We start from the raw sequence: 1153433 nt of genomic DNA on the forward strand, positions 1-1153433 counted from the left end.
CCAGCTTTCACCAGTTCATAGTAAGTGCTCAAAATTTATTGAAAGGGTCAGTCTTGGGAATAGTTTAAGGAATAGGGTTCTTTTTTCTTCCCTTGTATTTCCTTGTTTATTTGTATAGTCATTTTGAGACCCATTAAAAGTCACGTCTCAACTTTGGGAAGCTGTTTGGTGAAATCTACTAAGCTAAAGACAATGTGTGCACAGCAGTTCCACCCCCAGGAGAAAAGAGGCACGTTGTCCACCAAGACCCTACAAGGAGGTTCGTTCACAGCAGCTTTGCTTAGGATGGCCCCAAACGAGAAACAACCCAAATGCTCATAAGCAGGGAGTAGATTGATGAACTGTGATATAGTCAAAGGATATTACATTTTAATTAGAACACATCACTGAGAGATGCAACAACATGAATGAATCTCACAGACATCATGTTGAACAAAGAAACCAGAGAACGGTCTGTGTAATTATATTAATTTCCAGAACTGGCAAAGGTAATGTGTGGATTTCCAAGCCAGAATTATAGTGATCTAGGTAGGGGTGGTTGTTGATTGCAAAATACTATCATAAGGGATGCTGGAAATGGGAAGCTGTTATATAAGTAAAATGTATCAACTTGTACAGAGAATAACTGTAGTGCCTCTAGAACACTAGAATTGGCTGGTCCCCAGAGGTCAGTGGGTCTAAACCCCTCACTTTGCAGAGAAGGACCTGGAAGGGGAGGAGTCAAATCCACACTGGAATGCCTCTCTTCTAGGATGCAGTTCTTTACACCCCCTGCCTCCTCTTTACATTTGTACATCAAACATGTTTATCTCAATGTGCTTCTGTCATCCATCGCCCGGCCAAACTGCATGTCCGGGCTTCACCTTTCTATGGAGGGAGGGCCCTGACCACTCTTGTCCTATGGTCAGCTTCTGTTGGCGCGAGGTTGCTGAGTCTTTGGCCCTGTGCAGAGGCTAAGCTGTGGTGGACGCTGAGTTCCAACCAGGGCTAGCCTCAGATTCCTCTTCCATCCCCACCACTCAGATGCTGCACACTGTTTCTTAGGGTCATCTGCCCACAGGAATGCAGGCCTCCCTCCCTGTTTATGTCCACCTCCTCAAGAGCAGTCCACAGAGCCCGGCTGAGAGCCAGCAAGGTGTGAAGAGTAGGGAGAGGCAAGCTTGTCTAGCAGTCCCTGAGGCTAGCAGCTGACCCTTCCTTCCCATCTGAACCCCTCATTTCCTGTCCCATGTCACCCTGCCTCTTCCCCTCGGCCAACACTGCTTGGAACAGCCACCCACACTAGGTCTTTGAGAGCAGCCCTCCCTGGACTGCACTTCGTGTGTTTTTCCCCACTCTGATCTCAGGTGCTCTGCTCTCTTGATGGGCCATCCTGGGCCAGCTCCCTGGGAAGATGCACTGTGAACCCACAGGCTAGTTTTGAGGGTGCTGGGACTGCTGTCACCTCCACACTCATCTGTAGCTTTGCTACCCTCAGAAGCCAGGCCCAGCCCTCTCCTCCTGTTTGAGAAGAGGAAGCAGCACCACTGTCCAGTGCTGCCAAACTGGGCTCTCTGTTCCCATTTGTGTCTGAAATATTTGTTTGCCAGGAACACACAGGGAATCCAAAAAAGTGTGTAGAAGCGGAAGCTTTCATCCCTGAGTCCCAAGGCCCCGTACTCCCCACAGCAGTTAGCTGTAAGACGGCTAAAGGGACAGGGTGGATGAGTTCTTTCTAGAGTGGCTGCCCTCGGTCTGAGATTACAAGTAGTCAGGGCTTGGCCTCCAAAAGTACTGGAAAGAGGCTGGATTTCAGAGTGACAACGGACCTGGGTTCTACTCATGGTTCTACCTTACTGTGTCACTTTTGAGTTAGATTCTGTATTCTCAGAGGGAGTCCCGCACAGGTAATATGTCCTTCTGGGGGTGTCATATCTGGAGGCACATGATATTCATCTGTCCTTAACTGGTGAGAGAATACGGACCTGCTCAGATTTCTTCACATCACAGAGACGTACTGTTCTCCTGACCCCCACCCCCCGCCGCCCCGCCTGCCGTTATTTCATCCTAGTGCAGTTTCCAAAGTCATGTGATGAGGGGCTTTCCAGCTTGGCTGGGCCAGGACACATAATGGGGATTTTGCTGGAGAAATGGCAAGTTCTGAGAAAATTCCGCAGGTGACTGAGGTAGGTGATCATGCAGAGCTACTGGAGAGTCTGGGACATCTTGAGTGCTCTGCATTTTCCATGGTCAGGTGTCACTTCTGAAGTGTCCTGCAAAGGCAGGTGCTTGGCAGATGTTTGAATGGCTGAGGTCCTAGGCAAGGGCTCCCGTCCGTGAAGACCCCCCACTTCCCAGACGTACCAGCCCTCTGGAGGGCTGCAGCTAGGCTTGGAAGTGGATCTAAAGGGCCTGGGACTGCCACCTCCCAGGACCCCCAGGACCCCCAGCCTCTGCTTTCCCCTCTGGGATCTTGTGGAAGCCAGAGCTATTCTCCACACTCCTCCCAGGGCCTCACCCAGGAGCTACCCCTTACACTACTTCTGATGTTTTTGCTGATTCTGTCTCAATGCCTGTGGGGTGAGGCTTCCCACTGCACTCCTGCTCTTTCTCAGAGATGAGCCCAAAGCCCCTTCAGGGCAGGACGCCCCCCTCATGGCTGTATTGCCAGCACATGGCACCTAGTAGCTCCTTAGTAAAGGCTGGCTTTTTAATGACTACTTTTGGGAAGACATCCTTGTCCTCAAATATGTCCTGGATGTAGTCCCCTGGGCTCAGAGGAGACAACAGTGACTGACCTGCAAACAACTCTTTTCTACAGAATTTCTGCTCTCTTTAGAGCATTTACCCCAACTCTGTCCTGGGGCTGAGGATACGCTTAAGAGAGTTAATGCTAGCATATGTGAAGGATGGATCATCAATCCCAGGGCCTCAAGTCCTAGTGTCCATTTCTCCCAGTGAACCATGGGAGACTTCATGAAAATAAAGATACTAGAAAGTCAAAACTTCCAGAATTCTCTGATGGACAGGCCAATTAGGACCCTCTCTCCCTCTTTGTGTGATTTTTTAAAAAATAACGTTTGCAGTATTTCACAAAGTAATACACACCCAATGTGGAAAATGGAGACAAAGCAGGTATGCAGAGAGAATAAAATACCTCGCTACGATCCCACCCTCCAGAGACAATCGATCAGGGTTGTGGCGCAATCCTCCAGGCCTAGGTTTTGGCTTGAAGGAGGGACACACCCGCCCCATAAGAGACAACTCCCCACCCCACCATCCACCGCCTCCATGGCAGGTCGTGAATTGGCCCAGACCCAGGGGCAGTGAGCTGTTCACGCCTTTGTGGAAATGAGCCCCTGCCCAGGCACTCGCAACTGAGGCTGAGCCGGGACCTTGGCGCTGGCCTGGGCGACTCCGCTGGGGGCCACCAGGTGGCAGGCGTGTGCCACGGTCGCGCTCCCGGCCACCCCGCCCGCCAGGTGTCCCACTCGTGGCTTGGTCGGTCTCAGCAGGGTGGCAGGGAGTGCCAGCGGTCACAGCCGAGTCCCTCCAAGGATTGAGGAAACCCATGGAAGCTAAGCATAGCGGAGCCAACCGTGGGCAATCTCATTGTGTCTTCCAAAGCCCAGAAAGTGGGCTTTTTTCCTACTTTACAGATGGGGAAAACGAGACTCAGACGTTAGGCAGTTGCCCAAGGAGATGGCAGGCGCAGAGGGATGGGGGACAAAAACCAGGGGTCCTGACTCCAGAGCTTCTCCTAGCCATTGGGCATGTACCACCTGCCTGCAGGGCAGACTGCCTGGAAGCCCATTGAGGGGAGAAGGTGGGGGAACCCCCTTCTTAGGCCCAGAGGTTTCCTTTTGGGGGTCTAAGGAGTGCCCTACTGGTAGCTTGAGGCATTTTGGTCATGATTCACCCCTCCCCACGCCGCAGGCACACACACAGCCTGGGCCCTGTTCCTGTAAGAGCCTAGGAAGGGGCAGCCCTCTCCCCTCTGTGTCCTCTGTGGACAGGCTTGGCAGGGGGCCACGGCTGGGATGAGAGTGGGTTAGGAGGGAGGGGGAGCAGCCAACAAGCAGGGGCCTGTTTCCTGACTGGTCTGACCCTGGCTGTCCCTGGGGAGGCCCCAGCACACGGAGCAAGGTCATCCAGGGCGAAATTCCAGTCTGAGCCCTGAGCAGTAACTCCAGTTTTCCTGATAAGGCTCAAGAAGGGACACCGAGAGGCAGCCCCACACCCCCACTCTGTCAGCACCTCCACTCCTGTGAAGCCTCCGCTGTAGACAGTCGGCCTCGGAAAGAGACAAAGATAGACCGTTGGCCAGATAAGGAGAGAGACGGCCAGGGATAGACAGGGCAAGGAGCACAGAGGAAGAAGACAGGGAGGGACCAGGCAGGGCCATAGCTGAGGCAGTGGGTCTGGAGCTCCAGAGCCTGGAAATGCTTCCGGGGTTGTGCTTGCTGAGGTTGCGACTGGGTGCAGATGGAGAAAGATGCAATCATGGCTGAAACAGGAGGGGTTTTAGGTGTGGTGGAAACATGGACGGGACGGCTGGCAGCTCTGTACCTGTGGTCCTGGTTTCAACGTGCACAAACCTGGGACTGGTGGGCGAGGGTGATGGAGGAGTCCACGTGCGGCATAGTCTCTGAGCCTCCAGGAGGCCAGGCCAGAGAGGTTAAGATGGGGGCCCTACACCAGTGGAGGGACAGATGCAGCTGGACCCAGATTGCTTACCAGAGGCTCCTGACTTGGGACTTCATCCCTGCACACTCTGTGCAGAATATTTGCACCCAACACTGGCTGTTTGGCTTGGCAAGTGAGCAAGGTGTAAAGTCACAGCTGGGCTGTGGGCATCCAGTCACCATATGCAGCTGAGTCAGTCTCAACCACTTCCCCCACTCCTGGGGGCAAGAGCTCGTGCCTCCATGCACAGCCCTATCTGCACAGGTACATACAGACGCCATGTGCAGCTGAGTCATAGCTGCCTCTCAGAGCACGTGCCTGCATGCACACGCACGCAGGTGCCCACAGATGCCATTTACACCTGATCCTGAGTCACTGACACTGTTGAACCCTGAGAAAGGGTACTGAAAGTATGTTCTGCCATTCCCATTTCAACACGATACCCATATATACTCACACACATGTACATGCCCACCATACATCCATTGTGCCTGTCACACCATATTAGGGGATCAGTAACCACAGGTGGAATGAATAAATGAGTGAACGAATGAATGAATAAGCAAACAAGTAAAAATGCGAGTGACACCCACACTGTTTGGCTACTTGGTAAAATTGGTTGGGGCAGTGCTGTAGGGTGGGTCCCTAGTCTATGTCTGTAGGGAGTTGTCTTGCTCCAAATATAGCCTCCGTGGGCGGCAGGGAGCCAGGGCTGCCTCCCAAACTGTGACTTCACTGGGCCTAAAGCCCAGCCTCTGAGGAGTTGGAGAAAATTAACAGAGAAGAGGCCCCAGCTTTCTGCAGCCAGGGCTGAGCTCTGACACTGGAGTTGGTGGGTGACAGCGTACTCTGGAAACATCACTTGCTCAGGGGCTTGAGCTATAGGATAGAGTACTCTGTAGATGGTCCCAGAAAGAACTGCTCCTGGGCTAGGCCCCTAGGAACTGCCTGTCCTGAACTTCAGGGGCCAAGCATGCAGGAGGCAAGGCCCCAGCTGAGTGAGAGCTGGGGCAAGCACAGTGCCTGGGCTTACCTGGGGGTTGCCAAGCCAAGGACTATTAGATGGTTCCCCATCTGGGCAGGCTGCACCCACGGCTGCTCCTCAAAGCTTCCTTTCCTTATCCACTCTGCTTCTGCCCTGTTTCATCATCTGCAATATTGTAATCTTACCACAACTGATCTTCCTGCCTTTAGATTCCCCCCTCTAATCCATCTTGTTCACAGCTGCCAGTGTTATATTCCTAAAATGCAGATTTGATCACGCTCAAAATTCTTCCATAGTTCCCCACTATTTATCAACAGAGTCAGATTGCCTTAGCCTGGTGTTCGAGACCCTTCACGGTCTGGTCCCATGCTACCATGTGTGTTCTGAGGAGCTGATGTGTGGAGGGACAGTTATTGGTTCTATCTATTGGGTGGATGGGTGGACTCTGGGCAGGTAGGCACTCTTGGGCATGAAGGGCCCAGTGGGCTGTTTGACTTGCAGACAGATGATTAGATGTCTAGATGGTTGGGAGGCTAGCTGTAGGGTGGAGATGTGGAAGGTAGGTGGAAGGGCAGTGCTTGAGCCAAGGCTATTTTGGTTGCAAGGAAGAGAAACCCGTATCATCAGAAAAGAGGTGGGAGGCAGTTAAGGATAAAACAGGCAACCTTGTAGACCTCACCGACATTCAGGCCCCATGCATATTGGAACTGGCAGGTCAGGAAGGGTGGCTCTTCTCTCCATCTTTGGTGGATCTCTCAGTCTGTCCTCCCTTTAGGCTTGGGCTTCCTCCTCCGGGCCCAGTGGCCATTCTCTCAGCTACTCTGGCTCCTTCCTCCCACAAGTTTTTACCAAGTGCTTATTTACGTGCGTGTCTGTGCCTCCACCATGCTTCTATGTGCTGACAGGCAGGCTGCAAACAGGAAGTTACTGCCTTCAGGAAGCCAGGGAGGCAGCTGTGTGCCAGGGGGTAATGCTGCTGACACAGCAGAGCAGGAGAGGGGTGCAGGGTGCAAGGCCAGGGCTGGGTGCTGTCAGGCACGGGATGTGCAAGGAGCATCTCTGGCGGAGAATGGAGGCAAGTGAGGGGTGAGTTCTGCCAAGTCCAGGGGAGGAGTGTCCTAGGAAGAGTGCAGGACAACTGTGGTGGGTGGCTGATGCAGGTGAGCAAGCGGCCCACGGCAGGAGATGTGATCGAGGGGCAGCAGAGTGAGGGATCACCCCGGGTTTTGTAAGCCGTTGTAAGGACGTGGAGACTTCCAGTCCAAGGAAGAGGGAGCAGCACTGGAGGATGCTGGCCAGACGATGCCGTGAGCTTACATTTATAGGGGCGCCCCCTGGGCGCTGTAAAGCAGGCAGACCCCTTAGGAGGCTCCTGCACAAACCCAGGTGGGAGACGGGCCAGGCCGGCAGTAGCGAAGGTGACAAGAGGTCCGGTTTAGGGTGTACTTTGAAGGCAGGGTCAGCTGTGGCTGAGTAGGGAACATTCCGTCAAAGACAACTCAGCCCGTGGCCAGGGCAAGCGTAAGGACGGGGTTTCTCTTTCTGAGGAGAAAAAAAAAGTTTCTTTCTAGGCTGACAGGGAGTGCAGGGAGAGGAGGTGCACCTGCCCCACACTCGGGTGCTCGTGGAGGCGTCAGCAGGCACAGCTGGGGCTTGGCAAGAGTTTTAGGCCGGACTTGCGAGGACCATACGGGACCGTGCCCCAGCCATCCAGGGAGGGGGCAGGGAAGAGACCGGGTCCGGGGCGGCCGGCCAGTGCTGTCGGCTCCAGACAACAGGCAGCACGGGCGCCCTGGGCGGAGTGGCCGACAGCCTGGAGGGAAAGCACGAGACACGGGGTGAGAAAATGAAGCCAGAGGGGGACTGACAGGGGCTGCTGAGAGCTCGGGAAAGGCGAGGCGGGCGACCCCTCTTTCCCGCTCACGACCGGTGTTCCCGCGCCCGCCTCGGGTGAGGTGCCCGCTCAGACGCGCCGCGCACAAGGAGGACCACTGCGGCGACGTGGCCATCAGGCTCCGCCCTGCAGCCCAGGCGCGGGCGTGTGTCTCGCGGAGCGGGGCTTAGCGCGGGGCCGCGGGGCCGCGGGGCCGCGGGGCCGCAGCGGCTCTGTCTCCGGCGCCTTCCAGGGGGAGGCGAACGGCAGGCTTCACGGAAAACCTGTGATTGGAAAACGTAGTGCAAGAGTAGCTTGCCGTCATTCAGAATGGAAGCTGGCGCTGGACGCTACCTGACTTCTCAGGAATACTTCACATTCGTGCTCTCCGACGAGGACAGAGTGCGTGACTGTCTAAGACCGTCATCTCCAATACAGACGACCGCTTTGGGGCAGAGTTTCACGCCGCGCTACCCAAGCCTCCCGTCGTACGCGTGCGTGCGTGTGCGCGTGTGTGTGTGCGCGCGCGCGTAAGCGGCGCGTCCTTGCCACTCCGGCCAGCGGTGTGGAGCGTGGAGCGTGGGGCAAGGAGGACAGCGGCGCGCCCGATACCGCGCTCGCGTGGCGTTCTAGCTCAGCCTTGGGGCGCAGTGGGCCTCACAAGCCCCGCGCTGGCTCCAAGCCACCTTTCTGGTGGTCATCCCTGCTTTCGCGGCTATTATGAGCCCGCTCGGTGACAGGGCCCTCCTCGGCTGCATTTAAACACGCTCGCATCTCCTTCGCCCTAAAAGCGAACAAGCCAGAGCCTGTCTTTGACTCCACAGCCCTCCATCCGCTGCCGCAGCTCCCGCCCGTGCACGGGGCAATTCCTCCCCTTGCCTCTCTGCTGCTCACCTCTCATGGCCTCCCTGCCCACTGCAGCCTGCCTTCTGGGCACTTCACTCCCCTAGAACGCGCGCCCTTAAGTCGCCTGTGACCCAGGGACACTTCAGTCGTCCTCTTCGTAGTCGTCCAGCAGCTTCCAGCAGCGGACTCTTGAACCGCCCTTCTGCGGTCCTTGCAGGCACAGCATTCTTGGGTTCTTCCTACATCACAGGCTGCTCCTTGCCGCTCCCTCCAGGTCCACCCGTCACCAGCCAGCCAGCATTCCTTTCCTTGGGCGCGGGCTGGCTCTCTCCTCTTCTCTGAACTCTCACTGGTGGCACCGTGTCTCTGCTTGGGTTACCATCTATTTTTCTGCCTCCCTAGGGTTCATCTCCAGCTCATTCCTCTCTATATACAGATGCTCACTAGGACATCTGAAAGTCACCTCAGCCTCCATGATGCAAGGCCAAACTTGGGGTCAATTCTCTTCTCCCACAGCCCTGCTCAGCCCCCGGTAATCACTGCCCCCCCGCCCCCCAAGAGGCACCACCAGGCATCCCGTTGTGCAACTTAGGAGCCCAGGGGGCCTCAGACACCTCTCCATGCAGCCTCCATGGCCAGACCACCACCTGTTTCATCCTACGTCCTCGATAACTTAGGACTCTGTACAGTTCTTTACATCTTTGCTGTCCCTTCCTAATCCAAACCACTGTCGCTGTTTCCTGGACCACAACAGCCACTTAAGTGGTCTTTCCACATCCCCTCTCACTTGCCTCCCTCCAAGCCATGTTGTAGCCACTCTGCACAATGGGTTCTGCCTTGGGCCTCAGACATGAGGATACTACTCTCCTAGAGAGAGTAGGGCCTCCTTAGGGTCATAGCAGGGCTGCAGTTTCCAGGGCAGGAAGGCTAACCCGCATGCAGGCTGGAGGTTAGACACAGAGCTCAGCCAGGCCTCCTAGGGAATGGAGAAGAGGCTCTGAAATTTGCAGTATCAGGTTTCAGAAAACATGGGGTCAGGGTCAGCAGAGCAGCTGGTAGTGGGGAAGGCCAGGCCCAGCTAATTTCCTGTCAGAATGGCCCAGAGGCCCCAGCCCCTCTCTGGGCTGGCCACAGGGGAGGAGATGCCGGGAATGGCTCACATTCCTCTGGCTGGGGCTGCACTGAACCTCCAACCTCGGGGGACCTGTGGGGAGTGAGGAGGTGGATCTCTGAGGCCAGAGTCGGGGAGTCTCTGCAGGGACCAGGCATCTGGTGTGCAACCCTTAGGCTGGAATGGGGCCAGAGACTGTAGAGCAGACACAAAAAAGAGCATCACAGCTGCTGAAGCTTTAAGAGAAACGAGCCCAACCTCACTTTCAGATGAGGAAATAGGCTCAGACAGGACCAGCTCTCATCAGGATCACATGAGCATCCCTGTTCTAAGCCCTGAACTCTGTTTCTTCTGGCCAGGCCTGCATTTCCTGGAAGGCCCTGCTTTGCTGAGCTGTGTGACAGTGGGGGGCAAGCTGGGCCAGGCCTGTGCTCCTCTTGGCAGGAACCCTTGCTTTCGGATAGAGATATATGCTTCTCAGGCAGTCTGTGGGGTGGACAGCTAGTGCTGAGAGGGTGTAAGGGTGCTGAGTCGGCTGTGGGCCCCTCTGTCCTCTCCTTGGAGGCCTTAGCTCATTCCACCAGCAGAGGAAACTTTATGTCCTGGTCCAGTCCCCAGGAGGGTGAGGTCATAGAAGTGTGCTCTTGGCCTTGAATGACCTTCTAAGTGGCCCGGCCTGGCTGGGTGGGAGGTAGAGGTTTCAGGTCCCCTGTACTGTCCATTCTCTGGCCCCAAGATTGGCCTGGTTGAAGTAAGATGGCTGGGGAGGGTGAGACCAGGACTCAGTCACTCAAGCCTGGGTCTGAACCCACCTCCATCAGACACTATCGTCTGACCGGGGCAGGTCATCTGACCTCTCCAAACCATGGAGCCTTCTTCGCCCAGCTACCTCCTTCCTGGCCTAAGACTTAGCATAAATGTCATTTATTCAGGTGTCAACCTGAAAATAGTCATGACAAGAGGCAAACGAGTGTGTATTTGGGATCAGAGAATTGCAGTTTGGGGAGCACAGATTCTGGCAGCAACCAGCGAAGCGTCTTGCCTTTAGGTGAAAGCAAGGGGTTTTATGGGAAGGAGGAAGGCTGGTAATTCCATGACTTGGTACAAACAGGCTGCACTGCTGTGTGCACTGACTATTCTGTTAACACACAGAACTATTCCTGGTACGCTTTAGTTAACTGCTCTGTCTTCAGAAAGTCCACAACCAACAGTTTTTGGCCAGGATGCCTGCTGTCCTGTTGACTCTGTGGACAATCGCTTAACACAACTGCTGTTTTGCCCGGTTCAAACAAGGGCAGGTAAGGCCGTTTCTCCATAGTGGCCTCCCTGACTCTATTTTGAAATGACTGCAGTCACATCAGTTTTTCATGCTGGAAAGTCTTCTCTGGATGCCCACCCAGGGCTGGACTAGGATCTCTTCCCATTTTTCTGCAGGACCCTAGCTGTCCCACCAGGTCACAGCTCTGATTATGCTAGATATCATACCTTGCAGGTATGGATAGTGGCTTATTTTACTTGGGGTCCAAAGTAGCCAGAACGGGCACCAGCACATAGCAACTACTAATAAAAGCATGTTGACTGAATGAATCATGGGCAGACAAATGCACAGGAAGATGGACGGTCTGATTTGGGGTGACTGGCTCATTCATAGTAGGCTCCATCCTACAGTAGGAGGTTTGAGGGGAACATGTGCATGGTCAGGCTTGCCGTGGCACCTCACATACTGAAGCCCCAGCAGAGAAATAACTCCCAGCTGCCTCCCACTGGTGACGTCTCAAGTGATAGGGTCACAGCAGGGACCCCCAGCCCCACCTGCTAAACTCAGCTGCCCCTAGGAAATGTGGATGTTGAGAGAGGATGCCAAACACTGGTGGACTCTAGGTGATAGGTGGGCTTGTGTCAGTGTGCACATAAAGTGCCTGTGACACTAGGGTGGGTACATGTGCAAGTGTACATGGTGAACGTGCATGCCCTTGTCTGTTGTCTGTGTGTCAGGATGTGTTTGCATGTATGTGTGTGTGTGAGTGCCCCCAGCCCCCCAGGGTCTTGCAGTAACCCCCTGCAAGTACAGCCCCCGAAGCCCACATCTCCCATGGCACTTCAGCCCTCTGCCTCCCTCTTGCCTCTCCTTGGGCCATCCCGCATCCAGTGTCCCTGTCCTGGGCTCCTGTGCCCTGCACACACTTCTGTCGCTGCACACATCACTGTGGGGCATTTGTGTCATGCCGCATTAGTTTCCTGTTGCTGTTCTAACACATTACTACAGATTTAGTGGCTTAAAACAACAGATTTATTGCTCTCTGGGCTCGGATCTAGTTTGTGGCAACATGGTTAAATGCACCAAGAAGGTTGGAATCATTGGTAAATATGGGACCTGTTATGGTGCCTCCCTCAGGAAAATGGTGAAGAAAATAAGAAATAAGTCAGCATACCAAGGACACTTGCTCCTTCTGTGGCAAAACCAAGATGAAGAGGTGAGCTGTGGGGATCTGGCCTCGTGGTTCCTGCATGAAAATGGTAGCCAGTGGTGCCCGGCCCTACAACACCACTTCTCCTGTTACAGTAAAGTCAGCCATCAGAAGACTGAAGGAGTTGGCAGGCCAGTAGAAGCTCTACCATTTGAAACATAGCTAGCCTATAATAAATGGGTTAATTTCTGTAACAAAACAGATACATTATCTTACAGTTCTGAAGGTCTGAAGTCCAAATGGGTCTCAAGGTGTCAGCAGGCCTGCATTCCTTCTGGAGGCTTCAGGGGAGAATGTTTCCTTGCCTCCTCCAGCTTCCAAAGGCTGCCCACATTCCTTGGCCCATGGCCCCTTCCATCTTCAAAGCCTGCAATGATTGGCCATGTTTCTCATGTTGCATCTCTCTGCCACTCACTTCTGCCTCCTCCTTCAACTTATAAGCACCCTTGTGATGACACTGGACCCATCCAAGATGACCTTGAGGTCAGCTGATGAGCAGCCTTAATTTCGTTTGCAACCTTAATTGTCCTTTGCCATGTCACGTAGCATGTTCACAAATCCTGGGGATTTGGATGCACACGTCTTCGGGCATGGGGGGCTTTATTCTGTACACCACAGATGGTCTGTCTCTTTTGGTTGTGAGCTCTTTGGGCCTGTGCTGTATCTTACTCATCCAGAGACTTCTTGAGACTGAAAGAGTGCCCATGCCCAGGCTGTACTAGGTGTTTATTACATATTTGAGTAAATCTGATTCAATCAATGCTATGTTGAGAATCCATTTGTCCTGGGTACTTTTATCCAGGTACACAGCTTTCATCCCCATTTTATAGGTGAGGAAAATAAGGCTCAGAGAAGTTAGGCCAAAAAAGCTACTATGTGACAGAGCCAGAAGCTTCAGTATATACTGCCCTCAGGTAGAAAACGCTGACACCTTTGTTCCTTTGGGTCTAGAGATCCAAAAGAGAAGTACCTGGACCTTGGGTGGTGGCCATGAAAATGCACCTCTCAGATTTCAGACTAGCCCCCACGACTGTGCTCCGATAGCCATCACAGTTTTTACGCTGAGGCCCACAGGCTGCTGTCAGCCAGTGACTAAGGTGGGTTTCTTCTAGGGAGATACAAGATTTCCCTGGTGGGCAGTTTTGGCACACAGGGCTCCCCACTGGCCTTGCTATTTTTAGATCTGAACTGCAGCCCAAGACTCTTCCACCCCACCTTCCATCCTCTTGTCTCTTGTTCACAGGGGTCAAACCTACATCACTGATGTCCCTCTCAACACCCCCACCCCACCCCGCTCCCTGACCAGTGTCCTGCTCACCTACTCTCATACCTGTTCACTCTGTAAGTCTTTTGCATGCAGAGTCCTGTCTTAGTGGAAGGACCAGAACTAACATAAGCGGTCTGAGGAAACAGTGGCAAGATGGGGATCTGGGACTGTCACAGCGGATGGGGAGGAGGATGCTGTCCTGGTTGATGGGGGCCCCAGATAGTCCCTAAAGCAAGGTAGCAGCTCAGATATTTCACTGGGAATATTTCATTGGGAATTTTCCAGTTTCCTGGAGGAGAAGAATGTTGAGGTAGGTGTGATAATCCAGGCATTCGAAAAATAAGGGGGTTGGGAACAATGCCCTCAAAAAGTTGGCTGGTTACTGTGAACTCATGCTGATGTTCTGCAGAGGGATGAAGAGGGACTATGGGCCACTGACAAGCAGTTAACAAGGAGGTGTGAGAGCCGGCAGGCCTCCACGGTAGCTTACAAAGAAGCCCTTATCTCTGGCAGTGGAGAACAGATATAGCTGAGAGGCAGGCTGGAGATAAGAGTTGCACAGATAAGTCTGATTGCTCAGCCAAGGTAGTTATGTGAAGGTCAGGCCCTGGTGGGGAAAAACTGGAACCCTGAAACATGAGCTAAAGACATCAGGATGGATGCCCGTGAAGATGTTGGTGCTGCAGCCTTCCTGACCCTTGATGCTTGCAGAGATGGCCATCCCTCCTCCTAAGAGCTCCCATCTCTGCTGTGCTGAAAGATGCCACAGAGGCCTCACCCTTGCTGGGCAACAGGTACCCTCTCAGGTGCTGCCCCCACTTCCTCTCCTGGTAGCCTAGGACAGTAATTAGGGTTGAATTCCAGACTAATCCAGCTGGGGACACACTGGGCCCGATAATGGAGGAAAGAGACACTACATGAAAGAATGGTAACTATCACGGACACTGGCAGGAGCCAGGGGAATGCTCCTGGGATTGCATTTTGGGAATGCTTAAGGGGGCTGGGTGTGAGACTGGAAAAGCAAGCATTCAGGGATTTGGGGGCACTCTATTGAGACACAGATTTAATACTCTAGATGGGCCACTAGAGGATGGGGAAGATTCTGCTGGGGTGGCTCTTAGAAGCCTGGAAAAAGCAGTGGCCAACACTCAGTGAAATGGAAATACCCGAGTTTTCCTGGCAGATGGTAAAGAAGAAATTAAAGAAGCTGGCAAAAGTGGGTGTGCTGGAATGGATACATTGTGTAAGGCCAGTAATGACAGAGGGGCAGGAAAGGGGGCTCAACCCATAGAAAGTTGCTGAGAAAGCTAACAGAGCATGGTGTCCCTAGGGGCAAACCAGGCAGCCAATAAGGCTCTGCTTAATACCTGCAATTTAAATATTAAAAAAAAATTTTTTTTTAACGTTTATTTATTTTTGAGACAGAGAGAGACAAAGCATGAATGGGGGAAGGTCAGAGAGAGGGAGACACAGAATCTGAAACAGGCTCCAGGCTCTGAGCTGTCAGCACAGAGCCCGACGCGGGGCTCGAACTCACGGACCGCGAGATCATGACCCGAGCCGAAGTCAGCAGCTCAACTGACTGAGCCGCCCAGGCGCCCCAATACCTGCAATTTAAAAAGCAGACAGGAATGGAGGTGCAGGAGGCAGGCGCAAGGGAAATTCTTGGTCTCTTGCTCTGTCCCCAGACCTGAACCAATTTGCAGATATGGGACCCACTGACTGAAGAGGAGGCCAGTGTCTAGTAAGAAGGACTCCGCAAAACAGCAACAAGTATGTATAGTGACGGTTCCTGTTTTTCCCCAAAGGTGGGAAATGTATTTGGGTGACTGTTCACAAAAGAAAGGGGACTAGCAGACACAGAGGTTTAGTTGACATCAACATCTGGAGACTCAAAGTGTCATCGTGGGCCCTTTTTTAGAAGGAGGCCTGTGGAGGTCAGGTAGAAAGTGGAGTTGTGGCTAAGGTCTGGTTTGCTGGGTCCACGAAGCTGCCCAGAAGGCCCTTATACCCGACTGCTTAGTTAGAACTTACATGCTCTGACCTGAAGGGATCCCCACCTCAGGTCACTGGCTTACTGGAAATCTCAGTAGAGAAGGCCAAGTACAAATTTTTGAAATTGCCATTTCCCTGCTCCTTTGCCTTGCCCAAGACAGAAAATAAAAAAACTCACCTCATACCAGGGGATGTGACAGAAGTTAATGCCACCATTAACAATTTAAAGGATGAAGGGGTCGTGGTCCCTTACCATTTCTCCATTTAATTTGCCTATCTGACCTCTGCATGAATCGGCTGGATCTTGGAGCAAGACTAGACAGATTGCCTCAGGTGTAACCAAGTAGGAGCCCTGCTGTGTGTCAGACATGGAATCACAGCTAGAGCAGATTAATAAAGCCATAGGTATGTGGTTTGCAGTCACTTGGTCAATGTGTTCTTTTCCATTCCAATTAGAAAAGATCAGAAACAGTTCCTATTCACATGGGATGGGCAACAATATTCATTTACAGTTTTGCCTCAGGGTTGTGTAAACTGCCTTTCCCTCTGTCTTAATCCTAAGAGGTCAGGACCATGTGGACATCCCACAGAATGTCACACCGATCCATTACATCGATGACCCGGTGCTGATTAGGCAGGATGAGTAAGAGGTGTTCCTAAGCTGGAGGCCATGGTTAAGTCACATGCACTTCCAAGTACAGCATATAAAACCTATGAAGACCTAAGGACCTGCCACTTTAGTGAACTTTTTAAGCCGTTCAGTGGTCAGTAAAAGGAAGCAAAAGTAAAGAATAAGATAAATTGTTGCATATTGTATCTCTTGCCATGGTGAAGAGAGCACAGTGCCTGGCAACCGTCTTTGGGTTAGAGGCAACATATAATTCTGGGTGACGTGTAAAGCTGCCAGCTATGGGGAGTGGGGTCCCATGACAGGAAAATGCTCTGAAAAAGGTCCGGGCATGGTAGCCTGGAAGCTGGAGGTGTTGGAAATGTCAGCAGTGGGAAGAGGAAAGATATAATAGCATGGAGCTTATGGCAAGCCCAGTGGGAGAATCCCAAAATAGGCCTCTGGGATGCCACAGCAGGGCCACGTTATCAGTGACTGTGGATTACGCACATTTTGAGAAGCAGTTTATGGCATGTTACTAGGCTCTGGTAGAGACAGAACATTCAACCAAGTTACACCAAGAGGGACATCTGAAACTGCCCATTATGACTTGGGTTCTGTTGGATACATCAGGTCATAAAAATGGATGGGCCTGACAGCATCTATAAGATGGAAATACTACTTCTGGGACTGAGCCTGAGTGAGTCCAAGCCCAATGGGTAAACTGCATGAGGACAGAGCATTAATAATTTTTTGTATTGATTACATGTTGAAATATTTTTGATACACTGGGTTAAATAAAATATCTTGAAAATAAGATGAAATGTTATTAAAATTAATTCCATCTACTTCTTTCTACTTCAAAAAAGATACATTATAGGGGTGCCTGGGTGGCTTGGCTGGTTAAACATCCAACTTCAGCTCAGGTCAGGATCTCTTGGCTCAAGGGTTTGAGCCTTGAGTGATGCTCTGTGCTGTTGGTGCAGAGCTTGCTTCAGATCCTCTGTCTCCCCCTTTCTCTGCCCCTCCTCTCTCAAAAATGAAATAATATTAAGAAACATACATTATATGGCTCCCAATATGTACCTATTTTACAGTGCTGCTCTAAGCTCTAGCTCTTCAGCAATACTGTCTTATTCTTTGCTTAATGCATAGCTTCTGTTGCTGCTGCTGAAGGCATTTCCCGGCTATCAGCTTGAGACTGTTCAGAAATTCTTTATAGGATGATGGGGTTACTTAACAACTCTTAAAAGAACTTCCAATGAAATATCTAGAAGTGTCCATTTCTGTTGAGAAGCAAACCTGCCATACCATTCACAGTATAAGCTCTAGCTCTGGAGGAGAGCCACTGGGAAGTGAGAATAAAGAACTCGGGCCAAAGGGTTTGGGGAGTGAGACCTGTATGAATGTGCTCCTTTTGAGATCTTCATCTTTCAAGAGCCCAGCCACGGACAGGCTCTGTCACAGGTGCCAAGGTGGGGGGCTGGTGGCGGTCAAGCCTCTGACACAGTGCCAGGCCCTAGTCCTTCTTCCTTGGAGTCCAGTGTTTTTCTCCCCTTCATAGCTAAGATCTGAGGCATGAAGGGCATCTGGATATTCTTGTGCTCAACCCCTAATCTCAGTTGTTTCCCCTGTGACTGAAACTCAGGGACACAGCAGGGGCAGAATGGCAGGTCCCAGGACCAGCCATTAAGAAGAGAGGCCTGGGACCAACCCTTGCCTGGATCACATGAGCCCTCTAGACTGAGAAGATCTGAAGGCTCAACGGGCCCTTTTTGCCTGGCTCAGAGAGGGCTCCTGGATATCAACAGACTTAGAGGTTCAGCCCCGAGATGAGAATGTGCATTCTGTTGGCTACATGTTGAGATGTAGCTAAGGTCCCCAAGGTAAACTCCAAGGGTTTAGCTAGAAGAAGTGTTGTCCAGAACTGAAATCACTGATCCCCATTTGTGCTATTTAACAATTTCCTGAAGCAGAAAAACCAGCCACCCAACCAGAGTTCACTTCATCCTGCTTAAAATTCTCACAAACTGTCACATACCATAGGTGGCAAAACTGTGACCCAGATGATGTAAAGGACCTCACCAATTTCACACAGCTCACTAGAGCACAAACAGTGGCTTCAGGTCTCTTACCTAAACTCTGCAGCAGCACGTCCAGAACCCAGAAGCTCATGCCAGTTTGTCCAATGTCTCTGGTAACCTTCTATGCAAAGGGCAGTGATGGCATTAATAGAACCAGGGCACCACATGGGCTGTTTTACTCTTGAGCTTTTAGTCTCGTATATAAATCCTGAATGTTGCCTGCTTAGTGCTACGCACTACACGATGAGTTTTATTTCACAGTAAATGAGGGATGCTCTTTCTTAAGAAATAAATTTAATTCGGGGTGGTTAGTGCATGTAAGGCATGTAACCTTTATGAAAGTTAAAAGAATCCAGTTATAAAAGAAGCACTGTATACAGTCTCAAATCGCTGAAGGTACAATGGGCTCCGTATTTTACAAAGTACAAAAAATTATTTCATATACAAAGAAAAAATACAAATAATGTGCAAAAATCATTTTCACAGGTGGCAATTTATAAAATGAAAATGGTAGAAAAATCCTTCATTCTTATTATCCCCAATTTCTTATATATTAACACAGGTCTATTTCCTAGCGTGTAGGTAATTTTAAATTTGAAAATCTGATTTATTTTTCATCTACAAAGACAAAGTGGTTTTTTTTTTATTTTTTAAAAAGGGAACTATTTTCATTACTGAAATCTTATGCATGAATCAGTTACTTTTATATTAAATTATAAGTAGGCTATCTGAAAAACAAGGATATAGAAATCGTATGTACATATTTTTGAAATATTAGTTTGGTATTTAACATATTAACATTTCAAAACGGCGATCTAGCTACCTCTGACTCCAGTTGGGCTGCAATGCCTGTAGCAGAGATGCTGCTGCTCCTCACAGGGAACAAACAGCATCCCTCGGATCTTTAGCTGAACAAACACAAGGTTATCAAAAGCAGAGAAAATCTACAAACAGTTCTTACTGTTCACGTGCACAAGTGCTGTTTGGGTATCTGATTGTGCCACAGACACAGCCCCTGGTACAGGTGTAATGTGCTTGTAGACAGCTGGCTTCTGTCTTTCCAACACCTTCACTTCATTAGGAGTTCAGTGCAAGTGTTTGTGAGTTAGTGCATTCAGCTTTTTGCATGTTATTCTGTGTAAGGAGCTGTCAGGGAACAGAAGAATACACAGGAACACAAAGTCCTGGATCCTCAGGGCACCTGTGGCCTAGAAAATTCAGTGTTTTGAAAGTAGTATTTTCCTGCATTGGCCTTGTCATTGTTGCATCATTCCCTGGACCGTCTTTCTCCTTCAGGAGAATCCTGCGTGTTCCTCGTCTGCCACTGAGCACTCATGTTCTTGCTGTGATCCCCCATGGCCGAGCAGGGGTTATGGAAGCACCTTTTGGCAGCACCAGATAGCTGAGCATCTCTAAGGTCAGGCAGTAGGAGTAGGAGCTATTCTGCTGGGAAATCTGTTCTGTGCAGAACATGAGATAGTGTTGGCGGGGTTTTGATTTTTGCTTGTCAGAAAGCTCTCCAAGGAAATTATGACCTTGGGGAATAAAAAGGATCTAGTTTCATCAAGAAGGACTCAAGTAAATAGAAACCATTTATCTAGGGGATGGGTGACAGTTGGCTCAGGAAGCATTCTTCTGATCCCTAACCACTAAGACCCTGTTAGAACAACCTAGTGCAAGATACAGGGAGTGCCTGGGGTTCTTGACCAGACCTCTGTGACATATTCATTCAGGCTAAGCAGACATAGCAATTGTTCAAAGAGGGCACTGGGTAAGACTGGGCAGAAGAACCTCAGGCCTGGGATGACTCCTCAGAACCAAAGAGGAAGCTGTCAGCTCCTCAAGGATTCATGCACTTTATTCTATCTGACAGCACGAAGCTTTCCTCCCTCTTTTTTGCTTGGGTTGACCATGGGCATCAGGCGTCAGAGATACAGCTCTGGATCCTGTCCATCCACTGCTGGGCACTCTGTCCATCCTGGGCACAGAAGTTATACACACGTTTGCTGGTCTTGAGCTACAAAACCAAATGAACAGAAGCAGAGATGAAGGGCAGGCCTGTTTTATGGCTTTGGGCAAGTGTGTGAATCAATCTCAGTGAACTTCCCCTCCGTACTGCTTCAAAACCTCTATGTTTTCTCTTCCCTCCGCTACCATACTGTCACTGCCATTATAGTCACTTTGTTTCTTTGGTCCCCAGAGTCACAGTAGATGTTAATAGAATGACACTGGCAGAAAAAGGAGACATACTAGGAGACCCTTACTCCTAAGGAGGAGGGTCAGGAGCCTCTCCCATGCACTGCACCGGGAGCAGTGCAGTGCAGCTCCCTGGGCTCCTCAGGGAAGCCGGAAATTCACCCCCACCAAGAAGTTGTCTTTCTTGTCCTCTTTCCATCCCCTTCTCTAAAGGCTTAAGTTGGGGACACACTGGATGCCCGGAATCAGGTAAATGGCCTCATAGCCAGAGCAGAGCCCTTGAGTGTGGCTGTGCTCTTTATGAAACCCTGCTTGGCTATGGGAACTGGATGAGAACCCTATCATGTGGCCCATCAAATGCCCCGAGGCTCACCTAAGGGCTGTTGAAGATGTTAGGACCAACAGTCATCATATATGACTAAGGACAATTTTTATGGATGGTCAAACATGAAGACCACTGGATCCAAAGGGAAGTAGTGTCTGTTCTTGAATAGGTGGTGAATAAAATAACTAACAATGTTTTTATCAAGGAATTCATCTGCTTCCATGTGTGGCTGGACAACCAGTAAAGGAGTCCTTTGTGCAAAGCAGCGCACCACAGCTTGGAGATGGACAGTTTGGAGATGTCAGGTTTGGGGATCGAGTGCTAAGTTCAAGTTCTGGAGCAATTTCCATAGCCAAGGGGTTATCATCTGTCACCACCAATTGCTCTGAGGTCCTATAATTCTTGGAGGTGGATGGATTGTAAGGAATCATGTACAGACAGAGCCAGGTTTTCTGGTGAGATGTAGTGAGATCAACTTACATCAAAGAAAGCCTTGTCACTTGTGTGCTTTGGGGCTCCCATGCTAGGGCCAGCAGGGATGACCATTTCTACTTCAGCCAGATCAATGTGGCCTTTACAGCTTGTGTCCTCACCTGAGTCATAGTATCGCAGCTGGAACCAAAAGGATACAGATGGGAAATAAGAGACACAGAAAAGGAAAATGGTATGACTTTTCAAAATGTATTTGAATACTTGCCTCTGTACCTTGCTAAACTGTCTGAAATAATAAGCAAGAAAATAAAAACACTGTTGCTTTTCGGAAGGAGGACTAGGTGGCTGACAGAAAGGAGGAAAAAGACATATTTTTCTGAAATTCGAATGAATAAAAGTATTACATGTTAAAAACTAAAACTAAATGTCAGCTAACAATTGGAAAAAATATATGTAACATATAAAAGAGGTTGTTTAGAAAAATATGCAGAATTCCTAGAAATTGATAAGAAAAAGATAAACAATTTAGTAGAAAAATGGTCAAAAAAATCTCAACAGGTAAGTCACAGAGGAAATGCAAAAGACCTATAAACATTTAAAAAGATGGGCAACCTCACTGATGAAAGAAAAGGGATGTAATCAGTAAGATTTCACTTTTCACTTAGATTAAGAAATATTCACGGTGAGGGCAAGGCACTAGGTATTCTCAAACATTGCTAGTGGAAATATAATTTGTTAGAAACTTTTTGGACAATTTGGCAATATCATCTAAAATTTAAAATGTTTATGCCTATTGATATAACTTCTCACCTCTAGAAATGTATCCTACAGAAACAATCCCACAAGCATGCAGAGATACACATAAAGAGGTTTCCTTCAGCACTGTTTTGATCAGGTAAAAACTGAAAAGATGTATCTGTCTTTCATTGGGGTGTTGGTTAATTAAATGATGGTTAATTATATCAATGATACAGACTACTATATATAGCTTTTCAAAAATTATAAGGAAGATCTATATGAACTGGTAGGAAAGTATGTTCAAGATATACCATATAAAAAATACAAGTTGCCAAACCACATGTAAATCTAAAGTGATTTTTGAGGGGCACCACCCGGGTGGCTCACTCAGTTACATGTCTGACTCTTGATTTCAGCTCAGGTCATGATCTCATGGGTTCATGGGGTCAAGCCACACATTGGGCTCCGTGCTGACTGTATGGAGCCTGCTTGAGATTGTCTCTCTCTCTCTCTCTCTCTGTCCGTCTTCGCTGCTTGCACTCACACACACACACTCTCTCAATCTCTCTCTCAAAATAAATAAATAAATAAACAAACATTTAAATTGATTTTTGAAAAACAATAAATAGCTCACCATTTGACTGAGTGGTTATCACATGCCAGGACTGGATATCACTCTCTAACTAAATGAGTCTGGATTTCACTCTCTAACTTACACAGTAGGAAAGGGTCTGATGCCTCTGTCACTGTGGTTCTGGCCTCAGACTTTTCTGTCTCTCCAGTCAGGCATGGTATAAGTAGGTCTAAATGGAAAAACTATATACCTTTCGTGTTAAATCCAAAAGATCCGTAAGAATGCAAGTATAATTTGGTGTAACTGTAAATTACAGAAAAATTATGACATTGTCCTATGTTATATTTAGTGGTTTAATGGAACTTTTCTCCACAGTGTAGGCTCTATGATTTCAGACACATTGTTATTTTAAAGTACAACCCCTTCCCCCCCCCCCCCCCACCAAGGGCTTCCATTGCATATTTGTAAATAAATTCTCTATATTCTTCCACAGAGACTGTGTAACTTTTATGAAATTCCCTGAGCAGAGGGAAATGTGATCCCCATTTCAAATCTGTATCTGGAAAGAGTTTCCTAGGTGCACGTACGACCAGAGCACTGTATAGGGGTACCAGTTTGTATCTTTCTCAGCAGAGTCCATTTTAGAAATGAATGCACTGAGAATCAAGATGTGTACCCCTCTGCCTCAGGCTGAGCAGTCAGTTCCAAGGTAGAGTGAGGTCCACAGTCAGAATATTTGGAGGCCATGAGAATGTCACCATGGAAGTGTATGGAGGGGCTGGAGGTTTGGGTAGGGATCCCTCACCCCTGAGATTACTGGAGCAAAGATCATGATACTAAGAATTGCAGGGGTTGCTGTAGCAATAGCTAAGAACCTAACAATGGACAAAGGACTTCCCAACATGGCCAGTGAGGTTCAGGCTAGTACTTGCTCAGTGAGAATTCCCTCTTTGAGTGGGTATAGCCCCTTCTGCCTATTTCAGGGCCCCCTCTCTCCACTGTTGCTCTCATTTTGAGGGAAAATGATGCTTTCTTTAGTAACCAGTACATGATGAGCAATAAATGTTTGTCAAATAAATTAATGCCCTCAGTTTTGAATGTATGCTTTATGCTGCAAAAATGAAGGTAATCTGTATTCTGAGGACTGCTCCCAAGCACAGGCTCTATATATGCATGTGGAATGCAACCCACTGAAAAGCTCAGGTCCTCTCCCGGCCTGGGTTTTAAGAGTAGGCAGCAGAAGATATTTGAGCATGAAAAGCAGAGTTCTAGTGCTCTTAATGCTCTGGGCCCCAGTGTCACTGCCTCTGCCTGTATATATCAGGCAGAGCTACTTTGGACCTTCCCTCGGAAGGCTACTGCCCTAACTCAGGGACATGCTGAGTCCTTGAAGAAGCCCACAGGGAGCATATGTGAGGCCTTGTCTGAACATGAGGGATGTGTCTGTCTGTTTAGAGTTGTACAACAGCCAGGGACTGAGCCTAGCTTAGAGAAAAGTGATTTCTGTAGGCTTTGACAGTATTACCTGATGTTTTGTTACATCCAACACGAACCAACGGGGCTTCCAACCTTTCAGCAGAGCCCCCCTTTTGTAAAGTGTTCCTTCGAAGGACCTAGAAGAAATGATGACAGGTCGGTTAACTTTGGTTTTCATTTAAAAAGTACTGTGAAGAGGATGTCTGTTGTTTTTGTCTGTCAAGTCTCTCTTTCTCTCAGATAGTCCCCCAAAAAGGCAATCAGAATTCTCTCCAGAATTTTTCTACTAGACTTATGGGGGAAAGACTGCCTCTTTCTGCTGGAATTACCAAATTTGTGAGGTTTGGAGCTCACGGTAGCCATCTTTTGTGCCATGTTGGGAATGATGCAACCCACAGAGGAAAGCAGAGCCAGCAAATGAACAGAAGCTTGAAGATACTATGTGAGAAACTGGCACATCCTTGGCCCTCCCAGTCTACGTGAGTAAATTCCTTTTTGCTTGAGCTAGCTAGCACGAGCTGGCCTTCTGACGTGTGCCACCACAAAAGTGCTGACTAACATACGTTCCCTCAAGAGATCTGACAGACATGAGATAACGATAATCAGGACTCAACCACAAATAGCTATAACCTCTTGGCATTATTTTAGTTGTAATTTTGATTTTTCCTCTTTAAAGACCCCTTTGACACATCTAAAATAGGAACAAAGAAAGAATCGAGGCAAACCCAGTTACGTGGCAAACCCATTTAAGTTTATAGGAGGCAGTACCGCACAGGCCTGGCTGATTGAAGGGCCTGTGGTGCAGCCGCAGGCAGGGCTCAGCGCGCCCACCTGTTCTCGTCATTCTTGGTTGTGTACTGGCTGTACAGCGTGGCCGCTCTCCGGTCCACTCCATTGGATGGGGAGATGCTGGCACTCTGCTCCTCCCCCGTGCTGCTGTCTGGCAGGTGCAGCAGAGACCTCTTCTGATAGGAAGGTAGGTTGGTAGACACAATTCCTGGGGAGCCTGAAGGGTGTCTCTGGGGCTGAAAAAGAACTATACTTCAGGAAAAAACACACCCCTCCACCCCCCAAAATAGAAGGTAATACATTTGCATTTTAAGTGAAAAAAAAAAAAAAGAGCTAGGAAAGTTTTACAAAGATTTTATTGAGCAACTAATCCAATAATTTCATTTCTGAAAATTTATGTCAAAGAGAAAACTGGAGCAAAATACACAAAGTATATGTACAAAGAGGTTTATCCTGCAGTTGTTTATAAAAGAAAAAATTCAGAAACAACCTACATGTCTATCATTAGGGGACTGGTTAAAAAAATATTTCCATCAATGGAATTCTAGAAGCCATTAAAACTACCATGCTGGTTTATATACAGTGACCAATGGGAGGCCATGTATGCCTCATAGTAAGTAAAAAAGAAAGCAGGTTTTAAAATAGTATGTATAGGGGCGCCTGGGTGGCTCAGTCGGTTAAGCGGCTGACCTCGGCTCAGGTCATGATCTCGTGGTCTGTGAGTTCGAGCCCCGCATCGGGCTCTGTTGCTGACAGCTCAGAGCCTGGAGCCTGTTTCAGATTCTGTGTCTCCCTCTCTCTGACCCTCCCTGTTCATGCTCTGTCTCTCCCTGTCTCAAAAATAAATAAAACGTTAAAAAAAAAATAAAAAAAAATAGTATGTATAGGGGGAACCTGGGTGGCTCAGTACGTTAAGTGTCTGATTCCTGGTTTCAGCTCAGGTCATGATCTCACAGTTTGTGGGATTCAGGCTCTATGCTGACAGTGAAAGGCCTGCTTGGGATTCTCTCTCCCCTCTCTCCCTGCCCTTCCCCTGCTTGCTCTCTCTCTCTCTCTCAAAATAAATAAATAAAATAAATAAATAAATAAATAAATAAATAAATAATAGTATGTATGGCAAATCCCTTTTATATGTATGTTTTGAATGATACAATAAGCTTAGTGGTTTATTTCTAGGTTTTAAATTGTGGGTGATTTTTGTCCTCTGTTTATAACTATTTGTGTATTGTCTTATTTAAAAGAATAAGTATATCTCACTTTCATAACCAGAAAAAATATCAAGAAAGTATTTTATTTTTCTGAGAATTAAAGCAGTAAGACAGCACCCACCTGTGGCCTGATAGCAGCTCCAGAACTGCCATTGGAAGGCAACAGCTAGTGCCCAGAGGATCCCTTCTTACCATGCCAGAGGCTTTCTTCTACACCCGATTCTCCCTGCCCTGCTGTGACATCGGACCCTGCTGACCTCTCCTTCTTTCTGAAATGCTCTTTTGAACATTCACATCTGTCCTTCTGTTGCATCTGGAGCTAGTGTGATGTGGATTTGATGGTGCCTGTCCCCTCACACATCAGAAGGGACACCACTCCCTCACTGTGGGGTAAGTGGGAGGCTAAAGTATACAGGGTGCTCAGCACAGTCTTTTGCACGTATTACATGCCTGATAAAAGTTTAAATCAGAACAGAGAGGGGGGGTGTGAAAAACAGAAAACAGAGTGTTTTTAAAATATTAAAAAATTTTAATGTTGATTTATTTATTTTGAGAGAGAGAGTACAAGCAGGGGAGGGCCAGAGAGAGAGGGAGAGAGAGAGAATCCCAAGTAGGCTCCGCACTGTCAGCACAGAGCCCGACACTGGGCTCGAACTTGAGAACTGTAAGATCATGACCTGAGCTGAAACCAAGAGTGGGACGCTTAACTAACTGAGCAACGCACGTGCCTCTGTTTTTAAAATATTTTTATGATAAATGTTTCTCAATTCAGAAAGAGAAAAGGGGGTGTGAGCAACAGAAAGTAGCATAATTTGTCTTTTAAAAATATTTTCTTTTCTCTGGTTATTTCTCTGAAGCAAATACGGTCCGGGTGTTCCCCTCCCCACTCGTGGTAGAAAATCAGCTGAAACCACAGAGACACAGATAGAAAAGAACCCAGTAATTTTCCGTGGATGCGGGGCCCTGAAACACAAGTATTATGTCACTGCGGTGAAGTGAGACACTCAGGAACTATTCAGTCATTTGGAACTTTCTGCCCTGGACCTCCAGGGCATGACCCCTCCCTTTCTACCCTTCTCTTTGGCCATAAACTCACCTGGGTTACCTGTGGCAGCGGGCCCTACCTGACCTAGCACCCTCAAAAAGCTCAGAAGTAGCTCCTCAAAGGATTTTACCAACTCACACGGTCTGTTCTGGGCTCTTCTTTAAGGTCCACAGTTACTCTTTCCCACAGCTGCTGCCACTTCTCAGAGGTTTGGTTCAATTTATGCTCCAATCTTTCAATTTCCTGCAAAGTAATAAAAAGGAGTTTTCTGATAGTAAGTATTTCGTAGAAATCAGGACGTGTCCCAGAGCCACATCTCCTCTGTACTGGGCCCCAATGGACATCATGGTCAGAGGGCAGCTGAAGTCAATGGCCTCAGAGGTCTCCCAAGCCAGGAGCAGTGGTGTGAACTCTAGCTGGTATGATGCACTATGGCAAAGATGATTTATTAGGATCTGTAATCAGGCCTTTTTGTACAGAATAGCTTAAATAAAGACATAAAATATGTATCCCAAACACCTTCACCTTTGGCTAGCCCAGAGGGAATCTGATGGCCACCGCAAAAGGCCAAGCACTGGGCTGGCATCCAAACCCTAGTAGCTGAGGTAGGAGTCTGTCCTTGACAGAGGAACCCCTAACTCTGCTGATTTAAAACCAGATGTGGAAAGAATGAACCAAGAAATGCACAAAGAATGGAATTTCCTCGGGACAAGGAAGCTGGGGATCAGAGCAGCTGCCTCTGTGACGCCTTCACTGCAGCACACTCCTCCCAGTCACAAGACTGCACGAAGACTCTTCAGGAACTGCTTGGCCCGTATCAGGGCTCAAACCCTTTCCTCAGGGCTGCTGCTCTCAGCAGGGTGGCTACTGCTGGGATTGTTTCAGTTCAGAATATTCTCTGTAGAGACGCTGGCAGTATTCCCATCAGGCCATCAACTACCCACACTTCTGACCAGAGGAAGTAGAGCACCCACAAAAGCCATAACCCAGGCCTGACTCAGGCTGTTGGGCAGCTAAAACAGCTGGGAAGCTGCAAATTGCTCCATTTGCTTGATTGCTTCCTCATAATGCCAGAAAACTTACTTTTTTGAGACCCTTTTCCAGTAGTTGAGCCTGGTCCCCTACTGTTGTTGAGGAGCAAATTTGGTTTTCCTCATTCTCCTGGAATGCTACGTATCACACTGGCTCAGAGTGAGGACAGCCATGTCCGGAAGTATGCGAACCACTTTTAATTTAGCCTGGTTTCTGAGGCCTCGGGTACTACCAGGGCCCCTGTTGCCCTCTGTGCATGTCTACACAGGCCTGACTTACACTGAAAAGGCTGGTGAGAGCATCGGGCTGAGCACAGCTGATATCATCATAGCAGGGCCACACTGTTCTCCTCCGGCTCTGGGGGCCAGCTCCTCCAGCCACTTCAGAGTCCTCGGAGGGGAAGTGCTTGGGGGTTAGCATCATCCAGTCATATGAAGGGCCTGTGGAAAGGGTCTCTTCTGTGTAGTAATCCCACTTCTTGAGGCTGGAGACATTTACACTGGGCTTCAGGGCCTGTTCAAAGAAAATTCTGAAATATAGTTTCATCTTGACCTCAAAGTACCCCAGCTTACTGGCAGGTCAGCCCTTAACATTTGCAGGGTCCAGGGCAAGAGCATGAATGGAGATTCAAATACCATATATGTAAATATTTAGATATTATACATCAAGATAAACTATTAAATAAAATATATCTCTCCTCCTACCTTGGTAAATATAACTTCCTAATGATCTGGAAGACCAGGCTCAAACTGAGAATTCTTGGACTCCTTGGAATTCTATACCAAGGCCCAAGGTGGCACTGGGAAAGCTGGTCCCAGCTCCCAGTCCTTGGCCTAATCCCCTGCTCCTCTCACCTTGGCTCTGTCCTATATTCTGAGGTCTTTTATGAATGTGTGTATATATATATATATATATATATATATATATATATACCTAGTCCACAAAACTAAACTTGGTCTACTACCTGCCAAACAGCTACTTCTTAGGCACCCTTGAGGCTGAAGGGAACACGCACCAGCTTGGGAGACAGACTGGAAGAAGTAGCTTTGTGAGCAACTTGGATTAGGCAAGAAATTTTGGGTACATGGTTTAGATGAAGAAAGGGTATCTAAGCACATACCCTTGTTTCTTGTGGTCTTCATTTTATGAGGAGGGGATAGTTGGAGAAAGGCCAGAATGGGGTCCTAATGCATGGGACCCAGGGCAGGGGCATTCCTGCCCCTGAGTAAGGTGATACGTCTCACTTGTCATCAAACCAGTCTGTTCCATCCCAGAGCTTACTTCACATAGATGTGCATCACAGAGCATGGTTGCCCCTGAGACGTCATTCTTTTGAGCTGGGCTCCAAACATCCGGCGTTCCATAGGGGTTCTTCCACAGCTTTGGTATAAATGGACTTAGGGAAATCTTTTCTAAAGTATTTTAGATTTTTTCAGCTTAGATAACCAGTTGAGGTTTCAAGTTTTGTTTGGTCTTTCTTCCTGGAGAAAGTTGCCTCACTTTGACTTTCTTGAAGTTATCCCTCCTAGATTTTGGGGGCCAGCTCCTAATTTTTGTGGTCAAGAATATGATGAACAGTCTGTATTCCATCATAACCCAAACCCATAGTGTATATCAAATTTTTAAATAGCTTCTGGTATTTTAAATAGCTTCCTAATCCAATGTTTATAAAAAGCTTAAACAGCTTATATATACTTAAAAGTAAGGAAAACTTTAACACTAGATACTCAGAAAGTGAAACATAAATGCTTTCTTACTGTACCTCTATTTCCATTGGTGAATATAAATAATTAAAGAAAATGGGACTCCTCTTGTGCATTCTATCAATACACTCCCAAATACAAATTCCTTTTTTGGCATGCTTGTCTCCTTTATCGTCAAACAACGTTCCTGTAAATCAACCCCCCCCCCAAAAAAAAAAAATCAACAAAAGTCAAATAAATCAACAGTTTGCCTAAAACTATGATGCATGTACCAGATGAAAAGCAAAATATATCTTACAGCTCTCAGAACAGCAATGTATGTGCAGAAACCTTAGGTGGTGACCGCAAAGCTAAGGATAGGAATGAACTTCACAGCTGTATGGAAACAAACCCAAATGGAAGGAAAACATCTGGTAAGGTTTTCCCAAGTATTTAGCAGCACATAGTGACTCTCTTCTAATCTATATCCTACATCTATATCTAGATTCACAAAGCTCCATGCCAGGAGTCATTCTACATATTTTTCAGGAGAAATGGGAAGGACTTAGAGTTATGTGATGAAGTTCAGTTAAAAACATAATTTTATGTTTCTTTTTTCAGTCATTGGCTGTTCATTATGAAGCCATTTAAAGTGTTTTCTTATTTAGTAATTTATATACTGCAAATCATGGTCATGAAGACTTTGGATGATAGAAGGGTGTGGTCTGTATCTTTGGGTGACTTAACAAAAGCCAAATGTAGTGGGTGGGGGAGGTGCTTCAGGGAGTTTCTGATCCTATCTTTGCACCCATCAAACAGTCAATGTGTCACTCACATGAGCTCACTTTTTTTTTAAAAATAAGCTTTAAAAACAAAAGTTTTATTATTTATTTTGAGAGAGAGACTGTGTGAGCAAGGGAGGGGCAGACAGAGAGGGAGAGAGAGAGAGAGAGAGAGAGAGAGAGAATCCCAAGCAGGCTCTGTGCTGTCAATGCAACACCCAATGCAGGGCTCGATCTCACAGACTGTGAGATCATAACCCAAGCCAAAATCAAGAGTCAGATATTTAACAGACTGAGCCACCCAGGCACTCCTTCTTCTTCTCCTTCTTCTCCTTCTCCTCCTCCTCCTCCCCTCCTCCCCCTCCCTCTCCTTCTCCTTTTTTTTTTTTTTTTTTAAGTAGGCTTCACACCCAGTGCAGAGCCTAATGCTGGGCTTAAACTCATGACCCTGAGATCAAGATTCAGATGCTCAACTGACTGAGCCACCCAGTAGCCCCAGGAGGTTATTTCTTTAAAAGGCCAGGAAGGGTGCCTTCCTTAGCAATGCTGTCTTGCTTTGAATGAAATGACTCAGTCAAAAGTCAAGAAGCATCTTATCAGTTTATCAGAAAAGATGGTCTCAAGCCCAACTCTGCACAAAATCCTGTAAAAGGCCCCCAAGACTAATTAGTGTTTCTAGTCTACCTTTTAACTGCAGAGTCCAGTGTGGTAGTTTTCAACCCTGGCCACACATTGGAAAAATCAAGGGCTTTAAAAACCCCCAATGCTTAGGTCTTGCCTCAGACCAATTAAATCAGAATCTCTGAGGATGAGTCCAAGCAGATATTTTAAAAGTTCTCCAAGTGACTCCAATGTCTCTTGTAACCAGCTTTCCTTCATATCTTCCCAAACCATGGGTGCTTAAGAAATTATAAAGTTTCTGATTATGACGTGTGGAACGACAATTCTGACTCAACAAAGGTCTAGAAGTATAAATAAGAACCAGTGCTGTCTCCCTTCCCAACAGTATAAAATATCACACTAGACAATTTTAACAGCATGCACTGGAAAGCAGTATGTCCCAAGACATACTGTAAACTGTAAACTGAGAACATCAGTAAATATTTTCAGCTACTAGAAGAGTCTTCTTTATGAAAATCCAGGTACATATACTGAAAATAGCTGATTTTTTTCTTTGTTGTCTTCTTAACAAGATCCTGTACATCCTCCCTTCTCTTCTCCCTATAACAACAGAATGTAAAATCCCTGTGGGAATGTTTTCACAGGGGCCGCCTGACTTTTAAAATCTACTCTTTACAAGTATTACTACTCTTAAAAATTATAATATTGATGGAGATGTCTAAAATTTAATGAGTTATTATTATACACTATAAACTGTGCTAAGAAGTTTACAAATATTTCCTAATGTGATCATCATGGCCCAAAGGGGTAGGTGCTATTATTGTACTCATTTTAAAGATGAGGAAACTGAAGAAACTCAGAGAGGCACCTAACATGTCCAAAGTACTCAGTTGGTACTGGGAATACTAGAATTTAATCCTGTTCTATTTCCTCCAGAGCCTTTACTGCTATGCAAAGTGCCTCCAAGGGCAGGCACCTTTCCTACCAGAGTGTACCTGGGATGGAAAAACTAGGTCAAATGTTTCTCTTCAAACAGTGATACCACTTTGAGATATTAAAATAGTAAGCAGATTTCACCTTTCAAAGGTGCTACAGGGAAGACCACTTGCAGTCCCTAAGAGCTAGTACAGCACATAATCTCAGAATCTGGGCACTCGTTCCTACCTATTCTACTTTTATAAATCCTAAAATGGCCTTGCCACACTTGGGGGTAGTTATGTTATTGGAGTTTTCAATTAAAAACACAAAAAAATGGGGCATCTGGGTGGCTCCATTGGTTAAGCTTCTGACTTCGGTTCAGGTCATGATTGCATGGCTCATGAGTTCAAGCCCCGTGTCAGGCTCTGTGCTGACAGCTTAGAGCTGGAGCCTGCTTCAGATTCTGTGTCTCCCTCTCTCTCTACCTCTCCCCTGCTCATTCTCTCTCTCTCTCTCTCTCCTTCAAAAACAAACATTAAATTTTTTTTAAAAAACACACAAAAACTATCAAAAAAGATGAAACAAGGGCATGCAAACACATACCATGCTCTAATCTTTCATAGTCTGAATCCAGGAGAAATGTTTTAAAGCGATTAGACACATAGTGGAAAGCCAAGAACTTCAAGTAATAGAGATTGAATTCAAACTCAGTTGGATACTGGTTGTGAACCTGAAACACACAAGGCAAAGAAAAGAGTAAGACCCAAACTTAACAAAAACTGGATGCCACGCCACTGAATGATGTCCTGATATATGCAGGAGACCATGTGGTCACTCAATCAACTGAATCCCTACCGTAAGTGGAGGTGGGAAGGGAACCAGCCTTTCTGAGCAACTACTATGTGCCAGACACCATGCAAGGGGTTTTTAGAATCATAATTTCATTTACTCTCCATAACAACACTGTATGATAGGCATCATTCTTATCTGGTTTTATTGAGATATGACTGACATATAATGTGTAAATTAAAATTTTTTTTTAACATTTATTTATTATTGAGAGACAGAGAGAGACAGAGCATAAGCATGGGAGGGGCAGAGAGAGGGGAGACACAGAATCCAAGGCAGGCTCCAGGCTCTGAGCCTGACGTGGGGCTCGAACTCATAAACCGTGAGATCATGACCTGAGCTGAAGTTGGACGCCTAACCTACTGAGCCACCCAAGCGCCCCATAATGTTTAAATTTAAGGTATAAAATGTGATGATTTGATACACATATTTATTATGAAATGATTACCACAATACGATTAGTTAATACCTTTATCACCTCACAAAATTACCTTCTTCCTTGGTGAGAACATTTAAGATCTAGTCTCTTCGTAACTTTCAAGTATATAATACAGCATTGTTAACTATAGTCATCATGCTGTACATTGGATTTCCAGAACTTATTTCTCTTATAACTGGAAGTTTGTACCCTTTAACTGGTATTTCCCCATTTCCCCCAAACCCCAGCCTCTGGCAACCACCATTCTACTGTTTCTATGAGTTTGGCTTTTTTAGATTCCACATATAAATGAGATTATACTGAATTAATTTTTCTCTGACTTATTTCACTTAGCATAATGTCCTCAAGGTCCAGCCATGTTGTTGCAAATGGCAAGATTTCCTTTTTTATTTTTTTCTCATGGCTGAATAATATTCCATTGTTTATATATATAACATTTTCTTTATCCATTCATCTGTAGATGGACACTTAGGCTATTTCCATATGTTGGCTATTTAATGAATAATGCTTCAGTGAATACAGGATTAGAGCTATCTCTTTGAGATACTGATTTCACTCCCTTGGATAAATACCCAGAAGTGGGACTGCCAGATCATAAGGTCATTCTATTTTTAGTTTTTTGAGGAACCACTTTTTCACAGTGGTTGCACCAATCTACATTCCCACCAACTATGCACAAGGGCTCCCTTTTCTCTACATCTTAATAGGTGTGAGGTGATATCTCATTGTGGTTTGGATTTGCATTTTCCTGATATTAGTGATGCTGACCACCTTTTCATATACCTATTGGCCACTTGCATGTCTTCTTTGGAAAAATATCTATTTAGATCCTCTGAAGATAAGCATTATCATTCCCACCACCTCTTCCCCCATTTAGAAACAAAGAAGCTGAGGATGAGTAAGATTAAGTAACTTCCCAAGGTCATTAGACAGTAACCAGTGAGACCAAATTTGAATCCGGCTTGTTAGATTCCAATAGTCTGTGCCTTATTCACTGCTTTATACTGTGCTAATACTTGATAGACATAAATTATCACAAGTCATAATTTTCCCTTCAAGTGTTTGTGGTGTAATAGTGGGTAATAAAACAAGCAATTTGGCAGTGAAAGGAATGAGAGAGGAGGTGGTGGTTTAGGGGACAGCAAGAGATCTTTTCTGGACAAAAGAAATACGACGTGCCTGTCTGAGGACAATGCAAGAGAAGCCAGTAGAGAGAGAACAAGTTGTGGCAAAAGAGCTGGAAACTAAGAGAGTAAGGCTCCAGGAAAGCAAGAATGAATGAGACTACAGGCCCAGATATAGGGAACAGCTTTGGAAATGAGGACGGACAGATGAGTAGAAGAAAGATACGTTCAAGTGCCAAGGGAAGGGGGAAGGGCTTATGCCATTTAACCTGATTGGTCATCATGAAATTAGACTGTGAGATCCTTGGACATAGGAATAAGGATGAAAGCATGATATGGGAGGGAGGGAGCAAGGCAGAACTTGGAACCGTCACTGAGCTATAGTGTACCTTAGACAAGCTGCATGCAGACTCTGTGGAGCCATCTTATGGTGGCAGAAGGTAGGCTGATGACCTCGTGATACTCCAATCAACCTAGCAGTTTCACCTCTCTATGACTCCATCTCTCATGGCCCGTTAGAGAATTTTGTTTGGTTGAGAGAAGTTCCAATCATAATTATACTTGCTTAAAAGCTGTTTCAAATGAACACTTTAGGCAGGCTGTCTAGAAGCCAGCTTTTCTCTCCATGTTTAATTTGGCAATGTAGACCCACACTTGGTCAGCCAAAGTGAGCAGGCATGTATGTTGATATTACAGACTAAAAGATCAGTGAGAATCTATTTTTTTTAATGTTTTTATTTATTTTTGAGACACAGAGAGAGCATGAGCAGGGGAGCGGCAGAGAGAGAGGGAGACACAGAATCCAAAGCAGGCTCCAAGCTCTGAGCTGTCAGCACAGAGCCCGATGCGGGGCTTGAACTCATGGAGTGTGAGATCATGACCTGAGCTGAAGTCGGACGCTTAACCGACTGAGCCACCCAGGCGCCCCTGAGAATCTATTTTTTTTTTAAATTTTTATGTTTATTTATTTTTGGGAGAGAGAGAGAGAGAGAGCGAAAGCAAGGAGGGGGAGGGACAGAGAGAAAGGGAGACACAGAATCCAAAGCAGGCTCCAGGCTCTGAGCTGTCAGCACAGGGCCCAAGGCGGAGCTTGAGCCCACAAACTGTGAGATCATGACCCAAGCCAAAGTCAAACGCTTAACTGGCTGAGCTACCCAGGTGGTTACCACAGATCAGTGAAAATTTAAAGTCACGATCTGGATATCACTGATTTATTAAAGTTTATCATTTGGTTAGAAACCTAGTTTTCTGTGATTAAAGGTGTTTTTTCCCCTTAACATTTTTTTATTGGTTTTTTAAATGAACTAAAAATTTACCTCATAATATGAAGTAAAATGGATTTTAAGAAAATGTTTTAAAAGGGAGTGTGACTCTCATGCAATGGGCTTATATACTGTGGAGTTGCTTCCCTTATCTGAGCCACCTCCTGTTGCATCAGGTCTCCATAAGACAGGAGAGTTTTCCATGGAACATGGCTCTGAATAGCTAGGTAGTGTGCCCTATTCTAAGGTTTTAGAACTGCAAGCTCTTTAGTCTGAGCTTCTGGTTCAGAACCAATAGCACCACCCCAATAGCCATTGTGCACATGACAGAGAGGGGGTGACTCAGGTTGTGGATGGTAGGACAGAAGCAGGGGACAAGCCCGAGATAGAACTTGGTTCCCTTCCATTTGAGTCTCAGGGAGGAGAAATATTCAATGTGCTCAGGGAGAGTGAGCTCCAAGAACAACTTTGCCCCAACAGACATTGGAATACACTTTGTTACTCACAGGGGAAGAAGAGTTCAGGGCTATTTCTACAGACCCAGTCCATAATAGATTCTAAAAACTTTAAAAAATCTTTTTATTAAACAAAGCGCCAAATAACAAAACATTTCTCTTAATAACTATTTTCCATAGAAACCACTTGCCTCATACATGTCTGTATCTTTCCTTGATTATTCTGATACTTAATATGCTTAAGTATGTAATTTTGAAGACCCACTTATGAGGTAAAGTAGGATGGAAATGATAATGAATATGACCTTACGTTGAACTTACAGGCATTTCAGGGAGATCATATGCTAGGACTAGAAGCAAAACTCTACAAGTGGAAAAATACTTTCACAGCCCACTGTACTGAGTGACTGGCCTCACCACAAATCCCAGACCCTACAATTATGTTAGAAAGGTTAGACACTTCTCAAGGACCCTGGCACTCACCCTGCTTGAACTGGAATTGGTGCTTAGATAGCATCATCGTGAGGGTGCTTGGGGCACTATGCTTGTGCCTGTATGTGCCACAAGGGCACCTGCAGTTGCTAACTGCTTGGGGTTGAAAAACAATCTGCCCCCAAACTGAGGTTAATTATCAGGTTTACTGGAAGTAGAAAAGAAGAGGTAGAACAACTTTTTTTCTCTTTTTCTTTTCCTCTTTAGCAACAGTTTAAGAAATAAGCATGTGAGGATTTCTTCAATGGAAAAAAAGTTTCAGACTGACCTGAATGCTGGATTGATTAATACTTAGATAACCACATCTGGAATCTGACATTAAGAAACACGGGAAAAATGTCTATTTAGATCCTCTGTCCATGTTTTGTTTTGTTTTGTTTTTTAATCATTGAGTTATAGGAGTTCTTTATATATTGTGGATATTAACCCCTTATCAGATATATAATTTGCAAATATCATCTCCCATTCAGTAGTCTGTCGTTTCATTTTGATGGTTTGCTTCATTGTCTGGAAGCTTTTTGGTTCAGTGTAGTCCCATGTGTTTATTTTTGCTTTTGCTTCCCTTGCCTTTGGAGTCAGATCCATAAATACATCGCTAAGACTGATGTCAAGGAGTGTACTGCCCATGTTTTCTTCTAGGAATTTTATAGGTTCAGTCCTTACATTCAAGTCTTTAATCCATTTTGAGTTAATTTTTGTGTATGGTGTAAGACAGCGGTCTGGTGTCATTCTTTTGCATGTAGTTGTCCAGTTTTTCCATTTGTTGAAAACTGTCCTCTCTCCACTTTATGTTCTTGGCTGCTTTGTTGTAAATTAATTGTCCATATATGTGTGGGTTTATTTCTGGGCTCTCAATTCTCTCTTCTAAAATGTCTTTTTACCATAATAAGAAATGAAGACTTGATTATATTCACATGGCAAAATCTGGTGCTTAGATTTCCAGTAAAAAAGAAAAATTATACTTTCTCTATTTAGTCCTATCTTCCAGAGACTCAGTTTGCCCAGTTCACTGGCTTTTTTTCCCCTCCTTGTCAATGTGACATCTAGACTCTTCCACTGTAAAATTCTACAGTGGTCTCCAAAAAGCACAATCCATGTGCTTCCTTCTCTCTGTTAAGTATTGTTTTAGTAGAAGAAATAGGGTTAGGCCAAAGAGATCTCATCTAAGGACTTAAGATATGGGGAATAAGTGAGAGATTAGAGGTTTGTTAGCCAGGAGACTTTTTTTTTTAACAGCTTTAATGAGGTATAATTGATGTACAATAAGCTGCACATATTTAAAGTGTACAATTTGATAAGTTTTGACATATCTATACACCCTGAAATCATCAGCACAATTAAGATAATGAATATATCATTCGTAACTCCTAAAAGCTGCTTTGGGCTCCCTTTGCCTCTTCCTGGACACTTTCTTCAAGCAAACATTGATTTGCTTTTTGTCACTGTAGATTAATTTACATTTACTAGAGCTTTATATAAATGGAATCATAAGTATGAACTCTTTTTTTTGTCTGCCTTCTTTCACTAAGCATAATTCTTTGAGATGCAGACATGTTGGGTTATCAGTAGTTAATTTCTTTCTATAGTTAGATAGTATTCCATTGTATGGATATACCACCATTTGTTCATTCATAGCTGTGGATGGGCATTAAGTTGCTTCTGGATTTCTGGTTGTTATCTATAAAGCTGCTATGAATAGTTATGTATAAGCCTTTGTATGGGCAAAAACTCTCATTCTCTTGCATAACTGCCTAGGGATGGAATGCCGAATCACATGGTAGGTACAGGTATGTTTAACTTTTTAAAAAATGGCCAAACTATTTTCCCAAATGGTGGTACAATTCTGTATTCCCTCCAGCAGTGTTAGAGAGTTCTGGTTCCTTCACATCTTCATCTACGCTTGAGGTAGTCAGTTTAAAATTTTTTATCCATTAAAATAGGTATGTAGTGGTATTAAGCTGTGATTTTAATTTGCATTTCCTAATGACAAATGATGTCAAGTATATTCTCATGTGCTTATCTGCCATCTGTACCTCTTGGTAAAGTCATTACAAATATTTTGTCCACAAAAAAATAGGTTGTTTTCTTATTACTGAGTTTGAAGAATTTTTTAATTATTCTGGACATAAGTCCTTTAAGCAGATACATAATGTGCAAATATTTTCTCTCTCTCTGATTTGTCTTTTCATTTTATTAACAGTAATTTTTGAAGAACAAAATTTTAAATTTTAACTAAGTCTAACCTTTCAATTTGTTCTTTTATAAATCATGCTTTTGGTGTTGAATGTTAAGATACCTTGCCTAACCCAAGGTCACAAAAATTCTTCCTATATTTTCTTTTAGAAATTGTATAATATTAGGTCTTACATTTAGGTCTATGACCCCTTTTGAATTAATTTTTATACTGTTACTAGGTTTGGATCAAAGTTAAATTTTTTTTTTTTTGCATTTGGGAATCCAATTGTCCGGCACTGTTGGCTGAAAAAACTATCCTTTCTCTACCGATTGCTTTGCACCTTCATTGAAAATCAGTTGTCTGCATATCATATATGTGTGGGACTATTTCTGGACTCTCTTCCTTTCCATTGACCTATCTATCTTTACATCAATTATCACACAGTCTTGATTACAGTAGCTTTATAATAAAATCAGATAGTTCAAGTCTTCCAATTTTGTTCTTTTTCAAATTTGTTTTGGCTATTCTAGATTCTTTGCATTTCCATATGCATTTTAGAATGAGCTTGCCAATTTCTACAAAATAGCCTTCTGGGAGTTTGATTGTGATTGCACTGAATCTTTAGATCAATTTGTGGAGACTGACATTTCAACAATATTGAGTTTTCTGAGCAAGAGGTATGTCTTGCTTTGGTTAGGCCTTTAATTTCTCTCAGTGAGGTTTTGTAGTTTTCAGTGTCTAGGTCTTTAACATATTTTGTTAGATTTCTTTTACGTTCTTTGATACTATTGTAAAGGTAATAATTTTTACATTTCAATTTTCCAATGATTCATTGTTATCTGTGGAAATACTAGTGAGTTTTGTATATTGATCATGTGTTCTGTAGCCTTGCCAGATTCACTTATTCTACTAGCTTTTTCTTTTTTTTTTTGTAGATTCCATAGACAACTGTTGTTTGTGAAAAAAGATAATTTCACTTTTCTAATGTGGATGTCTTTATTATTATTATTATTATTATTATTATTATTATTATTTTCTTGCCTTATTGCATGGCTAGGATCTTTATTTAGTACGATGTTGAATAGAAGTGGTAAAGCATACATCCACACCTTATTACTGATCTTAGGGGAAAAACATTTAGTCTTTCACTAGTAAATATGATGTTAGCTGTAGGTTTCAAAAAATACTATTTATAGTTTGAGAAAGTTCTCTTCTATTCCTAGTTTCCTGAACATTTTTACAGAAATGGGTTATATTTTGTCAAATGGTTGTTTGAGTGTATTGGTTTTGACCATATGGTTTTTCTTTTTTAGTTTCTTAATATGGTGAATTATAGTGACTGATTTCAAATGTGAAACCAACTGTGCATTCCTGGGGTAAGTGCCACCTGGCCATGGTATATTATCTTTTATTTATTAAAATTTTTTTTTATGTTTTATTTTTTTATATTTGAGAAAGAGAGACAGAGACAGAGAACGAGCAGGGGAGGGTCAGAGAGATGGAGACAGAATCTGAAGCAGGCTCCAGGCTCCAAGCTGTCAGCACAGAGCCTGATGTGAGGCTGGAAACTTGCAGTGAGATCGTGACCTAAGCCGAAGTCGGACACTTAACCAACTGAGCCACCCAGGTGCCCCTATTATCTTTAAATATTTTGTTGGATTAGATGTGCTAAAATTTTGTTTACAAAATTTGCATGTGTGATCATCAAATGTGTGATCACCAGATACTGGTCTATAGTTTTCTTTTGTTGGCTTTGTCAGGCCAGGGTAATGCTGGTCTCATAGACTGAGTTGAGAAGTATTACCTTTGTTTCAATTTTCTGGAAGAGTTTTTGTAGAATTTCTATTATTTCTTCCTTAAATACTTGGTAGAATTGACCAGGGAATCCACCTGGGTCTGAAGTTTGCAGTGTGGAAAGATTTTTAACTACAATTTCAATTTTCTTAACAGACATAGACTTATTCAAATTATGTATTCCTCCTTGAGTGAGTGTGGGAGTTTGTGTCTTTCAAGGAATCTGTCCATTTAATCTAAATTTTTTTTTTTTCAACGTTTATTCATTTTTGGGACAGAGAGAGACAGAGCATGAACGGGGGAGGGGCAGAGAGAGAAGGAGACACAGAATCGGAAACAGGCTCCAGGCTCTGAGCCATCAGCCCAGAGCCCGACGCGGGGCTCGAACTCACAGACCGCGAGATCGTGACCTGGCTGAAGTCGGACGCTTAACCGACTGCGCCACCCAGGCGCCCCTGTCCATTTAATCTAAACTGTTTATTTTATTGGTGTAAAAATGTTCATAATATTCCTTTACTGTGCTTTTCATATCTGTAGACTCTGTAGTGATGTCATCTTTCTCATTTCTTTTTAAAAAAATTTTTTTAACATTTATTTATTTTTTAGAGAGTGAGAGCATGAGTGGGGGGAGGAGCAGGGGCGGGGTACACAGAATCCAAAGCAGGCTCCAGGCTCTGAGCTGTCAGCACAGAGCCCAACACAGGGCTTGAACTCATGGACTGAGGGATCATGACCTGAGCCAAAGTTGGACGCTCAACCAACTGAGCCACCCAGGTGCCCCTCTCATTTCTAATATTGATATTTTGTGTCTTTCTTTGATCAGTCTCGCTAGAAGTTTATCAATTCTATTGATCTTTTCAAAGAACAGCATTTGGATTCAGTATTTTATTCTTTCCTGTTGGCCACAAGATTTTTGGAGCCTAAAGGCAAATCTGCTTCAAATGAATTTAGCCTTATTATAATATGCAGAATTGGAATTGATAGGCATCTCAGTCTATAAATTAATTCTATATGAGCATTTCCCCAAATATGCTGATGAGTAGAGTTTAGGCCTTTGTCAGGCATCATCTGGATTCTGTTGTCCAAAATAATTTTGTATTTATCTTGATGAAAGACAAAAATATACAGATTTAAAAGACAAAGCTATGTGAGGTATTTTAGTTTTGTTTTCCATTACGGAGTGAAACTTGCCAATTTCACTTATTTATAAGAAGAGAATCTGAAATGGAATTTGGAGAAACATGAATTTATAGGGTCTTATATTTTGCCCATGTGCCATTAAGTACTTTATAAAATTTAAAGGCCCATAAAATAAGCTATGACTCAAATCCCAGGAAAGATCAACATTTTGGGAATAAAATATAGTAGGTCAACACTGGATTTTACTTTCAAGATTTAGAAATGTTAAGCTACAAGAGACCCTATATAGGATGGTGTCAACATTGGAAAAACTGTGGGTATGTCAGCATGTGGAAAAAACATGGGAAAAACTGTAGATACACCCTAGAAAAACAAGCAACTAATGTTAGTTTTTGTTATTTCAAGATTAAGATTTAACAAACATTAACTGTGCAGTTTCTACTGTACAAATGATTTTACGTAAGCTTTATGATCCTTCTGGGGTGCCTGGGTGGCTCAGTCAGTTAAACGTCTGACCGGCTCAGGTCATGATCTCACAGTTTGTGGGTTCGAGTCCTGCATTGGGCTCTGTGTTGACAACTCAGAGACTGGAGCCTGCTTCAGATTCTTTGTCTCCCTCTCTCTCTGCCCCTCCCCCACTTATGCTCTGTCTCTCTCTGTCTCTCTCTCTCAAAAATAAATAAACATTAAAAAAAATTATTTGTAATCCATCTGATAGCTATGTCTATCCATGTATCTATCTAGAAACCAAAGCACAGAGAGGTTGAAAAATTTGTTAAAGATCAAAAATTAGTAAGACTGATACGTAAACTCAGTTTATGGGCTCAAAATATTAACAACTTTAATACAAAATTGGCTTGTTATAAAACAGCTTGGATTGTGTCAGTTTCTGCCAGTTTTCAGATGAATGAGGAGCAGGCAGACACCAGAAACTTTGAATATGCCATTAATCCACTAACTGCAGTCATTTTGTCAATATTAATGGATAAATTTTATAGTCATGAAACTGTTTGAGGGCAGCCTAGCTCCTTACACATGTGCTCACAAGGAAAGTTCATATCTTCAAAAGGCAAATAGTTTTTCTCTTTGGAACAGGACTTGGCATAGTGCTGGCATATGGTAACTGTGAGGACAACCATCTCTTACAGCCAGACCAGAGTGAGTCAATTTACGATTTGAATAAACTTCAAAAGCAAAGTTATAACTAGTATTTGTTTTTCTCAAACAACAGGTCCTCAAACAATAAGTTCTAAGTTCTCAAAGATTTACTCTAATGTTGAAGTAGAGAAGATGCTTTCCTATACTCCATGTTTTTGTTTATATCATACAGGTTTGTTCCTTTGGTATTGTATTTTAAAAATAAATTTTAGGTAAAAATTTCATTTTTATATTTTGGATGTATTTCTTTTTGAATTTGGTTCAACTATTTTAAGAAAAGGAAGCATCCTGTAATGATATCATTTGAACTAAGCCAATTTCTTTTAGAAGCAACAAAAAATTTGCCAGATGTTGCTATTATGAAACAGTGATCTAGCATTTTAATTCATCTGACACCTGGATATACTGGCATAAACAATGGCTTTTTATATGATGAGGCAGTTCTAATTTAAGATCAGTACTTCATCTGTTTTCTTTGTAACTCTATTAGTACTAATGGACAAGTCTAGGCAAATTTCCATAGACTGCCTTTTGGCATTCAGCATGTTAGAAATGGTTAATAAGCAGTGAACACATTCCACCTGGGAGTTTCGCTTGCTGCTGCACAATTTTGCACTTTTTTTTCTTTTAAATGTTGTTGGGCCTGGCTCTGTTTTGTGTCCCCGAGAGACTGAGGACAGCAGTAATTCGAATTGTCTGGCAAAAGCCAGAGTCATGTAAAGCACTAGTGTTCACTTGAAAGGTATTCAAAGAAGGTGTTTTCTAATGCCTAAAACTAGTATGTAGAAGATGATGAAACACTACCTTATAATTAAGTCAGCAAGAGTCAGAGCACTATTTGTTAACTATAGTCTTCTTAGTCTTCTGTTTTTGAATGAATAAACAATCCCTTTTCAGCACAAAGTAATTTGCTTCACCAAAGCTGATACCTATCATAGTCAAGCATCCTTTAAATACTGCAATTAAGGTCATATGCTCGCTTTGCCATGACTTGCCTGCACTCAGGATATTATGTGTGAGGGTACTAAGGCAAATGAGAGTTCAGGAAAATTTTTAAAAATTCATATTTTAATTAAAAACATCTTAACGTGATACAACCAGATTTGAATGAATACTAAAGGGGTCTTTAGACCCTGAACAATATTATTTTCTACAGTTTGTGAAGCATTCACCTACAAATAAGTGAACTTTCATCAAAGTTCAATTTATATAGAACATTTGAATTTTGACTCATTATTTAAAATGAAAAGTTGCTAGAAATACACCTCAAGTTGTTTTATATAACTTAACATTACATAGTTTTAGCATCTATTATAATGTATTCTGAAGACAACAGGAATATAATTCCTACTTCATTTTAGTTTATGTTAAGTTACTTTGTTTACATCACTTAAGAGGTACTCACAAAATACAGGTTACTTTCAAACATTCTAGACTATTCACACTCTTACACACCACCAACAATAAAATATAAGCATTACATTTCAAGTAATTATTACTATACTTGGGATACAATAATGTTTTCATTTTCAAGGACAGTATGTCTTCCATGAGAACCTCTCATTTCTTACTGATTGTGAGTGGATTCTTTAGCTGACTCTAATGTTTAGGTATGCAGAGTTCTGCAAGTTGAACATGGATATTTAACATATGTAATAGTGCATTTAACTTAAGCAAATACAGCCATACAAACTCACCCCCTGCAACTCTCCCTTAATTAAAGGAAAGGAAGTTTTAAAAGGTAAAAAACTAAAAGGAGGTAGGGAGAATGAGAGGGGAGACAGTAGCAGGTCAAGAAAATTCAGCACATTTGTGAATGATGAAAACAGAAGGAAGGACAGCAGTAAATGACAGACGATGAGAAGCTACACTGGGATGCCTGTAGGATGACAATGATTTGAGAAGGCAACAGCTTGCCCTGTAAATCCAGAAAGGCCCAGGGCTCAGAGGCCCCCAAGTGCTGAGTAACATATATAGGGGTGAGATGAGAGCCCAAAATGAGGACTAGATGTAAGTTTATAGAGGAGGTGGTGAGATCTCCAGGGTCCTTTCCTACCCCAGGCAGTCATGTGATTGTCTCCTTGAAAGCAAGAGATTAGAGGTTTGTCCTCTGGAAAAACCAAACTTGATGAGCTCTGGGCTTGGGAACAGCAGGCACAACTGGGTTGGTGACAAGGCTTGAAGTTGAAAATAACATGGAAAAAGAAAAAATCTGCACACTCAAAAGGGATCTCCCTGGACCCATTTCTTGCCTATTTCTAAAAATCAGGCAGTCAGGCTTATAAGTATTCTCTGGGTACCAGACAGACAAATTTTTCTCTGGAGAAACCACATAGCTGCTGTTTTCTTTTTCTGGAACTCCAGTTAACTGAGTTAAAATTTTGTTTCTTAGGTTCATTGAAATATAATTTACATATAACAAAATTTCCATATTTTCAGCATATAGGCTGATCGATTAATTTTGGTCACTGTACACATCTGTGTAGTCACCACCACAAATAAGACAGAATAGTTCCCTCATCCTAAAAAGTTTGCTTATGCCCTTCCATCGTTCTTGACCACTGGTCCCAAGAAACCACTGATCTGTTTTCTGTCACTGCAGTTTTGCCTTTTGTAGAATTTTCTATAAATTAAATCATATAATGTGTAGTTGCTCTTACCTGCCTCCCCATACCTCTGTCAGTTATACTGAGAAATAATTGACATACATCACTGCATAAGCTGAAGGTATACAGCCTAGTTCATTTGCTAAGTGATATAAGAAGGCAATAAGCAAGATAATAAGAAGTGCTTTCATGAAGAACTCATATGCTTTCACCTATCTAGATGTGAGAAAAAAGATGCTTGCTCCCTCCCTTGGTCTCAGTTAAGCTTTCTGTTTCAGAGACAATGGGGCTCCAAATGTCTTCCTCATCTATCTGCCAAAAGGAGTATGAAATAAAAAGACTAATATTAAAATAGTAAACAAATATATCATTTGCTGCAAAGATTTAAAATGTAAGCTCAACCTGGTCACCAGCTTCTCCAGATGCTGCTTGGACAGAATTAATTGAAATTATTCAATAGATCTTTTCTTTAAGAAGCCGATTAGAGCAATCAAAAACAACCACCAGAGTGTGTATGTGGGGGGTAGGATCAGGGGGCTGGAAAGTTGCAGGTAATGGGTATGGAGTTTTTTTTGGAGTGATAAAATGTTCTAGAATTGATTGTGGCAATTACACAAATTCGTGAATATACTAAAAACTATTGAACTATACATTTTAAATAAATGAAAAATTACATAGTGAATTAAAAGAGCTGATCAAATTATTAATAGACTAAAAAACCAAACAAAAACAAAACCCATATACCAACTTGGCCTCTTAAAAACTGAGAATAAACTGACAGTTGATGGGGGGGGGTGGGAGGAAGGGGAGGGTGGGTGATGGGCATTGAGGAGGGCACCTGTTGGGATGAGCACTGGGTGTTGTATGGAAACCAATTTGACAATAAATTTCAAATTAAGAAAAAATAATAAATGAATACAAACTAAAAAAAAAAAAAAAAAATAGAAGACTTAGTTCCAGTTTGGGCTCCTAAAAACATTTCCACCTTTCCTTCCAATAGGTACCTGAGGCCAATCATTCCAAGGAAGCTCACTGTTCTGACACATATGTTTGATATGCCAGAACCCATTCATTTTGTGGTGCAGAAGAAACAAAGCTGGAAATGTCAGTCCTGCTTTTCCTAGGCCAATTTAGCAAAGCCAGTGCCAGGCAATTCTCAAGCCCAATCCTGATTAAGGCCCCATTAGGGAGTTTATATCTTATGTGCATGAGATGAAGGCAGGAGGGAGCCTAAAGCATTCACACCTCCCCCACTCCCCTGCTCCTGCTGGGTTGGACTGGATTATATACCTGTGTTTCTGTCTGGTCCTTTGATTAGCCCTGAGTAGGTCACTGAGTAGAACCGAGCCAGGGTTCTCAACCTCATAGGCTTGCCTGATTCAGCCCGGATTCTTTCTCTAGGGGTTAGGCTCTACCTTCTATATTCCTAGGCACAAGCTAAAGTCCTCTCTCAAACTGGGAAGACCATCTGTTGCATTTCAGGCTCTGCCATTACCTAGAGATTTTTGCTGTTCTACCATAGGTCAAAGCTTTCTGGACAACAAACCCAAGTTTGCTCCTCTTCTTGGGAGATGATAATTTAGAGTGCTGGCCACTTCACATGGGGGCCAGCCTAATAGCCAACTCAGTTATCCTAATTTCAGAAACCAACTAGTTCTCTTCTTCTCTATTACCAGCAATCCACTGCTAAGATTTCAGCAGGTCCATCAGAGTCATGACATGAGGATACCTGGCACAGCACTGCAATGACTTGATAAATGCTAGTTCTTTTCTTTCCTTCATATCAAGTCAATTTAAGCTTGCTCTACTTACCTGGTGTACACAGTCTAAGAACTGCAGGAATATGGGAGTAAAACCACTACCCTGACAGTTGAGAGTCAAGCTGCTCCGCTGACTAAATTTATGACCAAAAGAGAGCCACTCTTTTTCGACCAACATCCGGAAGCCTTCAAGTGTCCTATAAAAGGGATCACTGAGTAACTGAACCAAGGATGTCACCTAGGGCACAAGCAGGATGGATACTTCATTACTTTCAGTCCTGAAAAAATTTTGTTAGTAAGACAAGCAAAGTCACCTCAACAGCAAATTTGTTCACTAACTGCTCCACGACAGCCAATCAAATTAATTCTGCAAACTTTCCAGCAAAAACTAAAACTCAGATTCATTTTGGCTACATGTTTTCTTTCAGAAATTATGATTTTAATCTTTAGCTGATCAGTTTGCTGACTGCAGCCCTCTCCTAGGTTAATTAATAAGGCCAGAGTATCAGTTCAAACCTACATCTACTTTTTGACAGGTATAGATTAATGTCTTACTGTAGTTTATATTTATACTTTTCCTTTTCATGTGGAGTGGGTAAAGGAGGGGCTTATTGAAAGCCAGGGAAAGGGCTGATAAAACCAGGAAGGATGATCCATGTCCTACCCTCTGATCAAGTGCTCCATTTGTATGCTCACATGGTGTATCTCTCATGTGGGAGCCTGATGCCCTGAGCCGGAGCTCCAGGCTATGTTGTGCTGGGAAGCTCAGGACTCAGAGCTTTCTCATGGATACTAGGTGTTTTTAACACAGGACTTTCTCTGTCCATAATTACATTAGTCATTATACAAAAGATTCATCTGCAGAACTTAAAAACAACTGAATTTCGATACAAATATAAAACTAAGTATCTGAAAATATGTTTTAAGAGTTTACTTGTGCAGTGATGTCCCAGCCTTCCTCCAAACAGACCAAAACTGAGGAACCATTCTCAAGTACTTCTGATATAACCACAGCCAGCTGCATTATCCTGTGAAGCTAAGAGATAAGAAAGGAGGCCACAATTAGACCAGGCACTTTCTGAGCACCAAGAACACACAGACTCATTATCAACCTTAGATAACAAAAACAAGTTAGGGATAAAGTATTTGGACAAAAGAACCATGTAAGTTTTAAATGCTTTAAGTTCTTTGTCAAAATCAAGATGAAACAATGACATAATTTAAAAGCAGACACATTTAAAAATAATGTGTTCAAATGATATATTATGAAATAAACTGACCTTACATGATCTCCTCAAAGTAGAAGAGTTATATAATTCCATAGAGTGGAAAAGAGAGATTCTATAAGTGGCCCTACCAAAACAGTTACTGGATGTAAAATTTGTTTTTCTATGATGTAGTCAGTTCTATTTCAGATACTCTTAATTTTTCTGCAATTAGATAGTGAGGATGGTTGCACAACTCTGTGAATATACTAAAAAGCACTGAACTGTACACTTTACAGGGTTGAATTTTATGATAAACGAATTTTGTATTTTAAGAAAGACACTCTTGTTTGTACTGTGTATTAAATGGGAAGAAGACTCAGATTTGTGCTCAGCTTTTTAAGCCAAGCCAACTGACTCAAAGTCCCTAATGAACAATTATGCTGTGAATAGAGCATAGAGATTCAAAACCAAATGTATATTGTAGTTTAAAACTATATTTTAAGTATCACTTGATGTAATTTGTAGATGAATCCAACTTTCAACTAATACAAAACAAAATTAACTCCCCCATATTTTAAACAGAGCTAGGCTATTTTAAACCCAGGAACAAGGCACATGTCCTCTCCAGCAATGGGAAGCTCCTCACTGTTCCTGTAACATAGCCTGAATTCTCTTGGGCTTAGCATTTGCTCTAAGTTAACTTTTAAAATGCCAATATCCCAAGTGGGGCAGTATTTTCCACTGTTTTTAGTCACGAACTTCTGGTATGAATCTACTTTGGAGTAAGAAGCAGAACAAAGAATGTACCAGAAGCACAGATAGATAGGTTGAGTGGTGGGAAGTTTGGGGCTGGTGCTCATAGCTTAGGGACAGAAGGGAGTTTTGATCAGCTCCTTCCATGAGTACTCAAAGTATCTAGATTTATAGCTAATTATATATATGGCTTTTTTTTTTTTTTTAATAGCTTAAGTATATTGAGAATAGTCACTGCCCTGGGTACTCCCATCATTTCTTGGCTTATGGAAAACAACTCTTTTTCCTTCCTAAGAGAGGCAGGAGGTTTGGAGGCAGATGGGAACAGAGATCAGAGGGGCTGGGAACTCCTACAGGGGGCAAAGGAATAATGGGTATAGCATCAATTGTTTTTTTTTTTTTTTTTTTTTTTTTTTTTTCCAACGTTTATTTATTTTTGGGACAGAGAGAGACAGAGGATGAACGGGGGAGGGGCAGAGAGAGAGGGAGACACAGAATCGGAAACAGGCTCCAGGCTCTGAGCCATCAGCCCAGAGCCTGACGCGGGGCTCGAACTCACGGACCGCGAGATCGTGACCTGGCTGAAGTCGGACGCTTAACCGACTGCGCCACCCAGGCGCCCCTAGCATCAATGGTTTAAAAACAAGGCTGAAGGGTATATTGCAGAGATGCTTTGGCCAAATGTCTGCGTCAGTGTCTAAAACATGCATGTCATAAATACCTTTCTTATGTGGTTTGGAAGAAATGTGGGTTATGTGTGCTGGGATACCTATTTCTCCTTAATTTCTCAATAAGAGTTTAATTAAAAACATCCCAAGTTTGACTTAGCTGAAGAAGGGATATGTGTTTTTTTTCCTAAACTTTAGGTAGGCTTTGGGGCATCCAATATGACTCTGGTGGATGGTTTGAGGGTGAATCTAAAATCTACAGACAAGGAAAAGGCAGAGACACATGGAAGGTGAGAAAGTAAGAGGGAAAGGCTCTTGGAATCATCTAGAAATCAAATTGTGTCCCTGGATCCTTACTCTGCTGACAAAAGAGCAGAAGTCCTATAAATATTTGATTAAATTTGCTGCATATCAAAAAGTTTCCATCTAACAATAAAGATCTCCTCCTTAGCATCCTGTGAAGATTAAGTTTTCAATTAGAAGAGATTGAAAACCCAGGGATGAAGAATTCTATCCCCTCATCTTCTATATCACATGTTTCCTGGAACTGAAAAACCTTTATGGAGTGTGTACAATAAGGAGAGAATGTCAGGTAATAGGGGAACACAATACTTTTTTCTCAAATACCAATTCTGTATATCCACTTGAACCTCTTGCCTTGAGTTATAAGACACACTGCTCTAGACATTACCTGTGGGAACCACTCAGAATCTCCCAGGGCTTTCAGGAAGGTCACTTCTGAGTCAGTAGGGATGGTGCTTGGAACACAAGCCCTCATCAATTTTTTAAAACTGGCTTTTACTTGTCGGATGTCATGAAATTCAACAGGAACAAACTCACAATTTAAAGCAAATTCTAACTTGAAGTTCTGTGGGTGAAGATGCATAGAATTAGGCATATGAAGTGCTATAGGTAAAAGAGTACTGTTTTTAATGTCAATACTTGATGATGTACAGTTAGTTGAGGCCAAGTTGCTATAGAGGTTGCAGAGGTCAAGAAAGTCAATCCTGTGGCTAATGTGTCAGTGTTACTGGAAAGAGCCATTCAGTAAGGTCTTGTGGTTTGACTTGGCTTGCTGTCATTCTGAGAATTTGGAGAGACTACTGGTAGGCTGGAACCTGCTGGAACTTATAACACCAAATATAAGCCAATTATAAGGCCATGAACCTGGAGTCTAAAGAGGAACCAATGACACGTGGACAGCATGATTAATCCAAAACTAAGTCTTCCAAGATATACACTGTAATGAAAAGGTAATATACTGTTGAGGTTTCAGAACTCTACAAATTAAAGTTTGTGGACATACACATACTTGTTTCTTATTATGTAAGTAAAACATAGTCATTGTAAAAGTGAAAAAAAGTAGAGATAAACATTGAGAAGGCAATAAAAATCATCATCTCACTGCCCTAACACTATTAACATTGTAGTACTCTTTTAAAGTGAATATACAAAATTTTATATGTAGTAAAATCTGAAAGGCTTTCTGACTTTTAGCTTTGGGACAATATTTTTTTTCACACAATATGACACATGTATCAATATATATTTATTTGAATACTTTTATCATTTATATCTTTAATCCATATGGAATTTATTCCATGTGTGGTTGCATTTGTAATTTATAAATGCTAAATTGATGGCCCTTTGATCTATTTTGTTTTGGTAATCTTGTTGCTTAGTTCTGAGGATTTAAAAACTCTCAACCTTCTCATGCCAAAAAATGAGTTAGTTTTCTCAGACTCTTTGCACTTTCTTCACATTCTGCCCAAATAACTCTATTGTATTATTTTTCTTATTTTTTAATGTTTATTTATCTTAGAGAGAGAGAGTGCTTTTCTATTAGTTTTTTTAAAAACTTATAATAGACAGCTTACTTTCCAGGAGAACCAGGTTCCTTTCAATTTCTCAACTATACATGAGGTAGGTATGCTTATCTTATAAACCAGAAACTATCAACCATAGTGTTGACACACATTAGGTCATAATGAACTTGTTACTAAGTATAAGGTATTAAAGTATATAAACTGAAAAAGGTAAATAAGGGCAATTCAAGTTTATTTAGAATAAGCCACTCTCTACTTCCTTGCGTTTCTATATGTCTCCTTTGTGGGGAGAAGAAAGTATCAGGTTGCAACTAGACGGCACTAGGCTATCCAGAATGTGGCACATGTCAGACAGGTAAGGACTACACTCTATAGATACAATTCAATAAATAAAAAGAAAAACTTGAATGGAATATACAAAAATCCTAATTACTACTGTGCCAGGATGGTGGAATTATGTATATATGTATGTATGCATATATATATTAAAGTTTATTTATTTTGAGAGAGAGAGAGAGAGAGAGAGTGAGCAAGTGGAGGAGGGACAGAGAGGGAAATAGAGGATCTGAATCAGGCTCCATGCTGACAGCAGAGAGCCCGAAGCGGGGCTCGAACTCACAAACTATAAGATCATGATGCTTAACCAACTAAGCCATCCAGGTGCCCCAGTGGAATCGTTTTTAAAATATAATACTTTACTGATAAAAGAAAGAGAGAAAAGGAGAGAGACAAATAGAATGATAGCAAGAAAGAAAGAGAGAAAGAAAGTAAATAAAGGCATGAAGGCAGAAAGAAAGAAAAAGAAAGAAGGAAGGAGGAAGATGGGTGGTGTGTAGGGGGAGGGAAGGGAGGAAGGGAGAAAAAGGAGCATGAGTCCCAAGGACTCAGTCTTTCTTACTCATATATACATGATCATACAGCTAAACTGAGGACTGATGTGCAAAGGCAATGGCAGAGGTGAGAACTGAGGAGACAAACCTTGGAAAGTGATTCAGGTCATGAATAAGTGCTGTGCTGAAGTGTGGAAAGTTTGTGCTCTGGGAAAGACACTGGTGCCAAAGAGGCTGTACAGGCAACCCTGGATTACTGTTGAAAAGTGTTCCAACTATTTTCTGGATATAAAGTTATCTGCTGTATCAGAAGACACATGTGCATACTTAACAATTGAGCACTATACCCAGCAGTTTCATGCCCTCTCCCCTAAAGGTTGTGACTAAGTGATTGCAGCAGTCCTGGCAGTGGGAGGGGAGCTAGCAAAGCCAGCTTGCCATAGAAGAGATGACGCAGTCACTGGCATCTTGAAAACCGAGCATGTGGGATCCTGCTCACAGCCTCTGCTCCACAGTTCAACTGAAGGTCTGTCTCTATTGCCCAGTGCTGACTGAAGCACTGGGCTAAACTTTGAGGGGATTTCTGAATTAACAAATACTTTTATTTCCCACAAACCTATCAGTAGTAATGAAATCTATTTTGTAATGTGTGAATTGCAAAAACAAACCCAAGGAAGTGCTGCTTTTAGAGGTAGAGACTATCTTTACAATTTATAGGACCTGAGCATAGTGAAGCTCTGTAGCACAATCACTTAAAAGTAAGACAGGGGCGCCTGGGTGGCTCAGTCGGTTGAGCATCCGACTTCAGCTCAGGTCACGATCTCACGATCCGGGAGTTCGAGCCCCACGTCGGGCTCTGGGCTGATGGCTCAGAGCCTGGAGCCTGCTTCCGATTCTGTGTCTCCCTCTCTCTCTGCCCCTTCCCTGTTCATGCTCTGTCTCTCTCTGTCTCAAAAATAAATACACGTTAAAAAAAAAATTAAAAAAAAAAAAGTAAGAAAAGGGGCACCTGGGCGGCTCAGTCAGTTAAGTGTCTGAGTCTTCATTTTGGCTCAGGTCATTATTTCACGGTTCATGAGGTTGGACTCTAGGCTGACAGTGCAGAGCCTGCTTAGGATTCTCTCTCTCTCTCTCTCTCTCTGCCCCTCCCCTGCTCTCTCTCTCTCTCTCTCTCTCTCTCAAAATAAATAAACATTTAAAAAAACCAAAGTAAGAATAAAGTTGATTAGGGCTTCTAATATTTTGAAATTTCTGACATGTCTTAGGACATGTGTGTCTAACCTTAAAAAGTTAAAAAAAAATTAACTTAGAAAACAATCTTGGCCTTCCCTTGTCTCCATATGCAGGGCCACAGCTTTCTTTTGTTCAATTTTCTACCTTCCTGTAGCTTTCTTTATCAATAGGGATCTATTTTGCCAGGGGCACAGATTTCTATGGAAGCTGAACAAGACAATGGAAAAACACAGCCCGAATAAGCCTTATTTCTTTTTTGTATGTACACTTCCTAAGATTCCTGATGTTTATGCTGATTTTTTCGTGATTATGTGTAAGTATATTTTCGTGGCTAATAAATATGCATATATGCATATGTATCTCGATATAAGTATATGCAGATATACATACATATGTATGAGCTAAAATTTTTTTTGAGATTGATTATTAACTCCAGATTAAGAATCTATGCTGTAAAATGAAATTTCTAGGAAAGCTGTTTGAGATAAGTTTTATAGACTGCCTTTGTGTATCCATAAAGTTTCTAAGTGAGAAAAAGAAATCTTACCCTTAGTTGCGACTTTTCACCAAATATATAAAGGGCCGTTTGGCGTTTCAAGAGCTGGTTTTGCAGGTAGGTGCTGTTACTAAAGGAGGCCGAGTGGTCCCTGCCTGCCAGCCGGGCGCCAACATCAATGAAAGATGTTGGAGAGCTGATGAGGCGAGTGCTAGAGCGAAGACTTGCCCAAACACCTTCACAAAAGCCAAAATAATGGAGTGAGATAACCTGATGTGGGAATGCCACTGAATAGGGAAAAAGATGTATGCTCTGTAGGGACAATTTTAGAGGTAATAGCAAGTTAATTCACCTAAGTAATCATGGATCATATTGGTCATTTGTTGTTTACTTTTGCAAATATAAGCATTATTCAATACAGCATTTCCAAATCACACAATCTTAGGGTTGGAGGGAGCTAACAAGTCATCCAAGTCAATCCCATTTTTTGTATTTTGATGTAAAGTCAGTATTTATAAGTAAATGCTGAGATCACAAATAGAAAGAGTGCACGGACACTGGGAAACAAAAAATGCGGGCAGAAGGCAACAATGTGAAAACATGGAGTGACTCAGTTTCTCAGGGTTTCATGAAAGAAGTAAGGAACACTCTTCTGCTTTAGTCAGTCAATGCAACAAGGAATCTAGATTAAGTAATAAATTAGAACTTCACTATACCTACTAAAATCTGAGGCTGGATCTAGAATATTTGTGTGTCATGCCCAAATGACATAATTTTAAATTAGTAAAGACAGATTCTAGTCTTTTTGTCCCAGTATCCGTGAAAAATAGAAGTTATAAATTTAGTAATACGCATTTCACTGATATGTAGGAGGCTTTATTTAAAATTTACAGTCAAAAGCAGATGTCTTCTAAGGGAAAGGCCAAAGCTAAGTTACTAGAAGAATCTCATGTTATAAATGGACCTTAATTATATTAATTAGAAAAATTGCATTTCTACTAAATATTCAATATTCAAACACAAAGGCAAATATTAAGCCTCAAACTTGACCAGCACTGTAGTACCTTCAAAATAACAGAGCCCCTTATAAATGCCCATAGACTACGGCGCTCATGCTGGTGATAGGGTCATTGGGGTACAGGACACTATCATTGCTTGTCTATAGTGGGGTTCCTTCTCTAGACTTAGAAAGACTCTTTGAGAAGCTTTAATATTTGCCAAATCAAGTCATGTTTCTAGGGGACTGAAAGTCACCATAATAATGCCTGTCTCATCTGCTTCTTTCTTTATAAGCATTTATAGGGGCAGGAGACCAGTTCCCAAGAAAAGGTTTTGTTTAATGGATTTTTCAGATATTAGCTTAACATGAATGAATCTTTCTATATAACTTATAAGCTTGTCTTAGATATTATGGCAAGTGTTTATAAATGGAATCACAGAGCAAATTCAGAATGTGGATAAAAATAAAGGACATAATTTGACAAACAAATGTGAAAAAGGTTACTTGTAACAAATATGCTTCCAGATGAAGATGGTTCAAAAGAGTGACACATTAGGACAGATAATACAGTACCTTGATTATGGATTCTTCCCTTAGTTGAAGATTTGGGGTTTGACTGAATAAAACATTTATCTCTGTACCCATGCACTGGTAAGTAAGATTAAAGACAGAAGGAGGAATGAAATGTAGATAGCAGCAAACATCAGAGCAAATTGAGTAAGAGAAGAATAGGTTATTTAATTTTTGAACTTGAGTTAACATAGGGGGAAAATGTAAATATAATAAAAGTAGAAACTGCAATTAACAAATAAAAAGCTGCACAGTCACACAAAATAGATGAACTGAGCGCCTGTTAAATGAAATTTCATCACCTGATTATAAGTATTATAAGCACAATGAAATGGACAGCACAGCAGAGCGCCACTAACAAATTATACCAAATGGAACACGCTTTTGAAGATTGTCATTTGGCAAGAAACAAATTTATATAATAAAATTAAGGAATTTAGAAGGGGGTAAATGTTAGGAATGCATTGGCCCTAGTATTTAAGGAGGCTGATTTATTGGCAAATGCTATGTGTTGTACAACACGTTTGTTCTTTGAGCAAGGTTATCACATCAGGAATGAAGCTCCAGTAACCATTTGGAATAACTAAGGGCATATTTTTGCAGTAAAGCATCAAGCATTGCCACACTATCTTCTTTTTTTCTTGTCATTTTGAAATTACATTTATTTTTAATACAGTTATGAGAAACAAAAATTCATGATCCTGTGACAATACCCAATGCCACTAAAAAATACAGCTTGTGATGATTGAAGTCACAACTCCTCCTAAAATCCCTACTTGCACCAAAATGATAGGCAGTATTAGAGATAACACTTTTGTAATTTGAGTAATATTGTTTTTTCCCGACAGAAAAAAAGTGCTTCGTGAGTAAGGCAAACTTAGCCTGGTAGTAACAAAAGCGATGAACAGTGGGTTACAGTTAATTACATTATTTCCTGAGCAAAGGAACTGCTCAAGTCAATTAAGGAAAATGACTCTATTCAGGATTGAAAACTTTAACAACAGTATTATTAAGCTATATATTGCAAAGCTGCATATGACATAATTTGATAATAGAAAAATCATTAGCAGCGTTACTTCATTTCTGTCTCACTTCTCTGGAAGCAGAAAATGAAGGGCAATAATGGCTTTAGTGGCCAAAGGAATTCAGAAAGCTAAGGGTTGTGAAGGTGCTGGCTGACTGCACACAGGGAATTCTATTGCAAGACAGAACAAAGACCATGGGACAACATGGTAAAAGCACAAGGCTTCCTGTGTGCTGCCCACCTGCTCTCCTTTCTGCTAAGGTTTTGAGCTTCCCGATTGGAATATGGGACACTAAATACTTATAGTGAAGTTTTAGTGGTTGGTTCCTGATTGTGAGATACTGTTCCCTGAACATATACCACGTTTACATGTTAGTCTCTCTACCTGGAACTACTTTTCACATTTCTTTACCTGACAAACTCCTTATCTCTTAAGATCCAGGAACAACGTGAATTCCTAGGAAGTGCATTCTTCACTGTCCCCAGACTTGTAGAGAGCTCTACTTGAACTGTGATCACATTGCATTGTGATTATTAGCACATTTTATTCTACTAGATTTTGCGATCCAAAAGGTAGGGCCCTAATCATATTTATTCTTGTATCCATGCTGAAAGCCTAATTTATAGGTATTAAACACATTTGTTGATTATTTTCTTTTTGAAAATTGATACATTATGAGCTGTTGTGGTCCTTCTAGTATATCTTCAACTCTGATTATCTGCCCTGATTATTTGCTCTGATTAATAATATAATTATTATTATAGAGGCTCATTAATGAAAAACTGCCAAGTATTTATCACATAGCAGAAAATCAGCAATAAGAAAATGGGTTGTATGGACATGGGGCCAGCAGAGGGCTTTGAGAACTGTAATCCAATGGGGATTACGCTAGTGCTTTGGTGGTAAGGTCTACTTAGCTTCCTGAGTGTTTCCTAGGTGTCAAATACTTGTTCTGACCATGTACTACTGGCTTGGAGTCAGGTTTTTTCCCAAGCTGTAGGGTCCCCCTTAATGGTTTTAGTGATCACTTTACTAGGTCAAGTTGGTATTTTCAAAAAAGTGAGATTAGAATTTGAAAATACTATGTGCACTGCATGTGGTATAGATACTGTTTCATGAAACTTTTGTTTTAGTATATATACATTTTGCCCCGTGACAGTATTACCTGATATAATACTTATATACTGTAATATAATATAAAATGTATTTTTAACTATGATCATGATCAAAAAAGTTTGTTAGTTTTTGGCCTAGACCTAGAGCATATTTACCTTCTATCTTCTTGCCCTAGGCCTATGTAGAGCAACCTGGCTTAAGGCAATTTAAATGCAAATGTAGACTTTTCTCCTATTTCGGTAGATTATTAGGCAAGTATAACTAATAACAACAACAATAATCATGGAACTAACGTTTACTGAGTTCCTATTATGAACCAGTTACTAAGCTAAGTGCTTTACAGATATTTCACTTATTCCTCATACTCTAAAGCGAATACTATTTATTATCTGCACTTTACAGATGAGGACCCTGAGCATTAAGAGGTTTCCTAAATTGCTTAATACCACACATTAAGTGGTAGTGCTATAGTTTGAATTTGAATGTAAGTGTTTTGTCATGTAAGGAACCAAGTGGCTCTGGGGCTGTCCAGCAGGGGCTGGCTGAGGGTATTGCTTCAGGGAAGAAGTGGTGCAGTTCACCCCACTGATGGGAATGCACTGGTGTTCAAAGCACGAGTGTTTCCTGAGCACTGGTATTGTTCCTTCTACTCTGTTCAGGCCAAGGAGGGGAGGAAAGATGCTTGGGTGGGATGTGGGGATGGGTACTGAATTTATCCATGTGTATGAGGTACAAGCTATATTCAGTGAATGCTGTATTGAAATGGACTGAACCAATCCCAGTACCAGTTATGCTGTTATTTGCTACGTGATCTTGGCCAAGTCACTTCATTTCTCAGAGCCTCTTAAAACACATATCCTAGAGATTATTACAAGGATAAAATATTACATGTAGAGAAACTGAAGGGCCACAGAAATGTAAAGGATGGAAAATTAAAAGGCTGTCTCCATGTGGCTACTTCTCAAATATACTGAGCTGCTATACTTTTGTTTTTAAGAGGTAGTAGTATTGATTTCCTCATGACATTTTTGTAGTCAACAAAATAATTTATCCAAGTTGTAAGTATATGTATTTTTCCCCATGAGCCTCAAAAATGATTTTAATTCTAAATGAAAAGCAATGTGTTCTATTCACATCCTCACTTTTCCTTCACTGGTTCTTGTGTAAAAAAGGTTGCTTCCCCTGACTTAGGAACTCATCAACATGCACACAGAATGCAAAGTGGTCACCCTGACTGAGAAAAGGGTAAAGGAGAAGGTGGAAGTCAGTCTGAACTCTGGCTTATCAGCAGAGTGAGAAAGGCACACAGTGAAAATAACCTAAGGAAAAAACCAGTACCTAAGACTCTATCATGATGAAAGGAATGAAAAGGTAGTAAAGATACATAGAAGAGGGGCGCCTGGGTGGCGCAGTCGGTTAAGCTTCCGACTTCAGCCAGGTCACGATCTCGCGGTCCGTGAGTTCAAGCCCCGCGTCAGGCTCTGGGCTGATGGCTCAGAGCCTGGAGCCTGTTTCCGATTCTGTGTCTCCCTCTCTCTCTGCCCCTCCCCCGTTCATGCTCTGTCTCTCTCTGTCCCAAAAATAAATAAATGTTGAAAAAAAAAAAAAAGATACATAGAAGAGAAAAAGGAGAAGGTTAGGAGGAAAATTTAGAACTAGGAGGCTCTTTCCATACAGGGTGGATGAGGAATTTCTGGAGAAGTGGTGCCTCACTATCTGGAAAAATGAAGAGACTCTCCTTGAGGGTAGGAAAGAGGAAATGAACTATTTGCAGGGTGTGGAAACATCCACACCTAGTCTGGCCCTGGCCTATGTGAGTGTGTGTCTGCCTGTCATGGTCATGTTAACAGGCAATCTTCTAAGACTTCCCAAATTGCTTGCCCAGTCCATTCTTGGTATTCAATGTGAGGAGGAATGACCCTGTTGGAAGAGACAAAGGAAGCAGCTCTAGGGATCAGAGAAGTTGAAGACATCAGGAAACAGCAGTATCTCATCTTCCAGTTAACCACTGGGACCTTGGAAGATCTGGGAGGCTTTGGCATTGAGGAATTAGGAGATGGAATACAAGAGTAAGATATATGTTTCTGGATCCTAGTTTAAGATACCAGAATGATGAGTATCTGGTTAGGAGCAAAAAACTATCATGAGGAAACGCAGTAAGTTCACAATAATTTTCAGAAGAAAATATTTGGGAAGGGTGTCAGAAATAATAATTATGACCTCATTATGCCCAGAATGGATCAGAAATTAAATGGGAGATTTTGACCCTAAGAGGTAAATACAGCTTTTTAGGTACTTTTGAGAATAGCAAAGAATAAACTCATGATTAGAATGTAACCACAAGTGGGGATCCCCTTGTATAAAAAAGGCTGAGTCTGAGGCCAGTATTAAAAAAGAGAAGATAATGTAGGTGAAACACATTGGTGAATGTCCATGAGCCTTAGGTGCTAACATAGAAGATGAGACCATTTTGCATCTGAAATTTATATTACAAGTCATCTGGCCAAATGGAGGAATAAATAATGTGTCCTTGATGAAGTTGACAAAGGCAAAACTCAAGAGCAGAGCATGGAAAAACTGCTGACATGCCTTGCTGACCATATAAACTTGCAGATGCTAAACAAAGCAATAAGGGGAACTGCAATATTGGGCCAAATTTGGATAGGAGCTCTGGGCAACAGAAATACTAGGCAGGTATCTTAGGAGAAAGTCACTGTACTATCTTTTAGTTCAAATTCACCAAGAAAGAAATAAGAAGAACGAGGCCTATATCTTAAACTTTAAAACAATGGTATTTAAAAAATTCCAAAGAAAGCTATGTAGGACTATAATGGGTTATAAAGCTATAAAGCTATAAAGCTATATATGACTGTGTGCCTCCACCCCAATTCATATGTTGAAGTCTTAACGCCCAGCACCTCAGAACGTTGCCTCATTTAGAAATAGGGTTATTGCAGATGTAATTCATTAAGATGAAGTCATACTGGAGGGCGATGGAACCCTAATTCTATATGATCAGTATCCTTATATGAAGGGAAAATTTGGAGACAGACACAGAGGGAGAACATCATGAAAAGATGAAGGCTGATACCTGGGTGATGCTTCTACAAACTAAGGAAAGCCACAGATGGCTAGTGTGCTACCAAAAACTAGAGGGGAGGCATGGGACAGATTCTGCCTCATTGTCCTTAGAAGGAACCAACCCTGACAACATCTTGATTTTGAACTTCTAGCTTCCAGAAAATGATGAGACAAATGTCGTTGAAGACAACCAGTTTGTGGCACTTTGTTAAGGTAGCCCTAGAAAACTAATACAGTGACCTTTATTTCACTAATTCACAAGATGAGTGAAAAAGGCTGAAAGCTATTAGGAAATCCTGTAATTATAGAACATTCTGATGAGGTGGGAAAAAAGTATCTAAAGAACCAATATGACTGCTAGGAGATGTGCATAGTAATCTGGTTTTTCAAAAGGGAAAAAAGTGAATTTTGTAAAATAAAACTTTCCTGTATGTTGATTCTGAACTAAATTCTAGAATGGATACTAGTGGATAATTTGTGATTACTTAGGAAAAAGCACTAATTCTTATAATGAGTCATGGTAAACTAACCATATAATCTTTTGTGATATAATTAATACTTGGAAAGACTGGAAAATACCAAATTAAAGAGATTGGCAGAGATTTAGAAATATGGGTCAGGTGAGGTTGAACTGGTATATATTAACAGATCAATCTCTTTCTTCAGGGAAGCTTCTATATTAGTTTGATGAAGACTTTTGCCCTTAGCTCTGGCTGTTTAATATTTTTAAACAACAAATTACATGACAGCAGAGATCAAACTGATGCATGAGAAGAGGCTTGGGAAAATGTCTAATACAGAGGCAGACAGAATTAGGATCCAAAGTCTAAAACAATAGTCCATGTAAAACAAGATGGAATTTTGTAGGTATAGTATGTAGTACATTTAGGTTCGAAAACCAACCCTCAAGGCTAGTACTGTATATTGTTAAGAACAATAGCACATGGGAAGAGATTTCAAGTGATATTAATCTCAGTGTGGGTCAACCTAATGATGGGGCCATCCTCATATCTGATGTAATCTTAGGCTGCATGAGTTCAAATCCGTGGAGAGTTCACTGAGTGACAAAGATGGTGAGTGGAATGCAACTGTTCCAATTAGGGATATTTGGAGTTAATGGAAGCTCTCAGAGAGAAAAGATCAGATCAGTTTTTAAATCTGAAGGGCTGGCATGTGGGAGATTAAGATTTAGAATTTTCTGACTGTAGAGGGCAGATTATGCAAAGTTACATAGGGGCAGATTTTTCGATCAATATGAGAAAGAATTTTCTAACAAATATAGAGTTGCTTACAAATGCAAGGGACTACTTTTAGGAAGAAATGAGTTTCCCATTACTGATGATGTTCAAGCAGAACTTGGATCATTCACTTGGTAAATTTTCAAGGGGATTCAACATCGCATAGACGTGAGAGAAAAAACCCAAGATTATATAAATCCATTGTAAAATAGGAAGTTTTACAATCAAGATACTTGCTCTGTAATTACCTCTGAAAAGTAAAAGAATCTCACATAATCTCCAGATACCAAAGTGGACCTCCTTTGGGGCTAGAAGAGCAAATACAGGCCTTTCTCTATTTCCTTATGCCAAAAGCTAAAAAGCCCAGAGGGAAAAAAAGAGTAACCTGGATATCATTCTCTTCTGTTCCCTAAACTAGCATTTCAGAGAACAGGAGTAAAAATTACAGGCATTGGGGAAGCACAACTCTTGGAGTCTGGGATTACTTCTCTCTAGCTGCTTATGCTTCGGTGATCAGCCTTTCTACCCTGCAAACCTGAAGCACTGTGGAGTATTCATGGGGCTGACCACTTAGACACGCTCCCCTCACCTCCCACTGCTTCCAAAATCATCAATAGCTAAGATTTCAGCAATTATTATACATTTTTGTCCCATGCAGCTAAACTCATCTGCCACAACACCAGTAACAAATTAGACCATTTATTTCGAAAAGGGTAATTAAGAACAATTTGAACCATAATTAGTTGATTTAGAGTATCACTATCTAGAGTAAAGTTTTCTGATTTTAAGGTTGTATCAGTGCTCAGTTATAAAATCAATCTTACTAACCTCCTCGAGCAAAGCTATTGGATGGGTTTACATCCAAATGTCCTGGCACTACCTGCTTAAGCACAGTGGACATTCTTGAAGTCCTCCTTTCAGTCCCTGAAAGTCAGCCAAAAAGAAGAACAAAAACCATGTCGTTCAGGTTAACATTACTCAAATGACAAAAAGTTATCTTCATGTGTAGCATGTCTAATTGCTGCCAAACATTGTACTTTTTAAGTACCCAAAGCTTTAATAGAGATAACAAGGCACTGTTACTATTTCCTCAGAGATACACACATTTGCAAGATTATAGAGAGTTAGGTTTGGCAAGTGCAATCAGAGAATTTAATGATAAATGAAGCAAGGCATGCATGGTGTTACTTTACAAGAAAAGCCACTTTCTGCTTATGTTGAGCTAATTCAAATAGCTGATTAAGCCAAGGAGACCAACTTTTCAAGTCACATGCTCCTGTGTCTAACACATTAGGGTTACCTCTACATGAACCCTTTGGGGTTCCATCACATGATAACTGAAACAGAATATTAGTACAAGTCTTAATGGCTTCATCCAAATCTAATGAAAACAAACTGTACTACAAATCATAAAAGGTTGCAGAAATTTCAGGAATTTCAAACTTATACATGATGATTTACTACATAAGCATTTAATAATCAGGTGTTCAACTTATACATTCCACTTTGTAATAATACTTTAAAGTCTATGTAAAATAGATTCTAAGAAAAAAGAGATGACTTTATTTATGTTCCCCACTCCTATTATTCTTTTAAAAAGAAAATAATTGAATCTCCACATTTGGTTACTGTTACTAGACATTAACAGTGGTATGTTGATTTTTAGGTAAAAGGAGCTAAAGTTATAGTCCCATAGGGTAAAACTTCAAGGGGTCATACTGAAGGAACAGTATAAATAACTGAAGAGACTAACCCAAGGAATGAAGCTTTCATAGTTGTCAAGAAGAAAAGTATTATCAAATCTTACCTGGAGACAGAGCAAGTGCTGGCCTGACAGTAAGGGTGTTATTGCCACTGAGTTTCTGTTGGACAGAAACTGCATTCAGTAAGGCTTGCAAGTATTTTTCTTGTTCTATGCTATTGGAAGATTCTAAAGAGGAGGTAGGAGCTATAAAAGAAAAAGATAGTGAATAAAACAAACTGTCTCTATATTAAGACATCTACCTACCTACCTATCTTATTCTTTCTGTGTATCTTCAAATTACCACACCCAAATATAGAAACCAGTCCCATTTACAGCTGTAAACTATTAAATGGCTATCCTCCTATGATACTGGTTTCACCACACCTACTTCTTGCTTGCATCATCATCAGAGATGGCTCTGCCATCCTCCCAGAAAGAGCCTAGGTCTGGAAAACCAGCACAGGGCTGGCCTTCCAAGAATTGGTGTAGTTATCCTGTCCATACCACTGTTTGAGAGCAGAGGATGGAATGGGTTCCCTAGGCATCCCAGAATGGCACCCATACCAGTAGTTTTCTTCTAATTCTGCCACAAAGGCCTAACAGGGCACATGAACTTGTAGGAGTCTGTTGCAGGAAGAGTGGAGGAAGATGGGGAGAAGGTAGCAACAGCCACTGCCAGATTCCCTAGTCCTTCTAAGAGAAGGGCAGAGAGGGAATGCCTCTGTGTATGCACGGAGGGAAACAAATGTGAGAACAATTCTGGGTTGGAGGGAGTCTGAGCTGGTTTGTGTGGAACAAAGAATCACTAAAATTGGCCCAGGCACTTTAAAGAGGCATCACGGGGGACTCATTAGAAAGACAACAGATATCAACAACTTTTTTTACATCCTGAAGAAAAAATTAGCATAATTATATTTTATAAACTTTAAGGTGCCATTATTATATTTTATGAACTCTAAGATGTCATAAATTATAAGATGCACCATTATTTTATGTACTAAGAATTAAAAACTCTTCCATTTAAAGGGTGCCTGGGTGGCTCTCTTGGTGAAGTGTCTGACTTCAGCTCAGGTCATGATCTCACAGTTCATGAGTTTGAGCCCTGCATTGGGCTCTGTGCTGACAACTAGAGAGCCTGGAGTCTGCTTTAGATTCTGTGTCTCCTTCTCTCTCTCTCTCTCTACCCCTCCCCTGCTTGTGCTCTCTGTCTCTCAAAAATAAATAAATAAACTTAAAAACAAAAACAACTCTTCCATTTAAACTATGACAACTCTCTGATCACATCAATTTTAAGATGTATCCCAATTTCAAAGACATTAAAATGTGAGCATATGTGTGAGCTCAAAAATATGGAATACAGCAAATTTATATTAGATTAAAAAATCAGAAACCAGTGAATAAAATAGTTTCAACTTTTTCCAATGAAAAAATTAACATTGTCATCAATGATCAGTGATATATCCATCAATGCTCCCGAAATGATTCCCTCACTTTATGTAACTTACATATGCTGTGTTCTGTTATATCCACTATGTGGCTTGGGAGGATTCCTCAGTGTCAAAATAGTTAAAAACAAATTGCCTTTAATTATACTAGTGTTGAGACTCCAAGACAGGCAGGATAATGATAATGATGATGATGATGATGATGATGATGTTGTGTGTGTGCTGCCCTCAGCTGAATGATCAAAGATACGCTAGCCAACTTTTAACTTTCAGGAGGGAAATGGACGAGAATAAAGAAGAGATGTCAAAAGCACATGGTTCTACCCGCTGAACCACAGAACTTGACTTACCTCATTTCCAAAGAGTTAAGAACACAGCCATCCCTAAATTGGATCTGATATGTTGGTGGTCTATTGTTTAATTTTACTGAACATTTACTATAAGCTAGAAATTATGGGAAAGGTCTGCAAAATATAGCTTCTGACTGACTTCAAGACCTCAGACATAGTAGTTAAAAATATCCTCAGAAAAAGAGACAGTAGTACTATCTGCTTTCTTAAGTTGGCCTTCTTCTAGCTTCCTAAAATATTCTATTCTTGAGAGTTTCTTTTAAGGCAGCATTTTGGTCATTGGTTTGTGGACTTGTTTGTGTGTGTGCATGTTACTTGTAGGAATGAGATAAAATATCTCATATTACATGGGTCAGAGAATCCCTACTTGCCTCTGAAGCTGTTAAATATATTTGGATGCTCCCCAGAAGGAAAGAGAAAGATTAGTATACTCTAGTTTCCATCTGTGGACAGTTTGGTTTGCTGAAATAAAAATACCCTAGAACAAAAGGCTATTATGACAATTTATATTAAAATACAAATATAGACAGACATATTTAGCAAGATGCCAAATTCAAGGTGGAAACCCACATTGTCAAATAGTACATGTTTCATATTGCACCGTGGAGAAGTCTGTGTGCGAGAGAAGGCCTGATATAAGGGCACAATTGACACTCCCAGATATCACTTCCTTTATTTTTAGGAATTCTCTAAAGTGAACGGATCACAACTGTGCTGTACAGAGATGCTTACCTGCCTGAGGGGAGTTCTGAGATTTGAAAAGACCAACCACTCCCTTCCCATGGAATCCTCCAGATCGGAGAAGCAGGGTACTGCTTTTTGAATTCTTCCAACATACAACAGGCAGGCGATTGTGTCGATAGCAGCGGGCGACTCTTGGTAAACTACTGTCTTGTACAGCTTGAGGTACAACCAAAAGGCCAGGATAGCTTCAGGGACATGGAAAGGAGAAAAAGAATGAATGGGGTGAGAGAGTGGGAATGGAAGAGAGAAAGGGAAAGAAATGGGGAGAGAGGGAGAGAGAGAATATAAGAACATGAGTATCATAGTATCACAGTAATTTTCTAAGACTCAGAAACATACTGGTTGAGGGGTAAGACATTTATTTTCTTTTATTTATTTTTTAAAAATTATTTATTTATTTAATGTTTATTCATTTTTGAAAGACAGAGAGAGACACAGCACAAGCAGGGGTGGGGCAGAGAGAGAGGGGGACACAGAATCTGAAGCAGGCTCCAGGCTCTGAGCTGTCAGCACAGAGCCTGATGTGGGGCTCTGCGAGATCATGACCTGCGCTGAAGTCGATGCTTAACCAACTGAGCCACCCAGGTGCTGCTACTGTTTTTAAAGTTTATTTATTTTGAGAGAGACACGGAGAGTGCAAGTGGGGGAGGGGCAGAGACAGAGGGAGAATCTCAAGCAGACTCCACACTGTCAGTACAGAGTCCATGTGGGGCTCAAACTCACGAGACCATGACATCGTGACCTGAGCCAAAATCAAGAGCTGGATGCTTAACTGACTGAGCCACTCAGGTGCCCCAAGACATGGATTTTAAACATGGAACTTAGTTTTAACTCAGTTCTTCAGGGTTTGAGAAAAAAACCCTACATAGTGAAAATAGCTAATTTATCCACTAATCCGTAGTCTTTTTTGAAATAAGCCCCCTTCAATGATACTGCAGGTGGAATAACCTAAGCCTAGAACATAAAAATTCTGGGGTGCCTGGTTGGCTCAGTCGGGTAAGTGTTGACTTTGGCTCAGGTCGTGATGTCACGGTTCATGAGTTGGAGCCCTGCGTCCGGCTCTCTGCTCTCAGCGCAAAGCCTGCTTCGGATCCTTTGTCTCCTTTTCTCTCTACCCCTACCCTGTTCATGTGTTCTCTCTCTCAAAAATAAAATAAATTAAAAAAAAATAAAAATCTTGTGTTGGGCGCCTGGGTGGCTCAGTCGGTTAAGTGTCTGACTCTTGATTTCTGCTCAGGTCATTATCTCATGGTTTGTGAGATCAAGGCCTGAGTCAGGCTCTGCGCTGACAGCACAGAGCCTGCTTTGGATTTTCTGTCTCCCTCTCTGCTCCTTCTCTGCTCTCTCTCTCCCTCTCACAATACATAAAGAAAATTAAAAAAAAAAAAGAAAAATGCTATATAGAATTACTAAAAAGGCCTCTGTTAAACTAATGATTTCCTTTGTCTTACACACTACTTTTTGTCAACTTGAAATATAGATTGTAAGATTAGTGGATTAATAGCAACTTTATGAGGATGACAAGTCAAATTGTCAACTCATTAGTCTGCTGCAGCAACAGCTGAGAATAGAGCACACTAACATTAGTCTGCCTGAGATGGTGAAAGAACTAAAAATCAAAACCAAATGATTTTTGGTTATGAGAACAGTATGTTCAAAGGTCAAAATAAGTTTAAATATTTTATTGACACTACATGTTGATAATTTTTAAGAAAAGATTAGCTCATAAAGTTACAGGATATGACACTGGGAAAATACAAAACAAAGTACTTTGTTTTTTAGAATAGGAAGCACAAGAAGATAGGCAGGTTTCAGAGTCATTTCCTTTAGTTTATTTAGAAATATTACACTAAAGAGATTTCATATTAATAACCTCCCAAAAGGAGGTTATTACTGTGATATTTTCTAAGACTCAGAAACATACTTGTTGAGGGGTAAGACATTTATTTTCTTTTATTTATTTTTAATTAAAAAATTATTTATTTATTTTTAAAGTTTATTTATTTTGAGAGAGACACGGAGAGTGCAAGTGGGGGAGGGGCAGAGACAGAGGGAGAATCTCAAGCAGACTCCACACTGTCAGTACAGAGTCCATGTGGGGCTCAAACTCACGAGACCATGACATCATGACCTGAGCCAAAATCAAGAGTTGGATGCTTAACTGACTGAGCCACTCAGGTGCCCCAAGACATGTATTTTAAACATGGAGCTTGAAACGCAAATGAATTAACACAAAAAAATCCATATCATTACTACCTGGGTCAATAAATTGACCATTACCAGAATCCAAGAAGATCCCCTGTATCTCTTTCCAATCACTATTTCTCTCTCCTCCTCAAAATTTACCACTGTCCTTGACTGCTAAAAAACTGGATGAGTTTTCTCTGTTTCTGAATTTTAGATAAAAGGAACAAATAAAATTTATTCTTTTGTATCTGGGTTCTTTTAGTCAACATTATGTTTGTGAGATCCATCCATGCTACTGCATATAGCTGTAGTTTATTTTCATTGTGTATCGTATCCCACTATGTGATTACACTATCTCCTCTTCTATTGTTGATTTTGAGTAGTTTATTGTTTTTGACTATGTGAGAAAAATGTTGCCATGAACATTCCTGTAGATGTCTTTTGGGAGCACATATACATTTCTATTGGAAATTCTGGGCAAATAACAGGTTACACATATGGTCCATAGATGTTTAGCAGATACTGCTAGACAGCTTTCCAAAGTTGTTTAACCAATTTACAGTCCCACAAGCAATAAATGAGAGTTCCACTTGCTTGACATTTTTACTAGTACTTTGTATTGTTAATCTTTTAAGTTTTAGCCATTTTTGCAGGTATAAAGTAGTCTCATTGGGACTTTATATTTGTCTAAAGACTAATAGGTTGAACATCTTTTCAGATATTTATTGGCCACCAGGATGTCTTCTTTTGTGAAGTTCCTGTTTAAGTCCCCTGCCATTTTTTATTGCCTTTTTACTCTTTTAATGTTTCCTGATGTTCTTCTGATATCTACAGAAGGTCTTAATTTATCAGTCTTTTATTTTATGGATAGTGCTTTTCCTGTCCTAAGCAATCTTTTCCTACTTCAAGGTTATGAAGATATTCTTCTATCTTCTAGAAGCTTTATTATTTTCACCTTTTACATGTAGACCCATAGATCAGTGGGAATTGATTTTTGTGTATGATATAAGGCAGGAGTCAAGATTAATTTTTTTTCATATGGATATCCAGCATATTGAAAAAACATCTTTTATTGACTGCTGTTAAGTGCTAGCTTTACCTTAAATCAAGTGTCCATATATGTTGAGCTGTTTTATATTCCCTATTTTGCCCCAATGGTCTGTTTGACTATCCTTGTGTCAATCCCATACTATTTTAATTACTGTAGCTTTATAAAAAGTCTAGATATCCTACAGTATTATTCTATAAGACTATCTTGACTATTCCTGACCTTCTGAAGTTTTATATAACTTTATATATTAAAGTTTATATACTCTTTATATATTAAAAGAATCATCTTTTTAACGTTTATTTATTTTTGGGACAGAGAGAGACAGAGCATGAACGGGGGAGGGGCAGAGAGAGAGGGAGACACAGAATCGGAAACAGGCTCCAGGCTCTGAGCCATCAGCCCAGAGCCTGACGCGGGGCTCGAACTCCCGGACCGCGAGATCGTTACCTGGCTGAAGTCGGACGCTTAACCGACTGCGCCACCCAGGCGCCCCAAAAGAATCATCTTTTTAATTTCCATAAACATTTTGCTGGAATTTTGATTGGGACTGCACTGAATCTATAGACCAATTTCTGGAAAAATTATAGTTTTAAAGGTTTTTTTAAAAATGTTTTTATTTATTTTTTGAAACAGGGAGAAAGCATGAGTTGGGGACAGGCAGAAAGAGAGGGAAACAGGAACCAAAGTAGGCTCCATGCTGCCAGCAGAGAGCCCAATGTGGGCCTCAAACTCATGAACTGTGAGATCATGACCTGAGCCCAAGTTGGATGCTTTGCTGACTGAGCCACCCCAGGAGCCCTGAAAAATTACAGTTTTAAAGTACTGAGTATTCAAACCCAAGGACATGAAATATCTATTTATTTATATCCTTAATGGTCCTCAATATTGTTCTGACTGTTCCACATAGAGGTCTTGTATATCTTTCATTAGAGTTATTCCTAAGTAATGCTTTTTAGAGCTACTCTACGTAGTGTCAGTACCAAAATAACATCATTTAAAATTTCATTTTTTTATTATTTACCTTTGCTATGTATATACTAATTCTTGTATAATAATTTTGTACCAGGGACCTAACTAAATTCATGTATTAATTTTAAAGGTTTATTTGTAGATTCCTTCAGATTTTCTAAGTATACAAGCAAGTCATCTGTGAGTAATGATAGTTTTCCTTCTTTTCAATCTTTATGCCTTTTATTGTTTCTTTTTCTAGTCTTTTGGCACCTTTTAGGACCTCTAGTATGACACTGAGTAGAAGTCGTGATAGTGGGCATCCTTACCTTGTCCTGATCTCAGAGTAAAAGTTTTCAATTACAATTACTTTCAAAAAGTAATTTCTGCTGTAGGATTTTTTAGGCACTAGATAAGGAGCTTCCCTTATATTTCTAAGTTGATAAGAATTCTTCTTTTAAAAATCATAAATGTACATTATATTTTATAAAGTGCTTTTCTGTATATAGTGAATTTATATTTTTTTTTCTTTTTTTTCTTGGAATAAAAAAAATTATCAATTTGGAAATGTTTTTGCCCCATTTTCACAGTTCACTTGTTCTGCAAGTTCTGCACTTGAGTTTGAGATCCCCCCAGAGGCAAATATTCAAGCTTTGCGCACGAATTTCCATAGGAGGAGGGAGGGGTGGGCTTGAGGATCACACGCCCCTACAGTTTCCCTTGCCTCTCTGGCCTAGAGGAATCTTCTGTCTGGCTGTCCCACCACGTACTGTCTCCAGGACCTTCCATCACTGCATGCTTTGGACCAGGCTCACAGTAGCCATTTCTGCTTTGATTCCCCTCCTGTAATGCAACATATTTTTTCTTTTTAATTCTTTTAAGATGGTGAATTATACTGATTGTTTTTCAATTTTCAAGCCAGTTTTGTATTCTTACAATAAACTCCACTTGGTCATAATGAATTGTCATGTGTGATTTTGTAAAAGGCAGTTTTGCACGGTGTATTTGTTCTGTACTCTTACTTTCGACTTTTCTGAATTCTTGTATATTAGGTATCTCCCTTTAAAGCAGCATAAAGCTTTAACAAAATTCTGGTAATATTTTTCTTTTAATTGGAACATTTAGTCAATTGATAAGTAATGTAATTACTGATATATTTGAATTTAAATTTACCATCTTACCATTTGCTTTCTATTTGTTCCATCTGTTCTGTGTTCCCTTTTTTCTCCTTTCTGCCTTCTTTTGGATTATTTTTTATTATTCCATTCCTTTCTTCCTAATATATTATTTGAGGGATATATATTATTTTATATCACTATAAACATTTTATTACAAGGGCTCTAATAAGTGGTCTGTTATTTTATTTTGTTTCTGACAGATCAAAATGAGAAATGAGGTCTGTTTTTCTCACTGGCAGGCAGGATTTTGATAGCATGCTTCCCAAACAGCAGGACATTACACCTTGACACCACGACTTACACTATCTACAAAAAGAATTTAATTAGAAGGATAGAGTATCCAGGAAAATTATTGCATACTCAACAGAATCACAATCTTTCAGTACTTAATGAAAAATTTTTATTTGGCCCAAATCTCAAACTGTATTTCCCACTTGTTTCTCAAGTTTCACAATGGTATTTTTTATTATATATGTTTTTGTTTTTCTGAAAATACTTTTAATTGCCTTATTTTTGAAAAATACTTTTGTTGTGTGTACAACCTAGGTTGATGATTATTTTCTTTAGCTTACTGAAGATTTGATTCCATTGCCTTCTTACTTTGTTGATACTGAAATGTCATTCATCATTGCTATTCCTGTTTTGGTGAACTTTCTCTTTTCTCTGACTGCTTGGTGTCCTCTTCTTAGATGTTCTGTGGGTTCAGTTCAATACCTCTAGATGAGGACTTATTTGCTTTGGATTCATTTTGGCTTCCTGGACCTGGGGACTGGTTTCTCTCAGCAATTCTGAAAAATTCCCTGCAGTTAGTTCTTTAATATTGGCATTTCCTCTATTATCTCCAACAGAAGCACCAATCACATTAAACCTCTCACTCAATCCTGCATGTCTTTGGTCTTTTTCTTTTTCTTAATTTTAATTCCAGTATAGTTGAAATAATGTTCAATTAGTTTCAGGTTACAATATAGTGATTCAACAATTGTATACACCACACAGTGCTCATCAAGGTAAATGTACTCTTGATCTCTTTCACCTATTTCACCCGTCCCCCCAGCCACCTTCTCTCTGGTAACCATCTGCCCTTTATAGTTAAGAGTCTGTTAACTTTGTCTCTCTCTCTCTTTTATTTTCCCTATGTTCATTTGTTTTGTTTATTAAATTCTACATATAAGCGAAATACATATTCTACACACAAGTGAAATCTTATGGTATTTGTCTTTCTCTGACTGACTTATTATACTTAGCATTATACTCTCCATATCCATACATGTTATACTGTCCAGATCTATGCTGCAAATGGCAAGATTTCATTCCTTTTTGTGGCTGAGTAATATTCCATTGTGTGCATATGTGTGTGTGTGTGTGTGTGTGTGTATGTGTGTACTTCTTGATCCATTCATCAGTTGGGCTGCTTTCATAATTTGGTTATTGTAAATAGTGCTGTTATAAACATAGGGATGCATATATCCTTTTGAATTAGTGTTTTCATATTCTTTGGTTAAGTATCCAATAGTGCGATTACTAGATCATATGGTAGTTCTATTTTTAACTTTTTGAGAAACCTCTATACTGTCTTCCAGAGTGGCTGCACCAGTTTGCATTGTGGTTTTGATTTGCATTTCTCTGATGATGAGGGATGTTGAGTATCTTTTCATCTGTTGGCCAAGTATTTATAAATTTAAACTGTCATTTAAAATGAGATACCTATAGTTCTTTAAGAACAGTGGGGTTGAAACTAATAGTAACATTAAGACAACTTTCTAAAATATGTACAAAGTGCTTTCACAGCATTATTCTGTTTAATCAAAGCAAGAATTTATGAATGCAAAGGAAACAGCTTACCCAGAGATGAAAATGATTTAACTTGTACATGGCAGAATGTAGTTTTAAAAAATATAAAGCATGAAATAGGGCCTTACTGATATAGGAAACAGTGAGAGATGACAAGAATAGAAACAAGAAAACATGTTCATTTACATTCTTTAAGTACTTTCCCTTGGAAATATTCTAATTAGACAGCATAAGAAAACCCTGCCTACACTTGGGTCAACAAATTACAGCCCGTGGGCCAAAACACGCCCTGCCCATTCATTTACTTACCATCTATGGCTGCTTTTTGGCAGAGTTGAGTAGCTGCAATGAGACCATATGGCCTGCAAAACTGAAAATATATAGTATCTGGCCCTTTAAAGAAAAAGTTTGTGGACCCCTAGCCTACAGCAGACCTTCATCTCTCCTATCTGCCTGGGCAAATCCTATTTTTATTTCAACTTATCTTCAGGCATAGATGCTAGAAAAGATGCAAATGGGAAGAGAAAGACAAGAAAAAATCATATAGGAGACAAAAACTTTTACCTTTCACTCTTTGATCTAATCTAGGCACTGTTCAGTAATGTAATTATACTTCTGAGAATGCCAAGGAGATGCTTACTCATGCTGCATAAAAAGTACCTCTTAAACACACATTTCCCTGGAGATCTTGCTCCTAGTTTTCTGGCATTTTTCTCCCTCTGGGCTATGGAGACAAATAGCCCATTCAAGACTCAAATGGAAGAAAGGAAAGGTGTCTTTTTAGAGGCCACTAACAGACTTACCTCCGGCAGAGTGAATACATCCTGTTGGAGGCAGTGATTCGAAAATACTCTGGTTTTGAGCGAGAAGAGCTGCCACTTATGGTTCCCAAACCTAAACGCTGATAGTCTCTGAAACAAGCTTTTTCCACTAACTGTTCCATTGTAGACTTCTCTGAGGCCTTCAGAGTGGTATTTGTGGGGAGTTCACTATCATCTGAAACTGTGAATGCAGAAACAGATTTTGAAAAAATGATATAGCTCAAAGTAGAGGATTAAAAGCTTCCCTCTGGGGCGCCTGGGTGGCGCAGTCGGTTAAGCGTCCGACTTCAGCCAGGTCACGATCTCGCGGTCCGTGAGTTCGAGCCCCGCGTCAGGCTCTGGGCTGATGGCTCAGAGCCTGGAGCCTGTTTCCGATTCTGTGTCTCCCTCTCTCTCTGCCCCACCCCCGTTCATGCTCTGTCTCTCTCTGTCCCCCCCAAAAAAAAATAAACATTGAAAAAAAAATAAAAACATTTAAAAAAAAAAAAATAAAAGCTTCCCTCTGAAGAGGATTCTTAAACCAAGAGAGTTTTATATTAGGGCTACAGGCACTATGTATGTCACAGTTTAAATCATATTAATTCTTTGAAGAATCATTATGTCCAAACATAAATTAAAACAGTAATGGATAGTCAAGAAATAAAATATCAGAAGCTCAAAATGTGAGGGAAATTAACTTAAAATGCCAGGGAAGGGGCGCCTAGCTGGCCCAGTTGGAAGGGCATGCAACTCTCGGTGTTGGGGTTGTGAGCTTGAGCCCTGCGTTGGGTGCAGAGCCTTCTTTCTTTCTTTTTGTTTTTAATTAAAAAACTTTTAATTAGGGGCGCCTGGGTGGCGCAGTCGGTTAAGCGTCCGACTTCAGCCAGGTCACGATCTCGCGGTCCGTGGGTTCGAGCCCCGCGTCGGGCTCTGGGCTGATGGCTCAGAGCCTGGAGCCTGTTTCCAATTCTGTGTCTCCCTCTCTCTCTGCCCCTCCCCCATTCATGCTGTGTCTCTCTCTGTCCCAAAAATAAATAAACGTTGAAAAAAAACAAAAAAAACAAAAAAAACAAAAAAAACAAAAAAAACAAAAAACTTTTAATTAAAACAATTTTAATTATGACAATAATTTATTGTCAAATCGGCTAACATACAGTGTGTACAGCGTGTTCTTGGTTTCAGGGATAGATTCCCATGGTTCTTTTTTTTTAAAATGCTTTTATTTAGTTTAGAGAGAGATGGTGAGCATGAGCAATGGAGGGGCAGAGAGAGAGTGAGACAAAGGATCTGAAGCAGGCTCTGCACTGACAGCAGAGAGCCCGATGTGGGGCTTGAATTCACAAACTGCAAGATTATGACCTGAGCCAAAGTCAGATGCTCAACTGACTGAGCCATGCAAGTGCCCCAGGTGTAGAATTGACTTAAATAAATAAATAAATAAATAAATAAATAAATAAACTTTAAAAAAATGCCAGGGAAATTAACTCAAAGTTTCTAAAAACAATATAATTTTGAATTCATTAGCCGTATTTTTCTGTTTCAATCTAGCTTGTTTACTAATGCCAAAGTATAGTGATTTCTATTTAGGACTCTATGAAATAAACACTCAAACTCTGTCAGAAGCTAACTCATCAGTAAAATTTATTTTTAATATAATCTCTACACAAACTTCATCATCCACATTTCAGTTAACTTTTCAGAACATAAACTTTTATTAGAAATTTCTAGATTAAGCAGAAATTCACTGGTGGGAAAAGACCTTTCTTAGAGGGGTATCAAGACACTATACTTTTTTTGTGGAAAATATTTTGTCAGAGGATGTGGTACACATGGGAAACTCCCTCACAATGTTGCAATCACAGGTTACAGAATCTCTTAAGATTTTAGATGTGGAAGGATTTACCCAATAATCAAGCATTTTGGGGAGGATTTAAAAAAAAACCAACATTCCTAATGGGTACCATTATGTTCTAACTGAAAAAAAAAGTCCATGTTAAGAACTGTCCTAATTTACTTTTTTATTTATTTCTACAGTGAGAGAAACCAAATTAAAGTTTCAGAATTTTTGGATATGTACTCAAAGATATGTAACCTCAAGGGAAATAATAAGGCTCTCTTCCATTTAAAAAGAAAAAAAAACCCTAACAGCTTATCCCTACAAATACAAGACTTTGTATTTTAGTTCGTAAACTTCACAATGCAAACATATCATCAGGTATCAGCTTTGTGTTGGCCTCTTATTTTCAGAGAAGCACAGAACATTATGTAATTTGGTGTTTTGGTGGCATTATTATCATAGAATAATAGTTTTTCTTTTGTGTAATCATTAAAACTTCAAATTAGAAGAGTCAGTAGTGATGGATAATTTTTTATGGCTTTCCATGTGACTGTAAAGAGGCCAGAATTCCAAAAAATGGTTGTTTCAGTAATACATAGTGGGTCTGTTCATTGCTCTCAGAGTATGTAGCTACCCATACTGAAATGGAGACCTTTAGCCAGTGATCTCTTAAAACATGAGGTTTCTTTCTTCAAAAGGTTCTTTGCTATTATTATTAGTAGAAGTAGTAGTGGTATAGTTACTGGTGATTGATTCTAAGATCTTGAAAAGAAAAAGGGTGCAAAGGCATCCTGCCTCCTACTAGATCAGATTATCCCTAGTGTTAATTCCATAAGCATACTCTGTAATGGGTTAAGAAATAGAAAACAGACATTTTGTGACTGTTTTTCTGCCTCTATTTTCCCAACCGAGAAGAATCTTAGCTTCTCAGATTCTGTTCTTTTGAATATGTAGTAGGCATTTTTTTTCTTACCATCTAAGGATCCCTTCATCTTTGGTCCCTCATTTTGATTAAGAGTATCCACAATGTTCTCATTCCAAACACAAATCTTTAATTTTGAATACCCAATGTCCTTGTTTCCTTATTCTTATTGCATAATGACAAGGTACTGGGGATTACTTTATACCTAAATTCTCTATGCACTGGGGTTTCTTTCTTTCTCCCTTTGATGAGACCCACGTAACAATAGCCAACCACCTCTGTGGATTTAGTAACAGAGAAACATAATTTAACAGAATCTTAGCTGAACAATGGAATATTGGGAAAATAAAATATTTTTTTCCAATTCTGAGAAGCTAGTAAGTGCCTCTAATCTTATTATGAGATCTAGGTTCTTGTGAGTCAAGGTTTAATGGAAACAACATGAGTCTCTTATTCTTACTCATATAAGAAGAAAGAATAAAACTGAGTCATGAAGGAAAAAGGACTTCTCACATACCTGATATGTCATCTTCTTCATTCCATCCAGGACGATTCACTCTCTCTTCCACAATTGTCCCTGTCCTCCTCTTCAATAAATACTGCCGCCCAATTGTCATTTTTCCTGCCCTTTTGGCACCTTTCACAATTGTTTTTGAGAAGATACTGTAAGTCATAAAACCAAAGACAACATCAATTTAATAGGAAGACACCATTTACACTTTTTGATACCTACACAGCTCAACTTATTTCTTCTCCATTCCCACAGCTACTAGTATTGTCCAGACCTTCAGCAAGTCTGTTCTTCTTAAATCATTTTTTATATGGCAGCAGACTAATTTCCTATAAAACACTGTTGTCATCAGGAGGGCTGTAGGCAACAAGTGCAAGAACCTAGAGTGGGACATAAGCTACTTTCCCAAATCTAAACTCAGTTTGGCTTTTTGGTCAAACATGCCCCTCAATGCACTCTGGTTATCCATGCCACTGCTCCCACGAGCTCCTACAAACTATGCCGGTAGCAGTCCTCCTGCATGGAAGCCAGTCTGCCCCCTTCTCTACTGATTCAAACTCTTTCTACTAACTCATAGGCTTTTCTTTGAGTTATATATCATATATATATGACATATAATATATATCATATATATATGATATATATGATATCATATATCATATATTTCTTTGAGTTATATATCATAACTATATGATAATTATAGTTAGCACCATGTTTAAGTGTGTATGCATAGTGTCCTGCCTTCTGACCCTGTAAATGCTTACATACTCAAGACAATTCTAAGATGTTTTAAATTTTAAAATTGCTATGTCTCTGTTGCAGGTGAATAGCATAAGCTTGATACAGTAAGGTTGATTTTGTATGTGGGTATACGTGTGTGTGTGTGTGTGTGTGTGTGTGTGTGTGTGTGCATATATTTCCTCTTCTAGTCCATAGGTTCTAAACATAAAATGCCACACAAACTTTTGTTTCTTCCATAGAGGGCTGGGATAATAGATATCACAGGCTCCTCTGTGATTCCACAGTGCTAAGACAAGTTGCTGGCCTCACCACTGTAAATACCTAGGAAGCTGTTCATGTTTCAATGTATCATTTCTGGATCTGCATGGTCTCCTTCACTTAGCAGGTAACAGTGGCACAGGTGGTCAGCTATACCATTTAGTAATGACACACTCTCTGGGTCCTCAACTCTTCTATATAATCTCCAGTTTATCTTACTTTCAGGCAAAGGGAAGGGCTTTTCTCCAAAGTCTTCATGCTCCTCCCTAATATGTAATTTGTACTGGCAGATGCCCAAATTCTAGGTGATTAATGGTGAATGAACTCAACTTTTGGCTCCTATATTTTATCACTAATTGAAGATAATTTTTATGCAATTGTTATTCTGTAATAACTGAAATGTAAAAGTTTCAACATAAATTACTAAAAATTTCATCAGAAAATAAGGGTTCCTTTAAAGAAATATGACAAGTAAATGCAATGCCTGATTCTGTACTAGGCAGAAAAAAAAATGTAGCTATAAAGGATCATCAGCAAAATTTGAATAAGGATTCTGGGTTAGATGAAAGTTTTATACCAACTAAGTTTCCTGGTTATATACTGTGGTCTGTTCTTAGAAAATATATATTGATATATTTAAGGCTAAAAAGGTATTATACGTATAACTCAGGTGGTTTAGAAAACAATATATATGAGAGAGAATGATAAAGAGAATGGAACAAAACAAACAATTGGTGAATCTTGGTAAATGGTATACAGGAATTCTTTGTATTATGTTGTAACTTTTTTTTGTAAATTTGAAATTGTATCAAAAGAAAAAGTTATAAAAAAAGAAAAAATAAAGGCTCCCATCTCTAGGTCAAAGAAAAACTGTCTAGTAGGCCTGGACATCAAAGAAAACTGAAGGGATTGCTCAAAGGCAGTTAGAAAGTGATTAATATGGGGAAAAGGGAAAACAGAATTTCACTCTCTAAAAATATATCATAAGCAATGGACATATTGGTCAAAACTTCTTGTAGCTTTTAGTTGCTGAAACTTGTTACATACATCAGTGCTGCTGCTCTATAACTTTCTGAGCTTGGTCCAATGGGCTTGACAGAATGGCAAACAAAACGAGCAATTATGCATACACTGACCCACAGGATAGGTCACGTCCCCTGACAGTCAGCTATGAAAACGCTGAAATGAAGAAACTTGACTGTCTTCTTACCGGAAGGAGGTGTTCTTTTCCTTCTGTTTGGGTAAAATTATTTGTGGGGTAGTTTGTCCAGCAGCAAAAGCAAAGGTGGTGAAAATGGACTGAGGATAACGGAACTTCATCAGCTGTTTCTTAAAGATCTCTACTACTTCTGGACTCACTTCTTCATCAAATGCTACTTTAATCAACTAGAGACAAAAGAGATAAAATACATTAGAGGCATTAAGGATTTCCAGGGAACTTCTCCTCAAGTTACTGAAATAAAAGAAAATAATACTAAATGGCAGAAGTCCAGAGGTTGAGGGGACCTTGGATATCATGGAATATAATGTTTTATTTTTTAAAAATAGCTCAGAAAGGTTTACTTGTCATAGATGGTTTGTTGGTAAGGAAAATCATGTATCTTAAAGTTGGGTTTCTTTAAGACCATCTTTTCTATGATGGGATAGGGAAATTAACTTATAGTGGATGAAGCAGGTAACATGTCCTTTTTTTCCTCAACTGTTGGTTCTAGACAGGGAATTTGGCCACAGGAAGTCTCTTCTTACCCCAAGATACCATAAGTCTAGTAAGAAAAAAGTCTGTTTGATTAGAATCCTAACCAGTATAGTCAAGCAATATTCTAGTTTAAAGTCCTTTGGCAGTTGGAACAGTGAAGAAATCCCTGGGAGGCTTCTCTCCCCAGGTGATGGGAGAAGGTCTGGAGTTTAGAGGTCAGTAGCCTCACATTTCACACAATAAGCACACGGAGGTTCTAGGGGTGGCTTCCTGGCTAGAAGGAATGATGCAAGAATTGGAGCACTTAAAAATCCGAGAAGTCAGAGACAAGGCATAAAAATAGGAAGAGCAAAATATCACAGACTCAGAATTGTAAAAAGGAAAAACTAAGAAAAGATCACTCTTCCAGTGTCAGAGTTTAAAAATTTATTCTTATTTTTATTTTGAGAGAGAGAGAGAGAGTGAGCAAGTGAGCAGGGGAAGGGCAGAGAGAGAAGGAAAGAGAGAATCCCAAGCAGTGCAGATCCTGACGTGGGGCTGGATCTCATGAACTGTGAGATCATAATTTGAGCCGAAATCAAGAGTTGGACAGTTAGCCAATTGAGCCACCCAGGTGCCCCCAGTGTCTGTTTTGCATCAATAATTCCATAAGTTCTGATATGTTCAAAAACCCCTAGAAAATTCTCTGCTTAATTAGAGGTTATTTAGTTAGTACCAATAGTACTTTAGCCCTGAGTGTAATTCTTAGAGTTTTATCTCTTCCACAGAAGGGCCATAGGGCACTTCCTTCTGAAAGAGATGCCAAGAGAATTGCTTTCTATCTAAAGCTTTTATCAAACACAAAGGTATGAGTTGGCAGAGAACAACAGTCAATTGTGTGTGTCAGAATTTCTGAGATCTAAATATTGACAGATAATCTTTTGGTACTCAGTTGGCCAAAGGATTCAGGAAGTGAGGGATTAAGTACAAGATGATTGATGGGTTTACTCAGTTGAAGATTACCCTCTCAGACCCTCTAATCCTCCTTATCTTCTAACTTTGGACTCCATGATCACAGAAAGTGGCCACATCATTTGTAGAAAACTTTTATCTTTATTTTATTTTATATTTTTAACATTTATTTATTTTTGGGAGAGACAGAGAGGGAGATAGCGTGAGCGAGTGTGAGTTGGGGAGGGGCAGACAGACAGGGAGATACAGAATCTGAAGTAGGCTCCAGGCTCTGAGCTATCAGCACAAATATAGGGCTGAATATAGGGCTCAAACTCACGAGCCATGAGACCATGACCTGAGCTGAAGCCAGATGTTTAACTGACTGAGTCACCCAGGTGCCAGAGAACTTTTGAACAGAAGAATGGTTCCCTTTCTTAATACCTGAAAGGATGCTGATGTAATTTGCAGTCCCTCTTGCATGTTCTGCTGGAGCTGGTTCTGCATCGTAATCTTCTTCTCCTTGGTGATGGAGGCAATGGGAAAACTCCGCACAACTGTCTGCTCCCCAACTACAGGAAAGCAAGACACAGGCTCAGCAATAACACTTTACAGGTTATTTACAGAGTCTCTGCTCCTCATTTTATCAGCCTCTGCTAAAGAAATGTATTTGGAAAGGACAATACCTAGGAATGCAGTGAGACAAAATGCAATGATTCTAGAATCACATTCATTAATTTTATTGCACGGCAATTCACTTTTGAAACATGATTCTTTCCTGGAGTGAAGCAACTGTCACAGTCTGTCTGTTTTCATTCTTTCTATTTCCCCAACCTGCCGTGTACTACACAAGATCACCCGGCTTAAGGCAATTTTCAAGATTCTTAATCTTAAAGACATCCATGATATTTAATGTAAGTATAAAGCAAAAAAGAAAAGGTTTTTAAGATGTGTTTCCATATGTGGTAAAAAGTGTTTTACCATGTATTTGTACCTTCAGAAGATACAGGACTAAGCTTAGGCTGAAGAGTTTTAGGAATTTAAGTATTAAAGCAAGGAAGGGAAAATATAAATAATTATTTATCAACTACCCAAGGTTGCAAAGATGTGAGTCTAGAAAATAAGTAGGACACACGAAGTCTCTCTTGGAGAGTCCAAAGTTCCCCATGGGAGAGGAGATTCACATGCAGAATACAACAACATGTAATTAGCTCCCAGATTTGAGGATACAAAGCTTTAAGTATTTCAGAATACTTAAATACTTCTCAGAAAGGGAGAAGATTTCTGAATGCTAGATGACTAGAAAATGATTCCTGGAAGAAGTGAGAGGGAAGGTGAGCTTTGAAGAGAGTATAGGTTTGGACTGGCAGAGGGAAAGAGGAGGGGATGTCAGGCGGTGGTACAAGTAACAGAACAGGAGCAGCGATGGGCAAAGCACCTTGTCTAGTAAGCCAGAGGAGGTGAGAAGTGAACTGGGTTTATCTGAGTTCATACATACATCCACTTTTCATCATCAGAATTTTTTTTATTTACTTATTTATTTTTTAATTTACATCCAAGTTTGTTAGCATATAATTCAATAATGATTTCAGGAGTAGATTCCAGTGATTCATCCCCTATGTATAACATCCATTGTTTATCCAAATAAGTGTCTTCCTTAATGTCCCTTACCCATTTAGCCCACCCCCTACCCATAGTCCCTCCAGCAACCCTTAGTTTGTTCTCTGTATTTAAGAGTCTCTTATGTTTTGTCCCCTTCCTTGTTCTTATATTATTTTTGCTTCCCTTCCCTTATGTCCATCTGTTTTGTATCTTAAATTCCATACATGAGTGAAGTCATATGATATTTGTCTCTCTCTGACTAATTTCACTTAGCATAATACCCTCTAGTTCCATCCACGTAGTTGCAAATGGCAAGACTTCATTCTTTTTGGTGTTGCCAAGTAATACTCAATTGTGTGTGTGTGTGTGTGTGTGTACACCACATCTTCTTTAACCATTCATCTGTCAACGGACATTTGGGCTCTTTCCATGCTTTGGCTATTGTCGATAGCATTACTATAAACATTGGGGTGCATGTGCCCCTTCGAAACAGCATACCTGTATCTCTTGTATAAATACCTAGTAGCGCAATTGCTGGGTCATAAGGTAGTTCTATTTTTAATCTTTTGAAACCTCCATACTGTTTTCCATACTGGTTCCACCAGTTTGCATTCCCACCAGTTGTGCAAGAGATCCTCTTTCTCCACATCCTTGCCAACATCTGTTGCTGCCTGAGTTGTTAATTTTAGCCATTCTGACTGGTGTGAGGTGGTATCTCATTGTGGTTTTAATTTGTATTTCCCTGATTCATCATCAGAATTTCTCATTCCCTGGATCTGTCAACTCTTAACCTGGAAAATTCTGATTATTCTTTAATGTTAAGCTCATATCCAGAGGCTAAACAAAATTAGGATGTATACAGAATTTAAGTTCTAGGGAGGAGTTAAGATGGCAGAGAAGTAGGAGGACTGGAATTTCCCTTGTCCCTCAAACACAGCTGAATTGAGGTTGGAACACTTGGAACACCCAGGAATACATGCTGCAGAGTGACAGAAAAATCTCCACAGATGGAAAGAGACAGCTTGGCGGGACAGAGGTGCATGTATGCAAATTGGGAGAGATAAAATGGGTGGTGTAGGCACGGAGAGGGGTACGTCCTTCTGTGGAGGGACAAAAGGAAGAGAAAGAGAGGCTGTGGAAGTGTGGGATTGTATTTGGATAAGAGAAAAACCTCTCTGGGCCACAGACTGGGGAACAAAAAATATGGAGAGAGCCAGTTTCTACTTTGCAAACAGGCTTACAAGTCAAAGATCAGAGTTTTCAGGGGTGTGCAACTTTCTCCAGACCTGAGCTGCTCCTGTGTGCATGTGCCTGGTGGGAGGGAGCCAGCCCCAGAGCACAGTAGGGATCTCAGGGGTGCACTGGGAGATAAGAGTCCCTTCCCTTGAGTACTGTGGGAAGAGGGTTTATTGCTCCCCCCAAGGATAAAAGACCCTGTGGGCACCAGCCAGAGGTCCTTTGTTGGCTGGGTGGACTGGCACTACTCCAGAACCAGGTTCACCTGGGGTGGGATCCTGTGAGACATCAGGTTTTGAATCCCAGTTGAGTGCCTAGGAGGCGTGAGAGACCATGAAGCAGGGCAAGCTGACTGCCCACACTATTCTGTGAGGGCTGCCTGAATAGCATGGCTTGAGACACCCTGTCTGGGGAGGAGAGACTGGAGTATTGCCATTTTTTTGCCCATCACTAACATGGTGGGGTTTCAGGGAACAGAATAGCAGCCCCCAGTGGAGGCGGGATCCGCTTACACCAAACCTGGCTCCTCAGTGCTAGGTAATTGCTTATCTACTGAAGTGGAACTGTCACTGAGTGAACCAGACGGCCTCTCCTCCAGACCAGCCACCAGTCCCAGGTGCCAACAGACAACAGTCCTGTGGTCTTGCATATTACTGTTCTCCCACCCCCTCCACTTTTCTTTCCTTCTTTTCATTTTTCCTTTCTTTTTCTTTTTATTCTTCTCTCTCTCTCTCTTTTTTTCCTTTTCTCTTTCTTGTGGAATCAGGCTCATAGTTTCTGATTTGATTTTTGGTCAATTCCTATTATATATAAATATATCCTTTTTCTTTATTTCTCTGTTCTGGTTGTTTGTTTAATCAGGCATTTTTACTCTATTCTTTTTACACCTTTTCTGTATCTCCTTCTTCTTTATTTTCCTCTCTCTGGATTAAGCCTTATAGTTTCTTTGATTCTCTGCCTGATATTTTTTTTTCTTTTTTTGCCCCTTTCACTTCCTTCTTTGTGTGGGATAAGGGCTCCCCCACCCCTTTTCTCCAGAGTTACTTCAACAAACAAATCAAAGCAAATCTGGTGGAAGGTCCAAACAATCCACCACTATGAGCAGTGGGATAGAGCAGCCAAAGTGCAACAGAGGGCATGCAACACACTCCAAAAACACTTCCTAAAGTGCCAGGCCCTGCATAGTGTATGATCCCTATCTAATACAGTAGTACTCACAGGTACAGGACATATAACAAGCTTTTAAAAACACATAAAAGACAGAAACTCAGCCAAAATGACAAAATGGAAGAATTCTCCTCAAAAGAAATTCCAGGAAGAAATGACAGCAAGAGAATTGCTCAAAACAGATATAAACAATATATCTGAACAATAATTTAGAATAATAGTCATAAGACTAGTGGCTGGGCTTGAAAAAAGTATGGAAGACAGCAGAGAATCTACTGCTACAGAGATCAAGGACCTAAGAAATAGTCACGATGCTGTAAATGAGATGCAAAATAAACGAGATGCAGTGACAGCAAGGATGGAAGAAACAGAAGAGAGAATAGGTGAAATAGAAGATAAAATTATGGAAAATGATGAAGCTGAGAAAAAGAGGGAAAGGAAATTACTAGATCTCGAGGGGAGAATTAGAGACCTAAGTGATTCAACGAAACAAAATAATATCTGTACCATAGGAGTTCCAGAAGAAGAGAGAAAGAGGCAGAAGGTTTATTTGAACAAATTATAGCTGAGAACTTCCCTAATCTTGGGAAGGAAACAGACATCCAAGTCCCTTCAAAATCAACAAAAACAGGTAAACACCACAACATATAGTGAAACTGGCAAAATACAAAGATAAAGAGAGAATTCTGAAAGCAGCTAGGGACAAACGGGCCTTAACCATAAGGGTAGATACATAAGGGTAGTAGCAGACCTGTCCATTGAAACTTGGCAGGCCAGAAAGGAGTGGCAGGAAATATTCAATGTGCTGAATAGGAAAAATATTCAGCCAAGAATCCTTTATCCAGCAACGCTGTCATTCAGAATAGAAGGAGAGATAAAGGCTTTCCCAGACAAAAACTAAAGTTCATGACCACTAAACCAGTCCTGCAGGAGATCCTAAGGGGGACTCTGTGAGTAGAAAGCAGTAAAGACTACAAAGGACCAGAGACATCACCACAAGCATGAAATCTACAGATAACACAATGACACTAAATCTGTATCTTTCAATAATCACTCTGAATGTAAATGGACTAAATGCCCCAATCAAAAGACAAAGGGTATCAGAATGTATAAAAAAACAAAATCCATCTATATGCTGCCTAGAAGAGACTCATTTTAGACACCTTCAGACTGAAAGTGAAGGATGGAGAACCATCTATCATGCTACTGGATGTCAAAAGAGAGCCGAAGTAGCCATACTTATATCAGACAAACTAGACTTTAAAACAAAGACTGTAATCAGAGATGAAGAAGGGTATTATATCATAATTGGGGGCCTATCCATCAAGAAGAGCTAAAAATTATAAATGTTTATTCCCCCAACATGAAAGCACCCAAATATATAAATCAATTAATCACAAACATAAATAAATGTACAGATAAAAATACTGTGATTGTAGGGGACTTTAATACTCCACTCACAACAATGGACATATCATCTAGACAAAAAGCAATAAGGAAACAATGGCTCTGAATGACATATTGGACCAGGTGAACTTAACAGAGATATTCAGAACTTTTCATCTAAACGCAGCAGAATACACATTCTTCTCAAGTGCACATGGAACATTCTCCAAAATAGATCACATATTGTGTCACAAAACAGCCCTCAACAAATATAAAAGGATTGAGAACAAACCATGCATGTTTTCAAACCACAATGCTATGAAATTTTAAACCAACCACAAGAAAAAATTTACAAAGCCCCCAAATACATGGAGGTTAAAGAATATCCTACTAAATAATGAATAGGTTATTAACCAGGAAAGTAAAGAATATATTAAAAAATATATGGAAGCAAATGAAAATGAAAACACAACAGTCCAAATCCTTTGGGATACAGCAAAGGCAGTCCTAACAGGAAAATACATTGCCATCCAGGCCTATCTCAAGAAGAAAGAAAGGCTAATATCATTCTCAATGGGGAAAAACTGAGAGCTTTCTACCTGAGCTCAGGAACATGACAGGGATGTTCATTCTCACCATTGTTGTTTAACATAGTGTTGGAAGCCCTAGCCTCAGCAATCAGACAACAAAATGAAATAAAATACATCCAAACTGGCAAAGAAGAAGTCAACCTCTCACTCTTTGCAGATGACATGATGCTCTACATGGAAAACCTGAAAGACTCCACCAAAACCCTGCTAGAACTGATACATGAATTCAGCAAAGTCACAGGATATAAAATCAGTGTACAGAAATTGGTCGCATTTTTATACAACAATAATGAAGCAACAGAAAGAGATATCAAGGAATTGGTCCCATTTATAATTGCACCAAGAACCATAAAATACCTAGGAGTAAGCCTAACCAAAGAGGTAAAATATCTGTATGCTCAGAACTATAGAAATCTTAGGAAAGAAATAGAAAAGGACACAAGGAAATGGAAAAACATTACATCCTCATGGACTGGAAGAACAAATATTGTGAAAATGTCAAAACTACTCAAAGCAATCTACACATTCAATGCAATCCCAATCAAAATAACACCAACATTCTTCACAGAGCTAGAACAAACAATTCTAAAATTGGCATGGAACCAGAAAAGACCCTGAATAGCCAAAGCAATCCTGAAAAAGAAAACCAAAGCTGGAGGCTCACAATCCTGGACTTTAGCCCGTACTACAAAGCTGTAATCATCAAGACAGTATGGTATTGGTACAAAAACAGATACATAGACCAATGGAATAGAATAGAGAACCCAGAAGTGGACCCACAAATGTATGGCCAACTAATCTTCGACAAAGCAGGAAAGAGTATCCAATGGAAAAAGGACAGTCTCTTTAGCAAATGGTGCTGGGAGAACTGGACAGCAACATGCAGAAGAATGAAACTGGACCACTTTCTTACACTATACACAAAAATAAATTCAAAATTGATGAAAGACCTAAATGTAAGACAGGAAACCATCAAAATCCTAGAGGAGAAAACAGGGAATAACCTCTTTCACCTTGGCTGCAGCAACTTCTTACTTGAGGCAAGGGAAACAAAAGCAAAAATTAACTATTGGGACCTCATCAAGATAAAAAGCTTCTGCACAGCAAAGGAAAGAATCAACAAAACTAAAAGGCAGCCAACAGAATGGGAGAAGATATTTGCAAATGACAATATCTGATAAAAGGTTAGTATCAAAAATCTATAAATAACTTACCAAACTCAACACCCAAAAACAAATAATCCGGTGACGAAATGGGCAGAAGACATGAATAGACACTTTTCCAAAGAAGGCATCCAGATGCCCAACAGACAGATGAAAAGATGCTCAACATCGGTCATCATCAGGGAAATACAAATCAAAACCACATCGAGATACTACTTCACATGATTAGAATGGCTAAAATGAACAACTCAGGAAACAATAGATATTGGTGAAGATGTGGAGAAATGGGAACCCTCTTGCACTGTTGGTGGGAATGAAAACTGGCACAGCTGCTCTGGAAAACAGTGTGGAGGTTCCTCAAAAAATTAAAAATAGAATTACTCTGCAACCCAGCAATAGCAATACTAAGAATTTACCCAAAGGATACAGGAGTGCTGATTCTAAGGGGCACATCACTCCAATGTTTATAGCAGTGCTATCAACAATAGACAAAGTATGGAAAGAGCCCAAATGTCCATTGACTGATGAATGGATAAATAAGATGTGGTATATACATACAATGGAATACTATTTAGCATAAATGAAAAAGAATGAAATCTTGCCATTTGTAACAACATGGATGGAACTGGAGAGTATTACGAGTGAAGTAAGTCAGTCAGAGAAAGACAGATACCATGTTTTCACTCATATGTGGAATCTGAGAAACTTAACAGAAGACCATAGGGGAAAGGAAGGAAAAGTAAACTACAAACAGAGAGGGAGGCAAACCATAACAAGACTCTCAAATACAGAGAACTGAGGGTTAATGGGGGTTAGGGGGACAGGGAAAATGGGTGATGGGCATTGAGGAGGGCATTTGTTGTGATAGCATTGGATGTGGTATGTTAGTGATGAATCATGGGAATCTACTCCTGAAGCGAAGACTACTCTGTATGTTAGCTAACTTGACAATAAATTATTAAAAAAAAAAAATTCTAGGTCAGTAGGATCACAAAGTGATGTATTTCCATTAAGGGATAATTTCATTTCTGATAACTTTGGAGCTTTTCCTAAAATGTAAGATTATTCATAATAAACTCTATAAGTGTGTAAAGAAAAAGAATTTAAGTTCTAGAATGTAGTTGTTTAATATGTAAGTTGTTTGTTTAATACATAGGTTGTTTACCTATGCTTATATAACATATTTAAAATTATCAGATTTCTGTGTGTCATTAAAGGAGATATTTTAAATTAGAAGTCTAAAAAGAGAAACAAAAGAGGCAAATAAGAAGGTTTCTCTGATAAAAATAATTTCCCTAAATTACAACATTAACCCAAAAATTGACAGGAAAAAACAAGAGAACAATACAAACTTTCACACTAAATATGTTTTCATATTTTCTTTCTTTAAAAGAAATAAATTAGAATAACTTAAGTGACAAAGTATCTCATATTTATATGTTCCAAATGTATGTTTGTGGCCACTGAGCTCACAACTTGTAGTACAAAAAAATACATAAGTACTGGATATTTAGTGTCTTTTAAAATTACATTTGCTTTCAAATACAAATATAATTTATGTATAGTAATATGACAGGAGAGGGCTGAAAAAAGTTGCTTATTTTCGCTTTTTCAAAATGAATATAACTATACCTACGGGTCCATTTTGTTTACTGAATTTTATGAATTTTTTGCTTATTATATGATAAACACTCTTTTATGAACAAGATAATAAACCATCGTGATTCTATCTAAGCAAGGAATTACACAATTGTGAGATTTCAAAGAAACCGCATTTTATACATCCAAATTCCACTAACAAAATGTACAGCACATATAGTACATATTCATTAAATGTTACTGAATGAATAATTTCAGATGAAGAAGGAACTTTAAGTGACCATTTATCCCTGGTTCTCAATCCTTACTATGCATCATAATCACTTCTGGGGTTTAAAAATGCACGGATGCCTGAGTCTCCCCATTCCTAAAATCCTATTTCGGGTATTAATTCAACTGTGTAAGGGTTGGGCACAATTTGATAGTTTTTTTTTTTTTAGAACTTCCCAGAGAATTCAAATATGTGGTCAAGGTGGAGGGAGAACCACTGAACTATCACCAATCAAGCCCAGTTCCCTACTTTTATAAAAGGGGACTTTTATAACTTTATAACTTAAGACTTAAGATACCAAGATTGGTCAACAGCAATCTAAATCTGAGCTTCTTATTTGGAGACCAACAGTTTTACCCCAAATCTTACATGCTTTCCCATCAACCACAGTTTACATAGAGATTACAGTGATTTAAAAAAGATAATTCTGACTTGATAGGGCATGCTATTCCTTTCTAATAAGAAAGACTGCACACAGTAGTGGAAAAGAGAAGTAGAGGTTGAGGGAGTTTAGTGACAGAAGTTGTTTGCCAAGAGGGAAATGTAGTTCGTTCGTTTGTTATTCATCCCTGTGATGCTTAGCATATCTTTCCACAAAAGGGATCATGTGTCTGGAAGACACAGTTAACTGTAGGACTCTGAAAAGTGGCATAAATCAGCAGGAGACATTGTGAGCAGCTACATACTATGACTCTTCTTAAGTCACAATATGCTTCCTCATGAAATTATGATTGTTTCAGTCACTGAACCATTGATGTACTGTTTAGAAGATACCCTTGGTTCTTTAAATTAGACTCTACAATCCAAATTATCATTAGCTTTGACAGACAAAAGTATTCTAAAAATACTTGGTGACAAAAGGCTTACTTTGAATCTGAAATGATCTGCAAATTACTGCACACAAATGGAATCAAAACTCAAGTAGCACATGTATATCCATGTTCTGATGGCATTAATATGAGTCATACCCAGCTGATCATGGGGAGTCCCTCTGAACAGAATTCTGTATGTGGTGAGGAATAAGGCTCCTTCTGCTGGCAGTAGCTGAGGGCCTCCAAGAAGGCCTCCAGTGGCTTCTTCTCTTCCGTCAGGGTCTAGCAGGACTCGAAGACCTTCACAGACGATTTCTTCTCCTGGCAGTAGAGCAGGTCTAAGAATCTTGGGCTAACAACAGAGAAGGTATTTTAAACACAAATCTTGGGGGGTTTCCAACACTTAGACCAAAGTTATCTTTTCAGTCACAGATCTAAAAAACCTGAGACAGACTGCTTAGGTAGCCAAAAACAGAAAATAGATTTGGGAAGAGGCAGAATTGATGTTTTTGCATCCAAATGTGAAAAGATTTTTTTGCTAATTAACACTAAAATAATTGGAAATCACTAAAATGTTTAAAATATCCATTCAATGGAAAGTTTTGCAAGCATTAAAAAAAATAACATAGATCTATACATACTGGCATGGAAAGATATCAAGGATACATTATTAAATTAAAGCAAGTTGCAAACCAGTATGTATATTTTAATTCCCTTTTCTGGAAAAAGAAAAAGTTGTGAGAAAATGAACCAAACTGTTAAAGGTGGTACTATCATGGTTAAGGGTGGAGGTGAGGTGGAGTTGGAAAAACCAAGAAGGACTTTCACTTTGTAGAATGTGTATTTCTCTAATGCTTCAATTTTATACAAAGAACATTGTTACTTCTGTAAATTTAAAAAACAAATACTTAGAAAAATAGATGCATCTTAAAAAGGAACTGCCCTTCTAGACCTTTACTGAAGATTAACACAATAAATGTCCAAATAATGAACATTTACGCATCTTGGGAAATACACAATCACATGATACACTCCTCTGAAGATACCAGTGCTAGAAAAAAAATTCATCTCTCCTGAAGATCTAATATGCTTATTTTTTACTAAGCAATAAAAACTACATAAATCAGTACTATTCTTTTTGTTGGCTCTAGGAAACTCTGAGCTAAATGTAAAGCCAAAGTTATAATGATCACTGTGTCTCAGATTTCTGATAGAATTACCTTTCTTGTCCATCCGGCTTCTGACTTTTCCTTTGAATTTATTTTTAATAGTTCTGTTATATAGGTAAGAGGGTCCTGACTGGTTTACAGACTGGTGCCAGACTAGCTGCAAAATAATCATCTGGGAGGCTTATTAAAGTATATATTCCCAGGCCAAGTCTCAGGGAACTCCAGTTTAGGAGGCTGAGGTGGGATTCTGGGCTCTCAGTTTTTAATAGACTTCCCAGATGCTTGTGACGTATGCTTGTAATGTATACAGATTCAGGAACCTGGTATTTTTATGGTAACTCCCTTAAGTCCTTTTTTCTGGAAGTAGGCAGGGCATAAAATCTTGGCTTGGGCTTAGAAGTTCAAATGTTCATAATTTATGCCCTGCCTATAAAAACTGACTCAACAAGAGGCTATTATTGCTTCTTTGCTGAATCTCCTATTCTACTTCAGTATCTGTTTTATGAGGATCTACATGATAAAACTGGAGTTAATCTTGTAAAAGGTGAGGGGAAAGTATTTTCTGGGGCACACCAGCCTATTGTTGCTGTTTTTAAGAAGAGATGTTATACCCTGAAAACATGTAGTCTAGAATAATTACCTTCTGTATCGGTGGGAGTCTTCTACTCTCTCGATGTACTGCTTCTAGGGTCTCAATGTGCATAGCTACAATTCCTAGAACAAGTCAGAGTATTCAAAATGAAAGAGCACAAAATAAGCAGAATACAAATCCTGAATATTTTACAATTAAAAACTAATCACAGTTTGGTGGTTCTTCAAAAAGTTAAACACAGATTTACCATATGATGCAGCAATTCTACTCCTAGGTATATACCGAAAAGATAAAAAAATAAGGACTCAAACAGATATTTGTATGTGAATATTCATAGTGGCCAGAAGGCAAAAAAACCCCAAATGTCCATCAACAGATGAATGGATAAACAAAATGTGGTATATCCACATGGTGGAGTATTACTCAGCCATAAAAAGGAATGACATTGTGATACCTGCTACAACATGCATGAACCTTGAAAATATTATGCTAAGTGAAAGAAGTCAGACAAAAAAGGACTAATATTATATGGTTTAACTTATATGCAATATTTAGAAAAGGCAAATTCACAGAGATATAGAGGTTACCAGGGGCTATGGGGATGGAGAATAGGGAGTTACTGACTAATGGGTACAGAGTGTGATATGATTTGGGTGGTTAAAAAGTTTTGGTAACAGGGGCGCCTGGGTGGCTCAGTCGGTTAAGCGTCCGACTTTGGCTCAGGGCATGATCTCACGGTTCGTGAGTTCGAGCCCCGCGTCGGGCTCTGTGCTGACAGCTCAGAGCCTGGAGCCTGTTTCCGATTCTGTGTCTCCCTCTCTCTGACCCTCCCCCATTCATGCTCTGTCTCTCTCTGTCTCAAAAATAAATAAACGTTATATAAAAAAAAAAAGTTTTGGTAACAGTGATGATGATTGCACAACACTGTGAAAGTAATTAATATCACTGAATTTTATACTTAAAATAGTTTAAAGTGCCATATTTTATGCTACATATATTTTACCACAATTTAGAAATGTTAAAAATTTAATTAGAACATAAATAAATATTATTGCTAAACTACACTGAAGACAAATATTGTAGGTATTATGCCAAAAAAAAGTAAACCCCTAAAAACAATTCTCACCCAATTATCTCCAATATTCTGGTTCTCTAATTTAATCTGCAAACTGATTACCTGGTATCATGCAATGAAGGCTCTTGATATGATCCTGAGTAACTCCACTTTCTGTGCAAACCTTGTCAATAAATCGGGTAATGAATCGCACAACAGAATTGGCGATGTCATTATTCTCTGAATCTTCAAACCCACTTTCTGTATCATAGCTCTCAGCTACACTTCCTGCAATACTGAGAAAGTCAAGGAAAGAAATCATGGTCAGTACTCAAATGTAACAAATGACTAATCTATCACAGTCAATTTCCATAGCAATTTAAATTTGCTTTCATTATGATATTCTACTTGCCTGCATTCGAAAGCTACTGTCAGGCATTGTCCTTTGGACCCAGATTTGTTTTTATAACAAATACCTTCTGTCATTCTCCTAAAAGGGAACTCAGGAACCACAGAAACTAAAACAAAAATAGACTCCTTCATTTATTATCTGATACTTGAACCTTCTAAAAGAAAACCCATAAAAACAACAATAAAAAAAAACAGAAAAACAAAACAAAACAAAACAAAAACGCTATTCTCTCTTAATTACTACATAGAGCCAGACAAAGTAATATGGCTATCTTTGGCCTCTGATAACTGGGGGACATGTTCTCTGGTGGACAAAGTAAAGGAATTTTTCCCAGAATATAGCATATTTTTCCAAATGGAAGAACCAAACTGACCTATGAACCATTCTCCTGACAATATTTATCTCTTTGAGTGAACCACAACCCTTTTAGTCACTGTGAAGCCATCGATCTTCTGCAGGTGATAAAATCATGCAACAGAAGGGAATAAATTTGAAATGGGGTAGATGTAAAAGCTCCATCCCTGTCCTGGCTGCTTATTCGGTTCCCACTATTCAACAGTTACTCCTGCCTCCATGCCTTCTTTTAGACTGCTAACCATGGGAAAGACTCATTTGCCTGTTCTAACCTACTCAGTTCTCTTTCCTCCAATTTCAACCACATTAGCTGAATCAGCTTTAAAGAAAAGCTAAACAGGGAATATGGCCTCACATCATACCAAAACATTAAAGAACCTGAGTGCCTTAGCCGCTCACTAGGCAGACTTTCAAGGAGCATGGTTATCTATAGTTTGAAGTGATGAAGGCCCAGGTTACATTGTTCACATAAAATAACTCTCTGCGGGAAGAAATAAGAGATCTGTGCAGCTGACTACATGGTGCAAAAGACTGACTTCAAAACAACAAAAGTAGACTAGCCTGGAAGACCAGAAGCTCTCAAGTGTTCTTGACAAAAATTAAGTATCTGGGATAGGGGGATTGAGAAACTGGGGTCAGAGATGTGGGCTTGTGGATGAGTTTCTAAGAGAGTATGAAGAGCCTGGAAGAGGGATTGAAAATGGAAAGAGAGGAGAAGCTGCCTGAAAGAGTCTGAGAAGGATTTATGACAGAAGAACTACCAGGATGTTAGAGCATCACTGAAGACCTAAAAGGTTAGAGTTTCACTACTGTTGGGTATGCAGTTCATTTATTCATTCATTTAATCACATGTTCAACCAAATATTTAGTGAATGTCTACTATATGCAAAGAGCTGGGGGTACAGCAATGAATGAATCATACAATAAGCAAATATATGAAAATAAATCGTTGTAGAAAGTGTCATGAAAGAAAAAAAATGCAAGGTAGGAGAAAGAGTGATGGATATGCCACTAAGATAAGGAAGTCAGGAAGGCCTCTCCAAGTAGATGACATATGACCAGAGAATTAAATGAAGTGAGGGAGTGATTGTTGTGACTATTTAAGGGAGAGTATTTCAGACTGTAGGAACAAGTACAAAGATCCTGAGGCAGTATTATGCTTAGAGTGCCTGAGGATTAGCATTAGCAGGGAGACAGTTTTACTGGCAGAAGGGTGATAAGAAATAAGGTCAGAGAAGTTGTCAGGGGCCAAATCCGGTTAGGCCTTGTAGCCCATGGATTTATTCTCCGTGATACTGGAAGTCATTGTAGGGTTGGGAGCAAGGCATGGTTGAGGACACGATTATAAACAAATGCAATGCATACACTGAAAAAAGGAGGGCCGAGAAACAAATAATCACTTTGGCAAGAAGTTGATTAGTAATTTTCCAGACTGCTTTCTGTAAATTGCTATGGCAGAAAGTAACTGAAGGGCTTGATCTGTAGTGGGTGAGACATTTGAAATATCAGGTCACAAAAGAGAAGAGAATGTGGGAGATGGTTAAGAACAGTCAGATACGGGGTGTCTGGGTGGCTTGGTTGAACGTCTGACTCTTGATTTCAGCTTAGGTCATAGAATCTAGCCCCACGTGGGGCTCTGCACTCCATGTGGAACCTGCTTAAGATTCTCTCTCTCATTTTCTCTCTCTCTCTCTCTCATTCCCACCCCCTTTCCCCTGCTCTCTCTCTCAAATTAAAAAAAAGAAGAAGAATTAGATGAAGTGAAGATCTTTTAATATAGAAGAGTTAAAAAAAAAAGAGTTGAGCAAGTCTGAAGGTAAGGAAAATGCTTAAATTTTTGAAACATGTACAGGAGTATTTGCCCAAAATGGTTTATATTGTCTGCTAAGACAAGAATAGAAAGGTCTCGTGTGTGCACATTTTGGTACCTGTTTGTGACAATGCTGTTGCTTCCACTCTCCCAGTCGCCTGGTGCTGATGTTCTTAGGAGCTTATTCTTACTTGTATCCAATGGAACCAGCAGGTTCACCATGAGGTTTGCAAAATGAATGGCCTGACTGAAGACAGTGCTTTCCTCACGTTGCACCAGCTCCTGCTGAGTTGATTTGCTCAGAGAAGGCCAAAGGCGTAGCTGCTCGGCTGCCAGGTCCATTGCTGTCTTTTCCTGATATTGGTCATCTGGAAGCTTATCCTAAAAAAACAATGCAAATCTGTGACATCACACAAGCTCAGAAAGCATTGAACATGTTTCAATAATCCATCTATTAAATAAATATCTATGTCTCCAAAAAAAAAAAAACATATAAACAAAACGTAACAACAAAACAAATTCTAGCCTTTTTCTTCCAGTTCCAGCCAATCTTGAGTGGAACCATGTGATAAATTCAGGGAAGCAGCTGCAAAGCATGGATGGATACATTTTGCACTGCTAACATTTCATTGCATTTATTTATCTCTATGGCTCCACCTCTTTCAAGCTGCTAATTATAACAAATTGCTAATGCAAAATACCTATAAATGAATGAATGCACTCCAGCAGCATTTACTAATACAGTAAAACCTTGGATTGCCCGTAACTTGTTCTGCAAGTGTTCCACAAGGCAAGCAAACATTTCTAATAAATTTTAACTTGATAAAAGCAATGTCTTGCAATATGAGTAGTACATGATGCTGAATGTCACATGATCACAACTGAGCCAATGGTTCTTCTCTCTCTCTCTTGCTACGGGATTGTGGGTGATCGTCTCCCAAGCTCAGATGCTTGGTCTCAGGTATGGGTGCTTGGAAGAAATCAGTGATTTTTCAGAATGTTGGAAGTGCCCACAACTGGCACTAGCGTACTTTTTGTCACTTCAAAGCACCTATGGACAGTTCTTTGCTTTTCCATACAAGCTTAGGAATGCTTTGCTTCATTCTAGGTCATTGGATAGATTCCTTGTTAAAGTTGCATGAAAAGAAAAAATTCCATGGAGCCAATAGATAGCAGTGATTCTGTTAGTGATAGTGAAAGTCATCCCGCACAATAACCCTTCCCTTCTTATCTCCCTCACGCCAGCCACAAAGGTTTTCAAAGGTAAGTGCAGGTTAATTTATTTTTCCTTATATTTTGTATTTTATTATTTTATATTATATTACAGTATTATAATAACTTTTATATGAATATTTTTGGGTTGTAGAACAAATCATCTGTTTTTCCATTATTTCTTTGGGGGAAATTTGCTTTGATATACAAGTGCTTTGGAGTACAAGCATGCTTCCAGAATGAATTATGCTCTCAAACCAAGGTTTTACTGTACTCTGATGTGTTTCTTCTCTTCTGTTGCTGGGAGGAGACAGAATGACCAAAATCACAAAAAATAGGGCTAATTTCCTTGTAAATGTGGGAGTCAAATATTATTAGGACACAGGTATACAGGTGGTAATGAGACATTTTATTTTTTATTAAGTTTTTAATTTTAATTTCAGTTTAATTAACATACAGTGTTATAGTAGTTTCAGGTGTACAATGTGGTGATTCAAAAAGTACATAATACGACAAGCACTCAGTACTCATCATGATAAGTATGCTCTTTAACCCCATCACCTATTTCACCCATTCTCCCACACACCTCCCCTCTGGTAACCACCAGGTTGTTCTTCATAAAGAGTCTGTTTCTCAGTTTCTCTCTTCTTTTCCCCCATGATCATTTGTTTCTTAAATTTCACATATTAGTGAAATCTTATGGTATTTGTCTTTAACTGGCTGACTTATTTTTTTTTAGCATTACACTCTTTTTTAATGTTTATTTATTTTTGAGAAAGAGAGCAAGAAAGAGCGAGAGGGAGCACAAGCAGGTGAGGGGCAGAGAGACAGAGGGAAACACAGAATCTGAAGCAGGCCCCAGGCTTTGAGCTGTCAGCACAGAGCCCGATGTGGGGCTCGAACCCACAAACCATGAGATCGTGACCTGAGCCAAAGTTGGACACTTGACTGAGTCACCAAGGCACCCCTAGCATTACATTCTTTAGCTTTGTCCATGTAGTTGCAAACGGTAAGATTTTATTCCTCTATGACTGAATAATATTTCACTGTATACATATACCACATCTCCTTTACCTATTCCTCAATCAATGGACACTTGGGCTGCTTTCATAATTTGGCTATTGTTGATAATTCGCTATAAACATCAGGGTGCATGTATCCCTTTGAATTAGTGTTTTTGTATTTTTTGGGTAAGTACCCAGTATTGTTGACAGTGTGATTGCTGGATTGTAGGGTAGTTCTATTTTTAATTTTTTGAGGAACTTCCATACTGTTTTGCACCAGTGTGCATTCTAACCAACAGTGCATGAGTGTTTCCCCACATCCTTGCCAAGACTTGCTGTTTCTTATGTTTTTGATTTTAGCCATTTTGGCAGGTATGAGGTGATATCTCATTGCAGTTTTGATTTATATTTCCCTGATGGTAAGTGATGATGAACATCTTTTCATGTGTCTTTTGGCATTTGTATGTCTTCTTTGGTGCTCGCTTCGGTAGCACATATACTAAAATTGTATGTCTTCTTTGGAGAAATGTCTGTTCATATCTTCTGCCCATTTACTAATAATTTGCTTTTGGGGTATTGAGGTTTAGAAGTTCATTATATGTTTTGGATAGTAACCCTTTATAGATCTGTCTTTTGAAAATATCTTCTCTCATTCTGTAGATTGCTTCTTAGTTTTGTTGACTATTTTCTTCACTGTGCAAACGCTTTTTATTTTGATGTAGTCCTGATAGTTTATTTTTGCTTTTGTTTCCCTTGCCTCCGGGAACCTTTCTAGAAAAAAATTGCTATGGCTGATGTCTGAGAAATTACTGCCTGTGCTTTCTTCTAGGATTTTTATAGTTCCAGGTCTCACATTTAGGGTTTTACTCAATTTTGAGTTTACTTTTGTGTATGGTGAAAGATAGTGGTCCAGTTTCACTCTTTTGCGTTGCTGTCCAGTTTTCTCAGCACCATTTGTTGAAGAGACTATTTTTTCCTATTGGATATTCTTTTTTCTTCTGTTGAAGATTAATTGACCATATAACTGTTGGTTTCTTTGTGGGTTTTTGATCTGTTCTATTGACCTATGTATCTATTTTTGTGCCAGGGCCATACTGTTTTGATTACTATGGCTTTGTAATATGACTTGAAGTCTGGAACTGTGATGCCTCCAGCTTTGCTTTTCTTTTTCAAGATTGCTTTGGCTATTTGGGGTGTTTTGTGGTTCCATTTAAATTATATGATTGTTCATTCTGGTTCTGTGAAAAATGCATAGCATTTAGTCTATTTACAATCACAGTAATTATTGATAGATATGTGTTTACTGTCATTTTATTACTTACTTGTTTGGTTGTTTCTGAAGATTCTGATCCTTTCTTGTCTTTCTCTCTTTTGTGGTTTGCTGGTTTTCTTTACTGATATATTTGGATTTGTTTCTCTTTATTCTTTGAATATTTATTAGCAGTTTTGATTTGTGGTTACCATTAGCTTTGCATATAACCTCTTCTGCATACAACAGTCTATATTAAGTTGATGGTCATTTAAGGTTGAACTCATTCTTTACTCCTGGCCTCCCCATGTTTTAGGTATATGGTGTCATATTTTACATCCTTTTATTTTGTGATTTCCTTGAGTGGTTTTTTATAGAAATATTCATTTTAACTGCTTTTCTGATTCCTACTTTCCTACTATCACTTTTGGTCTTTCTTTTCCTCTCATGGAGAGGAATTTAGTATTTCTTGCAGGGCTGGTTTAGTAGTCATGAACTCCTTTAATTACTGTTTGTCTATCAATCTCTTTATTTCTCCTCCTACTTTGAATGTTAGCTTTGCTGGATAGAGTTTTTGTGGATGCAAATTTTTCCCACTCAGCACTTTGAATATGTTATGGCACTCCTTTCTGGCTTGGGAAGTTTCTGCTAAAAAAAACCTGGTGATGGCTTTACGAAGTTTCCTTTGTATGTAACTGTCCTCTTTTATCTTGTGTCTTTTAATATTTTTGCTTTATATATCTATATTTTCCATTTTAATTACAAGATGTCTTGGTGTGGATATGCTTCTGTTAATTTTTTTTCAGGGTTCTCTATTCCTCCTGGATCTGGATGTTTCCTTCCCCAGATTAGGAAGTTTTCAGGTATCATTTCTTCAGGTAAACCCTGTGACCCTTTTCTCTCTCTTCTTCTTTTGGGACTCCTATAATATGGATTTTATTATGTTTGATGGAGTCACTGAGTTCCTTATTCTATTCTAATTTTCATGATTCTTTTTTCTCTCTTTTGTTGTTCTTGATTACCTTCCATTACTCTGTCTTCTAGGTCATTAATTCATTCCTTTGTTTCCTCCATCCTGCTGTTCATTCCATCAAGCATGTTTCTCATTTCCTTTATTGAGACTTTTATCTTTGCTATATTATTCCCTATCTCTGTGTCAATCGTCTCACTGATGTCCTCCACTCTTTTCTCAAATCTAGTGAGTATCCTTATGATCATTGCTTTAAATTCTCCACTAGGTATGTTACTTAAATCTGTGTCACTTAGATCTCCAGCTGTGGCCTTGTCCTGGTTTTTCATTTGGGACAAATTCCTCTGTCTTTTCATTTTGTCTAAGTCTCTGTGCCTGTTTCTGGGTGTTAGAAAAGTTAGTTGTCTCCTGTTTTTTTAGGATAATGGCTTTATGAAGTTCTGTAGTATCCTGCAATGTAGTGTCCCCTATTTTCCCAGCCCTGGTGCTTCCAGATACCTCCAGTGTGTGCTGTGTGTGGTCTGCTGTTGTGTCCTGGCTGCAGTGCATTGTAACTAGGTATGCTCTGGTCTGCTTGTGAAATGAGGCCTCTTGCTGCTGCCACCAGAACCGAGTCCTCACAAAACTTACAGATGGGGATGGTATTGGCAGGGGTTTGAGCTGGTCCTCTAGGGGAGGAGACCTACCAGGTTGGGGCTAAGAAGGCAGTTCCACTGAGTACAGGGGGTGGGGCTTGGAGTAAGAAAATTAGGTAGCTGCACTGGTTCCCACAGGTGGCTCTGTGTTTATGCTGAGGGCCAGGGAAGGGAAATGGCACCTGCCAGCTCCTTTGTTCCTGGAGGGGTCTCTATGAATGCTGCCTCTGTGACATACTCTAAGATGAACAACTAACCTCCCCACTGTGTGTCCCAGGTTTTCTTCAGATTACTGTTTCTATGCAGTATGTCCTTGGGCTGTTTGGCCTGCTTTTTCTCCAAGAGCAGCCCCAGTGTCCTCTGGGCTCTCACTGAGCCAAGTCCACTGGCCTTAAAACTTCATGTTTTAAAGCTCTTCTGGTTGCAAGAATTCAAGAAATTGGTCCCTCTCACTTTCTAAGCCAGTTCTATGGGGATTTGTTTTCCCCATGCACGCCTGGTACGCAAGCTTGTCTCTTACTCTTCTGTGCAACTGTAGCTCCCTCTACCTCAGTGGCCATGATCTGTTTCTCTTCCAAGCCACATCTTACATTTCCTACCTTCTTCAATGTGCCTTCTTCTCTATCTTTAGTTGTGGAGTTTGTTTTGCCATCTTCAGATTGATTTCTGAGGTTTTTAGATGATTTGATAGTTATTTAGTTGTATTTGTGGGACAATGTGAGTCTATGGTTCTCTCCCACCATCTTCTTAAAATCCTCTTTCTTTTTTCTTTTTGGTATGTCTGACAATGGGATTTTAAACAGGAGTTTCCTAGTAGGCTGAAAAGTTAAGTAGAGCTAGTATATCTAGTCTCACTTGTTTTTAAAAAAAATTTTTTTTAACATTTATTTATTTTTGAAAGACAGAGAGTGAGCAGGGGAGGGAGAGAGAGAGACACACACACACACAGAATCCAAATCAGGCTCCAGGCTCCAAGTTATCAGCACAGAGCCTGATGTGGGGCTCAAACCCACAAACCGTGAGACCATGACTGGAGCCGAAGTTGGATGCTTAAACGACTGAGCCACCCAGGTGTCCCTAGTCTCACTTGTATATAATCTGTGTATCATAGAGAGACTTCTTTAGAAAAGAAGACAGAGAAGTAGTGACATGTGTTTGCTCTACAAATGCTTTTGAGATATACCTCTGTTACACTACATCTGCCTTTAAAAACTATCAAAAGCACCATGCCAGCCCAAATATTTCTGGACCATGACCTCAAACTAATTTGCATCTGCTATAGTTACCCCTTACCCAAGTACATTTGGTGTTTTGAAAGAAAAATCTGAGTTTTACATTAAATTATGTAAACAATTCACACTAGCAGTGTAGAATAATAGTTTGGAATATGAGATGTCAGCTATTTTTTAGTAATGTTTCTGTTCTTATCATACTCAAGAATAGACAAATAATGTTTAAAATTACATGAGATATATAAATATTTGAATACTACTATGTAATTCCTGTTAGGTATCTAAATTCATTTATCTCACATAATACAAGGTCAATTTAAAATATGTGGTGATGTACCCGAAAAACAAATAACCCAATGAAGAAATGGGCAGAAAACATGAATAGACACTTCTCTAAAGAAGACATCCAGATGGCCAACAGGCACATGAAAAGATGTTCAGCGTCGCTCCTTATCAGGGAAATACAAATCAAAACCACACTCAGGTATCACCTCACGCCAGTCAGAGTGGCCAAAATGAACAAATCAGGAGACTATAGATGCTGGAGAGGATGTGGAGAAACGGGAACCCTCTTGCACTGTTGGTGGGAATGCAAATTGGTGCAGCCGCTCTGGAAAGCAGTGTGGAGGTTCCTCAGAAAATTAAAAATAGACCTACCCTATGACCCAGCAATAGCACTGCTAGGAATTTATCCAAGGGATACAGGAGTACTGATGCATAGGGGCACTTGTACCCCAATGTTCATAGCAGCACTCTCAACAATAGCCAAATTATGGAAAGAGCCTATATGTCCATCAACTGATGAATGGATAAAGAAATTGTGGTATATATACACAATGGAATACTATGTGGCAATGAGAAAAAATGAAATATGGCCTTTTGTAGCAACGTGGATGGAACTGGAGAGTGTAATGCTAAGTGAAATAAGCCATACAGAGAAAGACAGATACCATATGGTTTCACTCTTATGTGGATCCTGAGAAACTTAACAGGAACCCATGGGGGAGGGGAAGGAAAAAAAAAAAAAGAGGTTAGAGTGGGAGAGAGCCAAAGCATAAGAGACTGTTAAAAACTGAGAACAAACTGAGGGTTGATGGGGGGTGGGAGGGAGGGGAGGGTGGGTGATGGGTATTGAGGAGGGCACCTTTTGGGATGAGCACTGGGTGTTGTATGGAAACCAATTTGTCAATAAATTTCATATATATAAAAAAAAATATGTGGTGATGTAAGAAACAACAAGTGTTGGCGAGGATGCAAGGAAAAAGCAACCCTTGTGCACTATTGGTGGGAATGGAAACTAGTGCAGCCACTGTGGAAAACAGAATGAAGGTTCTTCAAAAAATTTAAAATAGAGCTAATTTCTTTGTAAATGTGGGAGTCAAATATTATTAGGACACAGGTATACAGGTGGTAATGATCCAGTAATTCCACTACTGGGTATTCACCTAATGAATAGGAAAACACTAATTTGAAAAGATACATGCATTGATATGTTGGCATTATTTATAATGCCAAATTAGGAAGCAACCCAAGTGTCCACTGACAGATAAAGAAAGATGTGGTGTGTGTGTATATATATATATATATATATATATATATGTGTGTGTGTGTGTATATATATATATATGCATATATATATATATATTATTCAACCATAAAAAAGCATGAAATCTTGCCATTTGCAACAACATGGATGTATCTAGAGGGTATAAATGCTAAGTGAAATGAGTCAGTCAGAGAAAGACAAATACCATATGATTTCAGTTATATGTGTAATTTAAGAAACAAAACAAATGAACAAAGAAAAAAAGAGACAAAAAAAAATAGGCTTTAACTATAGAGAACAATGTGGTGGTTCCAGAGGAAAGGTGAGTGGGGGAATGGGTGAAATAGGTGAAGGAGATTAAGAGTACACTTAATGTGATGAACACTGAGTAATGTATATAGAATTACTGAATCACTATATTGTACACCTGAAAATAATATAACAATGTATGTTAATTACACTGAAGTTTAAAAAAAATGAAGTAAAATGGAGGGTGATGGGAAGGATCATCAGTAATGTATTAGCCCAGCATGTAGAATTAAAAATTACTCTTAATAAAAAAAAATTAAAAAATTACTCTTAAAGTGAATCAACATTGACAATCAGCCTTTAATCCTGGTTTAAGTTCAATTAATAAGGTTGGTAATTTCTAACATTTATTATTTACTATGTGTCAGGCACTTTTGAGTGCCCTTTACTTGTATTATACATCAAAGTCTTACAAAAATTCTATCTACTCATTTTACCAATGTGGAAATAAGGCACAGAGAAGTAAAGTGATTGCCTAAGACCAGACACTTAGTGAATGACACTTTAAAATTTCAGAAAATTTAAACTCCTTTTTCAAATTAAAAACAATTTTCTTATTTTAAAATATTCTGATATTTTTCTGAAGTATAATCGATGCTGATAAAATATGTAGAAACATATAGAATATTCCTAAAAGGAGAACTAGACTTATTGCTGACATACTTTTGAGAAGAACTATTGAATTTTACATTTATTTTAGAGTCATTTAACTTTAATTTGACATTTCTTCAAAAAGTTAATTGCACAAAGACATCTGCCCAGGTCTTTTCATTTTCTTTTCTCTGTTCAACTTCCTATAATTGTTTCAAAAGGATTCTTACTTATTAAAATATAATAAAACAATTCTAATGCTAAAGAACTATATTAAGAAGTTATTATGGAAAAATGTAATATCAGAAATCCACACAGTAAAGACGGTCACGACAGGATTCCCTAAAATGAAACTTAAATGTACTGGTAGAAAGTGCTTGGGTTTCCTTTTGCCCTGGGAATATATGAATAAGCTTTCCTTGAAGCCAGATCCCAGTCCCACACCAGCACCTTTCTTCTCTTACCTTTTGCTTCAGATATGGGGCATGATTGTCTTCCTTGGCTGAGAGATACAGAGAGCGAACCTGTTCCTGCACTGCACTGTAGAAGGTTGTCTCCCAAAATTGCTGATTCGTCCAAATGGGGTGGTCCTGCACACAGGTGTAAGCAAACTGGCTGACTCCAGGGGCCAGTTTCTGTGAGAACACACAATACATATCATCACAGGGCTGACCAAGTCATGAAGGTTCAGAAAATTACAGGGGTCATGGTTGATCATAGATGTTATCAAAATGTTTACCTAAACAATATCTTATGGCAGTACAAGCTTAGCAATCAGCAACCTATTCATTTTTCTCCTTTCTTTTTTTAAACATATTAATTTTATAGCTGGCAACTTTGGGCTTCCTATGAAATCCTTTAGGGTCTCAGTCACTTCACAGACATTTTAGCATCAGCTAGTAATCGAAGTTATTATATGAATTAGAGAATGTATGAAAAGTACCTGGCACTTTGGAGTTGGTAGCTCTTATTACAATTAGGATATGTGAATGAAATCCATCGTAACCTAAACAAAGCTTCAGATAATTGAAAATTTTTTCTACTTGGTTTTAGAGTACATTTTGCTGGGGGGGAGGCACTAATTAAAATGTGAGTGAACCCGCAGTGTGGCCTTACACACAGAATGAGGGCGTGTCATGCATTTGGGACTCAAGAAGAATTACACCCTCCCTACTGGTCACTCTAGCCCATTACCTCCCCACCAAGACTGCTGCCTGCCTCACATACTCCCTAGCAGAATGTCCTGCACTTCAATGGCATTTTCTGGTAACCAAGACTGGTCAAGGGAAGGTAATCTCAAACCAAACCTTCCTTTCCAGGACTTCCTGCTGGGCTTCAAAGTAAGAGTAAACCTTACTCTGTGATTTACAATAGAAGGAAGGAAAACTAACTCTGCAGGCACTTGAGGCACTTCATAAATATTTATTGAGGCACTTCATAAATATTTACATATCTCACTTAATACTAAATATAAGATGCACCTTATTATTGCCAATTTAAGGAAGAGGAAACAGAAGTTCAGGGAGGTTTAAGTGATTGCCTAAAGCCAAATAACAAATTACATAAGTAGTAAAAACGATTTTCAAGCCCAAAGTTTGTTTGGTTCCAAAGCCCCTGCTCTTTTTTGTATACCAAACTGTCTTGCAAAAAACATCATAAAAGAAGTTAAGTACTAATTAGCACTGCTGTTTTTTTCCTGTACTTCAGGGTTTTGTTTCCCAAAGTAATATTCTGTTAATCAGTTAATGATTTAAATAATCTTTCCATAGCTACTGGCTTTCATCTCTAAAGGTTAAAGGTATTTCAAAAATTTTTTAATCGATAATTTCTCAGCAAACAGCAGGTAATGTTCTCAATAGACAATTTTTGTTCATTTTATTTTTTGGAATTGAGTTCATCTATTTTCAATGAGTAGGACTAAGGTTTCTGATAAGGTTTTTAAAGCAATTTAATAAGATTACTTCTCTTCTTTTGGAATGTTGGACACTGAAGATTACTATTAAGGTTATATATATAAGAGTTATGTAGCAAAAGTTGGTTCATTTCTTAGGGATGTATAACAGATGAATAAGATACCTGGTAAAAATGATATTCTAATACATGCTAATTTCCTTCTTGGTCTAGAGCAGACTAAACCTAGAACTGGAATAGGCACCATGCATACCACGAAATGTAGTACCTATTTAGTTGGAAGCGGGATGGCTGTGATTTTGCCTATGAGAGTCTATGTATTTCTGTATCACATGTGTAAGTCCCTTTCAAGCTAGGACTATGTACTGCTGCTGAGATGATTGACTATAACTCCCAATCAGGTGACTATAAGTTGAGATTGGCTGTAAAACAAAAATCAAGAGTTCTCCAAAGGGAAGCTGCATGAGGATCACTGTTGATCTTCATAATGCCTATATACTCCTTTAAAACACAGTTACCATCTACCATTGGGGAATCATGGGCAAAATGTGTGTGGTTCTGCGAGTACGTAAGCAGAAGTCACAGACAATGTGAATCCCACGTTCCTCCTATACTCTGTTTGTAGATACTTGGGATGTAGGTTGCATTTTTTTTTTTTTTTTTTTTTTTTTTTTTGCTCTGCAGCACTCTAAGGACTAATAATGATCTCAGTAGCAGTGCACAGACCTATTTTGAAAGGGATTTTAGGGGTGCCTGGGTGGCTCAGTCAGTTAAGGGTCTGACTTCAGCTCAGGTCATGAACTCATGGTTTGTGAGTTCAAACCCCTTGTCAGGCTCTGTGCTGACAGCTCAGAACCTGGAGCCTGCTTCGGATTCTGTGTCTCCCTCTCTCTCTGCCCCTCCCCCGCTCACGCTCTGCCTCTGTCTCAAAAATAAATAAACATTAAAAAAAAAAGAAAGAGATTTTAAAGGCATGAAATTCAAACAAGATAAAAGCATAATTCTCAGTTGCCTCTCCTGTAAGTATAGTCAGAAGCAGCACCATTTCTTACAAATGCAAGGTAATAAACAGCAGCTCTTAAAATTTTTAAATTTTAGAGTTCTGAAATTAATATAGATGAGCTCAGAAAAACAGAGCTCTTAGCAAATCCTTATCAGTTTCTCACATAAAGTACTTTTAGGATCATCAACTAACCAAAAAAGCTATTATTAACTTTAGATCTCTTATTACAACTTGACAGAGTTCCTTAGGGATCTGAGAGCATAATGAAGCCCTGCCTTTCCTTTTCAGAATTTTTCTTACTGATGCTGCATATTCACTTTCCTTGGCACATATGACTTATTATCTTCCTATTTATTCATAAACTAAAAATGAATATGCAAAAACTCTCCTAAATCTTCCATACAAAAGTGGCCTGTATATATTCCAAGATAGAGTGACAGTGGCTCAAAGTATCAGCACCCACAACTGTTTCCCAGGTGAGACACTGTAGTGGGGGGGGGGGAGGGAAGTGATTATAGGATACTTTTTGGTGGCAAGGCAGTCACACATGGCTATGGCATCTGATATATGCATAATAAATCATTAATTCCCAAATACTTCAACTATTATTATTTTTCCAAATATGAAACCTTCCTCCTTCCTTATGGTTTCCTGCAATGTCTTTCTAACCACAGGCAAGGGCCACTGTGTCCCTCACTGTTAGGATGGGAGGGCCAATGCACTGATGGGCAGGTGTGTTCTTAGGACCAGCAGAGGGCAGTAGCACCTTATTCTGCTTACATTCTATCAGGGCTTTAGATAGGAACTGCAAAAATGGAGCTTTGTAGTCTAGCTGGTCTTGGGTGGTAAGGTGAATGCTGCATGTCTTCACTGTGTATTTGTGAAACCCTACAAAAAAAAAATGGATTTCCCTGAGGTCATACAGCAAGATGAGTAGAAGGGATGAGAAATAAGGTTTTCTGCTGTTCAGTATCATTTCTGTAAGATATAAAAATTGAGATATTCCACAAAACTATATTATAATTATCTGGAGAAGGATACAATGAGATTGTTTAGAGTCTCCAATTCACTATTTCTATAACAGTAGTATTTGTAAACAAAGAAAATAAGCACCTATCTATGAAACTATCTCCTGATTCTAATAACTTCTTTGAAGAGAAAACTTTCCTATGATAGTTTCTCAAATTGGCCCATATACCATCTTCATGACCTTTTGTTTTGTACAAACATGAGACCCAATCCACACTGAGAGTGCAATGGTGGTGGTGGTGGTGGTTATGGTAGGGAATGCTGTTGTCAAATGACAGCTCTCCTTCCCTTCAATTTTGGCAACAATATTTATTTTATATTTCCTAATATTTTTTTATGGTTCTGTCCTAAAAAAACAAGTGATATTTTGCCATGCAATTTTATGAGATGTTTAAGAATATGTTGACTTCCTTCCTTATCTAGAAAAAAACAATAGCCCTGAAGGTACTAGATTAAATAAACAATGCCATTCGTTTTCCACAAAGCATTCAAAGGAAACTCAGCATGGGATAGGGTAAGGAGAATAAAATTACCAGGCTTACCAACCAGCAGGCCAGATTCAAATCTAAATAAATGGACACAAATCATTTCAGAGATGAATTGGTCAAGGGGAAGGTTAAGATGTCAGTATAAGGGGTCGGTCTAAGGTCTGTCTGGCTAGACATGCTTGTTCTCCAGGCCCAAGGACCCAGTTAGGGGGCGTAGAGGGAAACCAGATTTCAGGAAAAAAGCTAGCTGGTAGGATTGATTCCACAAATATGTAATGGTCTTAAAGAATAATGCAGAATACAAATATTTATTGTTTAAGTTGCTGGGTATTTCGAATCTACCTCTGATACTGGAATACAAGTATACTTCATTGCACAGTTTGGGGATGGTGCCAACCAGTACTTTTATGATTTTACACTGGCCTGACAAGGATTATATTGTAGGTTTCATTTTACCCCTTACTGATGCTTCTCAAAGTATACAATTTATATTTCATTGACTTATGCAACATTTAATTAAACTACATAATTGAGAAAAAACACAACAAACTCTTTGTAAACATATAACTCAGAAGGGGCAGAAACAGAGTGGCTTATAATGAGTATATAGGACACTGTGTGCATTAGTCATTGCAATTTACAGAATGGTAAATCCAAATAGTTAAAAAAAGGGTGATTGTGAGAATCTACTATAATTTTTTCTGTTCTGCTATCTTATACTCTAAGATTGACTAGTGCAAGTAACCTCAATTCCATAATGGTCTAAACCTCTCCCAGATTACTTAGAAGATTCAGGCACACAATTTCTGCACAAGAAGTACATTCATTCACCAGTATATTCATCTGATGTGCCGATTTCAGTATTTAGAACAACAGGGTTGAAGTCCTTAACCATTTATCCTTCTTTTTTTTTTTAGTTTATTTATTTATTTATTTATTTACTTACTTACTTTTTAATGTTTATTTTTGAGAGAGAGAGTGAGTATGAGTGGGGAAGGGGAAAAAAAGAGAGGGAGACAGAATCTGAAGCAGGCTCCAGGCTCCAAGCTGACATGTGGGGCTTGAACTCATGAGCTGTGAGATCATGACCTGAGCCAAAGTCAGACGCTTAACCGACTGAGTCACCCAGGCGTCCCTATTCATTTATTTTGAAAGACCGGGAGTATGCGTGTGAGCACGCACACACAAGCTGGGGAGGGGCAGAGAGAGAGAATCCCAAGCAGGCTCCAGGCTCCAAGCTGATATGTGGGGCTCGAACTCACGAGCCATGAGATCATGACCTGAGCTGAAGTTGGACGCTTAACTGATTGAGCCCAGGTGTCCCTATTTATTTATTTTGAAAGAGAGAGAGTGTGCGTGTGAGCATGTACACACAAACGGGGGAGGAGCAGAGAGAGAATACCAAGCAGGCTCTGTGGTATCAGTGCAGAGCCCAGTGTAGAGCTCAAACCACGAATCGTGAGATCATGACCTGAGTCAAAATCAAGGAGCTACCCAGGTGCCCCTAACCACTTATCCTTCTAAAGATTCTCTGTATTAGGTTGCTTAGTAAATACTAAGAGAAAATATTAAGAGATCAGATGTCAAATCAATTTTGACTTTGACATTTGTAGGAACAAAATACAAGCTTGTTGTCAAGTCCTTTGCCTGGGTTTGGTATTCTTAATACAAGATAGGATCCAAATATCCTACCTCCCCCCCCCCCCTTTTTTTTTTTACAGGTTTTAAAACTTTATTTCTATTTTTATTTTAAAGTTTATTTATTTTTGAGAGAGTAAGAGCGAGCACAAGTGGGGGAGGGGCAGAGAGAGAGAGAGAGAGAGAGAGAGAGAGAGAGAGAGAAACACTGAATCTGTAGTAGGCTCCAGGCTCTAAGCTGTCTGTCAGCACAGAGCCCAAAGTGGGGCTCAAACTCACAAGCCGTGAGATCATGACCTGAGCCGAAGTCAGATGCTTAACCAACTGAGCCACCCAGGTACACACAGGTTTTTAAACTTTAAATAAATATTACCATATTATGTTTTCTTCTGCAGTTTGTTTTTTCACATATTATGATGCTAGACTTATTCAGGTAATAATAGTATATAATAATAATTATTAAAACTAATCTACACTGATCTTTCATTATGTACACTTATCAACTTACTTAGTCTTTATGCAACCTTATGATTCACTGAGATTTTTACCCCTGTTTTAAAGGTGAAAGAACTGAGGCACAGAGAGTCAAGTATCTTATCCAAAAGAAAACTGCCAGGAAGTGGTAGAACTAGAGTTGGATTCAAACCTAGACTGTTTCTTAACAGTTTCAAATCCAGAATCTGTTTTCGTAATTACTGCACAATTTAACTACGGTATGGAATTCCATTACACGAATATGTAGCATTTCCTTGCTCCTGTTAATGGACATTTGTATTGTTTTCAACTTTTTGCTATGTTAAATAATAGTGTATAAACATTATCACACATGTCAACTGTCAACTTTGATTATTGGTTTCAGTACCATTTAATAGTGCCTGGAAATACTTGAGAGGGGCCTAAGAAATATGATAATTAATTCCCATTGTTTTCTGTACAAATAAATTTTGGGGTTATTGATACATTGGCTATTTTTCCAGTGAGAAATTATTTCATGCAAATCTTTTACAAATACACTACTAAAAAAATAATTCTTTAACATCAAATAGCTAGTCAGGTTTTGAATTTTTTACTACCTTATAAATGTTAAAAGTTTTTCCTTTGTTTTTTTTTTTTCACAATTAGTTTGATTCAGGAAGGACCCAAATATGGTCCATATATTACTATTAGTTATATCTCTGAGTTAAGTTTTAATCTATAGGTTCCTTTACCACCTATCTCTTTCTCTCTCTTTTCTGTTTTTTTTTTTTTTGAGAGAGAGAGACAGAGAGAGAGAGAGAGAGAGAATGAAAACAGGGGAGAGGGACTGAGGGGGAGAGAAGAAAATATTAAGCAGGCTCCATGCTCAGTGCAGAGCCTGATGCAGGGCTCGATCCCATGACTGTGAGATCCTCACTTGAGGTGAAATCAAAAGTTGGATGCTTTACTGATGAGCCACCCAGGTGCCCCTCTCTCTCTTATTTTCCCTCTCACTTGCAATCTATTTGTTGAAGAAATTGGATCATTTATCCAATAGTTTCCATTAGTCTGGTGGTTGTTGACTACATCCCAGTGGTGTCATATGACATACTCTTTTGTCCTCTGTATTTCCTGAAGAGTAGCAGTTGGATCTAGAGGCTTGATGGGATTCAGGCTTGACTGTTTGGCAAGAATACTTCATGGATGGTATTACTATATATGGTTGTTTCTTTTTTGTGATGTTAAAGGTTGTTTATGGTCAATGCTTATTCATTAATCATTAGGAATAATCAAATAGTGATATTCTCATTCTAGCATCATTTCCTCATTTATTAGAGTATTTCTATAAAGAGAAACTTCCTATTCATCAACTGTTTGGTGACCTGAACATGTAATTTGTACCGGATAAATACAAGATTTTATCCCTTCATTTATCAGTTTTAAAAACAATGCATTATTTTCTAGCATCCATCACAGTTGACCAGTTTTTCTTTTTTTTATTCATATTTTTCTGAACTCATGGATTTTTAAAGTTTATTTATTTTGAGAGAGAGAGAGAGAGCATGGGAAGGACAGAGAGAGAGACGGAGAGAGAGAATCTCATGCAGGTTCCACACTGTCAGCACGGAGCCTGATGTCGGGTTTGAACCAATGTACTGTGAGATCATGACCTGAGCTAAAATCAAGAGTCAGACACTTAACCAACTGAGCCATCCAGACACCCCTGAACTCATGGATTTTAAAACATATTTAAGTATTCTTTTTTTTTTTTTAATTTTTTTTTCAACGTTTATTTATTTTTGGGACAGAGAGAGACAGAGCATGAACGGGCGAGGGGCAGAGAGAGAGGGAGACACAGAATCGGAAACAGGCTCCAGGCTCTGAGCCATCAGCCCAGAGCCCGACGCGGGGCTCGAACTCACGGACCGCGAGATCGTGACCTGGCTGAAGTCGGACGCTTAACCGACTGCGCCACCCAGGCGCCCCTAAAACATATTTAAGTATTCTTAAACCTGTTTAGGAACAAAGTAAAATAATCTATCCATAAGTGTTTACTGTAAACTCGTGCTTTTCATTAACTCAGTACCAAGCACTATGGGACCTCTGTCTACAAAGTGCTTATAATCTATATGGAGAGATAAGAACTCCACATGTGAAGACTGATGCACCTCATAATGTTGTTTATAACAGCACCGTAAATCAGGAAGATTAAGGGCCTGATTGGGAGAACATAGTCAGCCAAGAAGTGAGTAGATACACATCAAGGTGTTTTTTCTGAGGTGTGACTACAAAAGGAACGGAAGAAGAAAAGCATCCGTGGGTCCCAGCACAGGAAATTGAGGAATTTGGTGAGTCACAGATCTCACTATGTGTACTTGCAAATGCCCTAAAAGCTCAACAAAAATGTTTATTATGGCATTATCTTTAATAGCTATACCCCCTCCAAAGTTAGCAGTTTTAATGCCTAACAATGGAGAAGGAAGGTTAGGTAAATGACAGAACATTATTAACACCAAAGAATATTATTCTGCCATTAAAGTAGTTATATGGTGATGCTTATATGAAAGAAGTACTTATGCTACATTTAAGAAAATCAGCCAAATATGCTATGATTGTATCCATAAGTATACAAAGAGTGGGAGGAAAAAGGCAAAATGAAAATGAAGTAAAAGTAGTAGAATTTTGACAATTTATTTTCCTTCTTCAAAAATAATTTTAAGGGCTCTTTTTATTAAATATGGCAGATTAGGGGTGCCTGGGTGGCTCAGTCAGTTAAATGTCCGACTTCAGCTCAGGTCATGATCTCACGGTTCATGGGTTTGAGCCCGACGTTGGCCTCTGTTGTGACAGCTTGGCACCTGGAACCTGCTTCGTATTCTGTGTCTCCCTCTCTTCCCTGCCGCTCACCCCTGGACTCACGTTCTGTCTCTCTGTCTCTGTCTCTCTCTCAAAAATTAAAAAAAAAAATAGTAAGTGTGGCAGACTGAATAGTCTTTTGTTCCTCAAACCCCACTGAAATGACCACAAAAGAAAAAAATGGCAAAACATACAAGAGCAAAGAGAATGAGAAAAAAGACAAGAGATCAGGGAGATTAATAAAATTTTAGAAGTCATGAAGTGGATTTATAAGCAGTAGCAAATTCTGAAGAACCGATAAGCTGAAACGCCACACTACTTAGAGAAGGAAAAGCCCCCTTCACACTTTAAAAAAGTGAATTTTATGGTACATGAATGATATCTTAATTAAAAAATGGAAACAACTCAAATATTCATCAGTTGATGAATAAATATGGTACAGACTTGCAATGTAATATTATGTGGCAATAAAACATATGAGATACTGATACATGCTATATACCATGGATGAAACTTGATAACATTATGCTAAGTGAAAGAAGCTGGTCATGAAAGATCACATGTTGTAAAATTTCATTCATACAAATGAAATGTCCAGAACAGGCAAATCCATAGAGGCAGAAAGTAGATTAGTGATAGCACAAGGCTCGGGGAATGGTGGAATGGGTAGTGACAACTAATGGCTATGGTGTTTCTTTTTGTGGTAATGAAAATGCTTTAAAATTGATTGTGGTGTACACCTGAAACTAATAACACTGTGTGTCAACTATACTCAAATAAAAAAATTTTTTTAATTGATTGTGATGGAAGAAAGTATCTAAAAACCACTGAATTGTATAGTTTAAATGGATGAATTGTACATGGCATGTGAATTACATCTCAATAAAACATTAGAAAAAGGTTGCTGACAAGAAGAGCTGGGTGAGGATGTGTGGAAACTACCTGTTACCTTTGCAACTTTTGGTAAATGTGCAAATACTCTAAAATACAAGTTTACTTAAAAAAAGACAAAAATGATATAGTATGCTGACACTAGTCAAAAGAAAACTGGAGTGGCTATGTTAATAGAAGATTTAGATTTCAAAGTAAAGAATATTAGTGCAAATAAAGATAATTTTCTAATGGTAAAGAATTAATCAAGAAGACATAAAACCCAAAGTACTTATGTATTAAGTAAGAAAGCTTTAGAATACATGAATGAAATCTGATAGAAAGGCAAGGAGAAATAAATACACAACTATAGTTGGAGATTTTAATCTCTCCAAATACTAGAAATGTAAGAAAAAAATAATCAGGAAGGATATACTATCAACTAACTTAACCTGATTTGATTTTTTTTCTCTTTTTTTTTTTTTTTTAATTTTTTCAACGTTTTTTATTTATTTTTGGGACAGAGAGAGACAGAGCATGAACGGGGGAGGGGCAGAGAGAGAGGGAGACACAGAATCGGAAACAGGCTCCAGGCTCTGAGCCATCAGCCCAGAGCCTGACGCGGGGCTCGAACTCACGGACCGCGAGATCGTGACCTGGCTGAAGTCGGACGCTTAACCGACTGCGCCACCCAGGCGCCCCATGATTTGATTTTTTAATAGCACAATAGCAAAATATCCATGCTTTTCAAATGCATACAAAATATTTACTAAGAAAACCTGCATTGTGGGTGATAAAATAAATCTTAAGGAGGGCACTTGTTGGGATGAGCACTGGGTGCTATATGTAAGTGATGAATCACTAAATTCTACTCCTGAAATAATTATTACAGTACATGTCAACTAACTTGGATTTAAATAAAATTAAAAAATTAAAATATACGTATGTATTTTTTAAAGGGATTCAAATCGCACAAAATATATTCTCTGACCAAAATGGAATTAAATTAGAAGTGTATTATGCTAAACGAAATAAACCAGGCAGAGAAAGACACATATCATATGATTTCACTCATATGTGGAATTTAAGAAACATAATAGATGAACATAGGGGAAGGGAAGGAAAAATAAGATAAAATCAGAGGGAGGCAAATCATAAGAAACTCTTAAATACAGAGAACAAACTGGGTGTTGCTAGAGGGGAGGTGAATAGGGAGATGGGCTAACTGGGTGATGGGCATTAAGGAGGGCACCTGTTGGGATGAGCACTGGGTGTCATATGTAAGTGATGAATCACTGGATTCTACTCCCAAAACCAATACCACACTGTATGTTAACTAACTTGAATTTAAATAAATAAAAAAAAAGAAATCAATAATAGAAAGTTAGCTAGAAAAATCTCCAAATATAGAAACTAAATAATTCATGGATCAAAGAAGAAATAAAAGGGGAAATTAGGAAGTACTTTGCACTAAATGAAAGTGAAACATATCAGAATTTGTGGGATGGCACTAACCATTTCTTTGGGGAAGATTTACAGCACTAAATGCCTGTGAGAGAAAAGAAGAATTGTCTCAAATCAATGACCTCAGCTTATACTTAGAAAAATTAGAAGAAAAAAAAAGCAAATTAAAGTCAAAGCAAGCAAAAGAAGGGAATTAAGGTTACAGCAATCATCAGTGAAACAGAAAATAGAAAAGTAAAAAATACCAATAAAACCAAAAGCTGGTTCTTTGAGATTCATAAAATTAATAAACCTTTAGCCAGACTGATTAGAAATAAAGACAAAATTACCAATGTCACAAGTAACATTACTAAAGATTCTACAGATATTTAAAACAAATCATAAAGAAATATGAACAACTTTATGTCAACAATATTGACTACTTAGATGAAATGGACAAACTCCTTAAGAAATAAACTACCAAACCTCACTCAAGAGGAAACATAACTTGAATAGGCCCCTATCTATTAGAGGCATTGAAATTGTAGTAAAAAGTCTTCTGACAAAGAAAGCCCCCAACACAAATGGCTCCACTAAAAACTCTCTCAAACACTTAAGAAGGAACTTGCACCAATTCAACACAAACTCTTCCAAATAATTAAAGAAGACTGTATACCTCTCAACTCATTCTATGAGTGTGTTATCTCTGATTAAAAAACCAGAAGACATAGCATTACACTCTCCAGTTCCATCCACGTTGCTACAAAAGGCCATATTTCATTTTTTCTCATTGCCACATAGTATTCCATTGTGTATATATACCACAATTTCTTTATCCATTCATCAGTTGATGGAGAGTGTAATGCTAAGTGAAATAAGCCATACAGAGAAAGACAGATACCATATGGTTTCACTCTTATGTGGATCCTGAGAAACTTAACAGGAACCCATGGGGGAGGGGAAGGAAAAAAAAAAAAAAAGAGGTTAGAGTGGGAGAGAGCCAAAGCATAAGAGACTGTTAAAAACTGAGAACAAACTGAGGGTTGATGGGGGGTGGGAGGGAGGGGAGGGTGGGTGATGGGTATTGAGGAGGGCACCTTTTGGGATGAGCACCGGGTGTTGTATGGAAACCAATTTGTCAATAAATTTCATATATATAAAAAAAAAATAACCACACAAAAAAAAAAACAAAACCAGAAGACATTACAAAATTATATCAATATGCTGCATGAATATAGATGCAAAAATTCTAAACACAATTTTAGCAAATCAAATCTAGCATATCTTAAGAGGATAATACATTATAACCAGCAAGCGGGACAGTTGCAAATTCAAAACAAGGCAATGGTGTAATGAGTGAGGGTGGAAGAGGCATGAATTAATGGTTCCAATGCCCAGGCCCTTTTGGCTTGGCAGATTCCAGAGATGAAGTGACAAATACAAAGAGGCTATATATTTACTCCAAATAGCACATGTTCTTTTTTTTTTTTTTAATTTTTTTAACGTTTATTTATTTTTGAGACAGAGAGAGACAGAGCATGAACGGGGGAGGGTCAGAGAGAGGGAGACACAGAATCTGAAACAGGCTCCAGGCTCTGAGCTGTCAGCACAGAGCCCGACGCGGGGCTCGAACTCACGGACCATGAGATCATGACCTGAGCGGAAGTCAGCCGCTTAACCGACTGAGCCACCCAGGCGCCTCCAAATAGCACATGTTCTAAAGTAACCTTTATTTATCCATTGATGAAAATGAATATTGTTCCTAGATAAAAATAATAGGGTAGCCACTCTGAAAATAGCTCATACTTCTTGGATTCCACTTTATCAGAGATTAAGGGAAAACTATCTTTCTAGGACTTGGGGTGTATTTTCAGTGATCTGAAGCAATCACTATAAAGCAATTTTTATAGTGTGCCACTAAGGTCTAAAGTGGGGGGATTAGTACAGTATAAAAATATTAGGACATTGGATTTGGCAATGATTTCTTGGATAGGACACTAAAGGCATAACAACAAAAGGAAAAACAGACAAATAGTACTTCATGAAAATTAAAAATTTTTGGCATCCAAAGGGGCGCCTGGTGGCTCCGTCAGTTAAGTGTCTGACTCCTGGTTTTGGCTCAGGTCATGATCTCATGGTTCATGTGTTTGAGCCCCGTGTTGGGCTCCATGCTGACAATGCAGAGCTTGCTTGAGATTCTCTCTCTCTCCCTCTCTCTCTGCCTCTCCCCTGCTTGTGCTCTCTCTCTGCCTCTCCCCTCCTTGTGTTCTCTCTCTAAGTAAGTACACTTAAAAAAAAAAAAGAAATAATAAAGATTTTGTGCACCCAAACACACTACTTGCAGAGTAAAAAGGCAACCCACAGAATGGGAGAAAGTATTTGCAAATCATATACATGATAACCATATTCTGATAAATATTATAAATCACGTATCTGATTAATATTCAGAATATACAGAGAACTTCTAAGACGAAAAATAACAAACCCCACCCTGATTCAAAAATGGACAAAGGACTTGAGTGGACATTTCTTCACAGAAGATAAACAAATGGCCAATAAGCATATGAAAAGATGCTGAACATCACTAATCATAAGGCAAATGCAAATCAAAACTACAATGAAATACCACGTCACACCCATTAGGATAGGTACTATTAAAAAAAAAAGCCAGAAAATAGGGTGGGAGGGATGGGTAAAATGGGTGAAGGGGAATGGGAGATAGAGAATTCCAGTTATGGAATGAAAGTCATGGGGATAATAGATACAGCATAAGGAATATAGTCAATGGTATTGTAATAGTGTTATATGCTGACGGTGGCTACGCTTGTGGTGTGCACAGCATAATGTGCAGACATGCTGAATCACTGTGTGTACATCTGACACTAATGTAACATTTATTCAACCATCCTTCCATTACAAAAATTTTAAAAATGCATAAATAAAAAATCATGTTATATATCTTAAACTAATACAGTGAAATATGTCAATTATTTCTCAATAAAACTAGAAAAAAACACCAGAAAATAACAAGTGCTGGTGAGGAAATAAAGAAGAGGAAGTCTTGTGCATTGCTGGTGGGAATGCAATATGGTATAGCTACTGTGGAAAACAATATTGTGGTTTCTCAAAAACTTAGAAAAAGAATTACCATACGATCTAACACTTCTACTTCAAAAGAATTGAAAGCAGAGTCTCAAAAAGATATTTGTATACCCATGTTCATAGCAGCATTATTCATAATAGCTAAACTGTGGAAGAAACACAAGTGTCCATTGACTGGATACATGGATAAGCAAAATGTGATATACACATACTAATGAAATATTACTCAGCCTTAAAATGGAAGGAAATTCTGCAATATGCTGTAACATGTATAAACCTTAAGGACACTATGATTAGTGAAATAAGCCAGTTACAGAAAGATAAATACTGTATGATTCCACTGACATGAGGTACTTAGAGTAGTCAAAATCGTAAAGACAAAAAGTATAATGGTAGTTGCCAGGGGCTGGGGGAAGAAGAATGGGGAATTATTGTTTAATAGGTACAGAAATTCAGTTTTACGACTTGAGAAGAGTTATGGGGATGTATGGTGACCGTGGTTGCACATCAATGTGGATGTATTTAATACCACTGGACTGTACACTTAAAAATGGTCAGGATGGTAAATTTTATGTTATGTATGTCTTACCACAGTAAAAAAGAAAAAAAATAAGCTTAGTTATGAATGGTAGCTGTAGTCATTTACCACTGTCTGATAATTCAGAAGATACATTACGGAAGCAAAGCTAAGATTATGGTATACTGTGCTAACTTCATTTAAGGGTAGCTCTGCCCCATGGGGGTGGCAAGATTCAATATGTAAAACACTTAGCATAGCAACCTGACACTTCATATCTATTTAATAAAAAGCAGCAGCCAGGGGTTCAAAGACATAGTGCAGGCAGTAGCATAGTTGTACAAGGTAATAGTACAATAGTTAAAAGCCTATGTGGGAAGTCATGGATATGCTGGAAAAATTAAGCACCTGCTTGGGTAAAACAGTAAGCAGTTTTAGTGGCCTGCAGAGGCAGCAAGGCAGGCTAGGCACCTAGAAAACTGACTATGGCCATCCAGCTCTAACATACATGTAACAGGTCACTACTGTATTAGGATAAAACTACAAAGGTGAATCCCCTGAAAGTGCACATTTCTTTCCTTGCATGATTAAACTTAACAGTTAAAACTTCTGATTAAATTTAGATATTATCTTTATTTGAGAGATTATTCTGATGAGAAAGAGAATCTAGAGGAAAAACACAATTAGCAAACTCTGATTTTTAACTTGAATTTTACTACCAATAATCTAAGAAAAATGAACTTCTTCCTTATACTATTTTCTTCTTTTTACTAGATGAAAGCAGAAACCACAGAACTATTGACTTACAATTTTGTAGTACATCTTTTCCTTTCATAGTTTCCATCTACTCAACTTTTCCAGAGAGAAAAAAAAAAGAAAAATACAAAACAAAAACCCCAAACAAAAAACCACCTAAAAAACCCCACCCCCAAAAAACACACATATTAAATTATTTTGTTAGAACTATGAAAAGCAAAGTAAGTCTTGAAAGCATTTCCTATAAACAACAGAATCAACATCTTAGGGCCTAAATTTCTAAATTTTACTGAAGTTTTGACTCAAAAATTTAAGGCCTTTGTCAACGACCAAATAAAGACTCAAATTGTAGGTTGCATCCATAGAACAGTCAACAGTGGGTGAAGTAACTGCAACTGTTACTTCAGTGCCTCCATTTTCCAAGGTTTTATTTTGAAACTGTGGTCGTGAGAGAATGAGTGACGGACAGCCAGTGTGATTCATTAAGGTGGTGCCTCCGCAAAGTGGAGGCCACAGAGCAGTAAATACCGGGGTTGGACCTTGAATAGTTTCTTACTGATAGAATATTCTCAGGTGAGTCACCTAAGCTCTAGCTTAAGTTCATTATGAAGATAACACCTTCTTGACTTGGATGTGTATGTGAAAAAGGTAGACCAACCTATTTTTGAGAAGCAAAACTTAGTATTATAAGCTGACTATATATAGTGGGGAAAGAAAATATTTTTTTTTTTTTTTTTTTTTTTTTTTTCTTTTTTCAACGTTTTTATTTATTTTTGGGACAGAGAGAGACAGAGCATGAACGGGGGAGGGGCAGAGAGAGAGGGAGACACAGAATCGGAAACAGGCTCCAGGCTCTGAGCCATCAGCCCAGAGCCCGACGCGGGGCTCGAACTCACGGACCGCGAGATCGTGACTTGGCTGAAGTCGGACGCTTAACCGACTGCGCCACCCAGGCGCCCCGAAAATATATTTCTTGAAAAGAAATATGCTGTTGTTGAGGAAAACAATTCTTCTTCAACTTTAGTTCTCCTGCTTCTTATTTAAGTTGGAAAGACTCATTAAAACTAAGCCTCTGCAATGAGGAACAAGCTGTTGACCTAGGAGCCGTTTCACAGAAAGAAGAATTATCTACTGAATCATACAGATTGGGTCAAAGTTATCCAAGTTTGCTCACAACTAACCTAGAATTCTAGAAAATAAGTAAATAGTAGTAATTATTTGGCTAAAAATAACCAAGACAGGTCCAGGGTTAAGAATAAATAGTTGTAAAGCTAGATTAAACTGTTCTAGGACTGAAAATGTTCTTTAAGCCCCAAGGGATCATTTTCCATTCCTAAGGCTTTAAGGAACACCACAAAATCATCTCCCTATCCCTATCCCCAGGCTCTATGTCCATTTATTGTATAGAGTTTTACTGTTCATGTTTCATTCCTATAGCTTAAGGTCTAGTTCCTACTCAAAAGGAAATAACCCTATGAGTCTATGGCTTCCTTACCCAGGTGCCTACAAATGAATTGAAAGAAGGCAGAAAAGGCAGTCATGAAAGAATCAGAAGTCCAAGGCAGGGGAAAATAAAAGAGCCAATGAAATTGAAAAAGGGCATGGAACAAGGTTGGAGAAACCAAGTATTTGCTTAATTTGCCTCGTCAACTCTCCCTGGGAGGTCCATATTCTCTCCCTGGAATATGCAGAAAAAGGTTCCCAATTCATGCAGAGGTGGGAGGAGTCCAATTCAACATTGGTAAGTGGCTGCAGATTTTTCTGCCTCTCATCAAAACACTTGCAGAAGTGTGCACATCTGCTGGTGTAAGAGCACAAATATGAAAGCATATGGGCACACGCAAACACACAATACTTGTTAAACTTAAACCGCTTACTTAAAATCCAGAGGATTTTATCTTAATTGTACACAATTGAGGCTCAGTAATTTCATAAGATCACAGAACACCTCCCTCAAATGAGAAAATCTAATCCTTTATTTCACACCAAAATTTCATTTGTCTTTGTATTAAGCAAAATTTGAAATTTCCACTCTGTGTGTTCCATTGCTCAATGATGAAATAATTTAACACACCTCTGTGTATCCTAGCATGTTTGCATATTAATGTCATAAGGCAGCTATAACATTTCGAAGTTAGATCTCACAGCCTATAATAAAGTCTCAATGGTTACCTTAAAAAAAAAAAACCGCTTACTTGTTCTGAAGTACAGATTTATTAAATTAAAAGAAACCCCAGAGATAATTTTTCCATTGACAAATGGCATGCTGAGACACACATAAGTAGAGGGGAATAGCCAAAGTCACACAACTAGTTAGAGCTGTGCTGAAACCAGAAAATGATGTTTTATAAGGTACAAAATAATTTGGCCACATCCTCTTTACTTCCTGAGTACTATTCACTTGTGTAGATGTCATCCTGCAAGTGAAAGAGCTGACTCCTGTGTGCTGAATATACTCTTTGCTTCCTCATTGCCATGATACTGGTTAAACTATTTCTTCCACTTGGAATCTCTCCTTCCAATCGCTAATGGTTAAAAGCCTACCCATTCTCCAAGGACCTATTCAAATGCTACCTTTTCAAAAATGCCTTTCTGGTTGCTTCCTCTCTATTTCTTATCTGTTATGAATGGACTGTTTGTGTCCCCCTAAAATTCGTATGTTGCAGCCCTAGCTTCCAGTACGGTGTATTTGAAAGAAGTAATTAAAATTAAACGGGGTCCTAAGTGGGGGTGGGTGTCCTGACATGATAGGATTAGAGTCATTCTAAGAACAGATACCAGAAAGTGCTCTCTCTTCCCCTTTCCCTCCCTCCTGCTCTTTTTCACTGTATCCGTGCACTGAGGAAACATCATGTAAAGACATAGCACGAAGGCAGCTGCAAGCCAGAAAGAAAGTCCTTAACTAGAAATTGAATTGGCCGGAACCTTGATCTTGGATATCTAGCCTCCAGAACCATGAGAAAATAAATGTCTGTGTTTCAACCACGGTCTATAGTATTTTGTTATGGCAGTCCAAGCAGACTAAGCTACTGTCTTATATGGAATTTTGTTTATACTTCTTTAATAATTATTTCATTCTATTTTTACATTTAGCTATTTTTGTTCAAGAATATGCTGAAATGAAAGGTTAGAACCTTTCAGAATTATACAGGATGGAAGAGTTTTTGACAGATTTTAGTTGCCACTATGCTTTATTTAATAGCAGTAAGGAGTGTTAGTATTTTTATTACAAAAAAAACAATCAAGATGCAAAGAGTTTTAAAAATAATTCTCTACTGTTTTATAAGAAAATGTATGAAATCAGTTCCTACATAGTACTATTTTTGCCTGCTCATTAACAGACGATAATAAATATTTACTAAAAGACCAACAATTTACTAGGTTTTATAAACAAGGTATTGAACAATTATTTAATTAAACATAAATAATTTAAAAATTTTGTATCCTAATAGTCTTTGAAGGCAGAAACCATCTCCGGCACATCTTGGCATCAACTCAAATGTCTGGTTAAAGTATTTTAAATGTGAGTGTTAGAGTTAAATAGAATGATTGTTGAATTCTAAAGAAGTTAATTACATATTTTCTAGGGTTTTGCTTCTAACATTAAAATTTTTATTCTAATTTTATTAGTTGGAAATGTTACCAAGAGTATAATAAAACTATCTAGTTTCTCACAGCCATCCCAGATGGTTCTCTGACTTCTTCCTGGTAATCCCCTGCCATCAATACAAAAGCACTCCAATGACTAAAGGTCCCCCCCACCACTGCTTTCATTTCCCCAATACTTAAGTCTCCCTCGGAAAGTGGTATGTCTTTATCTTTATGTGTCTCACATCATGTAAAAATCTATCAGTGACAAACAGGAACAACTGCGAAGCTGAAGAAATTAAAAACAGACCTCATGAGTTAGGTACAACATGTTTCCTTTTGGACATAAAGGGAATTTGCTGAGTCACTGAGTCAAGTATTTATAGCACCACATAATTTATTTTGCTGTAATAACTTCTGTAATTCAGCAGCTCCTCCACAAGTCTCCATCAGATCCATGATTTCTCAAAAATGCTAACAATGCTGACTAATAGGAAGGAAACAATGCTACCTAAGCAAAATTAACCTAAACAGAGCAATCTATTTATAAAGTGCTCTTTAGGGACAAGCTGTTAATAAAATCTTGGCTTTTGCTACCCACAAAGAGAGTCATGAGTTTTGCATTTGCCATTCTTTTCTCAGTTATGTTATCAGACTGTACTTCACCAGAAATTTTCTAATTCCTTTCCTTAGGTCTTTTCCTTACCATACTACACAACAAGAATCACAGCCAGAAGAAACTAAAAGCTACAGGCTGTAAAAGCTGGCATCCTACTACTAGCTGCTTCTGGCTGTAGATGTTTTTGTTTGTCTGGTTTTTTTTTTTTTAGCCATCTAGAATTTTTTTTTAAATTAAGCCAACATTTACAAATGAAGAGATTCTATTTAAAGGCTAAACTTCCAACTTCTCTTGAAAAACTGAAAGATGTGGTAACAATGTTCCTGCATTCCTGCCAGGTGACAACTGATGGAGCAGAGTGGGGGCTGCCCTCATTAGACTTGTTCTTCCTTTGACCTGTTTAACTATTTGCATTATTTGTTGGCCTCTGTAGGCAATTAGTTTGTAACCCCTGCTTAAGCGAAACATGCTATAGATAACTTTCCTTGTGGATCTCTCCCTAAGTACTGTAATCAACATTTGTCTGTCATACTAGCCTACTATGTGGCCTCTGTTCCTCCAACCTCTAAATCCTCCTGAACCTCTTCTACACCATTGTAAGTTTCTGAAACACAATCACATCACTGCCTTATTCAAGAGTATGCTATTGTATACTTCTTTGTGACTAGAAAATGATATTAGTCTAAACTCCTTAATATGACATTCTGAAACTGCTATAGAAATGTAAAGATGGATGGAAATTAAAATGGACACATTAATGCTTTAGCAAGTCTTGCCTGAACCAAACTGAACAAAATTTTCTCTTCCTCATTCTTGAAACCTCTCCCTCACTTTCACTTGTTTTTCTCTAGAATCCTTTGCTCCATGAACTCCATTTCCATATTGACTTCTCACTGATTTCAATGCATACTTAATAACGAGATTCAGATGGCTCTAGTCATGGGACCACCTTGAAGACATAACGAACAGGGTTGGCAGCACGAACCTGATTCCTATCCAAACCTCCCAGATCCTGTATTTTCCTACAAAACCCCTCAAGTCTTTTACCCAGAGCAAGTCTACAGTTTTGAAGGCATTAGCCTGCTGCAACTTCCTCTGCCTGGCAAAATAATAAAACTATCATTCCTCTTTATTTCTAAACTCTGTCTTCATGTTATATTTCGACTCCAGAGCACATGTTATGTTTTGGCTCCCAGACAACAATTCTAGGCATTTGATTCCAAATTATCTTACCCATTACATCTTCCACATCTAATGACTAAATACAGTGACACTATCCTAAAAGGAAGTGTCAAGTAGCCTGCTATGAAGTTCTGCCCTTTTCAACATTTTTATCAATGACCAGATTACAAGAACTTTGATTTTCAAATTTAAGTAGGAGGAGGAATAGGAAATATTTGCAATTATTTACATTCATTCTATGAGATGCATGCCTTAATCTTTTTCCTACCTTTGGCAAGTGTTCACCATGAAAAATAAAAAGATCTGGAGTCAATGGTGTTTTAAGATTATATACATGTCAATCATAAATATAAAGATACTAGTGCTTCTTTGCCTTTTATAGCACAGTAAGCATTCTTAAAGCATTTTTGGATTAGAATCTCATTTTTCTCAAGACCCAAAAGAAAAGCAGGGTGACAGATAAAAGAAGTAAGCAATGATTAAAAAAAAATTAGATTTGCATTTGGATAGAAGGCTTTGCACAGCATAGGTACCTAAGGATATATTATGCTATAACTATGAACATTTTTCAGAGCATCAAAGATGTGTTTAGCACGCTGCTGGGGGGGGGGGGCTATGATGGTAATTCTAAAATGTACTGTCATGTACAAGGTTTAAAACATTGGGATGAAGTTACTGGAATAGTGTATCGTTACGGTAGGAAGAATAAGTAACTGATAATTGTGACACAGCATCCCACTAACAGAGAGAGTTATGCTGTAAAAAAGTAAAGTTTATTAACTCCAAAAAAGGTAATATAGTCCAGATAATTTTGTTTTATTTAGTCCTTTGAGGGGATTCAAATTCCATTCCTGATGGACCAATCAATCTCTCATGATAACACTTTGGTATGGGGCACACCCAGATGTCAGCTACAACGCACTTCCCAGAAGTCAAGTCAGCTTCAGTTAACTTTCTTGGATGGAGATGATAACAGATTTTAGTGTTGGCCAAGTATAGTCCCTGCAATCCCCCCCAACCCCAATTAAATAAATGAATTTATTTTGTAAGAAAAACAGTAAAGCAAAATGTGTTGTTTTTCTACTGATTTCCTTATAAACCACAGATCTTTATAACATAATGAGTCAAGCCATCAAACATGCAATTGTGAAATCAATTATTTAGTAAATAGATAAAAATTCTGGTCTAATACAAATGCCTTCTTAACTTGAGAGAGATAGCAAAAATGAAAACAGCAGACAGAGAGCCTACGGAAACAGCATTCTAGGGCTTGTCTGAGCAAAAACAAACCTCTTCGTTCTTTGTTAAACTTTGAGAATTATGAATTAGTGCTTTCATTGTTATTCCAGAGAAAATCTGCTATCAAATTTCACAGGTATTGGGATGAAGCCAGTAAAATTTTGACTTAACCACAAGGAAGACCAAGAGTTATTAATGGCGACCTAATATCCTGAATCACAGAAAGTATACAATTGCATACTTCAGCAGGTATTTGCAATATAAAGTAATTTAGCATGATGAGACCACTGATTGGCATGTCAATGTATTGTGTTTTATTTTTGTGAAACTTCCAAAACAGTTCTTAAAAATACCTTCTCTTAACAGAAGACCATGAGGGAAGGGAAGGGTAAAAATATAGTTACAGAGAGAGAGGGAGGCAAGCCATAAGAGACTCTTAAATACAGAGAACAAACTGAAGGTTGATGAGGGGATGAGAGAGAGGGGACAATGGGTGATTGGCATTGAGGAGGGCACTAGTTGGGATGAGCACTGAGTGTTGTATATAAGCGATGAACCACAGGAATCTACCCCCCAAACCAAGAGCACACTTTACACAACGTGTGTTAGCCAATTTGATAATAAATTAATATTAAAAAAAACTTCTCTTGCACTAATCAATATTTCTTTTAAGCCATATTCTACTGCAAAGTTAATAAATATTGTTTAATTAATGTTGTTCCCCTCACCCAAGCACGTATAACAGCCCTTCACTGATCATATCTGGATGTCAAAACTTGGCATCAAAGATCTACATAATAATAACATCAAGGGGGTACCTCTGTGGCTCAAGTTGGTTAAATGTTTGACTCTTGGGTTTCAGCTCAGGTCATGATCTCATGGTTGGTGAGATCAAGTCTTGTGCAGGGCTCTGCACTGACAGTGCAGAGCCTGCTTGAGATTCTCTTTCCCTCTCTGACCCTTCCTGGCTCATGCATGCTCTCTCTCTCCCTAAATAAATAAACTTAAAAAAAATAATAACATTGATATTAGCTAATAGTTACATAGCACTTGCTATGAACCAGAATTTCTCTTATCTATTGCTGTGTAAAAACAACAGCACAAAAGTTAGTGGCTTAAAAACAACCATCTCAGGGGCACCTGCGTGATTCAGTGGCTCAGTTGGTTAAACCTCTGACTTCAGTTCAGATCATGATCTCACAGTTCATGAGTTCAAGCCTCGTGTCAGGCTCTGACAGCTCAGAGCCTGGAGCCTGCTTCAGATTCTGTGCCTCCCTCTCTTTCTGCCCCTCCCCTACTCTCTCTCTCTCTCAAAAATAAATAAACATAAAAAAAATTTCATTATCTCTTACTACTTTATAGGTTGACTGATGGTTAAGGAGAATGGGTTCTGGACTCAGGCTACTTGTGTTTACATAACTTTGGGTAAGTTACTTAATTTTTTGTGCTTTATTTTCCTCATCTGTTAAATAAAGATAAAAGGGTTTTTAATCCCATACTTCTCAAGGTTATGATTGTGAGGATTAAATGGCATGGTACATATAAGTTGCTTCATACAGTGTCTGGTACCCAGGAAGTGTTCAATCAATGCTAGGTATTATTATTATTATTATTATTATTGCATTTTATAAGTTCTTTTTCCCCAAATCAATTATAATAAATCACAAGTTCCTCAAAGATAGAAGCTACATCTTCTATGGTAAGGTTCCTCACTTAGCTTACCAAAGGGTTCTGAACATAAAGATTTGAATATATACTTTTTGATTTAAATCAATAGGTGCAATGAATTCAAACAGGTAGCCTTCATTTTTCATTAACCTATCTTGCAGAATTTTAAATTTAAAGACCTGAAGAAAGGCACAAAGTTATTTTTTGGTCCCTAAAAGCACCATTCCCCTTCCCCACAAAGTCTAGAGAGTACTATCTTTATAATAATGTCTACTGGTAAAGTATGTTATTAAGCTATATGAGATATCTTCAGCATTTTCACAAAGGTAATGGCAGACTCTCTGGGTTTAGAACCCTTAAAGATTCCAACTGCGCAACTTTTAAGACACTGACATCCAGGCCTCAGTCCCAAAGACCTTGGTTTTAATTGGTTTTTGATGGGAGTTTTGTATCAGTTGTCTTTAAAATCACTCCAGGTGTCTTGCACTGTTGGTGGGAATGCACACTGGTGCAGCCACTCTGGCAAACAGTGTGGAGGTTCCTCAAAAAATTAAAAATAGATCTACCCTATGACCCAGCAGTAGCACTGCTAGGAATTTACCCAAGGGATACAGGAGTACTGATGCATAGGGGCACTTGTACCCCAATGTTTATAGCAGCACTCTCAACAATAGCCAAATTGTGGAAAGAGCCTATATGTCCATCAACTGATGAATGGATAAAGAAATTGTGGTTTATATACACAATGGAGTACTACGTGGCAATGAGAAAGAATGAAATATGGCCTTTTGTAGCAACATGGATGGAACTGGAGAGTGTGATGCTAAGTGAAATAAACCATACAGAGAAAGACAGATACCATATGTTTTCACTCTTATCTGGATCCTGAGAAACTTAACAGAAACCCATGGGGGAGGGGAAGGGAAAAAAAAAAAAGAGGTTAGAGTGGGAGAGAGCCAAAGCATAAGAGACTCTTAAAAACTGAGAACAATCTGAGGGTTGATGGGGGGTGGGAGGGAGGAGAGGGTAGGTGATGGGCATTGAAGAAGGCATCTTTTGGGATGAGCACTGGGTGTTGTATGGAAACCAATTTGACAATAATCTCATATATTAAAAAAATATAAATAAATAAATAAATAAATAAATAAATAAATAAAATCACTCCAGGTGAATAATGTGCAGCAAGGATGAGTAATGTGTAATCACGGATCCAGGCCAAAGGATTAAAGCTCATATAGAGCAATGAGTTAATCTGGAATCAGAGGACTTTGGTTCTTGTACTGAACATTGGATAATCAATTCAATTCAATTCAATTCAACAAAGTTTTTGGTGACATGTTCTGGGCCATTTAAAGATGGGAGTGGGTTTATGACCTTTTTTGAAAGTGGAGTTTAAGCTTTTCTTCAAATGAAATTTTATTTGTAAATTCAATGTATATAAGAGACACACAAAGGAAGTGGGTTGGAGTTAGGATTTTGTCTATATGACATTAACCTTCCCAGTGTTCTTCTATGCAGGAAGCTGACTCTCTAACCCTGCATTTTCCTCCTATAGTTTTGGTAACACACTTGTTTCTTACATCAAGTTGCAGATTTTACTTTTCTTGGGGCACAACTGAAATGAGGACAAGAAATTGTCACAGAGCTGTGGGTTGCACAAGAATCCTGGCCCAGGAGGGTCTCTATCTGCTTAAGCCCTGTCGGAGGCACTATACTATGTGCCCAGTTTCTGACTTCTCACCTAAGACGGTCACATGTATGTTCTGAGCTAAATTAGGAATAGCTACTTTTCTCCAGTTGTTCTCAGTAATATTAAAAGAAAACCTAACAAATACATTATGTATTCAATCATATAAACACATTCTCAACTTTTCATGGAAATACTTTAAGGCAGTTAATATATAAGCCAAAGCTTTTTGGGACCTAGATATTCAAACAGTATAACATTTTCCCATTACTACACATCATGTCAATGCTCCCAAGTGGCTCATGTACTTTTAATTGCATTATTTAAAAAATTTGAAATATTCTCTGAATAATTTAAAAATCTATAGTCTAATATTTTCTTCCAACCCTCATGTTGCCTATAAATAAAATCCTGTCTAGTCTAGGCCTGTATAATTCATAATCATCTCCCCTCCACCCTCTCCCCCAAGTTTTATAATAGGTGGGACAGTGGGTGGGAATAGCAGAGATCTTACTGGTTCTAAGCAAAATCAGAGTGGACATTAAGGCTGGCTAGTTCCTTTCTCAATTTGGGGGACAGTTTATACTGTATTCTATACATGATGACAGCAAAGTAAGAAGAGATATACTTTTTAAAATTTTGTTTTTTTTTAACATTTATTTATTTTTGGAAGACAGAGACAGACCACGAGTGGAGGCGGGGGAAAGAGAGAGAGGGAGACACAGAATCTGAAGCAGGTTCTAGGCTCTGAGCTGTCAGCACAGAGCCCGATGTGGGGCTCAAACTCACAGACCTCAAGATTATGACCTGAGCTGAAGTCAGACACTTAACCGACTGAGCCACCCAGGCGCCTCAGAAGAGGTACACTTTTGAGAGAAGTCCATTTTCTCTAGAAGTTGAAAATATTCAAACAAATTTTCATGTTTTGATTAAGTTATTCTGTTGTAAAATTTTATTTTTAAATTAGTATGTCAGGAATTATTTGACTGCCCTGGAATCCTGCCACAGGATCCAGGATATTAAGTACACTAAGTCTGAGGAAGAATCAGAAACATACTTACAGAGGACCCAACTCTGCAGCCCTGTCTGACTTTTCAGCAGATGGATGCTGCCTCCCTTCAGTGCATTTTCAGTATATTTTCTCTAAAGAATATGTACTTGGAGGAGCCAACAGAATACATCAAATTCCATGCTACTGTGGAATAAATTAGAGCCTAGCTTTAGTCATAACTATATTTCCTTTCTCATTGCTTTCCTGTGAAATAAATGATTAGTTTAATCATTTATAAGTGCCATTAGTTAATGGCACTACATAACCTACTAAAAGACTGCTCAAATTAGCAACTTTCTTTTAACTTCTATTCCAAAAGTAGGGATTTAGTATTTTCTCCTAATCTCCTACATGTGAGTCTCTTAAGCTGTCTCATTCTTTGGCTTTTCTTCCTTTTCTCATTCCTCAGATTTTTTCCAAGTTTCTGACCTTTATTATTTTCTTTTCTTTCTCCTCCCAACTGGGCTTGGTACTCCTCTCTCTTTACAAGACTCTCAAATTCATATCTTTAGCTAGACCCATCTTTCAGGTTAAAACTCTGCAATTCTCATGGTTTCCTGCACAGCTCAACACAGTTTTATAGCAGTGGCTACAGACTGGCAGTTTGAATTTCTTTTGTTTTGAATTTTATTATTAATAATTAGGAAAAAAATTAAAAGAAATTTTTTATTGTTTATTTATTTTTGAGAGAGAGAGAGACAGAATGTGAGTGGGGGAGGGTCAGAGAGAGAGAGAGAGAGAGAGGGAGATGCAGAATCTGAAGCAGGCTCCAGGCTCTGAGCTATTAGCACAGAGCCCAATGCAGGGCTTGAACTCACAAATGGTGAGATCAGACCCGAACCAAAGTCGGATGCTTAACCAACCGAGCCACCCAGGCACCCTGTGGAAAAAAAATTTTAAAGCAGATGTCTTCTTTGAAAAGTGTGGGACCTGGTAACACTATGCCCTCATTTTTGCCTGACAAGAAATGACTGGAACTAAATACATGAAATAAGCATTCTCCAGTTCTGTACAATTTTCCCTTCAACCATTTATATTACTTGCCTGGTTTCTTTAAGCATTTGAATTTGCAATCTTATAAAAGAGGATAGGAAGAATAGATAGCAGGCTTGAATAGAACTTTTAGAATCCTTCTACTCAAGTGTCAAATGTTTAGTGACAGACTGTTTCTAAACACTAAACATGCTTCTAAATACGTGATATGACACCATTGGGGAATTAGTCAGATATCTTGTTTGTTTTCCATTCAAGTAATCAGCATATGACCTTTTAGTAGGGAGTGTATAGGTTGATAGGTAGAGTGAGGTATGTGTGTGTGTGTGTATGGAGAGAAGGTTGTTGTTATGGAGCCCTTGGACGGTTGTCCCAAAGTTCTCTTGATCTAAGAGCAATACATAAACCACATCCTTCATTCTTCAACCCCACCCCTTCCCCACATTACTGATCTGTTCTTGCCATCAAAACTCAACACAGAGCCAATAAGAATTAATTGCACAGTTGGTTTGAGGGTTGATTCTTGTATTAGACAATTAGTGTGTCCAACTGTAGGACTTTTTTTAAATGTTTTATTTATTTTTGAAAGAGAGAGAGGGAGAGACAGAGTAAGCATGGGGGAGGGGCAGAGAGAGGAGACAGAATCTGACGCAGGCTCCAGGCTCTGAGCTGTCAGCACAGAGCCTGACGCGGAGCTTGAACTCATGAACCGTGAGATCATGACCTGAGCTGCAGTCAGATGCTCAACCAATTGAGCCACCCAGGTGCCCCACATAGGACTTTTTAAAAATGTTTATTTATTTTTGAAAGAGAGAGATAGAGAGTGCATGCATGAGACCGCACAGGACAGGGAGAAGCAGAGAGAGATGGAGACAGGCTTTGTGCTGACAGCAGCGAACCCAATGCAGGGCTCAAACTCACTAACTGTGAGATCATGACCTGACACTTAACTAACACTGTCAGACACTTAACTGACTGAGCCATCCAGGTACCCCACCTATAGCATTTTTGATTGGCTTTCATCACATTCGTAACACTTCCTGGGAGAACTGAGTTAACTTGACAAGAGGAAGAGAAGAGGAGAAAGAGGAGCAAAAGGTACAATAATAAAAAAAATCAGTAGCAGTCATTAACATTTATTGAAGGTTTACCTTCAAGTGCAGTAAGCATTTTACACGTACTATTGCATTTAATGCTCATAATAATCCAGCAAGGTAGATACTATTATCATCCTTATTTGTAATTAATGACACTGGGGCACAGAGAAGTAAAGTAACATGTCCAAGAGCTATTAGAGTCCTGTCAGTGTGACTCTGATGTCCAATTACTAGATGGCAAAATTTGTGAAGTTGGAAGGGAACTGTATTTTGGAAGCTGTGTACTCTGTAGTGGTTAAAGTTATAGACTCTGGAGTTAGCCAAAATGGAGTACGAAATCTAGTTTTAATCTTCAAAAAACAACTTTGGGCTTTGTTGATCTTTTGTACCATATTTGTTTTCACATTTTATTAATTTCCTTCAGCCATTATTAAGGACGAATTATGTACCAGATACAATCTAGGAGATGAGGATATACCAGTGAACAAATGAAGCTTTTTGCTTTGCTGGAGTCTACATTCAAGTGGCAAGACACAGAAAATAAATGTAATAAACATATGTGATGCACACACACAGGGAAAGGAGAGTAGCAGTGCTCGAGAGGGATGGGTAGAATTTTAAATAGGGCTATCAGGACAGGTCTTACTGAAAGTGATATTTAGGCATAGATATGAGAAAACTAAGGGACAAAATCATGAAGTTAATTTGGGGAAGTAGTTCTGAGTAGGATAAGAGGCCACTGGAGGGTTTTGAGCAGAAGAATGACCTGATTTGACTTACATTTTAAAAGGGTAACTCTGCCAGCCATGTTGACAATGGAATGTAAGGGGCAAAGGTGAAAGCAGGGAAATCAGTAAGAGGATAATAATTCAGGGAAGAGATGACCATGGCTTAGAAACTGTTTCCTTAAATTATAAATATGTCTACAAATTTCAGTCTCTCCACCCAATACTGAAGGCTCTAGGTTCCAGGTATTGCTAAATGTCTTCAAGTTGGTTGCAGCTTAAGCCATGGCAGCAGATCACCTCAAATTCTGCTTCTTTTCCATCTTTCACTCTGTAATATTTCTCTTACTTTCTTGTGCTTAGTTATGCACTTAATAAGATATTTGTATTTATCCTAGATTTTTAGTGTTCTATTGCTGCTGCTGCTGCTGCTGCTGCTGCTGCTGGTGTGGGGGGAGGGGTGTTTCAGAATTATCTAGTATGCTATATTGCCAGTCTGAAAAGTCCTTAGAATTCCACCTTTTCCTATTTATTAGTTGTATGACCATGGCAAGGTTTTTAAATTTATCTAGACCCAGTTTCCTCAGATATGAAATTGAGACAATAATAGTTAGACCATGGGGGTTATTATGAAGATTATGGCACAATTAACATAACGTACTTAGCCACAATGCATGGCACACAGGAAATACTAAACACATTTTTACTTTCCTATCATCCTCCTCATCACCACCCTTGCAGCATCTCATACATAGCAGGTACTCAATAAACAACTGCTGAAGTGATCTATTGAAAATGAGTTACAAACTGCAGTGTGCTTAGTGGGAAAGAGGTTCGCCTTTCCCACTGGTTTGTCTCTAAATGTATATCATGGCCACAGCCAACTACATAAAAATGTTACAAGAACTCTTGCCACCCACTCCTTTAAGAAAATGGATAGGGGTTGTACTCATACAGCTGTGATTCATTAAATGTCTTCAGTAAAATACCCATGCTGTGTTTATTGCCACCTCCCACTACTCCAGGACCAGAAGTGGAAGGGGAGGTAACAAGCCAAACATCAGACCTAACAATCTCATGCCTCCAAGAATAGTCAGTTTATGCAAACAGAGGGAAAGAATGTAGGATCTCTCCTCTGTAACTTGTGGGTCCCACTGAGATGCTAGGTCTTTTTTCCTTCCAGGGAGTGTTTTTTCAGGACGGCTGCAGCTGACTGGTGGCAGTGGGTAAGCTGTTCATTAGGTTCCCTGGAGGAGGCTCAGGGCTTCCTCTTTCCATGAAACTATTCCATTCATTAGCTATTTCAATGAGATATTATCAGACAAAAATTTAAGTGTTCTCTACCTTAAAGTGAGGATAATTAAAATTTTTTCCATAAAATATACATTATTTGAATTGCAAGTCACACAATTTGGGCTGGTTAATGTAAGTAATTCTAGAAAAGTGGGTAAAAATTTGGTCTCACGAAGAGCAGTTGGCTTTCCACTAAAAGCAAAATTTTATTTTATAACCTGAACTAGTCATGAAGGGAATCTAGCATAAAACAACAGATGGCTCAGAGCTAACTCAATTCTTCTCTTGAAATCAGCTCTCAGTCCTTGTGGTATTTATGGTAGCTGGGTACCATCTATCATCCCACCATTCCCTACAAAGAACAGCTCAGCACATGTTCATAATATATTATTAAATATTATATCATATATATTACATATATCATATAATGTTAATATATTATTAAAATAATAAAAATATTTTCCCAAGGTTTAAGAAGTTAAAGTGGCTTTTAGTATGGCTTATTTTTTTACTCTGATAATATCTTTGTGGGTATATATTTTTTATTTCATAGTGAATTCTGTATACAAATCAGAACTATCAAGTATTAGAAAATCCATGAGGATTGCCTGGGTAGCTCAGTTGGTTGAGCATCCTACTTCAGCTCAGGTGAGGATCTCACAGTCTGTGAGTTCAAGTTCTGTGGGGCTCTCTGCTGACAGCTCAGAGCCTGGAGCCTGCTTTGGATTCTGTGTCTCCCTCTCTCTATACCCCTCTCCCACTCATGCTCCGTCTGTCTGTCTGTCTGTCTCTCTCTCACATATAAACATTAAAAAAAAGAAAAAAGAAAATCCATGAGGGAAAAATTATTTCATGAGCTTACACTCTGTTTTCTAAAACTCAGATAACTGAGTTTTAGACAAGCCCAGATTTTAGATAAGAGGAAGTCAGATGATGTCTTGAGGAAGAATTTAAAAGTAGCATAATTATATCCAAAACATGGAATATTGGGGGTTTGGAGAGCTTCTTCTGGGTTGGTATACACATAGAGATTTGGGGAGAGAGGTGCACCTGGAGAGAGCATGGGAGCTATGCACCCTTTCCCCATACCTGGCCCTTTCCATCTTTTCCACCTGGCCGTTCCTAAGTTATATCCTTTCATAGTAAACTGGTGATCTAGTAAGTAACATGTTTCAGAGTTCTGTCAGCTGCTCAAGCAGATTAATGGAATCCAACGAGGTGGTCAGACGCAAAGTAATTCCTCCTAGATTCTTAGGGGAAGATGATGTCAGAATAGGAGGATCTTAAACTTGCCTCATCTTATAGATACAACTAGATAACTATCAAATTATCCTAAGTACCCCCAAAATTGACATGAAGACTGGTAGCACAAACTCCACAACGTAAGGTAGAGAAGAAGCCATATCAAAGAAGGTAGTTAAGTGTGGGGACATGGTTTAGGGGAGAAATGGATCCTGGCTGCTACAGAGGGGAGGGAGAAAGCTGTGGTCATGGAGAAGGGTGAGAGAGACAGAGAGAGAGAGAGAGGAACATACAAGGAGAACATTTCCCTATGGCCACTGGCTTGGAAGGTGAGAGGGGCTGAATTTCATGAGTTCTTGCAACCAGAGAGGTTTAACACCTGAAGTTTTTAGTGTCAGCAGGCTGGGCTCTGGGAAAGTCTGGCGGCATCAGGGATGCTCTTGGAGAGAAAGCAGGCAAAGAACCTCAGGACAGATGGTGCGGAAGTAGTAATTTGAAGAGTGAAGGGCACACAGTGGGGAGATTATTTGCTCTTCATGGAGTGTGTTCCATCCAGCACTCACAGAGAGACCACTATGGCAACAAAGGAGCCAGCCAGCACAAATTTTTCATCCCTGCCCCTCAGCATAAGCATGGGCCACCTATGGGAACTAGTACAGTGCACATAGTGGCTGCCTAACTCACTTATACACTAAGATCCTGGTTGGGACTGTCTGTGATCTGGTGGGACTGCCCTTCTCAGTCATGCTTACCTTAGTCCCAGTGTGGCAGGCACCTTCATCAGAAGACCAGCACAAACCCCTGCCCACACCACGTCTCCTAACGAGGGAGTTCTGCTGGGACTCAGTTCTGGAGAAATTGGTGTCAGGTCTCATTTCACAAGTAGACTGGAGCACACCTTATTAAAACTTGCCACATTCAGGCCAGGGATCAAACACTGTCCACAATATAAAAGGAGAGACTCTGCAGATGACTGGCCTGAAGGATACAGTGCCCAGAACACAAGAGCAGAGCACACATAACACACACCAGAGATACTCCCTGAAGCATCAGGCCCTGGGCACTACATGACCGCTTCTTCATAAGGCCATTACTTTCAGGAGCATGAGACATAACTGGTTTTTCTAACACACAGAAGCAGGTAGAGACTTAGACAAAATGAGAAAACAGAGGAATTTATCCCCAATGAAAGGTTAAGATAAGGCCATGGCCAGAGATCTAAGTGAAACAGATATAAGTAACATGCCTGATGGAGAATTTAAATCAATGATCATAAGGATACTCACTGGACTTCAGAGAAGTGTGAAAGATGCCAGTGAGACCATTAAGATAGAGATAAGGAATAACACAGCAGAGATAAAGGGTTCAATAAATGAAATGACAGAAATGAAATTCCATTGATGGAATGAACAGCAGGAAAAAGCAGGGGAACAAATCAGTGACCTAGAAGACAAAGTATTGGAAAGCAATGAAGCTGAACAAAAAAAAGAAAGAAAAATTATAGAAACAAGAATAGACTTAGGGAACTCAGTGACTCCATCAATTATAATAACATTTGTATTATAGGAGTCCCAGAAGAAGAGAGAAAAGAGGGCAGAAAATTTATTTGAAGAAATAATGGCTTAAAACTTCTTTAATCTGGGGAAGGAAACTGATATCCAGATCCAGAAGGCACAGAGAACCCCTAACAAAAGCAGATCCACACCAAGACATATTGTAATTAAACTGGCAAAATATAATGAGAAGGAAAAAAAAATCTTAAAATCAGCAACAAAAAAGAAAACAGTTACTTAAAAGGGAAAACCCATATGGCTATCAGCATATTTTTCAGCAGAAACCTGGCAAGCCAGAAGGGTCTGGCATGATATATTCAAAGTGCTGGGTGGGAAAGATCTGCAGCCAAGAATACTCTATCCAGCAAGGCTAACATTCAAAATACAAGGAGAAATAAAGAGATTCACAGACAAACTATAATTAAAGTTGTTCATGACCACTAAACTAGCTCTAAAGAAATACTAAAAGGGATTCTGTGAGTGGGAGAGAAAGACCAAAAGTGACAGTACAAAAGTAGGAATCACAAAAGCAGTTAAAATAAGTATTTCTATAAAAAATTCAAAGAACTTACAAAATAAAAGGATGTAAAATATGATTCTGTATACCTAAAATGTGGGGAAGACAGGAGTAAACAGTGGGTTCAACCTTAAATGGCCATCAACTTAATATAGACTGTTATGCAAAAGAAGTTATACACAAACGTAATGGTGACCACAAATCAAAAACCGTTAATAAATATTCAAAGAATAAAGAGAAAGAAATCAAAATATATCACTAAAGAAAATCAGCAAATCATGAAAGAGAAAGACAAGAAAGGATCAGAGAAATCTTCAGAAACAATCACAAAACAATAAATAAAATGGCAATACATAACTATCAATAATTATTTTGCATATAAATGGACTAAATGATCCAATCAAAAGACAAAGGGTGACAGAATGGATAAAAAAACAAGATCCATCTATATGCTGCCTACAAGAGACTAATCTTAAACCTAAAGACATCTGCAGATTGAAAGGGAGGGGATGGAGAAACATTTATCATGCCAAGGGATGTCAAATGAAAGCCAGAGTAGCAATACTTATATTGGACAAACTAGACTTTAAAACAAAGACTGTAACAAGAGACAAAGAAGGGCACTATATCATAATAAAGGGGACAATCCAACAAGAAGACATAACAGTTGTTGAGGTTGAAGTTTAATTATTTGTACTAAATTATCCTTTGTGAATAAGTTTCTCTATAATATTAATAAAAGAGTCTTGATTAGTGTGGCTTTCATGTACACTAATGTTGAAGGATGCTCTAAGACTGGCAGAGTCAATAACAGAAAGAGGCTTCTGAAAAGAAGGAAAAGAGGAGAAAATGAGGAATAAGCCCAGGAAATCATGGAAGGTTGATTAGAAAACCTGATCAAGAAGCGCCCCCCCCCCCCCCATATGAGGAAGAGAACAAAACTTACACTTATCAAGGCCTGAACCCAGAGGGAAAGGGCAAAAGGGGAAACAATTATGATGAATCACAGCGTCATTATGTTCAGGGAGAGTACCTTCATTGTTGGCACATTCTTTAGTAGAACAGTTCACTTTGTTTCCTCCTATTTGCTTACTACTAGCGATTTTCATGCCTGCCTACGCTACATGATAATCAAGTACTAGATAGCAGAAACCATGTCTTATGCATCACCACAACTCATACAATGCCTAGTACAGGGTTTTACACAAAGGAAGCAGGTGAAATACAGGTGGTTAATGTAACTACATTTGTAAGTAACAATGTTTCTTCAAATCTCCAAACTCCACAGTTGTCTTATATCACTAGTTTAAACAGTGAAGACAAACTAATATTAATAAAGAATAGTAATTCCAAAGTATTATAATAATTCACAGTTTCTCAGAAGTAGGGGTTTTCCAGGACTAGGAAAAAAGGAGCAACCATCTAAAACTGGAAAGAAACAGTGGGAGAAGCAAGAAGAGGATGTGCTGAGAGGGGAGGAGGAAGGAATGCTAAATTGTCTGAAAGAATAAGAATATGAAGGGAGGAAATAAAAGCAAGACAGTATCGCTCTGGCCATTCTAAAATTCTGCTGTGCTGGAGGCATCTGCTGTAATAAGCACATTCATATCTTTTCCAGGCCAAATCTGGATTCAGCCCACTGTTGATGCCTGTCTTCACTCTCTCTGCTAATTTATTTTTAAGCTAAGTATTTTATTTTACAAAAAAAAAAAAAAAAAAAAAAAAAAAGATGAAAAAAGACCCTTTGTCACCCCCTCTCCCATTTTTTTGCCAAAAATGTAATCCTTTGAGACCTGTTGTAGGAAATTCAATGTATCCAGACCATGAAGTTTAAGAAAAAAAAAATTCTTTTCCTATTTTGTAGATTTTTAAGAACCTCTCTTGTCAAGTATTTACCAACAGAGGGGAAAAAAAGGACTGATGAAATATCTATTTTTTATATTATTATAAGATTTTTTCTAGCAATAATCTTAATACTATGAATGTGGGTTCATCTGGATTCCATCAGTTAGAATGATCTATAAGCTGTCATATCTATAGTGGGATAAGTAGGGTCCCTATTAATGATTAGTTATTCAAGTAACTTCTAAATCATCAGAGAAGTACAAAAGTAATTCTGGTATGATTTTGAGTACTTAGTATGTTTTCTATTAGAAATATGTGGAAATTAGAGATTTACATATAATGACACATGACAGTTATTTACTAACCATAGCATACAATTAATCAACATTTTCTGACTTTGCCCCCTCTAAGCCCAAGCTTAATGAAGTATCCTTGCCAGATATATGGATGACCCTGATTGGAGAAATGAGGGGACAGGAGTGATGTCAATTCAGTTCCTCTAAGCAAAAAAGATGAGAAGTTCCTAGAATTATGCTTTATAAATTGGGACTCACTTAGGGAATCTTACTGTAGTTAAGGAATATGAACTCTGGAGTCAGAATGAACTGAGTTTGAGTCCTGGCTCCTCTACTTACAAGCTAAGTGGTATAGATTCCTTCATCTTGAAATGGGAATAGTATTCATTGATCTGGATTAGGTACTGCATGTCAAATGTAGCATCTTATACTAGGTAGTCAGAATTAGCTGTTATTATTATTGCTGTCACCTTCCTCTGGATTTATGTTCTTTGCCATGTTCTATTCAATGCATAGGCTTACACAAGAAATATCAGGTATTATGCTAAGTGAAATACGCCAGTCAGAGAAAGACAGATGTCGTATGTTTTCATTCATATGTAGAATTCGAGAAACTTAACAGAAGACCATGGGGAAAGGGAAGAGGAAAAAATAGTTTCAAACAGAGAGGGAGCAAACCATAAGAAACTCTTACACAAAGAACAAACTGAGGGTTTATTGGGGAGGGGAAAGGGGGAAATGGGTCATGGGCATTGAGGGCACTTGCTGGGATGAGCACTGGGCATTGTATGTAAGCGATGAATCATGGGAATCTACTCCCGAAGCCAAGAGCACACTATATACACTGTATGTTAGCTAACTTGACAATACATTATATTTTAAAAAAGAAAAAGAAGAAATATTAGGTTTTGGATGCCTGGGTGGCTCAGTGCATCCTAACTCTTGATTTCGGCTCAGGTCATGGTTCCTGAGATAGAGCCCCATGTCAGGCTCTATTGCTGACCATTGCAGAGCCTGCTTGGGATTCTCTCTCCCTCTCTCTCTCTGCCTCTCCCCTCCCATCATGAGTGCTCTCTCTCTTTCTCTTGCTCTCTCTCAGAGTAAAGAAACTTAAAAAAAATGAAATATCAGGTTTTGACACGAATGACTCAGATTTTAGTTAACTCATTTTGGGGGGCAGGGGTTGGGAGAAGAAATACTTCTAGTTTGGTGGCAGAAACGTCATCACTCAGGAGATGGCTCTGGCCATTCTGTGCTTCTCTGTGCTTCAACGTTCACAGTTTCTCTGACTGATTAGGTAAGCTAGGTTTACACAAGTAACTTTTTTTAGGTAGTGCTCAACAGATTTTCCTATCACATCACCCTGAATTTACCTCCCTGCCTTCAGCTTTTATATTTTGAAGTAGAAATAATACCTAGATCTCAAATTTATATATAATCAGATAAGTTAAGTGGATGTTCATTTAGAATGTATAAGGAAAAGTTACAATCTAGCAACAAAAAACCTAAACAGCTATAAAATTATGTTTTACATCTCACATTTTTTCTGATGTATTTATTAAAAGAGAATTAATTTAATCATACCTTACATCTTGAATTAGATACAATTTGAAACGATACAGAAGGTGACCTAAGTACTCTGGGTATGGAGAATTCTTAATTAATAATTAACAGTCCTAAAGAAATCTTCTAACAACATGGGCAAACTTCAAATACGTTATACTCAGTAAGAGAAGCCAGACATAAAGGAACATATATGATTACGTTTATATGAAATGTCCAAAAAAGACAAATTTATAGAATAGAAGGTATGTTAGTGGCTGCCTGGGAATGAGAAGTGGCTGCAAATGGACAGGAGGTTTCTTTTGAAATGATGGAAATATTCTAAAATTATATGGTGTGAGAGTTGTACAAATCTGTAAATATACTAAAAATTGTTAAAATATACACTTAAAATGAGTGAATTTTATGGTATATAAATTATACCTCAACAAACCTGTTAGTAAATATGAACCTTCCATGTGGCTGGATGCTAGGGAAGATATTCTTTACATGTTGAATGAAATAAGAATTTTAAAGAGGGCATAAATCTACTTCTATTGGGAATGAGAGACCGAATAATGCTCTTATAAAGTAAGACCTATCTTGATCAATAAATCATACTCAAAGTGCCATCTGTATATGGGAGATCTCTGGAATTTGATAAGGCATCACTTCAGGGGGCTTGAATTTAAGATAAACAGGGTATTTCTATTCCTCCCCAGGGTAAACACAAACTACAATGAGTACCAGGGAAGAAAGCATCAGTTCTTCTGGGAGTCATTTTGAGCATCAGTAACCAACCGATACACTTCAAAGAAGTAAAAAGAAGGGATCTGTCATGGTTTAATAGATTCTAGGGCAGTCTCTAGTTTACCTGGGTGATTAAGAACTACAATAGGGGGGGCGCCTGGGTGGCGCAGTCGGTTAAGCGTCCGACTTCAGCCAGGTCACGATCTCGCGGTCCCTGAGTTCGAGCCCCGCGTCGGGCTCTGGGCTGATGGCTCAGAGCCTGGAGCCTGTTTCCGATTCTGTGTCTCCCTCTCTCTCTGCCCCTCCCCCGTTCATGCTCTGTCTCTCTCTGTCCCAAAAATAAATAAACGTTGAAAAAAAAAAAAAAGAACTACAATAGGGTAACTCTAAGATACATGGATCACGGAGGAGAGGGCATTACACAGTGGCTCATGATAAAGGGCTTTCACTATTGCTCACTATCAATTGGGAAAGAGTGATACAAGGGTATCCTATTTTAGTTCTACTTCTGCTCTGTTGGGTTTTAGCTTACTCTTTAATTCTTTTTATTCCAAAAAAAAAAAAAATGACATTTAGACAGGAACCCCTGCTTCTGGTTCTTACTTTAACAATCATGATTTTTTTAATGAGAAGGACCAAATAAGTAAACCAAGTATAGCCCAATGTTATTCAGTAACTGTGAAATGTTCCTGTGTTCATAGCTGATTAATGAATATGAACGGCCTTTAGACAATATGTTTCTTCAGGGTGAGGACCATGTGCTATTCACCTGCAATTCTGCAATAAATGCAAGCACAGGGCTTGCCACACCTACTAACTGTCTGCTGAACTGAGAATGAAAGCATCACATAAATGCTAAACATAGTACAAATGTAAATGATTACATTATTTTTCACCATTAAAGTGATCCTTAACAACTTAAACCTGGCTGTTAAAGTACCACCTTGAAGAAAGGCTTCATAAGTTAAAGAAGCATGAGTTACATACAACTCATTAAAGGTAGAGAAAAGTGAGAGAACTGTAAGGGGGGGAAAAACCCTAAATTTGTGGTGATTGTAGCATAAAAAATTCCCAAGGATTTAAGATAATGTTACAAGTAAAACATCATGGGATATTTTTACACAAAGTAAAGCTCTAAAAGATAAACATCACATTTCATCTGAGTCAATGAAATATTTTGCTCTTATGCTTAAGGTAAATACACACACACACAATCTTTTCATTAAGAAGAAAAAATATATGTAGTCATTCCAAAATAATTAGGTAGTACTGTTATATACCTAATTATAATTAGGTATATGGAAAGATCTCCAAGATATGTTACTAAGTGAAAAAGGCAAGGTGAGAAAACACTGAATAGTTTGATTAGTTTCAGAGAGGTAATTTTATCTGTATTCTATCTGCTGGCAATAATGCATGACTTTTTTTAACCAAGAAGTCAACTGTTAGAGGATATGGGGTAGAGGTGGGAAAGGCAGCTTTTGTTTTGCATTTTATATGTTTCTATAGTATCTGAATTTTCTAACCACAGCTATATATTTTATTTAAGGAAATGGCCATCCAGTTGATGGAATTGTGGACCAGTTTGATTTCTTGCTTATTATTTATTGTATTAGAAAGACTAATATAAACTCCTAGTGGCATGTCAATGGTTCACTCATGTGGCTGCCCATGTTGCTGCCTGCCATAGTAACTTTGTATATTGAGATGTTCAATAAACTTCTGTTGCATTGAAAAAAAAACACTAATAAATATCATTAAAAATATTTTCAAAGTAAGTTTAAGTAAGACAAACAGCTGAGTCCATTCTCTGAAGCATGATGAACAAGGCTCAGGAGTTTATATTGGTTGAACAGTTTGAGCATGGCTCATTTGCAATCTGTGGCCAGGATAATGCAATTTATATCTATAGAATTTTCCTGAATTATGCACCAGAAATAATTTCCCATAAGTCAAAAATTTATAAAGTATCTAAGAACTGGTATGATCCACCCTCTGTGTCAGTTATCAATGCAATATCTCTTTCCTCCAAATCTACCTTTCTTTGCCCTGTTGTGTGGCATTGGCGCTGGACTTGTAAACATTTCTCCTTTACCATCTGGCACAAAATTAAGTTTTGTCAGCACAGGGTGCTGAAGGGATACTGCAGTAGAAAGTAGTTTCTTTTCCTGGTTCTGGTGTGCTTTGTGCTTTAGTTCCTATGGCATGTACCTGCTATGGTGTGTGGGACACCCTGAAGCGCTTACCATGTGTGATGTTTCAGTGGTACTCCAGATGGTGGCTTCACTTCCTGTCAAGTTTCACTGGCACTCTAGTGAGAGGGATTCCCAGAAAGTCTTGCCAGAACCCCAGCAGGTAGTTTCCTGCTTACCAGCTCTGGTCTGTGGCACCTCAGTGAATTTCTATGCTATCCAGTGGCCAAATCAACACCTCTCCAACCAGGTCTGAATCATAAGTCTTGTTGGGGAGGAGCCCTCTTCCAAGTTTTCTCTTTTCTTGGGTACTCTGCCTGAGCCCAAGAGATAGTAGCTGCTCCCTATATCTGATATTCCTGTGTTGTTTAAAATTCTCTTTACTTCTTGGCAGTTAATCCCCTGTTACTACTTAATAACTTGTTAAACTTTTCCTGCTCATATTATTGGTGTGGTCACTGGCTCCTAATCCATGCCCAAACTAAAGCAAATCAAACCAAGCCAACAACAAAGAATTAAACCCATAAACCCGCCCCTAAAACATAAATTTGAATTACTAAGTTTGATAACACAAACTTGATAAATAGTATGACATTTAGCCCAACTTATTAGCTAATTAAAAACTCTCACAAAACTAAAACCAGTGTGATGGTTTTGCACTGTGTAAAATAAGCTAAGCTAAGACATTTCTCAGAAATGTCTTTCTGTTCCAGGGTTAGGATTGGCCACAAGAGAAATTTCTCTAACATTTGGACAAAAATGAAGCAGCAGTCATTATACTCTGAACGCAATATAGGATGCTATATCCTGCTACAGCTCATACTTTGTCCCTGATCTGCTGACTCATGTTGATATGGGGAAGGGACTGAGCTCACAGTTCCTCCGTTTCCTGCCACATCTCCTTCAGCTTCTCCTAGCCTGGGGCCAGGTGCATGTGCAGCTCTATGGCCAACAGTGCTATTTCTTTTGCAGGTCATCTGTATCGCTGAGGTTTGAAGAAGTGAGAGGTATACACAGATTCCAATTTGTCCTTGTTCTTCCCTGTGTTGTGACCTACAGAAACTTCAGCCCTATGGGCAAAGCCTAATTCAAAGTCTTCCACAAACTTTCCCTTTGTTTCTATAACAAAATAAGGGTTGGTCCCTTATAAATTCCTTAATTATATCATTCTTGGTGCTTCTGCTATCATGATCAAACCCTAATACTGCAAAATGGTTAAATAATTCTGCTTAAAAAATCATAAGCAATGGGTCATTTGAGGAATTGAGTTTCATTTGTCAATTCTTATTTTCTCTAATATTTAAGTTTAAAAATATCTTAAATGTTGAAGGTAGGAAAGATTTAAAGTGCCATTTTCTTTAAAAAATTTTTTTCGGGTGTGGAGTTTGGTGAGCTCTTTATAGATTTTAGAGAACAAACTGAGGGTTGATGGGGGGTGGGAGGGAGGGGAGGGTGGGTGATGGGTATTGAGGAGGGCACCTTTTGGGATGAGCACTGGGTGTTGTATGGAAACCAATTTGTCAATAAATTTCATATATATATATAAAAAAAATAAATAAAAAAAAATTTTTTTAATGTTTGTTTTTCTGAGAGAGAGAGTGAGCAAATGTGGGAGTGGGGGGTGGGGTGGGACACAGAGAGAGAAGGAGACACAGAATCCAAAAGAGGCTCCAGACTCTGAGCTGTCAGCACAGAACCTGATGCAGGGCTTGAACTCACAAAGTGCAAGATCATGACCTGAGCTGAAGTCAGAAGCTCAACCAACTGAACCAGCCAGATGCCCCTAAAAATGCCATTTTCTTTAACAAATGCCATGTGAGGCCCTACATGAAGGCTAGTTAGACAGAGGACTGAGTTTTCTGGCTGCTCTGAGATATAGACACACCTTTCCTAGGTTAAGCTTAGGATCCAGGACAGCCTGGCCTATTTTTGTAACAGTGTTCTCCATGCTAGCAGCGGAATGAGATGAAGTGTGAGGGAGTTCAGAGAAGGCTGGTATGTATTCATTGAAGGAAAACTGGAATGGGCCCGGAGGTAGGGTTAAGCTGGGGAGGGAAGACCAAAAGATGATGCTCAAGCTCCAGCCATTAGTTTCTAAACCTAAAATTCATTTGTTTGGTATTTTTGAGATTTGTCTTTGTTTCCTGAGCATGTTTAGTATGACCTGCCAGTTCTCTGAAGTGTGAACATCATAATTCCACTTTTTGTTTTAAAAGAAGAAGGGACAATAAGTCGGAAGAAAGAGGGATATGCAGTGACACAGCAGCAGAGAAAGAGTTCCTGATTATGGAGAACCTTTAAAGGTTAAGACATTTAACTCAGAGACTGTGGACAGACTGAAGTTAAAAAAAAAAACAAAACTTGGCCTTATCAATAAATATTTATAAGACAATATCCTAGCCTCATGAAATTTACTTTCTGCAGTAGGGAAAAATACTCATATGTAAACAAACGAATGCATAATATAATTTCAGGTATTTCAGGTACAAATTCAGCTATAAAGAAAAATAAAGCAGGGCTGCAATGGCGGGATTCTCTCTTAGGAGATGATTTATAATTATATATTAAATTTTCTACACATAGTACAGTTGGTCCTTGAACAATGTGGGGGTTGGGGCATTGACCCCTGTGCAGTCAAAAATCCACACATAACTGTTACTCCCCCAAAACTTAGCTACTAATAGCCTAGTGTTGACTGGAAGCATTACAACACAAAGTTGATTAACACATATTTTGTATGTTATATGTATTATATACTGTATGCTTACAGTAAACTAGAGAAAATACTATTTAGAAAATCATAAGGATGAGAAAATACATTTACAGTACTGTACTGCACATGTAATCCACAAATAAGTGGACCCGTGTAGTTCAAATCTGTGTTGTTCAAGGGTCAACTGTATGCAATAAATGTTATAATAAATATTGCTACAGATATATGTTAGACATACCGGGGGACAAGATTCATGTAGTTTTATGATAAATCAAACTACATACATTTATATGAATCATAATGAGCTTATGTATAGACCAATGAAACTTACCCTGTAGAAAGCACTGGTCAAAGGGAGTAATGCTGCAGCAATGTTATATTCTTCTAAACTTGAACAATCCTTAAACAAAACAAAGAGAAATGAGCATTATTAGGACATTTACCAGAAATCACAAATATATGGAAACAAAAATCTAGGACACATTGTTTGCTGTCTTAAGGGGTTTTTACTTTTGTTCCAAATTGTCACTAAGTCTTGCTTAGGTAAATTTGAAAAAACAAAACAAAACAAAACAAAACTGTCCTTGAAGCACATTATTTTATTTTGTTATTTATTTTATTATATTTTATTTTATTTTAATTTTATTATTTTATCTTATTTTATTTTATTTTATTTTAAATATATGAAATTTATTGTTAAATTGGTTTCCATACAACACCCAGTGCTCATCCCAAAAGATGCCTTCTTCAATGCCCATCACCTACCCTTCCCTCCCTCCCACCCCCCATCAACCCTCAGTTTGTTCTCAGTTTTTAACAGTCTCTTATGCTTTGGCTCTCTCCCACTCTAACCTCTTTTTTTTTTTTTTCCTTCCCCTCCCCCATGGGTTTCTGTTAAGTTTCTCAGGATCCACATAAGAGTGAAACCATATGGTATCTGTCTTTCTCTGTATGGCTTATTTCACTTAGCATCACACTCTCCAGTTCCATCCACGTTGCTACAAAGGGCTATATTTCATTCTTTCTCATTGGCACGTAGTACTCCATTGTGTATATAAACCACAATTTCTTTATCCATTCAGTAGTTGATGGACATTTAGGCTTTTTCCACAATTTGGCTATTGTTGAGAGTGCTGCTATAAACATTGGGGTACAAGTGCCCCTATGCATCAGTACTCCTGTATCTGAAGCACATTATTTTAGAAACAAGACAAAAAAAATTTGGGAAAAATTTTTTTAAGTTTTTATTTAAATTCCATTTAGTTAATACACAGCATAATATTAGTTTCAGGTGTAGAATTTAGTGATTCATCACTTATATACAACACCCAGTGCTCATCACAAGTGCAGTCCTTAATCCCCATCACCTCTTTCACCCATTCCCCCCCCCCCCCCACCTACCTCCCCTCTGGTGACCATTAGTTTGTTCTCTGTAGTTTCTGTTTTTCTAAGAGTCTGTTTATTGGTTTGCCTTCCTCTCTCTCTTTTTTTTTCTCTTTGTTTTGTTTCTTAAATTCCACATATAAGTGATATGATATGGTATCTTTCTCTGGCTTATTTCACTTAGCAGAATACTCTTTAGTTCCATTCATATCCTTGCAAATGGCAAGATTTCATTCTTTCTGATGGCTAATATTCCAATGTATATATGTACATATATACACATCACTTTCTCTTTATCCATTCATCAGTAGATTAGACCTCTGGGATCTTTCCATAGTTTGGCTATTGTAGATAATGGTATAAACATCAGGGTGAATGTATCTCTTTGAATTAGTTTTTTTGTATTTTTGGGGTAAATACCTATTAGTGCAATTTCTGGATCCTAGTGTAAGTCATATTTTTAACTTTTTGAGGAAACTCCATACTGTTTTCCAGAGTGGAGGCACCAGTTTGCATTCACACCAACAGTGCAAGGGGGTTCCCCTTTCTCCACATTCTTCCCAGCACCTGTTGTTTCTTGTGGTTTTGATTTTAGCTATTGTGATAGATGTGAGGTGATATCTCATTGTAGTTTTGATTTACATTTCCCTGATGATAAGTGATATTGAGCATCTTTTCACATGTTTGTTGGTCATCTGTATGTCTTTTGGAGAAATGTCCGTTCATGTCTTCTGACCATTTTTTAGCTGGGTTATTCATTTTCTGGGTGTTTTTATAAGACTTTGGTATATTTTGGATACTAACCCTTGATCCGATATGTCATTTGCAAATATCTTCTCTCATTCTGTAGCTGCCTTTTAGTTTTGCTGACTGTTTCCTTTGCTGTGCAGAAGCATTTTATTTTGATGAAGTCCCAATAGTTTATTTTTGCTTTTTGTTTCCCTTGCCTCGAGACATATCTAGTGAGAAGTTGCTACAGTTGATGTCAAAGAGGTTACTGCCTCTCTTCTTCTCTAGGAGTTTCTGGTTTCAAATCTGACGTTTAGGTTTTTAATCTGTTTTGAATATATTTTTGTGTATGATGTGAGAAAGTGGTCTAATTTCGTTCTTTTGCATGTTATTGTTTCGTTTTCCCAACTGAACAGTTTGCCCAACACTATTTGTTGAAGAGACTTTTTTTTCCATTGGATATTCTTTCACGTTTTGTCAAATGTTAATTGTATAGTTGTGGGTCAACTTCCGGGTTTTCTGTTCTGTTCTATTTATCTATGTGTCTATTTTTGTTCCAGTGGCATATTGTTTTAATCACTACAACTTTGTACTATAGCTTGAAGTCCAGAATTCTGATGCCTCCAGCTTTGCTCTTCTTCTTTAAGGTTGCTTTGTGGTTCCATACAAATTTTAGGATTATTTGTTCTAGCTCTGTGAAAAATGCTGTTGGTATTTTGATAGGGGTTGCATTAAATGTGTAGATTGCTTTAAGTAGTATAGACTTTTTTTTTTTTTAACGTTTATTTATTTTTGAGACAGAGCATGAACGGGGCAGGGTCAGAAAGAGAGGGAGACACAGAATCCAAAACAGGCTCCAGGCTCTGAGCTGTCAGCACAGAGTCCGAAGCGGGGCTTGAATTCACGGACCGTGAGACCATGACCTGGGCCCAAGTCAGGTGCCCAACTGACTGAGCCACCCAGGCACCCCAAGTGGTATAGACATTTTAACAATCTTTGTTCTTCCAATCCATGAACATGCAATGTTTTTCCATTTCTTCGTGTCATGTTCAACTTCTTTCATCAGTGTTTAATACTTTTCAGAGTACAGGTCTTACCTCTTTGGTTAGATTTCTTCCGAGGTATCTTACTGTTTTTGGTACAATTGCAAATGGGACTGATTTCTTGATTTCTTTTTCTGCTGCTTCACTGCAACAGATTTCTATGTTGATTTTGCATCCTGGGACTTTATTGAATTTGTGTATCAGTTCTAGCAGTTTTTTGGTGGAAAATTTCAGGTATTTTATATAGAGTATCATGTTGTCTGCAAATAGGGAAAGTTTTTTACTTCTTCCTTGCCAGTTTGGATGCCTTTTATTTCTTTTTGTTGTCTGACTGCTATGGCTTGGACTTCCAGTACTATGTTAAATAAAAGTGATGAGAGTGGACATCCCTGTCTTGTTCCTGACCATACCGGAAAAGCTCCCAGTTTTTCCCCATTGAGGATGACATTAACTGGATTTTTCATATATGCCCTTCATTATGTTGAGGTATGTTCCCTCTAAACCTACTTTTTTGAGTTTTTATCATGAATGGATGTTGTAATTTGTCAAATGTTTTTTTCATCTATTGAAATGATCAAATGGTTCTTATCCTTTCTATGATTAATATCACATTTATATGCAAATATTGACTCACCCTTGCAGCCCAGGAATAAATCCCACTTGATTGTGGTGAATGATTTTTTTTTTATATGAAATTTATTGACAAATTGGTTTCCATACAACACCCAGTGCTCATCCCAAAAGGTGCCCTCCTCAATACCCATCACCCACCCTCCCCTCCCTCCCACCCCCCATCAACCCTCAGTTTGTTCTCAGTTTTTAACAGTCTCTTATGCTTTGGCTCTCTCCCACTCTAACCTCTTTTTTTTTTTTTTTTTTTTCCTTCCCCTCCCCCATGGGTTCCTGTTAAGTTTCTCAGGATCCACATAAGAGTGAAACCATATGGTATCTGTCTTTCTCTGTATGGCTTATTTCACTTAGCATCACACTCTCCAGTTCCATCCACGTTGCTACAAAAGGCCATATTTCATTTTTTCTCATTGCCACGTAGTATTCCATTGTGTATATATACCACAATTTCTTTATCCATTCATCAGTTGATGGACATTTAGGCTCTTTCCATAATTTGGCTATTGTTGAGAGTGCTGCTATGAACATTGGGGGCCAAAATGAACAAATCAGGAGACTATAGATGCTGGAGAGGATGTGGAGAAACGGGAACCCTCTTGCACTGTTGGTGGGAATGCAAATTGGTGAATGATTTTTTTAATGTACTGTTAGATTCGGTTTGCTAGTATTTTATTGAGAATTTCTGCATCCATGTTCATCAGGGATATTGGCCTGTAGTTCTCTTTTTTAGTGAAGTCTTTGGTTTTAGTAATGCTGGTCTCATAGAATGAATGTAGAAGTTTTCCTTCCTCTTCTATTTTTTGGAATAGTTTGAGAAGAATAAGTATTAACTCTTCTTTTTTATTTTTTATTTTTTATAAGTTTATTTATTTTGAGAGACAGAGAGAGAACAAGCTGGGGAGGGGCAGAGAGAGAAGGACAGAGGATCAGAAGCAGGCTCTGTGCTGACAGTAGCAAGCCTGATGTGGGGCTCGAACTCACAAATGATATGTTACCATAATGCCATATGTTTGCACTCATTTGTGGAATTTAAGAAACAAAACAGATGAATATACAGGAAAGGGAAGAAAAGAAAAAAAGAGAGAGGGAAACAAACCATAAGAGACTCTTATAGACAGAGAAAGAACTGAGGGTTGATGTAGGGAGGTGGGTGGGGGATGGGTTAGATGGGTGATGGGTATTAGGAGGGCTCTTGTTATGATGGATACTGGGTGTTATATATAAGTGAGGAATTAATTTATGTGAACTAACTGGAATTTAAATAAAAATTTCAAAAGAAAAAATATTATTGCCAAGGAATATAGAATGGGTTACCACTTCCAATCTAATGGAGAAAAAAAATGGAGAGGAAAACAAACAAAAATTTTTAACTCAAAGGAAAGCAAGAAAGAGGAAAAGAACCCCCCCAAGGAGAAACAATGAGAAAATAATAAGATGGTATCAATAAATAAAATTATAATAGCAGAAAAGAACCAAATATTCTGGCTAAAAGGCAAAGATTATCACTGAATAAAAAATTAGATTCCATATATTTTTTGTTTAAAAAGGATATATCTGTAACTCAAGAATACACAAAGGTTAAAAGAATGGGAAAGGATTTACCAAGCAAATACCAACAGAAGGTGAAATACCTATATTAACAATCATATAAAATAATCTTAAGGAAAAAGGCATTACAAGAAATAAAAAGAAGCATTATATAAAATAGCTCAATTTATCACAACTATATAACAATTTTAAATGTGTTTAAACTTAATTAACTTAGCCTTCAACTGAAAACATTAAAGCAAAAACTGACAGACATATAAAAAATACAGATAAATTCACAATTGCATTGAAAGATTTTAATATACCACTTCAGTATTTAATACCTCAAGCAGGTAGAAAAATCAGTATGGAAGATTTTTAAAAAGTTAGAGCTAATGGATAGAACACTATAGAACACTACTTGATCTGTTTATACTCTAACCCTGTTCAGATGGGTTTAGAAAACTTGACTTTATACTTGGCCATAAAAGAACTCTCAGTAAATTTCAAAAGATTAATAACATATAGATATGGTTGTCAGACCACAATGTATTTAAGTTAAAAACCAGTAATATAAGTAAAATACTTAACATTGTACCTGGCACATAGCAAATATTACACACACACACACACACACACACACATATTTTTTATTATCGCTGAGGTTAGGATATACTTAGCATAGCATACTATACTGTAATTATCTATTTACTTTTCTGTCTCCTTACTAAACTATTAGCTCGATAGCAGTATTATTATAGCAGTGAATAAGAAGCAGTATCAATGTCTATGGAAAGCTGATGAATGATTTATATCTTTTTCAGACACTCACAAAGCAGAAAGATCAGTAGAAACAAATTATCTTGCTAAGTCATAGATTTCCAGAATGAGTGTTTAGAGTCGTTAGCAGGATATTCCTTGGGATAACAATTTGCATTCATTCAACAAATATTATCTACTATATGGAAGGCACTTCATAGTCAATAAACTCAGGAAACTACTCCAAAAGGGAAAACAGATGACAAATAACACATTTTATAGGGATGAGATGAATCCATGGTTGAATGGAACACATCCTTAAAATATGAGGGACAACCATATTCACACATGATGTGTCTTTGGAAATGATTGCTGGAGTTAGGTTACTGGTTGGATAGATCTTAACTTAGATCAAGTGATCTTTGGTTTTAAATTCTGGAACATGAAGTTTAGATATAAAAAGAGTGACTAATAGAGCTATTTAAGTAACATCTATCAGGTATACTAGTAGAAAAGAGTATGTGCTAGAAAGGAGAGAGGAAGAAAAGGAAGAGAAGAGAGGAGTAAGGAGGAGAGGGAGAGAGAGACAAGGAAGGAGTAAGGGAAGGAGGGAAGAGGGGAAGAATGAGGAATACCAATCAATCAGAACTCATTTCAAAAATATCATATAATCAACTGAGAGATGATTTTGAAGGCAGTCATTACCTTGGAGGCACATTTAGGTTTTTATTTTAAGATATAGTCAGGTTGGGAAAACTAAATATCTACAGGCAGAAGAATAAAACTGGACCCCTACCTTATATTATACACAAAAATCAACTCAAAATGGATTAAAGGCTTGAACATAAGCCCTGAAACTATAAAAGTGCTAGGGAGAAAACAAGGAACTCATACAACTCAATAGCAAAACAAACAAACAAAAAACCCCCAAAAACGCTAAAAAAGCCCCGCAACCCAATTAAAAATTTGCAAAGGAACAGAATAGACATTTTTCTAAAGAAGACATCCAAATGGCCAATGGGTACATAAAAAGGTATTCAACATGGTTAATCATCAGGGAAATGCATATCAAAACCACAATGAAATATCACTTTATCCCTGTTAGAATGGCTATTATCAAAAAGACAAGTTGGACGCCTAGATGGCTCAGTCAGTTAAAATGTCCAACTCTTGATTTAGGCTCAGGTCATGACCTCATGGCTGTGGGATGGGGGCCCACGTTGGGCTCTGCAGTGAGCATGGAGTCTGCTTGGGAATCTCTCTTTCTCTCTCTTTCTGCCCCTTCCCCACTCACACACTCTTTCTCTAAATAAACAAACATTTAAAAAATAATGCTAAAAAAAAGACAAGTAATTATGGGTGCTGGTGAGTATGTGGAATATATTGGTGGGAATATAAATTGGGACAGCTACTATGGAAAACAGTAAGGAGGTTCCTCAAGAAATTAAAAATATAAGTACCATATGATTCAGCAATCCCACTTCTGGGTATATACTTGAAAGAAATGAAATCCTTATCTTGAAAAGATTATCTGTATTCCCATGTTCACTGCAGCATTACTCACAATAACCATGGTATGCAAACAACCTAAGTGTCCACCAATGGATGACTAGATAAAGAAAATGGGGTATACATATACAATGGAATGTTACTGAGCCTTAAAAAAGAAGGAAATCCTGCCATTTGTAACAATGTGGATGAATGTAGAGGGTGTTATGGTAAGTGAAATAAGCCGGACAAAGAAAGACAAATACTGCATGACACTACCTATAGATGGAACTTAAAAAAAAAAGTTGAACTCAGTAACAGAGTAGAATGGGTTGTTTGTTGGGCGCTGGGATGTGGGGGAAATGGACAAAGGTTACTAAAAGGGTAGAAACTTTAAACTGTAAGATGATAAGGTCTGAGAATCTAATGTAAAACATGGTGAGTATAGTTGATAGTATAGTTGTATAAATGAAATTTGCTGAGAAAACACAACTTAAGTATTCTTGCCCCCCAAAAAGGTAAACATATGAATATGTGAAGTGATAGATATGTTAATTAACTCAATTGTGGCAATCCTTTCACAACGTGTACCATATAAACTGTTGTGTTGTACGTTTTAAATATATTACAATTTTGTCAACTATACCTCAATAAAGCTGAAAAAAATATACAGTCAGGCCATGTAGGAAAATATCACACCTTTTTCCTATATGGTATCACTCACACTATGTTCTCTATCACTTCCATGGACTTTATAAAATAATCCCAGAACACAACAAAAAGTGTGAATCATCTTTTTCTTCCTTATTCCTTACCCCCTTGCTTAAGACTCTGCTATGCACAAGAATGTCATCCCCTGTGTCCTAGCACATCTGAGTTTCTTTAACAGAAATGCCTTGCATGTTTCTGAAGACTGTCATGGGGCCCAAAGCAATAAAATTCAACAGACTTGAGCTGTAATCTTCTCCTAAGGAAATGGTTGGGATGCCAAGATGCCTTTTGACTTTGATTTCACAGCAGGGCTTCATTTGTAATGATGCTGTCCAAACTTTAAATGACAACAGCTGTGATATGAAGCCCCACACACTCATTTATAAAAATTTCCCACAAATTAAAAAAAATTAAACAATAGGGATTTTCAATCCATGACCAATTAGCAGGGAACAGGCAATCATAAAACATTTAGGAACTCTTTATTATCGTACAAGATGTTTACACATTGTAGTGCATGTCTCAAACCTGAGCGCCAGTCAAATGCTGATTGCAAAATATAAATATAAAATTCTTTGCAAATCACGTTAGAGACATTCTAAGTTAATTAGGCTGAAAAATGGAAAAATTTTAAAACAATAAGTCTAAAACTATTGACATAGCTAGCAATAGCATTCCGGAATAGTGCAGTTATCTGTTGGGCAATCAGTCCATAAATACACATCCTGAAGTCCCATGTGCTTTGGCCACATAATAGCAATGTAGTTGCAGACCTAACAGGCAATTTATAAACTTGCAAGGACTTGAATACTTATACATGTTTTATTCTGAAGTTTGCTATGTAGTTTACCTTTAATTTTCCTGCTACAACTGAAGAGTGAGCCCTGCAATCTTAATTTCCCATTACCTTCAATTATTTCATACTTTTAATCTGTGTACCTTTGAACTGTCATGGCCCAGCATTTCTATTTCACAAAACTTGGGAATTTCTCAAAAATAAAATATTTAAATATTAAAGGAAAAAATGAGATTGAGAGGCATAATGTCTTACAGAATTGACTTTATTTTTAGAGTTGAGATTAGGTAGAACTCAGAAGTTTTTTGAATTGTCCAAAACACTGAGAACACTTATTTATGTCTTCTACATAGGGACAAAAATTAAACTACCACAGACAAAATACCTTTTTTTTTTAAAAAAAATTTTTTTTTTTCAACGTTTATTTATTTTTGGGACAGAGAGAGACAGAGCATGAACGGGGGAGGGGCAGAGAGAGAGGGAGACACAGAATCGGAAACAGGCTCCAGGCTCCGAGCCATCAGCCCAGAGCCTGACGCGGGGCTCGAACTCACGCACCGCGAGATCGTGACCTGGCTGAAGTCGGACGCTTAACCGACTGCGCCACCCAGGCGCCCCGACAAAATACCTTTTTATATCATATTACTCTCCTGTTCAAAAATCTCTGACCATTACAGGATAATGGCCAAACTCATGAGCCACGCTTGTAAGCCCTCCATGGTGTGGATCCATTTCCAAACCCAACTAACCAAATGGCCCTCCTACCACAAGCTGCAGCTATAGGCAGTCTGCTTTATTTACCACCTATTCCACATCATTGTAATTCTTATAGCATGTAATATCCCTAGGAATACCATCCACGCCTTGCTTTGTCATTTACACTCTTGCCCCTGGGAACTTCTATACACCTACCCCTATATGTTCTTAGTCTTTCCAAGTACAGTGCTAAGCACAAAATAAGTACAAGAACTCCCATTATAGTTTCAGGTTATATTTTAATGCTAAATTAATTTACATAACAACAAAGAATATATCATAATTTTGAACCACTATGGTTATTTAATATGTACCATGACTCCCACTGGGATGGAACATGAATGCTAGGCTTGACAAATAATATCAATCTTTGTTATAAGTTTTTGAGTGAATGGCCCACGTCTGCTTTAATTTTATATGCCTGGAAACTAGAACACTGCACCTGGCATATAGTAATAATAGCTAACGTTTATTGAGTGCTTACAAAGTACCAGACATGCTTTAAATCTGAATTTATACAAATTATTTCACTTAATTTTCACATCTCTAGAAGGTAGATACTATAATTTTATCCATTTTGTTGATGAAGGAACTGAGGCTCTCAAGAGGTTACAGGGCTACAAATGGCAGAACCAGAATTCAAACCCAGGTAGTCTCACTCTAGGATTTGTGCTTTAAACCTTTACGTTCTCTTGCCTCTCAAAGGCAAAAAAGTATGAAATGGAATGTAAAAATGGCATCTGTGGAAACATATAATTCAGACTAAGAAATTTTCTAGCAATTATAAATAATATCCTCAGAGTTTGAAACTATATTACATCTATAAAAAAGCAACTGAAAATTGAAAATATGCTTGCTAAAATTAAGATACAAAAGAAGGGATGGAAGATAATTTTTTGTCATGGTATCCTTTTATTCCATTTCTATCTTCAGGAATTTAAAACAATTAAGAAATACAGGGAATCATGTCAAAGTTTCTAAAATATGCCCAACAGGGTGATATAAATAGAAAACAGAGAAAGTAGTTAGGAGAACGTAAAATAAATAATGAAGTTATTCTTCATCTGTAAAGAGTCTGTCTGGTGAGTGCCAAATATAAGGAAAAAAAGGTATTTGGAAAAATGAATAAAATGTGGTATAATATACAAAGGAATACTACATGAAAGTGCAAATGAATGAATTATAGGTATATCCAACATCACAATGACTCTACCAAACATATTCTTTTGATCAAGACAAAAGAATACATCACCACCACCACCATCATTACCATCATCAAATTAGTCTCCACTGAAACATACCTCTTGGTTACTGCTGCATCTATTCTCTACTTATCCAATTAAATCACATCAGGGTAAACATGTGCCAATACAAGATAGGATGTCACGAAACCTACCATAGTGATGCCAAAGAAGTGCTTAAATCAAATCATAATAACAAAGGAAAATCCAACAAAGTCAGATCAAGTAAAAAAAAGATAATAAGTTAGGATGATTTTATATATGCTTTAAAAGAAAACAATTGATGTCAAAGGATTAAGGGTGTCCCTGGGGGATAAAATAATGAAGGCTTTAAAAATTTTTACAAAAATCGTCCTTAGGAAAGTGCTATAAAAGCCAAACACAAAGTAAACCACCATGTGACTTTGCTAGCAAAAAATATTTTAAACACTTTTCCCTCACCCAAACAAAGTCAGATTTATACTTAGTTCTACAACAATCAGCACATGATGAAAATTGTAACCTATATTTTTTAAATAAAATTTTATGACTTTTTAGAAAATACAATGTACCAAACAAACCCTTGTCCCCACTATTTGGTATGAAATTTTAGTCCCTATTTTAAATGGATTTATTGGTGTTGATAATGAAAATTAGTTCCCTTCTTATGAGCTAAAGGATTCAGGAGTAATGGTCTCTGTCTTATCTCTATTTAATTCTCCAGTCTGGTGTCTGCAGAAACCAGATGTAGTTATGTAACAAAGATGGGTTGCCTTTACTACAGTAGATTATCATGGCCTCAGGTATGTTGCATGCAACCACTGATTTGGTAAACATGTTCTTTTCTATCCCTATCAGAGAGGACAATCTGAAACAGTCTGAACTTATATGAAATGGACAATGGTAAACAGGGGTGTGGAACTAAAACCCCTTCCATACAAATTCAGTTGTGAAGAATGTGGACCATTCAAACGTCACATAGAACATTATATTTGATCCACTATGTTAATGACATCATGCTAATCAGGCTGGATGAACAAGAAGTGGCTACCATACTGGAAACCTTGGTAAGGCATATGAACCCAGAGGATGGGAGATAAGCACTATGAAGGTTCTGGCATGCTGGGACATCTCACTGAAAGTAAAGGACAATTTGTTGCATCTTATATCTCCCACCATGAGGAAGGAAGCACAATTTCTGGTAGGCCTCTTTGGGTCATGGAGGCAGCATATTCCACATCTGGGACTACTGCTCTAGTTCATACCAGGTGACAGTAGATTTAAGCGGCGTCCAGAGCAATAAAAGGCTCTGTAGGAGATCCAGGAATCAAAAGCCCTGCCTGCTTCTCATCACACATAGTGACCCACTTGGAGAATTTGTACTTCCATTGATGTAACTCTGAGCTCTGCAAGGTTGGAGCTTCCAGTCCCCAAAGGAGGAACAGTTCTACCAGGGGATAAAACAAGAATCTCATTAATCTATAAACTGGAGCTGTCACCAAGGTACTTTGACTCCTAATGCCCAGGGACCAGCAGACAAGAAAAGAGTCATCGTCTTGGGAGAGAGAAGCAGATTGAGTTATCAATATAACTTGATGTTGGGGATGAGGGAGAAGGTGTCAAGGATAATGCAGGTTTTGGCTTGTGTAATTGGATCAATGGTGGTACGTTTGCCAACACTGGGAATAATAAAAAAGGGATAAGGTTTGAGGGTTGAAGAGTAGAGAAAATGGATATCATAAGTTCAGTTTGTAACTGAAGTTGAAGTGTCCTTGAGACATGAAAATGAGATATCAGGTAGTCAGCTGGATATTTGGGTGTAGAGCTCAGAGAAAAGGTCTAGAGTAGAGAAACAAATTTGCGAGTTAAATTGTGGGTGTAGAAGAGATCATCCTTGAAGAGGACAGAGAATGAGACAAAAGAGAAACAAATTTGCGAATTAAGTTGTGGCTGTGGAAGAGATCATCCTTGAAGAGGATAGAGAATGAGACAAAAAGGGAATAAGAGGCTTTACAAATTAAAAGCCACGTGGAGAAGGATAAGCTTTCCAAGATGGAAAAGGAATGGCCACAGAAGGAGGAGGACATGTAGGAAATATTTCATCATGGAAGCCAAGGCAAAAGAGTGCTTCAAAAAGAAATTCTAATTGATAAAATGCTTCCTCTATCTTCAAAGCAAGGCAAAGCTAGTGGATTTAATCATGAAAAGATAACATTAATAATTTATACAGTTTACATAGTTTCAAGGTACCTTTTAGACTATATTTTTTGTTTGCTTTCCTTTGCCCCACCTCTCCCCCAAAAGAGCATATTTTAAGTAAGTTCCTGTGAGGAAAAAAGAAATTATAAATCTGCCACATTTAGAACGGCTAATAAATAAATACAACCTAAGAAAAGCCTTCCACATTAGAAAAGGCTTCATGTATGTAAGTGAGGTTATAAAGAAAAATCAACAGTTCTTTTTAGTATTTTAAAGTTACCATTATGCTGCCTTTATAATATTAGCAAAAGACAAAATACTTATGCAACCAATTATCATTAACAACTAGAGATAATTTTCTACATGATCTACATTGTAAAAATAATAATAACACAAGATTAGAAAAACCTTACCTAGCTTTTGGTTTCAAGAAAAATATTCTGGAATGTGTAAGACTATAATTACTCATCAGCACTATTTATGAAAATCTTTTTGAACGTCAAAAGCAGATTCCATACATTGAATGAAATACATGAAAGTGAGATTCTATTAACTACATCTAACCATTCTTAAAGACAACTCGGCAAGGAATGATCCAACTCTGTGATTAATTTTTTTTTTTTTTCTAAAGCACTGATAAGAAAGACAACTCAGTAAAATGTGAAGTGTTCAGAAGGGTAGGAAATAGTAACATGAAAGCAGCCCTGGGAATCTTAAGAAAACAATGTACAAATTCTGCACCTTTGTCTTAATAACAAATAAAACTAGACCCTGCCAGAAGATCATCCCCCTTTACATTGGCCTTTGGCTTTCTGAAGCCCCCACCCCCACTTTTACTGCTAATCTCTTACTTGCTAACCAAATGGATTACATTTAGACATTTAATTTAACCGCCATACCATTTGGCTAAGACTAAACACATGCTTCTTCTTTTTTTTGAAACTGCTTTCCTTAAGAAAAAGCAAAAAACACACAAACTTCCATTTCATTATAAAAGACAGAAAATATAGGTAAGTGAAAAGAAAGAAAAACATCTTGTGACAAATCCCACAACCTTTAAACAACCAATGTAACATTTGGTGTCCATACTTCATATTTTTCTTTTTTTTTAAATTTTTTTTTTTTTCAACATTTATTTATTTTTGGGACAGAGAGAGACAGAGCATGAACGGGGGAAGGGGCAGAGAGAGAGGGAGACACAGAATCGGAAACAGGCTCCAGGCTCTGAGCCATCAGCCCAGAGCCCGACGCGGGGCTCGAACTCACGGACCGCGGAGATCGTGACCTGGCTGAAGGTCGGACGCTTAACCGACTGCGCCACCCAGGCGCCCCCTTCATATTTTTCTTAATCACAAATTATATGTTTATTCATACCATTTACATTTTTTTTAAAAAGTCACTTTATTCTTAAACTAATTTCCTTCCTTGGCCTCCATGATTCTACTTTTCCTTTTACAACTTCTGTCCTCTGACACCCATCATCCTTTTGTCTCAATATCTTTTATAGATTTTTATTATTCTTCCAACCCCTCTGAGAGAGAGAAGAGAGGAGAGAGAGAGAGAGCGAGCACGCGAGCACAAGTAGGGAAGGGGCAGAGACAGAGAGGGAGACACAGAATCTGAAGCAGGTTCCAGGCTCTGAGCTGTCAGCTGTGAGATCATGACCTGAAGTCACTTAACTGAGTCACCCAGGCACCCCTCTTTTTATTTTTTTAAAATTTATTTATTTATTTTGAGAGACAGTGAGTGTGGTGTCAGGGAGGGGTGGGGGGGGGAGGGAGAATATCAAGCAGGCTCTGCACTGTCAGCATGTGGCTCGATAAGGGGCTTGAACTTACGAACGATGAGATCATGACCTGAGCCAAAATCCAGAGTTGGATGCTTAATTGACTGAGCCACGTAGGTACCCCCTCAACTCTTTTTTCATCCTTGTATCTCCTCTTGTATAGTACCTACTTTCCTTAGGCTGGCATAGCCACTTCTGTGGTGTAAGGTGCCACCGAAATTTATATTTTCAGCCTAGATAACCCTCCTCATCTCTAGCTGACAAGACACCTTCAATTTGATGTCATGCAAATACCTCAAACTCAATGTATCTTAACCTGAATTATCTCTACCCCTCACCCTCACCTTCAAGCCTGATATCATTCTATACTGACTTGGTAAAAAGGACCACCATCTATTTAGTCACCTAACCAGAAATCTATCATGTCATACTCTGACATTCAATCAGATATCAAGTTGATGCTTCCAATGCGAACTTCCTTTCATCTATCCATCCAACAAATATCTTTAGTTGAACTAGGTGCATTGTGCTGGGGGGTTGTCAATTAAACAGTTATATAATCATTGCCCTCTTGAAGCTTCATCAAATACTGTTAATTCTGTCCTCATCACGTTTGTCATCTGTCGCCTCATCTTCATACTTACTACCTTTATTTGGACTTCCACCATGGCCATAATTTCTTTACTCCTACCAATTTCTGAGTTTTGGGGGGAGTTCTGTATAAACCAGAATGCTTTTCTGCTTTTTCCTCATGTTCCTAATTTCAGCTTTCTCATGCTTATTAAGTCACTTAACCACTGTCCATTTGCTTTGTCTTCCAAAATTTTGTTGCTCATCTTTCTTTCCTTTTTTCTTCCTTCTTTCTTCTTTTCTTTCCTTCCTTCCTTCCTTCCTTCCTTCCTTCCTTCCTTCCTTCCTTCCTTCCTTCCTTCTTTCGCTAACATTTGTTTTATTTGTTCGTGTGGATTTTTGTTAATTTTTAAAAAAATCCCTCTACTATCATTTTTAGTTGTATTTTAGGAGGGGAGTGGAAGTAAATGTGTGGAGGCAAATGACTAGGACTCATAATCGGGACATTCTAGAGCTTACAATTTCTGGAATTTTCTCTAGGCCATCATTGTTTAAATATTTTAATACCTCTTCCTTCACATTTGCTAGCTACATGATTTTCTAGCAAGATTCGAAACAACTTCTCTTTCATTTCTTTTAAAAAACTAATTAGTGTCTTATATAGTCCTGCAGTCACTGACGAAATAGGAGATAAAATTCAGTAAGTAGGCAGGTGTATTAGGTGAGTGTAGCAATCATGTATAGTTCTTTAGGCTCAACACTGTGTAAATATTAGTGACACATACCTTGGGCCTTAAATCTCAGGTAGGAACTATGTTTAATTTTTTATTTTGGAACACTAAAGTTTGTCAAATGATTGGCATGACAACCTATCAAATTCTCTTTCCAATTTTAATTAACATTTTAGAGAACTACGTATGTTTTTTCCACAAAACTTCTGGAATGAACACACACACACACACACACACACACACACAGAGACATGTTATTTTTGAAAGGATGTAAGAATTAACTTTGAAACTAACAATCATCAAAATACTTAATTCTTACTGCTATCTTAGGTTTAAAAAATTACACTATTGGCTGGAATTCTTTTAAAAAATCAAACTCTTTTCTTTCTGGGTATAATTTTCCTAAATAACACAGAAACACAACCTAACCATGCATCTCTCCCCTCCCCACTTTTTCCCTCGTCCTTTAACCTCTGCTGAACCCGAATGGCCCCCAGCCCTCTGTCCTGTGCCGAGCCAGGCTACGCACAAGCTGTGTAACGCCCCAAAGTTAAAAGGCCCTCCGGAAGCTGGGCTCCTGGAATGAGTTTCATGAGTGTTTGTCTTTCGCTCTAAGCACCTAGAGGGCAAGAGGGCATGCTTCTAACTGTCCTCTGTATGTCACTGAGCTCCAGGTTTCTTCCCTCAAGAAAGAACTCACTGTTCACCCGCAAGGAGCGCAGTTAGCTGACAGCCTCTAATGAACATTCTTTGCCCCAGACATCCATGACTTTGGGAGATCTGCCACGTAGTCTGTGGCTCTCCCAGCCCAGTCCTTTTTCCTTCCCCTTCATCTTTCATAGGCCCTCCCCTACCCCCACTCTTCCCCACAATAAACACCTTGCGCTCCGGAAAAAAAAAAACAACAACACAGAAACACAAAATAGAAGGTTTTTTGCTACATTGTAACTGCTCCAGAAAAGGCAAAAGGCCTGTAGGGACTGCAAAGGTACTGGACATGAGAAAAGAAGGCGCAAAGTTACTAGAAAAAAGAAAGGAATCCTTGTTGATAAGGGAGATCAGGAATTTTTTTTTCCATGAAAACACAGGCAGAATTGGGAAGGAAAGGGGGCACCTGGGTGGCTCAGTCAGTTGAGTGTCTGACTTCAGCTTAGGTCACAATCTCACGGTTCATGAGTTCAAACCTCACATTGAGCTCGGGCTTGCTGCTGTCAGTGCAGAGCCTGCTTTGGATCCTCTGTCCCCTCTCTCTGCCCCTCCTCAACTTGAGCTCTCTCTCTCAAAAAAAAAAAAAAAAAAAAAAAAAAAGAATTGGGAAGGAAAAAGAGTTTATTCTAAGTTAGGTGACTGAGCTTTGGATAGGAGTAAGGGGTTGAGGGTATAGGACGGAAAGGCAAGAGCCAGGCCCAGCTCCTATAGAGAGAGAAGATACCCGTTTTGAGTGTTTATAAGACATACTATGAACACTATAAGAACCAGCTTAAGAAAACATATGGTTAATTAGCACATCTATGCCTTAGTAAATAGTGTATAAAACCTAGTCTGTCATTTACAACCTAGAAGAAATGGATAAATTCCTAGAAACATAATCTCTACCAAGAATGAATGACGACAAATAGAAAATCTGAACAGACTAGTAAGAAACTGAATGAGTAATCAAAATCTCCCAACAAACAAAAGTTCAAGACAAGATGGTTTCACTGATGAATTCCACCAAACATTTAAAGAAAAATTAATAATAATCTTTCTCAAAATCTTCCAAAAAAAATAGAAGGGATAGGAATACTTCTAAAGTCATTTTACAAGGCCAGCATTATCCTGATACCAAAACTGGACAAGGACAGAACAAGAAAAGAAAATTACAGGCTACTATCCCTGATAAACACAGATGAAAAGCCCTCAACAAAGTATCAGCAAACTGTATTTGACAATACATTAAAACAATCATACACCATGATCAAGTCGGATTTATTCTAGAAATGCAAGGATGGTTCAACATTTGCAAATCAGTATGATACTCCACAGTAACAAAATAAATGATAAAAATCATATTATCATCCCAATTGATGCAAAAATACATCTGACAAAATTTAACATTCGTTTCATGATAAAAACCCTCAACAAAGTGGGTAGAGAACATACCTCGATATAATAATGTCCCGTATGAGAATACCACAGTTAACATCAAACTCAAAGGTGAAAAGCTGAAAGCTTTTCCCCTAAGATCAGGAACAAGACACGGATGCCTACTCCTGCCATGCTTATTTAACATAGTACTGCAAGTCCTAGCCAGAGCAATTAGGCAAGAAAAAGAAGTAAAAGACATCAGAATCAGAGACGAAGGAGCAAAACTGTGACTATTTGTAGATGGCATATTACATTTTGGCAAATCCTAAAGACTCCACCAAAAACTGTTAAAACTAATTAACAAATTCAGTAAAATTGAAGGATATAAGATCGATATACAAAAATTTGTTGTGTTTCTATACACTAATAACAAACTACTAGGAAAAAAATAAAACAATGCCATTTACAAGTGCATGAAAAAGAATACCTAAAAATAAACTTAATGAAGGAGGTTAAAGACCTGTACATCACAAACTATAAGATATCAATGAAAAAACTGAAGACACAAATAAATGGAAAGATATTCTGTGCTCACTGATTGAAAGAATTAGTATTGTTAATATGTCCATATTATCCCAAAATAATCTAGATTCAATGCAATCCCTATCAAAATTCCATTGATGCTTTTAATAGAAACAGAACAATCTTAAAATTTGTATGGAACCAAAAGAGACCCCAAATAGCCGAAGTAATCTTGATAAAGAAGAATAATGTTGACTCATTATACTTCCTGATTTCAAAGTATATTACAACACTATAGTAATCAAAACACTATGGTATTGGCATAAAAACAGAAACATAGAGGGGCGCCTGGGTGGCGCAGTCGGTTAAGCGTCCGACTTCAGCCAGGTCACGATCTCGCGGTCCGTGAGTTCGAGCCCCGCGTCAGGCTCTGGGCTGATGGCTCAGAGCCTGGAGCCTGTTTCCGATTCTGTGTCTCCCTCTCTCTCTGCCCCTCGCCCGTTCATGCTCTGTCTCTCTCTGTCCCAAAAATGAATGAACGTTGAAAAAAAAAAAAATTAAAACAGAAACATAGATCAGTGGAACAGATCAGAAAGCCCAGAAATAAAGCTACACATACATGGTCAATTAATTTATGACAAAGGAGCCAAGAATATACAATGGGGAAAGGGTAGTTCTTCAATAAATGATGCTGGGAAAACTGGACATCCTCATGCAGGAGAATGAAACTGGACCACTACCTTACATCATATACCAAGATCAACTCAAAATGGGTAAAAGACTTTAATGTAAGACCTGAAACCATAAAACGCCTAGGAGAAAACATAGGTGGTATATTCCTTGACACTGGTCTAAGTGATAACTTTTAGGGCCTGAATCCAAAGATAAGGGCAACTGTGTCCATCAACTGATGAATAAATAAAGAAAATGTGGTTTATGTACACAATGGAATATTACTCAACCATAAAAAAATGAAATCTTGCTATTTGCAATGACATAGATGGAAGAAGAGAGTATCATGTTAACCGAAATAAGTCAGATAAAGACAAATACTCATATATGGAATTTAAGAAACAAAACAAAGGAGGAAGGGGGGAAAAAGAGAGGGAGGCAAACCAAGAAACACACTCTTAATTATAGAGAACTGATGGTCACCAGAAGGGAGCGGGGTGGGGGGGATGGGTTAAATAGGTGATGGGGAGAGGCACCTGGGTAACTCAATTGGTTAAGTATCCTACTCTTGATTTTGGCTCAAGTCATGATCTCACGGTTCATGGGTTTGAGACCCACACCAGGCTCTGTGCTGACAGTGCAGAGCCTACTTGGGACTCTCTCTCTCTCTCTCTCTCTCTCTCTCTCTCTCTCTCCTTCTCTCTCTGCCCCTCCCCAACTTGTGCTGTCTCTTTCTCTCTCTCTCAAAATAAATAAACTTTAAAAAAAAGATTCTCTCTTTCTCCCTCTGTCTCTCTCCCCTGCTCATGCTCTCTCTCTCTAAAAATATAAAAAATATATATTAAAAAAATAGGTGATGGGGATTAAGGAATGCACATGCTGTGATGAGCACTGAGTAATGTATGGAAGTGTTGAAATCACTATATTGTACACCTGAAACTAATATTATACTGTATGTCAGCTAACTGGAATTTAAATAAAAACATTAAAAAATAACCAAAACAAAACAAAAAGGCAAAGGCAACAAAAGCAAAGTAAACAAATGAGACTACATCAAATTAAAAAGCTTTTGTACAGGGAAGGAAGAAAACTATCAACAAAATGAAAGGCTACCCACTGAATGGGAGGAGGTATTTACAGATCATATACCCAGTCAGGGGTTAATATCCAAAACATAAAAAGAACTCATACAACTCAATAGCAAAAAAAAAAAAAAACCCACAAAAAATCTAATTAAAAAATTCCAATCAGAGGACTGGAATAGACCTTTTTGCCAGTAACAGACAGACGGCCAAGAGCTACTTGAAAACATGCTCAACATCACTAATCATCAGAGAAATGCAAATCCAAACCACAATGACATATCATCTCACACCTGTTAGAATGCCTGTTACCAAAAAGACAAGAAATATCACGTGTTGGTGAGGATATGGAGAAAAGGGAACCCTTAGTTAGGAATGTAAATTGGCATAGCCACTATGGGAAACAGTATGGAGATTCCCCAAAACATTAAAAATAGAAGTACCCTATGATGCAGCAATTCACTTCTGGGTACTTACTCAAAGGAAATGAAAACACTAACTTGAAAAGATCTATGCATCCCATTTCCATTGCATTATTATTTACAATAGCTAAAATAGGAAAGCAACCTAAGTATCCATCAATGGATGAATAGATAAAGAAAATGTGGTGTATATACACAATGGAATATTATTCAGCCACAAAAAAGAAGAAAGTCTTGCCATTTGTAACAACATGAATGGAACTTCTAGTATTATGTTAAGTGAAATAAGTTAGAGAAAGATAAATGCTGTATGATCTCACTTATATGCAGAATTAAACAAAAACAAAAAACAAACTCAGATACAGAGAACAGACTGGCGGCTGCCAGAGTTGGGTATGGGAGAGTTCAGTATGGATGAAAGGGGTCAAAAGATACAGATTTCTTGTTATAAAATAAGTCATGTGCTGATAGCTCAGAGCCTGGAGCCTGCTTCCAGTTCTGTGTCTCCCTCTCTCTCTGCCCCTCCCCTGCTGACGCAGTCTCTCTCTGTCTCTCTTTCTCAAAAATAAAAAACATTAAAATAAATTAAGTAAGTAAGTCATGGGATCTAATTATATAGCATGGTGATTACAGTTAAAGTTGAAAGTTTCCAAGAGAATAGATGTTAGATGTTTTACCTTAAAAAGAATTTGTAACAAGGTATGGTGATGGATGTTAATTAGACTTCTCGTGGTGATCATTTTGCAATATATACAAATATTGAATTGTTATGTTATACATCTGAAACTAATATAACATTGTATCAATTATATCTCAATAAAAAATAAAAACAAACAAAAAAGCCCTAATCTATCTTTCACAACATAAACCTAAAGGGATTTTGTAATCAGAATGAAGAACTATATTCTCCTCTCCTTGAGTAATAAAGTTTATATTTCTTTTACATGTGAAAAGAGACATCTAAAAGTTCTTTATGATTTTATCTTTTCCTCCTTAAGATTTTAGTGCTGTGTGGAAAAGTAGTCCCTCAAAGTACTGGTTTTAAAAGACAAGTTGCAGAAAGAGGCCAATTTTATGAAACAAAACTGATTGGCTGGTAAAGAATAAATCTGGTTGTGGTGCTCAGCACTTTTATTTAAGAATGTCCAGTTGTCAGGACAGTAGTACCCTAGTCAGGAAGTAGGAAATGGAGAGACCATGTCTTCCTAATGCTTTTTTGTTGGGTTGGGGTTTCACAACTGCTCTTATCCTTAATCTTCTGCCTTGATGTGTACATTGTTCTGACTTCCCTCTTTCTCTGCTTCAGTTTGCCTCTCTTCTTTTTTTAATCTATTTGCCTACAATAGTTCACAAAATGTTGTCCCTGGAACAGCAGCACCAGTATGATCCTAAAACCTGTTAAATATGAAAATTTTCAGCCTCCACTCCAGATCTACTGAATAAGAAATCTAGGTGTGGGGACCACCAATCTGTGTTTTAACAAGCACTCCAGTTATTCTAATGCATGCAAAACCTTGAGAATCACTGGCCTATAGTGTACCAATAATGTCCTTTCTGATATGACCTTGAATCACTCTAGAAAAATTGGGCTTTATCTGACTCGATTTTAGACTCATGTGACTGTGTGAAATATACTGTGTTATTCAAATTGCTCTACATTTGCTTAAAGTAACTGGCACAAAATAGACTAAAATCTAAGTGTTTCAAAAAAACCCAAAAAGTTTATCTTACTTAGTTTATACTTATGTCTTCGTTTTTTTCAACCAATAAATATGGCCTACAAAATGAAAACTTACATATGGTACCTATCATTAGAGTTAGCCTTTCTTCAAGAGGCTTACAAACTAATGGAACTAACAGGCAGGCCCAGCGTAAGCTAATGCAAATCAGTGCATTTAACATGCCATACTAGAAGTAGAAAAAGGTGTTATGGGAGCATACAAAAGGGAGTGATTCTGCCACAGCCATCAGAGAAGGGCATTTAAGCTGAACTGGATGATGAACAGACTCTTTGGATTCATTTCTCTTCTTTTACACCTCTCTCTAATTTTTTGCTCCTCTATGGCATTAGTTAATGGCTGTTAGTTTGCACATGGCATTAGTGGCAGTGTTTTAAATATAAAGTTAAACATGACAACCTATATATATATATTTTTTTTTCCTGAATTGAAAATGAGGTCCACTGATTTGATTTTATCAAAAGCGTCATGTTTTGCCTCAAGAGAAGTTTTCAAATTGAGCTAGTTTATGTTTATTTAAATGAATTAAAAAATGTCCTTAAATAAATTTGAATACATGTTACTATGGTTATAGATCAAATACTATTTTATTGTTTAAATATCATGTGTAATATACTGGGAAAAAACCATATCTTTATCCATAGTATGTCACAATCTTTTCTGGGATCTTAAGTGAATCATATTACCACTGTGGACATTAGTTTCTTCACCTAGAAAAGAGTTTGGACTTAATGATTTCTTTTTTTTTTTTTTAATTTTTTTTCAACGTTTATTTATTTTTGGGACAGAGAGAGACAGAGTATGAATGGGGGAGGGGCAGAGAGAGAGGGAGGCACAGAATCGGAAACAGGCTCCAGGCTCTGAGCCATCAGCCCAGAGCCCGACGCGGGGCTCAAACTCACGGACCGCGAGATCGTGACCTGGCTGAAGTCGGACGCTTAACCGACTGCGCCACCCAGGCGCCCCAAGGACTTAATGATTTCTAATGACTTTTATTTTTATTTCATTTTTTGCCATTTATGATTTCAACTGGTTCAATTATTAAAATATTCACCAGGAAAAGGAATGCTTCTTTTTGTGGCTACCTAGACAAATATCCTCTGCAAATTCTTTGGCTACAAGGGTAGATTCCAGAAGTTTACAGAACACAATGTTAGGCTCAAAACGTGCTCATGACAGACCACATTAGGAAAGAGTATCCTTAAAATTACATTACTTCATCTCTAACAAGAAATGCCTCATGAGGCCATGGCAGTGGTCAAACCTTGGCTGAACATCTTTCTGATGCATTACTGACAGAAACGTCATTCCTCAAACTGCAAAACTTGCTCTGAAACATACCCTAGTTGAAAATAACAGCAGCAGCAACAACAACAACAACAACACAGATAAGGCCAGAGTTGCATTCCACCATGGAGAGCCTGGGAAATTTAAATCACGTGGAAGAGGTTTTGCAACTGTGAGATAGATTTTAAGGGGAAATGAGACTCTCTGAAAACATGGCTAGAATATTTCAGTCCAAATCTAATTCTTAATGCACAGGATTATAATGACAACTGTTTACTATGGTTGTGAAATTTTGAACCTGTCAAAAGCTAAGTAACTTTGAAGAATGAAAAATTAGTATAAAAAGGGATACATCTTCCTGACTATAAAATAGGCTGTAAATCTTTACCATTTTTTGGTCTGGCTGCTGGCATAAGGAGGTCATGCTGTGAACTGCAGAAGGTGGAATTTAGCAGTGACCTTTTAGAATATACCACCTTACTTACTGGCCAAGTGTCTGTACCTAAATGATTTTTCTTACCCTTTCAAGACTGCATCTCTAACTCCTGGCCCCAAATGCCTGCCTCAAGTTCAGCCAAATACTGCAGTAAGATCCAAGCCATGTGGATTTTACTAAAGTGTGAAGTATGAGGCAGATACAGAGTTACATACCAGAAAGTCTGGTAGCTTGGGACGAGTTTTGTGCTAGTACCATTATTTAAAAACATCACTGAGAGGGGCGCCTGGGTGGCTCCGTCGGTTGAGCCTCCGACTTCGGCTCAGGTCACGATCTCACGGTCCGTGAGTTCGAGCCCCGCATCGGGCTCTGGGCTGATGGCTCAGAGCCTGGAGCCTGCTTCCCATTCTGTGTCTCCCTCTCTCTCTGACCCTCCCCGTTCATGCTCTGTCTCTCTCTGTCTCAAAAATAAATAAACGTTAAAAAAAAAAAATTTAAAAACATCACTGAGAAATCTCTGGAAGACTTTTGTTCTCAATTATTCTTTAAGAAAATTTTTTAATGTTTATTTTTTTTATATTTAATTTTTTTTAACACTTATTCATTTTTGAGAGTGAGAGAGACAGAGCATGAGTGGGGGAGGGGCAGAGAGAGTGGGAGACACAGAATCAGAAGCAGGCTCCAGGCTCTGAGCTGTCAGCACAGAGCCCAATGTGGGGCTCGAACTCACAAAGTGTGAAATCATGACCTGAGTCGAAGTCGGACACTTAACCGAGTGAACCACCCAGGCGCCCCTAATGTTTATTTTTGAAGGAGAGAGAGAGAGACACAGCGTGATCAGGGGGTGGGGCAGAGATAGAGGGAGACACAGATTCTGAAGCAGGCTCCAGGCTCTGAGCTGTCAGCACAGAGCCTGATGCGGGGCTTGAACTCACAAACCGTGAGGTGATGACCTGAGCGAAAGTTGGATGCCCAACTGACTGAGGCACCCAGGCGCCCCTCAATTATTCTTTTTTAAAACCAGTCTTCTGGGGTGCCTGGGTGGCTCAGTCCGTTGGGCATCCAACTTTGGCTCAGGTCATGATCTCACAGTTGGTGGGTTCGAGCCCCACGTCGGGCTCTGTGCTGGCAGCTCAGAGCCTGAAGCCTGCTTCTGATTCTGTGTCTCCCTCTCTCTCTGCCCCTCCCTTGCTTATGCTCTGTCTCTCTCTGTCTCTCATAAATAAATAAATGTAAAAAAAAATAAAAAAAAACAAACAAACCAGTCTTCTATTGCCAAGGCAAAGGAAAATGAATGTGAGTAGAGTGAAACAGGACCAATGTCTTGGGCTAAGGGCTGAGTGTGAGATTCTACAGCAATGTCTGACAGAAATACAATGTGAACTATGTAATTTAAAATTCTTTAGTAGTCTGATTTTAAAAAGTAAAAAGAAACAGGTAAAACTAAATGAAATAATATATTTTATCTAATCTGATATCTCTAAAGTACAATCATTTCAACTTACAATCACTATAGAAACCATGAATGAGGCATTTTACACTCCTTTTTCAAAATCTGTGTGTATTTCACATGTATAGCTCATCTCAATTTGGACTCGCTACATTTCATGTACTTGGTATCTAGTTCTAAGTGCCATCTTAATGCTGCATTAGACTATAATACCTTTAATATTTGGGTCTTATAGACCCAAAATTATGGAAACTGATTTTTCCCTCCATTTTCTTCCCACAACTGCTCCACTCTTAGGTTTTGATTGCAATTTTTGAACTATGAAAACTTATGAGAGGGAATATTAAGCCAGTGCACTAAACTCCTTCTAGAGAAACTAAAAAATGTCAGTGTCTAAAGGCTAAAGAACAGGAGATTTGGAACCGTTTTTCATAAAATCAGTCATAGATAAAACAGTCAAGAGATCAGTCTGAAACTCAAAGGGTGTGAAAGTCAAGCAGATTCAAAGAATGAGAACGTGGATCTTTTCCCTTTGATCTTGTTACTGAACTGATTATCTGTGAGGCAAACTATAATTCTGCTATCTCTGGCTTACGTTGTACTTATAAAAAAGTATTTAATATTCTTTTTTTCCCTCTGTTCACAGTGAAGCTTCATCATTTCTGTGCTGAATAAGTAGAAAAATATTTTTAGGCAAATTCTGTTTGATTCTCTTGTAGCTATTAGGAACCTGTAAACCTCTTTGACGTTGGTGAACTTTCAGAATTAGAGTGTAGCCTTGAGCATCAGGAAAGTTTTCCCATTTTTTAAAAAAGCAAACTACTACTGCAAAGATCTTACATAGTGGGGAAGAAAAGGATAGCCCAACTTAAAATTTCACAGTGCTATATCTACTGAGATTGTTATATTAGAATATATATTCTTTTCAAGTGTACAAGGAATATTTACCAATATAGACAATATACTAGACCATAAAACATGTCTCAATAATTTTAAAAGGATTCAAATAATAAAATGAACGTCCTTTGATCATGAAATTAAATGAGAAAGCATTAACATAAAAACTTCTGAAAAATCCACAAAGATAGGGTAACTACATAACACAATTCTAAATAATCCAAGAGTTCAAAAGAAATCAAAAGGGAAAAAGAAACTATTTTTAAAAAATTTTTACTATGATTTTTTCTTTTTATTTTTTAAGTAATCTCTACACCCAATGTGTAGAGGTTCGAACTTACAACCCCAAGACCAAGAGTCACATGCTCTACCAACTGAGCCAGACAGGAGCCTGGAGAAAGTATTTTAAATTGAATGAAAATGAAAATATATTGAAACTGCTGGCTGCTGCTAAGATAGTACTTAGTGGGAAATTTATAGCATCAGATGCCTACATTAGAAAAGAAGGTATTGAATCAATCACCTCAGCTTCAACCTTAAAAAAACTGAAAAGTCAATTAAACATAAAATCAGTAGAAGAAAGGAAGTATTAAATATCAGATCAGAACTCATTATAGAACACAAAAGCAATAGAGAAATCAATGAAACCCCAAACTGGCTCTTGGAAAACTTCTGTTTTTGTTTTGCAGTATCTTTGTTTGGTTTTCATATCAGGATAATGTTGGGCTTGCAGAATGAATTTGGAAGCTTTCCTTCCTCTTCTATTTTTTTTAGAATAGTTTGAGAAGAACAGGTATTAATATTTATTTATTTATTTATTTATTTATTTATTTACATACATTTAAATTCCAGTATAGTTAACATACAGTGTTAAATTAGTTTCAGGCATACAATAGAGTGATTCAACAATTCTATGTATTGCTCAGTGCTCATCAAGATAAGTGCACCCTTAATCTCCACCTATTTAATCTACCCCCCTACCCCACCTCTCCTCTGATAACCAACTGTTTGTTCTCTATAGTTAGAGTCTGCTTTTTGATTTCTTTTTTTCCCCTTTGTTCATTGTTTCCTTTCATTCCATGTATGAATGAAATCATATGGTATTTGTCTTTCCCTGACTGGCTTATTTGCTTAGCATTATACCCTCTACCTCCAACCATGTTGTTGCAAATGGCAAGATTTCACTCCTTTTTATGGCTGAATAATATTCTATTATATATATATATATATATATATATATATATATATATATATATACTACCTCTTCTTTATCCAGTCACTATTGATTGACACATAGGCTGCTTCCATAACTTGATGATTGTAAATAATGATGTGATAAACATAGGGTGCATATAACCTTATGAATTAGGGTTTTCATATTGTTTGGGTAAATACCCAGTAGTGCGATTACTGGATCATATAGTTCTATTTTTAATTTTTTGAGGAACTTCCATGCTATTTTCTACAGTGCTTGTAGCAGTTTGAATTCCAACCAATAATGCATGAAGCTTCCTTTTCCACTATATCCTCACCAACACTTGTTTCCTCTGCATTTTATTTTAGCCATTCTGACAGGTGTGAGACTTTACTGAATTAGTTTATACGTTTCTAGTAATTTTTTGGTGAAGTCTTTCAGGTTTTCTATATAGATATCATGCCATCTGCCAACAGTGAAACTTTCACTTCTTCCTTGCCAATTTTGATGGCTTTTACTCCTTTTCCTTGTCTGACTGCTGTCGCTAAAACTTCCAGTACTATGTTGAATAAAAGTGGTGAGAGAGGACAAATATCCTGACTGTAGAGACAAATATTCCTGACTGTAGAGGAAAAGTTGTTTTTCACATTAAGCATGTTAGCTGTGGGTTTTCCAGATATGGGCTTTATTATGTTGAGGTATGCTCCCTCTAAACCTACTTTGTTGAGGGTTTTTATCATGAATGGATGATGTACTCTGTTAAATGCTTTTTCTGCATCTACTGAAATGATAATATGGTTCTTATCTTTTCTGTTATTTATGTGATGTAGCATTTTGATTAACTAGTGAATACTGAATCACTCTTGCAACCCAGGAATAAATCCCACTTGATTATGGTGAATGATTTTTTAAAAATACATTGTTGGGTTGATTTGCTAATATTTTGTTGAGGATTTTCACATCTGTGTTTATCATGGGTATTAGCCTGTAATTCTCTTTTTTTGTAGTGTCTTTATCTGGTTTTGTTTTCAGGGTAATGCTGGCCTCATAGAATGAATGTGGAAGTTTTTCTTCCTTTTCTATTTTTTGGAATAGTTTGAGAAGAATAGATATTCACTCTTTTTTAAATGTTTGGTAGAATTCACTTGTGAAGCTGTCTGGTCATGGACTTTGCTCATTGGGAGTTTTTATTATTATTACTGACTCCATTTCTTTGCTGGTTATTGGTCTGTTCAAATTTTCTATTTCTTCCTGGTTCAGTTTTTGAAGGTTGTTAAGTTTCTAGGAATTTATCCATTTTGTCTAGGTTGTCCAATTTGTTGGCATATAATTTTTTATAATATTCTTTTAGAATATTTCATATTTCTGTGGTATTGGTTATTTCTCCTCATTCATTTCTGATTTTATTTATTTGAGTCTTCTTTTTTTGATGAGTTTGACCAAAAGTTTATCAATTTTGTTGCTCTTTTTAAAGAACCAGCTTCTGGTTTCATTGTTCTGTTCTATTGGTTCATGGTTTTTTTTTGTTTTTCGTTTTTTGTCTTTTGTCTTTATTTCATTTGTTTCTGCTCAGATGCTTGGGGAAAGTACAACAGAGGAGCCCTGAATTGAAGGACACCAGAGTCCATTGAAAGTTGGTGTACCCTACTAAAAATGAGCAAAATTAAGTAAAATATTACATAATGAATGTTAAAGATACCTAGCCCTCTTACTCTACTGGGCTAGAACTCTGACAGCCAGGTATTCACATTCCAGGTAGGTGACTAGATTATTTTTTGGGAAATCTGAACAGCTCCTTGCCCTCACTTCCAAAAAGAAAAAACAAACAACCCCCCCCCAAAAAAAAAAACAATGAATTAAAGACATTGATATTGAGGGTTCCCAAACAAGCAGACAACCAAAGATTACCAGAAAAATGAACATCTAATATAAAAGACAAAGCATCTAATATAAAAGGATGATTCCAATTATATGAAGGTCAAACAGGAAAAACCAAACTGAATTATATTTTAAAAGTATACACATAAAGTCCCAAGGACTTCAGTGTTAGTGTCGTATTTCTTGAACTGGGTGTTGGGTACATGTGTATTTATTTTATTACTATTCTTTTTTCTAAGTTTATTTATTTTGAGAGAGAGAGACAGAGAGAGCAGGAGCAGAGGAGGGGCAGAGAGAGAAGGAGAGAGAGAATCCCAAGCAGGCTCTTCACTGTCAGTGCGAAGCCCGATGTGGGGCTTGAACTCATGAACTAAGATCATGACCTGAGCTGAAACCGAGTCAGATGCTTAACCCACTGAGCCACCCAGGCACCCCTATTTTATTACCATTCTTAAAGCAACACATATGTCATAAATGCTATATATTTTACAAATAGAATTTCATGAGTCACACAATGACTACTTGAAAACAAGGTCAAGTTGAGATGCAGAATGGATCATGATTAGCAAGATTTACATACTAGCTAAGTGTTTGACTAGCACACAAAAGCATTACATGCACAGCTCAAATTTCTGCCTAGTAAAAATACAAATTACTATTTATCATGAATTGTTCTTAAATGGTCAATACACAGAATGTCAAATCCATGACTGTCAGCAGTCTGTTAAATTTCCATTAAATATCCCTTAGATATTACAGCAGACATTCAATGAAATCCGATATAACTAGGTAAGACAGTAATTTAAATTTTATTTGTAAAAGCAGTTATGTTATTGCCCAGAATATTTGGAAATTATGGTTGGTGTTTTCTACACATTTAGAGAGATATAATGGAGATGAGTATGACACAACAAACTTACAGAAAATGAAGGGTGCTACTTAAGGATTTTCGGGACCTGTACCAATAGCTGTTTCAGAAGAAAAGAAACTTAAGGATGGAAATCTGGAATTGGTTTTTTAATCTGATGATATTCAAAAGCGTTAATAATTGGAAGGGGGGATTAATAAGCAGAACACAGAGGATTTTCAGTGTAGTAAAAATACTCCATATAATACCAAAGTGATGGATACATCTCATTATACATTTGTCTAAACCCAATGAATGGACAACACCAGGAGTGAAACATAATGTAAACTACGGGCTCCAGGTGATTATGAGGTGTCAATGTATGTTCCTTAATTGTAACAAATGTACCACTCAGGTGAGGAATGCTGATAATGGGGGAGGCTATGCATGTGTGAGGCAGGGGATATAGGAGAAGTCTCTATACTTTCCCCTCAATTTTGCTGTGAAACTAAAACTGTTCTAAAACAAAAGTATTAATAAAAATAGTTACTAAAACCGAAAAGCATTATTAGCCTTTTGCCAGTAGTTAATGAAAAACTGGTAGTCCATGGCACTCACTGGCAAAACAATTAAATTATCACTAATAAACAACTATAATCGAGTGCCTATAGATAACCAACTAATTGTCGCCATACATATTTTAGTTCAAATAAGGGGAACAATGAAGCTAGTCCATTGTTTCAAAATGAACTAGAGAATTTGGAGAAAGATCGTAATAAGCTCAGGGCATTGAATTTCTATCACAAGGTTCAGACAAGGGGATAGTTTCTATGATTGCTCTAAAAAATAAATAAGATCCTGTAGCTGCAGGGTTGAGATGTCTAAAACTCATAATGAAGTCTAATCCTGTAGGTGACTGAATTACAACAACTGAATTTGAGTTCACAGCCTCAAAGAGTCTCATGTTAAATTAGGGTACTGACTAGGAAGAAGACGGTAATGATGGTACTATGTCAATTTAAATAAGCTGGAACTAAGTTCACCAGAATTCCCTTCTCCAGATGGTTCTGAGCTAAGAGTTGCTAGAGACTTGGAAGGAGGAAGTGGAGCAGCACCCATGTTTACGTTCAGAGGTCAGTGTTGTGTCACTAATCTTCTGACTTATTTTGTCATTCAGGTCTGCAGCTCCTACAGCTCTTGCTGGATTTCCTTTCAGCTTCTTTGTATTTTGAGCTAGTGTATGTGCAGCTCTGTAGTAAAGGGAATTAACTTTTTCTGCAAGTCAAGTGCATCATCAACGTTGAAGGTTTAAAGGCAGTGAGGGATATATAGGAGCTCCAATTTGTCCTTACTCTTCCCCTTTTCAAAAACAGGTAAATATATGGACTAAATAATCTATAATCATCAATTAATTACAGACATATAATAAAACCTATATTTTAATTCATGTATTAGGAAAGGACAAATCTAAACATTGTACTTTATCACATAGGATTACTAATAATTCCTTTAATATCCCTCTCCCTTCTTCTCCCTCTCCATCAATCATCTATCAAGGACTATTGCTGGGTTGGAGGGTATAATCTCCCTTTAACTAAGTACCACCTGATTGCTCTCCAAAATAACTCTATCTACCTGTGTTCTTCACCAGCTGTGCATGAAGATTCCTGTATTGCCACATCCTTACCAACACTTTGCATTATTCTTCTAATTTTTCTAAGTCTTAAGAATATAAAGAGTTATTATGTTAATTTACATAACATTATAGCTTTGTTTCAAGTTCTCTCTTTTATAAAGAGCTTGTTCATATCTTTTTTCAATTTTCATTGGGGGTGCTGCTTAACTCAATGATATAAAGAAATCTTTTTTATATTCCAAATATTATTTCCTTGTGGATTTTAGATGGTAAAACAAATATGATTTCTGGCCTGTTAATTAACATCTGTATATTAACTTCACTCATGTTGTCCTTTATGGATTAAAAAGTTTTAATAACTTAAGAAATCAATCTGGTTTTGTATTGTTTATATTTATGTTTACTTTATATCATTGCATTCATGTTTTACATTTTAAGAATTTCTTCCCTGCTCTTTAGGCACAAAGATATTCATCTTCATTTTTTCTACTAACTTTGGAGTTCTTTCATTACACAGAGATGTAAACATCTGAAGAACATCTTTGTAACTGTTGCTCTCTAGGAATGCTTTGTATCTCCTCATACAGTGATCCACTCCTCCCAACAGCATTTACTAAATAAGTTCTCCTTTCTCCACTGATTTGTGACACCTATTAAGTTCCCATTAAGACTAGTATGTCTCTATGCACTCTATTTTACTGGTTTATTAGTCTACTTGATGCCACTAGTTTTATTATCATGGTTTCAAAGTTTGTATTGGTATGTTCTTCCAAATAAATTTTAGAGTATTGTCAGGTTCCTCAAAAATTCCAACTAGACTGATTTAAAAATGGCCAAAGGACTTACAGAGATATCTCTTCAAAAAAGATATACACATGGCCAATAAACACATGAAAAGATGCTCAACACCACCACCATCATTAGGTAAATGGAAATCAGAACCACAGTGAGATACCACCTCACACCCTTAGGATGGCTATTGCCAAAAGGATAAAAAATAACAAGTACTGTAGAGGATGTGGAGAGACTGGAACCCTTGTGTATTGCTGGTGGGAATGTAAAATGGTACAGTTGCTGTTGAAAACAGTATGGCAGTTCCCCCCAAATTAAAAATAGAATCACCGCATGACCCACCAATTCCACTTCTGGGTACACACTCAAAAGAACTGAAAGCAGAGACTTGAAGACATATTTGTATACCTTTGTTCACTGCAGGATTATTAATAACACTAAAAGGTAGAAACAACCTAAGGTGTTCACTGATGGATGAGTGGATAAGCAAAACGTGGTGTATACATACAATAGAATATTATTAAGCCTTAAAGAGGAAGAAAATTCTGCTGATACAACAGCAGATAAAACACTGAGAACATTATGCTAAATGAAATAAGCCCATCTCAGAAGGACAAATACAGCATGATTCCACTTAGAGTAGTCAAATTCATCAAGACAAAAAATAGAATGGAGGTTGCCTGGAGCTGGAGAGGAGAAATGGGAGTTAATATTTAATTGGTATAGTCTTAGTCTGAGAGATGGAAAAAGTTCTTCAGATGAATGGTGGAAATGTCTGCATAACAATGTGAATATATTTAAGGCCACTGACCTGTACATTTAAGAATGCTCAAAATGGTAAATTTTATGTTATGTATATTTTACCACAATCAAACAAAAATCCAATTAGAGTTCATTCATTCTTCGAGTACTTCTGTATCTTCTGGAATGTGAAGATAACTCCAAAACCTTTCTTATGTTTTCTTTGCCCTATTCCTGGCCCTAGCCATTTCTTCAAGGAGTCATTTCTTTCTTTCAGTGGAGATTGGTATTTAGAAACCAAGATCTGTATACTAGGTGTACTCACTGTTACTGGAGTGTCTCTATGCCAGGCCCTCTCAATGAACAAAGCTATGAACCACTCCCATTCCCCCCTGCCCCACATATATACACAGACATATACATACATTTCCACTTATATTTATTTTAGTATCAAATGTATGTTGAAAATCGTGAGTTCTTATTATTAGCTCTAATTTATTCAAAACCATAACGTTCATTCTAGCTTTCTCCTTTTCTTTATTTGCACCTTCTCTACCAGTGAAAAATCTGGCTACCATTATCTTCAATATAGTTACTTATTGCTCAGCCTTCTAAATGTAAACAGTATTCTGATTCCACTGGGCCACCAACACCATTTCACTGAGATCCCATGTTTGTAAGTATGGGGCTCAGCTTCTGCCTAGCTGCCATTACTGCCTTGTATGAGACTGCCTAATGGTGGTTGGACACTGGAGGAAGGAAGGGGAAATGGAGGGAGTATTTAAAACATTTTTTAACTTTTTAGTTGGTTTTTACTGGTCAAAAGAAATGCTATTGATTTTTTTAGATTGATCTTACATTCAGCAACCTAACTAAATCATTTCATTAGTTAAAATAAAATCATTGTTCAATGTGGCACCTTTTCTAGGCAGAGGATCATATCATCGGAAAATTACAGCTTTCTCTTTCTTTTCTAACTCTATGATCTCATTTTCTGTCCTCCCCTGCTTATATTTTTTAATTGAGATGTAAGTGACATATAACATTGTCTTAGTGTAAGGTATACAACATAATGATTTGACAACATTGTTGACAGTGTCTTTATCTTGCTCCAATCTTAGAGGAACACATATGAAGTTTCTTCATTAAGTATCCGCTTTGTTGTAGGTCTTTGTTATGTAGTTTTGCCAAGTATGAAAGCTTTTCTCTTTTTTTTTTAAATATGAAATTTATTGTCAAATTGGTTTCCACACAACACCCAGTGCTCATCCCAAAAGGTGCCCTCCTCAATACCCATCACCCCCCCCCATCAAACCTCAGTTTGTTCTCAGTTTTTAAGAGTCTCTTATGCTTTGACTCCCTCCCTCTCTAACGTCTTTTTTTTTTCTCCCCTTCCCCCATGGACTTCTGTTAAAGTTTCTCAGGATCCACATAAGAGTGAAAACATATGGTTATCTGTCTTTCTCTGTATGTCTTGTTTCACTTAGCATAACACTCTCCAGCTCCATCCACGTTGCTACAAAAGGCCATATTTCATTCTTTCTCATTGCCACGTAGTATTCCAGTGTGTATAATGGTTTCCTAAGAACTTTTTTTTTTATTTTTTTTTAACATTTATTTGTTTTTGAGACAGAGAGAGACAGAGCATGAACGGGGGAGGGTCAGAGAGAGGGAGACACAGAATCTGAAACAAGCTCCAGGCTCTGAGCTGTCAGCACAGAGCCCGACGCGGGGCTCCAACTCACGGACCGCGAGATCATGACCTGAGCCGAAGTCGGCCGCCCAACCAACTGAGCCACCCAGGTGCCCTCCTAAGAACTTTTAAACAAACACACATTGGATTTACCAAATGCCTTTTCTGCACTGATTAATCATAATTTTTCTCCTTTAATCTAGGAGCATAATGGTGATAAGAATAAATAAACTAGGGGTGTCTGGGTGGCACAGTTGGTTAAGTGACCAACTGTTGATTTTGGCTCAGATCACGTTCTCATGGTTCACGGGTTTGAGCCCCTCATCAGGCTCCACCTGATGGTGTGAAGCCTACTTGGGATTCTCTTTCTCTCTCCCTCTCTATGCCCCTTCCAGAATCTCTCTCTCTCTCTCTCTCTCTCTCTCTCTCTCTCTCAAAATAAATAAATAAATATAGTTAGAAAGCAAGCAAGCAAGCAAGCAAGCAAGAAAAGGATCCTAAGATCATGGAATTCAGTGGTCAGAGGAACCTTGGGGGCATCTAGTCCAACCCTTCTGACAATGTAGGAATCCTTCTGTCAACTTTCCTGAAAATGACTAAAGAGTATTTGGTGAAATACTCTAGCAATGGGGAATATATATCTATTAAGCAATCTATTTCACTGTTAAGTTTTAAATGATACCTCTACCCCTTCTCAGACTTACCAGATCAGAATCTCTGATGATGGAACCCAGAAATGTACATTTAAACAACTTTAAAAAAAGTTTTAGAAATGACTACACTAAATAATAGGACATTAATTTTTCAACTCTAGCTACCCATCAAATTTACCTGTGGAACTTTAAAAAATACAAATTTTAAATTTCATCCTGATTCTAATGTACCAGGCATGAACATGTGAGCTATAAATACCTCAGTCACAGTACTGTCTACTGGAACAGTACTGACCACTGTATGTGAACTTTAAGTTTTACTTTCAAGCAGAGGTCATGAAGTATTGAACTATCCATCTACATTCCCTTACCAAGATAGTCCTGTACATGAGACATAAAATTGAACAGAGGCTGGTTTTGTTTGGGGATTAGATTACCAGTAGTCCCCCTCTTATCCACAGGGAATATGTTCCAAGGCCCCCAATGAATGCCTGAAACTGTAGATAATACTGAACCCTATATATGCTATGTTTTTTTCCCTATACCTACATATTGATGAATAGTTTAATTTATAAGTTAGGCACTGTTAGAGATTAACAACAATAACTAATAATTTAAAATAACTATAACAATATACTGTAATAAAAATTATGATAATGTGGTTTCTCCCTTTCTCAAAATATTGTATTGTACTTATTCTTCTTCTTGTGATGATATAAGATAATAAAATGCCTATGTGAGGAGACAAATTGGGGTGAATGACACAGGTATTGTGACACAGTGTTAGGCTACTGTTAACCTACTGACCTATCTATGAATAGTCAAAAGGAGGATCATCTCTTTCTAATGATGGCTGACCACTGGTAACTGAAATGGGAAAGTGAAACTGCAGGAAAGGGGAAACCTACTGTATAACCAAAAAAGGGTAAAAGCTACAAACCTGTGTAGGGATGGAAACTGTATAAAACTCAAACTCACACTAGCTGAGGTAAGTAGCTACTTACATTACATTTAATTATTCATTTGGTCATTTATCAGATTTTTATTGAGAAACTACTTCATGTCAGACATAACAGAAAATACAGATAAGTCAAAACAGGTAGTTTCATTATTTGTAATAAGCACTATTGCAGGGTCATGTTGGACAGGATGTGGTCAGTATGACATATAGTGGAAGCACACAAAAGTAGCTACCAATCCATAATTAATGGGTTGAGGAAGGCTTCCAGTAGGAAGCGACATCTACACTGAGATTAAAGGATGAGTAGGAGTTTAGTAGGTGAAAGGGATGAATGAGGGAGTAGTGATTAGAAAGAAATAGTGTTCTGAACTAAGGCAATAAGATGTGCAAAGGCCACAAGACTGACAGCAGTGAAAGATACAGCTACAGAGGCAGGCAGGGGCCAAGATATGATTAGACTTTACTCTGAAGGCAAAGGGGAAGGATTTTAAGTTAGGAAGTGATAAGACCCAACTTGTATTATAGAAATGTCACATTGGTAAAGCAAGGAAATAGATATGGTAGGGGGGTGGGTCAGAATGGAGGGAGGGAGACCAGTTAGGTCAGTGCAGTAACAGAGGTAAGAAATGTTGGTGACTTAAGTCAGAATATTGGAATTTAAGGAGAGAGAAAAGTGAATGGAGTTGAGAGAGATTTAGGAAGTAAATTTCTAGGACTCAGTGGCTGATCAGATAGGAAGATAAGGCTAAGAGAAAGACTAATTCCACGTTTTTGGTTTATTGGTGTCATTTGTTGAGGTAGGAAACTCAACAGAAGAGTTTTTGGGGTCTCAAAATGGGGATTAAAGATTATTATTCCAGTTTGGAACACAACATCTATAAATAGCTTTGGGACATTCAAGCACAGATGGACAGTAACTAGCAGGATATTCAGCTTTGAAACTGAAGAGGCAGATTTGGACTTGAGATACAAATTTGGATGGCATAAGTAAAAGATGGTAACAGGGAGGAGTAAGATTGGCTCTGAGAATCTCAGACTAGCAGAAAACCTAGAAATGAACCTAAAGATGCAAATAAACATCATCATTTGCAAGGTTGAAGGAAGAAAAGCCGTATCAAAATGACTGAAAAATTCAAAAGAAGTAGAAAGCCAGGGGAAATATTGTCATCAAAGATAAGGGAGGAAGGTTTTGTAAAGAGCATCATGAAATGCTACCAAGTGTGAAGTAAGAACTGAAAAGTTTCCACTATATTTATCAATAAGTTCTCATCAGTGATCTTGGTTGAGTAGTGGTAGCCAAAGATTTGGCCTAAACCTTACAACTGTTAGAATAATTGACTTCTTGGGTGCATGAGTGGCTCAGTCAGTTAAGCATCTGACTCCTGATTTCAGCTCAGGTCATGATCTCATGGTTTGTGAGATGGAGCCCCATATCAGGCTGACAGTGTGGAGCCTTCTTGGGATTGTCTCTCTCCCTCTCTCTCTGTCCTGCTTACGCTCACTGCTTCTCTCTCAAAATAGATAAAATAAACTTAAAAAAAAAAGAATAATTAAATTCTCAATGAATTGTCTCCTAAATCTGAAACTCAAAATTGTTAACAACCAAGTTACTTCCTTAATAAGTAACTTGGAAAAATGGAATCTTATTTCAATCCAAGGACAATAGTGAAAAGAACAGATACCAAAGGTGCTAAATCAGAATAGCTCAGCAACCCTTGAATCTCAACCCTTGAACCTTCACCAATCTCAGAAACCATAAAAGTGTGAGAAAATTTTGGGAAGAAAAATTTATTCTTTTTGAAGACTTCTGGCTTCATTTTCTGCTTTGGCATGGACTGTATTTATTTTCAAAATGGCTTTTGTTTCTCTTGGCAAGTTTTATTGTTTCTAATTGTGAAGCAAAATTTCTTTTCTTCACCATACTTTATGTGATAGTATTTAAAACTGATGTAAGTTATGTCAAAAAAACTGATTAAAGAAGTAATTGCACTTTCTGAGCTGATTTTTCCATCTTTTGTAATTATCTTTATTAAAAAATTGTACTTGGAAAAACACAATTATATAATCATTTACATATTCAAACACATATGAATACCTTCTATGCACCAGGTGATGTTCTGGATATTGGCTGTACAATAATGAACGACATAAACAAGGTCTGTTTTTATTCAGTTGAGGTTGAAGTTTTTCAATAGTAGTTGTTACTTAAAAAAATGAAAATAAAGATCCACAAGTTTCCAGAATACAGGCTTCTGATCTAAACTTAAATTTAGCTGTAGAGCACCTATTGCCACTTAATGTGTTTTGAAGAACACAGCATCAGTAAGTTAAAGGCACAGCATGAATAAAAATAAAAAACAAAAAACAAAATTTAGATTCAGAACTCACCTCCTCAATTTATGAGCTCTGTGATTTGGGAAAACTGTTTAATTTCTTTGGGCCTATTTCCAGAGAGTGGTAGTGATTGTGGCTAACTCAGTTTCAGAGCCAAAAGAAAGCTGAGGTTGTCTGAGGCCATCAAAGTGATACCCATCCCCAAGAAGGAAAAGGACAGGGCAATTAGGAATGCTGACTAGATGGTTCTCTCACAAGGAGGAGCGGGCAGTGAAAGGAGAGTTGGGAAACAATGGTGAGGAGTAGGAACTGACTTTGTTTAATGGTCCCTCTTGCTTAGGTCATGCTCCACAAAAAGTAAAGAATGACAAAATAAAAAGAATGTGTACATGGTGAAGCTTGTTGACCGAAAGCTTCATTATAGCATGACCCGGTTAAGCTCTTTGGTTGAGAAACTTCTAATCTTAGTATCTTTAGTAAAATCTTTTTCTCTCTGGCTTGTCACATTTCTCAAAGAACTGTTTTCCAATTTCCTGACTTGAGGGCAGATTGCCAGAGTTCTGGGAGCTAAACTGGTATTCTCAATATCTGTTATTCACTTAACTCCCTTGTTTGCAGCAAAACAGAATTTCCCTCAGCTAGACCTATGTCTCCCAGGCTAGTGATGTCCTTTCTCTTAAAAACAAATACACAAATAAACAAACAAACCTGTAATCTTCTACCAGGGTAAAGGAGAGGCAGCTGGCTGTTTACACAGAACTGAAACATGATCTGGGAGGGGAATCCAACTGTATCTTCTTTTTTTTTAATCCAAGTTACTTAACATATGGTTTAATAATGATTTCAGGAATAGAATTCAGTGACTCATCACTAACTTATAACACCCAGTGCTCATCCCAGTGAGTGTCCTCCTTAATGCCCCTTGCCCATTTAACCCATCCCCCCACTCAACACCCCTCCAGCAACCATTTGTTCTGTGTCTTTAAGTTTCTTATGGTTTGTCTCCCTCTCCATTTTTATATTATTTTTGCTTCCTTCCCTTATGTTCATCTGTTTTGTATCTTAAATTCCACAGATGAGTGAAATCATATGGTATTTGTCTTTCTCTGACTGACTTATTTCGCTTAGCATAATATACTCTGGTTCCATCTACATTGTTGCAAATGGCAAGGTTTCATTCTTTTTAATTGCCAACTACTACTCCATCAAATATATATACACCACATCTTTTTAAAAAAATTTCTTTAATATTTATTTATTATTGAGAGAGAGAGAGAGACAGAGACAGAGCACAAGGGAGGTAGGGGCAGAGAGAGAGGGAGACACAGAATCCCTAGCAGGCTCCAGGCTTTGAGCTGTCAGCACAGAGCCCGATGTGGGGCTCGAACTCACAAACCGTGAGATCATGACCTGAGCTGAAGTCAGACACTTAACCGACTGAGCCACCCAGGCGCCCCTATACCACATCTTCTTTATCCATTCTTCTGTCGATGGACATTTGGGCTCTCTCCATACTTTGGCTCTTGTTGATGGTGCTGCTATAAACATTGGGGTACATGGGTCCCTCTGAATCAGTACTCCTGTATCCTTTGGATAAATACCTACTAGTGCAATTGCTGGGTTATAGGGTAGTTCTATTTTTAATCTTTTGAGGAACCTCCATACAGTTTTCCAGAGTGGCTGGACCAGTTTGCATTCCCATCAGCAGTGCAAAATGATTCCTCTTTCTCCGCATCCTTGCCAAGATCTATTCTTGCCTGAGTTGTTAATTTTAGCCATTCTGACAGGTATGAGGTGGTAGCTCATTGTGGTTTTGATTTGTATTTCTCTGATGATGAGTGATATTGAGCATGTTTTCATGTGTCTGTTAGCCATCTGGATGTCTTCTTTGGAAAAGTGTCTATGTCTTTTGACCATTTCTTCCCTGGATTGTTTTTTGGGTGTTGAGTTTGGTAAGTTCTTTATAGATTTTGGATACTAATCCTTTATCTGATATGTCATTTGCAAATATCTTCTCTTATTCCATCAGTTGCCTTTTAGTTTTGCTGATTGCTTCCTTTGCTGTAGAGAAGGTTTTGTTTTTTTTTTTTTTTTTACCTTGATGAGGTCCCAATAGTTAATTTTTGCTTTTGTTTCCCTTGCCTCCAGAGACATGTCAAGTAAGAAGTTGCTGCAGCTGAGGTCAAAGAGGTTGTTGCCTGTTTTCTCCTTTAGGATTTTGATGGCTTCCTCTCTTTTTTTTAAAAAAAAAAATTTAATCTTTATTTATTTTTGAAAGACAGAGTGTGAGCAGGAGAGGAGCAGAGAGAGAGGGAGACACAGAATCTGAAGCAGGCTCCAGGCTCTCAGCTGTCAGCACAGAGCCCAACACGGGTCACAAACTGTGAGATCATGACCAGAGCTGAAGTCCGACGCTCAACCGACGGAGCCACCCAGATGCCCCTGATGGCTTCCTGTCTTATGTTTAGGTCTTTCATCCATTTTGAGTTTATTTTTGTGTATGGTGTAAGAAAGTGGTCCAGGTTCATTCTTCTGCATGTCGCTGTCCAGTTTTCCCAGCACCACTTGCTGAAGAGACTGTCTTTATTCCATTGGATATTCTTTCCTGCTTTGTCAAAGATTAGTTGGCCATACGTTTGTGGGTCCATTTCTGGGTTCTCCATTCTGTTCCATTGATCTATGTGTCTGTTTTTGTGCCAGTACCATACTGTCTTGATGATGACAGCTTTGTAATGCAGCTTGAAGGTCTGGAATTATGATGCCTCCAGCTTTGGTCTTCTTTTTCAGGATTGCTTTGGCTATTTGAGGTCTTTTCTGGTTCCATACAAATTTTAGGATTGTTTGTTCTAGCTCTGTGAAGAATGCTGGTGTTATTTTGATAGGGATTGTGGCAATCCAACTATAACTTAAGGAGTTTCTTTTGAAATGTTTATATATTTTGAGAGAGAGTGTGTGCACAAGGAGGGGAGGGGCAGCGAGAGGGACAGAGAGAATCCCAGGCAAGCTCCACGCTCAGTTCAGGGCCTGCCACAGGGCTCTAACCTATGACTGTGAGATAATGACCTGAGCCAAAATCACAAGAGTAGGATGCTCTACCAACTGAGCCACCCAGGCACTCCTTAAGAAGACTTTCAATCAATTCTCTTTTTAATGTTTCAGTCCCACCTTAGCTTCCTGTGTCCAGAGATTACTAGATGTCCCCAATCCCTGAGCCTTTTGCAGTTCTGCAAATTCGGCTGCTTCAAGGCTTTTACAACTGTCAGTTAGGAAAAGGATGTCTTGAGTCTCCTAAATAAAGTCATTAACCCATCAATTTTCCAATTTCCAAAATGTTGTTGTTCTTGTCTCCTCTCCTGTTTTGCCTGTGGGTTTCTGCATTAAAAAAATCCTTTACTTTTGTTTTACTGGGGTTTTGGGTAGTAGCTGAGGCTAAATGTATGTATTCAATGAGTTCACTTTAACCAAACGTTACCCTATCGACTTTTCTCATCTACCATCTTTCTACCCTACATTTGGCAGCATAGAAATATTTTTCAATTTTCAAAAACACAGGCCTTTTCTATACTTTTTTTTCTACTAGCAACTTCCTCTATCTGGAACATTCTCCCTTTCAATCCTTGTCTGAAAAATGCCTTCTGTGACCACGTTCTTCCCACTCAAAATCCAGTAATCTCATAATAGCGTTCACACTACTTTTTCACTTTTTCATCAGCGCATATCCCATTGTATTATATATTTAACTGTGAGGTTTTCCTTCTAGATTGTGAACTCCTTAAGAACCAGGACTTTATCTTAATCACCTCCATATGAAGTGTACCTCAGTATCTAGTACAGAGACTACTATAGAGTAGAAATCAGTAAATGGAAGAGGAGAGGAAAGAAGTAAAAAATACACCCTGATTAAGGAAGAGGGATTCTACTGATTAACAAATTCTTCATATGTTAGTCTGTTCTGGGTGTTGTAACAAAATACCATAGACTAAGAGGTTATAAACAACAGAAATTCAGTCTCCCAGTTCAGGAGGTTGGAAGTCCAAGATCAGGGTGCCAGCACGATCACCTGAGGGCTTTCTTTGGGGTTGTAGACTTCCTATATCCTTATTTGGTGAAAAGGGCTAAGGGAGCCCTGTTGGCTTTTTTTTTAATAAGGGTATTAATCTCACTCATGAGATTAACCACCTCCCCAAAACCCCATCCCCTAACACTATCACCTCAGAGGTTAAGTTTCCACCATAGGAATCTGGGAGAACACATCCAGACTACAGCACTTAACAAAATGTCCAAATTTGCTATTCATACATAGGAGCAGGATATGAGTGTCCTTAAAAATTTCTAGATAGCCCTTTCCTCCTCTGGCTGCAGTAATGAGAGGAGCTGCTGCCATGTCTGCCACCTACAATGGATGGTGGTGGGGAACTGCTCCAGCTTCCTGATCAAAAGGAACAAGCAGACATACAGCACCGAGCCCAGTAACCTAAAGGCTTACAACTCCTTCTGCTACAATTGACTGATTCGCTACAAGAGTGTGGGCACGGAGTTGGTGGCCAAAGGTAAAGGTATAGTGGTGGTCATAAAGTGGAGATTAGGCCAGTGAAAACCCGCCACCTCCTGTGTATGGATTACCATCAACAAGAATGCTCTGGCCATCCTACGCAGCATCAGGCACATGATCCACAAGAACAAGTACTGCCCAGATCTCCACATGGATGCCATTCGCAGAGCCAGTGCCATCCTGCACAGCCAGAAGCCTGTGATGGTGAAGAGGACACAGGCACACTTCTCCACGAGCTCCTGAGCACCCGCCCCACCCCCTCTCCCCTGCCTCCAAACCAATATAGATGTCAACTACCTTAAAAAAAATCTAGATTAAATCAATCTGATGTGAAAGTTTCTCATACTTTAAAACCTGTATGTGGTTTCCTATTATTATTCTGAGTCCTCAGTCAAAGAAACCCAATATAAGAATCTACTCAGCAACCAAAGAAATTTTATGAAAACATTTTCTTGGTGTCTGGAATTCTCAGCGTTAACAAAATCTGAGACTTAGACTTTGAAGCCTCTCCTCTTTAATAAGGCAGGATTCTTGGTTACTTTAGGGGATACTGACCACTGCCCGATGAAGTCACACTAAGCCCAATGTTTAGTAGCTTACTTTTTTTTCATAGTAAGACTTTGTCAATGAAGATCACTGATTTGCATTTTGGCACAAGTTTCTTATCTTGTCACAGACTACCACTTTGAACAGTATTGTATGAGACGACCTTACTATCTCCTGCCCGTATTTTCTTCTGCACTTTTTCCATTTCCTATTTCTCTCTGCTCTACTATGTGCAATTGCTTCACATGTGTATTCCAGTTCATTATAATTCTCTCTTTCACTGTGTCTAGTCTGATGTTTGACCTATCCATTGAGTTTTTGTGCATATGTATTTATTTCTTTACTCTTCTATACAAAAAAATATCAAAGTTGAAATAATTTTATACTGAATACCTACATATTTCCCCCCAGATTGTATCATGAACATTTTACTAGGTTTGCTTTATTATTTATCCATCTAACTATCCATTAATCCATATTATTTTTAGTGCATTTCAAAGTAAATAGCAGACATTAATTATTATGAAATTGTTGGGTCACAGGATAGGTATATGTTTAGTTTCATAAGAATCTCTTGGACTTTTTTCCTGAATTGATTAGACTAGTTTACATTCTCAACAATAAAGTATAATTCTCGTTATTTTACAACATTGCCAACATTTGGCATCATTAGTCTTTCTAATTTTAGCATATAGGTGGGTTATATAGTACTATCTCATAGTGGTTTTAATTTGCATTTCTCTAATGACTAACGATATTGAGACCTTCATGTGGTTATTTTTTTTTATATATATGAAATTTATTGACAAATTGGTTCCCATACAACACCCAGTGCTCATCCCAAAAGGTGCCCTCCTCAATACCCATCACCCACCCTCCCCTCCCTCCCACCCCCCATCAACCCTCAGTTTGCTCTCAGTTTTGTTTTTTTTTTTTAATTTTTTTTTCAACGTTTATTTATTTTTGGGACAGAGAGAGACAGAGCATGAACGGGGGAGGGGCAGAGAGAGAGGGAGACACAGAATCGGAAACAGGCTCCAGGCTCTGAGCCATCAGCCCAGAGCCCGACGCGGGGCTCGAACTCACAGACTGCGAGATCGTGACCTGGCTGAAGTCGGACGCTTAACCGACTGCGCCACCCAGGCGCCCCTGCTCTCAGTTTTTAACAGTCTCTTATGCTTTGGCTCTCTCCCACTCTAACCTCTTTTTTTTTTTTTTTTCCTTCCCCTCCCCCATGGGTTCCTGTTAAGTTTCTCAGGATCCACATAAGAGTGAAACCATATGGTATCTGTCTTTCTCTGTATGGCTTATTTCACTTAGCATTACACTCTCCAGTTCCATCCACGTTGCTACAAAAGGCCATATTTCATTTTTTCTCATTGCCACGTAGTATTCCATTGTGTATATAAACCACAATTTCTTTATCCATTCATCAGTTGATGGACATTTAGGCTCTTTCCATAATTTGGCTATTGTTGAGAGTGCTGCTATGAACATTGGGGTACAAGTGCCCCTATGCATCAGTACTCCTGTATCCCTTGGATAAATTCCTAGCAGTGCTATTGCTGGGTCATAGGGTAGGTCTATTTTTAATTTTCTGAGGAACCTCCACACTGCTTTCCAGAGCGGCTGCACCAATTTGCATGCCCACCAACAGTGCAAGAGGGTTCCCGTTTCTCCACATCCTCTCCAGCATCTATAGTCTCCTGATTTGTTCATTTTGGCCACTCTGACTGGCGTGAGGTGATACCTGAGTGTGGTTTTGATTTGTATTTCCCTGATAAGGAGCGACGCTGAACATCTTTTCATGTGCCTGTTGGCCATCTGGATGTCTTCTTTAGAGAAGTGTCTATTCATGTTTTCTGCCCATTTCTTCACTGGGTTATTTGTTTTTCGGGTGTGGAGTTTGGTGAGCTCTTTACAGATTTTAGATACTAGCCCTTTGTCCGATATGTCATTTGCAAATATCTTTTCCCATTCCGTTGGTTGCCTTTTAGTTTTGTTGGTTGTTTCCTTTGCTGTGCAGAAGCTTTTTATCTTCATAAGGTCCCAGTAATTCACTTTTGCTTTTAATTCCCTTGCCTTTGGGGATGTGTCGAGTAAGAGATTGCTACGGCTGAGGTCAGAGAGGTCTTTTCCTGCTTTCTCCTCTAAGGTTCTGATGGTTTCCTGTCTCACATTTAGGTCCTTTATCCATTTTGAGTTTATTTTTGTAAATGGTGTGAGAAAGTGGTCTAGTTTCAACCTTCTGCATGTTGCTGTCCAGTTCTCCCAGCACCATTTGTTAAAGAGGCTGTCTTTTTTCCATTGGATGTTTTTTCCTCCTTTGTCAAAGATGAGTTGGCCATATGTTTGTGGGTCTAGTTCTGGGGTTTCTATTCTATTCCATTGGTCTATGTGTCTGTTTTTGTGCCAATACCATGCTGTCTTGATGATGACAGCTTTGTAGTAGAGGCTAAAGTCTGGGATTGTGATGCCTCCTGCTTTGGTCTTCTTCTTCAAAATTCCTTTGGCTATTCGGGGCCTTTTGTGGTTCCATATGAATTTTAGGATTCCTTGTTCTAGTTTCGAGAAGAATGCTGGTGCAATTTTGATTGGGATTGCATTGAATGTGTAGATAGCTTTGGGTAGTATTGACATTTTGACAATATTTATTTTTCCAATCCATGAGCAGGGAATGTCTTTCCATTTCTTTAAATCTTCTTCAATTACCTTCATAAGCTTTCTATAGTTTTCAGCATACAGATCCTTTACATCTTTGGTTAGATTTATTCCTAGGTATTTTATGCTTCTTGGTGCAATTGTGAATGGGATCAGTTTCTTTATTTGTCTTTCTGTTGCTTCATTGTTAGTGTATAAGAATGCAACTGATTTCTGTACATTGATTTTGTATCCTGCAACTTTGCTGAATTCATGGATCAGTTCTAGCAGACTTTTGGTGGAGTCTATCGGATTTTCCATGTATAATATCATGTCATCTGCAAAAAGTGAAAGCTTGACTTCATCTTTGCCAATTTTGATGCCTTTGATTTCCTTTTGTTGTCTGATTGCTGATGCTAGAACTTCCAGCACTATGTTAAACAACAGCGGTGAGAGTGGGCATCCCTGTCGTGTTCCTGATCTCAGGGAAAAAGCTCTCAGTTTTTCCCCGTTGAGGATGATGTTAGCTGTGGGCTTTTCATAAATGGCTTTTATGATCTTTAAGTATGTTCCTTCTATCCCGACTTTCTCAAGGGTTTTTATTAAGAAAGGTGCTGGATTTTGTCAAAGGCCTTTTCTGCATCAATTGACAGGATCATATGGTTCTTCTCTTTTTTTTTTGTTAATGTGATGTATCACATTGATTGATTTGCGAATGTTGAACCAGCCCTGCATCCCAGGAATGAATCCCACTTGATCATGGTGAATAATTCTTTTTATATGCTGTTGAATTCGATTTGCTAGTATCTTATTGAGAATTTTTGCATCCATATTCATCAGGGATATTGGCCTGTAGTTCTCTTTTTTTACTGGGTCTCTGTCTGGTTTAGGAATCAAAGTAATACTGGCTTCATAGAATGAGTCTGGAAGTTTTCCTTCCCTTTCTATTTTTTGGAATAGCTTGAGAAGGATAGGTATTATCTCTGCTTTAAATGTCTGGTAGAACTCCCCTGGGAAGCCATCTGGTCCTGGACTCTTATTTGTTGGGAGATTTTTGATAACCGATTCAATTTCTTCGCTGGTTATGGGTCTGTTCAAGCTTTCTATTTCCTCCTGATTGAGTTTTGGAAGAGTGTGGGTGTTCAGGAATGTGTCCATTTCTTCCAGGTTGTCCAATTTGTTGGCATATAATTTTTCATAGTATTCCCTGATAATTGTTTGTATCTCTGAGGGATTGGTTGTAATAATTCCATTTTCATTCATGATTTTATCTATTTGGGTCATCTCCCTTTTCTTTTTGAGAAGCCTGGCTAGAGGTTTGTCAATTTTGTTTATTTTTTCAAAAAACCAACTCTTGGTTTCGTTGATCTGCTCTACAGTTTTTTTAGATTCTATATTGTTTATTTCTGCTCTGATCTTTATTATTTCTCTTCTTCTGCTGGGTTTGGGGTGTCTTTGCTGTTCTGCTTCTATTTCCTTTAGGTGTGCTGTTAGATTTTGTATTTGGGATTTTTCTTGTTTCTTGAGATAGGCCTGGATTGCAATGTATTTTCCTCTCAGGACTGCCTTTGCTGCGTCCCAAAGCGTTTGGATTGTTGTATTTTCATTTTCGTTTGTTTCCATATATTTTTTAATTTCTTCTCTAATTGCCTGGTTGACCCACTCATTCGTTAGTAGGGTGTTCTTTAACCTCCATGCTTTTGGAGGTTTTCCAGACTTTTCCCTGTGGTTGATTTCAAGCTTCATAGCATTGTGGTCTGAAAGTATGCATGGTATAATTTCAATTCTTGTAAACTTATGAAGGGCTGTTTTGTGACCCAGTATATGATCTATCTTGGAGAATGTTCCATGTGCACTCGAGAAGAAAGTATATTCTGTTGCTTTGGGATGCAGAGTTCTAAATATATCTGTCAAGTCCATCTGATCCAATGTCTCATTCAGGGCCCTTGTTTCTTTATTGACCGTGTGTCTAGATGATCTATCCATTTCTGTAAGTGGGGTGTTAAAGTCCCCTGCAATTCCCACATTCTTATCAATAAGGTTGCTTATGTTTATGAGTAATTGTTTTATATATTTGGGGGCTCCGGTATTCGGCGCATAGACATTTATAATTGTTAGCTCTTCCTGACGGATAGACCCTGTAACTATTATATAATGTCCTTCTTCATCTCTTGTTACAGCCTTTAATTTAAAGTCTAGTTTGTCTGATATAAGTATGGCTACTCCAGCTTTCTTTTGGCTTCCAGTAGCATGATAAATAGTTCTCCATCCCCTCACTCTGAATCTAAAGGTGTCCTCAGGTCTAAAATGAGTCTCTTGTAGACAGCAAATAGATGGGTCTTGTTTTTTTATCCATTCTGATACCCTATGTCTTTTGGTTGGCGCATTTAATCCGTTTACATTCAGTGTTATTATAGAAAGATACGGGTTTAGAGTCATTGTGATGTCTGCATGTTTTATGCTTGTAGTGATGTCTCTGGTACTTTGTCTCACAGGGTCCCCCTTAGGATCTCTTGTAGGGCTGGTTTAGTGGTGACAAATTCCTTCAGTTTTTGTTTGTTTGGGAAGACCTTTATCTCTCCTTCTATTCTAAATGACAGACTTGCTGGATAAAGGATTCTCGGCTGCATATTTTTTCTGTCTAGCACACTGAAAATCTCGTGCCAATTCTTTCTGGCCTGCCAAGTTTCAAAAGAGAGATCAGTCACGAGTCTTATAGGTCTCCCTTTATATGTGAGGGCACATTTACCCCTTGCTGCTTTCAGAATTTTCTCTTTATCCTTGTATTTTGCCAGTTTCACTATGATATGTTGTACAGAAGATCGATTCAAGTTACGTCTGAAGGGAGTTCTCTGTGCCTCTTGGATTTCAATGCCTTTTTCCTTCCCCAGTTCAGGGAAGTTCTCAGCTATTATTTCTTCAAGTACCCCTTCAGCACCTTTCCCTCTCTCTTCCTCCTCTGGGATACCAATTATGCGTATATTATTTCTTTTTAGTGTATCACTTAGTTCTCTAATTTTCCACTCATACTCCTGGATTTTTTTATCTCTCTTTTTCTCAGCTTCCTCTTTTTCCATAACTTTATCTTCTAGTTCACCTATTCTCTCCTCTGCCTCTTCCATCCAAGCCGTGGTGGTTTCCATTTTGTTTTGCATTTCATTTAAAGCGTTTTTCAGCTCCTCGTGACTGTTCCTTAGTCCCTTGATCTCTGTAGCAAGAGATTCTCTGCTGTCCTGTATACTGTTTTCAAGCCCAGGGATTAATTTTATGACTATTATTCTAAATTCACTTTCTGTTATATTATTTAAATCCTTTTTGATCAGCTCATTAGCTGTTGTTATTTCCTGGAGATTCTTCTGAGGGGAATTCTTCCGCTTGGTCATTTTGGATAGTCCCTGGTGTGGTGAGGACCTGCAGGGCACTTCCCCTGTGCTGTGGTGTATAACTGGAGTTGGTGGGCGGGGCCGCAGTCCGACCTGATGTCTGCCCCCAGCCCACCGCTGGGGCCACAGTCAGACTGGTGTGTGCCTCCTCTTCCCCTCTCCTAGGGGCGGGATTCACTGTGGGGTGGCGTGGCCCGTCTGGGCTACTTGCACACTGCCAGGCTTGTGATGCTGGGGATCTGGCGTATTAGCTGGGGTGGGTAGGCAAGGTGCACGGCGGCAGGGGGGGCAGGCTTAGCTCGCTTCTCCTTAGGTGATCCACTTCAGGAGGGGCCCTGTGGCAGCCGGAGGGAGTCAGATCCGCTGCGGGAGGTTTGGCTCCGCAGAAGCACAGAGTTGGGTGTTTGTGCAGAGCGAGCAATTTCCCTGGCAGGAACCGGTTCCCTTTGGGATTTTGGCTGGGGGATGGGCAGGGGAGATGGCGCTGGCGAGCGCCTTTGTTCCCCACCAAACTGAGCTCTGTCGTCCGGGAGCTCCGCAGCTCTCCCTCCCTTTGTCCTCCAGCCTTCCCGCTTTCCGAGCAGAGCTGTTAACTTATGACCTCCCAGACGCTAAGTCGCGCTTGCTGTTGGAACACAGTCCGTCAGGCCCCTCCGCTTTTGCCAGCCAGACTCGGGGGCTCTGCTTGGCCGGCGAGCCGCCCCTCCGCCCCGGCTCCCTCCCGCCAGTCCGTGGAGCGCGCGCACCGCCTCGCCGCCCTTCCTACCCTCTTCCGTGGGCCTCTCGTCTGCACTTGGGTCTGGCAACTCCGTTCTGCTAATCCTCTGGCAGTTTTCTGGGTTATTTAGGCAGGTGCAGGTGGAATCTAAGTGATCCGCAGGACGCGCGGTGAGCCCAGCGTCCTCCTACGCCGCCATCTTCCCTCGGATCTCCGACCTTCATGTGGTTATTGACCATTCACACACATATCAATTTGTAAAGTATCTGTTCAAATTGCCCATTTTTAAAAATTGGCTGGTTTGGCTTCTTCTTAAGTTGTAGGAGTTCTTCAACGTTTTTTTTTTTTTTATTTATTTTTGGGACAGAGAGAGACAGAGCATGAACGGGCGAGGGGCAGAGAGAGAGGGAGACACAGAATCGGAAACAGGCTCCAGGCTCCGAGCCATCAGCCCAGAGCCTGACGCGGGGCTCGAACTCATGGACCGCGAGATCGTGACCTGGCTGAAGTCGGACGCTTTACCGACTGCGCCACCCAGGCGCCCCTAGGAGTTCTTTATATAAACATGATACCAGTTCTTTGCCACATATATATTTTGGGAATATTTTTTCCCAATTTTTCCTATTCATTTTCATAATGGTGTGTTTTGATGAACATAAGTTTTAATTTTAATAAAGTATAATGATAATTTTTTTCCTTTTTGGTTATCATTTTCTGTGATAAGAAACTGTTGCCCACTCCCAAGTTAGGAAACTGTTCCATGTTTTCCCCCTAAAAGCTTTATGGTTTCTTAGTTGATGTTTGGGTCTATGCTCTATCTCAAAGTTATCCTTGTGTTTGATGTGAGTTAGAAGTTAAGATTCAGTTTTTTTCCATATGAATATGCAGTTATTCCAATACTATTTGTGGGAAAAAATTTCTTCCCCCTATTGGATCACTTTGGTGTTTTCATTAAAAATCCCATAAATCGGGGCGCCTGGGTGGCGCAGTCGGTTAAGCGTCCGACTTCAGCCAGGTCACGATCTCGCGGTCCGTGAGTTCGAGCCCCGCGTCGGGCTCTGGGCTGATGGCTCAGAGCCTGGAGCCTGTTTCCGATTCTGTGTCTCCCTCTCTCTCTGCCCCTCGCCCGTTCATGCTCTGTCTCTCTCTGTCCCAAAAATAAAAATAAACGTTGAAAAAAAAAATTTAAAATAAAAAAAAAATCCCATAAATGTAAGTCTGTTTCTGGGTACTCTTTTCCACTGATCTATTTGTTGATGCTTAGTACCATACTGTCTTGATTATGGTGGGTTGATAATATGTCTTGAGATCAGGTAGTATAAGTCATCCAATGCTGCTCTTTTTCAAGATTGCTTTGGCCATTCTAAGTTCTCTGCATTTCCATATAAATTTTAGAGTCCACTGTGAATCTCTAGAGAAAAGTGTTGCAATTTTTATTGGGATGGCATTCAACCTGTAGATGGGTTTGCTGAGAACAGACATCTTAACAGTATTGAATATTCCACATCCTCTGAATTTTTACTTTTGGTAATTATATAAATTCACCTGGCCATTTTTGTTTCTCTAATTATTGGCTTATTTGTACTCAGTCTTTTCTTTAAATATTTTACTTATATATTCGAATTGAATAATTCAAAATATAGTATTTGAGCATATAAATCTGCTGTTGGTTGTTTTGTTGACATTAATTCATACTGGCTCATTTCCTTGGTATTTGGTCATTTTTAAATGGTGAGTTCATATTTTACTGAATTTAACCTATGGATATCCTCATTGCCTAAATTGGGGCTGCATTATTCCAGGAAGGATTTACAATGGATTCTTCCGGAGGTGAGGGTGAGGGGCATGTTACTGAATAGATTATTCCTCTTTTAGTGTCCTAGCCTAATGCAAAACTCTCAGGTTCAAACAACCCTCCTTATGGAGGCCAATGCTTAATTGTGCTCACAAATTTAGTTTTCCCTATTTGTCCTTTTTTTGAAAACAGAAGAAGGGCCTATTGAAAATTTCCTTTTCTTCTTAGAAAAAACAATGTACCAAAATCACATGGGTATTTAAAATTTTTTTTTTTACAATTTTCTAAGATCTATTTCTACTATATTAGTGGGAGGGCTCCTCGTAGCATGCAGCTGTTTGATACTGAAAATGGAGGACCTCACTGGGCTTTTATTTAAAAAAAATTTTTTTTAATGCTTATTTATTTTTGAGAGAGAGAGACAGAATATGAGCGAGGGAGGGGCAGTGAGAGAGGGAGACAAAGAATCCGAAGCAGGCTCCAGGCTCTGAGCCATCAGCACAGAGCCTGACGTGGGGCTTGAACTCATGAACTGTGAGATCATGACCTAAGCTGAAGTTGGACACTCAACCAACTGAGCCACCTAGGTACTCCCCTCACTGGGCTTTTAAATTATAACTTATTGTTAAAAAATTTTAGCTATGATCTTGACACATATAAAGTTTTAATCATGTATCTGCTAAAATGAAGAGTTAAGGTCATGACAGTTTTGGAGAGATTTATAGTAATCTTAGTTATTAAAAAAAACCCAAATACAATTAGTTATTTGAAATGAGATGATAAATAGAAATAATCTATAACCTTTATGAACTTTTCCTTTAAAAAATTTCCTTGGCATTGAAAGAACCTAATAAATAAAATAATCCCCTGCAGTACTCATGTTCCACTTAATTTTCCCTTGAGGAAGGGGAAAGACAGAATAACTTCAAAATCACGAAAAGCAAAAATTTAAAGTTTTTGCATTGCTAGCTAAAAATTAGTTCATTTAGTTAAGGATTCTTTCTTAAAATACCGACACAGATGTCTGGCCCCTCTGCCTTGAAATTCTACGCTTTTGTCAAAAATGTTCAGAATGTCATGTTAAATCCCCACAAGTAACATTGTTGTAACAAGAATATAAATACTAATAAATCCCAAGTTAGTAATAAATAACCCATTAAAATAAGACTGTCACATGTGAGCTCATTTATATCTGAGAAGAGCCTCTATATAATGTTAAACAACAGCGTGTGCTGGAATAAGGACAGGATCTATTTTTATCTATTCATGAAATACTGAATTATAAAATAGTAAGTGCCATAGTCCCGGTGTATTTGAAAGCAGGAAAAAAAAATTGCCCATGCCTTTTTCTCCCCAGAAATGTGATTATTCAAATGAAAAAGGGAAATATTCATAGCCTGAGGGTACCTGGCTATTCTATAAATGCCTAATTGGTATATGCTAAAATTAAGTTGAAGAAAGCCTTAAAACTTAGTTCCTCAGTTAATAAGCAGCACAGAAATGGGGAAAAAGCTCTATAAAATAGTTTTTGTACTTTTATCAGCAATCATAGGGTATCAAGAGATTACCTAACTTTAGGGCTTCTAGAGACCTTCACCTATTAATCAAATTCCTTTGTTCTCTACAATGATAGTATCAAAGTAACTGCAGCAAAGTAACAAAAGATATGGCCTTTTTTAGGTCAAATTTACTGTGTTTTATTCTTTTCATAAAGGTGTTCAATGATTTCCTTCCTACCAAAATGAGAATCTTTTTTAAAATTATAAAATACATGCTTGCCATGTTTTACATAATTTAACTGTGCCTGTCTCTGTGTGTGTCTAATCCATAAGCCAGAAATAACTATTGTTTAGGACTTACTACAAATATCTTTATATATATATATATGTATATATATATATGTGTGTGTATATATATATATATATATATATATATATATATACACACACATATATATATGTGTGTGTGTGTGTGTGTGTGTGTGTGTACTTTTAGGTCAAAAATAGAATTACATTAACTTTATGTAATTTCCCACCTACCAACATATATATAATGGAAGGTTTTCCATATGAGCACATGTTATAGATCTACCTCTTTTTATTTAGTAGCTGATCACTATTCTAAATAGTTGTACATAATTAATCAATATCCGAATGGTAAACATTTAGGTTGCTTTTTTAAAAAATGTTTATTTAGTTTTGAGACAGAGGCAGAGCTTGAGCAGGGGAGGGGCAGAGAAAGGGAGACACAGAATCTGAAACAGGCTCCAGCCTCTGAGCTATTAACACAGAGCCTGATGTGGGGCTCGAACTCATGAACCATGAGATCATGACCTGAGCTGAAGTCGGATGCTTAACTGACTGAGTCACCCAGGCACCCCTAGGTTGCTTTTAATTGTTGCCATTATAAACCATTATAGCTAGTCTATTATACTTTAAAGTACGAATGTATTCCAGTAAAGATAAATTCTCTCTGATCTCATCAATTTGCTTAAATAAGCTACAAAGTGCTTGTTATAAGATTACATTTTGATGGTAAATTTTAAATTAGAATTTCTTTTTTTAAATTTTTATTTATTTTTGAAGGAGAGAGAGAGAGAGAGAAAGAGAGAAAGAGAGAGAGAGAGAGAGAGAGAGAGAACATGAGCAGGGGAGGGACATAGAGAGAGGGAGACACAGTATTCAAAGCAGGCTCCAGGATCTGAGCTGTCAGCACAGAGCCCAATGCAGGGCTCGAACTCACGAGCTGTGAGATCATGACTTGAGCTGAAGTTGGACGCTTACCTGACTGAGCCACCCAGGCACCCCTTAAATTAGAATTTCTGAGAAAGATATCCTTTGAAATGGATTTGAAGAGAAAAATATGCCCTGTAGAAAAGCCCAATAGCAGTACCCTAAGATATTAATGTGTATAAGTTATAAGGTTATAAAGAATAATGACACAATGAACACTCATACAACTGGTTTAAGAAATAGAATATTACCTTTACCATCAAAGATCTCTATGTTCATCTGCCTTTCCTCTCTAACCTTTGAGGTAACTTTCTTCAATATTTTGTTTATTATTCCCTTGATTTCCTTTTTTCCCAGTTTTATCGAGGTATAATGGACAAATAAAATTGTAGTGTACAATGTAATGATTTAATATATATATGTATATAGCCTTGCTTTTCTTTATAGTTTTACCATATACATGTTGTATCCCTAATTTGCATATTTCTAAATAATACATTACATGCTTTGACTTTTATACTAATGGAATCATATTGTAATTGAATTGCCTTTTTATTTTTGTGCAAAATTATCTTAAGATTCGTCCACATTGTTCCTTGTAGCTACAATTCATTTTCTCTACTAAAAAATATTCTAACATAAAAAGGGGCGCCTGGCAAGCGTCAGTTAAGTGTCTGACTTTGGCTCAGCTCATGATCTCACAGCTCATGGGTTCAAGTCCTGTGTCAGGCTCTGTGCTAACAGCTCAGAGCCTGGGGCCTGCTTTGGATTCTGTGTCTTCCTCCCTCCCTGCCCCACCCCTGTTTGCATTCTGTCTCTGTCTCTCAAAAATAAATGTTAAAAAAATTTTTTTTAAAACCCCATAATTTATTTATTCATTCTACTGCTGGTTGGCATATTAGTTCCTTTGTTTTCTGCTATTTCAAACAATGCTTCTATGAACATTTTTGTGCATGCCTCTTGGTGTATATGGGTAAGAGCTCATCCGAGAGTGGAATCACTGGGTCAGAGAATATGTTCATATTCAGCTTTACACATAAATGACAAATTACCTTATTTCTTAGTATCTTATATCTTACTAAATTTTCTAAAGGAGTTATATACTATTTTATATTCTAACCAGCAAAGTTTAAAACTTCTGTTTGTTCCATAATTTCACCAATATTTGATAATATGATTTTTTAATTATTCCAAAATAGTGAATGTAAAAGGCTATAGCATTATGGTTTAAATTGACACTCTCCAATTATTGACATAGGTCCTTTATTTCTAGATAATCTTTCTATACACCTATTGACCAAGTGGGTTTCCTTTTTACTGAGATACTTTTTTTAAGTCTCTTGCCCATTAAAAATTTGTCTTTTTCTTATTGATTTGTAGGAGTTTTTATTTTATTTATTTTATTTTAGAGAGAGAGTGAGCATGAGCAGGTGAGAGGGGCAGAGAGAGGGAGAGAATCTTAAGCAGGCTCCATGCTCCGCAACATGGAGCTTGATCCCATGACCTTGGGATAATGACGTGAGCCAAAATCAAGTTGGATGCTCAACCAACTGAGCCACCAAGGTGCCCACTTGTAGAAGTTTTTATAATCTGAGCACTAATCTGTTGGCAGTTATATTCTTTGCAAACATCTCTCACCCTGAGGTATGCATTCACTCTATGGTATTTTTTTGATGAAGAAAAGTTCTTAAGTTGAATGTAGTCAAATTTATCAATCTTTTATTTTAAGATCAGGATGATTTGTAACTGGTTTAACAAATCTGTCCCTACCCCAGAGTCATAAGGATATCTCTTTTAAGGATTGTTCGGAAAATTAGATAGCCTGGCTTTTCATATTTAAGTCTTTAATCCACGTGAAAATGTTTTTAGTGCATAGTGTGGTACACATACATTAGTGAAGTTGTGTACATTTTCACCTAATTGTCCCGGCACTATTACTGAATTTTTCATCATTTTGTCACTGATCTGAAATGCCCCTTTTTTTTTTTTGAGAGAGAGAGTAAAAGTGTATTTGTGAGCAGGGGTGGAGCAGTGGGAGAGGGAGAGAGAATCTTAAGCAGGCTCCAAGCCAAGTGCAGAGCCTGACATGGGGCTCAATCTCACAACCCTGAGATCATGACTTGAGCCGAAATCAAGAGTCAGATGCTTAACCCACTGAGCCACACTGGCTCCCTTGAAATGCCAGTTTTGTCATAAGTCACATTTCCATATATGTGTACTTCTGTTTATTATCTGTTATCATCTGTTATGAACATTCTGTTCTAGGGGTCAATCTAACTACTATATAGTGTCTTAATTACTACAATCTTAAACTAGTCAAACATTATTTTAAGTTTTATTGAAGTATAATTGATAAATAAAATCATAAAATATTTAAAGTATACATCATGATGACTTGATATATACATACATCATTAAAGGACTCCCATATTTACCTGTTTTATTGTTTTTGTTTGGTGCAAATATTTAAGTTCCACTTTCTTAGCAAATTTTGAGTATATAATACAGTTTTATCAATTACAGTCACCACATTTTATATTAGATCCTGAGGCCTTGGCCTTATAATAGCTAAAAGTTTGCACCTCTTACCAACTTCTCACTATTTTCCCTACCCCTCAGGCCCTGGCAACCACTTTTCTACTCTTTGTTTCTAAGAGTTAGACTTTTTTTTTTTTTTTTTTTTTTTTTAAGATTCTACCTATCAGAGATAACATGCAGTATTTGTTTTTGTCTGTCTGGCTTATTTCACTTATCATGATGCCTTCAATGTCTATCCATGTTATCACAAATGGCAGGATTTCCTTTTTTCTCATGGGTGAATAATTCCATTGCTTATACATAACACATCTTTTTCTATTCATCTGTTGATAGACACTTAGATTGTTTTCATATCTTGGCTATTGTTAAAAATGCTTCATTGAACATGTGGGTACAGACACTTCTTCAATATCCTGTTTTCCTTTGGATATACTCAGAAATGGGACTGTTGGATCATATGTTTTAGTTTTAATTTTATGTTTTTCATAGTAGCTGTATCAATTTACATTATTACCAACAGTACACAAGGGTTCCCTTTTCTCCACATCCTCTCAACACTTGTTATCTTTTATCTTTTTTGATAATAGCATTCTAACAAATGTGAGGTGATATCTCATGGTGATTTTGATTCCTATTTCCCTGATGATTAGTGATGTTGAACACATTTTCAGGTGCCTTCTGTACATTTGTATGTCTTATTTTAATTGTTTATTTATTTTGGTATGTCTTCCTTTAAACAAATTTTTGATCTGACAGGACCAATTCCAAAGTTGCTGTTGTTTTTAGGAGTGTGTTGGTAACTGTTGTTTATTTATTTAATTTTTAGAGAGAGAAAGCACACAAGCAGGAGAGAGGGGCAGAGGGAGAGAAAGAGAGAGAAAGAGAGAGAGAGAGAGAGAGAGAGAGAGAGAGAGAGAGAGAGAGAGGAGAGGGAGAGAAAGAGAAAGAGAGACACAGGAGAGAGAGAGAAAAATGCAGAGCAGACTCCATGCTCAGCATGAAGCCCCACACAGGGCTTGATTCCTTGACTCTGGGATTATGACCTGAGCCAAAATCAAGAGAATGCTCAACTGACTAAGCCACCCAGGTGCCTCAGGGGTGTGTTGGTAATTCTTAGGTTTTTTTTCTCTTCTAGCTTGGATTCTGATAGAAATTGCATTGCCTCTATTGATTATTTTGGGGAGACTGCTATCTTTATCTTCTAATCCATGGACATGGTATATCTTCCATTTAACTAGGCCTTCTTTCATCCATAAATTTTATTATTAATTATACCTGGTAATTCTCATCTTCCAGTGTAACAGAATTTAATATGCATTTTGTTTAGTTTCTCTAGAGTCCCACAGATAGTCTTTGAATTTTTAATATTTAATAACATTTTTCTCCTTGTTCAAAAAGAAAGTTTGAGAAATAATTTTTGTATCACCTGTAAAGAATATAATGCCAATGTAATAAATTATCTAACAAGTGAAACAGGATGGGGTAAGCAGATTATTTGCTTCTCTTAAATTGGTATCACTATTTTGTGGGAAGTTTATTTCTGTAATATAATATATATTTTTTGAAGCCAAATGGAAGCATGTTTTGCCTTTATATGCATAGTGTTTAGCAAATACTTTATTGAGTAATTCATTTATAATTTGGATTATCCATCATTCATTACCCTCTACCTTAATAGCACAACCAAAACCTGACAATGGCATGAATAATTAAGTAGTAATTATTAAGTAATCTGACATTAAGTAATATAAAAATGAATGTTTTAAAGATGACTTTTCATTTTCAGAAAGCTTCCTTAGAGAACAAGTAATATAACCTACCATTTTTCAAGAGAAAATAAAAATGTTTATGCCAAGTAATAAGCGTTTCTGTCCAAAATGGTATGGATATTGGTTCTTCATCTTATTCACTGTGGAAGGCTCAAGAACTTGACATATCAGTAATTACAGAATCTCCTGGGAAAATAAAAAGTAGTCTTAAATATTAGGAATAATCTAAAAGAACTAAAAATTACCTGTAGAGTACAGTTCATCATCCTTATTATGTAGTCAAACTGTTGGTGGTCTAATATAGCCCTGTTTTGCTGGACATGCAAACCCAGCTCATCAGTGAGACACTGTCTTGCTGCCTTTCCTTTAAGGGCTCTCAATGCAGCTGGAAGGGTCTGAGGACAAGAGAGGCAGAAGTGAACAAAAGGAATCAATGCAAAAAAGTACTTTCAATCACACTAAAAATTCAAGTGCACCTTATAAACATTTAACAAAGTTATTAGAATTAAACTTCTAGCTTCTAGAAGAGTTGATTTGTTATTAAGAACAACTATACATAAATATATGGGTTAACAGTTAATTTTATTTGTAAGCCAGCATGAAAAAGAAATAGAACTGATTCATGTGATAAGTTAAAAAACAAAAAACAAAAAAACATTAACTTCACCTAAAAAAAAAAAAAAAAACTCAACAAAACTTTGGTTACCAAAACACTCATGACACTTAGACACCTCTTTTAATAACTGGCCACATCTTCATGGCAAGAATAGAAGGAAAAATTTAATGAAAATAAACACAGGTGACTTTATACCTTTAAACTGGTTATTTAATCAGTTCTTGTAATCACAAGTCAGTTTTAATTTATGACTAGAAAATTCTAAATCTCCCTTCCTCATTTCAATATGATAAAGGACTCAGATCAACAAATAGAAATGTCCAGATTTATGTATTAAAACTCTTTCATTTCATCACCCAGAAGAATGTCTCTTCCAGTTTATGAGAGCCTAGTTAATGTATTTTATATAAAATAGTAATAAGCTTACTTAACTTTGAAAACCTAAAAAATACAGAACAAAGGAGCAACTAAGAAGGAAGGGAAGAAGTCTGAGAGAAAGAGGGCACAGTATTATTATAGGCAGGCACAAGAAATAGGATGGAAACCTAAAGCAAGAGAAGCAAAAGGAAGTCTGTGATACTTCAAGCATAAGAGAAAATGGAAACCAAAAAAAGTCAAAACCTAGAAAGGCTTGGGGTCATTTACTATAAGGGTAAAAATGTTACTCTTTTCACGCTTTAGCCTCCTGTAATAGATGTTCAGAGCTATAATGAGTCACTAAGAAAAGATTACGTTACATTTAGCATGTTTTATTTAAAAAGTCAAGAAAATGTGTTTTTTTAAAACACTGTTTTCAATAGCACCTCTTATGTTTATTCCAATAACATTATTATACTGGGAACACTGTAAACACTATGATTTTTTTAAGTTTATTTTTGAAAGAGAGAGAGAGAGAGAGACGGAGGCAGAGAGCCAGGGAGACACAGAATCTGAAGCAGGCTCCAGGTTTTGAGCTGTCAGCATGGAACATGACATAGGGCTTGAGCTCACAAACTATATCATGACCTGAGCTGAAGTCAGATGCTTAACTGACTGAGCGACCCATGAGCCTCAAGAAAATGTGCTTTAATAAGACCCACTTAAATTGAATACCACTGTTTCTATAATTCATTACTTATTCTTACTAGATTCTTTGCAATAAATAAAATTATACTTAAAATGTTAAATTTCTAAGTAAAATAGGATTTAGTGAACAATGTTTAAAAGTTTGAGGAAAAAAATGACTATTAGTATTTCTCTGGTAGCCACATAACTAGGCTTGGCTAAGATTTTAAATCTTAGACTTGATTCACTTAAAATGATCAAAATGATCAAAATGATCAAAGGACACTCAATAAAGACAAGAGATGGAATTAGAGGAGAGGTCATTTGGCAAGCTACACATGTAAATCTGAAAGGGAAATGATGGATGCTTACTTGGGAAAGATGGAATTTTATTACCTTTTCAGTCTCCAACGTTTTATTTTCAAATATGAAAGAGATGCAATTTCTAACAACTTCCAATCTCTGTGCACTGTTGAAAACTGTTGTCACCTTATCCATTATGGAGACTAATAGAGGAATATAAAGACAACACAAACAAATTAAACCTCTTTGGCAACTACAAAAGCAAGAGGAATATTAGTATTTACAGTTTATATGACTATAACTATTTACATGATCAACATTTAGAATTTATTCTTTTCCCTGGTTACATGGCATTGGAGGTATTCCATTTTATTACTCTGATTACATATTTAGGTTTTGAAGTGTCAGGCTAGTCAAAGGCTTATAGAGGATAATATCACAGGATAGCTTCCAAAGATAAACTGAACTATTATGCAAATTAATTGATACTGCACAGTACAATTGTATAAGCAAAAGTAAATATCTATTTTTTTAAGTTTATTTATTTTGAGAGCGTGCCAATGGGGGAGGGGCAGAGAGGGAGGGAGAAAGAGAATCCTAGGCAGGCTCCATGCAGCCAGTGCACAGAGCCTGACGCAGCAATTGAACCCACACCAAATGCCCCAATTTTTAACTTGAATTGTAAACAAACTGATAAAGTTTGGGGTACAGTATCATGAAAAAAGTAGCTAACATTTATATATGAGAGGACTACTAACAAAAAAAGAAGCTGATATTTCTAAGATATTACCAAAGGAAAACCACATATGACAAAAAAATCAGATTCTACAAATCTGAGTAGAGGGGAACTGAAAAGACACCACACAAAAAGAGAAATCATTATGGCCCAACAATTACTATATGAACTTGGGAGTAACTTTTTACTCCTATGAACTACGTACCAGTCACCTTTACCATAAGATTGAATAATTCTAGTCTAATACACTGGAAACCATCAAAACCCCAGAGGAGAAAGCAGGGAACAACAACCTCTTTGATCTCAGCCGCAGCAATTTCTTGCTTGACACATCTCCAAATGCAAGGGGATTAAAAGCAAAAATGAACTACTGGGACCTCATCAAGATAAAAATCTTCTGCACTGCAAAGGGAACAACTGACAAAACCAAAAGGCAACTGACAGAATGGGAAAAGATATTTGCAAATAACATATTGGATAAAGGGTTAGTATCCAAAATGTATAAAGAACTTACCAAACTCCACACCCGAAAAACAAATAATCCAGTGAAGAAATGGGCAGAAGATATGAATAGACACTTTTCCAAAGAAGACATCCAGATGGCCAACAGACACATTAAAAGATGCTCAATGTCACTCATCATCAGGGAAATACAAATCAAAACCACGCTGAGATACTACCTCATGCCAGTCAGAGTGGCTAAAATGAACAACTCAGGAAACTACAGATTCTGGCGAGGATGTAGAGAAATGGGAGCCCTCTTGTACTGTTGGTGGGAATGCAAACTGGTGCAGCCACTCTGGAAAACAGTGCAGAGGTTCCTCGAAACGTTAAAAATAGAACTACCCTATGACCCAGCAATAGCACTACTAGGAATTTATCCGAGGGATACAGGAGTGCTGATGCATAGGGGTACCTGTACCCCAATGTTTATAGCAGCACTATCAACAATAGCCAAATTATGGAAAGAGCCTAAATGTCCATCAACTGTTGAATGGATAAAGAAGATGTGGTTTATATATACAATGGAATACCACTTGGCAATGAGAAAGAATGAAATCATGCCATTTGCAGCAATGTGGATGGAACTGGAAGGTATTATGCTGAGTGAAATAAGTCAGTCAGAGAAGGGCAGATACCATGTTTTCACTCATGTGGAACTTGAGAAACTTAACAGAAGACCGAGGAAAGGGAAGGGAGAAAAATAATTACAGAGAGGGAGGGAGGCAAACCATAAGAGACTCTTAAATACAGAGAACAAACTAAGGGTGGATTGGGGGGTTGGGGAGAGGGGAAAATGGGTTATGGACATTGAGGAGGGCATTTGTTGGGATGAGCACTGGGTGTTGTATATAAGCGATGAACCATGGGAATCTACCCCAAAAACCAAAAGCACACTTAACACACTGTATGTTAACCATTTTGACAATAAATTATATTTTAAAAAAATCTAGTCTAATACATAGGCTAAAATTACTTAAACTAAATTTACCTTATGAAAAGAATATTAGAAGGATATAAACCAAAGTAGTATTAGTTAAGAATGTTAATTTCACAAAGTACTGTATCATTGGTACAAATGATGTAGTATCAATCATTCTTAAGCCAAAAAGAAAGACCCCTTATATATTTTTTTCTTTTTATTTATTTGAGTGTAGTTAGTTTCCGGTGTACAATTTAGTGATTTGACAAGTTTATACATTATGCTTTGTTTCCAAGTGTAGCTACCATCTGTTCCATTACACTGCTATTACAATACCAAAGACTGCATTCCTTATGCTGTGCCTCTTATTCCTGTGACTTATTCATTCCAAAACTGGAAGCCTGTATCTCCTGTTCCCATTCACCTATTTTTCCCAACTCTCCCCACTTCCCTGGCAACCATCAGTTTGTTCTCTACATTTATAGGTCTGATATGGTTTTTTGTTTAAGAGTCCTTATATTTTATGGTTGCTCTTGGAATCTAAAGGCATAATCCCTTTACTTCCCCTCATACTTAAGAAGAAAGACTATCGTATCTTACTTATTAGCATCCCTTTCATTTCATCAATACAAAATCTTTTATCTTTCAAATCATTTTTTAAACTTTTTTTTGCAATAATTTTAAGCTCACCAAAAGTTACAAAATAGTATGGAGAAGATTCATGCACTCCTCAGTCAGCTTTTCCCATTGGTGACATCTTGCCTAACTAGAGTGTATTATCAGAATCAGGAAATCAATTGGCGCCATATAATAGACAATAAAACTCAAATTTTACTAGTTTTTTTTTTCAATTCATTTTTAATCATATGACACTGATATTCTTCATGACCATGATGGTTAAATAGATTATTACACATGACTCTTCTATGAAATGCTCATTCTTAATTGTGTGCTCTGGTGCTTCCCACACATGTAGGTCAGTGGAATAGACTGAAATAGAAATTGTTAAGTAGGAAACTTCTTAGAGTCTCCAAATAATACCACATACTTTATTGAGCAACATCTTTAAGCTGTGTTTATAAACTTTTAATTCTGAAATCTCTTCAGCAACATTTTAAATTTTCTTTAGGACAAGCCATTAAAACATCCCACGTTTTCTGATAATAAGTCTGTTACCATGTGGGAATTATTGTTTTCCTTTGAGACTATGACTTAGTTCACTCAGAGAAGAAAGTTCTTCACTTGGAGTTACTGATACTTCAGACTGGCCAACCCCCTAGTTGTGGCGTTCTAATACTAGCTTTCTAACGTCTGATGACAACTCTGGTTTGTGGGCACTTGATTCCCAGGGCTTCCTTTCTAAGGCTTTGGCTTACCAATGCTAGTTCTGGCTCCCCTGAGGAATAGCTCGAAACTAATTAACCTCTCACAATGTGAATGCCTCCTAAGGTGACAGCAATTTTACACTCATGAAATGAGTATCATGTAAAATGAAACTTTCATACTGTTTAATTTTAGTACAAGGGAAATCCCGACTCTTATCAACTCAAATGAACCAGAAAGTTGGACAGAGGCCCCTGCATTCATTCATTCGTTCGTTCATTCAGATTTTACATGCAGGGCCAAATACTGAGTCATGTGTACCTCTCTCACTGATTACAGTGATATACTCCACATGCATCTAAAGAATGAATTTGATGTGGATTAAAAATGAAGAAAGTAAAGAGATCAAATGAGGATAATATTGAGACAGTTAAGGCTACAATTAAAGCAAATTAAACTTTACCAAACTTCATGTGGGTATTTAAAGAAAGAACTTGGTGTGCCTGGGTGGCTCAGTCAGTAAAGTGTCTGACTTTGGCTCAGGTCATGGTCTCACAGTGTGTGAGTTAGAGCCCTGCATCAGGCTTTCCGCTCTGAGCTCGGAGCCCACTTCCAATCCTCTGTCTCCCTCTCTCTCTGTCCCTACCCCACTTGTGCTTTTTCTTTCCCTCTCTCTCAAAAATAAATAAACATTAAAGAAAGAACTCAACTAGCTTATGATTATTAAAATAACCTGACTAATCCCTTCAAAAGATAATTATTCACCCTAATGTGTCTACCTTCTCCCTCTTCTTCTCTATGTGAAAGTTCAATCAACACTTCAGTAAAAGGTATTCTTAGGAAAATAATGGCAAATTAACATTACTAAATAAATAAATAATAAAAGTAGCATTAATATTACTATGTATGTAATATAACATTAATGTTAACAATGTGTAATTATTAAGCTTACTATGTAAATATACAATGACTATACGGTTATTCATTGATAATAAAACCACACTTACTTCCAGGTATGATAGAACAGTCTGTAGCAAACTAAAATTCCTACAGGAACAATTATAAAAGTCAGATAAAATGCAAAACGATCTATTTAAATGTAACAGATTGCTACAGAAGCACGAGGACTAGAGGACCTAAAATTCCAGAGAAGGAGAAAAAAGTTGGAGAGGTGAGTTAACACACACATCCAAATTTTCCCTAGGCGATCTACCAATTTTGGGTACAGATAGAAGACTACTGAGAATCCAGGCTTGAATCTGGCATATGGCTAGGCTGACCAAAAGTTTCTGGTGAAAGCTGAACTGACAAAAGTAGATGTGTGTCATGGTCTGCAGGTAAACCTCTAAAAGATCAATAAGCAAATGTATAAATAAAAAGTTAACAGAGATAAATTATGGAATAAGAAAAATAGTTTAGTAATCCAAAAGAAAGCAAGAAAGCAGGGGAAACATAAAACAGGAAGATTAAACAGAAAAAAAACAACCAGTAAACTACATTAAGGCCATTACTATATCAGTAATTATATTTACATAAAGATAAATAGTATATTAAGTAATATAAGTAATATACTAAGATAGACTGGCTAAAAAAAAAAAACCCACCACATGCTGTTTACAAGAGGTATACATTTTTTTATGTTTATTTGTTTTGAGAGAGAGAGAGAGAGGGTGAGCAGGGGAGGGGCAGAGAGAGAGAGGGAGAAAAATCTGAAGCAGGCTCCAGGCTCTGAGCTGCCAGCACAGAACCCAACGTGGAGCTCAAACCCACAAGCTGAAGTGACCTGAGCTGAAGTCAGACACTCAACTGACTGAGCCACCCAGGTGCCCCTACAAGAGGCATATATTAAACATAAAGCCTTAGAAAATTTGAAAATAAAAGGATAAAAAAAGATAAACCATACAAACACTAAGCAAAGGAAAGCTGGCATAGCTATATAAATATCAAAGTATACTTTAAGGCAAGAAGTATTACTAGACACAAAGAGGAACATTTCATAATGATAAAGGGATCAATCACCAGGTTGCTATGATATATCAAATATATGTGGATCCAACAAATCATCTCCAAAATATATGAAAGAAAATATGGATAGAATTAAAATGAGAAATAGGTAAATTCTACTATTATCACAGGAGACTATAACACATTTCCCTCAAAAGCTGAAGAAGAAGAGATAAAAATCAGTAAAGAAAGACAACCCACAGAATGGGAAAAAAATATTTGCAAATTACATATCTGATAAGGGACTTGTATACAAAGTATATACAGAACTCTTATGAATCAATAATAAAGAGACCAGTAGCCCATTTAAAAATGGACAAAGGATCTAAATACACATTTCTCCAAAGAAGATATAAAGAATGGTAAATAAGTAGATGAAAAGATGCTCTATAACATCAGTGTATATAGAGAATTCAGAATGCCCCATACATTGCTAATGGGAATGTAAAATGGTGCAGCTGTTTTGGAAAACAGTCTGGCAGTTTCTAAAACTATTAAACATAGACTTACCATATGACCCAGAAATTCCACACCTAGTGATATACCTGAAAGAACTGAAAACATATATCCATACAAAAACTTACACATGAATGCTCACAGCAGCATTCTGAAAACAGTAGTCAAAAAGTAGTCAAAAGTAGGCAAAAGTAGAAACAACCCAACCACCCACCTGTTGGTGAATGGACAACAAAACGTAAATATATATACTTACATATACATATACATATACATATACATATACACACATATACACACATACATGTATACATATATGTATATCTCCATACGATGGAATATTATTCAGGTATAAAAAGCAATGAAGTACTGTTACCTGCTACATGGATGAACCTTGAAAATATTATGCTAAATGAAGTCAGTTACAAAAGATCATATACTGTATAATTCCATTTATATAAAATGTCCAGAATAGGTAAATCTATAAAGATATAAAGATTATTGCCTAATGGTAGAGAGGAATGGTTTTGGTGGAAAATGGGGAGTGACTACTAATGGGTATGGGTATTTCTATTTGGCATAATGAAAACAATCTGATATTATGTAGTGAAAATGGTTGCACAACTCTGTGGATATGCTAAAAACCACTGAATGGTGCACTTATTGAGTTTTATGGTGTGTGAAATATAACTCAATATAGCCGTTTTTTAAAAAGAGAAGATTCTATAGTATAGCAGTTACATTAATGGTTACTGTTTGTGAGAGACAGTGAATGGAACAGTGTTTCTGGGTGTTAACAATGCTCTAATTCTGGTTATACAAGTTTGTTTACTTTATAAAAATTCGTCAAGTGGCACACTTTCATTTTTGTGTCTTCTATCTTGATAAAAGGTTTACTTTTAAAACAAACAAAGAGACAGATACATACCAACAGGTGGACCTGCTGGCACAACACATTTCTTTTCCACTCGTGAAGCAGGAGGCGCATTCTGGTTCTTAGCAAGATTTTCCTGTATTAATTCCTGTACCCGAGTTTCATTAATTTTTGGGAAAGGCAGAATATGAACTCGCAAGTGGGATCCTTCTGTTGGGCGTGGAACTTTCTGGAATGCCATATGAGGGTTAGGATTCTCCTGCAATATCAAACAGGTAAAATTAGTCAGAAGTTGAAATACCAATGGAAGATTGCCAGGCAGAGAGTGGGAGCTCAAAGGGACAAAAACTGAAATCAGACAGATGAGTGATTATATAAACATTCAGATACATGCCATAAAAGAGAGTACCAGAATCTTCTTAGGGGATCTATCAGCAGCATCTGATAATATAGCTGATCACTCAAACTCCTTTTCTATGAATACTTTCTCCATGTGGTTTCTAGGTCTTCTTGCTACATCTTTGTCTATTTTTTTATCTGCCTAATCTCTTAACTATGTAAAAACACCAGGGCTCAGACTTCGGGCCTCTTTTCTATCTACACTTATTTCCTTGGGGACAACTTCCATTCTCAATATTTCAACCATAAAAACACCAATGATCCATAAATTCTTTCCTCCAACTGAGCTTTCTCCTGAACGCCATATACGTATATTCAACTGCCTGTGCAGAGTATTTCCATTTGGATTTAAAATAACTTCTTGAGTCACCTGGGTGGCTCAGTCGGTTAAGCATCTGCCTTCGGCTCAGGTCATGATCTCATGGTTCGTGAGTTCAAGCCCCACATGGGGCTTTGCAATGACAGTGCAGAGCCTGCTTGGGAGTCTCTCTCCCTCTCTCTCTGCCCTTCCCCTGCTTGTGCTCTCTCCCTCTCTCTCTGAGTGAATAAACTTAAAAAATTAAAAAAAAAAAAAACTTCTTAAATAGACGTCCAAATGGCGCAATTACTCTTCCCCTCCTCCAAATCTGCTTTCTATAGTCTTCTCCACTTCAGTAAATGGCATATTTATTTTTCCTCTCAGGTGAAATGCTTAGCTATCTGTAATGCCTTTCTCCAACATTCAATCATCCATTCCTCTGCAAACTTTTTGGACTTTGCCTTTCAAATATGTTCCTAATCTGACCATTTTTCAACAACCCTATGGTTCAAGGCAACATCTCTATATTACCACAGAACAACAGTCTCCTGACTGGTCTCTCTGCTTCCATCCTCATTCCCTCCCTCCCTCTATTCTTAATACTGCAGACAGAGTGATCTAGTTAAAAGTATGTCAAACTATCACCTCAATACTCTGTTCATTCAAGTAGCTCTTTATCTTACTCAGAGTAAAATCCAAAGTTCCTAAAATAATTTACAAGGCCCCACAAGATCTGGCTTTCCTATAGGACTGTCCTGCTACTGTTTTCTTTCATTCTGCTCTAGCTACCCAGGCCTTCTTGTTCCAGCCTCAAGGCCTTTGCACTTAACTGTTACTTCTGCCTATCTTCCTACAATTTCAACAGCATCCTTTATTCCTTCCTGCATTTCTTTGCTCAAATGCTACCTTTCTTGCCCACCTTATCTAAAGTTATACCAATACACTCCCTATCCCTCTTATTATATGTTCCTCTTTAGCACTTACCATCTTCCCACATATTATAAATTTTATTTAACTTGCTTATTGTCTACCCTTCTCTTACTAAAATGAAGCTCCGTGAGGGCCAACATTTCAGCCAATCAGAAAAATATTCTTTGCCCTCTGCTGTATACCTGTTGCATCTAGAAACTGCCTGGCACATAGCAGGCACCCTAAACTACTTCCCACTATTTCATAATAAGTGGGACACAATGTTGAACACATACTAGGATTGCAATAATTGAAGTAAATATATCAGCTAATATTTTCATAGATCCTTAGGGCTGGCATAAATTTTTATCTTGCCACCCAGTTAAGGAGGATTATATTTCGAACACCACAGGTAGAATGGAATTCATCTTTTAATAACGTTCTCTAGGGAAAGATGTTTCACTGCCATTCTTAGACCAATTCTAGCATTTATTATCCTTTGCAACCAGAAAATTCCCTTTTCTTCTTGAACCTGTTATTTGTGTTGTAGATTAAGCTCAATACTACCCTATACTTTCTCCAGACAGTTAAAATGGATATCTGTCATCATCTACTAGAGCTACTCCCCACAATTCTTTATGGTTATATGGTCCAGACTCAGATAAAGAAAAGGTTCAGCCATGGCAGATGACATAGGTAGCATATCTCAGCAACACAATAATAATTAATACTCTTTTAAGTGTAAAAAAGCCTGAGTTCTAGTTTTTGTTCGACTCATGTGTGATGCTGGGAAAATAACTTTGCCTGAGGGACATCTTACAAGGTTCCTGAGAAGGTGAAATTAGTTATAAAATTTGTTCTTGCCAAAGTAACCCTTATATGCACTTTGTGTTTTCCCTTTGCATTGTTAGCAAAGGCAGGGGAAAATACATAAATAAATTCCTATGCCAAGTCTTCATGATCACCACTTTCTAAACTATATGCTGAAAAAATTGTTCTAAAATTATGCTTGGATTAACACCAACATCACTGGTCTATAGTTTCTGCAACTGTCCTTTTCAAAAGTAGTATGCTTGTTTTTGTTTTTCTGTTCTTTAGTCACAATGTCTAAGATATCTTCTCAAAGTTACAAATATCAATTTTCTAAAACTCACTGGCAGATTTTTTTTTTCAGGCTGGAAAGGTAATTCATGTGGATTTTGAGGTCAGAATCAGAATCATTTAAGTACAGTCTTCATTACTTCTGTTTCTATTTATACTTATTTTCTTTATAATAAAATAAAAACTTAAAATATATTTTCCATGATGTAAATAATATTCATTGTAACAAATGTTAAAACATGGAAAAATAGAATTAAAAAATACATCTTCTTAGTTATCTTTCCTAACTATATTTTATCTCTCTCTTACTATATATTCTTTTATCTTGTTCCGAAAATGACTTAAGGTCATTTAGAAAAATAAAGATACACATATTATTTCTACTTAAAATCCTGCAATGTATAAGTTCATCCTAAACCTTATATGGAAGAATAAAGATACAAAAATAGTCAAGGCAATTCTGAAGAAGATTAAGTGGAGAAGTCAAAGTTCCAAGATCTCAAAACTTACCTAAGCCTATAATAATAAATCTAGTATGGCAACTGGTATTAGTGAAGGGTTAAAAAGGCTAATGGAATAAAGGCCCAGAAACAGGACTATGTGTGAAAACGTGATAGAGACAGGTGACACTACGATTCACAGGGAATGGTTGGACAATTCAATGAGACAGGTAGTACAACAAAGTATTTTTAGTGCCTGGTCTGTGATGCCAGACCTTCTGGGTTAAATTCCAGCTTAGCCACTTATTGGTAGTGTGACCTGGTACGGTGTCAATTCACTCACCACTTGTGTTTTAGTTTCCTCACCTGTAATCTAGATAATGGTACAGTACCTACTTCATAAGGTTCTTGAGAGGACAAAATGAGTTGTTACAGGAAAACTTTTAGTGCCTGTGTGCACTCACGTGTGCACACACATACACACTTTCCCAGAAAATATGAAAGCTGTTTTCTAAAAATTTAGAGTACATTCATGTAAAAAATATTTATTCACTGCATATTCTATAGCATGACACCATACCTCTAAAACTCAAACCATGTCTTTCTCCCACGAATCCCATCATATCACCAGCTACTTACCTTTTAACAACAACAACAAAAATCATAGTCAATAAGAGTTAAAACAGAAATAACTTATTAAAGAAAAGATATTGCTATTAGTCATCAGTAGTGTCATTCTTCTCATAAGCAATATGAAATATTATAAACCAAATCTATAGAATTAAGATTAAAAAGCATTTTTAATCATTTTAAAACAAAGCTCAAAGATGAGGCTATCCTGCAGTTGTATAGACATTATACATAAAATTCATATTATGGGATAAAGTTACAAAATTATAACATATTCAATTGTGTTCAGAAGATGCAAAAAAGGCTCATGCCTGTGAATCAAAGTGCTTGTTTTTTCTGGATGCTGTGTCTGTATACTGCTGCCCTCTAACGGGCACTGTGGTAAATATAAAGAAATACATTTGCTACTTTACACCCAATTTGGTCACATAATGGCTTTCAAGAAGACAGAAGAAATGAGAGGAAATTTAAGGCTCACTGAACTCTGCATATTCTTAGAAACATCTGCTCTTACTTGGAACTTCAGCTGCATTTGGACTGTTCCCTTGAAGATTACTGAGCTCATTAAAAACCGCAGCCTAATTTTGTTGTTGAATATCCTTGTGGAAACAAGGAAATTCATTATTTTCAATAGAAGAAAGAAGCTGCCAAATTTTCATCTTTGATTGCAGAGAAATGCAAATATAAATTAATAACCAAGAATTCAGGCCACTAAACACTATGGTGAACATGGTAACAATTTTGTTCAAGGCAGCCAAGATGAACTGCCCACAAAAGCCAGCAAAATGCACTATTGTTTAGAGGGAATTTTAAAATTAGATAATGGTTTTCAAGAAATGGGCTCTGTAATCCTGCTTTGAGAATGTATGATAGTAATGGGAGGTACAATGATTTTCTCAGACTTGAAAAAATGACACACATACCATCTGGTCTGGAAACATGGATTTTTCTTTTTTTTTTTTGGCAAGCGAAATGAGAATATGCCTAGGGCTTATGGAAAACAAGGCTGAGAATGCACTTCGAATAAAAGCAAAGCAAGCAAAATAAAACAAAAAGCCCCAAACCCTACTGGAAATACAAAGTAGGCAACATTGGGGAAAACAATTTCTTCCTACACGTTGGTCTCAGCAGTGAATGACAAATCGATGTGACCTTGTTAGTGGCTACCAAGTTTCCCATATTAATTTAGGTATTTAATAATTATTTAATGTGCACCAATTATTATAGAGCCATGTGGGAGAGCAAGTTACACAAAACCTTCCGAACACAGCTGAAATCAATACTATCACTGGACTAAGTCATTAAACACTGACAAAATATAACTGGACTTTTTAGGGTTGCCTAGTTGTGCATACAATATTGATGAAAGGAAACATTCTCAACTTTCCATCCTCACAGGACTTTCAATGATCACCCAGATGAATTAAAGCTGCATCCTTAACACAAATAAGTTTGGTGTATGACTTTAATACCTAATATGCTGATTCCCCTAATCCAGGGTTTCTGTACCATGGCAATTTTAACATTTTGAGCTAGATATTTCTTTGTTTGGATGGGGAAGTAGTGGGTGTCTTGTAAATTTGTAAATTGTAAGATGTTTAGAAGCATCCCTAGCATCTGCCTACCAGATGCCACTAGGACACCCTCCTCAGCTGTGACAAACAGAAATGTCTCCAGATGTTGCCAAATTTCTGGAAGGGAGGGGTTACCCCTGCTGAGAACCACTGCTCTAATTCATAATTCTAGATGGAGGTTTCATATTCTAAGACAAGTACTCTTTTCACAAGTGCCAAGAGAGGACGCATCAACTAGGTAAGAGGCCCATACTTTCGCTCACCTGCTGACATGCAAATTAAAACTATAAGATACCACCGCATACTTATGAGAATGGCTAAAAACAAAATAAGACCAAACAAACAAACAAACAAACCTGAGGATACAAATGTTGGTAAAGATGCAGAACAAATGTAACTCATATATGTCTGGTGGGAATGCAAAATGGTATAGACTTTTGGGAAAATAGTCTGGCAGTTTATTATAAAGTTTACATTTTGTTACCATATATCCCAGCATCCTACTTCTAAATATTTACCCAAGAGAAGTGAAAATTTATGTTCACACAAAACCTGTGCAAATGTTCTAGTGGTTTTGTTCATAATTGCCACAATTGCCCTTCAGTTGGTTAATAGATAAACAGAAGTTTGAGGCATCCATGCAATGGACTACTACTCAACAATGAAAAGGAATAAACAACTGATCTATGCAGCATAAAGGAATCTGAAATGCAGTATGCTAAGTGAAAGAAACCAAATTCAAAAAGCTACATACTGACATTACAGAAAAGGCAAAAACTAAAGAGACAGAAAACAGATCAGTTATTAAGAGTTTGAGGTGGTACGAGGAAGTGATTATAACAAGGAAAGGAATTTAGGGGGGTTGTCAAAAATGTTCTGTCCTTACTGTAGTGGTGATGGATTATACAGCTTCATTCATTTGTTAATATCTACAGTACATTTTGATGTTTTTTTTTTTAATATTTATTTTTGAGACAGAGCATGAGCAGGGGAGGGGCAGAGAGAGAGGGAGACACAGAATCGGAAGCAGGCTCCAGGCTCTGAGGTGTCAGCACAGAGCCCAATGCAGAGCTTGAACTCACGGACTGTGAGATCATGACCTGAGCCGAAGTTGGATGCTTAACCGACTGAGCCACCCAGGCGCCCCTAGAGTACATTTTAAAAAAGGTACATATTACTACATGTAAATTATCTCACAGTAAACGTGACTTAAAAATGAACAAATAGATCAGATAAGGGAGAAGTCTGATTTTTATGCTTTGGGGATCTCATTTCATCACAATAATCTAAGTAAGCTGTTTATGTTTTGACTTTTTAAGACTAAAGATGATCACAGTATTTTACATCCTTCCTATAACAACAACAAAATCCTTTTATTCACAGTTGGCAAAGAGATAATAACATCAGTGTAGATTAAATTTGCATGGTAGTGAAATTAACTTTATGTTGAAATGTAAAGGGTATAGACTTTATGTGATTTATAATGGATATTCCTGTATTTGGACTTTGTTCTCCCATTAGGATTTTAAAACCTATTCACTGCAATGCTAGGCAATGAAACATCCATGAGGCACAAATAGAAATCTCATATTATTCTATAAGAAGGTCCAAGTCTTCTCATTTTTCCTTTAACTTTTAAGAAAACTATCAAACAAATTACACAGTCTAGCAAATATTTATATACCATTGCAGATGCAAAACAAATTAGAAAAACTGCACTATGTAAAACAGTAAAATACATATCCAACTGATTCCTTGATGCCTTGGAATGGAGGTTTTCTAAATTTCTTGTCTTGGCCTATCTTAACATTCTCATTTTGTGTACAGTCAGTGGTCCTTTATTAGTATATATGAGAATCACAGAGATAGAGCCAGTAAGTAGTTAAATGTGCTGTCATATAGACATGGGAGATTCTGAAAGCCAAAGTGAGCAGACCCAGATCCAGTATTATCAATTGGGAATGGAAAGAAAAGCTGTATAGTGAATGGCCAATAATCTTCATGGTATAAACCTTGCCAATGCTTACACAATTTGTCTCTAATGGAGTTATTCCCTTCCTGCTCCTTCATGTCTCCTTCCCATTCCTGTCCTGTACCTAAGTCACCAAATTATTTCCTTAATTATTTAAGAAGCTCCAGAAAGTTAAAAGAGCACCCAAACACTGTTACAATCCATCCTACTCACGTCTCCTCATATTCTCACACACCAAAAAGCAATACAAGGGAGTAGTGAGAAGAAACAGAAATTAAGGTTCGTTTTTGAGGTACTTCAAAGGGAAATGAAGCAGAGAGAGTAGGCACACATACCAGACTTCACTGCAACAAAGTATTTACAAACATCTAAGTGGAATCACCAGGTCTCAATTCTAACCCAATAATAAGGAAACAGCCAAATTATATGGTTGGTTCTTGCTGACCAAAAGGGAATTTAGAATGTGATAAAAAAAAAAAAAAAAAAACTGACTAGTTAAAAATAGAACCATCTGGATTATTTTCCTTGCATTGAGACCATTCTTCCTCCCTCCCCTCAACTTCCTGCATGACCCAAGAAAGTAACTTTACCATCATACTCTGCCTTTTAACTTTGTAACATATTTACTTCAGGAATGTTGGGACCATGTGGAGTTTAGAATCTTACAACTAGACAGAATCTCAGAAAGTCTGAGGACAATCCATGGGGATATTCTGAAATTCTCACTCATCACGTAGATATATCCTCTTTCGAAGGATACTATGGGAATCATGTACCTAGAAAATGCCTGGTGCTAGCAGACGCTTAATAAATACATACTGAAAGAATGGAATGGATCAAATTAAATGGAATAGGATTAGATTGGGGGAGAAAAGCTCAATAAGGGCTCAAGAAATGCAGAGTACATTTGAAGGGTGATTTCCATCTCTGACCTAGTCATACAAGTCCCTCATGATGATCACTTTAAAAGTACTGTTTTTAAAGGATAGGTGTTGATGTGGGGGAACAAAAGCAAAAAGAAAACAATTAAATTTCCTTACTACTAACAGCCCATTGACAAGTTCTTGAAACAGGCAGAGTGACCTTCCTCTAGGAACTCAGCTGCCTCCATGCTGACACTTTGCTAAGGGCAAAAGGCAATCTTAGCCTGACCCCTCAGGATCCTGTGAGTCTACCTCAAACATATAGAAATTCCTTTGGAAGCTTCCTTTATCTCTATCCACCAAGATGTATATTGGCAATCATACTCGAAGCATAAGGCCTACTGATACACATCTGAAAGGTCTCATGACTGAGTTTTTACTAAACAGTAATAAATGACATTTTCTTAACAATAGCTAGCCCCCAACAGGGTCCTGGAAACCTTGTTTTCAAAATTCCTTGGAGGCTTGTGCTATCCCTAACCCCCTCCCCACCTAAAAGTATATAATCAGTCACCTGTCACAACCTCAGTGCAGCTCTTTCTGTGCATGGGTCCTATTGTTCCCGTGCTTTAATAAAAACACCTTTGTGCACCAAAGATGTTTCAAGAATTCTTTCTTGGCCCTTGGCTCTGCACCCCACCACCCAAACCACATCAGCCGTCGTCTGTGTTTTCCATTTACCTTTAATAATCTATAAAAATTAGCTGCTTGTGCCCACCCTGCACTGGTCCCTCGCAGACTGGGAGTGCTCCAGGATGGGGAGTACTGGTGCTGGGGCCTTACCCCCAGGGCGGCAGTGGGCAGGAGCCTGCAGCTGGAGCACTGGGAGAGATTTGGAGCACAAAAGGACAGATTTCCTCTCTTGCGGGAATAAGACGCTCTACTGGACACCCATGCCTCAGTGTGTTTACTCAAAAAAAAAAAAAAAGATGGTTTCATCACCCAGCAAGCAGAAATCACCATCTCTGCATTGGTCAAGAACATGGATGCCAACATGGATATTGTCTACAAGGATATGGTCACCAAGATGCAGCAGATCACTGTTTAGCAAAATAATGTCCCAGACTTCTAATGTGAAAAAAGATATGATTATTTTGGAGAACAGTGAGTTTTCAGCCCTCAGAGCAGAATATGAGAAAATAAACCTTGAACTACATTGGTTAAAACAACCAAGTAACGGATGAAGTGATCAAAGTCTGAACAGATAACCAAATTAGGCTTCGTTCCAGAAAAGAGCAGAGTGAAAGAAATGTGTTCGCTGAAATGAAAGGAAGCTGCTGGAAATGAGGACAGAGATGGTGACACTGCATGCCCAGCAAGATAGAGCTGTCACCAAGACAGGCAGGAAGATAGACACTGAGGTTACCAGCCTCAAAACCATGCTGGACATCGCAGAAGCTTGGTAACATTAAATATTTAGCAGGGTCTGGATTCACCTAATAGTAGCTCTGGGATTTTATTGCCTGTGGATATAATAAAGTGTCTATTTAAAGAGAAAAAAAAGAATGTATAATTATTACTTATTTTATTGCAGTTTTCAGTCTTGTGTCAGCTTAGTACAAGCTATGTATCATAAAATTTAAGTTCTAGGATGGCAAGAAGGGAAATTACTTTGTTTTTGCATCAAAGTGACTTGGCACACTCCCTTACATACACACTGTGTACTCAGTCATGTAATAGAGACAAACCTGTGTCAGAACCCCATCTCTGGTCACTTACAGGCTACAAAATTCTGCAGTTCTGGAATAGTCTTGTAAAGATCTAAGAAATAAACATTCAATTATTCAAGGGATCAGTTCCAAAATCTCAAACACTGATATCCATTTGATGTTTTGCTATTTTTTGAAATCCATCAATAAATCACTCCTAGTAGCCAAGAAAAAAGACTTTCTACCTTTGGTTTCCCACATATCAATAACTGCCCTATTTATCTCACAGGGTCATTTCCAAGATCAAATGAGAAAGTATGTTAAAGTGCTTTAAAATGACAAGGTATAAAGTCAGTCATTGAAAATATTACTATTTTTCAAGTTGGAGATAAGCCAGTCTAATGGAGGGAAAGAAAATAGGTTTAGGGATTGGATAATTGAAAGTTTCTGAATTTAAAATCTGGATTCAATCACTTAATAGCCATATGATCCTGAGCCAATGATCCTCAGTAAAATGGGGGTAATGACACCTATCTTAATGTTGTTGTTATGAAGATTAGAGATGATGTATGTAAGGTGCTTAATCCCATGTCTGGTACATTGTGTTAAGCATTCAATATTTATTATTATTATTACAGTCAATCAATAGAAATTTCTCATGTGGTCATGCTCTATATGAGTTCTACACAGCCGTCATAAATGGTGAACACCAGCACAGAACACACATTTTTCTTCTGACAGAATTCTTTTTTTTTTAAATTTTAGCATACTAACCAAGAAATAGATTTAGTATACTGGACACAGTTATATGTGGAGTTTAGGGTATTAGTCAAAGGGATAAATTTTAAAATAACTTCAGAAACAAAATTCATAAATAATTGAATAACATGAAACAAAGAAACACAATTTAGCATTCTTGTTTTTATCCAATTGGGTCTCAGATTTCAAATGGGTGTGACAAAGCACTGACTAATGACCCACTGTCCAAAAACACCCACCTATTCAAGTAATTAAGTTAAACAATACTAGGATACCGATCACAAATCCTTCTTCACTGTATTTTCTGAAAAATATTATCTTCCCTCAACTCTCCCCTGGAAGACCATACTTCCCGTTTACTTTCCTTTTCTTAGTAAAAGGATTAAACTCTGCAAGGCTTCACAGGTAGGAAGAATGACTAGTAATCATTAGGCAAAATCCATTTTTCTGCATGCATGTAATGACACTGTCATCTTAGGATCTCTTTTGTTTTGGTATCCAGGCGATTACTTCACACTTTATCACATCCCACTCTTTAGAATTTATTGCATTTCTTCTATACACAGGGAATATTTCCACCCTTGAGTTTCTGTGCTCACTTGACAATTTGGTTTCTTCCTTTCAGCTTTTCACTCCCTGTCTGCTCAAAACAATACAACTCAATTTTCCTGATCCAGATGACAATCACTGGACCACACTAAGCAGAGCACATTGGTCAATTCTAGTTCTGGTCTCCAATGAGTTTAATCTTTATGTCTTAAAAATGCACAATATGCTCTTAAGAAGACAGGGACCTAAATGAAAATCCAATGAGGGCACATAACAAATTGGGAAACTGTGACTGAGGTGTTTTCATAATATAGTTGATTAACAGGAAAATCACTTTGAAAAATGAGGTCTGTTTTGATGCACATAGCTTATAACTTATAATCCTAAAGGTTTTAAGTCAGAGCAAAAAGATTATTACTAGAAAGATGTAGTTTCTTTAAACAAAATAATTACACACTTTTAAAATTAATGACTGTCTAAATAAATATACTTACTTACATTTTTGAACAGTTGCTCGGCAAGTTCTCTGACATGCTTTATTATCTTCACTGGGTTATTTTCTTCAACCTTAATTCGCTCTACTTCAAAAGCTACCAACTTGGAAAAAGAATCAAATGGCAAAACATCAACTCCAAAACTGGTAAATTAGAAAACAGTATGATAATTTCATACAATTTGCAAACCAAAAAGCATCTAAAACATACGTTACTATTAAAACAAAATATTTTACATTTTACTGCATTTCACCTCTATTCTAAAGTTACAGAGTTGATTGAGTCCTTGGATGGTCTGGTGGTCTCTCCCTGATTATTCAGGGCCTTATTTCTTCTTGGGGAAGAAACTGAGAGAGACCCACTCATTCTCCAGGCCTCATTCATAAAATGCTCTCAGAGAATTTCAGACAGTCAGGAAGTCTCCAACATTTCCCTAGCTTACAAAACATGAACCAAATGTTCAAGTCAGGTCACTCAGACTTTAGTTCTAGCTCTTCTGACAGTGATTTGGAACAAGTCACTAAAACTCCCTGAGCTTCAGTCTCTTCATCTCTAAAATCAGATGGAAAAACAAAATGATCTGTGGACTCCTTCTAGTTCTTACAATATATAACTCTAATCCATTTCCCCATGAAACTAATTTACTGGGAGAACTGTGTTTTAAAAAATTTTTCTTTAATGTTTATTTTATTTTTGAGACAGAGGGAGACAGAGCATGGATGGGGGAGGGTCAGAGAGAGAGGGAGACACAGAATCTGAAGCAGGCTCCAGGCTCTAAGCTGTCAGCACAGAGCCCAACGCGGGGCTCGAACTCACAGACCATGAGATCATGACCTGAGCCGAAGTCAGAAGCTCAACCGACTGAGCCACCCAGGCGCCCCAAGAGAACTGTGTGAATATATCCACTTGCGAGTGGAGAAAAGAGTACAAAAAGGAAAAAAATGGGAAGAAGGATAAATAGATGAATGATTTCTTTAAAAAGGGTATAAGATTTTTCCTTCTAGAAACTAACAGATTCACTGGAACAGACAACATATAAAACTCTGTTCTAGGACAGGATTCAGAAAGATTGTCAAACAAAGACAAACATTCCTTTCCTTCTAACAGGCCTATTTGATTGGAGTGTGGGGACCAGACAACACACAATGCAGGCCGTCTCTCAAAGGCTCATTAAGTCTTGGGTATGGTAGGCTACCCTGGGTTCAATGAAAACAAGGATCCCTTTCCTAGGAGCAAATGTTATTTTCCTTTAAAAGCACATTCAAGCAAATGAAATGGTCCAAGACGGGTGGAAAGAGGGGGATGCTTGGGTGGCTCAGTCAGTTGAGTGTCCGACTCTTGATTTCTGCTCTGGTCATGATCCCAGGATTGTGGGCTCAAGTCCCACGTTGGGCTTCATGCTGAGCATGGAGCCTGTTTAGAGTCTCTCTCTCTCACTCTCTCTCTCTCTCTTTCTCTCTCCCCCTGCCTCTTTCCTCTGCTTACACAGCTCTCTCTAAAAACAATCAAACAAACAAACAACAACAAAAAAACAGGGGTAAGGAGAAATTACTTAGATCTGGTATCTCATTCGTTCTACGCCTTTGACTGAAATATACATAAGAACAACTGGCTTTCAAGTAACAACATCAATTAGACACTAAAAATTGTAACTGTAGGCAGAACACAGAACTGGATGACCACTCAGGGGAGATTCAGTAGGAATCAGTCCTTGTCTTACCATTATTTCCAATGTATATAAAGGTGTATAATAAAAGGTAAGTTGCCATATAAAGTTAGAGACCTAAAATAAAGCTTAATGCAGACTAAGTGGCTCTCAAAGTCACTTATTCTAGGAAAGTTTGGAGGAGGTGGTGAGATAAGAGCAGAGTATGAGAAATGGGAGGTCATGATTAGATTGAAAAGTAGAGGGAGGATACTCTAGGCAAGGGAAGGATTTACAAAAACAGTGAGAGGCTGTGGCAAGCAAGTTTTCTGCAAGTAATCAATCTGACTTACTAGCTGTGATAATGCTGCCAGAAGGAGTTACTAAGAGAATTAGATAGAAAAAAAAAAGGGAATATATAAACTGATGTAACTATTCAAAATGCTTCAGAGATTAATAAAATATGGGGACTAGAAAGGATCTTAGAGAGCATCTAATTTAACTCCATAAAACATTATATATAGATTACTTAATTCAGGATCTAACAGCTGATATACATTAGTATTAGATAGTCAATGATCCATCATATTAAATGTTGGTATTAGGGAATCAGTGATTAGTAACTGATTAGAAAGAATTGCTCACCACAGGGCAATCTCTCCTAAGTCTTCATATGCTTTGTGTTATTAACTGAAGTATTTAGTGAAGGTCTCCATACTCAGAACTTAACATGTGCCTCTTCTTTCATTCTTTTCTGTGATTACTTAACTATCTTTACAGAAAATAAAAGATCGCTCTCTGAACTGAGGATCTTTAACAACTTGAGTCCTATCTTCTCTATACACAATAAAATGACCTGTGGCAAAATATAATCACTATTACTATTCTCCACTATCTTGGGTGCCAGGAGTGTTTTCCTTTTACAGACTTCAAGAAACCTCTAGATTTATTGGTTCCAATACAGTGTTCTTTTAGAAAATGAAATGGGAATAATATTCATTGTTCTATCCACCAGAATGAGCTGCTATAAACGTAGCTAAATGATAAATGGAAAATGTACTAAAATAAATCAAACTAACACAAAATAGCATCCTTATTTTGAGTCACATTTGTCTTAATTTTCCCTTTACAAGGCCAATTCCTTGAAGACAGAGACAAAATCTGTCTTCCATACATTTAAGATCTCCTACAGGAGACAAACAAATGTTGATTATTGATTAATAAGAATGCCATTAAGCCAAGCTATGGTTCTATGACACTAATAGACTAAATGTAACTGTAGTTTGAAATCACATATCTATATATTAAACTTAGACTTTTATCTCTATGAAACTGATAAAGGAATCACTGTATTATTGCCTTTAAAAATAAGTTTTTGGGGTGCCAGGTGGCTCAGTCATTTAAGCATCTGACTCTTGATCCAGGCTCAAGCCATCTGCCCTTCCCCCGCTTGTGTTTTTTCTTTCTCTCTCAAATAAATACACAAACTTATAAAATAAGAGTTCTATTTATATAACCACTGTTACTTTTTCAAAAATATTTTAATGAACTATTTAAATTCAGGTGTTCAAGATGTTTATGTACTTCTGTAACATCCTATATTTTTCTAATTTTCCAGTCCACATTATAAATACCAAGATTTAATAAGCATAATAATAAATAACATTTGGATTATTTGGTATTTAATTTATAATATATTTAGGATTTTGATTAAAACACTTGTCCACTTTTAACTACTGGTCCAATTTTGTCTGTAAATATGCATTAATTTGATAAGAACTATACCTCATCAAAGAGATCACAGGATCTATAGGGTGGACCTCTTTCTGAAACAAAACCTGCAAATGCCATTCCATTGAGCACTTTAGTGAGGAAATCATTCTCAACCAAACCACGCTGCCCCAAGAAAGCTGTCTGTAAAGAAAGAAAAATTGAAATGACTATCTTATCACTTAGTAATAGATGAATTGTCAAAACAAAAATAGAAAGATCAACACCTGAATAAGTATCTTTATGTATAAATGTGTTATAAGATACATTCTCTCAAAAAGGGCTTTTGATACTAGAAATACTACATGTATTGGAAAAAATAAAAATGGGTCTGTCTATAAAGCAGGAGGAGAAACAAAAAATTAACACTCAATTTTAAAAGAAAAACCAACTTAAAATTAACAAACTCTAAAGACAAACATGTCAGTTCCATAGCGTTATTAAAAATTACCATAAAATCACACAAAGCAGAGATTGAAGAATGACCTTCGTTTAACAAACTAAGGTCAAAATACAAGGCTAGAAAAAGACAACCAAGTTGTTTCATTAAATGAGAGGCTACATTTCAGACAGATACAGCATTTTGGTACTGTATCATCTTACCTTGTGAAAATGTATTACCGGTTCTGCATGAATTCTTATAAGTTGTAGGCATGATCTATATCCTTGGAAAAGTTGTGCAAATAATCTAAGAAAAACTGCACGTACTTCTTTATCCTGAAAATATAAGAAGAAACAAGTTAGGTAAATGAAATTTCTTTAAAAAAATGCAATATCACAAAGACAAAAAGTTGAAAAGAATCTGAGAGGTTATTTAATAAATCTGTCTGTGCTTCCTACACATAAGTCTTATTTGTGGCAGCCTTGAGTGGTGGGCATCTAGCCCATTCTATTGTTGAACAGAGTAAGCTATTAAATAGTTCTTTTTACAAGTGAACCAAACAAAGCTTGCCTCCTAGTGTATCCAATTTTCCTCTTGGAAAAAAGTCACAAAGTCTAACCCTTTCACCATGTTAGAGAAGGACATATTTCCCAATCATTTGATTTTTACAACCATCAAAAGAATTACAGTCACAAATATAAAAGAAAATAATCTCAAAAGACTATATTTTAAAAGCTTATGAAATTCTTCCAAAGTTTATCCAATTTATAAAAATCTATTCCTATATTAATAAGGTATGACTTAAAACTATGTTTTGATAATTCAGGTTTTAATAAAATCATAGTTTTAGAACTATAAGGAAACTTACAGATTTATTTGGTCAACCCTTTATTTAATGGATGGAAATGCTAAAGAATGCTTAAGTAACTTATCAAAGGTGTCCAGTTCTATAAGGCTTCTTCTTGGCCATAAAGCTCAACTCTAAGAAATGCAATGGGCAAAATTTAAAAGGAGACTGTATTATATACTAACTCTTCCATGGCTTCTAATCGAAACTATTTTCTTCCACTCACTCTTCAAACTTGATTCTCTCATTGTCAACAATATGTGTATCCATTTTTTATAAGCTTCCCCCTTTTATCCTTGCCTGACCCTTTCGATTTGATACTTGGCATAGTTTTCCAAGTCATAACCTATGTTCTGATTTTTTATCCCACACTTACTCTTGCCTCTCAGGGCAACAGTCTCAACTCTACTCCCTCCAGGTCAATGTGCCACCTGTGGCTCCTCAGAGAGCAGGTCACAAGATCAGTCAGTGACAGTTCTAAATCAGTACACTTTTTACAAGGCTGTCCATCTGACTCTCACTATATTCAGCTTCTTTAACAGCCATACAAATAAAAGTACAGCTCTGTTTAAAAGCATCAAATTTAAATATTAAATTTCTTACCAGCATTTTTGAATGGGATAAAGCTGTTCGTGGAGGGGGAAAAGCATGATCTGCTACTTCCAAATCTGGGTGTAGAATCTAAAGCAAAGAAATTTGATTATATACAAAATCTTAATACCAGTAAAAGCTATTAATTAACCTACTTGGAGCATTAAGATGAAAAAGTATCAGTACATGAATTACAATATATTTCCCTCTATGAAACACAATGCAATTAGCTGAGGCAGCTCTGCATGTACTATTGTGGAAAGATCTCTAAGATAAAATATTTGATGAAGAAACATATTCTAAAAAAACACACACAAGTAGGGTCTCATTTATTTGAAAATAAAACAAACCTTAAACTGTATATACACACACACCGATTAAATATACAAAATGAAAATGTAAAGTTCTGAAAGAATATATACTAAACTATAAAATATTAGTTACCTCTGGGAAGGGAACAGACTAGGGCAGAGTGATTTGTCTATATAGTTGAAAATGTTAAGCAAGCATCTGTTTTTAGGTTTATTAATGTACTTAAAATTAATTAATTAACTGAAATACTGAGGGGAAAGGGAATAGCTGATGAACCTCACAGTCGAGAGGGGGTAAAAATATAATGCAATGTGCAAGTACTACAAATATATGTAGAAAAATATATGAAACATAAAGTACAATTAATTCAACCTAGAGAAAGCTAAAAAAAAGGGTAATATTTGAGTTAGGCTTCAAAGAAAAACAGGTTGGGGAGCAGGTAGGTAAGAAAGATCTATGAGGGACTTAACACAGAGAAAAAGATGAAATTGCATTAGTAGGCAGTAAATTTTTGTCTTTACAGAATCATTTCCAAATACTCAGGTTTTGGTAGTATACTTATAATTGATGACAAGACCCATAAAAATACTTAAAAATGACGCTGAAATATTGACAATATTTATAACCAATAACCCAATCATTACTGCAGTATAATAATACAGTATAATTCATGTCTAGAAAATCATCCATGGTTATTACTCAGTTCAACTGTGTTGCCCTTTGATCACAGTTATTTACTAACCAAATGAAGCTCATATTCTTGTGTGTCAAAGCTCCCACTCAGTTAATCAAATGTGATTTTTTTGGTTCTAGCTTGACAGCACACTGTGTTCTCATGTCTTATTTATAGTACTACAGTGTACCACCCAATCCACCACTGTGCTTGACAACCACAAAAAGAGGTATACACAGCTTTACCAAAAACAAGTTTTACTCACTGATCAAATTTGGTGGCACAGGTGTTGCAGGTTAAGGTATATCAGTGTGCAGCAGACTTTCTATCAGGAGCCATTGACTTAAGAACTAAAATGTTAATATTTGTTCATTTTGGTACTTCATCCCTGAATAACTATTAATATTATTATTAAGTAATCATATATAAGATTTAGAAAGTTAATTATGATTTCTAGAAACATTAAACTTTTTTTCAATCACTCAAATACTACCTTCTCATCATGTGCTCTATCCATATACCACCAATGTACTTAGTACTTTTCTTTCAATTGTCTTTAAATCAACTCACCTATTGAAATCTAGTATTTTATTGGATAATATCATCTATGAAAACATAGGTTTTATATGCTATTTTTAAAAAAAAAAATTTTTTTTCAACGTTTATTTATTTTTGGGACAGAGAGAGACAGAGCATGAACGGGGGAGGGGCAGAGAGAGAGGGAGACACAGAATCGGAAACAGGCTCCAGGCTCTGAGCCATCAGCCCAGAGCCTGACGCGGGGCTCGAACTCACGGACCGCGAGATCGTGACCTGGCTGAAGTCGGACGCTTAACCGACTGCGCCACCTAGGCGCCCCTATATGCTATTTTTAATACATATTATGATAAATACATAACTATTAAAATAACAAAGGTTGCCACATATGATCCCAAATCATATCCATCCTTGACTTTGGTAAACAGTCATTTAGGCATCCTGTGCATACAACATTCTCCTGCAGAGACAGACCAGGAAACAGGCCTAGAGATGGAACGTGATTTGCTCAGCAGTATCAAGTGGTAAGATGCAGACTGGACTCTAAGTCTCCGGAGTCCTGCACTAGTACTCTTATTACTCTATCACATCTTGTATTCTAGATTACACTAGGAAATGTCAGTCTTCTCTAAATGTTCACATCTCACACATACCACTTAACAATATAAGGATTAATACAAATTTGAAAATATTCTAAGAATAAAATACTTCCTGGTAATCCTAGACTTCTGAGTTCCTATTTAAGGGAAATTTTATTTTAAACAGCTCAATTGGAATATTATTCAAGAATATGAAGGCCTTAGTTCTAGTAATGGCTTTAAAGTAATGAAGAATTTCTAAGTTACAATTTTCTGATGATGAATAAATTGGCACCTAAAATTTTGTTGGTAAAATAAAATGCCATGCTTTTAAAAATCAACTAAGGGGTGCCTGGCTAGTTTAGTCCATAGAGCACACGACTCTTGAGCTCAGGATCATTGGTTCAGGCCCCCTGTTCAGCATGGAGTTTACTTTAAAAAAGTTGAAAACAAAATCAACTAAAGTAAAATAACTACAAAAACATAAATGTGTCGGTGAGAAACACCAAAGCTACAAGACTTATTAAAACTTGATTCCAAAGAATGCTGGATATTTAATCTATCAATAAGTTACATTTTTCTGTGGTAACTTGAAAATATTGGCAGGACAATATCACACTGTTTTGCAAGTAGCACATCTACCAAAGTAATGGGATGTCAATAAGGAGGCTGAAGGAAAAAGAAGAGGTGCTATCTTCCAATTAGGGGCATTAGGGAAATCAGGGATTCTGAGGCAGAGTCTGGTCTTATTTTCACAGGTGTGTTGGTGTGTTTCCAATACCTAACACAGTATTCAGTATATACTAACTACTAAATAAATATGCCGAATGAAACAGTGAATGTAAAACAAATAAATAGTCAGGATTTAAAGTATATTCTTCAGAAAATATCCAGTAAAGAATTCTATTCTAAATATTCTGAGGATATATTCATGTTTTAAGAACACACAACTCTTTTTAAAGTAATTACACTGCTAATGATATCTAATTCCAATGATCTGAGTTTACATTTACATCAAAAGAAAATTACTGTTAAAAATGTCATACCAAAGAAAGAGCTGCTTGAGTCTGATGTAGAAGTGGTTCCGGGAGGGAAGAGAGATGAATACATTCAGGAATTTTAATAGTGCCTCCATCCAAATCTGCTATGATTACATCTAGCTAAAGGAGATAAAAATTAATCAATAATTAATAAAATGTATTTGTTGTTAAGGAAATTAATTTGGCCTTCATTAATTCAAAATAAGAAGAACCAGGTGTAGAAGAGACTCTTCATTGTCCATAGGAACAGAATGTTGGGTTCATGACTTCCCAGCTACCATGTATTTCTTAGCTTCCTTTGAAATTAGGTGTGGCATGTGACTAAGTTTCTGATGATGGAATGTGAGAAGTGATGTGTACACTTCAGGCATTCAAAAGAGGGGCTGTAAGGCTCTCCTATGCTCTTCTTTTCCTTCCTATGGCTGAAACTATGAACTGGTTAACAACCCAACCTTGAATATTCAGATTATGACAATGCTGAGGGGATTTTTGGTGTACAAACAAGAGGGAAAGAAGCTTAGAACGTGAATGAGTTCATGGAATAAGCTGGTCTGGCATAATGGAATACCACTAGGGACTGCTGCATAAGTGTTAAGTAAAATTCCATTTTGTTTTAACCACTGTATTTTGGATGCTTTGGTATAGTAGTTTAGCCATATCCTAAATAATACAGTACTCATTACAAGAGTTAACAAACAAAACAATTGGTATACACCAAAATGGTACCATTTGGGTGCTTCAGAAAGAAACTGATTTTTACATTTTACAACAGTCTATTTTAAAATAACTTACATAAAAATGTAATAGAGAAACCAGCCAATACTGTTGAAGTTCTTATGCTGACAAGAGGCTTAAAATTCATCCTAATTTATACATTAAAAGTTAATAAATTTATTTTTGGAAATACTTGGCTTGTCCAGAAACTGTTTATATTTAGTGGGAAAAAATGACCTTCAAGCAGATCAGCATGCTTCTAGTTAGTACTAAGTAGGTTTTACTGATTATGTTTATTGATTTACACATATTTTAATATGCTGATATCACAGCAAAATAGGAACTAGATACCAACATATAAAGAAAGGAAAAGTAATTAATATATGAATGAGGGTCCCCGTTTATAATTACAGTGTTGACTAGTACTCTGTCAGTTTTAATGACACCTATACTTTGACTACAATTGTAACTATATGTAAGTACCAACTGAGTTTGCATCTTTGTTGGCATTTAAAACTAAAACAAAAGTAGGATTACAAAATCTTAAGAGGCTGTGGATCATAGATATCATATAGCCCTACCTTTCAGTAAAGATATTTTTCTTAAACTCCCTGAAGTGTCATGGAATTTGTTCTTTGCACTCCACTTACTGTGCTTGAGCATACATTCCTCACGTAAGGCACCCCATTTTTCATCATTGGTCAGCTCTCATAGTTGAAAACTTTTATACTAAGGAGAAATTTCTTTTTATATCCACTATACCCATTGATTCTACTTCAGCCTTTTAGAGCTACAAAAAGTGAACCTTCCTACAACAGCCATTTAAATATTTATCTTTAGCTATCAAACAGAACCAGGATATTACCTGAGAAAATTTAAGGGTCTCATAGGATATGGTTTCTATACTCTGACAATCCTGGATGTTCCTCTCCGAAGCACATTATTTTCTTATAATCCCTCTTAAATAAGTTCAGTACCGAGAAGTAAACACAATATTCCAGCACTGGCTTAAATATATAGTATTCCTTTTCTTCTTTGCTATTTCTTTTCATATGGCATTAAGAATAGAATAATTTGGTGGAGCTCATACAGAACTTGTATTCCACTAAAAGCCTTCACTCTTTTGCAAATACTTTTTGCTTTTTAGCTACTAGCCATTCAGCATTAACCCAGACCTCATTTCAAAATATGAATATATTAAAGCACTCATGACAAAGTATAAGTAAAATACTAATTAATGGATTATTTTATCTCCCTTTCTCATATATAGGATGAAGAATACATAAGATAAAATTAGTATGCCAAAAAAGGGGCATTTTAAATATGAATAAATTCATTTTGTAGATCTTCCATACTTGCTATGAAAAAAATTAATATTTATATCTTTCAGTGATGCTTTTTCTTCCAGCCAATCTTTTCTATTGGGATTGTAAGAGATCTGAAAATAGTAATCAGGTGAAATGTTATAGGATTCAAATAAATATGATAAGCTTTTAGTCTCATTAACTGGCAATTTAAAGATGAATACTTACAAGTTCATGGATATCAGTTTTAAAGATAGAATGTACTCCAATAATGAAAGGTGTTGGGGAACTTAGAACTTCTAGTAGCTGAGCCGGGAGAATGGGAATATAAGGATAACTGGAAATAATAAAAGAATATGTGAGATATATTTGTTTTTCTGTAATATGAACGTATTTTATCTTTATGCAGTATGAATTTTAGATTACCTACATTATCATTAATATTCTCATGGTTATTAACATTAAATTTTTAAAAAGAAAGATTTAAAAAAATTTTCATGTGAAAGAGATGATCAGGTATAACAAGATATAAAGTAAACGGAACCCAGGACAGCTTCCTTATCCCTTAACCTTCTGAGGTAAGCAGTCTTTTTAGGTTTATTCATCTTGCTTGAAAACATTTTTCCTTACATAAAAATCTGACATCAGGAGGTAACAGTGACTCCCTTATGGGCTCTCCCCCTCAATAATGATGATGATTTGTCTAAACAAAACAATCATTCAAATTCCATTTTTTGTACTTGATGTTTGAATTCAATCAGAATGGCAAAGTACAAAAATTAAGGCATAGAATGCTCTCTTATCTAGGGGTTAAGAAAGGCACATAAAAAAAAAAAAAAAAAAAAAAAAAAGAAAGAAAGAAAATTTTTTTAAATAAAATATGGAGGCAGTCTAAATTTTTTTCTAGTTTGTATGACTTAAGATCCTAAGTGTTATGAGCATCAAATTGATAAACAGTATATTAGAATAAAATATTTTATTCATAACACTATCAAGCATCACTGTTTAGATTGTTTTGGTTTTTACTTTTTACTATGGAAAGTTTTAACATGTCCCCCAGAAAATAAAGAGGAAAAAAGGAAAATGAAACCCCATGTATCCAATCCAGATTTGACAATTACCAATGCATGGTTACATGTATGTTTCTACCCATTTTCATTCTCTCCCCTACTGTATTATTTGAAGCAACTCCCAGACATCATATCATTTATACATAAATACTTTAGTAGATATCTAAAAAAAGGTAAGGTATCTTTTTAAATATACATAATACCATTATAACTCCTAAAAATTAATGTCTTTAATATCAAATAACCAGAACTAACTTAAGACTTTTATCACCAATTGTATTCAGAGAGAATTAAACGTTGCTGACAATACTATGCAAGTTATTTTTTCCACTAAATTAATCAACACTCAGTAATGAACAACTTGGAAATTTTCCAAATTCTAGGTTAGATTTCCATCAGAATCATGTGTACAGTGTAACTTTGTAAAATATGCCCTTGTGGTTCAAAACTATTGATTGTGCTATGACATTTCAACTAATCATCAACAAGTAATGCAGAATTCAGGAATAAATTAAAGTACCAAGTAGAAAACCTCACCTATATTTAAGAGGAAACATTAAAGATTCCAGGGCTCTGCAAGCATCACTAAGTCTCTGGAAACTTGCAGAATGGAAGAGAACCTTATTTTCTGTGAGAACTGCACAGAAGAGGCTGAGGACATTTTGAATTCCTGAAAACACAAGAGCAAATGCTTACCAAATGCATTTGATTTTATATGTGATGCCAACAAACAGACTAAGAATGACAGGGAATGAAAAAGCCAATATTTTTTAAAGCTTTAAAGAAAACTATTTGGTTAAACTATAAACTCTATACAATCTATAGGTATTTGTTTTCCCAAACTTTCATTTTGTCTTTATTCTTCAAATCAGTGTAACACACAGTGAACATATCAGTTGTTTGGAAATACACTATTACCTTCTTTTCAACTTCATCTCCAAGGACTGTACTTAAATCCCTGTTTTAGATTCTGGCAATGTTAAATAACTTTTTTCCCCTTTAAAGTCAATTTGTCTGATGTTAATGTAACCACACCAGCTTTGTTGTTGAAATTTTCCTGGTATGTCTTTTTCCATCTTTTCATTTCAACCTTTCTCTACTTCTTGTAAGTATAGTTGGCATTAAAAAAAAAATCCATTCTGACAACTTTTGTCTTTTAAAGAGATCATTTAATTGACTTATATTTATTGCAATTATTTCTATATATACATATAATATCTTATTCAATACTTTTTATTTGTTCTACCTTTTTTACCATTTCTAAATGATTAATAGAAATGGACCTTCTTTTATCCCCTTATAAGTCCCCAGACTTTATAAGCCCTATTTTTTCTAGTGACAATGCTAGAAAATACAGCCAAACATACCAAATTGAAGTTAAAAAACTTCATCATTTCTTATTTTCTTTTTTATTAACAAATCATCCTTAAATAATCAGTTGAACCTTAATTACATGGACCCACTAAATCAAGAGTTACCATTAGTTTTCTAAGGTAAAATACTTCCTCTATCTCCCTTTACTACAGCTTGTCCCTTCACATGAGGCATGCATATATCTTCTTAGCTCATTAGTAACTGCCCATTATCCTCTTTTATCACTCCCAGCTTATCCCATATGATACACCTGAACTTATAGTTCCATTTTTAATTTTATCTCATTTTGACTAATGTAAAAGTTTCATAACTAGTTTCTCTAATCCAGTCCTTATTCATTTCAGATCTATTCTCCAGCATGATGGACATAAAATACAAATCTGATTATGTCACTTTCATGCCTCAATCTCTTTGGTATCTTCCCATCCTTTTGGGTAGTGATTTTCAAGTATACTCTGTTCCACAGAAGCAATTTATTAAGAGAAGCTTTGCTTCAGTTTTATATATTAATCTCTGTGAACCTCAGTTGGTAAAATGAGGATAATTTCAAAACCTATCTTATAGGGTTGCTATGAAGAAGAAATGAGATAATACATAGAGTTCTCAGCATGGCACCATGGTAAATAATATATATAGATATATTAGCTGAAATTATGATTATTGTTGCAATTATTATTGTAATTATTATAGTTGTTACCATTAATTTCCTTTGAAGTTAGGATTCCGATGCTAAAACTGTTTGAAGACACCTGACGTACCAGACTTGGTCTGAGCTCCATGCCAAATTGTCTTTATGGTCTTACTTTCAGATTTCCAACCCAGCTGCTGCCTCCCACCCTTGTGTGATCAATATTAAACTAACCTAGCTCTCAGAACACTTCTTTCAGTTTGATATCTCTGCTTCTTATATTCATGTTCTTTTTTTTATATTTATTTATTTTTGAGAGAAAGAGAGGGAGAGAGAGAGTACACAGGGGAGGGGCATAGAGAAAGGGAGATAGAGGATCTGAAGCAGGCTCTGTGAGGGCTCAAGCTCACAAACCATGAGATCATAACCTGAGCTGACGTTGGACGCTTAACCCACTGAGCCACCCAGGCACCCCTGCTCACGCTCTTTTTGCCCCTTCATTAAAATGCGAGTCCCTCAAAGATAATACTGGGCCTTATACATTGCTATACCCCTCCTGCCAAGAACTGACTATATAGCAGACACTCAAAAATGTTTCACTGAACTGACAAGCTCTCTGAATGGTGACAGGAGTCACTATAAAAAGATGTTAAAACTTTCATTAGAAGATATCAGAGAATATCTTTATAAATTCAGATAGGGAAAGTGTAAAATACACGTCATAAATTAAAAGATTGATAAATTCAATAATTTTAAATTGAGAATTTCTGTCAAAAAATAACAAAAAATGAGGACAAGTCTCAGACTGAGAAAAATTATATAGGAAGTATATAAATGTGAAAGAAATGTTGCCAAAAAATATGTTGCCCTTGCTGGAGGAAACAAATCCAAAAATACAGCTAAGACCAATTTCAAAGAACTTACTGCCTAATTTTTCTTCTAGGAATTTTATGGTTTCTAGTTTTACATTTAAGTCTTTAAACTATTTGAGTTTTATCTTTGTATGTGGTATAAGAAAGTGGTTCAGTTTCATTTTTTTGGCATGCAGTTGTCCAGTTTTCCCAATATAATTTATTGAAAAGACTGTCTTTTCCCCATTGTATATTCTTGCCTCCTTTTTTGTAGATTAACTGACCATATAAGCATGGGTTTATTTCTGGACTCTAGTCTATTACATTGATCTACATGTTTCTGTGTCAACACCATGCTATTTTGATTGCTATAGCTTTGTACTATAGTTTGAAATCAGAAAGTGTGATACCTCCAGTTTTGTTCTTTCTCAATACTGCTTTGCCCCCAATAATGTTCTTTAGAACTGTTTTCTCTACACTCATAATTTGTTCTGGAATCAGATATTCCAATTAGTTGTTGCATTTCTTTAGTCTCATTCAATATGGAACATTATCACAATATTAACAAGTTTTTTTTTTTTTTTTTTTTTTTTTTTACTGAGGTAGAATTCACACCATAAAATAACCATTTTATTTTTATTTTTATTTTTTTTTCAACGTTTATTTATTTTTGGGACAGAGAGAGACAGAGCATGAACGGGGGAGGAGCAGAGAGAGAGGGAGACACAGAATCGGAAACAGGCTCCAGGCTCTGAGCCATCAGCCCAGAGCCTGACGCGGGGCTCGAACTCCCGGACCGCGAGATCGTGACCTGGCTGAAGTCGGACGCTTAACCGACTGCGCCACCCAGGCGCCCCTAAAATAACCATTTTAAAGAGAACAATTTATTGATTTGCTTATGTTGAAACATTACTGCATTCCAGGAATAAATCCCCTTTGGCCACAGTATATGATCCTCTTAACATGTTGTTAAATTTGATTTACTAATATTTGTTGAGCATTTTTACCTCTATATTCATTGAGATTTGGCTTGTAGTTTCCTTCCTTCCTTCCTTCATTTCTCTTTTTCTCTTTCTTTACTTCCTTCCCTCTGTCTTTCTTTGCTTCCTTCTTTCCTTCCTTCTCTTTTCCTTTCTCTCCTCCTCTCCCTTTCTTTCTTTTCCTTTCTTTCTTTCTTTCTTTCTTTCTTTCTTTCTTTCTTTCTTTCTTTTTTCTTTTCTTTCTCTTCCTCTCTCTTCCTTTCTTCCTCCCTCCCTCCTCCCTCTCTCCCTTCCTTCCTTCCTCCCCCTCCCTCCCTTCTTTCCTTCCTTCCTTCCTTCCATGTCTACATCTGACTTTGATATCAGGGTAATTGTGGCCTCATAAAATGGGCTTGGAAATGTTCCCTCTGCTTCTACTTTTTTTGGAAGAATTTGAAATGAATAGGTATTTTATTTTTCTTTAAATGTTTGGTAGAATTCAGTAGTGAAGCCAGGTGGTCCTGAAGTTTTCTTTCTGGGATGTTTTTTATTACAGCTTCACTCTTCTTACTAGTAATTATTTGTTCAGATTTTCTATTTCTTTATGATTCAGTCTTGGTAGGTTGTATGTTTCTAGGAATTTATGTGTTCTTCCAGGTTATCTAACTGTTGGCATGTAATTATTCATAGTATTCTCTTATGGTCCTTAGCATTTCTGTGGTATCAACTGTAATGTCTTTTCTTTCATACCTGATTTTATTTGCAGCTTCTCTTTTTTTTCTTAGTCTTGTTAAAGATTTGTCATTTTGCTTTTCTTTTCAAAAAAAAATCAAACAAACCAGATCTTAGTATCATTGGCCTTTTTTATTGCCTTTTTAACTCTATTTCATTTAATTCTGCTCTGATCTTTGTTATTTCTTTCTAACTTTAGGCTTAGTTTGCTCTTTTTCTAGTTCTTTGGAATGTAAAGTTAGCCTGCATATATTTGAGATCTTTCCTTTTTCTTAATGTAGGTATTTATTGCTATAAACTTACATTTTAGATATGTTTTTGCTGCATCCCATAAATTTTAGTATGTTGTATTTCCACTTTCATTTGTCTTATGATGTTTTTGATTTCCTTTTTGACTTTTTCATTGACCCATTGGTTGTTAAGGAGCACATTGTTTAATCTCTATATATCTTTGAATTTTCAAATTTTCTTATTAGTTTCTAAGTTTTATACCATTATGGTTGGTTGGAAAGTATGCTTTACATGATTTTGATCTTCTTAAATTTATTAAGACTTGTTTTGTGACCAAACACATGATCTATCCTGGAGAATGATCCATGTGCACTTGAGAAGAATGTGTGTTCTGTTGTTGGATGAAAGGTTCTGTATACACCTATGAGGTCCATCTGGTCTAACGTGTCATCTCGGTCTTATTTTTCTTAATTGATTTTGTTTGCTTATAAACCCATTGTTGAATATGGAGTACTGAAGTCCTTTACTATTATTGTTTTGTTGTCTATTTTTCCCTTCAAATCTGCTAACATTTGCTTTATATATTCAGACACTCCAATGTTGCATACATAAACATAATTGTTATATCCACTTGATGAGTTGACCACTTTGTCATTATACAATGACCTCTTTATCTCTTATTACAGTTTTTGGCTTAAAGTCTATTATGTCTAATATATCAGTATAGCTACCCATGCTCTACTTTAATTTCTATTTGCATGGAATATATTTTTAGATACTTTGACCTTCAGTCAATGTGTGTCCTAAATGCTGAAGTGAGTCTTTTTGTTTTGGGCTCTGGTAAAGACAGCAGCGGGCACCTGAAAATGTGCTAATTAGAAGCTGAACCTTCAGACAGGTACTGGTAAAGTAGCTGGGAGAAACAGTGGGAGATGGGCATTTTTGGCAGCTCCCTCTGCAATGAGTTCTGGAAGGATAGTCGCTGTGAGTGCCCAGAACTCCATTAAAAACTGCCTGTGTGTTTACTATAGTCCTGTGAGACTCATGAACAAAAGCTCTGCTGACTTACAGAGTTAGGAATTTGGAAGACCCATCCCTTGGTCAGGAGCCTTAAAAGTTGGGGTACAAGATGTGTGATCCAAACTCCTCACTCTTCAAGTTGTAGTTGGGAGTTGAGATTTCTCTCTCCGATATATAGCATTCTGCAAGGAGTGCTGTTTATAGCAAAAATGTATCTTAATCTTTCCAACCCATTTCAATGTGTGTATTTGTCAAGGGCCCAATGTATAGGAGTTACTCAACCGGTTTCTGGATTTCTCTCAGAGAGAATTGCTCTGTGTGTAGCTGTGCATTTGATGTATCTGTGAAAGGAATGAATTTAGGAGCCTCCTCTGTTGCCTTCTTGGTCCAGAGTCTCCAGGTAGGCCTTCTAAGACTTATTTTCAGGATTTCTCTGTTAAATTTCTGGCAGGTGTGCCACTAGTCCCAAATAGGATTGTAACTTAGACAAGCAGAATTAGAGGGTTTTTTTGCCTTTCATTTCCTACTGGGTTCAATACTACTGTTACTGACAATGATGTGGATTTAAGCTTTCCGTCCTATTTGGCGGCAAAGCTGCTGGTTATATGGCCAGCTCTGCCCTGGAAGAAACTATCATTCTTACTGACAGAGCTGAAATGTGAGGGAGATGGTAGCAACTTCAGCTAAGAATGCTGCAGATTTTTACTGTTCTTACCCAAAATACAAGCATGAATAACTGCTTCTAAATTTGTTTGCTTCTGGTCAATTTTTAGAGCTCTGAAATAGTTGTATTCAACAATTATTGTCTAGTTTCATACTGGTTCTTTGGGGAAGAGATTTGCTCATCTCTTTATACTGCTATAAGCAGACATGTGGTCCTTGGTGATGTCAGTTTTGCTTACCTAAATTTTTACTTAATGTTGTCCAATTTTTCTAATGGATATTTCACATTTTTCCTTGCAACTAACAAGCAATCTGTGGTCTGACACTTTAGGCCATGCAAGTATCTTGCTCCTCACCAAAATTTCTGCCTAGATTTATTTTTTATTATTTTTTAAAATGTTTATTTAGTTTTTAGATTGAGAGACACAGCAGGGGAGGGGCAGAAAGGGAGGGAGACAGAGGATCTGAAGTGGGCTCTGTGCTGACGGCAGAGAAGCCAATGCAGGGCTGAAACTCATGAACTGGGAGATCACGACCTGAGCCGAAATGGGACACTTATCCAACTGAGCCACCCAGATGCCCCAAATTTCTGCCTAGATTTCACATCTACTGATAATTACTGCAAAAATCAGACTTTGCTATGGTGATTATAAAATGATTTTCCAAATCCAGCACTTCTTCCACATCCACCAGTTAGCATTCAACATTCTGCAATTAGTAGACTCCTCATTTATCCCTCCCTAACATGCTTATTTGTGTATCCCCTATCAGTTTGAACTCATGAATTCCTATTTTTAATCCCAACATTCTATAAAGTCATTACTAACTTAACTATTTTTTGTGCTAAACAAGTCCTAGATTTAGACAGTGGGCATGACTTTAACCTAGTTCTTGTGCCCTGTGACATGAACCCACGTTTTTTTCCTAGTTTTTTCTTACTTTCTGGCTTAACAAAACAATCCAGGCTCATATTATAACTACCTTGTCCCTGCCCTAAGGTCAGCAATTTCTCTAAGAAGTCCTGGCACTATTTTGTGAGGTATGGTATTAAAGACCAAGATCCTGAATTAGTTCCTTCATGTTTGCTATTAATTGTGTTATACATTTGGGTGCCCCCATGCTGGATGCATTAATATTTACAATTGTTATATCTTCTTGTTGGATTGTCCCCTTTATGATTATATAATACCCTTCTTTGTCTTTTATTAAAAGTCTTTGTTTTAAAGTATTTTGTTTGATATAAGTATTGCTACTTTGGCTTTTCTTTTTCTTGACATCCATTTGTGTGATAAATGATTCTACACCCCCTCACTTTCAATCTGCAAGTGTCTTTAGGTCTACAAAGAGTCGCTTGTAGGTAGCATATAGATAAATCTTATTGTTTTACCCATTCTGTCACCCTATGTCTTTTGGCTGGAGCATTTAATCCATTTACATTCAAAGCAACATATATATAGATATATACACATATATATCTATATATATGTATATATACACATATACGTGTATATATACATATATACGTATATATGTATATATGTATATATATGTATATACATATATACGTATATATGTATATGTATATATATGTATACATACGTATATATACATGTATATGTATATATATACACACACACACATATATATATAGCCTTTTTTAAATTATTTTACTGATTTTGTCATTCTTTCTGGAGATTTTTGCTAATCATTCCTTATCTTTGTCACTTGTGGTCTCTACTATGCACTTAAAGAGTCCCCTTTCATATTTTTTTGCAGGGCTGGTTTAGTGGTCACAAACTGTTAGTTTTTGTTTGGGAAACTTTATTGCTCCTTCTATTCTGAATACTGATAATAATACAATAATAGTAGGGGACTTTAACACCCCACTTACATCAATGGATAGATCATCTAAACAAAACATAAACAAGGAAATAATTTGGGTTTTTTTGTTTTTAGTCTTTAGGTTTTTGTTTTTGTTTGTTTGTTTGTGTTATTTGTTTGTGTGTTTGCATGTTTTTGTCTCCTGTTTGTCTGTTTTCCTTTACAGGGCTACTCCAAGGAACAAATCAAAGCACACCTGGTGGAGGGTACAAAATATTATTGTGAGTAAGGTAATAAAATAACCAAAGTCACAACAGAGAGCAAGTAACAATCCCCGAAAAAACACCTCCTGAGGGCCAGGCTCTAGACAGTGTATGACCCTCCTTGAATATAACAGTGCTCACAGGTGCAGAGCACACAAGCTTTTAAAACGCATAAGGGACAGAAAACTTGCCCAAATGAGGAAACGGAAGAATTTTCCTCAAAAGAAATTCCAGGAAGTAGCGACAACTAACGAATTGATCAAAACCGATTTAAGCAATATAACTGAACAAGAATTTAGAATAATAGTCATAAAAATAATTGCTGGGCTTGAAAAAAAGCATAGAGGACAGCAGAGAATCTATTGCTACAGAAATCAAGGGACTAAGAAATAGTCATGATGACTTAAATGCTATAAATGAGGTGCAAAATAAAATGGAGGCAGCCACAGCGTGGACTGAAGAGGCAGAAGGGAGAATAGGTGAATTAGAAGATAAAATTATGGAAAAAGAGGAAGCTGAGAAAAAGAGAGATTAAAAAATCCATGAGTACAAGGGGAGGATTAGGGAACTAAGTGATGCAATCAAACAGAACAATATCCATATCATAGGAATTCAGAGGAAGAGAGAAAGGGGCTGAAGGCATACTTGAACAAATCATAGCTGAGAAATTCCCCGATCTGGGGAAGGAAACAGGCATTGAAATCTAAGAGGCACAGAGAACTCCCTTCAGACGTAACTTGAATTGATCTTCCGCATGATTTATCATAGTCAAACTGGCAAAATACAAGGATAAAGAGAGAATTCTGAAAGCAGGTAGGGATAAACGGTCTTAACACACAAAGGTAGACACATAAGGGTAGTAGCAGACCTATCTATTGAAACTTGGCAGGCCAGAAAGGAATGGCAGGAAATCTTCAATGTGATGAACAGAAAAAATATGTAGCCAAAAATCCTTTACCCAGCAAGTCTGTCATTCAGAATAGAAGGAGAGATAAAGGTTTTCCCAAACAAAAACTGAAGGAATTCATCACCACTAAACCAGCCCTACAAGACATCCTAATGGGGGACTCTGAGTGAAATGTTGCAAAGACCACAAAATACCAGAGACACCACTACAAGCATGAAACCTACAGATATCACAATGACTCTACCCATATCTTTCAAAATAACACTGAATGTAAATGGACTAAATACACCAACCAAAAGACATAGGGTATCAAAATTGATAAAAAAACAAGACCCATCTATTTGCTGTCTACCAGAGACTCATTTGAGACCTGAGGACACCTTCAGATTCAAAGTGAGGGGATGGAGAACTATCTATCATACTATTGGAGGTCAAAAGAAAGCTGGAGTAGCCATACTTAAATCAGAAAAACTAGACTTTAAATTAAAGGCTGTAACAAGAGATGAAGAGATGTCAGCTGTGCTGACAGCTCAGAGCGTGGAGCCAGCTTCGGATTCTGTGTCTCCCTCTCTCTGTCCTTCCCTGGCTCACACCTGTGTCTCTTTCTTTCTCTCAAAAGTAAATAAACATTAAAAAAAATCTGCTAGAACTGAAACACAAATTCAGTAAAGTCCCAGGAGACAAAATCAGCATACAGAAATCTGTTGCATTTCTATACACCAGTAAAGCAGCAGAGAAATTAAGGAATCAATCTCATTTACAATTGCACCAAAACCAATAGGATAGCTAGGAATAAACTTAACCAGAGCATTGAAAGAGCTGTATTCTGAAAACTATAAAACACTGATGAAAGAAACTGCAGGTGACACAAAGAAATGGAAAAACATACCATGCTGCTCATGGGTTGGAAGATCAAATATTGTCAAAATGTTTATACTGCCCAAAGGAATTTATACATTTAATGCAATCCATATCAAAATGGGAATTTTTCACACCATTTTCCACAGAGCAGTCCTAAAATATGTATGGAACAACAAAAGACCTCGAATAGCCAAAGCAACCTTGAAGAAGAAAAGCAAAGCTGGAGGCATCACAATTCCAGACTTCAGGTTATATTACAAAGCTGTAGTAATCAAAAGAGTATGGTACTGGCACAAAAATAGACACATAGATCAATTGAACAGAACAGAAAACCCAGAAGTGAAGTCAGAACTGTATGATCAATTAATCTGCGACAAAGCAGGAAAGAATATCCAACTATCCAAGAGAAAGACAGTCTCTTCAAAAAATGGTGTTGGGAAAACTGAACCATAGTATGCAACAGAATGAGATTGGACCACTTAATTACACCATACACAAAAGTAAATTCAAAATGGATTAGAGACCTAAATGTGAGACTTGAAACCATAAAAATCCTAGAGGAGAAAAGGGGCAGTAACCTCTTTGACATCCAGCTGGAGCAACTTCTTACTAGATATATCTCCTGAAGCAACGGAAACAAAAAAGCAAAAATAAACTATAGGGACTTCATCAAAATAAAAAGCTTCTGCACAGCAAAGGAAACAAGCAACAAAAGTAATAGGCAACCTGCAGAATGGGGGATGATATTTGGAAATGATATATTTGATAAAAGGTTAGTATCTAAAATATATAAAGAACTTACAAAACTCAACACTCAAAAATTAATAATTCACCTAAAACATGGGCAGAAGACACGCATAGATAAGTGAAATTAGTCAGTCAGAGAAAGACAAAAATCATATGACTTCAGTCATATGAGGACTTTAAGAGACAAAACAGATGAACATAAGGGAAGGGAAACAAAAATAACATAAAAACAGTAAGGGGGACAAAACAGAAGAGACTCATAAATATGGAGAACAAACTGAGGGCTACTGGAGGGGTTTTGGGGGGGGGATAGGCTCAATGGGTAAAGGGCATTAAGGAATCTACTCCTGAAATCATTGTTTCACTATATGCTAACTAATTTGGATGTAAATTTTAAAAAATAAAGTTAAAAAAAAAGAAGACACACAGATATTTTTTGAAAGAAGACATCCAGATGGCCAACAGACACATGAAAAGATGCTCAACATCACTCATCATCAGGAAAACACAAATCAAAACTACAATGAGGTATCACCCCACACCAGTCAGAATGGCTAAAATTAACATAAGAAACAACAGGTGTTGGCAAGGATGTGGAGAAACAGGAACCCTCTTGCACTAGGGTGCAAACTGGTGCAGTAACTCTGGAAAAACAGTATGGAGGTTCCTTAAAAAGTTAAAAATAGAACTATCAGCAATTATATTACTAGGTATTTACCCAAAGGATACAAAAATACTAATTCAAGGGATACATGCACCCTGATGTTGATAGTAGCATTATCTATAATAGCCCCATTATGGGGAAAGCCCAAATATATATACACTGATAAATGGATAAAGAAGATGTGGTGTGCATATCACACACACACACACACACACACACACACACACACACACACACTGGAATATTACTCAGTCATAAAAAAGAATGAAATCTTGCTGTTTGCAACAACATGGATGGAGCTAGAGAGTATTATGCTAAGTGAAATAAGTCAGAGAAGGACAGAAAGATATAATTTCATTCATATGTAGAATTTACGAACACATGCACAAAGTGAAAAAAAGATAGAGGGAAGCAAACCAAGAAACACTCTTAACTACAGAGAACAAACTGGTGGTTACCAGAGGGCAAGTGGGTAGAGAGCTGGGTGAAATATGTGATGGGGATTAAGGAGTGTACTTGTGATGAGCACCGGGTACTGTATAGAAGTGTTGAATCACTATACTGTACATCTGAAATTAATATTACACTGTATGTTAACTAACTGGAATTTAAACAGGAACATTAAAAAAAAAGAAGGACCAAGATTCTGAGTATTAGGGTAATGTTAGATCATTTTTACTGGGAGTTTTTGTTCCTGAGTCACTTCAGTAGACAAACATAAGAAATATATCCATGTACACATATATATGTGCACAAATATATAAACATATATACATGCATATAGACAGACACATACACACGAGAAATCCTGGGTCCACACCATTACTTTTAATTCCAATCCATTCCTACAGGGTCTCCCCACTGACTCCAACACATATTTGTGTGTGCCTTCCACCAGTGAGAACCCTGGAGAGTAATAACATACACATATTTATCCATTTGCTAAATCTTATATTACATATAAAGTAGTTGCAAAATTTCCTCAGCCATTCTAACTCAAAACACCACACCAACCAAAAAGGAGCTCATGATTTGTATGTAATTCTCTCTTCAAACCTGTCCAAAACCGAAGTTAATCAAATACTGCGTATGCAAGTTACTTTAATTAGTTTTTCTTTTCAGTGTGGCTAGGTTCTTCATTTGAAAGACAGTGGAGTTTGTTTCCGTACGCTTTCAATTTTAATATATTTTTTTTGTTTCTTCCATCATGACTGATTTAGTATTATGTTCTGAATATGTAAGACCTACATATACTTCCAGAAGTGGAATCTATATAAAAAGTCTACTCAGAGAAGTGTCACTCCTTCCCTGAATTAATAGTATTGTGCCCAAATCAATTTCCTGGTTGTTATAATGTACTATAATTACATAAAATATTATTTGGGGGAAATATGAGTGATGTATACAATGAGGCTTTTCTGCACCAGTTTATTGCAACTGTTCTGAGTCAAAGTATTTAAAAACAAAAAATCGGAGTGCCTGGGTGGCTCAGTTGGTCACGTGTCCAACTTTGGCTCAGGTCATGATCTCACAGTTTGTGAGTTCAAGCCCTGCAATGGGCTCTGTGGTGACATCTCAGAGCCTAGAGCGTGCTTTGGATTCTGTGTCTCCCTCTCTCTACCTCTTCCCTGCTCGTGCTCTCTCTCTCTCTCAAAAATAAACACACATACAAACATACATAAATACAAACAAAAATTTTTGTTAAAAAAACTCTGTGGTCGTATCAGTTTTCAATGGTTGCTGTAACAAATTACCACAAACTTAATGGCTGAGAACAACACATATTATCTTTTATATTCTATTTTTTTATGTATAATAAGTCACTGTCATTAAGTGGTTGTCACTTTGACATGGAGGAAGTCCACATTACATGCTGTTCTTTTCTAGTAACAGGATATTCCTTACTAGTTTTGTCTTGTTTATGGCACCTAAACTTTTCAGAGTTTATCTGGCAAAAGGAAACATTCCCATTTTTTCCAGGAGACATTTCTGAAATCTTACTTAAGCACATTGTCAGTTTTATTACAAAGATGTTTCATATTTTAGCCAAATATTTTTATAGTAAGAATTCAGAATTATTTTAATCATTAAAATGGTTTTATAATATGGCATATGTCTCCTACTTAACAGATGTTTATTGTATAGCAAACTGAATTTCATGACATTTAATAAGGCTCTCATTGTCAAAACCTTTAATAAAGTGAAAAGGTACTAAACGCTCTTTTCCTTGATACCATTGCATCTGTCTACATTTCATGATAAAATGAATGCTTTGCAAAAATATTAGTCTCTGTACTGTAAATAAAACAGGGGTGAGGATGTTGCAGGGGAGGTTGTTTCTTAAAATAATTTCTTTATGTTAAGCCAGTGCTTAAGAGGGGGGCTGTCAAGTACTTAGTCATCCTTCTTATGGTATTAGGTAATACAGCTTTTCAGAAAGCTTAGATCTGAATTTGTTATGAATAAAAATACTAACAGATACTTTATATCTGTGGGAACAATTTCAACCAAGTCCTGTTCACTTTTCAAGAAAAACTCTTTGAAGCATATTAACCATTAAATGTATAATATTTATTAGCTCAGTTTTTCTTGGTTTATGGAAACATTGATATAAATGTGAAAATAAGTAATTTAGAATTATGATTACAGTATGCATTTGCTTAAAAAACACAAACATATTACTATGAAGTTCAGCAGGTCTTAATGTTCAGAAGTCCTATTTTGGGGTTTTCCAGTTTCTAGCAAATGCCCACATTCCTTGGCTCATGGCCTCCTTCCATCTTTAAAGCTGACAAAAGTCAGTCAAGCGTTTCTCATTTATGTGATGTCAGAATGTACCACTCTAACACTGGCTCTTTTATCTCCCTCCTTCATCTTTCACAGATCTCTATGATTTATACTGGGCCCACCAAAGGAACCGATCCTTGAGCTGGATTTTGAAGAATAAGCAGAAGTTAGTTAGGGAGACAGGAGAAACAAGGCTTTCAAAGCTGACAGAAAACCATGTGCAAATAAACAGGGCTGAGGAAGAAAAGGCAGTTAAGACCTATAAGTAGTTCTGTCAAGGGCATGTTCAAAAAGAATCTGAATACCATGAGAAGGAATCCGGCTTTCTTTCCTGAAGACTCTGGGGAAGAACTTTTGCCTCTCCACTCCTATCTGAACTCTCTGCAATGTTCCCCCATCTCCCACAAAAAGAATCCGTTCTGATCATCCACCAGAAAATAAAATTCATAGGCAGCATCATTTAGTACTAGATAAATCGTGAAGAAAGCAGGTATTCAGTTTTTAAGGGACTTTAACCACTTATATCAGTAAAAACAACCAGTTTATGATACCAAGGAGGAAATATTACACTATACTTACTAACACAAGATTTATATTAGGATTTACATTAGAAATGAGTTAGGGACAATATTCTAGTACTTAAAGGGGAAGTTTTCCATTATCCAGAAAATAATATTGTGTATATGTACAAATAATTTACCCATCCCTAACTGAAGTATTACTTAAATTTTGTATTCCTGGGGCATCTGAGTGGCTCAGCTGGTCAAGCGGCCAACTATGACCTAGGTCATGATCTCCCAGTTGGTGGGTTTGAGCCATGCATCGGGCTTGCTCCTCTCAGCATGGAGCCCGCTTCGGATTAATTACTCTCTCTGCCCTCCCCAGCTCATGCGCTTTCTCACTCTCTCTCTCTCAAGAAATAAAACATTAAAAATTTTTTTTGTATTCTTGAATATCACATGCTTTCTTAAATTCAGATAATTAACAATCTCAAATATTTTAAGAAATTGTTTTTAATCCTAACTAGCAATGTTTGTTGCTGCGTTTATAGCTGTGTAATTATTTAGAAATTCAAATTTCTTTGAACTACAAGTCATAACCAGTTTGCTACATAGTCTTGAATTGATTCCTCGTCTTTAGTAGTTAATGTCCATCTAAAGCTGCACAATAACAGTAGAGAAGACAAATATTCTAGTGATAATTACTACTGATTTCAGTACAATGGTTCACATACATCCTGTTGATTATTCAAATAGTAAAACATTCTGAAAAATTACTTCCTGTTCTTAACTTTTCTTTAGGGGTTGAAGTTCTAGAATTCATAGCATCAAACATTAACAAATCTATTTGTTTCCTGTTTTGAAGAAAACACCAAAAAATTTTCTCCAGAAATTGTCCCCTTCTCTGAATAATAATATGTTGCATAGGTAGAACACTATGTCTCAGCTTTCAAATGGCATATTGAGGAACTGAAGGCTATGGTTTAAGACAGAATATATTTCAGGAAACCTTAAACAATTTATTACAGTTCTTTTACATAAATCCACAATGGAGAAGACAATATAATAATGATCCTTACTTAATAAAAGTCAAGGAAAGGAGATTTCTCATTTATTTGATCAATATTTGTCAAGAATCTACCATGTTCCAGGCACTGGGAATATAGCAGTAAAGAAAAACAAAACTGCTACCTTCACAAATTAACTAAAGTTGTATATAGGTTCATATATGTTAGTTTATAACTATCACTGAGAGGCAATGTTTAATACATTACAAATAGTACATTATTTCCAAATATGTTAGAAATGAAAATCTTCTAAGTAAAAAATGGTTTAAAAATGTAACTGAATTGGGCAACTATACATGGGACATGGGTATATTTTTAGTGGTTATGAACATAGGATTACTCCCTTAAGTGTGACATGAATTAAATATACTTTACAGGCTTATAAATAGAGCTTAGCAATGTGGTAATCTTTAAATATAAGAAGTGAATTAATAAATACATATGACCACAAATAATTCAATTCTAAAACTGTGAATATCCCAAGTAACAATCCATAAATGACCATTTCAACCAAAACTGTAAAAAGGTACAGCACATTTCTTTTCTTTATAACCCTATAATTGATTCTGAGACTGGGGTAATCACGTCAGATTACTCCAATCCCAAGTGGCCCAGATTCCCAGTCTGTGCCTGTTCTGATAGACCAAGTTTTAAAATCTTTTTAACGTCTAAATTTAAGAAGCAGGAAGCAAAAGGTGTCTTGGGAATAGAATAACAAACAAAGGGGAAGGATAATATATTGAGTAATTGCAGAACGAAATAAAGCAAGGATCAAGCAGGAAGGAATTGCCTTGGCAGAAATAACTCTTTTAATTAAAACTTCTTCCTTTCTTCTCCTTTTTCCTTCTTTCCTCCACTATTAAGCCTTTATCAAGCTGCTGAGATATATAAGAAATTGCAAACTCTAGGGATGGATAAAGAAATTTGAGGCAGGCTGAAACAGGGGTTCACAGTTCAGTGAAGATGGTAAGTAAATAATTAAAAGTAACAGAATATAGATATGTACAAAGTGCTACAGAGCACAAAAGAGAGGGTAATTTATCCTGCCATCATTCGTAAGTTGCATACTTAAATGCTGGAGTAGCCAAAGAATATTAAATCTCTGAGTGCTAAAAGAGTAAAATGAAATTTTAGACAAGAGAACTTCATGACAATGAAGGATAACTCTTAGCGGCTACCTTGCCTCAAAACATTTACACTCATTAAAGGATAACTAAATACAAAGATAGAGATTACTATTTAATATAGCATTTAAACACCATAAAAGGAAAATGGAGAAGACAGTTTTGAACCAGGATTCTTCTGAACTGTCCTCAAATTATATCATGTAGCCACCACATGCTTTATTTATGTGTAATTCCAGCAAGGGTAGTACACTAGTCAACAAGCACTCCATTGATCACTGACCATCAGTCTTTGGTAACCTAAAAATGGCTTCCTTTACAAAACTAGCATAAATTTAATCTTTAACTTTCAAAAGAAAAGCAATCAATTTCCTGATTAGAATCTATTTCCTACAACCCTATACTCAAACTTCATCAAACCTCTTACTATTTCATGAAGACATTTTATGGCTCTATACCATTGCTTATGTTCTTCCTTCTACCTGGAATGTCCTTCATCCTCTTGTCTAGCTAGTAAGGTATCTCTCTTGGTATCTCTCTTAGTTCTTGGTATTCCTATTATTGCATTAATTATACTGTAATACAGTTTTTAAAATATGTATGTTTCTCCATTAGGTTAAAAGTATATCTAGGTAAGGGCTATGACTTTTTTCATCTTTATATCACTTGTGACTAGCACAGAACCTGGCATATGTTACTGACTTTGTAAATATTTAATTAAAAAAAAATACTCCTGGGGCACCTGGGTGGCTCAGTCAGTTAAGCATCCAACTTCAGTTCTGGTCATGATCTCGCAGTTTGTGAATTCAAGCCCCCTGATGGGCTCTGTGCTGACAGCTCAGAGCCTGTAACCTGCTTCAGATTCTCTTTCTCCCTCTCTCTCTGCCCCTCCCCTGCTCGCACTTTGTCTCCCTCTCTCAAAAGTAAATAAACATTAAAAAAATTAAAAACAAATACTCCTGCAGGTAAGCATTATAGGGACTTTATTCTTTGTGCTATTTATTACAAAAAATTAAATTTGAACCATTTTCCCAAGAGATCCTAAGGCCTCTGGAATAGAGTACACATGGTAAGTAGTTCCTTCAAAAAACTGCTCCAGAACAGATCAGTGAGAAGATTTAATTTGTTTCAAATCCCCATGGAAAGGAGTTGATATTCAAACTGTCAAAAAATGATTAGTCATAGATCTAATAAAACATTAAATCTCCTAATTCCTCCTTTTCCATATATAGAGCACAATATGCCATTCACAGTAATGGTCTAAACTCTTGTGTGTTCAAATTCTCCAACTATTCTTTTTAACTACATATATTGAGAAAGAAAATGACTACTTAACTTCTTCCCATTATAATTAAGAAGACAAAAAACAAGTAATAATGTTACATGAATAAACTGAAAAAAATGAGTGAAAACAGAAACATAATCCAAGGTACTAGATTTCAATCACTTAAGGTAAAAAGACAAAAATCATTCCACAGTTGATGCATAAAATATATGGTTTGTAAATTAACCAATCAACATATTCTTTTTATTTAAAATTCTTAAAATGTTTATTTACTTTTGAGAGAAACAGAGTACAGGCAGGGGAGGGGCAGAGAAAGAGGGAGACACAGGATCTGAACAGGCTCCAGGCTCTGAGCTGTCTGCACAGAGCTCAATGCAGGGCTTGAACTCACAAACCATGAGATTATGACCTGAGCTGAAGTTGGATGCTTAACTGACTGAGCCACCCAGGTGCCCCTCAACATATTCTTAAAGGTATTAATGTAAAAATAATATTTTGTACAATCTAAACTTTCATTATTTCCTCTGGCATTTCATCTTTCTATTTCAGGAACATAAATTATTTTTGATATTCTTGTAAAAGTTAATGTCACTTCAGGAATAATTATATAGCATTATAGACAGAAGCTTTTCCAGGGGAAGACAAAAGAGAATACCAAAATTTTCCCATTAAAGTATTTAAAAATAGGGGCGCCTGAGTGGCTCAGTCGGTTAAGCGTCCGACTTTGGCTCAGGTCATGATCTCACGGTCTGTGAGTTCGAGCCCCGCGTCGGGCTCTGTGCTGACAGCTCGGAGCCTGGAGCCTGTTTCAGATTCTGTGTCTCCCTCTCTCTCTGACCCTCCCCTGCTCATGCTCTGTCTCTCTCTGTCTCAAAAATAAATAAATGTTAAAAAAAAATTTAAAAATAGAAGTAACTTTCTGAACCAAAAGTTACAGCTATAATCAAAATTTTAAGGATGTGTATATACAAAGTAAAAATAATGTTTATAAGATAAACTGAAGAAAAAACTCTGGCTATTTTAATAATTTTTTAATAATGTCGATATTTAGTATTAGAGACAATCAACATAAAAACTGACCTAATAATAGTTAATGAAAAACTGGCTGAGGTTAATTTGGGTAAGCAAAAAGAAACTATGCATATAAAAAAGCTTATACCAAGGCTGACTCAGGAGGAAATAGAAATTTCAAACAGACCAATAATATGTAAGGAGATGGAAACAGTAATCAAAACTTCCCAACAAAGAAAAGTCTAGGACTACATGGTTTCACTAGTAAATTCTACCAAACATTTAAATAAGAATTAATACTAATTCCTCTCAAATTTCTAAAAAATTAAAGAGGAAGGAACACTCCCAAACTAATTTTACAAGGCCAGCATTATCCTGATAACAAAGTCAGATAAGGACACTATTTGAAAAGAAAACTACAGGCCAATATCCCTGATGAATGGATGCAAAAACTCTCAATAAAACATCTGCAAACTGAATTCAGCATCACACTAAATGGACCACACACAATCATCAAGTGGGATTTAATCCTGCATGTAAGGATGGTTCAACATACACAAATCAATGTGATACACCACATTAATAGAATGAAAGATTTTAAAATCATGACTGGGGCAGCTGGGTGGCTTGGTCAGTTGGGCGTCCAATATCGGTTCAGGTCATGATCTCATGGTTCATGGGTTTCGGCCCCACATTGGGCTCTGTGCTGACAGCTCAGAGCCTGGAGTTTGCTTTGGATTCTGTGTCTCCCTCTCTCTCCCTCTCCCCCACTCATGCTCTGTCTCTCTCTCTTTCTAAAATAAATGAAAATTTAAAAAATAAAAATAAATAAAAATCATATGATCATCTCAATAGAAGCAGAAAAAAGCATTTGACAAAATTCAATATTATTTCATGATAAAAATTCTCAACAAATTGGGTATAGATGGAATGTACCTCAACATAATAAACACCACATATGACAATCCCACAGCTAACATCTTACTCGATGGTAAAAGGTTGAAAACTTTCCTAGTAAGATCGGGAATAAGACAAAGGTACCCATTCTCACCACTCTATTCAACAGAGTACTAGAAACCCTCATCAGAGCAATTAGGCAAGAAGAAATAAAAGGCACCCACATAAGAAAAGAAGTAAAACTGTATCTTTTGGCAGATGATATGATCTTATATAGAGAGAATCCTAAAGACCCTACCACAAAGCTATTAGAACTAATAAACTATTTCGGTAAAGACGCAGATACAAAGTCAACAATAATCAAAAATCAGTTGCATTTCTATATACTAACAAGAAACTATCTAAAAAAGAAATAAAGGGGGCGCCTGGGTGGCTCAGTCGGTTAAGCGTCTGACTTCGGCTCAGGTCATGATCTCCCGGTCTGTGAGTTCGAGCCCCACATTGGGCTCTGTGCTGACCGCTCAGAGCCTGGAGCCTGTTTCAGATTCTGTGTCTCCCTCTCTCTCTGACCCTCCCCCATTCATGCTCTGTCTCTCTCTGTCTCAAAAATAAATAAATGTTAAAAAAAAATTTTAAAAATAAAAATAAAAAAGAAATAAAGAAAACAATCCCACTTACAACAGCATTCAAAAATAATTTCAAACTCAGGGATAAATTTAACCAAGACATGAAAGATCTATATGTTAAAACCCACAAGACTGATGAAAGGAACTAAAGAAGACACAAATAAATGGAACGATATCCTGTGTTCATGAATCAGAAGAATTAATATTGTTAAAATGTTACTACCCAAAACCATCTATGGATTCAATGCTATCTCTATCAAAATTCTAATGAAATTTTTCACAGAAACAGAAAAAAATCCTAAAATTTATATGGAACCATAAAAGATCCCAAACAGTCAAAGCAATCCTGACAAAAAACAAAGCTAGAAGCATCATAATTCTTGATTTAAATCTATATTACAAAGCTATAGTAATAAATATAGTGTGGTACTAGCATAAAAAACACACAGATCAAGGGAAGATAATTGAGATCACAGAAATAAACTCATAAGGTCACCAAATATTTCATAAAGGAGCCAGGAATATTCAATGAGGAAAAGATAATCTCTTCAATAAACAGTGCTCGGAAAACTGGATACTCACATGCAAAAGAATGAAATTGGACCCCTAAGTCACATCACTTAAAAAACAAACAAACTCAAAATGGATTAAATATGTAAACATAAGAACCCAAACTATAAAACTACTAGAGGAAAACATAGGGGAAAGCTCCTTGACATTGGTTTTGCAATGATTTTTTGAATGTGACACCAAAAGAAAAAATAAACAAGTGGGACAATATCAAACTAAAAAGTTTCTGCCTAGCAAAAGAAATAAGTCAGCAAAATGAAAAGGCAACCTACAAAAGAGGAGAAAATATATGCAAACCATCTATCTGATAAGGGATTAATATCTAAAATATATAAGGAACACATACAACTTCATAGCCAAGAAAAAAGACCTATCTGATTAAAAATTGGACAAAGGACTTGAATAGACATTTTTCCAAAAACATACAAATGCCATGTAGAGTATATGAAAAGATGCTTAACATCACTAACCATCAGGGAAATGCAAATCAAAGCCATAGTAAGTTATCATCTTACATTTGTTAGAATGTTTATCAAAAAGATAAGAGATAACAAATATTGGCAAGGTTATGGAGAAATGGTATCCATTGTGCACTCTTGGTGGAAATGTAGATTGGCGCAGCCATTTTGGAAAACAATGTGGAAGTACTTCAGAAAATTAAAAATAGAACTACCATATGATCCAGCAATTCCACCTCTGATTATATATCCAAAAGAAATGAAATCCCTATCTTGAAGAGTTATCTACACTCCTATGTTCATGACATTATTCACAACAGCCAAGACATGGAAACAACCTAAGTGTCCTTCTATAGATGAATGAATAAAGAAAATAATTGTAATACAATGGAATATTTTTCATCCACAAAAAAGAAAGAAATCCTGCCTTTTGTAGCAACATAGATAGACCTTTAAGGCATTATATTAAGTTAAACAAATTAGAAAGAGAAAGACACTCTATGTTCTCACTTACATGTGGAATCAAAAAAAGCTGAACTCATAGAAATAGAGAGTAGAATGGTGGTTGCCAGGGGCTAACGGGTGTGAGAAATGGGGAGACGCTGGTCAAAGGGCACAAACTCTAAGTATAAGATGAATAAATTCAGGGGATCTAATGTACAGCGTGGTGATTATAATAATACTGTATTATATACTTGAAAGTTCTTAAGACAGTAAATCTTAAATATTATCAGCACACACATAAAAATTTAGAATGATGTGAAAGGACAGAGGTATTAGCTAATCTTACTGTAGTAATCATTTCACAATATATATCTGCATCAAGTCATCACATTGTAAACCTTGAACTTACATAAGCTATGCGTCAATAATACATCGGTAAAGCTGTGATAGAAGTATAAGCACGGATGATATAAGACTATTGTAGTTTAACTATGGAAATTGACAATAGATGAGGGTCCAAGTTCATTTTAGTGTGCAACTTAAAAAATGTAGTATACATTTTTAAGTATACTTTAAAATAGGATACTGTAAAAACTGGGGAATAAGTATTCTAAAATTAGCGTATTTGCAGTTAAAATCCAAATTATAACTAAACAGATATGGCAAAACATGTCATGAAAATTTCACAAAATTATTTGGGTTAAAGAGGAACATGTGAGTTAAACAGCTATGGATTAAACAAACAAACAAAAAAATCAGATGGGCTATAAAAACCAGTCCTGTGAATATAATCTTACTAACATTAAAAAAACAAAACATCTACAGTTTTCCACAAATCTGCAGGTAAACAAAAATAGTTCAGATAGGCTACAAGGAACAAATAAATAATACAGGAAGTAAGAGACGAAGGTGATTAACAGGAAATTATGGGGAATGAGGTGGGTGATGGTAGAAGTCCACATAATTATTTCAGGCAATGGCAGAGACCTTTCAAACTGTGAAAAACAAATTCATTATCATAACAATCCGTGGAGAGAAGAACCAAGGAAATGCTATCATTACATTTAGACCTTCCACAGGAAAACTGGTCAAGGCTACAAAAGAATCTTACAGTCTTATCTGCTTCCTGTCTATGCTTTATAAAATCCACCACCACCATCTCACCCCCAACCCAGGTAGTGAACTCTGATAATGGCCTTCAACAACAGTCCAACCAAAATGACTGGTGATAAGAACACGCCTTTAGACAGAATTATCAGTGCCGCATGCTCTGGAAACTACAACTCTGCACACAGCGCTTAGAAGCATCCTTCTCTCTCCTTCCCTTTCTTATCTTTTCCTTATTTTTTCCCTGAAAAATTAAATTTTGAATATGTAAGCAAAAGATAATTCAGCTGAAAATACTAGAGAGTAAAATAATGAAATCTGATCTTCAAATGACTAATAGTCATACATTCCGACACACTTAATCCATACATAGAACATCATCTAATAAAATAATGATTGCCGTTTTCTTCATGGCTAATGTATTCATTCATGTATTCAACAAATATTAATGTTTTTTGAGCCTAAGGTACTATGCCAAATACAGAGGACACACAGAATAAAAAGAAGTTCTTAAAGCTCACAGTCTTGTAAGGGAAAAACCCCTTATTAATAAGTAAGGAAAAACTATGGAGTAGAATTTCCATACCATCCCTGAAGACAATCGTGAGTCAACACATCAGCTCTGTACTGCCTACCTCTAGACTTTGTTATCTGAGAATAAAATCTCTAATGTGTTGAAGTACTATATATTTTTAAATAAAATATATACACGTAAAGAGTTAGTTTTATAAGTTTTTAAAAAATATTTTTATTGAAAGATTAAACACAAATATAGAAAACCATACAAGTAAAATGGGTGGCATAGTGAATTATCCTAAAGAATTAAGGAACACTACCTAGGCTGAGAAAGAGAACTTTGCCAGCAACCCTAAAGGCCCCTTCCCTGTGCCTCCAATCAGAATTCTCTCTCTACTGCCATAAGTAACCATTATCTTGATTTTATTCTATCAATCATTTTCCTTTTTTTCTATAGTTTCATTGCCAAAATGTGCATTCCTAGACACTATAGTTCAATCTCACTCTATTAAAAATAGGGTATGTTATAAACCTCTTTTAACCTTGAAGTTATTCCTCCATTCCTTTCCTTTCATTAAAATTTATTTGTTAAAGAACCTGGGACAGGGGCACATGGGTGGCTTGGTCAGTTAAGCGTCTGACTTTGGCTCAGGTCATGATCTCACAGTCTGTAAGTTTGATCCCTGTGTTGGGCTCCGTGCTGACAGCATGGCGCCTGGAGCCTGCTTTGGATTCTGTGTCTTCCTCTCTCTCTGCTCCTCCCCTGCTTGTGCTCTGTCTGTCTCTCTCAAAAATAAATAAACATTAAAAATAGTAAAAAAAAAAAAAATAATAAAAAAAAAAAAGAACCTGGGACATTTGACCAATGATTTTCTGTGAACCCAGACTTTTTAAAAGTTTACTTTAATTCCAGTATAGTTAACATACAGTGTTATATCAGTTTCGGTTGTACAATACAGTGATTCAACAATACTATATATTACTCAGTGCTCATTATGATAAGTGTACTCTTAATTCCCTTCACCTATTTCACCCATCCCCCTACCTACCACCCCTCTGGTAGCCATTAGTTTGTGCTCTATAGTTAAGAGTCTGTTTCTTGGTTACTCTCTCTTTTTTTTCTTGTGCTCATTTGTTTCATTTCTTAAATTTCACATATAAGGGAAATAGTATGGTATTTGTCTTTATCTGACTTATTTTGCTTAGCATTACACTCTCTAGCTCCATCCATGTTATTATAAATGGTAAGATTCCATTCTTTTTTATGGCTGAATAATATTCCATTATATGTGTGTGTATATACACACACACACACACACACATTATATACATACATACATACATATATATACACACACCACATCTTCTGAGAGCCTAGATTTTGACAACTGCCATCTTTTGGTGCATTTCAATGTGTTCCCCTGTCTTCTGTATTTCCTGAAATCAGACTCAGATTAATCCCTCTGACCAAACTACAGGTAGTGTGTGTGGCAAGGCTAGATATATAATACCTGCTTTTTTCCTTCTTATAATAACACTTGTTGATTATCAGATCTTCATTTACTAAAGACTGTAAAATGATGATGTTCTGTTACTATAATTTTTTCATTTATTGATAGAATACTTTTATTTATTATTTTTATTTTTTTAAGTTTACTTATAATTTTGAAAGAGAGAGAGAGACAGAGAGAGAGAGCAGGGGAGGGGCAGAGAGAGAGAGAATCCCAATCAGGCTCTGCACTGTCAGCACAGAGCCCGATGCAGGGCTCAAACTCACAAACCATGAGATCATGATGTGAGCCGAAACCAAGAGCAGGATGCTTAACCGACTGAGCCCCCAGGTGCACCTTGATAGAATACTTTTAAAAAGACACAATTCTCCTCATCTACTATTGGGTTGTCCTGTATTATATAGTCATATAAACAAGGCAGAATAAATGCTAGATTCTTTTCCTTTATTTAAAAAACTATTTTTTTTAATGTTTATTTTTGAGAGACAGAGTGTGAGCGGGGGAGGGGCAGAGAGAGAGAGAGAAAGACACAGAATCCGAAGAGGATCCAGGATCTGAGCTGTCAGCGCAGAGCCGGACACAGGGCTCGAACTCACAAGCCGTGAGATCATGACCTGAGCCGAAGTCAGACGCTTAACCGACTGAGCCACCCAGGCGCCCCTCTTTTCCTTTACTGATAAGTTTTCAAGATAACAAATTGGTTCCATTATGTTCTAAGGTAATAATTTTTCATTTAATATTATTATGAATTCATGGATTTAAAAATATTTGCTGGGTTTCAATCAATTGCAATTACCATCATTTATGAAGCTCAAATTATACCATCAGATCAGTTGCAAGCCTCTTCAAGATGGCTTCTGAATTCTTCTGACAAGAAGTTTTTTCTTTATTGAGATATAATTCATATACCATAAACTTGCCCTTATAAAGAATACAATTCAGTGGTTTTTAGAATAGGCTTAGGTTGTAAAACCATCACCAGTCTCTAACTCAATTTCATGACCTGAAGAGAAACCCCATTCTCCTTATCAGTCACTCCACTGTCCCCTCCCCCACCAGTTCCTGGCAACCTTTAATCTACTTCCTGTCTCTATGGATTTGCCTGTTGTACACATTTCATATAAATGGGATCATACAATATAAGACCTTTTGAGTCTTGCTTCTTTCACTTCACATAACGTTTTCAGGATTTGTCCATTTGTAGCACATATCAAAAACTCATTCCTTATTATGGCTCAATAATAATCCATTTATATAAATATACCAAAATTTGTTTATCCATTTATGAGTTGATGGACCTTTGGGTTGTTTCCATTTTTTTGGCTATTATGAATAATGCTGCTATGAAAATTCATGTATAAGCTCTTGTATGAATATATATTTTTAATTCACTTGTAGAATTTGATATACTTTGACATATATATGCATACCTGTAAAACCATCACCACAATCAAGATAATGAACAAAACATTCCAAAGTTTCCTCATACTTGGGGTACCTTGGTGGCTCTGTTGGTTAAGCATCCAACTTCGGCTCAGGTCATGATCTCATGGTTTGTGAGTTCAAGCCCCACGTCAGGCTCTGTGCTGACAGCTCAGAGCCTGGAGCGTGCTTCAGATTCTGTGTTTCCCTCTCTGCCCCTCCCCTGCTTGCGCTCTGTCTCTATCTCTCTCTCAAAAATAAATAAACATTTAAAAAAAAAAAGTTTCCTTATATCTCTTTGTAATCCTTCTTTTCTCACCCCCAAAGCAACTATTCTATTACCACAGAGACTGCATTTTCTAGAACTTTATAGAAACCAAATCATACAGTATAAATTCTTTTTTGTATGACTTTTTAAATTCAGCATAATTATTTTCAGATTAATCTATGCTATACCATGTCTCAATAATTCATTATATAGCTTAGTAGTACTACACTGTATGGATATACCAGATTATTTATGTATTATCATCACCATTAACCACTGCCACTGATCCAGACTGAGCTTGTTCCTAGTTTTTAAAATATCCATAAAAATATGGAAAATGAACATTCATGTACAAATATTTTATGGACAATGTTACCATTTTCCTTAGGTAAATGGAGTAGAAGGTTTAAGAGTAGAATGGCTAGATTATTTGGTTTATTTAACTTTTTAGTAAATCAAACTGTGCTCCAATTCACATTCTCATCAGCAGTGAATTAAAGTTACAATTCCTCTACAACTTTGTCAATATTCAGGCAGCTCTCTGAAAAGTTAGACTGCTGTTTTTCCTCTTCCTCCTTCCCATGGGATATACCCCAAGTTGTGCATCTTCTCCACCTGTGACAAGCAATGATGGTACAGAAAGCTACCCTTTACTCTTCTTTGTTCTCAGTGGCATCGAAACCATGCCAATCCTGTCAGTGCTCCAAAAGAGGTAAGACAGGGACCAGTCTCACCCTCAGGCAGCCCGCCAAAAAGCTGGAAAATTGAATACATACTCTACTCTTCTCCTTCCCTCTCCCCCAAGGAGCTGCAAGCTGGGGCGTCCTCTCCCTGTGCTGAGCTGTGCAAGCTTGGGGGAGAGGCTGACAAGAAAAAGTGACGCTGCTCTCCTTACCCATTTTAACATGTCTGTTACCTTACCCATTTAACAGCTGTGTGCTCATTGCAAATTCTTAGCTGGATTGCATTTTGAACGGTACATCATTGTTAAAGCAATGTTTCTGTGGAAGGAGGACTAGGACTTCTTGTTCTAACATCTTGCTGATGCCACTCCCCAAATTCTCACTCTTGACTGTTTATCTCCTTCAATATTTAAGCATAGTTATTTTAATATGTGAATCTGGTAACTATTTTCTAGGTGCCCCTGTCTATGGTTTCTTCTGTATTTCTTTCATATAGGATTAGTCCTCTGTGTTTCTGGCTAGTTTTGGTTGAGTGTTGGGAATATTTATATATAAAATTTTACAGGTATACTTAAGGCCTAGAATGCAGTTATGTTGCTCCAGAGAGGATTTTCTTTTACTGGTACTATATACCTATATACTGTAGTAGCATCAAGGATCACTAGAATCCATTTTAAGGAACTAAAATGATCTCAAGTTCCACTTCAGTTCCTCAAGGGACCTTATGTAGACCTTGACTCATTCCTCAGCTGTGGTCCTTTGTAGTCTCAACTCAAAGGATGACAGCTTTTAAAGAAATGTCCCTTGGTAAACCTGAACTCAATTTCCCCCATCCCTATGGGATATCGATAGTGTGTGGACAGCTTTTCAGTTACTTCTTCCAAAATCAACTGATGCTCTGGGAAAAACTGGTCCCAAATGTCTGGCTCACTTCTCTAGGTTTCCTTCTTTTCTCGGACCATGGTTTAGTCACCTTTACTGCTTCTGATACTTTCAAGAAGATGGTGCTTATATTTACATAGCTTTTCTAGTAGTTATTGCTAAGAGGGTTAGTCTAAGTTACACAGACCACCGTTACCTGAAGAGAGATACAGGTTTTATAAATTTATACTTTATTGTAGTTTTTCTCAGTGGGAGTGCTACCAGTGTTTTTGAAGTAAAAACTCTTCTGGTGCACATACATCATGCATGAGGGATGTTTAATATCCCTGGTCGTGGGCACTGAATGTCAGTAACATCCTTCTCCTCCCCTCATCAAAGCATTGTAAAAACTCAAAAACATGCGAGGCTTGTAAGGCACTCATTAAGATAAAAGGTAGCATTTGGGAATGTGATATTATTATATTTGTGTCATTATTATTCTATTCCTCTTCATGGTAAATCTTTGCTTTGATTGACCCTTTAGAGGTATACAGCCTCTTCTAAAAGTAAAAAAGTCACAGGAATAGTGTTTGGCTAAAATCAACCAAGTCAATGGTTAGAAGGGACCATGGACAGGCTGCAGGTAGTCCATGAAGCCCCTAAAATATTTTCTAAAAGTATATGGCAGGAGGATTTAATAAATAAGATATTCGTTAGAGAAGTAAGTGCCACAAGTGAGAGATTATCTATTTCATACACTTAAAAAAAAAAGGTTTAATTAAATTAGGACTTCACTGAAATGACTGAGTAGAATCTTTCAGAGGGGAGAGAAAAAGGGATAGGTGATTTTTTAGTGTTTGAACTTCTGAAAGGAAATAGATGTAATGGGAGAAAAACTACTACTTGGGGATTGGTATCACCATTCATCTTTATTAGGATACTATAAAACTCCGCATATATTTACATTAATTTCTTCTGAGGCTTTCTAAATTTGACAATTGAAGTCACAGCAGAAGAATAAGGATGGGGCCATTCATGAAAAAGAAGGGATAAGTTATAGAGCTGAGCAAGCAGCAAAATTCAGCATGATATAGAAAGGAAACAAGAGGGCAGGAGTTTTGTATAAGGAATAATTCCATGGGGATGCAGAATATGAGCCCTAAGGAAGGGAAGGTTCCAGTGTAACTAAAAAAAGACCCAAAGACAGATGGAGACACTGACAAAGACTGAATCAAGGAGAATGGGACACTCATATGTAGGCACATATAAAGGACAAGTAAGAGGTAAACAGGAATCTCAGGCAGCCGTGATCAGAAACATCCTCACTTTAAAGTTATACTATCTACAACTATATGCTCAACTAATCTTCAATGAAGCAGGAAAGAAGAGACTCTTAAATATGGAGAACAAACTGAGGGTTGATGGTGGGGGCGGGGGTTAAATGGGTGACAGACACTAAGGGGGGCACTTTTTGGGATGAGCACTGGGTGTCATGTGTAAGAGATGAATCACTGGGTTCTACTCCTGAAGACAAGACTGAACTGTATGTTGAGAACTAACTTGAGAATAATAATAAAAAAAGAATATCCAGTAGGAAAAAGACAGTCTCTTCAACAAATCATGCTGGGAAAATTGGACAGCAAGAGAAGAATGAAACTGGACCACTTTCTTACACCATACACAAAAATAAATTCAAAATGGATCAAAGACCTAAATGTGAGACAGGAAACTATCAAAATCCTAGAGAAGAAGAAGAAAAAAAAAATCCTAGAGAAGAAAACAGGTAACAACCTCTTTGGCCTGGTCCAGAGCAATTTGTTGCTAGATATGTCGCCGGAGGTAAGGGAAACAAAAGCAAAAATGAACTATTGGGACTTCATCAAGACAAAAAGCTTCTGCACAGGGAGGGAACCAATCAACAAAACCAAAATGCAGCCTATGGAACAGGATAAGATACTTGCAAATGACATATCTGATAAAGTGTTAGTATCCAAAATCTATAAGGAACTTATCAAACTCAACATCCAAAAAACCCCCAAATAATGCACTTAAAAAATGGGCAGAAGACATGAAGGCACATTTTTCCAAAGAAGACATCCAGATGACTAACAGACATATGAAAAGATACTCAACATCACTCATCATCAGGGAAATACAAATCAAAATCACAATGAGATACCATCTCACACCTGTCAGAATGGCTAAAATTAACAACATAAATAGTAAGTGTTAGCAAGGATGCAGAGAAAGGGGAACCCTCTTGCACTGTTGGTGGGAATGCAAACTGGCGCAGCCACTCTGGAAAATAGTATGCAGATTCCTCAAAAGTGAAAAATAGAACTACCCTACAATCCAGCAATTGTATTACTAGGTTATTTACCCAAAGGACACAAAAATACAGATCTGAAGGGGTACATGTATCCCAATGTTTATAGCAGCATTATCAATAATAGCCAAACTATGGAAAGAGCCCAAGTGTCCAATGACTAATGAATGGATAAAGAAGAGGTGATATATATACACAATGGACTACTACTCAGTCATCTAAAGGAATGAAATCTTGCCTTTTGCAATGACATGGCTAGAGCTAGAGAGTATTATGCTAAGCAAAATAAGTCAGAGAAAGACAAATGCCATGAGATTTCTCTCACGTGTGCAATTTAAGAAACGAATATATGGAAAGGGGGAAAAAAAGGGACGGAAACAAACCATAAGAGACTCTATTAAAAAAATTTAATGTTTACTTATTTTTGAGAAAGAGACAGAGCATGAGCAGGTAAGGGGCAGAGAGAGAGGGAGACAGAATCTGAAGCAGGCTCCAGGCTCCAAGCTGTCCGCACAGAGCCAGACGCAGGGCTCAAACTCACGAGCTGAGATCATGACCTGAGTTGGATGCCCAATCAACTGAGCCACCCAGGCATCCCAAATCATAAGAGACTCTATCATTAAGAGACTTAATGATAGAGAACAAACTGAGGGTTGATGGAGGGAGGGGGGTGGGGGATGGGCTAGATGAGTGATAGGCATTAAGGTAGGCACTTGTGTTGAGCACTGGGCGTTGTATGTAAGTGATGAATCACTAAATTCTACTCCTGAAAACAACACTACACTATATGTCAACTAACTAGAATTTAAATGAATTTTTGGAAAAAAAAATTAGGACGTCTGAGTGGCTCAGTTGGTTAAATGTCTGACTTCTGCTCAGGTCATGATCTTGCGGTTCATGAGTTCAAGCCCCCATCAGGCTCTATGCTGACAGCTTGGAGCCTGGAGCCTGCTTCGGATTCTGTGACTCCCTCTCTTTCTGCCCCTCCCCTGCTCATGCTCTGTCTGTCTGTCTGTCTGTCGGTCTGTCTCTCTCTCTCTCAAAAATAAATAATGAACATTAAAAAAAAAAGAAAAAAAATTTTGAAAAAAATTTTTATACTACTCCCTAAATGAAGTACAAGGTATCCAATGGATAGAGGGTACTTTTTCTGATGTCCTCCCCACAATTCTTCAGCCTTGCCATTGCTAGAAAATTGAAGATAAAGTCCTGATCCAGGTGATAGATTAGAAGAATGGGACTTTTAGTTCCATCTGACAAGGATTGTACAAAACTAATTCATCTAAGGAAAAGCAAACTATACTATCTATTCATTTTTGAAAGCATAAAGAAAATCTGCCTATTTTCTAAAAGTCGAATTGACTCCAGAGCAAAAGAGGCCAGGGTTAAAACTTAAAAAAAAAAAAAAAAAAAAAAAAGAAAGTAAAGAATGAATACCATTTAAGATTAAGACCCATAAAATTATATATTTTATATATCAGGTATTTAATCATTAGCTTTTTATTTTCTTGATTTATGTCAGGTGACATGAGTTTCAGACAAATCTTTTTTTCATAGGCTTCTACAAGAGGACACTGACAATGGGAGAAAAGACATACCCAACTGCTGGAACAGGAGAGCCACACTAGTGCCTGTGACAGGAAGACTGTCATGCAAAGGAGTCTGGATCAGCTGTCTGTCTCCTGCACCCAAGGAGAACAGCTTCTGCAGAATGGGTGAAAAACACACATACACAAACATAAATGATTTCTCTCATTTTCTTAAAACAAAAAAAATCCTTTGAAAGTTCAAATTTATTTAAAAAAATGTTTTTTGGGGGGAAGCCTGGGTGGCTCAGTTTTGTTAAGCATCTGATTTTCAACTTCGGCTCAGGTCATGATCTCGAGGTTTGTGAGTTTGAGGCCCATATGGGGCTCTGTGCTAGCAGTGCAGAGCCTGCTTGGGATTCTATCTCCCTCTCTCTCTGTCCCTTCTCCACTTGCTCTCTATCTCTCTCTCAAAATAAAATTAAAAAAAAACTTTTTGGGGGGGTGCCTGGGTGGCTCAGTCGGTTAAGCGTCCAACTTCGGCTCAGGTCATGATCTCACCGGTCCATGGGTTCAGGCCACGCATCGGGCTCTGTGCTGACAGCTCGGGGTCTGGAGCCTGCTTCGGATTCTGTGTCTCACTCTCTCTCTGCCCCTCCCCCACTTGTGCTCTGTCTCTCTCTCTCTCTCTCTCTCTCAAAAATAAAAAATATGCGGCACCTGGGTGGCTCAGTTGGTTGAGTGCCCGACTTCGGCTCAGGTCATGATCTCACAGTTCCTGAGTTTGAGCCCCACATCGGGCTCTGTGCTGACACTCTGCCCTTCCCCCACTTGTGCTCTGTCTCTCTCTGTCTCTCAAAAATGAATAAACGTTAAACATTTTTTTTAAATAAAATAAAAAATGTAAAAAAAAAAAAACTTTTTTTTGAAGTCCAAATTTAGAGTAATGATGAGCCTATAAGATCCAATTAATAGATGCAAGAGTAATGATGAAACCAAAAATATTCAAATTACATTGTACCCAAATGAATATGGTATGAGAAAATTCAGTAATTAGAAAGCTGAAATTTAATAACAATGGAGAAACAAAAATTAGTGACAATCATACTTAACTAAAAAATAAGAAAATATTAAAGTCAACATTTTTATGCCAATTATATGTCAATAAAACTTGGAAAACAAAAAATATGTAACATGAACCACATATGTAATATTTTAAAACGTCTAGCAGCCACAATAAAAAGTTTTTTAAATTAAAAAATAAATTAACATAATAAAGTCAAAATAAATCCCACATGAGAAAGTTCCATAAAATAATTCCACAGCTTTAAAGTTTAGGTTCATTTGTAACCAAACTTACATCTTCTATTCTGCCTTTGTAGTAAGGGAAGAAGAATGAGGGAGGAGGGAATAGGAGGAAGACAAGAGGATAAAAACTTAAGAGTAACAGGACACCAGGTAAGACCAAAGAGTTAAAAGAGAAAGAACTGAGGGTTGATGGGGGGGTGGGAGAGAGAGGAAAGTGGGTGATGAGCATCGAGGAGGGCACCTGTTGGGATGAGCACTGGGTGTTGTATGGAAACAAATTTGATAATAAATTTTGTATTAAAAAAAAGACAAAGGGCAAGGGAAAAAAAAATGTCAGTTTCATAGCAAGTATCATCTCTGTCAGACTGAGGAGGATAAACAATGTAATTTTTAGAGGGCTGTCCTCTTCCACAACATTACACAAGAATAAGCAAAATAAGTGAAGGAAGTCTTTTTTTTTTTTTTTTTTTAACTATGGTGCCCTGGAAACATTGAGGCATAAAAGCTCAGGTTCTTATTTTTCAACCGCAGAGATGAAAATTAAAATCTTTTTTTTTTTTTTTTTTGAAAATTAAAATCTTAAGACAAACAAGATGACTACTCTGAGAAATTTTTATGTCAGTAAAAGAATTTAATGTCCTCATATGAGGCTCAAATATGACAAAAACCTTGGGAAATTTTAAGGGATACCTTATACTTTCCGGAAAAGATCTGTGATTTTGGATGGTCATCAACATTAATATTTCTAAAGGTAGTTTAGAGTTTTTCTAATTTTTATCACTAAAAAACATTTTGATATAAGTTAATGAAATGAGCCATAGCTGTATAGAGGAGTAATAAAGGTAGAAAGGAGACGTTTTAAATGTTCAGCTTAAAACGAATATTTCTAAGAAAACGTAAACTAGAGTTCAAGTTACACAAAATATGACTTCTAATTATGCTATGTGAAAGGTGAGCCCTGTGTTAAAACTAACCTTATGACCTAAGAAGAGAATGGAATCTTGGGTCTCTAGAAGGCAGACCATAGGGACAATGCTTAACTAAGATCTTCTTTAAAATGAAAATATTTAAGGAATTCCATTTTTTTCTGTTCTTCAAAAATTAAATTAACTGGAGCAGAGGAGAAGAGGAACAGGCCCTCTTCATCTCCCTTTTTATTCTATTTACCTGAGACCCTCCAGCCGCTGGGACAAGGCACGCACACAGGTTTGCAATGAGACTTTCCAAGGAGACATTCAAACTATCCACATATACAGTGTAGATCAAACCTAGGCAAGCCTACAAAGAGAAGATGAAAGAAGAGATTACTTTTTCATGGAAAAAATAAGCATTAAAAAATAAATTGCTGTGACATCTGCTCTTAAGGAAATTTCTTTTTGAAGCCAGTAAAGTATATTCCACAGTGACCATGGAATAAGTTTTAAGCAGCAAATGTTATTAAGTTTATTAAATTTTCCTCCTTGACCAGAAGCTCTAAATGAGCTTTTGCGATGAGTTTATAAAAAGCAGAACCATAATTTGTAAAACAGGTGTTTGTGCTGAGATAAACACTCTAGCAAATTTGTAGGGCTTAAAACTGTTGTGGTCTCAGCCTACTTTGCAAAAAGTCAAACTTCAAGATAAAAATTTCAAAATGTTATTGCTTTGTGATTCTTATAAATTCAGAATATTTGTTCTACAGAAAAAAATTTTGTCAATTATCAGAGGTTAGCAAAATAGAGACAAGATATAATTAACACTGTAAGCTCAGAAGAAGGTAGGTGGTAAAATGGAAGATAAAATGCAATCTTTATGAATCTTTCAGTTTATTAAAATTTGTGACTATGAAAAATTAGTAGGGATGCCTGAGTGGTTTGGTCGGTTAAGCGTCCAACTTCAGCTCAGGTCATTATTGTGGTCCATGAGTTTGAGCCCCGCATCGAACTCTGTGCTGACAGCTCAGAGCCTGGAGCCTGCTTCAGAATCTGTGACTCTCTCTCTGCCCCTCCCCTACTTGTACTCTGTATTTGTCTCTCTCTTTCCCAAAAATAAACATTAAAAAAAAAAAAAAGAAAAATTAGTATTTGTTAGAAGTTACCCATTGTCATTGAAATCTTGACACTAAGTTAATTCTTCTAGAATATATATAATCTCAAGAATATGGAAAAGTTTTCCAGAAATTATGTATTAATTTCCCAAGTCCTTCAGAAATTTTAAGGTATATTTTTAAATTTTTAAAAACCTTTATTTATTTTTGAGAGAGACCGTGCAAATAGGGGAGAAACAGAGAGAGACACACACAGAACCCAAAGCAGGCTCGAGGCCCTGAGCTGTCAGCACAGTACCTGGCGTGGGGCTCGAACTCACGAACCGTGAAATCATACCTGAGCCAAAGTCGGACACTTAACTGACTGAGCCACCCAGGCGCCGCAGAAATTTTAAGGTATATTTTATATATTTTCCAAAGACATCTGTGATTTCGGACAATAATCAACATTACTATTACTAAAGGTAGCAACTGAAATAAGAAAAGTAAGCCCTCTTCTTTCAAAGCTTAAATGTATAAAAAATTTTTTTTGCATTTAAAAATTCTGAGTGTCTCAAAGAGACAATATCTGGAAGTAAACAATATTTTAAAGCTATGTTGGAGACAAAAACTGTTTGAGATTTAGATATTCAATCTATTTACTGAGCCTGGTCTCCTCAAAAGAAGGTAAATAAAAACACAAAGTTGTTATACTGCTAATACATTTTAAATTTGCTACAGGCAATCAAATGATTTCTTTTAGATTCATAAATTTTGGAGTCAGTAGCCATGAGATCTATTTAAAAACAAACACTACATCCTTATAAGTTTAAATAGTTACATTAATCTAGGTATGTATTTCATCCTACATGAATACATTTTTTTCTATTAACACTACATTTATTTTATTGATGAACCTCTAAATCAATTCAAAGATATTTTAAATACAAAATCTTGTTACCATGATTCACTCAAAGCAGATTCACACAATAATACAAATCAATAATGACAACTATGAGTTCTTTACCCTAAAAATTTCTGGATAATCTAATCTGGATACCAACACCAGGCTTTTGGGAGCAAATACTTCTGCGGGCTGAATTAAACCAGACCCTTCCACTTCACCTTCAATCTCTTCCTTCTTTGTTCCCTAGAAAAAGATGCACTGAAATGAACAGACAGAATTTCTAGATTTATAATTCACAAAAGATAGACATATCACACATTTTCATGTAATTTACAAAATCTAAAATTATTTATAAAATATAATTTATAATATAATTTACAAAACTCAAACTAAAAATAAAGATACATACTTTGACAGGAATCTAAGAAGCAAGTAAGTAGACAAAGAAATTATAAAGGAAGCCATGCTTATTTCAATTTTGAAAAGCTCGTTATGCTCCAGATATATACCACAACTTTATGTGAGCATTTGGTTTCTATGTGAGATCGGGAATCAAAGGTAAAGAAGACACATTAACATTATTTTAGATAGTGACCCAAACAACTAAAAATGATACTCACTTAAATGGAGAGTCAGTTTTTAAGAAAAGATCTATTTTAGAAGGCACTAATTTTCATTCTTGTTTTTCTACTTGTACCAATCTTTCAAACAAAAGTGATGCTCATTTAGGATTCTAAGGCTTACAGAATGCTCAGTGCTCTTAGAAGTGAAACCCAATCAGCTCTAGATTCCTTCTGCTCATAAGCAACAATGTTGATTTTTTTGAGAAGAGAAAATATCTTTCTACACAAAACTAAGTTTCAGAATGTACTTACTGCCATGGAAATGTACACTTAATAATGGTTAAAATGGCAAATCTATGTCATGTACATTTTAGCACAATAAAAACATCTATAATAAAAAAAATACCCTACATTACAATGACTAAAAATACTGGTTAATGAAATAAACTTTGAAAACTTTTGTTCTCATTATGTGTCAACAAGTATTTCCTGTGCACCTACTGTTCCATTATACTATATGATGCACTATAAAACTTATAAATAAAATTAAAAAAAAGACAAGGTAGTAAAGCATTCAGATCGATTTCTAGATGATATTCTAAGATGCCAGGACATTTTCCCTAACTAGAATGTTCTTTCTTTTCCATTAATCAAATTTGCAGCTCAAAAATCTGTCTTCCTTCCTGAAGCCTTTCCTTTACTTATTTTTCTTTTAATTCTTAGCACAGTTCACCGATATATCACACATCCTCCAACTCATTTCTCCCACCAACCTCTCCCCAAAATGCCAAATCCAATTGCCTGCTTGACCTGTCCACTTAGATGACTAACAGGTATCTTAAACATGTCCAAACCATAGCTCCAATCTTTCTCCTCAAACTCCATTCCTCCTACAGTATTGAGTCTCAGTTAATGGAAATCCTACCTGTCCATTTGGCAAATCAAAACTCTGGATTCCTCTCCCTTCATGCCCCATATCCAAACTGTCAGCAAATCCTGAATGCTCACCACCTCCACTCCTACCACAGTATTATGAGCCACCATCATTGCTTGTCTGGATTATTTTAACAATCTCCTTCAGTCTCTCCTATTCCTCCTTAGCCCCAGTTTGCTTCCTTGTTGCTCTTCAAACATGCTGGGCATGCTCCCAACTAAGGCTCTTAAGCACTGTCTGTTATTCCTTTTCCTGAAATACTCTTCCCACAGATACTGTAATGATGAATTCCCTCATCTCCATTAGGTCTTCGTTCAAGTGACTTCTCATCTGTTAAGCCTTTGCTGGCACCCTAATTAAAATCCCAATTCACTAACATTCTCTATTTTCTTTCCTTGCTTTATTTTTCTCCTTGGCACTTGTAACCATCCAACATATTAACCTATTTCACTTATCTTGTTTTTTTTTTTTTTTATCTTTTTTAATGTTTATTTTTGAGAGACAGTGCAAGGCGAGTGGGGAATGGGCAGAGAGAGGGAGACACAGAATCTGAAGTAGGCTCCAGGCTCTGAGCCCGAAGTGGGGCTTGAACACATAAACTGTGAGATCATGACCTGAGCCAAAGTTGGATGCTTAACCGACTGAGCCACTCAGGTGCCCCACGCTTATCTTGTTTTTTGTTTGTCTGTCTCCTCCACTAAAATATGCTTAATGAAGCCCAGGATTTCTGTCTTGTTCACTAGTAATTTCCCAGTTCCTAAAACAAGAGCTGGGCACATGGTTGAGACTTTATTAATTTTTGTTCACTGCATACATGCAGGAATGAATTTTCTTGGAATAACTTTCTGGCTAGTTCACCAAGGAAAGTCTCTCCCCCGCCCCCCTCACTTATAGAGGCCAAAAACTATATTTTCTATCTCGGTTGGAGCTCGTATATTTTCTAGTACAGTGAAATATAATCAAGTATTAGATGTCTATGGAATGCACATATCCAAAGGGAACTATCTGTTTACTTTTTATATGTGTCATAAGGTCCCTATGCTCTTGAAAGATTTTCATCTGTTATAAAGCAAAAGCTAAAAGGTTGGCTGGTTTCTAAAATCCTTAGAAATAATAAAAATGTGATGAATATGAATTTACCAAATATTTCCACACATAATGAATCATATTCTTCATGGATTACTAACAAATTTGAAATGACAAAAGAACGACTAAAATTCCTCAAAAAGATAAAGCTATCCATTTTATGAGATTGTGATAAATGCCCTAGAGTACCATTAGAAGTCAGCTTGACTAAGTAGATAACCATTTCAAATAAATAACCATTAACCTACTTTGACCAAAACACAAAATAGAATGCATTGGTCTTTTCTTAAAGCTATTCTTTAACTAAACATTCACTAAATGGAATAGTTATTAACAAAAAAGAAAAAAAAGCGCCAGTATAGTGTAAATCTGTATTAAGTAAAAACAATTCCATTTTTATTTATATCACTTTTTATTACAGAGGTTGGCTTTTACTTCATAACTGTATTATAAATCATAAGATGTTGTTATTCTTAATTCTAACAGCTCTCCTATAAGCATACAATGTCACAAGTTTAGAAAAAATTCATACTCCACTTTTCAAAGCAAAATGCAGTACTATGGTTAAAAAAAATTTTTTTTAATATACTAAAAAGACTAAATTGCACACTTTAAAAGGATGGATTTTATGGCATGGTAATTAGATCTCAACTCAAAAAGTAATGCAGGGTATTGAGGAGGGCACCTTTTGGGATGAGCACTGGGTGTTGTATGGAAATCAATTTGACAATAAACTTCATATATTGAAAAATTAAAAAAAAAGAAATGTCAAAAAAAGTAATGCAAAATACTAAGGGCAATTAACATCCATATTATGTAATAATTTTATCTTTTTAATCAGAGATTTTGCAATATATTAAGACTTTCTGATTTCTGGTTGAAGTAAATAAGCACCAAATTCTAATTTTAGTTTGGTTATACTTTTTGCTTATAGATTACCTGGCAATATTTACCTGAGAATATATATCTAGTATATCTTATGTCATCATTAAGATATACTTTAGAATAAAAACAACAACAAAAACCCAAAACCCAAAAGTGAAATTATATACAAACTTTACTCCTTATAATATTTTTTAATAAAAGATGAATCCCAAGGAAATAAAATATGATGAAGCTCTACTACTTATGATCATAACTTTGAGTTTACTATAATACACTGATATACTATCCCTCTTAGTGATTTTATACTATAATAATACACCAGGTTTTCATGCTTAATTTCAAAGACTGTTTTGTGTGTGTGTGTGTGTGTGTGTGTGTGTTTGTGTTTCTTAAATCTAGCTTTCATCATCCTTTTAAAATACTGAATTCTCCAAATCTCTGTTGGAAGACTGGAATTATTAATATTTATCGCTTAATTGTTTTTATTAAGTCAAATTATGAAATATTAAAATTCTTATTAAAATACTTCATTATAATTAATAAACAACGTTTCTACAAAAAAAGAGAATATAATGTCACAAGTTTAGAGAAAATTCATACTCCTCTTTTCAAAGCAAAATGTAGTACTAAAAATGTAGTACTAAAAAAATTTAAACCCCAAAACTGCTGGTTAAAATAAGGTTTGTTCCAAGACACAGTAATGTGGTGGTTTTGATAAAATTTTTCTATAAATAATTTATCATTTAAGGGAATACTGTTTATTCATTACAGCAGCTAGAATATCTTTTGTGTAACAATTACGTATTTCACATGCTGAAAAGATGTGAGAAATCTAAAAATAAGCAGGAAATTTAAAACATAGGCTATGAATGTAACAGATGTTATAATAATGCTTTGAAATTTTATATTTTATAGTAGAAAACATTTTCACATATTTTATCTCACTGAACAGTACTTGCAAGCCTTTTTCTAACCTAAGATTATTCCTAATTCTAGTAGATGCCATTAAAGATACAAATTTATCTTAAACACTAAGTTTACTGAATTGTCTCACAATGACTTGCAGGGTCACCTTATCTCTTATACACACCATAAGCACATGCTACAACTTGCCCACTTATAGATTTTTTTCCTACTTATTTTTACCATGGACTACATGTGCCAGTGGGATTCCCAGCTTCTACGTAATTTACATTCTATGTAGGTCACAGTCTCTGTGCTTCAATAACATGGGATAAATTAGTACTTACCATATCAATTTTCCCCAACAGCACTATTGCTTTTTAAATGTATCCTGAGACAAAAATGCTAAAAATTATTTGATTGCTGATTTTATGGGATGACTCCATACTCAAAATATTTAGGAAGTTCATCTTTTCACTCAGGTTGAATATGTCAGCCTCATCTTTGTGCACTCTTGATGCTTGATTCCTGTCTCTTCTACCTTGAAAAGACTTGTATCCAATATCCAAAATGTGCCAAGCTCATTTTCAACAATAGTATTTCACACTAAAACTCTTCCTACAGTATTTCTTTAAATATTCTGTTTAAAAAAGGATAAAAGGAGGAGCACCTAGGTGGCTCAGTCAGTTAAGCATCCAACTCTTGATTTCGGCGCTGGTCATTAGATCAAGACCAACAACTGGTTCTGCAATGACAGTGCAGAGCCTACTTGGGATTCTCTCACTCATTCTCTCTCTCTCTCTCTCTCTCTCTCTCTCTCTCTCACTCTCACTCTCACTCTCTCCCTCCCTCTCTCTTTCTCTCCCCTGCTCACTCTCACCCTCTCTCTCTCAAAATAAATAAACTTTAAAAAAGTAGTATACAGTGTGTTTGTGTGTGTGTGTGTGTGTGTGCGTATTTTGTGTTAAATACATTTACATTTTTAATATGGAGGAGAAAAGGCCTGGAAGGTTATATACCAAAAGACTAGCATTTGTCTTAGCATTTGTCTCTGGGTCATGGGATTACGGTTTTCACATGCCATATAAAAATATGTGTATATCCAGAGAAAAATAATTTGCTAAAATGTTTACTCTTGCATTATCTTTATAACAAAAAGTTTAAAGTTTTAAAAAGTAAATAGTAATGTATCAGTATGTGTTTATTATTAAACATTTACTAAGTGGCTGGACACATAGCATGTGTCACAGAAGGATAAGGTGCGGTTCTTTGTGTCAGGAAATTTATAATCTAGCTTAAGTGCTAAAACCAACACAGGTGAAATAACAGTAATAAGTGCAAAACAAAATTGTAACATTTTGAAGTTCATATTTACAGTGTTGAGAAACTCTGAGAAGGGAAATCAGTGAGGTCCACAATAGTGAGCTGGAATTTAATAAATAGGACAGTCAGAGGGAAAGGGAAAGGGAAAAGAAGAAATCCAACAATGAGACAAGTCAAAGCATCCAAAGAAAATGCCTTAGAAAAAGGCAGTATTCTGGGGTGCCTGGGCAGCTCAGTCGATTAAGCGTCTGACTTCGGCTCAGGTCATGATCTCGCAGTTTGTGAGTTCAAGCTCCGTGTCGGGCTCTGTGCTGACAGCTCAGAGCCTGGAGCTTGCTTCAGATTCTGTGTCTGCCCCTCCCATGCTCATGCTTTCTCTCTCTCAATAATAAATAAATGTTAAAAAAACAAAAAAAAGGCAGTATACTATGTACCTACCAGCTTGAATTGTAGTATTTATCTATCCTGCCTATTTCATTTTCCTAATTTTAGTTCTTATATAACCTTTAAAAATATGAGCTAACCACTAAATTTTTAAGCTAGGCATACTTAACTAAAATTCATTTCCTATGTTCACACTATTAGTTGGTAACATAATTTATAATATACTTTTTAATATAAGAAACATGAGAATGATAATTTATTGAAGTTTTACTTTTTGGCATCTTTTATTTCAGTAATTCTTATTGCATATCTTCTTTAAAACACCTTTTACCCGGGGCGCCTGGGTGGCGCAGTCGGTTAAGCGTCCGACTTCAGCCAGGTCACGATCTCGCGGTCCATGAGTTCGAGCCCCACGTCAGGCTCTGGGCTGATGGCTCGGAGCCTGGAGCCTGTTTCCGGTTCTGTGTCTCCCTCTCTCTCTGCCCCTCCCCCGTTCATGCTCTGTCTCTCTCTGTCCCAAAAATAAATAAACGTTGAAAAAAAAATTTAAAACACCTTTTACCCTCCAGTTAATATATAGTGAATAAATCACAGTTAATAAATTAATCATCATAAACTGAAGAATATGGTCACTGGCACTGAAATATGTTCATCTTTTATCCCCAAGACATAATTAACTCAAATCAACTGTTAGATAGTACTCAAGAATTCTCTGGTGTATCTTATAAAATGACTAAGAACATCTAGGACTGACTTAAAATATCAACATTATGAGAAATACTATTAAGCTAAACCTTATCTCTGAAGAAAATGAGATAATGAGTACAAACTTCTGTATGAAGTGGGGAAACTACAGATAAGCTTCTTGTTTGTTTCCTTTCTGATAGGTTAACCAACTCAAAATTACGTTCTCATAAATTCAAGAAAATTATTTTGTGAACCACCAAAGTCAATGGTTCTTTTCAAAGTCCTTTCCCACTATGTGAAAATTGATGAAAAATATTAGAAATGATAAAATATCATTTTTAGATGAAAAATTATATTAATATTATTTGGTGAGTTATATGATCATAGAAATTAAGCTTACAATTTCTTAGGTTAAATAAAATGTACTTCCCTGGAATCCCTAATTTAGAAGTTTATATGCTGAGCACAAAGACTCAAGATTTCAGCTTTATTTTCTCAAAGAACACATGTTGAAACCTTAATGATCATGTAACATGGCATACTGAAACATTCCATAAAGATATAGGACATATGGTTATATTCAACATAGTGGTCTAAAAAGTATGCCTTATTCAGATGACTAAGAATAGTATCCTGTGGATCATAATTTGGGTAGAAACTTTGTATCTACTATGAGAAAAATTAAAATGTATCTTTAAAATCAGATGTGCCTGGAGCACTTGGGTGGCTTAGTCAGTTAAGCATCTGACTTCGGCTCAGGTCATGATCTCACAGTTCATCGGTTCAAGCCCTGCATCAGGCTCTGTGCTGACAGCTCAGAGCCTGAAGCCTGCTTCAGATTCTGTGTCTCCCTCTCTTTCTGCCTCTCCCCCACTTGCACTCTGTCTCTCAAAAATAAATAAACATTAAAAAAAATTTAATATAAAAAATAAAATAAAATCAGATGTAGTTATTAATATGATAGAATAATAAAAACACTATAGTACTAGAAGGTATCTACTTTATTTTACAAACAAGCAATCTCATGCCCAGAGACATGAAATTACTTGCCATGATCATACAGCTCATTAAAGGTATAATGAGAATTAATAAGTCAAGTCTTATAACTCTTGGGCTAGTTTTCTCTTTCCAATGTCTTGTACTCATATACAACCTTTAAAAGAAATAGGTGCTAGTTTAAAGAAACTGTTTAGAACAGATGACACACAAAAAGTTAAACTGTAAATCTGGAAAGACGTTCACACTATTTTCCATTAAGTATATTTGCATGTAATAATCCTTATGTTAAACTGAAATAGCAATAACAGTTCTTGCTGCAGCCTTTCCTAGTGTAAAACTGTCAAAATTTAAGAAAAGGGATTTAATGTTGAAGGACTTTAGGAGCCTGTTCTCAAAAGCTTCTCCTGTTGTTTTAATGTCTCATACTATTTTAAGCATATAACACCAATCAATCATATCTAATTAAGTGAAATGTTTTCCCTACAGAATGTATCTGCGATGGATGTCAGGGAGACTGTTAAGATTCAGCATTCTGTCCATTAAGCAATTCTCATTTTAAAAGGGGGAGAGGATGGAGATAGGACCCTTTCACAAAAGGCATAATCTCCACCATTCCTACTATATCAAGAATCCTATGTGGATAATTGCATATGCTGCAAATTATCAAACAAACATTAGAAACTCAGGATGTATGTCCCTCAATTTTGATCACTGTCTGAATTGTTACTTATGCTACTTTTCACTAGACTCTCTTTGTTGAATGAGGTCTGAGGATTAGTCTCTAGAATACTATCAAGTATAATGTTGACTGTATTACTAGCAAACCCACTTCTCACTTTTCTCTATTTGTAATTTCTAATTCAGTGAGATAGATAATCACGGACAAAACCCTCCTTGGCAGAATCAAGATTATTCCAAAGAGATATTCATCACAGTGTTATTCATGATATTGACAAAAGGGGAACTAAATGCCTATTAGGAGATGGATCAAGTATACTACATCCATATGGTCAATTAATGTGTAGACATTAATTAGATCTACATAGAGTTTTAGTTTTTAAAAAACCCTTAATATTGAAACAAAATATATCAAACTATAATTTTTTTTCTGTTGTCTTACTTTTCTCCCAATATGTTCTAAATTTTCTACAATAAGCACAATTTAGTAGCTTGATAACCAGGAAAGGGAAAAGAGAAAAAAAGAAAAAATGACTAGTCTATTCTTCAGATAAATCTATTGAATGTTTTATGTGATTTCCCCCACTGCTCCAAGTTTTGCCAACAAGAGATCAGTTTAGAAATCCATTTTTATTACTTCATTTTTCCAAATAAATTACTCAATCATTTGGAATTGTATTTTACTACGAGCATTTCAATGTATTTTTTTCTCACAAAGTTCAATAACTATTTAAATAACACTTGTTAAAATGTACAAACTCCATTCATTTGTAATGAATGTTTCCATAGTCATATATTGATAATAAATAATAAGATCAGTTCTGGTCTTATTCTTGACAATTCTTCTTGAACCAGTAACACACTGATATAATTTTTGCAGCCTTGTAATAGATGCTTTAGTATTTGATATTGGTATTTGGTCTTTGGAGACAGACAGATTCAAGCTTTTTGACTTAGTACTTTAATGTCCTTGGGTAAGTCTTTTAGCCTCATCCATAAAATTGGAACGTTAAAACTTACCAAGTGCTGCTCTTGTAAGAATAAAATAAACTACATGTGAATTAAATAAAATGGAATAAAAGTGCTATAAAACCTTTAGCATAGTTCCTGGAACACGATAAGCCCTTCAATGTATCATAAACACTATAATCTTTTTTCCTATCCATAAGCTTTTTGCCTGGACTGCTCCATTTCCTTTACTCTAAGCTTTCCTTAGCTCTTGTTTTCTAAAAGGCCACTCAATCCTTGAAACTCGGTAAGACTTACTTCCACTGCCCTGTCTTTAATTATTAAGTCTATCATCGAATCAGTGCTTAACATAGGTACTTTGGAGTATCTTTATATTTAAATTTTGATTTTGCCTCACACTGGATTGTTAAGCCAATTGAGATGAAGAAACAAATCCTATTCCTTCTATGTACTCCTTCTTTATTCCTCATCTTACTTCTCCAGTGTACCCTCAATCATTTCCCCCTCCCTTTCTTTGATGACAATTTATTTGCTGACATACCAAATGTCTTTACTGTAAATTGCATCATTATTATTGGTTCATAAACACATTTTTCAACGCACTAAAAATACTTTAAAATGATACAACTAAATAAAAAATTTAGACAGGTCTATCATTTTTTAGAGAAGTAATATAAAGCAACCTTACATCTGTTGTATTTTACTCATCCCTGAAAAAAATCTACAATTATATTTAGTCAAATAATTTTGGGAACCCATTTTCGAAAGTTTAATGAAAAGGTTTTGCTTGTGATTACTGATAGTATTACTGTATCTTGGAAAGATAAGAGCCAACATTTTTAAAGTTGCACAATTATACTTTGGATGATGTGTCCCTAAGTTCCTCCTCTTCAGGTTTCCAAATAATGTGTCATAGTATATTTGGTCTGAAGTAATTCAGACCAAATGAGAATTAAAAAGATCTATTTTTGAACTGATGATATGATCCAGTAACAGAAGAAAAACACATTTTTAAAAAAGAACATAGTTAACTTCACACCAAAAATGGGAAAAACATTAATGATGACCTAAAAGGAACATCATCTGAGTTTTAATATTATTTTTAAAAATCCTACCTCATTGTCCATGCCATTTTTTTAGACCAATTCCAAAAAACATTAACTTTCTTTGGTGAGCACAGAAAAGCTGTCATACAATTCTGGCTAATACCTAACTACCTAAGTGTAATTCTATAGGAGTCAGAACTCTTACAACTTATTTTTATTTTCAGAATCTTGGGAAAACTCGTAAGAAGCAGAATCTAACCTTCTGTAAGTTGATTATAAAACTAAATAAATTATAATATTTCATTCACTTAAAATGGAAAATGAAAAAATATCTGAACTTAAAAAGAAAAAAAACTTTTTAAACACTGATTCCAAATACATAAGAACCTACATCTTGATTTCTAATGTTATTCTCTACTCAAATTAGCCAGGGATCCTTGGGAAAATGGCTGATTTCAAGGCCAAGGGCAGGGAAGAATATGATGAGCCTGGATCAGCTTGTTATGATAAAAAGTTAAAAAAAAATGCCTTAAAAAATGCTGGGGCCTTATCAAAAGAATACAGGAACCAACCTGAAGGGTACAAATCTATGACAATTTGTGCAATAAGACAATGAAAACCATTAATTAAATAGTATTGAAGAAAAAAGAAAGTGGAGTAAGTGAGTCTCTAGCTCAGATAGACAAGACAGGAAAGCTCTTGCTTAGTGCAAAATGTCAACTACCAACTGGTAAAGGTAGAGGATGTGTGGGGGTAAGAAATAATCATTTTGCAGCCATCAAAATAAAAATTGGAACAGGCAAGAATCATCACTAATGCTAAATCTAGGGGTGGGCATGATTAATGAGTAATAGAATATTTGCATAGTCTCAAAGTATCTTCCCACAGATGGCATTTTAGTTGCAAGACAAAAGACAACAACTAGACAATGGAAATATCTGACAATCACCTGACCAAGTTACCAAAATTAACATGGACACCAATGGAAACCAATATAAGGAACACACAGTATTTCAATTGTTGGCAGTAATCCAACTGCTAATGTATAACCTGAATCTAAAGATGAGAGACATCAGAAAAAACACACAATAATGGACAGCCTATTAAAAGAGGCCATGGGACCTGCATTATTCAAAAATGTCAATGTCATAAGGCAAAGAAAGGGTGATCAACTATTCCAGATAAAAAGAAACAAAGAGAAATGATAATTAAAAGCTGCATGTGATTGTGAACTGCATCCTATACTGGAGGACAAAAAAGGTAGATCCGTAAAGAACATAAGCAAATATTATATTTACTTAGCTGCTCTGATGTTGGGTATATAAATATTTACAATTGTTATATCCTCTTGATGAGTTGACTACTTTATCATTATATAATCACCTACTTTGTCTACTATGAGAGTTTTTAGATTAAAGTCTATTTTGTCTGACAAGTATAGCTACTGTAGCTTTCCTTTGGTTTCCATTTGCAGGAGATATTTTCTTCTACCCCTTCACTTTCAGTCTGTGTCTATCCTTAAAGCTAAAGTCTCTGGTGGGTAGCATTTAGTTGGGTCTTATTTTTTAAATCCTTTTAGCCACTCTAAGTCTCTGGATTGGAGAATTTAATCTGTCTACATTTAAAGTAATTAGTGATCAGTTTATATTTACTAATGCCATTTTGTTCCTTGTTTTATGGATATTTTGTAATCTGTTGTTTCCTCCTTCCTCTCTTACTCTCTTCCTTTGTGATTTGATATTTTCTGTAGTGGTATGCTTAGATTCCTTTATCTTCATTTTTAGTGTGTCTACTATAGGTTTTTGCTTGTGGTTACCATGAGGTTTACATAAAACAATTTATAACAGTCTATTTTAAGTTGGTAACAGTTTACATTAGAATATATTCTATGCTCTACATTTTATATCTCCCTCACCTAATCTAGGTTTTTGATGTCATAATTTATATCTTTTTGATCATGTGTATCCATTAACAAATTTTTTGTAGTTACAGTCATTTTTACTACTTTTGTCTTTTGGTCCCTTCATACTAAGCTTTATAAGTGATTAACCCACCATCTTTTACAACATTAGATATTTTTTACAAGTAAGATTTATACTTTAATATGTTTTCCTGTTACTAATTAGTACCCTTTCATTTAGGCTTAAAGAACTCTTTTTAATATTTCTTATAAAGCCAGTCTAGTGGTGATGAACTCCTTTAGTTTTTGCTTGTATGGAAAACTGTTTATTTCTCTTTCAATTCTGAAGGACATTTTTGTCAGGTGGAATAGGTTAGATTGACTGTATCTTGACACTCCCTAGTATCCCACAAAGTTTCTGCTGAGAAATCTGCTCATAAGTATGGGGGTTCCCTTTTATGAACAAGTTGCTTTTCTCTTGTCCTCACCTCTTGACACTTCAATTATAATGTATCTTGGTGCTAGTCTCTTTGAGTTCATCTTTATTAGAACTCTATGGGCTTTAAGGATCTGTGTGTCTGTTTCCTTCCCCATGTTAGGAAAGGTTTTAGCCATTACTTCTTCAAATAAGTTTTCTTCCTCTTTCTCTCTCTCTTCTCCTTCTGGAATACCTAAATCATGAACATCGGCCTACTTAATGTGTCATTTAAATCCTTAAAGCTATGTTTACTCTTTTTCATTCTTTTTTCATTTTTGCTTTTTTGATTAGGTGATTTCCACTGCCCTGTCCTCAAGTTCACTGATCCCTTTTTCTCCTTCATCTAGTCTGCTGTTAAATCCCATTATGGTACATTTCAATGCAGTTATTATATGCTTCAGCTCTGACTTTTATTGGTTCTTTCTTAAGTTTTGTTTGTTAAAATTCTACCCTTGTTCATTCATTCTTCTCCTGAGCTAAGTGAGCATCTTTATGATCATTATTTTTAACTCTTGATCAGATAAATCTCTTATCTCCATTTCTCCTTTTTCTGAGTTTTATCTTGTTCTTTAGTTTGGAACATATTCTTCTGTCTCTCCACTTTCTTTCTTGACTCTCTTTGTTAGTTTCTATGTATTCAATTAAACAGCCACCTCTCCTAGTCTTGAAGAAGTGGCCTCTTGTAGGAGGATGAATTTATCATTTAATCTTGCCGTAGCTCTTGGCTGTCTCTCAAATCTTTGTAATTGTCCACAAACAGCCTACCTTATTCTTAGTGCTTCCTGTAGTTGAGGGTGTGCCAAGACCTTTCATTGTCCCAAAGAGAAGGACCTCAGCAACTAGATTCAGACTGACTGAAAGCCAGACTCTCAGGAAGCAACCTTAATGTATGCAAATATACCTCTTTCACTGAAAGACTTGGAGATGGGTGTTTCTCTCTGCTCCTTCTCACTGACTCCTGGGTGGAGATGGCCAGTTAAGAACTTTCTTTCTTTGCTACAGTCCTGTAGGAGTTGACAGCTTTAAGCTCTGCTGACCACCAGAGCCAGGAGATTAAAAGGGTGCATTCCTTGGGCAGCAACTGCAAATCTGAAGTGCCAGACATGTGCATAAGTTCTTTCCAGAGAGAAACTGGTAAAGTAAAGTGGGCCAGAGAGACAACACAGAGATGGTACCTGCTAGCTTCCTCGGTCTCCAGTACGGCCCCTAGAAATATGCTAAATTAGAGACCTGACCCTAAGGCAGCTTTTAAAGTATGCAAACAGGACTCTTTCAAGGAAAGACCGAGAGGTGGGCATTTCTCCCTGTTCTTTCCATGCTGAGTCGTAGGGGCACAGACACAGTGAATTCTTATGAACCTGTTAAGAACTCTTTCTTTCTTTGCTATAGTTGATGGGTCTCAGGGACATAAGACCCATTATTTTTCAAAGTTAGGTGTTTTGGGTGTCCATCCCTCAGTACAAGTCTTTAAAGTTGAGGCTAGATATTGGGTCCAAATCCTTTACAACTCAGGAAAATGCTAGTAGTTGTAAATTCCTTCCCAATCTCATGTTGCTATGCCAGGGGTAGGGTTTATGGTGAGAGTTTGTCTCAGATTTTCCTACTTATTTCAGTGTGGGTATTTTCTTGTTTGCAAAATGTGAGTTGCTAAACTCATTTCTAGATTTCTTTCAGAGGGAATCACTCCATGTAGCTGTAGATTTGGTGTGTCTGCGGGAGGAACTGATTTCAGGAGCTTGCTATGTCACCATAGACAGTGCAGGACCCCCCTACACTGTCTTAATGTATTACTTTTCTGTCAGTTATTTTGGGGCAAGAAGGGTTCGTAATGAAGGAGCAAGGAGGAAGACTTAAATAATCAGTTTCATTGGACAATTCTAGGGAGTTGTAAAGAGGTACTGTCAAGAATATGGAAATAAAAGAAAATACTGCTACTGCATTCTCAGAACCAACTTAAATTCCGAAGATCAACATAAAAATGAAAGGTCACCTAAAAGACATAGGTAGGCTCTTGGCTGGAGAATACTTTTAAACTGAATTGATCAAAAATGGGAATTTGATTAGTTATCTGTTGGCAACATACACTCAAACACTATCCAAAACAGAAATGGCTATTGTCATCAACTTCTAAGTTTTCTGTCCCCATTGACAACATAGAAACAATGGGCTAATTTCAAATAGAAACAATGGGTTATGTTAGTCTAGCAAGCATTAAATATTTGACATGGGGTGCCCAGGTGGCTCAGTCGATAAGCGTCCTACTTCAGCTCAGGTATGATCTCACGGTTTGTGAGTTCGAGCCCCGCATCGGGCTCTGTGCTGACAGCTCAGAGTCTGGAGTCTGCTTCAGATTCTGTGTCTCCCTCTTTTTCTGCTCCTCCCCTGCTCACACTCTGTCTCTCTCTCAAAAATAAATAAACATTAAAAAAAATTTTTTTTAAATATTTCGCATAAAGTATTCCTTAGTTTGATTCCACGCCAAAATGCTTCAGATTTTGATGTGGCTTCCCACAATGATCTGACAACAAAGAAAGAATGTATTGATAATATGCGGTGCATATTTTGTTCTATGTAATCTTTTAATTTATCACTGTAACTTAATAAACTAGCAAGCTGGTTTTAATACATCAGTCTAATGAATGTGGATAATGTGAGTCTGTGTCAGGAAAGGTGATTTATCTCCTCTTGTACTGCAAAATCAGATTTCTGCATCTAGAAAAGTCAGATATTAGGGTTTAATTAAAGTAATAACCCAAAAGACAAATGCTCTTTTGTGAGGCTATTTTAGAAAAGCCAGTCCTTTTCCATGGCAGTGATACTCATTCACCTGCATGTAGCAGAAAGTACTGCAGATAATGCTGACTGGCTCAGTCAATATCCTCTGAACCCTTTTATAGTTTCCTTCTTGTACTATAGAGCTTTGAAATCAAAATAAACAAACACATAACAACAACAAAGAGTTTTTCTGATTCCTTTGCAGGGGGGTGGGATCTGTATGCAACTTGACGTCCACAAGGAAACAACACATATGAGAATTAAAGCAGAAGTCACCGGTGTAAGATAGTGAAACAAGCTGTACATGACATTAGATTTTTAGGGTAACATATAAAGGTTATATTATCTAGTACCCAACATTGTAAGTGACAAGTGGTCAATGGGAGAAAAAGTATCTACTAAAATAGACTCAAACCAGGCAATTCCTAGTATCCAAAGTTGGTTCCCTGTTTATTTCTTACCCATGAAATTACATAACCTCTACAATTCATTGTCATAAATCCTTTTATGCATAGAGAAAGTAGGTCCAGTTGTCTGAAACTAAGAACCCCAACAAATACTCTTTGAGAAACCTAGTATTTCTTGTTTCAATGGTCTAGCCTATGAATTTCAGTCATGTTGATACTCCCGCCATTAACAATAATGAGTTGACATTTACTTGGGTGTTTAAAAAATAATATCAAGCATTGTGATAGGTGATTTATGAACATTCTGATTAAATGCTTTACATTCTGTGAAAGATTGCTCAGGAAAAGGAGAGAAAAAATCACACCTTCTACATGAGGGGATATAAATCTTCTTAATATACCAATTCATGCATATGCTATTATTAGAAATATTCAGATTCTGATCAATATTTTAAAAGAAAACAATTAAGGGGAGCCTGGGTGGCTCAGTCAGTTAAGCATCTGACGTCAGCTCAGGTCATGATCTCACAGTTCGTGAGTTCAAGCCCTGCACAGGGCTCTGTGCTGACAGCTCAGAGCCTACAGCCTGCTTCAGATTCTGTGTCTCCCTCTCTTTGCCCCTCCCATGCTCACACTCTGTGTCTCTGTCTTTCAAAAATAAATAAACATTTAAAAAAATGATTAAAGAAAAAAAAGAAAACAAAGTATACTTTCTTTCTCTCTTCTCCAACAGTTTAGTACCTCAGTCTTTTTAAAGTAGCCCAAAGAACTTAAACTTACAGTTTAACAAAAACAAATATGGCATTAAAAAAAAGATTCTTAAATGTTGTTCATTTGTAGTTTGCCTAGAAGAGTGGTTGTACCTGTAGATTGATTTCTGCCTCATAGAAGGTTAGGCATGAGCAGTAATGTCGATCTGAGTCAATATCTGTCAGGACCACCACAAAAAATGTTGGCTGCTTCCTCTCTCTGGACAGCTGCCACCCACCAGGTTGACAAAACTAAAAGGAATAGAAAAAAAATTGTCACATTTTAAAAGCATAATGAAAATTTATTATTTATAAATCTTTCTGAAACGTTACATATCACCCCATTGTAAAAAAATTTCCAGCTAATGTGATATGTTATCTCAGCCACTATATTTTTAAAAGGAGATTTATAACGTAGAACACTTTATCTAATGTACATATACATTTTATGAGGACAGCCCCTAGATTTTCCACAGATGCCCCTCATTCTGAGACATAGATTAGCATATGTAGGAACAAATCACATAAATGAAAAACTTTCCCACTTCAGAACAAATCATGAAATGAGTTGAAGATAAAGAGCTAAGTATCTATTGCTGGTAGGAAACAGAATTATTTCAAAATTCCTTCATCAATCTAAGAGTCTTCAATTCAATTCAATGAAAAAGATATCTTATTCATCAAGATAAGCCACATTATAGGCTATATAATATATTTACATGTATTTAAAAGAATAGAAATCATACAATGTATGCTCTTAGACCACAACAGAACTGAACTTGTAACAGAAAGATAGCTGAAAAATTCCCCCAAAATTTGAAGATTAAACAACACACTTCTAAATAACACACGGGTCAAAGACAAAATCTCAAAAGAAATTAAAAAATATTTTTAAGTCAATGAAAATGAAAATACATCTTATCAACATTTTTCGAGATTCAGCAAAAGCAGTGCTTAGAGGAAAATTTATAGCATTGTATGTATATATTACAAAAGAAGAAAGATCTAAAATCAATAATCTAAGCTTCTATCTTAGGAAACTATAAAAAGAAGAGCAAATTAAATTCAAAGTAAGCAGGTGAAAAGAAATAATAGATTAGAGTAGAAATCAATTAAATTGAAAACAAAATTCAATAGAGAAAATCAACAAAACATAGCTGGTTTTTTGAAAAAAAAATCATTAAAATCAACAACCCTCTAGCCAGCTAACTAAGAAAAAAAAAAGTTACAAATTACTAACATTGGAAATTAAAGAGGCAACAGTACTACAGATCCCATGGACATTAGAAGATAATAAAGGTCTGGGGGAAGATGGCGGCGTAGGAGGACGCTGGTCTCACCGCGTCCTGCTGATCACTTAGATTCCACCCATATCTGCCTAAATAGCCTAGAAAACCGCCAGAAGACTAGCAGAATGGATTCTCTGGAGCCAAGAGTAGATAAGAAGCCCATGGAAGAGGGCAGGAAGGGCAGAGAGGCCGTGCGTGCTACACAGACTGGCGGGAGGGAGCTGGGGCAGTGGAGGGGCAGCCCACCGGGCAAGGCAGAGCCCCCAAGTCTGGCTTGCAAAAGTGGAGCGGCCGGTCGGAGTGTGTTCTGACAGCTAGAGGGACTTAACATCTGGAATGTTGTAAGTCAACAGCTCTGCTTGGAGAGTGGGAGAGCTAGAAGACAACGGGAGGGAGAGGGGTTGAGACCCAGAGGACAGAGCTCAGCTTGGCAGGGAACAAAGGCACTGGCCAGCGTCATCTCCCTCACCCATCCCGCAGCCAAAATCCCAAAGGGAACCACTTCCCCTCATGGAACTTGCTTGCACCGCAAACACCCAAAGCTGTGCTTCTGTGGATCCATCCCTCTGACCTCCCTCCTGGTGCCACAGGGCCCCTCCCGAAGCAGGCCACGAAAGGCAAAGCGACCTGAGTCTGCCCCTCCCACCCCTGTGCACCTTGCCCATCCACCCCGGCTAATACGCAGGTTCCCATCAAAGCAGCACCACAAGCCTGGCAGTGTGCAAGTAGCCCGGACAGGGTCCACACCACTCCACAGTGAGTCCTGCCCCTGGGAGAGGGGAAGAGAAGGTACACACCAGTATGACTGTGGCCCCAGCGGTGGGCTGGGGGCAGACATCAGGTCTGACTGTGGCTCCGCCCACCAACGCATGTTAAGTCATACAGAGAAAGACAGATACCATATGTTTTCACTCTTATGTGGATCCTGAGAAACTTAACAGAAGTCCACGGGGGAGGGGAAGGAAAAAAAAAAGCAGAGGTTAGAGAGGGAGAGAGCCAAAGCATAAGAGACTCTTAAAAACTGTGAACAAACTGAGGATTGATGGGGGGTGGGAGGGAGGGGAGGATGGGTGATGGGTATTGAAGAGGGCATCTTTTGGGATGAGCATTGGGTGTTGTATGGAAACCAATTTGACAATAAATTTCATATATTAAAAAAATAATAATAAATAAAATATTTATTGTTCATCAAGGGCATTTTAAACTGAAACTGGCTTTTTTTTTTTTTTAGAAAAAACTGCAAATGTGCAGCTATGAAGAATACAATGGCTACAAATATAGTTTGGGGCTTGCTGCATTCGTTTCTATTAAGGTGCCAGCAGTTTTACCCACCATTACTTTTGCACCATCAATGTAAATGTCAACAAAGTGAAAGAAACCACTAATTATTAGTATTATTATTATGAAAATAGTTTTGACCTCTGGAACTCTATGATTCTGTGTAACACACTTTGAGGGCTGCTGTTCTGGAAAATGAAATCCTTTTGATGGCCACAAGAAAGCTTACGACATATGGTCATGGAATTTGGATAGATGGATTGATGAAGAGAAATATACACATAAAGAAAATTACAAGCCAACTTTTCTGTACCAAATTGGTAGAGTAGATGATAAGTTCTAGGGAAATAGATAAGAAGAGATAATTAATTTATTAATTATTATTTTTAAAATGTATAAAATGGCTTTGGAACACAGTAGAGGAACTTCGTGATTCTTGGGTCTGGAGGGTTCTGGATATACTGGGAAGTTAAAGAGAAGTCTTCATAGAATAAATGCTATTCAAGTACTCAGTAAATATTTGTTGGATTAATTACTATTTTGAAATAAAAATGTAAAGAAAAATGTTTTCACTTATTTGCTTATTAGTGTGTTTTTAAGTTTGTCATGCTATTCCTATGACATCTGCTTACGGAAATGAGTCTGGTAGAATTTTTCCTTTGGTAGAAAAGCTCTGAACATGATGACTGTCTCTGTCCAAATGTAAGAAACTATCCAGATCTCTTTTTTTGATGTCTCTTTAGACTCAGTCAGGGAGGCAATGGGGCAATGTAAGGAGAGGCAACATTAAAAAAAGGGGTGGGGGGAGCCTGGGTGGCTCATTCGGTTGAGCATCTGACTTCAGCTCAGGTCATGATCTTGCAGTCTGAGTTCGAGCCCCACATCAGGCTCTGCTGACAGCTTGGAGCTTGGAGCCTGGAGCCTGCTTCAATTCTGTGTCTCCCCCTTTCTCTGCCCCTCCCTGCTCACACTCTGTCTCTCTCTCTCTCTCTCTCTCTTCTCTCTGTCAGAAAAATACCTAAACATTAAAAAAAAAAAAAAGAAAAAAGAAAGGAGAGGCAGGTTTTGGAAGAAATTGATACAGAGGAGAAAGAAACTGTTGTAGATATGATGACAGAAATAGGTTAGATCCAAGTGGGTTAAATTCACAAGAAGTAATGTTTACTTCACTGAATTATATGGCAAGGGCTATTCTAAGCACATTGCATGTGTTAACTCATGTAGACTTCTCAAGAAAACTAGCAGGTAGGTACTAATAGTCTACCTTTTACAGATGAGGAAACTGAGGCACTGAGAGGTTAAATAAATTGCTCAAAATTACACTTATTAAGCAGAATAACAGAAGGTAATCTGGCACAGAAAGCTGCTATATTGGTGAGCAGCTTCATTTCTGTTTTTGTTCCATCTCTTGAATAATACTGCTAATCAACATATATACTTTTTCAGATTTTTGAAAATGGACTTTAATTTTTAAAGCAGTTTTAGATTCACAGCAAAATTGAGCAGAAGGTACTAAGAATTCCTATATATTCCCTGTTCCCAAAACCAGCCTCTCACACTATCAATATCCCCAACCACCGTGGTGCATTTGTTAAATTGATGAACCTATATTGATTGACACATCATTATCACCCAAAGTCCACAATGTACATTAGCATTCACTCTTGGTGTTATACATTCTGTAGGTTTTGACAAAAGCATAATAGCATGTATCCACCAATATAGTATTATACAGTATCATATGTATATAGTATTATATAGTATTATAGAATTATACATACATTTTCATGCAGTATTATACAGGTTCAATGTCCTTAAAATCCTCTGTATTCTGCCTATTCATGTCTACAATGCCTTCAGTTTCAGGTAAACATTAATCTTTTTTGCTGCCTCCATAGTTTTGCATTTATCGGAATGCCATGTAGTTGGAATCATACCATATTGTAGCCCTTTTGGAAAGTGGTCTTTCACTTAGTAATACACATTTAAGGTTCCTACATGCCTTTTCAAGGTTTAATAGTTCATTTCTTTTTAGCACTAAAGAATATTCTATTGTCTTGGATATCCCACAGTTTATTTATCCATTCACCTACTGAAGGACATCTTGGTTGCTTTCAAATTTTGGCAGTTATGAATAAAGCTGCAATAAACATTCATGTGTAAGTTTTTGTGTGAACATATATTTTTAACTCCTTTGGGTAAATACCAAGGAGCACAATTGCTGGATTTTATGCTAAGAATATGCTTAGTTTTGTAAGAAAGTATCATACCATCTTCCAGAGTGGTTGTCCATTTGGCATTCCTACCAGCAATGAATGAGAGTTCTGTTGCTCTACATCCTTGTTAGCATTTGGCATTATCAGTATTTTGGATTTTAACCATTATGATAGATAGGTAGTAATATCTCATTGTTATTTTAATTTGCAATTCTTTAGTGACATAGGACGTTGAATTTCTTTTCATATGTTTTTTTTTCCTGTGTATCTTTAGTGAGGTATCTGTTCAGATCTTTTGCCTATTTTTTGAGTTGTTCATTTTCTTATTGTTGACTTTTTAAGATTTCTTTGTATATTTTATTTTATTGTTTTGAATTATTTTATTTTTTATTTTAGAGAGGGAGAGGGAGAAAAAATGTTTTTCTTAAATTTTTTAAATGTTTATTTATTATTGAGAGACAGAGAGAGACAGAGCATGAGCAGGGGAGGGGCAGAGAGAGAGGGAGACACAGAATCTGAAGCAGGTTCCAGGCTCTGAGCTGTCAGCAGAGAGCCTGACGTGGGGCTGGAACTCACACACTGCGAGGTCATAACCTGAGCCGAAGTCGGACACTTAACTGATAGATTGAGCCACCCAGGTGGCCCGAAAGAGAGAGAATCTTAAGAAGGTTCCACACTCAGCACAGAGCCCAACGTGGGGCTCAATCCCACTAACCTAGGGTCATGACCTGAGCCAAAATCAAGAGTCAGATTCCTAACCAGCTGAGCCACCCAGATGCCCCAAGATTTCTTTGTATATTTTAGATACATTATTTAGTATGTCTTTTGCAAACTTTTCTCCCAGTCTTAGGTTTGTCTTCTCATTTTCTTGACCGTGCCCTTTACACAGCAAATGGTTTTAATTTTAATGAAGTCTAGCTTATCAATTATTTATTCCATAGTTCACTGGTTTGGTGTTCTATCTAAAAAGTTATTGCCAAAACCAAAAGTCATCTAGATTTTTTCCTATATTCTTGGAGTTTTATAGTTTTTTATTTTAACATTTAGGTGCATGATCAACTTTGAGCTAATTTTTTATGAAGAGTGAAAGGTCTGTCAATGTCTAGATTCATTTTATGGTTATCTGGTTATTTCAGCATCACTTGTTGAAAAGACTATCTTTTTTCCACTGCATTGCCTTTGCTCCTTTGTCAAAGTTGACTTTGTGTATACTATTTCTGGTCTCTCAATTCTATTTGATTGATCTATTTGTCTTTTCTTTCATGGATCTCACACTGTATTGATTACTTAGCTTTATCGTAAGTCTTTAAGTCAGATAGTGACTTTGTTCTTTGGCTTTATTCTTATCCAGTATCATGTTGGCTATTCTGGATCTTTTGTCTCTCCATATAAACTTTAAAATCAGTTTGTCAGTATCCACAAAATAACTTGCTGTGATGTTGATTGGAATTGCATTTTACTATTGATCAAGTTTGGAAGAACTGATACTTGGAATTATTGAGTCTTCCTATCTATGAACATGGAATATCTCTTTCTTTAGTTCTTTTTGAGTACATTTATTAAAGTTTTATAGTTTTCCTCATGTAAATCTTATATGTGTTTTGTTAAATTTTTTTTTTTAATTTTTTTTTTCAAGGTTTTTTATTTATTTTTGGGACAGAGAGAGACAGAGCATGAACGGGGGAGGGGCAGAGAGAGAGGGAGACACAGAATCGGAAAGTCTCCAGGTTCTGAGCCATCAGCCCAGAGCCTGACGCGGGGCTCGAACTCACGGACCGCGAGATCGTGACCTGGCTGAAGTCGGACGCTTAACCGACTGCGCCACCCAGGCGCCCCGTGTTTTGTTAACTTTAACTTAAGTTAATTTGGGGGCAGTGGTAATGTAAATGGTAATGTATTTTTAATTTCAAACAGAACTTGGTCATTGTTGGCATGTAGGAAGGCAGTTGACTTTTGTATATACACTTTGTATCCTGGAATTTTGCTGTAATTGTTTATCACATTCAAGAGTCTTTTTGTTGATCCTTTCAGATTTTTTTGTATGGGCAATCATGTCATGTGAACAGACAGTTGTATTTCTTCCTCCCCAATCTGTGTACCTTTTATTCCTCCCCACCCTTTTTTTTTTTTTTTTTTTTTGGTCTAATTGCATTAGTTAGGACTTCCAATACAATTTTGAAAAGATGCGGTGATAAGAGACATTCTTGCCTTGTTATTAGTGAGAAGGCTTCTAGCTTTTTACCATTAAGTATGATGTTAGCTGTAGGATTTTGGTAAATGTTCTATATTGAGTTAAGGAAATTCCACTCTATTTTTAGTTTGCTGAAGTTTTTATCATGAATGGCTACTGGATTTTTTAAAATGCTTTTTCTGCATCTATTGATATGGTCATGTTATTTTTTTTTTCTTATCTGTCTTCTTGATGTGTTTATTAACAAATGTTGAAACAGCCTCATAACTGAAATCAGTTCTATCTGGTTGTAGTTTATACTTCTTTTCATACATTGTTGCATTCAATTTGTAAATATTTTGTTGAGGGTTTATGCATCTATGTTCATGAGGGGCAGTGAACTGTAGTTTTCTTATGATTTTCTTTTTCTGTTTTTGCATTTGGGTAATATTGGCTTCACAGAATGAACCAGGAAGAATTACCTTTGATTCTATCTTCTGGAAGAGATTGTATAAATTCTTCCTTAAATGTTTAGTATTTTCACCAGTGAACACATTTAGGCCTAATGCTTTCTGTTTTGGAAAGTTATTAGTTATTGATTCAATTTATTTAATGGATATAGACCTATTGAGATAGTTTATTTCTTCTTGTGTGAGTTTTATCAGATTGTGTCTTTCAAGGAATTGATACATTTCATCTAGCCTGTCAGATTTGTGGGCATAGAGATGTTTGAGGTATTTCTTTTTTTCTATATCAGACAAACTAGACTTTTTTTTTTAATGTGAAATTTATTGTCAAATTGGTTTCCATACAACACCCAATGCTCATCCCAAAAGATGCCCTCCTCAATACCCATCACCCATCCACCCCTCCCTCCCACCCCCCATCAATCCTCAGTTTGTTCACAGTTTTTAAGAGTCTCTTATGCTTTGGCTCTCTCCCTCTCTAACCTCTGCTTTTTTTTTTTTTCCTTCCCCTCCCCCGTGGACTTCTGTTAAGTTTCTCAGGATCCACATAAGAGTGAAAACATATGGTATCTGTCTTTCTCTGTATGACTTATTTCCCTTAGCATCACAATCTCCAGTTCCATCCACGTTGCTACAAAGGGCCATATTTCATTCTTTCTCACTGCCACGTAGTACTCCATTGTGTATGTAAACCACAATTTTTTTATCCATTCGTCAGTTGAGGGACATTTAGGCTCTTTCCATAATTTGGCTATTGTTGAGAGTGCTGCTATAAACATTGGGGTACAAGTGCCCATATGTATCAGCACTCCTGAATCCCTTGGGTAAATTCCTAGCAGTGCTATTGCTGGGTGATAGGGTAGGTCTATTTTCAATTTTTTGAGGAACCTGCACACTGTTTTCCAGAGCGGCTGCACCAGTTTGCATTCCCACCAATAGTGCAAGAGGGTTCCCATTTCTCCACATCCTGGCCAGCATCTATAGTCTCCTGATTTGTTCATTTTAGCCACTCTGACTGGTGTGAGGTGATATCTGAGTGTGGTTTTGATTTGTATTTCCCTGAAGAGGAGCGACGTTGAGCATCTTTTCGTGTGCCTATTGGCCATCTGGATGTCTTCTTTAGAGAAGTGTCTATTCATGTTTTCTGCCCATTTCTTCACTGGATTATTTGTTTTTCCGATGTGGAGTTTGGTGAGCTCTTTATAGATTTTGGATACTAGCCCTTTGTTGGATATGTCATTTGCAAATATCTTTTCCCATTCCGTTGGTTGCCTTTTAGTTTTGTTGGTTGTTTCCTTTGCTGTGCAGAAGCTTTTTATCTTCATGAGGTCCCAATAGTTCATTTTTGCTTTTAATTCCCTTGCCTTTGGGGATGTGTCAAGGAAGAATTTGCTGCGGCTGAGGTCAGAGAGGTTTTTTTCCTGCTTTCTCCTCTAGGGTTTTGATGGTTTCCTGTCTCACATTCAGGTCCTTTATCCATTTTGAGTTTGTTTTTGTGAATGGTGTGAGAAAGTGGTCTAGTTTCAACCTTCTGCATGTTGCTGTCCAGTTCTCCCAGCACCATTTGTTAAAGAGACTGTCTTCTTTCCATTGGATATTCTTTCCTGCTGTCAAAGATTAGTTGGCCATATTTTTGTGGGTCTAGTTCTGGGGTTTCTGTTCTATTCCATTGGTCTGCGTGTCTGTTTTTGTGCCAATACCATGCTGTCTTGATGATTACAGCTTTGTAGTAGAGGCTAAAGTGTGGGATTGTGATGCCTCCGGCTTTGGTCTTCTTCTTCAAAATTACTTTGGCTATTCGGGGCCTTTTGTGGTTCCATATGAATTTTAGGACTGCCTGTTCTAGCTTCGAGAAGAATGCTGGTGCAATTTTGATTGGGATTGCATTGAATGTGTAGATAGCTTTGGGTAGTATTGACATTTTGACAATATTTATTCTTCCATGAGCATGGAATGTTTTTCCATTTCTTTATATCTTCTTCAATTTCCTTCATAAGCTTTCTATAGTTTTCAGCAGACAGATCTTTTACATCTATGGTTACGTTTATTCCTAGGTATTTTATGCTTCTTGGTGCAATTGTGAATGGGGTCAGTTTCTTTATTTGCCTTTCTGTTGCTTCATTATTGGTGTATAAAAATGCAACTGATTTCTGTACATTAATTTTGTATCCTGCAACTTTGCTGAATTCATGTATCAGTTCTAGCAGACTTTTGGTGGAGTCTATCGGATTTTCCATGTATAATATCATGTCATCTGGAAAAAGTGAAAGCTTGACTTCATCTTTGCCAATTTTGATGCCTTTGGTTTCCTTTTGTTGTCTGATTGCTGATGCTAGAACTTCCAACACTATGCTGAACAACAGTGGTGAGAGTGGACATCCCTGTTGTGTTCCTGATCTCAGGGAAAAAGGTCTCAGTTTTTCCCCATTGAGGATAATGTTAGCTGTGGGCTTTTCATAAATGGCTTTTATGATGTTTAAGTATATTCCTTCTATCGCGACTTTCTCGAGGGTTTTTATTAAGAAAGGATGCTGAATTTTGTCAAATGCTTTTTCTGCATCGATTGACAGGATCATATGGTTCTTATCTTTTCTTTTATTAATGTGATGTATCACATTGATTGATTTGCGAATGTTGAACCAGCCCTGCATCCCAGGAATGAATCCCACTTGATCAAGGTGAATAATTCTTTTTATATGCTGTTGAATTCGATTTGCTAGTATCTTATTGAGAATTTCTGCATCCATCTTCATCAGAGATATTGGCCTGTAGTTCTCTTTTTATACTGGGTCTCTGTCTGGTTTAGGAATCAAAGTAATGCTGGCTTCATAGAATGAGTCTGGAAGTTTTCCTTCCCTTTCTATTTTTTGGAACAGCTTGAGAAGGATAGGTATTATTTCTGCTTTAAATGTCTGGTAGAATTCCCCTGCAAGCCATCTGGCCCTGGACTCTTATTTGTTGGGAGATTTTTGATAACTGATTCAATTTCTTCGCTGGTTATGGGTCTGTTCAAGTTTTCTGTTTCTTCCTGTTTGAATTTTGGAAGTGTGTGGGTGTTTAGGAATTTGTCCATTTCTTCCAGGTTGTCCAGTTTGTTGGCATATAATTTTTCATAGTATTCCCTGATAATTGCTTGTATTTCTGAGGGATTGGTTGTTAGAATTCCATTTTCATTCATGATTTTATCTATTGGGGTCATCTCCCTTTTCTTTTTGAGAAGCCTGGCTAGAGGGTTATCAATTTTGTTTATTTTTTCAAAAAACCAACTCTTGGTTTCAGTGATCTGCTCTACAGTTTTTTTAGATTCTATATTGTTTATTTCTGCTCTGATCTTTATTATTTCTCTTCTTCTGCTGGGTTTGGGGTGTCTTTGCTGTTCTGCTTCTGTTTTCTTTAGGTGTCCTGTTAGATTTTGTATTTGGGATTTTTCTTGTTTCTTGAGATAGGCCTGGATTGCAATGTATTTTCTTCTCAGGACTGCCTTCGCTGCATCCCAAAGCGTTTGGATTGTTGTATTTTCATTTTCGTTTGTTTCCATATATTTTTAAATTTCTTCTCTAATGGCCTGGTTGACCCATTCATTCTTTAGTAGGGTGTTCTTTAACCTCCTTGCTTTTGGAGGTTTTCCAGACTTTTCCCTGTGGTTGATTTCAAGCTTCATAGCATTGTGGTCTGAAAGTATGCATGGTGTGATCTCAATTCTTGTATACTTATGAAGGGCTGTTTTGTGACCCAGTATGTGATCTGTCTTGAAGAATGTTCCATGTGCACGTGAGAAGAAAGTATATTCTGTTGCTTTGGGATGCAGAGTTCTAAATAGATCTGTCAAGTCCATCTGATCCAAAGTCTCATTCAGGGCCCTTGTTTCTTTATTGACCGTGTGTCTAGATGATCTATCCATTGTTGTAAGTGGAGTATTAAAGTCCCCTGCAATTACCACATTCTTATCAATAAGGTTGCTTATGTTTGTGAGTAATTGTTTTATATATTTGGGGGCTCCTGTATTCGGTGCATAGACATTTTTATAATTGTTAGCTCTTCCTGATGGATAGACCCTGTGATTATTATATAATGCCCTTCTTCATCTCTTGTTACAGCCTTTAATTTAAAGTCTAGTTTGTCTGATATAAGTATGGCTACTCCAGCTCTCTTTTGACTTCCAGTAGCATGATAGATAGTTCTCCATCCCCTCACTTTCAATCTGAAGGTGTCCTCAGGTCTAAAATGAGTCTCTTGTAGACAGCAAATAGATGGGTTTTTTTTTTTTTTTTTTTTTTTTTTTTTCAAAGTTTATTTATTTTTGGGACAGAGAGAGACAGAGCATGAACGGGGGAGGAGCAGAGAGAGAGGGAGACACAGAATCGGAAACAGGCTCCAGGCTCCGAGCCATCAGCCCAGAGCCTGACGCGGGGCTCGAACTCACGGACCGCGAGATCGTGACCTGGCTGAAGTCGGACGCTTAACCGACTGCGCCACCCAGGCGCCCCGGGTCTTGTTTTTTTTTATCCATTCTGATACCCTATGTCTTTTGGTTGGCACATTTAGTCCATTTACATTCAGTGTTATTATAGAAAGATATGGGTTTAGAGTCATTGTGATGTCTGTAGGTTTCATGCTTGTAGCGATGTATCTGGTACTTTGTCTCACAGGATCCCCCTTAGGATCTCTTTTAGGGCTGGTTTAGTGGTGACGAATTCCTTCAGTTTTTGTTTGTTTGGGATGACCTTTATCTCTCCTTCTATTCTAAATGACAGACTTTCTGGATAAAGGATTCTCAGCTGCATATTTTTTCTGTTCATCACATTGAAGATCTCCTGCCATTCCTTTCTGGCCTGCCAAGTTTCAGTAGAGAGATCCGTCACGAGGGTTATCAGTCTCCCTTTATATGTTAGAACAAGTTTATCCCTAGCTGCTTTCAGATTTTTCTCTTTATCCTTTTATTTTGCCAGTTTCGCTATGATGTGTCGTGCAGAAGATCGATTCAAGTTACGTCTGAGGGGAGTTCTCTGTGCCTCTTGGATTTCAATGCCTTTTTCCTTCCCCAGATCAGGGAAGTTCTCAGCTATGATTTCTTCAAGTACACCTTCAGCACCTTTCCCTCTTTCTTCCTCCTCTGGAATACCAATTATGCGTAGATTATTTCTCTTTAGTGCATCACTTAGTTCTCTAATTCTCCCCCCATACTCCTGGATTTTTTTATCTCTCTTTTTCTGTAACTTTATCTTTTAATTCACCTAATCTCTCCTCTGCCTCTTCAATCCGAGCTGTAGTTGTCTCCATTTTATTTTGCAGTTCATTGATAGCATTTTTTAGCTCCTCCTGGCTGTTCCTTAGTCCCTTGATCTCTGTAGCAATAGATTCTCTGCTGTCCTCTATACTGTTTTCAAGCCTAGCGATTAATTTTATGACTATTATTTTAAATTCACTTTCTGTTATATTGTTTAATTCGTTTTTGATCAGTTTGTTAGCTGTCACTATTTCCTGGAGTTTCTTTTGAGGGGAATTCTTCCGTTTCGTCATTTTGGATAGTCCCTGGAGTGGTGCAGAACTGCAGGGCACTTCCCCTGTGCTGTCCTGAATAACTTGCGTTGGTGGGCGGGGCCGCAGTCAGACCTGATGTCTGCCCCCAGCCCACCACTGGGGCCACAGTCAGACTGGTGTGTACCTTCTCTTCCCCTCTCCCAGGGGCGGGACTCACTGTGGGGTGGGGTGGCCCGTCTGGGCTACTTGCACACTACCAGGCTTGTGGTGCTGGGGATCTGGCGTATTAGCTGGGGTGGATCAACAAGGTTGACAGGGACGGGAGGGGCAGGCTCAGCTTGCTTTTCCTTCGGTGATCTGATTCAGGAGGGGACCCTCTTCCGTGGGCCTCTTGTCTACGCTTGGCTCTGGAGAATCCGTTTTGCTAGTCTTCTGGTGGTTTTCTGGGTTATTCAGGCAGGTGTGGTTGGAATCTAAGTGATCAGCAGGATGCGGTGAGCCCAGCGTCCTCCTAAGCCACTATCTTTCTCTCACTTAACAGACTGTAAGATGCCAGTCCCCTGCTCAGTTTCAATTTTGCAATTATCACAGTCAATATTTTGGACTTTTACACAGCCAGACCCTGATGACTTGGCATTCAAATCTCATCCACAGGCCAGTCTCACCACCAGCCAGTCAACTTGACCACTATGCCTACTCAAGTCAAAGGGGGTCGTTTGAGAGGATTTGTTGAAGCAAGAGCAAGAGTGCTCACTTTCTCGGCAATTTAAACCTCAATCGCACACGCCTCACAGCAAGTTGAAATTTCAAAGCTCTAAGTATCCTATTTTAATTTAATTATAACTTGACCCTTGAGTATACAACTTTTTAAATATTCTGTGTTTCAAATAGTATATATAAAGAACTTTTGCTGCATAGAGAAGTATGATAGTTGTTTAGAGAAAAACTACTTGTGTAACTGTTTAAGTTGTGAGCTGAACTAGCTGCCTTTTTTTTTTTTTCAAGAACACCCTTTTTTACTGGAAAGAATAACTGACAGACAAATATGCTTATACAGATTTACGTATTTGGCAGACATTTTCTCAAAACAAATGAAGTGGGTGGGCCTGTCATTTTAAAAGAAAGATCTGAAACTATGTGTTACCAATGATAAATGAGCTTTTAAGCACTGTCATGAGTCTCCTAGCTTTTGCACTTCTGATGAATGTGACAGTAATATTAAATAATGTAATATTTAAAATATTATATATTAATACGTGTCAATATTTGGAAGATCTGCGTAACTCACTGATTTCATATCACTGTAAAATGACCAAGGTATAATATTACAAAATCATGCATGGTTAAAAGACCCATTCAAAGTGCTAGGCAGACCAGCAGACTGTTTTTATTTTTTTACTTATATATAGAGATACTGCACACATGTGAGCGGAACACATGGGCAGAGGGAAAGAGAGAATCTTAAGGCTCAATGCTAAGCACAGAGCCCAATGCAGGATTCAATCCCACAACCCTGAGATCATAACCTGGGCTGAAATCAAAAGTCAACCAAATGACGCACCCGGCACCCCTCAACAGATTTTAAGGTAACACTATGAAAGGTTCATTGATGTGTTTACACATTTCACACTGCATCTAATTTAAAAAAATTACTATTGGTTGAGCTTTGGTATAGTATTCAAGTAAGAGTTTCCAAAATTATATGAAAAGGCTATTAAAATATTCCTCCTTTTTCCAACTACATATCTGTAAAAAACCTGACTTTCTTACTATACTTTACCAAAACAACATATTGTAAGAGCTTGAATGCACAAGCAGGCATGAGAATCCAGCTGTCTTTTAGTAAGCCAATATCAATGATATGATATTTACAAAAATATAAAACAATACTACTCTTTTCTCTATTTTTTATTATGGAAAGTATAGTTATTTTTCCATAAAAATATGCTATTTAATATGTGATGGCTTATTATGATTTTAAATGATTAAATTGTTTAAAATTTTCTAGTTATAATTTTTTTAATGTTCATTTTTTTAAACGTTTATTTATTTTTGAGAGAGAAAGAGACAGGGCATGAACAGGGGAGAGGCAGAGAGAGGGAGACACAGAATCTAAAGCAGGCTCTAGGCTCTGAGCTGTCAGAGCCTGATGTAGGGCTTGAACTCATGAACTGTGAAATCATGACCTGAGCCAAGGTTGGACACTTAACCAACTGAGACACCCAGGTGCCCAGAAACTAACGTTTCTTTATTTTGAGAGAGAGAGAGAGAGAGAGAGAGAGAGAGAGAGAGAGAGAGAGAGACACACCTGGGGAGGAGCAGAGAGAGAGAATCCCAAGCAGTCTCCAAAATGTCAGCACAGAACCTGATGCTGGGCTTGAGATCTCACAATGGTGAGACCATGACCTAAGCTGAGACAAAGAGTTGGATGCTTAACCAACTGTGCCACCCCGGCGCTCCTCTAGTTATAATTTCTAATACATAAATGAATAGATAAAAACTACATAAATAAAACTCTTTGGGGATACTCAATAATCTATAAGAGTATAAAGTGTGAGGCCCGAAAGTGTGAAACCTCCTATTTTAGTGAAATGGGTATTAACATGTAACTAACCTTGGCTGAAGCTATTTGGATAGCAGAAAAGTATACTCCTTGGTGGAACTAGGGAGTCTTCTCAGGTTACAACAGAACTCAGAGGTGTCTTTCAAAATCTTCTTGCTCTTTCTCATCAAACTTCTTTTCAGAATTAGGTACATCATGTTCTCTTTTTTTTTTAATGTTCATTTTTGAGAGAGAGAGAGAAAGAGAGCAAGCTGGGAGGGGCAGAGAGAGAGGGAGGCAGAGGATCCAAAGCAGGCTCTGCACTGACTGCAGACAGCTCGATGTGGGGCTTGAACCCATGATCTGTGAGATCATGACCTGAGCCCAAGTTGGACACTTAATCAGCTGAGCCACCCAGGTGCCCCTAGGTACATCATTTTCTAAAATGAGTTTCACAGTCAAGAAAGAAATGTCTGAGCCTGGGTGATAAAATAATATCAGGATACTGCCTGAATTATCAAATTCCACTTGCTCAACAAACAACTCTTCTGACACAAAGTGAATATGTTCTGTGAATTAATAACAAATAGAACCATTATCTTAGAGGTCTGTAATTCATTATCATTAGCTGCTCATTAGGCTTGGTAAATGACATTAAATGCTATTCACTACAGAATGACTACATATTTTCACAAAACTTAAATGAAATTATAGGTTTCCAGTGAGGATTAAGCATAATCTCTTTATGTTATTTCTAACTCTATCACATATACTGACTTTTCAATTCAAAGGTACCAGTCATAGAGCACAGTTCACAAATAACTTTCATAAGCAAGCAGGTCTATTACTTAAATGAACAAATATTTGCTGCTTAAAACTAGAAGCAACTCTTAACATACCCACTTTTCTCAAGTACTTTATATAAACACAGAATATAATGAAAATATTATAGAATAACCCAAAATGTCCATAGTACTATTTTGATTAATCTGACTGATCTCTCGAAGGTGAAATATTATAGAAGGTTCTTTGGAGAAAAGTTACCCTTAACATTTCACAAGACCTTCATCCAAATCTAAAATTTATAGCTCACTGAGACACAGTTTTCTGTGTAAACTTTAATTTAAAAACTTAACTGGTGTCCCTTTAAAACATAAAATCTGTAAGAAAATTTCTTCTTCTAACAGAAATAATAAATATAAAACATCCAGAAGGAGCATATGAAAGCTTGGATAGTAAGACCTCCTTAGTTACTTAAATGGCCTCATTGTTTACATTATAAAGGGCATTCTGTTAAATTCTGATAAGAAAAAAAGGTATTAATGATAAAACTTCTGGGAAATTCCAAGGATCAGTTTTCAGATTCAATAAGTACTTCTTCAAAACTAACTTAATGTGACCACAATTAAGATAGTAATGGTAAGTCATGGCAGGCCTGGTCAGATATTTTTTACTAAATTTTGCACAAAGATGCTGTCAAGATAGACACTGGTTATATCTGAGATCTCCTATTTCACATATATAATTACAGCAATAAAGGAATTATTTTATATTATGCATTTAAAAATATGAGTAGAATAATACTTGATAGGAAATTTTGATGCTGTATTCTTGAACAAAATGAATATACAAATATTCAGAAAATAAGCAAGAGCTCACACAACTGAGTTTATAGAAATGTTTTTTCAAAGGATTTAAAATTTCAAGAATGTTAAAGGTTTTTGGAGGTTTCAATTTTCAAAGGATTTTAAATTCAAAGGAAATTTAACCTCCAGTTAAAATGTCTACTTTCTGGGGCGCCTGGGTGGCTCAGTTAGTTAAATGTCCGACTTCTGCTCAGGTCATGATCTCACGGTTCGTGAGTTCCAGCCCCGTGTTGGGCTCTGTGCTGACAGCTCAGAGCCTGCATCCTGCTTTGGATTCTGTGTCTCCCTCTCTCTCTGCCCCACTCCTGTTTGCACTGTCTCTCTCTGTCTCTCAAAAATGAATAAACATTAAAAAAAATGTCTACTTTCCAAATTCCACTGTATCATAAGATTAAGCAATAACAGAATTTGGGGTATAAGAGATGATCCTGTTATTTAATGAGAAGTATTCCTCATAGGATTTGAATTAAAATATAATAATACTAGCTGGTTCACCTACTTCAAATCTTACTAAAAGTATGCTGAGGAAGTAATAAGCAATGAGGGAGTGGACACTACAATTCTTGAACCTGAGCTCAAGTCACATTTCTGACAGGAATGTGAGAAAATGTTTAGACAGCTGGAAACAGAACAGTCACTAAAAGACAGTAAGCAAAATGATAAGCATTGAACAAACAGGATAAAATCAGGATTTTTCTCTCCCCAGTGTCTTTATTGGCAAACAGAAAAAAAAAAATGCTATCACAGGTGCAAAATCTAAACTGTTTAGAATTGACTGTCATAACCAACTGGCCTATATTTTGCCTTCCTTTTTCAAGTCACTAAGGAAACACATCTATTTAGGGTGATACTATCAATGAACACACTATGTAAGTTGACAAATAATATTTTCATACATATATGACTGTATTTGCAACAGCTTGTTTTTGACTATATGTTTTGACTATAAACACCTGACCCTCATCATTTCACACAGATCATGCTCATACAAATTTTGCAACATACAAGAGGCAAAACAGATGAACATAAGGGAAGGGAAGCAAAAATAATATAAAAACAGAGAGGGGAACAAAACATACGAGACTCTTAAATACAGAGAACAAACTGAGGGTTGCTGGAGGGGTTATGGGAGGGGGGATGGGGTAAATGGGTAAGGGGCATTAAGGAATCTACTCCTAAAATCACTGTTGTACCATATGTAACTAACTTGGATGTAAATTTAAAAAATAATCAATTTAAAAAAAGACAATCCAAAACAATTTGCTTTGCTTTAAATGAAGCTTAATTTAAAATAGGTCACTTAAATAGTTTTTAGTAGAAATTTACATTCAGATATTTTATTACTACTACACATTACACTGTCCTCACCAGTATAATAAAATTTCTTACTATGTGTAAAAAAATATGATTGTCTTCTTGGAGAATCCAAGAAAATTGACTACACATTGTTGGAATTAACAAGAGTTTAGTTACATAGGGAGATATAAGAACACATAAAAATCAATAGTTTTCTTTGATACCAGCAATAAGTAATTAGAAAAAGGATCCTATTTATAGTCTTAATGTGTTGTTGAAGCCACACGATGAGCTAACCTAACCTCTCAAGTTTTAAATATTTTGTCATGTCAGTCTCATAAAAATACCTACACATAAGTCTTTATATACAAAAATTTCAAGAAGCAAACACCAAAGAGAAAATGAACACTTGGAATAGCTTCTAACTTTCAAGTTTTGAAAAACTACAACTGTATGATTTACCAATTTAAAACAATTCCAAGAGCACAAAAGAAATGTTATTAATGACTTCTGGTTAAGCATGGCAGATTAAATAAATGTGTTTACTTCTAACACCTCCTGAAAATCCTCTAAAATTGTAATTAAAAAAAAAAAACAGCAAAGTAAGGTGAAAGGAGACAACACGTTTAAAATGTTGACAAGAATTTGGAAGCTAGTAAACTGATTTACAATTTCCTGGAAAAGATAACGAATGGGAGGTATCAGGTATGTATGAATGTCACCAAATATGGAAGACAAAAACAAACAAAGGGAACTCAGTGGCCATAAAGACAATGCAAAGAGATGCAGAAAATTTCAAACAGAGGAGAATGAAGAAGAGATAAAAATATTAAGAAGAGGAATTTATATATCAGAGAACATTTACAAAGCTAGAGGATTATAATAAAATTTTAAAATAAAGAAACTAGAACATTGTCCCAGTAGGTATCCAAAAGGGACAAACAAATGGAAAAGGAAAGAAAAGGAAATTAGATCACTGTAGGAGTTCTAATTTTTAGGTAATAGGAAAATAAAAAAATTAATCCAAAGGAAAAATTTACAAAAAAACCCAAGGGGAGCCTGGGTGGCTCAGTCAGTTAAGCTTTCAGCTCAGGTCATGGTCTCCTGGTTTGGTTAGTGGGATCAAGCCCCTCATTGGACTCTGTGCTGACAGCATGGACCCTGCTTGGGATTCTTCCTCTCCCTCTCTCTCTCAAAATAAATAAACATTAAAAAAAAAACAAAACCCCAAACCAAAAAGCCATTACAGCCCTCTCCCCCACAAAAAGGCCCAGAACCTTAGGAGAGAATTACATTTCCATATGCCTAGCATAATTAGTTAATGTTTCTTAAAATCCATTAACTTTAGCACATGATTACAAAATTTAAGTAAATGAAAGATAAAAGATCCTAAAGGAAAAACAATGAAAAAGATTTAAAAAAAAAAAACAGGTTTATGTATTCTACAATAGGTTAAAAATCAAAATAGTAACAGAATCTATTAATATAATTAATCACATCAATAGATATAATCAGAAAAGTAATAAAATCAACTGCATAATTTAAAAAATAGGACAGGGGCACCTGGACAGTTCAGTCAGTTAAGTGTCAGACTTTTGATTTCAGCTCAGGTCATGATCTCATGGTTCATGAGATCAAGCCCTATATGAGGCTCTGAGCTGTCATTAAAAAACATAAACAAATAAAAACTAAGACATAATTCAATATAACATCCATTCTTTTTAAGTTTATTTATTTTGGGGCACCTAGGTGGCTCAGTCAGTTTAGCGCCTGACTTCAGCTCAGGTCATGATCTCACGGTTGGTGAGCCCCATGTCGGGCTCTGTGCTGATAACTCAGAACGTGAAGCCTGCTTCAGATTCTGTGTCTCCCTCTCTGCTCCTCCCCTGCTCAGGCTCTGTCTCTCTTTCTCTCAAAAATAAAAAAATAAACATAAAAAATTAAAAAATTAATTAATTAAAAAAAAGTTTATTTATTTTGAAAGAGAGAGAGAGGGAGTGCATAAGCACATGGGTGGAGGATGGGCAGAGAGAGAGGGAGGAGGAAAGAATCCCAAGCAGGCCCAGCACTGTTAGCATGGAGCCTGACATGGGGCTCGATCTCAGGAACCTTCATACCATGACCTGAGCCGAAAGCAAGAGTTGATGCTTAACCGACTGAGCTACCCAAGAACCCCCATAACACTCATTCTTAAATAAATTATATATTGAGGGTCGCCTGGGTGGTTCAGTCAATTAAGCATCCAACTTCAGGTCAGGTCATGATCTCACTGCTCATGAGTTCGAGCCCAACATCAGGCTCTGTGCTGACAGCTCAGAGCCTGAAGCCTGCTTCCAATTCTGTGTCTCCCTCTCTCTCTGCCCCTCTCCCACTCCCACTCTGTTTCTTTCTCTCAAAAATAAATAAATGTTAAAAAAATTTTTTTAAATAAATTATTTACTGAGTTCCATTATCATTGATATCATTTACTGGACACATTAGCTGAAACACTCACACTGAAGACAGAAATTAAAGATAAAAAAAATTGGAAGGAAAAATTGTTATCTCCCAATGACATGATAGTATAACCTGGAAAATTGAAGAGGATCAACTAAAAAAACTACTATAACAATAAGAGAATACAGTAAGGTAATTCAATATAAAATTGATACAGAGAGATGACTTTCACTTTGTGCCAAGATTTACCCTAAAAATACCATAAAAACCTGCACAAAATGTATGAAATAATGGTTTGCAAGATACTAGATATAAGGCAATGAAGGACAAAGATCCCTGAAAGGAGGAAACAATGTGAGCTCCACTACTGGCCCTGCTTTCTGCCTTGAGAGAGTTTACAGGCTATGGTGTAGGGAGGAGGAAATGAATGCAGAGTTGAGAGGACTCTGCATATGAGGAGGCAGAGCAGAAACTCCTTGAAGAAAACCAGAGAGGACAGAGCTACACAGAGAAACAATGTGGGAGATCTGCAGAGGGTTCCTCTCAAGAATTCAGCAAGGTAGTGATCAGTGCATGTGTGTGAAGAAACCACCTGAGGCTGGCAGAAGAGCCATCTGCAAAGTTTAGATAAAACAGTGCCCATTGCTTAGGCATGGCTGGGAGAAATACCCACTCCCATTATCCAGACTGGAAAAATTCATAGTTCTCCAAAGCTTGGATACAGTACACAGAAAGGTCTTGCCTCAGCAGTGGATGTAATTAGTCCTAAACTGGATCTTCTCAGAACCCACATAACAAATCATAAAAGCAAGACCCAAAAAGATCAAACTGTTTACAAGTAACTGCATCTCAGAACCTCAAGAAGATTTATAGGAATACAAAATATGTACCACCCAACAAGATAAAATTCATGATGTCAGACATCCTACTAAACATTAACAGGTAAGAGGCACCTGGGGGGCTCAGTTGGTTAAGTGTCTTACTCTTATTTTCGGCTTAGGTCATGATCTCACTGTTGGTGAGTTCAAGCCTTGCATCAGGCTCTGTGCTGACAGTACACAGCCTACTTGGATTTCTTTCTCTCTCTCTGCCCCTCCCCTGCTTTCTCTCTCTCTCTCTCTCTCTCTCTCTCTCTCTCTCTCTCTCAAAATAAATAAATAAACTTAAGAAAAAAAACATTAACAGGTATCCAAAGAGATAGGGAAACACAAACCCTAATGAGAATAATCAAACAATACTGATCTGGAACTGACAGAGATATTAGAATGAGCAGAAAAGACACAGAGAGAGTTGTTATAACTGATTCTCATATGTTGAAAAAATTAAATGGAGGCATGGAAAATCTAAAAGACTCAAATCAAACATCTAAAAGGAAAACTACAATGTATGAGATAAAAAATACACTGGATGGGATTTACAACATATTAAATGTTACAGAAAAAAGATTAGTAAACTTGAATTCATACCAATAAAATTTTCTAAAATGAAATAGAGGGGGTGCCTGGCTGTCTCAGTTGTAAGAGCATGCAACTTATGATCTCAGGGTCATGAGTTCAAGCCCCATGTTGGGTATGGAGATTACTAAGAAAAAAGAGAAAGAAAAAGGTAAAGAAAAGAAATAGAGAGAACCCTCCAAAATGAAATGAGCAACAGTGAGCTCTAGGACAACCTGAAACAGCCTACCATATGAGTAATAAGAATCAAGGAAGTGAAAAGGGGGAACAGAAAAAAATCATCTGAAGAAATAATGGCCAAAAATAATACCAGATGAAAATATGGATCTGTACAAAACAATGAACAACACCAGAAGTAGTAAGTATATGGGTAAATACAAAAGACTTTTTGTATTATTGAAATCTCTTTTAAAGATAATTGACTATATAACAAAATAACACTGCAGCATGGAGTTTAAACCATACATAAAAGTAAAATGGGGGGGGGGTGGTGAGCACTGGATAGCTCAGTCAGTTATACATACAACTCTTGATTTGGGCTCAGGTCATGATCTTGTGGATCATGTGATTGAGCCCCATGTAGGGCTCTACGCTGACTGCAGACAGCCTGCTTGGGATTCTCTCTCTCCCTCTTTCTCTGCCCTTCCCCTCCTTGCGCACTCTCCTGTGTGCGTGCTCTCTCTCTCTCTCTCTCTCTCTCTCAAAATAATTAAATAAACAAACATTGTTTTAAAAAGGAGGGGTGCTTGGGTGGTTCAGTTGGGTGGTTGTCCAACTCTTGATTTCAGCTTGGGTCATGATCTTGCAGCTTCGTGAATGCCGTGTCAGGCTCTGCGCTGACCGCGTGGAGCCTGCTTGGGAGTCTCTTTCTCTCTCTCTCTCTCTCTCTCTCTGCACCTCCCCTTCTTGCACACACTCTCTCTCTTAAAATAAATAAACTTTTAAAAAGTAAATAAATAAATGAAATATTTTTTTTTAAAAAAGTAACATGGATGTCAACAATTGCTCAAGTCAGGAGAGGAAAATGGAAGAGTACAGTAGTACAGTATGGTTCACACATTACAGGAAAAGTGGCATAGTGACACTTGAAGGTAGAGTGTGTTAAGTTAAACACACCATAAGCTAAAGATATATAAGCCCCAAAAAATGACAAAACAAAGAGTTAAAACTAATAATCCAACAAAATAAATAAAATGCAATGACAAAGAAAAATAATCAAACTAAAACAAAGCAGAAAACAATGATGGAAGATCAATGAAATAGAAAACAAGTAATAATATACTCAAGCCAAAATATTTAATAATTACATTAAATGGCAGAGATATCAAGTGTGGATAAAAAAGCAATACTCAACTGCAAGCTACCTATAAAAAAACACTTTAATTACAACGTTCCAAAGAAGTTAAAAGAAAAAGGATTGAGAAAACATATTTGACGTCAACATTAACCAAAAGAAAGCTGGAGTAGCTACATTAATGTCAATGTAGATTGCAAAGAATATTAACACAAACAAAAAAGGCCTTTTACATAGGGACATAAATTCCTAAATGTTCGTACCCCTGATAAAAATCTTCAAAATACATGAAACAAATCTAGCAGAACTGCAAAAACTAAGTAAACAAGCAAATAAATAAGATAAATTTACTCTAGTCAAAGATTTCAAAATTCCCCTCTCAATAATTGACAAAAAAATATCAATAATGTAGGAGAATTGAATAATACCATCAGCCAACCTGACCTAACTGATATTTATAGAACACTCCATACAACAGCAGCAGAATACACATTCTTTTCAAGCATACTTGGAACATTTGCCAAAATAGAGCATATCCTGGGCCATAAAAGAAGTTGCAATAAATTTAAAATGATTCAAATCATAAAAAGTATCTTCTCATAGCACACAGGAATTAAATCAGAAATCAAAAACAGACCTCTGGAAAATCTACAATACATGGAAACTAAATGACACATTTCTAAACAACTCATGGGTTGAAGAAGAATCAAAAGGGAAATCAGAAGGTATTTGGAACTAAATGAGAATGAAAAGACAACCTTTCAGAATTTGTAGGATGCTACTAAAGCAGGACTTAAGGGGAAAGTTCTAGCACTAAACACTTAAAATGGAAAATAAAAAGGTCTCAATGACCTTAGCATCTACTTAACTAGATAAAAAAGAGAAAACTGAATTCAAAGTAAACAGAAAAAAGGAAATAATAGGGATCAAAACAAAAATCAATGAAATAGACAGTAAACATAATAGAAAAAGATAATGATCAAAAAACTTGATAAACTAGTCAGATTTATCATGAAAAAAGAGAAGGCACAAATTGCCAATATCGAGAATGAGAGAGATAATGTCATTAGAGATTATAGATATCAAAAGGATTATAAGGAAATATTATGAATAACTTTTTGCAAATAAACTTGACCATGACATGAAATAGACAAGTCCTCCAAATAACACAAACTACCTGAGCTCACTCATGAAGAAACAAATAAATAGCTCTATAATTTAACAAAGAAATTAAAATTATAGGTAAAAATCTTTCCATGAAGAAAACTACAGTCCAAAATGATTTTACTGCTGAATTCTACTAAACATTTAAGGAATCAATATTAAGAATTCTACACAAAATCTTCCAAAAATTAAAAAGGACTCAATACTTCCCAACTTCATTCTGTGAGGCTAGTATTACCAATACCAAAACCTGGCAAGGATACTGAACACATAAACACAGTTGCAAAAATTCTTTCTTAAATTTTTTTTCATGTTTATTTTTGAGAGAGCGAAACAGAGAATGAGTGGGGGAGGGACAGAGAGAGAGGGGACACAGACTCTGAAGCAGGCTCCAGGCTCTGAGCCATCAGCACAGAGCCTGATGCGGATCTCAAATTCCTGAATGAGGAGATCATGACCTGAGCTGAAGTTGGACGTTCAACCAACTGAGCCACCTGGGCGCCCCTCAAAAATTCTTTTTAAAATGTTTTTTAGCAAACTGAATTCAACAGTGTAGTAAAAGGCTAATAATATATCATGACCAAGACGAATTTACCCCAGGAATACGAGATTTGTTTACATTTGAAAAGCAACTGATGTATTTCATCATTTTAACACCTTTACATAAGAAAATAAAACAAACTAAAAAAGAAAAATGATATGATCTTTTTTTTTAAATGCTTATTTTTGAGAGAGAGACAGAGCACGCATGTGGGAGGGGCAAAGAGAGAGGGAGACACAGAATCTGAAGCAGGCTTCAGGCTCTGACACGTCAGCACAGGGCCTGACACAGGGCTCAAACCCATGAACCATGAGATCATGACCTGAGCCAAAGTCGGATGCTTAACCAACTGAGCCACCCAGGCACCCTTACTTTTAAATTTTTTAAATAAATACTTAATGAATTTGTTTTGCTGTTAAAAATCCAAATAATACAAATGTTTGGAGAAAAAAAGTTCAAATTCTTGCTGCCTACCCAGTGAGATGGACAGTCTACCCTTCACCTCCAGCCGTTACTCATTATTAATACAGAAGTACCCCCTTATCCACAGGGCACATTTTCCAAGACTCAGGCGATGCCTGAAACCACAGATATTACCAAACCCTAGGTATACTATGTTTTTTCCTATAGTACATGCCTATGATAAAGTGTAATTTATAAATTAGGCACAGTAAGATATTAACAATAATTAACAATAAAACAATTATAATACACTGTAATAAGTGTTATATGAATGTAGTGTCTCTTAAAACATTTTATTATACTGTAGTCACTCTTCTTGTGATGATGTGATATGATAAAATGCCTATGTGATAAAATGAAGTGAGGTGAATGATGAAGGCACTGTGATGTAGCATTAGGCTACTATTGACTAATGATCTGTCAGAAGGAGGATCATCTGCTTCCAGACTACAAAGGACCACAGGTAACTGAAATTGCAGGACAGAATCCCATTGAAGGGCAGGGGGGTTGGAGGGGGAGCACGTTGCTGGAGAGACTACTATAGTTCTATATGCTTCCTTCCTAATATTGTCGCACCATTTATATACACATGTACGTGTATATATAAATATTCAGGTTTAATTCAATTAGTGCAATCAAACCCATCCATCCTTATCCAGATTCACTGCTAATATTTCACCACAAATATTTACTTTTGCTTTTTAACATAACCATTTATCTAACCTCTAAAGTAGAACTTATTAAGACTATAGTTACTAAAGTTGAAATTTTATCAATACTTCTAAGAAAAGATCATTCATATATATTTTTTGTTTCACATATATTTTATGGGAAATAAGATTCTTGTCAGTACTGAAAGTTGATATCTCAAAACCTTTTAGGCTCAACAAATCTGCTTACTTCTGGAAACTCACTGCCTTTACGAGTCAGAAACACTCAGGTATAATGCCCCATGAAAACAGTAATAGATACACCTTTCACTGAAAAAGAAAATTAACAAGTAAGAATTCCTTGGGTTTTTTTTAGAAAAAATTCAAACTCGAGGTGCCTGGGTGGCTCAGTCAGTTAAGCGTCCGACTTTGGCTCAGGTCATGGTCTTGCAGTTTGTGAGTTCAAGCCCCATGTCAGGCTCTGTGCTGACAGCTCAGGGCCTGGAACCTGCTTCGGATTCTGTGTCTCCCTCTCTCTCTGCCCCTCCCCTGCTCATGCTTTGTCTCTATCTCAAAAATAAATTAAAAAAAAAACATTAAAAAAAAAAAGAAAAGAAAAAATTCAAAATCTAGCGTTTAAATAGAGGAAATAAGGTGAGTTCTGTTTCAATTCCTCTTCCTTTCCAGTTTATAAACATTGTTTATAAACACTGGAATTTTACTAATTTCCTGGATAACAAATGGAAGTAATGCTCTCATTTGGGGCTTTTCCACTTATAATTCCATCATCATGATCTCAAAAACAAAGACCCGGTGGAATCTTGATTTCAACGGACTCCTTCAAAAGGCTTACACGTAATGTGGTTGATATTACATGAAATTTAAACTTCAGAAATTACACCATGTGTGAAATATTCATTTGCATTCTTGTCCTTTCAAGTGATTCATAACAGTCCAAGGAAGAAGATAAACTTGAGAATTACCAGTTTTCTACTTAAAGAAAACAGAATTCAAGGGCCTGCCTCTAACACAACCTCATCTAAAGAACAAAAAGAAATGCAAGGTGCCAGACATATTATTTTCAAGGGAAAAGTTTAACAAAACAAAAGGAAAAAGCAAATATCACCTGCCTCCAAGGAAAAATGACTTACTTATTAGCAGGTCTGAACAGGGAAAAATTGCCCAAGGTGAAATCTTTCATAAAATAAAATTGCATAGTGTATATTAAGCTGACTATACTAAAAAACTGGCTTCAAAATAAAGTACACACAAAAAAGCTCAACAAAATATTAGCTAATGGAATCCTGCAGTGTATTAAAAAGAATAATAAATGCAAACAAGTGTAAGAATAACAAACGTAAACAAGTGTAGTTTATCTAGGCAACTTAAGGCTGATTCAATATTCAAAAACAAATCAATATTATCTATCATATAAGAAAAATCACAATATAACATCAATAGAACAGAAAAAGTATTTACCAAAATTTCAACACCCATCAGGATGAAAATTCTCAGCAACCTAGTAATAGAAGGGTACTTCTTTAACCTGATAAAGGGTATGTGTAATTAACCTGTACCTATCATAGTAAATGGTGAAAGATGGAATACTTTCCACCTATGAATAGGAACAACACAATGATATCTACATTCACTGTTCTGGCAAGAAAAGATATATAGACTAGAGAGGTGCCTGCATGGCTCAGTCAGTTAAGCATCCGACTTTGGTTCAGGTCATGATCTCACAGTTCGTGGGTTTGAGCCCTACGTTGGGCTCTGTGCTGACAGCTCAGAGCCTGGAGCCTGCTTTGGGTTCTGTGTCTCCCTCTCTCTCTGCCCCTCCTCCGCTCATGCTCTCTCAAAAATAAATAAATGTTAAAAAAAATTTAGAAAAGATATATAGACTAGAAAAGAAGGAGTAAAACTACCAATTTGCAGATGCAAGAATGTCTATGTAGAAAATCCCAGGGAATCTACAAAAAAAACACTTATAGAACTAATATGAATAAAATTTCAGGTTACAAGGTCAACAAACAAAAATCACTTAAATTTCTATATACTAGAAACACATAATATGAAATAAAAAAATTTAAGTTTCACTTATAATAGCTCCTACAAAATGGAAATAGTTAGGTATAAATCTAACAAATCATAGCAAGGATGAAAAAAACCAAAGAGTACTTAAATACATAGAGGGACACATAGTGTCAGAAGATTCAACATATTAAAGATGTCAATTTTCACTAAAATGATGTATAGATTTAATGCAATATCAAAATCCATGCAAGCCTTTTTTTTTCTTTTTTTAAGATATAGGTAAATTCATTCTTAAATATTATATGGTAGGACAAAAGTACCAGAATAGCTAAAAGAATTTTTACAAAAGAAAATAAGTTGAAGGAATCACACTACTAAATTTTATGACTTACTATAATGCTACTGTAATAAAGACAGTATCATACCAGCTAAGAAATATAAATAAAAATACTAGTGAAGGCAATGAAACAGAATAGACAGTCCAAAATTAGACTCATACAAATATGGCCTAAGGTGCAAAAGCAACTCAACTAAGACTAGACTTTTTTCAACAAGTGATGTTGGAACAAGAGGTCATCTATATGCATGCAAAAAGAAAAATTAACCTCAAACTAAACTCTTTATCTTACACAAAGATTAACTCCAAATGGATCATGGATCTAAATATGAAACACAAAACCATGAAACTTATAGAAGAAAATGTAAGAGAAAATCTTTATGACCTAGGGTTAGATGAAGAGTTCCAAAAGCAAAATCCATTTAAAAAATTAGTAAATCAGACTACATCAAACTTTAAAACTTTGAATCTAAGAAAATTCAGTTTAAAAAAAAACAAAAAGCCAAGTCTCAAGAATATATAAAGAACTCTGAAAACACAAAAGTAAAAAACAATCTCATTAGGCAATGGGCAAACATTTTAGTAGATATTTCTTCAAAGAATGGCCAGAACACATGAGGAGATGCGCAACATCATTAGTCATTAGGGAAATGCAAATAAAATACACAAGATAACACTTCATACCCATTAGGGATGGGTATAATCAAAAAGACTGATAAAACTGTTGATCTGGATATGGAGAAATTGGAACCCTCATACATTTGCTGGTGGGAATGTAAAATGATGCAGTTATCTTTTGAAAACCAGTCTGGCAGTTCAGTACAAGATGAAACATAGAGCTACCATATGACCCAGGAATTCCACTACCAGTATATACGCAAGTGAAATGGAAACGTGTCCACACAAAAACCTGTACATGAATGTTCAGAGCACATTGTTCATAACAGCCCCAAACCAGAAACAGCCCCAAACCTGCCCTTCTACAGGTGAATAAACAAAATATAGTATATCCATATAATGTAATACTAAGTAATAAAAAGGAACAAGCTGTTGATAAGGCAACAACTTAGATGAGTCTCAAATATTTTATGCTAATTGAAAGAACTGAGGACCCAAAGGGTATAAACCGTATGATTCCATTTATAAGTCATTCTCAAAAAGATAAAGCCATAATAATGGAAAACATAACAGTGGTTGTCAAGGGTTATAAGTGGTAGGAGTGTGACAACAAAGGGACAGCATGAGGAAGTTTGTTGGAGTGATAAAACTGCCCTGTATCCTGATGGTGGTGGTGGTTACTCGGATCTAAACATGTGTTAAAATATATAAAGCTCTACATTAAACAAACAAAAAGGTCAATTTAATCGTATAATAACTTACACAATAAAATTTTTTCAAAGAATAACAGACAAAATTCTACTAATCCCAGAAGCTTCCTATGAGAAGTAAAAAAATTAACTTGGCCAAATTGGAGTGTTTAGGGCCAAGTAAATAGGATTTTTTTTTTTTTTCTGGAGGTCTCTGATTACTTAGAATTAAAAAAAGGTGGTTGTTGAGCGTTTCATAATTTATGTTACAGTTTCCCTAAAAGCAGACCCTGAATAAGAATTTCAGTGCAAGTAGTTTATTTGGGAGATAATCCTAAGAAACTGGTAGAGGAGTAGGGGAGAGAAGGTAGCCATGGTGTACATTAATGAGAAGGCTACAGCTGTGGGCAAGTGGAGCTCAGCCATGCCTAGGAATTCTGAGAGACAGTGCAGTGCATGCATCAGAGTTAGCTCACTCAAAGGGTAAGGGAGCTAGAGGCTTTTCTCTCAATTTCTGTAAGTCATCAGTTGAAGGATACTCCTGAAGTAGCAGGCATGAATATCCCATAACTTCTAGCCTGCCCATGTTCAGGGGCAGAGCCGGCTCCAAGGGACAAAGCCCTCAAGCTAAAAATCATAGGTGCTGGCAATCAGATGTTGAGACAATATACAAAGAATTGCAAGGTGCTGAGGAAAAATGGGCAGGGTGCTGAAAGCATTTGCTCCAATGGGTAAACATGGATAGTTGGACATTAATAGAATTATCTCTGAAATAAAACCCAAGAAACTGTCTCTGGAGGGTCAGAGTAGAAAAGACATTTCACTTTTTATCCTTTTTGAATTTTCCACCATGAACATAAATATTACCTTTTCCAGGCTACTGTAATTATTTAAGAGAAAGATGATGGCAGCTAGGATTGTGCTCATGGTGTTGGGGATGGTGAAAAATTAATGAATTATTTTAAAGGTGCAGTTAATAGGATGAATGTTTTATGTGAGGGAAAGATGAGAACCTAAAATGAGATTTAGGTTTGGGGTCTGAGCAATTGCAGGTATTGTAAAGTGAGGTCAACAATAGTCGCTTCGTCATAGGGCTGTTGTGAGTATGAAAGTGGGTTTGAACAGTGTCTACCATGCTCAGTACTACCCAATAAAAGTTACATAAAAAAAAAGTACGCTTTTATATACACTGAGTTATATTTATAGGTTTCCCATATTCCTAATGAAACTGGAACAAGATTATTAAGATTATTTTAATTTTTAATTATTTTAATTTTTAATTAAAATTATTAAATTCCTTACTAAGTTGAAATTAAGAGACAGCACTGTCTTTAACAAATGACTTGCAAGGAAGAAGAAACCAACAATTAAAAGCAACATGTGGACCCTGTCTGGATGCAAATTCAAGCAAACCAAAAGACAATGAAAGAGCAATACACATACATAAACAAATGAAGAAATATGAAGATTGTTGGATATTTGGTGATATTTTTAAAAAAAAATTTTTTAACGTTTATTTATTTTTGCGACAGAGAGAGACACAGCATGAACGGGGGAGGGTCAGAGAGAGAGGGAGACACAGAATCTGAAACAGGCTCCAGGCTCTGAGCCATCAGCACAGAGCCTGACACGGGGCTTGAACTCACGAACCGTGAGATCATGACCTGAGCCGAAGACGGACGCTTAACCAACTGAGCCACCCAGGCGCCCCGGATATTTGGTGGTATTAAGGATTTATTGTTATTTTTTTGGGTATGAGAATGATACTGAAGTTGTGTTAATAAACAAAAAGAGGTCTTATTTTTTAGAAATACACACTGAAATATTTATGAATGAAATGATAACTAAGTTGAACCATATGCAATCATTTTGTAGGTTGAAATTGGATGGATATATACAATTTCATATGGTCCAATTAATATAATTATCTGTGTTTTTTTCAAAATAATCTAGCTGGATCCACATAAGAGTGAAACCATATGGTATCTGTCTTTCTCTGTATGGCTTATTTCACTTAGCATTACACTCTCCAGTTCCAACAGGAACCCATGGGGGAGGGGAAGGAAAAAAAAAAAAAAAGAGGTTAGAGTGGGAGAGAGCCAAAGCATAAGAGACTGTTAAAAACTGAGAACAAACTGAGGGTTGATGGGGGGTGGGAGGGAGGGGAGGGTGGGTGATGGGTATTGAGGAGGGCACCTTTTGGGATGAGCACTGGGTGTTGTATGGAAACCAATTTGACAATAAATTTCATATAAAAAAAACAAAACAAAACAAAACAAAATAATCTAGCTGGAAAAGTGTGAGGCTGGTGAGTGGATAAGGCTTACAGCTGAAAAAAGAATGGCCTAGTGGCAATGGTGGTTGTAGCTGAATGAGTGAACAGGAGTTCACTATTCTCTATTTTGATGTTTTAATTTTTTCTGTTTTGAATGAAAAAAAAAACTGAGGACAAAACCCCGCCTTAAACTGTGCCTTGCCCAATGCTTATTAGCACTCTATATGACACATAGTAAATATAAAAAACATGGATGTTGAAATGATGTCTAGATTGTTAGTCTTCTTAGAAAGGCCCATGTTTAAGAAATGAAGGGCTAACAAAAACACAGCTACCTGTGTAACTGACAAACTAGAGAGGGACTAAAAACAGTATAAACAAACTGGTTAGACTAACCAAGGAAGACAAATAGAAAAACAAAAATTAGAAAGAAAACGTTCTTCAAATTTTGTCAAACTCTCATGTGACTTATTTTGCAACACTTCTTTCTGCATTTTACTATCACTTAAAAGTTATGACAGCTATACATTCCTTACATTACAATCCCTTTTACCTACTTTTAATTAGTGTTTTAATGATTTCATTTAGGCTAATTAAAAAACATTTGCTCTGAATTCCATTACCTATCTCTGTTTCTTAGATATGGATGTAAGTATAAACTAGATGAAGGACACAGAAAGTTTTAAATATGTCTAAAAGCTTTCTAGAGTCTTTTATCACATACACACACTAAAAGAGATTTCCTGCTTACCTATATTTATATATATATATATATTTAAATTTGTATATATATATATTTATGTGTGTGTATATATATATATACATATATATATATACATATATATATATATATTTAAATTTGTATTTATTTAGGTAATCTCTATACCCAATGTGGGGCTTGAATTTACCACTCCAAGATCAAGAGTCACATGTTTTTCTGAATGCGCCAGTCAGGCACCCTTCTACATGTTTTAAATACAATTTGCTAAATATAGCCAATGTTAGTAAGAATAGACTCATTCTATCTTAGATGTCTCTAGAAAAGTTTACTGACATAATAAGTTTAAATTACAAACATCATATTTCTTTAATATTATGAAAACATTTTAATAATTACAGCTGTCAAACAATGAAATTAATTATCTCCTAGAGAATAAGAACCACTTACTAGACGTATTAAACCAGAAGCTAGATGGCAATTTATCAGACATAGTGAAAAACAGATTCATAAAGAAAGGTGAACTTGATAATCTCATGGCCTTTGGCACCAGATAGAAAGGAACTGAATCCTGAGTCTGGCCCTAATTTAGGTTATGGTTTTGGTGAATTTCTCTGAGCCTCAGTTTTTCTTGAGCATAAAACAACTTATTATTTTGCTGGTAAGATTAAGTGATATAATGCATGTGGATTATTCAGCATAGTACCTGGAGATAGAAAATGATTAATAAACCCTATTATAGAACCACTGGCCTGTCACAAGCTGGTACTCAGACATACTAGCAATAAATATCATTTTCATTATTACTGCTATTGCTATCATTGTAAAAGGGGAAGGTCACTGATGACTGGAAGAGAGTAAACCTTTTACCTGAGACCTAAAAAGTAGGATAAAAGAGGGAAGAAAAAACCATTGTTGGGGGATAGGATTCAGGTCCTATATATCAGTAATTACTATAAGCAATAGGAGGAGTGATGGTGACTCTGAAGCGGATGGTAATTAATTCAACTAGTTTACTGAACAACAACTTTGTGCCAACCAATGAAAATATAATAAAAAAGATAAAATCCATGTGGGAGTTTACTTGCTAGTGTTTCTGGTGATTCTGATGATGCATTGCTACTTAAACATAAAGTAATTCAAGACAACACCTAAACCAAAATATGTATATAATAACTGTCTCCTTAGTCAAGAGGACTTAGTCAAAAGGGCTAGAAATAGTTACATCTCTTAAAAGGTTTGCAAAGGAATGACACTTCAAATTACAGCGGTATCTAATACAGAAGCCACAAATATTAGTTACATAAACCTCACAAAACACCTGTAATGAAATCTTTTGGCAGCCAAGGACCAAATAAAAGTATGTTCCCAAGTATCAATTCAATCCATGGCTGAGATTTCCATGACAAAAACAAGCCAAATTTTACTGTAAATGGTGACTGACTGGAACACTGCACAAGAGCTATCATTCTTCAAAACACAGGATACAGTATAACTTGTGATTTGGAAATAAACCAAAACATACATCAAAAGAAGCTAATGAAATATGATTGAAGCAATTCAAAATTTGTTAGTTTTAGTTCTCACGAGCTTTATAAAAATATGTTTGGTATGAAATGCTAACACTGTTTTTGATAAGACCTGTCTAAACAAGATGAGTACTATTTACCAAAACAGAAAAACAATGTTTTAGCTTGATATGAGTGGTTGGCTAGCTTTGAATTCTATCATCTATCAGTCACCAACAATATTTACTGCTTGTTTACTTAATGCAGCCTTTCTGAGAAAGGCACTTACAGAATATTCACTAGCTGCTAAATATTATTGTTAGAAGCAGCAACCAGAGATGGTTATCTATTTAAGCTGTTTATCTTTGTCCCTTAAAAAATTATAGCAAACAGAACAAAATGTTCTACTGCAAAAGCTGAGTCTAAACGTATCTGGATAATAGCAAAGTGTTTCCTTGGAACTTCAGAGGTAACAATCTCTGAAAAAGCAGCCTGGAGGGAAAATTTTCTTGTCAATTATTGCATTATCAAAAAATAAAACCTATAAAGAGAAAATTGTTCTTTTGAAAAAGCATCATCTAAATCAGTATTCACAGAAGAGAGAAAGATTGGCTGTAATACCACAAGAGTATGCCTCATCCCAACCATCATGACAAATAAGAATGAAGATTTAATAGCAAGGGCAAACCTACATAACGAACAAAAAAGATAAAGAAGAAATGGCTTAGTGGTCTCCAATCAGATTAGCTCATGGAAAAATATTTGGCATATAAAATAATAGCATTGTCATGTTTACATAGCACCTTGGCATTTTTAAAGCCCGATGGCTTTAAATCAAAGATCAGCCCTCAGTAAAGTTTTTGCTCACTTCCTGAAGCCTAAGTTGCATCTTTCTTTAGGTCCTCTTAAATTGTTGTTTAATATCTGTATTTAAGCATTTATCACAGACTATGCTGTATTATAACTGGTTATAAAACAAGCTGTATGTCCCACTGTATTATAAATAGCCATAGGACTGTGTTTTATTCAATTTCCTTAGAACCTAACTATATGTCTTTCTCCAAACAGGTGATAAGTAAAACCTTGTTGAATTGAACTCTATCATCTTTTATAATGTTCACAACTATCCCATGAGATAGGGAAAGCAGATATTAATTATACTTGTTTCAAAGGGAAGAAGCAAATATGGAAAGGTTAAATAATGTTCCCAAATTAATCCAGATAGGTTCCAGGATCTCAAGCTTCTAAGCTAACGATGTCTCTTTGTATGACAGTGTTTAGAAGACTTGGGCAGCAGAAATTCATGGAGAAGTAACTCACAGAATTTAGAATGAAACTAAGTAATACAAGTAACCAATGCTCTATAAAGAAACCACTTCTGTATTATCTATCGCAGAGGACCAAAAGAAGAATAACATTTGATTTATAATCCTGAGTTTTTCTTGTCTTTTCTTATTCACTGAGAATCTAGAAGAGTTAAGCCAGGTATATTTATTCTGAAATCTCCTAACCGGGAAATGTGACTTCAAATCAGAATAGCATAATGGTAAACTTTGATCACTAATTGCACACCAAAAACATGGCCAGGATACATAAAATATATGAAAAGATAACACAAAACACATAGGTTCAAAAACAAGATAAAAATTTCTAGCAGCCAGGGCGCCTGGGTGGCTCAGTAGGTTGAGTGTTTGACTCCTGATTTTGGGTCAGATCATGATCTCATGGTTCATGAGTTCGAGCCCTGTGTCAGGCTCCATGCTGACAGTGCAGACTCCTTGGGATTTTCTCTCTCTCCCTCTCTCGCCACCCCTCCCACGTATGCTCTCTCTTTCTCAAAATAAATACATAAACTTAAAAAAATTTCTAGCAGCCTGGGGTGCCTGGGTGGTTAAGTCAGTTAAGCTTCCAACTTTGGCTCAGGTCATGATCTCGCGGTTTGTGAGTTCGAGCCCCACCTTGGGCTCTGTACTGACAGCTCAGAGCCTGGAGGAGCCTGCTTTGGATTCTGTGTCTCCCTCTCTCTCTGCCTCTCTCTCTCTCGAAAGTAAATCAACATTAAAAAAGAATTTTAAAAAAATTCTAGCAGCCAGTAATAAAACAGAAATGGTTAATAAAAAGTAAAGCTGGCTAAAAGCTCAGGCCTTTGATTACAGACCTTAAAAAGGAGTGGCAGTGTTCAGTACCATACCAGCCCTTGCCCTCCAGAACCGAGCTAGTTCAAGAAAGAAGGCTAGGAAACACACACACACACACACACACACACACACACACACACACACACCAACCTCCAGTGAGGGCTTTTATTTTACTTCATTAAAATTTTTTTTTTGTCAATGTTTATTTATTTTTGAGAGAGAGAAAGAGTACGAATAGGGAAGGGCAGAGACAGAGGGAGACACAGAATCCAAAGCAGGCTCCAGGCTCTGAGCTGTCAGCACAGAGCCCAACACAGGGCTCGAACCCACGAACCGCAAGATCATATCTGAGCCGAAGTTGGACACTTAACCGAAGCCACCTAGGCCTTTTAGGAAAATGTCTAAGGGAGAGGGTGCTGGCATAATCTATTAACATGTTACCAGAAACTGAAGCAAAGTACCAAATGTTTCTATCTTATCTCCAATATAACTTATGACAAAAATCAATGAAATTCTGGAATAAGACTTAGTTCTAGATTGAGGACAAGGAGGGTTTAACTGAAAATTAACTGAATACCTAGAAACAGGTATGAGCACACTGGAAAGAAGGGGAGAGAAAAACAACAGCAGAAAAATAACTCCCACCCAAAATGAGCCAGCACACCAATATTCAGAATCATATGGAGAAATCTAATGCTAAAAATTACAGTCAGAAAAATCAATAATCACTACATGAATTTATTCAATATGAAAATAATTTTAAGGAAATAAATATTTAAAACATTAAAAGTAAATTCATACAGAATTTTCACAGGGATACATGAGGGCAAAACTTCAGGTTAAAATGAACAAGAAATAATGAAAACAAAAGAAAGGGGGAAAATGTAGGTATGAAAAGAACCCAATTAGAAAATGCGGAAATATGGGTGCCTGGATGGCTCAGTTGGTTAAGTGTCCAACTTTAGCTTAGGTCATGATCTTGCTTCTGATCCTCAATCTCCGTCTCTCACTTTCTCTCTCTCCCTCAAAAATAAAAATAAACATTAGAAAAAAGAAAATGTGAAAATAAAAAATTTGGTCATTGATATAAAAAATCAATAGATGAAACAGACTTTTCTCTAGATAGACTGAAGGCAGACGTCTTGAATTAGAAGATAGTCCTGATGCATTCACTGAGAACTCAGCAGAGTCAGAAAAAAATTTTAATTGAAACTACAGCTAAAATTTTTAAAGTTTATTTATTTAAGCAAGTGGGGTAGAGGCAGAGAGGCAGAGAGAGAGAGAGAGAGAGAGAGAGAGAGAGAGAGAGAGAATCCCAAGCAGGCTCCACACTGTCAGCATAGAGCCCAATGCGATGCTTAAACCCCCAAACCATCAGATCATGACTTGAGCTGAGATCAAGAGTTGGACGTTTAACCAACTGAGCCACCCAGGTGCCCCTGAAACTAGAGTTAAAAGACATGTAAGGTGGATTGAGAGACTCCAAAGGGACTGAAAGAACAGTTGAAGAAACAATAACTGCTGAAAAATTGAGAACATGAGAAAAATCAATCTTCAGATTAATAGTGAAACTGAATATTTGGAGTCAGCATCCAGAAAAGACTCCTTGAGATTATTTTTTAGTCTATGATTTTCCTATAGATTTCTCCCCTTCTCAACATCCTACTAGTCTATCAAATTACAATTCTTGTGAAAGCTAAGGTTAAGGGGGCCAGTTGGATCAGATGATGTCTGACGGGGTTTTAGGGGTAGTTCTAGTAACCCAACTATAAGCACTATAGTTAACAGATGGGAGTGGAATATAGAAATTCTACTATCAGGGCTCCAGAGTGAGTTCACTTGACAAGCAGGGAAAATGCAATCAGATGGTGCCTTTACTCTTCTGCTTTATCTCCCTCTTCCATCCAGTTCAAGTAAACTCAAGTAATAAGTCAAATTTGCAAAAAGCACTTATGGAGTACAAGGTCCTGTACTACATACTATGTAGGGTACAAAAGCTGTCTTCTCTTCAAGACTTTGCCATTTAGATAAGATAAAAATTGAAAAGTAAATGATGGGCCAAGATGCAATAACAGGGAACTAGACTTAATCTCCTGCCAAAACCAATTTAAAAAAAAACTGGACAAAATATATGACTTAACAGTTTTCAAAACACTAGACATCAGTTAATAAAGTACAATGATCTATGAGAGATGAGGGGACCCCTATGATTGCCCCAGTTACCCACACTGAGCTTCCAGGCAAAGACACGGCAGATATCCAGGAAGACTAAGAAGCTAGAGTTTGCAGAGCAGAGTATCACAGAAGAGAGAAATGTTCCGAGATAAAACTCCAGAGATTTGCAGAGAATTCCCCTCAAATATCCAAGAGTATAGATCATAAGCAGAAGAAGATAAATAATAAAGATCAGAGGGATTTTTTTAAAACAGGATATAGAAAGACAATGGAGAAAAATCCATGAAACCGAAAGCTGGTTCTCTGAAAAGCTCAAAAAAATTTATAAAACTCTAGCCAAACTGACCAAAGAAAAAAAGAGAAGACACAAATTATAACAGGAATTAAAAAAAATTACCACAGATCCAATATTAATATTATAATAAAGGAGTACTTCAAAAAACTTCATGCTCATAAACTCGACAACTCACATGAAAAAGGTAAAATCTTAAAAAGACACAAAAGAAATAGGTTTCTTGAATAGTCCTATGTCTCTGAACTTCTAATCTTCCAACAACAAAAAAAAGTCCTGGGCCTTATTGGTTCACTGGCAATCCAGTTAAACATTTCAATAAGATACAATATTAATTCTCCATAAAAATTTCTTGAAAATAGAAAAGAAAGATTTCCAAACCTACTTTTTGAGACAAGTGCTACACTGAGACCAAAACCAGACAAAGTCATAACAGGAAAACTACAAATATCCCTTGGACAAATATCCCTTGTGAATACAAATGAAAAATCCCCCCAAAATGTTAGCAAATTGTATCCAGTGATATGCAAAAAGAATACATCTAAGTGAAGTTGATCCTGGTAACTTAAGGCTAATCCAATATTTGCAAATTGATTGGTGCAATTCACCATATCAAGAGACTGAAAAAAATCTCCATATGATCGACTTGATAGAGGAAAAAGCACTTGACAAATTGTGACATCCATTTATGATTTAAAACTTACAGCAAACTAGGAATAGAAGAAAATTGCCCCACCTGAAAAAGGTTATCAGGCCCAAACTTAAAGCTAATATCATACATAATGGTGAAACACTGGTTTTTGCCCTCATATATGGAGCAGATAAGGATACTTGTCATCACCACTACTACTTAACACTGTAGTGGATGTGCAACAAGTGCAACAAGATAAGGAAGAGAGGCACACAGATTAGAAGGGAAAAAACAAAACTTTCTTCTCTGCTTATGACATAACTATCTATGAACAAGTATAAAATAATCTACAAAAGCTACTAGAACTAGTAAGTGAGTTTAGCAAGGGAATAAAACACAAGAGCTATATTTTTAAGTACCATTTACAAGTGCATCAGAAAACATGAACTACTTAGAAATAAATTCAACAAAATATATACAGGATCTATATGTAAAAAACTACAAAACAATAATGAAAGAAATAAAAAAATCTCTCGACAAACTCTAATTCCAAGAGATATATGTACTCCTATGTTTACTGCAGCATTATTTACCAGAGCCAAATTATGGAAGCAGCCCAAGTGTTTTTCGATAATGGATGAATAAGACAAAGAGGACGTGTACACACACACACACACACACACACACACACATATCTATGTACACACACACACACACACATATGTACACAACAGAGTATTATCCAGCCCAAAAAAATGAAATCTTGCCATTTGCAACAACATGGATGGATCTAGAGAGTATAATGCTAAACCAGTCAGAGAAAGAAATAAGCTAGTCAGAGAAAGAAAAATACCACATGATTTCACACAACTTGTATGATTTAAGAAACAAAACAAATGAACAAAGGGGAAAAAAAGAAACAAACAAGAAAACAAACACTACAGAAAACAGATGGTTACCAGAGGGGAGGGGGGGGGGGCATGAGTAAAACAGTTGAAAGGGATTAAAAGTACACTTATCTTTTTTTTTAATCTTGATTTTTTTTTTTTCCAACATTTATTTTTGGGACAGAGAGAGACAGAGCATGAACGGGGGAGGGGCAGAGAGAGGGAGACACAGAATCGGAAACAGGATCCAGGCTCCGAGCCATCAGCCCAGAGCCTGACGCGGGGCTCGAACTCACGGTCCGCGAGATCGTGACCTGGCTGAAGTCAGACGCTTAACCGACTGCGCCACCCAGGCGCCCCTAATCTTGATTTTTAAAAGAGAGAGAGAGAGCATGTGCATGAAAGGGGGAGGGGCAGAAAGAGAGGGGGACAGAGGATCTGAAGTGAGCTCTGTGCTGACAGCAGAGAGCCAGATGCAGGGCTTGAATCCACAAACCATGAGATCATGACCTGAGACAAAGTCAGATGCTAAACCAACTGAGCCACCCATATGCCCCTAAAAGTATACTTATCCTGATGAGCACAGAGTAACACACTGGAATTGTTCCATCACTATACTGTACATCTGAAATTAATACAACTACATTGGAATTAAAATTAAAAAAAAAAACAAAAAACAGGGTGCCTGGGTGGCTCCGTCAGTTAAGCATCCGACTTCAGCTCAGGTCATGATCTCACAGTTCGTGGGTTTGGGCCCCGCATTGGGCTCTGCGCTGGCAGCTCAGAGCCTGGAGCCTGCTTCGGATTCTGTGTCTCCTTCTCTCTCTGTTCCTCCCTGTTCATGCTCTGTTTCTCTCTCTCGCTCTCTCAAAAATAAAGATTAAAAAAAATTTTTTTAATAAAAAAAAAATAAAGAGCTACCATGCTAACAGATTGGGAAATTTAATTTAGTTAATATGTTACTTCTCTCCAAACTGATATATAAATTGAACACAAGCCCAGTCAATTGTAGTAGGATTGTTTTTTATACAATCGTTTCTCGGCCTTTTGGCTAAGATCAAGTGTAGGATTGTTTTTTATACAAATCTACAACCTGACTCTAAAGTTTATGTGGAAATGCAAAGGAAGTAGAATAGCCAAAATAATTCTGAAAAGAAGAAAAAGGCTAAAAACCTCATAGTACTAGGTTTCATGACCTAATATAAAGGAAGCTACAGTAATTAAGAAAGGATGATAAATATCAATGGAACAGAATGGACAATGTCCAAAAATAGGTGCATACATACATAAAAACTTGATTTTTACAAAGGCAATTCTACAGAAAAAAGAATTATTTTCTCCAAAATGGCACTGGAACAATTAGACATCCCTGCCCACAAAAATAATCTTTGAACCATAACTTGTACAAAATATAAAAATTAACTTAAAATGAGTTGTAGAACTAAATGGAAAGGATATTATATAAAACTACTAGAAGAGGGGTACCTGGGTGGCTCAGTGGGTTTAGCATCAGACTCTTGATTTCAGCTCAGGTCATGATCCCAGTATCATGGGATTAAGCCCTCTATCAGGCTCTGCCCTGAGCATAGAGACTGCTTAAGATCTTTTCCTTCCCTCTGCCCCTCTTCCCAGCTCATGCTCTCTCTCTACAATACAATACAATACAATACAATACAATACAATACAATACAATACAATACAATACAATACAATACCTACTAGAAGAAAACATAAAAGAAAATCTTCGTTGATCTCAGGTTAGGCAAAGCTTAGATATGATGCCAAAAAAAGAGAGAAAATTTATAAAGCAGATTTCACCAAAACAAAAAACTTCTGCACTTCAAAAGACATTGTCCTAAAAATGAAAACATAAACTACAGATTGGGAAAAACATTTGCAAAACATATACAAGTATAGAGAGCATATGAAAAACTTCTCTTATAATTCAATAAGGAAACAACTCAATTTTAAAAATAGGTAAACATTTGAATAGACATTTTACCAAAGAACAAATTTCAGATGACAAATAACCACAATAAATACCAATACACACTTATAGAATGGCTAAAATTAAAAAGATTGAAATCTACCAAGGGTTGTCTAGGAGGGAGAAGAACTAGGAAGTCTTATACACTGCTTGTAAGAATGCAAATTGATAAAATGTGTTTGGAAAACAGTTTAGCAGTTTTCTTAAAAACGTAAACATATACCTAACATATGATCCAGTCATTTAGCTTTTAGGAATTTACCCAAGAGAAATGAAATCATGTGTAAACATAAAGACTTTACATGAATTCTCTTTCACAGCTTTATTCATAACAGCCAACAACTGGAAACAACCAAATGTCCATTAGCAGGCGAATGGATAAAACTGTGGTACACACATACAATGAAATACTATTACTCAGCAATAAAAAGACACAATTTATTGATATATGCAACAACAAATATGAATCTCAATAATGTTGAGTGAAAGAAGCTAAATCAAAAATGTTGCATGATTCTATTTATATTAAATATTCTGGAAAATGCAAAATGATCTATAGTGACAGAAGGTCTAGGAATGTAAAAGAGGAAAAGAGAAAGGTAACTTGGTAAATGATACATATACATTCATTTTCTTGATTGTGTTAAAGATTTTATGGGAGTACACATATATCACTCAAACTGTATCTTAAATATGTATGATTTATTATACTTCATTGAAAAAGCATATGTAAATAAATAATTCCAGAACTCTGAGAACTTGAAATATTTGATTTTCTTAAAGAGTGAAAGTAAAGAGGTGCTTGGGTGGCTCAGTCAGTTAAGTGTCTGACTTCGACTCAGGTCCTGATCTCATAGGTCGTGAGCTTGAACCCCGTGTCGGGTTCTGTGCTTGACAGCTCAGAGCCTTAAAGCCTGCTTCAGATTCTGTGTCCACCTCTCTCTTTGCCCCTCCCCCACTCATGTTGTCTCTCTCTCATTCTCAAAAATAAACATTAAAAAATATTTATAATAAAATAAACAGTGAAATTAAATGGCCCCATGATTTTGTATATGTTAAGTACCTAACAAATTTTTGTATTTTTTTGAATGTTTATTTATTTTGAGAGAGAGAGAAAGCACGAGTAGTAGAATGGCATAGAGAGAGGGAGAGAGAGAATCCCAAGCAGGTTCCACACTGTCAGCACAGAGCTCAATGCAGGGCTCAATCTCACAAACCATGAGATCATGACCTAAGCCGAAATCAAGAGTCAAACACTTAACCAACTGAGCTACCCAGGCACACCAACCTAACCAATTTTTAATGTCTTTCCCCCAATTAAATTTTAATCCACACTCCATCAAAATCATTATAATAGCTTCTCTTGAAAAATAATGAACTAGCTGGTCTATTTCCTGTTCATCTGAAAATTTTACCCACAAATCTTTTAAGAAATTAAGCTACAGAAAATTTATAGGAAAAAAAATCTACTTATAAGATTAAGGCCCTTAAAAGTAAAATTGTAATTTACTAATCTATTAATCATCAGAGCCTAGAATACTACCTGAGACAGAGTAAATTAAATGCCTATTCAATTAATGAATTAATATGCTCAAATCACTTTCTGCCCCTTCTCTTTCTCAATTACTCAACTGGCAAGGTCTAATGCTAAGACTCATTATAAAATGTAATTATTCCACTGCTAAAATATCAAATTCTGACCTTTTCCTCTTCCCAGCCCCCACATTCTCATCTCACAATCTATTACTTTCCCCAAAACTATAAAAGCCACTTCATAGTATCTGCTAGTCTTTAGTCACTCTTTATCTCACAGACCTAACTACTCATCCTAGATCCCAAAGGGATCTCTAGGTCCCTAGATCCTAGATTTATTTCTGAATAAAAGAAACCAAATTCTGTTGTTCAATACTCAGACTTTCTTATTCCTCATTCCTTCATTGCTCCTTATTCCTTCTTTATTTCTAAACAACCCATGTGCTAATAAAACTCCCACTGCTTCCAAACATATCTGGGACTTCCCTGATTCTGTATCTTTCAAAACGTTCCTTCTTTAAATGCCTGTCTCATCCTCCAACTATTCATCAAGGTACTACAAATCTTTTGAGCCTTAGTTCAATCTCACTTCCTCTATAAACGTATTTCTGATTTACTTTAATTAAATTAATTCTATTGTCTCCATGGGTGCCCAGAGTACTTTATGTCTTGGAAGCAAGTATTATGTATACAGAGGGCAGTAAGACACCCAAAAAACCTGGAATTAAGAGAAATAAGACTGTTTTCTAAGTTAAAATTTAAAGAATCAATATATTTTAATAGAATAAAGTCACCCTTTAAAGAGATCCAGGTCCACAGGCCGGATCAAGATCCAACTAATGGCATTTTGAGTTATTTAAAGACATCATCTCAAAAGAATTGTATTAACTAGAAAAGAGGTAGGGAGAAATGTGAAATACATGAACACTCAAATAAAAACTTAGTACACCAATGTTCATGGCAGTATTATTCACAATCTAAAAATAAAGCCAACCAAAATGTCTATCAATGCATGAACAGATAAATAAAATGTAGTATATACATATAATGGAATATTGCTTAGCTTCAAAAAGAATGAAAATCTGATACATGCTATAACATGGATGAAGTTTGAAGACACTATGTTAAGTGAAATAAGCCAGACACAAAGGACAAATATTATATGATTTCACTTACATGCAATATCTAGAAAAATAAAATTCATAGAGACAAAAAGTAGGATAGTGGTTACCAAGGGCTGGGGGAAGCAGAGGAATGAGGAGTTATTATTTAATGAGTAAAGAGTTTCTGTAAGAGATGATGACAAAGTTGTAGAAATGGATGGTAACAGTGACTGCACAGCAGTGTGAATATATTTAAATGCCACTGAACTGTATACTTAAAAATGGATAAAATTATAAGTTTTATGTTATATATATTTTACCACAATTAGATATATAAATTGGTGAAAGAAGAAGTGACAGGTCTCATTCAAACACTGATTCAAGTAGAAGGGACCATGTCCACCTAATAGATACACATTACTATGAAGAATAAACACACACACACACACACACACACACACACACACACACACAAACACACACATAAAAATAAACTATCAGAACTTGATATAATTATAACCCACAAACAACTTCCTGTTTCCTAAGTCTCAAATAATAGGCAGATATGCTAAATCATTCACCTGCTTTTTTTCTCCCCCCTTCTTGAATTTCCAGCTCTGGAAGCTATGAAAAAGGAGCTTCTATGAGGAAACCTACCTAACTTTTATGTTATCGCTGTTCTCCTGCAGGAAAATGCAAGAATGTTGTATCTGAGAAATAAGTACTGGAAATTCATCAACATCCCTTCTAGAGATGATATAACTATGAAATATCACTGAGTACCAACTATATGCAAGATATGCTGCAATTAAGTATGATGAAGTATAGCACTATCTTCACTTTCCAGGAAGTGAATATAATCTAGTGTAGAACTAGACAGGTAAGTGTTAAAAGGTAAACACAATGAAAAGTAACATGCACGTGGTGCCAAATGAGTGGCACAAACAATAGATCCCTAAGGAGCTAAGAAAGGAAGAAATTTCCAGGTCAGACATAACACTTATCTATAAACATGTCCAGGGCTTTCAAGAAGTGCCAGTTCTCTACTTGGTTACTACCCTCCTGTGGATAGATGAAGTCTTCCCTAATTATTTTAGCTTCTCTGTATCATTTACTATACTACATGTCATATTCTGTACTCAATTTCTTATAAGCATGATTGTCACCCCAACAGTTATATGTCAACAGAAAATATCCATATTGCTTAGCATAATCTATACATAGAGATAATGCTCCATAAAGACTTGAACTGAAATGAATGTTTCCGAATAAGTTAAGCACATAGGAATAATGCCCAGTATACAAAAAAAGCAAAAAATTATTATTTTATGTTTGCAACACAGATAACCTTGGGGATGCGGAAGGTAGAGGGCCTTTATCTCACAATTTCTCCCTCCAGAAAGTATTAGCACTATGGAAACATAAAACATTCAACAGCTGCTTTCATTTCAGGATAATTCTATACTTTATAGGTGAACCAGTGCATATTTTTGTGGTTTGTTGCAGAAGGAGATACATTTAATGAAGCATGAAATGATCTAAAAAACAAGAAAAATGTCAATTTTGTTGAAGTTTCAGTTCCCAATAGATTTCTAGGGAGTTTTTGGGTTTTGCTTCCATGTTTCTCTTGGAAGAAGTCCAGAGGGTATTAGCCTAATTTGAAACGCTAAAGTAAAAGTTGAATTCAATTTAGGGGTACCTGGGTGGCTCAGTTGGTTAAGCATCCGACTCATGACTTCAGCTCAGGTGATGATCTCATAGTTTGTGGGATCAAGACCCGTGTCAAGCTCTGCACTGACAGCGCAGAGCCTGCTTGGGATTTTCTCTCCCTCTCTCTCTGATCCTCCCCTCCTCATATGAATGCATGCACATGCCCTCCCTCTCTCTCTCCCTCTCTCTCTCTCTCTCTCTCTCTCTCTCCTCTCTCAAAATAAATAAATAAAGTTCTCTTTAAAAAGTTTAATTCAATTTATGTGTACTGTAAAATGTAATCACCCTTAACTATTTGAAAGAAATTTAAAATAAAAAACTTTAAGACTACCAAATACACACTCAACTATAGTGGAAAAATTACAACACACATGATCTGAAGAAAATATCTAAGGAAAGTAAAGCAACAAAGTTAGTAATTTCAAGAAACAAAAAAATTAAAATAATAAGTCTCAAGAGAACCATAGAGTCTAGGAGCCTATAACTACCCATAATTTTTTATACCAAAATTATAGCCAATATCCTACTTTTTCCCTCAGAGATAATGTGTACTAAGTGATTTTATTTACTCCTAGAAAATAGATAATTTTTATTGCTATATTTAGTTTTAAAATGTCTTATTCTAAAAAGTAGATATTCATGAGTACAGGGCCTCAGTTGCCATTTTTGTAACCTATGTACAGTTGTGATTAGCTGAAGTACACTATAAGTGAAAAAGTGTGGCCTACCCTAAAACAGAACCTAACTTTCTCACACAAACATAAGAAAGAGGTATATTATACCTCATCAGCAGTGCTACCATGTAATCATATAACTCTATTATTTATCACAGATCTGCTTTCTCTAATGTACTAGGACTAGAAAATTAATTCTGTCAATTTAACTTTCTATCTGTACCAAAGTCATAATTTCTGCAACAGGTATGAAAGAGGGTATGAGTTAGAAGCAAATAACAATTTAAGATTAGAATAAGTGGATGGCACATACACATGCATTTAAATTCAAGAATTAAAGGAGCTTAAAAAAAAAGCTAAACGAAATGAGCTTAGCCAACGTGTGTGTGTGTGTGTGTGTGTAAAAGAGACAGAGACAGAGATGAGAAAGAGAAAATACAGCATGAATGCAGTGTGGAAAATTCTACCTAATATTCCACTCAGTGATATTATACCCTAGAATATGCATAAAATGAGAAACAAAACCTGTTTTCCACATAGCTGAATTCAATTCAGGAAGGCCTTTTAGGGAAAAAAAAATTGTATTGTGTATGATTCAAGTAATTAAGCCACAATTCATAACTGTCAATCAACACAAACCAAAAATACAATAAGAACTTCATCCTGTGCTCAGCTGGAAAAAAATCAATTTCTTCCCACACTGAAAGAACCAGCTGCTTTAGATGCAAGATTTAGTTTTATATTACCTCTGAACTGTACATATTTATCAAATTTTAAAAGATCATTTTGGCAACACAAGATTTTTGTCTTTTATACTAACTTTAGAATCTAACTTTCACATATGTAGTCATACTACATATAATTAACATGCTATATTCTTTTTTTTTTTTTTATGAAATTTATTGACAAATTGGTTTCCATACAACACCCAGTGCTCATCCCAAAAGGTGCCCTCCTCAATACCCATCACCCACCCTCCCCTCCCTCCGACCCCCCATCAACCCTCAGTTTGTTCTCAGTTTTTAACAGTCTCTTATGCTTTGGCTCTCTCCCACTCTAACCTCTTTTTTTTTTTTTTTTCCTTCCCCTCCCCCATGGGTTCCTGTTAAGTTTCTCAGGATCCACATAAGAGTGAAACCATATGGTATCTGTCTTTCTCTGTATGGCTTATTTCACTTAGCATTACACTCTCCAGTTCCATCCACGTTGCTACAAAGGGCCATATTTCATTTTTTCTCATTGCCACATAGTACTCCATTGTGTATATATACCACAATTTCTTTATCCATTCATCAGTTGATGGACATTTAGGCTCTTTCCATAATTTGGCTATTGTTGAGAGTGCTGCTATGAACATTGGGGTACAAGTGCCCCTATGCATCAGTACTCCTGTATCCCTTGGATAAATTCCTAGCAGTGCTATTGCTGGGTCATAGGGTAGGTCTATTTTTAATTTTCTGAGGAACCTCCACACTGCTTTCCAGAGCGGCTGCACCAATTTGCATTCCCACCAACAGTGCAAGAGGGTTCCCGTTTCTCCACATCCTCTCCAGCATCTATAGTCTCCTGATTTGTTCATTTTGGCCACTCTGACTGGCGTGAGGTGATACCTGAGTGTGGTTTTGATTTGTATTTCCCTGATAAGGAGCGACGCTGAACATCTTTTCATGTGCCTGTTGGCCATCTGGATGTCTTCTTTAGAGAAGTGTCTATTCATGTTTTCTGCCCATTTCTTCACTGGGTTGTTTTTCGGGTGTGGAGTTTGGTGAGCTCTTTATAGATTTTAGATACTAGCCCTTTGTCCGATATGTCATTTGCAAATATCTTTTCCCATTCCGTTGGTTGCCTTTTAGTTTTGTTGGTTGTTTCCTTTGCTGTGCAGAAGCTTTTTATCTTCATAAGGTCCCAGTAATTCACTTTTGCTTTTAATTCCCTTGCCTTTGGGGATGTGTCGAATAAGAGATTGCTACGGCTGAGGTCAGAGAGATCTTTTCCTGCTTTCTCCTCTAAGGTTTTGATGGTTTCCTGTCTCACATTTAGGTCCTTTATCCATTTTGAGTTTATTTTTGTAAATGGTGTGAGAAAGTGGTCTAGTTTCAACCTTCTGCATGTTGCTGTCCAGTTCTCCCAGCACCATTTGTTAAAGAGGCTGTCTTTTTTCCATTGGATGTTCTTTCCTGCTTTGTCAAAGATGAGTTGGCCATACGTTTGTGGGTCTAGTTCTGGGGTTTCTATTCTATTCCATTGGTCTGTGTGTCTGTTTTTGTGCCAATACCATGCTGTCTTGATGATGACAGCTTTGTAGTAGAGGCTAAAGTCTGGGATTGTGATGCCTCCTGCTTTGGTCTTTTTCTTCAAAATTCCTTTGGCTATTCGGGGCCTTTTGTGGTTCCATATGAATTTTAGGATTGCTTGTTCTAATTTCGAGAAGAATGCTGGTGCAATTTTGATTGGGATTGCATTGAATGTGTAGATAGCTTTGGGTAGTATTGACATTTTGACAATATTTATTTTTCCAATCCATGAGCAGGGAATGTCTTTCCATTTCTTTAAGTCTTCTTCAATTACCTTCATAAGCTTTCTATAGTTTTCAGCATACAGATCCTTTACATCTTTGGTTAGATTTATTCCTAGGTATTTTATGCTTCTTGGTGCAATTGTGAATGGGATCATTTTCTTTATTTGTCTTTCTGTTGCTTCATTGTTAGTGTATAAGAATGCAACTGATTTCTGGACATTGATTTTGTATCCTGCAACTTTGCTGAATTCATGGATCAGTTCTAGCAGACTTTTGGTGGAGTCTATCGGATTTTCCATGTATAAGATCATGTCATCTGCAAAAAGCGAAAGCTTGACTTCATCTTTGCCAATTTTGATGCCTTTGATTTCCTTTTGTTGTCTGATTGCTGATGCTAGAACTTCCAGCACTATGTTAAACAACAGCGGTGAGAGTGGGCATCCCTGTCGTGTTCCTGATCTCAGGGAAAAAGCTCTCAGTTTTTCCCCGTTGAGGATGATGTTAGCTGTGGGCTTTTCATAAATGGCTTTTATGATCTTTAAGTATGTTCCTTCTATCCCGACTTTCTCAAGGGTTTTTATTAAGAAAGGGTGCTGGATTTTGTCAAAGGCCTTTTCTGCATCGATTGACAGGATCATATGGTTCTTCTCTTTTTTTTTGTTAATGTGATGTATCACGTTGATTGATTTGCGAATGTTGAACCAGCCCTGCATCCCAGGAATGAATCCCACTTGATCATGGTGAATAATTCTTTTTATATGCTGTTGAATTCGATTTGCTAGTATCTTATTGAGAATTTTTGCATCCATATTCATCAGGGATATTGGCCTGTAGTTCTCTTTTTTTACTGGGTCTCTGTCTGGTTTAGGCATCAAAGTAATACTGGCTTCATAGAATGAGTCTGGAAGTTTTCCTTCCCTTTCTATTTCTTGGAATAGCTTGAGAAGGATAGGTATTATCTCTGCTTTAAATGTCTGGTAGAACTCCCCTGGGAAGCCATCTGGTCCTGGACTCTTATTTGTTGGGAGATTTTTGATAACCGATTCAATTTCTTCGCTGGTTATGGGTCTGTTCAAGCTTTCTATTTCCTCCTGATTGAGTTTTGGAAGAGTGTGGGTGTTCAGGAATGTGTCCATTTCTTCCAGGTTGTCCAATTTGTTGGCATATAATTTTTCATAGTATTCCCTGATAATTGTTTGTATCTCTGAGGGATTGGTTGTAATAATTCCATTTTCATTCATGATTTTATCTATTTGGGTCATCTCCCTTTTCTTTTTGAGAAGCCTGGCTAGAGGTTTGTCAATTTTGTTTATTTTTTCAAAAAACCAACTCTTGGTTTCGTTGATCTGCTCTACAGTTTTTTTAGATTCTATATTGTTTATTTCTGCTCTGATCTTTATTATTTCTCTTCTTCTGCTGGGTTTAGGCTGCCTTTGCTGTTCTGCTTCTATTTCCTTTAGGTGTGCTGTTAGATTTTGTATTTGGGATTTTTCTTGTTTCTTGAGATAGGCCTGGATTGCAATGTATTTTCCTCTCAGGACTGCCTTTGCTGCGTCCCAAAGCGTTTGGATTGTTGTATTTTCGTTTTCGTTTGTTTCCATATATTTTTTGATTTCTTCTCTAATTGCCTGGTTGACCCACTCATTCGTTAGTAAGGTGTTCTTTAACCTCCACGCTTTTGGAGGTTTTCCAGACTTTTTCCTGTGGTTGATTTCAAGCTTCATAGCATTGTGGTCTGAAAGTATGCATGGTATAATTTCAATTCTTGTAAACTTATGAAGGGCTGTTTTGTGACCCAGTATATGATCTATCTTGGAGAATGTTCCATGTGCACTCGAGAAGAAAGTATATTCTGTTGCTTTGGGATGCAGAGTTCTAAATATATCTGTCAAGTCCATCTGATCCAATGTCTCATTCAGGGCCCTTGTTTCTTTATTGACTGTGTGTCTAGATGATCTATCCATTTCTGTAAGTGGGGTGTTAAAGTCCCCTGCAATTACCACATTCTTATCAATAAGGTTGCTTATGTTTATGAGTAATTGTTTTATATACTTGGGGGCTCCGGTATTTGGCGCATAGACATTTATAATTGTTAGCTCTTCCTGATGGATAGACCCTGTAACTATTATATAATGTCCTTCTTCATCTCTTGTTACAGCCTTTAATTTAAAGTCTAGTTTGTCTGATATAAGTATGGCTACTCCAGCTTTCTTTTGGCTTCCAGTAGCATGATAAATAGTTCTCCATCCCCTCACTCTGAATCTAAAGGTGTCCTCAGGTCTAAAATGAGTCTCTTGTAGACAGCAAATAGATGGGTCTTGTTTTTTTATCCATTCTGATACCCTATGTCTTTTGGTTGGTGCATTTAATCCGTTTACATTCAGTGTTATTATAGAAAGATACGGGTTTAGAGTCATTGTGATGTCTGTATGTTTTATGCTTGTAGTGATGTCTCTGGTACTTTGTCTCACAGGGTCCCCCTTAGGATCTCTTGTAGGGCTGGTTTAGTGGTGACAAATTCCTTCAGTTTTTGTTTGTTTGGGAAGACCTTTATCTCTCCTTCTATTCTAAATGACAGACTTGCTGGATAAAGGATTCTCGGCTGCATATTTTTGCTGTCTAGCACCCTGAAAATCTCGTGCCAATTCTTTCTGGCCTGCCAAGTTTCAAAAGAGAGATCAGTCACGAGTCTTATAGGTCTCCCTTTATATGTGAGGGCACGTTTACCCCTTGCTGCTTTCAGAATTTTCTCTTTATCCTTGTATTTTGCCAGTTTCACTATGATATGTCGTGCAGAAGATCGATTCAAGTTACGTCTGAAGGGAGTTCTCTGTGCCTCTTGGATTTCAATGCCTTTTTCCTTCCCCAGTTCAGGGAAGTTCTCAGCTATTATTTCTTCAAGTACCCCTTCAGCACCTCTCCCTCTCTCTTCCTCCTCTGGAATACCAATTATGCGTATATTATTTCTTTTTAGTGTATCACTTAGTTCTCTAATTTTCCCCTCATACTCCTGGATTTTTTTATCTCTCTTTTTCTCAGCTTCCTCTTTTTCCATAACTTTATCTTCTAGTTCACCTATTCTCTCCTCTGCCTCTTCCATCCGAGCTGTGGTGGTTTGCATTTTGTTTTGCATTTCCTTTAAAGCGTTTTTCAGCTCCTCGTGACTGTTCCTTAGTCCCTTGATCTCTGTAGCAAGAGATTCTCTGCTGTCCTGTATACTGTTTTCCAGCCCAGCGATTAATTTTATGACTATTATTCTAAATTCACTTTCTGTTATATTATTTAAATCCTTTTTGATCAGCTCATTAGCTGTTGTTATTTCCTGGAGATTCTTCTGAGGGGAATTCTTCCGCTTGGTCATTTTGGATAGTCCCTGGTGTGGTGAGGACCTGCAGGGCACTTCCCCTGTGCTGTGGTGTATAACTGGAGTTGGTGGGCGGGGCCGCAGTCAGTCCTGATGTCTGCCCCCAGCCCACCGCTGGGGCCACAGTCAGACTGGTGTGTGCCTTCTCTTCCCCTCTCCTAGGGGTGGGATTCACTGTGGGGTGGCGTGGCCCGTCTGGGCTACTTGCACACTGCCAGGCTTGTGATGCTGGGGATCTGGCGTATTAGCTGGGGTGGGAAGGCAAGGTACACGGCGGGAGGGGGGGCAGGCTTAGCTCACTTCTCCTTAGGTGATCCACTTCAGGAGGGGCCCTGTGGCAGCCGGAGGGAGTCAGATCCGCTGCCGGAGGTTTGGCTCTGCAGAAGCACAGAGTTGGGTGTTTGCGTGGAGTGAGCAATTTCCCTGGCCGGAACCGGTTCCCTTTGGGATTTTGGCTGGGGGATGGGCGGGGGAGATGGCGCTGGCGAGCGCCTTTGTTCCCCACCAAACTGAGCTCTGTCTTCCGGGGGCTCAGCAGCTCTCCCTCCCTTTGTCCTCCAGCCTTCCCGCTTTCCGAGCAGAGCTGTTAACTTATGACCTCCCAGACGCTAAGTCGCGCTTGCTGTCGGAACACAGTCCGTCAGGCCCCTCCGCTTTTGCAAGCCGGACTCGGGGGCTCTGCTTGGCCGGCGAGCCGCCCCTCCGCCCCGGCTCCCTCCCGCCAGTCCGTGGAGCGCGCACCGCCTCGCCGCCCTTCCTACCCTCTTCCGTGGGCCTCTCGTCTGCACTTGGGTCCGGTGACTCCGTTCTGCTAATCCTCTGGCGGTTTTCTGGGTTATTTAGGCAGGTGTAGGTGGAGTCTAAGTGATCAGCAGGACGCGCGGTGAGCCCAGCGTCCTCCTACGCCGCCATCTTCCTGCGCCTCCAACATGCTATATTCTTCTAGTGTTATTTTTAAGACCAATAAATAATGGATGTATAACTTCTCTTAACAAATTAGAACTGTTTAATCATTTGAAAAACAATTTTTGAGTATTTTTTTCTAAACAAAAAATCACCCCAAATACTTGTGAGTAGTCAATAAATGCTAACTTGTGATATTTTGAACAGAGCCAGGTAGAATCTCAGAGAGAGGAAAAACAGTATGTGCTACGGTAAGAAGTACATGTCTGAAAAAAAAGAAAATGTTATCATGTCAATTTGTCATTTCTTAAGTTACTTTAAATAGTTCAAAATATTTTAAAATTTTCTTTAGATTTCTTTTTAAATCGTGTTATTTAGAACTGCTGTTGAATCTCCCAAGTACATTCGGATTTTCGAACTATTATTCATTTCTAGCTTAATTCCATTGTGGCCTGAGAACAGACTGTATGATCTCCATACTTCTAAGTTTGTTAAGGTATGCTATGAGGCCTAGAATGTGGTCTATCTTGGTGAGCATATCTTGAAAAGAACATGCATTCTGCTGTTGCTAGATGAAGTAGTGTATAGATGTCCATTACATTGAGTTGACTGACAGTGTTAACTAACCTATGTCCTTACTAGTTTTCTGCCTACTGGATCTGAATGAACATTTCTGATACAGGGATGTTGAAGTCTCCGACCATAATAGTGGATTCATCTATTTCTCCTTATAGATCTATCCATTTTGCCTCACATATTTTAACACTATGTCTTTAGATGCATACACATTAGGGGTCACTATGCCGTCTTGGAAAACTGACACCTTTTTCACTACATAATGCCCCTTCTTATCCTGGATGACTTTCCTTACTCTGAAGTCTTACCTGCCTGAAATTAATACAACTATTTCTACTTTCTCTTGATTAGTATTAGAATAGTATATCTTTCTCCACCAATTTGTTTTTAATCTCTATATATCTTTATATTTAAAGTGAGCTTCTTGTAGACAACATATCATTGGGTATTGCTTTTTGATCCACTCTGACAATGTGTCTTCTAACTGGTGCATTTAGACCGCTGCTATTTAATTATTGGTATAGTTGGATTACTATCTACCATATGTTACAGTTTTCTATTTGTTGCCCTTTTTCTTTGTTTCTATTTTTATCTTCCACTCTTTTTTCTGCTTTTAGTGGTTTTAAACTGAGCATATTATATGATTCTATTTTCTCTTTCTTAGCCTATTAGTTACACTTTTTAAAATTCTTTCCAAGTTTTTATTTAAATTCCAGTTAACATGTAGTGTAATATTAGTTTCAGGTGTAGAATTTAGTGATTCAACACTTACATACAACACCCAGTGCTCATCACAACAAATGCCCTCCTTAATACTCATCACCTATTTAACCCATCTCCCCCATCTACCTCCCCTCTGGTAACCATCAGTTTGTTCTCTATAGTTGAGAGTCTGTTTCTTGGTTTTCTCTCTTTTCTCCCCACTATGTTCATTTGTTTTGTTTCTTAAATTACACATGAGTGAAATCATATGGTATTTGTCTTTCTCTGACTTATTTCGCTTAGCATAATACTCTCTAGCTCCATCGACATCAGTGTAAATGGAAAAATTTCATTTTTTTATGGCTGATAATAATCCATTATATATATACATCTTTATCCATTAATCTGTTGATGGACATTTGGCCTCTTTGCATAGCTGGCTAGTGTTGATAATGCTCCTACAAATATCAGATTATTTTTGTATCCTTTGGATAAATACCTAGTAGTACAATTGCTGAATTGTAGGGTTGTTCTATTTTTAACTTTTCGAGAAACCCCCATACTGTTTTCCATAGTGGCTGCACCAGTTGGCTTTATCAACATCAGTGCAAGAGGGTTCCCCTTTCTCTCCATCCTTGCCAGTATTTGTTTTTTTGTGTTGTTAATTTTAGCTATTCTGACTGGTATGAGGTGACAGCTCATTGTACTTTTGATTTGCATTTCCCTGATTATGAGTGATGTTGAGCATCTTTTCATGTGTCTGTTGGCCATCTGGATGTCTTCTTTGGAAAAATGTCTATTTATGTTTTCTGTCCATTTTTTAATTGGATTATTTGTTTTTAGGTGTTGAGTTATGGAAGTTTGTTATATATTTTGGATACTAACCCTTTATCTGATATGTCATTTGCAAATATCTTCTCCCATTCTCTAGTTGCCTTCTAGTTTTGTTGATTGTTTCCTTCACTGTGCAAAGATTTTTTTATTTTGATGTAGTCCCAATGTTTACTTTTGCTTTGTTTCCCTTGCCTCAGAAGACAGATCTAGTAAGAAATTACCAGTTATACTTAAAAAAAAAATTTTAGGGGCTTCTGGGTGGCTCAGTCAGCTAAGCATCCATCCAAATCTTGATTTCGCATTGTCAGCACAGAGCCTGCTTGGGATTCTCTTTCTCTCCCTCTCTCTCTACCCCTCCCCTGCTTGTGCACACCTCTCTCTCTCTCTCTCTCTCTCAAAATAAAAAAATAAAAATTTTAGTGGTTCCCCTAGAGTTTGCAATATGTACTTACAACTAATCCAGTCTATTTTCTTTTTTTGTTTTGTTTTTAAGATTTTACTTTTTTATGTAATCTCCACACCCAATGTGGGGCTTAAACTCACAACCCCAAGATCAACAGGTGCATGCACTACTGACTGAGCCAGACAGGCACCCTTAATCCAGTCTACTTTCAAACAACACTCTATTGCATCACAGGTACTGCAAGTATTTTACGACTACAAAATAATCCTAATTCTTCCTTCCATCACTTGTATTATTGCTGGCATTCAGATTCTGCATAAGCACATATAAGCACACACACACAGCATACATAGTTAAATACAGTGTTGCTATTATTATTCTGAACAAACGGTTATTAGTTAGATCAACTGAGAATAAGAAAAATAGGGGCAGCTGAGTGGCTCAATCGGTTAAGCATCTGACTCGATTTTGGCTCAGGTCATGATCTCATGGTTGGTAGGATCTAACCCCATATCTGGCTCTGCACTGATGGCACGGAGCCTGCTTGGAATTCTCTTTCTCCCTCTCTCTGCCTCTTCCCTGCTCGTGCACGCTCGCTCTCTCTCAAAATAAACTTAAAAAAAAAAAGAATAAGAAAAATAAACGTTTTTATTTTGCTTTCACTTATTCCTCCCCCAATGCTCTTCTTTTCTTTATGTAGATTTGAGTTTCTGACCTTTATAATTTTCCTTCTCTCTAAAGAACTTCTTTTAATGTTTCTTACAAGGCAGGTCTACTGGCAACAAATTCCCTCAATTTTTCTTTGCCTAAGAAATGCTATTTCTACTTCACTTTTGAAGGATAATTTCACAGGATTCTATGCTTGTGGGCTTTTTTCTCTTAATACTTTGAATATTTCATTGAGCTCTCTTCTTGCTTGCACGGTTTCTGAGGAGAAGTCAGACGTTAATTCTTATCTTTGCTCCTCTATAGGTAAGGCTTTTATCCCCTCTGGTTTCTTTCAGGATTTTTTTTTTTAAGTTTTTGCAGTTTGAAAATGATATGCCTACGTAGAGTTTTTGTCATTTATTCTGCTTTTGTGTTCTCTGAGCTTCCTGGATCTGTGGTGTCTGACATTAATTTAGAGATATTCTCTGTCACTGTTGTTCCAAATATTTCTTTTGTTCCTTTCTCTATTTCTTCTTCTGGCATTTCTGTTACATGTACATTATACCTTTTGTAGTTGCCTCACAGTCCTTGGATATTCTGTTCTGTTTTTGTTTTCCAGTATTTTTTTTTTCTCTTTGCTTTTCAGTTTTAGAGTTTTCTACTGAGATATTCTCAAGCTCAAGAGACTTCCTGAGCCTTGTCCAGTCTACTAATAAGCTCATCAAAGGCATTCTTCATTTTTGTTAGCACTTTTTATCTGTAGCACTTTTTTATTCTTTCTTAAAATTTCTCTCTGTTTACACTGCCCATCTGTTCTTACATGCTACTTTACCTATTAGAGCCCCTAGAATATGGTTTTAAATTCCAGGTCTGATAATTCCAACATCCCTACAATATGTGAATCTGATTCTGTTGTTTGTTTCATCTCTTCTGTGTTTTTTCGCACTTTAGTATGTCTTGTAATTTTTTGTTATAGGCAGGCACAGTGTACTAGATAAAAAGAACTGCTGTAGACAGGCTTTAGTAATGTGTTGGTGAGGTGGGAGGAAGGGAGGAGAAGCATTGTATAGCCCTATGAATAGGTCTCAGTCTACTAATAAGCCCATGCCCCAGACTGTGAACTTCACAAGTATTTCTCAGCTCCCCACCCCCTGTGGCACAAGACGGCTAGAGTGGGCTGCACAGTTGGGTATTTCCCTCTTCCATGTGAAAAGCTAGTGTCAATTGGGGTTGGGTATTTTCCTTCCCTCAGGTCAGTTAGGCTCTGATAAAACCCCAGTCATTTAGGTTCTTAAACAGATTCTCCTGAGAGCAGACCTTGTTAAGAACAGAATGCCCTGGCATATTCCAAAATGATTCCTTTTTCCTTTCCCTTGTGAGAATCACAGAGGATTTTTCTCTAATATTCATTGTGAGAACTTAGTAGAGATGCAAGAGGTAAAACTCACAAAAATGTGAAGGATGTCCTGCTAGACTTTTTATCTCTCGGATTTACCTGTATTGAGCCTCTAGCAATTCACCAATGAACAGCTCACATTTCCCTCCCTGACACCATTCCTGTGGAAGTTGCTGCTCTGGTAAGTTGTGACTTTCTGTACTGGATGGACCTTTCAGTCTCTGCAATTTGGGGGGCAGCAGTTTGCCCTGTGAAGAACTACGGACCAAATAAGAGTCGTTGATTTTTCAATGTGTTCAGCTTTTTACCTGTTAGGCTGGATTGGTGACTTCCAAGTTCTTTAAATGCCAGACCAAAACCTGGAAGTCCAAACTACATTAATAGTGAACTATTTCAAAAGTAAACTGAACCAGGAGCCACAGAATGCCCTACCATCTAATAATTACATATAAACTATGCCATACTGATTGAACAACAAGGAGGACTTTCATAGACCAATCTGTCTCTATTTTTAAGAATTTGGCTAAATAGATGCCATAGGTTTTAAAAACCAGAAAATTATATCTTCTAAATATGCCAGCTAATTTATCACTGTGTAAGATACAGTCTGTAACCAAAGGTTTAAAACCAAAATTACTTACATAGTAATAAAAAATACCAAGTGAGTAAAATTTTGCCTTTTAATATGTAAGATTTAGTATATAATAAAATAAATATTTTCCCCTGGAAATACATATTTTCAACTATTTATTTTGAATAACCTTATAAGTCAAGGTTCTGTTAAGAGAACAATGGAGGGGCACCTGGGTGGCTCATTTGGTTAAGCACCCGGCTCTTGATTTCAGCTCAGGTCATGATCTCATGGTTGGTGGGATCTAGCCCCAGATGGGGCTCCTTGCTGCAATGTGGAGCCTGCTTGGGATTCTCTCTCTTCCTCTCCCTCTGCCCCACCCCCACGTTTAAGTGCTTGCACATGCTCTCTCAAAATAAATAAAATATAAACATTAAAAAAAAACAGCAATGGAATTAGCAAAATGTCTTAATTATATCCTTTATCAAGAGGGTAATCTTGGAAATGTCATCAGCAATCAGTTATTTATACCTAAATTACTTGCCCTCTTCTCCACAAGGCATTTCAAAATAATAAAATAGTATTTCTCACGAGCTTTATGATACGTAAGGGAAAGTCATTATCCAAATACAAATAATGGAACTGTGGGTGGTCTGGGACATAAGTCCTTTCAAAGTATTGCCTTTGCACTAGAGTTGAAAGGCAGCTCAGTTGTGCATTGCTGACAGTCATGCTAAACTACTTCATCACCTGTCAATGTGGATCAATGCTTCAGAGAAAAAATTAATTTATAAAGTGCAAAGCAACTTGCTTTCCAAAATGCAGAATTTATGACTATTTTTTTCTGGACTATATTATAGGCAGCAGCAATAGAAACTGGGGCAAAATGGGACATCTAAATAAAAGAAGACTATAGAATAAAGAAAAAAAAAAATAAACCAACACATTTACAGCATTCAGTCACCCTCTAGGACCCTAGGTCCCTCTAGCTCCCTCTAGGAACCACTATTCTAATCCAATTTTGTTCTACATTAAATGATTAAACATCAGGCTGTGAAATGGTATTACTTTCCAGGCAAGTGCCTGTTCATTAAGGCTGAGACCACAAAACAAAATAAAGAAACTAAAAAATCTCCTAAACCCATGAAAGAAGAAATTAGTGAAAAAGAAATCCTCACGGGGCACCTGGCTAGCTCAGTCAGAAGCACATGCAACTCTTGGCCTCAAGGTTGTAAGTTCAAGCACCACATGGTGTGCAAAGATTACTTAAATAAATAAAAACTTAAAAAAAAGAAATCCTTACAAATTTTTCTGGTAAAGAAATTAAGAATTACAGAATGTAACTTACCCAAATATGAACAGCATGCAAAGTCCAATATATCTGACTCTCCCATCTTTAATTTCTCTCTCAGCAATATTTAACAGGATTTACCACTTCTCCAGTTTTGCTTAATACCACACTACCTGGGCTTCTGCATCTCTCACTGTCAGTTCCATCTCGGCCTTTTCTACCAAAACTCTAAATGTTAAAGTTCACTAGAACTGGATAAGTTCAAAGCCCTCTAATCATCTGTAGGAATACTCCCAAGATGAAATCATCTAGCTCCAAGACTTGAAGATTATATTTATATATACAGTGAAGATTCTGAAATACATAATCTACTACCACACTCATAAATTCAATTATCTATTTAACATCTCCACTTGGAAGTCTACTAGGCAATTTCAGTGTGGCCCAAACAAAATGATTGATTTTTCCCTTCAACCATGTACCCAGGTCCAAAAACCTAGGAGTCACCAAAGAGTCCTGTTTCTCTCAAATGTGACATCAACTACAGCAGGCAAGTGTTATTGGTTCTATTTTTGTAAAATAAAAGTCTAAACTCATCTCAGCATCTATAACTGCTGGCAAAATATTTTTATAGTATATGTCTTTTGATGTAAAGTGCACACATTTCTGTTGCGTCTATATGAAGGAGTAAAATTGTTGGGTCATAGAGTATGCATACATTTACCCTTAGTAGTCCCTGCTGGTTTTTAAAGTGGTTTATGGGTTGTTCCCATTAGCAGGGTACAACTATTCCATTTGCTTCATTTTTGCCGAATGCATTATTTGTGTAACTTTTGACCCCAAAGTCCAGCTTCAAACAACAAACATTTATTATATCACAGTTTCTTTGGGTCCGAAATCCAAGGGCTTAGCAGCTGGGTAGCTCTGGCTCAGTCTCTCCCAACCCTGTAGTTAATCTGTCAGCCAGGTTGATCTGCTTCCAAGTTCACTCACATAGCTTATGACAGGCCTCGGTTTCTTCCCAGAAGGGCCTCCCCATAGGGTGTCTGATGGTCCTCATGATATGGCAGTTGGCTTCCCCCAGACCCAGTTATGTAAAAGAGAGGTAGAATTGAAAAAGCACACCCAAGATGGAAGCTGCAGTCTTTTTAAAACCTAACTCAGAAGTGACAGTCACGTAGACCATTGTTTTGACATTTCAGGTACACATCCTTTGTCAGATATACATTTTGTAAATATATTGTAAATAATTTTGGCCTAATCTGTCATTTGCCTTTTTATTTTCTTAACAGTGGCTGTTGATGAGGAAAATCGTTTAACTTTAAAGAAGTCTAATTTATCAGTTTGCTCTTTTATAAGTATTGCTTGCTCTATCCTACTTATTTGCCTACTCCAAGGTGGTGAAGATATTCTTCTAAACATCTTACAAAAATCTTTATAATTCTAACTTTCAAATTTAAATCTATAATCCATCTAAAATTAATTATTGTTTCTGGCAATCTAGCCTCATTTGTTAAAAAAGATATTCCTTTCCCTATCTGCATTGCTTTGTCACCTCAAAATCAACTGATCTTTCAAGTGTGGGCTTTTTTTCTGGAGTTTTACTCTGTTCCACTAACCTACAGTATTTGCAAATTTTATGCTAATACAATGCTGTCTTGAGTACTACAGCTTTATAATAAATCCTGAAATTGCAGAATGTAAGTGTGTCATCGTTTTTCTCCTTCGAGACTTTTCGGTTGTTCTAAATCCTTTGAATTTGTATATAAATTATAGAATCATCTTGATAACTATTACCAAAAAATTCTGTAGGCATTATGTTTAGGATCATATTCAAATAATAGATTATTATAGGAAAAATAGTGACAATTCTATGAATCCAATCCATGAATATGACTTACCTATTCCTTTATTTTATCTTCTTTAATTTATCGCAACAATGTTTTGGAGTTTCCAATTAGAGGTCTTGTGTGTTTTTTTCTTAAATTAATCCAAAAAGCATTTCGTGTGTTTTCAAACTATTAAATTTGAGATTTACTTAATGCCATCTCCACATAAGGCCACCAGACTACAGAAAGAAAATTTATAATACCAGTCATGTATACTGAGACCTTACTAATTCTACTAGTTCTAGTAATTGTTTTGTAGATTACTTACAAGTTTCTACATAAACACATCATTTGCAAATAAAGATGGTTTACTTCTCCCTTTCTAACCATTGTGTCTTTATCTCCCTCACCTTATTGAACAACACAGCAATGCCGAATGTAAGTGGTGAGAGTGGGTATATTTGTTACGTTCCCAGGCTTAGGGGAAAATTGTTTCAGTATTATTCCATTAAGTGGAATGTTAGCTGTAGGTTTTTTCAAGACCATTTTTATCAGATTGGGGAAGTTTATCCAATTTTTTTTATAATAAAAATTTTTTATTATAAATGGGTGTTCAATTATTTCAATTTTTTTCCTGCCTTTATTGAAACAACCATGTATGTAGTTGCTTTGTCTTTTATTGTGTTTATATAAAACACAATAAAATTCAAACCAATCGTGCATTTGAATCTTGCATTCATAGCTAAATCTCCACTTGATTATGATGAATCATGATGTATTAAACTTTTCATATATTGCTACAGATTTCATGTGCAACTATTTGGGTAAGGATTTGTATATCTGCATTCATAACATAGTGGTCCATGTTTTTTTTTATTTTTATTTTTTTTTTAAGTAATCACTATACCCAACATGTGGCTCAGGCTCACAACCCCGAGATCAAGAGTCACATGCCCCTCCAACTGACCCAGCCAGGCACACCTAGTTTTCTTTTATCATCCTCATCTAGTTTTTTTTTTTTAATGATTTATTTTGAGAGAGAGAAAGAGAAAGAGAACATGCGAGCATGAGTGGGGTAGGTGCAGAGAGAGAGGGAGACAGAATTCCAAACAGCTTTGAGCTGACACAGCAATGCAGGGCATGAACTCATGAACTGTGAGATCATGACCTGAGCCGAAATCAAGAATTGGACGCTTAACTGACTGAGCCATCCAGGTGCCCCGATCCTCATCTAGTTTAGGTGTGAGAGTTATGCTAAGCTAAAAGAGTAAGTTGGGAATTTTTACCTCATCCTCCTCCCCCATTTTCTGAAACAGTTTGTGTAAAATTAGTATTACTTCTTCTATGTGTATGAAAGAATTCATCACTGACATCATCTGGATGTGAAGATTTCCCTGTGGAAAGGGTTTTGATAATGAATTCAACGTCTATAATAGATACTGGACTAATCATGATTTCTCTTTCAGTTTATATTTTTGTAAGTTGTATTTTTAAAATTTGTTTTTTACATGTCACTTGTCAAATTCATGGGCAGAAAGTTGTTCATAACATTCCTTTGTTTTCTCCTGAATATCAGAATATATGGTGATATACGCTCTTTCATTCCTAATACCAACAATTTTTGTGTATGTGTGTGTTCTATTAGTCTTGGAAACAACTTCAATTTTTTGTGGTTATTTTTCTTACCTTTGTCAATTTTCTATTTTATTGATTTCTATTTTTATCTTTATTAATTACTTCCTTCTATATATACCTTTGATTTAATTTGATTGTCATTTTATGTTTTCAGGTAAAAAACTTGAATCCTTAATTTTAAGTCTTTCAGCTTATTACATAATTATTTAAAGGTAAAATTTTTGCTCAAATTTTCCTCTAAGCACAGCTTTCACTGAATCCCAAGTTTTTTAAAAGTTGGTTTTAATGAAATATAATTCCATAAACAAAATGTACTCATTTGAAGTATACAAATATACTGATGAGTTCTGAAATTTTTATATACCCATGAAGCAATCTCCTCAATTAATATCAGACATGCCAATCACTTCAAAAAATTCCCTCCTGCCTTGTTGCAGTCAGTTCCTTCTACCCATCCCTGGCCCCTGACAACCACTAATCTACTTAGTGTCACTATAGTTTCCATTTTATTGAGAATTTCATATAAAACCATACAGAATATAGTCCTTTACATCTCATTACTATCATTCTGAATAATGACCTTGAGATTCACTCATGTTGTTTTGGGTATCAATTACACTTCTCTTTTAATAATAGCGTTATTTAGGTATAATGTACATGCATTAAAACATAATAATTTCAGGTATATAGTTATATGAATATTGCTAAGTAAAGAGTCATGTAAGATGTTTCTTTGTACTCTTTGCAGTTGAATGTCTCTCTTGCCCATAGCCCTAGAAACCACTGATATGATTTCTGTCTCCACAACTTTGCCTTTTAAAGAATTTCATGTAGACAGAATCATACAGTCTCTGGCTTGTAGCTTTGTGTTCTTCCACTGAGTATAAGATTTTTGAGATCATCATTATTCTAAAATGTATTAACTCTGTTGTATAAATGTACCATATTTTTTTTTACCCATAACCTGTTGACAAAAATACATGCTTAAAATACTGACAATTATTCAAAGTGATTGTACCATTTTACACTACCAATAAGAATGTATGAGAGTTTCAGCTACTCCACATGTCCAGGGACATTTGTACTTACGTGTATTTTTAATTTTAGACATTCTATTGTATGTGGAAAGATATCTCACTATAGTCTTAATATGTAAATCTCTAATGACCAAGTACTTTGAACACACTGATCATTCGTACACCTTATTTCCTGAAGTGTTGGTACAAGTCATTGCCCATTTTCTAGTTGGATTGGTATTTCTGAGTTGTAAGAATTCTTTATATTCTGGATAAAAGTTCCTTAATCATGTATGTATTTGCAAATATCTTCTGCTAAACTGTGCCTTGTGGTTTCATATTATTAGCATCTTGAGGAGCAGAAGCATTTAACTGTAATGAAGTATTATTTATCAACTTTTTCTCTTATGGTTTCTGCTTCTTGTACTCTAAGACATCTTTGCCTAAACCATAATCTCAAAGAATTTATCCTATGCCTTCCTCTAGAAGTTTTATATCTTTAGCTCAAATGATCCTTTTCAACTTAATTTTCGCATATGAGATACTGGTTGTGATTCCTTTTTGTCCTATGAATTTCTGGCTGTTCCAGCACAATTTGTCAAAAAGATTATCTTTTCCCCCCAAAGAATTGCCTACGTAGCTTTATCAAAAGTCAGTGGACTCTTTGGAGATATACTTTCTGATTCTCTTTTCTGGTTCTATTGATGTCAATCTTCATGCCGATATCACATTTCTTGATTAATGTACCTTTTTATTAAAGTTAAGTTGGGTAGGTTCAACAACAACTACTTCTTCTCCTTCTCCTTCTCCTTCTCCTTCTCCTTCTCCTTCTCCTTCTCCTTCTCCTTCTCCTTCTCCTTCTCCTTCTCCTTCTTCTTCACAAATGGATTGGCTAATCTAGTATCCACTGCATTTCCAAATGAATTTTAGAATTAGCTTTTAGCTTGTAAGGTCCTTTACAAAACACACATACGCACACACACACACAAACACACACACACCACCTGCTATCATTTAAATATTTAAGTAAGACTGGGTTGAATATTCAAATCAATTTGGGGAGAATGCTCACCTTAAAAATACCAAATGCATAAACATGATATATAGCCCACTTCATACCTGCCAGAATGGCTAAAATCAACAACACTAGAAGCAACAGATGTTGGTGAGGATGTGGAGAAATGGAGCCCTCTTGCACTGTCAGTGGGAATGCAAACTGGTGCAGCCACACTAGAAAACAGTACAGAGGTTCCTCAAGAAGTTAAAAATAGAACTATCCTACAACCCAGCAATTGCACTACTGGGTTTATCCAAAGGATACAAAAATACTGATTTGAAGGGGTACATGTACTCCAATGATTATAGCAGTATTATTAACAATAGCCAAACTATGGAAAGAGCTCAAGTGTCCAATGACTGATGAATGGATACAGAAGATGTGGGATATATATACAATGGAATATTAGCCATTAAAAAGAATGAAATCTTGCTACTTGCAATGACATAGAAGGAACTACAGTGTATTATGCTAAGCAAAATAAGTCACAGAAAGACAAATACCGTATGATTTCACTCATATGTGGAATTTAGGAAACAAAAAAACATAAACATATAGGAAGGGAAAAAGAAAAAAAAGAGAGACACAGAAGTAAATCATAGAAGACTCTTCATAGAGAACTGAGGGTTGACAGAAGGCAGTAGGTGGGGGATGGGCTAAATGGGTCATGGGTATGAAGGAGGGCACTTGTTATAATGAGCACTGGGTATTATATGTAAGTGATGAATCATTAAATTCTACTCCTGAAATCAATACTATACTGTATGTTAACTAACTAGAATTTAAATTAAAACTTGGAAGAAAAAAGCCCATCTTCATTTTTTTAAGACCTTTAAATTAAAACTTCTCTCAGCAATTATCTTATTTTCCCAATATGTTTCTTTATAGATAATTTCTATTTGATGAGACATTGCTATCTTCATTTACTTCTTAAAGCATGATTTCCCGTTGTCCTTTCAACTTATTTATAATAGTTGCTTTGACATATTTGTCACTTAAGTCTGTCATCTGAACACCTACACAGGCAGTTTCCATTGCCTGCTTTTTTCCTCCCTGTGTACAGGTCATACTTTCCTGCTTATTTGCCTGTCCCATAATTTTTGGTTTAAAACTGTACATTTTAGATAATATCTTTATTAACTCTGGATAGTGCTCTCTCATCCACCTGTGGATTATTGTAGTTTGCTTGTTTTAATTTCTTTAATGACTTAGCTGGACCATTTTAGTGAAGTCTGTCTCCCTCACAGTGTGAAGCCTCTGATGATATTCCTTAGAGGACACAGCCTGGGGCATGCACAAAGATACTCTGGGATGACAGTAGTTTGGACAGGCTCTCTCTTTGTCTTTTTCCCCCCATTTCTGCGTTGTCTGCTTCTGTTGGTATCACACCCAACTGTTAGCTTCCCCTAACTGCCAGTTCATTGCACTGTGGTTTTCAACAGTGCTGCCAGGCATAAATTGCTCTACAGTCTTATTCAGTTAAATCCTGTCCTCTTTGTAAAGGGTGGTCTTTCAAGCCAGTATTTTGGGTTTTGTTCCAAGCCCAAGAGGGCTAGTCTTAACTGTCTCTTTCCCTGGTTTTATCTGGTAAACTTCTAGCTGGTCTAAAACTTATCTTGTTGTGCTCAAGGAACCATCAGCCTTCTCTTAACTGCCTACCATAGTCTGTAAGCATACCTTTAGGTCTGAACTCTCCCACACTTGGTTTCAATAAGGCAGTTCCTTTGGGGAGAGCTTCAGAGCTCTCCGCTCTTATGGCCTGCCTCCTCCCCACCCTCAAGCAAAACTTTGTATCACTACTCTAGAGCTAGAGACCTAAACAGAATCCAGCTTCTCTCAGGGTGACACCCTTGCTTTGAGTAGGGTGCTGGTTAGGTACAGTCACTCCTAGTCCTCTCATCTTGCCCCTCCCAGTGGGAAACCTCCCTTCAACTAATGAGCTCAGCTAAGGGCGACTGAAGACCTAGGATTCTCAGCCAACTGTCCCTGGAACAGTGCTTCCTTCCTCCTACTGGGGGGAGGAAGCAGAGGGTCTGGGTAGAGGAAGAGACTCCTAGCCCTCTTACTTGGTCTTGCCTGGAATAGAGCTTCTCCAACATGGATGTACAAAGGAAAGGGGACAAGAAATGCTAGTAGCTTGCCCCATCTGGGGAAAAAAACATCGTCCTAGACTGGGAGCTAAGGGGGTATACTAGGGGAAGGAGCCCCATATGCTTGTCTGAACCCTCTGGGACAAGGCTGTTGGGAAAGTGAAAAGGGCAGGTCATGACTCAAATGTCACGGACTTTCAAGTTTCTCAACTAAGATTTAGTAGATTTTCTTTATTTTTTTTTCATTTTCTATTCACATTTTTAATTTATTTTTTTAATATGAAATTTATTGTCACATTGGTTTCCATATAACACCCCATGTTCATCCCAACTAGTAGATTTTCTTAAATGTGTCTTCATTTGCCATATGTCCTTAGGACTATTTCCAGAGACTTTAAATGGCTGGCTGAATTTTATTTATTTGTTTTAACTGTTACCAATTACACTAGTTTTGCTAGGAAGAGGATCTGTGGAACATCTCATGCCACCATTTCAGAAGTCATCTCTGACCAGTTTTTCTTTTGTTGAGTGTTAAACAATCATTGCATTCCTGGGATAAAGCCCATTTAGTCACAGTACATGATCCATTTTATGTATTACTAGATTCAAATTGCTAATATTTTGTTAAGGATATTTATTATCTACTTTTCTATAGATATTGGCTGTTGTTTTCTTTTCCTGTAACATCTTGGCCTAGTTTTAAGATCAGGATAATGCTGGCCTCATGATAAGTATTTCTTCTGCCTCTATTTACTGGAGGATTTTGTGGATGATTGGAAATAAGTAAATGCTGTTGGCATTCAAAAGAACAAAGAAAACACTGTGTCCCAGGATTGATATGGGTGGAGAATTTGAGATTGGCCTATGAAAGATGGTCTCAGGAGAGAGAAGTGAAAAAAATGGCATAATTAAAGCCACAAATTTGGAAAATTTCAAAACAAACTTAGGGAATAAGTAGCCCCTTTACTAGAACTCAGCAACTTTTGGCATCTTGATAACGAGCCACTAAAACATGATGACAGAAAGAAACATTTTATACAAGGAATTTATATCTCCAACTTTCAGTTCCTTCATGAAGAATCATCACACTGCTACAATCTTATTGAAGAAAATGGGTTGTGCTAGTCTTTGTACAACACGAACATGGTATCACTACATGATAAATACCTTCTGAATGATGGAAGCAGTAGGCATTTGATATTCTTTTAGCCTGCAAAAAATCTGAACTTCCTTCTTATATTTAAGGGAATAACCAACTTATGAGGCCAGACCACTAACATAAGCTGAAAATGCCAAATATTTTCTCTCAGTCTCCACTGAAGCCACGGGAAGGCACATGACCCAACCTCTACTAACCAGTCATCACCCAGTAATACAAAAAATCAAGAATGGGTGACTGGAAAACAACATATACATCCAGTTTTCAGGAACATATTCTATAACTAATATCATACATAATGATGAAAGATTGAATATTGTCACCTTAAAATCAGCAACAAGACAGGACATCTGTTGTCACCACTTCTATTCATTATTATACTAGAAGATCTAACCAGTGCAATCAGGAAAGAAAAGGAAATAAAAGATGCCAGGTTAGAAAGAAAATGATCTTTACTAGTGGACTACATGATCATCTAGGTCACAGGTCAGCACATTTTTTCATTAAAGGAACAGATGATAAATATTTTAGATTTGTGGGCCATATGATCTCTATCACAACTTTTCCTTTGTATACTAAAAGCATCCATAGACTATACAATAACAAATGGGCATGAGTTTCAAAAAAAACTTTATTTACAAAAAAAAAAAAAAGTGCCTGATACATGGGCCTAGCTTTGAGGAAAAGCAGTCTAGCTTGAAAATATGATGAAAACATGAAAAAAGAAGGATAAGAAACAAAATATGATGAAATCTACCAAATTAACCTAACAGAAAGTGACTTTTAAAAGGTTGGAAGAGCTTCTCCAAGGAAGACACCCAGATGGCCAACCAACACATGAAACAATGCTCAACATCACTCATCATCAGGGAAATACAAATCAAAACCACAATGAGATACCACCTTACACCTGTCAGAATGGCTAACATTAACAACTCAGGCAACAAAAGATGTTGGCAAGGATGTGGAGAAAGAGGATCTCTTTTGCATTGTTGGTGGCAATGCAAGCTGGTGCAGCCACTCTGGAAAACAGTATGGAGGTTCCTCAAAAAACTGAAAATAAAACTACCCTACAACCCACCAACTGCACTACTAGGCATTTATCCACAGGATACAGGTGTGCTGTTTCGAAGGGACACATGCACCCCCATGTTTATAGCAGCACTTTCAACAATAGCCAAAGTATGGAAAGAGCCCAAATGTCCATCGATGGATGAAAGGATAAAGAAGATGTGTGTGTGTGTGTGTGTGTATACACACACACACACACACAATGGAGTATTACTCAGCAATCAAAAAGAATGAAATCTTGCCATTTGCAACTACGTGGATGGAACTGGAGGGTGTTGTGCTAAGTGAAATTAGTCAGAGAAAGACAAAAATCATACGACTTCATTCATATGAGGACTTTAAGAGACAAAAGAGATGAACATAAGGGAAGGAAAACAAAAATAATATAAAAACGGGGAGAGGGACAAAACAGAAGAGACTCATAAATATGGAGAACAAACTGAGGGTTATTGGAGGGAGTGTGGGAGGGGGGATGGGCTAAATGGGTAAGGGGCATTAAGGAATCTACTCCTGAAATCATTGTTGCACTATATGCTAACTAATTTGGGTATAAATTTTAAAAAATAAAAAATTAAATTAAAAATACCATATGATTTCACTCCTATGTGAAATTTAAGAAACAATACAAGTGAACAAAGTAAAAAGACCAACTACAACAAAAACCAGACTCTTAAATACAAAATCCAAACTGGTGACTGCCCGAGGAGGTAGGTGAGGAGATGAGCGAAATAAAGGGGAGTAAGGGTATACCTATAAAGGGGCACCTGGGTGGCTCAGTAGTTAAGCGTCACACTTGGGCTAACGTCATGATCTCATGGCCCCATGTCGGGCTCTGTGCTGGAGCCTGCTTCAGATTCTGTGTCTCCCTCTCTCTCTGCCCCTCCCCTGCTCATACTTTGTTTCTTTCTCTCTCTCTCAAAAATAAACATTAAAACATTAAAAAAAAGAGTATAGCTATAGTGATCAGTAATGTACAGAATGTATAGAACTGTTGAATCATTATATTATACACCTGAAACTTATGTAACATTGTATTTTAATTATACTTCAATTAAAAAAATAAAATAAAAAATAATTCCAGCAGGTTTTATTTTTAAAAACTGAAAAGCAGATTAGAAAATTTATGTGGAAATGCAAAGGACTTAGAACACCCAAACGACTCTGAAAAACAAATGGGGGGGGGGCAAAGTCCAGATTTCAAGACCCATTATAAAAAACAATATTCAAAATAGGGTACTACTGACATCAAGACAGACAAATAGATCATGGAACAGAATAGAGAGTGCAGACACAGATCCACAAATATATAGACAATTGATTTTTCTAACAGAAATGCAAAGGCAAATTCACTGGAGCAAAAAAACTAGTCTTTTCAACAGTCTGGAACAACTGGATTTCCAGGCAAAAAAGTGAACTTTGCTCTGAACCTTTCACTAAATGCAAAAATCAACTAAAAATGGGTCATAGACTTCATTTAAAAAAATCTAACTATAAAAAATTCTTGGAAGAAATAAGAGAAAAATCTTGGTCACTACTTTGGATTAGGCAATGATTCTTAGATAAAACAAAAAAGAATCCATAAAAGAAAAAGGTTTCATGAAATGGACATTATTAAAACTTAAAAACTCTACTCTTCAAAAATAGAATGCCTACCATTAGGAAAATGAAAATACACAGCATTAAAATTTTTTTGCAAATCATACGATAAAGGATTTGTATTCATTATATAAAAGACCACTTAAAACTCAAAAACAGGAAAACAACTCAATTAAAATATTTCAAAATTTGTGAATATACACTCCACCAAAGAAGACATCCAGACGGCAAATAACAACATGAAAATATGTTCAACATCGTTAGTCATTAAACAAACGCAATTAAAATCATTTGATCCCACTACTTATCTGTTAGGATGGCTAAAATTAAAAAGATGGACCATGCTAACTGTTGATGAGAATGCAAAGGAACTAAATTTCACATACACTGATGGTGAAAATGTAAAATGATATAACCACTTCGGAAAAAAGGTTTAGACATTTGTTTAGAAAATTAAACATACACCTACCATCCAATCCAGCCATTCCATTACTGAATTTTTATTCAAGAGTAAAGAAAGCATATGTCCAAAGAATACATATCATAAATGCCCATAGCAGCTTTATTTGTAATAGCCCAAAACTGGAAATAACCCAAAGATCCACCAACAGGTAACTAACTAAACATATAGTAGTATATCTATACAATGGAATGTTACTCAGAAGGAAAAAAAGGGGGAATGGATTACTGATACATGATAAAACACAGATGAACTTCAAAATAATTGTGCCGACTGAAATAAGCCAGGCAGAAGAGAGTACATAATAGAATTCTAATTTATATAAAACTCTAGTAATTGCAATCTAATCCACAGTGACAGAAAGCAAATTGAATGCCTGGCAGAAGGGGATGGATAGGGAAAAATTCGACAGAGACATTACAAATGAGCAATAGGAAATTATCATGGATGATGAATACATTTGTTATCTTCGCTGTGGTGATTTCATGGTGCTTTTCAAATTTTTTTTAATATGTATAGTTTATTCTACATAAACAACACCTCAGTAAACCTGTTGAAATAAAAAAAATAAGAAAACATTTTTTTACATTGATTAGACAACAATCTCTGAGATACAACATGCAAAAAAATAGTTAATAAAAATTGATAAATTAGATTTAAAAATTTATGCTCTTTGAAAAGATACTTATAAAGGAATTAAAAGACCTGTCACAGAAGAGGAAAAATATTTATAAATCATATACCTGCTTAAAGGAATTTTTATCCAGATGGCTTTTTTTAATCTTTAAGTTCAATAAGAAAAAAATCTTTTTTAATCGGATGAAGATTTGACCACATAGCTTCACAAATAACATAAGCAGATGGAAAATGACCACATGAAAAATTGCTCAATATTACACTTCATTAGGGAAATGAAAATTAAAACCATAATGAAATGCCACCGTATAATAGTCCAATAGCTAAAATTAAAAAGACTGACTCTACCAAGAGTTGGCCAACATATAGGGGAACTGGAACCTTTATATGGTACTTGAAGGAATGTACAATGCTTTCAAAAAAACCTTGGCAGTTTATTTAAAAAGTTAAATATACTCAATCATTCAACTTCTAGGAATTTATCCAAGAAAAATGAAATCATATGTCCACACAAAGACTTGACACAACTGTTCATAGCAACTTTATTTATAATAGCAAGAAACTGGAAATAACCAAATGTTCATCAACAAGTGAATAGATAAACAAACTGTGATATATACATTGGAATATTACTCAGCAATAAAAAGTTAAATTTTAATACATGCAATAACAAAGCTGGATCTCAAAATAAATATACGGAGTCGAAGAATCCAGATAAGAAAGACTACATGCCATAAACTCTCTATAAAATTCTAGAAATTAAAAACAAATTATCACAAACTTGGTGGCTTAAGACAACAGAAATTTATTCTGTCTGGGTTCTGAAGGCTAGAAGTCCAAAATCAAGGTGTTGGTAGGGTTGGTTCCTTCAGTAGCTTCTGAGGAAGAATCTATTTTATGTCTCTTCCCTAGCTTTTGGTGGCTGCCAGCAACACTTGACAGTCCTTGGCCTGTGCATCACTGCAATTTCAACTTCCATTAATCACCTTCTCCTCCCTGTCTTCTTTCTCTTACAAGGACATTTGTCATTGGATTTGGGGCCCACCCTAAACCAGGATGAGGTCATCTCCAGACCCTTAATTACATCTTCCAAATAAGGTCATATTCACAAGTTCCAAGTGGTGGTGGGAAGCCACCATTCAACCACCACAAATGTACAGTGACAGAAAGCAAATTAGTGGTTGTCTGGAGATGAGAAGGAATAATTACCAAGGGGCATGAAAAAGCTTTTAAAGGTGATAGATATGTTCATAATCTTGACTGTGGTAATGGCTTCACGGATGTATGCAGATGTTAAAAGTTATTAAAATAACACCATTATTTCTGATGTCTGAGTTCAAAATACAACCATCAATGGTAAAAATAAAACCATAAAATTCAAAGTAAAATAAAGAGAAGATTATTAGAAAGGATATGGAATTGAGAAAGAATAGTAGAATAAACTGAGCTGTAAATTACGAATGACAGAGGCCAAGAAGGAGTTCCACTTCCTGAAAGGGAAGAAAGGTAAATCAGACAGCTTAAAATTAGTGCCCTGAACACTGCCTGCTATATAGACCCTCAAGAAATACTTTTAAAATACTTTTAAAATACTTTAAAAGTATGTGTGTGTGTGTGTGTGTATACACACACACACACACACACACACAGATATACAAATACACATACACACACACATATACACACACACACATATATATACGCACACATAGATATACACACGCATACATATATATGTATACACACACACACGTACATGCATACACATAGAAAAAGAGCCAATGTACCAAAGAAGTATTCATTCAGAGTTCTCTGTGGTAACTGGAAGATAATATTCATAGACCCACAAAACAAAAAATAGGGACTACAGAACAGAAGGTTGCAAAAGGAAATGGTATTAGATCACTTTTTAAGGTGACTGTATGTACCAATACAGCAAACAGATTTTCTAACAGTAAAAATTGTATAAATATGATAAAAAATTAATGTTTCCACCTTAATTCTCATTTGCCAAGAACAAAATTTTATGTGCCAATGACTAAAGTGGGAGAAAAATTGAAAATAGAAGTAAAAGAGGAAAGTAGAAGCTCTCAAGGACCGGCTCCTTACAAGACTCTAACAATACCTACAATTTGATGATGCACTGGAAAATCTGCTGAAACACAAAAATTCTTCCCATATTGTTTAGAAATCACTAAATTAGACACATATGCAAAACACATTTTTCTATTCCACAGAAAGTTCGAAGTTAAAAAACATATAGAAAAGCAAACAGGTATAGATTTATCTACATTTTATTATGTTATTATATGGAAAATATATCACATGTTAAAGGGTGAAAAAGAATCCTTGAAAAAATCAAACATCCTCTTTAATGAGCAACATCCATTTGTTCTAGTGTTATCAAGTTCAATTCACATGACTAGCAGCCTGGTTTGGCAGCCTCAATGCATAAGACAAATAATTCATAAATGTTTGACAATATTATTTTTAGTTCACATGCTTCTTGGATTGAGCCCACAAATGCTTCTACTTTATGCTACTCCAGGGACTCCATTCAGACACAAATACATTCGTTAGCCATTGAGGGAAGACTGAAGGAAGAACTGAGTACATACACCATTATATTTCAAACGTATAGATTGCATTTAGGCAGACATTTAGAGTAATTTAAAAATGGTTGTTGCTGCTTCTATTTTAAATAGAGTCAATGAAGTGTGACAGTATAATTGAGGCTACACTATGCTATGTACAAGAAGTACGTTTCTAATAACAGGGTCACCAGTGATCATGACCTGATAATTTTAACAATTTAATTGATCTCTCTTTCACAAAACAATGTTTGAGAATGGTCCTACAAAATAATCTTGTTAAATGTAAACAGTGTTTACAAGTGACTTGATATTACGAATCACAAAACATTTGTACTTTTAATAAGGGAGAAATATATCTAAAATTAGAACTTAACACAAACATCTGAATCAATTGTTTCCCCAAATACTTCCAAACAAAATATTTCAAATTCCGTACAAGATTCTGCAAACCCATGAGTACAAACTCTAATCTTGACACTGAATTTGGATAATCTCCATGGAGGAAATCCATGAACCAGATGTGAATTTATTCTTCCAGATGTATTTTATATGTTTGAGGAAAAATAAAACATTTCTCACTGCCTTTTCTGAGGCTACAAAAATACATGAACATAGAGACAGCAAAAAGAAAATTCTGTAACTCTTGAGTTTTCCACTACTCTAAAGCAGTCTTTTATTATTAATAAATTACCAAAGTACAGGGACAGTTAATACTAATCAAGGGGTATTAACTAGTAATTCAGAATCAATTTAACACTTACAATCCACCAATTTTTCTGTGTTTAGAAGCCATACTAATTACAATATATAAACTGTTCTTTGCGACTCTTGTTTTGACATTACATGGAAGTTACAGAGAAAAATATACCTTTGGCTTTAACTAAAATGTCATGACTTCAACATCTGAGATAAATTTCTACACACAAAAAAATGAAACACAGCAAAATTTAATAAAATTAGTAATATACCAATCTAATTACTAATTATTTAATTACTAATAAAATTAGTAATACACACAATCTAATTGCATGGTCTCAAAGTTTTAAACCATTTTATAATACCAATGGACACAAGTCCAAAAATCAAAAAATCTAATATCACAAAAACCAACCTCCATCATATTAAGATCTCAACTAACTAGAAACAAAAATGGATCCTCTAACACATACATTTCCTTTGTCCTCCACTAGAGATCCTTTAAAAACTGAACAGCTTCTATTTAAGTACTTAACAACAACAAAAAAAGTCTAATTGGGAAAATTAATGATCTTGTTGAAATGTTTAATTCCATCCAGGAAAATATGTGTACACATAATAATTTGTTATGATAGTTGTGCGTGGGTGTAACTTTAATACTTACTTTATATGAAATATAAATATAAACACAAATTAAGCAATACACTAAATAGCAGCTTAATACTAAATAGCAGCTAACCATGTGTAAATCCACATTTTAGAAGTATAAATACACAAGCACATGAAACCAACTTAATTACTGTCCACTTTATGGTTTTTTTTTTGTTGTTGTTTATTTTGAGAGAAAGAGAAAGAGAGAGTGGGGAAAGGAGGGGGAGAGAGAGAGAGAGACAGAGAGAGAAAATCCCAAGCAGGCTCTGCGTTGTCAGCATGGACCCTGATGTGGGGCTCGAACTCACGAACTCGAGATCATGACCTGAGCTAAAGTCAGACACTTAACCAACTGAGCTACCCAGATGCCCCCATCACCTTATGTTTTCAATGATCTAATAAAAAAGTTAAAGTTATGTTATCCTGGCATAAAATGAATTAAACTTCATAACTCATTTTAATATACTATAATACAATTTCAGAAGATTTCACGGAAACACTTTATGGTTATCCTAAGAACTTAAATTCTAAGATAAAAGAAGATACTTTTCCAAGTAGGAAACATTACTTAATAATTAGTTTTTAATCTAAAGGGTGGAGATGATTTCCTATATGTGTTAGAAACAAATGTGAAGTAACAGACAAGAATACACGCTGTGGTAAGGTACAGAAAAACTGATTTACTATGTTGTGTACCTGAAACTAATATAACATTGTATGCCAACTATACTCAAATTAAAAAATTCAAAACAAAACAAAAAAAATAAATACTTAATCACAGACCTTTTTCAGAATAAACTACTTTTCAGTGAATTTTGGAGAATATAAAAAGAAAATAAATATTTTAAATCTATTTAACAACAACAACAAAAATATATGGTATGGGCTTCAGTAAAACTGTGCAATAACTCAAATCTGAGAAAGTATTTCTTTTCTAAAACTATAAAGTACCAGAAACGAACCACCCACACATATTTATTTAACACGCAATTTTGGTGTTGTGCCAATAACTCTTAACTTCACTAAGATTTCCTCTTTGGAAGTAACTAACTGTGGTTACATTTTAAATACAAATAAATTAAGAACAAAAATTTAACTTAAGTGCTGTTACAGATGTTTTCTTTTCATTATTAAAAAAAATCTATCAAGCGCAAAAACTCCTATTCACTTAAGAAACCAGTTAAAGTTTTATTTAATTTTCACATTTGAATTTAAATGACATCAAAAGTTACTCTGAATCGCAGAAAGATGAAAAATCTCTGATTTCAAGGAACAAAAGAAGAATGACACTAGTCATGAACAAAAATGTCACATTCCATACATGGCAAGATTGAATCCTTGATTTCTAAAGTATATCTGGCTTTTCCTTTATTTAAGCTCATGAAAGAAAAGCAAAAAACCCGAGAGTAAATCTGGCATTTATCATCAGATAAATCTTTAATAAGATTTATTGGGGTGCCTGGGTGGCTCAGTCAGTTGGGCGTCCGACTTCGGCTCAGGTCACGATCTCATGGTCTGTGAGTTCGAGCCCCACGTCGGGCTCTGGGCTGACAGCTCAGAGCCTGGAGCCTGCTTCAGATTCTGTGTCTCCCTCTCTCTCTGCCCCTCCCCTTCTCACGCTCTGTCTCTCTCAAAAATAAATAAATATTTAAGAAAATTTTTAAAGATTTATTCATCTTTAATAAGTCCTTTGGCAAACATATCTTTGGAGAAAAGAGGGTGCAAGAAGTAGAATATACAAGCAAAAGGAATAAAAAGAAGAGGTAAGAGGAGGGAAATCAAATCATTTAAATCTGACATACCTCTTTAAATAATAAAATGCATGAAAGAAAAGAATATATGAAAATATTCCTGTTAAGACAAAACCTTACTAAGTATGCTGAAAACAGGATGAAGGACAAATAGGGAAAAATATATCAAAAATAAAATTTTATACTTATGACGGAGAACAAAAAAGGGGATTTCTTTTGTTATTTCCTTCATTAAATCATTTTTTAAAGTATTGAAGAATTGTTATATCTCACAAACATCATTCTCTAATAATAAACACATTTTAACGATGTGCTTTTTTAAAATTTTTGGCTGGCATTTTCACCAGCTTTATTGAAATATATTTGACTAATAAAATTGTAAGATACTTAAGTATACAAGATGATGATTTGATATATGCATACATCATGAAAAGATTCCCCCCATTAAGTTACTTAATGCATCTAAAATGATATACTTTAAAACTCTTATGTATTTTTGTTAAAACCTCATAAGATAAATTTTATAAAGAATAAATCATAAAATATAAAAACATAAACTTGTTTCATATACAACTTTTCTATAGGAATTATGATAGTTCAAATAGAATACAATTAAATATTTATAAATATTGTTAAAACAATATTTAATATATTACTTTTCAGTCATGCATTTACTGAGACCTACCAAATGACAGGTAGTTTACTGAATGCTAAAGATGCAGTAGACACACAAGCAAGGCATGATCCTTGCCCTCATAAAGGTTACTTTCTAGTGGGCCAGTGAAACATGTTAGAGATGTGATGAGTGCTACTCAGGAAAATTATTCAACTTTTCATTTCTGGAACATCTCATATAAGACACAGGTAACCTACTAATACAAATTCTGGTAAAATTCACAAATGAAATAACTGAGACTGGTGTTTCTCTTATGTGCACTTTTTAAAAATGGAATCAATTCTTAATGGCTAGATTTCTTTTTAGGTTTTCTATTTCCTTTAGTCAACTTTGGTAATTTACATTTTTCTAGAAAACTAGAAATTATAAATTTTATTAAAATTTTTCATATTTTTAGAATAAACCTACTAAAATTGCTATTATAATTTTTAAATCTCAACATGTACCCTTTATATTACTAACATTATTAGTGTCTACTTCTATTCTTTCTTCATCAATGTTGTCAAGGGAATTCAACCAGTTCAAATTCTGGCACCCACATTTACAAGCTATGTGACTTTTAACTTCCCTGAGCTCAGTTTCTTCAAATTTTAAATACGAATAAAAATAGCAATTTTCCCAAAGGATTGTTGAAAAAATTAAGTAAAATAATGCATGTAAAGTACTTAGAACATGCTTGGTAAATAATAAGTATTTAATCAAGCACTGCTGTTTTTTTTTGGTTTTTTTTTGTTTTTTTTTTCATTTCTAGGCATTATTTGTTCTGTTTCAAACCTTCCTGTTCCTCTTTCATAATGCGCAAGTTTTCCATTATGGTTCCTATTCCTCTTTTAACCTCTAATCATTTTAAACAAACTTGTTTTATAGTCTTTTTGAGGTTTTTCTATTACCTACAGTTCTTGTTGTATTTACTCTCTTGTTTGTTATGTCTACTTATTCTCTACATGGAAGTTTGTTTCCTCCTATAGAAACAATGTCTACAACCTTCAGCAGAGGTTGCTTTATTCTGTGGAACGCGTGTTTGCCCTGAGCTATATATATGTTTGCCCTGAGCTATATATATAAAAAGACACCTAAAGGACAGGTACATTTTTTTCATTTGTTTTACCAGGCCCCAAGGAATTTCACTGTTCCCTGACTAGAGAGATGGGAAAAAAGTTCATCTGCACACTTGAGTTTGTATGAACTATTTACATATACATATCTTTGTGTGTGTTTTATATTATTCTTTTAATTATGATATAGATGACTTCACCATTGTTACAGAAATTCCTGGCTTCAGTGAGCAAATAAATATAACATTCTTTTAGATTCTTTTTTCTGAAATACTAATACATTCAAATCATACCAGAAATGAATATTCCTATCCCAAGTACCGCAAGTTCTAATCTTTTTATAAAATCACCTTTTTAATAAAGAACTGTAATATACTGCTGTGTATTTTTAGAAATAATAGTGGTAATAATGATAATAAATACATTTGGGCAGTTTATATAATTCTTTAAGCAAATTTAAAACACAGTGTCTTTCAGTTTGTTCCTCACAACCAACCCCACAAGATAGGACAGGATTTACCAACCCCCACCCCCCACTTTAGAAATTAAAATCTGAGGTCCAAAGCCGTTCATATATACACATAGAAGTATACTAAATTCTCACTTACTATTCATTCATAGTACACATATCTGATTTTCTATTATCGGTAACTATTCTTTTCGTCTCCTGCTAATTCTGGATAATTAAATCCTACAATACTCCCTACCTATTTTATTGCTTCAATTATTAGTATATAATACTAATTGAGCCTCCAAATCTCCTAGAGACATATTATGAAAACATCATATAGTCTCAATTCTAAGATATATCTTTCACATTTAAATGTTTTTACAGTCAGGATGGATCTTCCAATTTTCCAAATGTCAAAAGAAACCTGCTGGTGATCATGAAGAAAATCCAGTTATGACACAACTGTGCACACAAAATATCTATCTGCTCATCTGAACATCACTTTGGTTGAGGTATTTAGATTTATAGCACAAAATGTCATTGAATTTTAATTCAAATTTGAATTAAGGTTTTTTTGTCCATTAAGGTTTTTTTTTCTTGTTGTTATTATTGTTGTTTGTAGTAATTGCTATACCTAACATGGGCTCAAACTCATGACCCTGAGATCAAGAGTCTCATTATCTACCAACTGAGCCAGCCAGGTGCCCCTCTGTTAAGTTTGTTTGTTTGTTTGTTTGTTTTTTAAGATAATACTGAGATGCTGCTCTGAAACAGAAAGTAAAAATACATATAAAGTTGATTTTCACATACCAGGTAAAATAATTAAATACAGTAGAAAAATGTTAACTGTTTAAGAATTGATGGCCAAATTCCAATGCCAGGACAGAATTTATGCATCAGGGAAAACTGTGCTATTCTCTTCTAAACATTCCAATGAAGCACTGCTGATAGAGTAATTTTTTAAAACACTGCTTTTTATCATGTTACTTTCCTGTTCAAGATTCTGCAATGGCTTCTTAGTGCCTCTTCTAATTCAAATACACATTTCTATGCAGACTTCATCCATTATTTGGCTTCATAAATCTATGAAATTTTCATTTTCATTTTTCCCCCACCTCTACCTACCTGAGTCTTTGCATCAGGGGGGTCAGTCTCTTATAGGATGTCTCCACCTTTCTTCAAACTCTGCCTTGATCCGTTCACTAACACCCTCCCCCCATCCTTTTCTTCCTAGCAGATAAAACACTACTCACCCTTTCATCACATTTCAAGTTTTAATCTACTTAAATCTGAGCTCCTGTTGTAGCTAGAGACATTATAAGTTACCAATGGCACTTATCTATTTATCTGTTTCTTAACTGTTCCTTTTTCCTAACTTAGATCTTAAGAGGCTTGGGAATATAGAAAACATCATCCAGCCTTTCTCTTTTCCATTAGAGGAGAGAAATTCTATTAGAAAGAAAAGGAGGGCTCATAACATACAGAGTTGCTGAATTAAGAAAGAAAAGGAAAAAGAAGGGAAGGAAGGGAGGAAGGCAGGAAGGAAGACACGAAGGAAATTAAGAGATAGGAAACTAAATCTCAGAGAAATTAAATAAAGTGCCCAGAACAGAGTTAAATAGTTCAACCTTGTCAAAAACCCAGTTTAGTGATTTTTCTCTTCAACACAGTATTGACATACATGAAGTAAGTAGCAAAACAAAAGGTATGTGTTAAAGCCAGGTCCTATTTGGCTTTTCAGCTTAATATTAAAAAATAAAATAAAATCACAAGCAAAGCCCGTACTATACTTCAGCTTCTTGCATGTTAACCCACTGACATTCTCTTTCCCAATTAGACTGAAAGTTTGTGAACTTTCATTAAAGTTCCAATACAAATTAGGTGTGATTATTGGGAGGAGAGAAAAGAGAAAAGATTAGGTATAGACTGCTTAGAGACACAAAGTTGTACTTAAAGTTGGTAAAGCAGCTTTGAGAGTCTCTCTTGGGTGCTATTTACAAAATTTTTTTTTCTGATTACAATCATGCAATATGATTCCATTTGGGATTTCGAGTAAAGCTGGAATGCTTTATTCCCTAAAGAACGAAAAATGTTTAGTTGAAAAAAAAAAAAGGAATGTGATACTTCTGGTCAAAAGTTCTGTTTCTGGAATTCATGATAAATGAAAAGAATTTTGGCAGTTCCTATGTCATTCTACATCTCACAAGCAACGTGCAATTCCTCATGTCACTAAAACTTGGTTATGCACTGAAACAACTGATCTTATTACAAAACAAGTTAAAGAAACAAACAAAGCCTCCTTCAGTTCCTGCCTTGATTCATTATTAGAATTCACCTTTCCTTTTACCTCACCCACAATCCCTGATATTGAATGCCAAATGTTGGTCTCACTGAAAGACAGGACATTAGACACTTTAAACATCAGCGAAATAGAATTCAGCTATCCTTAGTCACTGACTAATGACTCTATTCCTATTTGTACATTTTTTAAGTAATACTATGTCCTTCCCGGAAGTTCTTTTTGCATTCCAGATTACGACAGGGACTGAAGTACAACAAAGGAAAAATGCAAAAAGTCAAGTGTCAGGATCAGAGTTGGAAGCATATACACATATGTAGGTAAGTCTAGGTCAAATTCCTGTTCAGTAGGATATTAATCTTTATAAAATATTTTAAAGAAATATTACCTAATTTAGCCTAAAGAAAATTATGCCTAAGTATAAAATTTAAAATGTGACCAGAAAGTATATATATTCTAACATGGGTAAGGGGAAAGTATTAACAAAATATTTTTTAAATTCTGTAATAAGTATTTGATTGCACCATACATCCGATTTTTCTAATGTCATGTGATAATCGAATATAAGAAATGTTGTCACCAATTTTTCACCTCCCACTTTAGAACAGAAACTAAATATATCTGCCCTTCCCCCACCTCCAAAATCAGAGATCATAGTATCAAATTAGTTAAAATTTATTTCTAAAATTTACCCCAAGGAGTTTCAAAAAACAATTTTATAAGAACACTAGAAATCACCAATCTTTAAACAGTTGTACACACAGTATACCTAAATTGACTAGAGTTCATTTAACAAATGACTACTGCCTTCACTTCTACTTCTGATTACCTGCTAGAGCACCACAAACCCCTCCCCCCAAAAAAAACAGAAAACAAAAACAACACATCTTCCTCTGTTAAAGTCACATCTGCAGGAAAGAGGCTACTAAAAAAAGAACAGTCTGCTGTTCCAAGTTAATATCCTGCCAGTAGATATTTTGCAATGCTCAGGACTGGAAAATGTTTTCAAAGAAATAATTTTATTTTTAAGTATTCTCATTTACTTAAAGCAGAAATTCTAGACTTAGAAAATTAAAATGTTAGTTGTATTATATTTTACTAAATAAATCTGCCATCGTTTTCTGAGTCTCCCATTTTCTGAAACCCTATAGAAAAAAAAGATGGTCTCAGTCAGTATTCTCTGTTCCTCTTTGCCTTTTGCATCAAATACATCTACCGTTTATGATTCATGTGTACATACTAGCAAGTATCAGTAACAAACTGAAGACAAAATTAACTTTTTCAAAACCCAGAAAATGAAAATTTGTATATATGTACAGGAAAAACAATGTTGGGAGGTATAAATAATAACCACAATTCTAGTTAAACTGCACTTAATCCTTCACATAAAGCAAACGTTTAGGTTAAATAAATATTTAACTGTATGTATGCCATTGCAAAGATGAAAGTAGATTTAAAAATTGTTAACCAAGTGATGTGCTAGTATCTTATAGACATTGGTGAAAACCATTCATAAGACAATTTGATTCATTTGTTTTCACAAATCTCTTCAATATACTATTAAAAGGGTTCTCTGATTTCAACTCTAACAGCTGAATTAATAAATGATTGCTTAGTAAATCAGAATTTATAGTATGTGAACCAAAGAATATTTAATGTCCTAGAATAAAATTATTTATAACATATGATATTATCTACCTAGTAGATATTAACTACCTAGTAGTTTGTCTTACAATCCCTTATGTTTTTATCCTTACTTATTTCAGTGGTTCTAAACCTGACTAAGCGGTGGAATCATCCAGGAGGCTTCTAAAACTTTTCTGTGCCAGGCACGCATTGTAAACCATATACAGTGGAGTATCTCAGCAGTTAGGCCTCAGTATCAATAGTTTTTTATTTTTGACCATGGTAAAAACACATAAAGTTTACTATTGTAATTATTTTTAAATGTACAGTTCAATAATGTTAACTACATTCACATTGATGTGCAACAGATCTCTAGAACTTTATTATCCTGCATGGACGAAACTCTATACCGACTGAACAACTTCTTACCATTACCCTCCCCTACAGCTCTTGGCAAACACCATTCTACTTTTTGTATCTAAAAGTTTGACTACTTCAAAGATTTCATGTATGTGAACCTCAACGTTCATCCATGTTGTATCATGGGACAGGATTTCCTTCTCTCTTAAGGCCAATATTCCATTGTATACATGTGCCACATTTTCTTTATCCATTCATCAGGGAATGAACACTTGGGTTGCTTCCACATTTTAGCTATTATGAATAATGCTGCTTTGAACACAGATGTACAAATATCTCTTTGAGACTCTGCTTTCAATTCTTCTGAATACGTATCCAGAAGTGGATTGCTCGGTCATATGATATTTCTATTTTTAATTTTTTCAGGAACCACTGTACAGCAGCTGCACCATTTTACATTCCCATCAACAGTGCACAAGGGTTCCAAATTCTCTACATCTTGCTATCACTTGTTATTTTACAGGTTTTTTTTTTTAACAGTACTCACCCTAGTCAGTGTGACATGGTCTCACTGTGGTTTCAATTTGCATTTGCCTATTAGTGATGATTGCCAACTGATGTGAAAAACAAAGGCAAAAGAGAAAACTTAAATTTCCTTAGAACTTGAAGTCCACTGACAAGTCCTTGAGACAGGCAGAGTGATCTTCCTCTAGGAACTCAACTGCCTTGATGTTAATAATTTGCTAAGGGTGAAGGCAATCTTAGCTTAACATTACCCCGACCTCTAGGACACTGTCAGTCTCTTTTAATACATAAAAATTTCTTTGGAAACTTCCATTTTCTCTACCTCCCAAGACATATGTTAGCAATCATTCTCTGAGTATATGGCCCACTGATATACATCTGAAGGATCTCTTAACTAAGATTTCATTAAACAGTAATAAATGACGTTTTCCGAACAATAGCTAGCCCTCTCAAGGTCCTGGAAACCTTGCCTCCAAAATTCCATAGAGACTTAGGTTATCCCTAACCCCATCTCTACTTGAAAGTATAAATTCGGCCAACCCTCACAACCCAATGCAGCTCTTTCAGCCCTTGAGTCCTGTCCCCAAGCTTTAATAAAACCACCCTTTTGCACTGAAGACATCTCAAGAATTCTTTCTTGACCATTTGCTCCAAATCCCAACATTTCCACATCACCAACATTCAATAACTGGAGATTATTCTCCAAAGAAATGGAATTGACATTCAGAAGAGAAAATATGCACAGAGAGGTAATGGTTAAAATACACTTAGATAATAGACAAAACTTTCAAGTAAGACTGGTTTGCTTCTTTCATCCCATCTAGCCTGCTTCCTTCCTTGAACCTCTCCCATCTCTCCTTTTCCAACAGAATATTCTGTCTTTCAATCCAATTCTGTTGCTAAGAAAGAATTTAATATGAATTTGGGAATGTTCCTAATTTCTCCCCAAGACATTTACATATAAAGTCTTAACATTATTTAGATAGGGAAAGATTTTTTTCACATGGTAAAAAGGAGCTTTAAGCCACAACTTCAAAGCAGAGATACTCAGGGCTGGTATTCTCACAAGCCAGTTTTAAAGATGACTATCCAGTAGTTGATCACCCACATCTCTCCAGGATGAAGAGTCACATGCTCCACTGACTGAGCCAGCCAGGTGCCCCAATAGTACTTTTTTTTAAGTATTCTCTATGTCCAATGTGGGGCTTGAACTCATGACCCTGAGATCAAGAGGCACATGCTCTACTGACTGAGCCACTCAAAAAACCCTGATGTTTTTTAGAAACAAAACCAACCACCATCGATATAAGAATATACGCTGGTACACACCATGCATTTACTTGAACACTGTAGAATAAACTGTATATTTCTTATGTATTTTAGAGTGTACAGCAAGAACTTAAAGCAGGTCCTGAAAATCTGCTTCAAAGCTGAATCATAAGAATTTTCCAACATCTCATTTGTTCAACACCCTCAATCATTCAGAATACAAACAAGATCCTAAAAATAGGCCAAACAACCAAACAGTTAAGGAGTGAAATTAGATCAAAAATCTTTGTTAGAAAGCACTTGGTTTTCCTCATAACTCTCACAGAGTTATTGGATACTATCAGTTTACACATAATTTTAGCAAATTTAATTATATTATTTTCCAAACAGTAACAAGTACATTTACATTGGAAGTGAAGATGGAGACATGGAAATCTGAACAAGGACATTCATATAGGTTGACCCTTCCACCTACATACTGCATTCTACTTGCAAGTATCTCTTATAGCAGCATATTACAAGAATTGAGTAGCCTTATGTGTCACATATTAAATTACATTAATATGTAACCTTGGGTGCATAGCTGGTAAGGTATATACCTTTGCAGCTGTGGTGCATGTGCACGCACGCACACACACACACACACACACACACCCCTTGTCTACACCTTTCTTCTCCTTTGCCAGCAGCTCCTCAAACCTTGATTCCTTCATGAGTCACCACATAAGTAGCTCATGACTTTGGCTTTATCCCTCCCTCCCTAGTCTCACCATTCCAAACACCTGACTCAACTGGAGGAAACCCTCCCCTCCCCATCAGTTTCCCTACTGAAAGCAAAGAATTCATTGGGATTAGAGTGTCACAAAATACTATAAAATGGAATCCAAGAATGCTCACCTCTGAAAGAGAAAGGCAGGAAGGAAGAGTACTGAGGAAAAGAAATAGGAATAAGAAGTAAGACATGATGGGTTTTTTCCTGGTTTGACTTTTGAGATTTTCTCATTTTTTTAAAGTCTGCAAGAGGATTGTTTTCGATCCATCTGTTCTTGTGTGTCTACCACGTATGCAGCCTGTGCTGGTCACTCTGGGGAGTCAGAGATGTATCACAGGAGTTCTCAAAGGGCTGGACAGGTTATTGTCATGGGTACCATAGACACCAACCAAAACACACACACACACACACACGAAAAGAGAAGACATGAGGCCCAGCTCACAAATACTTGTAATTTATTTGAATAAAAATATTCATTCCCCCACTCTTAGTAGTTCATTTATGACAGACACTTTGGAGTATTACATATTACTAATACTTGTTCTGCTTTCTCCCTCTTTAATATCAATAGGAAAAACTGAAGGCTTTCCCTATTAACTGGGTAGTTTTATAAAATGCCACAACAGGGTATCTCCCAAAGAATGTGATTATTTCAATTTGTGTTCTTATATGAAGAATATTCTTTAAAAAATACAATCAAAATCACCTACTCCTACTTGAAAAACAAGTAAAATATTTTATGCCACTAGAATAAACAAATATTCCTACATTTCTTCAGACGTAGCTATAAAGATATACATGTAACAGTTTTTCAAATAAAAATTTGTTATCTATCCACATCTCCTTTTTCTCACTTAATGGTATCATGAACAGCTTTCCAGACAAATCTACCTAATTCTTTTCCATAAATCTGAAACTTGGTCTATATACCTAACCACACACCTACTGAGAAGGTTTTCTGTATTGTGCTCTTTTAAGAAATACCAAAGAGGAGGGGCGCCTGGGTGGCGCAGTCGGTTAAGCGTCCGACTTCAGCCAGGTCACGATCTCGCAGTCCGTGAGTTCGAGCCCCGCGTCAGGCTCTGGGCTGATGGCTCAGAGCCTGGAGCCTGTTTCCGATTCTGTGTCTCCCTCTCTCTCTGCCCCTCCCCCGTTCATGCTCTGTCTCTCTCTGTCAAAAATAAATAAACATTGAAAAAAAAATTTTAAAAAAAAAAAAGAAATACCAAAGAGGGAACCCTCTTGCACTGTTGGTGGGAATGCAAATTGGTGCAGCCGCTCTGGAAAGCAGTGTGAAGGTTCCTCAGAAAATTAAAAATAGACCTACCCTATGACCCAGCAATAGCACTGCTAGGAATTTATCCAAGGGATACAGGAGTACTGATGCATAGGGGCACTTGTACCCCAATGTTCATAGCAGCACTCTAAACAATAGCCAAATTATGGAAAGGGCCTAAATGTCCATCAACTGATGAATGGATAAAGAAATTGTGGTTTATATACACAATGGACTACTACGTGGCAATGAGAAAAAATGAAATATGGCCTTTTGTAGCAACGTGGATGGAACTGGAGAGTGTGATGCTAAATGAAATAAGTCATACAGAGAAAGACAGATACCATATGCTTTCACTCTTATGTGGATCCTGAGAGACTTAACAGAAACCCATGGGGGAGGGGAAGGAAAAAAAAAAAAAAAGAGGTTAGAGTGGGAGAGAGCCAAAGCATAAGAGACTCTTAAAAACTGAGAACAAACTAAGGGTTGATGGGGGGTGGGAGGGAGGGGAGGGTGGGTGATGGGTATTGAGGAGGGCACCTTTTGGGATGAGCACTGGGTGTTGTATGGAAACCAATTTGTCAATAAATTTCATATATATAAAAAATAAATAAATAAAAAATAAAATAAAAATTATAGTTAATAAACAGCAAAAAAAAAATAAAAAATAAAAATAAAATAAAATAAAAAAAAAGAAATACCAAAGAGGGGCGCCTGGGTGGCACAGTCGGTTGAGCGTCCGACTTCAGCCAGGTCACGATCTCGCGGTCCGGGAGTTCGAGCCCCGCGTCGGGCTCTGGGCTGATGGCTCAGAGCCTGGAGCCTGTTTCCGATTCTGTGTCTCCCTCTCTCTCTGTCCCTCCCCCGTTCATGCTCTGTCTCTCTCCCAAATATAAATAAACGTTGAAAAAAAAATTTTTTTTAAAAATAAAAAAAAAAAAGAAATACCAAAGAACATGCTTGTTGAAACAAATTAAAACCTGATCATTAACGTGTAATATGCCTACACAGTTACCAATTTACAGACCTTTTATAATTTGGCCAATCTGACTGCCAAACTCTTCATTCACTGTTATTTTAATTTGCCTTTTAAAATTATGACTGAGAGTCAGAGTGGCCAAAATGAACAAATCAGGAGACTATAGATGCTGGAGAGGATGTGGAGAAACGGGAACCCTCTTGCACTGTTGGTGGGAATGCAAACTGGTGCAGCCGCTCTGGAAAGCAGTGTGGAGGTTCCTCAGAAAATTAAAAATAGACCTACCCTATGACCCAGCAATAGCACTGCTAGGAATTTACCCAAGGGATACAGGAGTACTGATGCATAGGGGCACTTGTACCCCAATGTTTATAGCAGCACTCTCAACAATAGCCAAAGTATGGAAAGAGCCTAAATGTCCATCAACTGACGAATGGATAAAGAAATTGTGGTTTATATATACAATGGAGTACTACATGGCAATGAGAAAGAACGAAATATGGCCCTTTGTAGCAACGTGGATGGAACTGGAGAGTGTGATGCTAAGTGAAATAAGTCATACAGAGAAAGACAGATACCATATGTTTTCACTCTTATGCGGATCCTGAGAAACTTAACAGAAACCCATGGGGGAGGGGAAGGAAAAAGAAAAAAAAGAGGTTAGAGTGGGAGAGAGCCAAAGCATAAGAGACTCTTAAAAACTGAGAACAAACTGAGGGTTGATGGGGGGTGGGAGGGAGGGGAGGGTGGGTGATGGGTATTGAGGAGGGCACCTTTTGGGATGAGCACTGGGTGTTGTATGGAAACCAATCTGACAATAAATTTCATATATTGAAAAAAAAATTAAAAAATAAAAAATAAAAAATAAATTAAAAAAATAAAATAATGACTGAGATTAGAGGTAGCTTCTCATGGTTGCTGGCAAAGTAAATTTCTTTTTCAGCAAAAAGACAGTTTGTATTCTATTTTTTTGTTGTTGGGTTTTATTATTCATTTCTAGGTGCTCATTGGTTAAGGATATCAACATTTTTGTCTTTTAATTTGGTTTACAACGTCTACCACAGTATGCAGTGCTAAGAAATTTTATCTAAAAACTTGGAAATGAAAAAAGAATATAGCACATCTTTTCACTGTCATACTGGAGCACAGTTTTAATAAGCCCACCAAAGGATTATTTAAACTTTTGAGAATATACCTGTAATGGACTTTCTAATTTACTTAAAAAAATTTTTTTTAATGTTTATTTACTTATGGGGGCGCCTAGGTGGCTCAGTAGGTTGAGCATCCAACTTTGGCTTGTGTCATAATCTCGCAATTCCTGAGTTCAAGCCCCTGGTCAGGCTGTGTGCTGACAGCTCAGAGCCTGAAGCCTGCTTCAAATTGCATCTCCCTCTCTCTCTGACGCTCCCTCCCTCCCCACTATGTCTCTCTCTCTTTCTTAAAATAAATAAACATTAAAAAAAAATTTAACAAATTTTTGAGAGAGTGGGCACGCATCAGGGGAGAGGCAAAAAGAGAGAGAGAGAGAGAGAGAAGAGAGGGAGAATTCCAAGCAGGCTCAATGCTGTCAGTGCACAGTGCATAGGCCAATGCGGGGTTCAATCCCACAAACTGTGAAGTCATGACCTGAGCCGAAACCAAGTCAGACGCTCAACTGGTTAAGCCACCCAGGTGCCCCTCTAATTTACTATTTGATTAAAGCATCTATCAGAATATGGAAGAAGCAATACTGCACACAAATTTGGCAATCAAATAATTCCTGAATAAATTAATGAGAGAACTAATATTTTATAAAGTCCAAAGAGTTTACACAGATACTTGTATCATTAACCACAACCCCTCTTCCATTCAAAAAATTGATTCAAACCTCCTGAAAATTAAAAGGAAAAGTTACATTTGGGAAAGGATCACCACAAAAATCTCAACCTATCTGAATCCCAACCCATCTTACAACACGTTCTAATACCAAAAACAGAGAGCCAGATAAAGAATCTATAGTAGTATATCATTGGTTAAAGACTTTGAGGACTGTGGGATTAGATGAAAGTATAGTTACTGAGCTTCAAATTAAAAAAAAAAACCTACTGTTGTTTGGATTGAAAATGAGAAATAATATATTTTGTCTGTTTTAAACACAATTTATAGGAAAAAATGCTCAACAAAATAAAAGGTAGTAAATTTATAGAGTTGTAAACCTTTCATCAGTTTTAAACAGATAGGGGAAATAGCTGTGTTTTCTTTCAAACTATATTTTCTAATTATTTTATATTAATAAGTTTATTTTTTATTGTTTTCTTATCTAGTTTAATTCAGCTATCAACACAGGAATTTCCCTCCACCTGGACCAGTGCAGATAATATCCAAACAAGCTGACCACAAGCTCAGAGTTGTGTTTCCCATGTACAACTATTTCTTGCTCCTTTGCTATTATTTCCTTGGTGGTAATAAGCCTTGAGAAAATGGTTTTGTGTTATCTACATGCAATTTCTCTCTTCTCAAAGGAATCAATAGCTATTTATTAAACAGAGAGCCACGGACTGTGCTTAAGTATTGAGAAAACTAAGAAATTAACAGCTGACCCTTGAACAACAAGGGTTTGAACTGCGCAAGTCTGCTTATATGTGGATTTTTGTATTTGAGAAACACAGTACAACACTGTAAGTGTATTTTCTCTTCCTTGTGATTTTCTTAATAACATTTTTTCTCTAGTTTACTTTATTGTAAGAATATAGTTTCTAATACATATAACATAGAAAATATGTGTTAATCAGCTGCTTATGTTATTGGCAAGGCTTCCAGTCAACAGCAGGCTATTAGTAGTTAAGTTTTTGGGGAACCAAGTCATACACAGATTTTTGACTACATAGGAAAGGGAATATGTGGGCACCCAGTTAAAGGGTCAACTGTATATGAATTTTTGCCTGTAAAAAGAGATCAAAGAAAGGCATAACAGTTGGAAATTTGCTGACCCTCATGATGGAATCCCATGTGAAACAATCTGCAATAAAAGATACTGACAAAATCTTTTGGAATCCAAACTTACATAAAATGATAAGTAATAAGCAAATATAAGATAGATAAAAACAAAGAAGAAGCAAAACATTTTCTTAGTTTGTGCACAAAATATTTTGATTGGGGCGCCTGGGTGGCGCAGTCGGTTAAGCGTCCGACTTCAGCCAGGTCACGATCTCGCGGTCTGTGAGTTCGAGCCCCGCGTCAGGCTCTGGGCTGATGGCTCGGAGCCTGGAGCCTGCTTCCGATTCTGTGTCTCCCTCTCTCTCTGCCCCTCCCCCGTTCATGCTCTGTCTCTCTCTGTCCCAAAAATAAATAAACGTTGAAAAAAAAAAATTAAAAAAAAAAAAAATATTTTGATTAAAAAAAAATTTTAAGGCCATATTGACCGAGATAGCACAACTGCAAATGTGTTATTATGATGTGAAAGTTTAAGAATATTTTCTAAATAAATATAATCAAAAATAAAAGTACTCAAAAAATTGAACATAAACTCATAGATGACTTTAGCAAGGTTGCAGGATAACTACAAATCACTGATGAAGGAAACTACAGAACAGCTAAATAAATGAAGAGAAATTATAGGTTCATAGATTGGTTGATCAATATTGTTAAGATATCAATTCTCCCTAAGGGGCGCCTGGGTGGCTCAGTCGGTTAAGCATCTGACTTCAGCTGAGGTCATGATCTCGTGGTTCATGAGTTCGAGCCCCACGTCAGACTCTGTGCTGACAGCTCAGAGCCTGGAGCCTGCTTCAATTCTGTGTCTCCCTTTCTCTCTGCCCCTCTCCTGCTCATGCTCTGTCTCTGTCTCTGTCTCTCTCTCTCAAAAATAAACAAACATCGGGGCGCCTGGGTGGCGCAGTCGGTTAAGCGTCCGACTTCAGCCAGGTCACGATCTCGCGGTCCGTGAGTTCGAGCCCCGCGTCGGGCTCTGGGCTGATGGCTCAGAGCCTGGAGCCTGTTTCCGATTCTGTGTCTCCCCCTCTCTCTGCCCCTCCCCCGTTCATGCTCTGTCTCTCTCTGTCCCAAAAATAAATAAACGTTGAAAAAAAAATTAAAAAAAAAAAACAAACATTAAATTAAAAATATATATATATCAATTCTTCCTAAATTGATCTACAGATTCAGTGCAATCCCCATCAAATTCCAGCAGGCTTTTTCCTAGATATCAACAAGTGAGTTTTAACAAATCCATAGAAATGTGTATCCCCACTAAATATTTTCTGATCTTGATTTAACCTTCAAGTCTTTTCCACCATAATCATGTCCTGAATTATCACTGTAACTACTTATTGTATACACATAGCCATAAAAATTTTTAGTGCCCTACTTATAGATATAAAAAACATTATGGCTTTCTTACTAGATCCTTGTTCTGACTCTATATAATTTCATAAAAACAAATAAATAAGCCTTAATATTAAAAAAATCAAAACTATGATCCTGGCCAAAAGTAGAAGTGTGACAAATGTTTGCTGAGTAAACATATAAGCATAAATGAACTCAAGACACATTCCAAGATTTTGGAACAACGTAAGACAGAAAGTTCCATGGTCATTTTCTATGATCTTCTATACTCAAAAAATCTTTATGTTCCCATTGCACATACAAAAAAGTTTAAACCCATTAATGAAGTGTTAAAAGCCACAAACAATTGGCTCCTACTATCTTTGCAGCTTTCTCTTCTGTTATGAACATCCCTCCAAATCCAAAATAAATACTAAGCTTCAGACAATTTAACATCCTATCTCAAGACTTTTGCAAACACAGTACAAATGCCTTGATGGCCAACAGGCACATGAAAAGATGCTCAACGTCACCCCTCATCAGGGAAATACAAATCAAAACCACACTGAGATACCACATCACGCCAGTCAGAGTGGCTAAAATGAACAAATCAGGGGACTATAGATGCTGGAGAGGATGTGGAGAAACGGGAACCCTCTTGCACTGTTGGTGGGAATGCAAACTGGTACAGCCACTCTGGAAAACAGTATGGAGGTTCCTCAAAAAATTAAAAATAGATCTACCCTATGACCCAGCAATGGCATTACTACAAGTGCCTTTTTCTTTAGCATATTCAAGTTCCACTTATCTTTCAGTTACTCTTGCTGTATAATAAACTATCCCAAAACATAGTTGTCTAAATTAAGCACCATTTTATTATGTTCATGGAGTCCATGAAACAGGAATTCAGACAGTGCAGGGGCACAACACTATTCTCATGCTCTAAAGAAATATCAGCATATAATATTAAGATCAACAGACAAAAATTAGTTACTTCTCGAGAAGAACATTAGTGATGGAAGAGGGGATATTTTAATGTAAATTTAATAACTTAACATTTACATTTATTTTAAGTTGACTGACATGGCTTAAAATGTTTCAAAAAAATAAATTTAAGTTTTAGCTACAGTGATTTGTTTCGTTTAAATAGTAAATATATTGGGGTGGCTCCGTCGGTTTAAGCATCTGACTCCAGCTCAGGTCATGATCTCAAACTCCGTGAGTTTGAGCCCACTGTCGGGCTCTGTGCTGACAGCTCAGCTCAGAGCCTGGAGCCTGCTTCCGATTCTGTGTCTCCCTCTCTCTGCTCCTCCCCTGCTCACACTCTGTCTCTCTCTCAAAAATAAATAAACATGAAAAAAATTTAAATAGTAAATATATTTTATTGAATGAAACTATCCAGACTAAAAAACCTGTTTTCTAAGCAGTGTAACTGCAAATGCTTAACCTTAAAAATAACTGATCATCTCTTTTAATTCTACTTTAACACAAATGTCCCACTTTTTGCACCTGAGTAAAACAGATCAGACCTAACAAACACTTCAAAAAAACATTTATAAATATGGCAGGTATGAAATGGAGGGATTTCATTCTTGATGTTTCTCCCCTGCCCCCAAGTTTGTGTAAAAAGGTCAACTACTAAGTAAAAACAAGAACAGGCATGACTGGGAGGATAAATAACCAAATAAGGATAAAGACAGAACTGGAGTAATTACCTAATGTATTAAATTCATAATCACATATGACTTATACCTTCTGGAATTGGGGTGAAATCATTATAGAAATACTAGTCAGCATTTCTTGTAAGACTCCTAGATAACTAAAGTGTTCCTCCCAACTTTCTATGTTAAAGGTTGACATGCATCTATCTCCCTTGGAGAAGAACTCATTTATACATTATCATCAAATTTTAGATTCTTATATACTTGATCTCACCTTCAAAAGATTCAATAATATTTGAAAATGTCTATATTCAGCTATGCATACACACCGCATACTTAATACCTCTAAAAATGTCTACAATCTAGTCCAAATAATCCAGTTCTAAAGAGGTACTGTAATGGTGACAAGAAAACCCCCGGCACACCTTTGCTCACCTAGCTCTGTCTCCTCTGCATCCTTCCACTGACTAGAAAGACCACAAGATTCCATACACCCACTGATTCCTTTCACTAGGATTCCTTTCCTCCCAAGAAATAGCACACCTGAAAGAGCTTTGAAAAGAGTAAAGCCTATTCAAATGTTATTACTGCACAGAGCTTATTTTCTTGGCTATAAGAACAACTCCCATTCACACAATTCTTTATAGATCACAAGTATACAGCAGGTAATTAGCTCATCAAACAAATTAGTGAAAGAAAGGAATCATAATAAATAATACCTCTGAATTTTTATGTTAACTTGAAACATAAATGTACATCATTTTATTGCAAGGAGAAATTTTTAGGTTGTTTAGAAGAAATATTATTTGAAGGATGTTCATTCTATTGCTTTATGATAACTTAAACTAAGTTTTGAAAATAATATGAAATTATAGATTGAAACAGCTTTGGCTACCACAGAAGGAATTTCTAGCTTTGGAGGTAACCTCAACTCCTCCTCCTCTTCATATTTAGATCCACCTATTTCTGTCACTATGGGTATGATATTTACATCATTCATAATTTTATTTTCCAACTAATCATCAACATTAACTACTACATATCACCTTTACTAAACCATAGGAACATATCATTTTATAGATGTGCAGAATTAAGGATATTATTTTATTAATTTTTTTAAAACCTTTAAATACTGTCTTAATTTCCTCACTATTGAGATCCGAAGAAACACTGAGTAAATACATAAATATGGCACCAATTAAGATATACATAAACAATGAACCAAAGACATAGTAGATTCTGGCTGAAAAAAGCAGAGAAAATACCATAGGTGAGCAGAATTAGCATGAACGTTAAATATAAATTAAGAAGGGAAGAGAAAGGGAATTACAGGGGAAAGGAATAGCCTGATTAAACGTATAGATGTAGAAAATGCCCTCCATAAAGCATTATTGGAAAAGAAAATCGGTTTAACATGAATTGGAATACAGAATGTTTGAAAAGGGGCAGAAAAGGATGACAGTACTAGATAAGGCTTTCTTAGAATAACTTGTGGTCTGATAATGAAAGACCTTGTCTCCCCCCAATAAAGAGAACAAATTTCATTCTGTAGATAATGGGATATCACCAGAGCTTTTGGAAAAACAAACAGATTGGTGTTTAAGAATTATAACTCTAGGGCGCCGAGGTGGCTCAGTCGGTTATGTGTCTGACTTCACCTCAGGTGGTGATCTCATGGTTTGTGAGTTCAAATGTTACATCAGGCTCTGTGCTAAAAGCTCAGAGCCTGGAGCCTGCTTCAGATTGTGTCTCCATCTCTCTGCCCCTCCCCCACTCATGCTCTGTCTCTCTCTCTCTCTCTCTCTCAAAAATAAACAAACATTAAAAAAAAAAAAAGCTTCCCATTTAAAAAAAAATGGTAACTCTAACAACAGTGAAATGTAAGCAATGATAATAGAAGACTGGATGGGAAATTTTTGCAATTACCGAGAATAAAGATTTAAGAACCTCAAACATAAATAGTAGAAGCCAAGACAGACCATATTCTGGGCCATGAAAAAGGCATTCACTAAATTGAAAATTATTTGAGTCACACAAACCACATTCTCTGACCACAATGGAATTAAATTAAAAACCAATAAAAGAGAGATTATCAACTAAGTCCCAAAATAGTAAGAAACACATTCTAAATAACCCATGGGTCAAAGAATAATTTAAAAAGGAAGTTAAAAAATAATTTGAACTAAATAAAAATGAAACATAATTTATTAAAGTTTGTGGCATGCAGTGAAGGCAATACTTGGGGATTCATTTATAGTACTAAACATCTTTTATTAGAAGAGAATAAAAGTCTCAAATCAATGACTTCAGATTCCACCAATAAGAAATCAAAGCAGAAGAACAAACTCATTGAAAAGACCAATAAAATTAATAAAATTAACAGACTGATCAGCAAAATAAAAGTTTTAGTTTTATATTTTACATAAATGATGCATTTGGAGTTCTGGAGATGTGAAAAGAAGTTCATTTGTTAATACAGTTATGTAATTGTTTCAGCATCATTTGTTGAAAAGATTATCCTTTTTTCCACTGAATTATTTAATTCTGCTAAAAAATCAGTTGTATATATGTATGTGTGTATATGTGTATGCAAATCTATGTTTGGATTCTCTCTTCTGTTCTACTGACGGAATTAATATTGTTCCAGTATCTATCATGACTCCAATATTAAACTATTTTGGCAACTCTTGATTTCAGCTCAGGTCATGATCTCATGGTTCATGAGACTGAGCCCCACATTGTCAGCACAGAGCCTGCTTAGTATTCTCTCTCTCCTTCTCTCTCTGCCCCTCCCCACTTGCCCTCCCTCAAAATAAATAAGCATTTTTTTAAAAACCATTTTGATCACAGTAGCTTAATAACATGCCTTCAAGTCAATTAGTTTGTCTTCCAACTTTGCTCATACTTGTCAAAGTTGTTTTCCTATTCTATTCCTTCACATTTCCATATGAATTTGAATTCCAATAGTCCATTGCTAATAAACACAAAAACAATTTTTGTATATTGATCTTATATTTTATAACTTCCCAGAATTCAGTTATTAGTTGTGCTAGTGTTTGGAGATTCCTTAAGATATTTTATACATTGGTTCATTTTATCTACTCATTTCTGTACTTTTCATCTTTTTTTCCTGACCATGCAATAGTTTGAAAGACAGTTGCTGACCTATCTTCCAGTTTATTAATTCTCTCTTCAGCAATGCTTAGCTTGCTATTAAGTCAATCTTCTCATTGCTTATTTCAGCTATTGTATTTTTTCAGTTCTTGAATTTGATTTAGTTCTTTTATTAGTTTCAAACACTCTGACAAAATGCCAAATCTTTTATTTTCTTTAAACATTAAGCACAGTTTTGACTGACAGCATTATTTGAATCCCTTGTATGTAAGTCTGTCTCTGTTGTCTATTGTATCTTAGTTTTTTGTCACACTGTCTTGTCCCCTTGAATGTCTGATTACTTTCAACTTAATGCTCGATATCGTATGTTTAAAAAAAAGGTTGAAATAATTTGAGATTCTGCATGGTGTTATCTTCCTCCAAAGTGAATTTATGTTTCCTTTTAGCAGGCAGCTAGTCTAAAAGCCCTAGAAATAGCAGATAACCTTAATCTAATCAACAGTTAAAATAATTCAAGGCTTGGTTTCAGTCCCAAACTGAACGATCTATTTCTAATTCACCTATATGTCTACAATGTAGCCTATTATAACACTTAATAATAAACACAGAAGCTGATTTAAGTCAAAAAGAATGGAAGTTATCCAGGTTCTGACTCCAACAAAATCACAAAATTCTAAATTCTATTTTATTATTGAAAGCTCTGTGAATAACTGAATGTTCTTTCTCTATAGAGCTACATTTGGTGTTAAACTTTATCCAGACTTACTTAAAAAAAATTTTTTTTAACGTTTATTTTTGAGGGGGGTGGGCAGAGAGAGAGGTAGACACAGAATCTGAAGCAGGCTCCAGGCTCTGAGCTGTCAGCACAGAGCCGGATGCAGGGCTCAAACTCACAAACTGGGAGATCATGACCTGAGATGAAGTCAGATGCTCAACCGACTAAACCACCCAGGTGCCCCTCCAGACTTACAGATAGCTACAATGTTGGTCACATGGAAAATAAATGCCAGTCAACTTTATTTTTGCTAATAGTTATAACTCAGTAATTGTTTCGCTATCACTAAGAGAATTGTTTTATACATTGGTCCCACTTAATCCACAATTTATTTTCTCTCAAAATGGAATATTCAACTGTTCGAAAATGTAAAAGTCATTTCTAGAATCATGAAGTTTTGTAATACCATTGCCATGTTCTGATGACACATACATTAAACAAAGTTGAAATAAATAAACTTACAGAGTTTGAAAATGTATAAAGTATTCTTGGTTCAACATAAGCTGCAATATCATGCTAAAATATATACTGTCCCCATACATTTGAATTTTTCAAAGGAAGATATAAAATAAAACTTTGGGGCAAAGCCAAAAATTATGTATCTCTATAATCTAGAAATTCTGTATGTCCTTTTGTTAAAATTTCATTTTATTTCTACTTCATTAGAATTGTGATAGAGATTTTAAAAGGTCAAATACCCTTTGTATTTCTGACAATTTCCAACTCCATCTTATCTTAAAATAGAGTAACTTTTTAAATGTCTTCATAATTTTATTTTTCTAGTCATGCCAGTGTTTTCACATTACAGCAACAGTTACAAATAGGGAAAATTGCCAAGCACTTTAAACTGTTTATATCTTTAATAAGATCCAACTTGTCATGCTATCAGATCATTTACTTTACGGAAAGTAACTGAATACCAGAGTTGGCTAGATAATATCTATTTCTATATTGAGTTGACCTTTCAAATCATCAAAGCTTAAAAAAAAAAAAAAAAGCCAAACCTTTTGGTGATTGGAAAGTAGGCTTTTTTAACGTTAAAAAACTCCTTGCAAAACAACAGTATTTCCTTATATTCATCTAAATATTTTTAGATATAGCCTATCTAAATTTTATTAACATATACATGCAGGTTCTAGGGGCGCCTGGGTGGCGCAGTCGGTTAAGCGTCCGACTTCAGCCAGGTCACGATCTTGCGGTCTGTGAGTTCGAGCCCCGCGTCGGGCTCTGGGCTGATGGCTCAGAGCCTGGAGCCCGTTTCCGATTCTGTGTCTCCCCCTCTCTCTGCCCCTCGCCCGTTCATGCTCTGTCTCTCTCTGTCCCAAAAATAAATAAACGTTGAAAAAAAAAATTTAAAAAAACATATACATGCAGGTTCTTGAGGTAACTGCAAACCACCAACCATCCATAAGCAAACTCCTACACTCCTTTTCTAAATATAAACAACTTTTTTAAAGCCCCCCCCCCAAATTTTTTGTCTGATCTAATTAACTGCTGCTTATAAGCAAAACTGATTTAAATGACCTCACATCCTCTGTTTTGACTTTCCCTTTTTAATACATGGCACTCTTAGATATACATAAGTTAATTCTGTGATACACATCCACCGTCCAAGAGCATTCAGAAGTAGGAACACTGGGGAAAGATTATACGTATTTTTGCTTTTTCTAGAAATTTCCTTTGCTCTTTGACTCCTTCCCTAATGACAAGGAAAAGTAAAATGGCTGGGTAGAATAGAATTACGAAATTTAGGTACCATATAAGGTTCTCATTTTGGTTTAAAAAAAAAAATCAGTTGTTTAAGTATATCATGGGGAAGGTTATCTTGGTAAGCTTTTCTGTAAATAAAACCCAAGGGGAGCAGAAGGTGTGGGATTGTGATCACAAAGTCAATATGCATGTTGGGGCAAGGTAGAATAGTTGGTATAAGGAAAAGGAAAAAAAAGGCAATAATGCAACCAAAGCATTAATAGAAGTAGCATGTATCCCAAAAGGGGGAAATACAGTCATAGCTCTGCATTACAACCTCAACATCTAGTTATGTAAGGCACAATTTTAAAAGGAATAGTGCCAAAATAGAGATGGCCAGAGAAAAGCAACCAGAAAACAAGGCACACTCACTACCATCACAGAATATATGACTGAAGACATTGGAAAAACTAACTCTCATGACTTTAATATCCTCCTATGTGACATTCCCCAAATTATATCCCCAGTCCTGACCCATCCCCGGACTTCAATTGCATAACCACATGTCTGCTGAATATACTTACTTGACTGTTTCATACACATTTCAGCCTCAACCTGAAAGTACAGTGGAAAAAGCATGAATGCCGGAGCCAGACCACCATAATTTAAATTTACAGTTACAGCTAATGTAAACCTTGAACAAATTGTGTGACCTCTGTATGCCTCAACTTCCTCATCTATAAAATGGAAATAGTAATACTTACTTTGTAAGGTTGTCATGAGATTTAAATATGTAATGTTTGAAAGTTCTTAAAACAGAACTGGACACATACTAAGTGCTATAGGTGTGTATGAAATTTTTGTAAAAACATACCTAATAACCAAATTCAAACTCTCCATCCCCAAATCTATGCCTCATTTATAACATTTATTTCAGAAAATGACTCCAAGACAAAACTGTGCCTCTTTCTATACCTTAACCTATTTTTTCAGTGAGTTCTTCACTTACTTGCCATATGGTCCAATAAGATCTGGCCAGAGAAGGGGAAAAGAGAAAAGAAGAAACAGAAAAGAAGGAAAAGGGAAAAGGAGGGAAGACAGAAGGGAGAGACATTGAGGAATTATGGCAGTATATATACCAAAATTTTAAGAGTAGTTATATCTCTAGTTGAAGAGAATACAAGTAATCATATTCTTTGTATACCTTTCTGTATTTCTGAGATCTTCTAAAAGATAAGAATATACTTCCCTTTTTGTTAGAGAGAAAAAAAAGCCATTTTGAAAACATCTTTAGTGTTATTCTGGATAAAATCTAAGTTCTCTATTAGTTGGTTCCTATACCTCCTGCCACTCCCTACGTGCCTTGTATCCTCTCATATCTGTTCCCCTGCACAAGCAGCTATTCTCTATCCAGAACACAATCCCCATTCACCTTCCTCTGGCTAATTCTTGCCAACATAGCTACCATCTTCTCTGCAAAGTTTTCTTGGATCAAATCCTGCTCTCTTCAAACTCACTGTTCCAACCTAGGTTAACCCACTAGGATCTACCTTTAGAACCTAGTGTATACATACAGCATATATCACAGTTCAATAATTAAACTATTTATAAGCTTGTCTCCCTCTTTCCTAGAGATAAGGGAACACACTTATTTGTTTTCCTACTCCAGTATTTAAAACAGTACCTGACACACAAGTAGTGGATCAAAAAGTTTGTTGTGCTAATTACTCCAAAGTCATACTATTTCTAGTCTATTATGTTGCCTCTCTAGAGCAGTATAAAAGTTGAAAAGGTGAATTCCTAAAATACCAGATTCCCAGTCTGGGAGTATTCAAAGTGTGAAACAGAATGCCACCATTCTTGTTCCTTCAGTCAGTTATTTATTCACCAAATATTTATTTACCACCTTATATATACTTGGCAGTGGGGACATAAGGATGAGCAAAAACAATGGGCTTCTCTTAAAATACTCTGAGGTGGGGAGAGGAGAGAGCAAATAATGGCTAATTATGCAAAGCTACTAAAAATAAACACTAGTGAACTGGCCTTGAAATTAAGAAATACATTTCTAATAGAACATATAATGAAAGACATCAGCATATTTGGAAAAATCAAAGATTCTTAATTAGAAATGAGATCAGGTTACTTTAAAACAACAGTTTGAAATCTTTTTTTCTGACTGCCACATAGATGGATATATCTAGAGTTATGCATTCTTTCAACAAACTAAATAACTCTATTCTTAATGAAGCCTCATAGTGCTTGCCAGTTATATCACCCCTTCTTTAAAAAACAAACTAATGATGGGTATTGAGGAGGGCACCTTTTGGGATGAGCACTGGGTGTTGTATGGAAACCAATTTGTCAATAAATTTCATAAAAAAAAAAATAAATAAATAAATAAATAAATAAATAAAAAACAAACTAAAGCCAGGGCACCTGGCTGGCTCAATTGTAGAGCATACAACTCTTGATGTTGGGGTCCTGAGTTTGAGCCCCACGTTGGGGAGAGAATTTACTTAAAAAACAAAAAAAAGGGGCACCTGGGTGGCGCAGTCGGTTAAGCGTCCGACTTCAGCCAGGTCACGATCTCACGGTCCGTGAGTTCGAGCCCCGCGTCGGGCTCTGGGCTGATGGCTCAGAGCCTGGAGCCTGTTTCCGATTCTGTGTCTCCCTCTCTCTCTGCCCCTCCCCCGTTCATGCTCTGTCTCTCTCTGTCCCAAAAATAAATAAACGTTGAAAAAAAATTAAAAACAAACAAAAACAAAAAAACAAAAAAAAAACCCAAAACCCAAAGCAGTTCTTTATGACTTGCAAAGCCAAGAACTTCAAGAGAAACCAATTTTAATTTCCTGGCCACAAATAATTAGTCCAGGGGTGTCTGCTGAAGGATGCCCTATAAGGACTCTATATTGGAGGATACGGCAGAGATGACTAGCTGCCCACTCAATATCTATTTTTTCTTTCTCCCCTATTAGGAGATTTTATTGGGAATGGCAATATGCTCAGCTTAAAAACAAACAAACAAACAAACAAACAAATAAGCGAACCCACCAAAATTTTCTGCCTCTCTTGTAGTTTGGTATGGTTACATACTAGTTCTGGCCAAGGAGATGTAAGTAGAAATCACTGAGCACACTTCTGGGAAAGCTCCTCTTAGGAGGAGGAAGACTCAGCCAAATTTTTAATCCTTTTCCCCCTTTTCCCTTCTTTGTGCCTAGAGTAAGAACATGAAGATAAGGGTAACATCCCATAAAGGGAGAAATAAAAAATTAAAGCCTGAGTCTTTAATAAAATCACAAAATTGCTATACTAGCACCAAACAATCTTCCTCTAAACCTATTTTATTTTACAGGGTAGAAAAATACATCTCCACCTCATTTAAGCCACTACTGTTTGGGTTTTCTGTTATTTGAGATTGAATCTAAGTCTAATAAATGCTGATGATAACTAATGGAACTAAATTAAACTTCTGTCCTTGGGAGCAGTGGAAGAATATAATTCACAAAGACACATACAGCCAAGAGTGAAAAGACACACCCAAATGCTGAACACTCAAAGCATAGTTGCCTGAAATAAGAACTTAGGGTTTAAGCTATCTGAGCAAATTTCTTCCTTGCAACTAGACAGAGCATTAACTAAAATGGCATTGCTTTCTCTTCTGGTCAAGGATACTAGAAAGCAGCTAAGAACAATATTATTTTTTAAATGTCCTTAAATAAATTCTTTAAGCATTAAATAAATAAATCAGTCACAAGTTTTGATACATGAATTATCAGTATCAAATTGCTAGGCACATTCCATCTATCTGGCATGCAATTAAACAGACAGGCTCATTAAACATTTATCAGAAATGGGTAGGCATAGCTTATTTAAAGGTGATGGGTAGGGGCGCCCGGGTGGCTCAGTCAGTGAAGCACCCGATTTCGGCTCAGGTCACGATCTCGCGGTCCGTGAGTTCGAGCCCCGCGTCGGGCTCTGTGCTGACCGCTCAGAGCCTGGAGCCTGTTTCAGATTCTGTGTCTCCCTCTCTCTCTGACCCTCCCCCATTCATGCTCTGTCTCTCTCTGTCTCAAAAATAAATAAACGTTAAAAAAAAAAAATTAAGGTGAGGGGTAGAGGGAAATCAGAGAGAAGGAAATCCAAACTATATGAATTCCACAGATCCAAGAATAACCAGGGACAGTCCTGTTTACTTGCCAGTCTTCCTCCAATCTGATAACTTTCCTTAGACTGTCCCTTTCATCTGTAATTTCTGAAAAACAGCTTTTCCAGATAAGTCTTTAGGCTAGTTTAAGTTCCTCTGAGAGAGCAAATTGCTTCCTGTAGGTTCCCTGAAAATACTAGGAAGTGTATGAAAACAGAGGTTAGCAAAAACAGTGCAGGATAGTCTAAAAAAGCAGATAAGTTCATTGAAGGACAAAGCTAATGTCACGGAGTAGGGTCTAGCAGAAAAAATGAAATCTGACATCCAAGCTTTGGATTTAACTGAGCTAATACATAGTATCCAGATGAAAGTGAAAAAGCAGGAAATAAACATCTTCAATATGGCCTTTTAAGAGAATCAAAAGGAATTGTAATTACAGTGACAAAACATTTTCAAACACTTTTTCCAACTCCCACTTCCCTAAAGTACATAATAAGACTAACATGATTTAATAATTAAAACTGCACAATTAATTTTCTATACCTTGGTTCTACAAATGTGAGAGAAAAGGAAAGGAAGGAGAATTAAGTCTCCTGGGATTGCTCCAAGAGAAATAAATCCTTTTTATATCACTAACTTTTATCCCAAAATCACAGTATTATTTTGGAAAACATACCCTAATAATGACAACAGTAGTAACAGCTTAACACATAATGATTACTATGAACCACACACTGTTCTAAGCACTTTATGTATATTAATTCATTTGAACCTCATAATGATCCTATGAGGTAAATACTATTTTTATTCCGATTAGAATGATGGGAAAAAGGCACAGTCTTTAAGTAATTTGCTTAAGGTCACAGAATTACTATGTGAAGCCAGAATTAAAACTCAAGCAGTCAAATTCTAGAGTCCATGCTCTTAATCACTCTACCACACTGTCTCTAGGTGTTACAACACCTAAATTCATTTGCAGTCAAACTGGACAGACCTGAAATTATTTCTTCTTTTGCACTATCTTGTCAAGGTACTTCTGTTCTCCCAATCACCCAAATTTGAATCTGTGAGATGAGTTTTGGCACTTAGTGCATTCCATATTCAATTGGTCATCCAATTAAACCCTGTCAATTAAATACCACTCCATTTCCATTCTGAAATCTCAATATGATCTATTGCAAAGCTAGTAAAAAATATTGTCCAAAGATATACCAGAATTGGAATTTTTTTTTTTTTTTTTTGAAAAGCAGAAGGCAACTTAAGATCTTAAGCTTACACTGACACAATATAACATTCAGGATTACATGGAACAACATTCCCATCTTAGTCATGTCAATTAGATTATGTGTCTGAAGTCTCACAGTATAATGTAATTGAATAGGATGATAAGATTCAACATTCTGCCCATATGAGTGTAAGAAAATCCAATTTATTAGAATAAAAATCCTATAGTATTTGTTCTTTTGTTTGTCTTTAAATAATCTCTACACCCAACTTGCAGCTTGAACCTATAATCCCAAGATCAAGAGTCACATCTTCCACCAACTGAGCCAGCCAGGTGTCCCGAGTCCTACAGTATTTGTAATTTTATAACACCAGCCAGGTGTCCTGAGTCCTACAGTATTTGTAATTTTATAACACATCCAAACATTTTAGAAACTCCAATTTTCAAAAAAGAAATGTGAATATGTATTTAACACAAATTTAATGAACAGACTTTTGAGAAAGAAAAAACACAGTATTTCCAAGTACAGTGACAAAAACTGGAATATTAACCTGAATGGGTCAGGTTAATGCTATAAATTTATGGAAAAGAACAAGACCCTTTAAGAAGATACGTATAAGATGATTAAGCTGAATATATATACAAGAGGAAGTTCACCATCACTATAAAAATGCTACTAGTCTGAACATGAAGGCACAGGCCACATCTGTCTTATTTACCATTGTATTCCCAGCACCTAACAAATTATTCAGCACATAACAGGCACTAAGAAATTACTTACAAATAAATCACTGGAAGTATTCAATATAAGCTAAAGCCAAATGACCACCTGGCAAGAGTTCTATATACAAACTGATTTAACCATCAAAATAGAGTTTGGAATTGGAATTCGATGAGGAAAACAAAAACTGGAATTTGATGAGGAAAACTTTAAGGATTCCATAATATTTTCATCATTATCCCAGATTTTAAATGAGGTCACACTCTAATAGGAAGAACTTGTAGAGAAATGTCTACCAATAACCAGAGGCAGCCTCATAACCTACCAGTCAGTCTCTTTCTGCAAATGTTTGCCAAGCAGGAAAAAAAAGAAAGAAGGGAAAGGGAATCACTAAACATTAGTGGTATCAAAGGACAAATTAACCATCTATCTATATATATATACACACATACACACACACACAAATATATATATATATATATATATATACACTAGATAATTATATTAATCTAAAAAAATGACCAAACCTATGAATTGTATTAAAAGAATAAATACTTATGTGCTGTATTATGTATATTAACAAATAATTAGTAGCGGTAAATTCCCTGGTATGGTATCAAAAGTACATAGAATCATTTTTCTTCCTTACAAGTCCCAAAATGAAAAGTCCCATATCACTTAAACAACTGCTCAGTTAATTCAGAAAAACAGAATTTTTATATTTGTACTTACCTTGCTTTAATAATAAATTGTAAATGTGTGACTATCTCTTCACCCTTTTCTTTGTACTTGTAGTAAATACAAATATTTTAGAAAATTTTCTATTATATACAAATAGGTTGTACATTGGGGCACCGGGGTGGCTCAGTTGGTTAGGCATCCCACTTCAGCTCAGGTCATGATCTCACAGTTCATGAATTCAAGCCCCATGTCGGGCTCTGTGCTGGCAGCTCAGAGCCTGAAGCCTGCTTCGGATTCTGTCTGTCTGTCTCTCTCTCTATCCCTACCCCACTTGTGCTCTCTCTTAGAAATAATAAATGAATAAACTTGAAAAAAATAATTTAAAAACAAAACAAATAGGTTGCACATTAAGTGTATAACCTATTTGATCACAGAAAATTATAATCATGATCATGTACAACTCACATGTCTGAATAATTCTTGGCTACTTAAAGCCAACAAACTAAAGTCCATCACTATTTCATATTAAAGATATTTTCTTTAATAATTTGGTAAGGTTAAAAGTATACAGTTAAAATTTCCTTGGTAGTATCTAAATTCTAAAAGCATTTAACCTGGCTTGTTTGCTTTCGCTAGACTATTTCAGCAACAGGTTGCCTTGGTTATTTACAAACTAAGGAGCTATCACTCTTCCTGTCACTGCCTTATTTTTTCATAGTGCTTATCACCTCTCACATATTTTATGATTTACCTATTCATTATGGTTAATGCCAGTTTCTCTCCACTAGAGACTTAATTTCTTTTTTTTTTTTAACGTTTTTTTATTTATTTTTGGGACAGAGAGAGACAGAGCATGAACGGGGGAGGGGCAGAGAGAGGGAGACACAGAATCGGAAACAGGCTCCAGGCTCTGAGCCATCAGCCCAGAGCCTGACGCGGGGCTCGAACTCACGGACCGCGAGATCGTGACCTGGCTGAAGTCGGACGCTTAACCGACTGCGCCACCCAGGCGCCCCTAGAGACTTAATTTCTAAAAAGACAAGGATTTTATCTGGTTCACTGCTGTATTTTCAACACTCGTCTCAAGGCTTGACACCTAGTAAGTGCTCAATAAATAGTTAAATGAGTGAAATGGAATCCAATTGTAGCCAAATTGTCAAAATATCTATACATTTTAAAGCAGAATTCTAGAGAAATGTGCAAACTACTCAAAAATGTTTTTCCTAAGAATTCATAAGACTGCTCTTTAATGATCCTTTTTTTAAAAAAATCACCAGTGTTACTAGAACTGATACACAAATTCAGTAAAGTTACAGAATTACTGTACAGAAGTCTGTTGCATTTCTATACACCAATAATGAAGCTGCAGAAAGAGAAACAAGGAATCTATCCCACTTACAATTGCACCAAAAACCATAAGATACCTAGGAATAAACTTAACTAAAGAGGTAAAAGATTTATATATTCTGAAAACTATAGAAAACTTATGAAGGATAGTGAAGATGACAAAAAGAAATGGAAAAACATTCCATGCTTATGGATTGGAAGAGCAAACATTGTTAAAATGTCTATACTACCCCAAATAATCTACAGACTTAATGCAATCCCTATCAAAATAACACCAGCATTATTCACAGAACTATTAACAAACATTCCTAAAATTTGTACTGAGCCACAAAAGACCCTGAATAGCCAAAGCAATCCTGAAAAAGAAAAGCAAAGCTGGAGGCATCATGATTCTGAACTTCAAGCTTTACTACAAAGCTGTAGTCATCAAGACAGTATGGTACTGGCACAATGGACACATAAACCAATGGAACAGAGTAGAAATCCCAGAAATGGACCCACAACTACAAGGTCACTAATCTTCGACAAGCCAGGAAGAGTATCCAATAGAAAAAAGACTTTTCAACAAATGGTACTGGGAAAATTGGACAGCAACATGCAGAAGAATGAAATTGGACCACTTTCTTATACCATACACAAGAATAAATTCAAAATGGAAGAAAGACCTAAGTGTGAAACAGGAAACCATCAAAATTCTAGAGGAGAATAAAGGCAGCAATCTCTCTAACCTTATCTAGAGCAACTTCTTACTAGTCACGTCTCCCGAGGCAAGGGAACCAAAAGCAAAAATAAATTATTGGGACTTTATCAAGATAAAAAGCTTCTGCACAGCAAAGGAAACAATCAACAAAACTAAAAGGCAACCTTCAGAATGGGAAAAGATGTTTGCAAATGACATAAAGAAAGGGTTAGTATCCAAAGTCTATAAAGAACTTCTAAAACTCAACACCTCCCCCCAAAAATAATACAGTTAAAAAATGGGCAGAAGACATGAATAGACATTTTTCCAAAGAAGACATACAGATGGTCAACAGACACATGAAAAGATGCTCAACATTACTCATCATCAAGGAAATACAAATCAAAAATACAATGAGATATCACCTTGAACCTGTCAGAATGATTAAAATTGACAATACAGATTGGGTTGCCAAGCTGGCTCAGTCAGTGGAACACATGACTCTTGATCTCGGAGTTGTAAGTTCGAGCCTCATGCTGGGTGTGGAGATTACTTAAAAATAAAATCTTAAAAAACAAACAAACAAACAAACAAATATAGGAAACAACAGGTGTTGGCCAGGATGTGGATAAAGGGGAACACTCTTACACTGTTGGTGGGAATGCAAACTAGTACAGTCGCTCTGGAAAATAGTATGGAGGTTCCTCAAAAAGTTAAAAATAGAACTACCTTACAATCCAGCAATTGCTCTACTAGGTATTTACCCAAAGGATACAAAAATACTGATTCAAAGGGATCAGTACATTGGATACATGCATCCCAATGTTTATAGCAGCACTATCAACAATATCCAAATTATGGAAAGAGCCCAAATGTCCACTGACTGATGAATGGCTAAGGAAGATGTGGTATATATAGACAATGGAATATTACTCAGCCATCAAAAAGAATGAAATCTTGCCATTTACACTGATGTGGATGGAGCTAAAGAGTATTATGCTAAGCAAAATAAGTCAGAGAAAAACAAATACCACATGATTTCACTCATGTGGAACTTAAGAAACAAAACAAATGAACATGGGGAGTGGAAAGGCAAATCAAAACCCAGACTCTTAGCTATAGAGAACAAACTGAGGGTGCTGGAGGGGAGGTGGGCAGGGGGATGGGTTAAATGGGTGACGGGTACTGTGGCAGGCATTTGTTGTGAGGAACACTGGGTGTTAAATTTAAGTGATACATCACTTGATTCTACACTTGAAACTAATGTTACACTGTATGCTAACAACGAGAATGTAAGTAAAAACTTGAGGAAAAAATCACCTGGAACCTATATTTAAGGTATTAGTTTCTGGACTCCACCCTTTATTCTTTTTTCATGTTTAGAAAATGGTTCTTCACTTTTAGGACTAGCAGCATCACATCATTCTATTTAAAGTAGTTACTGTCACCATTAGGCAACAAGTTGTTCTGTGAAATAAAATTACACATTCTACCTTGGCAGAACAATATTAATATAAGCAAATATACAATGTAAAATTAAAAAGCATCTTCCAGAAATTTTAAAGAGGCCATATTTAGCTTAAAAGAATCTCTGGTTGATGGAATGAGTGCAAAATATTACTTATGAACAGGGACCTTCCTGTGCCTCTTTTCAATTCAGAACATGTCTCTTCCTCTACTCCTCTGGCCTGTAAGGAAGTAAAACATTTAAAACCAGAATCTAGGACTCTACTTTATCTTATGTATCAGTACTGAGAAGTCTCAGGAAAAGCTGTCTCTGCCCAGGAAAGAGCCCAGTGTGCCTCAAACAACAGAAATTACAATTAATTCAGGGGCGCCTGGGTGGCTCAGTTGGTTAGGCGTCTGACATCAGCTCAGGTCATGATCTCACAGTCCGTGAGTTCAAGCCCCACGTCGGGCTCTGTGCTGCCAGCTCAGAGCCTGAAGCCTGCTTCGGATTCTGTGTCTCCCTCTCTCTCTGACCCTCCCCTGCTCATGCTCTGTCTCTCTCTGTCTCAAAAATAAATAAAAACATTAAAAAATTAATTCAAGAAATTACAATTCACAAATTGATAGCACATCTCATACAAGTTTTATATCCGTTTATTTCTCTTTCCAAAGTACATACCACTGAATTTGAGGAAAGTACTGAAGATATTACTATACCCTAATGAAATCTTTCAGTCAGTTATGCGCCCAGTAGTGGAATCCAACTTTTTCATTAGATTTCACATAATCAAAATTATTTCCAAATTCACATGTACTATAGGTATTTCTTATAAATACGAGTCTATCTTTGGAGGAAATAAAAACTGCTAACTCCTTAATTAACACAGATTTGTTGTAACATTAGACTATTCTGATTTCAATGTTAAAACACTTTTCATGTCTTTCTAATGCCAGGTAATCCTTCCTAATTAGAATAAGGCTTATCCTGTTAACTTCTTCATTAAAAAAACAAAACAACCAACCAACACAAAGAATATTTTATTTCAGTTTTCAAAAAGTTTTAGTAGAGAGTCAAAGAACCAGGATTTTAGTATTATCTCAACCAACAGTTAGGAGCTTTATGACCTTGGGCAAGTTATTAAATCTCTGGATTTCATCATCTTATTTTTAGCATGAATACAGATTAATTTCAGCACTTAAAAAAGTTAACCTACCTAAAACTGTCAGTTTTCTCTTTACCTTTCCAAATCTTGAATTTATATAAATTTTCCCAAATTCTGAAATGATCTGTCTAAATTCCTACATATATTTCAGATTCTGGATATCTGGATAATTCTGGGCTGAACTTGAAATATTTTTAAGTCAGCCAGAATTTGCTGTTTAAAGAAATAGACTTTAAGGACTGATCATCTTTATGATTAATTTATGAAATAATGATCCTATTATTTAAGGAGATGTCAGAATCATTCTTATCATCCCCCTTCATGGACACATCTCAGTACAATCTAAATAGTACATTATTGCTGACCAAAGTACAAGCTACATAGAAATACTTCCAAATAAGATACATGTATATAATTTCAAGGCATATGTGAAAAGTAAAGCAAATCTAGTAATGATAAAATTTGCTATAAATTAGTAGAGACAGTCACATCACTGATAGATTTATAAGTGATTAATACGATTTTAGTTCTCAAAGATCAAAAACTTTTCCTAGATAAATCTACTTATATGTGTTTTGTCACCCTATTAATTCTTTCTCCCTAAAATTTTGTATATTGGTGGTATTAGTGATTTTTTATAGACACATGAGTACCACTAGAGGCCACCAAATACTTCACTTTTTAAAAGTGGCACATTTGTAACTATAATTATAAAGAGATGACTGTGCACAGTAATATCCATAACCGAAAGTTCCACAGGAATACTCAAAGCACAAGAGAAACTCAAGCAAAAAATATCTGAACATATTTCATATGATAAATAAGATGTCTGGATCATAGAAGAACTTAATTAGACCCAGAGCTGAGGGTTGGGGAGATGGATAATACCAAATTACTGTTTCTTAAATACCTTTGAAAATAGATTATACGACCTAGGAAATGGATGCTCTCTCTAAATAGCTATTGTCATATATATATATATATATATATATATATATATATATATATATATATCTCACATATATATATACATGTGTATAGGTATATAATACTAACACAGATAAATAAATCCCCAGAGTTCTGTACTCTTTCTTCCATACCATAAAATCTTTCACATATAATAATGTTTGTATATCTGAAGTTTTATATCTAAATTTGGCTACCATCCATAGCAATTAAAACTTTAATAAAGAAGTTCTATTGTCAAAGTCACCCCACATATTTGAATATACCCAAAATTCTGACTTGAAGAAGAAAACCTGGCTTAGAAGCATAGATAACACCTGGGAAAACTCTGAGTTTCTAGGTGAATTGCTGCATGTCTCCTTATTTCTTTCAGGGTCCTCCTCTTCACTACAGGTAAATAGAAAAAAATAGAAGGCTCAAGTAGCAACCAGGTTCTGTAGTTCCAAATAAAATTTATGAAACAAAATGGGAATTCTTGCTATTTGAAGATCTACCTTTTTTGCATACTGATACATTCTTTTTCAAAGGTTTTCGGGTACTCCACTCATGCTTTTGGTGTTCTATCTAAAGTCTTTCCTTAAACTAAAAGTTGCAAAGATGTTCTCTTAAATTTTCTTTTTAAAACCTTTATAGTTTCAGGGTGCCTGGGTGGCTCAGTAGGTTAAGCATCCAACTCTAGATCTGGACTCAGTTCATGATCTCACAGTTTGTGAGTTCAAGCCCTGCATCAGGCCCCACACTGGCAGTGTGGAGCCTGTTTGGGTTTCTCTCTCTCTGCCCCTCCCCAGCTTGCCCTCTCTCTCTTTCAAAGTAAAAAACAAAAACAAACAAACAAAAAAACTTTTACAGTTTCAGCTTATATTTAGTCTATAATCCATTTCAGGTTAATATTTTTGTGTGGCGTGAGGTATGACTAGGATTCAAGTACAGAACACTGACAGAATAGTAATACCACCACTTCCCAGAGAAAATAAAACACAGAAGGAAGGAAGGAAGGAAGGAAGGAAGGAAGGAAGGAAGGAAGGAAGGAAGGAAGGAAGGAAGGAAGGAAGGGGAAACAATAATCAAAGCAGTATGGTACTAGCAAGAAAAGAGACTCATAGACCAATGGAACAGAATAGACAGCCCAGAAATAAATAAACCCATGCTTATATGGTCCATTAATCTGTGACAAAGGAGATAAAAATATACAATGGAGAAAAGACAGTCTCTTCAACAAATGGAGTTGGGAAAACTGGACAGCACAAGAATGAAACTGGACCACTTTCTTTACCTATACTATGTACAATATGACCACTTTCATATACTACGTACTTGTACTATGTACAAAATGAATTAGATTTGAACGTAGGATCTGAAACCATAAAACTGCTTGAAGAAAACAGGTGGTAAACTCTTTGACATCAGTCCTAGCAATGTTTTGGAGGGACCAGTCTTCTCAGGCAAGAGCAACAATGCTGAAATAAACAAATAGGATTACATCAAACTAAAAAGCTTTGCACAGTGAAGAAAACCATCAACAAAACTAAGAGGCAACCTATTGAATGGGAGAATATTTGCAAATCATATATCTGATTAGAAGTTAATATCCAAAATACTTAAAGAACTTACACAACCTAATACCAAAAAATGGCAGAGTACTTGAACATTTTTTCAAAGGAGACATACAGATTGGCAACAGACCCATGAAAAGATGCTCAACATCACTGATCATCAGGGAAATGCAAAACCACAATGAAATATCACCCCACACCTATCAGATTAGCTATTATGAAAAAGACAAAAAAAAATAACCTTGGGGAGGGTGTGGAGAAATGGAACCCTTGTGCACTGTGGTGAGAATGTAAACTGGTGTAGCATTTGTGGAAAACAGTATGGAGGTTCCTCAAAATATTAAAACTAGAACTATCATATAATCTAGAAATTCTACTTCTGGGTTTTATCCAAAGAAAACAAAAACACCAATTCAAAAAGTTATATGTACCCCTGTGTTCACTGCATTATTATTTACAGTAGCCAAAATATGGAAGCAGCCTAAGTATCCATCAATGATCAACGGATGAATAAAGAAAATGTGATATATAAATATATATATATGAGATATATATACATGATATTATATATATGTAAATGTGAGATACATTTATCTCAAACCTACAGGTTTGTTCATCAAACTAACACGACGAAGACTATGTTGCATCTTCTCTGATACCAAAGGTATGTTTTTATTTTTCCAACACCAACTAGGTGTCCAACAATTCAATTCAATTCTGACACTACCCAGAGTTAGTACAGACGCCACAGGTCAGTCAAGGGCTCAGGGCTCAGCTTCAGAAGACTGTCCTCACTTCAGACACTAGCTGTAAACTGGTGTCTAATCTTATCCACACTTCTGAATGCAGGGGCTTACACTACCACCCGCCTGAGGTTCGAGAATTTGCTAGAAAAACAGAACTCAGGAAAATCATTTTACTTATGTTTACCAGTTTATTATAAAGGATACAACTCAGGAACAACCAAACATTAGAAGAATACAAGGCAAAGTATGGAGAAGGGGGACCAACAAAGCCTCCATACCTTCTCTAAACACACTACCTTCCCACCACATCAATGTGTTCACCAATTCAGAAGATCTCTGAACCCTTTGGTTTAGGTGTTTTTATAGTAACTTTCATTACGTAGGCGTGACTGATTAATTACATCATTGGCTGTTGGTTATTGAACTCAGTCTCCAGCCTTTCTCCTCTCCCCAGTGGGGCTGAAATTTCCAACCCTCTAATTACAAGATTGGTTCCTCTCATAGACCAGCCCCTTCCTGAAGCAATCTAGGGTCCACTAAACCAATCAGCTATCTCATTAGCATACAAAGGCAATAAATTCCAAGGATTTCAGGAGCTCTGTGCCAGGAACTGAGACAAAGACTAAATATTTACTTTTTATTATACCACAAACACTGAATTAGTGATGTCCAAAATAAAATGGTCACAGACAATTAAGATAAGGGAAAAGATGTTCGAATTCAGCAAGAATGCTCTGGCAGAGAAAAGCTAGTTGTTCACTAACTCTGTTTCACTTTTCCCCTTGGCATACATCTAGGCTTTATTTGCCAAACTCCCATTATAGTTAACTGGGGCCATATAACTGACTTCCGTTAAGTAGAATGAAGTGATATATACTGCCTCCCAGGCCTATCCCATAAAATCCAGCCTTACTATCTTCCATGCTTTCTCTTACTACTCTGTCAACTGAATGGTGATACCCAAGATGACCCTGAGAACCACACTTTGAAGATAGCCCACACTCCCATCTATCCCACTGCCATTAATTAGACTTTATGCAAATAAGAAGAGAAAAAATTCTACCATGCTATCCACTAAAATCTCAAGGTTTATCTATCATAACAACTAGTATGAATTAAGGAATATATTCATGAATTAAGAAATATATTTGTGAATCAAGAAAATGTTAAAAACTTCAATTGTGATTTCAGAATGGAGAAGACATACACTATACTTCAGAATAAATCCTTGAGATGTGGGTAAGACTGGTATATGAGTTGAGAGTGGATGGTAAGAAATCATAATATTATAATAATTATAATATGTCATATTATAGTTTATTGAAGTATTAATAGACAACCACCTGATAACATCCCTGTAGGAAAAATATTATTATCAGAAAGGGTAAATTCACTTTGCTCAACGTTTTAAAATTCTTGATACTATATTATTTCCACTGCACCACACGTCTCTTAGAAAAATGGAGACAGCAAATGAAGGAGAATCATTTCAAACATTTTATGATGAAGAAGAAACAGGATAAAAGCCAAAAGAGATGAAGTAAAGTTTTTTTTGTTAGTACTAACCATACTTGAGATCAATGGAAACAGAAGAGTAGAAAAAGGAACTGGAAATTAAGAAGAGTAGAGTAACCCACAGGGTGATACAACAATACATGACAGATGAGTAGCAGTATTCCTTGTAGTAATGAGGTCCAGGCTATTTGCAAACAATGTGAATTTGTAGTAGGTTAGGCCTGTGTAGATCTACATCTTCCTCAGGAAGTTCTCTATGGCCTCAAAGCATCAAGTATGGGAGAACTTGAGCATGGCAAGAAAACCTTGTCCTATGGTGGTTCTGAGAGTAGTACTCTAATAGCAGACCATATAGACTGGGTCAGTGAAAGATTCTTTACCATAACTGAGATTACCAATACATTAGTAAAATAAAGAGAATTATAAGTAAATGAAAGTCTAGTACTATTATGGGATAACAAACCACTTAAGTGAGCATGGAGGAATGTGAGAATAACATTAAGACTGAATATCCTCTGATGTTGAGAGAATCTAACAGCAGATGCATGCTCTACACTACATCATGTTCCAACCTGAAATATGGTTTTATTACTTCAAAGAGACAACTGTCTGGGAATAGGAAACAAAATGTGAGTTCAAACCATCACTTACCAGCTTAACTTCCATTTATATCTACTTGCTTTGTCATGAACTAACTTTAAAAGTCCTGTTTGTAGTCCTTAGCATGTTTTAAAAGCCATATATATCTTCAGAGGTGCCTGGCTGGCTCAGTTGGTTAAGCATGTGCCTCTTGATTTCAGCCTGGGTCATGATATTGCAATTGGTGGGACAAGCCCCGCATCAGCAGATGCGCTGGCTGCGCAGAGCCCACTTGGGATTCTCTCTCTCCCTCTCTGCCCCTCCCCAACTTGCACTTGCTCTCTCTTGTGGGAAATCAAATAGCTATGTCCTGGGTTAGAAGGTTATAGGAAACGCATTGAAAGCAGAACACTGCTTTCTGGCTTTGCTGAAAACAACGAGGCAGTATCTAGTTAATGTGTATACACAGGTTGGGTCCTGCCTGTGCTCATGAATCCCTTAGACCATGTTATGTTATCTATGGAATATCTTATCTTGTTCTCCACCCTGCTTTCTGCACTGCTCTTTTGTAGTCTTGGCAATGCCTTTTCTGCACACTTACTATATGTTCTTACTGGCATGTAGCCCACTGATGTATTGTGCAATGTTTCCCTGAATGTATACTTAATAAATACCGAAGTTTGAGAGCAGCTTGGGAGACTTCCCTTAGCCTCCTTCTCACCTCTCTTGACTTGCATGAAGTCTTGAGTAATCCTTTCTGCTGTCCTCAGCTTTGCTAGACAAAGCCAAAAGCCGAACCCACACTACCTCTCAAAATAAATAAAACTTTTTAAAAAGCCATGTCTTTATACTGCACAGCAGTATTTTTATGTTTTCAGCATCAACTCTACACAAAATCAAAAATCCTTCCACATATTCTGGATACCACCTTTCAACTGAATTCATCACCAAGCGCTCTATGTCAGCACAGTTGTTTGGGACACTACCCATAGTATCTTTCATAAGTATTGTTTACAATTATATATATATATATATATATATATATATATATATTTTTTTTTTTTTTATCTGCCTTTGTGTATTTCTCAAATCTCTCTGGCTGGAAAATCATCCTGCCCTTCTTTATTCTAAATAATCATACAGCTGGCTTTTTATACTTACATGCAGAAACCTACATTTTTTCCTATTGTCCCAGATTTCATCTTCTTAGCTAATAGCCTATAACTCCAGCGCTTTAAAATCTTCATGAGCCCTGGAGTACCTGTCTAGCTCAGTCGGTGGAGCATGCGACTCTTGATCTCAGGGTCATCAGTTCAAACCCCATGTTGGGTGCAGAGATTACTTAAAAAGGACTAAATAAAATAAAATATTTGTGAGCCCTGATTCCATCATCCAATATGTACACTACCTTTCTCATTCTCCTTTCATGCATACTCCTCTACAAAGGAGGGAGAATATTCTCTTCTATCCCTCTACACTCAGTTCCCTGACTACACAGTATTTATATCTAGGTCAAATGGACAACTACTATCCTGTATGTTGTGTTCAGTGCATTCTAAACAGCTTAAAGAATTAAAGCATTACATGGTACTTATACCTACTTCTCTGACCACAAATAGCATCCTATACTAAGGTTAATTCTCCTATGTTAAAACTGCAGATTGTTGCATACACAACAATCCTCTTCTCTCCAATCTATACTTACAATTACAGAAAACTAGATTCATATTGAAGGTAGTCAAATCACTAGTCTATATTTTAATAACTGAACTAATTTTTTTTACCAATATGAAACTTAAAATTCTAACTAAATATCTATTACTCTTTTACTCAAGCCACATTTTTCTATCACAGTACTTTATTCTTCTAAAAAAATTAGATAGCTCAGGTGCCTGGGTGGCTCAGTTGGTTAAGCATCCAACTTTGGCTTGGGTCATGATCTCACAGTTCATGGGTTTGAGCCCCATGTCAGGCTCTGTGCTGACAGCTCGGAGCCTGGAGCCTGCTTCAGATTCTGTGTCTCCCTCTCTCTCTGCCTCTTCCCAGCTCGGGCTTTGTCTCTCTGTCTCACTCTCAAAAATAAATAAACATTAAAAAAAATTTTTTTTTAATTAGATAGCTCTACAAATGCCTTGGTGCAGGCATTCCCTAGTAAAGAATATGACAAATTTTGTGAATAATAGTACAAAAGGATTCACTTCTGAGACAGGGCATCTTTAAAAAGATGTAGTGCCAAAACAATACTATTTTGCTGATGTCCAAACCCTAGCCAATAAAAACATTTGTTCCCATAATCAGAAATAGATCGTTGGCCATAGAATGCCTCTGCAAAACAATTCTTAAATTTTCTTTGAAATACTGTTACTAAAATTAACTGAAATTTTATTTATATGACTGTCTGTGGTTTCCATGTATGCCTAAAAAGCACAAGAAAAAGATAAAAATATCCCAGAACTGGAAAAGCAGTCATTATGCTTGGTTTAGCTTATTTTCATATTTTTATTTTTAAAATCCATTCAAATTAGAGTCCAGCATTTCTCAATAGAAGAAAAGGGGGAAAAAAGGGCAAATTCTTTACATAAAAACAGAAAGAACAAATTCAGTATCCTCTAAATTAAATTTAGGTTTTGACTTATTAGTGAATGGATATCTAAAATCCTTTCCCACAGTCATAAAGTTTAGTCTTCAGGTAAACACAATAATTTGTCATTTAGATTTATATACAACAAATGTATGCTGTCTGGAGAGGAGAGGTAGCAATAGAAAATAATTTCAGTATAATGTTATGCTCTGAACCCAGACTTGTCCTCCAGCAAAATAAATATGTAAAGTTGGTTTCTATCCAACACAGCATTCTTTTAACATTTCTGAACCTCAGTTCTTCAAAATTATAGAACCCTGTTTTCAGATCCTGCATTTACACTAAAATACAAATGCTAACCACAGTCTAAAGCGTCACTGTCAGAATATTCTCAGATTTTGGCCGAGACTGAGTCAGTATTTCATGTGGTAATGGACTTAAAGCCTAGCTCTGCTGCATTTTAGCTGTTAGAGCCTAGGGAAACTGTTTAAACTTCCTAATCCTCAGTTTACTTATCTTTAAATTAGATATACTACCATCAATCATCCAATTTATGTGAGTTAACCATAGTCTATCAATCCTATACAACTGTAGATATTAACATTAATGTTACATGCTAAAAGTTGTTCCATTACTTTGGAAGGGCTAACATTTTTGGAAAAGAGTCACTATCACCCTGAAATCAACTAACCACTTAGGGACTGAGCCAGATCATTTTCAATTGGAAAAAATTTTATCAGGCCTCTATGTGGTCTTGATGCTACAGGAGTTACATTAGATTACACAGTATTTCAGTTATTCAAGTTATTGCTATTTAGATGCAGAATGTCTCTAATACATCAAGCATAGCAAAAAGCAATAAATAATAAAAGGACAAGAAAAATTTAAGTTAACAATTCTGTTTTTAAAATGGGCTTTAATAGATGTTAGGTAAACAAATTTATTTTGTACCTGACAAAGCACAATAGACATTAGAGTATTGGAATTGCTATCAATGATGAAAAAATTAAAAACGAAAAAAAATTTCCAGTGTAATTCAACAGATCAAATATTCTTTAACTATTAACCCATCAAAAAAAGATCTTGAAATGCTTTGCTAAGAATCAGCCAAGATGTCATCTGGGAAACTGTTAGGTAAGGAAAAGATCTAACTCTTAGCACCTCTACTTCACCAGTCAGCAGCACATGATTCTACTTATTATTAGAGATACACTGGTAGCACTTGAACATGGGAGTGTCTGTCACACAAAGGAAAAATACCATTTACTAGGTAATGAACTCAGTATGTGTCTCTCCCTCACTACTGGAAAAACATCAGAAACATCACAGTATCCATTTCCCTGGCTTTCAGAACACAAAAACAATCCCGTCCCAGTCATAGCTAATAGCTCCCATAATGTCTGTTGTTCTTGAAACTAATGATGGTGGTTTACTGTTCACACTGTCAAACTGATATAACTGATATAGTTTATATCCGTCCACACTTTGATGTGAGGAATGGTAAGAACTCACATAAGAGTTTTCGATGGTCCCTAGCACTAAAATTTTCCAGTTTCAGTCACCACTAAAAGGAATGCTGAAGCAGAGCTTAAAGGTTTTAATAGTGCAAATACCTGGCTATTCACACCATAAGGCCAGTTACAAGTATTTGTAGGCATGTGGAGGAGAAGAGAAAGGAATACAAGGGCCTCTCCAAAAAGTTACTTTTCCTTAGATCCTCACATTCTTTACCCATTTTTTCAATACAAACTTCAAGACTTGACCTTTCTGTGTGTCTACAGAACCTGCAGCCCTCTTTGTATAGCTGTAAAAATCAAAATTAAACACTCAGCAATGTATCTTTTATCCTCTATAAACAGAAATGGACAGCCATTAGCTAGAATGAGAAAATGCACAAATTTCAACATCAATTTTATTCCTAATGGATATTTCTGACCCATGATAGTAAGAGAATGAACAATTCTGCTGAGGGAGTTAGGGGAGGAAGAGGAGATGCTGTAAGATGGCAAACAAACGTTAACAATGACGACAACAACAATCATCACCGTCATTATCAATAAGCTACTTCATTTACTAAGTAAGCTACTTCCACTTACTTTATGAAAACCATTGTTCTCAGCATTTTGTATATTTTTCCCATTTTATCTTTACAACACCCTAGGAGATTAGTATTGCATTATCCTCATTTTATAGATGAAGATGCTGCTGCTCAAAGAAATGAAGTAACTCGTCTAAAGTCACACCATACACCTGGGGATTTCAACCTAGGTAGTCTCCTCCAGAGCCTTCACTCTTCACTATCAAATCATACCAAATGTTCTCTCAACAAGAACTACTTTAAAGAATACTTCTTGGGGCACCTGGGTGGCTCAGTCAGTTAAGCATCCAACTTTGGCTTAGGACATGATCTGATGACACGTGGGTTCGAGCCCTGTGTCAGGCTCTGTGCTGACAGTTCAGCGCCTGGAGCCTGCTTCAGATTCTGTGTCTGCCTTGCTTTCTGCTCCTCCCCTGCTCATGTTCTCTCTCTCTCTCTCTCTCTCTCTCTCAAAAATAAATAAAAATAAATAAATAAAACATTTTAAAAAAAGAACACTTCTCATATGTGTGTATGTATATGTATTCAATCACACAATATAGATATATACATACACACACCTACACATACACCCACACTCCACTATGTCTGACAACAAAACTTTATAGCCATATTGCCAAATACTTTAGTGGTCATCTTTCTAGTCCCTCATTTACCACCATAGATACATCATCAGATAGAATGTCCTGGCCATCAAAATTATGCTCAATTATTAAATCCCTTTAAAATAGCTGACAAAAATAAAGATGTTGAATTGCACTACTATAAAGCAATCTGCAGACTGTGTAGCTAAAAAGAATTCAGATCTGGGGTGCCTGGGTGGCGCAGTCGGTTAAGCGTCCGACTTCAGCCAGGTCACGATCTCGTGGTCCGTGAGTTCAAGCCCCACGTCAGGCTCTGGGCTGATGGCTTGGAGCCTGGAGCCTGTTTCCGATTCTGTGTCTCCCTCTCTCTCTGCCCCTCCCCCGTTCATGCTCTGTCTCTCTCTGTCCCAAAAATAAATAAACGTTGAAAAAAAAAATTAAAAAATTAAAAAATTAAAAAAATAAAAAGAATTCAGATTTGTGATTTCAAGAGCAAACTAAACATGACTGGTGATAATTAAACCAATCTTTGGGGTGGGGGTGTGGGGAGTTCTGTTTTTCTTTAGTTTTCACCAAAACAATAACCTGAAATTTTTCAGACAAAAATATAATAAGTATTTGTTTAGTGCCACACTCACTGAAGCTACTAGGCTAAAATTTTGACTAAAGAAGCAGAGGAATTTTTCAGCTTCCATGTACATAAAGATCATTAATTTCATCTTTAATATTAGAGAGAAGCTTACATGGGAAAAGAATAGCAAAACAGGTATTTCAGAATCAATATATTCAAAAGTTACTGGACTTGAAGGCAAGGGGATTATTTCTAGTAATATGTTACAGTTAAATCACCAAATTATTTAACAGTAACTATAACATAAATATAACCATAAATGTAACATAAAAAGAAAAGTATCATTATAAAAGTACAATAAAGCAACACCAACTTACCAATTCAATTCCCTGTGGAAAAGGAGTATCATCCCAGTCCTTCTGTGGAAATCTTTGGATTATTTTCCCCAGACCTGCTCCTGACCCTATTAATAAAATCAAAGTGAATTAATAACTACATGGTACCAAAAAATCTTAATACTCATTATATTAATCCTTATTTCTAAATGAATATTTGTTGAATAAATCGATATATTAAATGTTCTCAAGTTTTACAGGGTATAAAAGTATTTACCTTCTAAACATAATACTGAAATAACAAGCAATCCCTGTCCTATAGATTCTCAAAAGAGTGACATATACGAAAAGCTAAGAAAAAAAAACAGAGATATTGGAATCTAGTAGAGCCTCTACTATACTATGGGAGAACTATCCCTGTTCCCAGTAAGGAAAGCAATCTTAATAGTATCTCTAAAACAAAACAAAACAAAACAAAACAAAACAAAAAACACAAAAAAACTCTTCTAGGGAGACAAAGTAATCTTAAGCAACAAATGAAATGGTACTGTTAGCACTAAGTTTAAGTTATGGGATATATAAATATAAACACTATTACAGGTAAAACAAAGATTTTTTTTGAGTGGGCTGAGAACTTGCAAATGTCTAAGCAGGGTTTCTCAACATCAGCACTATTGACATTTTGGGCCGGATAATCCTTTGTTGTGTGTTGGGGGCAGGGAAGGCCTGTCCTGTGTACTGTAGGATATTTAGTTTACCAGCATCCTTAGTCTCAAATCACTATCACCACCATCACCACCAAGTCATTACAACCAAAAACATCTCGAGACATTGCCAAATGTCTTGGGGGGAGGAGGCAAAATTATGTTGAAAACCACCCGCCTATAAGATCATTGTTGTTACACAATTATCCTATTATTCTAAATAATGGGTCAACTTATAATTCAACACTGGAGATATAATCTGTGAGTAACTTAGGGATAGAAAGTACACATTAGATCTAAATTGCTTTTTGCTCTACTTTTTAAAGATCTTCAGGTGCTTGCATATTTTACATGTTGTCCCAGTTCATTTTGAAGTAAAAGTAACATTCTGATTATTTATACACCTAACTTAAGGGAGCCTTTAATACCTGATTCAATTTGTTATTTTTTTAAACAATTATCTACTATCATCTCTCACCCTCTCCCAGTGAACTCAAGTTTCCCCTTGGCCCTCACCCAGAGAGTTCAATCGCTCCATGGCCAAATTTTTTATCTTTAAGAGATAAATAAAAGTTAAATTCATTTAACTGAACAGCTTAGTACTGTGTTCTAAAAATGAGGTCACATTTGAAAAAGGCAAAATGAAAACATTCTCAATTAAATAAACAACTGCTGCAGTACAGTAACTCCTCATATATCCATCATTATAGGGGAATGAAGTATTTCATGAAAGGTAAACTAAATTAAAAGTGGTTTATCACAAGCACTCATTTTTTCAAAATCCACCTCAAACTTGACCACTTCTGACATCGCAAGCAGACCTAATTCACCAAATTGTTAAGTCCTGGAGATACACATATGAAAAAGACATGGTCCCTATCCTCAAGACACTCATAATTAATAGGAGAAACAGGCAAATAAACTGATAATGAGTATAGCGTGGTAAGTACGAGGACAGGAGGGAACCTAACTCACTGTAGCAGAGAACACTATGGAAAACTTTCTAGAAGAAAGGAGAGCAAGCTTTTTCTTTTTTTCAGGACCATCTTTGTATCCCCAAGCACAGAGTATATTGAATGCCTGGCACTTAGTTCATACTGAGTTAAATGTTTATTTTAACAAATTTGTTAATATTGACAACTGTTTTAAGCTCATATCTCCCTGTCTTTTCAAAGAGAAATAAATGCATGTTATATATCTAATCATATTTAACAAGGTGTCCATACACTGTTTATTCAGTTCTGAGAGTGATAGCTAATGTACATTAGGCTCAAGAAATATTTTATCATACTAATTTTTACTAATTATAAAAATAAAAAATGGTAACTGCAGAAAAATTTTTAAATACATAAAAATATAGAAAGTACCCATTCCCACAGGTGGAAATAATTACTGTTAATATTTTAGACTATTTTATCTCAGATTATTTTAGTCACGTGTATTTTTTTCTACAGAATTGGGATCTTACTAAAACCTAGCTTTATCTATTCATTTATTACTTGATATTTTACAATGAGCCTTTGATGTTAAACATATTTTCTACTTTCCTGTTATTATAAATAATGCTATAAAAAGCAGTTTTCTATATAAAACTTTACCCTCATGTCCCTTTTCCCCAGAAAAATTCTTAGATATACAACTACTGGGTCAAAGAGAATGAAAAATTTTCAAACTAACACAAAGCCATAGGGACCACCAGAAAGATATTCAACAGTCTTTTTACACTTGGTAAATTCTTTTTTTTAACTTAATTTTATTTTTTTTATTTAAGACAGAGTGAGAGAGCACAAGCAGGGGAGAAGGGCACAGGCAGAGAGAGAGAGAGAGAGAGACAGAGAGAGAGAGAGAGAGAGAGAGAGAGAATCTTAAGCAGGCTCTACGCTCAGCACAGAGCCCAGCACAGGGCTCAGTCCCACAACCCTGGGATCATGACCTGAGCCAAAATCAAGAGTTGGATGCCCAACCAACTAAGCCTCTCAGGTGCCTCCATTCTGTAAATTCTTTAGGAATAAGACTGGCATTTTCACTACATTCTTAGCAACAATTGTTATTTTAAAAATTTGTTTTAATTACTGCCAATTTGAGAGATTAAAAGTTCTTCTTTGGGGGTACCTGGGTGGCTCAGTCAGTTAAGCATCCAACTTCAGCTCAGGTCATGATCTCATGGCTCATGAGTTCAAGCCCCACATCAGGCTCTGCGCTGACAGCTTAGAGCCTGGAGCCTGCTTTGGATTCTGTGTCTCCCTCTCTCTCTGCCCCTCCCCCACTCATGCTTCATCTCTCTGTCTCTCAAAAATAAACATTAAAAAAAATTTAATAAAAAATAAACAAATAAAAAGTTCTTGTCAGCAGCATAACTTTCAAAAGTTCTCCAAAAGCAACATTATTTACTGATTTTATTTTTTTATAATGTTTATTTTTGAGGGAGAGAGACAGAGAGTGAGTGGGGGAGGGGCAGAGAGAGAGAGGGAGACACAGAATGTGAAGCAGGCTCCAGGCTCTGAGCTGTCAGCACAGAGCCCGATGCAGGGGCTCAAACTCACAGACCGAAAGATCATGACCTGATCCCAAGTCATATGCGCAACCAACTGAGCCACCCAGGGGCCCCTATTTACTGATTTTAAAATTATATGCATGATATAACATGAAAGCTCAGTTTGAAATACTGATATAACATTTCTAAATGCACACAGAAATATGACTTGTGAGTGCAATAACTTTCAGTTATATGGTAATGTTATTTGAACTGGAAATTAGGTTAGAAAATGACAATAAAAAAGGTAAAATAGGGGCCCTGGGTGGCTCAGTCGGTTAAGCGTCTGACTTCGGCTCAGGTCATGATCTCAAGGTTTGTGGATTGGGCTCTGTGCTGACAGCTCACAGCTTGGAGCCTGCTTTGGATTCTGTGTGTCCCTCTATCTCTCTCTCTCTCACTCTTTCTCTCTCTCTCTGCCCCTCCCCCGTGCATGTGTGTGCACACACTCTCTCTCTCAAAAATGAATAAACATTTTTAAAAATTTTAAAAGAAAATGGTAAAATAATATTTCACTATAAATAAAATGTGGAAAGAGCTACGATAATTTGGTTTCCAAATATCACATATATAAATTGCTGCAACGACCAGCTTTTGAGGAACTTATGAAAGTACCATACCAAAAGTAAATAAACATTTTCTGAATCTTGTTTCTTGATTTTTAAGCATTTAGTCGAATATTTAAACTCCTTTTCTAATTTACATATTTTATCTGACACTTATTCTTTTAGGCAATACTAATTATATTTAAGAATGCTGAGAAGATGGCATTTTACACTGAGGAATAAGCCACAGTGAGGGAAGAGTGTTCTAGAGTAGATGTCCACTGTGGATTGATCCTTATGTCCAGAAGTGAAGTATGCCGTATCAATCAGAGTCGTTGTGGAAGCAGCTCTTATTTGCACTGCGTATTAAATGGCAGACAAAATTGTGACTGTCCACTGCATTGTCCACTGCTAAACTGGCAAAGGAGGGGGAAGTTATTAATCAGTGCCTTCATGTTTTCTTCCCAGTCCCTACTCTCCTACTCTATCATAAAATTAAGAATTATGATGACTAGGGGCACCGGGATGGCTCAGCCGGGTAAGTGTCCAATTCTTTATTTCAGCTCAGGTCATGACCCCACAGTCGTGAGACCGAGCCCCACATCAGGTTCACGCTAGGTGTGGAGCCTGCTTAGGATTCTCTCTCCCTCTGCCCTTCCCCTGCTCACATGCGTATAACCTCTCTCTCGCTCGCTCTCTCAAAAAAAAAAAAGAAGAAGAAGAAGAAGAATTACGATGATAAATGTAGTTACTATATTAAAAAGGGGACACCAGCACATTTGGAAATGTGTTTCTTTGAAAAAAGTATATATGCTACACAAACTGCCCAAAACAAATTTAGGAAGTGTGAGGAAATACTGGTGTGGTCAGGAATACTTTTCTCCTCCTTATATTTGGTAACCCACTTTCCCCTGAGTCCTGGTAGAGCTTTCAGGCTACCCAGCTCAGCCACAGGATTTGCAAATGACCCAGGATAATCCAACCATCCATCGCCCCCCTAACAAAGTGACTCTCCTAGCTTTGGCCATGACTCCAGAGGAGCCCACCAGTATTCTCTGGGATTGCTAACTAGAATACTCTAGGTGTGACATTGCCAGTAGCTATAAGGAACAACTATATCTGCCAAACTATTGTTTGAGTAGGGATCAATTAAGTGGAAAAATGTAATACACTGCTCTAGACAAAACAGGATGTTTGATATTCGTTGTAACAATTGACAAAAATTAGTTGAGTGCCTTCTGTGTGTGCTTATAGATGTACCAAGTATATATCGCTTGGTTTAATACAGGCTTTGAACTTTGAGAGATGCTACTCTAATATATAATTCACTAAATCATTTCCTATGATATGTTTATCAAAACTAGATCGGAGATTATCTACACTACACTTGTTTTATGATATCCATCTGCTCACATCCTTTTCTATAAAAAATGGAATCACTCACTGTTCAAGGAAGGGCAGCAGTCACATTCAAGAGCATACAATCCTGCCACTCCTCTCACCAGCCAGAAAATTACTAAATCCTTTATTTGTTTTTACCTACTGTTACTTGTCTGTATCATCTCTCTAAAATGAAAACAATGGTTTTTGGCTTGCTTTGTTTACCGATGTATCCTAGGTACTTAGGATAATTCCTGGTATTTGTTAGAGAATTAATAAAATACTTGTTGAATAAATGAATAGGACTAGTAAGTGGGCAAGGGCATCTATAAACTGGCAAGCAACTTATGACCAGAATAACCTGGCCATAAAAAGTATGCCAGACAAATCAAATTCTTCTGCTAGGGAATTTTGAATAGAAAAAAATGAGAGACTAAAGCAGTCAAAAAAAAAAGTACCAAGACTTACTATGATCTGGAGAAAGGTCGGGAAGCCACAGGGGTCATGTGTAAAACAAAAGTTACAGGGGCCCCTGGATGGCTTAGTCACTTAAGCATCCGACTTCGGCTCAGATGATCTCACAGCTTGTGAGTTTGAGCTCCACAGCCTGCAGCCTGCTTTGGATTCTGTGCCTCCCTCTCTTTCTCTGCCCCTCCCCCCACTCGTACTCTGTGTCTCTTTCTCTCTCTCTCTCTCTTTCTCAAGGAAAAATTTTTAAAAATTTTTAAATAAATTTAAAAAAGACTAAAGTTACAGAAAAACAGAAACTCTAGTCAGACTTGCCAGTAGAAGAAACAAATTAAGAGTATACACAAATGTAGAAAGAAGCAGAGATGCCACAGAGAAAGGCTGTACAGCTAAGTTCTACCTGTAGTAAATTATGGCAGCACTGTAATGCCTGTCACCAAACTTCTGAGGTATTTTTACAATCTCCTTCCCTCTTAGGCTAGAATACACCTGCATTACTTGTCACAAAGAATCCAAACAAGAATACACTGTAAGAAGCACCATGATAGATCAACTTCTTTCAAACTGGTAAAAGGTCTAGAAACAATTACATTAAAGGAGTTAGTAAGAAAACTTAAAAAGAAAAGTAGGTGCACATATGAGAATATTGTGCTCCAAATATCTGAAGAGCTATTACATGAAAGAAAATAGAATAGAATAGAGCCAAAGATATAATTCAAAGGACTTATCTTTGAGTCAACATAAAGGAAGAATCTTCTAAGAATGACACCTATTCAAAAAAAAACAACAACAGAATAATTTGCACAGAAAGTAGTGATAATACCTGTGGACAAGCTACCAATTTTTTTGGTCTGGAAAACCACACAGAATGGTGAGAGGCCAAATCCAGAAAAGCTGGCAAGTAGACTATTACAGAAATTCATTTATTCAACAATAACACTATGCGAGGCCTTGTGTTAGGTGCTAAGAAGAAAAGGATAAAACTTGCTGTGAGAATATTTAGGACTTGAGGTTTTTGAAATGCAAATAAAAGGGCAGACATAGGCACAGTATAATGACATTTGAGTAAAGATTAGGAAAGAAAATGGTATTGTTTAGAAATCAGGTCATGAGTCTAATGAAATCAGAGACAGACTAAAAAGTTCCAACCTGAAAAATTCCAACTTTTGGAACAGAGATATTTCTTACTTCTTTTTTGATATACTAGCAGCTTAAGTCCAAAGATGAGAAATACATGCTTTCAAGAATCCAAATTTAAAAAATAAGTAAGGGAGTATCCAAAAGAACAATCTTAAAAGTGGACATTCCTTCATGGCTTAAAAAGCAATTCAAAATTGTCTAAAAGTGCAGGATGCATGCATAAAGACTTCTCACAATAACTTTTTTTTTGATGATTTATACACCTAGCAAACTTTATAATTAGTCCACTTAATACTGCAAAGATATTCATGAAAAACTATGGTAATTTAAGTATGGACTCTCTGACTGGCTAATACATTGCAAAGTAAATTTATTATTATTTACACTCAAAGACAAAAGTATCTTTAAATCTACTAATAATGAAGGGTATTTGTCTTTCTCTGTCTGGCTTTTTCACTTAGCATTATACTGGGAGGTAGGGGAAAATAGGGAGATACTGGTAAAAGGGTACAAACTTTATAGTACAAATTGAATAAGGTCCTTTCAACAACCATTTATGATAAAAATGTTGATAAAAATCAACAACGTGGGTATAGAGGGAATGTACCTCAACATAATAAATCCCACAGCTAACAGCATACTCAACAGTGAAAAGCTGAAAGCTTTCTTCCAAGATCACAAACAAGACAAAGATGCCCACTCTTGCCACTTTCACTCAACATAGTATTGGAAGTCCTAGCCAGAGAAATTAGGCAAAAAAAAAAAAAAAAAAAAAAAAAAAAAAAAAAAAAAAAAAAAAGAGCGAGCATCAAAATTGGTAAAGAAGAAGTAAAACTGTTACTATTTGCAAATGACATGATGTTATATATAGAAAATTCTAAAGAGTCCACCAAAAAATGTTAGAACTAATCAACAAATTCAGGGACACCTGAATGGCTCAGTAGGTTATGCTTCCAACTCTTGATTTTTGGCTCAGGTCATGAACTCACTGTCGTAAGATTGATCCCCGCACCAGGATCAGTGCTGGGCATGAAGCCTGCTTAAGATTCTCTCCCTTTCCCTCTGCCCCTTCCCCACTCACTCCTGCACACATGCTCGCTCTCTCTTTCTCTCAAAATAAAGAACTAATCAAATTCAGTAAAGTTACAGGATGCAAAAACAATACATAAAAATAAACTGCATTTCTATACACTAATTAAAAAAAACCACTGGAAAGAGAAATGAGGGAAATAATGCCATTTATAATTACATCAAAAAGAATAAAACATCTAAGGATAAATTTAATCAGGGGAATAAAAGACCTGTATACTGAAAAGTACAAGACACTGATGAAAGAAGTTAAAGAAGACACAAATAAATAGAAATACAGTCCATACTAATTGGAGGAATTAATATTGTTGTAATGTCCATACTACCCAAAGTAATCCACAGATTCAATCAATCCCTATCAAAATTCCAATGGCATTTTCCACAGAAATAGAACAAACAATCCTAAAATTTGTATGAAACCACAAAAGACCTCAAATAGGCAAAGTAATCACTATAAAGAACAAAGCTGGAGGCATCACACTCCCTGATTTCAAACTATATTACAAAGCTATAGTAATCAAAGCAAAATGGTATTGGCATAAAAACAGACATATAGATCAATGAAACAGAACAGAATAAAGAACCCCAAAATAAACCTATGCATACATGGTCAATTAATTTCCAACAAAGGAGCCAAGAATATACCAAGGGAAAAGGACACTCTCTTCAATAAATCATGCTGGGAAAATTGGACAGCTACATGCAAAAACAACGAAACTGGGTCACATCTTACACTATACATAAAAATCCACTCAAAATGGATTGAAGCCTTAAACATAACACCTAAAAAACATAAAACTCCTGGAAGAAAATACATACAGAAACCTCCTTGACATCAGTCTTGGTAATGACTTGTTTTAGATTTGACACCAAAAGCCAAGGCAACAAAAATAAATAACTGGGACTACATCAAACTAAAAAGCTTCTGCACAGCAAAGGAAACCATCAAGAAAATGAAAAAGGGAGAAAATATTTCCAAATCATATGTTTGGTGAGGGGTTAATATCTAAAATATATAAAAAAATCATGCAACTCAACAGAAAATAAAACAATCTGATTTAAAAATGGGCAGAGGATTGGAACAGACATTTTTGCAAAGACATACAGATGGCCAAAAGGTACATGAAAAGGTGCTCAACATCACTAATCATCAGGAAAATGCAAATCAAAACTATAACAAGAATCACATCACACTTGTCAGAATGGCTATCATCAAAAAGACAAAAATAACAAGAAACGGCAAGGATACAGAGAAAAGAGAAATGTTGTGTACTGTTGGTGGAAATGTAAACTGGTGCAGCCACTATAGAAAACAGTATGGAGTTTCTTCAAAAAATTAAAAATAGAACTACCCTATGACCCAGCAATCCCATTTCAGGGCATTTATCTGAAAAACATAAAAACACTAACTCAAAAAGATATATGCACCCCCAAGTTCACTGCAACATTATTTACAATGGACAATATATGGAAACAACCTGAGTATCCACCAGCAGACAAATGGATAAAGAAAATGGTGTGTGTGTGTGTGTGTGTGTGTGTGTGTGTGTGTGTGTGTGATGGAATATTACTCAGCCATAAAAAGAAAGAAATCTTGCCATTTGCAATAAGATGGATAGACCTTGAGGGTATTATAAGTAAAATAAGTCAGAGAAAAACAAGTACCATGTGACCTTAATTATGTTTAGAATTTTAAAAAATAAACCAAGCTCATAGATACACAGATTGGATTATTTGCCAGAGGCTGGGGGGTGAAAGGGAGGAATGGGTAAAGGGGGTCAAAAGATACAAACTTCCAGTTATAAAATAAATAAGTCATGAAGATGTAATGTACAGCATGGTGACTACAGTTAATAATACTGTATTAAATATTTGAAAGTTGCTTAGACAGTTAATCTTAAAAATTCTCACAAGAAATAGACTTATTGTGGTGATCATGTCACAATGAATGCAAATACTAGGGCATCTGGGTGGCTCAGTCGATTAAGCATCTGACTCTTGGTTTTGGCTCACGTCATAATCTCACAGTTTCGTGAGTTTGAGCTCTGCGTCAGGCTCTGCACTGTCAGTGTGCATTGGGATTCTCTGTTTCCCTCTCTCTCTGTCCCTCCCCAACTCACACTGCCTCTGTCTCTCTCAAAATAAATAAATAAACTTAAAAAAAAGATTCTCTTCAAAAAATAATGAATATAAATATTGAATCATTATGTTGTACATCTAAAACTAATATAATGTTATATATCAATTATTCTTCAATGATTAATTAATTATAACAGGCAGCATAAAAATAGTACAACTGAACTGGCATGAAAACAGATATAAAGACCAATGAAACACAATAGAGAGCCCTCATGTATAAATCAAATGATCTCTGGGGCGCCTGGCTGGCTTAGTCGTTTGGGCGCCCAACTTCAACTCAGGCCATGATCTCGCTGTTGATGAGTTCGACACCTGCGTCAGGCTCTGTGCTGACAGCTCAGAGCCTGTAGCCTGCTTCAGAGTCTGTGTCTCCCTCTCTCTCTGCCTCTTCCCTGCTCATGCTCTGTCTCAAAAATAAAGATAAACGTTAAAAAAAAATTTTTTTTAAAGATCTTTAACAAAGCTGCTAAGGTGGAAAGAATAGGCTCTTCAGCAAATGCTACTGGGAAAACTGAAATATCCACCTGTGATAGAATGAAGATGGACTCTTATTTTATGCTATATACAAAACTTAACTCAAAATGGATTAAAGACCTACTTTACGACCTGAAACTATAAAACTCCTAAGAAGAAAGCATAGAGGAAAAGCTTCATGACATTGAATTTGGCAATGATATCTCAGATATGACATCAAAAGCACAGACAACAAAAGCAAAGACAGTCATCAAAACTAAAAACTCCTGTGCAACAAGGGAAGCAATCAACACAAGGAAATGTATCCTGCAGAATGGGAGAAAATATCTGCACATGTTAAAGGGTTAATGTCTGAAATAGATAAAGAATTCTTACAGCTTAACAACAATAACAAAAACCAAATAACCCAATAAAAAAAAAAGACATTTCTGCAAAAAAGAGATACAAATGGCCAACACCATACAAAAAGATGCTCAGCATCACTAATCATTGGAAAAATGCAAAACCAAACCACAATGAGATATCACTTCACACAAATTAGGATGGCCACTATCAAAATTCCAGAACATAAAAAGCATTAGTGAGGATGCAGAGAAAATGGAACCCTTGGGCATTGTTGGCTAGAACGTAAAATTGTACAGCCCTTATGGAAGTTCCACAAAAACAAACAAACAAACAAACAAACAAACAAAATAGAACTACCATATGATTCAGAAATCCTACACCCAGGTATGCATTCAAAAGAAATGAATACAGGATCTCAAAGAGATATTTGCACATCCATGTTCACTGCAGCATTATTCACAATTGCCAAGAGGTGGAAGCAACCAAAATAACCATTAACAGATGAATGGATACAGAAAATGTGGTATATACATGCAATGGAATATTATTCAGCCTTTAAAAAGAAGGAAATCTTGTCATATGCTACAACATGGATGAGCTTTGAGGACATTAGTCTAAGTAATATAAGTCAGTTACAAAACCACAAATACTGCATGATACCATGTATAATGCCGTATGTATAGTGGTCAAGCTCTTAGAAACAGAAGTAAAAGGTAGTGGCCAGGGGCTGGGGGCAGGCATGATAAGGAGAGTTGTTGTTCAGTTGGTAAAGAGATTCAGTTTGGCAAGATGAAAAAGTTCTATGGATATGTTGCAAAATAATGTGCTATAGTATACATATAGTAGTTAACACTACCGTACCATACACTTAAAAATATTTTGGATGGTGGGGCGCCTGGGTGGCGCAGTCGGTTAAGCGTCCAACTTCAGCCAGGTCACGATCTCGCGGTCCGTGAGTTCAAGCCCCGCATCAGGCTCTGGGCTGATGGCTCAGAGCCTGGAGCCTGTTTCTGATTCTGTGTCTCCCTCTCTGTCTGCCCCTCCCCCGTTCATGCTCTGTCTCTCTCTGTCCCAAAAATAAATAAAAAACGTTGAAAAAAAATTAAAAAACAAATATTTTGGATGGTAAATTTTATGTTATGTTTTTAATCACAATTAAAAAAAAAAAGATAGCACAACCCAATCTCATGGACAACATTTATAACAAAACTAGGTGAAAAGGTGTCTCCAAAAATAGTGCATTTGGAGGAAAACTACTAACATCCACAAAGTCTGCAAAGTATCAGCATCTGTGCACAAGTCAGAAGGAAGCAACTATAATGGTTTAAGAACAGCAGACACGAAAACAAGAGAAACCCAACATAGCCCACAAGCTGAATGGCCAATTTGAAAAGAGCAGCTGAAGATGGAAGAGCAAGGACAATACTTCTGCAACAAAGACTAAAATTGTTAGAGTAATCTAGGCCCCCACACTGAAGAAACTGCAGGGAGTGGAATCAAATTGAGCAGAAGAGGACTTATACTTCCTGGCTCAAAGACATAAAAAAGCTATAGAAATCAAGAAAATGTGGTACTATCATTAAAATAAATAAATAAATCATATTAACAGACAATAAAAGGAAAGCTTTATAACTGTCTCAATAAATGCAGAAAAGGACTGGATAAGATATAATATGCATTCATGATTAAAAAAAAAACTCAGTGAAGCACAAATACAACTTCTTCTATGATAAATAATATTTATAAAAAGCTTATGGCTAACATCATACTTAATGATTAAAGCCTCGATGTTTACCTACTAAAATTCAAAAAAAGGATGTCCATTACCATGACTGCTATTCAATATTGTACTGAAGTTCTAAGTAGTACAATGAAAGTAGAATACTATCTTTATTTGTAAACAACTCATAAAGAATCCTCAGAAATTTTTTTTTTAATTTTTTTTTCCAATGTTTATTTATTTTTGGGACAGAGAGAGGCAGAGCATGAACGGGGGAGGGGCAGAGAGAGAGAGGGAGACACAGAATCGGAAACAGGCTCCAGGCTCTGAGCCATCAGCCCAGAGCCTGACGCGGGGCTCGAACTCACGGACCGCGAGATCGTGACCTGGCTGAAGTCGGACGCTTAACCGACTGCGCCACCCAGGCGCCCCATCCTCAGAAATTTTTTAAAAAGGCACTAGAATAAATGAGTTTAGCAAGATGTCAAAAAGTAGTAGTATAAAATATTGATTATATTTCTATATGCTAGGAATAAAAATTAAAATAAAAATACCATATGCCACAGCATCAAAAACCATGAATATTTAGGGTCATTAACAGGTAAATGAATAATAAACTGCAGTATATCCACACAATGGAATATTATTCAGCACTAAATGGGAAAAAAATTGCTGATATATGCAAGAGCATGGACAAATCTCTATTATTTTGAGCAAAAGAAGCAAACACAGAAGTACCTGGGTGGCTCAGTCAGTTAAGCATCTGACTCTTCATTTCAGCTCAGGTCATGAACTCACAAATCATGAGTTGGAGCCCCACACTGGGCTCTGTGCTGACAGAGCAGAGCCTGCTTAGGATTCTCTGTCCCTTTCACTCTCTGTCCCTCCCTGCTTGCACACTCGCTCTCAAAATAAATAAATAACCATGAAAAATTAAAAAATAAGCAAACACAAATAACTATATATCACAGGATTCCATTCCTATGAAATTGCAGAAGACTAATCTACAGTGATAGAAAGGAGATCAGTGCTTGCGCAGGGCTAGGAATGGGTATCAAGGGTTGATTTGAATGAAAAGCATGCTAGAGACCTTTTTAGAGCGATGAAAATTTTATTTTTATCGCTATGGTGTTCATATCCTTCTGTTATCAGAGTTAAGACAATCGGGAGAACTATATCTTCTTTAAATTCTGCCTAGAGGGAGGAGTTAAGATGGTGGAGAAGCAGGGAGACCAGGATTTCCCTCATCCCTCAAACACCGCTATATTGAGTTGGGGACACTTAGAACACCCAGGAAATTAGTCTGCAGAATGACAGAAAAATCTCCACAGGTAGATGGAGACAGCTTGGCAGGATCAAGGTGTGTGTATGTGAAGTGGGGCAGATAAAACTGCAAGGCAGGGAAGGGAGGGAACCTTCCCTTTGGAAGGGAGAGACAAAAGGGAGAGAAAGACAGAGAAGCTGTGAAATTGCACTATTGAGTTAGCACAAGAGGAAAACGTCTCTGGACCACAAACTGGGGAACGAGAAATACAGAGAGTGCCAGTTGCTATTTTGCAAACAGCCTTAGAGCTAAAGCTCAGAGATTTCAAAAGTGTGTGACTTTCTCCAGAATGGAGCCACTGCCATGTGTGCCTACTTGGGGGGAGGGAGATGGTAGGCATCTCAGGGTGCACTGAGAGACAACAGTCCCTTCCCTGAGTACTATGGGAAGAGGGCTTATTGCCTCCCACCTCAAGGACAAAAGACCTTGCAGGTGCCAGCCAGAGGCCCGTTGTCAGCTGGGCAGAGTGGAGCTACCCCAGAACTGGGTCGTCTGGAGCAGGATACTTTAAGGCATTGGGGTCTAAATCCCAGCCAAGTGCCTGGGAGGCACGGGAGACTATGGGGCAGGACAAGCCTACCATACCCGCTACTCTGTGAGGGCTGCTTGAACACCATGGTTTGAGACACTGATCAGGGGAGGAGATATTAGGGTGTGGCCTTTTTTCTGCCCATCACCAACATGGTAGGGCTTCAGAGAACAGGACAGCGGCCCCCAGTGAAGGTGGGACCCACTTACACCAAACCCCACCCCACTGTGCCTGGCAACTGCTTATCTATTAGAGGAGGACTGACACTGAGTGAACCAGATGGCCTCTCCTCCACACCAGCACAGTCAGAAAATCAACAAGGAAACAACAGTTCTGAATGACACTTTGGACCAGATGGACCTAACAGCTATATTCAGAACTTTTCATCCTAAAGCAAAATATACATTCTTCTGGAGTACACATGGAACATTCTCCAAAACAGATTATATACTGGGTCACAAAACAGCCCTCAACAAATATAAAAGGATTGAAATCATACCATGCATACTTTCAGATCACAATGCTATGAAACTTGAAATCAAACACAAGAAAACATTTGGAAAGCCCCCAAATACATGGAGGTTAAAGAACATCCTGCTAAAGAATGAATGGGTCAACCAGGAAATTTAAAAAAATTTAAAAAATATATGGAAGCAATGAAAATGAAACCACGACAGTCCAAACCCTTTGGGATACAGCAAAAGCAGTCCTAAGAGGAAAATACATTGCAATTCAGGCCTATCACAAGAAGCAAGAAAGGTCCCAAATACACAACTTAACCTCACACCTAAAAGAATTAGAAAGGCAGTAGCAAAGAAAGCCCAAAGCCAGTAGAAGAGAAAAAATAAAGATTACAGCAGAATTAAACAATATAGAATCCAAAACAAACAAACAAACAAACAGTAGAACAGATCAATGAATGTAAGAGCTGGTTTTTTGAAAGAATAAACAAATTGATAAACCCCTAGCCAGACTTCTCAAAAAGGAAAGAGAGAGGACCCAATTGATAAAATCACAAATGAAAAAAGAAGAGATCACAACCAATACCATGGAAATACAAACAATTATTAGAGAATACTATGAAAAATTATATGCCAACAAAATGGACAACCTAGAAGAAATGGACAAATTCCTAGAGACATCACACACTACCAAAATTCGAAAGGGAAGAAACAGAAAATTTGAACAGATCCATAACCAGAGAAGAAACTGAATCAGTTATCAAAAATCTCCCAACAAATAGGAATCCTGGGCTAGATGGCTTCCTAGGGGAATTCTACCAGACATTTAAAGCAAAGTTAATACCTATTCTTCTCAAGCTGTTCCAAAAAGTAGAAACAGAAGAAAAGCTTCCAGAATCATTCTATGAAGCCAGCATTACCTTGATTCCCAAACCAGACAAAAGCCCCACTAAAAAGGAGAATTACAGGCCAATATCCCTGATGAACATGGATGCAAAAATTCTCAACAAGATACTAGCAAATCGAATTCAACAGTATATTAAAAGAATTATTCACCATGATCATTCCTGGGCTACCGAGCTGGTTTAATATTCACAATCAATCAATGTGATACACTGCATTAATTGAAGAAAGGAGAAGAACTATATGCTCCTGTCAATAGATGCAGAAAAAGCATTTGACAAAATACAGTATATTTCTTAATAAAAACCCTCAAGAAAGTCTGCATAGAAGGAACATACCTTAACATCATAAAAGCCACCCGTGAAAGGACCACAGTTAATATCATCCTTAATGGGGAAAAACTGAGAGCTTTCCACCTGAGATCAGGAACACAACAGAGACGTCCCCTCTCACCACTGTTGTTTGGCATAGTGTTGGAAGCCCTAGCCTCAGCAATCAGACAACAAAATGAAATAAAAGACACCCAAGCTGGCAAAGAAGTCAAACCCTCACTCTTTGCAGATGACATGATACTCTACATGGAAAACCTGAAAGACTCCACCAAAAACCTGCTAGAATTGATACATGAATTCAGCAAAGTCGCAGGATATAAAATCAATGTACAGAAATCGGTTGTGCTCCTATACACCAATAATGAAACAACAGAAAGAGATATCAAGGAATCGATCCCATTTACAACTGTACCAAGAACCATAAAATACCTAGGAATAAATCTAACCAAAGAGGTGAAAAATCTAGACACTGAAAACTATAGAAAGCTTATGAAAGAAATTGAAGAAGACACAAAGAAATGGAAACACATCCCATATTCATGGATTGGAAGAACAAATATTGTTAAAATGTCAATACACACAAAGCAGTCTACACATTCAATGAAATCCCAATCAAACTAGCACCAACATTCTTCATAGAGCTACGACAATCCTAAAATTTGTATGGAACCACAAAAGACTCCAAATAGCCAAAGTTATCTTGAAAAAGAAAACCAAAGCTGGAGGCATACCATCCCAGACTTTAGCCTGTATTACAAGGCTGTAATCACCAAGACAGTATGATATTGGCACAAAAACAGACACATAGACCAATGGAATAGAATAGAGAACCCAAAAATGGACCCACAAAAATATTGCCAAATAATCTTCGACAAAGCAAGAAAGAGTATCCAACGGAAAAAAAGGGTCTCTTTAGCAAATGGTGCTGGGAGAACTGGACAGCAACATGCAGAAGAATGAAAGTGGACCACTGTCTTATACCATACATAAAAATAAATTCAAAAGGGATAAAAGACCTAAATGTGAGACAGGAAACCATCAAAATCCTAAAGCAGAAACAGGCAGCAACCTCTTCGACCTCAGCCACAGCAACTTCTTCTTGACCTGTCTCCAAAGGCAGACATGTACATATATATGTGTATATATACATACATACACACACACACACACACACACACACACACACACACACAATGGAATACTACTCTGCAATGAAAAAGAATGAAATCTTGCCATTTCCAGCAACATGGATGATGGAATTGGAGGGTATTACTAAGTGAAATAAGTCAGTCAGAGAAAAATAGATATCATATGATTCCACTCATATGTGGAATTTGAGAAACTTAATGGAAGACCACAGGAGAAGGGAAGGAAAAATAAGATATAATCAGAGACGGAGGTAAACCATAAGAGATTCTTAAATATAGAGAACAAGTTGAGCAATGATGGTGGTGGAAGTTTAGGGAATGGGGAAAATGGGTAATGAGCACTGAGGAGGGCACTTGTTGGGATGAGCACTGGATGTTGTATGTAAGTGATGAATCACGAGAATCTACTCCTGAAGCCAAGACTACACTATATGTTAGCTAACTTGACAATTAAAAAAAATTTTTTTGCTTATACTCAATGGAATCTATCATAATCTATGGAAGGATGAAAAAGTCCTAGCATAACTCTTCTATAGTGTATACATTCCTCCTGTAATAGTTTTCTCTATATTTCCCCTATATTTCTCTATTTGCCCTTCTAGTCTGTGTTTGTATAAGTATTGTGACACAAATGTGCAATATCTCAAGGCAGCCTATCTTATCTTTGGATGATTATCATAGCAGAAGATCTTTCTGAGAAACTTATATATAAAATATTTAATTATGCTATTTATATTATCATAATCAATCTATCACATTCTTTTATTTCAAAAATGACACTAAATATAATACGTGAATTAAAACTGAGAAGATAATTGTGTCTGTTTAAATCTAAGAATAGTTATTTTTCTCTCTCTTTTCTGGTTCTCTCTATATGTAACTTTTGGTTTTTCAACACAAAATGGATATCTTTAGATGAATTTGAATAATTTAAAACTCTTTCTAAGAATGAAATATGGCCCTTTGTAGCAATGTGGATGGAACTGGAGAGTGTGATGCTAAGTGAAATAAGCCATACAGAGGAAGACAGATACCATATGTTTTCACTCTTATGTGGATCCTGAGAAACTTAACAGAAACCCATGGGGGAGGGGAAGGAAAAAAAAAGAGGTTAGAGTGGGAGACAGCCAAAGCATAAGAGACTCTTAAAAACTGAGAACAAACTGAGGGTTGATGGGGGGTGGGAGGGAGGGGAGTGTAGGTGATGGGCATTAAAGAGGGCATCTTTTGGGATGAGCACTGGGTGTTCTATGGAAACCAATTTGACAATAAATTTCATATATTAAAAATAAATAAATAAATAAATAAATAAATAGTATTTTGAAATGCCAAAAAAAATAAAATAAAATAAAATAAAATAAAATAAAATAAAACTCTTTCTAAACCCCCAGAAGACAAGAAATGTATTGAGTTTTTAGGTTTACAGGTTAAATACTGTATCCCAAAGATTCATGTCTACCTGAAACCTGAGGATGAAACCTTATTTGGAAATACAGTGTTAGACAATACAATTAGTTAAGATGAGGTCATACTGGATTAGGGTAGGCCCTAACCCAATGACAAGTGTCCCGGTAATAATAAACGGAGACATAGATAAACACACAGGGAAAACACCACGTGAAGACACAAGCAGAGACTATAGAGTTGCAGGTGTTAGTCAAAGAATGCCAAGGATTGCAGGCAACCACCAACCTTGCCTACACCTTCATTTCACTCTTCTCGTCTCAAGAACAGTAAAAGAATAAATTTCTGTTGTTTTAAGGTACCTCTAATTTGTAGTACTTTGTTATAGCACCCCTAGAAAACTGAAACATTTGGTAATAAATACTTCATTATATTAACAGGTATTTGATTTGCTGACATGAAAGAAAACTTGAGAAAAAATCTGTTTTGCTAGAATAGCTACCTGTTGGTCACAGTCAACATTCTTGGGATACAGGATAAATTCAGTCCCATTTCTACTTGACAGTCTTTCAAATCTTTGAATAGAGCTAACAAAAATCTTGTCCCCTGCCTCCTTCTCTATGCCTCTCTCCATTGGCCCAATCTTCTTTATCAACTCTAAATATTTCCAATTTATCCCATGGATCCCAATTTGATATTATTTTACATGGTTAAGAACATGGATTCAGGGGGCACCTGGATGGCTTAGTCAGTTAAGCATCTAACTCTTGATTTCAGCTCAGGTCATGATCCCAGGGTCATGCGACCAAACCCCACGTTGGGTTCCATGCTGGGCATGGAGCCTGCTTAAGATTCTCTATCTCCCTCTCCCTCTGCCCCTCCCTGTCTCACACATGCTCATATTCTCTCTCTCTACCCCTCTCAAAATAAATAAACTTTAAAAAAAAAAAAAAAAAAGAAAAGAACACGGACTCAGGATCTACACTACCTGCATCCTAATCTAGTTCCATATTTACTTGCTATGTGGCCCTGGGAAAATCACATTACCTCTCCGTGCTTCATTTTTTCCCCATCACTAAAAAGTGATACTATTACCTATGTCTTAGAGTTCTTGTGAAAAAAAAAAAAGAAATTAATAAATATGTAATGTATGTCAACAAGTGTTTGGCAGATGGTAAACGCTATATGTAAATGTTGTTGATGATGATGATAACCATGATGATTATAACAAAATGAGTATGTGCCAGTTTGTCTGAGTAGTACTCCAAGCTGAATATAATATTTGAGATTGGGCTGATCTAACTGATACATTGTAGAGAATGGCTTCTCTTGATAACCGGACCACTAACAGTGAAGCTTCGTATTGGTCTTCTGGTGACCGCAGGACTCTTGATTTATTGAAGTTACTTTTGAATAAAACATGTAAATCTTTTTTTTTAATTTTTTAAGCTTATTTATTTATTTGTGGGAGAGGGGGGAGGGTGAGAAAGAGAGGGAAAGAGAATCCCAAGCAGGTTCTGCACCATCAGTGCAGAGCCCGATGTGGGGCTCAGACTCAACCACGAGATCATGACCTGAGCCAAAATCAAAAGTTAGATACTTAACCAACTGAGCCATCCAGGTGCCCCAAAATACATAAATCTTTTTTTAAAACAATGTTTGATACTAGCACATATCTGTACAAAGGTATTTCAGACTCAAGCTTCATCTCTGTGAAATTTCTTTAGTCAGCACAGCACATGCACTTTCTACATCCTACCTCTATTACCCACTGTATATCACTTTTTTTGTTTTTGTATTTTAGGATATATTATTATGTCATATCATAAAATATAACTATCATATCATATATATACATATCATAAAATGTGACTATCTTAAGTTAATTTAATGGGTATTAACAAATTCTCAATAAAAACAATTTCAGTAAAAAAACACCAAAAATTGAAAAATGGAAATTATTTGTGTTATACTAAAAAATTGTTCAAGAAGTTTCTTCAGAAAATATTTTCCAAAAAACTTCATTAATATTGGCATAGGTCTGATTAATCTACCTATGGAGTAGGTTTTAATCTACCAACTGGAGTCAAAATTTCTACTTGGAAAACATCTCAGTCAAAACATGCTATATACACATTACTGACATTGGTAACAGTCGTAATGCATTCTATCCCAAAACAATCTGCCTGGAACTTCAGCATTGTGCCACCACCTGTTCTCTCCTTCACTGAGAATATCATCTCAGGGTAAATGACAAAAGCAAAAGCACAATGCCAGAAAATCAGAAATTCTGACCTTCCAAGTATATATAATTGACTTACTCATCTTTAATAGGGTAGAAGCTAACCAACAGAAACTTAATTTACCTGTTAATAGGTAAAATTAATATGAGGGTCATATTCAACTTGTAGGTCTCAAACTTCCCATCCCTGAATTACAAAATATGCTTTTTAGCAAATGAAAATTGTTAAATATTATTTACTTATTCACCAGAAGACTTGTGTTATAATGCTAAAATAATCAACTAGAAAATTGAAACTCATCAAAATAAGTAGATCTATTTGTGTCAGTAAAGACCAATTTTCAAAGGATAAGGAAAAGGAATACTGTTCATTAACTGAAATGAAAGCATGCAGGAAATCATTCCACAAAAAGCTTTCATATTTGATCCATTTAGTATTTAATCAAAGAAGTCTGTTTATTTCAACTGAAACAAGCCTTTTGTGGTTATTCAAAAATTTAGGTAGGAATGTAATGTGATTTTCTGATTTTTCCAGTATAATCTCCTATTATTCAATAGGTTTATTTAGAACACACAAACTATTTTTTTTCCAGAGTTAAACTTAGCCAAGAGCCCTGGGGCTTTTACAGAAGTAAAAAAGAATGCATTTAAAACTGAACAGAATACATAGAGAACAAAGTATACCATTAAAAATAATAAATCGACAATAGCCACACAACCTCAGTCTCCATTAAACTCAAAATTCATTGATAATGTATAAATTCAATGATTTAGAGAATAAATGTCAAGATTAATAAAAATAGAAGATTTAGTCAGAGAAAGACAAATATCATATGATTTCACTCATATGTGGAATTTAAGATACAAAACAAATGAACATAAGGGAAGGGAAGCAAAAATAATATAAAAACAGGGAGGGCAGGGCGCCCGGGTGGCTCAGTCAGTTGAGCGACCGACTCTGGCTCAGGTCATGATCTCACAGTTTGTGAGTTCGAGCCCCGTGTCAGGCTCTGTGCTGACAGCTCAGAGCCTGGAGCCTGCTTCTGATTCTGTGTCTCCCTCTCTCTCTGCCCCTCCCCCACTCATGCTCTGTCTCTCTCTGTCTCAGAAATAAACATTAAAAAAAAATTTTTTTAATAAACAAAAACAGGGTGGGGGGACAAAACATAAGAGATTCTTAAATATAGAGAACAAACTGAGGACTGCTGGAGGGGTTGTGAGTGGGGGTGGGCTAAATGGGCAAGGGGCATTAGGGAGAACACTTGTTGGGATGAGCATTGGGTGTTATATGTAGGAGATGAATCACTGGATTCTATTCCTGAAATCATTATTGCACTATATGCCAACTAACGTGGGTGTAAATTTTAAAAAAATAAAAATCAAAGATAGAAGAGTACAAACTGAAATCAAAACTAAACATACGATTTGCATTTTGTAAAGCTCTTGAGATTGCATCTTCTTACTGAATAAAATGTCTTCTCTAATAGCAATGAATAAAGAACTACAGGCAGTCTGAAATACTGTACAAACTATATGGGTGCAAATCACTATTTTTAAAATAAAGTCTTCTCAAGTCTGTATCTCCAAATACCTACCAAATGTGCCCTCTCACCAGCATCACTCACAATCACCCAAGGAGTTCACACTCTCACCATCTTTCATCTGGATGACAGCAGCAGGCTCATCACCTCCCTGATTCCTGTTTCTCTTCACTCCAACATGTTCAAGCATCTGGCAGTATGGAAATAGGCTCTGCAAAGTCAAAGGTCATCATGCTAACCCTCTTGATCAAAATCATTAAATGATTCTCCCACTGGCTACATAATAAAATTGTCTAAATCACTGATTTAGGGATTCCACATCATCCAAAATGTGAATAACAAAGACGGAATTAACCCACCAACCTGCAACAACTAAAAACCAGACAAAAATATGTGAAACAATGGTTTTTAGACACTGACATCAGGCACTAAAGGACACTGAACCCTGAGAGAAAGTAAACAAATTAAGTGGACCCGACAATTGCTATAGCTTATTCCTTAGTGAGCATTTCCAGACTGCAGGAAGGAGGAATCCAAGCAGAGTCCAGCGGTCTCCCTGAGCTGAAGCAATAGAGAGTTGAAAGCCAAGAAAAGACAAGAAGGCTGGAGTTCACAGGGCACAGTACCAATGAGAAGAGAGACTAATAGGAAGAGAGAAGTCCAGAGATCCACAGAGGACCTCCCTGAGTCTTCCCCCTAAATACTTGATTAGTACCACCTGAGGCCAGGGAACAACCCACATAAAAGGAACAGAGAGAGTGATTCTCCAGAGCTCACAAAAGGCAGGAACAATTTGTGTTCTCAACAGCCAAGGGTTGGGAAGTGGGGGGGAGGGGAGGTGCAAGTAACCACCTTAATTCCTTGTGCTTTAGGAAGAAATTTCAGAAGGGTATTACCTCAGTAGTATGGAAAAATTAGTCCTAGACTAAATGCTGCTATGGACCCACCTTAAAAAAAATGAAAAACAACACTTAAAACGATCAGCCATGTCCAAGTGATTTAATTACATCTCAGAAAAATTCAAGATTATGTACAAGAACATAAAAATATTCACCACTCAACAGAGTAAAATTCACAATGTCTAACATCTAGCCAAAGACCACCAGGCATGAAAAGAAGCAGAAAAATATGAGCCATAATGAAAAGTCAACCAAAACAAACTTCAAATCAACACAGATGAAATTAGTAGATAAGGACATTCGAAGTTATTATGACTATGATGCATATTTTTAGGAATTGATATGAGAATACCCTGGATAAAATTAATAAATTAGACACTACAGAAAAAAAAAGATCAGTGAACAAGTTACAGCAATAGAAACTCTCCAAAATGAAACACAAGACAGACTGAAAAAAAAATATGAACAGAGCATCAATGAGCTGTGGAATAATTTTCATTGGCCTAATATGCATGTAACAGGAGTCCCCAAAGGGGAAAGGAAATGAAAAAGATTTGAGGTAATAACAGCCTAATCTGATGAAATTTTATTTTTCTAAATTTGATGAAAACTATAAAGCCAGGGATCAAAGCTCAACGAACTCCAAATACAATAATAATAATAATAATAATAATAATAAATAAAATTATACCAAGGCATGTCAAATTACTTTAAAGTTAAATTACTTTAAAAAGATATAAAGCAAAGATCTTAAAAACCAAATAAAAAAGACACATTCTATACAGAGTAACAAAAATAAGAATGACAGCAGACTTCTTATAAACAATGCAAGCCAGAAGACAGTAGAATCACATCTTTAAGATACTGAAAGAAGAAAAAAAAAATCAACTCAACATTTTAGGCCCTGTGGGGAGATTAATCTCCCCAACCAAGAAACATCAAACATCCTAGCCTGTGAAACACTTTTGCCATGGCAGGCAGCACCAGTATGAACCAGTATGGAGAACCACATAAACCAAAAAGACCAAAATAACACTGCAAAAGCTCTGAAAATTAAACTGACACTAGAATAACAACTCACAAAATTAGACTATGTTCCATGTGCTAAATCTAAATAGAATGACTAATTAAATGGCCAAAATGTCCAGGATATAATTTTAAAAAATCACCCATCATATAAGGAACCAGGAAAATCAAAACCTGAATGACAAAAGACAATCAACTGATGTCAACACAGACATGAATCAGACACTAGAATATCTAACAAGGATTTTAAAGCACTGTCAAAAAATTCATCAACAATCAATCACAAATTCTCTTGGAATATGAAAAACTAGAAAATATCAGCAAAGAAAGAGAAGTCATAAATCAAAAGGAAATTCTAAAACCAAAAAGTAAAATACCCCACCAAAATAAATAAATAATCCCTAAATAACCCTAAATAACCAAAATAAAAATCTCAATGGATGGGGATGGGGTCAATAGTACACTAGATATTGCACAGGCTAGAATTATTGAAATTTAGGATAAATCAGTAGACTTTACCCAATCTGAAATAGACAAAATAAACTAAAACATAAAGAACAGAGTCTCAGGGGACCCATGGGGCCATAACAAAATATTTAGTGTTCACAACACTGGAGTGTTGGAAGGAGAAGAGAGGGTGGAACTGAAAGTGTATTCAGAGATAATTAATGGCTGAAACATTCCCAAATCTGGCAAAGCCAACAAAAAATTCAAGGAGATGAGTGAACCTCAAACAGGATAAACTCAAAAGAAATTTACACCAAGACACCTCATAATTAAACTTCTGGAAACTAAAAAGAAAAAGTTCTTAAAAGAAGCCAGGAGAGAAAGACTACATTGCCACTAGAATAACACCAATAACAATAAAAGAATGACAGCAAATTTTTCACCAGAAATCATGGAGGTCAGAAGGAAGTGGCATAATACTTTTCAAGAGCTGAAAGAAAAAACTGTCAACTATGAATTCAATTTCCAGCAAAACTATCCTTCAGGAATGAAGGGAAAATCCTGATGTTTTCACATAAAAAAAAACTAAAACAGTTTGGCACTAGCAGACTTACCCTTAAACATCAGCTAAAGGAATTATTCAAAGAGAAAGGAAGGGCTAAAAGAAGCAATACTGAGGCATCAGGCTGAAAGAATAACAGAGTAAAAATATAAGTACATGCAGTAAACTATCATTTTCTTTTTTTTTAATTTTTTTAACATTTTATTCATTTTTGAGAGACAGAGAGTGAGCAGGGGAGGGGCAGAGAGAGAGGGAGACACAGAATCTGAAGTAGGCTCCAGGCTCTGAGCTGTCAGCACAGAGCCCCATGCAGGGCTTGAACCCATGAACCATGAGATCGTGACCTGAGCCGAAGTTGGACCCTTAAACAACTGAGCCACCCAAGTGCCCCTAGTAAACTGTCATTCTCCTTATGAGTTTCATAAATCATATGATTAAATTAAATTATAACAATTCAATGTTTGAATACTTTCTATAATAATCCCGAATAGTTGTTAATCCTCTGCCTTAAACATCTCTAAGTGAAAACAAAATCACTACTTCCCACATTATTAGAAAGTTCTTTCTTATGTGGAAATAGTTGTTCAAGATCCCAGTCTCCCTAGAACAGTGGTTTTGTTTTTGCTCAGGTCAGTCACCCTCAGATCCAGATCCAACTAACATTTAAGTGCAGTTACTATACATGAGGCATTTAATCCTACCTACCTATGAAATCAAAATACTAATCTCCACTTTACACATAACGAAATAAACTTACATTTCAGGTAATATTTCCAAAGTCACACTGCATAAATGAGTGGCAGACCACAAATGTGAATCCCAGTCATCCTAAATCTAATACTCAAATGCTTCTCAACCAATGGCTGGTGTCCTGATATCAACTGGCTCCAAACCTCTTCTCAGGGCACTATCATCCACTCTGTAGCCTTCTTCTAACAAACGTTGGGATCACTTAAAATTTCTCTGTCCTTGAAGCTTACTGCTTGCCTGACAGGGTGGATGAACGGGAACTGCCAGAACCAACTCTTCTTTCAACACAGAACGATGTTGAGCCTAGTATATGACCCTAGTAAATCTATGCAGTTCTAGGGCACTGGCTCTCTCCTGTTCCCTACTGAAAGAACTAGCCTATCCCAGGGTTAGCCCAGAGACACAATCATTAATATTTTCTGTACTAAATGTAACAAGATAAATATAAGTTCAACCATCTCCCACAAGTAATCCTTCAACTACTATGTCTTCTCAAAGATAAATATGTTTTCCATTTCCTTTCTGTGTCAGTCACTCTTTTAAGTCCAAAACACTTTCTTATCTCAAAACACTAGTACATTAAAGATATCAACAGTAATATGAATAAACAGGAAAAAACCCAAAATATAAATATCTTCCCACAATAAATAATCTTAGAAAGTCCTCACAGATATACACCATTAAGTTTTGTTAAAAAAAAAAAAAAAGATTATCAAGAGATCTCAGGCCTGTCTTAGCTTTATCTCTAACTAGCAACCTTAAGCAAATTCTCTAATTTCTCTGAACCTTGGTCTACCACCAAAAAATGATCTTAGGTCTCTTCTGGCTCTAAAATTCTATCCATGATGAACAAATATCAGAAAATGTGAAATATACACATGTTACCACTAGAGGGCATAAAACCATGCTTGTAGACAAAAAAGTCTCTTCCAGATAGATTACCTTCCTAGGAAAACTATACTCATTTCAACTATATGAATTTAAATTAAACCTCAATAATTTGTCTTCTGGCAAAGAACTCCAGGCTACTGCCTATTGTTATTTTGTATGATATAGAATAAAAGACCTTTCTGCACTGGTTAAAGTTATCTTAAACCAAACTCAAGATTGCAAAGACATGCTTATTTTGTAATACTGAGAAAATAGCAACCTGGCAAATGAAAGAGAGGTAGAAGAAGAAAGAACTTTCTTCTGTAGAGGGAAATAGGGGGAAGAGAAAAAGAAGCAACTTTTAAAAAAAATTCTGCAGTATAATTGTATATCTGTGCCTTTCAAAGTATTTTAGAAATGTATTACCATTATATACAGAATATTTAGCCTCTGTTCATAGTACAGCAGAAAAAAATACTCCCACATGAGAATTCCAAATTTCTTAGAAACAGCTTAACAACACATATTAGTTAGCAGAATCTAAAACATATTAACCCTTTTAGAATGAAAAGAGAATAGCAAATTTAACACAATTCTTCTCTACTATGACTTGCTGTATCACTTTGTGCTTTTTAAATTTCCCTCCTATTGAAAACAAGATTACTATATGACAGGTACTTAGTTTTAGTATAAGAATTTTTAAATAGAACATTTTTAAACTAGGGAGAAAAGTTACTGATCGAACAACAGCAATGGTCACCGTGTTCAACATTGTCAAAATAGATATTCCTATTTGTTGCACAATGCAACCAAGCATGATACACCTTTCTGATTACAACTCTTTCAACATGTCCCTATCAATGGCTTCCCTAACCCTAAGTCAACAAAAGAGAAGGCAGAAAAATATGCATGTTTTAAATTATCTCTAGCCACCTGTGCCTTACAAATCAACCAGGCCTTTCAACAAATACAGATACCAGATATCTTCTTCCCAAATATATTAAACATGTCCCTCACCTACAATGGTCTCCCCTTCACAAATCCATATTCTTTTGCATCTCTTAACTTCCAACTCAAAGCTCACCTTTGAGCAGAACTACAGCATAGATAATTCAAGCCTTATATTTTCTGCTCAACTCTTCTTAAAAATCAGACTTCCTGTCCTGCAAAACAAAAACCAAATTCTAAGACTGGATACAATATACTTTACTGCAGGTTGTTTTGCTTGAGACTCTCCTAAAAACAAACACTGCCTTCTCCTACGATAAAAGAGCACCTTTCTCAAGCTCCCAGTGTCATCCATCTATACTCCTTATTGAGCACTTCTACAGGCAGAGCAAATTAATCAAGACCCAAATGGGATTTTCTATCTTTTCTGTAAAACCTGTATCCTCTCCTCCATTCCCTGTCTCAAAGAGCGGCACCTTATCCATCCAGGCATTCAGTGTCTCAGTTACAATTAGGTTCACTAGCACATGACAGAAAAAATACAATATCAGCGATTTAAATAAGATAGAGGCCTCCTTCATTTCATATAACAGAACTCTAAAAGGGGCACCTGGGTGGCTCAGTCAGTTAAGCATCCGACACTTGATTTCAGCTCAGGTCATGATCTTGTGGTTGTGAGATCAAGCCCTGCATTGGGCTCTGTGCTGACAGCTCAGAGCCTGCTTCAGATTCTCTCTCTCCCTCTCTCTGCCCCTCCTCTGCTCGCACTCTCTCCCTCAAAATAAATAAATAAACATTAAAAAAAAAAAAGAACTCTAGAAGTAGGAATCCAGGACTGACAGATCTATGATCTCAGGAATCCAGCTTCTTTTGGTTCACCACTCTACCGTCTACAGGGTTTGCCCTTCACTGCCATAGTTTAGTATGTCTGTTAAAGCTCCAAATAACACATCCATGCTTCAAGTAGAAATTGAGAAGAAAGAAAGGCACAGATTAAGGAGAATTCCTAGAAGAATAATATCACTTATATTATCACTGGCTAAACCCTAGTCGCATAGTCACGCCCAACCAAAAGGGAGTCTTCGTTATTATACTTAGTTAAGTAATTATACTGCTAAAAAAAATTAAAAATGAAAATGAAAAAACACAGTTTTGTTTCTGAAGAAAGAGAAAAAAATAGGAAGCAACTGGTAGTTTCCACCAGTCTGCCCATGAGTCAGTCAAAGTGCCAACATATTATACAGAACCATCTGTCAACCAGGCATATGGGGAACTCCCCAGGGATGAAACCATGGGTGTAGGGTTATGAGAGGTTGCAGTACATAAAGAGCCTTTTGCTTGTGTGACATACATGTGCTTTCAGTACCCGCATCTTGCCCAATCCTAGATATACCACTTCTTTTGATGATGGAATGCTGCTTGCTAGACATGCCCTGCGTATATGTAGTTCATGTCACTGATAACCAGTATTTGGATATTCATTCCCTGTCAGAAAAAACAGCAAGCCTTTTTCCAAAGTAGAATATTTGCTTGCCAAAGGAGATGTAGCTTAGCTCCAAAATCAAAGGGCCCTTACTGTGATTCTCCTTTCAGAGCTTACAACAAGCTCCATATAGCAACCAAACAACAGTTTTACAAATTACTCAATAAAGGGGTTATAACAGTATACTTATATGTAGTACATTCTGACTCCAAATCCAAAGAGACCCACCAGTTACTGCAATCCTTTTGGTATCAGAGAATATAAGATGTAGTAGCTTTTCTTCTATTTCAGAAGGGATATCTCAACACATCCCAAAACACTATAATCTCAGAAACTTCATGAAGGTGTCAGATCCTAAAAATTTCTATGTATTTCATATACCCATCATCTGGGTCCTTTACAAAGGATCTAGGGTGTCTGCTGGTTTTCTATCACAAAGTACTGTCAAATAGCATGATATTATCACTGTATAGTACCAGTGGAACGTACTCTGAGATTGTGAGATAAACAAAATCCCTATACACTAAACTATGGCACAGAGCTAAAAAGCTGATGTAACCATGGAGGCAATATGGTGACACTGTACTACATTGTTGGCTATTTCTAATATTTTCTGTTATGAGAGAGAAAGAGACAGTGTGTGTGCGCGTGTGTATATGATGAAAGGCCTTTGACAGAGCAATACTTAATCACCAGGTGTCAGGATCTGTTTCTAATAAACAGATCACATATGGAGAACCAAATACCACTAGAGTGGTGGAAGCAGCTTATGATCACACACCATCATTCTCCAGGATCTGTCTTCCACACAGGCAAAACAAGTATTAAATGCAGCCTGAACCTTTCCACTCCTGAATCTTTCAAGTCTTTAATGTGGCACAATCTCTGTAATTCGGGATGTGAGACTGCTTTTGGCTTATTATCTTGGTAGAAAGAGAGAGCTCCAGGGGGTTAAAGTTGGCTCTTCCTACAATGGGTAGGCTCTTAACCCGTGGACATGGAAGCCAATTTGGGAATCCTCCCAGCTGTCAAACACATTTATTCCAGATATGTACTAAGAAACAAGATATAACCACAGGATGAATTCATAAGACTCACCAGGCCTACTATGAAATAGTTTCACACCAAAGCTTCATTCCATTTCTAATTTCCATAAAGCTCCCACTCTGCCTGGTGAGACAGGGTGGTATCCTGAATCACTAGGAATTAGCTTTAGCTCAGGTTCCAATAACCCCTGAAAGGTTTGAGTATTTTCCCCTTCCTGGTCCACAGTTATACTCATAAGTGGCCAAAAGTCTCTTTCTTTAGGGAAAGCTATGAAGAAAATTAACTATACCTACTTGTGATATCACTCCCCCCACCCCCAAAAAAGAAAAGTTCTGCCTCAATGGGAGGTACTTCAGTGAGCCATCTCTACATGGCAGTCTTAGGGACTCCTTGATCAATTTGTCTACAATGATAAACATGCCCACCTTGCCTATGATGGTTAAGTTGTCACTTGCCTCTGCCATTCCAGGATCCCACTGAATTCAGAGGGTCCATCTTATAACAGCATCTCTCATGTTCATACCAAGGCTAGACAAAATAGCCACTACAACACTTTCTAAGGATGTGACATTCCCTTCATCACTTTAATTTCTTAAAGATAGTAGAGAATATCCACCTTGGGGGACAAAATTAGAGATTAAGGAAGCCAGCTAAACATAATAAATTCACCCCACATTCCTGATTCCCCAACTCTGGCATCTCAACTCTATTCAGTGTAGGTTGCTACTGAATCAAGGTTTTAGTCAGCCAAACAAGCAATTAGAACCAGTCCTCGCTGCCTGAGCAATCACCAAATCTGAAATCTCTCATTAAGTGAACCTACATTAATAAATTCAACTCAAACTAAAATTAGATTCCTCCTTTCCTCGTCTAGCACCCTCAAAATCCAAATTTATATCTATTTCCTAGGTTTTTGCTAATATAAATGAGTAAAATATTGGCAATTCTTTTGATGCATAAAACTTGTCTTTAAGTTTGAAATTGGCCCCTTGGACTTTCTGGGATCTGACTCTAGCAATAGGTCCAGAGACTGTGAGATGGTTGGGATAGGAATGAGAACAGCCTTGGCTCTACAAGGTATAGTCAAGGAAAGAGAGGTTGCTTCTGCTGGCAAGGGAGGCTCAGTAAAAATTACAGATTAAGAATACCTAAACAAAACAAAAAACCTGAAGTCAATCCAAATACTCAAAGTGTCACCATTCCAATTCTTGGAATCTCACTCTATCCCAAACAATGCCCCCAATTTACACCTAAGAAGCCTGATTAAGCTGTGGATTCAACCTATACTGTAAGTTCAACAGCCTGTTGGATCAGACCCTCCACCTGATTTTGGCTCTGACAGCCCTGGAGTCATAAGATGTAAAAGGTTCTTTTAAGCCAATCACAAAACTCTTTTGTTCTCTAACCATAACTTCAGCCAAGACTTTAAAACTCTGCCACCCATGCCATTTGCCTTAAATCAGAGTTTCTTGAGCTCAGCACTATTGACATTGTGGGCCAGATAACGTTGTTGTTTTGGTGGAGAGGAGGAAGTCCTGGACAGCAGCATCCCTAGTCTCCACCCACTAAATACCAACAGCACCCTCCTCCCCCAGTTGTAATAATCCAAAATGTCTCCACACATTGCTAAACAGTCCCTGGAGGGCAAAATCACCATAGGTTGAGAACCACTGCTTTAAAGTCTGTAGAGGAGTTAAAAATAGCCAATCCTCCCACAATTTTTATATTTCTTTGTCTCCTAGAATACATCACCACTCAGTCCACCAAAGCTCTGCCTTCATTCAGGTGACTGCTGGTGAAAACAAGTAATTTTTACCACTACGCACCAAGGAGTGATTACAAATGATCCTCCCCCGCCACCCCATATTTCTTGAGGATCTGTTGCCTGTAACATTTTTGGTACCAATTACTGTATTGGTCAAGGATCAGAATCCCATTCTAAGTAGTTTAAGCAAAAAGGGATTTAATACATGAATCATATGGAGAACAAAATCACTGGAAAAAATGGAAAGGCAGGCTCTATCTAGAGTGAATGAGCTCCCAGAAACAACTCCTAGCCTACAGAACTATTCTACCTCAGCCACAATCAGGAAAGCTGTCACCATCACTGCAGGAAGCTGGCAAACAAGGAAGCTGCTACAGAAATAGAAAGCCACCCACTTAATTATGTAGCTACTACACAAACTGTTAGCTCGGAACCATTCTATCTCACAATCCATGCCAACAAAATTCAAACCCACTCCTACCTCTATCTCAGCTTGGTTCAGTTCCAAATCAAAGTGTATCTGAAGGGTAGAACCTAAATCATGTCTAGAAACAAAGTAGCCAATAGACAATGACTATACTGGTCAGGAAGACTATTAAATACTCTCACTCTGAAAGTCACATTTCTCACTATCATTTTAAAAATATATTTTCCAAGAGACATACTGAGTTTTGACCTATTAATAATGCAGTTTCCTGTGCCTGCCTTACTGAAAAGTAGATTCCAAACTAAGGTAAATACCATCTTGTAGGAATCTCTTTATGTATCATCTGGCCTGCAATAAAAAAGAAGGCCTCATTGTTAACTGCATCAGTAACAAAACCATGTACCTCTTAGGATTTTGAAATTCAATATTCTCCCATGCCTACTACAATGGTTTTGTTTTGGGTCCTCCTTGTTTCTTGCATGGACTAATGTAATAACTTCTTAGCTGTTCTCCCTGACTTCACTCCAAATTATTTTCCTCAATACTGCCAGAATTTGTCCAGTTAACTGACTTCTCATCACAGTCAGGATAATGATCAAATTCCTAATGATCTGAATCTCACTTAACTCTCATCCATACCCTTCCTTATGAGCACTCTAGTTTCAACAACCTATGTATAGCATCCCAAATGAGTAGGTCCATTCAAATTCATCTATCTGCCTTTGAATATATTATCCCTTCTGCCAGAAATGCCTCTTCAATTCTATCTCCTTTTCTCACATCATCAAGTTAATTCTTTTTTTTAATTTTTTTTAACGTTTATTCATCTTTGAGAGACAGGGAGAGACAGAGCATGAGCGGGGAAGGGGCAGAGAGAAGGAGACACAGAATTGGAAGCAGGCTCCGGGCTTCGAGCTGTCAGCACAGAGCCCAATGCAGGGCTTGAACTCACAAACTGCGAGATCATGACCTGCGCCGAAGTCGGCCACTCAACCAACTGAGCCACCCAGGTGCCCGTAGTTAATCCTTACATATTTTACAAGATTAACTTCAAGTGTCATCTCTTTAGAAATGTTTCCTGACACTTGTGTCCCAAGACTAAGTGTTCCTTTTCTGTACTTCCATAATATCTTATTCCAAATTTTTAAGGGAGAAAAGTCCAACAGTTGGTGTAATCTCCAGCAGTATTTGGCTGTTTTAAAACATAAGAGAACCAAAGAATTGTTAGGTTCATTCAATGCTGGGAGTATTCGATTGAGACAATAAGGAGAATAAGGCACCTGAGGGTAGATAAGAACAAAAGTTACAATAAATAGCTATGGAATTCTAACTAGAAAAGGGAAAAAAGATGCTAAAAGGGGTTGAGAGATTTCATTCTATTGTTGAAAATATCCAAATTATCTTAAAACTTTGTTTTTCATTACAATGAGTCAAAATCTTCTCCAAGTATTCTCACCAGTTGATGTCACCTTTAATTACAAAGAATAAGTCTATTCCTTCCTTAATATATAAAAAGCTGTATGAAGACCATAATCATGATTCTCCCATCCTCCCCTCCTATTTCTTCTAATGGAACTGAGAAATCTTCCCATTATAGATTGCTCTAATCCTTATCACATAGTGTCTGATTAGAGTTATACAACTTAAGGAATGTGGAAAAATAGGCTCAAAATAAGAACTTAAAATTTTTTTTTAATGTTTATTTATTTTTGAGAGACAGAGACAGAAAGCAAGTGGGGGAGGAGCAGAGAGAGAGGGAGACACAGAATCCAAAGCAGGCTCCAGGCTCTGAGCTGTCAGCACAGAGCCCGACAGCAGGACTTGAACCCATGAACTGTGAGATCATGACCTGAGCCAAAGTTGGCCACTTAACTGACTGAACCACCCAGGCACCCCAAAATAAGAACTTTTTAAAGGATTAAAAAGTAGAAAGCTAAGAGATAAGAAAGAAAATTTATCTTAGGAAAAAGCTAACATTTAAATTTGTAAGCAAACTAATGTCTAAATGAGTAGTCTAAAAGTCACAACAGATAGTTCAGGAGTTAAAGATAGGTACAACTTACTCTAATTTCTTAGATTCTTCCATAGTAAGTAATCAGCAGACACTATACTTTTGATAATTCAAAAAACTTAAGTTTAATAACATTATGTAAATAAATTAGATTAAGAATATTAACATAGCAAACATATCAGGAAGTAAAGGGAGAAGTTAGTTATTAAGTTTACTAAATTGCCCATTTTCCATATTGGAGAACCAATCGATGCTATCTAAATTTATTCAATATATTCATTCCTCCATTATGTGTCCACCAACAAAACAAAAACAAAACAAAACTAAAAGACATTTCAGTTTAAGAAAACAGGAATGAGACTGGGCATGGTAAAAGAGACTTTTCACTTTATATTCTTCTATTTCCTAAATGTTTTCTTTACAAAAAAAAACAAGGGGTACTACATGGCTCAATCGGTTAAGCGTCAGACTCTTGATATCAGCTCAAGTCATGATCTCACAGTTCGTAAGATCAAACCCCACATCAGGCTCTGTGCTGACAGCACGGAGCCTGCTTGGGATTCTCTCTTTCTCACTCTCTCTCTCTTTCTCACTCTCTCTCTCTCTCTCTCTCTCTGCCTTTACTCTGCTCAGCACTTTCTCTCTCAAAATAAATATTTTAAAAACTTTTTCATTAAAAAAACAGCTAACAATAAGTTATTAATACATATGAGAAAAAATTAGTAAAATTCGTGATTATATACTTAAAATAACAAGCAAATGAAACAACTACTGACAAGTTTATATGGTTTCTTCTATTTATAACTCTGAAAGTAACATCACTGTAAAACAACAAAATGCTCACTGCTACAAGTCAGAAACAGTGATGCCTCTACCAGAGGCCAACATATATCACTGCTTCCTGATAATATTTATAAGGGGAAAAAACTGAGCCAAGAGAGATGTTACCGTATTTTATGATATTCTCTAAGAGTAAAGATAACTGGTAATCATTCCAGACTTCTCCTTATCCTTTAACACAACACACACAACAAATCTGTTACCAAAACCCACTGTTTCTTCTCCTAAGTTCTCACTTGAATTCATTCCCTCCTCTTTACTACCACTCTCTTAGCTTTCATAATTTCTTGCCTTAATTTATATCCACACCCCCAATTTTCCCCCTTCTGTGCACAAATGCCAAAATAATCATTATAAAACATGTAAATTTGATGATGTCACATCCACATTTAAAACATGTCAATGGCCTCCCACTGCCTATAAAGTCCAAAGTCCTTGGCATGACATTCAAGGCCCTTCAAGATCTGGCTCCAGCCCAATCTCACTGGCTTTGTATTTTCCCACATCCTTATATTACTCCATAACTGAGGCCATACCAAAACCACCTGCAATTCTTCTAAAAGTTATTCATTTTAGGCCCCCACATATTTACCTATGATCTTTCTTCTTCCTAGGAAGTCACTTATTCCATTTTTCAACTAGAACACCCTGATTTCTTATAGATACAACACAGAAATCCTATCCTCTAAAAAGCCTTCTGTGTCTCCTCTCCTCACTACCGGATCAGGTTAGGGTTCCCTTTCTCTGTGCTCTTCCTAGTATCCTGTTTATGCCTCTATCATGTCTCCTTTCACTTATTTTCTGTTTACCTGATTATCTTCTCCATTAGAATTTTAAGATCTCCATTTTAAGATCAGGAAGTGTGACTTTTCTCTTTGAATCAGGAAATTTATAAAAACAATATTCAAAATGGCAATGACTTAACTAATTAATTAGCACATGATATGTCCAAAACCTGGTATCTACAGTAGGGAACTTAATACTGAAAGGACTTTCCCAATACAAAAAGGAACAAGGCAAAGTTCAGCTTCTGGTACAGCTAGGTAAGCACCTACCAGATCAATCCTCACACAAATAACTATAAACTGTAAACAAAATACAAAAGTCAACTACCTAAAGACACTGAAGAGTGACCAAAAGAAGGCAAATACTGGAGGCAAGTCAATAGCTGGAAGAGAGTAGTATTGGGTGAATTTCTCATTTAGAGCTTTTTCCTAAGGGCAGGTCCAGTTAGCACCACAGGGGGTACCTAAAACTTCATATAAAAACCTCACAGCCTCATCGTCTTCAAGAACTAGAGCACAGAGTTCAGGGAGACCACAGATGTTGAAAAGAGGAATCTCAGAAAGAAGACAGCTAGAGAAGGAAAAACATAAAATCCAGGTACAAACTCTACAATTTTCTGGCTCACTTCTGAAGCACATATGCAAGGAGTAAACTGTAAGAAGCCTAACTAAGGATAAAAGAACTGAATTAAGACTACCACCCATGAGACAGAGCTTAGAATTTGAGTCCAATCAAGTTAATTAATTGCCTGCTAGACACATGTATCAATACTTTTTGAAGGAATATAACAGAATTCAGAGACCCCACAACTTCATATTCACAATGTCCAGGATGCAATCCAATATTCTTTGACAAAAAAAATCCAGAAAGGAGGACTAAGTACATATTGCTCATATGTTAAAATTAGTAGATAAAGACTTTCAAGCAAGTATTAGGACTCTGCTCAATGATACAGAAAAATATAAAAACATAACAAATAAAAAGAAACCTTAATAGAGCAATGGAAACTTTAAAAATAACCAAATAGAAATCTTAGCCTGAAAAATAAAATATCTAAAATTTAAAAATCAATGGATGGGCTTAACAGCAAATGAAGATGAATGAGTAAAAAAATTCAGTGCCCTTGAAAATAGACCAATAAAATTATGGAATCTGGACAAACAGAAAGAAAAAAAAAAAAAAGGGGCGGGGGGGGGGGGGGGGGAAAGGGTAACAACAAAAACAACAAAAGGAACAAAGCCTTAGGGCCAGCAGACCTGCACACAAAATGCTAAAACAATTTCTTTGGGCTGACGAAAAATGATACTAAAGGGAAACTCAGATTTTCAGAAAGAATAAAGAGCATTGGGAATGTCTGGAAATATATTCATTAATTCAACAAATACTTAATAAGTACCTAGGATAAACAATGTCTTTTAAGCAACAAATGTGTTTCATTAACCTTGTAAGTAGATCATTTTGAGGGTGCCTGGATGGCTCCGTCAGTTAAGCATCTGACTTTGGCTCAGGTCATGATTTCATGGGTTTGTGACTTCGAGCCCCACACTGGGCTCTCTACTGTCAGTGTGGAGCCCACTTCGGATCTTCTGTCCCCTTCTCTCTCTGACCCTCCCCAACTTGCGCGTGTGCATGTGCTCTCTCAAAATAAACGTTAGAATAAAGCATTTTTATTAATTTATTCCATATTTTCAGGGATGTTTTATCAGTTCTCTACATTCCAGCCATAAGTCTCTATACATTTTCCTACAGACTGAATGTTCGTACTTCACAAAATTCATGGTTCAAATCCTAACCCCCAATGTGATTGGTATTAGGAGGTGAACCTTTGAGAGGTGATTAGGTCATGGGGATGGAGCACTCATGAAGAGTTACTGCCCTTATAAAAGAGACCACAGAGAGCTCCTTTGGCCCTTCTGACTTGTGAGCACACAGCAAGAAGATGGCTGTCTATAAACAAGGAAACAAGTCCTCATCAGACATTGAATCTGCCAGCACCTTGATTTTGAACTTTCTAGCCTTCATAATGATAAGAAACAAATGACTGCCATTTATAAGCTTCCCAGTATGGTATTTTTGTTATAGGAAACCAAATGGACTAAAACACCTCTCCTAAATTGTGTATTTGAAAGTCTTGTTCATTTTATGAAACCAAGAATACAAATAAAAAGTAACATGGTAGGCACACACTGCTTTACTGACTGTAAAACCTAACAAGTTAGAAATATGGACATCAATTATGTTTCCTCTCTGTCCCATGTCCAGTTCCTCAATATGTCCTGTCATCTCTGTCTCCTAAATATATCTTGAATCCATCCAATCTTTATTGCCTCAAGACATCATGATTTCTTACCTAGATTACTATTTCCCATCTCCCCATACATTATTCACACAACAGACAAAAATTGGATCATCTCAGGGTGCCTGGGTGGCCCAGTGGGTTAACAGTCTGACTCTTCGTTTATGCTCAGGTCATGATCTCACAGTTCATGGGATCCAGCTCCACATCGGGCTCTGCGCTGACAGTGCAGAGGCTGCTTGGGATTCTCCCTCCCACTCTCTCCCTGTCCCTCCCCCACTAACGCACGTGCACATGCTCTCTCTCAAAATAAATGAATAAACATTTTAAAAAATTGGATCATGTCACTGTTCCTAACTGCCTACTCATTGCACTTTGAATAAAAATCCCTTGCACTATGAATAAAAAATAAATTACTTACTAAGCTTACAAGATGTGTGTGATCAGGCCCCTACTTCCACAACCTCATAAAACCCAGTCTAGTCTCAACTTCACCCATTATATTTCAACTATAGAGTCCCTCTTCTCAATTCCTTGAACATGCCAAGATGTTTTATACCTAAAGTTCTTTTTATAGACTGTTTCCTCAAACTGCCTTAATTCTCCTACCCTGTCCATCCCCTAGTACAGTGGACTGAATGATTCCCCCACAAATTCATTCGTTGAAATCCTAACCCACAATGTGATAGCATTGGAGGTAGGGATAGATAGGAGCCAGGGTTTTCAGAAGGTCATGAAGGTAGAGTACTCACAAATGGGATTAATGTCCTTATAAAGAAGTTGCCAGAAAGTTCTCTTGCCCTGTTTGCACCATGTAAGGATACAACAAGAAGATGGCAATCTGCAACTTAGAAGAAGGCCTCACACCAGAACCCAACAATGCTGACTTCCTAATCTCAGACTTACTGCCCCAAAACAGTGAGACATAAATTTCTGTTGTTTATAAGCCATCCAGCCTGTGGAACTTTATTAAAGTGGCCTGAACTAAGACACCTAGCTATTCTCACAGCAGACTCCTTCTAATCCTTTACATGTTTGTTTCTATGTCACTGCTTCAGAGTGCTTATCCTGACCATCTTGTCAAAAGTTGGTCTCCTCATTATTCTCTAATGTTCCACTATTTTCCCCTTCATAACACCTGTCATGAATTCTAAGTATGGTGTTTTTGTTTTCTTTTGCTTTTTTATTCTCTAAGACCCCTATAAGACTATAAATCTATGAAAATAAAGACTATGTCTGCACGATTTACCAGGATGCCCAGTAGCCAATGCAACAAAAATACTGAGAGTGCTTAATAATTTTTATTAATCTTATTAAGTAAAAACCAAAAATAGTCTTAAATACTCACACACCTCAAATACTGTTTCATTTTTAATGGTTTATTTGACATCTCAGTTTACCATACCGGGAATAGGAAGGTGTGAGGAGACTGACTTGACAAATAAATGTTCATGCAAAAATTTTATTAAAAATAAAGAGAACATAAAATATTTCTTTCACTGTCCCTGAGAATCTGTGTTACTCAGAATTACTTAAGTTATATAAATAAAAAACAAAAACAAAAACAAATCACTGGCAATCTTCTAATCTGACCCACATCAGAAGTATGTCTTAAAATACAACTTGAGAATATTATCGAAAATATTTAACTATTTCAATTAACAGAAATAAAAACATTCCTACTTGCATTAAAAAAAGACTTGAATGGAACATTAAATTCTACCAGAAACATGAAAAGGATCTTTTAAACAGACACAGCATTTTGAAAACTCAATTTCCTATCAAGAAAGCAGTTGTCTAAGTGGTATAAGAATGTTCTTTAAAAAATTGTAAACATCTAAATCCTAGACAAAGAGTACTCTCTGTCTCTAAAAACTAGTTGTAGAGGCTGTGTTTGTGCTATTAAAAATAGAAGTTTATTTCCTAATAATTGTTCTATATTTCCTTTATTATCTCTACAGGAGAACAAGATGATAATGATGACATCAGTTTTTTTAAAAAGTTAGAGAGTGCTGTTTTTTGCTTTTGTTTCTGTTTGCTTTCATTTCTTTAATTGTATCAACAGCAATCTTCAATTCATCCATTCTGGCATGGCACGGAAGTTCTTAAAATAACATTCTGTACAGTTTTCTTCAAACTATCCCAAGGGAAACTATTTTTACTAGTACCCAAGAACATTGCATCATTCTAGTCTCAAACATTTGTAGCAGTTGTAGTAAATTAAAATATGATGCCATTTATTATCTATCAGATAGGCAAAAGTTAAACTGATAATACCTAGAGCTGATAATGGGATTTAAAACAAAAACAAAAAACAGCAGTCATATACCTTACTGGTAGAAGAGTAAATTGATCAAATTTAGAGGTCAATTAGTAATATGTTTCAGAAATTTTTTAAATGTGCATGTTTTTAAAACAAGATTTTCATTCCAAAAATTTTATTCAACAGAAATAAGTACTCAGGTGAGATACATAAGCCTATTTACTACAACACTGTTGGGTAACACTGAAAAAATTTAAATTACTTCTGTATCATTTGGATATCTGAAATGGGTAATAGGTTAAGTGAATTATAATACAGTCACATATCACAGTCCAGTCATAATAAGCATAATCCATTTTTTCAAGTAACAATATATAACTATTCAAAATAACATATACCTTTATTTATTAGTACAGAAAGATATCCAAAACATAGTAAATGGGGGTAAAACTCACAAAACAGCATGATAGTATGAGCCAATATTTAAGAAACAAAACATATTTTGTGTGTACAGATCACACGCATTTTTAAGCAGTACATAACCAAACTATTAACAAAATTACAACTTTTTATTTTGTCTGTTTTTTTTAAATATGAAATTTATTGTGAAATTGGTTTCCATACAACACCCAGTGCTCATCCCAACAGGTGCCCTCCTCAATACCACTCACCCACCCTCCCTTCCCTCCCACCCCCCCCCCATCAACCCTCAGTTTTTTCTCAGTTTTTAAAAGCCTCTTATGTTTTGGCTCCCTCTCTCTCTAACCTTTTTTTTTTTTTCCCCTTCCCCTTCCCCTCCCCACCATGGTCTTCTGTTAAGTTTCTCAGGATCCACAGAGGAATGAAAACATATGGTATCTGTCTTTCTCTGTATAACTTATTTCACTTAGCATCACACTCTCCAGTTCCATCCACATTGCTACAAAAGGCCATATTTCATTCTTTCTCATTGCCAAGTAGTATTCCATTGTGTATATAAACCACAATTTCTTTATCCATTCATCAGTTGATGGACATTTAGGCTCCTTCCATACTTTGGCTATTGTTGAAAGTGCTGCTATAAACATTGGGGTACAAGTGCCCCTATGTATCAGCACTCCTGTATCCCTTGGGTAAATTCCTAGCAGTGCTATTGCTGGGTCATAGTAGATCTATTTTTAATTTTTTGAGGAACCTCCACACTGTTTTCCAGAGTGGCTGCACCAGTTTGCATGCCCACCAACAGTGCAAGAGGGTTCCCGTTTCTTCACATCCTCGCCAGCAGCTATAGTCTCCTGATTCATTCATTTTGGCCACTCTGATTAATGTGAGGTGGTATCTGAGTGTGGTTTTGATTTGTATTTCCCTGATGAGGAGCAACGTTCAGCATCTTTTCATGTGCCTGTTGGCCATCTGGATGTCTTCTTTAGAGAAGTGTCTATTCATGTTTTCTGCCCATTTCTTCACTGGATTATTTGTTTTTCGGGTGTAGAGTTTGGTGAGTTCTTTATAGATTTTGGATACTAGCCCTTTGTCTGGTATGTCATTTGCAAATATCTTTTCCCATTCCGTTGGTTGCCTTTTAGTTTTGTTGACTGTTTCCTTGTCAGTGCAGAAACTTTTTATCTTCATGAGGTCCCAATAATTCATTTTTGCTTTTAATTCCCTTGCCTTTGGGGATGTGTTGAGTAAGAAATTGCTGTGGCTGAGGTCAGAGTGGTTTTTCCCTGCTTTCTCCTCTAGGGTTTTGATGGTTTCCTGTCTCACATTCAGGTCCTTTATCCACTTTGAGTTTATATTTGTGAATGATGTAAGAAAGTGGTCTAGTTTCATTCTTCTGCATGTTGCTGTCCAGTCCTCCCAGCACCATTTGTTAAAGAGACTTTTTTCCGTTGGATATTCTTTCCTGCTTTGTCAAAGATTAGTTGGCCATACTTTTGTGGATCTAATTCTGGGGTTTCTATTCTATTCCATTGGTTTATGTGTCTGTTTTTGTGCCAATACCATGCTGTCTTGATGATTACAACTTTGAAGTAGAGGCTAAAGTCTGGGATTGTGATGCCTCCGGCTTTGGTCTTCTTCTTCAAAATTATTTTGGCTATTCAGGGTCTTTTGTGGTTCCATACAAATTTTAGGATTGCTTGTTCTAGCTTCAAGAAGAATGCTGGTGCAATTTTGATTGGGAATGCATTGAATGTGTAGATAGCTTTGGGTAGTATTGATATTTTAACAATATTTATTCTTCCAATCCATGAGCATGGAATGTTTTTCCATTTCTTTATATCTTCTTCAATTTCCTTCATAAGCTTTCTATAGTTCTCAGCATACAGATCTTTTACATCTTTGGTTAGATTTATTCCTAGGTAAGGTATTTTATGCTTCTTGGTGCAATTGTGAATGGGATCAGTTTCTTTATTTGTCTTTCTGTTGCTTCATTATTAGTGTATTAGAATGAAGCTGATTTCTGTACATTAATTTTGTATCCTGCAACTTTGCTGAATTCATGTATCAGTTCTAGCAGACTTTTGGTGGAGTCTATCGGATTTTCCATGTATAATATCATGTCATCTGGAAAAAGTGAAAGCTTGACTTCATCTTTGCCAATTGTGATGCCTTTGATTTCCTTTTGTTGTCTGATTGCTGATGCCAGTACTTCCAACACTATGTTATTTTTTTTTTAAAGAAGTTTTTTTTTTTTCAACGTTTATTTATTTTTGGGACAGAGAGAGACAGAGCATGAACGGGGGAGGGGCAGAGAGAGAGGGAGACACAGAATCGGAAACAGGCTCCAGGCTCTGAGCCATCAGCCCAGAGCCCGACGCGGGGCTTGAACTCACGGACCGCGAGATCGTGACCTGGCTGAAGTCGGACGCTTAACCGACTGCGCCACCCAGGCGCCCCCCAACACTATGTTAAACAACAGCAGTGAGGGTGGACATCCCTGTCGTCTTCCTAATCTCAGGGAGAAAGCTCTCAGTTTTTCCCCATTGAGGTTGATATTAGCTGTGGGCTTCTCATAAATGGCCTTTATGATGTTTAAGTATGTTCCTTCTATCCCAACTTTCTCGAGAGTTTTTATTAAGAATGCTGAATTTTGTCAAATGCTTTTTCTGCATCGATTGCCAGGATCATATAGTTCTTATCTTTTCTTTCATTAATGTGATGTATCACATCGATTGATTTGCAAATGTTGAACCAGCCCTGCAGCCCAGGAATGAATCCCACTTCATCATGGTGAATAATTCTTTTTATATGCTGTTGAATTTGATTTGCTAGTATCTTACTGAGAATTTTTGCATCCATATTCATCAGGGATATTGGCCTGTAGTTCTGTTTTTTTGCTGGGTCTCTGTCTGGTTTGGGAATCAAAGTAATGCTGGCTTCATAGAATGAGTCTGGAAGTTTTCCTTCCCTATTTTTTGGAACAGCCTAAGAAGGATAGGTATTATCTCTGCTTTAAACGTCTGGTAGAATTCCCCTGGGAAGGTATCTGGTCCTGGACTCTTATTTGTTGGGAGATTTTTGATAACTGATTCCATTTCTTTGCTGGTTATGGATCTGTTCAAGTTTTCTATTTCTTCCTGTTCGAGTTTTGGAAGTGTGTGGGTGCTTAGGAATTTGTCCATTTCTTCCAGGTTGTCCTCTTTGTTGGCATATGTTTGTTGGCATATTTAAGTATGTTCCTTCTATCTCGACTTTCTCGAGGAGGGGAGGCGCAGAGAGAAAGGAGAGAGAGAATTCTAAGCAGGATCTGCACTGTTAGTGCAGAGCCCAATGTGGGGCTCAAACTCAGAAATGGTGAGATCATGGCCTGACCCAAAATCAAGAGTCAGATGCTCAATGGACTGAGTCACCCAGCTCCCCCCCCCCCAAGAAGATCTGTTATTTAAAAAAAATTTTTTTTTAATGTTTGTTTATTTTTGAGAGAGAGACAGACAGACAGAGCATGGGGGGCGGGGAGAGAGAGAGGGAGACACAGAATCCAAAGCAGGCTCCAGGCTCTAAGCTGTCAGCACAGAGCTCACCACAGGGTTCAAACCCACAAACTGTGAGATCATGACCTGACCTGAAGTTGGATGCTTAACTAAGCAACCCAGACGCCCCCATATGGTATTTTTTTTAAGATTTTATTTTAAAGTAACCTCTATACCCAATGCAGAGCTTGAAATCAAAACCCCAAGATCAAGAGTCACACACTCCACCTACTGGGCCAGCTAGGCACCCCTCTATGGTATTTCTATTTTTTTATTATTATTATTTTTTTAAATTTACATCCAAGTTAGTTAGCACATAGTGCAATAATGATTTCAGGAGTAAAATCCAGTGATTCATCCTACATATTAACACCCAGCACTCATCCCAACAAGTATCTTCCTTAATGCCCCTTACCCATTTAGCCCATCTCCCCACCCACAATCCCTCCAGCAACCCTTAGTTTGTTCTCTGTATTTAAGAGTCTCTTGTGTTTTGACCTCCTCCCTGTTTTTATATTATTTTTGCTTTGCCTCCCTTATGTTCACCTGTTTTGTATCTTAAATTCCACATGAGTTAAGTCATATCATATTTGTCTTTCTCTGACAGACTAATTTCACTTAGCATTATATACTCTAGTTCCATCCACATTGTTGTAAATGGTATGGTTTCATTGCCAAGTAATACTCCATTCTATATATATCACATCTTCTTTATCCATTCATCCATCAATGGACATTTGGGATCTTTCTGTATTTTGGCTATTGTCGACAGCATTGCTATAAACATTAGGGTGCATGTGCCCCTTCAAAACAGCACACCTGTTTCCCTTGAATAAATACCTAGTAGTACAATTGCTGGGTTGTAGAGTAGTTCCATTTTTAAGTTTTTGAGGAACCTCCGTACTGTTTTCCAGAGTGGCTGTACCAGTTTGCATTCCCACCAACAGTGCAAGAGGGTTCCTCTTTCTCCACATCCTCGCCAACATCTGTCATTACCTGAGTTGTTAATTTTAGCCATTTGACTGCTGTGAGGTGCCATCTCATTGTGGTTTTGACTTGTATTTCCCTGATGATGAGTGATGTTGAGAATTTTTTCATGTGTCTGTTAGCCATCTGGATGTCTTCTTTAGAAAAGTGCCTATTCATGTCTTTTGCCCATTTCTTCACTGGATTATGATCTTCTCCCATTCCATCGGTTGCTTTTTAGTTTTGCTGATTGTTTCCTTCACCATGCAGAAGTTTTTTATCTTGATGAGGTCCCAAGAGTTCATTTTTGCTTTTGTTTCCCTTGACTCCAGAGACATGTTGAGTAGGAAGTTGCTGCGACCAAGGTCAAAGAGGTTTTTGCCTGCTTTCTCCTTGACGATTTTGATGGCTTCCTGTCTTATGCTTAAATATTTCACCCATTTTGAGTTTATTCTTGTGTATGGTGTAAGAAACTGGCCCAGGTTCATTCTTCTGCATGTTGCTGTCCAGTTTTCCTAACACCATTTGCTGAAGAGACTGTCTTTATTCCATTGGATATTCTTTCCTGCTTTGTCAAAGATTAGTTGGCCATATGTTTGTGGGTCCATTTTGGGGTTCTCTATTCTGTTCCACTGATCTGAGTGTCTGTTTTTGTGCCAATACCATACTGCCTTGATGATTATAGCTTTATAACACATTTTGAAGTCTGGAATTTTGATGCCTCCAGCTTTGGTTTTCTTTTTCAGGATTGCTTTGGCTATTCGAGGTCTTTTGTGGTTCCATACAAATTTTAGGATTGTTTGTTCTACCTCTGTGAAGAATGCTGTTGTTATTTTGATTGGAATTGCATTGAATATGTATGATTGCTTTGGGTAGTATCAACATTTTAATATTTGTTCTTCCAATCCATGAGCATGGATTATATTTCTATTTTTTTGTATCTTCAATTTCTTTCATAAACTTTCTATAGTTTTCAGTCTACAGATTTTACACTTCTTTGGTTAGGTTTATTCCTAGGTATTTTATTGGTTTTGATGCAATTGTAAATAGGATCAACTCCTTGATTTCTCTTTTTGCTGCTTCATTATTGGTGTATAAAAATGCAACCGATTTCTGTGCATTGATTTTATACTGCAACTTTGCTGAATTCATGGATCAGTTCTAGCAGTTTTCTGGTAGAATTTTTTGGGGTTTCCACACAGAGTATCATGTCATCTGTGAAGAGTGAAAGTTTGACTTCCTCCTGGCCAATGTGGATGCTTTTTATTTCTTTGTGTTGTCTGACTGCTGAGGCTAGGACTTCCAGTGCTATGATGAATTAACAGTGGTGACAGTGGACATCCTTGTTGTGTGGTATTTCTCTTTTTAACTTTTTGAAAGACCTCCATACTTTTTCTCAAATGTTAGCACCCACCAACAGTGCACAACTATTCCCTTTTCTCCATATCTTCAACATCTGTTATTTCTTGTCCTTTTGATACCAGCCATTCTGACTGGTATGAAGTGATATTTCATTGTGGTTTTGATTTGCATTTCCCTGATGATTAATGATATTGAGCATCTTTTCATGTGTCTGTTGATCATCTGTATGTCTTCTTTTAAAAAACATGTCTATTGGGGCGCCTGGGTGGCGCAGTCGGTTAAGCGTCCGACTTCAGCCAGGTCACGATCTCACGGTCCGTGAGTTCGAGCCCCGCGTCAGGCTCTGGGCTGATGGCTCAGAGCCTGGAGCCTGTTTCCGATTCTGTGTCTCCCTCTCTCTCTGCCCCTCCCCCGTTCATGCTCTGTCTCTCTCTGTCCCAAAAAATAAATAAACGTTGAAAAAAAAAAAAAAAATGTCTATTGAGGTCCTCGGCCCATTTTTTAATTGGATTTTTTGTTTTTTTGGTGTTGAGTTGTATAAATTTTTTGTGTATTTTTTTGATACTAAACTTTATTGGATATATTATTTGCAAATATCTCCCTCCATTCACTACCTTGCCTTTTTGTTTTGTTGATGGTTTCCTTTGCTATACAAAAGCTTTTTATTTTGGTGTAATCCAATAGCGTATTGTCACTTTTGTTTGTCTTGCCTGAGGAGACAGATCCATAAATATGTTGCTAAGGCCAATGTCCAAAAGAATATTGCTTATGTTTTCTTTTTGGAGTTTTATAGTTTCAGGTCTCATATTTAGGTCTTTAATCCATTTTTAGTTTATTTTTATGTAAGGTGTAAGAAAGTGGTCCAGTTTGATTCTTTTGCGTGTAGCTGTCCAGTTTTCCCAATGCCATTTATTGAAGAGACTATCTTTTCCCCATTGTATAGTCTTACCTCATTTATCATAGATTAATTTACCATACATGTATGGGTTTACTTCTGAGCTCTCTATCCTGTTCCAATGATCTATGTTTCTATTTTTGCACCAGTACCATACTGTTTTAATTACTATAGCTTTGTAGTATAACTTGAAATCTGGAATGATACCTCCAGTTTTGTTCTTCATTCTCAAGACTGTTTTGTATATTTGATGTCTTTCATAGTTCCATGCAAATTTTAGTATTATTTGTTCTCATTCTGTGAAAAATGCTATTGGCATTTTGATAGGGATTGCACTGAATCTGTAGGTTGCTTTGTGTAGTATAAATATTTTAAGAATATTATCTGAACCCAAGAAGATGGTATATCTTTCTATTACTTTGTGTTATCTTCAATTTTGTTCATCAATGTCTTACAGGTTTCAGAGTATAGGCCTTTCACCTCCTTAATTAAATATATTCCTATGTATTTTACTATTTATGGTGCAACTGTAAGTGGGAGTGTTTTCTCTTTCATTATTTCATTATTAGTGTATAAAGATGCAACAAATATCTTGTATTAATCTTGTATCCACAACTTCACTTAATTCATTTATCAGTTCTAATAGTTTTTTCATGAAGTCTTTAGGGTTTTCTACATTAAGTATCATGTCATCTGCAAATAATGAGTTTTACTTCTTCCTTACCAGTCTGGATGTGTTTTCTTTCTTTTTCTTGTCTAATTGCTGCAGTCACGACTTCCAGTACTAGGCTGAATAAAAGTGGTGAGAGGTCATCCTTGTCTCGTCCCTGATCTTAGACTAGAAGCTTTCAGTTTTTCACCCTTGAGATATGTTCCCTCTAAAACCCACTTTGTTGTAAGCTGTTATCATGAACAAATACTGTATTTTGTCAAATGCTTTTTCTGCATCTATTGAAATAAGCGTATGGTTTTTCCTCTTGTTAATGTGAAGTATTGGATTAATTTGTGAATACTGAACCACCCACTGTACCTCTGGAATAAATTCCACTTGATCATGAATGAATTTTTAAATGTATCCATGAATTTGGTTTGTTAATAATTTTTTGAGGATTTTTGCATCTGTGTTCATCAGAAATATTGGCCTCTCTTTTTTTGTAGTGTCTTTGACCAGTTTTGCTATTAGGGTAATGCTGGCCTCATAGAATGAATTGGGAAGTTTTCCTTTCTCTTCTGTTTTTTGGAACACGTTGAGGAGAACAGGTATTAAGTCATCTTTAAATGTTTGGTAGAGTTTGCCTGTAAAGCAATCTGATCCTGGACTTTCCTTTGTTGGAAGTTCTTTTCTTTGTTGGAAGTTCTTTTATTACTGATTCAATTTTATTACTAGTAATCAATCTGTTCAGATTTTCTCTCTCTTCCTGATTCCGTTTTAGAAGATTGTATGCTAGGAATTTATCCATTTATTCTAGGTTGTCCAATTTGTTGACACATAACTTTTCATAATACTCTCATAATTCTTTGTATTTCTGTGGTGTCAATTGTCATTTCTCCACCTTCAATTCTGATTTTATTTATCTTTTTTTCTTCATGAGTCTGACCAAAGGTTTACCAACTTGTCTCAAAGAAAAGATTGGTGTCATTGAGCTTTTCTTTTTATTTATTTATTTATTTATCTATCTATCTATCTATCTATTTATCTATTTCCACTCTAATCTTTATTATTTCCTTCCCTCTACTATTTTTGAGCTCTGTTTGTTCTTTTTTCTAGCTCCTTTAGGTTGTTAGAGATTTTTTCTTTTTCTTGAGGTAGGCCTATATCACTATAAACACATTTTAGAACTGCTTTTGCTGCATCCCAAAGATTTTGAACCATTTGTTTTCATTTTCATTTGTCTCCATGTATTTTTAATTTCCTCTTTGACTTCTTTGTTGACCCATTCGCTGTTTAGCAGCATATTATTTGACCTATACATGTTTTTTTTACGATTTTCTTTTAACTGATTCTAATTTCATGCTATTGTTGTCAAAAAGATGCCTGACATAATTTCAATCTTCTTAAATTTACTGAGATTTGTTTTGTGGCCTAACATGTGATCTATCCTGAAGAATGTTGCACATGCACTTGAAAAGAATGTGTATTTTGCTGTTTGGGCATAGAATGTTCTGTATATATATAGATATGTTAGGTCTATTGGTCAAATGTGTCATTCAAAGCCACTGTTTTCATTAATTTTCTGTCTGGATGATCTATCCATTGATGTAAGTGAGGTGTTAAGCTCCCCTTCTATCATTGTATTACTGTCAATTTCTTCCCTTATGCCTATTTAATACTGCTTTACGAATTCAGGTGCTCCTATGTTGAGTGCATAGATATTTACAATTACTATATCCTCTTGTTTGACTGGTCCTTTTATCATTATGTAGTGTCTTTGTCTCTTGCTACAGTCTTTGTTTTAAAGTCTATTTTGTCTGACTACCCATCATCAGGGAAATATAAATCAAAACCACAATGAGATATCACCTCACACCTGTCAGAATGACTAAAATTAACAACTCAGGAAACAACAGATGTTGGTGAGGATACAGAGAAAAGGGAACACTTTTGCACTGTTGGTAGGAATGCAAACTGGTGCAGCCACTATGGAAAATATGAAGGTTCCTCAAAAAATTAAAAGCAGAATGGCCCTATGACCCAGCAATTGCACTTCTGGGTATTTATCCAAAGGATACAAAAATGCTGATTCGAAGGGGAACGTGCACCCCAATGTTTATAGCAGCACTATTGACAACAGCCAAAGTATGGAAAGAGCCCAAATGTCCACTGACTGATGAATGGATATAGAAGATGTGGGGTGTGTGTACACACACACACACACACACACTGAATATTACCTGGCAATCAAAAAATGAAATCTTGCCATTTGCAACAATGTAGATGAAACTAGAGTGTATTATACTAAACAAAGTAAGTCAGTGAAAGAAACACAAATAATATGGTTTCACTCATGTGGAATTTAAGAAACAAAACAGATGAGCATAGAGGGAGGGAAGGAAAAATAAGATAAAAACAGAGAGGGAGGCAAACCATAAGAGGCTCTTAAATCAGAACAAACTGAAAGTTGCTGGAGGGGAGTTGGTGGGGGCGGATGGGCTGAGTGACAGGAATTAAGTTGGGATGAGCACTGGGTGTTTTATGTAAGTGATAAATCACTAAATTCCACTCCTGAAACAATTACTACACTATACATTAACTAACTGGGATTTAAATTAAAACCAAATAAATAAGGGGGTGCCTGGGTGGTTCAGTGGGTTGAGCATCTGACAGTTCATGAGTTCAAGCTCTGCATCAGGCTATCTGCTGTCAGCATGGAGTCTGCTTCAGATCCTCTGTCCCTCTCTCTGCACCTCTCCCACTCAAGCTCTCCCCTCTCAAAAACAAACATTTAAAAGGAAGGAAGGAAGGAAGGAAGGAAGGAAGGAAGGAAGCCAGCCTATTTTGTCTGATAAGCATTGCTACCCTGGCCTTTTTTCCCCCCCACTTCCATTTGCATGGTATATGTTTTTCCATCCCTTTACTTTCATTCTGTATGTGTCTTTCAGTCTGAAATTAGTCTCTTGTAGGCAACATCTAGATGGGTCTTGTTTTTTTATCCATTTGGTCACCCTATGTCTTTTGAGTGTAACACTAATCCATTTACATTTAAAGTAATTATTTATAGGTACGTACTTACTACCATTTTATTAGTTGTTCTTTGGTTGTTTTTGTAGTTCTTCCGTATTCCTTTCTTCTTCTCTTGCTCTCTCACCTTGTGGTTTTATGGCTTTCTCTAGTGTTATGCTTGGATTCCATTGTCTCTCTCTCTCTCTTTTTTTTTTTTTAATTAAACTCTCCCCAAAGTAGGGCTTGAACTTGTGACTCCAAACTCACAACCCTGAGATCAAGAGTCATGCTCCACTAACTAAGCCAGCCAAGCGCCCTTCCATTCTCTTTATTTTTTGTGTATGTATTACAAGTTTTTGATTTTGGTTACCACTTGGTTAGTATATAACATCTTAAGTGCACAGTGGTCTCTATTTAGTTGACTGTCACTTACATTTGAACACATCCTAAAAGCACTAAATTATTACTCTCTTCTCCAATGTTTTATGTAGATGATGTCATATTTTACATCTTTTTATTTTGTGTATCCCTTGGGTAATTTTTGTGGACATAACTGATTTTACTACTTTTGTGTTTTAACCACCATACTGGCTTTATAAGTAATTAATTTACTACCTTAAATACAATTGTTTTTACCTGTGACATTTTTTCCTTTTGTAATTTTCTTCCTTCTTATGGCCTTTTCTTTACACTTAAAGAATTCCCTTTAACATTTCCTGAAAGGCTGATTTAGTGATGATAAATTTCTTTAACTTTTGTTTGGGAAATTCTTTATCTCTCCTTCTATTCTGAAGGATAATCTTGCTGAGCAGAGTGTTCTTGCTTGTAGGTTTTTTCCCTTTCAGCACTCTGAATATATCATGCCACTCCCTTCTGGCCTGAAAAGTTTCTGCTGAAAAATCAACTGGCAGACTTATGCAGTTTCTCTTGTATCATCCTGTAATCATCTCAGTACTTAAAACTGAATTACGGTGATACAGAATCACTAGTGTCTCTAGTCGCCTGCTAGAAGCAACCATAAATGTTTACACTTAAACCTTAAGTTATCTCTATAACTTTTCTATTCATAACATCCAATATAAGTCAAATATGACTAGGCATAAAAGGAAAGAGTTTTTAGTTGTTTTTTTGATGTTTATTTTTTATTTTTGAGAGACAGAGAGAGACAGTGCGAGCAGGGAGCAGGGAAAGGGCAAAGAGACAAGGAGACAGAATCCGAAGCAGACTCTAGGCTCTGAACTGTCAAAACAGAGACCGATGTGGGGCTCAGACTCACAAACCGTGAGATTACGACCTAAGCCGAAGTCAGATGCTTAACCAATTGAGCCACCCAGGCTCAGAAAGATCTGAGAAAGATCCAGAAAGATCTTTTTTAAAGCAACAATAGATTCCCCGACAGGGATCCAGAAAATACAGTTATCAGAAACAGACTAAAAAATATCCATGCCTTATGCCCATGCATAGACCTATATAAGAATGTTCCTTAGCACCTTTATTTATTGTAATAGCCAAAAACCAGAAACAACCGAAATGTCCTTCAATAGATAAATGGATCAACAAACTTAGATATATACATACAACAGAATACTCAGCAATAAAAAGAAACTATTTAATACACACAGCCACATGGATGAGTCTCAAAATAATTATTCAAAGTGAAAGAAGTTCCCCAAAAAGTACATACTGTACATTTCCAAAAATACAAGTAATTTGTAGCAACAGAAAGCAGATCAGTGGTTACTTAGGGACAGGGAATAGCAGGGGTGAAAGCAATAGGAGGCAAGAATTATAAAGACACATGAAGAAACTTACAGGAGTAATGATTATGATTATGTTGATTGTGGTGATGATCATACATATCAAAACTCATCATACTGCACATTTTAAAGATGTGCAGTTTATTTTACATCAATTGTATCTCAATAAACCTGAAAAAAAAAATGCTAAATGTGTTCAAGGAAATAAAAGGCATAAGTGACAAAATCATCAAAGAACCAAATAAATAATCTAATATTGGAGCATACAATTAACCAAAATTAAGAATTCCATGGGTGGGATTAACAGCAGCTCAGAATATAGATCAAAAGAAAATATGCAGAATAAAACACAAAGAGACAAAAGGATAAAATATAACAAAAACAAAAGGAAGGGTGCAAGAGACAGAGGAGGGTATAGTGGGAAAATCAAAAATTCCAAAAGGAGGAAGAAAATGGGACAGAAGAACATGCAAAGTGATAATGGCTTAAAAATCTTAAAAAATGATTTTAATCATCATGATAGAGATACAAGAAGCCCAATGAAATTCAAGCAAGTAAGTACAAAGAAAATCATACTACGTTCAAAGACAAAGACAAAGGGAAAAAAATGCTTAAAGCAACTAGAGGAAGGAAACAGATTACCTTCATGGAAAAAAAATTAGACTGCCTGCTACCTTCAATAAAAATAATAGAAACCGAAACACAACAGAAACACATCCTCAAACTGCTGAATGATAATAACTAATAGAATTCTATTCCCTGAAAAAATATCTTTCAAGCATAATGTGAAATAAACACTTTCAAACAAGAACAGAGCATTTTTAGAATTCCCACAAAGAGGGGCGCCTGGGTGGCTCAGTTGGTTAAGCATCCAACTTCAGTTCAGGTCATGATCTCACACTCCGTGAGTTCGAGCCCCGTGTCGGGCTCTGTGCGGACCGCTCGGAGCCTGGAGCCTGCTTCAGATTCTGTGTCTCCCTCTCTCTCTGCCCCTCCCCTGCTCATGCTCTGTCTCTGTCTCAAAAATAAATAAAAACATAAAAAAAAAATTCCCACAAAGAAAACTCAGTATAATTATTTTGAGACTCTTTTATGTGATTGTGTATAACAATAGTTTGTTCCTTTTGGGGGCAGCTAAGAGGCTCAGTTGCTTAAGCATCCAACTTCAGCTCAGGTCATGATCTCATGGTTCTTGGGTTTGAGCCCTGCTTCGGGCTCTCTACTGTCAGCACAGAGCCCACTTCAGATCCTCAGTCTCCCTCTCTCTCTTCCCCTCCCCTACTCGTGCATGCATGCATTCTCTCTCTCTCTCTCTCTCTCTCTCTCTCAATAATAAACATTAAAAACAAATAGAAGTTAAAAAATAAAATAAAATAAAATAAGATAAAATAAAATAAAATAAAATAAAATAAAATAAAATAAAATAAAATAAAATGTTTGTGGGGCACTTGGGTGGCTCAGTTGGTTAAGTGTCTGACTTTTAATTTCGGCTCATCACTAGGTCATGATCTCATGTTTCATGAAATCAAGCCCCACATTGGGCTCTGTGCTGACAGTGCAGAGCCTGTTTGGGATTCTCTCTCTCTCTCTCTCTCTCTCTCTGCTCCTCCCCCACTCGTTCTCTCCCCCCACCCCCCGAAAATAAAGTTTAAAAAAAATTTTAATAAAAATAATAAAAAGTTTGTTCCTTTTTATTGCTGAGTAGTATTCGACTGTATATATGGATATACCTCAATTTGTTTATACATTCATCTGATTAAAGACATTTGGCTTGCTCCTACTTTTGCACTATTACAAATAAAGTTTGCTTCAAGCAGAAGAAAATTTATGCCAGATGAAGTCTTTAGAGAAGCAGGAAGGGGGAAAAAAAAAAGGAGTAACAGAAAGAATAAATTGTAAGTAAACCTAAATGAATACTGACTGTTCTATATGGCTTAAATCTTTTTTTAATCTTTTAAAATTTTATTTTATTTTGGAGTGGGGAGGGAAGGGGGTAGAGGGAGAGAGAGAAAGAATCTAAAGCATTCCCCAAGCTCAGAGGAGAGCCTGATGCAGGGCTCAGTCCCACAACCCTGGGACTGTGACCTGAGCCAAAATCAAGAGTCAGATACTCAACCGACTGAGCCACCCAGGCACCCCTACAGGATTTAAATTTTAAACAAAACTAAACTATAGTAGCAGCATACAAGTCAGGAGGGATAAATGGTGTTAAAGTATTCCAAGGTCTTTGCACTAGCAGGAAGAAGATAAAAGTATATTACTAACATTTTATAACTTGGAGAACATTCAGTAGTAATCATAAAGAAATGTGAGACATTTCATTCTTAAATTCAATAAACACTTATTGAATGCCTTTTATCTGCCAGGCACAAAACTATGTGCACTATGTATGTATAGTGGTAAACAGAATAAACTACAAATAACTCAAAGTCTATCAATAGTAGAATGGATAAATGCATTGTGGTTTGTTCATAAACTGGAATACTACACAACAATAAAAAACCACAACTGCATACAACATAGATGAACCTCAAAATATAATGTTGAGTGACAGAAGAAACAAAAGAATATTTACCATATTCATATTTACTATATTCATATACATACGAAGTACAAACACAGGCTAGAGTAATCTATGGAATTAGAAATCAGAACAGTGTATCTCTGGAGAGGAGGAAGGGTTAATGATTGGAAAAGAGCATAATTAGGGCTTCTAGGGTACTAATAATGGTCTATTTCTTAAATTGAGTGGTGTTTATATGAGTATATTCATTTTGAAGATTATTTACTGAGCTGTGCAGTTTGCATACTCTCGTGCATACATGCTGTAATTTTTTAATTTTTTTTTTTAACGTTTATTTATTTTTGAGACAGAGAGAGACAGAGCATGAACGGGGGAGGAGCAGAGAGAGAGGGAGACACAGAATCGGAAGCAGGCTCCAGGCTCTGGGCCATCAGCCCAGAGCCCGACGCGGGGCTCGAACTCACGGACCGTGAGATCATGACCTGAGCTGAAGTCGGATGCTCAACCGACTGAGCCACCCAGGCACCCCAATACATGGTGTAATTTAATAAAAGCTTTTTAAAAGATGGTGCAGTCTCCATTTACCAACATGGAAAACTTTAGAACATATTCTGAGGAAATTAACTTCTGAGAAAAAGAAGAAACTACTGAATAGCAGTTTCATCCCTTTTTTTATAAAAAATATGCTGCATATATATACATTATGCTCAAAAGAATTCTGGGAGGGTGCACAAGAAAATATCAGTAATAGTTATACCTGAGTGGCATAAATATGGGTGGTGTGTTTCTTCCCATACAGGTCTGTCTTTTAAATTTACAATAAACATGGAGCTTTTCCCACGTTCACGTGGCCCGGGGGTCAGACTGCGGGTCTCACTGCAGCCGCGGCAACTCCAGAGCAGAGTAGGAACTGCAGCGGCCAGAGTCATGGCAGGACAAGCGTTTAGGAAGTTTCTTCCCCTCTTTGACAGAGTTTTGGTTGAAAGGAGTGCAGCTGAAACTGTAACCAAAGGAGGCATTATGCTTCCAGAAAAATCTCAAGGAAAAGTTTTGCAAGCAACAGTAGTAGCTGTTGGATCAGGCTCTAAAGGAAAGGGTGGAGAGATCAACCAGTCAGTGTGAAAGTTGGAGATAAAGTTCTTCTCCCAGAATACGGAGGCACCAAAGTAGTTCTAGATGACAAGGATTATTTCTTATTTAGAGATGGTGACATTCTTGGAAGGTATGTAGACTGAAATAAATCATTATTGAAATGGCATGAAGTGAAGCTGCCCATTCCAGTGAAGTTGTGAAATCTTTCATCATGTAAATAATTCTCATGTCTCTCTTTTATAATAAACTAATGGTATCCCCCAAAATTTTTTTTAATAAATTTACAATAAACATGGAAATCTTACATAATAAATATATTTGATAAGTAGCTATAAAAGAACAACAGTCCTTCTATCCTCTTTATTATAAAAATAATTCTCCTTCAGGGTGCCAGGGTGGCTCAGTCAGTTAAGCGTCTCACTCTTGATTTCAGCTCAGGTCATGATCTTGTGGTTTGTGAGTTCAAGCCCTGCATTGGGCTTTGTGCTGACAGTACAGAGTCTGCTTGGGATTCTCTCTCTCTCCTTCTCTCTCTACCCCTTTCTGCTCTCACTCCCACTCTCAAAATAAATAAATTTTAAAAATTACAAAAAAATAAAATAAAAATAATTCTCCTTCAAACCAATGATTGCCAGAGGAAAAGCAGGTGGGGTTATGGGCAAAATGAGTGAAGAGGAGGAAGAGGTAGAGGCTTCCAGTAATGGAATTAACAGGTCATGAAAATAAAAGGTACGGTTTAGGGAATATACTCACTTGTACTGTAATAGCATTGTATGGTGACAGATGGTAGCTACACTTGTGGTGGGCACAGCATAACTATAAACTTGTTGAATCACTACATTGTACATCTGAAACTAATGTAACATTGTATGTCAACTATATTCAAATAAAAATAAAAATAGAAAATAATTCTCCTTTAAATAAAAGATCAAAGCCAAATGGGAACAGAAATGCTCTGCTTTCGCTGACAATTTACTAACATAACACTACAGTCCAAACAGCAGGACTATTCTTTCTGTCTTTGTTGTTATTGCTATTAAAATAATTTTAAAAGCTTTTTATGGACTTAAGCATTTGTCACAAGCTTCATTCCAAGCTTTGGCCTTCTCCACACTATTTTTACACTCTGGTGTCTCTCTTTTATAGTCATCTCTATTCATATGGCTGCCCTTCCCTTTCCTATGTCCTTTCAATATCTTCATTCATCAGCCCTCGCATCTTGGGGCACCTGACTGGCTCATTTGGTAGCCTGCAACTCTTGATCTCAGGGTCGTGACTTTGGGCCCCACATTGGACATGGAGCCTACTTACAAAAAGAAAAAGGAAAAAAAAAGATGCACTCTCATCTTATTTTACCTTCTTTTCTTCTCACAGGCAATACCCCATGATTTTTTAAGAATGTTTTTTTCTTCAAAGAGCCAGAAACTAGAAGATTAAAATTTCACCAATTCTGCCATCTCCAAACATCACATTCAGATGTCTCCTAGCTCTCCTGATCACTAAAAGATATAACTTTTATAGCTAACTATAAAACACTGCAAACCCTTACAATGCAGTTACCCAATATTCAACACTTTATGTGCTTCATTTTGGGGTTTTCCTAACAGTGCTTTGACCAAACCTTTAAACAGTAAAATAAAATGCACAAATATTTACCATAAAAATTTATTATTATTTAATTTTACATGTATTACATAAAATTTATAAAATGAGAAAAAAATGCACATGTCATTCTACCACTCTAATAAAACTTATTTTGGTGTACTTCCTCATTTCATCTATTTTCATTTGTTTTTTGTTTCAGAACTGTAATTGCTTTGCATGCATGATTTTGGTATTTGGCTTTTTACCCCCAACTATACCATAATCATCGCTCCATGTTTCTATATGGCCCTACTATACATCATTTTTCATTATAATTGTTCCACTGTTGCTAAACATTATGGTGGTCTCCACTACTTAGCTACTATAAATAATGCTACAACAAACATCATTAGATACTAAGTTTTGCATATTTTGTACCATATTCTTAGGTTAGATTCAAAGTCTTCCTTAAGGTATCATGAAAAGGTAGTACTTGAATTAAAGGATAGAAGATTTTTGAATAGAGAGGAGAAAGACAGAACAAACAAGGCCCTGAATCTGACCTCTGTGGGAAATACAGAATGGTTCAGTTTGGCTGATGTATTATATATCATCTATAAAGGAAAACAATAACAATAAAAATTGGAAATGTGTTCAAGAGAGATAATGAAAGAATTTTATTAGACAACAGAGTGGGGGATGCCTGGCTGGCTCAGTCAATAAAGCATGCTACTCTTGATCTTAAGGTTGTGAGTTTGAGCCCCATGTTGAATATAGAGATTAAAATCTTAAAAAAAAAAAAAGTTGACAATGGAGAGTAACTAAAGTGTTTTTCTTTTTAAAATAATATACAGGTTAATGCAACTGGTATGTATTTCACAAAATTAATAAAAATCTTAAGCGATTCTGAATGTGTAAGTAGTACTTCCAAATTTTTTATCTGAAGACCTCTCTTTTGTTTTTGTTTTTGTTTTAGAGAGAGAGAGAGAGCGAGAGAAAGAGAGAGAGCGGAGGAGAGGGACAAAGGGAGAAAGAGAGAATTCCAAGCAGGCTCCAAGCCCAGTGTGGAGCCAACATGGGGCTCAATCCCAAGACACTGGGATCATGACCTACGGGGAAATTGAGTCAGATGCTAAACCAACTGAATCAGCCAGGTGTCCCTGGAGATCTATCTTAAATCATAAAATTATAGGGCTGCCTGGGTGGCTCAGTTGGCTAAGCATCTGATTTTGGCTCAGGACATGATCTCACAGTTTGTGGGTTGGAGCACTGTGTCAGGCTTTGTGCTGACAGCTCGGAGCCTGGAGCCTGCTTTGGATTCTGGGTCTCCCTCACTCTCTCTGCCCTTCCCCTGCTTGTGCTCTGTCTCTCTCTCTCTCAAAAAATAAATAAACATTAAAAAAATTTTAATCATAAAATTATAAACCATTCTCTGTATCAGAACTTTCGTTACCCTTCAATCTTTTTCAGAATCCCCTTCTAAAAAGTGAGTTAATTCAAGAGAATGAGAAGACAAGCCACAGACTGGGAAATAAATATCCATAAGCAATATATCTGATAAATGACTGTTACCCAAAATATGCAAAGGGGTGCCTGGATGGCTGAGTTGGCTAAGTGTCCAATTCTTGGTTTCAGCTCAGGTCATGATCTCACATGGAAGATGGAGCCCCAGCATCAGGCTCTGGAATCGAGCTCAGTTCATGGAATCGAGCCCCAGCATCAGGCTCTGAGCTGACAGCATGGAGCCTGCTTGGGATCCTCTCTCTCCCCCTCTTCCTGCCCCTCCCCTGCTTGTGCTCTCCCCCTCCAAAATAAATAATTAAACTTAAATATATATATATATACACACACACACACACACACACATATATGTGTGTGTGTATATATACATATATATAGATATAGATATAGATAGATACACAAAGAACTCTTAAAATTCAACAATAAGAAAATGGACAACCCAATAATTTTTAAATGGGCAAAAGACTTGAAGAGATACCTCACCAAAGATGATATGCAGATGCAGCAATAAGCATATAAAAAATGTTCAACACCATATTTCATTAGAAAAGTGCAAATTAAAGCAATAAGATACTACTATACATCTATTAGAATGGCCAAAATCCAAAACACTGACAACATCAAATGTAGCTAAGAATATGAAACAAGAACTCTCACTCATTGATGGAGGGAATGCAAAATGGTACAGCCACTTTGGAAGACACTTCGGTAGTTTCTCACAAAACTAAACACAATCTTCCTATACAATCCAGCAATTGTTCTCCATGGTATTTACTCAAAGGAGTTGAAAACGTATGTCCACACAAAAACCTGCACATGGATGTTTAGAGTGGCTTGATTCATAATTGCCAAAATTTGGAAGCAACCAAGATGTCCTTGTAGGTGACTTGATTAATAAACTGTGGAACATGCAGACAATGAAATATTATTCATAGCTAAAAAGAAATGAGCTATCAAGCCATGGAGAGACATACAGGGACCCTAAATACATATTACTAAGTGAAAGACACCGATTTGAAAAAGGCCACATATGGCATGATATCAACTATACGACATTCTGGAAAAGGCAGAACTATGGAGACCGTAAAAAGATCATTGTTTGCCGGAGGTTAGGAAAAAGGGAGAGATGAATACATAGAACACAGAGGATTTTTAGGACAGTGAAACTATTCTATATTTTGTATGGACTTTGAGTGATTATGATGTGTGAATTTAGGTTCATCAACTGTAACAAATGTCCTGCTCTGGTGCAAGATGTTGATAGTGGGGGAGGCTATGCATGTGGGAGTAGAGGGTGTATGGGAACTCTGTACTTTCCCTTTAATTTTGCTATGAACCTAAAATGTCTCTAAAAAATAAAGTTTCTTTTAAAGTAGTTGATATCTCAAAGCACCTATGAGTCCTATATACAATAAAGCAGTGGTTCATTAATGCTTTATTAAATCCTAGCATGATCACAGAATTAGAAACATCAAAATAAGCATGACAGAAGCCTGTCCAAGTTAAGCATCAGGTCTTGATTGGGATTTACATTACAAGAGTGTATTCATTTGTTAAAGCTCAAATTGTATGCTGATGATCTATGCATTTTATGCTATATAAATTTCACTTCAATTTTTTTAAAATTACAAAATAAAAGATAAAATCTAATTTTAAAAATAAAAAGCATCAGGGGCACTTTGGTGGCTCAGACAGTTAAGCATCCAACTTTTGATTTGGGCTCATGTCATGATCTCACAGTAGTGAGATAGAGCACCGCATCGGGCTCCATGCTAACAGTACAGAACCTGTTTGGAATCCTCTCTTTCACTCTTTCTCCACCCACCCACCCCCAAATAAAATAAAATAAAATAAAATAAAATAAAATAAAATAAAATAAAGTAAAATAAAAGCATCAGAGAAACAGGTCTTTAGAACAGCAGCCATGTGTGTAAAAAAGGAGGAGGTAAGTGGAGAATTTAAATATATAATTACTTCTATATGTACAGAATATCTAAGGAGGGATATGCAAAAAATGGTTGTCCAAAGGGAAACTGTGTAGCTAGGAGGCAAGAACAGGTCAGTTTTTGGTATCTTTTTAATTCATGACACTTTGTTTTCAATTCAAAACAATTTAAAAATGTACATATATAGTCATGACCCGTTTTAAAATAAAAATAAACCCAAAACTTCTTGTTGATATTGAGCTATCTCAGTTTCGGTGAGTAAAGTCTGAATTGATGATTATAACCTTGACACTCAAAAGTGTGGTCCCTCAAACCAGCAGTATTTGCATTACCTGGAACTTGTTAAAACCGCTGTCTTTAGGGTGGTTGTAACAATAGGATAGAGACAGAGACAGAGACAGAGATAGAGATAGATATGTCAAAAGTTGTTAACATATATACCTAAAATGTGTGAATTTTATCACATGTAACTCAAACCTTAAAAAGGATATTTTTTTAAGAAAGAAATGCAGTATCTCAGGCCTCAACTCAGACTTACTGAATCACAATCTACATTTGTAACAAATCTCCAGTAGATTCATATGCACATTAAAATTGAGATGCACACTGTTTTGGAGTATTTGTAAACATTAACATAGTTTGACATTGTAGATAACAGTCATTTAAGACTTTTTTTTAATGTCTGTCAAACTGACTATAAACTCCATAAGAGCAGGGACCACATTCATTTTATGCATTACTGGCACATAATAGGTATTCAATAAATATTTGCCAAATGAAAAAAAAAAGTCTCACATTTATGATGATTGCTACATTTTCTCTTACTATTTTTACCAGAACCCCCTTCTCTTCTGGTTTAATATCTGTCTTAGCCAACAAGTAGAGCTGAGAGCTTACAGAGGAAAGATTCACAGCATATCATTTTTTATGACTATAATGGAAAAGGAAGAAAAACAGAATAAGCCCTAGCCAATAAAGCAGACACACGTACATATTTTTCAGTTGTATTCTTTTTGTCAGAAAAGTTATCTTAATCTGAAAACACTTTTTTAAGAGTTGACATCTCATTGTCAAAACACAAACAAAATCTTGCAAAATAACATCCAGGAAATTCTGAAAATTTAAAATGATTTTGCAGAAACCTGACTGGGTATCAGTCAATAAGCAAATAAAATTACTAGAAGTTTTTTTCTGGTGTTTCAGAAGTTTTAAAATAAAGGAGAGGTGCTAGCAAAGAAACAATAATTAGCAATGCAACCACAAAGAAAAAGGAAAAAACAAGAGAGGATAAAATGCAAGCTGAAAAGTTAAAAAGCAGGGGGCACCTGGCTGGCTTATCTGTAGAGCATGCAACTCTCAATCTCAGGGGCCTGAGTTCAAGCATCTTGGGGATGGAGCCTACTAAAAAATAAATAAAAGTTAAAAAGCAGCCAGATAAATTTAGCTGAATTAGCTCACCTCAGAACATTAAATCTTATGCCATCACAAGGGATGACAAGAAGCTACCTGATTTATACTTCAAAACCCCCAACAAGCTCTGTAGTTGGCAGTACCAAATACTTCTAGAAGTGAAATGTGAGTAGAACTATTTAAAAGCATAGTTAAGAAACTGGTAAATCCCCAAATAGTCTCTATGTACATGGGTGACTGTCCTTGTTCCATCCCAGCAGAAGAGTGGAGATTTACCACCAGGAAAAGATTTAAAAGACAGAAACTCACCTATGGGAATATTTTTTTTTATTTTTTATTTTTATTATATGAAATTTATTGTCAAATTAGTTTCCATAACCTATGGGAATATTTAGCCTTTGAGCTGAAAAGAGAGGGAATTATGTAAAAGTTTACATAGTGAATTCTGCAATCTCAAATATTCCCCTACCTGGCTCACCAAATTCTGGCAACCAAATCTATACTTCCCAGGCAGGAAATGGAAAGATCCTACTCTGGAAAATCTGACAAATAAAAGGTTTAAAAAAAAACAAAACAAAACACAGGGCGCCTGGGTAGCTCAGTCAGTTGAGCATTCAACTTCGGCTCAGGTCATGATCTCGCTCGCAATTTGTGAGTTCGAGCCCCGCATCAGGCTCTGTGCTGACAGCTCGGAGCCTGGAGCCTGCTTTGGATTCTGTGTCTCCTTCTCCCTCTGCCCCTCCCCAACTTGTGCTCTGTCTCTCTCTATCAAAAATAAATAAAATATTTTTTAAAAATTAAAAAAAAAAACTGGGGAGGTTATCAAACCCAATCCCAGCACGATCACCCAATAGTGAAGCCAATAGTCCAAAACCTCACAATGAGTACAAGATTAGGAGAAAGCTAAGGAAAGCCTCTAACATGGAAGATCAAAACAAGGGGAGGGGGAGGGAGGGCACAGAGGCTTAGAAGAAAAAGACATATTCAAGAAAACAAAAACATTTTTTCAAATCAGTACTATCTTGGGGTGCCTGGGTGGCTCAGTCAGTTAAGAATCTGACTCTTGATTTCAGTTCAGATCATGCTATCACGGATCATGGCATGGAGCCCCCACATCAGGCTCTGCACTGATAGAGTCTCTGTCTCCCTCTCTCTCTGCCCCTACCCTGCTCATGCTCTCTCTCTCTCTCTCAAAAATAAATAAACATTTAAATAAATAAGTAAGTAAGTAAATAAATAAATAAATAAATAAAGTCAGTAATACATTTAGAGACATAAGAGAAGATATTGCAACCATTAAAAAAAAACAAGAAGAAAATGTTATGAAAAGGAGTATTCAGCAACAAAAAAAGCTGTTGAAATATTTTTAATGACAGTATAAATGAAAAGGAGATGGAAGAAAAAGGGAAGAAACAGAACAGCAAAAAAGAAAACAAAAACCAAAGAGATGAAAATTGGGGCTCCAAAAAGAGAACAGAAACAGTGGAGAATGGAAGGACTTAAATTCACAAGTTACCAATTTGGAAGAGCTACTGAACATCTATAATAATGAATACAAAAAGACCCACTACAAGACATGAAGTTTTGGGGCATGTGGGTGGCTCAGTCAGTTAAGCGTCCAACCTCAGCTCAGGTCATGATCTCACGGCTTATGAGTTCGAGCCCCATGTTGGACTCTGTGCTAACAGCTCAGAGTCTGGACCCTACTTCGGATTCTGTGTCTCCCTTTCTCTCTACCTGTCTCCCCCACTCGTGCTCTTTCAAAAATAAATGATCATTAAAACAATTTAAAGAAGTGAAGTTTCAAAAAATAAGAATATATATAAGATCCCAAAAGTTCTGTGGGAGGGAAAATTGAACACCACACAAAAGACTGGGATGCTTAACTGACTGAGCCACCCAGGCACCCCTAGAATTTCCCATTTCTTAACACAAATCCAGACTACACCTCTATGTTTAGGAATAGAGGCCTGCCATAAGAGACTGGATTATACACTTCTGCAACAAATGTTTTCTGATTCTATAAATTATACATAGAAGCATAAAGAAGGCAAACTGTCAAAAAATATATACTTCTTTTTACAAAGCTTCTTTTTGTTCCTGGCTATGTTCCCAACTCTATGGAGAAACAGAAAATTATAACAAAGAATCTCTAAATTACAGCATCTACCAATACTTAAATATTAATCTATCAATATTAAGAGTACAATGACTACTTTGGGGGTAGTCTTCAATTGTTTTTGCTAAAGGGCACTTTTTCTCCTAAGAGGTAAGAAAGACTCCTGACCTAATACTACTAACGGTGAATCATAGTATAATTTAGTTTGGCGAACTTTAAGATCAAGATTCTCCAACAAAAATAAGCATTTGGTCTTTTGCCCCACTTATCAGGTTGATTCTGGATAAAAAGCTTAGGAAAGCACTGCATTAAAAGCATACCTGTTTGTCAAATTCTTAGAGAAAATGGTTATAAATATTTGAAATATAATAAAGAGCAAAAACAAACACACTGTAACAAAAGTAGACAAGTTAATGTCGCACTTATGAAGATATATTACCCCCTCATCATTCCTTTTTCACAAATAAAAGAGTAGAATAATGTTGAGTACTATTAGACTTTACTAGTTAAGCTGCACCAATATTTTAATGTTTAATTGATACTATTTCCTCTCATTTTTCATATCTATTGCTATCTCTAACCATTTCTAAATGCTGTCAACAATGCTTTTTGCTAAAAAGCTTCTTTTCTGGGGGGAAAAACAATTTGACTAATTCAAATTGTAGAAAGAAAACTCTGGCCCATGAAATTAAGAGTGTTATCTAAGATCATACATAGTTAGGGGCCCCTGGATGGCTTAGTCAGTTAAGCATCCAATTTCGGCTCAGGTCATGATCTTGTGGTTTGTGAGCTCAAGCCCCACATCAGGCTCTGATGGGCCACATCAGGTGCTGACAGCATGGAGCCTGCTTCAGATCCTCAGTCTCCCTCTCTCTCTGCCCCTCTCCAGCTTGTGTGCTCTCACTCACTCTCTCTCAAAAATAAATAATTAAAAAAAAAAAAAAAGATCATACATAGCTAATAGGTGGCAGAGCCATTAACCCAGGTTTCTTCACTCTAATACTGGGGCAACTATGTCAAAAAAGGGAAGCACAACCTCTATTACCTTCCCTGGTCAGTAATGCCACAGGCAAAGTCCCTGTTACTCCCACCCAGCTAATCAATTAATCCCATTTACATCAACTAAGTGGATTATTGTGCTTTAAAGGATGTAGCTGGTAGTAGTAAGCAAGATGGGCTCTTTCCAATTGCCAAAACTATATGCAAGTTCACTTAAGTTACTTCACAAATGCAAGTTTAGTGCAAGAATATGTGACGTAGTACGGAAGCACAAGAAAAGTCTCCACAATTAGGCTTCACTGAAAACTGAAACACTAGTCAGCATAAAGTAAGACTAGTATCCAATAAGAACTCTAAACATTGTCATAACTGTTTCCTGATTCTGCCTCTACTATGACAGTGGTTATGTTTTACTCTCCACTATGACTACTTTCTCTACTACAGTGTTTCTAATGTCCTAAGCTTCTGCTTACTGCTTTCTTTGCTATCTCATAGTCAAATTCTGTAAGGAAAAGGATTACATTGAGTTAATTCACCACTTTGTAAGAAAGAATACTGTACAGCTCTTGGATCAGGCTAGTTTATAAGCCAATGGCCTACATATATATCACTGATACCAATCTGTTGTCCAATTAATTGTGGCAAAATGGAGGGGACTCATGACACAAAGTTTAACAACTGATGCAAGCCCTTGCAGCTGTTTTTTCTTTTTTTGTTTTGTTTTTTTTTTTTCAGAATTGGGCTGTGGCTGTCCACACTTGGAGCATTATGTTTATCCATATGCATTGGGTTTTTAAATCAAAACATCATTAGGTAAATTCACACTTAAAAATCTAACCCACCCTCTCCAAAGTATGATCTCCTACCATACTGTCACCCCCTACACCTTCACACTCCTATAGAGCTGATATTAAACAGTAACCCTCCCTCCTTAACCCACCCCAATATTTTCTACTCCCAGGTGTGGAAGATTTAATAGCCTCTCTCCCAACAATATCTTTTCTCTGAATTGAGATTCTCTTTTGAACCCACATATATTCCATATTTATCTAAAATGAAGTCTAACACATGAATTATGCTAGATAAAACTATTCAGATATAAGATAATTTCCTACTATAGAAGAATGATTGCCCTAACTGGTGCACCCAAACATTTTCTAGTAGAAACACAGGTAGTTTTACATGTCACAACTTATAAAGTATTTACCATGTCAGACACTGGACTAAGCACCCAACAGGAAATATCACAGATTAACAAACTGAGGCCCATAAAGATTAAGTTCTTATACAAAATCACATATAATGATAGTGCTGAAATTAAAATCCTGTCTATGTAAGCCAAAGCTCATGTTTTTAACAACGATCCTCTACTGTCAATGACTGCCAAGTAGAATTACCAATAGTATTCTATAACACTAATCCTTAAACACACACACACACACACACAAAACAAAATAAACAAAAACTCTTACCTTACTCTAATGCAGAGCTTCCCAAAGCACTGCTCAGTGAGGTAACTATCATACATTAACAGTTCTGTGACCAAATATGTGTGGGAAATGTTATATTAAAAAGACATCATCAAATATCCATATTGCAGGCATTCTAAGAATTTTTAATATGCTAATCCACACTGTGAATCTCCAAGAAGTAAATACATTAAGCAGAATTTTCCATATATATTTAGCCAAAGTTACCACTGTTCATAGGCCATTGCCTAGAACTGTTTTGTGGAATGCACCTTAGAAAATATTTATTTAGGGACGCCTGGGTGGCTCAGTTGATTGGGCATCCGACTTCGGCTCAGGTTTTGACCTCGTAGTCTGTTGGTTCAAGCCCCCACATCAGACTCTGTGCTGACAGCTCAGAGCCTGGAGCCTGCTTCGGATTCTGTGTCTCCCTCTCTCTCTGCCCCTCCCCCACTCACGTTCTCTCTCTCTCTCTCTCTCTCTCTCTCTCTCTCACTCTCTCAATTACAGAAATAAATATTTAATAAAACTAAAATGAAAAAAGAAAATTTTCATCGAGTAAAAAATTTCACATGACCATCCTTTTCTTTGATAAATCACCTAAACTAGGTCTAATCGGTAAATCTTAGGATACCTGCTGACTCATACCCCACTTCTCAGTGAAAATGTCATGGCCATGTTGAGGGTCAATGACCAGGTTTGGGATCATGTGACTTTACCTCTGTTCAGAAATGACTGGATAGAATAGGTACCCAGAGGACAGCCCATTCACTTATGTGGTCTGCCTCAAAAAGGTGAGAAAGGCCAATATGATTTATCCCAAGAAATGGGATAAACAAAGCAGACAGGCCGGCAGAGTTATAGAGGGGCAGTAGGACAGCTAGAGGAAATTAGAAAAGGAACAGGAAACCCTAGGGAGCAAAGGAACTGACCAACAGGGAAAAAAAAGGGGAGTTGAACAGAGAAGTCCTGTAGAGATGAGCAACAGACAGGCTACATGCCTGCATTTGAGAATTATTGCTAGCTCTTATGAACTGAGCCTTTGGATTTCTAGATCGTTTCTGTACCCTTTATAATAACCTCAGTTCAGGTGTTAAAAGAGGATGGACTATAGAAAGAATGCTTGGGATTGAATCCCAGGTCCTCTACTCTAAGATACATAACTCTAGACTGGTTACCTACAGCCTCCAATTCCCATCTGTAAAATGGAAATAGAGTAAGGCTATGAGGATTAAATGAGATGTTTGTAACGTGTTTTGTGTATATAGCAAGCGCTGAATAAATGTTAGCCGATACTATTAATCTGCATGCACTTCTTTTCTTTCACTCAACATAAAAATCTTGTCCTTAGACCATAACTAAGAAGGAAGAAATAAATCTTATTACTGGTTGTAAAAATCTGGTAAACAGTGTTTTTTTAAATTTACTAGACCACTGTAGCCACAAAATGCCTTAACTCTAGGGAATCTCTCACCCTTCGTACAATTTGCATATAATATCAAATACTCTGAAAATACCTTTGATCTTAATGAAATGATTCTTCCATAACAGGGTAAAAATGTTACATCAATATGAGATATACCTTATCTAAAGGATCAACATTTTAAAAAATATTCCAAAACATAACAACTTTTAAAGTTGACAACAAAAGAAACCCATTTTATAAAATAATAAATTATTTCTTTTATTCTAAGGTTATCATATCTGGAATCAATTTGCAGACTTACTAAAATAACAAGAAACACAAAGAGAACAAATACACAGTAGCTCCTATTCAGGACTTTTAATAACAAAAAATGCCAAATCCAAAGACAAGTGATCTCATTACCATTTACTGTGTTTTTAACCATACTAATGCCTGGATCATATTAGATAAACTTCATATATTAAAATAGTTATATACTTTCTAGGAATAACTCATAGTTATTTTAATAAGTATTTATCATTCTCCTCTGATTTGGATAGTTGGGTTCTCCTGTTTGATAGCAAGGAAATTGGTTAGATCAACCTTAAAAATTATATCAAAATTTTATTTTATTTTTTAGTTTAGTTTATTTTTTATTTTTTGAGAGAGAGAGCGAGAGAGCAAGCAGGGGAGGGGCAGAAAGAGAGGGAGAGAGAAAATCCCAAGCAGGCTTTGCATAGTCAGTGCAGAGCCCTGCATGGGGCTCAATCTCATGAAACGTGAGATCATAACCTGAGCCAAAATCAAGAGTCAGACGCTTAATCAACTGAGCCAACCAGGTTGGGGCACTTTCTTATAAAATGAAACACATGCCCACCTATGACCCAAAAATTTAACTGCTAAATATTTACCCAAGAGAAATGAACATATATTTTCATTTTCACAAAAAGACTCATAAGAGTATTCATAGCAGTTTTATTCATTATGGCCAAAAACTAAATAGTCCAGGTATCCATCAAAAGAAGGGATAAACTGCTATGTATTACTAACAGTTAAAAAAAAAAAAACCAAAAAACAAAAAAAAGAAGAGGGGCACCTGCTTCTTTCTCTGCCCCTCCCCTGCTTGCGCGCTCACAAGCATGTGCTCTTTCTCAAAAATAAACAAACTTAAAAAAAAAAAAAAAGGAAGAAACTTTTGATAGATATAACAATGTGGATGCATCTCAAAAACATGCTGAGTGAGGGGCGCCTGGGTGGCTCAGTCAGTTAAGCCTCTGACTGGCTCAGATCATGATCTCACAGTCCATGAGTTAAAGCCCCACACTGGGCTCTGTGCTGACAGCTCAGAGCCTGGAGCCTGCTTCGGATTCTGTGTCTCCCTCTCTCTCTGCCCCTCCCCCGCTTATGCTCTCGCGCTCTCTTTCTTTCAAAAATAAACATTAAAAAAAATTAAAAAATAAAAATAAATTTTAAAAACCATGCCAAGTGAAAGAAGACTTACATAAAAGAGTATACACGCTGTATGATTCCATTTACATGAAGTTCTGGAATGGAAAAATTAATCTATGGTGAAAAAAAAGAACAGTGACAGTGATTGCCTCTAGGAGGTTAGGGGCAAGAATGGACTGGGAACAGGCATAAAGGAACATTTTGAGGTAATGGTACTATACTGTATCTTTTTCTTGTTTATTTATTTTTGAGAGAGAGAGAGAAAGAGAACGTGAGTTGGGGAGAGGCAGAGAGAGAGGGAGACACAGAATCTGAACAAGGCTCCAGGCTCCAAGCTGTCAGTGCAGAGTCCAACACAGGGCTCAAACCCTTGAACCACGAGATCATGACCTGAGCTGAAGTCAGACGCTTAACTGACTGTGCCCCTACTATATCTTGATAAGAGGCTGGGTTATGCAGTGCATAAAATTCCCAGAAACGTAAACTTAAGATTTGTGTATCTCATTATATGTAAATTTTACATCAAAAGAAAAAAAAAAGAATATTTCATTTTAGAATGTTGATAATATGCATGCTAAGTTTAATAATTAAGCATAATGATATCAACAATTTACTTTGAAACACATCCAAAAGCAGATGAATAAATGGATGACAGAGGAATTAAACAGATGGATTAATATGTAATAAAATATAGTAAAATGTAAATTGTACAAAATAGATAGTATTCATGCAGTGTTCACTGTAAACTTCCTTCAACTTCACAGCTTTGAAATTTTTCATAATCATATGTAGAGAAAAAGTATATATCTAATCCCCCAAGTTTCAAGTTTTTATTTAAGATTTTATTTTGGGGGCCCCTTAAGATTTTATTTTGGCTCAGTCAGAAGAGCATGAGACTCTTGATCTCAGGGGGTCATGAGTTCAAGCCCCACATTGGGTGCAGAGATTACTTAAAATTAAGTTTCTTTATTTAAGTAATCTCTGCACCTAACGTGGGGCTCAAACATACCACCCCAAGATCAAGAGTTGCATGCTCCAACACCTGAGCCAGCCAGGCGCCCCACCTTCAAGTTTCAATTTAAAATCAATTATTTCCACTACCCTTTCTTGTCACCCTCAGCCTTCTGAACCCTCAGTCTTCCTGCTATAGCACTCACCTGGCAATTTTATGTTAGTTATCTTTTCACATACTGTCTTGTATTTATAAAACAGAGTGTAAGCCTCTTGGGAGCTGCCTCTTGATAGAACACAAAAGACAGTAGTGATGTTGATCATACTTTCTATGTAAGTATAAATTCTTTTATGAGACATAATTTCCAAAAGACAACTAACCTGTCACTCAACTAAAATATAAATACATACATGTATCTGCATACACAACACACACACATGGTGAAAACTAAAGTAAAAACCATGATAACTTTTAACCAAGTTGCCCTTGGTTTTGTTGTTTTGTTCTGAGTTCTTGGCTACTGAATTCACCAGTGCAAAATGAACTGTTGATGCTTTCTCAAAATATTCTGTGAAGACCTCTGACACCAGAGGTCTCAGATCTTTATCTTAGGACAAAGGTTTCCCTGGGAAGTTATGTGTAAACTAATTTTATGACCATGTAAGTCAGAAAAATCACATAAAAAGTGATGACATTCTTTAAAATTGATCAACATCTTCTCATTGTTCAATACAACATTTAATTAATCCTAAAGAAGGGTTACTACTTTCCTGCTGCAAAAATTATACACAATACACATTTAGGATCTTAAAATCTCCTATCACTTTATAGATACCTTCTGTCTACATCTGTTAAAGGCCAATAATAAAACATATAAGACTCTTCCGTAATCCTCCTTTAAACAAAAAATACCACCATAAGAAATCAACATTTAGGTATGGACAAAAGGAAATAAGCACATATATCATTCATATTTTATAGTAATTTTAATGATTCCACATTTTTATCCCCAAAAGATATGAAGCTAGTACTCAAACAAGCTGGTTATTTTTATAAATTTTATTTTTTATTATTTTTTTATTTTAGAGATAAAGCACATGAGTGAGGGAGAGGGCAGAGGAAGAAAGAGAGAGAATCTCAAGCAGGCTTCATGCTTAGCACAGAGCATGACACAGGGCTCGATACCATGACCCCAGGATCATGACCTGAACCAAAATCAAGAGTTGGATGCTCAACCAACTAAGCCACCCAGGTGCCCCTGATGTATTTATAATTAACTTTTTGAGGAACTTCCACACTATTTCCCAACAGTGTACAAAGGCTCTCTTTTTCCATATCCTCTCTAACACTTATCTCTTAACTTTTTCACAACAGCCATTCTAACAGGTGAGAGGTGATATCTCATTGTGGCTTTGATTTGCATTTCCCTAGTAATTAGTGACATTAAACATCTTTTCATGTGCCTACTGGCTATCTATATGTCTTCTTTGGAAACACATTAATTCAGATCCTCTGCCCCCATTTTTTTTTTTAAATAGGCTTCGTGCCCAGCACAGAGCCCAACATGAGGCCTGAACCCATGACTCCAAGACCAAGACCTGAGCCAAGATCAAGAGTCGGACACTTAACCAACTGAGCCACCCAGGCATTCTTCCACTGCCCTTCTCTAATCAGATTTGTTTTTTATTGTTGAGTTGTATGAGTTCTTTTTTTTTTTAAGCAATCTCTGCACCCAATGTGGAGCTCAAATTTATGACCCTGAGATCAAGAGTCATATGCTCCACTGACTGAACCAACCAGGGAGTTATAGGAGTTCTTCACATATTTTGGATACTAAGGTCTTTGCAGATATATGATTTGCAAATAACTTCTCCCATTCATTGGGATGCCCTCTCATTTTGATGGTTTCCTTTAATACGCAGAAGCTTTTTGGTTTGATGTAGTACCATTTGTTTATTTTTGCTTTCCTTACCCTTGCCTTTGGCATCAGATCCACAACATATCACTAAAAGTTATGTCGAGACTGCCGCCTATGTTTTCTTCAAGGAATTTTATGATTTCAGGTCTTACATTCAAGTCTTTAATCCATTCTGAGTTAATTTTTATGTATGGTGTAAGATAATGGTTTAGTTTCATTCTTTTGCATTCAGTTTTCCAACACATTTTATTGAAGATACTGTCCTCCTTCCATTGTATGTTTTTGGCTCCCTTGTCATAAATTTTTTTAAGTTTGTTTATTTTGAGAGTGCATGTGCGAAAGCAGGGGAAGGGCAGAGAGAAAGAGGGCAAGAGAGAGAATCCCACACTGTCAGTGCAGAGCCCAAAGCGGAACTTCACATGGGGCTCAAACTCACAAACCATGAGATCACAACCTGAGCCAAGATCAGGAGTCAGATGCTCAACTGACTAAGGTACCCAAGCATCTCTCCCTTGTCATAATTAATTGTCCATATATGTGTGGGCTTATTTCTGGGTTCTCAATTCTGTTCCACTGATTTGTGTCTATTTTTAAAAATTTTTTTAATTTTTATTTATTTTTGAGGGTGGGGGTGCAGACACAGAGGGAGACACAGAATCTGAAGTAGGCTCCATGCTCTGAGCTGTCAGCACAGAGCCCAATGCAGGGTTTGAACTCATGAACCACAAGATCATAACCTGAGCCAAAGTTGGACACTTAACCGACTGAGCCACCCAGGCGCCCCTGTGTGACATTATTGTAAGGCCAATATCATACTGTTTGATTACTATAGCTTTGTAGTAGAGTTTGAAATCAAGAAGCGTGATACCTCCAGCTTTGTTCTTCCTTCTCAAGACGGCTTTGGCTATTTGGGATCTTTTATGGTTCTGAACAAATTTTAGAATTATTTGTTCTAGTTCTGTGAAAAATGCCAAGGAAATTTTGATAAAGATTGCATTGAATCTATAGATTGCTTTGGATAGTATGGACAGTTTTAACAATACTAACTCTTCCAAACCATGAGCACAAAATATCTTTCCATTTATTTGTGTCTTTTCCATTTTCTTTCATCAGTGTCATAGTTTTCAGTATACAGATGTTTTACCTCCTTGGTTAAATTTACTCCTAGGTATTTTATTCTTTTTGATGCAGTTGTAAATGGGATTGCTTTCTTATTTCTTTTTGATAGTTCGTTATTAGTATAGAGAAAAGCTGAGCATAAATGATTTAGCGGTTGTATAAAGACCTGACCTATTTATACTAAAAATTCTTTTTAGGTAAAGTACCTATTTAAAGACATGGAGGGAGCAGAAAAGGATAGCATTTAGGTTGCCATCCCACATAAGTAAATTGTTCATTCAAAATTCATTTCACACATATTTATTAGGGATCTCTTAGGTGCCAGGTACTTTACTAGGGACTAGGAATTTTTAAAAAATGAGTAGGATACAATTCCTATCTTAAAAGAGCTCATTGATAGATAGACAAGTCAGCAAAATAATCAGCATAAAAAGTAAAAAATAAATAAATAAATAAATAAAGCTGGAAGCAGCCTATACAAACCCAAAACTGTCTAGACCCAGACCTTTATGTGAATGAGAAATAAATTTCTATATTGTTGAAGACATTTATGTTAGGTCTCTACTATAGGCAGCCAAACCTATGTCCAAACAGAGTGCTCTTTATACTAATGGAAAAAGACCCTTCCATTTTCCCTTCCAGGAAAAGAAAGGCATTGACTATAGGAACAGACAGAAAGAAGAACGTGAGAAAAATTTAAGAAGAAAAATTAAACACTTTCAAGTGAAAATGAGGGAGAAAAGAAAAAGTGCAGCAAGTTTCTGACTTGGGTGAATGACCAAGGTGAAAAAGTTTGGAAGAGCCAGGTATGTTCATTTGACAATACTGAATTTCCAAGTCCTAGAAGACATTTAGGTGGATTTTTTTTTTCTGTAGGCAGTTCCACCTCCTAGTCCCCATCTATATACCCTTGCTAGTATCCTCTTGATGCCTTGTGGCTGTCCAAAACTACCCAATGATTACAAATTTAGTTTTCATACTGATAAGGATGTGAGTCTTTTAAAGGAAGAATTTTCCATTTCTTTGCTAATGAGACTGATCAAGCTTAACAAAATTATGAATTCCTTAAGAACAAAGTCAATATCCCCCTCCCTGAATACCAACCAATCACTCAATTATTGACACTTGACTGAATGGCTTAAATCCATTTGGCACTTCACTTATGAAAGGCTGCTAATCTTTTTCTAAAGAAGAGTCTAGCTTTTTCCTAAATTCTCTACTCCTATTAATAGAACTTGTAAAAGGGAACCTTCAGTATCTGGCTTGCTTTTTGTTGCAGCGTGATGCCTGGCACATAATAGCCAATAGAGACTTTTCAAATAAACAAATAACTAAATAATGTATTTACCTGGGGATACCCCAATTTCAACAGAGGATTTGTTCACTGTGTATGAACAAGAGCCTTGAACTCAAACAAACACACACACCAGGATTCAGATACTGATGCCTCAAGTTCCAGCTATGTAACCCTGAGCAAATTACTTAATGTCTCCAAATCTCAGTAACTTCATCTACCTTATATATTTAAGAGAAATTAACGAAACCAGATAAAGTTTGACATATGGTATTTGATAAGTGGCAGTCATATTAATAGAAACTATGCATCCCATCTTTCAAAAAATTTAAAAAGGCCAGAGAATATTATCCTATAATCTCCTGAAACATATTGTGGTGACTTTATCAAATGCTATAGTGTTTTCAAATATCCTTCATTCTTCTACAATCACATTCTTCAAACACACAATCTGAACAATAGCAGTAAAAGAAAATTTGGGGGAGGTAGAAGGGTAATGTAGTTAACTTGTATTTTCAAAAACCTTCAGTTTTTCACCATCCTAAATCAATCTTTATTGTTGTTCCCTCTCATTTCTTTCCTCCTTTAAAAAAAATGATATTATTAATCTAATCCTGTGTGGATCTTGGTTTACTCAGGCTAAAATTATTTGGTAAAACATCTGTCTCAAAAGAAAAACAAGTAACATTCTTTTCAAATTCCATACAACCGCGTGGGACAATTATATAAAGCATTTGTAAAATTCACTCCAGTCCCAACTGCCACTTTCCATTGCAAATTAATTTTCGTACTATTATTTTCCAAGCTTGTTCTGATACTTGATTTCTTTCTCTAAATGTAACTAGACTTAGCTTAATCTGGAAAAAACAAAGCACGTATTTTTACCTACAAGCAGATGTCCTTAACTATAAACAGATTTTTTTCACTTAAAAACTTGTCCCAAAACTAGTCATTTTCTTTAAACAAGAATCTTTGAGGCGCCTGGGTGATTCAGTCTGTTAAACATCCCACTCCTGATTTCAGCTCAGGTCATGATCTCACGGTGAGATTGAGCCACTTGTTGGGTACATATCCCTGCTGTAAGAATGTGCACACTCACTCTCTCAAAACATAAAAAAAAATCTTCAATTTCAAGTTTTCAAGTCTTATATTTTACATAAAATATAATGACAGAATATTTGCTTAAAGGAGAAAATACCTTGAGATGTCAAGTTCCCAAACAAGTCGTTTTCTTAAAATCATGGTACTGACCTTATAAATTAATAAAATATATAAAAGAGCTACAAACAAAGGCTCAAGGGAAAAGAAGTTATCTACAGAAGGGTCTCACCAATGGAAAATGAGCCTTTCCAAGGAAGATAAAAATTCTTTCTCCAAACTCAGTCTATTAGGGAAATCACCAAAAAAGAAAGTTCTACAACTCTGTCTACTTGATAAATACTAAGTAAATAATTATTCACCATCCATTAGATAGTAGTCTGCTAAAATAATAGAAGTATCTCTGCTGAAAGGACTTTTTTCCAGTTTTAAAGATTTTTCTGTTCATAGGATATTGCCCTCAAGGGAAGACCTTGTAATTTTCAGAACTAAGATCACTGGTTTTAAATATGTTTAGGACATGATAAAGGCCAAAGACAAGTAACAACTTGTAACACTGCAGAGACATAATTTGAATTAGGTATAAGGTCTCATATCCCTGCTCCAGTTCCTTAGCATTCTCACCTTCATGAGACTTTGCAGTTTCCTCTAGTTGTTGCTTAAGCAATGAATCTTATTAAGTGATTTTTTTCTAATTAAAATCCCCCTGAAGGAAATGAGAGTAAAAATTAACACAACCCTTCCGGAAGAGAATTGAGCAATATACCTCAAAACTATTTTTTTAATGTTCTTTTGGCTTTCAAGAATGGCTGGAACCAGAAGTTTAAATGATCTTTTCAAAGCTCGCACTCTCTCCCTCATGTTTTGGCTATCTTTGACTCTGTTCAATATTCAGCCAGACTCTCTAAACACAGGAGGGAAAAAACACATTGGCACCCCCAACTTGGTCATGGTCTCCAACCTTAGTTATCCTTGTAGAAAGAAAGAGATTTCCTTGTTTCTTCCAGAAGAAAAGACCCAGAGATGGCTCTATTTAGCCCGGTTTAAGATAGGGGGTGGGAGTAACTAGGACTAGCATTTTCTCTGGGACTACAGGAAACAGACAACAGCTTCCCACAGGAAAGGATGCTGAGGAGAAAATTAACACATAAATATACTTATAAGTATAAACATAAATATACCTATCCTTTGACCTAGCAATTCTACTGTTAGAAATTAAAACTTAACACTGTGTGCCAGACACTGTTTAAATAATTTGTAGAAATTAACTCATAAAATCTTTTTTTTTAATTTTTGTTTATTTTTGAGAGAGAGCATGACCAGGGGAAGGGCAGAGAGAGAGGGAGACACAGACAGAATCTGAAGCAGGCTCCAGGCTCTGAGCTGTCAGCACAGAGACCGACATGGGGCTCAAACTCATGAACTGTGAGATCATGACCTGAGCCGAAGTCAGATGCTTAGCTGACTGAGCCACCCAGGCACCTGACTCATTTAATCTTCAAAACAACTCTATGAGGTGATACTATTTTTTATTATACCATTTTATAGATACAGAAACTCACACGCAGAAAAATTACATAGCTTGTCTAAGGCCAGAACTACTAAGAGGAATCAACCAGGAATCAAACTCAGATCATCTGGCTCAATCCCTTGCTTTTAACTACTAAACTTTACTGGCCTCTTTTTTATCCCAAGAAATTAAAGATGAATGCAAAGATTTAGCTAGGAGGATTCTTCACAGGCAACTATTTTTAACAGCAAAAATTTAGAAATAACCAAAATGTCTAATCATAAGAGATTAATTGGTAAAATGACTATATGGACAATAAATTATATGTTAAAATAATAAACATAATTTTTAGCTAATAAAAATTAGTGCTATCATATAATATATATTTAGAATATGGAAAGCTGCCAGTAATAAGCAGTTAAGTTTTAAAAATACGGATTGCATAAGAAAATAGATGCTACAAACTTCTTTTGTAACAAGTAAAATAAAAATGATAACATATACCATAGGGAACATAGTCAATAATACTGTAATGTTGGGGCGCCTGGGTGGCGCAGTCGGTTAAGCGTCCGACTTCAGCCAGGTCACGATCTCGCAGTGCGTGAGTTCGAGCCCCGCGTCAGGCTCTGGGCTGATGGCTCGGAGCCTGGAGCCTGCTTCCGATTCTGTGTCTCCCTCTCTCTCTGCCCCTCCCCCATTCATGCTCTGTCTCTCTCTGTCCCAAAAATAAATAAACGTTGAAAAAAAAAATTAAAAAAAAAAATAATACTGTAATGTTTGTTCATTTATTTTGACAGAGAGAGTGAGCAGTGTCTATATCTAGACTTACAGTGGGGATCATTTCATAATATATAAAAATATCAAATCACTATATCTAAAACGTAAGATACAGTATGTCAATTATACTTCAATTAAAGGAAAAAAAGATGAAGTACCTGGGTGGCTCAGTTGGTTAAACATCCAACTCTTGATTTCAGCTCAGGTCATGATCTCACAGTTCATGACATCGAGCCCTATGTCAGGCTCTATGATGACAGCACGGAGCCTGCTTGGAATTCTACCTCTCCCTCTCTCTCTTTCTCAAAATAAATAAACAAACATTAAAAAAAACAAAAGAAATCACACTGGAAAAAAAAATGATACCTATAAACGCACACAAAAACTTCCAGAAAAACATGTTAAGATGTCAGCAGTACATCACTTCACACCCAGTAGGATGGCATCTTGGCAAAATGGTGATTTCACCATACCATTTCTCCAAAATTGTCCATTAAAAATACATAATCCCTAGTGAGCCATAACATGTGCATAAAACACCAGTTATGCTGGTTTAGTTTGATATTTTAATCGGATGCTTTGGTAACTAGTTATTGTTTAATCATTAGTAGAAAAACTAGACTCATTCTACAAAAGAGTAAAAACAAAGTGGTAAGAGGTCCCTCAACACTCCCTCAATGCTCTCCTAACCACCTGTTCTGAGCCCAGCGCCCAGCCATGGCATGTCACCTGATCAGGGCTTTGGCCTCCTCATGGCCATCTTCCATAAGTACTCAGGGAGGGAAGGTTTCAAGAACACCCTGACCAAGAAGGAGCGGAAGGAGTCAATCCAGAAAGAGCTCACCACTGGCCCAAAGCTGTAGGATGCCAACACTGCAAAGGTGATAGAGGACCTGGACCAGGTGAGGACTATGTGGTCAATTCCCAGGAATATGTCACCTTCCTGAGAGCCTTTGCATTAATCTACAATGATGCCTTGAAGGGCTGAAAATAAATCAAGAAGGTAGATAACACTCTCTATAGGATCTAAGTCAAATCCAGTGGTAGGTAAATGTACAAAAAAAATTTTTTTTGGTCAAAAACAAAAGTGGTAGGACAGCTCTCAGAAAACATTATTTCAATTTGAATGTACAAATTAAATCAGCCCAGGATTTAGATGTTTGGAGACTCAAACTATTGTTTTTTAAAAACTGCTTCAACTAACATTCATGCTTACTGAGTAATGAAAATGGTATCATTATTTGTTCAGATTAAAATCAAACAGGAAAGATTACAAAGCATTAATTAAAAACAAATATGAACACATAGTTCTACAGAATTTATTTTTCTTTTAAAAGTAACTGAGAATGTGATGCTTGTTTAGCTGCACTTTGATTTGTACATGAATATTATGACCGTGTTTCCAGGTAACATCAAAGTTTTGTCAATGCTGAGACCATGGGTGGAAAACAGGTACAAAAAGATGTCCTCTTCCCACATTTCTGTATGTGGTACATTCTTCTTTTCCTGTCTGAATTCTAATATAGCAGTCCAGTTTATCCCATAGTTTAAGGACCATGGTTAAGGAATGAAATATCTCCTGAAGCACAGTCTTGGTATAATCATCCAGAAGAGACAGATCCCTGGACAGGAAACTAGAACCAGGAAAGTGTACCTTAGATAGATCTAACAGGAATGGACTGTTTGACCCCCATCGAAGGCCTAGACTTAAGGAAACATGTTGACAGGAAAAATGACCTCCATCATATGACAGGAGGCCATAAGCTAGCTAGGACAGTATCTCTTTCAGAGACCACAGATCAAACAGGCCTAAACTATACCTCACAAACCAGATGACTGACTTGAAAGTTACTCTCTAGCTTCATTATCCTTGTTTTGTTTTCAGCCTTTAGAAAAGTCTTATTTCAGGGTTGTCTGGTTGGCTCACTCGGTAGAGTGTGCCACCAGAGTGGCCATAAGAGCGCCACTAGAGTGGCACATTTTACCGACTGAGACAGCCAGTCACACCTCCTTAAAAAAAATAAAATCTTAAAAAAAAAAAAAAAAAGAGTCTTATTTCAGCTGTATCTCAACAAATAAAAGGGAAATGACTGGGTGGGGAGAGAGTTATTTAGGCCAGAATGTTAAGAAAAAAGTAGCATTCTATAAAAACACTAGAGAAACAGAAGAGGTGGGGAGCTCTGAGGTCAAGTCAACCTGTCCCATGTGGTGGCTTTCCTTCCATTGCCAACATTGGAAGACTGGGGTTCTTGTAAAAAAAATATACACACACACACACACACACACACACACACACACACACATATATATATATATATATATAATGGAATATTACTTAGCCATAAAAAAGAATGAGATCTGTCATTTGCAAAAATATAGATGGAATTAGAGAATATAATGCTAAGAAAGTTACTCAGAGAAAGATGAATACCATATGATTTCACTCATATATAGAATTTAAGAAATAAAACAAATGAACAAAGGAAAAAAAGAGACAAAGAATGGACTCTTAAATGCAGGTTAACAAAGTGGTGGTTGCCAGAGGGGAGGTGAGGGGGCCAGACTGGTGAACTAGACAAAAAGGATTAAGAGTATACTTATCGTGATGAGCACTAATGTAGAGAATTGCTGAATCATTATATTGTACAACTGAAACTAACATAACACTGTATTTTAACTATACTTCAATTAAAAAAATGATAGTAAATAAAAAAGAACTAAAAATTTCTGTAAAAGTACCTAGAATCTAACTGTGACAAGATCTGATGAGATGGGTACTACAGCCAAGATTCAGCAACCTCTGTAATGTTTGAAATGTTTATAACAAGAATGTATTACTACAATAAATAACATATAAAACAATTTTAGCAATAGACAGGTAAGTGAAAGCAGGAAGGTGCTGATATACTAGAACCATGACAGCATAAGTCAAAACTGGGTAGAAAAATAGATGAGCAGAATTTCTAATCATCTGGACAAAAAAAGAATTTAAGAGCCAAGCAGAAAAAGATCAGTCAGAAACTAGATCTCCCAAGTAGGAAAAGTCAAGAGGAGTAAAACAAGATGCACAGATTGTAAAGAAAGGAGAGCAGACCACCAGTTTAAAATCAAAGGCAATTACTCTGCTTCTTATGAAAGCAAGTTCTCCTACAGAAATACTTTTGAACATTCTTATGTAACAGGTTTTTAAATTTTGTTTCCCAAAGTATCAAGAATTTCAACTCAAGAGATAAAGTGCAGAAGGACGAGAAAAAAATGCAATGAAAAGTAACTAGCCTATGAAAACAGTTGGGGGGAAAAAGTCCTAACTACTCTAATATAATCTTCATTTATTACTTACAAGTTCTCTGTTCAAGTCCCAATATTATAACTTATCAGTTCTCTTCCAGTCCTAATATTTCAGCCAAATTGAGAATCTACTCATTGTTTATCACTTCAGTACATCTGCTACTACTACTGTCCCCTAACCTAAAAAACCCTTCCTATTCCTCTCCCTCAATCTTCTCCACTCCCCAGTCCCTACAATGTATTTGTTAAGAAAAGTTTTGATTTAAAGTTAGAAAATCATCTGAGTACCATTTAATCCCACTTAATTCAATTTAAAATCAGTATGAAAGTGAGCAAATTATTTAACTTTGATAGACCCCACAGGGTAACTCACTGTATTTCTATCAAGAGTCCGTAATATACATGAAAATGCTCAGTATTTTTTTTTTATTTTTTTAAATTTTTTTTTTTCAACGTTTATTTATTTTTCGGACAGAGAGAGACAGAGCATGAACGGGGGAGGGGCAGAGAGAGAGGGAGACACAGAATCGGAAACAGGCTCCAGGCTCCGAGCCATCAGCCCAGAGCCTGACGCGGGGCTCGAACTCCCGGACCGCGAGATCGTGACCTGGCTGAAGTCGGACGCTTAACCGACTGCGCCACCCAGGCGCCCCGAAAATGCTCAGTATTTTTAAATGAACTGAAGATCCAATCTGATAGTCTCTCCTATAAAGAAAATGCCTAAATAAATGTAAGCTGTGTGACACATCTAAAAAAAATATCGATTGGCTTTCCCAACACAACAATACGGAGAGAACCGGTGGCACAAGTAAAAAAAAAAAAAAAAATTTAAAGTAGCCCCCATGCCCACCGTGAGGCTTGAACTAAGTACCCTGAGATCAAGAGTCACATGCTCTACCAACTGAGCCCGCCAGACACCCCAGCACAAGTAAAATTTACAACAAAGAACATACATAGATCTAGGAGCACCTGGGTGGCTCAGTCAGTTAAGCATCTGACTCTTGGTTTCAGCTCAGGTCATGATCTCACAGCTTCATCAATTCAAGCCCTGCATTGGGATTTGCGCTGGCAGTGTGGAGCCTGCTCGGGATTCTCTCTCTCTCCCCCTCCCCCACTCACGTTGTCTCTCTCAAAATAAATAAACTTTTAAAAAACTTTTAAAAAAGAACACACATAGATCTAAACCTTTTTAAAAACTATGTGCAAAACTGTGTGTGTGTATTCCAAGGAATTCTGACTTTTCCATAGTATATTATTCACCCAAATATTTACACTGAGTGTTGTTTTAACTTGTAACGTTATGAGAATGGTTTTTTTTTAAATATATTTGCCTTTTGAAAGTACAACCTATTACAAAATTATTTTTTAATTAAGTCTTATATTTTGTACTATTCTGTCCAGATAAATTTCCTAATACGTACAAACAGCAAGCATTATAAAAACTTCATGAGCCACTATGTTTATAGTAAGTTGAATAGTGTCACCCCCAAAATTCCACCAGAACTCCAGAATGTGACCTTATTTGGAAATAGAGCCTTGTTGACGTAATTAGTTAAGGATCTCAAGATGAAATCATCCTAGATTTAGGGTGTCCCCTAAATCCAATGATTATTGTCTTAAGAGAAAGGAGGAGATTTGGACACAGAGACACAAAAGAAAGCCATGTAAAAATGAGGCAGAGATCAGAGTGATTGCTGTCACAAACCAAGGAAGCCTAGAGCCACCAGAAACTAAAAGAAGGAAGGATACTTCCTTAGAGTATTCAGAGGGATCAGTGCCCTCCCAGCACCTTGATTTCAGACTTACAGTCTCCAGAACTGTGAGAAAATAAGTGTTTTTATAAGCCACCAAATTTGCAAGATGTGTTATGGCAGTGCTGGAGAGCTCATAAGTGCTGGAGAGCTAAACTGTAGCTATCATACAATACACTGTAGTATTGTTAAAACATCTTGAAAAGTAAAGATTATTTCTCTGGTATTTTCCTATAATAATGTGAAGGTCCCCTTAAAATACAAGCTTTTTTTTTTCTTTTCTTAATCTTTTTGTTCCTATACTCTAGAATAATCGATATCTGTAAAACTGTACATAAATTTTGTTTTAAATCTAGCCTGTCTCAAATTCATTTAAACTTAAGCAGCAGTTGTATGAAATATTTCCATAGGCAAAACTTTCATTCATTTTTTTCAGTAAACAATGAAACACAGATATAACTAAAAAATAAAAATAAATAAAAGCTCTAATGAAAAATTCTAAAATGAAGACATAAGTATAAGAAAAAGTTAAATAATTATGAAACTATAAGTTATCTTTTCCTTTAAAAGGTAGATTACAGAAATGAGAATTTTAAATGAACAGTCTTTACTTTGTAAATAATTTCATAACCCAAGTCATTACTCACGTTCAGCAATAATTAAGTAACTGGGCATTAAATCTTGTTAATACCTAATGATCTCAGTTTTGACAACAGCAATGTTTTAAAATTAAGAAATACTAGGGGCGCCTGGGTGGTTCAGTCAGTTAAGCATCTGATTCTTGATTTCAGTTCAGGTCATGATCTCACAGTTCGTGGCATCGAGCTCCACACTGGGCTCTGCGCTGACAGCAAGGAGCCTACTTGGGATTCTCTCTCTCCTTCTCTCCCTGCCCTCCCCAGTTCCCACTCTCTCTCTCTCAAAATAAATAAATACTTAAAATAAATAAACACTAGTCTACTACCAACACAGTGATTTAGTCAGTGTCTTCATTTTTATAACAGTTTTTAATGAAGATGATCATCATGTCAGGCACATAATATATAACATAAATTAACCTACAACTGGGAAATAAAATTGCTGCTCAAAAAATTATTTTGAGAGGTTAGGTTTCTTAGGAATTCATTATTTTGATAGTTGTATCTAAAATTTAAAAGCTTACCCTGAAACCTTTCTCAACACACTTTACCACTATCTTTTCCCAATACCCAAAACTGTCCCTATCCACTAATGCTAAGTTTACCTGTATATTTCTGGTTCTATCAAATGCCTATGTTACTTGTCACCTCCCACAAAATCCCCACAGGTGATCAGTGACATGTTTTTACGTACACCATTATAAAATATCTCCAAGACTAATCAAATGGCAATTTTATTTTCCAAAATACACACTCTTTAGAAGGGAGGAGTCAGAACCCACTGATACACTTGTATTCTGTACACAGAATGTGTTTGAGACCCCAAGTCCTAAGGAACTTTCTTCCCATACTTATCCACCCTCTCCAGCATCAATTGCTCTAACTCCATCCATTTCCACTCATTGTTCTGCCTTCATTTACGTTCAAATCTGTCCTATACATTTTTTTAAACTCTCATTGGACCTATTTCTGCAATTTAATTCAAACATATCTAACTAAGCACCAATCAACCAGACAACTCAGATAAAAAAAAATGACATCCTGGGGCGCCTGGGTGGCGCAGTCGGTTAAGCGTCCGACTTCAGCCAGGTCACGATCTCGCGGTCCATGAGTTCGAGCCCCGCGTCAGGCTCTGGGCTGATGGCTCAGAGCCTGGAGCCTGTTTCCGATTCTGTGTCTCCCTCTCTCTCTGCCCCTCCCCCGTTCATGCTCTGTCTCTCTCTGTCCCAAAAATAAATAAACGTTGAAAAAAAAATTTTTAAAAAAAATGACATCCTTAAAAACAGTAACAATAATAAAGCCTTTATCCTTAAGATAAAGTGTTCAAAGTTTTCCAACCAGATACTCTTTTTTTTTTTTTTAAGTAATCTCTACACCCAATGTGGGGCTCAAACTCACAACACCAATATCAAGAGATATTGATATGCTCCTCTGACTGAACCATCCAGGCAGCCCTCCAACCAGATATTCTTACCTCTCAAAATCAGATGACTCAAACAAATGGTCTTAATCTGCTGTTTCAACTTACTATCCTTTCTCCTGCTTTAAGTTTTGCAATTTGGTTTACAACACAAGATTCCAGCTGTAACAATTCTGGGGTAAGACTATCCTTGAATAAATTCTCAAATCAGAACATGGTATACAGGAGTACAGGCTTAGGTAACTTCTAGCCCAGTATTTGCCACCCAACAGTGGTGTAACCATTCACAAGAGGAGGTGGGTGGGTGGTGCAACCAGGTGCATCAGTTTCTTTCTGAAAAGAAGAAAGTAGACTCCACATCCAGCATGAAACCCAACATGGAACCCAACATGGGGCTTAAACTTACAACCCCAATATCTAGACCTGAACTGAGATCAAGAGTTGGATGCTTAACAGACTGAGCCACCCAGGCACCCCAGTGCATCAGTTTCATATCCACAAAGTGGACTGAATTAAACAATCTGTACAGTTAACTTATAACTCTAACATTTTATGAAATGGAAAGATCTTGATTAACTCCACGTGTCACTGATCATTCTGCCATACCTGACACTGAGAAATATTCCCTCACTTTCTATGACTCACTTTTCATGACTCTTGATTTCCGGCACAGAAAACTCTAATTTATAATGGTTTAACCATATGAGGTTATAATCTTTCACGTAAAAAATAAAAATTCAGAGGGCAGTTATGACAATCTCACTATAAATCATTAGGACCCAGGTTCTTTCTAGGGTTTAAGTCCTTATCTACATGGCCATAGCTCTATCCTAATGACTGTCAAGTCTCTGTGTCCAGCCTCTACTTGTCCCCTTTTCTGACATCTCGATTTGGATGGCTATGAAGTAAAACTCACCATCTTCCAAGTTCACAAAGACAAATTTTAACAGAAAAATATTTTCAACCACCTATTTAAGTCATGATATCACAAGTATCCCAGAGTTTCATGTTTGGAATTTTACATCACTTCTGACTCCTCTTTCACTTCCCACAGCTATGGGAAGTTCACACCATCATGAGCTCTAAAGAGAAAATAAATTGAATTCGGTGAGGCTTATACAGCGCATGACTTAGGACGTGCATTTATCAAATTGGCTTTGGCCCCCCAACAACTCTAATGTTCTAAAGTCACTATCCATATTAACAAGTCCATGAGCCTATTTGTCCTTATTATCAAGTCCATGAGCCTATAGTAAGACTATTTGTGTCACCCCAAAACTCATATGTTGAGACCTAACTCCCAATGTGATAGCATTTGAAGGTGGAGCCAAAGTGATGATATTTGGAGGTGACTAGGCCATAAGGGCTCTGTCCTCATGAATGAGATGAGTGCCCTTATAAAAGAGGCTCCAGAGACTTCTCTTGTCCCTTCCACCATGCAAAGACATGATGAGAAGACCACTACCCATGAACCAGGAAGCCAGGCCTCACAGGAAGACCCTGAATCAGCTTGGGCTTTGATTTTGGAATTCACAGCCTCCAGAACTGTGAGAAATAAATGTTTGTTGTTTAAGCCACTCAGTCAATGAGTGTTACAGCAATGAGTGTTACAGTTGTTACAGCAGCTCAAATGGACTAAGACACTACTGATAGTCCTCATTATACATTACATCTTCAGAGCTTTTGATATTTATTCATCATTTCTTCCTCCTCAAAATTCTCTACACCCAAGGTTTCCATGATAGCACACAATCTTGGTTCTCTTGCAATACCTCTGACCACTCCTAATTATTACTGCTCCATCTCCTTCTTAAATATTGAATTTTCTCTGGGTTCATTTCTTAGGCTACTTATTTTTTCACCCTATACACATTTCCTCAACAACCTCATTTTTTTTTTGTTATATCTGACAATCAGTTGATTATTGGTAATTGCCAAATTAAATCTCTAATTTTCAATTCTCTTCTTACATCCTGATCCATATATCTAACAACACCTAAATGACATCTCTACCTTGATTATAGGCAAGCACCTTTAATTTAACATATCCAAAACTAAGCTCAGCATTTCTTTCCTGCATCCAAATTTATTTCTTCTCCTGAATTCCCTATTTGCATTCATAGCATCATTACCTGCCCAATTAACTAGCTAGAGACTTTGTTACCCTCAACTACTCTTTCTCCTTTACCCCTCACATCCATTTCACTACTAAATTTCACTAATTTGAGCTTTCAAATTTCTCTGGACTCCATATCTTCCTTTCCATTCCCTGTAAAAGTTCCTGAGTTTTCTCACACTGGTCTTTCTTCCTCTAGTCCACTGCCATTTGAGTCATATTTCTATGTTGTTTCTTGTTTTTCAAGACCCCCATTTTTCAACAGACCCCACTGTCTACAAAGTCAAGGCTAAATTCCATAGCCTATACAGAACTTTTCATAATCTCATCTGAACCCACTCCAGCAAAGCTCACGTCAATTCCCATCTACACTATACTTTTCTCCACTCCTGGAACAAGACAGTCACATATTTACATTTTTTTCTCCCTGGCTATAATCTCCTTTACCCTCTTATCCCCATGGCAATGCTTATTCATCTTACATAACTTGTCTCTTGATTTTGGCTCAGGTCATGATCCCAGGGTCGTGGGATCAGGCCCTGCACTGAGCATGGAATGCTCTCTTTCCCCTCTCCCCGGCTTGTGAAAGAAAAGAAAGAAAGGATGAAAGAAAGAAGAATGGGGAATGGGGGAAGGAACCCAGGCTGACTATGAATTACAATGGTTCCATAATAACCAATAATCAGTTTTTAAAGTGTCTCAACCTATATGGACAGGTATTGTGCATAAGTTTACCTCTTAGCTTATCTCACTTATACTGCCTAAATAAAACTGATGAAACACCTAAGAAGTATTTCAAATCTTTTGCTAATATACTTAGGTGAGTTGATATGAAAGAATACAAGAACCTCAAATAATTATACTTGACTCCAGGTTAAATATATCTAGATAAATCGGTTAAATTCTAAATGTATTAATGGACAGCAAAAGTAAACAAAAAGAGGAGTGCCCAGCTGGTTCAGTCAGTATAGCAAGCAACTCTTAATCTCAGGGTCATGAGTTCAAGTTCCATGTTGGGTATGAAGCCTACTTAAAAAAAAAAAAAAATTAACTTAAAAAGAAAAGTAAACAACATGGGGCGCCTGGGTGGCGCAGTCGGTTAAGCGTCCGACTTCAGCCAGGTCACGATCTCACGCTCTGTGAGTTCGAGCCCCGCGTCGGGCTCTGGGCTGATGGCTCAGAGCCTGGAGCCTGTTTCCGATTCTGTGTCTCCCTCTCTCTCTGCCCCTCCCCCGTTCATGCTCTGTCTCTCTCTGTCCCAAAAATAAATAAACGTTGAAAAAAAAAAAATTAAAAAAAAAAAAAGAAAAGTAAACAACAAAAAAAGTCATTAAGGGATTTAACCCACGTGGTCATTATCAATTTTTCTTGGACAAATTTCAGTAAAGTAGAAGAAACAATAAGAAAAATAAACAGTTTTGGTTAAATAAGCTCACCTGTTAGAAACATGATATTTCCTAATTTCCTAAATATTGTGCCAAAGTCATATGCAAAGTCAGGAAAATAAAGTCTTAATTTCAAATTATCAAAATCAATCTGTCATAAAAATCAGTGGTTTTCAAGTTATATTCTCCTTAGCATGACAGTATATTATAAGAGCACAAAACTGGAAACATATTAAATATCCAATAATAAAGTGAAATGATGAAGTCAAATTGATATACCCATAAGATACAATAATAACATCTACTGAAGATGTTTTCCTGGAATTTTATAGAATAATCTTTCCTGGGGCGCCTGGGTGGCGCAGTCGGTTAAGCGTCCGACTTCAGCCAGGTCACGATCTCGCGGTCCGTGAGTTCGAGCCCCGCGTCAGGCTCTGGGCTGACGGCTCAGAGCCTGGAGCCTGTTTCCGATTCTGTGTCTCCCTCTCTCTCTGCCCCTCCCCCGTTCATGCTCTGTCTCTCTCTGTCCCAAAAATAAATAAACGTTGAAAAAAAAAAAAAATTTAAAAAAAGAATAATCTTTCCTTATGTCATCAACATTAAGGAAAAAGTAAGAATACTATGAGTATCTTTTTATCTACTTTATTTTATTAAATAAAATAGCTTTATTTTATAACTTTTTTGAATTATTTTTTTTAATTTTGAGATAGTTGTAATAATAAATAACACAGAAACCCCATTTCTCCTTACCCAGTTTCTCCCAATGGTAACACCCTATAAAATTATAGTACAATATCAACACCAGCAAACTGACACTAATACAATCCAATTTCTTATTCAGAGTCCCCAGTTTTACTATATTTATTCACATTGGTGTGTGTGTGTGTTTCACTTCCATATGATTTATCATATATGTAGGTTCATGTATCCACCACCTAGTCAAGATACAAAATAGTTCTATTGCATGGACAATAGCCAAACTATGGAGAGAGCCCAAATGTCCATCAATTGATGAATGGATAAAGATGTGATGTATATGTACATATATATACAAATACATATATATAATGGAACATTACTCAGCCACCAAGAAGAATGAAATCTTGCCACTTACAATGACGTGGATGGAGCTAGAATGTATTATGTTAAGTGAAATAAGTCATTCAGAGAAAGACAAACACTGTATGACTTCACTCACATGTGGAATATAAGAAACAAAACAGATGAACATATGGGGTAGGGAAAAGAAAGGGAAACAAACCATAAGAGACTCTCAATGACAGAGAACAAACCATAGATTGCTGGAGGGAGGTGGGTAGGAGATGGGCTAGATGAATGATGGGTACTAAGGAGGGCACTTGTGATGAGCATTGGGTACTATATATAAGTGATAAAAACCATGGAATTCTACCCCTAAAACTAATATTGCACTGTATGCTAACTATAATTTAAATTAAAAAAAAAAAAAAAAAAAAGGAAAGAAAAAAACCCCAAGAAACAAAATAGTTCTACCAACATAAAAATTCCTCCTGTTACCCTTTTAAAAATTCATATATGGGGGCGCCTGGGTGGCGCAGTCGGTTAAGCGTCCGACTTCAGCCAGGTCACGATCTCGCGGTCCGTGAGTTCGAGCCCCGCGTCAGGCTCTGGGCTGATGGCTCAGAGCCTGGAGCCTGTTTCCGATTCTGTGTCTCCCTCTCTCTCTGCCCCTCCGCAATTCATGCTCTGTCTCTCTCTGTCCCAAAAATAAATAAAAACGTTGAAAAAGGAAAAAAAATTCATATATGTTTTATTATTTTGAGAGAGAGCATGTGGGTGGGGGAGAGAGAGGGGCAGGGGGGCAGAGAGATAGAATCTTAAGCAGACTCCATGCTCAACTCGGAACCTGATGCAGGGCTGGAATGTCACAACTATGAGATCATGCCCTGAGCCAAAATCAAGAATCAGATACTTACCCAACTGCGCCACCCAAGCACTCCCTTCCTGTTACTCTTTTATAACCACACTCTTTCTTTATAGCTTTTTGTATTTTCCATATTTTCAGCAATTGTGTGTTCATTCAGTACATCATTACCAAACATCTACTATGTGTCTGCTACCATTGTTTTGGATACAATTCAAATTGCATTAATTATTTTTAACAGTTTGTAAAAGCAATTTTTCAAAAGACAAGGTTGTCTTTCAACCCAATTTTAATGCAGATATATGAAAAAATTTAACTAAGAAGTATTACTAAAAAAAAAGTGTTACTAAATGAAAAGTAACTTTAGGAACATATATAGAGGGCCCTGATTAAATGAAGGAAAACTGTGGTATTAAGTATACAATATTTCAGTATCATATTATCATAATCTGATTAGCTTTTAGAGACAGGTAATAAAATCATAGTAATTCCCAAAGAAAACTTCATAATAAAGATTTACAGAATGAACTAGGTTTGTTTTTCACTTACAATTCAAACAAGTACACAGATTTAGTGGATTTTCTTCCAATAAGTTTCAACAGAGGGCTTCACATAAAAAGGACTATTCAAAGGAGACCACTCAAGACATAAGAGTGTTCAAATGTCTTCAAAGTGATCCCAAACTAAAACATCTGCTCTTCAAAAGACACTGTAAAAAAATGAAAAGGCAAACCACAGATTGAAAGAAACTATTTACAAAACACCTGATAAGGACTTGTATTGGAAAGTGAAAAACAAACAGACAAAAAACCTTTAAAATAAGCCAAGCAATTCAATAGAAAAGAACAAAAATTTGATCTGAAAGTTTACAAAAAAATATTCAAATACAGTAAGCACATGAAAAGGTGATTAACATCATTAGTCACCAGGAAAATGGAAATTGAAACCACAATGAAATACGATTACATATCCACTAGAATCGCTAAAAAAAGTTTCAATTTTAGAAAGTAAAAATAAATAAAATAAAAAGATCAGCTGGAACTTTTATACATTTCTGGAAAGAATGGAAAATGGCACAGCCAATTTGGAAAATAGTTTGGCAGTTTCACACAAAGTTAAACAGACACTTACTATATGACCCAGCAATTCTTCTCCCGTGTATTTATCCAAAAGAAATGAAACCATATGAACACTCAAAGATCTGTATGCAAACATTCAGAATAACTTTGTTCATAATAGACAAAAACTGGAAACTCAAATGTCCGCCAAATGGTGAATGAATAAATTCTATCATATTCAGCAATAAAAAGGAGCAACTGACAATAAATACAAAGTGGATAAATCTCAAACATGTTTTTAAGTGAAAAAAAGTCAGACATTAAAAACACTTATAATTCCAGGGGCTCCTGGGTGGCTCAGTAAGTTAAACACCCAACTTCGGCTCAGGTCATGATCTCAGGGTTCAACAAGTTCAAGCCCCACAATGGGCTCAGAGCCTGGAGCCTGCTTCAGATTCTGTGTCTCCCTCTCTCTCTGCCCCTTCCCCACTCGTGATAGCGCGCTCTCTCTCTCTCAAAAATAAACATTAAAAAAAAATTTTTTAAACACTATATAATTCCATTTAGATGTTATTCTAAGACAAAAAAGGACAGAAAACAAATCAATGATTGCCAGAGGCTAGGGAGGGAACTGACAGCACAGGGGAAGAGAGAATTTTCTGTAGGGACAGAAATGTTCTATATCTATACAGTGATTGTGGTAGTGGCTACATTTATGTATACACCTGTCAAAACTCTTTAAACTGTTCAGTTAAAAAAGTGATTTTATTATATGTAAATTACACTTTGATAAACATGACTAAAGAAAAATTATCCCAAGTAAAGAAATTATAATAAAGTCATACATTTTACTATCCAAATTCTATAGTTTATAAAAGCTTCTGGATTCTGTTAATTAAAAAAATAATCTTCCCTAGGGTACCTGGCTGGTTCAGCCTATAGAGCATGAGACTCTTGAGACCTCGAGGTTGTGAGTTCGAGCCCCACATGTGGCACAGAGTTTACTTAAAAAAAAACAAAAAATAAAAAATAATCTTCCTTTTCTCTGCTGTGGGATGGTGAGTAGTCATGACAGCCCTGGGTGGGGTGCGGGTTGTCAGAGCCCAAGTGAACCAAGGACGGAGTCCATGTGGGAAGGGTCGTTCAAAAATGTTCTCAGCTCAAGTACTGGAAGAAGGGTGTCAATGCAGAAGGGCAACCTGGCATGGGACACTAGGGTGAACAGAGCGAAGAGGATGTATTCACATGAAAGTAGCCCAGTGTGGGGTATCAGCGCCTAAGTGGGGTGAGAAATATATCCACAAACAATGGGGAAGCTGATATGGGGAGTCAGAGTAGGTTGAGGAAGGTGTCCCTTTATCAGGATATCCTGGTATAGGCTGTTAGATCCTGAGAAGGGTAGTGGAGTGGGAGGGATAGAAGGAAGAATCAGCAGAGAAAGAAAGGCATCCAAGAGAGGAGGAGGAGGTAGCAAATATGAAAGATTGGTCAAATACAGGAGGATTGAATAAATATATTAAGGATAATGGAAACGAGATTTCTCACTATCAAAGAAGAGTATTACAAATATGAAAAAGAAAAAAAAAAAAAAAAAACTAGAATGGACCCTGGAGTGTCGTACTGAAATTGGAGGTATTAGTGTAAACTCATCATTTTCACTATATACAGATAAATAAAAATATATGTAAATGTGTTTGTGTCCATACATCTATGTATTCCCCAACTTCATCCATTAAGAGGGTCTGAGAGCACTAACAACCGAACAGCAATAAAAATACTAGCACTGAAATCTTAGCTTCAAAATGTCATTCTCAGGGGCCCCTGGGTGGCTCAGTCAGTTAAGCATCCAACTTCAGCTCATGTCATGATCTCACAGTTTGTGAGTTCAAGCCCCACGTCAGGCTCTGCACTGACAGCTCAGAGCCTGGAGCCTGAAGCCTGCTTTGGATTCTGTGTCTCCCTCTCTCTCTGACCCTTCCCAACTCATGCTTTGTCTGTCTGTCTGTTTCTTTCTCTCTCTCTCTCTCTCTCTCAAAAATAAATAAACATTGAAAACAATTCAAAACATCATTCTTAGGGCGCCTGGGTTGCTCAGTCAGTTGAGTGTCTGACTCTTAGGCTCAGGTCATGGTCTCATAGTCATAAGATCGAGCCTGGCATCCAGCTCTGCACTGACAGTGTGGAGCTTGCTTGGGATTCTTTCTTTTCCTCTCTCTCTCTCTGCCCCTCCCCCACTCTCTCTCTCCCTCAAAAATAAACAAACTTAAAAAAAAAAAAATCATTCTCCACTAAAAGGATTCCGGGACCCTAGAGAAATGGCCAATTGCAGGACTAAGGCAGATATAGTATAGGATAAACTTTCTCATGCCAAAAAGTAAAGACATGCTCAAAGAATGATAGGGATATGTCATGAAGACACAGAAGCCAGGTTGAATGGGCTCTCATTGGCCAAATAAGAAACAACCTAAACATCAAAATAAATAGTAACAGAATATAATCCACTAAAAAAAAAAAAAAAATCATACGGGGGTTCCTGGGTGGCTCAGTCAGTTTAAGAGTCTGACATCTGACTTCAGCTCAGGTCATGATCTTGCAGTTTAAGCCCCATGTGGGGCTCTGTGCTAACAGCTCAGAGCCTGCAGCCTGCTTCGGATTCTGTGTCTCCCCCTCTCTCTGCCCCTCCCCGGCTCTCTCTGTCTGTCTCTCAAAAATAAATAAACATTTAAAAAGAAAAGCTTGATGAGGAACAAGATATTTACAGAGCTTCAAAGTACTCCTCACAAAACTATTTATTAATTACATATTAACTTAAGCCTGGCAGGGATTGCTTATATCAAGTAATCAAAGTGAAAATCATCAATAATGGGATAAACTGAAATTGTGTACCACCTGATAGGCTGCAATGAGCATCACTTTTTGTGATATTTCTACACAAAGTACATAACCTGTATGTATCTAATCACTGGAGAACAGATAACCCCAAACTGAGGGGCATTCTACAAAATAACTGCCCTATAATCTTCATAAGTGTCAAGGTTATGAAAAGCAAGAAAAGATGAAGGAATTGTTCCAGACTGAAGAATAAAGAGACATGACTAATAAAAGCAACATATAATTCTGAATGGGATCCTTTTGCCAGTAGAAAGATTAATAGCACTATCAACAACGCTTAAAACTAGATGGAGTACTATATCAACATAAATTTCCTGATTTTGATAATTGTATTGTGATTACAGGAGAATATCCTTTTTTGTAAAAACATGCACACTAAAGCATTCTGGAATGACGGCATCAGGTCAGCAGCTTCCTCTCAAATGGTTCAGGGAAAAAAGTTCTTCCTACCTTATTTGCAAGTTTCTGCAAGTTTGTGATTGTTTCAATTTTCTTAAGTGAGAAAAAACAATGTTGCTAAAAATGAAATAATGTTAAAAATAAACTGTGATTTTGGGGCGCCTGGGTGGCTCAGCCGGAGAAGCCACCCACTTTGGCTCAGGTCATGATCTCAGGGTTTGTAACTTTGAGTCCCACATCGGGCTCTCTGCTGTTAGTGTGGAGCCTGCTTCGGATCCTCTGTCCCCCTCTCTTTGTCCCTACCGACTTGCGTGCTCTCTCTCAAAAATAAATATTAAAAAAAATAAATAAACTGTGATTCTCCATATTGTTGGTAAGAGACTGCAGAATGCAAAATTACTAGGAAATAAGAAAATGTTGGAGCCAGAAGATACTTTAAATACAGCCCAACCCCTTCTCTTAACAATTGACCTCCATTAGGTCATGAGTAGTGACAGATTAAAAAATGTAAGTTTCCCACTGGGGCACCTGGGTGGCTCAGTCGGTTAAGCGACAACTTCTGCTCAGGTCACGCTCTTGAGGCTTGTGAGTTTGAACCCTGCATTGGGGTCTGAGTTGAAAGCTCAGAGCCTGGAGCCTGCTTTGGATTCTGTGTCTCCCTCTCTCTCTGCCCCGCCCCTGCTCACGCTCCTTCTCTCTCTCAAATACGAGTAAACATTAAAAAAAAAAAAAAAAAAAAAAAAAAAAAAGTTTTTAAATAAAAATTTCCCACTGAAGGAAATTAGAAGAGTAATAGTGAAAGGAGGAGTTGACAGAGAATGGGTAGCACAATGACATTCCGACGCTACAGATGACTGTAACCATCAGCAAAACACAATTTCAGCATCTCCTCTGAAAGATGTAGGGACTACCAGCTGCTGTATAAAATTCCTTGCAAATGTGCAACTGGAATTAACCTGAAATACATGTGCTTTCTAGTTCAATTTATTACATTATGCTTAGCTACAGAATACAAAGAAATGCAAATACAAAAATAAACGTGCATGAACCCTGAATTTTCTTAAGTTGCAGAAGTCCAATGATGAAATTAAAATTCAATGCATTTGCCAAACTGTTCCTTATGAAGAAAATTTTGCGATGAATTAGAAGATTAGAACATGCATTAAACACTGTGTGTCAATTATACTCAAAAAGACTTTTTTAATCCAAAAAAAGGTTTTTTAGTCACACATTAACATTAAGACCTTCAGCGGTTGGATGACTGTCCTTACTTAAAAGACAGTGCTCAGACACTCTGAAATGACTATCATACCTTGTCCTGAAAGAACAGGGAGCATTTCCTAGAAACGTTTAAAACTGCAAGGACCCCCTTCCCCAGTACCATGGGTTCACTGGGGCGGTGACTACACAGGCCTCCGACAAGGAAGGGGTGAGGTAGCACTGGACTCTCTCAGCATTTCCTTTTGGAGAGGACAGCCCCCTGCGTCACTCGTTACTCACTCAGGATGCAGGGCAGAAGTTTATCCCCGAGGAACTTAACACAGTTGGCTCCTGCCCTCCTAGCCCTGAGATCCTGGCCCAATCCCGCGGGCACCAGGGCGCTGCCCCTGGTACCCGGCCTCCTCCGGAGCGAGGGTCGCAACACCCGGACTCGCCCCCAGCTGGCCCAGCTGGGCCTCCCTGGGCCCCCGCGGACGCGGCCTCTTCCCCTTCTTCTCCCCTCCCCCTCCCCTCGTGCCGGTCCCTCACGCCCACCGTGAGGCTCAGCCCAGCCACGAAGGCCGGACACCGACCTCCCGCTCCGCCGCGGCCGGCCCGGCCCTCCCCGCCTCCCTGCTGCGACGCCCAGCCCCGCAGAGCCCACTGGACAGCAGCCGGGGAGGGGGGGGGGACGGGGGCGGGGAGGCCCGGGGGCGGCGCCCGCCCCACACCCTTACCTGGCTTCTCGTGGTCGTAGCCTACTACGATGAAGTAGTCGGCCAGCCGGGCCATGGCCGCCGCCGCAGCGCCCGGGAAGCAGGTGCCCGTCGCCGCCCTTGCCGCCGCCGCCCACCGGGCCCGGGAGGGCTCAGCATTTTCCCTGCAGCAGCAGTAGCGGCAGCGGCGGCACTTCAGCCATGTTTGACAACCAAGGCGCGCTGTGCGCCTGCGCTAAGCCGAGCGCCTGCTCCTCCCCCGCCCCCACCCGCGCAGACTCCCGGACCGGTGGCCAAGGGTGAGCCCACCCCGCAGCTCCCCGGGTAGCTCGGACTGCTGGCTTAGTAGAGTGGGCTGCTGGACGTATTCCCGCCACCGCAGCCGCTCCTGGTGGTTCACTTGGAAGCCTGGTTGCCCTTTCGTGGCCCACCACCCCCCGCCCCCTCCCCTTTTTTTCCTAAGCGGGGAGTCCTTCCTTCCGCCTTCTCTGTTCTTTCTTTCTGGATCTGGGAAGAAGAGACAAGGATCGTTGAGGGGTCTCCTGAAAAGTTTGGCTCTTCCCCTCCCCCCACTACTCCCCTACCAAAGACGAGATTCTCCCGCCCTCGACTGCAGCATGGAATTTGCACTGCCAGGGCTTTTGCTGCACGTTTCCTGTTTATGTTGTGCAGATGGGAATTTTAGGAACATGCCACCGAGCAGGCGGGGGAGGGAGAGGCTTTTGCGCAATCTTGAGGCGCCTCGTGCTTCAGTGCTGGGTGGGCTGGGGGCGGTTGGCCTGGGCTTCCCCCGGAGTGCCCGGTGGGGGTGGCTGGATTCCACCAAAGAACGCGGCATCCCCGGAATCCTCCTGAACCGGCCGGGTCCAATAGAGTGTGAGGGAGGAGGCTTTGTCTCTCCCAAGGGAGCCCCTCCCGCCTAGGTTTTCTGCCCTTGCCGCGGTCCCAGGGCTCTTGTAGCAGGAGCAGGTGGTGGCTTCCAACATACCCACTCAAGCACGCAATACAAAGAATTAGTGGGTCTCACTAGAGATTCTCTAGGTCACTTTCTTTTTGGCTGCTAGTATTGATCATTTCAAATTTGGCTGGTGAAACACCCAGATGAGTTTGTTTTGTCATTTGTTAGTATCTGAGGAAGTTTTAGTAGTCGGATAAGTTACAAGGGGGTAGGCTGAAGTTTTGGGAATCTCCATGGTTTGCAAATGTGATCATCTTCGTGGTTGCTTATCGCTACTCTTTACTAATTGAGGACTTGACCCATACCATTTACATCTGTCTGGTATACAGTTGGTGCTTAACAAATATATTTAAAGAGTGAATGTACAATTTCCCCTCAACTACCAACAGGAAGTTGCTATAGCTTGAACTCTGAACTCAGAGTCCAGAGAGTTGGAGTTTCAATTCTGAAAGTATAATTGATCATTTCCTCTTTCTGTGCCATACTTTATTCATCCAAAAATTGAGAGGGTTGGGCTACACTAAAACTAAAATTCCCAGGAAGGAATACCTTAACTCTAGGAATTTGTATGCAAATTGCTTGTGGTCAAACTTAATCAGTCTAGTTACAGGGGTGGAAAGAAGATAACAGATTGAACTTGAAAATAATTAAACTAAAAAAGCCTCAGTCACACCTCATGTAAGAATCCTCTCTATAACTTCCCTGAAGAGCTCATCATCCAACTTGATCACTTTCAGTAAGAAGTAACCTTACTTCCTTGGGAGGCCGCGCATTCCACTGTTTAAAAGCCCTATTAGAAAGGTCTTACTCATTATGTTACAGTTGTTCTGTAACTTCCCCTATTCTCTCTGGAACTACCCAGAAATAAAAATCTATCTTTTAGTTAGACTTTCAGATTTTTAAGGCAACTGTCATGTTCCTTCCCCATTTTATGTGTCTTTAAATTAAGGCAAAGGGGTGCCTGGCTGGCTCAGAAAAGCATACAACTCTTGATCTTACAGTGTTGAGTTCCAGCCCCATGTTGGGTATAATGATTACTTAAATAAAACTTTAAATAATATATTAATGTGAAATTCATATAACATAAAATTAACCCTTTCAAAGTACAATTCAGTGGTATTCAGTAGATTCACAATGTTGTATAACTACCACTTCTATCTAGTTCCAAAATAATTTCTATCATACTCAGTAAGCAGCCACTCCCATTTCTCCTCCCCCAGCCCCTGGTAACCACCATTTGCTTGCTCTCTATGGATATACCTATTATGGATATTTGATGTAAATGGAATCATACAATATGTGATCTTTTGTGGGTTCTTTCATTTAGTATAATGTTTTCAAGCTTCATCCATTCCATAGCATGTATCAGTACTTCATTTTGTTATGGCTGAATAGTATTCCATTGTATGTATATACTATATAAAATATAATGTATCTATTTTTTCTTTTGTTTTCTGGGCTTTTGGTGTCATATCTAAAAATCCATTGCCAAATCCAAGGTCATAAAAATTTGCTCCTGTTTTCTTCTAAGAGTTTCATAGTTTTAGCTTGTATTTAGGCCATTTTGTGTTAATTTTTGTATATAGCATGACATAGGAGTCCCATTTTACTTTTTAGATATGTTGAGCTTTATTTTATTAACAAGTGTGGGTTTAAATTATTTTAACTTTTTAGGGGCTCCTGGGTGGTTCAGTTGGTTAAGTGGCTGACTTTGGCTCAGATCATGATCTCACAGTTTGTGAGTTCAAGCCTCACGTCGGGCTCTCTGCTGCCAGCTCAGAGCCTGGAGCCTGCTTCAAATTCTGTGTCTCCCTCTCTCTCTCTCTGCCCCTCCCCTGCTCACACTCTGTCTCTCTCAAAAATAAATAAACATTAAAAAATTTGTTTAAATAAATGAATAATTTTAACTTACTTTTTTTTTTTTAATTGAAGCTTAGTTGTTTTCAAAGCCTAGAATTAAACATTGTGTGCTGTTAGGCATATTCCATCTGCTGAGTCATAGGGGGGCTGCCATTCCATTTGCAAATGGGTGTTTTGTAGCATAGGGATTTTGACATATCCCAGGTATATGTATAAAGGCACCATGTGTTTATACACACATGTGAACATATTTAGCATACACTGGAGCTGTGCTTTGCTTCTCAGCCAACAACTGCCAATCTGCTGAAACTGATAAGCCCTAACAAGGCACCTGATTACTGAGGTTGGCTGAAGGCCAGACCATCCCCTTGAGATAACCACCATCACCTTTCACCAAAGAGTGAGGGAGTAAAACCCAGATTTGTTTTACTGAAGGCAGGAACAGGAAGGGAAGAAGAATATGCAACATAGCATATGCCTTTCATCTATGCTTTAGAAGACAAAAATGCAGCCAGTTACTAGTGAGCAAGAATTATCAACCCTCTGCTCCTACAGTTGGCTGTTGCGGAGTGAGTGGTTGATCTGTACAGTCATTTCAAGTGCTTCCTGTGGTTAGCCGCTACAGTTCAGAGAGGCAATATGAGAGTTAGACTTAACCAAATGTCCACAAGCAGGGCTTCGACTTCTTAAAATGGTCTTTACAGTAGCAAAGGACACGATTTAGAAAATTGCCTGATCCATTGCCATATCCCCATCCTTTTAGATGCCTAGGTAAAAATCTTAATGATTGTTACCTTCGACACATGCCCCTCTCTCAGCCCCCCATTCATCACTCAGTCCTATTGATCCCACTTCCCAAATATGTATACTCCTCTTGACCCCCATTGTCACCCCACTATCTGAGCCACTACCACCTTCCACCTTAACTATTGCTATGACTTCCTAACTGATGTCCCTCCTTCATTGGTGGTTCTAGATCTTCCACGTAGATAAAAAAAAAACTTAAGGACGGTAAGCGGGCAATGAACCTTATCTTCAAATTAAATTGTATAGCAAACACACTGTTTCTGCCTTCGGTATATGTTTGGGGTACAGGAAGGAGGCTTCACTGATGGCTGATGGAAATTGTCCAGTAGTTGCTTTCACACATGTTGATTATATGAATAGTTGAATCCTGACACATATTAAGTACCCCTGACATTAGCAGCTATAGTGTAAGTAGGTGCTGTGAGAGTTTGCAGGCTGCTTTTACTTAGCTTGCATGTTTTTTTGATGAGTAGGACTGGCTACATCATTTGTAGAGCCCAATATAAAATGAAAACGTAGGATCCTCTGTTAAAAAATTATTAAGAATCTCAAAACAGTGACAAACAGAGCATTAAACCAACTGTGGGACCCTGTGTGACAGAACATGGTGCGTGTCCACAAAGCCGGCCCTATTGGTGAAGCTTAGAGTAGAATGTGTGCATGTGTGTGTATGTCTGTGTAGGGGTAAATTAATAGAGATTATGGGTGGACTACGCCCTCACCAGTCTCTCCAGAGTACCATCACTGCCACTGTTTCCCTTCTTGCTCTTCCTTCATCCAGGCCACATTAAATAGCCAAAATGATCTTTTAAATAAATGTATATCAGATCATGTCTCTCTCAACTTTACACCTGTCGATAGATTCCCACATCATCATGAATAAAGTACAAAATCTTCATCATGTCCCAAAGGGTCCTACTTACTCTAATCCTGATGACCTCTTTGATCTTATTTCATGCCACTCTTCTTCCTCACTCAACGTGTTTCAACCATACCAGCCTCTCTCTAATATACCAAGTGCTTTCTTACCTCTAAGGCTTTGTATATGCTGTTTCCTCCATTTGGAACATGGTCCCCCTAGTTTTGCGTTTCCTTCAGAACACTTACCATAGTTTATAATCATGTATTTATTCTTTTGAAGATGTATTTACATCTGCCTACCCACCATGCTGTAAGCTCATTGAGAACAAGATGTTTGCATTAATCATTACTGTATGCCCAACATTCAGCACAGAGCTATGCATGTAATATGTGTTCAGTAAATAGTTGTTAAAGGAATAAATGCACTTTCAAATCACATAGCCCCATGCATAAGAATTGCTTCATTAAAGTCGTTCTAATCTGATAGCATAGGATCCCCACCTGGAGGCAGGCAGCATAATGGTTGCTCCTACACTTGATCTTAGCCAAAAGGCCGAGAAGCGATGGTTGCTCCTGTTAACACTTTTGGCTACAGATGACACCCAAATGGTCTAATCATCTCTTTTATAATCCATTTATTAATACCAATCATTGGGTCATCAGTAATAAATTTCTCTTGAAGTCATTTCATCTTATTCTGTTATAGCTGTTAGTATAACAAGCTTCTATATGTTTACCATCTTTTCTGTATTCTCTTTCATCTGTCTATAGCAACTTATATTCTTTAAGCTTCAAGGAGGCTTGTCACATATAAGGACTGATTTTTTACTATATTTTTAAAGTTTATTTATTTTGAGAGAGAGAGAGAACACCCACATGAGCAAGGGAGAGGGGCAGAGACAGAGGGAAAAACAGAATCGCAAGGAGGCTCCTCGTTGCCAGCACAGAGCCCAACGCAGGGCTCAGTCTAACAGTGAGACCATGACCTGAGCTGAAATCAAGAGTTGGACACCTAACCGGCTAAGCCACCCAGGTGCCCCAAGGACTGATTTATATATATACAATTGGTTTAGTAAACTCTACAACCCAATATGGGGCTCAAACTCCCCACTCTGAGATCAAGAGTTGTGTGCTCTACCAACTAACCCAACCAGGTACCCCAGGACTGATTGTTTCTGCACAAAAATGAGGCAGCAAATTGTATGCCTATTTTATACTTAAACTGGTTTATTTACATGTGCATTTTTCTGGAAAGGATCTATATTTTATTAGCTCCTCGGACAGGTCAGAGATTCCAAAGAAGTGCCAAGTTTTGAATCCTGCTTTATTTTTCCCTGTGAGTGATCAAATCTGTAAAACTGATTGTGTCCTTTCTCTAAACCACTTTGTGTTTAGAAACTTCCAGGAAGTTTCTTAAACCTTGTTTTCAAGTGGGCTTTGTAAACAAGCCCTTAGCTTAGCAGCATGGTTTTGAAACATGAATAACACATGCATTATGAACTTTCCTGTTTGAAAAAAGAGGCATCTGAGATAATTATGCAATGCACTGAGCTCCTCAGTTTTATTCTTCTTACTATCATTAATATAATATATTGCTTCTCATTATTTTTCTGCATGAGCTGAGTGTGGTCAAACTGGCTTTAGGGAATATGTCCATATATTAGCTGAGAAACCACCACAGTTTTTTTAAACTCCAAACATCACTAACAATAAGGCTTGGATTGAGGGCCTAAAAATAATTCAGTTGGAATGTAAAGAAGACACCAATTGAGACACCAGTATAACAAACATTCAGCATATTTGTGTGTCTTTACGTATGATTTCAGGATGCATACATTTATTACCCTGCTTTGGGGTTTATTTACAATCCGATCCTTTAAGAATTCTTGGGCACAAAAAAAGTGGGCCATCATTTACTAGAATTTCTTTCTTTTTTTGTCTTTCTCTTTTCTTGACAGTGAGATTTTAAAGATGTTTCTTCCTTCCCTTCCTTCCTTCTACTCAATATGAATCCAATCACTGCAGCTTGTTTGAAACTTCACGTTAACAAATTACCAGAAGCAGAACTCCTGTGAGGTTTTCTTCTAGATCCCACCGTGTAACTGAAAACACATTCGTGTGTGCGTGTGTGTGTGTGTTTCTTCTGAGATGATTAAGCGAACCAAAGTAGAATGGGAGAAAAAGATGCCAACATCTGGCAAATTTTGTATAATTTTATATATTTTTACAACGTATACCCTATGACCCCCCAACGGAACGCTCGGGCTCTTGTCGCTCGCTTACGCAAACGCGCGCGCGCGCAGACACACGCACACACTTTCGAAGATACGGTGTTCTAGCAAGATCCCGAGCTGCCAATTCAGTACTTAAAAAAATGGGGGGGAAATGATTGGCGAGGGTTTTCAAGCGTCAGATCTCTAAGCGCTAGAGCGCCAAGGGTCACCTGGGCTGATAAGAATTGCGCCAAGGCTCTCTCAGGTGGGAATTCCTGGTATCGCTGCTAAGTCGCTGGTGTAGCCACTGGAGCCGGGCGGAGCGGAGCCCAGTCTCCCCTCCAGGGTTTGCTTTGCTTGTTGAAGCAGCCCGTAGCTCAAAGCGAAGTTTGCATCTAGAGTACGCTTCGCGATCCTGCAGAGGAACTAAAGCCAATTCCCCCCCCCCCAACTCTCCACCCACTCCCACGGAATCATAGGCTCTCCAAAAAGACACAGAGAGGAGGCAACGAGGGACAGCACAGAGTCCTCTGCAGACCGACCGCCCAGGGCTGGTGGGAACTGGAAGGAACGAGTCCAGACCACGGGACCTACCCTGGCTGTGGGCCGGCGCCCAGCTGTCCTTGACCTTTACAGAAGTCGAGACTCGCGCGCCAGGGAAATGAAAGTAAAACCTGTCTTGGCGCGGACCCAACTGGAAGCTGGCGACAAGTAACTCGCATCCTCAGACAAAACTGACAGCCAGCCTGTCTTGGACAAGGTTGGAAGAGATGGGAAGTGGGAGAGAAGCAAAGTAGTTTGGCTGGGGGAGGCTCCTGGAAACAGCAGGCGCACAGTAATATCCACTGAGGTACCAACGGAAGAGCCGCCTGCTGCAGTGACAGCCCTGCAGCCCTCCAGGCGGCTGGAACCCAGCCACTATGCTGCGCTGCACCCCTCTGACCCCAGCCCTTGCGAGAGTCAGTGCCACAGCCAGAGTCAGGAATCTGCCCCCCAACCCTCAGCCGGAACTCAGGTCCATTCAGGTGATTCCCTTGGGGGAAGAGTCCTCAGAATAAATAACATCGGCGGCAGCCATTCCTTCCCGGGGTAAAATGTCCATGGTTCAGTCCTGAGAATGAAAAGGCCGCTGAACCAGCAGTATGTGGCCCAGACCAGGCCATTCCCTGCCACCTAGCGCCCAGTCTTCTTTGCAATGGGTCTCAGGACCAATTTGGCAGAGCAGGTAGGAAGCGTAGAAATCTGCAGAAGACATGTCATAGATGGGGAAACTTAATTTGCCCACGTTTACACAGCCTCGGGGTGGGGACTGGAAGCTGGTCGGCAGAGTCCCAATGGTCCCGGGACCACAGCCTCTTGGTCTAGGCACCAGGCTTCAGGACTTGCGAGTGGGGCAGTGGGTGGTGATAGGATACCAGAAGCCGGAATCCAAGAACTAGGGAGCCCCGCGGGGCTGAGTTCCCTTCCAGTTTGGCCCTCAGAAAAGAAGAAAATGAAGTCAAGAAGAGGTGAGGGAAGAACACAAAAGGGTGACAAACGTGCTTGGGGGTGACTCATCATGAACAGGCATAAATCCTTGGGCGGGGGCTAGGATTCTCCTCTCCCCCCTGACGGCATGATGACCCCAGCCTAGAAATATCCATGCCGCGCCCCGGTCTGCGGTGTTTGCTTCCCTGGCCGAGTTAGGACTTTATTGCTCCCTACCTTTGGTGTGACTTTGGTCAAATACCTCCTCTCTCTGAACTTCAATTTTCTCCTTGGGAAATGAGAACAGTAATGTTAACTTAACTCGCTTAACTCAAGGGTGGGTGTCTGGATCAAAGATCAGGATGTGACTGTTTTGTAAACTCTAAAGCGATTAACATAGGTGAAGCATTAGTGTGCTCCCAGGCTGTAAATCCACACGTTTACAATGGGTGAATGAAGTCTCCGAAGGTAGCCAGGCAAACTCTCAGGTTGTACCCTTGTAAGGAATAATTGGATTACAAGGGGAAGGAAACGAAACGGTGTCGTCCGTCCTAATTTTAGTTATTCCCATATTTCCAAATAGGCAACTAAATTCTGAAGCTTCAGATAATTCCCCCCCTCCAAATCCCAATTCTCAAATCAGCCTTCCCGAGCCTTGCCCTTATTGCGAAATCTTTCTAGCCCATCCCAGAACCTTGGAGTCTCATCCTCTCGGGGGGTGCTGGCGAGCCCCACTCCTCCAGTCTCTGCTCTGTGTCCTGCCCCTGCGGCTCTGCGGGAGTCTGGGGTCGCGGTCAGGTCAGGCGCCGAGCCGGCAGGGGGCGCGGTCCACTCGAGGCCACCGCTCCCGAGGTCCGGGGCTCGGGCCATACGCGTGGTACCTCCCGCTGACTGCTGCAGTTCCGTGCCAGTAGGCCTCACACTCTGGGTTGCCTAGGTCCTGAGTAAGGACCCCAAGAGGTTGTACCGGCCCTGCTTCTCCCTGGTTTATGTTCTGAAGATTTAGGCTTGTGGTAGTTCCTGAACCAATCTCTGGAGCTCATCTCTGAGCCCTCTGGGCATGAGGGACCCTCACCGCAATCCCACATCCTCGGGCTGCAATGCGCGCGCCCGAATGCAGAGGCCCGCGCGCGCCCGAGGGAAGAATGGGAGGGCGCGAGGGCAGCCCAAGCCCCGCCCCCTCTGCTCTTATAAAGCTGAGGCACCGGAGCCGGACACTCAGTGGTTTCTTGGTGACACTAGCCGGAACAGCTCGAGCCTTGCCACCTCTGGTTTCTCACCGCGGCTTGGACGGTGGGGTTTTGCCAGTGCCAGAGCGACGTCTCAGACTTTCACCTCCCAGACCTTGGCAGATCACCCCCTCAGCAGGTAGGCGCCACAGGCGGGGCGGGTTAGCGGGGGTGGGGGGGCGGTGGGAGGGCGGGTAGTGGGGGGAGGGACTTTAGAGTGCTGGAAACTGGGAGTGCTGGGTGAGGGGTACAACCCATTTTGGAAGGTCCTTCGCGGGTTGCGTCCTATATCCTGGGTCCAGCCGTGCACACAGCTGGAACTGCAGAGACCCACTCCCTTCTACTCCGCCAGCCAAATAACGAGAAGTTGGGCAGGGAACCTCTGGGAGCCTGGCGCTGGGTAAAGGCCTCCTCTGAGGGGCCCGTCACCCGCCCGGCGGGTGCAAATGCAGCTGGCGCCTCTCTGCGCCCGGGCGAGATAAGCGTCTGAGCCAGGCAGAGCGCGGGCTGAGCCTGCCCGAGCGGGGGGCCCCCACACGTCCTCCGTGCCCCGCCCGGGCCGTGCTACAGGCGGGGTGCTCACGCTCGGCCCCTCTCTCTCCTTCCAGGGTTTGCACATCGCTGCCGGCATGAAGCTGGTTCCCGTCGCCCTCATGTACCTGGGCTCCCTGGCCTTCTTGGGCGCGGACACTGCACGGCTCGACGTGGCGTCAGAGTTCCGAAAGAAGTGAGTCGCAAGCAGCTCCTTCCTCAGTCCTTGTACCTGGGAGACAAGGGAAACTGGCTGTAGGTCCCGAGGGGTTAGAAGTGAACGGGAGCCCGTCTGGACCGGGACCTCGCCTGGACGCACGCGAATCGAGTCTATTTGTGTTTTCTAGATGGAATAAGTGGGCTCTAAGTCGTGGCAAGAGGGAACTTCGGGTGTCCAGCAGCTACCCCACAGGGCTCACTTACGTGAAGGCCGGGCCAACCCAGACTCTCATTCGGCCCCAGGACGTGAAGGTCGCCACTCACAACCCCCAGGCCAGGTAACTATGCCCTGCGCCGAAGCGGGGTGGGCAAGGGGGAACTCTCCTCCACTACCCTGGCCCTGGGGATCTTCAGGGCTGTCTGGCAGTTCAGAGCGCGGTAGCAGTTTCCAGTTCCCTCTGGTCCTTGAATGGCTCGGATTCCTGGTGGCTGAGGCCAAAGCCCTGCTTGATGGGGGTCTCATGTTACCTTCCTTCCCTTCCCCAGCAGTCCGGACGCCGCCCGCGTCCGAGTCAAGCGCTACCGCCAGAGCATGAACAACTTCCAGGGCCTGCGGAGCTTCGGCTGCCGCTTCGGAACGTGCACGGTGCAGAAACTGGCGCACCAAATCTACCAGTTCACGGACAAGGACAAGGACGGCGTCGCCCCCAGGAGCAAGATTAGCCCCCAGGGCTACGGCCGCCGGCGCCGGCGCTCCCTGCCCGAGACTGGCCCCAACTGGACTCTGTCCCTGGAGCCACAGGCACGCGCGGTTCCGGCCTCCTCCCGGGTGCATCAGGTGCTCGACACCCTCCTTAAGATTTAGGCGCCTGTGGCAGCAGCGAACAGGCGCGCGTATGCATCCCGCTGGCTTCCCCTGGGGGCTGAGGGTTTCCCAGAGCCGAGCTCCTCAGCCGACGGAGACCGGGCTGAGACAGCCCTGCAGAGACCGGGAGTCCGGTAGGCACCGTCCAGCGGCGAGCCCTGGCTCTGCAGGAGCCCCTTCTCCTCGGAGGCACCGTTCCCTTCCTCCCAATCGGGCCCAGGTGCCCCGTGGGGGCAGAAGAATGTGAGGGAGTGTCTGCCAGACTCACGGAGAGGAGAAAAATTGAGATACAGATGCTTGAGACTCCCCCCCCCCACCCCCGCCCCACCCAGGGGCAGGGGTCTGAGTCCCTGCCGTGCCTACCCACAAACTGATTTCTCACGGGGGACTGTCACCCCACCGGGGCGCAAGCCCCACTATTACTTGAACTTTCCAAAACCTAGCGAGGAAAAGTGCAATGCGTGTTGTATATATAGAGGTAACTATCAATATTTAAGTTCGTTGCTGTCAAGATTTTTTTTGTAACTTCAAATATAGAGATATTTTTGTACGTTATATATTGTATTAAGGGCATTTTAAAGCAATTGCATTGCCCCCCCTCCCCACTTATTTTAATACGTGAATGTCTGAGCGAGATGGAACATTGCTGCGTGGAATGTGTGAGAGCGTGTGCGTGCAAGACTGATTACCTCTTGTGGAAGAAGGAAGCACCGTGTCTCTGTATATCTATTACATAAAATGGGTGATATGCGAAATAGCAAATCAATAAACTATCTCGATGCTGATTAATTCTCGGCTCACGAGTCTTAGGAGAGACGTTTCCCTTGGTCCTGGCGCGTCCGGGAGCCGCCTAGAGTGGGAAGGTGGCACGGCTGCTCCAGCGCGAGCCGGCCGTGTCCGCGCGCGGGCGGAGCTGTCCCGTGCGCTGCTCTCCTTGTGCTGCGCGCAGAGCGCCTGTCCTGCGAGCGGGTCCGGGCTTCGCGAAGGCTGCTCAAGTCGCAGCCTCGCGTGGCGGCCGGGCCGGGTTGGGTAGGGTGAGCCCTAGCGCAGAGGGGAGACTCGACTCTCTGCGTTGCGCAACAGAGTCCCAGATTTTATGGAGTTTCTCGCGGAACCCCGTGCGAAAAAGAAAACGCACCTCGGAGAGTTAGGGTGGTCTCCGAGGTCTTCTAAGTGAGGAGTTGTCCCGGGCTGCCGCGGTGTAAAAGTTAGAAGCTACTCCAGCAAAATGTTCGCATTGCTCCGGGAATCCGGCAGCCACGCCAGTAACCCCAATCTTCTGCCGGCCTGGTGCCCTAGCCAGCCGGCGGGCTCATCAGCGAGGCTGTGGCGCCCCCAGCCGGCAGCCGGGGAACGACCCGAGGGCCGTCAGGCGGTACGTGCGGTTTAATAAGTCCTCCTACGTGGGAGTCAGCACACAGCCCTAATGAGAGAGGAAAGAAAAAAACAGTTTGCAGATGCCAACCAGGGCCGGCCCCCCCCAGACCTGCACGGCGGCTCCCTGTTCTGGGACCGTGACTCAGCGCCCACACGCTGCGCAGCGTGCAGCTGCTGGCCGGAGGCGGGCGGGACGGACGTGCCGCCGGAATCGTGCGCCTCTGACGGCCTGAGACCTTCATTGTTCCGCCTTCTCTTGCGGCTCTCCTCTTCCTTCCTCCTCCCCAAGTTTTTTCATTTTTTTCTCCACTTCTCTCCAGGCTGCCTTTTGCTCCCTCCTTCCTTCCTCCGCCTAGCTTTATCATCTTAGAAGGTTGACCCGCGTTCCGGTGATAGAAGGTGGACACTAAGCCTCAGTGAGTGACTAGAAGGTCAGAGGACCTGGGAACAGGACAGAAGGCGAGGATAAGAGGAAGCACCCCTGATTTTGATTTCCCTGCCCCATTTGTCTCACCCGACGTCCTGGGAACCCAGGATGGAGATCAACTGCTTGTCCTTTTCAGCAAGTGTCCCTAGCCTTTCCACTTCAAAGCATGGCTGAAATGTTGGTGTTTGTAGGTGATCTCAGAAACCTTCCTGGTGGAGAAAAATCTGAGTTTGGAGAATGGAAATGTTTCCAGCAGCCTGCCTTTTCCTGGACCTTTTGCACCCTTTTCTTTTTTTTCTTTCTTTCTTTCTTTTTTTTTTGCCTTTTTCTTCTTCTTCCTGTTTTTTTTTTTTTTCTTTTTTGGTTTGTTGTTTCAATTTTTTATTTAAATTCCAGTTAGTTAACATACAGTGTAATATTGGTTTCAGGAGTAGAATTTAGTGTTTCATCACTTACATATAACACCCAGTGCTCATCACAGCAAGTGCCTGCCTTAATGCCCATCACCCATTTAGCCCATCCCCCACACCTGCTACCCTGGGGGCCAGGTATAGTTACTTTCAGAAAAAAACCTGTATATACAGTAGCAAAAGAGATCAGTCCTAGGTCTGGGGTCCATATTAATAGTGTCAGTATTCATACAGTTCATTGTCCTATTTGATCTTAATTTTGTGAGGTTCATCAAAATTGAGAAGGTTACAAATGCAGCAACTGACCATCCTTGTCATCAAGGGTCTTTTAATAAAAATTCAGAGAGAACTCTGTGCCAGTCATTGTAAAAGGTACAGGGCATGTATGAATGAAGGAGTGACTAAAAACTCCAGCCATGGAATTTCTGTGTCAGTGAGTGGTTCTGGGTGGTCTGAAGGGGCTATAGAAGCTGCAGAGAGTAGCAAACACTTCGGCCTCGCAGACAGTGGCTCAGGATTAAATACCCTTTTCCTTGAACCAAGGTTTGTCCTACAGCCACAGAACCCTCCAGCCAAACCTCACCCTGGCAGGACTTCAGGCAGGAGACAAAGCTGCCAAAGGCAGGTTGGACACTAGCTTAGGGCTGTTCTGAGCAGGGAATGAGCATCTAGCCTTTAGCTCAAGGAGTCTTATGACTCCCTTCAGGGAATCCAAGGCAATGAAGGAGATGGTTCAGCTCAGAGACGAACGAGGCAGCTGCTCGGCTGGAGTCCTTCCCTACTGAAAACTTTGTGACTGGAGATGTGTCTGAACAGACAGAAGACCCTCCTATGACCAGTGTGGTATAAGTTCAGAATTGACTGAAGGTCACCATCAAACCCTGGGACCTTCTCTGTGAGCCATTCAATCTACCTTCTGGATTTTTTTCATAAGGTGTTGAAGCTTGTCAGGATAAGGCCTCCTAATGCCAAGAGCACATCATTTATCAACAGTGATGAGTCATTTGTGAGCTGATTCGACATGTCCTCAGCTGAGTAGTCACAACTTTTATCTTTAGCTACTGTTGCTGGCTGTGGGAATGGTACCATCCACTTGTAATCAGATGAAGGATACTGGGCAATTTCTTGAGAAGCCAAACACCTTGGCTGAACAGGAGTGGAAGGGAGTTATGGGGGAGGATAGAAACGGATTCTTTTCTTAGCACCCGCTTTGTATCATATATTCTCCTAGCCACTTTGTACACCTGATCTCATTTAAGTCTTTTTTTAAAATATTTTTTTAAAGGTTTATTTATTTTAGAGAGAGAGAGAGAGAGCACGAGCAGTGAAGGGACAGAGAAAGAGGGGTACAGAGGATCCAAAGTGGGCTCTTTGCTGACTGCAGACAGTCCGATGCAGTGCTCAAACTCACAAACCATGAGATTGTGACCTGAGCCAAAGTTGGATGCTTAACCGACTGAGCTACCGAGGCACCCCTATCTCATTTAATTCTTAGAGCAGCTTTCTAAAATAGGTGTTATTATCTCTACTTGTAGATAAGAGAATTAAACCTCAGAGACACAAAGGAATTTAGCCACGGTCACACAGTGAGTAGTAAGTGCTAGAGTCTGAATTTGCACCCAAGTGCTATAGTCTATTTTAATGCTACAAATACATGGAGAGTAAGTGGGATAATTTTAACATTTGGATTTTCGGGCCAGGTGTCCCCAAATGTCCTCTAATATGAAGATGGCTTGGGTAGGTGATTTACACCTGTGGTTCTGGAAGGTTTACATGAGGCTGGTAGGACTGGAAGGGAAAACGTCTTTAGTGGTATGCTCAGTGAGTGCAAAATAAATAAATGAAGTGAGTTTTAAAATTCTTGGTCCTAGTTTGAAGCAGGGGATATAAATCAGGAATAGCTTTCCCCCCCCTGAGCTAAGCCACTGACCTCTTTGGTTTTCATTGCCAAATATAGTTAGAACATACCCTGAAGGCCTCAAGAGCTGGCTTCTGAGGGGAAGGCCTTCTGAGCTATTCCTGGCCAAACACAGTCCCACTCTGTAGGTCTTTAGTCGCCTGTAAGAACACCTGTGTCTACAAAGCTACAAATAGAGTTTCCACTCTTGAGGTGGAACCTTTTGTCTTTGGCAATTGTTGCCCAAGGCAGCTTTTCAGAGGCTGTTGTAAGCTGACTGCTGTAAGTTGAAGGCTGCCCCTCCTTTCCTCAGCCAAGGAGAAGGCCTTGTTATCCTGGGTCCTACGGAGATTTCTGCCAAAACTGGATTGGAGGCTTGATCTCCATTTGCATGGGACGAAGGGTGAGGCTAGATAGCTATCTGGTGGTCCCACTGGTCTTATTCCAGAGCTATTTTGGAACATTCTGGAAAAACAATAAAATGACTGTGATCACACAGGTGGCTGAATTTAGTAGATTATTGTGCATTTATCCAATAGCAGGAAAGTACTTCTGAGTATTAAGATGAGTTTTTGAAACATAAAAAAAAAAATGCCTTTTCCTTATTATACGATATTTATTCAGTGAAGAAAAAAGATTCACCTTTCATACCACTCCTAGAGATAGCTACTATTAATATCTTAGTATATACCCTTTTGGACATTTATATATATAATACATATACATTTATATACAAATTGAACTCAAGTGCAGAAAGCTGAATTAAACATATTCCTCAATTTTAAGCAAACTGTCATTACCAGTCTATTCTGGGCTTCTCTCTTGTTTCATTTTAATTATTTAATTTTTTCTCCTTTAATATCCATACCCCTTTCCATTTCCTTCATAGGAACCCTCTTTAACATGTCTTTATGATGATTTATATTCCCTCTCTCTTTCTCCATATATATATGTATATATTCTTTAAAAAAATTTTTTTTAACATTTATTTATTTTTGAGAGACAGAGAGAGACAGAGCATGAGCAGGGGAGGGGGAGAGAGAGAGAGAGAGGGAGACCTAGAATCCGCAGCAGGCTCCAGGCTCTGAGCTGTTAGCACAGAGCTTGACACGGGACTACAACTCACGAACTGCGAAACCATGACCTGAGCCGAAGTCGGACACTCGACCGACTGAGCCATCCAGGCACCCCTGTATATACATATATATACTCTTGATCCTTTTATTCTGTTGGAGTGTTTGTTTTTTTCCTGTTGACTTGAAATACTACCTAATGATTAAGAATATTAAAGTCCATCATGTTCGCACATTCCTATTTTTCCTTTTTGTGGAGTGTGCTTTTTTTGCCATACAAAACTTATAGATATTTATGTAATCAAAGTTACCAATCTTTCCCTTTATAATTTCTGTCTTTTAAAAAATGTTTATTTACTTTTGAGAGAGAGAGAGAGCACAAGTGGGGAAGGGGCAGAGAGAGAGGGAGACAAAGAATCTCAAGCAGGCTCCAGGCTCTGAGCTGTCAGCACAGAGCCCAACACGGGGCTCAAATCCATGAGATCATGACCTGAACAGAAGTCAGATGCTTAAGTGACTGAGCCACCCAGACACCCCTATAATTTCTGTCTTTCTTGGTTTCCTTAGGGTCTTTCTGTGTATTTTAGAATATTTGCCTATTTTTCTTTTAACACTTTTTAAAAATGTATTTATTTTTATTTTTTTAGAGAGAGCATGAGCTTTCTTTTATTTTTAATTATTTTAATTTAATTTAATTAAAAAAATTTTTTTAAATGTTTATTTATTTTTGAGAGAGACAGAGTGTGAACGGGGGAGGGGCAGAGAGAGAGGGAGACACAGAATCTAAAGCAGGCTCCAGGCTCTAAGCTGTCAGTACAGAGCCCGATATGGGGCTCGAACCCAGGGACTACAGGATCATGACCTGAGCTGAAGCTGGTCACTTAACTGACAGAACCACCCAGTCACGCCTATTTTATTTTAGATAGAGCATGTGGCGCAAATCAGGGAAAGGGGCAGAGGGAGAGAGAAAGAATCTTAAGCAGGCTCCATGCTGAGTGTAGACCTTAACACAGGGCTTGATCCCGCCCATGACGCTGGGATCATGGACCTGAACCAAAATCAAGAGTAGGGTGCCCAACCGACTGAGGCACCCAGATGCCTCTCTTCTAACACTTTTGTAATTTCATTTTGTATATTTAATATTTTTATGCAACTGGAATTTATTTTGGTGTATAATGTGAGGTAGGGATTTAACTCGATTTCTTTTCTCCCAAATCGTTGGCCAGTTGCCTAGTACATATACTAAGTAGTACACATTTTCTGCAGGATTTAAGAGGTTTCCTTTATCATATACTACAGAGGTTTTCAAGCTGTGTTCTATAGAGCCACAGGATTTTCCTGAGTTATTTCTGTAGATTCCTGGAGAGACAAAGAGGAAGCAAAAGAGCCAGATTCCTACTGCAGCTTCAGATGGAGCAGTCCTATTCTTTTTTTGTTTTATATGTTGGGGCTCTATGTCAGATTTTATTTGAAGAGAGTTCATCTGCCTGCAAATCAGTAATATAATAAATTCTTTTTTTTTTTTTTTTTAGTTTTCATTTTAATTCCAGTCAGTTAACACAGTGTTCTATTAGTTTCAGGTGTACAATATAGTGGTTCAACAATTCCACACATCATCCTGTGCTCATCACAAGTGCACTTCTTAATCCCCATCACCTATTTAACCAATCCCCCCACTCCCTAAATTCTTAAACACTAAATACTTGAATTTGCTTCTGGTCCTTTTATTCTCTTCTATTGCTCAGTCCATCTCTCCCTGTATTCGTTTTACAATTAAAAAAAATTATTATGCAATTTTTCAAGCATACACAAAAAATAGAGATAATAACATGAACTTCCATATGCCTATTGTCAAAATCTAATACTTATCAGGGGCACCTGGATGGTTGGGTTAGTGGAGCATACAACTCTTGATCTTGGGGTGGTGAGTTCAAACCCCACACTGGGTGTAGAGTTTACTTAAAAATAAAATAAAAATTGGGGCTCCTAAGTGCTCACTCGGTTGAACGTCTGACTCTTGATTTTGACTCGGGTCGTGATCCCAGGTTCGTGGGATCAAGCTGTGCATCAGGCTTTGCACTGAGCATGAAACCTGCTTAAGATTCTTTCTGTCTCCTTCTGCCACTCTCTCCAGCTTGCACACACACACTCTCTCTCTCTCTCTTTTTCTATCTCTTTAAAATAAAATAAACATATAAACTAACACTTATCAAGAATTTGCCATGCTTGGGGCGCCTGGGTGGCGCAGTCGGTTAAGCGTCCGACTTCAGCCAGGTCACGATCTCGCGGTCCGTGAGTTCGAGCCCCGCGTCGGGCTCTGGGCTGATGGCTCAGAGCCTGGAGCCTGTTTCCGATGCTGTGTCTCCCTCTCTCTCTGCCCCTCCCCCGTTCATGCTCTGTCTCTCTCTGTCCCAAAAATAAATAAACGTTGAAAAAAAAAATTTAAAAAAAAAAGAATTTGCCATGCTTAATTCATCTATCCCAATTTTGTTTTGTTTTTTGTTTCTTGCCAAAGAACCTGGTTTTCTTTTCCTTCCTTCCATCCTTCCTTCTTTACTCTCCTGTCTACTGTCCAGACACTATATCATTTCACCCCCACACACACTTCTATATACATGTGTTTTAAAAAAAAAATCTTTCTTACATAACCAAATGCTATTGTCGCACTTAACATTAACAGTAATTTTGTGGTATCATCTCATACCCATTCCATAATCAAATTTGCCTTATTGCCTCAAAAATGTCTTTTGACAGTGGTTATTTCAAAACAGACTCCAAATAAGAATGTTGTATCTCTAAAGTTTCTTTTAATCTTGAGCAACCCCTCTCCCTTTTGTTTTTATGCCATAGACTTGTTGAAGAAAACAATGTTTTCATAATTCACATTTAGAACTTTTATTATTAAGGGGTGCCTGGGTGGTTCAGTCGGTTAAGCATCTGACTTTGGCTCAGATGATCTCATGGCTTGTGAGTTCAAGCCCTGGGTTGGTCTCTGTGCTGACATCTCAGAGCCTGGAGCCTGCTTCAGATTCTTCGTCTCCCTCTCTCTCCCCCTCCCCCACTCACGCTCTGTCTCTCTCTCAAAAATAAATACACATTTAAAAATTAAAAAAAAAAAGAACTTTTATTATCAAGATAAATCTTGATTCTCCATTTCCCTGTGCTTGTGTAAACTCAGCCAGAACATCCTGGCCTGCTCACTTGTCAGGGTCGGGTGGGGCCCTGGAGTGGTCAATGTTGTAGTATTTCTTACAGAGACAGAGTATCTTGAACTGTTAATCTTTGTGCTTTTCTTTGCTACACTTTTTCCACTTGACCTTTTCCCTAGTAAATCAGAGGCATTGCCTGGAAGAGAATTAGGATTGGTACAACCGGAATGCAAAGAGAAAGAAACAGTCAGAATAAAACAGTCAATGTTCAGTTTTCTGACTTTTAAAATAGCCTCTTGAAGCCCACATCGTGAACAATAGTTTTGAAAGCCAAAGCCTTTAATTTGCAGAGAACCAGGTTTTGTTGAGAGAAGAAAAAGCCCTTGAGAATCAAAAGGAAGGCCCGGAAGCCTGAGGGATTGGGTTTTGCCCTAAGGACATATTGGAAACAGTCTAGAGAGAGTGCCAGACTAAGCCCTTTCACCCAAGCATCCTCTGGCCTGGAGGAGGGCTGGTACCTAGGAGGCTGGAGGGAGGCCTGGGGAAAAGCCCCACCATGAAGAGGACAGCACCCTCCAGAGACTGCCGCCAGTCAGCCACAGGAAGCCTATGGAGGCTGATCAATGCCTGGAGCTCATCCGCCTTTTGAGTGAGTCCCACTGTTGCTGAGCTGAAGAGCCTCATTAGCTGTGTTTTTGTTTGGTTGGTTGGGTTTTTTTGTTTTTTTGTTTTTTGTTTTGTTTTTTTTACCACTGCAGGGCAGGTGCAGGTGGGGGTGTGGGGGGAGAAGTATCTTTCATCATCAGCCACACTCAGGTGGCCCAGCAGAAGTGATGCTTGCCTGTGCCCACAGTCATTGTTGAGCCCCATCTTGGTTGCTCTGTGTGGTAGAAGACATTATGAAGTCACCCCCAGCTTCTTAGACCAAAGTGTGGGCACTTTACACCAAATGGGTGGTGGAGATACAGGGTGAGTCACCCACCTCTGTATTTGGGTGGGACCGGACACTGAAAGATTCAGTGCATTATATTCGCAAGTCACACGTGGGACAGGATCTCCTAGCCTACTTTCACTCTTGTGCTCTAGTTTTTGTCTGAATTGGATGGGTTTGTTTCTCCAGTTAAAGCAGTGATCTTTAACCTCTTCTGCCCGTTAAAATCACCTGGAGGAGGGGTGCCTGGCTGGCTCAGTTGGTGGAGAGTTGATGACTCTTGGTCTCAGGGTTGTGAGTTTGAGCCCCATGTTGGGTGTAGAAATTACTTAAAAATAAAATATTTAAAAATAAATTGAAATAAAATAAAATAAAATCACTTGGAAGAGGTTAAAAAAAAAAAAATACTGACCCCAAGCCCTGATGAGGGACTAGAAGGCAAGCTGAGGGCCAAGCACAAGCTAGCAACCCCCCACCTTGCCCACCCCCACCACCAAGGTAGGATATGTATAATATTCTCAGGGGCTCCTGGATGCCCAAGAACAAAGGAAAGGACAGAAAACAAATGGTTAAACTGATACGATTACAAAAAAAAGGGCAATCTTATCAATAGCCTAAAGTCCAGGAACTCTCTACTGTCTTTTCTGTTTGTTTGTTTGTTTGTTTATTATTTATTTTTGAGAGTGAGAGAGACAAAGCATGAGCAGGGGGGTGGGCAGAGAGAGAGGGAGAGACAGAACCCGAAGCAGTCTCCAGCTCTGTGCTGTCAGCACAGAGTCCTATGCAGGGTTCAAACCCACAAACTGTGATATCATGACCTGAGCCAAAGTCTGATGCTTAACCAACTGAGCCACCCACGTGCCCCATCCCTACTGTCTTAATGTTAATGCTCTGCTAGAGGGAAAAGCAACCTTAGCTTAACAATAGGTAGGCCTCCAGTAATCTGTAAATTCTCTTTAGCATATGGAAATTCCTTTAAGAAACATCTTCTTGACTTTACCTCCCCCAACTCCTTAGTATGTAACCAGTCACTCTTCACAACCCCAGTGCAGCTCTTTCTGGCCATGGGTCCCGTCCCCCCGTGCTTTAATAAAATCACCTTTTTGCACCAAAGATGACTTCAATAATTCTTTCTTGGCCATTGGCTCCAAACCCCACCATCACCCTGAAACTTCATCAGGCCCCATCCCAAACCAGTTGAACTAGGTTCTCTGTGGGGCATAATGCCATTGTGTGATTTTGAGTAAAATTTTATTTTTGTGAGACCACTTAACTTTATTCAGCCCAGACGTTATCACTCTTAAGCTATTTCAAAAATGTACCCCAGTGATCATAACAGACTGAGACCAATAGTTAGTTTGCTTATTTAGTTTTTTAGTTGTTAGTTTTAGATTTAGGGTTGTATCCAGTAACACAGCCAGAAATAGGAGGGTTAACTGCAGCCATTAGGGACAGGTGTTTGGCAAGAACACCAGCCGCAGGTGACGGGAAGAAGGCCAGCCTAGGACGAGGTAACAGACAACAGATGGTTTTGCTATAAGGAACTGGCATCAAGGAGGAACAGTAGGAAGTAACAAGGCATCATGAATGGCAGAGAACACAGCAACAGGCATTATAGGAGCAGAAGATAGGCAGGCCTCAGGGATGTCCAACTATAGAAGACAGAGAGAGGACAATGCTTGTGACAGCTTGTCATGGGCTGGATTGTGTTTCCCCTCCCCAAGTGCATATGTTGTAGTCTTACCCTTCAGAACCTTAGGATGTGACTGTAATTTGGAGATAAGGCCTTTATTTATTTATTTTTTTATTAAAAAAAATTTTTTTTTTTAACGTTTATTTATTTTTGAGACAGAGAGAGACAGAGCATGAGGAGGGGCAGAGAGAGAGGGAGACACAGAATCTGAAACAGGCTCCAGGCTCTGAGCTGTCAGCACAGGGGCTCGAACTCACGGACCATGAGATCATGACCTGAGCCGAAGTCGGATGCTTAACCGACCAAGCCACCCAGGCGCCCCGGAGATAAGGCCTTTAAAGAGATAATTAAAGAAAAATGAGGTCTTGTGTGTGGGCCTTAATCGAGTATGACTGGTGTCCTTATACAAAAAGGAGATTAGGACACAGACAACAAGTAGACTGAAGGATGACCATGTGAGGGCACAGTGAGAAGGCAGCCATCTGCAAGCCAAGAGGAAGGCCTCAGAAGAAACCAAACTAGTTTACACCTTGATCTTGGACTTACAGCCTCCAGGACTGTGAGAGAAAACGTCAGTTGTTTAAGCCATCCAATTTATGGCATTTTTGTTACGGCAGCTCTAACTATTGTCAGAGGGATCAGCGAGAACAGGGCAGGGCTTTAGTCCTGGAGATAGGATATCATGTCTGATACCAGGCATACAACAAGGGTCAAGGAACCAGCACTGGGTCACTGATTAAAGGCAAGCAGGATGTCATTCAATCAATCAATCAGCAATCTTTTTTTAAGCTCCTACTCTGTTGTGGGCCCTGTTCCAGGCACTGGATATACTGCTGTCGCAGTGGTCCAGATGAGACATGATGTTGACTTGGATTAGGAGGGTAGCAGTGAATGAGCAAATTGGACACTGAAACAATCCCAACATGGAAGTGATGCTCCTTTAAGACTTCCTGAGCAGGCATGTACCTACCTACAGAGGGTTTTAAATGACTTCATTTTCAGAGAGAAGGAGCTGTGGGAGCAGGGAAGAGGCAGGTTACTTATAACTAATCCAGGTAAATGATTTGTCTCATTGGGAGAAAGTAAAGTTTCAGTTTACATGAAGTTTTCACTGGCATCTAGGTTAACAAATGTGGACATTTCCCCTGAATGTCTCCATCCCATGTTCCTTAGTCTAACACATGACTTTCCAACTTTATCTTAATTTTATTAGTTTTCCTAAAACATCAAAGTTTCTTTCCCAGCCCATGTTTCAGTGGAAAACTCAAGCGTTTCCAGGCAATAACTCCATCATCTGTGCCACTGTAGACAATCATCAGATAAACTTCCGTAATTCATACCACATCTGCTCTCCCAGCTCCGTATGACCTGGAGCATAAAAAACAATCCTCCAAATAATTTTTTTTCCCAAAATAAGCATTCATTCTGAATTTCCCCCACCAATTTTCTATTAAATGAGAGAAAAATTGTCAACACTGAATCATCCAACTTTTATTAAAAGCTGGGAAGTCTTTCAAAGCTTTCAGAGTAAACTGTTCTGTTAAACATGACAAGTAGATAATGGGAAATAGTTGCATCTATATGGTTCTTGTTGATATCTTTGCAAATTCTGGTAACTGGGGACTGCCTGAATATAGGCATTCTTCTCTACTTTATCACTGTGGAGGACTCTTTCCTCACCCCATTATTTGAAAAATTAAAGTGATGTGAGAGCCCAAACTGATTTGTACTCTGGCCTTGTTTCATTCAGCAGGCAGCATGGGGGAGGAATAAAGGACATAGGCTTTGAAGTCAGGCAGCCTTGAGTTTGTACATGGATTCTTCCTCCACCTAGCCCTGTAATTTTGGGCAAATCCCATAACCTGAGTCTCAATTTCATTAGCTATAAAGTGGGGATAATAATATTTACCTTATAGGCTTGTTGTGAGGACAACGTATATGACAGCTTCAACTCTGTGCCTGGCAGTGTAGTAAATGCTCATTAAATGGCAGCTGTTTTTAATAGTAACAACCAAGGATGCTCTGATTAAAAAAAAAAAAAAAAAAAAAACAAAACACCTGCTCTTTCCCCATGCTACAACCCAAAGCTGAAACAATGGTTGTACCACTTCACCTTGGATTAATAATCATCTTTAAAATGAGGAGATGAAATCAATGACATCTCAGTTTCCTCCCTTACACAACATTCTAAGATCTTATACTCAGTGAGAAATGAGCAGTGAAGAGCAGAAGGAATTAAACTATCTTCTCTGATCAGTTGCTCTGGAGGGTCAAGCTTTGCTTCACTAGTACATCCGGTTACAAAGCTTATAGGATTATGTCTTTTCAAGAGAGCTTGGAGGAGGAGGCCTGGGTGGAGAGTACCAGCTAACTTCAAGGCTGCAAAAACAATTCTTTCTTCAGGGTAATAGAATGAGAGCAAAGGGATGTTTGACCTTTTCAAGATGTTTTTTAATGCAAAATACAAGGTATGCACATAATCTTGTTTTCTGACCAATCCTTTAAAAAATCTGGCATATTAATGACTTTACTTAAAAGCATGAAGATGGGAGCCAGAAGGAAACTTTTCTTTCTGAACAATGACTGAAAAGGGAATTCTAATGAATATTTTGGCATACAGATCTCATTTTCTGGCTGCTGCAGGACCCAAGAGCCAGTAGGTCATAATTAAAGCCAATAATGGCAACTCCAGACAGTTATCCAAATATTTTCCTGGTGCTGTCAATTCTCTGCATTAAATGATTTAACATCATATTTGGGGAGTGTAGAACATACATGCAGAGAGGGAATTAAATGTTGATAGGAATTCTGGAACATTTGCTGCAAGTTGCCCCAAAAGATACTGTTTATTACATTCAAAGGAATTATAGAATGTTTTCCTTGGTAGATAATTTTGAAGGACCCTTTCAGTGCAGAGAGCTGTGAAGTATGTCCTTAAATCCTCAGAACAAGATCACATTTTCTGCAGGAAAGAAGAAAATTACGTGCTTGGGGCTGAAGCCCCATGTTATGTAAATAAATGAACTTGTCCTACCTCTACTACACCTTTCAGGAATGTTCTCTTTGATCACCAGGAGCTGCTAATGCTGCAGATGTAATTGTGTAACTTACAAAAAGCCAAAGCTACTCACTTTTCTGTCAATTGCACTTCCAAAAAGAAAACCCATAAATATATCTGTTTGTAAAATCTGTCTAGGAGGGGTGCCTGGGTTGCTCAGTCGGCTGAGTGTCTGACTCTTGATTTTGGCTCAGATCATGATCTCACAGTTCGTGTGTTCAAGCCCTGCATTGGGTTCTGTGCTGACAGCGTGGAGCCTGCTTGGGATTCTCTCTCTGCCTCTCCCACTGCCCCCCTCCCCCTCAAAATAAACAAAATAATTTTTTTTAAAAAGTCTGTTTAGGTTCTTGGAACAAGGTCTTGAATTTTGTCTTTTTTTTCTGTAACAAGTTTTGTAACTTTAAAAATAGTGACTCCACAAAATCCTTCAGCCCCATCTCCACCCTCCTCCATCTCTCCTTTAAATGATAAAAAAGTTACCCCCTGGATGGAATTTAAGCAGCTCAATCTAAAGTGGGGCTGAGAGAGCACAAAGCACCATTGGGGGATGAAATAAACTGGCCTGTTACTTCTTAAAGACAAAGCTGGATTTACTCTGCAAAACAGTTCAGCAAAAATTTGGGTTCCAAACTCTAGTGCTGTGCTGTGGCAATGGAAACTTTCCAGCCACAATTTGAAGTTAGGAGCCAAGCACAAAACTGAGGCAAGGAAGACATTTGAGGCCAAACCAGACAGTGATCTTGGCACTGCCTGCTCCTGAGCCCAGAGCTACAGTGGCTGTGAGGTGGTAAGGTCCTTAAATCTCTAGGTGCACCAGAGACCAGATTTGAAAACTCCTTGAATCCCCTATCTTTCTCTACCCACACGTTTCACCCCAAGTTTTATATTGTAAGAGATGGTGAAAATGCTGTGAGGTGAATAGACAATTCTTAGGGCTATTTCCACTTAATCATACTTGGGTTTCTCTGCGGCCTCCCCACCAAGTGTGAGCAACTCCTTGACATTGAGCAAGAGAACATGAGACTCACAGCCACAGCCTCTGCCTCTGTGATCTGGCCACTCTGTGGCAGTCACTGTCCTATCTGACCTACAGAACCAGGCAGGCATCTGGCTTGAGGGTGGGGGGCGGGGGACTTTTTTTGGGTTCTTTTGTCAAAATGCACAGAGTCCACTCGAGAAGACTATATTCTCCACATTACAAGATGGCAGTGTGCCAGTTTCTGGGCCAGCTGGCTGACTCAGAGATGAGGAGACTATTCCATGACACTTTGTTTTCATTCCAGCTCAAAGGGTAAAAAATGTGAAACTTTGCTGCCACCTGCTGCTTCCTTAGAAATAAATTCTTGAAATGATTCTAGGATGGTTATGCATTGGTTTATTTTAGCAAAAAGCCTTGAAGAATTTGGGGGATTTCAGAATATATGTTTATGTAGTTGGATACCATCTGGTCTGTCACTTCCTAGGATGGATTGTTGGGCCACACACGTGGCTTCCTTCTTTTTGGCCATTAATTCCTGTCTGCCTATCCTTTGGTATAAGCTGGGTAGGGGGCAGGAGGGAAGGGCAGATTCCCTGACTGACCCCAGACAACCTTCCAAGGGAGTTCATACAGGGCTCTTGGCCAATGAGATTTAGGTTTGGAAGTCCTTTCTTCACAGGCTCATGAAGTCCTAGAAGTCAAGACTGAAGGCAAATTCCTCAAGCACTGGCTGTTCTCCCAGGGGTGTACCAGTGAGTAGTATTCCTCAGAAATACCTGTTGGGAAGTAGTTTCCTCAGCAGAGGTGGCTGTAAATCTTGGGATGAGGTTCCTTTGTAATGTCTCCAAATGTTTTCTTGAGGAAACAGAAGCAGATTAAGGAAGAGGGCCCCCTAGGAAAATGAAGGTAGCCCGATTTTATTCACTTCCAGGTGAGAATTCTTGAGCTCAGGTTAGATCAACAGAGGGAAAAGCACAGTGAAGAGCATGGGAAGAGTTAGTAGTCATATGCTTAGATGGGCCTGATAAGGGTCCTTAGTCATCTTAGTAGAGGCACCCAGAGCACAGAGATGTCCTAGTCTTGACTATATTAGTAGTTGTTGCTGCTCCAAATCCGAAAGTGGGATTTTCCTCTGCATTCTCCAGGAAGATCCATTTGTATGTAAATGAGTTCCTTTCCATTGTCTTCTAAGAATTCGTTTGACCAAGAGCTTTTTATTGGCAGAGATTAATGAATCTATTAAGTGTGTTTTTGTATAATTCTAAGTGCCTATTCTTCCTCTTAAAAAAAAAAAAAAAAGTAAGATCCGGGACTTCGTAGATGGAAGGAAATGACGCTTGATCTTTCTCCTATCAAAGAGAAAAGGCATCTGAGTGTTACTAATAGGCATGGAAAGTATGTGATTGCCTATTGCTCAGTGTCTGGAATGATAGTTGGCATGTGGTAGCACGTTCATTGAATAAATGATCAAACTTATCATCCATTGTTCTTTCCAGTAGGTCTGTGAGTCCTGTTGAGAAGGAATGGGTGGGGGTAGAAAGGAACAGAAGAAAGACTCTCAGAGTTAATAAGGTGAAAAGTCGGTGGGTAGAGCAACCACCCATAGCAACGAGGATGCTATGGTAGGACCCAAACTAATACCATATAAGCTTCAAAATGTATGTGTATTACTCACAAATTAAATAAAATTCTTGTGGAAAAAATCAAACAAGAAGGTTAGATTGTACAAAATTCCTCCTTCCGTGTCTCATTTCCTAAAGCATTACCACTGTTAATGTTTTGCACAAGCCTGACTGTTTATGCTTCACATATTTTCTTGTTTATGTCCCTGTTGTTCCCTCTTAGAATCTGGTAAAGCCTTTGGAAAAGTTCTGGTCTGTCTCAGCTGTATAAATCAGAGTTCAGGGAAGGGACTTGCGTACTACTAAAGAGACAGTAGAATCTCCCCGAGGGGGCTCATGTTCTGATGGTAATGGAACGTGAAGTGGAGACCCAAAGCAGAAAGGAAAACTCCAGAGGACCAGGTCAAAGTAGTGATTTCAACTTCTCCTCCCCTCCTGGAGATTCTCTCTTTTTTAGGTTTTCTTTGTATTTTCTTCCTTCCCGCCAGCTTTATTTATTTATTGAGGCATAATTGACAAATAAAATTATATATATTTTAAGTATACAGTGTGATGATTGAACATGTGTTATATTGTGACATGATAACCACAGTTAAGTTAATGAACACATCCATCACCTCACCTAGTTACCTCTCGGGTCTGCGTGTGTGGTAAGTGTTCTTCAGGTTTACTGTTTGGGCAAGTTTCAAGTATATAACACAGTATTGGTGACTATAGTCCTCATGGCTGTACATTCAATCTCCAGAGTTATTCATCTTATAACTGGAAGTTTATACCCTTTGACTAACACCTATCATTTTCTCAGCCTCCCCACAGCCCCTGGCTACTGCCATTCTACTCTCTGTTTCTACGAGTTCAATTTTTTCTTTTTCTTTTTTTAGGATTCACATATGCGTAAGATCATATGGTAGTATACAGTATTTGTCTTCTGGAGATTATCTTTTTAAAAAATGTTTATTTTATTTATTTTGAGAGAGAGCACACACACATGTGGGAAGGGGCAGAGAAAGAGAGGGAGAGAGAGTATCCCAAGCAGGCTCCTCACTACCAGCACAGAGCCTGATGCAGGGCTTGATCTCAGGAACCCTGAGATCATGACCTGAGCCAAAATCAAGAATGGGATGCTTAACCAACTGAGCCACTAGTGCCCCTGGAGATTATCTTGATAGTGTTCAGGGCACAGATGTTTGTTCAGGAAGGGAATCAACTTCTCAGGAGAATAATGAGTTTGGTGCTTACCTGTGTGCTTGATTTGAGTAGCATAGGAGCCTTTTGTCCTGTGTACCTATTGAACCCTTGCTTCCCCTAGAAACCTGGTCCAGCCCAAGTGTCAGAGCTAGAAACCCTAGTCTGGTTCTACACTTTGGAGTGGGGAAGAGGGTATAGTAATTGCCAGGAGAACTGAAGACAACCATAAGGTAGGACAGATGCCTGGTGAACTCTTTCCTTCATGAGGCTACTGGACCCTTATCCTGACAGATGTTATTTTGCAAGGGTGTTTATGAGGCTCCCTCGTGACCAGATGAACAAGACCATTGCTATTTCAGCAAACCTGTTCTCCGATGAACATACACTCCTGCTGGATGGTGTCAGGACGTGGTGGCTTGAGTGTTTTATAATTTTTTTTAATGTTTATTTATTTTTGAGACAGAGAGAGACAGAGCATGAGTGGAGGAGGGCAGAGAGAGACACACACACATAGAATCCGAAGCAGGCTCCAGGCTCCAAGCTGTCAGCACAGAGCCTGACACAGGGCTCGAACTCACCAGCTGTGAGATCATGACCTGAACTGAAGTCAGACACCCAACCAACTGACTGAGCCACCCAGGTGCCCCAGTTTGAGTGTTTTAGATACCCATCTTTGCCCCTCCTGTTGTGTTTGGTGACTAGCATGCTGTCAAGAAAATATAGCAGGGCTTCTATGAACTTAAAAAGAGCATTTCAAAACACTATATTAGCTTTTTGTCCCTTCAGTCTGTTTTTCCTAGAACAAATGTAATCTCAGTCTCTACACATTTTGTTTAAAATAGTTCTTCTGGTGAGTCACCTAAAGTTAAGCTGCAGATATGGTATTGCTTTAGTCATGTCAAGCTTGAAATGTTAGCCAAGTTCTAGTAACTACTCATGGGGGGAGCTCGTTGTATGCTCTTGTATGTGTTTTGGGGGAAGATCCAAAAATATCCAGAGACAAAGATAGGCCTGAGATGAGCCAGTCAGTATTATGCATCTCAGAATGGGCTGCAAGAGCTTCTGAAGCATAAGGAATGGTTTCAACTGGCTCAGAAACTCCTCATGGCCCAAGACACATGAAGGTTCTGCCCATCATCCACTAGTCCCCACCCCAACAAGTGGACAGAAACTTGGGGAAATCACCAAGAGACCATGCAGAGGGGTCAGAGGACTTTGCAGATGCTCTGAGGAAGAAAGTAAAGCTTTAAAGAGAACAACATGCTGTGACTTTAAAGGTCATTATCTAGTTCACACTTACATCAGACTCTAAATATTGTCAGAAAATGGATAAGTTTGCCAGGACCAGGAACAGAAAAATCACTCAAAAGAGACCACAGAACTCTTTAAGGTTAGTGCAGCCGCCGCAGGCCACGATCCTCAAACCTGATGCTGCCTTGTGAGAGACTTCAACAGGAAGGAGAAACATCAGCTGCTTAAAGGAAAATTTATGCTTGCTGACCCTCAAAACTTGTAAAAGGCTTTCAAGCCACATGAGTGCATTCAACCTTGTCTATCCTTCTTCCACCAAGTGGAAGTGGGGTTGGAAGGGGAGACTTGCACTCCTTACATAAAGTCCCTGTCAGAGACCAGCTGTACTATGGCCTATGAATGCTCTGCCCTTCTCCCTTCCCAGGGTACAGATTGGTGTCCAGTTAGCACTGAGCAGTAGCTATCAGCTTTACCCTCCTGCTGGCCCCACCCTCTGTTGGCCAAATCCAGGTCACCTCCTGCCAGGCAGCTGCTGGGTGAAAGTCCAGAACAGCTTTCCCGAATAAACAAGTCAAAGAAAGGCAGTTCCCAGCAGTGGTTGGGGCTGTGCTCCAGAAGTCTATTTGCAAATCTGTCCTTTGGAACTTGGAAGATATTTGCAGGAGGAGCAATGTTATGCATTGTGGCAGGGTTTCCAGGCTAGACCACAGCCTCGTTTAACCAGGTTAAATGGATTTAACCCAGAATGGACTTGGAAGGCAGTGCTCTAGAACTTTTCATCATGGGCAATAGGTTTGCAATCTGTCTTCAGTTTATAGATGTTTGATAAGCTAGGCATAGTACCAGCTGATGTCCCCACATTCAAAGCTGCCTCAGATTTGTGGGGTAGGTTGATTCAGTGACTCCTGAATGCCAACACAGTGGCTGAGATCTTTACAGTCTCATGAAGCCCCTGCTCTCCTTTCCCACCTATATGCTTAAGGCTGAAGGTGAAGGATGACTATTCCAGTTTTTCATTAGTTTCATCCCTCAAGGTATCCTGGTGTTGGGCCAGACAGGGATGGGTGAGAATCTTGGCTCCCTTACTTACAAAGTTCCATAGGTTCTCTGAGGTTCAGTTTCTTCTTAGCAAAACTGATGTAGTGTGTACCTATGAGAGCCTTGGGGTTGCTTCTCCAGTATCTGTTCTGCTTCTCTTGGTAACTACCATGACTTTTGTTAGGGTATTCACATCTCTGCCCAACAGACTACTCCATTATTGAAGGCTCAGGCCTAATACACTTCCATTTTGCAGCTGTAATGGTGAGTGTGGCCTAATTCAGGCCAAAGAGCTTGCCAAAGTTTCCTGGTTACTTCCAGGAGAAAAAGAAATAACGTTCCCTGTCTCCTGCTAGGTAAGAATGGGGGATATATGTGGTTCCAGTAGCAACAGAAAGCCACTCTGAGACTGCAACAGGGGCCAGCCCTAAATGGAAGCTCTTATTGTGGCTGGTAGAGTGGAAAGATATTTTTGTTATTGTTGTTGTTTTAAATTTGTTTATTTATTTTGAGAGAGAGAGAGAGAGCAGGGGAGGGGCAAAGAGAGAGAATCCCAAGCAGGCTCTACACTGTCAGCACAGAGCCTGATGTGGGGCTGGAACCCAGGAACTGTGAAATCATGACTTGAGCCAACCAAGAGTCAGACATTTAACCGACTGAGCCACCAAGAAGCTCCTGGAGTGGAGAGATGCTAAACAGGACTACTGAAAGAAGTTGCTGAACTCCTAAATCAACCCACCCTGAAGCCTGTTCCACTTCTATTGTTTCTAGTGTGTAAACCAATAATCCCCATCACTTGATGCCATTTTGAGTAGAGCTTTCTGTTCTTGCAGTTGGAAGATATGTTAACCAAGACATCACAGCATAGTTTTTTTTTTTTTTACCACAGATATTAAATGAGATAAAGCATTCACAGTGTTGAACACAAAGTCTGACTTATAGATGTGATACGCACACCTCTAGCCCAAGGGCATTAGTTGGACAGACCATAGTTTCTCAGGCCTTTGTTGAGGATAAGGAAGAAGAAGTTCTGGCTCAGCAGATCCTTGGCATCTTGCCTGGACTGGGAGGTGGCCCTGCTGGACTGGTTCTAGTTATAGGATCAACTCTTTTGGAGGGAGTAGGTTCTGTAAGCCTGGGATTCCCTCAGCCCCTGGGCAGGTATGTGCACTGAAGAGGGTTTTGGGACAAAGAGAAAAGAAAAGAAAGAACCATGATTTGTTGGAGCAATAGCAAAAAAGACCCATCTTTGGGGTCAGGGTTAATCTCTTTACTTCTTTCTCTCCTCCTTTTCCTACTTGCCTCCTTACACTTTTGCACACTCCCAATTCTCAGGCCTGGAGAACATGGGAAGCCAGAGTTGGGAGGGATTGCTGGTAAGGGAGGGGAGGCATTTATAGAGAGTAGCAGGGATCTCAGTTTTCAAACTAAATGGTGGATTTAGACTCCTATAGGAGTTTGGCAACGTTGGTGCCTTAGGGTCTTTACAGGAAGAATAAGAATCTAGGCAGGGCAGCTGGTTCAAGGACAAAGGTTGTGTTGTGACTGTAGTAGGAGGGAGGAGTCATTTGGAGCACACATTGTGGTTGTAAGTCAGATTTCTGGTCATTTCATCATCCCCAGATTTAGGCCTGAGTCCCTACGGAGAGGAGGCTGCAATAAACGAATAAGTCAACACAAAGCTGGCATGACTGAAATCTGTGTAAGAAACCTGGTTCATGTGACATCAGTGCTTTGTAACCTTGCTACGTCAGAAGAGTAGACCTCATTATCCCATTTTAGCACACTGCTTTTGGGGGGTGTGAGAACCCAGGATGGAACAGGAATGTGAGAAAATACTTCTTCACAAAAATGGGTTAAGGATGCCTTGTTCCAACAGTGAAATGAGTGCCTACAAGTGAAAATAGACTCCAGTGTGATCTGACTAGAACAGGATTGACCTGTCAGCCTCTTATCTGCACACTAGATTTATGACTGTGGTCAAGAATTGCCCTGGCCTCTGTTTTTATCAGCCACATTCCATTAATGCCTCATAATGAATCCGTGGTCAATAAAAAACCCAGTTTTTTTTTTTTACATGAATTACCGCCAAGACAAGAATCCCCATGAATTTGTACTGTTGGTGTTTTGAAACTAAATACAAAACTTAGCAATGATTCTTGTTGAACTTCACGCTGTTCAGATTATTTTGCATCATGCTTCTTTTAGCTCTTAGCTATTACTCTGAATTTTGTGCTTATCTTCTTCACTGAAGTCATAGATAAAAATGTTGACGAGGGCAGGGTATATGAAGAGTAACTGTGACTTTGCATGGGAAACTTCCTGCTGGTGGGCAACCAGTTATTTATCAACCTGCTGTGTATATGGCTATTCAAGCAGCTGCAAAGCCGTGTCACAACACTGTTACACCACTCACCTTCCCACTCTTATCCATCACTGGATCGTGAGACACCCTGTCTAATGTCTAATACCTTGCGCGTGGTAGGCCCTCCACAAATGTTTGTTGAATTAAATGGAATTCCCTGAATTATCAGCATAATAACCATATAAAAACAGGGAAAAAAAAACAGAGAAAAGAGGCATGATTAATTGAGGAGACATTTGGCTTCCTAGGGTCCTATATAATCCTTTTCGTTGTCTTAAATCAGAATAGAAAAATGTCACACACGATAGAAAAATAAAATGTAGACTATCATGGACAATAATCATTGTGCCAGTTATTATCATTATTAATAGATATTATTTTTTTTTCTTTAAAAAACATAATCACATGAAACTTCATTTTCATTAATCTATTCTGGCCACCTTTCTATATCTGAGTAATAGAACTCTGTTATATGGCTCTCACTCTATTTTTTTAGTAGTTTAACAAATTCTCCAAGTTCTTTAGGTTCTGATTTCACAGTCATTTGTTTTTAAATTGTGGAGTTAATCCATTCTTCCTAAAGTATATTGAGCACCTACCATATGCCTGACCTTGGGTCAGAACTGTGAAGACTTAAAAAGAAAAATGGGCAAGGTCCTGGCCCTTCAGAGGAACGAGGTCCTATGTATTAAGGTATTAAGGGCTGCTTCAGAGGAGCATGCTGGGTCCTCTGGGGCCTTGTTGAAATGCAAAGAACTGTAACTGTCTCTGTGGGGGTTCCTTTGAGATTGGAATAGCAACCAGGAGACGTTCAGGCAGCTCAGGGTCTCATCACAGCCTGAATTCTTCTGCCACTCTTAGACCTAGGACAGCCAAGACAGATGGGCTCTCTGCCTTCAGACAGCTCCTGTGCAGGAGTGTATGCTAAAAGAGGTACTTGCTCTGATTGAGGGCCCCATGCCCCTTTTCTATATTTGTGGTTGTTGGATAGGCTCAGGTTCCTAATCACAGAGACCCTAACAGAGGGAAGAAAGCAAAAATGAATTGTGGCAGGCTCTTAAGGTGACCTCGATGAACTTTGCTTCTGGCATTCTCACCTTTGTGTAATCCCCTTTTTCTGAGCGTGGGTGTAGCCTGTGACTTTTTTCTAACCAAGAGAATACAGCAAAAGTCGTGGAATGTACATGACTATTGATTATGTTGTATGTGGTTTTCGTACCATCTTGCTAACTGCTCTCTTGGCTTTGAGGAAGCAAATGGCCATGTTGGCCACACTCCGTGTGCCAAGAACCTGTGAGCAGCCTTTAAGAGCTAAGGTGGCCACTGGCTGACAGGCAGCATGAAACTGAAGCCTGGAATCCTACAGCCACAAGGAACTGAATTCTGCCAACTGAATTCTGAGTGAGTTTGGAGAAATTGTTCTCTAGGCTAGCCTCAGATGAGAACAGAGCCCTGGCTGATGCTTAATTGCAGCTTTCTGAAGCCCTGAGCAGAGGGTCCAGTTAAGTCATGTCTGGTTTTTTGAACCATAGAAACTATGAGATAATAAGTATGTATTGTATTAAGCAGTTAAATTTGTGGTAATATTGGTAAGTAGCAACAGGTAGCTAATAAAGAAGGTCTCTTCTGCCTTCCTTAAGAACTGCAGAATAAAAAATGGCCAGAAGGTAGAGAGGTTGGAAAGGAAATTTAGTAACATTTACAAAGAGAAGAAAGTGACTTAATGATGAACTTTTACTGTGAAGTGCTGCCATGTTTATTTGTTCATTCGTTTGTTAAACGATGTTAAATTGGAAGTATAGACAGACACATTGAGATACCTATATCTATATCTATCTATCTATCTATATTAGTCAGGTTTCAGGGAAGGATAGTGTTATAGACTAAATTGTGTCTCCCCCCAAATTCACATATCAAAACTCTAGACACAGTCACTACCTCAGAATGTGACAGTTTGGAGAGAGGGTCTTTAAAGAGACAGTTAAGTTAAAATGAGGATGATAGGGTGAGCCCCAATAAAATCTGACTGGTTTCCTTATAATAAGAGGAAATTAGGGGACAAAGAGAGACACCACGGGTGTATATGCAGAGAGGGGTGAGCATGTGAAGGGGCAGCAAGATATTGGCCACCTACAGGCCAAGGAGAGAGGTTTCAGGAGACACTAACCCTGCCAACACCTTGATTTTGGACTTCCAGCATCCAGAATTGTGAGCAAATGTTTCTGTTTTTAAGCCACCCAGTTGTGGTATTTTGTTACAGTAGCCTGAGCAGACTAATATAGATACAAAAACTAGTCTAGATATTTTAAGCATGCAAGGATTTAGTGTAGGGAGTTAGGTGCTTTCCAAATCATTGGAAGAGCTGGCGTAGCTAGAGTTAGGGACTACCATCAGAACTAATGTGTTCAAGAATGGACGGCTGTGGCTGTGAGCTGGAATCACAGAGCTGATGCCTCTTCTGTCAACTCTGCCATGAGCATCACAGCTGCCTCTTAATACCCAGGAAAGTGGCAAGCAGCCACTGAAAAGCTGAGATCAGCTGCCCCTCTAGCTTTCTATACTCAGGTGCTAATGACCTTGATTGCCAAGACAAAATGGCAGTGGGGTGATGCTCTCCATCCTATTTATGTCTTCTTAGTCTCATTGGAGGACTCTTAATTGAACTTAGTATCCTGGCTGCAGGGGAACTGTTGTTTTAACTTTCTAGCCTCTGAGCATGGGAAGGCAGAAAGAAGGATGTGGGAAGGAATGTTGAAGCCTGTAGGCATATCCAGCACTATATGCTAGAGGTCAGAAGAGCAAAGCAAGTCCCAAGACAAATCAACCTATAGATATTCAGAGAAGAATATCTGAAGAAGAATACCTGAAACTGATAACAGAATTCATTGGGTTGCTCACCTAAGTCAAAGGCATAAAATGCATGGAAAAGAGAGGATGTTTGTAAAGAGGATTTCTTTGGAAAAGCTATGCAGTTTGATCTCCACCTAATCTGTGTAACAGAACTGAATGCTTCTCCAGTCACTTCACATGGAAGGAAAGGAAGTCAACAGGACCACCCTGAGAGCTTGATATGGATCTCCTGCGGTTGTGGGCATGGGAGGGTTCATACTGTGCTTTGGTCTGCCTTGGAAAATGTAAACGGTGGAGATGGCCTGGGGAGCTGCTCAGACCATGATGGTAAAGGAGAGATGGTTGATCTGGACAGCTTGTTCTTCTAGAGTTTGTTGTGTCAGAGAATGTGTCATGTTTCAAGAGCTATGGAATGTCACAGGACAAATGAATTGGAAGAATTAGGGGAAACACTTGAGTCGAATCACTGAAGAGTTAGCTAAGCTGAGATCGGCAGAGTATGGCATTCCAGGCAGAGTGAACAGCATGTGCAAAGACTCAGAGGCACAGAAGGGCCTGGGATGTCAGTGGAAAAGTTAAATGTTCATTGTAGCTATGGTGTAATTTGGGTGTGTGTGCGAAGGAATACGAAAAATTGGCTTGGAAAAATGCCCTAAGCACATGTTGTGCTTCTGGGTTTAGCCTTTGTCCTTTAGGAACTAAGGAATTACTATAGAGTTTTTTCCTTTTAAATTAACATACTTTATTTTTTAGAACATTTTAGGTACACAGAAAAACTGAGCAGATACTACAGAGAGTTCCTGCGTAGATCCACATAGTTTCCCTTATTATTAACATCTTACATTTAGCATAATATGTGTGTATGCATATTTTTTAAAAATTTATTTTTTAAACATTTTTAAATGTTTATTTATTTATTTGAGAGAGAGGGAGAGAGAAGGCACAAGCAGAAGAGAGACAGAGAGAGAGGGAGAGAGAATTCTAAGCAGGTTCTGTGCTGTGAGTGCAGAGCCTGACATGGGGCTTGATCTCACGAACCATGTGATCATGACCTCAGCTGAAATCAAGAGTCAGACACTTAACAGACTGAGCCACCCAGGCGCCCCTAATTTATTTTTTTTAAGTAGTCTATAACCCAGACCAAAACTAGAACTCAAACCCTGAGATCAAAAATTGCATGCTCTAATTACTGAGCCAGCCAGGCTCCCTAGCATGATATATTTATTACAATGAACTAATCTATACTGACACATTATTATTATTTTTAAAAAATTAAAAAAAAATTTCTTATGTTTATTTTTTTTTGAGAGAGACAGAGTGTGAGCAGGGCAGGGGCAGAGAGAGAGGGAGACACAGAATCTGGAGCAGGCTCCAGGCTCTGAGCTGTCAGCACAGAGCTTGACACAGGACTCGAGCTCTCGAGCCATGAGATCATGACCTGAGCTGAAGTCGGATGCTCATCAAACTGAGCCACCCAGGCACCCCATACTGATACCTTATTATTAATTAAAGTTCCTAGTTTATCACATTTCTTTAGTTTTTGCTTAGTGCCCATCTTCTGTTCCAGGATCTCACATTACATTCAATTGACGTTTCCCTTGGGCTTCTCTTGGCTATGACAATTTCTCAGATTTTCCTCTTCTTAATAACCTCAACGGTTTTGGGAGTATGGTCAAGAATATTGTAGGATGCCCCCTATTGGAATTTGCCTGATGTTTTTCTCATGATCAGACTGGGATTATGGGTACAATGGGTTTTCAGTGTAATTTGATGTACGTTTTACCAAAGTGGTTTGAGGCCAGTATGAAGAGCGAATGACATAGAGTGTATTGAGTTGGTACACTTTCATTAGCAAGCCCTACAACGGCTTTCCATCACAATTATGTATATTAGCATGTCTTACTCTTGAATATAACTTATACAGGATTCAGACCCAGCCTGCCTTTCTGACCTCATCTCCTGACACTCTCCTTGTGTTTATTCTTCAACCCCACTGGCTTTTGTTTCCATTTCTTGAAGTCACAATATTTGCTACCCTCAGGACATTGAAATGATTTGAATGACATTTGGTTTATAATCCAGATAGAAGGTGAGTTGGGTGTGAATTAGAGAAGAGAAAGATTGGAAAGCATGTATGGAAATAAGAGATAAAGAAAAGAGAAGATATGAGCATAGTTCTGAGATCTGTAGTTTGAACAACTTGATCACTGGACTGACTAATCACTGAGATGGGGAATGCAGCAGTTTGGGGGGAACATCATGAGATCATGGTGACATACCAAGGTTGATTTGCTCGTGGGACATTGAGATGTTCTTATCCAGCAGGCAGTTGGAAATCATGAGTTTTAAATTCAGGAGGGAGGTTGGAATGAGAGTAACTGCCAAACAAGAGATCGTGGTGGGGGCTCTGATTATTAATTCAACTGGGATAAACCCAAGGGACATATTTGCAGTAATTCAAACCCTTGGCAACAAACAGTTTAATGTGAACATCAGGTCAGCAGAGAAATTAACTTTATTTTGGAGACTATCAAGCAAAAGAAGGCCAGGACTTTGGGGAGAATTTTGTGGTCATTCCACTCATCAGGCTTAGCCTAATGATTGCTTCTTTTCTACTGGAATAAAACTTTGGGTTTGAAAAGGTTGCTGTATTAACTAATTAACATAGCCTCAGAAAAAGCAGCAGAGAGGTTTGGGGTTTGGATGGACTTCTATGAGTGTAAATAGTGTGGTAGACAGATCAGGTTATGATGAAATTTCTCCCAGGTATGTTATTTCCTTACAGTCTTTATACTACTATATTACATTAAAAAATACAAAAGTAGTACATTCATGTTTTGTAGACATTGTAGGTTGGCTCACCCAATAACAATCTTAACTACCTTCTCCCTTGTCTTCTACCATAGAATCTTGAAAGCAATGCACACAAATTCCAAGACCTCATTACAACCTGAGATGGCCTTGAAATACAGTTTGGGTAATGAGAAGTTCCCAGAAGTCCCTGAGGTAGACTTTCATTTCTCTTTTTATTCTATTTTTAAACATTTTTATTCATTTTTGAGAGACAGAGAGAAACAAAGCATGAGCAGAGGAGGCGCAGAAAGAGAGGGAGACACAGAATCCAAATCAGGCCTCAGGCTCTGAGCTGTCAGCACAGAGCCTGATGCAGAGCTCAATTCATGAACCATGAGATCATGACCTGAACCGAAGTCAGACATTCAGCCGACTAAGCCACCCAGGTGCCCCTGTTTCAGTAATTTTTTAAACTCCCTGGGTGATTCCGATGTGTAACTAAATTTGAAAACCAATGGTTAAAATCACTGTTTGTTAAAAATTAATTGTTTAATTAATTAATTTCATCATGATAAGTGTACTCGTTAATCCTCATCACCTCTTTCACCCATCCCCCCACAACCTCTTCTCTGGTGACCATCAGTTTGTTCTCTATAATTAAGAGTCTGTTTCTTGGTTTCCCTCTCTCTCTTTTTCCCTTTGCTCATTGTTTTGTTTCTTAAATTCCACATGAGTGAAATCATATGGTATTTGTCTTTCTCTGACTGACTTGTTTTACTCAGCATTATACTCTCTAGCTCCATCCATGTCAGTGTAAATGCAAGATTTCATTCCTTTTAAGGGCTGAATAGCATTCTTCATACATCTATATCTATATCTATATCTATATCTATATCTATATCTATCTACATCATCTATATCTTATATCACATCTTCTTTATCCATTCATCTATTAATGGACACTTGGGCTGCTTCCATAGTTTGGCTATTGTTAATAATGCTGCAATAAACAAAGGGGTACATGTATCCTTTTGAATTAGTGTTTTTGTATTTTTTGGGTAAATACCCAGTAGTGCAAATACTGAATAGTAGAATAGTTCTTTTTTTTTTTTAATTTTTTTTAACGTTTATTTATTTTTGAGACAGAGAGAGACAGAGCATGAACGGGGGAGGGTCAGAGAGAGAGGGACACAGAATCTCAAACAGGCTCCAGGCTCTGAGCAGTCAGCACAGAGCCCGACGCGGGCTCGAACTAATGGACCACGAGATCGTGACCTGACCCGAAGTTGGACGCTTAACTGACGGAGCCACCCCAGGTGCCCCAGAATAGTTCTATTTTTAACTTTTTGAGGAAAACTCCTTACTGTTTTCACAGTGGTTGCACCAGTTTTCATTCCCATCAACAGTCCATGAAGGTTCCTTTTTTCTCACGTCCTTGATAACACTTTAGTCATTCTGTTAGGTGTGAGGTGATAGCCCATTGTGATTTTGATTTGTATTTCCCTGATAAGTGATGTTGAGCATTTTTTCATGTGTATGTTGGCCATTTGTATGTCTCTTTGGAAATATGTCTATTCATGTCTTCTGTCCATTTCTTTTTTTGTTTTAATTTTTTTAACGTTTTTTATTTATTTTTGAGACAGAGAGAGACAGAGCATGAACAGGGGAGGGGCAGAGAGAGAGGGAGACACAGAATCGGAAGCAGGCTCCAGGCTCTGAGCCATCAGCCCAGAGCCCGACGTGGGGCTCGAACTCACGGACCGCGAGATTGTGACCTGAGCTGAAGTTGGACGCCCAACCGCCTGAGCCACCCAGGCACCCCGAGTTCTGTCCATTTCTTAATTGGGCTATTTGGGACTTTTTGGTGTTAAGCTGCATAAATTCTTTATATATTTTGGGTACTAACCCTTTGCCAGATATAACATTTGTAAATATCTTCTCCGATTCTACAGGTTACCTTTTAGTTTTGTTGTTTCTTTCACTGTGAGAGACTTTTTATTTTGATGAAGTCCTAATGGTTTATTTTTGCTTTTATTTCCCTTGCCTCAGGAGACGTATCTAGAAATGTCAGAGAAATTACTGCCTGCGCTCTCTTCAGGATTTTTATGGTTTTAGGTCTTACATTTAGGTTTTTAATCCATTTGAGTTTATTTTTGTGTATGGTGTTAGAAAGTGGTCCAATTTCATTCTTTAAAAAAATTTTTTTAATGTTTATTTTTGAGAGAGAGAGAGAGAGACAGCAGGGGAAAGGCAGATACAGAATCCAAAGCAGGCTGCAGGCTCTGAGCTGTCAACACAGAGTCCGATGCAGGGCTTGAACATGTGAGCCATGGAGATCATGACCTGAGCTGACGTCAGACACTTAACCAACTGAGCCACCCAGATGTCCTGGTCCAATTTCATTCTTCATGCATGTAGTTGTCAGTTTTTCCCCAAAACCATTTGTTGAAGAGTCTGTCTTTTTCCCATTGTATAATCATTCCTCCTTTGTTGAAGATTAACTGACCATATAATTGTGGGTTTATATCTAGGTTTTATGTTCTATTCCATTGATCTGTCTATTTTTTATGCCACTACCATACTGTTTTAATTACCACCACTTTGTAATATAACTTGCAATCTGGAGTTGTGATACCTCTAGGTTTGCTTTTCTTTTTTAAGATTGCTTGGCTATTGAAGGTGGAAATCACAGCTTTTTGTTTTTGCTTTGTCATTGTTGTTGTTATTCCCAGGGTCGACACTATTGTTACATGTGTCAAAACTATATTTAAACAATAGAAGCCTATAACGTCACCCATCTCCAATCTGCTCCATCTCTGCTACCCTCCAGAAGAATCACAATTCTCAGAGTGCTGTGCCACTCTTTCAAAATTTCCTCTCCAGTCCATGAAGGTTCATATACAAATATATGTTAGTTTTCTATCACAAAAATCCTTCCAGAGCCTGTTCAAGTGGGGCATGAGGAGTGACATCTCCACATAGCCTGGAAAAGTCAAGACAATGCTGCTGATTTCACATTTCCTATTTTCATTGACTACTAGACTACTGAGAAATGTCAATCTTTCAGCATCTAAACTGCGTCTCCCAGTCGGCCTTTTGCATTCTGAAATAGCAGAAAAAGTCTTTCATTGATACAGTCCTAATCTTCTCCTTCAGATGTTCTAAAAGTTGCATACAACTTGCCTACGATTAATTATTTAACTATGAGACACAGAAGAGTTGACACAGACTTTCAGTGGACCTGGATTCTTATTCTCCCACCCCCCCCCCCCCAATTTCTATTGAATTCCTTGTCAGGATTTCACCATTAATATCCTGTCTCCTCTTCTAACTCTACATTCTTCCTCAGCTCTAGTTATCATCATATGCTGTATTGTTACCACAGCTGAAACTCAGTTGAAATTTTTTTTGACATAACTGTCAATCAGCTGATCAGTTGTGTCTCCAACCTATCCATTTCACATCTGTCAAACAGCCGATCAGTTGTGTCTCCAGCCTATCCATTTCTGGCATTCCCTTTGTCACAACCCGAGTTTGGGCCATTGTCTTAATCTCAACTACTGCAGTAGCTTTCCATTCTCCAGCCTTCACTCTGTAGCTTTAAGTAATATTTCTAAACTGCGTAACTGTCATGGTATCCCCGCTTAAATCTCTTCAATGACTCTATATCTTCAAGGTAAAATACAAACTCCTTAAGTTCATTCGTGATCTGGCCCATGTGTAGTCTTCCAGCCTCCATCTCTTGTTCTTACCTTCCTCACACTCTGCGGTCCAGACTTGCTGAATGAATCCACTGTGCTGTTGTCATTTCAAGCTTTGGCACTTGCTGTTTCCTGTACTCGTTTCTATTCCTTGCCCCCACCCTTTGCCCTGCCCTACTTCATCTGCCTAACTCCTACTGATCCTATACATCTCAGTTCAAGTATCACTTCCTCTGAGAAAAATTTCCTTGACTCCCATACTTGGGTTAAGGTACTTCCTATGTGTTCTTACAAGACCCATTCTTATCATTACACTTATTCACACTATGTGTAAGCTCCCATTTATTTATCTGTATTACCTACTACAGGGAGATACAAATAAAGCTTGATAAGGACAAGGTTTATATAATCAATATTTATTAGACACTTTCCTTTGTATCTTCTGGGAACAGTATATCTTTTCTGATAACTCATTCTCTTGTTTCTGGAGGGTTTGATAGATCTTTACATGACTTAGATCAAAGGTCCAAATGGGAAAATCATGGTTTAAGGCTGTGGTAGGACAATGATAAAGCATAATGGATGCTGGATTCAAATCAGAGTCTTACCCTTCATAGTGTGTGAACTTTTTTTTGCGGTTTTGCCTTTTCATCTGTGAATTGTAAAATAATACCTACCTTGTGACATTCATCTTGAAGCATGAATTATTGTAAATTGAATCAGGTGGTGGTTACAGATGTAATTTTATTGTTGGAATAGTTCAACACACCTGGCATGCAGCTGTTGATCTGAATCCTCCCCCGCCCCCACCTTCTTTGTTAGTAAAACTGCCAGAAGCAGATTGCTTTCAATTGGTAGGGGCAGCAATATACCTTCACTATCCTACCTCAGGTGTGTATCAACTCTTCAGGCCTATGACATTATCTTGTTCCAAGGGACCTTAATTGCCCTTCCATTTGAATCACCCTGGTTTAGTAGATTGATGATATCATGCTGATGATATCATGCTTCCTGATAAGCAGGAAGCAACAGCTATGCTAGATACATTAGAAAGATAGATGCATACAGAGGTTGGGAAATAGATTCCCGAAGAATTCAGGGCTTGCCACCTTTGAAAATGTCTAGAGGCCCAGTGGTCTGGGGCCTAGTGAGAGATCTCTTCCAAAGTGAAGAAAAAGTTGTTGCATCTGTCCCTTCCCACCACTGAGCGAGAGATACCATACTGATTGGGCTTCTTTAGGTTTTTGAAGCCACATACACTCATTTGGGCAAGTAACTCTCACTAAACTTGTTGAGAAACCTAAGAGACTGCCAGTTTTGAATGAGACACCAAACAAGAGAAGGCTCTGCATCTGGTCCAGGATGCCATACAAACAGCTCTACCACTTGGTCTGTATAATGAAGCATATTCAATGATACTTGAAGTGCCTCTGGCAGATAGGGACTCTGTGTGGCAACTTTAGCAGGCTCCTGTAGGTGAATCACAGCCCAGACACTTAGGATTTGGAGGCAAAGCTTTACTATCCTCTGTAGACAAGTATTCTTTGAAGACACAGTTTCTAAGTTGTAGAACTTTAGTAGAAGTTTACTAAGGTTTTCTACTAAGGTTGGGCCTTAGTAGAAACTGAATGATTGACCATGAGTCACCAAGTTACTATGCAACATAAGTTGCCCATCATGAACTGGATGTTGTCTAATCCTCCAAGCCATAAAATTGGTCATTTGCTGGAATGAAATATGTTGTTTCATCATTAAATGGAAGTGGTATATATGAGATCAGGCCTCAAGCAAGTCCAGAAGGTGCAAATAAGTTACAAGAAGTAAATGGCACATGTTCCCACAGTCCATGCTCCTACCACATTGCCTTTTCCCTCTTAACCTGAATCTGTGGTCTCCTGGGGAGTTCCCTATAAATAGGTTGGCTGAGGACGGAAAATTCCAGGCCTGGCTTAAAGATGGGTCTCTATAGTATGCTGGTGCTACCCCAAAGTAGATGGTTATAGAACTGCAGGGCCTGCCAACATGGGTGGCTTTGAAGGGTAAGAGAGGAGAAAAATCCTCCCAGTTGGCAGAAGTCTGGATCTGTTTTTGACACGTGGGTAGTGGCTAATAGTTTTTGCTGGGTAGTCAAGACTGAGGAAGGGTCATGGCTTGAAAAATTGGGATAAGAAGGTCTGTGAGTAGAAATCTCTAATATGATCAGAGTGTTAAGATATTGTGTCCCATGTGAATGCTCACCAAACAGAAATCTCATCAGAAGAGGGTATAAATACGCAGATGGATGAGGTGACCTGTCTGTGGACACTCTTTTAATCTCTTTTCTCAGCCAGCCCTATCTAGTCCAGTGGAAACCAAATGAAATGCTCCATGGAGGTCTATTTATTAATGGGCTCAGCAACATGTGCTTCCAATCATCACTGCTGAATGTCCAGCCTGCCCACAGCAGAGACCAACACTGAGCATTCAATATGGCACCATTATCTGGGAGCACTAGAAAGCCACCTGGTGGAAGGTTGATTACAAAGGATCATGTCCATCATGGAAGGGACAGAACTTTTTCTCAATGAAATAAACACTATTCTGAATACAAATTTACCTTCCCTATTCACCATGTTTCTACCAGAACCACCATCCTGAGACTTACAGAATGTTTTATTCACATGGTATTTCACAGAACATTGCTTCTGATCAGGGAATGCACTAAAACTGAAGTGTGGTAATGGGCTCATACTCATGAAATTTGCTGGTCTTGTAATGTTGCCCATCACCTTGAAGCAACTCAACCTGAGAAAGTGGTGGTATGACCTTTAGTAATAGTAAACCTTTTTAGACTTAGTTATGGTACCAGCTGGGTGGAAACACTTTGTAGGGCTGGGGCAAAGTCTTCCAGGATATAATATGTGCTTTAAATCAGTGACCAATATATGTTGCATTTTGCTAATAGTTTTTAATGGATCTAGGCATCAAGGGGTGGAGATGGGAGTGGTTCCTCTTACAGTTCCTTTTAGTTGTCCCACTAGCAAAATTTTTGTTTCCCATCTCTACTATTTTAGGCTCTGGTAGTCTAGAAGTCTTATTGCACAAGGGAGGACTGTTTTCTGCCATGGAACACCTCAATGGTACAATTAATCTGAAGTAAGACTACCACTTGGCCATGCTGACCTCCTCATGCCAATAAATCAACAGGCAAAGAAGAGGGTTATTAAACTGACTGGGAATAATTAATCCTGACTATTAAGGGATGTCCTTAGAGAGGAGCCCTTAGAGGCCTGTGCACCCCATGTATCAAGGCCAAGTTTGCTGGATTAGACCTGTATGTAGTTAGGACTCTTACTAATTGCAAAGAATAAAATCCCAAATCAAAGCAGTGTGGGGAAAAAACAAGGAATTTACTTATAGAGTTTTCTCCTGGAAGTCAAGGACAAAACTGCAGTTGGCCCTGATGAATGAAGTAGAACCAGGCACTCAAATGATGGCTTAGCTTTTCCATATCCCATTTCTGCTTCTCTCTGCACATCAATTTCATTCTTTGTTCTTATTGTAGATTGGTCTTCTCTGCTTCTCAGTTCATGTGGCTGAAACATGGCTGCTAGCATTAGCAGCTTTAGCTACCTGGAGATTGATACCTCTTTCCTGTTCCAGATGCAAACTTCCTGGGAGAAAAATTCTGATTAGTGCAGCTGGGTTCAATGTTTGGGAGACGAGGGTCCTATTGTACTAAACACGGTGGCTTCCATGAAGATGTCATGGATAGAGTTGGTTGGTTAGGAGGTTGATAATGGGTGAGGAGCTGATTGTGAGAAAGTCTGTTCCCAGAGAAGAAAAGAGGGATACTAGGCTGATAAGTTATGAGTTTCTACTACCAAGTAGTCCAATTTTTCTGCCTATAATAATAGCAAAAAATTGAATAAATACATAATAATTGATATTATAGGGATTATTATGTGCTAGACACAAATATATATGTTATCTAGCACAACATAGGGTTGTTGTGAGGGTTTCATGAGTGTGTATATCTCTTACCTATATTCCTATATATCTATATGTCTATCTACATATCTTTATATTATATCACAGTCTATAAGGTAAGTTCAAATTTTATCCCCATTTTACAAACGAGAAAAGGAGACTTAAAGAGTTAAGTAACTAGTGTCAGTAAATAGCTGAGCTGGTGCTTGAACCCAGACTTACTTGTTTCCAAGGCTCATTTTGTGGCACGACTTCCACAGCTAGTTCTCCAAGTTCTAGGCACCCAGTCTCACTACAAACCTCAGGGTGCTGGCTGGACACTTTGAACGCTGCATAGATCTTACTAGTTACTTTTTATGGCCTAAATTTTGGCCTTGGACTCCATGTGTCTGACTCTGTGGGATCATTTGACCTTGAACCTCAGTTTTCTTAGATGTAAAAATGGGTCCTGATAGGATTATGGAAGCTACATGAAGGCAAACATTTAGTCTATTATGTTCACTGTTAGCAGTGAAACAGTGCTGGGCACTTGGTAACTATTTGTTAAATGAATGAATGAGACAAAGTGAGACCCACAAGGGTCCTGTTTGAGGAATATTAGGACATTCTTGTCTTTTGTGTCTGTCTATTAGGCTTTTTGTGTGGGGTTAGGCAAGTGACAGGGAAAGGTGTGGAGGGGATTAACAAGCTGTGTATGGAGAGGGAGAGAAAAGGAGAGAAGGGGAGAGGAATTCTGCCTCAGGAGAGTCAGAGAGATGGAGGAGGGAGAGGAGGGAGAAGACGACGAAGTGTCAGACTCAGATTTATTAGTGGTCCGCAATGTAAATGTTCCCTTTCTGTCCCCATTGGAATCTGGGGTAAAATCTGTACTACTCACCATTGCTGTAGTGAGTGGATTTGCCAAGTGGTGGCCTCAAGGTGGGTAATGACATGGGGCTGAGGGCACACAGGTTCCCATTCAATGAGTAAAGTAAGTGAAATCTCTGGCCCAGCACCTGGCTCATGGCAGTCAGTCACTCAGTGGATGTTTCTTTCCCTGGGAGCCCATGACCTTGGCTAACCTCCTGCCTCTATCTCCCTGAATGCAGCACAGGACTTGGCATGCAGAGACTTCTCAGAATGTCTGCCTCCCTGCCAAGCAGGTTTGCCAAGGGCTCTGCTGGACAACATGACAAAGCACTGAGATATGGAGACTTTTGTGCCATTTCACTCTATGTGGAGTTCCTGCATGCCCACGAGGCAGGAGCACGGCTGACCACGCACACTCAAGAAAGGAAAACACTCGTTAGCCCTGGCTGGGAGACCCCTGGGCAAGCACTGATGTAATCTGTTTTCACAAAAACCATAACAGGCTTCTGAGTTAAGCTTTTGCTCAGCTGGCCTTTGCCAAAAATGACAGTTGCTTTGTGTCATTGCCTGTTGACAATAGTCGTAGTCACACATTGTACCTCAAAAGGCCAAAACACTCCAGGGTAAAACGATTACGAGGGTGATGAGCTGCTCCAGAGGTCTGGAAGGATCCTGTTGGGTGCCCAGCCAGGGCTGGCCCAGGGATTCTACTCCAGGTAGGGAAAGAAAATGACAAGTTCAGACCCCAGCTGTCCTTGCGTGCAAATGCTCTCAGGGTTGCCATGGATATTTTAATCGGGATGAAGCTTTCATTGAATCAGAGGAATACAAGCTCAGTATTTACTTGCTTGCCTTTTCTGCAGATCAGGATGCCTAAAAATGGGCAGGAACACTGACTTTTCCTTGTTCTATGCCTGTTGCTTAGCTTATATAAAGCCAGGCACAAAGGACACATTTGACAAAAATTTGTGGGATGAAAAGTTGGATATAGTGTCCTCCCTTGGAGTCCTCTATTTTCAGGCTCTTCTTTATGCCCTTTCTTTGGCATGGGTCCTTGCTCACTGCAGGTGTCCTCTAAGAGCTTGTGTCCCCATGTTTCCTTTTCATCCTGGAAACGGAAGTTCATTTTGAAGGCTGCTCTATTGTTTGTACTGCTTGTAATCCCAAACTGAATGGGACCAATTTGTTGCACGCTTGGCTGGTCTTCACACAGCATGTTTTTTGTGATACGTAACATTTCCTTTGAGACCAAGTGTGGCCTGGTATAGTGGCAAGAACCAGAGCACTTGGTGCTGTTAGTGTTCCAAATTTCAGCTTTCCCACTTTCTTTCTAATTGTGTAATTCAGACAAATTATTGGATTTCATGGAACCTCAGTTTCCTCTGTCCATAAAGTGGGCACAAGAAGGTGAACTTGGCTGAGATCGAACCTGAAGATTTTTTGATTTCTTGATACGTAGGGAGTGCAAAAGAACTGTTCATTTACAATTCACAAGGAGGGTCATGCCTCTAAAACGAAGAACTATCTAGGAAAAGCTTCCTATGGGTCTTTCGCAATGTGGATCAAGATTCTTACTCTGAAAATGGGTGGATTTGATATTCTGTGGCTCCAAGAAACTAAAATGGCTGGCAAAATTGTATAAATTTGTCATTATTGGGACCCCTGTGTAGCTCAGTCTGCGAGCATCTGACCTCTTCATTCGGCTCAGGTCATAATTCCAGGGTCACTGATCGAGCCCTGCATGGGCTTCATGCTGAGCATGGAGCCTGCTTGGTATTTCTCTCTCACTCTCTCTCTCTCTCTCTCTCTCTCTCTCCTTCTGCCCCTCTCCCTGTCTCGTGCCCACTCTCTCTCAATAATAAAATAAAAACAATTTTTAAATGTCATTATATTAGGCAGCCTTAATCTCTCCACATGGTTTCTTTTTGAGCAGTGTTTATTTCCTAAGTAGGGATTTAGACTGCCACCTGTCTATTTATTATTGCTTTTAGAAAATGGATGAGCCATTTTTCAACTAGTCAGTCACAGACCTGAGACACTGAAGATGCTTGGAAGACTATTACCTGGTCATAAACTCTGTCAGAAGAGAGAATGTGAAAAGGATCTTAGCTAGGCTTTATGGGGCTCAGGCTTGGCTGGGCTGCAGTATCATATGCATGGTGTTCTATGGCCAGAATGCTTGCTCTGATATTGTTTCAGAGTTGGAGTCTTCTCTGAAACGGACACTTCAGTTGTCTGGTGTCTTGGAAAAAGATCAATCCTAAAGCAGGAAATAAGGACAAAGGAGATGGGCTTAGATTGAAGTGTGGGGAAATAACAACCTCCTTTATCTGGACCTATTGGGAAATCAAGAGTATTCCCACTGTGGGAGGCAGGCTGGCCCTTGCCCCACGGCAGCAGCAGAGAAGGGAGTGTAAAAGTCAAAACCCGGGCCTGGGAAATTGGAACAGTAATACTGGGTTTTAAGTTTCTCTCTGTTGTAATCCTTTTCTCTTCTCTCCCAATCTGTGGTATCACAATGGGAAAATGGGGAAAGGGTCTGCACAGTTCATGCTGGGGCTGAGCAGTAGCCTTAGGAATGTCATGCCCTAAGGGAAGCAGATTTCAGACCTACAAGTCCTGCATGTAGAACCAGGCACCTGGCTAAGGTAGAAAGTACAGAAGAAATGGAGCATCTGGGTGACTCAGTCTGTTGAACATCCGACTTCTACTCAGGTCATGATCTTGTGGTTTGTGAGGTCAGGCCCCACATCTGGCTTGCTGCTGTCAGCTGTCAGCGCAGACCCTGCTTCAGATCGTCTGTCCTCCGCTCTCTGCCCCTCTGCCACTTGTGCTTTCCCCCAAATAAATAAATATTAAAAAAAAAAAAGTACATAAGAAACAGGTGGGCTGTGTAGGTATGCCCCAGGGGAACTTGGTAAAAACCTAGATTTTTTTGAAGACTCCAAGCTAAAATAATTGGGGCATTAAATAGAAACCTGAGTTTACAAAACTGGCGGTCTGACGTAGTATTGAGTTACATCAGGATACTGACGTCTACTTCATTCATCTGTAAAGGGCTTGCTGCTGTAGCTGGGTTTTACTAAATGTAGCTACTGTCATTGCTAGTATAAGTTGAATTGATCAGTCTCTGAGATGTCTTCTCACTCAGAAATTCTAAGAGTCTAAGGCATGCTGGAATCATCACTGGAGCCCAGCCTGGCTTGAGTGGTCCATCTGTTCTTCCCACCACATCCTCCTCGCTCATTGTTCTGTTTCTGTTCAACCTGCATGGAGTGTGGGGGCAATGCTGGAATGTTTCAGAACATGTAGCCGGGGCAATGTCGTAATTCATGAGGAGTCATTCTTAAGTGGAGAGAATCTTGTGCTTCAGATAGTCAGTCACATTCTTGGAAATTATGGTTCTGAAGTCTCCCTGGTTGTAGGAAGGCCAATTCCCATTTATCTTGTGACATACTGAGATATTATTTGAGCATTTCTTAAAAGCAGAAGAGACATTTCAGGAGGAGCATAAAACAAAACCTTAATTTCAAAATAGCAAACAACATAAATCTTTCTTAAAATTTACACATGATCAGATCAGGCCATGCTATGGGACAAGGCCAAAGAGCCATGTGGCAGATTGTATTTCCAAAGATGGCCACACCACCATCTGTCCCTCCCACATGTTGTCTATGATGATACTTTGACATACCTTCTTTGGAGAGATGGGATCTATGTTCCATCTCCTGAGTCTGGGCAGGTTTGTGAGTTTGGGGTAAGTAATGCTATTGTAACGGAACGTAGGTCATAAAAAATGACACATTTTTCTGCATGGTTCTTATGGAATGCATGCTCTTGGAACCTATAGTAGATACCTATTGCTATATAACAAAATCACCCCCAAAACTTACCAATATACAACAACACACATATGCTATCTCAGTTTCTCTGAGTTAGGAATTTGACCATGGCTTGGTTTGCTCCTCTGCTCAGGATCTCTCATAGGCTACAATCAAGGTTTTGACCAGAGCTGGGATCTCTTCCCTTCTGGCTATTGGCCAGGGTAACCTTCAATTTCTTGTCATGGGGTCTCTCCAACACAGCAGCTTGCTTCGTCAAAGCCAGCAAAAGAGAGAAAGTCTGTTAATAAGACGGAAGTCACAATATTCCTAAGCTAATCATGAAGAAATATCCCCTCAGGGGCACCTGGGTGGCTCGGTCAGTTAAGTGGGTCTGACTTCAGCTCAGGTCATGATCTCACGGTCATGAGTTCGAGTCCCTCATTGGACTCTCTGATGTCAGCCCAGAGCCTGCTTCTGGATCCTTATCCCACCACCCTCTCTCTGCCCCTTCCCCACTGATCTCTCTCTCTCTTCTCAAAATAATAAATAAACTAAAAAAGAAGAAATCCGCTCAATGTTTACCATGTTTTATTGGTTAAAACCTCGTTACTCAAGGGGACAGGATACATAAGACTGTGAATACCAAGAGGTAGGGATCAGGGACATCTTAGAGGCCTCTTACCACAGAACCTAACCACCATACTATGAGAAAGCCCAGGGTGGTGGGGAGACCACATGTAGATGTTCCAGCAATAAATACATGAGTGGAAGGGACTTAAGATATTTCCAGTACTCAGCCATTGAGTAACCCTCGCCTTTCAGGACTTTTCAGCTGAGGTTCCAGACATTGTGGGACAGATACAAACTGTGCTTACTATGCTGTTCTGAATTCCTGACCGATATAATCCTTGAGAATAATAAATTGGTTGTTGTTTTATACCCCCTAGGTAGTAACTAGAACAAGTCACATATGTTGAAGCTTCATTGATCACCTGGTCGCCTGGTTTGACCATATTAAACATCCACTGCACAATTTTTACAACTAAATTGAAACATCTTTTCTGTAGCAGCAGTTTATAAAATACCTTCAAGAGGCATAGATAAACTCAGTTTTCCCAGGATTTTTCAGATTCAACTGAGCCTTCATGGCCAAGGGCACTCTTCTGAATCAGACAGGATGTTCTAAACCTCTTTTCAGGTCCATTTTGAATAGGACATTATAGTGCTTGGTCTGGCATGAACTATGCATCAGAATCATTCTGCATACTTTGTTTACACATGGCTATTCAGGTGGAAAACATTTTGAATTACTTTAATATCTGGTACTAGAATTCCTTTATAGGAGGGAAGTATGTTTTGTTTGAAAAAAGAGTTTGGTAAAGAAGCAGTAGGGGTATAAGAATGTGCCCCCACCTCCCTCTGCTCCCAGGCTTTCTGTGTTGAGATGAGGAAAGGAACTTGTTTCTGACTTTGGAGACATGGTAGGGGAGAGGAAAGAACAGAAGATAGAGAAGGGAGAAGGAAAACAGAGGAAACAGAAGAGTAGGTGAGGATGGGTACAAGTAAAGTGTAGGTTGGGCCAATAGAGGAAACCATCATAAGGGGCTGGCTAACAAAGACTGACAATAGCAGGAATGTATTGTGAGGATTTCTAGGCTGTCTGTTGTACAGTGAGTGCTGGGACTCCTTCCCTGTGACACCCCCAACATTTTCAGCAAAGTTTAGTAATCTCATACATGGCATGTTTAAAAATCTTTTTCCATGAAAAGGCTAAATTTTGTGGTTGAATTGATATGGAGCTGAACAAAGATTGTCTTCAAAGAACATTACCTCTGAGAGACCAGGATGTAAGAATATCTGTGTCATGTGCATTTACAAAAATCCTATCCCTCAAAAAACTAAAGATAGAACTACCCTACAACCCAGCAATTGTACTACTAGGCATTTATCCACAGGATAGAAGTGTGCTGATTCGAAGGGACACAGGCACCCCCATGTTTATAGCAACACTATCAACAATAGCCGAAGTATGGAAAGAGCCCAAATGTCCATCGATGGATGAATGGATAAAGAATATGTGGTGTGTGTGTGTGTGTGTGTGTGTGTATATGGAGTATCACTTGGCAATCAAAAAGAATGAAATCTTGCCATTTGCAACTACGTGGATGGAACTGGAGGGTGTTGTGCTAAGTGAAATTAGTCAGAGAAAGAAAAAATCATATGACTTCACTCATGTGAGGACTTTAAGAGACGAAACAGATGAACATAAGGGAAGGGAAACAAAAATAATAAAAAAACAGGGAGAGGGACAAAACAGAAGAGACTGATAAATATGAAGAACAAACTGAGGGTTACTGGAGGGGTTGTGGGAGTGGGGAGGGGCTAAGTGGTTAAGGGGCATTAAGGAATCTATTCCTGAAATCATTGTTGCACTATATGCTAACGAATTTGGATGTAAATTAAAAAAACAAAAACAAAAACAAAAATCTTAGAGAAAGCTTAGAATTTCCATAGGGCATGGTGATGTGTATTTGGAGCAAATGTTGCCTTACCCTCATGATGCAGAGAGGTCCCAGCTGACATGTGAGCTACCTGAGCATCTACATGTGTCAGGCCCAACCTGGTTTCTGGCCTCTATGTCCTTCCTCAGTTTTCTACTCTTTCTTTTCCCTTGGCCTATATATGTGACCCCCTAGCCTGCATGCATAGGCCCAGCCGTGTTCCAGGTCCCTGGGACATTCTGGAGATGCAAGAGGCATTTAATAGATCCAACCTGATGGTCTTGTTCTCCACATATGTAACTCTGCTGCTCATATCTCCTGACTTTATGCTCCTGTCTTGAAAACCGGAACCTATCTTATTCTCAAACCCTGGGGCCTTCTCTTCTTCCCCACTCCAGGGGGACTCAGGACTTATAATTGGACTCCTGTTTTCGAATCTACTCCTAAATTTCTTCTCTGGTATTCCACCCACTGGTTTCCTTTTAGGAATGAGAAACTTTGAGCTTTAGGGCTACATCTGACACAAACTTGCTATTTCGGTTTGCAAAGTCACTTTTACTCTCTGGCACTTGATTCCTCACCTGTAAAACATTGTGGTTGGAAAGATGATTATTAACTCAGCAAGCTTGAACACGAGTTATGCAAGCTCCTCAGCAAATGGACTAGATGGGATGGGCCCCAGGAGTTAAATGGTCCTGGCAGGGGCTATAAAGATGTGGTGAATTCTAGTCAGGTTGGGGCAAGGCTTGTGATTGCAGGGCTCCATTCAGTGTTAGGGTGCAGCTGTGGAGCATGAAGTAGAGACAGAATCTTGGTTTTCAATACTCAGGCCATTGAACACACAAACTCAGCCAGTGACTGAGAATTGTAGAAAAGGTCTGGTCCCATTGTAGGAGGGTGCTGGACAGGGCAGACAAGGACTTGTAACCATAACAAGAACCCAAGGCAAGAGGACTTGGGCTCAGGGCAGTGCTCAGTTTCAGGAAGCCATGGAAAGACAGGGGGACTGAGGTTGAAAGTTAGGTATATGGAAGAATCAACATAGCTGACAGGTTGAAATTAGGAGACCATGGGTATTATTTCTAGCTTACCAGTTTTGGGGGGATAAAAGTAAGATTATTTCTGGGCAGCTATACCAGTGCATTGAGATTGCTTAGGTCCTCCCTTTTCTATTCAAGTCCACCCTAGAATAGGGCTAAGCCTGCCTGTGGATTGCTGATAGCAGATCTCTCCAGGCCAAATATTCTAGGGTCCTTTGAACAGTCTCAGATATGTCTGCAGGGGTCAAATGAGGACAGCCCAAAGCATTCTTTATGCTCACAGAGAATCTAGGCCAGTGCACATTTAGATTGGGCCCCTTTGTATCATGTATTGGATCAGTCCTTGAGCAGAACACACACATACTTGTGGGGTTCACCCTCGTGTGGGGGAGGGAAATCACAGTGTCTGACACATGGTAGGCCATCAACGTATGTTGGTTAAGTGAATGAAAAATAGAAGTTGAGAAAAATGAACAGGAAAGACTGATAGCTGGGAGAAAGCTAAAATAGCAATGATCCTTAATAAATATTCCTATTTCCCTCGTGTGATCCTTACTATCAACAACTGAGTCTTAACCTTTCCCCTATTATAAGAAAAATAATTCTCGAAACACATTTTCAGATTATAGATTGCCAGACCCAGGGAGATGTTCCTACCCTTGACCCAGTAATCCTACTCTTGGGATTCCATCATAAGGAAATAATTCAACAAAAACAGAAAACTAAGTGCACAAAGGTATTTATGACAACATCCTCTGAGACAGCAGAAAAATGGAAACAATTCACATGACCAATGATAAAGGACAGGCTGAGTAAATTTTGGTACCTCTACTCAATGGAATATTCTGAAACCATTAAAAAGAGCACTGTGAAGATTATGTATGAAACACATAATAAATGACTTTATAAAAAAGAAGTATAAAAATGCTACATAGTGTACTTCCTGTGTCAATCAATTTATTTTGTCCAAGTTCCTGTTGGTGTGGTTAAATTCCAAAAGGAATGTAAAAGGTACTTCAGAATATGTTTCCCACCATTCCTCTGATTTAAAGAATGCTTCATGTTGGAATTCTAGGAAGATGGCAGGAGTGGGGCAGCATAGATTTGAATCTTCTTGAATTATCATATGAAAATAGACAGAGCAACTAGCTAACAAAATTAAAGACCTAAGGACAACATTTACAACAAAACTACGTGACAAAATACAAGCACCACCACCAACAATGTGTTTGGGCATCTGTGTAAGAGAGAGCAGGGAAGCAACAGGGCATCTGATGGACTTGAACAATTATGAGAGAGCATCAGACATGATACAAGGCACAAAAGGTCATTTTGAGAGCAGCTGCTAAAACTGAAAGGAATTTTCCTACTCCAAAGAAGGATGGGAACAAAGGGCTTTAGGGTAAGGCCTAATGGAACAGGGCACTTTAGCCTATTTGAACATGAATGCTTGAAACTGAGTAACATGTGTGCCACTTAAAGACAGGACCCTGCACTTTGGAAAATTTCAAGCAGAGAATAAAAATTGATAAGGTAGAGTAAAAAAAAAAAAACCCACAAAAACTAAAAAGAGAACATGCAGCTAAAAGTGGGAAAGGCAAAAAGAATCAGGAAATCTCAGAAAGAAAGCTATTTTAAAATAAACTTTTTTTTTTGAGAGAGCGAGAGTACACATGTGTGGGAGAGGGCAGAGGAAGAGGGAGAGAGATAATCTCAAGCAGGTTCCACACCCAGCACAGAACCTGATGGGGGCTTGATCTCACAACTGTGAGATCATGACCTGAGCCAATATCAAGAGTTGGATGCTTCACTACACAAAAGAAAGCAGAGAAAATGGCAAATATATGAATATTTATAAAATAATTTTACCTCATTTTAACATTTTATTAAAAGATAATTCACTGTTTAAAAATAATCATGTTTCATGGTGCTTATAACGTATGTAGAAATAAAATATGTCACCACAATTACACAAGTGATGGGATGGGGAAATAGAAGCATACTATTGTAAGACAGATGTTATACATGAAGCAGTATATTATTTGAAGGTAGACCATGATAGGAAATATATATACAAAATGTTAAGCAACCACTTAAAACCAGAGAAATAAAAAGGCAAAAACCAAACAAACCCCCCAAATAAGTGTAGCTTAGAAACTCTAAGTAAGTGGAGATAAAATGGAATACTGAAAAAGCTATCAAGTAATCAAAAAAATGTCAGGAAAGAAACAAAAAAGGGGACAAAAAAAGAACAAACAGGACAAGTAGAGAACAAATAACAAGATGATAAACTTAAATCCATCCACATAGAATTAATCACTGATGGTTCAGATACTCCAGTCAAAAATAGAAGAAGATATACCTTGCAAACACTTATCATAAGAAAACTGGAGTGGCTATATAAATATCAAACAAAGTAGCCTTCAGGCCAAGAACTGTTACTATGGATAACAAGGGACGTTTCCTAGTGATGAAATCGTCATTTTATCAAGAACACGTAACTCTAAATATGTATATACCCAATAAGAGAGCTTCAAAATATATGACATAAAAACTGACAAAAATGAAAGGAGAAATGGACAAATACGTAATTACGGTTGGAGATATCAACGCTCCATTGCCAGTAGTTCATATAATAGATAATTACTAAGAATAAAGAAAACTCAAGGGACACCTGGGTGGCTCAGTGGGTTAAGCTTCTGAGTCTTGGTGTTGGTTCAGGTCATGAGCTCATGGTTCGAGGGTTCGAGCCCCACGTCAGGTTCTGCATTGCTAGCGTGGAGTCTGCATGGGATTCTGTCTCTCTCCTCTCTCTCTGCCCTAACCCCACTCTCTCTCTCTTTCACAAAATAAATAAATAACAAAAAAAAAAAAGATAAAACTTGAATACTATCTACATATTTGTCTTACTGGACATTTAAAACATTAACATCCCATAATGACAGACACACATTCTTTGCAAGTGCATGTGGAATTGTATATTGTATATATAATTCCAAAGTTAGAACACATCATGGGTCATAAAATGAGCCTCAATAAATTTAAAAGACCTGAAATCACAGACAGTACATTCTCTAAAAATGAATTAAATTAAAAATCAATAACAAAAAGGTAGCTGGAAATCCACAAATATTTGGAAATTAAATGACACTCTTCTAAATAATCCACAGGTCAAAGAAAGGAAATATAAATATTTATATAAATATAAGATATATATAAAATATAAGATATTTTGAATTGAATGATAATGAAAACAAAACAAATTAAAATTGGTGATATGTAACTGAAAAAGTGCTTTCAAACACACTTTAGCTTTAAATGTTGAGATTAGAGGATAAAGGTTTAAAAATCAATGATCTAAGCTTCCATCATAAAAAAGAAAACTAGAAAAAGAGAGCAAATTGATTACAAAACAAGTAGAAGGAAATAATTGAGAATTATTCATTGCAGAAACTAATGAAACAGAGCACAGAAAAATAATAGTAAATAAAATTGAAAGCTTGTTATTTGAAAAGATCAGTGAAATTGATAAACTTCTAACCAGATTAATGAGACAGATACAAATTGACAGCATTAGGAATGAAAGAGGAGGTATCATTATAGATCCTATAGATTAAAAAAAAATCTTATAAACAACTTTATGCTTAATTGAGTGAATCCTATCATATATTTAGAATGAAATAATACTAATTATTTTTATAAGATCATTTTAAAAAGAGGAGGAAAACTACCTGACTCATTTTAGACAGACAAAGATTATTTGATGTACTTCTTGCAGGCTTCTTTTGTGAAGCCAATTCCTGCAAGTGATAATATTCATGGTTGATACCGAAACCAATTATTACTGTGCTTTGAGTACCTTCGCCCTGGGGGCCTTTGGTGGAGGCATTTCCACCAATGAGTGATTCATCAAAGTTACTCTCTGTCCTACACCCCCAGGCACAGCCCGTCAGTGATCTCCTGGATCTTGTAGATGTTGGAGAACATCTCATCAAGGCTGATGAGGTCCAAGTAGATGATTGTGACAGAGGCTGGAGAGACGACAGCGGCGCTAGCTTAGCAGGAGGGAGCTCTGAACCAGGGCCTTGCTGCTGGAGCGGCATTCGGGGGGTGGGGGAAGAGGGCAGAAATGCTCCCCATTAATTTCTGATGTTTCCTATATCATGTCTTAAGTTACTAATTTGCATGTTTGTCAGTACTTTTGCCATTACCATAGTTTTGTGATGTTTAACAATAGTAGTTTAAATATATATATATATTTTTTTCTTCAACGATTATTTTAGTTTTGGGACAGAGAAAGACAGAGCATGAACGGGGGAGGGGCAGAGAGAGGGAGACACAGAATCGGAAACAGGCTCCAGGCTCTGAGCCATCAGCCCAGAGCCGACGTGGGGCTCGAACCCACGGACCGCGAGCTCATGACCTGGCTGAAGTCGGACGCTTAACCGACTGCGCCACCCAGGCGCCCCAGTAGTTTAAATATATTTTCTAGGGCGCCTGGGTGGCTCAGTAGGTTAAACCTCTGACTTCGGCTCAGGTCATGACCTCATGGTTAGTGAGTTCAAGCCTTGCCTGGGGCTCTGTGCTGACAGTTCAGAGCCTGGAACCTGCTTCTGATTCTGTGTCTCCCTCTCTTTCTGCCCCTCCCCTGCTCCTGCTATGTCTCTGTCTTTGTCTCTCTCAAAGTAAATAGAGATTAAAAAAATAAGATATATTCTCTCTAGCAAAACAAAGAACCTTCAAAACTCTTCTTGCAAACATTTTTTCCAGCTCTTCCTTTTTTTTTTTTTGTCTCCACACTGCCCCTCCCCCCTCAACTTCTTTCTTAAGATTAAACGTATTAATAAACAGGTAATATTTACCTGGCTTAAAACTCAAATCACAGAAAAGGGTGTACAGATACAATAAATGTTGCTAGTTTGTTGTGCATTTATTCATAGATATTTTACACATAGATTGGTAAATACATAAGTATAATTTTTCCTGTTAAAAAATATATACACACAATTGGCTGTAAACTAGTGTAGTCTTATGTACTTGCATTTTCTTTCTTTTTTTTAAAAAATTTTTTTTTAACGTTTATTTATTTTTGAGACAGAGACAGAGCGTGAATGGGGGAGGGGCAGAGAGAGAGGGAGACACAGAATCGGAAACAAGCTCCAGGCTCTGAGCTGTCAGCACAGAGCCCAATGCGGGGCTCGAACCCACGGACCGTGAGACCATGACCTGAGCTGAAGTCCGACCCTTAACCAACTGAGCCACCCAGGCGCCCCTATACTTGCATTTTCACTTAACATCATACCTTGGAATTCATTCCACTCAGTACATAAAAATCTTCCTCACCATTTTTTACAACTGCATAATATGCCATTGAGGAGATACCACAATTTTTTTTTTTTTTTTAAATTTTTTTTTCAACGTTTATTTATTTTTGGGACAGAGAGAGACAGAGCATGAACGGGGGGTGGGCAGAGAGAGAGGGAGACACAGAATCGGAAACAGGCTCCAGGCCCTGAGCCATCAGCCCAGAGCCTGACGCGGGGCTCGAACTCACGGACCGCGAGATCGTGACCTGGCTGAAGTCGGACGCTTAACCGACTGCGCCACCCAGGCGCCCCGAGGAGATACCACAATTTTTTTTTTTTTTTTTTTTTTTTTTACTGTAGCTGAATAATTTTTTTTAATGAAATTTATTGACAAATTGGTTTCCATACACCCAGTGCTCATCCCAAAAGGTGCCCTCCTCAATACCATCACCCACCTCCCCTCCCTCCCACCCCCATCAACCTCAGTTTGTTCTCAGTTTTTAACAGTCTCTTATGCTTTGGCTCTCCCACTCTAACCTCTTTTTTTTTTTTTTTCTTTCCCCTCCCCCATGGGTTCCTGTTAAGTTTCTCAGGATCCACATAAGAGGATACCACAATTTATTGAACAATTTCCTATTGATACATAATTGTTTCCATTTTCTTACATAATAACAATAAAGGGGCTCCTGGGTGGCTCAGTCAGTTAAGTGTCAGACTCTTGGTTTCAGGTCATGTCTGATCCTCAGTTTGCGAGTTTGAGCCCGAGTTGGGCTCTGTGCTGACAGGGATAGCCTGCTTGGGGTTCTCCTCCCTGTCTCTTCTTTCTTCCCCTGCTTGCTTACACATGGTCTCTCTTCTCTCCAATTACATAAACAAAAACAAACTTAAAAGAAAATAGAAGTGAGGCACCGTTGTTTCTTTTTGGGTATATGCTGTTTTTGACGGGTTTTGTTATCAGGGTTATGATGACCTCATAAAATGAACCAGGCAGCCTTTCTTCTTTGCTTTTTTGTCTAAATTCCTCTCTGCTCTCCTGGCTGGTGAGAACAGGGCTGGCTCACATTTAGAGCTACTCCAGGACTCTGGCGACCTCTAGCATTCCGGGCCCTCTTTCTTGACTCTCATTGCTGTTGTCTCTGGCATCTTTCTGCTTCCCTTCTCCTTCAGGCTGACTTCCCAGTGCGCTCCCCTAACATCTGAGCTTCAACCTGAGCTGCCCTCTGTGTGAACCTAGAGGAGGGGATTTCCTTGGCAGATGGTGGTTCTCCGTGGGCCCCTCCCACTTCCTCCAGGAGGTCTCTCCCAGCTGCACTCATAGCTCTCTCCTGAGCTTCTGCTGCCAGCTCTCTGCTGCCCTCGCCTGCCCTCTGGCCACCATGTCTGCCTTTGTCATGTTTCCCTGCAGCCAGAGGCGTGGAGAAAGGGACTCACTTCCACAGGTTCAGTGTTCACTGTCCCTAGAGACAGATGTGGCTCAGGAGGTGTCTATGACTTACATCTCTACACCCCCTTGTTCTCTATGCTGTTTCCCTGTCCTTTCCTGTCACCTGAGACAATTTGTATGTCCAGCCTTTCTGTTCAGCTGTCAGCTGTGAATGACAACAGATGGTGAGACCTGAGCTATGCAGTGAATTGTCTGGCTCAGACTGACACTTTCTTGCCAATCGCCCCTGATGCCATCCAAGGCCAAAGCCATGGGGAGGCACTTTTGTAAGTATGTTGTTTGTCACTATTTAACCTCACCTAGTGGTTAAGAGTATTGCATCTATTGTCTGGCAGATTTGGTTTGAATCCTGGGTATGTCACTTACTAGCTGTGTGATCTTGGGCAAGTAATGTGACTTCTCTGAGCCAGCGTTCCTCATCTTTAAAATGGGAAAATAACAGATATACGTTAGGTTATTGTGAGATAATAATGTATACGAAGCATTTGGCCTAATGCTTAACCTAGTAGATATTCTGTATATGTTACTCAAGCTGCTTCTTTATTCTTTTTTCTTTTCAATTTTTAAAAAAAGTTTACCTATTTAAAATCTCTACACCCAATGTGGGGCTTAAACTCATGACCCAGAGATCAAGGGTCACATGCTCACATGCTCTACTGACTAAGCCAAACAGGAACCTCTATTCTGATATGCTGATTAGGAATGGCTTAAGGGAGGGGGTAAGAGGCTGGAGTAGAGTGCCATGGATGTTTCCTAATCTGTCAGTGAATGAATGGAGTCCTTAAGCCTGGCCAATGACTAAATCAGCTCTAACCTAAGATGTTTTTGGAAGTGAGAATGTAAAAACAGACAAACAAGCATGAGGAAGTCATATGGAGTCTGTCAGGGTAGTAAGCTATGGCCACCCCCAGGTCCCTTTGTGAAAGGCCTGCTGGAGAGGTGGGACTTTTGCCTGTGTTGGGTGGGCAGGGCTGGCTAGTGTGGGTGAGAACTTGAGCTTCTAGTCAAAAGGCAGAGAAGTGAGGCCTAGGCAGGAAAAGATCTCACTTCTCCAGGGACCTCTCAGGTCTGATGGGAGCTTGTTCTAGATCTGTCTGCCAGAAGCCATGGTTAGGTAGTGAGGCTAGGGCTAGGTATACTCATCTCTAGGAAGTGCGTGGGATGCTGTCTCCAGAGATCTCAGGGGTGTGACCATGCTTTGGAGCATGAAATTTGGTGGATGTGTAACCTGGTGTGTAGGCATCCTCCCCCTGGATCAAAGGGCTGAGTGCAGTGTAAAGGGAAGGCCAGGGAATGACCTGGGCCTAACACAGAGGACTCAAGAGACACTTGCCCCTCTGGATTGCTGTGTGAGGCAGCAAAGGATGAGCTGAGCCCAGGGGTGATGGAGTAACTGGCAGAGAGTCTGTTGGAACACAGCTTTGGAAAAGACTCATTTTACCATATTCCAGGTTAGGCCCTAGGATCTACTCTCAGCCCTTCCCTGACTTTCTCTTTGAAAAGTTTGCTCTGCCCTTAGACCCTGAGGAATGAGTGCCATTTACCAACTATTTCCAGTTCTTCTCTATTCTAAGCACACGGTGAGGTTGTACTTCCAGGCATCATTGTAGCTGGCTGGAGCTGAAGTGACCATTTATGGCCAATGGGCTGCAAATAGAAGGGACATGCATCACTTCTGGTTCAGAGCATCTCCTTGCCAATACAAGACCCTTCAGAGCTCTCTTTCTGCCAGTAGTTTAGGCAATGTTCAAGAAGATGGCTGATCTATCGGCCTGAGTTCCCAAGTAAGGAGATGTGGAGCACAGCCTCCAGTCATGGACAGATAGCAAAGGGGGAAATACACCTCTGTTGTTTTAAACCACTTATTTCTATCAATCTTACCTCATTGAAGATCCAGTTGTCCTGTCTATTCCCAGTTGTCCTGTCCCACAATATTGCAAGACCTCCTTTCCTTTTTTTCCTCAAGACTCTGTACTCCTTGATTTACTTCTGTCCTCCTCCACTGCTCTCTCTTTTTCTAGTTCCTATTCTTTGCAAATATATCCCTGGATCCCAGTGCTACCTTGTCACTGCTTAGCTCATGCTCGGGGTCCCTAAACTACCCTCTTTGACCATGAAGAAAGAGAGGCTATCCTCAGGCAAGATTGTAGAGCTGGAGCAGGAGCAGGCAGAGGGTGTGTGGTAACCAGCTTCCAGGATGGTCCTGGTGATACCCATCTCCTGGTATTCATACCCTTGAGTAGTCTTCTTCCACCTGCTACCAGTGTAGATCTGTATGATCAATAGAATGTGACAGAAATAGCAGTATGTCACTTCCAAGATTGGGTATAAACAATTGCGGTATCAGTCTTGGTTACTTTCTCTTTTGATAATTCACTCCATGGAAGGCCTGTCATGAAATCTCTGAAGACATCCATGTGACAAGGAACAAAAGCCTCCTGCTGATAGCCTGTGAGTAAGCTTGATGCTCTAGTCCTGATCAAGCCTCAATGACTACAGCCCGGCAGACACCTTGACTGCAATCTCACAAAAGACCCTGAGCTAGAACCACCTTGCTAAGCCTCTCCCAAATTCTTGATTCCATAATAAGAGTTTATTGTTTTAAGCTAGTAAGTTTGGAATAACTCATTATGCAGCAATAAATAACTAATACAGGGCAGGTGCTAGGGACGTTGTGTTTGGATATCAAAGCACAGTATGATAATGATGATAGATCTGTGCTTGGCCTGGTTGTGTCCCTTGCTCTGGGACAGATTTGGCTCTTGTGCATGAGTGCTCTCAGGACAGCACTCAACCCAGGGGAGGAGGGGGCAGGAAATATGAACACAATTTGGTGTTTATCACCTAGACCCAGTCCTAAGAGACTCACTCAGGCCTGTCTTGTGATTAACAGGGAGTTCTACATAAACACTGAAGCCATTTCACAAAGAATGTTAAATGTAAAATTGGCGTACCAGCCACATTCCTTTAGAACACCTTTGCTTACCATGTAGAGAGCTGGTATGACACTGTGAGGAGCCCAATACACCTGTCGTGGTGCTGGGTGTGAGGAGTGGCATAAGAAACTAGAGCCCTGTGGAATAAGGGGTGTCAGAGATAGGTGAGCAAAGATACCCCCTGGGGCACATTCCATAAGTGTGAGGGCCTAAGTTATCCAGGGGGGAGCAGTGAACTGGTGAAATAAGAACTATTGCTGTTAAAAGAAGACATCCAGATGGCTAACAGACACATGGAAAGATGCTCAACATCACTCATCATCAGGGAAATACAAATCAAAACCACAATGAGATACCACCTCACACCAGTCAGAATGGCTAAATGAAATAACTCAAGAAAAACGGATATTAGCAGGATGTGGAGAAAGAGGAACTCTCTTGCACTGTTGGTGGGAATGCAAACTGGTGCAGCCACTCTGGAAAGCAGTATGGAGGTTCCTCAAAAAATTAAAAATAAAACTACCCTATGACCCAATAATTGCACTACTAGGTATTTATCCAAAGGACACAAAAATGCTGATTTGAAGGGGCACATGCACCTCAATTTCTATAGCAGCATTATCAACAATAGCCAAAGTATGGAAAGAGCCCAAATGTCCATCAACTGATGAATGGATAAAGATGTGGTACACACACACACACACACACACACACTGGAATACTACTTGGAGATCAAAAAGAATGAAATCTTGCCATTTGCAACAAAGTGGATAGAACTAGAGTGTATTATGAATAAGTGAAATAAGTCAAGCAGGGAAAGACAAATATCATGTGGTTTCACTCATATGTGGAATTTAAGAAACACAACAGATGAACCTAGGGGAAGGGAAGGAAAATAAAAGGCAGAGAGGGAGGCAAACCGTAAGAGACTCTTAAATACAGAGAACAAACTGAGGGTTGCTGGTGGGGATGTGGGGGGGGGATGTGCTAAATAGATGATGGGCGTTAAGGAGGGCCCTTGTTGGGATGAATACTGGGTGTTTATATAAGTGATGATCATCAGGTTTTACTCCCGAAACCAATAGTATATTGTATGTTAACTAACTTGAATTAAAAAATAAAAAGAGCTATTGCTGTTAAAGCATCTTCACTTAGGCTTTTAGCCTTCTAGGGCTTGAGGAATTTGGGGTTCAATAATAATAACAAATACTGTTCTTCCTCTTATTAAGCACTTGTTATGTCTAACTTCACAGTAAATAGTTCACGTACATCATAATTTTGAAGCACTGAAATAATCTATAAAATGGATGTTATTCCCATTTTACAGAATAAGAAACTCACATTACATAACTTGCTTCCTCCAGGTGCTTTCTCCAAAAATCAAAGCAGGGACCGCATAGGCAGGCACCTTCCATTCTTAAAGACAGAGTCCTCTTGTCCCCCTATCTGACTGGAAGACTCAATTCCAGCTGTAGATCTGGTCCCTTTGTGAGACTGGGTTCTCTGGACGAAAGCTCATGCCACAGCCTGGCCTAAGGCTGCAGGGACTGACCTGCTTTTATCCATGGAATCAGCAAAATGTGCAGATAACTTATAACAGCTGTTGGCAGAGTGCATTTAAGGTGAAGTATGTGCTTCCTACATTTCAGCTGTACACACACTGCGGTCTCTACAAATATGTGTCAATCCCTGGAAGCAATGCAGTTACAATGAGTGAGGCCTGTCACTTCAAGACTGAATTCCAGGTAATGACAAAAGGAGATATGGGAACAGCAATGTGAAATATGCTTTATACCAATGAAAGTAACCTGAAAATGGTTAAGATGGTAAATTTTATGTTATGTGGGGTTTTTTTTACCACAATTAAAAATGAAAATAAAAAAAGAAATATGGGAATCATAATCAGTAAGTGGAATCTGATAGAAGGAAGTGACTAATCTAGTGAGGTTTAGTGTGAGTCTGTGTGGGATGTGGATCAGCAGGTGGACAGGTGAGTGAGAGGTAACATTTTGTCAGGTCATGGCAAGAAGACCAGGACAGAAATTCCACCTGGATCCAGTACTGGTGAGGAGGGATCTATAGTTAATCTTGAACCTCCAATGGGGGTGACTGTTTCAGTATAAACACACACACACATACATACACACCACACCACCACACACACACACACACGCACGGCACACACACACACACACATTAGATATAGTGTAATATGTATTACATTATGTAAATGTAAGTTGTCTAATATATGTGTAATATGTATACATGTATTTTAAATATATAAAATAAACAGTAATACATGGTTGATAACATAGGATGGGTACAGGTCTTTCAAATGATCCTTTTGTAACCTTTACAAAGTCCTGGATCACAGAGCCCTTTCAGGTTTGCCCAGGGGGGGCCTGCATGAGTGGACCCACAGCACTGTAGTCAACATTCCAGGACTGGGGGCAAGTCCCAGATGAGCTGTTCTCCGTTCCTATCTGTCTGGGCTACATGTTAGACCCACAGCAGAGCATGGAAAGCCAGAAAGACAGAAACAGCCTTGTTCCTGATAATCTAGTGGGAAAATCCAGCCCTTTCCTAATCCTGCAGGCCCCCTGAGAGGTGGGCTCTCAGAGAGAAGCCCTGTGGGAAATGAGGTAAGTGACAAGTCTGGGAACAGGTTTGGGAATCTTGGCTTCTTCTGAGAGGTTATGAGGCCTTGATGCCAGAGGTGGGCATTTGGAAGGGGAAGTATGGCTCCTTTTTGGCTCCTTAAGAAATGGCCCCCTTTAGAGAAACAGGGCTTCACTGAGGTGTGAAACTGAGACACCTCACTGACACTGATGTTAGTGACATCTGATTCCCAGAGCTTCGGAGTTCTCTCCTCTTTGCCAAGACTCTGGGAGGTTTCAAGAGTATCCCTTGTACCTAGCCAGCTTTGCTACCCTCCCCACCTCCTCTGACAGAGAGGACCTCTGCCTTGACCATGCCATACCTAGCACAGGATTTAAGGGTGGCTCCAAACCCCCTTCCTTCCTCTCTTGGCTCAGTCTACAGCTGTTTCTTACCCTGGATTACAATTCCTATGAGGGCAGACACCATATCTTACTCATTTTAGGACCTTCTGGAGCTTCTCTTTCCCTCTGTGTCTCCTGTGCCTTGCATATAATATAAAATAGAAGATCACAGGGACCATTGGTTAAAAACCCCTGTCCCCAGATGCTCCTCTTGGCTGTACTCTCTTTTCCTCTTTGCCCTACAAACCAAATGCTGTGGTTTTATAACTTTACACTGAAAGCCAGAGGTTTTAAACTGCACTTTATCTTAGTTTGTGGTCTCTAGATTCTTGCTTGATTCCTCTCTCTGGAAATCTCCCAGATAAATCACAGTCATATCCGTACTGCACCTCTCCCCAAAATAGCCAGCACAAGGGCAGAGTTAGAAGAGCCTTGGGAGAACATCCAGGAAGCCTTACATTAAAGATGAGAAAACAAAACCCCTGAGGGGAAAAGGGACTTGCCCAATATCACAGTTTTGAGTCTGGGCCAGAAGTCAGCTTTCCTGTCCTAGGAGTTCCATGGCTCAGAATGCTGGCCTGGTGGCCTCCTACTTCATGCTACCTGATGTTTTGAAAGGGCCTTTCTCTGACCCTCACCTTTCAGGCATCACAGCTGGAGAGGCAGATTGATAGCTTGGCCAGGTCAAGAATGTCTACTCCATAGCCCGAGAGAAAAGAGCTGGCCTGAGGGAGTAGAGACGGTAACCAGTGGCACTCTTGTCATTCTCTCCATGCAATGACTTCTGTCAAATAGTAGTCTGACAATGAACCCAAGAACAAGTAGTGTCTTGCTCAAATTCATCATGAGCATGAACTTAGTAAAGCGTTCATGGCCATTGGAACTCCCTGCCTATCCCATCTAACTGCCCTCTGGCAGGAGGACTGTTTTGTTTTTGTGGCCTCGTGGTAATGTTTTTCTCATCAGCAGGCTGATTCCTGCCGGAGTCCTGACCCAAGGCCACCGGCTGGCATGCCATACTGAGTCAGGAGGAGAAGAAGGCGTTATTGCTGCTTAATAAAGCTTTTTTCCGGGCACTGCTCACGTTGATCCCAGTGAATCCCTGGGTAAACAGGCAGGGAAATCCTTATTAGTCTTAGTTTATAGAAGGCATTCTGGCCCAGAGAGGAGGAGTGATTAGCCGAAGGCCACACAGCCAGTGAGCTACCATTTGGGGAAATGTGTAATGCTCAAATTCCAGCTCTACTGTTTACTAAAAAAAATCATTTGAATCTAGGCTCCCTGCTCACTAGTTGTGGATCCTAAGCATTACTTAACCACTCTGCCTCAGTTTCCTCACTTTTTAAATAAAGGAGATAGCATGTCTCTCACTGATATATTGGGGGATTAAATGAACCAATATATATAAAGTACTTATGCCCTGCCTGGTGTAAGTGCTGAGCAATGTTAGAAATTATTGTTACTGTCAAGTCTGACTCTGCTTAGAGACAGGACAAGTGTCCTCTGAGCTCTGGGAAAAAGTCACAGTGCTGCAAAAGCCTTAGAGATAATCTGCTTATGTTCATTGACTTAATTTTATTATTATTTTAAAAGCCTGACATTTGAAGATAATCACATAAAATATACTCTTGTGATGTATAGTAATTAGGAATACAAGATTAGTGGTTCACACAAATTGAAATTATTATGTTTCTGTAGCCAACAAAATTTTAAGTTTTTCCTCTTTTTTTGTTATTCTTTGGTGTCTGTAATAGATGTCCAGGTCATCACATTTCTCCTTTACATGCACTAGTTAGTACTGATTATATGCACTGACAATGACTCATGTTAAGAGACAAAAATAGAAAAAAAAATATTACTCATAATATTCGGGAAGTGGGGGGAGGGGAAATGGGAGGAAGTGTAAGGGTGTTAATTTCCTTATCTTCATAGCAGCCAGTCAATTGATAGATACTTAAGTTGAAGAATGTTTTAAAAAAAAACCATAGTGATTCCAGTCTCTTAATATTTTTTATAATATATTTTCTTAACCTTAGAGGTATCTTTCAGGAATAACATCTCTTGTGGAGAATAAGGAAATCAAGGAAATCCATTAGCTTTTCTTTGGTTCATTGTCTTTTGTTACATTCAAGGAAAACTAAATTTTATACCTTTTTAAAAAGTGTTTTACTTATTTATTTCGAGGGAAAGAAAGAGAGAAAAAGAGAGGAGCAGAGAGGGAGTGAGAAAATCCCAAGCAGACTCCACACTGTCAGCACAGAGTCCTATGTGGGGCTGGATCCCAGGAACCTCGATCACGAACCTCAAGATCATGGCCTGAGCCAAAACCGAGAGTTGGACACTTAACCGACTGAACCACCCAGGCACTTCATTAATTTTTATTTTTAATTTTTTTTAACGTTTATTTATTTTTGAGACAGAGAGAGACAGAGCATGAACGGGGGAGGGTCAGAGAGAGGGAGACACAGAATCCGAAACAGGCTCCAGGCTCTGAGCTGTCAGCACAGAGCCTGACGCAGGGCTTGAACTCACGGACCACGAGATCATGACCTGAGCCAAAGTCAACCGCTCAACCGACTGAGCCACCCAGGCGCCCCTAATTTTTATTTTTAAGTAATCACTACATCCACCATGTGATTCTAACTCATGACCTGAGATCAAGAGTCACGTGCTCTACTGGCTGAGCTAGTCAGGTGTCCCTCCTTTTATTAAATAGTATAAGAAGTGTGATCCCTTTTTAATCAACTATTTCTTTATATTCATCCATCAATCCATTTGTCCATCCACCCATCCTTTCATCCACTCTCCCTTATTAGTTACCTGACTACCTATCCTCTCTGTATATAGAAAGAGAGAACTATCTGTAATGATGTTCACTTGTGCTGGGCATGACTATTTGAAGTGGTGGGATTTGAAGATTTTTAAATATCTTTTTGTGCTCTTCAGCATTGTCCAAATTCTTTATAATATGTATCATTTTTATAAAAATAAAGTCTTATCTTTAAAAAAAGAGAAGAAGACAATGATTTAAGCTTTCCCCAACATTTGGAGTTTCCTTTCTCTTGCCACTCCCTCCCACCCCCACTTTATACTCCAAAACAAAGGGTTTCAGGCTTTACCCACAATATTGTTTCAGACAGTACCCACAGTGGTCACACCCCAGGCTCTTATTCCCAGAGTTAACATCAGGGTCCTTAGTGCTGGAGAACCTGAGTGGCAGAAAACCTTTTGCAAAAAAGGCTGTGAATAGCCTGGTAGGGACACATATAACTGAGGGAAGATGGCCAAGGACAGGGATACAGGAGAAGGGCTCTGATTCCCTGGCATTTCTTCCTCTTACACATGATGAGACCAAGCCTAGAGAAGAAGAGTGACTTGTTCAGAGTCAGCCAGCCTGTCACACACATACATACAAGACAATTAATTGTCTCTTCAATGGCAATCAATCCTTTTCTCCAAGCTATACAAGTAAGGAGAAGTGGTAGGGCTTCAGGTCCTTATTCTTGGAGCAGACAATGGAGAAAGAAGGGGAATTTTAGGGTGTAGCCCCCCTGTAGCAGCTAGTCCTGTTTCTGTATTAAGTCTACCATAGTTAGCATCTGTAGGGACTGAAAGACCCCCTGGAGACATCCATAGCAGCTACTGCACTGAATGTTTACAATCAAAGGAACGGTGTCTTAGGCAGGTATGTGTGGATTCATGTGGAGAAGATTCAGAAGACTCTGGCAACTGATTATTGTCTTCCCTACTCCAACCAGGAGACATTGGCCTGTTTACCTACATTCTCATAGTCCTTTATATTTCTTTGGGGATGGGATGGTCGTAGGGGTGTGGAGGGTTTTTTTTTCACAACTCTTGAGGAGGGCAGCCAGCCCCTGTCCAATACTAGGATATTGTCAGCACCTCCCTGGTGGACAGCTCCACAACAACCACCAGAATCTCATCTCAATGGGGCCACTGGGCCACTGGTGTTCTCTGAATGCTGACTTGTCTTTTTCTTGTTATTTTTCTCCTTTCTTTCTTAAGAAAAATTACTTCGTTGTAAGGGGACTTCAATCAAGTGGTTTTATTATTTAAAATACACAAGACAATGTATAAAAAGGAATATCAAGTTGTCCTGAATAAAGGATTCCTTTGGCTAAATATAACAGTCTGAGTGATTGAGCTAGAAACAGCTCAGGCATGTGTTTGTGTGTCATCGCTTAGGAATCTTTTGTAACAGGACTTTCAGATCCAAATCAACACCAAGAACACATCATCTTACAAAAATTGTTTTGGGCTAGTTCCCAGTGTTAATGCAATATGGGAGAGGTTAGTTAGACACTGAAACCTTAGAATTTCAAGGATTTTTAAATATCTTAAGGCTAGCGCTTAAATATTTGAAATCTGGGCTGTCTCAGAAAACCCAGAATTATGATTATCATGCTCATAATCAGAAATCTAGAATGACTCATGTAGAAGAGAGAAGTCTAACTGGAAATGGAGGTCTTAGAATTACGAACACCCTGGGGGAAAAATTTTGATGATGTACGGAGATTTCTCTGCTAAGAGTGAACAGTAAGCTTTGAAAAAGTTTGATTTCATCTATCGCTTCACTTAGTAGAAGTAGAACATTGCCACTGAAGCCTGTAGGAAAGTATGTGGTCAGGTTAGGTGATAGCAGGAGAGGCTGGTTGGCTTTCATTAGGCTCCTCATAAAGCTGCATTTACCTGGGAAAGTCACCTTGGCCCAGAGTCTGGTTCCCAGCCTACAGGCTTGAAAATGCCATTTTGTCAATACTGAGAGTGGCTCTATTACACTCAAAATAAGGTTTCACTGTCTAAGCTTGCAACAGCTCACTTTGTAAACTATTTGCCAGGTGTTCATTGGCAATGAAAATATAGAACTCCTTGGGGACTGAACATTCGCTTCTAGTCAGTAGTCCCTCTTTTTGTGTAGAAAAATCATCAGCCAGGTTATAATCAGAAGGTTGCTTGGTGAGCTTGGAGTCAGGATAAGGGGAAGCTGATTTATGATGGTGGGGTTTGATGGCAACAGATCTGATCCTCTCCTGTCCAGGATGGAGGAAGACCTGCCACTGAAGCTGGATAGGTTATGGAGCTGACTCTCCTTTGGGTGCCTCCAAAAGCAGACCCTGAAAGAGGATTTGAGTGCTAGTAGTTTATTTGGGAGGTGGTTCCAAGAAACAATGGTAGCAGAATAGGGAGATGAAACAGAGAAGAGAAGGAAGTCAATACAGGTGTGTTACCAAACAAGTTATAATGATGGGCACCTGGAATTTAACCTTCACTGGGGATGCAGAGAGAGAGCATACAATTTGCACCTCAGTATTAACTTACCCTAGGGTAAGAGATCTGGGTTCTTTACCCACCAGCTTTCATAAGTCATTGGTTCAGTGACGATCCTGACCACAGGGTTGGGTTGAATAGTTAATTTGCCAACATATCCATCCCACTGCATATGTAGACAGAATTAACTCTAGCAGCCAGAAAAAGTCCTCAAGTCAAGATACACAGGTATGCCAGTTAAAAGATAGTCTGGTGGGAACCAAAATGAATAGGGCTGAGGGGATAGAATTGGAGGCACAGGTAGCATATGTTACATCTTCTGTCCATCCTCATATTGTAGATACTGTCTCTGCTTCCTTTCATGTTCACACTTTTTGACTGTACTGACCAATACCCTTTAGGATTGTTTCATTCTTTTTATTTTTAAAAATGTTTATTTTTGAGAGAGAGAGAGAAACACATGGGTGCATAAGCAGGGGAGGGATGGTGGTGGGGGCAGAAGATCTGAAGTGGTCTCTGCACTTACAGCAGAGAGCCCTATGGTGGGGTTTGAACCTACCAATTATGAGATCATGACCTGACCCAAAGCTGGACACCTAACCGACTGAGCCACCCAGGCGCCCCTCATTCTTTCTATTTTTAAAATAAGTTTGTTAAATCTAATAAAGTGGATTCTGGTCTTCCTACTTCTGACCCCAGGAATAGTCTAGGATAATTGATTTTTACAAGTTTCTACTTTTATTTAGAATGTAGGAGTTTTAACAATTTAATTAAAATTTTGTGTCTTGCTGATGACCATATGAACTGCTTCCAGGAGGTGGAGGTGGGGTTGAGGAGAAACACATCAGTAATCAGACAGAGAGGAACACTTAGAAACACATTATTTGATGTGTTCTAAACTTTTTATGGAACTTGACCGCTGATTCTTGAGTTCATCTGGAAGAGAAAGGACATAAACCTAGCCAAGAACATTTTGAAAAAGAACAGTGGTGAAAAATTTGCTCTATCAAATATCAAAATATACTATAAAGCTACAGCGATTAAAACATTGTGGTTTGGAGGTGCCTAGGTGGCTCAGTCAGTTAAGCATCCAACTTCAGCTCAGATCATGATCTTATGGTTTGTGGGTTCAAGCCCTGCATTGGGCTTGATGCTGACAGCTCAGAGTCTGAAGCTTGCTTCAGATTCTGTGTTTCCCTCTCTTTCTCTGCCCCTGCCCCACTCATACTCTGTCTCTCTGTCTCAATAAATAAATGTTAAAAAAAAGTTTATGAAAAAAGACCACCACCAACAAAACATTGTGGTTTGGGCACAGGAATATACAATTCAGTGGAACAGAATAGAGTCCAGAAACAGAGTCATCTCTATGTGGGAGTTTAGTATATGATGAATATGGTATTTCACATGAGAGGGTAAAGAGAAGGGAATAAGCGTGAATTATAAAATGGCATTATTCGATATCCATTTGGAAAAGAATTAAGCCAGATTCCTATTCCACACATATACAAAAATAAAGCTCAAATGGATATAATAGTAAAGAACAAACTAAAAACATTTTAGAATAAAATATATGAGAGTATTTTTTAATCTTGTAGGGGAAAGGGCATTTTAAGTAAGACAAAAATCTAGAAGTCTGGAAGAGACAGATTTGACTACCAAATACTTTTGTGCAAATTAAAGCATCATCAATGAGTTACAAACACAAAAGAAGCTCTCTGAAATTCTGTCTCCCTCTCTCTAGTTCTTGTCTTTCTACTCTTCCCAGTCCCCAGCCACTTCTAAGCCCCTCGCTCTCCCTGTCTGAGTCTCTGATTCTTTTTCTTTGGATTTCTCCCCTCTGGTCTCTGAGTTTGTCTTACAGTCTGTCTCCTTGAGAGAAAAACCAACAGGTGCCAGACAGACAAACAGTAAAGCATAGACTGAGGAAGCAATAAGAAAAAAAAAATAGGGTGAGAGGAAAGATTTGCAGTAAATATGTAACAAGTATATATAACAAAATATTAAGATTCACAAAGTATATATGGCAACAATAAGTCTATTAAAAAGGCTAAGTTGTTATTAGAAAATTCATATATAAAATAAAGGATTGGGCACCTGGGTGGCTCAGTTGGTTAAGCATCCGACTCCTGGTCTCAGCATAGTTCTTGATCTCGGGGTTATGGGTTCAAGTCCCATGTTGGGCTCCACGCTGGGTATGGAGCCTACTTTAAAAAAAGAAAGTATTTCTTGGAGTACCTGGGTGGCTCAGTCTGTTGAGTGTGACTCTTGATTCTGGCTCAGGTCATGATCCCACAGTTCGTGGGTTCAAGCCCCACACTGGGCTCTGTGCTGACAGCAGAGCCTGCTTGGGATTTTCTCTTGCTCCTTCTCTCTCTACCCCTCCCCTGCTTGTGTATGCACACACACTCTCTCTCTCTCTCAAAATAAATAAATAAACTTTAAAAAATATATTAAAAAAATAAAGGATCTACACACACAATTCAAAGATGTTAAAATGTAAGTGGCTTAGTGGATGCTCTGATGCACTTCTGATCCCCTCCTTCAGAGTGGGTCACCCAGCTCCCCGCTTCCAAGAGTCTCAGCGCCTCATGAACTGAGGTCCCCTACAGGAATTGTTATTTGTTTAGAACAAAAAGAAATTCTGTGGTTCCTAAGAAAGCAGTCACACAAAAGTCTGACATACACTAAAAATGGTGTCGTTGCCTGTCATTTATAAATAAAAGTGGCCTTCACAACTGCCACCATAATCACTGATTTCCTAAACGTAACCTCAGCCTTTTTAATTTAAGGATTTAATTCTCTTCCAATAGAAAAATGTGAAGGACCTAATTTGACTTTATGTAGATTACATTTTATTGTCTAAATCAAGCCTGTTTTGGTATTTTCTTGCTTTTAGTTCAGTCTGTGAGGTTACTGGGAAATCCGCCCTGCCTTCCCTATTCTCTTGGAAGATCTGACCTCTGTCCTGGTCACCCTGCTGTCATACCCATCTGTACCTGAGGGTCAGGAGAGGGGGCAGCGGCTGAATGCTTCTCTGGGATCTGACTGTCCTCAGAACACAGAAGCACCATGTGGTCTGGAGCGGAACTGCAGTTATGTGAGTTGGTCAAAGGGAAGTGTCCCTGACAACAACAACAGCTGGGGTTGTAATTGTGATTCCTCTGGCAGCTCTTCGAATTCATGTGCTCATCCTCCCACATGGCCTTCCCCAAATCGCAATGTGATAGGATGTTTACAGCCCACCTTGAGCAGTTGAGTTCCAGAAGGCCAAGAGTATCAGCAAGGAGGACAACAGGAGGGCTTGAACCCAAATGTCAGACTACACATATTCCTAAACGAGGGCATGGCTCCCCTAAAAAGTCCTCCCTTCCTCCCAAAGGCCCTTGTACATTCCCAGTTATTTCAGATTGAAAGTATCTTGTAACTTTTGGACTATTCCTATAACACATGGGTAGATATGAGGTGGTTACAATCTACCATCAGACATACTTCTTACTGTCAGGGGTTCATGTACACCTGTAAAGTCCAGAGGACATAGCAAAAGATTTATTAATTTTTTCTTCAAATAATTCATGGGTCCATACAGAAATAGCCTTAGATATTCCACTTCTTGGCCTCCTCCCAGGGTCTACACTCCATTCTAGAACTTTTGGAATCATACCCTGAGATCTTCAGGTTTTAATGTCTTTCAAAATCATCAGATAGCAGCATCCATAAGACAAGTAATCCTCTTTCTAATATTGATTGTCTTCCATAGCCTGGGTTTTTGTTTTTTTTTTAATTTTTTTTTTCAACGTTTTTTATTTATTTTTGGGACAGAGAGAGACAGAGCATGAACGGGGGAGGGGCAGAGAGAGAGGGAGACACAGAATCGGAAACAGGCTCCAGGTTCTGAGCCATCAGCCCAGAGCCCGACGCGGGGCTCGAACTCACGGACCGCGAGATCGTGACCTGGCTGAAGTCGGACGCTTAACCGACTGCGCCACCCAGGCGCCCCAATAGCCTGGGGTTTTTATGCTAACAGTTTCTGTCACTCTACTATGACTATCTAGACACGAAACTTCCCTACAGAAGATGGTGGGGTTATGTGTAGGTAAGAAGCAGATGATGGGGAAAGAAAACCTCATGCTGTTACTGTATCTCCTGGGTTCGTCTCCTTACCACCTGGTGGGCTCCTTGAAGGCAGGGGTGTGCCACAATCCCTCCTACTCTGTGCTAAGCACAGAGTCTTCTTCAAAGTAAAAAGGTCAATGAACATTGGATGACTGAAAACACCAGGCTAAGAGAAGCAGACCCCAACAGCATTCCAGAAACCCACACTGCCTCCACGTCCATTCAGCAACATTAACAGCTACCTTTGCCAGCTCTTGGGAAGAGAGAACAAGGCTCCAGTCCTCACCTCAAGGAACTTCCAAGCTATTCTGGAGGAACCAGGCAAGCCAAACAATCATAGCACTATCTTTTTATTACTAGGACTGGGGTTGACATGAGAGACATGGTGGGAGCTCAGAGGAAGGGCATCCTTCCAGATGGGGGAATTGGGGAAGGCTTGAAATTCTTTCTAGAAGCTAAGATCCTGGCCAGAGATGGGGAGAGGGCGAGGGGAGCCAGCAGAGAGGGAGCTGGCCTGCAATGGGGCCAGCAAAAAACTTGGCTAGGCCATGAAGGGGAGTGAGAAGCTTCAAATGTAGCTTTGACACTGTTTTTCTTTCTTCTGGAGAGCTGCCACGTGCCGCCACAGAGAGCATTTCACGGGTAGATGCATATTATTGCAATGTGTTTATCTAGGAAACCAGAGCCCAGCTCCAGCATCTGGTTTTCAGCACAATCCTGAATGAAGTCCAATTTTCCAGTTGGGTTAATGAAAATAAAACTTGGGAAGTTGTGGGCTGGATACATCAGGGGTTGAGTCCTGGGCTCACGCAGGGTCACAGATTGCAGGGCCGGAAGGGCTTGGGCAGGTCATGGATTCATTGTGGGCTGGCCATGAGGCCGGCACCAAACACAACCTTGCACAGGGAGGGAGAGCTGCCTGGACCAGTCCTGAGGAACACGCCTCGTGCAGGAATGGGTGTTTTTGGGTTCTATCTGTCTCAACCCGACAAAAGTTGACGGAGCACCTACCGTGGCCAATGAAATGCGCTGGGTGGTGCGGTGGGGGTGAGATGCAGATGTGAGCCCGAGCCTGTCTCTAGTCTGCTGGAGCACAGACCAGTGGTGGAGAGCCCTGACCAAACAAGCTGACTGATGAGCAGATCTGATAACAGCCTCCATCAGCACTCACCTCTTTGAAGCTGTCAGGAGGCTTGGGATCAGAGAGGAACCCATTTTTAAAAGCCAGTTTAAGAAAAGATACAGCCAGGTTTCAGAGACACCTGGAACCCACAACAAAACGTCCATGGGCCCTCCTTTTACGTCATGTCTGCCATCTTGCATATTTGTTTCATTCTCCTCTTTCATTGTAGACTGGGTTTCTCTGCTCTCCAGACTGTATGGCAAGAAAACACGATTTCCCCATAGCTTCTGAGTTCCCATGAGCCTCTTGCTCTCTTGATCTCTCTTCCTTCCCCAGTTTCAAATTCCTTGGGAAAAAGTTTTAATTGGCCCTGGTGGTGACAGGCTCATTCTTGGTAAAATCAGCTATGGCTAGGGATCAGAGTTACATTTGTAAATGCTGCTAAGGGGAGTCTATCCTGAGATCCCATGCCCAAGGCTCTTTTTCATGCCAAAGTATTTACAGTAAGATGCAAATCACAAATAGTTTCTCCTTTCACCCCAACTCTACCTCTGTGAGGGAGACAGGGCAGGGAAATCAAAGCTTGCCTGTTAGTTTCAGAAACAGGGCTGGACCCAGAGCTCCCAACTCCCAGCCCAGTGCTCTTTCCACTACACACTGTTCCTTTGGTCCTGACGTGAAGCCAGCAATTGTGAAATACACTCTCCCTATGCAGTTTCCCCTCGGGAACAACAGCAGAATGAACAGTGTTGATTAGAGAGAATTTTGTTGGCGGGCTTTGGAGGGAGCTGGGAGCCAAATACCAGTGGTGTGGCTTGTTGTGACCCAGAAGGTGTGTGTCATAGGTTCCTGATAGGGTGACCTCACACAGGGGTATGAGGATCCTGGGGGAAGGATGGTTCCTTACTCTTATCTTCTTTACCTGGAGACTACTTCTTAAGACAGAATGTAGGAAAGGCCAGGGCAAGGCAAGAATGAGATGCCTCTTTCTCCTGAGTCCTGGCTCAAACTAGGGAATCAGAGAGTTACAAAATGGCCTTTGGTGGAGAAGCCTTTTCCTGAGGCTTCAGAGGAGAGTCCTCACGTCAAGCCAGAGAGCTAGCTCCTCCTAAAGGACTCCAAGGGGAAGGAAATTTGGTGTCTCCTGGTCATCCTTCAAATTTCCTGGCAATGACATCTTTCTTTCATTCTACCTCTCGGTGTGGGAAGCAATGCTAAGGTTCTCAAGGATGCTGTCAGTTTTGCATACTTTGCTGTTCCTGCTTTGGTCTCTCTACTACATCATGGTTGCAACAATTGATATTACCATTTCCAGGCCTGAGTTCATCCCAGAGCCTAAGCCAATATTGATGGTTGCCTCAGTCCTCGTTCTCCGGAGCTTGAAGTCATTTTCCTATCAGTAGACTTGGTCTGGAAAACACCAGGCTTGGCCCCTGGTTGGGCTCTTCCAGCCTTACTGTGTTGGTATATCCATAGACTGGGCTCCCACCTTGGTCCTTTCTTCCTAGTTCACGTGGTTATACTTTCCTGAGCCAAAAATGTCTGGGGCTCTATACCCAGTTACAAACTTTGAACTTGCTGTCCATTCCTCCAGCCACTGATGAATGGAACTCTGCACACCATGATGCATCTGTACCTGGTTCTACATTGCCTCCCATCTCTGACATTTCTGCCTACTGGACAGGCTGTTTTTAATACTAATGCAAAGCAGAAATGCCCTCTGAACTTTACACCTGCCCATTTTTTAGCTGGGTTGGAATCCCTAGCTCAGTGTTAATGAGGAGGTTCTCTCTCTTTTCTCTTTTTCCTCCCACTGGCCCTGCATACTTCTCCTGTGTGCCCATTCTAGTGACACTTGGCTATGCTTCCTCTCCCTCTGGATCCTGCACTGGAGTCTTCTCTCCTTTCCATTTGTGTCTTTTCTGTTGGTTGCAGTGGTTGTTGGGAGTCAATGGACAACAGGTCTTCCCCTAGGAGACAGATCTCCTGGTGCACCAAGAATCAAGACTGTCATGTAAATGTGGGAAAGAAAATGTGTTTCAGGAATGGAAAGGCAGTGTGGCTTAAGTAGTGCAGCAAATGAGAAAGTGGCATGAAATGAGATCAGGGAGGCAGGCAGGAGACATATTCATGCACAACTTTTTGGCCACGATGAGCAAGGTGGAAAGGGAATGGCTTAAACGAGGATTGGTGTGATCTGGTTTATATTTTTATATAAAATTTTATATATAAAATTATAAAATATGAATATAAAATATAAATTATATACATTAAAATATAAAATTTTAATATAAATTATTCTAACTGCTATGTGGAAAATGATTGGAAAGGGGCCACATGGATGCAAGAGACTAAGTAGAAACAACTGCAGTCTTTGAGCTGAGAGGTGATGGTTGCTTGATCCGATGTCATGGCATGGAAGACACATTTCAGATGTAGAACAAGAAGATCATATGTGTTAGGTGAGGGAGACTCCACATATGGCTCCCATGTATCTGGTTTCAGAAACTGGGTGAATAGTGGTGCCATTAACTGGGAGAGATGGAGACAGCAAGGAGAGAAGCTTCAGAGTTTGGGGGAGGAAATCCAGAGTTCAGACTTGGGCATGTTAAGATCTCCATTAGACATCCAAGTGGGACAAGTAGGTAGTTGGATAAATGAGACTTCACTCAGAAAAGAGGTTTGGGCAGGAGTTAAATAGATCGGACATGTCAGCACATAGAAAATAGACAAGACAGGAGGGACACCTTCTCATCTGTTGCCCTGGGAGCTTTGCATCAGAGCTAATATCTTTCATGCTGTCTTGAGGAAAGAGGCCAGGGGTGGGGGTCCCAAAACACCCTTCTAATAGAAGTGAGAGATCTTGGGTTCCTGCAGGGCCAGGACTATGCAACAATAAGGATTCAATTGTGGCAGGAGAGTTTTCTCTTCTCCACTGGGACCAGGCTTTCCTAGGATTGTTCTAAATTCCATTGACTATTTTTTGCTTTGCCCTGGAAACAACTACTTTTTATGTAAGCCCTCTCAGAACATAACAAATCATGGAAACATTCTCTTGAATTTGGATTCAGCAAAGGCAGAGATGGCACATCTTGCTTTGTGGTGTGGAGGACATCCCGAGGATGCACCACAGGCAAAAGAGCTGGGAAATGGATGCAGGTGGTCAGGCTGAGTCACTGCAATTCTTCACCCCTGAGAAACCCATGCATAGATTCACACAATGTGGATGGGGGGCGGGGAAGGGGGGCCTCGGACGTGTCTGATATTGAAGTCAGAAAGGAAAGAATTGGAAAGGGAGGAGAGAATGTCATTTCTGTGAGACAGAAGGACATGGTGTTCTACTCTGGCTTTCAGGAGGAATGTTTATTGCCTGGGGCTCTGGTCTATCCCTATGGCTGAGCCTTCTGGGTTAGAAGACTATGCCTGGACCTCAGAGACTCTCCAGTAGAGGTGCCTGATGCCATCATTCTTAACTTTAGAGGACACATTTGTGGGGCACCTGGACGGCTCAGTCGGTTAAGCTTCCAACTCCTGATTTCAGCTCAGGTCATGTTCTCATGGTTTGTGAGATCGAGCCCCATGTTGGGCTCCATGCTGACAGTGCAGAGCCTGCTTAGGATTCTGTCTATTCCTCTCCCTTCTTCTTACCCACTCATGCTCACTCTTTCTCTCAAAATAAATACGTTTAAAAAAGAATAGAGAACACATTTGGGAAAGCAGAGTCCTTTCCCTACTCCCCACATGCAGAGGTTCCTGAGCTACCTCTTCAGGAGTGAAGTGCCTTAACTCTACCCTGATGCTCTTGCTCCTAATTTCTTTGATTTATTTCTCCCCTTCTCTCTGTTTATTGTCCCTTCTCATATCTTTATTTTCTGACTCTCCACTTCATAATGGAATGAAGTAGTGTGTAGGGGGTGATAGGGTTGGCCATAGCTGTAGAATACTGATGGTGGGAACAGAAAGTGAGGAAGGAACAGAGAAGTTTCTGTGTTCCCTGACCCCAGAAGGTACTTCTTCAAGCCACAAGTCTGTGATACTCAGTAATCAAGAAGGAGGTGCAGAGTGGGGATGAACACTCTAGTGGGTAAGGAGAAGGGGAGCAGCTGTATCCATGAGCACATTTGCTAGAAGACAGTCTTCAAGGTGGAATGTTGACACAAAAGCTAAGATGATAATGAAGAAAGTTAGTGGAAGCAATGTTGAAAGCATAAACATAAACTTGTAAAGATGGTAGTCAAAGTGCGGCCGCCTGGTGGTCCTTCTCCCTCACTACACTTCTCCAATTGGCAGGTGATTTTCCCTGTGGTTAAACCCTGTCCCATCTCTGAGGTAAGACAATGTAACCGGAGGTAAAGCAATGGCTGTTGAGAATTCAGTCACAAAGGTGTCCAGGAGATGCTGGCACAGAAGTTCTGGATGGTAAAACCACCCACCCCCTTTCCTTTATTCTCCACCTCTTACGAGTTTTATGGAGCCAATACATCAACCCTGGACAGAGTCCAGGCTTCTTCATCTTTCTCACAGTAAAATAGTAAAAGGCTTCTGATTTGGTCTCTCACTACTGCTCCTATACTCTCTATTGTTCACTTTACTGCAGCCATACTGGCCTTCTTACTGTTCAAACATGCTGGCACATCAGACCTCAAGGTCTTCTCATTTGCTGCTCCCTCTGCTTGAAATCTCTTCTCTCAAAGACCTGAGTGGCTCACTCTCTCACTTCCTTCAGCCATCTGTTCAAATGCTACCCTAACAAAAAGACTTTCTCCAGGCATTCTACATAAATAAGACACCTCACTCCTTTGCTTCTCCACTATCCATCCCCTTGCCATGCTTAATTTTTCTTCTTAGTTCTTTACCATTCTATAAAATATTACATCTATCTGTTTCTTGTCTGTTTCTATGCTTGAATTTTTTTTTTCTCACTACTGCATTCCCAAAGCCTAAAATAGTGTCTGGAATGTGTAGAGATTTAATAAATATTTGTTGAGTGAGTGAATGAGTGACTAAATCTGATGAGAATAGAGGTTTTGGTGACTCTTTAACATTGATATGTAATCTGCAGAGTGAATGTTTGTTACGCTTATCAACATTTTCTTTAAATTAAACCCATTTTCTCATAATCTTGTCTCATCAGTACAAGGGACCTCCTCAGTGTTGGGTCATGAGCCAATCTATTCCTGGAAGGATTGCAAGAACAGGACAGTCCAGCCGGGTGATGCTCAAGTTGGATCCTTGATGCCTGAGAAGAGGGCCACGGCATTGTCAGGACTTCCACAATGATCTCAAACTTATTTGAATTCCCCCAGAAAGAAGCCTGGGCTATGTCTCTGTGGATGAACTGGAGAGAAGGGTTCTATTAGGGAAACAGAATAGAATAGGTTCTAGACAGAAAATAGAACCATAGGATACACACACACACACACACACACACACACATATCCATATGAGTCTATCTATCTATCTATCTATCTATCATCTGTCCATCTATATCAGAAAGCTGGGTGAAGTGTGGACAGGACATAGGTAAGACTGGAGAGGGGGAGTCAGGAGGAAAGAATGGGAGATGAGAGAGGTACAGATTTGGAGGAAGAGAAATTGAGGGAGTGTCAGCGGAATGACGACTGGGCCAGTAGAGTAGATGGAGAGGCTATTCTGAAAATACTGAGGTTGGCAAAGGTTGCTTTGGGGCTTTGAGGGGAGAAGAGAAGGGCAACTTGTTGGCTAGAAAAGTGGAGAGACCCCTGGGTTGAATGCGGGTCTTCAGGAAGGCTCCCTGGTAGATGGAGATCATGACTCTGTAGTGGGGCCAAACCTTTGTAAGTGACCCTCCTGTGGTCCTCACTCCTCACTGGCAAAGGGTCTGGGGATTAGGGAAGAGGGGACCAGAAGTCAGGAGGCCAGAGTATGCATGGCTGACCTGCACCTGGAGAACTGTGAGAAGTCAATCCGGAGACTCGAGAGGAAGCTAGGTAGAGACAGGGAAGTAAGATGTAGGGCTGGAGGCTGTGCTCTTAAAGGGGGACCTCAGAGCTAAAAGAGATGGCAGGTTTCCTCATGGTAACTGTGTCCCCATACCTTGTATGTGCTCTTTCCTGGGGTTAAAACAGCCCTGCCTCTGGCATATCCCGGCAGTGGCAACTCCAGGCTCCCCTTCTTCCCTAAACTCTCAAGTGGAGACATCATCTCCTCTGTGCCTTCAGTCGAATGGACTTGCCTCTTCAGGGCACGTTTCAGGCTGGATGGAAGGTGACCCTGTCTGTCTACTCCTCCTATTCCTCATGCCTTCAATCCATGAGATTGTGAGTTCTTGGGGGACAGGCTTGGGTCTTGCTCATCTGTGGGGCTCCTGAGCCTGCACAGCTGGTCCCACACAGCCCATTGTGGATGCTAAGTAACTATGCCCAGAAATGGGGCTTTGTGACAGTCGATATTCAAAGGGGCCCTGTCAAGGCCTAGGGCTCCCTGACCGACTGAGGCTGAGGGGAGGGGACATGTGAGGGTTGGGTGTCTCTTCCTTGCCGTCTGCTCTCCCTTTTCTTTCCTTCCTGCCTCCCTGGTCTGGCTCTTCCACTCTCCGTTGTAGGGGAAGTTGACAGAAACATCCAGACCAGATGGTGGCCTCAGCCTTGCCAGGGCCCGAGCAGTCCCCGACACTCAGCACTGTGGCACGTTCAAGCTGGACCGGCCCGTAGCGAGGGCACAGAGGCTCCTCCAGGCGGCGCGCGGAGCTCTGGAGGAGGCGGTGGAGAGCGGGCACTGCGGCACTGGGCACCGTGGCCCAAGGGACAGCAGGGGGCGCCTCCACCCCAGGAGGTCCGGGACTGTGTTTAGAGACCGCAGCACCGCAGATGGGAAACAGACCCCAGAAGGCAAACAAAGCTGCCTGTGGTCGCGAAGCCAGTACACGGGTTGAGAAGAGCCCCCCGCGGCCTTGCGCTGCCACTTCTTGGCTGTGCGGTCACATCTATAAAATGGGGATAATAATAGGGTGATTGAATGTGAAATGTTCTGAAAGTGGTTTTTCACATCTGTCACTGATAGAGTCTGTGCTGTCCCTGGGACTTAAATTTCCTGATTTCCAGTCTAGTACCTTTTGTATCCATCAAACATGTTTGGCAGAGCTAAGGTGATGTGTTCTACTTGGGGTGGGCTACCATTCTGAGGACGGTAAGTTCTCACTTAACCACTGTAAATGGTGTAGAATTGATTCCTGCCGGAATTTTTATTACCTGGTGGGGGCACAGTAGAGAGGGGATTGTGGACATAAGCAGAGTGCAAATTTGCTTCCCCCAAACCTTACTGAGTCCATGATTTATTCACTAAATATTTATTGAGCATCTATTATGTGTTCCAGGATCTATTCCAGGCACTGGGGAATACCATGGTGAGCCAGATGCAAAGTTCTTGCACATATGGAAATTCTGGACCTTTTTTCACCTTTGAAATCCTGATTTATCTTGCCTTAGTTTCAGGCTCCGGTAAACCAGGGGCAGAAAGCTCTTCCCCTCCACCTTCAATCCCTGTCCCTGGCCTCTGTGAACGACAGCTTGGGCAGAGCTCTGTGCCTGGTGCAAAAGGCCAGGCTCAGCAGGAGAAGTGCCTGCCCCCATGTCTCCTGAAGCTTCCTCAGAAGTTGCACCTCCATAAGGGGTGGTGAAGTCTGGGTTTCCTCAGCATGCACTATTCTCAGAGTCTGGCTGGACTCACCCAGAACAAAATGCAGCTGGGCTTTGGGCCAGTTCTCCATCCTTCCTCTACTTCACTCCCAGAGAATTCACTCACTCAGATTCTCTAGCCTCAGCATCAGGTGCCAGCTTGCATCTTCCTGAAGCTTCCTGGTTGCTGGTTCTCACCAACTGTGTCTAGGTTTCTAATCCCTAGACACCTGCTTTCTCTCGAAGCTCAGGATCCCAAGTCCAGAAATAAAACTAATGGCTGATAATCTTCAGGTTCCCCAAAAGTCCGGTTGGGGTGGAGGCAGCGTGGGCCCTAGGACAGGCAAAGGGAGGCCTGGAGTTTGGTCTTGCTGCTCCTACTTGTTTGCTGTGTGATGTAGGACAAGTCACTTTACATCTCTGGGTCCAGGTTACTTGTTTGTCCATCTATCCATTTATCCATTCAATAAGCCTTTTGACTATTCTCCATCTGCTAGGACTGTTGGATAAAGTCTCAGCCCCTCAGCATGGCGTTTGAAACCCTTCACAGTCTGAGCCATCCAGGAGGGAGCTGGATGCTTCCTGAACTGGTCTTACTTTGCTCTGACTTCCCAGTCCTTCACATACCACACCTGGAGCTGCAGCTGGTCTTCTGTGCCAGGCAGGCTGGCAGGCTGGCAGGGGCATACTCAGGGCACCTGAGTATGGAGAAGCTCTGTTTTCCCCCCAATTTCCTGGGAATTCTGGATGCCTGCTTCTAAAAGACCCAAGTGTTTTGGAACTCCCAGTCCCTGAGTTCAGGCCTAAACTTGGGGGTGGTGGAGGGGGCACAGAGAAGTAGGTTATGAGAACCAGCTGACCTGGAGAGGCTCAGTGGGGTAGGCCTCTCAGTGGATAGCCCGGGGAAGAGAAGGCAAGATAGGAGGACAAAGAATTCTGTAGAAATGAGGTTTTGACCCATGGAAGTGGTCATGGGCAGGTTGTCTTGACTCAGGAATGAGGACTTGAGTTTGTTGCTGCCTTGGGAGCCGGACTTTAGGGGGAGGGGGACACAGTCTGGACATACTGAGCATGTGCTCTGTTCAATCACTCGACTACAGAACTCAGTTCAGGGATTAGTGCATGGCTCAAGAGCTGTCTAGCAGAGTGATTTCCAGGAATGGAGCAGGAATTTTGAGGAAGATGCTTCTTTTCTCACCGGCCTTTTACCCAGGAAGATGAAGGCCTGAAGTTGCTTGTAGTCATTCTCCCTTAGATGTAAAATCTGAGATTGAAGTCAGCAAGGAGGAGAACAGAGCAGAGGCAGCGGTAGACTGGAAAATGTCATCATTTGAGCCCCATAAGATGCTTTGCCTGAAGTTAGCCATCCCTGAGACTTTTCAGAAAGGTGTGTGTGTGTGTGTGTGTGTGTGTGTGTGTGTGTGTGTTTAATCATTGGGAAAAAGTCCTATCCAATATAGAGCCTGTGATAAAATTTGTGTTCAGAAAGAACAATGTGATAGGAAGATTCCTCAAGAGATCATCAGAATTCAGTCCCAAGGTGACTCAGTGGGACCCATCTGCTGATCACTGCCATCCTGTGTAAGGTCTAGTGGGGCCCTGGCTGATCAGATACTGGCTGCCTGGGGGGCTCCGGAGAGCTGCTTTATGGCTTCAAGTGAGGCATGCCCAGAGCCTGCCCACTTGGACACCACTGTACCTGCCTTGTGCCATCTGTCTGTGTGACTAGGAAGAGGTTGGGCTGATTACCATCAACTTCTGCAGCCCAAGGTAAGTCCTCTCACAAAGTCTAGGGCAAAGGGAATTATTAGACACCTAAACTTGGACTTAACCTCATGGCAGGTGCACTCGGGAAGGAGGTGTGTGCTTCTGAAGGTCCCACTTAGAAGCAAAGGCTGGGAGAGAAATCCTATGTCCTTCTGATACCCTTCATCACAGCAGTCATGAAATTATCACTCCGCCATTATGACAACCTTCTGACAATTCTTCCCAAAACGGACTCCTGGGTCTCAGCCTGGTAAAATGAGGTCCAGACAAGGGGTCAGGGCCTCTGGCCTTCAGAGGTCTTTAAATGGATGAGAGGCTAGAGATAGCTCCAAAGATGAAGATGGGATAGAACTGAATACCAGTATGTGTTATATAGAATTTGTACTTTGCTGGATTTGTACTCAGAACATAACTGAAATTACCTCAGGAGTAAATGGTAGTTCTCATTTCAGATGAACTCCATTGTCCTCAACAAAGTTTCTGCTAGGAGCGCCTGGGTGGCTCAGTCTGTTGAGCATGATTTCGGGATTTGTGAGTTCCCAGTTCGTGAGTTCGAGCCCCACATCCGGGCTTTTTGCTGTCAGCACAGAGCCACTTCAGATCCTCTGTCTCCTTCTCTCTGCCCCTCCCTTGCATGGATGCTCTCTCTTTCTCTCAAAAATAAAATATAAACATGCAAATAAAAAAACCCACCAAAGTTTTTGCTGCCCACGTAAATTAGCCTCAACTTTTATATGTTCTAATTTCATATAACTTTTATGTAACTATACATTGATATTTTAAAACTGGTACTTTATCAGTTGACGGATGATGATTTTGTGTTTTCTCTTGGTGGTCTCTTGGTACCCGCTGCTGCTAGTTGATAAAAGGCTAGGTCTCCACCTAGGTGATCGGGTGGGTGATCGGAAGTGTTTATGGTGGAACCGGCCCCTTTTCCCTCAATGTGCCAGGCAGGGTGGGGCGGGCTGCGAATCCCCTGGATACCTGAGGCCTGGAGCTTGCTCGTTGATGTCCGATGGCTGGACAGAACAGATGCTTTCATCTCTCTCTTTTCCTGTGGTCTTTGCATCTAGGGGTTGGGGAAGGGGTTCAGATGCGGGTGGTTTTAGGTGATGGTAAGTGGGGTCTTCTGGCCAGGGATGGTAGAGATTTTCCCCATGCTATGGTAGTGGAGAAGATGAAGGCAGAAGGGAGTGGCAGAATCATGGCATATGAGCCACAGTCTTGACCTTTCCAGGCCCCATGGAGCAACAGGGGAATGCCCATGAAGGCTTTCACCTGCCAGGACCCAGAGCAGGCATAACGCCTACATAATAGGGAAGATATTTTTGCAAATGTAAAACTGATATATTTAATAACCCCTTACATCACTGTTTTCCTGTGGAGACCCAGCCACAAAGATCATCACTAGAGGGCAGGAGAGACTTCTTTAGCAAAACAACAGGCTTCCGGCCCAGGCCACTGCTTCTCCCCTAGTCAGGGGTTGTGCTGCCTAATCTTTCCCTGTCACAGCACACATAGAAAATAAGAGTATGTGTATGGCATACTGGGATAAACTGAAGGGGACTTGGGGACACGTATGTGGGGCTTAGTGAAGATATAACATTTCTTCATGTTATATAACTATACTAAGATACAAAGTAAAGGAAAATATTAATATTAAATTTGTATAAAAGTCTAAATAATATCATTTCAAACATTTTATTGTTAAACATGAACTTGATTTCATTAATGTACATTTTTATAACCAATTTCATGCTGAAGTGGGAACAATAAACTTTTGGTCAAGATTTTTAATGATTTCTTCAAAGTCTTGATAATCATCATTGACAAGAAATTTTGTTTGTACAAGTTGGTGATGAAAATTAAAAAAGAAAACTTTATGACCCCTCAAACATTTATAGTAGTTGAAGATCATATATGTAAAGAATATAAGCTTTGTCTTTTTTTCCATCGACACCAGCAGTGCTGAAGTCTCTTGTGATAAGGCACTGGATTTAACATTCATCAGACCTTTTTGATGTGAGTATACTGAAATAATGATGAAGCTTTAATCTGCGGAATACACATGGATTTTTAGAACAGTCACCCTGCAGTCAGCTTAACTTGACTAAAAAAGCCCAGCTTCTCCAAAGGATACAAACTGCCCACATGCATAGAGCGACCATTGTCCTGATTTGTCCTGAAGGTTCTGACTTACGCCCACTTATGACCTGACATGACTATTCATAGCATCTTTCACTCAAAAAAAAAAAAAAAAAAAAAAAAGAAAAAAAAAAGGACATCAGTTTGGTGTTGACATATAACATGGATGAATCTGAAAAACATTATCCTGAGTGAAAGAAGCCAGACACAAAGAGTACATGCTGTGTGATTGCTTTCATTTATTTGAAATTCTAGAACAGACACAACTAATTTGTAGTTATGGAAAGCAGATGAGTAGTTGTCTGGGAGAGCAGTGGGACTAAGGGTGGGGGATGACTACAAAAGGGTACATAGTAACTTTGGGGGGTAATGGCAAGGCTTTCTATCTTGGTTGTAGCAGTAGTTACACTGGTAGATCAGTCACTCATAGTACCATACATTTAAAATGGGTACATTTTACTCTATTAAAGTTGATCTGAAAAGAAGAAAATGTACTGATTTGGACAATAGATTAAATGGTTCTGTACATGTGCACGAAGGGAGCGATTCAGGGCTGCCATCTGATGCTGTGTCCACCAGGAGCTCCCTCCTGCTCTCCTTGCCCTGCTTAACCCCTCGTGGCCCGTGCTCTGTGCTCCCTGGGCACACAGGACACACACACCTTTGTCCACAATGGGAAGCAGCACAGCTGGCTGCTGGGGGAAGATTATTGTCCTTGCTGCCAGAGGGGGCCCGCTTGAGAGGGCCACCTTCCAAGGAGATGTAGGTGAGGTTCTTCCACAGGAGTGACCAGCCCACATTGCTGCATAGCCGTGGCCCACTGGAGGCATACCCACAAGAAAGCTCTGGCCTTGGGAGGGTTCCTATGCCTGTCCCCAGAGCTTACTCATGAGGCTGGAGTCAGAAAGGCGGAAGATCCTACATAAAGGAAATGGATAGCATCCACTTCTCTGGGCCCACCCAGTTGTAGGAGGAAGGAGAGGGAGAGGGAGAGGGGAAATGAGGAGGGGAGGGAGGAGAGGGGGAGAGAAGTGAGAACATTCAGACACAGGGGTTGTAAATTTCTTTCCTGGACTTCGGTCTGCAGCAAGTATTGGCACACCTTTCTGTAAAGGGCCAGAGAAGAAACATTTCAGGCTTTCAGGTTGTCTCTCTCTATTGCAACTACTTAACTCTGCACTGTAGTGTGACAAGGGCCATGGAAAACACAAATGAATGAATGTGGTTGTATTCTGATACAATTTTATTCATAGATGCTGGAATTTGAACTCATGTAATTTGTAAGTGTCAGAAAATATAGTTCTTTTGTTTTTGCTTTTTTCCTAACAACTTAAAATGTAAAAACCACTCTTAGCTCACAGGCCTTACAAAACAGGGCTGGATTTGGCTGGCTGGGCATAGCTTGGCTGCTGTTCTAGAGATGGGTGTTTAGTATGAGGGATCCTGAGGATGCAGGACTTCTGGAAAGGGATGCCCCGTGGGTTTCTGAGTTCCCACATAATTAAAGAAACCATGACCTTTAGCTTTACTGAGATGTTCTTAGTTTCTGTTTGTTTTACATGCAACCAGAAGTACCCCCAGTCCCTGAAGGAGCTAATATATTTTAACTTTCTGAGTACAACCCTCATCCATAATATACAAATGTATTATTTGACTTTCCGTCACTTGAATTTGACTTTAAAATAAAGTTTCAGCCATCATTCAGCATGACTTCAAATAAAATAATGAATGAAGGTCACACGTTGATTTAAAAAATGTGGTAATAAGAGCCAGAGGTTATGAGTAACCAAATTCTATGTTTTTGAGGTCTATAAAAAGGTGTGTGTGAAGTGACTGCCTGAGGAAAGTCCAGGGTGGGAGCCCCTTTGGATGCCATTGTAGGGAGCTAATTTGACCCCGGGTCGGAAGTCCATTGCAACCATTCCCATGGTACACAGAGCACGCTGGCCAGGTAAGCAGCATCCCCCATGGGCAGGGTTGAGCAAGCCTCTTTCTGGGCCTGTGTGATGCTTAGCACCTGCATACCTGTAGCTGAGACTGCGTTCACAGAAACCCACATCCAACTCTGCCTTTTGCTTCCTGCCCATCTCTCACCCTCTGCAACCCCGCATCCTTTCCCTGTTCTCTTTTTCCTCCTTTTGTCACAATGCACAGTCTTTTGGTTTTGCTCCAGGGGGGTTGGCTGAAATCAGGAATTGGTGCTTCAGGATGGAACTGTTGCATAGCTTTTTGCCCTCCCCCCTCCTCCCTGGGACTTGGGGGACTCTCCTGGGCCTACCATTTGCAAACTGAGCAAGGAAAATGGCAGTTTCACATGGGAATAGTGAACCTGCATAATCTCCCTGGCTCCCTTCATTTGCCCCCCTGTTGGGAACCAGCCTTCAGAGTCCTGATCCTGGGATGGGGTGGCAACCCTGATTTCTTCCTTGCTCCCTTCCCTTGCTTCCTATGCCCTTCCCACTCATTAGGTGTCTTCTCTGTCTAGTCAACAGATTGTAACTGGGGGTTCTTAGGCCTGTCTCCCCTCAGGGGCTGGGCTGGGCTATGTGTGTCCCTCCAGGACCTAGAACAGGGCTGGGCCCTGAGTGGGCCTTGATAATGTCTGTTGGCTGGAATTGAGTTAACAGTTCACTAGTGGGACGTGCAGCCTGGCTGGAAACTGGGAGTTCTAGCCAGCCCCTGCTGCTGTGTCCTCAAGGGCCCTTGGCCACCGAGGATGCCTGCAGGTCACTGTACTCTAGAACACTCTGTGGTGCTTACTAACAGGACATTCAGGGGTGGGGAGGCATGGGGATCAAGGAGCGAGCCCTGTAACAGCCCAGGGAAGAGAAGGATGGAGGCAGAGACAAGGACAGTTAGGGTTACAGAAAGGGACTTTGGCAGGAACACTGACATAGGATAGGGACAGAAAGAGCAGGAAGCAGAGTGAAGGGGGAATGAGATCTGTGCCCCAGCCTTGGCCCTGGGCTTCCTGCCAGAGACCTGCCCTGTCAGGGAGAGAAGCTAGCTGCCTCTCCTAGGACAACATGCTTAGCCAGCAGGAATGTGCGAGTTCCTTCAGCATCCCTGGGGCCTAATTACAGAGGCCCAGAAACCCAGGCTCTCCCCTCCCCTGGGGCCTGAGAAGAGAGAAGAGAGTTCAGCTCCCAGGGGTTTCCTGCTGGGGCTCCAGAGGATAACTGCAGTGGGAAAGGGCAATTTAGGGTGGCAAGAAGGGGGTTTCTCTAAGGCCTAGTATTCTGTGGCTTGAGGGAAGCACCTGTGAGGCCTTGGAAAATTGGTGGTGGAACCATACAGCTTGGCCTTCCGTGTCTCTGGCCTGAGTCGTTGCTGCTGCTTCCCTCTTTGACATGTGTGTTCCTTCCTTCACAAGGGCCATGCAGGGGAGATCTTCTAGAATCAGAACTGTGTCAGGCGCAGATAGAAAGCTCAGTCTAGAGAGAGTGGAGGGGATGGGCAAGAAAGCAGATGACTTGTCCGGTGACTTATGCTTCAACAGGGAGGGGCTTGGGAGGGAGTGTCCAATTCTGCCTGGAGGTGAGGCTCTTGAGGACACTATCCCAGAGCAAACGGCACTTTTGCAGATGCAGCGTGGGGAGGCAGGAAGATGGTAATTTCGAGTAAAGGAAACAGCATTTGTAAAGGCATGGAGGTGAGGGAGAGTTCTAGTCCATCCCTTTGGGCAGTCAGGAAGCTTTGACACCAGTGTTTGGGAAAGTAACCCAGGCTGAACGCCCTCCCAACAGATATGCGCGCGCGCATGCGCACACACACGGACATATGCATACCTCTGTTTAAGAACTCCCAAGGGGCCCACCATGTGGGGTAGGGTCAGCATTGTTGGGGAGTCTGAAAATGTTAAATACTATGACTTCTGCTGGAGCCTCCAGGAAAGGAGATTGTTGGCTGTCTGTCATGCCCTGGGCATTGCAGTCCAGGGGGACTCTGCATTCCCTTCCCCCACCTCTACAACTCCTCCACCCTGGCTGCACCCCCTGGACAAAGCCTTGGAGTATGAGAAGCTCAAAACAAGGCTCCTGGGTATGACAGTCATGGTAATGGCTGTCACCAATATTAGATTGTGGTCGTCGCTTGGGTACAGATCAGTCTGGAGGAGTATGGGGCCAGCTTCCATTTAACACCTATGTCTGCTCTGGTCTCACAGCTTCTAAGAAGGCAGTACAGCTTCCTGGCCACAGCTCCGGTGTTGAAGGAGCTTAATAGCATCAAGGCTTGACTTCTGTTCTAGGAATGGATGGTTTGGGGATGTTGGCTCCCACGGTGGCAGAATGGAGATGGCACTTGTTGAAGTTCACAACATTTTAAAGAATTTTAAGAGCTGACAATTCTCTTAGCATTCTTATCCTGGACTTTTCAAATTGGAATAAGTAATGCTATGCCATGAAGATATGGACTATCTTCCTGAAGCATCAATTTGATGTGAATTATTTATGGGGAACACCACTCCCACCCATATTTATGTTTAAAAAAAGACGTATAGAAACAGAATCCAAAATTCGCATCAATGTTTAAGTGAATTGGGAACCCTGACAGAAACCTCGAGTGTCAGAGGCATATTCAGGCTATCCTCTCAGGCCCTTCGGATTTGTATTCTTTCCTCTGCTCCTAGGACTGCCACTCTTTCCACATTTTACACATGAGGAAATATGTTCAGAGACCTGCCTAAGTGATAGCACAGAATAAGAGACAGGGGTGGGACTAGAACCCACATCACTGGACTCCGCATGCAGCATGTTGTCTACCACACAATGGTGAACCTAAAGTTTCATGTTTTAGGGATTCAGTTTCAATAGTGTCATGGAAGTAAGGAAAATACACCTGTCAAAGTAGTCTTTGAGCATGATGAGAGGGAAAGAAGTGGGGCAGTACAAAGAGTCAGGGCCTGAAGGTCAGGAGACTACATTTTATCCCCAAGCACTTCTTTCAATAATTAAACTCTGGGACTTCAGGCAAATTGTTTAACTCCCCCGTGCTTTACCTTCGTTGTCTGTAAAATGTGGTGATTACACAAATATTGTTTAAGAACTTGGCCTTTTATGAAATGGAAACACTGCTTGCCCTCCCAGAATCTCTAGACCTGCGTTGGGCGGTTCCTGGCCATAAGTCCCTGAGCGAAGGGCACCTGGAGCTTAGTGGGCCATCTCTGCATAATAGTTAGACTATTATAGGAAGACTGCAAATGGGGCTTGCACAGGGTAGGGAAGATCAGCCTTTCATAGGTTGCCTCTTGCCCTGGTTGGGGATCATCTGGCTACAAGGTGGAGGACAGAGCCACTCAAGTTGTTCCAATAAAGGTGTTTGTTGGGAGGATACACTGGGGGATCTCACAGCCTGGGATAGTAAGAACTGCCTGGTCCCGGCCTGAGGCTGAAACTCAAAACTGTCTGCATTTCCCAGGGACATCTTTCATCTCTGCTGATTTCTTCTCTCATCTTGACCAGCTTCTTCTGCTTGCACACAGCCAACCTGACTACCAGCCTGGAGTGGGTGTAGCCCACAGCTGCTTAGCTGGCTACAGAGAGAGAGAGAGAGAGAGAGAGAGAGAGAGCTATGAGCTCGGCTGGCTGGTGAGCTGGGGAGGGTGATAGGAGTCTCACCACTTAGTATGTAAATTTTACTTACTTTCCCTGCTTTCAGTATAGTGCCTCACCCCTACATCCCCTGTGCTAGGTATCTCTTATTCTTTTTTTTTTTTTTTAAGTTTACTGATGTATTTTGAGAGACAGAGAGAAAGAGAGAGAAAATGAGTGAGAGCACGAGTGGGGGAAGGGCACAAAGAGAGAGGGAGAGAGAGGGAGAGAGAGAGAATCCCAAGCAGATTCTGCACTGCCAGCACAGAGCCCAAGGTGGGGCTCCAACTCATGAAACCATGAGATCATGAACTGAGCTGAAATCGAGAACTGAACACTTAACTGACTGAGCCACCCAGGCGCCCAGGTATGTCTTATTTTGAAGTCTCTCTGGATTAATTTCTGCAGAGACTATTTCCATTTATTTCCCACCAGGATAGTTCCCTGGCAGTGCAAGAATAGAGAGGAACTCTGGAGGAGTCAACACTTCCTTATAAATACTTTCTATCTATCCTCCTGTTTTCAACCCCATTTCTTACCTTGGCTCAAAGCCATGAGCCTTTCTGGACTTCAGTGATTGGAACCAGCTTGCTTCTTATTGGCACCCTCCTTCCTTTTGCAGGATCTTTGTTTCCAGCGTTCTCTGCTTTGCTAAGTTAGTTACCATTATCCAGCTTCTCACCTCTTCCAAGCATTTATTAACTTCTCTTGACCTCTGTCACCTTTATTCATTCTCATTGTTCTTGTGGTCTCATTCTTTTGTATTTCATCACCTTGACTTTAATGAGTGCTGGGAGGGAATGGAGGTACACCTGTGCTTAAACCTCCATGCTTAACTGGAAGTCCCAGTCACCATTCCAATTTCCTCTCCATCAGTTCTTTGAAGCTCTTCTTGTCAAGGACATACATTATTTTCATGTCACCAAATCTAAAGATTTTATCACTCCTCACAATACTGTCTCTCTTCATACTCGATCATGGACTTCTTCAGCAATTTGCTTCTTTGACCTTTACGGTAACCCATTCTTCTGATTTGTCCACTTCATCTGTTGGCTAATTCTGGAAGTTCCTGTAGGCTCCTTTCTTCACCCTCTTTTGCTAATTGTGGAAATTCCTGTGGGCTCCTTTCTTGGGCCTCTTATCTTCTCTATCTATACACCACAGTTGATCTGAATTAGTGCTGGGGCTTTAACTACCTCCTAAATGCCTATGACCCCCACATATCCAGCCCTGATATTTTCCCTGAATTCCAACTTACTGGGTGTCTCCATTTGGATACCTGAAAGACATCTCAAACTTAACACAGATAAACCAGAACTGTTGATTTTCCCCTGAACCTCTTCCTTCCCAGTTTTTGACATCAGAATAAATGACATGCTTATATATGCAGTTGTTCAAGACCAAACCCAAAGTCATGCTTCTCTTTATTCTGTCCTTCTCTGTTCCCATTTACCATATCAGGCTACCATCAGGTCTTGCTTAGACTATGCCAGTCACCTCCTGATTGATTTCCCTGCTTCCACCATTACTCCACATATCCCATGATCCACTTTCCACACTATAACCAAAATAATCCCATTAAAAATGTCTAGTAGGTTGGGGCGCCTGGGTGGCGCAGTCGGTTGAGCGTCCGACTTCAGCCAGGTCACGATCTCGCGGTCCGGGAGTTCGAGCCCCGCGTCGGGCTCTGGGCTGACGGCTCAGAGCCTGGAGCCTGTTTCCGATTCTGTGTCTCCCTCTCTCTCTGCCCCTCCCCCGTTCATGCTCTGTCTCTCTCTGTCCCAAAAATAAATAAACGTTGGAAAAAAAAATGTCTAGCAGGCATTTACCAATCTACCAATTCACCAGGCATCTACCAATTCACTTAAAACAGAAGTCAGGAAACCACAGCCCCCTGCCTAAATCTGGCCTGCTACCTGTTGTTATATTAACCATAAGCCAAGAATGGTGTTTACATTTTGGAAAAAAAATAAAAGAAGAAGAATGTTTCTTGTCACATGAAAATCATATTAAATTCAAATTTCAGTGTTTAAAAATAAAGTTGTATCAAAATACAACTATAAGCAATTGTTTATGTATTGCCTATGGCTGCTTTCACACTACAATGGCAGAGTTAAGAGGTTGACAGAGAGCATATAGCCTCAAAGTCTGAAATATTTACTATCTAGATCTTTATTGACCCCTGACCTAATCACAAATATTGCTCAACACTATGATTATTTAAAGTTTGGTGACAGGAGTATATAGTTAGCATGTATTTTCCTTATGAGAATTAAGGAATTCTCCAAAATGTTTGTCTCACTGGGAGAAACTCTAGACTGGGGCTAAGTCTACCATCATTCTAAATAAAAAAAGAAAACAGGTTCTTTTATCTCAGTGAAGTCTAAGAGCCAGGATGCATGAATTATCAAAAGTAATTTAAAAGTTCAGTCAAACCCAGACTTACTAATGGATTAGAGTGAGTAACCCTAACCTTTCTTGTGAGCATCTTCTTAATTTAGAAATATGTGTAGATTAGCAAATAAAATATGAGAATTTGTATTAAAAATGTATATTGGGTTATGCCATTCCCTTTTTAAAATTCTCCAGTGATTTCCTGTTGCCTTTAAAGTTAAAACTCAATCGCTTTTAGGAGCCAAGATGGTGGAACTTCATGGAAGTTTTTTGTGTGTCTCACATCCATGAAATACAGCCAGACCAACACTAAACCATCCTGCACACCTAGAAAACTGATATGAGGGTTAACACGGCAATCTGCACAACCTGAACCATAGAATTCAGCAGGTACATGGCATGGAGAGGTGAACTGGGGGAGAGAGAAGGTGTGGAGAGCAGGGAGCGCTTTTGTGTGCAGAGAGAGGATGGAGTCGGGGCGGCGGGGGGGAGAGGTGGGTGGCGAATATGGGAAGAGCACCCCCCCCCCAAAAGCAGCTGGAGAGAAAGTGGAAAAGTGGAAACAGCTGCAGGGACTGAACTAAAAAGGGAGAAAGGAGAAAGGAGAGGGTTTAAATTCCATTAAGACTATAAACGGGAGCATAGAGTCTGAAACTCTGCAGCTTGATACCTGACGGTGCTCTGGTGGGAAGGGCAAATCTCCAGGAGCAGCGTGAAGTCCAGGGTCTTCAGGTCACATGGAGAGAGGCAGTTCCCCTTCTGGGAGGACATGTGGTAGAAGCTGTGAGGGCTCCCCAAAGGCAAAGACCCCAGTGGACCCAAGAGAACAACCATATTCACTGATGCTGGAACAAGGGCGCTGGAGGTGAAGCCTGGTGCCAGATTGTGTTGTGATTTTCCGAAATCCTTGAAACCCTGCTGCTACACTATCTCACAAACTTTTTCTAGGGTGGGCTGGCACCCGGGCACAGTCTCTGGGCATCAGCAGTAGCACAGTCCCACAAATGTTACTGGGTGTGGCTGGCACCTGGCCATTGCTCAGTGAGATCCTCCTGCAGAGGGGCAGAACAGGTCAAAGCCACAGTCCCTCAGAAGTAAGCGGCTGGGAAAAACAGCCGCATCTGAGATGAAACTCAGGAGGGAGGTGCTGCATGGGACTTGGTCATGGGCTGTGTAAAAGTGGGGAGTGGACAGAAGCCGAAGACAAAGGACAGGTGCACAATTGCTGATTGGGGAAAACAGAGTCCAGATACTAGACACTGAGTAGCTGGGTGACGCCATTTTCACCACTCCTGTGCATGTGCATATGCACCTACAAGCACCACAACAATCCACCCCAGTAAGCTAAGCAGTGCCTTCTAGTGGAGAATGGAGCCGTTACACTGAGCCCCGCCCACCTGGGCCAACCTTGCTCTTCAGGAACACAAGTCTCACTGCCTACTTAGTTTATGGACTATAAAGTACTTCATAGTTTGACTTCTAGGGGAAAACAAAGTAATTTCAGTCATATTACAGTCTGTTCACTGGCCCATCTATTCAATTTTCTCTCTCTCTTTTTTCTTTTTTCTATTTTTAATTTCTTTTTCTTGAATACAGAAAGAGAAAAAAATCATTTTTGTTTTCAATTTTTCTTAAAAACATTTTTTTACAATTTTTTCTACTGTATTTTTTTACTTTTGTGTAAATTTTTTCAAATTCTATTTTACTTCCATTATTTCATTTTAGTCTACTTTGGTGTATTCATTTTTTCAAATTTTCAAACAATTTCCTTATTTTTCCTTTCCCCTTTTTTCTCTATCCATCAAGCCCCATTCAACACCCAGACCAAAACACACCTAGGATCTAGCATCATTTATTCAATTTTTTTGTGTGTGTTTGTTTTTAATTTTTTGATTTTAATATTTTTTAATTTTAATATTTTTAAATTTTATTTTTTTACCTCATTAATTCCTTTTCTCCCTTCAAAATGACAAAACAAAGGAATACACCCCAAAAGAAAGAGCAGGAAGAAACGACAGCCAGGGACTTAAGCAACACAGATACAAGCAAGATGTCTGAACCAGAATTTAGAATCATGATAATAAGAATACTAGCTGGAGTCAAAAATAGATTTAAAAATGTTATAACTGAGCTGCAATCTCAAATGGAGGCCATGGCGGCAAGGATGGATGAGGCAGAACAGAGAATCAGTGATATAGAGGACAAACTTATGGAGAATAATGAAGCAGAAAAAAAGAGGGAGATTAAGGCAAAGAGCATGATTTAAGAATTAGAAAAATCAGTGACTCATTAAAAAGGAACAACATCAGAATCATAGGGTTCCCAGAAGAAGAAGAGAGAGAAATAGGGCTAGAGGGTTATGTGAGCAAATCATAGTGGAAAATTTTCCTAACCTGGGGAAAGACACAGACATCAAAATTCAGGAAGCACAGAGGACTCCCATTAGATTCAACAAAATCTGACCATCAACAAGGCATATCATAGTCAAATTCACAAAATACTCAGGCAAGGAGAGAATCATGAAAGCAGCAAGGGAAAAAAAGCCCTTAACCTACAAGAGAAGACAGACCTATCCACAGAAACTTGGCAGGCCAGAAAGGAGTGGCAGGATATACTCAATGTGCTGAATCAGAAAAATATGTAGCCAAGAATTCTTTATCCAGCAGGCGGTCATTCAAAATAGAAGGAGAGATAAAAAGTTTCCCAGACAAACAAAAATTAAAGGAGTTTGTGACCACTAAACCAGTGCTGCAAGAAATTTTAAGGGGAACTCACTGAGGGGAGAAAAGATGGAAAAAATAAACAAATAAATAAAGACCAAAAGCAACAAAGACTAGAAAGGACCAGAGAACACCACCGGAAACTCCAACTCTACAAGCAACATAATGGCAATAAATTCATATCTTTCAGTACTCACTCTAAAGGTCAATGGACTCAATGCTCCAATCAAAAGACATTGGGTAACAGAATGGATAAGAAAATAAGATCCATCTATATGCTGTTTACAAGAGATCCACTTTAGACCTAAAGACACCTTCAGATTGAAAGTAAGCGGGTGGAGAACCATCTATCATGCTAATGGTCAACAAAAGAAAGCCAGAGTAGCCATACTTATATCAGAAAATCTAGACTTTAAAATAAAGACTGTATCAAGAGATGCAGAAGGGCATGATATCATAATTAAGGGGTCTATCTACCAAGAAGACCTAACAATTGTAAACATTTATGCGCCAATTGTGAAAGCACCCAAATATATAAATCAATTAATCACAAACATAAAGAAATTATGATAGTAATACCATAACAGTAGGGGACTTCAACACCCCACTTACAACAATGGATAGATCATCTAATCAAAAAATCAACAAGAAAGCAATGGCTTTGAATGACACACTGGACCAGATGGACTTAGCAGATATATTCAGAACATTTCATCCTAAAGCAGCAGAATATACATTCTTCTCCAGTGCAAATGGAACATTCTCCAGAATAGACCATATACTGGGACACAAATCAGCCCTCAACAAGTACAAAAAGATTGAGATTACACTGTGCATATTTTCAGACCACAATGCTATGAAACTCGAAATCAACCACAAGAAAAAATGCAGAAAGGTAACAAATGCTTGGAGACTAAAGAACATCTTACTCAAGAATGAATGGGCTAACCAAGAAGTTAAAGAGGAAATTAAAAAGTTCATGGAAGCCAATGAAAATGATAACACCACAACCCCAAATCTCTGGGATGCAGGAAAGGCGGTCATAAGAGGAAAGTATATAGCAATCCAGGCCTTCCTAAAGAAGGAAAAAAGATCTCAGATACACAACCTAACCTTACACCTTAAAGAACTGGAAAAAGAATAACAAAACCCCAAACGAGCAGAAGACAGGAAATAATAAAGATTAGAGCAGAAATTAATGCTATTGAAACCCTCCCCCCAAAAACCAGTAGAACAGATCAATGAAACCAGAAGCTGGTTCTTTGAAAGAATTAACAAAATTGATAAACCACAAGCCAGTTTGATCAGAAAGAAAAAGGAAAGGACCCAAATAAATAAAATCAGGAATGAAAGAGGAGAGATCACAACCAACACAGCAGAAATAAAAACAATAATAAGAGAATATTATAAGCAATATTTGACCAATATTATGACGAATAAAATGGGCAATCTGGAAGAAATGGACAAATTCCTAGAAACATATACACTACCAAAACTGAAACAGGAAGAAATAGAAAATTTGAACAGACCCATAACCAGTAAAAAATCAAATTAGTAATAAAAAATCTCCTAAAAAGCAAGAGTCCAGGGCCAAATCGCTTTCCAGGGGAATTCTACCCAACATTTAAGGAAGAGTTAACACCTATTCTCTTGAAACTGTTCCAAAAAATAGAAATGGAAGGAAAACTTCCAAACTCTTTCTAGGAAGCCAGCATTACCTTGATTCCAAAACCAGACAGAGACCACACTAAAAAAGTAGACCAATTTCCCTGATGGACATGGATGCAAAAATCCTCAACAATATATTGGCCAACCGGATCCAATAATACATTAAAAAAATTATTCACCACAACCAAGTGGGATTTATATCTGGGATGCATGGCTGGTTCAATATCCGCAAAATAATCAATGTGATTCATCACATCAATAAAAGAAAGGACAAGAACCATATGATCCTCTCAATAGATACAGAGAAAGCATTTGACAAAATACAGCATCCTTTCTTGATAAAAACCCCTAAGAAAGTAGGGACATAAGGATCATACCTCGAGATCATAAAAGCCATGTATGAAACACCCAACGCTAATATCATCCTCAATGGGGAAAAACTGAGAGCTTTCCCCCTAAGGTCAGGAACAAGACAGGGATGTCCACTCTCACCACTGTTATTCAACATAGTATTGGAAGTCTTAGCTTCTGCAATCAGACAGCACGAAGAAATAAAAGGCATCCAAACTGGCCAGAAGGAAGTCAAATTCTCACTCTTCGCAGATGACATGATACTGTATATGGAAAACCCAAAAGATTCTACCAAAAAACTTCTAGAATTGATTCATGAATTCAGCAAAGTTGCAGGATATAAAATCAATGCGCAGAAATTGGTTGCATTCCTATACACCAACAATGAAGCAACAGAAAGAGAAATCAAAGAATCAATCCCATTTACAGTTGCACAAAACCCCATAAAATACCTAGGAATAAATATAACCAAAGAGGTGAAAAATCTATACACTGAAAAATATAGAAAGCTTATGAAAGAAATTGAAGAAGACACAAAAAAATGGAAAAAGATTCCATGCTCCTGGATAGGAAGAACAAATATTGTTATAATGCCGATACTACCCAAAGCAAGATACATATTTAATGCAATCCCTATCAAAATAACACCAACATTCTTCATAGAGCTAGAAAAAATAATCCTAAAATTTGTATGGAACCAGAAAAGACCCCAAGTAGCAAAAGCAATCTTGAAAAAGAAAACCAAAGCAGGAGGCATCACAATCCCGGACTTCAAGCTATACTACAAAGCTGTAATCATCAAGACAGTATGGTACTGGCACAAAAACAGACACTCAGATCAATGGAACAGAACAGAGAACCCAGGAATGGACTCACAAATAGTCTTTGATGAAGCAGGAAAGAATATCCAATGGGATAAAGAGAGTCTCTTCAGCAAGTGGTGCTGGGGAAACTGGACAGCAACATGCAGAAGAATGAACCTGGGCCACTTTCTTACGCCGTACACAAAAATAAACTCAAAATGGATGAAAGACCTAAATGTAAGACAGGAAGCCATAAAAATTCTTGAGGAGAAAGCAGGCAAAAATCTCTTTGATCTTGGCCACAGCAACTTCTTACTCTACACATCTCCAGAGGCAAGGGAAACAAAAGCAAAAATGAACTATTGGGACCTCAGCAAGATAAAAAACTTCTGCACGGTGAAGGAAACAATCAGCAAAACTAAAAGACAACTGATGGAATGGGAGAAGATATTTGCAAACGACATATCAGATAAAGGGTTAGTATCCAAAATCTATAAAGAACTTATCAAACTCAACACCCAAAAAACAAATAATCCAGTGATGAAATGGGCAAAAGACATGAATAGATACTTCTCCAAAGAAGACATCCAGATGGTCAACCAACACATGAAAAATGCTCAACATCACTCATCATCAGGGAAATACAAATCAAAACCACAATGAGATACCATCTTACACCTATCAGAATACCACCTTACACGTTAATGACTCAGGCAACAACAGATGCTGGCAAGGATGCAGAGAGAGAGGATCTCTTTTGCATTGTTGGTGGGAATGCAAGCTGGTGTAGCCACTTTGGAAAATAGTATGGATGTTCCTCAAAAAATTAAAAATAGAACTACCCTATGACCCAGCAATTTTACTACTAGGTATTTATCCAAGGGATACAGATATGCTGTTTTGAAGGGACACATGCACCCCAACAATAGCCAAAGTATGGAAAGAGCCCAAATGTCCACTGATGGATGAATGGATAAAGAAGATGTGATACACACACACACACACACACACACACACACACACACACACACACAATGGAGTATTACTCAGCAATCAAAAAGAACGAAATTTTGCCATTTGCAACTACGTGGATAGAACTAGAGGGTATTATGTTAAGCGAAATTAGTTAGTCAGAGAAAGACAAATATCATATGACTTCACTCATATGAGGACTTTAAGACACAGAAAAGATGAACATAAGGGAAGGGAAGCAAAAATAATATAAAAACAGGGAAGGGGACAAAACATTACAGACTCTTAAATATGGAGAGCAAACATAGGGTTACTGGAGGGGTTGTGGAGGGGGAATGAGCTAAATGGGTAAGGGGCATTAAGGAATCTACTCCTGAAATCATTGTTGCTCTATATGCTAACTAACTTGGATGTAAATTAAAAAAATAAAGTAAAACTCAGTCTTCTTACCAAAGCCTCTGTTCTTCTGCAAACTCTCTTTACCACCCTCCTTTCTTATATAGGCTTCAGCCACATTGGCTTTTCTGTTGCTCTCCCATTTCTACCCCAAGACCTTTACACCTGTTCTTTCTTTTGTCCACAATTTTCACTGTGGCCAAAACTCTTCCTGACTCATGTGTAAGCTCATTTTTAACTCTTCAGAGAGGTTTTCCTAGTCTATTTTATCTAGAGTAGGCAGCCCTTCTCCAAATCACTCTCTAGAACATCACTTCATTTTGTGTTTTAAAAATTCATAGCAAGCATTTTTACCCCAAATTATGTTCTTCATTTATTTATTTACTTGCATATCACCTAACTCTCCCTACTAAAAAGTTAACTCTGTAAGGTTGGGCCTGTCTGTTTTGCTCATTTTTTGTATCTCCACTTACCACACTCTTGGGATATAGTAAGTGGTCAATAAATATCTATGCAATAAGTGAATGAATGACCAGCTAGACTGAAGGGACTAGGAGCAGGGACAGTTCCAAGGGACAGGGAGGTAGGCAGAACAGGTACCTCTAATCGTGTCTCTTAAAATTTTGTTTCCCTTCCTCATTGTAGGCCAGTGTATTACATGATGCCAGCAATTATAAAGGGTCAGTGAGCCAAGATGGAAGAGTAAAGGTGAAGATGGAGGTGGGGGAAGCTCAGTGGCATGGCTCTGCAAAGATTTTGCTCTGGTCCTCTGCCCTGCTAAACAGGAGTTTTCCACTGTGATGTTCTGTAACTTTCCTTGCAAGTTTCTTTCACAGATTTTTTTTGGGTAATTTTCCACGTGGTCAGTCAGCTCCATCAAGTGCAATGGCGAGGAGTGGCGTTGAGAATGACTGGAAGGCTCTGAGTCTGTCAGAGGTAGCAGAAGATGTGTTGTTTGCACCTGGTACGGATTCCTAGCTCTCTTTTCTGTACAAGAGTCCCGGAGTGTTGCATGCAGGATGCTCCTCTGTAGCTCTTTTTAAACAGAATCGTTAAAAGAAGCCCATTCTGCTTCCAACTTATTTTATTTTTATTTTTAAAGTTTATTTATTTTGAGAGAGAGAGAGAGAGTGTGCGCGCGCACACACACATGCACTTGCACAAGTGGGGGAGGGGCAGAGAGAAGGAGAGACAGAATCCCAAGCAGGATCCCTGCCATCAGCACAGAGCCTGTTACGGGGCTGGAACTCAGGACCTGTGAGATCATGACCTGAGCAGAGAGCAAGAGTTGGGCGCTTAACCAACTGAGCCACCAGGCGTCCCTGCCTCCAATTTAAAACTGAGATCTGTGGTCTGCAGCTCAGGGCAGATGTTAAGACACAGACTCTTTCTAGGAGTTTGGGCTGTAGTCTAGGAAGTGACTATATATCACAATTTCCTCTTCTTTGTGTTTCTAGTGGTTATTAAAGTTTTTGGTTTGAAGAAAAACAAAAATAAAAACAGAAACAAACACACTTATTTAAAAAAGAGAGAGCGAGAGAGCGAGGGAGAGAGGAAGAGATAAAATTTTATTTGTTTGAAGGAGGCAAAGAGAGAAGCTGGGCACCTGAGCACATTGACTTTATGAGTTATTGAGGCTCTAGAAGGGACCCAGCGCTCCTACAGAATTTTTACAGAACCAGGGAAGGCTGGAGTGGGCCACGTTTTTGAAACCTTGACATCCTCCCCCACTGCTCTCAACCCAGGCCAGGCTGTCCCTGAAGGTGAACTGAAGGAGCCTTGGCTACCTCGGAGGGCACCGCCCATCATGGCTTCCCAATCTCCGCCCAGTGTGAGGACTTCCACCTCCCCTCTCACCGTGTCCGCAGGCCTGTGCTGTGAAGGTCATTCCTTCAGCAATGCAGCAAAAAGCAGCAAGAGGCAGCACGACAAAAGGCTCAGTCATATTGCAGAGACCGAGCATCTCCCAGCAACACGTTCTTATTGACTTAACAGCACAGCTGCCTGGCAAGTTCTTGTGTCATGTTCTCAGTTATCTGAGTACTTGTTGTTTCTTGGGCCCCTTCATGTCTGACCCAGTTCAGACCTTGCTTCTTAATTAATCCATGTGCTTATGTAATATGTGGCACGCCCGCATAGTACTAGGCCTGTTGAGGCCTTGTTCTCTAATGTTCTGGCTTGTTCTGTAGTTTCAAAGGAGGTGAGGGGGAGAGTGGTTACCTCATCTTCTCAATTTGGGCACTAGGATCTAAGCAGTGACTGTTGGAACCTACCTGTCCAAGGTGTCTTTCCATAAAGGCAGGTGTCTTCTATTACCATAAGAGACATCTTGCTCTCAGAACTCTATAAAGGCAATGAGAACTCAAAGTCTAGTCTAGAATGGCTGAGCTCACAGTGGGGGATGAAAACTATACAAGCAGACTGAAGCAAATGCACTTATACAAGTAACCACAAATGAAGATAAAATGTTGTTAGTTTCTTGATGCAAGTCACTTTTTGCTAGGGGACTGTGACAACTCCAGCCAGGTGTGGCAGAGGACATCATCTGTGTCCTGCTTTTGTTGGCATCCTCTTCATTTGTTGTCTTACCTTAGCCTGGCTTTCTTTCTTTCTTTCTTTCTTTCTTTCTTTCTTTCTTTCTTTCTTTCTTTCTTTCTGTTTATTTATTTTTGAGAGAGAGAGAGAGAGAGAGAGAGAGAGAGAGAGAGAGAGTAGGAGAAGGGCAGAGAGAGAGGGAGAGAGCCAAGCAGGAACCATGCTAACAGTGCAGAGCCTGACTTGGGGGCTCAAACTCATGAACCATGAGATCATGACCTGAGCTGGGATCAAGAGTCAGACGCTTAAAAGACTTAGCCACCCAGGTGCCCCTAGCCTGGTTTTATTTCTTAATCCTCTTCTGTACCTCAAGCTGTCTGCATACTACATTTCTACATTGAACCGATTTACTTCCTTAAAGTGGGGTCTTAATATCAACAGTGGAGAATTCCCAGTCTCTCCAACAACAGTTGTTCAAAGTTTACAGTAAAGGAGTAAATCTTCAGTGACTACGTTTTTGAGAGGGTTTAATTTCATCCAGTATGTTTGACTCTGCACAAAATCTTACAGATACCAGGGACTGCCTTTGCGCCATGGGGTCAGCACATTATAACAGGCCCCTAAAACATGCCTTCTAGTTCATGGCTTTGTGTGTGATCCTCTTCTGACAGCTCCACACAGTGTGTTCTTTTTTTTTTTTTTAATTTTTTTAATGTTTATTTATTTTGAGAGAGAGAGAGAGACAGATTGTAAGTTGGGGAGGGGCAGAGAAAGAAGGAGACACAGAATCCAAAGCAGGCTCCAGGCTCGAAGCTGTCAGCACAGAGCCCTACACAGAGCTTGACCTGAGCTGAAGTCGGATGGTTAACCAACTGAGCCACCCAGGCGCCCCACCACATAGTGTTCCTGATCCCTCCTGTTCCTGATCCCTCCTGTTCCTGACCTGTCATTTCTTTGTCTTTGACCTCACTTTACCTTTTTGCACTTGACATTTGATCTATGCTTTTGGCTCCACCCTGCCTATGGCCACCTGGGTAAAAACTCTCTTTCAGCCTTGTCCCAAAACTACTCCCTGGCCCACATGTCTCTTCATGACTTCTGCCAGCCTTGTCCAGTTGAAGAGCAGGACTAGACTCAACCGAGTGTATGTCAGCTTTCCTCTGTGCCCAAGGTTGCTTCTCCTTGGCAGTGCCTCATGCTGGTCCATGCCATGAACACAGGGCCCAGTGACAGAGCCCAGTGACTTGCAAAAGGCTCCTTACTGTCAAAAGCCATTGATTCCCCATCCTTTGGTCTCTTACCATTAAGCCTCTCCTATTTGTAGCCACTTGGGGTTTTGGTGTTTAACCATTTCATGATCATATATGTGGGCTACACATTTGCATTACCCTCCTGAGAGCACCCTTTTATAATTAATAGTTCTTACATTTGTTCAGTGACTTATGGTCAACAGAGTACCTAGTATATTCACATATATTATCTCATATTTCTTTCTATTTTCTTTTGCAAACAAGGCTTAGGGTCGTCTTACCCATTTGGCTCATTAGGGCCAAATGTTTTGGTTTCTTTTAAAAAGAACAAAAAAAGCGTGCCTGGCTGGCTCAGTTGGTGGAGCATGGGACTCTTGCTCTCAGGGTTGTGAGTTTGAGCCCCACATTGGTGTAGAGATTACTTAAAAATAAAATCTTAAAAAAAAAAAACAGAAAAAAATATATAAAAATGAAGCCAGTCTGGATTGTGTTATCCCAGTGCATTCATAAAATGCAATTTCAAATATCATTTTATGGAAGAAGTTGCTCATGAAGACAAAAGTGTCTGGAACTCATGAAAGGTCATAATGTGGCCCTAGTGGGACTGGTATTCTACACTTGGAACCATGTAAATTTGTAAATATTTGCTATGTAAATTTGAAAATATTTCTTAACATATTAGTTTTTTCCCCCCAGAAAAATGAAAAGAAAAATTTCTGTACCCATTATTTCCCAGGGCTTTTATTAAGACAAAGGAAATAATTCTGTTTTTATTATTTATTTATTCAAAGTTTATTTATTTATTTTGAGAGAGATAGAGTGCAAGCAGGGGAGGGGCAGAGAGAGAAGGAGATTGGGATTCAAAGTGGGCTCTGTGCCGATAGCAAACAGCCCGACGTAAAGCTCAAACTCATGAACCATGAAATCATGACCTGAGCCGAAGTCAGACGCTCAACTGACTGAGCCACCCAGGCACCCCATATTTTTATTTTTTTAAGACAAAGGAAATAATTCTGAAAGTATCTAACATTTTTAGAAGAAAGGTTTATATAATGATAGGACTGTCTCAGCTGCAAATAACAGGTATCCATCTCTAATCAGCATAGGCAAAAAGAGAATGTACTGGCTTTCATAAAGGAAAACTCCAGGTTTTAGCTTCAGGCATAGCCGGATCAAGGAACCCCCAAATTTGCCAGGAATCCATTTCTCTATTTTCCTCTATCTTTTGGGATGGCTTCCTTCTATGTTGGAGTTCTTTTCTAGCACACTGTTCCCATATGTTGAAACAATCTCAGAGACTTCAGGATTTAATTATCCTTAAGTTTGTGATCTTAAAAGAAGAGAGACAACTCCTAGTAATTCAACTAATTTCACAGAAAAACTCTAATTGGTCATTGTTTAGGTGTCTCAGTTTCCCTGTGTGTAGGAGCTGGAGTGCTCTCTTTGGACCACTTAATCATTTGCCTCCCCAGGACTTGATTGATTGACCATCTCACAAGACTCCTTTGGGAGAGGGAGAGAACAGTTTACAAATGAGGAAACTCAAACAGACCAAGTAACATGTCCACTGCTGGACTGTGTCAGTCTGTGGCATTGTTTTTTTTTTTTTAATTTAATTTTAATTTAAATTTTTAATTTAATTTTTTAAAATTCAAGTTAGTTAACATACAGTGTAGTATTGGTTTTAGGAATACAACCCTGTGATTCGTCACTTACATATAGCACCCAGTGCTCATCCCAACAAGTGCCCTCCTTAATGCCCATCACCCATGTAGCCCATCCCCCCACCCACCTACCCCCTAGCAACCCTCAGTTTGTTCTCTGTATTTAAGAGTCTCTTAGAGTTTGCTTTCCTCTCTGTTTTTATTTTATTTTTCCTTCTCTTCCCCCATGTTCATCTGTTGTGTTTCTTAAATTCCACAGATGAGTGAAATAATTTGATAATTGTCTATCTCTGCCTGCCTTATTTTGCTTAGCATGATACACTCTAGCTGCATTCACGTTGTTGCAAATGGCAAGATTTCATTCTTTTTGATTGCCGAGTAGTATTCTGGTGTGTGTGTGTGTGTGTGTGTGTGTGTGTGTACACACACACCGCATCTTCTTTATCCATTCATCAGTCAGTGGACATCTTGTGGCATTGTTAATATTATCTCTCTTGTAGGACATTAGAACTAATTGAGATTTGCCTAGATTAACTCTCCAGAACTGAGTCCTATGGGAGCTCATCAGAGTTTAGTAGAGACCATATGGATTCATTAATTTTCACAAAATATGTGAGGGAATTATTAGCTCCACCTTTTTTCCTCTTAAAAAAAATTAGTAAACTTCATTTTTTAGAGAACTTTTAGGTTCACAGCAAAATGAGTGGAAACCATAGAGAATTCTTATACCTCCTACCCCCACCCCCATTTCTTCCCCTATCAACACCCCCCCACCCCCACCACCAGCAGAGTGGTTCATTTGTTACAATTGATGAACCTACACTGACACATCATCATCACCCAAAGTCCATAGTTTAGGGTTCACTCTTGGTGTTGTTCTTTCTATGGGTTTTGACAAATGTATAAGTGACATGTATTCAGCATTATAGTATCATGCAGAGTAGCTTCACTGCCCTAAAATTCCTCTATGTTCTGACTGTCCATACCTCCCTCTTCCCACCCCCTGGCAACCACTAATTTTTTTGTCTCCACAATTTTGTCTTTTCCAGAATGTCAGGTAGTTGGAATCATATAGTATATATATATAGCTTTTTTAGACTGGCATCTTCATTTAATAATATGCATTTGAAAAAATATGCATTTTTTTCCTTCATGGCTTTTTATGGCTCAATAGCTCATTTCTTTTTAGAGTTGAATAATATTCCATTCTCTGGGTTTGCCACAGTTTATTTCTATGTCCACCTTCTGAAGGAGACCTTCGTTGCTTTCTAGTTTTGGCAATTATGAACAAAGCTGCTATAAATGTTCAGGTTTTTGTGTAGGTTTCTGTGTAGACATACGTTTTCAACTCATGTGGGAAAATACCCATAACTACTGGATTGTATAATACAAGCATGTTTAATTTTGTAAAAAACTGCAAACTGTCTTCCAAAGTGGCGGTACCATTTTGCATTCTCACCAGCAATGAATGAGAGTTCCAGTTGCTCCATATCATTGTCAGCATTTACTGTTGTCAGTGTTTGGGTTTTGGCCATTCTAATAGATGTGTAGTGGTATCTCATTGTTTTAATTTATAATTCCCTAATGAAATGTGATGTCGAACATTTTTTATGTGCTTTTTGCCATCTGTATTTGGTGAGGTATTTGTTATTGTCTTTTACTATTTATTTATTTATTTATTTATTCATTTAGGTGCAAAAAGGTGATTTTATTAAACAATGGGACAGGACCCATAGGCAGAAAGATCTGCACTGGGGTTGTGAAGAGTGGTTATATACAGTAGAGTTGGGGAAGATAAAGTCAAATTTCTTAAAGGGATTTCCATATGCTAAAGAAGACTCACTGATTACTGGAGACCTAGCTATTGTGAAGCTAAGGATGTTTTCCTCTTTAGCAAAACATTATCATTAAGACAGTAGGGAGTTTCTGGAGATTAGGCTATTGATGAAATATTTGTAAACTGATGAAGACTCTATCAGTTTAACCTTTGGTTTTCTTTCCCTTTCCTTTGTCTGTGAACAGCTAGGAGTGCCTGAGGAATACCACACATATCCCACCTGGGGGGAGGGGGGAGGGGCAGTGTGCTAGCTTGTGCTTGACCATCAGCTTGTCATAAGGTCCCTCATCATATCCTCCCTGAACAATTTTGACCCTTAAATCTTTAAGGTTGTTGAAGGTGGAAGATCTCATCTCTGTAGCTTCTTCCCACTGAGTAGGGGTGTGATGTGCCTACCTAATGGTCAACAATGGTCAGTCAGGGAACATACAGGGGAATTACAAAAGGCAGAAGCAGCTGAATCCAACATGGATGGTAAGGTGGTACCTCTGTGGGTAAGGATCATCTGCCATGGTGATGGAGTCTCAGCACCAAGCAGAGAGACGTTGAAAAAGGCAACATATTAGGATTAGCATGGCTAGAACTATGAGAAGTCCAACAGAGAGACCCTTAATAGGTGATTGAAATCCTCCAGTCTAGATGTTTAACCAATCATTAAAGGAAAGAGAGGGATTGTTTAAAAGCGCCAATTTGAATATTCATGTCAGTTAGAAATCCAGAAATATTTTTGTGGTAATTTGGAATGCACACACAGCACTGTTTTTGAGAGCACAAGTTCCACCTTGTGCAACAGTTAAAACATTTAATGCCATTCTATTTTGTAGAACTGCTTTATGCATTTGAGTTATTTTAGTATTTAATAATATAATCTTATTTTGAGAGTTACTGAGGCCATAACTGTGTAACAGGTGGTGTTTAGCCATCATATAGACTCTGTTCTGCTTAGTAAGCAATTAGGTAATTAATAAGAGGTACTTTTATAGACACAAGAAAAATACAGGTTAATGGTTAGAGCAAATTACAAACCCAGTGTCTGCCAATGCTGCCAGTGAGAAGATTTTTAGATATCAGGCTTGAAGCATCCTCAGATGGGAATGGGAACAGACAGCAGGAATAGATGGGTTTTTCTGCTTTGTAATTAAAATGTCTGTGGTGATCCTCTTGAATGGCCCACTGTAAGGAGGAATTGTTAGTATAAATTGGGGAAAGGAGAATGAAAAATGTACAACCATAATAAGAAGTTTGAGGTCTTCTACAGGTTCACAAGAATGAGAAGGCCCTTTGGTTTCCTGTGAAGGGAGTATAGATTTTATTTTATATATAGGAGCCTATGAAGAGTGCCCCTCTAACTTTACTGCAGTGGGAGTACATAATATGACCCCATATGGACCCTTCCATTTTGGAGTTAAGTCTCCTGTTGTATTGGACTTTTAATCCTTTAATTGGGTTAATTTTCTTATTGTTGAATTTTAAGAGTTCTTTGTATAATTTGGATAACAGTTCTTTTCAGATGTGTCTTTATGAATATTTTCTCCCAGTTTGTGGCTTGTCTTCTCATTCTCTTATTAGTTCCACTGTTATAAACAAATGCTACAAATTATTGGGAGCTTACCATACATCAAACATTGTGCTAACTACCCTGTATATATTATCTCATAAAATTCTATGAGATACTGTATTCATTGACATTCTTTGGAATGTATGCAGCAGAAGCCAACTCTGGCTAGTTAAAGAAGAAGAAATGTATTGAAAGGATAATAGGGTATCTCATGGAACAGGAGGAAGGGTTGAATAATCAAAACTTGGAAATATAGGAACCCACTCTTGCCTGCTTTTGTAGACTCTTTACAAGGTGGATTTGGAGATAAACCTGGTGCAGTCCTACTGGCTTCTCTTTGTTCCAAATATCACATTTCTATGAGGGAGAATCTGATTGGCCTACCTTGGGTCAGGTATCTATCCTTGAACCAATCAGGTTGAAGGGACATGTAGTACAGGGATGGCCACCTTTGTATAAGGATGGTTCTCAGAGAAAAGGAGTCACTGTGAACCAGTTAGCCACACAAAGGTGTATCTACTGTAAGCATGTAGTTGTATTAGTCAAGGTCCTGGCACTCAAAAGTGGGTAATTGAAGAGCACTTAATGAGGGGATTAAGTGGGAAGAGTTTAGGGAAAGAAACAATGGATGTTAGAGTATGTTGGAGCTAGTGATAGTGGGGAACCATTACTATGCCAGGCCTGAAAAGGAAAGAGGAGGTAGTGGTTTTAGGAACCTGTGGAAAAAAGCTATAATGAAAAGTAGCTGTGGTCTTTGGGAGAGGGTCACAACCAACCTGCAGCAACCCAGCAGAGTGGGATCTAGGGAAATAAATACCAAGATTTCACTCTCGTCCCATGTGCTAAATTCTTGGACACAACCAGATGCCAGAGAGCAACGGAGTCCCTTGATTCCATTCTTATAGGCCAGTATCCTGGGACATAAATCAGGGTGTGCACAGAGGGAGGAAAAGTGGATATGGAAGAGCAAATAGAGGACAACAAACACAGTAATATAAATCCCAGCTAATTGATAAAAACTGGTAGGTTTGGAGGAGTTAATGACTAGCTTAGATTCACACAGTTAATTCAGGGTCAGAGTTGGGGTTTGAACACAGTCAGTTTGACTCCAGAATCTGTGCTTTTAGCCACTGTGCCCTATCACTTCTCAGATAAAGACCCTGAATTCAAACACTGGATTGACCACACTCAGCTCAGATGAGTACTTTATTTCTCTGGGCTCCTTGCAAATTCATCTCTTAGCTGTAGCAGGAACAAGAGCCTGCTCAGCCTCCTCAGAGTGAAAGCTGATAGATTCACACTTGCTGGGCTCCTCTTGATCCTTCATCCTGAGCTTGGCAGAGCCATATGGTTTGGAATATCAGAAGCAGTTGAAGTCAAGACCAAGCTTCTTGCCACTGTGCCGGCGACTTTGTTCTTTGTGTAGGGTTGTGATGAGATTTAAATTGCACTCCAATTAAGCCTCTCCTCTTTAAGTTCTCAGGGAGCATTGTTAAGCTTGGACCACTGCACTTGTAAGAGCAAATGCCATTATCAGACGCCTGTTCATCTCATATAAATAAGCCCATTAGCGCCTCATCTGTCTGGCCACTTACTTTCCTGCCACTGCTTGGAGCCCCCAGACAAACACATTTCCAATCAGGCACGCAGAGGAAAATATTTACAGCAATAACATTCACTGTATGGTTTAATTTCCTGTCTCACTATTTTCCAGCTTTTTAACTAATAATAGGTAACATCTATTACATACTTACTATGTGCAAGGTATTTTCTCTGTTTTACAGAGATTGGCTCATTTCACCTTGACAACGCATCTAAAGGGTAGGTACGATTTAATCGCCACTTTACAGACAAGCAAACTAAAGCCTATAGAGGTTAATTTGGTGTCTTAGTTGACATAATTATTAAATAGTAGACTTAAGATTTGAACACAGACAGCTTGACTCTGGAGCCCATACCACTTAACCATGATACCTCTTCCAGTTCTGGATGGCTTGTATTTATAAACTAGTGGACTCTGACCACCCTTCTCCTCTTTCAAAGGTGAAATTCTGATATGTTTAGGGAATAGGGGTATGGTGGAGACTACTAGTGATCATCAAATATTAATGTGTTTCTGAAGATTTTCATCTCTGTTGCAGTTGAGTCACATGCAGTTAAATGTGAATATATCTGGCCCATTAGGTGTGAGCCAAAGTGATATGTGCTATTTTCGAGCCTGGCAATAACCCCCGTGCACTATCAGCCACTCTCTGTCTCTCCTGTCTATGATTTCAGAAAGTGAAGAACTCAGAGATGGCAAAATAGCTACAAGTAAGTGGTATGTTGCTGCTTAGAGACAGCCATGTGGACAGTTACCTGACCTGCATTGGATGGTAACATGAGTGAGAAATAAACCTTGTTAGGTTAGACCAGTTAGATTTTTGAGTTTATTTATTATCATACTATATCGTTTTCATACTCTTGACTGATATAAATATTATACCAGGGATTCCTGTCTTACAATGGTTCAACTTACAATTTTTTGACTTTATCATGGTGCAAAAGTGATACCATGCTTTGAATTTTGATCTTTTCCCAGTGTAGCAATACATTGTACAGTACTCTCTTGTGATGCTGGGCAGTGGCAATGAACTGTAGCTCCCAGTCAGCCATGAAATCAGGAGGGTAAACAACTGATACACTTATAACCATTCTGCACCTATACAACCATTCTGTTTTTCACTTTCAGTATAGTGCTGAATAAACTACATGAGATATGCAATACTTAATTATAAAATAGGCTTTGCATTAGATGATTTTGTCCAACTGTATGCTAATGTAAGTGTTCTGAGCACACTGAAGGTAGGATAGGCTAAGCTATGATGTTCAGTAGGTTAGGTGTAGTGCAAGCATTTTTGACTGTTGATGTTTTCAACCTATAATGGGTTTATTGGTACATAGCCCCATTATAAGTTGAGGAAGATCTGTACAAATATGCAAATTGCTATCTTGAAGTAGGGCACTGCTCTAACAGCTTAATGGTCTGGTGGCATGCTGAGAGGAAAACTAATGTTGGAGACTGGAAATGTCTCAATGCATGTTCTGTGGTGCTGAGACTTTATCAATTGATCTAACTTTGCGGGCAGAACCGATGTTTACTTATATGACATCTGTAGGAGGAGAAGTGGAATAACAGAACATTAGTAGTGCACATTGGCTACTATTGGTTGCAACTGACAAGGTGTCACAAGAAAAAGATGAGCTCAGAATAAAATTGGCCAGAGACTGACAGAATGGGTAAAAAGCAAGCAAGCAAGCAAACAAATAAACGCCCATGATACACTATATACCATCTACGAGACATGTATATTAGATTTAAAGACAGAAATAGGTTGAAAGTAAAAGGATGGAAAAATATACACCATGCATATAGTAGCTAAGAAAAAAAAAATTGGAATGACTATACTAATACCAGAAAAAAACAAAAACCTTTAAGACAAAAATTGTTACTAGAGACAAAGAATAGTTTAAGTCTTTTTTCAATTACAAAAGAATCAATTCATCAAGAAGATGTAAAATTTTTAAACATATGTGCATCTAAAAACAGAGCCCCAAAATATACAAAACAAAAACTAACAGAATTGAGAGATAAAGAGACAGTTCTACAATAAGAGTTGAAGACTTCAATACCCCACTTTCAATAATGGATAGAATAACTAGGTGGACTTACAAGATCAAGAAGAATATAGAGACTTAAACAAGAATATAAACAAACTAGACCTGATAGACAGCAATAAAACCTTCCACTCAACAACAGAATATATTTTCTTTTCAAGTGTTCATGGAACATTCTCTATAATGGACCATATGTCAAACCCAAAACAAGTTTCAATAAATTTAAAAGGTTTAGAATAATGTAGTTCTGTGACCACAATAGAATGAGATTAGAAATAAGTAACAGAAGGAAATTCACAAACATGTGGAAATGAAACATATTTCTTCTGAATGGGCCAAAGAAGAATTCACAAGGGAAATTAGAAAATACTTTGAGGTGAATCAAAATGAAAACATAATATACTAAAGCTTATGGGATATAATAAAGCAGTGCAAGGGAAATTTATAGCTGTAAACACCTGTATTGAAAGAGAAAAAAAGATGTCAAATCAATAACCTAAACTTTCATCTTTAGGAACTAGAAAAAGAAGAGCAAGCTAAACCCAAAGCAAGCAGAAGGAAGGAAATAATAAAGATTGGATCAGAAATAAATAAAATACAAATAGAAAAACAATAGAGAAAATCAACAGAACTAGAAGGTTTTTTTCTTATTTTTATTTTTATTTTTATTTTTTCATTTAAATTCAAGTTAGTTAACATGCAGTGTAGCCTTGTTTCGGGAGTAGAACCCAGTGATTCATCACTTGGCATATCACACCCAGTGCTCATACCAAAAAGCGCCCTCCTATCAGCACTGGGTGTTTGTTATATGTAAGTGATGAATCATGGGAATCTACCCCCAAAACCAAGCGCACACTGTGTACACTGTACATTAGCCAACTTGACAATAAATTATGTTTAAAAAAAAAAGGTGCCCTCCTTAATGCCCACCATCCGCTTAATCCATCCCCTACCCACTTCCCCTTCAGCAGCCCTCAGCTTGTTCTCTGTATTTGTTGTTGTTGTTTTTGTTGTTGCTGTTGTTGTTTTTAAAGATCAATTACATTGACAAACCTTTACCTGGAATGACCAAGAAAAAAAAAAGGAAGACTCAAATTACTAAAGTCAGGAATAAAAGAGAAGACATAACTACTGATCTTACCAAAATAAAAAGGAATATAAGGGAATGCTATGAACACTGATATGCCAAAAAATTAAATAGCCTAGATGAAATGAACAGATTTCTAAAAAGACATAAAACATGGAAACTGACTCAAGAAGAAATAGAAAACTATAACAGACCTCAAACAAATAGATTTGATTAGTAATCAAAAACTTTCCTCAAAGAAAAACAGAACAGGTGGCTTCAATGTTAAATTCTACCAAATGTTTAAAGAAGAGTTAACCTCAATACTTCACAAATACTTCCAAAAAATATGAGAGGAGGTCAGGGGGAGTTAAGATGGCAGAGAAATAGGGGGCCTGGGATTTCTCGTGTCCCTCAAGCTATATTGAGGTCAGATCACTTGGAACACTCAGGAAATCAATGTGCGGAGTGGCACAAGGATCTCCACGGGTGGAGGGAGACAGCTTGGTAGGATCAAGGTGTGTGTATGCCAGTTGGGGGAGATAAAAAGGTGTAGGCATAGAGGGGAAGGAACCCCTTCTGTGGAGAGACAAAAGGGAGAGAAAGAGGGGCTGTGAGATTGCGGTATTGAGTTAGCACAAGAGGAAAACCTCTCCTGACAATGGACTGGGGAATGAGAAATATGGAGAGTGCCAGTTTCTGTCTTGCAAACAGCCTTAGGTGCTGAAACTCCAGGTTTTCAAAAGTGCGTGACTTTCTCTGACCAGAGCTGCTTCTGGGTACGCAGCACCTGGTGGGTAGGGGAGCCAGCCTTAGGGTGGATGTAGCAATCTCAGAGATGCACTGGGAGAGAACAGTCCCCTCCCTTGAGTACTGTAGGAAGAAGGTGTATTGCCCCACCCCAAGGACAAAAGACCCTGCAGGTGCCAGCTCAAGGCCTTTTATCACCTGGGCGAGTGTCCCTTTTCCAGAACCAGGTCCCCAGGGTGTGGGATCCTTTAAGATACTGGGTTTTGAATCTCAGCCCAGTGCCTAGGAGGCGCCAGAGACTGTGGAGCAGACCAAGCCAGCCTGCCCGTACTACTCTGTGAGGGCTGCCTAACAGTGGTTTGAGACACTGGTTGGGGGAGGAGAGATTGAGGTGTTGCGATTTTCCCCCTCCAACACGAACAAGGTGGGGTTTCAGGGAACAGAACAGTGGTCCCTAGTGGAGGCGGGACCCGCTTACAACAAACCCTGCCCTGTGCCCCTGGCAACTGCTTATCTACAGGAGTGAGATTGACAATGAACGAACCAGATGGCCTCTCCTCCAAACCAGCACAGCCACGGCTCAGGCACTGTTGTTTTTGTCTGTTAGTCTGTTTGTCTATCTGTCTGCCAGTTTTTCCTATTTGTTCTTCTCTTCTCTGTGTCTCACCACTCTCTTCTTTTTTTTTCTTTTTCTTTTAGAATAACAAATATAAAAGGATTGAGATCATACCATGCATATTTTCAGAATCACAACACTATGAAACTTGAAATCAAATACAAGAAAAAATTTGGAAAGCTCCCAAATACATGGAGGCTAAAGAACATCCTACTAAAGAATGAATGGGTTAACCAGGAAATTAAAGAAGATATTAAAAAATATATGGAAGCAAATGAAAATGAAACCATGATAGTCCAAACCCTTTGGGATGCAGCAAAGGCAGTACTAACAGGAAAATACACTGCAATTCAGGCCTATCTTAAGAAGCAAGAAAGGTCCCAAATATACAACCTAACCTCACACTTAAAGGAAATAGAAAGGCAGCAGTGAAGAAAACCCAAAGCCAACAGAAGAATAGAAATAATAAAGATTAGAGCAGAAATAAACAATATAGAATCCAAAAAAAAAGAAAAAACCCCACAACAACAACAGTAGAACAAATAAATGAATCTAAGAGCTGGTTTACAAAATTGATAACCCCCTAGCCAGACTTCTCAAAGAGAAAAGAGAGAGGACCCAAATAGATAAAATCACAAATGAAAGAGGAGAGATCACAACCAACACCACAGAAATACAAATAATTATTAGAGACTACTATGAAAATATCATATGCCAACAAACTGGAAAATCTGGAAGAAATGGACAAATTCCTAGACACTCACACACTACCAAAACTCAAACGGGAAAAAATAGAAAATCTGAACAGACCCATAACCAGCAAAGAAATGGAATGTCTACCAGACATTTAAAGCAGAGTTAATACCTATTCTTCTCAAACTGTTCCAAAAAAGAGAAATGGATGGAAAGATTCCAAATCAATTATATTAAGGCAGAATTACCTTGATTCCAAAACCAGACAAAGATCCCACTAAAAAGGAGAATTACAGGCCAATATTCCTGATGAACATGATGCAAAAATTCTCAACAAGATACTAGCAAATCGAATTCAACAGTCATTAAAAAATTATTCACCATGATCAAGTGGGATTCATTCCTGGGCTGCAGGGCTGGTCAATATTTGCAAATCAATCAATGTGGTACACCACATTAATAGAAGAAAGGAAAAGAACCATATGTTCCTGTCAATTGATGCAGAAAAAGCATTTGACATAATACAACATCCTTTCTTAATAAAAACCCTCAAAGAAGTCGGGATAGAAGAAACATACCTTAGCATCATAAAAGCCATATATGAAAGGCCCACAGCTAATATCATTCTCAATGGGGAAAAACTGAGAACTTTTTCCTTAAGATCAGGAACACAAAAGAGATGTTCACTCTCACCGCTGTTGTTCGCCATAGTATTGGAAGTCCTAGCTTCAGCAAAATGAAATAAACAAAATGAAATGGACAAAATGAAATAAAAGACATCCAAATTGGCAAAGAAGACAAACTCTTACTTTTCTCAGATGACATGATACTCTACATGGAAAACCTGAAAGACTCCACCAAAAACCTTCTAGAACTCATACATGAATTCAGCAAAATCGCAGGATATAAAATCAATGTACAGAAATCGGTTGCATTTCTATACACCAATAATGAAGCAACAGAAAGAGATATCAAGTAATCTATTCATTTACAATTGCACCAAAACCCATAAAATACCTAGGAATAACCTACCCAAAGAGGTAAAAGATATGTACACTGAAAACTATAGAAAGCTTGTGAAAGAAATCAAAGACACAAAGAAATGGAAAAACATTCCATTCTCATGGATTGGAAGAAGAAATATTGTTAAAATGTCAATACTACCCAAAACAGTCTACACATTTAATGAAATCCTTATCAAAATAACACCAATATTCTTCACAGAACTAGAACAAACAATCCTAAAATTTGTATGGAACCACAAAAGACCCTGAATAGCCAAAGTAATGTTGAAAAAGAAAATCAAAGCTGGAAGCATCACAATTCTGGACTTTAGCCTGTATTACAAAACTGTAATCATCAAGACAGTATGGTATTGGCACAAAAGCAGACACATAGATCAATGTAATAGAATAGAGAACCCAGAAATGGACCCACAAATGTATGGCCAAATAAGCTTTGACAAAGCAGGAAGGAGTATTCAATGGAAAAAAGACAGTCTCTTTAGCAAATGGTGCTGGGAGAACTGGACAGCAACATGCAGCAGAAATAAACTGGACCACTTTTTTATACCATACACAAAAATGAATTCAAAATGGATGAAAGACCTAAATGTGGGACAGGAGACCATCAAAATCCTAGAGGAGAAAACAGGCAGCAACCTCTTTGACCTCAGCTGCAGCAACTTCTTACTTGATGTGTCTCCACGTCAAGTGGAGGCAAGGGAAATAAAAACAAAAATGAACTACTGGGACCTCATAAAGATAAAAAGCTTCTGTACAGCAAAGGAAACAATGAACAAAACTAAAAGGCAACTGATGGAATGGGAGAAGATATTTGCAAATGACATCGGATAAAGGGTTAGTATCCAAAAGCTATAGAGAACTTACCAAACTCAACACCCAAAAACCAAATAATCCAGTGAAGAAATGGGCAGAAGACATGAATAGACACTTTTCCAAAGAAGACATCCAGATGACAAACAAACAAACACATGAAAAGATGCTCAACATCACTCATCATCAGGGAAATACAAATCAAAACGACAATGAGATACTACCTCACACCTGTCAGAATGGCTAATATTAACAACTCAGCAAACAACAGATGTTGGCGAGGATGTGGAGAAAGGGGAACCCTTTTGCACTGTTGGTAGAAATGCAAACTGGTGCAGTCACTCTGGAAAACAGTATGGTGGAGGTTCTTCAAAAAATTAAAAATAGAGCTACCCTACAACCCAGCAATTGCACTACTAGGAATTTATCCGAAGTATCCAAAAAATGCTGATTCAAAGGGGCACATGAACCCCAATGTTTATAGCAGTGCTATAAACAATAGCCAAATTATACAGAGAGCTCAAATATCCATCAACTGATGAATGGATTAAGAAGATGTGGTATATACACACAATGGAATACTACTTGGTGATGAAAAAGAATGAAATCTTGCCATTTGCAACAATGTGGATGAACTGGAGGGTATTACGCTAACTGAAATGAGCCAATCAGAGAAAGACAGACACCATATGATTTCACTCGTATGTGGAGTTTGAGAAACCCAACAGATGAACATAGGAGAAGAGGAGGAAAAATAAGATAAAAACAGAGAGGGAGACAAACCATAAAAGACTCTTAAATACAGAGAACAAACTGAGGGTTTTTGGAAGGGGGTGCTTGGGGGGAGGGTAGGTTAAATGGATGATGGGCATTAAGGAGGGATGAGCACTGCGTATCATATGTAAGAGATGAATCACTGGGTTCTACTGAAGCCAAGAGTGCACTATATGTTAACTAACTTGAAAATAGATTAAAAGAATAAAATTTAAAAAAAGAATATATTTGGTTGTTTTGTCAGTAGAAATTAAATGGTATAGACAAAAGCCTGGAATACTGAGGCCAGCAGACTTAGAAAAGCTGACTGCTTCTAGCTCCTAAACAGTAAGAGATGGAAATTTAAAACACTGCGTGACAAACGCTCAAGATGTTTCAGTTGATTATAGTGAATCATGGAAAATATCTGATTAAATGTGTATTCCTTTGTTCCAGTCAGCTTCAAGGAAATCACTATCACATTGAAAGAGAGAGCATGGGGGCAAGGAGGCAGAAGATTATGTCTTACAAAAGCAATTGTAAGACTGTATCTTACAAGAAAATTCGAAGACTGTCTTACAAAAGAACACTGAGTAGGAATACTGGCAAATGAAACAGTCTGGGTGCCAATAGATTAGAGTTTACCAATGTTTTGAGGAAACCGTATTGTCAAAGAAACCCCAAGCTTGTGTAAAAAGTCTAAGTTCGTTAGTTAAGCCATAAAACAACCTCTGGCAGGAAGTTGCATTGCCCCTAGGAAGAGAAGTCTCTCCAGCTCCCTCTTTATATGTAGCCAAGGAGAATAAGGGTCCAGAAGGAAGCCCTCCAGAGGATGATGCAGAGGATCACAAAGGATAATAATGGTGAGAGTCGCTGCTCCAGGCTAGGCAACCCTGATGTCGAAGCATTGGTATTTCAGCATTGTAATACCAGTGTATCTGTGGAATGGTGACTCCGGGGGGTCTCTCAGTCTTGCCTTTCTGAAGGGGTGTGCTTATTTGTTTACTGAAGTTATCTTTTGCCTGATCCACTTTGCACATTTGTAGGTTGGCATGGGCATGAGATGGACAACTTGCTTTTTTAGTTCACAGGTCTTCAAGTCTAAGAGAAGTTTTATCTGTTCTTGATGGAGAGGACTATGCAATACAATGGTAGATTGAACCACATTCACAGGCTGGACCCTTTCCCATGGGTTCCTACATCCTTCTGCCAACAGACTGCTGCCTGCCCCACTCCCTACAACTGCTCCAGACATACCCAGATGCATCTGAATCTGGCAGTCCTGGTTCTCAGGACACCAGGCTGTCCCACCAGAACCATGGCTCTGTTACAGTTTGGTTAAGTGACAGGTTTGTCCAAGCAGTGGCTCCACAGATTTTCTGAATATCCTCCTTTCTGTTCAGCTGTCAGTGCTGAAGTCATGCAGCCCAATTTGTTAAATGTTTTCTGTCCGGTGATTGGGATTTCAGGGATTTCACCAATGCAATGGTAGATTGGACTTTGCATTGTCTTCCTTGAGGATCAGTTGAAGGCGTTTTCTTGTGGGAAGAGGGAACAAACAAGTGTTTAATGACCAGAAGAGTATACTTTGGTGGAGATTGTTACTGCTCACCATATGGGCTCACCATGGACTCCTCTAAAAATTTTTTTTAATGTTTATTTTTTTGAGAGAGAGGGGGGTAGAGTGGGAGCAGGAGAAGGGCAGAGAGAGAGAGAGAGAGAGAGACAGACAGACAGACAGACAGAATCTGAAGCAGGCTCCAGGCTCCGAGCTGTCAGCACAGAGCCCAATGTGGGGCTCAGACTCACAAACCATGAGATCATGACCCGAGCCGAAGTCAGATGCTTAGCTGACTGAGTCACCCAGGCGCCCCACCATGGACTCCTCTAAATTTCCCAGCTTGCAGTGTTGGCCAGTAATTTTCTCTTCTTAATGTCTTTCCAATATCAAGGTATCAAGTTTTGCAAGCTTTATAAAAATGAGTTTGGATGTTTCTCTTCCTCTATTCTCTGGATGCACTTATTTAGATCAGCATTATTTGTACTTTAAATTTTTGTGAAGCTATTTTGGGCTGTAGTTTTCTCTGTGGGAAGAGTTTTAATTTCAGATTCACTTTCTTTGATATTGGTATTGGTATTTTAAAATTTCTTCTTTTGGTAAATTGTATTCTAGGGAACCTGTATATTTCACTTTAATCTTCCAATTTATTGGCATAAATGTGGGCACATAGAGTGCCAATTTGTTTACATAAGTTGTTTATTATGTCCTCTCATTATCCTATTAATGTATATAAGATCCATAGTGATATCCCATTTTACTGCTAATTTTTTTAATGTTTTTAATGTTTATTTTTTGAGAGAAAGAGTGAGCAAAGGAGTGTGAGTGGGGGTGACAGAGTGGGGGCAGAGGATCTGAAGCAGGCTCTGTGCTGACAGTAGAGAGCCTGATGCGGGGCTTGAACCCACAAAACAGTGAGATCATGACCTGATCCAAAGTTGGATGCTTAACCAACTGAGCCACACAGATGCCCCATGATATCCCATTTTAAATATTTGATTTTGGTATCTGTGTTCTCTCTTTGCCTCTTTTTTCCCCCCCTCTAGATTTTCTTTTTGCTAGGGGGTTATTAATTATATTAATCTGTTAAAGATTAAGATTTTGACTGTTGATTTACTGTTGTGTGTATTTTTAAAAAAATGATTTCTGCTCCTATCTTTTTGCCTCTGTTCTCCTTTTTGGGGGGGGTTTAATTTGCTGTTCTTTTTCTAGCTTTTGAGTTGGAATCTTAGATCATTGGTTTTCAACCTTTCTTATTTTTTAATATAAAAATGTAAAGGTATATCCTTTCTTCTAGGTACTGCTTTAGTAGTGTTTCTGGCCACACCACCTCCCTTCTCCCACACATCAAGTAGTGAGAGACTCCTAATGGTGGAGATGTAGGATTGAACCTGCCTGAATCTCTGAGTCATTGTTTGGAGGAAAGCCATGCAAGAGAGCTACCTGGCCTGCACTGGCTTGTGATATAAGCAAGAAGTCTAGCTTTGATGTGTTTAGCTACTGGGTTTTCTATATGGTTTGTTTGTTTGTTTTGTATATGTTTGCTATAGCCTAGCCTATCTTGTCTGATACAGGAGGACTTGTCTTATATCAGTTCCTGTGTTGGTTTGCATGACAGTTTGCTATGATCTCTATTCTTTTATACTCCCAAATATCAATATTATGAGATTATTGTTATAAAACATTTTCACTGAAGATGTGGGGAGATTGTGAAGGGGTATTACAGCACAGAAGACAATCAGAAACAACATTACATGTAATATGCCTTCCCCTCCCTCCCATAGGGAATTTTTCATTGTCTTTGCAGTCTGGCATTGCCCTGTTGCCAAGATTTGGGGTTCTCTTCTCTGTTTAGACTCTTCTCTCTTGGTTCATATTCTCTCTTCTTCACATACCTTGTATTCCAGAGCACCCCAAACTCTCCAACTTCTACATACAGCTTTTCCTTACTTTGGATAAAACAAAATTCCTGGTCATAGTGTCTTTTCTACTGATCAGAGCTCATCCAGAGGTCTGTAGCAGAGAGGTGGCTGTGGGCAGCCTGATAGATGGTCAGAGTAGGGACTCTGAGTGGAGAAGATTTTCCCCCAGGACCTAGAGTTGTATTTTAAAAAGTCTTCTTACTACTTTCTTTATATGTCCACATTTTTGCTTCTTTTATTTCATTTGTTTTATTTTTCACATAGTTGAAATCCTGCTCTGCACCCTCCTTTTATGACTTAATTTTCTATCATGAGTATTTACTATATTCATATGTGATCTTTGTAAACATTGTTGTACATTCACATTTTTTTTTCCTCTTTAAAAACTCAATGATCAGTCCTAAGGGGTATAAGAAGGACACGCAAATTCCTGAAATCCCAAGCACCAGACAGAAAACATTGAACAAATTAGGCTGCATGACTTCAGCACTGACAGCTGAACAGAAAGGAGGATATTCAGAAAATCTGTGGAGCCACTGCTTGGACAAACCTGTCACTTAACCAAACTGTAACAGAGCCATGGTTCTGGTGGGACAGCCTGGTGTCCTGAGAACCAGGACTGCCAGATTCAGATGCATCTGGGTATGTCTGGAGCAGTTGTAGGGAGTGGGGCAGGCAGCAGTCTGTTGGCAGAAGGATGTAGGAACCCATGGGAAAGGGTCCAGCCTATGAATGTGGTTCACATCGTCCTGGCCCCACCTCAGAGGGAGGGGCTATAATGGAAAGGGGGTAAAAGCATGGCAAGTTCACTGAAATTTCTGTGGGAGTATCAAGCCATCTTCCTTTGTGTTCTCTGCAACAGTGGCCCACAGAGGACAGGGAAGGGATGGTGGTAAGATCTTCCCTCCCTCCTCCCCAGTGGTGGATAACCCTGGAAACAGATTGGACACAGTTGCCTGAGTAACTGAACTGGGCAGCTGAACCAAACTATGTTTGTCTGGAAAAGGAGGGTCTAAAGAGTTGCCATAAGAACTGGCCATGACTTCAGTGTTAGCCTGATCGAGTACCAGTCACCAGCTAACCAAAATGCAAGAGAGGTCAGAGGGCCAAAGTGGTAACTCAGCACTGTTTCCAGATCCTTGGATTTCAGAGCAGAGCCTACAGGGGCAGGTGGGCTTAGCCAGGTGTCTGCAGCCATCAGGTTCATAGGAAGGCCTTCAGGCCAGGTTAGAGAGAGGAAAACCCTATGCTGAAGAGTAACCCCTACATAGGGGCTTAGTGAGGGGTCTGCATACATAGATAAGGCTGTGAGGAAGAGGACTGGCAGGACTAAAGAAGTTGACCTTGTAATGAGACAATTAAGATCACCGAGAGTCTGGCTTTATTGGAAGCCTGCCATGTAAATAGTGCTGCTGCTCTTTCAACTTGCCCTTTCAGGCCCAGGAAGATAACACCTTGATGTTATGAGTCCTTGAATGTTGTACAAATCCTCATATCTTCATACACCTCATATCTTCATAAATTGCCCTTCTATTAAATTATCTGTTATATCAATTATCTCGATATGAATATACCATCCGTTTGCTGCTAGGACATTACCAACACAGTGCTATTCTGTTGATGGCTCTGGGGAAGCCCCCTGGGACCCTGGCTCTCAGCAACCGGCTCTGGAGATAGAGGATGAGGATGAGGTTTAAATGCTGGATCCCTGAAGGGAGGTGTGTGAGGAAGGCACAACAGGTAAGGACAGAGATTGTGATTTCATCGTCCTACTTCAGAGGTCCCTGGTGGGAATGGAATCTGGCCATGCATTTAGGCCTGAAATGTTGGGATGGATAGAGATTAGATAGATCTGATTCCATGCAGGGTGGGGTGGCTCTACTAGGAGGCAGAAAGGGTAAATAAAGACCATAGCCCAGGACCATGAATCACCCAGATCTAATTCCACTTGCTCTGTGGAGCAGAATCAGGAGGGCAGACTCAGGGAGGATAAGTATTAAGTTTTGAGCCCATGAGGAAGGAGTAGGGTGCATACCTGGTCGGAGTGCCTGCACAGGGTCTAACACCAGTGAGCCCCTCTACAAATTTGGTGGAAGAAAGGAATATGCTTACAAAACAGCATAGGGAGGACATTCTTCTCCACTGACTTTCAGAATATACTCACATGGAAGGAATGTTTGAGAGAGGCAGTACTGGAATTATTCAGAAAACACAAAGAGTTGGGGAGGGTGAGCATGAGGAATTTTATAACAGGTTTGTTATAAATTTAATAAATACTGGAAAAGTGACAGGGGTTAGGAAAGTTGATTAAACAAAACACCACCCTAGAACACTAAATCTGGTTTTATTTACCCAGGTCATGTGGTACTTCCCTTAGTAAACTAAGGAATTTATAGACATTGGAAATTGAGTTTTTACTGTGTAAATTTAGAATGTGCAATCATGAATACAGGACAGAAATAAAGTGGAGGGGAAATGGCTTAGGTTGTTCCCCTAAATTCTCTAGGGCCTTTGCACATGCTGTTTCCAATGTCTGGAAACTTCTTCTCCTTCCTCATACCTGGAAGAAGGTCAGGTTTTCTTGTTATGCTCTGATATAACTCTTGTACTGTTCCTTCACAGATAGTATAAGCATGTAAGTCGTGCTTTCATGTGGTCATTTGATCAATGTCCTGTCTTGCTTCTTAGCTGATAACCTCCATGAAGGCAAGGGCTGTGTTCTGATCACCATTGTTTCTCTAAAACCCAGTGCCTGACACCTGCCAGATGCTCAACAGGTATTTCATAGGTGACTGCCTGAAGAACTTTTAAAGCACGCCATGTTAAGACTGGCTTCCCAAGGAAGAGGAAGTGAAGCATAACATAATTCTGGTAACCTTGGGCCTATATTTCCTGCATTTCTCTGTGTAAAGACATTCTTCTGACACCACACTAGTGGAGTGGGAGCATGACACCACACTAGTGGAGTGGGAGCATGAAACACCAGCATGGTAACTGCTGACATCAATTCTTGATAAGGAAGGGTAGTGAAGACTTTAATCAGGTAGAATCCTGCCCTCATAGCATGAGAGAAAAATAACTCCTTTGATTCCCCCAAAATTGCCAAAAGGATCTCACTTAACTCAGAGGTCTTGGATCTTGGAGTGACTCCTACAACTATGCAAATATCATGGTGCACGGAGATTGATCTGGAGAAGTTCTGAGGTGGTGAGGATATCTAACTGCGCTGTGTTGATATTTTTCTCTGCTTTCTTTGATGTGAGGTTTTAAGCCTGTTATAATCAAGTTAAGCATGAAAATCAATGGCAGTTGTATTTGGAGAGGAAGGCTATGCCTTGGCAGAGTTATATATGAGAAAAGAAATACCAATGTCATTGGTCAGTGATGCTACAGGGTTGCTCAGTGTGGTCGATGGGGGATAAGTGGAAGTGTGATATGGTGGCTTCATTAAAAGATATTTGCTACATACCCTCTGACTTTTAGTTTTCATTCCTTCCATTTCCTTCTTTCCTTCTTTCCTTCCTTCCTTCCTTCCTTCCTTCCTTCCTTCCTTCCTTCCTTCCTTCCTTCCATTCAGAACATTCAACATGAGATCTACTGTCTTAACAGATTTTTAAGTCTACACCACAGTATTGTTATCTATAGGAATCATATTGAACAGCAAGATCTCTAGAGTTCTTCTATCATGCATAACTGAAATTTTATACATGTTGATTAGCAACTTCCCATTTCCTCCTCCCCCAGCCCCTGGCAACCACCATTATATTCTTTGCTTCTATGAGTTTGACTATTTTAGATAACTCTTATAAGTGGAGTTATGAAGCATTTGTCCTTCTGTGACTGGCTTATTTTACTTAGCATAATTCCCTAAGATTCATTCATTTTGCCACATATTGCAGAATTTCCTTCATTTTAAAGGCTGAATAACATTCCATGCTATATATATTTCACATCTTCTTTATCCATTCATTCACCAATGGGCATTTAGGTTTTACCCACATGTTGGCTATTATGAATACTGCTGCAGTGAACATGGGAGTGCCAATATCTCTTGAGATCCTGATTTCAATTATTTTGGATAAATATGCAGAAGTGAGATTGTTGGATCATATGGCAATACAACTCAATAGCAAAAAAAAAAAAAAAAACCAACCCAAAAACCCACAAAACCCTAATAACCTGATTTTAAAAAGGGCTAAAGACTTGAATAGACATTTCTCCAAAGAAGAGAATGTTTAGGTCTCTTGTAATCAAGTTAATTATAGCATTGTTGTCAAAGGTCAACAGGTGTATGAAGATGTTCAACATCACTAATCATCAGGGAAATACAAATCAAAATCACAATATCAACTTACACATGTCAGGATGGCTAGTCTCAAGAAAACAAAAGACAATAAGGGTTGGTGGGGATGTGGAGAAGTTAAAACCCTTGCGCACTGTTGTGGGAATGCAAAATGATGCACCACTATGGAAAACAGTATGAAGGTTGATCAAAAACTAAAAATAGAATTACCATATGATCTTTCCTCATTTATTGCTCCATGAAACATGTATGTAATGGCTGAAGATCTAGCTATAGGCTCTTAGCAAAGGAAGGGGGATGGTTAATTCCCACAGGGATGAGGGCCACACTTGAGGGATGGTAGGGTGGTGGCTGGAAGAAGTCCAAGTGAAGTGTCCATAATTCCCAACTCTGAGCTATTCGTGAAGTGTCCATAATTCCCAACTCTGAGCTATTTAGTGAAAAAAAGAAACTTTTATTTATCTCATTGCTAGTTTAGGAATCTGTTACCCTTACCCTCAGCTGAACCTAATTCCAATTAATTTGAGAATACTAAATTATTGGTAAGCCACAAGCTTTGGCTATGTTTATTTAGAAAGGATTTGAGCTTTGCCATAGGTCATGGGAATTGATTGGCTCAAATGGGGATTATCTGGAATGTGATGTAGACATGAAATATGCAGATGGACCAGTGACTGGGGCTTACCTTTTGGGAACAGTTGACATGCAAGTGGTTTACTTCTCTTTCTCAAAGGCTCAGTCTTTAGAAAAATCGTGAGTGATGGGAACTTCTGTCCACCTTGAGCTGTTTGGGGCTTATCCAGCCTTCTCTCCAAGATTTCTGAAGATTCCTGGGAGGAACTTCTATGTAATAGTAACCTTTGGGTACTCTTTCCTCTTTTTTTTTTTTTTTTTTTTTCTGGGAACTGCCCTTCCTTTTTTGTCCTGGGTCCTTCTAGCATGGAACATGACTTTTCTTTCTTTGGTCCCTCAGACCATCTCTTAAACCACTTTTCCTGAAGGTTTATGGATACTTGGATAGTTGAAAAAGAGCCATTTTCCCTGTTCTCACTTAATGATGCAAAGAAACAGTGGAGCTGTGAAGTAACAGGTTTTTAAAAATTCAATTTTTGATATTTTTTGTTCTTTCAACAATTTTTTTATTGTAGTAAAACATATAGAACATAATACTTGCCATTTTATTTTTTTTTTATTTAAAAAAAAATTTTTTTTTCAACGTTTATTTATTTTTGGGACAGAGAGAGACAGAGCATGAACGGGGGAGGGGCAGAGAGAGAGGGAGACACAGAATCGGAAACAGGCTCCAGGCTCTGAGCCATCAGCCCAGAGCCTGACACGGGGCTCGAACTCACGGACCGCGAGATCGTGACCTGGCTGAAGTCGGACGCTTAACCGACTGCGCTACCCAGGCGCCCCATCCATTTTAACGTATACAATTTTACATGCACATTTTACATGTACAATTCAGTGGCATTAATTATGTTCACAATGTTGTGCAGCCATCACAATTTTTAAAATATTGATTTTCCGAATCAAATTCTTATGCAGAGTCATCCTCCCTCACCCAGAGGTGTTATTATCCTTAGTGAGACCAGAGTTAGGCTCATTCAAATAACAGGAATTCAGGAACTGGAAAAATCCCTATGCTTCCCTCTGATACAATTTAAGCTGTTCCCATTTCTCCAGATGTCCCTGGTAGAACCCACTGAGCTGAGGATGGATTGGGTGTTGATGGTACAGTTGGGAGTCTAATACTCAACTGGGAATCAGATACTGAGGGATAGGACAGCTATATACTCTTGCTCCTGGCTCAGCCTTTAACCCTATCACTCACTGAATGGTTGGGCAGGCAGTTCTGAACTAACAGGGATCAGGAAGAGGACAACCTGGGTTGGAGGAATGCTAGAAGCTTCAGCCAGGAGGGATCTTGGGAATGAGTGTGACCTAAGGGGAACGTGTGTGTGTGTGTGTGTATGTGTGTGCTATGCAATGGGGTTGCATATCTGGGAGATGGAAATCACAGCCTCTCTGTGAGCTCTACTCTGCCCACCACCTTCTCCCCCCTCCCAATTCTAGAGGGCCATAGTCATGCTAGAATTTGACATCTGAATTTCAAGTTATAATGTAAAATATGAAGGGAGTTGAAGGCAGATGATTTGGGGAGTTCAGACAATGGGTTGAATGAGCAAGGCTGTCTGAGGCTGTGACTTCCATTGTACAAGTCCAGCTGCACAATCTCGCAAGAATGGTGTAATGGCTGATGGTGGAGTTTTGGAGAGTATGAAAGACACACAGACATGGGAATGAGCTAGTGGTAAACTGGAGAAATAGCCTAGAATAATCTTGTGCACAGTCCTAGAGGGAAGGCAGAGACAACAGGCCATTCTTAGATGGGGAAGGGGACCGCTAATTGCTAAACTTCAAGTTAACTGCAGAGACCATGTGCCTATGAGCACATGGGCATGTCCCGGGGAGTGTCACCCTCCTGCCTACTGAAAGAGAGAGTGTTCTGTGCTCATATGCTGCTGGCCCAAGGTTCAAATACTCACTCACTGACCCTCCTGCACTATGCAGACAGGAATGACTGAGGGGCTTTGAGCCCAAGGTCTCTAGCCACCCCAAGACTCAATGCAGTCCTACTCCTCAGCTCTCCCCTCTCCCTCTGCTTCCTGTCACAACAGCGTCATTTCTGGCCCCAAGTGCATATGCTGTGGGTCTAGGTCCCAGCTCTAATTCACACTAATTTTCAAATTGCTCAGGGTCAACTCCCTCCTTTCTAAAAACCCATTTCAGAAAGAAGGAAACAGCTATTAACTGTAAGGGCACTTTTCTGCCCACTGCCCATCTCCAGCTTACTGAGGGCTGATTGATGACCTGAGACATAAATTCCTGGGGGAAGGATTTGAACCTCAAATTGGAGTGAGAGGCAGGTGGGGGGGAAGGTATCCTCCCATTATGCCACAACATCGGCAGGGGCCACAATGCCCTTCCGTGTCCAGAGCCAGGAGCACTGCCCTGGGCAATCTTCTTCCAGCCACCATGTACTCTTCCGAGAGACCTATTTCTGTCTGTTGTCAGACCATATGCCATGATTTCAGTCCACTCAATTAGTAGAAGGCTCTAGGGCATTTTGGTTTGAAAACTAGATGTATTTGATGAGGTTCTGCTAAAGCACTCAGAAGCAGAGCCCCTTTCTTATTGTCTCCTGGGAGGAAGATTTTGGCTTCTATAGCCCCGGAGACTGTAAAAGGAGAAAGAGAAGTTGGGTATTTGGAGGCTGCCATACCCATCTTGGATGTATGTGTACAATGTCACCCAGAGGAGAGCATTAGTGGGGTTGGAGGGTGGAGTAAAGATCCCAAACACTTCTGGGCTGCCAGAAATGTTCAAATAACACCCACACCCAGTGGTATTAGGAGTCAGAGCACTGCTGGAGGTAACCCACAGCTCTGATCCCAGTGCTCTCCAGGATGTTCAAGTCTGAATGACTGGAGCATGGGGCAGATGAGAGGAGAGGACTCAGGATGTCTGCCACTGGTGGCGAAAGCATGGAGAAGAAGCTGGTTGATGCTGCTGGGGGTGTCTGGAGGTTGGCTATATGGTTGGATGCAAGTTGCAGACATGTTTCCCTTTACATCTTTGCCATAATTTTCAACGATGGCATTCATAAAGAAATGCTTCTTGTGACCTACTAAAGGAGAGACATTGTTTACAATGTGAATGGCTTATAACATGCTGCAGTTTTTATGTGTAAAAGTAACCACTGATGGAATGGCTGCCCTGACTGGAATACAAAACTGGGAGTTGGGAGCAGGGAGGGGTGAAACTCATCAATTGTATCATTCATTTACAAATTATAATTTCTTTATTTTAATTGAAGTTAGAAGAGCACAAAACACTATATGATGCCCACAGTATGACTGATTTGACAAAAAGTCTTAAAATACAGTAGAATCTTTACAATACTTTGTAATGAAATGTGGAATGAGACTGTGAAATCTTGTTTACTGATTATCTCAAGGCAGAGAATTTAAAAGCTGTGGAACTTAAAGATGAGTTTAACAAAAGGACAAGTATTCCAAATTTGCTGACCTCTGATGTGCTGGCTTGTGATTGTCACAGATGCCTGCATACATACGTGCACGTGCACACACACACACACACGCACACATACAATGTATCCCTTCAGATAAAGGTGATATTTTCCCAATGAATATAATTGTGTTTTAAAAGAACCATGTTAAAGGGAAAGACTTTTGAAAACTGATGTTTGGAACTGTTTCCATTTTCATGTGATTTTAATGCCAAAATGAAATGTCATTGTCATGTATATGGACTGTGCTAACCATAGTCTTCAAAATTAAGAAATACACTTTTAAATACATTTTATAATCTTCCAGATGAAGAGTTGTTAAAAATATTCACACAAATAACTGATGACAACATCATAGAGAATGTGGGCTTCATGGAGAAAGAAGAATCTTCTGGTGGAATTTCACATTTGCGAAATTGGTAGATGGGATTTAAACAGAATTGTGATTTAGTAAGTGTAGTCAAAGAATTTTTCTATTTGGGTCTATTTATCTTTGTGAGATATCTTTTTGGCGGGGGGCAACAACAACCATTAGGACTAAGTATTGACACTACCTGAACTTAAAAAGCATACTTTGTAGTCTCATAAAATACTAAACTAAGATTTATTAAAACCATTTTTAATCCTGTTACTCTCCCTCAACAGGTTTTTGCAAATAACTTTATTTAAAATTTTTTAATGCTTATTTATATTGAGAGATTGTGCAAGCGGGGGGGGGGAGAGAGACAGAGAGACAGATGGACAGAGAGAGAGAGAGAGAGAGAGAGAGAGAGAGAGAGAATCCAAAGCAGACTCCACAGTGCTGGCGCAGAACTCCACTCATGCTTTAACTCACCAATCGTGAGACCATGCCCTGAGCTGATATCAAGAGTCAGACATTTAACCAACTGAGCCACCCAGGCACCCCACAAATAACTTTAAAGTGAAAGGAAAAAGATATATTTCACCATTCATTAAAAATTAAGTATCTTTGGGGCACCTGGGGGGCACAGTCCGTTAAGCATCGACTTGGGCTCAGGTCGTGATCTCATGGTTCCTGAGTTGAAGCCCCCACCCCTCCCCCCAACCCTCACCGTAGGTCTCTGTGCTGACAGCATTGAATGCTTGGAATCTTCTGTCTCCCTCTTTCTGTGCCCCTTCCCCACTCATGCTTTCTCCCTTTCTGTCTCAAAAATAAATAAACTTTATGTTTAAAAAATGAAGTATCTTCATCTTTACCACATCCTTTGGCAGTTTTAGGTGTGCTTTATAATACATAATATATTAATACAGTTGCATGTTTGTATCATTTATAAATAAGTAAATTGTAAATATCAGGCTGCCAGTTAGAAGGAATAAAACCTGGTACTTAGATGAGGCAGCCATGTGACAACAGTTGGCACAGTGAGGACACAGTGGGTGCTCACTAATGACTAGTTCCATTTCCTCCTTTGGTGACAAATTTGATGTGCGAGATGAAAAGGAGAGAGTCAAGGATGGCCTCCGCAGTACAGCCTGGGGAGTGGGAGGTGGTGCTATCATTCACTAAGACAGGAAACACGGGAGCAGAGGCAGGTTCTGGCATGTTCTTGGGAGGAAATTAGGAGTTTGAGTTTGGGCCTGCAAACCTCTAGTGGAGATGGACCCCAGGAAATTGATGTGCTATCCGCAGCTCTAGGACTTCCTGGGCTGGAGATGAGGTTCAAAAGTCGTTAGCAGTCGGTAGGTTGTTAAAACCGGAGGGCTGGATGGGCCCGCAGAAGGACAGAGGAGACAGGCAGCTGTGGGACCGGGGGCGGGGGGGGGGGGGACACCACAAGGAAAAGCCAAGCCTTGGAGGCCAAGAAGCTGCAGTCACCAAGCTAAGTAGAAAATTTGGAGAAAAAGCGGCAAGCGCCAACTCTGGAAACTTTTGTACGCCTAGCGCTCCAGGGAGGAAGGTGTGGTCAGCAGGTTCAAATGCAGGGGAGGGGGGAAGAAGGGGCTACACGGCACCCATTGGATTTAGCAACTAGGAGGTCGGTCGGGACTTGGAAGGGCGGGTGTGTAAGCTGGAGAGTGTTGGAGGAGTATGTGAGTGTGTGTATGTGCGTACGTGTGTGTGTGTGTGTGTGTGTGTGTGTGTGTGTGTGTGTGTGCGTGCTGGGAGGGGCAGGAAGGTGATCAAGGGACCAGACGGAAAGCCGATGCTTTCAGGTCCTCTCAGCTACAGGGAGTAAGTCACCTGTCTGGGGGCCGTGGCCCCAGACTCTTACCTTGAGAAACGTCCTGGCCGGGAAGGAGGTTCGGGCGAGTCCGAACACTGCGGGGAGCGCTCTCGGGGCCCGGCGGGTGGCAGGGGAGGCGAGGTCGCAGGAGCCCGGCTGGAGCCTGACCCCGGGCTGCGGCGGGAGCGTTTCCGGCCGGCGGACAGGGCGGCCGCCGCGCCCCTGGCGCTCTCAAGTTTCCTGTTGGCAGCGCCAACCCGGCGCCTCAGGTAGCGGCGGGCAGGCCTGGTTGGCAGGCGGCGGGCAGGCGGACCTGCGCGGCGGCGGCGGCTCGCCCCTTGCCCCTCTGCTGCCCGCTCGTCGCCTCTCCGCTCCGCGCCCAGGTAGGGCACCGACTGGGGCGGCGCGCGGCTGGCGGGCTTCTTCCGCGAGGAGGCGGCTCTCCTTCTCCCGCCCGGCCGGCGCGGGGCCTCGGAGGTACGGCAGCGCGGGCGCTTGAGCTCCGCGGCGCCGCGGCCGCAGAACGCTCGGTCCACACCCCTGCCGCGGGGCTGCACCGCGGGCTCCCGGTGAGCAGGCGGGGGGGCGCGGCCTGGCCCCGGCCCGGCCCCAGCCCGCTGCGGTGCCGGGCAGCCCCTCCGCGGCGCTCGCCGTGTGCCCTACTCAGTGCCGCCACCTGCGCTCCAGCCCTGCGGGCCGCCCCCTGCGGGCCCACGGCAGGGCCCTGGCACCCGAACCGGATGAGTGCGCGCGATGCTGCGCTGCTGACCTTGGGCCCAAGGCCCCTGCTGCCCAGGACGCGAGTTGGAGTGCCCCGAGGTCGGAATCTCGGCTCTGGGCTTCCCAGCCTTCTCTGGCGACGGCGCTGACTCCGGACTCAGCCCTGCCTGGGTTCTTGCCTGTATTCCTGCCTCTCTCTCTGCAGTGGCCTGGGCGCCAGAGACCTCAGGTGAGCCAGCCTCATCTCAGCTCCCTGGCGGCCTACATTCGATTCGCAAGGTTTAGAGAAATTAAGGGACATGCCGCCACTTAAGCTCCCGGACAAGTTTCTAGGTGCTTGAGGACTGGCCAGATGCCCACTGCTGGGGTGGACTTCCACCTAAAGGCAGGGGAATGGACAGAATGGCAGGGTGATGGGTTCAGTTGAGGCCTTCATCCTTACCTCTTTTGGCTGTCTCCCACCATGGGACATGTACTGGCCTCTGAAAGTCTGCTTTCTGCCCTTGCACTTCCTGGTAGCTGCTTTGCCAGTGGAGCTCCCACGCTCTTCTTGGCTGGCAGAGGCCTCTGGGGTGAGTTTCGAGGGACTGTGGAATAGAACAGGCTTGCTAACTACAGTGTCATTTCCTCAAATTGTTAGGTCTCTGTGTGTATCTGGAAGCTTGGGGGTGACAAATTAGCAAAGAAGCCAGGTGAAAGCTACGAGGAAGGAATTTTAGCGTGGTCCTGAGCCCATGTTGGCTATCCCCCTTGACGTGGTGGCTAACAATTGGCCAGCTTCAGGGAAGAGCTGTCAGCAGCTGGAGCTCTCATGGGAGAAATTCCTCCCCTGGCTGTGAAGCATCAATGCTGAGTGGTAGTTGAGCTACTGAGCCAGTCAGACAGAGCCCCTATCAGCTCTCACCTCTCCAAGTGTTGACAGCAGGTTTGGAGTAATGAGCTTGGCCTGGTTATAATTCTGGGTGAAACTCTGAGGGTCTGGCTTGCTGTGAAGATGATGGTACCCCGCTGCCCTAAGAATCATGGAGTTTGCATCAATGGGTTGCTGGGAGACTCTTGGACCTCTTAGCCCCTTCCTCAGCATACCCTCAATCCTTCTGAGATCCTAGATAAGGGATGAGTAGCTTTCAGCTAGGTCAAAAAGTTCTTTTAGAGATGAGGCCTATTTTTCTTGTCCTTACACTAGGCGAATCACTCTTCAAATGGCCTCAAAATCAATCCCAGATATTGAAAATATCATGGGCAGATAAAATACAGCCTTAGGATTAAGCAAGTAGATACCTATACTCTCCTAAAGCTACTCATGGCTGTCCTGGTTCTTTCCTTGAATATATTAATCTCTTAGATCTTCTGAGTGCTGGCTGTGTATCAAGGAGAGCAGACCATATCTTTGGGCTTTGATATACAAGGGGCTAAGGCATAGGAAGATGGGCTCATGGCTGGAGCACTAGCCGTACAAAGTCAGCAAGAAGTATCAATCCTAGAGGAGGAAGCTATTTCTCCTGATCTGGTTTCACATTTAAACGTGGTTTCCTTCTCATTGCTCCCAAATAGGAGCTTGAGAGAGTGCCTGGCACACAACAGTGCTCAATAAATAATGTTGAATAAAAGGACTCAGTGTCTGGATGAAACTTCATGTTTTGTTTTCCCAGTTGGACTCTGTCTTGTACCGGATACCATGATGACGATGATGTTGATAAATAACTTTATGATATAAAGCACATACTATGTGCCAGGCACTATTCTAAGCGTATTTACATATGCAAACTAAGTTATTCTAGTGTATTTACATATGCTAACTAAGTTAATTGCCGTGACAACCTATGAGGTTGGTGCTCATAGGGAATAAAACTAAGCCAGAGAAATTGAGTAACTTGCTCAAGGTCATGCAATTAAGTTGTGGAACAGGATTCAAACCCTAGGTAGTCTGGCTTGAGTCCATATACTTAACCATATACTGTACTGACTCTTGACATCCCCATAGATGGATTAATCACTTAGCTTATTCACTCATTCATTATTTTATGCATGCATTCATTCATTCAAGGAATATTTATTGATACCCACTATATTCTAGGCATGGGGATACAATAGTGAATGAGATGAACAAGATCTTCATGGAGCTGATTTTTAGCAGGTGGAACCCTTTTGTCCAACTGCCGTGTGAGTCATGCACACCTCAGGAAGACAAAGAAGGAAAATCAACTCCTATCAGAAAGCTCAAAGCATCATTTCAGAAAAAGGGAGAGTAATATATTCCTTGGTGAGACATAATTTGATTCTAGCCTTTCCTGTCTTGGAGTTTGTGAGGGGCACTTAAGTGATAAAAGTGATGCAGTCTGGTCTCCTGGGAAGGAGATACAGGCCCTGGGCCCGGTTGTCATAGATTGTCTTAATTTTTATTCAAAAAGGAAATAAGTCTTTGAGCTTGAGACCAGTACTCCTTAGTCCAGGGAGACTTCTGGGCCACAAGGAGCAGTGACATATTAAGCTCAAGATGGATTTGTGAGGTCATGAGCAAAGTTTGCCCTCCCAAGACAAGCCACATTTTCCTCGTAAACTGCCACTGTTCTGGAGGGTCCTCTATCTCTTTGGCACTAGCAGGACCCTTGGCCATTGTCCCCACCTACGTTACCTTCGCTGGGCTGCTTCCCATCTCTGTCCAGACCTAATGGAGTGAGTCTCACACCCCTACCTGGGCCTCAGGAAGGCAGTTTTCTCTATGTTGGAAAATGAAGGCTCAAAGCGGAAGGCATTTTCCAAAGCCTATGCCACGGATATTAATAGGTGTTTTTTCCTATGGTGGTTATGGTCAGAGGGTCAAATAGGTGTGTTGGGCTAAACAAAGTCAAACAGCTTTCTTTACTATGGGACTCTCTGCTAGTAGAGATTGTGCATGAATCCCTGTAAGGGATTATTGTGTGCAGCATTTTCCAAGCCTTCTGTCCTTTTTTTTTTAATTGTTTTTAATGTTTATTTGTTTTTGAGAGAGAGAGACAGAGCATGAGTGGGGGAGGGGCATCAAGAAAGAGAGAGAGAGAGAGAGAGAGAGAGAGACAGAGAGAGAGAGAGAAGAGACACAGAATCTGAAGCAGGCTCCAGGCTCTGAGCTATCAGTACAGAGCCGGACGTGGGACTCAAACCCACAAACCATGAGATCATGACCTGAGCTGAAGGCAGATGCTTAACCGACTCAGCCACCCAGGCACCCCATCTTCTGTCCTTTTATGTTCTATAGACTACACTTTGGAAAATGCTTGTTTAGACTGAGGCTATCTATGGTCTGGTTACAGGTGCAGAATAGAATTCCCTGAACTGGATCCAGGTAGGTTCTCAGATGCATGGGCTAGGATGCTCCCACTACAGCCCCAATTGAACCTCCTCCTCCCCCAAAAGGAAGGAATCACTTGCCCCACCTCCCCTCTGACAGAGCAGTACTAAGGGCTTGGACCTTTTCCCCCTGTGCTTTAAGTTCATTCAATTATTTAATGAATAAATATCCCCCTCCCCCTAGGTTGCTTGTAGCTTGCTGATCGCAGTGTTTATGAAACAGCTGTGAGGACAGGTGGGTCATAATCTCTGGGTAGCTAAAGCCCAGCAACAGCCCGAGGATCATGTGTCAACCCTGTAATCCTGCTCTGCACACACAGGAATCATTATGTGGGCTTAGGAAGGCACAATCTCACAATTGGACATGAGGAGGTGACTCAGGCCCAAGTCAGGGCTGGAGCTAGCCTCCTGGTAAACAACTGACCCATCCTTTCTGGGCTCTTGTCCCCAGGATTTCAACAGCACCACAGAAATAGCCATTTTGCTCACGGTTATTTCCCAGACCCGTACCATTTGTCTAAGTCACTGTGTGGGTTCTGAGGCTTGCTTTTAGAGAACTGATCCTGTGGGTCACTTGAGGCAGCTCTACCATTCCCAGGGAGAGAAGCAGCTGCTGGTGGCAGCGTGGCCGAGTGCAGCCAGTGCCCAGGAGGCTAGTCAGAGCTGGAGGCCCTCGTGGGAGCAGACAGCGGCAGTAAGAGGGGAGGACGGGGCAGGTGGGCTCAGGGGGGTCAAGAGGGACATGCTTCTTTTCCGTGTGTGTGTGTGTGTGTGTGTGTGCACGCGCACACATATGCTCATGTACTTGGGATCTGGTAGAGCCTGTCCAGGCTGCCCAGTCACCTGTGATGTCAGATTCCTTCAGGGAAGAAAGGAAGGAGTGGGACAAGGCATGGCAGCTTTTCATCCTAGCCTGCTCCTGTACTAAGGAGTCTCCTCTCCTAGAGTCACTGTCCCTTTCCTGGGAAAGGAGGGAGCTGTTCAAAGCCCTTGCTCTTTTAGAGGAGGAGGGAGAGGAGGAGCTCTATTGATAACTGGGCTCAGCGCCACTCCTGTCAGTGCTGGGGTGCCTTCAGGGAGGTTGCTTTGGGGGGCCTTGTGAGGGAAGGCAGGCCAGGTTGTGCCGTAGACAATCCCCTTGGTAGAATGAACCTGGTCACCAGGCCAGGCCTGAGGAAGCAGCAAGGGTGACGGTGTGGCACGTTCCTGCTTGGCTTTCAGAGGTATGGGCATTAGAGGGAGGCCGTGGCTTGTCTTCTGTGCTCAGTCAGGTCAGGAAGGCTGAATGAACTGTTGTGTTGGGGCAGCGGCTTTGTGTCTTGCTCTGGAGAGGGCTGAGAACAGGGCCAGGACACCGCGTTCAGCACGCAGCAGCTATGGATAGCTGGCATTACCTGGGCCCTTTAGGAGTCTTGGAAATTTTCCACTTACATTTCATATTCATGGAAGAATTTCCAGCCCAGGCACTTCCTGCTCTTGCTCACGGCAGCTCACAGATATGCAAAACAGAGACCTCCCACCCCAGCAGCAGCAGACAGGACCCAGCCAGCTGCACTCACACGGACTCAGCTCAGCCTTCCGGGCATACACGGCCCATGGCCTGAGGGCCTCACCTGTGTGGCATGCTCAGGATCAGCCATGGAGACTCCAGCCCCAGGCTCAGGTCTGTGTCATGGGTTCTGACAGTGGGAGTCTGGCAAGAGCAAGAAACAGCTTCATTTGTGTAAGGAGGGGATTTGAGTGGTACTGTGCTTCCATTCTGGAGAGGCTATGGTGCCATGAAAAGTAACTGTTGGTTGAAATGGTGGCATTTTATAGCTTTCTAACTTTGTGACACTTCTTTAAGCTCGTCACAGGGTGTCATTTGTAACAGTGAGATAAGCTGTATCCCTAGCTGATTAAATTTATGGTTAAGCCTCCCAAGCCTGCCGGCTTCAGCTGACAAACGGTTGACAAACGGGTAAAAGCCAGGCTTAAAGAAGCAGCTGGAGCTGAAACTGCTTGGCATCTACAGAGCAGGCTTTCCTTGCATAAGCCTGCCCTGCCAGGTGTCTCTAGGTCTCAGAAGAGAGCCGGGCTGTGGAGGGAGGGTTGGCAGGAGGGAGCTGTCCGGAAGACAGATGTATAATGGGCTCCTAAGGCTCATTGACTTAGCCCAGCACCCCAGCTGGGTTACTTGATCTATACTAAGGTATGAAGTGAAGTCTTCACCACTTATTGAAGACACTGGTAATAATTCTGCAAGAGATTGATATGGCTTCTGCAACGAAAGGAATCTATCTCTATGGGGAAATGTTGCTATATGATCCTATCCTCGGGTCATTGATGTGCCTTGGGAATCTGGGGTGAGGAACTGTGGGATATAGCATGTTCCTGATAACTGACCACAGGACCTGTTTCACCAGCAACAAGTGTTGACCTTTCATGGAACCACGGTGGGAAAAGGCTGGTTTAAACTATTTAAAGAGAAAAGAAGATCTTTTGTAGAAAGATGCATCCCAAAATGTATGTTTAGTTGACTTCAGCGAGGTGAAAATGCTTCATGGAAAGACATGGCAGTCTGTCATAAGAGCCCTCAGGCACAAAGAACCCTCTACCCCATGCCCACTTCTGAGGAGGCCTGGTGGGCTGTGTCAGGCCTGGGTGTGTTTGTAGGGGAAAGGGCTATGGGGTAGGAAGGTGGTGGGGGGCAGTTTCTGTCCAGGGCAAGAGCTAATGCAGAGATAGATCTCAATGGTGTTAATTCCCTTAGCTGGCCAGTGTCTGATGTGGTTTAGGTGGGAGAGGGCCCTAATTACCAAAACCTGGGATGTAGAAGTTTGATTTTCTTCCTAGTTTCCTTTCATTAAAAAAAAACCTCTTCAGTCTAATTATTTTCTGGGGCATTTAGGTGGCTCAGTTGGTTGAGCGTCCAACTTCGGTTCAGGTCTCGCGTTTGGTGGGTTCGAGCCCCACATTGGGCTCTGTGCTAACAGCTCAGAGCCTAGAGCCTGCTTCGGATTCTGTGTCTCCCTCTCTCTGCCCTTCGCCTGCTCACACTTTGTCTCTCTCTCTCTCTCTCTCTCAAAGATGAATAAACATTAAAAAATATTTATGTTCTTTCTATCTTCTTTGTGCTTGTTAAAATGACATTATAACAGCATCAGTGATCAAAGTCAGATACTGCCTCACACATGCAGTCCTGTTATCTGGTCATCCGAGTATGTGTCTCTCTTCCAGCCCTTGTCTTTAAGGGAATGCATTTTCATCTCACTGCAACAAAAGCATGGGTACAGTTTTATGTATTAATTTTTTCATTTACTGTTATTTCACAATATTTTTTATGTGATTACACTGTCCTCATAATTATAATTTTGGTTGCTTGACTTTTTTCTTCAAGTGAATGTGCTCTTATTTGGACACTTTAAAGCTTTTTATATAAATAGTGCAGGTAAACATCTTTGTGCTTTTTCCTTCAGATTCTTTTCTTAGAAGCAATTTCTGGAACTGGGTTTATTCTGTCAAATGGTATGGATGCTTTATGGCATTTGCTGCCCCTTGCCCAGGCCCTGTTTGATGTCTACTTCTGAGATGCCCTGTGAGGTTGTAGAATGCTGCACTTGACCCGCAGCCTTAGAGTGGGGAGAGGGGTTGATGGGGTCCAGCTTCCTTTTCACCTAACAGCTCCCCCTGGCTCTAGTTCTGTGTCTTCCTCTCCATTTCTCTCTCTGTCACCTTTTTCCCCAAGCCCCGTTCTGATGATTTCCAGCTTCCCCTTCTGTGTGCTATCAGGATGTGGACGTCTCCACAGACAGCTCTGTCTCTTCCTCTTTGCAGGTCTGGCCTTCACTGTCTTGCTCTCTGCTGCTACAGATCAGCACAGTTACGTGCCAACTTCCTCCCTCCACAGCAGCTCCCTCCCACTCAATCACTTGGAGGGGAGAGGCCCAGGAAAGCTATCGTTCTGGGTGTGGAGGGAAGGAGGAAATTGGATTCACAGTCAAGGGGCTCACAGATGTACTTTGACTGGTGTTTGACCTGCTTTCTTCCTTCCTGTCTGTGTCATGAATTAGGCCCATGAGAACACCAGAGCAGCGAGCCTCCCTGGGCACCAGAAAGCTCTCGTATCTAGAAATTACAGCACTTAGAACTGAGAGCGCCTTGGAGACTGCCTAGTCTCATCCCTTTATCTCACAGAGGAGAAAACTGTGAGGCACAGAGAGTGACTGTCCCAAGGCTGCTCAGTGAACCTCTCCTCCCCTGTAATTGCTTCCTTTCCTGGCCACACAGAAACAGGGCTCCTGTCTTACCTTCATCCTCGTCTCCCGGCTGACTAAACCACCTCTCTCTTAAACCTTGCTCAAAGAAACTGTGGTAATAGGTAGACAGGACACCCTTCTTCCAGAGCTGCTCTAGTGAAGGTAGCTTGTTGATAGGATGCAGTATTCATTCATTCCGTAGGAGTAATGCTGGGCACAGCCAGGGAACCTACCCTGACACCTAGCTGGACAAAGAGAAGCACTACAATGTAGTGGTTAAGAAGACAGGCATGGGGACCAGGTGCCTGGGTTCAAACCTCTGAACAGAGGCTCAGAGAGGAAAGGGGCAGAGGGCCAAAGGCTGAGAACAGCGCAAGTCTCTGCTCATTTAGTAAAAGTGTGACCCCGGGCAAGTTAGCTCTCTGTGCCTTTATTTTCTCATCTGTAAAATGTGAATAATAGGATTCACTGAGTTAATAAGTAGAAAGGGCTTGGCAGAGTGTACCTATTAATAAGTCCTATATAAATGTTAAAAGAAAGACAGACAGGTAGAAAGAAAGAAAAGAAAGGAACAAACCAGGTAATTTAGGCCAGCTAGGGATAATAAGGAGCCAGTGTGAAGAGAGATAGGCCAAGCTTTGAGGAAGTAAGTTTTCAGCGGGGCTGTGAAAGGTAGAGTATCCCTGTCTCTAAACCTTTATTTTATTTGCTGTGTCTTGTTCAGAGTTCCAGAAAACTTGGGAGATGGTAGAACCGTCATGGTAGATTCTTTCTTTTCAGCAAAAGAGCGTGTTTTGTGTGATGAAGAATGTGGCTTTGGATCGCCCAGAGCAGTGCGGCCATCTCATGAGACCTTAGGCTAATCATTAAGAACTTTGGGCTCTCATCTTCCCTTTATGCAGTGGGGAGTGAGGTTTGGACATTGCTGTACCCAGACGGCCCCCTGATAGTCTGCAGGAGAGGGGTCTGAACTCTCCTATCCCTTCCCCGTCATGGAAACAAAGCCAGGAGAGGTAGGACTGCCAGCACGCTGTGGGTCCCCTGTGTTCGGGACAATAGAAACACACGTAGTTCGGTCATTCTTTGACTTCTGAACATTTGCTTTCTCATGAAAGGTGAGTGGTGCTATACCCTTCACATCCAATGACTTATGGAGCTAGTTTCTGAAGCTGGTGCACTGGGTTTGGTCTGGGGAATTCCGGAGTAAGACAGCTGACCCCAAGGACCCTTGTTTTAGTAGCTTCTCCTCCCCCATCCCACTGACTCGGGCCATCTGGGAATTCCAGAGGCTAACGCTTGCTCTTTTTCTACTAGCCGAGATGCCGCGCCAGTTTCCCAAGCTGAACATCTCCGAGGTGGACGAGCAAGTCCGGCTCCTGGCAGAGAAAGTGTTTGCTAAAGTGCTCCGAGAAGAGGACAGCAAAGATGCCCTGTCCCTCTTCACTGTCCCCGAGGACTGCCCCATTGGGCAGAAGGAGGCCAAGGAGAGGGAGCTGCAGAAGGAGCTGGCAGAGCAGAAGTCCGTGGAGACGGCAAAAAGGTTTGTCCCCACAAGCCAGAGCACATGTGCACAGTGGTGCAGACCCAGGCAGGCTGTGGGCATGTGTCTGAGATAGGGGGCCTGTCCCTGGGAGCTGAGTTCATTCCTTAACCAAGACCCCTTAATTCACCATTTCTTTCTTGAAGGCCGTTTCCAGGCCTGTGTTTGGCAGAAAAGGTAAAAAAACACTTTTTCTCTGCTGCTGTTTGAACAACAAATCATGTGCATAAATACGCACCATTTGCAAATGACAGTTCTATGATCCTTTTGGAAATTTGAAGATTGCTTGGGAAACATCAATTTTACTTCTTTTCATCGCTTGACAATTACTTTGCATTATTAAATAAGTCAGTTCACTATGTGCCAGGTGCTATACGGGGCACAGAGGATGCACTAATGAACAAGATATTTCCAGTCCCTGCCCTGTTGAGCTTACAGGTAGTTGGTCTAGACAACAATTAAGTAATGGGACAAATTAAATTAAAAAAATGACAAGTAATGATAAGTGCTGTATCAGTGAGGATCTAACCAGAAAAAAACAGAAATCACTTAAATACTGGAAGGAGGATTTAGAATTCTTCTTTTTTTAAAGCTTATTTATTTTTGAGAGAGAGACAGAGTGTGAGTGTGGCAGGGGAGGGAGGGACAGAGAGAGGGAGACACAGAATGCAAAGCAGGTTCCAGGCTCTGAGCTGTCAGCGCAGAGCCTGACATGGGGCTGAACCCATGAACCATGAGATCATGACCTGAGCTGCAGTCGGACGCTTAACCGACTGAGCCACCCAGGCAGCCCTGGAAGGAGGATTTTAACGCAGGGAATGGTTGCTGAGGTGGCGGAGACCTGAGAAGACAAGCAGAGGGCAGGGAGGCAGGCCGGAGACTCAAAGCAGTAGGAAGCAGCTACCACTTGAAGCTGCAGGGATGATGGAAAGAGGCGGTGCTGCTGGAGCCCAGCGGGGAGAAGTTGGAACTGTGGTGGCCTTTTCGATGGAAAAGGAGCCAAGGAGGAGAGGCAGCAGCTGCAGAGATGCTTCCAAGGCAGAGATGGAAGCAGGAGATACCTAGCTGCAATCCTTCTGGTACCTTCCAGTTTCTTCCAGTGGTTGCCATCGGCCAAACCTAGCCAGAAGCCAGCTAACACAAAGCAGGAAACACAGAGGGGCAGAGGGGTAGGTTGAGAAGTGGATCTGAGGACAAGCAGGCCGAGCATGGGTGCTATGAAGTAGATGAATAAAGTGTTGAAGGAGAGAGAGAGAGAGACCTCAGGCTGGAGGGATAGTCAGGGCTCAGGTCGGACTGGTCTTGTGCTCCCTGATGAGAAGTTTGGATCTTAAGTCCAAGTACAATGTGAAGCCCTCCTCCTTTCAGTTGATCTCACCCAGGAGAGTGGAATTAAAGAATAAAAGAACTTTGAGAAAAAGTCTAGTGGGGCTTTAGCTGGGTGCTTGGACCACCAGCATACTGCAGACCTCAGAGCTAACATGGTGGAACGTGAGCCCTGACTGTGCCCTCGTCAGCAATCAGGTCCTTCCTAAAATATCTCCTTATTTTTAAAGCACGCCCTCTGCTTTCTTGGTAGTATAGAATTTCAGTATTTTCTTCACTTTTTGGGAAAGAAGTAAAAAGGCAAGTACTGGTATAAAGGCTTCGCCATCCATAAAATAAGTGAGGGGCTCTGGGCCCACGGAGGGAAGGGGTAGTGGGTGCCGTTAGCCGGCTGTGAGTGCCAGCCTGTGTTAGGTGAGGTGGGGTGGCTGGAGGTCCAACAGTGTGTTCACCCCTGGAGGGTCAAGAAGTGGGGCACCTGGGTAGCTCAGTCGGTTAAGCGTCCGACTTCAGCTCAGGTCACGATCTCGCGGTCCGTGAGTTCGAGCCCTGCGTCGGGCTCTGGGCTGATGGCTCAGAGCCTGGAGCCTGCTTCCGATTCTGTGTCTTCCTCTCTCTCTGCCCCTCCCCCGTTCATGCTCTGTCTCTCTCTGTCTCAAAAATAAATAAACGTTAAAAAAAAATAAAAAAAAGAAAGAAGAGCATGACTGTAGAGGCCCCTCATCCACACTGCACTGGCTTAACAGAGGGCTGGCTTTGTGGACTGAATGGTGTGCAGAACCCGCTGTGTCTTATGAATTGAGCATTTTCGACCCTTAATAATTGGAAGAGAAGAAGTCCTGGTATTTTTTTATTATCGGGAATAGTGGGGTTCTGAGGCCAGTTTCATTACAGGGTGACACCGGGCCTCACATCTGCAAAAAGAGAGTGTACTCTTCTTATCAATGCCCAGGCTAACAGCAAAATGGAAACTTTCTTACTCTAAGTCCAAATGGTGCCTCATGATTTCCAGAAATTCTTCCATAGGCTGGCTCCTCTCCAGGAATTATGTTCTGTCCCTGCTCGTTAGGATGTGGTGGTCTTGGTTCGCATCTATATGCTCCCTAACACTGGAAGCTTCCTGAGTTCTGTATCTGGATCCCCAGGGTCCAGCCTAGGACTTAGGCCATGTTGGTGAGCAGTGGATGTATGACAGAGAAAAGCTGTAGTATCTTCACAGATAGCACTTCAGGGTGGCTACAGCTCTCTGGACCCTTGTGTTCTGTCACTCTCTAGTATGTTCTATGACCTTAGAAAATTAGGAAACGTCTCTGTGCCCTACTTTCTTCCTCATCTATAAAGTGGGGATGGTAACAGTAGCTACTTTTGTGGGGTGTTGTGAGGAATGAGGGAATTGACATGGAAAGGGCCTAGAACAGTGTCACAATAAGCCCTCTGTTAACTGTTCACTGTTTGCCCGACTTCCTCCTGGGGAGTCAGCATCAGCTACTGCTTACTGTGGGCTCAGTGCTGGGCTGTGCGGTTTGCTTTCGTTCTTTAATCCCCACATCAAGCTTATTAATTGGATATTCTTATGGACTTCATTTTGCAGATGAGGAAACTAAGGCACAGAGAGGTTAAATTAACTTGCATGAGAATGTAGAGTGAGTAAGTGACAGAGCAGGGAGTAGAATCCACGACTTTTTTTTTTTTTAATGTTCATTTTTGAGAGAGAGAGAGAGAGAACACATGTGTGTGGGGAGGGGCAGACAGAGATGGGGACGGAGTATCCGAAGCAAGCTCTGTGTTAACAGCACAGAGTCCCATGTGGGGCCTGAACCCACAGACTGTGAGATCATGACCTAAGCAGAAGTCGGACACTTAACCAAGTCGGATGTTTAACTGACTGAGCCACTCAGGTACCCCAAAGAACCCATGTCTTTTGAATCTAGAACCCCACACCTTGATCATGAGGCTATTCCATCTCCAGCCAGGGGCGGAATCTTTGGTTCCACCCGTAGATACTGGAATGACACTGGGTGCTGCTCCCCAGGGTATTATTGCCGGCTTTTGAATGAAATGAAGGAAGCTGGGCCAGAGCTCCCCAAAAGAAAAGATTCTTTTCTGCCAAAGGATGGACTGATCCCCAGACTACCTGTCAGAAGTCCCAGTGTTCTCCAGAGCGGTACATCCCTAATTTTCTTTCAGCCTCACTGCTCAGTAGAGGCACCATTATGCAAACATTGAGACGTGGACAGTCCCTGGAGGAACCCTCTCCCCAGCTTCCTCTTTGTCTCTGGCTCCTCCTTGACACTCTGGAATGTAAGTGGTGATGTGGAGGCATCCTGCAAGGAGCCCACAGGCCTAGAGCCTGCAGCACATCTCCAGATACCCAGAGTCTGTGGGTTTGTGTTTCAAACTGTGACATGAGAAGGGACATCGTTTGGAAAAAGCCCTTCCTCACCCTGGCTCTTCTGAGAAGCCTGAATATTCCTGGCACTTGGAGAAAGCCTTTCTTTACAACCATTGCCTTTTTCTCTTTTACGAAGCAAGCAAGCAAGCAAGCAAGCAAGCAAAGACTATTGGAGGTCTAATGTAAAGGCACAAACTAAAATCAGGAAATAAAACAGTTTCTTCCAAAAAGAAGAAAAACTGGATTGTGAATTAGAAAGATGAGCACCTAAAACATGGAGGCTGGCTCCAGGAAGCCAGCAGCTGTAAGAGCTGAGCTGGGTTCAGACACAGCCCTTCTAGGATTGGGGGCTCTTTCCAGGGAGCCAGTGATTCAGCCTACTCAGAGAAGCACTTGTTTTGCAGAGGCTGGGACTTCTGGTCTCCATCACTGCTCCCCCAGGCTGGGTGAGGACGCCAGCAGGGACAGCTTGCTACTGGGCTCTACTTCCTTAGGAAGATGGCATTAGCTAAGACTCTGTTGGGACGTGGGGGTGGGTCCAAGAGGGGTGGACCATCTATGGAATCAAAGTTAGGGGGCAGAGAAAAGAAGACAGGAAAACCTGAGAAGTACCCAGAAGCTCTCTTTTGTTCACTCCTCCTTTTTTTTGCCTTTGCTCACTTTGAATTTATCATTCTACTTAGCCAGAGCGCATCTACCCTACTAAAGTACAAAGTTGGAACTTAGCCAACACTGATGGTGACATGAAAAATGTCTGTGCAACCAAAATGTACATTAGTGCTCCCCAGCTCTCCCATTTCTTCTTTTTGAGCAGCTTTATTGAGATACAATCTGCATACCATACAACCCACCCATTTAACCTGTACAAGTCAGTGGTTTTTATTATACTTGCAAAGTTATGCAACCATCACCACAATCAGTTTTAGAACATTTTTATCATTCCCCAAAGAAACCCTAGTAGCTTTCAGCTGTCATGTCCCCAGTACTCTCGTCCCATCTCCTATTTATTCTTACTTCATATAATAAGCTTGGTGATCTTGTTTCTTATCCTGTGACAGATTTAAGGAAGGAGACTAGAAGTGGGGAGAGGAATTTCTACAGGCAGGGTCATTGTGGTGACTGTAAGCTCAGGCGTGGGAGTCAAGGCCACTGAGTTCAAATGACGCCCATGTGTTAGTACTGAGTGCACTTGGGCGAGGTCTTCACTGCAGGAGCCTATTTCCTGATCTGCACAATGAGGGTAATAAAACACCTACCTTGGGAGAACTAAGTGAGCTAATATGCATGACTACTTAGGACAGCACTTGGAACATCATTAGTGTTCTTGTTTCTGTCATTATTATTTGACAGTCACCAGTGAGGGAGGAAACTATGAAAAGCAGACACAAGAATTTGAAGTCTTGGGACAAAATGCCTTTAAGCTCATGACTGGGTAACACGGTGATGACTCTGAGTCATCGAGAGAACTTGCAATTATGTTCGGCACGCTCTGATTAAGATATAGGAATTATGAATTTCATTTTAAAAAGCCACATCATAGTTGTTGTTGTTTTTTAAATTAGGGTATAAAGGGGACAGACTTTGTCTGAAAAATGTAGCTTTCTAGAACAGCTGCTTTCCCAAGTAAAACAGATAAACAGATAGTTGTTATGAGTTGAGCATAGTACAGCTACAATGTTATTAAATCATTTTGTTTAATGAAATTCCTTTTTTTTTTAAGTATTTTTTTGGGAGAGCACAAGTGGAGGAAGGGCAGAGACAGGGGGACAGAGGATCTGAAGCGGGCTCTGCACTGAGAAGCTGACAGGCTGACAAGGCTGACAGCCATGAGCCCGATGTGGGACTGGAACTCAGGAACTGTGAGATCACGACCTGAGCCAAAGTTGGACACTCAACCAACTGAACCATCCAGATACCCCTGTGTTTTTTTTTTTAATTTTTTTTCAACGTTTATTTATTTTTGGGACAGAGAGAGACAGAGCATGAACGGGGGAAGGGCAGAGAGAGAGGGAGACACAGAATCGGAAACAGGCTCCAGGCTCCGAGCCATCAGCCCAGAGCCTGACGCGGGGCTCGAACTCACGGACCGCGAGATCGTGACCTGGCTGAAGTCGGAAGCTTAACCGACTGCGCCACCCAGGCGCCCCCAGATACCCCTGTTTAATAAAATTTCTTAAATTAGGGCTATGCAACTTTTAAAATTCAGGGCCATTAACAAAACAGCTTCATTTAAACCCATTTGATTCATCTGCTTTTAAAGTTAAGAACAAAAAGCTGGGGCCTTTGGGGAGGAAGGGCAATGGGAAGGGAGTTGGTGGGCAATGGAGTCCTACGCTTGGTCAGGAGAGAGCAGAGGGGGATAGTGACAAGGGAGGGCAGGTTATCAGAGGGAAGTGAAGGAAGAAACAGGGGTTGAGATTGTGAATTTTTACACCTGATAGGCTTCAAGTGTGCAATTCAAAGCCACACCCCCCCCCCCCCCCGAGCAGGCCACTGGTCACTTGGTGGGCACATGGAGTAAGTGCTCTCCACGGGGCCCAAGCGCCTGGTATTCCTTCTCCTAGTGTCTGCCCATCACGGAAGTGCACCATAGTCAGCTGTATCTGCTTTCTTCTTTCTGGATCGGCTGGGACCTTTGGTCTCAGTCACTGCTCCCCACTCTCACATGAATCACTGTGGTGACAGTGGAAGCAAGAGCAACAGCTGAGCCTCTGGAGGTGGGGAATGCCTGCCCCACCTAATGGCATTCCAATTAAAACTGTGAATAAATCTCTATGCTGGTTTGTGGCTCTTGCCCCAAACCTTTATTTAACAAAAATTTTTTTTAATGTTTATTTATTTATCTTTGAGAGAGAGAGAGAGTGAGGGAGAGGGGAAGAGAGACAGAGGGGACAGAAGATCTGACAGAAGCAGGCTCTGCACTGACAGCAGACAGCCTGATGCGGGGCTTGAACCCACAAAGCTTGAACCCACAAGCTGTGAGGTCATGACCTGAGCCGAAGTCAGATGCTTAACTGAGCCACACAGCCGCCCCTCTTGCCCCAAACCTTTAAAGTGGTAGTTCTTATCTGGAAGGGTAGCGGCTACCAGAATAATCTGAGTATGTGAGAGGGAGGTTTTCAAACAAGCCTGCTCATTCTGAAGTGTTCTCCTCTCCCTTTGAGAATGATGCAGGGAGACATCTCTGATCCTGCTGCTTCACCTCTCCCACCCTCAGTGTGATTAGGCGTCTCCTCTGGGATCCCAAAATATCCAGAGCCTCTCACACACCAACGACATTGTGTGGTGACAGTCTGCTGAGTTGTCTGGCCATCTATGCCATCATCAGTCAGTCAGTCCCTGGAGTCCAAGGTGTATTTTCTATCTGTCTAGCCCTGGGGGCTGGCACTTGGTACTTTATTGAATAAAGTGACTTGTTGTACACATTTGAGAGCCTCTGGTGAAAGGTTTGGTCTGGTGACTTTCCCAGCCTTCAAGTCCTCTGGACAGACTACATAAGGGCAGTGGGCTTGTGAAGGTCCCTGGGAAGATGCTGGCTGTTCTCTAGAAGATTGAAGAGGGTCTTGGGGTTCTTAACTTGGGTTTAACACATGAATCAAATGTTATTACAGGAAGGCTTTGGGGTGTCCAGATGTTGAGGAGGGTTGGGAAATGGAGCAGGGTAATGATGGGAACACAATGAATGGCAGGGGCAGCTGAGGGCCATAGAGCTGGGCGGGAGGGGCACCAGACAGGTGCTAAGAGATACCATAATAACAGCCCATGTGACCAGTTCGTGTCCTTGTATTGAGGACCTGTTTGGGCAAGAAGGTTCTTGTGACCCAGAAGTGCCATCCATTTCAGAGAGGACAAAGCTGCTCCTGGCCCCTTGGGCCCTTAGGCTTGGCCTGGAGCTGGTGTCCTCACAGCCCCACACCCTGCCAGCTCTTTGGTAGGAGTGAATTTCTGCCAGGTGGATGTGTGGGTGGGGGAAAGAGGGGGCGTGCCAGCTGTGGCAGAGAGAGCTGGCTTACTCTGATGCCCCAAGGGCTAGCACGAGGTAGAACAGGTGGGACTGTGGACAGACAGATCTTGGCCCATCATAAGGAAATGCTTTCTAACAGTGGCAACAGATCATGTTTTGTTCACCTTGTTTGTGTGCTTAGCACTGGCCTGGCCCAGAGTAAGTGCTTGGTAAGTGTTTCTTGAACAAATGATTGATGCTGATGTCTTATCCAGAAATGTAATGAGCTGTCTGTCAGTGGAGGTATTCAAGCAGAGGCAGTGTTAATGAGAGGACTGGGGTGTGTAGTGTTTAAAATCCTTTCCAGCTAGGACACTCCCTTGTTCTATAATCCAGATAAAGCTTACTTTAAGCTTATTAAAAGACAACTTCTTTTATTGCTGTTACACATGAGGGGCTTCAGACAGCCTTGAGAGGGAAAGAAAGACAGGTGTGTGGACACACGCACATATTCAGTCACTCAGTTGCTGCTTTCCACCTTTGTTGGCTGAGCCTTGGTTGAATAGAATGGATACTAGATATGCGCCTACAGTAGACAGAATTTCTAAAATGCCCTCCCCAAAGATGGCCCTCCCTAATCTCCAGACTTTCTGAATATGATGAGACATCACTCAGTGATTATACTGTCATATGTAGCACAGTAGCAGACTTGAAGATAAGGAGGCTACAGAGGTGGACTTGATCTAATGACACACATATAAAGAGTAGGGGGCTCTCTCTGGCTGGTAGGAGAAGGGAAGTCAGAGAGGTTTGGAGCACAGAGGCAGCTATGCCTGGCTTTGAAGATGGAGGGGGCTGTGTGCAAGAATCAGAGAGCAACCCCTGCCCAGTAGCCAACCAGGACAGGAACCTTAGTCTTATGGCCATGTGGAACTGGATTCCGCCAACAGCCTGGATGAGCATGCAAATGGATTCTTTCCCAGAGTCTCCAGATAAGAGCTCAGTGAAGCCAGCATCTTGATTTTGGCCTTTTGATACCTGGAGCATAGAGCCCAGCCAAGCCTACCCAGACTTCTCACCTACAGAACTGTGAGCCAATAAATGGGTGTGGTTTTTAAGCCACCAAGCTTGTGGCAATATGTTATGTGCCCCAATAGAAACAATACAGGGCCCTCTCCTTGGGCTCCAGTTAGCTTTTCCAATGTTCTGAGATATAAGCTTAATGGTTAGCTCTTGTTACTCCAAGCCCTTGCCCAAGGTGAGCAAGCCCTGAGGAGTTGCCCCATCTGTTGTTTAACCTATCCCTGTGCCTGCAAAATCTGAGCTCCTAGCCCACAGATGTTCACATGTGACAGTCTGGTGCTCACTTGAAGACCAAGACAGGAGACATAATGGATGTCTTCAAGAAGAACTCTTTGGGCACCTGCTGATGGGTACTGGCTTTCTCACTGAGGCAGAGGAATATGGACATTCCTAGGACAAGCCTGGTGGGTTCTTGGCTTAGGCAGCCTTCCAGCTTCCTGATTATACTGGGCTTTATTACCTTTCTTACCTGTTGCTCACCTTAGATGTTACCTTGCTTCTCCCTGGTGAGACTGGCCCTCAGGCAGCATTGGCTGAAGCATGGGGGTGAAGTTGGCAAAGAGACAAAACAGTGAGCTGGCAGGCATGTGAATGACACAAATGCCAGAGTCTTATGGGACCCAGCTGAACCGGTCAGAATGTTAGAGGGAGCCCAAAGTAATAGCTCTTCCTGTAGGTGTGAATAACCAAAAGATGCCAAAGTGAGAACTGTATTGGTCAACGTAAATCTGCCTTTGAGGAATGATTGACTGGCATGAGTTGACATCTTCCTTGGGGTCATGTTGCTTAGCTTAGCTCTGTGGAAAGGATGGATGGCAGGCTGGAGAGAGCCTGGGTTGTAGGCTCCTGGAGTTCAGGCTGCCTTTCCTGAACAACTCAGTGCATCTGTTATGCAAGGCCCAAGGTCAGGGCAAAGTCAAACTCTTGAAAAGGGGCTGCCTCTACTTTCCAGGTGTAAACAGCCTTGCCCCAAAGAGGTGATAACACAAGTGGGCAGATAAAGACCTGAGAGCCATGGCAAGCGTTGGGTGTATAGACAGAAGAGGTAAATGTGGTTCCTGAAAAGTTAGCAATGGGCCTGTAAGGAGACCTGGTCAAGTGTCAGGAGGAAGGTAACCTCTTCCAGGTGACACATAAGGCCTGTTTGGAGATCAACCAATTTTTCCACCCCTTCTAGGTATCATGGCACCTAGAGGAGAGAGGGGTTCTGTGGGTCTGTGGGCCACTGAGGCCTTTGCTGGTGACTATAGGCCTTGGATATCCTGCTGAGTCCTCAGCTGGTTTCTGGCATTGGGCACTGCTGGGTGGCTATGCTGGGGGCCTGGGGTCATTAAAGTCAGAACTCCTCCCAGGAGAGGGGAGTGCTCATGGCTTTACCTCATTACTGGTTAACTCCCTTCCTGCAGATCCTAGGACTTGGGGTGGTGAGTGTTCACAAATCACTGTAAATAAGCATGAGCTTGTGGCACTTTAAAACCAACCTATGCTAGGGGCGCCTGGGTGGCGCAGTCAGTTAAGCGTCCGACTTCAGCCAGGTCACGATCTCGCGGTCCGTGAGTTCGAGCCCCGCGTCAGGCTCTGGGCTGATGGCTCGGAGCCTGGAGCCTGTTTCCGATTCTGTGTCTCCCTCTCTCTCTGCCCCTCCCCTGTTCATGCTCTGTCTCTCTCTGTCCCAAAAATAAATAAAAATGTTGAAAAAAAATTAAAAAAAAAAAAAAAACCAACCTATGCCCACTTCCCCGAGAGTTTGTAAAATCATCTTTGGTGCTAAGTGACCCAAAGGGACTGAGATTGATGCTGACTGATCTCTTTCTCGTAACAGAGATACAGATCTGCACCTGCCCAGCAGTAGCAGCAGCCAGGGTGGCACAGATTAGGCACAGGAAGGAGCAGAGGAGGTGACGGGGTGGATAAGTTCCCAGAGAGGCGGTAGGCTATGGGCTAACTGCCACCCTGCCCTGTGACTTTGTACAAGCCCTCTTCCATCTCTGGGCCCCTGACTCCTTCATGAAAAAAAAGAGGTGGGACTAGTTAGTCATCATGAGCTTTTCTGGCTCCAGTGCCCCAAATTTGAATGCTTTGAAATACAAGGTGATTATCTGTCTGTGACCCTGTTCATTGTCCTTCTGAGGCTGTTCAGATGCTGGGACTCGGAGTTGGGTGACTTAATATGGTCCCTCACTCCTGCCCTTGGTGTTAGACCCCTGCAGTATGGTCTGCTCTCTGTCTCCCAAGACAGTTGCCTTCTCTAATGTTCTGTGTGCCCTGCACAGGCCACAACCATTCTTAGTGACCACAGGGAGGGGTATCTGAGGGCTGTTCTGTACCTCAGGCAGAGAGATGTATGCAAGAGGAAGGCATAATTGTCAACTTCTTTTTTTAAAATTTTTTAAATGTTTATTTTTGAGAGAGAAAGAGAGAGACAGAGACTGGGGGGGGGGGGGGGGGGCGGGGAGGGGCAGAGAGAGACGGAGACACAGAACTTGAAGCAGGCTCCAGACTCTGAGCTGTCAGCACAGAGCCCAGTGCGGGGCTCAAACTTATGGACCACGATATCATGATCTGAGCTGCGGTCAGAAGCTTAACTGACTGAGCCACCCAGGCGCCCATAATTGGCTACTTATTAATGGTAGGGCCAGTACCAGTGGTTAATCAGAGGGAAATTCTCCTGCCATGTACATAACAAAGACTCTTTATCACTTGCCCCAATTAGTGACTGATGCTTCCCACTTTTCCTTGTCCTTGGCTTTTAGAAAGAAAAGTTTCAAGATGATTCGGTCCCAGTCCCTGTCTCTGCAAATGCCTACGCAGCAAGATTGGAAGGGCGCCCCGACAGCCAGTCCGGTCCTGTCTCCCACTACCCCTGTGTTCCCTGGAGCCACTTGCCAGCCCACGCCAGGGCCCTATGCCATTCCCGAGTTCCAGCGGGTCATCATCAGTGGAGATTACTGTGCCGGGGTAAGGTGTCTCCCACTCCCCATTCTCTACCCACTCCCCTGGGGGTTGTATGAAGGCTGATGGCCTTGTGCAGAGGCCAGGGTCCCCTGGGCCACTGGGGACTATGCCCAGCCCTGAAGCCTGGTATTGTCTGTGGGTATCTAGGAGGTGGCCGGCAGGAGGCACAGAAGTCTGAAGAGAAGGAGAGTCTTAGTAGAGGTTGTGGGGTATGGGTATGTCTAGGGTGCTGCTCATCCCCGTGAGGGGGACCTAGGGTTGCAGGCTAGCACAGTGGGCTGTGGCTGTGGCCTGCAAGTTCCATGCATTCCCTGGGTCCAGAATGCTTCTCTCTGTCCCTGCAGCCCACTAAGGAAGATGCTAGCTCGGACCCCTCAGTGTTTCCAAGTGTTGAGTGGACTTGAAGTCCAGGTTTGCGTGAAATCAGTATTGCTTGTTCAGCTTCTCCTATGTGATTAGGCTCAGTATCCTAAATACAGGCCAAACTCTCCCAAACCAGGAAGAGGGGGTTTGAGGAGAAATGAACAAGCTTGGTTTACACCAAGTCGGTTAATACAGTCACCAAAAATGTGCTGATTTTCCTGGTTGGATGATGCATTTTTATGCTTACTTCTTTTTTTTTCCCCCAATTTTTTAATGTTATTTATTTTTGAGAGACAGAGAGAGACAGAGCACAAGCAGGTGAGAGACAGAGAGAAGGAGACAGAGCTGAAGCAGGCTCCAGGCTCTGTGCTGACAGCTCAGAGCCTGACGTGGGGCTCGAACTCACGGACTGAGAGATCATGACCTGAGCTGAAGTAGGACACTCAACCGACTGAGCCGCCCAGGTGCCCCTACTTCTTGAAGAGAAATATCAGTTAGTGCCAGGGTTAAGTTTGATTCTATCTCCCTGGCCCTCAACCAGCTACCTGTTGACCTCAATTGACCTTGTTGTTCTCTCTTCTTTTTAACAGTGGTTTTAGAATATATGATATATCTGAGAAAGCAAAGTAGCTACTACTCTTCTTATACATTACCCTGTAGTTTTAAAAAATATGTTATTTGTTTGAGGCAACCCTTGTGTGTTTTCACACAAATAACCTATGTACCTACAATTAATTAGGCACATATAATTTGTTTATTTTTACACAAATGGTAGTTTACACATTATACTGAGTCTAGCTTTTTTCACTTTACGGTACATCTTAGAGATAATGCCATCTCAATAGATAAAGAACTTCCTTGTTCTTTTTTTTTTTAAATATATATAAGTGCATAATATTCCACTGTGTGGATGTACCACACTTTAAGTTCTTATGGATGGGAATTTTGTTGGACTGGAAACAATGCAGTCCTTCCCCAAAGAAGCAGTATCCTGACCAGGAGTCCTTGGTGTCTACCTGGCCTCTGATATGTGGGCAGAACAAGAATAGGGGGAGTTGAAGTAGGTTGAAAGCCAGCTGAATGGGAGGATGTTGGCCTGATTCAGTAGCTAGCTTCTTTCCATTGATTTCCTGGCACAGAGCCCCTGAGCTGGGTGGTTGGTCCCCAGAGAACTATGAGTCCATGAGAAACAGGCTGACCTTGCAGATCACCTCGGCCCCCAGTAGGCCCACTGTCAGCATGGGGCCTGCAGTATCTATAAGTGGGCCGATGGCTGGTCATTCCCTGGGATCCCAAGTACCCTCTCTAGCCATGGCCTGAGCCCCTTGCCAGGCTGAGTCCATTGGCTCTGCAAGGTGTTTGGCTTTGTCATTGCCAGGGACATATTTTTGTCTAAGGTTCTAAGGTGTTTGTGTCTTCTCACCTATTCCTGCTACTCTCAGAAGCCATCCACTGGAAGGTGTAAAATGGAATTAACACACTCTTATGGGGACATTTGGAATCAGGAAAGGAGAAGTTACTTTCTTAAAGTGAGGAGCAACATTTAGTGAAAGTATAAAAACATGCATGGAAAAGATATATACCAACTTCCTTCCTCTGAGGCTGGAGTAGGGTGAAGGAACAAGGAGGGTAGAGTTTTAGCTATATCTATGGTGATTTATTTATTCATGTATATAAGAGATTTGGAACAGTAATGAAAAAAATTAAAAGTTTAGCTCTGGAAGGTAAACACATGAGTGTATGTCATATTATCTTCAGTGCTGTCTTTATGTTTAAAGTATTTTAAAACTAAAAATGATTTAAAAATTTTTTAATGTTTATTTATTTTGAGAGAGAGTGAAGGAGAGTGAGTCGGGGCGGGGGGCAGAGAGAGAGGGAGAGAGAGAATCCCAAGCAGGCTCTACACTGTCAGCACAGAGCCCAATGCGGGGCTTGAACTCATGAACCATGAGATCATGACCTGAGCCGAAATCAAGAGTCAGATGCTTAACCGACTGAGCCACCCAGGTGCACCAAAACTAAAAATGATTTTTAATTAAAGCAGAGAGGAAAAGTTCCAGGAACACCCCTGCCACCCCCCCCACCCCGGCGCCCCATGCTCCACCAGCATCTTGTACCTCCCTCTGCTGTGTCACTTACCTCCTGTTATGACCGTCTGGTTAGCGGCTTGTCTCCCCAGACACATTCATGTTTCTGCCACACACATCCTTGCCAAACACACAGAGGTAAATGAGCCCAATGGAAGGTGGGAATTTATCTTGTCTGTCTTTGAGTACGAGGCAGCTCTGGGAAAGCAGAACATGCTTAGGCTTTGGGACCCAGTCAGATCAGAATCCGAAGTTTGACTTTGTAATTTCTGGGCCTCTCTGGGCCGTGGTTTCCCCATTTGTAAAATGGGTTGCTGTAAGGACCAAAATGAAATCTAACACTTGTCAACAAGCGCTTGTTGCCTGGGTGAATTGAATGATTAACACACGAATCAGAAGCCAAAGCAAAGCAGCAGACAGAGCGTGCAGAGTTTTTATTTTTCCCTCTGAGGGACTCAGGTGAGTCCCTCATGTGAAAGCGATGATACTCACCCTCTGATCAGACATATGTTCTGGCCTTGCCTCTTCATGTTCAGGATGCAACAGCAGGCTTGTTGTTTAATCAGCAGGACTTGGGGCTGGCCTTGGGGGTGCAGGCTAGAGTACCTGCCTCTTCCCTAGTCTCTGGCAGCCGTAACTCTCCTCCTGTGCCAAGGGTCCCCAAGACCACCCCTGGGCTCAGTGATTCACTAAGAGGACGTCTAGGACCGAGCACACAGTTATACTCAGGACTAGGATTTATTATAGCAAATGGATGCAGAGCGAAGTCAGCACCGGGAAAAGGTACAGGGGGTGGAGTATGGAGAAGCCAGACTCCTCTCCCCGTGGAGTCACCAGAACATACTTAATTCCATCAGCATTGATTTATGGCAAGTTTGAAGTGTCGTCTACCATGGAAGCTCATTAGAGACTCAGGCACCTAAGGTTAATAAAAACGTTGTCTCCCAGACTCCTTGAGGAAATCAGGTGTTCGACATAAACCGAGCATAAAACTGTACAGTTTAGGCTGGGTGAGCTGCTCATATGAGTCAGTGGGAGGAATGCCCCCTGAAGCCCGAGTTTCCCAGCCACCATCCGAAAGCCAACTTACAGTAGATCTTGTTAAGGGCAAGTGGTCTCAGGCCTGTGATGCGGACTCTTCTCTGCACACCTCCTTCTGCAGATCACCGTGGAGGACTAGAGCAGGCTGCCAAAAGCCTAGCCAAGGCCTGATGATACGGGAGAAGTATGCCAGACTTGCCTACCATCGCTTCCCACGGACCACGGCCCGGTACCTGGGTGACCAGAGGGTAGACAGTGCACCTCCAGAGGAGGGCCTCCCAGGTGGGTGCATGTGGGTCCCAAGTGGGGCACGGCCCAGAATTGGTACTGGCTGGATGTATTCTCTCTTTGTTCTGGCTGGATGTATTTCTCCCACATGGTGTTTTAAGGGCAAGGCTCTGGTATTGGCTTCCTACACCCACATTTGCTGTTTCCCCAATGTCTGATTCTGTGCACACTGTGTACCCGACTCTGGGCAGAGCTGAGCTATAGAAGTTAAGAGAGAGGCAAAAGATAGTCCCTGAGCTAGAGAATCCTCCAGAGACATAGGCAATCTCATTCTGGGTGTTTAAACACAACACCATCAGACAGTAAATGTTGAATTGCTGGTGGGGTGGGGTAGTGTGGGATAGATGCAGAGTGCATGTCCTGGGGGTAGGGAAAGTAGGCTTTGACATCAAACACACCTGCATTCTGGTCTCAGCTCCACCACATTCTTGGGCAAGGTATCTCGCCAGACCTCAGTTTCTCAATATGTAAAATGGGAATAATACCTATGCCTTGGGCCTGTTCTGCAGCGTTTGGGGAAGAGGAGGTCAGAGATGGGAGGATGGTGTCTCTGGTGGAGACTGGCCCTGTGAAGGACATAGGACAGTAGAGGCTGTAAGTTTAGGTAACGTGAATGAATACAACAAGAAAACCCCTATCTGTGGAAGTTGGTCGGTGGGGGATCACATGAGGGCCTGGTTGGTCTTGTGCCAGTGCACAAGGACCTGGATGCCTGCGGGGTGTACTGCTGTCGAACAGGTCTTCTCCTGTCTGGGTTTTCCTTGCCGGCTCTGAGACCTGGGCTTTGGGCAATCTGTGCTACCTGGGGACCCCTAGGGGTGTATCTCAACACTTCGGGGCCCCATTTCCCATTACCTATCTGTCTGAGGCAAGTTGATGCCATCTGCCCCAGTTTGGGCAAGGGCAGACAGGAATGACTGTCAAATGTGTACTCTATACAAAGCAGAGTACCCCGGGGGCTGGAAATGAGCGTGGTGAGACAGAGGCTGTGGCTTCTTGCAGGCCTTGGTCCTGCCTGCATCTCACAGGCCCCTGGCACACTTTAGGGACTCCTGAGCTAGCCTGGGGCTGTGCTGCTTCAGCCCCTGTGATGCCTCACTCCTGCTCTGGGACAGTCTGTTCTGAGCACTGAATGGGGGACACTGCCTTGGTTGCTTTCTTTGATGAAGATTCCAGGGAGTGTCCCTAGCTCTCGCTGGCATCTGAGAAGGTGGGCTCTATGTGGGTCGGTTGATGTGCAGAGTTGAAGCCCCCAGTTTTACTGCTATTTAGTAGAACCCGTTCCCTGGCCAGAGACAGAGCTTATCAAGAGTTAGGAATACTCATTATAAGAGTAATGAGAATAATGTCCTCTAATTTATGGGTTAGGCGTTACTGTTACAAAGCATTTCTTATGCCCACTTTTGCAGCCTTCACCACAGCCCGTTAAGGCAGGTTGTGTTATTCTCAGATGAGCAGACAGGATCAGAGAGCTGAAGTGGTTTGTTCGGTCTCATAGCTGGGAAATAGCCAAGAGGTGTTTTCTGCCTCCTGTGGGCTAACAGCTGTGGGGACAGATAGCTCTGTCGTTGCCATTCCCTGCTCTGTGGGAGATAAGCTGCCTATTCTGTGCTCAGTTTGGGGAGGAGGAGGCTTTTCCATGCAGCTTCTTGGCTGCCCTCGGCTCAGGAAGATGTGGGAGGACAGGGACAATTATTCCCATTGGGCAGTCCCAAGTGCTGCCTGTTCTTTTATTAGGAGAGGACACAGCTGCCCTTTTTAATGGGCCTGGCATCCCTGTCATGCCCAGGAGGCTGGGGTTCATTTCAGTTAAATTAAAAATATTTACTGAAGTGCTAGCCATGTGCCAGGGTCTGTTCTAGGAAATGGGGATACAGTAGTAAACAAACCAAACATACACTACCTAGGATAAGTAAGTGAAATTATTTTACATAGTGGCAAATGCTAAGGAAACAAAATAGAGCAGGGAAGGAGATATATGATGTCAGGGTAGGTGGGGGTGGGTGGGGTGGTTAGGTTTTAGATAAGATGATGGGGATATCCCTCATTAGAGGGCTAAGGAGTGTGACTTTTGAGCTCCTGTGAGCTCAAGAGGTCAAGGGCACTTTACCATCACTCAATCCTGTTTTGCAGACTTCCACCCTCCCCCTCCACCCAGGAAGACCCTTACTGTCTGGATGATGCTCCCCCCAACCTGGGCTACCTGGTCTGCATGCAGGGGGGCATCCTCTTCGTGTATGATAATAAGAAGATGCTGGAGCGCCAGGAGCCCCACAGCCTACCCTCCCCCGACCTGGAGACCTACACAGTGGACATGAGCCACATCTTGGCTCTTATCACGGATGGTCCCACGTAAGCCAGCTTTCCCCGGGTCTGCCTCTCTTTGCATGGGGGTTGTTCTGTAGGAAGGGGCTGGGAAAGGTCAGTCACCTTTAACTCTGGGCTTGCCTGCACTTCAATCATACCAGAAAGAGAGTACTTGTCCCCTTCCCCAGTGCTTTGTGGGTTCCTGCAACAATTTTCCATCATAGGCTGGCATGTTCTTAGAGTGGTACTACCTGTCCCTTCTGCATCCTAGATGTGGAGCTTCTGTTTGCTGGTGGCCACCTGTGTACCTGAGAGCGGCTGCTCTCGCTCTCCCCAGGCAGGGCAGTGGCCTTGTGGAGATAGCGCCCAGGGCATTACCACAGGTGGTAGGGGAGAGGTGAAGGCTGTTGCCGCAGGCATTGGTTTTCCCATGTTTCTGGAGGGGAGAGTGCAGGGAGCCTGGGGACTTTGTGCCATGACCCCCAGGATGCTCATGGGCTTGGCTAAGCTAACCTGTCAGGCGGTCAGTCGTCTCCCTGAATTGGGCCCCTCCCTCCTTGGTGAGCACTGCAGCTCACCAGCAGAGGAGGGCCGTCCCTGACCCTCAAGTGGCTGTGAGTGTCCCCAGGATTGGACTAAAGGGGGAGGGAAAGGTGTGGTCATTGCGAGGGACCTCTCTTGCACTGCCTTTAGGTTTTTTCTGGGAATGGTGTGATGCCAGTTCCCAAGACAGGGAGTGGACCCCTGGGGGGTGGGCAGAGTAGTTCTCTGTCCTCACTGATCTGAAGACAGATCTGGGAGGGGGAAAAGGCAGTTCCCAGCAGGCTTGCCTCTGCCTTGTGAGGAGGAACTTTGAGGGGGAGCCTTGGGAGGGAGGGTAGGGGGAGGACCCTGGCTGTTCCGGGAGGTATGAAACAGTGGCTGTCTGTCCAGGAGGCTATCCAGGTGAGACCTGCTGGGGAAAGGATTGGGTGGAGATGGCTTTTGAAATCCCTCGTGACTCAGACTCTTCATGCATCCTCTGTGCCGCTCTGGGGCTTGCCTCGGCTGACATGGTGACGTTCCAGGGTCGACAGCTGGTCCTTAAGAATGTCCGAGTGATTGCATGCCATGAGAGCTGCTGTTTATTTGGGGGCCACAAGGAAGCAGGGTGGCGTGACTTGTGGTTGAAGGTTCCGTGTGGCTTGAGCACAGGCACATGGCCAGACCCCTGGGTTGGTTGTGGGCTGGCAGTTGGCCAGGAGCAGTGAGTTCCCACCCCTGGGGGCCTTTGCTGGCTGGTGGGAGCATCAGTCCATGCAGAGATTTCTGTGCTACTAAGCATCCCTACATTCCTAATCTGCCCATGATACAAAACATCCTCTGCTTGTCTTGAGACCTTAGAGTTGAAGGGTCTTCAGGTCTTGGGGTTTGGGGAATGTCATTAGATTACAGGATGCTTCCTCTCTATGCCAAAGGTAGGCAGGTCTTGCCTTATAGTTTGACTGTACTCCTGATCTTCTGGGGGAGAAGTGAAAGTCTTTAAAGAAGTAAACATGGCTGAGGATCAATGGGAAGACATAAGGAAGGAAGGAAGGAAGGGATGAGGAGGGAGACTTTTATTGAGCATCCACTCTGCTCAGAGTTAGGCCCTTCACACACATGAGCCAATTTAACCTCCAGTTCAGTCCTGGGCATTGCCATCTCTGTAGTTGCTCATGGGAAACAGAGGCTTGGGATGAATTACTTAAGCACATAAAGCTAGAAGTCAGAGCACCTGTGTGAGTTTGCAAAGTCAGCTTTCCACTGCCCTGAACTGACTCTCTGCTCATTTCGTGGAATATGTGGAGGTGGTTACACAGGTCAGCTGGGTCTGCAGAAAGCTGGGACCACCACATCCCTCCCTGCTGCATCCTGACCTTGCACCTGAGGGTTGGTCCCCACAGCCACTGGAGGTCTCCAAACTGGAGAGCTCGATGCCACTTCTCCTTAACTGTGGTTTCTCCCCACTTGCAGGAAAACATACTGTCACCGGCGACTAAACTTTCTGGAATCCAAGTTCAGTCTTCATGAGATGTTAAATGAAATGTCTGAGTTCAAAGAGTTGAAGAGTAACCCTCACCGAGACTTCTATAATGTGAGAAAGGTGCGTCAGTGGGCCACTGTTGAGAGCCACCCCTTCCGGTCCCCTTTCCAAACCACTGGGATACCCTGGGTGAGTCTGGGGCTGGACCCCTGTGTGGTCTTCCTTGGCCAGAGGAGTGTGATGTGTACATGCAGAAGGAAGACTGGTGAGTTGCCTTCCTTCTCTCAGGCCATGCCTCAGATCATGCTGGGTATGATTCTAGGTGGAAATCTTTGTCCATATCATGTATCTCTTGGAATGTGCCCTCTTCCTTAGAAAATAGGGTATGGTCTGTCTGTTAATTGTCATAAGACTTGAGGTCAGGCTACTTTTAAGGTAGAGGATGTATTACATTCATCACAGAGAGAAAAGGCTGTTATGAACTCTTTGGGCTTGGGAGTTTGTGGTTTTGCTTCCTTCTGGATCAGGTGTATTTATGGAAAAGATCTGATGTGCTCCTGTCTCTGCCACTCCCCTAGGGTGGAGGGGGAGGCTTAGCCTGGGCTCAGGTTCCTGTGGCCTGCAGGGGCTGCAGCTGGGGCAGGTGTGTAGGTTAAATGATCATGGATTCCAGCTTTTCCACTTTCTTCCATTCATGAATATCAGTGCTAAGCATGGGGTGTTTGATGGTGAGTAGCAGTCGCTGCCCATCCCCAAGAAGTTCCTAGCCTAGTCCTCTCAGTGTGGTGTTGTGGCAGGGGTGGCTTTCAGGAAGAGGCCAGAACTGAGCTGACTTAAAGAGTGAGTAGGAGTCAGCCTGGAGGGGGGTGGGTTGGGGGCAAAGGAATGAAAGGGATGGCATTCCAGGCAGAGGGCACAGCATATGCAAAGACCAAGAGGAAGAGGGTGCTATGAGAGAAGAGACTACGACCAGTGTATGCCACGACAGCAGGTGGTGTGGTGTGACAGGAGCTCAGGTGCTGGGGGAGAGTATGGTGCTGGGCTGTGGGGAGAGTGTGTTGGCAGAGGTGTATGAGGTTCTGGACCATGCAGGGCCCCTGGGGTTCGCAGAGGAAGCTGGGAAGGGGGAGGGGGCATGGTAGTATTCTGGGACAGGAGCTCATAGGGGAAGGGTGGGGATTAGGCTTTGCCTCATGGCCAAACCTGAGCTGAGTCACAGTGGGGTCCTCATCTCCATTGGGGCCTCTGTCCTAGATGTGACCCCTGAGGACTGCCCCTCTCTGGGGCAAGCTTTGATAAGGGAACCTTGGCTGGGGGTACAGGGAAGATGTGGCTCCTCTGTGGAGCCCAAGCCTCCCTGACCTGATTGGGAACACTCAGCTGTGATGGTTGGAAGGCCTCCTCCAGAGAGGTCCCAAGGTCACTTCTGTTAAGTGAGTTCCCATCCCTGGGGGCCTCCTCTAGGGGGTTCTAAGGTCACTTCTTGCGGTCTGGCATGGACTCCCCTTGGATGGGACCATCCATCCAAGGCTCTTCTCAAGGAAGAGCCTTGAGAATGAGAGGTGACTTCAGCTCATGAGCTGTGAGGCTTATGGAAGTGTCTCAGGGGGTTCCAGGTAGAGGTGACAGCATATGTGAGAAATCACCTACCTGGTACCCTTACCTTTGAGCACTATTTGCTCCTTCTCTAAGAGCCTCAGGTGCTCAGACAGGTAGATGCTGAGGCACCATGCCAGCCCCTCTCAGCCCTGCCTAAACGCACTACACGTACCCAGATGGGTGTCTGAGGAAGCTTCTTGCCCAGCCCAGTGCAGTCCTACCCTCCACATGAGTGCTCTGGGCCTACTTCCTGCTGCCTGGGGCTAAGGTGTCCTTGGTGATTTTACTGGCTGGGACACTGCTTCTGAGGTAGGGCCCCAATGGGTGGGCTCCTGAGCCAACCAGCTGCTCTCTGGCTGTGATGTGGAAGAGGGTCCTAGAGGGGGCCGTGGTTACCTAACCCTAGGGGTCCCCCTCTCAGTCTGAGGCTAAACGTGCTCTCTGGATAGAGATGGCCTTAACCCCTGTGCCGTAATGCAGTGGCCTGTTTTCTGGCACCACAGCAGTCCATAAACATGGGCCCAGATCTGCTCCAAGTCAGGCCTCTGCTTGCCCCTCCCTGCCTCCTGGGTGCTGACTGCTCTATCTTACCTTGGAAACCTCTTCTGTGAGAGAACTGGCTTTCTGAAACCCAGGGTGGCCTGGGAGGGTGGCCTCCATATTTCTAAGGTAGCTATCAGTGTTGTGAGGGCAAACCAGGGCTGTGCTCTGAGGCAGAAGCTGTGCGTGGCCATTGGGTCTGTGTGGGTGGTGTTTGTGAAAGTATCTGCAACATCACAACAGGTCATGTGTCATGACACCATGGGGCCCAACCAGCAGAACTGTGTAACTGAGACATTTGTTGTTTGCTCAGAGTTAAGAACCAGGGCCGAGTGTGTTTACTGCTTAGGAGTTGGGTAAGATTAGTCCTCAATCCACTTTGGTTTACGTGCCATATCAGGCATAGCAAATAGGCTTCATCTTCTGTGCCAGACTTGACCATTTGGCAGTGGCTACTCCCAAAGCATAGTGAAAGTGCTGCAATCAATTAGTGATGTCTGATATGCATGTGGAAATGGCCAGTGTTGGCCAGCCCTGTGTGTAAACTGTACTGTTTGCTTACACCTGGGTCTTAGGTGAAAACAAGGAACATGCTGGTGTCTCCTCGTGAATTGAAAACACTGACATCCAACGACAGGCTCTTTTACTTGTTTCTAAAATAATCACCTTGGACATTCCGAAGTTTGGATTGGATGCTTCCTGGATTGTCCAGTTGTTTTCTTCCTTCATCTTGTGACTCGTGGGGATAAGGACAGACTGCACCCCCTGCAGTGTGTCATTGGTATGCTAGAGGACACAAGCAGAAAGCCCAGAATGTGCTCTGTCATGCTGAGGTAGTGGAGTCCAGCTGCGTCCTGCTGAGCTAAGCCAGGCTGACCTCTTGTGCATCCCACATGAGCCCAGCCTATCCCTGAGATGACTGAGCCTTTACAGTGTGCTTTGGGCGATGTTTTAGCTTTTGGTGCTTTGAATTGTTTTATTTCTTTGATGTCTAGTGGTCTTTCTGGTTGGAAGTGGCAAGATTAATGGCAAGAAGGGCCTGGATGAGTCAGTGATGCTGTCAGTGACATGGGCTGGCTCAGACAATATTCACAGAAATTCAACAGATCAAATGTCTGGTTTGGCCTGACTTGGAGATGCCTGGCCAGCTGTGGACAGCATTCCCTGGCCAGAGGTCAGCCGCCTCCTCATCCTGGCCCTGGCAGAGTACCCAGCCGGCTACAGCAGTAACTGCAGAGCCCATGAGACTGCTGCCTCTCTCCCTGGGGACCTCCCTGAGGCCCCTTGGGCTCATGCAAGGGGCATCAGGATGCCCACTGTGACTTCAGCCATCCCCCGGATTAGCCAGGTCTCTGTTTCCTCAGGGCTGGTGGCTGATGGGAATATTCCAAGAGAAGTCAGTGGGAAGAATGGTACCTTGTGGGGCATTTGGCAGGCCCTTAGGGTTATTTGAGGATGTGGATATCATCATTTGTTCATCCATCCATCCATTGACTCAACAAATGCATCATATTAGGCTCTGGGTGGGCACTGGAGACTTAGATGCATAAGATGAGGTCTCTGTCCTTGAGCACTGTGCTCCCAGTCTAGTGACAGTGTAGATGGGGAATTTGTAGAGTGAACAGCAGAGACATGTACACTAATGGGAGTGTCCATGCTAGCTTTCCTGGTTGGGCAAGGGAAAAACTGGTCAGTGTGCTGAGGGGATCAGGGTTGGCTTCCAGGAGGAGGAGGTTGTTAGAAATTCCCTGTAGGTGGATGAGATTGGTGAGGAGGAAGGAAGACACGCCTGGCAGAGGAGACACATGGGCAAAGTGATGTGGTGCAGAATAGCACAATGCCTCGGGTACCTGTAAGTGGTATGTCATGGCTGGAGCATAGAGCAGGCAGTGGTAAGGTGGGAATTAAGGGTGAAAGTAAGCCTTGAATCCCAGGCTAAGGAGTTTGAGCTTTATCTTGAAGACTTGGGGGCCATTGATGGTTTTGTTAGCTGGGGAATGGCCAGACACATTTTAAAAAGATCTCTGGATGCTATAATGAGGTGAATTGAGCAGCAAAACTAGAGGGAGGACCAGTTTCAAAGCCTAGAGGAGAAACTGGGGGGAGGGGTGTAGATTCAGGCATTGGCAGGGCCATGGATACTGAGGTTTTGCCGTCCACTTTGAGGGTTGGACACCCCAATTCTTGTGGCCGGGGGAGGTGGCCTGGCTCATGGCTTGTGGGCACCATGTTGCAGGTGGACACACACATCCACGCAGCTGCCTGCATGAACCAGAAGCACTTGCTGCGCTTTATCAAGCACACGTACAAGACAGAGCCTGACAGGACTGTGGCCGAGAAGCGGGGCCGGAAGATCACCCTGCGGCAGGTGTTCGACAGCTTGCACATGGACCCATATGATCTCACTGTCGATTCACTGGATGTCCATGCGGTGAGTGAGGTTCTGCCCTAGTGCCTCAAGCCATCCTGGTTGGGGACTCGACCTGCTGGAAGGAAGCCATGGTTGTGCCTGGAGAGAGGCTGGCGGTGTAAGCAGCTCTTTCTCTTCTAGCCATAGGAGATATAAGAGGTAGTTTGGCCTCAGGGAATAGCAGGGCCATGGGGTTGGAAAAAAGAGTGACTGGAGTCAGACAGGTCCCCCTTCTAATTCTCCTTCTGCCAGTTAGGAGTTGTGTGCCCTTAAGCAGGTCGCTTAAGCTTTCATTTCCTTGTTTATGAAATGGTGAATGCCATGTGCCTTGTTGATATTACGAAGTTATTAAAATTCTAAATGATGGTGCAGCTGCTATAGAAGACAGCGTGGAGTTTCCTCAAAAAGTTAAATGCAGAATTACTATTATATTCCAGCAATTCCACTTCTAGGAATATACCCAAAAGAATTGAAAGCAGGGACTAAAACAGATACTTGCACACCAGAGCTTATATAGCAGCACTATTCACAACAACCAGTAGGTGGAAATGACCCAAGTGTCCATCAGTAGATGAATGGATAAACAAGATGTGGTAGATACACACAATGGAATATTCTGCAGTCCTAAGAAGGAATGAAGTACTGATACCTGCTACAACACGGGTGAACCTCGAAAACATGCTAAGTCAGAAAAGCCAGACACAAAAGGACAGTGGGTATGTGATTTATTCATATGAGGTACGTGGAATAGGCAAATTCATAGAGAGAGAGGGGTGGTTACCAGGGGCAACCAGGAGGAAGGGGTCATGGGGAGTTATTGTTTAATGGGTATAAAGTTTTAGTTTCACAAGATAGAGAGTTGAACTGCACACTTAAAAAACGGTTAAGATGATAAATTTTGTGTTATGTATATTTTACCACAATAAAAAAATCTTAGTAAAGCAAATAAAACACTGAATGAAGTAATGTGAAGAAAGTGCCTGATGAAGTCGAAGCAGTAATAGACACCCTTTTTACTGATTGGTTAGTAGTCTGGTGTTTTCTGCTCACTCAGCCAGTGATGCTCCTAGCCGTGGTTTCTTGGAGCACGAGATGCCTTGATCCTTCACAGAGGGCCTCAGTACAGGACCCCGGGGCTGACTGAGTGAGGAGACACATCCTGGCCCCAGGACTTTCCAAGATTTCATGCAAGAGCTGACATAGAAGATAGCCATCAGCATGGCTGCACATAAGACCCCCTTGTAAAGGCCTGGAGAGAGAAATGTGTATGGTGGCTACAGAACAATGTGGTGATCTGCCTGGTGGTCTCCTCTCTCCAGGGCCGGCAGACATTCCATCGCTTTGACAAGTTCAACTCCAAATACAACCCTGTGGGGGCCAGTGAGCTGCGCGACCTATATTTGAAAACTGAAAACTACCTGGGAGGAGAGTACTTTGCTCGGATGGTCAAGGCGAGTGAGCCCTGGGCCTCTCCAAGCCCTCTTCCGATACCTGACAGCATCTACCTGCAGAGGGTGGGGGCGCTGCATAGCCTTCTGTTTTCCCCTCCCCGAATCCCCATCAGTCCACCATCCAGCTCAGGCAAGGCACAGGCACCCAGGAGCCCTGTGCGGTGGCCCAGGCTGCCAGCTCCCGAGCATGGGCACACTGGTGCTGCAGGTGCTGAATGCATGCCAGAGGAAGGGAGGGTATCCACCAGTGCTCACAACAGCCAGGCTCACTGCCCTGTCTGCAGTCTGGATTTGGGGCAGCGTAGCTCCATTTGGAGGGGCTTCTGCTGCCTGGCCTGGTTAGACATGTGACTGTGCAGACCACAGCCTTCCCCTCCCCCAGGAAGGAGCCTCTACTGAGGTGGAGGAGTAGTTACATGGCAGCGAGAGGTTGTAGATTAGGCCTTCCCAGCCTGGGAGCAGGTGGTGAGGGAGCTGCAGGATCCAGCAGCTGGGGTGCTCTTGGGCTGACCTGAGCTCTTCTTGGTGCTAGGAGGTGGCCAGGGAGCTGGAGGAGAGCAAGTACCAGTACTCAGAGCCACGGCTGTCCATCTATGGCCGCAATCCCAAGGAGTGGCCCAAACTGGCCCGCTGGTTCATCCAGCACAAGGTCTACTCGCCCAACATGCGCTGGATCATCCAGGTGCCCCGGATCTAGTAAGTGAGGTGGCCCACTGTCTGCCCATGCCCTCTGGGGACACAGCCTGTCCCTCATGGGCTGCTGAGTCTGTACTATTGCTGGTGGGGCTGGTTCTGGTGCCAGCTTGGGCCTCTCCTCCCTAGGGATTTTCCCATAGTGCGGGGGTGGTTGGCAAAGTTGTCCTTGTGACACTTAAACTCATTCTTTGAAGAACAATCCCGTGCAAAACCTAGAAGGAACTACTACCCATCTTCTCAATGGGGTTTGAGGGTGGATTATCCTTTTGCGTGAGCCCCTGGGTATGAGTAACTTGATGGTGGTGTTGCTGGCACTGGATTTCCATGGCTAGGACTCAGATGACCACTGTCCTCTGCCATCTGGTCAATGTGGGGCTCATGGTCCCTGCGTGGGCCGGGATATGTGGTTTAAGGGAACTCAACTCGGTGGAGGAGAAATTTGAGAACCAAGAAATTTGAGAACTCATCTCTCAGACCTTTGGTCAGCCTGAGTCCCAGCACCCTACTCCAGCATGGCCTCTAGCTTGGAAAAGCTCTCTGATGGGCATGGGTGGGCGTTGACCAATGCCTAGCATTGCAGAACTTGCTGGGAGTTGGAGAGGAGGGGAAGGACCTGTGTTCAAGCCACATCTCTGACTCTACTCCGGGTGTTTAGATGGAAACACAAGTGGCCTGAGGAAGCGATGGGGTTGCTCTCCCACAGACCAACAGGGCTGGTAGGTTCACTTTAATCAGCAAGTCTCTGCTTCCCCCCAGTGACATATTTAGGTCAAAGAAGCTGCTGCCAAGCTTTGGGAAGATGCTGGAGAATATCTTCCTGCCCCTTTTTGAGGCCACAATCAACCCCCAGGATCACCGAGAGCTTCATCTTTTCCTCAAATATGTAAGTGTGGGTGGTGCTTCAGGTGATGTGCCCAGTGGTGAAGGGGAATGAGAAAATTCCAGTGGGTTGGGTCAGGCTTCCCTTCTCAGATCCTGTCACTCTGTGCCCCAGGCAGGGTGGCCGATCCCAAGAAACTGAATTTCTAAAATAATGAGTTTGCTCCGGGTAGGGGAAGTCCCCTTCTCCTCAGGGGCAGCCCTGGGATGTGGATGGGGTGCCAGGAAGACAGCAGTGGGGAAAGACTGAAGAGTCAGTTCCTGGCTGGGTGGTGCTGGAAAGACTGGATTCTGTCCCCAGAAGCGCCCAGCAGCACCCCCAGGTCTTTAGAAATGCAGACAATCAGTGCTCTTGCTTTTACCTCATAACAATGGTCCTCACGTCTTGTCTGGTTGAGTACACAAGCCCGACAACATGCATTTATCTGGCTAGTTATGGGAGAGGGGAAGAAGGGATAGAGGAGAAGTTAACCAGAAAGGGTATAAGTGGGGCAGGCCCTGATCCCTCCCTCTGGGTTCCCAGAATGGAGATTGCTGTAGACAGTGAGAAGCAAGTTCAGTACCCCATGGAGGTTCTGGGGGTCTGACAGGGAGGGAGGCAGAGAAGGTTCGGGAGAGCTGGGGGTGTGGGAAGGGGTGATGGGGTCTCTGTGTGTGTGTGTGTAGGGGGCTGCTAGGAAATGTTTGGGCAGGCTGAAGGACGTCATTGAATTATGTTTTAGACAAACACCATGCTGGCTGTTGTATGGAGAAAGGCCGGGAACAGACGGTAGCTAAAGGTGGGGGGAAAGGGGCAAGATGAGAGCCAGGGGGGCTGCTCCAGCAGTAGAGACAGATGCCGGGGACTTGCACCAGCAGAACAGCTCACAGTTATTGAGTGTTTGCTGCCTGCCCAGTGATCCACACCATGACATGGTTTTGCTTCAGCTTCATGATTACCTGACTCCATGTCATTTTGTTGGTGTTCATGCTGGGCAGAATTATTACATGCTTGCTGTATGAAGCACTGTTAATGCTTCCACAGATTGTCTCATTTAATTCAGCCCAGTGAAGCTACTTGCTCCAATCTATATATGAGGAAATCACATGAGGCTCAAAAGTGGTAGAACTGGAATTCATATCCAGGTGTCTGATTCCCCAGCAGGTGTTATTACCCTCATGCTGTAGTGCCTCCCAAGTAGGAAAAGTGAGGCATATGCAGATGGCAGGCCAGGGCTTCTGGGCATGCGGTGGGCATGGTTGCAGCATCGACAGGACCTGGGCAAAGCCTGGAGGTGAGCCCGGGGGAAGAATCTAGGGTGACTCCCCAGTGCCCGGCTTTGTGGGAGAGTGGACCCTGTGCCTTCAGAGGTCACTAGAAGTGGGGGAAAAGTACGCTTGGGGAGGAGGAGGAGTTGGGGATTGGACATATTTTGTGCTTGAGGGCCTCCATCTGTTGAATACAAAGCTGAGAAGAGGGACTGCTGTTACCTCCATGTCAGGCCCTGGAGAGTTCAGGTAAGGCGCAGGGCTAGTGAGTACAGAGCAGGGGTCAAGGCCCTCCCTGGCCCCCAGACCCATCCAGGCTATGCTGGGAGCTGTGGTGGCAGCCATGTCATTGCTTTTGACACGTGTTTCTATGACAGGGAAGATTCCGCAAGGACCCTCATGGTCCCTTGCTCCTCTGGGCACCTACTGCCCATATAGGAATGGCAGAGGCTGGCAGACCTGGCCAGGACTCCCCAGTTTGGGCCAGTTGTGGAGCAAGGTGGAGTCATTCAGAGGCTCCTTCCAAAGTGCTGTTGCGGCTGAGTAAAAGTGGGGGAGATGCGTTAGCAGAACTGCTCCTTTGTGCTGGCCGAGAGGCTGTATCTTCTGTAGATACATGTTTGGTCAGGGGCTGGGAGCAGGTAACCAGGCAGCCAGTGACCAGGGTGGTGCCCCCAGAGGCAAAATTTGGGTCTCAGCTGAGGTGCAGCTACTGTGGAAAGACAGGAAGCTCAGAGGGAAGTTCCCAGGGAGGAGTTAGGGGGCAGAGCACCTCCCTCCTGGGAACCACAGCTCACCCTCCAAGGGGCCCTCCTGGATGGGGCCCACCTTGACCTGTTTGTGAGGCACTGAGACTGGTTTTCTGTGGCCTCACCTGGTACATCCCAGGGGCATCCTCCACTCACAGCCCCAGAGACCAGACCCAGAGTCCATTTAGGTTCAGAGACTGGTTGTCTTGCGTGGGCAAGCTCCCTAAGCGTTTTGGGTCTGGTTTGTTCATAGTCAAGCCCTCCCTCACAGGATGGCTCTGAGTGTTATATTAGCTGATGTGTGGTAAGTGCATAGGGCCTGCCGTATAGTTGGCCTGTCCCATTCCCCCTCACAGCTGTTGTCACTGCTGCTGATGGCAATTTCTGCTAGCTACCCTGCAGTGTTGGCCTTCTCCTTGGCACAGCAGAGGGATGGGTGGTGGGTGTGGCTGGTCCAGTCTGAGTTTCCCCTCTTACACATCACCACTACCACACTAGGGCTTTGCACTCTCCAGTCTGGCCTTCTGGCTACTTTTAGAAGCCACAGAGGGACAGGTTATGGCATCGTCCCCACTTCCGATCCCTGGGAGGAATGTGGCCTCAGTTAGGCTATGGGGTCCCCAGCTGACAGATGAACCTGGGAGGCTTGGCCCCCAAGGCCTTTGGCAGCTCATCTGCCTCAGCTTGATGCAGGACCCCTCCTCCTGCCCAGGTGACAGGGTTTGACAGCGTGGATGATGAATCCAAGCACAGCGACCACATGTTCTCAGACAAGAGCCCCAACCCAGACATCTGGACCAGTGAGCAGAACCCGCCCTACAGCTACTACCTGTACTACATGTATGCCAACATCATGGTGCTCAACAACCTCCGCAGGTGGGTGAGCCCAGCCCCTGCACACACATCTGTGTGCCCTCACACCTCACACCCGGGGTCATGCCCCAGCACACAACACAGGTCACAGTATTCACAGAGCCATGCACACATGCAGGCATGCTGCTATGCCGCAGACATGATCGTACAACACAGCCAGACTTTATGCCCGTACACACACGTGTGCATACATATACCCACCAAGAGCTATGCGTGTATCTGTTCATCCCTGATATGATACAGACATGGGACGTGCCAACACACACGCATGTTCTTTCCACCGCACCAACAGTGTGCACACATGCATCTATCCATGCAACTGATTATTGTATGTGACAGGCACTGTCCCAGGCACTAGACATCTAACAGAGAACAAAGTAGACTAAATCCACGCCCTCGTGGAGCTCACATCACTATCTTATTTGCACAGGCTCCCACCAGTGCTCACACACACAGGGCATGTAAGGCGGGAGTTGGGTGCCCAGAGCAGCAGACACTGAGCTGTTCATCCCCACCCCCTTGCAGGTCTAGCCTCCCTCCTGCCCCTGCTGGGCCAGGGGCCTCTCTAGCTCAGCTAAGCCAGTGCAGCCTGTGGAGGTTTCGGATGGACCATGATTGAGAGGAGATGGCCTGGTGTTGGGGTGGGGCAGTCCAGGCTGAGCTGCTGGAGGGAGGAGCTTAAGTTCTAGCTCTAGCTGACCTGCCCAGGGGTTTTGAATGCCTGACTCCACCCTCTGGGTTTGCCCATTTTTATGACAAAGTGGTTGGACTCCATGGTTTCACATGGCCTTTGCTCTGAAGGTCTGTGAATCTAGGCTACAAGACGTGGTAAAGAGGGGAAGGTCAGTAGTGGACGGGGACACAGCAAGTTCTCTTTGTACCACTAGGTCCCCTTTCTATTCCCCAGAGATGGCATCTTTTGGTTCTGAAGATCACTGGACCTGCCTCTCTGTATTTTGGAGGGTGGGGTGGTAGTTTCCAGAGTGCCCTGTGTCAGCTGTGTTGACTCTCCCACGGGTGACTGTCTTCCCTGGAGTAGGTCCTGAGCTAGGAGTACACACCCCAGGCCTGTGCGGCCCTACATACAGTGGACTAGGGGTCCTTACTGACTAAGAGCCTCACTTCTGCAGGGAACGAGGCCTGAGCACTTTCTTGTTCCGGCCTCACTGTGGAGAGTCTGGCTCCATCACCCACCTAGTGTCTGCGTTCCTGACTGCTGACAACATTTCCCATGGGCTACTCCTCAAGAAGGTAACCAGACCACTCACGGAAACCTGCCCTGCAATGATGGTCCTGCCATGGGCTCCCCTGGGGAGGAGTGGGATCGCTTGGGCTCCTGTCTGCCCTCTGGGAGGCTCTGGCCAGTGACGTTAAAAGGCTGGCGCCTTTTTCTGGGTTGGGCTGTCTGTAGTCATCTTGGTTTCATATTTATCATATTTAATTATGAAAAGAATATAATCAAACATATTGCAATTTGGATCTTCCAAAAGATGGAGAAATGGAAAAAACAAACATTATTGCTATTACTTTAAAAGAAATAGCCATTATTAGCTTTTTCGGATTTCTAATTCTTTTTTTTTTTTTTTTTTTTTTTTACCAGAGTAGATTTCTAATGTGCTTATTATGAGCACAGATTTTTTTTTTTTGTTTTGTTTTGGTTCTACTTTGTCCTTTAACTTTATATAACAAGCATTTTTCTGTGCTGCAACATTTATGCTCCTCATCCTAAAGGCTGTTGGAAGGATGGCCCACCACTTGGATGGTCTATAATTGATTCAGCTAGTCTCTGATTATTCGACAGAGTCTATCAAATTTTTGCTTGTGTAAATAATAACAACCACGAACTCTGCCCATTTGGTCTTCTCCATATTTTGGATCACTTCCATAAGAAAGATGTTTGCTCAAGCTCCTCTGGTGCCTCTTGTGTCCTGGGGAGGTCTAATTGTGTGTCACAATTCCGTGGGCGGAGGGTGTTACATCAGAAAACCACTCTAGCCCAGTCAGGTCTGCCCCTTCCCATCTCCGAGGAGCCAGAGCGTTTACAGACTCATCCTGGGTGTTTGTGGTCAAAGCAACATACCAAAAGCCCAGCATCTCCTGGGCTGACCCACTGGGGGCAGTACCTGGGGGAGGGGAGCAGAATATGTAGCCTGGGGTCAGTTTGGAGCATTGCAGCTGCCTTCTTGCCCTGAGCTGTGCCTTGTCTGGAGCCAAGAAGGCGAGCTCCCAACAGTAGGTGGAGGGCAGCCCAGGAGGAGAGGGGCATGTGATGTATCAGATGAACATAGAGGTGGGGAAGGGGAGGTGGGGATCTGGGTCTGTTGGCTTCATGGAGCTCTGTTACACAGACACTAGCCGGACCTGGTTTCCACTGATGAATGCTCCTTCCCTCCCTTCTCTGGCGCTTGTCACCTGAGTTTGGTGGTTCTTTTGCAGAGTCCGGTGTTGCAGTATCTCTACTACCTTGCTCAGATCCCCATTGCCATGTCTCCTCTTAGCAACAACAGTCTGTTCCTTGAATATTCCAAAAACCCTCTGAGGGAATTCCTGCACAAGGGACTCCATGTTTCTCTCTCCACTGATGACCCCATGCAGTTCCACTATACAAAGGTGAGGATGTTAGGTGCCCCAGCCAGCCCTGGTCTGCCCTCCCAACTGCACACACCGGAGAACACACTCAGTTCTGCTTTTGGGGTGGGGTTGGTGCCCAGTGAAGGCAAGAGATAAGCTCCTGGGGAGCAAAAAGTGTTTCTTCCAGGAGCCCTGTCTTTGGAGTCCTTGAACCCATGAAGGCACAATTTTATTTTTTTGCCTTCTCCATTTTCCCTTTCTTTGGCATTTACTATCTCCATGATGTTGGTAAAATTACTTGATCTCTATCTTATTCCTCTTCATCTGTAAAATAGGGATGAAATTGTCTCTATGTCTACCTCTGCTTTATTGTGAGGATCCATTAAGATAATGAACCAGAGTCTAACAGAGTGTCTGAATATAGCATGTATTCAAAATGTTAGTTAACATTTTAATACTATTATTATTATTATTAATTATTATTATTCTACTCTGGATCTGTAGGGCCAGGAGAGAGGGAGGGAAAGGCAATATCATGCATGGGGACCAGCCATTGATTAGTAAAAACATAAGTGCCTGAGTTGTCTAGGACAGGCTCTCCAAGTTTTTGGTCTCAGGACCCCTTTATAAGCTTTAAGAATTAAAGGTCCTCAGAAAGCTGTTGATTACATAAGCTATATCTAGTGATATTTAAGTGTGTTAGAAACTAATTTGAAATTGAAAAATATTAACTCATTTAAAACTAACATTAACAAGGTTGTGTGTGTCTGGGGGTAGCTCAGTTGGTTAAGCATCTAACTCTTGATTTCAGCTCAGACCATGGTCTCACCATTCGTGGGATTGAGCCCTGCGTTGGGCTCTGCACAGACAGTGTGGAGCCTGCTTGGGATTCTCTCTCTCTCTCTCTTTCTCTCTCTCTCTCTCTCTCTCTGCCCCTCCCCTGCTCATTCTCCATCTCCCAAAATAAATACATACTTAAAAAGTAACATTAACAAACCTACCAAATGTTAACATAAATAGCCATTTTTATGGAAACTAGTCATATTGTCCAAAAGCAAAAAAAAAAAAAAAAAATGGCATCAAGAATGGCATTATTTTACCTTTTTTCAAATCCCCTTAATGTCTGGTTTAATAGAAGACAGCAGGATTCTTACATCTGCATCTGCATTCAATCGGTTGTGATGCTTTGTTTTTTTATCAAAGTATATGAAGAAAATCTTGCCTCACAAAGGTACATAGTTGGAAGAGGGATGACCTTTCAAAAGGCCTTCAGGACCTTGGATCACATTTTGAGAACTGCTGCTCTAGGTTACAGAGGCAGTGGGGGTGTCCGAGCAGTAATGGGAGAGCATTGGTAGATCAATGGTAGACATTTCACATCCTAGGAGATAAGGCAGAAAGCACAGCTCAAACCCAAATCCCTTTGGGATTACTGTCTCACTACTTGGTCATTTCTCATTCTTATTTAACGTTCCAGCTTTGCTCTTAATACTTTATTCAGATTCATTTTTATTTTGGGGCAATCTTAAGAAAGTGATGTTAAATAAAAAACAAAGCTACAGAGCAGGTACTAAACATGTACACGCCCAGGGTGATTGTCGCAGTGGAACAGAGGCTGGCATCCGCATGACTTGACACAGGGCTTCAAACATGTGCCGGCCAACAAATCAACGTGTAGGGGTTCTTTGACATATCTCTCTTTGGAAACCTGAGAATTCACCAAAGATGATCTTACGAGTTCATAATTTAAGGGGGTGGGAATGTTGTTTGGTTTTCCAGGTGGCAGACATTGAAGAAAAATTAGATCTGCAATGTCTGTCTGATGTTTCTAGCTTTGGGAATATGTGAAGGATTGAAATGGATATCCTACCATCTCATATATTTGCTTTTTGGGGGGGCGGATCTAGGAAGCACTTATGGAAGAATATGCAATTGCCGCTCAAGTGTGGAAGCTGAGCACGTGTGACCTGTGTGAAATCGCCAGGAACAGCGTGCTGCAGAGTGGCCTCTCCCATCAGGTATGGTGTGTGATGGCACTGCCTTCTGTCCCTCTTGTCCCTTCAACACACATACAATGGGTGCCTGCTGCATGTTAGGCACTTTCTAGGCTCTGAGATCCGTGAGGATGACAAGCAGGGTGAACGCTGAAACTCTCTAGGGGAGACCCCTGAATTTTCAAGGCTGCTCTTTCACCCTTTCACACCTCAAACATGACCTCCTCCGAGAGGCCCTCCCTGATCACCATTCTACCACAGCCACACACTTGCCATCATTCTCCAGCCCTTTAATCTGTTTTTCTTCATAACATTTATTACTACTGACATTGTAATATGTAGTTAGGTGTTTTTCCGTCTTTCCTTCCAGAATGTAAGTTCCATTAGATGGTTTTGTTCAGCATTATATCCCTAGGGCGTAGAATAGTCCCTGGCACATAGTAGGCACTCGGTATTTTTTGGATAGTGAATAGTACCTACACTGAATAAAACATTGTAGGGATGGGACCTGGACATCGGTAATTTTTTTTATAGTTCCCTAGGTGATTCTGATGTGGAGCCAGGGTTGAGAACCATTTCTCTACACGGTGTCTTAGGTTCCTGGGTACCTCCCTGGGGTGGTGTCACTGGTACAGGAAGAAGCCGCATCGGTGCTGCTCTTATTGGATGCTGATGCAGAGAAGAGCTAAACGTTCACGATTCAATTGTGCAGACCCGCTTCCTAAGACTGTTTGTCCCTGTCAGCTCTCAGGAGGGACTGAGAGTCTTCGTGCCTTCATCTTGCCTTCTTCATTGCCAGCAGCTCCTGGAGGTCTTATCTTTTTCTTGTGGTCAAGGAAAGCATAGTCAGAAATGAAGGGAATGAATGTGGGCATCAGGGTGACATGCTCGAGCACATGGGCCAGCAGGAATTTTTAAGAACCCTGTGGGGAACGATGTCCTGGTGAAGGACCAGCTTCAGGGACTGGTTTGATTTGGTGTGGCTAATGTCAAAGCTGCCATGGGGATACAGAAAATAAACCTAAGGTATATGGTTTCATTTGTACTTCTCTGGTTCCACAGGAGAAGCAAAAGTTTCTGGGACAAAATTATTATAAAGAAGGACCTGAAGGAAATGATATCCGAAAGACAAATGTTGCTCAGATCCGGATGGCGTTCCGATACGAGACCTTATGCAATGAGCTCAGCTTCCTGTCTGATGCCATGAAATCAGAAGAGATCACAGCTCTGACCAAATAGGTCCAGCAGTGGACAATGCATTTTAACTTTCTGGTTTAATTTCAAGTTTGCTGCGATTAACAGTGGTCAAGATACCAAACTAGGACCGTCCTCCATGTAGAGGATGCCTCTGACTAGTGATTTCGGTTGTACTGTTCACTTTAAGATCTAACATGCCCACTTCTGTTAGTATTTCTGAGTAGTAGATGGTGACTCCTCCTTGGGGATCTGGGAGCTGGACACTTGTCTGTACTCATTCCTAATTTTCCAAATATGTCTCTTGAAACAGCTAGTGCTTGCATTGTTGGGGCCAGGATCTTGCAAGGTCCAGTGCCTACTGACATGAGGTCTGTGTGGTTTTCTGCCAAAATCCTCTATAGACCCTGCAGGCTAGTTGGTAGTTGTTCATTTCAGCCTCTGGCTGGCTGCCTTAAACAAAATCAATTTCAAAGCTCCCTTTCATAAAGGAACTACTTTGAGAGAATTAAAATAGAAAATTTCCTTCTTGACAATTTGCATTTTTTATGAATTTCTTAAAATGTGTTACTTAGCCCTCCTATTTAGGAAGCCACATATGCACATTGAACCAATCGCTTCTGTTCTTGTGTCTTGGTTTTCTCATCTGAAAAGTATGGTTTTGGACTAGATGAGTAGTTCTCAAATGTTCTGTGAATGCCCCCCTCCTGGACCACTTCAGGAGGAGGGGGAGGGCAGGGGGAGTGAGCTTCTGGATGCCGCTTTCTTCAAAGCAATTCTTTCATCACTTTTACACTGGGGCTTCTACATATTTTCATTTGAACTACGGACTTTGGAAAACATAGGATTAGATGATCCCTGTTCCTTTTGGTTCTAATATTTTGACTATAGCCCAATTACCATTTTACTTATGAAAAGTTAGGGCCAGAGAGGTGAAATTTGCTTAAGGTCACACAGCTAATAAGTAATAGGACCAGAACTACTTTCCCTACTCCTCCTAATCCAGTCCTTTTCCCCACTGTTCCATTAGGCCTCACAGATGTTAAATTTTACCAGTGTAACCTGTGCATTTTTTTAAGGTGAAATTTCTCCCTTACCTAACATGCAGACTTCTTTAGAAGATATAAGTGGTCCCAGGGGCCAGGTAGAAATTATTTTTAAGACCAAACTGAATTTAAGCTTTACCAATGTACTCTTCATCTGTGTTACTAGTGCCTGGTACATAGTAGGTGCTCAATAAATGTACATTGAATAACTGAATGAATTTCTCTTTTGGCAATTTTTTAAGGATATGTGCTCCAAGTATGCAACAAGCTGCTCAAGGACCTTTCTATTTCTGTGGGCAAATGCAGATTACTACAAGCCTTTCTAAATTATTATAGACTTAGAAGAACTCTATTTTTGCCTGTGAAGATGCTTATTTGACTTTAGATGGTATTGTCCTGTGACTTTATAATGCTTATCCCCTCTACCGATTAACTCAGCATATGGAACAATAAATGTAGTCTTTTTATTAGGCAGACATGTATGCTATCTTCCAGCTAATGATGAAACTAACTGAAAACCCAGTATTTATCTTACACATTCATTATTTTTGAAAAGGCCCCATTTGTATACATTTGTCCTAACTCAGCAATTATTGTACAGTTTTTAATTGTCATTTTATCTGTACCAAGTATTTGTTTTTAATTATTAAATAAATGTCTCAATAATTTAAAACTATTTCAAGTTAATACTATTTAAAGCAAAACAAATGAAGAAACAAAAAGCAGAATCAGACCTATAAATAGAGAACAAACTGATGGTTGCCAGAGGGAATGGGGTGGGAGCATGGGTAACACAGGAAGGGGAGTGGTAGACACAAGCTTCCAGTTATGGAATAAGTCACAGGAATAAAATGCACAGCATCGGAAATAAGTCAATGATATTGTAATAGCACTGTACGGTAACAGATGGTAGCTACACGTGTGGTGAGCACAGCATAACATACAGAGAAGTTGAATCACTATGTTGTACACCCAAAACTAATGTAGCCTTGTGTGTCAACTGTACTGAAATAAAAACAATTTTAAAAAAAGATTGGGCATCATGAAAAGTTATAAGTAACAACTACCAATTTATCTTTTACTAAGACTCAGACATAGATGACGTTTATAATGAATACCCAAAAATTTTAAACTGAAGCTCACTAGACCCAGAAGATGGACCTTTGCTATCTTTTTTCTCTAACTTCTGGCCTGTTACAGTTCCTGAGTAAAACCACACGTGTTCCCTTCCCCTGGATATTACTTTAGTCTGTTCAGCCACCATGTATTCGATTTTACCTGTCCTGCAAACTTTTCAGACACCTTTGTCGGTAGCGCTTTGCTCTTTTATCTCATCACTGTACCTAATTGGCTTTGGCCTTTTGCAGGGGCATGGGGTGGGTGGGGGATGAATCCCTACTTTCTTTTGTGTTCACAGGTGGAATCAAAGGCTATTGTATACTAGCCCATGTTTGTAAAAGAACAAATTTCGAAGCAGGTTATCCCTTACTATAAAAGCCTCAAGTTCATGTATGTGTCACTCCAAACTGCATTGTTGAGATGATCAATAACATTGCTCTTTGCCACATGAAAACCAATCACAGCTCCTGGGTTGGTATGTACCAAGGTGAGTCCTGGGCCTTTACTTCCTTTTATCTTGGATTAAAGCAGAGTTGAAAGCACATCTCTCTGGCTTTCTCTTTACTTGTTTCTGAGTCCTCCACTGGAATATTCATCTTTTTTTGGATTTATACACACGATTGAAGGAGATATATTGGTAATACACCTAAGCACACAATACCTGAACTATGACTGTTATAAAGAACAAGGGTAACTAACTACAATGAAAGGAATACTAATCAGAAAAACATAGTTGCTTGGAAATTTAATCCTCAACCTTTAAATAAGTATTTTATCAGAAAGATCGAGGATGCCAGAGAGTAAGACTATAAACAGTTGCGAGATTATCAAAATGTATCTCTGAGGAGGCTTATGTCTTTTGGTACCAAAATGTGTACTTCTCCAGGATGCTGTACATCAGTAAATTGAAATATAAACTGCCATTCCTTCTTATAAATGGCTTTCCTCTTCTCAGCACTAAGATTCTAACATGCTTTTCTAATTATACTCTTTAACTTTGGAAATGATTTTACAAGAACCACAAAAAAAACACTGTAGTGTTTTATCTTTTTTCTGTCCAACAGGGTAAATAAGACATGAGAACAAATGAAAATCTGTTGTCAGCTATGTATATTATATTGTCATTGTGCTGCCCATCATAAATGGGAGTGATCAGCTGACTTCCCTAATCTCCAAGCAGTTTTCTTATTCCTCGATAGACAAAGTAAGCTTGACTTAAGAAAGAAAAAAAAAACAGTTAAAAATACAAATTCTTTGGACTGCCTTTTAATGAATCCAACTTTCCACTGTTAATCACAGAAACAAAAGATAATTTCAAGCAGCCTTATTACCCAGATATAGATTAGGTATAAGGAAGCTGAGTTCAATTTGAAATGAATTTTAAAACATAGGACGCAAACATCACAACTCCCCAGAGCACAATACAAAATAGTCCTCTAAGGAATATAAACATTTAGTATAGAAGAATGTGAAACTACGTAAGAAAAGAGTCTCTTCAGTTAGCTAAAATTTACTTGCTAAAGATTATTTATTGCACAATATATCAGTTTGTCCTAAGAATAAAGCAGATACTATTATTCTCAACTTCTAAATTCAGTACGTAGTCAAATACATTTTCTCAAACTAAAGTTCTACAGCATCACAATATGAGTAAACTCTTTGTTACTGAGTTAGGATAGGGAAAACATTTTAACTTCTAAAACAAATTCCTTAGAGTTCATGAAAACATTTCACAAATCCTAGAAGGCACACATTATATTTCCTATCATAGTAAGTGCATTTAAGTACTTCATATTTAAAAAAGACAAAGCTGTACAGAATACAAAAAGTGTACATTTTATCCATGAAACAAATTTACAACTTTTATGATTAGTTATAATAGTAGAACCTACCTAACATTCACATCTAAAGAATTATCACCCAGTTAATGCAGTAGGCAAAAACCTGTGCTCATTGATTTAATAAGACTAACAAAAACTAAGAACTTTCTACTTCACAGTAGATCAGTTAGTGTCTTGGAGCTCATATTGGAAAGTAAAAAGGTTTGGGCAATATCAGGTCGTTGAGCTTACTGTTAAATAATTCCTTGAAAGGTGAAGGATTCTGGGGGATAAGATCATTGGCTATACCTGGAAAGATCCAAAAACATGTAAAGCAACTTTGTTCATTTTCAGAAACATTCTTCAATTAGGCAATCTGAGTTAGACTCAGCAAGTCTAATCCAAAAGGACAATTTAAAATCTTAGAGCTGGAAAAGATCTCAGAGATCATCTATCCCAAGGTTTTCAAAATCTGTCCCATGGGATACTAAGACTTCGGGGAGGAGATTCAGCGTTCTACAAATCTGACTTGAATTAAAAAATTTTTGGTGGGGGCGGTGGGGGGGGGCCCTGGGTGGCTCAGTCGGTTAAGTGTCTGATTTCGGCTCAGGTCATGATCTCGTGATTTGTGAGTTTGAGCCCCACGTCGGGTTCTGTGCTGACAGCTCAAAGCCTGGTGCCTGCTTCAGATTCTGTGTCTCCCTCTCTCTCTGCCCCTCCCCTGCTCGCATTGTGTCTCTCTCTCCCTCAAAAATAAACAAACATTAAAAAAAAATTCATTTAAAAAATAACTCCCATCATACAACTACATTACTAAATAAATTCGACTATCCTGGTACCACCAATGCATTAATACATGTTTTTATTGGTTGACTTTATAATATTTATTGTGGTATATAGTTATATAAGGAAATTTATATAATAAAATATGACTTTTATATAGAGGGGTAGTGTGTGTGGGTATATAGCATGTATGTGTAGGGGTTCTGAGTAAGATTTTACCTGGGGGGGGGGGGGACGTTCTACTGCTAAAATAAAGTGTAAAAAGCACAGATAACATCTCAGTTTCTAGTGCAGGAACCTACAAACCAGCAGCAGGGACTTTCTCAAGGTCACACAAACCATCAAGCACATTGCCAGGTGGATATGATAGAGCCCCTCGTGCTCCACAGTGGTGTTTAGCTATTTGGTCCTGGGCTGTCTCCATCATGAATGTCAACCAATTAGTTATCAATATTTTGGGGGTAAAATCAAGCTATCTTTGGTCAGACATTTTTGGGAGGGAAATGAATTATTTAATTTGCATGCCTATTAAAATCCTGACATCCAGGGGCACCCAGGTGGTTCAGATGGTTAAGTGTCTGACTCTTGATCTTGGCTCAGGTTATGATCTCGCGGTTTGTGGGTTTGGGCCTGTGTCAGGCTCTGTACTGACAGCACAGAGCCTGTTTGGGATTCTGTCTGTCTGTCTGTCTGTCTCTCTCTCTCTCTCTCTCTCTTTGCCCCTCCCCTGCTTGCTCTCTCTCTCAAAGTAAATAAACTTTAAAAAGTAGTTTAAAAAATCCCAACATCCAAAAATTCTGCCATCATTAAGCAGCAACTTAAATTGTGTACTTTGGTATTTTGGAAAATAGTAATATTTGCAATTATGCATAATAAGTCAAAAAAGTTACGTGGAATGTTAACATATCTTTTAAAGGAGACATCAGGTTCTAGTTTTATTATATGCTAATATGTTAATGCTTAACATAAAACAAAAATTTTACTTTATAAGCAAAATTTTTGAAAAATGAAGTGTCACTAAAAATCATAATTCCATTATGACTATACTCTCTATTTCAAAGGAAGTACAGTGAAACAGTAGAAAGCCAAATTATCTCCTGATTTTCAGAGGTGTTCATGGTACACGTTTAAAAGGCTGTACCCTATGTTCTTCTCACTTAATGACATAAGAAATTTAAAGACTTTGAGACTTCAGAAAGATGCCTTCAAGTTAAGAAAATAAAGGCACCATGAACCAATATTGAATGATTTACCATAATTTGGAAATACAAAATTCAGGATCTGTGAAGAAGAAAAATTTCCTTCTGAAACTCCAAGATGCAAGAGCATTATCAAAAGCTATTTAGAACAGTTTTCCAACTATGGGAAAGCATTTCCAGATCAGCCAAGAAGATTCCCCAGCAGAAATCCATTTACAAGGCGAAGTCACGCCCAGCTTTATAGTCCTCACCCAAATTATACAGCATGGAAAAAAAAAAAAGACTTTTAAGTAAAAAACATGTAGTTCCAAAACACATTGCTACAGTTATGAAATAATTGTGGATCGTTTCAAGTAAAAATTATTAAAGGAGCAATAATTAACCACAAGGGGGCATACACACTCCTTAGATTCCAGCAGAAAGACTAAAGTAGTAACCTGCACTTTGATATACTCTACATTTTCAGTCACTTCAAATTTTCTCTCAGATGGCTACACTTTTTAACATTCAAAGTTTATTTTAAACCTAACTAAATAGATCCCAGAATACTCCTGCCCTGAAAAATAGTGTTTCAGAAGTCTCTGGAAATGTTGCTGTTACCTCAGCAAAGGATTCAAGAGCAATTAGTTCTAATATATATTAGAACAGATAAATAATAGAAAAATATGGTCTAAAACAGTAGCAAATTTTAGTTTACTATAAATGGAAGACATAGCAAGTTTATCAAAAGAAATGGGACAAACTGTCAGAACAGCGAAAATAAGAGGGTAGGGAAAATTGATATCTCTGCGTCTGTGCCACAATATCCCTGCATTCTTCCCCCATGACCAAAGTGTTTGCAGCTTGTAATAGCAACAGAAGACCTTCACCCCAAGGTCATGGTATAAGGGGCTGGCCTGCCTCATCAGCCATGTTAAGAATATAGTTAGCCATATCATCTTCAGTGGGTGCATCTGACACCACCCAAGATTCATTTGCTCCAGTCATCTGTAGGCGACAAATAGGGCAATTCCTGTGTCGATCACTCCTATCAGAGAAGTCAAATAAAGAACAGTTTGTTTTTAATTCTTTAAAAAAAAATAGGTGTGTCTGAAAAGTAATCCATGTACATGACTTTAAAAAAAGTAAACAGCATAAAAGTATACAGTAAAAAATAAATCTCTCCTTCCCACTCCAATCTTTAATTCTTATCCTCAGGGGCAACTACTGTTACCAGTTTCTTATATATTCTTCTAGAGATAGACTACACATGATTAAGCTCGTGTGTATATATACATTACTGCTTTTTTTACTTGTCAATATATCTTTTTTTTTTTTTTTACTTGTCAATATATCTTATAGGCCATTATGTGTTAGTACATGTTAGAGCTGTCTGTTCTTTTTAAACATACACTGTGTGGACAGGCCATAATTCACTTAACTCATCTCCCACAGAAGGACATTTAAGTTTTCCCCTATCTTTTACAGCTACAAACTGTAAAAGATACAGTTAGGGGAATGGAAGCATTCAAGGTTTAAAACAGAAGATGAAACTTACATGTAGAATAATTTTTCTGACAGGGAAAAAACATATATGATCACTTAAATGAGATTATGTTTTCCACAGGGATTTTTCTGCCTTGACAAATATTATTTTGGAAATTTCAAAAATACCACATTTGAGCCAGAAACATGTCATGCAGGGAAAATGTTTTTCTCTTCATTTCTCAGTGAAATCTGAGACCAAAGTAATTAAATTATATCAATTGCTCTTTGGCTTTTGTGCAAAAATTTAGAAATCTGTTCCAAAAACTAAATGTGAAAGCTAGAGCTGGCATATATTATTCAGATTCATTTCTGGTTCCTCAGAGATATTTTATAAGATAATAATGTGTTCTCTTCTGTGCACAAAAGTCTCAATTTTAAGAGTCAACTTCTGTTTCTGGCCAATAGGGACCAGATTTATCTTCCCACTTAAAACAATGAAAACACTGGAAAAATACATGAAACAAGGCTTTCAACACTGGACATCATCAGATAACACAGGACAATAATCCCTGGGGATGAGAAGCAAAGAAAGTGAGCCCTATAATTGCCCCAGCTTATTGTCTTGAGAGCCTTCAGGCTGTAGAGCAAGCAGGAGAAACCCAGATGGAGCCTGGCAGACTCTCTGAGTTGAAGAGACACAGCTGAGACTCTTGGGAGGCCAAGGCAGCTAGAGTTCACAGGGCAGAGTACTGAAGTACTTAACTGCAGAAAGTTACACAAAGGGAGAATTCTGGAATCTACTGAAGGTCTCCTTAGAATATATTCAGCAGAGTTATGACCAGTGTGTGCATGTGAGGCTCAGGAATCACCGAAAAGAATGTGAAGGAACACTACCCAAAACTCACACAGGGCCTGGGATATTGCCTGCTTTCACCAGACAGACTGGAAAACCTCGTAACTCATGGAGCATTGAGCAGAGTACTCTGAAGGGTCCTCTGAAGGCCTCATTAGTGGGACATAATTAGCTCTCAACTAAACACTGCTCTGGTCCTGCCTAACAAATCATAAAAGCAAGACCCAAAAGGATCAAACTGTTCTAAGTAACTATATTCCAGAACAAAGCTCAAGGATATTTATAGGAATACAAAAATATCCAGTACCCAAAAAGGTAAAAATCACAGTGTCTGGCACCCAGTCAAGAACTACCAGGCATAAAAAGAAGCAGAAAAATACAACCCCAAATGAAGAGGAAAAATCAATCAAAACCAATCCAGAGCAGACACAGATGTTAGAATTAGCAGGGAAAGAAAATTAATGGTTATAACGATCATAGTCTATGTATTAAAAACACTAGAGGAAAGACCAAACATTTGAAGTAGAGATATAGAAGATATTAAAAACATTTTTTTAATGTTTATTTATTTTTGACAGAGAGAGAGAGACAGAGCATGAGCAAGGTGGGGGGGGGGGGCGGTGGTGCGGAAAGAGAGAGGGAGACCCAGAATTCTGAGCTGTCAGCACAGAACCCGATGTGGGGCCCGACATCACGGAGAGTGAGATCATGACCTGAGCCGAAGTTGGACGCTCAACTGACTGTGCCACCCAGGCGCCCCAAGATATGGAAGATATTTTAAAAACTCAAACTTCTTGACATGAAAACTATAATGTCTGCAATAAAAAATACACTGGATGGGATTACTGACAAATTAGACATTGCCAAAAAAAAGATTGACAAATTTGAAAAGATCTAGCAATGTTAAATCTCCAAAATGAAAACATAGAGAAAATGATTTTTAAAAGGAAAAGAGCAACAGTGAGCTGTGGGACAACTTTAAGTGGTCTAATATATGTGTAACTTGAGTCCTAGGAGAAGAGTGAGAACAAAAATATATTTAAGAAAATAATGGCTGAAAATTTTCCAAAATTGATGATGCAATAAACCTACAAATCCAAGGAATTCAGTGAAAACTAAGCACAAGGAACGTGAAGAAAACTACTAGAAGGCATATCATAATCAAACTTCTCAGAATCAATGATAAAAAAAAAAAAAACCCTTAAAAGCAGCCAGAGAAAAAAAAGGCATATTATCTACAGAGGAAAAAAAGATAAGAGTGATAGCATATTTCTCATAGGAAACAATGCAAGAAAAATGAGGGTGGAGTGAGAGCAACATCATTAAAGTCCTGAAAGAAAAAATAGTATTAGTCTAGAATTCTATACCCAGAAAAAATATCTTTGAAAAACAATGTTCAGACACTCAAGAACGTTCTATGGAATCTACAAAAAAGCTATCAGAACTAATAAATGGGTTTAGTAAGGTTGTAGAATAAAGGATTAATACACAAAAATCTATTGTAGTTTTATATACTAGCAACAAATGATCAGAAATTGAAATAAAAAATACTCTTAAAATAGCCTAAAATACAAAATAATTAGAGATAAATCTATCAAAGATTTGTAATACTGAAAACTACAAAAATTGATGAGACAAGTGAAAGAGCTGAATAAATGGAGGAATACACTGTGATTGTGGACTAGAAGACTTAATGTTGTTAAGAAGTCAACACTTGCCAAATCAGTCTATTTATTTAATGCAATTTTAACCAAAATCCTTATAGCTTTTTTGAAGAAATTGACAGTTGACTCTAAAACTCATTTTGAAATGCAAAAGAACTAGAATAGGCAAAACAACTTTGACAAAGAAGAACAAAGTTGGAGGACTAACATTCCCTGATTTTAAGACTCAAAGCTACATTAATCAAGGTAGTGTGGTATTGTTATGAAATAAACAGATCAATGGAACAGAAGAGAATCCAGAAATAGACCCATGTGTATTTAAACAAATGATTTACAATAAAGATGAAGCGGCAATTAGTGAAGGAAAGATAGTCTTTTCAGTAAAATGTGCTGAAGCAACTAGATAGCCATAGGCAAAAAAAGAATTTTGATCAATACCTCACATCATATACAAAAAATTAACTCAAAACGGATCATAGATATAAATGTAAAACCTAAAATTATAGAGCTTCCAAAAGAACAGAGGAAAATCCTTGTCACCTTAGGTTAGACAGATTTCTTAGATATGACATAAAATCACTATGCTTAAATCACAAACTGATAATTGGACCTCATCAAAATTAAAAACTTCTACTCTATCAAAGACATTCTTAAGAGAATGAAAAGGCAAATCACAAAGTGGGAGAAAATATTTTCAAGTCAAATATCTGATATGTATTCATAATATAGAAAGAACTCTAAAACTTAATACCAAAACAACCCAATAAAGAAATAGGCAAAAGATGTGTGTAGGCACTTCACCAAAGAAGACAGACAGGTGGTAAATTAACATATAAAAAGATGCTCAACATCATCAATCAGTAGGGAAATGCAAACTAAAACTGCAATGAGATACCACTACACATCTGTTAGAATGGCTAAAATGAAAGGACTGACCGTACTTACCAGAGGGGAGGAGAGTAGGGGATGGGTAAAACAGGTGAAGGGGATTAAAAATACACTTCTCTTGGTGAGCACTATGTAATATATGGAACTGCTGAATCACTATATTATACAGCTGAAACTAATATAACACTGATGTTAACACTGGAATTAAAAAAACAAAAACAAAAACAAAACTGACCATACTAAGTACTGGCAAGGTTGTGGAGCAACTAGAATTGTCATATACTGCTGGTGGCAGTTCAAAATGGTACAACCACTTTTGGAAAACAGGAGGCAGTTTCTTTAAAAGGTTAAACATATACCCACCATATGATCTAGCTATTCTACTTCTAGGTATTTAACCCAGAGACACCTAAAATACACGTCCATAAAAAGACTTGTCTACAAATATATATAGCAGCTTCATTTGCAATACCTAAAAATTGGAAACAATCCAATGTCCATAATGGGTGAATAGATAAGTAAACTGTGGTATACCATACAATGAACACTACTCAGAAAAAAAGTAGTGGGGGGGGGGGACTACTGATAGCATGCTATAACATGGATAAATCTGAAAATAATTCTATTGAATGAAAAAAAAAAGAGTGCATGTTATATAATTTCATTTAAAAAGATTCTAGAAAATCCAAATTATTTTATAATGACTAAAAGCAGATTAGTGGTTGTCTGGGGACTGGAAGTGTTGGGAAGGAGACTTTACAGTGGGGCACAAAATAACTTTTGGGGTGATTTGGGGAGGATAAATTTGTTCATTGTGATGACATTTTTTATGGGTGTATATATGTCAAAACACCAAACTGTACTTTAAATATATGTAGTTTATTGTACGTCAGTTATAAAGTCACCTAAATGCTTGATTTTTATTTTGTAAAATAATGTGCTTGACTAGCTGATCTCTAAAGTTCTCTCCAGGTCCAATAATCTAATATTCAAGGATTCATATTATGCCTTTTAATAATATATAGAGGCAAAATACAGAAATGAGGACAAAAATGAAGAAAAAGGGAAGCTTGCGATTCTAGACTCAAGTCAGGCACAAATCTTACAGCAAAAGTAAAATGCCAAAATTAAGATACACTGCCACATTTCATAAAGTTAAAGTATAAAAATGTTTTTAACCAGAAGAGGAAGCACGTTATACAATCCAAAGTACTAAAGAACAAAATCTTTTACACTTAACTACACTATTTTTGTATCCTTTGAAGTTTATTCATGTACTTTTCCATTTGATCTGTGCCCATCCCTTGAAGGCAGCAGATAACTTACCATTTATCAATGCATTTCTGACAAAAGCTGTGAGCACAAGGCAGGATGAGGTCAGCTCGACCATCCATACAGATACAACACTCCTCCTCGTCAGTCAGCTGCTTCACCCTGCAGTGTGAAAACGGAGCTAGAGCAACAATATTCTCTGCTGTCATTGTGCTTTAAACTTTGTCTCCAGTGCCTTAGAACGCATTATCAGCATCTGTGTGCCCTCAGCATGAAGCAAAACATGACTCAGGCAAAATAAGACTAAATTAACATCACTTTTAGGGACAGCAAACATTAGGGAAGAAGTACTAAGAGGGACAAATTTCATAAAGAAAGACTGGATAATAGATGAACACTGTGATGATCAAAAAGAATACATAAACTAAAACTGGAAATACTCAGGTCTTTCTGAAAATAATAGGCCCTTTTGTTTTTAAATTTTTTTTGTTTATTTTTGAGACAGAGAGAGTGCGCGTGCGTGCGCTCGTGCACATGAGGCGGGGAGGGGCATAGAGAGAGGGAGACACAGAATCTGAAGCAGTCTCCAGGTTCCATGCTGTCAGCTCAGAGCCCTATGTGGGGTTAGGGCTCAAACTCATGAACTGGAAGATCGTGACCTGAGTCAAGGTTGGACTGAGCCATACAGGCGCCCCCATATTAGGTCCTTTCAATTATATCACATTTACATAAATGAATTCGACCGAAAGAAGATTTATTTGCCATGTAGGATACAAAGCTCTTTAAATTATGGACCTTGTTGGGATGCCTGGGTGGCTCAGTCAGTTAAGTATCTGACTATTTCAGCTCAGGTCATGATCTCACAGTTCATGGGATTGAGCCCCGTGTCAGGCTCCTGCCACTTCAGAACCTCCTTGGGATTCTCTCTCTCCCCTTGTCTTTGCCTCTTCCCTCTCACTCATTTTCTGTGTCTCTCTCTCCCAAAATGAATAAACATTAAAACAACAACAGCAACAACAAAATACAGAAAAGAAAAGCCTAAACATTGCCAGTCATGCTCTAAAATTCACTTGGCATTTCAGTAATGTTTGTATAGCCCAAACCTAGAAAACCAAACAATCCTATAAACAACAAATGATAAAAGGAAATAACAATTTTACTACAATATAGTATTTGGAAACCAGTTGGTTAAGAACAGACCAGAAAATGCAACTGTAAAAGAAGCAATAAAAGAGAAATTCTTGCTAAACATACTCTTAATTTTAAGGTAAAAGACACTGTCAATACAGATTTTCGCTGTCTATTCAGTATGACAATAAGACAGGATGTCAACATGTCTGGATCCACCAAAGACTTTTTCCAATGAGGCATTTACAAATTTAAATTATGTTCATGGTTGTCAAATGGCAACAGGTGGGAGCTTTCACATGCAAAGAGCATTATAGAGAAGGAAAAGAAAGTTTAAATAGAACAATAATATATTAGGCCTGAGTAAACAAATGCCATCAAAGAAAACTCTGGCTGACTTCATTTCTTCCTGTTATAAGAGAGATATTAATATCCTTTGTCATTAAATGCAAGCATATAGAGTGGCGAGTGCATTCATGGAAACTGGGTTGATAGAAGCATTACCTGGTGTGAGTCACTTTAATTTTTCTATAATTTGGCACTTAATGTCCTGAAGCACAGACATCCAAAAACTGATCAGCTGAGATAAGAAGTAATGTGATTTAAGATATCACAAAGAACACCAGCAAATATTACTGAGATTTCAGCAGCTTGCATATTGGAAAAGAAGAGAAACATGGTACTTATGCACTGTATACCTTCCCATCCAAAGACTAGCCTGACACGATGTTACAGATGATGAGTTTTCATCAGGGTCTTCAGAGGTGGAGCTCATTGCCAATACTCCTGATGCTTGACTTGTGATGTCTTTATAAAGCTGAATAAACTGGTACAAATTCATGATCCGTGATGCTTCCACAATGCCAGTGCTTTTGTTAATCTACAAATACAAAGAAAATGAAAAAAAAAGTTCATAATTTCTTTGACCAATTTTTTTTTCAAGTTTTTATTTAAATTCCAGTTAGTTAACATGCAGTGTAATATTAGTTTCAGGTATAGAATTTAGTGATTCATCACTTACATACATCACCTGGTACTCATCACAGCAAGTGCCCTCCTTAATCCTCATCACCTATTTAATCCATCCCCCTTCTCTAATCATTTTTCCCAAAAGAGGGGGGAACAGATATTTAGCCAAACATCCTAGGAAATAAAATTTTTCAAGGTTTGCAAACTACCTAACAAGAGAGAAAAAGTCTGTCTGAGCAAATGAATAATAAATGTCATGTCTCCTACATTTATGGAAGTCAAAGTACTTGCACACACGTATCTCATTTGATACTCAAAATAACCCTGTAGGCATCACCCTGTTTAGAGTTGATGATGTCAGATGACTTTCCCAGACCTAAAAAATGAATTTCAGAGACCAGTATTGACAATTCTTTTTAACTTCTTAACGAATTTCTTAACTAAAAGATTTATTTGAATCCAACAACCACATGCCATTCTACTATAACTGAAACAACCAACTGCTTTCTTGAATATCTTAAGTTCTATTTTACACTAAAACTTCCAAACTAAAGAAAGAAAATTACACTAAAGTAAATCCTAAGAAAAAGTGGTTGAATTCTTCCCAGAAGGCTATTTTGTTTTGGCAAAAAAACTCATTTAGTATAAAGTGGAACCAGTGGCCTACAGATTGTACCTCTCCCCACCCTCGCTTACATTCTTTTATTATTATTTTAAAGTTTATTTATTTATTTTGAGAGAGACAGAGGGGGGCAGATGGAAAGAAAGAGAATCCCAAGCAGGCTCAGGTGGATAAAAACAATACAATTCATGAAGTTCCTTTTTTAAAGTTTATTTATTTATTTTGAAAGAGACAGAGAAAGACCGAGAGTACAAGCAGCGGAGGGCCAGAGAGAGAGGGAGAGAAAGAGAATCCCAAGAAGGCTCTGTACTGACAGCACAGAGCCTGAGGCAGGGCCAGAAATCACAAACTGTGAGATCATGACCTGAGCCAAAACCAATAGTCAGATACTTAACTGACTGAGCACCCCAGGTGCCCCTCATGAAGTTTCTTAATAGCCATTGTAGTCCATAATTTTAATTAACCCATTAATTTTTCTAATATTATTTCCATAAAATATTTCATTTAAACATCATTTAGATTAGCTTTTATAATGAATTAAATATTATTTGAGGATAAACATGGTAGTAACAGTCAAGACAAGGTCTTTTTGTAAATACAAAGGTTATAGCACAACTGTGTTTCAGTCGCTTAAGATTAAGAAATATGAGGAGTGCCTGGGTGGCTCAGTCGATTGAGCATCCGGCTTCGGCTCAGGTCATGATCTCGTAGTTTGTGAGTTCAAGCCCCGCGTTAGACTGCTGACAGCTCAGAGCCTGGAGTCTAATTCAGATTCTGTGTCTCCCTCTCTCTCTGCCCCTCCTCTCTCTTTCTCTCTCTCTCTTCTTCCCTCTCAAAAATAAATAAATCTTAAAAAAAAAAAGTTTAAGGAGGGCACTTGTTGTGATGAGCATTGGGGGTTGTATGTAAGTCATGAATCATTAAATTCTATTCCTGAAACCAATACTGCACTGTATGTTAATAAATTTTAAACTTACAAAAAAGTTAAAAAAATGACAAGGTTTCTATTATGCCTCAGCAGAGAGAACTAGAAAATTTAAAAAAAAATTAAAAAATTGCAAACTGCTTTGATGAAAATGAGTTGCCTTAAAATAAAACCTTGTAATTTTAACCAAAAAATTTTAGCAAGTTATTAATATGTAATTCTACTATACTGTATTACATGATTAAGCGTGGCTCTAACCACCAAAAGAATTTAAGTTCAGAGCTTGAAATCTCTGTTGTTCTCACCTTGGTACAAATCACCCGTACAACCATTTTCCATAAGGCAGAGGAATCAGACCGAGGGAGTACCTCAAAAACAAGATGTTTTCCCTGGCCAGAAACCATTTTAGCAGTTCTGAAAAGAGACAAACACATTTGTTAATTTTATGAAAAGTCTTATAAAATAATGGAGCTATGAAACCAGATTCAAGAAACACTTTAAAATAGAAGAAAATCTGAAGAAAATACAGAGACAAGTAACAATAATGATTGTAATAATTAGATTCTTAAAACACAGGGACAGAGAATGTTTTGATTATAAACATACAACTAAGTTTTTAATGTCAACAGCATCACTGACAGAATAATAGATCTTTTTATGTCATATCTCAATGGTTTTTTAATGTCTAACAAAGATGTCTAGAAAAAACACATCTAAGAAATCAGGTACTTAAAGTTTAGCTGGTTTCATTTAGCCACATTTTTTTTCCTTATGTTTATTTATGTATTTTGGGAGAGAGAGAGAAAGAAAGAGAGGCAGAGAGAGAGAGAGAGAGAGAGAGAGAGAGAGCGAGAGAGAGAATCCCAAGCAGGCTCCATGCTGTCAGAGTGGAGCAGAATGAGGGCTCTGTCTCATGAACTGTGAGATCATGACCTGAGCCAAAACCAAGAGTTGGATGCTTAACTGAATGAGCCACCTGCATTTTGACTACTGCCTCAGATGTATAAAGTGTGAGAAAAAAATCTTGCTCTTGGTTGAGTCCTAATTTAAGCAACACACACCTCTTTGAAAAAAAAATTTTTTTTTAAATTTGGGACTGGATCAAGCAAATGATTTGAGACACCTTAAATACAGCTTTGCTCTCTTCCTTTAGCAGAGTAATTTTGAGGGCCACAGGATTCTAACATAAAAATATAACACCTTTAGAGGATAATTCAGTATCTTCCCATTAATGCCAAATTATATCAGATCAAAGATACACTAAGTATTATCATTAGTCACATTTCTCTCTGAGCACCAGTGGGGATATCATACTCAGAACCAAAGGATGTAGAGTTAAATAGAAGCCACCGAAAATAAAGCAACTAGCTCTAGGTAACAAAGTCTGCTAGTGAAAGAAATTCATCTGTGCCAGCTCTCAGCTGTTTTCTAGCTATTAAGCCACGCTTTTTGTATAGGTTTAACTTTATAATTCTCACACAGCATTGCACTTGTGAAATGCCCAACTCTGACCCATATAAATTAGTTTTAGGAACCAAATCCAGTCAGAACATCCTGTGCTAAGTAAATAAAAGGAAGATATTCTTTACCATCACCTCTGTATTATACAATAAGCTTAGCTGTGGATGCTTTCACAAGACATATTTTATCTGGTATCTTTAGACCAAAAAGTAAAATTTTATAGAACAGATGGTTTATGTACATAAATTCCGAGACTCTAAAGGGATGGCAAATGTCAATGATTACTCTTCGTAAGAGTCAAAACAATAAACACCAAAAAGCATTCCACTCAGGCACCTCGATGACTCAGTCAATTAAGCATTCGACTCTTGGTTTCAGCTCAGGTCATGATCTCATGGTTGTGAGATTGAGCCTCACGTTGGGCTCCGTACTGGGCGTGGAGCCCTCTTGGAATTCTCCCTCTCCCTCCCTTCCCTCCCCCCCCCCCATGCTCTCGCTCTTAAAAAGTTAAAAAAAAAAAAAAAAGCATTCCATTCATTATTCTATTAAATTTAATCTATTTTTACTCCTTAAGAATACAGTCCCAGAAGTAATGCCTCAAATACTACCATCTGTATAATCTAAAAAAGGAAAAAAGAAAAAGGCTAAAATTTTATGACTATATTTTTATTATAAAAGATCAGACAATATGTAAATATACCCAGTAAAATGTACACTCTCCCTTCACTGCCCCCCTTTTCCAGCAATTCCCCAGAAACATTGTATACATACTTACAGTTCATTTTCTATGCATTTATATGTATATTCATACAGGATCCATCCATATATCTATACAGAATTTCTTTTTTTTTATTAAATGAATGAAATCCAATGTTTCTAAAAGATGTTAACTTCTAAGATAACTTTAATGTATAAGACATTCTTTATTCTTCATGACTGGATAACAGTAGACTCTGTATTTTAATAGCTTCTACACAGATCAGTATAAAAATTGATACAATAAAGAATAAACTCTGGGCGCCTGGGTGGCTTCTTGGTTAAGCATCTGACTTCGGCTCAGGTCATGATCTCACAGTTCATGAGTTCTAGCCCTGCATTGGGCTCCGTGTTGGCAGTTCAGAGCCTGGAGTCTGCTTGGGATTCTGTGTCTCCCTCTCTCTCTGCTCCTCCCCTGCTTGCACTGTCTCTCTCGCTTTCTCTCAAAAATAAAGAAACATTAAAAAAAATTTTTTTTAAAGAATAAATTCACAAAGAAAAGGCAGAGAAATTTAAATTCCATCTTAGAAATCTATTCAAGAGTTAAAGAGATTTAAAAATGTTAGCTAATTAGAAAATATTAATAAATGAAATACCTTGTCCTTCAGTGGTGACAAATGAATTATTACTATTATGTATTTCTATGGCAAAAATAATGCTCAGTGAACACAGATTTATTTATTTATTAACCAGATGAATTGGCTGATGTATAGAAACCTGACTGCCCTTTGACTATCCTCGGAACCTTTCTCTAGAGTGACTAATTGGCTTATTCTTACTCTCTTCTGTTTATGTAAACCTTTAGGTGTTTCAAACAAGAATTGATTTATAAGCCTATGTTCAAAATCCAGTTTTAAGTTCCTTTGGTCTCTTTTGTTCCTGTTATATATTTTAAAATAGCCACATAGAAAATCTTGTAGTAGGCACTCAATAAATATTTGCTAACTGCTGCAGCTGAAAACATTCAGTCTTACCAATCAATATTTCTGGTTACTTCTCAGACAGTCATGGCATATGGGGCATATGTCAGGGAGGAAAAATAAAATGAAAAAGAGCAAGCCTTACATATCATTAAGTTCAGCTACTCTCCCAAGAAATTCTTCATAAGTTAAGGAGCCACTTTCTCGAACCAATATGACATGTTTTGCTACTTTTTCTGGTAACTTGCTAAGAACCAACTGTGTCTGATCCGAAATTTGCTGTCCCATGATGAAATGATGTCTTTTGAAATCCAGAAACAGTGTTGCTTCACATAGTTATCTGTCAAATATATATAAAAGTTACTTTCATATATACTATAAAAACAGCAATATACCCATCCCTTCAAGAAAATAAGAAAAACTAGGAATACCTTTAAGTGAGGGTTCAGTAAACTTAAACAAGTCTAAGGTGGAATTTATTTAAACAATTATATTTTTAAAGTAAAGATTTATATTTCTATTTTTAAGATCATATAACTAAATGAAAAAACAAGATTCACTTATGTTATTGGTAGGGTGGTGAACTTCCAATTCCTATAATTTTGTCAACTCAAAAACCATCACAACTGAGTGGCTCAGTTGGTTAAGTTTCCAACTCTTGATTTTGGCTCAGGTCATGATCTCATGATTTGTGAGATTGAGCCCTGACTGATGGGAGTGCATGACTGTGCTCTCTCTCTCTCTCTCAAAATAAGTAAATAAACAATAAAATTAAAAAAAAAAATTATACACACACACACACACACACACACACACACACAGGCATTTAAGTGCTTGTATATAATAGGAAGCTTGTTTATACGTATAATTTTCAAAGGACATTTACTGACTACTTACCACATGTCAGACTCTTACCTAAGAGCTTCCCATATATTACCTCATTTATTTCTTACAACAACCTTAAGGGCGAGGCATTATTATATTCTTATTTTTACAGATAAGGAAGTAGAGCTAAGTAACTTATCTAAAATTAAATGGTAAGTGACCGAGGTGAACTTTGAACTCATGTTTTTCAGATTCTAGTGCTCATATATTTTTTAAAGTTTTTATTTAAATTCTAGTTAACATACAGTGTAATATTAGTTTCAGGTGTACAAAATAGTGATTCAACATCACCAGTGCTTAGCACACAAGTGTAAAATACTAACATAGTTATTTTTTAAAATTTTATTTAAATCCAGGTTAGTAACAGGCACATGAAAAGATGTTCAGCGTCGCTCCTTATCAGGGAAATACAAATCAAAACCACACTCAGGTATCACCTCACGCCAGTCAGAGTGGCCAAAATGAACAAATCAGGAGACTATAGATGCTGGAGAGGATGTGGAGAAACGGGAACCCTCTTGCACTGTTGGTGGGAATGCAAATTGGTGCAGCCGCTCTGGAAAGCAGTGTGGAGGTTCCTCAGAAAATTAAAAATAGACCTACCCTATGACCCAGCAATAGCACTGCTAGGAATCTACCCAAGGGATACAGGAGTACTGATGCATAGGGGCACTTGTACCCCAATGTTCATAGCAGCACTCTCAACAATAGCCAAATTATGGAAAGAGCCTAAATGTCCATCAACTGATGAATGGATAAAGAAATTGTGGTTTATATACACAATGGAATACTACGTGGCAATGAGAAAAAATGAAATATGGCCTTTTGTAGCAACGTGGATGGAACTGGAGAGTGTGATGCTAAGTGAAATAAGCCATACAGAGAAAGACAGATACCATATGGTCTCACTCTTATGTGGATCCTGAGAAACTTAACAGGAACCCATGGGGGAGGGGAAGAAAAAAAAAAAAAAAAAAAAAGGACGTTAGAGTGGGAGAGAGCCAAAGCATAAGAGACTGTTAAAAACTGAGAACAAACTGAGGGTTGATGGGGGGTGGGAGGGAGGGGCGGGTGGGTGATGGGTATTGAGGAGGGCACCTTTTGGGATGAGCACTGGGTGTTGTATGGAAACCAATTTGTCAATAAACTTCATATAAAAAAAAAATAAATCCAGGTTAGTTAACATATAGTGTAATAACAGTTTCAGGAGTAGAATTTAGTGATTCACCACTTACATATAACAACCAATGCTCATCCCAACAAGTGCCCTCCTCAATGCCCATCACATATTTAGCTCATCCCCCTACCCATCTCTCCTCCAGCAACCTTCAGTTCTCTGTATTTAAGAATTTCTTATAGTTTGCGTCCCTCTCTGTTTTTATCTTATTTTTCCTTCCCTTCCCCTATGTTCATCTGTTTTGTTTCTTAAATTCCACATGTGAGTGAAATCATATATTTATCCTTCTCTTATTTCACTTTCTAGTACTCATATTTTTAATCACTGATATACCAAGATACATAATCATGATATAATTATATCAGCCAAATAACATTTGTTGAAATACTTTATTTGTAAACGTGCAACTTAATTTTTAATTATAAAATATATGCAAATTAAACACTTTTTTTGGCTTGAAAGCCTAAGAAAATTAAAATATTAGATAATTTAACCACCTCACATTTTCTGCTTAGAAAAGATAGCACTTTTGCTATCTAACTTCTCCAGGTGTTTTAATGTTTAAAAAAATTTTTTTTTTAATTTATTTTTGAGAGAGAGAGAGCACGAGCAGGGGATGGGCAGAGAGAGGAAGACACGGAATCCAAAGCAGGCTCCAGACTCTGAGCTGTCTGCACAGAGCCCAACATGGGGCTCGAACTCAAGAACCATGAGATCATAACCTGAGCTCAAGTCAGACGCTCAACCAACTGAGCCATGCAGGTGCCCACCAGGTGTTTTATTTTTTATTTATTTATTTTTTTAAATTTTTTTTTTTTCAACGTTTATTTATTTTTGGGACAGAGAGAGACAGAGCATGAACGGGCGAGGGGCAGAGAGAGAGGGGGACACAGAATCGGAAACAGGCTCCAGGCTCTGAGCCATCAGCCCAGAGCCCGACGCGGGGCTCGAACTCACGGACCGCGAGATCGTGACCTGGCTGAAGTCGGACGCTTAACCGACTGCGCCACCCAGGCGCCCCCCACCAGGTGTTTTAAACTTAAAGTTTATATAACTTGTTTTCTAAGTATGAAGGTGATATTTTAGTTGAAAGGCTGGATCACTCCTTTAATAATCTACTAGCAGTATAGATCAATAAGTTATTGAAATGACTTAAAAATGTAATCACAAAACATTTATAACTTTTTTTTAATGTTTATTTATTTTTGAGAGAGATAGAGAGAGACCAAGTGCAAGCAAGGGAGGGTCAGAGAGAGAGGGAGACGCAGAATCCGAAGCAGGCCTCAGGCTCTGAGCTGTCAGCACAGAGCCTGACGCGGGGCTCGAACCCACGAACCGTGAGATCATGACCTGAGCCAAAGTTGGACACCCAACCGACTGAGCCACCCAGGCACCCCTGTAATCACAAAACATTTAATAATTACTCTAAAGTCTTGAAAGATGTAATTCTATGAATTGTGGCTAGAGAAGAGTTGAATGTGTTTATTCTGCAAAGTTTTTTTCTTTGGTAGATAATGATTATTCAGAATATCAAGTACTGAGAATATGGTTGAAACAGAAAATAAAGTCTGTCTATGCTGTCTTACTCTGTCACTTAATATGAAAATCCCTATTCAACACAAATACTACTACTACTAATAGTAAAAGCAGCTAATACTTTTGATCACTTCCATTGTGTAACACAGTCTTCTGAGCACTCTACATATATTCAGGAATTCAGTCAGGGGGACCTAGGTGGCTCCCGACTTTGACTCGGGTCATGATCTCAGTTTGTGAGTTTGAGCCCCACATCTGGCTCTTTGCTCACAGCAAAGAGCCTGCTTCAGATCCTCTGTCCCCCTCTCCCTCTGCCCCTCCCCCGCTGGTTCCCCTTCTCTCTCTCTCAAAATAAACTTAAAAAGAAAAAAAAGGACTTCAGTCATTCAAATTCCCATAGTAACCATTTTATAGATGAAGAAATAGAATAGTTATGGAAACAAGCAAAGAGAGGTTAAAGTAACAAAGTCACATAGCTTACAGGGTTGTTTTGTTTGTTTGTTTGTTTTGTAATATAAAGTTAGAAGAACAGGGGCGCCTAGGTGGCTCAGTTGGTTAAGCGTCGACTTTGGCTCAGGTCATGATCTCGCCATTTACGAATTTGAGCCCCACGTCGGGCTCTGTGCTGACAGCTCAGAGCCTGAAGCCTGCTTTGGATTCTGTGTCTCCTCCTCTCTCTGCCCCTCCCATGCTCATCCTCTGTCTCTCAATAATAAATAAAAATGTTAAAAAAATTTTAAATAACTAAGTAAATAAATAAAAGTCCTTCCCAAGAAGGCAGTAACTTCACACTGATGTATAGTACGTATATACACGTGCACTATTGTCCTTATTTTTCCTGTTCTAATTTAAGCATGTGAAATATCATTAGGAGCCAATGGTTGTAAACAGGTGTTAGGAAGCCACTGTGTTACCACCGTCTTTTTAAGGCCATGGAGATACAACAGTGAGTGAAAGAAACATGTTTATTGCCATGATGGAGCATTTGATACAGTGGGGAAGAGACAACAATCACACCATTAAATACATAATTATAAAATGAGAAGAACTAAGCCAAACAAGTACAGGGTACTACAAAAGCCTATAAAAGGGAGGCTTGATGTAGTATTGTGTCAGGGAAGTCGTGCACAGACAACATTTGATTTAAGAAGAGGGACAGAGGAATGGAAAGGAAAGGCCATTCCAGGCAGAAGTTATAGAAAGTGTGTAATGGAGGAAGGAACATTGTACGTTTGAGTCAATAAAAAAAAGGCTAGAGTGACTAAAGCAGAGGCAGAGGGAGAGGGAGAGGGAGACTGGTATCAAGAGACGACCTGAAGACAAGCCTGCATGCCTGTCCAACCTGTGGATGGCTAAAATTGGTATGAATGAATAATGTCCACTGAAGACTAGGATTAAGACTGAAATAGATAATGATTTTCTGAAATGGAATAAATTATTTCAAATATGACAAAGTTAAATCCTTAATATTTTTTGAAAAGCCAATTGCACAAAAACACAAAGCTAAGATGTGCTTAAAAGCAGTTAAAAAAATATAAAAAATCTGAGAGTTTCAGTCAAAATAAGCCAACAGTAAATAAGGACAAAAAAGATACTAAGATAATCCCAAACTCTTGCTAGAAGCAGATGTCCAAAGCAAGACCCTAGTCCTATTGTTCTCTGTAATGGGTCCACCACATTGTAGTTCTGTAATCAGCTCTAAGCACACATTTTTAAAGGGCATTAATCATTTGAACATACCTGAGACAGTATACAAGATGTTATGGATCTAGCAAAGGAAACAAAGTGATTTATTCTAGATAAGCATAATTCAGTAACAACCAATAGGTTTGTTCAAACATTTAAAGAGATTTCATGTACAAGAGTAAGATTTATATAATTACAGTGAAAATACTGGCCTATAAGTGTGAATTAGGCAAACTTCAGGTCAAATAAGAAATTTCTATCATCCACAATTATCCAGAATAAGGGCTGTCTTGTAATGTATGCAAGCTTGTTTTCATTGGAAGTGTGGAAGTGTTTAAATAAAGATTAGAAGTTCATCTAATGAGTGTTTTAGAAAAGATGTTTGCTTGGGTGAGAAATAGAGTAGGTGACTCCTAACCTAATATTTCATTCCTAAAGTGAAGCTTAAATTCCCTCTAGCTTTCCTGTACCAATCCAATCAAAATGCAATAAAAAATTCTAACCACCGGACTGAAAACTTTAAATTACACCTATATTACTTAACAAAGAAAAAATTAAACTTTTTAAATACACGATCTTAATATTTAGTATAAAACATTTAATGATAATTTAACCAATGTGCCCACCAACCAGATATTTAAAAAGAAGCTTTAGTCACTTATTTATTGAGTTAGAAAATGGTCCCTTTTGTTTCTGAATAGTTTTGATTTGATGCCCTAACTCTGAATAAGGTTTTTAATTTGATGCAGCATATTAACTTGCTATCCTGTAATTGCACTTGGTATCTGGAAAACCTAATCACTAACTCCTCTGATTAATTTTTTTAATGTTTATTTCTGAGAGAGAGAGAGAATGAGAGAGAGAGAGAAAACTAACCAGCGGGGGAGGGCCAGAGAGAGAGGGAGACACAGAATCTGAAGCAGGCTCCAGGCTCTGAGCTGTCAGCACTGAGCTCCACTTGGGGCTCAAACTCATGAGCTGTGAGATCATGATCTGAGCTGAAGTTGGATGCTTGACCAACTGAGCCATCCAGATGCCTCACTAACTCCTCTGATTAAAAGGCAACACTAGACACTAAGAGAGTCTGGGCAGTGGTTCTCACCCTGGTTCAGTGGATAGGGCCTAGAATTTACAGTTCATTTTGACTACCATAAAATAAGGATAATAATGATAAATATTAATGTCCATCACTAACATAAATATATGATTCTGTGGGGTGCCTGGGTGGCGCAGTCGGTTAAGCGTCCGACTTCAGCCAGGTCACGATCTTGCGGTCCGTGAGTTCGAGCCCCGCGTCGGGCTCTGGGCTGATGGCTCAGAGCCTGGAGCCTGTTTCCGATTCTGTGTCTCCCTCTCTCTCTGCCCCTCCCCCGTTCATGCTCTGTCTCTCTCTGTCCCAAAAATAAATAAACGTTGAAAAAAAAATTAAAAAAAAAATATATGATTCTGTGATCTATATGCATTATAAAACCAAAACCAAGGACAGATATTCACAAAAACAGTCTGTTGTGGCCATCCTCGAGTCACCCGCCATAGGTTTTTCAGTGTCCCTCTTCGGTGACTCTGCACATTCTTTTATAAAATAGCACACATCATCAGTTAGGTCACTTGACCATCCCCCTCTGTGAGCTTCCTGAGGATAGCAGCTGTGTTCTCTCTTCTGGTAGATACATAAGCATAAAATAATTGTTTATGAACAGATACAGTAAATATTGTTGACAGATTTTTTAAAAATTATTGTTCACTTAGTATTCTTTTGACTAACTTGTTCATTCATCTAGTCATAACTTGGAAAGAAGTTGAAATTTTTAAAATACATGAAAAAATAAAATTGTAAAAATTCATCACTAATTTAATGTGTACATGAATTGAAAAATATTCATTATTTGATAGTAGCAAATAATTCCCTCTAGACAGGGCATAGTAGTATAGCATAGGAACATAATTTGTACAAACCACTGGCATAGAACTCAGTACAAGATAAATCTCCCATCAAAAGTTCTTAAAGAGGGGCGCCTGGGTGACTCAGTCGGTTGAGTGTCTGATTTTGGCTCAGGTCATGATCTCATGGTTCATGAGTTCAAGCCCTGCTTCGGGCTCTGTTCTGACCGCTCAGAGCCTGGAGCCTGCTTCAAATTCTGTGTTTCTCTCTCTCTCTCTGCCCTTCCCCCGCTCATTCTCTGTCTTTCTCTCAAAAATAAACATTAAAGAAATATTTTTTTTAAGTTCTTAAGGAACTAGCAGTTCTCATACTATTATGCCATCTATAATTAATGCCACCTGCCTTTCTAGCAGGATAATAAAGGCACACCTTGTTTCATTTTTATTGCATACACCTTTATCGTGCTTCACAAATATTGCCTCTTTTTTTTTCTTTCCCAAGTTGAAGGTTTGTGGTAACCCTGCATGGAGCAAGTCTATGGGTGCCATGTTTCCAATAGCATTTGCTGACTTCATTTTTTCATGTAACATTTTAGTAATTCTTGCAATTTTTCAAACTTTCTTCTTATTATATTTGTTATGGTAATCTGTGATCAGTGATCTTTGATGTTACTATTGTAATTGTTTTGGGGTGCTATGAACTGCACCCATATGAGATAGCAAACTTAACTGATAAATGTTGTGTATATTCAGACTGCTCCATTGACAAGCAGTTCCCGTCTCTTTCCTTCTCCACAAGCTTCCCTATTCCCTGAGACACAACAATATTGAAATTAGGCCAATTACTAACCCTACAATGGCCTCAAAGTGTTTAAGTGAAAGGAAGAGTCACACATCTCTCACTTTAAGTCAAAAGCAAGAACTGATTAGCTTAGTAAGGAAGGCATGTTGAAAGCTAAAATGGTCCAAAAGCTAGGCTGCTTGCACCAGTTAGCCAAATTGTGAATGCAAAAGAAAAGTTCTTGAAAGAAGTTAAAAAGCGCTATTCCAGTGAAAACACAAACAATAAGAAAATTAAAAAGCCATATTGTAGAGGGGCACCTGGGTGGCTCAGTCGGTTAAGCGTCCAACTTCGGCTCAGGTCATGATCTCACAGCTTATGAGTTCAAGCCCCGCATCGGGCTCTGTGCTGACAGCTCAGAGCCTGGAGCCTGCCTCGGATTCTGTGTCTCCCTCTCTCTCTGCTCCTCCCCTGCTCATGCTCTGTCTCTGTGTCAAAAATAAATAAACATTAAAAAAAAATTTTTTTTAAAGCCATATTGCAGATATGGAGAAAGTTTGAGTGGTCTGGATAGAGGACCAAACCAGGCACACCATTCTCTTAAGCCAAAACCTAATCCAGAGCATGGCTCTAACTCACTTCAATTCTGTGAAGGCTGAATGTTGTGAGGAAGCTGCAGAAGAAAGTTTGAAGCTAGCAGAGGTTGGTTCATGAGGTTTAAGGAAAGAAGCCATCTCTGTAACATAAAAGTGCAAGGTAAAGCAGCAAATGCTTATATACAAGTTGCAGTGAGTTGTCCAGAAGATCTAGCTAAGATTAGTAATGAAGGTGGCTACACTAAACAACAGATTTTTTCTTTTTTTTTTCTTTAATTGTTTTATTTTAGAAAGAGCAGACATCAGCTGGGGAGAGGAGGGGAGAGAGTTGGGGGGGAGGGAGGGGGTAGAGGGGTAGAGGGGTAGAGGGGGAGAGAGGGAGAGAGAGAGAGAGAGAGAGAGAGGGAGTAAAGGAGAGAGGGAGAGAGGGAGAGAGGGAGATTGAGGAGGGGGGTGGGGAGAATCCTAAGCAGGCTCCATACTCAGCATGGAGCCCGATGCAGGGCTCAATCCCATGACCCTGGGATCATGACCTGAGCTGAAATCAAGAGTTGGATGCTCAACTGACTGAGCCACCCAGGTGCCCCTAAACAACAGATTTTCAATGTAGATGAAACAGTCTTCTATTGGGAGAAGACGTCATTAGGATTTTTTCATGGATAGAAAGGAGAAGTCAAAACCTGGCTTCAAAGCTTCAAAGGACAGGCTGACTCTCTTTTTAGGGGCTAATGCAGCTGGTGACTTTACACTGAAGCCAATGCTCATTTACCGTTCGGATTAACCCAGGGCCCTTAAGAATTATGCTAAATCTACTCTGCGTGTGCTCAAGCCTGGATAATAGCACATCTGTTTACAACATGGCTTACTGAATATATATATTTTTTTTTAAATATTTTTTTTTTCAACGTTTATTTTTATTTTTGGGACAGAGAGAGACAGAGCATGAACGGGGGAGGGGCAGAGAGAGAGGGAGACACAGGATCGGAAACAGGCTCCAGGCTCCGAGCCATCAGCCCAGAGCCTGACGCGGGGCTCGAACTCACGGACCGCGAGATCGTGACCTGGCTGAAGTCGGACGCTTAACCGACTGCGCCACCCAGGCGCCCCGCTTACTGAATATTTTAAGCCCACAGTTGAGACGTACTGCTCAGAAAAAAAAAGATTACTTTCAAATTATTACTGCTCACTGACAATGCACCTGGTCACCCAAAAGCACTGTTAGAGATGTACAATGAGATTAATGTTGTTTTCATGTCTGCTGACACAACATCCATTCTGCAGCCCATGGATCAAGGGGTAATTTCAAGTCTAATTAGTTAACATTTTGTAAGGCTATAGCTATCACAGATAGTGATTCCTCTGATGGATTTGGGCAAAGCCAACTGAAAATCTTCCGGAAATGACTCACCATTCTAGATGCCATTAAGAACATTCATGATTCATGACAAGAGATGAAAATATCAATATGAACAGAAATTTTTAAGAAGTTGATTCCAACTCTCACGGATGACTTTGAGGGGTTCAAGACTTCAGTGGAGGAAAGAACTGCAGATGTGGTAGAAAGAGCAAGAGAATGAAAATTAGAAGTGGAGCCTGAAGATATGACTGAATCACTGCAATCTCATGATAAAACTTTAAAGGATGAGGAGTTGCTTCTTATGGATGAGCAAAGACATTGGTTTCTTGAGGTAAAATCCATCTCTGGTGAAGATGTTGTGAAGATTGCTTAAATGAAAACAAAGGATTTAGAATATTATATAAATTTAGTTGGTAAAGCAGTGAAGGATTTGAGAAGTCAATTTGAAAGTAAATTTGAAAATTGACTCCAATTTTGAAAGAAGTTCCACTGTGCGTAAAATGCTATCAAATAACACTACATGCCAGAAAGAAATCACTCATGAAAGAGTAAATTGATGAGGCAAACTTCACTCCCACAATAAAGTATTTTTTAAAATTAAGGTATGTATATTGTTTTTTTAGGCATAATACTGTTGCACACTTAATAGACTACAGTATAGTGTAAACATAACTTTTATATGCACTGGGAAACCAAAACATTCACTTGACTCACTTCACTGCAATATTTGCTTTACTGTGGTGGTCTGTTACTGAACCTGCAATATCTCCAAGGTATGCCTGTAATGTGCTTTCAAAAAAACATTTCAAGGATTTTCTAAATAAAGAACAAATGTTATTTTGAAACTCATAAGAATATCAAGGATTCCAAAAATGCCACATTCTCTAGTGGGTGGTAACATACACTTGATCACTTCTTTTTCTAACAAACGAATTGTTGTAGTTCAAATATTCATTACAAAGATATAAAAATCACATCATGGGCACCTGGCAAAACAAAAACCAAAACAAAGGAAAACCTCCATGAACATTTAAAATATTTCCATTAATAAAAGGATTAAAGCAAAGTTTAAAAGCCTGAAAGTACAGTAAAATGACTAGTTGACAAGTACTGTAGTATTTAGAAAACCTCTCTGAAGCCTATTCTCCATGAATTTTTGTATCAACTTCCTTACTTACAAAAATAATAATCATCAACTACTTTCATTAAGTCAGCTTTAAGATCAGTGATAAAAACTAAGTTCCAAAAACTAGATCCCTAAAGATACTATTTACTTTGTTACTCACTGCTTACTCAAACTCTACATCTATAAGCAGATATCAGCTGTTCTGCAAGATAAGAAATTAACAGTAGCTATGATGGATACATAAGGAAACAATTATACTAGTTACTATAGAAGCTGGAATGCTTGTTCTGGGCTCAAAGATCTTAATTAGAAAAATATATATATAGAAAGAAAAACTACAAAAAGAGAGTACTTGAGATTAAGACTGGATTTTTGATAGCACTGTTGTGTTTACTAAACACATTTCATATTTGGAAAAATACACTAACTAGACTTGTAAGCATTCTCTCTGGACCTTCCCTGCCTTTTTGGGAGAAGGGGAAGGGAAGTCTGTGAAGCGTTTAGACATGAACTAAGAAGGATCAGGCTACACACATTAAATATAAAGTTCACTTACACCAAATGACAGCACATTTTGGAGACATACAATCATATTCTAGAGGAAACTATTTAGAAACTGCAGTCAGGCAGGGGTAGCTCAATCAGTTAAAGTCTGACTTCGGCCCAGGTCATGATCTCACAGTTCTTGAGTTTTAGCCCCGCATTGGGCTCTGTGCTGATGCTCACAGCCTGGAGCCTGTTTCAGATTCTGTGTCTCCCTCTCTCTCTGCCCTTCCTCCACTCATGCTCTTTGTGTCTCAAAAAATAAATACAAGTTAAAAAATAAAACTAAAAAAAAAAAACAAGAAAAAGAAAGAAACTGCAGTCAGAATCAAAGGAAAGGAGAAAAACCCATACTTCTTTTGAGTTCTGAATTCAGAAAGCATCACTTCTTAGGAGTGACTTCAATACACAGGTTACTGATTTAGGATCGTTGATCCATGGCACCCCATACCCCGCATGAAATTCTGAATGGATGGAGCTCATCTTATAGCAAAAATGGGCGGAAGAGAGGTGGAAAATAACTTTATGCAGAAGATCTAAGACTTACAAACCATAGGAAGTGTTAAGGCAGCTTTATAAATACGCCAGAGGAAAGAACTAAATAAATCATTTGGCAGCATGAACTAGGACAGGGTTGGAATATGAATGTACATTGATATTTAATGAAGGGGCTAGGGATAAATTTGAATAATAGCAGTAAATCCACATTTGTAACACGATACAAATAACAGAAGTCACTTCAAAAGCTAACACAGAAGGCTTTCTTTCCAGGAGTAGTTACTACAGTTATTAGAAAGGAAACTTTTTGTCTCAGACGGGGTCAAGGTAGCTGGTTCGACAAGGCAAGCCTTTTGGGAAGATGGACAGTGTAAGCTAATTTAGCAATAGAAGGCCGGCTAAGCAGATCGACTTGGCCTTTTCTGAACTATCGCCCCAGGCAAGGGTTTCTAACCTGAGGTGCCCAACGCGGCAGGGGCACACAAGGTTTCTGCAGCACCGGTGTGTTTACGCACCCACCACCCTCTGGCCATCCTAGCTGCCTCGGCCCCTCCTCAAGCGCACCTGCACGTTTAACCAACAGCTATTTCCGCTGGCCCACTTGACTGCGCCGGCGGCAATATTCAAAAGCAGTTTCCGGCTCGAGAAGGGCAAACCCTCTCCTAGTTGTCCAGAACCACCCCTCCCACTGGACAACCATCTGCACCTCTGGCCACCGGAAACTGCCGGGTTGGGTACGCAAAGTCCGCAGAAGGGCCTCCCAAACCAGCCCTGCGCCCTAAACCGAGGCCTAGAAGGATGGCGGGGCCGGGCCTGTCGCCCCACTGAAGCCCGGCTTGACAGTGGAGGACCGGCCGGTGTTTCTCCTCCCAGCCCCGGGGTCTTGGGGCAACAAGGAAGGGAAACGGAGAAAGGACAGCACGAAGCAGCTCACCCCTGGCTCAAGGCAACGCGCTACCGGCGGCAGCAGCTCCACCTCAGCCCGCAGCTCAGACCCACAGCGGCAGCGACGCGGGCCGGGCTGCGACCGGGTCGCACCTCAGTGACGCAGAAGCCCCGCCCCCAGAGCGTTTTTGGAAACAGTGCGCAGTCACTGACCCCAGCCCTCCGCTCCTGTTCCGGCTGCGGCGTGCCGCTCAGCCTGAGGATCTTTGACGTTCGAGGCCCGGAGGCCATCCGAGAGGGTGACGCCTCAGGAGGGGGCCGAGCCCAAGAGGAGGCAGGAGAAGCCTCGCCTGGCGGGCTCCTAGAGGCTCGGTGAGGTGAGGTGGCCTTTGCTCCCGCCTGGCCGACTGCCGCCTCCTGACGCCACCTCCCGAGCGGCTGTCGGGGGCCCGCCCAGCTGTTGACAAAGGCCGCACTGTAGAACCCGGGTTTGGTGAAGGGTTGGATTCCAAGCCACCACTTGTTAGGCCTCCCACTGGTCATAGCTACACAAAGGTAATCTTGTTACTTTACCATGCGATGGGGCCAATTATACTCAGCTAGGTTGAGAAGCAAAAAAAACTATATGGAAAGTAATTAGCACTGGGTCCCACATGGTAAGCCCTAATAAATGGCAGCAATTCTTATGAACACATGCTGTGATATTATTGCTGCCCATTAAGCATCTGTTGTGTGCAAAATACTATACAAGTCACCTTACAGGCATTGCTCTTGTTTAAGTGGTTTGTTCAAAGTCACACAGCCAGTGAACAGCAGAGCAAGGACTTAAACCCAGGTTTAAATTACTTACGATAGATTAAATTAAACTACTTAGCAGGTAAATTAAACTACTTACGATTCTTAATGTTTGGACACTTGTGTATCAGTTATTTGTAGATTTAAACTGTGAAGAATTAATCCTGCCCTCTAATAATAGCTATTGACCATAGAAGAAGCCCTATTCCAAGTACTTTAAAGGTATTAATTTAATCCTCACAGCAATCCTGTTAAGTAGGTATTATTAATACCTTCATTTTACAGTTGAAGAAACAGGAAAGTATGTTAAATTTTACAAGGGTCAACCAACCAGTAAGGAACAGAGCTGTATTCAAACCCTAACTGACTGAACCATGAGCTTGTGCTTTTAACTCTTGTAAACTGCCTCAGTAAGACTTCATCAGGGCCAGGTTCATGTTGTCCGTGTACTCCCCTTTTATACATTACGGAGAATGTGCCGAGGATTCTCTGCCTGACAACTAGCACACAACCTGGCCTGCAATAGTTGTTCAGTATTTGAACATGTGATGAATATATGAACCTTGGAAAAACTAAGCCTAATAATGATAAGCCTAAACTAAGCCTATAAGTAATGATTTAGTAAGTTAAAAAAAAAATCTAATTAAATTCAGCAAGATTCTGTAGTTTAGCCTTATCTGGGCCTGGGAGCCTGGAATATTTCTCTGTAAAATTTTCCTTCAATTAAAATAGTATTGGAGGTTCTACTTAGTGCAATAAAACCAGGCAAAGAAATAAAAGGCATAGAGATTGGAAAGGAAGAATAACACTGTATTTGCAGATAAAAATACCATGGAATAGTACCAAAAAAAAGCTACTGGAACTAATTAGTTTAGCAAAGATGCAGGATACAAAGTTAATATACAAAAAATCAGCTGTATTTCTGTATACTAGCAATTAACAATTGAGTGTTGAAATTTTTAAAATATCATTTAGCGGCAAAAACAAAAACACAAAAACCTAGAGATAAATGTGACCAAAGATGTGAAACACATAATATGAAAACTGTAAAACATTGCAAGAGAAATTAATGATCTAAATACAGAGATATATCATGTTCATGGATCAGAAGATTCAATATTTTTAAGATGTCATTTCTGTCTGAATGGATCTACAGATTTAAGGCAAGCCCAATAAAAATCATAGCAGATTCTTTTTATAGAAATTATCAACCTGATTCTAAATTTTATATGGAAATGCAAAGGAACTAGAGTAGCCAAAACTTTGACCAAGAAAAACAAAGTTGAGGGACTTACAATACTTGATTTCAAGACATTATAAGAAGGGCGCCTGGATGTCCGAGTTCATTGAGCCTCTGACTCTTGATTCAGCTCAGGTCTTGATCCCAGGGTCGTGAGATTGAGCCCCACATCCTTAAGATTCTCTCTCTCTCTCTCTCTCTCTCTCTCTCAAAAAAAAAAAAAAAAAGACATTATAAGAGTTACAGTAATCAACACAGTGTGGTATTGATGTGAAGATAGATATAAATAGAGCAATGTAACAGAATTGAGAGCCCAGGGATAGACCTACACATACAGAGTCAATTGATTTTCAACAAATATGCCAAGGCAATTCAATGGGGAAAGGATAATATTTTCAAGAAATGGTGCTAGAACAATTGAATAGTTATGCCAAAAAAATGAAAAGAATTTCAATCCTTTCCTCATACCATATAAAAAATTAAAAAATGGATCATAAATCTAAATGTAAGAGCTAAAAGTATAAAACTCATAGATAAGAATATAAGAAAAAAAATACATTACCTTGGATTTGGCAAAAATTTTTTAAACATGGCACAAAAAGCATCTTAAAAGGGAAAAGAATTGATAAATTTTACCTTCTCAAAATTAAAACATTTTTTCAAAACATACTTAAGAAAGTAAAAAGGTAAGCCATAGACTGGGAGAAACTGTTTGGAAAGCATATATTTAATAAAGGACTTCTAACTACAATATATAAAGAACTCTTACAACTCAGAAGACAAAGAACCTAATTTTTAAAACTGGGCCACAAATTTTTTTAAATTTTTTTAAACGTTTATTTTTTATTGAGAGACAGTGAGAGATAGAGCGTGAGCATGGGAGGAGCAGAGAGAGAGGGAGACAGAATCTGAAGCAGGCTCCATGCCCTGAGCTGTCAGCACAGAGCCTCATGTGGGGCCTGAACCCACAAACTGCAAGACCATGACCTGAGCCAAAGTCAGATGCTTAACCAACTGAGCCACCCAGGCGCCCCTGGGCAACAAATTTAGATAGACACTTCACCAAAGAAGTTATATTGATGACAAAATAAATATATGAGAAGATGCTTAACATCATTAGACATTAGGGAAATGAAAATTAGAAGTACAATGAGGTATCACTGCACACCCTAGTCACAGAATGGCTAAAATTAAAAAGACTGATCATACAAATTATTGGCAAGGATATGGAACAATTGGAATTTTCATATAGTGCATTTTGGGAATATAAAATGATATAACTAATTTGGAAAACAATTTGGCCATTTCTTAAAAAGCTAAACATATACCTACCATATGATTCCCATTGCATTCCTAGGTATTTACCCACTAAGACTATGAATATTCATTGCAGCATTATTTGTGATAGGCCCAAACTAGAAACAACCCAAATGACCACCAGCAGGTGAAAGGAAAACAAATTGTGGTATATTCACACAATGGAATACTGCTTGACAATGAGAAGGAATGGACAACTGATAGACTCAACAACATGAATGAATCTCAGAATAATTATTCTGAGTGAAAGAAGCCAGACCAAAAAAGCAACACATACTGTATGATTCCTTTGATATAGAATTCTAGAAAATCCAAACTATAGTGATAAAAAGATCAGTGGTTGCGATCAGTGGGATGAAGAGGATGAAAAATGGGGACTGGACATTGGTGGGAAGGTGGTATCACAAAGGAAAAAACTTTTTGTAGTGATAGACATGTTATTTTTCTTGATTGTAGTGATGGTTTCACAGACGTATACTTGGTCAGAAGTTCTCAAATTGTCTACTTTTATCATGTGCAGTTTACTATATGCAAATTTTGCCTCAATAAAGTTGGGATGGAAAACATATCTATTTAAATTTTAGAAGGCTTTATATTACAGCCTAATCTGAGCCTGGGAGTCAGAAAATCAGTGCAAATTGCTTTCAATTTATAAAATTGAAGTGGTCCTTTTTTATACTTCATAGAGAGTGTAGTGAAGATTGCAACTATAGGAGAGACTACAAGATTAAAATATTTTAAAATTAATATTGACACCTCTAGATAATTTCTTTTAAGCACTACAGCTTTTTTCTTAACTTTCCACAAGTGTAATGATTAAAATATAAAACCATAAGACATTAATAAAGATCATCTTAAAAGCTGTAATAGAAGAGATTAGAAATTCTGAAATAGGAGTTATGAAGTTATTTTGTAGCAGGCAAAGGAAACCTTTATTTTTCTTATATAAAAAAAGGTGCAGGAAAATGTTTGTAGGAAATCACAAGTATAAATAGCAAGAGTTAAGGAAAGAGAAACTACTAAGTTAACCCTTTTATAAGAAGAAGAGTGGGGTGTGCCTGGGTGGCTCAGTCAGTTGAGCAACCAACTCTTAATTTCCGCTCAGGTCATGATCCCAGGGTCATGGTGATCGAATCCTGTGTGAGGCTCTGCGCTCAGCATGGACCTAAGCTGCGCTCAGTTTAGGATTCTGTCTCTCCTTCTGCCCCTCTTCCAGCTCTCATGCTCTCTCTCTCTCTAAAGGGGGAGGGGGAGGAGGAGGGCAAGGAGGAGGAGGAGAAGAATTGATCCTTTTGTAATGAATCTTATAATTTGTAATGCATATTCAGATTTTCATAGTTTAGGTAGGTATTTGCCCATCCAAATACAGAGGCTTCAATGAAATTGTAGTAAACACAGTCCTGTAGTGAAGACCAGGAAAATTTGAGAGACTTTTAAAACTTTTTTCTAAGAAAATATGTCCAATGCCTCCTGCTTTTTGTTAGGTCACTAAACATCTGTGATAGGACTGTGGGAATATATGAGGAAGGCTCTGAGTGGTTTTGGATTGTAAAAACTTTTAACTTCCTATATTAATCCATAAAATTATGAAGTTAAAAGAACTAATAAATCATTTGGTCCAACATTCTTCATTTATAGATGAGGAAACTGAGATCCAAAGATGACAAGGTCCTTCACCTAAGGACCACAGAGCAAGTTAACTAAACTGTGTTAGAATCCAGATATGCTGACCACCAGTCTAGTGCTTTTCCTCACAGTACATTACTGCTTTTAATTATATTAGTGTAGAATACAGAGGAACAACTGGCCACCTATAATTAAGATTAAAGCTTCATCATCTTCTAGAATGATGCATTTTGAGGTTTTTATGTCTTATTGATCCCTCCTTTCTGGCTGTTTCTTCTCAAGCTCTGTCCTCAGTTTTCTGCTTTTATTTTTGAACATTTGGGGAGCTCAGGCACTTGTAGCTTCAGTTATCATCCATATTCAGATGATTTCCAAATCAACATTGCCAATTGTTATCTTTCATTAGTGTTCCAATCCTGTATTTCCGTATTTACATAGAATATCTCCCAGAGGGATGAAGGTACTACAGTGATGGGCTCCTGAATTCAACAATTTCCTTATCAAAGTAGCTTCAGTATTCCTTCTGGTCTCCCAAGCTAAATCATATGAAGAGATTTCTTTCTGTCTCCTAAAGCATTCTGTCATGGTATCCTATATTTTCTTTAAAATTTCTCTTTGCTTTATTTTTTTATTCTTTTTTTTTTGAGTTCTTAGTGTTTGCCAAGTACCAAAAGTATTCTATATGTATTATCTCATGTAAGCCTCACAACAGTCCTAAAGATAGATATCAATATCATCTCAATTTTACAGAAGGGTAAACAGTCCTGGAGAGGTTAAATAAATTGCCCAAGGTTACATAATTCATAAATGGTAGAGCAGGGATTCAAATCCACTGTCTGATTTTAGAACCTCAAGTTTTAGCTACTGAGTTATATTTCTACTATTGGGCTTAACCCATTCTTGTCCATTCCATACTATCATCTCAATACAAATCCCTTGTCTCACAGATGAATTTGTATAACAACATCCTAGCCAATCAACTTATCTTGAAACATATTTATTCAATCCATCTTGTATCTTGCTGCCAGACCAACCAACTTAAAACATTATTAAGTCTATGCCATAAAGGTGCTGGTGCTCAGTATTAGGCCAGAACATATCAACAAAATGGACCCCAGTGTTTGAGAACTCATTTTAAATGGATGATTTTACAATCCCATTGCCCCAGAGATCTACCTGGATCCTGGGAAAAGTCATTTAATATACTACCTACCCCCATTGTTATGTCATTCCAAACCACCTCCCAACACTCTCCCCACAATCCTTCATTGCTATGTTCTATGATCACTGATCTTTGCAGTTCTTTACGACCCACTTTCCTTTGGCATACCTCTTCACTCACCTCATGCTAGCTTCCTCTCTGCCTTAGCTATGTCAGTTTGACCTCAGGAATTTCCATTCTCCTGCCAACAACTCCTCTGCCATTATCTGCCTTTCCTTCAAACAATTTCTACCTTACTGAAATCAAAGGAATCTGCTTCCATGACAACCTTTTTGGCTAGAAGACAGTTAACATTCTCTTCCCTAGCTGTCACATCCTTTCACATCAGTGTTTTAATACTATCAACCAGCCATCTCTCTTCTTTAAACTTTTCCATCTGGAAGTCTGTTTGTTGTTGTTGTTTTCTAAGCTAACTAGGCCTAATAACTGCAGATCAAAGAAATCATGTTTCTTCTTATGCAAATGCAAAACTAAAATCTTCCCATTATCATGTACAATGCAAGGAATGATCAAGCCAGGGGAAATGAAGTCAGAAAGTTCAAGAACAATATAGAGAATACTTGCTCCAGTCCTGGGAGCTATCCAACTTGGTCCTTTGGGTCCTTGTTACCACAGACAGACCAATGTGAGATGACACAGTTTACTCCCAGAGAGCAATCCCAGGTCAGTTTATCACTCTGCTACATGGAAAACAAGGACTAGAAACAGCCAGTTCATAATTATATTTCCCAGATTATCTAAAATATGTCCTTTACAGATAGTAAATTTGCACTAATTTGTTTTGAATTGGGATCCAAACAAGATCATCTCATTACATTTTGATTGTTATATTTGAAATTTCTTTTAATTGAGAGCAGTACTCCTCCCCTCCTTTCTTCGTACTATTAAATTGTATCAGAAACTGGGTGTATTGGGGTTCAACCAGAGAAACGGAACAAATAGGAGATATATACTAAGAGATTTATTGCAAAGAATTGGCTTACTCAGTTGGGAGAGCTGGTAAGACAAGTTAGAAATGCATAAGGTAAACTGTCAGGATGGGCAGAGTGGAACTTATGGGCATGAGCTGAAACTACTATGCCCAGGTAGAATTTCTTCTGGGCAGCCTCAGTTCTTGCTCTTAAATTGTTTCAACTGATTGAATCAGACTCTTCAAGATTATCTAGGATAATCTCTTTTACTTAAAGTCAATTGATTATGGACTTAATTACTATACAAAATACCTTCACAGCAACACTTAGTTTAGTGTTTGATTGAATAATTAGGGACTAAAAGTCTAGCTATATTGACATACAAAGACTATCACATTGGGTCAATTGTGTAGATTATTCCTACATTCTGGATTTATCTGTTTTCTTCCTTGTAGTGTCATTTATTTTGTTTTCTTTCCATATTTTCTATAAATACAGTTTGGCTTTAGAGAGATTCAGCCTCCATCAGACTGTTCTGGCAAGAAAATAGTTGGTGCTGTGTGCTTCATGTTACATCAGGAAGTCCACAATATCTGCTTGTCCACTTTTAGACTGATCATTGGGGTTTTCATCAATAGTTTATCTAATGATTTTATCTATTAGGATGGTAGTCTGAATCCAGTTTATTACGGATTAAAAAATGATGATTATTTATTAGTATGTTTCTGTAAAAAAAACCTTTTTCTTATGAACTGGGGCTACCTCGAAATACTGTTCATACAGGAAAGGCAAGAAAAATGTCAAATTCTTTCCTTTTAAGGAGTTGGTACCTAGTTACTTGCAATCATGTCCAACGTGTAGAATATAAAATTTTTAGTATAACTACAAATTTATGGGTTTTATATACTTGATCAGTTGCATTTAGTATTTCTTTTGTTGTTTAGTCCCATCTTTGGCCAATGGTAAGCACCTCATATTGTCTTTTTGACAAGACAACTTTCTTGCATCCTGGTCTCTCCCTGGCTTATCTTTAATTCCGGCTTCAGATCTGGAACCAGCTATCCCTCCAAGGAGTTCTGGATCCTTTCAATGGGGAATGGTATTTTAGAGACGACAATCTGGTTGCTAGATGTATTCATAGCTATTGGATTATGATTATTTCTAGTCCTTTTTGGAGGACAGAGCTAGGGAGTATGTATGTTTGAAAAGAAAATAACAATTTAGAGTTTGTACTGATATTCCTAATTTAAATTTAATATTACAAGACTTTAAATATAACACTATTTTAATAGTTGTCTCTCTTTAATCTTACATTGAAAATCATATTACCTAATTAAGTAATTATTTATATTATAAAATATAGAAAATAGATACAAAATAAAAATCCCAATATACTGACTGGTTACTGAATGACTTTACATGTTCTTACTGTTCTATTTGTCCTTAGACTATGTATCACTAGTGATGCAGAGTCAAAATAGCTGTGTTCTAGTCCCTTGAAATAATTCTCCTTTTTCTAGTAGTTCCTCAGTTTGTTTTATTACTTTTAGAAATTTCTTTTTAATTTTACTTTTGAAATGTAAAATTTTTCTACGTTTCCCAAGTTGGAACTATATAATAAAGCATATTTGGAGAAGTGTCATGCCCATTCCCAGTCCTCTACCCTGTTACCTCTTTACTCCTACTTTTAAACATTTTTGTATTTTTTCCAGGATTTTTGCAAATATAAGCAAATACATACACAAACATAAATAAAAGTAGAAACGTGTTTGTGTTTTCTACCCCATTATTACACAATGTATAGTGTTCTGTAACTCCTTTTTTTTCACTTAATAATATATCCTGAAGATCATTTCATATTAGAGTAATTAAAAAATAGAGATTTACTTCATTTTTGGATAACTACATAGAATTCAAACATGGCTTTATCATAATTTCTTTAACCAGACCCCTTTTGATGGACATTTGGGTTGTTGTTATCCACAGAATTCAACAGTCAATGATCTTTTATGTAAGTAATTTTACTTTTTTTTGTTGTTTTAACCAGATATTACCTAAGTTCTCTCTATGGGAAGAATTCTCAGCAGGAATATATGAGGGTGCTCATTACTCTGCACCTGGATCAGAAGAATATTCTGTCACATTTTTGAATTTGTGCCAACCTGATAGAAGTGGTGTAGCAAGGATAATTTTCATGGTTTCTTATTATGAGTAGTAGTCATTTAAGAGCCATTTTCAATTTTGTTGTGAATAGTCCATTCTTATCTTTTGTCCGTTTTTCCCACATTTTAGGTATATGGTGTCATATTTTACATCTTTTTATTTTACAAATCCCTTGACTGATTTTTACAGAAATACTTATTTTTACTGCTTTTGTGTTTTTTACTTTTCATACTCTCACTTATGGTCTTTCCTTTGCACTCAGAGTCCTCTTTAATTAATTTCTTATAGGGCTGGCTTAGTGGTCATGAACTCCTTTAGCTTTTGTTTATCTAGGAAACTCTTTATTTCTCCTTCTATTTTGAATGATAGCTTTGCTGGATAGAGTATTCTTGGCTGCACTTTTCCCCCTTTCAGCACTTGGAATATATCATGCCACTCCCTTCTGACCTTCAAAGTTTCTGCTGAAAAATCTGCTGATAGCCTTATAGGGGTTTCCCCTTGCATGTAACTGTCTTCTTTTCTCTTGCTGCTTTTTAATAGATTATTTTCAAAAACCTACTAATGGAGAAAATGTAATATGATTTTAAGATATTTTGCTATGATACAGCACTTTTTTTCATGTTTATTTATTTTTGAGAGAGAAAGAGAGACCACATGTGTGCAGGAGGGGCAGAGAGAGAGGGAGACAGAGGATCTAAAGTGGGCTCCACGCTGACACAGGGAGCCCAATGTGGAGCTCAAACCCATGAACTGTGAGATCATGACCTGAGCTGAACTTGGATGCTTAACCAACTGAGCCACCCAGGCACCTCTATGATACAGCAGTTTATGCAGTTTTGTAACATCTAAGTCTTTGCTATTACAATTATTATTTATAATATTGACTTTTGCTGAAATTATTATCCTCATAGATAAAAGAATCTGTATATGGAGTATTCTATCAGATCTTTTTTTTATTCATAGATATTTTACTTTTAATTGATTTTTATTTTTTTTTTGATCACAAAGAATGTCTTCAACTTAGCTGAAGACTAAACCCAAAGAAAATAACAACAACACAGTTGGAGTAGTAAAATTAAAACTCTGGAAATGTTTCAAAAGGATTCTAATTTCTAGAAAATGATAGTATTTGTTAGGCAGAATTCCAGATTGCCAAGAAAGCATCTTAGCCTTCAAAGACTAAAGTAAAAATCTAGAGACCAAGGAACCAAATTTTTGTCAATATTTATTGGCTATGTGGTTTCCTAGGGGCCCTCAACTTTCTTTGACTTGACCACAGTTCAAAACACACTGCAGTTTCCTTGTTAAAATAAATATTAATGTGAGATTGCTCACAATAGCGGTGAGTCAATAGCCAACTCAGAGAGTAAAGTTCAAACACAACAGCCTTTATTCATTCTTCTGGTTTGTTAACAACTGCATTCTATACTAAAAGTAGGACATCAAAATGAACAATATTTAGGTGGACAGGATCACTTGGTCCTATAGTGAATGATCTTAACACTTAGTATAGACAGCTGGATAAAGGTAAGACTTGGAACTTGTGAAATCCCAAAGAATATATGCATTCATTCATTCAACAACATTTACTGAAAGCCAACTAAGTATGTGCTAGGTTAGCATGTACTACACAAGTGCTAAAGATAAAAGGAAAAATAAAATATCGTATACAACTAACAATAGTACAAGGTAGTGATATATAAACAAATTGCAAAGAGAAGGAATGAGAAGGATTCATTAATGTGGGAGGTAGCCTTCTAAAATGGCTCCCTGCCTTTTGGTATTTATGCTCTTGCATAATTCCCTCCCCTTAAGTGTGGTCTGGACATAGTGATGCTTATAATGAATAGAATTATAGCAAAAGTAATAGGATGTCACATCCAAGATTTGGTCTAAAAGATTATTATTTCCATCTTGCTATTACCCTCTGTCTTTGGCTTTTTCTCTTGCTTGCTCTAATGAAGTAAATTGCCATTTTATGAGCTGCCCCAATGGATAGTTTCACATGGGAAGGTACTGAGGGCAAACTTTGGCCAATAGCAAACAAGGAACTAAATCTTGCCAACAACAGTATGAATGAACCTGGAAATGATACCTTTCTAATAGAGCCTTGAGATGAATACAACCCTGGCCAACACTTTGATTGCAACTCTGTGAAAGCCCTGAAGCAGAGGACCCCATTCCTGACCCACAGCAACACAAGATAATAAATATTTTTACAACCTAGTAAGTTTTGGGGTAATTTGTTATACAGCAACAAATAACTAATACAATTAGGAAGAAAATCAAGGGTAATGAGAATAGAAGGAATAGCATTTGTAGAGATGAGAGTGTATAGGATAGATTAAATTCTGGAATGGCAAATGATCTTTTGTGGTTATAGTGTGAAATATCCTTTAAGAATGACTTAAGACAAGATTTGAGATGAGGATTGGAGGGCCAAATAGTAAAATGTGTTTAATGGCATTTGTATCAATCACGGCTCCCTCAAGAGAAGCAGAAACCTCTCCAAATATTTTAAACAGAAAAAGTTTAATATGGGGAATTAGGTGCTTATGAAACCATTAGAAGTGCTTAAAACTAAGTCTGATCATTGCTATGACTATAATTGCCTCTCAACACCCAAGAAGCTAGGCTAGATTCTGGAACTTTGCTGCAGAAAAAACCAGTATTTCCATGATCATGCTTGCCTGTAGCAGTAGCTGAAGTAGCATAAAGTTCGTCTCTCCTTACTGCCTTCTAACTCATGTGGATATGCATTAATTGGTAGAACTTATTGGATTCCAGAAGTCCAGCTGTAGACAGTCTGGGAAAAGTAGTTTTCATTTTTCATCCTCTACAGTTTAAGAAAGCACACACTCAAAATGGATGCTGAATGCCAACTCACCATATCCACTTAGTATAGTAACGTGTTTGGACTTCCTTCTGGAAAAAAATGGTGAGTCCTCAAAGTGTGAGGAATGACATAATAAGCTCTGTATTAGAGAAAATACATTTATGTAGGAGAAAAGGATGGACTGTAGGTGTGACAGAGAGTTTGCTGAGATTGGAAACAGTGCAGTGGTATAGAAGAAAAATGATAAAGAGCTTGAACTCGGGTCTAGGAAATACCAAGGAGAGGTCAGAGGATGTGTAAGACAAAGTAAATTGAGTTCATTCCAATTCAGTTAATATTTAATGCCACCATTCAAACTCTATGTCCCTTAATTCATGTACCCTGAATGACACTTCTCTGGGGGCTGTATTTTCTGAATGTAACAATAGTACTCCAGGAACTGTACTTTCTTACTGTATTATCAAATCTAATAATTCTTTATTCTTTATTAAGCTTAGGTCTGTATGATTCAGGCTTAGAGTGGTGCTGAAGTGAAAGAAACACAGCACAACAACCAAAATTCACTTCAAAATAATACTGTTTTATTTATTTTTACATTTCTCAAAAACTATGACCATACATATGCCACAGCAAACTTGGTAAAACATTTCCTTCCAAACCTATTGACTTCCATCACAGCCTCCAAGTACTCTGGGGCATCTCCTCCCATAAATCCCCTAACTCTCTCTTGACACCTAACCCCCTGCAATTTTTTTCTTTTCCTCATTCCCCTTCCATCACTGCCTCCTTCTCATTCCTTGATTGTATAGGTTGACTTAGACTCTCTCCAGCAAAGTAAACCCTTCTGGTTTGGGGTTTATTTTGAGGAAAATTAGACTGGCAATTAGAGAAGTAAAGTTTGCATAGTAATGTTTGTCCTGCCACAGTTTTCACTGTCAACTATTAGGTATATTTCTTTGATTTTATTTCCAAACTAATTTCTCCTTATTCCCTCCCAAGACACTTGCATGTTAATGGCTTAAAAATCCTGATCTTTAGTCCTACCTTTCCCCCATAGCTAAAAATTTACCTGCTTTATAGATACTTCCACTCACATATTGTTTCCATACCAGAAACACCACATACTCAAGCCAAACTCATTATCTTCTATCTCAAATATGCTTAATTTTTCTTTGTACCCTAACTTGGCTAGTGAAAGAACCATTCATGTAGTTGCCCAAGTTGAAAATTTCACTGTCCTTGTTGAGTTACTTTCATATCTCATCAATTAGCCACTATTTCTGATTTTAGTCTCAGATATCTCTCTGGAATCCATTTTTTGTCCTATCTGCACTGCCAGAGTCCAAGCCCTTATCATTTTGTACTGGTACTCTTTGTCTTACTGTCTCTAATCCCTCTTTTCTGTAGTTCAGCAATTCCCATTCACTGATCCTGGGATCAGTTGGATCAGATTCTCTGGGATTTATTTTGCTTTTGTTTATGTGTTTGCTTCAGTACATCTCTCTAGGTCCTAAACATGAAAAAACATTCTGATTCTTTTGGGCTGGGTTAGGGGCCCATGATTTTGAGCTTTTATAAATCTCCTTCTATGGGTCCAGTGATCAGCTAGATTTGGTTTAACAATTTCTTAAGCCCATATTTTACATCACCACCACTAGAATCATTTTTTAGAGTCCTCAAAATCTTATTATATCCCTGTGATGATCATAACCCAATGATGCTTTCCTGTGCCAATCAGAGAGTATTTAGCCTAGGAATTAAGACACCACAGAATTGGCTCCTTGCATAACCCCCCTCCAGTTTCATTTTTTTCCATCTCTTCCCTATTGCCATGATACCATAGGCTGTAGCCACGATATACAACTGGTTACCTAGGGAACATTGCTCCCTTTTTCATATCTCTGGGCCTTTTCAAGACTGTAAAGCTCAGATTGTCACTTTTTTCCATCATTTCTTGTCAAAAATCTTATGGATCCTTAAGAGCCTAGCCTAAATAACATAACTTTCATGAAGCCTTTCCAGATAAATCAGAAGTTGTTTCTCCTCTGAGTTCCCATAGTCTGTGTTGAAATTATAGCATTTAGTACAGTTAGGTTCAAAGTACTGTGAATTGTAAATTGTCTCTCCTTCCACATACTGAGCTCTCTTTTTGCTTAATGGTAATGGTATGTGTATGTAGCGGGCCAGGCTGTGGTAGGGGAAGGAATGTGGAAGGAGAGACCACTGGGAAGGTAGAAGGAGTTAGATCCCAATCATAGGACTTGTTTACTTGCTCTCAGCATGTCCACATTATCCTAAAGGGTTATCTTAAGTACAGTTCAGAAAATTATTTCTTCTAGTTGATTGGTAAAGGCCAATCCTTTGATTGGTACTTATCAGTGAGTTAGTTGTCACTGGTAAAATGAGGAAAATAAGGTCCATGTAGTCAGTTTTTCATAAAACTAGACTTATTTAGTGACTCTTCTTTATTCTGATTTTTATAACTTTCTCCTTTGCTATCTTTTGTAAAATGATAGCAGTATTACAAGTATAAATTTTATTTTTTTATTTATTTTTTTTTTCAACGTTTATTTATTTTTGGGACAGAGAGAGACAGAGCATGAACGGGGGAGGGGCAGAGAGAGAGGGAGACACAGAATCGGAAACAGGCTCCAGGCTCTGAGCCATCAGCCCAGAGCCCGACGCGGGGCTCGAACTCACGGAGTGCGAGATCGTGACCTGGCTGAAGTCAGACGCTTAACCGACTGCGCCACCCAGGCGCCCCTAGAAGTATAAATTTTAGATGTTTTTGTCTGAAAATATGAAAAAGTTAAAAACCCTATTTTGAGCCCCAAATTTAAAAAAGAATCATTGGTCTATGAAATTAGGACTACTGGGGCTCCTATTGCCTGGATATCTGGGAAAGGGCCTGGAAGAAATGACATTCCAACAGCAATGAGCACATCTAGATTTTTTTTTTAAGTTTATTTTGAGAGAGATAGGGACAGCACAGGTTGGAGAGGGTCAGAGAGAGAGACGGAGAGAGAGATAATCCCAAGTAGGCTCCACACTGCTAGTGCAGAACCTGATGCAAGGCTCAAATCCACAAAAGTGTGAGATCATGACCTGAGCTGAAACCAAGAGTTGGATGCTTAACCAACTGAACCACCCAGGTGCCCTGAGTGCACCTAGATCTTTATTTCCATGACCATTCTCAAAAACATCCAACCAATCAAACAAAAAACCCCCAAGGGATCCTTGGAGAAATGGCTGATTTTAGGAGTGGGGCAGGAAATATATAAGATGAGCCTGGGTTATCATACAGTGCCAGAAAGTAAGGAAGTACACAATAAAAACACCATGATGGGGGTAGGTCAAAGGGACATTGGAGCAAACTTAGGTCAAAGGGACACAAGAGCAAACTGAAAAGATTCCCAGTGATCAAAGCAGGAACAATTTGAGCAAAAAATAAATTAAATAGCATTGGATTATAACATAAAGTAGAAAATAAATATTCATCCACACTGATGTAAATAAAGGATTGAATAAATTAATGAGGGAAAATGGATGAATCTCCTCACAGGAGAATTCCAAATAATTTATGTAGATATTCTGCTTACAAGGAGGCAGAGCATAACTGCCCTCGATTTATGTATGGGCTATGCATAGTGACTTCTTTCCAAAGAGTACAGTATGGAAAGAGGGAAAAAGAGTAACTTTACATTGGAGAAAACTGATGGACACCAAGGTTAATATCAACAGTGATAGGTCATGTTGATAGTATGTATCTTTGATATGCTGTGATGAAAATAGCACTTTACCTTTCTTTGTGTTCTTTCTCCCCTTCTCCAGTGTACTCATAAGAAAACATCAGAGAAACCCCAGTTGAAGGATATTATGCACAATACCTGACCAGTACTCCTCAAAATTGATGTGGTTATCAAGAACAAGGAAAGTCTGAGAAACTGTCAAGCCAAGAGAAGCCTATGGAGACATTACAACTAACTGTAATATGATATCTTGGATGGGATCCTGGAAAAGAAGAAAAGATATTAGGTAAAAACTAAGGAAGTCAGAATAAAGTATACATTTTAGTTGATAATAATGTATCAATATTGGTTCATTAAGCCTGGCAAATGTACCATACTAATATAAGATGTTAATAATAGGGGAAGCTGGCTGTGGGGTATATGAGAACTCTTTGTTACTATCTCCACTTTTTTTCTAAGTAAATTTAAAACTATTCTAAAAAAATATATTTTTTAAAAAGTAAATGGCCTTGGGGCGCCTGGGTGGCTTAGTCGGTTAAGCATCCGGCTTTGGCTCAGGTCTTGATCTCACAGTTCATGAGTTTGAGCCCCACATTGGACTCTGTGCTGCCAGCACAGAACCTGGAGCCTGCTTCACGTTCTGTGTCTTTCTCTCTCCGCTCACACTTTCTCTCTCTCAAAAATAAATAAACATTAAAAAAATTTTTAGGGGCGCCTGGGTGGCGCAGTCGGTTAAGCGTCCGACTTCAGCCAGGTCACGATCTCGCGGTCCGTGAGTTCGAGCCCCGCGTCAGGCTCTGGGCTGATGGCTCAGAGCCTGGAGCCTGTTTCCGATTCTGTGTCTCCCTCCCTCTCTGCCCCTCCCCCTTTCATGCTCTGTGTCTCTCTGTCTTAAAATAAACATTTAAAAAAAATTTTTTTAAATAAAAAGTAAATGGCCTAGATACTAAAGGAGGACATCCTAACTCACATCAGCACTGTCTGGAAATTTGGGCATTTCCTGGAGAACAAACAGAGGAGAATGCTCTGAGCTGGTTTTAATATTATTAAAAATGCTCTTAGGTCAAACCTGACCTTACATATAGACTATTATGATAAACAACTAAATCTTATTTACATTTAACTAGGAGATTGAATTGACAAATAATTGCTTTTCTTCCTGTTTGGAAACTTAAACCTGTGTGTGTGTGTGTGTGTGTGTGTGTGTGTGTGTGTGTGTGTGTGAGTAACTCTCTCATTCCTTGGTAAGAATTTATTTACTTGAGTGTTATTATTATTGGCCTTAGAAACCTGCTCTTCCCTAGTTTGATTTTGCTTTGGTAACCAGCTAAAAGTCCACAGAAGGGCAGTAACATGCAGGATTCTTTGCTCTGGAAATCAACATGATTCAATCTTGTTCAAGCCAGTGGGCATTTATGAATTCCCACTTTGTGCATACATGTGCTGGGTGTCAAGTCCTCTGCTTTACTCCAGCTTTCCACTCTTAGAAATCTGCTTGTTTTTATTGGACGCACATTAGCATGTTTATACTTGATAGTTGGCCTAGTTTTTATAAAAAGCAGTTAGTTTCACAAGGGCCAGATTGTAGGTGTGAATTGGGGTCATATCTTGCATTCTTCTAATTTCTCTTTGCTCAATGGAGAATAAAGAGAATTTGGCTAGGAAGGAGACTTGTAGACCTGGCTCTACTTCACTTCTAGCTATCAGCGACATTTGGCTTCATTTTTTTAACTTTGTGAAGGAAGAATTTAGAGGACCTTATCTTGGATCCTTGTGAGCCTTGCATTTTCTGACCATATGAGCTGGACCAGGTAAGTCTTTGCTGAGGTTGGTGTCTGCATCAATGAGGGAACAGTTCTCAAAGGTTTTTAGTGGTTCTCTTTTTTCTTTGTTATTGCAAGTGGATTTAGGAAAAATTCCCTGAAGTTGGGACAGGAGTCCTAAGTTGTTTTTCTTATCTTCCCACTATTGTTTTTTGGCAAGTGCCTGATTTCAAGCTTACATACTAGAATAGTTTATATCACTCTCTTGTCATTTGCAAAAGGAGTCTGGTGGTGTAGGGAAAAGAATATGGGCTCTGCAGTCATTCTGACATGGGATTGAATCCTACCTTTAGCACATAAGTAGACGTGTGACCATAGAAAAGTGATTTAACTCCTCTAAAAATAAAATGTTCTAATAAAAAATACAGTAATAATTCTTCTCAGAGAAAACATAGTGATTAAATAGGACATGTGAAAATGACTGCCACTTAGTAGGTACTCAGTGTTACTCCTTTCCTCTCTCCCTCCCTTCCTTCCTTTCCTTTCTTCCTTAACGATGAACGTTACCTATTTCATCAATATGTTTGCAGTTAGCATCTGGGCTATCTAGTGATTATATGTGGATGGGTGGGGTTTTTCTCCTTCCCCCTTCCTCCTGAGGAGGACACACACCTGTCTAAATTAATAGATGATAGTGTCTTAATATATAGTAGATGCCTTCAAGATGAGAGATCTAGTGTGGAAGATCTGATTATTTTTCAGCTAACACACAAAAGGAAGACCATTACTTAGGCTCTTTTTTGCTGTTTCTTCTTCACTACTTGAGAACTAGATGAGGCTAATAAAACTTAAGGACTGACAAACCAGAATTTCAAACTCATAGACCTCAGCACCTGGAAGATTGTAAATGAGTGAAATGGGCTGAGTGTGAAAGAAAAGGCAATAGTATTACAAGATCCATGGGACATGGCACCTTTATTTTGGCATGAAAATGCAATAGACAGTGAACACTGTGGTGGCGTGAAGCAAGAAGAGACCTTTTTTTTTTTTAAATGAATGAATGAATGAATGAGTGAATGAATGAATTTTAATATGAAATTTATTGTCAGATTGGTTTCTATACAACACCCAGTGCTCATCCCAACAGGTACCCTCCTCAATGCCCATCACCTACTTTCCCCTCCCTCCCACCCCCATCAACCCTCAGTTTATTCTCATTTTTTAAGAGTCTCTTATGGTTTGGCTCCCTCCCTCTCTAACTTTTTTTTTTTCCCCTTCCCCTCCCCCATGGTCTTCTGTTAAGCAGAGACCTTTTAAAGGGAACAGCCACTACTCAGTCTGAGATAGTTATTGTTGTGTAGGAATATGGGTTCTTGATTTCCAGATCTTCCCATTTTTCTTTTTAAAAAAGTTTTTTGAAACGTGTATTCATTTTTGAGAGAGAGAGAGAGACAGAGTGTGAGTTGGGGAGGAGCAGAGAGAGAGGGAGACACAAAATCTGAAGCAGGCTCCAGGCTCTGAGCTGTCAGCACAGAGCCTAACGCAGGGCTCAAACTCAGGGACCAGACCGTGAGATCATGACCTGAGCCGAAGTCAGACGAAGTGCCCCCAGATCTTCCCTTTTCAAGGGAACCCAGAAATATAAATATGTGAAAACCCTTGATTTCTTTAAGGATTTTATTTTTAAGTAATCTCTACACCCAACATGGGGCTCAAACTCACAACTCCTGGATCAAGAGTCACATACTCTACTGATTGAGCTAGCCAGGCACCCCTCAAGTTTTAATTCCCGGCAATTAACCCAAAATTTAAGATAATACTCTGGGCCAACTACCAAAGACTGTGCCAGCAGTTTATGGTCTCTGAGCTGAAAGGATCATGGAGCTAGCTAGCTGTGCAGTCACTGGTAAGGGAAAGAAGATACTAGTCCAAAAGGGAAGACCAGAGAGAGGGAGAGAGAAAGCTAGAAAAACAGGACAGGGGAACAATCCTGAATCTTCAGCTCTCTGTGAATTCTGAAATGGATTGTAATGTATCCTAAGTAAAGGACTGTTTTATGGGTGAGTACTTGACCAACTTAAAATAAGACCCCCTAAAGCAAGCATAACCCCACATGGTGATGTATGTACCGCTGGGTTTACAAATATTTGTTTTTCTAAAATTTTTTTTTTCCAACGTTTATTTATTTTTGGGACAGAGAGAGACAGAGCATGAACGGGGGAGGGGCAGAGAGAGAGGGAGACACAGAATCGGAAACAGGCTCCAGGCTCTGAGCCATCAGCCCAGAGCCTGACGCGGGGCTCGAACTCCCGGACCGCGAGATCGTGACCTGGCTGAAGTCGGACGCTTAACCGACTGCGCCACCCAGGCGCCCCAAATATTTGTTTTTCAACAACCAAAGTTGTCCCTCTTACTTTTGCAAAAAACAGATTACTTCAGTTTTCCATGAAAATTATAACGCATCTATGTAAATAAGGGAGCAACAAAATTTTCTAAATGCTTTTATTATTTTTTTTGACACAAATATTTCTGCGCCTCTTGAGCCCTTCTTGCTGATAAAAGAACTGGCAATACATTTGTTAATGACGCTTTCAAAATGTGCTTTGGTGCATAGAGGTAATAATGTACTTTTTAGGTATGTTAATAATAAATTAAGGTTATAGTGGCTGCCATATTAGAGAAAATAGTGAATGGATTAGTCTTAGCAAAAAATTAGTTTTGCAAGTAGATAAGCTAAGGATATCAAAACTGAAAAAATTAGCTTCATACATTTTATTGTTTGTTTTTGATAAATAATATTCTATTATAGAATATAATACCTTACCCAGCACCTGACATATAGTAGGATATCAATAAATGTTTGTTAAATTCTACTGCCTTTTAATACAGTAAGTTTCTTCAGTACTAATTTCCCAGATACAGCTCCGATAAAAATAAAAATTTGTAAGAGATTGGGGGGGGTTCCTTTATAAAATTATATACTTCTAGAAAAAATGGCAGCAGCAAGAGAGAGAGAGAGAGAAAAGAAAGTGTGTTCTAAAAAGTGATTCCAACTCAGATTATTCAGAGATGACTACTTTGACCCTTTTTGTACTTATAGTCCCTGCTGACAATATGCTGGCAACATCCTTGGCCTCATTCTTTTTCTCTACTTATTTTGGCTTTACAGAGATCAGGTCTCAAGTCATGGGAATGTCCATGACCTTCAGTTGCTGAACTTTTCCTTCCTTCTTTTGTTCTTGCCTGGCTCAGAAGGGCATGCCAGGTGATGCATGTTACTTTTTCAGAGCTGAAGAAAGGATCTGGCCTGTGGAATCAATAGAGAAAAGCTTGGTCTCAACAATCTCTTGGTTCTCAACGCACCTCTTGTCAGCCAGCTGAGAAGCCTCTTTATAAATGCGTTCTGATTAGCTGTTTTAGGTTCTTGTGGTTTGTAAATCTCCTTTCTCCCACAGAGATATTATTAGGACATAGCCAGGCTAGAAAGGCTGTGGGAAGCTTTGGAGGTAGGAGGATCCAGAAAGGATTGCAGTAAGAAGGGAATTCCGTTTGGTGAACTCCGTAATCCAAAAGTAGCCCTGAGTTGATTCCATTTAGGAACCAAGGGTGGACTTTCTTGTTTGGTTCTTTGGCCCTTTAAGTTTCCCCATCTAGGACCAGGATATGAATCAGGAAAGAAATCAGCCTCAGGTGTGTCCTCTCATTTCTTTCTCTTCTAAACTTCAGCCTCCAGGCATCGCACTGTAGTTTTGGGCAGACTCTTGGGCTCTTCTGAATTTTTATCAGCTTTCTTTGATTCCCCATTAGGATTGCTATCATCAACTTTCTCTTCCTTTACTACTTTGGTTTCAATCATTTCCTTCTGCTGATTCTTGTTTGTAAAAGGGAAGGTCTTCACATACCTATAGGCATAAACATAAAATTAAAGTGAGACACTTCTGTGTAACACATATGACAATAGATAACGCTTTGTCTGTGTTGGCATGTATTAGCACAGTATGCTGGTACCTTTATGTCAGATGCTAACATGTGCATTCTCAAATACATTGCATCCCTACCTTAGTGGATTCATTTAGATGAGACAGTAAATTTGCAGGCCACACTTAAGGCTGACCTCACAACCCTCCCACCAACAACAGAGAATTCCGAATCAAAATAAAGCATATACTTCCCCCCTAGATTTCAGTCTTTTCTTTTTATCTCTTGATTTTCAAAGGGACACCCATTGACCTGTTTCTAAAGTCTGGGTGACATGCATGTGCTGAAATAGTAGGAAAGATTGGGTGTTAGGGAGGAGAGGTGAGAAGAGGGAGAAAATTTACGATGTGAGAAGTCTACTGTCTCTGTTTTGACTGACGAAATGCTAACAACAACCCTGGAAAAAACACAAGATAGGAATGTGACAAACATTACAAGACTAACAATGTGCAACAACCCCACCTTTTGATGTAGCAAACTGCGAGACCAGCTGCAGCAGCAAAGAAGAGGAGCGCAAGCACTAGCAGAGCCGTGGGGACACCTGGAGGAAACAGAGACATCGTCTGTGGGTCCTTTGCTTACGCAGTGTTGTGTGCTGCTCTTCTAATGATTCTTTACACGCATGAAGACAACAGATAATGCAGGGGAAAAGCCTTCTCTGTGACCACAACGGGGCTACTTAGAATGTTGGGCCCACATCTGCTTCTTTGCTTCTTTTCCTATAGAATCCCAGGCCTTGCCTCTCAAGCTCTATTCTATAAATTGCAATATCATGGAGTCCATTTCCTCTCTGTGGCTGCGGGATGATAGGTTTGGAGCTAGTTAGGTGTAAACCCTTCCTTTTAAATAGGAAGACAAACTTTCTAATCATAGGCATTTAAAGGCATACATATATATATATATATATATTAAACTCTGATATATTAATAGTGTCTTATTTTTAAAGTCTTTGAGTTTTAAAAGTGAAGCTATTTTATACTCATATACTATGATTTTTAGTTTAATCATTAAGGTTCTTTAGAGCCCTCAAGTTCTATGACTTTATGAAAGTTGAGTTTGCATTAAGGTTTTACTTGTATGGCCAATCTGGAGACAGCCTAGTTTTTTATGTATTTTCTGTTATACATAAACACACAAACACACACAAATATACTGCAAACACAGAAAGCTTTTACCTCCAAACCCAACAACTTCATTCTTGAATGCTGCTTTATTTTCAATGTAAGATTCTGTTTCTGTAGATATGGTGCTAGTTTCCACAAAAGCTTCTGTTACACAAATCAACTTTCTTTTCCGTCGAGAAGTGGAAGCCAAAGCAGAAGTAGGAGCAAGAGTAGGTGTAGTAGAGTAAGGTGCAACAGTAGATGAAGCCGAGTATGCACTGTCACTGGTGATCATTTCTGTTGTGTATGTTGCCTCATGAGTGTTGAATATGGGATCTTTGGTGGTGATAATTTCTGGAGAGCATGAGTTAATCCGAGTATCTGTTGGGGGAGGGAAAAATAAAGTAACAAGTAAGTATTGTAACACCTCCTAATGTTCTTCCTGCCTCTAGTGTTACTCCTTTCCAGTCCCCTTATACTGCAGCCAGAATGGTCTTAGAAAAATGCAAATCTAATCATATCACTTCCTTGGAATCCTTCAGTGACTGCCTCTACTCAGTGGCCCATAAGGCCCTTTGTGATCTGTCTCCTGCTGACATGGCTAGCCTTATCTGACCAGTGTGTCTCTCCTTCCTCTTGCCTACTCAGATTTCTTCAGTTTCTTTGATGTGTTTTCTCTCATATCCAAGCCTTGACCATGATGCTTTCTTCACCTGTAAGACTCTTTGTCCCCTTTACTTAGCTATTACTTACTCTTCAAGTCTCAGATTGAACATCTCTTTATTAGGCAGACTTGATGACTAGATTGGGTTCTGAGGCATATGTTTTTGTACCTCCTTATACTTCCCTTGTCAAGGTTCTCATTGCACTGCTCTACATAGACTGAGCTCCTTGGAAGCAGGACCCCTGTCTTATCATTCCCTGTGCCTAGCACATAATACATGCTCAATAAATATTTGATGAATAAAGAAAGGAAAGAAAAGTGACAGGATGGAAGGAGTAGCTGGGGAGACTGAATATATACAGATGACACCACTTCAGGACAAAGATCTAAAACCAGCTTTCTCTGTGCTCTTCAAAATAAAAAAAATTTTAAGGAGGGGAGCAGGGGCTGGATATAGGTTTATCTGTTTCCTATCTGTTGGCTCTGGTGGAGAGGAAACTCAACATCTTTGAGCAGCTAACTCTGAGTCAATCATGACACTTTATTTAGCAATTTTATTAAACTCTCATTTTATAGGGAGAAACTGAAGTTCAGTGAAATTAAATAACTTGCCCAAAGTCACATACCTAGTAAATGGCAGAGCCATATGATATATTATAATATGACATATTATAATATATAGTATAATATAATAGATATAATATGAGTTTGCATCTATTTCAAATTCCTACTTATTTCTGGCAGTGGGTACCATCAGCTGGAATGTTAGCTAGGAAGAAAAAGTTATTTCATTCATTTTTGAAAAATACCATAAATTACCAATCAAGGTCATTGATAGTATTGATAAAACATTTTGACTACACACACATTCAGTCAGAATTTTATACTATTTATTATACTTATAAAATATCTCTATTGAAACACACATCATCCTTGACCTCTGCCTTGAACTTTTAGTTACATTTCTCATTCTTGAGCACATGCTAAGTTTTTCTTCAAAAAATGAAAAAATTTCAATATCAGGGAAAAAACATATGAGCACATTATATGTTGGGAACTGAAAATACAGATACAATTAGGTCTAGTTCCAGTTTCCAGTACAGAAGTATTTTGATAAAGAGATTCACAGAGGAGATGGCATTTGAGCAAGGTATGGAGGGTTAATGTGTTTGTTCAACAAATATTTATTGAGTTCCAACTCTGTGCAAAACACTGTTCTAGGTGTTAAGGTCATGATACAAAGAAAACAGAGTCCTTACTTTTAAGGGCCTTATATGCTAATGGAAGGATAAGATTTTTTTTAAAAGCCAGAAATTTCAGAGTATGATAAATGTTAAGAAGAAAATTAAAGAGAATAAGGATTAAACTGGTAGGGGTGGGGGATGGGAGATAGATACTTTGAATTAAAAAAAAATTTTAAATTTTAATATAATTTATTGTCAAATTGGCTAACATACAGTGTGTACAGTGTGCTCTTGGTTTTGGGGGCAGATTCCCGTGATTCATCACTTACATACAATACCCATTGCTCATCCCAACAAGTGCCCTCCTCAATGCCCGTCACCCATTTTTCCCTCTCCCCCCGCTCCCCCCCCAATTAACCCTCAGTTTGTTCTCTGTATTTAAGAGTCTTTTATGGTTTGCCTCCCTCCCTCTTTGCTTTTAACTATTAAAAAAATCTTTTTTAATGTTTATTTTTGAGAGAGAGAGAGAGAGAGCATGAGCTGGGGAGGAGGAGGGGCAGTGAGAGCAGGAGACACAGAATCCAAAGCAAGCTCTAGGCTCTGAGCTGTCAGCACAGATCCTGACGTGGGGATTGAACTCACAAACCATGAGATGATGACCTGAGCCGAAGTCAGATGCTTAATCGACTGAGCCACCAGGCATCCCAAGAAGATACTTTGAATAGGATGATAGGAGAAAGTGAGGTGATACTTAAGCTGAGGCCTAAATGATAAAAAGTAGCCAGTCATTGAAAATCTAGGGCAAAATCATTCCAAGAAAAGAGAACAGGAAGTTCAAGAGCCCAAAGCTGAATGAACTCAGTATGTTTGATGAATAAAAGGCCAGTATGTTTGGAACACAGCAGAAGCTCATCTAGTATGCAGGAAGGAATAGAATATTCCAGTCAATAGGAATAGCATGATCCAAGAATCCAGAAGTTTGAAAATGTAGTTACAGAAAAATGATAAGGAGTGCAAGGTGGCTGGAGAGTAGAGTGTATATATGATTGGTAGCATGAAAGACTGCAAGCAGGAGATGAAACTGGGTAGATTGACTAGAGCCAGAGTATTGAGATTCGTAATTGCCTTGTTAAAGCATTTGGAATGTATTTTGTAGGAAATGGAATTTTCAACTGGGTCCACAAACCTCCTAACTGATATACAGGAGTTCTCATACATGCTCACTTTAATGCGTAAAAGGCTTCATAGTTTACATCATATTCTCAAATAGGAAGTCACCAAGGGCTATGGAGCAGAGGAGTAACATAATTATCAGTGGAGGTGTGTGGAGGATGAAATGCAATGGGGAAAGAGTACAATCCAGGAATAAGGAAGGAGATTATTGCAATTGCAAAGAAATAGGGGAATCCAGAAGTATCTGGAATCCTAAAAGTTATATTTTAGAGATCTCCTAGGGAAAAGTGATTTTTTGAACCCTGGCTATAGGTTAGAATCATCTGGGGAGTTTTTAAAAATATTGATGCCCAGAACCCAACCGGGGCCTGGTATATTATTGATGTGTAGTCATCACCATGGAAGGTGCTACATGGGAGTAGTGGCTCAAGATTTAAATCCTGGCTCTTTCCCTTATTGACTAGGATCATAGCAAAATATACTCTAAACATCAGTTATTTCTCCTGGAAAATAGAAATGATACCCTTCTGTCATTTTACTGAGGGTTAATGAGATAATAAATGTGTAGGGCCTGTCATAATGTATGAGCATGATAGACAGGATCTATCTAACAATTACTTTCCTTTGCCTCTCTGTTCATTAAATATAGCCAACAGGGCCACAGTGTGAGGGAGCAACAGCAGTCTGGTCCCATAATTCCTACTGGGTTGACGACATACCTCAAACTATGAATATGATTTCTTTAGAATGTGCCAAGTGTACTGATATTAAACACAGAGTGTAGTTGGAGTCCAAGAGGAAAGATAGGAGTAAAGGGTATGGGAAGGCTTCTTGAAGATGATGGCACTCGAGAATTGAATAAAGAGTAGCAGTTAACTAAATAGAAAGATGGGCATTGTGGTGGAGGGAACAGCATGAAACAGATGGTGCATGCAGAGCATTCAAAGCACCTAGATCTGGTCCCCCAAAGCTCACAAAGATAGCAATAAAAAAGACAATTAGGATAAAGTGTAGGGTCAGGTTTAAGTTACTCTGATAGACCTCACAAGATAACCATAAAAAAGAAAGTTATAAAAACAAATGGCATATGCTTAGGATTAGCATTTGGATAAAAGTTAGATTATCTCTGATCCTCACAAAGATGGCAAACAAAAGCAGATGAACCTAATTTATTTCAAACTGATAGTATAACTACACAGAGTTGTGAATTTTTCAAGTCCCTTTTGCACATACTTCATTGACAGTACACCCTTAGAGGGCTATATTCTGGGGACTAAAAGAAATGCAAAGAAATCTCAAATTTTGCTCAATGGGCTCATTATTCCTAATAATGTTGGTTTTATAATTTTGAAACTATCATAGGATGAGAAAGTATAGTAATATTATTTATTGGGAACTGTGATTTTCTGCGTAAGAGAAAAATATAAGTGTAAAACAAAGTAAACTAAGAAAAAGCTTGACCTGTTATATTTGAGCTGGAAATATCAATACAAATTCATAATTTTTATTTTTTATTAAAAATTTTTAAAATTTATTCATTTTTGAGAGACAAAGAGAGACAGAGCATGAGTGGGGGAAGGGCAGAGAGAAAGGGAGACACAGAATTGGAAGCAGGCTCCAGGCTCTGGGCTGTCAGCACAGAGCCTGACTCAGGGCTCTAACTCATGAACCACCAGATCATGACCTGAGCTGAAGTCAGATACTTAACTGACTGAGCCACCCAGGTGCCCCCAAATTCATAATGTTTAGATATAAGTCTGTATTTTAGTGGATAGCTCTGCATATATATATTATATATATATATAGAGAGAGAGAGAGAGAGAGAGAGAGCGAGAGCTATATATGTATAGAGCTATCCACTAAAAATACTGAAGAAGCAGTGAATACTCCAGTAGTAATGAAAACTACTTGCATCCAGATCTTGGTTTCAAATTAACATTCTCCATTAAAAAGAACATGGCTTCTTGGAGAAATAAATGGCTGGTTCCATATCAGGGGCAGAGAAAGTACAACGTGAGTGTGGGACATGCTATTATGTCAGAAAGCAAGGAATTACCCACATATAATAACTGATTCCAGTAAGAATAACCAATGGCTGCTTAAACTCTAGGTACTAGATAGTTGGGGTCAGAATATATGCATGGTGCCAAAATATCACATTATGGGTTACTTACTCATTGCAAGGGGAAAAGCATATCTTTATGAGTTCCTTTAGAGAGGTCTGGCAGTCACCATATTATTCAAATGACCAAAGTTAGCATATTAATAGTGGGACATACTGACATTAAGTTGGGATGTGATTTAAAGTGCACAATATCATCTATGAAATATTATTCTCAAAATGTTGAACAAGAGTCTAATCAAGCCTTTAGATCTAACTTTAAGCATACAGGAAATATAGGGGTTGGAAGTATGAGTTAAATGAAACCATGAGGAAATACACAAATCCAAGTCCTCTTCCTCTGACTCCATTTTGTGAAGTCCAGAGGGCTGGGTATCATATCATCACACTGACAGCTGGGAGGAAGGCCAGGAAGTTGAAAGGCTAGGTCACTTGACAGGCATGGGCTGGCTATGAGATAAACAGGTTTGTGAACCACCAATTCCCCAACCAAAAGCGGTAGGCATAAGAGGCAGAAGAGAGAAGGAGGATGGTGAAACAAACAAAAAAAGCTTTATTCCACTTTTGACTCTGCCACCAACAGAACAAGCCAAACCTTCATTCTGAGCTATCATTTCATCCATGAAATGAGGGAAGAGGACAAAGCGTCTTTCAGGGCTCTTTCTAGGTCAAAGCCTCCTGATTCAGAGAACTGCTTGGATCCTATGTTGCCTTTGGGCAACATAATGTTGCTGGTGCACACTTATCTCTTGGATCTTAGAGAATGACTTTGGAATCTGCCCTTGTATATGATCTTTAGAAGGTCAGATTTATGAGTATGTGTGAAGTGTAATAAATCAGCAGAGAATAAGTATTTAGTGAAAGAAAAACTTTCTGGGAAGTTCCTTAGGTAGAGCACTTGGGATAGGTGGATGTGGTCTCCAAGCAAAGTTAATAGGATGACTGTGTGACCATGAGCAAACCAATTCTTTTTTTTTTTTTTATTTATTTTATTTATTAGTTTTATTTTTTATATGAAATTTATTGACAAATTGGTTTCCATACAACACCCAGTGCTCATCCCAAAAGGTGCCCTCCTCAATACCCATCGCCCACCCTCCCCTCCCTCCCACCCCCCATCAACCCTCAGTTTGTTCTCAGTTTTTAACAGTCTCTTATGCTTTGGCTCTCTCCCACTCTAACCTCTTTTTTTTTTTTTTTTTTTTCCTTCCCCTCCCCCATGGGTTCCTGTTAAGTTTCTCAGGATCCACATAAGAGTGAAACCATATGGTATCTGTCTTTCTCTGTATGGCTTATTTCACTTAGCATTACACTCTCCAGTTCCATCCACGTTGCTACAAAAGGCCATATTTCATTTTTTTCTCATTGCCACGTAGTATTCCATTGTGTATATATACCACAATTTCTTTATCCATTCATCAGTTGATGGACATTTAGGCTCTTTCCATAATTTGGCTATTGTTGAGAGTGCTGCTATGAATGAGCAAACCAATTCTATTTCCTAACTTCAACTCCTTCCTTCATAAAATGATCTTATTCTTAAAAATGTCAAGTGTAGTGAGGCCCCTGGGTGACTCAGTTAGTTAAGCATTTGACTCTTGATCCAGCTCAGGTCTTGATCTCGGGGTCATGAGTTCAAGCCCTGCACTGGGATCCATGGTGGGTGTGAAGCCTACTTAAAAAAAAAGAAAAAGTGTAGCATCTGAATTTCCTCTACTTTAAAAGAATGTAGGGTAAGGTAAAGAGCATGCTTTCAGAGTTAGACCTGTGTTAAAATCTTTGTTGTAAGTGAGAACTTAGACAAATATACTTATGTCCTTTGGGTTAAATTTTCTCCTCTGCAAAATGGGAGTAACAAAGTATACCTTATAAAGAAATTGTCAAGGTTCAGTATGATAACTCAATACATTGCTTTGTCTATAGTGAATATTTCCTTACCTTCTTCTTATTTATCTTATAAGATGGAGGAATGTGGGTAATGGAACCTCCTGGGTTGCCCTCTTCCTATGTTGCCATTTAGTCATATTTTCCCTAACTTTTTCCTCTGAGGGGCACATGACCAACTCTGGCCTGGTCCTACATAGAGGCAGTATTGGGAGTATTAAATGACCATCACCAAGATTCCTTCTGCTGCTACTCAGGGCTACTCAGAGAGGTCATAGAGCTAGAGAAAACATGGAGAGGCTACAGATATGACTCACCAGATGAGTTGTAACAGTAGGCCAAGAACTTTTTGCTGAGTGAATTTCTCCAAACCAGGACACCCATCCCATTCTTCCCACACTTGGGGTTCGGGAGAATCCGAGGGATGACCAGAAACTTATCTGCAACCCATCCATAGCTATAACAGAATACACATGAGTTGAATGGAAACATTTATCTCTACTGCTGAACAAGAACACAGAGCTGGAAGAGGTACAGCAGTATTGTGAATACAGTTGTTTCTCACCTGCAAGTCTCAAAGCCAGACCTCCACGCTGCTTCAATCTGGTCTTTGCTGGCCAAAGTTAGTCCCATCAGCCTACAGGCCTCCTGGGCTTCTGTGAAATTCAGCTGCTGGGTTGTCTTTTTGTTCACAAGGGTGACCCCTACAATTCTGCATGGTGCTGAGATGGAAAGTTCTGCAAAGGAATCACAGAGGTCCTCAATTTGCCGCTGTCCTTGTTCCCAGCCTGTAAGCTATTCTTCCTAGCAAAGTATTATTGTCTTGTTAGAGCAGTGGGGTCCTTGTGGCTGGGATTGACGGTTAGCTATAACAGGCCAGACATTTCCCACAAGGAAATCCTGCTGGGTTAGGGTGGGTCTTTGCTCTGGTCCCAGCTGTACCTCTCATCATATTTGAGTCTATCCTACACCACTACATTAAGGGGTTTTTTACATAGAGACTTGTTCTTTACATAGAGACTTTCGCCACCAGTTCCTTGGGTTGAGTCTAGGTGATACAGTTGCTGCGAACCTTTTTAGAGTCTATAAAATGAAAGGTCTGAGATTTTGAGAAAGATAGAATTCAGGGCTCTGGTTAATAGAACAGCTAACAATACACCAAACCAATATGGCTTGGGAACACCAGTATTTCTGAGATGGGCTGAAAAATGTTGCACTTGGTATAACACAATGTGAGCTTTCTCAGTCCCAGGTGTTCTCTGACCATTGGGGGGCAGGCTTACTCAGAAGTTCCTAAAGAAATCAGGCAGTAAACCTGGCATGACAGAGAAACTAAATAAAGTTGAGTTTTGGAGTCTGGCCTATGTCACTTGCTAGCTCTGAGATCTTAGGCTAGTTATTTAATCTTTTTGAGCCTCAGTTTCCTTATTCATAAAATTGAGAGAGTAACAGTATCTATTGTATAGGGTAGTGACAGTTGAATGAATTAATTCAAATAAAAATGCTTAGCATAGTGCCTGTCACAAAGTAGGTGCTCAGTAAATCATAAGTAACATCATTATGTTATCTTCAAAGCTTTTTGGTTTTAGTTCTCTAATGACTGATCTCTCAAGGGAAGGTGAGGCAGTTGAATAGATATGTTGTGAATATATTTTACTCAAAAATTCATGAATCCAAAAGTTCTTTAGATCACTTTCTTGGATCTGGGATTTATAGACCTGTATAAAATTGCAAAATTGTATTGCATTCAGGTGCATTATTCCTATTGGGCTTTGTCCACAAAAATCCATAAGAGGGCATTGCAATCTTCCAAGAGGTTGCTTGTACACAGATCTGTGTGTTGGATACCCAGTCAAATGCTTTGATCACTTTCTAGGTTGGTATTTAAAATAAGTTTCTTGAAAACATAGAAGGAGCATTTCTAAGTCCTCCATGTGGCCTTGCTATGCTCTGGAGCAAGAAGCTAGAAGAGGTAATATGTATATGATACACAATATTTGTGGATGGCCTTATTTGCTTCCAGACGTTGCCCTCACGATGAGAAAACAGAGAGTCAACACCCCAAAATGAGTGTTAATGACAAAACAGCCTCTTATGGCTATATGTACTAATACTAATACCTATAGCAATACGGATATTAATACTAATACTAGGGATACCTGGATGGCACTGACAGTGTGGAGCCTGCTTGGGATTCTCTTTCTCTTCCTCTCTCTCTGCCCCTCCCCTGCTCTCTCTCTTTCAAAATAAATAAATAAACTTTAAAAAATACTAATACTAATTCTAACATCTATCATCTGTTTATGCTACTCTGTGCCAAACCCTGTCTCCTTTAATAGAAAGTTGAGGCTCAGGGAGATTAAGTAACTTTCCCAAACCCAAGGATATAAGCATGGATATAGGACAGATTGAGTGCACAAACCCCACAAACTCTAAAACCCCACTATTTTGCTTCCCACTGTGTTATGGAGGAGAAAATGAACACACACACACACACACTCTACAATTAGAGCTAAACTCTCCAAACACACCATTTGTCCTGGAATTTGGCTTAGCCCATGAGCTTGCTATTGTTCAAATCTCATGGCTGTTTCTTTAGGAATACCTGCAGAGAAGGTTTATTAATTACGCTATAAAGTGGTATTGCTACTCTTCCATCATAACTCATTTTTACCTTAAAAGTTATTATTTAGAGTAATGAAGGACCTATTCTGGACAATGGACCTAGCTTTGATTATTCACCTGTTATTAATAGGCTCTGGGACTCTGGCAAGTTATTGTTCTCATTTGTAAGATGAAAATGGTTGGTTCTATCTTCTTCACAAAATTTTTGTCAGAATTAAGTTAGATAACTTGTGCCTAGCAAGGACTGGGTCCATAAGAGATAGTCAACAAATATTAGTCGTTTTTATGCTTTCCTAGTTTTTTTAAAGACAAAAGTAGGGAGTTGGAATCCAAGGGCTACTCCACTAACCTCTTCCTTAAGAATTTTTAGGAAACAGCAGGCATAGTAGAAATACTGTATGTTTGGATCAGATAGAGTTGAATTCAAACCCAAGCTTTTTTTTACCATCTATACGGCAGTAGGAAGTCACTTGGCTTCATTTGAGCCTGCTGTTTCATCTATAAAATGTCTACTTGAGAAGATTTTTTTTAAGTTGATTTTTTAATTTTGAGAGAGAAAGTGAGAGCACAAGAGTGGGGAGGGGCAGAGAGAGAGAGAGAGAGGGAGAGAGAGAGAGAGGGAGAGAGAGAGAGAATCCCAAGCAAGTTCCCTACTGTCCATGAAGATCTCAAAAAACGTAAGATCATGACCTGAGCCAAAATCAAAAGTCAGACGCTTAACCAACTGAGCCACCTAGGTGCCCCTTCTTGAGAAGATTAAATGAAATTTCATATATTACGTACATAAAAGTTATATATAATATAAAATATGATATATATAATTTAATTTCCTTAGGAAATTTTTGCCATCATTAAAGATAGTCCAGAGTGCAATGGAATTATTGTTAAAGAACAATTTCCAAAATATTTGAGTCATGGCAGCATTGTGAGGAAAAGTCTCCCAGGGGAATTTCAAAGAGGACCAAACTTATTTGAGAATAACAATTCTGGAATTTTGAAAAAAAAATATTACTCTAGGCTCTCATAATAAATATAACAATATATGAATCAACTCAGGATATCTGATTCCTACATACTTTATATCACAGAGCCTATTCCAGCATAGGAACACACAACTTTCTTTTTAAAGTGCTCAAATTTTCATTTGCCTGGAGCTATAATAAGTGATTTGTGGTTACAATTTTTTTGCCTACATTGCAGAGTGAGGTTACCACTTAGGCATCTCAAAAGCCTGGAAATCCCTTAAAGCCATTCCTTTTTGGTAGGGAGATAATGACTAATTTTCAAACCTATATTTTCACACTTTTTCAGTTAATTTGCTATTTATTTCATATTAAAAACATATGCATTCAATTGTAATACAGCAAAATTGAAATTAAAATAATTATATTGACACTTCCAAAAATATAAAACAGGTCAATATTTAGTGAAAGTTGGCCATTTTTCCCAGCTTTTAGTGCTTGCTTAAAATTCATTACAATCATGGTTTATTTCTTCAATGAAATACTTTTAAAAACAAATGATCTCTCCTCAATATTTTGTTTCAAAATATTCTCATTAAAAAGATTCGATAACCAAAAATAAAAGTCAAAATAACATAAAGGTAAATGTGAATCAGTCTGGTGAAGTCAACAATATGGTAAAAACATTTCTGGCAGAGCAACACTATGAACTAGATCTGTGGATATTGAGGGTCCCCTACTCCCAGCAATCCATAGTTAAGAATTTGGTAGGCTTAGGACAGTTTGCAAGATCTTGCTTTGCCTCAGGTTGGAAATCTGGTAAGAAACCTACCTTCTACACGGAGAGAGCCATGGACCAGGAGCTTTGTGGTCCAGATGGAGGCAAGAAGCAACATCAGGCTGAAGCACTTGGCCATTATGCAAATCCCTTATGAGCCAGAGAAGCACCCTGGGTGGTCACTGGTAGTAATAGAAGCAGGCAATCACCAGTCTAGATGGAGTCTTCTGGAAATACATTGGAGCCCCACTGCTTCATTTCATAACTGAGACATCCGGATTTCCCTGCTTTCAAGCTTCTGACTTGTCAAGGTCACTGGGGGAAATGAGTGACGTCCCTTAAATGCCCAGGCTGTACTTTGTGGATTGCTTTCTGGAAAATTTAGCTAATGCTGACTCAGAAAACACACAAATGAGGAAGACAGATAGCACAGCATAAACTGCTAGAGGTTTCCCCAATTCCCATATTCCCTGCCATCCCCTACCTCCCCAACCAGCTCAGTTCTGACATGGTTCATTGTTATTACCTGTGGAGCCCATTCATTTATATACTCTTAGGAATGTCTGTCTCTAAAGGAGATTGAGCATGGATTGTGCTTCTTTTCCTCCCACAGTCAGTGATTTTTTTTTTTTTCTCCAGCTGCTTATCTTTGTGAAGGCGGCGGTTGTGGGCAGGGGATGATGCAGAAGCTCATGAAAGCAAATGCACACTTAAATACTGAGAACAGGGTGTATATGCCTATCTTTTCTCATACACCATGGCAAGTGATTCTTTCTTCAAAGAAACAAGACACACACAATTCATATTTAGAAAACACAACTGGGGGACAATTCACAAAATTTTAGTCATTTTTCACTTTACAAAAGGATTTTTGAGGTTATAATAGTAATTACCACAAGCGTCCTTTATATAATAACTCTCTCTTTAATAGCTTCTCTTTTATTCTGGTAGACCAAAATTCAATTTAGAGTTCCCCTTTCTTGCTTGATGAATGTGAGGTTTATATGTACTGTGTATAAGTAGACTGCACTCTCTGTTTTCCCAGATGGATATTCAATGGTTTGTCTTCCATGGGAATTATGGAATTCTGACTTGTGAATAATGCCTTGAGCAATGGTTTATGAGTTTTCTTCAAAATGAATGTCATTCACAGGAGTTTTTGGATAATGATTTATTTTCTTACAAATGGTATTGGTCATAAAATTAGATATCCATACAGAAAATACCAGCAATGAAAGGAGAATCTGTTCTGCACATAGGTGACTTGTAAGAGACCAGGGGATAGCCCTTAAATATCTCTAATATTTAAATATCTGTCCACCTCATTACTTGGGTGAGCACAAGTCCCAAGGTATAGTTAACTTGGAAACATATGTGACTCTATCACCACGGAACTAGATAGACAAGGAGGAAGGAATCAGGTCTTTTTCATCATTATCCTTAAAACCTAGCACCATGCCCAAAGGAGAGGTAGCCTTCAAGCATTTTTCTAAAGTATTTCAAAAAGAAAGAAGGAAAGAAGACAGGAAGGGAAAAACAAACTGTAGAATGCAAGGATTTGGATGGGAGAAATAACTTATGAGAAAAGAAAAGAATGACCTAAATTTTGGAAACAAACTTCTAGAAGGGGAGTTATTAGATAAAGGGAGTCTGCATGATGGTGCTGGTGCTTAAGAATGAGTTTCTGAAAGAGGAAACAATCTTACTTTTTTGGATATCTATACTGAGAGAAGTTAAGCCACTATGGGAATGTGATTGAGAATGATTGATGGGAACTTCTTGCCTCTCTCGCTAAATGTGAGTATGCTCAATCTTCAGTTCTAGGCCTCTCACTCAAGGCAGGTTTCTGAAAAGTTAGTTGACAGGAGTGAAAAGCTAAACTGGAGAGCTATAAAGAAAATATTGCCAGTTAATTTCTCTTTATTGTTTTGAGGAACAGTGTTTAGGATATGGAAAAAGAACCAGCAGTACTGTCCTCTTCTAAAATAACAGCTCATGCTATAATCAAGGAGAATCAACAAAGAAAAATTTGTAGAATTAGAAGGGAAATTTGAAAAGTTAAATGAAAATGAAGAGAATAGCAATCAAATTGCAAAGGAGAGTAGGAAACAATATCCAGACCCATTTTCTTTTTTTTAATTTGTTTTTTAAATTCCAGTATAATGTACAATATTGTATTAGTTTCAGGTGTACAATATACTGATTCAACACTTCCATACATTACTCAGTGCTCATAATGATAAGTGTACTCTTAATCTCCATCACCTATTTCACCCACCTCCTCTTTATCCATTCATCTATTGATGGACACAGGCTGCTTCCAGAATTTGGCTATTGTAAATAATGCTGCAATAAACATAGGGATCCATATATCCTTTTGAATTAGTGTTTTTATAGTCTTTGGGTAAATAGTCAGTAGTGCAATTACTGGATTTTAGGGTAGTTCTAAAATTTTTAATTTTTTGAAGAACCTCCATACTGTCTTCCATAGTGGCTGTACCACTTTGTGTTCCCCCTAACAGTATGTGAGGATTTTTTTTCTCCCCATCTTCACCAACACCTGTTTCTTGTGTTTTTGAGTTTAGCCATTCTGACAGTTGTGTAGTGATATCTCATTGTAGTTTTGATTTGCATTTCCCTGATGATGAGTGATGTTTAGCATCTTTTCATGTGTCTATTGGCCATCTGCATGTCTTCTTTGGAGAAATTTCTGTTCGTGTCTTCTATTTTTAAATTGGATTATTTGGGGGTTTTTGGTGTTAAGTTCTATCAGTTCTTTTGGTGTTAAGTTGTATCAGTTCTTTATATATTTTGGATACTAATCCTTTATTAGATCTGTCATTTGTAAATATCTTCTTCCATTTGGTAGGTTGCCGTTTTAGTTTTGTTAATTGTTTCCTTTGCTGTGTAGAAGCTTTTCATTTTGATGTAGTCCTGATAGTTTATTTTTGCTTTTGCCTCAGACATATCTAGAAAAATGTCTACTGCCAATGTCAAAGAAATTATTATCTGTGTTCTCTTCCAGGATTTTTATCATTTCAGGTCTCATATTTAGGTCTTTAATCCATTTTGAGTTTATTTTTGCATATAGTGTAAGAAAGTGGTCCATTTTCATTCTTTAGCATGTAGCTGTCTACTTTCCCAACACCATTTATTGAAGACTGTCTTTTTCCCCTTTGCACATTCTTGCCTCCTTTGTCATAGATTAATTGACCATATAATTGTGGGTTTATTTCTGGATTCTCTGTTCTGTTCTACTGATCTAAGTGTCTCTTTTTGTGCCAGTACTATACTGTTTTGATTACTACAGCTTTGTAGGATATGGATTGTGATACTTCCAGTTTTGTTCTTCTTTTTCAAGATTGCTTTGGCTATTGGGGGTCTTTTGGGGTTCTATACAAATTTTAGGATTATTTGTTCTAGTTCTATGAGAAATGCTGTTGGTGTTTTGATAGGGGTTGCATTAAATCTGTAGATTGCTTTAGGTAGTATGGACATTTTAACAATATTTGTTGTCAGTCCATGAACATGGAATGTCTTTCTATTTCTTTGTGTTATCCTCAATTTCCTTCATCAATATTTTATGATTTTCAAACTACAATTCTTTCACTTCCTTGGTTATTCTTATTCCTAGGTGTTTTATTATTTTTGGTGCAATTGTAAATGGTACTGTTTTCTTAATTTCTCTTTCTGCTGCTTCATTATTAGTGTATGGAAATGCAACAAATTTCTATCTGTTGTATCCTGCAACTTTAGTGAATTCATTTATTAGTTCTGGTAGTTTTTTGGTGGAGTCTTTAGGGTTTTCTATATATAGTATGTCATCTGCAAATAGTGAAAGGTTTACTTTTTCCTTCCTGATTTGGATGACTTTTATTTCTTGTTTTCTGATTGCTGTGGTTAGGATTTCCAGTACTGTGTTGAATAAAAGTGGTGAGAGAGGACATCCTCATCTTGTTCCTGATCTTGGGGGGAAAGCTTTCAGTTTTTCACCATTGAGTATGATGTTAGCTGTGGGTTTTCATTAATGGCCTTTATTATGTTGAGGTACGTTCCCTCTAAACCTACTTTGTTGAGGGTTTTTATCAGGGATGGATGTTGTACTTTGTCAAATGCTCTTTTTTTTGCGTCTACTGAAATCATTATATGGCTTGTATCCTTTCTTTTGTTGATGTGATGTATCACATTGATTCATTTGCAAATGTTGAGCCACCTTGCATCCTGGGAATAAATCCTACCTGATGGTGGTGAATGGTTTTGTTACTGTATTGTTGGATTTGGTTTGCTAATATTTTGTTGAGGATTTTTGCATTTATGTTCATCAGAGATATTGGCCTGCAGTTCTCTTTTGTGTGTGTGTGGTTTTGGTATCAGGGTAATGCTGGCCTCATGGAATGAATTTGGAAGGTTTTCTTCCTCTCCTATATTTTTAAGTAGTTGGAGAAGAACAGATATTAACTCCACTTCAAATGTTTGGTAGAATTTTCCCTTAAAGCCATCTAGTCTTGGACTTCTGTTTGTTGGGAGTTTTTTGATTACTAATTCAATTTCAGTGCTGGTATTTGATCTGTTCAAATTTTCTATGTCTTCCTGCCTCAGTTTTGGTAGGTTATATGTTTCTAGGAGCTTATCCATTTCTTCTAGTTTGTCCAATTAATTGGCATATAATTTTTCATAATATTCTCTTATAATCTTCTGTATTTCCGAGGTGTTGATTGTTATTTCTCTAATTTCTGCTTTTTTTTTTTTTTGAGTTCTCTTTCTCTTTTGATGACTCTGGCTACTGATTAATTTTGTTGATCTTTTCAGAGAACCACATCTTGGTTTCATTGATCTGTTCTATTTTTTTGTTGTTGTTTTTGTTTTTTAGTCCCTATTTCATTTATTTCTTCTCTAATCTTTATTATTTCCTTCCTTATACTGGTTTTGGTTTTGTTTGTTCTTTTTTCTAGCTCCTTAGGTGTAAGGTTAGGCTGTTTGAGATTTTTCTTGCTTCTTGAAGTAGGTCTGTATTGCTATAAACTTCCCTCTTAGAACCACACTTGCTGCATCCCAAAGATTTTAGACCATTTTCATTTGTCTCCATGTATTTTTTTATTTCCTCTTTGATTTTTTAGTTGACCATTATTTAATAGTATGTTATTTAACCTCCATGTATTTGTGTTCTTTCCAGATTTTTTCTTGTGGTTGATTTCTAGTTTGATATCATTGTGGTTGGAAAAGATGCACCGTATGACTTCAATCATTTTGAATTTGTTGAGACTCATTTTGTGGCCTAACATGTAGTCTATTCTGGAGAATGTTCTATGTACACCTGAAAATAATGTGTATTCTGCTCTTTTAGAATGGAATATTCTGAATATATCTGTTAGATCCATTTGGGCCAATGTGGCATTCAAACCAACCCATTTTCTTATTCCCTAGATATGGCACATAAGAGTGCAAGTTATATTTAATCTGATACATGCAAATAAAAGTTCAAATAGAGTAGAAATTTTGAAATATTGCATGAAAGATGGAAATACAGTACAATCCAGAGTACTAGACTGAGGGGTAATATCTAAATTTTGCTTTAAGTTCTTACACTGATTTTCTGTGTGAGTTTGAGCAAGTGACTTAAACTTCTCTGGGCCTCAGTTTTATCATCTGTCAAATAAGAGAGTTGAATTATCTGAACTTAAAAGTTACATAGCAATATAATTCTATGGTACCTGATATTATATGGATTTGTTGTTTTCTAAAATATGTAGATAAGCAAATAAATTAGTCAGTGTAGTCTAACTGCTATAACTAACCCCAAATCTCTGTGCCTTAGAAATTAAAAGTTCATTTGTCTTATGTCATAATCCAATGGCTGACAGTGGTGGTGGTGGTAGTGGTGGAGACTGTGTTGAGGAGATTTTGTACACACAGTTATTCAGAGATGTTGTAGCTCTACCATTACCTACTTACTACCTTAGAGCCCTCCCCCAAGATCTTCTTGGTTGAGCCAGCAATAAAGGAAGAAAGTGTGGAGAATTGTGCTGGAAATTACTTTAGGGACCAGGCCTGGAAGTAGCTGTATCACTTCCCATTGGCCAGAACTCTGTCCCATCTTCCCATCTAAGTGCAAGGGAGTCTGGAAAATATAATCTATCTGTGTGCCAAGGAACAGATGGAAAAGTGATCTGGTGAACACATAGCAGTTACCCTTCTTATCTACCTCATATAGGGTTTGCTATGCCTCCCACACATAGAATATAATCACTATTCTCAAGGGAACCAATGCAGAATTCCATCTAGCTCAAAGTCTTTGATTTCTGAATTATGCCCAGTCTTCCCTATCAGGTTCACCTGTGGCACTTGGGGTTTGGTGACCTATGAGCTAAAAATGTTAGATTCTTCCCCCTAAATGTAATGATCAAGCAGGATCTGGATGACCTCAATAAAAAATATCCCATGTGTTCGTGAATTGGGAAAAAAAAAATTATCAAAAATCTGAGAGGATTGAACAGTAATAAAACTTTCCTACTATTTTACCAGACTGTAGGAAAAGAAAAAAAAATGATATATATTAAAGAAAGATCAACCCAGGATCTGCAGAGAGTAAAAAGGAGACTGTACCAAGGGTGTAGATCCCGCAAAAGAGACAAACCAAAAAAAAAAAAGACTTTTAACTATAGAGATTAAACAGATGGTTACCAGAGGGGACATAAGTGGGGGGGATGGGTGAAACAGGTGAAGGGGACTATCTTGATGAACACCTGAGTAATAATATGGAACTGAATAACCACTGTATTGTACACCTGAAACTAATATAAAGTATGTTAACTACATTGGAAGTAAAATTTGCAAAAAATAATACAGAAAAAAGCTTGCCTGAAACATTTTTTTTTAGTAAGTTTTACACCCAGTGTGGAGCCCAACATGGAACTTGAACTCACAACCCTGAGGTCAAGACCTGAGCTGAGATCCAGAGTTGGGCACTTAACTGCATTAAACTATTCTATCTTTAAATTTTAAGGTCTTTCCAAAGACTTCAATATCTTCTGTAATATAAAAACCAGAATAATGTGAAGCTCTTTTTTTTTCTGGCCTTAAGCACCCCAAGGATTTCAATTCAATTTTCCAGAACTTTTGTTAGTGGAATGTAGTAACTATTAAATAGATAATACAAAAAAAAACTCATGTGTAAAGGAAAATAATGGGAGATACAGGACTTCACCCTGGAATACTAATGAAGAGTCAGTATAAAAGCCACTATATTAATTTTCTATTGTCATGTAATAAATTACTGTACACTTAGCAACTTAAAACAACACTTTTATACTATCTTAGAGTTCCACAGGTCAGAAGTTTGGGTGGGCTCAATTGGGTTCTCTGCACTGGGTCTCACAAGATTAAAATCAAGGTGTAGGTTGTGGTGTGCTCTTACCTGGAGGTCTTGGAGAAGAATCCACTTTCATGCTCGTTCAGGTTGGTGGCAGAATTCATTTCCTTGATGATGTAGAAATGAGGTCCCTATTTGCTTGCTTGCTGTCAACTGGTGTCCATTCTTTGCTCAAGAAGCTGCCTGCTTTTCTTCTCATCTGACTTATTCCATTTTCAAAGCAGCAATGACTCTTTGGGTTTTTCCCATACCTTTAATCTCTCTGACCTTCATGTCTACCATTAGCCAAAGAAAGCTCTCTGCTTTTAAGGGCTGATGTGATTACATTGGGCCCCCTGAGGTGATTTCCCTATTTTAAGGTCAACTTTACCATATTACATTACAGGAGTGATATTTCATATGCAAAGATTTCAGGGATTGGGATGGGACATTTTGGAGAGGGGGAAATTCTACAAATTCTTTCTACTACAATTACTTACCTTTGATTAGATCTTGATTCTGCTTTCTGGGAGAAACTCCTATGTCCCATGTCCACTGACCTCTATAGCCCTTCATTGTATATAATCATCCTTGGCCACATTTGAGCTAGATCAAGCAGTATGCCCTCCTGTGGTGGGGGTGGGAGGTAGTAGTCTACCTTCTGTTGTTGTAAGCTGAAGATGGCAAAAGTTGTTTTCTAATTTGAACAATTGAACTTTTCCATCTTGGCTTGTGTTTCTTTGAAAGTACAATTCCCTCACAAACCTAGATTTCTGATCTTTTGCTTTCATTTGATTCCATGTGCTAATAATCATACCCCAAATCCTTTCTCAGTCATAATTCTCAAGATGTATTTCCTTATTTTCTCAGCTCCATCCCACTCTTTCTTTAATTTAATGGTTCCTACACTGAGTTCATTTGAAATTACAGGTGGAAGGGACACATCTTTAATCTGGCCTTTGCCATAGGCTGAGTTGATTTGAGTTCAACTGAAAAATTTTATTGGTTCTTTCCCACTGAAAGCTATTTTTATCCTTACTGTTTGGAGTTTAGAAACAGGCTTTCTAACCCTTCAATCTAAAAATATGTATTCTTTTTTCTTTTCCACTTCCAAATAGCCATTTTTTTCCTGAGTGCATTTTTTTTTTTTTTTTACAATACCTTGCCAAAGGCAGCCAATAAAGGATCACATACTTCAATACTTGGGCTTATTCTGACCATTTCTCCTAGGGCTATAGGCTGCCCATGGACTGCCTTTCAAGTTATCATGGGTAACCCCTTGCCAAGTATTTTTGTTTTATTCACTACATGCGTCACCATAATTCTAGCTCCTGATATTAGTTTTCTTGTTTTTTTGCCACTTGACTGCTAAATCAATGCCTCATATTTTGCAAATTTGCCATTGAAGCACCCCATTTCTGGCTCAAATCTATACATTAGTCAGAGTAGGCTAACTACTAGAACAAATATTCCTGAATTTCAGTGGCTTAATACACTATTTGATTTTTTGCTTATGTCACAGTTGAATTCTGAGTGGCCATTCAAAGATCCAGCTTCCATCTAGTGGTCCTGACATCTTCTTAGACCTCAGGTCCCCAACTAAATCCTCTGAATTTGGTAGGTAGGCAGAGGGGGAATAAAGGCAATGTGAAATATTGGGTAGGAGAGTCTGTTTTTAGGAAATTATATCTGGCTTACATCTAACATCTGGCTGCAAGAAAAACTGAAAAATGTAGTCTAGCTGTGGAAATCATGTTGGTGAAAATTTAGCAGTCTCTAGCACAGCAAAATGTATTAATTTAAAAAAATTAAAAGAGACATACACACAAAACAGATTCTTAAGTACAGAGGACAAACTAGTTGTGGCCAAAGGGGAGGTGGAAGGGAGATTGGTGAAATAAAGGGGATTAAGAGTACACTATTTCAATGAGCACTGAGAAATCTATGGAATTGTTGAATCATTGTATTGTATACCCAAAAAAGAAATCATGAACCAGGAAGGTGTAGGAAACTAGTATCAAGAATGACGAAGTGGAGAGAGAAAAGAACCAATTCAGCCCCTAAGAGGTAACCTATAGTATAGTGACCCAAGGGCTGGGGACTTTTGGCTTGGTTCTGGGAGGCACTAATATCCAAGAGGATCTGACTCAGGGTTGGGGTAAGACTGTGGCTTAGCTCCAGAAAATGAGGAGGCATTTGGCTACTGCAAAAGGTTTGGAAAGGTGCTTTTATTTTCAAACTCAGGTATGTGACACTCTGTAGTTTAATGCTAGCACACCTGTGTGAGGTTTAACATTAGGAACTGACAGTCAGTTATACATAAATCCAGCATCTCCCTCTCCATTTACTCTTCCAGGCTGTACACAGGATTTTGTGGTAGCCAGAAAGTGAAGGCCCTTTTAAGAAGTGATAACAAAAATGACACAAACAACACATCACTCTGAAACTCAAGGTAGGCACCCAGAGTCCTAGGGCTAAGCAGAAATGTCAGACTTCAGAGACATTTTGAGGGGAATTTTTATTTTAGATCAATATCACCATTGGAAATACAGGGGCCATTTCTCTCCATTTCATTGCTGCTTTGGAAACATTCCAACTGCTTCAGATCGATCTTTGCTTTTCAAAAAAGAAATGCCAGTGAGTACTTTTTCAGGAATGCCCTTGGAAATGTGGTTACTCTTACAGTTCTTTTCTTCAACCTCTCTTACTCATAGAGCACTTTGGGTGAGGGCCTATGTCTGGAAGTACTCTTGAAGGTTTTTCTGTGGAGCAGCTGGAGGTTCAGGAGCTCACTGTAGCTGTTCTCCTGACCTTTGTTTTAATTGGTAACAAAGGTTGGAACCCTGTGGCCAAGTGGACAATGGGCCAGTTCAGCCTGGTCCTTCTATAAGGGAGGCTAAGACTGGACATTGCCAGTATAGAGTCCTGCCCCACAGCTACTGTCTCTGGAGCTCCATTTGCATCGTGTCTGTGGCTCTGAGGGCCTAAAAGATTTTTCAGTGTGTCCAGTCCCCCTGGAATAGGCAGGGAAAACCATCCATCCAAATCCCCAAAGTCCCTCTGCTTTGATCTACACCTCTTTACCTTAATGGCACTTTCTTGGTCAACCCTGGCTTGGGCTTCTCCCACAGTGGTTTTTTTAGTCACTGTAAAGGATGCCATTACCCTCCCCGCCCCTGCTCCCCACCCCCTCCCCCTCTGCAACAACAGCATGCTGTTTTATAGTAGGGCTGATCTAGGTGGGTCTTTCTGAAAGGAGTGGTTGCATCAAGCCCAGTACTTGAGCTTGGAAATTGTGTTGCTAGTTAGGTCTCATTTCTGCTCTCTCACAGAGTAGACTGAAAAATATTAGAATAAATTGAAGCTAATAAAGATGTTATTTTTCTCACTGAGATAGTGGCAATGATGGTGCTAGAACTGGGAGGTATGCAAAATGTCAGCTTCCCCAGGCTACTCTCCACAACCTTGAATGCTCACTTGTTCTTTTGATCAACATTTAATAACACCCTCCCATGCATCAGCAGCCATCATGCTAGGTACTTATCCCAGAGAATGGGTAAGATATGGTTCTTGTCTTTGAGGAAAAATAGGGAGACAGACACTTAAATAAGTCATTGTGATATACTGTCACAACAGTAAATAATGAAGATGTTTAAAAAGTGTCAGCAGAGGAGGGTGTAACCTATTATGTGGGGTATGGTAGGAAGTTGGAGGGAAGTCATCAAAGCCTGTGCGTCAGGGATAATTTTTGCACTTGGTCCTGAAGGGTGACCAGCAGAAAAGAGGAGAATGGCAAAAGAAAAACTAGTGAGTGGAGGAACAGAACTATGAGAAAACAGTTTAGTCTGGGAACCAGAAATAGTTTGGAGTGGTTGGAGGGCTACTTGGGGAAGTGGGAGTGAAACATAAGGCATGCAGTTAGGAGACCATTGGAAAAGGCAATTTTGTGCAGGGGCCAGTCTGCCTGGATATGAGTTCCAGGCCCATAATTTACTAACTGGATGTCCTTGGCAAGTTAGTTGTGTTTTTTTGTGCTTCAGTTTCCTTATCTGAAAATGGGGAGGGTGGTACCCACCTCATTGTTTTTTCTTTTCTTTTCTTCTTTTTTTTTTTTTTTGAGGATTAAATGAATTAATACCTATATAATACATAGAACAGTGTTTGGCTCATAGTAAGTTCTATATGAGTGTTAGCAACAAAACAAACAACATCAACAACAAAACAAAAACAAGAGCAGAACAATAAAACCCACAAGAAACCAACACCCCTCAAAACGGATAAGGGATGAATGAAGGCAGTGGCTGTAAAGGTGGAGCAAGAAGTCAAATTGGAAATGGGATGTGCTCCCTCAGTTTTATGCTGAACAATTAGAATGCTCTGAAATGTGTACTTGGGTTGGAAAACCCATTTGAACTGAAGCACTAAGGTGCAACTGCACATGTGGTTGTGGGTACACGAGGGCTGAAATCACACATGAGAGGTGGGTTCTCAATGGTAGAGGACAAATAGGGAATAGACTGTTGTACAACAGCTTAGAATTAGCACTTGAAATGGCGACCAGCAAGTTCACTGTTGCAGCCATGAGTTTTCAGTGTCTTCAAACATCTTAAATCAATGTGGAGAGCTCATTGAACAGGTGCCTGGTGACTGCCCCACACCTAGTGAAAAATCTGTGGGTTGTTTTATCCAGAACACACACCTAGAGCACACGTCTGGAGGGTTGTTGGCTTCATGCACATGCATGCTGTGTGTATGTGTGTGCTGTGTGTGCATACAGATGCATATATGTTAACTCACATCTTCCCATTTCATTTCAAGCACTGATCTAAATTCAGCCTAAATATTTTTCTGAGAAACCTTCCCTACTTCTGTAAAGAGAAACTCTGGTTCCAAAGGGGAGGCAGGGAGGCTGAAGAAGAGTCAGTGAGAATGAGATGGGAAATGGGATGATATTCATGTTGACTCCAAATTCTAGGTCTGATCCTCAAGGTCAGAGTTAGCCTTTGGGCATAATTCTTCTTGATTTCTGACTACAGAGAGGAAAAAGGGGAGGGAGAGTGAACTGCTTACTGTTTTCTGCAGTGAAGGTGTTTTATTTCCCCCTGCCATCTGAGCTAGGGGCAGATGACTTTCCCTTCTGTTAGAGTTCCTTGGTGAAAGTGACTTCATCCGCCAGAAGTGTTCCCAGGACAGTTTTGTTGATCCTCCAAAAACATCAGTTACTGTGTATGCATAGCTCCCACACGGTTGCTGAGTATGAAAGAACCCTGCTTATTTCCTGATAGGCTGGTGCCAGCATGCCCACAACTGGCCTGAAACATATGCTTGGGAAAAGAGCAGTCAGCTATGTGCTGGAGCAGGGCACTGACTGGGTGTCAGGTTTCCTACTGCTCTGCAGGTTGCTCATGCTGGAGTCCTGAGCTCCACCACGAGTCCCTCTGGGCTGCCGAGCAAGTTGATCTCCCATGGGGCCCATCAGCCTGCTCCACACAAGAGTTATAGGAACTGTAGAGTCCCAACACAACAGTCAAGACCAGCATCACTGTGGCCATCATCCAGATGACTTGCCAGTGCTGACACAGTTTGGGATACATGACTTGTAAGAAATGAACCAATTCTTCAAGTTTGCTGTCAAATGAAAAAATAGGAGAAGGGCTTAGTATATTGGGCACATTAAAAATTTTCCCCAGGTGATTCTGATGCCACCAGTCCATAGCCTTGATGTTGGGAGCTCCTGGGCTAGAATACTCCATTTACTTGTTTGATCATACATACATACATACATACATACATACATACATACATACCCTGATCTATTCATGAGATGATCATTAATGTCTGAACTCTCCCAACCCCAGGATACAAGGTTAGCTGACCCACACTCCCTTGCATGCAGATGGGACCAGCATCTTTTCTGCACTTAGTGTTATTTAGTGATCAGTTTCAAGTTCTACTCTGTCCCCTGTCTCCCTGCTCCAGTGCATATTTTGTTCCACATCTGACTGTGTTCAGAATAGAAGAACTGTGCTAAACCCTTAGAAGACCCTCCATGTTCAATGATAAATGACAAGGAACCAGATCAACCTCAAGAGTTCACTTCAAACCATCCCAGGGGCAACCAGAAGACTAGTAGCCTCTAGCAACCTCTCAGTGGCTTATTCCAGATGTTTTCTCAGCACCATTAGTCTTCATTCTCTTCATTAATCCCTTCTTCTCCTTCTTCTTCTTCTTCTTCTTCTTCTTCTTCTTCTTCTTCTTCTTCTTCTTCTTCTTCTTCTTCTTCTCCCTTCTCCACTCTCTTTTTTCTCTTTCCTCCTTCCCTTTCATCTGTCTCCCTCTCCATTTTCTGGCTGCCTCATTCCCCCTTTCCTTCTTGCTCTCTTCCCAATTGCCTTTCAACTTCCCCTCTCTCTTTGTAGCCTAGTGAAAAGACACTTGGTCATATGGCCTGCTTTACAGAATCTATTCTTCAAGCTCTGTAGAGAAATCCTGCACACATTCATTAGGCTAGAATTTTTTCCTGTTTCCAATCCCTGATCTATGTTTTATAATAATGTAAAAAATAAGGTTACTGAGGATCACCAAATGGAGGAGGTGAGAAAAGTGACAAGAAGGCTTTCTGAAGGCTCACGTAGATACCGAAATATGTGGGCCATTTGCTGAGAAGTAGACAGCTCTAATATAGTTTGTAGAAAAAATATGCCTAATGACCCATGGAAAAAACTCAACAAATACCTTCCTTGGAAAGAGACCAGAGGCTCTGAGTGCCTGTCTTGGATGCTAAGGTACTGATTGGTATCTCTTCCACATGGAAACTATTCAATGATTGTTTCAGGAAGAGTTAAGCAAAGCCAAACAGTGCACATTAGCTGAGGTGAAATTCACTGGCCATTTTCACAACTGTTGGGAAGGGATAGCTTGGAAATGGAAGATTTTTTTCTTTCATCCCTATTTAGAGTCCTTAGTTTCTATTTAGATATAATTGGATGCTAAAATGCAGTCCTTTTGGGCCATATTCCATGCTCCAAAACAAGTATCTAGGGTTGAGAGAATCCCACTGTAACCCTACTCTTAAGTGGGACTTCAGAGGAGGATGCCAAGATCTAGCTTTGTGACCCTTAGCTGGTCCCTAATTTCTAGCTTATAAAAGAATAAGAAATAGAATTAGATTAGAAATGGAATCCCTGTGGAAATCAATTTTTTTTAATCTCCTATAGGGAGGGGTGAAGTGGCTTCCCCTTCACCTGGGCCTAGGGAGAGGGGCTTCAGAGACACTGCTGGAGAATTCAACATGTTGAGGTCTGGGGGACACAGTGGACTGGTGTGTGCCTCACACATGAGCAATTCGAAGAGCAAAAATCTTTCTGATGTGCTTGATGGCATCAGAATAGTGGGCCATGATAGAGAAAACTATCCTACCCATAGTGGGCCAAAGGTACATGTTTCACCTTGACTGGATATAGTTAGGATAAGGAGAGATGGCTTGGGGCATCACAGATCCTGCTCAAAATTTCTACCTAAAAGCTGAACAGTAAAGATATACTTCCAGCTGCCTGAGGACTGAGAGGGATTTTAAGTGGCCAGCTAGCTAAAAGACATGCATTCAACCTCATAGAGGGACCAGCAGCTGAGCGGATCTCAGCCACGGTGTGAATGTGTGTGTATGCTGGGAGGTGGGAGGAGTAGTTTTCTCTAGAGGTCCCATAAAGCAATGCACTAATCAAAGTCATCAAGTCAGCTTTAAACCCCTGCCAAGCCCTGGAGCCTGCTCACAGTACAATTCAAGTAATACCTTTCCTACCCCTTCATCTCAATTCCCTTTCCCAGAATTGATTCTAGAGAGTCAGGTGCTGCATTTGGTGAAGCTTAGGCAGGGGGGAGGGTAGAGACAAAGAAACCATGCTCCCCTGCCTGCTATATAGGCTTCCTTCTTGAAGCAGACGAGTTGGGGGAGAAAAGAGGTTCAATTTTTAAGTTCAGGCTTTTGACTATTTTAGGGAACTGGCTATTTTAATTAATGAAATGAGATTATTCTTGGAACTTAAACTTGACAAGAGGAGTTCTGCTTTCTGAGAGTTACTGGAAAAGTAAAGGAATCTGCCTAACATTATCTTAACCCCATGGAGCAGATTTGAATAGGCAGAAAAGGCTAACATTTTCTATTGCACTTTGTTTCTCTTGTTTAATGTATCATATAAATGTCAGAAGACTGTATTCTCTATTTTAATATAGTTAAGATATTGGGTTGATTCACCCTATGTTCATTTAAGCTGATACTCCAGAAAATACTATTTATAACAGATTACATTATTACACAATTAATGCTTGAACAAGTTGGAACTGTATGGGCCCACTTTTATGCAACATTTAAAAAAATAAATACAATATAGTACTGTAAATGTATTTTCTCTTCCTTACAATTTTCTTAATAACATTTTCCTTTCTCAAGCTTACTTTATTGTAAAAATACACTGTACAATATGTATAACATACAAAATATGTGTTAACTATTATTGGTAAGGCTTTAGGTCAACAGTATGCAATTAGTAGTAAGTTTTTGAGGAATCAAATGTTATACTTGGGTTTTTTACTGTATGGAGGATGGATACCCCTAACCCTCACATTGTTCAAGGGTCAACTGTATATTATTATAACAGAGGCGAAATTCAGACAAAAAAAACTATAGTGTTTGATGTGGAATCTCTTAACTAAGGTTCACTGCTGGGGTTAGCCCAGTATTTTTAAAATACATTAATTAGGATGTGGAACTTTTAATAACTTTAAACCTTCCTTATTAATGCAATGCCAAAATTTCATGGGGAAAATCATGTTTGAGTGCAGGTGCCTGCAGGCAACCATATGTCTACAGGACTCAGGAATGATTGCCTGGCATTGAAGACAACAGGCTCTCAGAGCCAGTCTCCTTTGGTGACAGGTGAGGAAGGAGCTCTATATAACTATGAGCAGGCAGTTCATATGCTAGCAGTGTTAGTTGTTACAGGGAAGATGATGCCACACCCTGGGCCTGAAAAGGGGAAGCTACACCCCTGTAATGAAGGACAAGGACACTTTTGAAGGCTGTGCTGATGTCTGGTATCCATCATTTAAGATACAAGCATGTTCTCAAGATCAAAAAGTAAATCGAGGAGGGAGAAAAGGTTAGGAGAGAGAACAAGTCCTCTCAGGATTGGCAGGACCAAGAGGACACTTTTGGATGATGGATGTGAAAGACAGCCATTGCCATGTGCTGCTGACCAGGAGATAGACAGAGAGGGACTCAGGCCCAGACTTACTTCCCCTGCGGTTTCACAAAATGGGACAGAGCTACTCATTGGCTGAGATCAAATTAGCTAGATAAGGATTCCAGTCCTGTGCTTTGTAAACCAAACTGTTTATATCCCATGTACCCTATTTAATTTTCTTTTGTTCTTTCTTGGTATGTGGAAGTGTTAGAAGTTCTAGCCTGTCTTAGCTGTATTCAAAGAAGCCAAAGAAAGAGCTGTTGTCCAGGCCTGGGCTTGACTACATTAAAGTGACCTCTAAAAAAATGTAGTGATCTCTAAAAAATAAGAGCAGAGGTAGATTCCTTAAGGAATCTACTCCTGAAATCATTGTTGCACTATATGCTAACTAATTTGGATGTAAATTAAAAAAAATAAAATAAAATAAATAAGAGCAGGGGACCCCCAAGAGGAAGAGATGTAAGGAGACTAGAATCCAGTTGCTTGGAGTAGGGACTGTGCTTTCACTGTCAAAACTTAGGGGTTCTTTCATTAGGGGAGATGGTGCATCCTAGCATAGGTTTGCTTTCAACAGGGAAGGATTTTCTCCAGCTCTCCTAGACTGCTCTTCCCTTGAACACTAGGCTTGACCCATGCAGGCTGAGACCTCTCACTCTGGCTGAATCTTCCACCAAATGGGCTCTATTGACTGTTCCTATGTGCTTTGAAGCATATCTGTCTCACTTCTAATCTTCATTCTATTAACTTACTCACTGCACACATGTGATTTCAAACTAACTGGTCAAGCAATGAGGCACAGACACATACCCTGTTTGAATTTTAGCAGCTGAATAGATAATTATCATTTTGGCAGGAGCCACCCTGGACTCCAAGATAGCCTGGGTGGGGGTCTAAAAACAAAGATTTTAATGAAGTGTTCCAGGTTTTCTATAACCACATTTCTAAAAATCAAAACTGAAGACTAATAGAAACAGTAAGGCAGAATGTATGAAATTGGGGCTATGGTTAAAATCCAGGACCCTTATGAGGGCACAATTAGGACAAGATGCAGGATCTATTCAATATTTGTTTACATGTTTAATGTTTTCCCCCGATTTAGGGAAACAGACACTTGAAGTATAAAGTATATCGAAAAAGAAAGCCCAAGTATTTCCAATCCAAGTGGAACCTGTTGGAGACTCACCTTTGCCAATGAGTTGAGTGGGTCTCCTACCCCTATGTGTTCTCTCTGCTCCTGTTCCTGTAAGAAACCACCTCTAAGGCTTCATGACAGCTCCCTTAACCTTGGCTCTTTCATGGGAATATCTGGGAAATGAGCTAACTGTGGTTGGGCTAGGGGGGACTCCAGTCAGTTTCTTAGTCCTAAGTTCTTGATTGCCGTTGGCCTCACTCTTGACCACCTCTGACCCCTCAGCTCTTGAAAACATTTCTTTTTTAACTATTTTGGCTCCTTCCTCTGCTTCTTTCCCAAAATAAGTGCCCTTCTTGGTTTCTATTGGCTGCTCACTTGGACCCTAGACCCACTGTTGCCCTGGAGTAGCACCTCTCAGGATGCTGTGCAGTTAAATAAATTGTGACCCATTTCAGCAATGGCAAGGGCTCCAACCTGCTTCTTTGGTTCTTTTCCTCTTCCTCAGTTTCTTCTGCCTCTTCAGCTTCCTCAAGACTCTCACCTTTCTGTTCTTCTTCCTCTTCCTTCAGGTCTTGAAGCTCTTTGGTCTTCTTTAGACCTTCCTGGTATCTGCAGGGTGAAAAGTAACAATGGAGTCTGGAAAGGCGAGGCACAGAGCATCCTTTCCTGAGTTCCTAGAGGTGGGAACTTGAACACCTCCAATAATTATACACTTCCTGTAGTTCTACACAACAGGAAAAAGCTGGGAAGCTCCACTGAATCCCAAGGTGGCTCATGTCAGTGCAATTTCCCCTCATTCCTCACTCATCTTTCCTGTTTATATGTGAATATGTGGCAAAATTGACAGGGAAAAATGTAGGTGCAGAGTCTCCTGATTGGGTTCTTATCCTACAAAATATTCAGCAGGGAGAACAGTGTGTTTGCTTTCTGTGTAACCTGGATGCTTCAGCTTTTCACCTATAAAATGGACAGGGTGGCCCCCATTTCATGGCTATGGGAATGTTTTGAGGCAGTGCCAGGCATATAGCTTGACCTAGGGAAGGTGACACCCATCACAATAGCTTGTTGGGAAGTTTTATGGAAGTGATAAGCACATACTAGGCCTAGGGAGGTACTCAGTAAATGTTTACAAAGTCAAAGGAGGTATTTACCCCCGTACATGCTTAGTATAGAGGATAGTTGTGGGTAAAAAGATGGCTTCCAAAGAGACATCTTTCTGATGTTATTCTTCTAGGATCAGTATTACCCTGAACATATTCTTTTTGATTGTCCTACAGCTGAATGTTTAAGGCAAGCTCAGTTTGGCTAGGGAAATTCCACCACATTGTATATGACTGCCATATAGATGCCCACAAGTTCCATGTAAGTGGGAAGCTATGTCTCTCTGAGAAGCTGTGAAGACTTTCTTCACAGAAATGTGAAGAAATGGATGTGTAGAAATGGATGTGAAGAAAAGGATGCTATGCCAGAATTATGTTAGAGATAATTCTCTACTTGGCTGGACTTGGGCCCTCCTCAGTACTCCGTCCCCTCAGTGACTGACAATGGGCCACAGTGTTACTGAAGCTCAATAGGGGACAGTTGGAAGTTGAGGGGACTCCAGTTTACAGGAAGAAGAGATGGCAGGGGAAGTTCTAAGAAGTAGAGTTACAGCTGCTCCTGGGATTGTTGGTAGCAATATGACTCCTCTGAGCACGTGTCAGGAAGCCTCAGGCACCACCAAGAGGAACCCACCCAGGGGCCTTAGTTCCAGACCATTCTGAGCAGTGGCATCCTGGTGGCTTTCTGCCTAAAAAGAGGGCAGTCTAATTATTGCCTAACCACACCCTCTCACCCTGCTTCCTCCTGTCCTTCCTGTGGAACAGTACTGCTCTTTTCAGTAGTTCCTTACTGAAGCAAGGAGGTCCTAGGGCCACTGGTTGCTTCCCTAAATCCTCTAAGAAACAGGAAAAGCACATGGCAAGGTATCTTCTGAGACCTACCAGGTGACCTCTGGGTGGACAAAGTCTGACTCACCCCTTGTTGTAAGCTTCTTCCTCCATCCTGGCCGTGGTCTCCTGGCTAATATCCACACAGCTCAAAGTTGGCATGGGAGCAGAGGCTTCACAATCTGGGTCTGCATTTGTCTTTCCACTAGTGAGAAGAGGGAAGTACAGGGTGTCCTTTCAGGGAAAGACTCGGTGTCTGAAAACCAAACCATGTCTTTGGCCTGATTCCTGATCAGAAGTGAGGAAACTCATTCTTGATTGAGTTCATTTCAATCCTTCTACTTTGAGACAAGATTTTATAAAGGTCCTCACCCAAGAACCCTCCCTAGACATCCAAACATCAAATAATGTTTGGGTATTATCCCAGGTCCCTTTTTCTTCATGCTCTGAAATCCACCTTTATTCTTACTCCAGGAGATGCTATAAGTGGACAGATGGTTTTTGGGAGCTCCACAGCACTTAGATTAGGAAGATGGAGGTGGACCAAAATGTTCAGAGTTATTCCATTCCTGTAGTCCATCTTTTGCTTCATTCATTTAAATATCTACTGAGTACTGACTAAGTCACAGGCACCTTGCAATGTGCTAGGGATACATCGGATGATTAAAAAAAAAAAAAGCATTTTTCAATATGAGCTTAGCGGGAGAGAATGCCCCAAAAGAGGAAGGAAAAAAATATGTAGTTAATTATAGATTGTGATAACTTTTATGAAAGAAACAAACTCTGTGGTGCAGAAAACAATAAGGGGAGGATATTCTTAGATTGAGTGCTCATAAAAGACCTCTCTGAGGTGGAGTAACTGAAACACAGACCTGAAAGGTGAAAAGTCAGCCATATCTGTAGCAGAGGGGAGATCATCCTCGGGGGAGGTTGCAGGATATGTGCAGACCCTGAGACACAAAAGATGCAAAGATATTTGAAGAACTAAAAAGAGGCAATGAGGCAGGAGTTAGCTTTTGGACAAGATAAATTTTCCATGCCAGTGAAGTATCCAGGTGGAGATGTCAAGTAGGTAGTTGGATATACCAAAGTGAGTTGGAGAAGAGCTCTAGAGGCTAGAGATACCGTTTGGTGTCATCAGAATATAGATGACATTTAAAGCCAGGGGAATGGATAAGATTGTCTAGGGAGACAGTATGAGGAAACATGAGAAGAAGACCCAGAACCAAGCTCTGAGCAGCTCTGCTGTTAGCTCAGGTGGAGAAAGAACCTACAGAGGAGACTGAGGAGTAGCAGCCAGAGAGGTAAGTGGAAACCAGAAGAGTTGTGAAGTCCTGGGAACCAAGAGAGGAGAGCATGTCAAGGAGGAAGAGTTAAGTGTGTCACACATTCACTTCTGAGAGTCCACGTCAGATGAGTCCAGAAAAAGTGATTATTAGATTTGATAATATGGAGGTCAAGAGGAGCTTTAGTGAAATGATAGGAGCCAAAGACAGATTGAAATGATGAGAAAGAGGAAGATCTAGACACAATAATTTGATTGGAAAGGAGAGTAAAAGAGTGTGTTGTGAAGATACATAGCTGAAGAAGTGGGTCAAGGGATGAAAGCACATTTGAATTTGGATATAAATGTTCCAGTCGAAAGGATGAGAGAAAGGGGATGACCAAAGGAACAAATTATTTGAAAAGAGAGGTAGGAAAGACCTACCTTAGAAAGGTAGATAAACTTTCCTCCAAAGGGAGGAAAGAGATTGAAGATGGTGGGCTGGGGATCTGGTGAAGGAAGAGGAGAGGGCTCTTATCTAATAGCTTAAATTTTCTCTATAAAATGTAAGTAAGACAAGGTCATATGCTGAGAGTGAGTGGCAGAGAGGCCTAAGAACGTTTGAGAAGAGAGGAGAAGGTATGAATGAGTCATGTGAGAAGGAGGAAAACAAATATGCTAGAAAATCATAGTAGGATGGCTGGCAGTGCTAGGAGTCCATTTGAAGTATGGGAGCATGAGTTTAAAGGAAGTATCCTGATGGCCATGCCTCCCCTATAAATCCTGCAGCCCACCTACATGTCTGAAATCCCAATGGGAGTCATGTCTTGGAGGAGCCCTCAAACAAGGCAAAACAGTGAGCTGAGCTTTTCAGCCAGGACTCTGAAAGACCGCAGCTGCTATCTGCCCGCACCTCTCAGATAGGCTTTACGAGTGAGCCTTATATTTTCTCATTCTTGGCATCAGTTTCCCACCTCATAGTTTTCCTCAGACCTTGTAAAATTTACATTTCATCAGGATGGAAACCAAAACCCATTGTGAACAAGAAAGATAACACTCTAAAAATATCAGCTATTCATAACATTTCTCCTTTTGCAAATTACATTATCCACTCCCTTCCATGTGACCTTTGCCTAATGTGCAGTTTCCTATTTGTGCAAATGATTGGAACAGAGAAGAAAAACATAGTTACAGCCAAGGGCAGGGAAAGCAATTCTTTTATGAAATATATTTATATATTAGAAATGAAATAGCGATATCAGGCTTTTAATTTCTTTTACCTGCTGCTGACAACCCAAGAGGTTAGTGACAAACATGCATGAAGGAGGATAGTGGAGTGTAGAGGAAAAGAACCTACATGAGGCAAACATGGGTTCAAATTCCAGCTCCAATATATGCAAATTCTTAACTCTTACTGAACTTTAGATTCTTCAACTGTAAAATGAGGATAATATTATATGTACCTGATGATAGTAGGATAGGAATTAGTGAAGAAATGAAAGGGGCACCTGGCTCAGTGAATTAAGTGTCTGACTCTTGGTTTTGGCTCAGGTCATGATCTCACCACTCACGAGTTCAGGCCCTGCATTGGACTCTACACTGACACTGTGGAGCCTGCTTGGGATTCCTTCTCCCTCTCTCTCTGCCCTTCCCCCACTCACTCTGTCTCTCTGTCTCAAAAATAAATAAACATTAAAAAAAAAGAAATATAAGTAAATTTTTTGGAATATGTTACTCAACTGATATTTATTATCATCATCATCATCATCATCACAATTAGTTATGTAACAAATTTATTGGTAAATTCTGGGAGCAATCTGAGGTTCTTTCAAACCTGATCCATAAAAATATCCAAGCTGATAAATACCAGGTGATTATTTACATCTTTAATGGAGACCTGGATTTATATTACTCTGACATTTCAGAATCAAAGGAATTCAAACTTTCACTGTCCTCAGGTCACTGCTCTCTGGAGACTAAATCTTTTCCCTGGTAGATCCAGGAAACCCATTTCAGTGACCCTTTAAACATATGGGTCTTCTGTCCAGAGTTCAACTGACCCAGGTTGAGTTGATCACCCTGTCTGACTCAGCTCACTTCTGGGGCTTTAGTTCTTAACATGCTTTTACATACATCCTCTCACTTGACCCTCTCAATGATAAGAGCTAACATTTATCTTATGTATCAGGCTCTGTGGTAAGATTTCACTTAAGATTCATGAATGACCCATGAGATAGGTAATACTATGGTTCTCAGTTTGACAGGTGAGGAAACCAAGGCTCAGAGAGGTTAAATTACCAGCTCAAGATTACACAACCAGTGTGTGGTAAAGCTTGAATTTGACCCTGTGCAGCCTGACACCTGGCAAATGACTTGTGTAAGTTCACATTATTGGTGGTTAGTGGGCCTGGCTGGGAATCTCACTTTGGTCTTCTAAATTCATGTCAAGGTGCATTTCCCACAACTTCTTGAGCTCTCCCTTTCAATAGAAGTATTTTTCTGGGGCTCTGAGTGGTGTGTGAGGTTTCACGATCCCTGCTGAGTGAAGCTATTCTTGCCCTTACGCTGGGCCATGGCTTAAGACACTGCCCTTCTTTTAAAGGGTGCTTGTTTAGAATGTGAGATGGGTTGGGAGAGGCTTTGTTTTAATAATGGACATTGAGTGGGAAGTAGGGGAAACACACAATATGTAAAATGTTTGTTATTATCTCTAGACTCTTAGACTGAACTAATCATTCCTTACATATCTTCTCTAACTACCTGGAGGTTTCTTGCTGTGTATCTTTAAGACTCAGATCAAATACCGTCTCCTCTGTGGAAGCTTTGCCAGTGTTTTCACCTCTCCTGTATCTTCTGTTTAAAGGTGATCTCTCCTTTCCTCTATGTCCTCATGGTACTTCTGTTACAGCATAACTCAGAAAGAGGGCATTTTTATGTTTTATATACATGTCCGTCCTCCATATGACTGGGATCACAGGGAGAGAGACTGCACTTGAATTATAATGGTGCTTAGCATACAGTAAGTGCCTTTAAGTGTTTGTTGAGTTACACTGGCTTCACTGTGGCTTATCCAATTTGCCTATTAATCTTGTAAAATGGGCAGGTACTTTCTGTAAATGGCTATTTCCTGAGAACCCAGTGTTTGGATTGAGCCGAAGGAATCTCTATTCATGGCTGTAAACTTGGAGCTGAGCACAGCCTGTGCCCACCCTAGAGATTTCTGGGCCAAACACTCATGGATCTTGGCATCTATTCCCAGCCTGAATTCTTGCATGCTTTCTCTCTGGGATGATTCATTAAAATGAGGCTCATTGTTTTCTCATGTCCACTGGGTCAAAAATGTTTGTCATTGTGCTCAGTTCTCAGTAATGCGAGGGCCTCTTTAGTCAAAATGTATTGTTTAACTGGGAGGTATGTGGTAAACAATATTTGAAAGCGACTGCAATTCTTTCCAGTGGACAGATCTTACCTTTTTGGGTTCAGTGATGTCTCTAAGCCACTCCCATTGCCATGACCCTCTCAGACAAGCTCAGCCAGGGGAACTAAGCTAGAAGACCTTCCTTATTCCTGTTACTCAGTCCCAGATTCCTGGGGTACAATACTAGTTGATGGAGGGCCAGTTCGTTCCAGAATACTATCAGCAAAGGGGAGTTGTTTACTATACACATTTGATGTCATATAGAGCCTTTAAGCAATTTACCCTGGCTGCTTCAAAAATGTAGAAAAGTATTTATTTTAGAGATTATAGTGAATATTTCTCTGTGATATATCATTATAATGACTCTTTTTATGAAACTAATGCCATATATCATTCACATCCATGATTTTTCTAGTCCCTCAGTGAACTGCTCTGTGTACACTCTCTGCTCTCACCCCACACTACTCCATGGCCAGCCAGTCATCAGGTCATTCACAGTAGCTCACAAGGCTTCTTATAAAAATAGCCTTTAAATGCATCCTGTTGTCTCCAGTCATACTGAACTTCTTTCCATTCTTCTAGTTGGAAGGTCTATTAAGAGGTTAAAAGCATGAGTTCTGCTATCTACTCAGGCAAGTGATTTCTCTGTTTCAGTTGCCACATCTGTAAAATAGGGATAGTATACCTACCTCAGGGGTGTATTGTAAAGATTAAATGAGATCATTGATGTAAAGCAACTAGAATAGGACTTGGCATAAAGTAAGCATGCTGTAAATAATAATAGTAATTATCACCACCATCATTATTATAATTCCTTGACTACTCCATTTCTTGCCTCAGAGCCTGGAACATTGTTAAACTCCAGTTCACTTGGTTAAACTACATAGCCTTCAGGTTTAAAGGCTTTTACTTTATTTTTTTAATTAATTAATTAATTAATTAATTAATTTATTTATTTTTAAATTTTTAATTAAATTTGTTTTTTAATTTACATCCAAGTTAGTTAGCATATAGTGCAACAATGATTTCAGGAGTAGATTCCTTAGTGCTCCTTACTCATTTAGCCCATCCCCCCTCCCACACCCCCTCCTGTAACTCTCTGTTTGTTCTCCATATTTATGAGTCTCTTCTGTTTTGTCCCCCTCGCTGTTTTTATGTTATTTTTGCTTCCCTTCCCTTGTGTTCATCTGATCTGTGTCTTAGAGTCCTCATATGAGTAAAGTCATATGATATTTGTCTTTCTCTGACTGACCAATTTTGCTTAGCATAATACCCTCTAGTTCCATCCACACAGTTGTGAATAGCAAGATTTCATTCTTTTTGATTGCCGAGTAATACTCCATTGTATATATATACCACATCTTCTTTATCCATTCATCCATTAATGGACATTTGGGCTTTTTCCATACTTTGGCTATTATTGATAGTGCTGCTATAAACATTGGGGTGCATGTGCCCCTTTGAAACAAAAGGCCTTCACTTTAAAAGTACATTCCTAGAGGAAACATTTTCTGAGGCTCACCTCCCCCCACCTATAGGAAATCTGGGTTAAGGCACTCATTGTGTGTTGTTGCCTTAGCAACCTGTACTTCCTTATGGTATCACATTGTATTATACTGGGCTGTTTCCCATATGCCTTTCCCATTAGACTGTGAGTTTCTGAGTGCATTCTAGATGCTTAGACCTTGGTGATTAATTGTTGAGGATGACAGAATAAAAGTCTATGAATAAATAGCTCTTCCTACTTGGGGAACTCATTGTGAGCTTTATTCTGTTTTCTGTTTTAATCTTTAAGATTAACTTTAAATATTGCTCTTTATATCTTCCTCTAATTCTACAGGTCTCTAGACTTTTGTTGAGTGAAGAACAATTTACTATGAGGTGACCTACAAAAACAACACTCAGAATTCTCTCAAATCACATTGGTCAGTGCAATCAGCTCTCAGATATTTGCTTGAGAAGCAGCCACAGGTAATTTCATCTTCTTATCATTTTTCACCTTAGTCACTTCCCTTCCTGCTTAGTTAGTTACTGTATACTTAGGGAAATGTGAAATCACTTTAAATCAAGCCCATTGTAACAATCTAGAAAACAATGTATATTAACTTATAATGTATTTTTTTTTCTCTTTAACACTATGGCGAAGGTAGCTAGAATTGACTGTACTTGTGTTAGAATAGAAGATATGAACTTATTTTCAGTCACAGATTGCCTCATTGTTAGCCTGTTGGCAATCTATTAATGTTTCTAGTTTCATGAATTCAGATGGAAACCACTTAGCACCTTTTATAAATCTAGAGCAGAAAAGCTATTGTTAGTCTTGAATCCCTCCTCTTTGAATATGTCCTCCCCTTTTTGCAGCCATCCTTATAGGCTGGGTATATCCCCAATAGCCACAGCATGGGTAATATATCATGGTGGTCTCTTTGGATAGAAAAGGGTGAACTGTAGATACCTTCCTGGAGCTTATTGCTTGACTTGTCTCTATCCTCACCCTTGGAATGGTGATGCCACTACTGATCCTCATCCTGTTGTCATTTCTGATTTGGGGCTGATGCTTTGCTGTCCTTAATTTCCATCTCACTTTCTCCTACCAAGGATAGCTCAGATTCTTGATGATCCCCACTGCCTCAGACCAAAGCTCTCAGCTGGACTGAGCAATAGTTCTACAGAGTCCAGGTCCTGATCCATCATGATTAGAGTCTGTTTCAAAGAGTTAGGACATAGATCTTTTGCCTTGGTTGATTCTGTAGGCTAAGAATGGAGAGCCTTATTGGTGACTCTTCTGGAGAAGGGGTTTGTGTATCCAAAGGCAGGATTGGAAGGGAGAATTTTAGTGTGCTTTTCACTCAGGGAATCAAGTGACCATTTTTGGAGAGATTCAGAGATCATGGAGTAGACATTATGACTCTACGGACTTGATAAGTTTCTGTAACCTTGGTTACTTCCACATGGTTGTTAGTTTGTCACCCCTTTTAAATTTCTTTGTAATTATCAAGAAGCCAAGGAAACAAAGAAAGAAACAAAAGTACCCTATGCAACATGAAGGAACGGTAAGCTTATACAGGGTGAGGTATCAAAGTGAGGAGTTGCTAGACAAACTTCAAGACTAAAGTGGGATGAGTCATTATGGAGTGATAGGTTGGTGGTTGCATATACTGAGAGGTGAGCAAAATAGACTGATTCTGGGAGTGGGGAGCTTGGGAGGTTATCTATAATGAAAATGTGCCCAACATAGACTTTCCTTGCCAAGTCAAGCAAAACTATTCTAACAGCAATGAAAAATGAAGGACTAAAGCTGTCTTAAGGCAAAGAAGAAGGAAGAATAAAGGTGTATGTTCTACCAAGTGAGAAAAGACACGAGGGAAAATTCTGAGAGGTGACAGCTGTGATCCAGATGTTTTCTAGCAAGCAAATGAAAGAATTTGAAAAGCAAGTTATAAACTCTTCTGAGTGTGTAGAAACAGCCTGCCTTGCTCTGGCTGAGGATGAAAAGACCTGAAAATTGCATAGATGCCTAGAAAAATTAAGCAGAGCAGACACTATTCATTGCCAATCCAGAACTCACTCTCCTATCTGCTTCCTAACAGCCATGTGATTTTGCTCAGGAATTTACTGTTCTTCACAGAGCCATCTTGCTTCATGGGAAACTGACCCTCTGTTCCCATCTCCAGGGCACCATTTAAGCCCATGATGACAATCCCATTCCCAAAGCCTGTGTTTGGTTTAGGAAGGAACCATGTTCCAAATTTACTAAGGAAGACTTAAAAAATGTTTCTGGGTTTGTCCATAAAAAAGAAGCATGAGAAGAGATAGTCCTGTTATTCTTTTCATGTCTGGATGGAATACCTGAAAATAGTAGCCATTTGCCACAAGCCTGCTGATGAAGTCAACGTACAAAGTGAGCAGAAGCAAGGAAATTGTAGAGGCCGAGCTGGGGCTCTGCTGTACTACACCTGGAAATGATCTACCTCTGGACTTACTTTTTAAGCCTCTTTGAGTTGGGACTTTCTTGTATCCGTAGCCCAAAGAATTCTAACCAACAGAGAAGGTTTCCATCTCCTCTGGGCTCTTCTGAGATCGAGATACACTTGGACTCAGCTATAGCATGTTCCTGGTCCAGGTTGCAAACTGACTCTGAAATCTTTGTGAGTCTCAGAGTCCCACTCAGTTCCCTTAGAACTTAATTTGCTTTCCATCACTTTTTAAGAGTAAAGTGTGGGAGGAAAGGTGAGTTAGGGAAAATTTCCTCAGAGATCCCCAAAGTTAAGAGGAAAATCAACAAACTTACTTTTCCAAAAGTGCAGGCAGTGCTGAGGTGGCAGGTAGGTTGCCTTTCCCATTGGTTGATTCTGACTGAATGAAAAATAGGAGACAGGCAATTGAAGATCAGCTAGGAAGGAAGAAGCCAGAGCTGCTAGGTCTCTGATAATGCTGGGAAGGGGTTGCTGCCGTCCCACCTCTTCCCCTGCTTTCTAATCTGCATCAAGCCCAAACATTGGGCTCCATTCCTTAGTGCCCCCTGAGGCCCATGCAACTTGCACCTTTTACTTCCCCTCTTCCAAGTTTTCATGAGTGAAGAATTTACATCTTGAGGCTCCCTTCTGGAGGGGAGCCATCCAGTTCTTAGACGGTTGTTTACTGACTTGGACTGAATATCAGCAGGTCTCCTACCAAACACAGGCCCATCACTGCCCTGGAGATGTAGCTCCAAGCACAATCCTCAGGAGATCCCTGTCATTCCTAAAACCCCAAGCCATCAGAAATGTCTTTATAATAAATTACATAGGACTACCACATTGTTTTGTTGTAATGGATTTGGGTTAAGAAATGGTTTTCAAATCTGGCTGCACCTTAGAATCACCTGGGGGAGATTTTTTTAAAGTACTGATCCAATTCAGAATCTTGGGATGAGGCCTGGGCAATGTTTTAGAAGTACCTTCTGTGATTTTAACACATATCCCTGGTTGCCAACTTTTAGCCTAAAGGAATATACAGTTGACCTTTAAAAAACACGGGTTTGAACTACTCAGGCCCACTTACACAGATTTTTTTTTCTATAGATACAGTACAGTACTATAAATTTATTTTCTCTTCCTTATGATTTTCTTAACATTTTCTTTTCTCTAGCTCACTTTATTATAAGAATACAGTATATAATACATATAACATGCAAAATATGTGTTAATTGACTTTTTATGTTATTGGTAATTATGGCTTCGGATCATCAGTAGTTTTATGGGGATCAAAAGTTATATGCGGGTTTTTAACTGCATGGGGGTGGGTGTCCCTAACCCCTGCATTTTTCAAGGGTCAACTGTATATTTAGAAAACATATTCTTACATTTAGTATAGTACCAGAAATAGGTCTATTAAACACACTAACTGGCCCTCCCTAAGCTCCTTTAAAAAAATTTTTTTTTAGGTTGCTTTGTTTTAATGGGTGATTTGGGAGTTTAGGTTAGTTTCATAGATGATTGAAAAAGAGGTGAAAGAAGCTACTGCTACCTATTGGCTCAAAAGAGCTCGAATCTATTTTATCTATTGCTTACACAATCAGATTGTTTCCTTATAGAGTAGTGCTAGGCATGGACACAGAATAGAGAAGCAACTGAAGAAAGAATTAGAAGAGTTTGACGTAATATTAGCCAGATCCACAAAAGCCTGGGATGTAGAAAATATTTTGTTATATAGGAACTGTGTATGTTTAAAACAACTGAAATGAATTTTTTCCTGATTAGTAGCAATATATTCTTATTATAGAGGTATAAAAAGGCATTGAGAAGAAAATAAAAATCACTTGTGGTTTTATCATTGCCCAGAGATAACAAATATTAATAGTCTTACAGAATTCACTATCTCTACACGTAGAAAATATACTTCTTTTAAAAAACCCTACAAAACAGAATTCTACTGTATATACTGTTTTTAAATTCCTTTTTATTAATAATAAATTATGGACATTTTTCATGTCATTTTTGACTGCATAGGAACCCCTTTTAGGGCCAAGTATATTTATTTATTTTTTTATTATTTTTTTTTAATATGAAATTTATTGACAAATTGGTTTCCATACAACACCCAGTGCTCATCCCAAAAGGTGCCCTCCTCAATACCCATCACCCACCCTCCCCTCCCTCCCACCCCCCATCAACCCTCAGTTTGTTCTCAGTTTTTAACAGTCTTTTATGCTTTGTAGGGCCAAGTATATTTAATCAATCTCTTATTAAATGGGCATTCCAGTAGTTTCATTTCTTTTTTTTATATTAAATATAATTTATTGTCAAATTGGTTTCCATGCAACACCCAGTGCTCATCCCAACAGATGCCTCAATGCCCATCATCCACTTTCTCCTCTCCCCCACCCCCCTTCAACCCTCAGTTTGTTCTCAGTATTTAAGAGTCTCTTATGGTTTGCCTCCTTCCCTCCCTCTCTGTAACTTTTTTTTTTTTTTTTGCCCCTTCCCCTCAGTAGTTTCATTTCTTAATGCTGCAAAGAATTGATGTAGGATAACATTGGGTTTAAGAACTCAGGCCCTGGAATTAGAAAGCCCAGGGTTAAAAGCTCAGCTCTAACACTTATTACACAATGAAACCTTCAGGTATTTAAACCCATTGCAGAATGGAAGAAAAACATCATGCCCACTTTAGAGGATTGTGGCTTAAACATGGAAAGAAATATGATTTGCAAAGAATACTCTTTGAGCAGCCAGCATCTTGCTCAAGGATACCGAGTCTTCTACTCAGGGCAGTGGAAGACATGGGATGTGGTCTATATTGAGCTTTTTAGCCCATACTCTAGAATCAGTGCTGGGAATTTCCTCTCCTTTTGATCCTGCTGCCACGTAGGCCACTCCCCATAGTAGTGACCCTAAGGGAGAGGTTAAAGAGGGTTGGGAGGTGGGCATCATTATACTCACCAGGGCTGGTAAGGAGGGGATGGGTGATGAGCTGGAAGATTGGCCAGGCATGTTCAGGGCATTAAACTTGGGAACCACTGCAACACTGACCCTTCGACGGGGCATGTTCTGTGGGAAGAGAAGTGACCAGGCCCACTGTCATGGAGGGAACAGCATCCACAGTTCAAAAGGCCTGGAAAATTCCTACTAGTTCCTAATTAAAGTAATTACATTCACTGGACATTTTGGCTTTGGGGTGGTGATGGTGTTGGGGCTTGGTGTGGAAAGAGTGGCCAAAGTTGACCCAAGTTTTCTGTTAGTGGTGAGTGATTTCTCAACATGTTCTTATTTTAGATTATATCCTGAAGAAATGGAAAAGAAATGACCCCCAGTCTGGATAACATCCCGGATAGTGTATGAAAAGTCTAGGAATACCAAGGTTTATGCATCATTTCGTATTCATTTGGGGGATGGTACAGTCAGAGAAACCATGAGCAAGAGAAGGTTGGAGAATGAACTAGCAAGTGTGGTAAACTGAATTAGAGACCCTGTCCAGAGGTTCTCTGGCACCTGTAGATCCAAGCATGAATGACTTTCTGGGTGACTGTGGCAACGTTTCTTGTAATCCCCTTGGGAGCCCTGGTATTCCTTGAACATGCATACCTTTCCCAGTGTGAGGGACATGGACCGCGCTGTTCGAGGGACCCCATCTTCTGCAGCAAGAAGGAACAGAGAAGAGAAGTCAGGTAAGTTTTCAGAGTAGGCTCCAGCAGAAAATGGGTAGCCAGAAACTAAGCTGAGATATCAGTTTATCAGAACTGTCCCTCAAGGAATAGTTTAAGAGCCTAAGTGATGGGAACACTGAGTTTGACACTACCCCCTGAGACAATTATCTGTAGAGTGGGACTTTTCTGGACAGAATTTTTATCCTAACTCCTCTGGGCACTATGAGAAGCCCATCTTGGACCTCTGATATCCACCTGACACCGCTGCACAGTCTCTGGTAATGCCCTGATGAGTATGTGAAAAACTACTCATAGCGATACCAAGGCTTTGGGGTTATTTCTTGCTTATTTAAGGGACATGCAGTCAGTGAAATTATGAGCAAGGAAGGTGTGGTATCAGTAAATAATGGAAAATTGTTGACAAAGTGGTTTTAATAAGTCATCTATGAAAAATTTGGAACAAAGGAAACCAGCACCCTGTATTTTCATCTCCTTAGTACATGCATTAGATGATATATTTTATATAAAATGTCTTCTACCACATCTGGATAATACTGCCACCAGAAAACACTAATATGTGCAGAGAAATGTTTTTGAAAGCTCAATTCAGTGTCAGTTTGACCAATATTATCTAGCTTGTATATCTGTTTGTCCCTCATATCCAGGTATTTTAGGTATGTCTCTTAAAAAGCACATTTCCCCCCTTGTTTTTCTATTTACCTCACTTCATTAATTTTTTTTTTTTTACTTACCACCCCTTCCAGCCTGCACATTGGTGTAGAAGTTATGCATTTTAGTTCTAATCTTTAATGTACCCACTAAAATTTGTAACATATTATGTGACTTTATATTTATTTATTTATTTATTTATTTATTTATTTATTTATGAGAGAGTACAAGCAGGGGAGAGGGGCAGAGGGAGAGAGAAAGAGAATCTTAAGCAGACTCGATGCATAGCACAGAGCCTGATGAGGGGCTCAATCCCATGACCCCGAGCTCATGACCTGAGCCAAAATCAAGAGTCAGATGCATCACTGACTGAGCCACCCAGGCGCGCTCATATTACATGACTTTAAATTTTTTAATTAATCATGATTTCTATTCTTTTCCTAATTAAACCTTAAAACAATAACTCCCTCAAATTTCAAATTATGTTGCTTTTTAGTAGTTTTGTTTACTTTGTTTTTGTAATCCCATATTATTATGATTATTGTTTTCAATATGGAATGCTTGTTTAGATTTACGCCCATTTACAAATGTCTGATCACCATTACCTCTTGCATCCTCCTCCTTTCTTTTGATCTCGATTTTATTCTTTCCTAAGCACACCCTTTAGTTATTCTTTTGGCAAGGGTCTGTAATAGGTAAACTTTCTGAGTTGTTGTCTCAAAATATCTTCACCAGGCCTGTAGGCTTGCATCATAGTTTAGCTGGCCCTGTTTTCTCTAGGTGGACAGTTGTTTCTCTCAGCTCCTTGAAGACTTTTACTTCATTGTCTTTTGGTACCACCATTGCTATTCAGAATTATCTGTCTTTTGTAAATCCTCTGTCTTCTCTCTCTGGTTACTTTTAAAATTTTTACTTCATCTTCTATGTGTTTTTATCTCTTCTGCTTGGAATTCACTGTGCTTTCTTAATCCAATGGTTCATGTCTTTCTTTAGTTCCAAAAAACTCTCAGATTCTGGAAAACCTTTTTGCATACTTTTTCTCTCCCATTCTCCTCTTGTGGATCTGCTAATAAAGGTATTTGGAACTTTCTCATTTTATACTCTGTATCCCATATTTTATAATATCTTATAACATTTTTTTAGTATTTTTAAAAGGAAATATAAGTTTATTGAATATACCACAAAGGAGTCGTGGACAGGACAACAGAGGAGAGGCTGTCTGCCTTCTTTTATATTTTTGATTAATTTATCCCTCTGAACTGCACTTGGGTAACTTCTTCAAATCTATCTTCAGTTAACTAATCTTTGTCCGCAACTGTGCCCAGTCTGATTTAAATGTTGTACCAATAAACTAGGTTATGCTACCATAATAAACAACCCCAAAGTCTTAGTGGCTTATAACAATAAAAATTTATTTGTTTATGTTCATTTGCTTCTGAGTTGGCAGAAGGCTCTGCTCTGCATTTCCTCACTCTGCATTTCCTCAGACTAACGGAGCTTCTACTATTCTGGAGCAGTGATGGTTGTCATGTGAGGAAGAAGAAATATAAGGCAAATTACACACTAGTTTCTTAAAGACCTCAGCTCAAAGGTGACACATATCCTTCTGCTCACATTTTATTTGCCAAATCACACGGCATTCACCTAACATGGCATCACCTAACTTGGGAGAAGTGTGCCCGAAAGGAGATCTAGAATCTCCACTATAGTAACTACCTCCACTATAGTACCTACTATACCTAATATACTGAGTTTTTAATTTCCATTCCTCATATCCTCATTTCTAGGAGTTCTTTCCTTTTTTATTTTTATTATTTTATTTTTTATTCTTTTTTGATAATTTTAGTTTATTCTCATATTTTTTATTCATTCTTTGATGCCTCTAATAATTTTAAACATATCTTTTAAAACTTATCAGGTTGTTTTATTTTCTGTAATCCTTAGGATATAATCCTGTTGTTTAGTGGATGATTCTTGTTCAAGGTAGATTGTTTTCTTATGTATTTTATAATTCTATACTGTAAAATAATCTTCAGTGAGGTTTCAGTGAGCAGAATCTTGTGTGTCCTGCATGAAGGGTGTGCCTCTCCAGGGTGGCTTTATGTTTGTTTCTGACAGAGTCCCTACAGGCATCATTGTGATGTTCTTTTCAGATTCTCTGCATATTGCATCACAACTTCTGTCATGGCATACACTTTTCTTACGAGAAAGGAGAAAGTATTTTTTCCTACTACAGGGTGAAACAGACTTCCTTGATTTGTGTCTCTGCTGTTTGAGGAGTGTTTTTTTCTTGTTCAAGTTCTGTCTAAAGATGCAGTCTTGCAAAATCTTAACTTTCTGTAGGAGTCTCATAGTCAACTCTCAGTCATGGGTGTCCAAGACCTCATCTCAGATTGCATGCAAGTGCAAAAGCCCAGCACTGAGATGATTGAAGCTGATTCTTGTACCCAAGGAAGCTGCAGGTTTCAGTTCTCTTTTCTTTTCTTGTATCTGAGTATTTCAATTTCTTTTCCTGTGGATTCAGCTATTCTTTTAAACTAATGTTTGCTTTATTTTATCTAGCAGAAACATCTAAGCACTTGTGGTCAAGGAGTTTCAACTTTTTCAGTCAGCCAAAATAGCAGAACCATAAAATATTTTTTATATATTGAAGCATTCATACAAATTAACCAAATACTAATCTTACAAGTAGGCAAAAGATATAATTAGAGAATTTACAAAAGTAGAAATACAAATGTCCAAAAAACATTTGAAAAGGCCAAAAATACAAATTCAAACTATGAGATGAGATATAATCTTGACCCATCAAAGTCAAAAAAAATTTTTAAAGGAAAGGACAAGAATATCAATAGCACAATGAACTGAGCATTATTGTTACCCATTACATGGAAATATCAATGCGTTATTTGAAAAGAGTTTTCTTGAAGAGCCTTATAAAATTTGGTTTCCCCCAGGCTAGTATTTATACTTCCAGAAATCCATCTTAAGGAAATAATCCAAAATGTAGGTTATCAGTATGTTTCATATTCAGAAAAAAATAACTGATGTTATTTTTTAAATGTGTAGCACCTTTCCTTAAATAAGAGATATTTTTACTTCACTGTAGTCTTCAGAGTCTCAGGCATAGACAAAGATTGCCAGTAGTCATGTAAAGGCTTAAAAACAAACATTATTAGCGAATGGTCATAGAGTATCCAACGGACACACCTGTTAGGTGGATGCTGGCTCCTCTACACAAGCCCAGGCTGAAAAACAATGCAGTGGGAACAAATATCTGAAAAACACTTATTCACCATTTGAGATTCAGCTACCATCTCCCTTCTTACTGTAAGCACATTCTCCTCTCCCCAGGCTGAATGTGGGACTCTGCAATGTGCTCCCCATAGGAACTTGCTTACTGCTGTCACTGGGATGGTTCTACTGCTCTGCCTTCCCCACAGGCTGGGAGTTCCTTTGGATCTCAGTGACTGCGTATCCTTTATTTCTATATTTCAGTATCATGTGGGGGCACATCAAAGGTGTTCAGTAAATGTCTTTAGAATGAATGAATGGGTAACTGCTCATTCCATAAATCTTGGATAAGGCAGTTTATAGGAGACCTTGTACCTTCCAGGACAATAATGCAAGGACCCATGTATTAGGATTTCTTTGGTGGCAACTTCCCCAACTCCTAACACTGACAGAGAGCAGTTTGCTATAAGCCCAGATGCTTGTGGATCAGGAGTTTGCTGTCAAGACCGAAAGCAGACAGTCTGGAGCATGTGTACACTGCCTTTTGACTCTGGAAAGTGTCACTGATATTCCCCAGGAAACTTGTGAAACCTCCTGTTTATAAAGGTTTCTCCATCTGTTATACTTTCCCTCCTCCTGCTCTTGGTATCCCGGATGTTTGCATTCCACAGGGATTCCTGTCACTAAAAGGTTTGTTTTCTTCTGCTAGTCCTATCCTCATCAGCCAGAGCCCAGACCCTGACAGCTCCCAAGCAGAGATCCTCGTCCAGGTCACTGTCCTCTTCGTCCTGGAGTGCTGCAAGTGCCTCCTAACTTGTCTTTCTAGACATCAGTGTCTACACGCTCCTAATGTGTTGCCTACTCTGAAGTGGGAGAAATCTTCTAAAAATAGAATCTGACCATGTTATGTGGTGTAAACTCACCAGTGCCTCCTCATTGCCTTAAGGACAAAGACCCAAATTATTAGCATGGCCTGGCATGTGGCCCTGGCCTACCAAGTCTTACCTTCAACCTGTCATCATCACACTTCAACCACATCTAACTCTTTTGTTTCATGGTCTTCCCATCCCAACCCTACATCTTTGTATACGCTGTTTCCTCTACCCGGGAGATACCTCCTCTTCTTGCCTAGAGAACTACTATTTTTACTTTGAAACACTGCCCAGATGCTGTCCCTCTGTAAAACTTCCCTTGATTCCTTCAAGCAGAATCACCTCTGTGCTCCTATAGCAATTGTATAGAACATTTTTTTAAAAGATTATTTCTTTGAAACATGTGTCTTTCCCATGAATCTGCTATTTATCTCAGCAGTATCTCCTTTAGCCAGGCCCTCATGCCACCCCCACTGCCCAGACTCATCCCTTACCTGGACTATTGTAATAGCAGTTTTGTGGGTTTCCCTGTATTTGGCTCTACCCCAGTAATGTAACTGCCACACTGTAATCAGAAGGAATGTTCTGAATTCCATAAATGATCATGTCATTTCCCTGACTAAAATCTATTGCTTTCTAGGATAAAGCTCAAATTCCTTAGTATGTGTTGGCCCCAAAGCACAAAGACTACAAAGTCTGAGGTCTGTCATTCTCATCAAGTAGAGTGAGCTCTTGCAGCCTGTGGGCTTCACATCAGTGGTCAACCGCTGTGGTTAATTGTGTCAGGAGTTGCTTTGGGACTGTTCATATTTTCTGGTTCCAGGCCTCTAGGCTCACTGAAGCAGCTGCTGTGAGGCCCCCATGGGCAGCACTGGGCAGGGGCAGTGATCCTTGCTCAACTAAAAGCATGTCCTTGGGCTGTACTAATAGATGTGATCCTGGCCTAGAGCTATCAGAGACCCACATTGCAAGGTCAAGATGGGGGCAGGAGCCCAGTTCCTTACCAGAGGGGCCGCAGCTGCGGCTTGAATTCTGATTTGCAAGTTTTTTAAACTCCATGAGCTCTGCATGGTCCTTCTCATACGTCCTCTTCAGATTCTCCACATACTGCATCATTACCTCTGTTGCCTTTGACATACGCTTTTCCTGAAGGAAAGGAGAGCATTGAGCACACAGGGAAGTTGGAGGAAAGGCTTGTTGGCACTTGCTTGCTCTGAGCTAGGCTCTGGGATGGGACAATCAAAAGGATACAGGGACCAATCTTAGGTGTAACTCTGCCCTCTAAGATTTTGCTGTCTGTGATGTGAGCTGAGAGGGGGATTTAGGCACTTGCACTCACGGAGGACAAGAACAAGCACAGCCACAATGCCTGAGGAGATGAGAGGTGGAGAAGTCCTCTCTGCAGAGAGAGTGGGTCAGGGAGGCTTCCTGGAGGTAAAGTGAAGTGGATGTGGGCTATGGGCAGCATCTGGGCATGAAGATATAGGTAGGAGAGACAAAAAGATTCAGGCCAGTGGACTCCAAGAATAAAGGTCCAGAAGCAGAACATCACAGGGCTTGTACCTAGGTGAGGATCTATCCTTCAGACAGGAGTCTTTGAAGAGTTAAAGGGGTGCTATTAAGAATTATGCTGGGCTCAGTCAGTAGAGTATGCAACTCTCGATCTCGAGATTGTGAGTTCAAGTTCCATGTTAGGCATGGAGCCTACTTTTTAAAAAAATTTAAAGAATTATGCTGGGACAGTAGGCACATGTCAGGATTGCCTGGAAAACCAGTGGAGTACAGGTCATCCTACTTACGTAGAAATCTGTAAGCAGTTGGGTTTGTTTCCAACAAGAAAGGGAAGTTAGGGCTGAGTTGTGAAGGACCTTGAATGGAACACTAAGGAATTTGGACTTTTTCTGAAGGAAAAGAGCCATCAAATATCTTAAGGTAAGGAAGTGACATAGGCCACCAGTGGAGACTAGACTGAAGGGGTGAGACTGGTGGCAGTGAGTGCAACTAGGAAAGAGAAGACAAGTGCCAGGACCAGTCTGGTGGGACCAGAGAGAAAGATGAGGACCAACATGGAAGACATGGAAGTTAGGGGTGGGAAAGCCATGTGGAGAAGGCTGAAGACTTCTATGAACAGTGCATGGGCCAAGAAACGCATTTGGGAGGGCCATACAGAATGAGGAAGAGTTTCCCTTGCTTATCCTCATTGGATCCCTCGGTGAGCCTAGCCCAGGGCCTGCTGGCCACAGTGGGACATACTCAATGAGTATTCCCTAGAAAAGTTCCCTGCAGCCAGGAGCTGGGACCAGACACTTCCCTTGAGCTCTCCCTTTGTTGCTTCCCCCAGCCAGAGTGACTTCCTGGGCGAGCTGCTGAGTCAGGTGCCCTTTCCCCGGAAGAACACAGGGGTGGGGCAGCCCACTGGCTTGTCCTTCCTTCATTCTACAAGGACTGCTCTAGGCTCTACTCTAGGAACACCCTACTAATGCAACCAGTGCAGCAGGATAGGTGAGCACGGTACTAGCAACAGTGATAATAACATCTACGTACTTTGCAAGTAACCCTCTATGGCAGATACTATCATCATCTTCATTGGTTGGAGACGTTGGAACATGGAGAGTTCAGTATCTGGCCTGAGGTCACACAGTGAATCCTAGTGGAGCCAAGATAAGGCCTCAGGCAGTCTGATCCCATAACACCATCCTGGACCAGGGCAGTGCCCTATGAGCTTTAGGACTTCAAAGTGGCTAAAAGGGAGCCAGATCTGGGCCTGCACCCCAGCTCTGCCACTACTTTTGCTGTTATCTTTCTGAAGCTTCATGTCTTCTTCAGGGGGAAAGGATATTTACAGGATTGCTGGGAGGCTTAAATGAAACAAAGCAGTTTTTCCTGAAGCATGTTTGCCAAATACTAGTTCCATGGGAGTTAAATAGATGTTTTATGAGAAAATAGGTATTTTATGGTTCTTCAGTCAAATACATTAGGGAAACACACTGGTAAAAATTAAACAGGCTTTTTCAGTATAGGATCTCTCAAAGCCTTGATGGTGCCAATATGTATTAGAAATAACCAAGAAAGGATGATAGTATGCAGCAGTTCCCAAACTTGCATGTCCACAGAAAGCTTTATCCAAGGAACACCTCAAAGGTTTAGTGGTCCACCAAAAATACTCTTAGTAAATAAAACACAATAATATACAGATGTCTGGCACAAAGGAAGCCATCGATAACTGGTGTCTATAGTTGTCACTGCTTACATTATTGCTCTAGTTACTGTGGACAGAGCAGAGCTGGTCAGAGGGCTGGAAGCTGGAGAGGCTTACCTGGCGGACGGCCCCCACCATCTCAGCTCGGCTGGAGAGGCGGGCAGCCAAGCGGTGCAGGACAGCAATGTCCTCCAGCAGTTTCTGATAGGTTTCCCGGTGCTCACAGTGGTGCCATAGTGAAGCTGAGGACTGGGAAGTGACAAGGAACATCACTTGGGGTCCTCACATACCAAGACATGACTTGGGCTGTCACAATGAGCCCTGTTCCCCATCCTGGCTGAAAGGAGCGGCCTCTGCAAGGCCTGGGCTACACCTTCTTCTGGGGATTGGAGAATCCCAACATGGACACTCTATACATGGCTGGCCTGAAAGAAGGGAATCACATCCAGGCCTTTGGTCCCCAAGGTGCTCCCTTTGTCATCCCAGGTCACCTAGACTCCTCCTGAGAGCGGCTGAGGGTTTGGAGGCCTTACCCACAGCCCTGAGGTAACCAGGCCTTTAGGTCTCTACCTCATTTCCTCTCAGCTCTCTGAGGAAGACTCTGTTTGGCTCAGGACCTTCACCTGATTTCTCATGTCAGAATACTCTAGTTGGTGACTAAGAAAGCAGGACCCCTGGCATAGCCCTAGGAGACAGTCCCTCCTCTAGGGATTCTCCAATCAGGCTCTACAATTACCGTAATGGAAGCTTTGAAGTTTTCCAGTTCCTTCTCTGTGTTCTCTTCTGTCAGGTTACGTTCCCTTTCAGCCTGGTTAATTCTAGATTCCAGAGTGTAGCTGTCATTTCTAAAGGCCAAGGACAGTTGTACAAACACGTTCTGTTGGGAACAAGAGTGTGGGAGAGGTGCTAGGAGGAGTTATTACAGGGAATAAGGTCGCAGGTATGTTTCTTGCACGAGCATTTTACAGTAGCTCCTGGAACCAATCACCAAAGCAGCCAGGTACAAGTGAAACTCTCCTTCATAGTAAACTGCACAAAAGATGGTGAAATAATAACCTAAGGTTCGTGCTAGGTCCTTTTCAGGACCAGAAGACCAAATGCATTTTACTGAAAATAATAAGAGAATAACACTTTACTTTTACCTGAATTTTAAGAAAATATCCTGTATTTAGGTTTACGTAAACTCAGCTCATTGTGTAAGCAGTTTAGATTCATGCTAGGATTCATTGGATGTGTGTTTTGGAGGTTTTGCATAGAACCACTGTATTTAAAGAAACTCCATTTAAAATGTAAGATGTGTTGTCTTAAAGCAAACTTCAACCAGCATCTTACCTGAGTATTACAAATCCTATGTGGAAAGCAGCTTTAATAAGGTGTCAGGAGATTAAATAAGGCCAGGTATGATTCTGTTAGGAAAAGTGTCCTGGAACAAATATTTCATGCCAAAAATGCAGGATGCATGAATGAAACTTTGCAAGGTGGTTTGAGCAAACATGAAATTCCTGGTATAATAGGAAACTACTGAGGAGGAGAAATAGACAGATGGTCTCTACACAGGAAACCATGGCCTTCATTTGCCCTGAGTCAAGAGATAGCAGATTTACACCCTTGGGGTAAGCTAACTCTGTCTGAGCTTCTGAAGTTCATGTGATATGGCCCATGGTGGGTAAACATCTCCAGACAGAGAATTTAAGGCCTTAAACTGACCCAATAACAACAATGATGGCACTATAGGAAGCTACTCCTCATTGAACATCTACTATATGCTAGCACTGCTGTGAGTTCTGCACACTTTGGCTCATTTAACCCCACAAAAAGCCTCTGCAATAGGAACTGTTATGTCCACCCTATGGGTGAAGAGACTGAGACCAGAGAGGTCATTAACTTGTTTAAGGTGACGCAAGTAATAGAGCCAGGATTCAACCTTAGACTATTTGACACCTTAGACTATTCAACACCTGTGCTACTTTCATCATGCTGAGCACTGATTGTGTCAGCATACATCTGAGGACAGAAGCCAGCCATTAAACAAACCACCCACAGACCGTCTTCACCAATGTCACTGGTTTAGTGGTCTCTGTGCTACCCAAACCTCAGTCCTGTCAGTTTATCAATAATGCTTACTGTTTAGCTTTCTATACCTGGGTTATCGCCTTCATGGAAGTGTGATATAAAGAGTCCTGAATTCAGACAGAATATTTGGGTCCCAGGGTTGGTTCTACTAAGTGCTGGGTCTGGGACCTTGGGTAAGTTATTTCATCACTTGGTTTCCTCCTTTGTTCTAATTCCTGCTCTATCTGTTACTCTGAGCTGACTGGAGGATCAGCTGAAAGGATGGATAGGAATGTGTGATGAACAATGTCTGTGTGCAAGGTAATTGTTACTATCTGTGGCAGATATTTCACATTGTCTGTCTTCCTCTACTTATCCAGCCCACTGGGTCTCAGGAAGGGTATTTTAATTTTCTTATTATCAGTGGCAAACCATTCTATAAAGACTTTAAAACCTTCTATCCTCCTAACCTGTGTGTAAAGACATTCTGAACTCATCCATGTTCTTCTTCCCTTCCTTCTATCCATTCCAATATAATTGTCTTGGAAACTAGTGCTGGCATCATAGGTCCTCACCACCTCACCTGGGACGTGTTCTCTTTGTCCATTTACCCCTTCACCACAATGAAATGAAGACAAGTTCCTCTCAGCTCACTCACCAACCCACTGGGATAGCATCTCTACAGAGACAAGGAGGCCCTAAGGGGAGTATTGGAGGAATCAGGGAAGGCTGGAGAGCTGACAGCACAGCCTGTCACCTTGGCTGAGCAAGTTTCCTTACGTCTGGAATCCTCAAAAGGGAAATAACTTTTTCCTTTGGACCAAAGTTTAAAACTTGAAATCTGGCCAGCTGTTAATAATTTTGAAATAAATTTGATTGAGTTCTTCTGCCTCCCAGCTAACTTTGTGTATCTAAGTCATCCTTTTTAAAAGCATAAACCATCCTTGAAGAAATGTGGAATTTCCAGGCACATTCTTATCTCTGACCAAATTTGCCAAAATCTTCCTTTACCTGGGGTGGGAGTCTCAGCAGTTTAGTAGGGCTGATCTCAATGTCCATATTACCTAACAGTCATGTATTCTCATTTTTGTATACAATTGTCAGGGACAGGGGCTAGAGAAGGGAATGTTTTCTATAAACCCCATAAAGCTCCAGCACTAAATTTCATAAAGCACTGGAATCACTTACCTCAACTTCCTTTTCAGTGAGCGGAGGGGCACTGTGAAAAAGAAAAGACATGCAAATGAACTGTGTCCAACCTATGAAATAAACCAGAAAGTGACTTTGAACAACCAGCAGACTATGTATGCCCAGAAATGTAGTAAGAAGAATTGGTGAGATGGAAAAGATGCAGGGTACACTTTGTGTGAGCTCTGTAGTGATGAGATATTTGCCCAGACATTGACTCCTAGAGAGGAAGTGTGGTGGAAAATATTAGATCCTGGGGTCAGTCCTCCATCAGCGCCTCAACTGTCTGGGACTTTGGACAAGTTACTTAAGTTTGCTCGTTTGTAAAATGGGAATAATATCTACCTTGCAGGAGTATTCTAAGGAATAAATGTATATACATGTATGTGTGTGTATAAATGTATGTGTGTATATATTCACATATATATGACATCCACACATATATATGTATAAATGTGTATATGTGTGTATGTATACATGTTTGTATATACATGACATCCACACTGAGTAGTCACTCAGAAGATTTAGCTATTATTATGACTAACTCACAGGCTTGTTGTAAAGACTCAGTAAGAAAATGTATATGCTATGTACTTTATAAACTGCGCACATCTGAATAGCCTTTATAGTTTTGTGGGGGGGATACTCAGGTCTGCAAAGCCAGGCCCTCCTCCTGTCTCTGAGGGTTGTGACAAGAGAGCAGGTGGGCCAGAGAATACAAGGTAGGAAAGAGTGGCCAGAGTTCCTCTCTACAGTGAGAACCGTCTCTACTGGGTGGAATTAGAGATGAGGCAAGAAAGTCCCAGCCAGCACAGAGGTGTCTTTCTGTGAGGTTCCTCTTCGTGTGTGGTTCCCACAGTTAGCCATCCTTTTGTCTGCACACTCACTCTGCTGCTGCTTCTCTTGCTGGTGACTAAAGCTAGTCCTGTTCTGAAACCCAGACAACGTAAATAATGCACAGGCCCTTTCCTGTGCTGGGGTGGGAGCACTGGGAGGGGTCCTACAAGCGTAACAGAACTTGGCAACAGAGCATGCCATCGATAAGATTCTCAGGAAACACAGCTTCCTCCTTTTGACGCGTGTGGAGGGACCCCAAGAGCAAAGGTAGGGGTCAGTTATCTCTGCAAGGGGCTGGTTCTCACCCCTGACAAAGGACTATGAGAGCCTTCCTGTGAGGATGAGGCAACAAGACCCCATCGCCATCAAGTCAGCAGAGTACAGAACATGGGACAAACAACTGCAAAGATGTTTGATGCTTACAATGCTTGTCACAACCCCACCCATCAAGCCCTTTCCTCTGAGAGCCAGCCAACATAATCTTGATTGTCATATAGAGCACATATTGCTTAAACAAATATATCAAAACTCACTGAGCTTGCCTTTGACTCCTGGCTTTATTTGGATAGTATATAAAATATACATATTTTCATTATTAACCAAACTCATCTATTTTGATAATTTACTTTCTGCTTTTTTTGCTATAGAACACAATTGTTTAAAATGTATAAAGCCCTGAGGACTCAGGGAAGTGTGATTCAAATTTAAAAAGCCACAAGACATGGCCAGCTCCTGATGCAAAGAGCTATGTCTTATGAACTGGTATAGACAGCTAGGGGACAGAGCCATGGGTTTCCAAAAATGACGGAAGCCCAGCAGATGACATACAAGGAGACTGGGGTGGCATTGCCTGCCTCAGAATTTAAACTCCCTTAATAGACCTTAAAATAAAATCAAGGTTTTCTGTGAACCAGTCCCTACCAGACTTTCATCTTCCCATTTTCCAGACCCATTGGCCATTCTGTTCCTCATACACACTCACTGTGGCCCCAGGACTTAGCATTTACTATTCTTTCCTTTTTCTCCCCACTCTCTTTCATAATAGCTTTATTGAAATATAATCCATGTATCATAAAATTTACCCTTTAAAATTTACAATTCAGTAATTTTTAATATATTCACAGAATTGTACAACCATCAATCACTGTAGTCAATTTTGGAACTTCATCATTCCAAAAAGAAACCCTGTATCCATTTGCAATCAAATCTCTATCTTCTCCAACCCCCATTCCCACCCCTAGGCAATTACTAATCTATTTTCTTACTCTATGGATTTCCCTATTCTGGAAATTTCATATAAATGGAATCATACAACATGTGGATTTTTGTGATTGGCTTCTTTCACTTAGCTTAATATTTTCAAGGTTTATCCTCGTGGTAGTATATATCAGTACTTCATTTTTGTGGCTGAATAATATCTCATTGAATGGGTATATCACATTTTATTTATTCATTCATCAGTTACTGGACATTTGGGTTATTTCCACTTTCAGGCCAATACGAAAATGCTGTTATTGAACATTTATAAGTTTTTGTGTAGAGGCATATTTTTATTTATTTTTCTTATATACCCAGGAGTAGAATTGCTAGGCCATATGGAAATTCATTTTTAACTTTTTGAAGAACTGACAAACTGTTATTCCAAAGGGGCTGCATCATTTTACTAAGGACTCTAATTTCTTCATGTCCTCACCAACACTTGTTATTGTCCATCTTTTTTATTATAGCCATTCTAGTAGATGTGAAATGGTATCTCATTAATATTTTGATTTGCATTTCCCTAATCTTCCCTAAAGATTAATGACATTGAGCATCTTTTCATGTGCTTATTCTTTGAAGAAGTGTCTACTTAAATCCTTTGCATTTAAAAAAAAATAGTATCTTTTCGGGGCACCTGGGTGGCTCAATCAGTTAAGCATGCAATTTCAGCTCAAGTCATCATTTCACAGTTCATGAGTTTAACCCCACATCAGGCTGTGTGCTGACAGCTCAGAGCCTGGAGCCTGCTTCAGATTCTGTGTCTCCCCCTCTCTTGTCCCTCCCCTGCTCACGCTCTGTCTTTCTCTCTCTCTCAAAAATAAACATAAAAAAATAGTTATCTTTTTTATTGAAAGTTATGAGCATTCTTTATATATTCTGGAAACAAATCCCTCATCAAATACATGATTCGCAAATATTTTTTTACATTCTGTGGGTTGTCTTTTCATTTTCTTAATGATATTTGCATCATAAAAGTTTTTAATTTTGATGAAATACTATTCATCTATTTATTTTTTCTCTTGTTGCTTGTGTTTTTGTGTCATATCTAAGAAACCATGGACTAACCAACGTATTGAAGATTTCTTCATATGTTTTCTTCTAATTGTTTGATAGCATTAGCTTTTAAATTTTGGCCTATGGTTCATTTTGAGCTCATTTTTGTGTATTGTGTGAGGTAAAGTTATTCTAATTTTACTTTTTTGCAGGTGGCTATCCTGTCATCCCAGCATCATTTGTTAAAATCACTGTGCTTTTTGTCTGGAAATCTTTGCATGGATGGCTTCATTTTGTCATCTGCATGTCTTAGGTTAATGGTTACTGTATCACTGGGGCCGTCCTTGACCCTTGAATGTTCCATTCCTTTGTCATCTTTGTATGTGCCTGTATCATGGTCTTCTTAGCAGCTTTGCTATCTGAACTCATTCATTTAGTTACTTAAATATTATTTGTCTCCCCACCTAGGATGTAAGTGCCATGAGAACAGGGACTGTGTCTGCTTGTTCTCCATTATAATGTCTGGCATAAAATAGGCAATGAATATTTATTGATTAAATTCCTATTTATTGCTCCTATTGGTTTTTGACCCAGTAACATGTTCTCTTCACACTCTTGTTAATCAACCATTGACTGTGTCCCTAATTTGTGTTCAGTCCCTGGTTTTTCTACTGAATTCATTCAACTTGCTGACTCCATGAGCTCCTTCTTTGTATGGTCCAGTCCCAATTCACATAGCCCACATAGATCATGAAACTAACTCTTTCATATTAAAACTCAAGTGTAATTTCCCCATATTTCTTCTGGAGGAAGGATTCTTAAACCTCTGTCTTCCCCCTGTTGGTCAATGTCTCACATGACTATTTGCCTATCTATTCCATCCTCCAAACCAGGGATAGAGAGTTCTGGGCCCAGCCAGTGGACTAAGTTGCACAGCCTCTATGAAGGCCAGGAGCAGGGAGCCTGATTTGGTGGTTGGAGCAGGAAGTTTGGGGATGGGCAATATGGCTATTGGCACAATGCATGAGAGCCACTGACCTCAATCTGAGAGTCTGGACCACATGCTCAGAAGCTGATCTTATTCACTGACTGTGCAGGCCCATGCAGGCCCTGTCTGGCCTCATTATTGGTAGCTAGTAGCTGTTGACTTACTCAAGGAAAATAGAAGTGCTCAGTCTTCTTCTCCTGGGGAAGTTGAGGGAATTTAATTAGCTGGAGGTGTGCTCTAATGATACTAATTATCTTCAACTTTCCTGAGGAAAAGGAAGCCAATCACACCACTGACCAGCCTTGTTCACTACAGACAAGAGTATCAATGGTTGTTTTGGTAATTGTGACAGGCCCCTGGTATAGATGGAAAGGCAATGAGTCTGCAGTCAGCCCATGCTGAGTTCAATTCCTGACTCTGTCACTTGCTAACATGTTTCTTTGCCTCTTTTCCCTCACTGAAGATGAATAAAATCTTCCTTTTCTGCTTCACTGGGTTGTCATAAACACCAAAAGACACCCAGCATATAAACATGCTCTGTAACCTGCAGTGCGCTCAGAGTGCTTCTCCTTTAGTCCTTCCTCTGGACAGCCCCTCTCTGCCTTCTATGAGATGAACTGGCCCAAGCCACGCCCTCCTCCAGCTGTGGATGCAGCCTGCTTCTGACTTGTTTCTGGCACTTTTCCTGATGCTGGCTTAGTTGCTAGGTCCTCTGAGTATTGCCCTGATGACTCTGTGTTTTAGGTGATGATGGTTTGCAGTTTGAACACATCACACTCCCTGGGTAAAACTTGTTTTCCTTTCATATTTACCCCCAAATCAGTGGGTTCTGTTATGTCTGAATGGTCCTCCTAATAGCCTTTCCCCCCAGTGCACTCCCACAACAGTTTAGTCTCCAGGTTGCTTGGGCTTGGCAGGATGCCTCAATTGCAGACACCCACCCAATTCTTACTGCTTAGTGGTACCCTCTCTTTTCTCCTTCATGCTCCAAACTATTTGCTTTTCAATCTAGTTATCAAGAGTCTGTCATGTGCTGACATGGTTTTAGGTCCCAGCTTGAACACTTTCTCCTTTAGCTAGTGCAGCACCCTACCAATGGCAGAGCACATATGACCTCTGTTGTATAGGTGAGAAGGTTGAGGCTTGGCAAGTGAAGTCACTTTCTCCCCACATGTGGAAGAACCTGGTAGGTTCCCCAAGCAACCCTTGTGTGGTTCCAAATGTTCTACATCTCTGTCTATGTAGATATCAGACCTAGAATCTTTCAGTTATGGGTAAATGGTAGATCTCGAATTGAAACTATGTCTCCTGGCCCAAAGTCCACCACCCACTGCTGCCATTAGCCTCTGGTGATACCTCATGCCCCCACCTATGAAACCCACCTGCTCTTTGAGTTGAACCACCTTACATAGCTTTTTATTATTCTTTTTATTTTGGATGAATTAGCCCTGTCTAGACCATTAGACTTTGACCTTTCTGGAGTCAAAAATCAAGGCTGGTGCTCCACTATGTCCCATCCAGAAACTAACACAGGGCCCACTCAATACGGGGTCTTATGCAACTTATGCCCTGATTTTACCTTCCAGGAAGAGATCTGTGGACCCGCAGTTTGCGCAGCAGCATGTCAGAAATATTGGGCATGACATCCAAGCCACTCTTTGACTCATCTTCCTCAATACCTGAGGAGTGTTCAGAAGGGAGCCCTGAAAAAAAGTGTTTAACTTATAAAATGTCTGAAATCACAGTAGCACTGTTGGCAACTTGCTTCAGTTTATAAGAACCTAGTTATATGGCAGGGGCTTTATAATTGTTATTTTATTTGCGCAATGATCCAATGAGCTAGAACTTAATCATTTCATTTTATAGGTAGGTAAGCCAAGACTCAGCAAGTTTAGTAATTAATGTCACACAACTAGTAAATGGTGTAGTCAGATTTTAAACCAATTTCATCTGCTTTAAATTCTAGTTCTTCCCATTGCTATCCACAGTACCAAGCAGGCTCTCATGTCTGGGTTTCAAGGTTGGTTTCTGACAACTGGAAGCTGGTTGCTCTTTGGCTATAATGTTTGGAAAAATCCCCTCTCTTTGGCAGGCTTCTCAGGAGGTTTGTTGCCCAACTATTCTTCCTCAAGTGAATTCAGTGGTTCACTCATCTGTGTCCCACCTAGAAATCTGGTTCCATATCCCCATAGACAGAAATAGAAACAGGGTTTTTCCAGGCTAAGGTAGTTAGATCTTTTGCAGACCTCAGAAATTGATGCCTCCTAGTCAACAGAACCAATGAACAGCCTTTTGTTATCTCATAAAACTATCCTGGGGCTGTGCTCTGAAAGCAGAAAGAACAAACCAAGTATTCTCTTTCCCATAAATCTTTCTCCTGTTTGAAGACAGCTTTTGTACCTCTCTAAAACTTCCCTTCTCCAGGCTGTAGCCTTATTTCCCAACTGCTCATGGACTATGGACCACGGTTCCTAGATATCATCCCCTGCCTGCACACATTCTGGTTGTTGCTGTACCAGAGGCCCAGATGTGTCCTAACAAGCTCTTAGCTCAGAAAGATATTGGCAAATGTCCCTGGTATTGACATTTGTTATTCAGGCAGCATAGGCTCACTGTGCCTTATTATGGGCTCACAGTACATTTAGGATTACAAGCCTCAAATCTCTTTTACTAGAGCCAAATCAGGTATCTTCATCCCATACAATAGTTACTTTTTATTCGCATGCAGGACTTTATAGTTATCCATGTTCTACCATCTCTCATGGGTTTTGATGCAATAGGTTTTCAACCTGCTCAGTAATTTTCCAGAATTGTAGGCCAGGCTAGAGATCAGGACTATAAGCATACTTGTGGTAGCCATCCAAATGGAACTTAGATTAGGAGTCATGTGAATTAGAAGCTTCTCCAAAGGAGACCATGCAGAGAGAAGAGGAGTTATAGTTTGGCTCAAGGTAAAGAATATTTAAGTATTTTGAGCTTTCCGATAACACAACAGTGTTCAGGAGTTTTCTGACACTTAAGATATCCTAGCACTGTCTGAAGGGCCATCTGTCAGAAATGGGGTAGCTAGTGATTCTTCTTTGGATAAAAGATTGGACTAGATGTTATTTTAGTTACCTGTCATCTCTTGGGTTATGTCCCGGCACTTACTGCTTTCTGACATTTTCATGTGACAGATGGTAAACCCTGTGGTGCCTCTGGCCTCACTGTACCTTGATGTATCCACACTGTACCCAGCAGAGCGATATTTAAGCACTGGATTCCTGAGAAATCTGTATGATTGATTGAATCATACAAGATCTAATAATTGAGTGAAAGCCATACCAGGGACTTTTGACTAGAAAAATCTCCTATGTTGAGCCTCCCCTCCCCTACCAAAAAAAAGTAACTAGCTACGGCCTTCTAGCCCTGCTAAGATGGCTGTCTGAAGGGTGATCCCAGAACTGGTAGGTCCTAGAACCAGCCACCCTCCTCCTGAACTCAACAAAAGTGACAATAACAAAAAATTTTAAAACCAACCATAAATATACCAGCAACTCTCAAATATAAGAAAAGATAATAATCTTTTAAAATAATGGTTTGAGCAAACAAAATTACTAGGAATAAATGTAGAACTCCCACCCTTGATAGCCCTTTTTTCTTCCCTCAAAGAACCATTACTGAGAGGAAGATGTATGAAGGAAAATTCTGACAGTGTAATACCACAGAATGAGAAGGGAAGTGGACTGAGGGGGCTGAGCAGGCAGCCTCCATAGGAGAGTCAGAAAGTTTCTTCAGAGTGGAAGGATCTCAATACCACTACAACAACACTCCAACAAGAGAAAAATCTGCCTGTGCTGCTGTTTGCTTTTCTTACTGAGTAGGAAGGGAGAGGAAAGGCAGAATGATTGCGCAGCATTCTACCAGAGCTGATTATCTCAAACAATGTGGAGGGATTTACCAGAAAGTAAGACAAAAGAAAAAATAAATAAAACAAGCCCATTCACTAAAGTGAGGGCAGGAGACATATGGAAAGCCCCAGTTGAAGCTGCCCTCCATCCCTGATCACCACTTCTGAGAAATAGCATAGAGGCCACACTCCTTGGATTTTGTCTGTTTTTTCCTTCCTGTGGCAAGGGAGTTAGAGTGGCTGCTGGGAATAGTTGCATCAAGTCTGGAAAATAAACACCTGGGCAGATTGTCTCTATAGTTCTACCCTGAATTGGGGAAATATCTACCACTACCCACCCAAAAGAATTAAGATATACCCACAGAGTGGTATAATAAACTCACATGTTGAACTACGAACAAAGTTATAATAAAAGAGCAGAAACCAATCCCACGAACACCACTACCCACAACTCCATCTGAACTTCCCCTTTACCCTACCACCTAAGTAGTAACAAAGCAGACACAAAATACCCAGTCCTCAGCTAAGCACTGTGGGAGAACAGAGATCTTAAATAAGGTAGGAAGGAGTCCATGAAAATTAACCTACACAATATTTCTCAGGTAAAGAGAAAATCCAGGTGAAAATATTCATTTCAAAAAGAAATAAAATGAAAACAAATGGCATGGCACACATCCACAAATACTATAGTCAAAAGAGGAAGGAAAGAAGAGAGGAAGGTATAAAGGAAAGAAGACAGAAAACATGTAGGAAGGAGACAGATGTCTCCTGTGGAAGCATAGAGTTAAGAAACACATCAAAAATACATTTTTGTGAAAAGTTCTTTGACTCAGGAGAAGTTAGAACCTGAAGAAAAATGAAAATAGGAAATCAAAAGTGAGATAAGAGGATCACACGAAGACGGGAGATTACAATTTGAAGAAATAAATCAAAGACTAAAATAACAAAACTAAGGAAAATTATAAAAATATAGAACTAATCAATATGCTGGAAATATGAAGGAATTAAACAGATATGGCCTCAAACTGAATTAGTAAGGAGGGTGGGGGAGATTGAGATGAATACAAAGAACACAAAGAAAGAAAGAATGAAGTATTTAGAGATGAAATAGTGGACCTGTAGTTGAGATATTGTTGAGAAATTTACAGAGATGTCTCTGAACTAGTGAACAAAACAAAAGGAACAAAGGATATATTCAAAGATATGAGAAAAAATTTCCTCAGTTGAAGGAAAAGCTGAACTTGCAGATTGAAAGAACATGCCATGTAAAGGGGAAAAATATATACGAATGAAGAAGTGCTTCTCCAGCTACCCTCACAGAAAGAGTAAGCCATCTACAGAGAGAGGTGGAGGTTGAGGGGTACTAGAAATTAGCTGACCTCAGACTTCTCAACAACATTAAACACAGTGTAACATCTACAAAGTTCTGAAGGAAAGAATGACCCAGAATTTAAAACCATCCAAGATGTCCTTCAAGAATAAAGACAACAGTTTCAAACATGCTAGAATTCAGGAAACAGCATCTCTGAGCCCTGCTAGGAAAAATATTGATAATAAAATCCAGCTAAACAAGACATAAAACAAAATCAGAAGCTTGGGAATGGCGAGCCATAGTAAAGGGATTGATGGTAAGCATTAAATCCTTTTACATATAAGTTTAGGACTAAACAACTATGGAAATTTATGGTTACAGAATGGAAGTAATTGTTACAACCTTGACAGTATAAAAATAATAATTTATCACGTGGAGATGGAAAGATAGGAAGAAATATGAAGGTGGGAAGTAGTGCTGTCATTTTCTTCTTTCCCTGCAGGAAATCAATAATCCCATTTTGAAACACGTAATGTGAGAGAAGTACCTCAATGACTCCAAGCTCTTGATGCATTTCATAACGTGTATTTTAAACTTTTAAAAACTAATCTCTATTTTCTGGAGGAAGAAATTACCAAAATTCAGCAAGTCCTATGGTTTCACTCCACTTTAGTTCACGTTCAATTAAATTTTCAAACTTTTTATCTAAAATAAGTACATCTAGCAATCTAGCATAATCTTCCATCTTTCTTCCTTCCTCATTTTGGGGGAAGAGGGCATTTAGTAAAAACTATTTTTATTCTCTTTATATTTTTCACTATTAGTTGAATATTTTGATAATGGACATGGGGTATTTTAGCAGTAAAATTATTTTTAAAATATCTGCCTATATTAGCTCATTCCAGTGAAAGCATTTGTTTCTGGCAATCTCCAGGCCTTAGAAAAGGCTTCTGATTAAAGCCTGATTACAAGCATCTGATTAAAGATGCTCTGAGACCCAGGAAGATTCCCAAACGGCCAAAGCTACTGGTTGGGGATAAACTTTCCTCAGATTGATCTTCTCAGGTTGGCCTTTTCTCTGACTGAGATCTGACAGCTCTGAGCTCAGACTGGGGCGGGGCGGGGGGGGGGGTGGTCTTAGAAGAACTTCCCATATCTCTCTCAACCTCCAGGTCCAGAGATTCAACCACCTCCTAGACGTTGCCACTTGGATCAGGATAATGAAAATGATTTCAACAGCCACAATTAATCAAACATCAGCTTGCATTAGATGTACTTTCTCATTCATTCCTTATAACAGCCTGGCAAAATAAATATTACTAAGCTAATTTTCTGGGAAACTGCAACCTAGGAAACTCAGGCTCAACTAAGTTAAGTAGATTCCCTAGTGTTCCAGCTAATTAGTGGTAGAACTGGGATGCAAAACTAGGTCTGTCAGACTGTGGCATCCAAGTTGCTCTTCATGGGCACATCCGAATCCAAACTTGCTGTCTTCCTCCTCAAGTGAGCTCTTCCTCCTGTGCTCCTATCCTGATTAATGACATCGTCACCCCCTTGGCCATGCAGACACATACCTGGTGGTCTTTCTGGTCTCCCCCTTTGCCCATCCTCACCAGTCCTGCCACGCTGACCTCCAAATAGCTCTCAAACCTGTCCCTCCCATGTTCCCTCCTGTCCATCTCAGTCTACAGTCTTGTCACCTCTCACCACACTGTTTCCATACCCTCTTACCAGTCTCCCTGCCTTCAGTCTCTCCCATTTCAGGCCAGCTTTCACAATCTGTCTAGAAGAATTATTCTCAAGCTCAACTTTGATCCTGATGCTTCCTTATCTGCAGGTTTCTCTGGCTTTCTAAGGGGTCCTGAATAAAGTTTAAACTCATTAATTGTCCCTTAAAGGCCTCACCCTCCACCCTTGCTGCCCATCTCACTAGGACACATGACCCACATTTGGTTCACATGTGATTCCTTCTGTTCCCAGAACATACCAAGCACTAGAAGATGCCTGTGTGCCTTTGCTCCTGCTGTTCCCTCTGCCTGGGAGGCCCCTGTTTTCCTCAGCTCAAAGCTGCTCCTCCTGGAATCCAACCCTGACTCACTTACCCCTACTAAGTTGGCTGCTTCTCCCTCTGTGTTCCTAGATACTTTGTGTTGTTGAAATCTTAACACAATGTATTATAGTTACATTGTCTATCTTTGCATTTCCTCTCCTGGAAGGTGAGAGTAGGCTCATTCATTTTTTCAACATTTATTGAGTGCTTACTGTGTTCCAGGCAATGGGCTTGTAGCTAGGGATATAATGCTGAGCAAAACACACAGGTCACTGTTCTCTGGGAGCTTGTTACCTAGTGGGACAGAGATTAATTAGAGAAATACTAAAACACTACATTTCATACTATTGTAGGTTTTATAAGAGAGAAGGATCTGGGGGTGCTGGAAAAGTCTTCTCTAGAAAAGTGACATTTGAGCAGAAATCTAAGAATCTAAATCTAAAGAATGGGAGTTTATTAGGCAAAGAAGGTGAGAGGAAGAACATTCCAGGTAGAGGGGACAGCCTGTGCCAAGCCTAAGAAGAAGGGGGAATGAGTTGCTGAAGAAAGTCCAAGATGTTGAGAGTGAAAAGGAGAGTGGCCTTCAAAGATGTGGGGGAGGGGAGCAGGGTTAATGACACTGGTCCTTGTAGATCCTACTAAGGATTCCAGTGCTCATTCTAAGAGCATAATGAAGGCCTCTGAAGATGCTAGACTGGATTTGCATTTTAGAGATTCCTCTGGCTGAGTGCGGACAGTCGGATTGAGCTGGGTGAGGAGGTCAGGAATGTCGAAGGGATAGGAGGTTGTTGAGGTAGCTGAGGGGATTAATAATGACAGACAGGAAAAGGCCCTCTTGTGGACAGCAGGGCCTGAGCCTTTTTCACCTGTGCATTCCCAGCATGCAGCCTGGGAATTAGCCAACAGTGAGCCTCACATCTTTGGCTTGAAATGACCTGCAAGTGATCAGGACAATATTATCAAATGCCTAGCCTAGTACCTGAGATGTAATAATTACCCTAGTTATAGTAATTGTGCTAGTCACTGTAGTAATCCCTCTACCATTTGTTAATATACAAGGAACATGTATAGTAGCAAGCAGCATTCATTTATGCCACTAATTATCAGCTAGGAAAATATAATGAAGAAAAGAGTCTTCTTCATAAACAAGCAAAATTATAAATCACATAGAATGTGTCCCAATAAGAGAAATGGGAGACCTGTACAAGAACATCAAATCTTTTAGAGGAAAAAGAAAGGAATACTCAATAGAGGGACAAACCATATATTTGAGTGAGAAGTAAATGTTTTCAAAGTAAGTAATTTAAAAGTCTATAAACTGTAAAAACAAACAAAATTAGGACAGTTCTTCTGAATCCAATGTGTAGCATTAGAGCAACCACAATTAAAATCTTGTATAAAATGGTATAAATTTCACTTAAAGAAATAGGTAGGTAGGTATAAAATGGTATAAATTTCACTTAGAGAAATAGGTAAGTAAGAAGAGGTAAGGTAGGTAAGAAATAGGTATAGGCAAAACTAGAAAAGACTTGTAATCCTTGAATCTTAAAGTTAAGAGCCTTCTGAGGTCCTCTCTAGTCCAAGAGGGAACAGAGGTTGAAAAACATATTTGTTTTTTTTTTTAATTTTTTAAAATACTTTTATTTATTTTTGAGACAGAGGACAGAGACAGAGCATGAGCAGGGGAGGGGCAGAGAGAGGGAGACACAGAATCCGAAGCAGGCTCCAGGCTCTGAGCTGTCAGCATAGAACCTGATGCAGGGCTCTAACTATGGACTGTGAGATCATGACCTGAGCTGAAGTTGGACGCTTAACCGACTGAGCCACCCAGGCGCCCCGGAAGAACATATTTAAAGACCCGTCAGCTGGTTCCTGGACTGGGACATTAGCTCAAATCTCCTGACTTTTTGTCCAGTTGTTCTTTCCATTATTTCACACTGAATCTTTATATCTAGAATATAATGAATATTCTGAGAAAGAAGATCAATGAGAGAAAAGTAACCTCACTACATACTAGAACATATTATATGGCAGCAGTAAGTAAAATGGTACAGTACTGATTAGAATAAAACAGAATCAAGGGCCCAGCACTAGTATTTATATATATATATATACACACACACAAAGAATATAGTATATGATGGTCTAAGCCACAAAACAACAAGAAATATACATACTATCAAAATATTATTGAGGTAATAGGATCTTAAATCTCCAAATACCTAATATCTTAAAATAAATTTCACAGGTATTAACAAAAAATAGATCAAACTGTAAACTATTAGAAAATGGATTTGCTATCCCAATTAAGAGGAAATAATTAAAAAAAATTTTTTATGTTTATTTTCAACAGAGAGAGAGACACAGAGTATGAGCGGAGGAGGGGCAGAGAGAGAGGGAGATACAGAATCTGAAACAGGCTCCAGGCTCTGAGCTGTCAGCACAGAGCCCGACACCGGGCTTGAACTCACAGACCACGAGATCATGACCTGAGCCAAAGTCGGACGCTCAACTGACTGAGCCACCCAGGTGCCCCAAAGAGAAATAATTTTTTATAATGATTTAAATAATGGAAGACTTCTCAAAGGAAAAGATAGGCAAAGATGATTATGAGAACTTTATAATTTCTCTGCAATAACAAAACTCGTTAAATGAAAAATGTTAGAATGAAAAAGTATTGAGAAAAATACAAATCCGACAAGAAGATATAAGATTTGTAAATATTTATGCACCCAACATAAGACAAATATTAACAGACCTAAAGGGAGAAATTTTCAGCACTTCAATAATAGTAAGGGACTTTAATACCCTCGCTTTCATTAATGGTTAGATTATCCAGACAGAAAATCAATAAGGAAACATTGGCCTTACGTGACATGTTAGACCAGTTGGACCTAACAGATGTACACAGAATATTCCACTCAAAAGCAATAGAATACATATTCTCCTCGAGTGCACATAGAGCATTCTCCAGGATAGATCATATGTTAGGGCACAAAACGAGTCTCAAATTTAAGAAGACTGAAATTATATCAAGCATATTTTCCAATAATAATGGTATGAAACTGGAAATCAATTACAAGAAAAAAATATAGTCAATGAAATGTTAATATCTATAAAGTTTACATATATTACCAGCAAAAAAGAAACAAACCAACAAAAAACCTAAGGCCCAAATGGACACTTGGATAAAGAGATGAAAAGCTAACCTACCCAATAAGAAAAAACAGAGTAAATAAATATTTAAAATGTTTACATTTGAACTTGCTTGCTGGCAAATTAATTGAAGTGATAGCAAAGTGGCATTTATTGAGTATCTGGTTCTTACTATATTCTGGCGCATAAGGAATAAAAGCAAAGCAAAGTCAATTGCTGGTAGTTCTTAGGAGGAAGAGTCCTCACCCAGTCTTTGCAGGTAGCATTCCACATTGGAAGCAATTTAGTAAATGCAAATGTTTCTATGCTTTGACCCAATGAATCTCAAGCCTGAGAATTTATCCCAAGAGAGTAACTTGAAGGAAGAAAGAAAAAACTACAGGTACCAAGTTGTTTAAAGTAGGGTGGTTAATCATAGTTAGAAGAACTATAAACATCTGAAATACCCAATAATATACCCATCAAATGATAAATAAAAGGACAAGCCAAAATATATGGAATTGGTTATGAAATAAGTTTTAAAAGTAGAAATAGGCAATTATATCTACACAATCAAACCAATTGTGAAAAAATTGTAAATACTGGAAAGAATAAAAATTGCTTTTTTCAGAATTTATGGGGTTTTGAATCTTTTCCTAGTGTTTTGAATCTTCTTTAATAAGCAAATTAAAAACTAAAAGTAGAAAAGTATACAATACTTTTCCAGAGATTTCCTCTACAGATGGTTAATTTTTTTAATTTAGTACTTTAAAAAATTGTTGGAAATTTTACTTCTGAGAATCTTGTTAATGTTGAATAGGTTGGTGTTAGTTAACTATATTTCAGATCAGGGCCTCCAACATGGTTGTGTCACCCTGGACATGCTCACACAACAATCCTTAGGCAGAAAGCTTCTGTGCTGAGACTAACCACAGGTAGCATAACCCATAGAAGAGGTGAGCCAGGAGAAAGGGGGAAGGGAGGGAGGCAAGAGACCCAAAGTCTTATTTTCTGAAAATGAGTCTGGCAGAGTAGGTAGGTGGGGACTTGAAGGGCCAGGGAGGAAAGGGTTGGGGTCTGTACTTTATGGTGACAGTAAATTAGAAAGCAAGAGATGACTCTGATGTCTTGAAAAGAGGAACCGTTCTATTTGGGTAGCTTCCTGGGTGTGAGAGGAAAAGGAAGTGTCAAAAGTTCAGGCCTGGGTCACCCTTCCAGGCCCACTAAGTGCTAACAAGGCTCAGAGAGGACTGGCGGGGTCCGGAAGCAGGGGGTTGGTTGGAAGGAGACAAGTTTAGAAGTTTCCTGAGTGGGCAGGAAACATAATCTGATTCATTCATTTATCTGCAAATATTTACTGAGGGCCTGCTCTGTGTTTGGCCCACACTTGCCAATGGGACAAAGGCCCTGACAGGAAGTCTAGTATTTACACATTCACCTTCTTTGATCTGGTGAAAATGAATCCAGCACTGGCCTGAGAAGAGCATCTGCCCCGACCACACCTACCTTTTTCCTGCTCAGCTGCTTCGCTAAGGTCTGGAAGCTTGAGCCCCACTAAGTTCTGATTTCTCATCAGGATGTGCTCCTTTTTAAGAAAAGAAGAAAACAACATTTTGGATGATAACATCAGGCTGAACTCATCTCTCGGTTCTGTCTTTGGGCCTGTGTTCACTCAGCTTCATGTGGGAGGTACTAAGGGCAGCCTCAAAGGTGGTTGGACAGTCATAACGTGGTGATATATGAAAGGCACCTGGAAGACTGCTCCTCTCCCAGCCCATAAAGGTGCCTGAAAACCCACCATTAGCACCACATTCCTTGAGTTAAGAATTGTCCTTGGCATGGTCTGACTTTTAAATAAGCCTGTGGGCCTCTGGGCAAATGCTCCAGCCACACTGTGGCTGAGAGCTATACAACAAACAGAAGCAGATCCCAGGACTCTGGGGACAGGATTGTCCCCTAGATGTGTATGAAGCTCCCGCTGGAAATGATCTTTCTTGAGCTCATGACTGTGCTTTGAGCTGGCTAGAGCTTCTAGCCCTGCTGTTTAGGGCAGTTAATGCCCACTCCCAGGAATTACAACTTCTCTCCCAGTTCCCCAGTGGCCTGTTATGGCATCCCTTGAGTTGTTAAACTCTCCAGACAAATGAGGCCTGAGAATTGCCACCCCACTATACTGCCTGGGGCCACAGCAGTCAAAGTCCAGGAGAGATGGGGATGCCAACCACATGTATATGGCACAGGTAGGCTCACACCTGCTCCAAGTCAATCAGCACCAGACCAGCACTTCCAATGTCTGACAGATTTCCTCGCCCCTTATCGTGCTTACAAAGGGATCTTCAGTCTCACGTATAGCAGGGGCCACTTGAGTGGTTTACCCCCTGCGTAAAGAAGGAAGGGAAGGGGCCAGCAGAGGGTGCTCATAGCCCAAATGAAAGTAATTGGCCAGGGCCCTTTACCTGTTTCCTTAGCAGCTCCCCAGAGCATTCAATTCAGAGCCTTGTGGAAAGTTTCTGAATAGCAATGAAGGTTTCTGAATAGGACATGTTGCAATGTGTCCCTGCTAGCACAGAAACCTCCTCTCTTGTGCTTGACCACTATCAGATACCTCTTTTCCTTCCCCATCTCACACCCATTCTGCAGGGGGCCAGGAGAGCCTTGTCCAGTTCCGGCCATGAGGGTGCCAGGTCCCACCCCATGGAATCCCAGTTGCCTTGACCTGCGGCCTGGGTTGGCCCTCTGGGGAAGAGAGGACTGGGTAATGATTCCTTTGTCCTGTTAACCTCTTCTTGCCCCCACACCCTGTTTCTGTCCCCTACATCGCTGGACACTCCCAATATCCCCCTGCACAGGGTGACAGCCCCATGAGAGACTACTGTGCCGAGTTTGGTGGCCAGTGAAAGTTGGGGACGTCACAGACATTGGAAGAAATTCACCACGGGGGGAGCAGTCCCTCATGGCCATCATTATCCTTGAAGATGGATTTGAGGCCCTTTGTTAACAGGCATCAGGAAGGAAAGCTGGGGGGCCTGACAAAGGGAAAAGCTATTCCGTCCTTGCCTATCCCAGGCCTAGGCATGACAAGGTGCTCCATCAAGGGCTTCCTGTTTATGAACTTCCAGCTCTGGCTGAAGAGGAAAACACAGCCCAGTCCTGAGGGCCCATGTGCCCCTCCATATAACTGCCTTAAAATGTGGCTTAAAATGTGGCTTTGTGTGGCAACTATATCCCACACTCACTCACCTGAAACTGGCACTTATGAAGAAGAGGCTATAGAGTGGTCCTGATTTATCAGGGTAGGGAAGTTTAGGGCCCTATAAGGCCCAAGTCCAGGCCAGAGCTACCTTTCCCCAAGTCCAGCTTGGCCCAGAGATCTGAAGCTCAGGAAGGACCTGGAGTGTACACCCTGCCCAGCTGGCCCTCAGGAACCCACCTCTCGGAGCTTAGTCAGTTTCTGCATCCTCACTGGCTGCACTTGTATCTGAAAGTCTTTGAGTCCAGGTGCCTTGGCCATCTTGCTGCCAGCTTTGCCCGAAAAACGCTTCTCTTCCTCTGCCAGAGGCAGCTTGGCAAGCACTTTCTGCAGCCGGGGGCCAGGTTCTTCAGGACCACTGTCCCAGGAGACCCCCCTCAATAGGGGTGGCCGAGAAGCAGGGGACCGCAGCTCAGCTTTGGAGCCAAACTTTGACCCTGTCGGCTCTCCAGCTGTACCTTTTTCCTGGGGGGCCAGGGGAGCTGCCCCTCCAGAACCCTGGGCTGGACCTCTAGGCAGAGGGTTGCCCTCCCTGGCCGTCTTCAGAAGCACCTTTCCCAGGTCATTTTCAGCAGGACCAGGCTGAGGGCTATTCAAGGCCATTTTCCCACCACTGCCTATGCTGGAAGCTGAGCCCTTGTGTGTGGCCTCAGAGCACTGGAGGGGATCACAGTTTTCCTTTTGTTCAATTGCAATTTCTTTGGACTTCTCAGTTGTGGGAGAACGAGGAGTCAGCCTGCCCTGAGACACTTTCCTCTGGTCATTCTGCTTCCGGTCAGCTAGCCCTTTGGAGACATTCTTCTGAAAGAGACAAGGTAGAGCTAGGACTATAGAGGCAGGCTAGAGAGGAAAGAGGTGTGGCCACTTCCACTGTGAGGCCTCTGCCCCCACAGACCTGCTAAGGTGCCTGTGTGTATGTGTGCCTGTGTGTGCACTAAGTGCTAGGGGAGGACTTCTCAGTCAAGTCTGAACCAGTAAAAGGGATCCACAGACAAGCCTGAGGTCTATAAAATAGACAGGACAAGGGGACCTGCCATACACAATTTGCCAAGAACTTCCCAAGGGCTAGGATCTGTGGAGGACAGTGAATAGAGGGCAGCTTGGGGGCAGCCACAAGTTTTGGCCTTGACTCAGTGGCTCTGGTTTCTAGTCCTGACTCTTCTTGGCAAGGACTTTAACTCTTAGGAACTCAATTTCTCATCAGATTTGGTAACCTCTGGAATTATGGAAAATGTATATGTGTGTTTATGTGTACGTGTTATGTTTTTCTGGGAAGAGAATCCACAGCTTTCAATACTTCCTCAGAAAATTTCATGATCCAAAAGAGGTTAAAGACCATTGAATCAGGTGATTCTCGCAAAAGTGATATCTTTCTGCATTCTTATTTTATTTCCTGAAGGAAACCTGCTTTGTGAAGAGCCTAGAGGTCTATGTTGGGGTATTTGTGTGGCTATCTTGTGTGAATACTGAAACTCTCCAAGAGAACTCTATTCCAGCCCCAGTTCTAGATGATACTATATTTTATGCTGCCCTCGACACCACCTTGAGCACTTTGCTCTGAGTAGGGGTGGGATCCTTCTAGTGCTCATCAGCAAAGGTGAGATTTTCCAGGCTGCCCCCAGGAAGAATCCTACCCAGGGGCTGGAACTTTACTGCAATTTTCACTAGAGCTGAAAAAGCAGCAGTCTTGCCTGACTGCTGCTGGGCCTAGTAATCCCCCTGGTTTCTGGCTAGTGGCCTGAGTGAGGGTGCAGGGATATAAGCAGGGCCACCATGGAGGTGATCCCCACTGAATCCTGCCTCCTTACCCCCCTCCACTTCAGAATTCCCATCATGATAGGACAGAGGAACCTTCCAGCTCCCCAGCCTTGACCCTCCACTCATGTACACCCACTCGCAGGCTGCCCAGGGCCAGCCTAGGCTTTTGGAACAGTGTCTCCCCCACCCAAATCATGCAGATTGGGCAGAGTTCACACTCACAGGCTCGCCAAGATGAGGTGAAGAGACTTCGGCCTCATCCCCCTTCTGCTGGAGAAAGTAAACACAAGTCAGATAGCAATGTGAAGAAATCATATCTCCTCTTGAAATACCCTCAAAGAGGCCTCTAGAGGTAATAGATGTCTCCCCCTCCCAGAACCCTCATCTCAATACATCATGGAGGGTCTTAAGGGGTTAAGGGATAAGAAGAGAGACCAGGTGGCATAGAAACCCCAAACTGGGCCCCTGTTACCTGTGGTGGTGCTCCAAGCAAAGGAGACTCTGGGCCACTGCATGCATCCAAACCTGGAATGGTCCAGACACTGGTGAGTGATGTCCAGCACTCCAGACTGTCAGCTGATTCTTTAGCAAAAACACATCTACTTCCCCAGAATGTCCTCCCCCAGTTCCCTCAGGCCTGGTTGCCAGTAACATCACCATTTGTTGAGTGTCTCCCACATGTCAGGTTCTGTGGTGAGCCCTCATTTAATCAACATAAAAACCACATGAGGAAACTGAGGCAGAGGGAAATCAAGGCCATGTATCCAGGAAGTATCAGCACTGGGAATTGAACCCAGGCTGCCTGCCTGGGTGGAGCCTGAGCTTGCCCCACAACTCGGACAAGGGCATGCTGCTCTTCCTGGCACCATGCCCCTTTCTGAGCTGGTTTGAGGGTGTGGCCCCATACACAGCCTAATGAAAGGGAAGAAACCAAAAAATAAAAGAGTGGTCCAAATAGAAGCCTTTCTAAATAAGCTCTGAGGTGATCTCTCTGCAAGTCCTCTCTTAGCAGAGAAAGCACCAGTTTTAGCCTCCTTCCCACAACCTTGCCTCCATCCTCTCCTACCTGGCCTCATCCTGGGCTAGGCCTGTCTCCCCACATGAGCTCAGAACCCCAATAGAAAGTACATCCACCTCCTCAGAGCCAGCCCAGCCAGGCCTAGCTGGGAGCCCTCTGAGAAGGAGACCAAACAGGGGTCCTGACTAGAAAGCCTGCAAGATAGGAGGCATCCTGCTCAGGCCATGGGAGGGGCTCAGCTGCCACACAAAGGGAGAAGCCAGGGGCACTGGACCTCACCAGGCGGCGTGGGAACAGTAAGCGAGTTGCTTTGAGAGGATGCGGGAGAAGCTCCGGGGCTGAGGTTCAAGGCAACAGCTGTGGAAACAGACACAAACTGGCCAGCATTTGTGAAGGTTTACAACTTCAGCTAAACAAAGACATCCTTTCAGGTATATCTGATCCCTGGGAACTAGGATCGTTTCGTCAGGGACAGGGACTGATTCTGGACTCCCAGATAAGGCTCCTACCGCAGGAGGACTCCATCTATGCAGAGTGGTCCAGCAGCCTGTGCACACGGGCATCACACAGGGATTTCTCTCTATGCAGGATTCAGGGAGGGGAAACCCATGCTAAATTCATGGGTATCATATGGGCTAACATTTCTTGGTGAAACAAAAACACAATAGGCCTAAAAAATGAAAAGCAGAGTTTTCTGAACTAAAGTGGGATCAGTATTTTTAGAGCTTCTGAAACAGAGTAAGATGTCTTCTCCTCACAAGATTCCTTCCACAGGACTCAGTCCTCCTAGGGTCTAGAGGCCTGGGGGCAGGCAAGTCAAAGGCCACCTCTTGGAAGCAGAGCTCCCACAACTGGAGCCTGGACCTCCCTATCCCCCACCCCACCTTGGACGTGCTCAGGGAAGCCACCTGTGCATCCTACCTGATTGGGAGTCTCCGGGGCAGCTCTTGGACTTCCTCCCGCGGCGAGTCAGGAATCGTTCACTCACCAACTTGGCTTCTTCCAGCAGTGCCAGGTTTTTCTTTTTGTCCTCCTCTGAGATGCTGATATCTGGCAGCTGGTCATGTACCAGGTCAATAATGTGCCCTGCAGGGTCTGCAGTGGGAGGGTGAACATGGGGCAAGAGCCATGGGATCCTTGGTCCTCCAACACCCCAGCCCAGGGAAGCTGCCCAGAGTGGACTCAGCCAGCCAAACATTGGCCCTAATGCTGGGCTAGGGAGACAGATAGGGCTGCCTCAGACAGATAGGGCTGCCTGTAGTCTGTGGTTGTGGCAAGTCCTCTGTAACAGGTTCCCAGTACTGTCCTAAACTCTGCCATTAGGGAAAGCCATCAGGAGCTCCACCTCTATGCTGTTTCCCTAGTGTGTTCATCCTTCAGGTCTCTGTTTCTTCAACAAGCTAATGAGCTTAAGATGTGTGGATAAAGGGAACACTCCAAAGATCATGGCCACCTTCCCTCCCTTCTTTACTCACACTGTCTACCCCAATCCTTCTCCAAAACTGCCTCTTCTCCAGCAGGTCTTCTCTAGGTGAATGACACCACTTTCCCCAGCTGCTCAGAAACATGGAAGTCATTCCACACTCTTTCCTCAGTCTCTTCATGTCCCATCTACTGATCATCAAGTCCTGATCATCATTTACCTCATAAATATCTCTGGAAATTGTGCCTCCTCTCCATTCTTGTTTCTTAGATCTCACCTGCACAATTACAACAGTCACTTCCTAGGTCCTTTACCTTCAGGCTCTCCCCTTCATCCCATCTTCCACTGCCTATCAGAGTGATTTTCCTAAGAGCCATATCTGACCTTGCAATCCTCCTGCCTTACCTCATCAGGATTCCTCATGGTCCCTAGTCATGTGCAAAAGCCAAACTTGGCCCAGCACTTTTGCCCATCCCACATATTTCTCCTAAGCTCCCTCCCATCCCCCTTGGTGATGAATAGCTCTCATTGTGCCTCTACAGCCTCCCTTTCCCCTTCTTCTAGTTGTAGTTCCCCAGTTTGCTTTGGATGAAACTACTCTGAGTCTCAATTATGTTAGTTAGGAAGAAGATAAATCCTATCCCCCACCTCACCCCAGCCTTGGCCAGTCAATGAGTTCAATCCCCCTGGCCATAGTGATTGACTCAGGGATGGCCATGGGAGGCCAGGAAGAGGCAAGTCTTAGAATTGTGTTGAGTGTACAGGAAGAGGCACTCTATTTCCACTGATGCAACATAAGCCTGGAGTTGCTGGTAGCCATTTGCAAACAAACAAACAAAAAAACAAATGAACAAACAAAAAAGAAGCAAACACATGAAACTTTAGAAATGGGATAAACCAATTACTAATGACCCAACTTGAGCACCTGGATTCAGCACTCCTTGAAACCACAAAACCTGGCTTTTATTTATTTTTATGTATGAATGTATGTATGTATGTATGTATGTATGTATGTATTTTTGGTGTAAGAGTTTAAGTTAGGTTTCCAGCATTTGAAAGAGCCCTGACCCTAATACACACATCAGAACATTCAGTCACTCTGTTACTCTGTTATGGTTCCTGCATCTCCACCATGTTGTTTCTTCCACCTTGAATGCTTTTTCTTCCTCTTGTCTGCCTGTCCAACTCTCTGAGGTACAACTCAAATACTCTTTCATCTGGAATCCCTATCCAGCCTTCCCCCTCCCCAGACAGAATTGGTCCCCTTCTTGCCTCAGTTTCCCTAACACTTCTGTGAAGGGCCTTAAAATATAGTGTCTTGATTATATCTGTTCACGTCTTAGTCTGCTCATAGACTATGAGCAACATGAAAGCAGAGACCAAATCTGTATGACATCTCTGTTCCAATGGTCCAGAACAGACCCTGAGAAACCACTTGGAGAATTACCTGGTGGTTGGGGCAGCCATGCTTGCATTCAGGCACGTACCTACCTGGATGTGGGCCTTTCTAGCAGGAGGTGGAGGCCTCTGCCCCCTGAACCCCAGAATTGAGCCTCACCCAGCTGTATTCTCTTTGACTTCCTCATCTTTTTCTTTACCCCCTGGCCTTGTCTTTTTACCAAATAAATTATAATTAGATATCATACTTCTTCTGGGCTCAAACACAGAGGGGCAGACTGACTTTGCCCTCTTGGGCTCATAGTTATGGACCTGCCTGAGAATTAAGACAGGGGAAGGGGCTGAGCCTGGCTAAGCTGCCAGATCTTAGCCTTCCTGCTCAAACACAACTTCAGCCGGACCCCTGTCTCTACAGAAATAAGATAAATTGGACTAGCCCTTACCCACAGAAGTCAGCGAAACAGTGGAAACCTTCAAGTTTCGGTGAGAAAGCCTCCTATGGGGACTGTGAGCTCTGAAAGACAGAACAGAGTCATCTTAAGCAAATTTGTCCACAACTGGTAAACACACAGATACCTGTATATTCTTTCAAGGTCGTCCTAGAGCATCATCTTTCAAGCTTGTCTAAGCTTGAGAACTTGTTAGAAATAAATATTCTCAGGTTCCACCCCAGACCAAATGGATCAGAAACTCTGGGGGTGGAACCCAGACATCTTGATTGAACATGCCCCCTAGGTGATTCTGATGCTTGCTAAGGTTTTTGAAACACTTCCCTAAGGAAATGTAACTTTGACTATTTACTGTTCATTAGGGCCCAGACTGAGTGAACATCTAACTGTAGAAAACTCATAAAATGTGAATAATTGTCTGGAAGAGATGTAGATGATTTCTGGAGAAGAAAGATAAAAAACAAGGTTTCATTGCCTTGTGGAATATTAACCTATTTTATGTCTAACTTAGCGATCTTATTCCAGCATTCTTTTCCTCCTCACTGATTGTATACATATTTCCATCTCTTATATCCTCTTTTGAACTGGCTTTGTTATCCTCATGGTTCCCTTGTCAATGAGTTCAAGAAATCTTTGACACATGCTCACTATATATCTGTATGAGAATGATCTTTGTAGCTTTTTGGAAACTATACTTACACAATCTTATTCCAGTTAAACCAATGCATGTACTAGTGCTGTGCCAAACTGAGGCAGTGACATCCCTGTGTATATGAGCCAATGTCCTTGGCTCATCTTCCACAGAGGACACACTTCGGCCAGGGGCAGGATTCTCCAGTCAAAGACTCATATCTCTCAGGTCTGTTTGCAAATATCTGGGCAGTTATTATACAAAACTGCCTGCATGATTTGTGCTTTTCTTAAAGTGCAAAGAGCCAGATCCAGGAGAAGAAAAATAATTTGGGGGTGGGGGAGATAATGGAAAAAATCCCAAGCTTTTGCTCACATTTGGAAAAAGTGCTTGATTGTATTTCATCAATAAAATGATCAATGAAGAAGATCTATCTATCTATCTATCTATCTATCTATCTGTTTAATCCTCATATTGTAGGGAATATTGTTCTATACAGCACAAAGATTAGGCACATGGAATGTACCTGTTGACTAGGTTTTTATCAGTTTCTCCTTCTGGTGAACTGGCCTCCCCAGTCAGGATGATGGTAGGTGGACTGCAGGATATTTCTGCAGTGTGAGGGCCCTGGTGGTTCAGAACAAAAACACAGATGGAGTTAGACTTAGGATGATGGAAGCTCCCAGGAGGTGGAGCTAGAGCATTTATTCCAGTATCATGACACTCAGAACCATCTTGATAAAGGTTGAATGCAGTTTATTTGGATTATTCAAGGGGGAAAAAAGGAAAGCAAGAAAGTAAAAACACCATTTCTCCTTCATTCCCCAGCAAGCATTCACTGAGCTTAACATGTTCTACTTTTCATGCACCAAGTTTTGGGAACCTCTAAGCCACCCCTGGTTAGTCCTCACTAAGAATCTAGAAAAAGAATGGTGCAGAGGCTTAGGCTGCAGCCAGCCAGACTGGGGAAGGATGCATCCACACATTCCCGATATTCACTGAGAGCCCATATTGGGATAATTGTGACATTTTGATAATTTAATTTGTGACATTTAATTTGTATAACCTTGAAAAATGTTTATCTAATTACACATTTCTGAAATTAGGACAAAAGTTATTAGCCAGTACTTAGATTTTTTAGGTATTTCAAAAGCATTAAATAAAACTACTAACAGTAAACATGAGAGTTTTTCCATTCTGGGTTGGTGAGGCTGTAGTGAAATCAGTATACGGTTACACTGTGATGGTTGTGTGAATGGTAATACCATATCTGGACTATAATAAATATTGGTTGAGTGAGTGAATAAGTGAATCGAATAAAGCACTATAGGGTATACAATAAGGTCCATAAAGATGCATGTCAACTTGCACTTTCCCACACCTAAGTGTACTGGGGATAAAAATAGGACTAGATAACAGTAACATACAGTGTCTCTCTGGTTCTTTTGCCACCTACTGTTGCTGTATTTCCATCTCAGAATCATTCCCAGTTATGTCTGGGCATCTCTTTAGGGGTCCTCTTATATGTACCCTTATCGTTTTCCTTCTCTTCTTCCCTGATCCCCAACCCCCTTACTGGTGTGTGCTGCCAGGGCTCTCTATGAACACCACACAGTCCCTGCCAAGACCTGTCTGCTAACACTCTTAAGCATGTCACATTACACCACCTCCCACTGTTGGTGTGGCTTCCTGGAGCTTCAGAGCAGTGGGTCGCCATTGCCACTTTGAGGACTGTGTCCTTCTGGAGCTAATGGCCCTCCTGAAGCCATTGCCTGGGGGCTGCCCTCACAAACCCAGGGCTGAGCTGTGTTCTTGAGCCCTTAGTGTATACGTATTGACTCTTTGCAAGGTTGGTGGGGAGGCCTTCTCTCCTTTTCTCATTATTACTTGTTGTTAAGTGGGTTCCATATGGTGCTATCTGTACTTCTTAAATCCCACAATTTTTAGTGAAACCAGCTCTTCCCATTTTCATTTGTATCTCCTCCCCTCCCTTGGCTTCAAACATAAAGGCTGGATGAGATAGAGAGTTGTCTCAGAGTCAGGCCAGGGAATGCCAGATCCCTGTGTTCCAAGACCTCTTCAGCTGGAGAGAGGTGCAGGGATTGGAGGAGGTGGAAGCACTCAGAATCTCTGAGCACATGGAAGGAAAGTTTGGGCAGGGACTTCGGCTAGATAGGAGGAGTAGAAAACAGTATTGCCTATTGGAAGAATCATACAGACCTGTGCTCAAATTTATGCTCACTATCCACTAGCTGTGTGTCCTTGAGCAAGTTATTTAACCTCTCTATACCCCATGATCATAAAATCTAACTCACAAGGTTGATGTGAGTTTTAAAAATAATGTTGAAAAAGCACCTAGCACATGACTGGTGTTTTCAATAAATAGTTTTATTACTGTCATATAACTTTTCTCTCTCCTTCAACAAAGACACTTTAGTTATCCATCATGTGCCAGGAACAGCTTGAAAAACAAAGACCCTCAAGACCTCACAAGCAAGGGATACAGAGAAGTAATGAATACTTATAATAAATTTAAGCTGAAAAGAAATGGACCACATTCTGTGAAAGTTCAAAGGAAAAGAAGGAAAACTCATCAGGGGAGTTGAAGACTCTCCAGAAGAGAGGACATTTGAGCTAGGTTTTGAGGGATGGATGGGAGCTTGTAAGACAAAGATAGTAGGGAAGAGGTTTTGGGCAAAGGGAACAGCATTAGTAAAAGACATAACTGGGCATTAGGGATTTATCAGTGTAACTGGAGTGTGGATTATGGGGTATGTAAGATAGAAAGGTCAAGAATGGAACTGCAATATTGTGGTTTATAAGAAAAAAAAATATATATATATAGTCATTCAGATAACCAAAGTATATTTCTCATATATATTTGGTCTTCATCCACAGTTTCTAGCTCACGGCTCCCAAGACCCTTGGAATTTCCTGAGCATTAAGAGCAATGGAAAAATCTCTTCTTATAATATTTGGTATCTTACAATATTTGCCCTCAGTTCTGAACTTCCTTCAGAGCCATAAAGGTGAAATGGGTGTCTTTTATTTATAACAAGCCCTTTCACCACAGCTGAGTTTATGTTAATGAAGGTGACTTTTGCAAGACATCTATGCATGGAAGTTTGTTGCCAGGGAAACAACCATGAATAGAGGGTGGGAACTTTCAGTCCCGCCCCTGATTTCTGGGGATGGGAGAGGGGCTAGAGGTTGAATCAATCCCCGATGGCCAATGAGTTAATCAATCATGCCTACATAATGAAGCCTCTAAAAGGAGGAGGTTCAGACAGTTTCCATGTTGGGAAACCAGAACATTTCCACATGCCACTGTGCCACATCCCAAGCTCCATGAGGACAGAAGCTCCTTTATTCAGAATCTCACCTTGTGTATCTCTTCATCTGACTGTTGATTTGTATCCTTTAATATACTTTGTAATAAATCATTAATCTAGTGAGTAAATGGGTTTTCCTGAGTTCTGTGAGTCACTCTAGCAAATTATCAAACCTGAGGAGAGGATCATGGGAACCTCTGATTTCTAACCAGTCTATCAGAAGCACAGGTGACAACCTGAACTTGTGATTGGTGTCTGAAGTGAGGGCAGTCTTGTAGGACCGAGTTCTTTACCTGTGGTTCTGATTCTGTCTCCAGGTAGGTAGTGTCAGAATTTATTTTAATTCCTCGACACCCTGCTGGTGTCAAATAATTGCTTATTTGTAGGGGGAAGACTACAACACAAACACACACACTGGACTTGGATGCAGGAACCTAATTTAGAGGCAAATAATGGAAATAGAATAAAAGGATGAGCCAGCTTCTGAAGGACATTGGGTGTTATTCCAGTGAATTTGATTTTTATGGTTTCAGACATGGAGAACACTGAAGGTCAGGTTTGGGAATAACTTGACCACCCAAAGAGAAAACATAGAAATGTTGACAGCATATCCATTCATGGATCATCATGATGCACATTGGTTGAGATGATGGAAGAAGCCCTGTTACTATAGTATCCATCTACCGCTTGGGAATTTTGAGAAGCTTCCAGTAAATTGGAGCTGTGTTACTCTCCATTTGGCCAATGTACAGTGACAGGGAGTTAGTATGATGCTTGTGACTGGAACCAAGACTGGCCAACCTATCCTCACAACTCCAGAACTCCAGTCCCTCCGAGAACACAGGTATCCATAATTCTGTCAAAGACTCTTGTAAGACATGCTCAAGAAGTTTCCCAAAAAAAGCAATAGCTCCTTCTATAGATAGTATAAGCTTGATGGGCTAGTGATGAGCTGGTTACTTGCTTTGTCCTCTTGTTACCCTGTCAATTCCCATAAATATAAAATGGTTAAAGGCCTGCTCTGTCTCAGAAGTTTATGTGAATAAAATGAAATGATGAATGTGTATGCACTTTGATAAGTGTCATATGGCCTACAAATATCTATTGATCATGATTATCATTAAAATGAACAATGGCTGTATTCAGTTCTCCCCACCTTTTGTCCCCTGGTAGGAGGCCAGCAAGAGGCAGAGAAGCTGGGGCCTTCCAGGGGGCCAGAAAGGAAGCAGGAAGATCTTGGGTCATGATGTGGGACCTGATGACACACAGTGGAACAGCATCCAGAAGAGCTGCTGAGGTCAAAAAGGGGAATCAAAATGGTAGGTCATGGGCTGAAACTGGAGCAGACAGGACCAGGGGCAGTTGCCAAGCTAAATGGGAGAGCCAGTAAAAAGGGCGGAAAGGGGATGGATCCTCCAGTGAGCAGAAAGAAGGGCTGAAGGTTTTCCAGAGGCTTTTCTTCGTGTCATTACCAGGGTTTCTTGTTGTGGTTTCTTGGATCTCAATGAAAGAATTAGCTATTCTCTGAGGTACAAATTAGAGACCTGGAGGGCCATTTGCTAAATAATGTTGTAAATTTTTATATTAGTTGTCAACATTTATAATTGGAAGAATTCCCATAAAGGTCTGGATTTCCTGCTTTTCCTGAAAAACCAAGAGACCAAGCCATCTTGGGTCTGCATTTCTGCAGAGTAACTGTTGGTCTGCTTCTGTAGCTTGCTTCAATCACTTGTACTCCCTGACTGGCCCTGAAAGCATCCAAGTTACTGCCCCTGTGGCACATGATTCTTAACCTGAAAACCAAGGTTTTCTGAAACACAGGAGGTTTGTGCTTAAAGCCTCCTTGACTCATGACACCTTTTTTTTAAAAAACACTTTATTAAGGTATGATTGACATATGAAAAGCTATCCATATTTTATGTATATACCTTGATGAGTTTAGAGATAAGTATACACTTATGAAACTCTTATCACAATTTATGCCGTAAGTCTATCTATCACTTCTCAACATTTCTTCCTTTTGCCTTCTTATTTATTTATTATTGTTATTGTTGTTGCTGTTGTGATAAGAATGCTTATAAGATCTACCCCGTTAGAAAACTTTTAGGTATACAACACAATATGGTTAAGTCTAAGCACTAAGCTGTACAATATATTTCATTTTGTGTAACTCCCGCATCGTCTTGGTGGGATTTCTTTCCATACAGTCCAATGGGTGACTGCTACCATGGGAATTCCAATTGAAACGCTGATTTTTCTTATAGTATGTTTGAAATTCTTTCCCTGGGTGGAGTTTATTTCAACTGCAACAGTTTGTGCTCTAAAAATTACCTTTTTCATGATTTTCATATATAGAGAATTTCTTTCTTGTATGAATCCTCTGGTGAACAGGAAGAAATGCACTTTGGCTAAAATATTATTTTCATGCCCATTATATCATATGGTTTCTGCCATCTCTTGGGATGGGCTTTTATGAATTCCCAGCAGACATTAATGAGGATGAGGTAAGTCTACATAAAAGGGGTGGGAGAGCCAAACATTACTTTCTTCATGTTACATCCTGAAAAAAACCTTGTGTAGTGCTGCGGGGATTATAATATATACCCATTTCCAAGAGTCTAATACCTTCACTCTGCTAAGTAAGTAGAATACAATTCATTTATTTATTTTATTTTATTGACACACTACCTATTTCCCAAAGCAATTTGAAATAACCAGCAATAAAATCTAAGATATAAAAACATGAGGCTATAAAAATGGGGAGACAATTTGATAAATACAAACATCCCTAGCAGATAAGGAGAAATGCATGCTTCTCCTAACCATCCATGGTTTGACTCTGAAGTTAAACTATTTGACCTGAAACCAAATGAATCTGTGATCCATTTGGCCCAGGCTCTGAGAAAGATTGCTTTAAAGAATTATTCAGCAGACAAAAGACAAAAAGAGCCTCATTCTTCACTCTCAGCTCTCAAAGGACATGGAAGGAGATAATGCTTAACCATCCTCACCTCTCCTCTGCCCTTTGGCTTTTCACTCCCCATGAAAATCCTCTCTTCCTTTCCCTCCCTCCTCAACTTACTCCTCCAGCTCCATCCAATTACTTATTGTACAGATTGTCTAGCCTTTCTTTTTATGGTTGGCTCGCTGAAGTTTTCAAAAGCCTTCTAGTCTAAGAAGTCAGTGTGTAAACATCCACACATTGTTATGCTTTATTCTCTCCAGCAAACTTACCGAATGCCTATCATGTGCTACAGTCTATGCTAGAGCACAGGAAGAGAAAAGTGAAATAGGCAGACCTCTGAAGTGCTTCTCAGTTAGCACAATGGGATGAGGAGTGGGTGAAAGCACCCCTCACCCCCACCCCAGGTAGTGCCCAGGGCCTGGTGCCCTTACTGTTGACCTGCGAGGTAAATGGTCTGCAACGCACTAAGGAGCTTTCTTCTGGTGGAAGTTTTCTCTGCCTCCTGGCTGAAGACAACTTGCAGCAAAGCTCTCCTAAGGTGGCTGTCATGCACAGGGTTGTATGCACCCTCAGTCAGAGGAGGGTAGGGGCAGACATGCTCATAGAAAGGCAGAAACAAGCCATAGGTGGCAAGTGCCAAGCATGTAACCACAAACACATGCAATTCAAAGCAGCTTAAAAACCAGGAGGCACAAAGCAATCAGGGAGAAATCCTCTAATCCCCTGATGGAATGTCCTGGAATGCTCCTCACTCTCTCTTTTCAGTGCGTGCAAAAATATACAATAATAAAATCAAAGTGTTCTTTCCCTAATCAGTACATAGAATGGATGAACAAGCTCTGTGAAAAACTGTTTTTGTGGGGAACATTCAGTCTCCTGTGGGCTGTTTCAGTTCAGTAGGCACTGAAGAGACAGGAATCCAGGAAAGTGTGGGAAGATTGCAGAGACCCTCTGGAGTGAATTCTGCCAGGTTGTAGTGTGTGTGATGAGTGTGAATACTCAACCCTGCTCCCAACCTGAGCTGCTAAACATAAGACAGGCCCTCAAGAAAGCTTGTGGTGCAGCATGTCCAAATATGGAGCTTACCAGTGAAGTTACTGGCTTCAGGACTTCAAGGGCCTTGAGCTTGGGAACCACAGTAATTCATCCATAGTACAGGCTCTCACTTACTAGCTGTGTGACCTTGAGCAAGTTACCTCGCCTCTGTGTTCCTTGGTTACCTCATCTGTCAAATAACTATCCCACAGGGTAGTTACAAAAATTAAACAGATTGATATGGAAATAAGATTGCCGGCTAAAATACAGGATGTCCAGTTATATTTGAACTTCGAATAAACAACAAATAATTTTTTAGTGTAAGTGTGTTCCAAAATTGTATGGACATAGCTGTATTTTCATTTGCTAAATCTGCAGCTCCAGATGGAAAGCACCTGGCACTTAGCAAATGCTCAGTAAGTGTCAGATGTTATATTCTGTTATTGTTAACTTTGGGGCTGAATCAATTACTTTGGAGTTTGGTTTTGAAGAGATTGTTGTTCTTAGTTTTGAGTCTGCTCAATCATTTGGAGTTAAATTAGGAGGGCCTCACTCTTCTGGTCATGGAGCCATAGAGCATCTTCCCTGGGCATCTTTCTGACCACAAAAGCCCAAGTGGTCTTGTAATCAGTGACTCCCAGAGAAGCCCACCTCCAAGACCACCTTCACTTGGCTCCACTCCCTCTCTTACCATCTGCCTCTGAGACCATGTAGAGATGTCCTTTGCAAGGTTACAGACATGAATAACAAAGGAACAAATGTGGGTAGAAGGGAGTGACACTTTCTTGGACTTCTAAGTGTGAGGCCCGATCCCAGACACTTCTGGTGTGTTTCCTCACTTCATCCTCCCAGCAATTCTGCCACTGAATCTCAGGATATCCATCTACAAATTGGGGATGGTAATGCCTCCTAATGCCATAGAATCATAAAGAGGAAAGTGAAGGCCCTGAGCATGGAGTAGACAATGGATGCATTTCCTTTCTCCCTGCTTTTTCCTCATCAGCCCCCACTTTACCAGTGAAAGAAAGGACTTGTCCAGGGCTGTGCAGCTGGAAAATAGTGGAAAGGACTAAATATTAGGCCTGTTGGCCTTCCCACTTCACCATGCTACTCTTATAGCTGTTTCTCCTGGTCTTTGGTCTCACCTCTCGTGGTTCCCGGTGTGTGCATGACACTCTGACACTCCTGTTATTCTTCCAGGCTGCTCCCGCCTTCACAAACACTTTCCTTCAGGAGGCCCTCCAGCCAGCACAAATTTGAACACGTAGTTGGAGGAAAGATGGCAGGGGCACCCCCTTACCTTTCCACAGGCCCAGTCTCACCAAGGGTCCATTTCCCTTCCCTGAAATCAGCCAAGCATGGAGGCCCAGGCTGTCTCCCCACAAGCTCACCCTATAATAAGCCAGCAGGTCACATTTTGTTCTCCTTAAATAAACCTTATAGAAACATTTAAATGTTTATTTCACTCATAAATTCCCAGGAATGCGCAACAGTTTCCTAACTGCTTGTATGCAGAGATAAATATAGGCCTGTGTCATAGACGGGAATATTATCTTCCCTTCCCCAACATCACATGACTAGGCTGGGTAGGAAGCTCTAACAAACAGCCCCAGTCCCAGCCCTGGTGGGAGTGGGGAGTTCAGCTCCTGCCCTTGGGCCCTGGCAGATAGCCTGGGAGAGAAGGACCCAACTGGAAGCCAGTGTAGGGTAATACAGTTGGGGAGCCCTAGTGGGAATCCCACCTGGATGACCTTGGGCACTTTACTTAACTTTTCTGAGTTTCATATTCTCAAACATTATGTGGGCTAATAATCCCCATTTTCCAGCCTTGTTTGAAGGATTAGACAAGATAAAGCAATATTAATAGTGATGATATTGGTGAGAATGGTAGTAGAGGTTGGGCCTTGTGGTGGCTGTATCCTTAGGTCCCTTTCTCATCACATGGAGGGCAAACACGGACTGTCTCTGTAGAGAGGGGCCCTGGCCACAAAGAGGAATTGGTGCTCTTGTGATAGGATAAAAGGACTCTGGGGACTTGGGAGAAAGTTATTATTCTAGCAGCAAGTCCTAAGAGCATGGGAGAGAGCAGAAATGCCTCTGCTGAAGTCTGCTGGATATTGGGCTCCTCCCTGCCAAGAACTGAGTACCAGTTCCTGGCTCCCCTAAAGCTCCTCAGTGCCCACCCTGTGGATCCCACTGTGTACCCAGGGCCTGCTTGCCTTTGGTGGATACTCTCTTTTTTTTAATGTTTTTTTCAACGTTTATTTATTTTTGAGACAGAGAGAGACAGAGCATGAACGGGGGAGGGTCAGAGAGAGGGAGACACAGAATCTGAAACAGGCTCCAGGCTCTGAGCTGTCAGCACAGAGCCTAATGCGGGGCTCGAACTCACGGACTGCGACATCATGACCTGAGCCGAAGTCAGCCGCTTAACCAACTGAGCCACCCAGGCGCCCCTGGATACTCTTTCCTACCATTGTCCACTCTATTCCTAGAAGCCAAGGATCAACAACCACTAGATTATCCTACCTTCTTCATCACTGTTTTCACTCTCATGCCAAAAAACATCAGGAGTGTGGAAGTACATGCAATGTCTATTAGTCATACTCAGTGGAGAGTGTATCTATCACCCAGCCAGCCATTCATTCATTATCATCTTCTATCCTTTCCTCCTCCCTCATTTTCCTCCTGTTTCTCCCTTCATTTCTTCCTCCCTTCAATTCAGTCATTTAATCATTCAGCCAGCCAATTATCCACCCAACCTTTCACAAAAACATCCATCCATCCATCCATCCATCCATCCATCCATCCACCTATCCATCCACCTATCCATCCATCCATCCATCCACCTGCTCATTCACCTGCTCATCTGTCCATCCATCAATCCCACCTTGAGTTCCCACCACATATTAGAGCCTATGCTGAGAGTTGGAGACACACATACAAAAGACACAGCCCCTATCCTAAGTAATTTATATGCAGTCTGACAGGAATTAGAGAAACAAAAAATGATAGGCTACTTCTTTGCTCACTGTAGGAACTAAAGCAAAATAATTTTAATATACACTTCTGACCTCCTATAACAATCAACACTTCCAGAACACTGCCTGCTTTTTCTTAGGCACACATTTCCCGAAGGGTCTCCAGAGAGGTAGAGAGAACCCCAGTCTCCTGGCTAGTGAAGACAGGTCCTGAACAGCCAAGGGAGGGTAAAATGAAGAGAAAAGTTGGCAATCTACCTTACATGGTAAAGGATGTTGTTAAGCTCTAGATATTCCCAAGGACAGCATAGACCAAGGATCCCCCAATTCCTGACCAGAGAAGCTTGTAAGGGAACACAAAGCAAATCAGATCAGAAAGGAATTGTCATTCAATTGTAATTCCCCTAGGAGGTGAAGTCTCTGAGAGTGGGGTCTTGGTTATTTAGTGCTCAATAAACATTTGTTGAATGAATTCAATAAACATTTACAGTTAACTCTTGAACAACGTGGGTCAGAACAGCACTGGTGGATTTTTTTTAATAGTATCGTACTGTAAAAGTATTCTCTCTTCCTTATGATGTTCTTAATAACACTTCCGTTTTTCTAGCTAACTTTATTGTAAGACTACAGTATATAATACATATAACATACAAAATATGTCTTAATGACTGTTTATGTTATCAGGAAGGCTTCCAGTCCACAGCAGTCTATCAGTAGTTAAGTTTTTGGAGAGTCAAAAGTTATACATGTATTTTCAGCTGTGCATGGGGTTGGTGCCTCTAACTCCCACACTGTTCAAGGGTCAACTATATTGAGTAAATTCAACATGATTCCATATTTATTGGGTATCTATCATGTGTAAGAGAAGAGTTACCCTTTCCTGTGTGCTCAAACTCTGTTGCAGTTAAAGTGGGGCATTTTCTGGACTAGGAAGAAGAAAAAAATAATTCTAGCCCCATTTCCTCTGCTTACAGCCATGAGGCAGTGGAATCCAGGTCTTGCTGCTTCCTTGTTATGTCCTTTGGACAAATGACTTAACCTTCCAAGCCTTAGTTTCCTAATCTATAAACTAGGTATAGTCATTGCTAACTTATAGAGCATTATGAAGGCTATCTGAGATAATGAATGTAAAGAGTTTAGCCTAGAACTGAGCCCCATGTTTAGTTTCTTTTCCTGAATTTGGATATAATACCTAACTGCTCTGAACTTTCAGTTCCCTGGGGATGTTGATCACTGTCCTCACAGTGAGGTTAGGGCATCAATTGCAGTAATATATGTAAAAACTTTTCAAAAACTGTTTTGTGCTGCATTAGGGACTGAGCACCTGTTATGAGCTGAGAACCTTGCATGGCACTTTATATAGATTATTCTGGTAATTAAAGTCAAGCTGCCTGGGGTTTGACTCTAGGCTCAATGACTGTATTAGCAAGAACGCATTACTTTTCTATGCTTGAAGTCTTTATCTCTAAATGGGAATAACAATAGTACCTACCCCACAGAGATATTTTGAAAATTAAATGAGATAAAGTATACAACAAACCTAGCACAGTACCTGGAACATAGTAAAGGTTCCTTAAAGGTTTGTTGTTGTTAGCAGCTATTACTGTAAGGCTTGGCTTACAGATAAGGAAATTGAGGCAAAATGAGTAACTCACCCAGGGTCCCGCTCAGGGTTGTGAAGCTCAGCTCTTTCCACATTGCCACACTACTTACACGTTGTGTCCCAATGAAATGGAAGCATTTCCTGTGCCTTTCAGAACTCCCTGGCTGCTTGGGAAAGCCTGCATGGTACTTTTCTGAAAGGGCGGCTGAACAGGCTCCACTCTGGGCCAGCCCACTGAAAAGCCAGGATGGGTCTCTCACTATGCTGACACAAACAGGAAGTCCAGATTTGTCATGCCAGCAGCCACCATGATCTCCAATTGTGAGCCAAAAGAGGAGGCCCAGCAGCTTCATGGTCAGAAGTTTTAGGAGCTCCACAAGCAGATCCTTTGCTGTGAGGGCCAGAGCACATTCCAACCTAATTTTCAGTTCATAAAAAATTGGAAGTGGGAGCAAGGATACCACTGGGTACTTGAGTGCTGAGGTGATCTTAAGTCAACAGGATGCTGCCGTATAACAGAGTTAAGCATCAGTTTGTCTAGAGGATCAGAAAGTGCAGTACAAAGTAGGCACACTGGGAGGTATAGAGTGACTCCATGTGTTGCATGAGCCAGGAATAGCATGGTGGTCTGTGTTTCTAAGAGTCAGTGTGCATCAAGGTGGGCTGTTTTATTGTCTGATGGCTGAAAAAGAATGAAGAAGCATAGGCAGCATAGTGTCTCAGCAGGATGTGTGACATGGAACTGTATTTCCTGGCCCCACGGGCTCAGGCATCTGAGAAGATGGCAAGCAGAATTAAGTCCAAGCACCACAAGCTGTGGTACATTGGAGTGTGCATGGCAGCGTATTTGCAGAGACCCTGGTTGGTTCTCCCAGACAAGGGCTTTGGAAATGCAGGACAATGTTCCCTTTAACCAGGCACCAAGAGTTCTCATAGAGGGCCCCCGAGGCAAAACCATTAGTACTTAGTGCAGGAGAAAGACTAAGAGTACGCACTCTGGGGCCAGGCTGCCTGGGTTCAAATCTTGGGACTGCTACTTATGAGCTATATGATCTTGGAAGAAGATACTTAACTTCTCTGTGCCTCAGTTTCCTCAGCAGTAAAATAGAGATGATAATATCTACCTCATAAGGTTGACTGAAAGTTAAATAAGTTAATACAGTAAAATAGTGCCTGGTATATTATTAAGTGGTTTTGTGGACAATGGAGATGGGGGTGAGAGTCAGGGGGTGGTGGGAGGAGGATACTGGAACAAGTGATGTGAAAGACGTGAGGTCTTATGAGCTTATGAGCTCACGTTGGCCTATGCCTGGGGGCTTCCAGAAGCCCCTGGAAGAGGATAAGGTTGTCCAGGTGGAAAGTAGAGCCAGTGAAAATTGGGCTGTTAGAGCTAACATGAGCCTCTTTGCACCCTCATCTTTGCAAGGCACTTCTGAGGAAGCCATGCTGTTCTAATGAGTGAGGTTTTTAATGTGGCTGCTGGTCACAGGCCAGGAAATGATTAATGTCCTGGTCTTGCTGCCTCTGGGACCTGGGGCCAGGTCTGGTGCCCTATGATTAGGGGGAGACAGGTTGGTATGTGCCCAGAGGAGGGGTCTGGGTAGGCTCTGAGAGCAAAGCCTGGAGAAATAGAGGAAAGGCAACTCTGGGAAGATGCAGAAACTGCCTTCCTGCATCTGTAGGTTTTCACACCACTATAGGCAGGTGTGGAGGACAGGACTGAGGTATAGTCACAGGGAGGCAAGTTCCAGCTTAACCAGCAAGTAGAGCTGGCCAACCACAGCAGACTTCCTTGTGAGGTGGGGAGCTCCCCGCTATGGAACTACTCCTGCAAACTCCCCAGACCCACCCCAGAAGACTCTGGTTCAACAGGCCTAGGTTGGCAAAGGAATCCGGGTTTAACAAGCTTCCAGGTAACTGGGGGTTCACGCTATGCAGAACTTTGCTTGCCTGGGAGAGTCTTAGATAAGATCTAGTGTCACGTCTAGCTCTTAGCTCTGATGATCTGTCATTCTGTGGTCCCTCAAGTTCCCAGGCTTGTGTCCTGACAGCTTTTATTCCCGCCAGAACCTCTTGGCTACAAGCTCATTCCTTTGAGCCTCTTCCTGTTCAAGGGCTAACCCAGAAAACACATTCAGGACACAACCTCATAGAGTGCATTGTCCAGAAGCTTTATTTCTTTGCAGGTTTTGATTACAGTTTCTTATTAGGGACCTCAAGGATGTGTGTGTGTGTGTGTGTGTGTGTGTGTGTCCATGTGTGTGTGTGTGTGTGTGTGTGAGAGAGAGAGAGAGAAAATGTGTGTGTGTCTATGTGTGTGTGTGAGAGAGAGAGAGAGAGAGAAAGTGTGTGTGTGTGTGTGTGTGTGTGTGTGTGCGCGCGCATGCAGAAAGAAAAACAGGATCTAGGCCTACAGCTTTTGTGTTTTTGTGTGAGAAGGCCTCAGCTAGTGCTCGTGTCAGTGATGGGAAATGGGGGCTGGGGCTTGAGGAACCAGAAGTAGGGCTGGACCCGGGGGAACTGTAAACTCAGAAGGATGCTCTGATTCTTTGCCTGCTTCACAGAGTGGGAATTCACACGGTACTGGGAATTTCAGCCAAATACTCCTGGCCAACCCTGCTTTCCTGGCTGCCTGGCTTCCGCTGCTCCCAGGGACTTGGGCTCTAGCCCCTGGAGGCTCTAGCCCTGCTCACAAGGCCTGATCCTCCCTTGAGGCTGTGGCTGCCTGAGAAGCCCAATGTAGGTTGTCTGATGGGTGCAAAGAGGGAGGTGCTCTGCACTGACGATGCCCATGGGCCTCTGGAGAATCAGGAAGGCCTAGTGCCTCTCAGTAAGGGCAGAGAATAAAAGAATACTAAATCTGATGTAGCCTCAGTCTGGGGTCTAATCTGCCCCAGCCACATGGTCCCTCAGGCCAAAGAAGGTACTCAAGGACTGGGCTGACCAGAGTCTAGGAGGCAGCCACTGATACTTGCCCTGGGGAAGAGATGAGGAACCAGAGGCACAGGAAAGTTAACAGATTCATACAAGGTCTTCTGACTGTGATGTGTAGGAGCCCAGCTTGGTCTGACACCAGAGTCCATATTCTTAAACTATGTGCTAATGATCCTCCATTATAGGACCTGGGCATCCTGAGTCCAGCTCACCTGAAGTCCTCATGGGTCCTTCTCCTGCTGGCTCCAGCAATGCAGAGGCTATTGGTACCACAAACAGACTTCCCACAAGTACAGAGATAGAAACACAGCATTTGAGGGGCGTCTGGGTGGCGCAGTCGGTTAAGCGTCCGACTTCAGCCAGGTCACGATCTCGCGGTCCGTGAGTTCGAGCCCTGCGTCAGGCTCTGGGCTGATGGCTCGGAGCCTGGAGCCTGTTTCCGATTCTGTGTCTCCCTCTCTCTCTGCCCCTCCCCCGTTCATGCTCTGTCTCTCTCTGTCCCAAAATAAATAAAATTAAAAAAAAAAAAAAAAAAAAGAAACACAGCATTTGATACACCTTCAGAGACCATGGGGCCCACCACCTCATGTTACAGAAGTCTGGTTCTGGTACAAGGTCACAAGGAGAGTGAACTTGTAGAGACCTGGAATTTGGAGCTCCTGCTATTCAGCTAGTCCTCTCTGCCCCTTAACTGTGTGGTTAGTTCATGGAACCCTCCCTTGCTTGGCTGCGACTAGAAACTCACACTCACCTCTAACCCAGTGGAGCTGCACCTCCACTGGTGGTTTGAAGTCATGATGGCCAGAAGGGCCAGCAGACTTTTGTGCTGTCTTGTCTTACATCTCCTGAGGAGGAGGCTTAAAGGTTCTTTTATTTAGAGAGGTGAGACAATGAGCTAAAGATGAACTAAACTCAGTGTGAAAGGATCTCTTCACTAATGGTGGAGTTGAAGCTTTGGCAATCTTTTAATTTAAAAAAAAATTTCAGTGTTTATTTATTTTTGAGAGACACAGAGAGATGGAGCATGAGCAGGGGAGGGGCAGAGAGAGAGGGAGGTACAGAATCCGAGGCAGGCTCCAGGCTCTGAGCCATCAGCACAGAGCCTGACTCGGGGCTCAAACTCATGAACGGTGAGATCATGACCTGAGCCGAAGTCAGACACTTAACCAAGTGAGCCATCCAGGCACCCTGACAATCTTTTAATTTTTTAAGGAACACTGATATTCTTGGGGAGCATGGCATGACAGCTGTTTGGAGGAGCTGGCTGGGATCTGGGAACCATATTGCATCAGAATCTGGCTTAAGCACATGATCAATGTTAGTATAGTGGAAGGGGTCAAGAATGGCCATGGCAAGAAGGAGCCCAGGACTAGGGAGAAGGGACACTAAGGGGACAGAGCTCGGGAAAGTCATGACTGAGAAAAGGGAATAGTCACATTTTATTCCAGATGTAGATGTTTTCCTTTCTGCTATCATTCCCTTCTTTAATCTTCAGACTTTAGGAGATTAACAAATTTTTTTGGTGCCTAAACCTTATAGCCCACTATTACCAGTGTTTTAAGGGAATTTTCCACACTTGCTTAGGAGCAGCAGTTGGAAAGGTACAGCAGCAGAGCACTCAGTTTGGGGAAGACCAGACATCACCCATAAAGGAGCAGAGGAGCAATCTGGAGCCATGGAAAGTAACTGACCAGCAGCACTCACCAAGCCCACGACATTCCTGGGAGGGAGGTTCAATAAAACCCTGAGCCAGCTGCCTGTGGTCAAATGCATGGGGGCTTGGCTCACTGCCATTTAGAAATTCAAGGGCTCCCCAAGTCTGCCAAGTTCTGCAACATCTCAATCCCATGAGTTTGGGATAGGGAGATACAAGAAGCCATTCTTTTCTAAGTATTTATTATCTGAGTTCCCACAGTTATCATGTGCGAAAAAACAAATGTCATCCTGACATGAAAATGTTCACGGAGTCTGCCCGCTTACCAAATTAATGCTCACTCATCCATTCTCTTCCCTCACTTAACAAATGTCTGTCCCTTCTGGCTGAGGTCAGTTCAGGCAACCGTCAGATATAATGTGGGTGGTACAAGGGCAAACCAAGTGCAAAGTTCATGAAATCAAAGAAGACAGTGTTGGAACACTTCACATGCAACGTCTTGGACCAGCAGAGAGCAGATGGAGCTAGAGCAGTTAACAAAGAAAAAATCATGATGAGGCAAGATAGGTTCTTTATGAGAAAATGATTTGCATATTGAAGGATTGATAGAAGTCCTTGGGAAAATGAATGAAGCCCTTAAATTTTAAACAATCTCTTAATAGAGGTGTTGTAAAGTAAAATGTGAAGGATGTGGTTCATCCTGTTGGTATAAAGAATAAATATACCAATGCCAAAATCGACACAATTAATTCTTTATTCCTTCTGTTTTATACTTCTTTTTAACGTGTATTCATTTTTGAGAGACAGAGAGAAAGATGGAGAGCGTGAGTTGGGGGCAGAGAGAGAGGGAGACACAGAATCCAAAGCAGACGTTAGCCTCTGAGCTCTGAGCTGTCAGCACAGAGCCTGACGTAGAGCTCGAACTCACGAACCACGAGATCATGATCTGAGCCAAAGTCGGATGCTCAACCGACTGAGCTACCCAGGCACCCCAATTCTTTGTTCCTTCTAAAAAAGTAGCATATAATCTATATTTTGTTATATGTATAACTAAAAATAATTTATTTTCATAATTTCATTTGTACGAAACAATCTCAATGAGACCCTTTAATTTATTGTCATCATTTCTCTTTCTTACAATACAATTTTACTGAAAATCATTTTCACTATTTACTATGAAATGTTGGTCTTCATTTTAAGTGGACTCAGTTTAGGTGGTCTTTTTCTGGTGATCACACCCATGACATGATGAGGCCCCCTGTGCTGACGGTTCTCCTCCAAGTCTTTCTCCATTCTAGGAGGGTGCCTACAGAGTTAGGGTGGCTGGACCTCCCAGGAAACCTCAGTCAGACATAGCCTAGGAGGTTCATCTAGGAGATGAACATCTAGGTTCATCTATGGGGGCCTCAGCCAATTCAAACAAACTATGGGTATTTATTCCTCAGTGTTGCAGCCACACACCTTCCCCAGGTGCCCACTGCAGCCTGCACAGGCTGTAAGCAGACCCTCTGGCCAGGCCAGGCAATGTGGCCCCAGCTCAGGACCCTTGACTTGGCCCCGGCCAGGCTAGCTGCAGGCAAGGAGAGGGCACTTACTTGGCCGGCGGGGCTCTGGGCTGCCTGTGGCTCTCCAGGGGGCTCCTCGTCCTCGGGAATGTGGGGCATGGCAGCCTCCTGGCAGGAGTGGCCCCGTGTGCCCGGAACCTCCGCGGCGTCAGCCCCAAAGATGCTCCAAGAGGCCTGGGCTCCGCAGGCTGAGGAGACGCCAAAAGGACAAGTCAAATCCACTCCCATCCCTGACCCAAGTTGGGTTCCATTTCTAGGAGCCATGAGCCGCAGAAAAAGCTTGGTTGGGTTTGTATCAACAGCAAAGGTTGGACTAGGCCAGGAGAGGGCATTTGGAATTGCATTTCCTCCTGTTCATTTGCTCTGTTTACAAAGCTAGAGATGACCTTAGAGATTTTGCAACTAATTTGGTCCTTACAGTAAACACAGCTATCCCAGAAGGGAAAAAAGTGCTTCAAACTCCTCAAAACCATAGCTAATGGAGGACGCTCCACTGGGACCAGACCTGTACTTATGTACCATTTATTGAGCACCTACTAAGTGCCAGGCACTATCCTAGAAACATTTACAACATCACCTAATTTAATCCTCATGATGACCTCTGATGCAGGCATTAATATTCACATTTTATAGAAGAGAGAACAGCATCATGGAATGTCAGCCATTTGCCAAAATCACACAAAGAACCAACAATTTGAATCCAGATCTTCCTGATTTTAAGCCAGGACTCTTTTTACTATACCACACAACCTTCCTTGTCTGGGTTGAGGAAGAGGAGGAGATGATGTTCCCTGACTTTCTACCCCATGGCTGACTTCATTTCCTTCAACAGCTTTTCTGATCCTCAGTATGGGGCTGTCTCACTTGAGGACAGCCCTCACCAGGCCTGAAATTCTAGAGGCTCAGCCAGGGTGCATCTTGTGTACTTTGTGCAGTGCCAATCCTGAGCAACCTTTAATTGTTTCGCCACAAGCCAGACTTATCCCATCTCATGGTCTAGCAACCTTGAGACCCAGCTAGGATTGGCCCAGTCAGCGTAATCTTATTTATCCCACCACAGTGATTGGCTTAGGGATAGAAAATAGATCTGGTGTAAGCCAATGAGCACATTACAGTGTTCTGGGATCCAGGTGCTTGAACTTGCTCTGGATGGTAGAGTGTGCAGATGTAAGACCTGGTGCTATTGATGCCATTTTGTTTCTATTTGGAAGTCCAGACTGAGGATAAAACTGACAGACACTCAGGAGGTGGTAGAGCTAAGACTTTTGCATAAAAAAGAAGCTGGATCCCTGATCAAATTCCCGTGAAAACTGAACTCTTTCTGCACTAGCCAGCTGCACAAACAATTAAATTTCTTAGTGTTTTACTCAGTTTGACTTGGGTTTACTTATAACTATGAATTTGTAACCACTGTACTAACTTATAACTACTAACTACTGGTACTTATAACTACTAATTATTCTTTTGTGTTTCTCACCATTCAAGAGGCCTAGGACCATGAATGATCTCTCCAATAGACTGGAGCCAATGGGCCTGGCTCCTCTGCTTCCTCTTAGAAAAGGTCAGTAATGTCAGGTCTCAATATGGAGAGGCAGGATAGGAAGGTAGAAAGAACGCAAGCCTTGGAACCTGATACCTGGATTTGAGTCCCCACTCTGCTACTCACTGGCTGTGTGGCCTTAAATGCTGGCTTCACTTTTTTTTTTTAATTTTTAAAGAGAGAGAGAGCACAAACAGGGGAGAGGAGCAGAGGCAGAGAGAAAGAGAGAATCTTTTTTTTTTTTTCAAAATTTACTTTGTGGGGAGAGGGGCAGGGAGAGAGGAGGAGAGAGAATCCCAAGCAGGCTCCATGCTGCCAGTGCAGAGCCCGATGTGGGGCTCAAACTCACAAAACTGTGAGATCATGACCTGAAACCATGAGTTGGACACTTAACCTACTGAGCCACCCAGATGCCCTGAAAGAAAGAGAGAGAGAGAGAGAGAGAGAGAATCTTAAACAGACTCCACACTCAGCATGGAGCTGGACACAGGGCTCGATCCCACAACCCTGGGATCATGACATGAGCCAAAATCAAGGGTAGGATACTCAAACGACTGAGCCATCCAGATGCCCCTATGTTGGCTTCACTTCTGAGCCTCACTTTCCTTGTCAGAGGAACAGAGATAAGAATGTCTCCCATGCAGGAATGTTCTAAGTCTGAAATGAGATAGAGCACCCAGCACAGAGTAGGTGCTCACAGAAGCCATCTGCATAGAAGTCTGAAGTCCAGGAAGCTCAGCCAGAGTCCAAAGGCCTCTACCTGGCCTCTTCCTCAGCTCCACCAGGTCCCCTTCTCTTAATGGGGTGGGAGAAGCCTTCAGGGAACTTCAGAACCAGAAACCAGCCTGGTTCAATAACTTCAGAGTTTCCCTGAAGTTGCTGCTCTGCTGATGCGCAAATGAAAACCACCAGATGCAGACCTTGCCCTCAGCCACAGCTCACGGGCTACTAGAACACACAAAGGAGAAACAAAGGATATTGTCATTCACTGAGTACCTACTATGTCCTGGGCCCAAGGTGCTGACTGAAGGAGGCTGCAGGAGGAAGTCAGAAAGCCCCACCACCTCCCATGATACTAGATATTCATCAGGTCCCATAGGAAAGGCTCTCCTGAAGGCCTGAAGCCAGAGGGCTGCAGGCAGGGTCAGATCTGACCTCAGCCACAACTCTGACAGATTCCCTCCACCCCAACACACATGCCTTTGAATGAGCTCCCCAAGGAAGGCAAGGAGTCTGATTCATCACGGCTAACTAGAATTTTTTTTATCAAAAAATGCTTATTGATTTTTATTTAAAGAACTAGAGAACTTTAGCCACAGGGTTGGTCAATGTGACCACCATCTTGACTTTTGTCAGTCTGTATGGTGGAAAGGTAGTCCCATTCAGCTCTGAAACAGTTGGGGTGACTTCTGCTGGTCAACTCAAGCAGTTTCATCTCAAGTAGGGGATCCATGAACTGAATTATTCATTCATTCACCACACTGACTTTATGCATACTCTACCAGGTCCTGTACTATGTGCTGGTGACTTAAAGATGATGAAGATGTGGTCTTGGCCCTCAAGGAGTACAGTAGTGGGAGGCTGTAGGAAAACAGTATAACTGTTAGGACTTCGAAAATGACAAGTTGCAGGATCCCAGGAAAGGATCCCTAAACTATGGAAATTGGGACAGGTGAGATATAGTTTTAGCCTAGATTCCATGTTAGAAATGGTATTTGAACTGAGTCATGAATACTGAAATGGTGAGGGGAATTTCTCTGAACAGAATAGGTAGAGGGAAAGGTGAGACAAGAAGGGAGAAACCCTACTAGACATATTAAACCTGGCTGTTGGGAATGAGAGCTATAGGACCAGAGCATGCTGTGTCTCCCATTCTAAATAGTCAGTTTATGGATCAAATGAGCATCAGATTTACCCAAAGGTCTGCTCCGTGATTAATTTCTATCACTTTTACTTGGACTTCAACAGCAGTGACATCAGTGGTGCTGGGCAAAGTATATGGTAACAGGGGATGACAGTAGCAAAAGATATCCACAAACCCAATTCTACCAAGTAAGTTGGCTGCACTTCCCAAGAACCCCCTTAAGTGATGTATTATCTATGTGTAAGTCCAGCCTGTCTTAATAGTAATGTAGTTCCCAAACCATGTGAGGTGACAGTTCTACTTTCCTCTATGCCTTAATCTACACAAAGTGTATTGCACTCTGTTAGTAAGAAGGATTCAGACAAATTGGGGCATGTTCAGAAAACAGGAAGCAGTATGCAGGAAACAAGAGTTTGTCTTTAAAGAACTAAAGACCTTTAGCCTGGAGAAGAGACAGTGCAGGGAAAAATAAAATTGCTTCTCAGATTTTTGAAAATCATTCCTGTAGTTCTTTTGTCCCCAAAGGATAAATGCATGGCCAAAGAATGAAATAAAGGTCAAATAAAGGCAAGGGAAACCTTTCTAGTGGTTGGAACCACCTAAGATGAAACAGGCTACTCTTTAAGGTAATGAACTCCCCATTCCTGGGAGAGTTCCAGCAAAGCCTGGGCCAATGGTCACAGGATTCCCACTTCAGGGGCCATTTTCAACTCTAGGAGTCCCTGAAATCCTGGGAGTCCCATCCCATAGGATTATGAGATCATGGTATCCCAAAGTCACATAAAAAAATATCTCATTTTCTGACCCTCCATTTTCTTTCCTCCCTCTTCTCCTCCTCAAGAAAGACCTTAAGTCAGTCCCTGGATCAGACAACAAAGCAAAACAAAAACAAATTAAGGCAGACAAGCACTAAGAGATGTCAGCTGCAGCAGGACAAAGCAGAGTGGAGGCTGGCTGTGGCCCCACACTTGACAAGACAGAACCCCGAGGTCCTCAGGGGGAGCCCCAGCAACCCTGCCTGCTGAGGCCATTCCCACGCTGCTCCTGCCCTGTTCGCTTTCTCTCCCATCCATTATTATAAACTTACTGCTTAAAATAGCAAGGTAAAAGCAGAGTCCCTCCCCTAGGGTGACATCTGGGTTCTGCTGGAGCTTGTGGGCACACAGACCTTACATCCATCACAGCAAAGTTAAGGATATAATCTGCAGGAAATGGTGATCTAGAGCACCGACCCATAAAAGGAAAAAACATTTAGTTATGTTTAGTCTCTGAGCTGCTCCTTCTTTAACCCATTTTCAGGGCCCTTCTAACTACTTCTTTAGCCTAGTCTGTAAAGGGTTAGGTAGGTCATTGTCAAGAGCCAGTCAATTCTTTGGATTCTACTCATTCTGTTCCCAGGCAGTGCTTAAGTATATAGCTTGGCCCATTTTACAGGAAGGGAAACTTAGGTACAAAGAAGGGAAACAACTTAATTGGGTCCAGTAACCTTTGTACCTGGTGCCAATTATCTAAGCCTCTGCTAGGATAACCATCCAATCATTAGTGGAATTGAAAAGACCAGAAGTGTCTAATCCATATTTAAATATTTTTATCTGCCCCTGGCCATGCTCATGAAAGAAAGCAAACTGGCATACTTTCCTTCATTCTCTCATCCATTAGATATTTCTAGTTTGCCTACTGAGTGTTGATTACCATGCTAGGTGCATTTCAAGTGCTATCTTGCCTAAACCCTGTGAGATGGGTTTTATTATTTCCATTTTACATATTAAGGAACAAAGGATTAGAGGGGTTCAGTAATTTGTTCGAGATCCCACAGCTAATATGCGTCAGGCCAAGGATTATAATGCAACTAGTCTGACCCCAAAGCCCATCGTCTCTCTCCTCCTTAGCTGGGAGTTCTGCTGAAGTGCAGCAGAACCCAGCATAGGAAGCTGCCCTACAGAGAATTGGAGTGTGCATTCCCAGCAGGGCCACCAGTGGTGGGGCAGGGCAGGGCAAGCAGCTGCTCATCAGACCAGAGGTCTTATGAGGGCAAAAGTGTGGGCTCACAGTTAGAGGTTGCAGACCCCCACTGTAGGATGACAAATCCACCCATTCCCCCCATCCATCTGTCTGTCAGGCCATCCATTCACCCACACTCCTGCTGACTCTTTCATTCATACATCTGTCCATTAGTTTGTCCTTTGAACTTTTCACCCCAGGAAGTCTCACCCTTGTTACGTTAACTGCACAGCCTCTGCCCCTAGAAAAGCCACTGTAGGACCCCATGGGTTATGGGGAGATGGCAGGGGAGCACTGCTCTGACAGAGTGGCCATACAAACATAGCATGCCCATCCACAGCTGGCAGAATACCTCCATCCTGTACCCCTCAGCCAGTGGGAGGGGCTGCCCATGTCCCTGCAAGCATCATCAGGAATCATGATTTAGCAAGAGCCTTTACAGAAACCACAGAAGTTCCATTACTATTAACATTATGATTAGTCCCATTTTACAAATGAGGAAAACGGGGCCCTGAAGACTTACCCAAAGTCAGTAAACCCATGAACAGCAGTGCCAGAAGCCAGCCACAGGTCTGTCTGACTCCCCAGTCCCCAGCTTGTCAAGCCCACTGGCTCATGGGTGGTGGTCTCGGCAAGCTGTGGCCTCTTACTATGGCTCCATGGATGCCTCTCCCAAAGCTTTGCGACCAGCCCAGAAGAAACCAAGCCTCTCTCTTAATCACAGTGTCCCAGGAGCACAAATCTACAAGCTGAGCGGCTCTCACATTTTCTCTGTTAATCTTAGGGTGTCCAGGGAAGAGCCAGAGGGCCTTCTGGGAAAAAACGGGTTAACCCAAACTCCACTGACCTTTCTGGAGTGACTCAGAATTCTCAGAAGGGAGTTTTTTGTTCTTCCAGCTTTGAATTTTTGCTTTCATTTTAGCAACACAAAGAATTTGAAAGAGATTAGGTTGCTATTAATACCACTGGTCTATCTCTAGATGAAGAATTTGATGAAGGGAATTGTTTGGGGTGACTGCACATGCATGTCTCTCAGTCCCTCTGCAAATTCAGAGGATGACAGGGAGGGCCACTGGAGATCAGCCAGTCCTGTCTCCTGATCCCATCTTACAGGCCCAGATAGAGGCAAGGACTTAATCAAAGCCATACTTATGGGTGAGAGATAGTCAGAGAAGGTCCCAGAACCCCTATTCCTCAGATTCCGCTACAGACATCAGCTTTCTGCCTCTAATTTTGAAGGGCTTGCTTTTGGTAAATGATAAGAAAATGTATCCTTGTTATGGTCACTCTCATGGGAGAGAAAGGGTGTTCCCTGGTCCCTGCTCTCACCGCAGGGCAGCCCTAGACATACTTGGGAAATCTGGGGCATCAGAGATCAGCTCAAACTGCTGAGAGGCACTTCTGTGGGTCCCTGGGCCTGGCCAACTGCAGAGCTGTGTCCTGGATCCCACAGGCAAGCCTGAGTGAGGCTCACTTCAGGAGAACACCATCCTGCTTCCCAACCTTGGGATGTTGCAAGAGGGCTTTGGAACTTGGCAGATTGGGTTCTAATTCCCTTCTGCCTCTTCCTTGCTGGATTAGTCTCCTCTGACCTCTGTTTCTTCATCTGTAAAATGGAGACCCTTTTAGGGTTTTGTAAGGATTAAATTAGGAAATACAAGCAAGATGAGGCACATAGTATGTACTCATAGGTTCCTTTCCCTGAATAGGGCAGCTGAGTTCTCTGGCCATGGCATCATCAAAATCCAACCAGGCCCAGATAGTCTGCTGTTCTACCTGGATATCTGAGTTCCAGCTTTGTCTCTTGTGGGTAAAGGAGACATATTCTTGGCCTGGCCTGGCCTGGCCTGGCCAGGGTTTCTCTGTACAAACAAGTAGATAAAAGATCATCTGACATAATTGGAATTAAACCCATCAGGGGCTATGCACTCTGACATTTACTCTTGCTGACATTTACTCTGCTGTTGGGCAGCCAGTGGCTGCAGACAGTAGGGTTAGAGGGAGAGGGTACAGTACTGTGGCCACCCAGGTCTGTGCCGTGGTCAGTTGCAGGTCTATGCTGTAGTCATTCCCGGGTCTACATTATGGTCATCCATTGATCTGTGCTGTGGTCATACCTAATCTGTTCTGTGGCCATCCCATGTCTGTGCTGTGGTCAACCCTAGATCGGTGTTGTGGTCAGTCCCAGGGGAGCAAGGGTGGAATATAGAAGGGCAGAAGGAAGAAGCAACAGCGAGGGAAAGACGAGAGACTGGAAGGGACTTCCAAATGACTTCTTGCCCCCAACACAATTCCTCTGGCCCAGAGGCTGGGACCACAGAGACTGTAGCCTGGTGGTGCTTTGGGGAGGCTGGTCCTGAGCACTTCCCACACCCCCTGGGATCTATACTCTCTGGCCATGCTCTCCAGGCTTGAGGATCTCTTACAGGTTCTATTGTCTGGGGCTGCCTTCCTCCCCTGATTCAGACCCCATTCCAGCCCTGAGAATGAGCCAGCTTCTGCTCAGACCAGTGCCAGGGGCCACATCTAGTAGAAGAGGCTGGCTCAGTCCCAATAAGAAGAGAGCAAGAGTCAGCACTCACTGTGCTCAGCCAGGGGCTCCAGTGGGGGGACACACAAGATAGCTACAAATAGTAACTAACCCCTCACATCCCCTCACAGCTCCTTTTTCCCCATTACTCTTCCCTTCACACAACCATGGAGGCCATTAGGTGCTCATTGCCTTAGAGAGAGGTGTAGCATCAGGGGGTAGAGAAAAGGGAGTCTGTCTGCCTTATTGTGGGGAAGGGCTAGCCGTTGGGGAAACAGAGAGGGCTTAGGGTATAGAAAAGAGATTTGGGAAAAGCATCCTAAATAAGGGTAGGTCACCACCACCCCCCGCCCCCACCACACACACACACACACACACACACACACACACACACACACCCAGGACTAGTAAAAGGTTATGGAGCAAGGGAGAGACAGGAGAGACCAAGTAGAAGCAATGAGAGTATAGATTCTGGTGAGTCACTAGAAAAGAACCTGTGCCCTGCTTCCTTGGAGAGGTCTGGGGGAAAAGTCCTGAACTCTAAGAGCAGAAAGGTCTTAGGCCCCATTTCCCAGACAGAACCCTGGGGAAAAGATCCCAAAGAGAGGAAATGGCTATCTGGAATGACTTAATAGACAAGAACTTCAGACATCCTCCCAAGACTTCTATCATCCCAGGGGGTGCATAGGTGAGGTAGGGAGCACATGGCATAATCATTTCTGTGCAGCCAGCAGCAAAAAGTTGCCAGACTTGAAGGTGCCTTGAGAAGGCTGATTCAGAGGTCACCTACTAACCAAGGACTTGCAGAAAGTACCGTAGACATCTTGTCAAATGGTCCAGGACAGATGATATCAGGCACCAGGGCACCCTCCTCACCCTAACTCCCTGACACTCAGGAAGCTTCTTGGACCTTGGATGCCACTTTGGAAGAAGAGGGTTGGAGAAACCCTGAAATGCCTGGGATCCAAATTCTAGGTCCCCGGAAAAATAGTTAAGCCAGGGCCAGAACTCCCTCCATCCCACCCCATCCCCCAGTTATGACAGGAAGTAAGCCAAAACATCTCCCCAGGTTTCCTCTCCAGCTTGTTCACTTCAGCAATTCTTTTTTTAAAAATAAGTCCACTTGAAAAAATTCTCTCTTCTTGGAAATATGTACAATTGCTCAATCAGAGGCAGTTCAAAGGCAATGGGAACAGCAGAAAAGTATCTGAGCCTCCCATTTAGCTCCTAGCAGAAATAAATATTGCCCTGTTCTCTTTGTTCCGGGCCGCCCAGCAGCCTCTTCCCTGAGTCACTCACTCTAGGGTGACATGAATCATCATCCTGGGGTTAAGGACCACACGGTTTTCCCCAGGTCCATGTGGCTGGCTGGGGTACTGAGGGGCCATCAGGAAGAATGGGGGACAAGAGCCTTCTCCTAGGTACTGGGCCTGGCTCTGCCTTCCCAGATGTGTGACCTTGGGGAGTCCCTCAGCCTGTCTGACAAGGAGGTAGATTTGTAGCTCTTCCAACTTGTACTTTCTTGGAGTTTCTCCAGTGGTATGCTAATTGTCAAGAATTTTGTGAGCTGGTTGTTAAACACAGACATCATTAAAAATTGAATAATAGCTTTTTGCAGTGGCAGTATCATAGCCAATGAGGTTTATCCAAGGCGTGATTATTGCTAGGAAAGAATTAAGTTACAATTAAATTACACTAAAAACACAGGAAATCAACACCCACAATAATCACATCCTAATTATTTTACTACATTTTATTGTTATCTATACTGTTGAGATGATTTGGTTCTACTGTGGGGGAACATTATGTAATGATGTGCTACTTACTATTCATCTCTTTACAACTTCACATTCACTGATGTCCAGTTAGTAGCCTGAAATCGGTCATGATGACACATAAATCAGCAAATCAGCAAATGCTACATATCAAGGCCTTTTTTTTCTGAGAGATCTGGCTGTTAAACATTTGCAAGGTCATCACTGAGCCTCTCAGTCCTGGGCTCCACTCCTTACCCCTACCAGGGTGCAGAAGGAATGCAGATGACTTTAATATCACCCCATGGTAGCAGAGTTATGGAGATTCAATTACCAGTTACCTTTGCACAATGCTTCTTAGGTGTACCATGTTGCAAACAAGATCCATTATTTCTTCCCATCCCCAGCCCTGCCTTCTCCCAAGCCCACTCCTTCTGTGCCCTAGTGAATGGCATTCAGACTAAAAACCCAGAAGTCATCCTGATTCCTCCCTCTCCATCAATCCTACAATCAATTAGACTCTGAGTCCTGTCAGTCCTAGTTCAGACATGTCTTTGATTGCTTCCCTCCTTCTTCTGGCCACCACCCCTGCCATGGATCTGTGTGACCGGCATCACTACAACAACCTCATTGTTCTTTTTACCTCCACTCTGGCCCCTTCTGACCACCCTGTGCAAGGTGCCAGAGAAATCTCTCTAACACACAGGTTGGATTGTTCTGCCTCTTCTTATGGAAGACAGAGTGTGGCAGGCCAGAGAGTACAGGCACCATCTAATGAGGGCAGTTCCTATTCAGTTCTGAGGTCATGAAAAATTATGTAGGAGACCTAGCCCTGCTCCACACAGAAGCATCTCACCAGTCCAGTGGACATGCCTTTGACAAAGTTTATCAATCCAAACCCAGCATGAGATTTGGTGGCAAGCACAAGATGTAGTACACTGAAAACAGCAGGGATTTGGAAGTGAAATAGACCAGGTTCCAATGTAGCTCTGGCCCTTACAGCTCAGTGACCCTTGACAAAGCAATGAATGTTCTCTGGGATCAGGCTGTCGTTTGGAAGATGGAGCTAAGGTACTTCTCTCAAAGGGGTGTTATGAGATTTAAATAAAGTAAGGCATGTATCCAGCACACCGTAGATACTTAGGAAGTATTCCTTTACTCACCTCTGAGAGAGAGTATTGATTAACACAAGTCACTTGTGCTTTCATGCAACACAGGCCTTCACTTACAACCTAGGTACACTCCTTCCCATCTACTTCATGGGCTTGGTTTTCTGCTTTGCCAGCCCACAATTGATCAAAAGCAGCGAGAATGGACAACACACTGCAGGAAGGAAGCAGCCACATTCAAAAAGTGGATACAAGCCCTCAGCTTGGCACAGAACCTGGAGCTGGTCAGCCCAGGCATGTTTTCCTAGACACCTTCCTGGTCAACTGAGTTCAGTCTTGGTTGACAGCCCAGCCCAAAGCTGGTGGGCATGAAAGAAGCAAAGCTCTGTGTTGGCTCCCTGGAAAAGACAGGAGAGCAAATGCTGTTTCAGAACACTTCTATCCACGATGGTTATAATGCATACAGTCTGACACTTTAGACATAATCATTTATGTTCACAATATATTGATTGAGGGGAAAAACAAGTGGTTTGATTCTACTTTCATTTTTAAATTATATATATTTTTATGTGAAATAGAAGTTGATTGATTATGGCCATCCTTTAGGGAGGGAAGTCCAGAAGTTAAAAACTCAAATGTTAAAAGTGGTTATTTTAAAATGGAATTATGAATAAAATTAATTGAACACTTTTAAAATATTTATATCTGTATATTTTCCCACAATGAGCATGAGACTTACTTGCATCATAAATGATGGAATTGTTAAAGGAAGAGTCTTTTTGGTGTCCTGAAAAATTACTTAGAAAGGACAGTTTATGGCTAAGGATCATGGACTACTTAGGCATTATTGGTCCTCATTACAGCATGTGCTACTTGAGGCTCTGAGCCTTCCTGTGGACTTTCCTGTCTAAAATTCCCTGGCTAACTCCTGTTCATCCTTTAATACTAAGTTCAAATATCACTTCCACCAGGAAGCCTGCCCTGACTCCCTCTGGGCTCTGACAGTCCTGTGTTCTCCCTTGCCTTGTGGCTCATTGCTTTGCCTTGTAATCATTTGTTTACTGCACCAGTAATTCTCAGCCTTTTTGCTACCCATCCCCCCTAAGACATATGATAAATTTCTATTAACTAATAGAGCATAAATGTTCAGGATGGTAGAATCATGAATTGTCCTCCAGTGAACTCTAATGAGGCCCACCTATTGGGCACACTGTTCCCCTCCAACCCCTTTCTCCCCCTTTCTCAGCCACACTGCATTAAGAATCATGTCCTAAACGGTGGGCTCCTTGATGACAGGGCCAGTGTATAATTCATCTCTCAGGATTTCTTGAATAGATGAAGAAATGAATGAGCGAGTAAGTGAGAGAGTAGATGAAAATATGTCACAGACTCTATGAAACAGGGAGGTGAAGAGTTTGATCCCTGGTTTTTGAGGGAGCCTTGGGAAGCCAAGTGACCCCTCCAGGGCTGACTTCACTTGTGGTCCTATCATGGCCTTGGAGTTCCTCTTGTGAGAAGTGGGGAAGACAAGGCCCTGTTTTCCTTTTAAATGACATTAGCACATGTCATCTGGGCTGCTGCATAAGGTGGATGGCTTCACCTGCCCCACCCTACTGAGCTTGCCCAGGTTAACAGCAGAGTTTTTCTCTCAGTGATGTAAGTGGGTTTCCTGTCTTCTCTGACACACAGGTGTGCAGATTTTCCCCATAGGATTCTATCACCTAAAACCTCACAAAAAGCCTCCTCCTCTGCCACCTACATGTCTCTGTTTGACCATTCATGAATACTTTGCAAAGTATCTTATCAATGGGACTTGCAGCTTTAACTTGAATCCATCAGGGAGCCACAGAACATCCCCACTGGCCCTTCCAACTCCACTTTGAAAACTAGCCAAAGCATTCCCCAAATGGCCAGTGGTGGCACATGCTCAAATGTGCCATCACCCTAGTGTCTGCTCTCCTGGAACCATCTCCCCCACCCCTACCAAGAGAGTTGAGCCATGAAGGTTTGCAAAGTGGCCATAGCCTCTGAAGCCAAACCTGGCTCAACTCCTGCTCTGACTCCTGCTCTGGTGCTGGGCTTTAGGGCACAGTCCGGCCTAATATGTGCTTCAGGAGGCCAAAGAAAGGATTGCAGAGGCTCAGTGACAGGGGCTTTCTGGGGAAGGGAAGGGCAGACTGTGATACCATCCACCTGTGTGACAATGGATTCCTTTACCACTCAGGCTTCAGTCTTCCCATCTCTCTGGTAGAAGATTAGGCTAATTTGCCAGCCTGAGCCCCAGTTTCTACCCCATGAGTTTGGAGTCTATGTTGCTTATGCAGAGAAGTCATCAATCAGAGGTAAGGGGTCTAATTGACAACCCCAGGGCCAGAGGCTGCCTTTGGGCATCTTTGCATCACATCCCCTCAGTTACAGTGATTGGCTTAAGGGTGAGCATGTGACCTACCCAGAGCCAATGAGACCAATAAGATTTTGCTGGGAAAGAGATTGTAAACTGCAGATCTTAAATGTAAGATGGTGAAAACAGAATCCTTATTGTCTAAAAATGGAATCAATGTGAGAGGATAGCAAGGAGCTAGAAAGTAGGTCCTGAGGCTGTTATCTAAGGGTCTGATCAAGCTATGCCTGATATCCCTGGCCTTTTATGTTTCAAGAACCAATGAATACCTCTTTTTGCTTAGTCTGCCTTGTGCTGGCTTTTTTGGCACTTGCAACAAAGAACTCCTGTTGGTACAAACAGCTAAGCCTTTGTAAATTGGGCTGTACAGGGTGTTTCTGGACACCAAAGCTTCTCTCACCTCACTGCTCTGCTGCCTACATGAGAGTCTGAGTTGAAATACTCAGTTCTAGAGCAAATGAGCTTGCCCTAAGTTATTCCCTAACTAAATGTATCACCATGCCTCTTTCCTCAGAACCTGCTTCTCCTTTTGCATTCCCTGCCCATATTGATGGAATCAGCATTCTCCCAGAAATCCCAGCCCAAACTTCTGAATCCCTACCCCCACAATGCCTGCTCCTACCCTTCCTTCCACTATACACCTGTACATTTTAAATATATACTCAGGCTTCAGAGGAGTAACTGGGTTTGGCCAACCTCCTTGCTCCTGCCTAAAAGATAACCTAGTAAATATAAACATGTTTATTGAGTCAAATTTCAACCTTCAAATGATTTTCAAGCATTGTTGCTTCCTTCCAGATCATCAGGAACTCACTCCACCTATTCCTCAGTTCAGAGTTGGGTGGGATCTCACTGCTGACCGTCCCCAGGAAAGCAGGCCCCAAGACCTGCAATGTGAGGCCATGTGCACAGGCTTGCCACCCTGAACCTCAGCCCCACATTTTGGGGTGAGAACTCCAGTTTGTTAGACAAGGAAGAAGCTCACACCTTGCCCACTGAGATGAGTATAGGAGGTGGGAGACAGTTGTGGATCTGGGACAGGGTCTTTTTGTCATTAAGGGCATCTGAACTGAAATGCATTTGCAGTTTGGTCAACTCAGAACTTGGACAGAGACTGTGGCCACAAGAAGCCATGTGCTAAAGCCATGTGCTAAAGTAATGTAAAGGGAGCAGTTCTCTTGGCATCCAAATCTATGCCAATAACCATAGGATTTGAGTCTTTAGACACCACTTGAGAACAAACTATGGTAAACAGTGATGTGAAATGGTGGTGAGGAAGGCAAAGGCAGGAGCCTGGGAATGGCTCTCTCAACAGCAAACTCTGGTGGCTCGAGGCACGTGAATTTAAGCGTTCCTCTTTAAACAGGCTTGTGCAACAGTGGCTGCATAATAATATGAAACAGGAAGTAACCATTGAGGATTTCTCTCCAGGGAGTTGTTATCCACAATGGAAAGATGGGAAGTGCATAAAAACAATTCTGAGGCATCCACAGAAGAGAACCAATATTTATTGCACCAGGTCTCTATCTGACTCTTTATATCCTTCATCTTATTCAGTCCTTACAATGAGGACTGGGAATTATTATTCCCATTCTACAGATGAGAAAACTGAAACTCAGAAAGGACAAGTGATTTGCTCCAGGCATCACAATTACTGAGCACTGTAAACAGGATTTGAACTCAGGGTAGTTGGACTGCAAATCCAGGGGTCTGTTCATTACACCATGATGAGGCTTCTAAGGCAATACAGAACCCAGCATCAGTGTTGTCAACCACCACCACCACCACAAAAGAAACACTGACACAGGACCAGAAGACCAGAAGACTTTTTTCTGGCTAACGATTCACCAACTGATTCATCATGGAGAAGATACTGTCCTCAACATCAGATTCAAAAAGGTTTGTTAAATTGCAATTTGTTATTTGTATACTATCTCTCCTTAAATTAACTGTTTGGTCAACATCATAGAGTTCAATCTGGGGTTTAAGCTGAGTCATTCTTTAATAGCCTGTGGAAATGCAGAAACTTCTGGAATTTCTCATCTGCATTTCCAGATGAGAGAAGCTGATAACTAACCAGAAATGGACCTCTGGGAAAGTTTATTCTCCTGATAAATAATCCATCTTCTAAATGGAAGTGGCCTTTCGAAAGCAATTTTGGTTACATTTCTCCCTTGATTAAAACATTTCAGTGGCTCTCCATGCATGGATTCCCAAATCTAAGAATGCTCACTAGAATCATCTGAGGTGTTTGATAAAATGCATACTCCTGGTTCCATCCCAGATCTACTGAATCAAAATATCTGGGGACAGAGCCCAGGAATCTGTATGGCAAACAGTCTCAAGAGAGTCTGATGCAGCATATCCAGAAGATCCAGAAGACTAGAGCTGGAAAAGGCATGGTTCATAGATAAAGTCCAGGGTTTTTGGCATGCATGCCACACTTCCTCTTCTCAGCTATCAACTTCTCTTGTTTCTTCTCTAGCCACTACCTCCAAGGTATCCCACACCCCAGCATCACCTAATAACCACTGTTTCCAGAATATTCCATGTGCTTTCAAACCTCTGTGCTACTCTTTGCCTCAAAGGCCTGTCTCTCCCATCTACCTCCATGGAAGACTCTACTCATCCTTTAGGAACCACCTTACAATCCCCACCAGATTAACTCCTTCTGCCCATTTCTTTTCAGAGTTTTAAGTCACTTTTTTGGGAACATAGACTGTAGAACCAAGCAGGGTTGGGTTTTACCTTGCATTTGTCACTTCCTAACTCTATGACTTTGGCTGTTGAATCTCAGTGTCCTCACAAATTGTTGTGAAAAAGAAGTATGCAAATATATGTGAATTGTATAGACAGCGCCTGGTATAGGGTCTCTAGCAGAGTAAGCTATCAGAGTGGTAGCTTTTATTATTATTACTGTCATTATTGTTTGTTTTGCATATTATTGTGACATTCCTCTAACATAAGGTTCAGCAAACCATGACCTGTGAACCAAATCTGACCAACTGACTGTTTTTATATAAATAAAGTTTTATTGGAACATAGCCACAATCATTTATTTATGTATAGCGTATGTCTGTTTTTGCACTGCAAAGGCAGAGTTGAGTAGCTGAGACAGACTCTATCTGACTTAAAAAGCCTAAAATATTTACTATTTGGCTTTTTAAAGAAAAGGTTTGCCAATCCCCTGCCCTAACATAATTGGAGTTATTTGTTTGCAAGTTGATCTTTCCCACTTGGTTGACAGTAGTTCAGTGGTTTTCACGGCAGACTCTTATTTATCCTTCAAAACCCTCAGGGGCCCTGAGCCTGGGTGGCTCAGTTGGTTGAGCGTCCAACTTCAGCTCAGATCATAATCTCACAGCTCATAAGTTTGAGCCCCGCATCAGGGTCTGTGCTGACAGCTCAGAGCCTGGAGCCTGCTTCTGCTTCTGTGTCTCCCTCTCTCTCTGCCCCTAACCCACTCACATTCTGTCTCTGTCTCTCTCAAAAATAAATAAAAATTAAAAAAAAAAATTTTTTAAACCCAGCCTTTCTCATCTTTGTATCCCCAGCACTTGATACATAATTAGTTTTTGACAAATGTTGAACTGAACCAAATAATTCCTTAACGCAGTATAAATGCGCGTATCTCCAGAAAAGCCCTTAAGGAGAAAAGGGGTAAGACTTCTTATAGGACAAGGGCTGAGGTAATAGAGGTACACAACTTGGAGGAACTAGGGACAACTGAGAAGTAAAATCAGGCATTGATGGGATCTGAGGTTTTCACTGCAGCCCTGATTCTGAGTTCCTGGTTCAGGGAGGCCCTGCCCTCAGTGTGCCACACACAGCCTCTCTACCTCCTACCACCTGACCCCAGCACCCTGGGCCTTGCCGTTGGAATATTTTCACTAATGGAAAAAACAGGAAAAGCCCCTTCTAGGAAATTCTCTTCCAAAGGTTAATATAGTCCCATTTTCCAAGAGGGCATGAATGATTGGTGCAAATGGTCTTATGACACTCACAGTCCTTACAATGGGCAATTTGATGTACTCATTTTTAAAAAGTGAACTAACTGATATTTTTTCTCTGTAGATTTCCTTTTTTTTTTTAGCTTTGACTCCTCATGAATTTGCATTTTCTGAGCAAAGCTCCTCTTGGAATAGAACTAGGATTTCAAAGCAATGGGGCCATTTCTTCATGAGCTGGTTATGAAACCATTCTGTGAGCTTGGGCCAGTGGCATCTCTCTCTGGGCCTAGCTTTTAGCTTCTGTACAATGACTTTCAGACTTTTGACTCCCTGGAGTTCTGGCCAGAGGGATGGTCTCCCCCAGTTCATGGTAACCAAGAGCAGTGGCCTGACAACAGACAGCTTGATAGAGTTTCTTCTTCCATGCCTGTGTGCCACAGTAACATACTCTCCTGCCTTCCCCCATCCCCCAAAAATACAACAATTCATTCCTACTGCCCTTTCTTGAGGCTCGAAGAAGATACTTTAGCTCTGAAGCAGATTCTCAGAAGATAAGAAAATGCCACTGATGTGGTTGGAAAAATCTGAGCTGGATGAAATGGAAACACAGAGCTCTCCCCTGAGGCTGGATGAGAAGTGTGTGGATGGAAGCCAAGTCCATCCTTTCCTTGAGCTTCTGGGAGCTGGCAGCTCACCCCCTCTCTCAGAATGTAGTGCCCCCTTGCCCTTCACCCTTCTTGTAGATACCCCCATGGGTATTACTGTTGAGCCTGCAGGACGCTGGTTATCTGGGGACAAATCAGTGTCACTGTGGATTGAACTGTTTTTTATTGATTTCTCTGTGGGTGATTTATAACTGCCTTCTTCCTAAAAGGGTTTGTGGCCAGATGTCAATAAAAACACTCAAAAGGCAAGAGAGTTAAAAATAATGCTGAAAAAGGGAGCAGAAACTGTGCAAAGAGGGAGATAAGTCCACCAGCCAAGGTGGGATGATGCCTCAGCTCAGATGACCTGGAGGAAAATCTTGATTTTGAGTTCCCACTGATATAAGCGAGATTGGACTTTGGCTACTATAAGAAGTACAGAGCAAAGAATTGTTACATCTTGAGCTTCCAAACTGATTCTTCACTCAAAAGAGAACAAAATTAGAGTGAGCTTTTTAAGAAGTTTAAAGTTCACTTCACAGTCTTTCCATTTAAGAACTTCAAATTTCACTTCACGGAAGGGCACCTCATGCAAGTTCATTACCCTCCTGTTTACACATCAGGATTTGGAATTGCTTCTGCTTTTTTTTAAAAAGCAGTCACTATAGAGGTTCTAGATGTTACATGCATGTCTATGGCTGGTTACTGACCTTCCCTGATGTGGCTGTGGAGAAGATTGACTAATTGAACTCAAGGAACACGCAAAACCACACATAAGGATCCTTTATCTCAGGGACTATATAGGCAGTGCCTTTTAATTCAGGCTGCAGGCCAGTGTCATTTAGTGGTCATATGAATGTGTTATTTAAACAAATTCTGGCTTCACTAGTTGCAACTAACCAGAGATCAGCTCTCTCAGAAGAAAATCCATAAGACTATTGGTTGGGGCTGAACTGTGCCTAAAATTCATATATTGAAGCCCTAATCCCCAGAACCTCAGAATGTGACTGTATCTGGATATTGGTCTTAAAAGGGTGAGTTAAAATGAGGCTGTTAGGGTGAGCCCTGATCCAATCTTACTGGTACTCTTATAAGAAGAGAAAATTTGGACACACAGAGAGACACCAGGGATGTACATACACAGAGGAAAGGCCCTGTAATGACACAGAAAGAAGGTGGCCATCTGCAAGCTGAAGAAGGAGACCAAATCTACCAACACCTTGATCTTGGACATCTCCAGAACTCTGAGAAAATTGATTTCTGTTGGTTAAGCCACCCAGTCTATAGTATTTTGTTATGGAATCCCTAACAAACTAATGCAGCTATTTTTAAAATCTTTTAATGTTTGTTTATTTTTAAGAGAGAGAGAGAGAGAATGAGCAGGGGAAGGGGCAGAGAGAGATGGAGACACAGAATCTGAAGTAGGCTTGATGCAGGGCTCAAACTCACGGGCCGTGAGATCGTGCCTTAGCCGAAGTCGGACATTTTACTGACTGAGCCACCCAGTTGCCCCTACTGCAGCTATTAATTTCTTGGCTGTATCAGGTTTAAATTCAAATCTCTTTCAAACACCTAACCTTAGGAATTGGGGTCAATGAATTTGGAGGAATAACAGCTTTAGTATTTCTCAAGTCAAACACAAAGCTCCTTTTAGGACCCTCTAATGAAATAAACATGCCCTGGACAAGGACCCAAGAATTCTAGTTTCAAAGAAGTAAAACTACCATTACTTGCAAATGGAATAATATTGTATATATAAAATCCTAAGGAATCCACTAAGAATCTATTTGAACTAATAAATGCATGCAACAAAGTTGCAGAATACAAGATTGGTATATAAAAACCAACTATATTTCTATACACTAGCAATGAACAATTTGAAAATGAAATTAAAGAAACATAATAATAACATCAAAAAGCTTAATATACTTAGGGACGCATTCAACAAAAGAAATTAAAAACATATACTCTGAAAACGACAAAACATTGTTGAAGGAAATTAAAGAAGACCTCAATAGATGGAACACCATCCCATGTTCATGGGTCAGAAGACTTAATATTGTTAAGGCAGAAATATTCCCCAAATTGATGTACAGATTCAACACAATACCCTTTAAAATCCTAGCTGCCTTTTTTTTTTTTTTTTTTGCAAAAATTGACAAACAGATCCTCAATTTCATATGGAAATGCAATGGACTAAGAATAACCAAGACAGGGGCGCCTGGGTGGCGCAGTCGGTTAAGCGTCCGACTTCAGCCAGGTCACGATCTCGCGGTCCGTGAGTTCGAGCCCCGCATCGGGCTCTGGGCTGATGGCTCAGAGCCTGGAGCCTGCGTCCGATTCTGTGTCTCCCTCTCTCTCTGCCCCTCCCCTGTTCATGCTCTGTCTCTCTCTGTCCCAAAAATAAACGTTGAAAAAAAAAAAATTAAAAAAAAAAAAAAAGAATAACCAAGACAATCTTGAAAAAAGAAGGAAAAAAAGAATAATTCACATCTCTCAATTTCAAAAGCTAATATATAAAATTACAGTAGGACAGTGTGACACTCAATACTATACAAGGATAAACATACAGATTAATGGAAGAAAATTGAGAGTTCATAAGTAAATCCTTACATTTATAGTCAGTTGATTTCAACAAGGGTACCATGATAATTCAATGGGTAAAGAATGGTCCTCAACAAATAGTTCTGGAACAACTGGATATCCACATTCAAAAGAATAAAATTGGACACCTCCCTTATACCATACACAAAAATTAGCTCAAAATGGATCAGATGCCTAAATGGAAAAGGTAAAACTGTAAAGCTCTTAGATGAAAACATAGGAGTAAATCTTTGTGTTCTTGAGTTAGGCAATACCTTCTTAGATACAATACCAAAAGCACAGGGAACAAAAGAAAAAAGAAATAAATTGAACTTCACCAAAATTAAAAACTTTTGCACAGTGAAAAGTACCATTGAGAAGTTAAAATACAACCCATAGAATATAATAAAATATTTACAAATGATATATCTAATAAGAGACTTGAATCCAGAATATATAAAGAACTCTTAAAAAGACAGATACTTTTTAAATGGCCAAAAGAATCAAATAGACATTTCTCCAAAGAAGATATACAAATGCCCAATAAATATATGAAAAGATGCCCAATATCATTAGCCATAAGGGAAGTATAAATCAAAAACAACAATGAGATACCACTTCACACCCATTAAAATGGATACAATAAAAAAGACAGATAAGAACAAATATTGGTAAGGATGTGGAAAACTTGGGATCCTTATGCATTGCTGGTGGAAATGTAAAATCGTACAGTCACTTTGTAAAATACACTGGCAGTTCTCATAATGCTAAACATAGATCCATAGTCAAAAAGTGAAAACAAATGAAATGTCCAACTAATTAACAGATGAATAAAATGTGGTATATTAATGCAGTGGAATATTATTCAGCCATAAAAGGAATAAAGTACTGACACATGCTAAAATATGGATAAAACTTGAAAACTTTATGCTAAGTGAAAGAAGCCAGTCACAAAACACAATATATTGTTTGATTGCATGATTGCCTTTATATGAAATGTCAAGAATAGATAGAGAAATCTGTAGAGACAGAAAGTAGATTAATGGTTGCTTAGGGCTGGAAGGATGGGAGAAATTGGGAATGATGATTAATAGGTATAGGGTTTCTTTTTACATAATGAAAATTTTCTGGATGGCAGCACAGTTCTCTGAATGTGCTAACAATCACTGAATTATACATTTTAAGTAGGTTAATTGTATGATATTGTATGTGAACTATATCTTTTTCTTTTTTTTAACTTTTTATTTTTTTATTTATTTATTTTTATATATGTGAAATTTATTGACAAATTGGTTTCCATACAACACCCAGTGCTCATCCCAAAAGGTGCCCTCCTCAATACCCATCACCCACCCTCCCCTCCCTCCCACCCCTCATCAACCCTCAGTTTGTTCTCAGTTTTTAACAGTCTCTTATGCTTTGGCTCTCTCCCACTCTAACCTTTTTTTTTTTTTTTTTTTTGCAGAAAGTTTTATTTTTAAACAGCCTTATTAAGATATAGTTCAGTTGTATGTGAACTATATCTTAATAAGGCTGTTTAAAAATAAAACTTTCTGCAAAAAAAAAAAACAAAAAAACAATAAGGAAACTACCTTTGGCCCTTACTACATAGCAATCTTTCTGGATACAGTTTCCTGAAACAAAAAAGGTGGAAATTAAGCCACACGATTTCCAAGTTTTCTTCCATACCTAAAATTCCCAAATGTATGTAATTTAAGAAAATGGGTTGAGGAAAAGAGATGGTATCTGGGTGTATGTCTCTAGGATGGGGCCATTTGGAGAGAAATGAAGAAGGAGGGGGACAACAAAAAGACTAAGAGAGATAGAGATGCAGGGACAAGGGATGTGAGCTCAGAGAGACAGACACATAAGAGACACAGAGGCAAAACTATACTCAAAAAGAAGGAGAAATTCACCAAATGCATGTGCAGATCAGTCATCCATTCTTCCATTTAGCAAAATTTACTGAGGACCTAGGAAGCCAAACTCTGTATTCAGTAGTAAACCAGGCAGACTGAGCCACTGAGCTCAGCAATTAGAAGCACAGCAGTAATCAGGCAACGATAAGCATGGGTAGTGAGAGCTGGGATGCTGTAGTTCAAGGTGCTCTGGAAGTACACAGGCTGCATGCATGCACGTGTGCACACATGCATACACACATTCACACTGCACCACACTCAACACACGCAACATTCCCAAAAGTCAAATCAGTTTTGCAGGGTGCACCATGTCTCACCTGAGGCATTTCAAATTCAAATATATGTTATGTTTTTACAAGGATGGGCACAAATGGGAATAACATCTTTTATTCTCACTCTGAAGTCTCTCTAAAATGAGGCTCAAGGAAAGGATTCATCCCTCAGTTTGGAGATTCCCCCTACCCTTTCTCCTTTATCAGGAAGGACTGGCTTTGGAAACAGAGAGGAATGTGACTATTACAAGCACACCAGCCCTACTCCTCTGGGCTTTCAGCTGGGAAGTTCCCAAAACACATTCTGTTCTATTCTGCTTCCATCCCATCCAGACCTGGCCCATCATGTGTTGCCTATTTCCCCTGTCTTGTGGCTCCTCTACTGCTGACGGTATGACATGCTGACAGCATGAGAGGGAATCTCAGCTCAACAGGGAAAGTAATTCTGTTCCCTGTACAGTGTCTGCAATAAGTGACCACCAGGTTATATCCATGTCTAGAGAGTCACACACAAACACACACCAGCCCCCCACTCCCGATCAACCCTGATTCCCTGATCCTTGCCCATGGGACAAGAGCGACACAGGGCATGAGCATCTCTCCCACATCATGGAGACTGACCTCCAGTCTCCTAACAATTAAAAGGTTAAGATCTATAACCACTGCACTTTGAGATTGAAAATGCAGTTTGAGTGTCTCTCTGCTTATAGATCATGCACTTTTGCTCTCATGTTCTTGGCTGTGACCCTTGTGCTGACTCTCGAGTGGTCCCACTTTACCTCTCTAAGAGATGCCCATGCAGCACAGAACAGAAAAAGTGTTTATAGGGGGAAAGGGGGGACAAGGTGGGCTATGCCACAGTTTCCTCCCCTGTAAAATGGACATAATCACTTCTATCTCAGGATTGTTGACAGGATGAAATGAGATGTGTAAATGCCTTGGCGCAGAGTCAGTGCCTTGGAGAGACATCCGCAGTTTGAGCCCATTTGGTGGCCCAGTCCCCCTTCTTCTGGTAACAGCAGCAGCATCTTCATCGCGCCTGTGCTTGGGGTGGGGATAGCTGACTCCACTATGGGAGTGGGGCTGTAACACAGGCCTGGCCAATCAGAACACCCCATGACCCTAGCCCTGGTGATCAAGGGATGGACACATGACCCTGACTGAGCAGTAAAGTCATCTCGGTGACTTTCATTGGAACAATTGGGAGACTTCTTGCCGCTGGGGTTTCTGAGAGGATAGGATATAAGCTGGGAACTGTAAGTGCCAGGTTGCCATCATGAGGCAGAAGCCACCTGAGAAGAGATCCAATACCAAGGACAATTGAGAAGTAGAGGGGATGAGCCCCATGCATCCAACTGCATCTGAACCTGCCCTAGACCTGTCAGTTATGTACCCCAGAAAATCCTGGCTATTGCCTAATCTAACCTGAATAAGTTTCTGTTCCATGCAGACAAGAATCTTGGCTAATGCAAAACTCACTGGATTTGGCTTACCCTTCCCCTTTCCTACTGCCATTGGTCTGGAGGGGCCTTTCTTGATTCATAGAGACTTTGCCAGGGCTCATATCCCCATCCTCAGTCTCTTTCCCTTCAGTCCTTCTTCCATCACACTGATCATTCTCTGCACGGGCTTAGTCATGTTACTCCTCAGCTTACAGGACTTCTTGACTCACCAGTGTCTGGAGAGCAAGTCCTGGCTTCCTCAGCTCTACCTTCAAAACCCTCTACAACCTGACCCCAATTCCTCTTGTGTTTCTTTTTTAACTGAGGTGTAATTGACATATAACATTAAATTAGTTTCAGGTGTGCAACATAATGATTCAATATTTGTATATATTGCAAAAAAGGTCTCTACTATAGTTCTAGTTAATATCCGTCACCATATGTAGTTACAAAATTTTTTTTCTTGCAATGAGAACTTTTAAGATCTACTTTCTTAGCAACCCTAATTCCTTTCGAGCTTACCTCTCACAACCATCTCCAATGGCTCTGTGCATACTGTGCCTGATTTACATCAACCCTATCCCCTACTCTGCAATGCTTCTCTACTCTCTGACCCTGTGCCTTTCCCCAGAAAACCTTCCACTTCTTACCTACCTGCCAAAATCCCACCTACTCAATTATCTTCTTTTCCAAGAAGTCTTCACATATGGCCAAGGCAGAATTAATGTCTCACTCCCCTGAATTTACTCCCTTGTTATATATACTACCTGTCAGCCTATCCTTACTTAAGAATAATGAATATACATCTTGAGAGCAGGGGGCATGTTGTAGTTGATTCTGGATCTCCCTGGGGCCCTCACACAAGGTTTGCCTACCATAGGCCCTTGGTGAATCTATTGACACAAGACCCCAGCTCCCGCCTCACAAACTCTGAATCCTCCACCCTCTCCTTCACTCTACTCTAGGAGAAAGGATCCTAATGTGTGAATCACATTTCCTCTTCACCAGGAAACTTTTTTAATTGTGGTAAAATATACATAACATAAAATTTGTAATTTTAAGCATCTTAAAGTGTACAATTCAGTGGCATTAAATACATTCACATTGTTGTACACCTATTACCACTATCTAGCTCCAGAATGTTTTCTTCACCCCAAAAGGAAACATCATAGCCATCAAGCAGCTGCTTCCCATGCCTCCTCCCCACACCCACCCCCACCCCCACTCTGTACCCGCCCAGGCCCTGGAAATCACTAGTTTGCCTTTTGTCTCCATGGATTTGCTTGTTCTGGACATTTCATATAAATGGAATCATACAATATGTGGTCTTTTGAGTCTTTCACGTAGCATAATGTTTACAAGATTCATTTATGTTGTAGAACATATCAGTACTTCATTCCTTCTTATGACTGAATAATATTCCATGGCAAGGATATCTCTCATGTTGTTCATGCATATTCACCAGTTGATGGACATTTGGGTCATTGCCACTTTTTGACCATTGTGAATAGTGCCGCTATGAACATTTTTGTACAAGTTTTATTTGAACACCTGTTTTCAGTTTTCTGGGGTATATACCTAGGAGTGCAATGGCTGGGTCATATGGGAACTCTATGTTTACCAGGAAGCCTCCTACACTTCCCATCTCTAGCCCTCATCTACATCCTGGATCTGCTTGGCTGACTTCATCTTGGAAGAGTCCATCAGCTTTTTATAAGGGAGCTATTTCATCTTGATTGTTGTCTCCTGATGGCAATCCTTACAGGGCATTCCTAGTCTTTAATATCAACTTCTTACTATTTAGAGTTTCCTATTGTCTAACTATTTCAAATCCACTGTTTAGTTTGTTCCTCACAACATCACTACAGAGTAGATTCTATTATATCTGTTTTTCAGATGAGAAGGCTGAGATTCAGTGGGGTGAAGGGACTTGACAAGGTCACAGCCATTAGGGTCCCAGATAAAACTGACTCCCACTCCAGTGTCCTTTGTGTACCACCACAGTGGCTCTCTCTCTATCAGCCTCTCTGTCCAAGGTCTTTTTAAAAAATAATCACCTTCTAAATTTATTCTCAGATCCACCATTGTTTAGAAATGCCCCTTGCTAGGTGACCAATCAATGCTGGCACAGATTTCTGCTACACTCTGCCAGTTGGCACTTCATTTACAATTATATTTAAACATTTTTGCCTATACCAAGGAGATGAACTTTTGCCTTTTCTGGGTCTTCAAGAGTCTTCTGGAATCCTGAGTTAATGCTCCCTTTTGATGTTGATATGACACTAACTCTGAGCATGTCCCATAAGCTCAACCTCAGTTCTCAAAAAGTTGTTCCACCCGAGAGTATCTCCTCCCCTACTCAGGATGAAGCTGTCTCTTGGACTAGAGTCACCTGACCTCTTTGGAGCATAAAACAAAGGCACAATGACCTCCAGCCTGCTCCTTGGAACTTCCCATCCTAGTGTCCTATGTCCAAACAGGACTAGAAGACTATAAGGAACAAGGCAAGAATGGAACAATCACCATTCATCAAAGGCATACCATGTGTCTGATACTTTAGGTATATTCGCTCACTCAATCCCCTGACTGCAGAAGGAGGCAAATGTTATTTTGCAGATAAGGAAAGTGAAGCTCAGTGTGGTGCTGTGACTTGTCCATAGGGACACCTAAGGGTGGCCAAGAAGGACTAGAAACTAGCAGAGCCCATCCTGTACCCACTCTAGACACTGTTTGCCTCCCAGGGAGAAGCTTTTTGGGCTGACTGGCCCACTTAGAGCCTGCCCTGGCAGTTCTACAAGCAGCAAGGGCTTTCTAGATGCCACATGACCCACCTTGTGTGCACTCAAGTAAGAATGTCTCTTGCTAGCTGTTTCCAAAGAGTATTCTCTGCAACCCTTTTTCTGGGTGATTTTGTTAGTAGCTGTGAAAATAAAGGTTTCCGTGTTTAAGTACATTTGGGAACATCAGCATTGGACAGATTTCTGTACTGTAGGGCTTATCAGCCTTTAGGAAGCCAATATGCAAGATAAATCTTCAAGAGGGAAGTACAGGGGCACTTGGGCAGTGCCATTGGTTGGGCATCCGACTCTTGATCTCAGTTCGGGTCATGATCTCATGGTTCATGAGTTCAAGTCCCACATTGGGCTCTGTGCTGATGATATGGAGCTGACTTGGGATTCTGTCTTCCTTCTCTCTGACCCTCTCCTGCTTGTACTCTCTCTCTCAAAATAAATAAATAAATAAACTTAAAAATTAAAAAAAGAAAGAAAGAAAGTATAGAATGTTTCCCAAACTTATTTGACCATGAATGTTTTCTCAAGGAGTATCTCAATGTGTTTTCCTCAAAGCCTAATCACAGATGCCCCAGGCCCTCTCAGGCTGGTGGGGAGCCAGAGGTGAGAAGCAGAGCGGTTGTGCACATGGACTCTGGGGCCAGGCTGCCTGGGATCATTTCCCAGCCCTGCTGCACAGTAGCTGGGTGACCTTGGGCAAATTACTCCATCTGTCCCTGCCTCAGTTTCCTCATACGTGAAACACAGATGGTGATAACTATGTAGATTATATAATACAGGTAAACTTCTTAGAATAGTATTTGGCACATAGTCAGTGCTCACTGTTAGTTGGCATTGTCAGTCCTTCACAAGCCTTGCAAAAAGGGATTCCTCACATATTCCCTCAGAACTAGCAGTCTGCACATGGCACTCTCTGCCCATAGGCCAACAGCATCCTCTCAGTTTATAAAACCTCTTAACCAAGACAGCAGGAAGCCCCATAAAAGCCAGCCAAGGTTCCGTAGGAGTAGCCCTTCTTAACCTTGATGGCTGGGAAGGCCAGCCCGTTACAGACAGGCACATAAGATTCAGAAGACCCAGATTTTACACCCAACTTCCTCATTTTCCAGTGGGATCTTGAGTTTCCTCCCCTATAACATAGAACATAACAAGGCTCTAATCCAGGGCCTTCTCCACAGAGAAGGGTGGAGTTAGAGCACTAAGCAGGCAGAGGGGCTGGATAGTAGGACAGCACCAGTGACAGGTGGTAAGTATGTTCCCCTTTTGAGGAAATGGGAGAGGGTACCTATGACAAAGGTGCTTGGGTAGTGAATTAGGATAATTAACAGTAGCTTCTGCAACAGGCCCCAAATCTCAGTGCCTTTGAATGTACACCTTGCTGAGCTAAGTCTAATGCAAGTTGGGATACCCACCTCTATCTTCTGGCAAGAAGTTCTATAACAGAAAATCCCATGTGGAACATATAAGTGGGTGTGTGGATGCCAAGCGTTCCTGGATGACCCTGGCTGCCAAAACTGTGCTCCTCTGTTGCCCAGTTGTGTTCCCCTCCCCTTTTTGGAGAAGCAAGACGTATTTGCCCGCTGAGTTAATTCTCCAAGCTTCTCTAGGACTCTACAAGCTCGGGAGTCTCTGGTTGCCTGGTTGACTGCATTATAGTGTTTTAATTTCTCACCTCTGGGAGCATCAGGCCTCACCAGTCCCCAGCCTCTGGCAGAGATGGTTAGCATTCTCTGAGTATTCCTGTGTTCCTCTTCATTCCCAGCCTCTCTTGCTGTTGGTTGGGACCCAGCCACTAATTCTGGCCAAGAGATTGTATGTCACCTCTGGGTTGAGGCACTGAGAGCCATGCCTCCTGCATCCCTCTCTTCCTCCATTGAGATGGCTCTGTGTTTCATAGGAAGGCTGAAAGAACCAATTCAGCAACATATGTGCCCCCTCACCCTAAGTGTCATTTCTCCAGTTGTGGTTGGCAAACAGGACCATCCAGGAATTCTTGGCATTTATACAGCCATTTAATGCTAGATACAGCTTCCATATGGGGTTTTCTGTTATTAAACTTCTTTCTGTAATTTGAAGTATCATGACCTGTGATTCAGATACTCTCAGTACTACCATGAACAGTGTGCCAGGTGGCATGTCTCAGACTATAATGTGCATACAAATCACCCAGAAGTCTCATTAAGGTGCAGATGCTGACTCAGTAGGTTTGAGGCCACACTCAGGAGTCTGCATTTCCAACAAGCTCCCAGGTGATACTGACGTTGTTTGTCCTAGACTGTGCTCTGAAAAGCAAGGTGATGGGGCAGGGCTGACTTATTCACTAAGTATGGTGGGAACCATGCATAGTGCCCATGAAAATGTTTTAATTTCTTTTAAAATCAGAAGGGAAAAAAAGTAAACTTTCAGGCCAAAAAAATGTCCTGATAGATAACATTAATGTATTTATATCAACAGTTATAAAATAAATTTCTTAAGGAAGAAGGGACCCATGGAGACAAAAGTGCCTAAGGCCCACAAATATCCAATGTGGCTTTGGGACAGGGCAGGGGCACAGGAGGTGGTGTTAGGCTACATATAATGCATAAAACCATGAAATCCAGAGAATCCATGCGAGGTTATACAGAGTATATGGCTATGTGGTCGTCTGGGAGGATCACATGAGATACAATCAGAGAACATGCTTTGCAGAGGGTAGCTAGCTGCTCAAATCATTTTAGGGGGTCTCCTCAGGTTCTCCAGATCTCTCCCACCTAGGAAGCTCTGAAGAGGTATGCAGGGCCTCCTGGAGGTCCCCAAATTCTGGTGTCCCAAATGTCTTCCAAGGGACTTCCAGTCTTTTTTGCCTAGGACCCCATTCCATTGTTCACATCCATCTGCTCCCAGAGCCCAAGGACTTAAAGCAGCTGACCCTGTAGTGTGAGGGAAGAGGAACCAGGCTCCAGAGGCTGCTTTTGTTAGTGACAAACACAACACGTCTCTGATCTGAACAGCAAATGTCCAAAGCATGAGTCAAATGCCTTGTTAACAGGAAAGAGAAAGAATAGGCATTCCCTTCAGCAGCAAATGTTTTCTCATATACACACCCTTCCACTTTACTCTGGACCCAGTGCCAGTTCTGACTGCCCAGAAAGGCACTGTGTGGGCTTTTAGACAATGGATAATAGCTGATTCTTCTAACACACCTGCAATCCTCCTTATCACATATGCAGCAACTGACAATGTCAATACTCCAGGAGGACCTCAGTCATATGACCATTGGGGTGAATCACTGGGCCTTGGGAATGAACAGTGCACAGATGAGGAAACTAAGGCCTCAGAAGGCAGAAGTGATTTGCTCAAGGACACAAAATGATTTGGAAGCAGAGCCAAGCCTAGAACCTGGACCCCTACTAATAGTGTTGTCTTCATTTCAGCACCAGGGATGGATACTGGAAGATATACTCTATCTTCAAACCTAGGAGTGTCTGTTCATTCATTGACTCACTCAATATCCACCAATAACCTGCTACAAACTTGCCATGGTTCTAGCTTACCTTAATACCTCTCTATAAATCCATGAAGACCTAACCTTTTCAACAGTCTTACCAGCCTTGGGGCACCTGGGTGGCTCAGTTGGGTAAGCATCTGAATCTTGATTTCGGTTTAGGTCATGATCTCACAATTCATAAGTTCAAGCCCTGCATCAGGCTCTGTGCTGGTGGTGTGGAGCCTGCTTGGGATTCTCTCTCTCCCCTCACTCTCTCTCTCTGCCCCAACCCTGCTCACAATCTCTCTCTCTCTAAAATAAATAAATCAACTTAAAAAAAAAGTCTTACCAGCCCAGCCACTACCTCCTCCTAGCCTGAGAGCTTCAAGTGTGAGATTCTGTCTGCTGATAGGCTGCATGCACTTTGAACCAAGGGCAATCAAGCCTTGACCTTGCCTCTTTCCTGAGTTAACTAATGAACCTCAGAAAACCTTGAGCTTCAAGCAAAAGAAAGATAATCAGCAAAAGAAAGATAATATTTTTACCTATCTCACCTATCAAAAATATGATAATATATGTAAAGCACTTAACATGGTATATAGCTGGTGTTCAACAAATGATAGCTATTGTAGTAATGATAAGAAGTACACTATTATCACTCCTGTTATTGTCAAGCAAAACAAGAAGGCTCCTAAAGATTTCAGCGAGTGGAATCTTCCCCTCCAGGACTCTAAAAAGGCAGGCTTACTTTGTCTGAGCAACTTCTTATAGACTGTAGGAGTCATGAGACAGGGACAACTTGCCAAGTGTTTCTGGGTCTAATTTGCCAGATCCTTGAGGTCCATCCCCACACTGCTCTTTCTCTGCTGGGCTGAAAAACCATCTGCTTCTATCAGTGTAAGGCCCTGTGATCCTCAGACCTGTTGAAATTGTCTGTACATGGTGACAACAACAAAGAAATAAAGCTACCTTCCAATACAACCACGTGGAAAACCCACATGCAAGGGATATGATTAGTTATCTAAGGAAGTGACTCAAGAAATTGTCTGTAAATGTGGCTGAAGGGTGAGGAGGCTTGACCGGGGTCTCCAGATGACAGAACAGGAGGATGATTATGAGTTTACAGAGAACAACATCCTTTGGAAAGACTTCTGCTTTCAGCAATTTTCCCTTCTTTAGGAAGGACCCCTGTATATAAGGAATGGTTCCCCATGATCCTATTGCCTGTCCTCAGCTGATTAATACTGACCCACAATGGGCCCATCATGTTCTCTCTCCCAAGACCTTGGACAGAGACTAAGAGTCCCTGGACCCTGGTTGAGCCAGGGCTCTGCCCTAGAGCAGTGGTCTTCAGAGTGAGGAATGAGTGCCCATGGAATAAGCAAAATGATCCAGGGGAACATGGGAAGACAACTGGAAACTATTATTAAGTTCTACTTTCTTTGTATTATATAAGCAGATTGACAATGGGGCCTTCATTCAGTCTCTATGTTGAAAGGCCACTGTCACATCCAGTTTGTGAGATGTCCTGAAGGTACAGGGGAAATTCTACAATGCTAAGGGATTGACATAACAGCACCCTCATGTATTCCTTTGCTTTAGTGAAGTATGACACAGTTTGTATGTGCCCAAGTAAGTGGATTAGTGAAATATATTTATCTAGGTTTAACCAAACCAACCATCATAAAATGGGCAAGTGGCTTAAAAGTCTCCTAAAAATAAAATAAAATAAAATAAAATAAAATAAAATAAAATAAAACAAAATAAAAGTCTCCTGCAAAAAAAAATGTGGAATGAAGATACTGCTAAGGTACTACACACACCACAAGCAACTCTCAAACATTTTTTGCAAACTGGTGAATCAAACTGAAAATTTTACTTACAATTCAGTAAGTAAAGATGCCCTTCTTCTACATCAGCTATTTGAGCTCATTATCCTCTTCCTGCTCTCCCTCTCTCCCTGCCTTCCCCCTGATCTATTCTGTGCCCATGTTCCCAGATGACATCTACCAGATGTATCACTTGGGCTCCCATGCTTGTTTCCTGAGATTGGCCAATGGTCCAGGAGGAGGTGGGAGGAGAGAGAGGTTGGGAGATTTTCTTCTCTGTTCCCACTTGCTGCAGCACTACATCTCTGGCATGAATGTATCCCTTCTTAACTACAGCTCATTCTGGAGGGACCTTCTTCCCTGGATCCCCATGTCACTGGATTATGGTCTCACTATTTCTTTCTCCTGCCCCTTCCAGCTAGGGCTAGTAACAGCCTCCTGCTGTTGCTCATTCTGGGGTGCCTGGGCACCATCTTTTGTAAGTAGTTCTTCTGTTAAAGTCTCTTGAGCCAGTTGAGTTGGATTTGGTTCCTTGCCAGAAGAGATTGTTACAGTATCTCATTTACCATGACAGTCATTAAAGTGAGGGGTTATCCAAAGAGCTGAGATTTTAAAACATAATGAGCTCTCTCAGTAAGGAATACTCTTAAGGAAAGAAAAAAAAGCCAGTGGCACTGTTTAAAAAAAAATAAAGCATGATTTTCATATATTACTTCGTCTTTCTCAACCCTTCAAAATTTCTATTTTTATGTGTTTTATAAAATAACTGGCTTATTAATGTAGCTCATGAATATGACTTAAAGAAATGCACATAAATTGGAGGTGCGTACTAAAACAATTTTTTTAACTGATGAGATGAACCATCAAAAAACCTTTGCCCTAGAGAAGACCTCTGCTCTAGAAAAAAAAAAAAAAAGGTAAGTTCCTGCTGTCATGTCCCCAGCACTGCCCTGGGGATTGCCTTCCCAATACCTGCCTGTCTACTTTTTCCTTTGATTCTCTGAACTACCTTCCAGCAAACCCCATCTTTCTCCAGAATAAAACGGGACTCCAAAGACAAAGGCTGATTTAAGGCTTCCAGGGGAGAGACCCCTCTTGTGCTCTGGGAAAGTCTCTCTGTTGTAGGCAGAAATTACTATCAGGCTCTAGCCTAGGTGAAACACCCCCTCAGAACGTTCTACCTTCTGAGAAAAATTTTCATCTTCCAGGCATTTTGGTCACTGGAAAGGATTATCTCCCACCCTACATTAGCACACAGACATTCAGAATTATATACTTCAGTCTCTTATGAGTTTGATTATCATGAGTCAGTCTCCATGTGAACAATCAACTCTAGGCCACTGACCAGGCTTAGGGATAGGGCTAGGACCTTGGAACATCCCCCAAGATGATGCTTTTTAGGGAGTTCTCTTGGCATTCAGCCATCTAGGTTCCTCCTAACAACACTTAACCTCATCACCACTACCTTCCAACCTACATTAGGGACTAGTTGGACCACAGCTGGGAAACAGGAAAGACGTCTTAGGTGAGAAGCCCAGAAAGACATTATATTCTTTCTACCAGTGAATCAAGCCCAGGTTGAAAATATCACGATGAGACAGCCCTTTGAAAAACCTGACAATTTGGAGCCACAAAATAGAGGAGTCCCATGTGCTTGATGTTAACCTGGGCTTGAATAATAGTTATTATTTGTTGAATACTTATACACAAATAAGTTCTTTAAATACACTAATCCATTTCATCTTCATAACAATTCTTTGAACAAGACACATCATGACCAGCCTATTTTATATGTCAGGAAAGTAAGGCAGCAGAGGTTAGATCATTTTGCCCAAGGTCACGCAATAAGTTGCAAGGTTGAGACTTGGTTCAGGTCATTTGACTTTAGAAGCTGGGGTCTCAACCACTACTCCATGCTGCCTCTGAGGCAGACTGGGTGACTATGGCAGGATCTATGACCTTTTAGGGCACAAGACTTGGTGAGTCAGAGAGTGTCTCAAGACTCACAGTGTACAACATGGCATTTCTTATGATAGAGATTCTAGACTTGTACTGTATTTTCCTACCAGAGGAAGGGGCTTGTTCATAGACAAGGTTATGAAACATGATAAAGATTGTCACATGTTGAAAGAAGACAAAGAGAGATACAGAGTAGAGCTGTCCAGCATCCTGCCCCAAAGCTCAGGGCATTTTTGTTCCGAGAAGCAGTGCCAGGACCCCCTAGGCTCAAACTACAGGAGCAGGCACAGAGGATGGACATTCTCACTCTCCTCTATGGCCTGGGTATATGTGCCAGACAGATGGAAGTTGCCATAGATTAGGCGTCTGATAGTTTTTTATTTGAGTCCCCTTTCTTTACTTACTAGTTAATATTAGTTGTTTTGAGTAAGTGGACTGTGTCAGTTGCTCACAAATATCTCCCTTAGATGGCTATGGTCTGAGTTTAACAACATATTATATATATAAAACACCTGGCACAAACAGCATGCTCAAACAATGGTAGTTCCCATCCCCTCCTTTCATTGTCTATCTACATGAAAGATCCCAGAGGAAGAGGTAGTTAGGAGGCCATTTGCTCCTTGACTGGAGCTGCCTAAATGGAACTTGCATAAAAAAAAAATTCACACCAGATACTTCTAGTTGGATGCTTGTCTTGTCCACAGAAGGACTGCTCCTCAAACAGGTGCCCACTAGGCATGTCAGGAAGAGAGAGGGTGAAGTTCCATCAGGCAGGAGAGAGAGGAGTTAGGGGTGCTCACCTACATGGTACTACATGGCAGCCTCTGCAGCCTGAAAGCTCCCTACCTGTCACTAGGGTGTGGCACATCTGGTGGTGTACATCACCTCAGAGGCCAGCTTTGCAACAGGGCTTGGGTCAGCCCTCACTGAGGCACCATTAGGGGCATCATGCTTCTTCTCCTACATGATTGTTTCATTGGTGTGGGAGGAGCCACAGAATGTAAGACTCCTGACTCCCCCCCCCCCAGGGGAATGGCTATCTTTTTTTTTTTTTAATATAACTTATTGTCACATTAGCTAACATATAGTGTATACAGTGTGCTCTTGGCTTTGGGAGCAGATTCCCATGGTTCATTGCTTACATACAACACCCAGTGCTCGTCCCAACAAGTGTCCTCCTCAATGCCCATCATCCATTTTCCCCTCACCCCCATCCCCTTCCCATCAACACTCAGTTGAAGGAGAAAACCAAAGCGGGAGGCATCACAATCCCAGACTTTAGCCTCTACTACAAAGCTGTAATCTTCAAGACAGCATGGTATTGGCACAAAAACAGACACATAGACCAATGGAATAGAATAGAGACTCCAGAATTGGACCCCAAAATGTATGGCAAACTAATCTTTGACAAAGCAGGAAAGAATATCCAATGGAAAAAAGTCTCTTTAACAAATGGTGCTGGGAGAACTGGACAGCAACATGCAGAAGAATGAAACTAGACCACTTTCTTACACCATTCACAAAAATAAACTCAAAATGGATGAAGGACCTGAATGTGAGACAGGAAACCATCAAAACCCTACAGGAGAAAGCAGGAAAAAAACCTCTCTGACCTCAGCCACAGCAATTTCTTACTTGACACATCTCCAAAGGCAAGGGAATTAAAAGCAAAAATGAACTATTGGGACCTCATCAAGATAAAAAGCTTCTGCACTGCAAAGGAAACAATCAACAAAACTAAAAGGCAACCGACGGAATGGGAAAATATATTTGTAAATGACATATCGGACAAAGGTCTAGTATCCAAAATCTGTAAAGAACCAAACTCCACACCCGAAAAACAAATAATCCAGTGAAGAAATGGGAAGAAGATATGAATAGACACTTTTCTAAAGAAGACATCCAGATAGCCAACAGGCACATGAAAAGATGCTCAACGTCACTCCTCATCAGGGAAATACAAATCAAAACCACACTGAGATACCACCTCATGCCAGTCAGAGTGGCTAAAATGAACAAATCAGGAGACTTTAGATGCTGGAGAGGATGTGGAGAAACGGGAACCCTCTTGCACTGTTGGTGGGCATGCAAACTGGTGCAGCCGCTCTGGAAAACAGTGTGGAGTTTCCTCAAAAAATTAAAAATAGACCTACCCTATGACCCAGCAATAGCACTGCTAGGAATTTACCCAAGGGATACAGGAGTACTGATGCATAGGGACACTTGTACCCCAATGTTTATAGCAGCACTTTCAACAATAGCCAAATTATGGAAAGAGCCTAAATGTCCATCAACTGATAAATGGATAAAGAAGTTGTGGTTTATATATACAATGGAATACTACTTGGCAATGAGAAAGAATGAAATATGGCCTTTTGTAGCAATGTGGATGGAACTGGAGAATGTTACGCTAAGTGAAGTAAGTCATACAGAGAAAGACAGATACCATATGTTTTCACTCTTATGTGGATCCTGAGAAACTTAACAGAAGACCATGGGGGAGGGGAAGGGGGAAAAAGTTACAGAGAGGGAAAGCGGCAAACCATGAGACTCTTAAAAACTGAGAATAAACTGAGGGTTGATGGGGCGTGGGAGGGTGGGGAAAGTGGGTGATGGGCATTGAGGAGGGCACCTGTTAGGATGAGCACTGGCTGTTGTATGGAAACAAATTTGCCAATAAATTTCATATTTTAAAAAATAATTAAAAAATAAAATCTCAGAGGGTGTGTGAGTGAAAAAATATATATATAGCCTTGAAACATATGGCAGAAAAACTCTGAAAAAAAAAAGTCTCTTATAGTTTGCCTCACTCTCCAGGGGAATGGCTGTCAGATGGTGGGTTCTGACAATGGTCAACCTGACTGGCTTAGCCCTTTCCTCTTTCCTTTCTCTTGGGAATGTTCTCCCTGTAGGGGACACGCATTCTGCTCTGCATTTCCTTGCTTTATGATTTAAGGGGACCTGCCTCCACTAGAGGGCACTCCAGAGGGCTGGGGTAAGTAGGCTTTAGAAAGCCTGCTTGTCAATTAATTTCCAACAAAGGAGGCAAGAATATGCAATGGGGAAAAGGCAGTGTCTTCAACAAATGGTGTTGGGAAAACTGGACACTCAGATGCAAGAGAATGAAACTGGACCACTTTCTAACACCATACACAAAGATAAACTCAAAATGGATTAAAGACCAAAATGTGAAACCTGAAGAGAGCACAGGCAATAATTTCTCTGACATTGGCTGTAGCAGTATTTTTCTAGATATGTCTCCTGAGGCAAGGGAAATGAAAGCAAAAATAAACTATTGGGACTATATCAAAATAAAAAGCTTGTGAACACTGAAGGAAACAATCAACAAAACTACAAGACAACTACCAAATGGGAGAAGATATTTGCAAATGACATATCCAATAAAGAGTACCCAAAATATATAAAGAAATTATACAACTCAACACCAAAAAGCCCCCAAATAATCCAATTAAAAAGTTAGCAGAAGACATGAACAGACATTCTCCAAAGAAGACATACAGATGAGGAACAGACATGAAAAGATGCTCAACATCACTTATCAAGAGGGAAATGCAAATCAAAACCACAATGAGATATCATCTCACACCTGTCAGAATGGCTAAAACCAAAAGCACAAGAGCCTTTCTCTCTCCCGGCCATCTTGGAGGTTGCTTTTGGTTGGGTCCGTCCCGCACCTAAGGCAGGAAGATGGTGGCCGCAAAGAAGATGAAAAAGTCGCTGGAGCCCAACAGCTCTAGGCTCCAACTCATTATGAAAAGTGGGAAGTATGTGTTGGGGTACAAGCAGACTCTGGAAATGATCCGACATGGCAAAGTGAAACTGGTCATCCTCGCCAACAACTGCCCAGCCTTGAGGAAATCTGAAATAGAATATTATGCCATGTTGGCCAAAACTGGTGTCCATGACTACAGTGGCAATACTATTGAATTGGGCACAGCATGTGGGAAATACTACAGAGTGTGCACACTGACTATTATTGATCCAGGTGATTCTGATATCATTCGAAGCATGCCAGAACAGACTGGTGAAAAGTAAATCAAACAAAAGTTTTCTTTAATAAAATTGGCTAGAGCTTGTTTTAAAACCTGAAAGAAAAAAAAAAGCACAAGAAACAACAAGCGTTGGTGAGGATGCCATTTACTGGCTTTGTGTTGTTGGACAAGTTCCTGGCCCTCTCTGTGCCTCAGTTTCCTGATCTACATAACAGAGATAATCACAGTAACTACTTCAGGGGGTTGCTGTGTGGACTAAATGAGGTACTGCCAATAAAACCTTAGAACAGCACCTAGCACACAGTAAGTACTCAACAAGTGTTAGCTACCCTTGTTATTACTTTTATCCAATAAGCAAACTTTATAACTCTACCATAAATGGAAAAAGCAGTACGGCTTATACCACAAGGTGAGAGGAGTTATACAAATAAATGAAAACACTTATTAAATACTAGCTATTGCCTGACAAAGGCTCCAGGCTCAAGGCTTGCTCTCATTTTGGCCAAGAAGGGAGACAAGCCAGGGTCTGAAAGATGTTGAAGGCACAGACAGTTCAAGCCAGGGTGAACAACTTGTCCTGAATTGCCTGGGACTTCTGATTTTAGTGCTGAAAGTCCTGTAGCCCCTCTCATTCCCAGGCTACATCAGATGGAGGCTTTCTTCTTCACAGCAGGACTAAAAATAACTCACAAGGGAATAACATTCTTGTGATGTGAGTTCGTGTGTTTAGGGCTGAGTCAGTATCTCACTTATTATCTTGCAGAATAAGTCACACCTTGGGCCACACCACACAAGCCTGCCTCTGAGAGCTGGGTTTCCAAATGTCATACATGTACAGAAAAGCCATCATGTGTGTACCACTGAAGCAATCCCCAAAGAAAAATCACATTCATAAGGGCCCAAGAAAAGGAACAATGATCAAACCATGGCACAGCTAAAATTACTCTATATTATACAACCATTGAAAAATCATGTTTTGAAGTATCTTTAATGGCATGGAAAATGATGCATAGGGGCACATGTACCCCAATGTTTATAGCAGCACTTTCAACAATAGCCAAATTATGGAAAGAGTCTAAATGTCTATCAACTGGTGAATGGATAAAGAAGATGTGGTTTATATATACAATGAAATACTACTTGGCAATGAGAAAGAATGGAATCATGTCATTTGCAGCAACGTGGATGGAACTGGAGGGTGTTATGCTAAGTGAAATAAGTCAGTCAGAGAAAGACAGATATCATATGTTTTCATTCATATGTGGATCTTGAGAAAGTTAACAGAAGACCATCAGGAAAGGGAAGGGGGAAAAATAGTTACAAACAGAGAGGGAGGGAAGGAAACCACAAGAGACTCTTAAATACAGAGAGCAAACTGAGGGTGGATGGGGGGTTGGGAGAGAGGGGAAAATGGGTGATGGGCATTGAGGAGGGCACCTGTGGGGATGAGCACTGGGTGTTGTATGTAAGCCAATTTGACAATAAATTATATTTGAAAAATGATGACAATAGAATGTTCAATTTTTAAAAAGCAAATTAAGATGTCCTTCAGTGAGTGGATAAATAAACTGTGGTACATCAAGACAATAGAATATTATCTGGTGCTAAAAAGAATGAGCTATCAAGCCATGAAAAGACATGGAGCGGGGCACCTGGGTGGCTAAGTCAGTTAAGCATCTGACTTCGGCTCAGGTCATGATTTTGAGTTTGAGCCCCACATCAGGCTCTGCACTGACAGTGTGGAGCCTGCTTGGGATTCTCTCTTTCTCCCTCTCTCTGCGCCCCTCCTCTAGTCACTCTCTCTATCTCAAAATAAATTTTATTTTATTTTATTTATAATGTTTATTTATTTTTGAGAGAGAGAGAGATAGAGTGCAAGCAGGGGAGGGGCAGAAAGAGTGGGAGATACAGAATCTGAAGCAGGCTCCTAACTCGTGTTTGGCAAGATCATGACCTGAACCAAAGTCGGACGCTTAAACAACTGAACCACCCAGGCACCCCTCAAAATAAATTTTTTTAAAAACTTGAAAAAAAAAAGAAAAGATATGGAGGAAACTTAAATGCATATTACTAAATGAAAGGAGCCAGTCTGAAAAGCCTACATACTATATGCTTCCAACTAGATGACATTCTGGAAAAAGTGAAACTATGGAGACAGTAAAAACATCGGTGATTACTAGGGGTTGGAGTTGGGAAGAAGGGTAAGTAGGTGGAGCACAGGGGATCTTCAGGGCAGTGACACTACTCTGCATGATATTATAATGGTGGATACATGCCCTTATACATTTGCCTAAACCCACAGAATGAAGAACACCAAGAGTGAACCCTAAGGTAAACTATGGACTTTGGGTAATGATGATATGTCAGTGTAGGCTCATGAATTGTAACAAATGAACCACTCTGGTGGGGGTTGTTGCTAATGGGGGAGGCTGTGCATGTGTGAGGCCAGAGGTATATGGGAAATCTCTGTACCTTCCTCTCAATTTTGCTGTGAACCGAAACTGCTCTAGAAAACTTAAATCTTTAAAAAAATTTTTAAAGCACATATCAATTTTAAAACCACATATAGTAAGACCTTAGTTTTATAAATTGCAGAGAAACACACTGTCATATTAACAATATTTATTTCTGAGTGACAGGATTCTGGGGGATTTTTTATTTCTTCATATTTACTTCTGTATTTATTTTTTTTAATGTTTATTTATTTATTTTTGAGAGAGAGTGCACGCACAGGGAAGGGGCAGAGAGAGGAACTGACAGAATCCCAAGCAAGCTCTGCACCATCATCACAGAGCCCACTGTGGGGCTTGAACTCATGAACCATGAGATCACGACCTAAGCCAAAATCAGGAGTCAACGCTTAACCGACTGAGCCACCCAGATGCCCCTGTATTTCTTGTTTATACTTATTTATATATTTCCCAAGAAATTTTAGCATGGAACATATATTTCTTTTATTATAAGGGAAAAAATGAATAAGAATTATACATAAAATAGTACTAGGAGGAAAGTAACCAGAACCGATTAAGCCCAGACTTTGAAAACTGTTTTTTACAGCTGTGGCCCACTGGGAAGGAGGTTTCCTGGCTGACCATCATCTGCTTTCCTTCTCCTCTGGAGAAAGCCCTTGCAGAGAAGGCAGGGCTTGTACAAGGTCATGGGCTCATGTTGCCTCTGCATTCCATCCAGTAAGGCTGCCCTGAGCTGTCCCCTAAACCTCAGGCTCCAGCCTCCAGGGTCTATAGGGCAAACACAGTATCTCTTTCCCTCTTTTCTTGATTTTTGCATCATGTGGACTGTGGCACTTGATAACTTCCCCAAGTCGCGTGTTACTAACTAGAAGCAGGGTGGATCTAACACAGGAAGTCTGCACTTTAGACCCAAGTGGCCTGAGCTGACATCCCTGCTCACCACTATGGGCTGTGTAGCCTTGGGCACATTACTCCATCTCTTTCTACCACAGCGGTCTCGTGTCTATTGTGAGGATTAAATGAAATAACGTTCTAGCACATATCCTGGCACAAGCATCTCATGAGGGGCTTCATTTATATCAATTTTCTCTCTCCTTCCTTTTATGTTTACCACACAAGAACTCAGTTCTCTATCCCCCTCCCATCGATTCAGAGAGCTTCCCAAGTGGCAGGGGCAACATCTGACCTCCAAAATTTCTCCTTCCCACCCATCCAGGACTCTGCTCCTCCTGGGTCACAACCCCTCAGCTGATGTCTGAGTGGCAGGCCGGTGGCTCCGTGGAGAGGTGGCCAGGGTGAGAGGAGGTGGCTAACTTGAGACCCCCACCTTACCAGGCTAAAATAATCTGATCATCAGGTATGCATACACAATAAACCAGGGCCCTGTTTAACTGGAACACAATTTGTGAGCATTATGTCCATTTCTTCATAAGGAAAACAAATTGATCCTTGAACATTCAGTCCCTCCCAGCATCATTCTGGGTGCAGGCACACAGTGGAGATGAGACAAGGTCTCAGCCCTCACAGAGCTGTCTCTTCTCCTGCTGGAGGTGTGGGCTACATCCATCCACCTTCATTACCAAGACGTGAAGGAAAGAGTCAGGGCCATTGGAGAAGTTGAGAACCGTACTTATGGTTCAGCCCATCAGGCATCATCCAGCTTCCTCTCATGGAGACTTAGAACCCTCACCCTGAAGCCATGAGCCCACTGGTCCACCTGAGAATCAGTGCCAAGAAGAAGGTATTACATGGCACTGACTACCCTCATTCAAGATACTAAATTGCCTGCTCTGGCACTGGGTGGCTGGGTGACTTTGGACAAGTCATTTAACATCCCCTACTCATAGTGTCCTCCCTGTAAAGTTGGGCAAAGATAACATCCCTCATAGTGTTACTGAGGAGAGCACAAGAAATCATGTGCAGAAAGCCTGAGGCAGAGCATCAGGAGACAGTTGGGGCTTCCCCACTGCCCTCTCAGAAGCGGTACCAAGTGGAGATGAATAGAGCATGGTGGTTAAGAGCAGAGCCTCCGGAGACAGGCTGACTGGGGTCAAATGCCAGTTCCACCTCTCACCAGCTGTGTGACCTCTCTATGCTAAAATGTCCCCATCTACAAGATGAGGGTAGTAACAATAATCCCTGCCCTGTAGGGCTGTGGAAGCTAAATTACTATATGGGATGTGCTTAGAACAGTGTCAGATGTATTAAAAATAGTGTGTTTGCTTTTTTTCCCCTTCTTCCAAAAAACATTGTTTATGGGAGCATTGATTATGTTGTAGCAATTAGTACATGATTATACATCCCAGGCAACCTTTGAGGGTATGCAGGAATGTCCCACTTTACCACCAAGCATAGAGAAAGGTACATCAGCTGTGAATATAGTCACCCTCAACACACACACACACACACACACACACACACACACACCACTGTATCAAGGATGACCAAACATGACGGTGACAACTGTATTGTTCACTTGGTCAGAAATCACAAGAAACTATTGAAGGTGGGAGTACCCTGTCACTCACGCCTTGTCTGCTGTTAGACTCAGACTTGGGTTCACTGCTAGCACTGCTCTTCCTTAGCAGTCTGACCTTAGGCAAGTCACTTAACCTGACTTTCCTCCCCAGAAAAGTGCCCCAGGAGGCTGTAGGGGAATTAACCCCACCTGTCCCACGAGGGTGTCCTCGCCCCCTGGTGGGGATGACAGAATCCTTAGCAGACTCTGACTCCCTAGTGCTTCCAGCCTAACAGTCCTGGGAAGCTTCCTCCTTCTCCCTGCAGGAGACCCAGCCCAGACAAGCCCGTGGCTTCTTTACTTCCCCCTGAGAGGCCCCCAAAAGGCAGCCTGAAGAGTGTTAAGAGAACACCAGCTGCCGAGCTCTGGGAGGCAGGAGTACTAGCCAGGGGCCCCAGACCCTGCACTCTGTTGACTCAAACTGCAGAGAATCTCCAGGCTTTCACAGCCGTTTCCTGGGCAGGAGGGAACAAGACAGCTAGGCCCCTCTCTGCCCTCTGTCCACTGGCCTTTCCTTTGGGGGAAGTCAGCCTGAGTGCTATACGATAGCTTTGACACCAAGCTCCTGGAGGTGAGCCAGGCTAGGGAAACAGGTTGGGCACATGTACCCACTCCAGAGAGGAGGGAAAGGGCACAGGGGGCAAAGCTGGGCACAGAAGGAAACATGGAGATAGAGATAAAAACAGAGGCTGCAACCAGAACACAGGACAGGAGGGGCAGGCACAGAAACAGGGGCAGGGTCAAGGATGGAGACAGGGCTGGGCCAGCACAGGGTCCTACGTGGACGGGGGTGCAGCACAAGGTCGAAGTGGAGGACAGAGGGAGTAAGCACAGAGCTGAGCTGGGAAAGGGATAGCAGGCAGTGGGGGGAAAGCCCTGCCCAGAAGCCTTGCATAACCTGGGGACCCGCTATTTCCCCAGAGGGGCCCACAGGAAATCTGGGGGTGGGCTCTCCACTCAGAACCCACATTTTCACCCCAGCCTGTGCACCCTTTCCAACAGCAGCAGACGGAGCATGGTTTAGTTAAGTTAGAGGACTGGCAAGATTCACTTCTTATTTAAAAATCATGACAGCAACAATAAAAATACTCAGCTGAAATGGCACCCAAAAAAGCCAACTCCCCTGAAAGTTAAAGTCAAGCGCCCCCATCCCAGCACCTTGTACCTTTAAGGAGGAGAAGGGTTCCCTCGCGTCCCAGCTGAAGAGCAGGTTATTCTTGGATATAGCAATGACTTACCTAAAACTGAGTTATTCCCCTTTCCTCTTCTGGCCAGCCTCTCTTCACTCTGGGGAGCTTTTACCATTTAAGGTCAATGTTACATCTGGCTCTGGAGCTCCGAGCTGAGAAGCCTCTGGCTGCTGAGCCTTGGCCACCGCCTCCTCCTAGAGGGGCTGGGACTTGGAGCCTGGAGCTCCTCGGGGAGCCCCCTGTGTCCCCACTGAGGGGGCTAATGGCAGGGGAAGCTGACCAAGCCAGCCCCAGGGCTCAGGGCAGACTGGGCCTGCAAGGCAGCTGCTTGCCCTGAGTGCCTCCCATGGGGACCCGCACAGCACAGGGCAGTGCCCATGGGCGGCTTGTGCTGCTGGGCACTGTCCTGGACAGACAGGGACCAAAAGAACTCTGCAGATCTGCCTCCTAGCCTGGAATCCCCAGCAAGCATGTGAAGCTGAACAAGACCCTGGCTCAGGGCCAGGAGAAACTGGGAACACTTCCTGTCCCAGAGATTCATGGGGGGAGGGGGGGGTGCTGCTCCCACCTTAAACCCTTGGGATTATCAGAGAGAAGGGCCTAGTAGGTTCAGCTAATTCCAGACCTGGCAGCAGCCCCAGGGGCTTCAATCCCTGTTCCTGCATTGGGCGGACCCATGGACTTTGCATTGTGGAGCCCCAGTCTCCTCATCTCTAAGACAGAGATAACAGTGATAACACCTCACTCACAGAGTTGCAGGAGGGATAAAGGAGACCATAGGGAAGGCTTAGCACAGTGTCAGCATGTCACAGTGCTGACAGGCACAAATTTGTTTCCTTCCCCTGCCCAGATGCAGGCAAGGACGGGTTGTCTCTCTCCCGGAGCCCACATGCCGACCCTACTTGCTCCTCACCCACCTTGGATGCAGTCCCCACCTAGGGCCAAAGTCATGGAGCTCCAGACTCTGTGCAAGTCACATGGGGACTCCAGCCTTCTTCTGAGGCCAGAGGCAGCTCAGAGAAGCCCTGGATAGAGTTGCCAGATAAAATACAAAACACCCACTTAACTCTGAATTTCAGATAAACAACACATAACTTTTGTAGTATAAGTATATCCAAAACAACATCATACAGTGTAGTTTTAAGTATGTCCAATATATATATATATATATATATATATATATATATATATATACTTGTGTTCATGCGAGGGTGTGTGATGCGAGGGTGTAAAGTGTGGGTGTGTATACAAACCATATATTGAACACCTGCTGTATTCCAACCTCTATAATAGATGCTCTACATAAAAGCATGTAGTGCCCTACAAAATGGAGTTATTGTACCTTCCCTTCCAAAAGGAAATTGAGACATGAAGAAGTGAAACCACTCTCCTGACATTCCACAGATGGGAAATGGTAGAGCTAAGAGGTGAACTTAGGTGGATTGGCCTTAAAGCTCTTTCCCCTTGGGGCACCTGGGTGGCTCAGTCAGTTAAGCGTCCAACTCTTGATTTCGGCCCAGGTCATGATCTCACGGGTTCGTGAGTTCAAGCCCCACGTCAGGCTCTGTGCTGACAGGTACAGAGCCTGCTTGGGATTCTCAGTCTTCCTCTCTCTCTGCCCCTGCCCTGCTCATATGCTTTCTCTCTCTCTCTCTGTCTCTGTCTCTCTCTCTCTCAAATAAATAAACTTAAAAAGCTCTTTCCGGGGCGCCTGGGTGGCGCAGTCGGTTAAGCGTCCGACTTCAGCCAGGTCACGATCTCGCGGTCCGTGAGTTTGAGCCCCGCGTCAGGCTCTGGGCTGATGGCTCGGAGCCTGGAGCCTGTTTCAGATTCTGTGTCTCCCTCTCTCTCTGCCCCTCCCCCGTTCATGCTCTGTCTCTCTCTGTCCCAAAATAAATTAAAAAAAAAAAAACGTTGAAAAAAAAAATTTAAAAAAAAAAAAAAAAAAAAAAAAAGCTCTTTCCCCTTCAGCCAGCGTGTCTTAAACTAGAGTTCATAGATAGCCTTCAGGAGCTTCTGAGCCCACTGAAATTGTATGTGAAACACTGTGTGATTTGTATTTCTCTTGGGTCCAGGTCCATAGCTTTCACCAGACTCACAAGGAATCATCAAATAACTTCTAAAATCACTGAATTAATACAAGAATTTCATAAAACACATTACTAGTGGGCGTGTAATATGGAACAAGTTCTATAGAAGACAATTTAGCCTTATCAAGATTATAAGGTTCATCTCCTTTGGCCCAGTTTCACTTCTAGGAATTTTTTTCTACAAACACACTCCCACACTTGGGAGATGACAAATGAACAAGATTATTCACTGCAGCTTTGTCTATAAAAGCAAAAGGATTGGAAACGACACAAATGTGTATCAACTGGGGGCCATAAAAGATGATGGGGTCCAGCCATAACAAAGGATAAGGAAACTCTTTGTGTAGTGATATGAAAAGCCTCCAAGATATGATTAAGTGGGAAAAGTAAGATAACAGAACAGTATATGGATAGATAGATAGATAGATAGATAGATATAGATATACATACACACATGCACAAATATACTTATGTTCACACATACACAAGTCACAAGTTCATGTGTGTATGTGTGCACACAATCTCACTAAAACAGCATACGAAACAAATAACATTAACAATACTGGCCAATGGGGAGAGAAACTGAGTGGCTGGGGCAAAAAGTATCCACTATATACCTTATGTATGTATTCAAAGTTTTGAATCATATGAATAAACCATATGTTTATATTCAAAAATAATAATGAAACAAATGCATTGCAGTGAATAGGGGTTTAATCAAGTCATCTTCCAGCACTGCCTCCCCCAAGTGTCAAAGCATATTGACACGAACCTAACCAAAAATAATTTTCATTGCTTTTGTTTTCTATTTTGGAATAATTACAGACACACAGGAAGTTGCAAAAACAGTACAAAGAGTCTCATGTATGCTTCCCCCAGCTTCCCCCCAGTGGTAACATCTTTCTTGGCTGTTGTACAATATGAAAACCTGGAAGTTAGCATTGGTGCATTACTTTTACTAGACTATAGATCGTATTCTAAAGGTTATTTTTAAAATACAGTATAGCCTCTCACAGCTCATATATTCATTTAAAAATGTTTATTGAGCACCTTTAGAGTGCCAGACGTGGTGTTGGATGACGAGATGTGGTAGGGACAACTTAGACCCATCTCTGACCGTGTGGGGTATAGACTAGTGAAGGTGACCCCCTTAATCAAGTGGGAATAGCATCGCAGAAGCCCAGAAGCCAGCAGTGCACAGGGAGTGCTGACCAAAGCTCTAAAAAAGGAACCGTGTCCCTTGCTGTCCTGGTCATGGAGCTTCACAGCTTGCCTGAAAGCTGACTTTTAATCCTTAAAAGAGCATGAGCAATTACTTGGCTATTTTTATCCTTGTTCCTGGAGCCACACAGGGATTTGGCCTCACTCTACCAAAGTCTTCAGCTCATCACTCATTCCCATCAGAGACAATCATGTGTCCTCAGCATTAAAGCGGTGGCCCAGCAGAGATACACTGGCACACAGCTGGGGGAAGTTCTCCCAACAGACCATTTGACTCAGAGCCAGGGAAGAAGTCTGAAAGTCCCAGGCCAAAAGCTCATCCTGGGACTGAAGGAAGCCAGCTTGGAGAAGCAGCATCTTGCCAAAAACACTGCCAGCTCAGGGACTGCCAGCTGGGATGACCACACTGAGATTTCCCTGCCCCTTGTATGCTCAGAGACTCTGTGCTATGCCTAGCACTTAGTAGGCCTGGGATGAGTAAGCAAATAAATAAGTGGCCAAGTCAGTGGGAACGACACCTAGGTGTCAATCAGATGACAATGACAGGTGTCATTTACCGCACATGGTGCCAGTCACTGTGTTAGCTACTATACATGTGAGGTCTAGTTCAGTCCTCACCAAATCCATGTGATGTAGGGCTTCTCACACCCATGTCCTAGATGAGGAATCCAAGACACAGAGAGGTCAACAAGCATGCCCATGTCTCTTGGTTTGTAAAGCCAGATCTTCCTGACTCTAGAGTCCCCAGGTGTTGGGTTCAAGACAACAGAATGGGAACATAAGGTGTCTCCTCTCTCTCCCAGGATTCTATTGAAATGATAGCAAAGGACTCCTTAAAAAGAAATAAACGCCACAAAGAGAATAGGAGGGGGCATTAGTGAGGACGTTTCTGGAACTGGCAAGAGGAGGGAGGATGCAGGAAGGATGCCTAATAGAGGCAGGAGGGGGCTGTGACCCATGGAGAAGGGGCTCTGCTGTTCTGCACCTGAAAAGCCAGCTGTGACAAGGGCAGAAATGAGATACAGAGCCAAGCAGATGATTCAGTCTATGGAGAGAAGGGGCTGGAAAGGAACTACCTCGGGTAACTTTTGTACACAGCGTTTGGACCAAATGCCTTCAGGCTAATTGAAGACAAGAACTATAAACAAATATTGAGTAGATTTCTTTTCCATATGGATTAGCGATTCTGAAAGTACTTTCTGTGCATTCCTGGACTGAGTAAATTAGTAAACATGTTAATAAGGAGAATCAAGTTTCTCACTATAAGAAGAGGGAGATACAAACACAGAAAGGAGGGAAAATTGAATAAGCCATGCAGTGCTGGGTTGGAACTGTAGGTACTGGCATGGACTAGATTGGCAGGTATGTAGATAGAAGGGGAGAGAGAAGGAAGGGATAGAGAGATAAACAGGTGGGCATGTGTATATAAACATATTTATATACATACAGACAGATGTGTGTGTGCAGAAACATACATCTGTTTCCTAGCTCTGCCCACTGAGAAGGTCTGGAAATAGTATGCTCCAGTTACAATGAACACACTTTGTACACAGATTTGGATTTGTAAATACCATTCTCCAATGAAAGGATCTAGGATTCCTTGGAGAAACGAGTACCTCTAGGGCTGGGATAGGGAAAGTATGAGAAGAGCCTGGAACATCTGACTGTGCCAAATAGTAAGGAACTGCCTCAGAAATGATGGTGACATCAAAGAACAGAGGAAGGGGCTCTTACTGGCCAAACCTAAAACAATATGAGCATCAGGTAACTAATGACAGTAAAATGATAACCCATGAATCAAGTGGTCCTGGAATGGGCTGGGGAGAAAAAGCGTCCTGGTATCCTGACTTTGCTTTGGGCCAGTCCTAGAGGGAATGATGCTGGAAAAATCGTCATCTGCTTTCCCTACTCTTCCTCAAGAGCATGACTTACCCGTTTGTCTCAAGGAAGCACACTGCGCACATATCCTGTTCCTGGGCTCTGCTAGGCAGTGAGGTTACAGAGATAAACAAAACATGACTCCTGCCCTCCAGGGGCTTATGGTATGAGGCTCAAGAAAGGAAGGAACACTTGTGATCTAAGGCATGTGAAAGTGATTTGCAAACTATCTGTCGGTGTGCTTACATGAGATGTCACTAGTAAAACTCTTCTATAAGGAAGAACACGGGTGGGCTAGGATGGGGTCATTGAACTTGAACCAAGTGTTGCAGGAATTCTAAGGAAGAAGTGGGACTTTAGGAAGGTTTGCTTTCTAGAGGAGTTGGCATTTGAGGCAAGGTCAAGTTTTCAAGAGATCAAAGTTTCAAGAGGCAAGCGGGTTAGGGAAACTGTTCTTAAAGGAAGAAGTAGGGTGAGCCTAAGTATGGCAGTGGAAAAGCACTTGGGAATGCGGTGGCAGGGGTTCTGTCATGGGGCTGGCTGAGTAGGTCATACTGTGAAGGAGCCTTGGTTTCAGAGTTTGGGTCTACCTGCATGATAGCCGGGAGCCCCACGGGGGTTCTAAGCAGGGATAGTGTCCTCCAAAGTTTTTATCCTACGATGGGTAGGGAGAATGTTAATGCCACAGGGAAGCCAGGAGCAGGAGCACACTGCTTAAAGAAGACATGAGTTCAGTTTTTTTTTTTATTTGTTTGTTTGTTACTTATTTTTGAGAAAGGCAGAGTGCAAGGAGGGGAGGGTCAGAGAGAGAGGGAGAGAGAATCCCAAGCAGTCTCCATGCTATCAGCACAGAGCCTGGCATGGGGCTTGAACTCATAAACCGTGAGATCATAACCTGAGCTGAAATCAATGCTTGACTGACTAAGCCACCAACGTGCCCCAGACATGAGTTCGGTTTGAGATACCATTGGGATACGCAGGTGGAGATGCCCCGAAGATGGTAGAAATGTAGGCTTGCCAGATTGTTGCTTGAGAGAGATCTCAACTGAGGGCATAAATCTTAAAAATAGGGGTCTCTAGAGAGCCTGAAGTCACAGATGAAGATTGAAAACAAGATTTTGGACTTTGAAAGAGTCATGTCTATAGACTGATGGGATCAGAAGCCAATTTGCAGGGGTTGCTGACAGGGTTTTGATGTGAAGGTGATGCTCAGTTCTTCATCCATTCAGCAACCATGTGATAACATGAGTGTGTGGGAAGAGGGAGGGAGGATGTGGGTAAGGATGGACTGAGATACCAGGGTGACCTTAGAAGTCCCATAAAGGGGAGATGGTCAGGAAAGGATTTCAGAGAAGGCAGTACTGCTCTTTGGAGAAGTCTAGATGAGTCTGTCCCCTCCTCTGAGTTCCCCTGCATCCCAAGTTCACACACATCCATCAAAGAAGTAGCTTACATTGAAACATTACAACAATGTTTTGTTGCACAAATTTTATAAACTTTTACAGTGCAATACGTGTTATTTTTCCGAGACAAACCAAAGGTTAATTTCTCAAGGTTCTTGCTGCCTGCTTTAGCATCATTTGATGGGAGGATCTTTTATATACGGTTATGATAGATGAAAAATAAACCAGATTGGAATGAGTGGGTCAACCAGGCAATTAGAGAAGAAATCAAAAAATATATGGAAACAAACGAAAATGAAAATACAACAATCCAAACGCTTTGGGACGCAGCGAAGGCAGTCCTGAGAGGAAAATACATTGCAATCCAGGCCTATCTCAAGAAACAAGAAAAATCCCAAATACAAAATCTAACAGCACACCTAAAGGAAATAGAAGCAGAACAGCAAAGGCAGCCTAAACCCAGCAGAAGAAGAGAAATAATAAAGATCAGAGCAGAAATAAACAATATAGAATCTAAAAAAACTGTAGAGCAGATCAACGAAACCAAGAGTTGGTTTTTTGAAAAAATAAACAAAATTGACAAACCTCTAGCCAGGCTTCTCAAAAAGAAAAGGGAGATGACCCAAATAGATAAAATCATGAATGAAAATGGAATTATTACAACCAATCCCTCAGAGATACAAACAATTATCAGGGAATACTATGAAAAATTATATGCCAACAAATTGGACAACCTGGAAGAAATGGACAAATTCCTGAACACCCACACGCTTCCAAAACTCAATCAGGAGGAAATAGAAAGCTTGAACAGACCCATAACCAGCGAAGAAATTGAATCGGTTATCAAAAATCTCCCAACAAATAAGAGTCCAGGACCAGATGGCTTCCCAGGGGAGTTCTACCAGACGTTTAAAGCAGAGATAATACCTATCCTTCTCAAGCTATTCCAAGAAATAGAAAGGGAAGGAAAACTTCCAGACTCATTCTATGAAGCCAGTATTACTTTGATTCCTAAACCAGACAGAGACCCAGTAAAAAAAGAGAACTACAGGCCAATATCCCTGATGAATATGGATGCAAAAATTCTCAATAAGATACTAGCAAATCGAATTCAACAGCATATAAAAAGAATTATTCACCATGATCAAGTGGGATTCATTCCTGGGATGCAGGGCTGGTTCAACATTCGCAAATCAATCAACGTGATACATCACATTAACAAAAAAAAAGAGAAGAACCATATGATCCTGTCAATCGATGCAGAAAAGGCCTTTGACAAAATCCAGCACCCTTTCTTAATAAAAACCCTTGAGAAAGTCGGGATAGAAGGAACATACTTAAAGATCATAAAAGCCATTTATGAAAAGCCCACAGCTAACATCATCCTCAACGGGGAAAAACTGAGAGCTTTTTCCCTGAGATCAGGAACACGACAGGGATGCCCACTCTCACTGCTGTTGTTTAACATAGTGCTGGAAGTTCTAGCATCAGCAATCAGACAACAAAAGGAAATCAAAGGCATCAAAATTGGCAAAGATGAAGTCAAGCTTTCGCTTTTTGCAGATGACATGATATTATACATGGAAAATCCGATAGACTCCACCAAAAGTCTGCTAGAACTGATACATGAATTCAGCAAAGTTGCAGGATACAAAATCAGTGTACAGAAATCAGTTGCATTCTTATACACTAACAATGAAGCAACAGAAAGACAAATAAAGAAAATGATCCCATTCACAATTGCACCAAGAAGCATAAAATACCTAGGAATAAATCTAACCAAAGATGTAAAGGATCTGTATGCTGAAAACTATAGAAAGCTTATGAAGGTAATTGAAGAAGATTTAAAGAAATGGAAAGACATTCCCTGCTCATGGATTGGAAAAATAAATATTGTCAAAATGTCAATACTACCCAAAGCTATCTACACATTCAATGCAATCCCAATCAAAATTGCACCAGCATTCTTCTCGAAATTAGAACAAGCAATCCTAAAGTTCATATGGAACCACAAAAGGCCCCGAATAGCCAAAGGAATTTTGAAGAAGAAGACCAAAGCGGGAGGCATCACAATCCCAGACTTTAGCCTCTACTACAAAGCTGTAATCTTCAAGACAGCATGGTATTGGCACAAAAACAGACACACAGACCAATGGAATAGAATAGAAACCCCAGAACTAGACCCACAAACGTATGGCCAACTCATCTTTGACAAAGCAGGAAAGAACATCCAATGGAAAAAAGACAGCCTCTTTAACAAATGGTGCTGGGAGAACTGGACAGCAACATGCAGAAGGTTGAAACTAGACCACTTTCTCACACCATTTACAAAAATAAACTCAAAATGGATAAAGGACCTAAATGTGAGACAGGAAACCATCAGAACCTTAGAGGAGAAAGCAGGAAAAGACCTCTCTGACCTCAGCCGTAGCAATCTCTTACTCGACACATCCCCAAAGGCAAGGGAATTAAAAGCAAAAGTGAATTACTGGGACCTTATGAAGATAAAAAGCTTCTGCACAGCAAAGGAAACAACCAACAAAACTAAAAGGCAACCAACGGAATGGGAAAAGATATTTGCAAATGACATATCGGACAAAGGGCTAGTATCCAAAATCTATAAAGAGCTCACCAAACTCCACACCCGAAAAACATAACCCAGTGAAGAAATGGGCAGAAAACATGAATAGACACTTCTCTAAAGAAGACATCCAGATGGCCAACAGGCACATGAAAAGATGTTCAGCGTCGCTCCTTATCAGGGAAATACAAATCAAAACCACACTCAGGTATCACCTCACGCCAGTCAGAGTGGCCAAAATGAACAAATCAGACTATAGATGCTGGAGAGGATGTGGAGAAACGGGAACCCTCTTGCACTGTTGGTGGGAATGCAAATTGGTGCAGCCACTCTGGAAAGCAGTGTGGAGGTTCCTCAGAAAATTAAAAATAGACCTACCCTATGACCCAGCAATAGCACTGCTAGGAATTTACCCAAGGGATACAGGAGTACTGATGCATAGGGGCACTTGTACCCCAATGTTCATAGCAGCACTGTCAACAATAGCCAAATTATGGAAAGAGCCTAAATGTCCATCAACTGATGAATGGATAAAGAAATTGTGGTATATATACACAATGGAATACTACGTGGCAATGAGAAAAAATGAAATATGGCCTTTTGTAACAACGTGGATGGAACTGGAGAGTGTAATGCTAAGTGAAATAAGCCATACAGAGAAAGACAGATACTATATGGTTTCACTCTTATGTGGATCCTGAGAAACTTAACAGGAACCCATGGGGGAGGGGAAGGAAAAAAAAAAAAGAGGTTAGAGTGGGAGAGAGCCAAAGCATAAGAGACTGCTAAAAACTGAGAACAAACTGAGGGTTGATGGGGGGTGGGAGGGAGGGGAGGGTGGGTGATGGGTATTGAGGAGGGCACCTTTTGGGATGAGCACTGGGTGTTGTATGGAAACCAATTTGTCAATAAATTTCATATATAAAAAAAAAAAAAGAAAAATAAACCAGATTGCAAATCTTTTTTTTTTTTACGCTTAAACCATGTACCAAGTTTTTGCTCCAAATTGTGTAGGATAAGTTAAACTTAAATTGCATTCTATTAACCAATATGAGTGTATTTCTGTAAACATAGTTATGTTGAAATAAAGTTTTAAAAAGAAAAAAAAAGCAGCTTAGGGGGAAGAGAGGCCTGTGGCGCTGGGCTGCTCAGGAAGGGTTTTGTGGGAGAAGGAGGAAATTCAGTGGGGCATCAAGTGCTGAGTAGAACAGGGAAAGTCAAGGAGAAAGAAAGAATTCCAAGCTAGGCTGACATGCAAGCAGACCTAATGGCAGGACAGATGGGTAAAATGCAGGATTCTTAAAGTTGAAAAGAACAGAAACCCACTCTGGCTGGCTCAAATGTAAAGGGGGTTCATGCCAATGATAACTGAGCCCCACAGAACACGAGGACAGGAAAGGAAGTACACCCAGACCTCAAGGGAGCAGAGAGCCATCAGAACTTGAGGCCTCTACCCTATCTTAATGTCTGTATCCTTGTCTCCCACAAACCATGTGATTCCCTCTCTCCCTCTTCCTCCTTTTCTCTACACATCTGCTTCCTCCTCCTTCTCCTCTCTCCTTTTTGTGCACACTCTCCTTGCTATGGCTCATATTGGCCTCTCAGCTCCAGCCCTGTTCTCCCCACAACCACCTGACAACTGTCTTGTTTCAGATTCTCAAAAGCATCTGATTGGCCTCGCTTGTCTGTTTAAGCCAAGTATCATAAGTTATTAACTACCCTAGAGGCAGGTATCCTGCTCTGATCTAGTAGTCATAGCTGAGGCTATGTGATAAATATGGTGTCCTTGTTCAGAGACTGTGGTGGGACAGGTGATAAAAGATGTCATGGACAAAGAGTGAGGAAAAGACCAGACATTTACCAAGCTCCCATTATGAGCCAGAGTCGTGCTAGGTGACCTGTATTACCTTATTTAATGGTCCTGTAAGGTAGCTTTCATTATTCTTATTTTTCAAACAAAGAAACTGAGGTTAAGAAAAATTAAGCAACAGGCCTATGGTCATAAAGGTAGAGGGTAACTGAGCCAGGAGTTAAACCAAGTTCTATCCAACTCTGAAATCAATGCTCTTACCATAGGATCACTCTGCCAGGGAATGGGGAGCTAGTTAGAACCATTGAACTTACTCTAAGAACACCACAGAGGTCAACCAGTCTTATAGGCCACCCTGCTTAAAGATATTTGCTATGACAGACCTTCTTAACCTTTTAGGGTCCCTTTATTAGGTCTGAGGACCTTATAAAAGCAATGGAACATGCCCATACAATTTGACATGTACTTTCATGGGATTTACACACCTCCTAAGGCTCATCCATAGGCCTCCACCTAAGAGCCTTTTCTCTAAAACATCCCTGACTATTGATTATTCACCCGCTACTTGAATTCCTCAAAGGAGAGATAGTTTATAACCCTATGTGACAGCCCATTCCAACAATAGAAATGTCTCTGTACCTTTTCCTCCTTTACTTCTCTTTGTGCCCAATGGTGAAATGCAGAGCCAATCTCTCTCATACCCTGGCAGTCCTTCAATATCTGAAGACAGTGACAGCTGAGGCCACAAGCTTGTCATTTGTTTAAACTCTTGTCCCATGCTGGTCCCTCTCATCACTAAACAACACAAACTTTGCCAAAGTCTGTCTCACATTATAAAGTCCAGAACAGTATAGGGGACTTCTAGTTGTCATCCAGCCACTAGTCTCTTTATTAGGGGATTCTATTTTCATATGGCCAGGACACCAGATTGCTTTGAATTCAACCTACAATTGTATTGGCTCCTGGAACAATGATGTCATTACTTGACTCATAAAAAATGCATGGTCCACTGAGACCCCAGATCTATATCACAAAATTGATCTATTCTTACCTTGCCCTCCCCTAAACAACCCTGAGTTACACTGTAGTCTCAGTCTGTAGTCTCAGGACTTCTGTGCTGGTGCCATGACACAACAGATTGTTTATCTCACCAAAGGAAGGGTCAAACCTTTCTTATATTATCCCTTCTGGCCTTACATAGTTTCTCTTTTGGATGAAAAAGGGGAAGAGATGTGAAGCAGAAAAAGATTTTTGAGGTTTTCAAGTTGACATTCCACCATTAAATTAATGCTAACAAAAGCTTGATTTCACTAATCCTGAGAGGAACTTGATCTCCAGATGCATTGGACTCGCTGGTTTGATGACTACACCATGAGTGAGACCTTCTTCCACAGCTCAGAGTCGGGTGTTTTTCCTTTTTAAAGGACTTTGAAGTTGTAGAGAGCATATATCGCTTTTTAAGAGCAAACCCAAAATAAGTTTTGTAAGCAGCTTTGTTCAAATGAAGGCTAACTGAATTAAATAGAACAGTTCCCTTTCATAACCATAAAAGAAGAAGAAAGAAAGGTGGGGGGATGCATTTGTTCCCCCTCATCTCCCTGATGCTTAATATGCTGGACTGCTCCAGGGCTTACTTCTCAGAACTCGATTCTCTTCTCCCTGCACTCACTCCCAAGAGGATCTTCTCCGAGCTCATGATTTTAAATGCTGTCTGAATACTCTCAAATGTTTGGGTCTAGTCTAGACCTCTCCTCCAAACTCCAAAGTCATGTATCCAACTGCTGGCTGAGCACCTCTTCTTGGGCGTCTGATACACTTCTCCAGTTTACTCCATGCAGCCCCCAATACCTGCTCTCCCCTCAGCATTTTCCATCTTGGTAAATGGCAAGTCCATCCTTCAAGTTGCTCAAGCTCAAAATGTGAATCATTCACGGACCCCCACTTGCAGCTCCCCACACATCCCATAGGGAATCCATCAGAAAATTATCTCAGCTCTACCTTTAAAATGCAACCAAGGGCACCTGGGTGGCTCAGTCAGTTAAGCATCTGACTTTGGATTATGTTATAATCTCATGGTTTGTGAGTTCAAGCCCCACATCAGACTCTCTGCTGTCAGCACAGAGCCTGCTTTGCAACCTCTGTCCCCCTCTCTCTGTCCCTCCACTGCTTGAACTCTCACTCTCTCTCAGAAATAAACATTAAAAAAATACATTCAGAATCTAACCATTTCTTACTACTTTTATCACTACCACCCTGGTCTATGTGGTCATGACTTCTCACCATGATGTCAATGCTGTTGACTCCTAACAGCTCTCCTGCCCCCCACAGATCAGGCAGAGTGATTCTTTCCAATTATGAATTATATCATGTCTAACAAGACTTAATTTGTATCACATACCATACACAGCAATTTCTCTACATCACTCATTCTCAAAACGTACTCTCCAAAAATGTCCAGTCTGTATTTTCCAGTAAGACAACAAAGCCTAGAGAGACAAAGTATTTCATCCATGATCACACAGCTGCTCCATGAACGAGCTGGACCTGGTGTCCTAAGACCATGCTTTTTCCTTGAATCCAATTGCTGAAGAATTCCATTCTCCCCCACCTCTAGGAAATCCCTTTCTCAAAGCGGCCTGATCAAGTTGAGTTCATAAAAAATATTTTAACAAAAGCAAGTAGGTAAGGATGGGAGAAATGCAGGAATAACACTTCTGTAGAAGACGTCAGTCTTCTTGATAGCAGTTTACTTGCTCAATTTATTCCATCCAATGATGGAATTCCATCAGTGAATCAATCCAATTTATGGGTCGATATGTCATACGACCCATATGTTTTGGGGATGCATGGGTGGCCCAGTCAGTTAACATCCTACTCTTGATTTCGGCTCAGGTCATGATCTCACAGTCATGAGATTGAGCCCCATGTCAGGCTCCACTCAGTGTGGAACCTGCTTAAGATTCTTGGGGCGCCTGGGTGGCTCAGTCAGTTAAGCGTCCGACTTCAACTCAGGTCACGATCTTGCAGTCCGTGAGTTTGAGCCCCGCGTCGGGCTCTGAGCTGATGGCTCAGAGCCTGGAACCTGCTTCAGATTCTGTGTCTCCCTCTCTCTCTGCCCCTGCCCTGTACATGCTCTGTCTCTCTCTGTCTCAAAAATGAATTTAAAAAAAGTGAAAAAAAAATTAAAAAAAAAAAGATTCTCTCCTTCCCTCTCCTTTTACTTCTCCCTTGCTCATGCTCTCTTGCTCTCTCTCTCTTTCTCTCTCTCTCAAAAAATAAAAATAAAAGAGGTTTTTCAACCAAGTGTCTGGGGCCACATGAGGATAATAACAACCAGGGCCATATTTTCTCTCCTTCCCTTTCTTGGGATTCTGGGCCCTTTACTATCATTTATTTATTTTGTACCTCATTCTGGGTACAGTGTTGCACAGCCTCAGTACCTCTTTTATTTCAACAATGACAAAAATTGCACAAATATCTGAAAACATCCTCCAAACATGGAGAAATGTCTATGCTTAAGAGCTCACAAATGCCCCATCCAATCCATTTGTTTTTGTAAACTTGAACTTTCACATTTAAAATAAACCATGTACTAGACAAAAGAATTCACTTTGGATCTCAGCCTTCCTTTGTATTCTTCCTTCCTTTTTCTAGATTAAAAGCCAAAGACATCTTCTTAAAGCATATAGGCCTGTTTTGGATTCTCCAAAAGCTACTTTTTAGGGATGTTAGGGACTTCCCTCATCTTTCTTGGGTAGGAATGTTGCCTGATTTTGTTTTCTAAATGTTGAAACATTCTGAGAATGGAAAACTGCAAGGCAGACCCATGGTTGTGGGTGTATAGACCCTGGGGGTGGGTGATGGGTTCCCCAAGAATAGCAAGGGCTCAAGTGGAATGGGTAACCTCTAAAACGTGCATCACCTTTGGCAGCCAAGCTGTCATCCCATGGCCCACAAGGAACCTGCTCGTGCTTTGAGTGTGGATGTAGGACGTTGGGGATTATGGTGAAATACAAATGTGATGTGAACCATATTGGCCCTGAGAAAAGACAGTATCTGATATTAAACAAGACACAGCTTGCACAACAAGAGGTGAAGAAGTGGAAGGCACCAAAGCACAAGACCAGACTTAATACCAGATTGTGACCAACCTTTAAAATACAAAAAAACTCAGAGAAAAACAGGATACGATCTCAGTGGATACAGTCAAAGGGACCTACCATGAAGGGAGAGAAGGGGGATTGTAGGGTCAGTGGAGGAGAGCAGGAAGGAAAATGTTTTATTCTTCCATAAGTCTGAAGACCCACCAGAGTCTTAAGGAAATTGGCACATGTGGCAGAGCAGGGACCCAAAGCCACGGCTTAATATCCACAGCTTAATATTCATTTGTATGTTCATTCATTCAATAAACATGTATCTTTTCTACCTCCCCCTAACTAATCTCCTTGTCTCTACTCCTCTGTCTCTAATCCCCCCATAGCAGCCAGAAAGATACTTCTAAAGTATTGCTCTGTTGTTTACATCAGAAGAAGACCAGATGCCAGTGACTGAAAGCATTCTACTCCCTGCATCAAGAGACCTCCCTGAGCCCTCCCAAGCCTTCCCTCCTCCTTCCTGCTTACATGATCCACTGCTGACCTTGGGCCCTCACATACCTTCTCTACTTGTGTTAATATAAAATCCCATCACAAAAGCCTGAGCAATGCCACCTTTCATTTTGCATTGGAATAATTCTTTTAGCTCTTGGGGTTCAATCTTATTCTTTGTGTTTTTAGAGAAGAAAAAGGAGAGTGGGGTAGAATCAATGATACTCACTGGGGCCCCCATCTACCATTTTTTCCCCCATACCTTCTCAATGATGCCTCCATATAACATCTACATGTAACAGAGGGACTGCTATTGTAAACTTCAAAAATAAATTACAATCTTTGCTATGGCTAGAGGTGGGAGCTGCAAATCTCATTGGGGTAGATTGCACTTACTATGAGAAAAAAAATCAACTGAGTGACTTCCCCTAACAAATATAAGGCAAATAGGCACTTATACACAGGAAAGAGATAAAACAGAAATTCCTGTAGCCTGACAAAAACCACTTCTCCCAAATGTCTGTGGTATGCAAAATTGTCTAGTGGGGTAAATCTCCACAGGAGACCAAGGCCTTGAACCCCTAACCCATTCCTTTTGCAGAAACATAATTGTTAGAACCTCACTGATGTATCGGGAGGGTCCTGATTGGGATCTACAAGCAGGAAGGGACAGCAAATGCCCCAGTGGGGAATATACCATGAGAGTCCAGTCTTGTGATCCAGCTGTTAATAACAGCTTAAGTACTAATGAAAGAGTACATCTATGGTAGAGCATGAAGTGAGGCTGTAAGTCCCTCTCCACTAAGCTACTTTGGCATGGTGGTATGCTTTGGGTGTAATGCCTAAGTTGAATGTATGAACTAAAACAGCTATAACTGTAACCTAAATATGAGTCTCTCCTGTGACCCAAGTATGTATATCTGTCAGGTAGAGAAGATTATACTACAGTAACAAACAGCTCCAAAATCTCAGCGGCTTACAACAGTAAAGTTTTATGTCTTAGTCATGTTACATGCTGGCTATGGTTTGGCCATAGCTCTGCTCCATGAACTCTTCACTCTAGGCCTCAAACTGAAAGAGCAATTCCTACATGGAACAGTGCCATTTTTGTGATAGAGGAAAAGATAGATTATGATGGAGTTTAAAGCTTCTGATTGGAAGTAGTACATGTTACTTCCACCTCATTGGCCAAACAAGTCATAGAGCCTCACTGGACAGCAGTGGAGTAAGAAATACAGTCCATACATGAAAAGGGCCCAGTAGGGACAATCTATTACAGAGAGTTCTGGACCAATGAGGGCATCACCATAGCAATGATCCACAACTACATGGGACCTGTTTTCAACTATGACACCATATGATGGCAACAGAAACAGTGATAACATTGTCATTGGACCAGTAAGATTCTAGAGTTCTCTCTGCCTAGCATTTGGCTGTTAGGACCATCCCTTTGGACTGAATGACCCACTGGGGTTATTAGAAAATTCAAGGGAGAAGATACCTCAAGTGGAAAATACTGGACTTCCTGCTAACAGACAAGCATGTAGATGCTTGGAAAATTTAAGGGAGGTAATTGTAGTTGTATTCCAAGTTGGGGATAAAGTTCACACCAATTATAAACTAAATCAAGAAAGTAGCCTATGGTTATAACAGTATGCAGTCAATCAATGGCGACTATGTCAGACAGGCACTGGTAAGCCCTCATATGAATTCCTTTAATCCACACAAGAATTTTTAAGTAGTTAGTATTATTACCCCTCTTACTACAGAAACTAAAAGTTCAACAGATGAAGTATCCTTGGGGCGCCTGGGTGGTTCAGTTGGTTAAGCGTTCAATTTCAGCTCAGGTCATGATGTTGCCATTCACAAGTTCAAGCCCTGTGTCAGGCTCTGTACTGAAAGCTCAGAGCCTGGATCCTGCTTGAGATTTTGTGTCTCCCTCTCTCTCTGTGCCTCCCCCGCTTGCACTCTGTCTGTCTCTCTCAAAAATAAACAAACATTAAAAAAAATATGAAGTATCTCCTCTAAGGATACACGGCTATGGCTAGCAGGTGGCAGAGTTCTGACTCAAACCCAAACCTGTGTAACTCCAGAATTCTCTCTTGCCTCCCTCTGGGGCCTTAGATCTGATACCCACCTCTTCAATATCTTTTTTTCTTCTAATTTAACTCCATTCCCTATTTTGTATGTTTGCCTGTTTTTCTCTTAAGACACTCCTTCTGTTACTGCAGTACTAGGAGCCTTCCCAGTGAAGGACCCCCATTCCCCATCTCCATATCCCAAAAATTGAAACATAAATCTGCACAGGCCCAGATCTAAAGGTCAAGGTTTCTCTGGAGTGTCTTGGATTCTGTGTCCCTCCCTCATCTGCCAAGAGAGACCACCTCCCTGCCTCAAGTCCATCTCCCACGGGAGCTTCCAGCTCTGCTAGAAATGGAGTGGGCAACCCTGAAGCAACTGCTCAAAACAAGGCTAGCTCATCCTAACTCACAAGGAGAGGTCTCCAGTTTTAGAAGAAGCAAACCTGGTCAGTGAGGAACACAAGTCAGGAGTTTTTTAAACCCTGAAAATACTCCAGGTGCCATGCCCAGACTACTCAAGGCCTTAAGCAGCTCCACACGTGGCATTGGAACCAGCAATTACCATTTCATCTGAACAAATGGCATCCTGAAGTTCAGCCTTAGAAGAGTGACCATATTCTCTGAACTAAAAACTGGCAAGACACTTGGCCAAGAGAGAGGTTCTTTTCTGATTTGTGAATGCATTTAAAGGAAAAGTCTCCCAAGGGTCTGTAATTTATACTACATTTGGTTTTCATTCAATAAAATCTCTTCTATAAATAAAAATAGAATTACATGAAATTGAAATTGTGCTTCCCTCCAACTAACTTGTCAAAGCAGGCTTAGATCTGGGTACCTTCTTCTAAAGGAGTGAATCTCAGCATGTGATCACCTATTGTGCATACTTTAAATATAGGTTCCTGGATTCTGCTCCAGGTTGGAGGCAGTAGAATGCAGAATTCTGTCATTTCTAATGAGCTTTCTAAGAAATTCCCACTGAAATTTGAGAACCACTGTCCTAACCACTGTCCTTTCCTAGTAAAAGGAAAAAAAAACCCAATAAAATTAAAAAAAACCAAACCCCCCAACATGGAAATACAAAAACCAAGCAATTCTAACAAGCTCATGTGAAATGGAAGTTTTAGAATCCCCCAAATGCCTATAACTTCTCTTAAAAAACAGTCCATGCAATTACTTGCAAAAGATTGCTAGTATGTTCTAAACAGGGAAACAAAGATGAGAATAATTCCTCGAAACATAAGAACAATCTATTCCAAGATCTTAGGAAATGGGTTGTCCTTGTGCAGAAGTGCGGAAAGAGCTTTGAGGCAGAGACGTTCAGTTTTACCGGGTGCCCTCTCTAGCCAGCAGCAATAGGAGCAGACTGAAGCTGGGGGAGGAGCCAGTAACTAGCCAGGATTCTGGGCCTGGAAGCAGAGCCACAGGAGTGCTCTGTCTGTGTGGGAGGCACCCCACTTTTGTTCTGGTATTCATCCTCCTCCACACAGCTTCATACATCAGTGGAGGCTCACCACACTGCATCATCAGGGGACAGTTCTACTTAATTTAAGCCAGTCACAGACCCCATTCCCCTTTTTACCTGTGGGTTTAGGCATGTGACCAAACCCAGCCAATGAGATGGGAAGGCAACTTCTGCTGAGGGGCTTCTGGAAAGGTGTCCCCCCTACACAGGAGGAGATGTGGGAGGAGTCCACCCCTTCTTGTTCTTCACATTATAGGGTCCGGCTGCGATGTCTGAAACTGTAGCAGCCATCTTGCTACCAGGCCAAGCTTGGGGCAGAACCAAGAGGTAGAGCTGGGGTCCTAGAACTTAGAGCCAGCCTGTCTCTGGGCTTCCAATTTTGCGAGATGATAATTGTCTTTATCATTTAGGACACTTTCAATTCAGTTCCTATTAAATTGCACCGACAGCATCCTAATTGCTAGAGGGAACTTTTTAAAACCCCAACTCTGAGTGTGATACATGTGAAATCAGACAGAAAATTTTTTATTGTTGTTAAGAGGTGGCACTAGAATTCCTTCAAGGGTGAGAACTGCTTTGTTGGGAAAAAACATGTAGAAAATTGTCGGGGTAGGATGAGGAGTGTCAAAGATTTGAGTGTTGGCGGGAAAAGGAGTCAGATGGGGACAGCTCTGAACAGTGAAGGAGAATGGAGACTTTCAGAAACTCTGGAGGAAGATGTGACAGAAATAAAAGAAGCCAACAAGAAGGCTTCAGAATGTGTGATATGACCCTTCTCCCTCTGCTATGTTCACAGATATTCACTTGAGTGGATCTCTTGTGGACACCAGTGAAGGGCTGAATTGTATATGGAGATTGACATGGGGCCTTTGAATCATGATGGCTTACACAGTTGCAAGAGCCCAGAAGCAGAAGCACCAGGAAAATTCACAGCAGACTTGCTTTGGACTTCCCTGGACTGTGGAATTGGGGATTGGGAGCAATCTCTTCCAGAGTTCAAAGATGAAGGAGGCCCCAGCTGGCAACTGGGTTACAAGGACTCAGGAAATCCTGTTTGAGGAAAAGGTCAAAGGCTCAATCAAGACTTCTCTATATTGCAGCTTGTCAGTAGAGGTGCAAAAATCCTAGACAGCATAGAAAGGGAAACAAGAGTAAAACCTGATCCAATGTCCAGCATCAAAGGAGTGGAGTATCTCTGCAAGGTGGAGTTGCTGAAGCTACTAAAAAGTATGGGGTCATTCCTGCAGAACGAGCAATGATTTGACTAGTAAGTGTGGGAGTGTGGGCCCAGCTGCCACTGGCTCTAGGAGAAAACGTTGTTGTTGTCCTCTTGCTGTGCCCTGGCCTGGGCCATTTGCCTAGACCTTGCATCTGGGATGTAATAAAGGGTCTGCTGAGGCTGTCTAAACCTGCCCCCCACTCCCTATTCTTGCTATCTCATGGGAAGAACAGTGGAATAATTAGAAGAGACCCAAGAAGCATCTCTGGGGATGTCCGAAGACCACCAAGGGCTCAGGACCAGTACTTTCATATCTTCCTTACAACTGAAGGCCAGGTCTTGGAAAACACAAGAGACTTCAGGGAAGAAGCTCTGGCTACAGGGATCAGGCCAGGGTGGAATTTGCAATTCTTAGACTCTAGTACCTAAATAAGACCAAACATGGAAGACAAGCCTGCCCAGATACTTGCTTATCTGACTGAATTATCTGAATATAGAACAGAATGGAGAAAGTGCCCAGTCAAAATGCACAAGGCAGAATCCATAACAGAACTCTTGGCTCCAGGGCACTTACCTAGAATTCCAGCTGTTGCAGACTTGGGCTTCCCTGTCCTCATGCTCACCACCAACTTACTTTAGACCCATGCTGTTGAAGGACATGAAACAATTGCTGCTTACTTACTCCTTGGTCAGTACATATGCCGGTCAGAATCCTCTGTATGTCACTTCCTCCAGCACCTGCCCAGGCTGGGGGTAGGAGGGACAGTCCTGGTCCCCAGCCTCTCCTGATCATCCTGCTCTAAGTAGCCATTCATGCACTCTGACTCCTAACCTATGAAACCCACCCAGCCATCTCTCTCCTGGACCACTGTAGCAGCCTCCAGTTTGTCCCCCATTCCCTGCCCTCAACCTCTGCCACACAAATCCATAGCTACAGAAAGCTACCTGATCATGATCAATTTTCTTAAGACACAATTTGGATCAAGTTGTTGTCTTGGTCTGAACATCTTCAATGCCATCCTCAGCACTTATAGAATAAAAGCTAAGTCCTTCAGTGGGATATCCAGAATCCTACAGTCTGGGCACTTTCTAGTTTCATTTCCTGTTCTATTCCCATATAAACCCACCACCCATTGATAAGCCACACCTAAATACTTATTCTCTCATGATGCTCTGCATGTCCTGAATTTCCTATCTTTTCTCAGTCTGTTCTTTCTACTCTGAAGCCCTCCTTCCTCTCTGCACCCGTCAAAATTCTAGCCATTCTTCAAAGCTCAAGAGAAATACCATTTCCTCCATGAAGCCTTTCTAGCTGGAAGTAAATTCTAATTTCTTTCTGCCTCTTAGCACTTGTTATAATATAAATAGCCATCCCTGTCTCTCTCTGCCTATGTTCCAGTGAATTTTTCCTTGTCTTTTTAATCTTATTTGAATGTAAACTCCTTGAGGGCAGTACTAGGTATTAAATTGCTAGCATGGTGTGTATATTTAATAAATATTTTCTGAATCTGAGCTGAACTAGAAGATGAAATTAGAAATGGAATTCTGAGGGTGCCTGGGTAGCTCAGTGGGTTAAGGGACCAACTCTTGGTTTCAGCTCAGATCATGATCTCATGGTTCATGAGTTTAAGCCCTGCATTGCGCTCTGCACTGATAGCGTGGAGCCTGCTTGGGATCCTCTCTCTCCTTCTCTCTGTGCCCCTCCCCTATTTGCATTTTCTCTCTCTCTCTCAATCTCAAAATTAAAAAATTAAAAGAAAAATAAATGGAATTCTGGGGTAGTTAATAGAAGAGAGAAAGAATAAGGAGACTGTCTTTGTGTTCCCTGCAAAACCAGTCTTCCCTCAAGGATAATGCCAAAAAGGAAGTTACAATGTCCCCAGGCTTGGTCACACCCCAAGGGCTCACTACTATCTCTAGCCATAATATTCAGAGGCATAGCCTTGACCTGATGAGAAGCAGACATAACAACTGTCCAAACTACAGGTCACTGGGTGTTGAGAGACTGAGGTGTTAATGTGAGAAACGGGCATCAACTCAACTCCCCATTCTCATGCCTCATGCTCAGGGCAGAGCCTTCCTGAGATGGCTCTCCTTGGAGGGGGATAGGAAGAATCAGCCACGACACTGGGATCCAGTGACCAGCACCAAAATGGATTTGGGTATGCGGAAGTTGTAGAGATCATGATCTTCCATCCCATTCTGAACATACCCAACACCCCTTTAGCTTTCAGCTTCCCTACTGCTATTAGTGCAGCATAAAGAAGGCCCAGTTGTCAGCTGCTGGGTACCTCTTGTACTCCTGCCTCCACAGGAACCCAGCTTTTCTAGAGAACAGGGAGGGTGGTGGGCTGCCCTCCCCTCCATTTCTTAGGGAATGAATTCTCAGCAATGTTGGAATTTGCTGTGAGGCATGAAGCTTCTTCATATTGACTTGGGTTGGAGGTAAGATGAGAGGAAGTGAAAAGAGTCGGGATTTGTCCCCAGTTCCTGGCAATAGGGATCCAACATGGACACCAGGCTCAAGTATACCCTGTCTGACACTTGGGAGTTTACCATCACCACCACCATCACTACCACCATGACCACTGCTAATACTGGTTAGAGAAAAGGAAAAACAAAAATCTTTCAACAGTCAGCTCCTACGCATGAACTTGGAGGCTTGTGCGGTAAGCTTCAGACCTACCATTATCAGTGACTGATACAACGGTATCTCAAGGAAAATGCCATTCACTGCATAAGGTTGAATAGTTACCATTTAATTCCACTAAAATCCCGTCAATAATCAAAGCTTTATAAGAGCTTCCCACAAATAATTATAGCTTACTATTATGGGTTGAATTGCACCATCCCAAAAGGTTGAAGTCCTAACCCCCAAGTACTGCAGAATGTGACCATATTTGGAAATAGGGTTGTTACAGATGCAATTAGTTAAGATGAGGTCATTAGGGTGGGCCCGCATCCAATGACTGGTATCCTTATAAAATAAGGAAATTTGGATACAGAGACACATACACAGGGAGAGCAACATGTAGAGACACAGGGAGAAGACAGCCATCTACAAGCCAAAGAGAGAGGTCTGGACATATCCTTCCCTCCCAGACCACAGATAGAACTAATCCCACAGATACCTTGATTTTGGACTTCTAGCCTCCAGAACTGTAATACAAAATATTTCTGTTGGTTAAGCTGCTCACTCTGTGACACTTCATTATGGTAACCCTAATAAATGAATACATTTATCATCTAAAAATTCTCACTATAAATCATGATCACTAACTTCAGTTATTCTTTAAAACAACCCAAAGTTACTTTCATTTGTCTTCATTTTTCAAATGAGGACTCTCAGGCTATAAAAGGTTAAAAAACTTGCTCAGATTATTAAGTTGCAGAGCCAAAATTTGACCTCTGCTGCCTGACTCTGAAACCCCTGTTCCTTTCTACACCATCCATCACTGCCTCAGACAGAGGGGATGTCCTTATGAATAATGCTACCATATGTGCCAGGCTTGTGTGAACTTATGCCTGGTAATTTTACTGTGTGGACACGCTCAACTTACTATTGCCAACACAGTGGGCTTCCTGACATGTTACTCAGGATAGACAACACCTGGCAGCTCCCAGGTGACCATTGAGGAGCAAGGGTGGCCAACAGGCCAGCAAGGGCTGACAGTTGAAGCCCAGTTGGCAGAAGGAGACCAGAGGGTGAGGGCAATATTCATAGACCTGACAGGCTCTCACAGTTCTACAGAGTGAGTGGCACAGGACAGTAAGAGAAGCCCATGAGGATCCAGGGTAAGCAGGAAACAGATGGGCAGTTATGTGAAACTGAGCCTGGAGAGGAATAAGGACAAGACAGGGATAGAAATGCAGGATCTAAAACCTATAAAGACCAAGAAGGCTGCAATTCAGGGTCAAAGGGACCCCAGGGCTGGCCAGAAGGTGGGCTGGGGAGAGGCCACAGGAGCCCCTCAGGGAAGATTCTTCCCAAGATCAGAAGTAACTGGTCTCTGAGGCTGATTCTCGTGGGTCTGACTTTGGTGGGAACAAGGTAGAGAAGAGAAGAGGCTTCTTGCCCAACCACCAGGAAAATAACTACCTTCGTGCAAATTAAACGAATGGGAAGCATCTTGTGCAAGGCAGATCACCCAGTTGTAAGCTTAGAGCCACGCTGGATTTCATTTGGGGCTTCTTCTGCCCCTATTGTGTCTAATTCTTCAAGGGTCATGAAAGGCCTTTAACAGCTCTGGACAGAACATACCCTCCTCATTTCTCTTCTGATTCCAGGCCCTGACTTCCTACCAGATAGTGTACCAACCAGCCCAGCCACTTCCTGAGTGCTTCCTAGCCACTATCAGCCAGCCACAATTGCCTCCCCAAGTGTCTGGGGCCTCAGATACTAGCTTATGGGCTCACCAGCTCACCAAGGCTGGCCTTCAGGAAGGTGGTGGCAGGGCATTTTCTGCTCCTCTGCTCACCCATCTTTATACCATTCTAGGATTTTAAGTGTGTATACCTACCTTTGACGGGACATGGATAAGCATTTTAAATGTCATTGGTTATATATTCTAATCAAATACATACTATGAAAGAACAAAACTTCAGAATCTCATTTTAGGTTGAGCCTATGGAGGGCAGGGAACATATGTTCTATTTAGTCCAATTCTGATTGATTAGTGGCTGCCTGGATTCTGTGTTGAGGATTCTGAAGAAGCAGCTGGCACCAGCAAGAAAGAGTTCCATGATCAATCACTGGACAAAGATATGGATGTCACACATTTGCTAGTTCTGGCCTGTGGCTTCCCTAGTGTTTGTGACTACCCTCTGTACGCATGCCCTCATCCCCATGCTTGTCAGCACCATGGAGCTGGGAGCCGAGGTAGATACCTGAGCCAGTTCAGCCTCCTTAGCATCAGAATGCAGCACAGGGACTGGCACATAGCAGGCATACTTACGTGTTGATCTGTCAGGCTTTGTGAAGAGCTTCTCAACTGGCAGATTCTAGAAATGTGCATCCTAAGCTGGGGTTCCTTTCAACCTCCTCCACACACAGGCAAACATTGTAAGTAACAACATAGTTCTTATAGCCCTTTGTGATAACAATTTAACAATGTCACAAGAGCCACAAAGAAATTCCTACCCTTTGACTCAGTAATAGCATCCTTGTGAAGTTGTGCTACAGAAACACTTAAAGAGATGGAGAACATCTCCATTCATGAACTTCATAAACGGGCTAAAGATGGGAGGGCTGCATAGAGGGGGGTCACTCTGCAGGCCCTCATATTCCATCCGGTTGGCATCTCCTTACTTCCCCACCCTCCCTCTCCCCTTCCCACCTCTCTACCTGAGGTGACCTCAGGCTCCACATGCTTCCCTTACTATGATAAGGAGAAGTTCAGTCTCCACAACTCCCTCCCAACCCCACCCCCCAACCTGCCAGGTGCTCCCCCAACACCCTCACTCCTTGCTCCATGGGAGGCAGTACAAAATGGTCATTCTTAGCCTACTTTCATTATTCCCCTCTCATATACCACAGAATATTAGACAGCTAGAAAAACAGTGAGTTTGATCTGTACATCCTGATATGATCCAAGATGTTGGTGATTTATCAGCAAATGCAAAAAACAAACCAGTTGCAGGGCAATATATATAAAGTATGACATCCACACGAGGTTTAGCAGGCTACATGTCTAGCTGGTAGCAGTAACCTGTGGGGAGGAAACGGGATATGGCGGAGGGTTGGGGGGTGGAAAAAGAGATCATTCTCTTTGTTACTCCACATAACTGGAGTTGTTTGAACTTTACAACGAAATGTATTAATTATGTAAGTAAAAAGAAAAAAAGATGTAGGATTCCAGTATGGGAAAACCACGCCAAGCATTGCCAAGGGCCTACCTTCTTGGAGAAGCCAATTTTTACCCTCAGCGGGTTTGCTTGAGACCAGCTGCTCACTTATCTCCAACTGCTTCAAGAAGCTGAGACGTGGACCCCCCTGCTGGAAGCATTGCCTGTAGAGCTGGCTTAATGCTCTTCTATTACTGCTGGTTAACAGTCCTTCTCTCTCCATTGTGCAGAGCAGACACTCCAGACCACTCACCTGCATGCAGGGCACCAAGGTAGTCTGGAGGGCCTGGAAGACCCCTCCTTGGATGGTTCTCCTTCCTTTGGCAAGAACGGTGCTAGAAACCTGGGGTTCACCAGAACCACACGTTCCTCTTTGATGAGGAGTGGTGAGGGGGCCCTGAGTTGCTGGTGCCTTTCCTTACCTTTCTCGGCAGGATCGGTCAGTCTTAGCCAAAGCCAACCAACCAGTAGCCCTGAGTGAAAACAGGGACTTCCCAGCCTCACTTGTATCCTGTCTCCGTCAGCGCCTTCTTCTGTCCACCATGCCTCAACTCACAGGAAACAAAGAGGATGAGTCAACAGACTGTGGTTGTTAACCACTTCAATGGACCAGGGAGGCATGACCTTGAATGTCTTCCCAGGTCAGACAGGAGTTTCCCTCATGAGAGAAGAAAACACCTGGCAAGTTAGTGCTGGTTGTCGGCAGGAGGCCTCTGATCCCTGCCATGTGGACCTCTCCTTAGGGCTGCTTGAATGTCCTTATGTCATGGCAGCCAGCTTTCCTAGGGGCCAGGGATCCTAACACAATCAAGCTGCGTCTTTTATGACCTGGTGTTAGAAGTCACACATTGCTTCTGCCACATTCTATTCATTAGGAGCAAGTCAGTTGAGTCCAGACTCAAAAGGAAGGGAATTGGGCTCCACTTTTTGAAGAGAAAGGTATCAAACAAGTTATGGGTACATTTTAAAACCACCACAGCTATTACCTATCAAGCCTTGTGTAGGTGTGAAAGACATAGAAATGAGACATACAAAATCCCTGCCCTCAAGAAGCTTTTCAGCTTAACAAAGGACACTGACCTGTTATGTAAGCTGTGGGAACACAGAGGAGGAATCTTTCTACTGGGGGAAGGGAGCCAGTGGGAGAGGAGCCTCTGAGAGGAATAGCATTTGATGTTGGCCTTGGATTGTGAGTAAGAATGTGTTAGATAATGTGAACCCCCCATTCCAGACTCCTTCCTGTATTTCAGAAGCTGAAAAGATAAAACTACATTTCCCAGCAAGATACACAAAAGCAAGATTTGAAGGACAGAAGTCAGGCATGGACCAAGCTCCCATTGCTTTTGTCATTTCTGCTGACACATTTACCATGGACATGTTTGCCTTTTCTGAGACACCCATGGCCGTGGCCCCAGCATTCAGACACTGGCTCATGGATGCCCAGAGAAAAGTGGGACATCCTTGTAAGATTGTGGCTGGTGTGGCAAGATTCTGGGGGTAGTGGCTATGTCAGTTGGTGGGTGGCTTCCTTAGGGTAGAAAATGCTCAGGCCTCCCAGAGCCTCTTCTAGAGCTGGGATACAAGGACTCAGAGCACACAGAGAGCTTCCTCAGACTTACCTTCCAGCGCCTCCTCCTCCTGGCTGCCTCAATTTCAACTCTTTTCTGTCCTTAGACAAGTGAGGAGCCACCCCTTTGCAAGTGCTCAGAAGTGATCTTACCTCGGAAAGGGCCAGGATCTTGAAGCCTTCACTGAAGCCGAGAGGGAAGCTATTTCATTTCAATAGCCAATTACTCCAGATTTAAATCCATAAAATGCCAACAACAACAACAACAAAAATTAATATGGCCCTCTCCAGACTTTTACTGTTTCCCTTACTGAAAGCATCCACATACCCACAGGCAAAGCTGTCAGCCATATGGAGGTGTCACTGGATTCATTTTTAAGAGATAAATATGGGAATTTGAGAACATTTATAAACTCAGCAGTACTGGGAAGCCAGCTTTGTTTCACCAATGTTTGCCTGTGGTTTCGGGGCTGAGATGTGCAGGTTGTGCAGAATCATCTGCCTCCAGCACAGAGACACTGACTTGGGCAGGGCTTTAACTGCTTATCTTCAGTCTTTAATGCATCAACATCACATGGCAGCCTCTATGGTCTCTTGCTAGCCCAGCACCACCCCCTACATACACATCAACCCAGACACTCTTTGGAGACTGAAATCTCCACACTCACTAGGTAAATATTTATAGCTTAAGGAACAACAGGCTGAAAAGCACACAACAACCATGGATCCCACCCTCAGTAAGACTTGCTTGGTCAGTCTGGCTTGTAAACCTCTCTGAGTGAAGGGCAAGGCGTCCTGGGGAAGTGGCTATAAACACATATTGCTTGGCTGAGCCCCTAATGGACACCATCTTGAAACCAGAAACCTATTGTAGATTTCCTGCGTAGCCCACGAGCTTTGGATCTCCATGGGGGCACACCCTCGTTGGAAGACAAACATGAGGATGAGATGAATTTGATGTCTGAAAGATGACTTTTTTTTGAACAGCAATAAAAAAGGGGGGTCTGGAAAGAAGGAAGGAAGGAAGGGAGGAAGGAAGGAAGGGAGGGAGGAAGGAAGTGTTGATGAGGATGTGGAGAAATTAGAACATTTGTACAATGGTGCAGCTACTGTGGAAAACAATATGATGGTTTCTGCAAAAATTGAAAAAATAATTCCCATAAGATCCAACAATTGCACTTCTGGGTATATACCCAAAAGAACTGAGAGCAAGGTTTCAAAGAGATATTTGTACACCCATGTTCATAGCAACAGTACTCACAATAGCCAAAAAATGGAAGCAATCCAAATGTCTATTGATAGATGAATGGGTAAACAAAATGTAGCATATATGTACAATGAAATATTATTCAGCCTCAAAAAGGAAGGAAATTCAGACACATGCCACAACATGGATGAACCTTGAGGACATCATGCTAAATGAAATAAACCAGTCAACAAAAGACAAATACTGTTTGGTTCCACTTACTCAGAGTAGTCAAATTCATAGAGATAGAAAGTAGAATGGTGGTTGCCAGGAGCTGGGGTAGGAAAGAGTGGCGATTGTAATGGGTGTAGAGTTTTAGTTTTGCAAGATGAAAAGAATTCTAAAGATTGGTTGCACAACAATGCAAATGTACTTAACTCTACTGTAGTGAAGATGATAGATGTTGACGTTATATGTATGTTACTACAATTAAAAATTTTACAAAAAAGACCTGAAGCCAAGACTACATGGTATATTAACTAACTTGAAAATAAATTTTTAAAAAATTTACAAAAAGAAAAGCATTGTATGTGAACTGCCTCCCATACAGTGTTTGAGCATTGCAATTTGGACCAGAAGGGGCCTATAGAATGTCTCCCCTGAGTCTGCAGAGCACTGTGTACTTTAATGTAGTGTGATAACAGCTACCATTTAGGGGGCAGGGGTGCCTGTAACTGTGAGAAGTGCTTTACTTGTGATCTCTTATTTAACCCACATGAAAACCCTAGGAAGTAGGTCTCACTATTAGAGATGAAACTCAGGCTTCACCAGAGTAAGTAACTTGCTTGAGGTCACAGAGCTAATACAGTATGGCCCTGGGGCCTGAACTCAGGACTAGTGGGCTCTGAGGCTTCATGCCAACCCATTATCCACTGCCTCCTCAGCACAAGTTGACTTTGCAACATCCACTTTGCTTCTCCTTCCTACCATGATTAGAATTCTGGTAAGGGCGTTTTCTGTCTTCTCCATTCCCACCAACCCTCTCCCCAAGAAATGTTAAGAAATGTACAAGGATAACTTCATACCTCTTCCTCACCCTCTTCCCCAAAAGGCTCACCTAGGCCCACACACAGGACGCAGTCATGAGTGTGGTAGGTGATGTGCTACCCCAGAAGGGAGACCATGAACTTTAGAGCCAGAGAGCTCTAGGTTGGAAGCCCAGTCCACCCCTTTGTAAATGTTTGGCACTGAGCATGTGACACTCTCTCTGAGCATCCTTCATCATCTATAAAATGGGTAAGGAATGCTCCCCTCTTGGGGAGGTTATATATATATATATATATATATATATATATATATATATATATTCAATATATACTTTGAACTTCAAAGTGTATATATATATAACATATATATATATTTTATATATATATATAATATATATATAGCATATATATACACTTTGAAATTCAAATCCATTGACTTGAATCTCATCTTAGCCTCTGCAAGGGACAAGATCCATTTAGAGACTTCTTCCTCCATAGATTAGAATTGTGTCATTTTCCTTAGAAGGCAAAGTGGCTACAACTGGTTTTAAATATTATTTCCTTCTTGGGGCACCTGGTTGGTAGCTCACTTGGTTAAGCATCCAACTCTTGGTTTCAGCTCAGGTCACGATCTCATGGTTCGTGGGTTCAAGACCCAAGTTGGGCTCCATGCTGACAATGTGGAGCCTGCTTAGAATTCTCTCTCTCTCCCTCCCTCCCTCTCTCTCTCTCTCTCTCACTGCCCTTCCCACATCTCTCTCCTCTCTCTCTCAAAATAAACTTTTTAAAAATATATTATTTTCTTCTTCTCTATTATATGTGGAAAGCTCCAAGAACTGTGCCAGCTCCATTGTGGTCACTTTGAGGACCAAGAGGCCAATGGAGGGCTAGCAAGGAACAGTCTTCTTATTAAAGCAGAGGCTTGACCCCTCCCAGTCTTCCTACAGAAGAGTTTTGTGAGGAGTTGATCCATTCTGAGGTGTTCTGATATCAGAAACCCAACCTACAGGTCTTAAACAACCAATGCAACTTACTGGTTCAAGAAATCTTAAGTTCAGAGGTAGTGTGGGCTTCTGGCATAGGTTGTTCAGAGAATCCCAATGTTTTGGGGGCTACAACTCTGCCTGTGAGTTTCTCACCTCCACCCACCCCCTGTCAATTTTTTTTAAACCAGCCTTTTCTGGAGGGGCTGCTGGCAGCTTCCAGGACTACATGCTAATTCATTCACATCTAATGGATCGATGTGGCTATATGTCTACTCTTAAAACAACCCCAAAAATCAAGAGCATCCCAAGGCGGTAGGGATTATGTTGATGATTAGGCTAATTAGAACCTATATCTGAAATCAAGAGTTGATTTGATCCTAGACTTAAACTACATTGTTGCTACACACAATGGGATGGCTACCATTTATCAGTATGGGTATGGGTGTGTTGTGTTGTGTGTGTCAGTGTATGAGTGAGGTGTCAGTGTGTGTGAGATGCGTATTTGTGTGTATGAGGGTGTGTTCTGTGTATGTAATGTGTCTGTGTGAGCATGTGTGTGAAATGTGTGTCTACAAGTGTGTGTGTGATTGTGTGTTTGTGTCAGAAATCCATGTGCCCAGAATAAGTATCCCTTCCATTTGGGGCCTTTCACTCTGACCTCTACTGCTACCACCTGGCTGGCCCCTAGGGGGCACTGTGCTTACCTTTTGATCCCATGGTCAAAGTTTGTGCAAAATCCCTTTTTGCCTAAGCACAAATGATAGATTAAAAACTTTAAAAATATCTTCACTAACAAAAAAGGAGAACAGAAAGTAAATCAATTCAAAGAGCATAAGAAACATACAGTTATTTCTGACAATGTACATTGCTGAGCCAATAACTACCTCTTTCTTTCCCCAAAGTGCTATCTGCCTTTGAGCCTTCCCAGTTCCTGCCTCGCTGTAACTGACCAGCACAACGTTATTCCCTGCTTTGCAGAACAGTCTCCTGGAGACCTGTCCCCTTGTAGCCAAGGCCAAAAATCCCATCTGTACTCACCATTTCACTCAGGGCCCTTCCACCTCCCCCATCACTGTTCCAGGATAACCTTTGGCCTTCCCAACAGCAAGGGGCCCACAGTATAACAGCTTCATTACACTTTATATAGTAATAATCAGCACCATCTAAACACAAATGGGACGGGAGGTGGAGAGACTGGGTGGCTCTGTTGGTTGAACCATCGACTCTTGATTTTGGCCCGTCATGATCCTAGGGTCATGGGACCTAGTCCTGGTCTGAGCCTCAGCATGGAGCCTGCTTGAGATTCTCTCTCTCCCTCTGCCCCTCTCCCCTGCTCAGACTCTCTCTCTCTAAAATAAAAAAATAAAATAATAATAATAATAACAACAAATAAATAAATAATAAACACAAATAGAAAGGTTGCCTCACACTCTCCATCAGTGCATTTTAGATTCCTACAAAGGCCTAGACGGTCCCTTCTCCCCAAACCCTAGTCCAATTCGGGTTCTGGCTGTGTGGCCTGCTGCACAGCCCCTCCCCTCACCACCACCCCACCACACCCACCCCACAATTAAGCAGAACCACAGGCCTCTGCTGCCCTCTGGTGGAACCTTGCTTACACAGCCCTGGAGTTCTGCAACAGGAACCAGGGGTCTTTTCCCCAAGTCTTTCAGACTTACTTCAGACTTCAGACTCCAATCACTGGAACACAGCTAGTAATATTTTAACCCACCCATCGCTAGCCAGATGCTCAATTATAAAATATAAGAATAAAAAAAGAGGTGGAAGGGATTTAAAACTCTCACCTCAAAGGCCTCAAGGGCCTCAAGGGCCACAGTGACTTATTCATTGACTCGTGAGTCAAATGTTTATTACACACCAACTATTTGCTAGACACTGTGCTGTCACTAAAGATACAAAAAGAAATAAAAAATGAAACTATCCCTTAAAGGAAATAAAAAGGTGCTGGAAGAGCATATAACAAGGGGAAGCTACTTGGATGAGGAAGAAGCAGCACACCAAGGACAGGATACATGGTCTGGGCCAGAGTGTCCCCAGCAGAGAGGCAAGAAGACCATTGAGAAGCCCAAAGAAGGTGACTGAGGTTGGAAGTAGCCAGAGCTGTAGTGCGGGTACAGGACACAGGCCAGGAAAAAGTCTGGACATCATTCTCAATGCAGTGGAAGTCATCTAAGAGTTGGGAAGTGGGTTTTGGAGTCCCCCCCACTCATCCAGCCATACCCCAGCTGCTCTGCAGTCTCTCTCTGGCCCCCTCTCATCCTCCCACCTCTAAATGCTAGTGTTCCTCAAGTTGGTCCTACCTCTCTTGTCTCTTTCCACACTCTCTTCTCCCTCCATCACGTCACCCTCTTCTACAATTCTCAACAACATTCACACACAGGTTGGTGTCTCCACCTCGACCTCTCCTTCTGGCTCCAGATCCACCTATTGAATAGCCTCCTTGCTGTCTGCTTTAGATTCCTCAGACATCTGCCACCGAACATCTTAGCCCTGCAGTCTTGATATAACCCCAGCCCAATCACCTTTGCTCCCAAACCCATTTCCCCTCTACATATTCCCCATCTCAGCAAATGGCACCACTCGCTGGGAGTCTATAATGTAAACAAGCCTGGATGTATTTTACAGGTCCCTCACCTTCTTCCCAGTCATTGGTATTTTTCCATTTTAAAATGACAACATGCATAAGGTGGGTAAATTTGAAGGATCAGTTTTAGCTGCCTGGCCTGCTACCCAGACCCTCCCCTCACCACCCCCACACTCCCCAAGAAGCAGAACCACAGCCCTCTGCTCCCCTCTGCTGGCGCTTTTCTGTCACAGCCCTGGAGTCCAGACTCGGGGACAAAGGCCCTCTTCCCCTTCCTCCAGGGTCCTTTTCAGAGTTCCCCTTTGGTCCAGAAAGGTACAAAATGAAAAGAAGGCCCCTGGGAATCAGCTATGATTCCTCCCTGTGACTTGTCTACACCCAAGCTATCAACAAACTTGTTGATTCTACTTCCTGAATGTGTCTCAGAGTTGCCCATTTGTCCCCATCTGCACTGTCTCTCTGTAGCCTGAGCACCACCATCTCTGGCCAAGAACACTGCAGCGACCTCTAACTGACCTCCTCACTGCAGTTTTTGTTCTCCCCCCCTCTTCCCATCTCCGCATAACAGCCAGAGTGACGATGTTATACTCTGGGAAGTTGGAGCATGGCACCTTCCTCCTCCAAATCCATTTATGTTTTCCCTTTGGGTTCAGGACAAAACCAAGCTTTCCCCACAAAATCTGGCCTATCTTCCAACCCCATCTCCCCTCTTTCTCTCCTGTGTTTACTGTGCTCACCACACTAGTCTTTTTTTAGTGCCTTTCAAAACCACCAAGCTGATTTCTGCCCATCAACCATTGGATACATAGCCTTTACCTGGAACGTTCCTGCCTCCATCTCCATGAGCTGATTATTTATTCTTCAAATGTCAGCCTGAAGGGGCACCTGGGTGGCTCAGTCAGTTAAGTGTCCAACTTCAGCTCAGATCATCATCTCCTTGTTCGTGAGTTCGAGCCCCACGTCAGGCTCTGTACTGACAGCTCAGAACCTGGAGCCTCCTTCAGATTCTGTGTATCCCTCTCTCTCTGCCCCTCCCCCACTCATGCTCTGTTTCTCTCTCTCTCTCCTTCAAAAATAAATAAACATTAAAAAAAATTCAGCCTAAATATCACCTCTTAACAAAATCCTATCTGTCCACTCTGTCCAAAGCATGTCCACTTATAGGTCTCCCCAATAGCAAAACATCAATCAATAAAACAGTTTGATACAAGAGAAGAAATTAATGTAACCAAAGAAAAATCAAAATGAGACTGTAATGCAAAAGGGAATTTAGTGTACTATAAAGGTGTAAAGGTGAGATTTCAAATCACTGGGGAAAAGAAAGATGAGTAAACAAATGATGATGTCATGATAGTCAATATTTACTGAGATAAGAACAAAGCCGGGTACCTATCCCACTCCTGCCCAAATCAATTTCAGATGGATCAAATATTTAATATCAAAATAAACATCTAAAAATGTGGATTACCTTAGCAGTGCTAATCTAAGAAAAGGGTTTTCTAAGAAGGCTATAAAATCTAGGAGCTATAAAGGGAATAGTTGATGAATTCATCTAAGTAGCAATCTGACTTTGGTATGAAAAAAGAATGGAAAAAAAAAAAAAACACCAAAAACTTAAATCAAAAGACTAAGTTCCAAAATAGGGAAAGTATATTTATAACATATTTGTCAAAGACCTCTTTTCCTTAGCTTAAATGGAATTGATATAAATGAATATTTAAAAAAACAAAAACAAAAACGGGGTGCCCGGGCGGCTCAATCGGTTGAGTGTCCAACTTCAGCTCAGGTCATGATCCTGCAGTTTGTGAGTTCGAGCCCCACATCAGGCTCTGTGCTGACAGTCAGAGCCTGGAGCCTGTTTCTGATTCTGTGTCTCCCTCTCTCTCTGCCCCTCCCTCACTTGTGCTCTCTCTCTCTCTTAAAAAGAAATAAACATTAAAAAATTAAAAAAAAAGAACAGCTCAATAGAAAATTATGCAAAGGATAGAAATAGTTTGTAGAAAAAAAAGTTCAAAAGATGATAAACATGTGGAAGGGTGCTCTACTTCACGTATAAATTTAAAAACGCAAATCTAAAGAGTAAGAAAACATTTTTTCTTCACTCGTCAGGCTGGTGCAAGGCTTCTCTGCTGCTGCCAGGACTGTGGGAATCAGTACCCTCATCCACCTGTGATGGGAGGAGGTTATAAACCGATGAGGTCTTACTGCAGGTTAATGTGATAAATTCCAAAATTTTACAGGTGCATGTCCCTTCACATAGCAAAGAATTTACATATGATTGTATGTACAAAAATGCAACCATATATAGGTACAGGAATCTTTTTGGTGGACTTTTTAGAAAAGTAAAACCCAGGGGCACCTGGGTGCCTCAATCAGTTGAGCATCCAATTCTTGATTTTGGCTCACGTCATGGTCTCACGGTAAGATCAAGCCCTGTGTCAGGCTCTGCACTGACAGTGAGGAGCCTGCTTGGGATTCTCTCTCTCCCTCTCCCTCTCTAAAAATAAACAAACATTTTTTTTAAAAAAGTAAAGCCCAAAGCATCTATTAAAAGTAAATAAATTATATGTCATCCATATGACACAATACTTTGCTTGATTAAAAAGAAAAAGGAGATCTGGATATGTTAATGTACTAAGAAATTAATGTAACCAAAGAAAAATCAAAATGAGACCATAATGCACAAGGGAATTTAGTATACTATAAAGGTGTAAAGGTGAGATTTCAAATCACTGGGGAAAAGAAAGATGAGTAAACAAATGATGATGTCATGATTGTCAATATCTACGGAGATAAGAACAAAGCCAGGTTCGCTAATGGGGGGAGATTTTTAAGACATACTAAAAGAAAAAAGCATAGTGTAGAGGAAAATGATCCCTTTCGTATAAATTATAACATTGACACATATGTGAGTAAATGCATTGTTTTTTTTTCTAGAAGAAACCTAGTAAACTATGCTTTTTACTTTTAAGGAGATAAAATGGGACATAAAGGGAAAGAGTGAGGGGCACATGGGTAGCTCAGTACGTTGAGCATCCGACTCTTGATTTCAGCTCAGGTCATGATCTAATGGTTCATGGGATCGAGTGCCACGTCAGGCTCTGTGCTGACAGAGTGGAGCCTACTTAGGATTCTCTTTCTCCCTTTCTCTTTGCCCCTCCCCTGCTTGAGCTTTCTTTCTCTCGCTCTCTCTCACAAATACATACATACATACATACATACATACATACATACAGGGAAGGAGTGAGATTCTCTCTTTTCATTTTGTATCTTTCTGGAGTAAAGTTGAAGACCTTGGAAATTTTTACTTTGGATCTATATTATTAACAGTTTTTAAAAATTTGGCACTAAATTGTTATCAAATTATGGCCTCTCAGCTCTGATTGCACCTTTCAAAATATGTTCTGTGCTGAACAACAGGATTTTTTTTTAATTTTATGTATTTATTTTGAGAGAGAGAGTGCAGGGGAGGAGCAGAGAGATAGGAAGGAAGAGAGAATCTCAAGCAGACTCTGCACTGTCAGTGCAGAGCTCGATGTGGGGCTCGAACTCATGAACCCTGAGATCATGGCTTGCAGTGAAGTCAGATGCTTAACCGACTCAGCCACCCAGTCGCCCCTTAACAATAGGATTTTTCAAGCATTTCTCCTTTAAAGTGAATAAGATGCAAACTTTCTCAGTTGAAGGCAATGGAGGGACATTTCTGGAGGAAGAGGCTGGCCTTCCCTTTTCCAGGGCAGAGGGGTGGATATGAGGATGCCTGCTGAAGCTTACCCCAGCCATGGGCCCAGAGCACCATCCATCTGTAACTCTGCAGTCTCAGCGGACAGACAACCTTTCCACAGCCCTCTCCACAAGCACTCAAGCCCCCATATGCTCCACATGTCCTAAAGGCCTCCCGCACGTGCCAGGGCTGCAGACCACCGACACTACCCACACCACCCACACCACCTAGGTTGATAGCCTGCATCCCCTCCTGCAATCCAGAAGGTGGCCTACTGCTTATCCAGTGACTCCAGACCAGCTCCAGCTTGGCCAAATCACCCAACTTCTCTGCTATCAGATGGCTGACCCACATTGCTATGGACTGAATTGTGTCCCCCAAGATTTATAAATTAAACCCTAACCCCCATGGGATGATATCTGGAGGTGGGGCATTTGGAAGATAATTACATTTAGATGATATCATGAGGGTGGGGCTCTCATGATGGAATTATTGCCTTAGAAGAAGAAACTCTAGAGAACACTGTCTCTCTCCCTTTCTCCCTCTTTTCCCTCTCTGTGAGGATGCAGCCAAAAGTCATTATCTGCAAACCAGGAAGGAAGCCCTCACTAGGGAACCTAATCGACTGGCACTTGGATCTTGGACTTCCAGCCTCCAGAATTGTGAGAAATAAATGCCTTTTGTTCAAGCCATCAAGTCTATGGTATTCTGTTATGGCGGCCTGAGCTAATACCATCACCTTCTCTAATGAAGCTGAATCCCTTCCAAGTTTGCCCTTTTTTAAGTACACTCCTTCAGCTCTAAGGTACCAGATAGTTTTCTTACAGCTTATAGTTACTCTTTTATCACAGTTAATAATTCTTTATATTAAACTGCCCCCATTAAAGTTGCTGTGTAGTTTCTATCTCCTGACTGGACTCAAACTCCTTCCCCAGTATTTTCTATCATTAACCTTTTTTCCTTTTTTGTTTTGTTTTGTTTTTAAGTTTCTTTATTTTGAGAGAGAGAATGCAAGCAAGGGAGGAGCAGAGAGAAAGGGGAAGAGAGAGAATCCCAAGCAGGCTCCATACTGTCAGCGCAGAGCCCAACTTGGGCCTTGAACTCATCAACCAGGAGATCACAACCTGAGCCAAAATCAGGAATCGGGTGCTCAACCAACTGAGCCACCCAGGTGCCACACCTTTTTCTTTCGTAACACGTATTCTCATTTGTAATTACTTTATTCTTTTGTTTACTTTTTGCCAATGTGTTTCCTGAAAAACTGTAGGACCACATCTCTTTTCTGCATCTTTTCACTGAGCATAATAGTTGCTCAGTAAAGCCTTATTGACTGAGTGGAAAGCAGTAAAGTATAGTGACTAAGAATTCAGATTCTGGAGCCATACTCTGTAGGCTGAAATCCCGACTTAGCCTCTTGATAACTATGTGACCTTGGCCAGGGTACTTGCCTGTGCCTCAGTTTCCCCATCTATAAAATGGGGTAATAATCATTCCTAGCTCATAGGACTTTTTTGAGGATTTAATTAGTTAATATGCATAAAGCCCTAGGAATGATTCCAGACACACAGTATATGCCATGTAAACTATGTTATGTGAGGAAAGATCAGGGGGAATAAAGACAGTCTGAAGACTGGTAGAAAGATCATCGTCTTCAAATATCTGAAGGACTGTGATGGATAAGACCTGTTAGACAAAACCACAACAGAAATGCAAAATTATAGGAAAGAAGGGTGGGCTCATTATCATGTGTTTGAAATGGTTTGAGCCATCCCGGAGAGACCCATTATTCCCACGCTGTCTGGGTTTCAAAACTGGAAGTCCCACCCAGGGAAATGGCTATCTCCCAGGCAAACCAGACAATTGGTCTCTATCCCCCAACAAGGCCTGCTTCCCGAAGTAGTGAGTGCGTCTCTGTGACGGTTTTGAGCAGAAGCCAAAGAACCATGGTTCAGGGATGTTAGAGAAGTCATTCCTGCATGAGGAAGGATCTGGAAATAGAAGCACTTTGGTCCAGATGAAAAAGCAGACTTTAGCAGGAGCCCAGGTTCAAACTATGGCTCTGCCACTTACTAGCTGTGTGATCGTGGATTACTTAATTAATGTCCTGAGCTTCAACTCCTTGATCTGTAAAATAGGGACAATCATTCCCAGCTTGTAAGGCTGCTATGTGAGTCAGACAGACCATATGCAAAGTGACTTGCACAGTGCCTCCCACAATGTGAGCATTCAAGAAAGCCAAACTTTGCTTGTGGAGTTCTGAATCTAGGATTCTCTAATCCACGGCTCCCCGAACTGTGGTTCTCAAAGTGCGGCCCCTGGACCGAGGGCATCAGTACCACCTGAGAACTCATTGGAGGAGTAAATGCTCCACCCCACCCCCACTAAATCAGAAACGGATGGAGTCCAGAAATCTAAGTTTCAACTAACTCTCTAGGTGATGCTCGTTAACACTCAGAAGTTTAAAAAGCACCGATCCCAGGGACAGTCCTGTCTCCAAAATATGAAAATGGAAAATCTCTCCCAAACTTGAAACACTCTCCCTTTATTCCCCCACAAAATGAAGTTATTTTAAAATGAAAATAGTACTGAAATGTTGATCCTAATGTGCTTTTTTTTTTTTTTTTTTTTTTTTACAATTGTCTTTGTAAACAGGCCTCACAAGCGGGAGTTATCTACTGTGGGTAAATATGTCAGTATGACCTGCCCTTCATGTCATCAGCCAAAAGCACTGATAGATTGTCTAAGTTTGGTTATACTGTTTAAGCCACTACTTGATCATCATAAACTACACAGTCAAGTTGATTTTCCACACTCATAGAATGAGTTAAGTGGGTAGGATAGTTGGGAAAGAATTTCTTAAGTTGTAACATACTTGTTGAGGCAGAAAGTCACCACAGGGTTAAGTAAAAAGAATTTGCACTCCGGAGCACATTAATTTTTTCTTTGCCCTAACAAGTCCCAGAGCACAGTGATGTGTTTATAACATACATAAAGATAGACAAAGAATCAGGTAAAAGTATTTTTAAACAGTTCTAAACTCATTTTATAAATAAAGACCGTTTAATATACAAAACCTAAGATAATTCAGTCAAAGTAATCCATCTTTTCTCAAATTTGTAATGCTTCTCGCAACTTTTAGGAATGAATGTGAAGAGCAATCTTCGCTTTTCAAGGTTCTGAAAATATCTTCAAAATATTTATTTAAACACTTAAGCAGAAAGCTTTGTCTACACAAAGCAGTAACATGCAAATTCCATGAGTACGTTTGCTTTGGGAAACAATATCCCTGGCTGTGCTTCTGAGATTTTATAAAGCAGTTCCAAATCTATTTATGTTCTGAGCACCTTCTAGGTTCCTTACACTAGGAAAAGGGAGCATTCCAAAAGTCTTCCAACCTTCAGGAAGGGCAAAGTCAGAGGGGAGAAAAGACTACATTCAAAAACTGTATTTAAATGAACTGTGATAGACACATGGCATATACCTTTCTTCCAGACTGAATGTAGTTCAATACCAAGCTGTTTCTGGAGACAATAGGAAGCAGAGGAAGGACAGTATCTTGAAGGATGTTAACGAGGAAGGCTTCCTGGAGGAGATGGGATACATGACAGATACCAAGGAATTATCAACGGTTTTGTTTTTTGTGGGTTGTTTTTTGGTTTGGTTTGGTTTGGTTTTGGTTTTTGGTTTTTGGCTTTTGGTTTCTTTTGTTTTGTTTCTGTTTTTTTTATTTTTAGGAATTATCAACTTTTAATGCCGTGATGTGTTTACTTGTCACTGGCCTTTAAAGTGTATTAATCCTGGGATGCCGGGGTGGCTCAGTTGGCTGAGCATCCAACTGCAGCTCAGGTCATGATCTCGTGATTTGTGAGTTCGAGCCCTGCATTGGGCTCTCTGCTGTCAGCACAGAGCCTGCTTAAGATCCTCTGTCCCCCTCTCTCTCTACCCCTCGCTGCTCATGCTCTCTCTCTGTCAAAAATGAATTTTTAAAAAAACATTAAATTTTTTTCTAAGAAGTATTATTCCTGCTGTTAAGATTTTGCTCAATATCCTTTCTGCTTGAAACATTCTTTCCACATTCAGCCTATTCAAATTCTTCCCATTTTTAAGGCCACCTCAAATTCTTTCCTTCCTTCAACAAGAATCAATAATAAAATCCTTACAACAAGAAGGGGTCTTGTGCTCCTTATCTTTAGGGACGACCAGAAAGAGGGGAAGAGAAGAGTTTGAGAGTCTGTGTCCTACTTGAAGTGAGAAAACCCAAGGGATAAAGCATATGGTCACAGTTTCCAAAGAGTCACATCAGCATTGACCTATCCCATTATACCTCATCTTATTTCCACATGAATCCTAGGAGACAGATGCCACTCCTCATTGCTCCGCACTGTTGACAGATTACTGTATGCATGTCATAGGGTTGTTCCGAGGATTAAATGAGTTTCAGCATGCAGAGTGCTGACACAGTAAACATTCAATGCCTGTTTATTACTATGACTTAATTCATATCAATCAAAAAGATTAATTAAGTTGCTCAGGCATCCCAGAGATACCACACACTTAGGGATATTTCCTATATTAATTTCTTGCCTTGGGAATTCCCAGATCAAGTACGTAATATCAAACATCAAACCTACCTGACATACAGACCCATGGTTGCAAATTCTCACGTGAAACTCTCACACCCCTCTCCCAACCACCTCTGTCACACTACCACCACCATTTGCAACTTGTAAATCCAGACACCAGACTGTCATCTGTCTTGGTAGGATTTTTTTCTTTAGTTCCACCCTACCCACTGCCCCTTGTGCTGAGGGTGTAGTTTTTAAGGGCTTGCAGCATGGGCCCAAAGCCTCTAATTCTGTCTCTGTGAGCATTAAAACTCAAGTCCTGGAAGTAATGGAAAACAACATCCTTCTTGCATCCACCGCTATCTGGGCAGTCTTAGTATAGGCTCAAATTCCTTTACTTTTCAAAATATTTTTTTTTAATTTTTTTTTTCAACGTTTATTTATTTTTGGGACAGAGAGAGACAGAGCATGAACGGGGGAGGGGCAGAGAGAGAGGGAGACACAGAATCGGAAACAGGCTCCAGGCTCTGAGCCATCAGCCCAGAGCCCGACGCGGGGCTCGAACTCACGGACCGCGAGATCGTGACCTGGCTGAAGTCGGACGCTTAACCGACTGCGCCACCCAGGCGCCCCTCAAAATATTTTTTTAATGTTTATTTATTTTGAGAGAGGGAGGGAGAGAGAGAATCCTAAGCAGGCTCTGCTCTGTCAGCACAGAGATGAACTGGGGGCTTCATCTCACAAACCATGAGATCATGACCTGAGCCCAAATCAAGAGTCCAACACTTAACCGACTGAGCCACCCAGGCACCCTTATAGGCTTAAATTCCTGTTATTCAGATCATTAGATCTCTCAGCTATGCATTTACAAGGACATTTACTATGTTGTTCTTGTTGGGTTTTTAATCCAGCATATCTAGGTGTTTTACGACTGGAGGATTTTCTGGTTATTCTAATTTTCCAGAACTAAGATTCCCATCACAGTTTTTCACTGACAATCAAATTAGGGCTGTTTACCTTTATGTTCTCAGCTCTTACCTAAGGGAGCATTTCATGTAGTTTTAAATTCCTAAAAATAAGCTCATGTTTTAGAGATGAATGTTTATTGAAAACCCAGAGGAAATTATGGTGTAGATTATAAAACAACTGCCCAGGGGCACCTGAGTGGCTCAGTAGGTTGTGTCCGACTTTGGCTCAGGTCATGATCTCACAGTTCGTGAGTTTGAGCCCCCCGTCAGGCTCTGTGCTGATATCTCAGAGCCTGGAGTCTGCTTCAGATTCTGTGTCTCCCACTCTGCCCCTCCCATGCTTGCACTCTGTGTCTCTCTCAAAAATAAATAAACATTAAAAAAAAAAGCTTAAGCACTTTATAAATAAATAAATACAAGAGATCTGATTTAAGATGTCAAACATTCTTTAAGATCAACTATTCTTTATCTCTTTTTAATAATTAGCATATTGTATCAGCCTATAAAATAGCTCACTCTTTGGATTGCGTAAACATATGTATTTACCAACACTGCAACCAACCACAGAACCAACAACAGAAAACTAAAGACTCTTAGCTGTCTCTCTTGAGTATGTACTCAACAAAGTCCACACTGACCAAATACACTAATTGCTTTAACTTCATCTGGTGCACTCAGGCCCAACGTGATGAATGGCATTTCGTGAAGCAACACCGCACAATCACGCCAGTTGAAATAAAATCTCTGTACTCATTCCAAAACTAGATCTATATAGTTTAAAATGCCTATATCGTCCATATCTGCTAAGCTTAGGGAAAAATAAGAAGCTGCCTGTAAGTACCAGAGTAAAGAGTCGCAATTTCGGTCCCAATTGTTGTCAGGTGATTTTTCTCTCTATCCAGTATTCTGATCCCTGCAGACCCTCTACCCCTCCGTGCCCACTATATGCTAGAATGCCTTGAGCTTGGTCGGGGCCTTCTTTTGTCATTCTACATCCTCTCCCTAGATTATCTTACACAATTCCATAGTTTTAAATTTCATTTATATGTGAGCAGCTCACAGACTTCTTTCTCTAGCCCAGAAACTGTCTTTTGAGTTCCAAATCTGTATATCCAACCTGTCTCATATCTGTCTCAGACATATCTCTGATACCCAAGTAGTGATGTAGTCTTGCCCTAACGTACTCCTCTATAATCATTTCTATCTTGGAAAATGACTCTTCAATCACCCAGTAATTGATGCCAGAACTCTGGAAGTTCTTCCTGACACTACTTTTTCAATGACCTGTATATATAATGCATTAGCAAGACCTAGTGATTAAGATTGATTGATTGATTGATTGATTGACTATAGTGGAGGTAGAGAGAAATGGAGATATACTATGTCCACAATCTTAAACCTATTCCTAGCTGTTTATCATGTGTTACCTGGCCAGTCACCAGGACTAGTTTCCTAAGTGGCCTGCCCACATCCTCTCAAACACTCTAATCTATTCTACACAATGTAACCAGAACAATCTTTTAAAATGACAAAACCAATTCTTTATCACAGGCACATGCTGATTGAAACATATACACATCACTTAAAACTTTCAGTTACATTGCACCTAAGATAAAATCCCAACTCCATAACATATCCTTTGCCAAAAGAAGTCTCAGAGACAAAAGCATTTAGAAAAAAAAAAAAAAGATTTCTTAGAAAAACACTTGCAAAAGTTTACAAGTGAGTTCAACTTTAGAAGGACTGGTTCACAAAACACGGTCCCCAAGGTTATATGGTTCATAATGGAAAAAGCAACTTTCTCATATGTTTGCCATACTCCCCCAAATTATTGCATATCATCAGACTTAGAAAAGTCAGCATTACAAAAGTCAGCAATTAAATTATTTTTGTTAGGGAATCAGTAACATGCGAGAAAGGCTAAAGGTTTTATTCACTTTGGAGACTATAGATAGTATGACACTGTCCTTTTTTGGCTTACCTCAGAGCACAAAGTGTTTTGATTTTCTTAACTGTGGTATGTGACATACATACTTTCTCATATTGGAAGCAGGGGAAGGTGCTAATTTTGCTTTATGTGGATAAATCTGGGCATGATGTGGCTACTTCTTATGTCTTTGCCCTCAACTTATGTTATGCTCCCCATATCTATGTTCCAGCCACATGGCCTTCTTTCAGGTTCACCAACTCTTCCCCCAGCACACTGTTCCCTGTCTGGTACACACTCTCTTGTAGCCTTTATGGAGCCAAATCTTACTCATCTTCCCAGTTACAACTTAAGTATCACTTCCTCCAAATCCCAATCTAAGTCTATTCTCCTATTATTCAATCAGTCATAATGTCTGCATTATCAGTTAGGATGCCTTTGGTTGTCAGTAACTCAACGACAAATTCAAACATATTGCTAGGGTCTTCAAGGCCAGGGAGGTTTTGAGCATGGAGAAGAACATTCACCAATATGTGTACTTTTGTACAAAGCTCACTTTATAAACATTAATATATAGTAAGCAGTATTTCCTGGAAATGTTGTCTTGTTTTGTCCCAAACAGTATTTACTAAGCATATGTGGCTATTGAGCGCTGGAAATATGGCTAATGCAACTGAGGAATTGAATTTTTAATTTCATTTATTTTTAATGAACATTTAAAACTGATAATTGCTTCAGTTTTTGGAAAACTTAAGCATGCTTGGAAAAACTCAAATATGTGAATCTATTTTTGCAACTGCAAATTTTAAGAAATCTAAATTTTATGAAATCAATTTCCAATTGAAATTAAGCAATTAAGAATAAAGCATGTAAGTGTAAAGTACATAATGGATTTCTAAGATTTGTATAAAAATGTAAATTATCTCAGTTTTTATATTGATTACCTGTTGAAACTATATTTTGGATATATTGGGTTAAATAAAATATGTCACTAAAATCAACTTCATCTACCTGCTTTTGCTTTTTAAGTGTGGCTAATAGAAAACTGTAAATCACCTAGCTTATTTAAAATTACATGACTAATTACAGAGTTAGCATTATGTTAGGACAGCACAGCCCTTAATGTTGAAATAGTTTACTCAACTAACCAAAACAAATTTAACAAAGTTTCCACATAAAAAGGCTTACAAAGTTTCCACTTAAAGTTTTTGAGGGAGTTAGGAGGAAATACAAATGTCGAGTTGGTGCTTTTAAAAGGTAAGTGTATAACATGCTGATGCTGGATTGGAATTTAGGGCTTTTAGGGGGAGTGGATGGAGTATTAGGTAAAACGGGAGACCACTGCAGTAATCCAGGCATCAAAATGATGATATTGGTTCCGGGCTAGAATGGAGGTGGTGAGATGAAGAGAAGATACACCTGAGAGGCATTTAGGAGGTAAAATTGACGTGGTTTAAAAACTTAGATTCTTATCTGATTGAATGAAAACATTGATTACAGACTATTAATCATATTCTACACTGAAAACAGTAATTAAAACGTATTTAATCGAATTCTATAATGTAATCAAAACAGATTACAGGTTTAATCACATTCTTCAACAACTTTATTAAAATCACAAATCCAGCAGATTCTCATATGCTTCCAAGAACCGAAAACACGCGCGCGCGCGCACACACACACACACACACACACACAACACACGCGCACACATAAAATACAGAACTGTCATAATGATTACAGAATTCACTGGAACATTTACATTTAAACTGATCACAAAGGTAGCACAGGTATGACTTGCACCTAATATCTGCTAAAGGAGGAGCCCCTGACAGGGTTGAGGAATGCATGATTGAATTATTCACGGCAATCTACAGAAGAAAAGATGGGCCAACTCCGGGGCACAGAGGCGGAGTCCGGCTCGGACACTATTGCCAGAATTGGCCGGAGGTCCCACGTCAGTCAGTGGCCAGGCCCCGAACTCGAGCCTCATTCGTCGTCCGCCCACCACGGGGCGGGACGGCTACGCCTTCGGCGCTTTTATTCACGCCGCGCCAGTGCGGGTCTGATTCGGAAGCCGCAGACCCACCGAGGAGCTGGCACGCTAACGAAAACCTCGGCGCCTTCATTTCAGAGTCAGGGAAACATCATCAAGGAAACATCAGAGACACAGGCTGAGCCTGCCGTCCGACAGGCCCTCCCGCGGGGAATGCTTCCGGGGCAGGGGGCGGGGCTGCCGGAAGTGGCCGGACGCCGTCTGCTGTTCGTTGTTTAAGCGGCTGACGGGAAGGAGAAGCCGAAGCCCCGGCGGCGCCGCGGGGCGGCAGTCACGACCTGATCCCGGGCGGCCGCTAGCCTCTGGACGAGCCAGAAGCCAGGAGTACCGGCTGCGGAGCGGAGGGGCGAGACGCCCGCTCGCCTTCTGATCTCATCATGTCGCGGGGCTCCATCGAGATTCCCCTCCGGGACACTGACGAGGTAAGTGTCGCGTATGGGGGAGGGTGGGGGCCGTGAACTTGGACGATCTCTTCCTCTCCCCTTCTCTCGACTTCGTCTCCTAAGCGAGAGCACCTTCTCCCCCAGGAGCCCAGGTCGAAATCCCCCGCCGAAATCCCAGTCACCTCCTTCCCCAGCTCCTGCACCTTCCCAGGCTGGGAACATCACGTCCCCGCAGCCTCGGAGCCACCCCGAGGAGTACTTGAAAGTTCCTTTCCTACCTGTTCGTCTGTTACAGTACTCTGCTCTCTTCCTAATTCACGGGCGCAGGATGTGAGAGTGCCGATAAATTGTAAGGCACCTCAGATAAAAGAGGTGGGCGCTGATGTCACCGTGGTCTCTCTGCTGCTCAAACTATCTTTCCCAGAGAGTACATAGGAGTCGCCCTTTATCCCTTAGAAACTCGCGTCTGTCATGGTGCACTGTGTCCTCCACACACGGCTCCATCAGCGAAATAGAGACCCAGAGATATAGCCTCCACTGTGCACAGATAGAATTTAACCCTCTCTCCCTTCCCACGCCTCATCATGGGTAGTCTGGGGCTTGTCTGAGTAAAGCTCTCAGCAGTGATGTTTATATCCAATATATATATCTCATACTTGTACTTTTGTTGGGTTGAGATAAGATACTGAGATATAATTCACTTAGCGTCAAATCCACTGGTTTTCAGTAGTATTTGCAAAGTTGTGTAACCATAACCACTATCTAATTCCAGAACGTTCACCTACTGTTAATTTTTGTGCCCACTTTCAGGAGTGTCGGTGACACGCAAATGCTGTCTCCCTGATTAATGTGTACAGGGGCATTCAACTTTGCATTGCCTCTGGATTATGCCTCTCAAGTTGTCAGACCTATAGCATCAGAGTGTCTGGGGTGCTTTTCTGCACTCTACCTGTATTATGTGTTAAGCAGGGTTTGGTTTTGTTATTTTTGAGCAAGCAAAGCTTTTGGAACATTTTATAGTTCTGGTGATTTGAAGACAACTAGCGGTTTTTGTTGGCTTCTCTATGCTTTTATCTTAATATTACCATATGACCTATTTGACATGTGTGCCTTAAACATTTCTTAACATATATTTGCTCATCCCTATTGAAAGTGAACACAAACCCTCTGTGTATCCATATTGATGTATATTCTGAAAAGCAGCAAAGAAGAAATGTGAATTTAAGGAAGAAATAAAAGTTAAAACCTACATTTTGTGTTTTAGGTCATTGAACTTGACTTCGATCAGTTACCGGAGGGAGACGAAGTTATCAGTATTCTGAAACAGGAACACACACAACTGCACATATGGATTGCTTTGGCGGTCAGTGTTCATGTAACAAATATTTTTTATATGTTGACTGGGAAAAACCTATGATTTCTATTTCCAGATACAGTAATAGCCAGCTTGGGAGCATGATAAGTAAATTGTACCATGTGTGTGGAAGTTAATTGTATTACCATTTATAGAACAAGAAGACCAGTTTCCCAAGTGATGTGCTAGTCCACTGGTAAATTAGTATGGGTTGGTAAAGGCAAAATTCATTTACATTAAACAGTATTCTGTGCTGATTATTTATTAATTACTCAGTGAAGACTGGCTTATGGTTTGTAGATAATCTGAGAAAAAACAAGATACCACCATGTAAACATTACTTAGTGGTGTTGTCCATAACAATAAAACATTTCCCATAAAATACTTTAGAAAGTGATTACATTCCAGGCTCGCTCACAAAAGCTCTTTGGGGTGAAGTTTATCTCAGTCTTGTTTTTTGTCCTCTTTGATCCCTTCCACAACATAAACCCTCCTGGAGATTGTCAGGAGAATCACTTCAGAGAGCCTAAAATTCTAACATCCTTCACTCTCCCCAGAACTGACTGCCTAATGTTTCCTTTTTGTGAGAACATCCTAGTAGATTATTCTGGTAATATAATACAACATATACTGCATTCATTTTTGCAAAGCAAGTGTGCCACAGGTCACTTTCATGTAAAGATACATAGGAGGTACCTTATATTATCTTGAAAGGTAGAAGTAGATCTAGAATTGAACTTATATCCAGTGCTCAAACTTAACTGTAAAGAATTTCTTAGATATAGATTTACAGAGAAATGCTTTTAGTGACAATAGTGCCTTTCTGAAGTGTCGTTTTCCTAGTCTGTGGAGAACAAGCCATTAATGCTTGTCACATAGTTTTTAAAGCCAGAGGGAATTTAGATTTTCTGTAGTGTAATGCCTTCTTTAACAGCACTTACAGAAAAAAATGGAAGATTGAAGTATTAGCATGGTACCTGTGGTAAAATTGATGAAACATTGTGGGCTGTAGTATGGTACAAAGAAAAGAGTGTAGGCTTTGGGATCAGAGAGACCTTTGTTCAAATTCCTACTTGGCTGCTAACTAGCTGTGTGACCTTAGACAAATGATCTACCTTCTGAGCCTGTTTTCTCATCTATAATGTGATGTTAGTATTCACTTTAAGAGTGATTGTAGTAGATTAGATTGTAGTAGATTGTGTAGATTAAAGATAAGTATGTAAAGCTCCTGGTGCAGTCTGTGGCTCATAGTAGTTAATGAATGATGAATATTCTTTTTAGTATTAATAAATGAAACAAATGCCCAAGGAAGTTATTCAGCAGGCCCAAAGTCATGGATAATTTCGATAGATCTAGAACCAGAGCCTAACTTTTCTGTTTAGAATTCTGTATCCTTATCCCTCTCCTTATTGCTTTTTCTCTTGGGCTCTGATTTAGTTTGAAATCAACTATTGCGGGGCGCCTGGGTGGCACAGTCGGTTGGGCGTCCGACTTCAGCCAGGTCACGATCTCGCGGTCCGTGAGTTCGAGCCCCGCGTCGGGCTCTGGGCTGATGGCTCAGAGCCTGGAGCCTGTTTCCGATTCTGTGTCTCCCTCTCTCTCTGCCCCTCCCCCGTTCATGCCCTGTCTCTCTCTGTCCCAAAAATAAATAAAAGTTGAAAAAAAAAAATTAAAAAAAAAAAAAAAGAAATCAACTATTGCTAGCTAAGTAGTAATTTGAAAACATTGATAGTGATTATCACTTTTTTAACAGCTTTATTAAGGCATAATTCACCTATGATAAACTGCACATCTTTGACATGTACCATTTGAAATGTTTTACCATATTTCACCCCTGTGAAATCACCACCACAATCAAGAATAATATATCCATCACTCCCTAAAACCTTCTTCCAGACTCTTTCCCACCCCCCATGGTGCTTAGCCTACACCTGATCTGCTTTTGTTGCTAAAGATTGCATATTCTAGAGTTTTATACAAGTGGAATCATTTCAATATGTACTCTTTGGTCTGTCTTCTCTCAGCATAATCATCTTGAGATTTATCCACATTGTAGTATGTATGAGTAGTTCTTTACTTTTTTCTACTGAGCAGCAGCCATTATACCACAAGCAGATTACCACTGCTTGTTTATCCATTCACCTGTTGATCAACAATCGAGTTGTTTCCAGTTTTTGGCTATTACAGACAGAGCTGCTGTAAATGTTTGTATGCATCTTTTTGTATGGACATATGCTTTAATAATCCTAATCTGATTCTTTACCTTTTAGCTGGAATATTACAAGCAAGGAAAAACAGAAGAGTTTGTAAAGTTGTTGGAAGCAGCACGTATAGATGGCAATTTGGACTATAGAGACCATGAGAAAGACCAGATGACCTGCTTGGATACATTGGCAGCCTATTATGTACAACAGGCTCGGAAGGAAAAGAATAAGGATAATAAGAAAGATCTTATTACACAGGCAACCCTGTTGTATACCATGGCCGATAAAATTATTATGTATGATCAGGTAAAATAAGATTTCTTTGAATTTATGAAAGGGAAAAAAAATACCACATGAAATAAAATGTGTGTGATAGGCAACAGATTTTTTTTTGAAAGAATTTTTCTTAAAATAACGTGGTTGATAATAAATAGTCAAAAGAAGGAATTCCTTGTTAAAATGGAAATTTCTTTGGTTGTTGTACTGTTGAAGTAATGTGGGCAAATTTAGCATACACAAAACTTATCCACATGTTGAGTCAATAATTCTTTCATCTCCAGGTGAATTTCAGGCATATTTTAAGGAGTCTAACTTTTCTTTTCGTTATTGTTCCTGGCACAGACGACCTGCATTTCTGGATAATTTCTTGATTTGTAATTAAGAATTACCTATTGGTAGTTCAAACACATTATAGTCAATAGAAGAATTTGTGTGATACTCCACCTCCTTCCTATATAGTTTTCATTTTATTGTTGTCTATTCATGGTAAATTATGGTTAGTCTTTGGTAAAGTCAAGTCTAAGATGATGTATTACTTTTTCAGAACCACTTGTTAGGAAGAGCCTGCTTCTGCCTACTGGAAGGTGACAAAATGGATCAGGCTGATGCACAGTTTCATTTTGTACTCAACCAGTCTCCAAATAATATTCCAGCCCTTCTTGGTAAGTCATTTTTGGCAGCCATTTTAGGAAACTGTTTTTCATCATATGCCTGGAATATATTTCTTTGGCCTAGACAGCAGCATAGAAGAGCTTTACCTTATGAAAACGATCTGCAGGGCACCTAGGTGGCTCAGTCGGTTAAGCATCTGAGTGCGGCTCAGGTCATGACCTCACAGTTAGTGGGTTACTGAGTTTGAGTCCCGCATCCAGTAAGCTCAAGCCCCACTTCCGGTGAACACGAGCCCTGCTTCGGGTTAAAAAAAAAAAACAGTAGTCCCCACTTTGGGAAAGCCCCACTTTCTCTCTCTCTCTCTCTCTCTCTCTCTCTCTCTGTCTCCCTCTCTCCCTCTTTCCCTCTCTCCTCCCTCCCTCTCTCCCTCCCTCCCTCCTCCCTCCTGCCCTCTCTCCCTCTCTCCTTCTCCCCCTCTATACCTTGTTCATTTGTGCCCTCCTTGTCACATAAATAAATAAATACGTAAATAAATAAGATCTACAGTGATCTATGATCATTGTTTCTTTTTAAGCTACATGAATAGAAGCTATACCAGTTAAGAATAATCTGTAATCCACTTCTAAAGAGTCAATAAGCAATTTCTATTTGGACAACGGTCAGCTCTTTTACTTATTGTTTTATAATATTTAATATGACTTTTATTTATAAGCATATATTAATATATTCTTATGGAAAACAGGTTTTGATATGAAATCATTTTTACCGTATTCAAGTATTTCTTATTCAGAGATGTATTTGATTTAGGTGAGTTCATGTAGAGCGTATGAGACTTGTGTTTTTTAAACAACTCATGTTTATCTTTAAAAATCATTTAGGGAAAGCTTGCATTTCATTCAACAAGAAGGATTACAGAGGAGCTCTTGCTTACTATAAGAAAGCATTGCGTACTAACCCAGGATGTCCAGGTAAGAGAAAAACTTTAAGTCTAAGCTGTGTATGATCCAAGTGAAAATATTGAGGATTTGACAGTTGCCTATGAAGTTAGTTGTGAAAAGATGCTATAGGGTTGTTGAAAGAATTGAAATTTTTTAAAAATTTTATGTTTGATCCAAAAGCTGAATAGCAGATCATCTTATAATCTTTTTGTTCTTACAGTATTTTTCTATTGAAAATCAGTGATTTAGCAAATCTTATTGAGAATCAACTATGTGCCAGGCATTGTTCTAGACCCAAGGAATGCAGCAGTGAACCAAAGAGACAAAAATCCTTGCCCCCATGGAATTCATTTTCCAGTGGAGAAGATAAAATGAGTAAAATATAAACTGTGCAAGATAGTGGTAAAAGGAAAGTAAAGCAGAAAAGGTATATGAGAAGAACTGGGGGTTTGCTTAGAAAAAAATCAGGAAAATATGTCAGTGAAACAGTAACATTTGAGTAAAAACCTTAAAATAATAAGCATGTAGATTAAATGGGAGAAGATTATTCCCAGAGAGGGGGAATAGGAGATACAAAGGCTCTGAGGAAAGAGTGGGCCTAGCAGGTTTCAAGAACAGTGAGGAAGCTAGTGTGTCTGGAATCAAGAGGGAAAATGAGGAGGAAAAGTAGTAAGAACTGAGTCAAAGATATAACCAAGGACCAGTCATGTAAGGCATAATAGATTAGTATAAGAACTTTAGCTTTTACTCTGACAGACATAGGAAGCCATTGGAGGGCTTTGGGCAAAAGAGTAAGTAACATGATCTGACTCATATTGAAAGGATCATTTTGAGCTTCTGGGCTGAGACTAGAGTGGGGCAGGGGGGCAAAGATAGAAGTAGGGAGACCAGGCAGAAAGCTGTTGCGGTCATGTGGGTCAGAGATGATTGTGGCTTGCACTAGGGTGGCAGTAGTGGAGGTATAAGTGATCAGATTCTATGTATACTTTGAAGGACGAACTGACAGAGTAGATGTGATATATGAGCAACTGACAGAGTAGGTGTGATGTATGGGCCAAAGGAGGGATCAAAGGTAACTCCTTTGCATAAGCGACTGTAAGAGTAGAGTTACATTTTAGTATATCTGGAAAATAGCTCAAGAAGAATTATTTTTCAACATGAAAATTTTAAAATACCTTTTATTTTTTTTTTATTTTTTTTTTTATTTTTTTTTTTATTTTTTTTTTTTTCAACGTTTACTTATTTTTGGGACAGAGAGAGACAGAGCATGAACGGGGGAGGAGCAGAGAGAGAGGGAGACACAGAATCGGAAACAGGCTCCAGGCTCTGAGCCATCAGCCCAGAGCCCGACGCGGGGCTCGAACTCACGGACCGCGAGATCGTGACCTGGCTGAAATCGGACGCTTAACCGACTGCGCCACCCAGGCGCCCCTAAAATACCTTTTAGATGTACAACTGGAGAGGTCAGGAGGGCTGTAGTTCAGGAAAGAGGTCTGAGCTGAAGTAATTAATTTGGAAGTCATCAACATATAGGTGGTGTATAAAGCCATGAAACTATGAGGTCGCTAGGGGAGTGAGTGTAGGTAGAAAAGAGGCCCAAAGATGGAGTTCTAGGGCATTCTGGCATTGTAGAAGTTAGGGAAATGAGGAAGATGCAGCAAAGGAGCCTGAGAAGGAGCAGCCAGATGTAGGAGGAAAAGAGAGTAAGTGCAATGTCCTTGAAATCCAGTGTAAAATGTTTCCAGGACAAGACATCAGACAGTATCACATTCTATTGTTAGGTCAAGTAAAGTAGGGACTGAGAATCAATCATTGAATTCAGCAGCATACTAAGCATTAGTGACCTTGATAAAAGCAGTTTTACTGGAATGGTGGGGGTGAGATCCTTGTTGGAATGCATTTAAGAAGATAATGGAAAAGGAAAGTTATTAGAGGCAGCACACACCTGTAGATAGATATGTCAAGGACTTTTGTTCTCAGGGGAAGAACAGGAGTGGGTTGACAATTGGAAAGGAAAATGGAATCAAGAGATCTTTTTAAGATGGGAGAATGTATATGGATGAGAATGATCTGATATAGAAAATTTGATAATGCAGGAAAAAGAGGAGAGGTTTGCTGAAGCAGTGTCCTTAAATAAATGAGAAGGGGTGAGATCTCATGACCAACCAGTGGAGAGGTTGACCCTTCATGGGAACCTGGTAGAGTTTTGGCATGGCCTTAAAATTGGGGAGCATGTGTAAGCATAGCTCTGAAGAGAATGACAGTATGTGCATGTAGTCAGGCACGATATTGAAGACCTTACTGAAGCTTTTTGCTCTCTGTTTAAAAATTTCTCTTCAAAAATTAAGACACTGAAGGTAGAGTGTAACCAGGAGTGCTAGAAGACGAGAAGTACCAGTATTGTAGGTGTTCTGTTTATGATGAGAAAGGAGGAGAGCAGTATGGTATACTATCCACTGAAAGCAAGTTTGTGGTCTACCAGAAGATTTTGTAGTGTAAATATACTGAGGTTAATTTCAGGATTTTGAGGCTCAATGTTTAAGTATTTTGTTTAATTTGAACCCTAAAAATGTCCTAGTTTGACAGACTGAATGACTGTTTTTTTAGCGGAAGTTCGTTTAGGAATGGGCCATTGCTTTGTGAAACTTAACAAACTGGAAAAAGCTCGTCTGGCATTCAGCAGAGCCCTGGAACTCAACTCCAAATGTGTGGGAGCATTGGTTGGACTGGCTGTACTAGAACTCAACAATAAAGAGGTATGTGAGTGAAAAAAAAATTTCCTGACTGATTTGTCAGACTTACTGTTCCTTATCTAAAATTCTTGAGGCCAAAGTGTTTTAGAGGTCAAGACTGCAGGTAATAGGTTATTGGGATGCCTGGGTGGTTCAGTTGGTTAAGCATCTGATGCTTGGTTTTGGCTCAAGTCATGATCTCACATTTTGTGAGTTCAAGCTCTGCATTATTAGGCTTTGTGCTGACGGTGTGGAGCCTGCTTGGGATTCTCTGTCTCCTCTTTCTGTTCTTCCATCCCCCCTTTCTCTCTCAAATTAAGTAAATAAACATTTAATAAGAAGATTTCATGTAATAGAACTGTAATATGATGCCTGGACTGCATAATATATAATACCCAGGTATTAGGACACCACCCCAAATGCAAACATGTATTTCTGTGTCAGAGTGAGTGACTGTTCACACTAATAGGGTAACCTCACAATTCAGGTAAAGTTTTGCCACCAAGTGAGCTTACTGCAAGATTACAAAACAGCTTGTGTTTTAAGAAGTTTTTGGATTTCAGAATTTCAGGTGAGGAGTTGGTAGGTTGTATATCAGTTTGGCATGCTTTCAATTGCAAGTAACAAAAAGCATACTACAGTGACTTAAACATGAGGGGTTATATCATCCACTAAACCAGCTATCTAAGGTCTTGGATTTGGCACCTCAGTATCATTAAACCCAAAGTTTTACATCTTTCTGTCCTTAGTATGTGGATTTTTCTTCTCATGTCTGTCACCTCATAGTTGCAAGATAGCTGCTGCATCTCCAGGCATCTCATCATTTCATGAGCCTGATATGGAGGGAGGAAAGGGAAAGGATAAACGGCTTTCTGTTAGAGCAGTTCTGTCTCCATCATGCTTCCCCTTGTGTATAATTGTCTAGACAGGGTTATCAGGGTTTCTCAGCACTATTGACATATGGGGCTAGATAGTTTTTTGTCATGGGAAATTATCCTACCCGTTGGTAGGCTGATCAGCAGAATCCCTGACTTCTGCCCACTACATGCCAGCACATCCGCCCTGTTGTGATAATGAAAAAAATGACATTACCCCCAGTTTAGAAGTGCCTGGGCCAATCCCCAGAGAAGGGAAATAGATTATCTTAACTGTTTTAGATCAGTCATCATTCATCCCCTGAGGTTTGTAAAGAGGAAAAGGGAACTTTCCTTCCTGAAATTAAAAAACCTCCACAGGCTGTAAAGTCTGGCCTCTGTTAACAGGGTAAGAAGGGTGTACAAGCTGTTGGGTAATCCACAAACATCTGCCACACCAAGAAGACAGCTAAAATCTATAAAACTAGGAGGGGACTTTTTGTGAGGGAGGTTCTAACAATTTAACTCAGTATTTGAAATTTTTTTTATCCCTGCTGAATGTTAACTAAATAAGAGCTATGTTTGGTGTCTGAACTTAGATTTATATAACCTATTTTTCAGACTATAAAGAAAATTTTCAAAAAATGCTGATTAAACGAACCATGAGGTCCTGACCTGAGGCAGAGTCAGATACTTAACAACTGAGCCAGCCAGGCGCCCTGATCCCTCTGGTTTAAATGAAGGAATCCACCTCCAAAACGCCTCGTCCTCAGCTTGCTCTCTTAAATTTCAGAGATGCTAGGAGTGCCTGGGTGGCTCGGTCAGTTGAGCGTCTGACTTTGGCTCAGGTCATGATCTCGAGGTCCTTGAGTTCGAGCACTGCGTTGGGCTCTGTGCTGACAGCTCAGAGCCTGGAGCCTGCTTCAGATTCTGTGTCTCCCTCTCTATCTGCCTCTCCCCAACTCATGCTCTATCTCTCTCTCTGTCAAAAATAAATAAACATTAAAAAAATTTAAATTTCAAAAAAAAAATGCTGATTAAATAATGGCCCTGTTGTCATCATTTTTCTTTTAGGCTGATTCCATCAAAAATGGTGTCCAGCTTCTTTCCAGAGCCTATACTATTGATCCTAGCAACCCCATGGTATTGAACCATTTGGCAAATCACTTTTTCTTCAAAAAGGTAAGAGAACTCAATTTATTAAAGTTGTTTGCTTTTAAATCCTGATTTGTTTCAACTAAAAAGTTGATACTCTACTTTTTAACTTGGAAAAAAAAATTAAAAATCTCAGGAGGTTTTTTCAGATTAGAGTTTGTATTAGTTAATTGGGGGTGGGTATGTTTGTTCATTCATTCACTCATTTTATATTTATTGACCCTTTATACTATACCTAACACTGTGATAGGGATGTGGAGACCAATAAGATAGAGTTTCTGTACTCAGGAGTTCAGTTTCATAGAAAATGCAGACATGTAAACAAATGTAAATATAGAAATAAAGGTCTCTACCCTGCTGTAGTAGAAAAACGAAAGAGGAAGTGATCAAGTGGTTAAGGAGGTTTTCACCAAGAAGGAACAGCCCTTGAACTGGGTTTTTAGGAGGAGATCTTTAGGTAGTTGAAAAGGGAAAGGTACAGATCTATGAAATATTCTTAGTAGTTTAGTAAAAGCATGGCATATGGTGGGCTCATGATAGACAATGCATTGGATCCAGATGGTGGGACACTGGTGTGATATAAGGTGTTTGGACATACTTGTCTAGGCAACCAATGAGTCATTGAAGTTTTTTTGTTTTTGCATATTGATCAAGATGTATTTTTGAAAGTTGCCACTAATTCTGTAGAAGCAATGGTATTTTAGATTTTTTTGAATGTTAAAATTCGGTATTTCATTGGCAAAGTTATTATACAGTAAGTATGAAAGTTTTATCTGCCATATGGAAACCAGGTACTAAACTGTACTAAGAACTTTAAACTAAATAGCAAGTTAGGTAAAAGTTCACTAACTGTATTAATCCTTATTAATAATAGATACTATATCACCATGATTATTGCCACTAATATGCAAGTACTGTTATCTTTTTAAAATGTTTATTTATTTTGAGAGAGAGATTGAATCCCAAGTAGTGTCTACCCTGTCAGCACAGAGCCCAATATGGGGCTCAATGTTATGAACTGTGAGATCATGACCTGAGCCAAAATCAAGAATTAGACACTTAGCCAACTGAGCCATGCAGGTACCCCCCAAGTACTATTAAATATGCATTCTGTGGGAGTACCTGGCTGGCTCAGTCAGAAGAACGTGTGACTCTTGATCTCAGGGTTGTGAGTGTGAGCCCCACGTGGGGTGTATAGATTACTTAAATAAGATTTTTCAAAAAATGCATTCCATGAATTTGTATAATAGTCACAACATTCCTATGAGATAGTTAATATTATCCCCATTTTGTGGATGAATAATTGAGGCAGAGGTTATAGCCTAAGGTCATACAGCTATTAACCGTAATGCTGTACTTCCTCTGGCTATAGAAAGCATACTTGCTGTTCATAATGAATTAATTATTTAAGCTTTATGCTGTAACTTTTATAGTATGAAAAGGCAATTATTTAGGGAGAAGATGGAAATGTATCTTATAAGTACTTAAAGTGTTACTGTTTCAGATAAAACAGTTACAGTAAGTTTGGTTTTTACTGAAAAAAACAAAGGACTGATAATCCTAAATATTTGAATATATATTTAATAGTCATTGCTCACAGCTGTTAGGACAGCATTCTTGAACCAAATGAAAAGGATTCCACTTTAAATTTGGGGGACACCTGGGTGGTTCATTCGGTTAAGTGTCTGACTTCAGCTCAAGTCATGATCTAGCAGTTCGTGAGTTCGAGCTCCCTCTGTCGGGCTCTGTGCTGACAGCTCAGAGCCTGGAGCCTGCTTTGGATTCTGTGTCTCCCTCTCTCTCTCTGCCCTCCCCCACTCGCACTCTGTCTCTCTCTGTCTCTCAAAAATGAATAAACGTTAAAAAAAATTTTTTTAAAAAGAAAGTTAAGTAAGACCACTTGCCAAAATTCACTCATCTAGCAAATAGTACAGTTGAGATGTAGTATTTCAATTCTCTGCCCACTACACTGCATTGCCTCCCCTGTAGAGGAATCATTTAACCAGATGGGGGGAAAGGTATTATTAATTAATATCCCAGACACTCAGTAATTAACTAGTAAAGTAGGTTTAGAAATGGGAGGAGCCATGGTGACTCCTGGAGCAATTACCACAGACCTCCAGAAAGAACTGAGAACTGAGCTTGGTTGTTTGATTGGAAAGAGAAGCAGCTAGAATGCAGAGTGGATTAAGGACAAAAATTGGGGCGTGAGGGGAAATCAAAGAGATGTGAATGAGGACTTTAAATTGGAATGTAATCTTCAATACTTTTTATGTTGAATTTCAAAGTAGAATCATTTTATTCCCTAAGAGATATGTCATGAGTCAAGGAGTAACAAAAATAGAAAAAGTATATTCCAAACCCAACATTTGACCTTTACCCTCATCCCAGGGACCAATATATAAATTTAGCTAAAAGGCTGTGCAAAATAATTCAGAGTGTAGAGTTTGAATTATTTAGTTCAAATTCAGGTATCACCACTATATAGTTATGTTGCTTTGGGCAGATAATTTCCCTAAACTTATATTTCCTTACTTGTAAAACAGTAATAAATACCTACTTTATAGGATTTGAGGAGTGGCATTTAGAATTAAATGTAATGTGCATATTAAATACTTATCTAATGGGAAAGAGTTACTGTTAAAACTACAATTACATTATTATTCCTAATATTAAAAAAAAAAAAGTTGAAACTGTCCATTGACCAAACAGAGGCTCTCCAGACCAGACTTATAGCCAAATGGGTAAAACATATCCTTATTAAAACCAGACTTATAGCCAAATGGGTAAAACATATCCTTATTAAAACCAGAAAGTTGTTTCCTATCCCTGATGTATAAACTCTGACTTTGAGATTCTCAGGAGATTAGCTCGGTAATCCAAATTAAGTCATGACCCATGGGAAAGTCATGACCCATGTATTCAAATAGAGCTGAATTCAAATCTGGTCACTTAAGCTTGCTACCCTCATGTGTTAGAACATTTCTTTGGTGTCGGGAAGAAAAAAATTGTATTCAGATTCTAGCTTTTCCACAATACACTTTATTTCTTTAAGCCTCCATTTCCCCATCAATAAAATGATAATAATGACAATCTTTGCAAGATTTTTGACTGAGCCTAGAACTAATGTAAATATCATACCTACCACAGTGCTTGGTATATAATAGTTCTCAATAAATTGTAATTGTTCCCTTTACTAGTAATAAGGGACTTGACCTCTCAGGGTTTCTCATCACAAAAATACGGCGGATACCTCAAAGGATTGTTGCAGGATTAAATGAAGTAAGAGATATAATGGGTAGATATTAAGTTCTGGGTAAATAATGTTAGTTCCCATCTTCCCTGAAGTTATCAGCAAGGGGAATGAGAAAAATGATTTGTAATTCTAGGTATTGTGCTGTTATTGTTCATTCAGTGAACACATTTTAAAAATGAAATTTGAGGAAGCCTTATGATTGAGACTGTTTGAGTTGTTTGAATTTACTCATTTGGTTTCTGGATCTCCTTGTTCAGGATTATAGTAAAGTCCAGCACTTGGCTCTCCATGCATTCCATAATACAGAAGTGGAGGCTATGCAAGCAGAAAGTTGCTATCAGCTGGCTAGATCATTCCACGTTCAGGTAAGGTCATTTCCAACCTTCTCCAAATAGCTAATTCTTTTGTTTTATAGGTTTTCAAGTCTTTCAAAACTTTTCTACATTAAAAAGAAGGCAGAGAATCTTTCGTACATACTGTTGGTCTTGTTTTATTTTCATTTTTTAGGAAGATTATGACCAAGCTTTCCAGTACTACTATCAAGCCACACAATTTGCCTCATCCTCTTTTGTGCTGCCATTTTTTGGCTTGGGACAAATGTATATATATCGAGGTGACAAAGAAAATGCATCTCAGTGCTTTGAGAAAGTTTTGAAAGCTTATCCTAATAATTATGAAACTATGAAAATTCTTGGCTCTCTATATGCTGCCTCAGAAGATCAAGAAAAACGAGATATCGCTAAGGTACATTTTAAAAAATCTTAGCTATTCTCCATTATCACTAGACTGTCATTCCTCATTCTTGTTATTGCTAGTAGAGATATGATGGAAGCAGTTTTGTTAGCCGAGCTTGTTCCAGTTGAAATAACGAACAGTTGACGTATTAAACAAGGTAGAGTAGCTACCACTTTTTACTTTGACGGCCTGTAGTTGCTTAATTAAGCCTGCTTTAGCTTAATGATCTCTTTTATCCCAGGGCCATTTGAAGAAGGTCACAGAACAGTATCCTGATGACGTTGAAGCTTGGATTGAATTGGCACAAATCTTAGAACAGACTGATATACAGGTATTTTAACAGTGCTTTTTGTCTCCTACATAATGTGTTTTTTGAAAGCGTGGTATAGTGTTTCTCCCTTTCATTTTCACTTACACCGAATTCTCTCCACCATGAAAATACAGGGTGCCCTTTCAGCCTATGGAACAGCTACACGGATCCTTCAGGAGAAAGTGCAGGCCGATGTCCCGCCAGAGATTCTGAATAATGTGGGTGCCCTCCATTTTAGACTTGGAAATCTAGGGGAGGCAAAGGTAGGAAAATAGAAATATTCAGTTCTTACATACTGTCAGGTGGAACACACACCTTTTTAGATGTACCAACTAAGTCTTAACAATGTAATTTTCTTTTTTTTTCATAGAAATATTTTTTGGCATCATTGGATCGTGCAAAGGCAGAAGCTGAGCATGATGAACATTATTATAATGCCATTTCTGTTACAACATCGTACAATTTAGCCAGGCTGTATGAGGCAATGTGTGAATTCCACGAAGCTGAAAAACTATATAAAAACATCTTACGGGAACATCCTAATTATGTTGACTGTAAGAATTGTAAACTTTTTTTTATGAATTAAAATTCCCACAACAGCAGCAAAAATTTAGCCTGAAAAAAAAATCTTTCTTAGAACCAATAGTAAAAAAATATGAAGGTTATCATGTCGCCTTTTCTTCAAGGCAAATTTGTGGCCTTAAAAAAATAAAAAAGATGCAGCTTCACTTAAATTTATGCTAGAAACTAAAAGAAACAACTAAAAATGAGTTGAACCATATTTCATAAAGTAGGTGATCTTCAGTGTGCCAGCTACCTTTATTAGACTTTGAACAATTCCTTGGCATGTTTGGTGCTAGATATACTTTTCTGATGCTCCTGCTCTAATTTCATATTCGCATTTTTGCAATGTTTATAATAGTGAGAAAAAGCACTGCTTTACCTCAAAATAATTATTACTAAAATGTCCTACTTTGAGTTTTTACATCGTAGATGTAAAATTCAGACAGTTTTTAATTAAAAATGATTTGCAATACTGTATTTCCCTTAAAAGTACTTAAAGCTATGATATTTTGACTCTGGTTAAATCAGGAGCTATTAACTTGGCCCCTGTCATGCTGCTATGGATACAAAAGTGATTTAAAAAAATCAGATTTAGTTCAATGCCAGGCTGAATTTGGTTTGATGGGTAGTAGTAAACCATTATTAGTTTCTGGAGAAAATAACAACTTACATTTGTGCGGCACCTTTTTACTGTTCTTTAAGTGGAAGCCCACAATTAGAGCCCAGGTTTTCTAACTAGTAATCCCTAGTAGTCCATGCTTTCACTATTTTGCCTATGACAAGCAGCTTTTTAAGAAAAAGTGACAGTACTGTGCATCAGAGAGAAACTGGAAACAGAACAGCTCTGAGTTTTGAAATAACTTTGCTGGAGATAAGGGCTTGGACCAGGATGTGAACACTGGAATAGAGTGGAAGAAATAAATCTGAGATTTCAAACAGTGACTTGATAGGAACAGAATTGCTCTTTAACTTGTGAGATTATTAATTAGTTTTATTGGTGCTCAATTTTTTTTACCTATGGGATTTTTCTGTTCATTGTGTGAATGTATTAACAGAAATCATTTCAAAAGTACGGCTTTAAAATTATTGTCTTTTATAGATAATATTTTAAACGTAAAAACTTTTAAATGTATATTTTTAGGCTATCTGCGCCTTGGAGCCATGGCTAGAGATAAAGGAAATTTTTATGAGGCTTCAGATTGGTTTAAGGAAGCTCTTCAGATTAATCAGGTTAGTCGTATTAACTCTTAGGTTTGAAAAACAATTATTTCACCTTTTCTCCCTAGATTTTCATTTTAATGGCTATCATTTCTCTAATATCTTGACATCACCCTATTTTATTTACTTGTTGAAGTTACTATAGTGTAGAAGTTATGTAAACTTTTTTTTTTTAAAAAAAATTTTTTTTTCAACGTTTATTTATTTTTGGGACAGAGAGAGACAGAGCATGAACGGGGGAGGGGCAGAGAGAGAGGGAGACACAGAATCGGAAACAGGCTCCAGGCTCTGAGCAGTCAGCACAGAGCCCGACACGGGGCTCGAACTCACGGACCGCGAGATCGTGACCTGGCTGAAGTCGGACGCTTAACCGACTGCGCCACCCAGGCGCCCCTAAACTTTTTGATTGTTAGCCACAGAAATAGATTTTACATCATAGTTGAGTATACACACGTGTGTATGCAACAACTAAAATGAAGGTTTTGCAAATCTTTATGTACCGTTGCCATGTGCAGTACACTGGCATTATTCTATATTCCATTCCATCTATATTCCATTCTGTTGCATTTCTTATGCTGATAACTACACGCTAAAGTGATTTTACAATTCATTAATCCATCCCCACTCTCAAATTGTAAATGTGGCTTGTAAACCTCTTTGGTAATCAGCTATTGTAGAAAGGTGATTAATATCTCTGAATCCAAATTACAGATTTTGTTTCTTTTTATATGTGTGTTTCAGGACCATCCAGATGCTTGGTCTTTGATTGGCAATCTTCATTTAGCAAAACAAGAATGGGGTCCGGGACAGAAGAAATTTGAGAGAATATTAAAACAACCATCTACACAGAGTGACACTTACTCTATGCTGGCCCTTGGCAACGTCTGGCTCCAGACTTTGCATCAGCCCACCCGAGATCGAGAAAAGGTAATTTCTTTTTGTCCCTTATTTTTTTTTCTTTTTGTATCTTTAAAACAAAACAGACACTTGATTCCTGTTTGAATTTTGTTTTATAATGTATGTTTCTTTTTATAGGAAAAGCGTCACCAAGATCGTGCCCTGGCCATCTACAAACAAGTGCTCAGAAATGACGCGAAGAATCTGTATGCTGCTAATGGCATAGGTGATTATAAGACACGGGCATCTGTAATGATTTGTGAAATGAATGCTTTCAGAGGAATGTTTGTAGATCATAATTTCTCCCTAAATGTAATAAATGAAGTTGTATTAAAATAGGGCTTTTAGTGGCTTTTCTGGCTACAATTAGAAAATTCTTTTTTTTTTAATTTAAAAAAAAATTGTTTTTTATTTATTTTTGAGAGAGAGTATGAATGGGAGAGGAACAGAGAGAGGGAGACACAGAATCCAAAGCAGGCTCCAGGCTCTGAGGTGTCAGCACAGAGCCCAACACAGGGCTGGAACCCATGAACCATGAGATCATGACCCAAGCCAAAGTTGGATGCTTAACTGACTGAGGCTCCCAGGCGCCCCTTAATTTTTTTTTAATGTTTATTTATTTTGGAGAGAGAGAAACAGAGTGTGAGTTGGGGAGGGGCAGAGATAGACGGAGACACAGAACTCAAAGCAGGCTCCAGGTCTAAGCTGTCGGCACAGAGCCCGACATGGGGCTTAAACCCATGAACCATGAGTTCATGACCTGAGCCAAAGTTGGATGATTAACTGACTGAGCCATGCAAGCGCCCTTACAGTTAAAAAATTTTTTTTTTTTTTTTTTTTTATTTTTAAAAAATTTTTTTTTTTTTTTCAACGTTTATTTATTTTTGGGACAGAGAGAGACAGAGCATGAACGGGGGAGGGGCAGAGAGAGAGGGAGACACAGAATCGGAAACAGGCTCCAGGCTCTGAGCCATCAGCCCAGAGCCCGACGCGGGGCTCGAACTCACGGACCGCGAGATCGTGACCTGGCTGAAGTCGGACGCTTAACCAACTGCGCCACCCAGGCGCCCCTGGTTAAAAAATTCTTAAATGTGAACCTTTTTATAATTTTAGGAGCTGTTTTGGCCCACAAAGGATATTTTCGTGAAGCTCGTGATGTATTTGCCCAAGTAAGAGAAGCAACAGCAGATATCAGTGATGTGTGGTTGAACCTAGCACACATCTATGTGGAACAGAAGCAATATATCAGTGCCGTTCAGATGGTAATGTCTTATCGTTCAAGATATTTTTGTATTGTGTTCATTGTTTTTTTTTTAAGTTTATTTACTTAGAACAAGCTGGGGAGGGGCAGAGAGAGAGAGAGAGAGAGAGAGAGAGAGAATCCCAAGCAGTCTCTACACTGCCAGTGCAGAGCCCAATGTGGGGCTCGAACTCATGAACCCTGAGGTCATGACCTGAGCTAAAATCTGGAGTCAGACATTCAACTGACTGAGCCACCCAGGCGCCCCTATTGTGTTCATTATTGAGCAGATGTTTTCTTAACCATTCTGGCCCTCTCATGGAGCTGCATGCTATTTCTTGTGATACTGTGTCTATTCACAGGCTTATCATCATATAATGTTAAGGCCAGTCTTTGGTGTCTAGACAGAGATACGAGTCCTGGTTCCACCCCTAATTGCATGCCTTGGGCTCTGAGCCAGTTTCCCATTTATGAAGTGGAGATCAGGTACCTTAAATTCACAGAATTGTGTAAACATCCAGTATGAAAAGTACTGTACACCATACTTGGCACTAACGTACTAGTATATCAGTAAATACCCAAAAAATAGGATTTAATATTTGTTTGCTTGTTTTACATTCTTCTTTCTCAGATGGGAAAACTGAGTTTCAGAAAAGTTAAATGACATTTTAAAAAGAAAAAACTCCATGGGGATTAGTTTTTATCACTATAGAATTTTGTTAGGCCTTTCATATTTATGGAGTGCTTGAACTTAAAGAGTCATATTTAGCATCTAGCGGTGCCTGGCTGGCTCAGTCGGTAAAGCATATGACCCTTGATCTCGAGGTAATGAGTTCAAGCCCTATGTTGGATGTGGAGGTTACTTAAAAATAAAATCTTAAAACAAATATTTAGCATCTATAGCATATTAAAAAGTAAAAACATCCTTAGGATCTATGGGAAATACTATGATGAAAAAAAAAAGTTCTTATCAGAGGTAGATGACAAGGGCAGGCCAGGCTCCTTGCAGTGGTTAACCTTTTTTCTAAGGAGGGTGGTTATTATCAAATTCAGAATATTGAAAGGTACTAGCCACAAGGATTTATAGGACCAGACTGCATATGGTAGTCTCAGAGGTTGTGTTTTTGGAGGTGGGCCTTCCTGTTCTGCAGAATGATAAAGTTGCCTTTTAAAAATGCAAGTTAATTACTAGGGATATTCAGGGGGAAACTCTTTAACCATCTTCCATGAAAAAGAGCTTGCTTATGACAAGATATGATCCATGGTCAAAAAGTGAAGTGTTCATGACAAAATTGACACCAGTATTGCCATATATTGGTTTTATAAGAAAACTTTAACAACCAGAACTGTGAGACTTCTCATGCTCATTGCCAGTAGGTTCCATCAATCCTAAAGAAAGGTGGTAGAGAGTATAGCCCAAAGGAACCAGGTATGTAATTTTTAATAAGTTGTCAGTAAGCTTGTCCATAGATTTTATTGCCAGAGATATGAAAAAAGCCATCCAATCTATCTTTTCAGTATTGGTCTAAGTTTCAAATGGAAAAACGATTTTGAGTACCTAGTTGTTGTTTGTTCGTTTTTTTATCAGCTTTTTGTGTTGTGAAAACCTATCCTGGTGAATGTCAAAACTCATTCTCAAATTATTCTTTGAAATTAACCATTCAAAGGGTAAAACACCTTTTCACGCAGCTTTAAAATTGCTTGAAATCTGTTACACAATGACAGTATCATTTAATCCTTGTTGTATTTTAATTAACTTTTTGTTTTGTTATAGTATGAAAACTGCCTCAGAAAGTTCTATAAGCACCAGAACACTGAAGTTGTACTGTATTTGGCTCGGGCACTCTTCAAGTGTGGCAAGTTACAGGAATGCAAACAGACTTTGCTAAAGGTGAAAAGGAGAACTCCTTATTCTCACTTAATTCTATGCTGCGTTACATACTTTTATTCTATTTTATGCATGTTTGTATACCTAAAATTATATTTGAGTAAACTTCTTTTCTTGTCATTAGATTATATGAAATATTTGCTTTGTTTTTTACCTACAGGCTAGACATGTGGCGCCCAGTGATACAGTACTTATGTTTAATGTGGCCTTGGTCCTGCAGAGACTAGCTACCTCTGTTCTGAAAGATGAAAAGAGTAATCTGAAGGAAGTACTTAATGCTGTGAAAGAACTGGAGCTTGCACATAGGTAAAGATTTTGTAGAAACAACTTTTGAAATGCTTTGTTTCTTTAAATTCATTTGTCTCATACAGTACTGAAAATCACTTCCCTGAAGCCATCTCTACTTAGAAGCATTCTAGTGGTTTTTAAGCCAAAGCAGGTGGCTGCCACCAGGTGGCGCCAAACTGTGACCAGGACCCTGCCAGATTTGGATGGTGTAGTGTCCCCTAGAACTGGCTGGCTAGTTTTGCAAGCTTGCCCTAAATTTTCATTAATCTGACAGTAATATTACCCAGAATTTTGCACACTTGAAATTTTTAGACCCCACTTATGTTGGTTTTACTGCTTATACTGCTGTGTCTTTTCATGGAATATTAATTTTCATTGAGCTAAGATTAAGGCCTGTCCTCTTAAATATTGAATGGGTTTCTGCACTGAGCTCAAAATTTATGTACTTTTATGGGATTTATTTGTAATTCTGTGCGTGGTAAAATCAAAACTTGATATCTCTTCAGGTTTTGTCTAACCTTATTTAAATTCTTATAAAAGCATTTCTTGCCTCACCTGGTAGACTAAGTGCCTTTATGGCATACACCTCCTAACCCACATGCGGATATATTTAGTAAATACAGTGTTTAGTTACATATTGGCTGCATGAACTGATTTTGGGTTATTTGTGAGTTTACTGATGATATTAAATATGACTACTTATATTCGTGAACTTGTTTTTTATTAAACATATTGAGTGCTACTTTGATGAGAGTTTTTTTTAAGTAGGTTTCATATATAATTTTCTTATTGAGATAGCCTTTCATGTATCAAATAGGTTCATGTAAGTCAATCAATACATAAACCTTTTCTCAGACTATTTTTGTAGACCAGATTAAAAATCTAAAGAGCCAGGGCACCTGGGTGGCTCAGTCGGTTGAACATCCAAAGTGATCTCGGCTCAGGTCATGATCCTTGTGGTTTGTGGGACTGAGTCAGTGCAGAGCCTGCTTGGCATTTTCTGTCTCCCTCTCTCTCTCTCTCTGTCCCTCCCTTGCTCATGCGTTCTCTCTCCCCCCCTCTCAAAATAAATAAACATTTAAAAAGTAACAAAATAAAAATCTAAAGGGCCTGTTTCATTATAATTTTTTTTCAGTGAAATATTTTATTTTCTCATTCCATTTAGATACTTCAGTTACTTGAGTAAAGTGGGAGATAAAATGAGATTCGATTTGGCCCTTGCTGCTACAGAAGCCAGGTAATGTTACTACTTATGGAAGGTGACTTTGGGTGAAGCAGTGATGTCGATGTGTGCTGGGTGGCCTTCCAGGGGTCGGTCTTTCCCACTTGTCTGTGGGACTCCCCAGCATGGACAAAGTCTTTTTTCCAAGGGTCCTTTCAGGAAATATGACAAAATCAATTCAGTACAAGTACTTACATTGTGTGGGGAAAATACTTTCTATCTGTTTTCACTCTTTGATTCACATGTGAAGATAATGTTGAAAATATATCTGTGATTGGAGAGGACACTTATAATTTGGAAAGTTACCAAAGTTGACAGTATTGACTTATGAGAAACTAAGTTAATTTTGCTAATTAAAATATCCCATAAATATCTGCTAATGATCTGGCTCTCTAGCTTGTGTAAGGAAAACAGATCCTCTGAGTTTTTGAGCAAAAAAGATACTAGCTACATTCATGTTTCTCTAAATCTGGAATATTGTAGGCAGTGCTCTGACTTACTGAGCCAGGCCCAGTACCATGTCGCCCGGGCACGTAAACAAGATGAAGAAGAAAGGGAGTTACGGGCCAAACAAGAGCAGGAAAAGGAACTGTTAAGGCAGAAACTTCTTAAAGAACAGGTATTTATTGTGTTTTCAGTTATACTAGAATTCAAGAATGGTGTGCACACACACATACACCTTGCATGTTAAAGAAGTCCTTCTGCTGGTATTCGTGATATTTTTTCAACATTTTGATGCAGTTTCTTCCTACTCTTTTTTTCCTCATAGGAAGAGAAACGTCTCAGAGAAAAAGAAGAGCAAAAGAAACTTTTAGAACAGCGGGCCCAGTATGTTGAGAAGACCAAAAATATTCTTATGTTTACTGGAGAGACCGAAGCAACAAAAGAAAAGAAAAGAGGAGGTGGTGGTGGACGGGTAAGATGTGACTCCTGCTGGTACTGATGGCACCATCCTTGTCATTTGACTTTCAGAAGTGAATATAATTGGTTCTGTTTATTCAGTGCTTAGTCCTTAGTTTTGACCTCCTCCTTTGCTAAGAGGCAGTCTTCCAACACAGTGCTTTATATGGTATTATCTGGAAATGCATTCCAGTGTTAGCTCCGTACTTGGACCTGGTGGTGACCTAAGCCACTTGAGCCATTCACCCTAATTAGAAGTCTTCAAAATATGGACCTCACCCACCACCCCTCCCATGCAACTTGATAAAAGATCCTTCGTTTGTCAAATGGCTGATAGGATCTGACCTCATTCCACCAGCCAGGCGAGAACTGATTATAGTCTTGTTTGGATTGCAGCGTTCTAAAAAGGGAGGAGAGTTTGATGAATTTGTCAATGATGATACCGACGATGACCTGCCTATATCCAAGAAGAAGAAGAGAAGAAAGGGCAGTGGTAGTGAACAAGAAGGGGAAGATGAGGAAGGGGGTGAAAGAAAGAAGAAAAAGAGGAGAAGGTATTATCAATGTGTTGTGAATGTATTTATTGGAAAATGTGTGCAGTTTAGAATGAGAAAACCTGCGGTGCCCACACTATCCACGTGCAATCTTAGAAAAGTCACCAAGCCTCAGTTTCCTTTGTGTAAAATGTAATAGTGATGCCCACCTCAAGTTTTGCTAGATGTGTAATATGTGAATTAATGTGAAAGAAGGGCCTTTTATTTTTTTATTTTATTTTTGTTTTAAGTTTGTTTGTTTGTTTGTTTGTTTGTTTGTTTGTTTTGAGAGAGAGTATGCATGTGCAAGCAGGGAAGGTGCTGAGAGAGAGGAAAGAATCCCAAGCAGGCTCTGTGCTGTCTGTACAGAGCCCAACTTGGGGCTTGAACTCACAAACCACAGGATCATGATCTGAGCCAAAATTGGAAGTCAGACACTCAACCAACTAAGCCACCCAGGCGCCCCTGAGAGAAGGACCTTCTAATCTTCCTGGTGCCATTTGCTATTAGATAAGTGGTGCCCCGCCCATCTCTCACCAGAGGTGCCCCTGAGCTGTCCCGTTCCTCACTTGTGGTGCTTCCCTGCCCAGGAACCTCCAGTTGGCTCTCTTAGCAAGGCCTGTTCTTCCCACCCCTGGCTGACTCTACTTGGGGAAGAACCTAATGAATTCGTTCCGACATGGACCTGTTAAATGGAAGCTGTGATCGGACATCAGCAGGCCTGGAATGAGTAGCTGGCAAGGAAGGAAGAAGAGAGGAAAGATGTGAGATCAGGAGCCTGGGTCTTTTCTCCCATCCTCTGTCCCGCCACCAAGTACAAGATTCGGGCTTATCTTAGATGAATAAGAGGACTCAACAGAGACTAAATTATTTGGTGGACATTGCATAAGTACATGGTTCTTGCAGACTCCTGAGCTGTGTGCAGCAGTTGTAAATTATGGCCTCTGCCCTTGACGAGTGTTCAGTATGGTTGAGGATAGCCCAATAGAGAATACCATTCAGAATGAATAATATTTTGATGACAAAGTAGTCTTAGACTTTCTAGGCATGAGTGAACCTTGACAGACTTTCTCTTGTTGTTCACTCTTGAAGACCTCCAAAGGGAGAAGAAGGATCTGATGATGAGGAAACAGAAAATGGCCCCAAACCGAAAAAGCGACGTCCGCCAAAAGCAGAGAAGAAGAAGGCTGTAAGTTTATAATACTGTGTGGTTTTTATGTCCTGCTGTAGGCACAAAGGCTTGCCCTACATAAGCATGTATTCTTCCCCTGCAGTTTCTTCAAACACAAATGCTTCTTTTTGAAGTGTGTTGGTTGCTATTTGTTATCATCACACCGCAAACTAAGTTTAACAAGATGTCCTAACGTAATGCAACCTAGGAATCGTGATTAATCTGCTATGTCTGATCTTTCTGTAGCCCAAGCCAGAGCGTCTGCCTCCTTCAATGAAGGGAAAAATAAAATCCAAAGCCATAATATCATCAAGCGATGATTCTTCAGATGAAGATAAACTTAAAATTGCTGATGAAGGGTATGAATTTTTCCCTTAGCGCATTCTTTTTTTTTTTTTAATGTTTATTTATTTATTTTGAGAGAGAGGGAGAGGATGTAAGCGGGAGAGGGTGAGAGAGAGAGAATCCCAAGCAGGTTCAGCACTATCAGCACAGAGCCAGACGCAGGGCTTGAACTCCTGAACCAAACCGTGAGATCATGACCCAAGCCAAAACCAAGAGTCGGACGCTTAGCTGACTGAACCACCCAGGCACCCCTTCCTTAGTGTGTTCTTTTAATGAAAGATAAGAATGGTCACTGTGCCAAAATGTCTTCCCTCCAGCTTCTTAGAATCTCTGAGGTGGAAGAAACCTTAGCACACCTCTTAATCTAACCCTGTCATTTTGTCCTGTCACATGTTTTTCCCTCAGAGAAGAAAACCTATTTTGAAATCTCATTTCTCCATGGATATTAGGTGAAATTTCCTGGATGGTATCCTTCTAAATGAATTGTCTCACTTTCCTACACTTACCAAACTGGCTAAAACTGTTATGAGTAGCCTGATCCTGGTCATGTGGAAATGGGACTTTCTTGACCATTTCCTCCCTTGTAGGGCAGTGCTGACTCAGCTGTGCCTGCTCCATGAGGGACTTCTCCTAGACTGCTTGGCCACTGCTCTCCTTTAGCTTTTGGCACACCTGGAGAAGCAGTATTGATTTTACTTGTCCTAAACTTGTTCCTCAAGCTGGAGGTTCCCCAGCTTGGGATAATGCTATCCCATCCCATGTATTTCTCCTGATGGCTGTCATTTCATTCATTTGTTCAACAGTCATTTGAATGTCCATTAAGAATTCCATGAGATAGTGTGCTGAGTGCTTGGGGATGCAGAGGAAAAAGTCCTAGACTCTGGCTTCAGAGAATGTGTGCTTTAGAAGCAGTGAAGTGTAACATAAACAAAAAGCCACATTATAGTGGGATAGGTATTGTCACTTATGGTTTTGTATATTGCTCTCCAGGGTCCATACCTAATCTGGAGTTGAGGGGAGGGTTGTAAGAGACTTGTTTTGTAAAAGAAAGGCTGTTTGAGTTGAATCTTTGAAGAAGAGTGCTGGTTGGTTAGAGGTGAGCAGTTAGCATGTTGAGAGAACTAAGGGTGACAGTGGGGTTGCTGGCCTCATAGGTAACGATCTCTAGGGAGGCATCTGTAAAGACTTGCAGTTCCTTTTTTCTCTGAAGACACTGGCTGACACACATTGGGGTTGCTTTACCCTTGCCCACCGTGTTACCCTGGTCAGTGGTAAAAGGCCAGCATGAGCAGAGCAGTGAAATGTATGGTTTTAGAATGAGCATTGTTAAAATGTGTAGGCAGAAAGGTCCATGTGAGAGGCTGAGCTGCTGTCAAACTATGAGGTCAAGGCCAAGTTGATTTGAGCCACTTGCATCAGTTAAACTTGATCCTGAGTGTCACGAAGTGTTTGCTTATTTGGCCAGGTGGAATGGTGGGAAGTGGACCCAGGAGGCCCACTGGCCTTTAGTATATATAGGGAATGAATGTAGTGTCTTCCTCTTACTCACTCTTCATACCTACTCAGGGTGACCGGAGTTACATATTGTATGTGTAGGTTTCTTCTCTCAGATTTAAGCACCAAGAGCCTTCCTTCAGTCATGTGGAGATGGTTTCATTTCTGAACAGAAGAATGTATTATGTCTCCTTCGCCCTTTTTATACTGAACCCTGTGCCATTTAATATTCCTTTCCATGGAATCCAAAACTGAGGAATATGCCACAGGGGAAGTATGTTCTCCTGTCCAGAGCTCTGGGGGGTGAGCAGCTGTCACCACAGTTATGGGAATGTTCTTTCCTCCAGAGCCTCCAGGAAGCCAAGATTTCCTGGGTGCCACCACCATATCAAGCATAGGTACAAGTCCCATTCACTTTAACCCATCAACTGATAAGTAGAGGGGAACTCAGGGCAAAAGTAAGTGAGCTACAGAAGCCTTTTAGCCCTGGCTTCTTATCTTGAGTAAGACTCAACTCTGGTGGAGGGCACGAGTGCAGCAGCAAATCCTGGATAGAAATGGTGCCTTTGCTCTTCAGGTATCTGATAGGACGGGGAAGAGTCCCACTCATCCAGCCTTGGGAGATGGTTAATTCTTCAGAGTCCCTACAGCCAAGCAAAATCCTAGGTTTCCCTTCTGCTATGAATTTGCTTATAAAGATAAATGTAGCCCTTCCTTTTCATAATTTTATGTATGAAATTGAGAAGTGCTTCATTCTGCTGAAAGGTGCCTGATAGAACCCAGTGAGAGTCCTCCTTTACTGTTTAAACGCTGTGTCATAACTAAAGTGCCTTATTTTTTCTTTTTAATCCTTTTTGATTGTGAAATATATCAAATTTACAAAACAGAACACAAAACAAATATCACAAAGTGAACACCGGAGTTAACACCCTCCACGTCAAGAGATAGAATATTAAATGCCCTTATTTGTTTAGAAAACATTCTCCACTTGTCAAGGCTCCCATTAGCCCAAATCCTGGTGTCTAACCAGTGCTTGTCTTTGCCAGACATCACCGCAACAGCAACAGCAACAGCGACTCCGACGAGGGTGAACGGCGGAAGAAACGTGCCTCTTCGGACAGCGATTCTGATGAGAACCAGAACAAGTCTGGCAGCGAGGCCGGCAGTCCCCGGAGGCCCCGAAGACAGCAGTCAGATGAGGATTCAGACAGTGACCAGCCAGCCAGAAAGAGAAGGCCCTCGGGTTCTGAACAGTCTGACAACGAATCTGTGCAGTCTGGGAGAAGCCGCTCTGGAGGTTCTGAGATGGACTCTCGCCCGGCTTCTCCAAGTGCCGAGTCAGACCACGATTCCGAGAGAGGATCTGATAACGAGGGCTCTGGCCAAGGCTCTGGAAATGAATCAGAACCAGAGGGATCCAACAATGAGGCCTCAGATCGGGGCTCAGAACATGGATCAGACGATAGCGACTAGGTTTTATTTCATAAATAAGCTTCATCTCTGGAGGAAACTTTTTTAATATATGAAAGCTGTGACAGAAACGCTTCAGATGTTTAGTCAAACAATTGTGAAATTTTTCCTAAGGCAGTTTTTTTTTCTACCCATTTGTATATTACTAAGCCCCAAGAGATATTTCCTGCGCTAAAGTCCAGTATCTGAGTCTCTTGAGCAAGTGAAGAATGTGACTGTTCCTCGTTGCGGTACAGTTCTACCTGTCATGTGTGAAAACCACAGGAAGAATAAACCCAGATGCTATATCATTCCTACAGAGGTTTGGCTGAAACTGGCAGAGACGTCTCCTCATCTTCATACGTTAAGCAGCATACTGTTTCGGTTTTTATTGCAGTCTTTGACCAAGTGGTGCAGGCAACTTGGTGTTCATGTCTTTGTTCCATTTTAAGTTTAGATTGAGGATATTTTTATTTTCTGGAGGAGGAAGTATCTACTGTATAATCGCACCAAAGTACAAGTGAAAGGAAGGTTTTCTCCAATAGTGTAACACTGCAGCCGTGTAGATAAAAACCACAGATACGTAATTTGTTAGGTCGACTAAGATGTGGACAAGTGCTTTTCTGTTAGTAGAATGCAAAGACCTACATACGTCACACAATAAAATTCTCTTACCAACTTTTATGGGACATCGTGTCATTTTTATTTGCTCAGTATGTTTGTGTATGAAAATTTAGCAGTAAATAAGCTATGCAAATATTTGGAAGAACCTGAACTAGGCTGAAGGTTGTTTACTCAAAACTTCACAAATTTTTTTTTTTTTTTCTAAATTTTTTTTTTTTCAACGTTTATTTATTTTTGGGACAGAGAGAGACAGAGCATGAATGGGGGAGGGGCAGAGAGAGAGGGAGACACAGAATCGGAAACAGGCTCCAGGCTCTGAGCCATCAGCCCAGAGCCCGACACGGGGCTCGAACTCACGCACCGCGAGATCGTGACCTGGCTGAAGTCGGACGCTTAACCGACTGCGCCACCCAGGCGCCCCACAAATTTTTTTTAAAAGATTTTATTTTTAAGTAATCTCTCTACCCAACTTGGGGCTCGAACTCACAAGATCAAGAGTCTCATGCTCTACTGACTGAGCCAGCCAGGTGCCCCGAAACTTTCATAATTCTTTATAGATTGTGGAGTTTTTTTTTTTAAGATGCAAGCAAACTAAGGTACTCATATGTATTTGTATTTTCAATAATTCAGTGATTAACAGTTTGAGTAACATTTTTTATGTTGCACTGTATAGTTTGTAGAAAAGCTGTAATTAACTTAGTAAGTATTAGGCATTGAGAATGCAGAGATAAACTGTCTTTCCTGCCAAAAGTCTAATGGAGATCAGTTCATTGTCCCTATGGTGTGAAAAGGGGAATGTTTGCACAGGTTGTGGGTGCAGAATGGAGGATGAAGTCAAGACAAGGTTTCCTGAAGGACAGGAGACCTGTGATGATGACTCAAGTGACCAGCCAAGTGAAGTATTGGAGTGTGTTCTAGGCCGTGAGGGGCGCGTGTGCAGCTCCGGGAATTCGAATGTAAGAGAGGCAATGAATTTCTGCCTTTGAAAGGTGAGAAGCCTGAGATTCAAAAGTTCATGCAGCTGGTAAAGGTGAGATTCGAACTAGAATCCAGGTCTTCACTTTCTCCTTTTTCCAATACGTCACATATAAACAGTGAACTAGCCAATCCCCAAGTGACAAAAATCCATCTAAGTTAAAAAGCATTTCCCAACTGATAACTCGACATCAAGGAGTAACTAAACAAACGTATGTTGGTAGAAAGTCCTTTGGAGAGCAATTTTTGGAGGGATTTAACACAATGCTATCTCGCTGTTTGAGGTTTTGGCTACAAAGGTGCTTTTTAGTATATGCACTGATTTGTAATTTTGGAACGCATTCCACCTCAATATGGGTATTTCTTCCAGGTGTGCCCTCAGATTAGGGCAGTGACATGCCCCCCTGACCATGGTGCCCACACCAGAAGCCACTGTGAGGTTTCTTCTGGCAGAACTCCCCTCTGGCCATAATTCGGAGCCTGGAGGTGACTGAAATGACAAAGAAGTGGGGACTGCCCCACTGAGGAAGGGGAAGGTCTTCCTGACAAAGGAAGCCTTTGCTCTGTGGCTGCTGCCTGTTCTGGGGCCTGCATGTCAGGATCAGCCTTCCATTTCTTTCCTTTTTTTTTTTTTTTTTTCTTTTTTTCCCCAGGCAAGATTGACAACATTTTATGACTTTCAGATGTACAACATAATGGTCTGGCATTTGTATGTATTGCAAAATAATTACATTAATGTAATCTAGTTAACATCCATCACCACACATAGTGACAAAAATGGAAAACAGGGGGCGCCTGGGTGGCGCAGTCGGTTGAGCGTCCGACTTCAGCCAGGTCACGATCTCGAGGTCCGGGAGTTGGAGCCCCGCGTCAGGCTCTGGGCTGATGGCTCGGAGCCTGGAGCCTGTTTCCGTTGCTGTGTCTCCCTCTCTCTCTGCCCCTCCCCCGTTCATGCTCTGTCTCTCTCTGTCCCAAAAATAAATAAAAAACGTTGAAAAAAAAAAAAAATGGAAAACAGTATGGAAGTTCCTCAAAAAATGAAAAATGGGAGCGCCTGGGTGGCTCAGTCGGTTGGGTGACCAACTTTGACTCAGGTCATGATCTCGCAGTTCGTGGGTTCGAGCCCCGCATCAGGCTCTGTGCTAAATGCTTGCTCAGAGCCTGGAGCCTGCTTCAGATTCTTTGTCTCCTTCTCTCTCTACCCCTCCCCCACTTGTGCTCTGTCTCACTCTGTCTCTCAAAAATAAATAAATGTAAAAATAATGAAAAAAAAAAAAGAAAAATGGAACCACCTTATGATCCAGCAATCCCAGTTCTGTTTATTTATTAGAAGAAAATGGAAACACTAACTTGAAAAGGTATATGCACCCCCATGTTCACTGCAGCATTATTTATACTAGCCAAGATGTAGAAACAGATCATCTAAGTGTCCCTGGATAGATGAATGGATAAAGAAAATGTGAGATATCTTCCATTCCATACACACAATGGAATATTATTTGGCCATAAAAAAGCATGGAATCTTGCCATTGGTGACAACATGGATGGACCTTGAGTGCATTATGCTAAGTGAAATAAGCCAGAGAAAAAAAGATAAATATTGCATGATCTCACCTATCTGTGGAATCTAAAAAATGAAATGAGGCTCATAAATAAAGAGAACAGATTGGTGGTTGCTAGAGGTGAGAGGTTTGTGGGGAATGGGCTAAGGGGGGTCAAAAGGTACAGACTTGCAGTTATAAATCATGAAATCACGGGAATGCAATGTACAGCTTGGCAACTATAGTTAATCATACTGTGATGCATATTTAAAAGCTGCTAAGAGTACATCTTTTTTTTTTTTTTTAAGTAGACACCATGCAGGGCATGGAGCCCAGGGTGGGACTTGAACTCATGACCCTGAGATCAAGACCTGAGCTGAGATCAAGAGTCAGATGCATGGGGCACCTGGGTGCCTCAGTGGTTGAGCATCTGACTTCAGCTCAGGTCATGATCTCGCAGTTCAAGCCCCATATTGAACTTGCCATTGTCAGCACAGAGCCCGCTTTGGATCCTCTGTCCCCCTCTTTCTGCCCCTCCCCTGCTTGTGTTCTCTCTCAAAGATAAACGTTAAAAAAAGAAAAAACTATTAAAATAAAAAAAAGACGCTTAACGGACTGAGGCACCCAGGCACCCCTAAGAGAGTACATCTTAAAAGTTATAATCACAAGAAAAAAAATGTAACTATGTACAGTGAAACCTATCATTCAACCCTCTGCCCTAGTTCTTGGTGGTCTCTCAAACCTTTATGATTGTCCAAGCAGCCTATTTTATTTTTCATAGCTCCCAGTAGTTGAGGGTATGCCAGGACCTGTCAGTGTCGTAAAGGACCTCAGACAATGCCTAGATCCAGGCTGACTGGAAACCAGACCCTCAGGCCCAATAGGTCCCTTTCACAGGAAGACTGAGTTCCTGTTGCTGTGCCCTGCGGGTGGTGGCTATTTAATATATGGGACAGCTGGACCAAGGCAGAGAGCACAGAGATTGCTTCCACAGGCCTCCGTTCCTTGATTGCAGCTGTGTAGGCCCCAATTAGTGGGCAGGCCGAAGCTCCTCAACAAGCAAATAGGCCTCCTTCCCAGAAAGACTGGGGCTGTATTTCAGTGTGCTCTCTATACAGAGGCCAGAACATCTCTGATGATTACTGTCCCATGGGACCCAGGAATACAAGCCCCCAGGCGCTCAGAGCCAGGTGATCAAGGGGCATCCCCTGGGCTACAGCCACAAAAACTGGGTCATGGCAAAACCAGGGCATCAGCTGCATATAGAAGCTCCTCTCCGGGAGAAACTGGAGCTGAGAAGCACGGCCGAGAGGGGCCTCAAAGATGGCACCCGCCAGGAGGGAGCAGAAAGATGGCGTCCATCGGTTTTTGTCCAGAGAGTATCCCAGCAGGCCCCTGCCCTCGAGTCCAACGCTTTAAAATTAGCAAATGACCTTCTGTCACATAAAGTCTGAGCACTTTTCAAAGGCCGCTTCTGCATCGGGCCAGAAGCCCGTGAGTTACACGGTGAGTAAGTACACGTGTGAGTTCTTTCAGAGCTGTTTCTCAGTTTGCCGCAGCCCCACGGGTCTTTTGGGCTTGGGCCTGCTTGTTTTTCAAAGCTAGCTGTTTTGGGGGCTTGTCTTTCAGGAGCAGGTCTCAAAAGCTGGGGTGACTAATATGGGTACCAACTCCTCAGGGGAGAAGCTCTGGGTTTTGAGTCCCCTCCCAATTGTGGGTTGCTGCTGGGGGGTGGGGGGTTAAGGGTGCAGCGGTAGGGGGCAAGGAAGTGAGGGGGTAAAGGGTTGAGAGGGTGAGGGGTAGGGAGGTGAATGGGTAGGGGGTAAGAGGGTGGGGAGTCGGGTTAATGGTGAGGTTGTTTTTCAGCCTTTCCTACCTGCTTTGATGTGATTTTTTCCCTCTCATTTGCTGGATGTGAAGGGGTCATTCTGCTAGTTTTGGGGGTTTTTTCAGAGCAAATTTTTCCATGGGTAACTGTAGATTCAGTGTGTCCATGGGAGGAGGTGAGTTCAGGATCCTCCATGTCGCCATCTTGAACACAAACCTCAGCTTCCCTTTCTTAGTGAGGTCAACGTCAGCAGGAGAAGGCAGCAGGAAATAGTTGGTTATGAGCAGAGATACTGGAATCTAGGTGTCCTGGAATCGAATCTTGCTTTGTGATGCTGACAAGCCATGTGACCTTGAGCAAGTTACTTCCCTAGTTAAGCCCCTCTCCTAACTAGGAGCCATTTCTCCTACACTGTAAGTTTTGAGAGACTCGCATGGGTCTGTCACAATTAGAGAATGTGATTTACGTTGGCTTTCACGTTAATTCCAAACTAGTCCAAGTATCACAACTATTGGAGCTATTAAACTTTAAAATAAATTTTGCTTAAATTTAGGCAAGAAAACCCACGTTGTTAATCTGACTGAAACTCAATCACTTCCTCTGCTGAAATTACTATTTCATAGCATGAGTTTTCTTAAGCAGGCGACTCTTCCATTATAGTGGAAGACTATACTTAATTCATAGGATTGTTGTGAAGATTATGAAGGCAGGTTCGATGGTGAGCCTGTGATGAACTCCCAGTAAAGTCCTCCTGTGACTGAATCGGCTCTGAATGTTTGGCACTATTGACCAAACTCAGCAATCCTTGTTTAGACTGAGTGGGGACCAGGGCATTACTCTTCCCTTTTAAAAAACTCTTGCTTCTGCCTAGTTCCTCTGGAGAAAAATATTTTTAATCTCCAGGAAATGTGGCCTTCCTGGAGCTTTCTAAGTATCCCTTGTTTTGATTCTACTAACAAACAGTTTCTTCCCTGGGAGATTAAGTAGCCAATAGAATCAAGATAGACCTCTTAAAGGGGCACCTGGGTGGTTCAGTCAGTTGAGCATCCAGCTTCAGCTCAGGTCGTGATCTAGACGAACAGGGTTCGTCTGTTCAAGCCCCACGTTGGGCTCTCTGCCATCAGCACAGAGCCCACTTTCGATCCTCTGTCCCCCTCTCTCTTCCCCTGCCCTGCCTGCGCTCTCTCAAAAATAAATAAGCATTAAAATAAAGATAGACCTCGTATCAGCTCCCAAAACCAGAATTTGGAGCATGGGCCAGTACAGTTTTTTCCTAAAGATAGTTCCTGATGCTTTGGTATTTGGGGAGTGTTAGCACTGCATATAATGCTTATCATGTAGCATCAGGAACACAGAAAAGGGTATATGCTACAGGCAAATCAAGTTCATCTAGACCTCAGTGTGCCCACTGATTTGGGAGGCTCAAATCAACAGACTGTAGCCTGTCATCAGGGCCTCACTTGGCATCAGGCCCTGGCTTCTAGCCCGACTCTGACACTCACATTGATGTGACGAAGCACTTTACTTTTCAGCCTCCGTATCCCTATCTATCAAATAAGGTGGTTTGACAGCCTTTCAAGTTAAACATTCCAGGGTCATTACAGAGAATTTTGAACAGACCATCTAGTCTACTTCAACAGCCTGAGTAACCTGAGGTCTTTCCGTTCCAAGCAATTGGAAATCATGTCTGCTATTTCAAGCTTAATTTTTCCACAGATTCAGATAAATGATATGTTTTGCATACAAAATATGTATATTCGTTCTTGATTTTTTTGTTTATTCCGTTTACTAGAGCCAAAATGTTTTTGTAACATTTGTCATTCTGAAAATACTGAGTTTTAAATACCTCAACTTTTTTCTGCATTTTCCTTGACATGTTGATCTATTCTAGATTGCCACTGTTGCAGCACTCCAGGGGCAAATCTGTACTTGGTCATGTGGTCCACAGCTCAGTAGTGAAGAGAACACTTACCTGGTGCAAGACATCGGGGCTAGATTTTGAAGTGTCTTATCCAGCAGTCAGTAAATTAGTGAATTCACCTTCTTGTCCGTTCTGTCCCCTAAATCTCTAATCCAGTCTGTTTGCCGCACGTTTTCCCTGAAACACTAGTCCCAAAGATACTCCTTAAAAAAGAATTCCATAACCAGATAAGCTAGAAAAACGCTGAATTCTAGAGTCCTTTGCAGGTAAGATGCTTTTGGTGATAAACCACAGAAAATGCTGTTTCAAACTGATTTAAAAATAAAATTATTGGGGCACTTGGGTGGCTCAGTCGGTTAAGTGTCCGACTCTTGATTTTGGCTCAGGTCATTATCTCACGGTTCATGAGATTGAGCCCGGCATCGGGCTCCACACGGACAGCACAGAGCCTGCTTGGGATTCTCTCTCTCCATTCCTCCCCGCCCCCCTCAAATAAATAAATAAACTTAAAGAAAAAATAAAGATTATTTTGTCCTGTGCTGGACATCTGGGGTGAGGGGGGAGGAAAGGACAGTTCAGTCATTCTGTTTATCATGCATACGCAGAAGAAGGTGTAATATAGTAAGTACGAACATAATTCAATACCTCGGCCCCTACCAGAGACTGCTTGTATACTTGTTCTCAATGGCACCCCTCTCCATTCCCACATATGATTCTCCTCAGTGAAGTATTTAACCCTCTTTTGATGATCCAGGGTCGTAATTCAAACAGTGGTTATTGTTGTGTGCTCCTACAGAAAGTGAGGTATGTCAGGCTCCCCACCTCTGACCTGAACGACCTCAGACTCTTGATTGAAATAATCTATTCCTATGTCCCCACCAGTGAGCGAACTCGAGGACAGGGATTCTGTCCTTTTCATCTATTTGCTAAGAGCCGAGCATAGGACTTGGCAAGACATAGGTACTAATTTATATTTTGTTCTCACAACTGAATCTCTAATCTAAAAATGGATGCCGCCAGAAAGAATCGGACTCGGAGGTCTCTGTAACTCCATCTACAAGAGTTTTAGCAAATTCACTTCGCCGGAGTCGTGTTTACATTTGACCTGTGAGTGGCAAACATTTGGTCAGAGTCCAAGTGCCCCATCACAGACAGACAAGGTGACCACCCGCAAGTGCACTGCCACACTCTCCACGTGGCTGTAAAGGGTTAGGTGGTTGTTTGTTAGAAACCATTCTGATTGCTCAGCAGATTTTGTTCTCATTTTTATAATTGTGAAGGTACTGCATATTGGGCAAACTACTGAAAGATCATTACTCTTGGGCCTGATCCTAATAAACAAACCCGGAAGTTGATCTCTAGACCCAGACGGGCTAGTTCATCTAAGCAGGGTGGAGTGTCTATGATAGCATCTTCTCCCTGAGAGGGATCAATGCCAAATCCTTTGTTCTCTCCTGGACTGTTTTGTTCTTTGGAACAATGCTGCTTTGATTTCTCTTTTGGGAGCTGATGCTCCAAGTTCCTTAGCTGGGAAAGAAGTGGAGACTTCATTTCCTGCCTCGGCCCGCTGCTGGACTGTCCTGGCCCCAGCTTGTGTGTAGACGTGTTCTTCCGTCTCTCTCCTCCTGCTACTTCCAACTCAAAGTGGCAGCAGAAGCGACGTGAAGGAGCCCTCTTGGGCCAAGGAGGGGTGAGAAGGGAGCATCACCATATTCCTTGACCTATTAAGTGAGGGATGAATGCTGGGGTTTATTTTTTATTATTTTCTTAATGTTTATTTTTGAGAGAGAGAGAGTGAGCACAAGCAAGGGATGAGCAGAGAGAGAGAGCGACAGAGACAGACAGGATCCAAAGCAGGCTCCAGGCTGCAAGCTATAAACACAGAGCTCAACGTGGGGCTCAAACCCATGAGCCGTGAGATCATGACCTGAGCCAAAGCTGGACACTTAACTGACTGAGCCACCCAGGCGCCCTTGGTGTTGGTTTAAAGAACGTTCAAACCTTGCTTCAGCACCTGCAGCTGTCTTATCAGTCCACCCTGAACGCTCTGGCCTCAGAATCATACACCTCCTTCCTGTCCATGGTTCACAGAAATCACAGAACTCAGGTTTCCACCCCTCTGATCCTCCAAGAAGACTCAGGGACTCTTCCTGCTGGAATCTCACACTGCAAACAGTTGGCTTCGTCAGAAACCTCTATTCAAGGCAGATTCGAGGCTCTCAGTTGTCATATGAGCTGGCATTGACTCCCAGTGACATTTGTGCTGTGGCCACTGGCCCCTATGCCCTATCGCGAGGATGGCAAGTGCTTTACAGTTATTTGGCCCAAGGGAACAGGGTCCGAGAATGGGGAGAGGCTTTGGCCCCTTTGAAAAGAGCTGGGACTCCACCCATAGAAAAAGTTGGAAAATTGGAAAATCAGTTGTTTGGATCGTAAGAAGACCTGGGGGCACAGACTTGCTTCTCCATGCAGTAGAAGCTGAGTCCCACTCCTGGAGACGTAGTATAATCCTTGGTGGTCAGCAGGGGAGCCTGTATTATGTTGTGCATCAGGGTTGTCAAACTTTAATGGGCTCAGAAATCACCTAAAGATTCTGATCCAGTAGGTCCGGAGTGAGTCCAAATATTTTACAATTCTAACAAACTCCCAGATGATACGAATCCAAAGACTACAATTTGAGTAGTGAGGTTGTACCTCATGACAAGTGTACCCCTGGGGCACCTGGGTGGCTCAGTCTGTTAAGCATTTGACTCTTGATTTTGGCTCAGGTCATGCTCTCTCAGTTCATGATATCAAGCCCCATGTTGGGCTCTATGCTGACAATACAGGGCCTGCTTGGTATTCTCTCTCTCCCCTCTCTCTCTGCTTCTCCCCTGCTCTCTGTCTCTCTCTCTCAAATAAATAAACATTTAAGAAAAAACAAACTGGGAACTGTGGGAACACCCACAGTTTTTTTCATTGGGGCTAGAAGGGGCTTGGTGTGGAGAGACAAGGAAGGGGGAGGAAAGGGTCAGAGAAGGCTTAGGCAAACAAGAGAAGATATGAAACCGTTATTTCGAAGAGCAGGAAAGTGGGCATACCTGAGAGGCAGTAAAGTCAGATGGTGTAAACTTCAAAGGGTCTGAGTCCTTGGAAGAAAAGAGGACAGAAGTGGTTGGAAAGTGCTGATGGGAAGTAAGGTGGTCAGGGGCCCATCCAAGGCCACTGGCACGAGAGGAAAGAGAGCAGAGGAAGTCACGGGCTCAGGAAACAGCCAGATTTCCTTCAGAGAAAGAAGATGACCGTAATGTTCAGAGCAAGATTGCATATATGGGGACGTTTGCTGGTGACAGACTGGGGGACCTAGGGGACATGAAGAAAGGGTTTGAGAGAGCAGGGGTGGGGAATTGGGACAGAGTAGCATATATACAGAAAAATTCGGGGTGAGGGTCTAGGGTGGAGGACCAGGGGCCCTCGGGCTTCTGGTGGGGTGGGGAGGGAGTGAGGCATGATGGGAAAAAAGGTGCTTAGAGTGGGGGTACAGTCTCCTACGACTCCAGTAACGCAGGGGTCCCTACTGAGGGAGGGGGCGGAGGGGAGGGCAGGGGCATAAGAACTACAGAATGGTGTCACTCCTGGCCCCGAAGGCTGGGTACCTCTTCCCCAGGGCCTGTTGCGTTGTGGCACTGGAGTAGGGAGGGATGTGGTTGTGACCTTGTCTTTCCGTGGCACGTTGTTACTGACGTGGGTTTTGTTAAAGCAGTGTGGTTAGGCAGTGCGGCATCCACATTGCTCTGGTGACAGGACTCCCTGCTCAGCATTTCCAAAGATAAAACAGTAATTGTGTTTCGCGTCCCATGTACCATATATGCCCAAATAGAAGGTGGCCTTGAATTACAGTGTGATCCTTTTCCCGCGGTAAAGCATCTCTTGCTGCTCAAAAGGTGCTTGATTTAACTGAAGTTTATAGACTTTGGGATGCAGGCGAAATAGTTCAATGTCTATTAATCACAGGTATTAATTAATTTACAAACATACACTTAAAACCACATATAAAACAAAACATTGGTTAAGAACTAGTGTTTTTCTCCACATTTCATAAAATAATTTTACCCAAATTCATCATAAAATCTTTGACCAGGGCCTTGGTCTCCAGCCACGTTCCAAACTATGTGGCTTTTGAGAGGAGGTATCCTTCCCTCCCCGGGCATTGTTTGTGATCCAGGCCTGACAGTCTGTGTATGTTTGGCTGGAGACGCATTCTGAGCTACATGTGCTCATTCACATCACAGTAAGACTTTGGGCCTTTCCTTTTGTCTAGTAAGTACATCTTGTGCACCTCCATGGAGCATACTGATTTTTAAGTTGATCCTTAAAATGCTTATTTGTAATTTTTGCTAACTCTTTAGATTGTGTGATTACATCCCCAGGAATAACGATTAAATCTGTGTTAAATTTCTCTGTGCTTTTTTGGTCTGTTTTGGTCTTTTACACCGAGCCTGTCGGGGGGAGATCTCCATACACATTGAAAACTAGCATTGATTGGGCCCTTTCAGGTTCATGATGATGGGGTTTTGGAGTGGTGGTGGGGGTTCAGAGCCGACAGCCAAGAAAGAATTCTAGAAACGTCTTTGGTGCAAAAAAGGGTGATTTTATTAAAGCATCAGGACTGGACCCGCTGCCCTGGGGTTGTGAAGAGTGACTGCTTATATACTGTGGAGTTGGGGGAGGTAAAGTCAAGAAGAAGTTTTTTGTTTTTTAATGTTTATTCATCTTTGAGAGACAGAGACAGAGCGTGAGCAGGGGAGGAGCGGAGAGAGAGAGGGAGACATAGAATTCAAAGCAGGCTCCAGGTTCTGAGCTGTCAGCACAGAGCCTGATGCGGGGCTCAAACTCACAAACCGTGAGATCATGAAGTCAGATGCTTAACTGACTCAGCCACCCAGGCGCCTCTCAGGAGGAAGTTTCTTAAAGGGATTGCCATATGCTAAAGAGGACTTACGAATTACTGGAGGCCTAGCTGTTGTCAAACTAAGTTTGTTTTTCCCTCTAGCAAAGCATTATCATTAAGATAGTAGGGAGTTGCTGGAGATTAGGCTATTGATAAGATCGCCCTTTTCTTGTAATATTACTAAAGATATTTGTAAACCGATGGAGACTCTATCACTTTAACCTTTTGTTTTCTGTCCTTTGTTCTTGGGCAGCCAAAGGTGCCTGAGGAATACCACACTGATCCCACCCAGCCGGAGGGGGTGGGAAGGTGGGGCGGGGGGTTGTGCTAGCTTACGCTTGGCCCTCAGCTTGCCTTATGGTCCCTCATGAGTGTGTCATCCCCAAATAATACATCCTTGTGCACAAAAAGTAATTGAGAGGGTCTCCTGTCACTTGAAACAAACTGTTAATGCTAAAATGTTGGGCCATTTGGGGATGGAAAACTGCAGGTATCTATGGTGTGGGTTGCCATATTTTAGTTTCCCCACCTTTGGAAACCAGCTCCAATGTTGACTGTGTCTAACGGAAAACATATAAGCTTTAGAGTTATTCATACTGTAAATCCTAGTTCTTCCAACAACAAACTATGTGATTTTGGACAGTGGCTTCATTTGAATGGTGGCTTCATGTCCCTCAGCCCTGATTTCCTATGGGTTCAATTGGGATAACAATGTCTGCACCCCAGTACTGTTCTGAGATTCCAATGCAATAATGTATGCCATGGGCCAGGCACATAGTTGGGGCTCCCAGAAGCCAGCCTTTTTCTTACTGATTTCTAAGAGCTTTTTGTGGCTTTTTTTTTTTAAGTTTATTTATTTATTTAGAGAGAGACAGAGACAGCATGAGTGGGGGAGGGGGAGGGAGAGAGGGAGAATCCCAAGCAGGTTCCATACTGTCAGCACGGGGCCCAACGTGGGGCTCCAACTCACGAAACCATGAGATCATGACCTGAGCCGAACGTTTGACCAACTGAGCCACCCAGGTGCCCCTGTGGCCAACTCTTTTTTTTTTTTTTTTTTAAATTTTTTTTTTTTTCAACGTTTATTTATTTTTGGGACAGAGAGAGACAGAGCATGAATGGGGGAGGGGCAGAGAGAGAGGGAGACACAGAATCGGAAACAGGCTCCAGGCTCTGAGCCATCAGCCCAGAGCCCGATGCGGGGCTCGAACCCACGGACCGTGAGATCGTGACCTGGCTGAAGTCGGACGCTTAACCGACTGCGCCACCCAGGCGCCTCATGCCAACTCTTAATTGTAAATATGGCAAATATTTTTCTTAGTTTGTCCTTTGTTTATTTTGAGCCAAACACGTTAATAGACAAATCCATCAATATGTTCCTTTGTGGTTTCTGGATCTTGTTTGTTTGTTTCCACGCAGAGGTGGGTTTTCTGTGAAGCTGAAGAAGCTTATGCTTCAGGGTCCCCCTCCTCCTTGGGCCCTGTACCTAATTTTGTATTTGTAATTTTGTATTATTTTTCCTAAAATGGCTCCTCAAATGATTTCATCTTCGGGCCTCACCAAATCTGGGGCTGTCACCAATGATATGCTCTGAAAAGTCACCTTGCCCCAAATTATGAAACTCTTTAATAGGATTAATTTTATATCTTTTCACTTATTTTTATTTTCTAAGTTTTCAGCGCTAATGGGGATTACTAGTGTGGTAATTTTTTTCAGAGTTGATTTTTCTCAGAACAAAATAGAGCTCTACCATCCATTCATTCATTCATCCAGGCTCTTCCCTCACCTTCTGCACCCAGCTGGGTAGTGAGGTGGGTTCTGGGGAGGGGACAGGCAGGGGTGGCCTGAAAGGCTTCGTCATGGTGGCAATGGGGATGCTAGTAGAGCAGGGGCAGGTGTGCTAGTTTCCGTTTCCTAGGGCTGAAATTGAGTGCCTCAGAACAACAGAAATGGACTCTCTCTAGTCCTGGATGCTGGAAGTCTGAAATTGAGACATTGGCAGGACACCTGAAGGCCGTAGGGAAGCATGTGGTCCATGCTGTTCTCTCAGCCTCTGGTGTTGCTGGCAATCCTCGGCATCCCTTGGCTTGTAGAAACCTCACTCCAGTCTCCACCTCTCTCATCATATGGTGTTCTCCCTGTGTGTGATTGTGTGTCTCTTTTTTCTCATACGGACACCATCCATATTGGATGAGGACCCATCCTTACGACCTCATCTTGATTACGTCTGCAAAGAGACGATTTCCAAATAAGGTTACAGTCACAGGTCCCTGGAGTTAGGACTTCCATATATCTTTTGGGTGAGACACAACTCAATTCATAACAGGGGGATGTGGAGGCTGATTGTTCCTCACCTCGGTCCTTTGGCCGGACCTTGAGAGGCACCTGCACCATCAGGTGCTCACCCAGCTCTGACTGCACCCTCCCAGGAAGGAGGAGCTCACTGCCCCTGGGTGAGTCTCTTTCTTTCCTTTCCTTCTGTTCCCCCAACAGGTCTAGCAGAGATGAGTTGTGGCTCCTGAAATGCAGGGCAGGGTTTGAATGATGACCCCACGACAACGCTGTGTCCTAGTACATCAAAAACGCACACAAAAGGTGCCCATGACTTCTTGTTGAATAAATGAAAGACCCTGGGCAAGGTGCCAGTTTCCTTATCAATAAGATAAAGATAATAAAGTACTGGTCTCCAAGAGATTGGGAAGATTAAATGGGATGATTAATGTGCCTAATCCAACCCCACATGTACGAAATGCTCAAGCAATGTTAGCTAGAATAAGCACGCTAATATGCCATAGCAAAGGGTGGATAATATTAATGAATAATTAATATTATTAATAAATAATAATAGTAATCCTCCAAAGGCAGTCTGTTCCACTTAGAACAAAAGCCACAGTCCTCATGATGTCCTGCTCTTTCACATGCCCCCTTGCCGCTCTCCAGCTGCAGGACGCTGCTCTCTGCTCAGCCACACTGGCTCCCTCATTGTTCCTCAGACGCCCCATGTGTGTTCCCATCTCAAGGCCTTTGGCTGTGCTTCCCCTGTGCCTGGAAAGTTCTTCCTCCAGACATTTGCATCATTCACTCCCTCACTTTATTTAGATCTTTGCTCCAGGGCCCCTTCCTCACAAAGCCTTCCCTGAACGCCCTATTTCAGCTAGCATCTGCATCACTCCTTGCTCTTCTGTTTTATTTTGCTATGTATAGCACTTTCCATCAGACACCAGCCACTTGTTTCTTCTCTCTCTCCTGTCAGCCAGAATGTGCGCTCCAAAAGAAGCCTTTGCCTCATTCACTGTTTCATCCCTAGCACTGGAACAGGGCCCAGCATGTAGCTGGTACTCAGTAAGTATTTCTAAGATGAAGGGACTTGTAGAGCAATCCCCACACCTGTCAAACACTGTTTCTCATTACCTGTCTATCCTGCTCCTTGCAATGACCCTAGGAGGTGGCCAAACCAAGGATTATTTCCATAGATAAGGATGGGGCGCCTGGGTGGCTCAAGTTGGTTAAGCATCTGACTTCGGCTCAGGTCATGATCCATTGATAAGGCATATGAAGCCCAGAGAGGTGAAGCAATTCGCCTAAGCTCTTGGAACTAATTACTTGGGAATTAGTAATTACTGGGATTCAGGCTCTTAGAACTAATTCCTTGGGAAGCTGGGATTCAGGCTCCAGTCTGTGACGCTGTGGGTCTCACGCAGACCTGAGTGGCCCTCAGGATTCACTGATAATCAGTCACACTGTTGACATTCACGGTTGACAGGGGGACCAGACCAAACCAAAGTAAATTCTCCCTCTCCCCTCCCATCTTGATGAGCATGCCCAATAGGTTTGGTCCTCTTTCCCTTGGGCTGTACCAGACGAGTTCCCTGGTGTCCTCCTCCCGAGAGAGGTGGGTGTCTTCTCCTCGGAGCCCAGCAGAGGGCGCGGTGGAGACAGTAAGCCTGACCTTGGCTCTATCCCATCCTTAGGGACTGACTCCAGGTGAGGGTGGGCTGACAGGACAGTCTGTGGGTCTGGGTGGCATGTGGCTCCAGGGTCCTGTGTATGCTCCGCTCTGCTGTGTGCTCAGGCGTCTTCTTGACCAGAGCCCGGGGTTTCCTTGGAGGACCCCCGTTGGAAGGCTGACTCTAAATCTAGTGAGGTACGAGGAAGGAGCTTTGTAAGTCCCTGTCCTCCTGGCCCCGCTGAGGAGCTGGTCCCTGAAGCTGCCCTGCACTGCCACCTCCGGCTGATGAAAGATGTCCCCTCAATCAGAAGTGTTGGTGGAGCGCCTCTGGGGTGGAGGGGGTGGGCGGGTAGATGGGGGCTCTGCGGAGCCAGGAGAAAGGTGAAGCCGGCTTCCCTACCACTGCCTAGAGAGCCCCCCGCATCAAACGCTTGTCAGGAGAGTGATTCTTCCTTGAAGTCACAGCTTCTCCAGGGTGTTTCCTCCTCTTGGCTCGGGTGGCCTATCACCGGCCGTGGTTGCACCGTCAGCTCCCATCTACCTCCCCCGCTGTAGAGGAGGGGGCTCTTGCCTGGGAAGACATGGTGTCTCACTGTTGCCGTGTCGCAGCCCTAGCACAAGGCTGGCAGTGAGTGATGAGGCGCTCACCTTTGAATGTACGAATGAATAAATTAACGTGGGGAGCTGAGCGTTTTGTAATTGGATTCAAAGCAGATCTGGTACAGATCAGGACAAGAATGATCATGCCGTTGGGTATCAAGTGTAGTCACTCGCTCGGATTGCCAGGAAGTCAATGAGCTTGTTTCAAGGCCAGACTCTTACACAGGACTCTATCTGGACCCTGACCCCAAGTTTGTGTTCTTGAAGAGACACACCTTTTCCCTCATGCCCCAGTTATATAAAATTCGTGTTCCACAAAACCTCGATTCATTGTTGCATTCCATAGAATGCATTCCATTATTGGTCCTTAATATGTGTCTAGCCCTGTGCCAAGCCCTGGGAATAGAGCAATGCACGCGACACTCCCCGCCATCTGGGAGCTCTCAGCACAGTGGAAAGCCCGGCAGCAAGCAGGTGGTCAGAGCGCAGTGTGGTGAGTGCTAGAAGGGGAGTTGGAGTACAGAGAGGCCACCTAGCAGACAATTATGTTTTGGCTGTCTACCCAAGTTCCCTTCCAAAGTTCTTCTTTCCCTTCGCACTGTAAGTCTTTGCAGGCACCAGGGCCTGCTTGACACAGCAGGGGCCCTGAAGATCCAGGCTCCGCAAGGGGAGAACACGTGATCCAAGCCTAGTCAGTTGTGGGCTTCTGCCTGGGGCTCTGAACCTGGACCTGATGTCACTGGGGGATTCAGATACTGGCACAGGAGGCTCTGGGGTGTGATGGGGGTGCTGGCAACATTGGTCAGGCGGTTTCTGTGGTTCAGGCTACCCAGCTTCCCTTAGTCCCTCTTCATTTCTAAGTCTGGTCTCAGGGCTCCCTTGAAGGGAGTTCCGATAAAGTTCCTTTCTACTCAGTTTGTCCAGCGTAAGTTTCTCTTCTTTGCATCCAAGAGCTCTTGATTGGTACAAACTCCTCACCTAGTCTTGGCAGAGGAAGGCAAGCTTTCCAAATGTGGAACATTTATGCTCATCTCTGAAGGATGAGTGAGAATAAGCTAGATGAAGGGAGATGAAAAAGTGGGAATAGTAAGGAGAACAATGGTCCAGGCACAGGGAGCAGCCTGTGAGAGACCCAGAGATAGATGAAACAAAACAAAACCAAACCCCAAAACACTTAAAGGGGCAATCAGCAGGTAACTCCATTGCTCCATTGTTAAAAGAATTTGGATTTTCTTCTGAAGAAAACTTGGAGCCACTAAAGGGCAGAGTTTTAACACTCTGTGATGCAGAGAATGGACTGGAAGAAGAGCAAGATGAACGGGAAGGGCGACTGTTCGGAAGTCAATTGCAGTGATTCAGGCGTGAGCCAGTGGAGCCTGGTGCGGGGCAGTGCAGTGGAGATGGGAAGAAGGCAAGGGCTTCAGTAGCTATCATGGAAGGAAGATGGTCAGAATGTGGTTGGGAAGGAAGCGAGGTCAAGGGTGACTCCTTTTGGGCTCAGATGGGAGTATCATTTAGAGCCAGAAAAGGAGGAAATGTTGGTTTGAGGGAGTTTAGTGATGGACACACTGAGTTTGAAGTGCTTGGGGCACATTCAGATAAAGTGTCCAGGAGCTGGTTGGATGTGCAATTTGATGCTCTTCCAAGACACAGACGCCTTCAGGATGTAGATGGTAATCGGAGCAATAGAAGTTGAGCGTTGAGCAAAGCTTAACAGTAACGTTTATAAGCCAGGCTAGAAAAGAGCTGAAGGCAAAGAGATAAAAATTGCTGAATGCTTTTCATAGGTCAACTAAGACTGAGAAATGCCCATTGGATTGACGTGCTGATTGGAAGCTCGGGATGGAAGCAGCTAAGGTAAAATGTGAATTCACATAAAGGCCTACTTCCGTAGGAGGCTCTCTTGCCAGTGACATTCACATTACTTTTAGTTCTCGTGGCATTATTCCCATTTTCAAATCAGCTCAGAGGAACAAAGTACCTTGCCTAAGATCACACTGCTACTAAGTGGTAGGAATGAACCCTATCTTGTTACTCAAGTCCGTCCTTTCCACTTTTTCCTTTTAGGTCCAGATCCTGTCAGAGTAATTTTATTAATTTGTGACTTGGTTAAGTATTGTGTGTGCTAGGCTCTGTTCTAGGTGCTGGGGATAGATACAGCCAAACAGAACAAAAAAACTCCATCTCCTCACATCCTGGAGGGAGTTAGACCTAAATATGCAGTAATGGTGGTCATGGCACAATGTAAAAAGGAAGAGAATAAATTATGTGCGTTTTGTTTTTGTTATTAAAGTAAGCTCTACACCCATGGCGCTGTAACTCCAAACCCTGAAGTCAATAGTCACATGCTCTTCCCACTGAGCCAGCCAGGTAGCCCTGAGTTACATTTCTTAAATAGGGTAGACAGTGGGGTCCTAATTAACCCGGCATTTGAGCCACAACTTGGGGAGCCAAGTCATCTAGTTATGGGGGTGAGGGGATAAATGGGAAAAAGCCGCTTATGCTTGGCATGTCCCAGGAAGTAGGAGGCCAGCGTGGCAGGAGAATGAATGAGGGCCAAGTTGCAGGAAATTAGAGAAATAGGGTGTTGGGAAAAGGACAGGACTGCAGACCAGATCAGATGTAGGGCTGTGCAGACCAAAGTACTATCTTGACTTAAAACCCACTATACTATGGAATGGTATTAAGATATACCACTGCTACTACACCACGGTCGTTATTTTTGTGTTGTCCGGCCATCCATGTATGGTTAGCTTCTCAAGTTACCATGTATTTCACAGGACAAATGTCACCAAGTTTGTTGCTATGCATTAGTAAGGGTTCTCTAAATTTGTGAGACTTCCCCTTGAATTTTCTGTCTTTTTTTTTAAAGGTTTGAGAGAGCAACAGTGTGTGTACAGGAGCAGGGGAGGGTCAGAGAGAGAATCCCAAGCAAGCTCCGCACTGTCAGCACAGAGCTGGACGTGGGCCTCCATATCACGACCCATGAGATCATCGTGAATCGAGATGTGGATGCTTAATTCACTAAGCCACCCAGGTGCTCCTAAACCGTAATTCCTAAACCTGCCTGTAGTTGCTACTTAAGTCACACACAACTCTATCAAGTATCACAATGTTTATTGATAGATACAAGTATATAAAATCAGGGCATGAACATGACTTGATAAATTAAGTAGACTTAATTTCAATACTATAATAAGAGGGACCAATTCAAATTCTCACCATTTGTTTCACACCCACAAAACCACTTCAAGGGCATTAATGATCTCTCAAAACTGATCAGTTTTGTGCAAGTAAACCATGTTTCTTTTAAAAAGACTTGTGCACTTGCCCAGGCTCAAGGATATTAAAATCTAGCACATAAAGCCCATTACTAGAGGTAGAAATACAGGCAATATACTATTACGGCAACAACCATCAATTACAGTTAAGAATTTTTCTGTAACAACCAAATGGATAATCAAATATTGCAACAACTCAAGTATTACTGAGCAAAGTGCATTTCTACAGTATTCAGTGTTGCTATTCAGTTTTCTAACTTAAAACAGCCTATGATAACTGGCAGCAAAGAAGGTCCTTGCAATAGACTGCCTCTGCTTGAGAACTTATGATGTAATTATTGCATGCTGCTAATATACTATCTAAACATTAAAGATACTCCTAAAATATTTGATGGTAGACTATGATTAAGACATTACACTACAAAAAAACCTTATGCAGAAGGAAATCCTAACTGACGTGCTTCTGCTTTAAATATTGTGAAAACATTACAGCGGAATGAATTTTCGCAGTGGTTAGGTCAAATGCAGTTACGTCATAGCAACAGTATGTTTTGCACAATTTAAGGCTTTGGCTGGTTCTTTAGTCAGCTTCTTCCTCAGATTCTTCTTCTTCAGCAGTTTCTAGCCAGGTTAGCCACTGATTCACCTGTAAATTTGTAAGTTAACAGAATTAAGCCATACTTCTGAAAGAGAAACTCAAATCCATAGTTTTGACTTAGCTCCTTTAGTGGGTTTGCTAGCTTGATCCTAAGTTTTAGGTGGTACACCCTTTATAGTAACAAAAGCCTCAGAACATACTGTAAATATTACTTGGCTATTAAAGAGAATTTATTCTTTATATTTGGGAAGCTGTTGACTTCTTGACACTACTTCCAATCACATCGTAGGCTCATTTTAGTATGGGACAGGGGCTTCTCCCAAACCTGAATTATGTTAGCAATATTGGGGAGAGAGAGAAGAGAAAGATTCCTAAAAAGATTTCTAGCCCTACCCCAGAATTGCTAGCAGATTCCCCAAGGGCAGGGAGAATGATTAGCTCACAAAGCTCACCTGTGAACCTTAGGAAGAAAATACTGTAGAGACCAGTGTTTCTCAAAGCCTGATCCCCTATGAAATCAGCATGAGAATCGCCTGGACTGTGTTGTGTACCACAGACCTGCTAAATCTGATTCTCTGAAACTGGTTTTTCAACTACTCTGTAGGTGATTAATGTACTGTGATTTTAGAATCCCCAGAGATAGAATCCCCAGAGATATCCCCTAGGACTAGAATTCCACTCACAGAAAATGAAGATGTGAGAAATGAGAAGCAATCTCTTCTTTACTAACATTTTTTTAAAAGCTTAAATCCAATCTTGTGAAATCACTCAACCATTCAACCTTTGGGAGTAGCTTTTCTAAAAAAATGTTAGATGCCAACATCTTACATATGTAATCACTAGGATAGAAGCCTTACACCACTTCACAGCTTTCCCTCACTGTACTATTTTTACCAAAGCTTGTAAACATGCAGAAAGATACATACAGATAAAACTACAACTATTTTGCCTCCTGTACTTCACTAAATACTAAGTAAACTGAAAAAAGCAGACTAAATGCCTCCAACAAAAGATTTACCTGGAACAAAGCCTTGCCTTTCCCAGGAAATTCTTGGGTTATATCTTCTTTCCAAGCCAAAAAAGCTTCTTCTTCAATAATTTCCATGTCATAAAAGTGAACAAAAAAGCGGAGCAACATGCCTAAAAGATAACACACAAACCCCGTGATCTAGTGTGATGTGGAAAAAACTGCCCCACGCTCGCCACTGCCCGGCTACTGTCCTCGGCCACTCACCTTTGGGGAAGTTGCTGTTGTAGCAGTGCACCTGCAGAGCATACAGGGCACTGACTTGCAGATCAACGTGATCATGAAGGAATTTCTGCATTACTGGCTTGAAAGAAAGCAGCAGTTGTTTTTCCTGCTCTAACTGTTCTTTGGAAGGAGCAGAGGAAGAATCTGTCTCATCACTGGGTGGGTTTACTTCACTAGAAATATACTGTAAGAAGCTGCACAGAAAGAGATCTTGTCAGAACCCCAAAGCAAAATTTTCTAGCCCAAGAAAGACCATCCTTAGTCCCTTGCCTTATACTTTTTTCTAGTAAATAAAACAAGTGTTAATGTAACCCTGGACTTTACCTTACCTAGTCATTAAGATGTTCACAAATCCTTTATCTACATGAAGTTTGGGGGAGATGTTATCTTTAATCCATTTATATATGGTTTGAGGGGATGGATCCAACTTTATTTGCTTCAACAATTCCTTCTCCAATTTGAGGAGTGGGAATAAGAAACTCAGTCCCTTTCCTTCCAAAATCTCCAACATGCGGTCCTTATTCTGATCAATTTCTGAAGAGACAAAACCATCTACACATCAGCAGGTAGTTCATTTTAGCCAGTTGGCCTGTCTAGAAAATGGCTTTACAAATGATTTCCCAAATGTACAAGATTTATAATAATCCAGCAAAGCAAACAGTATCTGGATCAAATGAGAGCAGTTAAATCATTATCACTTTTCATAAAAGTGAAATCTAACCTATGGCAATGCTTATCATTATCTGGACAAGATAATCCAGTCTGATTTGTATAGATCCACTCAACATACTAAAGACTCTTCAGATTTTGTATTAAGAAAAAAAAATCCCCAAAATTCTCTTACCTGGGAGCATTTTCTGCATATTGACCTTGCTTTGTTGAAAAAGTTCTGTTAACCATTCTCGATCTTGTAATTTAGCTAATTGCTGAAGACAAAGTAAGAAGAGAGGAAAATGGGTGCCACTTTCCAGTGGTTGAGCTAGTTCTGAAATGCTCACCAGCTCTGAAATGATGGCACGAGCTGCAAACTGTGCTAAATATGATTTCACCAAGGGGATGTCAACCTCCAGTTTGGGGCACTGGTCCAATACGTTCAGGAAAGCCTTAGAAGGAATACACAACACAATCAACTTAGCAGTTCTCAAACGTGAATGCAAAAAAGTTCCCCCAGAATCAGAGCAGTGTTCTCACCTGCATGAAGTTGTCACTGGTGGCTATCCCTTCCTGTTTGAGCAAACTGATCAAAGAACTTGCTTTTTCTTTATCTTCATCACTTCTATCTAGTGACAGGATAATTACTTTGCTTAACATCTCAGGAAGAAAGTGTTTTGGAGCCCTCATCTCTCTCACACCACTGACCGCTTCATTCGCGTTCCCACTATTCAGATATTCAGTCACAACAGTTTCCTGAAAAGAACACAATCCAAATCTCTTTAGTGTTTTCCTATCTCAAATAAACTCCACGAATCAGACTATGGGATTATTTGAAACTTACAGTTAGTTTAAGTAGTTCTTCCTTTGATGGTGGTGGCTTTTTACTAGTCTTGGCAGGCTTTTCCTGGATAAGTGGAGGATTAGTTTTGAGACCAAGCTGAGGTGTCTAAAAACAAACAAAAACACAGCAACATGACAAGTATGACTTCATTTTTTTTAAAGTGTGTGAAGTTATAGGAAAGATCCTAAAAAAAATCTTCAGACATCTTCATAAAATACCATAACCATAGAAAATACTATCCTACTACAGTCCATACCTGTCCCAGAGGTGGTGTTTGAGTGCGTGGTGGTTGTGCACTAGGAGGAATCATAGTTATCTGGGGCTGAAGCTTTGGCACTTGATTTTTATTCATTAAGAACGACTGAGCAGGCCTCAGGCTAATCTAGAATTGAAAACAAAACAAAGTTAACATGCAGTTGGTAAACATTAGATCCAATATCCTAAGATTAATTCAGTATATACAGACATCCTAGAATCTAGGGCGGAAGTTAGAGAATGGACCGCTGAAAAGTAAGCTCCATGTTAACGTAACTTCTGGCAAGAAAACTAAAGATCTGATCCACATGAAAATAATATACAGTTACAAAAATCTTGTATTTGTACTAGGATTCTCCTAGAATAAGCATCACTAAAATATTAGCTAGAAAATGTCTTGTTTTATTCTTATAGTTAAGTCATTCTATATACAGAAAAACACAATTAAAATCCTGACAACCATTTTCTTTGCTTTAATTGAAGATTTTAAGAGACTTGCCCTCATATCTCATAATCTTCGCTCATAGGACGCTGGACATCCAAAGAAAGAAAAAGTAGTATAGAAAAGAAAGAATTAAAGAACTCCAGCATTAAGTCCTCTTAATAACGCGTCTTATTTATAATCATCGGGCAATAGATTTCTGAATTGACAAACTATGGCATAGAAGTAACATAGGCAAATGTACCTCATCTGCATTAAGCTGTCCTTTCTTAGAAAACCGAGGTGGCATATCCTTCGACTGTCCTTGCAGCTGGGATAAGAGTCCCTGACTCTGGTTATGGTAGAGCTGGCTTAGCCCCTATTTTAGAAAGGGAGAAAGAAAGTCTAGATAAAAAGGGGTCCACAAATCATGGTAATCAAGTATCAAAGGAATGAGCCAAGCCATAAGGAAAGCTAAACTGAATTTGCCCAGAGAAAGTAAAGATGCAACAAGGGAAGAATAAAAATTTAGTCCTATCAAATAAAAACGCTGTGATTTTACTAATTTTAAGGATAAGCATCTTACCCAGTTTTAAGTAACTGGTCACACAGATGCTTTGGTTTAGAAAAACAAACGTGACCCTAAAATATCACTTTTAAAAAAGCAAAAAATAAATCACATGTATTGGAGGATTTAATATTTGTTGCCTAAGCATTCTTACGTTTCCTTACCTGGCTTTTCATAAACTTGCCTCCCATCTCTCCAAACTGCGATTGTGTGGGAGGCATGATGTGTCCCCCATGGCCATTGAAGAGTTGATTAGAACGATGACGCCCCATGGTGGGTGAAAATCTATCCTGGATAACTCCTGGACCAGTACCAATTCCGCTACCTTAAAACACATACAGGAACAACTCTTTACAACTCTGCTACTGTTAAAACATTTAAAGTTGATTTTTTATTTTAACAAAACCACGGTTTTGTTCAAAATCACCTGGCATTTGTCCAAACATATCAGCAAGTCCTCCAAGTGGGTCCCTATCCATTTTCATCCTGGGTGGCATGAACGGTCCCTCCAGAAAGAAGTCACTTCTCATCCCTTGAGCCATAGGAGCAGGAATAAAGACTCCTAGATCCTTTAGAAATAGCGAATAAACACCTGATTCTAGACACTATTTTACATAAATAATTCTCATTTGGGGGGAAAAAAACCCTTTCAGGCTACTGGAGTGCTAATTATGCAATTTCTGTATATAATTTCTTCCCCAAATGGTAAACAAGAAACTAAAAACATTAATAAGCTCCACCACTAAGAGGAGTCTCAAGTGTTAATAGGATCCTTGTGGTTCAATAAACTTAAAACCAACTGGATTAAAAAAACATCAGTATCTTACTTTTACTGCATCTTGACGGATTTGATTGATCGTCTTTGGTCCATTGTCAAGAAAAGCCTTGCGAGGAACCCAATGGTGTTCTCGCAACTCTACGGTATCCTTTAATTCAAAAATAGTTCCGGTAAGTTTAATTTTAGTATTTCCAAAGAGAAGAAATCAGCTTATCAACACAGTTAAACCAGTTTTACCTGCAGCAGGAAACGAATCCTCGCTGGCAATTCCTTACTTAGCATCAAGGAGCACATTCGGGCAAAGTACTGATCCATTAAGGACTAATAGAAGAGAAAAATACTTTACTAAAACATGTTATGACAAAAGTGTACTATTTAAGGCTTTTAAGACTTCTCACGTTATAATCAAAGTTGATGGGCTAATATGATAATCCCCTGTATCACAAAAACAAGTCCTTTGATTTGAAGAAAATTAACACAAGCTACTTAATAACATACCTTGGCTCGTTCATGGTCTAATCTAGGTCCCACTGTCCTCATTATCTGACAGAGGCACTCCAAATCCTCTCCCATATCTTTGAGTTGGACTCTCTTCTTCTTTTCCAAAAGCTACCAAAAAGAAATGCCAATGTGTTGACAAAATCTTATTTAAGTTGTAACACTTTTCTACCTGTATTTTACAAAACACACTGCATACTTCAAGTCACTATTTACAACATTTAACTAGCAGTTTTGCTGACCATTCTGAAATATTAAACTAACCTACCAACATTCTCAGATAGCACAAAGTAATTATAATTGACCCCTCTCCCACAAATAATCATGTAACCAGTGATAAACCTAAGCCTACATTCACATACTTACTGTTTTGATGCACTTATGAAGGATAGATTCATGAATAAGATCAAGCTTTCCAAGTTCTCCAATGAATTTGATGTTCCCCAACATCTTGATCTTAGCAATGGCTCTCTGTTCCTCCTCCTCGGGGAGGAGGGGATTTTCACGCTTATCATAGACTGAAAATACACAACAGAAAAAAGTCAACATTCAAAATGAAATTCAATATCCTCAGTAGTACTTAGGTATCAAACATAAACTCTCACCATCAACATTTCTGGTTCGGTTTTCAAATTCATCTTGTAATTTGGAAATTAGGAGGCGTCTGAATGTCTATTGGAAACAAAGACATTTGGCAGATTTTGTTAAATGCAATCTTTCAAATCAACTTTGAAATAAGCAAGCAAACACTACCACTTACTGTGCTTTGCTTCTGTCCTGGTTGACCCTCTGCTGCTGGGCCATCAAAGTTTGGTGCATCTTCTGCCAATCGCAGACATAGCTGAGCATACAGTGAGCTATACTTTGGCTCTTCTAGGGCTTTGTCCACAATCTACAGAAAATGGCATTTTTCTTTTTTTTAAATAGGACAACCTTCTGAAAGTACCCTTCCTTTAACTTAATACTTCCTTATAAGCCTTAAGAATCTTAAACCTCCTAACTTTACTGACAAACTCTGCCTCATTTACCTTATGCATATAAAATGATTATTAGCACACAGCCTGAAAAATACAAGCACTTAAACACTAGCTGCAACACGGTACCAAAAAAGTCCAACTATACAGATCTCTTACAAGTAAAGCCCCCCCACCCCCTCCAAGAGTTAAAAATATCTTGGATACTGAAACTATAAACAGACACTGAAATCTTATTATCAACTATCATACAATTCATTTCCAAGACCAAAATAGGTTTTCCACAGAAAGAAAAACGCAAAAAATGTGAATAGCCTGTGCTTAGCCCATTTAACTCTCCAAGCATTGTATGAACAATTTACAAATTCACCTTTTAGGACAAAGGACAACCACACTTGGGGTAAGCACTGTGTAATGTATGAAATTAGCAAATCTCTGTTGTGTATGTGAAACTAATATGAAATTGTATGTCACACTATACTTCAACACGAAAAGTAAAAACCCACCTCTTAAATCTGATGCCATTAAAAGTTGGTTATTTTTAAAATCACCATCACAATTCAATAAACACGTAGCTCACGCCTCCAAGTTTTAAGCAACAATGTAATGTACAGAAAACTTGGGTCTGTTAACTATTTTACTCTCCCTTTCAGCTAAGCCAATTTTTAACTTACCAGCAGTATGACCCCTTTAAGGATGAGTTTAGACTCTACACCCACATTGAGGAGCTCAAGGCATAGCTTGTCAAACTTTTCAGGAGTAAGCTTATTTAGTATGCTGGGGAGAAAGGAATCATACTAAGTGTCAGGCAACACACAAAAAATTAGAGTTGAAAAACAACTTTGAAATTAATTTTTTTCTTCAAGACCCATCTTACCCATATAACCAAAGGTATGTTAAAATAAAGCTGTTATTCAGGTAACATCTGTACCTGCTTCGGGGTCCCCAGCTGTTTGACAAATCTCACTACCTCAAAAGTCAGAGAGCAAGAATCTTATTAAGGCTAAAATCCAGGAACTAAGACCAGTGTGTTCCATGCTTCTTCAGTGGGTTACACATCAGGCATGGGAAATATCAGGACAAAAAGGCTTATGTATTTTAACTCAATGACCACAAGCAACTCTTAAGCCTCAAAATAGCCAACATGCTGCTCTTCAGTTTAAGATAAAACTGCCAACACTGGCATTCGTTAAAATACACACTTTGGACGTGAACATTGCCTTCTAAGTAATACAGCCTACACACGAGACAAACCCAGCCAACTCATTCTTTTTCTCTCGTTTTAGTGAAAGAACAAAGCAGATCTATAAACTTACCCTCTTACTTTCCTGAAGATTGCATCATGTCGTTCTTTTTCATTTGCGGAGTTGTTTGCTGCGGAGTTGTCATCTCGTCTAGTGCTTCGTGCAGGAATCCATTTCTGAGCGTTTTGCCCTGGGGTTTTCCCCAGGAACTCGCTAGTAAAAATTTATAAGATTCCTAATTAAGATGATTTAAAACCTAGCAGTCACTTATCAAACGTCATCCCACTCGGATATCTTTCTAAATAGAATAAGCAGTTTACGTGTTTTCAGTTTCCCTTACAACTAAGCAACTCGCAATCAATGCTTCTCAAATTCAGAATCACCTGAAGGGCTCGTTAAAAGTGATTGCTGGGCCCACCCGCAGTTTCTGTTTTAGTGGGTCTGGGGTAGGACTAGATAATTTGCATTTTTAATAAACTCCCAGGTGATGCCAATGTTGGTGGTTCTAGGAGTCACACCTTGAGAACCAACATTTTCTAATGTTGTGTGACCATGTTCCTTGCATGCATACAGTTCTACCACTAATTAGTAGAGGTAACTGCTGATAATAGTAATTGTTGATTTCTGAATATTAATGAAAACAATCCAAAGAGCTAAGGATAAAGAGCGGATCGAGAGCCCTAATTCAGGTAATTTAGCAAAAAGGATAATTAAGAGCTGATATTCTAAGATACGTAGCAGAAACCATGCCCAGTATGATTAAGATTCTCGATATCTATAACTACATCGTTATATGTGTGAAATACTATTACACTAAATCTGTTCTATGGCAACTCATGGCTTCTACACACTTACTATACCTGTTGCCAGCAGTCTTGGGATAGTGCTGAGGTGCACCCCTACTTCCTCCTCCGCCCGAAGAAGCACTATTTAAAAGAAAAACTTCTTTAAAAATCCATATGCCACCTGTCTCACTTAAAAGGGCTAAAGGGTCTCTTTAAGTATTCTGTATTTCAGAAATTACACTACAGACGAAGAGGAAACTGGGCCTAAAGGAAAGTCAAATCACTGACAACTACTCTTCAGAGGACAAACAAAAAGATAATGAGAAGAACTTAAAAAAAAAAAAATGTTCGTGGCACATTATACATTGAACTTGCAGCATATTAAGTCAGAATTACTCAGCGTGGGGATTCTTTTGATTTTGTGATTGGTCTCTTGGTAACAATTGCCAAAAATAAATCTCCACATACCTGAAACGAGAAGCACCCCCTTCTGCGATCGCACTCTCCACTTTGGCGGCTTGACAACGAAGAATCTTCAAAAGAATAATATTAATGGATGGGGTGGGGAGGGAAGAGGATGGGAGAAATGAAAAACCTAGAATGAGAAAGAGTACCAAAATTAGACACTGCTAACACACAAATCTATAGTTTCCTTCAATTAGAATTTATTTCAGATCCTGGCACTGCAGTTAACTTAACTTTGACTGCATTGCAGATCTCCTAAGACTAAAATAGAACGTACTCAAACACAAGTGGACAATTATTTTGCTTAGCCACCTGGAAATTCCCTTATGTTCAAAGATGCAAAGAACCTTCACAGAAATACAAGAGGCAGCATTTCAACTGTGAACAACGAATCTTTGAAAAAGCCACATTCTACTTTCTTGAAAGCTGAGCACCGACATCAAGAACAGAAAACCTAACTTATCCGCACGGGCACATTATGTGGAAAATATCCTAAGTTTGCACTGCCTCGACGACGAGCCCAGCGGGCCGAATAAGACCTGACTAAAGGCTGTTTAGCAGTTTTCCTTCACTGTCCGTTCTTTTAACCCCTCCGCACACAGGGCATCCAGGAAGATGCGAGAGGGACATGGGTGTACGGTGGCTGGCACTCAGGCGGAAGACACCGGCAACAACATGGCAGCAGGAACCTCCGCCCCATTTTTTCCCTTCCTGGGAACAAAAGAAGAGTGGATTCCTCCCACCCAGGCTGGAGTTAGGGAAGTGCTTCCGACAGCCTCCCCTCGAAGCCGCTGGGGGCAAGCCTCGGCGGGGAGGAGCGGAGGCCGCCCCCGCCGGCCCAGCGCCCGGCTCTTTGTTCTCCAGGCAGGAAGGCGGCCTCCTTCCCACCCGCCGCCTCCGAGCGGGCCCCCTCCCTCCGCATAAATCCCCGAGGGACTGACAGCCGCTTCTCCGTTCCCTTCCCTGCTGACAAAAAGACGCAAATCCTAGTTTTCTCTACCCTCGCCGGTCCCAGGCGGGGCCTGCTCCCCGCCGGCACCGGGGCCTCACATACCACCTCCCCGCCGGGAGGACGGACTCCGGGACTCCTACGCCTCGGCTGGTCCCGCGCCAACGGCCGGGCCCTCCCCGCCGGCCTGCACGTCGCTCCCCGCCGGGGCGCGCGCGGCCCCGCCACGCTCTCTCCCTCCGAGCACACCAGCGCCTCGGCCCGCCCTGACCCCGGCCACCGACAGCCACGATGACGGCCGGGGGACGCCACGGCTCCCGGTTTCCTTCTACTCCATCAGCAACGGGAAAGGAGAACAAAGGAGAAGAATTTCTAGGTGCCCGGAGCGCGGAAAACACGCTAACAAGGGCCGCCCCGCCCGGCTCCGCCTGCGGCCGCCATTTTGTACCGCTCGAGAAGAAGCGGCCAGGGGACGGCGGCCATTTTAGAGCGCTCTACTCGGCGGCGGCGGCGGCTCCACTCACCTTCACCGAGAACTCAGCAGCTGCCGCCGCAGCTGCCTCCTCAGGATCCGGTCGTCGGGGACAGGGAAGGGAGGGGGAAGGGGAACGGAAAACAAAAAAGGGGGAGGGAAGGGGGAGGAAGGAGTCGGGAACGACTTGAAACTCTCAGCTCAGAGGAGTCGCTGCCGCAGCCACCACCCGGTACTCGCCGCCACCTCCATAGAGCTCCGACTCGCTGCTGGCGCTGAGGCGTGTCTGAAGCCGAACTTATCACTCTGGAGCAGCCGAACCCACCAGAGCCGCCCCGAATGGCTCCTTCGCCACCCAATCAGCAGTCTGGTTGCACTCTACCACCAATCCGCGTAGAGCGGTGGGGAGGAGTCACAGGGCCAAGCTCGGTTGCGGCGCAGCCCCGCCGCAGTGCGCAAAGCCATATTCGCGAAGGCTCTGAGACCAAGCCAGTGGCGTAAGGGGAGCTGAGTACCGTGGAGATGCGGGTCACTTGCGTAAAGTCGGAGAGCCCTTCTGCGTCTGCGTTGGTGTGGCTGTCTCATCTTCCTCCTCTTTGTTCCCTGACTCTACCCTTGCTCGAGTTGTGTAGCCCTCTTCCCCTCTACCTCGTTTTGTCACCGGGAATATGGGGGTGGAACTCACTTCTCCCCTACCCTACCCGATTCCGGTCCGTGGCGAGTCAGAGCACTGATCTTTCCTGGCGCCCCCAAGGAGCCTTGATTTCCCCCCCGCAGCCCCGGCTTCTCCGGGACCGGCCTATAGGGTTGAGGCCTGGCGCCCCCGGGGCGCAGTGCCTGGAATAACTATTGGTCTCCAGGTGCTCAGCTACGGCCTCCTTAGGTCGGGGAGGCGGGAGGATGGGTTCAGGAGACAAGAGGATGCACCCAGATGCGTAAAGAAGACTTCATTCAGCCTCTCTTTTATTCTACCCCCTGCAGAGTGAATGAGGGATAAAAAGAAGGGGTTTACTGTCTTTGTACCTCACACGAGAAGCAGCTTTTCCCGAAGGAATGTCCGGCCAGCGGTCACAGGAATACCCAGACTATACTAGACTTCTTTGGAAGAAGTATTTGCGGAGCGCGGGCGTTTGGAGGATTTTAATTGCTAGCTCCTGATTTTTGTTTTTTGGTTTTGTTTACTTGTTTTTAAGCACGTTGAAGATTGTCAGCCGTGTATTTCCATTTTATGTAAGGTTCACCATAACAAATAGGATTAGGCTTTTCAAAGCAGCAGGATGAACTATTTATACTTCTCAGGTAATATTTTTAAGGAGGGCTACCGGAAAATGAAGTGTTCCATCGTTTGCGACATTTCAGCTACAAAAAAATGGAGTCCTGGCTATGCAAAAATGGAGTCATGTTTCCATGTACTTAGAAGAAATTTCCCCATCTTCATTGTGAACATGCAGTTCTCGATACAATGTATATCAAGAGCAAGAAACTGTGTTTTAACATGCATGTCTTTTAAAGAAAGTGTCCAATAAAGGACTGGATTTTCACAGACCAGACATGTTTGACAGGTCAAAACAGCTCTTGGTGTTGAAAGCACCTAGTCCGTAATATAGTCTTCACGAAAGTTGCAGTTTGTCCTAGGACGTTTAAACCTACTAATAGAAGGGTGTGGTGTGGCTCTGAAGATTTCTAACACAATTCCAGCATCTTTGGATCTTTGACATATATGAGGCTGATCATTATCCCTCATTCTTTTACTAGTTATTTGTTATTAAGTCAATTTCACTTGACCTTTATCTTTAACAATTGGAAAAGATCTCACTCTTGGAGTCAGTTACATGTGAAAAAAAAAAAAAACATTTTGGGAAAGGAGGAAAATTGTATATCAAATACAAGAAATTGTGTTTCAAATACTTTGTAATTTCAGGACCCTGTAGCTTCAAAATAACACAAGAACAATATTTCTTTATAATATTGTTATAGGGCTTTATAGGTTTGCAAAAGGGCTTTTCATATTTGTGGTACTTTTTTACATAACTGGTTTACATTCTTCATGACTGATAATACATTAATCTAAAGGAATAGTGTTCAAAAACACTATTCTAGTCTAGATTTCAAAGAGAGTATTTACTGAGCCCTAACACCCGGATGGTCTTTTGAGGAAACTGAAACTCAATAATTAAAAATAAAAAAAGGTTTTACTTAATCTTTGGTAATTGTGAACTCCTCTGCTATGGACTTTGCAGGTATGAATGTATGTGAGAAACTTGGCTGGGAGAAAGTAACGCAACTAAGAAGGTGAAAATATGGATAAAACATGATCATAATTACCTTTCAATCAGTAGGAGAGATAGATTCACAATTTTGAAATGTTTCCATCACATCATGGATGTATGAAAATTCAAGTCATTATCTGGATTTTAACTTTTAGTTTATAGAAAATTGAATTTTAAATACACCCACTTCAATATGCTAGTTTTCACATTTCCATTTTATGTCAGTTTTCTATAAGATTGAAAAACAGAGTCCTGACTGACTTGTTAACTAATATATTTTTGCATTCTTTTAACTAGCCATGTCAAATGCTGGTTATTATTCTAACACATACAACTCCTGGAGCATCTGCTACCCTCTTTGTGCTTCCAGATTCCCTAATCATACATCTCTAGCTCAAATCTCTAACTTCAGTTCTGAATTTCCAACAGCCTATTATTAATCAGAGATGCAAACTTGCAGCCATATTGTATTTGGGCCACACAGTAATTTTAAACATTTGAATTAGTTGACATTTACATTTTTGAAGATTTTTACACAGAAATCTAGATTTCTATCTTTTTATGAAAAATCTTAAAACATGGCAATACTGGGATTGAATTTCCAACAGGGCAACATTTAAGTATAGCTGAGTAGCCACTGCCTCATTTATGTTTTCTCTTCATTTCACTACAGTTAAATCTGATTTGATCTACTCATTTATATTTCTGCCTGGCCTCTATGCCAGTTTACTTTTTTGAGTTATTTGTTAAAACTCAAACAATTCAGTATGTAACTAACTGATCATTTTCCTATTATAAAGAAAAGGAGTCAGACCGGTTAGTTCAACTATCTTCTCTTACTGTGTAATGTTGGCCAAATTATTTAACTGCTCTCTTTTTTTTAGTTTTTAAATCTGTAAAATGGGAATAATAGTAGTTATAGAGTTGTACAGATTAAATGACATAATGTTTGTAAGGCACACAGCCTAGACCCTGACAATTAATTTCTGTTACCATAGTATCAATAATATTGATCAACCGTTTGACAACTGCTCTAGTTTTGCTAAGGATTCTACTAGAATTTATACTAGAAATTTGACTCTACATTTTCTCCTTCCTTTTGATCAGGTTTAATATTCAGTCAGTTACTAAGTCCTAGTGTTACTTCCCTCTAAATCATCTTTTTCCCTACAGTGTCATTGCATACATCCTAATCTAGGCCTTAGTATCTTTTTCTCCTAAATTATTGAAAAATTCCAGTTGGTCTCCTAGTCTTTTCCCTCTACTCTGTATACACATTAGTCCTCCTTAAAACACTTTTCTCCCCCCACAACATATTATCCATGCTCAAGAATATTAGTGCTTCATTGTTTTCTACATGAGGTGATCTCAACCTTGGCTGCACAGTAGAATCACCTGAGGACCTTTTATTTATTTTAAGGTTTTATTTTTAAGTAATCTCAATACCCAACGTGGGGTATGAACTCATGAACCTGAGATCAAGAGTCACACACTCTAGTGAGGCATCCCGCTGAGGACCAGGACTTTAAAACAATGTCCGGGCTGGATCCAGTTCTAGATAAATTTGGATCTCTTAGAGTGGGATCCAGGCATCAACCACTTTCAAAGCTCTCCGTGCGATTCCAATGTACAGTTAAGGTTTGAGAACTACTGTAGCAGGTCAGAGTATTACAGAAAATGATACATTTTACAGTTGGAGAAAACCCTAGGAAAAGGAAACTGCGTTCTAGAAAAGACAAAGGACTTTCCCCAAGTAGGGAAACAGGCGTTAGAAGTCAGGAATTCCAGTTCTTAACGCTTTTGTCTGGCTTTCAAGCCCTTCATGTTCTGGCCCTACCATACCTCTTCTGTTGGCCTTATTTTTCACCACTCCCAGACACCCAATCTTCCGTCATAGAGCCAGTTAAGCTGGTATTGCTACCTCAAAAAAATTCACTCCCAGTGATTCTCCATCGCTTCGAATTTTGAGGCCATCCTCATTTATTGCCTCCAGTTCATTCCTGAAGCACAGTTATGAGTGTATAATTGCCTTGCTCAAAAACCTCAGTAAGGTCTACCACAGCAGAATAACATCTGATCTCCTTAGTTTGGCATAAAAGGCACTTTGCAATCTTGTTTTAGACTACTTCCCTGTTCCTAGGCACATCCCTCTTCTATTCCTAATTATCCATATTCTCGTTCTATAGTACTCAAATTCTACTTCATTATTATTCCAGTGTTCTATACCATATGGCTAAAATTTGGAGGTCTTTGTCTACTTGGCAGAAAAAAATAAAGCCAGTGAGTTAATATACTAATGGCTAGACATGGAACTTCGGCTTAATCTCTGTTTTTAAGGAGCTCACAATCTAGACAAAAGATATGTAATCTAGCCAATTACATACAAGGGCAGGGAAGGGTAGAATCAATGCTAAACTGCGCTGCCAAGAAAAAGTGCTATAAGGTTTCATGAAGCTGTAGCCATCCTTCCTTGAGTACCAAAATGATGATTTGGGATGGTCTAAATGGGCAAAGAAAGTTCTTGAGTTGATCGGAACGCTGATGACTTTTAGTTTAAAACTAATCAGTTTTAATTGATTAGAGTGCCGTTTTAGGGAAATTAACCTTGTGCTTGGAGTAGAATGGATTGAAAGGCAAACCTGAAGATAGGGAAATCAGTTAGAAGGCTATGTACTGTATTATTTTTATGGGGCTTATTTTTATTTCCCTTTCAAAATCATAAGGTCCTTGAGATGGAGAACATTTCTTTTGCATTTCCAGTAGAGTTCTTTGTACACAGCAGGAGCTGAGAAAATATTTATGCATATTATCTTGTTGACATTTATTCGTTCATTTTTCTCTTGGCTTCCATGACTTTACAGTTTCCAGGATTTCCTCCTACCTCATTGTCTCCATTACCAATTCAGCTGTCTTTACTGGCTTCTCCTCCTCTGCTTGACCTCTAAATATTAAAGTACCCAAGGATTTATTTTGGACCTTCTTCTCTTCCCTCTGACTACTTTCCCCCTAGGTAATTCACCTATCCTATGATTTTAAATACCATTTATATAATGATGATTTCTAAATTCATAACTCCATCTGATTCATCCCTTCCCCCATGCAAACTATAGATACATGTCAAATTGCCTACTGAAATTTCCCCTTGGGTATCTAATAGGCATTTCAGATTTAACATGTTCAGAATAGTTTTTTCCCCCATTGTTCATTATATGCTGGTTGCTAAAGCCAAAACCCTATGAATCACTCTTAATTCCTGTCTTTCTTCTCCCATATCCAATGCATCAAAGTTCTGCTGGCTCTATCTGCAAAGTATATCTTAAATCGGTCCATTTCTCTTGATCTACATCACTGTCACTTTAATCTAACCACCATTATCTCTAGCCTGGATTACTGCAATAGCCTCCTAACTGGTCTCTCAACTTCATCTCTTGCTCTCTAATACATTCTCTACCCAGAAGCCAGTCATCTTTTAAAAACGAAAATCAGATAACACCACTTCCATGTTTAAAACCCTTTTGATCATGGATATACGTTATATCCATAGTAAAATTCAAACTTCTCATTGTGGCCTACGTAGCTTTCCATGATCCAGCCCTTGAATATCACTCTGGCTTCATCTCCTACCATGTTCCTCCTTGTCCTTGATAGTTCAGTCACACTGGTCTTTTTCTTTTCTTCAAACATTTTAAGTTCATGCACAGCTTTCTATTCCTCAAACATGCAAAGGCTGAGGCTGCTGCTTTTTCAAGTGCTATTGTCCAAAAAGCTCTTATTCCTGTTGTTGTTTTTTTATGTGGATGGCTCTTTTTCATAATTTAGGACTCAGCTTTATCAACTTATGGTCACCTTTTTAGAAAAGTCGATCACCCACTTAAGGTAATATTCGTAAGTTTCAGTTTAGGATATGGACATATGTCTTGGCGGGGAGGTGTCACTATTCAGTCCATTAAATTGCTCATAGCATTTTATCCATAACTAACTTCTTAGAATTCTATTTAACTATGATAGTTAATTTATGTGTCAACTTGCCAAAGCCTCAGTGCCCAAATACTTGGTCAAACATTCTGGGTATTTCTGTCAAGGTGTTTTTTGGATGAAATTGACATTTCAATTGGTAGATTTTGAGTAAAGCAGATCACCATACATGATGTGGGTGGGCTTCATCCAATCAGTTGAAAGCCTTAATAGAAAAAGGAATAACCTCTTTCAAACAAGGAATTCTGCCAAAAGATGGTCTTTGGACTCAAACCGTAACTCTTTCCTGAGTTTCCAGCCTGCCAGCCTGCCCCATTAGATTTTGGACTCACCAAGCCTCAACAATCACATGAGCCAATTCCTTAAAATAAATCTCTCTCTATATATAAATACAAATCCTGCTGGTTCTGTTTGTCTGGAGAACCCTGACTAATATAGCAGCTACTTGGAAAACTACTGTGGCCAGGTAGAGTTGTCTTTTTGGAGAAGTTGAAATTAATCTCATTTTCTTACTTTCTCTGGAAGGTTGATGGTTAACTTAAAACGCAGGTCATTTAAAAAGAGTACCTGGTCTTAGGTAATTTTTAAAGTGCAAGTACAGATATGCAAGACATTCAAACATGCAATTACTACGGGGTGAGTTTTAAATGCCAGAAGATGGGTTATTTATGCTGTTGCTTTAGCAACTAGTATATATATGTGCTGGAGTGGAATTCATCTACTAAATTGTTTGAAAACTTAATTTGTATAATGAGAATTAGAGATATGCTATATGAATACATGTTTCTCTTTATAAAGTTTTAAGTTTCTCTAATGAAAGAAGACCAATCATGATAAGTACTCAGCTTAAGGATGATGACAATAATCATAATAATAATACTTCAGAGCTGTGCAGCAGTATTTTTCTAAGTAGTCCAAAGCATTTTCTCATGTCACATCATGCTATCTTTTAGGGTGGATGGTAAGACATAGGTAGTATTACAGTTCTATAATTCTACAGATGATGCAACTGAGGTACTCTATGATCTATATCTAGGGTCTTGCCCCTGAAGTTGCCCAAGGCAGGGTCTAGAAACCAGGATACCCAGTTCTGTGCCAAATATTCTTCCTTCTTTTTAAGTTGTTTGCCTCATTTGTTTCCTGGGCTGGGAATTCAGGATCCCTGACCCTTCTTCAGATTTAGGAGGTAAACTAGAGCTGTGTTTGTTGTGTGTTTAGATATCCTGTATTTCTAGTAATTTTGCCACAGACTGTGGTATAACCCTGAAGGACCACTTCAATGATGGAGAATTTCAAGGATTTGTGAATACTGTTGGGAATTCCAGCACATTTGGACTTGAGTACTCTATTACTCATCATGGCTTGCAATTTTAGACTAAAAATATTAGTGAACATGGGAAAGATATGAGAAAATGAGAAATGGGAAAGTTTTGTGATACCAAGTAAAGGAGTTTCTTTTTCCTAGGTTTATTCATCCATTGAGAGAGAGAGAGAGAGAGCACAGGAGGGGCAGGGAGAAAAGGGAGAGAGTCCCAAGCAGGCTCCCCACTCTCAGCAAGGAGCCCTATGTGGGGTTCAAACTCACGAACTGTGAGATCATGACCTGAGCCAAAATCAAGAGTCAGATGTTCAACTGACTGAGCCACCCAGGCACCCCAGGTGAAGGAGTTTTTACAGCATAACCAGCTATGTGCTTTTTTGAATCTTAAATTTTGGCAATGAAACTCAAATGTAGAAGAATGTTCATTTTTACCCATAAAATTATAAATTCATTACATGTAATTGCTCTGGTTCATGTAAATATTGCTCAAAGTGTAGTAGTCATTCTATCAATAATTTTGGTAGGATAATTTTTGTGCTCCTAAAAATAATAACGTATTACTTATAATAACTAAAGAACTTACTGAAAATAACATACAATGATTGAATAATGTTTGCTCTATAGAAAAAGAATAGAGAGCCAATTATAAAAGGGAAAGAAATTTGAAAATAGTGTGGCAGACCTATGTGTAACAAAGTGAATTCTGGTTGCTAGTGCACCAAATACCTACCTTTCCTTGGCTATAAATACACTGTTCTCCAATTGACAGTTACATTTTATTGTGGTTGATTAATAATAAGTGGAGAGAGAGAACATTTGTGAATCAAGGAACTAAAAACAGAAAGCAAAGTATCATAGTGAACCGATACTGATCCATAGTTATAAAAGTCTGTCTTAAAGACTTTACTTTTTCTCCCACAGCACTGCACATCTTCATTTTTATGTCCTGCAGCTCAACTCAGAGCCTGTCCATGACTCCTCCCCTCCCTTAAAAGAGACAGTACCTCTTGGGGTACACAAATCAACAAAAATCTTGGCTTGGGATGCAGAATGACAAACCAGAACAAAGGATTGTCCTTATTTTTAGTTAATTCACTGTATCCTGTTTCAGATCCTCTTTTCCCCCTCTCAACTATCATTTAACTTAGAACTTTATATTTTAGAAAGGATTTTTATTCTCTTCTGGACAGAACATTTTACACGTTTGCCTGCTTTCTGCATTCATTCACTGTGATTACAAGGCAGAGACAAAATCCAGCTGTTCGGGGAAACAACTGGTGAGAAAGAAACTTAAATACATTTATTCAATGGTAAATTCACTCACACCTTTCTGATTCAGCTCACCTTTCCACATGTGACTGGAACCAAAGGGCAAACACACATATACTGACAAACCACCAAATCAAAGTCAGAGGGGTAAAAAAAGGACCAGAGTCATTTCAAGTCCAAAGTAATGACTTTTGAGAACTTGGAGAGCTGATGATTTGGGAAAGATAAAGTATTGTTTATTTTTAATTAAAGGAATTTAAAGGAAAGTCAGAAAAAAATGTAATTTTGACAATCCCTGGTAAGTTTAAGAAAGAAACAAGGGAGATCAAGATTTATGATTACAAGATGCACTTCTAAGCTCTCAAAGAAAACATAATATAATGTTAGAAGTCAAAGGGTAAACATTCTTTTTTTTTAATGTTTATTTATTTTTGAGAGAGAGACAGAGACAGAGACAGAGTGTGAGCAGGGGAGGGGCAGAGAGAGGCGGAGACACAGAATCGGAAGCAGACTCCAGGCTCTGAGCTGTCAGCACAGAACCTGACGTGGGGCTTTAACTCGTGTACCACAAGATCATGATCTGAGCTGAGATTGGATGCTGAACCGACTGAGCAACCCAGGTGCCCCCAAGGGTAAACATTCTTTCTTGCATTTAAGAGTCAATGGGGAAAATCTTGAGAATCTACCTAAATAAACAGCTACTTCTTTGCCTATAGACCAAATGCAGCTCATTGAAAAACAAATGCAGTATTAGCTTCTGCTTCATCTCTATGTTCTGCCTAGCACAGTGTCTGGCACATTGTGGTCATTCAATAAACATTTGCTGAATTGTTAGTGTGACTGAAGTAACATAGATCTTTCACCAATAACATCATGGGTCAACTCATAATAATAATTAACAAACACTGTGCGTACTATGTTCCAAATATAGTTCTAAATTATTTTATATGTGTACACCAACCCTAGTAGGTAGTTGATACTCTTCTTTCAAAGACAAGGAAGCTGAGGCACAGAGAAATGAGTATGTGACAGAACCAGAATTTGAGACTAGGTAGCATGGGTTCTAGATTCCAAAAGCTATACCCCACTTACACTGCCTTGGGTCAATCAAGAGGGCCCCACAGTAACTCCATGCTAAATTTAAGCAAAGCTGGATACCTGTCTGACCTAAGAACCAAGAAGACGAAGTGTGCCACTAGGCTGGGGAATTAGCATAGATATGAGGTGTTGGCTGATAGTAAGCCCTGGGAATCAGGAAGGGCCTCTGCTAGTTTAGGAGTGGAGCAAACACACTCACTCATACCCACAGTTTGGTTAGTGGAAAGTGAAACAGATTTCAATTCTTCAGCAGGTCTTTTAGACCACTTTTCTGGTCACCTTTATGTTGTACAGAAATTGGAAAAGGAGAGAGGTTAGGGGGTCAAGAGGGAGAGAGAAATAGGGATTAAAAGCCAAGAACAAAAACTGGCATGGGGAAAAGGGGAGATGGAGTCAGACAGCCAAGACTCAGAAGTTGATAAATCCATTATGGTGGTAGTATGATTGAATGGAGTTTCAAAAGTTTCCTCTTACCTCCACCCCTCAAATTCTGCTAAAAGGTCTTGTTCCTTTTCATCAGAGGAACAATATAAATACCAACAAGTAATAATGAACATGGTTTTTAAAAAATCAATCTTATGAGAGAAAGACTAGAAGGGGAAGGGGTATATAAAATTTAGCTTGGAGTTTTTAATTTTCTGTGGCATAACATCTAAAGGACACTGTCAGAAATGGTCCTGGGTAGACAAGAATAGCATGTGATTTTTTTCCCCTCACTGACTGAAGAGGCCTGCAATCATCTTTGGTCCAAGTGCTACATGTAAATCCACAGAATATACAGGTAGATGCACAGATAAACTGCTGATAGGCACCAGGTGAAGAATAAGGACAACAGTTTATTAAAAAATGGCCTGAAATCCAATTCATATGCAATTTTCCCCAGGGCCTACATGTCTGAGACCTCAAGGAAAGAAGGGGACAAAGGACATGAGGGGCACCCTCAAGTAGGCTATTGAAAAGATCTCATGAGCCTGGTCATCAATTAACCTGTGTTAGAACAAAAGGCTATGCTTTCTAAATTGGAATTTTCCTTTTTGTAGTCTCTTTGCTGAACTTCCTTTTGGAATCCATTATGTTTTAATAAAACTCATTTTGGAAAAAAAAAAAAACAACCTTAAATGCACTAATAAGGAAATTACCTACTATATGCCAGGCATTGTGCTAAGGGTGCTAGGGATATGATAATGAAGAAGGCTTTGCCTTCATGCAGCTAAAAGTCTTAGCCTTCATGTAGCTAAAAGTCTTTTGGGGGAAGAAAGACACTGAAAAAGAAATTCAAATGTGATGTGTTGTTATGAAAGAGGAAGTACAAGTTGCTAAGGGCATTAGCGGAGAGAGCAATCAGACATAAGCAGAAGAGAAATTCTCAGTGGAAAGAAAAGCCAAGATAAAAACCAAGAACTCTGAAGAATAAGTGGGAATAGGTGGACATCCATGAAGTTAAGATTTTATTCATTTGACATCAAATGGGTTGAATAGTTCAATTAGGTAAGGACCCCCCCCTGCTCTTTTTTTTTTTTTTTCCTTTCTTTTTCTTTTTGGGCCTTTGTCCAGAGAGTGGGAGCACTCTGAAAGATCTGGTCTGAATCCAGGCTCTTTCATTATTTTTATGGATTAATTAAAACTGTTATACACAACAGGGCTACAGAATGTGGGAGATAGGGCTATTGTCCAGAAGAGCTGATAGCCTGGAGAGACGATGTATAAAAATGAAAGAAGTAGAAGCAGTTTGTCAGGAGGTATAAATGAATAAAGCCTTATAAAAGGCAGAGGAAGAAATTGCTACGGGCAGGAATGATAAGACATGATGTCATGATGGAGATGTCCTATTTTAGAACTTACTGGTAAATTGATACCCCAAGACAGGGCTTAGTGTACAAACCTGGGTTTTAAAATTGACCAGGATTTATCAATCTCCATAACTATTGATATTTTGAGGCAGATAATTCTTTATTATTGGAGGCTGTAGTGTATTGGAGGATTTTTAGCAGCAATCCTGGCCTCTACCCATCACATCAGTAGCAACATTCCCCTCAGTTATGACAACGAAAAATGTCTCCTAGCATTACCAAATGTCCCCTGGGAGGTAAATCACCCACCAGTTGAGAACCATTGCATTAGACCCTGATACCATATTGAGCGTTGCTCAAAATGGCATACGGAAGGAGGTTCAGCAATACAGGGGAGTAGCCAAAGATGGGTTGATCTGTAGTTATGATGAGATAAATACTTGACATCAAGATTACACATTCTGGTATCTAGGAGGGGGGTCTTGGACTCCAGAAAGCCAGGCAAAAACTTCCCTTTCAGTATGAGACATTATGGGTTCAATTGTTATTGAGACTATCCAATGATCAGGACTAGACAGCTATTTCTGGGCCAAATGAACAGGGAAGATAATTCCATACTGTCTCACTCAAAGGGAAGATAAAAATCTACTCAAACAAGTATCTATTAGGGATCTACAGTACAATTATGTCAACATATAGGAGATGAGCAGGTTGAGCCATGAAGAGCTGGAACAGGTGGAAACAGATGTGAAACCACTTCCTTTAGGTTTGGGCTTACTCATGGGAGCTGAACTAGATACTCTTTCAACAAAGGGAAGACATTTTAATAATATTATATATTACTCATTAAGTGTCTACTATGTGCCAATACTTTAAAAACAGTATCTCACTTAGTCCTTAAAACAACTTAGTGAAGTATTACTATCCTCATAGTTTAGCCAAGGTTTAGAGGAGTTAATAACTTGCTAGTTTATTAACAGCTAGTATGTAGATAAGCCAAAATTCAAACCCAGATTTGTCTGACCCCCAAAACTTTGATCTTTCCAAGCACCATGCTGTCTTCCAAGGTGTAATAAGAAAGTGATGTGAAGGAAATTTTGGTTTCAGTAAGGGGTAGGTGTATGGGAAATGAATAGGCTCTGGCTGAAAGAGGAATTGTGTAAGGATGAGTGTTTACTCATACATACAGAGGTTCTTAGCAAATATTTAAAGACAGTTTGTAAAATAGTATCATGTTTAATTAAGGGATTATGTTTAAGGGAGGCACTGATGAATGCTGGATATCTAAAATATAATTTTATGCTTGTTCTTAAAGAATCCTCAATCTAATATAACACAACTAACAATTCTACAGTATAATAACAATAATACTTTATGTGAACAAAATTCCGTGGAAGCTGTGGGTTGATGCTCAACCTCTTTCTAATCCAAAAAAGCTGGAAAAGTAGTGACATTTCCCAGACTCCTTTTCATTAGGATTCTAAATGTGATTCAGTTCAATGGATCTTGCGAGAAATGAATTCAGAACTGAGCCATGGAAAGATACATGGAATCTAATTCACTTGTGTGGATTTGGCAGAGGTAATATATGTGATTCTGGAGCTAGCAGTTTCCTATAACATAGCAGCAGCAGCAGCAGCAGCAGCAGCAGCAGCAGCAGCAGCAGCAAAAGTAATGTAGTTCTGTGGTGAACAACAATAGCAGAGGCTTCCTACAGCAATGATAGTGGGAATATTTCTAACCATGGTAGAAATGGATGGTGGTGAGGACTGAAGGTTATTCTGAAGAGTTGGGCCTAAAAGTTTCTCCTTTGGTACTTTCGAAGATTTTATAAGCACTCAATTTTTCATTTAAAAAGTTTGCCTAAACATGAACAAATAGATTGATGAGGACAGCACAAGCATCCTGGAACACTACTGTAATAGCTGTCCTCTGGGGATAAAGGTTGCCATGTGTTGCCATTCAAATGGGTTTTCTAATTTTAATGACGGTGAGAGATCCTGAGGTGGCAGAGGTCAGGTAGCAGAACATAACTGCTGTAGACACAGTGGGCACAATTACCCATATAAAGTAGTATTATAGTAGTAATTGAAAGGTTTGATCTACAGAGATCTTTGGTGGTGGTTAACTCTTCAGAGTTTCCAGTATTAAAATAGCTAAGGTCTTAAATATTTGTGTAATTGAACAAACCCTAGGTTGGGAAAACAGAGGCCTGACTAGAGATACCACCAAGAGTAATGTAATACCTTTCACCCATTTCCTAGTTCTGGAAAGTTCACAGACTCAGAACTACTTGAGTACAGAGTGTGCTAGGTACCTGTGAAAAAGGACCTTGTGATAATATCAAATGTATCATGTGTAAATCTTTCTCTCAGCCTTTCCCTAAAGGGACATACAGCTATATCCTAGGATAAAACTGTACACAGGTGGGGGGGAAGGGAGAAGATATGGACAATGGTGTTAATCCCTGGTGACCCAGAATATTATGCACACAAGACTCACTGGTCTTATTGTATATCCTCACCATCCAGTAGCAGTGAACCTTTAGAACTCTTGAGTGGTCTTCTGAAGACTCAGTTCCAGTGTCAGCAGGGAGGGAACAATTTGCAAAGTTAGGGGTTGTCCTATCGCAGGGATTAGCAAATTACAGTCTGAGGGCTAAACCTGGCCCACATCCTGTTTTTGTACACTCTTTAAGAATGGCTTTTACACTTTTTAAGGGTTGTAAACAAAAGCAAATATGTGACAGACAGCATATACGGTCCTTAAATCTTAGAATATTTACTATCCTTTATGGTCCTTTATAGGAAAAAGTTTGCTAACTCCTGTTCTATAGTATTATGTGTTGTGAACTAGCAACTAACATAGAGTGCTGTTTTTCCCTTATCTACAGTACATAAGCTGGGGATCCAGGAGTGAGATAGACACCTCCCACTATCATACCTGTTGATCTACCCATAAAATGTTTTGCTTTCTATTCCCATAACTTTGAGGTTTGCCATTTAAAGATCTTAGTATCCAAGGGAGGAATATGCTCCGTGAAAAACTCAACAATGGTTCCACTTAACTGGAAGTTTAAATTGATAGTTGACTATTTTGGGCTCTTCATGAGACTGGAACAATAGGGGGGGAAAACAAGTTACAGCATAGGCTGGGATAATTTGATATCAAGTGAAAATCCGATTGCTGTTACATAATAGGAGAAAGGATGAGAATGTCTTGAAACTCAGGAGGTACTCTGGGTTACCTCCTAGTATTGCTATGTACAGTGGAAAATAGAAAACTATAGCAATTGAATTCAAGCAGAAGCATTAAGGTGCTTCATTCCTGAAGAATGAAGATTACCACATCATGTGAAAACCTAACCAGCTGTAGATGCTGGCAAAATAGATATAAAATACATGATGGATGAAAAAAACCTCAGACCAGTTATAAAATGAGGATGTAGTAGCTATCCATCTCCTGTGTTCTGTTTTATATACATCTAGGTATGTTAATCCTACCCATTGACTTGTTTTCTTCCTACTTGATATAAGGTATATTTGTAGTTTAATTAATGGTATTATACTAATATTAATTTTTTAATTTGTGTGATTATGATATGGTGATATAAGATGTTAACATTGTAAGAAGCTAGGTGAAGGGCATTTGTACTATGCAATTTTTCTGTAAATCTAAATTTATTTCAAAATAAAAAGTTAAAAGCACAATTATAAAAACAAAATATAATTTAGAAATACATATAATAAGGTGATGAAATTTTACAACGTTTTTTATTTTTATTTTTGGGACAGAGAGAGACAGAGCATGAACGGGGGAGGGGCAGAGAGAGAGGGAGACACAGAATCGGAAACAGGCTCCAGGCTCTGAGCCATCAGCCCAGAGCCTGACGCGGGGCTCGAACTCACGGACTGCGAGATCGTGACCTGGCTGAAGTCGGACGCTCAACCGACTGCGCCACCCAGGCGCCCCATAAGGTGATGAAATTTTAGATGCAAGCTGGCAATAAAAAGTGCACTTATATAAAGTTTGATCTTTTTTAAAAATACAAATGGCATTAAATATTTCTTCTAAATTACACTAGTCACACAATTTTTCTTCTATTATTTCTTCAGTGAATGCTGCCTTAAAATTCTCTCTCATCTCTTTTTTGGAACTATGAGAGAGATGTTGAAATCTCTGGATTTTTCTTACATCTTAAACCACCTCTTCTCCAGTATCTTTGTTATTTTGGAATAATTTTTCAGCTTAGTCTTCCAGTTTTGTTTATTTGTTCATCATCAAAGTCCATTTGCTGCTTAGACCATGCTTTAATTTAAAAATGTTTAGGGGTGTCTGGGTGACTTAGTCGGTTAAGCATCTGACTTCAGCTCAGGTCATGATCTCTCAGTGTGTGAGTTTGAGCCCCGCGTCAGGCTCTATGCTGACAGCTCAGAGCCTGAAGCCTGCTTCAGATTCTGTATCTCCCTCTCTCTCCGCCCCTCCCCTACTTGTGCTCTTTCTCAAAAATAAACATTTAAAATAAAATTTAAAAATAAATAAATAAAAATAAAATTTTAACAATTATTTTTAAAAAAATAATTATTTATTTTGAGAGAGACAGAGAGGGAGGGAGGGAGGGAAGGAGAGAGAGAGGGAGAGAGAGAAAGAGAGAGAGAGACACCCAAGTAGGCTCCGCACTGTCAGCGCAGGGCTCCATCTTATGTACTGTGAGATCATGACCTGAGCCAAAACCAAGAGTTAGATGCTTAACTGACCAACTGACCCACCCAGGCACCCCTAATTTTTAACAATCTTTAATCAGTTCTTTTTCACAAATTTAGATGCAATATTCTCTCAGTCTCTCATATTCCTCTGGGGATATTCTGTATAAGGATTAAAATCTTAAAATACATGTAAGGTGCTTAGAACAATGCCTGACACCACACCCATTATACAGTAAATAATTAATTGTCATTTCCAAGACCCTCCTCTGTTTACTCTAGTCACTATTTGCTTGGGTGTTAGTTCTTTTGTTGATTGGTGTCAACCTTTCATAGTATTGGTTTTCCTTGGTATTTGGTGGTTCTTGATTTTGTATTCATTTTCCTTGGGTATTAGGCGGTTCTTCATCTTGGTATTCCTTATTCTCTGTGCATGATGCTGTTTCTGTTTACCATAGTTTGCTTTGATGATTGTGAGGGAGGGTATAGTAGCTAATATTCTGGGTGTGAAATGAGGCTTCCTTTCCTGGATATAGCCTCCTGGGGTATTGTCTGGCTTATCTGCCACAAGTTTCCAGAGTCATTGAGCTAGCCTAGGGGCAAATACCATTCCAGAGTACCCTAAGCTTTAAAGAATGAACGGAGGAAAAAACCAACTCAACCAGAGGTTTCAAATGCCATTCTTTTATGGTTGCTCTAGGACAATGTACCCTTCCCATTACCCCTCAACTCCCAGTTATCCATTGCCTCTGAGCTTGAAGCCTGATTTTTGCTCTGCAAATCTGATTTCATATGCCCTCTGACTTTCAGGGAGTCCTCAAAATTCCAAATCTGCTGGCAATCCTGGACTCCAAAAATCTTTAAAAATCTTGATCAGGTTTTTTGGTTTGTTTTTACAATTCTGTGCCTTTGTCACCTGGCAGAATCAGATTCATGCTTTAAGACTCAAAGTAATTTTTCTTCTTCAATTCATAATTCTTTAATCATATTTCTTCAGTGAACTTACATAGCTCCTTGTATACACCTTTATTGTTATTTACAAATGTCTGTATCCTTTCCCACTAAAACTGTGAATAATCAACAAATGAAAGATACGTTCTCTAAAGGTCTATGGGTGACACTGAGTGTCCACCAGATTCTTTTCTTTATGTGGTCTTGTTGAGAAGTAACTTACATTTTATGTGCTTCTGATGCTTCTGTGCTTATGAACCTTCTGATATTACTAAAATTTGAAATTTATGGTACCATGGACTGAGAATGAAAAAAGTTGAACTTGCCCTATCTATGAAGAAAATGATTAGGATGAACAGTACTAGGAAAAACAATTAGGATGGAAATGGCTTACTCTTAGAGAACAGATTTTTAACACTTTAGAATGATTCATTTCTAGACAAGTTTATGCTAACCTTACGTTATTACTATGCATTCAATGGGAGAAGAGTAATAGAGGGAACACCGTGGCTTTGTCAGGCAGACGTAATTCGGAATCTCAGGTTTGCTACTTTATCAAGCAACTGGAACACTCTAAGCCTGCAGGAGGGCAATCTTCTAAAGTGGCTCACAGTGCTCTCTGCCTCCTGATATTCATGCCTTTGTGTAATATTCTCTCCTGTTTTTTGAGGGGACAGGGGGCTATATTCCCTATGCTCTCTTTTCATCCCTGTGACATAGTATTTCATAATTAGAAGTTTGTATATCTTAATCCCCTTCACCTGTTTTTCCCATCCCTCCCCCCCCAAGCCCCTCTTCTTGGGCAACCACCAGTTTGTTCTCTGTATTTATGAGTCCGTTTCTATTGTAATACTCTCTCCTCTTGAATGTGGGCTGGATCTAGTAACTTGTTTTTGTTTTGTTTTTAAATAATCAATAGAAATTAAAAAAATTTTTTTTAATTTTAGAGACAGAGAGAGAGAGAGAGAAAGCGCGGGAGAGAGAGGCAGAGGGAGAGAGAGAATCTTAAGCAGGCTCTACACTCAGCACAGAGCCCAACCTGGAGATCAATCCCGCGACCTTGGGATCATGACCTGAGCTGAAATCAAGAGTAGGATGCTCAATCAACTAAGCCACCCGGGTGCCCATAGAAATTTATTTCTTACAGTTCTTCTGGAAGCTGGGAAATCCAAGATCAAGGTGCTAACAGGTTTGGTGTCTGGTGAGAGCCTGCATTTTTGGTCATGTAGTGGCTTGCTTTTAATGAAAAGACGACAAAGCGAACACTTCCAAAATTTAAAAATGTTAAAATGTAAAAGTTTATGACTTCTGTCTTACTGGCTGGCATTCTCTCACTTGCTCACTTTGATAAAGCCAGCTGGCATATTGTAAGCAGCCCTATAGAAAGGTCTATGTGTTAAAGAGCTGAAGGCAGCCTCCCACTCAGTCCAACACCCTGTGAGAAACTGAACCCTGCCAACATAAGGGAGTTTGGAAGTGGATCCTTCCCGAAAAGAAACCTGACATGACTATAGCCCTGGCCAATACCTTCACTGCGGCCTATAGGAGACTCTGAAGCAGAGTCTGAACCTAAGCTGTACCTGGATTCATGACTTAATAGAAACTGTGAGGTAATGTTTTAATCCACTAAGTTAATTTGTTATGCAGCAGATAATGCAAAGCCTTAGCTTTCTCCTCTCTAAAACTGGGGTTGATAGCTTCACAGTTACAATAATTAAATGAAATAATGTATATAAAGCATTTGCAATTCAATATATACATTTTTTGAAAGGTACCTATTAACTCAAGTCCATAAAAGACCTCTACCAGGTATGTTTTATCAAAACACTTATGACATTAAAATAATGATTTTGGGGGCATCTGGGTGGCTCAGTCAGTTGAGCATCTGGATGACTTTGGCTCAGGACATGATCTCGCTTGTGGGTTCAAGCCCTGTGTCAGGCTCTGTGCTGACGGCTCAGAGCCTGGAGCCTGCTTCAGATTCTGTGTCTCCCTCTCTGCCCCTCCCCTGCTCACGCTCTCTCTTTCAAAATTAAAAAAAAAAAATGTTTAATAAAAAAATGATTTTTAATGCTATACCATTTTTTTATTTTTATAAGTTTATTTATTTTGAGAGAGAGAGCACGTGTATGTGCAAGTGGGGGAAGGGCAGAGACAGGAAAGACAGAATCCCAAGCAGGCTCTGCGCAGACAGTGCAGAGCCCTATGTGGGGCTAGAACTCACAAACTGTGAGATCATGACCCAAGCAGAAATCAAGAGTCAGACGCTTAACTGACTGAGCCACCCAGACATTCCTAAATAGTGCTGTAGCATTTTACAGTGATTTTACATACATTATCTTGTTTGATTCTCAGAGCAAGAACATGTGGCATAATAATATACATGGTTTTAATTCTGGGGTTCTGCCACAGAGTTCCCAACTCTTGGAATTTCCTGATAGGAATGTCTTTTGTCCCTCATTAGGGGTCCCTTTTGAGCACATCTGAGTTTATGCTAATGAGGTGACTTAGGTAGGGCCCTTAGATAGCCTTGGGATGGGGCTAGTTACCAGAAAGATCTAGTGGTCAGAGGCTTGGAACTTTCAGACCCACTCACTGACCTCTGGGAAGGAAAATATAGGGAAAGGCTAGATTATATAAAAACTACTGAACAACAAGAGTTGATGAGCTTCTGGATTGGTAAACTAGTGGAGATGTGAGGAGAATGGCTAGCCCAAGAGAGTGTGGAAGCTCCTCACCCCCTCCTATATACCTTGCCCTATGCATCTCTTCCATCTAGCTGTTCCTTAGTTATATCTTTTTATAATAAACTGGTAAAGGTATGTCAATGTTTCTCTGAGTTCTATGAGTAGCTCTAGCAAATTAATTAAACAGGAGGAGGGGGTCATGGGAACCTTGAATCTTTAGCCAGCTGCTAGGGTGACAACCTGGACTTGCTACTGGTGTCTGAAGTGGGGCGGGGGGGGGGGGTGCAGTCTTATAGTACTGAACTCCTAACTGTGGGATCTGACACTATCTCTATGTAGTGTCAAAACTGAATTAAATTATGGGAAATCTGGAGCGCCTGGCTGGCTCAGTCAGTAGAACATGTGACTCCTGATCTCAGGTCATGAGTTTGAGACACTCACTAGGTGTATAGATAACTTAAAAATAAAATCTTACACAAAAAATTGCAGGATATTGGTCAGTGTCTGCTGAAAATTGAAGAGTTGCTTGGTGTTGTTGAAAAAACCACGTATTGGAAAAAGAGAATAAAATATTATTCCTATTTTACAGATGAAGAAACTGAAGGTCAGAGAACTTAAGTGATTTGTCCAAGTTTTCACAAGTAGAAAGTGTCAGAGCTGAGATTCACACCTAGTCTTTTCTCTTCATTACCATGTTAACATCCAACACTTACTCAGTGAACAATTATTAGGTGTCAATCATTATTCTAGGCCCTGAGAATACAGAAGCAGATAAGAAAATCAATGCCTATGTCCTCAAGGAGCTTCTATTTCTTTTTATACTATAAAATTGGAAAAAAAATAATTAACTTTTCATTCATTAAATCTTTTCTGTTTATTCTGGATTGATTTTCAATATTTTATGACTTGGAAATGCAACGTTTACTTTACCATCAACTTTGTCCTAATGTGAGTAAATTTCACTAGGAATGATGTAATACAAAGCAGAACCACGGTGGTGTTTCTGTATTTGGCTAAATACTAGATAAATGCTCCACACATACATCAAACAATTTCTTCAGTGATTTTTTTTTAAGGTAGTCTTGATGCCTGTGTAGAGCTCAACACAGGGCTTGAACTCACAACCCTGGGATCAAGACCTGAGCTGAGATCAAGAGTCAGACAATTAACTGAGCCACGCAGGAACCTCCTTCAGTGATTTTCATAATAGGGTTTATAAAAATAAATTTTGAACTTCAGGCCTTTGTTTCCTAAGTTTTACTCATCTCTCATATTGTGGCACAGTTTAGTTGATGAAGGTATGCTTTGAGTACAAAATTACGTAGAATAGATACACAGATAGTTTATTGGTGTTGCACTATTTAAGGAGTGCTAGACTTATTTGATGATGTTTGCAGGAACACTGAGAACTTACTGATAGTCAATTTATTGTGAAATTAGTAAGACTCACTTCAAGCTCACAACAGACTAGAGATTATCTATATTGTGTCTGACTTGACACTGAAGCCTTGAGAGTACCTTGTTTTCTAGAATAAGTACACAGTTTGTCAGAAGAAAACTTTCCCAAGCCTTCCTGAAAAGGGATGTTGGCTTGGTTCCTGATGCCAAGTGTCTGGTCAATCTATGGTGCTTTGATAGACCATATTTATATTTAAAAGCTGGTATGGGTATTTGAAAAGCGAATTGTTATTAAGGTAGATGTATTCTAGAGTGATTTTCACTGCTGCCTCCTGAAATAGGTGCTTGGTAGAGGAAAAAGATGGTGAATGAATGTTGCTGAGTGAATCTGGGAGCTTCTGAAAGTATTTGAGGCGTTGACAATATGTCATGACCTCCTACTTCTTATAAGACATGTCTAGCCTTTTCCTTTATACATAAAGAATAATTAAAAATAACATTTTGCATTTTAAATGCCCTTGTCTAAACCAAAAGTACTTCATGTTAGGCAATTAATTCTTCCATATCATGGTTATATAACCTACCACAGAATTGCCTAACACCTATGAAGTGCTTTGGAAATTGACATCGAGTGATTTTTAAATACTGTTTTTGGGGGTGTCTGGCTGGCTCAGTCAAAGAGCATGTGACTCTTGACCTTGGGGTCGTGAGTTTGAGCCCCACATTGGGTGCAGAAATTACATAAATAAATAAAATGTAAAAATTTTTTTAAAAATCTATTGTTTTTGTAGCATGGTGAAACAAAATTTTGGAACAAAAAATCTTATTCTGTCATCCCAGAATAAACCAAACCAGCACTCTTATATTCAGACCAGAATTTACCTTATATATTTTGGGCAGGGAAGTAGGGGCTGCTTCTTTATAAGAAACCTTGAAATCATCTAGTAGAAGGAATTTAAAACTAAGTTAAAAAATAATTCCAACACTGAAATTCCTATGGGTGAGCCCCTTTCGCTCCTCTACCAAAAATTCTGGAATTCTCTTCCTTGAGGGACAGGGGAAAGGTGACAGCAAAAAGGACATGGTGGTAGCATGTAGAGTTACTAGAAGAGTATAGGTACTTCAAGAGTTACTAGATGAGGCTTGGAAACCCAACATCATCTTTTCACTCAATAAAAACATAATGAAGGCCAAATCTTTTATACATCATGGACCTTTGATTAATATACTGCATTTACTTATGATAAAGACAATCACCATTAAATTTTGAATGCCCCCAAATTTAGATAGTTGTCAAATTTGTGCCACAAAAAGTCTAGCATCAAGCTATATGGGATGAAAAGAAGTACAACATACGTTCCCTGCTCTTAAGAATGGAGATGGAGAATCTTTCAACTAATGTGTACATTTTCTAAAGGGGTCTCCACAGTTTTGGGTCTCCTCAGAAGTATATCAAGGGCCCAGTATCATCTTAATTTTGAGCTCTTCAAAGAAAGGATTCTATATGGTAGATATTATGTCTGTACTAATGGTTAGAATAGCTACAGTTAACAATAGCTCTTTTCTCAGTGCCTTCACACATTTTTACAAATAAGATACCCCCGGAGATGGTAACGTAACCCCAAACCTCTTTTCCTGTTTGAGAACCACAATGGCTTCTCATTGTACTTGAAAAAAAATCCAAAATCTGGTTCATTCCTGTACCTTTGGCAACTTCTATCATGCTCATAGAAGTTTATTCCATATATACTCATCTTTCTATTCTTTAAACACACCAAGCTCTTTCTGTATCAGGATGCTTGCATTTGCCTTCTCTCCATCTGGAATATTCTTTTCCCAATCTCATTTGAGTGGCTCCTTATCACTCAGGTTTCAGCTCAAATGTCACTTTCTTGAAGACCTTCTCAGCTTATCTGTTAACACTCTGCTTCATTACTGTTTTATTTTCTTCACAGAACTTGTCTTTCCCACTAGAATGTAAATTCTTTGAGAGTAAATGACATGTTTATGCCCTTTTGTGTTACTATTCATTTAGTCTGAGTTTGATATTTCTTTCAGCAGGTCTATGGAATTTTAGGAAGGTAGAGTCAAAGGCAGGCACTTAGGTCACCACCTTAAGCCTGAAGTCTCACTTGTTTGGGGAAAGGTTTATTTTGCTCAAAGGGATTTGTTAAGAAAGCCATGCTAACCATTATGTGATGGATTTTACCCTGTCAATATCTAATTCTTCTGAGAAGTTAAAACAATCCTTTAGGGAACTTGTTTACAATTTCGACAGAAAGCAACTTTTTTTTTTTTAATTTTTTTTTTTCAACGTTTATTTGAAACGAGAGAGACAGAGACATGAGAGAGACAGAGCATGAACGGGGGAGGGGCAGAGAGAGAGAGAGACACAGAATCGGAAACAGGCTCCAGGCTCCGAGCCATCAGCCCAGAGCCAGACGCGGGGCTCGAACTCACGGACCGCGAGATCGTGACCTGGCTGAAGTCGGACGCTTAACCGACTGCGCCACCCAGGCGCCCCATTTTTTTTTAAAAAAAAATTTTTTTTTTTTTTCGACAGAATGCAACTTTTAAGAAAGAGGACTACTCAAACTACTTCTGGCTGATTACTGTCCCAACAAGGCATATGAGTTATTAAATTAAAAAAAAAAATCACACCATATTTATCTAGGTCTTCAACAAATTAAAGGAAAAATAAGTTTGTTTTTAAGGTTAATTTCTAATTTGAATTTTATATGCCTGATTCACAGCTATCCCAGCCTAAGCTAATAAATAAAATACATTTATCAAGTTGTCCTACCAGGAGAAATAAATGGCACTTGATGATACCTAATAATATCAACATGCACTGATTTAGTTTCTGGTCTATAAAATATTACCAGTGGCATAATTTTGAATGATAAAACTATGGTAGATGACTAAGTAAAGAGATCAGGCTATCTTAGTTTGGGATGGCACTCATCTCAACATTGAAACTAAGTTTACCAATAAATTCTAGCTTTATATTGCTTTCCCTTTGGACTATGTTATGAGGATTTTGCCAATGTAAACTATCTTTTTATTTAAAAAAATTTTTTAATGTTTATTCATTTTTTTTGAGAGAGAGACAGAGTGTGAGCAGGGAAGGGGCAGACAAAGAGGGAGAATACAGGATCCGAAGCAGGCTCCAGGCTCTGGGCTGTCAGCACAGAGCCGGACATGGGCTAGAACTCACGAACTGCAAGATCATGACCTGAGCCGAAGTTGGACACTTAACCAACTGAACCACCCAGGCACCCCTCCAATGTAAACCATCTTAATAAAGGCATTTATTGGTCTAGGTAACAAACAAATTACAGGCAGGATAGTAATCAAGTGCTCTGATTCAGTCAGGGCTCTGATTTAATTTCTCACTAAGTTTCTGGCTCTGCCCTCCTCTATGTGTTGGCTTTATCCCCAGGCTAGAGAGATGCAGCAATTCCAGTTCTCCCAAGTACACAGGACCTTGATTTCTTCTTTAAAAAAAAAATTTTTTTTTAAGTTTATTTTTGAGAGAGACAGAGTTCTAGCAGGAGACAGGCAGAAAGAGAGAGAGACAGACAGACAGACAGAATCTGAAGCAGACTCCAGGCTCTGAGCTGTCAGCACAGAGCCTGACAGGGGGCTCAAACTCCTAAACCACGAGATCATGACCTGAGACGGAGTTGGACACTTGACCGACTGAGCCACCCAGGTGCCCCAGGACCTTGATTTCTTTAAAGTGAGGAAACATCTTTTCTCAAAGCCCCTATAATAATCCACCCTTGCTTTTCTCTAGCCTACACTGGGTCACATGCTACTCTGGACAAATTCTTGCGGTCAGAGTAATACTATGCCTTAATAAACTTAGATCCAGGTTCCTGAACAATTGTTGTAAGTGCAATGGCATTGCACTCACCAGTATTTTTCAAATGGTGGATCATGACCCAAGAATGTATCATGAAATTAATCTTCAGCACCTACTCTTCATTTAAAAAATTAAAGATTTGAGATTGTGTTGCATATATGGTTAGTAGTATTTTATGAAACTTTGCTGCTTATGCATACACACACCTGGATTATAGTATAAAATCTGTTTCTTATTGTAAACTGAGGTCAAAAAGAGTTTGAAAACTACTATCGTATGCAAAGCAGGTTCACTCCCCAAACTGGAGTGGGGTCAGCTGTTGCTTAAGTACATGGATTATGTAAGGGAAAAATGGATCCCTGAAAGAAAATAGATACAATTTGGGAGAAGAAAATATATGCTGGGGATAGTCAACAATTCCTACTGCAGCTTGCTGGACACTTTACTATTTAATCTATACTGGATTCCAATACAGTCATAACCAAGCGTTTTTAAATTTTTGCAATGTTTTCTCAAAGTATACCTCTCTTCCAAAGCATTTCTTTCCTTCCATCCAGTAAGTATCCATGATGGGGCAATTTATAAATTTCATCATTTGGTTGGTGGAAAGTATTATGGTAAAAGACTCATTGAAAAGCTTGGCTTCTAGGGAAAAAACCCATATTTCAAATAACTGAGCACATCTTTATCATCATCCTAATCTTTAGGTTTAAATGTGGATCTTATTTGACAATAACTTTAGAGTTCATTTTAGTTTAACTAAGTCAAGAAACTAAGGCCTACAGAGGAGGATGAACTTATCTAAGGCAGTTAATTAGTTGTAGAACACGAGTCTCTTGACACCTGCTTCAGAATTCTTTCCACTGTACTAATTAACAGTACAGTTACACCAACTTAAAAAAAATGAAAGCAAGTAATGAACATGAGTAAATTCCAGATGCACCTAGTTTTACACTGCTGATGGATTCTTTTAAGAGGTGTAGGTAAATTATATTTGGGGGAGAAAAACTGCATTTTTTAAGGCAACATGGGAGCTTATTTACAAAATGCCACCTTTGAAGTCTTTGAGAGGCAAAAAAGTTAATACTTTATACGTTTAAGGCTAAGAATTTTAAAGCTAATTTTTATAATGTTACAGTATAAATTGTATTTCACCTTAATACTTCACCTTTTAAGGCAGGGAATTCAATTCACTGAGCTTTTTTTAAATGTGTACTTATTTTTGAGATAGTAGAGAGCATGCAAGTGTGTGCACAGGGGAGGGGCAAAGAGAGGGGGACAGAGGATCCAAAGCGGGGTCTGTGCTGACAGCAGAGAGCCCTATGCAGGGCTCAAACTCACGAACCATGACATCATGACCTGAGCTGAAGCCGGATGCTTGACCAACTGAGCCACCCAGGTGCCCCTTTGTATGATTAGAAATTTACTAAGATCTATGAATGATCCTAAAGAAGTCCCAGATACTAGAAATTACAATGAGTATTTATGTATGTGTGGTACTAGGAAATAATCCTCATTAAGAAATAAAAGCAGTTTCAATTACTTATTTTTTATTACCATTTCTTTTTTTTTAATGTTCTTATTTTTTAATGTTTATTCATTTTTGACAGAGAGAGACAGAGCACAAGCAGGGGTGGGGCACAGAGGGGGACACAGAATCCAAAGCAGGCTCCAGGGTCTGAGCTGTCAGCACAGAGCCTGATATGGGGCACAAACCCATGAACCGTGAGATCATGACCTGAGCCAAAGTCAGATGTTTAACGGACTGAGCCACCCAGGTGCCCCTACCATTATTTCTTAAGTAAACTCTGTGCCCAACATGGAGCTCAAACTCACGGCTCGGAGATGAAGAGTTTCATGCTCTACCCACTAAGCCAGCCAGGCACCTCGCAATTTTAATTACTTTAAATATAGAGATTCACAGTGAAAAAGTCCTTTTGGGTTAGATACATCAAATTTTGTTTAATGCACAGGAAGAGTAACTATCATTTGAGGATGCCATAAGGACATTTTTTAGTTCCCAAATATCTCTTCCAGTATGAAGCATGCCACCCATTTCTTCCTTTAAGAGTTGTTTTCTCTTTTGTGTGAAAGGGTTTGGAGTACAATAGAAAGGGAGTCTGGCCGTGTTCAAGACTTTGTTTGCTTTGCTTTTATTTAAGAAAGGCAAAGTCTGGGGGCGCCTGGGTGGCGCAGTCGGTTAAGCGTCCGACTTCAGCCAGGTCACGATCTCACGGTCCGGGAGTTCGAGCCCCGCGTCAGGCTCTGGGCTGATGGCTCAGAGCCTGGAGCCTGTTTCCGATTCTGTGTCCCTCTCTCTCTGCCCCTCCCCCGTTCATGCTCCGTCTCTCTCTGTCCCAAAAATAAATAAACGTTGAAAAAAAAATTTTTTTTTAAAAAAGAAAGGCAAAGTCTGAAGAGTATGTAGGGTTTAAACATCCAAGGAAAAAAACATCTTCTGTCTTAGGATTCAGCCATGGTACCTACAGTAGGTTAGGGTAACACAGAAGTTGCTGTCTGGAACTAGATTTGCCTATCATCCAGCAGGTCCCAGGCCCACCTTCAGGTGCTAACAGTCTACTCTCACTAGCCACACACACTATCCCTAGGTTAGTCCTGATATGTTACAGAACAGATAAGAAGTTGGCATCAAGAATCAAGTTGGGATAGTGGTAGCATTAAAGTGGTCTATTACGAGACAGCAGGGTCCCAGTCAAAGGACCTGGGTTTAATGCCAGAATCTAGACTCTCAGAGGAGGAAGTTACAGGTAAAGAAAGATATCTCAAAGGGTGCCTGGGTGGCTCAGTTGGTTAAGCATCCAACTCTTGATTTTGGTTCAGATCATGATTTCATGGGATCATGAGTTCGAGCCCCACAACAGCCTCTGCATGGACACTGCTGAGCCTGCTTGGGATACTCTCTCTCCCTCTTTCTCTCTCTTAAAATAAAGACTTAAAAAAAAAAAAAAGGACTATCTCAAGAGAATGATACTCTGAACAAAGAACTTAATCAAGGGCTCAGGTTCAGTGATCACAAGAGTCCAGTTACAGACTCGAGGTATCAGCCAGACATGGACATTATGGCATTATATACACTTCTCAAATTAGGGTAGATTTAATTCTAGGATTAGTTGACAAAAAAACCTGCATATATGAGAAATTATGATGAATCTTTTTGGAGAATTAATTTTCCCTGATGGCAATTTACTCCCTATTTTTACATAGTTTTATATTAAGCAGTCATACATTGAAGTAGAAAGCTAATTTTTGATTAATCTAAAGAAAACACAGGACTTTAAAGAATGTCCACATTTTAGGAGGGAGTTTTAGCTATACTCCCAAGTCACTGTTTGATGCTCTTAAGAAAAGTCTGAAAGGCAGTGGACCACAAAAAGTACCATCTATGGAAAAGACCTGCTATATTTTATTTGTTTTTTAAAGTAAGCTCTACACCCAATGTGGGGCTTGAATTTATGACTCCGAGATTGAGAGTCTCATGCTCTACTGACTTAGCCAACCAGGCACCCCAACCATCTGTTTAAATTACATCTTTACTGTGTAACCTTGGACAAATTAAAAACTCACTTAATCCCATAAGATTGCTGTAAAGATTGTTAACATACAAGCATCTAGTAAGATAAAATAGGTGCTTAATATTATCTGACAAAACCTGGGCTAGACATACTTAATCTTGCTGCCTTAGGTTAGGTAAGGTCCTACGGACTAGAAGGCTATTGAGTTGTCAGAGAATAAAAACCTAGATTAGAAGTGAGTGTGGAGGGGCGCCTGAGTGGCTCAGGTGGTTAAGTGTCTGACTCTTAATTTCAGCTCAGGTCATGATCTCACAATTCATGAGTTTGAGCCCTGCTTCATGATCTGTGCTGACAGCAAAGAGCCTACTTGGGATTCTGTCTCCCTCTCTCTCTCAAAAATAAATAAACATTTAAAAAAATAAATACAAGTGAGGGTGGAAGTGAAGTTTAAATGGGACATGGTTGGATATGACAGAGAACTAATATATGCTGTACACCTATTCCTATCATCTACTGTTAGGAATTTTAGATACATACTCATTTGATCTTATTAACAACCCTCAAATAAGGTGTACTTTTACACATGAGAAAACTGTGGTGTGGGAAGGCTCAAACTGCCCAATATTAAATAGCTAATTAAGCAGTGGAGCAAGTCCTCCAACCTAGTCATGCTACCACATTCTGCCTTAGTGAGGGGAGGTACTTCTACTCCCCAAAATGTGAACTCAGTTTGAGTAAGTGAGATTAAATAAAATAATGGCTACCCATATAACAGGAACACAAAATATTTAACACTGAGCTGGTGACCTGTACATGTGAGGTGATATGGGAAGAGAGCCTATGGAAAGTCAGAACTCTTTCAAAGAATTCTAAAAATAAATTGATAGGGTGTTTCAAGTCTAATCATTAGTAAGTGATTAGTAAAACCTTATTAGTCTACAGTATATGGAATTTACAATACTCTATATAGGAACCGAGAAACAATAAAAATATCTGAAAGCATTCCTCATTCTTCTTCCCCTCTCCAATATTTCAGCTTGGATAAAAGCTGTGACATCATTTAGTGACTTCTGCCTCATGAATTCTGGGTAACAGAATAATTAAGCCAAAAACACAAAGGGTAACTAACATTCAGTACACATGCAGATATACAAATATGAGCCACCATACCCTATTCCGTTTTTTGTTGATTCACCTTCACCAACATTTTCCTTTACTGAGAATTTTACTTTAGTAAGGCCTTTTGCTGGGTAACAGAGACAGTGCTGAATAAGACCTTACAGGAGCTCAGTCCAGTAACAATGGGAATCACGAGGCCACCAAGTAGTTCCCAGTTGAGACAGACACAAAAACCAGGACCAAAAGAGAAAGATAACAGAGAATCAAAGTACCAAAGATAAGTTAAGTCAAAGTATTGAAAAGCAAGTAAGAGTTTGTCAGGAAGCAAGGGGAAGGAATATTTTTTGAGACCTGAAAGCATGAAACAGTGTGATGTGTTTAGGAACGGCAAGAAGTTCCATGTGACTGGAGGGCTGCATGGTAGGCAGGACCAGAAAGATTCGTAGTGATTAGATCCTAAAGAGATAAATTATGCTAAGAAACTGGGATTTTATCTTGTGGATCAACATCTTCCACAGTTAGGACCATGAAACTCTTTGAAATTACAATGTGAAGAAGAAATACCAACAATAAATACACACTGAAAGCTTCTGATTCTTTAGCTTTCCTAAAATCTAAAGTATAAAAAATATGAATCATTTTATTTAAAACCCCAAAATACCAGAGATGAAGTAAATCATCTTTTATTTTCATCTTATACTTGGTTATCAAGAGACATGCAAAACCCTCTAATTTTAATGAGAACAGTGTTTTTGTGTCTTTTTATCACATATCCGCTTAATATTAGGTGTAATGTTGCTAAGTCGAATCCGCATATGAGGTGCGGCATCAAGTCTTTTCCTGTATTTCGTTTTTGTTGCAGCATAATATGAAAATCCTGTTTCACACAGGTGCATTGTAGCAAAAGGAAGAAGTACACGAACTGCACGCCTTGCAATGCTTGGGTACTCTTGAATTAGGCTACTCCAAAAATCATTTAGTGAAAGTTCGCTGAAATTTTGTTTCACTTGAGAATCAGATGTTAAATCAATCAGGCTCTCATAGTCCCGTGCTACTAATGAAGCTGGTTTAACAGTTACTGTAAATGGATTTCTAACCCAAGTGTTATTGTCATTTGTTACAGGAAAATATTTTAACAGAGTAGAGCGCAAACCCCTTAGGTGCTGCACAATGGCACTACAAATATCTTTATCAACTGTAGAATTAATTTCGGTCAAAAAGTCACTGAGAGTAGGAAAACAATCAAAGTTTTCTTCTTCTACGGATGAAGCCCAAAATTCCAATTTTCTTAGCAATGATGACATTTTATCAAATACTGTAAAAACTGTCACATTTTTTCCTTGCATTGATAGATTTACCTCATTTAATTTAGTAAAAATATCTGCAAGATATGCAAGTCTTAGCAGCCAAGATGAATTTGTTAAACAATCAGACAGTCGAAAAGCAGAATCCATGAAAACCAATAGTTCACGACGGAGCTCAAAAAGTCTTACAAGAACTTTACCTCGGGAAAGCCACCTCACCTCTGTATTCAGAAGAAGTGCTGTGTGCTGGGCACCCATTTCCTCACATAAAATTTTTAGTAGCCTAGATTGATGTGGTCGAGCTTTAATGTAATTGATGATCTGTACAGCCTGATCTAGCACATTTTTCAGAGATGTAGGCATTATTTTAACTGCTAGTGCATGTCTATATAATAGGCAGTGACTACTGGTGCTTTCGGGAGCCACATATTTTATCAAGGTGACAGCCTCAGCAATTTTCCCGTCCATTGCCCTAGAAGCATCACTACAAACATCAACACATTTTTCCCATTCAATTTCATGTTTCTGCATAAAACTGTTGATGCAGTTGAAAATTTCTTCACCAGTAGCATTACTTTGCAAAGATTCACATAAGAGTAGGTCTTCCTCAATAGATTTATTAAACCTGTAACGAACAAAAACAAGCAGCACAGCAAGTCCTGAAACATCAGCTGATTCATCTAGTTGCAGTGAAAACCCATCACAAATTTTCAGTCTACAAACAAGCTCTTCTTCAATGTCAGCAGCAAGATCTTTAATTCGACGTGCAACAGTACTATTTGATAGTTGTACTGCATCTATTTTTTTACTATATTGTTCATCAAACATCCGCATCACGACATCTTTAGCACAAGGCTTGATGAGTAATTCTCCAATAGTATGAGCCTCTCCACTCAGGGCTATATGGTAACTTACATTGTATGATGCCTCTGTAGCACTTTCATTATCTGTATTGACAATTTTAGGTGTTGGGGGTTTATTATTTTCAGGTGAATCAAGATGTTGCTTGAAAAAGCTTATGTCTTTGTCTTTATATGCAGCGTGTTTAGTTTCCAAATGTCTTCGAAGCTTACTAGGGGCCAAAGAACTATTTGATAAAATTTTCTTACATAACACACACTGAGCATGAGGTGCATCTCTATTTCCAAAGTAAGTAAATCCAAAAGACAAGTAACTTTCATCATATTTTCTTCTTTTTGGTTTCTTACTAAATGTTGTTATTTTGTTGGAATTGGACATAAATTTGACCCTGGAAAGCTCACCTTCTGATTTTTTAGAAACTGAAGGCTGCAATTGTTCATCCTCACTTTGTAATATTCCAACCTTTTGATCATTTGATTCAGACACAATTTGATAACAAAAAGATTCTACTTCTTGTTTAAGACTTCCTTGTTTCAGCAAGAGATCCATAGGTAACGTGTTTGTGGCACAAAACATGGTTAATTTAGAATAAACATTGAGTATCACAAATATGTTGAAATTACATGACAGGATACATAGAAGATGAGCAATCATCAAAGAGATGATACAGAGCAATACATCAGTTAATTTGTAAATGCTGCCTATGCATCAATGCGCAGATGGAACATCACACGTTCGTGTATCAGGTGATCTCTCATGCGACTTCCTGGTGCTCTCAGGTTTGGCACACCTTTTCTTAAAGGTAGATTATCACATAAAAATAAAGCTATAGAAATGAGTTTAGTATTCTTAAACTTATATTTTAAAATAAACTATAAAGAAAAATTGTTAGCATTGATCTTTTTCTCAGAACACTTATTAACTTAGAGAATATTAATGTTCTATAAAATATAATGTGGGAACCAGTGGGCTGAGAAATAATGAAGAGCTGATAAGTGTGTTTTTAAGGAAGGGACCTTGAAGAATATGTCCCATGGCAGGGGTTGGCAAACTTTTTCTGTAAAGAGCAATCTAGTAAATATTTTTGACTTTACAGGCCATATAGTCTCTGTTTCAACTACTCAACTCTATAGTTGCAGCATGGCAGCAGACACAGACAATACTAACAGAACGGATATGGCTGCGTTCCAATAAACCTCTATTACAAAAACAGCTTGGGCCATAATTTACCAACCCCTTCTCATGGCAAATAGTGTCTTGGAATCCCTTTTAACTTTCTGATGCCTATTGCCATTACATATTTTCACCGTTGATACTATTATACATATGAAGCCTCCTACCAGGGCTAGCAACAATTGTGATGAGCTGTATTAAAAATACACACAGTTCAAAGTTTTGCAAAACACAGAATTCTGTATCCTAAATACTGTGCTAACAATGAAAAATAAACTAATGACCAAAAGTTACCTACTATTTCTCTGGAATCAAAATCACATAAATATTTATATTATCCAAATTAAGACCCATTCAAAGTAATGTACATTTTACTGAGTACTCTGCATTCCATTATGCTATAGGTGAAGATTTAACCAGGACCTAAAGAAAACATAAACTCTGATTTTAATAGGTTTATTCCTCATATAATTTTTAAAAGCATAATTAGAAGGGAGAGTAATGCAAACTTTAAGACCTCTGAAGAAGACTACTAACTTTGCAAGTTAAGGAAAACATATTCAGTGTCTATCCAAATATATCTGCTTTTGATTTAAACTTCATGATTTGGCTACAGAGTAAGCTTTGAATTCTTATGTTACATCCTAAAGCAAAAATGGTTCTCCTATTAACAGCTAGATGGTAAGATACCTGAAATGAGTAGTACTCCCTTCTGCAATCACACTCTCCACCTTGGCAGCTTGAAATGCAGACTCTTCAAAAGAATAAAATTAAGGGATGGGGTGGAAAGGGAGTAACCAAAAGCCTAGAATGAGAAAAATTAAAATTAGACACTGCAAAAGCAGAACTAACTACAAACCTCTAAGATGACCTTTCATTACAATTTATTTTAGACCCAGGCAGTGCAAGAGATTCTTCACTGCAATGCAGTGAACTGAAATAGAAGATGGCTAGCATAGTAAAAATGCTAGTATCTTTGTTTCATTTAATGCCCTCGTTATTTCATCGTTTTGAGACAGTCTCCCAACCACTGACTTCATAGAAACACATGTAAAAAACTTTCAAAAACTAAACCTAACTTTTAAAAGTACAGCCACATTTTAATGTCTCTAAAACTAAACATGAAAAGTTATCTAAAATAGAATCATACAGGGAAGTGTTATTTGAAACATGCATTTTTGCTATAACCACTTTTGTCCCCTAACCAAGCTCCTAATTTAGGTTATTAACGTTTAGTGAGTGATCATTTTTTATTATGCTTGAAACTGCTAGATCCCTCATACAGATTATTTAATCCTCAAAACAAACTTGAGAGTCAGGGACTATCAACAACCCCACTTTAGAGATGAACTAACAGACACAGAGAAGTTAAGTCATCTGCTAACAACACATCTTGCAAGTGAAGAACTAAGAGCAGAACCCAAAAGGTTGGGTGGGACTGCAGAGCTCATGAACCTAACCATTCCTTGTGTGTACCTTGTATTCTAATTTCCCAAGCACTAACGGGCAACAGAGGGAAATGGATTACAATGGATTACGACTGCCAGAAAGTCGAGGGTCTCAAAGTGCAGCAACAGAAAACCCTACTCTTATCACTGGGAGCAAAAGAGCAATAGATTCTCGTTTCTACAATCCCGATTTGAAGTTAGCAACAGAGAAGTTCGTGGAGCTGCTGGTTAGGATTAGGATCCCTCTCCCTTGGTACCAGAGGACACAACGGAGTAGGAAGCTTTGTTTTCCTAAGTAAGGCCTCAACCCCACCTCTTTTAGAGGTGCTTCCCGAATCTCTCGAGGACAAAGAGTCTGGACTCCCTAGAGAGTAAAGTTTCTATTCCATTCCCCGAAAAGGCGGGCAGGGCGGGGGCGGGTGAGAAACCCGGTTCTTTTGTCTCTTCTGAGTTAACTGACAGGTAATACCATCCATTCACCAACCAACCCCCCCTCCCCCGCCTCAGGCGGTTCCAGCTGTGAACAATACCCTCAGGGGCAGGAGGGCCAGGTTAAGAGCGCAGTCCACTCAGAAAGCCTGGGCAAAGGTGGATGCGGTCACCCCTTCCTGCACCTACATGCTCCTTTAAGCGGCCACTTCGATGTGCTGCCCAGGCCAGCTATCCCTCCTTGTCACAGGTGCAGGCTGCCAGCAGACCGCCACATCTGGGGACTCGCCCACCCTCGCCTCCAGAACTCTTCTCTCGCGTCCCCGGGAAGTCTCCTCAGCACCCAACACTGACCGGTCTTCGCTGCGGCTGGGCTGGAGCGGCCCAGCTGAGCCTGCGGCCGCCATTTTACACAGCTCAAGACAGCGGCCATTTCAGAGCGCACCGCTCAGCCGCCGTGGCGGCTCTGGTCCTCACCTTCACCGAGGCCTGAACGGGGTCAAGAGCCAGTCGTCGCGGACTGGAAGGGGGAGGAAGGGAGGAAGGAATGAAAAACAAAACAGAGGGAAGGATTCGGGGACAGGGAGATGCTCTCAGCTCAGGGATATCGCCTATGCCACCTCCATAGAGATCCAGTTCGCGGCTGGCGCGGTCGCTCCTCTGAAGATAAATTTAGCACTCTGGAGCACCCGAACTTAACAGTCTTCACGAGCGGCTCCGCCGCCGCCCAATCAGCTCCAGAGCTGCTCCCCGCCACCAATCCGCGCTGAGCAGCAGGGCGGGACCAAAGGAAAGGACCAAGCTCGGTTGAGGCGCGACCCAGCTGCTGCCGCTGCCGTGTTGGACCGGGGCGATGGGAAGCTTCGGCTGGTGCTAGACGTGAAGCGATTGTTTTCAAACTTCCCTGGGCTCCAGATAGTCCGGGGGCTTGTTTAGAATGCAGGTTCCTGGGTGCTGCCTGACAAAGTCGGTGGTCCTGTGGGGCTGCACATGACTCTTGGAATCTGCATGCTCCCAAGCACTGGCGTGGTGCCCAGGCGGCGGTGATTTGTGTAGTTTCGCAGTTACCCCAAGGAGCGCGCACAGCCTGGCTGCGGCTGCTTTCACGACCTCTTTGTTCCCCGAGCCGCACCCCAGGCTCAGGTTACGCAACCGCCTCCTCTTTCTCTTGTTTTCCCAAAGGAGTGGGGGCACAACACCCCTTCCTTTCCTCGCCCCTCCCGACGCTGCTGTGCCAGGGGCTCGTGGGGGCTCGGCCGGGAGCTGAGCCTCCCGCTAGAGGTCTCGAGTGACCCCAGACGCGGTGCGGGCTGCCGTGTAGGGATAGCAGCCTCTCCGCTGTGTCACAGGAAGAGTCCGCTCGCTCCGTCTTGGCACCTCTCACAAGTGGCACCCTCCCCGAGGGGAACACCCGGCGGCTGGCCGGCCCTCTGGAATACTCCGTTGGCTAGCTGCTGCTTTCGGGTGCTTTAAGCGTGGTTCTCTCCCACGCCCCTCCCGCCTATTAAAAACAGCCCAGCAGAGGGTACCGGCTGGGTATTTCCCCTTTGGCGATCCGTCGCGGAGACCAGGAGTCGGTTTTTCCAAACTGTTTCCTTAAAATATATACACGTCTAGGGATAATTTGTTAAAGTACCAGTAGTACTAAACAGTAGGTCCCATTGTTTGTAATATTTCAGCCTTTCGAGGTCCCGTGGAAATAGCTAAATGAACGCTGGATAGTGTTTTCAGGCACTGCACCAATGACAAAATTCCCATCTTGTGGTCAAAAACAAGGGCAGCTTCTGTTTTTCTTAAAAATGCTTCCTACATATGTGAACAGATCTCTTAGGCGTAGAAAGAAGCCTACCCTGCCGGTAGCCAAGATATCCAACCAGCCTGATGCGGCAGGGCCCGGGTGGTGGACAGATTGGGACTGCATGGTGGCCCACTGACAGTGAAGATTCTTGTACTCCTGCTTTTATGTAATGTGGCCTTGGCGTTGGTCAGGGCAGCTCCCCTACCAATGAAAGTACCTGGGGATTTGTCGGTTGGGGAATTGCCCGTGACAGACCCCCCCCCCCCCCCAGGAAAAGAACCATTGGGGAAAGAAAGAAGATTCCGCAGGGAAATTATGCGGCCCTACGTCCAGCTCTTGCCACTCTCCTCTACCTAAAGGAAGGATAGCTCCATATATTTCCCAGCCAAGGAGGGGGACAAATGGGTTCAAAGTCCCCACTCAGCAACAAAGGAATGTATCTATGGATACAAGTTACTCCAACCCCTAGGCCCACTTGGCCACCAGGAGGCATTCCAGATGATAACTGGACCTGGTTGGTTAAGGTACAGAATGGTTCATTAATTCCTAGGTATACATGTCTCTCTGGGAGCGCATAAGGCGTGGGTTCCCAGCGCCCTCTTGGCTCCCTCCCGGCACCCCAGACCGAAGTGAATACTTTTGTTCCTTGTACCGCAAATGGTTCAAAGGAACAATTAAGAAGTCATGTTCTTGTAAACATTCCACTTGAGGTGTTGAGAGCTAGATGACCTTGAAAGGGCAGGAGGGAATGTTACAAGAAAATAACTATGTTGTTCCTTAATGGGTGATTATACAAAGAAACATTTTTAGAATTAGGTAATGCTGAGAAACGTAGATAACACACGCTACAAGAAAATTGCTAACGAATATAATGCCACACTTGCCACAATAAAGCGGCCAGTCTAACACATTGCTGTTGTCTGTGCCCATTTTGTTGTTATTTTTCGCTGACGCCATTCATCCTTCAGGAACCCCTAGACCTGCTGGGGCTGGACCTTGGCACTACCCCTTGACACAATTTTCAGGAGGCCTGCATAGATGATTTCCTTGGAATGTTCATAGAAGACAACATTTGGTCCTAAATATTTTTAAGCTAATTCAACATCTTCAGATCTTTGCCCTATAGTAAGTAGGCTATCCATATGTCTTAATTATTTAAAACAAATTTTCCCTGTGAAATCAAATCATCAAAATTTTAGGTTTCATTTGAACTTTGACCACAAAGGTGGGAATCATTTTTGGGAAGGGGGCGATGCAGTTTTACTTGAAGAGCAAAGAATTTCCTTTCTTCATTGCAAGAGTTGTCTAGCTTGATAATAACATTGGAACGATATCCCATATTTTCATAGATTTTATATTTCACAATAAACTATTACATATAAGCTCCCAATTTACTCTTCACACATCTGGTTTGCATCTTTATGAATTGAGAAAATCTGAAACATTCGGTTAATGGGAGAAATAGTGTTTAAACAAGTTCAGCTGAAGTCTAGGACTTCACCTACATCTTAAACATCTGAAGAGTCTGATAATCAAAGACTTGAAACATAAGAACTTATACTGTAATTGCTTAGTCAATAAATTATTAGGTAATGTTGGCTGATGAGACAGATTAGAAAATATATAGACAATGTAGAATTCAGACCAATAATGACAATAGCTAACATTTATTGAGTATGTAGTAGAATCCAGGGGCTATTCTACACACTTTTTAAGGTGTTAACTCATTTATTCTTCACAACAACCCTATCAGATGATTGTTCCTATTTTAAAGATAAAGAAATTGAGCAGTTTGGTAATAACTGCCTAAGTTCCCAAAGCTAATTGGTGGCAGAGCTTAGGTTAGGTGCAATTCTGGTTGTGGGAATTACAAGCCAGGTGGGTCTAGATGGTGTATGTGTATGTGTGTGCACATGCACTTGCAAACTCGTATTAGACAGATAACTATTGTAAATAAGATTATATTAATACATGGGGTATGTAGGTAGAGACTTATCATTAAAAAAGGAACTCTGTGTGTTACGGGGGCTCAAGTAAAATCATCACTGGAAGCAGTGACAAGAATTTCAACTGATCACCCAAATTTGCAGCCTCAGTTGCTGTAAGAGGTCTAAGATAGCAATTCTGTTCACATTGGTTGCATGAGTTAATTTGCATTGCAGTTAGGTTGGCCAGAAGCATGTGATGAGACAGGGAGCTCTGGAGCCAGTATTGTAGTTCAGAGTGTCCCCCCCGTCCCAACCCTTTATACTCCTCTGTGCCAGGAGCTGATCCATCCAGCCTTCCTGATGGCACAGCCCGGGTGGTTGGCGGAAGGGCCACACACAGCGACCCTCCGAATGGGAAGCTACTGGTATCCCTTCTGTTACTCATCATGGCCATCCCCATGGTCCAATTGGCACTGATGATTCAAGATAAACCCATGGGGGCAAACTCGGGGATATTTTCTGGGGATGACCCCCAGGACAAAAAGAAACCTTATATCCAGCAGGTGCCACCCCTGCCTGCCTGTCCTCTACCTAAAGGAAGGATAGCCCCATATATTTCCCAGCCAAGGAGGGGGACAAATGGGTTCAAAATCCCCTCTCTGGCAACAAAGGAATGTATCCATGGATACAAGTTACTCCAACCCCTAGGCCCACTTGGCCCCCAGGAGGCATTCCAGATGATAATTGGACCTGGTGGGTTAAGGTGTAGAATGGTTCATTAGTTCCCAGGTATACATCGTCTGTCTGGGAGCACATAAGGCGTGGGTTCCCAGGGCCCTCTTGGCTCCCTCCCGGCACCCCAGACCAAAGCGAATACTTTTGTTCCTTGTACCGCAAATGGCTCAAAGGAACAATTAAGAAGTCATGTCCCTGTGAACGTTCCACTTGAGGTGTTGAGAGCTAGATGACCTTTCATGAAAATAGCAACGCAAATACTTTATAAACTATAAGTAAGCGTAGATACATAATGAAAGTAGTATGAAGAAATTAATCAATAAGCAAAGGGCAGGAGGGAACGTTACAAAGAAATAACCACGATGTTCCTTAATGGGTGATTACACAAAGGAACATTTTTAGAATTAGGTAATGCCGAGAAACATAGATGACACGAGCTACAAGGAAATTGCTAACAAATATAATGCCACGTTTGCCCCAATAAAGTGGCTAGTCTAACACACTGTTGTTGTCTGTGTCCATTTGTTATTTTTGCCGATGCCGTTCATCCTTCGGGAACCCCTGGACCTGCTGGAACTGGACTCTGGCACCTCTGTTTTTCAGTATACGTGGGCTGGCCTGGGAAGACTACAGCTGAGGCAGGCCCTGAGTGAGCTGACAGCTGGGGGGCCATTTGCTGATCTTGCACCTGCCCTTGAGCAGGGCAGCAAGTCCTTTCTTGAAAAAGGATCTGAGTGGCTCATCTCCATGTCTTGAAGAGCAGAGGTTATACACAGCATGTAACCTTTAACATAAATATGATACATTAGTATAGTTTTCATTACTTTTGTGAAAGTTCACATTATCGTGGTGTTGTGTATTTTGTCAACTAAAAAAAATTTTTTTTATGTTTATTTATTTATTTATTTTCAACGTTTTTTATTTATTTTTGGGACAGAGAGAGACAGAGCATGAACGGGGGAGGGGCAGAGAGAGAGGGAGACACAGAATCGGAAACAGGCTCCAGGCTCTGAGCCATCAGCCCAGAGCCTGACGCGGGGCTCGAACTCCCGGACCGCGAGATCGTGACCTGGCTGAAGTCGGACGCTTAACCGACTGCGCCATCCAGGTGCCCCTAATGTTTATTTATTTTTGAGAGAGAGAGAGGCAGAATGCGAGTGGGTTGGGGCAAAGAGAGATGGAGGCACAGAATCTGAAGCAGGCTCCAGGCTCCGAGCTGTCAGCACAGACTTGACACTTGCAGGACTTGAACTCATGAGCCGTGAGATCATGACCTGAGCTGAAGTTGGACGCTCAACCGACTGAGCTACCCAGGCACCCCTATATTTTGTCAACTTTTGAGATGTATGAAATACTTAAGTGTTTTGTGACCACGTGTATGAGATTGAATTATTGGTATTGGATTTACAAGAGTTACATAAGTGCTTATAAAGGTTTCATTGGCTGAATGTTGGATATATTTCTTTTTTAAATTTTTTAAATTTGGGTTTTTAAAAAAAGTTTATTTACTTTACTTTGAGAGAGAGAGAGAGAGAGAGAGAGAGAGCGCATGTGCAAGTTAGGGAAGGACAGAGAGAGGGAGAGAGAGAGAATCCCAAGTGGGCTCTGCACTGTAAGGGTGGAGTCCCATGCAGGCTTGAACCCACGAACCATGAGATCATGACCTGAGCTGAAGCCAAGAGTTGGAAGCTCAACTGACTGAGCCACCCAGGAGCCCCCAAAAAATAGCTAAGAAAAGCTGACTATTTGAATATGCAAATTATGTTACATGTTTAGGAGGCATGGAGTCTGTTACGCTTGTGAATTAATTAAATCATAGAGCATAAGTGAAAGTGATTGCCCATATTTTTATGCTAAGATTAGGAGATTATAGACTAATAACATTTATAAATTGAGTTTAAAGGCTTAAGAAATATGAGTTTGCAATTTTAACATATTGTGCCTATTGATAAACTCATCATGCCAATTATCAATTTATTGGTTATTGCTTTTATTCACTCCTAGGACTTTCTCTATCCACTCCATGTTCAATGATTCTCAAAATATAACACTTACATAACTGACTTCCCACTTGAACCCCAGTTCCAGATTTTCAAGTCTGTAGACTTTCTCTTTGAATATATACCAACAGCTCAGATTAAGCATATTTAAAACTTTACAAATTCTAATAATACTTGTACTCATTTATGTTAAAGATTTTATTATTCTTTTAATATTCCAAGCAAACTTGGAGTCAATAGTCAGTCTTGACTAACCTTTATATTCCATATATAAAGGCATCAAGTTGTTACTTTTTTCAAATGTTGCTTAGGTTCATTCCCTTCCCTCTATGGCTCTTGCATGTTTTCTAGACCAGTCTCAAGAAATGTTCCTTCTAAATTATTGCTACAGTCTTGCTGGCTTCCAGTCTCTTTCCATTTAATTGGCTTTGTAAACCAATCTTCCATATTTTAATATCTCAGTGACTCACTAATTCTTTTATGTTATAGAATCATAAAACTTTAGAGCTAAAGAAAATCTTTAGAAAATATTATAATGCAATCAATCCCCCTTTCCCTTAGTTTTATAAAAGAGAAGAATCAATCCCAGACCTATCACATGATTTTGATGTCACGTGCCCCACTGGTATAGGGCATGTCTTAGAATTCCTTTTTATCTCCCATTGCATTAGACATAAACTGTTCATTTGGCAGATACACTGTTAAATATTGGTTGATATGTAAATTTAGCCATTTTTATTCTCTGTTAAAAATTCTCTTTCTCTTGCAATGATAGATATCTAACCCATAAGCAAAAAAGTTAATTTTTTGGCTCACATTACTAAAAAGCCCATTGGCACAGGTATGGATGAGTTCAATGGCCCAAATGATGTTGTTAGGGCTCTGTTTGAGTCTGTCTTTATAGGCCCTCTCTGAATGGTAGTGTAATTAATTGCCTTTGGCATCCCTAAACTTATGATGAAAGAGAGCATCTTCCCTAATAGCACAGGGAGAAAGGTTTCCAGAAAGATCTTTCCTTCTGTTTGTGTTATGCCCTTCCCTTCAAGGGAAGGAGTACTTAAGTGGTCAACTTGGGACACATATCTCCTTGAATTTTGAGAACATAAGTTTACTCTGATTCACCACCAGAATCTCAAGAAATGATTGAGAGGCAGTCTCTTGAAGGAAAAGATTCTGGAAAAGTAGATACTCACTAAATTTACTCTCTTTGCTCCTCATATCTGATCAGCTGCCAAGAAGTCCTCCACTGTTATATCTCTTGGTCCTACCTTTTCTCTCTAATTCTACTGCCATCAGTTTAGTCCAGGATCATATTATTAATCTCCTAACTAATCTCCTGGTTATCATCAATCTCTTATCAAATTTATCTTGCATGCAGGTAAGCACTTTACACACATTAAAATCATTCCCTTACTCAAAGCTATCCCCATTACTGGGGCAATAAACTCCTTGGCTTGGCATTCAAGGTTCTCACAAAACTAATTTCAATTTTTCAACTTTTAAGAAATTTTACTGCTAGGTAGGAAGTGAGGCAAGTAAGGACTGGATTGTCTGGGGCTCCCTCTCTTCAGTCAGCAATCATATAATATGTAGGTTAGTTGTTCTGGCTTAAAGGCCCAAGTTTGAGTTATTCGTTTTGTTGTTTTATTTTTAATTTTTTTATTATTATTAAATTTTTTTAAATATTTTATTTTTTAGAGAGAGAGAGAGAGAGACAGAGAGACAAAGCGTGAGCGGAGGAGGGGCAGGAAGAGAGGGAGGCACAGAATCCGAAGCAGGCTCCAGGCTCTGAGCTGTCATCACAGAGCCCCAACACAGGTCTCGAACTCATGGACCATGAGATCATGACCTGAGCCAAAGTCGGACACTTAACTGACTGAGTCACCCAGGTGTCCCTGTTTTATTTTTAATTTTAAGTTTTATCCCAAGCATAAAGTTTAAAAATTCAAAAAGCACTGGAAGGATTATAAATAACAACAACAACAATTATTCCTTGGCTATTTTTTCTGATGCAACCACTTGTAACATTTTATGCCATACCTTTTCATATTTACCTCCATATTTCTTTTTTTTTTACAGTTTTATTTATTTATTTTGACAGAGAGAGCATGAGCAAGGGAGGGTCAGAGAGAGGGAGAGAGAGAATCCCAAGCAGGCTCTGTACTGTCAGCATGGAGCCCGCGCAGGGCTCGAGTTCACGAACCATGAGATCATGAGCTGAGCCGAAATCAAGATTCAGATGCTCAACTGACTAAGCCACCCAGGCACCCCTACCTCTATATTTCTTAATGAATATGTGCATTGCTCACATATGACCCATCATTATTCTGATTCTGAATCTACTTATCTAAAATCATTAAAGCCCTCAGTTCATTGGCTCAATCCTTCAGTGTTCCAGTCCCAAAATCCTGAGAGTGGAATCTGGTCCCAAGTTAATGTTTTTTCATCAAGCCACCAACCACTGGCCAGCCTTTGGGTGAGCTGCCTTTAAGTTGAGTCCCTACTGTTGCCAGGGGTGGAACAAGATGGGTGGGTGCTCTGGGCTGGCTCTAATAATTTGGCATTTGATTGTAGCAGGCATCACACATTGATGCCCTAAACTCAATTATGACTCCCTTCCAGCAAGTCTTAATGCTTGAGACTGGAAACCTAGAGACTGTATTTTCCAGAAGTCCTTACAGCTTGGACTGAAATCTAGTTTTTCCTAGACCATGAAACCTAGTTTCCATAAAACAGATATACTTTAGTGAGATATGCAAGTTAAAAGTGAACATTCTGAGGTGGAGGCTTTATTTCTGCCACTTCTGTTATTTCCACTGGCAGATGTTGGTTTTTCTGAGTCAGCTTTAGCAGAGGCCCCAATGTCCAGCCCCTAAATTTCATAGGTGATGAGAGACAGGGAGCAGGGTGTCCATTGTGCTGATTCAGATTATGTCAGAGTCAACAGCTGTGGAGATGGCTTCCTAACTTCCCAACTCTTTAAGTGTGTCAGAAGCATGGCACCGTGTTGGGCCAGTTTTGTAATCGTGTTCTGGAAGTTGTTCCTGAAACCAGAGTTTCAAGTCTGTTCTGCTAGCCCTTCCAGTGATTTCATAAATCTCTAATTTCTCTTGGAAAATAACTTTCTGTTTAAATTAGCTGTAGTGATATCTGTGATTTACAATTGAATTCTAAGTGATGCACCTGTCAAAAGTATTCTTTAAATATTTGTTCAGTTCGATGAGGCAACCAGAAACTTCATTTTCAATTAAAATGATAAACACGTCCCTAAGCAGTGTCAGTATTTTGAAGCAATCTGGCAATATATTTCATGTTTTTTAACAGTTTCTATTCTCTTTTCACTTTTGCAATTTTTCCGAACCAGACACAATCTCTGAAGACATATTAAAAGGTTTGAAATTTGTATTCTAAAATTGATCACTGGTTCCTGGCCAACAGCACTATCCATGAACTATTTGGTTTCAGATTTAGTCTGCCTGATAAATTTAATTTAATTGTTCCTTCATAAATGCAAGACACAAAAGCATATGACAGACTTGGCTAGACTTGTCGACGCATAGTGAGTACAGGTCCTAGAGGAAGACTGGTGTCTGTCTGCTACCTGCACAGTCTTGGGCACATCTCAACTTCCTCATCTGAGAAATAGGTTTACATATTAAAAAATAATTTTGTTTATTTTTTATATTTGAGAGAGACAGACAGACAGACAGACAGAGAGCGAGTAGAGGAGGGGCAGAGAGAGACAGAATCTGAAGCAGGCTCCCCGCTCCAAGCCGTCAGCACAGGGCTGGAACTCATGAACCGTGAGATCGTGACCTGAGCCAAAGTCGGACGTTTAATCGACTGAACCACCCAGGTGCCCCTATATATTTTTTAAATGTTTATTTTTATTTTTGTGAGAGAGAGGGTGAGTGGGGGAGGGGCAGAGAGAGGGGGGTGGGTACAGAGCATCTGAAGCAGACTCTGTGCTAACAGCAGCAAGCCCCATGTGGGGCTTGAACTCACGAACTGTGAGATCATGACCTGAGACAGTGAGACACTCAACCGACTGAGCCACCCAGGCACCCTGAGAAATAAGTTTAAAAACAATAACATACAAACAACAAATATTTGGGTTGAAGTGGAATCATACATGTAAAGCACTTGATAATATGCCTGGTATGTAATAAGCATTCAATAAACGTTAGATAATACTACCGTTTTTAGTTTCTGCTACCCCGTACTGTATTTCAAGCAGGGGCAAATTTCTATTCCTTTACCTGTGCAAGAATTCGCCTGTGGAAACCTTTTTGTATCAGTAGTTACCAATTATTCTAGTGATTTTTCAGTGCCCCTTATAGAATAATGACTTGGGCCCAACCGTCCACCTTTTAGTCCAACTCTGGCTGTGTTTTGAGGAAGGATTGTGTGAGCGGCAGAAGCTGAAGAAGGAGGCAGTTCACTCAGAAAAGGAATATGGCAGATATTGCAGTGAACAACATCTCTAGTATAATCCAATTTAATTTACTTTAAAAGGCTTAAGTCACTTTGTCATTTTAAATTGTGACATACCTTACAAATAAATGCTACACTCTCCTTTTCTAGATAACTGCAGTGGAGACCTGTTGGTCTAGAAAGAACAGATTATTCAGCCCCGAATGGAGAGGATGGAATATGGCAAATCCAATGTCTTCTCATGTTCTGGAGTTGAAGGGAGTGAGGCAGGAAATATATTGAGATCTCAGGTTTCATACATTAATAATTAACCTGGAACTTCATACCTGACAGAGCACCTTTACAATCTTTCTTCTTTGAGCATCAGGACAACCCATTTAGTTAAGCAGGAAGGTACTCTTATTCCCATTTTACAAATGAGGAATCTGAGGTTTAGAGAAGTGGATGGAGTTGCACTTGGTCGTACCTATGGTTGTTGGCGGAGGCAGTGCCTGGATCAGTTTTCCTGACTCAGATCGGTGTATTTTATGCTTCCTTTTTTTTTTTTACAAAAACTTTCTTTAGAAAGTTTTCAGAATTAGGATAATGCAGTTATAGAATACTCTTGCTAAGTTATTGATCTTAGGCTAAATAGTATGATCAGAGCTGTCATTTGGAAAAACACCATGTTCTTCTAGGATTGTCCTCTTATAGAAGGTGAAAACTAATCTTACTTTCTCTGGAAGGTTGATGTTAAATTGTTAAAAGCCATCCCTTTAAAAAGGATGCCAGACATGGGCAATTTTTAAAGCCAAAGTGAAGGTTTGCAAGTCATTTAAACACTCAATTACTTGGGGAGAGACTGAAATGCCAGGGGATAGGGTTATTTATGGTGCTGTGCTAAGAGCCAGTATATATATTTACTCGTACCAGAGTGGAATCCTGGCTCTGGATCATTTCCTGACTTGTTTGAAAATCTAGGCAAGTCATTTATTATGTCTGTATTTTGGAATTATAGCCTTGCTTCAAAGGTGTGCTCTGTGAATAAATGAGCCTCTGTTTGTAAGTCTCGTTTAAATTTCTCTGACAAAAGGCATATCAGTGTTGATAGTTGTGAAGGGTAAGGACATTGATAATAACGATGATATCAGTGTCTTGAATTTATGCAATACCAATGCTCTGAAAAGCTTTGAATGCTTCCCATCCAGCATGTATTTCTTAAAAAACTGTGATTACAAATACTTCACAAGAAATTATACCTTTTTTTTTTTTAAAGATTTTTATTTTTAAGTGATCTCTACATCCAATGTGGGACTCACACTTTTGACCCTGAGATCAAGAGTCACCTGCTTCACGGACTGAGCCAGTCAGGCACCCCAAAATTATTATAATTTTTAAGTGCAGAATTAATAAAGAAAAATACAAGTATGATCTTATTTTATCTGCTCCCAGCCCTCCCCTTATTTCCCTCACTCACCACGGGTAATCACAGTTAACAGTTCGTTGTCTACACAGATATATGTGTATACATACAGATGCATATGACTGTTTGATATACATTATTTTATAAATTACTCTGCAACATGTTTTGGTCTTGTCAATATGCCTTGAAGACATTTTCATGTCAGCATATTTAACTCTATTTCTTTCTTTCTTTTTTTTTTTAAGTTTCATTTGTTTATTTATTTTGAAAGAGACAGCACAAGCAGGGGAGGGACAAAGAGAGAAAGGGAATCCCAAGCAGGTTCTGCGCAGAGCCTGATGCAGGGCCCAAACCCATGAAACCGTGAGATCATGACCCCAGCGGAAACCTCTAAGAGTTGGACACTCAACTAACTGAACCACCCAGGCACCCCTTTATTTCTTTACTTTTAACAGCTGCACAGTGTTCTACTTAATCTATTTAATTGTTCCTTTATGGGAAGATTTTTAAATTGTTTCTAATCCTTCAGCATTAGAAACAATGCTACAATAAATTTCCTTGTTTATACATCTTTGTGCATCTATGTGTGTACTTCTGTGGGTTAGATTCCTAACGTGGAATCATTGGCTTAAACTTTAAGCCTGAAAGCTACATGTTAAATTGTGCCACCAAAAGTCTGTACCAATTTATACTTCCGTAAGTAGCACATGAGAGTACCTATGTCCATCCCTATGCCAACTCTGTTTTATATATTATCAATCTTTCTAAACGTTGCCATTTTATAGATTAAAAACCTTGATTTTTAGTTCACTTTTACTTATTAATGAGGTTAAGCATCTTTTCATAAGTTTATCCACCATATTTACTCTTCTGTGAACTGCTGTTCAGAAGCTTTCCCATTTTCCCTATTGGGTGGTTTTCTCTTTCTTACTGATATGGAAAATCTGTTGAAATATTATGATTATGAATCTGTATTAAGCAGGTTTTCCCCAGTTTACTGATTATCTTTTAAGACATTGTTAATGTTTTTTGCTGAAGAGAAGTTTTGAATTTTTATGAAATCAGGGTTTTCATTGATGACTTCTGTGGTCTTGCTTAAAAAGGAAATTCTTCCACCACTTTGACCCAAGATTATAAAAAAAATGAAAAAAAAATTCTATTATTTTTTTTAAAGCACCACGTGTTGTTTAATTCCTGTGGAGTGTATTCTGAATAGCTGCGAGAAAGGGATTTACTTCAATGTTTTTCCAAATATTTAGCCAATTGTTTCAAGTCATAAGCTAGCTATTTCATTTTCATCCCAATGGACTGAGATGCCATCTTCTAGAACTATCAAACATTTACAGTTCTTGATTCTCTTTCTAGATACAGCTATTTGTCTATTTCTGTATCAATATTGTATTATTTTATTTTTATTATTTACACAGCCTTATAATCTATCTTAATATCTGGTATAGAAAGTTTCCCCTCATTATTTCCCCCACTCCCACATCATAGAGCTATATCTTGTGCATTTTTTTCTTTTTTCTTTTTTAAAATGTTTATTTATTTGTTTTGAGAGAGGGAGAGAGCATGTGTGTACACAGGGGAGGGGCAGAGAGAGAGGGAGGGAGAGAGAGAATCCCAAGCAGGCTCCACGTCCAGCAGTCCAGCACAGAGCCCAGTTCGGGGCTTGATCTGATGAACCATGAGATCACGACCCGAGCCAAAATCAAGAGTTGGAGGCTTAACTGATGGAGCCACCCAGGCACCCCATGCATTTTTTTCAATAATAACATTAGAATAAGCTTTTCAGATTCGATAAATAACAATGTTAGGATTCGGTTGGGATTAGACTTAATTTATAGGTTAAATGTAGGAGAGTTAGCATTTTTATATTATTGGGTCTTCACATTCTGGAGCATTTTGTGTTTTCCATTTATTTAGAACCATTATTTAGGCAGAAGATCTGCCTTCTGATGTTGTCAGAAGGTCAATAGTAGCCTATCCTTAAGTCATAATGCCTACAACCTTCACCTCGCTTCATCTCACCATGTAGGCATTTTATCACCTCACGTCATCATACAAAGAAGGGTGAGTAACAGAACAATAAGATATTTAGAGGGAGAGAGATACAGAAAGAAACCACATTCACATTACTCTCGTTACAGTGTATTGTTATAATTGTCCTATTTTATTATTAGTTATTGTTGTGTCTCTCCGTGCCTCATTTATAACTTAAACTTTATCATAGGTATGTTGTATAGGGAAAAACAGTATATGTATGGTTGGGTACCATGGCATCTACTAGGGGTCTTGGAATGTATGTGGATGTCCTTGGCCTTGAATCAGATGTTCAGTTACTTGTCAATGGAAAACAGGATTCTGATCGTTTGTAACATGCAGTAGGATCATGATTAATTAAAGTATCACCTACAGTTATTTGGGAAGAAGTACCTCTTGAAGTAGTTGCCTTCCAGATCAAGCAGATTGTTGCACTTAACCATTATGGTAGTAATGATGACACTGAGGACTATGGGGTGGGATGATACCTTATGACTGCACTAGAAAAATGACAGAAAAAGACAAAATCAAGGCTTTAAGGTTGCATTCACACAATCAGAGAACTTTTATGGCAATCCAAAAAAAGCCTATTTCTTATAACTGTAAGACCAACTATATTAAAAATGTGATCAGGTGGTTGCAGAATTTTAAAGGAAATTGAGTTCACTGAGCCACCAAATTGTTTATGTAACAATCAGAGCTTTGGGAACAAGTGGGATTCTCAGACTTGGATTGCACTTGGATGAAGTTAAATGCCCAGGTCTTTCTGAGCAAGCAGCTGCAGTCCCTCTTCTTATGACTGAGAACACTGCCCTTTCCTTCTTGGACTCTAAAATCACCTTATTTGAGGCAGTTGCTTTGCAAGGAGATGCTTATTCTCCTCAAGGCCCATCCTCAACTGTCCATTATTCCTATTCTAGACCTAGACTAGAGTCAGATCTCAGAATGCTCAAGCAAAACAAATGAAGATTCTGATTTGGGAGGAAATTGCTTAGAGTACAAAATAAATGCAGGAGTTTGATAATTCATATTGGTAGAAACCCAAGAGATATGTGTGAGAATAGATTCTAAGGATGTTAAGCCAAAAGGAACAGAATACAGTTTTGTATCAGGATTAATATATTGATATAGGCACATTTACCAGATATTCTAGGTTTAATGTGGGTTAGCTAAGGCTGGAAATGGCTCTAATAGTTTGCTTGGATAATTAAATTTTAGACTCTATGATGGTGCACATTCATTGAAATTTGGCACCACATCTTCCCTTACATAATATATGGAAGGACTCCAAGTGCCCCAAAGAGTGATAAAGGTGTCTTGATAGCTATAACAAATCCCTTTCAACCACACCTGAATTTATGTTAATGAGGTGACTTTTGGAAAGCACCTAAGGAAGGGGACTGGTTGCCAAGGGAATCAATGGTGTGATTAGAGGGTTGGGACGCTTGGTCCCACCCCTCTACTTCCAGGGAAGGGAGAAGGGCTGGAGAATGAGCTCAATCACCAACTGCCAATAATTTAATCAGCCAAGCCTATGTAATAAAGCCTCCATAAAAATGCAAAAGGAACGGTTCAGAGAGCTTCTAGGTTGGCAAACACATCTATGTACTGCGAAGGTGATCTACAAGGACAGAAGCTCCTGTGCCCTGGACCCTCTCAGACCCTGCCCTATGTGCCTCTTCATCTGACTGTCCATCTGTACCCTTTATCAGAAAGTGGTAAACATGTTTCCCTGAGTTCTGTAAGCTGTTCTAGTAAATAATTAAATCCAAGGGGGAGGAAACCATGGGAATGTATGATTTCTAGTCAAGTAGACAGAAGTTGTGGGTAACTTGGGGGACCTACTACTTATGATTGTCATCTGAAGTGGGGGACAGTCATGTGGGACTGAGCCCTTAACCTGTGGGATCTGATACTATATCCAAGTAGATAGTATCAGAATTGAGTTAAGCAGATAGTATTAGAATTGAGTTAAAGTGTAAGACACCCAGCTACTGTCACAGACTTGCTTGTTGTGGGAATAACCCCTCACATCTGGCATCAGAAGTGTTGTGAGGGTGGTAGTGGTGTAAGAGAGAAGGAGACACAGAAAAGTGAGTTCTTCCTACTCAGTTTGTGGCACCTTCCTCTTATATCTCCTGAAGTAGTCCCAGTTGGGATTTCCTCCCCTGAAGTATTAAGAAATACATTAGCAGGTGCAAGCCTGGATCAGTTGGTAAAGCATGTGACTCTTGATCTCAGGGTCATGAGTTTGAGTCCCATGTTGGGTGTAGAGATTACTTAAAAATAAAATCCTAAAAAAAAAAAAAAAAGAAGAAGAAGAAAGAAATACATTAGTGAGGAAGATACTAGGATCTGTGATATGCTGTGTGGTGTGTCCCCAAAATGATAGTGGCAGGGATCAGCCCCAAAATGATAGTGGCAGTTATCAGCACTGAGATGGACATAATACCGCCCTTCATTCACCTTCTAATCATGTCCCTCTGCCTCTTTTTCTCTCATAAACACATATGGAGTCTTATTTTGCTGGGATTACCATAGGAATTGAGAAGCATTTGCATTTCATATCTCTAATATTTTTTATCCCTGGCTGCTGTATAACTGATGAATCACTTTAAGGAGGTGGGAATTTCAAAGATTGCAGACCAGGGCCAGGTGTTCTCAAACCCTAACTCCTAGTTACCAAATATAAAAATGAGAGATGGGGAGAAATTGTGTAAGAAACTAAGATAGTGTGTTATCAGTGAGGGCCATTAGCCATTTTTCTAGTTTTCCTAGGACTTAACAACTCTATCAATAATGTGCTTTAAAAATTTTTTAATGTTGGGGTGTCTGGGTGGCTCAGTCGATTGAGCGTTGGACTTTGGCTCAGGTCATGATCTTGCAGTTTGTGAGTTTGAGCGCCCATTGGGCTCTGTGCTGATAGCTCAGAGCCTGGAGCCTGCTTCAGATTCTGTGTCTCCCTGTCTCTCTGCCCCTCCCATGCTCATGCTCTGTCTCTCAATAATAAATAAACGTTAAAAAACCAGAAAAGTTATTTTTTAATGTTTACTTATTTTAGGGTGGGGGAAGGGGCAGAGAGAGGGAGACAGAGGATGCCAAGCGGGCTCCAACTGATAGCAGAGAGCCAGATGTGGGGGCTTGAACTCACAACCATGAGATCATGATCTGATCTGAAGTTGAATGCTTAATCAACTGAGCCACCCAGGAGCCTCTATCAATAATGTGCTTTTTAAAATTTCGAGTTCAGTCACCAGAATTGAAATGGAGAAAATAGTTAATTTTATCACACATCAAAGGAACTATGTTGGATATTCAGTAAGTGAAGTCACTTCACTGAAAATTTTAGTAGAGTGATTTATGTGTTTTTGGAATTATTGAGCATTATTGACTTACTGAAATGCTTTACCTTATCACCGACCTAGTAATAATTTGTTCACTAGACTGAGAATAACAAGTCACTTCTAAAAGGAAGAGAAAATTTGCAGTAGATGAAGGACAGTGTATCTTGTAGCAGATCCATATATATCTAAACTTTTAAAAAATCCATACCAACCTTTTCCTGGTCCACAATGCATGAAGTCTTGGTTAATACATTTAATTTTTGCTGAATAAATAGATGACTAAATGCTTAACCATAATCGTCTGTGAGAATCTGAGTGCTTGTACTGAGAGTTTGCCTATGCCTTCAAGTGTTTATTTATTGTTGAGAGAGAAAGTGAGCAAAAGAGGGGCAGAGAGAGAGGGGGACAGAGGATCTGAAGCTGGAAGGCAGACAGCCGGATGCAGGGCTCAAACCCATGAGCTGTGAAACCATGACCTGAGCTGGAGTCTGATGCTTAACTAACTGAGCGACCCAGGCACCCCTGCCTGTGCCTCCAAACCCTGCGTATCACCATACCTCATCTTTATAGCCAGGCCTGACCTTACAATTCCTAAAGGAAGGAAGTGACTGCCACACTATACAACCTCCTAGGATGTTTGCTTAAGGATGGAGAGTCATAAACTGATATTCAGGTGATTTTTTTTCCCTCTTCTTTATAGGTTATTTATTTAATGCCCCTCCCTCCACCACTTTTTCTCAAATTTGTATGGAGCCAGGCCAGCAGTTCCACATATGAATAGATTGTATGGAAACCTTTCCGTTTCCCCAGGCCTACTCTCAAACTGCAACTTTTCCAGAATCTACTGATGGATCATTGAGTCTCTGTGTTCCTCAGGACTCTAGACTCATGAAAGATATGAGGAGATACAGTTAAGGAACATCACTGCTATGATGTGTCATCCTCCTTCTCACTTTCTTGGCAGCTAGGACATTATCAATGTTCAGTTTTCCACCCCTCCATCTTTTTTTTAACCCAGAAGGTAGAAATCGACGACAGGCATGAGAGAGAACACAGCACTGATTCTCCAAGTTTGGTGTTGGGACCACTTTACACCTTTAAAAATGACTGAGGATCCCAAAGAGTGTTTGTTTGTAAGGGTTATATCTATTGATAGCTCCTATGTTAGAAATTAAAATTAGAGACATTTTTGAAATATTTATTTTTAAGTAACAATAATAAGTTTATTATATATATATTTTTAAGATTTTATTTTAAGTAATCTCTACACCCAACATTGGGTTTGAAGGCACAACCCTGTAATCAAGAGTCATACACTCTACTGACTGAGCCAGCCAGATGTCTCTAAGCTCATTACATGTGAATGTAAATAACATTTAAAAAAAATTTTTTTTTCAACGTTTATTTATTTTTGGGACAGAGAGAGACAGAGAGAGAGGGAGACACAGAATCGGAAACAGGCTCCAGGCTCTGAGCCATCAGCCCAGAGCCCGATGCGGGGCTCGAACTCCCGGACCGCGAGATCGTGACCTGGCTGAAGTCGGACGCTTAACCGACTGCGCCACCCAGGCGCCCCGAATGTAAATAACATTTTATGAAAAATTATTCTGTTTTCCAAAATAAAATTTTCAGAATAGTAGCATTGTTTTACATTTTAACAAATTTCTTTAACAGCTACTTAATAGAAGATAGTTGGATTTCCACATCGGCTTTTACAGTCAATCTATTAAAATATGTTGTTTTAGTTGAAGTATATAAAAAAATCATGTATAAATCACACAGATATGTAATTGGAAAAGGGAGGAGTATTTTAAGATATTTTTAGATAAGGGGTGCCTCGGTGGCTCAGTTGGTTGAGCATCTGACTTCGGCCTAGGTCATGATCTTGCGATTTGTGAGTTCGAGCCCTGAGTCGGGCTCTGTGCTGACCGCTCGGAGCCTGAAGCCTGCTTCAGATTCTGTGTCTCCCTCTCTCTGCCCCTTCCCTGCTCATGCTTTGTCTCTCAAAAATAAGTAAATGTTAAAAAAAAATTTAAAAAGATATTTTTAGATAAACGTGGACAATCTTACTTGATATTACCCCAGAACTTGACAAGTGCAAGTTTCTTAAAAGAATGGTTCAAATGTGGAATCTGGAACTGTAGCAGTGAATGTTTTGTATTCTATTACATTACAATCCAGAGGTCTGTTTTGTACCTTGAACTTTTTAATTACCCTTGCATAATTTTGTAACATTATACATTGGTCACTTGGAAAACATTGACTTGCTGAATTACGCAGATCTTTCACATGTTGATGCATTTAATTATAAAACATCAAAAATAATTCATACTATTACCACTGATCTCATCAAAAAGTCTTAAGTTATATGGGGGATGATGTCAAGCTTATGGCATTGTATACAAGGTTTCCAAAATTCTAATGTTCTCTTGAAAGCTAGAATGTTATCACTGGCAACAAATACTGCCAGCTGTTTTCCTTGTATTGACAGACTCATTTCGTTCATTTTTGAGAAAATTTCTGCCAGACATCTAAGTCTGATTTACTATAGCTTGTCTGTTGTTTCAAGAAATAATGGAGTTCCACAAAAAAAGCAGCTAAGTCAGCTTGTGACTCCAATGATTGTACAAGTACTTTTTCTGGAGACAGCCATTATATTTTGGTATTCAACAGAGGTGTTTTATATATACCTCCCATTTTGTCACACAGAATATTAGACCCAAGGGTTGACATTTCCATAATATTAATAATTTTTTACTGCTTCATCAAAGGCATTGTATGAGATGGGCTTTATTTATTTATTTATTTATTTTTATTTCCTCTGAGTGTCTGGTAATGAAGAACAAAATGGCTACTAGTACCAGTTAGGTGCCTAAGGAATCAGCAGCTTACCCACAATTATTTTTGTTCCATCAGTACAAATGTCAACACAGTGAGAAAGGCAAAAAACATCTTAGTGTTTTAATCTCACAGTCCTCACACAATGAGAACAGTGGGTCTACATGACCAGCATATGAGACACCGACAAAATTCTAAAATTTAAGTCTTTTAGTGTTATTATCTTGAGCTTTCCCCAGCCTACTCTTCTTCATGTCCTTGCTATGTTGACTTTTTCCCCATGATTCTTTTGGGGGAAATCTTCATTCCTGTCTTCTTCTGCCTCTGTTGGGTTGGGTGCTCAACTCTGACATTAATTGCCTTTTTATCAGTTTGATCAGTAAGTCAAATATTTATACATAGACATAATTTAAAAAACATATACCAAGTTGGGGTGCCTGGATGGCTCAGCTGCATAAGAATTCGACTCTTGGTTTTCGCTCAGGGCATGATCTTGCAATTCGTGGTTTTGAGCCCTGCGTAGGGCTCTGTGCTGACAGTGTGGGGCCTGCTTGGATTCTCTCTCTCCCTCTCCCACTGTCTCTGTCTCTCTCTCTCTCTCAAAATAAACAAACATCACAAAAATATACACCGAGTTCTTGTACCCTATCTCCTTCATATCTTTCAGAAATTCATCAAGATTTCTTTGGTGGTGATTGCATTCCTCTCAATTTTTCTAGTACTGCTATTTGTTTTTCTTTTTATGTCTTTGTTATTTCAATGGTATTTTGGAAGGAGTGGAAAGAACTTTGATTTCATTTGTCAATATCTTAAACCCAGAAGTTTTCCTTGTGTTTGGAGATAATGGGAATTCTGACTTTTCACCAATTTAGATGGATCTTTCCCCCAATTAGATTGGCTTGCAGAGCGAGGTTTTGGATACTTTGTGCCTCGGAGGTGCACTCGTCACCTCATTGTTGACTTTCGCTGTGCTGCCTCCCTCCAGAGTTCATTTCAAGGGCAGGGAGGTTATACATGCCAGAGATATCATAGTGTATCAGCCTTTCTAGTTGGCTCAATCTCAGAGCAATGTTCTGTTCTTACTCCAAACAATTCTTCATTGAATTTGGCAACAGTCTTTGGGCCTGGCTCTTAAGATCCCGTTTAAAAAATGTCTATCCTTTTCGGTATGTTTTCATGACTTCATATTTTCTGGCATGAAATTAAGATAAACATGTCTTTCCACCAAGATCTAAATCAAACAAATAGGATGAAAATCTTGTGGGAGAGTTGTTTATTAGAAGGGAGGTTATAGCATAAATGGAGGCTATGTATCCTCAATTGAACAATGCAGAATCCAGCATAATGTCATCATTCACCATTGACTTATTTCACATGTGAAAATATTAGCAGCATATCAAGGTCTTCAAGGCCAAGGAAGGTTAGGCTCTATATCGTATGTACACCGGATATTTTTTACTTGAGCAGAGATAGCGTTCATTAAGATTCCTTCAGAAACTTGAAGTTTTCCACAAGTCAAAAATTCAGATGTCAAAAGGATTTTTCTTTTAGGAAGATTTTCAAAAAAGGTATATTAATTCTGTTCTTATTGATAGTGTCAGATTCACTTTTAGTGCTTTGATATATCACATGGGCATCTTAAAAAGTTCTCATTCAGTACTAGAAAAGAAATTGTGTTGAAGGAAAAGTTCTTCTTGAGGTGATAACGCCGCTCAGCTAAGAATAAAGTAGTAAGTCCACGCTTGTTGACTGAATCTGGGTAAAATTGCTTTGAAGAAGTTAATATTTCTATATGGCTTTTAGCAGTAAAACATATAGCAAGAATATGAGTATTATTCATTCATAATACATCCAATGTGGTTAGTAAGAAGACATTATTGCTCATTATCCATAAGTAGTAATAACAACATAGTTTTAAATTAATTAATTAATTAATTTTTAATTTACATCCAAGTTAGTTAGCATATAGTGCAACAATGATTTCAGGAGTAGATTCCTAAATGCCCCTTACCCATTTGGCCCATCTCCCCTCCCACAAACTCTCCAGCAACCCTCTGTTTGATCTCTATATTTAAGAGTCTCTTGTGTGTTGTCCCCCCTCCCTGTTTTTGTATTATTTTAACAGCACCTTTTTTTAAAGCTCTTCTCCAAAGGAGGCTGTAGAAGAGTAGATTGTTATTCAGTGAATTTTCGTTACCTCCCTCCCAACCCTTACGGTAGGGGCAAGTATTCTTCTATTTCTCATTGATGTCAGACTTGGCTGTATGGTTTGCTTGGGCTAAAGCAAAAGGTATATGGGCAGAAGTGATAACATACAACACGTGAGCCTAGGTCTTAAGAGGAATTGTGTGCATCCTTACATTGCTCTGGGAACTTTTGTCCTTTGCCATGAAAAGAAAATGCCCCCTGGTAGCTGTTGCTCCTTTAGCCAGACTATCCTGGTTATCTTGCAAATATACAGCCTAATGTAGCCTGTCTCAGCCAATCTGAAGGCCTGTGAACATGAGAATAAATGCTTGTTGTTGCATGACAGTCTTGTGGTGGTTTGTCATGCAGCAAAAGCTGATTTATAGAGGGATTCATAGCATTGCCTCAACATCATACAACTGCTTCCTCTAGGATATTAAGGTAGTAAGTAGATACTATAATTACTGGGTTACTAGGTGAGACAGAATTTTCTAAATTTTGCCAGGAACTTCTTCTTTGACCCATTGATTCTTAAAGCATATTTCATTTCCATGTATTTGTGAATTCTCCAGACTAGCTTCTGTTATTTACTTCTAGTTTCATTCCATGGTGGTTGAAGAAGATATTTTATGATTTAAATTCTTTTAAATTTATTGAGGCTTGTTTTGTGGCCTAGCACAAATGGTGTATTCTGGAAAATGGTGTATCCTGGAAAATGTTCCATGTGTATTTGAGAACATGTGTTTTCTACTGTTATTGGGTGAAGTGTTCTACATATGTCTGTTAGGTCTAGTGGGTTTATGGTGTTCAAGTCCTCTATTTCCTTGTTGGTCTTCTAATTGTTCTATCCATTATTTAAAAAAAATTTTTTTTTATTATTTATTTTTGAGAGAGAGAGAGACAGAGACAGAGAGCAAACAGGGAAGGGGGCGAAAGAGAGGGAGACACAGAATCCAAAGCAGGTTCCAGGCTCTGAACTGTCAGCACAGAGCCCAATGTGGGACTTGAACTCACAAACTGCGAGATCGTGACCTGAGCCCAAGTCGGATGCTTAACCAACTGAGCCACACAGGTGCCCCTGTTCTATCCATTATTGAAAGTGGGGTGTGAAGTCTCCAGCTATTATTGTAGAACTGTCTACTTCTCCCTTTAATTCTTTTGGTTTTGCTTCATAATATTTTAGGATTCTGTTGGGTATGTATGGGTTTATATCTGTTATATCTTCTTGATGAATTGACTCCTTTATCAATATGTAATATCATTCTTTCTTTATGATCGGAGGCATTTTCTGATCTAGAGTGGTAAACTGGATATACAACCTACATCACTGCCCACTAACATCTGCTCTAAGCATAGTTGCATTATGCAATAAATCCTTAACATTTGCTGCACAAAAAGGTATGAATGAGATGGATATTTCAAGGATGGAAATAAGGTCAGTGTGGCTGACATATTAGTATCAAGTGGAATCAGAAAGGTGGACAAGGGTCAGATCACATAGGGCTTTGTAAATAGATAAGGAGTATAGAACTTTCTTAATGAAATGAAATTTTAGTGGAGGGTTTCAAGCATGGGAGTTACATTTTAAAAAGTTCACTTTGGCAGCTGATGAAGAATGGATCATAGACAGGCACAAGTAGAAGACAGGGAAAGTGGTGAGGCTTTCTCTAAAGTCCAGATGAGATGTCAATGGCTTGGACTAGTGGGGCAATAGTGATGGAGAGAAGAATAGACTTTGGAGGTGTATCTTAGACACAGCATGGATAGGGCTTGCTGATGGATTTATGTAGGGAATAGTAGAGAGGACCCAAAAATAGCTTACATTTTTTTGGGGGGGGGGGCTTGAATATCTGGATAGTCTTTCCTGAGACAAAAGAAAGAGTAGTAGCAGGTCTTTTTTTGTTTGTTTTGTTGGCTGGTTATTTGCTTAGGGTGAAGAATAAATCAAGAGTGTTCTGTTTGCTCTTGCTAGTTAGAGATACCCATTTTAGGTAGTTAGGTGGGTCAAATACTGTGTGACATCAAGTAAGATGAGGACCAAGAAATGATCACTGGATTGGCAATGTGGGAATCATTGATAATTCTGAAAAAGCACAGTCTCTGGAAAGTGGTGGGGCCAGAAATGTGATTGGAGTGGATGGCCAGAGATTGTGAGATGAAGGAGTGGAGACAGCATACAGAGATAACTCTATCAGGAAGTTTTTCTGTCGAGGGTTTGAGAAGTAGTTGGTAATAGTTGGTGGAGGTTGTGAGGTTTAAAGGAGGTGTTTTTTTAAATAGTTATTTTATTTATTTTGAGAGAGAGAGAGAGAGAGAGAGAGAACGAGTGGGGGAGGTGCAGAGAGACAGGGAAAGAGAAAATCCCAAGAGGCTCATGTCCAGCAGTCCAACATGGAGCCCAACATGGGGCTTGATCTCACAAACCGTGAGATAACGACCTGAGCTGAAATTAAGAGCTGGCTGAGCCACCCAGGCACCCCCAACACCTGTATTTTTTTTTTTAACCAGTATTCTATAGTCCTTGTCTTCCAGACATCATTAACATTCATTCATTACTTCAACTCCATTTTCTGAGAACTCTGTGCCTTCGGCAGGTTTTGAGTTAATCTGCTTATCCCAGTGGACACCACTGCACTTGCTTATCAACTTACTGTTGATGGCTTTCTAGGGCTTCCCTTATGGATCTACTTGTCACGTACTTAGTTCCCTTGCTATCTCCTCCTTTAAACTCACATATTCTCTGAAGAGCTCCCAGTGTTGTGCATATTTTCCCCTCCTCCTACTTCCATCAGCATAGGTGCCTTCCTCTTTCCAGGTATCAGCTTGCTCCCTCCTAAGGGAATCCCAATATTCATAAGATATTTTAGCATTTTACAACTTCTCAATTTTTTTTTAGTGTTCAATTGAGAGAGAGAGAGAGAGAAAGAGAGAGAGCAGGAGAGGGGCAGAGAGAGAGGGAGACACAGAATCTGAGGCAGGCTCTAGGCTCCAAGCTGTCAGTACAGAGCCCAACACAGAGCTCCAACTCCTAAACCATGAGATCGTGATCTGAGCTGAAGTCAGATGCTTAACCATCTGAGCCACCCAGGTGCCTCCGGTCTGTTTTCTTCTAATGCCATGATGTTTCCATAATACCCATAGGGCCCAAGTGTGGCTAAGGGATTCCACTGGCTAGAGCCTTTTGATTCTTCTCTCTCTGGGCCCCAAACTCTTCATTTACTGGACTCCAGAGGCATTGAAACAAATTGATTCTTTAGATCCCCTTTCCCCCAGAGAGCTGATATCCAAGTGTCCTTATAGATGTAGAGAACTGTGACAGAATAGTATCACAAAGGAATTATTAGTGGGACTAGGAGAGGCACACAACTGGCTCAGGAGGCCTGTCTTCCTGTAAAATGCATCTTCCTGAACTCCAACCAAAGCAACATCTGGGGTTTTATTGAGAAAACTGACCAGGAAAGCCAAATATCCTTCACATTTCAATAAATGTCAACTTGCCCATTGAAAAAGCACAGTGGAGTCTCCATCAAAACATGGAGTTGGGGCATGAGGTAACTAACATCTGTACTAGTAGTTTTCTGGGTTGTGGTTAAGGACTGAGTTTCACTGGGGTAGTGGTCCATGGTTTTACCTGTAAGGCGACTCATCTATGGCAGAGCCAGTCTTTATAATGGGGGTTAACCAATATAAAAATAATTCCCCGCTAAGATATAGGGGTTTCATGGGTTGTCTGGTTACATGTTCATGTAAGCATTTACAGCTCTGTGATGAGGTTGCTACTGTCTCGCTTTATGCTTATCCTTCAACAGATACCATTTTTTTCAAAGTGGTTATGATTTTGGCCTTGTCATTTCTGTCACTAGGCAGCTTCCAAATTGCCCATTCTTGGCAATGTTTAATGCCTTGTCCCCTGTCCTGCTGTCAGGGGCAGCTCATTTAAGCTGCCAAGAGGACCTGCTTTATTGCTCAGCCAGCCAAGGCCTATGCTGTTTTATGACATTTCAAAATGAATCAATGATAGAAATTTCAATTTGTTTCAGAAGAGAGTTGTCAACAGGCCCAGAGCTCAGAAAATGAGTGGCCAGGTCTTTTGGAGGCATTGGTTTGAGTATATGTGGAAGAAAGGCATGCTTATTGCTATTTCAGCATGCATTTACTCTCTGAAACTCATCCTTATTTATATGTGGGTTCTGCTTCTGAAGAAATTGGGGTAGCCTTAACACTTGCTAACGAGTAGAATTCCTTTTTATCCACTTTGCTAAAAGTGATCACAGGTTGTTCTTGCCTGTCCCTTTGGGGGACTACCCCTCCTCAGTCTCTGTGGCGTGAATGCAGCTGATTTCAGATCTTTGGTTCACAGGTAGGCATGTGACTCAGGCCTGTCCAACGAGAAACATGGATTTGATATACGGCTGGGCATGTTAGCTGTATTAGAGTCCTGGAAACAGATGAAACTCTCAAATTGGGTTGTCAAATAAGCTTCCCACAGAGTTGTGGGCAGAGTAAAGAAAACCCTAAGTGAAAGTGCAGTTCCTGGGGTTACTCATAGCGGGGCATTGTTACCACACATGGGTTGTAGAAGCAAGACTGAGAGCCATTACTCAAACTCAAAGAGAGAGAGAGAGTAGAGAGAATTGAGGCAGGACCCATGACTATTGACCATGAGACATAGCTAATCGACGCAGACTCTTGCCAAGGGAACTGGGGGTAATGAATATCTCATCTCATTCTTTCCTCTTCCCCCAGTTTCCTGCTGTCTTCCTACTGACAATCCCCAAAGGAAAGAGGAGGGGAGAGAGGCTATTGATGCATCCACACAGGCCAGCCTCTCAGCTACAGAACAGGGAGAAAGGTGGAGAGTAGATTTGAAGGGCAAGATGAAATGCTCAGCACATGAGCCAACTCAGGCCAATTGACAGCCCTGGGACTTTTTGATGGAACAATTAGGAAATAGGTACTCTATTTCCACTGGAATTTCTGTGGAAAAGAAGCTTGGAGCTATTGGTGGTCCTCTTGTCATCACTCTGGAGAGAGGAAAGCAGAGCAGAGAGATGGGGACAAATTCCCTATGACACCATTAAGTGATGCATCACTTTTTAAAAATGTGATGACACACTTGGATCCAGTTACACTTGATGACTACCCTTAGCATTTTCAGCTAGGGGCCAATACATTTTCCCTCTGCTTGAGCCAGTCAGATTTCCACACTTGCATCTGAAGGAGGCCTGATGAATACACGGTCACGCTCAGTGTACTGCAAAACTTAGCTCCTGGAACTACTGAGATGATCTCTCTAGCCACACCCAGCAGTGGCTTCTAACCTATTCATTTCACTAAATCTGGTCTTCTTGACTGTGCAGGTGCCAGCCCCTGTCTTTCCATAACCCTCGCTAGCTGTAGCTTGTTCCTCGGTAGCCCTGAGATAGCCAGGGTATCCCTGACCCAGATGCAACATGGAACAACATCTGGAATTTTACAAATCCCCATGTGTTCATGACAGTATTCAGTATGTGAGAGACAGTATTTCAAAATATGAAGGAAAAATAATGCAGGTCTTCCTTGGTAGGGAAAAAAAGGCTAGAATGAATATAGACTGGGGTTAGATGATTTATTTTTTTTATTTTGAATTTTTTAAAGATTTTATGTTTAAGCAATCTTCACACCCAACATGGGGCTTGAACTTGCAACCTCAAGATTAAGAGTTGTATGCTCTACCATCTGAGCCAGCCAGGCACCCCTGAGGTTAGATGATTTAATTGAGATATTAAAATGTGTGCAAAGTTTATAAATGCTGGGCCAGATCAAATAATTCCATGGGAGAATGATTTTAACATAAGGATAGGCCCAATTCGTGTGCTCAGGGTTCAGAAACACCTGTTCTGAGAGATACTTAGTCTCAAAAGATATTTGATAAGTCTGCATCTTTGATAGGTGGTCTGTTTACAGGAAACCCTCTCTTTGGAACAATGGGTGTGTCCTTTAATATTATACTTTTCACCAGCAAGAAAAGAATGGGAAATAGTTTGTGGGCAGAGTGCCAGGAGGATACAGTCCTCTTCAGAGCAGTCTGGCAGCGTGCAGTCCTCCTGCCTCCATCTCCAGCATTTTCTTCATCCATACAGTGCAGAGTGAAAAACCCCATCTGTAAATACAGGGCTGAGGGGTGGGGTGGGTGGAGGAAGGCTGGAGCACAGAGTGGCAGAGCAGAAAGAGCATAAACTTGGACCCAGATTCTTCCATTCGTTAGCTGTGCAAACTTGGCTTAATCTCCCTGAGTTCCCGTTTCCCCTTCTGTAAAATGGCAATAATAAGATCTTCCTCAGAGCATGGTTGCAAGGATTAAATGAGATTGAATGAACAAAACTTCTAATGTACTGCTTGGCAGTTGTCTTCATAAGCGACCAAAACAACATCAGTGAGGAAAGTCTGGGCAGGTCGGATTGCAGCACATCAAAGATTCAGTTTGAAGCCAGCATGATGCCTGGCGTTTAACAGCAGATGCTAATTCCTATCTCCTTCTTCCTGCTTTCCCCAGGAGTGTTCCATCCCTCCCATGCAATCCTCCACTAACTGAGTGGGCACGCATGAGATGATGGAAGCAATTCTAGTTTTAAATAGCCTCAGTCTGCCTCTTTGGCCCCACAACCCCCCATAACCCCATAATAATTTTGAGAATTAGCCTAAGAAACAATCTAAAAGAAAGAAAATGTACCTTGTGCCAAGATGTTTACTACAGAATTATTTATTTATTTAAATGGTTTTTAATTTAGTTTTGAGAGACAGCACAAGTGGGGGAGGGGCAGTGAGAGGGAGACAGAAGATCTAAAGCCTGCTCTGTGCTGACAGTAGGGAGCCCCAAGCCAGGCTTGAACCCATGAACCGTGAGATCATGACCTGAGCCCAGGTCGATCGCTCAACTGACTGAGCCACCCAGGTATCCCTACTACAGGATTATTTTTAATAGTAAAAAAACTTGTCAATATGCAGTAATGAGGTCAGTTCAATTATGGTAATTAACTAAATGGGTTATTTTGCAGTCATTGAAATGATAACTTCAAAGACTATCAGTAACATTAATATATTATTTAATATAATTTATTAAATTATAAGCCAGGTAAATCAAAGATACACACAGAATTGTGTTTATACTATGACACGGGCTTGTGTCTATATCTGGGTCCTACTGGTGTCTCTGTTCTCTAAGTGTTCATTTTCTTCATCTTTCCACACTGGGTTTGTATTCAGATGGGGAGATTCTCTAAAGTCTCTTTTTATTTTTATTTTTTTTATTAAAAAGAAAAATTTTTAACATTCATTCATTTCTGAGAGTGAGAGAGACAGAGCATGAGCAGGGGAGGGGTGGAGAGAGAGGGAGACACAGAATCTGAAGCAGGCTCCAAGCCTTCAGCACTGATGCAGGGCTTGAACTCATGGACCACGGAATCATGACCTGGGTCAAAGTTGGACGCTTAACAGACTGAGACACCCAGGCACCCCCACTAAATTCTCTTTTTTTAAAACTTTGTTTATTTTTTGATCAGGTGTGAATATTTTTTATCCATAAAACTTACCAAGGCCAGTAAAGAGAGACTAAAAAACAGAAACAATTTGATTCTTTGGGGTAACAGGAATTGTGATGAGTTTGATAATGCATTTTAATTCCTGCTGATGGACACAATGTTTAATTAACAATATTTTAAATTAATATTAAATAAAATGTATTTTATTACTATTAATAATGTTTAATTAACAATAATGTACATTAGAATTATGGAATAATCCTCCCATTCCTGTTTTACGGTGCTTAGGGAAAATGAATTATTGGATATTAAGTATTTAGAATAAGATCGGACATAGAGTGAACAATAAATAAGAGCTTGTAGCATCACCATTTATTACATAAGAGGTACTACTCTTCTGTGAATGGACTCCAATAATTCTCATGACAATGCAGTGAGGGAGAGGCTGTCAGTATCCCAGTTTTAAAGATGGGGAAACAGGCATAGAGAAGTTAAATTGCTTGTTTAGGGTCACATCACCAGTAAGGGGCAGAATCTTGCTCCTCACTGTCCCATCACAGTACATGCTCATAAAGGAATGCTGGCTTATAGAAAACGAAATGGCCGGCTGAGCTTTTGGTCTTTGGGTCGCTAGGCCTCCAGGGAAGGGAATGATGAGGGTCTGGAGAGGGGGGAAAGAGGAACAGGGGCTGGCTCTGGCTCTTGTCTCTGCATCTTCTGGAGTGGAGGGAATGGAGAGGTTGGGAGTAGGGCAACCCAGGATTCACACATTCGTTGGTGGAGAACGTCCATGACAGACATGTTGCTCAATTCAGACCTGGAGTCTGACCAAGAAAAGGGTCTGAACCTATGGGGCCACTCTTAACTTCCAGGGACTTAGAACTGGATGCTTGTTTGAGATATCTGAAACAACACGCTCCCCCACACTACTTAGAGAGTAGGAAGCAAGCCTTGAGATGGTAAGTGCCTTGCCTTCTTGTGCCTCATTATGTTTCTCCTCATAAGTAACCCCAAACCTGTAGACAGAAATGCTCGCAGACAGGTGTGAGACTCTCTCCAGTCTCTGTGCCCTGTCAGGGCTCTGCCTGAGGCAGTGTTGCCCTCTTCTCTCAGACCTCCACTCTCTGAGAGGCCTGAGAACCTTCCCACTCTGACTGCAATGAGACAGTGGCGGGTGGGAGTGGGCCTGGTATAACCCGGGCAAGGCCAGCATGAAATCAGAAACTGAGCCCGGGGCAGAGCTGTCCCAAGTGATGGAGGGATTCCAGGAATCGGGGCCCAGGGGCTTGATCAGGGAACCCCCAGCTGCTGGAATTAGAGAGTAAAGTCAGGCTGAGGGTCAGAAGCAGGCAGGGACCATAGGGACAAATCCTCACCCTCTGCCTGTCCTGGGAATGATCCCAGCTGAAAGAGTACCCAGGGGCTGGGGCTGAATCATGGAGTCTTCACCTGAGACTAGGAAGGAAGCCAGCACTGCAGAGTCAGAAACATGTGAGAAGCTGTGGTCTAAAAAGGGAAGTCCAAAGGGTCACCAAAGTGAAGGGGCCAGAAGCAGCTATGGCAGCTGGGATATGGAGCCAGGAATCTGAGAACTGGGGAGGTGAGAGCAAAAATAGTAGGTCCAGGGTAAACAGGATTGGCCTGGAACAGGTGCAGCTTGTGGGCTCACTCTGGTGGGCCAGCTGGGTATGGTGGGGTATGGGTCTGCTAAATTTAAAGGGCCAGGACTCAGCCTGGGAGCCTGTTATGATAGCCAGGGCTGAGTCTGAGACAGTCTGGGCACAGTTTGCCCTGGACCTGGGGCTAGTCGACCAGGCCAAGTCACAGGGGAAGGCAGTGTTGGAGATAAGGACAAAGCCTGATGGGCCCTCAGGTGGAGGAACAAGTCTGAGCACCGGGGCCTCAGCACGGCACCACTGGTGGGGGGTGGGGGGGCCTGCCTGCTCAGGCCTGTATGAGAATGTAGGGCTGCGGGAGAGAGTGGCTGATGAGTCACAAGTCCCAGATGTGGAGCAGATGCTGTAGGCAGCTTTGGGCTTCTTGTCAGCAGATTTGACCATGCCTGGGCCAGCTGTCAGGCTCAGGCCACTGGCCCTGTTCCTAGCACAGAGAAATCCTAAGAACTTTCTTCTCTGTGAGCTTTCCCTCTTGGAAGTGTTTTGTAGCCCCACAGAACCACACTGGGTGAGCAAATGTGTTCTCAGAGCCAGGCTTCACAAGCTGATTTTATGACGCATCTAGGCAGAAGGTGAAACGCCCCAGTCATTAACTCACTTCCCCTGGTGGGTGAATTCTGCAATGAGTCGTTCATCTGAGCTGTGGAACCAGCTTCTCTAGCACACACAGACCTGTCTGTCAGTGTACATTTGGCTGCTCGGAGAAATCCCTGGCACCTCAGAGGCTGTCCCTGGTTCACCTCTGAGACCACGTGCTTTCTCTTGCAGGCGACTTCAGCTGCTTCCTGGAACGGGCCAGGACACAGGGATGATGTTCCACGGATAAGGCTGTGCTGTGCCAGGCGAGACCCAGACGCACATCTGGATGCTTAAACCCCAGCATACAATGGCAGCCAGATGGCTTCATCTGTCCTTTGAACGTGTCTGTCCTTTTAAATTCCAGCTTAACGGCCACGTGTTTTAGGCCACTTTTATCATCCCAAAATAGCGCTCTGACCATGTCTGCAAAGAAGGGCCCCTGAAGCAAACGCAGTAGGCTGGCTGCCAAGGCTGGCAGAATGAGACACAGTACTTGAAATAAATGCAGGGTGTTTGCTTACAGATTCTTCTCCACCACATCATGGATGAATCAGATGACTTCTCACCCCAGATTCTGTTTTTACCCACTTTCCTACTCAGAGGCGGGGGTGGGAGGATTTTATAAAGCTGAAAATATATCCCCAAATTATATCTTTTTTTTTTTTCTCCTGAGTTTTAATGTAGACTAGGAATTCTTTCATTCTTTTACACAGTCAGGAATTATTTTACTTTTCTAGTTTCATTCTGTTTTAATTCATACTTGTGGGAAGAACACTAAGTAGGGAGTCAAGAGACTGAGGGTCAAGTCTCTGCTCTGCTCCCAAGGAATGGATTTGGGTCAAGTCAGTTCACCTCTCTGAGTTTCAGTTTCTTCGTTGGCAAATGGGGTGCCAGTTCCCTGAGGAAGCTGGGAGCGTCCATGGGGCAGGCTGGCTTCCCCCTCGGGAGCCCTGGCGTCTGAACCCCAACGCTCCGCTTCCCAAGCCTGTTATGACATTAAGTTAGATCACGTGTGGAAACGCTTTGAAAACTAAAGTGCTACATTTCTGAGAGAGGTCATTATTCCTGTATACCATGTCCCTCCCACCCCCCCAAGAAGTGTCTCTTCTCTCCAGTTTTCTTCACACTCAACCTAGTCTTGTCAGCGGGTGGTGCTTCTTTAGGATCCCAGGCAAACCTTTTCTCTCTGGCTTCCCCAAGCTGGACCAACTCCTTAACGCCGTTCACAACACCTTTGTAGCGCCTCCCCCCCCCCCCACACCTCCTGCCTTTTTTTTCTAAAGTGCTCCATAAGTGCTTTAGGGGTACAGTGTAGTGACATTAAGTCCTTGTCAGTTGCTGCTACCATCCATCTCCAGAACTTTTTTCAGCGTTCCAAGCTTGTGTTTGGCTTATTTCACTTAGCATCTCTTTCAAGGATCATCCACGTCTGCTTCTTTTCAGAGATACAATTCCCAGAAAGTTTTAAGCAATCGGGGTTGTTTTTTTTTTTTAAACCCAACAATTTTGCCAGAACTTATTATAAATTGGGGGGAGGGAGTCTGAATGGATAGATCCACTTCTTTGTGCTGTTGTAGCTGTACAGAGTTTGTAGATGCTGTTTGTAACTGGAAAGTCATGTTTGTAAATAAGAAATAAAATACTTTGTGTATCTGTATCAATCTCAGTTGGCCAGCAGCTGAGCGAGTGTGCAATATTTGGTATGTGTTGTTGGGCAACACTCTTCTTCCCCGACTGTTTATTTGTAACTGATGACTTACCTGGGAACTGGAGGAGTCCTGAGGAAGAAGACTTAAACCCTGTCCACAAATGGGGGTCAAACATCAGTGTCACAGCTGATGGTCTGAGGGTTCTGACCAAAGCCAGTTTTTAGGAAAGGGATTTGGACCCTTTGGGGAAAATTCACTGAAAGGGAACAGGTAGGCTGGCATGATGAGCCACACCTAGCACCTGAGGGGAGCAGCCTTGAGACCTCTGAGCACCCCAGGAGGAAAGGCCACATATAAAAATTAGAAAACCATTAAACTCTGTAATACTTTGGGGTCCAATGCAAACCTGCCAAGGAAGTTATAGCAGGATGACGGGGGGGGGGCATTCTCCTCTTCCGTATGACAGTGACTGGTGACTAGAGTAGCACCGTCATGAGCATCAGTGGCTCAGGAATCTGGTGTCGGGGAGAGGGTCTCCATCCAGCTCAGCAGAGTCAGCGCAGTGACAGTGGTGGGCGTTTTAGTCACTGAGATGATGTGAAGCAAGCAGGAATCCCAGATCTCAGGCTTGTTGATGTAGAGGGCACATCAACAGCTTGGTTTGTATGGATAGAGGCCAGCAGCATGGGGAAGCCTGAGCTGACTCACGTTCAGATGTCAAGTCCCTTGGAGACTCCTGTAAAGTCCTGGAGGAGAACTTTGTAAGAGGCTGTAATTCTTGACACGCTGGATTAGAGGCCGGGCCAATGAGATTCAGCTATTAACATGACCGTGATGGTAGTCATTCCTATTGGCTGGTGTGCGTCAGCAACCTGCAGGTTATATATGTTTTGATTTACTTATTTATTATTATTTTTTAAATGTCTATTTATTTTTGTGTGAGAGACAGACAGAGTGTGAGCAGGGGTGGGGCAGAGAGAGAAGGAGACAAAGAATCTGACGCAGGCTCCAGACCTCCAGCTGTCAGCACAGAGTCCAATGCAGGGCTCAAACTCACAAACTGCGGGATCATGACCTGAGCTGAAGTTGGATGCTTAACCGACTGAGCCACCCAGGTGGCCCTATATGTTTTGATTTATTAATGACACAACTATAATGTGGTTTATTCTGATTACTAATTTGTTAATGTCATTTCATTTAAAATGTTTCAAGCAGAACTTACAAATTGCCAATACATAGGGAAGGTACACCTCTTGCTTTTGGCTTGTTTATGAAACTCAGGGACTTTGAGAATAGATGAAATCATCATTATTATAGTCTGTTTTTTGGATTTAGTCACATTTTCAGAACACAAGAACACATTGAGAAAACAGGAGGCAAGCGAGCCGTGAAGCCTATGGGATATAACTTTTCTGCGACGAAGTTTGCTAAACCAATCTCTGTTTCTGAGTGGCTGCACTATCAGCAATTTCTGTTTCTTCCAATGCGTCATTTATCATTGTTCTGGAATGCTAGGATCTGAAGGGGTGTTTGCTCAGAAATGACAAGTTTTGTTTTGTTTTGAGCCATTCTCTGTTAGTTTCCTGCAGGAACATGTTTGGGTATTTCTACATGTCATGCAGGTGGGTATTAACTACTCTTTTTTTTAATATTTATTTTTTTAAATTTACATCCGAGTTAGTTAGCATATACTGCAATAATGATATCAAGAGTAGATTCTAGCGATTCATCCTCTGCATATAACACCCAATGCTCATCCCAACAAGTGTCCTCCTTAATGCCCCTTGCCCATTTAGTCCATCCCTCCACCCCAACAACCTCTCCAGCAACCCTCAGTTTGTTCTCCATATTTAAGAGTCTGTTAGGTTTTGTCCCCCTCCCTGTTTTCATATTAGTTTTGCTTCCCTTCCCTTCCCTTCTGTTCTGTATCCTAAATTCCTCATATGAGTGAAGTCATATGATATTTGTCTTTCTCTGACTAATTTCACTTAGAATACACTCTAGTTCCATCCATGTTGTTGCAAATGGCAAGATTTCAGTCTTTTTGATTGCTGAGTAATCCTCCACTGCATTTATATACCATATCTTCTTTATTCATTCATCTGTCAATGGACATTTGGGCTCTTTCCATACTTTGGCTATTGTTGATAGTGCTGCTATAAACATTGGGGTGCGTGTGCCCCTTTGAAACAGCTCACCTGTATCCTTTGGATAAATACCTACTGGTGCAATTGCTGGATCGCAGAATAGTTCTATTTTTAATTTTTTGAGGAACTTCCATACTGTTTTCCAGAGTGGCTGTACCAGTTAGCATTCCCACTAGCAATGTAAAAGGGTTCCTCCTTCTCTGCATCCTTGCCAACATTAACTACTCTTGTTGAAATGATTCCATTCAATCCTATTCAAGTACAGGCACTGGAGGCTAGGACCTATTCAGATCCCCATCTTCCCTTTGGTAGGGCTTATGGGTGTCCTGAACCATTGTAAATAGGATTTTTCTCATTAGGTAGGTCTCTTGTGCTAAGAAAAATGTTGAGACATGGGTGGGCATTGTTGCTGTTGGACCATGCATGGCTACATGGAGGTAACTGGTGATGGGATGCCTTCACTTGGGGACAATGTCGGCAGCAGAAGGGGCTCATCAGCATAGACAAATATTGGCTAAATTCTGGGCATTGGCTGAGCTCCCACTGACAGTGCTCTCTTGGGCCCAGGTGAGGCAGTCTCTTGAGGCTGACTCTCATCTTCCAGTGGCCCCTTCAGTTCTGGAAGCTTTACTGACTTCCCTTCTCAGGCCCCTGCCCTCCCACCCATGGCAAGTACAATGTTAAGGGAATCTGGTGATCTTCATCTGTTCTCTTTTCAAGTTATTTTTAAGAACTGCTTATTACATAAATCTTCAAACATACAGAAGAGTTGAAAGAACAGAACTGTGACACTTGCATGCACTCTATCTTGAATTAAAGCAATTGTAACATTTGTCATATTTACTTATATAGAACATCTTATATATGAAATACTTCAAAGTAAATTGCAGACTTTTCCCTCCTAACACTTCAGTATTTAGTTTGCATCTCCTAAGAATAAGGATATTCTTCTACATAAAATACCATGATCACATCTAAGAAATTAATAATTGCTAATATAATCTAATTTGAATTACATATTTAATTTTCCCATTGTCCCCAATATGGATTTAAAAAAAAGTGTTTACTTATTTATTTTGAGAGAGAGTGAAAGCGTGAGCAGAGGTGGGGCAGAGAGAGAGAGAGGGAAAGAGAGAATCCCAAGCAGGCTCCATGCTGTCAGCACAGAGCCCGATGCAGGGCTTGAACTCATGAACCATGAGATCATGACCTGAGCTGAAGTTGAGTCAGACGCTTAACTGACTGAGCCACCTAGACACCCCTCCATTATGAATTTTTGAATTGATACTTCAGATCCAGGATCCAATCAGAGTTTGTGCATTGCATTTAGTTGTTATGGATTTTAATCTCTTATTCTAAAATAATCCTCCCCGTTTTTTAAAAATCACATTGACACTCGGGGAGCCAGGCCAGTTGTCATGTAGTATGTCTCACCTTCTGACTTACCTGATCACTTTCTTGTGGTGTCATTTAATTTCTTTTAACAGAGCTCTTACATTTTTTTGTAAACTGGAAATTAATTTTAATTTTTTTTCAACGTTTTTTTATTTATTTTTGGGACAGAGAGAGACAGAGCATGAACGGGCGAGGGGCAGAGAGGACAGGGAGACACAGAATCAGAAACAGGCTCCAGGCTCCGAGCCATCAGCCCAGAGCCTGACGCGGGACTCGAACTCACGGACCGTGAGATTGTGACCTGGTTGAAGTCGGATGCTTAACCGACTGCGCCACCCAGGCGCCCCTGGAAATTAATTTAAAGGCTTCCTTGTATTTGGTTAACAATTTTGGTAGGTGGCCAATTTTTTTTTTTTTTTTTTTAACGGACAGGCATCGTGCCCTATTCTCTTATAGGTTTGTCCTTTGAATTTTCAGCCATTTCTCTTTCTCCCTTTTACTGTCAAAAGGCTTAGCTTTGGCACAGTACTTTTTTTCATAAGCTATTGCTATGGAAGTATTTTATCAACCCATTTTGGAGTCTTCTCTTTGTATTTAAGCTGTGACATTCCTAATCTTCCTGTGGCGATGCACAATTGCCACTGGGAAAGAAATGGAGTACAAGACAATGGCAAAACGGAAAAAGCACCTTGATTATGTTTGAAGGCTTACTGCATCATGCCTTCAAAGAACATTGCCATCTGCTGTGAAGGATCATGTTCTGGAGGTTAGAAGTAAAGGGAAGTAGAGGTCATGCCCCCAAAAGTCTTGCTCCACAGAGCTGGAGGGACACATTCTGCAGAATCCAAGCCTCCACTCCTGATCTGTATCATGTGAAAATATGCAATTTGGGTCCTTTTCTAAAACCAGGTCCCAAGAATAAGACTTATTTTGCAGTTGCTCATATTTATTTAGCAGTGCCATCATCCTTAGCATTTTTCCTGTTGACTCAGGCCTTAGAGATTAGTAGAAGGATAAATTATCTAACTATGAAATTCATTTTGATTCTGAACAAAGTCTCATAATAATCTCTATCCTATGGCGTCTTCTCTAGTAGTCTCAGGAAATCAGTAGGGAATGGACCATTTGTTTCCATTTCGTGGAAAGAAAATCAATCTTAAACTAACTTTCTTTCTTTCTTTCTTTCTTTCTTTCTTTCTTTCTTTCTTTCTTTCTCTTTTTCAGTTCAACAAATGCATATTGAACCCATATTGTGCACCAGGAGCTGTGCATCAGAGAGCACAAAGTTAGCTTGAGCCCACGTGTTGCTTACAGTGGGAAAGAAGACACATAAACAGATACTTTCACTATAAAATTGCAGAGATAAGAAGTAGGTGTCAAGAGGTCAAAAATGAAGGGCATATCTTAGTTTTCCAGGAGGAGCTGAGGCCTGAGCAAAGACTTGAAGGGTGAGCAAAAGCCGGATGCCAAACAGTGAGAGGAGCCCTCTCAGCTTGTGCAGTGTGGTTTTCCCACCATCTGGCACATGGGAAATGTGAGTTTATCGAAGAAATCTTGGGGCGCCTGGCTGGCTCAGTTGGTAGAGCATGTGACTCCTGATCTCAGGGTTGTGAGTTTGAGCCCCGTGTTGGGTATAGAGATTACTTTAAAAGAGAGAGAGAGAGAGAGAGAGAGAGAGAGAGAGAGAGAGACAGCAAGCTCAGCAGAGGAAGTGGTCTAAGCACAAAAAAGGTGTGGGGAATATAAATAGTTCAGAATTACCAGAAGACTAATGCTTACCCTTTATGGGGTCACAGACTCCCTTGAAAAAACTAATGGAAGCCGTGACAGACATGTGGTGGGGCAAAAACACACTGTACAGTGGGAGACTCGAGGTAGACAAGCATCCCGTGGAATACTTCTGCTTTTGTTGCCCAGTCAGTTACCCCTTATTAATAGTAGTTTGCTAAAGGATCACTTACTTTTAGCAGATTCTCAGAGTGTTCTCTATTACAATTGAGTTTTCCTAAAAGCTCCCAATATCACAAGTTGGTTCTTTGGATGATTTTCTTCTTGGTGTTTCTGGCAGGCAGGAAGCAGTTATAGCCTGAGAGGTTCTTCTGTGCTCATAACTTTTATATTTTCTTTGGAATTTGGAGGTTTCTTCTACTCCCAAAGAACCTAAAAGTGAATTCAATGAATACGTCTTATTGTTTGAGAAAACTCTATTTACTCCTTTCTTACTGTCCTTATGAATTCCAAAACAACAGGGTGCACAGTAAAAGGTGTTAAGTCAAAAGGCCATTGCCATATTGCAAAGCATTCTGGGTGTGGGCTGTGTATTGTGTGTCCATCTAGAAAATTCTATTCTTTATGCAAGAGGGAAAAAGAACTAATACTGTGGCTACTGCTCTGTGTTTCACTTGCTTGTATTCTTTATTGAATAATTTCTTAATTATAGCTCTAGCTGCTTTCTAGCATATTGGATCCACTTTCATGAAGGATTATACAAATATTCTCTGATATAGTTTCATAAAAAGAAGCCTCTACCCAGGTGCACAAGCTTAAATACGAGTGCAGGAAGAAGTGTTCATTAAGTGATGCGAGAGAGACCGTGCATCTGTCGAGCAGAGTGGTGAGTGGTATGGCACAGACTTGGAGCTCTTTGTTATTGTAAAAGTTATGGTTTGTTAACTGTGAAAATGAATCCACATTTTTCTATGGAGCTCTTGTCAAACACACACACACACACACACACACACACACAAGAAGGGATGATTATACAAATGTATGTTGCAGTTCACATGCACAAATGCAGACTGGGGATTTGGGGAGGCTGACTGCCAAGTAGAGCAAAGCTTCTCAAACTTCACTATGCACACAAACTACCTGGGTGCTATATAGACTGAATGTTGAGGCCCCCCCCCACCCCCCAATCCATATGTTGAAATTCTAACCTCCAACATGATGGTATTAGGAAGTGGTGCCTGTGGGAGGTACATAGGCCATGAAGGTGGAGTCCTCATGAATGAGAGTGATGACCTTATCCAAAAGACCTCACAGAACTCCATTAACTCTTTTTTGGCAGTGAGGACACTGAAAAGACTAGGAGCCAGGAAGCAGGCCCTTACCAAACACCTGATCTGCTGATGCCTTCATCCTGGATTCCCAAGCCTCCGGAATGGTGAGAAATAAATTTCTGTTGTTTTTAAGTTGCCTAGTCTATAATATTTTGTGATAGCAGCCTGAACAGATTAAGACCCTGCGCATCTCTTTAAAATGCAAATGCTGATTCTGTATATCTGAGATGGGGCCTAAGAAAGAGCATTTCCAAAAGGTCCCAGGTTGGAGGAGAGCAGTGACCTAGGGAACCTCTTGGAGGAAGTGCCTGGATACCTCACAGTCTGCTTCTCAGCTTTTTAAGCCCAAAGTAGTGCAATCTAAATCTATCATCTGCAATTTTGAAATCCAGAAGCTCTGAAAACCAAAAGCATTTTTATAGTTCCTTTTGAGGCAAAACCTGGTTTGAACTCATGAGAGGCTATTTATAATCCTTATTTCTTTTTTTTTAAGAAATAGATTTTTATTTATCGAGATGAGAGAGAGAGAGAGAGAGAGAAAGAGAGAGAGTGCACGTGGGGGCAGGGGAGGAGGAGAGAGGGAGTGAGAGAGAATCCCAAACAGGCTCCTCGCTGTCAGCACAGTTCCCGGCTCAGGCCTCGATCCCTCGCTATGAGATCACAACCTGAGCCGAAACCAAGAGTCGGACACTCGATCAACTGAGCCACCCAGGTGCCCCAATCCTTATTTCTTATTTTGTATGAATATTCATGTTTTCATTATAAAAAATATTGATGTACTTCATTATAGGAAGCTGCTTTTGACTCTGCAGGGGATGTGGTATGTGACGTACACAAACCATATTCTAGAATATAAAAAACTCCGAATCCTGAAACACTTCTGACTCTCTCAGAGTATGCAGACCGGTTGGCAATTTGGGGGATGCTTGCCCCCTCCCTAATCTTCCTTCTCCTTCAGAAAATGGTTCTCAATTTCACGGAGCTGGGCATGATCCTGGCTTCCCGCTCCCAGCAGTCTCCCAATCCCCAACGAGAGTGAATTTGATCAGGGTGGATACCTGACCCAAACTGGGCAAACCATGTTCTCCTTGTGGGAATTTAGAATTGGGGTTCACAGATGTGTGTCTCTCTTGGCTGCTGGCACTGAAGCAGGTGAGAAGTAGCCTACTTCAGCTGCATGGCTGAGAAGCAGAGATAGCTGATCTATATGCAGAGAGAGGAAAATGAGGCAGGTGTGAAGAGAGAAATAGAAATGAGCGTCCGTGCCGCCACAGAGTGTGAGAAGGAAGGGGAACAATCGTGGGAGTGTGAGATGTACACCCAGGGCGAGGGCAGAAGCATCTGTCCTGATTGCTCTCTGGTCCTGGTCCTAACTGCCCTTTCTGTCCTTGAGTTCTGGGACACATCGTTACCAGCTTATAACAAATCCCCACAGTGTGTTAATGCTAGGTAGAGTGGGTTTCACTGATCGCAACCCAAAAGGCCTTAACTAAGACACTAACATAACTTAAGTGCAGTAAGATTTTTTAGACTCTGGAGAATGGACATGCAATCAAAGTCCCAAGATAAGGCTGATGATTAAATTTCCATGCAGAGTAACTGCCAGTGGGACCGGAATACTCCGCTTACAGGTCAGCCTGTTCTCTCCCAGTAGGAAAATCTACATGGGAAGCCAAATTATAATGAGAAGGCTGCCTGATGAGTGCAGACAGAACCAGATAATTAGGGGATCCGAGCAGACTGTCTCCACACTATGATGGCCAGAGGCACTTTTCTCCACTTTCAGGATATGCTACACCTTCCATGTGGTATGCACATGAGCGTGGGCTCGGGTATGCTTGGAAAATAGGCCAACTCACTAAAACCAGTTCACCCATAAGCCGAGTCAGCTAAGGGGCCAATTTACCTAAAATTAATATTTGTCAAACCATTTCATGTACGATGGAATGGTTTTTGCAGCTTTCTGAATATTTTTCCCCTAAGATGACCAGCGACTGTTTTATGTTGTATAATTCTGTCCCCTCTCTTCTCTCTTTCTTCTCTCTCCCTCCCACGCTCCCCACCCTCCCTCCTCCTCTCCTTCCTTCTTTCTCTTCTACCTTCATTTCAAAGATATTTTGCCGACTGGTCTAAGGTTGTCTACCTCCTCACACCTTCGTCTCCTAGAGCCCAAGACTGGAGGCTGGGTCTTCAGACGTGAGCTAGTTAAGACCAGAAATAGTGCCCAATAGAGAAAATGGGTAGAGCAAATCTAGAGTGACAGAGTGAAGGGATGTCAGAGGGAGAGCTGATGGCCAGGAGCCAGAAGGGTCCAGGTGATTAAAACACTAAGACCAAAGCAGCAGGAGCAGGGCTGAAATCAGACCAGGAGCCCAGAATGGGATGAGAGACTGGACTGAATGGGCTGAAAGCAAGTGATGATATAGTAATAGTTGCACTATATTTCCATTGCCCCGTGGCTATCTTATACTTGCTATTTCTTTAAAAAACTGTAGTATGTGCCTTTTGGAAAATTTGGTGCAATCTTGAATTTGCATAAGTCTGGAGTTGCTCAACTCAGGGGGTGTTTTCTTTATGATTCATCGGCTTTATCCTTTTTTTTTAAAGCTCCTCTTTCCTGCTGCTGGTTGTCTGCCTCTCAGATATTTGTGTACTAGGTTTCGTTATTGAGCAAATTACCCCAAATCCACTGTTTATTGCTCTGTAGTGAGGCATTTCTGTGTTGACAGGGAGAATGAAGAGAGGAGACACATTCATCAGAAACATATTAAGCTTGATTGCTTTTAGATTTTGTGACATCTAAATGATGAACTCATACTGCACTACAAATATTAACCCACACATTATTTTTAAAGCTTCTTGTAGCCAAAGAAGTTTGTTTCCACTGTAAAAATGGTATGGGGCACCTGGGTGGCTCAGTCCGTTAAACATCTGACTTCGGCTCAGGTCATGGGTTTGAGCCCTGCATCGGGCTCTGTGCTGACAGCTCAGAGCCTAGAGCCTGCTTCCCATTCTGTTTCAGTCTCTCTCTGCCTCTCCCCTACTCACGCTCTGTCTGTCTCACTTTCTCAAAAATAAATAAGCATTAAAAAAAAGTATATATTTGTGTTCATTTCCCGTTGCTGCTGTAACTAAATGCTGCAACTCAAGACAACACAAATTTATTATCTTACAGTTCTGGAGATCAGAAGTCCTAAAATCAAGGTGTTAGCAGCTCTGTGTTTCTTCTGGAGACTCTAGGGGAAAATCAGTTTCCTTGCCTTTTCCAGGATCTAGAGGCTGCCTGCTTTCTCTGACTCATGGCTGCTTCCTCCATCTTTGAATGCAGACTCTTCAAATCTCTGTGCCCACTACTGCTTCTGTCATCACATTGCCTCCTTCCTCTGACCCTCCTGCCTTCCTCTTAGAGGGACCCTTGTGGGTACATTGGGCCAGATCATCCAGCATAATCCCCATGTCTTGAGATCTTTAATCACATCTGCAAAGTCCCTTTTATCATGCAAGATACATATTCGCAGGTTCTAGGGATTAGGACATGGACATCTTTGGAGAGTCTACAATACTCACACTATTCAGCCTAATAATACCCATTCATAAGGCATTAATAAATATAGGAAAACAGAACAGAGAAAAATACAACTCATGGTTTGCCTACTGGAAGGTAAACACAATGAACATTTCCTTCTATCTTTTTAAAAATGAACAGTTTCGGGGCGCCTGGGTGGCTCAGTCGGTTAAGTGGCCGACTTCAGCTCAGGTCATGATCTCACGGTTCGTGAGTTTGAGCCCCGCACCGGGGTCTGTGCTAATGGCTCGGAGCCTGGAGCCTGCTTTGGATTCTGTGTCTCCCTCTCTCTCTGCCCCTCCCCTGCTCGTGCTCTATCTCTCTCTGTCTCAAAAATAAATAAAACGTTTAAAAATTAAAAATAAAAATAAAAAAATTAAAATGAACAGTTTTTACAGTTCTAGCCCTACTGTGTATATAATTTGAAATTCTGTTTTTCACCAAACATTGTATCATAGCCTATTTTCCATGTTAGTGCATAGTCTGAGCAAATATTTTTATTGACTATATAATATTTTATTGAGCAAATATCTCATTTTGCTTAAGCCTTTCCTTGTTTCTTGGAAACTAAGCTTTTTTAAAAAATTTATTTAAATATTACAAACAACTCTATGACAAGTATTTTTGTTCTTCCTTGGAATAGATTCCCAGATGTGGAATTACTTTATCAGTCTTCTTACAGCAAATATTTTTCAAAGGGTTTACACAAATTTTCAGAACCATCAGATCAATGTGAGTAGCCATTTCACTACATTCTCACCACACCAAACAAAACAACAACCATGATACTATCTTTGCCAGTCAGATAGGTGGAATAGATAACTTACTTTTGTTTTAATTTTCATTCATTTGTTTGCAAGAGAGAGTGAATAATTTTTCATGGGCTTAGTTACTGGTTATAATTCTTTGTTGATGGATGAATTATTGATTCAGGCCTTTTACTTTTGGGTTCAAAGTATTTTTAACCCATTTGTCTAATATCTATACATTTAAAACATTTATTTAATGTTTGTGATATTTGTTCTAAATATTTTCTCTTGTCTCTTATTTCTATACTTTATGTCCAGAGGTTTGAAATTTGTACATGGTCTAATCTATACATTCCTTTTTTCCTTCTTTGCTTTTTAAAAAATCCTCTCGTCTCAATGGTTAACTACATAGTACATTTAATATCCTTCTAGTTTTTCTTATAGTTTAAAGAGTATCTCTTTAATCCATCTGGAATTTATGTTGGTATGAAATCTATGGATAGGCTCTGACTACCTGTTTAAATTTTACCCAGAGGAAGGGCCTGATTTGCACTTCTGAATTCTCTGCACTGAACCACCTGCCTTTTTTTTCCCTCTTCACTGAAAAAAAATAAAAGAGGTGACAGAAAGCTGTGAAATGCTATGTTGTTTCCCTAATCACAGGGAATAAGTTTCCCTTTTTCTGAATATAGCTAACTTTCTCCAAATAGTCTCACCTTCTCATTAGTATTTTAGCTTAAAATTGAGACAGAAGTAGCCTTACATAAATTTGCTTAAATACACTGAAGGTGCTCCAAATTGGGCAAACAGAAAAAAAAAAAAGTCCAGCTTTTAAAAAGTTTTGAAAACCACTCTGTCAGATGTCCAACATTGTACATTGATAATATGAATTGTAGATGAATTGGTCTGGGTGAAATAAACAAGAGCTGACAATGTTTCCTCTGGACAATAAATTAGACTAGCACAGTCCAATGAAAATGAAATGTGAGCCACATACAGACTTTTAAGTTTTCTAGTAGCCACGTTAAAAAAATAAAAAGCAACAGGTGAAGCTAATCCAATAATCTGTTTTGTTTAACCCAATATGTCTGAAATATTATTTCAACACAAAACCTATGTTAAAATTGAGAGAGTTTACATTCTTTTTTTCATACTGAGTCTTTGAAGTCCAGTGTTTATATTACACCTACAGTGCATCTCAATTTGGGATTAACTTCACTCCAGATACTCAATAGCTACATGTGGCTATTGGATAGCCTGTCCTATTGGATAGAGCAGTTCTAGACACAGTGACACATTTTGGCTACTTGACTTTTATTTTCTGCACTCCATGCTGAGCAACCTTTACAAAATGTCTTTTCTCGGGGCCTAATACAGTTGATCAGCTTTTGGCATTGCTTGGTTACAATCATTTTAAACATAACTCTCCTCGGCAGAACTTGGGGTGTTTCCCAGGCTCCTTGGCCATGATTTACAACCTCCGCTGTGGATGGCTGATGAGTCTCTTGGTCCCTCTGTCTCTTGGACTCTTTCTGCCTCTACCTCTTCTCACTTATCTCCCTCCAGTTTTAGAATAAACGGCTTCATTACCTTTTCTGATTACAAAAGTAATAGCGTATGTTTATTGTGAAAAAAAAAAAGAAAAGAATCAGGCACTCGGAAAAAAAAGAAAGTGAAAATCAACTGTAGCCTATTATAGAATGATAGTCATTAGTCACACTTAGTAGCTTGTTCAGTATTGCAAATATATATATTTATGAAAACAGAAATACACTATATGCTATTTTACCCTGCCTTTTACAAATAATACATCATGGATACATTTGTATTAAAAAATGTGGATTGACTTCATTGTTCTTCATGGCTGCACAGCAGTCCATATATGCATTTACCATGTTTTATATAACTAGCTTCCTATTGTAGGGCATTTATATCATTTCCAATTTTTTACCCCTGGAGTAACTAGTACATCAACGAACATCCCTTTTTTTAAAAAAAAAAAAATGTTTATTTTTGAGAAAGAGAGAGAGAGAGAGCGTGTGAGCAGGGGAGGGGCAGAGAGAGAGAGGGAGACAGAGAATCTAAAGCAGGCTCTACACTGACAGCAGAGAGCCCGACACAGGGCTCAAACCCACAAACTGCGATTTCATGACCTGAGCCGAAGTCAGATGCTTAACCGACTGAGCCACCCAGGTGCCCCCCTAAAAATCTATTTCTAACTCATGATCCATATCCAGTGCAGGTCAGCAGGGGAGTTTTGTTCATTATGGACACAAGGTGACTCAGGCTGACAGAGGTACAATCTCAAAACTTGCTTTTAGAATCATCTCATCAGGTAGAAGGGGACCTAGCAAACCGTGGTTCTTAAGCTTCCATCTCAACAGATACAAGCCACTTCTGCTCATATTTCATTTTCCAAAGCAAATCAGAAGAACACACCCTGCTTTCAAGGGGATATGGGAGGGCAGCCTTACCATAAACCTGGCATGAGAACAGGACTGTGAGCTTCCCTAATGACTGGAAGACTTGGAGGAAAAAAACTCCTATTTTCATGCTCCTTGTGTTCTCAGTCAGCATATCAAACACATCACTGTGCGTAGTCCTTAGTAGGCCCTTCCTGCTTTCCATATGACAGACTGTCCAGAGTCAGTTCTCCTATTGCCACAACCATCCCCCAAAAGTACCCACCATGAGGTGCTTCTCATAAGGCATACACTTTGTTCCATCGTTTGTAAATACAGCAGTATCTTTGCTCTGGGGAGGTTTTCTTGCAAATATATCTATCTTTCAATTCAAAGGAGGCCCAAAGAACATTATTTTGGACAGCTGAGGAGGTCTTGATGATTTATAGGCATCTTGTCTGCATGCATTTTGTTTCTTGACAATAATATTGGAAGGAAACTAAAATTTGTTGGGACCCCTCTGGCTGTCAGACCTGGTGCTAAGCATTTTAATATATTTTTATCCTCATTTATTTTTCATAATGACACTCTGAGGGAGGAGTTATTATTTGGGAGTGTAATTATCCAGTCAAAGAGGATGATTAAAGTAAAAAAAAGAGAAGACTTCTGGTCTGAGATTTATGTATAGGGGTAATAAGACTTTCTTTATCATGGCTTCCCTTAATTACTCTCATGGGGTGCTTTTCAGCCTCTGTAGGAGATTTGTAATTTCTCCAAGGTGTGTTTGACCATCCTGCATCCCTGTGAGATTTAGAACTTGAGGGCATATCATTTAGGACTCTTTTGGATGCAATTAATAGAAAACTAAACCCAACCTGGCTTAAGCGAAAAGAAGGGGGGGGGGGCGGATTTACTGATTTACGCAACTAAAAAGTATAAAGATAGACAGAACTTCAGGTATAGTTTGATCCAGGAGTTCAATGTCAGTTCTAAATTTTACTCTATTTCTTGTTACTCATTTTTCCTATATTGGCTTCATCTTCAGGCTCTAAGTGGTGAAAAGAAGGCTCTGGCAGTGTCAGCTTTTTGTCCTCCCAGATTTAAATACAGTGGAAAAGATCATGTGTTTTTCTCTCTTAGCAGCCCCACAAAAATCTAATTGCATTTCATAGGGTGTGATTAGGTTAAAGTCTGTCCCTTAGCAATCACTATGGTCTGGGGACTGTGATGCTGTAACTGATGGAGCCTGAGTTAATGCCCATCTCTGGAATTAGGGATATGTCACCATGCCCTTTGTACATGGACCTCATGAGAGTGAGGGTGGGGATGGTTCCAGAGAGGAAAATCAGGGTGTGGTTGCCAGAAGTTAAATGTACCCTGTGTAGTGAAAACAACTGGAACTCAGTACAAACAGTACTTCCAAATCATCCTCCCTCTTTTTACCCCTTAGAATGGTTTACCGTATAAAAATATTTTCTTCGTGCTATAGAGGCTCAACTGACAAGGTCACTGCAAGTACAAAGAAAAGTGTTCTTTAGAAGATAAACATTTATCTAATAATTACCATGAAACATGAAAACTTTCCATTTCTTAACCATTAGCAAGCTTAAAGCTCTATTAGTATTCAATTATAAAGACTCTGTCTTCCCAAGTTCTTACTATTTATCTTTTTTTAAAATAGGAACTTTTTTTTTTACTTAAAATGACAAGAAAAAAATACATATTCTGGCAGAAAAATTGGAGAATAAAGAAAAACCCAGAAATAATCTTGTCATCTTTTTTTCCCTTGTATATGTGCCATAAACCTCCCTCATGTGCAAAATTGGGATAATGCCATGCATTCTATGAAATCTTTTACATTTAACAATATGTAATAAACATTTTACCATAGATATAATTATACATGTTTTCTTAAGTTTTAATTTATTTAAGTAATCTCTACACCCCACATGGGGTTTGAACTCACAACCCCAAGATCAAGAATCTAATGATCTTTTGACTGAGCCAGCCAGGTGCCCCTACAAATCATTTTACATGGTTTTTAATGACTGCTTGGTATTCCTCCAATGGATGTACCATGATTTACTTATACACATTCCCTACCTTTTTTCCCCCTTTTGTATAAATATAGTGATGGACATCTCTGTATATAGCTTCAGTTAATTCCTTAGGATAACTTTTAGATTTGTTCGCCAAAAAGATGGTATTACCACATGCAATTTTCTTTTCATAGCTGCTAGATGAGTGAAGGAAATATCAGTAGTATATTGCTACTTTGCACAAGAACACAATGATTTTGCACCCTGTAGTTGGAATGACCCACTTGGTCTGAGTGGGTGAAGACAGAGGTCATTTGTCTGCAGCTCTTGGCCAAATCCTGAGAGTTCCATCAAGCTTCTTGGGTTACCTCCCCTGGGGAAGAAACTGGAGTGTTCCTCTGTTTGAGGAAGGCAGTCCCAATGTGCAAGCTTTCTCTATCCTTAGCAAGAGTAACTAAAGTACAAGTGAATATAATTTCTGGACACAGAGAAATTATTACAGAAACCTTAAACCCATTTCATGTTCCATTTGTTGTAAGAAGTACAGTCTTCTGGAAGGGTGCACACAGACTTGATGTGACTTAAGCATAAGAATGAATCACAATTGTCTAATCTTATTGGTTTGCCATGAGAAGGAAGGAAATATCAACAGTACGGGAGTGTTGGGGCACTTGGGTGGCTAAGTAGGTTAACCAACTCTTGGTCTTGGCTCAGGTCATTATCTCGCAGTTTGTGAGATCAAGCCTGCATCAGGCTCTGTGCTGACAGCACGGAGCCTGCTTGGATTCTCTCTCTCCCTCTCTCTCTGTCCCTACCCCCTCTCAAAATAAATAAATAAACTTGAAAAAAAGAAAAACAGTATGTGAGTGTTAGGGGCTGTTAGGGTGCATTGAGCAGAACTTCTCCAGGGCTTTCCAGTCCTTCTGTGTCAGGTAAAGCCAGTAACTGAGGAAACACCAAATACTTTCACTTGAGTTATAAGGGCTCCAGAAATATTACTACTAGTGAGTCATTCAAGGGTGTAGCCAAAAAGCAATTCCAGACAGGTGGAAAGGAGAGGTTTTGGATGACTCCACTATTTGAGTTCCCCTGAGATAAAGATCTGGCATGGGATCAACAACAGTGACACTTGGCCCTGTGCTCTGTACTTCACGTGATCAAGATCTCAAGAGCCAACTTGACCCAACCCTATAGCTCCTGGTAAAGATGACCTCTGGAGGTAAAAGTGAACACACATGGGCCACAGGCTGAGCAATGTCCAAAAGAAGTCCTTGTTTGTCTTTGAAGTCCTCATCTAAGGGCAAGACTTCTGTGCTATTTATTTTTGCTGCAGCACCTGCCCCCACCCCCCCACCCCCACACACAGTGGTTACCAACATCTGCTGGATAGATGAACAGATGGATGGATGAGGCTAGGCTAGGATCAGTTCCAGCTGCCTCCAGTTCTGCCTGCCTAGTCTTCATGCATGGGTGCACAATGCTGTACTTGAGCAATGAAAGACGATGTGACAGAGGCCACTGTAGAGCACAGAGGGTTCAAGCTTGGGATTTGGAGCCAGACACATCAGGGCACTCATCCTAGCTCTGCCACCTGTTAGTTGCATGACCTCAGACCAGTTATGTGATCTTGGAGCTTCCGTTTCCACACATATAAAAGGTGTATAATAAAATCTCCCTCATTTGGCTATCAGGAAAATAAGATAATGCCTGTAAAATGTTTAGCTAAACCCTTGGCACATAGTAAGTGTTCAACAAATGGGCCCAGCTGGGACTCTATGCATCTATAGATGTAAAGCCATAGACTCAGAGAGTTAGCTTGGGAGGAAGAGTACAGATCACTGTTTCTAAAGGAGGTGGCATTGTGGATTCTGAACCCTGCTGTGTCAGCTGGGGATAGCACTCAGGATTATTCTGTCACGTATGGGGGCCATGAATCATGAGAGAGAGGCTGTGAGGTCACATGTGTGGGGATGAGGTCAGGACTGAGCTTGTGGTAAAGTGACAGCGAGCCAGAGGCAGATCTGCTTGATTCTCAGAATGAGTGATGGCTGATTTCATAGAAGATGAGAGACAGAAGGGAGCTTCAGCTGGGTCTAGTCTGGGTCTCAAATTTGACAGGGCTTCTTCATCAATCAAGGCATGTTTCTGCTCAGCAGGGTTAGACCCTCCCTGCCAAGTGCCTTTATGGAAACTTTGTGACCGTTAAATTTGATTCAGGCAAGATGCACCACTGGGCAAATTTTATTACAAGTTCTACATGCCAGGAACTCCTACAGTTTGTCATCTGAGAAAGCCCCAGAACATTGACACAGGAGCCAAGCGCTGCCCTAGAAGCCAGGTGGGTGAAGACTCCACGTGTGAAATTTTACTTGCTCAGAAATGACTGATGGGGCTGTGGGTAATTACTGAATTCCATCTTTGGTAATCAGTCATTCACTCAACAAACATTTATTTTTCTTCTTTGCTTTCCTCCTAGGAGAATCCGCAGTAATGAGAGGTCACATATCTGGGCCCACAGTGTGCTGGCAGCTCGTCCTTCTATACAGGCTCTCTCCCGCTCTTTGCTTCCACACACAGAAGTGTCTCCGCATATAACCCCAGGAAGTTTGGGGACTCAGATATTCCCCAGAGCTGCCTTTTAAGGCAGTGGGGTTACAGCACAGAGGCTGGATTCCAACAGCATGAGCACTTGAGAAGATGTATGTTACAATTGCTGTTTAGCATCTTTGTGCATGAATTAATCTCACTATCAGAAAATGGGAATTTAGGTAGCACTCACTGGAGGAGGTCAAAACTTTGAGCAACAGAATTGTTTTACATTTAAAAGCTTCTGAACAAGTCACACACTACCTGTAGTCTATAATCACAGCCACTCAGGGGTGCTCATGGGAGTCAACACACTTTGAGATCAAATCCCCGTGCCCCTGGTGATCCCAGAGTGGCTCTTTCTCCAAGGCATCAGCATGATGTGGAGAACCCTGGACTCTCAGCTGGAGATTGGGATATTGGGGTTCAGAATTCTGGCTCTGCCGCTCATCTGCCAGGTGACTCCCTGAGGGCTGCTGCTTCCTTGTGCATAGAAGGAGGGCAGGTGGGCCAGCCACAGAATTGCTCCCCCTTCCAACATTCTAGGAGAATGAGCTAGCCTGGCAGGTCATTCAGAAATCTGGAAACAATGTCATGACTGTTCCAATTAGTATATCCTTGGGGCGCCTGTGTGGCTCAGTTGGGAAAGAGTCTGACTTCGGCTCGGTCATGGTCTCACGGTTCGTGGGTTCGAGCCCCGCATCGGGCTCTGTGTGGACAGCTCAGAGCCTAGAGCCTGCTTCGGATTCTGTATCTCCCTTTCTCTGCCCCTCCCTGGCTCTCTCCTCCTCTCAAAACTAAACAGAATAAAAAAAATTAGTATGTCCTCGGTAACTCTGAGCAGGGGTCACAGACATCAGGCCCTGGGTAGTGACGTCCCAGGGCTATGGAATTCCACTCAGCCGCAAAGTCCCCAGAGCCATTCAGCGGTCACTCGTTTTGAATGTGAAATTCTTTCATGGGTAACTTTATTATGTTGGTAGATTATCACTTTTATTAAACTAATGCTCTTTTAGATCTATGGCAAACTGAAATCTCCTGTTATTTTTCCTTGTTAGTAATACCAAAAAGATAATAGCATCAACTATGTATTCAGTTCTTATTATGCAGTAAGTACTTTTTTTTATTTAACTTATTTTATTTTTTATTTTTTAAAATTTACATCCAAATTAGTTAGCATATAGTGCAACAATGATTTCAGGAGTAGATTCCTTAGTGCCCCTTTACCCATTTAGCCCATCCCCCCTCCCACAACCCCTCCCGTAACCCTCAGTTTGTCCTCCATATTTAAGAGTTTCTTCTGTTTTGTCCCCCTCCCTGTTTTTATATTATTTTTGGGAATATATATATTCCCTTCCCTTATTGTCACCTGTTTTGTCTCTTAAAGTCCTCATATAAGTGAAGTCATGGTTTTTGTCTTTCTCTGACTAATTTCACTTAGCATAATACCCTCTAGTTCCATCCATGTAGTTGCAAATGGTAAGATTTCATTCTTTTTGATTGCCGAGTTATACTTCATTGTATATAAATATACCACATCTTCTTTATCCATTGGACATCCATGGACATTTGGGCTCTTTCCATACTTTAGCTATTGTTGATAGTGCTGCTATAAACATGGGGGTACATGCGTCCCTTCGAAATACACACCTGTATCCCATGGGTAAATGCCTAGTAGTGCAATTACCGGGTCGTAGGGTAGTTCTGTTTTTAGCTTTTGAGGAACCTCCATACTGTTTTCCAGAGTGGCTGCACCAGCTTGCATTCCCATGCAGTAAGCACTTTTTATGTTGCATTAAGCCTTACCTTATTAGACTCTCCCAATAACTCTTTTATTGCTCCCATTTTACATATGAGGAAACTCAGAGAGGTTCAGAGGATTTTTCCAAGGTCACATCATTTGTCAATGGAAGCACTAGGATTCAAATCTGGCTCAGTCTGACTTCTGAGTCCATGCTCTTCTCTTATGGCCAGAAATGCTAGTGTTTTGTATCACATGTGACTAGTGTCATTATAATCCACACACACTGGCTAAGTGTCAGCTGTGAGCAGAAGGCTGAGGAGGAGAAATAGGATGTAGTCCTTGACTTTGAGATCCTCAAATCTAGGAGATGGAGCATGCCTGTATGTGATACAGCAGTATAAAGCAAGGAGTGGTATTGATTGTCAGAACTGGAGGGGTTCAGAGGCAGGAAAAATCTCCGAGGATTCAGAAAAAGCTTTATTGACAACATGGGACTTCATTTGGATCCTACAGAATCTGAGGAAAGCAGAAAGAAGAAGAGAGATGCTGGAAGCAAGGGGAAGGGGAAGAGCAAAGACCTGGAGATGACCGTGTACTTGGCACGTTTTAAGAATGTTGGGTTGGCGTGGCTGCTTGACACTAGAAGTTTGGGGAGCAAAAGATTCATTTGGGGGGCACTTGGGGGTCTCAGTCAGTTGAGCATCCAACTTTTGGTTTCCACTTGGGTCATGATCTCACAGTTTGTGGGTTCTAACCCCGCATTGTGCTCTGTGCTGATGGTGCAGAGCCTGCTTGGGGTATTCTTTCTCCCTCTCTCCCTACCCCCCCCCCAATAAATAAATAAACTTTCACACACACACACACACACACACACACACACACACACAAAAAGATTCATTTGGGAAGGAGGCCTGGGCCTTGGTCACCAGCTAAGGACTCAGCATCCACTGTGAGGACAGTTCCCTGAAGCAGATACACATATGCTGCACGGGTCTTCTTTGTAAAGCAAGAAATGAATGACTTCCATAGAGATATTAGATACTCTTACATTAAAAAAGTGACTAGAGAAGTTTTACCAATGCTAAAACTGCCACTTAGAGAACATTTATAAATCCCCTCAAGGACTCTAACATTGGGTTGGCCACACGAATGGAGCAAACTAATAGAGCGTCCATACTGCAAAGTGTTCATGCATTTACTGATAAGAATTGGCAGGAAACAAAAGCAACTAAAAGGCCACGTTAGGATGGATGTTTTGTTTTTTCCTCTTTAAAGTTGACTTTACTCTCTCTCTCAAAAATAAATGAACATTAAAAAAATTAAAAAAATAAAAATAGATGCCTGGGTGGCTCAGTTGGTTAAGCATTTGACTTTGACTCAGGCCACGATCTCAGTTCATGAGTTCAAACCCCTCGTTGGGCTCTGTGCTGACAGCTCAGAGCCTGGAGCCTGCTTCAGATTCTGTGTCTTCTTCTCTCTCTGCCCCTCCCCTACTCTCACTGTCTGTTTGTCTGTCTGTCTCTCTCTCAAAAATAAACAAACGTTAAAAAATTTTAAGTTGACTTTAATATTACTGTTAAATACTAATTGCCATTTTTTTAAGGAGCTCAATCATGTTGGGATCCTAAGGGAATTTCTGAATTAAATATTAAGTAAGTTATTTACAATTTGTAGTGAGTGACCAGAAATTATTTCAGATTTAAAAACTTTCATCAAAGAAAAAACTTACACAAGTCAAGGAGATTGCATACACCATTCCTTGGCTTGGACTGCCTTTGTTTCTGGTTATCAGGGGGGATCCTAATCATCCTTCAAACACCAAGCAGGCTTCATCTTCTCTTTGAAGCCTTCCGTTCTGTTTTGCCCACTTGTGCCCCACCCACAATGAGTTTACCCAAAGGTGACTGTTTACCCGTGTTAACTTTTTCAGTAGGAGGCAGTAATTTAGAGTCAATTTGGCAGTTTACTTCTCCTAGCTCCACTACTCCTTAGCTGTGTAGTTAACTGATCCTGATTCCTCCTCCATAAAATGAGGATAATAATAGTTTTTGAACAGATGAGGATTGAAATAAAATAAGATGCTTAGACCAGTTTACAACATTTAATATGTGCTCAATAAATGGCTCCTTCCATAATTATCCGTTTCAATGATTGCAATTTATGTGCTGCTTACTTGTTTTTCTCTCCCACCAGCCCTAAAGGGCAGAGGCAATGTTTTCTTATCTCTGATACCCAGGAGGTGGCAGATCTCAGGCTCTCAGTTAAGTGTTTATTGAAGAAAGGAACCAGGTGAACTGCTTGAAGGTTTTGGGGTACCTGCTCTAAGGGCTCTCCTCTTCCCCCACAGCTGGATCACTCCCTAGCCCAGCTCTGGCCCCACCATCACCCTACGCCAGTTTGGAATCCCCCTGACAGCTTCTGCCCCTGGAGCAAAGATTCCAAGGCTGCAGGCAGGGAGGAGGCCAGGGCAGGAACAGTCATGAATTCAATGAACTTCTGAGCCTTTCATTGAGTGCCTGCAGTGCTCCCGGGTGGGGGTGGAGGGACTCCAGGTCTGAGTCAGGAGCTGGGTGCACCCCTCCAGCCTCCAACCGTCAGAGAGGGGCCTGGCCAGGGGTAGCAGGAAATCCCCCCACGTCTGCAAGCCAGTTAGACCCCCGAGGACTGGGTGAGGCCGCAGGGAAAAGATGAGGGTGTTTAGGAACTGTTCTGCAGCTGGCCGGGTGGGAGCAGGAGGCCCCTCTGCCTCTCACTTGGGTGCCTTCCAGATACCACCTGGCCCCTTCGGCTCCCCTCCAGGACTTGTGCAGTTTGTCTGAGGACAGCAGAAGGGGTGGGTGGGAGCCCCTGGCCTGGCGCAGTAATACTTTTTTTTTTTTTTTTTTTGGCCAACTGGAGGGAGCTGGGGAGGCAGAGTTGTGGGGAGAAGGTCCCCAGCAGGGCGGAGGAGGCAGCCCTGGGGAGCGGGGTGGGGCAGAGTTTGAGGTGTGAAGGCAGTAATGAGGACTCACAGGAGAAAGGGGCCAGGGGGACACAGGTCCAGAATGCTGGAGGGAAGGGCCCAGAGTCCCTGTGGACCTGGAGGCTCTGACGCAGAGAGGCAGGAGCCAGGGTGGTCAACCGACCTCTCGGGAGTGTGGGAGAGGCCAGGAAGGACATAGTGCCGAATTTGGGGGGAGGTTGCTGAAGGGAAGGGGAGAAGGAGGAGGGGAGATGGAAGAGGAAAGGAAGTAGGGGGAGGAGAGAGGAGCAGAGAGAAAGAGACAGTGAGAGAGACACACACAGATTGGCAGAAAGAGACAGAGACACCCCCAAACCACACAGATCAACAGAAAGAGCCAGAGAAGTGGAGAGAGACAAAGACAGACACACACAGAGGTCAGCAGAGAGGGGGAGGGGAGAGAGAGAGACAGAGAGAACAAGAGAGAAGGGAGGAAGGTGGGGAGGAAAGACAGAAGGAAGGAGTTGGGGTGGGGGCAGGCAGAGAATGGAGGGAGAGAAGGAAAGAGAAAGAAAAATCTAGAGAGAAGTGGGAAGGAGAAAAGGAGGCGAAGATAGAAAGAATACTGGGAGGGGAGCAGAAGAGAGGCCCTAAGAGAGCCGGAGCAGCTGCCTGGGAGAGGCTTGGCCAGAAGCCCCCAGGGGGAGGAGACTTTGAGGAGCCAGTCTGGCAGCTGAGAGAGAGCTCCTGCTCTGATATTACCAAAGAGAAGGGTTCAACAGGGAAAGCACCTTCCTCAGTCACTTAGTCAACAAGGCGGGGCTGTGCTCAGAGGCTGCTGAATGCTTCCTGGAGGTGCCAGGACTGGAGGAGAGGGTGTCCCAGTCTCTGTTGTGCTCCCCCCTGCCCTCCCCGACCTCCCCCCCCCACAAAAAACAAAAACAAAACAAGAAGAGAAGGCAGTGGGGAGGACAGGAAGGAGAACAGAAGGAGAAGGCAGAATTGTTGCCTGATCACTGGCTGAGGGGCACAGATGTTTGTTGACAGGTATTTACTAAGCGACTACGGTGTGCTGGGCATGACCCCAGGCTCTGGGGCCACAGAAACAGAACTTCAGCCTCATATTATGAGACAAAACGCATATCCCAGCGGGGTGACCATGGGTAAGTTACTGAACTGTGCTGTGCCTCAGTTTCCTCATCTGTAAAATGGGGCTTATTAGGAGACCTACCCTATAGGATTGTTTTGAGGATTAAATGAAATGATCCATAGAAAGTAGTAATTTGGTGCCTGGCTCAAAATGATATACTCCAAAAGGGTCTATCAGTGCTTGAGCTGCTGGGTCTTGAAGGAGAAGGCATTTGCCAAGTGAGAGCGGAATGGGAAGAACCTTTCAGGCAGAGACCATAGGAGGGATGGCTAGGATGCTTGTAGGATTAATGAGCACGGTAGGTATGTGGATTCCCTGTAGTAACATCACCCAGAGGGAGGGACTTGCAAACTTCAGGTTCTTGGGCCCCTCAGACCTACTAGATCTGGGTCGCTGGGCGGGGCCTTGGAATCTGAATTTTAACTTGAACTCCCAGACATTTCTGATGCACCCCTTCCCTTCACTCTAGACCAGGGCCCTGTCCTGGTTCAGGCCTTATGGTGTTCAGTTGACTAAACAGCTTTCTGGTGGATCCAGCCCTGCTTTAGCCTCTGCACCTGTAATCGGACCCTCTTTCAAAGGATATCTCCTCTGTGAAGCCTCCCCTGACTGTTCAGGGGGGAATTAATGGCCCACGTCTCCATTCCTGTTGCGCTTTGAACATCCCTGTATTCCAGTACTCATGAAATGATCAGAGTTGTTGGTATACATGACTATGTCTCTCTTATGCCTGTCCTCTACAAAAAGATGAAATCTTGAGGACGGAGGCAGGGCCTGACGGATCTTTTATCCCCTGGTCTGACACCTGTGGGGCATGTCATGAAGACCTATTCACCAAGTGGCTGTCTAGCTCTCTGGAAGATGCCAGGGAGCGAGAATCCCCTTACATGCTCTTCTAGGGGTCTCTGGGTTTTTCTTCCCTCTGTTTTCTTTCATTTTGGGGTGCCTTACTTAGTAGCAAGATAATTCCTGTAGAAATAAATTTCTGGGCAGAGTACACAGCAGATCTCAGGCAGATATGTCAAGTTGCCCTGGAACGAATCTTAAGTACCTTGTAGGGTAACGTGTCCTGGAGAGAATCCTATGCTTCTTTCCACTTTTCTGTATTTTAGATGAAGGTAATAATAGTTACTCTCTTCCCTTCTTTATAGATGAGGAACCTGGATCAGGGACATATAGCTTGGTAGTGACACTAAGGAATGGGACAAGGGACATGTGACCTGGAATCCTGTTTGTTCCAAAGGTCCTAGTTGCTAAAGTCTAGGCTGCCGATTTTCTGTTTGTTTTTTTTTTTTCCAGCTATGAGTCAACTCATAGATTTACAGATTCAGGGGTTCCATCTGAGAAAGGTCTTCAGCTGGCATCAGCGGTGATGGTTCCAATGGGGATGCATTTAAACTGATAGTAAGGTGCTCATGCTAGGGCTGTGGCCAGGCTCTGGGTTAACTGTCTTCTCACACACTGTTCTCATAACAACCCTATACAGTAGGTAATATTCTTCTTCTTGATACAGAAGGGGTAAGAAACATACCCAAGATCACACAGCCAGTAAGTAGCAGAGCTGGATTTTGAACCCCTGCCTGGGTCACTCCAGAAATGGAGCTCTTAACCACATGGCTCTCCCAAATTCATTGCCTTTTCATTCCATTTCATTGCATGAATATTAGAGGGTCTGTTATTGACAATCATTGAAAAGAATGATTGCAGGAACCTTGAATGAGCATAGAGAATGTTGATGATCCAATTGCCATAGTAAAGAAAGGAAGGCTCACTGCATTGGTCTGAAAATATTTATCAAAAATTTTAAAAAATGTTTATTTTTTAGAGAGAAAGAGAGACAGAGTGTGAGTGGGGGAGGGGCAGAGAGAGGGAGACACAGAATCCAAAGCAGGTTCCAAATCCAAAGCACAGAACCCAATGTGGGGCTTGAACTCATTAGCTGTGAGATCTTGACCTGAGTCAAAGTCGGATGCTTACCCAACTGAGCCACCCAGGTACCCCTGGTAAGAAAATATTTAACAGTAGGAATAAAAATAATCCTGTTGGCATAATTGTGGGTGAACTTTAAGTCTCAAAAATATCTTTATCATTATTGCTTCGTAGTCTTTAACAAAATACCACCACATAAAGAACCGAACCCTGGTTTGATGTGTCATACTGGGAATGGCCACATGATGTCCTCCCAGCTCAGTCTAAGACTTCCAGACTCTACTTCCAGCAGTCTTTGCCTGGCTGAGTGGCAAGGGCTAGTTAGAGTGGAGAGGACCCTAAGCCATTGAATCAACTTCTAACTGCTGAGGCCCGAAGGGCACTATGGCCAGAGGGGACCGAGGACTATTTCTCAGGCTGGAGGCTAATGATTTGTTTGCTTGCAAGGCTCTCCATGGACAGTTCTGATATCAAAGTTTCACTCTGAAGACGACTTTGGGATTGTCTGAAGGAAGGCAACGGAAGGTTTTAGATTTACAGAGTAGGAGGGCCACTTCCTGAGGGTTGAACAATTTGAGGGGGAGCAGAAGGAGGCTGAAGTGGGGGCTGAGAAACAGGAAAGGACAGAGTGTCTGTAGGAGAGCTCACAGCAAGCATAGTGTATCACACATCACTAAGGATGTTTCTCCCAACATTTTATTTAGTTTTCTTGCCAGTCTGGCTTCAAGCTCTGACATTTAACCTACATACTGGGCAGTTGTTATGTTTTTATTTGATGGCCAAAATCCAACCTTTTTAGTAGCATTTGGAAAGCAACTATGCTTACCACTATACCACCAACGCTGCACATGCATTTGGAGTTCCTGAAGGGCAGTGGTTCTCAAACTGGTATGGATCACTATCACCGGCAGCACTTGTTGCAACAGATTGCTGGGCCCCACCCCGTTTCTGATTCAGTAGGTCTAGGGGGGGCCTAAGAAGGTGCATTTCTAAAAAGTTCTCAGATACTGATGCTGCTGGTCTGAGACCACAGTTTGAGAACCACCACTATAAAGGAATTACTTTCCTCACATGGTCTGCCATTGTACCCTCCATTTTATTTATTTATAGGTTTATTTATTGATTTTGAGAGAGAAACAGAGCACACAAGTGGGGGAGGGGCAGAGAGGAGAGGCAGAGAGAGAGGCAGAGAGAGAGAGAGGCAGAGAGAGAGAGAATCCCAAGCAGGCTCCACACTGTCAGCAGAGAGCCCGATACGGGGCTTGATCTCACAAACCACGAGATCGTGACGTGACCAAAATCAAGAGTCGGATGCTTAACTGACTGAGCCACCCAGGTGCCCTTGTACCCTCCATTTTTAAAGACAAAAGCCGAAGACTCCAAATCTTTCCACTGGGTGCCCAGGTATAGGCAGGGATGGGCTGTGACCTGAGCTTGGTCAATGGAGCAGAGTTTTTCAGAGAGTCTGGAGCACATGTTTCAAGGCTAAGTTGGACTGGTGGGAGGTTTTTCGAGGCAATAGCAGCTTCCAGCTGATTGGGCCATAGCTATTGGTGGGTTGCCTGGATCTCCAGTGACTGGGTTACTTTGGGTTCTACTGGGTCCAGACCAAGCCAGGTATTCCAGCCTTGATTCTGATCCTTCCGTACCCTTACAGCAAACTTCCTTCTTACTTAAGGTAACCAGAGTCCCTTCTGTTGTTTACAGCCAACATCTCTGACTCAGCCTGTCCTTTGTGCTGTCTCCCACTGCAGCAGCATGGAGGGAACAGAGTGAACTCAGATCACACTCAAGTTCGCAGAGCCAAGAACTGGACTTCTGAGTTCCTGTCTCCTGGACAGTGGGCTCTTCCCTCCACATACACAGCCCTGCTCAGAAAGGCATTTGGAGTGTATGTGTACTAAGTCTTCCTGAAATATGGTAGGACATCCAAATATAAATATAGGCAAGCAGTAGGTACTCAAAGTCCACAGTACTAGAATGCTATCCTTGCATGAGTTATGTTTCTCTTAAAAACAACAACAAGATTCAGCCCTTTAAGCCCTTGTAGACAGGTTTAAAGATGGTAGAACTCACACTTTAGATATTGTTTGTCAGCGTTTTACTGTTTTAGGATATCAGACCTTGTTGCTGTGGACAGTGATCTGCTATAAAGATACAGGTGGCGGGAGGGCAGAGGATCCCAAAGGAAAATGCTCTTTGATTCCTGTTGGTCCCTCTACTCATCCCAGTCTGCCACCCTGCCATCCCTAGGAAGGGGGCTGTGGAGGGAAAGGAGGCAGTTCGATAGCAAGGACTGGCAGCGGTATAACCAGCCCACAGCCCTGGAGGGGTGCACACACAAAGAGGAGCTGTCCCTTCTTTCTTTGGGCAGGGCTTTTGGGAGGAGAATGAGCTCTGGTCACAGCCCCTCCAGTATCAGCTGTGTGGCTTTGGGTTTTACCTCTCTGGTCTTTCAGCAGTTTCCAATTATTCCTTAACAAAACACTACAAACTCCATTGCTTAAAACAACGCAAGCTTATTATCTTACCGTTTTGGAGGTCAGAGCTCCGCAACGAGTCTTAGGGTGCTAAAATCAAAGGCTGTGAGGGGCACCTGGGTGGCTCAGTCGGTTAAGCATTCAATTCTTGATTATGGCTCAGGTCATCTCATGGTGAGACCGAGCCCCACGTCGTCCATCATCATCGTCGGTCTCTGCACTGAAAGCATGAAGTCTGTTTGGGACTTTGTCTCTCCATCTCTCCCTGCCCCTCCCCTGCTCATGCTCTCTCTCTCTTTCTCTCAAAATAAACAAATGAATATTAAAAAATAAAATCAAAGGCTGCATTCCTTCTAAGTTCTAGGGAAGAACTCACTCTTTGCCTTTTTCAGCTTTTAGAGACTGAGTGCATTCCTTGGCTCCTGGGACATCACCCTGATTTCTGCTTCCAACGTCACACCTCACCTACCTGACTCTGACCCTCATGAGTCTTTTATAAAGACTCTTGTGATTATATTGGGCCCACCTGCATAACCCAGGCTACTCTCCTCACCTGGATCCTTAATTACATCTGCAAAGTTCCCTTTATCCTGTAAGGTAATGTATTTATAGGTTCTGGGGATTAGGACATGGACATCTTCGGGGAGTCTACCATAATACTCATTTACACTGTTGGGCTCCCCATAATGCCAGGCCATGTCTTCGAGCAGCATGTTTTTGGAGCTGTGGGGGGTCCACAAGGGGAATGCACATCCTTTGGCATCTTCTGGTTTCAGCAGGAGGGATGGGTGGTAAGGGGATACAAACAGCCTCCCTGAGGCATGCTCCCCTCCCATCTCTCAGGGTGGAGGAGGGACCCTAGTCAGTCTCTTGGGGCAGCAGTGAGATCGGTTGTTAATTAGTTGTTAATTAGCAGGTGAGCTATGGAGAGGGCAACTTTCCCTGGAACTACTGTTACTGGGACGAGGAAAACTTCTTTTGGCGTGGGCAAAGAGGCCTCCTGTTTTCTGATTTTCTTATTTCTAGACACGAAACTGTCTCGGGGGCTCCAAGTGCCATTGGCTGCATGGAATTTTAACTGTCAAATCAAGGGATTTTTAGCCTGTCTCTGGATTCTGTCCTGCAGACAATCCTCACCTTACCCACAAGCCCTACACATTTTTACATAAGAGAGAGGGAATATATACATATTTAGTGCATATTGTGTGTCGGGCACTATGGTAACCGCTTACACTACTTACGTGTATTATCTCGCGGATTCCTCACAACAATCCTGGGAAGCAGGTACTATTATTTTCCCTTTCACAGACGAAGATGTAATGACTTAGTTTGGTTCCATAATTTGCCCAGCATTTCAAAGCCGATGAATGGCAGGGTCGGGATTCAAGTCCCATCATCTGATTCCAGCTCTTATTCTCTGTCTACACTGCTTTTTAGCAACAGATGGGGTGTGATGAAGATTGGTTGGAGGTGGTGGGGCAGGAATGCCCTGTCTCTGGGTCCCCGAAGAACAGGTCGAATGGGTGCAGTGCCTGTCTCTGCCCTCCAGCCCTGCCTGGACCCAGCCTACTTGGCCCAGAGGCCCAGTGGGTGGGTTTGGAATCACTACTCAGGGACCTGGTATTTCACATGGTTGGGGGAATTCTGAGTCTCCAGAGCCACCAAGTCAAAGGATCTCTTCCCCCTGACACAGGACTTGCATTGAATTCTTCCCCCACAACCCTCATTCAATCAACATTCATCCCATTAAATTCTTTGCTGGGTGTGGACTTCCAGGCTGGGCTGGGAGCCCTGACCCCACATGTCTGTGTCCTGATTTTCTGCCTAGTCCTCTCAGTGCTGCTTCCTTAGAGTTTGATCCTATGCTCTCCATTCCCAGCCCTGAGCAGTTCCTTCCTGAATGGGCTCATTGCTGGCTGACTGATGGATTTGATGTGGCTGCCCCAAAAGGACCCTGTGACCTTTGGATGCCATTCTTGGATGCTTCTGCTGAACCCTTGCAGGCTTCTATGACTGTGTGTTGTTCCAGTCTCCATCCTGCAGGGTCACAGATTCTTTTCCTTCTGTAGGGAAAACTGTTTAGCTTTTATGCAGTTGCCAAACTGAAGCCAAGAGAGCGCTTGCTGCTGAGTGTTTCTGCAGAGTGAACTAACCCAACTTGTCTGTGATTTAGACATTTCCCCTTGCATTTTGCTTTCACCCTGTGTAATTAAAAAAGTTTTTTAATGTTTATTTATTTTTCAGAGAGAGAGAGAGAGAGAGAGAGAGAGAGAAAGAGTGTGAGCAGGGGAGGGGCAGAGAGAAGAGGGAGACACAGAATCCAAAGAAGGCTCCAGAGCTGTCAGCACAGAACCCAATGCAGGGCTTGAACTCACAAACCTTGAGATCATGACCTGAGCCAAAGTCGGACACTTAACCAACTGTGACACCCAGGCGCCCTCTTGTATGACTTTTTTATATGTGTGGGAAGGGGTGTCTGCTGGGTCTCAGGATACCCTGTATGAATACAAAGCACTGGCTCCTGGGAAGAGAAGAGCAGTAGCTTCTTTATTATGTCAGTTTGGAATCTGCATATCAGAATACACACTGTCCCTAAGGGGGCTGCTTTAATAGCTTTAATGAGCCTTCCTGCAGGTCTCAAGGGATACCCACTAAATGGTGATATATTCATTGCGGAACTGATTTGGGTCAGATGTGCCCACTTTATAGTCACTGTCAGATCCTAGAAGTCTCTAGATTTTACAGATGAGGAAACCCAGCCCTGAGAGGAGAGTGAGGCTAGGTTTGTATTAAAGACCACAGCCTGATTATAGCTTCAGTACAAGTCCTTGGTTCAGGAAGCCATAAACCAGGGTAGGCTTTCAGCAGAGAACCCCCAGCCCTGCAGCCATGGGTGAGCCTGTGTATTATATTCTTGAAGGATCAGCAGTCAGGATATCCCCTCACCTTGCCTTCCAAATCCATGTAGGGTGACTAGACTGGGAAATACGTGCTTATCCTGTAAGGGAAAGAAGCTTAATATTGAATCTACCCCAGTTCATTTCACTGGGGCCACTGTATTCATTTCACTTGAGAGCCAGCCCCAGACAAGAGGCAAGACCCCAGAGAAGACATGGCTGGGTTGTGTGTCTTCGTCCTAAGTTTCCCTTGGCCAGCCTGTCCTGTATATCACAAGGTCTGACACAGCTCCACAGTTGTGGAGGCCCCACATGGTGTAGGAGGAGCAGAATTAATTCCTAGGCACTGGAGAGTGGTATGGAAGTGGCTGGATGAGTTGAACCTGAACAGGGTGTTTAGTTGGGAATGACAGGTAACAAAAGAACATCTGAGGTTATATCATTGTGGGTAGATAAAAACGAAAGACCAGATCACCGCCTCCACTCCAAAGCCCTGGTTCTCTATTCCTCTGGGAAAAGGAAAAAGGGCACCTCAGTGGAATGGGGCTTAAAAAGAAATTCAGTTATGGAAAAGGGAAGTCTTATTTCTCGTGTACTTGAACTGTGGCCTTAGATTCAGAGCCACCACACTCTAATAAAGCATGACTGGTCCCAGTAGGCTCCTTCCTTCCCTGTCCCACAACAGACACACAGTGAAATGACTAGGTCTTTGGGCCTCTTCCCCAAACACGTTCCCTCCCTTGTGGGGTCCTGGATACTCAGGTGAGCTTTTCTACCGCTTACATCCTCCTATCTCAACACAGTCACACCTTACACCCAAGCCTTGACAACTGCTGTTTTCCTATAGTTCCTTAGGCGTGGGCTAGCCCCATGTGACCCATAAACATCTCTCCTCCATGCTGATCTCACCTTTCTGGCCATCACCAGTGATGAACTGACCACTTTTGCATGGTTTCTGATGTTGTTGTCATTCCTCTTAACCTTCCACCATCTTGTTTCTCTGCTGGAATGATTATTGAGCTGGGGAAGTTTCCTTCCCCAACTGTTTATTACTTTTCTACTATGCTCAAAAAACAATGACTTTATTCTCATTTTGTAAAATAACGTGGCTAACACTTCAACTTTTATTTTATTCTTTCTTCAGTATTAGTCTCAAGGGCTACTTCTTCCATGAAGCCTTTGCTGATTCTCTCCTCCCTTCCTCATGTAGAGCCTATCTCTCTATCACTTATTCATACCTCTGTGGTTTGCATATGTTGTATTGTATTAAAATGATCTGTTTATGATCTTTTTCTCTCAGAGGGCCTCTGGAAGCAGGCACTGGATCTGATTAATTTCTATCCTCAGTTCCTAGCATCTACTTCCTATAGTAGGTGCTCAGTAAATGTTTGATGAACTAAGGTCTAGCCCATAGCTCTGTGATTCTGTTTAATTTCTGTTGTAGAGTAGTAGAGATTTCTCAACACTTAGAACCTAGGGGGGAAAAACAGCATTTTTTTTTTCCTGGAATTCTTGGCCTTGCTTAAAGGATTTGTGGAAATAAAGGGACTGGTTTAGGGGACTGGGTTTGACTCTCTAGGACCTATGAATCAGGATTGTTTTAGATGTATATGGAAGAGGATAACAATTCACATTTTTTCATTAATAAATTAAGATGGAATTTGCATCCATGTTTCATCTCCTGCATTAGCTCAAAAGTGTTGGTTCTTTAGTATAACGGGGAAAATTAGAAACTGGTCCAGCCTTCAAAGGGCCAAATAGGCAGGCCCTTCTGGTTCCACTTAAGTTCTGATTACAGTCATTAGCCACTGATGGTTTCCCGCCTCTGCCAGGCCCAGACTCAGGGGGTCTTTTCAGTGTGTTCCCTACTGCTCAGGCCTGAACTGGGCTCCTGCACAATGGTCTGGCTGCACTCAGAATGGGTATGGAGCAGCTTGGGACAACCCACCTGGGCATGCATAGCATTGGAGCTGTAGGCTGAGGCTAGAGTTGATGGCTTTGGTTTAGGACTGGGGTATTTCACAAGGACTCCCTTCCTGCTCTTGGAGGTCTTTGGTTCTGTGACATGATGGCCCCAGAGATGCTACTGGGTCTTCTTTTTTTCCCCCACTCCTCCAGCAATTACACTGGAGTGCTGATCATCCATAGGAAGATGATCATGGCTTTCTTCCCTCTCCGTCTCCTTCTCTTGTTCCCTGAGCCCACCCTTGCACTCCTAGGAGGTCCAGTAGTGATTCTGTTCTGGGAGTCAGGCCAATATGGCCCCATGTCAGCCTGGCTCCTTCTACCCAACTCCAGATCAGTGCATTGGCACCTACCCCTTGCCTGTCTGCAGTTCAGAAACACTCTCCGTGCCCTAGTCTGATCTGTGGCTCTTGGTTCAGCAGGCCCCCGCCTCATCTCCTTCCAACAGCCCCCTCCCCTGCTTCACTAATAGGCACCAACTGCCGACTGCAGTCACCAATCCTAGATCTCATCTGTGGAACTGGATTCATCCCCTCCAAACACATGCTTATCTAAGGGGGCAGATGCCATTGTAGTTGTTGAAGAACCATTTCACATATGCTCACAAAGCAACCTCCAATTCCACGTAGGAAATGGGCTCCATGAAACCTTTGTTCATCCAATGTGCCAGACCAGAACAAAAGGACTTAGAATTAACCATGTTTGGAGCATCTAGTTCTTTGATTAAAGAGGGCAGAGATGCTGGTTGTGTGGGCAAAGAGGGTGGCTCTAAAATGGGCAGTGCTGTATTTCAAACAAACCACTTGTCAAGAAATGAGCATTGTCTGTATGGGGGGAGGTTGTAATGAGGTGGAGTAACCAGCCAGCCATGCTACCCTTGGCCTGCCTATTTGGGAATCTATTGCAAACTGAGGAGAAGGTTTAGGGATCACCGTGTGATAGTTGCCGTCACTTTGAAGTTAAATTTTGCAAGAGCCACTATTTCCTCCAGGAATTCATATGCCATCTGGGCACTTGCCACAAGGTGAATTTACCTGGATTAGATAAGTTAGATATTTTTCCTGGATGTTTTAAGTCAGAGGGAACACCTGGGACATTGCTTACTGTAGTGGTACCCAGATTTTGCTATGTGTCAGAATAACAAGGGGAGTTAAGGGGCGCCTGGGTGGCGCAGTTGGTTAAGCGTCCGACTTCAGCCAGGTCACGATCTCGCGGTCCGTGAGTTCGAGCCCCGTGTCGGGCTCTGGGCTGATGGCTCAGAGCCTGGAGCCTGTTTCCGATTCTGTGTCTCCCTCTCTCTCTGCCCCTCCCCCGTTCATGCTCTGTCTCTCTCTGTCCCAAAAATAAATAAACGTTGAAAAAAAAAATTTAAAAAAAAAAAAAAAAAGAAAATTCCCACACCTATGCTGGGCTCACATTAAATCAGACTCTTTGCGGGTGGGACCTATCCAGGCATCAGTATTTTTAAAAGCTTCCCAGGTGATTGATTCCCAGGTGGTCTAGTCACTTACACTTTCCTCGTCAAAATCTTATATTAAAATAATTGAATTGTTATTAAATATACATAAAATGATAATTCAGAATTAACATTTAAATAAATATAACTACCTAGGTATAATGTAGAAATTCTCTTGTGCCAGATTTCAGTTGCTATCAATGATTGCTCTCTATAATCCTGGTTTGTTTGTTTGTTTGTTTTTTATTCTGCTTTAAGGAAAGACCCTGAGCTTTCTTTAACTTTGACTCTCAGTGCTAAAAAGTCCTAGGTCATTTCTGAGAAACTGACAAAATACTGAAAGCAGAAGAAAATTCTGCCTGTGGAGCAGAGGTCAAATTTGAAAAGTTCTCCCAGAATTTAAAGAAAATATCTTGAGCTGAAAGAGAAGGAAAAGGTGATAACGGGTATGAAAGTCAAAGACTAAGAAGTGGCTCAGGAACGATTATGAAAAGTATTACCAAAAAACAATTTTGCTAATTTTCTAAAAATCCTGAAATTAGAGATTAACCATCTTTGGATCATTCAGTTCTTTGATGGTTTCATAGGGTTGAAGCAAAACTGATCTGCTTACACCAACACCAAAGTGTCAGCATTGAAATGCTGGTCTGGGCGTTAAAGCCCTGCCTTGAATGACAAGAACGCCTCTCACCCATGTGAAGTGGGCTACATCCTGAATTCCCACTGCCTATTACTTTTAAAAAATTTAACTTTTATTGAGGGGCGCCTGGGTGGCTCAGTTGGTTGAGCCTCCAACTTTGGCTCAGGTCATGATCTCACGGTTTGTGAGTTTGAACCCGTATCAGGCTCTGTTTACCCTCTCTCTCTGCCCCTACCTCATTCTCTCTTTCTCTCCCCCGCTCTCTCTCTCTCCCTCTCTCTCTCTCTCTCAGAAATAAACATTAAAAAATTTTTAACTTTTATTGTAAAAAAGGATCACCAAATATAGAGTTTAAAAAGGCAAAGAGTAGTCTACAGATTTTAATAAAAAGCAATCGTTTTATGCCCCGCCCCCATGCCCCCATACCTCGTTTCCACTCCCCAGAGGCACACTTAACTCTGGCTGTTTCCCCTGGTATTTATCTTCATGTTTCTAAAAACCACGCTTATACTGCTATTTCTTAAACTTTCAATTTTAGACTTTCCCTATCCACTTCCCATTATGGAAGATATCTTTTAGTCCTCTTCTCCCTCCTCCCTCAAACTTTTCTCCTTCATCATCTTCCCAATAAAGTTAGATCAACATTCAATATTTACCTTCTTTATGACCATTTAATTATATCGCAGCTGGCTAAGAAGTAACCTATGAATACATTTCCTTCCTTTTAATACTTTCTCTTTCTTGGAGGTAATGATTGTCTAATTTTCTCCATTGCTAGGGATTTGTTTGTGAACTCATCCTCCGCTTTTCCCCAACTCTCTCTTTTTCCTTAATGTTTATTTATTTTTGAGAGAGAGAGAGTGAGACAGAGAGAAAGGGACAGAGGATCCAAGGCAGGCTTGACAGCAGTGAGCCTGAAGCAGGGCTTGAACTCATGAACCATGAGATCATGACCTAAATAGAAGTCATACACTCAACTGCCTGAGCCACCCAGATGCCCCTCCCCAAACCCTTCCACAGAGCTGTAAAACTCCTTTCAGTGAGGTCAGGCATGCACACCAGGGATCCAGCAGTTTTGTTCCTTTCCCTGGATACATCCCTCCCACAGACCTCCGTCCTCCTGCTCTGGTTTGTACTGGCTGTTCTTTTCTAGGCCTTAGGACTAGCTGAACCTTCACTGAACACCCTTTTCCTCACTCCCATACTGGGTCTTTGCTTTTAGAAAGAACTCTATATCTTCCCTTCTCTTGTTTTACTCTCTAGTTTGGGTGGAGTATATCCTCCAGTTTCTTTTTCAGAAAGGGTGCCTGTAGCTAAATTTCTTGAGTCTTTGCATGTCTGATAAGTGACTAATGAGGGGAGGGAGAAGCTGGGCAAGGCCAGGGCACCAGGGGGCTGGGGAGCTGGAGGCCCAGTACAATCCCAAGGAAGCAGAAAGGCAGTGGGAGATGGAACCGAGAATCCAAGCCCCCTGCTCAGTGCCCTGTCAGAATTCACTTATAAAACACAAACTGGAAGATCAAATTGGTAAGAATTTCAGGATGGCGGGAGCAGAGCATTAAACCAGTCACATAGGGCCCTTCTGAGCATAAGGCCCTGGGCAATTGCATGTGTAACATACCTATGAAGCCAGCCCTGGTGGGAAAAAAAATGGCTTCCATATTATATCATGCTTTTTAACTGACCCTATCCATCCAGGAGAAAATGAAGAGACCTTTAAGTCTCTCTACATTCCAGAATAAATTTCAGATGGATTAATGATTTAAATGGAAGAAATGGACAAAACAATACAAGAGCAAAATCTAGTAGAACACAGAAATAACCTGGTGGCTTGGGAGACCTTTAAACTAAGACAATAGACTTGAAGATGCTATACTGGAAAAGATAGCTTTATGTACTTGCATAAAGCTTAGAAAATTGCATGGCAAAATATTTCATAAATGAAGCCAAAAGACAAATGATAAACTAGGAAAAGTTGCAGCATATAAAGAGATAAAGGATTAACATTTAAAATATTGAAATACCTCTCCAAACTGATAAAGAAAGACATCCCAGTAGGAAGATAGACAAAGGATATGAATAGACAATGCACCCAGGAGGAAATCAAACACCCTGTGCAAGATGCTATGCAATGTAAATCAAAGGGATGGGGAGATAGTGGCGCTCACACATCATGCTGGGAGAAATTAAACAGAGGTAATGCCTAGTAGAGGTTTTTTGCTGGGGAAGGGGCACTCACGATACTGGTAGAAATGTGAATAGTTAGAGCATTTACACAAAGAAAAAAAATGCTCATGATGCAACAATTTCATTTTTGGGAATTTCTCCTGTAGAAATTAAAGGACTGAAAAATAAGGTTATGTCTACAAATGTGTTCATTGCAGCATTTTAGTTGTGTCAACAAACAAAAATAACAAAATGAAGCTACAAAAAAGGATAATAAATGGTAATTTAAATATCCATCAGTACAGAGACTGTTGAACAGATTGCAGTATATGGATAATTTGAATCATTATGAAGCCTAGAAAAAGTGAATTATATCTATACCAACCTAGATATAACCTAGAGGGACTGCCAGTTAGGTGAGCTAACTAAAAGCACCGTGTGGAGAAGTGCATATAATAGAATTGTATTTTCTTTGTGTGTGCAAAATAATGCCTAAATTCCCAAATTGTATATGTGTGTGTAATTTAGTTGCACGAATGCGTGTGTGTCATTTAATTGCCCAAATGTGTGTGTTGTATAAGAATGTGTGTCATTTAGGGGCGCCTGGGTGGCGCAGTTGGTTAAGCGTCCAACTTCAGCCAGGTCACGATCTCGCGGTCCGTGAGTTCGAGCCCCGCATCAGGCTCTGAGCTGATGGCTCAGAGCCTGGAGCCTGTTTCCGATTCTGTGTCTCCCTCTCTCTCTGCCCCTCCTCCGTTCATGCTCTGTCTCTCTGTGTCCCAAAAATAAATAAACGTTGAAAAAAAAATGTTTAAAAAAAAAAAAAAGAATGTGTGTCATTTAACTGCACGAATGTGTGATAGCAGAAAAAATGTTGAGGGCAACCACCAGTATTTTAACGTTGGTTTTGCTGGGAGATGGGGAGGAGGAGGGTAAGTGGAAGGGGGATGATGGAGGTTGTTTTGGTGAGGAGAGCTGGGTATGCACTCGGAATAGAACGTGGATGACTCTGCATTGGAGAGAAGGGTTTGGTCTCTGAAACCTTTTATGGAAGGTTTGGCTATTGCCTTGGCTCTTGATGTTTGGGTTCAGGATCAATAACAATTTCACTATAATTTAATTTTAAGGATGTAGGAGTCCTACAGGCAAATAAGCTGAAACCCTAAGGATGCTTTTGAGGAATCTGTTAGATTTCTTCTCTGGAACACTAAATTCCAGAAGTTAGCAGTAGAATATCTACAGAAATAGAAAACTTTTACCCAGTGTTGTGGACTGAATGTTTGGTTTCCTGACACCCCTCCCCCCCCCCATTCATGTATTGAAACGTAATTCCCAATGTGATGATATTTGCAGGTGGAGCCTTTGGAAGGTGGTTAGTTCGTGACAGTAGAGCCCTCATGAATGGGATTAGTGCCCTTATGAAGAGACCCCAGAGAGTCCCTCCCCCTTCCACTGTGTGAGGTTATATGAACAGGAAGTAGACCCTCAGCAGACATGGACTCTGCCAGCACCTTGCCCTTGGACTTCTCAGTATTTAAAACTCTTGAGAAATAAATTTGTATAAGCTATCCAATCTATGGTGTTTTGTTATATCATCCCAAATGAACTAAGACACCCAGCCACATTGTCAGCAATATATGACAGCATTCTCTGATCTCTAAAAGCTAAGAAAAGGTACCAGCCAAGTACTTTTTCTATAAGAATGACTCAAAAAATGTCTCCACATTACATAAAAATGAATTACAACAAGACGGTAAGATAGGGAATTTAGGATCTGAAAGAAGCAAACAGTAAAACCTGTTAAAGATATAAAAAGTTAAGAGAAAACCGCCAGAAGACTAGCAGAATGGAGTCTCCGGAGCCAAGCGCAGACGAGAGGCCCACGGAAGAGGGTAGGAAGGGCGGTGAGGCGGTGCGCGCTCCACGGACTGGCGGGAGGGAGCCGGGGCGGAGGGGCAGCCTGCTGGCCAAGCAGAGCCCCCGAGTCTGGCTGGCAAAAGCGGAGGGGCCGGAGTGTGTTCCAACAGCAAGCGGGACTTAACATCTGGAAGGTTATAAGCTAACAGCTCTGCTCAGAGAACGGGAGGGCTGGAGGACAACGGGAGGGAGAGTTGCTGAGTCCCGGGACGACAGAGCTCAGTTTGACCGGGAACAAAGGCGCTCGCCAGCGCCATCTCCCTCGCCCATCCCCCAGCCAAAATCCCAAAGGGAACCAGTTCCTGCCAGGGAACTTGCTTGCACTGTGCAAACACCCAAAGCTGTACTTCTGTGGATCCATCCCTCCGGCGGGTCTGACTCCCTCCCGCTGCCGCAGGGCCCCTCCCGAAGCGGATCTTCGAAGGAAAAGCGAGCTGAGACTGCCCCTCCCGCCCCTGTGCACCTTGCCGATCCACCCCAGCTAATACTCCAGATCCCCAGCACCACAAGCCTGGCAGTGTGCAAGTAGCCCAGACAGGCCACGCCACCCTACAGTGAATCCCACCCCTAGGAGAGGGGAAGAGAAGGCACACACCAGTCTGACTGTGGCCCCAGCGGTGGGCTGGGGGTAGACATCAGGTCTGACTGCGGCCCCGCCCACCAGCGCAAGTTATTCAAGACAGCACAGGGGAAGTGCCCTGCAGGTCGGCACCACTCCAGGGACTATCCAAAATGACGAAACGGAAGAATTCCCGTCAGAAAAACATCCAGGAAATAACAACAGCTAACGAACTGATCAAAAATGATTTAAACAATATAACAGAAAGTGAGTTTAGAATAATAGTCATAAAATTAATCGCTGGGCTTGAAAACAGTATAAAGGACAGCAGAGAATCTCTTGCTACAGAGATCAAGGGACTAAGGAACAGCCAGAAGGAGCTAAAAAATGCTATCAATGAATTGCAAAATAAAATGGAGACAACTTCGGCTCGGAATGAAGAGGCAGAGGAGAGATTAGGTGAACTAGAAGATAAAATTATGGAAAAAGAAGAAGCTGAGAAAAAGAGAGATTAAAAAAATCCAGGAGTATGAGGGGAAAATTAGAGAACTAAGTGATGCACTAAAGAGAAATAATATACGCATAATTGGTATTCCAGAGGAGGAAGAGAGAGGGAAAGGTGCTGAAGGTGTACTTGAAGAAACAATAGCTGAGAACTTCCCGGATCTGGGGAAGGAAAAAGGCATTGAAATCCAAGAGGCACAGAGAACTCCCTTCAGACGTAACTTGAATCGATCTTCTGCACGACATATCATAGTGAAACTGGCAAAATACAAGGATAAAGAGAAAATTCTGAAAGCAGCCAGAGATAAATGTGCTCTAACATATAAAGGGAGACCTATAAGACTCGTGACAGATCTCTCTACTGAAACTTGGCAAGCCAGAAAGGAATGGCAGGAGATCTTCAATGTGATGAACAGAAAAAATATGCAGCCGAGAATCCTTTATCCAGCAAGTCTGTCATTTAGAATAGAAGGAGAGATAAAGGTCTTCCCAGACAAACAAAAACTGAAGGAATTCGTCACCACTAAACCAGCTCTACAAGAGATCCTAAGGGGGATCCTGTGAGACAAAGTACCAGAGACATCGCTACAAGCATGAAACTTATGGACATCACAATGACTCTAAACCCATATCTTTCTATAATAACACTGAATGTAAATGGACTAAATGCACCAACCAAAAGACATAGGGTATCAGAATGGGTAAAAAAACAAGACCCATCTATTTGCTGTCTACAAGAGACTCATTTTAGACTTGAGGACACTTTCAGATTGAGAGTGAGGGGATGGAGAACTATTTATCATGCCACTGGAAGTCAAAAGAAAGCTGGAGTAGCCGTACTTATATCAGACAAATTAGACTTTAAATTAAAGGCTGTAACAAGAGATGAAGAAGGGCATTATATAATAATCACAGGGTCTATCCGTCAGGAAGAGCTAACAATTATAAATGTCTATGCGCCGAATACCGGAGCCCCCAAATACATAAAACAATTACTCACAAACATAAGCAACCTTATTGAGAAGAATGTGGTAACTGCAGGGGACTTTAACACTCCACTTACAGAAATGGATAGATCATCTAGACACACGGTCAATAAAGAAACAAGGGCCCTGAATGATACATTGGATCAGATGGACTTGACAGATCTATTTAGAACTCTGCATCCCAAAGCAACAGAATATACTTTCTTCTCGAGTGCACATGGAACATTCTCCAAGATAGATCACATACTGGGTCACAAAACAACCCTTCCTAAGTATACAAGAATTGAAATCATACCATGCATACTTTCAGACCACAATGCAATGAAGCTTGAAATCAACCACAGGAAAAATCTGGAAAAACTCCAAAAGCATGGAGGTTAAAGAACACCCTACTAAAGAATGAATGGGTCAACCAGGCAATTAGAGAAGAAATTAAAAAATATATGGAAACAAATGAAAATGAAAATACAACAATCCAAATGCTTTGGGATGCAGCGAAGGCAGTCCTGAGAGGAAAATACATTGCAATCCAGGCCTATCTCAAGAAACAAGAAAAATCCCAAATACAAAATCTAACAGCACACCTAAAGGAAATAGAAGCAGAACAGCAAAGACAGCCTAAATCCAGCAGAAGAAGAGAAATAATAAAGAGCAGAGCAGAAATAAACAATATAGAATCTAAAAAAACTGTAGAGCAGATCAACGAAACCAAGAGTTGGTTTTTTGAAAAAATAAACAAAATTGATAAACCTCTAGCTAGGCTTCTCAAAAAGAAAAGGGAGATGACCCAAATAGATAAAATCATGAATGAAAATGGAATTATTACAACCAATCCCTCAGAGATAACAGCAATTATCAGGGAATACTATGAAAAATTATATGCCAACAAACTGGACAACCTGGAAGAAATGGACAAATTCCTAAACACCCACACTCTTCCAAAACTCAATCAGGAGGAAATAGAAAGCTTGAACAGACCCATAACCAGCAAAGAAATTGAATCAGTCATCAAAAATCTCCCAACAAATAAGAGTCCAGGACCAGATGTCTTCCCAGGGGAGTTCTACCAGACGTTTAAAGCAGAGATAATACCTATCCTTCTCAAGCTGTTCCAAAAAATAGAAAGGGAAGGAAAACTTCCAGACTCATTCTATGAAGCCAGTATTACTTTGATTCCTAAACCAGACAGAGACCCAGTAAAAAAAGAGAACTACAGGCCAATATCCCTGATGAATATGGATGCAAAAATTCTCAATAAGATACTAGCAAACCGAATTCAACAGCATATAAAAAGAATTATTCACCATGATCAAGTGGGATTCATTCCTGAGATGCAGGGCTGGTTCAACATTCGCAAATCAATCAACGTGATACATCACATTAATAAAAGAAAAGATAAGAACCATATGATCCTGTCAATTGATGCAGAAAAGGCCTTTGATAAAATTCAGCAACCTTTCTTAATAAAAACCCTCGAGAAAGTCGGGATAGAAAGATCATAAAAGCCATTTATGAAAAGCCCACAGCTAACATCATCCTCAATGGGGAAAAACTGAGACCTTTTTCCCTGAGATCAGGAACACGACAGGGATGTCCACTCTCACCGCTGCTGTTTAACATAGTGTTGGAAGTTCTAGCATCAGCAATCAGACAACAAAAGGAAATCAAAGGCATCAAAATTGGCAAAGATGAAGTTAAGCGTTCACTTTTTGCAGATGACATGATATTATACATGGAAAATCCGACAGACTCCACCAAAAGTCTGCTAGAACTGATACATGAATTCAGCAAAGTGGCAGGATACAAAATCAATGTACAGAAATCAGTTGCATTCTTATACACTAATAATGAAGCAACAGAAAGACAAATAAAGAAACTGATCCCATTCATAATTGCATCAAGAAATATAAAATACCTAGGAATAAATCTAACCAAAGATGTAAAAGATCTGTATACTGAAAAATATAGAAAACTTATGAAGGAAATTGAAGAAGATATAAAGAAATGGAAAAACATTCCATGCTCATGGATTGGAAGAATAAATATTGTTAAAATGTCAGTACTACCCAAAGCTATCTACACATTCAATGCAATCCCAATCAAAATTGCACCAGCATTCTTCTCAAAACTAGAACAAGCAATCCTAAAATTCATATGGAACCACAAAAGGCCCCGAATAGCCAAAGTAATTTTGAAGAAGACCAAAGTAGGAGGCATCACAATCCCAGACTTTAGCCTCCACTACAAAGCTATAATCATCAAGACAGCATGGTATTGGCACAAAAACAGACATATAGACCAATGGAATAGAATAGAAACCCCAGAACTAGACCCACAAACGTATGGCCAACTAATCTTTGACAAAGCAGGAAAGAACATCCAATGGGAAAAAGACAGTCTCTTTAACAAATGGTGCTGGGAGAACTGGACAGCAACATGCAGAAGGTTGAAACTAGACCACTTTCTCACACCATTCACAAAAATAAACTCAAAATGGATAAAGGACCTGAATGTGAGACAGGAAACCATTAAAACCCTAGAGGAGAAAGCAGGAAAAGACCTCTCTGACCTCAGCTGTAGCAATTTCTTACTTGACACATCCCCAAAGGCAAGGGAATTACAAGCAAAAATGAACTACTGGGACCTTATGAAGATAAAAAGCTTCTGCACAGCAAAGGAAACAACCAACAAAACTAAAAGGCAACCAACAGAATGGGAAAAGATATTTGCAAATGACATATCGGAAAAAGGGCTAGTATCCAAAATCTATAAAGAGCTCACCAAACTCCACACCCGAAAAACAAATAACCCAGTGCAGAAATGGGCAGAAAACATGAATAGACATTTCTCTAAAGAAGACATCCGGATGGCCAACAGGCACATGAAAAGATGCTCAACGTAGCTCCTCATCAGGGAAATACAAATCAAAACCACACTCAGATATCACCTCACGCCAGTCAGAGTGGCCAAAATGAACAAATCAGGAGACTATAGATGCTGGCGAGGATGTGGAGAAACGGGAATACTCTTGCACTGTTGCTGGGAATGCAAATTGGTGCAGCCACTCTGGAAAACAGTGTGGAGGTTCCTCAAAAAATTACAAATAGACCTATTCTATGACCCAGAAATAGCACTGCTAGGAATTTACCCAAGGGATACAGGAGTACTGATGCATAGGGGCACTTGTACCCCAATGTTTATAGCAGCACTCTCAACAATAGCCAAATTATGGAAAAAGCCTAAATGTCCATCAACAGATGAATGGATAAAGAAATTGTGCTTTATATACACAATGGAATACTACGTGGCAATGAGAAAAAATGAAATATGGCCTTTTGTAGCAACGTGGATGGAACTGGAGAGTGTAATGCTAAGTGAAATAAGCCATACAGAGAAAGACAGATACCATATGGTTTCACTCTTATGTGGATCCTGAGAAACTTAACAGAAACCCATGGGGGAGGGGAAGGGGAAAAAAAAAAGGGGGTTAGATTGGGAGAGAGCCAAAGCATAAGAGACTCTTAAAAACTGAGAACAAACTGAGGGTTGATGGGGGTGGGAGGGCGGGGAGGGTGTGTGATGGGTATTGAGGAGGGCATCTTTTGGGATGAGCACTGGGTGTTGTATGGAAACCAATCTGACAATAAACTTCAGATATTGAAAAAAAGAAAAAAAAGATATAAAAAGTTAATAAAAACTTCTAACCACTAACAAGAGAAGGTTTGATACAGATAAATGTAAATAACTACTACCACAGAGACAAAATGGACTGCAAAAACGTACAACTTTATTTATTTGCCTATTTATTTGTAATAGCATTTTCAGGTTGTAAAAGAACACAAGCTCATTATAATTAATTTTAAAATGCAAAATAAAAAAAACATAAAGAAGAAAATGGAACCCATAATCCCATCATCCAGAGGCAACTGTTAATGTTTTTGTGGTTTTTTTTTCCCTCTCTTTCTCTGTGTATCTCTCTGTATTTTAAAGAATGCTTTTTATTATATATAAAGTTTAATATTCTATTTGTTTTACTTTATATTATATTATGACTATTTGCTCAGCTCATTAAATATTGTTTGGAAAGTTGATGTTTAGGGGGTTAACAATATTTCATTGTAAGGAGTACACAGTTATGTAACAATTTTTCATTTGGTGACATTTAGGTGTTTCCAGTTTTTAGGTATATTTAAGAGAAAAATTCTGCCACAAATTGCCTTCAGGATTATTCTTAACTGCCTAGTTGGTAATTTTCTTCACATTGATTCCGAGAAGTGGCATTATTGGGTCAAGAAATAAAAACCTTTTTTTTTTTTTAAAGATTTCATTTTTAGGTAATCTCTACACCCATGTGGGGCTCAAACCCATAACCCTGAGATCCAGCATCACATGCTCTACCAACTGAGCCAGCCAGGCACCCCAAGAGATATAAACTTTTTAAAAGCCTCTTGATGCCTGTTGCCAAATAATTTTCCAGAAAGTTAATTCCAATTTATTCTCCCACTAGCAGAGCATGAGAAGGCTCATCTCACTGAACCCTTCGACATCAGAGTAAGAAATGAAAGTTTTGCCAATTTACAGGTACTGTTTCTTTCAAAAATTTTTCTTTTTGAAAGTTATGTACAATTTGTTCTTTCTTTTAAAATCAATATTGTAGAAAAATCAGAAAATACTGAAAAGCGCAGGGAAGAAAGTCATAATCACATCATTACTTTCGAATATGCAGAACATTTTTACACCTTTTCCATTAAGTCCTCCAAACAACTTCATTAAGTATAGTTAGTGTTGCTCCCGCTTGACGCTTATTCCCACCACAGGTCAGAGAGGTTAAGTGAGTTGCCCACATCACACAGCTAGTGACAAGGGATGCTGGTTACTAACTCAGGTCTTTTGACATTTGATCTCACATTTCCCCCCACTGTGCTGGTTGCCCCTGGAGGGGCTGGACTTGAGAGGACACTCATGCCCCAGCTATACGCTGGAGCACTCAGAGCAGCGCATTCATTTTCAGGTCCTGGGAGACTTAGTGTGGAGTCTGGGAGCAATGGAAAGGGAACCTGAGACCAGGAGTCAGGAGCCCTGGCACCCATCCCAGCTTGCCCATGGATTTGGTGTGTGCCATGGAGGTCAGGTCCCCTTTCTGAATCTGTTTCACGATCTAATCAATAAGAGTTCTCACTGCATGGTCACACAGGCAGTGAGTCTAGGAGACAAAACCTGGGTTCTGAGGTCGGAGGCTGGAGAGAGGGGCACGGGACGCCAGGGTGTGTTTGCCTGCTGTTCTTGGACATTCAGCTCAGATGCATGTGCCCCTGCCCTGGGACCCCAGTAGCAGGGTCTTCATTCTGCCCTCAGCGGGGACAGCCTGTTTCCCAGATCATATCCAAGGGGACCAGGCACTGGGCAGGACAGAGCTCATTTCCCCTCTATGTCAGGATCCTTAGCAGAAGTCAGGGAGCCCTGCTAATTAATAGGCTGCTCTGGGATCCTCTCAAATTTGCTTCCAAAATGAATATTTGGAAGGGCATGGGCTAGATCACAAGAAGTTGGCCCTGGTATGAGGCATAAGCTGCTCCCTCTATCTTCATAAAGCTCTTCTTATTTATGACAGAAGACCCAGGTTTGGGAGTCAGAATCTGGGCCTCCAAAGATGCCTATTTGGGAACAGCCTTGTAATCTGTGGGAATAGCTTCTCACACTTTCCAGATCACTTTGGAAACAACTCCACTGTTACCTGTATTGTGGTTCTTTGCTTGCTCCAAATACACAGCTTTGATTCTCTGGCCTCCCTTATAATCCTGGTTTCTTGACTCCAGGTGCTGGCAAGCTTTGGCTCTGGCCCTGGTTCTGCATCCTTTCCACACCTGGACAAGCTCTGTCCTTATGGTTTGGACATTCCTTCTCCCTCTCCCTCTAGATCCCCTGCTTAGGGCAGATCTACTGGGTTGGAGGGAGAAAAACACCTAAGGATAGCACACTGAGGACACCTCCTCCTGCCCCTGTCTTCCTGCTTACACCAGGTCTTGAGGATTTGGATTTCACTTTAGTTTTCCTGTTATGGTTACAACTTTAATTGTAAAGAAATACGTTTGGGAGATCTATCCACATAGTCCTGGCAATGAAATGACCACTTAGGATGGGCTTAGACATTACATTTGGGGTTTTACTTAGACTTGGCCTCCTACAAAGACCAGGCTCAGCAGCTGTGAGGGGTTTGTGTGTTATTAAGATGGATAAAGCTAGGGATGCAGGAATTCTCATATCTCAGCATGTAGAGTTCCTAAGGGAACCTGTACGTGCAAGACAACTCTCTGCAAACATTCATTCATCAAACAAATGTTTATTGAACACCTGTTATATGTCAAGCACGGTTCTAGGTGCTGGGATACAGTAGTGAACAAAAGGGATAAAAACTCTTGCCCCCATGGAGTTTATATGTGGTGGGAGTGAGGATAGGACACAGGGTGGTGGGCAGCCAGAGGACCAGGGAGGAAGACGAGGTGCACAGTTTGTATAACCCGCGCATTCCAGTCACGCGGCTCAGCTGCAGTGTCATTTGGAACGTTGGCTTTTGTTTTCTCATTTGGGATTATTTATAATCACAGCAGCCAGCACTGAATATGTATTATATGCCAGGTAGTGTGCATTTTCTTGGGGGAGTATTATCACTCCCATTTTGCGGATGAAGAATCTGAGGCACAGCAAGGTTACATACTATTCCCAATGTTACACAGCTAGAACATCTATCTGACTCTAAAGATGTGCTCTGAAACACTGCCCGCTGCTGCCTCCAGCAGTTTCTAAATGGGAGTGCTGGAGAAATGCCTACCCAGGAAAATAGAGGCAAAGCCAAGCAGAGGGGTGCTTAAAACTGGTTTTACACAGCGTTCAGAGTCCTGTTTAACTTGTTCTTTTCTGTATCAAGGCTACCAGAAAAAGACTTTATAACACAACTAGAAGAAATCTCTTACAGAAGCAGCTGGCGACAGTAGCCAGTTGCTAGGTGTTGCTAGGGCAACTTAGCTGGGAGTCTAGTTGTGAAGTAATTAAGCAGGGCATATAAATTACCTTAGCTAGTTTCCCCCAGAATAGACAGTTCCCTGCATTAAAGGAGGCGACAAGTGCCCTTTTCTCCTAAAGACGAAATGTATAAGAAACCTTTTGAAGATGCATAGAGACATGTCATGGTAGGGGTGCTGAGATCCTTTTCGTGTCCCATAGACCAGCTGGAGCTGGTCAGGATGAGACAAGGGTGTGTGAAGGTGGACGTGGGCAGATACCAGCAAGGGCAGAGCATGACTGGGGCTAACAGTGGGTTGGAAGTCAGTGCAGGAGCCAGAAGCCAGGGCCAGAGCTGATGGAAACCAGGGAAGAATGGGCAAAATAGCAGGGAACAAACAAAATCCCAAACCACCCACGCCAAGTATGAGGCATCGCTTGAATTTACAATGTGATGGAATGAACTAATTGCACAGGGTGAGAAAGGGATTCCAAGCTTGTGATATCAACCCTTCTACTCCTGGTCTGAACAGCATCATTTATTGAGTAAAGCACCAGGCCCTGTATCAAGAGGTTACATAGATTCAATCTAATCCCATTTAAGGTAAACAATAGTATGCTCCCATTTGACAGAGGAGGAACTCAAGTTTTAGTTACTTATCTTATCCAAAGCCAATTAGCTGGTCAACAGTGGATTCTGGAATCAAACCTGTTTCTATCTATCTCCAAACTGAAGACCTCAACTGCTCTGCTAATTTGTAGTTACTCCACCCATGGGGGTTTCCATGTTCAGCTTGCTTTGAAAGCACCGAGGGACCTTGACACTGCCTGCTGTGGCCCGAGTTGGCTCAGGACCTGGTCTGGGCCAGGGTCTGCATCAGTGAGCACTAGTATGCCAGCTGCAGGCTTCTGGGGGGAAGACTGGTGTACAAGGAGTTAGGCAGGGCCAAGAGCATGCACACAGCTGATGAAAGAGGCTGCAGAATGCAGTGAGGTCTGTGAGAAGGTGACATCACTTGGAGGCAGCGTGGAGGAAAGAGGGAGTGAGTAATGAGTGGCTTGCGGTACGCTCTTGACATTTTCCTTCAATTTCTCTATGTCCTTTTCCAGCAAGTTGTGCAGTTCCCAGAGAGCTGGCTGGCTAGTGGAAGGCCCGAGTAAGCTTCTGATCCCCTCCCCTTCGCAGTGACTTTGGAGTTTTGCTGTGGCGGCTGTAGTAATTTTGGCCTTTGAAAATTAGGGAGAAGAGGTTTTTTGTTTTTTGTTTTTTTCCCGTAAATATGGTGGTAAGAGTCAACAGAAGTCATAGTGTGTACTAGTTATCTGTTGTTGTATGGATCACCCCAAATTTAGTAGCTTAAAACAACAAACATTAGGAGCACTGGGTGGCTCAGTTGGTTAAGCGTCTGACTTCGGCTCAGGTCATGACCTCACGGTTTGTGGGTTCGAGCCCCACATCGGGCTCTATGCTGACAGCTCAGAACCTGGAGCCTGCCTTGGATTGTGTGCCTCCCTCTCTCTCTGCTCCTCCCAACTCACTCTCTCTCTCTCTCTCTCTCAAAAATGAATAAACATTTAAAAAATTAAAAAAAAACCCAACAAACATTATATCATACAGTTTCTGAGAGTCAGGAATACAGGAGCTGCTTAGCTGGGCAGTTCTGGCTTAGGGTCTCTAATGAGGTTGCAGTCATGATGGTGGCTAGGCTGTGGTCTCATCTGAAGGCTTGTCTGGGGCTGGGGATTCCCTTCCGAGATGGTTCATCCCCATAGCTCTTGGCAGGAGGCCTCAATTATTCTCTATGGGTCTATATGGCTGACCTCTTGCAATGGCAACTGGTTTTCTCCAGAGTGAGTGACTGGAGAGACAGAGAGAGAGAGAGAGAGAGAGAGAGAGAGAGAGAGAGAGATGCATTTTTTTACCTAGTCTCAGAAGTTATACACCATCAATTCTGCTATATTCTCTTGGAATTGAATCACTAAGTACAGGGAAAGGAGAATTCATCTACACCTGTTGAGTGAAAGAGTATAAAAAAATTGGGAACAAATTTTTGGAAACCACCACGCAGCATAAACAAAGACCTGGGTGAAAAAAGTTACATGGCCAAATATAGAGCCTGGGAGTGGACAAAGATCCTTCAGGGATGGCTGCTGGTGCTAAGCAACACACTTGTGTTCTGAACACAGGGGAGGGTGTGCTTGTGTTAGTCTCTGATGGCTGCTACCATCCAGATGACAATGATTCATTCCATTTTCTCTTTGTCTGGAGAAAAAATCTCATTCTATGCAAGCCAAGCTGTTTATGGATCTTTCTATCTATTCACCCATTCATATGGGACCCAGGGCATGATAACAGCTATTCAAACTGCGGAATGTTAATTAGATGGAAAAATGTACACATCAGCTATCTCCATTTCAACTGAGAAATCTGGCTGAGGTACATAATTTGCTTCAATGTCATCTGTGTCAGGATTTTGAAAGGGTGGCAATATATCACTGTGTTAGACAAAAGCGTGGGATAAAAGGAGAAGGAACTATTCATGGCAACATGGGTTTCAGGATATTAATAAGTACAAATATTTGCTTCTCTATGGGAGCATTAAACTTCCCTTCATATATCTTGGTTCTCGTGCCCAAAGTTATTTGCTTTTTACTACTGATATTGAAGTAGAATATTAGCTCATCTTTTGGTTATGAAATGTAGTTTTTACAATGGGCAAGTGCAACAAACAATCTCAGGGCTGGCTGGGTGCCTCCTCTGCGGGCTGTGATTCAGAAAATCTATAACAAAGAGTGATGGAAAGCCAAGTATGATATTAAACAGTTGGCAGAAGGAGAGTTCCTCATTGTCTCCATTTTGAACCTACCTCTTTCCCTTTCTTCTTTCCTGTCTTCCTCAATGGTAGAGTAGATGACCCTACTGAGACATGTGCTTGCTGACCCTTTATTCTTAGCATGGCGAGCCATTGGTTGTGCCCTTGTGCACCCTGATCCTAAGGCAGAGTCAGTGGTGACTTGGCATATAGCTGACACTTTTCATATGGAAGATGGCATTGCCAAGAAGGTCAGAATTGTTTCCCAAGTAGAGGAGGTGATACAGGCTCTCTGTGGCTGGACAGGAGAGCTGTCCCCAAATTTCTGGTGACTTATGGTGAACAGGACGTGCTCAGGGAGGGCATATCTCATATGACCAAACTGTGCTATGTAGATTCTTCTCCACCCTTTAGAGAGGGGCAGAACTTTAATTACGTACTTCAACTACATTCCGTTTCCTTCAGGTTGCTCCCCTGCCCCTTGTACTTTTGGTCTCTGTCTGTCATGCTGGAAACTTCTCAGACGAGCCTGGTGATCCCTGCATATCTTTGCGCCGAGGAGTGGGGTTCTAAAAAGCTGTCATTGGTACTTGTCAACTGGGAACTCATCTGTAGGGTAATCTAGTGGTGCCACTTGTTGGGGAAAACTCCAATGTAACTTTTAAAAATCCTTCCTCTTGAACCAGCTAGATTCTTCTTATCGACTCTTTCACTCTCCTGCCTGGAAAAAAGGCCCGGATGCTAATGTTCTGGGAGCCCAGTTCAGGAAGCAAGACGAGAACCTGAACATTCTGTCTGTTGTGGTCACTTCATTCAACATGGTACCCTGGCCTTCAACTGGTTCTGTTGTCCCTCAGTCCAGACACCATCTGTGTTGTCCTCTCTAAAGAATAAACCTCTAGTCCTCTCTGGACAGGGAGGGCAGTCACCTGGGGGCATAGAGTTGGGGGAAGGGAGCTTCGGTTCAAATCGCTTCTTAAATAATTTGCAACAAATCTAACTTTTACCCTCCTTTACCCTCAACCCCATTGGTATCATTGCTGCTAAATTTTGTGCCTTTTATTTTTGTGTTAATTCTCAGCTCTCTCCATGTCAGTTTTAGGATCCAGTCTCCTTGGCCTTGCCAGGTGAGTGACTTTTCCTCCAGTTGCTCACTGTTTCCCCAAGTTCTGTGTTGTGGTCTCTTCTCTTGTCTGTTTCCTGTCTTTGTGGTTCTTGTTTCTCACAAGGCCTCTGGCCCTGTGCCGTGGACCAGACTCTCTCATGGCCACCTTCCCTCTTTTCACTGACTATGTTCTCCAGTGTCACCGCAATGAGGTAGGGGCCAGGCCAGACCACATTTAACTTCTCTGCATAGGAGATTTCACTCCATCACAGCATGACTGTCCATAGAAGTGATCAAGAGCCCTTCTGGGTACAAAAGCCAGGTCAGAGATTAAACAGAGGAAGAGACAACTTCTGTCAGGGGATTGAGGGAGGCCACCTTGAAGGAGGTGGCATTTGACTCAGGTGCTGAGCAGCTCATTCACACTTCAGCTCAACTGAATTCAAATTCACATGTTCTGTATATGAGCAGGCATTGGGTTAGGGTAGGAGGTTAGTGTAGCAGAGAGGGGGCCAGATGGCATCTGGATTTGAATCCTGGATCCTCAACTACTGACTGTAATCTACATAGATTCTATGATCTTCACCTTCCTCTTGTATACATTGGAGTTAATAATAGTATCGTTCTCTGAAGTTGTTGGGCGAATTAATTAAATGCAAATCTGCATAGAAAGTAATCAGGGACCCACAGTGCAGTATGAATAGGTAGATAGTGGCTGGGTATCTAAAAGGCCTGGATTTGAGCTCTGGCTCTGCCACTTAGTAGCCGTGTGAACTTGGGTAAGTGATGTAGCTTTCCTGTGCCTCACTTTACTCATCTGTACGCTGGGGATTATGTATTGTGAGGATTAAATGACATAATGTGTATTAAAAACTTAACATAGCACCTGGGACATAGACAAGAGTAATATTTGGTATGAGGAGTGTAAAACATTAGGAACACAACCCCTGAACCAGGCTGCTGCGTGCAGACCCATGTCTGCCCCTCAGGGCCAGGTGTCCTTGGTGAAATCCCTTAACCGTCCTTTGCCTCAGTTTCCCCAACTCTAAAATAGACATAATAATAGCCCACTGTGTAGGATGGTTGTGAGGATAAAAACAGTTAAAGTACGTAATACAATTAGTACCTATAAATGCTGGCTCATTACCGCTGTACCGGATTCAGCTGTTTTCCATTCCTTTGCTTTTTCCCTAGTGCCTTCTACCCACGGAAGGTTCTGTCCCCAGTGTGCCTCATAGGGCACACGGCTAGGATATCCTGGGGACATGAACTGAACCCAGGCTTGCCTGGCTTCAAAGTCTCAGCCCCTTAACTTCTCACAGTCCAATCCATCCTCTGGTGGGAAAGCCGAGGAGGAGTGACTCCTGCAGCCTGCTTGGAGGAGGAGGCCGTTCAGCCAGGTGTTGTTGCTTATACTCTGCTCGTCCTGCACTTGGATCAGGAGGAGGCCTTGGAGGCACCTGCTTCTGCCAGAGGCAGGGGCTGCCGGCCCTTCCCGAGGTGCTGGGAAGGGAAGCTGGGCTCTTCCATGGCTGTCGCCCAGCAGGTCTCGGCTGTGACAGGTGTGTAGCTCAGAGCCCAGACTGATGGCAGTGAGGACGGGAGGCTGCAGTCATCACTCAGTGGCCTGATAATTGGATATTTCTATAATGACAAATTACAGCTGTTTCTCTTGTCATCGGTGTAAAACATTTCCGAAGCAGTGATTTCCCAGGAGGGGCTGTGGTTGTTATCCAGTTAAGACTATGGAAACGCCTGGCGTAGGGGACGCGGAGCATGGCTGAGTGGAGCTGTGTTTCCGCACCGCCAGCCTCTGGGTGTTTGGCTCTGGCGATGTGTGCAGAGAGATCAGTCTCCTGTCATAATATTATCACTGTTAATTCCACGCAAGTGTCATGTTGAGATGGGCTTGGAGGCTTGCAATTTGTTATCTGGCTCCAACCTGTACTGTTTTTTAATTTCACCAAAGGATATTGTAAAACATGAACACTAATGAAAAATTCAGTCTTTCTTAGCTTGAAACTGCTTATAGCATTCAAAGTGAGAATAATCTTGGAAATTTGTTCTCGGGCCACTGGCCTATTACCTGAGCCATGAGGTTCAGATAGGGTTAGAAGCCTCCAAAATGTCTGTTTTGGCCTCCAGAAAGTCAAATCTCTGCTGTTTCCCCAAACCTAATTCTCTGACAGAAGTTCTGGAAGATAGGCTGAAACTGTCCTTGTCCTGGGGCTTCTAGGTGCTCCACAAATGGAAGATAAGCCCATGGGGAGAAAGAGTATTGTGTCATTTAACTTTTCTGAGTCTTTAACTTTTTTTCCTCATGTGTAAAGTAGAGTTATCATGAAGATTTATGAATTAATGCATGCATAGCAGCTAGAACAGTGCTTGGCATATGGTATAGGCTACGTGTAAGTGTTAGCTACAAAGAGAGCTCTCAGACTTGGGGCTCTTTCTAGCCTGAGAAACATCATGGAGATAAAATTGCAAACCTCCCCAAAGGGACAAATCATCATCATCTTTTATTTTTTCCAGGGAAGATCTTTCTTCATTCTCTGTCCTGGCAGCCTCTGCCTTTCTTCTTTTATTCTTCCTTCCTTTTTCCCTCTCTCCCTTCCCTCCTTCCTTCCCTCTTCCCTTCCTTCCTTCCTTCCTTCCTTCCTTCCTTCCTTCCTTCCCTTCATCCAGCCCTGCCTTTCTTTTTTTTCTTCTTCCCTCCTTCCTTCCTACCTCCCTTCCCTCCTTCCTTCCCTCCCTCTTCCTCCCTCCCTCCCTCCCTCCCTTCCTTCCCTCCTTTCTTCTTCTCCTCTCCTTCTCCTTATTTTATTTTTTTGTTAACCCTCTATAGCACCTACCAGGTGCCAGGCACTTCTCTAAGGCCTTTACATATATTAGTTCATTAATCTTAACAATTGCTCCATGAGGTACAATGATTAGCCCCATTTTACAGATGAGGAAACTGAGGCACAAAAGTTAAGAGACTTGTCTGAGCTTACACAGCTAGTAAATGGCCAAGTCAGGATTTGGGCCCAGGAAGTGTGGCTCCCAGTCTCTGCTCTTAGCCACTGTGATGTTTCTTGTTTGCATGCAGTACAGGGTCCCAGTCAGAGTCTTTCTCAGAACCCAAGGGCCCATGTAGAACTTCTTGGTCACTGATACCAGCCTGGACTGAACCTGAATACTCGGTGACCCCAGACTGAACACTGAGCTCCAGATTCCCGTTTTCCCGTTCAGGGGTCTGCGCTCTAGTCAGGCTATGGACCCAGCTCCAGACTTGTACTTCCTTAGCTTCCTCCATCACCATCCTTAGTCCTTCCCATTGCTGAGACCCAGCACAACCTGCAGCCGGATGCCCACTCAGGACACCCTTGGGACACCTTGTAGCCCCCCCAATACCAGGACACTTGCCAGAGGCCACATAACCAGTAACTAGTTAAGTTTGGATTCAAAACGACATCCATCCACCATTCTCCATAGATCCCCGGCCCCTTATCTCCAGTGGTCTACACTCAATCGTCAGAACTCCAAGATCAAGCAGAGCAGCTGCCTATTCTTCCTGGGAAATGCAAAGTAAGACCAGGACCCCCAGGCTGTGCTCCAGCCTCGCCTCCATCCTTGGGGCACCCCCCTTCTCCTGGCATGAAATGGAAGAGAAGCAGAGTGCACACTGGCTGTCCAGGTAAGCCCAGCTGTCTGAGCTGCAGCTCATTAGACTTGGGCTAATTTGTTATTAATTCCTGAGGAGCACAGAACAATCCAACAAGATGCAAAAATCAATGGTCAAGGAAAAGATAAAGCAAACTTCTGAGCAGAATGTGAGTGAGGAGAGTGGTTTAAAAAAGGCCTCGACAAACTATTTGAGGCACAGCCTGTAAAGTAGAGAATAAATGACTTTTTTTTACATTGGTTCATATTTTTTGTTCCAAGTTGGAAAGAGGAGAGAGGTAATGGGCTAGGGTGAGGGGACTAGCTGGCCTCACAATGTTGAGATAATTATTGCTCAGTTCAAGCCCAAGCGATTTTTTACTTTTCAGAGGCGCAGAGAGCAATTGGGGGCTGAAATGGGTTTCAAAGTGATGGAGTGAACAATAAAGTTCAATTAGCAGTAATGGCATTGGCTGGGAAAAGCATCAACCCAGAACACAGTCAGTGCCTTCCTCCTTTCTCCTTTGTGCCCGGCAAGGAGGAGATAGGCTGAGCCAGAGGAAGAGTGGGAGCCCTGCTGAGGGGTGGGATGGGGTAGGAGAGGCCCTGGGCACATGGCCTCTCTGTGGGAGGGCCACACTGCAAGCCTGACTCCAGACTGCCAAGTTCAATGCCAAGACACATGGAGCCATTCCTGAGATAGTGCCACAGCCCGCCTCTGACAGAACAGGCTGGGCTGGAATTGCTGTCCCGAAGTTCCTGCCAGGGGCCCAAGTAAATTAAAAAGGGCTGCCTGGGAGCGTGGGGGCCTCAGAGCAAGTTTATAGAGAATTTATAGCAGCCTACCAGGCCTTCCTGACCTGCCTAGCCACCTCCTTCACCTCTTTGGCCTAATTTCTGTTGTTATTCCCTTCCTCACTCTGATGCAAGCATGCTGGCCTTCTCGCTGTTTCTCTAACATGATGGGCACCCTCTGTTTAGAGCCTTTGCTGTATTTCCTTTGTCCCAATTGTTCCTCACCCAGATCTCTCTATGGCTTGAAATCTTACCTCCCTAAAGTCTTTACCACTCAAAAACACCTCCTCACGGCAACCTGTTCTAATCTCCCTATTTAAAATGAAAACTAACCCCAGTCTACTTTTCTTTTCTTTCAAAGCACCTAGTGCTTTCTAAAAATACATATAACTTATTTGCTTATCATGTATTTGTGCTCATTGCCCGGCTTCCCTCCACTACAACATTAGCTCCATTAGGGCAGGGGTTATCTCTTTTTCTCAGTGACATATTCTGACCTTCCAGGAAAGTGACTGACACAAAAAAGGCACTTGATAAATGTTGGCTGAATGAATGAGGTGGACTCAACTTCAGAGGCCAAACATTTCAACCTGCTTCTTCACAGGTGGAAGACTGAGATCCAGGGTGAGGGTGTGGCTCACTCAAGGCCAGTCAGCAAATGAGCAGCAGAGCTGGGATGAGATGCATATCTTTGAATCCCCAGCCAGTGTTCTTTGTTCTTTCTCTGATTTGGTGGAGGGCAGAGATAACCCCTTCCAGTGTCTACTGGGGGCCAAGCACACGGCGTATTTGGGCCTCATTCGATCTTTACCTGCATCCCAGCCCAGTGACCTGCCAGGCTACTTTCTTCTCCTCACTGTCCTCTTAGCCTTTCTTATTACTGCCTCTGGGACATTCTGCCTGACGTTCCAGACTAACCCTCCCCCCTTGCTTCTCCTAAAGCTCTCAGCACATCCCCATCCTTATACTCAGGAAACATACTGAAATCACCTGGCTTGTCTTCTCTGCTTGGATGGGTGCTGCTGCTTGAGGACAGATTGCATTGGGTTCGCTGCTGTTTCCCCAGGGTCTGGAATCATGGAAGGCATTAAAAAATATTTGATGCATGAACAATGAAGTTATTTTAGTTATCTGTGCCTCACTTACTTCACCAATAAAGGAGGGCCAGTAGCATTTACTTTGAGGGGCTGTTGACAGGACTCTATGTGGCATGTAATAGGTATTCAGTTACCAGTCTTGCATCAGTCCTGCGTGGTGGGTTGTTCTGTTCTTTTAGGCGATGATTGGTCAGGTATGGCTACAAGTGGGACACAGGAGAGGCACGAGAAAACAAAATTCACTACACGCACAGATCCTTGATAGGGGGTCACTGTGTGCCACATGGTCACAGGGCGAGTGCCAGCTTTGGGTCAGGTGGGGAAGATGGGGATGAGGAGAAAGCATTAGGCCAGAGCCTTTATTGGGGTTTCCATGGCAGAGACAAGTTGGGCAGAGAAAACAGTTTAGGACTGGTTAGTTTGAATCTTTTGGGCAGGCTCTAAGCTCTAGGGTGGTCCCTAGTTGCCTGGCCCCTGGCCCTTGGATGGTTAAAGCAGAGGAATATTGCCTCCTGGGGTGTAAGGGCAGGCAAGATAGAGGAGCTGAGGCTGTCGGGATTGCTTAGTTTGCATGTCAAAGCTGTGCTCCCAGCTGAGTTCTTTGTTATCTCTAAGAATCAGATTGTCCTGAGGGGCAGTGTCTCCCTGGTCAGAAGAGTTTATGATGTCAGAACATCATACTATATAGAAAACAGGAACAACAACAACAAATGCACACTGTACAGATATTACTGTCCCTGTTTTACAGTGGGGAGCTAGGGTCTTTTCAAGGTCAAGTGACTTGTTTAAGGCCATATTCTTGGTAAGTGTCCATGTGATGCCCAAACTTGAGCTCCTCCTACGATGCCTCACCCCTGACAGGCAAGGGTGGCTTATCTGCTCCTCTGGCTTTAACACTATGCAGCAGCAATTTTCTGGTTAGTTTGGGATCAAATGCCTGCCACTGAGAAACCTAAAGAAAGTGTGTAGGCCTTGGCTTACACATGTAGTGAGCTCGGTTGCTTCCACCAGCCCCGTCCCATCCTGGAAGCTTCTCTGCCTCTCCTGCAGGCCTGGTCACCGCTTGGTCGCCACTTAGAGAATTCCCCCCAGAGCTCTTGCCTGCCCTCAGAATTCCTGGGAGAGCCTCCTATTTAATTCTGCATGTGTTTAAGTCCTGGGAGCCTGGCTGGCCTCCTGTGTCTATCCTCCTCGAAGCCTTTGGTGGAGAAATCAGGAGGGAGTCAGCCTGTGTTTGCTCCCATCGTCCATTAAATGGTGAAGTACATTGATTAACTTTGTTGTTTTTTTTCTAATTGTGGCAAAATATACATAACATAAAACTTGCCATTTTAATGATTTTTCAGTGTGCCATTCAGAGGGTCTGATGTACATTCACCATATTGGGTAACCATCATCACTATCTATTTCCAGAACTGTCTCATCATGCCAAATAGAGACTCTGCCCACTAAGCAGCAACTCCCTGTATCTCCCTACCCTCAGCTCAGCCCCTGTTAACCACTGTTCTCCCTCCTGTGTCTATAGATTTGCCCCGTTTACGTACTTCATATAAGTGGAGCTATGGGATCTTTGTCCTTTTGTGACTGGCTTCTTTGACTTAGCATGGATCAGAATTTCATTTCTTTTTAGGGCTGAATAATATTCCATTGTATGGATATGCCATATTCTGCTTTTCCATTCATCTGTGATGGACACTTGTGCTGTTTCCACTTCTTGGTTATTGTGAATAGTGCTGCTGTAAACATTGGTGCACAAGTATCTGAATCCTTGCTTTCAGTTCTTTTGGGTATATGCCTAGAATATCCAGTCTGAATAGATAATTCTCCAAGGAAGACACACAGATGGCCAGTAAGTACATGAAAAGATGCTCAACACCATTAGCCACTAGAGAAATGCAAATCAGAACCTCAGAGCAACATTACTTCACACCCATTCGGATGGCTATTATCCATAAAACAATAAATAACAAGTACGGGGAGGATGTGGAGAAGCTGGAGCCCTTATGTATCGCTGGTGGGAATATAACCTCCTGGTCTCTTGGGTGCAGCGTTGGGAATAGAAAGAGGGTTCTGCTGTCTGTCTTCACCCTGCCTGGGGCCGCTGGGCCTGTGCAGACACTGGCCAAGGGGATGGGATTCGGGTTGATGTCTTCAGGGCTGGAGATGGAAGAGGCTACTGGGTGCCTTGGGCCTTCAGGTGAGCTAAGTCACGGTTCATAGGGGAAGAGTGAGGCTCTGGTGCCATCATCCTTGCACAGAGGCAATATCTCTAGGGCTGGAATGGGGCTGGGGGTGAGGGTGGTGATAGGGGATGAGGTCAGAGAGGAGGCAGGTTTGTGAGAAGTAAGGTCGGTTATAGCACACAACCATTATGGGCTGGCAGAGAACTGGTGGGTAGTCTACTTGGGTGGGAGAGGGCCAGGTGTCTGCTATCCTGTAGCCAGGCTTCGTGCCTCTGCACTCATGCCTCTGTATTTCCGGGAAACTGGGCCAATCCAATGGCTCTGTCCTCACATCTTCACCCCCCATTCCACATCGGGGTGCTGATGCTTAGTAGTGGGTAGGCTTGTGTGTGCACATGTGTGCAGACCTGAGACAGGAAACGGGGTCATTGGTGTTCCATTTTCACCAGATAGAAAGTTGGTGTTGTTTCCCGGCCCAGTCTCTGAGTTCTGCTTCTTCATGGCTCAGTGAAAGGGCACTGGACTAGGAGTCAAGACAGATGAGATCTTATCTTGGGTGTACCCTTTGCTAAGTGAAAAGGGGATTTAAAGGATAAGGAGAGGCTCTACTGGAGCAGGAAGAGGCTCTCCCTCTTTCCTCTGTCAGGGGAAGGAACAGGGATCTGCTTCCTAGGTTTGTTTCTGCTGAGCATCACGGTACCTACTGCACACATCATAATTTAGTCAGTACCTTAAAGGTATCAGCAAGCACCCTTTGTTTAGGAATTTGTAAAGACAACAAACAGATGAGCTAAGAAGCAAGCCCTTTGTATTTCGTTTCCTCCAACAGTTAACCTAATCACAGCTGTACCTACATCAGCCACATATGATATGATACGAGGCTCTGCTTCAGGGAAGGCTGTGTGCTGTCAACCTTGACTCCCCTGGGTGACATTGACCTCTTTAGACACAAGCGATTTAAGCACCATCCAGTTCCCCTGTCCCCTGCCTTGTCATGATTATGCATATTCTGCTAACCCATTTCTGCTTCCTGTGCCGGCTCATGATGTGCTCAGCTCCACGCTGGTCATTTCCTTGTTCAGAGCAGATGCATCCCCAACCCAAAGCTCTCAGGTATGGCTGCTTTGTGGGGAGACATCAAAGTTTAGCCTTCAGATTCCTGAGGTTTCATTACTAGGTTTCTGGGTTTCTAGGTATTTCTAATCCTATGTGCTACTGCAGATATTGATGTAATAGGGAAAGAGTGGAGGTTTGTTATTCTTTGGTGGGAAGGGTAATGAAATTCAGTATCAGCTCCATGCTCACTTGGGCCCCAAAGCCAAGTACAGCAGAACAGGTGCCAGCGCGGGCTGTGGCGTCAACACACCCCACTTCATCTTACTGTTTTGCCAGGATGATCCCCATTGCTCCGAGGGCCTGGGTGGACCACGTCAACTGGCTAGGGCTGGACAGGTGGATACTCTGAGACTAAGAGTGGGTGTTGGGTCCTCTGACATTAATTTAGCTTGGCCATTTTATTATTTTATTTCATATGGTGTTATTTTCTTTTATGTCATTCCATTTTATTTTACAGGCTGTGTTGTTTTTGCAAACGACCTCCCACCTGGCTCTCTGCAGTTATTCTTGAACAGCTGTAGTCCCGGGGAAGTCGCCTCTCCAGAGGTATCTGGCAGAAAGGGGAGCATATGTCAGGGGGCTGGGGGAAGCTGGCAGAAACCTCTTTTGTTCAATATTTTATTAGAGTCCATGTAGCAATGTATATAAAGTAAGTCCCATGGTGGGAAAATTTGGAATAAATTACTGCCTGCAATTTCCTGTTTGGCATTGATTTTACAGATTGGAGACTCGAAATGGGAATGGCCTGGTATTATTATGCCAACATCAGTATTGAAGGTCCCACAAATCCCTTGCAAATCCTACATTGTCAGAGCCACATGGAGCCTAAGAGACCAGTCAGTCGAACCTCACATAATATGGATGAAGCTCAAAGAGCCAGGAAGGCCGGAGGCCACATGGGGAAGAAGGACATAATCTGAACGATGATATTAGTTCAGCTTTCACGTCCCAAGGCACAGATTTTAATAGGTGTGAAAGATTGTTTTAAGGCAGCCAAAGTCTGTTATTACTTACTGAGAGTCCCCATCAGAGCAGTTGGCCTGCATTTTCTCTCCATGTTGTTCCTTAATGCGTGTTTCCGGCCCTGTTTGAGACACTTTGGATTCTTTGATTCCTCTGGCAGGCAAAGGTGGCTTTAACAGAGAGCTGTTCTGGGAGGAAAAAGTGCCCAGGGCCTGGACAAGCCCATCCCCCAGTGGGACACTCCCTTTTGTCCTCTGTGATATGGGGTTGGCAATCCCTGACCTGCCTTTGTCACAGGTAACAGACAGATGTCACAGGTAAATGGAAAGGCCTCCTCTGTCACAACAAAGCCAGGACCTGGGCAGGTTTAGTCCCATCTAACACGGCCAGCTCACCTCTTGAAATTGTCTCCCGAAGTCTTACCATCCCCAGGCACGTCACCTCCGGCTCCTCAATGCCAGAACGTCAGCAGGAGAGGGAAGCTGCCTTTGTTATGCTTGCCAAGGGAATCTCACGCTGCCTGAGTGTCTGTGTGTTCTCCTGTGTCTGCCCACTTCCTTTCTACTCCACTGCCAGTGATTGTATTAGGTTCCCTTTTCCATACCCTATAGAGTTGTGTTTGTTTTCTACTGGTATGTAACAAGTTGCCTGAAAATGTAGTAGCTTAAAACAGCAATAATCATTTTTTTTCTCTCTCTCTCATGATTTCTTTGGAGGCAGAAATTCCGGAGCGGTGTGGCTGGATGGTTCTGGCTCACGGCCCTCTCACGAGGTCGTGGTCAGATGCAGCCAGGCTGTATCCATCTGAAGGCCTCACTGGACCTGGAAGGTCTCCTCCCAAGGCGGTCCATTCACATGGCGGGCAAGTCGGTGCTGCCGATTGGCAGGGTGTCTGTGCCCCTCCACAGGGCAGCACGAGTGTTCTCACATCATGGCAGCTGGCTTCCCTCAGAGCAAAAGGTCTGAGTCCAAGGAAGAAGTTGAGAGGCTTTACGGCCTACCTGATTTTCTGGTCACTCTGGACCAACCCTGAGTGCCATGTAAGAAGGGACCACATGGGGGCACGGAATACCCGTGGGGTCATCGGAGGTTGGCTACTCAGTCTACCTGCTGGCTCCTGATGATTCCTATATTTCCCACATGAAAATACACTCACCTCTTTCCAAGGTCCCCACGTCTCATTACGCTGCAGCATCAACTTGAAGTCCTAGGCCTTGTTATCTAATTCAGTTCCAGGTTCAGATGAGGGCTCCCTGGACGAATTTCTCAAATACAGCTCGTCCTGTAGAGTTCCTCTCGATCTGTGGGCTTGTGAAATAAAGGAACATGTTACCTTCCCTCTACATAATATGCAACAGTAGGACAGGCATAGGATAATATTGTAGGTCCTCTATAAAAAAAAAAAATGAGAGGGGAAGATGGGAGATACACTGGGATCCTTAGCAAGTCAAAAATTCTGCTGGGCGCATGGGGTCCTTTTCTGGATTAGAACTCAGCACGACTGCTTGGGGATGGTTCTCGATGGCTCCTGGCTCTACCCTCTGGCTCAGAGGCAGCAGCCCTCCAAGCAGGCTCTCTTTCCATAAGCAATGGTAGTTGTTTGCAGCTAAGTCTTTTCCTCAGTCTGCTTTCTTACAGGAGTTGGAGGGCCAAAGACCGATTATCATTTGCACTGCACGCTCTACCTTTTAGTCTAAACAGGCAGTGTTTCAGACAATGTAGTCATTTTACAATCATTGTGAGCTTTCTGGGAATCTTATGGGCACTACTCCTTAGATAAAAGTCACAACCACACATATCAATGAACCAGTCTCCTTTCTACCTTGAGTTTCTGGAAGGCTGCTGTGGGACACCACACTTAAGATTACCAGAAGCCTATTGTTATTGTAAGGATCTATGAGGGACTTTTTTTTTTTCCAGTTTGAATCACCACCTTAAATATTCCAAGTTCTTAATAAAGGGTTTTATATTGCTTCCCTCAGGTTCATCTTTATACCACATTTTCCTGATATTTTCCTAGATTTGATCTTGCCTGGAGGCCACTTAAAATTTTAGTATCATTTCTGTCTGGAGAGCTTAGGAGTAAGACATTTTTATTTTCAAACCCAGCAGTCCTGGCTCCTTTGTTCTCAATGGTTCTTTCTTAACATGTCTTCTCTCTTTTCATGTTTTATTATAAGCAACCCGAAGTCAGATGGCATGTCTGACATTCTTCCTGGAAATTTTCTTTGCTGCATCATCCAATCATACAGTACATTCCTATTTTCCATTTTGTCACAGCAGACAGTGTTGCTACAATTTCCCTGGCTATATGTTATGGGCTGAATGGTTATGTCCCTCAAAGTTTATATATCGAAGCCCTAACCTCCGATGGACTGCATTTGGAGACAGCGTTTGTGAGTAGGTGATAAAGGTAATGAGGTCATAAGAGTGGGCCCTAACTTTGTAGGGCTGGCTCTGTCTCTTTGCCATGTGAGGACACAGTGAGAAGGTGGCCATCTGCGAGCCAGGAGGAGAGCTCCCACCAGGAACTGAATTGGCTGGCCCCTTGATCTTGGACTTCCAGCCTTCAGAATTGTGAGAAATAAATTTTCATTGTGTAAACCCACCCCAGTCTGTGGTATTTTGTCCCGGCAGCCTGAGCAGAGGAACGTGCTATCTAACAAAGATCCCTTTCCCTCCATCTTGCAACATGATCTTCCTTACTTTCCTTTAAGCCCTCGTAGGTGGCCTCCTTGAAGAACATCAGATTCCACAGTTTCTTCCATACGCTTCCAACTTCTGTCCTCAAAGCCTCAAGCTGCTGTTGTTTTTAGTTTTTGTTACAGCCATACCTCCCCCACCCCTCCCCACTTACAGGTACCAAAATCTGTATTAGTTATCGGTTGATGCTACATAGATCAAACACTCCAAAACTTATTGGCTAAAGCAATAATAGTCACTTGTCATCTCTCATAGTTTCAGTAGCATCTTGGTTGGAGTGGTTCCGGCTCACGTTCTCATGTGAAGTTGCAGTCAGATGGTGTCTGGGCATCTTAAAGGCTTCTGGACTCCTGTGTGTAAGTCCTAGGCAAAGAAGACTTTAACAGCTGGTGGGGGGGGGGGATGGGACAGGCCAAGTCTCCTTGGGCATCTTTCTCTGTGTGGTCTCTCCTCATGATTTCTCCAGCATGGCACCGTCAGGGCAGCCAGACTTTTACATGGTGGCAATAAGGGCTCCCAAGACATGTGTTCCAAGAGAGGCCAGGCGGAAGCTGATTGCTTTTTATGACCTAGTCTCTGAAGCCACATGGCATCATTTCCGCTATGCCCCACTGGGGAGAGTAGCCATGAGTGCAGACCAGATTCAGTGGGACGGACATAGATCCCACCCCTTGGTGGGAGGAATGAAACTCACTTTGTAAGCAAGAACATGTGGGATGGATGGATGGATGAATAGACAGATAGTAATAGTCATTTTTGGAAAATACAATCTAACATAATATAATCCAGTACACAGGGGGTCTTTATGCATGCTTGTGTTCATTTAGTTGTTTTTTTGACCTTGTGGCTACATCCTCCTCCTCCTCCTCATTCCGAGAATAGTAAAAGTAGTAACGGTAATAACAAATACAATGACCATTATGAAGCACTACTTCTTGTGAAGCACCTCTTTCAAAATTTCCTTTTGATTGAAGCACAATATTCATGCAGTAAAGTTTACAAAGCTTGAGTGTATAGCTCAGTGAATTATTTTATACATGTTTACAGACATGCACGCAAACCTGGAACCAGGTATGGAAGATTTCCAACACACCACAAGCCTCCCTTACACTCCTCCCCAGTCAATGTCCCTGCTGCCCCCAGGTAAACACTCTTCTGATTCTTGTCACCATGGATTAGTGCCAGAGTCCAGCTCCAGCAGGTCCAGGGGTTCCCGAAGGATGAACGGCATCGGTGTGAAAGTAACAATGGACCCAGACAACAGCAGTGTGTTAGACTGGCTACTTTATTGTGGCAAGCGTGGCATTATATTTGTTAGCAAACTCCTTTATAGCATGTTGTCATCTATGTTTTCTGGCTTTACCTAATTCTAAAAATGTTCCTTTGTGAATCACCCATTAAGGAACAACATAGTTATTTTCTTGTAACGCTCCCTCCTGCCCTTTCAAGGTCATCTAGCTCTCAACACTTCAAGTGGAACGATTCCAGGGACATGACTTCTTAATTGTTCCTTTGAACCATTTGCGGTACAAGGAACAAAAGTATTCGCTTTGGTCTGGGGTGCCGGAGGGAGCCAAGAGGGCTCTGGGAACCCACGCCTTATGCGCTCCAGAGAGACTACGTATACCTACGAACTAAGAACTATTCTGTACCTTAACCCACCAGGCCTAGATATGCTCTGGAATGCCTCCTGGGGGCCAAGTGGGCCTAGGGTTTGGAGTAACTTGTATCCGTAGATACATTCCTTTGTTGCTGAGTGGGGATTTTGAACCCATTTGTCCCCCTCCTTGGCTGGGAAAATATATGGGGCTATGCTTCCTTTAGGTAGAGGAGTCTTTATAGGGAGTGGCAAGGGCTGGATGTAGGGCCGCATAATTTCCCTGCGGAATCTTCTTCTTTCCCCAATGGTTCTTTTCCTGGGTGGGGGGGGGGGGTCTGTCGTGGGCAATTCCCCAACCGACAAATCCCTAGGTACTTTCATTGGTAGGGGAGCTGCCCTGACCAACGCTAAGGCCACATTACATAAAAGCAGGAGTACAAGAAGCTTCATTGTCAGCGGGCCACCATGCAGTCCCGATGCGTCCACCGCCTGGGCCCTGTCATCAGGCTGGTTGGATAGCTTGGCTTCCGTCAGATTAGTTAACCTATTCTTGAACTTCACATAAATCCTAGTGCATGGACTCTTTTTTTTTTTTTTTTTGTCTAGCTTTTCTACAATGTGAAGCCCTCCATACACATCATTCACTTAATTCTCAGAACAATCTTAGGAGGTATTCAAGAATTCACATGCTGGTCATATGCTGGCCATGTGTGCTTTGTTTAGCATGCACTATCTTTTTAATATATTTTGAGTTTGACTACTTTTTAGCATTGGAAGTTTAATGTGAGCACGTGTTATTTTATACCCAGGACAAGTCATTTATTTTCCTTTCCTGGTACCTGTAGGCATTGCGTTTGCAAACTCCAAGAGGAGCATTACTGTCTCCAGCTGCTGAGAAGCTAGTGGTTCCCCAAGGGGTTAAAAAAAATGTGTGTAAAATCTCACACCAAGTTGATGGCAGTAGTGGATTTGAAGTCAGGCCTGTCTTCCTCCAGCATTCCCATGCTAGGATCAGCGAGGACAAGTTTGTCCCCAAATGCTATTGATTCTGATTCTGAAATGCCCTTGTCTGCAGTCTCACCATCTCTGCCTTAGCCCGTGGGCAGGGCTGGGCCATTGCGACCAGCCTCAGCCCGACCCCTGCCCTCTCTGATGCTCACCAAAAGGGTCTCCAAACTCATCCAGTCCTTTCAGTCCCAAGCACATCTGTGTTCCTTGCTTCCGCATCTTTGTCATGCTGGATCCTTCTGCCTGGAAGGATCACCCCTACTTGGTCATCCATCTGTCAAAGCTCAGCCAAAGATGCTACCTCCTCCTGGCTGCTTGCACCTCCCCTGGCCAATCAGATGCTGCTCCTCTTCTCAGTACACCAAGACTCGGTTTTTAAAATTGCAATGCAGTTACCAAATGATGGGTCAGATTGACCTGGAGTAATTTTTAGAAACGTGATAAAAATATCAGTCCTATAAAAGGTTAAAAAGGAACCCAACTTCATTTATTTGATCTCTGCTAAACACATCACTAACTTTTTATTGATTCTTAAGAAAGGGAGATGAGAGGAGTCTGAGCTACCCCCACTGGGTGCCAAATGAACTAGCGGTTGGAAGTTTATTACTTCCAGATATCCCACTTGCTTTCCAGATACCCCATTGGGTTTCAATTCCATTGCAGCAACACTTGCTGAGCAGCCCTGGGCTCGACCATACAGGCTGGGTGTCAGGGAGGGATGAAAAGGGAGGCTGCATACCTGGCTGGAATGAGTCAGGGGCCTGGCTGAGGGCTGCCCATGGAGATGACGGCAGGGTGAAGTGCATCTGGGTATATCACTAGAGTTCAGGGTCTCTGATCCAGCCCTATCGCTTCTCTTTGTGAGACCTTGGGCCAGTTATTAACTTCTCGGGGCTTTAGCTTCCTTACCTGAAAATGCATATTTCATGTAACTTTATGAGTTTCTGGACCCGGGGCAAATATTATCGTCCTTAATGGGATTTTGCTTTTCCCCATGTTTTGAAGTTTGAGATGCAAAATTATATTTTCTTCTAGCACTGTCCAGGCAATAAAATAATGGAAGCTATCTTTTACTGGACACTTACCATGTGCCAGCCAGGATGTAATGTGCTCGGTAGGCCTATCACACACATTACATCCTTTATTCCCACTCCAATCACAGCCATCTCCTTGGGACAGATGAGGACAGAAAAACTCAGAGAGGCAAAGTGACTTGCTTGGTATCACATGGTTGGTGAGTTACTGAAATTTGACTGAATACATTCTTGGTAAATTTAAGGGTTCACATCTAGTTCCTTTTTCTGCTTGGTATCTTCCCATCACCGTTTTGTCTTTTGATAGCATATCTGGCCTATTTGGCCAAGGATAAGGTTAGTCATGGTACCCCATGCCACTGGCCTCAGAATAGGTCAGAGAGGTTACATATGGTGTGGGCTTCCTGGGGTTTTCCAAATTGCAGCCTGAGGGATGGCTTTTTTCTTTCTTGGATCATGGCTTTGGAAGAGTGAGGACCTACAGGTAGGCATGTTCTATCTTGCAACTTGGGGGAAAAAGAGCAGAGGTGGAGAGAGACAGACAGACAGTGCTGATGGTAGCTGGGTCCCTGGTTCAGCACCTAGGCTGGACCCTATCATGTGCTGCCCACATTCTCCTTCAGGAATTGTATTAGTCAGTTCTATCTGCCATAACCCAATACCGCAGACTGGGTGACTTAAACAACAGAAATTTATTTTCTCAGCGGTCTGGAGGCTGAAAAACCCAAGATCAAGGAGCCAGCATGGCCAGGTTCTGGTGAGAGCTCTCTCCTCAGCCTGCACATGGCTGCTTTCTCACTGTGTCTTCATGTGGCAGATAGAGGGCTGTGGTGTCTCCTCCTCTCCATATTAGGGCACCAACCCCATTGGATTAGGCCCCACTCTTATAACCTCACTTAGCCTGAATTACCCCCTCACAGGCCCTATCTCCAAATAAAGTCACATTGGGGTTAGAGCTTTGACATATGAATTTGGGGGACACACACTTCTAGTTCATAACGGGAACGAAGGGCTGTTTTACCTCAAGCTGCTGGCAGAAGGCTCTGAGCGGTCTGTCTCCTGCGGGGATTGCCTCAGCTCGAGGGTTGCCTTGCCTAAGGTCATGCCCTGCTTTCTGGTGGGTTGCAAAGGCCTGGCCTTTGTCTCAACTCAGGACAACCGGCAAACTATGCAAGGGTAAAGTCTCAGCCTCCCTTGCTCCAGCACTGAAGGATCATCCCATCTTCAGAATTTCTCCGGGGTAGTCCAGGGCTTCTGTCAAGAATGGCAGGGACTCAAGTTCCCCGCATCCCCTCCAGTCCCATGCTCTCCCCACCAAACTTCCTCCATGCTAATATCCATCTAACAGTCCATCCACTTCCTAGGGATCCCAATCCACTGTGGCTCCCTAAGCTGCAATTCTGTGAGCTACTTCAGTGACATGTCCTTATTTTTTTTGCTTAAAGGCTGGTCCAAATTTAATTTTTTTTTACTTCTAACCTCATAAACAATTCTGAAAGATTCCCAACTAGTCCAGGGAGGAAACTGTTTCCTCCTTCAACCTAGAAGTCCCCTGGCAGAGGGCTGGTGGGACCTAGAGCCAGGAGTGGAGGGTCAGAGAGGTCCAGGGCCATGAGTGGATGGCACAGTGGCATGTGAGAGGCTGGTTAGTGCATGGGGTCCCGGGTGGACAGTTTCCAGGAACACCACGTTGCACGCACCTCTGTGCAAGCCTAGAGTCCAACCTACTTCATGTTCTAATTCTCCATTCTCATGCCTCATCTCACCCAATCTTGGCTTTGGGACACTGAATTCTCTTTGTGTTTCTTATTCTTCTGTTCCTTCTCAGTCACTATTCCTTTACTCTTGATTTACACGTCAGTGTGCCCCGGGATCCTGTTTCAGACCTCTTCTCTTCTTACTCTTTTCAGTCTTTCTGATTGAACTTTCCAGTGACCGTCAACAGCCACTTTTTGCTGATCCTTCCAACTCGGTATCTCTAGCCTAAATCATCTCTGAATTCCTAAGTGATCCATCCCACTGACTGCTGCTGGACACTCACCTGGAATAGGATAGTGCTGTGGGTTGAATTGTGTCCTCCTCAAAATGATCCTGAAATCCCCAACCCCCAGTACCTCAGAATGTGACTTTATTCAGGAATAGGATCTTTACAGAAGTAATCAAGTTAAGATGAGCTCATGAAGGCACCCTATCCAATATGTCGAGTATCTGAATAAAGAGGGGAAATTTGGACACAGAGACACATGCACCAGGAGGCATCACGTGAAGATGAAAGCAGAAATTTGACTAACGCAGCAGGGGCCAAAGGACCCCAAAGATGGCTTGCATATCACCAGAAACTGGGAGGAAGGCATGGGACCGATTCTCCCACATGGCCCTCAGAAGGACCCAGCCCCGCCTATGACTTCATCTCAGACTTCTGGGCTCAAGAACTGTAAGACAACAACATTTCTATTGCTTGAACCCACCAGTTTGTGACACTTTTTATGACAGCCCTTGGAAATGGATGCAGCATAAGCAAATATACAAGTCTGAGGGCACTATAGAAAACTGTTCCTTTTAATTTATTGTTTGTGGAGACGTGTTTAACCTGACAGGGGAAACATGATGTATACATGTGTAATACACAAATTTGTATTCATCTGGAAAAACTACTTAAGGTATTACATGCAGGAAGGAACTGATACACAGAACTTGATGCTTAAAAAATATTTGAAAGGGTGGGAACAGTAAAGGTTGGGAAAACTGCCAATGGTCTCAGAAAATCAGGCAGATATAAGAATTACAAAAACTCCCACCACCAATGATCTCAGCTGCCTGAAGCACAGATGTGGGTGACTCACAGGGGGACGTATGGCAGCCACTGCGAGACCTCCTGCCTGCACCTGCCAAAGCTTGTCTGCCTGCTAAATGTCTGAGGAGCAGTAATGGCTTCTCTTTCTCTTCTACATTCCAAATCTCACGGGCATGTCTCCTATTGGTGGAATCAAAACTAGAACTCTGTTGGCACAGGGATCTGGGAAATGTAGTCTATTGGTTTCCAGGTTCTGGTGATATAGAAAGAGCTGAGGAGGGCTGGGGTAGTGCTAATGGTCAGCACCCAGCACAAAAGGCATTTGGAAATTACAAAAAAAAAAAAAAAAAAAAAAAAAAAAAAAAAAAAAAAAGACCCATGCAAACAGAAAAGCCTGTAGGGTGTTAAGGAGGTAACATTTGTGAGTTTCCTATGCTGAGTAAAATGTGCCACTCCAATATAAGATATTCTATAGCTGGAGAGTGTTCAGTACATTCAATGAACCAATTCATTTTTTTTTAATTAAAAAAAAAATCAGATAATTGGGGGCATCTGGGTGGCTCAGTCGGTTAAGCATCCAACTTTAGCTCAGGTCATGATCTCACAATTTGTGAGTTTGAGCCCTGCTTTGGGTGAGTTCAAGCCCCACTTCGAGCTCTGTGCTGACGGCAGGAGACTGCGTGGAACTCTCTCTCTCTCTCCCTCTCTCCGTCTCTCTCTGCCCTTCTTTCACTCATGCTCTCTCTCCCAAAATAAACTTATTTTAAAAATCCAGAAATTATTTTTGCTTTAATTAACACGAAATTATTTTTGCTTTAATTTTCTGAATAATTAATTCAAACACTCTATTCTCAGTGAGTGGATGAATTTCAGACAGTACCTGTTTGTTGTGTGATGTTTGTGTGTCCAAGTTTATGTTTTCTCTGTATTGTATGTGATTCTGTGAAAAAGCCTCTGTGTTGTGCCGTGTGTGTGTGTGTGTGTGTGTGTGTGTGTGTATTTCAAGTTGGAAGTGTCTCTGTATATATTACATGTATTTGTGAATTTCTGCTCATGTCGTAGGACTCCACTCCAAATTTTAGTAAGGATGTGAGAACTGGCTTTTCTTAGCACACTGGATAAGCACCACGACTGAGCTTTTCTTTCCTTTCTGATGGCCACATTATCTGCTTTCTTGCCTCAGGAGAGGCTTTTTGGTACAGGGAGCAAAGTGTCACGCTTTGTTATTACAGGGAAAAAATGGAAGAAGCTGGGGCTACAGAAAGGGTCTTTGACTTAGCTCTGCTGAGCTTTCCAAAAGACGGTCTCTTATAGCACAGTCATCTCAATAGGGAAGTGGAGCTGGGTTCAGTGTCTGTGCGTGTTTGTGTGCATGTGGGCATGTGTGCGTGTGCACTTGCACGTGCACGTGTGTGTGCATGTGCAGGTGAACCTGGGCTCAGGCTGCACGGTGTGCAAATAAAGCCTATCGGAAAGTGTGTTCCAGCTATCCTTGTAGCACCTTCAGAATCCAGACTAGATCCCCTGTATCTCCCTCCTGATCTCTCTTGCTCTCTCTCCCCACTCCAGGTCTATATTCTAAATATCTCTTTGTCCATCGGGATGACCTCCCCATCCCACCACATACCCCAGGTCATTTTCTCTCTGGATGATGGCAAGGGCCTCTTCAGATCACTCCCCTTCTACCTTCAAACCTATTGTTCTACTTTGGAAAAAACCATGTTTTCTGCATGTAAGCTGAGCTCCTATTTTCCTCCTCCACTGCTCACTGGGTGTAGAAATTAGTTCAGAAGGTCAAATGGCTTCCACAAGGAACCCCATTATTGCATTATTGCAGTGAGCGGAAGCTTGCAATTCATGTCTTATAATTAGATAAGCTGCTAATTGAGGAGGGGCATGCCAACCTGATTTGAGTCCTGACACAGTGATTAGAGCCTTAATTATAAGGAGGAGAGGCATCAAGACTCCTCATCTGGGCTTATCCCTGTTCATACTCCTGGCTGCTGCTGCCCTGGAGGAGGCACTGAACATTCCAGACTGCAAGATGGCTCTTCAATGGCTGGGGCTGAACCAGGCCCAGCTGGTGGGAGGACAGATACCCCCCACGGGAGATTTTTTTTCTTCTTGGGGCTGATCTTGGTGTTTTCAACTTCACAAATGAATCTGCAGAGGACAGGAATTCATCCTCCCAGAGCTCTAAGAAGTCACCTTGTTTTCAAGGCAGCTTCTAAAATCATTCAGAAAAGCATTTGCCTCCCCCCATTTTGGCAAAGACCTTGCTTCTTCACTCCCTCCTACCCTGCTTTTGTAGCATTCACTTAATTATGAATTAGCTCCATGAGATTGGCCTGTCGACATGACCTTCACTGTACCTCCAGTGCCAAGAGCCTGGCAGAGAACTGACACTTAGTATTCTGTCACTGTATGAATGTGCCAGGTACTGTCCTGATGCTGTGATACAGAGACAGATCAGACATCCCTCCTGCTCATGAGGGGGACAGAGACAATGAAAGGAATGGTGAGAGCACAGTGAGGCAAGGACAACGTGAGAGGTGAGCACAATGCGACAAGGGAGGCTGGAGGAGAGGAATCTCACACTCCCGCAGTCAGCAAATATTTTCTTGGAAGAGGAGAAGCCAAGCTGGGTCTTAAGGGTTGTGGGAGTTATCCAGGCAGAAGAACAGGGGAAAGGCATTCTAGGTAGAAGGAAGGGCTTTGGCAAAGGCATGAAGGAAGCATGAAGTACCATGATGTGTTCAGGGAATTATAAAATGTTTGGAGCGGCTGAAGCATGGGGGTGTCGAGGCTGGAGGGTCTGGCCCTGGGGGTAGGGACACCAGGTATGGCTGTGCAGGCTGCTGGCTTTACAAGCATGCCCTACCGAGGGGGTAAGGGGCTGAAATACAGCTCCAGCTCCACGTGGCAAGCACATGCTTGTAGTTGCAACCTCCCAGAGGAGGCTCAACTTCTTTTTTTTTTTTTATTTTTTATTTTTTTTTAATTTTTATTTTTCAACGTTTATTTATTTTTGGGACAGAGAGAGACAGAGCATGAACGGGGGAGGGGCAGAGAGAGAGGGAGACACAGAATCGGAAACAGGCTCCAGGCTCTGAGCCATCAGCCCAGAGCCCGACGCGGGCTCGAACTCACGGACCGCGAGATCGTGACCTGGCCAAAGTCGGACGCTTAACCGACTGCGCCACCCAGGCGCCCCAAGGAGGCTCAACTTCTAATTTACACAATGGCTCCTACGGGCCAGCAGCATCTCCGTGGAGGTCCTTGTAGATCTTGCTAAGGGTGTACCCCTATCTAGGGCAGTGGTTCTCAAACTCTGTGCATCAGAATTAGCAGCAGGGCTTGATAGAACAGAGATCGCTGGGCCCTACCTTTAGGGTTTCTGATTCAGTAGGCCTGGGTAAGGCCCGCAAATTTGTATTTCTTATATGTTCTGAGTGATGTTAATGCTGCTGGCCCAGGAACCACACTCAAAGAATTAGTGATCTGGGAAACAGGAAGCCATTGGAAAGGGTTAGGTTGGAGAGGCAGAGACAGAGGCCCAGGTGAGAAGGATCTGTTTTCTGGGGTTAGCGTTTCTGATATCCCTTATGAACCAATGAGGACAGTTGAGGATATCAAGGACAGTGGATACGTGACATTCCCCCTCTTGTCCTGTCAGGTGAAGTCCAATGATTATATTCACTCAAGTAGGAGTTAGGCCCAAGAGTCCTCCTGTTTAAGGAGGTTTTGCCCACAGATGATTTAAGGAGTGGCCACATCATTACAAGAAGCTCACCCCCAGAGCTTTTAAATAGTGAGCTCCCAAAAGATTTAAATATCTGTTTACACCTTTTAAACGATTCCCTGGAGAATCTAGGCGCAAGAGAAACCTACAGCCACCAAATGTAAGATGAGTCAAACCTGGTGAAAAAGCTTCTTCGAAAACTCTTGTATAAACTGTAAAACTGTGTGTGTGTGTGTGTGTGTGTGTGTGTGTGTGTGTGGGGAGAGGGGAGGGGAAAGAAGGATATGGAACTACAGAGTGTCAAGACCTCACACACATTAGTGAATGTTTGCTGGATGAAGATGTGATGAGTGGACTGAGCATGGTGATGGAGAATCCAGGGACAGTCTGAGTGAGGGAATGTGGGCTGACAGGAAGCTGTCAGGGGGCATCTGGCTCTGGGCTGGGTTTGGAAACTTGACTTGGGAAGCTGGACCTTCCCAGAGCCAGGGTTCTCTTTTGTGGTCTTTGAGCATAGTAAAAAGATGTCCTTGTGCACAGAGGGAGAATGGCTGTACCCTTCCTCCCTTGGAGGCTCAGGCCCAGCCTGTCCTCTGGCTGGGGACTGGAGCTGACAGGTGGTCGGGGGTAGAGGGAGTCCATCTCTTCTCTGGTTGAAATATAATCTCCAGGACAAACTGGCTTTGGGATGGGGGTGGGGAGAGTGGGTGCTGGGAAGAACAACTGACCTGATTATCTATCTTCTGCCTATTTCCAACCTCAGCCCCAGCCTTTCCTCAGAGCCAGGGCAGAACCGGGTGGCAAGATCTTTTTTATTCACTGATTTAGGTTTCCCATTAGGGAGCCTCACACTGGGAAAGGCCACCATCCCCAACTAGCTCAACTGTTTGCAAACCGAGCCTGTCAGCAGCAATGTTAGGAGAAGGAAAGCCTTGTTGAAGGCAGCCGGATTCTGCCCCTAGGCGTCAAGGAGAAAGAAGAGTCCACTCAGAGGCTGCAATCAATATCAGGTTGTTCTTAATTAAGACAGCTCCAGGCAGCACATTTCCATAATTCCCCATTAAAGAGGTCCTGATGTATGAGCCATTGCAGGCTGTGATTCCCCGAGTCAGCACTGTTCAGTGTCTGAGGCCTCTCGAATCAAAAAACTAATCCATTTCAATCACCCCAGCTTTCTGAGCACCTGAGAGGAGCCAGACACTGTGCCCAGAGAATGACGCAGCAGGCTATGACTGTAGTCCCTACCGCCCAGGGCAAAGCCTCACTAGACCCTCACCTGGGAGGAGGAGCGTGGATTCAAGAGCACTTGGGTGTGGGGCCGGTCCAGGTGGGCGCTGGTCCTTCCTGTGATGACAAGGAGCAAGCATGGGACTGAGGGAAGCTTGCTGGATTGGAGACAGAAGGTCTGAGTTTCATTCACTTAGCTAAACTCTGTTGTCCCAAGGCAGCCTGTCACAACATAGGGAGTGTTCTGTGAGATAGAGAGGTGGATGGTAGACAGGCTTGTGACAGCTCCCCACAGGACCGCCTATCTCCCCATGTTCGGGAGGCTGACGGGGTGTTCTGTAAAGATATAGGTCAGACTGTGGAGAAGGCTCCCGTTTGCGCCCTGTGAAGGGGTGCAAGGTTGTCTTGCTGCCATCGGCCTGCTTGTCCACATCATGTGTTTGCAAACTTGGCTGAAATAGATAGTTACCTAGGAAATGTATCATACTAAAAATGGCTCAGCAAGAATCAGGAAACTTGACTAGACCTAACTATTAAATAAACTAGAATAATTAATAATGCAACTCAAAAGCTACTGGGCATAAGTTCCCCCCACCCCCACAGGAGAGTTCTAGAAAATCTTCAAATTTAGAGAATCCTTTTAAAGCTAAGTCAGATAATACAAAAAGAGAGAGAGCTATCACTTGTGAGCTATTTCACACACACACACAAATAGACAAGGCTAACACAAGATATAGATCATACAGTTATCTCTCTTAATAACCTAGATGCAAAAATCCTAGCTAAACTGGTTGTATTAAGAAAAATCATACAACTAAGTTAGGCTCATCCATGAAATTCAAAGACAGTTCAATATTAGAAAATATGTTGGTGTATTACACCTTGTTAACAAATTAAAAGATAAGTCATATGATTTTCTTAATGCAAAAAATTATTCTATATATTTATTTACCTACCCTTTATCATATATAATATATTTCAAACACATTTTTTATTATTAAAATTATTAGAAAATCAGAGCCAGGAGAAATTGTCATGATCTGGTATAGAGTATCAGAACCCCAAAACGCACATGGGAGAGTGGATCTAAGATAAATTTGAAGAAGCAGGGTGCCTGGGTGGCTCAGTTGGTTAAGTGTCTGACCCTTGATTTTGGCTCAGGTTATGATCTCATGGTTTGTGGGATCAAGCCCTGCTTTGGGTTCTGCATTGATAGCATGGAGCCTGCGTGGGACTCTCTGTCTCTCTCTCTCTCTGCCCCTCCCTTGCTCACACTCACCTGCTCTCTTTCTCTTTCTCTCTCAAAATAAATAAATAAAACTTAAAAAGATAAATAACAAAATACATTAAAAAAATTTTTTTTGCATTTATTTATTTTGGTAGAGAGAGACAGAGCACAAGTGGGGGAGGAGCAGAGAGGGAGACACAGGATCCGAAGCAGGCTCCCAGCTGTCAGCACAGGGCCCGAGGCGGGCCCGAACTTACAAACCGCGAGATCATGACCTGAGGTGAAGTTGGACGCTCAATCAACTGAGCCACCCAGGCGCCCCAATAACAAAATACATTTTAAAAAATTTGAAGGGGTGCCTGGGTGGCTTGGTTGGTTAAGCATCCAACTTTGGCTCAGGTCATGATCTCACCATTTGTGAGTTTGAGCCCTGCCCTGGGCTCTGTGCTGACAGCTCAGAGCCTGGAGCCTCCTTTGGATCCTGTGTCTCCCTCTCTCTCTGCCCCTCCCGCACTCGCACTCTGTCTGTTTGTCTGTCTCTTCAAAAATAATAAATGTTAAAAAAATTTTTTTAATTAAAAAAATTTTTTTGAAGAAGCAGCAAATTTGGGAGAAGTGATAGGATACTTCTCCACCAGATAGCCAGGGAGGGAACCCAGCCAGCCTGCTGCAATCCCACAGAGAGGGATGGGGTGGGGATAAATACCCTGATCCTACTTTCCTCCTGCGCCAATTTCCTGTTAGTTCTCTTCATTGGCCACACACAGTGGGAAGCAGGAGGCAAGGGAGCCTGCTGATCAGTCCATATCATTCAGCTCCCTGGGATCCAGAGCAGGAAGGGAAATGGTGAAGAGTGTCTGGAAGGGTAAACAGAAGATAATTAAACACACTTATGCCCTTTGACCAGCTACTTGACTCCTAGGAACATACCCTAGAAAAATTCATATGCTTGTAGGCAAGAAGATGTATATAAAGTTGTTTTTACAGCACTGTTAAAAATAAAAAAAGTGGAGGGGCGCCTGGGTGGCTCAGTCGGTTGGGCGTCCGACTTCGGCTCAGGTCATGACCTTGTAGTTCGTGGGTTCGAGCCCCACGTCGGGCTCTGGGCTGACAGCTCGGAGCCTGGAGACTGCTTCGGATTCTGTGTCGCCCTCTCTCTCTGCCCCTCCCCTGCTCATGCTCTGTCTCTGTCTCAAAAATAAATAAAACATTAAAAAAAATTAAAAAAAAAAGAAAAAGTGGAAACAACCAAATTGTCCCTCCTTAGGTTGTTACATAACTAGGTTATATAAACTGTGGTTTATTCATAAAATGAAATGCCATAATACAATTAAAGTGGATGAACTAGATAAACATGTATCAGTGTCTATAAATCTCAGAAAGATAATGCTGAGTGGGAAAACTGTCACCAAAGATACAATATGATAGTACTTATGTAAAATTATTCAAGCCTGTAGCAAATTGTATAAGTTTGTAGTAACTGCAAAAATATGAATAGGAAGGAAGCACTCCAGCTTCAAGATGATGGTAGCCTCTGGGGATGGGGGTGAGGGAAGGGAAAGAGAAGGGGTACTTTAGCTGTATTTGTATTTTTTTCATTTTTAAGTCAAGATGAAACAAATATGGCAAAATGTTAACATCTGCTTAATCTCAGTGGTAGGTATGTGAGTGAGTTTTTACTATTTGGTCTAATTTTAAGTATGTTTGAAATATCTCATAACTAAAAATTTAAAAACAATAATGAAGGAAAGTATGAATGATTTGAGAGACATTTAGAACATAAAAAAAGAGCTAAATGTCACTTATTGAGAGCAGTGTTAGGCAAACGTTTTCTGTAAAGGGCAAGATTAGATATTTTAGGCTTTGTGATCTGTACAGTCTCTCACAACTACTCAATACTGCTGTTTTAGCTTGGAAGCTGTTATAGGCAATATACAAACGAATAGGTTGGCTATGTTCTAACAAAGCTTTATTTACAAAAACAGGTGGCCAGTGGGATTTGAGTCACAGGCCCTAGTTTGCTGATCCTTGATCTAGATGTTCTACTTATCAGGCATGCTTCTTTCCCCAAGAATGTGTGTGTGTGTGTGTGTGTGTGTGTGTGTGTTTTAATGTTTTTTATTTTTGAGAGACAGAGGGAGTGACAGAGAGCGAGAGAGCGAAGAGAGAGAGAGCGAGAGAGAGAGAGAGCAGGGGAGGGGCAGAAAAAGAGGCAGACACAGTATCCAAAGCAGGCTCCAGGCTCTGAGCTGACCGCACAGAGCCCAACATAGGGTTCGAACCCACAAACCATGAGATCATGACCTGAGCCGAAGTCAGATGCTTAACCAACTGAGCCACCCAGGTGCTCCAAGAATGTGTTTTAAATAAGGCTCTGTGGTATGACTATATTCCCAACCTGCAATACTACAGATTGATTGATAGCACTTTGGTTGACAGTCTGTTGTTCAGACTCTCTTCACCACCAATCAAAGTACAGTGGCTGAAGAATGGATCCTCATCTGTCTTCATCTTTGTTTTGCTGTGAATATTAGAAGTCTTTCAAGGTTTCACTTTAGCTTGTTTGTAAGTATACTTTGAAAGCACTGGAAGTGTGGCAATCCTAGAGTAACCTCTTGCCTAAGCTAAGCAGAATGAACAAAACAATGAAGTATTAGCAGACATTTTGAAACATGCCGGCATCATTAGTAGGCTGTTGTGACTTGGAAGTCCAGCATATCATCAGAATTATCTAATTAGTTTCATTTTATGGGATTAAATGGAGAGGCAGCTTGTGCAGTGGTTAGGGACATGTACTCTGGGGTTAATTATAGCACCTATCTCATTGGGAACCCATACCTGTTTCAGTCATCTATTGCAGCATGGTAAACCATTCCAGAACAATGGCTTAAAGATGGTAACAATCAGGAATGACATTAGCAGGATGTCAGCAGGTGGAATAGGTGGTCTCAGCCCTTGTCCTCCCTTAGAAACACTGATTTAACAAGCATCCATGGATAAAAATCTTTATGAAAGTTCCAGAATCCAGGTGAGATGTTACAGCACTCCAGTGGCACAGAGAAATGAGAAAAGACACATTGAAAAAGGTAAGACAAAAGGTTCACTTTACTTCCCTAACTTGGCACAGTGCAGCTCTGAGAGAGATCCCCTTGAGTCACAGGTTTTCCTATGGGAGAAAGAGAGAACATGCCCATTTACAGATCCCATCAGCCTGTGGATGTGTATAAAAAGCCCATAGCTAACATCATACTCAGTGGTGAAAAACTAAAGCATTTCTTCTAAGATCTGGAACAAGGCAAGAATGTTTACTCCCATCACTTATATTCAACACAGTACTAGAAGCCTTAGTCAGAAGGATTAGGCAAGAAAAAGAAATAAAAGGCATCAAAACCAGAAAGAAATAAGTAAAATTATCTCTGCAGATGATATGCTTTTGTATATAGAAAACTCTAAAGGCTATACACATGTGCATATGCAGACACACACACACACACACACACACACACACCCCTTTTGGAACTAAAAATTAATTCATTAAAGTTGCAGGATACAAAATTAACACACAAAAATCAGTTGTGTTTCCATACACTGACAGGAATTATCTGAAAAGGAAATTAAGAAAACAATCCCACTTACAACAGCATCAAAAAGAATAAAATACTTTGAATGAACTTAACCAAGGAGTTGAAAGACTTGTGTACTATAAACTATAAAACGTTGATGAAAGAAATTGGGGAAAATTAAATGGAAAGATATCCCTGGTTCATGGATTGGAAACATTAATATTCTTACAATGCCCATAGTACCCAAAGTGATCTACAGATTCAATGCAATCCCCATCAAAATCCCAATGACGTTTTTTACAGAAATAGAAAAAAACAACCCTAAAATTCATATGGAACCACAAAAGACCCTGAACTACCAAAGCAACAAAGTTGGAGACCTCATACTTCCTGATTTCAAAATACATTACAAAACTACAGTAATTAAAATGGTATAAAAACACACATATAGATCAATGGAACAGAATAGACAGCAGAGAAGTAAACGCATGTATGTATATATGGTCAACTGATTTTTGATAAAAGTGCCAAGATTCACAAAGGGGAAAGGATAGTCTTCAATAAACGGTATTAGGAAAACTGCAAGAGAATGAAATTGGCACCTTATCATACACCATACACAAAAATTAACTCAAAATGATTAAAGACTTAAACAGAAGAACTGAAACTATAAAACCCTTAGAAAAATACATAGGGGAAAACTTCTTTATATTGGTCTTGGCAAGGATTTTTTGGATATGACCCCCAAAGCACAGGCAACAAAAGCCAAAATAGACAAGTGAGACTACATCAAACTAAAAAGCTTACACGCAGAAAAGGAAATGATCAACAAAATGAAAAGTTAACCTACGGAATGGGGGAAAATATTTGCAAACTATATACCTGATAAAAGGTTAATATCCAAAATATATAGGGAACTCCTGCAATTCAGTAGCACAAAACTAAATAACCCAATTAAAAAATGGGAGAACTGAATAGACATTTCTCCAGAGAAGACATACAAATGGCCAGCAGGTACATGAAAAGGTGCTTAACATCGCTAATCATCAGGAAAAATGAAAATGAAAATCAATAATATATCACCTTACACTAGTCAGCATGGCTATCACAAAAAAAAGTAAGTGTTGGCAAGGATGTGGAGAAAAGAAAACCCTTGCATACTGTTGGTGGGAATTGGTGCGGCTACCATGGAGAACATACGGAGGTTCTTCAAAAAATTAAAAATAAGACTACCATATGACCCAACCATGG

The 1153433-nt window shown here is 40.2% G+C and overlaps 11 protein-coding genes, 2 non-coding genes and 2 pseudogenes across 35 annotated transcripts; 8 read left to right on the plus strand and 7 right to left on the minus strand.

The window, feature by feature from the left end:
• Positions 1-11790: 11790 nt before the first annotated feature.
• On the plus strand, positions 11791-12403 carry LOC115525824 (annotated as a pseudogene).
• A 5775-nt stretch (positions 12404-18178) lies between these two features.
• On the minus strand, positions 18179-518416 carry SBF2 (SET binding factor 2). Of its 3 annotated transcripts, XM_030330866.1 has the most exons (41): positions 518237-518416; positions 419871-419956; positions 295032-295169; positions 278272-278394; positions 276407-276517; positions 274004-274109; positions 241759-241891; positions 240380-240488; positions 238140-238253; positions 235006-235083; positions 233777-233890; positions 233189-233317; positions 229763-229861; positions 218116-218320; positions 211339-211448; positions 209528-209677; positions 149309-149377; positions 105581-105751; positions 96487-96749; positions 93916-94088; positions 92787-92860; positions 91134-91329; positions 81596-81723; positions 79736-79911; positions 77533-77678; positions 74260-74458; positions 66290-66486; positions 63826-63966; positions 62847-62942; positions 54040-54224; positions 50295-50471; positions 47909-48010; positions 47027-47212; positions 32323-32449; positions 29479-29606; positions 27996-28229; positions 26823-26927; positions 24474-24667; positions 23692-23779; positions 20903-21034; positions 18179-19918 (listed from the first exon to the last, which is right to left on the minus strand). In XM_030330866.1, exons 1-41 carry the CDS (start codon positions 518289-518291, stop codon positions 19820-19822), a joined length of 5646 nt encoding a protein of 1881 aa, XP_030186726.1. In that variant the 5' UTR covers positions 518292-518416; the 3' UTR covers positions 18179-19819. The 3 variants fall into 3 exon arrangements, with proteins under 3 accessions (XP_030186726.1, XP_030186728.1, XP_032450705.1); XM_030330868.1 differs by lacking the exon at positions 62847-62942; XM_032594814.1 differs by lacking the exon at positions 47027-47212.
• On the plus strand, positions 476647-477138 carry LOC115524523 (10 kDa heat shock protein, mitochondrial-like). The gene is given in 2 exon segments (XM_030330870.2): positions 476647-476889; positions 476892-477138. Coding segments are annotated over 2 exon segments (306 nt in total). The 5' UTR covers positions 476647-476714; the 3' UTR covers positions 477023-477138.
• A 9162-nt stretch (positions 518417-527578) lies between the features above and the next one.
• ADM (adrenomedullin) lies at positions 527579-529954 on the plus strand. 2 transcript variants are annotated; one of them, XM_030333499.1, is made up of 4 exons: positions 527579-527749; positions 528219-528337; positions 528489-528638; positions 528850-529954. In XM_030333499.1, exons 2-4 carry the CDS (start codon positions 528240-528242, stop codon positions 529163-529165), a joined length of 564 nt encoding a protein of 187 aa, XP_030189359.1. In that variant the 5' UTR covers positions 527579-527749; positions 528219-528239; the 3' UTR covers positions 529166-529954. The 2 variants fall into 2 exon arrangements, with proteins under 2 accessions (XP_030189359.1, XP_030189358.1); XM_030333498.1 differs by having other exon boundaries at positions 527582-527749; positions 528847-529954.
• Positions 529955-659884: 129930 nt separating this feature from the next.
• On the plus strand, positions 659885-702183 carry AMPD3 (adenosine monophosphate deaminase 3). The gene is given in 18 exon segments (XM_030332279.2): positions 659885-660814; positions 664704-664929; positions 676427-676631; positions 680241-680253; positions 680256-680282; positions 680285-680401; positions 682541-682555; positions 682558-682759; positions 684710-684839; positions 689095-689289; positions 690588-690719; positions 691252-691415; positions 692172-692298; positions 695004-695167; positions 696295-696415; positions 697601-697774; positions 699643-699753; positions 700792-702183. Coding segments are annotated over 18 exon segments (2325 nt in total). The 5' UTR covers positions 659885-660789; the 3' UTR covers positions 700969-702183.
• A 1998-nt stretch (positions 702184-704181) lies between these two features.
• Positions 704182-733000, minus strand: RNF141 (ring finger protein 141). 4 transcript variants are annotated; one of them, XM_032594815.1, is made up of 7 exons: positions 732816-732880; positions 729766-729902; positions 719961-720155; positions 716984-717092; positions 714861-715042; positions 713089-713196; positions 704182-707917 (listed from the first exon to the last, which is right to left on the minus strand). In XM_032594815.1, the coding sequence occupies exons 3-7, from the start codon at positions 720101-720103 to the stop codon at positions 707767-707769; spliced, it is 693 nt and encodes a 230-aa protein (XP_032450706.1). In that variant the 5' UTR covers positions 720104-720155; positions 729766-729902; positions 732816-732880; the 3' UTR covers positions 704182-707766. The 4 variants fall into 4 exon arrangements, with proteins under 4 accessions (XP_032450706.1, XP_030188453.1, XP_030188456.1 ...); XM_030332593.2 differs by lacking the exon at positions 729766-729902 and having other exon boundaries at positions 732816-732904; XM_030332596.1 differs by lacking the exons at positions 729766-729902; positions 732816-732880 and adding an exon at positions 732980-733000 and having other exon boundaries at positions 707379-707917.
• A 19876-nt stretch (positions 733001-752876) lies between these two features.
• On the minus strand, positions 752877-767298 carry LYVE1 (lymphatic vessel endothelial hyaluronan receptor 1). Its single transcript, XM_030333442.1, has 6 exons — positions 766916-767298; positions 763062-763233; positions 762814-762953; positions 755542-755850; positions 754829-754907; positions 752877-754290 (listed from the first exon to the last, which is right to left on the minus strand). The coding sequence occupies exons 1-6, from the start codon at positions 766998-767000 to the stop codon at positions 754104-754106; spliced, it is 972 nt and encodes a 323-aa protein (XP_030189302.1). The 5' UTR covers positions 767001-767298; the 3' UTR covers positions 752877-754103.
• A 9119-nt stretch (positions 767299-776417) lies between these two features.
• IRAG1 (inositol 1,4,5-triphosphate receptor associated 1) lies at positions 776418-923321 on the minus strand. Of its 15 annotated transcripts, none has more exons than XM_032594824.1 (22): positions 896711-896778; positions 852519-852676; positions 834946-835046; positions 833783-833853; positions 831440-831613; positions 830798-830875; positions 829973-830025; positions 829723-829770; positions 827923-828543; positions 825999-826077; positions 815686-815809; positions 810029-810059; positions 807525-807665; positions 806906-807037; positions 804594-804735; positions 798756-798805; positions 798114-798221; positions 795485-795549; positions 787384-787461; positions 786600-786716; positions 785058-785192; positions 776418-779837 (listed from the first exon to the last, which is right to left on the minus strand). In XM_032594824.1, exons 2-22 carry the CDS (start codon positions 852585-852587, stop codon positions 779594-779596), a joined length of 2661 nt encoding a protein of 886 aa, XP_032450715.1. In that variant the 5' UTR covers positions 852588-852676; positions 896711-896778; the 3' UTR covers positions 776418-779593. The 15 variants fall into 15 exon arrangements, with proteins under 15 accessions (XP_032450715.1, XP_032450716.1, XP_030187387.1 ...); XM_032594826.1 differs by lacking the exon at positions 896711-896778 and adding an exon at positions 784635-784691 and having other exon boundaries at positions 779756-779837; positions 852519-852716; XM_032594825.1 differs by lacking the exons at positions 852519-852676; positions 896711-896778 and adding an exon at positions 923164-923321.
• Positions 862030-862183, plus strand: LOC115526687 (annotated as a pseudogene).
• LOC115524832 (60S ribosomal protein L30-like) lies at positions 890189-890626 on the plus strand. The gene has a single exon (XM_030331530.2). It carries the CDS (start codon positions 890252-890254, stop codon positions 890597-890599), a length of 348 nt encoding a protein of 115 aa, XP_030187390.1. The 5' UTR covers positions 890189-890251; the 3' UTR covers positions 890600-890626.
• A 20392-nt stretch (positions 923322-943713) lies between the features above and the next one.
• Positions 943714-972245, plus strand: CTR9 (CTR9 homolog, Paf1/RNA polymerase II complex component). The gene is made up of 25 exons (XM_030331838.2): positions 943714-943962; positions 945188-945286; positions 947548-947787; positions 948305-948422; positions 949251-949340; positions 951918-952066; positions 953971-954078; positions 957565-957672; positions 957815-958051; positions 958284-958373; positions 958487-958615; positions 958723-958906; positions 960058-960146; positions 960876-961061; positions 961170-961257; positions 962145-962293; positions 964046-964162; positions 964320-964465; positions 965613-965684; positions 966153-966288; positions 966439-966585; positions 966966-967123; positions 968195-968291; positions 968520-968632; positions 971159-972245. The coding sequence occupies exons 1-25, from the start codon at positions 943918-943920 to the stop codon at positions 971583-971585; spliced, it is 3522 nt and encodes a 1173-aa protein (XP_030187698.1). The 5' UTR covers positions 943714-943917; the 3' UTR covers positions 971586-972245.
• An 18784-nt stretch (positions 972246-991029) lies between these two features.
• On the minus strand, positions 991030-1000983 carry EIF4G2 (eukaryotic translation initiation factor 4 gamma 2). The gene is made up of 22 exons (XM_030333764.1): positions 1000959-1000983; positions 1000547-1000673; positions 1000154-1000219; positions 999366-999506; positions 998724-998826; positions 997836-997967; positions 997681-997747; positions 997442-997593; positions 997076-997186; positions 996815-996898; positions 996627-996725; positions 996227-996368; positions 995964-996124; positions 995497-995610; positions 994812-994937; positions 994556-994660; positions 994252-994467; positions 993905-994163; positions 993390-993594; positions 993043-993254; positions 992827-992948; positions 991030-991856 (listed from the first exon to the last, which is right to left on the minus strand). The coding sequence occupies exons 1-22, from the start codon at positions 1000981-1000983 to the stop codon at positions 991791-991793; spliced, it is 2835 nt and encodes a 944-aa protein (XP_030189624.1). The 3' UTR covers positions 991030-991790.
• On the minus strand, positions 995306-995444 carry LOC115526660. The gene has a single exon (XR_003972708.1). It is a non-coding gene; the product is annotated as a small nucleolar RNA SNORD97 (small nucleolar RNA).
• A 31630-nt stretch (positions 1000984-1032613) lies between the features above and the next one.
• On the minus strand, positions 1032614-1038274 carry ZBED5 (zinc finger BED-type containing 5). 3 transcript variants are annotated; one of them, XM_032594829.1, is made up of 3 exons: positions 1037862-1038274; positions 1035975-1036089; positions 1032614-1034906 (listed from the first exon to the last, which is right to left on the minus strand). In XM_032594829.1, exon 3 carries the CDS (start codon positions 1034763-1034765, stop codon positions 1032681-1032683), a length of 2085 nt encoding a protein of 694 aa, XP_032450720.1. In that variant the 5' UTR covers positions 1034766-1034906; positions 1035975-1036089; positions 1037862-1038274; the 3' UTR covers positions 1032614-1032680. The 3 variants fall into 3 exon arrangements, with proteins under 3 accessions (XP_032450720.1, XP_030188077.1, XP_030188078.1); XM_030332217.2 differs by having other exon boundaries at positions 1037639-1038273; XM_030332218.2 differs by lacking the exon at positions 1037862-1038274 and adding an exon at positions 1037639-1037838 and having other exon boundaries at positions 1032614-1034937.
• Positions 1038275-1076397: 38123 nt separating this feature from the next.
• TRNAR-CCU lies at positions 1076398-1076470 on the plus strand. The gene has a single exon. It is a non-coding gene; the product is annotated as a tRNA-Arg (tRNA).
• The last annotated feature ends 76963 nt before the right edge of the window (positions 1076471-1153433 follow it).

This window comes from Lynx canadensis, chromosome D1 (assembly GCF_007474595.2).
Source record: "Lynx canadensis isolate LIC74 chromosome D1, mLynCan4.pri.v2, whole genome shotgun sequence".
Lineage (NCBI taxonomy): Eukaryota > Metazoa > Chordata > Mammalia > Carnivora > Felidae > Lynx > Lynx canadensis.

Bases quoted from the DNA above. Each gene is read 5' to 3' on its own strand.
- RNF141 (XM_030332593.2), bottom strand. From the start codon at position 720,103: ATGGGACAGCAAATTTCGGATCAGACACAGTTGGTTCTTAGCAAGTTA. The intron at 715,043-716,983 runs GTGAGAACAACA...TTGTATTTGTAG, and splicing joins TACGGGTGATTTGTACCAAG to ATTAACAAAAGCACTGGCAT. The intron at 707,918-713,088 runs GTAAGTTATCTG...CTTCTCTGATAG, and splicing joins CAGAAATGCATTGATAAATG to GAGTGATCGACACAGGAATT.
- CTR9 (XM_030331838.2), top strand. From the start codon at position 943,918: ATGTCGCGGGGCTCCATCGAGATTCCCCTCCGGGACACTGACGAG. The intron at 958,616-958,722 runs GTAGGAAAATAG...TTTTTTTCATAG, and splicing joins GAAATCTAGGGGAGGCAAAG to AAATATTTTTTGGCATCATT. The intron at 968,292-968,519 runs GTAAGTTTATAA...ATCTTTCTGTAG, and splicing joins AAGCAGAGAAGAAGAAGGCT to CCCAAGCCAGAGCGTCTGCC.
- ADM (XM_030333498.1), top strand. From the start codon at position 528,240: ATGAAGCTGGTTCCCGTCGCCCTCATGTACCTGGGCTCCCTGGCCTTC. The intron at 528,338-528,488 runs GTGAGTCGCAAG...TGTGTTTTCTAG, and splicing joins GCGTCAGAGTTCCGAAAGAA to ATGGAATAAGTGGGCTCTAA. The intron at 528,639-528,846 runs GTAACTATGCCC...TCCCTTCCCCAG, and splicing joins ACTCACAACCCCCAGGCCAG to CAGTCCGGACGCCGCCCGCG.
- SBF2 (XM_030330866.1), bottom strand. From the start codon at position 518,291: ATGGCCCGGCTGGCCGACTACTTCATCGTAGTAGGCTACGACCACGAG. The intron at 295,170-419,870 runs GTAAGTTGGTGT...TATTCCTTTTAG, and splicing joins TTCCACAGGGAATTGAATTG to TTTTGTCAACCTGGTGGGTG. The intron at 276,518-278,271 runs GTAAAGAACTCA...TTCTCTTTGTAG, and splicing joins ATTATCCAGAAATTTTTAGG to GCTTGCCTAGGTTTGATCTA.
- ZBED5 (XM_032594829.1), bottom strand. From the start codon at position 1,034,765: ATGATTGCTCATCTTCTATGTATCCTGTCATGTAATTTCAACATATTT.
- IRAG1 (XM_032594816.1), bottom strand. From the start codon at position 852,716: ATGGGAGTGGATTTGACTTGTCCTTTTGGCGTCTCCTCAGCCTGCGGA. The intron at 830,876-831,439 runs GTAGGATGCACA...CTGTTTCCACAG, and splicing joins CCCCGGAGACTCCCAATCAG to CTGTTGCCTTGAACCTCAGC. The intron at 807,666-810,028 runs GTAAGTGATTCC...TGTTCCCAACAG, and splicing joins TCACTGAAAAGGAAGTTGAG to AACGTGTTTGTACAACTGTC.
- LYVE1 (XM_030333442.1), bottom strand. From the start codon at position 767,000: ATGGCCAAGTGCTTCAGCCTGATGTTGCTTCTTGCCTCCATCTGGACC. The intron at 762,954-763,061 runs GTGAGAAACAAC...ATTCTGTTATAG, and splicing joins TCTGGCTTTGAGACTTGCAG to CTATGGATGGGTTGCAGATA. The intron at 754,291-754,828 runs GTGGGGTTGTTG...TTATGCCTATAG, and splicing joins GCAGTTTGCTACATCAAAAG to GTATGTGAAGACCTTCCCTT.
- LOC115524832 (XM_030331530.2), top strand. From the start codon at position 890,252: ATGGTGGCCGCAAAGAAGATGAAAAAGTCGCTGGAGCCCAACAGCTCT.
- EIF4G2 (XM_030333764.1), bottom strand. From the start codon at position 1,000,983: ATGTCGGTGCTCAGCTTTCAAGAAA. The intron at 998,827-999,365 runs GTAAGTTTATAG...CTTTCTCCCCAG, and splicing joins ATCTTCAGGAAAGTAAGAGG to CATACTAAATAAGCTTACTC. The intron at 997,594-997,680 runs GTGAGAGTTTAT...GTGTATTTTCAG, and splicing joins CCGAACCAGAAATGTTGATG to TCTATGATAAGCGTGAAAAT.